Source organism: Acanthochromis polyacanthus, chromosome 3 (assembly GCF_021347895.1).
Source record: "Acanthochromis polyacanthus isolate Apoly-LR-REF ecotype Palm Island chromosome 3, KAUST_Apoly_ChrSc, whole genome shotgun sequence".
In the NCBI taxonomy this organism is placed as follows: domain Eukaryota; kingdom Metazoa; phylum Chordata; class Actinopteri; family Pomacentridae; genus Acanthochromis; species Acanthochromis polyacanthus.
Genome location: NC_067115.1, coordinates 18,161,818 through 19,287,515, shown reverse-complemented (window position 1 = coordinate 19,287,515; position 1,125,698 = coordinate 18,161,818). Strand labels below are relative to the sequence as shown.

The 1,125,698-nt window shown below is 39.5% G+C and overlaps 40 protein-coding genes, 8 long non-coding RNA genes, 2 other non-coding genes and 1 pseudogene across 84 annotated transcripts; 25 read left to right on the top strand and 26 right to left on the bottom strand.

Annotated features, from left to right (window-relative positions):
* Nucleotides 1-4,122: 4,122 nt before the first annotated feature.
* myh10 (myosin, heavy chain 10, non-muscle) lies at nt 4,123-71,704 on the bottom strand. 7 transcript variants are annotated; one of them, XM_022206801.2, is made up of 46 exons: nt 71,531-71,704; nt 68,047-68,428; nt 60,193-60,349; nt 46,892-46,919; nt 44,608-44,710; nt 44,226-44,255; nt 44,012-44,026; nt 43,270-43,287; nt 39,912-40,004; nt 39,254-39,317; nt 38,750-38,848; nt 38,270-38,413; nt 37,591-37,686; nt 36,574-36,692; nt 35,801-35,953; nt 35,459-35,632; nt 34,260-34,433; nt 31,868-31,982; nt 31,554-31,616; nt 29,251-29,444; nt 28,911-29,032; nt 28,747-28,816; nt 27,772-27,932; nt 26,034-26,142; nt 24,979-25,110; nt 24,637-24,843; nt 23,774-23,911; nt 22,112-22,235; nt 21,428-21,599; nt 17,155-17,367; nt 16,431-16,575; nt 16,131-16,337; nt 15,841-15,945; nt 14,576-14,728; nt 12,520-12,768; nt 12,221-12,433; nt 11,736-11,948; nt 11,442-11,603; nt 10,540-10,668; nt 10,345-10,433; nt 10,027-10,150; nt 9,652-9,741; nt 9,031-9,149; nt 8,817-8,925; nt 8,528-8,700; nt 4,123-7,167 (listed from the first exon to the last, which is right to left on the bottom strand). In XM_022206801.2, the coding sequence occupies exons 2-46, from the start codon at nt 68,389-68,391 to the stop codon at nt 7,023-7,025; spliced, it is 6,057 nt and encodes a 2,018-aa protein (XP_022062493.1). In that variant the 5' UTR covers nt 68,392-68,428; nt 71,531-71,704; the 3' UTR covers nt 4,123-7,022. The 7 variants fall into 7 exon arrangements, with proteins under 7 accessions (XP_022062493.1, XP_051801969.1, XP_051801968.1 ...); XM_051946009.1 differs by lacking the exon at nt 43,270-43,287; XM_051946008.1 differs by lacking the exon at nt 44,012-44,026.
* Nucleotides 71,705-86,031: 14,327 nt separating this feature from the next.
* cygb2 (cytoglobin 2) lies at nt 86,032-113,137 on the top strand. The gene is made up of 3 exons (XM_022206804.2): nt 86,032-86,811; nt 103,042-103,273; nt 107,997-113,137. Exons 1-3 carry the CDS (start codon nt 86,618-86,620, stop codon nt 108,159-108,161), a joined length of 591 nt encoding a protein of 196 aa, XP_022062496.1. The 5' UTR covers nt 86,032-86,617; the 3' UTR covers nt 108,162-113,137.
* Nucleotides 113,138-120,554: 7,417 nt separating this feature from the next.
* LOC110959816 (uncharacterized) lies at nt 120,555-133,148 on the top strand. Its single transcript, XR_002596256.2, has 4 exons — nt 120,555-121,509; nt 128,246-128,334; nt 132,405-132,455; nt 132,622-133,148. It is a non-coding gene; the product is annotated as an uncharacterized LOC110959816 (long non-coding RNA).
* Nucleotides 133,149-152,020: 18,872 nt separating this feature from the next.
* On the top strand, nt 152,021-198,088 carry LOC110959820 (sphingosine kinase 1). The gene is made up of 5 exons (XM_022206807.2): nt 152,021-152,632; nt 170,975-171,124; nt 184,800-184,894; nt 185,755-185,870; nt 194,357-198,088. The coding sequence occupies exons 1-5, from the start codon at nt 152,206-152,208 to the stop codon at nt 195,243-195,245; spliced, it is 1,677 nt and encodes a 558-aa protein (XP_022062499.2). The 5' UTR covers nt 152,021-152,205; the 3' UTR covers nt 195,246-198,088.
* Nucleotides 198,089-202,831: 4,743 nt separating this feature from the next.
* On the bottom strand, nt 202,832-203,798 carry LOC127533309 (nicotinamide riboside kinase 2-like; annotated as a pseudogene).
* A 2,562-nt stretch (nt 203,799-206,360) lies between these two features.
* ube2o (ubiquitin-conjugating enzyme E2O) lies at nt 206,361-250,894 on the bottom strand. 2 transcript variants are annotated; one of them, XM_051945258.1, is made up of 23 exons: nt 250,297-250,894; nt 229,494-229,553; nt 228,330-228,440; nt 227,494-227,591; nt 227,302-227,365; nt 226,019-226,162; nt 225,139-225,248; nt 224,763-224,913; nt 224,328-224,385; nt 223,333-223,492; nt 222,011-222,166; nt 220,519-220,673; nt 219,201-219,313; nt 218,931-219,059; nt 217,066-217,155; nt 216,645-216,969; nt 215,627-215,994; nt 215,356-215,536; nt 213,807-213,943; nt 212,541-212,744; nt 211,131-211,188; nt 209,447-210,269; nt 206,361-209,085 (listed from the first exon to the last, which is right to left on the bottom strand). In XM_051945258.1, exons 1-23 carry the CDS (start codon nt 250,750-250,752, stop codon nt 209,058-209,060), a joined length of 4,179 nt encoding a protein of 1,392 aa, XP_051801218.1. In that variant the 5' UTR covers nt 250,753-250,894; the 3' UTR covers nt 206,361-209,057. The 2 variants fall into 2 exon arrangements, with proteins under 2 accessions (XP_051801218.1, XP_051801219.1); XM_051945259.1 differs by having other exon boundaries at nt 206,361-210,269; nt 250,297-250,892.
* Nucleotides 250,895-251,055: 161 nt separating this feature from the next.
* Nucleotides 251,056-255,958, top strand: aanat1 (arylalkylamine N-acetyltransferase 1). The gene is made up of 3 exons (XM_022213062.2): nt 251,056-253,075; nt 253,440-253,594; nt 255,267-255,958. Exons 1-3 carry the CDS (start codon nt 252,928-252,930, stop codon nt 255,570-255,572), a joined length of 609 nt encoding a protein of 202 aa, XP_022068754.1. The 5' UTR covers nt 251,056-252,927; the 3' UTR covers nt 255,573-255,958.
* Nucleotides 255,959-256,762: 804 nt separating this feature from the next.
* On the bottom strand, nt 256,763-292,503 carry LOC110964356 (inactive rhomboid protein 2). Its single transcript, XM_022213056.2, has 18 exons — nt 292,263-292,503; nt 276,729-276,878; nt 274,999-275,150; nt 273,212-273,395; nt 272,134-272,355; nt 271,441-271,569; nt 270,936-271,045; nt 270,334-270,555; nt 269,843-269,954; nt 268,501-268,575; nt 267,646-267,807; nt 266,932-267,017; nt 266,713-266,776; nt 266,457-266,551; nt 266,252-266,327; nt 266,064-266,164; nt 265,326-265,479; nt 256,763-259,216 (listed from the first exon to the last, which is right to left on the bottom strand). The coding sequence occupies exons 2-18, from the start codon at nt 276,864-276,866 to the stop codon at nt 258,785-258,787; spliced, it is 2,514 nt and encodes an 837-aa protein (XP_022068748.1). The 5' UTR covers nt 276,867-276,878; nt 292,263-292,503; the 3' UTR covers nt 256,763-258,784.
* A 2,692-nt stretch (nt 292,504-295,195) lies between these two features.
* Nucleotides 295,196-312,411, bottom strand: acox1 (acyl-CoA oxidase 1, palmitoyl). Of its 2 annotated transcripts, none has more exons than XM_022213068.2 (14): nt 312,165-312,411; nt 311,303-311,462; nt 309,813-309,973; nt 303,991-304,098; nt 303,627-303,746; nt 303,361-303,476; nt 302,993-303,162; nt 302,117-302,279; nt 300,834-301,024; nt 299,838-300,017; nt 299,119-299,224; nt 298,632-298,775; nt 298,098-298,304; nt 295,196-296,343 (listed from the first exon to the last, which is right to left on the bottom strand). In XM_022213068.2, exons 1-14 carry the CDS (start codon nt 312,271-312,273, stop codon nt 296,293-296,295), a joined length of 1,986 nt encoding a protein of 661 aa, XP_022068760.1. In that variant the 5' UTR covers nt 312,274-312,411; the 3' UTR covers nt 295,196-296,292. The 2 variants fall into 2 exon arrangements, with proteins under 2 accessions (XP_022068760.1, XP_022068759.1); XM_022213067.2 differs by lacking the exon at nt 309,813-309,973 and adding an exon at nt 305,727-305,887.
* Nucleotides 312,412-312,426: 15 nt separating this feature from the next.
* Nucleotides 312,427-314,548, top strand: ten1 (TEN1 subunit of CST complex). The gene is made up of 3 exons (XM_022213069.2): nt 312,427-312,611; nt 313,397-313,554; nt 313,928-314,548. Exons 1-3 carry the CDS (start codon nt 312,427-312,429, stop codon nt 314,077-314,079), a joined length of 495 nt encoding a protein of 164 aa, XP_022068761.2. The 3' UTR covers nt 314,080-314,548.
* Nucleotides 314,549-314,885: 337 nt separating this feature from the next.
* On the bottom strand, nt 314,886-333,930 carry evpla (envoplakin a). Its single transcript, XM_051945357.1, is given in 23 exon segments — nt 314,886-317,319; nt 317,322-318,717; nt 318,868-318,960; nt 319,044-319,151; nt 319,392-319,475; nt 319,687-319,837; nt 320,198-320,391; nt 320,510-320,648; nt 321,516-321,691; nt 322,169-322,335; nt 322,484-322,581; nt 322,686-322,840; nt 322,983-323,129; nt 323,905-324,015; nt 324,139-324,234; nt 324,369-324,476; nt 324,628-324,789; nt 325,767-325,808; nt 325,945-326,076; nt 327,689-327,812; nt 328,095-328,249; nt 328,346-328,445; nt 333,696-333,930. Coding segments are annotated over 23 exon segments (5,991 nt in total). The 5' UTR covers nt 333,755-333,930; the 3' UTR covers nt 314,886-315,325.
* Nucleotides 333,931-339,013: 5,083 nt separating this feature from the next.
* Nucleotides 339,014-351,186, bottom strand: srp68 (signal recognition particle 68). Its single transcript, XM_022213071.2, has 16 exons — nt 351,032-351,186; nt 350,511-350,577; nt 348,819-348,932; nt 348,382-348,577; nt 348,101-348,183; nt 347,880-347,989; nt 347,679-347,758; nt 347,307-347,447; nt 344,602-344,700; nt 344,362-344,426; nt 343,661-343,814; nt 343,240-343,334; nt 342,186-342,315; nt 342,017-342,092; nt 341,860-341,912; nt 339,014-341,327 (listed from the first exon to the last, which is right to left on the bottom strand). The coding sequence occupies exons 1-16, from the start codon at nt 351,117-351,119 to the stop codon at nt 341,100-341,102; spliced, it is 1,779 nt and encodes a 592-aa protein (XP_022068763.1). The 5' UTR covers nt 351,120-351,186; the 3' UTR covers nt 339,014-341,099.
* A 177-nt stretch (nt 351,187-351,363) lies between these two features.
* Nucleotides 351,364-356,834, bottom strand: polg2 (polymerase (DNA directed), gamma 2, accessory subunit). Its single transcript, XM_022213063.2, has 8 exons — nt 356,049-356,834; nt 354,633-354,738; nt 353,830-353,935; nt 353,156-353,341; nt 352,550-352,687; nt 352,377-352,457; nt 352,071-352,171; nt 351,364-351,934 (listed from the first exon to the last, which is right to left on the bottom strand). Exons 1-8 carry the CDS (start codon nt 356,518-356,520, stop codon nt 351,772-351,774), a joined length of 1,353 nt encoding a protein of 450 aa, XP_022068755.1. The 5' UTR covers nt 356,521-356,834; the 3' UTR covers nt 351,364-351,771.
* Nucleotides 356,835-357,978: 1,144 nt separating this feature from the next.
* Nucleotides 357,979-366,798, bottom strand: LOC110964360 (probable ATP-dependent RNA helicase DDX5). The gene is made up of 13 exons (XM_022213064.2): nt 366,608-366,798; nt 364,466-364,646; nt 364,130-364,226; nt 363,879-364,012; nt 363,221-363,286; nt 362,484-362,625; nt 362,173-362,333; nt 361,712-361,884; nt 361,472-361,582; nt 361,241-361,302; nt 361,073-361,132; nt 359,406-359,627; nt 357,979-358,784 (listed from the first exon to the last, which is right to left on the bottom strand). The coding sequence occupies exons 1-13, from the start codon at nt 366,646-366,648 to the stop codon at nt 358,327-358,329; spliced, it is 1,908 nt and encodes a 635-aa protein (XP_022068756.1). The 5' UTR covers nt 366,649-366,798; the 3' UTR covers nt 357,979-358,326.
* A 9,010-nt stretch (nt 366,799-375,808) lies between these two features.
* On the bottom strand, nt 375,809-404,458 carry LOC127533403 (CD209 antigen-like protein E). 2 transcript variants are annotated; one of them, XM_051946281.1, is made up of 6 exons: nt 404,341-404,458; nt 403,553-403,642; nt 378,519-378,590; nt 377,454-377,596; nt 376,891-376,991; nt 375,809-376,746 (listed from the first exon to the last, which is right to left on the bottom strand). In XM_051946281.1, exons 1-6 carry the CDS (start codon nt 404,456-404,458, stop codon nt 376,599-376,601), a joined length of 672 nt encoding a protein of 223 aa, XP_051802241.1. In that variant the 3' UTR covers nt 375,809-376,598. The 2 variants fall into 2 exon arrangements, with proteins under 2 accessions (XP_051802241.1, XP_051802242.1); XM_051946282.1 differs by lacking the exon at nt 403,553-403,642 and adding an exon at nt 380,138-380,227.
* Nucleotides 384,940-414,040, top strand: LOC110964354 (C-type lectin domain family 4 member E-like). Of its 2 annotated transcripts, none has more exons than XM_051946280.1 (6): nt 384,940-385,076; nt 386,198-386,284; nt 386,367-386,471; nt 387,025-387,179; nt 387,268-387,374; nt 413,747-414,040. In XM_051946280.1, exons 1-6 carry the CDS (start codon nt 384,992-384,994, stop codon nt 413,904-413,906), a joined length of 699 nt encoding a protein of 232 aa, XP_051802240.1. In that variant the 5' UTR covers nt 384,940-384,991; the 3' UTR covers nt 413,907-414,040. The 2 variants fall into 2 exon arrangements, with proteins under 2 accessions (XP_051802240.1, XP_051802239.1); XM_051946279.1 differs by lacking the exon at nt 413,747-414,040 and adding an exon at nt 388,505-388,797.
* LOC127533402 (CD209 antigen-like protein E) lies at nt 391,432-397,068 on the top strand. Its single transcript, XM_051946278.1, has 6 exons — nt 391,432-391,695; nt 393,125-393,229; nt 393,347-393,454; nt 395,299-395,441; nt 395,536-395,630; nt 395,763-397,068. The coding sequence occupies exons 1-6, from the start codon at nt 391,509-391,511 to the stop codon at nt 395,905-395,907; spliced, it is 783 nt and encodes a 260-aa protein (XP_051802238.1). The 5' UTR covers nt 391,432-391,508; the 3' UTR covers nt 395,908-397,068.
* Nucleotides 414,041-418,787: 4,747 nt separating the features above from the next.
* Nucleotides 418,788-423,296, top strand: LOC127533341 (uncharacterized). The gene is made up of 3 exons (XR_007941071.1): nt 418,788-418,986; nt 419,110-419,292; nt 423,066-423,296. It is a non-coding gene; the product is annotated as an uncharacterized LOC127533341 (long non-coding RNA).
* Nucleotides 423,297-430,900: 7,604 nt separating this feature from the next.
* On the top strand, nt 430,901-450,104 carry LOC110970752 (uncharacterized). Its single transcript, XM_051945953.1, has 8 exons — nt 430,901-431,353; nt 443,822-444,014; nt 444,443-444,595; nt 445,964-445,989; nt 446,706-446,768; nt 448,607-448,762; nt 448,861-448,961; nt 449,084-450,104. The coding sequence occupies exons 1-8, from the start codon at nt 431,030-431,032 to the stop codon at nt 449,229-449,231; spliced, it is 1,164 nt and encodes a 387-aa protein (XP_051801913.1). The 5' UTR covers nt 430,901-431,029; the 3' UTR covers nt 449,232-450,104.
* On the top strand, nt 444,221-446,910 carry LOC127533417 (uncharacterized). Its single transcript, XR_007941173.1, has 3 exons — nt 444,221-444,595; nt 445,964-446,053; nt 446,830-446,910. It is a non-coding gene; the product is annotated as an uncharacterized LOC127533417 (long non-coding RNA).
* Nucleotides 450,105-456,059: 5,955 nt separating the features above from the next.
* LOC110970751 (centrosomal protein of 95 kDa-like) lies at nt 456,060-493,987 on the top strand. Of its 10 annotated transcripts, XM_051946361.1 has the most exons (21): nt 456,061-456,293; nt 457,057-457,185; nt 458,176-458,283; nt 458,532-458,642; nt 459,179-459,290; nt 461,269-461,387; nt 461,824-462,035; nt 462,869-462,935; nt 463,200-463,267; nt 463,511-463,707; nt 465,341-465,467; nt 465,804-465,921; nt 466,181-466,392; nt 467,506-467,601; nt 468,453-468,603; nt 476,024-476,193; nt 476,300-476,374; nt 476,459-476,611; nt 477,374-477,520; nt 477,630-477,701; nt 478,179-479,181. In XM_051946361.1, exons 1-21 carry the CDS (start codon nt 456,269-456,271, stop codon nt 478,353-478,355), a joined length of 2,646 nt encoding a protein of 881 aa, XP_051802321.1. In that variant the 5' UTR covers nt 456,061-456,268; the 3' UTR covers nt 478,356-479,181. The 10 variants fall into 10 exon arrangements, with proteins under 10 accessions (XP_051802326.1, XP_051802325.1, XP_051802324.1 ...); XM_051946366.1 differs by lacking the exons at nt 477,374-477,520; nt 477,630-477,701; nt 478,179-479,181 and adding exons at nt 491,930-492,076; nt 492,503-492,661 and having other exon boundaries at nt 456,060-456,293; XM_051946365.1 differs by lacking the exons at nt 477,630-477,701; nt 478,179-479,181 and adding an exon at nt 492,503-492,661 and having other exon boundaries at nt 456,060-456,293.
* On the bottom strand, nt 479,311-498,398 carry LOC110945428 (uncharacterized). 2 transcript variants are annotated; one of them, XR_007941175.1, is made up of 6 exons: nt 498,089-498,388; nt 494,792-494,863; nt 494,032-494,593; nt 493,861-493,936; nt 492,559-493,671; nt 479,311-480,233 (listed from the first exon to the last, which is right to left on the bottom strand). It is a non-coding gene; the product is annotated as an uncharacterized LOC110945428 (long non-coding RNA). The 2 variants fall into 2 exon arrangements; XR_007941176.1 differs by lacking the exons at nt 479,311-480,233; nt 492,559-493,671; nt 493,861-493,936 and adding exons at nt 480,660-481,347; nt 481,534-481,609 and having other exon boundaries at nt 498,089-498,398.
* LOC127533419 (uncharacterized) lies at nt 482,156-484,450 on the top strand. Its single transcript, XR_007941177.1, has 3 exons — nt 482,156-482,373; nt 483,228-483,311; nt 483,529-484,450. It is a non-coding gene; the product is annotated as an uncharacterized LOC127533419 (long non-coding RNA).
* Nucleotides 484,787-488,667, bottom strand: LOC127533418 (uncharacterized). Its single transcript, XR_007941174.1, has 4 exons — nt 487,097-488,667; nt 486,655-486,703; nt 485,893-485,938; nt 484,787-485,666 (listed from the first exon to the last, which is right to left on the bottom strand). It is a non-coding gene; the product is annotated as an uncharacterized LOC127533418 (long non-coding RNA).
* Nucleotides 498,399-498,404: 6 nt separating the features above from the next.
* Nucleotides 498,405-499,427, top strand: LOC127533420 (uncharacterized). Its single transcript, XR_007941178.1, has 2 exons — nt 498,405-498,938; nt 499,102-499,427. It is a non-coding gene; the product is annotated as an uncharacterized LOC127533420 (long non-coding RNA).
* A 203-nt stretch (nt 499,428-499,630) lies between these two features.
* Nucleotides 499,631-559,595, bottom strand: LOC110958763 (E3 ubiquitin-protein ligase SMURF2). Of its 2 annotated transcripts, none has more exons than XM_022205446.2 (20): nt 559,126-559,595; nt 535,382-535,420; nt 533,350-533,458; nt 528,532-528,665; nt 524,268-524,333; nt 523,795-523,879; nt 522,766-522,849; nt 520,418-520,629; nt 518,266-518,350; nt 517,081-517,239; nt 515,850-515,906; nt 508,309-508,522; nt 505,914-506,017; nt 505,703-505,817; nt 505,164-505,342; nt 504,422-504,559; nt 504,093-504,213; nt 503,782-503,983; nt 503,243-503,318; nt 499,631-502,883 (listed from the first exon to the last, which is right to left on the bottom strand). In XM_022205446.2, the coding sequence occupies exons 1-20, from the start codon at nt 559,175-559,177 to the stop codon at nt 502,784-502,786; spliced, it is 2,331 nt and encodes a 776-aa protein (XP_022061138.1). In that variant the 5' UTR covers nt 559,178-559,595; the 3' UTR covers nt 499,631-502,783. The 2 variants fall into 2 exon arrangements, with proteins under 2 accessions (XP_022061138.1, XP_022061139.1); XM_022205447.2 differs by having other exon boundaries at nt 515,850-515,903.
* Nucleotides 559,596-560,344: 749 nt separating this feature from the next.
* Nucleotides 560,345-570,676, bottom strand: LOC110958762 (importin subunit alpha-1). The gene is made up of 11 exons (XM_022205445.2): nt 570,604-570,676; nt 570,157-570,273; nt 569,918-570,058; nt 569,372-569,460; nt 568,864-569,132; nt 568,276-568,370; nt 567,067-567,330; nt 566,320-566,553; nt 563,590-563,772; nt 562,583-562,732; nt 560,345-560,567 (listed from the first exon to the last, which is right to left on the bottom strand). Exons 2-11 carry the CDS (start codon nt 570,220-570,222, stop codon nt 560,481-560,483), a joined length of 1,578 nt encoding a protein of 525 aa, XP_022061137.1. The 5' UTR covers nt 570,223-570,273; nt 570,604-570,676; the 3' UTR covers nt 560,345-560,480.
* A 270-nt stretch (nt 570,677-570,946) lies between these two features.
* On the top strand, nt 570,947-571,019 carry trnar-ccg (transfer RNA arginine (anticodon CCG)). Its single transcript has one exon. It is a non-coding gene; the product is annotated as a tRNA-Arg (tRNA).
* Nucleotides 571,020-573,036: 2,017 nt separating this feature from the next.
* Nucleotides 573,037-579,091, top strand: LOC110958764 (UPF0450 protein C17orf58 homolog). 2 transcript variants are annotated; one of them, XM_022205449.2, is made up of 5 exons: nt 573,037-573,319; nt 573,846-574,511; nt 575,453-575,539; nt 576,606-576,797; nt 577,553-579,091. In XM_022205449.2, exons 1-5 carry the CDS (start codon nt 573,247-573,249, stop codon nt 577,738-577,740), a joined length of 1,206 nt encoding a protein of 401 aa, XP_022061141.1. In that variant the 5' UTR covers nt 573,037-573,246; the 3' UTR covers nt 577,741-579,091. The 2 variants fall into 2 exon arrangements, with proteins under 2 accessions (XP_022061141.1, XP_022061140.1); XM_022205448.2 differs by having other exon boundaries at nt 575,450-575,539.
* A 3,031-nt stretch (nt 579,092-582,122) lies between these two features.
* On the bottom strand, nt 582,123-634,667 carry LOC110958760 (nucleosome-remodeling factor subunit BPTF). Of its 9 annotated transcripts, none has more exons than XM_022205437.2 (36): nt 633,864-634,667; nt 629,899-630,721; nt 624,422-624,473; nt 623,968-624,136; nt 620,341-620,595; nt 619,608-619,805; nt 618,459-618,641; nt 617,970-618,145; nt 617,551-617,730; nt 616,749-616,930; nt 616,380-616,511; nt 615,495-615,624; nt 614,699-614,834; nt 613,995-614,291; nt 611,688-613,779; nt 609,591-609,715; nt 608,930-609,082; nt 608,411-608,561; nt 607,045-607,084; nt 606,598-606,823; nt 606,247-606,396; nt 602,257-602,387; nt 601,815-601,929; nt 600,618-600,835; nt 599,137-599,377; nt 598,488-598,768; nt 598,143-598,256; nt 597,559-597,720; nt 596,927-597,009; nt 593,666-593,891; nt 593,243-593,562; nt 591,970-592,143; nt 590,871-591,063; nt 590,172-590,256; nt 588,233-588,419; nt 582,123-584,424 (listed from the first exon to the last, which is right to left on the bottom strand). In XM_022205437.2, the coding sequence occupies exons 1-36, from the start codon at nt 634,429-634,431 to the stop codon at nt 584,388-584,390; spliced, it is 8,985 nt and encodes a 2,994-aa protein (XP_022061129.2). In that variant the 5' UTR covers nt 634,432-634,667; the 3' UTR covers nt 582,123-584,387. The 9 variants fall into 9 exon arrangements, with proteins under 9 accessions (XP_022061129.2, XP_022061131.2, XP_022061130.2 ...); XM_022205439.2 differs by having other exon boundaries at nt 598,494-598,768; XM_022205438.2 differs by having other exon boundaries at nt 606,247-606,393.
* On the top strand, nt 634,607-635,327 carry LOC110958761 (uncharacterized). Its single transcript, XR_002596197.2, has 2 exons — nt 634,607-634,743; nt 634,902-635,327. It is a non-coding gene; the product is annotated as an uncharacterized LOC110958761 (long non-coding RNA).
* Nucleotides 635,328-635,695: 368 nt separating this feature from the next.
* trnas-aga (transfer RNA serine (anticodon AGA)) lies at nt 635,696-635,777 on the top strand. The gene has a single exon. It is a non-coding gene; the product is annotated as a tRNA-Ser (tRNA).
* Nucleotides 635,778-637,350: 1,573 nt separating this feature from the next.
* nol11 (nucleolar protein 11) lies at nt 637,351-647,136 on the bottom strand. Its single transcript, XM_022205436.2, has 18 exons — nt 646,960-647,136; nt 645,756-645,869; nt 645,360-645,416; nt 644,910-645,058; nt 644,755-644,812; nt 644,395-644,536; nt 643,844-644,050; nt 643,117-643,193; nt 642,554-642,677; nt 642,259-642,350; nt 641,894-641,959; nt 641,615-641,799; nt 641,003-641,128; nt 639,258-639,497; nt 638,998-639,076; nt 638,797-638,889; nt 638,221-638,328; nt 637,351-638,032 (listed from the first exon to the last, which is right to left on the bottom strand). The coding sequence occupies exons 1-18, from the start codon at nt 647,104-647,106 to the stop codon at nt 637,919-637,921; spliced, it is 2,178 nt and encodes a 725-aa protein (XP_022061128.2). The 5' UTR covers nt 647,107-647,136; the 3' UTR covers nt 637,351-637,918.
* Nucleotides 647,137-650,608: 3,472 nt separating this feature from the next.
* On the bottom strand, nt 650,609-658,473 carry LOC110958758 (beta-2-glycoprotein 1-like). The gene is made up of 8 exons (XM_022205435.2): nt 658,306-658,473; nt 657,378-657,554; nt 656,544-656,640; nt 656,194-656,270; nt 655,752-655,940; nt 653,797-653,976; nt 653,230-653,427; nt 650,609-650,772 (listed from the first exon to the last, which is right to left on the bottom strand). The coding sequence occupies exons 1-8, from the start codon at nt 658,379-658,381 to the stop codon at nt 650,708-650,710; spliced, it is 1,059 nt and encodes a 352-aa protein (XP_022061127.2). The 5' UTR covers nt 658,382-658,473; the 3' UTR covers nt 650,609-650,707.
* A 2,247-nt stretch (nt 658,474-660,720) lies between these two features.
* LOC110958757 (beta-2-glycoprotein 1-like) lies at nt 660,721-665,366 on the bottom strand. The gene is made up of 8 exons (XM_022205434.2): nt 665,177-665,366; nt 664,745-664,924; nt 663,616-663,712; nt 663,440-663,516; nt 662,925-663,110; nt 661,790-661,969; nt 661,350-661,547; nt 660,721-660,954 (listed from the first exon to the last, which is right to left on the bottom strand). Exons 1-8 carry the CDS (start codon nt 665,280-665,282, stop codon nt 660,839-660,841), a joined length of 1,140 nt encoding a protein of 379 aa, XP_022061126.1. The 5' UTR covers nt 665,283-665,366; the 3' UTR covers nt 660,721-660,838.
* A 4,149-nt stretch (nt 665,367-669,515) lies between these two features.
* Nucleotides 669,516-818,436, top strand: prkcaa (protein kinase C, alpha, a). Of its 4 annotated transcripts, XM_022205429.2 has the most exons (19): nt 669,516-669,899; nt 671,551-671,582; nt 722,694-722,776; nt 750,942-751,053; nt 753,440-753,568; nt 765,626-765,782; nt 765,946-766,080; nt 766,917-767,010; nt 769,391-769,417; nt 772,996-773,139; nt 773,283-773,456; nt 777,189-777,280; nt 777,453-777,515; nt 777,778-777,916; nt 794,225-794,305; nt 796,521-796,628; nt 802,876-803,016; nt 806,425-806,445; nt 813,563-818,436. In XM_022205429.2, exons 1-19 carry the CDS (start codon nt 669,733-669,735, stop codon nt 813,725-813,727), a joined length of 2,064 nt encoding a protein of 687 aa, XP_022061121.1. In that variant the 5' UTR covers nt 669,516-669,732; the 3' UTR covers nt 813,728-818,436. The 4 variants fall into 4 exon arrangements, with proteins under 4 accessions (XP_022061121.1, XP_022061123.1, XP_022061122.1 ...); XM_022205431.2 differs by lacking the exon at nt 769,391-769,417 and having other exon boundaries at nt 669,517-669,899; XM_022205430.2 differs by lacking the exon at nt 806,425-806,445 and having other exon boundaries at nt 669,517-669,899.
* A 6,284-nt stretch (nt 818,437-824,720) lies between these two features.
* LOC110958755 (voltage-dependent calcium channel gamma-5 subunit) lies at nt 824,721-846,925 on the top strand. Its single transcript, XM_022205428.2, has 6 exons — nt 824,721-824,957; nt 835,083-835,325; nt 840,428-840,514; nt 842,528-842,668; nt 842,970-843,115; nt 844,029-846,925. The coding sequence occupies exons 2-6, from the start codon at nt 835,130-835,132 to the stop codon at nt 844,290-844,292; spliced, it is 834 nt and encodes a 277-aa protein (XP_022061120.1). The 5' UTR covers nt 824,721-824,957; nt 835,083-835,129; the 3' UTR covers nt 844,293-846,925.
* A 7,965-nt stretch (nt 846,926-854,890) lies between these two features.
* LOC110958753 (voltage-dependent calcium channel gamma-4 subunit) lies at nt 854,891-866,659 on the top strand. Its single transcript, XM_022205427.2, has 4 exons — nt 854,891-855,566; nt 861,626-861,709; nt 863,603-863,743; nt 864,894-866,659. The coding sequence occupies exons 1-4, from the start codon at nt 855,344-855,346 to the stop codon at nt 865,448-865,450; spliced, it is 1,005 nt and encodes a 334-aa protein (XP_022061119.1). The 5' UTR covers nt 854,891-855,343; the 3' UTR covers nt 865,451-866,659.
* An 11,465-nt stretch (nt 866,660-878,124) lies between these two features.
* On the top strand, nt 878,125-890,848 carry LOC110958752 (voltage-dependent calcium channel gamma-1 subunit). The gene is made up of 4 exons (XM_022205426.2): nt 878,125-879,272; nt 885,019-885,093; nt 888,920-889,066; nt 889,215-890,848. The coding sequence occupies exons 1-4, from the start codon at nt 879,035-879,037 to the stop codon at nt 889,445-889,447; spliced, it is 693 nt and encodes a 230-aa protein (XP_022061118.1). The 5' UTR covers nt 878,125-879,034; the 3' UTR covers nt 889,448-890,848.
* A 150-nt stretch (nt 890,849-890,998) lies between these two features.
* Nucleotides 890,999-952,023, bottom strand: helz (helicase with zinc finger). Its single transcript, XM_051946118.1, has 33 exons — nt 951,897-952,023; nt 941,771-942,016; nt 941,154-941,190; nt 938,885-939,009; nt 938,156-938,212; nt 937,789-937,837; nt 937,490-937,565; nt 935,805-936,003; nt 935,012-935,119; nt 934,693-934,834; nt 933,971-934,126; nt 933,494-933,764; nt 931,737-931,863; nt 931,367-931,579; nt 929,089-929,219; nt 926,398-926,577; nt 923,564-923,665; nt 921,956-922,134; nt 917,128-917,246; nt 915,159-915,304; nt 914,147-914,294; nt 911,567-911,750; nt 910,462-910,690; nt 908,477-908,768; nt 902,612-902,657; nt 901,373-901,560; nt 899,905-900,109; nt 899,676-899,762; nt 898,987-899,496; nt 897,262-897,520; nt 896,326-896,980; nt 895,258-895,552; nt 890,999-895,133 (listed from the first exon to the last, which is right to left on the bottom strand). The coding sequence occupies exons 2-33, from the start codon at nt 941,996-941,998 to the stop codon at nt 894,766-894,768; spliced, it is 6,111 nt and encodes a 2,036-aa protein (XP_051802078.1). The 5' UTR covers nt 941,999-942,016; nt 951,897-952,023; the 3' UTR covers nt 890,999-894,765.
* A 1,918-nt stretch (nt 952,024-953,941) lies between these two features.
* Nucleotides 953,942-959,609, bottom strand: psmd12 (proteasome 26S subunit, non-ATPase 12). Its single transcript, XM_022205423.2, has 11 exons — nt 959,390-959,609; nt 958,943-959,002; nt 958,325-958,453; nt 958,038-958,145; nt 957,548-957,652; nt 957,198-957,347; nt 956,882-957,016; nt 956,368-956,480; nt 955,835-956,009; nt 955,123-955,200; nt 953,942-954,569 (listed from the first exon to the last, which is right to left on the bottom strand). The coding sequence occupies exons 1-11, from the start codon at nt 959,495-959,497 to the stop codon at nt 954,360-954,362; spliced, it is 1,371 nt and encodes a 456-aa protein (XP_022061115.1). The 5' UTR covers nt 959,498-959,609; the 3' UTR covers nt 953,942-954,359.
* A 9,498-nt stretch (nt 959,610-969,107) lies between these two features.
* On the top strand, nt 969,108-1,052,062 carry LOC110958749 (phosphatidylinositol transfer protein cytoplasmic 1). The gene is made up of 9 exons (XM_051945374.1): nt 969,108-969,422; nt 1,030,138-1,030,286; nt 1,034,493-1,034,581; nt 1,039,211-1,039,218; nt 1,040,583-1,040,654; nt 1,044,014-1,044,109; nt 1,044,778-1,044,933; nt 1,045,655-1,045,718; nt 1,048,158-1,052,062. The coding sequence occupies exons 1-9, from the start codon at nt 969,375-969,377 to the stop codon at nt 1,048,511-1,048,513; spliced, it is 1,038 nt and encodes a 345-aa protein (XP_051801334.1). The 5' UTR covers nt 969,108-969,374; the 3' UTR covers nt 1,048,514-1,052,062.
* A 767-nt stretch (nt 1,052,063-1,052,829) lies between these two features.
* LOC110969617 (von Willebrand factor A domain-containing protein 7-like) lies at nt 1,052,830-1,058,985 on the bottom strand. Of its 2 annotated transcripts, XM_022219731.2 has the most exons (10): nt 1,058,793-1,058,985; nt 1,058,548-1,058,664; nt 1,057,607-1,057,804; nt 1,057,332-1,057,467; nt 1,056,921-1,057,073; nt 1,056,736-1,056,828; nt 1,056,403-1,056,512; nt 1,055,416-1,055,586; nt 1,054,907-1,055,203; nt 1,052,830-1,054,002 (listed from the first exon to the last, which is right to left on the bottom strand). In XM_022219731.2, the coding sequence occupies exons 1-10, from the start codon at nt 1,058,961-1,058,963 to the stop codon at nt 1,053,469-1,053,471; spliced, it is 1,980 nt and encodes a 659-aa protein (XP_022075423.2). In that variant the 5' UTR covers nt 1,058,964-1,058,985; the 3' UTR covers nt 1,052,830-1,053,468. The 2 variants fall into 2 exon arrangements, with proteins under 2 accessions (XP_022075423.2, XP_022075422.2); XM_022219730.2 differs by having other exon boundaries at nt 1,056,921-1,057,467.
* On the bottom strand, nt 1,058,971-1,065,130 carry LOC127533112 (von Willebrand factor A domain-containing protein 7-like). Its single transcript, XM_051945372.1, has 8 exons — nt 1,065,041-1,065,130; nt 1,063,278-1,063,492; nt 1,062,902-1,063,109; nt 1,060,796-1,060,881; nt 1,060,579-1,060,672; nt 1,060,208-1,060,339; nt 1,059,595-1,059,781; nt 1,058,971-1,059,195 (listed from the first exon to the last, which is right to left on the bottom strand). The coding sequence occupies exons 1-8, from the start codon at nt 1,065,087-1,065,089 to the stop codon at nt 1,059,018-1,059,020; spliced, it is 1,149 nt and encodes a 382-aa protein (XP_051801332.1). The 5' UTR covers nt 1,065,090-1,065,130; the 3' UTR covers nt 1,058,971-1,059,017.
* A 4,288-nt stretch (nt 1,065,131-1,069,418) lies between these two features.
* Nucleotides 1,069,419-1,079,117, bottom strand: LOC110969623 (von Willebrand factor A domain-containing protein 7-like). The gene is made up of 18 exons (XM_051945373.1): nt 1,078,968-1,079,117; nt 1,078,115-1,078,506; nt 1,077,552-1,077,753; nt 1,076,151-1,076,236; nt 1,075,952-1,076,045; nt 1,075,419-1,075,547; nt 1,075,135-1,075,321; nt 1,074,387-1,074,556; nt 1,074,117-1,074,229; nt 1,073,733-1,073,849; nt 1,073,387-1,073,590; nt 1,073,172-1,073,307; nt 1,072,887-1,073,039; nt 1,072,657-1,072,749; nt 1,071,786-1,071,895; nt 1,071,418-1,071,582; nt 1,070,834-1,071,157; nt 1,069,419-1,070,526 (listed from the first exon to the last, which is right to left on the bottom strand). Exons 2-18 carry the CDS (start codon nt 1,078,319-1,078,321, stop codon nt 1,070,098-1,070,100), a joined length of 2,919 nt encoding a protein of 972 aa, XP_051801333.1. The 5' UTR covers nt 1,078,322-1,078,506; nt 1,078,968-1,079,117; the 3' UTR covers nt 1,069,419-1,070,097.
* Nucleotides 1,079,118-1,083,272: 4,155 nt separating this feature from the next.
* Nucleotides 1,083,273-1,084,274, bottom strand: LOC110969622 (ecto-ADP-ribosyltransferase 4-like). Its single transcript, XM_051945952.1, has 2 exons — nt 1,084,263-1,084,274; nt 1,083,273-1,084,073 (listed from the first exon to the last, which is right to left on the bottom strand). Exons 1-2 carry the CDS (start codon nt 1,084,272-1,084,274, stop codon nt 1,083,273-1,083,275), a joined length of 813 nt encoding a protein of 270 aa, XP_051801912.1.
* A 1,815-nt stretch (nt 1,084,275-1,086,089) lies between these two features.
* Nucleotides 1,086,090-1,087,257, top strand: LOC110969621 (ecto-ADP-ribosyltransferase 4-like). The gene is made up of 2 exons (XM_022219735.1): nt 1,086,090-1,086,227; nt 1,086,370-1,087,257. Exons 1-2 carry the CDS (start codon nt 1,086,090-1,086,092, stop codon nt 1,087,255-1,087,257), a joined length of 1,026 nt encoding a protein of 341 aa, XP_022075427.1.
* A 9,054-nt stretch (nt 1,087,258-1,096,311) lies between these two features.
* Nucleotides 1,096,312-1,099,982, bottom strand: ftr84 (finTRIM family, member 84). The gene is made up of 7 exons (XM_022219733.2): nt 1,099,303-1,099,982; nt 1,098,972-1,099,067; nt 1,098,543-1,098,776; nt 1,098,123-1,098,279; nt 1,097,980-1,098,036; nt 1,097,822-1,097,875; nt 1,096,312-1,097,397 (listed from the first exon to the last, which is right to left on the bottom strand). The coding sequence occupies exons 1-7, from the start codon at nt 1,099,873-1,099,875 to the stop codon at nt 1,096,856-1,096,858; spliced, it is 1,713 nt and encodes a 570-aa protein (XP_022075425.2). The 5' UTR covers nt 1,099,876-1,099,982; the 3' UTR covers nt 1,096,312-1,096,855.
* A 2,541-nt stretch (nt 1,099,983-1,102,523) lies between these two features.
* On the top strand, nt 1,102,524-1,106,904 carry tppp2 (tubulin polymerization-promoting protein family member 2). Its single transcript, XM_022219734.2, has 4 exons — nt 1,102,524-1,102,691; nt 1,104,178-1,104,369; nt 1,104,773-1,104,926; nt 1,106,281-1,106,904. Exons 2-4 carry the CDS (start codon nt 1,104,179-1,104,181, stop codon nt 1,106,470-1,106,472), a joined length of 537 nt encoding a protein of 178 aa, XP_022075426.1. The 5' UTR covers nt 1,102,524-1,102,691; nt 1,104,178; the 3' UTR covers nt 1,106,473-1,106,904.
* Nucleotides 1,106,905-1,111,122: 4,218 nt separating this feature from the next.
* LOC127533308 (cerebellin-3-like) lies at nt 1,111,123-1,112,727 on the top strand. The gene is given in 5 exon segments (XM_051945951.1): nt 1,111,123-1,111,147; nt 1,111,239-1,111,418; nt 1,111,955-1,112,086; nt 1,112,382-1,112,553; nt 1,112,555-1,112,727. Coding segments are annotated over 5 exon segments (636 nt in total). The 3' UTR covers nt 1,112,682-1,112,727.
* A 705-nt stretch (nt 1,112,728-1,113,432) lies between these two features.
* LOC110969615 (ecto-ADP-ribosyltransferase 5-like) lies at nt 1,113,433-1,114,278 on the bottom strand. The gene is made up of 2 exons (XM_051945950.1): nt 1,114,273-1,114,278; nt 1,113,433-1,114,170 (listed from the first exon to the last, which is right to left on the bottom strand). The coding sequence occupies exons 1-2, from the start codon at nt 1,114,276-1,114,278 to the stop codon at nt 1,113,433-1,113,435; spliced, it is 744 nt and encodes a 247-aa protein (XP_051801910.1).
* Between the last annotated feature and the right edge of the window lie 11,420 nt (nt 1,114,279-1,125,698).

Here is a 1,125,698-nt window from a genome sequence, read left to right as displayed (position 1 = left end):
GTTTGCTATGGTGATGGACAGGATGACAGACGAGGTTAGACAGGAGTCTCCATGGACTATGATGTTTGCAGATGACATTGTGATCTGTAGTGAGAGCAGGGAACAGGTGGAGGAGAATTTAGAGGCATGGAGGTTTGCCCTGGAAAGGAGAGGAATGAAGGTTAGCCGCAGCAAGACGGAGTATCTGTGTGTGAATGAGAGGGACCCAAGTGGAAGAGTGAGGTTACAGAGATAAGAGATCAAGAAGGTGGAGGATTTTAAGTACTTAGGGTCAACAGTCCAGACCAATGGAGAGTGTGGAAAAGAGGTGAAGAAGCATGTACAGGCAGGCAGGAACAGCTGGAAAAAAGAGTCAGGTGTGATGTGTGATAGAAGAGTTTCAGCTAAAATGAAAGGAAAGGTTTACAAAACTGTGGTGGGACCAGCCATGTTGTTTGGTCTGGAGACCGTGTCCCTGAGGAAAAGACAGGAGGCAGAGCTGGAGGTAGCAGAACTGAAGATGCTGAGGTTCTCTTTGGGAGTGACCAGGATGGATAGGATCAGGAATGAGTACATCAGAGGGACAGCACATGTTAGAGGCTTTGGAGATAAAGTCAGAGAGGCCAGACTGAGATGTTTCGGACATGTTCAGAGGAGAGAGAGTTAATATATTGGTAGAAGGATGCTGAGTTTCCCACAGCCAGGCAGGAGACCTAGAGGAAGACCAAAGAGGAGGTTTATGGATGTGGTTAAAGAGGACATGAAGGTAGTTGGTGTGAGAGAAGGGGATGCAGAAGACAGGGTTAGATGGAGGCAATTGATTCGCTGTGGCGACCCCTGAAGGGAAAAGCCGAAAGGAAAAGAAGAATATGGAGTATTGTTACTGTTTATTATTGTTCTCAGGTTTACTATGTATAGATTGCTACTTACTGTATTTTAAAATTTACATCACTGCACAGAACATTTTGATTATTTTACCACAGATCAAGGGTACAGATTGTTGTTGTTCACTGTGTATTGGGTAGTACTCATTTTGATTTAGACTGATCAGTACACAGAACCCTATGATGTTTCTGGTTTACAGCTGAAAACTAGTTGCTAAAAGTACAGAATATTATTTCTTATTTTAGGTGTGATCATTCTCAGTAAACATTCTAAGAAGTGGAAATTGACAGGGTTGTATATAGTGCTGTTCTTGCACAATATTTGTCACTTAAATGCCCTCAGGATACTGTCGTTGAGCTTACTAGTTTTACATAACAGGCAGATGCTGCAGCTGATGATGTTGTAATTCACACATCATTCACATCATAATTTGAATGTTAACAGTCCAAAATGAAATGGTCATATACAGCTTTCGTATTGGGTTAAAGAGCCAAAAAAAAAACATGAAAAATACTTTGTAAAAGTGAGAGGTCAGTAGCAGCTTTCATTTTTTCTTACAACTTTTCGGTGGCCCCCCAAAATGTCTGTTGTGCCCCCCTGTGCCCCCCCCTAAAAATTAATCTGGATCCGCCCCTGGCAACTCGGTAAAGTAACAATGAAATTTTGTCTTTAGTGAGATAACTTATCACACATGGGCAGAATTTTCAGAATAAACTCGGTGTCTGTGAGTTATTTTTCCCTCTTAAATACTCTGGGTCAATATATAATTGAGGGACTTTTGAAGCCCATGGGATATATCTTGCATACATTTTATAAAAAAAAATTATGTTCACTATAATCATGTCTTTACAAATTCCATAATTATTATGGAAACAATCACTTATTAATCAAAAATGACTGGATGTCACTGAAGTATCGACTAAATAATTGCCCGAATTCAATAACAACCGCCTTCTAATTAGCTAAACAATAATAAAATGAAATTATTCAAAAATAGTTTTGTTGTTCTTTTAATTAAGTTGAGATAATCATGACAGATATTTTTTTTATATGGATAAAAACTAACTGTATCTGTGTCTTAGAAATCACACATTACAAAAATACCTCTAAAGGAAGTGTGTTAATTCCAGATCACATGACCTGCTCCTCATGATGTCATTTCCTCCAAAGCTTTCTGAGTTATTTAATATAAAGTTGTGTGTGAGTCAAGCGTGGATTTATGGCATCAGCAGGTTTACTACAAGAATCTTTCTGTAAAAATGCCACGTGGTGTTTGGTTTTAGTTGTTGATTTTAGGCCTGAAAACAGCAAAAATGTCAACTATGATACCAAACGTCCTGTAATTATATATTGACCCCTCCGCAGTGTCTGTTCTCCTGGAGTATTTTGAACAGTGATCACCCAAATAACCGAAACGTTCACCTGCATCAGTCTGTCAGCGTGTGATTCTTTGAGCCTGACTCTGAAGACGCTTTCAGATCGCCTTTCTACAACAACAGCAGAACAAAACTCCTGAAACTCAGTCATGACTTTGGTTTTTGTTTGACCGACCCTGTGAGACGTTCAGGTGCTTTTCGCTGGACTGGATGGAGGGTTTGTGTGTGGATCAGGTAAAGTGAAAACACCTGAAGATCAGAGGAAAAGGTGCTGAAGGAGGCTTTGTTCTTCACTCGTGTCATTTTTGTTTGTTTTGCAGGAAACGCCTTCACTTTGTAATGTTCAGCATTGAAACGGCGACAGTTTCTGCTCTTGGGCACATCAGCAGGCTTCTGAGCTCATCGGCAAGTCTTTGCTTTATCTTTTTTATCGCACAAAAACACCAAAACAAGCAACAAGTTGGTCCATCTATGCTTTCTGACTTCCTTGGCACTGTGTTCCAAATGTTTGGTTTCTTATTAAGTTGAAATCCTTTAAAACTGATCAAAATTTTGTTTAAAAAGGTTCAAAATTCTGCTTCAACTGTATTTTTTGTGGTAACTTGTGGTTCAACAGTTTAATGGACAGCAGTGGCGCTCTGTGGAACAGAAACTTACCAGACCGTGGATAAATTTAAAGGGGAACTTTGGTTTTTTTCAACCTGGGGTCTGTTTCCATATGTCATTTCATACATGTGAGTGATGGAGAAATGAATTTTCAACATAGCTCCAGTATTTAGCCAGGCAGGCAGCTTAGCAGCTCAGCTAGCGAAAAGTATGGGGCAAGTGGTCCCCCCGCGTCAAAGTTCACCCTGAAGTTCCGAAATCGCGCGATTTCGGAACGAGATTTGCTTTCTAGCGTCCCGAGATTTGGATACAGACCCCAACAAATAGCGATCGCCAAGTAATGTGGAGGTTATCGTTCACTTCTCATCTCTAGTATGTTGTGGGACACTCGTTGAGACTATCCGAGCCGGTCAGTGTGGGGAAAAAAGCACGTTAGGGTGGACTTTGACGCGGGGGGGGCCACTTGCCCCATACTTTTCGCTAGCTGAGCTGCGAAGCTGCCTGCCTGGCTAAATACTGGAGCTATGTCGAAAATTCATTTCTCCATCACTCACATGTATGAAATGACATATGAAAACAGACCTCAGGTTGAAAGAAACCGAAGTTCCCCTTTAATGTTTGGTTTTTTTGGTGTTTTCACTGGGAATCGCTACATCAACTGAAAGAAAATATGGACGTTATTTCACCATTATGTAGTAATCTACATTAAATGGTGCAGGAACTGAAAATTATTTAATATTTCTTTAGTGTCAGAGTAATTCAGTCAACACAAACAGCTGTGGAAGAAGTATTCACTTAAGTAAAAGTACCAATAAAGGAGTGTGAAAATACTCCAAGAGTACACTTAAGGAAAAATCCAAAAGTATAAGGAGCCAAAAGTGAAGCTGGGAGGTCTTTAGATGATTAATGGGAGAGAAATGATGGAAAAACAGCCTGAGGTTTATTGGCTTATTTGGACATTTATTGAAATTAAACGATGTAGGAAGTTTAGAGTGTGGTGAAGCTGTTTACAACTCAAAGACCGAAAATAAAATCTGTCGCAAAAAACGCCCTCAAGTTTTCTCCCTAATGTTTCCTTCAAGTGTAGTTTTAAGGTTTCCTCCTCATCCTGGTCTTATATTTAAAGAACCTTGAGTAAAAGCACCATAATATTCTTGTATGACGTTCGAAGCTTAAAAGAGCCTCTTGGACTAAATTTTAACCAAACTGCAACACGTTCAAAATAACAGAAAACCAACTTCAGTGTTCAGCTCTGAAAAGACAAACCAAAACAGCATCACAGTTACAATGAATATGCTTTATTTTCCTTTTACAAAAACAAACAAAACAGGAAAAAGAAATCACCGTCTAGAAATACAGGTATACAAGAAGTAACATGATGGGAGTATTTGCAGTTGAACGCCTGGTTGTCAACAGCCGGCTGGATAATAATTATAATAATAATAATAATAAAAGAAAAAATGAGTTAACTACTAGTGGATGTTAAAGCTTCCAACCAAATTAAATCCTGTGCAGCGCATCAGTTCCCACAAGAACGCAAGTACCAGGGCCTGGCCTGAGTGCTTACAGGGAGAAAAGAACCAAAAAACAAAACTTATTCAAAGAATAATTTGAGGAAATGCAGCTGCAAAGGGCTCTGCTTCTCATGTTAGTTAATCATAATACTGTAATACTGATTCTGACCCAAACGCTCTAACTAGGAGGATATTATGAACATAGAGGTACACAGTGGATATGATACGAAGCACAGCCAAGATACAAAAGAAACAAAAGATTAAGTGGTGGATGAATATCTTCTTGATGTACCTGTAATCTCCTGTTGTTGTTTTTCTAATCTGAAATGAAATCCTTGCCCGCTTATGTTCTTATTTAGTGTCTAAGGCACTTTTAAAGAAACATACTGTTTAGTGTTTGAGGAAGAGGGCAAAGGAGTCTGCCACCGACGACCAGCAAATCCACAATGGAGGAAATGAGAGTCGACAGACGGATATGGAAACCTGGCAGGTAGTTTTCACACTGTAGTGGTTCAGCTCTTTAAGTGGCCGCTGTATTTAAAGCAAAGCTAAAAACAAAGTGAAAAGAACTTCAACTAAAATAGGAAGGAAATAAAAAACAAACAAACCTTATTTTCAGACAACCTCTCACCAACGGATACTAAGTGCTCGGTCTGTTATCAGTCCGGAGAGTCGACATTAAACTCATAAAAATAATGGCACAGATTACATTCGAGTCACAGAGCTGAAATGTGTGGATTTTTGAAAAACCAAGAGCTGTTTAACCCTTTGAGCTGTTCTGACGGTATTTCTGAAATCAGTGACGATGCTTTTAAACATCCAGGTGAAAAAAAGTATTTTAAGAACAACTTCTTACAGTTTTTTGTGAGAATTTTTAAGCCAGCACGAACAAAAAGCATTTAAAAGAGAACCCGACTGAGGAATTTAACATAAATGCATAAAAACGGGTGCCAAAGAAGATAAATAATCTTCATAGCACACGGTCTTCTTCCATGTTAAACCCACAAAGCACATTAACCATCCAAAGCTGAGTGTTTTTATGTCAATTCTTTCTAACTTCACACCTGCTGATGAACAGATTGTAAAACGATCGGAAGCTTGGCTTTAACTTGGTACATTTCTTATGCAGGTAAATTGTAAAAACCCTGACTTTATATTAAATATTAATAATAAAACATGACGTTAAGATGTCTGAAGCAGTTCTCTCTCTGTAGTGCCAAATCATAAGTCATCTCAGGACATTTTACACAGTGAGGTCGAGACAAGTTGAACAAAGGTTTGGAATTTCCAGCTCTGACCTCTGTTTGAAGCAGAATCATCCATGAACACACTTTTAGATGCTACAGTTATTTTTTGTGTATGCAGGCTTAAAAACTGAGAATTAAAATGTTTCTAGTGCAACACACAGCGAGTGTTTGAGGATTTTGGAAATACCTTTTTACAAGAAGCAGTCAGGTGTTGTTAAACGACCCTTTTGTTGTCAAAAATCACGATAACTGACTCTGTGTTGAATTTCTAATACAAAGTGGGGCTGAGCACAAACACTGAAATGTAGTGAGAGGACGACTTTTCAATCTGTCTCCGTTTCTAATCAAAGTTTAACAACCATCTAGTGTCACGCTGATAGCGAGTGCTGCCTTAGTGCTTCCAGTAAGAACTTCTTTTCCTGTTGGCTTCAAGTGTAAAATTTCTCCGTGCAGTTCTGTGCGTTTTCCAGCATCTTTGCGTCATTCGTAGCTTGATCCGATCCACAAGTGTTCCCGACGGTCAACATCACAGAATGAGCGTTAGATTCCTAGTTAAAACCCAGCCTGACATTCCTTCAATAAATGTTGAGATGAAGCAACAGAGAAAATAAAATACCTTATTTTTTTCACAGTAATACACTTTCAATTCAGAGTCTGTGTTTTTCTATTGCATGTCCCCAGATGTTAGTTGTTCCTGAAGTGAAGAAGCCAAACAAGAAACATCCTCAGAAGGAGACTCATGCAACAAAAGCAGCCGGCGTGGCCGTCTGAAGGCCACAGTGACCGTGGTTTTTAGGTTTGTGTCGGGTAAGAGATGGCTTGTACACGACTAGTGAGCAGAACACTTAAACACCAGAGTGAAAGACTTTTCCTTGTAGTCCTGCATTTCCAGTACGAAGTGTGGTCACATACGAGACATATTTGATGAGTGCACACCTCGGAGCCTTCATGTAGAGTTTCATATGTATAAAAAGCACTTTGCACCTATGCGTTCCTTCTCAATAAGCTGAGCGGATAGCTTCACACCTGATGGGACGGGGGTGTTATGACACTGAGATGATACGTGGCTGACAGGTGAGCCAGGACTAGCAGCTTGCCAGAGAACAGAGTAAGGCAGAAGTGTCCGTTTGCCCCTGTGGCTCTCCGAGACCGGAGGCGTTTTCTTGAGAGGAGGGCGGTGGATTTTCCCTGCAGTGTTAACGGATACAAAAAGGGCAGCTGCCAGGCGCACTCCGCCCAGCTTCAGCAAAACACAGCTCATGGCTCCAATCTTCTGACCAGTCAGTGGTTTGAAATGAACAAAGACCGCGTGGACGCCGAGGACCTTCAGGGGAAAACTGGGCGCAGGTGGACGAGGTGGGAGGTGGGTAGTGACGAGGGGGAGGAAGAAGTGAGGAGTGGGAGGGTGGCTGTGTTTACTCAGCGTTGGAGGTTTGTGTCTCGTTAAAGTCGCCGGCCCGGCTGTCGGCGTCGTCGTCCGACATGTCCACAGAGGCACCGTCCAGGTTGAGGTTGCGACGACCTGAACGACTGGAGGAAAAGCTGCTGACCGGACCGCGCCTGGTCAAAACAAACCAACAACACAACTTTAACCTCAGCTGCCTCAAAGAGAAGTCTGACATTTTAGAGAACATTTGCTCATTTGTTTTCTTATGGCAGCTTGGATGAGAAGACATCACTCATGTTTGTACACAAAATGAGGCGTTAATGCCATGAAGAGACGAGAAGTTTCAGCAGAAACGAGGCAATGCAGCAGCTGCCTACGCTACGCATTCGGTGTAGCCACAGGACAAGAAGTCTTGGAACTTTGGACACAACCTGGCTAGCTGTTCCTCACTTCTTACAGTCTTTATGCTAAGCTAAGCTAATCACCTCCTGCACTTTATTTAGCATTGAGATGTAAGACTTATCAATCCTCTCATCCCTCTTTCCATGTCCTTAGTGCTTCAGCAAAAGGCAACTACTGATTTTTTTGGTTCTTATAGACCTCTCATCATGAGTTCTAATTAGGAATGCTAATTAATAACTGTTATATTTTTCAATGGTCAAATTAGTAATATGTATTGCAGATGTGCTGCAGTACCTGGTTGCACCACCAGGTTGCTGTTTAATGAGCTGGATGATCGCAGTTCATTTGTGTCTAAAACTGTAGTGACCTGAACCATTCGTGTTCATGTTCAAATCCATATTGTTAAATGAGAAGCGTTACTTCAGCTGTTGTGTTTTAAATTTAGCTTGTTGTGGATAGGTGAGGTGTTTCTCAGTGTGAGTCTAGCTGGGAGCATTCCTGCAGTGGTACTGATGTAACCGAGCAGATTTAATGTTATTATGTGTCTGTGGTTACAAATGGCTTTGTCAACATATTATTGTTTAATTAAGGTGGCCGACTATCCTTTAAAATAGTTTAAAATTTGCATTTTTAGTTCTAAATGTCTATTCTCATCTTAGAATCCTGAAATTTTCAAGGTGTGAACTACTGTAAAAGTCGCATGGAACTAACGGGGCGCGAGTCATGTGATCTTGAGGTCAGAATAAATACCTGGACCTGTCTACCAGTCAGTTAGAACCAAGGATAAGAGGTAAATGGCTTCAAGATCTGAAAAAAAGTCCAGTTTCCTTCTACTGAATCTCTTAGGACTACTACGAACAGGATGAGTGAAAATTTACACATTTTTCTGTTCCTTTAACTGCACAACATGGTGCAGGTAAGATGCAAGTTTGGTGTAAAGGAACACAAGCTAATAACTAACAGATCATTTAAATAATACAGAAATACATAAATGACTGATTGGTAACTGGTGGCACTAGAATGACACCTTTCAAGCAAAGGCACATCACTAAAATGTCTGAGTCGTTCAGAGAAAGATCCTGTTCACTCTCCAGCTTTGTGCTATCGGAGAACATCTAGCTCATTTCCTACCTGAGGCGGTTCTTGAGGGAGTTGACCTCCCGGGTGAGACCCTCGCTGGCCTCGGTGGCATCGTCCAGCTCCCTCTGCAGCTTCCTGCGGGAGGCGTTGGCTCTGGTGGCCTCTTCCTCTGCCTCTTCCAGCTGACGCTTCAGCTGCTTCATGCGAGAGTTGGCTTTTTCCATCTGACAGGGGGACGGACACAGACGGAGATGATTAGAGGTCGTAGAAAGCTGGCTGGGTGATCTGAATAGAGTCGCCTGAAGAAAAAGTGAATCTTTCCGCAGGTGTGAGTCAATACCTGCTCCTTGTACTGGTCGGCATGACGACGCTCATCCTCCACTTGCATCATCACCTCCTTCAGTTTCTTCTCGGTGCGTCGGACGATTTTGTTGGCTGCTGCTCTCTCCCTTGAGGTTCAACACAGAAAACGGTTAGAACAAAAACTACCAGCTTTACTTTCTACTTTTCTACTCCAATGGACGGATGTTCCAATACTGGAATTGGACACTTACTTGACTTCCTGCTCCAGCTGCTCCTCCAGCTGCAGGATCTTAGCCTCCAGGGCGGTGATGGACGCCTTAAACTTTGACTTGACAGCACCTTCCAGCTCTGCCAGTTTGGCTTTCAACTCCTGCATTTATGACGAGGCATTAGACATGACCACATACTTAGAATATATTCAGTGTAATCCCTGCATGGTTTAAGTGGTTGTACAAGAGATAAGAAGTGGTGATGCATGTAGAGAAAGGACACAAAATGACTCAGTATCAGATAGTAAGTAACAATTACAGAGTAAAGACAGGTAAAGCAAACAGAAGTTAACATTCACATGGTTGTGGGCTGGACCAAACTGGTTTGATGTAAAGTGAGTCCTTCAATGCGCCGTGCATCTGATCCCAGTGCTGAGATTAGTTTATTTAGCCAACAGCAACACAACTGTCACTCCCCTAAGCGCTTCTCGTGACATTTCGCTGCGACTTCCTGACTGCCTCCTCTTTGCTCGAGCGCTGTCTTGCTGCATAAGATCTGCTTTGGCGGGAGGTTCAGCCAAATTAAAATCAGGTTTGATTTTTATAGTCTCAAGTCTCTGAGCTTTTTGAGGCACCTCATATATTTAACAAACTGTACAAGACCTTGTTCTGCCGCTCCATCTGTTGCCGAGCGTTCTCACTCTTCTGTGCAGTGTTGCGCTCTGCAGCTAATTCTGTGTTCAGGCTGTCGACCTGAGAAAGAGAGAGGAAGGTAACAGTGATCAGAAAGATGCAAGTTGATGCACAGTGCATTTACATTTGATGTAGGTAAATATCTGAATGGTTTACAGAATCTTTTTCTTTCTGCAGACATTTTGTTTATTTAGTTACAGACCCAAAAGTCGACTAAATATGTAATTTGGTAATTTTGCCCTCAACTGTATGCTTGGTGTTACTATCTTGTTGCTTTGGGTAGAAGTCAAATTAACAACGGTGATGATGATGTTGTTACTGTTATCTCATGTGTAGTCGGTCTACCTGCATGGTGGTCTTCCTGAAGCGGTCATTGAGCAGTTCCATGTTGCCCTGTTCCTCCTCCAGCTCCTCTTCCAGCTGTGTGATCCGAGCCTCCAACCTCCTCTTCTCATCCAGCAGTGACGACCTGACGCACAGATTTAAATTAAGTTTCTCATTCGGACTTCAGATAGATACTTTATCGCTACGAAATCTCAAATTTATCTTAAAATGACCAAACAAACAAAAATAAAAAGAAAAGACTTGAGACCAAATGTACAAGACCTGCCTCATGGTCAGCCACTAGCATGAAGAAAGAACAAACTACATGTTGATACTGACTTTCCAGAAGCACTGTTGGAGATCTCATCAGCCAGCTCATCTCTCTCCTGTTCGGCATGTCGGCGGGCTCTCTCTGAAGCTGCATGGTCCTACAGACACACACAGGCTCATTCAGGCTTCACGCTAATATCACTTTGCTTATTCTGAATAAAAGCCAGCACATAGCACAGACAAAGTAAAAGTCTGGAACTGAACCTCCTGAAGCTGTAAGATTTCTGCCTCTAGACTCTTGAGTTTCTTCTCATTCTCCTTGGACTGGGTGAAGATCTCGTCCCTGGAGGCTCTGGCCTCTTCTAGCTCCCTCTGATAGTCCTTCATCTGAGCCTGTAGGAGCAGAAACATAACGGACAAAGTTAACCCTTTAAGCTTCAGTCATTTCCAGCCGTTTTCAGTACAAAAAAATCGCTAATATTCTATTTTTAAAATAAAAAAATTACGAAAAATACAGGGAATATTGGACGGGCATCGCGAGGTGCATTTCCTTGACAATGACCGATTCGGGGATTTTATACCGACTTCAGGACATGTTTTGGATAAAATAGTTTACTGGCTTGTGTCATCTGGATGTAAAAGGTTGGATTATGGCCGTTTTTTATGGAATCTTTTTTTTTGTGTGTAATAATAAACCCGGAAATGTGAGTCGCGCTGTGTGCGTTGAAGCCGTGTATAGAGAACGGATGGATGAATATTTGTTTTTGTCGGACAAATGTGTTTTTCTCACCCGCTGTGGTAATCACATCTGAAAGTGGTTTATACCGGCGGATTCATGAGAATCTAAGCTTTCCATTGGTGTATAGTGTTTGTATAATCGTGTTTGCAGCCGTCGGACATTCCTGAAATTCCTATGCAAATTAGTAGGTGTACCGCCGGCGGTACACTGAAGCTTAAAGGGTTAAAGGCTGATATGACAGATAATTCAGGTTATACGGTGGTGGAGTAAAGACGGGCAAGAACTACTTTTTAAGCTATTATAATGAGGGCACTTTTCTCATCCCTGCTACTAAAAATTAGGACTTTTGTGTAATTTTTACATTGGGCAGTTTTGGGTGAGGGAGCATAGGTTTAGTAGACAAATGTGAGAGGATGTAAAGTTGTACCTGGAGTTTTCTCAGCTGTTTGATGGCTTCGTCTCTGCCTTTGTTGGCGGCTTCGATCTGACCCTCCAGCTCATTCAGGTCCATCTCCAGCTTCTTCTTGGCAGCAATAGCCAGAGTCCTCTGCTTCCTCTCGTCCTCCAGCTCTGCCTCCATCTCACGTACCTGGATGAGGACAACAACACTCAATACCATGCAGACACTCTAAAAATGACAGAATGCTAAACTGTGTACTCTCAAAGTTTTTAAACAAAACAGCTATAAATGTGGCCCACTACAGTCATCAGCCCTGTGTACCTGTTTGACCAGCGCCCTCTTCTTCTCCTCTCCCTGCTCGTCTCTGGCCTGCAGATCTCGGTCAAACTGAGCCTTCATGGCCTGCATGTTGACTTCCAGACGCAGTTTGGCATCTTCTGTGGCCTGCAGCTCGTCCTCCAGCTCCTCCAGCTGTGTTCTCATCTCCTCCACCTGCTGCTCCAGCGTTCGTTTGGACTTCTCCAGTTCATGGACCTGTATGCAGCGTCAGGAGAACCAAGAACGTAACGTGGCAGCAGAGTAAGCTGTAACTGAAGGTCTCACATTTGACTTCCCAAAAGAATAATAATGTTTCAGATTTGAATGTACTGCATACCTGACAATTAAAACTACCTTGATCGGACTGTACTCTGAACATGGAGCTCATTTCAGTTATAAAGATACATCTGTCTGCTCTTAGACCACCGGGATCAACCCATAAAAGCCACTTTACCACAGTGCCTTTCAGAAGGTCAACGGTCACTCACATTCTTCCCCACATCATCCTTGGAGCTCATCAAGTCCTCCATTTCAGCACGGAGCTGCTTATTAAACCTCTCCAGTTCCTCTTTAGCCTCTAAGGCCTCCTCCAGAGCTCTGGCCATAGACAGAGCTTTGGTCTCCTTCTCTCTTGCCTCAGCTTCGGCCCGATCACGCTCCTCAGCGTAACGAGCAGAAATGGTCTTCTCCTCGGCCAGCATCTAAGACAAACAAACAAAGGCCTTTGATATGCTGACATTCACATGACCTGAACATTTCTGAAACCGTTGTGGGTGATCCAGTGTACCTGGTCAAACTTTTTCTGCTTCTTTTCCAGGTTGGAGACGATCTGTCTCTGCTGATCCAGGTCCACCAGCTGGTCGTCCAGCTCCTGCTGCAGTCGGTTCTTGGTCTTCTCCATCTTGTCCATGGCCATGGTCTTCTCTTCCAGACGCTGGCTGGTGAGCTCCAGGTCCTTCTGGAGTTTCCTCTTCACCTCCTCCAGGCCCTCTATTGCTCCTACATCATCCTCCAGCTTTTTCTTTGTCTCAAACACCTGAAGGAAGGACATTTTTAAATCAACACACAGATTGCTGGATCAGGTTCGCAGGCACTTATTACAGTACTAGCTAATAAAATCACTACAGTCAGAGATAATTTTTCTATACAGACACTAAAATCTGGAATAACATCCCTGTAGTGTCTGCATTGCTGTTCATTTTATTGTTGATTTTTTTTCTGTTTTTATTTTGTATTGTAATGTGATTTAGTTCTTTATGTGCGGTAGATCAGGAACCTGCTGTAAACCAGTTTTAACCAAGTCATGGCAGTTTTACATTACTTTAAATCTCAATAAAAATCAATGAAATACAACATTTTGAAGCCTTCCTCTTACTTTCCAGTGGTCATTGCAGCCTTTACTGTCAGAGCAGCAGAGCTATGTACAACGCTGGTAATGGCAAAACTGACAAATTAAAAATAATGAGGTGTCCATCCACCAGCAACCTCAGCTCCTGATAAAATGAATATTTCATGGTTTCTCTGTAAAGTGTGAAAGCTGTACACTGAGATCCAAAAGCCTCCTGAGAGCCAAATATTTACCTACATCTGGCAAAATAAATGTGAAAACAAAAAGGAAATGTATCACTACACTGCTGCAGTGTCTCAATTCATTAAGTGGCTGTTATATATGTGTGTGTGTGTGTGTGTGTGTGTGTGTGTATACACATTCTTACATTCTTCTATTCTTGTGATATTTCCAACCTTTATCTTAACCTGCTGAACCCCCAAAGAAAGGCATGTTGTCTTTTTAAAAAATGCAGAAATGACACTATTTAAAGTCAGAAACTGTAAAAACAAAAAGAATTGGTGGATTTTCAGCTTTGTTATGAGATGTGTCCTATAAAACTTTGCTCAAAATAAATTGTCAACTCTAACCAGATTCTGTTAAAACAAGCCAGCCAAAAATGCACTTCTTGGTATAAACATGAAGCCATTAGTGATTCAGCTGCACTGAACGATCATGTGACAGAAGTACAGACATTTTCCAGCTGGATTGGAATAACTGTAGATGGAGATAAACCAGGCACAGAAAAATCCTGAATATGTAAATGGGTAGACATATATATATATATATATATATATATATATATATATATATGTAGCCATCATTTTCCCCAATATTGCTAACACCTGTGGGCAAGATTTGATTCCATTTTTTTAAACATTTTTTTTTTCTCACAAAGTGAATTTTTTCAGGATTATGAGTCAGCGTGGTGGCATTACAACTGCTCCTACATCACAGAAGACATTTTTGAGTTCTCTCTCCTTCTAGCCATGGTTGTACTGTTTCCACAGTGTGTAAAAATATGATGGGAGCAAAAACTGCTTGGGGCTCAAAGGGTCATAACATATGCGGTATTTATGGTGTTACAATCTGCTCCATCTCTGTTCTTTTACTGCCTTTTCCTTCACTCCTCTCAGCTCTCACTGCTGTTTGGCAGATGTCCAACTACACGCTCTCCAACTGTGTTACTGCTGTCCATGTACCTACTCCAGTTTGACTCGCACACCTTGAGCTAAGTCAGACTTTCACTTCATGAGGTCTTGAATTTGCTGCAAGGCCTCACTGAGTTACAGCTGTCGGCACACTGCTCTGCACCTCGATGACAGGTGCTCACAGCTGGAAAACAGCTGGAAACTTTTGCATGGCCCCTCTCTTGGCACACAGTCGAGTATCGGCGGTACGTCAAAGGTGTGATGCCTCGTATGTTTGTGTGTGTCAGAACTGCTCATGTAGGAGTATCTGCGTATATGTGGGTGTACATGTTCATGACACTAATTAATGTTTGTGAATGTTGTACCTGAGCCTGCACCGTCTGCAGCTGTTTCTCCAGGCTGCGTCGTGCCTCCTCATCCTCTTCCTGCTGTTCCAGCAATGTGTTCTTTTCCAGCTCCAGCTGACGGATTTGGCTGCTCAGGTTGAGCTTCTGACGGGTCTCCTCCTGCCGCAACTCCTACACAGATAACAAAACCAGATAAGATGGTCAAAAAAAAAAGAAAAGCAGGGAGATATGTATGCTGTACCTGTTGCAAATGCTAAAGTTAGGGCTGCACAATATTCCAGATTATTGTCATTTTTATTGAAATGAGCTCTTTGTCATGATTATAGGGACAAAATATGTAAGGCTGCACTTTCATATTCTAATAAGCAGAATGCTGCTTTTACTTACATGTGCTACATTTCAGCTATTGTCCTTGTAAAAAATAAGTTTTAAAGTAAACTAATTAATCTGAATTTAGATTGTCTCCTAGATGCAAAATATAAATATAATTGCTCAATATCTACTTATTGATGGGCACTACAATTTACAGATGCGCCATAAATGCCTCATATTCCAGCTATGGTAGCTACTAACTACAGTACTGCAGTTCAGAGAGGTAAAAAACCAAAATTACTTTGAAAAGTAACTTAGATGGAAATTAGGGGTTCTAAAGTTACCCAAGTTTAAACCAAGTGAACAAAATGACTAATTTGACGATTATTTTCATGATTAATTAACTAATCCTTTGGTCTATACAATGAAAAAACATGAAAAAGTGCCTATGCCTATTGCAATATCCTCATGCACAAAGATGTTTTTGACGAACAATATAAAATCCCAAATTGTGCACGACTGATGCTAAAATAATAATAAAAAAAACAACAACAAAAATAACAATACAAGCAGCAATCTCTTGCATGTCTAAGCTGGAGACACAAATGTTTTGGCGTTTCTGTTTCACAATGACTGAAACAATTAATTATCAAAGTAACTGCGGCTCTCTGTCAGTCAGAATTGAGAGAACTGTGACTTTCAAATCTTTTATTAATATTTAACAACGTAAGGTATATTATCACAGTTTGTAAGTAGAAGTCTGTAAGCATGACTGTAAAGGCCTTCTTGACTGCATGAAGTATATCAAATGGCATCCTGGTGTTTGGACTTCAGATTAAACTACGATGACAAATAATTCATGCCCTTGTGACTTTACAGATACGTCTATAGACCATTTTGACTCCAGATTAGGCTCTCCGTGGCTGTGAACCTGTTAGGACAGAAAGGGTGACACAGACGCTCTTTCATACCTCAGAGTCTTGCAGTTTGCTGTTCAGGTTGTCAACTTCTTTAGCCAGTTTGACACTTTTCTTCTCTGCCTCCTCCAGCAAAGCAGACACATTGTCCAGCTCCGTCTAAGAAAACACAAATAAAAGCAAGAATATTAAGTGTTACAGGAACAATTAAACTGATCAATTATTAAGACAAAGCCAAAAAGCTTCGCTGTCGTCCTTTGAACTATATTTCATGATAAATGTAAAGCTACATCTTTCCATTTTATAGCAAAACAGCTCCTCTAACTGTCCACAGAGGTATTTACCTGGAGTTTGTGTGAGCGCTCACTCAGCTCTCCCTTGGCTCTCTCCACCTCAGTAGCTCTGGTCATAAACTCCTGCATCTGAGCCTCCAGTTTCTTCCTCTTGTGTTCTGACTCCGTCTTTGCCTGCTGCAGACTCTTCACCTCACAGGCCATCTCTTTGTTGTCGCTCTCCAGACATTGCTTGTTCTTCTCCAGGTTTGCCTTAAACTGCACAGAACAACAAAAAAAAAGTTCTACAGAAGTATTTTGTATGTAGGCAAATACAAGCCGTTCAGGTGTGACCAGGTACGACTCACTCACCCTCTTGGCCTGGTCCAGCTGTTCAGATAATTCTTCCAGGGCCGTGGCATGTCTCTGTCTCATGTCCTGGATCTGGGCCTCGTGGTTTCTGGTCTCCTCATCAATGGCCTTCTTCAGCTCTGCCACCTCTTGCTCTCGCTTGGTCCTGGAGTTCAGACACAAAGAAGAGGATCTATTGTAACTTTTTCAATTCAAATCATCCGTCCACTGAACAGTTAGCAATGCACATGATATACTACAGATGGTAACTTTGGCTTGTGGAAGTGAAAAAGAATATAACAATGCTAAGACGCTGGAACCACTAAAATATATTTTTATGCATGTCGCAGTTTGTGTCAAACATCGAACACTCTGCTAAAATTCAGATGAGTGTCACAGTTCAGTTAAGCTTTTGTCAAACCCTGTATTTCTTCAGACCACGACTAAGCTGCTGATGTTTGGGTGACAGACTGACATGGGCTGTAAGTAGCAGCAAATGTAGCCTCGAGCCTCTTGCCTCAGGCAGAGGTTTGGTAAGCTCACTTCAGTTTTTTAATGTTCAAACTTGAAGTCTTCAGGTCCAACCTATGCTGACTGAAGCAATTTGTCAGACTTTGAGGAGCTCCCTTTTGCCCCACAAGCAGCTTAGAACAGCTTTTCAAATATGCAGTGGTAGTCCCAGAGACTTTAATGTGTAAAATAAAATCCCCTTTAATATGATTCATAAACCAGCATAAACCAGCACCTGAGCTCCTGCTGGGCAGCGGTGGTATCCAACGTGTCCTCCAGCTCCGTCTTCAGAGCCTCGAGCTCCTCACTCAGGTCCCTCTTGAGTTTTTCAGCTTTGCTCCGACACATTTTCTCAGACTCCAGATCCTCTTGGAGCTCAGCTAGCTGGGCCTGCAGCTCCCGAACCTGCTTCAAGGCGTTGTTCTTCTGGACGGTTTCCTCGTCACTCCTGGTTGGAGACACAGAAGCACACGAGTCAGGTTTCAGGGTAGATCATAATCACAGCTTAGTGTTTGTCACAGTGAAAACAGTGCAGACATCTCTTTAGCTTTGACCTTAGACTAAGAATCTCTTTCTTGTTTCTATGAGAATCAATGAGGATATTGTGGTATTTTGGAGAGAGTAACAGATTATGTTCTTGTGCACATTAGCTACACTTCAATGCACACGCTCGAACTAACACCTCAGACTTTTACAGGCCTTACAGACCTTCAAACAAACAACAAACCAAACCTTGTTTAGCTTACTGATTTCCACAACTTCTTCTGCTTAAACATTATTTACTACAATTTCCCACAAAATTCACACTTAAACTGGCATTTCAGTTTCTTTATAGAATTACACTTTAACCCTTTAAGCATAAAACCCAACAGCGGGTGTGAAAAATGTTCTACATGTTGATTCCAGGTTTTCTCATTTTTTGTAAAACAATCAAAGAAATTCAACTTTTAAAAAAAATACTATTAGACATAGACTAGTCACAGTTTGTTGTTTACATGGAGGTGCAGGATTTGGTACTGAAGTGAAAAAATGAGCCCAGAGTGAGAAAAACTCTAGCAGGAGCAAAAAAAAAAAAAAAATTACACACTTGGGTTCAGAGTGTTAGCTGACACTGACTGCAACTTCTATTTCTTTCAGTATTTTTGTTATTTCAACTGAAACATTTACCAGAAATGTACTTGCACCGCTACACAGATTTATTTTTTCATTTTACCACAGAAATCTATGAGGATGTTTTGGTCCTTGAGATGGCAGTATGGAAAGTAAGTAGTTTTTAATCGATGATGGAAATTTCTTATATGCAGTTATTGACATTTTCTTAAGCAATAATCAAGGAAGTGAATTAAAAGAAAGGCAGGACAGAGGTCTTTTTTGGTTGAAATTTAGCCACCAGTGCACACGGGGTGGCAGTGTGGCGATCTGTTCACTGCTGAAGCTGTGGGTGTGTTTTCCATCAAAGCAGGACAACTGTGAAGTTGATTTGTTTGCAGCTGGATGTGCAGCAAAGTAAACCTCCTGCTGGCTGCAACACTCCTGTAACATTTCTCACATATGTGGAAACAAACACTGAACGCCATCTTGGTTTAGTTACATAATTAACCCAATGCCACCGCTTTGATTACAAGCAATAATGACTCCAATCTACATGAAATGCCTCAATTTGCAAACAAAGACGATCTGATTGTTCTCAGAATAGCTGCTGAATTAAAAATGAGGCACATCTAGTTTAATGGAAGCTTAATTATCTGTGGCTGTGACTAAACTGATGGTTTCTGTGTGTGAAATTAGAGAGGCAGACGTTTACCATCGAGCCCTGCGTCTGAGTTATTGGTCTAGAGAGAAGAGGGAACTACAGAGAAGCCACATTAAGATGATCTGAGTTGACCTCCAGAGGAACGACCTCCGCAGCAGTTGACCTCATTTGCATTCGAGCAGATTTATGACGGCTGAATGGGGGAAGAAAATTAAACATGGCATCAAATGTGGATATTTTTTCCACTGTGTGGAAAATGGGGATTAAGGGAGGAGTGGGCTTAATTCAGAAAACATCGAGTTGCAGGGAGGGTGAGAATACTTTGATGCACGCAACTGGAAATGTTTTTCATAATCAGGACAAAAAAAAAAAAGACAATAAAACACAATCTCGTTGAAAGTTTCTCCTTTGTTGTGAAATAAAAGCCTTTTTTAGCCAAGCTGTTGATTCCTTCATGTGAGGGAAAAAAAAAAAACTACTACAAACCCAGGACTGAGAGCATCAATCAACATCAATTTGGCTGTAATCAGACACGGCTGCCTTCGAGATGAAAGGTCTCAGCCAGCGTCGCTGAGAGAAAATGGAGCAGAGTGAAGCAGAGAGGGACTGATACGAGTGAAAGATTTAGAAAAACTGTGCATGTGTGTTAAAACCGCGGCTGCAGCTGCTGAAGAGGATGTTAGCCGCTTTAAGTCAGAGATCAGAGTTGTGTGTGTGTCATCCTTGTTAAAATGCCTATTTCAGGTATTGACTGTGCCGTATCACACTGGAGTGCTGTTGTCATGGAAATGGGATGTACTGCACTGGAGAGAGGCTGTGTGAAGCTTTATATACTGAAATGAGCAACACTAAGTATTGTTACCACACTAGTGTGGGTTTGTAGTGATGCGAGCTCAGAGGAGTGCGTCTACCTTGGACTGGCTGTAAAAACACATCTCAGTGTTTCGTGTCCTTCAGTAAGAATCTTTTCTTATAAATATGTGGCTGAGGTCAGATGAAGATTGAACCTGGATGTTTTTCTCGGACTTGTATAAAATGAAGCTGCTCTTTGTTACGAACGACACACAGCTGAGTAAAAAAACACCACTGTTCCAAGGCACATACTTGGTACTTTTGAACGGTATACGAAGCTGAAATTTTAAATGTATGGTTCAGTTTTAGGGGTTGACAGATGTGGTTCTTTCAGGGCAACTACTGACAGAGATTAGTGTTAATTAAGAAGACTGATAACCTATACTTGGAACAGAGAGAAGGGAGACTTTCAATGTTATCACACAGTGTTGGTGGGATATTATTTGTAGCATGTAATCAGATAGTGCTGTGGGCGGGACATTGCACAACACCAGAGAGAGAGAGAGAGAGAGAGCGAGAGCGAGAGCGAGAGAGAGAGAGAAACACATCAGAGCCAAAACAGTACATTTCTAAATGAGTACACTGCTAAAAGGAAAAATGCTAAATATCCAAATATCAGCATTTATGTGAACATCTGGATCTATAATCAGCCAGATCAATGATCGGCTAATCTCTGCATATTTTTAAGGGGTGTGTTTTCTTATTCCAGTCTTCAAAATGCCCAAATAATTGTTAGAAATTTAAGGCAATCTCTCAACAGTTATCTTTCAGCTCACAGATGAACAGCCAATGAACAATAAATCAAAAGATATTATATATTTGCATCATCATTGGCAAAAGGAAAAATATATTAATCTGGAATGTTACCCCTTATAAACTATTAACAAGGCTTAAAATGGTACAAAGTTGTTTTTTTGCACAGTTGTCATCAAATCTAACATAAAAATAAACAAAAAAACTCTCCCAAAATGCACATTTTTCCCTTACTTCTAAATTTCCTCCTTTGTTGTCAAGTTTCTGGACATCATCAAAAGAAATTTTACTTAGAAGTTGAGCAGAATTAGGCTTAAACATGGCCTTTAAGCTGACAGGTTTAATGTGACTTTAAAAAAATACACTTATTGTTCATGTTGGTTTTGTATTGATTATAACCTGCTGCTCAGTTCATACACCCAAGGTTTCATAAAACCAGACATCTTTGCACAGGAAGAGTCTAGCATAAAGTCTGAGAAGTACAAGTGAATAAATTTGAGTGTTATTTCAGTGTATATTTCAGCAGCCCCCTGTGTGTTATATTGTCTGTAGAGATAAGGTAATACTTTACTGCTCAGAGTTTTAGTCTCGTTTGGGCTCATTTAGAGAAGACTGTTCAGGTGCTGCTACCGTTCACTATCATGGCCAAAAGGCTCATCCATCCATTCATCCATTCTCTACACACCGCTTTATCCTCACTAGGGTTGCGGGGGGTGCTGGAGCTTATCCCAGCTGACTCGGGCGAAGGCAGGGGACACCCTGGACAGGTCACCAGTCTGTCACAGGGCTACATATACAGACAAACAATCACACTCACATTCACACCTACGGACAATTTAGAATCACCAATTAACCTCCGCATATTTTTGGACTGTGGAAGGAAGCCGGAGTGCCCGGAGAAAACCCACGCATGCACAGGGAGAACATGCAAACTCCATGCAGAAAGATCTCAGGCCCACCCCGGGATTTGAACCGGGATCTTCTTGCTGCAAGGCGAAAGTGCTAACCACTATGTCACTGTGCAGCCCCAAAAGACTCATGCTTGGATTAAATTTACTAGTACTGTATCTTTTGCAGAGGATATCTGATGCTGTAATTTCAGTACTGACTCTTGCCTTTATTGTGACATACTTTTATTCGTGTGACTGACCTGGCCAGAGCAGCCTGCAGCTCCTCCTCCTTTTTGGCCAGTTGAATTTTCAGCTCCTCTATCTGGGCTTGAAGCTCAGCGATCTGGTCCTGCAGGTCAGTTGTCTCTGCATCAAGTTTGCGTTTGGCCTTCTCCAGCTCCTGGCGTGTTTTCTCCTCCTTCTTTAAACGCTCTGAATGGAGCCACAACCACATGTATCATAAACACAGCTGAAAAACAACAGTTTTCTGACTATAGATAATCTCATGAAGTAAGTGGGCCGTGTCCCACAGAGGTGAAATGAAGCCCAAACAGTTCACAGAAAGTGTCAAAACACTAACATGTAATTACTGACAGCCTGACACTAATTGTAATCATATTTACTACTTTGCTGCTCACGAAGATGTTGCACAACTGTAAACAATAAATCTACACAATCAAGGCTGGTAGAGTTGTACTAAATGTCCTATAACTGGCCTTCGAGTTCTTCTTTTCAAACAAGAAACCTTTACTGGACCTCTTGCTGAGAGGATGGCTCATTTACGCTCAGCTTTTACACGTGACCCTGATTTACACTTCCAATTACTGTCACACACTATCTATCTATTTGGCAGCCTTTGTGTCTGTCCTAGTGAATGTTCTAGAACAACTCTATTCCAGACACTAAATGAAGCCAGTAACAGTGGCTTGCTGAGAGCCTCTTACCCTCCAGGTCAACCATCATCATCTCCTGCTTGTTCTTGACTTTGCCGAGGTTCTTTGCTTTCTCCTCCTCCTCTGTTAGTTGGGAGGTCATCTCGACAATCCTGTCCTCCAGCAGCTTTTTCTCCTGTTGAGGAAAAAAAATACAGAGTATGGTTTACCCTGGAGGCTTATGACACACAACTACTGTATGGAGGTTGAAAGGTATAAATACGTAAGCACTAAGGAAGCAATGCTGCTGTGTCGCATTCAGAGTTCAAAAGAAACTTCTATTTTGTGCTGTTCAGGTGTTTTCAGTCACCAAGTGGTTGCCCTCAGGAAGGGAAACAATACAATAGGCATTTAATTTCAACAGAGTAGGCAGAGAAAACTGGTGAGAGTAATTAGGGTTCAGGTTGAGCATCTTGAAACAAGGTTTTTTGGGGTTCAGGTTAGGTTCTGGTTAAGGTGAGGCGAAACGGGTATCAACAGTAAAACAGAACCTACTGTAGAGAATTAGAATCACTGACTGAAATGACACAGGAGCCGATTTTACTGTGAGTGAACTGATACATACATCATTTTACCAGCAGACAACAGGCTGGTAGTAACATCAGCTTATACATCTGATTATCTGGTGGTTCAATAAACGATTTGTTCACACGGTGGATGGTAGCAAGAAAGAGCGATGCCTGCTTCTGTTGTAAAGGTTTTTCTAGGTCTCATCTTTACTTGTGTTTTTGTGACTTGTACAAATCCACAGCTGTGTCAGAAATCAGCCTGTTGTTCACTCATCAACTCCTCCCCATAGCGCAGTCTGAACTTACTGCCACAGAAGTTTACTGATTATTATGGTTTTACATCACCACTGACTGCTGTTAAGTCATATATGTCTTATTTTCACATCTAGAAAATGTGGTATATTTCATTAGACAACTATTTTTATTGTACAGTTCTTAGAGAGATACATACTGGATGGATTAGGACACTTAAATAAAACTAAACGTAGCGCAACATATAGCAAGCAGGAAACAATTTTGGATACAATCTGTTTTTAAAGCCCCTATTTAACAGCTTGGATATGCTCTTTAGTAATTTCATGATGTATATTCTATTGGAGGATAAAAATTTGGGGCTCTGGGTTAGTTTCTATTGGGTCAGCACAACGCTGCCACTGTGGACTTTAAGGTGCCAAGATAACACCACATTTAGATTAAAAAAAATGCTGACTCTGTTCCTTTGAGTTGAGATTGAGTGGACTAACAGAGTTTGAATTGCTGAGTATGATAGTCCAAACTAAGCAAACAAAATTTGTTTGTTTCAACCTTTTCAACTTGTCGTGTTGCTGTGTAGTCATGGTAACCACACAAACAATAGGGGAAAGACAGAGGAGCTGCCACTGATTTCTGTCTTGTGTTGCTGAAATTCAGCAACAAAAGTTTTATTGTCTGGGAAAATGAATAAAAATCTTTGCGGACTTGGAGGAATAAAACTCACAATCAAAGGATTTGTCTTTCTTTTTCTGTCTAAAAGTTGTTTACTTGTGTGTGACTCACTAGTTGGGCGATACAAGAGAGGCACAAACCGCTGGGATGCCTTCTATATCACTTTACTGGTCATGATCCCAACTTGAAAGACTTCCTATGTTATCGTTTGACCTGTCTGTTCCAGACTGAATCTGGTCACCTTGAGGAACTTGGAGTTTTGGTCCTCCAGCAGCAGAATGTCCTCTTCCATCTTCTTGATTTTGGCCTCAGCCGTCACTTTATCCAGCTGCAGTTTCTGTCTCGCAGCTTCTTCCTCATCGAGCTGCTCCTCCAGGTCCTGTAAGAGGAAAAGAGATGCAAATAAAGATTTATAATCAATCTGATACCAAGAAACTGAAGTCTGAGAAATGAAAATTTCAAACTAAGATTCACACATAAAACTCTTTAAAGACTCATGAGTGTTTCTCTAGAACATGAAACAGTTATGACTGAAAAAGAAAGAATCAAAGTTAGGAGCTGATCCACTTCTTCGTGTCTGATCAGAATTGTTAAGACAAGAATGCACACTGAGATCTTTACATTTATCCTCTACAAAAACACACTGATAAAACACACAAGAAATTAGACCTCTACAGTGTCAAGCCAGTCTTTATGTGGTAGGAAGTCAAAATATTATTGTATTGTATGCATTGTAGACTTTGGCAAGGTTCAGCTGTTTAATATTTTTGCTGTCTAAAGGGTAAGTTAATCCAGAGGACCTATACAGAACTCAGAAAAAAAGAAATAGAAAATTATCTAACATGAAATAAACAAAACTGTTCTAGCTTTCCCAGAAATTAGTTTCAAGGCCCTGCCAATATTCAAATAAGGACAATCATGACTGTGTATAATGTTTTTGAAAGGCAAGTGATAAAACACAAATTAATTGTGAGGTGAAAATCGTATTTTCAAATCTAATCCTCCGGTCACCTTTGAAAGCAACGTGCTGAATATCAGAACATCAAAACAAATGTAGGAGAGAAGTTTGTGTATATAGAAATCTGAAGAGGACATGAGATAAACCTGAATGTGTGACTGCATCTTCTTCTTCTCGTTCTGCAGGCTCTGGTTCCTCTCCTCTTCCTCCTCCACCCTGGACTCCAGGTCATGGAGTATCTCCTCCAACTCCTGCTTCCTAGAAAGCAGACGAACTCTCATCTCTTCAGCCTCTGCGAACAGCTCCGTCTCTGCATGGAGTTGTTCTGCTAGAATGTTCTTCTCCTCGACGAGCTGGAGAGAGGAAACAGTTTAGAAAATATGCACACAAACTTAACACAGTTATTACCTTATCAAAGTTTCTTTTCTAAAAATTCTAGTTTATTTCAAGTGATAATATTTACATTCAATAAAAGAGGACGTTTGTACCTGCTGGTGTTTCCTCTCCATCTCCACCATCTCGTTCTCCACCTTCAGCTGCCTCTCCTTCACCTTTATCAGCTCCTCATCTTTGGCCTGCAGCTCCTCCTCCTGCCGGGTCACCTGCAGCAGCGGCTTCACCTGAGAGAGAAACAAAATCAGACTCTACTGGTTGCTTTCTTTTTATACCACATAGAAGAAACTCAATTGCTTTTTTATGGTAATACTGGTGAAAAAATTGCAAAAAGAAAAGCAGTAGCAAAGATAAAATCTACACAATTATACATGTACATATAGAAGTACATGTATATCAAATTATTGTCGGTATTTAATCATACATCAAATAATTATTTTTAATAATGCAATTAGTACACTACTTAAATAAATACATGCAAGGATCAATAAATTCTAAAATTATTCATCTTAACTTAATTTTGCTTCAACTAACAACGGTCCACTATGGGTCGATGAGTGCTCCAACTACTGTAGCTGCATTTGAAACAGTACAAACAACTGAACAGCCTCCTGCAGACTAATTCACCATTTTATTAAACTAGTTGGTAGAAGTTAGAAGTCTGCCAACAGCAAAACAAAAACAACAACAAAAAACAAAGTATAACTAAACTTCCTCTCTATGGAAAAGAAGAGAAACAGTAAAAAGAAATACTTTCTACGGCTTTATGAGGTGGATGAATTCAGTGCTCCTCATGTTTTCCTGCTTTAAAGAGTCAAGTGAAACAAAAAGATGTGATGCATTCAACATTATATTCTTGATCATTTCAAGCTGAATTCTGTTTACTCACATGGTGTGGAAGTTATCATTATCAACAGATGGAGTTTAAGCCTTGGAAATGTACATGGGCGAGATATTTTGAACATCTACCGTTAAATATTCTGTTCTGTGTTTAATTCACATTTAGGAAATAATTTAGCTGTTCAATCACTCATTTTCTGAAAGCACAGTTTACAGGATGGCTCAGATGCTCAAGTAGAGCAGAGATGAGGGGTTGCTTGTCATCAGAGCAGCACATGTGAATTACTGTGGTTGGTGTCAGGGTTCTCACCTTGGTGAAGAGCCTCCACCACTGCCAGTGTCGCAGCTTCAGATAAGCTGCACAGTTCCTCTGCAGGACCTTTAGGGCACTCAGCTGCTGCTGCTTCTTAGCAAAGGCTCTAAGAAAAGAAAAAAGCACCGGGAAAAAATTAATAACTGAGTGAATTTGAAAAGAAAATTTTTTGCCAAAAACAAAAGACAAGAAAATGCAAATTGGGCTTGTTTTAAAATAAGTAAACGAGGATGCATATTATCACCAGAAGGTGGCGGTATAGGCTACTTTAGACACAGTCGTAATAAATCAGTGTCGAAGAAGCTGAAAAAAACCCATAGCAACATTAGAAATCACATAATTTGCCTTTTATTTTAAGCATGTACGGCGTCCTTTACAAAGAACAAACTGTTTCATTCAGTATGTATACGACTGGGACATAACATTCTGTTCTAATATTGCATCTTCGTCATATGTTCGTTTTATGCTGTCTGGGAACAAAGACAACAAAAGCTAAGAAGCGGAGTTCATCGTTATCTAGTTCCATCTATTAACTCTTTCAAAAAAAAAATCAACAACTTAAAGTGAGTGCAAAAACTCCCACCCAAAATTTTGCTTTTTCCATTAAGTCTTTCTAATGTGATACTTCAAAATGTGTAGAAAAATATATGTTACGGAAATATAGCTAGCACTAATTTTATTGGCTATGTGAATGCAGCAGACACAAGCTGTTGCTGTCACCACAGCACTGATGCACCATTACTTTTCCAGTTAACATGGAAACCTTCAAACCTTCAACATGGTCTTTTAGCTGTAAAATGGTCTGTCTGCTATTTGGTTCAGAGCGGATAGCGTATGGTGTGTTTTTGAACAGCTGCATGTTGAAGCTTAAAAAACACTATTAGAGCTGAGAGTGAACCACAAAAGGGAATTTATGAGCCAAACAACCAAACTGTGAGCAGACCTGTCTGTAAAGCTCCATAAAGCTGAGGGAAGCTGCAGATTCAGGTGGTAATTTACTATGTAAGACCCCACAGCACAGTTTTCACTCTCATTTGATGCATTTTTGTGATAAAAATATTGATTATAGCTGCTCTAAAAGAGGAACTGAGTATGCGTCTGATCAAATACACCCTACTTTTGTCTTTCCCCTCAATGTGTTGCTTCAAGCTCTGTCATAAACACTAACTATTCATTTTTTGCTTTTGTGAATACAGCAAGTGAAAATATGATATCATCAAATAAAAAGAAGGGGGCTACTGGGGAGAGCTTTTAGTATACATACGTGACCAGATGTAACTACTGCATTTACACCTGCCAAACATCTGGATGCTTTGGATCTCTGACCCCCACTGTGTTCGCTTTAAACAGCTGGGTCAATATCCTTAAGTGCATCTTGGCAATCAAAATACAAGCTGTATGTTCATACCTAATAAAATGAATAAAAGTAAAGGGCCCCCTGAGCAGAGCTCTGAATGCCAGCATACTGAGTAGAAGCTGATGACATGAAGCCAACAGAGGCTCTGGTTGTGTGATTGATAAAGCATGTGATGTTAGATATACCAGCAATAGTGCACGGAGGCCTACAAGGAGGTCCAGGATATGATGGAAAATGCAAACTACTGAGTACAGATATTTCATAAATTATATTACCTGCAGGCTGTATATGTAAACTCGGAGTATGACTTTATGAACTAGACATAACTGAATTGTGAAAGAGTACATTCAGCAGCACATACTGAGGTCCAACACTCACTTGCGTGCCAAGTATCCACGGCACACGGACTGGAAGTAGATGATGATGTCAGTGATCTTCAGGTCTCTCTCCTCCTCCAGGTGGGCCAGAACACCAGTTCTGAAGAAGATCTTACTTTGACCAATACGGAACAGGTTGGGGTCCAACTCCAGGGCGTGGATCTACAGAAGAAATACAGAAGCTTGTTGAGAAAGAATCTGTGTGGAAGGTGTTAAAGTCTTGGTTTGTTTTAATCAGAATTTCTTTATTTGTCAAGTCTGAAACACATTTTTGCATTAAAATCAAGCATGAGTGAAGAAAAAAACAAGAACTATAAATTAACATTTTGTTTTACTCCAGTCATTCAGATGAATGCTGTGTTCATGATAGCTGAGCTTGTTGTTGCAGAGGGTTTGTTTCATTTGGCGGTGCTCTAACCAGTCAGAAGTGACTCAGAGTTTTGGCAGCAGTTGATAAGAGCAGTAAACCTACATCTTGAAGGGGAGTTATCGGACTTAAAACAAGTTGTATACTAGCTGCTTTAATTTCATGAACATCTGGGATCATTTATGTCTAGGGGCAGTGTGATGTAAATTTTACCATCTGCCCAAATCTGTTAGGACCCATGTAAGGCAACAAACTCCAGTGGCAGGCTTCCTGCATCTCCGGGATAATCACTGGTACTATGCTACAGACAATCTGTAACTAGCTGTTATATCTTGTAAAAGCAAAAAGACACAGCCAGTCTTTCAAAAACACCTACAGGAACTCTGTATTTTTCTGTTTTTGATATTAAAGGCAATGCAATGTGTCTGTGTAGCAGACCAGTGTGCACCTATTGTAGCATGAAACCTTAAGACATCTACTGTCTGCAGTGATCAGTGCGTGCAGATGTAGAAACCATGAACTGACCTTCAGCTGTGAAACTTTATTGAAAATCTACAACAGTAGCAGTTTTTAAAAGGAAATATATGAAAGGAAAGAACTTTGCCCTACCATCCTTTCACAGGCTTGTTTTCCATCCATGAATCCCTTGGGGATTGCGTTGGGTGTCAAGATCTCATATCTGTGTAAGATTACATAATATGCAAACTGTAAACAAACTCCAAACTTTTCTGTGAGGAGAAATAAGTTAAAAAAGCTTGTTTTGTGTTCATCACCTCTGTCTGAATTCCTGGAAGACGATGCGGTTTGGGAAGCCCTGCCTGCAAATACGAATCCCCTCCAAGACTCCATTACACCTGAGCTGATCCAGAACCAGGTGAGGCTCCAGTTTACCAGCCTGAAGTAAACAAATACATTATTAATAGAACAGCAACAAGTAAATTTCTTAGATTTCTACATTTCTAATATACAATTTACATTCTACGAAAAAAACTCTCCTCTAAAAAAAGATACAGTATGCATAAAGTGCCACAGAGAAATTTCCCTGATACCAATGAAGTCCTTCACTCTCCACTGCTTGACACACAACCTCTAACAAATAAAGCATGTATTTACCCTTTTCTCATGGTTGGGAATGATGCAGCGGACAAAGTTAGGGTTGGTGTTCCTCAGTGTGGCCATGAGCTTGGTGAGCGACTCTTTGTACAGCTGTCCAACAGTGCGAAACATGCCCTTTTTCGTTTTGTAGGTGGCACCAAACGCCGTCTCGTTCATTCCTGCCACCTGGTCAAGGCCCACGATACGATCAACTGGTGGGGAGACGGAGAGGAACGATTAGAACAAGAACACTCTGTGGAGAACAGAGACTCACTGTAGGAACAGTAGTAGCAACACAGTGGCAAAATGCAGATGGATGTAAAAGACATTGCACACTGTTGTCAAACAACGGCAGTCTAGTCTAGAACTACTGCTAGCTTCTGCAGATGGAGATGAAGCGCAGAGTCTAACTATTCCATAGCTCATGGATTCTCTTTAGGTACTCTAAGAAGCATATTGTTTAAAAATAACTTACTAAACACTGACATCAATCAATTGCAAGGAGTGCTGTTCTCTGTGGATGCTTGATGGCAGCAACATGGATAGTTTTTAAACATCTTCCTGCTTTTGATACATAATCTGTTCTCAGCCTGTTAAAGTTTGGCAACAACTAAGGGACTTTCTGCAAACACTGAATACACTGACTCATAACGTAAATTAAAAGCGACACTCTGCTCATTTTAAATGCAAAGATCATTTTACTATTCGTCTTTAGTCCCACTTGACCTGTGGCCAAAAAAAGAAAAAAAGTCTCCAGTGACAACACTTGCAAACTCAAAATGTCGAGCAAAGCCCTCAGAGAAGGTCTAGAAAATCTGAGTAATGTCATCTTTAAAATGTATTATAAAACAGGATTAAACTGTGTAGCTTTGGGGCTTTTTTGTTGCTGATTTGGTGGTCTACAGAAGAGTGCCTCACAATACTAAACAGGGTTTGACCTTAATGAAAGAACAGTATCAAGAGCAGCTCTGGTGCTTTTGTTGGATTCTATCAGTTGAAGTGATTCTGAAGAAAAACTTTTGGAAGTCACGACACTTTCTTTTTCTGCAGCTGTGGCCACATTAGCTGAATGCCAACGTTTCCTACGAAAGTGCACATTTGTGAGATCTTCTGGCTTCCAAAGTTGGAAATGCGGCCTGGAGAACTGTGCGACAGGAGAGAGGTTCAAACCACTGAGGAAAATATACGAGATTCTGTCATCAGACTGAACATCTCTTAGGAACCGCAACTGACCTTTATTTTGTCTTTCTTATCCTCATGTACTGGTTATGATTTTAAATGATAATTTTCATGATTAACACAAAAGTTATCAGCGTTAGGTTCAGGTATGTTGCCATCAAAACTTCTAAAAGAAAAAGAAAATGCTTCTCTTAACAAAACCTGTAACCAGCTGGGAGCATCATTATGTGACAATAAGCCAATCAGAGAAAAGAAATGACCCTCTATAATCTTCATTTAGCACACTATAAAAAAGAAAAAAAAAAAACACGACATACCTCAGGCTATAATCTGGCAATAATGTTGGTAGACATATTCTACAGATGTTTAACTGAATGACACAGCCCATAATTTTTAACACTCAATTACTAAGTCATTTATTATTCTATGAATACTATTATTCCCAGAAGCTAAATTAAAGCCACAAGTGACGTACTGCTGGAATTACGCTGATGTGATACATGGCCTGTTGTCTGGACCCTCTACCATGATTTCTGAGCCCAAAGACAAAGCAAAATACCAAGAAAAACATCTGGTTTCAATTCCCTGCAACTGTGATCCTGTCTTGGTAGGAGGAAGGGAGGAAATTAATGTTATTAAGTATTCTTCATTTAAGCTTCCACTGCTTTATTTGCTGTTGGATGTTGATTATTGGGGAGGATAAGACTCAGAAACAGCTGAACTAGATTCTAAGTGTTTGCTTCAGGGCTACTGAACACACAAAGATCACAAGACCGACAAAAACACTGACAAATTGAAGCACAGTGGTTCAACTAAAGGGAGCAAGTGACTAAATTCTACTTCAACTAATTTAGGAATTAGACATCGTTGCTTTTGGCTGAGACAAGGGAGCCATGCAGCCTGGAAGCAAATGGGAGCCACTGTAGCTATGACAGACACAGCATCGGCTGAAGCATGAAACATACAGCCAGATCTGAGCCAAAAATATGCAAGCAAACGTGTAGAAGTTAACCTGCTTGGGAAGCACTAATATTTAGCCTCCCTAAACACCCTGAGCAGTGTGGGTTCATAACCCGACACTGGTAATTTTCAGCAGCTTTTATTTTGGCCCAGGTCTGCTACAGCACGACCCAGTCATTCACCTGCTGGCTCATCCAGACTAGTGACATTGTCATAGAATGAGGCCCTTTGAATGGTCTGAATCTCTACAACACAGAGAAAGAGAGGAGGAGGGGAGGGTGTTAATAAGTTCATTTTTAGAAATGTATAGACCTGGGTCAACAAGGCACACAGCTGTTGTTAGTAGGCTTGAGTGACAGACACTTTGATGTGCTTGTTAACTGGTTAAGTAACAAGTACATATATAATGAATCCTGCAGGAAGTGTTGCTAAAATTGACTCCTTCTAGTATCTACAACAGATTTAAGCCTTTAGAGATAAGTAGGTGGCAGATTACCGTCTTTCCACAGTTCGGCCACAAATTTGTCAGTTGACTGATGCAGAAGAGTGGCCACATTGTCGTTCAGAGGGTCCATGTTCTTCATCAGCCACTCATCTGCCTTGTAGTCCACCTGTAATGATAAAGTGGTACCAGTAAATGAGTCGGACAAAAATAAAATTAATAAACATTTTTGATAGATATCTTGAGAAAATAGATTATTTTTTAGAAATCTTTTTGAGAAATCTGATACTGATCTAAAGCAAAACCTTGGCATTGCTTACAGCTATATATAGACGTAACACATTAATAGTTCAAAAATGTTGTAAGTGAGGTGCTTTCAAAAAATACACCATGAATAAATCTGAACCTTTAACAACCCTGAACCCACTAACAGTGACTCAGCAGTAACCAAAGGTCACACTGCAAATATTCAAGGACTTTTCTGGCTTAAATGCAGGCTGTGCTTACACGGAGCAGAGCGGAGACAAGTATGGAAATAAATAATGTAAGTCGTAAAATATCTACAGTACAGACAAGTATTTCTCTGGGGCCACTGGAAAAATGTTGTACATGTCAATCCCATATTTTTTGTCCAACATTTGTTTTTTCTTTTGTTATGATTAAAGATTTTTTCATTGTGTCATACTACAGAAAAGACGTTTTTAAAATTCTTCCTACTTCTAGCTATGGTCATGCTGTTTCTATAGAGGTACTTTAATCACCACCAGGTATCTCAGATACACAAGTACAGAGATTTTCAAAGGTTCTTGCCACGTAGGTTGTTTAAGCATCTTTGTGAAGAACTGCCACACTACTGGACAATTCTTGTGTGGATTCAGTCTGTCAGATTGTCTTCTGATTGTTCTTGTAATGCCAGAGTGAGTCGGCAGTGTTTTAAAAGTAAAACTAATGTTAATCTCATAAGGTAAAATATTTTGCATTATGGACTACAACTTTCCAAAAAAAACATAACAGTCTTTAAGTCCTGAAGGTGATTTAGAAGATTTAGGTAACACCCTTCTAGAAATCTGTGAATTACAATTTTTTTAATACGTTCATGAAGAGTAAAAAAATAATAAATCTGATTCATCAACCCTGCAGACCTTTAAGGATTTAGATGGAGTTTAGTGTCAGCTGAAAGCAAATGGAAAAATCACTATAGAAAGCAAAAGATATGTATGAAGTACTTTAGAAAAAAGTGTTTCCATGTTATCATTTGTGTTTCAGTTGTCAGTGCTGTTTATGTTTCAACTGGTCAAACATTACTAAAAAAATAATTATGTAATTTTCCAAAAATAAAAGGGTTTGCTTCATGTAAGTATTAAAAAAAAGAAGAAAAGATCATTTTGTAATCTCTGTTTGCTACAGGGGTGTCTCAAAAGTCAAACCTCAGCATATGGATGTACACAGAGTTCTATTTGCACACTTATGATGCATAAAACATCACAAACCACGTAATTGTAAGCAGATGTACTACTCAGCAGGTCTCTCTGAAAGACAAACGCCGTGTTCTTCTGCATAACGCCACTGACGACTTCCAAACCCACTCCCACACAATGACATATAAACCATGCTAGGCTTCAGTATTTCCCTGAAATCCCACCACAAGAGAAGTTTGTGTCATTGTTTTATCCGACCTCTGACCCTTTCACTTGTTAATTTTTGCAACATCTCCACCCACCATAGTGACCTTTACAAACTGGTGGGTTGGCCCTCCCTTTACACCAGGCGACTCCAGCACTGGTTTTTACTCATCTACAGACCCTATCAGGAATACCTCTCCAACCTCCTACACCACTCCCATAACAACCACCACCTGAGGTCCAGCGATTTCATAACTCTCTCTAGCCCCAAGGTTTGCTGTGTCTTTGAATTCCTTTTGCTTTGGTGCGGCAATTGATTGGAATTCCCTCTAAAAATCTCTGAAACGGTCATCGCTTCTATCACCCTTACATCTTTAAGCAGAAGCTGCAGCAGACCCTAGCTGACCACTGCACATGCTGACTGTTTGTAATGTTTATAATCTCTGTTTAGACACGTGTGTCCCGTTTTGTATATTTATTGTTTGTCTTTCTTCCTGCCGGGGCCTCTTGCCAGGAATAAATAAAGTATTACTACATAAAACTGAAGTGCGATGTGAAATAAAGGAGTCATATTTATCCTATACTGTTTAAGTAAGGCAAGAAATTACACACTTTATAGTAAACTGAAAATAACACTGAAACATTAGCTTTGTAACAGCTCTGACTGATGATTGCTTTTTACCTATGTGTCTGTCTTAGTAAGTGCTTGCACGCTCTAAATACAAACAGGACTTCTAAGAAAAGCCTCAATTTATTCCTCATTGAAAACAATCAAGCACACACTACAGTGGATTGTGGTTTTTGAGGAGATAAAACAAACGAACCTTGCCGGCATAGTGGATGATGCAGAAGTCGGCCTTATCTTTCAGCTGGCGAGGCTTCTGAAACTTGGTGTGTGTGCCCTGCTCCTGGATCAGCTTGTCTACAAAAGTCTTGTCCGTCGCCTTCGGGAACCAGCACTCCTCATCCAGTAGAGCCAACACTCCTGGAGGGTTCGCCTGAAGGAATTATTACACAGGAAAGAGGTTAAGGCTTCAGAAAGAGTGGAGAGTAATGTGGCCTGCATTTCAACAGCAAAACAACAGTTTTTCTTTCCTCTCTCATTTTTAAAATTATTTTGGTGGCATTCTGGTCTTCAGCCCTCCGAACCTCAAAAATGTATTTACGTTATTTATCAGCCAGAAACTGTAAAAACACCAAGAATGATTGCATCTGAAGTCTTTCAGCGATCCTTCAGCTACTCGCCTGTGACATTTTGTTGGAAAACTTAATCAACTCTAAGCTTAAAATTTGGCACATTTAATCAGCATCATTTTACGATACATGTCTTATTAAAAATTCAGCAAAAATAAACACTTTGTTATAGCTTGATTCTGTGCAAAGGAAAGAATTTAACACTACTTATCACAACCATGCAGTCATTAATGACTAAGCAGCGTCCAATACTCGCATAATAAAAATTCGGGGACATTTTGCATAAACTGGGCTCAGCTGCAGGTTGTGTTTGAACAGAGCAGATAATAAAACATTATGGCAACAAATAAACAGCAAAATATCTATATTATGTAGAGTCACCATTTTTCCCCCAGTATTAGTAACACCTGTTGGTAAATAATTCAATTTTGTACATGATGATTCCAGTTTTTTTGTCTAAAATAAATATTTTTTTTCTTGTTTATTTTATAATTTATGCCGTTATAATTTTGCTGTACTACACAAAAGAGAATTTTCAGTTCTCTTTACTCTTAGCCATAGTTGTACTGTTTGTGGTTCTGCTCGTATAGATAAGAGTGTTTGGCACTCCTGTAAAGTTCATTTATATCTTTCTTCATCATTAAACACGATTCTATGCTTCACAATGAAAGACAAGCAAGACACAAGCAACTTTTCTTCAACATTTTAAATACAAAATAAATCCCAATATTGGGAAATAATTCAGAAATAAGTGGAAAGATAAAAGTGTAAGTAGGTACATTTTCGAAAGCTTAATTTATATCATTAATAGCTCATTGTTCTCACTGACCGGCCTCTCAATGAGGTCAATGCAGGGCTGCAGGTCGAGGCCAAAGTCGATGAAGCTCCACTCGATGCCCTCCCTCTGGTACTCCTCCTGCTCCAGGATAAACATCGTGTGGTTGAAGAGCTGCTGCAGCTTCTCGTTGGTGTAGTTGATGCACAGCTGTTCAAATGAATTTAGCTGCGGGAGGGGAAAAGACATACAAACAAGAACGGCACTGTCACTGAAAATACCAACAAATCACAAGAACCGAAAACCTTGAATGCAGACACTCAAACATTTTCATTAAACAAACCAGAAAGCTGCTTCCTGTAAAGATCACAATGTTGAGAATATTCAAACACAAACCTGGAAAATCTCAAAACCAGCAATGTCCAGAATACCAATGAAGGAAGCACCCTGTCGTTTGGTTCTGTCCAGAGCTTTATTAATGCGATGGACCAACCAGCGGAACAGACGCTCGTATGTTGCTTTGGCCAGAGCTTCTACAGCAAAGTCAGCCTGGTGGGAGGCAGAAAAGAGACGAGAGAAGAGTGTTAAAACAACGATGTGACAATACAGGAATAGAGAGATGACCTGCTCAGAGTGAGAAACAAAGAAAAAAAAAGTATGTGTGAGCAAACAGAGACGTACAGTACCAGCATGAGGGGGTTAGATCTGTACGCGCTTACATTTTGCAGAGGCTACATAGTGTAAATGTTGAGAATGCTCACTGAATGTTGTCAGCTTGTTTTCTATGTTGTTTGTGTGTTGTTAGATTATGTGTTTCATCTCATCTGCAAGTGTGTGCAGAGAGATTTCTATCCAGTGATGGTGAGGTAAGTGAGGGGTTTGTGTTGGGTGGGCGATGGAAAGGCGAGCACACTGGGTGTACACTTGAAAACCGACTGAATGCAGTGTGCTGTTTGCATTTAGTAGTAGAACATAAAAATATTCAATAAACAGAATTTGATCACAGTACTTTGAGATTTTTTTTTCTGATCTGCATTTGATTTATTGTTGACTTTACAATAAATCTACAATTTTAAAACTGTTATGAAAGATTTCAGTCAGAAACTACAGATTAAACATCCTCTGTTAGTCGATATAAATATAAAAAACAACACACACAGCAAACTGACCTGCTCTTTAGTCTGTGCTTTCTGGACATAGTCTCTGCCTACTTTGATCCTTGGTGACAGGATGGCTCTGGTGAACTCCATTACATTCATACCCAGCAGATGGCACAGCTTCTGAGCGGCTAGGAAACAAACAGAAAAGACACACAAGAGCAATCAGATTAAAATTAACTCACAGTAGATATTAAAGCACATGACTGATTTACATCTGCAGGTGTGACTGTTTTATCAAGACCAAAAACAAGACAGCAGTGATTAAGTGTGCAGAATCTGAAGTTTGCTTTTCTAAGAGTGATATAACAGAGAGGAGGATCTTTCCCAGTATTATTGTGACTACAATATGACATTCGGCTTATTTATCTAAAAAATTATATAAGCAGGACTCATGCATCACTGTCACCAGTGGTAGATCAACAACACTGTTTGAGTTTCATTGATTAATATTAAGATTGATCACCCTTTTCATAATAAATGTGACAGGGGAAAATGTCATAATTCATATGGCTGGAGTTTGTGGAAAAGTACAAAAAGCAGAATCTGGACTGGATCAGCAGAGTCTTGCTAAAAAAAACAAAAACAAAAAAAAAGAAAAGAAAAAAGACATCTGCGTCAGTCCTGCATTCTGCTGTTGCATTTAGGAATATCTGGCTGAACTGTATCACTGCAATTTGTCTCATTCTCGATCCCTGTCTCCCTCTTTAAGTGCCAAATGTGCAGTGCCACATGTGGAGGAACTGGAAGGCTGTGGCCTATTTCCTTCAGGAGTAAATCCTCACAATGCTGGGGATTAATGGCAAGTTGACAGGGCTCAGGGACAGAAAAGAAATAAATCAGCAGCGCCTCTGTTCTGTGGATGAGGTACACAGCATGAGGGACAAAAACAGTGGAGGAGAGGAGTTGAAGTATCGAAAGAGGAAAAGAAGGAAGACTAGTGTCTTGACCTGTGGGCTGCTAAGGTCATAAAACAGATGCAGAAAAGGCTGATGTTTATGTGACTGTAAGCAAATCTAGAAAACCTACCAGTATTATCGGGCATCGAGGCTTGGTCAGTGTTCCTCTCCTTCTTGAAGACAATGTTACCAAACTGAAGCACTGAGGACACGACCTTCAACATAGCTACAAACAACAGAATCCACAGAAAACAACATTACAGTAGCATTTATCGCTTTTGCCTCACATTATGGTTTCCATTCAGTCAAACTGACAAAAATGAGGCAATTTCATGGTCATAAAGACGTGATGATTGGACTCTAATTAAATGTAAATCTCACTGGGAATTACAATTCCAATCAAATGTGATTTGGTGTGATCTGCATCCATCATTGAAAAAAAACATAATTGACTGTTAGCATGTGGGTTATAGCAGGTTGCACAATAAAGTGACAGGAGGAGATGCGTGTTTATCAGCAAATGTTTACATTTCCAAAAGACTGGGACGCCAGTCATCCTTTATAGCTTCATATGCACTGCTGGGTGAGTTTTAGAAAATGTGACAATTTCTTTCTCAGAAAGATCACATCATAGAAATGAACTGAACAGAGCTGCTGTTTAACTGTAACTTTAACTCTGAATCAAAAAATATCTGTACCAAAGAGTGTGATTGTTGCTTTAGACCCAGGTTTTAATGATAAATAAAGTCAAAGCAACTTATTTGAGGAACTTAAGTGTGTATTTCATGTTGGTGTTACAGAAAGCATACCAAGAATCTCCTCGTGGGCGAAGCTCATGATGTGCATAGCTTCCATGGTCTCATGGAAGTTGTCTTTGTCCTGCTGGCCTGGGATTGGGATGTTACCGTTGGACAGGAAACGGTAGTTGTTGAATCCTTCCAAAAGCAGATCGGCTGTGGAGAGAAAATGGAAAAACATTCAAAATCATGGTTCAGATGTGATCATTCCCCCAAAAAGGTATGAATTCAGGTTCGTATGCATTTATAGTTCCAAATAAATGCATAGAAACCTAATGACACAGTCAAACAGGTATCCATAGTGTTACAAACAGTAAAAGGAAATTACTGATTTTGAGGACCAATATTCAGATTGTTAAAGATTAACTGTGTAATGAATAATTATACATTTGCTTTGTAAAGTTCTACTGCTAAAAGTCAGTTAATGTGTAGAGTTAAGACAGACTGATGTACTAAGAGGGTAACACACTCTTTCAAACTAAGTCTACTCACATTTGAGGTGCTCTCCAGCTCCAGCTAGCAGCTGGTAAAAAATGTGGAAGGTGCGCTCATCTTTGGCTTGACGAATAGCTCTGGATTTCTCCAGTAAGTCTGATACATAACAGTCAAGAAAAACAAATCTATTTGTTGGGCCAGTTTGCCAAATGTCTAACCAGCAAAGTGATATCCAGTAAATTGATTTCTGAGATGGGCCTGAATGAGTTGCTGATATGAATAAGCCCAAAACTAAAAGACTCTTTTGTGTCATAAAGGTTCATTCGGTTACAAACACAAAAATCATTCAAAACTCTCAAAGAATCCTTAAAGAATATGTTGTATAATAAAACTAAAACGATGTTGGAAATATTATACCTGTTCGACGTACACGTCAAATTGATTGAGACCACAGAAACAAAATGTTCCTGCTTGCATAAAAGTTCCCTATTAGATTAGCCATTTTACAAATATCTCACCTACAGACTGAAATGTTTAGCTAATCATTTTAAAACAGGATACAGGTTTCAATATTGGCCCCGACAATGTATCCGGTGACATCAAAGTTGATTCGGATGAATTTCCCCTGCAGAGATTAACACAAAGATAAATGTTCAGGAAGTGCACAAAACAAGATTAAAAGCAATCCATGGGCAGCATAATGAGTCTGTTGTAACAAACACTGAAGCCTCTTAACAACGAGAATCTCAGTGTGACGGTAACAGACTAATGTACTGAGAGTTAGCATGAATCCTTTATGAACATCAGCAATGGCGCAGATTATCTACAGGGCTGACAATTATATTTTATCCACTACAAAACAACATTTATTCTGATCATGTTCACTGATACCAAATGAAACTATTGATATTATAACACAACTTTAAAAAAAAACTTTGCTATAGTTTGACAAATGAATCTGCCATAGAAGCACTTAAGCCACGACTTCACTCCCATCCCTCCTGTCCTACACCACTACTAACAAGAGCTGCCTTCAGTCTGTGGGGCTCCAGTAAGCATCCTTAATGACGAGCAGGCACCAGTCTCTGGCTAAGCAGTCTCTATGTAAGAGCTTACGGTAAAGGAGGCATGACTGAACTACTTTCATGATGCAAACACCTGTCACTGAAATCTGATTTAGAGTTGTGACAGAGGAGGTCGTCTCAAATGTGTCACTTACGAAACGTGACGAGTTGTCATTTTTCACAGTCTTTGCATTCCCAAAAGATTCCAGGATGGGGTTGGCTTGTAATAACTGTCGCTCCAATTCACCCTAAAAACAAAACAAACAAACAAACAAAAAAAAAACAGAGAGATGTTAAAGGAGTCCTTCTGTCAACCTGTAAAAGTTAAGACCAACAAACAAAAATGATGAGAATTTGTGAGTTTCACTGACAGCTGGAAAAACAAACATGAACATGCAAAGACAGCAAGACTTGTGGTGTGTTTTTATACAGAGAGACTCCACATACATTAAACCCATGAAGGTAAACTGAACAAACAAAACCAGAGAGAAGATGACAGCAATTGTCACAGTTAAACTGTTAAAAATCTTCACTGTAGCAGAAAGAGAAAACAGTAACTGATAGTGGACAAAGGTCAGTTGTCTACAGTAAAGTATTTAAACATTTTTTTTATTTAAGGATTCAAGCAAATCTCTCGACAGATGAAGATGTTTTGCCCATTTGATTTGGTGCAATGCAACTAATCTACCATGGAGCAAAATAAAAACAATTAAAAATGCTTTGTAAATCAGGCACACAACTATCAACAGGATTTGTAAACAATCAATAATAATAATAACAATAATAAATGAGAATCATGTAAACCAGTCATTATAATACAGTTGTTTTGTGTTCAGTGTTTTTAATGCATATATAAGTATTTTTTAGCTGTTCTGCAGTGGTTCACACCGTCTTGAGTGTTTAAAGATTTCTTAATTTCAAACCTTAGGTTAATTTCAACTGTCTATGGGAAAAATGTGGTGCATGGTGCATCCCAAAGAGCTTTTCACTAACTGATGTGAGACAATGTGGCCACACCATCTACTAAGAGATGACGTTTTTATGTGATAAAGGATTCAAGTGAGCAATGAAAAAAAAACAACCTTGTTCCCTTCTTCAGTTTGTACAAATGGACTCAAAAGGGCTTCATGTCATTCCTTCATCATCAAAACAGCCCTAAATATTCCAAAAATTATTGTCACTAAAAAGTCTTTTTTAATGTTGGCAATTTGCTCTTGTGCTATGACGCAGAGAAACAAATATCTTAAGTGTTTGGTAAACCCACCAATTCATCGACGAGGACACAGTTAAGAAGTAATCAGGTCACACTCAAAATAATAGTTTCAGGGAACCACGACTTGGCAGTGAAGTTGGCAGTGCACTTTTGGACTTTTTGTATTTTTCAAGCACATCAGTCAGTCAGTTAATTCCATTTGCAGAAATTCAATCTTTTTAAATTTAAACTGCAAATGAAAAATTATCCTGAACTGAACCCTCTCCTGGCAGACTGAGGACCAATGACTGACGCATCAAGGTGTTTGGTCATTGCTGGAAAAAACAATCCGGGGAATTTTATCTTCTTGCCGTGACAAAAACAAGAAAGCCAATCTATGACAACAGCGACAGTTTATCATATTTTTGTCAGGCTGGACGCTTGAATAAATACCAAAATGACTTGTGCAGACGTTTAGACAGGTGTTTCCACTATGCTTCAATCTAAGCCACACTGTGGACTTCGTCATGACCAGAGAATCCAAAATGACAGAGAAAAACAGTTTCTTCGGCACCGTTATTTCTCTTCTTGTGGCTGACAGGAATACTTTCCCATTACAACAGAAATAGCTCCGCACACTCAAGGTTTGCGTAGGCCATTTTCCACCAAAGGGAACTGAGGAATCTGCATTGCGCTCAGGATGTGAGACATGTAATGTGATCTTTGGCCAAAGAGCATGATGGGCTGCTTTTAATTGAGTTTTTGAGCAGCTGGAATGAAACAGGGCTGAACTGGATAAATGAGACACTCCTCCATCAGAGCAGCGGTGCAGCCCACAGAGGGCAGAGGATTCAAACCCAAAGCCTTTGTTTCTACATAAACACAGGCCTGTGGTGCAGCTCGGTACTTAAAATTGTTCATTGGCAATCTCTACTCATCTGTGTGGTCTGTTGTGCGCACAAAAACAAAGAGCAGATTACAAACACCAGTGGGTGTCCAATGGCAGCATTAGGAGTTGACCCACATTCCTGTTGCAAAGTGAGCATGTCAGACATCTGACAGCCAGCAGGACTGGCTCCTCCACTTGAGATGGCCAATTGTTGTGTAGCTGTGATAAAATGGAAACAATCTGAGGCTTCAAAACGACTGAGACATACACTATCAGCCAGCACCATAAAAAACAAACAAAAAACCCCCATCTCTTTCAAACTAAAAAAAGATCCCTCAGCACCTCCATCCCACTATTTCTTTTTCCTACCAAACAGCTACAAGTTTGTCTCAGTGCAGGCTGTTTGGCTTTGGAGCAGCACTTCAGGACAGATTTAGTGGAGTCAAAGAGGATCAGTCACAAATGTCCCAATAAATCTTCTGAGCCGGTTGTGGATGTGTACACATGGTTCAACATCTGCTTCGGAGGTCACAAGGCCAGACAAATATTACAAGTCTCTCTTTCCACCAGCAGGAAAAACGAGAACACTGGACAGGAAACAAGCCCATGTGGAGGATTCATTGGGGACGGATTCTTAGGAAGAAAAGAGGTCAGACGCAGTTCTACATGAGCCACTAGGTCAAGTGATTAGGATGAGCTGACTTGAAAATCAGCAAACCACTTTGATCATATTTAGTATAAATGTAGGCTAAATATTTTGGATGTGACCACTAACTTGATATTTACAAACATACTGTAAGTATTAAGATACATAACATCCAGTAAATGGGAGCAGTACCGTGAAGCAGAAAGTGGTTAGGATTTCATATTGCCAAATCTTTACACCAAGTATACTGAGAGATTTGATTTTACACTGATTAAGTGGTAAATGCTGGAATAACATTGACCAAACAACTAATTATTACATCTGACTGCAAAAACAAAAGTTTGTAGCGATGTTTGGTATGATCACACCTGTTTTATTTACTATTTAGACCAAAAACAGACTACAATGATTTTTTTTTTTTGTGGGGATTAAAAATTTAATTTTAAATCAAAATCTCAGTACAGGTCCAAAAAAAACTGTCCGTCCCTTGCCAGCAGATTGCTGATTTCAAAAGGAGAAGTCCTCACATTGTAAGTAATGCAAATGAAAAAAGCAGATGTTATTGGATTAGTGAGGACAAAAAGTAAAGATCATGCAATGCAAAAGTTAAAAGCAAAACTACAGCAGTTGGATTAAGGCACACGGAAAGCATCTAGTGCCCAACTTCAGTTATAATAAAGCGTTAATAGCCAGATGTTTTATCTGATGAGTGGCAACAGAGTGGGTAAAGCACCCCTTCTATATAGTCAGTGAGGTGAGATAGGTGAGAAACTATATGCTACTCACATAAAACAGGGGTCCACTCTGTAGGATATGGGGAGATTCAAATGTTAAATAAATAAAAATAACAATAAATTGCAGTTATGTCATGGATACAAGTGAACCTGTAGCTAAAGCAATTCTAAATGATGTATTAACATCTATGCAAAGCCTACAGCAGTCTATGAATGGAATTAGCAGCAGTTCTTATTATAATATCTCAGTGGTCTGTTATCCTGGTCGTCAGGATCTAGAGTGGTGGTGCAGTTCTGGATTAACGGGTAGGTAATCGTACCCTGCATCTCAGGTACACTGTAATTCTGTGTCTGGTGAGAGGGCTACATGGACTACCTGCAGAGCTCTAGGTCCTGAACACCAGGACAGAGAACCCCTTCAGTAGTACAGGGAACCTTACTAATCTTAACTTTCTGTAGTGATTCACTTAATGCTTTAAAACCAGAAAGGTGTGATCAGAAGGCTCTATCACAACAGTCAGAAACACAGATATAACATCACAGATATAATCATGGAAGGATTGTACACATTAACATAAACTACAAGTAGCACCTTAATAACATTTAACAGCAAAGAAAAAGAGAAAGAAAATCAAGGTTGAACGAGTGGCTACCAGAACAAATACAAAGAGCATGCATGTGATTACGTTCTACAGTTTGACTCACAATAACAGCAAGCAAGTACGCAGTATGAAACATCTGAACAAACACTATAAAGAGTCTGAATAATCATGCCGCCATTAAAATTTACTTACAACTGCATTTTGTGCCTGACAGAGAGAGACAAAGTAGATGCTGAATATGCTGTTCATATGTGTTTAACACTAGGTATTTTAAACTATGTTTTAAATTAATCACTGCAATAGATGCTCTATGAGCCCAAGTAATGGAATTATTATTTTGTTTGAAAGGAAAATGTTAGTGTAGCATGCACATGAACACGGTGTGTAATAGAACATAAAAACTTGCCTGTAGTTTCACTGGTTTAGGTGATTCTGGCTGTATGTTACAAATAAACAAATATAAATTGTTAGATTGTGCACAAATACAGATGTGGTGCACAAAGCTATTGCACCTATTTCAGGGATTCGATGCATCATCACTCACAGTCCACAACAATCCTACCTCAGTCAAATTGCCCAGTAGCTTTAATTAGTAGCTTAAATTCTCTATATTCTGAACTACAGGATGCACAATTACAGAAGTAATTCATTTTTCATTGAAATCCACAATTAACATCACATCATATTTCTATGGGCTCTTTTAGTTTAAGGCTTGGAGCATGCATAGCTAACTTAAAATAAAGTAGCGAGAAAAGGCTGAGAATTGTTTAGTTTAACAGAATACTTACAGGAATGTTGTGGTCTTTTCTTCCTTTGTGGGAGGAGGCAACATGTGCCAGGTACTGAATGACCTTTTTCGTGTTTTCCGTCTTGCCAGCTCCTGACTCACCTCTGCAACGCACAAGAACACAATGCACAAAAAAGAGGCATCCTCAGAACAGTCAAACACTAAACTATTCATCGACAACCGATCTATTAAGTGGCCATAAAAGGCTGGGTCGATAAATCATAGTAGACCAGCTTTCCTTTAGGTTTACGGATTTTCAGGTACACAGCTTTGAGTTTAGGGTTAAAAAAAAGTCTGCCAGAAGATTAGGACTGTCCCATTTTCCACTACAAAGGCACAAATATAATCTCAAACCAACCACTGGTACATATCTAATCATGTGTATCCTACACTGCACTATATTTTTCAGCATTTGTCAGTCCAGTTTAGCAGCTGTGGTTGCTGGCATGCATCTCACTGTTCTGTAGTACGGTGACCGTGGCACAGAAAAACAGGAATGGAAATTTCTCAAGACCTTCGAGCCATGCAAAAACTTTGGGGGATCAGTTTAGATTTAGAGCATACCTGAGGTTTTACAGTAAGCGCTAATTTGCATACACCAAGTATGCACAAAATATTGTTTTGCTTTCAGACTGTGTAAATGTGATGCAGCTGAGAGAACAAACCGACAGAGTGGTGTGTAAGTGCTGTCAATTTAGTTAGCCACTGTGAACAGAGGGTAATGAGGGAGGGATTGCGTCAATGTGTCTGTAGTCGGCCTTGGACTGCTGGGTGTTACATTCCTCAGCTCCTCTGTTTCAGATATTCACATAAACAGGGAGTGCTGACCTAATCAGAACTTGTGAGGCTTCAGTGAGGCTTATGCAGTTTGATTTTGCACCAAAGCCCTAAACAATGAGCACAATTTATAGTGTATAAATGAGTATCTGTGAGCATGCAGCACATTTTCAGAATATACAACAACTAATAAATACCCACATTATGCTGAGTCAGTGGAGGGTTTTAGTAAAATATAATTTTTTGTGGAGGCTATCGTTGCTCTCTTCACAAAAGCAGAATGTTGTGGCTTGAAAAATAGCAAAGAATGATGATGGCACCAAACCATCTGAGGAGAAATGTGTGGGAGCCTTTTGGATTTGATACTGCTGACGGAAAATTGTGGATAAACTAGGCTAATAAAAGGCTTTGAAAATACCACTGCCTTACACTTTTCTGTAGCTACAATATCTCCATTTAACTGATACTGTGTTTGTTTTTGCAACCAAGTCCTTCTCATCAGCGTTGTGTTCCTTGTAAACATAAAACATGTCAAAAAATATTAAAATTACAAAATGTGTATGTAAGACCTTTTGAATCAGAGTAAATTATGCTTTACTAGAACGACGCCCCTTCTAACTATCTAAGTTTTGTTTTTGAATCAAGCAGGTAAGAAAGCGGCAGCATGATGTGTTAATAATTATATGTCCTCTGCACGTCCTGTACACTTTGCACTTTATCACAACAACAAAGCTGACGTGTTTCTGTCTGATAATGTTGCTCTTGTAACACACATATAAGACAGTGGAGACCCCATGAATGAAATATTTTAAACGAGTTGCATTAGAAAGCACTGATTTACAAATTATTTTTCTCTTGATTGAACTATATTTTAATTGACAGTCTAATAATACAGTTAAGGAATTGGAAAGGAAACCATTTTGTAAGGTGTGCAAAATAGTTTTATGTGCATTTAAATGGCACAAAATAGCATGTATGCCTTGTCGGTCATGTTGCCTGAGAAAAAGAGCTGTTGCACGGCTCATGTCTTGATACCATCTCTGGCATTTTCTTTGGCTGCATTCCTGTCATCTGGAGACGCTTGTCACTGAAATGACACCAGAGGGCTGTGAAGCAGAAATGTCAGGCATTTCTCAGACCCACATTTCTCTTCAGTAGTGATGGTCTGCCCAGCATCGCCCTGACACTCGCTTTAAAATAACTGTCAAGACCCACTGACAGCTGGTTCACTTTCACTGCTCCTATGAACCGTTGAAATTTAGAGGTAGCGTAATTACTGTCGCATTGAATTTTACTTAATTTAAACCAAACAATGCCAAAGAGATAAATATGCTGCACTATGTGATAAAATTAACAAAATAATTAAACAGAAAAGGCATGAATTTGGGCCAAGTGTATCAGTTTAACTTGCAAAACTATGCAATTGTGGGGCCTGCATCCTTAAAATGGTTTTATGAACAGTAACTATAAGATGGATCATTAAAACACAAATCTGGCAGTAGACTCACGTGCAAAGAATGGACTGGTCCTCTCGATCTATGGGAGAAAAGAGGGAGAAAAAGTGGAAAAAATTGAATCATCAGTAAAATATTCTGAAATGATTCCAATAATACTATTATATATGCAAACTTTATTTTAACCGGGTAAGTCTGATCGAATTTAAACCTCAGAACCAGACGGTCAGTTGGTTTGAGAGATATATTTTTAAAAAACAGAAAACCACACCATTTATCACAGCAAGAAACTGCAAAACAAAAAAAAAAAAAACACTGAGGGATTTTTAACTTCACAACAGTCTTTAAATGTGTCACTTCAGGTTACTACAATTTCATATAAAAATTTGTCAGAAATAAAAAAATTGCAAGAACAACACTGGGTAAAAAATGGAAAATTCTGTGCTACTCAAGACAACTGACAAGCCATTACTGGTTTTAAAAAGTAAATAGCAGAGTATCTCTAATGCGTAAAGTCACCATTTTTATAGCATTGGTCACAATTCAGTTTTTTGCAAATAATCCCCCCCAAAATATGTATTTTGTGTATTTCGAATGTTTTGTTTAAGATTTCATGGCCTGATGATTTTTCCATACTGTGCTGTTTCCATAGAGGTGCATAATTTTATACTGGAGTGAAATTAACACCACAGACAGGAAAGGACCAAAAAACATCCAGAAACTGCTGGAGGTTCAGAGGGTTAAAATTTGCACAATATCTTTACTCAACCCCAAGTGTCATGTTGTTTTTCCACTTCTATGATCATTCATTAACAAACTGGCAGTAAAAGGCAGGGCCCATTCCCCCTTTGCATCCAGCCTCATCATCACACACAGTTAGACCAACACAGCCCACCTCTAATCTACTCTAATAAGAAGATTCATGTCCCAGTAAATTTGTGTTTCCTGGTTAAAGTAGCTGCCAATTTGATGAAGACTCATGAAGCCTGAACAGTAGTTTTTATAATGTATTTGGGATATACTGGATGTAGACTGCATATTGGGGCAAAAGTTTAATTGAAAACAGCTTCAACCACTTACAGCATAATAATACTAACATGACCCAATTCTTGCGTTCACTGTGCTGAAGGCAATTCGCACTTTGTGATCAAGTGGCAATAAAATACGACCGTTAATGTGCCTCTATAAAGCTCCAGGGTATTCCTGACGAGAGTGTTTTGTGAGCTTTTGAGAGCGAGATGGATCAGTCATCTCGAAGCTATATGGAGGAAATTAATGGTGGTGATGTCATGGGAAAACAGCACTCCGTCTTCCCATCAATGGCCCCCCACAGGGAAAGGGCCCCCTGTCCAGTCACATGGTTGGCTGAGCAGCAAGAAGTCCAGGGATTAGATAAAAGTCACCAGACTCTCTTCATTCTGCACTCTATTGACTTGACGCTGCACTATTTGTTCACCACTTAAACGCTTTTCCTGATGACAAAAACGCAGCTGAAATACAACTGAGGAAATACTGGGATCAGGATTATTTATCAAGACTATTTATTTAGCAGTGTTATTGCACTTGACAGAATACTGCCTGTGAATTCCCATCACGTTTAAAAACTTGAATCAAAATACAGTTTTCTTTACATGAAATCACAGTCTTAAAAATCTTAAAAGTGATCTCTGAATTATAGCAATACTAAATCATATGAATTTATCCTCAAATACAAAATGCAGCTAGCTTTTAAATTCTTATGCTATTGAAAACAAGTTGAAAATAAAAACCTGTGACTTCTTTAACAGTTCAAGATGAATTGTTAATTGTACATCTGTGCCATTTGACTCTGGCTAAGACAGTTTCCTGTATATATTGATGAGCAAGAGGCTGTTTAGTAAGTGGCCAAGCCTCAGAGGAGACTAATACCGCAACTCAACTGCAAACTGTGCATGTTTGTTAATTGAAGAGTTACCTCTAGCTAGTGATTGATGAGCTGATGCATTAGCAGATTGATGAAGAAGACGTAATCCATCAGTAGCTCAGGGAAAGACCCTTTTTTTTTGCCAAGCTAAAATACAGTTATATCTCTGAAAAAAAGACCATTTTGGCTTTATTATTTATGTATTGTTGATATTCATCTAAAGATGCGTTTTGAAAAATTTAATTCAGGAGCTCAGAAATATCCTGAAACAACATCTTGCACTTAGCAAACGGTTGCAGTGCAAAAAAGATCTACAACAGATGTAAATGCAACACACCAATAAAGCATAATTTCTTGAAGAAGATTCAAATTACAGCAAAAGTGGTGGTAAGAAGGGAGAGCAAATCATTTGTCTGATTGGTTATTAAAACTGTTGCATGGATAAAAGGTAGAATATTTCATTATGATCCAACACACTTTTTTTTTTAATCAAATTCTGTGACTTTTTCTTTACAGTCCGCTAGCTAACCATTACATATGCATGCTAAAAAAATCTGGTGTACGTACAGTTGGGAAATAAAAAAAGTGGCTTAGACGGATCCACACAACACTAATCCAGCATGTATAATGGTAAAAGGTAGGAAATGTGAGGGAAAGGGGAGACTAGAGGTGAGAAGTAGGGATGGACATAATTAATCGACGACTGATAAATTGATCATTAAGAATTTCGTCGATGACGTTCATTTCTTATCGATAATCAAACAAGTTCTGTTGCATAGCGTGAATCTTGAGGAATGCAATGAAGTTGGCTGTGTGGCCGCAATTAAAAAATTTACCACATGGGGGCAGTAGGCTATTTGAAAAAAGACGGCACAAGCAATTTCCAGTGAGTTAAACTTTCCATGTTTTCTATGAGAAGTAGGCTAATCATGAAGCGGCCACGGCAAAGTGCTGTGTGGGAGCATTTAGACTTAAATAATGACTTAGTTAACTGCCGGCACTGCGAAACTGTGTATAAGTACAAGTCTTCCACGACTCAAATGATGTACCACTTGAACACCGTGCATCCAAGCCTGTTAGGTGGCAATTCATCCTGCTCTCAACCTAGCATTAGCTCGGTGTTAGCACGGACACGGAGGAACTGCGATGCACAACGAGCAGAGAGGTACCTGTGCATTACGGCAACGTCGGTCCCCTCAGAGCAGGTGTTTTCAGCAGCTGGACTGACGGTCACCAGGCTACGATCACGTCTGACCCCAGAGCATGTTAACATGCTCATCTTTCTTAACAAAAATCAGTAGACTGGTGCTGAAGTTATATGTGAGTTACTGTTTTTGTATTATTATTATCAAGCTCTATTCATTGTTGGGCAGCTATAAGCTCTCTCGCCCTCTTTCGCCACTCGGTCTTGTTCAGACGTGTAATAAATATCGTGTAATAAATTTCTCGATGAGGAAAACACACTGTTCTTTATTTTCATTTCACTTAGATTGTAGCCTATAAACAGCTCATTTAAATATAAAAACATTAACAACTAATCAAAAACCGATCGTTAATTCTCCCGACGATCGATTAAGACAATTTAATCGAATGCCCATCCCTAGTGAGAAGGATTGCAAATCTGGCACATGCTAACTATCTGATACACCAATATCAACAATCTTTCTCCAGAATTGCAGACATCACCTTTAAACCTGAAAACTCATCTTTATTCTTCAAAAATTAAATATCTATGAGTTTTTTCCATTAAAATAAAGTCTTTAGGCTTAAATGTAACACTACACAGGGTTCTCGCCAGGATTTTTTTCAGCGTAACGGCAGGTCCTCCTGCACGCGCGCGCAATAGACGGGAACGCGCATGCGCGCATGCGCAATAGACGGGAACGGGTCAATCGACAGGAAAGTACGGCTGAGGTGGGGAGACATAAATTAACCTAGATAGGCACCCAGTCAATTTAAAACAAACGCACATGGCGTTATCTGTCAAAATAACAGCGCAGCGGCCCTAATCACAGTGTTAACCCTTCCTGTTCGGCCCGTGGTCAGGAAGCCCGGGGTTAACCTCCTTCACTTCCTCAGCAGCCGTAGAGGCAAAGACACAGGAGCCCAGCCGTATCGAAGAACACTGCAGTCTTTATTGTCTATCAACAGTGGCTGAACCGCACAGTACCGACAACCCAGCAACTACACACCTCTCCACCTCTACCGACTGCCGTCTCGGACTGCATTCAAGGTAGCTTGGACATCTCGCTCTCCCCCTCCCTCCCACACACACACACGCTGCTCTCTCTCCCTCTCTCATGACGGAGCCACACACTCTCATAACAACAGCGTAATCTTTGAAATGCGCTGGCGTAGCGGCCCTAATCACAGCATATTCTTTTAAACTGAGCGTAACGGGCCGTTAGACAGTGTAACGGGCTGTTATGACAGTGTAACGGGCCGTTACGCTGAAATGCACTGGCGAGAACCCTGCTACACCTCTGCCTCTTTTACTATACAAAGATGTATGAAGAAGAAAATGCTTGCTCAGGAATGAAAAACGTATGACGTTCTGCCTTTGTCTCCATTCAAACTTCTGCCACTTGCCTGCAGCTCAAGCACACCAGCTCACTTTAGTCTCTGCTCAAACGTTGCAAAACTATACAATGAATAATGATACGGAAAGCCCAACCTTGCAAATTGGTACATGTGAACCCCTGGCTGTCTGAAACTGTGTCGCATCAGTACACTTCAGTTTTGAGGAGTAAAAGCTCAGCCATGCTGTTGAATTCTTAGTTCACCCAGGATATGTTTTACAGTGTATAAAAACACCAAATGGGCAAGTTAACACAGTAAAAAACTAGATTTTTGCCAGTAGGGGCTTTTAACCATGCAGAGGAGCAGAGTGCAGCAGAGGGCAGTGCAGAATACTAATACTCCAATCTGTTACGCTCTAATTTAGTTCAGCATGATTCATCTGGTGGCACCTCGATCTCCGAGTCACCTTGAAGGAGGTAGAAGGACACGTTATATTCAAAATTTTAAAACATTCAAAGATATACAATCTAAACAGGTGGCCAACCTGCATGTCAGGAATCTAGTAGCGAGTCAAAAACTGTATTATAAATGGAAAAAATAATTAAATTTGATTCACTGTTCTCTAATAGTTTGCTTTTTGTTGTGGAAAAACTGGTCAAAACTGGTGTAGATATTGTGGGAGATCATGCTGTGAATATGTCAAGTCATTTTGTACATGTGTCCCACGCTGGATTGTACTGCCAGAGTCGAAGGTTTCCTAAAGCGCTGACTGTGTTCCTTTGGGATGAAATAGATGGAAGGTTATCTGACAGAGGACACAGCTGGACGGCTCATCATGGACAACTTGGGTTTCCTGGCTTTGACTAGAAATTTCCTGCAGATATGCGCTGTAACAAGAACTGTCCTCACACACATGCACCAAAGCTGGGCTGATCCTTCAGAATCTTTCATGTCATGATGTCAACTGCAACACTGTCAGCACACATGCGATCACAATCCTCCCTTCAGCCCCTGCTTTTGTCACATCACTCCTTACATTCACAACCCTATCTGAATTAAGCACAAGGGCAGCACGCCTCAGAAAGCTCCTTTATCAGCTGCAGACACACGGGAAAGATATGATCCAGTCATTGTGAGGCTGTTCACTTCCACTCACCACCCTAACATTTGTGCTGAAACCTTAACAACCTCTTCAGACTGAAAAGCACTGATTACTGGCAGAGACTGTGTGTCTGAGTAGATGAGAACTACCATAACAGGGACAGTTATTTCCATGGCATTACTTAATGGTCATAAGAACTCTTTTGTGGGTTTCGCATGATTGGCAGTGCTCTTTCCAACTTCACATGACTCCATTATGTTGGGGGGAAGTGCAGACATCCCAAGGATATATAATATTATTAGCTCAAGAGAAAGATGAGGAGTTTGAAAATCCCTTTCAGTACTTCATTTAGATATTCAAAAGGGCAAAAAAACAGATCATACAAATATTAAGACGGTGTTGTATAAATAAAGCAAGTGATTCAGATCGGCAGGTTTCAGTGATATTACAGAAGTGGAAAAGATCACAGATAAAACTAGAACAATGATAGAAAAGATCTGCGTTAACGGCCTTAGAAAAAGGGTGACAGTAAAAAATTTGAGGACGTCTTGCAGCTTTGACATAAACACAGTAACTCTGCATGTGGTGTTTGTCCCTGTAAGGAGAGGGGGGAAGAGGGGGAGTTGCTCTCAGCTCCCGACAGTGAGCTCATTGTGAGGATGTGGCACACTGGGCCTGGGCCAGTGTCTGCCACTGATGGCTAATGCCTGTATTTAGGAGTGGCAATGAAGTGCAAACACTCACCTCAGAGACCAAATCCTGCACGCTGATCAAGTCATTACCAAAGTGTCAAAGTGGGACAAAAACCTCCACAAAGCCACAGTGATGTAAGCAGGGAAACACATCAGCTGAATGTTCAAAGCGATAGAGACCAACGGGCAAGCACAGTGCCATCTCATTAACAGGAGGAAATACAGCTATGTCTCCATGCTGCCACTGAAGGCAAAGGAAGCATAATGTTACTGACAATATCTGATGTTCAGGGAGTTTATTAAGTCATTAGTCATCAGCTTCCACTGACTATCCACTGAGCTATGAAATGAATATCAAATACTTCCTTTCTTTTTCAACATCATTAAATAGTTTACAGCTTACCTAGTCTCTCACCTGAAGTAATTATCTACAAAAAATGCTGGTTAAAACACATTAATTGCACATCTATGATACATAGTTTTTAATTCTGGAAATGTATATGAAGACTTATTTCTAATTACCAACAAACTGTGAACTGTACAGCCAGCAGATGTTTACTTAAGAGGCCCTGCACAGCCACACAGGTGATTACAGTCACTATTGTTCACTTGACCTCCAGTCAGGTGGGAGTTAGATAATGGTATGTTTTGAATTGTGTGATAATATAAAACCATATCATTAGTGAGCACGTAAATGGTCAAATTTGTTCCTGACACGGACAACAAAACCAACATAAGATGAAGGAGATGTCCTGACACATCCTGAAAAGGGTCTAAACAGGCATTGTAAAGAAAACAGCCACTTTGTGTGTATGAAGACTATGGCAAACAAATGAAAGCAAATAGTCCACAGCTCTGTCAACATTATTGTCTATGAAGAGTGCCGTAGCCGGAAGAATTATTACCTCCGCCAGGAGGTTATGTAATCACCGGAGTTTGTTTGTCTGTCCGTCCGTCCGTGTGTGTGTCTGTGTGTGTGTGTGTGTGTGTGTGTGTGTGTGTGTGTGTGTGTGTGTGTGTGTGTGTGTGTGTGTGTGTGTGTGTGTGTGTGTGTGTGTGTGTGTGTGTGTGTTAACAGCATAACTCAAAAAGTCATGGACAGATTTTCACCCAATTTTTACAGGATGTCCGAAAGAGCACAAGTAACAATCGATTAGATTTTGGAGGTGATCCAGATCACCGTCTGGATCCAGGATTTTTTTTGAAGGTCTCTGTCCAATTGAGAGATGACCTGGTGGCCATCTCTCAGACATCCTTCGACCTTCAAAAAAATCCTGTTCCGGACATCCTGTAAAAATTTGATGAAAATCCGTCCATGACTTTTTGAGTTATGCTGTTAACAGACACACAGACACACAGACACACAGACACACAGACACACAGACACACACAGACAGACACACACACACACAGACAGACACACAGACACACAGACACACGGAGAGACAGACAGACAAACGGCATGGCGGAGGTATGCGCTCTCCGAGTGCTTTTCTAGTTATACCTGTAATGATCCACGTGTGGCCTGACCTCATAATGCCCCATATAAATGATGCTACTAAATGCCTTGTCCGGCAGCACTAACCTGTGCGACAATCACCAACCTTTTCAGTCACAATTCTGCCTCTCTAACTTTCATTCCATCAACTCATTCCACAGAAACCACACTGCTGCAATTTATTCCAATTACTGAAAATGCAGTGTTCTACAAATTACGCTGTTTTTCAATGTTGCATCCCTGATACAGACCCTAAAGCTACAGACATGGCAGGTTACTTTAAACGACCAAATCTTTGAGTGGAAAATACTTAACAATGATTATCCAAAGCCATCAAACTATGGCAAAATAGTGGCTTAAGATTGTGGTGGCCAACTTCAGACACAAAAACTGTATCATGACCAGCATATATTTGATTTTCCACCAAAAATAAAGTAGTGGGCATGTATCCCGTGTGGTGATTATAGGATTTTCTTATAATCTTGCTTGAATGGAACCAAGTGTTGCCATGAAACTAAACTATAAAATCAACAGTATAGTAATCTGAATCCCTGCTGGTTTTTGAAGAAGTCTGGGTGTCTACAGTGTAGTTTCTGGCTTTACAAGCCATCTTATAACACAGAGGGGCTTATGACTGTTTATTAGTTCAATGCCTGTGAGCGGTTACACTAATGACAGGGCGCCAAAGGGATTTCACAGCCTATTAAAATAAGGCTGTTTTCAGTGGCATGAACCAATACTTGTCAATCACCTTAACGCACCTCCTAACTTTAAGAAAATCACTGACAAGTAGTCAAAAGGGATTGGACTATCCCTCAGCACAGAGGTATTTGTCAGCAAGGATATAAAAATCAAAGCAGTCAATCATTTCAGAATATCCATTTTAGGGCTAACACGGCAAAAATCTGGTGTGGGCAGAACTGAGTCTGGAGCTTCAGCCAAGGACTTGCAGATGCAAACTAATGCGATGGAGATTTGAGTGTTTGGTTTCCTATATGGAACATTTCTGAGAAGAAAAGTCTGTCATGAAAACTGATAGGAAGATTAACTGTGTTTGGGAAAAGCTGACAACGAGATTTGATTTTTCTTCAAGGTATTCATACAAACTGAAATGATGGAAATCGCTTAGGCAGCCTGAATTTAATAGCTACATCAGGTGCAAAACAAATCAGCAGAGACAGCTCAAATGGCAGCCAAAGAGAAGTGACTGGAGGGAAGAACACAGTAAATCTGTGTGTGGAAAAGGAAAAATAAGACATACTGAAGGCTACATATTAATATAGACGAAAGGGAGAAAAAAGTAAAAGGAGACAGGATAAGATTTAAGTCTATTCTGCGTCATAATATTGTATTAGAAAATATTAGAGCATTCAGTCCAGTGGCTGATGTATAGAAAATAGTCAGTGGGTGAAGTCTGTAGATAAAGAACTAGTCTGACAGAAATCATTTCACACTAGATTCTAAGACTGAAATAATATTTGGCAGTTGATCCACATCTAAGCATTTCTAACAGCAACTAAAGTGGAATTAGCTGCACCAAGAATCCCACAAAAACTTTAATGTGGAAGCAGATGCTATAGGAAAGAAGTTCCAGATTGTTTGAATATAGTTTTGTGTTCCGGTTACAGTTTCTGATTAAGTATAAATCAGTTTCAAGTCCTGGTAAACACGTTTCTGTGTGTGGGTCTGTGTGCCAAAGAGGTGAGCTTTAGCTTAATGCACACAAGGTCTCCACAGAGCAGAAATATTCAGTGATTCACATCTGGATGCTTCAATCAATTATTGCATCAGACTATTTCAAAAGGAATACAGACGAATGTTTTTGAGTCACAGTGAAAGAAATAGCTGTGATAACAGTTTTGATTGTGTTACTACCGTTTCAAGCTTTTAACTGCAATAGAAGCAGAACTGCCACTTTAGTTACAGATGGCAAAGTTTCACTGGCTTTAAACACATTTGCTCTTTTTGTTGTTGTTTTTTTGACTAAAAAGCAAGGTTTGGGAGAAGAAGAACAATAGTTTCACTGATTCTAAATCTGTCCCTCATCCACAGCATATTTTGTCAATGTTCTGAATCATTTTTTAAATTTGAAAATATTTAGTACTGAGCCATGGTTCAAAAGGCCATCAAAGCCATGCCTGCCACAGACCTGATTAGGACCAGGTGGGTCTGTATTTGCTGAAACTGTTTTGCCAAGATAAACTTCACTGAGCTTGTTTTATCACACATTTTTGATGGTGTGAATTACATTACACTCTTAATTTTGCTGAGAATTTCAAGGGAATATGCCTTGCATTCTTCAAATAGTTCATTTCATTTTATATTAATATCAGTAATGCTGCTGACATCAGAGATGAGGAGTGCTTTGATCATTTTTTAAAAAACAGACCTCTATAAGGGAAATGAAAGAGCTTTGCTTTGGGAAAACCTCACTAAGCCAAGATGAATCTAGCTGGACTTGACCTAATGCCCTGATTAAACACCAGGGAGAGACTCAAGAAGGAGCTCTTTCTGAATTTCCACTGAAACAAAGCCTCCTTGTTTAGTAACCCCACCTGGGACACATGCAGTACTGTTGTTGCATGTCCACTCTTGGAATCCATCACAACTGCTGACATATCTTTCTTTTAAAGCTTGTTTTTACTCAAGCAAGCAAATGTATTTCCTTGCAATAGTTCCACATATGATAAACTTAGCTTTTAGTTCATTAGTGAACAAACATCGACTGAGCAGTGAGGGCAATTTATGTAAAGTATCTGGATCTCTAATCAATGACAGATGTGCACTAAGTCCTCGAGGTCTGCTTACACACCCTGTCTTTGTTAAGTAACACTTCATTTAACATCCCATCTGAGCAATGACTGGCTTCACAGTAACGTTGCAGTAATTAACAGACCCCTGCGAGGTTCAGACACCCTTCAGTCATAAATATGATTTGCAATCTGCTTGCCTCCAAAGGTCGTGAATAAGACGCAACAAATGATTTGTCTCAAGTGTTCTTTCATGTTAAGATGGCAAATGACACGACAAAGTGTAAACATAAAGTATGAAAGATCTAGAATTAAATACTACTTTAAATTCGGAAATTTAAAGAGGGGGCTTTAGTCTATCTCAGCTGACTTGGGGCCAAGGTAGGGGACACCTTGGACAGTCTATGACAGGGCTACACAAAGACAAACAGGCACACTCACATTCACACCTACGGACAATTTAGAATCACCAATTAACCTCACATGTTTTTGGACTGTGGAAGAAAACCCATTCATGCACATGGAGAATATGCAAACTCCATGCAGGATGATCTAAGGGATGTAAACCAGGGATCTTCTAGCTGCAAGGCCACGGTGCTATCCACCGGGCCACGGTGCTATCCACCGGGCCACGGTGCTATCCACCGGGCCACGGTGCTATCCACCGGGCCACGGTGCAGCGCTGGTATCAGTATCAGCCCTGAAAAAAAGCAGATCAGTCAATCCCTAGTAGTTATTTGTTTATTTAATGTATTTGCTTTAACTAGGCTAGGGTTGAACCTAACAATGATCTTAATTTACAAAACAAGGATCTTAATTTACAATTCATTCTATATTTTATCAATTAACTTTCATGAAAAATAGTCATTACAGTTTCAGAGATTAAACTTCAATGTCTTTACTCGCACATATAGTCACTATTCTGAGACTGCTTTATGGCACATGACGTATTTTTGCATCAAAACTGAATGAGTCAAAAACCAGAAATTCCTGTCATGTTGTCATTTAGATTTTTTTTCTCCATAAAATGTATTTTATTACAGTCTGTCAATATTGACAATAAAAAGTAAGCACCCTGATAGTAATTCCATTCATGGAACAGCAAAGCAGAAAGAAACTGATGGCAACTGCCAGTGTGTAGCTTTCCAATGACTTTATTGCCAGCTTGGAGAAAAGAGAAAGGAACCACTAACGCTCATCTATACAGCTGGTTATGCTCTTGTATTAACCAGGTTGCTGGAATGCTCAGGGCCAAAGCTGAACAGCAGCTGGCCTCCACTAATCTCCAACCTACAAACCTCCTTTTGAACCACAACTCTGTTAATTCTGATATGACCACAAATGGGTTGGACTAGCATTAAAAAATTACAGAGATGTACAGTAAACAAGGTGCATTTCGAAATGCTCGAGGGCAGAGGTCATTACTGCATTCAAGCCAAGGAAATACCCAACAAAAATATGTTGGAATCAAAGCATTGCTAATTGACAGGTCTCGCAGCCCTGCCCCCACGTGTTCATGACCATCCATGTAGAAACGCCGCCAAATAGAGGGTGTGAAGAAAAGAGAAGGCGGTAATAAGAAAAAACAAGCCAGACTAAATGACAGGTTGGCAGAGTTCCACACTAGTTAGAGTGGAGCTTCTGGAAATATGTCTCTCAGATTTGACAGCAACAAATGTAAAGACAATCAACTTCAGCTCAACACAGTAAGCATCATTAAAGAAAAAACTTTAAAAATATATGAGCTATGTATATAAAAAAATAATATAAACTGAGGTTAAAAGAAAGGATCAGCAAAAAAAAGTCTTGCAACTGCCACTAATCATATCAGCATGATGATATCCTCATGTTTTTGATCAAAGAGGGCAAAGTTATAGCCAAGCTTCTTGTTGACGCTTCGAAAACTTCCTTCTGTGCAACAACATGTGGAAAGCAAAGCCTAAAAGGACTGACGAGAGTGTCCAGTTTGTCACCACCCCCACTGGTCAGCCCTTACAATCACACAAAGGATCTATTGTCAAGCACAATGGGGTCACCCTCTCTGTTCTCGCTGGTCTGATCCCAGTCAGTCACTGCTCATAGAGCCTGGAAGCAAGCCAACAACCAAGCAAGGATCTTTGAAGACATCAATCGGCTTGGACTGCCCTCACTTGCAAGATTTTGTATTCCTAAATTAATTTAAACTGAGTAACACCACAACTAGAAGAGACTGGATGCAAGAGATGACAGCGAGTCAATTTTCCCGGGGACCTGAATACCTGGTAAAGTTTTACAAATACGCAACAGTCAGCTCTGTTAAGGGCAAGCAAACATAATAGGAAAGAAGCTTAAAGAGAGATGCTTAGAAAATGTTCTTAAGATAACTTCTTCATGAAACGACCTGATTTCAAGACACAAATCAGTGTGCTATGTATGTACTGTCAATGTATACCACTCAAGACACGACAACCACAAGATTTCACGTGAACTCATGTTGTTGCCACAAGTTCAGCTTTTTGGAATACATTCTGTGCATTCCTCACATTGCCAACAAACTCAAAATCTGGATGTGGAAAACAGAAACACCCCTAAAATTCTACAGAGAAATATGACTCGTTGTAGTCTTAAAGGCTAGTTAACACCGTTAAATCACTTCTGATGGCACGAACACACACAGAAACACTTAATAGCCAGTGAGAGTGACAATCCCATAGTGCTCCATTTGACTGTAAAATTTAAGTGCATAGATGTGACATTTTTATGCACCAAAAAGGCTTCAATCTGACACAAAACCTTTGAAACCAATATACTGACATTCACTGACATTTAAAGTGTTCCAAAGTAGCAAGTTCTGTAAGAGTGTTGGACTGAGAGAGAATCAACTACACACAGCAGTAACACTCTGGCTTACCTTGCAGCATGCATCTGTATGCAGACTCGGAGATGGCGTATATGTGAGGGGGCATTTCGTGCCTCTTTTTGCCCCTGTACATCTCTATGATGTTCTCTGAGTAGATGGGCAGGTTTTTGTAGGGATTTATGACCACACAGAAGAGACCAGAGTATGTCTGCAAAAAGAAAACATGGTTTCCTGTTAACTCATCACACAGCAGAATTAATGGCACTGTTGAAGTTTTATAGTATTTTAATATTGATGCACATTGGTTATATGGAGAAGCAAATGGACAATGAATCAGCACAAAAGGTCTGCGATCCTTTAAGTGCTCTGTTATAGGAACAATATGATTTTATTGGCTGCTGTCCATGTTTTTGTGCAGATTAAAATATAATTTGATGATTTTTATTACTCTTACTATAACTACACAAACAGTTTTTAGAGTTAGTGAAGTGCATCTGCGCCCAAATATCAACTTCATGCAACACAATGAGACTCAAGTAGAACAACTTCATATTCTTAACTCAAACCTTCCTGGCTTTACTCTCAGAGTCTTGCTTGCATGAGTCAGATTCACTGTAAATCCCTCCTTTCAGGCTGATGTGTACCACTTGTTCATGAGGCGGTGTGTATTTATGTTTTGTGAGGATTTGCATAATCGCATAAAACTGCCATAAAAGGCTACCATTTTGGCTTAGTTTCTGCGGACGTTTCATTCACAAAAATATTAAAGATAACTGAACCGTTCACCTAGCATGACCTGCAAAGCCCTCTGTAGGTCTGCTTCAAGTGCAGCACCAGAATAAATATTCAGCAGAGTAGAGAACACCTTGGAGAGCTCCCAACGTAAGCCAGGCAAGCTAAATACACTTGTCTTCTTGGCAAAAAAAAACAAACAAAAACAAAATGATTAGGTCTGCAAGACCTTGGCTAAACCAAAGGATGATCCTTTACTTTTTGGCTGGTTAATACTTGTAAGCTAAGGATTTAATTAAGCTACGTAAACCAATCATTTTTTAATTTGTAAAGACCTAGCTTCTATTTTGCATTCAAGTATTCATTTATTAGTAAAGCAAAATTTAAAAAAATAAAGTTAATACAACAGGAACTCAACCAGCAGAGGAAATATTTAGGCAAAAATGATTAATGACATTCAATTTTAATCAAAGCATTTAATTAAAAGCGATAAATAAATAAGTGCCAAAATAGGACAATGAAAATCATACACTAAAAGAAACTTGGTAAATCATTCTGATAACGATGAAATGCATCATACGTATATATTTTGTTTCAGATATTTTCAGTGTCATAAATAAACCAAATTCATTCAGATGTAGGTATTATGATTTAAATGACTTATTTTTCCTTTACTGACAGGCAGGCTATTTGTAAAGGACTCATATGACAAGTCTCATGAATTTTACTCGTCCTGAAGAGAAACTTCTGAGTTCAAAAAACTGGTGAATCCCACAAAGTCTCCTAAATCACTTGCAGGTGCCACTTAAAAATTAATCGATTCATATGAGCTGCTCCTAGATGAATCCCATTGTGTTGTGCAGTTTATAAATTCATGGCTCATCATCAGAAAACTGCACGACTGTTGGTTGCTGGCACACTGCCAAGCTCCCTACGGTATTCAAGATTCTTACTCCACTCACTTACCCTCCTCATATTTTTTTTGTCTCTATTGAATTAGCGAAAATTTTACTCCAAAATCCTTTTACTGACAACTGAAATTAAATGCAGGAGGCGGTGTTTTTAAATCCACAACAGTGTATCTGTCCTTCAGCTACATAATGCAGACAGACATGCTGTCAGACAGGCAAGGACAGGGTTAATCCCCGATATGTCTGCTGCTGCTGCTGCAGGAATATTAACTCTAAAGGGTAAGGGGTGGATGGCATACGGCACAGGCTGCCAGATTAACTTTGATGGGTAAATCATAACCACCTATCCCATCACAATGAAGCTTAAAATTAAAGTGAAAGCAGACTCACCACATCTTTTCCCCTCTTTCTGCTGACACTTTATTCTCTTATTCTTGTCATTCTCTTTGAAGTATGTATTCAAAACTTTTCTCAGCATCTCTTTTTCACCTTTCTGGTTTCTGTGCTTGACTTGACTGAAAAAGCACATTCTTTAAATGATGTTGTCTGTAGCAGCCAGTGGACTCCAGGGGGCCCAGGGCCTGCTAACCCAGTTGTTGAACTGGAACAATGGTGACACAACCAAAGCATGTTGGGTCTCCAGAGTGGATTATGTTTGAGAGATAGTGAGGTAGAGAAAGACTGAAAAATGTAACACAACTGTCACCTGACTGGAGGTTAAAAGCACACATTCATGCATACAAAATATACATCTGCACACTAATAATGTTACCCTAAAACCATATTGTAATGTTATTGCAACACTCAATCAGATCTGGGTAACAATTTAGTCACTTAATTTAAATAATAATATTATATAAACACCCACTTAAATTAGTTGTAGTTAGTTACATTGTTCCAGTAAACCAGAAAAAAAAGATGCCAAAAGAACAAAATAAATGAGCACCAAGAAAGAGATTGTGCTGAAATATAATATTGATGTATTAATGTATATTCTTTAAACTTTCACTAAAATCTATCTCCAAGTACAGCTTAACTAATAAAATTTTATTCAAACACTTCTGGTAATAGACCCAAAGCTACAAAAACCGTGTTAAAATTAAAACCCCCACAGATATCCGCATACTGTAGGAGCAGCACACTTAATGATATCACTGCTGGTGGTTGTGTTGTGCTGCAGCCCACGTGTGAGGAGGGTGGGGGTAAAGTCACCAGATGGCGACTCACCCACCCGCCCTCCCTGCCTCTTCCATGTGCACAGATGCTTTAGACACAACTCAGCGTTGCAACCTGGCCACAGAGGGATTTGTTGCTTTGGAATCACCAGCGGTATTTCCGAGCTGAACTCTAATATTGTTCTACATTTCTGGCACTGGCTTTGCAATGGAAAGACCTCGGTAACTGCAATAGACTGTAAACATTAAATTGATTACACAGTATGCGCCATAGCAGCATCACCAGAATAACCCCTTCCAGACCCCCTATAGTGGGCACAGTGCCAGGCAGACAGATCAGTGATCCTGACCCAGCACAGACCACAGGCAGCAGGGAGAGGGATGACTCAGCTGGCTGTCCTTGATGGTGAACCTCAGGGGGGTATTTGGGGGATTAGTGGAACTCTGACGGTAAGGGGTTGGCCGCCAACACAACCAGGGATAAAAAGATAGCAGCCAACAGCCCTAACAAGACACCAGAGTGTTGCGGTTCATTCGTGTCTTAAATGTAGAATTTTGACGACGGAATGTCTACTCACAGAAAAGTTACCAATAAATCATGACAGATGAACGAGCATACAAATCAGTCTGTGAGTTAACGCACGCTCGAGACCCCCACCCAGGGAAACTATGGTCAACAGAGAAAAACTCTGACACAGTTGAAAGGCTTGCTGGCTCTCCAAAAATGTCCAAATAAATGTCTGTGAACCAAGCGGTGCTTAGCAACAGGGTTTTCTCTCAATGGGAAAAGGCGAAAAGATTTCTGGGGGTCTCTACCATTGAAAGAATTCATTCCAATGTAACTTTGCTAAGTGGTCTTTATCATGTCTTTTGGTGTATCTTCGGTAACTTTACAAGGATATTAAAAATGCATTTGCCTAGCACAGCACATTTTAATTATTTCTGTTGGTGTGTAGACTGACTGAAGACTCAGCTAGATTTTCTAAATCACGAGGTGCTCTTAATCTCACTCAACAGCACTTGATTAAAATGGCAAACCTGTCATCAGTGTAGGCTTTTGACTGCTTAAGAGGGCAATCCAACCCAAATTCAAATGAAGCTAACAGATGAGGGTCTTCCTGAGTTAGTGGAACAAGGGCAATGACAGATAAAAAAAAATAAAACAATTATTTGAAAGACTGGGTGCAAATTATCTGTGAGAAATTACAGTTGAAGACATCTTGTGGTGCCTACTCCAAGCAGCAGTTTTCATACTGGACACTGGAGTATGATGTGCAATACTGTAATTTAAATAATATTCTAATTTATTACCTTGGTTTTACACAGTACTTCTTATATTGTAGCATTTCCTATTTAAAATTCTCAGATTTACTTTTGTTTATTTATTCTTTTACAGTCTGTTGTTGTTGCTAGGCAATGCTCTCTATACACCAAGTCAAACTCCTTGTGTGTACTCACTTAGCAATAAAGGCTTTCTGATTCTGATTCTGATGATGTTGCATAGAAACTGGGGTGAGCTGGTGTTTTACCTAAGGGAAAATCACAACAACTGGCTAAAAAGTCACACTAAAGGAAAAAATGGACAATACAGAGTATGAATTATTAGAGCCCAATTGATCGGTCAGCTGACATTAAGTCTTATATTTAATCAACATGGTACAGATAGATTGGTATCAGCATTTATGGTGTCAGATATACACCTTCTTTGCAGAAGATAATGCATAAAAAGATGTTTAGAATATTTTTTTTTAAATACTGTCATCACATATTTGTCATCATACATTTATCTATTGGAGCAACGCCGACTCCATTCTTCACAATACTCTCAATACTGACTGCAGCACTCCATCAGCAGATATATCAATATCAGAATTTCTTAATCCCTAAAACTGGAGCTTCAAAAGTGCTCTAGTCATCAGCATTCTGATTTGTGATGATAATAATGATTTTACTGCTGTAGTCATGCAGCACAATCATGTAAATGTTATTTGGGTCCAATAAAGCACCTACATGAAGATAAAGCACTGCTGCTTAGCTGACTCATTAATATGTGGGCTAAAAATACAAATCTTGGGCCAGCCTGATGGTTATTTTTTCTTGATAAAAGATGCTAAAAAGAGAAAAGTCTTGTGACCAGGTTTCAGTTGTGAACAAAGACACCAATAAGAGGCAGGCTTAAAGAAACAGCCTGCCGATATAAGTGTTCACGCAAAGCTGTCAGTCTGGAGCTGCCATCTATCCTCTTCAGGATGCACAATCTGCACCACTGGACATACAAAGGATCAGTGCCCTGTATTCAATAATATTTATCCAGTTTTCTTTTCTCCTGAGCCACTGGGTCAGAACATAATTGGTAATCATGGTATATCCATCAAAAATTCATTGACTGAAACATGTTGTCAGCTTCAACAGTTTCCAGTTCCTCCAGCCCAGAGACTCTTTGTCCTTTGTAATCTTCGGCCAACATACTTGACACGTTGTAACTATCACATTTACAATCTTGAATCCTGTGTGAATGGAAGCCCGCAAAGAGGTTATGTCAGTGCTATGTGATGTTGGTCCAATTTATAAGGCCACACAATCCTCAAAAGCAGGACAGGAAAACACGCTGAGTCAGGAATGCTATAGCAGCTGACTAACGGTTCTGCATGCTTCTAACTCAAGCCTCTTAAAAACTCCCTCTTCATTAACTTCCCACTTGGGGGCATTGGCTTTGACGAGAAATCAAAAAGATGGTAATATGGCAACGCATAAAATGACTAAGCTCACAGATTAGAAGAAAGGCTGAACAGTAATAAACATTTAAAAGCTGACATGGATTGGCTGTTAATCATGTATCAGTCTTCTCATGGCAAAACTGAAAAATTCAGTTATTTGAGCAGAGACAGATGTTGCTTATCAGTGAACACAAAGAGCTCTGTTAAGGCGGTTTGGTTACAGTGTGACTCAGCACTGGCCTGCCAGAGCTAAGAGATGGGGCTGGGGTCATTTCTCTCTTCTTTACAAGCCCTCTGAAAATACAAACATGTTCTTTGCTTTGCCTTTTTTGAACTGAACAAATAAAAAGTGAACTTGATTACAATAAAGCTGTAGCTTATGTAGGAAAAATGGTGGAAAGGTCATACTGCACCTTGAATTTTGTTATAGAACATACAGAGGGAGAATCTGGAACCGATTATTAACTTTTCTCGAGCGACCTACGAAGAGGTTACCAATGATTTATGTTGCAACATTTCCTTTGAGAGTTCTTATAAGGTCATGGGCAGCAAACACGTGGCAAAGCTCACAATGCTGCACGTTGCCTGGTCTAATGACAGGCTCAGATACACTACATTTATGATATAGCTTTATGTAGTGGTAACATATTCAGCTGCAATAAACTGGAAGAGCAGAGGAATATATATAAAACAACAAAACAGGGCATTTTTAACTTTCTCTATGTTTGCAGTTGCCATTTTTATTAGTTGTATGATGTGTGCATAACATTAAGAAATGTTTATTTTTGTAAAATAAGCAATCAAAGAAATTCAGATCCAATATTCAGCCAGGCCAATAGTCTGTCAATCCCTACATTTAGGTCAAGTAAAGTGGGAAAAATATATAGTACAAATAAATCACTCCACTTGGGAGAAATTGAATGTCTCTCCAAGTTCCACCAGAATAGTACTACCTACATATGCATTTTTTCCTTTAATCAATCCACTCAGGGACATAATGCTGTGTGGCTGATGGTTTGGCAGGCCATCTACAGGATTATGACAGTGATGTCATTATGCCCCATCAACACAAACACTACACAGAGTCTTCATTAACCTTTCAAATGTCATGACTTCATCCATAAAGCCTCCAAAGCTGCATCTTACTGGCCAAGGCAGAAAACCACAGAAGTACTTTCTACTGCAGCTCATTTCTTTTAAAACCTAACACAAGCAGAACACTTGAGGAACCAGCCCTTGACCTTAAATGAAAGATCTGGTTTTAATGACTTGACTTTAAGAGGTGAATGGTTTCAGACAACACCAGCTTTATACAGTTGTTCTGATAACGTCTACCATCTAAAATTTTCATTAAAGCATATAATTAGCGTTGGAGTGAAAAAGCAGTAATTTGTCATCTTCATTTTGTAACCCCAGTAAAACCCAGTTTCTCTTTTATTGGATTGTGACAATGCCTTCAAGTGTGAACTCCAGAGCTGAGGCCTGAGTCTCAGGTGATCCACCAGCTCTGTATCTGGGCTATTCCAGGAATGCATGTCATTAAATGGGCCATAATCACAGGGGAAATCAGCAGATTATATGGGACATGATGGCTTACTCGCTGAAGGAAATGTGTTTCTTAGTGTCTTGAATTCCAAACCCAAGTATAAAATGCTATGGAGATATCTAAATGTTTGCTTGGAATGGACCAAATATGTTTAATAAGCATGCTATGTATGTTTTACAGTTCACCAAGTCATCTTAAAAACACAGCGTAATACTCTCACACACACATCCATATTCTCAATTTTAGACTTAGAACATTACTGCAAATTAAAGGTCCCATGAGAATATAGTATTGAGGTAAATTGCACTACATTACATTACACTGCTGACTGATAAGTCTTACCCAGTGATTACAACCAAACAAAAAACAACAAACTGTGAGTTTAATCATGACCTTATATGAGCAATGTTCTGCTGCTTTGTTAAAGTCCTTTTAGCTAATAGGAGCGCATGTGATGAAGAAACCTTTCTCCACCTAATTAAACTATTACTGAGGCCATCTAACAACTTGGTGGGTCTCACAAATAACCACATAACACTCACTCACATGTTATTGCAACAAAAACTGAGCAAAGCCAGTAAGATAGATTCACCTCCATGTCAAAACATTGCAGGATACTGTCATTTCAGCTCCTATTTATCAGTTGGCTGCTCTTATCCCAATAATTAAATGCAATAAGGTATTTGACATTGTAATGACACAGATAACAAAAACTCTTACTATGACAAAGTGATAAATCGTTCCAACTAAACCGACTATCCAAATGATCATTTGTCAAACCTAAAGAATTTTTTATAGCGTTTTAATGAATTTGAAACACTTACATAGATGAGGCCAGAGTAGTATCGGTCTTTGAGATTGTGAAGCACAGATGCCTCGTTCAGGCAGGTGAGTTCAGCCATGTCCTCCACCTTGCTGAACTTTGGCGGGTTCATCTTCTGGATGTCATCCTTGTTGACCACCGCCTTCTTCCCGTTCTCTGCCAGCTCTACCACCACCTCATCTCCACGCTCCTCGCGAATACTTGCAGCCTCGAAGCCATGGCGTTCTGATGGGATCCATATTAGCCTCTTGGCAGTCCAGTCGGCCTGGGCCGCTGGGTTGTACACCACAGCGCGGTCCACAAAAAGGTACCGCTCTGGGTCCTCCTGCCCACTCCTCTGTGACATTGCTGCTGGAGACCAGAAGCAGAAGATTCTAGGCCACCTGTGATGAGGAGAGATAGTACTATGTTCAACTGACCAGCAAAAAAAAAACAATGCTGTGACGGGTAACATCGCACTAGAGAATTGCCGAAACAGCTCCTTTTCTTGTCACACATTTGACTTCTGTATAATTCTGTATAAGTGCAAACAAATTAGAAATTTAAGTTGACTCATATTAGCTGGTTTAGGCCAAATATTATATATGATTTTGTACAAAGGTAAGGAAAAAAGTGTGCTTGGTTGTAGTTAAGGTATAAAAACCAGCACGAAAATTGACAGTGCCGTATTTTGAAGAATCAGTGACAATGCATGAGAGAAATACTCACCACCGAAGTTAATACTAATGTTCCAGCAAAAGAGCTGAAAGCAACACATTTGCTACAAAGAAAGGATTGCCCTTCCATTACCTTCTCTATTTACATCACAGTAAGATTTCTGATTAGGTTATTTGGGGATGGGCCAATGTTTGTAAGGTCTATAGACTGTAAACTTGTTATCGTGCCTTGCTTGGTTTATAATGATGCAAATTAGAATCACTGACATTCAAAAGCTAGCCCTATGTGAGTGAGGGACTTTTGAGGACTACCTGCCACAGTACATGAAATTTTATATCACAATACCAGTTGTTTATGTTAAAATATTTTCTGAAAAACTGACAGCATTATGCAGCCCTGCTGATTGATTCACAAAGCTGACCATAATGGCCAGCTAAAGATGTTAAAAGGAGAACTACTGGTTAACAGGTATAGCCAAATCACTAACGGTTGCTATTTATAGCAGATTATAATAAAGACTGCATATCATTCAGGCTTGATGGTAAGCTATTTACAGTAGATCTAACTATATAATATGACCATTTCAGTAAGGATATCGATTATGCCAAGCTCCAAACAATACAGCTGAATATTGCTGGTGGTCGACTGTTTTAATGATGACTCAGTTTCTGTAAAGGCTGTTAAGCGTTGGCTCAGAGAAACCTCAGACAGCAATGACTAGAACCCTTCAAATAACAACTGATCGCTTCCAAAAGAAGCTGCGGCTTCATTATCAAATGCTGCTGTTTCTAATTATAACATTATTGTTTCACTGAACAAATTATTTAGAACAAGTGTACTTCAGGGCATGTCTAGTTGACTGACAAGTGTCACAGCAAATTACAGTCATGCATGGAGTTTGCGGTTGTCCTGTCATTACTCTGCAGGGGGCTGCGAAGACTAGTCTTACATTAAGGTACCACAATTAGAAAATGTGGGTCATCGACAAACAAAGGACCCTCTTGGTGCTCATTCATACAATATATGCACAACATGCTGAAGAAAAAATAAAAGTGAGCGCTAATAAAGTACAAATAATCCCAGTGTCTAGTAATTCACGTTGAGAGGATCATTTTCTCGAACTAAATTATACAGAATAAATGTCACAGGGAGCACCTGCTATTTTATTGTCATTTTCATGCATGTTTTCTGTCTAAATGAAAGTCTTTGAAATTACTTGGTTTCTGTTGTTTAATTTGTTCACTGTATTTTTCCAGAAAGATCTGTTTGGCCCACACAAAAACACGTGAGTGAAGCCTCCATCCCTGTGCATAACCAACCCACACATACAGCAACTTCACCAGCAAAAGCAAATTAAACTGTGACGGCATTGTTCAACAAAAACAAAGAAAAACATCATTTTTTTTGTATTTTCTACCTAATTTATCCTATTGATCTGGTAATTAATTAGATGGTTGGCAGAGATCCTTTGATGGTCATTATTTTATCATTTTTTAAAACATTTCTCAATTTCAGCTTCTCAAATGTGAGGATTTGTTGATATTTATTGGCTACTTTCAGAGAATATTGTATATTTTCAGGTATTAAATTGCTGGTCAGACAAAACAAGCAAGTTGAAGATGTTACCCTAAGCTTCAGGCAATGATGACTGGCATTTTCTTACATTATACAGGCAACATGATTCATAAAGAAAGTAATCTGCAGATACACATATACTTTTGAACATACACCTAAATTAAAGAAGCCACCTTGGGCTTCGGAAAAGAGTGAGGGTCTTTTAAAAAACAATTTTCAAACATTTTATGCACCACACAAACAATCAATAAAATAATAAAGCAATAAAGTGAAATGCAGCTCTACATTTAGGGGGTGACTTTTCCACAGCGTGAGCTGAAAACAAAAAAGAGTAACTGCTATAAAACTTGGCACTTGATGCCTTCCACAGCTGATGCAGGGACAAGTCATGACAGGAAGTACCACTCCAGTTTGTATCTTATTAACCTCAGCTGATGAACGCTCGGAGAGATATTTAACCTACAATCAGTCCCATGCTTAAATCAGGCGCTGGTTAGAATCTGGGTCAGGTCACGGGATGGTGGACCAGTGTGGCTGCTGGCTGTCTACTTACTGCATCTCCTCAGTCATTTTCATTCCTCATTCAATCCCTGTCTATCACAGTACAATATCACAGCAAAGAAGGTTCGAGAAATTTCACTTAGCCGTTGAAAACAGCTCGTGGTGGGCTGATATGTAGCTCTGCCAGGCCAAACAGCTGCATCGGCGAGGTTAGCTTGCTAGCGTTAGCTCAAAGTTGGCGTGCTGTGCTTCATATCCCAGCCGTTCGAAAAGATGCCTGCAAGGACTCGACAGCACCGGTTAACCACTTAACCAGAGGGGTTGTACGAGTGCTTTTATTACGGCAAAACGCAATAAGGCGGAGAAATATTCATGCGTTGTCTAATTTCAAACAGGGAGTTTCAGGGATGAACTGTGCAGCCTCCTTAGGCAAAATCCCATCATGGGTGTGGATGGCTCAAAGACGTCTGGGTGGGGATAAAAGCAGGCGGACAATGACCACGCCGTTTCACATTAGCTCTCAAAGGTTAAACTTCTAAAATGAGGCACCTGCGGCACAAATATCAATTTGAAACCGTTAAAGGGTGATACAAAGAGCACAATGGCTCTGCGGCGCCGGCTAACATTAGCAAAGCTGATGGTCCTCCATCATTAAAAAGTCATGGCACAATAATCCGCTAGCTAACGGATCCCGCTGCTAACCTCCACATCCTCACTGAATTTCACGGTCCCGGCTGCTCTGCTCAACTTACCGCACACAGTCGATGAAGAAACTCCGTCCAGGCGTCTATTAGTGTCCAGAAGATGAATATAATAGTCCTCAAATGCGTGCTAAAATAGTCCCTTCTTTCGCCCGCTCTCTCATCAGTGGTACTCCCCCACCATCCAGCACTCTCTCAACCGAACTCTCCCCGGCCCGGGAGGATGCACAGCACCGCCGCACTCCTCTCTGGCAACGCCCACAACAGAAAGATGGATTTTGATTGGCTGCCAAAGTCTAATACCTCGCTGTGATTGGCTTAGAAATAATATCCATCCCAAAACTTTAGTAGTTGACGACTGCCGCCCAACATGTCAACACCTGCAGACCGGTGGATGCTGCTCCTACTGCAGCCTGATGTGGCTGTAGGACGTTCGGTTTGTCATTGACATTTATATTTATCATCCTCTGCTACACATGTATGATAATAATATATTCTGCAAATGTGGCATCTTCTATAATTCTAACCTTATTGAGAAGGATGTCGTTACTGTGCAATTTTTTGTATTTTCTTGTATGTAGTACTAATATGTCCCTATTATATATCAACCTATTATCTACAAACTCACCTCTCTACCTACACATGTATGAATCTTGCCTAATTCTTTGTCCTGTTTTGTTAGTGTTGCATCTTTAATTGCAATAATGTTCTACCTTGGTATTATCGAAAATATTGTCATACAATAAAATAAATGGCATTTAAATTTATCATTCTCTGCTACACACACATGATCAAAGAAGACAATGTCAACAAATATGGCATTTTCTATAACTACTAATCCTATTGTAATAAATCCTGTCATTGTTTCAATTTTTTGCCTTGTTTGCAGTGTAATTATTTTTTATTTCTATATTCTTCTTTCCAGTATCTACAGAGTAACCTGATACATGTAGATAGGTAATCTCTGTGTCCTGTACTGTCGTTGTTGTTGCTGCTGATTTTACTGCATCTTATATCTAATTTTAAAGAAGTGCAACCTCACATATCAAACACATCAACTGATGATAAAGTCTATTGTCTGTTATCTGTTATCTGGTTTCATTATTTTTACTTTAATCAACAATCTCAAATTGTTCTACAGTTTCTACTGTCATACTTTAGCTCACTGGTCACCTGTAAAATATTTTAACTTGTATTTGCACTGCCTTCAGGGGCCTTAACAAATACATTTTGATGGATTTTTTGTACTATATTTCATATTCGATGGTATTTTAATTTCATACTCTATTATATACTGTTCTCTATCATATTAAGTAATTAGTTTGCTCAGGAAGATGAGAAAACTTCACTACTTTTGCCCTTCAACTAGTACAAATGTTTATTATGTGGCATCCCACAACAGCAAATTATGTACTTGATCATTTAAAAAAATACTGTATGTAGCTTTAACTTTACTTTTAGTGTACTATATTTAAATTGTTTAAGTATCTTTTCTGTGATTATTATTATATTCTTCTTCACAGTATCTTCAGACTAATCTTTCTACTTTCATGTGTGTGTCTTGCATATTTTTGTCTTGTTCTGTTGTTGTTGTTGGTTGCTGCATCTTTAATATATGCCTAATTGTTAATAAAGTGCCACCGTGCTAACATATATTGAACATGTAAAACTGATCAAATGATGGACATTTGCATTTATCTTTCTCTGCTATACACGTACAATCAAAGATATAAATAAATTGATCCTATATGATCAATATGATCCTATTGTGCATGCTGATACTGGGTCATTTGTAAAACTTTCTTTTTAAATTAAAAATTCATTCTTTTGTGCAACAGTCATACATTGCTTAACAGTTTATATTTATTCATATTTTTCCAGCATTTTTGGTTGCTGCATCTCTAATATGTCTAATTTTCAAAAACAAAAGTTCTACCTTATGATCATATATTAAAGATATATATACACACACACACACATATATATATATATATATAGTAATAGCAAACTTGAATAAAAACCATATGCCTGCTTTGATTGAATATGCTTTTCCAATCAGACCTTCATATCCAGCCAATGATTTAGACTGGTAACACAATATACTGTGTTTGAATAGCGCCCTCTGTAGCACAAGAAGAGGCATTGCTACTGCTGAATATCTACTTCTCGCTAAAATATGTCAGAAACAGTTTTTTTTAAAACAAAAATAATACAGACGGCAGAAGTCTTCTTATTGTGATTGTAAAATACAAGTAGTTTCCAGGGAATCTAAATGTGTTAATGGATGAGGTGCAGGCTTTCTGCTTCAAACTCTGTGCACGTTCACATTAAAGGGAAGCGTTTAACACATTATGTAACTTTTATTTTGCACAAAATGAAACAATTGTGTGCAGATTCTTAAGTCAAAAGGTTGTTTTAATGGAGAACAATGAGGAACATAAAAAGTATGATGGTGAAAAGTGCTGCTACTGCAAATGAGGCAAGACAAGAATGCTCAGGCATGTCAGACTAAACAATATCGAATCTTGACCAGACTTAAGTTTTCTTCTTCTGCACCATCTGCCTTACTAAGGGTAATAATAGAGGTTGAGAAGGCTTGAACGTGCTCACAGCCTTAGATTGGGAGAAGTAAATAGGAACAGGGTTTAAAGATGAGGTGATCTGTAGGATCTATACAATGATTTAAGGTGTCTGCAGTTGACAGAGGCAACCTACATGATATTCTGAGATGTCTTCAGCTACAAAGAAATATCTTAGTGAGGAGAAAGAGAGTAATTTTTCCTTCACAGAATGTTCCTTTCTGATCAAAAGATCAAACCAAAACACTAAATCCAAAGTGGAAATTACAACATGGGGAACCCTGGTCAGAGAATCCCAGAACTGATCCTGTAATATTCAGAACAACATTTCAAATAAGAATGCAAAATTACCACATTCTCAAATATAGATTATGATATTTAAAAGGATATAAAATCAAACATAAATTGTGTGATACAAATCAAACAATAGACCATGAGCCTCAAAGCTTTATGTAGGTAGGAACAAAAACCCAATGGAAAAAAGTTTTCCTACAGCCCCCCCTATAAATTTGGAAAGAGATGGACTACACCAAATTCATGGAGCGACAATCCTAGAGATCTGCATAACAGTTCAGTAGCCCTAAGAGCTTCACTTTAAACAGGCAACACAGTTACTGTCTCATTACTTAAATGATTTTTACAAACCAATCATATAAGGCACACCTGATTATTATATTACAGCAAAACTCATACATGTGAACTAGGTGTGATGTGAGTGTGAGTGTCATGGTGTCACACGGCGCTCCCATGATTGTGTTTGAAGTATGTGTTGTGTGTATGTGTGTTGTGTGACTGTAAGATCTCTCTAACTGATCCGATCTAATCTGTCATGTATTCATTCCTTCAGAGACTGGGAATGATGTTTTAAAACCTCTCATCTCTCAGATCAATACAACTCTAAAAAACTGGCATAATAATGTAACATGTAAATCAGTATAAAGCTCGCGACAAATTTAGTAAAATTAACAAATCCCAATAACAATATTTGACCACTAATCATTGATTCATCACAATATAAACACTTCAATCACAGCATCATATCCAGTTAATATTCTTGATTATTCTTTTCATTTTTCAAATTTAGCATTTAAACGTTGAAATCCAAATCTTGCAACCAACTATTACTGTCCTCCATGTCGATACCACAATCTGAATTATATGGAGGGGCCCACTGATCCATCGCAACGTCTTCACTTACAATTCCATTATTTACCACAATTTGATGTGCTTAGTTAACAATGGTATTGGTGGTACTTTTCACCATGGTGACAATACAGCAGACTATGAACACAAAAGAAAACACAAACATTAAAATTGAGGTTAAAAATCTGACCAGATCTGCACCCTAAGACCCGAACAGTCCTGAAAAGTTCCCAAAATCAAAACCATGCCTTTCATGTAACTCCTTCATGCCCTGAGCCATATCATGTACCACGTTCTTGAATGGTAAATGGTCTGTATTTATATACACACGTGGACAAAATTGTTGGTACCCCTCAGTTAAAGAAGGAAAAACCCACAATTCTCACTGAAATCACTTGAAACTCACAAAAGTAACAATAAATAAAAATTTATTGAAAATTAAATAATCAAAATCAGCCATCACTTTTGAATTGTTGATTAACATAATTATTTAAAAAAACAAACTAATGAAATAGGGCTGGACAAAAATGATGGTACCCATAACTTAATATTTTGTTGCACAACCTTTTGAGGCAATCACTGCAATTAAACGATTTCTGTATTTGTCAATGAGCGTTCTGCAGCTGTCAACAGGTATTTTGGCCCACTCCTCATGAGCAAACAGCTCCAGTTGTCTCAGGTTTGATGGGTGTCTTCTCCAAATGGCATGTTTCAGCTCCTTCCACATATGTTCAATGGGATTCAGATCTGGGCTCATAGAAGGCCACTTTAGAATAGTCCAACGCTTTTCTCTCAGCCATTCTTGGGTGTTTTTGGCTGTGTGTTTTGGATCGTTGTCCTGTTGGAAGACCCATGACCTGCGACTGAGACCAAGCTTTCTGACACTAGGCAGCACATTTCTCTCCAGAATGCCTTGATAGTCTTCAGATTTCATCGTACCTTGCGCACTTTCAAGACACCCTGTGCCAGATGCAGCAAAGCAGCCCCAAAACATTACTGAGCCTCCTCCATGTTTCACCGTAGGGACAGTGTTCTTTTCTTCGTATGCTCGGTTTTTGAGTCTATGAACATAGAGTTGATGTGCCTTACCAAAAAGCTCCAGTTTGGTCTCATCTGTCCAAAGGACATTCTCCCAGAAGCTTTGTGGCTTGTCAACATGCATTTTTGCAAATTCCAGTCTCGCTTTTGTATGAGTTTTTTTCAGCAGTGGTGTCCTCCTTGGTCGTCTCCCATGAAGTCCACTTTGGCTCAAACAACGACGAATGGTGCGATCTGACACTGATGTACCTTGGCCTTGGAGTTCACCTTTAATTTCTTTGGAGGTTGCTCTGGGCTCTTTGGATACAATTCCAACGATCCGTCTCTTCAATTTGTCATCAATTTTCCTCTTGCGGCCACGTCCAGGGAGGTTGGCTACTGTCCCGTGGGTCTTGAACTTCTGAATAATATGAGCCACTGTTGTCACAGGAACTTCAAGCTGTTTAGAGATGGTCTTATAGCCTTTACCTTTAAGATGTTTGTCTATAATTTTTTTTCGGATGTCCTGGGACAATTCTCTCCTTCGCTTTCTGTTGTCCATGTTCAGTGTGGTACACACCTTTTCACCAAACAGCAGGGTGACTACTTGTCTCCCTTTAAATAGGCAGACTGACTGATTATGAGTTTGGAAACACCTGTGATGTCAATTAAATGACACACCTGAGTTAATCATGTCACTCTGGTCAAATAGTTTTCAATCTTTTATAGAGGTACCATCATTTTTGTCCAGGCCTGTTTCATTAGTTTGTTTTTTAAAATAATTATGTTAATCAACAATTCAAAAGTAATGGCTGTTTTTGATTATTTAATTTTCAATAAATTTTTATTTATTGTTACTTTTGTGAGTTTCAAGTGATTTCAGTGAGAATTGTGGGTTTTTCCTTCTTTAACTGAGGGGTACCAACAATTTTGTCCACGTGTGTAGCGCTTTACTATACCTGCAAGGTACCCAAAGCGCTTTACAGGATACGTCACATTCACCCATTCACACACTGATGGCAGAAGCTGCCGTGCAAGGCGCTAACCCCAACCCCATGAGGAGCAATTAGGGGTTCGGTGTCTTGCTCAGGGACACCTCGACATGAACACAACGGGCCGAGGATCAAACCGGCAACCCTCTGGTTACAAGACGGCCACTCTACCCACTGAGCTATGCCGCCCCTTTACTTTACTTCTGCTGTAGCATCAGAGATGTAAGAGTAGCATTCAACACCTATCACTTTGCAAGTTCCTCCCTGAACTGCAGAGCAACAGTTTTAAGCTCCTGTAGTTCTTTACGCTCTGCTAACAATACCACAGCTTGAAGCATTGAGGTGACTTTCTCGCACCTTGGAGAGAATCCTAATTTCCTTATGTGAGATGTGGACACCATATGAAAGGAGAATAAAACCCATTGCATGTTCACTCTGAGACACTTTTCTTTCATGCCTACTTAGTGGATTATGTAATAAAGCTATCTCTGCTGGTTGCACTTCTCTGACCAGTGGGACTAGGTAAGCCAAAGAGCAAACACCATTTAGCACAGAGTAAGGCATGCAGATATATGCGTTATCACCGCAAACCAAATACACCCTGTCCCCAAGAGGAGATTGTTTTATCACTGCAGGTATTTCAGAATTACACTTACTCATCCCTAATTGTTCATTAACAAGGAGTCCTACACCACTGAAGCATAAGCATCCATTTTGCAGTTCCTGCACCTAAATAGGTGGCAGGTATTAATTACAAATTCTAAGGGGAGGTTCATCACTTGAGAAAGCAAATGAACAATTATGCACATTCACAGTAATTCTTATCACCTTCTGTGTTCCAAACCAAGATTGGGTTTCCAGTAGCATATCAACTAACACTGAGGGAGTGAAAGGTTCCATCCATCCATTCATTCATTCTCTATACACCGCTTTATCCTCACTAGGGTCGCGGGGGGTGCTGGAGCCTATCCCAGCTGACTCAGGCAAAGGCAGGGGACACCCTGGACAGGTCGCCAGTCCATCGCAGGGCTACATATACAGACAAGCAATCACTCTTGCATTCACACCTACGGACAATTTAGAGTGTCCAATTAACCTCAGCATATTTTTGGACTGTGGAAGGAAGCCGGAGTGCCCGGAGAAAACCCACGCATGCACAGGGAGAACATGCAAACTCCATGCAGAAAGATCCCAGGCCCAGGCTGGGATTTGAACCGGGGATTCAAATCCCAAGGCGAAAGCGCTAACCACTACTCCACTCTGTAGCCTGAGTGAAAGGTTGTGATACACATTTTGAGATCAGATGGGGCTCAGAATGGGGCTCCGTACAATTAGTTTGAACTAGGGTTATAGACATTTTGTATTTCATAGCAAAATCATTGTATAATTTCACTGAGTATGTTTAGTAAACAGTAGTTTACACATATTAATCTTGGCTGGGAGATGGTGTTTATTAACTTCATCTACCACCCACTCTCCCATCTCCTGGTACCTGGAAAAATCAGTAGTTAACTAGAAAAGCAGAGGAGAAACAATCTTCTGCACCTTTCTTCATCCTGGAACCCAAACTGTTTCAGTTTACTGCTCAGTAATCTGATAAGGAAAAGGAACAGGTGTCAACATAGCAGAATGCATTGATTTAGACACGTTTTGACACACCCAACATTTGCTGAGATTACACTTCTGTGAATATCCAAGCATCTGCTTCATTGCAGAATTTTCATCACTGTTTGTGCACGTCCATTCACTTGATTTATGTGTTACTGAATAGGCACTTTCTCCTCTCCCCCAGTGGGTAAGCACCTTGGACTCCTAAAAAGAAATACCCAAAAATCTGGTCCATATTCAATACATGCAGGGTTATTACTCAAGGGATGTGATGTGAAACACCATAAGTCAGGCATTTGGAAATTGGGTTATGAATGGTAACCTTAACCCCTAACATAGAAACCATATGAGCCTTAAGCCTGGTCAGGATCAAAGATTCTGCCTGTCTGCACTTCCTCTAACTGGCCACAAGATGGAGGCAGAGAACTGCTGTTCAAACACCTGTCGTGAAGCTCAGGGCAGCTGTTGTCATGGTGATACTCATGCACATTACTCATACCTTAAAAATTCAAATTATCTGATGAAATATTCCAGTGGAACTCCATATTAATGTTGGATTTAACACAAAGTTTATTTTGTAAGTGAAAGACTGACACTGTGCAGATTTTCAGGTAACTGTGCTTTCGTCGATAGTTGATTCGTATCAAACATGAATTCTTTTCACTTAATCTACAACCAAGACAATGATAGAACCAGACCAGCTGACTGAAGCATGGCAGTAAAGTTGGCCAAAATTGTTAAACGTGATCGTTAACGATGGCTAAAACCCAACATGAAAGTCACTCCAATGGTCTCAAACGGCCCCAGAAATATTAAAGTTAAAATCTGACATCAGCTGTGTACATTAGCAGCATTTTTACATATTTGATGGGTTGCATGTAGCTTTAGGACAAACCAAGGCCTCCCTTCCCTCACCTCTCAACTTTACCTGTCAAATTCTGCCAAAAAAAAAAAAACTTTTAAAAGCCATTTTCCATTCCCTGCACTTGCCCTATTCAGGTCCACATCTGCAGTATATAACACCTGTTTAGCCTCAGCTCTGCTGTCTGTTACTTAAAGCTAGTTCTAAGAGTTAATTGAAGAAGCTTTTTAATACAGTCAGCATAACATGTCACCTCATATGCCCTGCTCAAATTATTTAGCCGATTTTGGAGAGCAGCAGACAGTAGAGGGCAGCAGCTGTAAAGGCAAAATGTTGCTGATTTTCAGTCTGCCAGAGATCCAGTTGAGGTTACTGGATGAATGGCTTATACATTTTTTTTTACTCATGTGCTGTATGCCAGATACATTATTAGTTACTCTATCTACTGGGAAAAAGTAGATAGAGATTTTCCTGCTCATGATAGTTGGACAGGTTTTTGTCATGGGTGTCAAGGATCTGTGCTTTTGTCCTTTTCTTTATTTCTCCTGAATTTCATGTCAGTAATGAACCAGTCATGCTGTGCCACACAGATTCGTCAGTCACTAAATAGCAGACTGAGTATGTATTCTTTCTAAATTACATGTGAGTCCCAGCATGGCTCGTGTGACATATTCAAGATGTCTGAGTGAGTTATTTCATCTTGCCTTGACGAGTGACAGAGTGACACCCTTTGGTGTTGCGCAGAAATCTGCGATTTTGCAAAATGCTGTGACAGCTCCATCTCTCAATTGTTGGCTTCTCCAGTCGCCTCTGTGGCATAATAGACCTGTCATCAGCATCGTCCCCCACCACCCCTCTTCTGCTTTTGTCTAGACAGCAGTTTATTCAAAATCTCCATCTTTACCCCCCCCCCCCTTTTTTTTCCAAGCACAGATAAGGAATGTCAAATGTGGCGCTTTCAGTCCCGCTGCACCAGATTGGATTGAGATAAATGTTTGACCTCCTTGGGCACAGCCTTCGATTTTCTGCAGGAGAGTAAATTGATGTGCTCTCTTGCCACTGGCTCACTGAGAAAACCTACATCTTCATTTTCTCTATCATTAAGTTCCCAGAATGATATTTTCTTTGCTGAGTTGAAAGGGTTTTAAATATTTTCTTAGTACAAATGATCTTGTAATATTCTCTGTAATCAGGCGTTGTTGATTTTATTTTTTTCCTGTCCTGTTTTTCTGTGGTTCTTTCCTCTTAAAACAACAAAACTTCTGATGAAAACAAGCGACAGAATCAAGTGTGTTCTCTCTAGCAGGGCCGCCGCTATATTTGAGAATTTAAACATATTAGGGATGTAAAGTGAAAGCTTGTTTTACACACTGTGTACATAATTCTATGACTCATTAATTATTAAAAGTTTTATCAGATTTAAATTCAATTCCTGGTCCCTGTACTCAAATTGACTCGATCATAAAACACAGAAACATCGTGACTATAAAGCTGCCAGTGTATTAGCTGTAATGACATTCTGCTCTGTTTCCTCTCCTGCCCCAAGTCGTCCTCGGCTTCCTCCTCAGCTGGCAAACTGTCCACTGCAATGTCCACACAGAGTTTGTGAAGAAGCAGAACCTTTTGTGCCCTCTCAATATGCCACCTGCATCTCCTTCATACCAGCATGATCTTCTTTGTTATTTCTATTTAATGCTATGATCAGTGCAAACGTTTGTGTATGGAGCAAGGGCGTCAGTTTGTTTTTAAAAGTGGGGGGGATGGAGACCACAGCACTTTGAGAAAATGTCGAAGAACGGCGGCAAAATGCCACAAGCTGGGCTCGAATTCACAACCACCACACCAAAGGCGAAGGTGCAACCTGCTACGCCATCGGTGCATGCAGGTGAAGCGGTCTGTGGGCCGCTATAGTACTAATTCTCCCGGGCCGAAATTTTGCCCCTGCACGCCTCTGGTCGGAGCTTCCACTTGGCACGGGCGCAAATTTAGCATCAGCGCGTTTTTTTGACCTCACGAAGGTGTGCTGCGTGTCTGAGCAACTCTCGGCCGAGTGCGGATGGTGCGTTCAGAGCGTCGGAATTTTCTATACTACTGAAAATAACTGGGTTTACAACGGCTTACATGTGAATAATTTGAATGTGTTGGAGACAAAATGACCCCTGACAAAAAGTGGGGGGGACACGTCCCCACCGTCCCCCCCTAAACTGACGCCTATGTTTTGGAGTATAACACAGAAAAAGACAAACTGCTTATGCAACAAACTGAATATGAACAATGGAGAGTCACTCAGTCATTCAAGTCAGTCCAATCAAAATTCATGTGCAGCTATTTGGGTGACATAAATCATTCTTTCTGTTATTTTGCAAGGAAAAGTGCAAAACATTTGCTTCTTCAACCGGCTGATCTAATAGTACGTGACCTTGTGCTGTTGGGAAGTGTCTTGGGCGTCTTTCATTATGTTCTGACAGTTTACAGACAAAACTATTAATCGGTGACTTGAGGATGTAATTGGAAGATTAACAGATAATGATGATTATCATAGTGACAGGGTTACGAAATCAAATTACATCATATCTTGTGGATCATCAAGCCTTGTGTAATGTTCCAAAGATTCAGATGTAAGCTTTAGATGCGGCACAGAATATATAGGCCTACTGTGAGTTTAGAGACAATGTGTCATTTTTTTTGTTTATTTTACATATTGGGGATGCACAGTGATCGACAAGTAAAGGCTTTGAAATGAAAAATGAATCCAAAATGAACAATGCATGAAAATGCATGCTTTATGTGGAAGCTGAAATAGAATAAGATAAGATAAGATAAGATAAGATAAGATAAGATAAGATAAGATAAGATAAGATAAGATAAGATAAGATAAGATAAGATAAGATAATCCTTTATTGCGCCCCACGCCAGGGGAAATTCACATAGCTACAGCAGCAACAAGTCTTACAGCAATAAACATACGCATAGCAATAATAGTAATGATATTAATATGTGTAATATGTACAAAGATTAAAAAACAAAAATAAAGAAATACAGCACCAATACATTGTAAACGACAACAATACAAAGTGGCTTGTAGAATAAATGTAAAAGTGCAGATGCAGCTGTGCAAAAATGGCTGTGCAAGTTTTATTATGGTTCAGAGAATGGTATGATAAAAGTCCGGTTTATGTTAACATCAGTCAGTGATGCTAATGTTGTAAAGTCTTACAGCAGATGGTATGAATGACCTGCAATAGCACTCCTTCTTTCAGGGTGGATGTCTTAGTCTGTTGCTGAATGAGCTGCTTAAAGAGAGTAGAAAATGTTGATTCCTTTACAGGAGAGACTTGCAGTTAGGTGCATATGACTTTAGGGTGAAGGCAGGAGACACTCTGGACAGGTCACAAGTCTATCACAGAGCTGCACATAGAGACAAACAATCACATTCACACCTACAGACAATTTAGAATAATCAATTAACTTCACCGTGTTTTTGGACTGTGGGAGGAAGCTGAGTCCGGAGAAAACCCACGCATGTACAGGGAGAACATGCAGACTCCATGCAGAAAGATCCCAGACCCTGATGTGAACTGGGGATCTTCTAGCTTTGAGTCGACAATGCTAACCACAGATCCACTGTGCAGCTCTATTATTATATCTATATTCTTATTTATACAAGATAGGTTAGTTGAATAACTGGATTTTAGTTGAGCATATATGAGCTTTTACCCCTATAAAAGTCACTCAAAAAACCCACGACAACAGAGATTCAGTTAATAAAGCAAGTCATGTGCAAGCGGACCATCGGTATGTTCTGAGCTTTCTGATTTTTAACAGACATGCTATGTTATTCCATGAAACCGCAGCATGAACAGCAAAGGCCGACTTTCCCAGATGAGTTCTGGTTCGTGGCTCCTGATGCATCAAACCAGCCACTAGAACGGTTTAAATATGTGTCGGAGTCCCAGAGTAGCAAAGATTAGATATAAGATGGCAATTTTCCAACAGCGTTATATCAGGACCAGTGGTTATTACATTTCTCAGATAGGAAAGGTCAACCGACTTTATTATAGAAAGCATCAGCGAGTGTAATTATCACCAGTGATGACCCTCATGGCAGAGCGGAAAATGAAATCCAGAGGGCTGAGAGAGGAGATAGCATGTTGATATTTTCACCTCCACAGTAAACAAAAGTACATGCTTCTGTATTATTCTGTGCAACTAAAATTCTGTCACAGTTTTCATGGTTTGTTAAAATGTTAATTTCTTATCAGCACAGATTTGGATTTGTTTGAGAGGGCAGAAGAGCATGATATTGCTACTTTTATCTTTGGATCCGGAGAGTAGAAATTTAATTTATTTTCTCAGATGTTCATTTAAGATTAATAAAAGCATGTTGCAGTTAATTAAACCTGCTTGAAGTGATTTTGTTTTATCTATCTGAGGCAGTAGAATACATAATGATGTCAAAGCTTGAAGATAGAGCAGCTGTAATAAAAATTTAAAACAATAGATCAAAGGAAAGGAGCTGCTTCCAGTGACAGAAACACAGAAAACCAAAAGCCTGACTGACATTTTAGTGTCTCTCAGTTTATTGTTTTGGTTTTGCAGTCTGCATTATTGCTTTTTACATTTTCTCACCATCTTTACCAAAAACATCTCAGTTTACATTAACTAATAAACAATACGGCAAACGTGTTGCTGTCTCCACATGTGTCAGACATGGAACAACATCCAGCTGTAACCTCCAGTTCTACAAATTGAAGCCAAGCGCCAAAACCAGCAGTTCCTTGAACGTCCACTTGAGGCTGCGTCAAAAGTGAGTAAATCCCTATAGAACCCAGTGATAAAATGTCCAATTTTACTGCAGAAATAAACATGTTTGTTGCCTAATACACAGAACAGTTTTGGTCTCTCCAGATAATTTCCCAATTCTTGATGATTGTTCAAGGGAGATTTTTTATATATAACTCACCTATTTAAAGTATATTAACACATATTCAGTCTTTGAGATGTGAAAAAATCCTCAGAAAATATAACACTATGGGTGCAAGAAAAAGCATCTTAACCCTGAAATCCTGTAATGTTTTTAAAAAAATGTTAAAATATTCAAAATAACAGTAAATATCAGTGATGTTTTGCTGTTTTAGGTAAAAACTGAAGAAATTTAATAGTCTCTCTTTGTAGAAGAATAAATTACTATGTAAAAATGAAGGTTTTTGATGTGGACCTTATGTACAAATTTTTTTCAGTCAACATTTAAATTAATGCTTTTTCTATGATTTTATTATCTGTAATTTAACACAACTGTGAAAACCTGTAAAGATACAGACTGGAAAATGATTTGTCATGTTTTGATGCTTAATATGCATAATCTGTGTGTCCACAAGAATCTGTAAGAATTTTTTTTATTTGAAACCAGTAAAAATGGTGTGATTTTTACTTTATTTTTGTGTTGTTTTATTTTGTTTTGTTTTGTTTTTTGCACCATTTATAAAAATGTGTTTAAAAAAGTAAAATTTATACTTTTGTCTTGGACTTTACTAATTACTGTCTGTAATTTGCAAAACAGTGAAAACCTGTCAAAAGACAGGTTAATTTTTTTTAAACCGCATTTCTATTCTTAATATCCATAATTTGTCTATTAGCAAATATCTGTAAAATAACAGTATCTATTACTGATTTAGATAAAGTAAGACAATTATGATCAAACTTTTTTTGTACTATTTTTAAAAATGCACATTTTTGATGTCCATTTTATTTACACGGTTGTTTGTTGATGGTTAGCATATAAATTAATGCTTCTATCTTTAATAACACAACAGGGGAATACATATATGCACACTACCAGCCGAAAGTTTGTACACACCTTCTCATTCAATGGTTTTAATTTAATTACTTTCTACACTGTAGATCAATACTGAAGACATCAAAACTATAAAAGAATACATATGGAATTATGCTGGAAACAAAAAAGCGTTAATCTTCAGTATTAATCAATTAATACAATGTAGAAAACAATACAAATGAATAAAAAGCATTGAATGAGGAACTGTGTCCAAACTTTTGACTGGTAATGGATCTGTATATACACTGTATGGTGTTAACAATGCTTAAAAATAGTTCATAAAAATAGTTCATTTTAAAAGTGTGCTACAAATAATATTTTTCTTCGTTACAAGTATTCTGGTAGTTTGAAGAGTCGGTAAAACAAACAGAGATATGTATTTGAATGTGTGAATCTATCAGTGTGGATGTGGGGGGGGGTGGCATCAGAGACCCTTCTCTCTCTCTCTTTTCTCTCTTTCTCTCTCTCTCTCTCTCTCTCTCTCTCTCTCTCTCTCTCTCTCCGTCTCTGTCTTTCTCCTCCTCCTCCTCTTTTTATCCCCTCCTTTCTCCTCACTCTGTCTCTCTCTGTGTTTCCTCCCCACCCTGCTCTCATTCCTTCAGGTCCTCCACCGCCTCATCTCCTCCTCCAGCGGAGCGGCAGGATCAGAGAGGAGCAGCATCAGCACCACTGCCGAGCATCTCCCTCACCTGGGGGGAGAGCAAGGGAGGCAGGAGCGAGAGGAGGGGAGAAAGGAGATAGAGTGAGAGAGAGAGAGAGAGAGAGAGAGAGAGAGAGAGAGAGAGAACCAAACACTGAGAAGTTTTTAGTTGGAGGGAGGACCAGCAGGGGAGAGTTTGGAGTGAGAGAGCTCTGTGGGAGGCTGAAGGGGGGACCGGGAGCTTCATTTACCCCTTTTTCACTCTTGGCCGTGAGCTCCGTCTGCCTCCCCTCTTCCTCCTCCTCCTCGTCCTCCTCCTCTTCTCCGCTCTTCTTCTCACCCCGACTCTCCTCCCAGCTCCCGCCGTGGGGTCTCAGCTCTCCGTCTCCCTCCCCCCCTCCCTCGCTCCCTACCTCCCCCGGGCCCTGCTGGGAGCCTCCGCGCTGCTGCGCCGCGGGAGGATGTCTCGCAGGGAGTCTCCGCCGCCGCCCTCGCCTCCTCCGCCGCTGCTGGGGGTGCAGAGAGGGGAGGTGCAGTGCGATGAGCGTCCGGAGCGAGCCGAGCCTCTGTCCGACGCCGAGAGGGAGATCATCCAGGACTCGTGGGGGCACGTCTACAAGAACTGCGAGGACGTGGGGGTGTCCGTGCTCATAAGGTGAGATTAATATAAGAATTTTTTTTTAAAAAATACCACGTTCCTGTCAGTTTGAGCAAACTTCAGGTCAGTGAGCTGAAAGAGATTCCTCAGTTCAAGGTCTGTGTGTTTGCTGGATGTGCTTCATGCTTATAGTGAACAACAGTCTGGTGCACTGTTAATATTTAGTAACTGAGAAGTAAAGTATAGTTGGATCTGCTGCTCAGCAGTTCCCTGCCTTTATTTGCATCAAAAAGCTCCCATTAAGACAAGGAGACAGCTTTTCTCAGTAAAATCGGCGTAATTGTGGCTGCATCCGGCAAAAATCTTTACTGAAAATGGCAATCAAAGTCACAACAAATGTTGACATTCCAGCTGATCTCAATGTGACAGATGGCTCATCATGTGTACCAAAGTGGTGAAAAGTGGCAGAAATCCAAAATATAGCGCATCAGAAGTGCAGATACAGTGAAATTATGGTGAGCAGTTAGTTCTCTGTGGCTTTGCAAACTGATGTAGCTTCAGATTCACAGGGCTAAAAATCAGAGTAAGAAGTGTTTAAAATAATGCACAGGTTTAGTTTCTTTCAAGGAATTTTGATCAGAAATGTACACTGCCTTTTTATATTTAGCTGGGAAGAACTGATGTGGTTTTTATGTAATATATATTGTAAAATGAGAAAATATGAATGACTTAATTAATTCTGTTTGGAAAGAATTTATTATTCTTGAATGACTGTAGTGTTTTTTATTAAGTGTGAGGGTGTGTTTGCGTCAAAAGGCTGAAAAAAAACATTTGGAACCTTCCTCATATGGTGTAAAACTGGCAAATCTGGTTTTGTTCTCTTTAAAAGGTCAAACAAATTAGCTGTGTTGCCTTGTGTGGTAGCAACGATTGCTAGACGCCACTGACAGTACCTGTTTTTGGTCAACGTCATCCTTTCTGTTGCTGATATGTTTCTCTCCTGCTGTGTTGCTGTCTTCTGTTCTGCTCTTTTGGATCCTGAATGTCAACAAACTCTTTGTCTTGCCGATATAGTTAAATATATATATTTTGGGGTAAATGATCAGACAAGCTTCTCTTGTAGATCAGTCATGGAAAATGAGTTTTCTTTTTGTCAAAGCACGATGCGTTTGAGTTCATTTATCTTAAAGTTTCCGAAGGGCCCTGAAAACACATTTTCTTATCCGTCTTCTTTTCATCATTTTCTGACAAAATTAAAATAGTTTGAATCATTTCTTGGAAAATTTTCTTTTTTTTTTCTTGAAGTGGGCGGGGCTCACTGAAAACGATGATGTCGCATATTCATATGCACCAATCAGGATTTTGCAACATTTCAAAATGGCAGTACACTGTAAAAAAAACACATTTTCACTCACTAACAACAAAAACAAAGCATAACAATTTGCATAAGAGATGCCAATATTTGAAAGTTTTCTTTACCAATAATTGGCAACCTTTTCCGTCAATAGTGAATTAATTAACAACACAAAATAAACTAACTGGACATAATTCAATGTCCTGGTGTAGTTATTTTGAACGCTGTAGTCAATGCGGTGTTTAACAGGAAGATGCTCCACCTAGTGGCACATCTGAGTCCTGCAGCTGATCTGCAATAGATGTATTGACTTTAATTAAGTGACTTTAGTAATCGCTTAAAGATGTTTTTCCTGAACTTTTTTAGTCATAAATATTTAAAATGACAGAAAATCAATTTTTGGGGGCTTTTATATTTGGTTCAGTGCATTCCAGATGGATTGATCTCTTCACCGGCTCCACAGCTTACAGTGTTTCAAGAGTCTGTGTTCATATTTGTCAGGAAAACTGGGGCCCAGGCCTTAATCTAGAGGTGACGTTCCCTTCTAAACCCATGTTAAACGACGTGTCAGCATAGTGAGACTCAAGAAGTCTTCTCACTGTAGTGATTAGAAAATAATATTACATTAGAAAATTACAAAAGTAGTTTTCCGAGCATCCCAGTCATATCTCGAAGCGAATCAATCAAAACTGGACCTTTATGTTTAGGAAATCAAGCAGTCAATTATTCAACAGAGAGCTCAGCCAAAGTGGCACTATTATGTCATGGTGTGTCCAAGAGGCCCGAGTAAACTTCAAAAAGCTTCTCAGCGTATTTATCTGATGAAGCAGTGGATCGGTCAGCGTCTTCACTGAGCATCTCTGTCTTGAATTGGCAGTGGACGGATGCAGGATGGGACTTTTTATGTCAATCTTCTTTTACAGGTTTGTTTTCTAGTTAGAAACATGTGTGACTGGAATACTATGCATAGAAGCACTGTTCAGCGTACAGTAGTTTTACAGTGTTTGAGCAGATTCACAGGTAAGCTGGTGTGCTTGAGTTACATCTACGTCATTTTAAGGCATGACAAGAGCATTGTCATCAAAAAAATCTGTTAATATGTAATTTTGATTGATTTGATGGGTTTAATCGATGACTCGAGAGGAGCTTAGTTCAGTGGCTATATTATACTGCACTGTAAAAATGAAAGTTGTATTTTTAAAACAGTTTTCAAATGGAAATTTTGTTGAACATTTTGTTGAAATTTTGTTGGGTTTTTTTGCAGTGATTTACAGTCTTCTATCATTACATTAATCACACCAACTTCAACATAATCCTTTTTTAGTTTATCACTAATTTATTCCAAAAGGTAATCAGTAATTATCCCAGCCTTCTTTGCATTAACTGCGAAACACAACACAAACCCAGAGTGAGAATTCAACATATCTTCCCAATAAAGAGCAGCCTATCAGCAGCTACAACATTTATTTTTCCACTGACATCATGTTTTTTAACTTGTCACAGTGCAGCATTGATGTAGGAGTGTGTTTAAGCACATGACCTCATCAAAGGGCATCACTACATTGGTTTACATTCAAATATAATTAAAATTTAACAACATTTGTAGATAATATGCATTAGAAAGTGTGAGTTATTATTCTGAACTGGAACATGTGCAAAAAAAAGCACCTGTTCAATCCATTTTGAGCATTGTGAACTGAATAATGCTTTTCTGTTGCCACATGTTAAGCATTTTTGGAGAATAATGAAAGAAGCATGAATAGAAAGCCCTCACTAAGCCAGCAGAGACGAACAGCCACGTAAAGTGTTTTCATCACTTCAGTCTTCACTCTTAAATTAAACATCTGACACTATGAAGACCTGGCATGTCCTCGGAGAGCAGCCAGGTTCCTGCAAAAACTGGTTAATGTCCCCACAGCACTGATAGAACTATACCCTCATACATTCACTGTATGTTCTGCACTCGTTCCCTCAGCCTCTCACCAATAACTGAGCTGTGACAAGTGCAACAGAGGAGGGAACATCGCGTTCCTCAGCTGTGGCTTCATCTTTGAGGCGGTGGATGTTTTGAATTTCTAGCTTTTGCATTTACAGTTTGTGCCACACATGCTTGAACTTTAAGCACCGTGTGTTTATTGTTTTTCACAACTGTTGCTACTGCATTGTCAAGTTGTCAAGAAACATCTATAAACATAAAAACATTTTTCCAGAAGTCTCATCTCCTGCAGACAGTAAGTCTCTGTAAAGCTTCACTGCAAAGCCGAAGCACAATTAGATGTTACACAGCTTGACTGTTTCTCCTGCTTCTTTTCATGATTTTTTTTTTTTTTGTGTATATCAAAGAAGAACGACTTGATTTGTTTGACTGTCCTCAGCTAAACTGTCTCAGTGTTACGTTAAGGAAGCCCTTCAGGGCTTGTTAAAATGGACAGCGAGTCGTAGCCTTGGAGACTGATGTGGGTGAGACAAACTGATTTTCGGTGTGGGGTGACGAGAATCCTTGAGGCATAAGAAGGGACAGAGAGCATCTTTTGTATGTGAGTGTGTGTCTCCAGCTCTTATCTGTGGTTGACAGCTACAAGCTTTGGCACTTAAATGCCTCCCTGCATGCTTCTGTATGAGTCCTCTTCTCTGTCACTCCTTTGAGTTTCTTACGTTTTTCTTTATTTTCTAATTTTACCTCCTTTACAGAAAAGGTGTCATTTGTGTCGAAGCTACCATTACGTATCCAGGTTCACTCTGGTCTTGATACATATTGACACCTTGGAGTTTCTGGTAGCTAAGAAACAGCAGAGCGAACATACCGTCTCCAGAGTGGCACATAGATGGTGACAGAATGTAAGCGAGGGCTGCATCTAGTGACTATTTTCACTACAGCATGAACCATGCAAATAGCAGACCATGAGTCATCACCAGCTTTGGCCTGCATGTCAAAGAAATCCTCACTGACCTCCAGAGTTTATACTAAAATTCAGTCTGGACTAATTCTTTTGTTTCCCCAGAGAGAAAAAAAAGAAGGTTTTGGGAAATTCATTTCAGAGTTAATGAGGCGATGGGTTTCGGTCTTATCTCTCCAAAACTACAAAGTTTGACTGCAAAATTGCACATTTTTTAATTGTATTTAAATTTGAAAAACAAAGTGTCATTTTTAAGATGTTTATTTATTTGGAGATTTTTATTGTTTTGTTCAATTACGGATAATATCTAGTAAAATCCCAGAAGAAAAATATCAATTTACATGTTAAAAGGTTAAAACTGTACGTAATGTTTACATAAATAATCTGTATTTCTATAAATAGCAATGAGTTCTTTTACAGTGTGTGACCACAACATAACACTGTTTTACTGTATTTAAATCACGTCAGTCATGTCTCACATGTAATATCACACATTGATCAGCGCCTGTAAGGATAATTCTCAAAAAAAAATTGTGTCTTGTTAATTTTACCCATTATAAATCTAAAATCTGTAAAAAAAAAATAGAAAGTAAAAAACCATGTAGCTGTTGCTTGAGGTATTTATACCCGGATGGATTTAAGCTGTATCAGTCTTAAATGTCTTGAAGGACTGAGATCAATATATTTGGTCGGTGTGTCTTCACCATATCAATTTCATTTTTTGCTAAAAACTTTGGAGTGATCTTCAACAGTTCCTTTAAAATTTCAGATAAGTAGTCAATACCAACTTCTTTTCTGCTTTTAGCGAAGGTCAGGGCCCATCTGTGCTACAAAGTTACTCAACCCCCTCTGACCATGCGGTTGGATTATTGTAATTCTCTGTATGTGGGCGTAGAGCAGTCGTCTCTTCAGCTGGTATAAATATGTGTCTGCTTATCTTTTAACAACAAAGTGTGATCACATAACACCAGCACTGACCTCTCCACATTGGTTTCCTGTTGGTTTTAGGATTCTTTATTTGTTTGTAAGGTTTTATGGATTGGCGCCACCTTATTTAGCAGAACTCTTACATTATCACGCTTCGGTTAGAGCACCGAGGTCAACCAACCAGATCTTGGATGTTCCAAGATGTAGGCACAAAAATAGAGGCGATCGAGTCTTCACACTGGCTGCTCTTAATCTCTGGAACAGTTTGCCTTTCCATGTGAGAACTGCTCAGACTTTAAAAACTTTTAAGCCGCTGCAAAACATCCACCTCCTCTCTTTGGCATCCGGTAGAGCTTGACACTGTGACTTCATTCCATCTTTTGTCTTTCATTATTTTTTTTGCTGCTTTAGTCTAGTCATAGCATTTTATTGTGTCTTATAGTTTGCTAATTTAATTGCACAGCACTTAGTTAAAATGTTTTTGTTTTCAGATGTGCTTTTTGAATAAATGTGACTTAATAGGAAAGCTGATGTGTAAAAACTTCAGGGTTTTGTTTATGGCAGTAAAACGTCACTCTAGCTGCCTGGAAGTTAATTAACCTCTAGATGGGTTTTGCTAAAGATGTGAATTGTTCAATGGGGCCGGCCTGCTAAGTTCTTTTGGTGAATAAGCAATTTTAATGACAAGTGTTCCATCAGAACAGTTTTTTTTTTTTTTGCAGGGGCACTGTTGCTGCATCCTGGGCTTAGCACTGCCTGAGATGATTGTGATTGGTTTAAAAAATACAAACAATCTAGAGGTTTGTTATACCCCTTCTATAGTAAAATGGCTGTAGTTTCATATTAAGAGACAGACTCAGAGTGGTATCGATGTTCTCTTGGCTATGAATGTATTCTTGAAGTGGGTCTGAGCATTAAAGTATTATCTGTTTTTCATGAAATACAAACAAAAAAAAAAAAAGAAAACATTCCCATTCCCCCCATTCTGCCAATGCAAATTAATCAGCAAACTGGAAAAAAACTGTTTTTGTTTTTAATATTTGATGGGAAAACAGATTTTGTTTTAGTTACTGAGACCAAATCAATATCCTTTAAATTCCTTTTGTCCTTCTGCCTTTTACCACCTTAAACAGTATTCAGTATAGGTCCCTCTGAATAGAGTAGCTGTAGTCTGAACTGTCGGTGTGATATAAAATGCTCCTTTAAGATGCATTTTCACATTGATTTTTGCACGAAGCACTTTTGTAATGTATAAAGCAACTTTTTTGATATCCATTTAGAAATTTTTTTATATCCCTTATAAATCCCTCGACATGAGCATGACAGGCTGGGGGATTGAACCGCAACCCTCCAGTTATAAGACAGCCACTCAACCCACTGAACTATGCCACCACCCTGGTTTTTGGCTTTTTTTTTCCCATCCATTGCAGAGTTCTTCTGTAAAATGTCAACGCAGTATAGCGAAAATCACAATACCCCAGTGTGATGCCTGAGGATTGCTTATTGTATTTATACCTACATTAAATAGAAAAGATCTATTATTCCTCCAAGTCTTGAAATTTTTTACATACAAAAGCTTTAAATGTTCACTAAGTCTAAAGTGTTTGTGTTGTTTCCTCTCTTCATTGTGCATTTTCATGCTTGCACCTCTGTTCGAAGCACAAAGCGTGCAATTATCAACAGTTGGCATGCAGTTTGTATCCTGAGGCTGACAATGGGTCAAAGTCCTATGCGGTTGAGATCTTAAAGTTGAGAGCGTTTCGCAGCTTCTCCCATGAGACGAGAACTCCCACTTACATTTTCATGTCGATCCATCTGGACGGATGCAAGGAGGCAAGAGACTGCTACAAAAGCCTCAGCTGATCTCACCAATGCGTACAAATGCAATTGCGCCAACGAGTGAGAACACCCCAGGCGACGGGAGAACGCTGTGCATGTGGCAGCTTTGTGACTACGTTCAAACCCTGCATGCTTTGATTCGCGGGCTATTGTTGTAGCGACGGTGCTAATGGGAGGAATCAAGCACATTTTCATTCTCAAGTGGAGGAATTTCAAGCCAGTCTCACTTAATTTATTGCAGGTATTTTGTACTGTATGTGTTAGAATAATGTTTGAGCAAAATGCACAAATATTTTTATTTAAGGTCTCTGCTCAGTGCAAGGAGAGAGGGTTCTTTTTTTTAAAAAACTTATACAGGTTCCTTCCCTACATACCATGTTGAGAAAAGGAAGAATCTACAGCCATGCTAGCATATCTGTGAGGCTGAATTCTGACTATTTTATATTCATGTTTTAGAGTGGTAACTATTGCCAATTAATATGAAGCACAAAGTACACCTGCACTACACATGAGGATGGCATTTGCCTTGTAGGTAAATGGTTAAAACATGCAACAAAGTTTTACAATTTTACCCAGGTGATGTAGCTACAGGAAAAGTTAGGGGATCCAAGGTTTGTCCTCTGAGGACCATGACAATTAATTTAGTGTTTTGTAAGATATTTCACTCAGGACTAACAATGTTCTGTTGGTGAAAAGTCAGGAAATCAACAAATTTATCTGAATTTATCCTGTAAATGTATGTACAGTGCTGAATAAAGTTTTCTGACACCCCATATATTTGTATGTATACTGCATTAAGAATCACTCTTAGGTCTTCAAGTGCAGTTTCTTTTAGTACAGTCACAGCCATAATATTTCATGATAATATCTGAGATTGTGTAAAATTTTAAGGGTGGCCGAAAACTTTTTTTTTTCCACCACTGTATACAGTGGGTACAGAAAGTATTCAGACCCCTTGAAATTTTTCACTCTCTGTGTCATTGCAGCCATTTGCCAAAATCTAAAAAGTTTATTTTATTTCTCATCTGTTTTTTTCTGTCAAGATGGGGTGCTGAGTGTACATTAATGAGAATTAAAATGAACTTTTTAGATTTTGGAAAATGGCTGCAATGACACAGAGTGAAAAATTTCAAGGGGTCTGAATACTTTCCATACCCACTGTATTTTATTAAATTTATTCAATAGTTCTGATTTTTAACGATAAACAACTGATTGGTTTGTGGATTTTATTTGTTTCAACTTTCTACATTGTTGGTAGATCTAAAATCAGAACAAGATGTGATATTTTTTAGCTTGTCTGTGAAAAAGCAGTCAGTCGAGGAGTTTGCCATGTGAAAAAGACGTCTTTGAAGTTTCAGCGCTGTAGTTCTCCAAAGAATTACAGAAACCCTTCCGATTTAATCAAAGTGCGATTAACAAGTGCCACTAATGGTGCTGCTTGTCTTTGATGACTTCATTTAAATGCAGAGGCAGGTGTGCGAATGTCTTCAGAGCTATCTAAAGTACTAAACGCCAGTTCTCTGCTCACACAGGGACAAAATGTTTCTTACCGTGCCTTGAGATGCATGCAGTTTTACAGACATATCTGAAAACCAGTGTAGTTCACCATGTTATTTTTATTCATATGCACCTCTTTATGGAGAAATACTCTGTACACAGCCCGTCCCACAAGTGCATAATTAGTTTAGAGATAATCACTAAATACTAAATGAGATATACTGCCTCTGGTCGGGAAGTGATGATGGAAACCAAAGTCAGGAAATGTAAAATGTGATGCACCTTTGTGCATTAGGCTTTGTTCAGATGGCACCAAATCAGACTGATTTCACAAAACCAAGTCTGCAGTGTTATTTGCATGTGATCGGATCGGATCCAGATCGTAGACTTTATAAAGGCAGAAAAACTCTCTGTGACATTCAGCATAACTTTTCTAAACAGCTACTTTGAAGCTTGGTGTTGTGGCTCTGGCCGTTGCTATTGTGGACCATGCAGATGCTTCTGGACTGTTTTATGAGTGCACTGACCCTTTACTCAAACCAGACACAGCCTTTGTTCAACCGAAATGCCTGAGTAATATACAAATGTAACCACTGTACAGTTTTCACTAACGGAAAAAATCAAGTTTAGGGACTGAAACAGTTCTTTATAACAGTCTGTAAACATGTTTATTTCTGCTGTGAAGTTAAGCGTTACACTTAGAGTCATTAATGCCGTCTCATGCTCCCTGATCCACTCATTCTCAATGTGAGCGCCATGAATCCTGGCATCATCGTCTTGGAACATGCTCATGCCATGGGAAAAAAATTCTGCTGATGGAAAGACCTGGTCATTCAGTATATTCAGGTAGTCAGCTGACCTCATTCTTTGGGAACATAATGTTGCTGAACCTGACCAACCCCACATCATAACCCTAACCCCTACAGGCTTGTAGGTACTAACCATGATGAGTACATCACTTCATCTGCTTCTCTTCTTACCCTGATGAGCCCATCACTTTGGAACAGATTAAATCTGGAATAAACAGACCGCAGGACCTTCTTCCATTGCTCTAGAGTCCAATCTCTATACTACCTGGCAAACGGAAGCCTTTTTTTCTGATCAGCCTCACTGATCAGTGGTATTCTTAGGGCTACATGCTGTTTAGTCCCAATCCTTTGAGTTTGCTCTTACTTTCATTATTAAACATAGCTGCGAATTCTACTGTTGATTTCCTACGATCATCTTAGAGTTTGTTCTGACCACATTTGTTCCTCAAAGATGATGGTTCCCCACTATCCTACAGGTTTTAATAATGCGTTGGACGGTTCTTAACCCGATTTTAGTAGTTTCATAAATCTCCTTAGTTGCTTACTTTACTTGGTGCAGGCCAATAATTTGACCTTTCTGAAACAGATTAACATCCTTTCCACGACCACAGGATGTGTCTTCTGACATGGTTGTTTAAGAAACGAGAAGCTCCTCACTGCATCATCTAGGGTTAAATAAGTTGTAGCAGCTGAAACGTATTCACCACTGCAGTAATTATCCACTGGAAGTATCTTAACTATTTGCATAGTTAAATCCAGGTGGCGACTTTTTTTTAGGGCCAGGCAGTGCATTTAAAATTATAAAACAGTATTTGGACACATTAGTCCTTCAATGTCTGTAAATTATTCAAGTGTCCACCATCGTTAGACTTAAAGGGGAATTTCGTTTTTTTTCAACCTGAGGTCTGTTTTCATATGTCATTTCATACATGTGAGTGATGGAGAAATGAATTTTCAACATAGCTCCAGTATTTAGCCAGGCAGGCAGCTTCGCAGCTCAGCTAGCGAAAAGTATGGGGCAACTTGCCCCTCCGCGTCAAAGTTCGCCCTAACGTGCTTTTTGCCCCACACTGACCGGCTCGGATAGTCTCAGCGAGTGTCCCACAACATACTAGAGATGAGAAGTGAACGAAAACCTCCACATTACTTGGCGATCGCTATTTGTTGTGGTCTGTATCCAAATCTTGGGACGCTAGAAAGCAAATCTCGTTCCGAATAGCTTTCGGCGCGAGCTATCGCGCGATTTCGGAATGAGATTTTCTTTCTAGCGTCCCGAGATTTGGATACAGACCACAGCAAAAAGCGATCGCCAAGTAATGTGGAGGTTTTCGTTCACTTCTCATCTCTAGTATGTTGTGGGACACTTATTGAGACTATCCGAGCCAGTCAGGGTGGGATAAAAGCACGTTAGGGCGGACTTTGATGCAGGGGGGCAAGTTGCCCCATACTTTTTGCTAGCTGAGCTGCGAAGCTGCCTGCCTGGCTAAATACTGGAGCTATGTTGAAAATTCATTTCTCCATCACTCACATGTATGAAATGACATATGAAAACAGACCCCAGGTTGAAAAAAAACGAAGCTCCCCTTTAATTTTACAGGATGATAAAACGAGACATTCGGTAAAACATCGGGTTTTTCTCTGGCTGGTGACGTGCCCATAACGCCACATTGTCTTTGAATGCATTGTAAAACCATGTCCTGGCTTCAAAAGATAAAACATTTATCTGTCTAACACAAGAGGACAAGAAACTCTTTTTTCTTCAGAGAAAACAATGAAGGACAGCCCTGTTTCCTTAAAGCCCTGCAGTTAAATTCCATGTTTGTCTAAGCTGAACAAGAGCTGCTCGACAGTCTGAATTGTTCTTGTCGCCAAGAAAAGGAGTGTGTACGTATCGTGACAGCTGGTAGAGGCGAGTTAGAAACGCTACAGGCGAGCCGAGTCTTTGTAAGCATAGCATGACATCGGATCTGGGGGATGTGTATGTAGTGTAGCAGGGCTGCCGAGGGCCAAACTCCTGCAGGGAAATAACTGTACGAGCAATTCTAGTTAGCTGCAGCGTTGACAAGATTTAAAGTGGGTCAGAGCAGAAGTGTGTGTGCACATATAAATCCATCTGTTTCAGTGTGTTTGTCTGTCAATTTCAAAAGCTCTCTGTTCACAACTAGACTTTGCACGGTCAGTGAAAACCAGCAGTACTTAATCTGTCAGATTTCTCACAGACCCCCTCAGCTAAGCTTGTGGAAACTTTATTGTTGCTCTGCTATTCAGTCTTTCTCTCGGTGAGCCGCTGTGAGCCCACAGACAGCTGTGATGAAAACTGTCAAAGCCCGAATCAAAACAAATCTTCGTAACTGGAATCCCACAAGATAATTTACATTTTCTCTGTTTATCTCTCTGCTTACATCCACCAGGGAGGTTGAAGAATGGAATTTACTACATCTGAACCTAAAATAGCTCACACTGGGCAGACCTCGAACGCAATCCAGACACATTAGAGATGAGTGTTGTTTTGTTCCAGGCAGGTCTCAGTTTTGAAAATCTGTGACGTAAAGCTTCGACTGGAAATGTGGAAAATGTATTGACCACAGCTGAGACCGAGTCTCGTGTTTGTTAGGATTTTAGGACAGACAGCATACATGTGGTCAGGAGAAGGAGATACTAGCTGTTTAGTTTGGCCCAGACTGAAGCATCTCACAATTGGATGAAACGGATAATACAGAAATCTGATGCTTTTGATGATCTTCGTGAGATTAAATCTGATAGCATTTTAAGTGTACAAGTGTCTGGTTCTTTGGTTTATGACCAAATACATGCATGACGTCCCCTTCAGCCTCGGCGTTGTGAGCATGTTAGCATCTGGAGCTGTAAAATGGCCATTTGAGACTAGAACCCCACGTTAAAACACCTAAATTCACTGCACCAATAGATGCATTTACAGCTTGGTAAACCTGTTTTGGTCTCTATAGCTCATTTTCCCGCTCATGGCAACTTTACGGGGAAACTTTGTACAGAACTACCTTGTTGAGATTGTATGAAGACTTGAGGTTATGCATAATTAAGGTGCTTGGAGTTAGAATACAGTCGTACCTCAGCTCCAGTCCTGCTCCACCTCTTTATCTATTTTTTTTACTTTAAAAAGTTTTTTTAAACCAAAGAATCTGCTTCATTTTTTCCACATTTTTATTTAATAGGCAAAATTGTCAAATTGAGATTTAATGCATCTTTTTAAAAATCTCTTTTTACTTTTTATGAGACGGTACTCCAGTTTTATTTTTTCTCAACATTTTTTTTCAGTTTTTGAAAGACACTGATAAATTAAGCTGTCTAATCAGAAAACACCTCTAGAGAACCTCGACAGACGATAACTTGTGTCGCTTCATTTTGGCTTTGGATGTAATCAAAGTGGGCTGCACAGTGGAGAGGTGGTTAGCACTTTTGCCTTACAGCAAGAAGATCCCTGGTTCACATCCCAGCCTGGGCCTGGGATCTTTCAGCTTGGAGTTTGCGTGTTCTCCCTGTGCATGCGTGGGTTTTCTCCGGGCACTCCGGCTTCCTCCCACAGTCCAAAAATATCCTGAGGTTAATTGATTATTCTAAACTGCCCGTAGGTATGAGTGTGATTGTCTGTATATGTAGCCTTGCGACAGACTGGTGACCTGTCCAGGGTGTCCCCTGCCTTTGCCCGAGTCAGCTGGGATAGGCTCCAGCATACCCCGCGACCCTAGTGAGGATAAAGCAGTGTATAGAGAATGGATGGATGTAATCGAAGCCCTTTTCAGTCTTGGATCTTGTTGTGCAAATGAGTCTTAGAATGTCTGATTTCTATTTTGTCTCATTGCTGTACAAAAGTCTGGAATGAAATCTTAGAACACAACAATCAGCTGCTGTCAGATTTAAGTAAAGGTTAGAGAAGTTTAATTCATAGAAGCAGAGAGATAAAATACATGTCTGCTGCTCTCAGCTGTGACAATTAAATAAAACTTGATTTACTACCATTCATGTAAGAAGAAAAGCTATTGTTCCTTACCTTTCTGTAAATTTCAGTAAAGGAACAGTATCCTAACATGAGTAGGTCATTAAGGAATCCAACAACACAATACAGATATTTCTAATCTGCCTAATATTTTGATTCCAGGTGTCTTTCAGTCTGGTTCAGTCGCGTTCATGGTGTGAGACAGGCTTGTAAATTAAACATCACTTTTCAGCACACCTGCATCCAATTACACTCAAAGAATCTGATCAATCTGAGCTGCAGGGTCTCATCAGCGCTTCTGCCCTGTAAAGGTTTCTGCTGGGAGCTTCCTGCCACACTGCTGCTGCTGCTTCAGAGACGAATTACTCACTTTACAGGCAGGAAAAAGCGTGTGAGTAGTAGAACTGCACCTTTGTCAAAACCTGTTAGAGAGACTGATTCAAATTTTAGGCACACATAGAATCTAAAGGATTCAGGAAGTTGTTCAGACTGACTTCAGGTGATATTTTGGTCACAAGTGACATGGAAAAAGCAAGATTATTTCATAGCCTTGGGCAATTAATTTTTTCAGGTATGTTGCATGTGCAGTTCTCCTGATGACACATTTTTTTCTGGCTTTATTGCAGGTGTCTGATGAGATTTGTCCCATTTAACATTAATAGCTGTTGTCTTGTTAGATTTATGGGCAAAAACGATTAAAAACATAAATGGTTACAAGAATGTGAAGTCAAAATGTCTTTCTCTGCTCTTTGTGTCCAGGATAATGAATCTGGTCTTCTTTGTTTGTTTGTTATATTCATACTTTTTGAGGGGAAATTCTTGCAAAAATGCAATACACAAGCAGAAAATTACATACAGCAGAAACATTTCTCTCTCCTACTTTTCTCAGGTTGTCTTCACCGCAAACCAGTAAAGAAAATAAGAACATGTTATTTAGATTCAAATTTTACATGGTGATAAGCAAAAAAGATAGTAGATTACCTCTATTTGATTTATTGTTTTGGCTTGTTTTTATAGAAGAAACTGAGAGGAAGTATGGTGCTATAGAGGAGATAAAGCAAGCCACAAAAATGTGTTTTTCTTCATGGAAGACTTAAAATGCTTAAATTAAAACAAATGTCCTCGGGATGCTCAGTAACAAAAAATATGAGCAAATATCACATTAAAAGTTTGAAAGTTTTTCTAAACAAAAAAATAATAATTCCATGCAGAATCATAATGAAATAAAATGTTTCTGTTTATAGATGTTTAATTTATTGTTTGTAAATTTTGACTCTATTTTATGACAGAATTAGAAATTGGAGGTGAGTTTTGTTCAGCGTTGTGGCCTTATGTCTTCACGTGACATCAACATTAAAAGATAATCGTACAACAGCGAGTGACTCGTGTCCCAAGTGAAACTAGTGATAGTTTTGATTTGTTTCAAAGAAGTATTTTTCTTTCCATCTGTTGTTTTCTGGAGTATCAGGCAATAGATGGAGCCACTGGTGAAGTGATGCACCGTCATCTCAGGCCTTCTGTTTAGGTCCATTCACACTTTGAATGTGTTGTCGTCATCTTTTTAAGATCTGAATTTCTAAACAGGAATGAGTGAGAGGGAATTGCTGTGGCTCAGGTGTTAGAGCAGATTGTCCGCTACTCACAGGGCACAAAGACACATGCTGAAGTGTCTTTGTGCAAAACACTGAACACCAAGTTGATTAAGATCGCAACTCCAACACGCTTTGAGTTAGAGGGCGAATTGCAGACAAAAATTGTAAAGTGCTTTTTAAAAACTGTTCAGCTGAAAAGGTCCTATAAAGATCTGCTTCATTTCAGAGGCAGAGGAAGTATTTACATCTTTTATTTAAATAAATATACTAATAACACACTGCAACAGTGCAAAGTAAAATGTAGGTCATCAGGAACATGGGCTTCTAGCATTAAAATATGCAGATAGCTGCAGATTTTAAACTATTTTGCATCCAACTGCAACTAATTATTATTTTTGACGTGGATTAATCTGCTGATTGTTTTTTTTTTTTTTTTTTAATAAACTGATCGATTGTTTGGTTTGTAAATAATGGTGAAAATTGTGAGAAAGGCCTTCACTTGTACTCTCAACATAAATCAAAAAAGCTGCTAATTTTCTGTCAGTTGATTAACGCTTGAAGACCTACCATTGTGCACGTCGGTCAGGACATATTCTTACATTTTTACATATTGTGGTGCAATTTTTTTGGAGTATTTTTATTTGCTTTACAACTATATAACCCTTATATCCCACATTTTAATGATATGTATTGACTTATGCCTTAATGACTACAATTAATTGCTTGAAAATGCAATAAACCTTAAAAAATGAAAGACAAATCATTTTAGTTTTTTCACATATATTTCAACATACAGAAATTGCATGGCTGTATTCCTCACATTTGTAAATGTGGAAAAGTTGCACAATATCCCATGGTCTCATTTATAGATTTTTTTTGTGTGTGTGGGTTTAATTGTGTGTTTTTACAAACCCATCACTGCAACGAAAAAGCATTCTGAGACACGGTGAATGCATGTATGTGGAAAATAACATAAAGTAAAATATATAGGTTCAGAACTGTAGAAGTCTCTTGGATGAGAGGTGCAGCGTCTTCAAAACCCAAAACGAGGAGTGCAGTCCAGTCTCCTGAATGTCATAAATATTGCACAGACTAAATATTTTACATAATGATGCACCTGATAGAAAGTCAGAGGATCACCAAAGTTATTAAAGATCAACCTGAGGGGAAATAAAAAGTCTGCACCCACTTTATTGCAATGCATTAAAAAAACATTTCAGAACTGAACTAAAATTGCTATCCTCGTGGCAGTGCTAAATTAAAAATCAGGGGATCACCAAGGTCACACAGTCTGAGCCAAAATAGCTCAAACCTTGTGCTCCAGACTGAAATATTCACTTTAACTGGCCAACCTAGCTAGCATTTTTCTAATCGCCACGAAATGTGTTTGCCCCCTTAGGTTCTTTGTCAACTTCCCATCGGCCAAACAGTACTTCAGCCAGTTCCAGGACATGGAGGATCCGGAGGAGATGGAGCGGAGCAGCCAGCTTCGGCACCACGCCCGCAGGGTGATGAACGCCATCAACACTGTGGTGGAGAACCTCCACGACCCGGAGAAGGTGTCGTCAGTGCTGGCCCTGGTGGGAAAAGCTCACGCCATCAAGCACCAAGTGGAACCCATTTACTTTAAGGTGACTTTATGAGCAGTCCCCCGTTTGAAGAGCCACCTGGGTGCTGTTTCACTGCCAGGAGTCACGCTGTTTTATTATAGTTTTTGCTACTCGATCAGTTTGCCCATGAAACAAATCAGACCGTGACCTGAAAAATAATCTCCATCCAGGATAAGTAGGAATATAATGGAGGCATCTTCCTGCTTCAGCAGCCCCTCCAATTCTCTAAAGCATAGCAACGACATTTCCTCATTACCAATGTAATATCACAGCGGATATTACACTTAAATCACCTATTTCAGTGAACTGAGGCTAAAAAAAATCAGCAGTTTTGCTGTTTTCTGGTTAATATGTCTCAAAAGCAGCTATTACCTGTTCGCAAGAAAAGCCATTAAATTGTTGTGAAACTGCTTTAGCATCTAGAAACTATAGTTGTTAACAGTGAATAAAACAGAGGTTTCTTTCCAAGGTATTTTTAATCTGTATGATTTAAATAGTTAAACATACTGGCATGACAGATAAACATGTCAAGTTTAATTCAGGAACTCATCTCCTTGAAGTGCAGCTCTGTGTCGCTACAGCGAGGTGAGAAGCCCTGCAGGGCGGCAAAAACTCCATTTTCAGCTGCTGTTTAGATGCTTGCTATGAAGTGTATTTTTTATTTGCTATGCTGAAACAGAAACATAACGAAAACATGAACATTTTCTCCACACCACTGTACCAAACACTGAATCAGCAATGTTACAAACCAACAGGATATGTCATACCAACAAATGAAGAGTAAAGACCATGTTAAGACAGCAGATGAATGTCCAAAACATTTCATAATGATGCTCTTTCCAAACGTTACAGCGCTGATTACATGTGGAGGCAGAAAGAGATGGAACCAGAATAAGGATCATCAAATGGTGTTTAATATAGACCACGCGGTTACGTAACACTCTGTGTGAAATCCAATGTACTTCCCTCTTCATCTGATTGCAGAGGGAAGTATATCGCTTCCCTCTTCAAGTCTTTTCAGTGTTGTCGGCTCATAAATGCAGCTGTGAGGAAAACGCATCAACACTATTTAAGCCTTTACTGGCCCCAGATTGAAATGATCCCTCTGTGCAGGAATCATTTAACAGATTAGTCCTGCTGTGTGTTTCCTGAATTCTTACAGCCCGTATATACAAGGGGGAAGCCTCTATGTTGTTATATGTTAGGTCTATTAATTCCTGCGTTCTTGAGATGGTGGTGATGGGATGAAAAGCATCATTTATACAATTATTAGCAATGAAACATGAGGTGGCTGGCTAATAAATATAAGTGGTTTTGACAGGTTTGCTGATTTAAGCCCCCTTTTTTTTTTGTAGTTCATTCTGATGTCTGTCAACCAAACAATATTCATCTGGTTAACAAATTCTGAAAATAACGATATATGAGATCTCTAAAAACGTTCCGGTGTCTGAGCACACAGTTTGTTAGGTTTGAATGAGTGGTTGTCCTTTTCCTATTAATGCAGCTGTTGTGGCTCTATTGTTGGGTGATACTAACTTTGCACTTTTCAGCTCTGTTCCAAGGAAAAGCTTGAACATTGGGGTGATTTGCACAAGCTTCCAATAACAAAAACAACCGCATAAAATGGCAATTTTGCACATTTTTTTCACATGTATCTGATTTGTGTATGCCAAATCTACACTGACTGCCTAGAAAAAAATGCCACCTGGATTTAACTAAGCAAATAGGTAAGAGCCTTCCATTTTATTATTACTGCAGCGATGAATACGTTTCAGCTGCTACAACTTGTTTAACTCTAGATGATTCAGTGAGGAGCTTTTCGTTTCTTAAACAACCATGTCATAAGACACATCCTGTGGTCATGGAAAGGATGTTAATCTGTTTTCAGAAAGGTCAAAATATTGACTTGCATCAAGCAAAGAAAACAACTAAGGAGATTTCTGAACCTACTAAAAATAGGTTAAGAACCATCCAACGCATTATTAAAACCTGAAGGATAGTAGTGAACCATCATCTTCGAGGAACAAATGTGGTCGATGATGTGGCCTCATGAGTCCAGATTCACCCTGTTCCAGACTGATAGGTGCTTCAGGGAAGAAGACAAGCAGATGAAGTGATGCACTCATCATGGCTAGTGTCTACAAGCCTATAGAGGTTAGGGTTATGATCTGGGGTTGGTCAGATTCAGCAAGAATATGTTCCCAAAGAATGAGGTCAGCTGACTACCTGAATATATTGAATGACCAGGTCTTTCCATCTATGGAGATTTTCTTCCCTGATAGTATGGACATGTTCTAAGATGATGATGCCAGAATTCATGGGGCTCACATTGTGAGTGAGTGGATCAGGGAGCATGAGACGTCATTTTCACACATGGATTGTCCTCCACAGAGTCCAGACCTCAGCCCCATTGAGAATCTTTGGGATGAAAACTTTGTGCAGCAGTCTGACTCCACCATCGTCAACATAAGATCTTGGTGAAATGAGTCTTTGTTTCCACAGTTGTCACACTAATAGGAAAAAAACAGGTATAAACTTAAACACTTGTCCGCTGTTTCAGATACTCTTTGTATTAATATTCATGGCAGAAATATTCAACCAAAAGACAAAGCAGTCTGGTGATAACCTCACTCAACCAGAGTCAGTCGCTACATTGATAAAAACAAGCGAAGTAACAAAACCCAAATCCATGTTTAGAGTGACTACAACAAATCACATAGAAGCTCCTTGTAGACAATAAAGTCCCGTACAATCAGCAGTACAACTGAAGGTGCTCAGACATAATGAGCAGATTTACTGTAATTTGACAGCCGATCAGTGATGTTTCATTGGTCCATCAGGCAAGATACAGAGATCAGCTCCTCCGGATTACCAGTTCAGGCCGTTCAATACTGTAATCAAATACAGATGGTCTGGAGGCCACAGAAAGTCCGTCCAGCTGTAAGGGAAAATAAGTGAAGGTCACAGATCACAGAACATTTTTACCAAGGTCTCTCTAAACAGAAAGGAGCAGACCCCACACTTCCTAAAAGATATCTTCCCTCCCACATAGTCTATGTGTCACTGGTTCATATGAAATCATTTTACTCATCAATTCAGTCAACTGTTTGTAATTGGACAATGGACCTCCAGCAGTGTAAAATTATTATCCAACCAGTAACCGTAGTGAGGCAAAATCACAACGTACTGTGATTTGACAATTTGTGAATGATCTAAATAGGCACAAAATAGTTGAATTCCTGTTCCTAATATCGTATTCAGCAAAGATTGATTATGTTTTATATAGAACCCACAGCTAATGACTTATTGCACAATCACTGAATAGCCTGATTAGCATCGTATTGTGCCTCTTTTCAAGAAAGTAATAAAAATCCCACATATCCTTAGAATGATTACATTTTAGCTAAAAGAAAACTTTGAGGATGATTCATTTCATCATAACTATAACTCGTTTTAGTCCTGTTCTAAAAAGGCTGTTTCGGTAGTTTTTAATGCTGCTGAGTTGCTGCTGTTTCACACCCCCTTCAGAAAGAAAACTCTCTCTGTGTCTGTGATGGACAGTGTGGAACAAAGCAGCTGACTTCAGACATGACACAGACATTAATGAGACCAGAACCTGACTCTCTCTTCTCTCTGAGCAATAATTTTACTTAGAAATACAGCTGAATTTAGCCCTACCAAAGAGTTTAGCACTGCATAGCAGCAGCTTGATAAATGGCTCTGAAGTGATTGCTAGTTTATTGGATTGCATTTCAGTCACTACTTCATGTTCATTCTATTGTCTGATAGCAGAAACAGAAAAAACATGTAAATAAGAACAGCCTAAAGAATGTGTGAGCACGGAGAGCAGGAGAGACGTGCACAAATGCAAACAGTCCTGTTTACTGGCTTCAGATCGGTCTTAAAGTTTCTGATCTGTGGATATTCGATCAAAGCTAGTGGTAACGTTAGACACATGAACTGTACAATATGCTAAAGATTTCTTATTGCTCTGGTGTTGTTGCCGTCAATCATTAAAGTAATCCACTGGGTCTGTAGCTCCTCAGTTGTTGGCCGTGCACGAAACTCCTGTGTTCACTCTTGCAGCCAACAGCAGAACATTTTGTTTGTTTCACTTAGTTGAGGGATTTTAAGGTTCAGCAGAAGCAGCTCCAGAAAGTAAATAAACCTTGTGGACTGAGAGTCAGCTCTTGTTTCTTGATGGCTCATCTGGAAGCAGAGGGGATCGAGCGGGGGCAGGATTATACAGAGTTTGAGTCAAAAGACTGTTGGTTTGTTGGTTGAAACATAGCAGCTCCGTAAAACTCTCCCCGGCTTGTAAAACTGTGAGGTTAAGTAGTTGTGAAGGGGGCTGAGGAGTGGCAGAAGTAAATGTCTTGGTTTTTAACAGCTTTCACTTTAGACCTCCAAGAACCACCTTTAACACCACTTCTTGTGTACCACTTTTAACCCAAACACTCTCTTTGCTTTTGCTTTCTCTCTACTTTATTTACCACTTTGTCCCTCCTCACCTCTGATGTCCTTTAGCTCTACTTTGTCCTTTTCGTTCCTTTTCCACCCACTGCTTTCATATTGTCCTGCTCAGTTTCAATTCTCACCTGTCACCCATTCTCTGTTTGGTTTTATCTGACTTTACCTCCCGAACAGGATTTCTCTGCATTACTTTCCTCCTCATCGTTATAGCCACATTTTCCTTCTCTTTCCTCTCCTCTGTATTAATGAAGTTTCTGTCTTGCCTTCCCAGATCCTGAGCGGCGTCATGCTGGAGGTGCTTTCGGAAGATTTCCCAGAGTTCTTCACAGCAGAGGTGCAGATGGTGTGGGCCAAGCTGTTTGGGGCGGTGTACTGGCATGTGACGGGGGCCTACACAGAGGTGGGCTGGCTCCAGGTCTCCAGCTCGGCGGTGTGAAGAGTTATGAAGAGTAAAGGAGTTTCCAGTGGACTTAATGAAATGAATAAAGGGAAAATGATGTGTTTGTGTGTTAAATGTGGAGGGAGAATTGCGTGAGGGTGGTTCCACAGACGTGGATCTGGTTAATGTGGTAATCCGTTGTTCTTTATTTTGGTGCTAAGGTTTTGTTGCTCTGATATTTCTGCTCTTCACTTCCCAGAGATGAGTTGGACACCAAACAATGTAGCAAGACATCATTTTATTTCTCCGATACTAGTTGTAAGTGGTGCTCTGGCGTGTGTTTCAAGCGAAACATGCTCTCACTGCTCATACTAACTATCTAGTTCTGCTGTTGCTGCACATCAATCCCTGTGTAGCGCGACACCTTCTTTATGAAAGAGCTGCTCAGTGATTAGCAGATTTTTATTAGGTTTCTATAGAGAGTAACTGACTCTCTGGCCCTGTCTGAAGGCCTGTCAAGCTTTTAAATCTTGCAGAGTATATAAGCAGTTAAAAAGGCTAATAGTGGAAGATTTACCACTTAAAATTCTCAGCATTTTTCTTGCTCCTTGATAAGAGATGGAGGTGGACATAAGCAGGCTTTTCTTTTTAGCTACTTCTGCTTGCTAATTACTGTCAACTTTAACAAGAATTCAGATTTCAGAAATGGGAACCTTGTAAAAGGTCTGAAATATGCAGGTGAAAGCTAAATGACAGTGACATTATATCAGACTAAAAGACTTAAGTCATGAGTAACGGAAATGACAAGAACATCAATGTGTTGTGTAGTGTAGAGTCACTCGTTAGTCCTCTTATTATTGTAGATTCTGATAGGAGATGATCACAGGAAGATGAAAAGCTGTCATATCACCATGTTTTTGACATGACATCGAACTCCACAAAATACAGATCATGAAAAAAGTAGCTAGCTGACAGACTGATACACCGATCAGCCTCAACGTTAACGTCACTCACCTCATACTGTGTAGATCTCCTGTTGTCTTGTGGTGTTTGGGTTCTGAAGGTTTGTCGGTTTGGGTCTCATTTCCTGGAAATGATTCTGGATCTGGATTGTTTGGAGGTCAGATGCATGCCCATTATTTCCAAGTATTCAGCTTGCCACCCAGTGAGCTTGTGGTAAAAGTTCACTGAAATTTGAAATTAGCCCGACATGGAAGGCAACACAGAGGAAAAGCTGCTGTGTCTCTGAATTCCTTAAATTATATGAGTAAAGCTTTGCATTTGTAAGAACATTTCAGGAGGAAAACCTAAACTTGGAAACAGGTTGGCAAGTCAGATGTGTTATAGCCTCTTTCTATACAGTTTTTTGTTGAGCTGAGGCTGAAGTGTTGCCTCTCAGTAGTTCTACGGCTCTATTGAACTGTCCTAATTGAGATAAGAGGTACCCGCCAAAAATAATGTTTGGACTCAACTAAAAAAAATGAATACAGCATCACTCTTTTTTTAATTTTAACAACCTCAAATGAAATTACTTTCAACCAAAAGTGTCACTGAGTTCAGAGAATTAGCTTTTCCTGTTTATTTAAAGTTATTTTCATTCAGTAGTCTTAACATTCTGAAATTTTCAAAGCATGTTAAGATGGAAGGGGGGACATCAATTTCTTTTAATGCCAGCTGGTGGGTTAAAGTAGCTGATACACTGATTTCTTAACATGTGGAAAAACCCAAAAGCTTGACAGGCCTGATGCTACAGTTAATAAGTTAACACTGTGTTGGACTATTAGTTGGAGCAGAAAGAGATATTCATCTATGTAAATGTTGCGGATTATTACCTTACAGAGTTCATTTCTGTGGAAACTTGCGGTGAGAGAAGCATCCTCTTGGCCTCACATACGAGTTCACCTCATGAAAGATAAAAGAAATGTTTAGACGAGGAATGATTTTTACGCTACGAGAGGGGGCATGTAGTTGTTGAAGCCCCGGCTATGGGACCATGGAGCTGCTGACTGTTAATAGATCCTCTTTGTGTCCTACTACAGTATATCCTCATGTTTAGGGGACCTGCGCCCCTTTTCTCTCTCTATTTAATGTCTTGTTTAACTTTGCTGAGGTGTTGTTTGTATAAGTGTACAGTGGGCAAATGTGCATACTCTTCTGCCTTTGTTTACGACTCATTGACGTGTCAATCTGTTGGCGTGTTGAAGAGGGCTGTTTCTGCTTTGCTCAAAGTCTTGACTAGCAACGATGCTTTTTTAAATTTTGCCTATCATTTCATTTAATTGCACAGACACTTACACATTGCAAAAGTAAGATGGAAAATGTCAGCAGATGGACACAGTCAGCCGCCACGCACGTTCACACACTCATGTAACGTCTCCTGGGCTAATATTTACGGGACTGTCAGTTGGTTTACCTCTTCAAAACCCAATCAGAGAGACGTGCTGCTTTAAAGGCTCCATTAAGGGCTTTAGAAACCCACTCTGGAGGTCTGTGAAACACATGTCTGCCCTAGAAGTGCCATCAGGCTGTTTCTGTAGATCTCTCACCAAACTAACACAAGAAGCGACATCCAAATCCATGCAAACGCACAAACTGCATAATGTGGTTTGTGTTGCCTTCACTGGAGCGCAGTGGAACGAGGAGAATGGAAACTCTGCAGGGCTCCTCTGAGTCTTTACCTTGTTTAACCTCAGCATCTTTGGGGCCACCTGCCCTCCTACTAACAGTCCCCATCTGTGAGTCTCACTCCAGTCAATTCACAAACATTCAGAGCAAATCTGTTTAGGATGGGCATTTGATCCAATCTCCAGTTTGCATCTGCTCCACCGACGTCCTGTATCTCCCATCTGACCCCCGTCGGCATCTGCATCTGGCATTAATGAGGAAGTAATGAGTCTCCTCTCCTCCTCATTTGGTCATTCATCTACTGTAACTTCCCTTTGCCTCTGCTGGGACCGAGCCACTGACAGCAAAAACAATTACGACCGCACAGATGGTCCTAGATCTACAACACCGTAGCCGCTTTGTAAGAAAAATCCCTGTCAGTCACTAGAAAATGAGTTTAGCGCAGAATAAATACCCCAAATTTGTGTGACACCTTCATGCCATGTTCCATGTTGTGATGTTCCCAAATGTTCCTGCTGTCTTTAGAAAGCAGGAAAAGATTCGCAGCCTCCTGATGTGATGAAGAAGTCAAGTAGAGTGAGCTTTATCATGAATTAGAGTGCTTGTTTCTCAGTAGTTCATGTTGCAAAACTGACAAAGGTTTTGCCCACAGAAATGCATGACTCTTGTGCTTATTTAACAGTGAAGTCAAGCAAAAAAAAAGCTTCATTTTTTGGATTTTTGCTTCATAAGTATTACAATTTCCCCACTTTTCTTCCACTGGGTCTTTACGTGCTTCTAGATCTGAATAAATCTTGAACTCCCTGAAATTGGGGAACTAACTGATTGAAATTCAGAGAGCATTTTCAAGGCTGACTGCAAAATTTTAATTTGTCAGAACAAAGCACAAGTGGAATTAATAACACAATCAGTGGCTCCTTTCCAGCAGTAACAACACAATGCAGTAATTAGATATGGTGTTGAAAAGTCAAAGTTGAGAACCACAGCCTCAGACCAAACTGTTAAATCATCAATAGCTGTGTTTGTAACTGCCTTTCTATTGCATTTATGATTTGTGCATTTAAAAAGAAAAGCTGAATGAAAATATAGTGAACCGTTATATTAAATATTTAGAGTCGCAGTGCAATGTGACAAATTAGCAAATAACTTCATTTTGTGCCAAATCCTCAGTATTTCTGATAGAAGCAGATTACTTCACATTCCATTTTTGCCATTTTTGATGGAAAGACTGAGTATTAAAAATCACTTTATTTTCAAAGCGAGTTATGGTAAATATCTCCTTTGAAATGTTATTAAAGTTTAATCCAAGTTTGTGTGCAGAAACCAACTTCAAATCGCTTTATCTCAAGGTAATATCTTCTCTTTCATCCTCGTTTTCTCAAAACAATATATTCTTCTTGTTATATTTACATAACAGATGTTTGCTCCCTTGATTAACCAGCTATGAGAAAATGTCCAGGAATGACCAGATAACTTTAAATGTAAATCTGATCTTTGTGATTTTCGGATATTGAGATTAAAAGAGTAACAGTAACCACAACCGTTCTCAACTCACTGTTGACATCCAACTCCCTGCACAAGTTTACTAAAGACTCCCATTAAAGGAACTGCTCTAAAGCGGAATCGGAGAGAAATGAGCCAAACGTGGATAAAAATACGTCAAACAAATCAAAGTAAACACTTTCCACTTTGGCTCAAACGGCTGTGGAGGCCGTAAAACTGAGTCAAAATACCCCCTCAGTTCTTTTTGCTGCCTGATTTCTGAGACTCAGAGGTCAGACCTCAAGCGGCTCGAGGTTCGGGGGAATATTTTTGTTAAACGTCCCTCGACATCTTGTTTATTAAACAGTGCGTGATTTGAAACCTGTCTGCAAATGTTGCAGGTTTCGTGACCCTCGTCAGGCGTCTCCATGCAGCACGTTCCTCCAGACACTATAAACACACACAGCTATGTGCAGACACATCCCAATCACACTCAGTGGATCTTCTTTACCACGTTTCTCACTAACATATGGTCCGGCTGTGTCCTCGCATGCCAAGTGCATCAGCAGCACTTACTCCAACATACGTTTTCAGTCATTTTAATCTTAAAATAATTTCACTGAACACATTCATCCTCTTTCAGCGATTAAGGGCATCACAGCATACGTGGAACTGTGTGTTTTTGTTGTGAAATGTTCCTGTCTATCAGTTGAAAAGTTAGGACTTTATATTTTTCTAAATATATCTCTGAGAAGGATTCTATGTATTTGAATACTGTTTATGCATACATGTCATTGTATACTGCGCTGTCGGTGGGAGCGAGTGCAGTGGCTTTGTAGTGTTTTGAGCATGTTTGCACAGACTTGTACCTTCGCAGACCTGGTGAAAATGAGTCATGACCATCAATAAACTATACTTGTAATTTTGTCTGTCTTTGCTTTTTGCTAAAAAAAGAAAACATTAGATTTGATGTGACTTTTACAATATACAACCAGCAGCATGTGATTCATGTCAGTGTTCAGGCTTGAGTTAATCAGAAACATCACTGGTGAAATGATCAGTTACATGACCAAGTCTGTTCAGGCAGTAGACTGCACCCTGCAACTACTAGTCCTGTAGAGGATATTTCATCCAGGTTACATCACCTGCACAAATTATGTTTGCATTTAAACGTTTGACTCACACCTTTATCAAGAACGACAGAGCCAGGGTGAAAGTGGGAATAAAGGCTGATCAACAAAATTACTCCTCGAGGCAATCAGGCTATGAGATGAGTTAATTAGCTCTTAAAAAAGTAAAACCAACAATTTAATTTATCCTCCAAATTAAATGACAAAATGCGATGTCTGCTCCTCTAGAGACAAGCTTTGTTTGTGCCTTAATGTGATATACATTAAAGTCAGTCCTAATCAAGTTTTTAACCTTGTTATTTGTTTGGGAAAGACATCTTGAGGGATGTGAACGCAGTCCGTGCAGTGAGAGAATTTCCATCCATTATCAATACATGCTTAATCCTGATTAGGGTCATAAGGGGGCTGGAGTCTATCCCAGCTGACTCAGGCAGGAGACACCCTGGACAGGTCACTAGTCTATCACAGGGTTACATATAATGACAAACAAGCACAATTTAGAGTTACTTCAGCATGTTTTTGGACTGTGGGAGGAAGCTGGAGAAAACCCACACATGCACAGGGAGAACCAGGCAGAAAGATCCCAGGAAGGCAGGGACTCAAACCGCAGATCTTCTTCCTGTAAGGTGACAGTGCTAACCACTAATCCACTGTACAGCCCATTGAGAGAAATTCTACTTCGAAATCTAAAAAAAACAAGATTTGGACTTCTGGGGTTTTAAATGTAACATATGCCAGGAATCAGTCCTGTCAGCTTGTAGGATGGGGCTTTCTGTACCATTACTCTGCTTTAGAATCAGTTTCCAGTATGAGCATTTATAGCTGAATTATTCAAATATAACAGCTTGCCATATTGGCTGAATCCCAAACCGCCCCCTACACACTCCCCCTACACTACCGAGTGTCACTCCAAAAGTGTCAGGGGGTGCACAATTAAATCAAACGTCAGCAGAGAAGAAGATTTGTTTCTTTTGTTTTATCTTTTTTCACCACTCTTTTTGTGATGTTCTGTCAGTGTGAAAAAGGCGTGGGAGAAATAAAGGACGCATGTGGAACTCACATCGATATGTTGTTTCCTCCTCCATTTCGACGTTGCACTTCCTGAAAAAGTTGTCCAGAGTGAGCATCGATGCAGACTCGCTATTTAAGGGCTGAACAGTCCACTCCCCCTCCGCACTACGTGGTTTGGGACGGCCGTTAATATGGAGGACGCTCCGCGGGAACGCGCAAACGGAGGGGTAGTGTGTAGGGATAGTGTGTAGGGATAGTGTGTAGGGGGCGGTTTGGGATTCAGCCATTGTAGTGCAGAAGCTGGAGTAACTTTTATTTTGAAAAGCCAGCATAAGGGGTGATGCACCTGATGGATCTGTTGCAGCTCAGCATGTCCTAAGATTCACTGTGTGCTAGAGCTACTTCTGCCAGCAGAACTTCTACAGCCAAAAACTTGACAATTAAATGTAAATATAGGTTTTAACTTACTCCAATAGCTAACAAAAAAATCCAAAAGACCTTAAAGTTTTGTGAAATTATCAGTTAAGTTACCTTTCCTTAGTGATGCTGCTTCACCATCCTTTAATAATAAAGCTTTTAAAACCTTCATTTTCCAATTTTAGACGTTCAGTGATTGATATTTTACTGAGACTGTGGTGATTGTGATGATTTTACAGATAGTTTTAGGTTCATATTACAAACATAAATGAAGGGATGAAAAACAATTAAGATGTTGAAAAGAAAAGAAAGCAAACAGGCAGTACAGCCTTATTACAGCCTTTTATTCTGGTAGAAAGTACAGAGAGGAAGTGATGCAAAGTTGCGGATACACCTGGGAGCTGAGCAGAGGCAAACAATGGAGGCACAGAGAACAATAAAGTGAGAGTTGAGAAAAGGAGATTTCACAAAGACAAGTTAAGCTTCTGGTCACGTTTACTTTAAAATGGAAATAAATGGAGTAACTGTGGAACCCATCCAGCTGGGTAAGTGACAGATGGTCCCAGGAACAGAAGTGATGAACTGATGAACTTCCTTCCACCTCCTCTGCGGCCTGTTTGGACAGCAGCATGATATCTGTCACTGCGATGGACTCTGGTTCAGATAAGACTCCTGTATTTCTCACCAGATCTCTTCCTCTTGCCTCAGCTCAGGTTGTATTGTCCTTTGACTGCCCTCCTTAGCTTCTTCTCCAACACTTTCATACATCACTTAAACCCCGTCCACCTCAGAAACTGAACTGAAGTGCACTGTAACAAGTTGAACGAAGTGAAATGTGGAAGTTAATTGAAATGCACAAAAACCACTGTGAAATAAACTGAAATGACATTGAAAGAATGAACTGAAGTAAAGTCAAATTATCTTTTCCTGAACTGACTTTATTTGGAAGTGTTTCGTAATTAAGTTATTTTTTTTAAATCAGGACACTGAAATAGAAATATTTTTTCTGTTTTTGATTTTTAGTTGGGATTCTGTTGGTGGAATGAACTTTTGTCTCCAGGATATTTCTGTGTTTGGTTTTAAAAGGAGTAGTGTTTAACACAAAATTGATGACTTTTTTTTGTTTCTCTTCTATCTTGAGTGGTTTTGTATTTATTTTTGCAGCAAGGGAGTTAAAATAACTTAAATTAATAAGAAATTGTCTTTCAGAAAAACAGGTGAAGAGTAACCTTTATTCCTCTGTCCAGCATCCAAATCAATTTGACTGATTTTAACATTATGGACAATTTGAGACCATTTTGGCTTCAGACAGTTGGATGGCACTTTCTCTGGACTGGGCTGAAGATGAGGCAACAATATACTATTACTAATATCTCTATTTAACCATCTAGATAATAGTTAAACAACCTGTCAGCCTGTATGTATCCCATAATAGTAAGACAACCAGTAGATGAGGCATTAACCTTTATGTCTGTTGTGTACTGCGTCTGCCACATTTTTCAATCCAAAAAATGTGATTTTTGGCATGATTTTTGCCTGTCACAATATTTAGATAAATGTTTCCCTTTTCTCTTGTTTTCTCTTTGTGATTAGAGCAATTTAAGAGACAGTAGCTCTGCTGGGAAACACTTGCAGGCAAATAAAAAGAAGGGACAATTTAAAAAGAAATACAGAGCAAGTATGTGATCTTTTATTAAATTTCTTTTAATCATGCAAGATAATAAACAGTACAAGGAAACAGTGTAGTGAGACAGGAGTAAGAGCCCCCAATGTAAATTAATAGCAGGTGGCAAACAGAAAAGTTTTAAGCCTTGGTTTCGAAGAATATAAAAGAGTTTCAGAAATGTGGCGATCAGAGAATGAATGCTGCTTCTCCATGGGAGGTTCAGGATGGTTCACAACACAGCAGCAGATCAAAAATGTAATTTTGCCCTGAACCAGTCAGTGCCTCATAAACCAAAAGGATTTCAAAATCAATTCTTGGCCACATGTGAAGCTGGAACAAAGATCTGTGGACTGGAGAAATGTGTTCCACTCTGTCATGTTAGTGAGGACTGTAGCGGCAGAAACTACTGGGAATGGGTGGTATTTTTCTTTTTAAATGATTTTGAGAACAAAGCAGCAGGTTTACTTCTGCTTTTCCAGCCAAATCCTGGTATTTATATTTCATAATTCTAAAAAGGTGAGCTTGACCCAGATAACCCACGTATCTGATGCCTGCAGGTATCAGCAGAGGCACTCAGCTTGGCAGTCCCACAGTTTCAGGAACAGGAGATAATTAAATGGAATGAGATGTAAATGTTCTTAATCAATGATTAATGGTTGCCTGTTCGCTGCTTGACGCTTCAGGCGAGACTCTATCTGAGGCTCCAGTGGGAGGTTCATGCAGAGAGGAAGACTCAAATTTTTCAAATCCATACAGTCATTTATTGAAATCGTACATCGAGTTATCAAGTGAAGAAGAAATCTTTGTTGTATCTGCTCTCTGAGTGCAGGGAAGTGCTGCAGAGGATTCATTAATCACAATAACGCGGGCTGTAATTTTAGGATTTTGTTGGGTTGAAAATGTACTTAAAGCTTGTTGGAAATCAGCATAATATCCAAGAAATCAAAGCTACTTTCTTGCAGCATGGCTTAATGGGAACAGGTGAAGCAGAGTCAGAAAATAGCACCGTTCTACCACGAGTGTGTTTTCTGTGCACAGCGTGGTCGACAGGACACTGACTTGTCACCATGGTGACACATTTTCCCACCGCCACATATTGTCATACATATTTCCGTGAAGCGTCGGTAACACGAGCTCATCTCATCCTGTGGGCCTGATGCACAAACATACCTGGACATCGACCTGTAGACACACACACACACACACACACACACACACACACACACACACACACACACACACACACACACACACACACACACACACACACACACACACACACACAGGCTAAAAAAAAAAGAGTAGACCGAGAAAAAACAGCAGACAATAAAAAATATACTATGAAGGAGGGAGAATCTTAACATGCAACTTGATCTGAGCAGTTTTCTCCATTTGACAGCATATTGACATTTATCATTTAATCCTGAGTACATGCAGGTTCGCTCACATTTATGTCTGTCTTGGATTCATTAGCTGTTTGGAATATAAACCTCCATGGCTCTCAAGCTCTTTATTTCATGCATTTCAACTGTAATGAAGCAAATTACTGCATTTTCAGCACATGCAACAGTGAAACCCACAGAGAAATTTCATCTGATTCTGTGGTTCCCCTCTGTTTTATGGAAGGTTTCAATATTATTCAACTCACGTTTTTGTTTTACTAACTTCACTGTTTGCTTCGTTCTCATCAGCCGTGTTATCAGCAGCTGTTTGCAAGAAATGCACCTGTTCATTATCAAATTGCAAGGATACTAACCGGCTGAAGATCCAAATAACCTCCAGGTTTTTGGAGCTGGTTGAGGGTATTAGCTGTAAACAAAGATGGATGAACCCTCTGTGATGTTACCCATCGGTCTTCTGTGGTGATTTTGAAGTTCATCGTGTTAGCAGTGCCTTATTTTGCCTCTCAGCTAGTTAAAAAATGAGAAAAGATGTGAAGCAGGAGTGGAGCTGAAGCAGGCCATGCAAACATTGCTGAACTGTGGACTGCACTGTAAGCTTTTAATGATATATAACTTTAAACTTTAACACAATCTAAACAGGAGAGTTATATAAAAGTCCACCCTATGTGCAGTTTTCGTGAACAGTAAAATTAGCTATAAATTCCTAAACAATTTATTGCACAAGGCTGTAAATGTGTTATTCCTGCTGTAAAATCTGGGGTTTTAACATGGATGTCTGGATGTGTGTAAAAAGAGTCTCAAGTGGCCATTTAAGGAATTGCAGGTCTTGGGACTTGCACTTCATTGTCAGCGTTGGAGGTTGCTGCATTGTTGAGAGTGAGATGGAGCTAAAAGGAAAATGAATAATAGACTGAAATTTATTAGGGCATAAGAAGACAGGGCTGCACAGTGTCTTGGTGGTTAGCTCTTTCACCTTGCAGCTAGAAGATCCCCGGTTTGCATCCCGGCTTTCCTGGGATCTTTCTGCATGGAGTTTGCGTGTTCTGCCTGTGCACGCGTGTGTTTTCTCCGGGTACTCCGACTTCCTCCCACAGTCCAAAAATATGCTGAGGTTAACTGGTGATTCTAAATTGCTCGTAGGTGTGAATGTGAGTGTGATTGTTTGTCTGTATATGAAGCCCTGTGACAGACTGGTGACCTGTCCAGCGAATTTTGCTGGATTTTGGTTGATTTTTTTTCTGAATGTTCTTAAAGAAAATAGAAGTTTTTTCTGATACATGTGTAATCACTTTAGATATTTTTAGGATTTCTTTGGAAGATTTTTACTAGTTTTTTAAAAAAAATGTTGACAAGAATTTTCTTGCTAAATTTGAGGGATTTTTATATATATATATATATATATATACAATTTTTAAGGGGAACCTTTAAAGACTTTTCTTCCTGAAGGTTTTGCAAATTTTCAGAAATTTGGGGGATTTTTTTTGCTGAATCTTTTTTAATTTTTTTCAGCCAAGGAAACAATATTTTTGGAGCCTATAAATGAAGACAACAGGAGGGTTAAAGCACATATATTTTAGCAACTGACATGTGACTTCTCAAATTTAGAAAGCAGTGGGGTTGCTGCTGAAAGTGCTCATAGGTGTGCGTTGAATTCTTCACTTCAAACAAGACTACCCGAGCACATGCAGGGCAGCACAAACAGGAGCTCTGCGACTCTTAAACCCCCCGATTTTTAGGCACCGGTGAGTCTGTGCAGCTCTCCGCCAACATAAAGCTGGAGAGGAGGCCTGAAGAATTTTCCAATTAGGAGTCATGAGGCTGTCTCAAAGCTGCAGATGAGATGCACAGCCACATCGCTGCAACTTGACATTCCCAGCAGCCACTTGTGTGAACTTCCATCAGTGTGCCGTCCATGCTCTGGAGTTTCAACGACAGCAGAGTCACAGAGGCTGTTGTGAGGAATGTCATCGCTGGCTTGAAAATATCCACGTCATGCTGTCTAGGAGAAATATACCCTCACCACAGAGAGACGGATAATGGGCAGGCTAAGGATTTGATTTGTGTGTGTATATTTATAGCCATTCTCTAACTTGGAGCCATCCTCATTAAGTTGCCAGGTTGCTTTGTTCCACTTAACAATGGTGATCGAACAGTCTGAGAGGGATACAGCTTTTAATGTCGACTAAAATCCTACAGCAGGTGATCCTCAATCATTCATCATGGAAACAAAACAGCATGCTGAACAATAAAAGCAATGTTCAGCACCGCAGGGCATTGCTTTCACTACATCTAAAATACAATAGCATCTGTTAAACACAATGTGAAACACGACAGGATAAAACATTAATTGTACCAAAAGACTTTTGGTCTGTCGCCATCAGTTTGCTACAACAAACAAGACGAGACATAACTTCACTTCTATTGTGCTGAACTCGTGTTTTGTCAGTCAGTTAGTTGAAAAATCACCAAAACAGTCGCAACATGACGGAATTTGAAACAAAAAACAAAAAGATGTTTTATTAATTACAAATTATCTGATGATGCTCAGGCTGTTAATTGCTGAGCTGCTCATGTGAGGATTCAAAATGCTGTTTAGTGACAATATAGGCTCATATCCCTTCAGAGGTTAACTATATCGAACCAAGTGAGCATGAAGCATTTAGAATTTCTTGGTTTTCTAGTATTTCTGTTGTATTTCGGACCAAGCTGACGTTGATTTAAATTTTCCAAAAATTCCTATCATGGAAGAGATATGTCAGTAGCAGAAACTTGCAATAAAGCTAAATGAAAAACGACACACATTTAAAGCTGAGCAGACAGGCCTGTAGATGGACCAGCACACTGGTGGCTGAGGAGGATAATGAGGGGCAGCTGGGAAGGCAGCTGATGATCAGAGGAAGCCTGCAGACGACTGCTGGGAGGTGAAGGAAGGGACGAGTGCGACAGGAGATGTTAGAGGACAGGGTAAACTGGAGAAAAGGTGCAAAATAACTAAGGCGTTGCTGTCAAAAAGTATATTTCATTGGAGGCTGTGGCAGTAAGTATACACAACAAAAATATAAATGCAACACTTTTGTTTTTGCTCCCATTTTTTATGAGATGAACTCAAAGATCTAAAACTTTTTCCACATACACAATATCGCCATTTCTCTCAAATATTGTTCACAAATCTGTCTAAATCTGAGATAGTGAGCACTTCTCCTTTGCTGAGATAATCCATCCCACCTCACAGGTGTGCCAAATCAAGATGCTGATTAGACACCATGATTAGCACACAGGTGTGCCTTAGACTGCCCACAATAAAAGGGAGCAAAAACAGAAGTGTTGCATTTATATTTTTGTTGAGTGTATGTGACCACATGCACAATTAGTGCACACACATCACAACAAAGCTTAAGTGATGTGCTGCAGTAATGCGCCATGTCATCTTTTCTAATCTGGGGTTGACTAATCCTCCAGTGTTCCTGATCCAAGCAGGTGAACAGAAGCAGAGGCAAACACACGGTAAGAGGAAATCGTCCCCTCGCCTCTGCTGATTGTTTGCAGTATGGACGGCTTGTGTTGACCCTGCAGGGTGGTGGTGAACCCCTGGGGACCATGTGCACCACCATCATGTTTCTCTCCACTCTGGCTTTTGTACTGCGGCAGCGTTTCACCAGCCGAGCCAAGACGTAAGTTGCTGTTATATTTTGGAAACTTTGGTCTTAGCAGAGCAAAGCTATGTTTATCGCCTCATAAGATGCTGCTATCACAAAGTATATTACATTCAGTTACTTTCATACACTGCCTCGCCATAAATAGTCACCCTTTACAAATAGGTAAGATCCTTCCACTGGAAAATTACTGCAGTGATGAATATGTTTCAGCTGACAATAACATATTTAACCCTAGCTGATGCAGTGAGGAGCTTCTTATTTCTTAAACAACCGTGTTGAAAGACAAATCCTGTGGTCATTGAAAGGATGTTAATCTTTTTCAGAATAGTCAAATTATTGGCCTGCTTCAAGCAAAGAAAACGACTAAGAAGATGTCTGAAACTACTAAAATCGGGTTGGATAGTGGTGAACCTTCATCTTTGAGGAACAAATGTAGTCGGAACAAACTCTTGGATGATTGCAGGAAATCAACAGTAGAACTCACGGCTTTGTTTAATAATGAAAGTAAGAGCATCAGTGAAAATGCATTGAGAAGAGCTTCTCTAATCTGAAATACAAAATTATCACTGCCTTTTGGCCCTTTCTGTGACCTCAGCTTGATTGAGCACCCTCAGGCATGTGCTGTGCACATTTGCTGTCATTAATTAGGACAAAGTTTGTAATTTAACAGAAATTCAAATTTCAGATGTCTGAGTGTTTGTGGTTAATTTGTTTGCTTTCTAGTAAACCGGCCCATCACGGTAAAAAAGAAAACTACAGTCTATTCAGCAGAGTTGGTATTCTGATTTGTTTGAACATGAAAATTAAAATAGCTATACCTGGCTTGAAAGTACACATCAAACCAATCGTGTTTACCTCAATATGTCTAAATTTGTAATTGTGAATAAGCTGAAACTGTAATTTGTTTTTGGTTCAACAAAGTTGAGGGGGGAAAAAAACCACAGGGTTTCCCAGAATACACAGCAGGGGCAAATCCTCATGTTTTCTCTCCCTTGGCTTACAACTCAGAAATGACCCACAGATATGTACGTAGCTAAACAGGTTGAGCTGGTGACCCATAAACAGGGACTTTATGTAGTGGTCATGGGTTCAAATCCAGCTCATGGCTCTTTGCTCTCACTGCTTTCCTGTCTCTCTCTCCCTGCTGTTTCTTAATAAAGTCAGAAAAAGGCCAAAAAATAACTTGAAAAAATGATTGTGGGGTTCTGTGAATCACATTATTCAGCTAATAAAGAGATTTATGAAGCCAAAATGAAGAATCAATACTGACTGTTCACAGAATAATGTAAATGTAACTGGTACATCAATGAAATATGATTTAGGACATTGAACTAGCAAATCTTTGAGACAATTGCAAAAGGTTGCCTTGATATTTCAAGTTTCCTCAACTATTCTTTTTTTTTTATATATATATGTTAGTGTTAGTTTGTATTCTCAAGAAAGAATTGTAAAACATTGTTACACTTTTGCTCGCTGGCCTTCGTCAGCAGAGCAGCTCCAGGCGCCAGTTTACCGTCTGTCTGATCCAGTTTTACCTCTGAAGGCTCTGGTCTCTTTTTAGATGCAGGAAAATGGTTTTGCTTTCATCAGGTGCTTTAAATCTCCATGTTTGAGAATACATTGCTTCGTATGTCATCATCCTCAGGTTGTTAGATATTGATCTCTGCACATAGCTATGTGTAATGAGGTGCTGCTGCTCAGATTGGTCAGAGAGCCATGTCCAATGCCAGAGCATGACAAAGTGGAGATCAGTACACGAGTCGTTTTCCTAGAGCTTGTGTTGCCTTCAGATGTTCAGCCCCCCGGCGGGGTCTGTCCTCGGAACTTTAGCTCATTACGCTGCTCGACATCTATGGACAAACAAAGTAATTATGTGGTGGGAATAACACCACAGTTCAGGGCTTGAATTTGTTCCAAGGTGACTGTGTGCTGGGAAACAAGCACTGATTACTGTGAAATGTTTTTGACTTGGTCTGTTCGTCGGCCTCATACCGATTGTTTAGTCATTGAAGGGAATCTCCAAAAGCTGAATGCTATTATTGACTGACTAGACGGTGGTAAATGCCAAGATTATTAGGATGAGAGCTGCAGTAACACCAGTGATGATCTTTAAGGAGGTTGTTCTATACAAAGGCCAGATCAGACACTTGATCACGGTGTGGCACATGTTTAGGCCGGCTCTTTACAATAAAACACATCTGTAAGAAAATGTCTCAAGTTCTGAATGCAGTCATATAATAAAACATAAATGTCTTGATTATTGAATTTTAGAAGAGGTTTAAGATGAGGACTGAACACAACTGAAGACTGTTTCTCTCATAAAATGCCACAAATTCAAACTGATTTTATTGATTCTACAGCTACATGTGGTTTTAGCCATCCTTTTGTTTTGACATTCAGCTGCAAAAGCAGACAAAATAATCACACTGTACTTCATTTGCTGACAGGTTGAATTGTAAATGCAGAGAAATCGGGAAATGGAAGAGGACTTCCTGTGTAACACCTGTTATCAAATCAGTAACGTTAACCAGGGCTAAGAAAAATATTCACCCACCTTGAAAGTTTTCTGCTTTTGTCGCTTTTCTTTGTTGAATTGTGGTCAGTGTAATTTGGCTTTATTGAACCAAACAAGATTTATTAAAAAGCCTCTTTCATTTCAAAGTGAAAACAAATTTCTAAAGTTGTCAAGCAGTTAAAAATCAAAAATGTAAAATCTGTTTTTTTTTAGTTTTTTTTTTTTTATGTTAACTCCTCACACTCTGCCCTCTTTTGAAGTCCAGCTACAAATTCAAATGGATTGAGGTCTGTTCTGACTCAGCCGCTCCAGAAGATTCTCCTTATTGTCCCTAAATTGTTTCTGTGTAGCTTTGTACTGTCTGTTTGGGGTCAAATCTTCCCTTAAGCCACAGTTCTCTTGCAGGCTGATCCTTGCTTTTCTGTATTCATTTTACCCTTTACCTTTACACAATGGTGTAGTCCAGTTTTTTTCTAGTGGGCATACTCCGGCCTCATAAACCAAAGCCCGGTCAGGTTCTCATATATGTGCGCTGAGCTGATAGACCAATGACAAACACTGGAAAGCTGCACCGGTAAAATAGAAGTGACCTGTCAAATTTACACCCGTATAGACGGCGTCTGGGTCCGGATCCAGACGTTCCGGTCCGCCTTTTAGTGAGCCCTGTTCTCAGACAGACAGCTTCCCCCGTCCCACACAACTTCACTGCTTCCTGACACAGAAAGTGAATTTATGAACGGGAAAGTGAACGTTATGTCAAAAAAACCATACTGATACATATGTTTGCACATTTTTAAGTGGTTATATGGAAATTCGGGACCTTTTCTAGTGGGTGCACGGTGTATACCTGTGTGTTTATTCCCCTTGGTATACGTATCTTCGTGCATTTTTAAGTGGGTATACGGAAGTTTAGAAAATTTTCTAGTGGGTGTACGGCGTATACCTGCGTATCACGTACCCTACACCCCTGCCTTTACAAGCCATACAGGACTTGCTGTAGAGAAGCATCCTTGTGTTATGATGCTGCCACCACTGTGCTTTACAGTGTGGGGTTGGAATGATGTGCAGTGCTTGGTGTCTGCCAAACATAGCGTCTAGTCTGATAGCCAGAAAGTTATGTTTTGGTGTCATCAGACCAAAGAAGCTTTTTCTCTTTGACTTCAGAGTCTCTCACAGGCCTTCAGGTGAGCTCTAGTCAAGATGTAATTTGAGCAACAGTGGCTTTGTGTTTGCCACTCTCCCAGAAAAGCTTTGACTGGTGAAAGACGGGGAAACATTTGTCATATACACAGTCTCTCCCATCTCAGCTGCTAAAGCTTGTACCTCCTTTAGAGGAGTCATGGGTGTCTTGGTGGCCTCCCTCACTAGTCTTTTCTCCACTTTTGATAATAACCAGCTCCAGGCAAACCTACAAATATGCTGTATTCCTTCTACTTCTTACTGATTTTTTTTTTTTTAAATCAGTCCGATGGCGAGCATTTTTTGTGGCTATTCTATTCTTCTATGATGGATTTAACTTTACTCAAAGGAACGTTCAGTGAGTTGAAAATGTTCTTGTATCCACTTCCTGGTTTATGCTTTCCATCGTCTTTCTCAGTGTTGCTTGAAGTGTTTATTCATTTTCATTGTGTATTTATAACCAGAAGCACTGATTCACCAGTAGCTGACCTTCCAGATACAGGAGTCTTCATGCTGCAGTCACTTGAGACACATTCACTGCACTCAGATGATCTCATTTGACAAATTATGCTACAGTTAGATCCAGCTCCAAACATGTTACTTCCTCAGTGCATTTCAGTTGTAGCAGCTGAACAATAAAAATGTCAGACATTTTCAGGTGACAGTGAGTTTCAAAATAACTTCAAAAATTATCTTTGGCATTTCTGTGCTGACTGTCTCACTATTCATCTGCTGACTCAATCTCCAATGCCAATGAATCTGTGAAAAACAATTTAGTCAGGCTGTAATTAGCATGGAACGAAATATCACAGTGATTAAAACTCAAATCATTTGAATTAATTGGTTGTAATCAGTGGAAGATCATGAAAATCTGGAGAAAGTGTTCCACCTGAGCGAGCCCAGCCTTGTCCTTTGTAATACAACACCTACGGAAATGACTAAATCAATAGTGTAAACCTATTAATCTGTAGCGGTAATTAATCAGAAGTAGCGCTCAGTAATTTTAAAGTCATTTAAAAAAGTCATCACAAGTCTCAGGATCTGTTCTTTTCTTAACTTTACAGTTTCTTTTTTTTAAATTTGTCAACTTCAGATCTTTTGTTTATAATTAAATACATAGCACACAAGAAATATTTTAATTAAATGTGAAAATGCCTTTTGGAGCAACTACATTTTCAATGCATGATCAAGTCTGAAACTTTGTCTTTTGCAACCAATCATTCAGAGAGTTGGAATAAAATGTATACTTTTGATTCTAGAGAAGTAGTGCAGTTTGTGGACTGACTCAAAACTCTAATCTATTGATGCAAACTGCATGTTTTTTTTTGTTTTTTTTTGGTTTTGAGCCTAAGCATAGTTTTGTGTATGTGTGTGCCTATACTTCTTCTGATCTACACTCAACAAAAATATAAACGCAACACTTTTATTTGCTCTCATTTTTTTTATGAGATGAACTCAAAGATCTAATTTTTTTTTTTCCCCACATACACAATATCACCATTTCTCTCAAATATTGTTCACAAATCTGTCTAAATCTGGAATAGTGAGCACTTCTTTGCTGAAGTAATCCATCCCACCTCATTAGACACCATGATTAGTGCACAGGTGTGCCTTAGACTGACCACAATAAAGGGGTCCTGGGCTGGTGTGGTTACACATGGTCTGCGGTTGTGAGGCTGGTTGGATGTACTGCCAAATTCTCTGAAACACCTTTGGAGATGACTTATGGTAGAGAAATGAACATTCAATACATGACCAACACCTCTGGTTGACATTCCTGCTGTCAGCATGCCAATTGCACGCTCCCTCAAATCTTGCCACATCTGTGGCATTCTGCTGTGATAAAACTGCACCTTTCAGAGTGGCCTTTTATTGTGGGCAGTCTAAGGCACACCTGTGCACTAATCATGGTGTCTAATCAGCATCTTGATATGGCACACCTGTGAGGTGGGACGGATTATCTCAGCAAAGGAGAAGTGCTCACTATCACAGATTTAGACAGATTTGTGAACAATATTTGAGAGAAATGGTGATATTGTGTATGTGGAAAAAGTTTTAGATCTTTGAGTTCATCTCATTAAAAAATGGGAGCAAAAACAAAAGTGTTGCGTTTATATTTTTGTTGAGTGTATTTCATACTTGGTGGGTGTGCTGCTGGGGGTCCAAAGAAGTGCTGTGTCAAGAGGAAAGTAGTTTGGCTGGGAGGATCTTGAGAAACATTAAACGACAGCTGAAACTACGTTAAGGCTGGAGCTTAATGCAGTCATTGACTACTAAAAGGTCTTTGCAAAGGTTGCTGCACTTGGTCAAAGCATAGATTTCAACAGAGAACCTTCATTCTGTAACAAGCAACTAATAGAAGTCCAGTTTATGCTGCCACAACACTACATTGAATCTCCATCTTTGTTTCTCAAACCTATTACTGCACACTATGAAGCAGTTTAGGTCATCACTGCAGCATTTCAAAGAAGCAGCTTTTCTTTTTTTACTAGTGCTGATAATGTGAAATTTCATAGATTACAGATGTCTATGCTGAGACTCTGGTAACTTCCTTCTTGTATTCCCCTCAATATAAAGCACCTGCAAGTTGTTTTTCCAGTGAAATAAATGAATAACACCTGATTGGAAGATTCATTAAAATCTGCTTTGGAAGCACCACACACAGAATTAACAGTTTTACACTGCTCTCATTGTTAATGGGATTAAAAGACATCATCAGGACATCCAATTTGTTTTATGTGTGCATTCTGAGTAACTATTCCAGCTTCTACCCCTCTTTACGAGCTGCAGGAACAACATGACTGCAGATCCAAGACGATAGTATGCAGAGAAGATGGTCTCAAAACAGAAACCTATTCCCTTTGCCTGTACATTTGAATGAAAAAAATGCATCTGAAAATGAAAATAAAACGCAGTCAGGCACAGGACAAGCTGAGCAGCACTTCTCAAGATTACAGTCCCAGTTTAATTTTTCCTTTCACTTACCACCTTCATGAGTTTCTTTCACTGAAACCTTCACTGCTGACCTCTCACACCTCCATTTCTTTCTTTTGTCAGTTTTCCAAAAGACTTGGAGGAGAAGGAAACGTCCTCAGCGCAGAGTCAAGACCTGGACAAGTGAGACTCACTGTTCTAACAGTAATCAGGTAAACATTAGTTTTCTTCTGCCACCAGTTTCTGTCCTATAGTAGACTGCTATTGTGACTTTTTTGGGTGAAAACAGATTTTTAAAGACAAAGAAAATCTTAAGAAATGTTTTCTTTACAAAGCCAAGAGCCTTTATGGACAATAATCAAGATTTAATGTTTGATGTTGCAACAGTTTAATTATTGTTCTGAATTGCTGTTTATAAAGTAGTACCAGTAGTATTACCTAAGTTGTTAGTTTTCACTCCCTCTGAGGTATTCTTTTGGTATTGCAGCTCTGAACTGTGCAAAAGACTTTCATGTCAAAGTGAAAACAGATTCCTACAATGTATGTTGAATGTTAAACAAGTGATTGTATTCACCCTCATGAAGTCAGAATTTAGTCGATGCACCTTTAAAAATCAGTGAAAGGGGAAACTTACAACTCCTGTGAACAGTTTTTATAGGTACTGTACATGTCATTAGGATGTTTTTTATAAAAAGTCTTTATATGCTTATGTTATTTCTTAAAAATTCCACCTGAAAAACCATGCTCAAGTAAGGATAATTTATATCACAGTAGTAGATAATATTTTTAACAGTAATGTAAATGTCATAAACGTTATCATATAATTGGAGCAATATTCTCATAACTGTGGTGACAATTTTAGGTTGTCTACAAGAAAACTCCACAAGGAATCTTATAAGCCTAAAGCCTTCCAAAGCCAAATTATCTATGTGAAAAATGCAGAGTCATGCTGAAAACGGAGCTGTTTCTATTCACTCATAAAAAGCCATCTGGGAGATGTATGTTTTTGTGGACTGTACAGTTACCCAGTGCCAGTGATGGGATGTTTGTGACTGCTTTGATAGGTGTATTTGTTGTGCTAAATTTTCTGCCATTATGTTTTGAAGCTGTATTGAAATGGAAACTCCTCTATAATTCTACTATACTTCAATAATTTTTCAGTCCACGGTGAATGTGTTTTGTCTTTCTGCAGATGTTTAGACGGCTTCCAACATGAATGATCTGAATAATGAGACTCGGTAGCATCAGGTTCTACCACATCCATACTGCACCTTCATACTGACATCCCTTAATGTTCACACCACAATGCCATTTGAAACAGTTTCCATTATCCAGGAACACTGCAGTTGAAGGTAAAGTTGTGTACCTGTGGTTTGATAATGGGACTGTAGCATGGCGACACTGTCTACACTGTTACCTTATATCTTACTAGCACAATGATTTTGATGCTACAACACCATCGCTCGCAGTTTGGCCCCACGTTGGACAGTATCCGTTTCTAGAGTCTAGTTGCACTGTGTGAAAACTGTGTTGGCCTTTTGAGGAGGCGGCGTTGGTCGGTGCAGGGACATCATGGCTCGGAGAGAAGACAGCCGGGCAGCAGATGCATGTTTGCCAGAACACTGGAGAGATGTGAGAGACTGGAGCATAGAGAAGAGACAAAGCCACAGAGTAAGGCCGTTCTTCCATACAGCGGTTGGAACATGTCGCCTGGTTTTCTAGGAACTGAGTGAACTCTTAGCTGTTGCTCTTTGTTTTCCACCGGTGCAGTCGATACTAAGCTGTTTAGATTGTTATGTATTCTGTGTACAACGCCTCTGGGTATTGTTTACAAGATCAATCAGTGTCACTGTTCGGTTACTTATGGCTAAACTGCAAGTCATGAGTAAGAACAAAGACAAACAACTGCTGCACGCGTGTTGTTTTTCCTGTTGCTTTTGGAGATGCAACAATAAATTAAAGTTTCATCTCTAGAAGTTGAACACAATGCATTGGGCATGTAAGCGTTACATATTTACGTATTTAATTCCTGTCCCTTGTAGCGATTTCTTGTCCTTTGTCCTACTTCATGCATTTTGATAGCGCTAATTGAAAAATGGCACTATAATGCACTCTAAAGTATTAATTAGCTTGGTTAATGAGTTTGTGAGCACAAATGTATTATGACTATGAAGCAGCGGTACATCATGCTGTGCTCACAATAAATGTCACCAAAAAAAAGGAGAAATCTGTCCAGAGTTGTCTCTGGCTGTGTGCAAACTTTTAATTTGGCTGGGAAGTAAATGACTTACTAATTATTCACCTGACAGACAGCTGTCATGTTTTTCATTTATTTGGCTGCAACATGTTTCCAAATGGACACAACAGAATAGCTACAGTATTAATCATCTGTCACAAATTCAGATTCTCCTCAGCACCTTCTAGAAAGGTCTGAATTGCCTCTAAAAATTTTTTTAAAAAGTATTTAAACTGATACCAAATTGACTGCAAAATAAAAGTAAAAAGGCCCAAAAAATGTTCCAAGAACCTTTTCAAACTAGTTCCTCCAGGAACCACTTCGGGTTATTTGACGTTCAAACTCTTCTCTGAAATGAGCTTTTAAAGGTTTCTCCAGAAAAACTGCATACAAGGGTCCCTGAACTTAGAGTTCCCGGAGGCTCATCTAATTCTAAGACAATGTGCCAATAAAGGAACTTAAAACTCAACCTGAAGATGACATAAGCTGCAGTGATCAGAGCAGCAACGTGGGATCAGTTAACATTGTTTGCAGTAAATGCTGGTTAAACTTCCACAATGTCACAACGCTGACCATAGCACCAGGTCTGGTCGCAGGTTGTTGGATGCGATCTCAAGTGGGAAGCAGAGCTTTTGGTCCAGGCCTACCAGCATCCTCCAATCACAAAGCCCCTCTCAACTGCCCAGGATCTGGTCTTGAGGTGGCGAGACAGGCTCGACCCTCACCCTCCCAGACAAACATCGTTTCTTGCCATCAGGCAGGTTGATGTGGGTGGAAGGGCGTTGATACTCATCCACTGCGTTTCCAGAACTAGTGCCAAACACTTTAACACCTGGTTGTACTGCAAAGTGTAATGAGCTTGAGCGATGCCTGATATTAGGCATAGTTAACAGGAAATATTGTTTTTGCTTTTAAAAATACTTTTTTACTTTTGAATAGGGCTTTCATGATATCAGATTTTCACTATGTTATCGTGACCAAAACAGTTCACAATATTATCATAATATCTACAGAAAGTATGGAAAAAAATAATTAATCAAACTTGATTGTTGTGTGTTTTGTCTCATATTTGGCAAAGTAATTGCATAAAACATGAATGTTCAGAGGTTGACAGTGTACAATTATAACTGTTGCCAGTTATTATTTATCATGCCTATTATCAACATGGTACCAATATTTCAGTTTTTAAGTATCACAGCTATCATAAATATTGATTTATCTTGATACTCCATGTTTAACATTCTAGGAATATCTCTAAAAGCTCACCTGATCTTCATCTTTGTTGAAATGAACCAACAGGCTACTATAAAGACATTGTGCTGTTCACGGAGAAATGCATAAAGAATAACACAACTTTGAACTACAGTATATGGACTTTTATAATGCCTATAAAGATTTTTAGCAATAAGCAAAGTAATGGCTTTGCAAGCTCTTGATTAAAACAAAAATAATTTGTGATAATAAAACCAAGATATCAGACTTAATGCCTGTAAATTTGCATTTCTTATTATGAAATTTAATAGATGAGGGCATCAGATTAGAAATACACAGCAGAGGATTCAAAGTTTTATCTTTAAGGAAGCAACTGTGCAATTCAAAATATAAGATCATAAACTCACACTGAATATGAATTACATTATCTTTTCCCGTCTGAACAGCACCGACCTCAAACCAATGAGACGAGACAAAAAACACAAAACTAAAATGTATTTTTGCAGAAAATAGTGTGTTCGTGCCGGACCTCGTCACATACCGTGGGTAGCTGATGGCCTTTAATGTGATTTTTTTTTTTTTTTTTAATGACAGATTTAGAGTCTTCAGACAGAAAAGGTGTCTCTGAGGCTAAGTGAGATGTTTACGGCAGTGACACAGAAGTCTGTCTTTGGCCTCTAAACTCAGTTAAACTGAAACAGGTAGTGTGTTTGAGGTGCAATGAGCTTCCTGAGGCCTGTTTAATATTTTATCAACCAAAATGTAAAAAGCAGTCAGTTTGCGATGAAATGCTTCATTTGTTTCTTTCCTTCTATCCCTTCCTCCTGCACACAGAGGTGGGTTTTAGATGTGGAGGCTGTTCTCAGGTCCATGGAGAGACAGCTGGTGAGTTAAACCAAGTATATACATATTAACATAAGACGCATTTAAATGATACTTGTACAATCTCATTATCTCTTTGCAGTTTATACAAGTGTTTCTGAATGTGGTCATTTATATCTCGGTGTGGGCAGTGAAGTGTCAAACTAAATTACTTTCTTCCTGTTCCCAGAATGCTTCGCTGGAGAAATATCCTGACTGTAAAAGTGGAAACCGCTCCGACTGTCCTCCATCTTCTTTAAGCCTCGGCAGATCTCGCTCCAGTCAAACAAGCTGATCCGTAGCGGTGGCTTTAGATCAGCTTTCAGACAGCGACACTCAACACAAATCGCCTACTTTTGCCCCAGCCAGACACTCTAAAATAGATGGGCTTTGAGCTTGTTGATGGTTGTGTTTTCTCTTCAACACCAAAGAGGGGGGTATCAGGAAAGATTAGAAGCCTGCAGAACCGTAGGCTCTGCAGCAGATATGATAGGCAGCTTTGATTGAATCCTGACTGCTACAAACCCTCCTGCAATGATCTCTTCACTTAAGAGTTTGTTTGACGTTCGGGGGGGGGGAAGTAATTTCACACTCGAGCGTATCATGACTTAACTGTCCCACAAGCAATGAAAACTTCCCTTGAAATGGCTTCTGAAACTTTTTGTCATTACCATTGCTGCCGGAGCAGAAATAAACAAGTGTTTTCTGTGATGTACATGCATGGCCTGCTGCGTCTTTATTTGAAGGGAAATCCACTCCCACGCTGCCAGCAGCACTGACACAAGCTGCCTGGGCTTTTTCTTTTATGTCAGCGGATATTTTACCCTGCACATGGATTCTTTTGCGGTGATGACTAAATCGTATACAGTAACGCTTTTAGCCCCTATGTACAGGATCACAGCAACTAATGCTGGTTTTCATCCCTCTTCTTCTTTTTATGAGCTGCATTATTTCCCTTGCCAACAAATGAGATCTGGTTATTTCCTGCCTGATTACATAAATGACTGAATCCTTGTTGATATTAAGGTTGTTTTCCTGTCGGTAATATCGGTGTGTATTTAATTTACGTACCACTGGGAGCAACAAGCCAGAGTTATTTCTGAAAAAGGACCAAAAGCCACCTCTGTGGCAGGAATATGACCGAGTGTTATGCATCTACTCTGCTAGGAACTCTATTATTGTAAATGTCTCTGTTTGTCATTGTGACAACTGTGCACCAAATCCCTCCAGCCGTGGAGCTCCACTGGCAGAAACCGGGTGAACTAATGAGCCTAATATGTCCCCAGGAACGTCGCCTCTGCCAAGCGTGCACTCTGAATCCGCCTGTGTAATCAGGGCGGTAGAGGACACAAATATGTGCCGATAGTGGCAGCAGCACTTCCACATCTCGCTGTTGTCTCCTGTCCCGATGAGCCTGTCAGACTCAAATTACGAGGTGAAATCAAGGCTTTTGTGCGCTCGGTAAAGTAGAGCTTGGGTAATGAGTGTGGTCTTCCTGCACAACCATGGGAGTTAATCTAATGATGGGGGAGAGAGAGACATGATTCCTAATGGCCTGAGAGGGAGCGGAGCTGAGGGGGAAAGGTATTCTAACACAGAGCCCTGTTTTATCCCAGGCATAATCATCTCTTTGGTTGACTTTGATGTTTTACATTTGGACAAAGCAAATATTTAAGCTGAAAAAATATTGGCATCATTGCAAGCTGGTTGTTTGGGAGGAATCACGTTGTGTAAGAAGATCTAATTGAAAACACTGGTATTAATATTACTTAAGTCAACATGGATAAACTTAATTCAAATACATGCTACCAATTGAAGTAATTCATTTAAGTTGGTCTAACAATTCTCTTTTGTGAAGGTGGAAGTGACGCTTGAGAAAAAGTCGGGAGATCAAGTCTGTGGGATTCATTATTTGAGGACTATGACTGTTTGTCGAACGCTCTTGAGGAGCTGATTAAAGTTGAGCTGCTGACTGAGGTGGAAACACGTGAAGTGTTCAGACATCAAGTCAATATTGTGGCCTGTTTGAAAGTTATAGTCATGAATTGCAGCGTCCCACAGGCGAACATTAATGCATGTGTTCATGTGACTGTAACGTAAAGCAGGAGGCGCAGTTTAGTTCAACCGTGTGAGATTTTTCAGCTTTACACTGGAAAGTTTTTGAATGTTACAGCTTATTAAGCATGTTTGATAAATCACCCTCAGGGTACCAAGAATATTTGTACAAAAATCAACCAGCAACATCTAAGAAATGTAGTTCTTGATCAAACTGTCAGGAAGTGCAAAAACAGCACCAGTACTCAGATGACATTTTTTGTGTAACTGAATTCCAGCTGATCTGACGAGATATAAATGAATCTATGAAAAAACTGAGGTAGAATTCATTAAGCTCATCAAGTGTTAACTAATTATATAAACTTAAACACACTGAGCATCTGCAATTAGTGACAGATCTGCAGTAATTCATGCATTAAATCATCATGAAATATTCATCACACATTCGTTATCATGTAGATTGAGTTTACTAAACACACACCAGTGGAGGGTGTTACTGTGTAGAAGTTGTGTAATCACTTCCAGTATCTGAACATCAGGTCCATGTAGAACCACATGGGTATGTTCTACATGGAAGGATGTAGCAGTGTGCTCGTATTTTTTCTTCATTTTGTCCAAGAAACATCTTTCCTGTTCTTTGTTGCACAAAAGCAAATGCATGTCCTCTTGCAGAAATCCCCACAGCGATGAAAGCACCTCATAACCAGCAGCAGGTTGAGACTGCGAACAGCGGCCTCCTGCAGTTTGAGCAAAAGTCTGATAAGATGTCACTCAGAGGCAATTAGAGCACGCCGGTAACAATACTGGCTTTTCCAACCACCTACACACAAACATGCTCGCTCTGTCTCTATTCCTGTTCGGTTTTATGGGAGGGGTTTTGTCAGGGGGCTCGAGTGGGTTGGCTGCACCACCAGGGCGCCACTTCAGGAAATGAGCAGCGATATTCAGAGGAGCAGCTTCCAGCAGGTCACGTCTGAGCGTCGTGAGAGTTGACCTTGTGGTTGACACTGTGATGGAGGAAATGAGATGACGGAGGGCCTCAGCAGTAGGCTGCATGATGGTAATCATACCCATAAATGACTCATACTGCCTGTTCAAGATCAGGAGCAAGACTCAGCAGACAAACTGCAGCAAATCTCAATTCTCAACAATCGCTGAATAATATTTTAATGGTATTAATTAAAATCCCTTCGTCTGCTTCACTTTTGGGCTAAAATACACACTGAAAGGTTTACTGACGTTAAACCTTAACGCAAATCTGGCCGCAAAGTGCCAGAAAAATAACTTAAGGAATGTTTTTTGTTCTTTTTTTCTGGCACCTTTGCTGCCAGATTTTCACCTTTTTAAAAAAAAACCTATTGAACTTTTTAAATTTATTTTAAAATTACATATGTATTGTTTTGCTTAAAACATTCAGAGCCACATTAAGAAACTGGAAAATTTTACGATATATCTGTAATGTTTTTTTACAAAATGTGGAAAATATGTAAAATAACAGGAAAAAAGAATTACCATCTTTAAATGCTTTGTTTTATGTTCAACACATGCTTGTAATGTCATTTTACATATAATTACATATCGTGTAAAAATCCCCGAATCTAATTTATGACTGGGTGGTTTTGGAACTCTATAAGACTATTAATGCACTGTTAGACACTGTTTCCTCGACTAGTTTGTGTTATTTTAATCAGAAGTGTAGAGGCGTGAATACACAGTAGAAACAAGGTTAAAAACACATTCAGACTCATGCTTTAATCTGATGATTTGACTCCTGCCTGGCATCACATTACACCATCCACAGCACACATCATTGCATGTCAGTGAACGCACCCCCAGGACATGTCAGTGATTTTCACTTCATTTCAAGAGTTACATGGACTCCCTCTAATGAAGTCGGGCAAGTTGGTTTAGTCGTTTTGAGAGACTGCATATCGCCTCCGTGACACTTATCAGTGCTCATAGCGTCACACGGATCCAGCTGCCTCTCTTTAAACCCCCCTACCACCACGCTCCAGCAACCAGGCCATTAGAATTGAGGTGACCCAATAAACCACGTCCACATGTAATGAGGAGTGATTCCCCCGCTGCAGAGGAAGAGGCCTGGGCTTCCCCCTTGTCTGCTCCTCTTGGCAGAACTTCAGTTCAGTGAGTGACTCAGCCCTCTGGATGCCCCATGGCTGCTGGGGAGCAGCTGACACAGAGATGAATTTAATTTGTTGCTGGTTGTGATGCAGGTCAAAGTAACCTCAGAGAAGAAAGGTGCAAACTTTATAGCATCAGTGATTCACATAAGAGATGAATACACTGAAACATGGTAGAACAATATGTCAGTGTCAATGTCGGACTGATTTATATAGCGCTTTTAAAAGCCTATGGCCTACCACAGTGTTTAACAGTAAAATAACAACCTAACAATATGAGAACATTAAAAAGCAATAAAGCAGTAAAATAAAACAGATAAAAGGTCCATTAAAGGTGACTCTGCTACACTAAAGGCCAGGGATTAAGAAGTGGGTCTTAAGATGAGTTTTAAAAATGAACTTACCAGAAGCCAGTGAAGTGAGCCCATTGCCCAGTACCTTATGTGGAATATTACTACAGCTGAGAGTTAATTCTTTTGTTATTAAATTAAACATGTAAGTCAACCTTTAAGGTAAAATACCAAAAAAATCATTTATTTCAGCTTTAATAAAAATGTGTTTCAGGCTTGCATGCATTTAGTTTTGGGATTTCTGGCTGGACAAAACCAGTAGTCTGAATCAACCTGGACATTACGGAGGAGCTCAATAGCATAAAGTAATTCACTTTACTGCTCTTAATTCTTTAGATACTTGTACTTTACTTGAATATTTCCATTTAACACTACTTTACTTTATTTCTACTCCACTATATTTCAGAGGGAGATGTTATACTTTCTACTTCTTTGACAGCGTTAGTTCTCTTTAAGATGAACATTTTCCGCAATGAATGCCAGAAGGAGTTTGAAGACATATTTTAAAGAACTAACTTTCCAACTTTTCACCATCTTACAAAGAGCAGTGTGTAGTCTATGAGCTGTTAAAAGCAGCAACAACTAGTACTTTTTCCCTTTCGACTTCGACTCATATGCTTTTAATTTTGCGAAATATTTAAATGATCCATTATTTATGACAACAGATTTGTGGACCAGAACTTTGTTTTTTCACCTTTTTTTCTTTTCAATAACAATCTCTCAAATCCCTTTAACTCTGTTTTACAAATACAATACCAGTCAACAATTTTAGAACTCCCCAGTTTTTCCAGTTTTTTTAATTGGAAATTATGCATGTTAATGTATCATGGAATAAATAAACAAATGATAAAAAAATAAAACTGTTATTCTAAACTTTTGACTCATCAGAGTTGCCACCTTTGGCAGATGTAACAGTTGAACACACTCGTGGCATTCCTTCCACAATGGAAATCAAATATTCTGCAGAAAGTTCTTCCCAACTCTGTTGCAGAAGTTCCCATAAATGTGTGGTGCTTGCTTTGCTTTCACTCTTCTGTCCAGTTCATCCAAACCAGCTCCATGGGGTTTAAGTCTGGAGACAGTGCAGGACATTCCATGATTTCAAGCTTACTGTCTTGTTATTTTTTTCCTAAGGTAGTTCTGGCATAGCTTAGACTCAGGTTTCCTCTCACTGTACAAGCCACTGATCCTGGATCCAGCAAACAGCCCCAGACCATCACACTAGACGTTGCACCTCACTGCACTATTACGCTTTTTAAAATACTGTTCTATTTACTTGTGTATATATATATATATATATATATATATATATATATATATATATATATATATATATATTTAATACTTTTTGTACAGCTGTTCGTTGTTTTGCTATACTATGTTGTTTTTGTTTTTGTTTTTGGAAGTGCCAACAAAGTCTCAATGCAGAAATGCTTTGACAATAAACATCTTTGAATCCTTGAATCCATGTTTGACAGTTGATGTCACAGACTGAGAAGCCATCCTTTCACCTTCTCGACCACAAAAATCCTGCGTGATGAACCAAAGATTTACAATTTTGATTCATCAGTCCATAATACCTTCTTCCAGTCCTCAGTAGTCCATTGGTGATGTTTCACGGCCCATTCAAACCTCTTTTTCTTATTCTGACATCTGAGCAATGGCTCCAGACTTCTTCCTGTCAGAGTTTCCTCCAGTTTCTGAGCGCCTTTTGATGGTGAAGGAAACTGTACTCACTGACACTTTGATTATATTTACAATTTCTCTGTAAGAAAGACCTACCTTTTAAGTGCAATGATGGTCTGTCTCTCTTCTATGCTAATGACCTTTCCATTTCCATTTTTATAGCAACATACTACTTTCTGCAGTACAATACTGTTCAAATAATCAAGCGTATGGTGCCACAGTGTGCTCCAACACTATTTTTATGCAGAGAGAAGGGGTTGTAAGTAAACGAGAAAAGCTGAGACACCTGTAGGATTTGGTAGCACCAACTTTCAAGGCTTGATCAACCTCTATTGCAGCAGAAAAGCTTTAATGTATTTACTCATTTCTTCTTCCCTAAAAAAGGCATTTATGTATATCTCTAAAATGTACATTATTTTTCAGTTTTGGGAAACTTTACCTATGTTTAACCTCTGGAAGTTTGCCACTTACCTTTGTACCATTTCAAGCTATTCATTGGACTTGAACTACGTGAATTTTGATGAAAAAAAAATGGAAAAACTGTGCGTTTTAAAACTTTTGACCGGTAGTGTATGTCTGTGTTTTTACTGTTGTCATGCAGGACTTTTGCTTGTAATGGAGTATTTTTACATTGCTGTATTGGTACTTTTACTCAAGTAAAGGATATGAATTCTGCTTGCACCACTACAGGAGCATCACTATTGTTTAACATATTATGGACCAAGTGAAGTGAAGAATCAATTAATCAAGTGAATCATTTACAGAGTAATTATCATTAGCCGGAGCCCAAACATAATAAATGATATGTTTCCACAGATTTAATACTGAATTATCTTTTAGACAGCAGCAAATTGAGCACAGAGTTTTAGAGGCTCAAAGCTGGGCAAGATTGGTATGATTATATTCAAATGGGCTAGTGGGCAACAAATTGTCTAAAAGAAAAGCAAGTAATGACAGTGCTTTTCAGCCATAGGAGATGGTAGAGTTGGCCTCCTGGTCTGTCACTTCAGTTCAGGCTGAAATGTCAAGTATTGGATGGATCGGCAGAAATTTGGTGCAGTCATTCGTGTTCGCCTCAGGGTGAAATCCAACAACTTTAATGATCCTCTGTCTTCTCATCTTGATCCATTATCAGGTCAAAAGTTTAATCATGCAGCACTTTGCCTCATGACAAAATACCTCCAAAACTAATAACATTTCATGTATCTGCAGACGGTAAACATGCGGTGACTGTGCTTATCGGCTCCAAGCACCACAAAGTTCCCGTTGCAGCTTCACAGAGCTGCTCACATTACACAGAAGTATACGATTACACCCCGGCAGTGGCGACCTGATTAGTTTTGAATGATGAATTCCACAAAGCGCGGGTGTGCATTTGTCATAGTTATCACCATTAAAGCTATCATCTCAGAGCTGGAAATGCTTCATTGTTTGCCAGCAAGAGGCAGGTTTACATAAGTCTTACATAATTATGGCAGCTCCTTGACAAGAGCAGAGGGTGGGCATCTGAAGAAACAGAGCAGAATTAAGGGGCAACTGAGGGAGAGCCGGGCAGACAGGCGAAGCCTTTCTGCAAGCCATCAGGGCTAAGCGACCACGATGGGGATCTGTCATGTTGGATGCCAGTGCTAACTATATGCTGAGGTACATGGCATTCCTTCCTCCCACTCGACTATCTGTCGGAGTGTGTGTGAAGGATGTGGGGTGGTGATGGGGCAGCAGCAGGCTCACTGAGATGTGCATTATATAAGAAATAACCAGGCTAATGTATTGACCGTATTGATATGCACCGTGTTGACATCTGCACCGAGTTGCCCTAACAACAGATAATCACTGCTTATCACTTATTAAGCTTGTGTCAATGGCTTCATGCTCAGGAGGTGAAACCAGATGGCGAGGATTGCCAGCGATGGCAATTACAGCAAAACCAGGACATATGTGAAGAAGCAAAAAAAAAAAGAAGCCTGCAGAGAAAACATGCTTGTTTTGATCAGCCTTTTGAGATGAAACCCTCTAAAAACTATATGCTCATGCTCTAGAGGGAGTGACGGCACTGTCTGTTAAATCCCATGAAAAACGGCATATGCAGGGACGGCCCTCTTCCCCCCTTCAGCGACAGGCAGCAATAGAGCTCACAGCTGGAGAACGGTGGAAGTGAGAATCTACTGTCTCCATTCATGGCTCCTCTGCCGCTCCTCAGCTGTGCCATTTTCAATCAATAGCTTTTAGGAAATCAGCATCTACCCTGCAGTTTGCAATGAAAGGCCTCTTTTGTTGCAAAGCCCATAGTGTGAGTAATGATCTCACACACGTTTTTCAGAAAGCAGTTTCTCCCGTTGCAGCAAATTACATAATATGTTCAAAGTAAACCCTGAATGCCTTTGGGGGCTAAAGAAAAAAAAACTGCATTCACAGGCGAGGCTGGATTTATAGGTGATGCCTACCTATCTCCTGGTGTGAAGTGGATGAAAAGCAGTGCAGTTTTAACAGCACAAGACTTGCATGTGAATAAGATCATCACATTTCCCTTGCGGCTCCAGGTGTTTACTGGGACCACTAATTCCCATCTGCATACATGCTCACCTCCTCCCCTTCTACTCTCTGTGGATCATGTTCCGACGCCTGGAGCCGAACAGGAGTGCAAGAATGACTTTGATTTGACCGAGCAGAAGTCAGACAACTTCTTTGTTCTTCTCTCACATACAGTGGTGTTGCAGTGCTAAAGATAATGATGGATTTTACAGAAGTGCTTTGCAGTTCACACTGATCTCTACAGTATAAAATGATGCAAAGTTGTTGGTGGCTAAAGTGCAAACTATAAATAAAAATCCATCATACTGTATGTACTTAAACTGTACAAAGTGTATGAAGTTGCATGTCGTGTTAGAAAGTGTAGCATTTTCCAATAAAATGTGATGAAGTAAAAACATGTCTTACAAAATGATCAAGTGACAGCTCAGTGCCTTGAAACATGTTTGGCATTAATTGTGTTGAGCTAATTTACATGTATCCTTTATTCAAACACCACAGAGCACCTTCAATAGTGCAGCTCAGTCAAAAGCTTAGCTCGGTTTTTGATGTATTTCATGCTGCTTGGTCAAACAAAAAGATGTGGATTTCAAACTAAATGCACTGAAGCATTGCGATGATCAGCTGCGTTATCCTGAATCTAACACTGCCATCTGTTGGTGTAAAAAAGCAGCTGTTCTTTAAAATGGTGGCAACAAGACTGAACTCAACAACAGAATGTATGAATCTTCTCTGTACCTGCACACAAGCAGAAACAGGAAAAGCTTGGCAAAATTACAACATTGATCAGAGCCAAATTCAGTGGCCATTGCACTAATCATGAGTCATGCTTGGTTCCATCAACAAAAAATAGCCGAGCCAAAAGCTGTGATATTTAAACCTCACTTCGTTCTACATACATTTAAAAAGCTGCACTAACCAGATTCTGTAAGAAAACGGTGTAAAAATGAGAAGCCAATAAACCATGAGTGACTAATGAGTGACTGTCAGCAACAGCCATAGGACAAAAATTCCACAGGTGTTCAGGTTGTGTTTGCACAGAGCAGAGAAATGACGACAAGAGGAAAAGAGAACAAGCCTGATCGATAACACAAATGCAACATGGCTCAAAAACAGTGCACAGAAAAACAAATTGTCAGTAAGTTGTTGGAAGATAAATGCATGGTGAAACATCTTTCTAATGTAAAAAAAGTCTGAGTGTGTAGGGGTTGTGAAAATAGAAATAATAAAATATCTACAGCATGCTGAGCCCCCTTCTTTTTCAAATATTGGTAAAACTTGCTTGCAAATGTTGTATATGATGATTCCAGGATTTTTTTAAAAAGCATTTTTGAAATATAAAAAACCAAAAGAAGTCAAACTTATTTCTTTCTCTATGATTCCTATGTTATTAAAAAGTTCGCTCTACTTCGTATTGCATTGAAGATTGAGCCCAAAGTGAGTGAAAATCACAACATGGAAAGCTGCCCAGGAATCAGGGGGTTAACCTACAGATTTGTGCTCGATAACAAAAGGCCAATGATTCTAAAGGTTGTACAGGAAATTCAAAGAACACCACTTTAAAACTAAATTTTATTCTCATAGACAGAGGTTGTAAATAATTTCACTACCATAATAATCACACAAAATCTTGATATTATCTCAAAAATGGAGTTTTGTAGTGAGAAGGTCCTGGGTTTGAATCTTGCTCTGGAATCTGTTCTCCCTGTCAAGTTTTCTCCAGATTCTCTGCACAAAGCACATTTTCATACCAACAGTTGCACAAACTACAGTATAGTCTTTACACTGAACTGCATAAACTGAAGTTCAAAGTGCATCACCTTTACGAATTTCACATCGCTAACCTTTTTTTTTTTTTTTTTGCAGTGGTATGTTACATTAATGACTACCATAGCATTGAAATATAACAGCAAAGGTAAAGGGGACTCTTAGAATTTTTCTAAATGAGTACTTACAACCTTTACAAAACTGTTTTGGTCTACATAAAACTTGTAGGTGATTTATGGATGTTAACAGGGGCCCTCACGTCACCACAATTTGTCATTTTGCGTGGAAATCAAAATGAAAAGTTGACCTGCTGCCATCCTGAAACAAGTAAAGAGTGACTGAAACTCTGGCAGAGCTGAATGTAACAGCTGATGCAATTTTACATCATCAAGTGTCAATCTTATCTGAGGCAATCTGTAGGAAACATTGCATATGCTGAGGTTATTTTGATCACACTTACACGTTTGAAGGTGGTGCCTTTAAACTGAACATCGTGCAGTGTATTGTGTGATGACAGGACTGCAGTGCTGGTACACGTTTCCACACATACAGCATGATAAAGTAGCAATACCAAGTTTTCAAAACTGTACAACATTAAAACCTCCAACAGATAAAGTGAATAACACTGATTATCTCATTACAAAGACACAGAGACACTTAGAGTTGCTTCTGGTCAGTTGCATTATTGAATTAGTCTGACTGATAAATTACTGTGTAAGCATCCTTTTAGTGTTATTGCTGGTTAGACAGAAACTAATTCCAACCACTTACAATGTATTAGCTTGAACTATCAACAACGCGTCATATTTTAAAGGTGCACAATATTTGCTTAATGTCAAATTTATCTAATCAGAAGATGCAAAGAGACGAGTATCTGTGAAAAAGTGAAGTAAAAAGTGCAATATTTTCCTTTCTTGAGTTGCAGTGGGGTTAAAGCAAATAAAACATTCCTCATTACATCCACTGCAGGCTGTGTGTGGGGATAATAACTGAGTAGATGCAATGTCTTCTTTCTGGCATCTATAGCAGGTTATTTATGGGTTATTTATTGAGATTTATTACAATGCATTTGCTCTGAGGAATTGATGCTCTTTTTTGATTTCAGCTGCAATAACAATCCCTCTTCTTGGTCCATTTATCTCCTCCAGCTGCCCACAGCACGGGTATCATTGTTCTCATATGAAAGAGAAAAACCACGACAAACTGAAGTCATTTGAATGATAATTAGACTGTGGATCTCTGGAAATTGTCACCTGGCAAATCAAAAATCTGCATCTTGCTGTTTATTCTGTGTACGTGTGTGGGTAGACATTGAAGAACATCCAATTAATTAAAGCTGTAAGCAGCGTTGGACGCGTCCTTGCTGGTCGGCAAATCCACACATGTCCACCAGGTGGCGCTGCGACCGAGCGTGTATGTCGACCTGTGGATGTGATGAGGGCTGGCCTCTGATCACACATGTAAAATTTCACACAGATTGGTGCATGTTCAGACTAGTTATAGAGCATTTCCTGGCCATCCAGCAGGTGGCGCTGTGGATTGGACTCTGATCACACATGGAAAGTTTGAGGCAGATTGGAGTATGGAGAGGATAGTTATACAGCAGCTGATGTTTCATGGCGAAGCATCAAAACTCTGATGGTCGCCATGGCCATGCCATTTGGCTTCTGTGTAACATTTTGATAACTTTTCATCACCAAGTCCTGCTGTGTGGACTGACAGAATTTCAGGTCTCCTGGAGTTACCCCCGAGGAGGAGTTTGCTCTCAAAAATGAGAAAAATCATCAAAAATCTCACAATGAATCCAAGATGGCCAACTTCCTGTTGGGTTTAGGGCATGGCTCCAAAAGGCTTTTTTGTGTGTCCTGATGTGCTCTATATGCCTCTAAAATTTCGTGGATGTAGGTTAAACACAGTGCGGGGGCTGTATGTTAAAAATGCTGTAGGGGGCGCTATAGCATGTGCAGTGCTGAGATGCATACACTGTCCTTCCTTGGGTCGCTGGTGATGTGTGTGGTAATTTTAGTGAGCATTGGAGTAGTACTTTCTTTTTTATGACGATATTTGGTTGCTACAGCAACAGTGTTGCATGAAATGTCACACCCTTCACAGTGTGGGATTGTCAAGAGGTGAAGACTCGGCTGACCAATTTCCAGCAATATATCACCAAGTTTGGGGCCATTGTACCTGAAAATATAATGCCTTAAACTTAATGTTACCAACAGGTGGCACTATGACTTTTTCAGAATTTATGAGTGTGAATGTGTTCAGACTGGACCTGGTGTCCATCATGTGAAGTTTGGGGCAGATAGGATCTTGTTCAGCTGAGATATGAATCATTAAAGTTTCAAACATCACACCACTACAGACACACCTTTTGATGACAAGTCACCATTTTCACTGTACATCATCATCAATGTGTTCAGGCTGTTGTCACCACATTTGAGGTGAATATGATCAACTGGGTAAGAATAGGGCATTAAAGTGTAAAAAAAAATCTATTTCCTGAAACCACAAGGTGGCGCTATGACTGTCAATGAATTTCCCTACGTGGATGACATCAGGACAGGACTGTCATCATACATGTAAAGTTTCAGGCAGATTGGAGCATGTTCAGAAGAATTAGACACCAATTCCTGTTTCATGGCGAAGGATCAGTATTTTGAGGGGCCGCCATGGCCACACCTTTTGGCTTCTGCACAACATTTTGATAACTTTTCATCAGGAAGAACTGGTGCATATACCGGCCAAATTCCACTCGCATCACTTTGGTGAGTGAGGGAAGAACCGCTGACTCACCTGCTTTATACAAACCACAACAGGTTGACTTCCGGGTCCTCAATTTAAGGAGACACGTCCCAAAGTCACATGTCACGTTATTTCCCTCATCCTGCGCAGGTTGTCATGTGCTTAAAATGCACAGTTTTATGATGATTCTGATCTGTAACATTAACTTGAGTTGCACTGAAACCTTCAAACAATGATAGATTTTTTTTTTACATTTGAAGAATTTATTTGCAAAAACAGATAACTCCATTTTGCTAAATTTTCAGAAATCTTTTTTTATTGTTTACTTGAGATAATTTCAATAAATTTGACTCAGTAGAAAAATACATGACAAAATACAGAAAAATAAATTATTATTGTCATTAATTTGGATTGTGTGTATACACACACACACACACACACACACACACACACACACACACACACACACACACACACACACATATATATGTATATATATGTATATATATATATATACACACACACACACACACACACACACACACACACACACACACACACACACACACATATATATATGTATATATATGTATATATATATATATATATATACATACACACACACACACACACACACACACACACACACACACACACACACACACACACATACAGGTACAATCCAAGCCAAACGTGGGGAAGCCAGATCAAATTTGTGCAAAAAAAATGATCACAGTTAGACTGGCGCAAAAAAATAAACATGATTATCATATGAAGAATCGCTCATCAGAATAGATCCTTACTGTCACCCTCAGGTCAATCAGCGAGGGGCAGATGAGACGTCAAGAGGCGCTGAGGCGCCCTCCCACCCCGCCCCAGCTGTGCTGATGGTGTTGTCCACACTGTGTCGCTCAACACCGACACCTGCTGGCTCTTAAAGTCATTACACGTAAATCTTAAATTTTATTAAATAATTTGTAAAATTTACATTTCAAATTTAATTAAAATTTTATTATAATAATATGTAATAATAGTAAAAGATCAAGCAAAAAATGGTTGTCATCATTTTCCCCAGAACAGAATAGTGCTGGTAAATGGAAGTTATTTAATGGTTCATAAGTCTGACAGCTGAGGGGAAGAAATTGATTTTGTGGCGGGAGGTTCTGGTCTGTATGGACCGTAGCCTCCTGACTGAGGGAAGTGGCTTGAAAAGTTTGTGTCCAGGGTGAGAAGGGTCTGCTGTCATCCGGACTGTGAAATTATTTGTGAAAAATATTTGTGAAATTCCATGCAACATAAATTAATATTTGTTTTCCTAAAACACAGCATCTCTACAACATAGAGAATGTCATGAAACAACCAAGTACAAACTGTCCTGGAAATGCTATGAGCAGATCAAGAATGAGGCTATCGAGCAGAAATCACCAGACAGTGCTGAGTTATTCTGCAACACACAGACTTAATGAGGTTGTTGATGCTACTTGGGGTATGTTGGCCCACTTTTCCTGATGGACTTGATGAAGTTGATGGATATTTTTGAGGGACAGGATCATGAGGACACTTCTGAATTGTCTGACTCCAGCTCTCACTGAGATGCCAGCAGCCTGTTCTCATCTTTCTCTTGTCATCGGTAGTATTGTGCCATCTGAATAAATCTGCATTTTAAGGTGGCCTTTTATAGTCCCTGGTCAAAGGAGAGTCTGTGTATTGGTCACACTATCTGATCACGGTCCTTTAAAGCCTCACCTGACTAGAATGTGGATTAACTCAGTGGTCGAGAATTTGACATCAGTAGAAGAGCTCAAAAACTTTTCGTTGGCTGAATTTGAACACTTTCCTAACTATAATAATTGAAATGATATTGTCCACTTTTTATGTAAATCAGAGAAGAAGACCATTTGCATGCTGCATTTCTATTTTTGGTCAATAGAAAACCTCAAGTTAGAACTTCCTTAAAAAACAAAAAGTGGTCAAACAGCACACCTGCTCCTAGTGTGGCAATTAGTTGTAATGTCTAAGCCCGGTCCAGTCACCTCCAAACAAATACTACAAGGTTTTCACAGAAGTTATGCATCTAAACTGTGAGTAGAGGCCTGGTGGGGGGTTGCCCATGTTAAATCAGGGCAGATGTTTCTAGCATTTGTACCACTGGAGTCCCCATTTGCATCAGTTGGATTGGAAGATTGACTTGAGTGCTGCTCCAATCAGTAGACAAGAAGAATCTTTGAATGGGATGCCTTATAGGAGCCAATCCTGTGCAGGTGACCACACACTTGATTCTACATACACGTCAACTGCAATAGAGGAGCATCTGCTGTGTTGAATGATTTGTTGCTCCTCATTGTCACTGCACCATAGGGAAAAAACACTCCAGTAGGTTTGCATAATAATAACTTTGGGCAAGTGATGAAAAAATACTGAAGGCTTTATTACTTTGTTGAAGATTGTGTTACTTGTTTTGCAGGAGTCTTGAAGTCTGTGACAATGGGCAGGTGGCCTTGAAAAGACAGTTACTTTCCTTTACCAGATGAGACTAAATTTAAAGCTATTGCCACATGTCAGGACAAGGAGAAACTCTCCACAACATTGAGAGCTTACACATTTAAACAGTGTGATACAGGTGTACAAATACTGTCATCCTCTTTGTTCAACAGGGATTTTGAAAACTGTGAAAAAGCTGTGAGAAACATTCAGTAAAATGTGTGCTTAAAACCACAGCACACATCCAGTGAGTCAGACCATTCAGTAGATGCTGGACATAAGCTGTAGCTGCAACAGTGTCTGAAAATCCCACTGTACACTACCTGCTCAGAACGGTGGACAAGACCAAAATTGAGCTAAAAGAGCGTGAACATGTGACTGAAATTCACCACACGGCTCCAAATGAAAGATAATTTTGCTGTGTAATAGCTGTTAGATGTGTAAATAACCAACTGTTAACAGCTTGTCACATCCATGCAATATCTTTCTGTTGACCCCAGGCGCAGATTCAGATAATTTCAGGACTAGTCCTTGTTAATCTTACTTTGTCTTTTAAGAGCTTCTGCTGTTGTTAAAATATATTTTAACTTTCTTTAGCAGGAAAGCGAATCAGCCCAGGACTCATTGCATCTCCAGATCTGACTGAGTGACTTTCCACTCACATTTATCCACTTTACTGCACTGTTCGCATATTAAAGAAGAGGAGAATCACTTTCTGCAGCTGAACTCATTCGTTATTCCATGACACATACATGTTCTTCATTAAATGTGATTAATAAAGCCAATACAAGTAAGGAACCCAATATTCTTTCATTTTACATTGTATCCTTTTCCTCTAACTACCACTGGGTGGCAGCACATCGCGTCTTTTTTGTAGAGTAGAACAACTGAGCAGTAAAGTTGAATGAGAACCGCAGCTGTAGTGATGTCAAGTTAGCAGGAAACACGCAGGAAAACACCGACATAAGAGGCAGTAAAGACCTTAGGAATAAAAGCTTGAACCGGTCTGTTGACAGAGTGGACAATGACAGCACATGTGGAGTAAATCTGAGGTTAAAGAAGTATGTTTCATGAACGTAATTAAAGGGTAGTCCATTTTGAAGAGAATATACAGCAGCATTTGGGTTCACTGGGACTCACAGTACTGCTGGTTTTCGATTTATCAATATGTGAATTTAAAAATGAGAGAAATACTGCTCTAATTTGTTCCTATTTTACTAAAGTTACAAAATATGCATTATCTTTCTGTCTAATTCTAAAAAGGCAATATTAAATTCAGAATAATCTGATATAAAGCACTCACAACAAATGGAACTATTCAAAGAACCTTCTCAAACATTTATTGCAATACATTTTCTTATTATTTCTTGTCCATTGATAGTGTATTGGAAAGGCGAAATGATTGACCTCTATAGGACCACGGACTCCAGGGACACTGAAGAATCCAGGTTTAGTCTGGGAACATGCCCCGTAAGTCAGAACAATACAGGTTGCACTGACATTGAGTTAAATTGGGGGTTTAACTGGACACTGCTGATTATTTTTGCCCCCAGCACTTGTGGAATGTCATCCCACTGTTTGTGAAGGGGTCCGTGGAGTTGATGGACACTTCAGGGGACATGTCCATCCAGCGCTACAGATTGTGTGTCGTACCATGCTGTCTTTATTAGATGGAAGGTGAAGTTGTGCACATTCAGTACCTGGCTGTGGCCCTAACCAACATGCTAGCGTCCAGCACAGCAAAAATATGTTCTCAGCTCCCTATTGTCATCCATGGCATCATGTCTTTTGAATAAAGCTGATAAAATAGGAAATAAATTAACTCAGTGGTTGAGAATTTGTCACCAGTTGAACACCTTCTTGTCCACAATTGGTTACATTTTTAACCCTTTTCGAATCACAATAGAAATGAAACTTTTGACTTTTTCTCTGAATCAGGATAAAAGACGATTTTCATGCTGCATTTATGATTTTTTTTCATTGGAATTCATTTGTCTGTTATAATCCTCTAAGCTTTATTTGCTCTGTTTCTTTCTTTTAGATTAGATTCAACTTTATTGTCATTACTAAGAAGTGCAATTTCAATCTCAGGGTATCTATTTTTTAAACTTTGTTGTTTTTTACACAAAGTGTTTGGTGTCTAATATATACTTCTTTTATTTTTATAATGCATATTTGTATTTTTTCTTGTTGTTACTGCTCTTGCCTTTTTCATTATCTTATTTAAATTTTGCTTTCATATAAAACTGACTTGAGAAAACCCACAGAGAATTCCAGTGCACCTGAACTGTAATGTACCTGTACAAATGGCAACAAAACTCTATTCTATTCTGTTCTATTCTATTTTATTCTATTCTATTCTATTCCAAGTATATCCAGTTTGGCATCTAACCAGAAGTGCAAAAGCAACTGTAAAGTGCATTCTTTATAGTATGGTATCCACAGAACATTACGGCATAAACACCATTAACAGTATGGACAGAGCGGTATAAACACACAAACATATGAATATGTAGATATTTTAAATCAATATTAAGTAGATAGTCTAAATATATAGGTTCAACATTATGAGTTATTATCACTATGAGTGTTTTTAATAAATTAATATCAAACTCCCACCAAGTTACTAAACCCCCTGAATTGAAAGAAAAACAGGAAAAGCACTCAGAGAGTGCAGTACTCCGCTAAGGATGCTCAGTTATTGTAGCATTTTTGATGGATGAAATATTTAATAAAAAATTACCTTATGTTGGGAACAGGCGTGTGTTATTATGTATGGATATCAAATCATGTGACCTAAATATGAATTGATGGGACTCAGAAACACACAATTCAATCAATCAATTGTTCCTTCATGATTTCCAATGAATAAGTCTCGATAAGTCTGCAGCAGTTGATTTTTAGTAGGATCGTAATCATGTGATCGCCAGCAGGCAGTGTTCACTTGTTGTCATAGTTACAGTGATGCCGTGCCAATATCTCACAATAATACAGAAATCTTTAACAAACCTGTGGATCCAGACTATAAGCCAGATCACTGCCAAAATCTAATCAGGTGGTCCTTGTGTCATTTCTGACCTTCCCTGAAAATTCAATCTAAATCCATTGTTCCGTTTTTGAGTAATAATTTACACAGACAGACAGACAGACAGACAGACAGACAGACAAACGTTATCTGATCGTCGCGTAATAATGAGCTCTGTATCTCCAGTGTCGTCGCAGGTAGCTCCCATAGACTGTATATATAGTGGACGTAGCATCTGGCTCCAGAATTGAAGTCCACCCGGAAGTGTCAAAAACTTGCAATATCCCGCCGTCCGCTAGGGTTGGCTCCAAAAAGCTTTTGCTCCATAGACCCCAATTCATTTTTGGAAAAAATAAAATTTGATAGACTGATTTTCTACAGCTCAGGATTTTTTCCTGTTAGTTTTCATGGTCAAAATGAGAGATCAGGTGGCTGATCTTAAAATAAATCAATACTGAATTTTAAATAAATCGTTAAAGTTGGCGGAGCCAGGGGGCGTGGCTATACTTGATAGACAGCAACAGAAGCCTCTGCGGTAAAACGTGGGCGGGATAAGAGAGTTCTCAGCCAATCCTGCCCCTAGTTGCTCTCTGGTCCAGTCTGTTTGATGACGCTTTTTACGTCACTGGCTCCAAAAAATCCAAAACAGCGACCAGGAAGTAGCAAAATCCGGGCTTCATTTTCTCGCCGTTGAAACCAACGGGTGACGTTTACGTTGACGTTACGTTGACGTTACGTTGACGTTTACGCCTGGTAGCTCCCCTCACAGCTGGTGAGAGTGGCTCTTATTATGAAATGTGACCGGATATGGAGTGTTGGACTGCGGTAGTGTTGACACGTGTCCGGGCAGCAGGCTGTCAGTCGCAGTCTTGTTCTCTCCACTTTGCTCGCAACATCCAGGCGGTTAGCTATGTGACAGAGTGGCTGCTGCTGCTGTATCCCGGATCCCCCTCCCTGCGTCCCGGTCTTCCCGAGTCCGGCGTCCGCTCAGGATGATGGATCACAGGAGGACCGAACCGGACCACAACACCGGCATCAGCCTGGTCACTCTGTACGGGGAATACACGCTCACTAGTAACCGAAAAGTCAGGTGCTCCGTGAACCTGACCGAGAAGGAGCTCGTCGTCCAGCGGCTCACGTCGGCACCTGTCGGGCGGAACAAGGTGACGCTCAGCCTGAAGGAGTGCATCGGCTGCCGGGCTTACCGGGAAGATGACAACGCGGACCCGGCGGCGTACCTGGCCGCCTACTTCTACCCGCTGCGGCGACGCTGGATGAGTTCCGGGGTCTCGCGCCAGAGAGTGGAGCAGTGCTTTCGGCTCGCGGCGCTCCAAGACCCGCGCGCCAACCTGGAGGAAGCGGAGAAGTGGGCTCGGGCCGTCCGAGAACGCGCTGCCCGGCAACAGCAGCTTAGAGACGGTGAGTGTTGGTTAGCAACCGGCGGAGAAAGTACAGCGTCCGTCCGCTGTACTTTCCCCGCACAGGTGTATTAGGGAGCAACGGGACGGAAACTGCAGGTAGACTCAGGTCTGTTCAGTGATGAAACCGTGGTTCAGTGAGGCTAACGTGGGTTTTTACACTTTTCAGTCTGTTCAAGAAGTGAAAATGCGAAAAAGTAACCTCGACTCGATTCTCGGAGAGGAAATGAGCGGTTAGCCCCAGTTTTACCCTCCTTCGGTTAGCAGGCTGTTTCTGTGGAATTCATTACAAAAATATACCACATATACACATTACTTAAATACTAAATGCTAAGCTAGCTCATGTGGCCCCTCTGTACACCATACCACAAGATTATGCAGGTGTGTTACCTTAAAGGACATAGAAGAAAAATAACAGAAAAAATGAGAGAAAACAATATAATCAAAGCAAAAATCCTTGGATTTATTGGGTTTTCGTGTATATTTTTGTAGGGTTGTAAATTTAGATTAATCCAATTAAACGCCATAGTTATTAATACTATAGGATCTTAGCCTTAATATTTAATGTAGTCAGTATAATTATGACTGCATGGATTATTATTATTATTTATATTGGCAAGATTAATCTTTATATTTTGTTGCTGTATTTCATGAGCCTTAATATTGAATGTTTGGGTTAACCTTTATGATTCGTTATATTTTAGGGTCTTAGCTTTAATATTTAAATTAGTCAGGATAATCTTCATGATTAGAAATACTGTTGTGTTTTAGCCTTAACATTTAAATAGTCAGGATAACCTCTATTATTAATTATACTGTAGGGCCTTATCATTAATATTTACATTAGTCTGGATAATCTTCCTTATTGTTATTGTAGGTTAATCTTTATATTTTTTTCACACTCTAGGATTTTAGCCTTAATGTTTGTATTCGTTGAGTAAAGTTGTATTTTATATAATTTTTATAGGGTTGTACGCCATAATATTTAAACTATTCAGGTAAATTCATATCATTCATCACCTTCTAGGTTCTTCATCTCAATATTTAAACTTGTTAGGTTAATTCTAAATGTCAATCGTATTTGAATAAAAATGCAATTTAAATGTGCAGCTCCTCAGTTAATCAGTTTTTTTAAATTATAACTGTGTTTGTATTATATTTGCATTTTTGAAAATCTGTCTCAACTCCCTAAACTCTAAGGAACTGTCTATTACCGTTTCCGTGAGGAATTCTGATAATGCCACCCATTGAGGTTGGCAAACTGGTCTTTCTGGATTTATTCTTGCATCATTTAACGTTTCCGGCAGCTATTAATTAGCTGAAAGTATCTTTTCTTTGTGTTGCCTTCAGAACTGGTTGCTTGCCACTTTATCAGCTCTGGCTTTGTTACCTTTAACCTTCATCTGAATGAATAAAACAACAGGACATTCTGAAGCAGCATCGCATTTCAGCAACTCTGGAATTAAAGCTTCCATTTTTAATACGAAAGAAAGTTGAAAAACATGTCAGAGGTGTATCCTTCTTGGACGTTTGTGTCTTATCAGCTCTGGTTTGTCATTATCTTTTGCCTGCTCCTTATATGAATTATGCAATAGCTCCGGTCTGGTATAGCGAGTCACATTTCAGTATCTCCAGTCTGCAAACACACCTATTTAACAGAAAGGACACCTGAGAACTACGGGGCATATTACTGCTGCCAGTTCATGCAATGCCATGAGGTATAATTACTTGAGTGGGAAGCATTCTGTAATTGGAGATTTCTGAGGAGAAGCTGTCTCATTATTTGTCCTCCTCACCAAGCTGTCCTGATTCATCCAAAAACTTTTGTTTTACTTTTGCCGCACACAAAGTTTTTCCCTCCACACAGCCATAGTATCACTGGCACACTGTGACCCAGTTAGCATTTTCCCATTTGCACAAATGTATTTTTAACGAGACAAAATATGCTGCAATTCTGTACTGCCTGTGATTGTCGGAAGGGGAAAGAGCTGAATTTTAGTAACTCTAGACAGTATTATTTGCTTTGAAACATACTGTGATTCGAATGCCAGCTGTGTAACCTGAGATGTTGGGAACCAAACACAAATGTGTCCATTACTTCACCTATTCTACCCTCATTGGTTTATTCGAAATAAATTCTGTGCAAAATGATCCAAACTTTGTTGGTTCTAGACACTCAAATGAGAAGATTTGCCTTTTCTTAAATTATAGTAATCTAATTATATTTGAGCTTTGGTTGAAAAAAACAAGCAAAATGAAGATGTTGCTTTGGAGTGTGGGAACTTTTGGGGTCTGTATTTTTCAGTTAATCACAAAAAATAATCAATAATGAATATAGTCATTAATTACGACCATACTAAGTGCAGTTGGCAGTCCCAAAGTCATTGATTAAGGTCTTTATCTTTATTGTGACTGTGCAAACTCGGTGAAGGACTCAGAGTCAAAGAGAACCACAAATTCTAAGCGAAAATGTGGGCTGCCTATATTTCCACTTCTGGACTACCTGCTGAAGTGTTACATTTCTCAGCATTTTCATGGTCACTGCTGTTAATTTCAAACCTCATTGAGGCTGCAGGGGTTTTTGGTATCTGTAGAATGTGGCGATATGATTTCAGTCTAAAAGGCAGTCTGGAGTTAGTTACTCATTATGCCGGAGGCCTTGTGAACCGTGCTAAATCATGTTCAGGAGCTCTGCATCCGAATCATTAGTCTAAGTGAGGTCAGAGCAGCCTGTGTGACCTCTTCATTAATACTGACGCCTGTGTCACTGGTTTGACTTCTGCTGTATTGAGAAAGCATCTGTTTTATCCAGATCCATTTGACTGTGACAGGTGCAGACATGCTGAAGCTGAAACTCCACATCTGGATTTAAACGCTGCCTGAGAGAATTACAACAGTCTTGGATTTATGCCATATACAGTATATTCTTTCTATATTGATATCCCAAAAGGCACCTTATCCAAGACTGATCCTTCTGATCTTTCCGTCAGTATTTGGTCTTCTTGGATATAAAACCCACAAACAGATGTTCGTTATGTTTGACATGCTCAGGATGCTCAGCTTTGCTTCTCTGCACTAATAGTTGTCACTGACTCAGCTTTGCTGCTCAGGGCATCAATACTAGTTTGCATGATAATGGTAATTTATCCACACATCTGTTAAAGCCGTGACCCAGCAAGCCGTCAGATGTCTCTTGTGTTTTTATTTTGCTTTGTTTGTTTTACAATTTTTGGGGGTCAGAGCTGAAAATGTCTTTCACATCATTGCAATGAAACATTTTAAAGCACTGTTGTTACAGTTTCTTATCTAAAAACACTCTGTGTATTCCAAATAGACTGTTTTCATTGATATTAGCGTGGAAATGGTTAGTTTGCCTTGTTTGACTTTTTGAAATGATTTTGGCCTGCTGGATGACGGGTTGTTTCCTCGCAGGGAGAGGAAGTGCAGAATATACTACGTGTCATGTCAGCCAGCGGTTGGCTGCGTGGTGTGTTCAAGAGAAAGTTTTAAACCAGGACAGTAAGGTGACTCATGTCAGCCAATACCGCTTCTCTGTTCATTCCAGTGTATCAGGCCGTTGACTCAAGCTCCCCATAAATTCATCTGTGCTCTGACAGTTACAGCTGACAACTCAGAGGCACTGACAGTTTTGTATAAATAGTATTGATCGTAGGCTGCCAATAGAAAGATCAAATCCATCTGTGAAAAGGAGGCTTTATCATGGGTCAGATCACAGCAGGCAGAGAGGTTACTAGTATTGATCAAAACAGCCACAGTTGATTATCATCTGACTAGAGTGCTTGACTCCTGCCATCCAATGGCAGTGAATTTCAGCACATTACCAGTAAATGGGAATCAATTCATCAGGGGTTTGAATATATCTGATGACAAAACACCATCAAGATACAGCATCACTGCTATTATGGTCATTTTGAGAAGAAACACTGTATTAAAAATACCAGATCTGTATTTCCCATACTGATGTGTAGCCACAGTGACCTGCTTAGTAGATACAAGACTGTCTGATAAGCACTGAATATATCAGCCTTTATACACAAGAGATCCTAATTTATCTATGAGACAAGATTTTAGTGTAGAAATTAAACAAATGTCCCAAACCATCAAAATGACATCAAAACTTTGTTCAGTTTACATAATCACAAATCTCATGTGAGCTTGATATAAGTTTTTAAATGTTAAGTCAATTGTCAATTATCAAGCTGATATAGCCTAAAATGCTAAATTCACAAGTCAGATGTACAGTTATGTTTAAACATGAAGGTAGATTGGGGTCATGAAGGTACATTGGGGTCTTAATTTAAAACTAGCACACTTAATGTAATATAAGTAATAAGAGAAGCTACATAGAATTACTGTCAGGTGTACTTAATGTGCCATGTTACTGCTCTGAACTTACTAAAAGTTTTGTGTGCAAATAAATCTTGAAGTAGAGCAGATGAGGTGGGATTTACGTTTAATAACTGTGATTTTGAATGTTCATGTGCGCCTTTATTATAGTTCTAAAGTATAAGTGCTGAGATTATTTTAGACACTTCAGGAGGAAGTACTGAAGTAGTGGCAGTGGTGGTGTAGTGAGACAATGTGAACTGTATTTGAAAAAGGCTGACATTTGTCAGTGCTAAGGATAGGTAAATGTATCTTTTAAAAAACAACAGTAATGTCTTATCCTCTTTTGTTCTTATTTTACTGTTGTTAGAGGCAACTATAAAAGCATTTTGTATACAGAAATGGTTTTCTCGGAGGCAAAATCACAGATAAATAAAAAAGTTTTGTAAGTAAAGTTTAGTGGATTTGGCAAAAGCTACCAAATTTTATAATAGTTGAGGCTTTTATGCACTACTGTTCAAAAATGTGGGGTCATCCATGCAATTTCATGTTTTCCATGAAAACTCACACTTTTATCCATGTACTAATATAATTGCACAAGGGTCTTCTAATCATCAATCAGTCTTTCAACACCATTAACTAACACAATGCAGCATTAGAACACAGGAGTGATGGTTGCTGGAAATGTTCCTCTGTACCCCTATGGAGATATTCTGTTACAAATCAGCCGTTTCCAGCTAGAATAGTCATTTACCACATTAATAATGTCTAGACTGTATTTCTGATTAATTTAATATTACCTTTATTGTAGAAACTGCTTTTCTTTTTAAAATAAGAGCATTTCTAAATGACCAAAAACTTTTGAACGGTAGTGTATGTCTAAATTTTGAGGCTGATATTATGTAGGCAGATTTGTCCTAACAGCAGCCCCAACATGAAAGAATTGGGCCACATTGTGTTCTGTACAACCAGTGGAGTGGGTCATAGAGAGAGAGAGTTATTGTGTCCTTAGACCCAGCAGACAAAATGTAAATGGCTGAGACCGAGCTCGTCCTGGCACACTCTGTCTTCCATGACATTGCTGGCTCCATGTGGACTGTCCCTGGCAAACCCTGCTACATCTTTTAGATGCACTTCCAGTAAACACACTAAGCCGGCAGCATATAATATGCCTATTTAAATCTGACTAACCTTCATATGAATGGCCAAGGTGGTAAACACAGTGACCATATTTTATACAACTGCTTCTGTGTGTTCACATCGGGTAGAAACGGTCGATAACATTCCATTTGTGTAGATACAAGATATATCAGGTATTCAGCCTCAGGATACTTGTAAAACATTCTGCTCTGCTGCCTATAGTCATACAGCTTTTGCACTAATTTGGTGAAGGAATTAACATTCGCAGTCCAGTCCTTCTTCCATCGTACAGAATCCCAAGTGTGAACTGTTTGTCAGGTTGAAGCAGTGGAAATGTGAAAATGCTTTATTTTGGGTCTTTTTTTCTCAGTGTCGTTGCAGTATCTAAGTACCAGAAAAGATTAGTCTCAGTGGGAATAGTCAGTGGACATGGGTGCAGAGTTGGCCTCTCAGCTCCAGGGCTGAGAATCATCAGTGTTCTTTTTAAGACACTGCTGATAGTGCCATGTTGTTTGGATAAATTTGCTTTTTCTGCTTCCACTGTCGGATATTTCATCATCTCAGCACGGGACACTATGAACAAAGCAGTTTCTTCATCCCTCTCTATCCAATACATGACAGAGACTCTGCTCTCAGACTCTGCTACAGCTGTGACCTCCTTTCTAGTTTGCTTTCCAAGGAGACCGCCATTGTCATCAGTGACAGTATGAAGCCATTAATGTGCTGTATGCGTAGAAGAAACCGCACTGTTAATTGACATTATTATTCTCTTTAACTGAAGCCAGGATGTAAGGTGTGGAGGTGGTACAGAAGTGACACACCGAGTTTAATTTTTGTTCTTAACAGCTTTTTGAATCATCACAGGGACCCTGATTTGTGCTAATGCACCATAAGTGAATATGGCTGTTAGTGAAAGTGTGAAACCATGGAAACGACAGTGATGGAAAATCTGATAAGAGGTACCTTATTTCTCCCGGTTCTCAGGGGAGCTGGCATTGCTTCTTTTAGCAGCAAAATCCAGGCCTCACTCAGCCAGTCGATGCTATTACTAATACATTACTTCTGGCCGAGACAGAGTTGAAGCTAGGACAATGGCTTGGATCCTCTATTATAAACAATTTCAGAAGTACCAGCAGAAAAATAGTGTTATATTTTGTAAACCAGTGATGATTATTGATGTGAAAAGTTAGCCTGCCTGAATTCTGATTTTAAGATTTTTAGACAAACTGGAAGTGTGATGAGTTGGAAAATTTGGTAGTAGGGCTACAATAAATTATTTTCATTGTCAGATAATTTGTTATTTTTTTTATTGATTAATTCATTAGTTGTTTGGTAGATAAAACTGTAAAAAAAAATCATGAGCAATGTTTTCCACAGCTTAAGAAGACGTCATCAAATCTCTTGTTTTGTCCAGAACTCAAAGATATTCAGTTTACTGTCAAAGAGAATCAAAGAAAACAAAGTAAAATCACATTTAACTAGTTGGAATCAGAAAATTTTGACTTTTTTTTTACTTAAATTACTCAAACCTGTTGCTATGAATAACGATCTAAATAGTTGCTGATTAATGTATTAGTAGACTCCTAATTGAATATTTGATTAATTGTTGCAGTTCTGTTTGCTAGTACATTATTCTTGAACATGAATCTGAAATATATATATATTTTTGTGGCCTGAAGTGGAAATAAAAAGACACCTAAGATAATTATCAATCCCACACAGAACTTTTGAATGGGAGAAAAACTAATGCTTGGCATATTAAAGCGTTCTACTAAGTTAGAATAGGAGAATTTCTGCTGTGAGTTGTTAACCAAATGCCTCATGGCTGTGATGCTGTTATTATCACCACTATAGTTATCTCTGACTTCTGTGGATTTCAAGATTTAGAAAGAGTTTTTGCATTTTGTATGAATCACTTTTACCTAATCTCTGTTTAAATTTTATATATTGTCGCCTGATTTGGTCTTCAAATATTCATATATATATATATGTATATATATATATATATATATATACTGTAATTGTATCTAAAAAAATCAATAACACAAACCAGTACAGCATGGGTAATTTTTAACCCTCTTTAGCTTTTCTTAGCTTTGTCTCATCCGTGTTAACCACACATACACTATACTGTAGGTCAAGAGCTGAAGTCCCACATACTGGAGATTTCAGGGCTGAAACTGTGGTGCGTCTTTGAGTGTTTCTTTGTGTAAAGGTGATGAGTGTGAGTGGTCCAGATAATGCATACCACTAAAAGGTAGTGTCATGAAAGCACACATTTCAAAAGAGGAGCTTAGTGACAAACTGTTCCGTGAAAGATCACACCCGTGTGATTAATCAGTCTTACACTGCAGACCGGAATAACACTTCTAATTCTGGGAAGTGAAACTACACATTTTCTCACATTACATTGTACGTCTTGTGGCTAGTAAAGATAAAAAATGATCAGGCAACAAGACGTACATGAGCATAGTTTCATATGTGTTCCCTCTGCAGTATTAGAGGCGTTTGTGTGTGCAGTCGGACAGCAGTGGTAGCAGCAGTCCTCTCCCTCAGGACTCCTCCTCACACACATACGCTGCGATGGAATTTGATGTGCTGTCGAGAAGTCTGATTCAGCCTCTCGTTGTGTCTCTACGGAGCTCTCCGTCACTCTGGGGACTCACGGCAGCTTTGTCTATGTAATGGCTACATCCTGCCCTCTCTCTTTTACCCCAGGCAAATCCAAACAATGTAGTACAACACTAAAATCTGGCAAAGCACACTCCAAGGAAGCCCTATCAAACTTCTGCCCCGTTTCTCATTCTTCCATATCTTAAAATAGGGAATGACTAACTGTACATTATACCAGGAGGCATAGAACATATTCAGTGTTCACCCACTTTTCTATTCTCAGAAAAGGCCTGTCAAGTCAGTCTGTGATACGCCGACAACAACAACCACTAATTGACCATTCAGCCTGCAGAGGGGCTGGTTCACCTATGAGAAAGTCACTCACTGCCTGGTGAAAGAACATGTGGTTGTGGTTTTTTTATGGTGGGGGATACATTTCTTCCATATGATGACACACCGCACATTTTCTATGTATAAAATCGTTTCTTACAGTTCACAGTAATATCATGTTTTGCTCCCTTGTTAATAGTTGCAAGAAGTAAACAGTGGAACAAGTTTCCAGTGTGGGTGACGTTAATTAAGAATTTAAGCTCCAGTCACCATAGAAGGAAAACTGAACGTTAAATTAGTGTATCGACTTACTTTTGCATTTTTTTTTCTTTGGAGTTCGTTTTCCTGCAGCAGCCTAACCTCTTCTTCCTAATCCGACCCCGAGGCCTAAAATACCCATATGGAACGCAGAGACAGACGGTAGTTGCATCCTCTCTCTCTGCTTTCCCGACCTTTCTCTTTACCTCACAATACATCCAAGTCTTTATAACAGAGCGGTTGATACTGTATGGACAACTGCATAACAGACGGTGCAAAGTGATTTTAATTCAAACCTCAATGTCGTAAACTCTTTGCCGTACTTAATATAGATCTACAGAAGGCTAACCACTGCCACCTCCTCCTCCTCCGCCTTCCACACCCATTGTGGTTCTGGCTCAGCAAAAATTCGCTTGTGTGCTTGAGCAGCTTCCACTCTTTGATTTACAGACAGCATTAAGAGTTATCACCGCTCTGCACCTAAAATACTACTGCAGTAAGAGACAGTGGAATAAGGTAGGATCAGGTTTTGCTTAAAGCTACAGTCTGCAAACAAAAGGTAGTACCACCCTAAAACATCAAAATAGAGGATTGGCACATGTTATCGTTCTTAAATTGACTGTCCTGTTGCATTTTTACCCACTTTTGGCTCATTTTTCACTGCAATATAAAGTACTGAACCTCCATGGAAACAGAACAACCATGGCTAGGAGGAGAGAGGACACAAAAATGTCTTCTGTGCAGTTATAATGCCATAAAACATTAAAAGAAGACAAAATAAAAATGGATTTATCATACAACAAGACGACATGGTCATCAATATCCCCCGCCACATGTGACGTCAATGAGTCTATATCCAAAATAGTGATAAAGGGCCATAACTCTGTTAAATATTATCGCACAGGTCTCATTTTCGAACTTGATCAAGGTGTCCATGGTGTGAAGCTACACACTAAATTTCGTAATCCTAGCTGTAATAGTTTCCAAGAAAAGCTGTCCCCTTCAACTCGGACGGACGGACGGACGGAGGGAGGGAGGGACGGAAGCATGGACGGAGGCCAAACCTATATCCCCCTTTCTACTTCGTGGTGGCGGGGGATAAAAATGGAAAAGAAACAGCAATTATGTATGACTTTTTTCCAAATCCCCACGTTTCCCATTACTGGGGTAAGATGATTTATTTTTGGTAATTTTTTTTGTGAAATCTGAAAAAATATTACTTAGACTGGTTAAGTTTTCCACCAGAATGCCGTGCCACAGATAGTTAGTTCAAGGACTGTCAAAAAACTGAAAATCTAATGATTTTTTCTATTTCTACAATTTCTGGCTCTGAAAAATTCTGTAATTTTGCCAATTTTATTTTATGTTTTAGAGACAACATGTCTTTTAAATCTGTGTTCAGAGATTTAACATCATTAACGTTTGTACACACAAGCAGTATGAAACTGTGTTCCATTTATGATCAGATGAGAACAGTACAATAAAATCGAGCCTGTCAATTATATTTGAATAAATTTAAAAAATTAAATGACTCTAACAATTACTAATTGCATTCTTATTTTGTAGCCATTGACATCATAAAGTGAAGTATAGTTTAAGAATAAGAAATTAAGAAATTATTAAATGTTCATATGTTTTACCTTAGTAAATACTAGCATAACAATATCCAAAAATAAGTGGAAAGCTTGTGTTTGAAGTGTGGCTAAAAGTACAGAAGTATAATCAGCACAGTGTATTGACATTTAAAGTATCAAAAATCTTAAAACATGCTGTTATTTAACTGTCATTTTCGTTTAGTTTAGTTTTTATCTATATTCTGTTGGGTAAAAAAAGTATATTACAATTAATGACGTTTACAAAGTGATCGTTTATTTTGTGTGTAAATTCTTATTCTGCATTGTAACAAGTGACTGTAGCTGTCAAATAAATCAAGAGGTCTAAAAAGTACATTACTTTAATCTGAAATGTAGCATAGTAGAAGAACAGATTTGCAGAAAATGGAAATTCTTAAGTAAAGTACCTCAGAATTGTCCTTAAGTAAATACATTAGTTAGGTGCCACATTGGAACGAGCAACACTACAATAAAAACACAGTGTATAATTTAATAAGTTGTACATGTCCAGGTCCACATTGATTTGCAGCCCCAGATAAAGCATGATGCTACAACTGATCTAACATTTGAGGGTAAGATCATCCAGAACTAAACCTCTAGCGGTGATGGATACACTCCAGACATTATGCTGTATCTCTAAATTGCTATCATGAGGTTGCAGTTGGTATGTAGTTAACTACAGCATGCACATGAAGTTGGGTTTAGAGGCTCAACATTGCACTGCTATCAAATGAACTGGTAGCTGCAAAACAGAATGTTTTTTAGGATTTTAGCAAATTCAGAAGCCGTAGCTAAAAGATGACACGGATAGAGAACATGGGGATTTTTGCACATTTTTCATTGCACTTTAAACTTTTTACTCGGCTTCAAATAACGAAGCTGCCTTTTTTTTTGTTTTCGTGATCGCGCCTTTATTTCTTTGGCTTTTGGTGCTTAGCTGAACAGATTTCCTGCTCACACATCAGACTTTTGCCCTTAACTGACCCGAGACACAGATAGCATTCAGCAGATTGTGATTGGACATATCTGTCATATTACAGGGAGGTTTGGAAAGTATAAGCGGCAGGTCAAATACATGTTAATCCGTTAATCCCTTAAATGTGGAAACTGGATTCCCTCCTAATGGGTGTTTGTCAAGGCTTAGAGCCCACATCACTAGTGAGCAACAGGCTGAAACATAAGCACAGTCTACAGTACGACACGACCCTGTGGGCTGGAATGAATGGGCACCACATTTCCTTTGCTCTTGGTCTGTTGTATCGTAAGAAGAATAAAAAACGTAACTATTACAGCTGTTACAACAAAACTGCAACATCCTCTTTTATTTTTAGTCGACATCCATGTGAGGAAAGGAGCATTACACACAGGATGATGTAGAAGCACCATATGCTGCAGACAGTGTCAAACCAGTGAGCACATAAAAGTGCAAGAATATGTGTTTTTTAACTACTTAACACAACGGTTCTCGACTTTAGAGATGAGTCAGCAACGAGAGACAGTTTTCAAATGACTGTCATAATGCAGTAGATGCTATTTACTTTCTGTTTCTGAATCAAGCATCCGTCTTTTGCATGTTTCTCTTAAATCTGTAGCTTTGTTAAATACAGTTGCAAGAAAAAGTATGTGAACCTTTTGGGATTACTTAAGTTTCTGCATAAATTGGTCAGAAAATGTGTTCTGATCTTCTTCCAAGTCACAACAACAGACAAGCACAGTCTGCTTAAACTAATACCACACAAAAATTATAAGTTTTCATGTTTTTATTGAACACAGCATGTAAACATTCACAGTGCAAGGTGGAAAAAGTTTGTGAACCTTTGGATTTCATAACTGGTTGACCCTCCTTTGACAGCCATATAACCTCAACCAAACGGTTCCTGTAGGTGCAGATCTGACCTGCACAACAGTCAGGAGGACTTTTGCACCACTCCTCTTTACAAAACTGCTTCACTTCAGCAATATTCTTGAGATGTCTGGTGTGAATGGCTCTCTTGAAATCATGCCACAGCATCTTAATCGAACACAGACTTGTTTCACTCTGTGCTGTGAATGTTTACATGTTGTGTTCTCGTGAAATGCACATCCAGACATAAAGCAAAATATGTTGTGATGTCTCTCTTTCTCTGTTTAACTCCCTAATGACGCCACATTTTGACAGAAGGTGACTGGTCCCATCGGAGTTGCAAATTTATGCCGGCTGAGCGGTGTGGTGTGGGCTCAGCTGAGTGTGATGAAAGCTTGGGACTTCTTGCAGTTTTTAATCAAGAATGCAGCATCACTTTTTAATCACAGACGGTTAATGCTTTGTCATGCTTCACTGTCAGTTGGAGGGCTGATTTGGAGAAGCGAGACACCAGTGTGACTGACTGACGTAAGTCATCTTTGAGTCAGTGTGAGTCGCCAGGAAGTGGTTACACTTCAAATAATCATGACTGTGTAAGGTCATAGATATTTTCTCTAAAACAAGCTGAGTTTCCCTTGACTTGTATAACCTGAAATATCAGAACATTCTGAATATCAACAACTAAATACACTGTAGTTTATTTCGTATAACTGTGAGAACTTATAGACCCTGACAATGGATTAGTGAAGCTGCAGATTTTAGGGAGTAAGAAAATCTAATATTGAAATTTTAATTAACAACTTACCATCGAGACAAAGCTTGACTGCACACCATCATCTGCTCAGCTGTGTTACGTACTCTGCTACATTTGCTGCATACACAGTTAAACATATTGTAAAATAAATAAATAAATAAATAAATGTGGCTCCTTGGCTGGACAAACTGTGTGATGCATTTCTAAATTATAGCAAACATCATTTTATGTGCTATGCTGTGTAAAGAAAATTTTGATATTACGATATATTTCTGACATAATGCTGGCCAAACGATGTATCAGTCGTGCTCTAAAATCTAATTCAGTGTCAATACAACAGATCTGTCTCAAATTCTTTTTTTTACGAGACTCCTACATTATTTGTCCAAACACTGATGGTTCTGCTTTATGTTTATTATTGAGGTTATTGTTTGTGATGTTGGTGCACTGGAGTGCAATACGTTTAATAATGTTCCTAATATATTGCCTCCTGCCTGTATGTTAGTAGGTTAAAGTAGTATCTTGTATTGAATTGCAATAGATTTTACAGATGTACCTAATAAAATGGTCTGTGAGAGTATAATGCAGTTTTATACCTAAAACACATACAGTACATGTTCAGAAATTGCCCCTGGTTTGTTTTGCTTTTAGTAAAAAGACAGAAGATGATGGAAAAAAAAAAGATTTTCACTGAGGAAAATTGCTTTTCAAGTTTACCATTAAACCCTCATCTGTGTTAATAGAAGCTGTCACAGTGCTGACTGTGGAGGAGCGCTGTCACATAAAACTAAGAAAGTTGTCTATTCTCAGACTCTATATGCACTCATATAGCTATTATAAGGAACCTTTCCGGAAAATGTGTTTTTTCCGGCTCCCGGGTTTTCCCTTTCATTTAGGCCGTCATTTCCTGTGGCGAATACCTCAGTAGTGATTATTCCATTAAGATCTGGGACAGTTCCCATGCTGTTGGTTTGAAGAGAGCAGATGAGACGTCTGTAATCACAGATCAAGCAAACGTAGCTGAGATGCGGAGCAGAGCTTTGTTGCTGCAAGTTTGCTGTTGTTTTTCTATCTTTTTCATGTGGGCTGCTGTTTGTGAGGTTGCTTCTTAATCTGCAGCAAAGCCAACCACTTAATCACATCATCCAAGACGGTAATGTACTATCTTCCAACAGCTTTAAAATCTTGGTAATTACGCCTGTCGGAGTGCTGGCGATAATATGATTTAAGACACTAAATTGGTGTCTGTGGCGAAGGTGCATGAGTCGACAATTAGGACTACATCCCTTCGAAACAAACGCACCATGCACATTATCTGCCGTCATAAACCACCAAAATAATAACCTGCTTTTTCTTTATTATAGATTTAGTTGGGTTTTAAAATAGATTTTGTCTGCAGTCCTTAGCATCCCTCATTAGATGTGTGTCTCACTCAGTGCCATGAAGCTGCTGCAGCAGAGTTAATGACAGAGGAGGAAACCTGGAGCGTGGACAGAGACGAGGAGATAGATGTTGCCCTCTGGAATGTTTTGAAAAGGGGAGGGGTGCCACACAGGAAGTGGCATGGGATTGGATTTGGCCAGCAAGGACCGTTGTGTGGGTGTTGGGGCACGCACACAGACACGCACGGCAAGGTCAGGGCGTTCAGTGCCAGCTGTCACGCCAGCTGATTCATGAGGCCACTTCTGTGGCTTTCCCCCAGGAGTCCAGTCGTTATGATTTTGAGATGACTCCATTCAAATGATACAAGGAGATGTGAAATTGTTCTACTGTTACAAACCAGCCAGAACCCACCCGTGCTGTATGTGCCTTTATGAACCGATAAGTATTTGTTCTAATGTCTAGAAACAGAAGTTGGTTTTTTGCCTTAATGTACAATATATTTTATATTCAACCGTGGCAGTAATGGGTCTATAGTGATGGCAGTGTTTGTCATGGAGCGCTCTGCCACTGTGGTCCAGACTGAAATATCTCAACAACTACTCTGTGAACCACCTTAAACTTTGCTTCAGACAGTTGTAGTCCCCAGAGGATGAATCCTACTGGCAGTCTCCTGTTATTTAACCTAGCGGCAACAGTACGATGACAGTTTTTAATTTAGAGAGAAACACTGAATAGCTTTGCTAATAAATTTGGTACAGACACTGGAATAATCGCATCTTATTCCAGACTTTCCATAGAGCACCATCACAATCTTTTAATAGATCCCATGCTTTCATTTAGTATATGACCAAGTAACTAATGACAGTTCAGTTAGCCTCAGCTGATAGTGATAGTAAATGTTAGTGCTGCAAATAAAGACTATGTTTACTGTGAATTAATCTGTCCATTATTTTCTCAATTAACCGATTAGTTGTTTGGTCTTTAAAAATATCAGAAAACGGTAAAGGATGTTGATTAGTGTTTAATACAGCCCAATATGATGCCCTTAAATGTCTTGTTTTGTCCACAACCCGAAAATATTCAGATATAAGGTGTTGAATTTGGACTCTTTAAAAAAAAGTTGCTTTTACTAATCAGTTATCAAAGCGATTAATTGAATAGTTAACAACTAATTCATTAATCACTGCAGCCTGGTAAGTGTTAGCATGCCAACAGTAAATAGCAAGTTACCATGCTAATGTTAGCATTTAACATATGGAATTGCTGTGCGAAAGTACAGCATCTTCTACTGCAGGAATTTGGAGCAAGTTATGTAGTTATTTTATATCTTCTTTTATACCTTGCAGTGAGGATTTATTGCAGGAATCATGTATTAGAATGCAATAAAATCAGTAAGGTGTACCTAATAAACTGGCTATTGAGTGTGTGTGTGAGGAGATATCAACCGTTCACAAAAAGTTGCAACACTGGAGAGTTTACCTGAGGTCACACTCCTGAGACGAACAGCCATTGAGGAGCCTCAATGTGGGAACATTTTTTTCTCACCTGTTTTTCTACATTCCAGCATTAACACAGTGTAGCGTAGTACCCATTAAATGAAAACCTGCTGATTAGGTTTATGAGGCAGTGAGACATACTCATCACCAAAGCACCTACGCTTTAGTAGCTCCCGCCCATCGTTACTCATTTATCACTTGTCAGACTTGTTTGGATGACAATCCAGTAGGCTGCAGTACAAAATCACATCCACGAGGAAAACCACTGCAGGGTTTTTGCCTGTCAGGCTGAAATAGTCTGTATTTGTACGTGTGTGTTGACAAGGCATGACACAGAAAACAGTCTTATTGGACTGAGCCATTTCTACAACAGAGGGGATTTTTTTTTGTACATATCTATAAAATAATCCCACAGCTGCAGCGTGTCAAATGTGGCTGATGTCTTCTTGTCAAAATTCTCTCTTTATTTGACTCGTTTCCCACCTGAGCTGAGACACAGACATTTTAAGAGAGAGGATGAAAGGAGAAAACATTCAGAAGTTGTTTGTTCCAGATCTGTGGACAGGTAAAAAAAATAACATTTTTTTAGAGAAATCTGCTATCCCCTAAGCTTCCTTTTCATTTCTCTCCCACACAAGCTCATATCATATTTCAATTTAGCTTCGCAGTCTTATCTCAGATATTGAATAACAATCTAGTATTTGGTAAAGCACATGCTGATACTTAATTAATCCTTCCCAGGCATTGTAGGACAGAAGGCCAGCAGCAGTTCCTCTTTTTTAGCCCCTGCTGTGCCTCAGAGAGACCACCATCTTCAGAGTGTTTTAAAAAGATTTGGGATCTGTGTTTAGAAGTGTGTAACCTTGTGCAACCCGCTCAAATCTGTTTGATCCCCAAGATATTTTGAACACTAATTTGCATCAACCCTGCTGTTAAAAATTTAGCAGAGGCTGCTGCTTCTGCACTCATCCATCTGGATGCAAGCAGTGTAGCAGGATTAATATTGTGTGTGTGTGTGTGTGTGTGTGTGTGTGTGTGTGTGTGTGTGTGTGTGTGTGTGTGTGTGTGTGTGTGTGTGTGTGTGTGTGTGTGTGTGTGTGTGTGTGTGTGTGTGTGTGTGTGTGTGTGTGTGTGTGTGTGTGTGTGTGTGTGTGTGTGTTGGATAATGTGTAGCTGGTCGCTGACCTTTGTTTCTGCTTGTATCCACAAATCTCCTGCCATTTCTCTGCACAATGCCACTTTATTAGGGAGTTTTTGAAAATATATGCCTCTGACATTGAAATAGATAAAACTGCAGCTAAGATGCAGCAGCAGATGTGTTGTACTGTAGGTAAAAATAACAATATAGATTAGGCAACACATGTGTCACTATGTTACACACCACATCAAAAGCATGATTACTGCATCAAAACATGCAACATTTATGAAACGTTTTTTTCATGAGCTTTACAGGTTGAGGTGATCACACAAGCAGGTGGTGCAGACAAAATATATAAAATGCATCAGAGCATGCAAATACCAGCTAATGATTAATTGACATTAAGAATACAATGTGCACAATTTCCAAAGCTGCAGTCTGTACTGTATGATTTCCTGTATGTCTCTATGTACAGGTTTACACTACATTTTATTATATAACCTCTTGTCTGGATTCTAGCAGGAGAGTTAGTCTCATGCTATACAGCAGTGGTTCTTTCCTGCTGTAAAATTAATTCTGTGTTTCAGCGCTAAAAATGCTTCAGCATCTCTACTGAGCTCCACCAAAGCTGGTGCAGAGAGATAAGTGTCCAGTTTGTGTGTCCATCGCTAAATATCCCAGTACACAGATTCCCAGGTGTCCTTCCTGATCGTTTATTCAGTAGAAACATTCAGTGCTGCTCCTTTTGTGTTTTCTACCTCTGTAGGATTCACTTTCTGAGAGGGAACACTGTTGAATCTACCCTTTGAAAACCCAGTCACCTCATGAAGTAAATATAGGTTTTGACTAAAGGTGTTTGAAGATTACATTTGGAATGTAAAGTTTTGTCTGCTGCATACGGTAGTTCTGGTCGTTTTGTTTAAAGTCATTTTGATTGGGTGTAGCTCCAATCACAGTTTTCTTTTAGGTATTGAATTGCTGAAAAGAATGTTGATTTTTCTCAACACAATTGTAAAACATGGTTATCTAATCACAATCAGATACGGTATTAGGGAGTGGTCATTATTACATATGTACCTCAATGGTTGTTGAACTTGAAGAAGGCCTGATAAGTCCAGGGAGAGCTGGCCTTATCTTGACCAGCTGCATGAAATGAGGGTGTCAGGTCAACACAGGGAACGTACATGTACATGTTCTCCTGGTCAACCTTGTTTATATTCCTGCTTTTAACTACTTCTTGGCATCCTTTTTCTCCTTGAAATTATTGGGATCTAACATTAAATAAATAGGACCTTTACAGCAGTAGATAATCTAAAATGTTTTATTAAAACATGTCTCTCAACAGGAATGTGTTTGCACTGGTATTGATTTACAGGTTATTTAGTCCATTGGCGAGTTGTCAAATTTTCCTTTTCTCTCCTTGTGTAGGGGTGTTGTTGAGTGAGCTGTCCCGTCCATGCCGGATGATGCTGCTGGTGAACCCACAGAGTGGGAAGGGACAGGCGCTCATTCTGTACAACAACCACATCCAACGGATGTTCAACGAGGCCGGTATCATACACACTCTGGTTATTACTGGTGAGTTGTAGCCCGATCCTTTGTTTATGTCCACTGGGTATTGTAAGCAGAGAGCACAGTTTATGGCAGAATCCTAGGAATATAAATTCTGAGTAATTTCCTTGATCAGTATTCAGCAGTCAATCAATACTTAATAACTGATTCCTCAAATTCAGCACAGTGTACATCTGTGCTCTGCTCATATTTCAGACACATGGGGTAGCAAAATCGGCTATGTCACGTATGTCACTGGGATATAGGAAAACTGTCCTAGTTGATCCTGCTATGCTATACACACAGGTTCTCCTTTGAGGCCATTCGGCATCCCAGAAGTCTTTGTCATGTGGCCCATAGTGAGCTAAACCCCAAACAGCTCCTCTGGTTTGCTACAGTATTAAACAGTGAGAGGTCATGGATCCATGTGCTACAGCTGATCCACAATGCATTGGTTTTAATAACTTTAGTTTATTTGAAGTGGGTATTATCTAGGAAAATTGTCTTTGATTGGTCTCTATATCATCCATCCATCCATCCTCTATACACTGCTTTATCCTCACAAGGGTCGCGGTGGGTGCTGGAGCCTCTCCCAGCTGACCCGGACGAAGGCAGGGGACACCCTGGACAGGTCGCCAGTCTGTCACAGGGCTACATATACAGACAAACAATCACACTCACACCTACGGGCAATTTAGAGTCATCAATTAACCTCAGCATATTTTTGGACTGTGGGAGGAAGCCGGAGTGCCCGGAGAAAACCCACGCATGCACAGGGAGAACATGCAAACTCCATGCAGAAAGATCCCAGGCCCACCCCGGGATTTGAACCAGGGATCTTCTTGCTGCAAGGCGAAAGTGCTAACCACTACGCCGCTGAGCAGTCTCTATATCAGCAGATACTAAATATTAAAAGATTCAGATCTGATCTGGAGGCAGAAACACTTGTTTGTTTGTTTAGTCGAGACACACAAATGCAATCTGAAAATAACACTTCAGACAGTCTGTCCTAAAGATTTGATTTGAGAAACAAATTTGGTTTGCCTGCAATCTGAAAGAAGCTCAAGACTTTTCACATTTCCTTGAAAACTGTAAATTAATATTTGTTCTTTGCTAATCTTTCTCTATTTCACCCAGATTTGTTTCTGATGCAATAAGGAGTATGTGGGCTGCAGTGTAAACTAGTATTTTGTCAACCATCCAAAGAAGATGAGTCGATATATAATCAAACATCCTTGAGCAGGATATTTAATCTTTTTCCGCTCCACAGTGTTGGGAGAAATTGTCCTTAATAAATAAGATGAAATAAAGAGTTGTCTTCCAGGGCTATTTGCATATTTGTTTTAGCTGATGAGTTAACAGACCTTGAACATCAAAAAAAAAAAAAAACGATGCGCAACTGAATACACAGTAGAAAACAACACACTCATCTCATGGATCTTTTGTAACTGTACTCTCATTATAATTTTATCACTGTAACATTGTCTTTTAAAATATTGTCAGGTCTTATGGGACAAACAAATAGCACAGCCTCGCACACAATCACCTCTCGGAAATATATCCCCCACCGACATAACAGTAAAGGACAGAGAATGATCACACTAACAAACACGCACAATGATACCCACAGCTCAGCAAAGAGCACAGAAGCAACAACAACAACATCTCCCCACTGCTCCAGCTTTCCTCTTTCTCTGTTTCTCCTCCTAGTTTAAATCCTCTTCTTGTTTTCAGCCTGTCCCCATCGTTATGCTGATCAACTGCCTCTGACCCATATGCATGCAGAGATGTTATGTAATAAATATGTGTACACACAGTCAGACACACATATGGATAAGGACACATCCATCATAAACACACGCATTCGCACAAAATCCCCTTTTCCATGATTTGTTTTGATATAATCTTGCAGTGACTGATACTGATGTGTTCATAGTCATCTCTGTAATCCACTCCAGGTGGTAATGATCATACAGTGCAGTGTTAGAAACACTCGCCCCTTATTGTATCATGACAGATAGATAACTTATCAGCAGAAACGCCATAGCTGCTCTCAGCCCCTGAGCATCTTAAATTATTCGGTGAAAATTTCTCCTTGTGTGTCATTTTCAGTTTCACCCTCTGTGTTTGTTCATAAATCAGTGCAGTGTCAGCTAACAGACAGTAAATGTCTTTCATCACAGTGGTGGGTGCACAGAGGAAGAAAAGAGGGCGAGCAGAAAGAAAATCAAAGCCAGGAGACATGAAAATCCTCTTGTACTGTGCAGAAAGTGTAGGAAACACAGAGAACCTTTGTTTTTTATTTCAGAGATGTAGTTTTTGATAAGTTAATCCTGGAAATAATAATGGAATAATCCCCAAATCTACATCTATGCGACAGCATGACCACTAAGGGGAAATTTAGAAACCTATGTTATGGACAATCTCTTTAACTGATCAACTTCTGAAATAAATCGTTGTCTTTAATCTCTCCCAAATGGCCCTGCATGAACCCACAGTAGGAGAGTACAAAAGATCTCCAGCAGGCTTGTTCAGAGATGTGCGCCCCTCGGGGATAGAGAGAAAGTATTTAGACGAGAATCTGTGAGAACGGATTAATAATCTTCCTGACCTTCACCCCGGTACTGAAGGGAATTCGTAGTGTGTCAACTGATAAACCTGTCAAGCATTTACTGTAGCCGACTGCACATTTGATCAGAGTTTTGAGGATAAATTTGCATGTTTGCCATCTGTGTGCTCTGGTTATTAATCTGTCCCCACTGATACTTGACCCCACGGGGACTCAGTTGAGATGCATAAAATACTCTGATTTGAAGATGAATTTGCTTCTGACATGATTTTCCAGAATAGAATAGAGTCAGCTGAATATCCATCCATCCATTATCTATACACTGCTTATTCCTCGTTGGAGTCATGAGGGACTGGAGTCTATCCACGCTGACTTGTTTTACTTGTCGTCTTACTACTCCTATGTAACAGAAAGTCCGTTGTCATGATGCTGTACATCGACAATCCTGCTCGCACCTTATTCTGCGCTGAACACACCTTGGATGTGAGAGGACTAACCACAAAATGTTTTTCATTTTTGACCACTTACACTACTGTTCAAAAGTTTGGGGTCACCCAGACAATTTTATGTGTTTCATGAGAACTCACACCTTTATTCAAGTGCTACATAATTGCACAAGACTTTTCTAATCATCAATTAGCCTTTCAACACCATTAGCTAACACAATGTAGCATTAGAACACAGGAGTGATGGTTGCTGGAAATGTTCTCTGTACGCCTATGTAGATATTCTATTAAAAATCATCTGTTTCTAGCTTGAATAGTCATTTACCACATTAACAATGTCTACACTGTATTTCTGATTAATTGAATGTTATCTTCATTGAAATAGAAAAAGCTTTTCCTTCAAAAGTAAAGACATTTCTGAGTGACCCCAAACTATTGAATGGTAGTGTACATTAAACACACAAAGTGGGAAAACACAGCCGTCTCCAGGTTTGCTTTGTTGCTTTTTACCAGATATAGTTTACGTACCTGGAGAAACAGAGGAGTGAAAAGGCACACAGGTTAACCAATTTAGTCATTAAACTCATTAAATGCAGAGAAACTGTATTAGCGTTACTGCTTACAGTGTAGCTGCTATTTTATGGAATTTTACTTACTGTGGGCTCATTTTTTTACTGCAGTATAACACCTTGCACTTCTATGGAAACTCAGAAAGGTTCTCTGGGCAGTTTGACACAGTTAAAAATCAAATAAAAATTTAATTTCTTTGATTTTTTTTATTGAAAATATCTGGAATCATGTTCAACATTTTTTTAAGTGCCCTCAGGTGTTACCAATACTGAAAATTTATAACTCTACATCAGTGGTCGGCAACTGGCGGCCTGCGGGCCAAAACTGGCCCGTCAGGAATAATATCTGGCCCGCCAGATGATTTTGAAAATTTGATTTGGCACGGAGCCAAGCCAGTCCGTCACCGCAACACGAAAGTCGCGTGGTCGGCTGCTGCCGGGCATTTCCGCGTTTGCGCTACTGGTCGGACACGGTTGTACCAGCCAGATTTAACTGAGCAACAGTGTGTGCAAAACGTGTGTGTGTGTCTCGGGAGTCATTTTTAATACATCTGTGATCAGAATTGAGACGTGTGTCCCAAGCAGCGGTGATCAGCTGTAGAAGCTCCGCTGCTCGCGGTATCGCCCCCCGCTCGCACAATCGGAGCGCACCCCCTCGCAGGTTGGCCCGCTGTTCGATTGTTTACAAACATTTTGGCCTGAAGCCACATCTACTTGCCGACCCCTGCTCTACATCCTATGAATATTTTTCTACTATATTTTTTTTATCCTCACACTTGTCTCCTGTCTGAAGCTTCAGTTCAACCAACTTAAAAAGTCCCTGATTTTTTTATCAGGTGACTGTTGTTTGCAGGTGAAACACTCATAGCCTCTTAGCTGCCGAGGACTGCAGTACAAATGGTTTATTTTTTTGTGATTTAAAAAAAAAGAAACATGGTAATGTAGAAGTGTTTTTGATGCTGTTTAGTTAGAGAGGCTTTAGTTGAGACACACCCATTTAGAGTAGCATATTTCCAGTGAAAAATATGTTTCATAATGTGTTTGGCAATTTACACTTTCTAACAACATCTAGCTGTTCATGTGTTGGCATCTGTACGAGTCGTATCTGCTATGTGGAAACTAACAGAAGTGGACAGACTCATTATTGGATCCTTGGCTGTGTGGCAGCTGTGGGCACTGCCAGGGGTGGAGGATGGATGAAGGATGACTGCACTGCTGGAGGGTTGCGGTGAAGAGTGTGTCGGTCTGTGTGTGTTTTTGGTGTATGTTTGTGAGTTTCTGCACGTGCAAAGATGGCACACTGATTCCTCCCAGGCAGCCTCCTCACTGCTCAGGCATCCTATGACGTCTGTCAGACAGTATTAATTAAAAGATGTCTTTCTCTTCTGCATGGACTCATGTGCTCAATACAGATTACAAATGTTAACCGGAGGAGACGGATATCCCCTGAAACAACATCACTGTGTTGCTCCTTTTCTGGCTTTCTTTCTTGTTCAGTCTTTTGTTCTTTCATTTTTGACAACAATGTACTGGCTTCCTTATATTAAAAAAAAAAAACTGGCATGGCTCACAGATCAAAACATGTTCAGTGGAGCTTCATTCTCTGCTCTGGAAAAGAGGGCAACTAGAGGACAAGGATCCTGGAAACATCCTAGATCACACATAGTTATGAAAAGAAGCAAGTTATAAATATTTCAAAGGTTCTTGTTAAGGAAGAATCCAGGAAATCTCACTGGAGCAGTGCAAGAAAGCTGCACAAGACAACTGACAATTTGACAGCTGCTGTAGACATTGTTACACATTGGTGGTGCACAACAGTAGAGAGGCATTGATCTAAAAATCTAGAGGTCCTCGGAGATAACACGGCAAACTCAGACACAAAATTGGCTCATGGGCGATATGGGACAGCCCGTCAATAATGTTGTCATGATGCTGAAAACCTGGGGCTGTGTAAAGATATAGCTTGCATCACGGAAAGGGTACGTTTTTTGGCCCATGCCTCGTATTTGGAACCAAAAGGTGACTGAGCATTCTTTGATTATTTATTTCCTGCATATTTCCCATTAATGTCGCTTTTGTGACTCTAAGTGTCATGCTGACTCTGCACTCTTCTCTCGTAGAGATTCAGGAAAACAAGGACAATCCGCCATGAGCCCTATGCAGCCTTCCAAAGATAGACAGTTTTTACACAAATCATTTAAACATTTGTTTTCAAGTCTGACCAAAGATAAACACAGAAATCAGCCAGCTGGAACACACATTTTGCGAACTCCCCTGGGGATATCCTTCTGGGGGAACTTGCCAGCTGACCTAATCACAGACATATCGCACACTGGGTTGTTTACATGTGTGATGCTGACTTCCACTGTAATCACACCGTCCACAGAGTAAACAGCAGATTACTCCATAGACCATTATGAAGTTGATAGTAGGTAATTTCACTTTAATTTCAGCTGTATTTATTGAAACAGGAGTCTGCTAATGAGCTAAATCTAATGGAAGATGAGACTGGGATGATAGAGGCAGAGAGACAACAAGACATTCTTAAAAATAACATATCAAGGGGTCAAAGATCTGTGCTCACAACTCTGCTGCTAATTAAGGAGGAACACTTGGCTGGACAGACCTATTGGAAAATCTCCATGACTCTGTGAATGTGATTAATTTCATTTGTTGATGAGGTTTCAGCCAGAAGAAAAAAACAAGGTCGGCTGAACCAAGCAAAGGACAAACTGGTACAGTTAGAAAATTGGCCATAACAGGATCTGATTTCTGTGTTATTTCAATGAGATTCAAAAACAAATGCTTAAACTGGTTTGTATGAATTATTGGATGTCTTTGGAAAGTTACAAGAAACTCATGATGCCTCGCTAAATGCCGTTCACAAACTGCTTTGTCCGAATGCTCATTTCTATGGATTTCTACAAAAGAGGTGGACACTGCGAAGTTGGCGTAAAAATTAGAGCCACTTGTCTTTGGGAATTCTCGGTCATCCAGGTCGTGGTATTCCAAGGAGTCAGTAAAAAGGCAAGATTCAACATCTCTAAGAGCCTAAAAGAGAAGACCAGCTGTTTGTTTACTGAAGCTCCAAGGATCACAGAAGCCACATTATTGGAAATATTTCAGGCTGAAATGACTTCTTAAAGCCATTTTGCTGCTTCAGTTTTCCAATTTATATTTCCAGTATTTTGAGAGTACACTACTTAATTTGTGACTTTCCTGTAAAATATTTGGTTTCTTATTTTGGGCAATTGGAAACATGCAGTTGTTTGCCCCAGTGTAATCACTCATAGATTATAAATGCAGTGTAACTGGTGTAGATGCTGCCTTTGTGAAATAGGACATCCTTCCACCATTTCCAGGACTTGCTTGTTTAATACAGTGGTTACCACTTACCACCATATAATTGCAGCTTGGTGTGTTTTTACTTTTAAAGTTCAACAGTATCTTGATTGTCCCTCATTTTTAGGCACTTTTTCCAGTGGCTCACCGCAAGAGAGCGCCCATGTTTAAACTCCTGTTAGCTGATCGTGGTTCAGGCTTAGCTGAGGGCAGCATCAGAACAGGAAGTGTCTGTCAGCGCCGTGTAGCCACAACCCATTGGAGTCTCTCTGGATCTGTGATGAGGGGTGTTTCTGTTACCGTCTTCTGGAGAAAAATATAACTTCACACACTTAACTGGAGTGAAAGTATTCCTCCTTTGGTGGAAATTTTTACATCTGCTTCAGAGTGGCATGAATTTTAGAAAGATGTATGCGTTTGTGGGTTGCTGGGCCGCGAATAAAGTTGTGGAAACAAGTTTAACACAACATATTGCTTGTGCACATATGACAAATACAGCCTGTGACTGGCATCCGATGATGCTCTTCTGGTTTACAAGTCATTCTCAAAGATATTTCAGCATTAGGGGGGAATGGTAGAGCTGCTGGTATTGGAAAAACAGAAAATTTCTCATAAATAAGTCATTAAATGTCAGTGTAACTTCACAAATTAGGCACAGTGCCCCTTCAGGCAGTCCCTGATGTGTGTGTGTGTGTGTGTGTAAGAGAGAGAGAGAGAGAGAGAGAGACACTGTCAACTATTGAGTGTGTTTGTATGTTTCCTGCTGTGTCAACACACGCACGTATTCAAAAAGCCACACTGTTTAACTGTCACCACCTGCTGTCGTTTCGGTGCAGGAGCTCAGCGGCTATTTCACTGCATTGCTTAAAGAGAACTGCAGTCAGGATGTGTGTGATAGCAAGGTGGAAACTGATCAGGTTCCCAGTAGTGGGTTGGTACAAGGTCAGCATGAGGACGAGGCTTCCTGTTACCTTACATGCACTCGAACAAGACAAGAAGAACTACGGCATCTGTCATTTAAGCAAATGTCCCCAAGAAAGCATGTGTTTATGTTCAAGTGACAATGCACTACCAGCTGTTATGCTACAAGAATTTACTTCAACATGAAGTTAATGCCAGAATTCTGAAAACACCCTATAGGTACCGGTAATGCTGTAAAGTAACAAAACAAGAAATATAGTGGTGACGTGCAGGTGCAGCAACACCTGTATGGAGGCTATTACCACTTCTGGCATTGTGACATTCCTACTGGCTAAGAGCAATGATTGTAATGAAAAGCAAGAACTCAGGTGATGTTATTATGGAGCCATAATCTGTGTAAAGATTAACTACAGGTGATACACATTTGTTTTAACAAGACCTTGATTCTCCCCTACCATTCTCCACATTTTTCTTAACCCTCTGAACCCCAAAACCTGACAGTGGATTTGAAATGTTATCTTTTTAAAAATTATACCACTTGTCACAACTAGAAACTGTAGCGATAGAAAAAAATGCTTGGATTTTGAGCATTGAAATGGTCTAAACGACTCATCAGTGACATGCTGTTCAATATCAGAAAACCATATCATGATGGTTTATCAGAATTTCTTTATGCTACATCTCACATTTATAGATTCTCCTAAAATGAACAGCTTGCAATCATCTTATTCTGTGAAAAATACAAAGAAAAACTCTTGGAAAAATGTTGCGCATTTTGATTCCTTTTTTTTTTTGCTATTTATCTAAAAACTAATTTTTCTAAGAAATATTCACATTTTTGAGTTCTCTATAGCGGTCTCTATAGAGCTGCATGACTTTTTATTACCGTCAAAAATGAGAGTACAGTGAGTAAAAGTATGACAGGAGCAGAAAACACAGAGAAACTGCTTGGCGTTCTGAGATTTAATCTGAATGATGAAGGTCTTTTGACTGTAAACAACGTAATAAATATATTCCAAACTATTACAAAGCCTCCATGATCTGCCCTCTAGTGGTTGTAGACTATTTTAAAAGTCACTAGAGACACAAAGTATACAACAATTACATAGGCAATGCTGCTCATGTTTGCATACAGGTAATGGTACAATATCACAAACCACACACTGAACTGTAATTTTGTTTATCCCTATGAAGTAGAAAGGAGCACCAAGTGTACCCTGCATTTCATTTATTTATTGGCGCCTCAGAGTCTTCCTAATTGTGCATCTTTCTCAGGGCGTTTTAAAAGCCCTTGCAGGCTGTGACCAGAGAACAATAATGAACAGAGATCTGCATGACTGTAATGAGTCTGCCTCTATACACAGAGACGAACTTGGCTGCACAGAACTACTCGTCTCCTCTGCAACAACAAACCATAAAAATCATTACAAGCACAGAGAGTTATGTTTGTCCCCCCATCAGTCTGACTGGTGGGAGGAGCTGCATACTAAAGCTGTTGCTGCAGTGTCACTGCTCTGCAGCGTCGTTGCTGATTGGGACCCTTCAAATCTTTTGGTGCTCAGCCTCTGCATAGATAAGAAAATGTGATGTGACTGGACTGATAAGGAGGGATCGATTCCTTTGTTCTGCAGATTTTAGGCAAGGGGAGGCAAGTGGAGAGACAGAGTATAAGATCCCTCTCTAGAGGACTGTGTGTGTGTGTGTGTGTGCATGAGCGTATTAGGTCAAGACATGAAGACAGTAGAAGCTTTAACGGGCAGAAAAAGGACGTTAAATCATACAGATGCAAATGAGAACCACTTATTTTACGGTCACTGCAGTTCAGAGAGCTGTAAAGTCTGGGGAGGACAAAAATGTGTTTGTGAGCCTTGACAAGAAGTTGTGTCATTTTTTACATTTTGAAATATTTTATACAATAAAAAGTAATAAAATACTGCTTCTCACAGAGGCAACTTTCCATTTCTGTCGCTGGTCTTGCTTTCATTTAGTGGGTTTATTACCTATTTACTTTATGGAGGACTTTATAGTACTTGAAAGGTGCATGAAGAAAGAGAAGTCTTTGAAGGTTACATAATTGAACCCTTTACAGCAAAATCATAAAGTCTCACATGTCCCAGGAATATGACTTTTAGTTTTTTCAAATACTGAAAAAATGGCTCATTTCAAAATAGAATTGAATAAAATCATTTTTTATTTTCACTGTTACAAAAAACAATGAAAATCAGTTTGACACTCTATATCAATAATAGATAAATTATACAAAGCAATATTAACCACAGTAACCCCTGGTTTCACGCCTGTTTCAGTGTCTGCAGCTTTAAATGCTCTTGCTGTCCACGCCCCCTTCAGGAAGAAGACTCTGTTTGTGTCGGTGACCAGCACTTTTTATCGCTTTTACCTTTTTCTTCTGCTGTGTGTGTGTGGTGAGTTTGTCTGACAGAGTTGTGGTTATTTTCATAGTGCATAGTAACGGCTTAAAAATGACAATGAAGTGACTGTTGGTTAGCATGTGGTATTAAGGGGTTGTGTTTCAGTCACTGTTTCTCACTTTTTCTATTGTCAGACAATACAGACAGGAAAATATCAGCTTTACACAGCTTTATTGGGAACTCAGCTGTGTGAAATGCAGTATATGTGAACACAGAGAGCAAGAAAGAAGCAAACAGTTGTAAACATGGGACCACACAGCTCTCATTTATGGTTTTTAAATTGCTTTTAAAATTTCCACCTTTCTGAAAGTCCCTCAGCTATTTGATTTCCATAGAGCTTGGGCCTGTGGATCTACACTTGCACTTTTCCAAATGTTGTGGTGACATTGCCTTCAAGAATAAATACAATCCTCTAAATTTTAAATTCCTTAGATGCTGGGAGTGCATGAAGACTCTTGATTTTGTACATTCTTGAGCTTTATACGTGATTGTAAGCAAATCAGTGTTACTTTTATACAGAGCCAGATTACCAAAAAGACTTTGTTCAGTCATTATGCTAAGCTAAGCTAACCGGCTGTAAGGAGTAAATATAGTTTACAAAAATGTTGAACTGTTTCTTTAAAAGGAAGTTTTGTAAAACGGTGTGTTTTGCCTTGTGGCTTTACACTGTAAAGATGTTCGCGATACTTCAAGCTGTGCTAGAATGTCGACCTGTAATCCTAAATACTCATCCGTTTGGATTCTTTTAGGGGGCACAGATACACAATCCATCTTTTTTTCTCATTGTCATGCAGCCAGTTTTCTGTTTAAACGATCCATCACCGCCATGTTTTTTGTCATTTAGCATGTAGAATAGAATAGTATTCCATCATAAGTAAGAAAAATTGCTGGGGTTTTTTTTTAGGACAAGGAAGAAGAAATGGGTTGAAAGTTTAGCGAGACAGAAGGAAAATGCTTGTTGTGTTGCTGAGCAGAGAGAGTTGAGACTGAAATTGTGATGCTCTGGCGCACTTGACTGTTTCTTCACACCTCGCAGCACTGCTTCTGCCCTTTTACCTTCAGACGGAGGACAGCGAGACTCAGTCAGAAAAACAGACAAAGAGAAAGAGAGACATCCCTCCAAAGGGCCACACAACAGAGATATTCAGAGACCTTATTCTAAAAAAGAAATGCCAGGTTTATGCAAGAAAATCTACATGAAAAAATGACAAGCGAGGGACAGGTTTAGCAGACAACAGGCCTGAGGAGCCGTGATTTCCTTCCTCTCTGGTTGAAAGTTTCAAGTCTGTTTACCTGAACAAACACTTACAGGCATATGACTCATAGGCAGCAAAGAATCTTAAGATGCTGGGGAAACTGCAGCAAGAAAACTGATTTTATTTAGATTTTTTATTGTTTTTAAAAATGTATTTTAAAGTCTCTTTATTATTCTAATTGTTTTTCTTATTACTAATATTATTAGGCAACATTTTAATTAAAGTGACATCTGCATTAATTGCAAAACTACACTGATTAAAACACAACAAAATTGTCTTCTTCTCCCTCCTTTCTTCTACACGCACCCCCACATTCAAATACGTTTTTCTAAAACATCAAACATGCCCTCTGCTGCAGTTTATAGCACTACAGGTTTCTAATTTTATTTTTGGGGTCGACTAGAATATGTTTACATGCTTTAAACTTTATAAAAGACATTGTGTTTGTTAGTCTGTGCATTGCTGTCTCAAAAACACAGATTTAGTCACTTTTTAACATCAGGCTTTTTCAGTATCATTGTCCTGCTTTAATATCAGTTTCCAGTTTGAACATGTATGGAAGAATTGCTCCAATATTACAACATTACTGTGTAGAGTAGAGTAGTTGTACAGTGTTTGAGCAGAGCTGCAGGTGAGCTGGTGTGCTCAAGCTGCAGCATGCTGGAAGGAGTGGATGGAGAGAGGCAGGGACTTAGTATGTCTGCGCACTCTGGAGGAAGCAGCTGGGAAGGAATTTTCTTCTTGTAAAACACATTTAAATGTGCAGAATGATAACAGAGATGAGTTTTTAGGAGTTTAATCAATGACCAGAGTGAAACTTTAATGAAATTGTGCGTCAGGCCCACCACAGACTAGCTTCATCGAACTCTGAAACACTCACTGTTTACTTTCTTAAACCGAGCGTTAATCTTTCAGAGATGTTTATTCAGCATCATTTTTATCGCTAAACTTAATCTATAGATGTGATAATGGTTAAATTCAAAGATGTTTGGTCTGTGAAGCCTCTGGCACTAATGAGGGTGTTTCAGATTTGTGAAAGAAGGAATCAAAACGTTTCATAGCTTCATGTGTTTTACTTTCACTGCTGTTATCTCAGCACATATAATGATCGACACAGATTTTAGTATTATATAGAAATCCACAGTTTCTCCTCTACTGGCTTTACATGATAAATATACATTTAATAATGCTATATTCTAAAGGACGCCCTCTTCTAATAATTTCCCAGATTGTTTCCTGAAACTAGATTGTAATTTGGTTAAAATTAATCTGTGGCTATGTGATTTGTGTTTCCTTGAAAATTATCCTTGAATCTTTTCTTATTAGAAACTTAATTCTTCATATATGCTGAACTGGACTCTTTCCTGCTTCTTCAGTTCACTTGCTGTTGTCTGACTGCAGGACTCTGTAGGCGTTGAACAATTAATTTAAATTAATTATCTCAAGTTTTCTAATTGCTGCCTCTGTTTTCTCTTCAGTTCGCACAAAATTACAAAGTTCTTCCCAGGGACCCTTTGAGAAATCATAGTGAAATAAAATTATGGTAATATACATTATGCTAATAGTTAATTCTGCCAAAGTCTTTCTAGATAGATTCTCTTCTACATTATTTGATCTGTGCTATCTCGGGGCGATGCAGTCATTATTGTAATGCAGGCAACCTGGAGTGACTCGAAAAGTTAACCTTAAGAGGCAGCTGGTCCTGTCATTAAGGTCCCACTTCTCCAGATTATTCATCCTCAGACTAATTTGACAAAGTGCTCCTGAGTAATTTAGTTGTCCCGATGTAATTGGCAGCTCGGTAGATGCTTCATTTAAGACCATATATCAGCTTTCCCTCCCTGACTGAGACTTTAATTTAGGAACTGAGGGGGAAAGGAACCAAGAGTAAAAGTAAGAAGGGCAGGAAGGTACTCTTACCTTCTTTTTGGCATGACTTAGATGTCATGTATTCTGTCATGTTGATCACTCATGGTACTGCAGACACAGACACACACATTGGCTGCATTCCAACTAGAACATATGTAGCTAAACCTCCATGACTTTCTGTGAAGAGGGAGGAAGCTGACAGGACAAATTTCTCATAGAGTGTCCCGCTGTCTCATACAGCAAAGACACATATTCATGAAAACACACTGTCTTAATTTTGTGTGTGTGTTGCGTTTTGCAGAGCGGCAGAATCACGCCCGGGAGTTGGTGAAAGAGGCCGACCTGTCGCAGTGGGACGCTTTAGTCATCATGTCAGGAGACGGACTTCTGTATGAGGTGAACAAAGACAATGAGACCATGAGAAGTGCTTTTATATTTTATATCACAGTATGAACAGTTTATTTCTTTGATAGTATGTATAGTAGTACTTTTTTCCCACAATTTATACATTTTCTGTTGTGCTGAAGTATTTAATAACCATGTGGTCATGATTGTAAAATACACATTAGGTCAAGTAGTACCTCACAGTAAAGCCTGAAGTATAAAATAAATAGAAAGAATAACTGAGTAGTCCATTAACAGAGATAAAAGCTGCAATTATTTCATTATTTTTTTTCCAGCAAAAGCATCAAAAAAAGCTGCTTTCCCTAGTTTATGTCATCGTAAACTGAATATCTGTAAGATTTGGACTTATTGGGTGCTATTTTTTTACATTTAATAGATCAAATAAAATAACTGCCAGCAGCTGCCTTGTCGTTGTTTATGACAAAATACCACTCGCATGTGTAACACTTCAATGTACAGATGCATGATCACAGGACAGCTGTCTGCCACACAGTGTGAGTTAAATTCAACACTTTAGAGAGTTCTCATCAGGCGGTGAAGTTTTACAGCTGAAACTCACCGTGCAGGGCTTTTCTCAGCAGCTTTTGTTTAAGAATGAAACTTGTTTGTAATTTAAATAAGATGAAATGAGCATCAGTGCCTGAGCCGTGCCAAAGAAAATACTGGATAGTGTGATTTAAATCAGCAAATTGTCTGATTAAAATTAAGTCAACATGAGAGAATGAGCTTACTGGACTGTTTCTGTTCTCTCCATGAACGTATTTCTGTCAACACTACAAAGGACAGTCCTACTGCAGATGGATATTTCTGTCTGTCCACCTGATCACAGCTGTATTTTCTGTGTGTGTCAGGTGATAAACGGTCTGCTGGAGAGACCAGACTGGGAGGAGGCCATCCGGACACCGCTGGGTATCCTTCCTGGTGGATCGGGCAACGCCTTGGCTGCCTCCGTACATCACTATTCAGGGTGAGTCACCAGGAGAAGCATGAATAAAACCATCAGTCATCAGCACTCTGTGTTGATCTGCCCGGCAACTGCAGGAATCTGGTGGTGTGTTTTTCATACTGTGGCTTCCCACACTGCAATATTTGTAGGTCACCTAAAGGTTTATCTTGACATTTTACAGTTTTGTTTGTTTTCTGATCCATCATTTTTTCCCAGACTTGCAATGTCAAACACCCCAGATTGTCCCATTTGAAGATCTTCCCTGTCGTATGTGGTTATTTTTACATACGGGATATTTTTAGAGCTATTTTCTGACATTTTTCAGGTTAAATGATGATAATCAGCAGCTTCATCAAAGTTAAAACACTCAGTTGTTGCAGATAAGAACATTAAAAGGATTGTAGCTGTAGCTGCTTTGTAGCATTATCATTCTATTGTGACAAACCCCAAACTTAGAGCTCCACATAAACCAGACTAACCTGTTACATGACATTCTGTTTGGAGCCCTGTCATTATAAGAGCAGTTGTGTGTTTTTCTGTGCACACATTATGCAACACAAACAGATAGGGAATTTTAATTTGACTCGTAGCTTTCTTCTGGTTCATACACAAGTGTTGCTTGATGAGTTTGGTAGTTTCAAAGCTGTGGTCCAATAGAATATCCTAATCCAATCAGTGCTTTTTGAACGACTGAGGAAGCTAATGCAGCAGAACAAGGTCTGTCCATTCTTATTCCTATGTAACAACACAGCTTTGCAGACACCGACTGTGCATGTTGGCTATAATCCCCTTGAGTCTGGTTCAGTGGAGCCTGTAGCACTGATGGTGCTCAGTGTCTCAATAAACAGGTATTTCTGCTGCTCTGTTAGACGTTGTGGCTCCAGACAGTTAAATAAATGAGATGTAGCTCAGCGGTATAATCGTAGATACAGCGTTGTTGCCACAGCTGAGCCTCAGACACACATGGTCCGAGCTGCTGGTGCTTTTTAGTGTAAAAAGCACTCATCTCATCTGAATAAATTATTAATGGTTTGCTCATTTGAGACATTTGTTTAGTGGTTCATTCAGTCGGAACAAAGAACAGAAAGGAGAAGCTGAAGGCCAGAAGGGAAGATGGAAAAAAGAAAGTCACTCTCTCATTTACACACGTGGACAAAATTGTTGGTACCCCTCAGTTAAAGAAGGAAAAACCCACAATTCTCACTGAAATCACTTGAAACTCACAAAAGTAACAATAAATAAAAATTTATTGAAAATTAAATAATCAAAAACAGCCATTACTTTTGAATTGTTGATTAACATAATTATTTAAAAAAACAAACTAATGAAACAGGCCTGGACAAAAATGATGGTACCTCTATAAAAGATTGAAAACTATTTGACCAGAGTGACATGATTAACTCAGGTGTGTCATTTAATTGACATCACAGGTGTTTCCAAACTCATAATCAGTCAGTCTGCCTATTTAAAGGGAGACAAGTAGTCACCCTGCTGTTTGGTGAAAAGGTGTGTACCACACTGAACATGGACAACAGAAAGCGAAGGAGAGAATTGTCCCAGGACATCCGAAAAAAAATGATAGACAAACATCTTAAAGGTAAAGGCTATAAGACCATCTCTAAACAGCTTGAAGTTCCTGTGACAACAGTGGCTCATATTATTCAGAAGTTCAAGACCCACGGGACAGTAGCCAACCTCCCTGGACGTGGCCGCAAGAGGAAAATTGATGACAAATTGAAGAGACGGATCGTTGGAATTGTATCCAAAGAGCCCAGAGCAACCTCCAAAGAAATTAAAGGTGAACTCCAAGGCCAAGGTACATCAGTGTCAGATCGCACCATTCGTCGTTGTTTGAGCCAAAGTGGACTTCATGGGAGACGACCAAGGAGGACACCACTGCTGAAAAAAACTCATAAAAAAGCCAGACTGGAATTTGCAAAAATGCATGTTGACAAGCCACAAAGCTTCTGGGAGAATGTCCTTTGGACAGATGAGACCAAACTGGAGCTTTTTGGTAAGACACATCAACTCTATGTTCGTAGACTCAAAAACCAAGCATACGAAGAAAAGAACACTGTCCCTACGGTGAAACATGGAGGAGGCTCAGTAATGTTTTGGGGCTGCTTTGCTACATCTGGCACAGGGTGTCTTGAAAGTGTGCAAGATACGATGAAATCTGAAGACTATCAAGGCATTCTGGAGAGAAATGTGCTGCCTCGTGTCAGAAAGCTTGGTCTCAGTCACAGGTCATGGGTCTTCCAACAGGACAACGATCCAAAACACACAGCCAAAAACACCCAAGAATGGCTGAGAGAAAAGCGTTGGACTATTCTAAAGTGGCCTTCTATGAGCCCAGATCTGAATCCCATTGAACATATGTGGAAGGAGCTGAAACATGCCATTTGGAGAAGACACCCATCAAACCTGAGACAACTGGAGCTGTTTGCTCATGAGGAGTGGGCCAAAATACCTGTTGACAGCTGCAGAACGCTCATTGACAAATACAGAAATCGTTTAATTGCAGTGATTGCCTCAAAAGGTTGTGCAACAAAATATTAAGTTATGGGTACCATCATTTTTGTCCAGCCCTATTTCATTAGTTTGTTTTTTTAAATAATTATGTTAATCAACAATTCAAAAGTGATGGCTGATTTTGATTATTTAATTTTCAATAAATTTTTATTTATTGTTACTTTTGTGAGTTTCAAGTGATTTCAGTGAGAATTGTGGGTTTTCCTTCTTTAACTGAGGGGTACCAACAATTTTGTCCACGTGTGTACATACCTACCTGAAACAGGATAGTCATCTTTACCAAAGTGGGTCATTAGCATGCAGAATCATCAGTTTATCAGGTACTGTTACAGTCACACATTAAAAAAGCTTAATATGTGTATGTATTCCTACAGTTCAGCCTGTTTTTATGTTGATACCACTAACAGCCTCACAGTCTGTGGTGCAAAGAAGTGCAACTAACAACTACTTCGGTGCTGATTAATGTGACAATTTTTTATGATTAATTAAATCATTTAGTTTGTTAAATGTTAAATAATGAAAATGGCACATCTAATTGGTCACGGTGATGTGTTCAGTCTATCAGCTCTGCTAGTTTTAACTTGTTTTGTCAAACTTTAAGATAAAATGAACCTCTTGAACCAAAGAACGTTTAGCTTTTTGCACAGAAAAATCATTGAAGTCATTAATCATCGGAGCCTCAATCTTTTTCTGGGCTTATTTTGCTCCTGTCGCATTTTTACTCTACATTTTTCGCATCTCCATGGAAACCATGGCTAGAAGTAGAGAGAACTCAAAAATGTTTTTTGTCCGATATAACAAAGGTGTAAAGCGAGAGTTTCATTGTTATTCACTATAAACTTTAAATACCAGGAGTCAGTATGTTCAGCATTTTTGTTGTGTGGCTCCAGGTGCTACAAATACTGGGGGGAAAATTATAGCTAAAAGTTAGACCTATTACTACTTACATTTAAAATTTGTTTCTATTCTTATTTTCTATCTACTCAGTGTGAACATAGCCTGCACTCCAGCTCAGTTCAGCCAAAAAATCCTTGAATTTTTGCTATGTGACTCTTTGGTGCAGCTGAATGACTAATGGCTTCATAGTTGCTCAAAAAAAGCAGAAATTTTTTTGCTTTTTACAAAATCTGATTCAAGGAAATTGTATATTTTTTTGCTACATTTTGAATGGGGCGTATAAAATAAAGATATCGTTGGTGAAATATAAAGATTTTAAGCTTAAATTTGACAAATCTTCCTGCACCACGTCACAGATGAGTAGTTCAAGGTGTATCAGAAATGTGATAATCCAATGTTTTTTTTCTGTTTTTGAAGTTTATGCCTCTAAAAAAGGAAATTGTCAAAATTACACCATAGATCAAAGACAGCGCATCTCTCATGTTTGGGATTCAGAGCTTAATTATGAAAGTGCAGGTTGTTGCTGTAGCTTCACATAGACGCTTCTTCCTGACCCGTTTCTTAAATAATTTCGACGTATTCACAGCATGGAAGCTGTTACTGCTGTTTGTGTGTCAGATGTTCTGCCCTTTCCACTCTAAATTTCCCACGTAGGAAGTTTAAAGCCGTCACGATGTGCTTCGAGGCACTTCTTTTTTAAGCTGCTGTTTTGTTTGTAGGTCACATAAGCTTTATCTTGTCCTCACACTGCGATACTTTTCCTTTATAATCCGTCATTTTGTTTCTCAGTGTGGTTATTTTTTGTGTTGTGTCTAGCAGTGTTTTATTTAAGCCTTTGTGCTGCTGTTTGGGATTTTTTTTCCTCAGTGGGACTCTAGACTAAATAAAAGCTGAATCAAATAAACTGAAACTAAAATAGAATTGAAGAAAGCACCTCTCTCAGATGGTTCCGTCTTCACCAAAGAGCCGCATTCATTCATTCATCACCTCCACTGCGTCTGCCAGTCAGCCTCTCATCAAACAATGGTCCTCCAGCCTGAGCGGCAGCAACAATGAGAGGAAGGGACCAGACTCTGCATTGTTTGCTCTCCTCTCTCACTCATGGAGCATCCAGAAAACCTCTCTCTGGCTGCTGCAAGCTGTCCTGCAGTGGCCCTGGCTGGATTGTATTTGGTATTATCCCCAGCTGAATGTCGGGTTCACCGAGGTTACGTGGAGCAAATGAGCGACAGCTAGAATGAATCTGGTCGTTCAGGTTCACCCTCAGAGTCGAATATGTTTCTGCACATGAACGGAACAAACTGAAGCTGTAACATCATGTGGAAAGATTGATTCTGCTGACGGTTTATTACGTGACAGGTGTCAACATAGACTGTGTACATGTATTTATATGCAGTCTGTTCATGTGACACCTCCACTGTGTATTACACAGCGCTCTCCTTAATTTTTGGCACCCCTGGTTAAGATGTGTTCTTTAGCTTCTAATAAATTCATTTTTTTTCTAAATAATGTAAGACCACAATGAAAAAAAGAGGAAAATCCAACCTTTAATTCAAGTGTATTTATTCAGTGGGGAAAAAATCACACATTAAGAAATAATTCATTTACATCAAATCATGTGTGCCACAAATATTAGCACCACTGATGTTAACACTTTGTACAACCCCCTTTTGCCAACAAAACAGAACCTAATCTTCTCCTATAATACATTTTTCAACAATTTTCAGTGTGAGAGTATGCTTCTGCAATAAAAATTGAATTTATTTTAAGGCTTTCAACACATCTTAACCAGGAGTGCCAGTAATTATGGAGGGTGCTGTATATCCTAAATAAAAAACTTAAAACTCAGAACAAGTTCATGTAACCTTTACTTCAGTGAAGGTACCAGTGTGACAATGCACAAATACTCCATCAGAAGCATTTAAAATGGTGCTTTATTTGGATACAGCTATTTTTGTTACATTGTGCAATATTTGGTAGCTCAGTCTGGTGGTTGTAAACCGACTGGGAGGGTCAAACTTATCCAAAGATAAATAATAAGGTTTGTGAGATGTTAATTTGGAAACGGAGCTCTGCTGCAAAAAATGTGAAATACTCTTATTTTTCTTTTCTTTGATGTTTCTCTAACAAACATTTTAATAAAATCATCTGAGAAGTTAAGTAAGATAAATCTTATATTTGCTGCGTTTCACAAGGCAGAAAAGTTTGGATGCATCCATCCATAATGTATACACTTAATCCTCACTAGGGTCGCAGAGGGGCTGGAGTCTATCACAGCTGAATTAGTGTAAAGGCAGGAGACACCCTGGACAGGTCACCAATCTATCTCAGGCTACATATAGAGACAAACAATCACACCTACAGAGAGTTTAAATTTGTCAGTTAACCTCAGCATGTTTTTGGACTGTGGGAGGAAGCCGGAGTACCCAGTGAAAACCCACGCATGCACAGAGAGAACATGCAAACTCCATCAGAAAGATCCCGGGACGGGACGTGAACCGGGGATCTTCTAGCTGCAAGATGAAAGTGCTAACCACTGATCCGCTGTGCTGCCCAGTGTGGAACCACTGATAAAATTTTATACATTTGACTTGTATTTTATGAGCTGTTCATGTTGTCCGTAGCCATTCAATTCACTTTTGTGTTGTCTTCATGCATATTTTTTAAGATAAGCCTTTGCAGTGTTACAGCAGCAAAGAGGATAGAGCAACTGTGTAGGGAACATAAAAATATAGACTTGTCTGTTCTAGGTTCATAATTAAAAAAAAAAAAAAAAAACAAGAATATACGTAAATAATCGTGTATATGATCGTGTACAGATTCTTCTAAATGTGGAAATTCAGGTACTACAGAGTCCTCTAGATTTAGAAAAAAACCCTGTCTACATAGTGATAAACAACAATATTATACAGATTCCTCCATAAGTATAAATACTGACATTTGAAATACTAATATTGCACAGATACTTCCATGAGTAGTAAATATTTATTTAACAGTAATGTATTGAAAAGCAATAATATTCTTGGAATGATTTTGGGGTGAACTGCAGTACCATGAATTACTTCTCAGTCCGGTTTACAACCAAAATACCTGCAGAAATGACCAACATTCAGCAGCAGCATTCTTATTTCACACAGCTTCAACTTTCCTTGGTGTTTCCTGCTAATTAGCAAATGTCAGCATGTTAACACACCCAGCTGAGACAGTGAACACAGTGAACGTCAGTGTGTTTGCATTTATCTCAAAGCACCGCTGTGCTTAAGTGGAAACACTCAAGTACTGATGATTCTCCATTTTGGTTTTGCACAAAAGAGGAGAAACTGTAATAGAGTGGAAGTGTACTTCATTACTGGCTACCACTGATTGTCTAGTGCACTAAAACCAGATAAAACTGTGGCAGAAGCGAGTTGGAAATGATGTATTCCTTGACCTTTTAGCAGACATGTGATTAGAATGTAGCAGAGCTGTGGAGATGTAGATGAGACTGTTTGGACTGAATGGAGGATGATGAATATGTAGATAGTTTGAACTCCACTGAGACGTCCGTCATCACTGTGTGAGGAAGCAGCCGGCAAATCTGTGTTTGTGTTCGTGTGTCGTCCTGACCTTCCACCTCTGCCTCCGTTCTCCCAGATGGGGTTGTCTTTGTTTGTCTGACCGGCCTGTCACGTCTGAAGGCCCATGAGCTGATCCCCCCCCCGCCACCTTGACTCCCCCTACACCCCCACCCTCACCCGTCTCCCTTCACAGCCCAGTGGGGCTCCACCCTGCAGCGACTCTCTCCCTTCTGTGTTTTTTTAAATTGCACAGCAAGGTCACATTTAGCCCTGTATTGTGTAACACTCCTCTTATAGCTCCCCAAAAACACACTGAAGCCTCGACCCACTTCCTAAAAAATATCAAGTGCACATTCCTTTTATATTTTAGTGTTTGGACCACATACTAAACTATGACTTTTTTTTTCAGCATTTTGGACCACATACTAAAGTATGACTTTTTTTTTTCAGCTTTTTGGACCACATACTAAACTATGACGGGTTTTTTTCAGCATTTTGGGCCACATACTACACTATGACTATTTTTGTGCTGTTTTGGACGACATCCTAAACTATGACGTTTTTGTCACATTTTGGACCACATACTAAACTATGCTTTCGTTTAAGGGCAGATTTTTAATCGTCTCTCCTCCTGCAGGAGATTAAACACTAGTTGTTTCTCAGCTTTTCAAAATAGAAGAATTTGTTGCTTTTCTCGCAGTGTAATTAACCAGAAGATGAATCAATGATGGAAATGATCATTAGCTTTCTGTTTATTTTGGATCTAGTGCTTATAAATAAATGAGCATTTAATCAATTCCTACTTCTAATTGCATTTGGTTATTTGAATGGCTCCTCAATTCTGTTGTGGCTGTTTAATCTGAATGAAGCTTCACATTAAATATAACGGTGGTCATTGGGCATTTAAAGCTTTCTGTCTGTCTCTCTTTTTTCATGTTTTTAGTAATATAAATGTTGTTTGTGTTTACTAAGCGTTTGTGGAACTTTCAGTTGTATCTTGGGATCGTCTTCAGGAGATGCAGACTTCCTAGTTGCAGTGGATTTATAGATGTTGGCCTTAAAGGTCATCTGCACAGAGCAAGGCTGAATCTTCTTACCATATTTCACTTATCCTATTTTTTCCATTTAATACATTATATCTGATTAGTGCATCATTTTTTTATGTACTGTTTGAGTTTCTACTCTTATGAATAACCCTGTTTGTTATATGACACGTTCTACTTATGACGATTCAGTGTAGGACTGATTGTTTTCGTTACTAATTCATCTACAGATTGTTGTCTTGTTGAATCAGCTAATCGTATGGGGACATCTTCAAACACCCAAACCTGAAGAAGTACAGTTTAGAACAACACGGCCCCAAAAAGGAACAAATAATCACAATTAGGAAGCAAAAACTTGGTATAGTTTACATTTTTAGCACAGTTGTTAAATTTACTGTCATTGTTTCAGCTCTAGTTTTGGTTGAAAGTGAAGCAGGTGTTAGCAGGAGTCATTTATTTCCCATCTCTCCTCCTGCAGAGCATCTCCAGTGTCCAGCGAGGAGCTCCTGGTCAGCTGTGGGTTCCTGCTCTGTAAAGGCCTGGTGTCCCGCATGGACCTGGTCTCCATCCATCTGTCCTCCAGCCCTCGTCTCTTCTCCTTCCTCTCTCTGGCCTGGGGCTTTGTGGCTGACGTCGACATAGAGAGTGAGAAGTATCGTCACGTCGGGGCCGCCCGGTTCACCGTCGGCACGCTGGTGAGGCTGGCTTCTCTCCGCGTCTACAAAGGCAGGCTGGCCTACCTGCCCGCCACCAAGGACCACAACAACCAGCAGGGTTTGAGAAATAACATGACAGTGCACTGCAACAACCAGGCTTCCTCCCTGACTCCACCTCCTGTCCTGTGCCGACCGTCCAGAGACCCCTCCTGCCACAACACCTTCCACAACTCCTGCCACTCCAACAACTCCCTCAAAGTGAGGAGGTCAGAGAGCACGCCTTCCCGAAGCGCCACCAAAGCCCCCTCCGGCCCCCCCGACTCCCTGCTGGTGCCTCTGGACCAGCCGCTGCCTGCAAACTGGGTAGTGGTTCCGGAGGAAGACTTTGTCCTCATGCTGGCCATGTACCAGTCCCACCTGGCCGAAGACCTCCTGGCGGCACCGGACGCCGTCTCGGATGACGGAGTCATCCACCTTTTCTACGTTAGAGCGGGAATATCTCGCACCGCGCTGCTGAGGCTGTTTCTAGCCATGGAGAAGGGTGCACATCTGGCTACTAACTGCCAACATCTGGTGCACACGAAGGTGAGAGCACTGAGGCTGGAGCCGTACTCACCCAAAGGGATAATAACGGTGGATGGAGAAGTGGTGGAATACGGTCCACTGCAGGCAGAAGTACACAGAGGCCTGTCGAGATTAATCACTGGATGACCTGAACGAGCAGCGCTGCCAGCTTTCATCTCTGCTGTTTGAGGCTGATGGTGTTGATTAAACACAGTCTAGCATTTCAGATCAGAAAGGTCCAGGTACGGGAGCAAAGCAGTGGATGTAAGACTCTTTTCCATTCATCTGCAAACTGATCCTCTCAGCAGCAGACAGGAAAAACACGTTTCATCTGAAGATGCTGTGATGTTGGGCGAGATGTTACAAGAGAGCCACAGTGTTCAATATTAGATGAATGAATCATTTCCTGTGAAAGAAATCATCATAGAAACAAATTTAGGATGAATATACGGTAATCAGAAAGCTTTTTTGCTTTTTAGAGTTATCCAAGCTTCTTTTCACAATAAGAGCATTTATTGCAGGTATTTTGTGTTTCTAAAGGTCACTTTTCCAACATTTGTCTTTCAGACTGTATTTCACACAGTCTGTATCTGGGAATCAAATTTACATCCTGAAATAGATGCTTTTTATGTTTTTGTCTTGTGTTCAAAATTTTTAAAATGCATCATCTCTCATCAGGACTTTTCAGATTTTTTGATGAAAACTCAAACATACACTACCAGTCCAAAGTTAGGACATAACTTCTCATTCAATGGTTTGTATTTAATTACTTATTTTGTACTTTGGAGATTATTACTGAAGACATCAAAACTATAAAAGAATGCATATGGAATTATGCTGTAAACAAAAAAGTATTAATCTTCAGTATTAATCTACAGTGTAGGAAATAGTACAAATAAATAAAAAGCACTGAATGAGAAGGTGTGTCCAGACTTTTGATTGGTAATGTAATCAACATTAATGTTCACAAAAAGGAAAAATTTGAGCAAAACTGCTGGAAAAAGTAGCTAAAACCTGCAATAAACTCTGTTACCGTGGAAAGAAACCGGATTTAATGCTGTAATATTGAGCCAGGCCTTGGATCAGTGGATTAATAATTCATTTATAATTATTATAATTTAATGACTCTATTTATTAAATGTTGAACACTGTATCTGTGGGCTGTATGAACGTCGGCCTCACTGAAGGCAGAACACAAACACACGACAGATAGCTGACGTGTTTCATCACCTCGTCGTAAAGAGTTTAACCTCCACAGAAAGTAAATCCATCAGCGTCTTTCACCTTTCATCTCGTTCACAGCTGCGGAGACAACTATGTTTCTCACACATATCAGACAGAATTACAGCATCTTATGCAACAGCAAAGGATTTGATTGTTTTTGCCTCGTGTGTGTGTGTGTGTGTGTGTGTGTGTGTGTGTGTGTGTGTGTGTGTGTGTGTGTGTGTGTGTGTGTGTGTGTGTGTGTGTGTGTGTGTGTGTGTGTGTGTGTGTGTGTGTGTGTGTGTGTGTGTGTGTGTGTGTGTGTGTGTGTGTGTGTGTGTGTGTTGCAGAGATGTCATCACGGCGTTGTCATTTACGACTGTTTTATTGAACACGGAAAGCCTCAAATAATCGGTTAAGGCCAAAAGTCTCAACTTAATACTTCACTGATGCGTTGTTGAGTCTGTGACAATAATCCGCTCTGACGTGGGGCAGTTAGTGACATGAAGTCGGCTGAGCCTCCACTTTTTACTCCAGTGTAAATAACACCAACCCCTACAGAGCACATGTAATATTTATTTTCACATATCGAAGCTACTTGAGGTCGCCCTGCAGCTTGTTTCTTGTGCCTGGTTTCCCATCAGAGGCTGCGTTTGTCGTGTCGCTTCACCCTGAGCACCAGACGGCTTCAGATCTCGTTGCCTTAAAGTCTTGATGGCTCCGTCCTGTTTCACAAAAGCAGTTTGCGAGCTCCTAACGATGCCAGCATCGCGTCTAACAAATGATTGTCGCTCGCAAATTACAGATAAATTTGCAATATTCCTCTTTTTCGTCCCCACCGGGGTCACAATCACGGTGTTTGTTTTGGTGAGTTAAAAGCTTAAATGAGAGAAAATGATCTCACGCTGACAGTTGCAGCTTGTGTGTTGTGAATTTAATGTAGATGCAATGTTTCTGTAAAGGAAGAATCCACCGTAAAACATTTAAACACAGTTTAAAGGGCTGCTACGCTTAAATTTGACAAACAAAAGCGACATATTTCCTCACACGCCACTAATGCCAGGTAGACAATTACAATGATTTATTGTAATGCAAATGTTTATTGGCAAAATTGAATCAAAACAGCAAAAAAACTTTACTGGTGGAAGATTTGTTTGTAGCTTTACTGGCAATTTGAGGCTTGAATAAGTCCAAGTTTTCTCATTTTTCCACCAGTTTTGCTTTTTTGCTGTCAAAATCAAAGTCGTTTTCTTAAAGAATTAGCTACTTGTAGAGCCCGACTGATATATTGGTTGGCCAATATTTTCTGCTTGTATTGGCACAGCTGTATCTGTTTCAAAGCATATGTTATGTGGATATGATAATAAGAAGAACAGAAAATAGTGTCATCACATAGTTTGTCCAGCAAAGCAGCTCTGTTGTCTCCTCTCAATTGTGTGTGCAGCACATGCAGCAGAGTGGTCTGTAGCTGAGCAGATGGTGGTGCGGAGTCAGCCGGTGTCTTCACATTAAATCACTAATTTGTGAAATACAGTGATAGAAAAGTTAACAAACCATGACCCCATCGTGTTTGCTTTTCAACATAACTCTAACATACCATGATGTAAAAAGATATCCGATCAGACTCTAATTAGTAGTAATTTAATTTATTTTAAATCTCTGAGATTTCTGTCCCCACAGCGCTCACTAAATGCAGATTTGTTTGTTGTGCTTCCAGTTATGAAAAAAATCAACAAACCTCACAGATGTCGGTTTATATCAGGACTTCACAGTGACGTCTGTGGATCATCCAGAGTGACGGCCACATGAAGACGTGCTGCTTTTTGACATTTTAACTTCTTTGGTTCATGTTTCTGTGGTTTAGGCAGAGCTATCAGAGTCATTTAAACGTGCTCGAGTGAAAAACTAAACCACCTGTGTGACTATTTATCCCTTGGGTTGTTCACTGCACCTTGAATTATCCCAGGGTCTATTTTTCTTGTTTTGTTTTTTTCTCACAACAAGGAATGTGGTGCTGCTAAAAAATGAAATTTCAACATCAAACTCCTGAAAAATGTTCAGCTCGTGTGAACGGTGTTTAAGTGTTTGCTGGTGGATTTTCTCCTGCTCTGTCCTGCAGCTCTGCTCCTCGTCGGTTGATTGATGTGTTTTTTTTTGCCTCGATGTGCTTCATGCTGCTGCACCCTCCATCCCCACATTACCACCTTTCTTCTTCTTCTCCTCCTCCTTGTTTTCTGCTGCTTTCATCCATTGCGGAGCTGAACACACACAGGCTGATTTATCAATAATCATCACCAAGGTGTCCTTAACATTTAGCTTTAAGTCACACAAGGGGAAAATGCATGTTTAGAGGTTCAAATATTTTCTTTGCCTGCATGAAGTCAAAGGGAAATCAGCACTGAGGAGCCTTAAACAAGGGGGTTTGGGTGGGAGGTGGGGCTGTAAGCTGGTTAAAACAGAGTGAGAGTGCAGGGAGTGGACAGAGGGGGAGGAGGGGGAGATATCGACACGTTAAATGCTGCATGAGGTAGGCGGCGTTTTGATCCTGACAGGGCGCCCTCGTTCTTTCTCCTCACCACAACAAATCACTGGGGAACATTAGCGAGCTGTCCTGACGCCGTGAGAACGACAGAAGGACGAAATTTACGTTAAGATGAGCACAAAAGTCAGGGACCAGAAGGGGCGAAGGCGGATAATCCTAAGGACCAAGAACAACAAAAAAGAGACGGATTTTGGAGCTCTGATGTGCCTACAGAGTCACAGCAAACACACACATGATTCCATGTTTTGTGTTTTATCCAACATGCCACGACTGTTTGGCAGAGACCAAAATGAGTTTCCCTTTTGAAGATTTTATTTTATTCATGTTTTTGCTCAACATACGTGTTGCCAACGTTGTCTTGAAGCCTTCGTGGGGCGTTAAGGTGGAGTTTTTGTTATTTAACTGATTGACAGGCGCTAATTTAGTTTGTTTGAATTTCATTTACTCATTGAAGAACTCTACAGCAGGAGTTTAGTTCAAGAGTGACGAGCACCTAAGATGGAAACAGTACTTGAAGAACCTTCTTGTTCCATTTTCTTCTCACTTTTGTTTCAGGGGACAGATGTGGTCTGTAGCACCAAAACCCAAAGTCAGGTCACTGATTTCAGACCAGTGAGGACTTTAGATGTAAATTTCCGAATCATAACATCATTTGGAGCTGCAGAAATATGCTTTCTGCTCTCATTTATTTCCCTGTCTCCACATGATTTATGTAAATCATAGAACTCTTTGTTTTTCGTGCTACAGACCATGTTCATCTTTTTGTTTTTTTCTATGCAAAGTCAGATGTTGTTTGCCTGATGAAGGGTCCTGTAACATGTCTGATGTGCCTTGATTGTGCTGCCTCCCGGTGGTTTGAGTGTGGCGGTGCATCCACTCATTCGTCATGCTACAAGTTGAATTTAAAAATCGTTTGTTCTTCCATCACTATTTTTTAAAACTCTGAAATGCTTGGAGGAACGGACAAACCACCAGACTCAGTTTAAATATTTGACAATGACATGCTCTTTTGTCTGAAATATGATGAAGTTACATCACGCTTATTTCCAAATTGTGTAGTTTTTGAACTGTGATATTTTGTGAACCTGCATCGTGATCTGAAACCTGTAGAAGCTGATAAATAAGCATCAGTATCAAATATCTTACTCAGAATAACGGAGTCCAGTTTCTCTCTGTAGGATCCAAATGAAACCAGATGAAGAACCTGATTTAAACTCTTCTGCTAGCGAAGATAAAAACTCGCCTCATCTGACTGTTGATTTGCTGTTTATGTCTTTATCTGCTGCTTCTGAACTCTTACTGTCTCATGTGTTCAAATGTTTACGGTGATGGGAAAATAGTCTTTTTTTTCTGGCACACTGAAGATTGAATGACTGATTCTGTATTCAAGAGAGATCTATTTTTCGATTTAGACAAATGTCTGTAAGTTTTCTATATCAAATCAAACATTCTGCTGGAGTGTTTTTGATTAAAAATAAATTAAATGATGATATATAACCCACGTATTGTTTGGTTTGTGAAGCATTTTGCTGTGTCTGGTTTTGGTGAAGTGCACTACTATTCTGCTGTTGCTGTTCTGCTGTTGAGCATTATTACTTGACGATACTCATCATTTTCAAGTGAAAACAGGTTTCTATGAAGTACCAAAATGTAAAATAAGTGATTCCATAAGTATTCTCCATTCAATTCAGTGTTAATAAATGCACCATTGGTTACAGTTACAACATTAAATCTGAAAATGGGTCTCAATCAGTCTTACACATCTGGACACTGCAGTTTTATTGCTTTCTTCTTTGCAAAACTGCAACTGAGTCCTACCATAATTTGCTTTAGTTGGATTGAAGTCTGGGCTCTGCAAAGTGTAACACTGCCTGGACAACAAAAAAAGTGGCACTTTAATTTCGTTGAACCACCTTTAGCTCTGAGAACGTAAGCTTCTGCAGTGTCACAGCATTCATTTCTGTTCAGAGATGCATTAATTTTCGACCAAGATCATATATTGATGATGGGAGAGTCGGACCGCTGCACAAAGTCTCCAGAACATCCCAAAGATTCTCAGTGAGGCAGAGGTCTGGGCTCTGTGGAGGACAATCCATGTGTGAAAATGACGTCTCATGCTCCCTGATCCACTCATTCATAATGTGAGCCCCATGAATCCTGGCATCGTCATCTTGGAACATGTCCATGCCATCAGGGAAGAAAAACTCCATTGATGTAAAGACCTGGTCATTCAGTATATTCAGGTAGTCAGCTGACCTCATATTGTTGCTGAACCTGACCAACCCCACATCAAAACCCTAACCCCCACAGGCTTGTAGGTACTAACCATGATGAGTACATCACTTCATTTGCCTCTCTTCTTACCCTGACGCCCCCATCACTTTGGAACAGATTAAATCAGGACTCATCAGACCACATGACCTTCTTTCATTGCTCCAGAGTCCGATCTTTATGCTCCAGAGCAAACTGAAGCCTTTTTTTTTTATTAGCCTCACTGATCAGTGGTATTCTTAGAGCTACAGCTGTTTAGTCCCAATCCTTTGAGTTCCCTTCGCATTGTGCATGTGGAAATGCTCTTATTTTCACTATTAAACAACCATAGTTCTACTCTTGATTTCCTACAATCATCTAAAGGTTTTCTCTGATTACATTTCTTCCTTGAAGATGATGATTCCCCACTATCCTTCAGGTTTTAATTATGTGTTGGATGGTTTTTAACCTTATTTTAGTAGTTTCAGAAATCTCCTTAGTTTTCATTGCTTGAATTTGACCCTTCTGAAACAGATTAACATCCTTTTCATGACCACAGGATATGTCTTCCAACATGGTTGTTTAAGAAAAGAGAAGCTCCTCACTGCATCAGCTAGAGTTTAATAAGTTGTTACCTGTAGAAATATATTCATTACTGCAGAAGGAATGGGACTTTTTTTTAAATAGTGTATTTTACCCTGTAACTTAAGCCTTCAAGTCCTGCTGCCACAAAGCATCGACACATCATGATGTTGCCACCACCATGCTTCACAATGGGGACCGTATGTTTGTGATGATGTACGTTATATAGGGCATGTAGTCTGTTGGCTAAAAAGCTCAATTTTAACCTGACATAGGCACTGTAATTCTGCTTCCTCATGCTAGGATAAAGCGACTAACAAGACTCAGTGTTACTCAGAAGATCAAAAGCTCAAAACAGTATCACAAACGGGGTGCTTAAAGGTTTGTTTTCATGTCTTGTCTTTGATGTAGATCAGGTGCATGATAAGCAGTTTAATAGACCGGTAGGAAAAAGGTAATATTGATCGCCTGCACGAGGCTAAAACCGAAGAGAGGATGTGCACATGATCACATTTCTGCATAAAAGAGGTAAAAAAGAAAACAGGTAATCATGAGTGAATCATCCGCCCCTACTTCCTCTGTGATCCACATTTATTTATATCAGTGGCATTTTGCTGGTTTCCTATAACTCTCAGGTGCTGCTGCTGCTTCAAAACTGCACCTGAATTTGATATTTCACTCTTCCATCCATCGATCCCAGGGGCGGATCCAGATTAATTTTAGTGGGGGGGCACAGGGGGGTACAACAGATATTTTAGGGGAGGCACCGATGGACTTGTTTCCTTGTTTATGTGAATTACAGCATCATTAGCTGCAGCATCCGCCCGTTATCTAAAACTAGTAACCTCAACGACAGTATCCTGAGGGCAATTAAGTGACAAATATTGTGCAAGAACAGCACTATATACAACCCTGTCAATTTCCACTTCTTAGAATGTTTACTGACAAATATCACACCTAAAATAAGAAATAATATTCTGTACTTTTAGCAACCAGTTCTCAGCTGTATACCATAAACATCATAGGGTTCTGTGTACTGATCAGTCTAAATCAAAATGAGTACTACCCAATACACAGTGAACAACAACAATTTGTACCCTTGATCTGTGGTAAAATAATCTTAAATGTTCTGTGGAGTAATGTAAATTTTAAAATAAAATAAAATACAGTAAGTAGCACTTTATACATTCAATAGTAAACCTGAGAACAATATTAAACAGTAGCAACAGTCCATATTCTAAGTCATTTAATAGAGCACAGCTCAGCAAACATCATAGTGTTCTGCATAGAAATCACAAAAAGCTGCTCTCAATAATCTTTCACAGTGAGCAGATGTTCTTGTGTTGCAGGTACATGGTCCAGATGTGGCCATCGATCAAGCCGGGGAGGTCTGGCACCGTGTACTTCCTGGAGCATCTCCTCTTGTTGCATTCTTCATATGGGATGGAAATAAAATAACGTTGGTTTAACACGTTGATCAAAGGCCTTTAGGTGTAAAGCAGGAAGCCCTCCACAATGAGGATGTGAGTCTCCTCCTCCTCCTTGTGGTCAGACTTCAGGACCATCTCTGTGTCCAGGGTGTTATTAACACCATGAGACTTCTCAAACTTCACCGGGTTCTCCAGCCACGCGTAGATCGTACTCATCATGGCATCCATGTCAGACCAGTGATGACATCGTACTGCTTAAAGCCATCTTCATCAACTTCAGTCTGTTCTGGGGGCTTGAAGAAGTCATCCTGATGGACCACACAGCAGTTGGGCAGGTTCTTGATCAGGCGGTTGGTGAGGATGGTTTTTCCTCCATTGGTTACGCCGTCGATGCCGATGATGTACTTCATGTTCTCGGATTGGTCAAAGCTCGAAAAAATGGTCAAAAACGTCAACAAAAACCGGATCAGGAGTGATCGGACGTGAAAGAAAACTGAAAAAGAGAAGGCTGCAGCAGGAAACGTCAACTACTCCAGTCCTCCATGACACTTGAGTTTAGTGAGTAAGGTAAGAGCAGAAAGGGAGCTGCCACTCGGACGCGGTTCTTCCACCCAGAGAGGACCTCTTTCTGTTGTTGCTGCTACACATACTGCCCTAGTAGAGGTTTTAGGTGGAATATTCCTTTTAACCAGCCCCTCAGGTTTCTGAGGATTTTGGATGGAATACTCGGTTAAACCAACATTTTAGGTGCATGTCTAGGGATTTTTGGTGGAATGTTCCTTTAAGGTGGATGTGTGAGGACCTTGCAGGTGGAATACTTCCTGAAACCACCTTTTAGGTCAACATTCAAACATTTAAGGTGGAATATTCTTTTAAACCAGCCTAAGTTTCATGTTTTGATCATTATCAAGTGAGAAACCTCAATCCAGACTCCTCATAATGACGTTTGGGATTCATGCTGCTGTTATTTGTTTAGTCCAGACTAAATGACTGAAATCCACAACTGTAATTTTATTTCAGGACTCTGTTATTAAATGTCAAAACAATCAGCATAACTGAAGAAAAGGAATTGATACAGTTTCATCAAATAATGCATGCTGCATTTGGATCTTTGTTCCTTATATTTTAAATATGAAATCCCCGTGGTCTGCACTGCCTGCTGTAAAATAACAGAGAAAAATGGAACAAATATCAGATCAAACTTTGTGGAAAGAACCTCAATATTTGAAGTCCTGGGATTCTACTGACTGATCTCTTCCAAACGATTAACATCCTTCAGAAAAAACGTCTTTATAGCCAAACAACAGACATTAACTGATGACAATGACAGCAGCAACACATGCATGAGGTTAAAGGAAAAGCTGATATCAGCTTAATGCTCATCTGTCAACTACTAAATCACTGCCAGTGTTGAATTGCAAAATTAGTTTTCCCTGAGAAGAGTTTCTTTTATTCATGTTGTTGCAGAACATAAGTGTTGCCAACGCCATTTTGAAGCCTTTGTGGGGCGTTAAGGTGGAGTTTCTGTTATTTCACTGATTCATAGGTGCTAATTTAGTTTGTTTAAATTTGGTTTAGTCATGAAGAACTCGACAGCAGGAGTTCAGGTCAATTCAGTTCCATTTTCTTCTCACTTTGTTTCAGGGGACAGATGTGGTCTGTAGCACCAAAACCTAAAGTCAGACTGATGAAGACTTGAGATGAAATTTTCTGTCAGATTCAGTCACACATTTTCATGTTTTCTCAGCTTGAATCTCATTCATCCCTGCTGCAGCCATAAAGCTTGCAGGTTGTAAACTGTAGACTTACCAAACGTCACAGTGCATCTGTTAGGAACCATTTTTAGCTGCAGATTCGTACATATTTGGTGCTCTAGAAAGTATTTACAGCAGCAGGGCGGTGCCAGAGTTCCCTGAAACAATGGAGCACTGTGACACAGAAACGTGAGTTCAGATTTCAGGGGAGAACCCAAGAGACACATCCTACTCGATATTTAGAATGTGCGTTCATCCCTCTAAATAAAAACACGAACAAACTGCGTCAGACACAACAATACAGATGAAGAAGCTGCATCAGGCTCCGGGTGTCGCTTCTAACAAGATCAATTCTATTAAATTTATCGTAATTTGTTCAGATTATACACTGCAAAAACTCAAAATCTTACCAAGTCTATTTGTTTTATTTTTAGTCAAAATGTTCCATCCCACTTGATTTAAGATAAATTCACTTAACAAGTGACATTTCAGCAAGATGGAGGGACTTGTTTTAGGACAATGCATCTTAAATATCTCAAGTCAAACAATCTTGAAATTGTCTTGTTTTGAGTTGAATTTTACAAGAAAACTCAAAATAAGTTTAACTCTCGTGTCGTCCTGCGGGTCAAATTAACCTCTTTTAAAGTTTGAAAATGTGGAGAAAAAAAAAATTTTCACAGGGAAACTTCTGATGTCCACGTTTTCAACATTATGGGAAATTTTTGAACATTTTTTGGTGAAAAAAATGTTAAAAAGGTTTCTTAAGAACATTCACAAAATCAACCAAAATCCAGTGAAATTATTTTGCCGATGTTCTTACAGAAAATATTAGCGCATAGCTCAGTGAGTAGAGTGGCAACCGGAGGGTTGCGGTTCAATCCCCCGGCCCGTTGTGTTCAAGTCGAGGTGTCCCTGAGCAAGACACCGAACCCCTAATTGCTCCTGGTGGGTCATGATTAGCGCCTTGCATGGCAGCTCCCGCCATCAGTGTGTGAATGTGTGTGAATGGGTGAATGTGTGCGCTCCAGGGGCGCTGTACCGCGGCTGACCCCGCGCTCTGACCACCCCAGATGGGGGGATATGCGAAAATCAGAATTTGCCCTCGTGGGATTAATAAGGGAAAATTTTTTTTTTTTTTAAAGTTGTTTTCCTGATATATATATATATATACACACACTCACTCACTCATATCACTTTAGATATTTTTAGAATTTAAAAAAAAATTTACTCATTTTTTGAAAATATTTACAAGAATTTTCTTGCCAAAATTGGGGGATATTTTTAAAATACAACTTTTAAGGGAAACCTTTAAAGAATTATTGGATATTTTTTCCTGAACGTTTTGCAAATTTTCTGAAATTTGGGGAATTTTTTTGCTTATTTTTCAGACTTTTTTTCAGACAAGGAAACTTTTTTTTTCTGTGCCTGTAAATGAAGACAACAGGAGGGTTAAAGAAATCTATCAATCGATCTAAACAAAAAAGCCACACCGTTTCTGTGGTACTGCTTGCAAAGTTTAATACATCACTATACAGTTTGTCTCAAAGCAACAAAAGTAAACCATTAAAAAATGAAATCAAAAGTACAATTACACACTCAGCATTTTGTACATATGTGCCCCAAGCATCCACGTGACTCGTTAGAACTCAAGTATGTGTTAAATATATACTGTATGTATTCATATAATTCAATATAGTCATGATGTCTGTACAGAGGGAATCAGGCTACAAATGATAACTTTATCAGTTCTTTTTAATATTATATCAATAACAGGCCACTGTGGAAATGTAGACATCGTACAGTCAAGTCTTGTGTGTAGCCCATTCAGAAGGCTTAAAGCAACATGTTACATGCTTTGGCTGTAAAACAAACTTCTCGGAGTAATCATAATAATCAATAATAATAATAATAATAATGGTTGAAATCTCAATAATATACACACATACACAGAAAATTGTACATAGCATCATGGGCTTGGTTTCCTGTCTGATTTTTACTCGGAGATCTGGCGAGATAGCTTCACATTATCTGTAGACGAACGAGGAAGAGGGTGAAAGATGAAGTGGCAATTTCACCTCTGACTGGAGGCGCATTTTTACCAAAAAACACAGAAGCCCTCAGTTTTTATTTCCACAGGCCGAGGTGAAAAGGGAGAAAAAAAAACGCTCGTCCAAGAACCGTGACACGATTCAAACAGCAGCATGTGAGGAAAACAAGAGAAGACAGGAAAGCAAACAAGGCTACGTGCTACAGCTACACGTCCTCCTCTGTAGCGTTAAAGGCAGCAAATTATGACAAAGAAGAGGACAAAACATCACGGATGCCCGATTGCCACATCTGATACAGGAATGACAGCTTGAAGAGTCACGGAGGGGAAAATATGGAAGACGATGCAAAGCAAAATACCCTCATTGGTCAGCTGTTGGCTCACATTTTTTTCATCATCTTCTGTCATTCGTGGGTTCACAATGGCACACTGTGCTTTCTCTCATTCAGAAACACTCTTCAGCATCAAGTTCTTTGTTCAAGTCAAACACCAGGCAGCCAACGCTCTCTTATTTAGATTACAGCAAGCAAGAGGGGTTCGTCTGACCCGTGTTATAATTATGAGTACAATTAGAATTCTAATAATATCCTGAAAAGAAAGAGGAACATTAAGTCGGAGGTGGAGATGCAGTTATTTAAAAAGATGTAAACAAAGTCTGCCGATTTCCCCAGGAAGCACGATTGGACCCAAAGGTGAGTTTCACAGCACAATCTGTGGCAAAGCAACAGTTTCGTGGTAACTTGGTAAATAACACCCTGATTATTTTAGGAATCCAGATTGAGAGAAAAGAAGCCGATCAATGTGTTTGTTTTCTCTCGTCGCCGCTTTGACGGGGCAAGTCGCTCAAATCAGGAGAAACCTAAAACATCACATCAATTACATCATCGGCGTCACAATCGCTGCAGTTTGTATTTAGATGTTGTTGAACTCTGAAGGAAAAATCAGAATGCAGCAGCAACGGATTCATACTGTGTTCAAGAACTGAAAAAAGGATGAAGGAGGGAAACACTGGAGCAGGATTTTAGTGGTTTTTAGTGTGAGTTAATGTCTGAAGCGTGACACAAGCAGCTCTGTACACAATGGTCTGAGATCATTAAGAAGAATTCAAGTAAGGCAACATGTTGACATGAGATGACGGAATGGATGCTGTATGATTTTTTTTTTCTATTTTACTCTTTAAATTGTGTCATGTGTGGGTTCACCTCCACCGTTAGCTCTGCTCAGAAAACCTGCAGTTCAGCCCGTGTGAGTATAAACAACCTCAAAGGGCGCGACTTTGCTAAATTCTACAGAAAGTGAATGGACTTCTGTATGTGGAGGCGGTGTTAAGCTTCGACTAGAACTCCTTCACAAACGGCCACCTGACTGTTCTCCTGTGCCCGGCCAGCTTCTCTACACACCAAACAGCTACAACAGTGGAACCTCCGGAGGCGATTCGTATGTAAACTTTGTCACTCGATGTTGCTGCGTGGTTCAGTGCGAGTGATTGGCGAAGGAAATACCAGCAAGTATAGTGGAAGAAGTGGTGAAGCTGTTGTGGTTGGCAGTTTTACTGACATTCAGCCTGTTCTACGTTGACTATTTGTGTGAACAGAGAGAATTTGGCAGAAAGCATATAACCAGTGATTTCTACTTAAAAAAAACAACAAAAACAAACAAGTCCTCCTGGTCGGTGTGTTCATGTCATCGCTCCCAGACCAGATTGTCCTTTTGTTTGTTCGTCGTAGTGCAGGATGGTACAGCGATAGTATCAGTAGTGCTACAGAGAGCCGCAGTCGACCCGACAGCCAGAGGAACCGGGCTGCGCCGTTTTTCAGTGGAGCCGAGCCGCCGACGAGTCTGCTTTACATTTATCAGGCCGATTGAGACGCCAGAGTGGTTCATCCGGCAAACCCTCTGCCCAGACGGCGGAGGCTGCTGGAGGTTAGTTGGATGACGAGGTGGTGGAGGAGGGTTCATGGCACTGATTCTCGATCTCATTCAGTCCTTCTCTTCTTTTTTATTTTTTGCATCCACACTGCCGCAACCGAAGTCTGAGGAACTGTGAGCAGCTCCAGAGAAAGCTCCATCTTTTTCCTGCGTCCATGAAAAGATGAGGGTTTCTGCTGTGAGTGATGCTCCTGCAGGTCTGTGTGAGGTTCACCCTCCTCTTTATTCATCACACTCGTCTGCAGGGACACTGAAGGACAACAAAGACATCATCATCCAAACCCGCTCACACTCCTGATCAAAGGTGCTGTTCGCCTGCGGTCGCTGTTTGATCGAGAGGAATTATGGAGGGAAAAAAGGCAGAATGTTGTGGAGTTTAGGGCAGCAGGAGCAGTAAAGACTAAGAAATGGAGGATAAAAATGTGGGCAGTGCTGGGAGCACAGTGCAGCTCTGGACAGGGGCACAAAAGATTGAAAAGTGTAGCCCACCCCCAGACAATTAGTGATGGATCCCTCTCTACGGCTTGAGGCAGATGGAAAGGTAGAAGAGAAGGAGGGAAGGAGCAGGGACAGTGCAGTGGTGTGTTGGGAAACGGTGAGGAGGCACTTACTTGTCCTCAGTGTGCTCGGGGATGCCAGCGGCAGCCAGTGCAGCTCGGTACTGCAGCAGAACACCACGAACGCTCTTCACAAACCCCTTCGAAAGCGGGAAGAGTGGAAAGCCGATGTCCGGGTAGCCGCTGCCCTCAGGGAGGAAACTCCGGTAGCTCTTTCTTCTTTTCTTTGGTCGCACCACTGGCTGGCTTCCTGCGCCTACCCCTCCTGCATTAACGGCAGCAGAACCCGACTCTGACGTCCCACTGCGGACTACAGAGCCGGCGGCTGTAGAACCGCCCCTGTTCTCTCCGCCCACAGAGGTGCTGACCTGCACGCTGTCGCAGTCTGAGTTCTGGCTCAGCTCCTGCTGAGAGGCTGCCGTGGTGGACGGACTCAGCCCTGAATCCTCCAGGTCCTCCTCCATAATACTGCTAACTCCTGTGGCCCCCTCCTCCCCAGGCTTGCTGGGGCTGCTGTGGGCCACCGCCATGGGCCCCGAGCCCAGAGGCAGCTGCTCGTCCAAAGGCTCCACAGAGGAGGATCGGTCCTTGGAGTGGTAGGCCCTGCAGTGCGCTGCGTGACCTCTTTCTGCGGCCTCGTTCAGCTCCAGCCACGCCTCCAGACGGTGGACGAGCCGCCAGCCGTTACAGGAGAAGTGCTCCTGGATCTCCTGCTTGAAGACCTCAACAGGGTTCTGGAGGAGCTGCGTCATCGACTGAACCATCTTGATCAGAGCCATCTCATTATAGCAGCGGCTGTTCTCGTATCCTTCCTGAAGACCTCGGTCGCTGTCGAAGCCGGCCTCGTTGTAGTAAGGCTCATTGACGAGGATAAGGCCTGCAGAGAGACGTTGCAAAACACTGGTAAAATCACACATAATGTAAAAAAACAACAAAAGAAATCAGACAAAATTCAAGATTGTGACAACATTTGTGATTCATCATTCTAAACCTCTGAATTTCAAGAATTCCGTCACCGTGGGCTCATTTTCACTTCAAATCGTGGAAACAACACAACCGTGACTCAAAGTAGAGAGAAGTCAAATCAAAGTTAAAATTCCTTAAAGACTTATTTTGGAAAGAAAAAAATAATAAAATCACCATGTACAACATTTTTGTCCACAGATGTTACAGGAAAATAAACCTGCAGTTCAGCTGTAAAGGCCCTGAACTTTTGCCACATGACTTTGGGGCACAGCTGAGTCACGGTCGCACCAAGAAGAACAGAATTTGTCGTTTGTGGCAGAATCTAGTTCGAGCAAACCAATTGTTTTTGTTAAATTTTTAAATGAGAAACGTAGAATAAAGTGATTCTGATGAAATATCACAATTTTAGAAAACCTAGAGTGACACACGGTAGGCTGGAGGAACATTAGAAAACTGAAAACTGATGATCCTGTTTTTTACAGTTCACGGCTCTGATAAAGTTAAAAGATAACCTGTCTTTTAAATACTCCGGTGAGTTTCAGGGTTCAGAGGGTTAACTGAAAAAAATCTATTCGTTTGGCAAAACCAGAACGCAGAGAAGCTTAATAGAAGCCGTGTCACGTCGTGCGAGAGACCGTTATATTTAGTTGAATGACTGGGTGTGACCCGGCACTCCTGAGCAAATGAACACATGAATAAAACATTTCTCAGCTGCAGAGGACAGGAATACAGGAGTGTGTGTGTGTGTGTGTGTGTGTGTGATGGCACTAACCTTGTATGGAGATGAGGACTTGCAGCAGGCTGGACTTGCTGGTCCATCTCTCAGTGCCCTGTGGATCAGATCACTGTTACAACAAATCAGCACAAAGTCTGGAGATGCAACTGTCCACGAATTAGAAACAAACTTTAAAATGTTCAATAAATGAACTAGCATGGTGCCGTCAGAAGGTGGCGGTATAGGAGATGTTTCGCAATGCTGTAATAAACACAATAGAAGAAGGCAGAAACAAAACCAGCTGTTTCAAGAAGAAGAAGAAGGAAGAAAATAATGGAAAGAAGCCTCCAGGAACTGTTTTCAATTGGGAAGGTTGTAATTACTCTTTCAAGTGAGCTGGTAATACCCGGGTTTCATGCTGTCCAGAGGTGAAAACGATGGAAGAAGCGGAAACAGCTCATCAGTCGTGTGAGATAATTGTTCTCTCAAAGGGTCCAAAATTGCGAAATTGAGGGAGTTCTTTGTTGTTTTCTATATAATTTATCAACTGTGATACCTAAAAAAGCACATATAAAATACATGCTATGGAAAGATGCATCAATTGCTAATGAAAGAAAACATAAGTCGATCAGTAAAATGTATGTTTGAAAATAAAATTCACCAAAAACTACTACTTTCTTTACTGAACAATGTTCCATTTATAATAAACAGTTGTTATTTTGGTCTACAAAGGACGGCATCGTCAGATGTCTTTTGTCAAACCAACAATCTGAAACCCAAAAATATCTTGTTGATGACAGAAAAAACAGAAAAGCAGCAAATCTAGGCATTTGTATTTTCTTTTTTTTTTTTTTTTTGGTTCTTCTGACTTCCTGGTTGACTAGGCATATTTTCATTTGCTGCATTCAATCACTGCAACTTAATTTCTACACAAAGCCATGAAAACCAAACTGTTACAACTGCTGCTCTTTCTGGATAAAATGAGTTTAACGTTTCCATGTTGGCAGTTGGCTGATCCAAGCCTGGTTCAAAATAGTTCAAGTTTTCCTTAACTAGACCCGTTTCCACAGCATTGAAGAATGGTCTGGCTGCACCGTTAGCATTCTGCTACAGGAGGGGGAAATAAAACGCTCAGGCTTGTTTCTTTAAATCAATCATAGTCACTGATGCAGCAACTGTGACGCACAAAATATCATCTCCTTGCAGGGAAGTAAGCGCTAGAAGAACCAGACGGACATGTCTTACTGCACGCTCCATATCTTTAGCAAAATTAGCCATTTTAGCATCGCTTTCCGTAGCATGTATGCGACCTTCCACCCACAGCCTGCATTCTGAGAGTCAGACTTGTCAGTTTAATTAGAAGTTAACGCCCAAATCTGTTAAACTGCAGATTGTGACTGACTCATGTTCACAGGCTCAACCGGACGTCACAAACACACCTACACAAACCCGTAAATCAACACTCACCTTGCCAATCCAGGTGCCCAGTAGGCTGACGCAGACCTTGCCGTTGTCATACAGGTTGGGATTGAGGCGGCCGCTGCACTGCGACAGGTAGCGGAACAGAGGCGGCACAGCTGGATAGATGTTGGGCAGCTGGATGTCAAACAGGAACAGACCGTCCTCGTAGGGCGTACGAGTCGGTCCTTTGATCAGAGCTGAAAACAGGTCCTGTGTCGGGGGAGGAAAAGAATTTTATCACACGCTTTTTAGACGTTTGTCCTCAGTGTAATTTATAGAAGACTGGTGTGCAAGCAGGAGGTAGGAGAATATGAATTAGGTAAGAGAACAAAGCAGCACATCAGAGTCAAGAAAAGCCCTATTACACACAGCTTCATGCCGTATTAAGGGTAACCTTTTAAATCATTACAGTAAAATACCAACGCTTGAGACTGACTCAAAAAATAAATGACAGCTGACCTTAAAGAGTCTGTAACATCTATAGCGCCTAAAATTGTTTCTATATTGTGGGTGTCCATTAACGGAACTGTGGAAAACTGAACGAGAAATTCAAATCTATTTTTTCTCCTGACAACTTTGGGTGATCTTCCCTCACATATAATTCATACACTCAATTGTTTCTACCACTGAAAATGTTTTCTACACATTTGAAGTCCTGAATCTCTCTTTTCAGAGCTTTGAAGTCGATGTTATGCAACTGCAGGCTTATGATTATTTTAACTTTCTTTAATTATATATATTTGAGGTCTTTTGAAAAAGCAATCACGCAGTAAATTCTATCAAAACACTGACATGTAGTGGACGGGTTGCAACTAATGATTACTGTCACTGCAGATTTATGTGATTATCATCGATCATTTCCTTGATTAAGCAATTAGTTAATGAAGAAAATAAAATGTAAAAAAAAATAAAAAATAGTGAGAACTGTCGCTCAAATGTCGCCTTTTGTCTACAACCCAAACATAATCAGTCACTATAATAGAGGAGAAAAGAATCCAGAAAATATTTACATTTAAGAAGCTGGAATCAGTTTAATTTTCGATTCATCCTATTAATATAAATATGTATATAATGTTGTAAGACTTTACTATCTGAAATGCTCCTAGATGACTTCTGTTGTGAGTTGGTGTTTCATAGTTAAAAACAGCGAGTCTACACATTTTCCAACACGGATTGTCTTGTTGGTCTAGGTGTGTTTATTTAAACGAGAAGAACACTAATCTTTCAAAACAAGTCAAGTTGTGAGCTGCTTATTGGCAGTAACGAACCCACCATGCGGTCCTCAAACGTTTTGACCATGATGCCGTCGGGCAGCGACGTTGCCAGCAGAGCCATTTCCTTCCTCACCGTGCTGAAGAACTTCTTTGCCTCCGCTGGCTGAAACTCCATCTTGTTGAATGAGTGAGTCTCTGTGACAGCGAGAGGAAACACGAGGATGATGACTGAACAGTAAAGCAGAATAAAACAGAGCTTTTCAGACACAAGCATGTGGGGCAGAGAATTCATTAAGTGAAACGATGTGTGTGTTTCTGATTTCAGAGTGGAGATGGGAGAACGCTACTGTCAGTCACAGTGATGAGGAAATGTGAGTCTCCTGTTTTGTGTCTGAGCAATCATAAGGACAAACATATAGATCCCTTAGATCAGTCTAACGGTGTGCAGGTTGAGTTTAACATGAACCTCGTTGATATCTGAAGCTCCGGTTAATAATATTACAACAAAAAGTTCTGAAACTGTTTGTGTTGGGTGTGAATAAAATGCATCACAGTCACAGAAGTGCATCATGTGCGAGCTGTAACTGTAACGAGTCAGGAGACCACGTGAAACCACACTATCTGCAGGTGTTTGTGACCACGACCTGAACTTAAACTGGAGCATCAGCACATTCTGAGATGAGCCAGACTTCCTGTTGGGGATCATCACTGATGAAAGAGGTAAGTCTGAGACTACCACAGAGAGAAAAACTGCAGCTTTCACAGGGAAAGAGCTCACAGTCTCCAATACATGAGAAAATGTCAGGAGCATGATCGTGGTTTTCTTAAACCTTCACATGGTTGTGCATCAAAAACTGATCAGCCAGGGCCGGACTGTCGAGGGCAGAGTTTGACTGTAAGGTCCTGAGGTGCCTTAAGGAGAACATTCAAACAAGAGCCACGTCATTCAACACAGGCCATCATTTCCCTCCGTCTAATCCGATCTTTTGCTTTCTGAATTGTGACTGTTGCTCGTTCCAAGTGTAGCCATGATGTCAGTTCGTCTGTCATTTTCATTCTGTCAGCTTCGGCTTCTCTTTCCATTAATTTTTCCAGTCGTTACAATATATTCCAGGGTCTCTTTCCTTATGATGTGTCCAAAAAATGTTGCTTGCCGTTCCCTAATTTTGTTCAATAGCATGTCATTTCTGTTAGGTCATTTTAAAACATCTTCATTGCTCATTCCAGCTATATAAGTAGCATGTGTCTGTAAAACCACATCTCTGCTGCAGTTTTACAGACGTGAGAACATTCAGTGCAAACAGCCTAAACGCAATCATCACTCTCTACTCACCCTACATGCTACTTTATATATTTATACCTCTTTCCCAGAATGAAGTTCAAGTTGAAGAGTTGCCATTTTGACACATCTGGACACAATTACACAACAGGAGTCTATCGCTGCACAAGGAGACTATATAAAGTGCAGCTTTTTGATTTTTAGATACACGAGTTCTGAACTTTTTAAATGCACCTCGTATTTAAACAAAAGAAAAAAGCAGAAGGGCAGATGTGAGAAAGAAAGAGGATGAGGGTAAAGTTAAACATTACAAATCTCCACGTCTCACCTGGGGCCCACTCCAGCACTGAGAACACCTCTCCCTTGGCACTCGTAAAGGTCACACCAGGTTTGCCGCCACTCTGCTGGCACAGCACTGGAGTGTCACTGAGAAAGTCACTGGGCCATTCTTGTCCTCCTACTGGTGTTAGTGGCTCCTGCTGGGGCTTTTCCTCTCCAGCTCTCTCTGCCTGAACAGTAACACACCAGCAGGTAAGATGCAAACTAAATGACAGCAGGTCGCTTCAATTTCATAAGTCGTACATTCATTCAACACCTACCTCTGTCCCTGCTCCTCCACTCCCCACTGCCTCCACCACAGCCTCCATCTTCTCCTCCTCCACGATGGCCACGTTGTCCAGCGTCTTCCTCAGATTCTCCTGCAGCTTCTTGATGTCGTCCAGGAAGCGTTTCTCCTTGGTCGGTTTTTCGGGGGCCGCTGGCGCCACTGAACTCGCTACGTTAGTCGTGGACGCAGGTTCAGCAGATGTCGGGGAGGTCGGAGAGCCGCCGGTCCACAGCTGCTCCACAGTCATGTTCTTCAGGCTCTCCAGGATCTTCAGGGCCTCTTTCAACTCCCTGAAGCCCCGAGAAGCACCATCCTTACTGGGCTTCTCCGCTCCGTTGACGGCTCCTCCTGGAGTGGTTCCTGAACAGGCAGAATTGGAACGTGAACACCAAATTACCGCAAGCACAATCGCAGAGGCAAAGAGGAGACATCGAAAAAGCTTGCTGTGAAAAAAAGTAAGTGAATGCTGCCTGCAAGACATTCTTAACCCCTTGATGCCTGAATTCATTTACAATTAAATTTAGGAAAAACTTTTGTGTTTTTGCTTTCCAGCCGATGCTAAAATAAGTGGAGATTGTTAATTTGTCTATTACACATAAAACATATGTAATAATAACAGATGTATAATAATCAGGTTCCAAACCAGTGCTTGCAAAAGGTTCTGAGGTACGTACTGAATATACACAAACCAGCACTGGGGGAATGGATACGCTATCTCGGCTGCAGTCTGAAGGAAAGTAGCATGATGAGAATTTGTGACAATACTCCTCAAAGGGTTAACAAAACTGAGCAAAATTCTGAAGGTTTAAAAATATCTAAAACAATAAAATCTTCTCTCACCTCTCTGTCCCGTATAACAACTGTTATATTACCAACAAAAAAGGACAAAAAAGCCCTCCTACTTTAGTCCAATGAAGGACACGAGTGGAGGGTGATTTATGTGTTGCATTGTGAAGATCGTATAATTCCCTTGATATGAAAATGATCATAAATATGAAGAAGCTCCACACCTCCTCCAGAAGCAGGACTGGCCACAGAAACAGACGCCTCTCCTTCCTCTCCAGGGACTCCTTTTGTGGGGCTGTTGACCCCGGCTTTGCTGCCCTCCTGTGGGGGGATGATGAACGCTGTAGATCCGGTGGGTGTGGGGGTCGGGGTCGCCGTGTCAGTGATGTCTGCATTGTTGATGTGGCTGTCGTCCTCCGTGGTCAGGCCGTTGTCTGTCTCCCAGCTGTCGCTTTCATCCTCCCACTCCTCCGTGGACAAAACGCTGCTCGTTTCCTCCACCGAGTCGTAGTCCGTCTCCTCGATCTCAGACTCCACGTTATAGAGGTACTGTGTGTGAGAGATTATTAGACTATCGGCAACAAACACCTCACTTCTAATGTCAAACATTACATTCAGTTTCACCCAGGCTTTTTTTTTTTTTACCTGAGGCAGGACGATGGTCATGGAGTTGTCTGCCCACACTACCTCCACTTTGCTGCTCACATCCACCCTAAACACCTGGCCCACTGACGTCTGAGGGCAGGTAAAAGCAAAGACAAACATCATCAACAGCACATCACACAACGTTATTTTGTGTATATTATTTTGTGTTGTTTTCAACAGACATGTGAAGCCCTCTAAGGCTTTGGTATGACTTAACTAAAACAACAAATCCTCATTACAGAGGTAGTTTTTTTTCATAACATAACACCTTAAAGAGACAATAGTTATTTTTAAAGCCTTACTTAGAACAAGGGTAAAGAAAATCGTTTAGGTTACTCTAAAAGGACATGAAGCCATTAAGCTGAGTACAGTCAGTCCTACAGGGACATGAATGCTTTAAAAGTCGGATTATGAAATGGCCTGTCAGCGATGTGGACAGTTTACTCAGGGGGTGTTGCAGAGAAAAGCTTAGCGAGTTCCCAGTTTGATATCTATTGATGTAACTAATGATAGAGCAAATTATCAAAGCCTCAGCTGCTGGTTCATTAAGTGTCTGCCACTGCAAGAGACCCTGCATACATGAAGGTTAGTCTGCTCAGTTTTTGCCGAAACTGTTGGAGAGAAGCTGTACGATTATGATAGTGGCTGTAGTTTGTATTTCTTTATATTGACAGGTGATTCTCATTTTTTGATCACAACATCTATGTCTAAAGAATGACTAAATATCTACTTTGTTAGGTCTGATGCTTTCAGGGTCCAAATGCTGCTTCAGATCTTAAAAGCAAACAAAATCCATGAACGTTTTCATGAGGCACCACTGAGGGTTACAAAAATAAAACACAGACATCTACATTGTTGGTCTCCTTGACAACTAATAATCAGCATCAGTGGATGAGTTAGACATTAGCAGTAAGTCAGCAAGTTGATGTCTATAAATGATAGGACATGGTAAGGTTGAGGTATTTCTGAAAAAAAAAAAAGCTAAAACTGTGGATGTACACAAAGATGATAATATAGTATTTCATATGATATAAGTCATATTTTCCAGGGTTAGTGAAGTTAGGGTAGTTAATATAATGATCTGCCACCGCCTGGCTAGCTATACAGAGTGGGCCATAAGTGTTCACACATAAGAAAATGCAGAATATATATTTATGATTCAGATACCCTAGAAGACGCGTTTGCCGCTGTCTTTGGGGGGGCACTTGAAGGTTGTGATGTATCAGGTGAAGATATGAAACATAAATCATCTCAAGGAGTGCATCACCAACACCATCACAAGCAGAACTTCAACGGTGCTAACACTAGTTCATCAACAGGGGAAAACGCGTATTAATATGTGTTTTTGAAACAAAGGTAGTCTTATAGAGCACATTATATAAATAAAAACAATTGTCCAACATAAAATGTTTGTTTTTCCTATGCATGGAAACTTATGGCCCACCCAGTAGAAGTATAGCTAGGCTCGTATAAACCGAAGCTAAAGCTCTAATATCAACACTGCACTGTCTTTAGGGCAAGAGCAAAACTGTTTTCAACAAAGATGCATGTTAAGGGCCAGTCAGCGAGGTAAAGCACCCGTGTCTGCTTAAATCATCACACAGGTATCATTATGTGTCAGCCTTCTTGATTCAGGAAGAGAAAAATGTGTCTCACACTAACAGGAAAGCGGCAGAATAGTGACTGGATAGTTTTTTGTACTCAGATTTACTGAAACAACAAGAGACGCAGCGCTATAGAATGTTAAAAGACAACAACCTCTGCAGAAACTGGTTTGTCCAGTCTTGTCTCACCAAACAGGCAGGGACATCTTCAGGGAAATGCTCATGAAAGATCAGCGGAAAGAAAAGCAAAATTGTGTTCACCTCATTTTCACAGTCATTTTGTCCGTTCTCCGAGTTCCATATTCTAATGACGATATCAGTGGTGCGGAAATGAAAATCTGGATGATCAGCGATGTCGTACACGCTGACATCCTCCTCCACACCGATCACCTACGTTCACACAAAGCCAGAAAACATACATTAATACTACGGTTGCTGCATAATTATCCTTTCCCTGCAACACCTAATCTCATTTTTCATTTTCTGACACAAACATTGTCTTTAATCACAGCCACAGTTCTCCAGACTGACCTCCACATCGTCACTGGTGGAGTTGAGTTTGATCCACTTTACAACACATGTTCTGCCCCTGTGATCACCAGACTGGATCACACCGTACACTCCTGGGTCCTGCAGGGCTTGGGCTGAAGGGGAAGCAGAGACACACACATAAACATCACTGCAAAAACTCAAAATCTATTCGTCTTATTTTTAGTCAAAATGTCTCATCCCACTTGATTTAAGATAAATTCACTTAACAAGTGGCATTTCAGCAAGATGGAGGGACTTGTTTTCAGACAGTGCATCTTAAATACCTTGTTAAGTCAAACAATCTTGAAATTACCTTGTTTTAACCCTCCTGTTGTCCTGCGGGTCAAATTGATGCGTTTTAAAGTTTGAAAATATGGGGGAAAAAAATATTTTCACACTGAAAACTTCCACATCTTCTAAAATTTTGGGGATATTTTTGAATATTTTTTGGTGGAAAAAAAGACATGTTAAAAAAATGTTTCTTTAAGACCATTCGGGGGGGGAGCATTTTTCTTCCAATTGTTCTTAAAGAAAATATTAGAATTTTTACTGATATATATGGAATCATTTTAGATGTTTTAGGATTTTTTTTGGAAGATTTTTATTCATTTTTTGAAAATATTTATAATTTTTATATTTTTAAGGGAAACTTTTCGCAATTTTTTATGAATTTGGGGATTTTTTTGCTGAATTTCTGGATTTTTTTCAGACAAGGAAACAATATTTTTTGGTATCGTAAATGAGGACAACAGGAGGGTTAAGAAACCTAAGCTTGACAATCCTGGTAAAATAAAGCTTAAAATAAGTTTTCCCAGCTAATTTTAAGATCTCAATATTCTAAATATCAGATCTTTTTTCAAGAAATCTTACCAAGTCATTTTTCATTTGTTCTATTGGCAGATTTTTTCACTTATTTCAAGGTAAAAGTTCCTTGAAATACGTTTATTTTTCCTTGTTTTGAGAAGGGCATTTTTTCCAGTGAATTTAGCTGCAAAACAAAATACAAAAAGCACACACAATGGAAATCTCTATGACTGTATTTGTTGGGAAAAAAATTAAAACTTTGGTTGGCTGAAACGTCTCTGTATTTCACAGAACACACAAACCTCTACAGTTTCTACAAACGACCTAGATGCTGCTCCACCGGCATCGTCATGTAAGTACTTGTTGGCAGAGTGGCCCACATGAAAGAAAACATCATTTAAGCACACAAAGACGGAAATCTAACACACATTCTGTCTAAAAAAAAATCGAACAGAAAAACAAAAAATTAAACAGTAAATAATAAAAAGTAGTGAAATCAATTCGTATTTCTTACGTCGTTTGTCTACCACGAAGTCCCCGGGGCAAAACTCGTGGCTATCGAGGTGCTGAATGGGGATGAGGTCATTTGATCGGATCCCCTTCTCCACCCGACCGTCCTTCCACATCACATCAGCCGTTGTCTTTGTGGATACGACTTCCACTGCCACCCTGGAAAAGAAGAGTAAAAGAGTTTGGCCTTTTAATTAAGAAATATTCTTATTCATAACAAACACAAATGTACAAATCAATCGTTTTGCGTGTATTTTTGCCTTTATATTAGCGCAGTATCCTAACCTATTTGCTATTTATCTTGATCTCATTTGTTTTTCTGCGTCTTGAAATCCCAGTGTTCTCTCATTTTTTCTTTCCTCTACTACTCAGTTCTGCTCTGATCATTTTATTCCAAATCACTACCATCCATCTCTGCTCCTGCTGCATCAATTTAGATCCTTTGATCCTAAAAACTGTCCAAGGTGAGTCTGAAGATGCGACAGGATGTGCAACACCAGAGTCGAGTACTGCGATCCTTAACTGCTGTCTTTTGCTGTTCAGTTCCTTTAACTTAATATCAAACTGAACCTTCTTTAGCATATTCAGAACAAAGAAAGGAAGTAAACAAAGGAAATGACTGGTTTGCAATAACAGTTTTTTTTATGACTGACACTGGAGCCGTCTCACACTTATAAGGTTGTATTTTGGAGACCTTGAATTTAATTGGTGCCTTAATTGCAAAGAAAAGGAAACCAAGACAGTGTTGGGGCGTGTTTGGTGGAGTGAAAACAGCCAGAAAGAGTGTGTGCAGTGTGAGTGTTTTGTAAACTGAGGATGAGTGTGACTGTGTGGTGGAGGAAATGACACCATCAGTAGTCTGCACTGAAAGGCTTTCTGTGTGCACATGCTGACGAGCTCCAGTGTCACTGTTGGACATATCGAGACACAAGCCCTTTGACAAACAAGAGAGGTCGGACAAACAGACCAACACAGTGTTGGCAGATTTCACAGGGAAAGCAGCTGTAGTTGCTTGATGTCGCTGGTCTAAGTTTTATTTCGTGGTCCAGGCAGAGCAGCAGGAGAAGCACCAGACTTATCGGCCTTAAGCGTCTATCTAATGTCAAAACACTTCAGATGATCAGACTTCATCCTGTCCCCAACACTGATCTGATGAGTCACTAAATATACAAAAAAGATGACCAACTGTCAGACAGAAGTGCTGGTAGGAGGAAATGAAGAGGATATCAGTGGATAATAAAGAGCCAGATCAACGCTGGATTTTTGTGGCTGACAGATTTCACAGGGGCTCTGCTCAGCACTGACATGCACTCTGCTGCATGTGCTGCAGTCAGTGCTGTAAACAAAGGAGTCACACTACCAGACAAACTCTGTTCTCACACCTTTTATAAACAAGAGAAGCACTCAGAGTGCAGCACAAAGACGTACAAAAACAGAGAAATGAATAACAGAACAGAGGACAAGAAATGAACAAAATTGCTCTGATTTTCACTCACCGGTCTCCAGGCTTAAACTCCCGTGAGAACTTGGTCCTCTTCTTCTTGTGCTTCCTCTTCAGGTTGCGGATGGACAGCGGGATGCTCTTCTTGCGATTTGTCCCCAAACCGCCGCTCTGAGAGGACGCCGTGGAGCTCGCAGACGACGTCAGAGAGCTGCAGCCGGGTCACAGTCACACAAAAGAAACACACACAGAGCAATGGGATGTTTTTCATTGTACTGTAAGTGAAAGCAACTAGCATTTATCATCATCACTGACTAATCTGCTGACAATTCTCTTGATTATATGGCTTCCTTTAATTAAAGAAAGTATCAATATTATTTTCTAAAACACAAAGCAACAGCTTCATACGGCATGCTTTAAGTGCAGACCAAATATCCACTGATAATTAGTTCAATGACGTTCTGCGATCACTGAATCAAGGTTGTATGAAACATCTGAAGGAGGAAATGTTGACACTACAACAGGAATGAAACATAATGAAATCTGCTGGAACAGATCTAAAATACATACACTATTTATGAAGCTTTTAAAGATTCACATTTTCACAATCAAGCACCTCTGTGTCTGTTACTTTTGGTAATGTTGCCTTTATTTTGACAAGAACAGTGGAGATAAGGGCAGTAATGATCCAGGGATCTGCTAATCAGGGCATATGTGCCCGTGTGCTTTTCACCCAAACCACTCAGCTCACCAGCTCTGTGGTCATTATAACTTTCTGAAATTGCTGCAAGGCTCTCCACCAGGCGTTGGTCTCCGGTTTCCAAACTGACACGACATATTTCCATCACTTTCACTCCAATATAACATCAAATTAAAATGTACTGCCTGATATCTCCCTTTCTCTCTTGCTCTCGTGTGACTGATTTCATTCAGTAGCTCAGCTTCATTATTGATGCAAATCAAACTTGAACACGACCAGATTTACACTTTACACTTGCAAGGTAACTCTGCTGGGTAAGTCACAATAAGGTGAATAATTAGGCTCCAACTCCTGCAGCATGATCTAGGGCATATTTGACCTCATTTCTTCCAAAGGCAAAGATGTAAATCAATGCAACAGTGTCACCAATTCACATATATAAAACACGGCACTGATGACACAGTTGATTTAGAAGTGGTTGCTGTGTGGGAAAGGATATGGAAAAGGTCTTTCTGTTATTTTGTCCACTGAAATAAATACGATGCACTTCAACACAACACCACAAAAAATAGTGTAAAAATGAACAAAGGGTCTTAGAATTATGCAAACACTGAGCAAGTATCCAGTGCCTCCGACACCGGTGAAAGTGTAAAACAAAAAACAAGACGTGAACAGACCTGGTATCGTCAGTGTCTTCTGCAGCCTCGTCGTCGGCGTCCTGCTCTCCGTGTTCAGCTGAGGAGTCGTTGGTGTTCTGGGAATCCGGAGGGTTCTGGTTGGGAACGGGGCCGTTGTTGTTGGGATGAGACGAGTCCGTCTGCTCAGATTTGTGCTCACCTGGTTGGAGACAAACAAAAGATAAAATGGACTTTTATCAATCCCCAAGGAAATTTGTGAAAGCTGGATGCATTAGAGGGATGCATTAGTATGTCAGTGTAGTTTAAGGATGGATAATTATCAAAAACAGGAAATTAAACAGTACTGCATGTTAAAAAATGATCAGCATTTAGATGCGAGTACATAGCATACACTTTCCAGACAGACACACAGTCATCCTCCATTTCACTGGATCATGCACACAAATATATTTCTCAGCTTAAGTGTTCTGCACTTCAGCACAATTTCCAATTAGTCTGTTCCCTCCGTACCCGACTGCATTCATGGAAAGGACTGCCTGATGTCTCACAGGAACTTTAAATAATTCACACTCTGCTTTGCATGGAGACATTTAGTTCTCAGCAGCTGTTTGAACGTAAATGTGATGCGGGTTTTTGTAAACTATCATAACATTTACATTACAGACACAGACATGACCAAAAACACACATTTCAGTAAAAATAGTTATGATAGTGAAAAATTCAGCTACCAACGCATGTGTGTATTACTTCCCCTCTCATTTCCTGATGTTCTTGCCTTTCTGTTCGTGTTGCAAGACATTTTATTTCAACAGACTGAACTCTAATCAAAAAAATATCAACTGCATTTCTAAACGGTGAGTCCTTCTTAGTTATCAGCAAATATGTACAAAATGTATGTCGTATCTGTGTGAAATTTAAAGTTATATAACCACAGATGATGCATTACTCTCTGTGTGTGTGTGTGTGTGTGTGTGTGTGTACGTACTGTATGTTCCTCTAAAAACTGTGTTTCTCTACAGAGTGTTGTTTGGTACCTTGCAAGTCAGCATTCTCCGTCTTCTTCCCAGAATCCTTCTTGAACAGCCTTTTCAACTGCAGAATACACACACACACACACACACACACACACACACACACACACACACACACACACACACACACACACACTGTGAGAGCCTGAAGATGATAAAAAAAACAAAAAAACTTCGTAATTCACAAGTGCTGTCAATCACCGTAACGCTGAGGGGTCTCCAAGATTCGAAAACAACATTCTTAAAATATACCAAGATTTCGGATCATCTCAGTTCCTTAACATCTCATGTAAAACAGTGACTCTAAGTGCTAACATGCCGCTGCCCTACATTTATACATCGGATATTACAGAATACAGCAGTTCTCTATATATAAAGAGTATTATTTGAATCTTTCCTTGACGGTTCATGAATAAACGGATGCAAATGTATCCACACCTTTCTAACAACAGGGTCTTCGGGCAGAACAGGGGCGCCCTCGTGTCCTTCGCAGGTCATCCGTGTGGCATCGCCTTTAGCAGGGAAGACATAGAGGGCTCTCTCTCCCAGCTGCCTCTGGGTGTGGTCATAGTAGCCCAGACGTCTCACCCTAAACCCAACCAGGAGAATGACTTTACTCCACAGCACCACGTACTTGTGTGCCAGTCAGGAACGGCATTGGCTGAAAATTGATCCCTTGAAAAACCTTTTCCTAAGACGTCCACAGAAATCTTGCAGATTAAATCCCGATTAGACACTACAGCAATTAAACAGCACCTACAGTGAGGCAGACATTAATCTAAGTGTAACCCTCTTCGACAGCAACTGTACTGACCTGCAGAGATTTTCCTGTGTGATGGTGGAGGGAGGTGGATAAACGCTGTCAGAGCCTTTGGGGGAGTAGCTCTTCGTGATCCACGTCACTTTCAGCTCCACCACCTTCACCTGAGGGACACAGTGACTGCAAAGTGAGTATTTAAACAACTGCATGTACATAGCTTACACGTAAACTCAGTCTACTCAAGTATTTTACTCTGACACAGTATGTCATTAAAAAAAGAGGAAACAAAGAACTAACTCAACTCATAAATATACAAAATCAAAAACTTACAATATGTATTTTTATTGCCAAAATTACATAATTTATCAGAGCAAAAGACTGTAAAACATAAAAAATTTCAAAAATTCCCCCAGTCCTAGAACTTATGTAACTTCTGCTTTTGTTGGTGAAAATAACTAAATCCAAGGTAAAAATTTAGATACTATAACAAAGTCACTTTATCTTAAACGTTCCATTGATAAACACTAAAACTCTGCATTCCTCAACACAACCGTGTAGCCATTAGCAAACCGACAAAGACCAAAATTTCAGTGACTTTAGAGCTGAACTGCAAGCTGTATTTACACAGATGTGGAAACAAATCTGCAGTAAACAGAGATGCTGTTTTTGTCCAGCGTTGGTAAATATTGTACATGTTTCTATCATTCTCAATTTTGTGAAACAGAGACAAGAAATGCAACTTTCGTTGTTATTTTTTATGATTTATAGCATTACATACTGCACCAAAAACATGTTTGTGTCCTCTCTACTAATACCGCAGTGAATAAAAAAACCCACTTTATTTTATCGGGTTGTGATTCTATTTAGTTTACGTGTGTTTAACTCAGAGCTGTGTTAAAGATGTTAAAATCAAAGACTATCCTCATCGCCTTACCTCTTCCACCACCACCCTGAACTTGCATTTCCTGCTGAGGACAGGTTTGACCCCTGACAGCCACTGTACATTAGAGAAGACTTTGGCTGGACCAATGAGGACCTGGCCTGGATAAAAGCCGTACGCCTCGTCAAAGAAGAGACCCTGAGAAACAACAGAGTGACAAGAATATAATCAAACAAAGAAATGAGAGCACAATATCCAAAATGTTTGAGCTAACTAGAAACTGTGTTATATATAACATGCTAAAGTTAATCAAACAATGCTTTCTGTCATAGTTACAATGCAACATATCTGCAAATAATTTCACATGTTCTATAAAAGTGAATAAAACACAATTTTTTTGAGGGATTAAAAAAAGCATGATATATATATTTTTGTATATAACAGTTAATCTCTAAGTTTACATTTTTTAGTCATTTTATATCCCAAACTATTTTTTATTCACTGGCACAGTAGTGAAAAAAAGTTTGCACACATCTGCATGTATATTACATTAAGAATCCCTCTGAGATCTTCAAGTGCAGTTTCTTTTAGTACAATCACAGCCATAATACTAAACAAATCCTAAAAAGCCATTAAAAACCTAAAATTTATTGGTTCCATAAAAATAAGAAATTTTGAGTTTTGGGTCAGAATTTAGTTTTGTTAGTTTTTCTTGTAAACAGTAAACAAAACAAAAAAACAATCTGTATTTCTTTGTGCCTGTCTAATGCAGCCACACCTTTTGAAACACAAGAGATTTTTCCACAAATATTTCATGATAATATTTGAGATTGTGTAAAATTTTGAGGGTGTCCGAAAACTTTTTTCCCACCACTGTATGTTGAATACTGTTTGGTACATAGTGCTGTCATGAGAACAAAAACAACGTAACAGCTTAGTAAACAGTGAAACTACATAATAAAAAAACAGAGATGAAATAATGTTACATAATACAAAATATCTGTTTAGAGGAATGCTTTCAAACGCACAAGATTTCATATGTACGTTCTCAAATTAAAGTGAGGATTGAAAGAAATACAAACAACGCAATCTCAAAAGCTAATTTTTTTGCAACTGGACAGAATCACAAAAACATAGTACTGATAAATTCCACACCTTCTTGTAGCACCAAAATAGACAAAGAACACCTTACAGCCTATACAAGGTAACATCAGTCACTTGTGTTACGGCTTCAGCTTTTTCAAAAGTGATCAGACCCCTGAGCGAGTGCTGCTCTGAGAGAGAACTTATGAAGAAAATGTACCTGAAGTGACAGATAAGAGCTCCTGGCTACGTACCGAATCACTGACATGCGGACAGACGTCGTAAAGCTTGGCACCGTCTTCCACACTCATGGAGCACCTGGAGGGAGGCGAAGAGAGGGAAGGAGGACTCGCTGACATTCACTGGATTTGTCACTGATGAATGTGAACCGGCATGCGAATGCTCACACACTCTGACATGCTGCCACACACACACGCACACTCTACCTGGCTCCGTTTGAAAGCTTGAGGATGATGTGATTGGTCAGGTCGTACACTTTCCCCAGCCAGAAGTCGTAGGCTATGTAGTCGCCGTACATAAAAGACTGGAAGAAACACGACAACGGGACCGCGATCAGTTTCACATTTTATCACAGTGTCACCACAGACGCAGTAATTATAATTATAAAAAGGGGCAGAGTAATAGCTTGTAGGTCAGACTCATTCTCTACACGACTCTGATAAATCAACACTGCTGAGGCGTCAGATTATTCACTGCAGGTCCCTGAAACACCGTCATGGTCACAGTTAGTTTAACTTTGGCGTGTTTTTTTTGGACCAATGCTATTATTGGTAAAAAAGTTAAGCAAATCACCAGCACCAAAAAACAATCTGGGCACTAAATTATATACAGATATTCAATGAAACCAATCATTTTGTGTTCAGAATTTATTCAAACATTAGATTATCCCAAATATAATGCAATAAAACAGTCCCTGTCTGTGCTGCACATCTTGCTACACCATGACAAGTTGTTTTCTTATCATAATCTGAGTGATCGCATTAATTGATATTTAATAAGTGCTGCTGCTAAATGCAAGTATTTAAATGTATTTCTTGTGGTATAAGAGAAATACACTTGTAAAGCTTCATTTTCAAGGTTCAAAACTTTCAAAACAGAATTTTTCAGTGCATGTAATGTGCAGCGAGAGCTGACAAAGGATGAGCGGATTCTCTCAAATAATCTAAAAAGAAATCCTGAGAACATTAGGAATTTGCTGACCTGTTAAACGAAGCTTAAAGACAAGATCTATGGAATATTAAGGTATTTGTTACTGTCTTACCCAGATGTGCTGCAGGTCTTTGCTGTTGACTGGATACAGTACACAATTTGTTCCCACTAACTTCACGGCACACTCGATGTCGATGTTAGTCACAATACCACACTGGTTGTCCTGCAATACGACAAACAGACACACATCATCTGCATTACTTTAAGAGGTTAAGAACCGACATTTTCAGGTGCTTCCTGTGAGCTTTTCATTTGTGAAAAAGACTATGTGACGTGAATTTTAACAAAAAGAAAATCTCACAACTTAACCCTCTGAACCCAAAAACCTGCCGGTAGGGTTGAGAAGTGTTTCATCTTTGAAAAAACAAAAGGCTAAAGTTTCATCATTTTTCAGAACCAGAAGCTGCGAGGAGGGAAAGAATGGTCAGATTTTCAGCTTTCTTACAATCTTTAAACTGATTAAGTGTGACTTCATAGTGAAAATGAATCAAATATAATATTTATAATGTGATATTTCTTCAAAATCACTTCTACACGTCTAATTTAAAAATTCACCCCAAAATATACCATTTGCACTAATTAGTTTCCGTTTAAAAAAAAAAAAATTGAAGCGATAAGTGTCACCATTGTTACCATGTGACAAAAATTGAGAGACTTTTCGGCTGCACTGCAGGCTGTGTCTACAAAGAGCAGAGACAAGTATTGAAATGTAGGTAGTTAAATATCCATAGTGTGTAGAGCCACCGTTTCTACCAATATTGGGAACATCTGTGGAGACTTTGAAAAATGCTGTCCATTTTTATTTCTGAAAAAAAAAATGCTCTTTTTATGATTTACAGCATTCTAGCTTATGGTTGTGCCGTTTCCACACAGGAGCAGGACATGACAAATTGGCTCACAGGGGCTAAAAATCTGACAGGAGCGGAAAAACATCCAGAAACTGCTCGGTGTTCAGAGGGTTAATGTTGAATTTACATTCCGAATGTGAGCTGTTGCACTGCGTTAAAACAAAAAGTCTGCCTCTAGTCTTTCACGAGTGCCGACCCGCGGTGGTATTCCAGTCATGTCTGAGGCAGCAAATGGAACAGAGCGCTGAGCAGTGACATGACTGACAAAGAGAAACACTTGATTGAAAAAGGTGGAAATAACGAGACAGAATGAGAGGGGTGCAGAGAGAAGGTGAAAGAGTTATAAACAGACTGAACACTCCACTTACATTAGAATTATTCCGTCGCACGATGTCTCTAATGACGATCGATCGATCTTCAAGCTTCAGCTGCAAAAGAAAGAGCAAACAAGTTGAGAAAATGGTGGCTAAGACTTGTGGGTGACTTCATGTTTAAGAAATCTGACACCAACACAAGAACTGAAATTGGATCATCATTTTCTTATAATAACACTGCAGACAAGAGTGCCGCTTATCACCAACTCTGTAATGAACCCTGGAGAAGAACTTAAAAATGAACAAGCTTCGTATTCACACTCGGACCACGACATCAGGGCAGATGTGATCGGTCACACCCGCATCCTGTCCCCGTTAGCAGCCATCAAGACAGCAACCTGCACACTCGGCAGAGCTGTAACGCCCCCAGAGAGAAGATAAATGATTCTGCTGTCCAAACAGAGAGACACATTACACTGTGCTGACCAGCAGGAGCCTCCAGTGTGTGTGTGAGTCAGCAAACACGCTTCACTCTCAATTATTAATTATCACATTGAAGTAAAAATCTGGATCCTGAAAAGCAATATGGTTTACGACTATAGAACGGACAGACTGACGGACTGATGAAGCTAAAACGTGCATTGATTAAAGAGGGCAGAAAACAGAAGCTGCTGGACTAAACCTGGCAGCAGCTCAGCTCCCAGAGGAAAAACCTTGTTCCTGTGAACTGAATTTTGCTGTGTCACATGCTGCCAGTATGCGGCTATTTGGACTCAAACAGCCTGGTGTGTTGTTTTAGGTACCTGTAAACCGACGAAGAACGACCGGACAACACATAAATGAGTACGGAAGCACACAGCAGAGTGATTTTTAACGCTACGAGAAAGGATTTTGAAAAATCAGTGACACCAGGGTCATCAGGTAAACAGCAATTGTGTGAAAAAAAAGTCCTTCAGTAATGTAGGCCTGCTTCAGATCGGCAAAGAGAGAACGCAGAAAAACTTGCGTTTCTTTGCCAGAACCCTCAGCTTTGTGCTGACAGAAGAATTAAGATTTCGGGGCTGTGTTTTTTCATTCAGCAATCTTTTCTGTCTGAACAAGGCCTTAGGCAGGTGTTAATTCAAAAGGAACTGGAAAATTCAAAAGTGCACATGGAAGATATAAAGTGTAATAATTCAACATAAACCCTTCTCTGCTGGTGAAGACTGTTTGAGGGCTAAACGTGCCACCTAAGCACCATCCTGACTCATATCAGCTCTCCTATAAACCAGCGCAGCGATTATCTCGACCTTCATCTCTGTTATCTTTAATAGAGATTAAGCAGATATGATATCATATTACAGCATAATCTTATTAACATGTGGGTTTGTCCTTTACAGAAAACGCTCCAAGTTCCATGGCCCCACCTCCTCCTGCACTACAACACTGAAAGTCACACAACTTTCACACCAAAGCCATTCATTTACTGTTCAGCACAAGCAGCTGCTGCTCTTTATTCCTCACAGCATCGCTGCGTCTCGTCAGCGGTCATTATCGCGACTGTTAATTCACAAGATTAACACGAGTGATGATCATTAAACCTGACTAATGTTAATGTGTTTAATGGGCTCGTTCTGAATTTTCCTTCTGTTTAACATAAACCGCAGCACAGTCTACTTAATGGGTTCAAACATGAAGCAGATTAAATACCTGGAATTAAAGTCGGTCCAACTCAGGTGAACAGAATCCAACATGGTGGCCAACCATCCGAGATAAACCATTTCCTCCATCAGCCAGTTTGTTTACGCACCAACACACTTTTTATGCAGCTTGATTTAAGTATCATTACTTTGCTGTACAATAATAGCTGACTCTCTACACTATTCTAGAAGTCGGCTTTCTGATTTTGGATTTTTGGTTTGACAAAACAAGCCATCCTGTATTCTGATCTTCTCAATTTCACATACGAAATGCTTCATTTGTTGGTCGAGAAAAGAATGGCAAATTATTGGACAGAGAGAATCATCATTAGCTGCAGCATTACTCCACTGGCAACTAATAACACAAGTGGTTTTTATTCTCATCTGGTGAGATGACTGCACGTGCAACAACAACAAAAAAAACCCTTGTGTTTCACAGAGGGATATGTCTTTCATGACACCGTTTTGGAAGGTGTAAAAAGCCCTTAACATTAGCAATGAGGCTAAAATGATTTATTATTTGTTTAGTAATTTAATCGTAAACTATTTCGCTAATCAGCTTGAGTAATTTTTTAAGGAAAAAAAACATCAAAATACTGTAATTTCAGCTTTTTAAATACTAATATCTGGTTTCTTTACTCCTCTGTGACAGTAAACTTTATATCTGTGGACAAAGCAAGACATATAAGGAAGATTCTTGTTTACAGTTTTCATTTCTCATCATTTTCTGACATCCTATATATCAATTGATCAAAAAAATATCATCAGATTAATAGACAATGAAAAAAATCGTTAGTTGCGGGAAAAATAACCAACAGCATTCACCACCAGCTGATGAGACAAACACCACGACCTGCAGCAACTAAAACTTCATCTACTGGGTTGATGTTTCTGAACGTCACAAGCTGAAGCGCATAGGTCCGACAATGAGGTTATCCGTTTTGCTACTGCTGGATTTCTCAAATTTTCTGATTCAAGTCGCTGACTGTGAACCGACAAAGATAAAAAAAAATTTAAAAAAAATCAATGAATAACATTTGCTGATCTGAGCCAACACAGAGCTCACTGGCAGAAGGTGAACAGCAGTTCTAAAAATTAAAAAAAAGAACTTCTACATGAATTTTCCTATTAGTGGCGACCTGCAGGAGGCCTTGTTCTTACTCCACAAACCACAGGATGAGTTGTGAACCAGCGACCTGAGCCTCCGAGTTTGGGCAAAGACAGATGGAAGAAGAGGGGGAGAATGTAATTAGAAGTATAAGGAGCGATGAAATAAAAAAAAACACGATGGCCTGCAGCATGTTAAGTACTGGCAGGGAGGGTTGTGGGTGATAATCAGGGGAAAACTAGAGAGAGGGCTGATGATTGAACCTCAGAGGGGATGATATGCAAGAAATATTGTTGCTTTTAGAGATGCAACAATTAGCTGATTAACTAATTAGTCAACAGATAAAATAATGGATAGTTGATGGTTTATTCGTTCATTAATTTTCAAGCAAATATACAACACATCTCACTAAGTGTAAGCTGGGATAGGCTCCACCCTCCATTCCACCATCTATAGGATGAAGCAGATACAAGAAATGGACGTATGGGCATTGAGGAAGTATAGTGTAGAGTACACTGTAAAAGGATTTAACTGGTTGATAAATTAATAATGAAAATGGTCATATTAGTCACAGTCCTAGTTTGTATTCTTGCTATACTTATGGACTTTTCTGCTTTAAAGTATCAACAAAATATCATCTCTTTATCTTGACTTGAAGGAAAATTCCTGCATTTTTGCCCTAGTATTTCCATAACTGACTATTCAGGAAGGAGGGCGCTGGCAGAACACCATATATTACGACAGTTAGTACAAACCCAGTAGCAGGAAAGATTAGTTGTGAAAATAAGACGCAGCTCATGTCTTGAAGTCACATCAGATGCAAAAATATAATGACGATTGTGTATGATTGACGTTTTGTCGTTGTGTAAAAACGCCCAAACATCCTGCCGAGAACAGAATTACGAGCATCTGCGAGCACTTTCACACACACCCCTGGGTCTTTGGCAGCACTTCTACTTTGTCTCACACTGTAACAGTACTCCACTGAATTCTGGGAGAGGAAGAGCTACTGAGCGCGCGCGCGCGTGTGTGTGTGTGTGTGTGTGTGTGTGGAGTGGATACGATCGATGGTCGCCATGTTCCTTTGTAATCTATTAAACAGCAACCCGTCTTGTCCTCATGTCTCCACTGCTGGGAGTAACACACACACACACACACACACACATCTCCCTTCTCATCTAAACCTTTTAGCTGAGAGACACTCAAGAACATTTTTTCTGACACACACACACAGCTCTTCTTCATTAATATTCTTTCAGTGCATCGTGCTGCAGTGCGCTACTGTAGTAACAGATTTCCTCACCAGTTCAGAAACACTGCCTTTAAATCAATAGCGTTTACTCCAGAGTACGAGCTAAGTTACAGCAATACAACACATTATGTCACCATCCAGGCCAGACCACTGACGACCACAACCCGGAACAAATTACAGCCAGGATGTGATGGCTACAAAAAGGTCACAAGGAGAATTTTTCTGAGCACTAACTTCTGCATATCCTCTGATGTACAGAGAAAGGCTGAACTGTAATATGATACAGTGTTATGTACGATAGCGCACAGCTCCTCTCACTACAGCGGGAGTCAGTTCACCCTCAGCTTAGATACAAATCTGCATCATTGCATTTAGAAAAAAACAACAACAAAAAAAACAGAGGAGGTGCCTCACTGACTGCTGTAGCTGTGATCATGACTGAAGCCTGGATGATAAAATGACAGAGATATGTACCAGCGATAAACATTTAACAGTGATATAAAAATGTCTGCATACCAGCAGGTAGAGTGATGGAAAGTAATGTGCTCCATTATCAAGGGATACAATGGCAGGGAGCACACTTGAGGTTTGTTCATGCAGCTGAACTTTCCATTTTTTTTCTGTGCTTTCATGGCAGTTTGCAACATTTAAGTGAACCGTTTTCATATTGCCAATAGTTAGAACATATCCCTGTTGTTTTGTCAGCCAGGTGTAGTTTGAAGAATACCCTTATCCAGACAAAGTTTCACCCATCACATGCAGGCTGAGCAGCTGCACGTGCTCACAACCAGAGTCTGGATGTCGGAGATCGGGCTTTAAAAATGAATAATGAGCCCTGAGCTGTCACATCATCTCTCCTCTCTGAGCGTCTCCTTAACTGCCAGAGTGTTAAAACTGGACTGGAACAACACACCGACTCCTCAGAGGAAGCAGAAGGAATGCAAAGCATAACGTGAGGTCACACAGAAGTTGTGATCAAGAATAGTCTTCCCATCACCTTCAGGGAGTTCCGTAATAACCTACTAATTGTAATATGAGTAATTGTAATTTCTAAGCCAGCATGCGACCCGCAACTGTGTTCTGTCAATTACACTCCGTTTCTAAATTCTGCAACGGAGCAGCATGCTCCTCCGGTGGGACTGTTTACTCTCCAGGAAGAGGCAAAATAGAGGAGGAGGAAAAATACTGCCGTCTCACTGATCTCAGAGAAATGAAGCTAAAAAAAATGCAACATTTTTCAGTTCCAATTACAATTTTTTATAGTAGAGATTACGAAACAGGTGCATTCTGCTTGAACAGCAAACCGGTGGAGTGACTGAGAATGTTCACATGCACAGCATTACCTTCGTTTAGATCGTATTCAGCACATTTAATGGAACCTGGCTATCAAAGTGCTTAATGAACATAACTTTAAATGTTTTTGCGAGTGCGTGTTTGCATTTTTCCGGGTATGTCGTACTTGTGCATGTTATCGCAGTAATTATGTCTTGGTACCTTAATGAGTTAATTCTCTTATTTATAATTGAAATGTAATCAGTGGAATTTGTCTCTAGTGTGTCGGTGTCCAGATGTTGTGTAGATCCACGTGTTTCCTGGATTTTCCTTAGAGCTGCCAAACCGTAATGCAGAACAGTAGCAACGAAAATGTGTTTAATTCTACCGGCGACAGGTTTTCACTTTCATTCTGGCATCCATCATTATATGTAAAGTTTACCTGACAAAATGCAGCTTGAGCTGAGGAGGCTCCTGCCAACATGGTGGCCAACGAACGTAGAAGGAAGTTAGGTCATCTATACCACCGTTCAAAAGTCTGGGGTTACTTAGAAATTTCCTTATTTTTTAAAGAAAAGAATTTTTTTCCAATGACGATAACACTAAATTAATCAGAAATACAGTCAAGACATTGTTAATGTGATAAATGATTATTCTAGCTGGAAACGGCTGATTTTTAATGGAATATCTCCATAGGAGTACAGAGGAACATTTCCAGCAACCATCACTCCTGTGTTCTAATGCTACATTGTGTTAGCTAATGGTGTTGAAAGGCTCATTGATGATTAGAAAACCCTTGTGCAATTATGTTAGCACATGAATAAAAGTGTGAGTTTTCACGGAAAACATGAAATTGCCTGGGTGACCCCAAACGTTTGAACGGAAGTGTAGTTTTTTGAAAACAAAATGGGGAAAAAAAAACAGGACAATGATTTAAAGGAATCCATATGTTCTTATAAAGTCCATATTTTAGGGTAAATGTTTGTGCAAAATCTTTTTCTGAATATTTTAGCACCATTGCCAAAGCAGATTCTGTCATTTCTAATTTTAAAAAAATGACAAAATTTATCTTTACCTACTGTTTAAGCATAATTATGTGTTGACATGTTTTCATTTTCACCATCAAATACGCACAGTAGAGGCTTTGAAAATTCAGCACCACTCCGCAATCTAGTGAGCTTTTATTGTACAAAAAAAAATCCTACACATCAGAGCTAACACCCTCTAGAGGATCCAAAGGTTTGGCAGCTCTGTGGTTTGTTTGGAAGTCAAGTGGATGCCAAGCTAAACCGAGGCAAAGTCATCACTTTGCAAAGCCTGCAAACGAAGCAGATGTCTGTTCACACTCATTAAAACTGGACTTAAACACTTCTGCTGCCGTGCGTACCGAGTCGCACAAACGCACAACACATACTGAAAATAATCAGAAACTGCACTCCTCAGTTACAACAAAGCGGCAGACTGTTGCTATGGCTTGCATAGTGATGAGGAGAGAGGCAGTGCAGTGGTCGGCAGAGGCGCCGAGAACAAAAAAAAAAACAGACATTATTTGTGTGTGGCACCTAGCTCTGAGATGGAAGACAACCTTGGCTGGCTCTCCATCCCGGCTGATAAGGCAAAAGGGGCTGGATTGATTACAAGAATCGATGGAGGACAGTATTTGCTTTGACTTCCCAGCCTAATTAACACAAGTCGTTATTAAGGTGCGGTACAAACAGGAGGAAGATGTGGAGAGAGAGACACTGCAGAGAACTGCAGCTCTGGGCCACGCCTGTTCTCCACTCGGACAGTTTTCGATACTCGGCTTAGTTGTCATTCTCTACAATCAGCAACATGTGAGCCACAAACACAAGAGGAGGCAAAACGAACACAGGTGGGTGTGGTAGTAACAGGTGCATATACTGCACTGCTCTCCACAAACACCACCCTGTACTGTAGACAAAGCTAATAGGTGAAACTCCACCCACAGATGCTGCTAAAAATCGACCTGTGATAATGAAGGTGCAGCATTGCGCAGCGCAACATCCTGCAGCTCAGCCTGCCGCCTCAGGCTACCTCTTTTTCTGTTGCATTAGTGGAGCTTTGGGAAAACAGACCAAAGATTTCCAACAAGAGGCAAACAAATTCTTACAGTCCGGTTTTCTGGGTTCAGCTGTGTTAAGCCTGCAAACAAAGCAGATGTCTGTTCATACTCATTAAAACTGGGCTTAAACATTTCCGCTGCAGTGTTTACCAGTTATATAAATGCACGTTTATGGCAACACATAATAGTTAACCTTGTGGATTCTGTGAGATATCACCTGCAAGCTTTTTCACTAATCTTCTACGACTTTACACTGCAAGTATTTTCACAATGAGTAGGTTTTGGTTGTTGTCATGATGCTTTTATGTAAAAAAAAAAACTGAGAAAACTGTGCATTAGTCAGTTTTTTGTACAGAAATTGTAAAAACAGACAGAATTGTTGGATTTTCAACTTTCCAACAGCCCTTGAACTACTTATCTGTGACATGCTGCTCCATGAGAAAATGGATCAAACCTAAGCCTAACCTCTGGATATTTAAAAATCACTTAATTACATATGTCTCACTAGTTATTTGCATTAACTAGATTCAGCACCATCTTGAAACCAACATTGACTCAGCTGTGACCAACACTGGTAAAAAATCTGGGACTTTTCAGCTGAACTGCAGGCTGTGTTTACACAGAGCAAAGAGGAAAAAGTATAAAAACAAATTAAGAATGTCAGAAAAATCGACTGACTCTCTAATGCCCAGCTAGTTTATGGGGGTAAGTGGGACTGACGACTCACACATGTAATACTCTACATAGCTCAATTACTGCATGATGAAATAGTACTAGTCCAAAGACATTACTCAAACTATCATTGCATTACAATCCACTTCTATAATTTCCATCTGTACACTCACCAAGTTTCAAACACTCAAAAGATCAGACTATATATGTGCTGCTATCAATTCAATACTCATTACATTATCTACAAACCTTCTGAGCCCGTGTGGGCTGGGTTGTGAACATAAAAGCATCTGTCTCTTGCTCTCCCATTGGTCAGGAGAACTGCTCTGTCACAGCTCCCTGATTGGCTGAACTGATGCTGCACTTCCTAAACAAAATGGAGCACGAGGTCGTCACCAGAGACAATGACTGAGCAATGATAGAGATCTTTCTTATACTGTAATGCAGATAAATGCAATAACAATCTTGATATCCTGACTTGCTTTCTTTCTACGAGTTCTTTATCATTTTCCAGAAATGAAGTGATCTACTGAGAAGTTTCCAGAAACATAATAAGCAAATAATCCAATCTGAATCAATGACAGGTCCTTGCAGTCTAGGTTTATTTGGCGATAAACAACCACATCATCAATCAGTCTTCACACCGTGACACCTCTCTCACTGCTGTAGGATTGTACAGTCGTACTGAAGCCTATTGATTGGGACACGCAGCTCTATTAAAAAGAAAGCAGGCACAAGGCCTTTTACCTGTGGAGACCACAGGGGAGTGACGAGACAGCTAATGGCACAGAGAATCTATTATAGAGCAATCTCCTTACTGTGTAATTTGAGAGTTGAAGCGATAAAAGACCAATGAAAAAAGCAAGCAGGAAATAAAGATACAGAAAAACGAGGACAGTGGAGCTGCGAGACACCGAGCCCTGTACGAAAAACAGAAAAATGTAAATCGAGAGGGGGACACAAATGCAGTCATGAAGAGGAAGAGAATATGAGATGGAGAAATGAAGGATGAGAAGCGGGATGCTCAAGAGAGTCAATCATGAAGATGAAAAAGTCAGGGGAGAAAAGATGGCGAAATAGGAGGAGGGCGCAAAGAGAGAGTAGACGGGGTGTGACGGGAGGAAAATGAAGATGAGGGGCGAACACGAGGTACAGAGGCGACAGCAGCCAGCCCAACAAGTGGGAGATCGAGAAGGATCCCTGGAGAGGGGAAAAGAGTGAGGAAACAAGAAAAGCAGGAGCCAGAAATAGACGAGAGCGCAGATAGTGAGACAGAAAAAGAAGAGCAGAGGGGTAGAGACAGAACAGACGGTCTCCCCACTGGGCAGGGCCAATACTGCAGAGGAAAAAAAGAGGATGAGAAGATGAAGGAGGGAGAGAGAAGAGGAAAGGAAAGAAGGCTGGTTGGATGGATGCAGCTCCAGCAGTAAGGCAAGTCACTTCAGAGTATATCTATTCCCGTGTGTGTGTGTGTGTGTGTGTGTGTGTGTGTGTGCGCGCGCGCGCGCGCGCATTTGTGTGCGTTGTCTACGCAGTGAGAGAAAGAGTGGATCAAATGAGATCCATTATCTCAGGAGCCGGACGACCATCCAGTCAGCACCACATTACGTCAACATTCTCCGACGCTGGTCTTCTGGGACACCAAGGGAGGTGAGGAAGGTTGTGATCGTGGGGGGAGGAAGAGGGAGGACCAGGGTGGTCTTACATGATGGGTTAAGAGCGGAGGACAGAGTGGGGGAGGGTGGGCAACTAGGAAGCACTGAGAAACGAGAAGAGATGGAGAAGATGGGACAAAGGGAGAAAATGATGGAGGAGGAAGAAATGAAGGAAAGGGAAAAGACGAGGGTTGAAAGACAGGCCTTTAAGGTTGTGGAGGTATTGTTGCTTTGCGCCTTGTCATGTGAGATGTACAGCAAATACGAGCTGCTGACATCACCCTCCTGGTGGTAATTACCAGCGGTACAAGTGGGAATTGACTGGCAGGTTTGGATTCGCCCAACATGCGGTCACAGATATGGAGCAGGCAATAAAAACCACTACAGATTTTAAAAGCAACTTTCATCCACGCCATGTAATCTGTACATTTTGGAGGCTGTTAGCTACAGAATGCACATTGTTTATATGTTCATGTAGAAAAAACATCCACATGCCACTGAAGGTGACGAGAACAGATGGAAAACAGAAATTCAAAAAAGTGAGATAAACGTGATGAATTAAGTGACAAATTGATTTGAAATGCCGAGAAGCAAAGAAGGATCAATTAGATAATAATAAGTCCACAGAGAGTGTGGCAGCTTCACAGCTTGTCCCATTTCACACCAACAGGTCTCACTCTAAAATCCACGACCCCAGGAAGGGATGCAACATGTATTTCAATGCTTCCTCTTTCAGCTTTGATATCCTCTGTCATCCTGGACACACAACCACAACAGCCTGAGAGATAAAACAATGCAACAGAGAAACAACCAAGTCACCATTTTCGGTTTGCTTCAGGAGCAGAAGTGACAAAATGACACAGAAATGAGCCTTTCTGTGTTGCACTGTGGTGGGATAGTTAAAGCAAACTACAGCAGCTCTTTGCTTAATCTGTTACCATCCTTTAATAAATAAAACACAGCAATCAACAAGCTATAAACTGGCTATTTCTCTACGTTAGACGCTGTGTATTCCACTGACATGGGTCATGCTGTTTTCAGCTGCTAAACTTGAGGATTTGAGGATAAACTACAGCATGGAGAATGCAATATCTGTGCGAATTACTGTTGAAAGTCGACTGACAATATAAAAGGTAAGTGACTTTTTCCACAGCCATACAAGTCTGCAAGGTGTGCATAGTTGGTGGAGGTGAATATACCACTTTAGTAAGAAAACATATTATAACAGAAAGCAAATAAACACAAGTCTCCTTTTTCTTGCAGCCCAACTTTCCAACACAATTAAATCTGGACAGTTGGTCTAACACTAAAACAGCATTTTTTTAAAGTCAAATACCACACTAAGGTCTCAGCTTTTCTTCCGATACATGCACTAAAAAAACCTGTGTTTGCAAGTACACTAAATAAATGTTGCACAAGCACTACTACCAGTGCAGGGAGCTTTTGGAGGGCAGAAGGGCAGCACAGGATCCAAAGCTAGACCTCAAACTAAATGTAAGCTCATGTCTTTTTAAAGTTGTTGCTTCCTAAAAGCTATACCATACATTCACTACCTCAGAATACAACATGAGTAGGACTGCACACATTAGTCAGTTTATCTATAAAGCATATTTACAAATCAACAGACGCTGACCAAAGTGCTTTACAGAGAGATTAGAAACATACGACTAATCACATAAAGCACAGACATAAATAAGAGTTAATAAGCTTAGGCTGTCTGGATAAAAATCACACCGCAAACAACAGTGAATGAGCAATAAAGAAAAGCTAGAATGTGATCAGCCATGTCTTCATGGTGACAATTAAACCCTCTTGTCCACATGTAAACTGGGTTTGGAAGCTGAAATGGAATAATTTGGAAATGCAAAACATTAAAAACATTTTGAGAAAGAAGGACATCACACCTCAAATCAGAAACGCATAAAGGTTGCTTTGGAAATTAATGTCCCTGTAACAACAAAAACAATGGCTGATATACTATTTACCAGTTTCTTTGCATTTGGTTAAATATCCATCTAGAAAAATATCCACACTATTATGCAAAAGCTTAAGAGGCTGAAAGAAAGAAACTGAGATAAAACACGTTTGAAACCATCTATGAAGAGGGAGGGTAATTTAGCGCCAGTGACTGAAAATGCTCGATCACCTTTGGGTCGAAGGTGCGTGGTATTGAAAGCAGTCACTGGTCAGCAGGTCTGAGGGATCTGAAGGAGCAACAGTGGTTGAGTAGTTCAGAAACCTAATCTGGTGCTAGCTCATGGAGTGCTTGAAAAAACAAAATAAAAGAATCTTAAAATGAGTTCTGTACTTTACTGGTAGACAGCAGTCAGTACAGACGAGATATGGTCTCTCTTCCTGGTACCACTGAAGTGTCTCGCTGTTGCATTCGAACCACCTGCAGGTGAGATAAGATCGGCTGACTGATTCCTACATAGAGAGAATTACAGCAGTGGAGGCGAGAGGAAATAAAAGCATCAACTGTAGTCACTAAATCTTTAGTGGACAGGAGGGATTTTAACTTTGCAAGTGATCTACGATGAAAGGAGGCAGTGCTGACAGGTGAGTTGATTAGAAACCGAGACATTGACAATTTCTGAGCTACAGGGCCTTCATCCAATGTGAGAAAACAACAGCAACGCAGCAGCACTGGAGCTGCTTTTCTTGTTTTTAGCAGGAAATGTACAGTGCTATGCCTGATGACAACATCTTATACACTGTGTCTGTCATGGAGCTTACATGTATGTTTGTTGGCGTTCGTGGGCCTGCCTGGCACCTGTTCAATTCCATAACTAAGGCTCTGTGCTCCAAAGCACTGCTGGGCGGGCCTTGGCAACAGCCTCGTGTCCCAGATTACACCAACGCCTGCCAGCCTACCTCGAGCACCTGCACGGCCCCTCAGCAAACCGTGCTGAAGGATGCACACCGTCATCTGAAGGCTGTTAGTGCTGCTAATTTGGAGCAAAGTGTACCGTTTGAGAGGCTGTGTTCAACCGTCAGCCGCGAGGTCAGCTTCAAAAATCAATCATCCAAGAGCCAAGATGATCTAAATCAAATTCCATTTAATTTCAGAAAAGCACCTCACTGTACTATCATTTCTGATCTAAAGTGATGTGCAATGTGGGAGGTTAAAACAAGAATTATGATGACTTGAAGTGTGCAGACTGAAGCCAACAGAATAATTGGCTTAGGTGCTAAGTTAATTAGCACGCATGGAGTAAATAAATAGAAATTGCTAATGTGATCGCTATCGTCTGCTGTAGCCACGGCACTTTGCTGAAGGCCAGACAGTAACTGTGTTTGCGCTTTTTTAAGCTCATCATGGTGACGACTGATGAGTGGAGCTGCAGACACACGCTAATCATACACATCTTTGTTGTCGGCTTCAGTTTATTCCTAAAATACTGTTCTTACCGACAGAAAAGCAGCAACTTTGAGCCAAACTCCATGCCTCCAACTGTTTGAAGGAAGAACCAATAATTGTATAAAATCTAATTCTGACCTTGTGTTTTAAAAGCATTTTAGCAGTAAGCTGATCTCTTTCTAAGTGCTTTGTAGTCTTGCTGCTAAAACGCTTTCGGAGCGCCGAGGTCTGGACAGGAATGAAAACTATTTTTGTCGTCATGAGCAGAGGATGGGTGGGAGCTGAAAGAAATCTGTGTGGTGCAGCGACTTGAATGTAATTCGGTAGTCAGCCCGTCTCGGAAAGAGATGTTTTCTATTGTGTAGGTCGGCAGGGGTGTGACCAGACTTCTGTAGCTGGATTGATGAGGGCAGGAGGCAGGGCCAGGCTGACAGATAGGAGTCACCCTGCGGTCAGAGCATCATGCACCTGCAGCATTCTGCCTCTTCTCACCCCTTGAATTTTAATGGATTTTGAGACCGTTTTTTTTGCCATCTGCTGCTACAGGAGCAATAAAATTACATTGCCCACTCAAAATTCTGCCTAAAATGTAAATAAAAGCAATTAATCACACCACATCGAGGACGGGAGTCAAACAATAAATGTAAAACCCTACTACAGTATTATGTCACCAGCTGAAACTATACAGACACACACCTGTACATCAAGTCCGTCTTTCCACTAAATGACTTGCTGAGCAGATGCTGCTTTTAAAACAAAAATGGAAACTATAGACACGATGAAAGGCAAACTAAAAGCAGTAAAACTACAGGAGTCTCCCTGCTCACTTCATAGAGCACCACGCTCACCGGGCTTCATTTATACAACCTACTATACTCAGTTGTCCATGACTTCATCTTTCTGTTACAACTTAACAACTACAGAATAAACAAGCTACAAAATGTTAGTTTTTTTTTCTATACATCAGTGTGGGGTCACACACTTGCAAGAAGCCATGTGGAATTTATTAATCGTAAATCGAATCGGTCTGATTTCTAATCAGAATCTTTACAAGTGCATAAACCCAAAGGCATTGTAACACGGCCTGAATGAAGCAGCAAAAGTGGGACTTCATCCTAAGACAGCACACCACAAGATGCTGAGAATTTCAAACGTCTCCGAGAGCAGAAGGAGGGATGAGGTGATGCCATTTCAAGAAGCGAAAGCCCGCACATTACCGTAACAGCCATCTGGTCCCAACCTGTCTGCCCATCTCATTACTTCATTTCCAGTCCAGATTTTATTTATTTAATTTTGTTTAATTTTCTCCGTGTGGCTCTGAGACCTGTGTGACATTTTTCATCGATTTTCAATACTTGCTTACCACATTGCCTTTCTCATCTTTCTCGCATTTACGGCTCTTTTCTCCCCTTCCTCACCCGTTTCTCCACCTTCACCATGCGTCTGTCTGCAGTGCAGTCAGTCTGGCTGCACCCTCCCTGTCTTCATTACTACCACATCAGCCTCCCCCCTCCACTGTCACAACGGCTGCTGCTTCCAGGGAGGAAACTGGTTTGGCCTCGGCTCACCTCGACCCCTCTGCGCTGACACCCACCTCCACAGGACACGGAGCATTAATTAAGGCATGAACAGCGCAGCAGACAAGAACTGCTGCAGCATCATGCGCACCAGGAGAAACTGTACCGTACTTCTGAAAGTCTCATCAGCGCAGTGACACCCGGACACCCACTGCACAGCTGTTCCCTCTGTGCAACCTACAGCCAGATACCTGCTGCAGTGCACTTATATCCTTGGATGAAAATCTCAAGGTTGTGCTGCTCTAACAGAGCTCTGTGCGTTTGGTAATGCTGACTGAGGCATGTGGAAGGCCCAAAGCCAGAGACGCAAGGTGGGAATTCAAAAAAGGGTGTAACAGTTACTCTGTTTTACCAGATATGGTGTGAAACTCCCTCAGTTTGGTATGACCTGTGATAGCTACTCATAGGTCGCTTATGCTGACATACATGCGCTCCCGAAACACAAATTTTTGCCTGTGAGTGCTACCGGAAACATTTTGGCAGCGCACCAGTTGATGTCAACAGCAACTCAATGATCACAGGCTGAGAACTGAAAGCTGGAGAGACACTGTTCCAGTTTTATTAAACATGTAAGATGTGCTAACTTACACTACATTTGGTAACTGGACTAAAACGTATGACGTCTGGGTTGTAAAAAAGAGAAACAAAAGGCAGCGTTTACTTTGGTCAATTTCTAAAGCTGAAATTGCATTGCTGCCATTAGTGGTCAATTCACAAATTGTGCTCGTCTTAATGGACATTTTTATTCTTTACTGGCGTGTAATCAAGAAGACGGAAAGAAGCAGTTTAGTACCTCAATTGTTACCGTAAACATTTAGAGCAAATTAGGCAATTTAATGAAAGTAAATCAAGCAAAAAAAAGTATTTTCAGTTTGTTTTCTCTGCCGTGACTCCAAAGCTAGATTCATGCTAGACTGTGGATATGTACTAGCCTAGCCACGCTAGACCCAGCTCTGAAGACGCAAGGGTCTAGGCACGCTCGACGGGGAGGGAGGCGGGCTAAAAGGTTGTCTATCAAATCACTCAATTGGGTAGGTATACAACCAATCAGCGCAACGAATAGGCTCCTAGAGCGCTGGAAATCAGAGGATGCGGTAGTTCGGTGAAACCTTATTTATACAGTCAATGGGTGAAGCTCAAGTATATAACAGACATGCTAACAGAAAGATTATTCAGAGTCGGTGCTAATGGAGCTCAACGACTGTTGTCGTTTTTGTTGTCGACCCTGGCAGAGAATTAAATTCGTTGCCGTGGGTTGTCTAGCGCGGCTAGGCTAGTTGTTTACGGTTGTTTCTGTCAGAATCGTCGCGCCTCTGTCGTCACTTTGTTACGCCCGCCTTCTGACTCTACACTTCATGGTGATTCGTCCGGCCAGTTTTAGGAGCATCCAACCTCGACCCTTATGGAGGGTAACTACACCCACCCTGGCAGAGAATTAAATTTGTTGCCGTGGGTTGTCTAGCGTGGCTAGGCTAGATATGTACTGTTACACCACCACTTTTAAAAAAAATCTGAATTTGCTTTCTGATGTGCATAGAAAGCAAAGCAGCAAGGTTCTTCCTGAAATCAAACTTAAATTGGTATTTACTAAAATTACATTAAATCCCCTCCTTGGACCACTGAATATAAAATAAACCCAAAACAATCACAAATCACAAGTCCAGAAAGGACATATAATCGAGTGCCATGGCAACAAAAACCCGGTGATGCACAGAAATGCACCAAAACTCCTTCACCACACATGCTGCATATTAAAGAATACCTCTCTCTGCTTCCAAGCACAAACATTTACCAGGCAACAATGCCAAGATGCAATTAATAAACACGTTTAGAAGTAAAATTCAGTGTCCAAAACAAATTTTCATTCATCTCATGTGTAATCTGCTCTTGATTTTTAGGCATTTCTGTACATGGAAACAAACCAGGTTTACCTGCCAGAGTAAGATAACACAGAAAGGCAAATCATCCCCAGTGTAGGTTATATTATTCATGTCCTTGCTCTTTTCTGTACAGACCACTGTTGAAATTGTTTTAAGTGTGAGCCGAGAATCAGGGCTTCCTGTCGGATGTTTAAAGGTGAGTGAGGAAAGTAAGCATCTTGCTGAAAACAGAGGCAGTGATGTCTTTTTCCTTACAGGATTGTATATCTCTGTCCCTCATATTAACTCACATAGAGAGGTCCAGGTGCATTTAGCAGGAAAGTCAGTTTATGGTGAGTTAAATAGTGAGCAAAATAAGGGATTAACAATGATTTCATCACCTAATATTAGACAAATATAACGATACAGTACATAACACTGGAGGTATTGAGCATTTCTTTCATCATGATTAAAAAAAAAATTCAGCCACTCTCCTCATTCAGAGCCTCTGTGCCACTGCTCAGTCAACCAGTGAAGTCAACCATGTTCCTGAATGACCTACTATCAAACCAGTAGTGAAAGTGGAAGCAGTGCAGCCTCATCACTTCCTCTAGGGAATGCTATTAAGATTTCATAGGGTGGAAAAAATGTTTGAGTGAAGAAGTGAACTGCATACATGCTCCTGTTTCTGGGCTACTGGTGGAGTTAGAGCCGATCCTTGAAGGTTGTTTCTGCTTGTGGAATTTGTTCACTAAAGCAAGCAAATCTGAGTCAATGACAAAGATTTCCTGATTTCATGAAAAGTGGCAACAGATGATATAATGCATTAGACTTAAAAGGACTGGTGCAAACGTGATAAAGTAGATAATTTTCCACACACACAAACACAATATAGACATTTGCTTGAGCTAATAACTGACAACACAGACCAGCATCAAGTGCACTGTCTGCTTGTGCGCATAGGATGTGCACGACTAGTCGTTTAATCGTTTAACCGCCTACTCATTTATTAAACGTTTAGTATTTTACTAGTCGGTTAAACGCTGCATCATGCACCTTGTCCCCGACTGGGCGCCGCCATGCAGCTCTACGCTCAGGCGTGCGCCGCACGCTCGTCTCGTCTGGGCCACCTGGTTGATCCTGCCAGTAGCATATGCTTGTCTCTTTTTTCAACCCCCGCTATCCCCCTCATCATTAGCGGTGTTTTGACCACTCCAGCTACACCCGCCACATCCCTTCCTGCCACCCCGAAGCAAAGCATCGGCTCCAGTATGTGCTACTCGAGGACTGTCATGGCGCACCGACCCGCTGCCGTTACGCACAGACGCAGCGGCACTTTCTGTCTCACTGGACGACTGAACATCTTCATCAGAGGGTGAATATTCCTCTTCAGAATATGAGTAAGCCATTAGTTGACAAAGTATTTTGTCAGCGTTGAGCAGACCTCTCGGTACGGTGAGTTTTCTCACTCTAAAATGTGCCGTCTTACTAACCACTGCATACTGGGAACACCTCACAGGACCTGCCAGTTTGGAGATGCTCCGACCCCAGTCGTCTAGCCATGTTGTCCATATCAAAGTTGCTCAGATCTTTACACTGCCCATTTTTCCTGCTTCCAACTTGAGGAACAGACTGTTCCCTTACTGCTTAAAGTATTCCACTCCTTCGCAGGTGCCACTGCAATAAGATAATAAATGCTGTTCACTACCTGTCAGTGGTTTCTATGTTGTAGCTGACTGGCGCGTATCATTTTCTTCCCTCATCCCTCTTTATATTCATGAAAGAAAGTCAGAGATCAAAACAGAGAGAAAGTTCTTTTTCCTCACTATATAATAATAAACTAGATGATGGAAAAAAGGTAACAATCAATTTAACTCGATTTAATTTTATATTATCATGAAGATTTTTTACTGTACTTTAGGATTATTTCTAGAAATCAATTACAAAACTATAAAGCTGAGAAAATACTACTCTTATGAATCCCTAGAGTAAGTCTGACAAGTGTGTCAGCTTTTTGAGCAGCAGTTTTCCCCCCTCCTGATCGCTGCTGGGAGAAAACATTTTCACTGAGGTGCAACCTGCAGAATAAATACGAGTCAAAAATTTGTGCAAATACCATCTTGAAGATATGCAACTTTGCATACTGCAGGAAGTAATCATGAATTATTGATCAGAATCTAAAACCATGCTCTCAGGATAGATGCCGAGAATAAAAAGAATGAGCCTGGTGAGACCGGGCATGTGGTGCATCCAGATAAGCAACCGAGAAATCACTGCAAGAGAACATACACAAGAGAACTACACAATGAAATCCATACACGTGCACATCATCGCACACTAAACACTCTGGGGACGCAGTGTTAATGCTCCATGTGGCGTGTAAACATCAGCGTTATTGTTTCAGGGACGTGTCGTTGGGCCTTTGTTGTAACAAAGGTTGAATGACACTCAGACCAGAACTTTACTCATTTAGTTCAAAAGACAAAGCGACGCAACACAGGTCCTAAAATAGGCTTCTTCTGGTTCTATCCTGTGCCCCTGAAATGAGTTTGTATGAGTTTGTTCCAGACCTGTCCTCCTTCAAACCCTGTGACCCCCTTTCCACAAAGCCCAGGAGAAATCTAGAGAGGCCCTGAAGAATTTACATGACAGTGCAGCTTTCCCTTTACCAGCTACAATTTAATTCATATTTTTGGTTGTAAAAGGAAAATGAAAACCAAGTAGATTTCTCAAAGAAACCTCCAGGAACAACAGTTGTTCATAAGACCTTTGTGGTCTGACTGGAACAAAGCATGACGGCAGCGTCTTTTATCAGCATTTATGGGGAAATGTTGATACGGCCTTTCATATCCCGTGAACTTAATCAAAAATGTCAAACTTGTAATGGAAATGAGTATGCAACCAGAATTAGTATGTACATATCAAGCCTAAACCAAGATGCGGGTTAACAAAGTTACATTATCAACAACATAAAATGGGTGTAGCACATCACGGCTATGGTTCAGACTCGGTGGATTCAGGATTTTACACAATTACTTTGACAACTCAGAAAACTTTCATGTGAATTATCAATTCATAGGATAAATAAAACTGAAATGACAAAAGTTAGTGTAATGATAACTGATTGCGCATTATTTGGGCTTTAAGTATCTACATGTTTCTACAATTGATATGCTTTGAGTTTAGCTGTATTAAAGTTGTTTAATCAGCAAGGTTTGACAAGCTATAATTTTTTGAAGAAATTATGCCAAAAAATACCCAAATATCAGTTACTCAAATGTAAAACTTGATGGTTTTGTTGGAGTTTTATGATAGTAAAATGAGTAGTTGATAACTTTATAAATAAAGATAAAGAAAACAAGCAGCAGATTATTAAACAACAATGACTAGCAGCATTTGAAAATAAAATCTAAGCGTTAATAACTCAAAACTGCTAAAGCAGCTGCCACTAATGACTCAGAAGTCTTTTTAAAGGTCTTGGTTTATCTGACCAAAAGCCCCACACCCAAACTTATCTTATTTACAATGATACTCAACTGGGGGGAAAAAAAGCTGCAATTTGGTACATTTGATAAAACAGAGCCAACAAATGATGCTGGAAATTTGACAACACAATTTATCAATTAGCTAAATAGCTGCTTCTTCATTTTTTGCTGATAATTACTTGTTGTAGCTTAAAAAATGTTGGTTCTCGCTGTAAAATATCTGGAGTTATCACTGTCAACCTGACACATCAAGGCTGAATGTGTTGAAAGGTTTCCTCTGTTAATCTCTGTTAGCTCTGTGTTAAGCTCTGTCACTGTCCACGGTGGATTGAAACTATATGTAGGAGTATTTATGATGTTAGCCGTGACGCTATCCAAATAATAATGCTTCTTCTATCACATACAACGCTCGGTCTCAGGCCAGGTCACACCCAGCCGAGGAACTACAGGATGAGCTAATCAATAGGTGGAAGGCTCCTAGCCGGAACCTGCACCTGCCAAACCTGCACACCTCCAACAGCTTCCCGGACACTCGGTCGTGTTTGTCTGGTGTACCAGCAGCTAGCTGGACGCAGTCAGCTGAAACAAGCCTGTTTAGCCAACCGGGACCAGCTGAGAGACAGGAGGCTAGGAGCTATACTGCGAGCTAGCATGTGTGCTTGAATGCTAGCCAATTAGCGGGCTAGGTTGTACGTTTTAGGCAGATGGATTAGGTGAACCTTATCCCTGACTGGCTAACAAGTAGACTTTTCTCCTCCAATAACACAACAGGCATCTAAAACCAGTGCGGTCCTCATGCCAGTCTGAGACGAGCACCCAGTGTCGGTGTAAACAGTGAACACATTAGCTGGTACCTTTGTCTCCCTGATGTCCTGCTTTCCTCCTTCAGGGTACCACTGGACGCGGACAAATCCCCTACCGAGAGGCCGACTCGGAGTGTCCACGGCACTCTCAGTGTCCGAACCACATGGGACTCGTCCTCCACCACCCCCTCCTCCTCCGCCGCCGCCGCCGCCACCTCCTTCTCCGCCGCCTCTCCCTCCGCCATCGTCGAGGTCCGAGTCCGAGTTAAAATCCTCCTCGCCGTGGATCATCCGTACGAGGCCAAACCGGACTGAGCCGCGATACCGTCCGGAGACCAGGTCGTGGGAGAACAGCAGCCGCTGGGAGCCGTCCGCCGTGGGTGAGAGAGCCATGGATAGAGGCTCTGAGCCCGGGCTGGCTGCGGGAGAGAGGCCCAATGTCGGTGATGCTGCCGTGGCTGCTGCGTCTGTTGTGGCCGCCGCATCCGATGCTACGGGCTCCGCCATCGCTGCTGTTGTCAGGGAGTGATGCTAGAGCGCGAGGATGACGGTGGAATGAAAAAAAGCTGTAACCTGGAAGCAGCGAAGTACACGTGGTTACGTCGCTACGCAGGGCTACGTAACTAGCGCAGAGGGAGAGCGTCATGACGCAGTACCTGCTGTCACCACGGAGAGGCGCCGTCAGACAGAAGCAGCAGTGAACAGATAAAAACTCAGTTACTGTGGGGACAAAATTATAATATATAATATATAGTCGTTTTGTTTAACGTTTACAGCAAGAAATTACTTCCTCGAATGTATTTTTTTGCCCATAACCGAAAGATATTCAGTTTATTGTCACAGAGAAAGAAAGATATCAGAAAATATTCAGTTTTAGTAAATTAGAATCAGACAATTTTGACCTTTTTTTCTTAAAAAAAACTCAGATCAATTAATTGATCATGAAAATATCTTATGATTTATTTAATAAATTAAAAATAATCGATTAGTTGTTGTAGCTCGAAGAAAAATCCACTTTATTGAAAACAGAGCTTATGGAGCTGTATGCTACATAGTTTTTTTTCTCTGTCTTAAATTCTTGAACATTCAGTTGTTGCTATGTCCATACACACAAAAGACAAATAGAAAGAAAACACATGATTATATTCAAACAAAAAGAATATTTAACATCATTTAATCTTAAAACACCTTCTGTTGGCAATGTCAGTGTAGAATAAAATACTAAAATGATGACTGGTTTCTAATGAGTAGATTACAGCTGGTTATTGTTCTATGCCTCATGTTTGATATCAGTAAGTGGTGACATTAGTGAAACATAAACCTTGTAGTTTGGTTCATTAGAATCTACTCCAAAGTTCTCCAACATAAAAACATTTGCAAAATAAACAACCTGAGCCCCCCCAAAAAGGCAAAAATATAAATAATATCCATATCAAAATATTTAAATTTTTGCAAAATACGAAAAGCATTTTGTACTCTTACAATGTTTGGTTATTTTTATTTGAATCAGGAAAAAAAGTTTTTACAGGTTTTCACCATCTAGTCAAATCAAGACAGTATCATTTTACACGTAAATTTTTTTAAAGGCCAAAACTGTATTTATAATGTGCACGTCAAAAATGTGTATTTTTTTATATATAGTCATTTAATCGCATCGTTTTACTGTACCTCATCTAAAAACATCATTAATTTACCTGGCACTATTTTTATTATTTAAACAGTTTTTGAATATTACAACATTCCGGATTTATGGCACCTTGGCAGCCAAACTTTTTACTTTTATTATTATTTAATTAACATTATGCATCCCTTAATACGAACCACACAAGATAGACCCAGTAAAGCATTCAGTTCTGCTGCCATCCTGTCTGTCAATAAAACTTTTGCTACATCTAGTGAGAAATAAAGTATTTTTTCTTCCCAAAGGTCAACAAGTTGAAGTTGTTATCAGGGATTATTTAACCCTGAAGAGGTGACAAACAAATTCCTACACGTTGTGCAATCCTCTTACGGATCTGGAAAATAAAGCGTGGAAAAATCGTGAACTCTACTTATAGGGACAATGGACAGCCAATGGAAAGTCTCCGTCAGAGAAATCACACGAAGGAGTGGAGTCCTTAAGATGGCCCAGTTAAGCAACACGGAGGACACTCAATCTGCTCAGTGGCAACATTAATTAATGCTGACACTGTGGTGGCTAACCGATCAGAAAACACTTCGACAGCTAGACTCTCATTGCTCTAAAGCACGTTACTGATTGTTAAACCTGGCATGATTACTGACAACAGATTGGTAATATGTTGGTATGGGAGCTCCAACACATGATCAGTAAAATCCAAATCTGCTGCGGGTCTGATGGACGCATGACGAGGATCATTCTCAACCCACCAATGTCCCCCCCTGACCCCGTGTAAATATGTTTATTTTTCAGCGTACTCACGGGGAATGGAAGGCTCGATCTCCCAGCTCACTTCAGGATTATAAACAACCCCCCTCCCCTCCCGCAATGGTATAAATACTGAAGGTGCGCCACTCTCAGCTCAGTCTTTACGCGCACTGGTATAGTCCATATTACGCACGGATCGAGCTTTTACCGGAGTTCGTGTTAAAGCAATCAGAGAGTGCATTCTCAGTGCAACTTCTTTCATTTTCCTTCAAAACTTTCACGGGAAACATCAGATCATGTCGGTGGTGAGCGCAGTGCCGTTCATGAAGCCCCTCCACATGCGCTCTCCGGTGCCGCAGGGTCGCCGCCACACGCTGCCGGCCAGCGAGTTCCGCTCCCTCAGCCCGGAGGACGCCATCAGTGTGTTCGAGATTGAACGAGAAGGTAAACGAGCGATTTATTTTAACTTTATAGAGTTACAGCACTCGCCACGGCGGTCCAACTTTCTTTAAGATAGGCATTCCTGGCGCAATTACGCACGCGAAAATGTTAAGGAAAGTGAATTCATCCAGTCGCAGCAGCTTCCACATACTGGTGATAACTAAAATAATAGTATCTATTGATATAAAATACATTCACATTTTCGTTTTCAGTGACCTCATCCCTATATTTGGTTGCTCTGATCGATATCTTTCCACCACATTTTCAGTATTTGGAACATTGCGCGCACTTGTTTGGCATCCAGGCGCCTTGATGTCTAATTCTCTGATCTCTGACTTTCCTCCTCCTCCTCCTCCTCCTCACACAGCCTTCATCTCGGTGTCCGGCGAGTGTCCACTCCACCTGGACGAGGTGCGTCACTTCCTCAGCCTGTGTCCTGAGCTGTCTCTTGGCTGGTTCGAGGAGGGACGGCTGGTGGCTTTTATCATCGGCTCACTCTGGGACCAGGAGAGGCTTACCATGGTACGACAGAGCGCGGGACACCTGTACACCAATTTGTTTCCGGCTGACCGGCGAGGAAAATGTAACACCAAGGTTCAAAACAGATTAAGAGGGGAGATTTAAATGCTAATTTATGGTAGATTGTGCTCGAAAACGGAACTGGTGATGAGAAATTGTAAAGCAGAGCCACCTAAATTACTATGGCCCTACATTCATGCTTAGAGTGGGGCAGAGATCCATCCAGCTCAATCATGAATTTGTCTCTGCATTATTTCTTGAAATTGGGATACAGTTTTGTTTTGTTTTTTTAAATCGTACTGCTGTGATTATTTTAAGCTGCAGCAAATCTGAAATGAAAGTTTCTGAAGTTTTATCTCTCAAAACAGAAATAGCCTAGAAGGTGGCATCAGTGTCACCCTTACAAGACAAACACACAAATGTACTAAGGAGTCACAGAGAACAAGGTGCTGAATAGAAAGAGGTCACAATATGCCAAATTAGAGTTTAACAGCTTTTCTGAAGCAGCTGAAAGATCTCTGTGCATCAGCTCTATGTGTCCTAATCAGGAGAGAAAAAACAAACACTTTATTCATAATAACACACTTTCAGTTCATGCTCTAAATATCAATCTGGAGGCAAAAACAAACACTTGACTGAGAAGAAGCAGCGAGAGGTTAAAATGATACAAAATATTACCAAATTATAGTGAAATGACTGGTGTTACGGAGAGGATTTAAAACGGCAACTTACAGGCAAAGATTAGCCACTAGTGGTCATATCCGACACTGAAATCTACTGAATTGCTGCATGCTTTCTCAGAAACACCTCACAAACTGCAGCTATGATAGACTATAGATGTGCTTAATTACAGGTTTGAGGTGTTCAGAGTGTGACATTGTACCTTTTCATTTATTTTACAAACAATCAGTAAATTTGCAGATTAACTTTTAGAAACAAAAAGTCAAACTATACTCCTGTATAAACCACTCTATGCCTCTGCTTCATACATGTTAATGCACCACTGATGACAGTTCAGAAATGGACTGAATGACATTTTACAAAGGATTTTAATTGCAGCCTTCAAATCAATACAATTCTTGCCTTTGCAGTTACAGCTCTAAAGCTTTAGAAAATACTTTTTCTTTCAGACCTCTCAGATGTTCCTCTTCTTTTGACACTTAAAAGAAAGATATCAAGACAGACATACATGTTTTCAAGGGTTTTTAGTTGCTCATATTGGTCTTAATTTATGTATTACTTAATCTTACAGGCTGTAATTTTACAGTCAAACACTACAGAAATAAATTAGTTTTTGTAAAATACAGATTCTTTATGTGGATGTTATTTCCAGTTTTGGCCAGTTGTTTTGATTTTTTTTTTTAATTTTTAATACTTTTTTCCTGTGAGTTTACTAGCTACTATCTACAATTTATCAAAACAGGGAAAATCTGTAAAATAATAATAAATTAAAAAAACATTCCTTATTTATAGTATATATAAATATGTTTGATTTAAATGAATTTGATTTACTGTAATAAATGTAATATTTTTGGCATTGATGTGTTTGTATTAAAGCACTTGGCCTTTTGGCTTCTTGCTGCAGCTGTAAATGTCAAAAAAAAAAAGCTCGACAGGTGTCTCAACAACACAGTTACTTATTCTCACAGCTCTCCTGTTGCTCTCTGCTCCCCAGGACGCTCTGACTCTCCACAAGCCCCAAGGCCCCACCGTCCACATCCACGTCCTGGCCGTCCATCGGACCTTCCGCCAGCAGGGGAAAGGCTCCATCCTGATGTGGCGCTACCTGCAGTACCTGCGCTGCCTGCCCTACGTCCGCCGCGCTGTGCTCATGTGCGAGAATTTCCTGGTTCCCTTCTACCAGAAGTCAGGCTTCAAGGTTCAGGGCCCCAGCGAGATCACAGTGGGACCCCTGACCTTCACCGAGATGTTCTACCCAATCAGGGGCCACGCCTTCATGCGGCGTAACAGTGGTTGTTGAAGGCCGAGGGACTTAAAGTGGATCTTTCCTGGCTGTTTGTGATGGTGAGACCCCACCTCCAGTGGAAACAGAAAAGGGGACACATGAGCAGTTTAGCTGTGACCGGTGCAGTGATAGTGTTTGAGATCATCACTGTGAGTGGAACTTGCTCAGCAGGCAGTGAGGTGTGAAATCTGAATTCTGGACAGAGCTGAAAACAAAGAACTGCCATCCAGCTGCAAACAGCTGCTTGGAAAAGTGGTCGGAAACAGAAAAGATGTCGAGCTGTATTTTAGTGTGTCTGTAATCATTAGAGCAAATTCAGCTTTTTTTCCATATAAAGCTATTTTGATAAATGCTGGACATTTATTAATCATAGAATGCAGCTGCCTTGTTTGTTTATATATATATATATATATATATATATATATTTGTCTTTTAACTAGTCTAACATGGTTTCAGGCTCTCAGTGAAGCCTGTGAGGACATACTTAGTAAAATGAAAGTCTATTAATTCTATGTAGGTCTTCTACAGTTGTTTTAGAACATGACTGTCCATGTTTTGCTTTGTATAAATGCAGTAACTGTACATCGATATGCCAAAGTAAACAAGTGATACAAAATAAGATATACAAAGGAGGGATATCAGCTATCAAATGCCAGAAAAGGATTCAATATTAACTTGCTTGTGCATTGTTTAATATTAAGATTTGAGACGTCCTGTCAGTGACTGTTCAAAAAGTCTGTGGCATTAATGTAAACATGTTCAGGAAATCTGTTCTATAAAACCCCCTGTACACATCAGTATTATCTACATATTCTGAGTCTATCTTTTTCAAAGATGTCTTCTTTAGTCTCCTGTCACCTTTTCCTGGTAGACAGTCACCACCTTTGCCTCCCACAGTCTTGAATCAAGACTAATTTGTTTTCTTATGATGCTGTTTTGCTCTTAAACTAATAAAAGGTCTATTTTCTCACTTGTTTTTATATTGCCTAACTGTCCCATTAGGAATTTTCATTTGAGTAGTTGCTGAGAAAACACATCTCACCACTAGGCCCATTCTAGTGGATCTTTAAAAAAAACTTTTTTGTGAGGACAAAGGACCACATGTTATTTAAAGCTCGTTCTTGACCTTGGGAACAAATAATGCTTTTAACACAGCAGACAACATGGGCCTAACATGAAATTTAATTTCCTGCAGACCTGTAAACTTCATTAGAGTGCATTTATTTTGACCGCTTTAATTGACACATATTTTCACATACAAAACCAAAGCAATAAAGAACAATACCTTGACTATGACTTGAAAAATAATTTTAAACTTTTGCCTTTTATCCTATTAAATAGAAAAAAAGGATGAAAATATTTGGTCCCCATGCAAACACAGCTGCTGCTGCATATTCATGATGGTGGATTTGGTTGTTGTGGTTCAGCTCAAACATTCACATGCTCTCATGTCCAAAGGCACAGAAAAGAGGTTTTCTTTAAAAATAAAAAAAAATCAACGCTATTGTTCACACTTTGCCTGAGAGGGCCGAGTCACATGGCTGCAGCAGTCGCTAAAACGGAATAATACATCTACATCTTCAAACATCTGAATTGCTTTTTAACAACTTGTGTCCTGAAAAACACCAGATGATCAGTGAGTCACCTGTCGACAAGCTCACATAATCTCATAACTCACTTAGTAACTAAACTCACATAATCCTCTACACAGGAGTCATTACCAGGGCTTTCCTAACAGCTGGGGTCAACACATACCAGAATCCTGAATTACGACAAACAATGCAGGGCGACATTTAAAGCCAAGGATGTGAGAATTGTTTCATTTTAGGTGTCAGGACTCATCACATTCAAACTGGAACATCTACTGTGGCTCATGGACCACAGCCCAAGCATTCAGCTGCAAGAGCATGTAGAGGACAAGGCTTCCATCCATCCTGATTTACTTTCAAACCATCTGTCTTGTATTGTTTAGCATCAGCGAGTGTAAATAGTGAAACCAGGGCCTCTTACAGTGCATTTCACAAGTTAAGGGCCTGGAGAAAACTTCGACAGGATCACGTGAGTATAGTTTCCACAGTCAAAAAATATAGTATAAAACCTGCTTTGATCTAACAAAAAGCCAGATTAAATCATTGCTCCTAGAATAAATATTACTGTGTGTGATGTATTTCAGAGAAAATCTAGAAAATGCTTTAGGCACAACTGTGACCAGAAAAATATGATCAAATGTAGACATTAAAAGCAGAGATTATTTTAAAATTCATATGTAGCAGGGATATATAGAAAGGTGACTGTAGAAAACAACATGCATATAGGAGAATAAAAAGCAGCATGTGGAGTTGTTTAGTTAGGGTAGGGTCACAAATATGTTGATCTGGAGTCAAAAAGTTAATCACAACCAAATGCAAAACTACAGTGAGGCATCTTTGTAAAATGGCATAGTCCGTTTAAGGCAACTAGTGGTTTTAGATAGAAGACTTGCCTTAGTTGACCACTGATACTAGATTTTTTCTATTTCAGCTGTACAATGAATACTTGGAAAATATTGTTACCTTTAAGCATAACATTTCAGGATCCAAACAACATTGATTGACATGCCAAGTGTGAAAATGTATAACGAGCAAAAATTTTAAAATTGGTTCGGAAAAACCCTTCTCACTATTTTGAGAAGCAGCAGAACATAGCTTTTGTAGTGTTAAATCCAGTGTGGCTGAAAACAAGAAGTACGGGTCGGAAGCATCGGATTTATCTCAGTTTACTGGGCTACAAGGTACCTGATGAACCATTTATGCACCAGTCTGCCTTTTCACTGCAGCGGTTTGTTGTCCATGGACTTAAAGGGAAACTCACTGAGACATTCCCATTGTCTTTAGATTGAAATGACTTTGTAAAATGAAGAGACCCATCAGTCTCTCGCTCTACAGACGTTTTCATTGGTGTCCATCCTGCTTGTTTCAGTTTTAATCTCCTGAGTGTCTTTCCTGTCCTCTGATTCTGAGGACAAACCACCAAGTCGTACCAGACTTGGCTGAGGATTGAAAAGGTTGAATAAGCTTTCCGGAAGTAAGCAAGTCAGCAGGCTGATGAGAAGAGGCTGATCCTCTTCCAATTCACACGGAAGAAAACAACAAAAATATGATTGCCAAATTCTTTAAAGGCCACTACAATGATCAGTAGTGGACCAGCAGCACAGAAGCTCCTCTTAGTTGTTTTTAGTATCTTAAAGACTAGAGCACCACATGGTCAATGTCGTGGTCTATGTCATACTTTTCACAAAACCTGCTTGTGAAGGGTAGACAGGTGAGATGCTCCAGCCAGTGCCAGTTAATTGGGTAAATATAAAACCAAACGATGAGGGAAGAGAACAAGCCGATGTAGACCAACAACGAGACGACAATGAGGATACGTTTCCGATACTTGTCAAATGTCCCGAAGGTGACGTAGGGCAGGAAGGCAAAGGACAGCAGCAAGCCGCTGAGGAAGCCAAAGATGTGGGCGATGTTATCGATCCACGGCAGAAGGCCACACAGGAAGAGGAAGAGGACGATGCACACCAGTTTGAGAAAGGCCTTCCACGGCTTCTCCAGCATCTGCCAACCTTGGAACAGCTCAACAAAGAGGCAAGCAAGGAGGCCAAACTGAGACCCTGCTGGACCCACCTGGAGGGAGAGAATGCAAGAAAAGCACAAGTTACAGAAGATGAAATACCTAAAAAAACATCTTAACATTCTGAACTCCAAGCAGTTACTGGGCATTTTTAATACCAATCACATATTATTGACTGTGGGCTGATTTTTTTATTAATATAAAGTCCTGCATCGCTATGGAAACAGCACAACCATGACTAAAAGAAGAGGGAACTAAAGAATCCCTGCTGTGCAGTATGACACTTTAAAATGTCACAAACAAAAACAAAAATAACAAAACAACGAAGAAAGACAGTTACACGTGTCTGATTATTAATTTTACAAAAAATGAAAAAAAAAATGGAGTCAACATACAGAAGATATTGCAAATGTTTACAGGTTTTACCAATACAAGAAAAATGGTGGGTCTACAAATAACAGATATTTTACTAATTAGATTTGGAATTTGTTTAGATATTTCTCCCCTCTCTGTAAACAACTGTTTCATCTAATTCACTAAAGGTTCTACATGTGCCAAGGTGCATGGAATTTCTTTATTTTTTAACAGAATGTGCTTAGTGCAAACTATATTTTTGGCGCACTTTTAAATGTTGAAAACCTGATGTTTCTTTCAGTTCTTTCAAATGGTATTATTTTTGCAATTTTTCAAATGCTAACATGCCTTTGAAACAGGCTAGCCGGTTTTGGGACTCAGAGGCTTAACGAAGGCTGGTTTTACTCCAGACCAGAAGACGATGAGCTCTTTTACAGTATAAATCCAGCTCCATTTCTAACACCCTCCCATTGTGTCTACAGAAGACCTACATGTATGACTCAGCACATGCATGACACACAGTTATCTTTGACGTGTGCTGGAAATAAAACGCACACATCCTGTTTACTGCTTGCATGGGGCTTTTGGGCAACTATCCACTCCACTTATTTGGTAGATAATAGAGGGTCACACATGCATGTGGAATAGATTTTAAGTCAAATGTGTCAGTCAAGATTTTATTCCTTAATTTCTCAATACCATAAAACATAACTTTTTTTTATATTTAATACATATATCAGCAAGGGATGTTAGAATTTATTTGTCTCCTGATTTCAATCGGACACTGTTTCACAGGGAATTGTGTCAGTGGTATCTGGATAAATGATATTTTAGATGAAAGAATGACATGATTTGTGTCCTGGAGGAATGTAAACTAATTGGGAGCCTGTTTTGGACATCTGAATTGCTGTACACACCAGCGATTTAATAAGCGAATAATGATGACTAATGAAGGCAAACAAAACTGACAAATTCAGTCCAGTTATCAGGTGAGCCGACTAGACTGAGGTGTAATTAACACAGACAGATGCACACGTTGTATTGGACCAGAGCAGCAGAGATTTAACCTGATTACTAAAACTTGGCAGCAAGTTCTCAGGATAGTATTTAAAGTAACAATTATTTACATTGGCTCATAGTGACTACTGCTAACAGAATTAATCCTGATCTGGGAAACTGTAGTTACTATTAATGAATAACAACTCATCAAGTTTTGTCTTTGGTCATAAATCACACAGTAATCCCAATCAATACGCAAAAACAGCTTTGGAGAAGTTTGAGTGACTCTCAGTGGCTCTGTGGGGATTGTGAAACTTGACAAAGGTCATGATTACTGCAGGTAGAACTGTACACAGTCTGTCATAGTTACAGAACTAGTTCTGGAAAAGAACTATAGTATGAGCCCTGTGTCGGGCGATAAAGGTTAACAGATTAGAGTGACGTCAAGGCTGAGTTTGGAGGTTTGGCCTGGTCAGAGGCAGATGGCTAATCTGCGAAGACATTAAACAACCACAAACAGAAAAAGAGCATGGCACTCCACCCACACGCCTCAGACACGCAGGACGACACGCTCCTCACACGGGTGACAATCACTCGCTATTGGCTGCGATGGATAATATTGGGAGTGACGTTTGGTTGAAGCAGTGACTTGAAATACATCTGTTCACCTCAGTACATGTCTGCAAACTCCCTTCGGATTAATAAAGTATCTATCTATGTATCCATCTCTCTCTCGCTCTGCCTTAATCACAAGTCATATTTTCCCTGAATAGGGTTTTGATAAAATTCCCATTTGTGTGTGTGTGTGTGAGTCAAGGAAAGGGACTCATTCAGAATAAATTTGCTCATTGGACTCCGCTTCACTAAAACTTTTAAAATCCAGTCGAACAATGGAACTCTGTCATGTTTAAGTGCCACTTCATTCCTGTTATTTTTTATTTTCAGAAAATGTTGCAACTCAGGCAATTACACTCTCACTTGAGCTAAATTAGGATGTTTTCCTGAGTAGATTCAGTCCTCTGCTCCATATTTGGTCATTTGCGAGGACTCTCTCAATCAGATTTCTAAGTGAAGAATGTAGAATTTCATATATACTCAGTCCATCTATATCATTTGTTATAGGATCAAATGGACTTTACAGTTCACATCTATATAGAGGAAACAAGCAGCCTGTCTAGTAGCAATAGTATAGTACTTAAAGGGGCACCATCTGTCCTCTTAAAGGAAATATATGAATTATATATAACTTACTAATATTGTAAAAGACAGAACAAATAAAAACTATTTCAGCTACTATGATTATTTCTATAACAGCATTACTACATTTACTGAAATATACATTTGTACATAGTATCTACTCTTCCTGAACATCACGGAGTCAAGCAGTGTATAGTACAGCTTGAGAATAGCATAACTTGTCACATGTTCCAACCAGTGCATTCCCAGACAGACTGACTGTCCTGCTCAGTCTAATTCTTCTTGGCAAGTGACACATGTATAATCTCCACTTACACTTCCAGGTAACTATTCCCACAGAACAGTCGTCAAAATCTTATTATCAAATGTCAAATTAGAACCCTGGCAGGTGTGAGATTGTCAACATAAGAAGTCAGAACTACTGTATCAATATTACTTTTCCACTGTATTATTTTAAAGCTTCACTTTTTTAGGTGCCCGCAGGGGTCTGGATTTAATTAATATATTCTAGCATCAAAATGTCAAGTGTAACAAAGTCTCCGACCTTCATCAACGTAAATGTAACTGGAGGAAGACAGAACTCCCTCCTTCACTGGTCATAGTTAAAGCTACATTGCATTATTTTACATATTGTGAAGAAACAGAGATGATGGAGTATCTACAATGACATACTACAAACTAACCATGCAATGATTTCATGAAAACATTATTTAAAAATGTGATAAGGCTGGAAAGCCTGTCAGCCAGTAGATGCAAAATGTGAATTATAGGTAGAGTAATTTGCTTTACTTCAGTCACAGCTGTTGTTTGACTCATATTTGTTTGAGCCATGGGGGCTCCTTGACTCAACAGTTAAAGAATAATCCACCTAAATCGCCTCTTTAAGTGGATTGACTGCCCTCAGTTGTGCCTTGCATGTGCTTCCTCTGGTTATTCCTGGTGTGTGAAGACCTGTGAGCTGGTCTGTGAGAGGGAGAGGTGGATGGTGGGATTTCTGGCTCTCACATCAAGGTTTGTCATTGGGGGCCAGCTTAATAAGATAACAGATGTCTCGATGACATCCACACATAGATGCGATGTCGAAAAAGAAAACACACTTCATATGAATTATCTCTCATGTGTGAGTATGTAAATCATCTGTGCCAAAGTGAAGTCTGAAGCATGTGTCACTGTCAAAGTTCAAAGCCTTCCACAGCAATTGTCCTTTAAATAAAGGGTGAAGTCTGTCATGCATGTGTCAGGAAAACCAGTTCACAAACAGACGTGGATCAGAAACATCACCAGACACGTCTGGTCTATGCAACAATTGTCTTTGTTTTTAACAAAAAAAAAATGTAATCCAATTTACTAAGCACCGTAGCAGTGTCCTTTGTGAACCCACACAATGGCATTAGGTTAATCTCTTAAAGGGGAAATTGGGCTACAGAGACACACACAAAAAACACAGACTTGCTGGTAAAAGTAGGTAATCCGGACTGTGCTTTTCAAATGCTCAGTAATTTGTTGTTTTTGGCTAAAATTAAACTAAAGTGTAATTCAGATGAAGTACGAAATGTGTACTGCCACATGATGGTGTTTTAGGTTTGTGGTGTGAATGAACATTTATTGGCACAAAATGTCAGAAGTTGTCAAATGTGAGTTTCACAGGGTTGACTGGTCAGAGCATTTTAAAATCATGCCCAGACATGACCTAAGACAGTGGTGGTTGCAGCTGACTCAGCAACCACTTTCTCTCTCAGACCTAATCTTGTGTGCCAAGAAGATTGCTTCAACTTAACATCAGCACATCCAACAGGACACAACAAAGTGCCTTGAATGTGGTAATAATGTCCAAATAAAACATATGAAGCTCTGTCCTGTACATCAGATACACAGATGGGTGTGACAGCATACACTATACTTTGAAAGGTTACAGTAACACCACAGAACCTCCTTCTCTCTAAAGTATGTAATCTTTTATTCTCCTTTCTTTATCTCAACAGACATAAAAAACATGCATGCTTACTAATCACAGTGGATGTTCTGGTGGCGTCTTTCTATTACATGTTGTCGTATAAATATAGATTACTTGTCACTCAAATGTTGTGACGTGTTACATCTGATACTGTACCTTCAGATCAAAAGTATATGAACACTGTGGTTCATGCATAGGTTGGATGACACAGCTCTCTTCAGAGGGATGATTCAGCCACAGTAAAGTGGTCTTGTGTGTTATTGACTTGAGCTCGGTTTCTCCAGGCACTTGCAGTTAACCCCATGAGTGTGTCCGGTGCCCCTTTAAACCTTTCTAGACTGAGGTAGTCATGTCTGCTCTAATAATCCCCTGAAGGAGAAAGTCTGCTCCAGAAAGTGAGCTAAACTAAGCTGATATAAACCCATGAGTGGGAACGGCAGCCAAACAAACTATATTTATGATGAAAATGTAGCAACATTTCGGAACCTCATTAAAAACTAATGAAACATGTTTCAGCCAACAGGAAACATTTAGAACAGATTAAACCACTAAGAGGTGTAAATTCAGCAGTGGCTTTTAACAAGAGAACGGAACAGAGAATAAAGTCCAGCAGCCTGAATATTCATTTAATTCATTCAAAGGGCATTAAAAGATTTTGGGGAGCAGGCACACAGGTTAACATCCCTGATATTTGACCAGCACGACTACGCTGTGAGTATTTGATAGTTTGACATGGATTGTGTTGGTTGGATCTTTACTGCATGTCATTCACCTGATAGGTTTCCTTTTTCCTCATAACCTGTCTGTCTCTACTGCTCCTATCTAATACAGAAAAAATGGCAACATAACTGAAAAAAAATTAATGTGTGTGCATCAAGTGTAAGTTCTTAAGCAATTAAAATTAATCAGCTTGGCCTGGGTCACTGCAATCCAATCACTGTGGTGATTAGCATAAAGTAATCTTGGGGGAAAATGTTTTTCTGCCTCTTTTGGGGCGGGGGCAGGGGAAATAACCTGTTTATGTTCTCAATAAGTTTGTGCACCTGGAAAGTTACAGATTTATTTACTTCACATATATGTGCATGAAAACAGTAGATTGCAGAAAGCATTTGTATGTTTGTTAATGCGTCTACGTTAAACTACAAGAGGCGTATGCATTGTGCACATTCTGTTTGTAGCTGGTTTGGTATGTGCGTGAACATGTTTAACACATGGGAAGTTTTGCTCCCTTTGATTATTATATCTATCAAACAATATTATACTTATGATAATATTCTTACTGTGTAACAAGTCTTACTATGTGAACCCATCAGTTTGGGAAATCATGCAACAGAGAATTTAATGTATTTACTATTGGAGCAAATCTAAGTAAGTCAGTGGAACATCTTTTGATTGCATTTGTAAAGATACACATTTTTAAAAAAAAGTAAATTTAAAAAAAGCAAAGAAAAACACAACATGGATAGAAAAGCTCAAAGTGAGCATAGCAGCTCTCCTGTTGATATCATGTCACCAACGATGTATTCATTCTGCTACAGCCTGTACGCCTGATAAACACACAAGTATCCTAGCATGCCAAAATAATGTGCAAACTCTCTCTCTGTGCACCTTATTGGTTTGTATGTCCATGCATGGATGTTTTCATGTGAAGAACTCACCTCAGCTCTGTAGGGCAGGAACAGGGCTGAAGCGAGGTTACCAGTGATGCCACTGAGAATGTATATGATAGAGATGCGTGCCCAACCTGCCAGCTTCTCCAGGTCTCTCAGTATGGTCATCTGGAACACTACTGACACCACACAGTGCAAAAGCCTACAAACACACACATATACATTAGTCTGAGGGTGACACGTCAGTGCAGTGGCATTTACACCACTGCATTATACCAAATATGCATTTTCAGACAAGATTTGCATTTTATTGTCGAGCTCCTTTAGCCTGTTTGCTTGCTTGTGTGAAAGGAGTAAACTTGAGGGAATTCCATTGTACCCAGTATTAGCTTTAAGTATTAACCAGACTCGTGAGCAAACTTATCACGAGCACTGGGGCCTCATTTAGAAATATTTTGTTAGGTCTGAATCCTCAAGGATGCTAACATAATGAAACTTCACCAAGTAATCATTCACAGCCACTGGCAATGAATGAAACAGCTCGTTGACTGTGTAAAAGGCTTAAGAATTCACACAGCATATCAAACATTCTCTGAATGATACTTAGCACTTACAAAGTGGTACCACTGCAGCTTCTCCATATATAACCAACTCAAATAGCTTACTTGTAGTTGATGGCAAAATGTTTTAAAAAGCAAAAAAAATAACCAAGAGCCCCATTTAAATCTGTGCAAAAACATTAACAAAACATAAATATTTGTCTTAGGATTTCAATGAGGTGCATACCCAGCATGGAGGAAGAGAGAGAGCCAGAGACGGTAGAATTGATCAGGAACGTCAGGGTTGAGGAAGGGCAACAAACCGCACACATCATCCAGACAGTGTACCTGCATAAGAACAGCATGGTCAAAAGTATACTGACACACAAACAGACACACACACACATAATGCATGCACACACAAACACACACTACCTGTGAGCAGAGTGTGGCTTCCTCATGAAAGTACCCATGCATGAAAGAGCAATACTCTCTGGTTGTGATCTCACATCTACGGAAGCAACAAGCAAAATGCAATTCAATTTTGTTCCAAATGACCTGGCAATCATTTGACAGTTCACCAAGCACATGATTAACAACTTAGACATGGACCAAGGTGATATGTACTCATGTTTCCCACCTGCCCTTTGTTCCTATGCAGCAAGGCCGTCCCTTGATGTTACAGTCCATGTGCCTGTAGCCTGTGTGGTTCCACTTTTGTGGATATGTACAGACCTGTTAAGGGACATGCAATGAAAGACAAGAAAAATCTTTGATGTTAATATGTTCCTTAATCACTTTTCCTTTTGGAAAGCTCAAACACAGACTAGCTAAGGAAAAGTACAGGATGACAGTCTGCAAAATTTATTTCCTGAATAGTAGCGGTTTCCCCTCACCGGCCACTGGGTGATGTCATCTGGCCACGTATGAGGCTCGGCAGAGGCAGGCTCTTCACACACTCTGGTCACAGCGTGAAACACAGCAAGACACACCAACATGGCAAGTCAGTTTTTCCACAAAATATTGCTTTTCAAGTTTTAATGATGAGTGCCTTGATTATGCTTACTTTTTGATTCTCATTTAATTATGCAAAGTGATCACATGTGCCTTCTCACCTGGGATCCTGGTGACAGACAGAACCAGACGACCTGCTGATGTCCACATTTTCATTGTTCCATTTAATAAAGGTGGCCAGCGTTTCCTGCATAAAGTTGTTATAGTATTCATTATGCAAATATCTTTCCAATTTCACAAAATAACAAACGAATAATACAACAAATGGACCAGAATAAATTGTGTTTATGTAGAGTACAGCATCCTTTACACAACATCTGTTTCACAAACCTTCTTAGGTTACAAGTAGATAAACTTGAAATTAAAAATATGTTTGTATCAAAAAAACTGATTTAGAAATTGAGGTTTTCTCACAGTATTTACTATTGCCAATGTGAATTTGTCAAGGAGGACATAACGAAAAAACAAAGTTCCATCTATCAGACACTACATGCTAAGGTGATTTAAGTCTGTTTGTCTATGAGGAAAAGCTTTACAGCACAGTTAAGAAGCTTTTGATAGAAATATTTAGCCCAACTTTCCAGGTGATTATGTGCTTAAAGATATAAACTCACATTCAAGGCTATGTTTAAGAGTGCACACAGTTTGTATGCTGTAGCTACACATATGAGTATATTAACTTCTCTAAATTAATTTTTCCTCATATCCAGCTGAAATTTCATTTCAGTTGAAATATATTTTGTATGAGTTCTTTGTCAAAGCACGTATTTCAAGTATACACTGACAAGCTAATGCACAAAGGACAAATGACGTACAGAGCAGTCCCAGCTGTGGGTCTGCACACATCCAGAGTTGTCATTCTGAACACAGCAGCCAGATTCTCGTTCAAGGTCTTTGGCCTTCAAGATCAGACTGACGATCTGTGTGTCCTGACGGATGCAAGGGGAGAACTTGGCCCCCAAGTGGATCAGATCATCCTGAAAATTGAAGGAATTGATTGTAAAGATTAACTAATGTGGTGACCCACACATGCGTCTAAAGTGATCTTCAGGAAAAAGTGAATAAAACTTTAGCTCTAATATTTACATGCATTTGTTCCTGATGTAGATCAAGTCTTCTAACACGTTGTAAAAAAAAAACATGTTCAACCAGTCAGTCATGCTTATTTATTTTTTAGAAAATACAGAAACCTATCAGTGAAACTCACAACACAGACACGTAATAATGGCAAATGAACCATAAGTGTTCACTGTGAGGAAGTAAAATGATCCGCTTGACATTTTTAGGTACATGACTGAAAATAGCATATCGTCACTTAAAGAACGGTGTGGGGGAAGAGATAGGTTATTGTTTGGTAAGAACAACAGTATGTGACAGGAAATGAAGTAAGATATGAAGTTAGAAAGCTACAAACTAACAGGACGTGATATTGCACCATGAGAAAATAAATGGTTAACCTCACCCAATAATATAACCGACTACAAAACTGAAGACCAAGGTATTTTTTATTTACCTATGTCTGTATTTTACAGCCTGACTCTGTTCATCATGATTATTTTAAGGAACAGCTGCCTTAGCTTCCCCACATGAAGACAAAGCCTTACATGCACATCATTCAAAGTGGAGACAAAAAACATTCAGTTTAACACAGCAGCTAAACTGAGACTCACAGAGCGGGGACCAATCCAGAAGTTCTCCTGTTGTGTATACTTGACACTCTCATAAATGCCCTTGTTCTTCAGCACCTGCAGAGGGCGACAAAGTGACAGGGACACACAGTCCATCAGTGCTACTGCAGATTGAGGAACACGAGAAAAGCACCAAAACATTTGAAGACTTTGAGAGTAAATTCATGGATGAAAGATAAATTAGAAACAAGTTTTGTTTTGTCTCTTAAATACATAGTTTTGTTTGATGCACTATGTTTACTTGTATAAAAAAATATAGTTACTATGATGACTTTAACATAATGCTTTCAGCCATGTATTGACTGAGCAGAATAAAGTGTACTAAAATAACAGATTTCTACTTTCAATGCTTAATTTCATATTAAACAATTAGAATTACACACTGCAGATGCAAAGGCAGTTCAATGACATTAAATATCCTCATCCATCCATCCATCCATCCATCCATCCATCCATCCATATCAGGTACACCTGTTCCATTTCTTGTTAATACAAATAGCTAATCAGCCGATCACATGGTCGTAACTCAGTGCATTTAGGCAAGTAGACATGGTCAAGAAAACTTACTGAAGTTCATTTCGAGCATCAGAATTGGGAAGAAAAGTGATTTAAGTGACTTTGAACGTGGCATGATCTTTGGTGCCAGATGGGCTGGTCTGAGTATTTTGGAATCTGCTGATCTACTGGGATTTTCATGCACAGCCATTTCTTGGGTTTACAGAGAGCGGTCAAAAAAGTGAAAACTAGCAGTGAGCAGCAGCTGTGGGGACAAAAATGCCCTGTTGATGTGAGAGGTCAGAGAAGAACGGGCAGACTGGTTGGAGGTGATAACTCAAATAACCACTCGTTACAACCAAAGAACGTAGAATATCATCTCTGAACACACAACACGTCCAACCTTGAATAAGATGGGCTACAGCAGCAGAAGACCACACCAGGCGTCACTCCTGTCAGCTAAGAACAGGAAACTGAGGCTACAATTCACACAGGGTCACCAAAATTGGACAACAGAAGATTGGAAAAATGTTGCCTGGTCTGGTGAGTCTCAGTTTCAGCTGCGACATTCAGATGGCAGTGTCAGAAACATGAAAGCATGGATCCATCCTGCCTTGTATTGGTTCAGGCTGCTGGTGGTATAATGCTGTGGGGGATATTTTCTTAGCACACTTTGGTGCCTACCTGAGTAATGTTATTGAACCATGTCAATCCCTTTTTAGTTATTCTTTTAAAAATATGTTTCACAGCATATCCTTCAATTTTAATGAACAGCTATATTATCCCTGATTTTCTTGTGAGAAAAGGCTTAGCTTAGAGCTTCACTCACCAGTTCAGATGTAGAATGTTGTGCAAACCCCACAGGGGCAAAACCATATGTGCAGCAGGCCAGCAATGTGATAACTACGTGGACAAATGTAATCCAGTAGGTAAAGTAGGGTCTAAAAACACAAACACAGATCAGAGAATTTTACTGTATATGAAATAAAACAGGCACAAATCATGACAAGGCAATACATATTGTTAGTCTAGGCATCAAATACCACATTACAGAGAAGACTGTTTTTGGGAAACAAATCTGCCTGAAATGCTGATTTATTGAACTAAAGATTACTATGCCTGTTATTTAAAACCCCCTGATCTCTCTGCAGATTTTCTGCCACTTCTTACTGATATAATGACCCTAAAAATTAAACATTAACAAACATGCAACAGATTTCACTGGTTAGGTTTTCTCTCCAACATCTACAAGTTAATTTGATCAAGTATTAAAATAATCCTTTAGTAAGTCTATGTAATCAAGTGGTACTCATTTCCAACCTGTGGCTGCTGAAGTCGTCCAGCTGTTTCTGGACGTTGCTGCTGAGGCTGCGTCGATAGTGTCGGTTGAGCCACTTCCCCACAACGCCCATACCATACTGACGCTTTTGTTTGTCAAATGCAAAGTGCTTAACTTGGGAGGCAATGCGACCACCACGACGAGGATGAGTCTTTTCGGGTACCACATTTGGTGTCCTGGGGGTCCGAATCATCATGTCCTTACTGGAAGAAGACAAGAAGCCAGAGAGAGGCATAAAAATGGAAAAGAAGAGCGTGAGGCAATTCTGGTGGACAGGGCAGAGATGTGGAGTTTAGTACAACTTGCTAATTCTGCTTTTGATAAAACATCTGTTTTTTATTGGCTTAAAGTAGCCATACCCGATTGACATGGTTTCAGCTGCAGTCAGATCTTTAAGCAAGTGATTTTTGAAGTTTACCACAATTGTGCTCAGTTTTGATCAGTAATAGTGGTAGGACATTCATCATGTGCAGTAAAATATGGTTTATTAGATTTCCAACATGAGCACTACAAACAGTAGGAACAATCAAGAGATTTCAGTTCAGGGACCTTCTAAAGAGTCTTTGTGTATTTATTCACTTACAGGTTGGAGAACTTCATGTCAGGCTGATCGCACGGAGCAAAAGAGGCCGATATGGGAGGTGATTCAAATACATCATCAGCCATAGAGTATAACTCATCATGGGCATCAACCTACGCAACAGAGGTAAGGGAGGTCCCAAAGTAAGTGCAAAGAAGAAAGAAAAAACTAAGAGCAGTGATTAATATGTATTCAGGCATCATTTGTGCTCAGACAGCAGATTTTTGTTTCTATTGTAGAAGAACTAGAGGTAGAGGACAAACAGGACACCTGAAGAGAATCTTGGATGAAAAAAAGAAGAAGCTAGCGATTTCTGAAAAAAGAAGGCTGATAAAAGAGCATGACAAACAACGAAAATGGAATAAAGTGAGGAAGACTGTGGCTGCTGGCATACTTAGAAAGGAACAGAAAGTTAAAAAAGGTTTCAGTGTTTGCCAAAGAAAGTAAAAGTAAAGAGTGCAATTGCTGCCAAAGCAGTGACAGGTTGTTACAGAGAGTGGCTGCTGACCTTGCTGAAGAACAGAGACTCAGATGCGTCTGCAGAATCCACAGTATCTTCGTCCATCCAGCTGGGTCTGGCAAAGCTCCTTCTGGGGAAACTGCGACCAGTCTGTGAGCCTGCCAAGCCACTACGGCCCTGGACAACACACACAACACAGAACAAATGATTTTGCACATGCACAAAGTTTGTTAAGCATTTCTGCATGACTTACAACTATGGTAATAATAGTAAAATACTGAAAGGTATCTAATACATGTTTGTGTATAAAGTCAACAGAACTTTTGCTATTACACTATAGAAAGTATCTTTTGATTTACAGAATTTTTTAAAAGTTTACAAGATAAAAAGGTATGGGTTTAAATATACTTAAAATTATATTTAAGTATTTAGCGCTCATGTTTGTACTATTTTTGCATTAATTTAAAAAAAGGATATGACAGATGTCTATGGTGGTAGATGTGAGACTGTACGAGTTTTACTACAAAAACAGTGTGGTAATGTTTTCTAAATTTGACTCTCTTGCTATGCCATAATTCAAAAAGATCCCAGAGAAATCTGTTTTGGATTTTACTGCAGAGTAAACACAATTCTAAATAGTAATGAAAGTTGTGATTGCTGTGGAGAAAAAATAAACACCCATCTATTTCTATCTGGAATACACCTCCGACATACACACAGGCTTTCTGGTAATCTGCTCACCCTCAGCAGGTTGGACGCAGCCCTGATGCTCATGCGGGCGACAGATTCTCTCTTTCTTCTAGGGAAGCGGCTGTACCCGGAGCGCTGGCTGGTGAAGGAGCTGAGTGAGGTGACTCCTGGTGTGACAGGAACTCCTTGAGTGGTGTGAGGTGTCCTGGGGGAGCGACCGTCCATCTCATCAGGACAACGGAAAGCTCGACCCCGTGCCAGGGGGTCCACAATCTACGGGAAACACAGATTGGTGTCAGCCTGACAAAAATATTAGTGTTACACCATGACATTGCCATGAGCTTGGACACAACCATGTAAACATCTGTTGTAATCACACCATTCGCATACACTGTACTCTGAAAGCTGACTTTCAAGAAGATCATAACTCTCAGGAACAGTCACTCAGATAACTTTAAGATGTGCTGAGTTATCAGTGTTTTTGTGCATGTATGTATGGATACTATGCTGAAAACACAGTGCTGACCCCGTGGAAATTTGGAAATTTTTGTCATTGATGCCCCAAATTAGAATCCCAAAGCAGAAGCAGATTTCAGAATGAAACAAGTGGAAGGAGGTAAGCACAGGATAGAGAACAAAAGATAAATACAATACTAGATGATAAGTAGAGGAGAAGAGCCACCTGCCAAGCACTGAAGACAGAGAGATGATTCATCTGGTGCGCAGATGGTCCACGTCTGTCACCATGCAGGACTTTAATAAAATGTCTCCATACAGACACACTTTATCAAAGCCAGCCACATTTTCCCTTAACTCTCCAAAAAAATCTCCATCTCATTTATTCTGTATGCTCCTCTTGAAAAAGAGGTTTAACTTTTTGGAGTTGGTGAAGCAGAAATGTGAATTCTCAGTAGCTACACAAACAGTAGACACATTTGTTATGTGTCACCCTGTTTATTTTTGCTTTCTGTGTAATCATTTTTTCTTTTCCTCCAACAGGATCAGTATATGACGATGTATCTAAACAGCACAGACTGAATAAAACTTCATTCTGTATTAAACTTATTGGCCTGTGTGGGGTGTGTAGCTCAAGGTACTCTGTAATCATGTGTCTATAATGGTAGGATACCTTGGGCATCCTATGTGTGGCTGGTGAGTCCAGGTTCTGGTCGATGCTGGTGGCCGTCTCAGGCTCTCTGTACTGGGCCTTCAGTTTGCCATAGCGCTGGCTACAGTGGCGTAGGCTCTTCCTGTGCCATACCTGCTGCTTGGTCTCGCAGTCTTCGCCTACCCCAAACCACTGGGCTGTATTCCTAGTGGTACAGGAGAAAATTGGCAGCCACAGTCACGCATGATTCAGAAATGATTTCAAAGGTTGCTGTATGTGTTGTATGGCTCTTAAAAACTTGACGGTTTAATATAAAAGCTGTATGAAGAGGTTTACTTCTGCCATTCTTTTAGTATCCACTAGAACTAGTTAGCCTCCCAAACTCTGTGTTCTTTCTAAAGGGGAACAGCTCTAAAATCAGGGGTTATACAGTCATGGTAAAATGAAATATCTTAGCAGTATTTGCGGTGAAAAAAAAAGAATTTACGATTCACTGAGGAGACATCGAAGACTGAATAATTTGCTGAAAAAGGAGCACAATATGGGACCTTCAAAGGAACGTGGCGAGAGAACATACATGCAAGGACTGTGCCCTGTGCTCTTCAAGTAAGATCTTTTGTTTGTGCTGTCAAAGACTGCAACACACTGAGCATCACAAGAGTTACGAGAAGTCAAATTGGCCAACATATCAGTAAAACATGGCATTTAAATGAAAATGTTCACTGAATAGCATCATTTTCTTTCCTTTGTTGAAAGCTACATTTAAAAAAAACTACAAAAACAACAACAAAGCAAAACTGCTAAAGACTAATAAAACTGTCAGAAAAACTTGCTCTACTTCGACAACACAATTACAAAATGCTGTTTGACCAACACTGCCACAGCTTGAGTAACTTTGATTGTGCTACAATGAGGCTTGTAAGTGTTGTAACACGTAACTGATGAAATTCTGCAATATACAGCAAACACTTCATATTTCACAGTCTTAAGCACTCTGCATTACTAAACTGCTTTACATGTTCTTACGTTTTTTTTTCACTGCACTCAATCATGAGACTCTTGGGACACAATGCTGGTAAATATTGACAAAAAAAACATTAGCTGTCGATTGATTAGAGGCTCGGGACGCGAGCTGGGGATCTTCTAGCTGCAAGAAGACAGTGCTAACCACCGAACCACTGTGCTGCTCATTACAGAGATCCTGAAGAGGAAATTTTTAGTCACTGTATTTAAGGTGAATGACGTGTAGGGAACAGCTCTTGGATATATATTGCACAATACCTTTTGGTGAAAAACACTTGATTGTCTTTCCATGAGTTTATGATTTTGCTGACTATATACACTACCAGTCAAAAGTTTGAACACAGATTCTCATTTAATGTTTTTTAATTTTATTTTCTAGACTATTTACATTGTAGATTCTCATTAAGGCATCAAAACTATGGATGAACATATATGGAATTATGTAGTAAACCAATAAGTGTGAAACAAGTCAAACATGAAGTTCATGGAGAGAATGCCAAGAGTGTACAAAGCAGTTATCAAAGCAAAAGGTGACTATTTTGAAGAGTCTAAAAATATAAAACATGTTCTGACTTATTTCACACTTGTTGTTTACTACATAATTATATATGTCTTCATTCATAGTTTTGATGTATTCAATGAGAATCTACAATGCAAATAGTCATGAAAATAAAGAAAAACCATTAAATGAGAAGGTGTGTCCAAACTTTTGACCAGTAGTGTACGTGTAGGTATTCATTTAAAAACTGTCAGACACAACTATGCCTTACTGCTCTCCAGCTTACCTTCGGATGCTTTGTGACAGTGATGTTTGTCTACCAAACTTCGACCTTCTGTCTCTGGCTGAAAAGCCTCCATCTCCGGCTCCACTGACGCTCTCAGACACAGAACCAGTTGCTTGACCACTTACACTTTTTTTCAGAGACGGTCGCACTGGCTGTTTACGAAAAAGGAGAAATAATGTTGCTGTTAGAGCACAGGAATTGTTGATGCAATAAAGCAACAATGCAATAGCAATGTCTGTACAGAGTAAAAAATGTTCAGTGTAAGAGTGACTACTACAATAACCTGTATAAAGTGGCAGCAGCAAAGCAGGAAAGACAGATAAATGTACTGTAAGATTACATATAGACCTATAAAAGCACCACAGCACTTAACTGTAATAAGCCGATAAAACATAGTGAATTATTGCAGAGCCCTCAGGAATCTAAACAACATCTCAGATGAAATTAGCATCAAACTATAAGGCAGCATAAAAGTAATTTGGTAATTAGAATTAGTGGCAAGATTAAATCCTGGTACTAAGATATTTGGATTAAGTGCTCAATTAATGTGGTCACAAATGCTTTCAGTCAATATTTAGTCTGGTCACGTACCGCTACAAGGTCCAGAAGAAAAACACCCTATCAACCCAATCTCTTAAGCACCCACTTGAGTATGCTGCTAAGTGTTCTTCTGTTATGTGGGGTGCAGTGATTCCTCAGAGAGCCCATTAACCTAACCTGCAGCAACTCTGATTTGGTGAGGCTAATGGCACTGTCATTCTGAGAGCTAATGGGCCTCGAAGTGAGCTGTAAGTTAGCCATATGTTCAGGCTGAGGCTTATTATGACAGGGCTTTACACAGTGTCTGTTCCACTGTAGACATGCTATCAGAGAAAACAAAATACTGTACATGTAAATTCCAGGATTTATCCTGTTTAATCAAGATTCTTCTTAAATTCAAAACACAATGTGTCATGGTAGAACTCAAGTTTCCAAGTGTCCATATAGCGGTTTCAGTATTAACTACAGTACATGAAGCAGCAATCCTCTCCAGATTTAGAACTATTTAAAGCTGTCTTAGTAATGGAAAAGTCAATAGCCCATACAGCACAAAGCTATAACAAATACTGAATTTGCACAAAATTTGAATGCTTACAACACTGCTTGTCGTTTAGGAACAGTTTAACTGTAGCACGCTCAACTGAACTCTGACTACTGACTGCTTTGTGTCGCTGAAATGTCACTGCTTGTATCCTAAGCATGGGGCCCACAGAGGGATAATGTATGGCCTTGTGTCCATAAACTGAGACAGCTGTCCAAAATGCCTCTTTGCCTAAGCCACTGGCAAATTCAGAGACACAGAGTAATACCATGCTGTCCTATTAATGTGTTAGGTGCTTTTAAAAATAAAGCACAGCCCAAAGTCAGCCGGACTCAATCTCAATCATTTAAATCAGTAAAGACAATCCTGGCAATTTCACCACACACACCGTCAGCATCAAGGTTAGTATGAACTGCTTCTGTACACCAAGAAATAAGTTGAAATGATAAATATGCTTATTGCTAAAAATTATTTCTGACAGTAAATAGTACATGTTGTAATAGGGTTTGCACTCCAATGGTGCCATGTGCCATAGGAAAGCAGTGTACACTATGAGAGGATGTAGTAAATCATGTGACAACATCTTCTGAAGGACTGTCTCTCACATGAAGCAGTGAAGGAGAGGATCAAGCTGAAACAACCAACTTACCCGTTTTTCAGGGCTGTGTGACATCATCTGCTCAGGTGGAGGGATGGCTATTACAAGGCTGGGTGGCTTCTTGCTCTTTAGACGACTATCTGTTTGGCTTTCATATGGAGGAGGCTCCTCCCAGTCCTGTGATGCCATCCTGTCAGAGTGCTGGAGATGAGAAAATCATAATGGACACAAGTTATAAACACAATTCAATAGTGTTAGTTCAAATGCCATTACTACACAAGTTTATGGGAGTCTATACGTAGCCTCCACTAAAACTCTTGTAATGTAGATTTTCAAACAGGATTACTATCAAAACATGTTGAGAAATATAGTAATAAACAACCTTTTTTTTTTTCAAAAACAAGAAAAAGTCATGTTACTAAATCTAAACTTTGGGTCCACTGCCATCAGTAGTTGCAGATGTTACTCTATCACTGTGATGTTGGTTGTCAATAAGAAATACTTTCTTTTCTGGCATTGCTACAGCAGGCATCCTGTTCAAATGTGAATTCAAGTTGATATTGTCTAATTAAATATTTACCTATATTTTAAAAGGATTATTGGGGCAGGGTGAAAATATTTATCTTAGCTCAATTCTCAGCTAACAAAAAATAAGAGATTAAATCTATCAGAAAATGTTCAGCTTCACAAACTGGAATGTTTTTTGTCTGCTGTTGTATCAAGTCTTTCCTGGTGAATCTGTGCACAACAGTGGATACACTTCTTTTCTTTAAAGCCTCAACAATAAATCAAAAAAGGAACTCTCACAGTCTGTTGAAACAAACAGTGTCTTTGAGAGCATTTGGCTCTCTTCCATTTCAATCTGCTACAAAAAAGCCATTGCCAACTTTCCTTGCTTTTAGATTACCTTTGTAGGCAATTTCTTAAGTGATCCTTAAAGGGGTGTTGCATTCATTTCCAGCAAATGAGAAACTATGTTATATAAAGGATAGTAACCTTGTCGTACCACAGTGTTTACCTCACTGGTTTAAGTTTATGTAATTATATAGGAAGAGGTGAAAGGAAATGAGAACAATGTCCCTTTCAGAGTGTTTCATTTTGACTAAAATTATTGATCAAGTCATTGTCGTGACCACTTGATTAAAAAAAACTGTGCCAAATTGTTAAAAAAAAAATTTTTTTCAAAATTAATTGAATTTAATATTTTTTAACATTCCAATTATTTTGACCATTAAAACATGATTCTAAACCCAGAGATCTGTTGGCTGCAATTATCTGCCCATGAACAATTATCAGGACATTGCATAGAAAATGCTTTGGGAAAACCATTTAGTGACAAAACAAGAAACATATATGCCTTTGACTAACTTAGTGAATTAAATACCTGACAAATAAACATACATTAACATGCCCAATTAAGCAACTATATAGCCAGAGCTGTGCTTGCACTAGGGAAAATTTGTCTCTAGCCACTGTGGCTAAAGTGCTAGAATTTTGTTTAGCCACATTTTTTCAGTATCTGTACTGCGGCACGCGAAATTTTGAAAAAATGGATTCCTTTTCCTGCATTCTGGTGCATTTTGAGGCCAAAAATTATGTTGCTTCAGTTTATTTCAACATTTTAATTAAAAAGTTACTCACACACAATTTGCATCTGGACTATTTTTATTTCTAAGTAATAAGAAATATGCACAACAATTCCTGTAAAAAAAATCTATATATCAATCATGTCACTGTAACATAAAAGACATACTCATTCAATACTTGTTAAGACTAGAAAGTACTGAATCTTACTTTCCTGACGAGATTCATGAAAAAAGCTAATGAGATTCATCTAAACAACAATATTGTTTTTGCCATAGAATGGCTTTCTTCGAAAACTACAAAGTGTCACTGGAAAGTACTCTCAGTCATTAAATTATGCCTCAGACTAGAAATTACTAATTTGTATTACAAAATAATGCAGACTACATATTTCTATTTAAAATGATTTTCGATCGCCCTCTCCTTGTCCTCCTTCCCAGGGTTAGTCCGAATCCTTTTTTCTGATTGGCTGAGACAAGACACGTGACAGTGTGCATCTATTAATGATCGGAAGCATTCGGGTCGTTCTGGTTATACTCGGTAGCGCTCTTCAGTAAAGGAGACACGGTTTGTTATTTTTTTTATTATCGCTCGGCAAATTACGAAGAAGTTGTAAGTTAACCCTTTTTTCACATTTATTAGGCAAAATTAGCTTCGCCGCCGTGGCTAAACATGCTAAAAATGGCTTCGCCATCCTGAGGAAGGCTTTGCCTATGGCGAAGTGGCGAATGGCTAGCGCAAGCACAGCAGAGACATTACTGCCCACTGATTTGCAGCACAGTCCACAACACAATAGTAGACTCAGAAATAATTTAAGGAATTTGGTTAACCACCAACAACAACAAAAAATCTAAAATGGATTGTGCAGCACTTAGTGTACTTGGGCTACTAATGAAAAAGCAACTGATACACCAGCTGTTAAGCTGGTGGGAGTGACACCCAATGACATCAGATGACAGTAATCAATAGTGCTTTCCAATCATCATGCATCCTTCAAGTGGTTAGTAATCCATATTCTTTTCCTCTGCTGAAACAGTCTTGCACTTGTTTTTATTGATTTCTTGCAATACTGGTACCCTATAAGCTTAAGCTTGTTCTACTTCTGTGCCAGCTTATAATTCAGAGGGTGTCACCATATATTCTACACCAAGTTATTTTGGAAAAATAGTCATCAAAGTTCCAGTAAAGGATGACTCCTGTGTCTTACTACCCACGTTAACAAACAGCAGGTCATATTTACTGTGCATACATGTGTACGCATACCATGCCCACTGGATGACACAAATACCACATCCTAAATCTTGTCATTTGATTAGATGTAGCTGAGCAGCCATAATGACGCTCCTTACTTTGCGTGCACACGGAGAGAATTAAATTTTCAAACTCACTTATCTATGTCTTGCGGTCTTTACCAATCACAGTCGATGGCAGAGCAAGCAGTCAGTCTATTCCTGGAGCTCAGAGTGTCTCAAAGCATTACAGCAAGTATTTCCAACGAAATCAAAGGCATTGCAGGCATGGACCTATTATGTCACAAGCCTTCCCCAAAATATCCATTATGGTCCTAAAAGCCTTGAATGCTGTCCTAGAGTTGTGGTTTATAAAATCAATGCGAGACCCTGGCTGTCTGCGACAGGAATGGCAGTAGCACAGAAACCTGACACCAGCTCAGTCAATAGCCTAGTTTCAACTACACAGCCAAGGAATGGTTAGACAGCGCTGACTATATTGTTCTTAGCACTTTCCTTTGTGCTTGTTCCCTCAAAAACACCATTTCTATTAAAAGGGGTGTGCATTTACATTCTGCCATCATTTTTTATTTTGATTTGAAGCTTGGACAGAATGCCTGATTCAGTCCTCTTGAGACAGCACATACTGGCAATCTAGCCTGTGGTTCAGTAGAGAGTGGTGGGTAGAAGATGGAACCCACCCACTTAGATAATGAAATAGCAAGGAATTTGTCTAATGGATAGAGTGCTCAAGTGACAGAGAGACTGCTGCTGACCACACTTTATCAATGCAGACAGGCAGTTGTTAGGATACACAATGAAAACTAATGGGAACAGATTAGACTGTACTATCCAGAGCCAAGATAAGTGTACAGAGAGACTAGAGACATATGTAAGGCATTTACATGGAGCTTTTAAGATTTAAACAACAGTTGTAACTATATTCATTTTAAAATTTCAGCTCTATCTTTAGATTAAGTCATGCATACATTAAAGCAATATCATGACAAACTATGATTTGTTTTTCTTAAATAAACAACAGGTATGAGAGACAGCACGGATCTCAACTGATCCAGAGGCCAGATCCTCCATGCAAGCCCATTTCACAAGGGGAGTAACATTTATTTTAATATATTGTTAACCTGGGCTGCAACTTACTTTTTCATTTTTTTCCCCCCAACTTCATTTTCCTCCAGTCTTTCATTGCACGGCTGCACGATGACACTTTGGGTTTGTCACATTTGCGTTTCAGCAAACAGCCTCTAATTATGCAATTTCAAAATAAGCATTTCAAATACACACGTGGACAAAATTGTTGGTACCCCTCAGTTAAAGAAGGAAAAACCCACAATTCTCACTGAAATCACTTGAAACTCACAAAAGTAACAATAAATAAAAATTTATTGAAAATTAAATAATCAAAAACAGCCATTACTTTTGAATTGTTGATTAGCATAATTATTTAAAAAAACAAACTAATGAAACAGGCCTGGACAAAAATGATGGTACCTCTATAAAAGATTGAAAACTATTTGACCAGAGTGACATGATTAACTCAGGTGTGTCATTTAATTGACATCACAGGTGTTTCCAAACTCATAATCAGTCAGTCTGCCTATTTAAAGGGAGACAAGTAGTCACCCTGCTGTTTGGTGAAAAGGTGTGTACCACACTGAACATGGACAACAGAAAGCGAAGGAGAGAATTGTCCCAGGACATCCGAAAAAAAATGATAGACAAACATCTTAAAGGTAAAGGCTATAAGACCATCTCTAAACAGCTTGAAGTTCCTGTGACAACAGTGGCTCATATTATTCAGAAGTTCAAGACCCACGGGACAGTAGCCAACCTCCCTGGACGTGGCCGCAAGAGGAAAATTGATGACAAATTGAAGAGAATTGTATCCAAAGAGCCCAGAGCAACCTCCAAAGAAATTAAAGGTGAACTCCAAGGCCAAGGTACATCAGTGTCAGATCGCACCATTCGTCGTTGTTTGAGCCAAAGTGGACTTCATGGGAGACGACCAAGGAGGACACCACTGCTGAAAAAAACTCATAAAAAAGCCAGACTGGAATTTGCAAAAATGCATGTTGACAAGCCACAAAGCTTCTGGGAGAATGTCCTTTGGACAGATGAGACCAAACTGGAGCTTTTTGGTAAGGCACATCAACTCTATGTTCATAGACTGAAAAACCAAGCATACGAAGAAAAGAACACTGTCCCTACGGTGAAACATGGAGGAGGCTCAGTAATGTTTTGGGGCTGCTTTGCTGCATCTGGCACAGGGTGTCTTGAAAGTGTGCAAGGTACGATGAAATCTGAAGACTATCAAGGCATTCTGGAGAGAAATGTGCTGCCTAGTGTCAGAAAGCTTGGTCTCAGTCGCAGGTCATGGGTCTTCCAACAGGACAACGATCCAAAAACACCCAAGAATGGCTGAGAGAAAAGCGTTGGACTATTCTAAAGTGGCCTTCTATGAGCCCAGATCTGAATCCCATTGAACATATGTGGAAGGAGCTGAAACATGCCATTTGGAGAAGACACCCATCAAACCTGAGACAACTGGAGCTGTTTGCTCATGAGGAGTGGGCCAAAATACCTGTTGACAGCTGCAGAACGCTCATTGACAAATACAGAAATCGTTTAATTGCAGTGATTGCCTCAAAAGGTTGTGCAACAAAATATTAAGTTATGGGTACCATCATTTTTGTCCAGCCCTATTTCATTAGTTTGTTTTTTTAAATAATTATGTTAATCAACAATTCAAAAGTGATGGCTGATTTTGATTATTTAATTTTCAATAAATTTTTATTTATTGTTACTTTTGTGAGTTTCAAGTGATTTCAGTGAGAATTGTGGGTTTTTCCTTCTTTAACTGAGGGGTACCAACAATTTTGTCCACGTGTGTAACACTACCAGCAGTCTGATGCACTGTGACATATCTACACCTAAAACAAAGACTGACCTCGACCACCGACAGGTTAAACAGAGGTGAACCATTTCTGATTTCATGTGTAGATTAATGTGACTGTGTTGCGCATGGAGAAACTTACCGTTTTCAAGGAACACAACTGTGCAATGCACTATTCTACTGAACATGTAGAGCACTGTAAAGGAGGAAGAAAAACGAGCTTCTTGGTATCACAAGGAATATACTGCTGTTGGCATGTGCTGTTCAATAAAAAACACTAGATTTTTTCCTCAGAGTGTTCCAGTGGTCTGTCGTAGGAACTCAAATTATTTGGTAGACCCTTCAGCCGAAGGTTGATGGTTTGGAACAAGGAGATTAATTCAATAAACAGAATGCAGCCTCATCATGAGAGTATAAAAATAGTGACATCCATTTTATGGTGCAACTCAAGTAAATCATTTTGCAAGTGGCTATTTCTTGTTAAGATAAATTAATTCTGACTTGCTCAATGGTGACAGCCTATTAAGAAATTAGGCAAAAATGTTTTTTCCTCCAACAGGTATTCACAGATAAGGAAACATTTCTACTGGTGTTACACAGCAAGCCTGTTATGATAGACCGCTCATACCACAAGCATGAAAAATATCTCAAGAATGAGCTCAGTTATTTTTATTTAATCCATTCCCATGATTTTCTCCAGCTGTCGGGAAATGGTAGCACCTCAGCACGATGGGGTACCATGAAGTCTCATTTGCTAAGTAAACATAAGCATCTATGCACATTCACTCAAGGATTAATCACACCTACTAGCTAATGCGACATTTTGGGTGAGTTTTATACAATTTGTCATGCTCCGGTTGTATTTCCATGAACACGGAAAGACAGGAATGACAAATCAAAAGCAAGTTAAAACTTGCTAAGAAAACAAACAAAATCTACAACAAGACCATTAGCATGCAAAGAAACAAAGAAGAAGCTGCAGGAAAGATAATTCAGTGTCAGATTCCTCAGTCTCTGAGATGAGGGTTATATGTTAGTGGATTCCAAACACTGATGTGTCAGAGGGAGGGAAGTACATGACCACAATGACATCATCCATAAGTGATGATGTCACATGACATGGAAAATACCATTTCTAACAAGTGTGCCTGCATGTCTCAGTCTCTCTGGTGTCGAACAATTCATTGATTTAACGAAAGCTCCCTACTTCACTATTAATCAGCAGAACAGGGTGTATGTTCACCACCTTTAGACTGAGATCATATGCTCCTTTGGAGGGTGTCACCATGGTTCACTCTCATCCCACAGGGATAAGTCTGCCCTGTGAATGCGGCAGTGTATTTGTTTGTGTGTATTCCCCTTCGCCCGATGCTCCAGGCAGCACTATGAAAAGGCTGGAGTGTGCTCATTCAATCAGAGCTGTGTAGTTCTGAGTACATGTAACAGACTGCAAAAGTGCTTGAGACAAACTACCCCTATCTTATAAGGTAGTGTCTACAGATACGGACCCGTACCCGGAGCCTGTGGCCTACAGATACGGCACTTTCCCTTATCATAAATATTAATGAGACGTACATGAATATTAATGAGCCGGCTGATGAACGCGCTTTGTGATTGGCTGGTAATCCGACGTGCATGAATATTAATGAGCCGGTTTGGTAATCCGAGTGATGAAGGCGCTTCCGTGATTCGAGGTGAATCTGCGTGCCGAGCCTGTCATGTCAGTCATCTGTTGTTCTCTTTTCTATCATGCATAATGTCTTATAAATATCATTATCTGACTTTTTCACGGACAGCGATTTGGGGGTTGAAATCAGCACTACTATTAAAAATAGCAAAACTTTTTATTCACGTGATCCTGTTCTAATAAAGCACAAACAGCAAACAAAACAAATGGCGGAACTAACAGCCAGCAAACTACAAGTATTTTTTTTAACCTTCAAAAGTAGCGACAGACTATTACATTTTAAGAACCTAAACAAAACCCTGACGTATTTTCTACGTCTGTCAACACAGACACTGCACGTCAGTCACTTTAATGTTAGCGGACTCTGTTGAATGGCTAAGTTACATAACCACAAACAAATCTCACAATATCACAGTAAATCGAGTTTGTGGGGTTTTTTTTTATTCATGCCGAATTAAAGAGCTGCTCTTCACCATTCACGAGTGTTTGTTTCATATTCGACATCCTTAACTTTATCTTGTAAATTAGCGTCCGAAATTAAATGGGAACATTTGCAATGGAGTTCGTCATCCGCTTCCACCACTGAACGCGGTAAACTAATTAATAGGAACTGGACTTCAAACAATTTAGACATGGCGTCTAAAAGCGTAAAAACTGCAATGTCTAAAGTGTGAGAGGAGACGGTGTATTTTTGGTTAAATTATACAATGTTCGCCGTCAGAGTCATTCATATAAACTGCCTGTAATGTGCAGCAAATAGTAGTTAACCGGCGCCAGCTCTTCAGTGACCTTAACGGTCCGTACCTCTAGTACAGATGCTACGGGTACGGGTCCGGGTCCGTACCCGTAGCATCAACCATCTTATAAACACCAAACACAAACCCACATGTAGGGGTGGGGAGAAAATATCATGTTTCATTTTCTGTCACACTCACTCTACACAACAGCTGACTGTCTTCACTTGGACTGTAGGTCCAGTTAGGTTACATGTAGACTGCACCAGATGCTAAACAAGAGTGTCTGTCTGACTTATTAACTGACTAACTTTACCTTAAATATGAAAAAATATATATAAAAAAATCACTTGACATTAGAACACTCTAGTTTAACTTTTTTCAAAATCATTTTTGGTCACACACCTGTCTGTGCACTGCACCTACCACGGAGCAACTACTGCAGCCTGCAATGTGGGGGCTTTAGAGGACATTGGGAAATTGTCTGTATTGATGACAAAATGTTCAGCAAGTCATGTATTTTGCCTGTGACGAGGTGGGAACCAATTGAGAATGTTGGTTGCTACCAATGAAAAAGTTAGTCTGAATTCCTGTATGATACAAAATCACATCTACAACAAAAAAAATTGAGACATCAACTATGACTATTACACAGGCAACAAAACTTCTTCACTCACTCTGTATTTTTGGCATTCTTTGCCCATCTGAACCAGGGGAATGGTTGAGAATTGACACTATGCGCCTCCACAGCAGTAAAAAGCGTGTTCTTGGTTCTTACTGTGCAGAGAAAAAACTAAGCTGAACTCAATCACTGTAAGCACCAAGCTCGCCCTTTTTTCTTCTCTTCCATTTGAAGTATCTGCATGACTTGTCTGAGCAACTCATAGTGGTCCAGCAAGCACGTTTACTTTAAGGATGAAACTAACTAGCATTAACAACTGTGCTGTGCCAGTGAACAGAGCATGTTTGTCCAATTGGGAAATGATGTAAATATGAGCTAAGGACAAAGATGTGACTGTTTTCCCACGATAAATGATAAACGGAGTACTGCTACTGGCTACTGGAATGCATAAGACTGAGTAATGGTATCTGTGCAGTGAGCAGACCATAATGAATAATAATTTTCCAATTCTCAGACCCACAATGCAAGGGTTTCATCTATCATTTCACTAAACTGTATTCCACTTATTCCCTCAGCCTCGGGATTTATTGGTTGGTAAATCTAAATGCATTCAGTGACAGTGTCCAGTCTCCTCTGAAATGAAGCTATGGACAAATATTTACAGGAAAGGTTTTCCATGCAATACAAATATGAAAGCCAGATCTGCATTAGAGCTTCAAGGATAAGTTTTCTACTGTTAAGATATTTGCATAACTTTTTAGATCAAATATTCACTTTGAATATTCTTTCAAGAAAAAAAATAATCAGTATTCTCTTTTTTTTTCTCTATGACTCTCTATTAAATGTATTCCTTTATCGAGGTTTTCTGCATTTTTTTTTTCTCTATGACAGAGATGACATGAATTGGGCTTTGGGAAACAACAATTACCATTTTATATACCAAACAACTAATTGTTTATTTAAGAAATAATAAACATAAAATGACAGTAAAAATATCATTAGTTGCAGCCCTGGTCTGCATAAAAAGATAAAGCAGTTTGTAGTTGATAAGTATATGAAAGCACACTCTATACTTAAGCAAGGCATTCTTCTCATTCTCACCACATATTTTTGGTCTTGTTGGCTTTTACCATCAAAAGTCAGAATAATTCTGAGTCAGGCAGCGATCATTTCGCATGTCACATGGTGCCGTTTCTGACACTGCTGGGAATGTGTGATAAGCAAGTACTGGGCTCCAGACAATGTTGCACAACTTCTTCCCTTTTGTCACAGAGATTTGAATTTGCTTGTTCACACTTGCTTCGCCTATAGCAACCACCGAAATTTATCCTAGAATAACCATGTCCAACACACTTAGAAATCTAGATTAAATGAATAGTAATTCTGAGATTAGTCTTTTGAACAAATTAATAATGTTAGCATGCAGCCGAGGTAGGTGCTGTTTGGTTTATTCTGACATGGGTGAAGCTAAATGAGGAACTGATCATCACATATGTGACTTTTCGCTTCTTCTGAACTTCCACTAAATTTTACATCTGTCTTCCGATGTAGAGACTGACGAGGACAAGCACAAAAGCATGCCTCACTGTAGGTGAACCACGAGCATTAACTACTTAAACAAGATTGTGTTAAACCTTAAACTGCATTACTGCATATTAAACCATTTTAAACAGGATGAGTGCTGTTTTGATTTACTAATAAATGGTCATTAACTAAATATTACAAAAACATTAGATGAGAGCAATTATGAATGAACACAGAAATCTAAAATCCATAATTTCATACATGGAAGCACTCAGAGGATTAATTTAAAAAGTTATGAAGCGTCAGTAAAATGACAAGTGAGGAATTCGTGATACTAGAAACTGCAATTATTTATTTATTAGAACTGAGCACAACATTGAGGGTTGAACAAGTGATGATGTTTAGATGTTTAAGTTCACACAGACTTTATGTCTCTGAGTCTAAATGAGCAAATTCAATTTCAATTCAATTTTATTTATATAGTGTCAATTTACAACATTTGTCATCTCATAGCACCTATCATAATAAGGTGAAGACCTTGTGAATTTTTTAACAAAGAACAGAGAACCCAACAATTCCCTATGAGCAAGCAGTTGGTGCTGGTGGGAAGAAACCGAAAACAAAACAAAAAGTAAACAAAGTGGTCTGGATGCGCACCAGATTTTAATGGGTTCTTCCTGTGCCAATGCTCCACCTCCACCAGTAGTTTTTGCATGATCTTGGAGACAAGCAGACTGACAAACAAACAACTCTGATTGCATACCACTGTTTTAGCTCTCACCTTGGCAGAACAATCAGACATTCTTTCCCATTTCTAGATATATGATATTAATACAGTATACTGCTCTTTTGTATGCTTTGCCATGTTTGTCTAGACCAAACACTGGTCAGACTGTCACAATATTTCTTACAGATATTCATCATCTCTTGAAGATCAATGAAGATGAAGACATAAATTTCTTCACTTTGTCACCATGGTCTGTCCAAAATTCCCACTTCCTAATTTCACTTAAAAGCTGTGGTTTTTCTTTCTAATGCCGGCCTTTTGTGATTTATACAAGCTACAGTGTTGCTATTTTAACACTGCCCTTTATCTTTTGATCTTTATTCATCTTTTATCATCTTAGGCAACTTCCAACTCTGAAACAAGAGTTGCATAAGAGCTGAGACAGACCCCTTAGTGTTGTCTGGTACAGGGGCTGAACATAAAATCTCGTGTATTTCTAGTTAACAACATTCCAATCATCACATCCCTTTCTCGATTCAGTCACACCTGCTCATCACTTCTGCTGTACTTCTGAGTATGAACTTAAAGTATAACTGTAATGTTTCAGATTTAATCCACAAGAAGACGGATAAATTACTGAAGTTAACATGCATTTAGTTGAACATGCAGATATATAAACCTGTATCCTTTAGTGTGAGCAGTGTATAGCTGAAGAAAACAATCAGATGCGTTGTGGAAGTTTGGATCCCAAAAACTGCAGTCCCATATTTTGGAAAATTGTTTCCTGCTTTCAAATATTTATCCAAGCAATGAGCAATTTCATGGAATTAGACGGAAAGACTACAGAAGTACAGGCTGTATATGAAACTTATTTTTTCCCCTAGTTCCCATGCTTGAAAACAAAATAAATTCCATGCTGTAAGTGAATACCCTGAAAGGACAGAGGCTGAAAGAGCCTTTCTAGTGCATGGGCCAGCAGCCAGTTGGCAGAGAAGAAGTGCTCTGCTATAACAAGACCTTTTTAGGACAATCAAAATCTTTACGGGAGCACTGAAAAGACATCCTCTTTGTACGCTTCACAGTTACATTTTCAAAAGGTGGATAACAAGCCTGGTTTGGTTGCTAGGTGTGTAGGGTTAAAACTGATCATGACTGAGCAGACAGTCATTATGCCAGCAAATGCTACTGAAGGCGTAGGAGAGTGTGCGAGCTTCAGTGGTGTCGGTGTGCTTGACAGAGAAACAATCGAAACTGCCCCCTCATTTTTCACTTCTAACCACAATAGCTCTTGTTGATGACTCTAAACAAAACCTTGGGTCTTTAGGTATCCCATTACCTTTCTTTGGCTGATAAAATAGATCAATACTTCCATTTCAAAGCCATTAGAAGACAGTAATTCAAGTTCACCATCGAGACATCTTGTATGAAAAGCTCTCAGCTTCAACTAACCATTCCAAAAACACTGCACCCTTTTCCAAGAGTCTGCATGCCCAAACCTGCGTAACAGCAACTTACTATGTAATCCCTCACCAAAAGCCTTGCTCCCAGTTCCTCACAATTCTAAGATGTAACCTGCATAACAATGTGTGCACGCATTATAAAAAACACACAAAATGCATGAATGTATGTTGCAACGTGCCACCCAAAAAAAAAAAAAAAAAAAGATTTTGTCAGAGGATGCTTTGTCAACTGTCCCATGTTGCCTTTTATAAATCAAATAGACTAAGCAGTCTTCTCTCACTCACTATCACACATTAACTGCAGTGCCAGACATATTACGAGTTTGGATATTTAATCCTTCTGTCTCCCTGATGAAGACACAGTAGTGTTGAAACATTAGCCTGTTTGCACAATAAAATTCTACAAATTAAGCAGCATGTTCCAGCCTCCTTTAGTGCTCAGGATATTTAGTCCCTTCTTGTATCTGGCAAGAAACATGGTGGGAAATTAGCTTTTCAAAGCCACAATAAACATAAACAGTCCATATAAATTATTCCCCCCACCACTGGGAGTTTTATAGCCAAGTCTGAGTATCCACAGGAATCCTTTTACGGTTTATGAGCATGTGGGTTCCAAAGCATTTCCGGAGTATCCTAATATTTTGAGATTTAAAGTGTTGTGCACTCGGGATCTAGGGTTGGATAATAAAAGGGAAAAAAGACGTACTGTTTCTGGGTGTGTTATAGCATAGCAGCTGAAAACAGATAAGATCATGGAAGGAAAACCCCTAGAGGGGGGTGATATGACAGACTGGAATACCCACAATGCAAGTGGACAAGCCTGGGGTGTGTGTGTGTGTGTGTGTGGGGGGGGGGGGGGTAGCTTCTAATTATACAGACATGAATTATTGGTTGTAACTTCAGGCACTGCATTCTTTTTTGTTGTGAGATAAAATGGACTGTGGTGTGCTATTGATGGGGCGGTAACAACGAAAACAAACTTCTGAGCAGGTGCATTCAACGGTAACTTTTATCAAAAAAGACTATTAAGTGTAGCTCTCTGGAAATCTATTAAGGACCTTAAAGACCAACAGACTACATTTGGAAACCACGAGAGATATCTACTACACCAGTTTCAGACTATTTTGACAGGAAACTAAATCAGAAAGAAAGTAACTGCTTAGTAGTAGAGGATAGGTAAAGATAAGATAAAACCTTATTAGTCCTTTTGGGTCAACCAAGAAAGAATTTGTTTGCTGTTTTTGACTACGTGGGACCTTTCGGCTGAACTAACGTGAATTTACAAAAATGCAGTGTAAACTTTGGCATTTGAATTTAGATATCGTTTTAGTTTTTCCAGCCCATTAAACCAGTGACAGATAGGAAACTGGTGCAGATGACATGACACTACAAGCATGCAGACACAACTGTTGTGTTGTTGTTTGTTGTACAACCTACATCTTGTTTTCTAAACGTATTATATAAATTTCCTCTTTTTCTGCTTTGCTTTACAGCTGCAAAATTTCCCATGATGTGCTATTGTAGACTGAAATGGAAAACACCCTGTTGTACCACTTTTCACAGCTTCCTCAAGTACACAGACACATACAGTCTAATTTTAACTTAACACTGCATGTAGCATGAGGTAATACAGAGTACAGTGTGAATGTATTATCCAAAAAAACAAAATGCTACTACAATACTGGGTGTAATATTATAAATCTACAACAAGAACACTGAAATACTGCATGAATCATAACTATTAAGTATAACAACTGTAAACAACTGGGTTCATCGACCTAGTAGTAATTCTTGATTATGTCATCACTTTTCTCTTTAAGCAGTTCCCAGAATTAACTGTGCAGCTGGTGTGTATACAGTCATAATGTCTTTGTAATAATTCACATGATTCAGGGGGCTCAGTAGACGTGAGCTGTATTTATTGAGAATATGTAACTAACGCCTTCAGTGTGGCTACAGCATCTAGAAAAACAGACTGATCATCCACCTATTATTTCAAAAACGACATCAGGCTTTCATGGTGTGACTTTGAGTACCAGTAAATATCATGACACAAATACTGCTGACAGTTTGGACCACAGCACCCACTTCCATCCCACATACATTGCTGGACTAAATATATACACGAGAGGTGGCTAAAAATGCAAGTCTAAATTCTGTTATTTAAAAGTATTTGCACCTGAACTTGCTGTACTACTCTGAACCATCACTCAACACATCTGCAAGGTGCTGAGCAACACTGACCTACATTTTCACCCTGTTTGGAAATTCATGGCAATTCCGTTATTGTGATGTGTTTGCCAGCTCTCACACATATTTCTGAGACTGTATCCTCAGTGGACCCCTGTGAGAGCTGCTAATAGACGAAAATTGGTGGAGGGTTATGGAAGGCTAAGCCGGAGTTATGAGGCAACATTGACATACAGTCTATGAACTCAGCTGCCATTTGTGTGCATTAACTTTTAATATAAAAAGTAATAACCGACTGGATTGTCTCATTTTATATATATCTAAAAATAAAAATATTTTCAATATTAACTATACTTAAACTGTAACCGGTAAAGGGTATGAGTTTCATGTCAGTCGTTAAATATTAAAAAAATGTCAGTTTCGGTGTGCAGTCTTTAAAATTCCGGGTTCACGCAGTGTGTAAACACTACCTCCTGCATTGTTGGAGAAACAAATGGGAGGGGTGTAAACGTTATCAGCACCTGAATTTGTGGGCACATGGTGACTATAATTTACTTAAGGGGGATAACAAGTAGGAAAATTTGAGCTGAGTAACTCCATTCGTGTGAATTTGCCCCGGCGGGTTTAGCAACAAAGGACTTGCACGGACACGCTTTCGGCGGCGCGTTTAACGTTAGAAAGAAACGGCCGTTTTTAAGCTAACACCGGGAATGACATTAGCCGCGTTCTCATTAAAACTTAACTGGGTTCTAACACGTCGAACCCAAATTTAACGCAAAACTTACACACAATGATTTTGACATAAAATTTGTTGTCGTTTTTAAAAACTCGATAATAACCGTTGAAGCAGCCGCCGTAAGTTAACTTTTAGCCGCTTTAACGTCCCAAAACCGAATGGAAAGTCTCGTTCCACTCACCTGCGAGAAGAAATAACTGGGTTGAAATTCATTAGCAGGGGGAATAAGTCCGACACGCCACGATACTGAAGGCTACTGTTCACCAGTGTGTCACTACTTCCCTCTTTCTCTCTTCCAACATCCTTGAATGCAACTCCGCGGAGGAGCCGGGGGGGCGGAGTTACCACTTTATCTTATCCACAGAGGAGACGAGCTGGGCCCGTTCCAGCTCCTTCAACAGCCCGCCGCCTGTGGAAGCTGCACTAGCCCACAGTGCTACTAGTTGTTCACTCCTACACGAACATGCAGCGTGCTGTAGTGTACGTTCCTGTGCAGTTTTTACACTAGAGAAGGAAAATAAGAACACTAGATCGGTCAAATTACATAACACACTTTTGAAGAAGAAGAATTCAGTCAGTAGAAATTGTCCATCAGAGGAAATTAAATTTGTGATAAAGTGTATAGTTTCCAATGATCCAAAGCTTTGGAACAGCATTTCCTTTTTAATTAAATATTCCTCCTTCAATGATATTTTTAAGAGATGTACATTATTTTAATGGGTTCTGGCTGCTCTTAATTGTCTTAATATTTATTCTTTAGAAATCTTACAAGTTGTTCCACTTTGTTTTGATTCAAATTAGATTTTACAAGTCTTATCTTCTCGTCTTGATGTTTTGCACATAATTTTGTTGCTGCCTGTCTGATAGAAAACTGGCTGAATCATGTGCAGCATCAACTCAGGTTCTTTATATGTGATATGCACAGATCAAGCTTAACATTATGACCACCTGCCTAATATCGTGTTGGTCCCCTTTATGCTCCTCTGACCCAGTGGAACATGGACACAGGACCTCTGGGATGTCCTGTGGCAGTGAATTCAGTGGGGCCTGTGGGTTGCAGGGTGGAGCTTACCTAGATCAGGCTTATCCTGGCACATACAGATGATCAATACGATTTGGATCTGGGGAATGTGGAACCTGGGTTAAGAGAGGCCAGACTGAGATGGTTTGGACATGTCCAGAGGAGAGAGAGCCAGGCAGGAGGCCTAGAGGAAGACCAAAGAGGAGGTTTATCGATGTGGTTAGGGAGGACATGAAGGTGGTTGGTGTGGGAGAGGAGGATGCAGAGGACAGGGTTAGATGGAGGCAATTGATTTGCTGTGGCGACCCCTGAAGGGAAAAGCCGAAAGGAAAAGGAGTGTGGAACCTGGGTGAACACCATAGCTCTCTCCAAGCCACTCCTGAGCAGTTTTTGTGATGTGTCGGGGTGGATTGTCCTGCTGAGGGTGAAAACTGGCCTCAAGGACCGCTGTTGCCTTGGGTGGTGAGGGGTTGGAGGGTTGCTTGACCTGCAATGTTTAGGTGGGTGGTACATGTCAAACATCCATATGAATGTCAGGACTTAAGGTTTCCAGGCAGAACATTGCATTATAACAAGATGATGGATGTCATTTACTTCACCTGTCAGTGGTCATAATGTTGTGGCTGATCTGTGTATGAATACATTTGGAAAATAAATTTGAGAATAACAGTGACCAAACAGTAACAGTCATTACATTTGTTTTTTAAACTAATGTATAGTGAGAAATAACCTTTTTTAAAAACTTGTCAATTTTTCATCTTGAATCTGGGTGCCTAGTTTTCCGCAATCTAACTTTTTCGAGTCAGAAACAACCAAGGACTCAATAACTTAGATCACTTTATATAATGTATCTCAGTAGCATTTTAAATTAGAACCTCTCCGATTAATGGCTTCATCTTTCACGCTGTTTTTCAAAGAAGGCTTTTAGTCAGCTTGAAAATCAATTCAAGCACATTACAAGATCAAGATAAAGACAACACATGTGTATTATTTATTTTTTTATTAAGATAGTTCAAGTCAAATTATTTACCAATCATTAAAAATCAGCAAGTTGACAAATTATCACATGAAATATGCTTAACAAACAGCTTAGTCACTGTGCAGAAACGATGATTTCAGGTTTATGTAAATGCAGAAAAGAAAACACTAAGAGCCTTGTGAGTGAACATTCTCCATTAGTTAGGGAAAGAAACCTTCCTCAGGCACATACTTATCACACAAATCATCTTTACAGTTTACAGTGAGGCATTAGAATAAAGCTCTCTTTCCATCGTAGTGTCATTACAGTCACAAAATCTCATAAAAATGTATTTTAGTAGCTCTGTTGCTAATTTTACTCACTTTCAGTAGCTCCTATTTAGGCATTTGATTGCTCACAGAGAAAAATTAATGACTACAGTCTGAGATAAACAAAAGTGCATAAATATACCAATTCTGAAATGTTATATTTTTGCTGGTTCAGTCAATTTATCACAGATTTTCCTAAAACATTGTTTTGTGAACTGCAATAACAAAAAACAGGAAAACTGATCTACACATAAGTTACAGTTTGTCTAAAATGTGCTTGATTAAAAGCAAACTAAAACATGAACCAGACGCTGACCAGGGTGCAACTCTTCATAATACATCAACCCCACACAGTAGGGAGGGAGAATACTAATGCACATACACAGTGCATATGTAGCTTCAATGAATGCTTAGCAGGTGCCAGAAATTCAAACTTACTCCTCTCACAGGGGCTTTTCATACATTTGACATACTTAACCTCACCACATCATCTGCAGAAAACTTTGACACACAAACACATTCAAAACTTTGTGAATGCTAGTAAAATAATTAATTCTAATGATCCAACACACAGCTGCAAAATCAGCCAAATTTGTCAGAAACTGAAGAATTTTGGACCACAAAGTGCTGACTAATCTCCTACAAGTGTTTGGAAGTCCCAAATCATTCCACTGTCTCATACATTGTCCTCTTCTGGACCTCTTGGCTGTCTATTGAGCCAAGTTTCTATCAATGGAGTACAATTAACCTCTGTGCCAGTGCATGTCTAGTTGAATTAGTCAAATATGACATTCATTATACAGCAACAGATTTGAAAGGTGGTGGAACTGAGACTAAATGCAGATCGCTCTACTGTTAGTTTTTTTTTTCTGTCTTGTGGGAGAGTAAAGTGGCATATAGATTCAAAGTGACCACAGCCACCGTTCTCTACAAAGGAGGAAACCAACAACTTCAATCAGACATCTTTCTAGACCACAAGGATGAAGTATTTGGTACTAAAATTATACATTTTGATTGAAACATCTACTTGAGGGTGTGACCATTAAGGTGCAGTAATTATAATTCTCACTGAACCTGCATACAATGTATGCAGAGGTTTTATTCAACAATGCAAAAATCAGTTTTGTCATAGCATTTTACAGGACAATTTGCCCAGTGCAAACTGTAATTAACTTTGAAGTCTGTCATAATATATTTCATGGGTGCAGTCTTGTCTGACTCTGAGCAACCTTGTGAAAGTCAACTGATGAATCTCATGAACAAATTCATGACTTTTCAACAGATATTACAAACACTCAGTTATTTTTAAGTAGCATGTTGATCCTTGTAATCAGGGGAAACAGCCAAAACAAATGTTGCTGTTGGTTTGCTCATTGACATTATGTAACATTCATAATGGCATTCTGTTCTTCTTGAGAAAAAACAAAGTTATCATGGCATTTCTATCTTGACTGGCTCAGACAGGAGGCTTCAGGCACACAGCAGAAAATGAAGACGTGAAAGATGAGATACTCTAACTCTACAATGGACATACTGCTGAGAAAACATGGCAATCTAAAACTGTAAATACGATTGTTTTTTAATCTCATAAAAGCTATTTCTATAAACACAGACTCACTTTATTTCATTAGTACTCATCATTGATTTTCATTCCTGGTTTTCTCATTTTCTGTCCACCCCTGTCTTTTTGTTATATCATCTCTCCATCATTCTTGAGGGTCAGTTTTATGTCTACCGTGGCCTTTGAAGGGACTGATTGTATTCGGTTTCCTGGTATATACCAGGTGGTGGCAAATGAAGAGCATCATGGGGTTGATACGAGAGGTTAGCACTGTTACACTTGTTCCCATGCATGTAGATTTGAAGGGTCACAGTCAGGAGGGAAGGTCCAGTTAAGGCCAGCTCACAGGTTGGACCGCAGAGGCTTCAAGTACTTGTGGAAGGATTCATGGACCTGAAGAAGTAAGTAAAAAAAATAAAAAAAAAATGCATGAAGCAAGGTTTAAGCTGAAATAATGTGCAGAACCTAAGGCGATAATGTATATGATGACAGACCAAGTTTGAAGCACAAGATGGCATTTGGATCTACAATCTGTTAGGGCTAACTTAGTCAAAGAAATCTATTTAAATCAAGATACCTTTCATTCCTGTAAATTATGCAACTTACAAGAATAATGTGACCCTTGGAATTCAATCTTCACTGTACAAAGATATTTACTTAGAATACAAATTAACTTCTTTTGTTGTTAGGATTTAATAATAGTTAACTTTAGCCAATTGCGCACAAAGTTTTTGAGCTGTTCAGCTGGTGATAAATTCATGACCACAGTGCGTCCACCACACAGATTCTCCTCTGACCAGAGACCATAAAAGGCTCCCTAAAATGCAGATTAATTCAAATGGCACAATATCACAGATGACAAGAGAACAGGCCGTTCGGGATGCTGGCAGTTAGTGCTGCAGCCAGACATTTGAACATCCACAACTCCACTGTGTGTCATCTAAGAAATTATTGCAGACAACACGGTACAACGGATAATCTGCCATGTTTGGATGGATCCTGTTCCCCAAAACATTCCACAAGCCAGCATGGACAACTTTATTAACTCCTAGTGTCACAGATATGTGGCATTACATAATGCAAATGGTGAATGCTCCGACTCGTAGAATTTGGTCCATTACCCAACTCTTGATCTGAATGTTATCATTTCCAATATTATTTCCTATTTGGTTGGTTCATGCTGTAGAAATGCCATGTGTTGGCACAACAAATACAAACTTTCCTATGTTAAAAACAATAGATGAATTTAAGAGAAATGCTGCGTTTAGATTTCTGTTCAGTATATGGTACCAACACCCTGCAATAATAAAGGAGTATAGTAGCTTCAATACAATGCACCAGTCAGCAAAACTAACACCACATGCATAACGGCTGCATGCAGTCAGAGCTACAACCAGTAAAGTCAAATGTGTCACAGCCATAATCATAGTAACCAAAGCACTAGGGTGGCTGCACTCAGTCAGTGACAGCTGTGTCATTCCAAGCCTGCCATCATTATCACTACTCCAGTCTGTCTCAACAGTGGCCAGTAAGAGAGCTGGTGAACCAGTTCCTCTGTTCTTCCTTTCTAAATGCAATTGTGCAGACATAAGTGGGCAGGCACAGCTGAGGGTGCACAGACTCTCACTGTAGCCACAACTAGAGTGGGCTGCTATAATACATGATAATGGATCATAATACAGCTAGCTAAGTCTTTCTCCATGGGTCAGGAGAAATGGAAATGTTTAAATAATTCCACAATCTTTATAGTGATGGCCATGTCACAATATACAACAATTTAAATGAAGCTGTAAAAATATTTTTAAAGCTTTTTAACTCTAAAATATTAGTGGTGCCAATATTCCAACCAGCAAAATTATTACTATAGGCATCTATGTCTTAATCTGCTTCTATCATCGAGTTAAGATTTGAAAATGGTATTATTACTGGCGTATCACGAATACAGACTGTCATTTTTCATTTTTTATTGGTTGTGAAGCTTCAACAGAGTAGATCTCATCTCATAAAAGCCCATCTGAGGCGAGAGTAAGGAGACAGATGTGTGAGAATGGTATGCTGCAGATGAATGCAAGAGCAACTTTTATTGCCACCATGATTGAGCAATGAAATGTGACAACTATTGTGTTACTCCAGTGACCCAGACCAACCTCTGTGGCATTAAGGGGTGAGCGGCGAGCCCATTCGAACATGTGCTCGTAGACGTTCCCATCATATCGTCCCAGAACTGAATTCAGCTTCTTATCATGGATGTCAAAGGCATCTACAAGTGCCACAGCATTGCGCCTCAACTGAGAGAGCAGCTCCTTGATGCGAAGAGAACTCTGCATCACTTGGGGAACACTCAGCAGTCCAGCCTGAAAATAATAGAAAAAGATGGAGACCTCAGTCAGCTGCCCAAATGATAAGAGAACAGACAGCAGAGATATTGGGTTGTCACCGATAAACAAAAACACAGCAAAAAAAAAGACGCTTGGCATACAGATCTAACGCACAAAAGCCCCATTTTGTTAGTTCAACGATAAAGAGAAAATTAAGGCTTCTTCATCTGAAAGCTGACAGAGGACCTGGCAGCCCAGGAAATATGCAAATAACTGGAGCAACTTTAATGAATATGTCTGCAACACCTACAATATGCACTGTCTGTGGACCATATCATTTAAATATACTGTGATTTTTCTGACCTGTAGGAAGTCTCCAGAGTTCTTTGTGATGCCGTGCAGAGCGTAGAGCAGAGCCAGGGCTGACAGCACTGAGTGTATGGCTGTGTCACCAACCTCCCCTAGCTTGTCAGCAAAGAGCTTCACTACAACATAGTGGCAGTGCGCCTGGAAACAAACGGGAAGGAAGGAAGCTGAATGAATAATGGAAACTCAGAGCAACAAGTGAGGCCAAAAAAAAGGAAAAAAATATGGAGGAGCGAGTAGAATATGAGTTTGACTTTAAAAAATAAAAGAGCACAATTTCTGCACTTGTTATTCTTCTAAAGACAAATCTCTGAATCAAGCTATGGAATGTTTTAAACTACATAATGATAACATAAATACAAAATACATTGATGCCACAACCACGGCTACACTGGCTCACAACTGCATTTGATAAAGAGATGAAAAAGCAGATTAAAATCAGGAAATTAATTCATAGCATCTTTCTATAACGAACTTAACTTACATCTGAGGCTCTGACCAGGTCGATAGCGCTGTTGTTCCAGGCATCCTCTTGGCTCCTCCTGCGCTGCAACTCCTGCTGGATGCTCTTCGCTGCCAAGTCAACTAGACTATAAACACAGATATATAATCTGCATTAACCAAAGAGTGGAGGAGTGCATTAAGAACTCACAGATACTTTACACCTTAACAGCCTGACCAACTTGTCCGTACAATTTCATGGCTGACACTAAAGCACCTAAGAGTTTTCCTTTGTTTTCACTAATTAGCTATTGACAATCAAATCTATCATTCTTAAATTAAAGAATACGACAAATTAAAATGCTAAAAAAATAAAATAAAACATTCTTAACACACACCAGACTTGGTGACTCTTTGAGCTCACTACAGCTGACACTGACTGCCAAACAGATTCAGATGTGACTACGGCTCATAGTGTTCAGTGACACAATCAACAGAGTACATCATGTCTATAAAAAAAAAAAAAAATTACAAATGCAATGTGCAAGAAGAAACCCGCAGACTGAAGCTGGAAAGTTAATTAATGTTGACAACTTAAAAACAACACCTTAGACACAAAAACAGACTATGTGTCAGCCTTAATCCCTCCTCTCTTTTAGGCATTAAGCAGAAACCAAGTGCACATTTTTTCTACGTATGGAAACGTAGAAACCAGAAATGAAGACACAGATCACGGTCACAGTTAGTAGGTAATTGCCTTACATGGCAGCTCGGAGTTTGTAGACCTCCACCAGGCTGCTCAGGTCATTAACGTCAACCACGGTTGGTCTAGCAGCAACAGGTTGTGGCTGCACCCCCCGACTCTGTGCTTCATTCAGGTATGACACAATGCCACTCAGCCGTTGGCCTGCTTTGGCCTGTCGGTAGCTTTTCACCAGATACCTGCAGAGGAAAAAGTGGAGGGCACTCACAGTTTAGGCTTTGAACAGGTTTAAAAAGTAGTGTCAGTTTACAATGAAAGGGAAAAGTCACAGAAAAAATACAATTTTGGCATTTTTCTTTCTTCGTTCAGTTATTTCAGCAACTTTAAAAACCTGTGTGAAATCAGTTTATAAAGAAGTTCAACTCAGTTTTAGCAGTGATGATGTGTATACTTTGTACATATTTTTTTAAAGCTTCACATTAAACTCGATGACAGTAATCACAATCATAGTCATTAAAAAAAAAACACCTGATACTAGTCTGTGGTAATATAGCAACCTATTCATCCCACTTCATTCTTGTTTACAACATCATTATCATTGTCCAGTTCATCTAACTGAACATTTAAAAAAAAAAACTGTTCAAATGTCCTTAAAAGGGAAATAATGTCCCTTCAAAGAACAAAATCTCACATAACCCGTTTCGGAAATTGAACTGCTGACCTTTATAGAACTGGTGATATAAAACCATTTTTGGCAGCATGTTTGCTTTTCCTGTGGGAGGAGTGAGGGTGTGTCTCCACTTGTGGTATAGTAAGCTGTTGTGTGGGTGTATGTTTACGTCTGTATTTGTCCCTGTTTTGATCTTACGGTTTTAAAAAAAAACAAGATAAAAATGCAAAAAAGTACTGCATGCTATGTAATTTAAGCATCTGTACTTAGCAATTAAACAGACTGTGTGAGCAAACAACTCCGTAATGAAAGACACATATCTGCAGGTGGAAAACTTGGCAGGCTGTGAACTCAGCCCTACACACATTTCTGTGGGACGAGTTACCTGGCAGTCTGCAGCATCATGACGGTATTCTCTCCCTCGTAGGTGCAGGTAGGGGTGAAATCGACATAAATGTCTGGCAAGGCACTGCTTCGAGAGTAACCGTGGCCACCACATGACATGCGGCACACCTCGATGGCAGAGTTGGCTTCCCATGTGGTGAAGGCCTTCAGACCCGCAGACAAGGCATGGAGCTTCAGATTGGAGGGAAAGAGGGTGAGAATTGCTTCATGCAGTCAATTTTAAACTCAATAGGTCCTGAAGCCGTGATCACAATGCACTTGCTGCATATACACAATACTGTGCAGGGCTTCGGACTAATTTTTTCACTGGTAGCACCGGTGAGACCAATTTTCTCAATTGGCCACACCTCCCACCTTGTCAGAGGAAAAACTCATTACTTGCTGAACATCTGCTTATCGAGAGACACTACAACTTAAGAATATTCCTTAAACACCCCACACTGCAGGGTACCTATGGTACTCAGACAAGTGTGTGACCAAAAGTGACTTTGAAATAGGTTAAACTAGGGCATTCTAATGTCATATTTATCCAACATGCACATGGGGAAAACTTGCAAGTATTCGCATTTTGCGCTGGTGGATCGTAAACAGAGCTTCAAAATGCAAAAAGAAGAAACAGGAGCAAGAGACAAAAAACAGAGAATAGGCAATTTGTTGAAAATGCGTTTAAGGTCAAACAGGCTGTTCAACCGCTGACCAGTGTATAACAGTGACTTTTTTTTCCACATGCAGTCTTTCTATGAGCGGAAAAAAACAGTGCTGCACATTTCGTGAGATCATCGCATTTTTGACTGTAAATTCTGCAGTACACCAAAATTATAAAAGTACTACTTCCCACCACTGTTAGGGTTAGCTGCCTGTGCCGGTTAGAATGACACGCATACAGCTTAACAACCACTTGAAATTTTAACTTGCACACTGCAGTCTGGAGCCTTACTGTGAATTTTCACTTTCATTAATTTTTTGTAATTTTTTTAGATATCGTATGTTTATAGGCTGACCTGATGGCTGAGTGCTTAGGGAGTATACTGCATGGGTCAAAGAGCCTGACAGACCAAGCTAACATGAATATCAAGATGCAAACTTATCTGGAGTTGTAATGATTAAACCAGTGTTAACCATAAACGTAACTGCCACACACCTCCCCAAGAATAGTTGGAATGACCTAGACTGACGTTCAGTCTACTTTAACAAAAGGTGTCATCCTCAGTAGTTTATCATTAGACCTAGATCACATCCTACATGTGGATGTCAAGTCAGTACCTCAGGCAGCTCGCTGAAATTCCCATGGTTGATGTCTTCACTGATGCGGAGGTAGGTTTGCTTCATATACTGGCCAACAAATTTGAAGGCATAGGCCATGGCCAGCAGAGGGAACAGTTTGTACTGCTGCGTCTGGTAGTCGAGGATTTGAGGCTCCGGCTCTCTGTGGAAGAGTGGCAATAGATTTGAGTTTAAAATCGCCGTCATTTCCAAATGTATAACTTTGACCATCGAGGCTTTGTGAATTTAACATGCCATGTACTCTTGTTCCAGAGGACCTATCCAAGATGTGCAGGAATTCTAGTTGACACATTTTAGACTTTCTGTAATCCAATTCTTATCATACACTCACATACTTATAATCTGGTACATAATACCTTTTGTGCTTTGTACAAATTACCATGTTCTCGAGGGACCTTTGCAACTTTTGCAAATCAATTGTCTTGTAGGTCATTATTTATGGAATTAACAGTTTACATCGTGCACTCAAATTCCAAAACTTGAAAATCCAGGGCTTTTAAGTAAAATCAAATTTTGAGCCTCCATATATATCCTTAATCATATGTTTTCTTGTACTTGCAACTCCTGAACTACGCAATGTTTTTCTTGTTTGCTGAAGTGCGTTTTATCAAAGGTCAAAGGTTCTTTATCGTCATATCATTCCACATTGGCACATGAAACAATACGAAACTGGACCCTGGTCCCAGTTTCAGCCATAAGACAATATAAAAACACTTTTATAAAAGACAATATAAGTACAAAGAGACACACTAATATATACAAACCTACAACATAAATATATGTGCAATGAACCATCAGTTAGTGCAATACAGGTAGGAGCTTTAGCTCCAAAGTAGTGATTATGGAGTAACTGACCCCGCCCGGATTTCAGACTGGTGACGAACAGCACTGTAGCGGATGGCGATGGTGCAAGCCTTTGCAAGTGCCACTGCTGATGAGCCAACAATCATTGAGCGGATGAACACCATAGTGCCATAGGTCAGCTTGGTACTCGGTGGCTTCACATAGGAGCCATCTGGCGCCACCTAGTGGACACAGAGTCATTCTAGCTTCTAAATGCAATTTATTGGGTGTAATTACAATGATGGCAATTTTTTCAGATGAAAAAAGGACAAGCCTTAGACATCAAGAACTGTCTATCAACTTTAAAAGTTTCTTAATTCCATCTAACCTCAGTAAACCAATGTGGTTTTAATGTAGCTACTCAAATACTGTAACATCACCTTGGAGTATTTCATCAGCATGTTCTCCCGTGGAATTCGTACATTCTCCAATTTCAGGAAGCCATTGTCAACTTCATGAAAGCCAAACTTGGGGCCGATATCTCCAACTACAATACCTAAGAGAGACAAAGAAAGTGAGAGAGTAAGCACAAGGGTGACAAAATAAGACAAGACGGAAAAAGAAGGGGGGCAGAAACAGGAAAGAACAGGATGACTGGCTTTACCACAAACACCATATCAAAAAAGACTTTGCAGACTGTGGTTACCTGGCAGGGGTTTGTGTGTGTTTATGTCACGGATCTGTACAATGAAAGCGTGCAGACCATGGCAATTTCCAAGACTGTACAGCTGGGCCAAAACTATGGCATAGTTGGAGGTCTTTCCAACTAGAAACAGAAAGAGAGAGAATGTAAAACTAGTTTACTCTAAACGTCAGTCAGGTTTAGTCTGTGCAAAGGCACTTAATATCTTGAGAAAAAACTATAATGATTATTGTTCTTTATTCATGATTAAATTCCCTTTCTATGATCACAGAAATGTTTACAATATGCAATTTCAAAGCTGCAAAATAACTCTGGGTCTGGTACTGAGCCTAACAGAACAAACACATGACAGTGTAAATGTGCTTACGTCCTCCAGGCCACCATTTGATGGAGCTCACAGTGGGGCTGTTCAAGACAAACTCCTGTGTGGATGGGTCATATGTGGCTGTGGTCTCCAGCCCTCTGAGGTGTGTGCCTGGAGTGAGACAATACATCAAAGAGACCACCAAACACACACATAGAAGACACACATGCAGAGTATACAGCTGAAAAGCCTAAATGAGTTAATAAACACCACTGACAAAGAAACAATCACATATTTATCTGTTAAGCATAAAACTAAGCGCTAACATTAGCTTATATGACAAGACTAAAGGATCAGTCACACATGATATCATAACAGTGTAGCGTCAGTAACACAAGCAAAAATATAACTGACAACATTTAACAGAATAATGAATAAAAAATGTGTTTGGCCCAACAGTTTGAAATTAGCATGAATTAGACTCTGATCTCATTTCAATTTAGAATAAAATGGATGAAACCAAAATAAAGGAGTGAAGCCCTACAGTTTGTATGTGTTTGACAGATCTGAATATATAGCAGTCGTATTTTAAGACAGACAATTTCATGCCATATGTGCAGCATGCCATTCAAGCTAAATTGCATCTTGGTGTACTTGTCTGCAATAAAGGACAGATTCCAACCCAAGACAAAGAAATCAAACAAAAGAAAAAACAAAGATTGTTAGTGAAGACAAAAACACATTAAAACAGGCAGATAAAACAACAAGAAGGGTAGTTTTCTAAGTAGGTAGTACGTTTTTTTGACAATCAGGGAATAGAACATCCAGTGAGGGACTATGAGGTTTGGGCACGAAATCAAACAGAAAAATCTATTTTTGGTACAAACGGAAAGCATATTTTCAGAGCTGTGACCACCATTTTCTTACTTTTGAAAAAATCTATTCGCTAAACAGGCCGTTTAAAATGATGGATGATTATAGATATTTTCACTCCATATACTATCATTTGAGCCTAAATTAGCATAGACAATCAAGCAAAATTGTTAATTTGATAAGAATCTCAGTCATCACTCTTGCATCATTACTCGCATTTTATACAAATAATGGCAAGGACGTTAGATTCCCACAACAATTATCTTTTCCAGATAACTATTAATGGAAGTTAAGAAGAAATCTGCATTTTAAAAACATATCAGTAATCACTACAAAATGTATTAGTCAGTCCCTCCTGGATTTGGCGGGCGTATTTCGTGATTGTTGCGGCCGAAAATGCCTGAATTCGCAGCAGCTTTTCTAAAAAATTGTGATAAAAGTTGCGATGTTTTAAGCTAATTTGTTGTGAAGAAATTGCGGGAGACAGTGCCAATTGCTAAAAAGCTGCATTTTTTCCAGCTTGTAGAACATGTTTCAACACTATAATTGACAATATTTATTCCAAAATTAATTAACATTCCAACCCATTTCCACAAAAGCTTGCGGTGACTGGACAAAATTGCAAGGCCACGCAAAATGTGCGGAGATTGGTTGATTTCGCGTGAATTCGCGCGATCGCAACATCGCGAATTCCTGGAGGGACTGGTTAGTCCTCCATTATGTAAACGAGAAATGATAGACTTTAAAACATGCAATATAGAACCAAAAATATCATTATTACTGTAGAACTTTAGTGTATATCGAGAGCACAGTGAATAACCCCGTTTTCTTTTTGACGGTTCAGTCTGAAAAAAACAAAAAGAAATCCCAAAACACTTCCAAGCACGTCTGATGTTTTGCACTGCTTTGTTTTAGTGCCATTTTACCGTGGCCCATCTCTGTCTGAGCGTAGGTGCCGATGATCTCTAGGTTCCAGGCGGGCATGAAGAAGCGGTCCATTTGCTCTGGGGTGGCCTGGTTGAGAAGTGTAGGCAGGAACATCCCCAGATGCAGATCCAAAGGCTCTGGCCTGTCAGGGTGCACACAGCTTGGCCACGCAACACAGGGTGCAAATGGAGGGAAAAAAGTAAGTGGTGATGTGGAAAAATGCAAGGAGGGAAATGTAGAGGGAAGGATGGAAAGCCAAAGACAAATATTTAAGCCAACGTAGATGCACATGCATGAGAAGAGAAAAGGACGATTATGGGTTAGAATTGATGTTGTTCCAAACAAGAAGTGTGGCAGGAAATAAAGACCATTTTTGTGGGCCAGCAGTAAAGATGGAAGTGACAAAGACAAATTAAAACAGCTTGTCAGAATGTCATACATACTGGAATCACTGAATTTGGTTTATCACATGCGTATGATCATAAGTGACTTAAAACAACACTGCATCAATACATTTCCCCACACCCCATGTGAGACTTAAATCTTGGCCAGAGTTTAGTTTGCTGGTGGTGTATACAGTTTCTGATCATAAGCTGATCAAATCTGTGACAAATTTCTGACTTTCCGTCTCCTTTTCACTTGAAAAAAAATTGTTGCATGTAAAATTATTTTATTTAGCATTTATTAAACCAGGTTAGTCCCATTGAGATCAGAGATCTCCTGTGCAAGGGCAGCAGCATCGTCACAATAAACAACAGTAAACAACAGATAAAATTAACAACATTAAGAGACTTGCTCACGTAACACTTGCACACAGACCAGCTAGACTGTAAGGATTTAACCAGAACTTTACACTCATTCAGTGTAACGAGGGCTTGAAGTTGAAGTTCAGATTGTAATTTATTCCAAGCATCAGGTGCAGAAAACCTAAATGCTTTCTTGGCCAGTTCAGATCGTACTTTGGAGACAACAAACTGCAGAGTATCCACAGATCGGAGATTGTGACCTCCATGTTTCCTTGTCAAAAGACAAGACAAATAGGAAGGAACCATACCCTGAATGGTTCTGTAAATAAACACATACTAATGACTGAGACGTCAGGCACTTAAAGATGTCCAGCTAACTTTAGAATAGAGCTCACAATGGTAAGGGGACCACATCTAAAATGAATCTCAGCGCCCCATGGTACACACTATCCAACATGCTAAGACAACACATCTCCATAGTCAATAAGTCAATTACCTGTCCAGTTACTGTTGTGTAAATGATACCTGCATTGAAATCATGTTGTCTGAAAGTCATTGCCTGAAATAAACTATTAACTAACTATTAACTAAATAACAGGCAAAAAGGTTGTTTCTACCAATTTCTGTTTGACACAAAGAGAAAAGCAAGACTTGTTTATGTAATAACATCCAAATAACAGCTTCAGGGTTTGTTTGGTTTTTTTTTTTAGAAATGTCTTGTTCTAAACCAGTAAGGTGTTCCACTGGTCAGTTTGAAAGCCCGCACAAATGATTGAGAACTTCAGAATTTACTTCATAATTGTATAAATATCAGAATTTACTTCATAATTGTATAAATTGTCAAGTGGGGCCTAGTTATTTGAGATCCCAGGAGCAACCACCGCCAAAATAAAAGCTTTAAGCAGACCAATGAAAAGTTAAAATGAGAAACTATATAAGTTAACCACATGATTATGCTTATGCTTGATGCAAGAATGATTTTAATAGGCTGATATATATTCTGAAAATGATGACTGCTATAGAAGAGAATGATTTAAAATGAGTTATTTGATCATGCTAAGAAGAATGATTTAAGAAGTGATTCTGTGTAACTAAGTGAGTTTTGAATTGAAGTAATCTGAGCTGTTCTGAGCTGTGTGCAGGGCAAAAAGCAGAAGACACCATGACACTGCAGAAAGGAGGACATTGAGGAAGTTCTGTGGCCAAATATGGTCTTGGCAACATGTCTCAAGCAGCCTGATGAGACGGGGGCTTTCTACCACCACCACCCAACTGAGAAGACAGCTGAGACGCCCGCACTTGTGTTCCAGCTGCTACAAAAGATAAGTGCCAGACCAACGATTGGCTATCGGGACCTTTCCACTCCCCCTGCCTATGAAGAACACCAAAGAAGACTTCGTACCGAGTCTGCTGGTCCACGGAGGAGTTCAACTAGATGTAGGTCAAGACCGGGCGTGACAGCTTGGCAGCGCTGTCCGCTCTCTCTCCTAAATTACTAATTAGAGAAGATTCTTAGGTACGCTCAGCTTAGTTTAATTTAGTTAAGTTAGAAATAATCAGAAATAATTAAATTGTTTAATCATGAATTAATGCTGTGCCCCTGCTAATAATTGCTTAATAAAACGCTATATTGCATTTAAAGAGAAGTCTTATGAGATTATTATGATTCACCTATTCTGCATAGTGGTAAAAAGTTAAGTTGATTGTGTGCATTAAATCTAATGGTTCTTAAAGGTTACTTTAATCCAACTAGTTATTTAAACATTACCCCTGAGGTTAGTATTCCAAACCTCTAAAACGAACCTAGGAATATCAGCAAGTGCCACAGTTTTAAGAGGAAAGCTGTCGTTAACAAACGTGGTCAATAAATCAATTCTACTACTTAGGAGGGCTGCTTAGTAAGAGAGTATTTATTGGAGTAAGAGGGGTAAGACGTTTGAAAGAAGACAGTTAGGACCTAGGCGAGTATTCCTCGACACCAGCTTAATTATTCTACTGAAACCTGTTAGGTGGAATACTAATAGGCAGATAGAATTTAACCCTTTAAACGGAGAGCTGGTCCTGAATTAACCTGAGGAAAGGGTTAAGGAAGGCTATACTGACCGACAAAATGAATATTGAACCTACTCATCTGTTTCATGTAGGTTTCTCTCAGCAGTGAAAAGAAGCAGACTGACAAGATTTGGATATTTTCTACACTAAAATTGAGCCGTGGCAGATAATAATGGACAGGTGCATTCATTTTAGGGAACACGGTGTCACTACCATCCGTGTGCCAGAACCACAGACAATGTTAAAGGCCAGCAGGACAACAAAAGTGGTCAAGGGAAGATTAGGTCATTAAACTGTTTGGTATCAAGGACTCTAACCTAGTCTAGACCAAACCAAAGCACAATTTCAATAAATAAAGTCCTAAACTTCCAGTGGAACTTTGTCCACATTGCAAACATCATAACATCAAATTGGCCTTGTTAGAAAAAGGCAACAAACAATTGCTGGCTTGGCCTACATTCTCTCTCGCACAGATTTGCCAGCCTCTCAGATTACAAAGAGACTTTCAAAGGCCTCATTATGGGCTCCCAGACGACACTGCAGTTCTGCAGCGCATGATGTTGCTTGTCTTGCTTTCAATACAAGACTTCATGAAAACAGACAAAATAAATACATTTCTGACCAGTTTTAGTTTTCAGTTCCTAGTATCTGTCAATTCATACACCAGTGTCAGCAAGAAAGACTAAATTACTGATTCAGATAATTGGAAACTGAGTTGATCATTTGTTAAAAAAATAAAAAGATGGAATGTAATCAATAGCAATAGTCTAAATACACACAAGTTTCATCATCGGTGTAGAATCATTACATAAAGAAGGAGTAAGGGAGATGAGAGACTGAAAGCAGAAGAACTGATTAACGCTGATGGAGGAAACACAAAGTAGTTCTTATTTAAAGATACCACAAATTTTGAAGGTGTAAGGGAGAACCACTAGTGGGGCTATGTTAATAAAATGAATATATCTACATGTACCTAGTAAAGCAGTAGCGTTATCCCTCTTGTTAATACAGCATGTACAACTGTTAGAACACACAAGCAACTACTTTTAAATTTCTACATGATTTGGATCTGTCAAACACAAGAAATCTCCAGAGCTACTCCTGGTATTGAATAGTTTTTCAGACTTGCTGAAAATGGCCATTTGTTCACCCGTCATCATTTCGGCTAAACATTCTAATAACACAAATTTCAATTTGTTCCATTTTAGCTGAGTATAATTAAGTTTTGTTCAAGGGCCTTAAGCAAAAAATCCAATAGATAAGTCTAAGGCTGAATCTAGGACTGACCGTGACCCATCTCAGTTTGGGCATATGTGCCCACGATCTGGAAGGATTCTGCCAGAGGCAACCATTTCCTTGACTGCTCAGGGTCACACATGTTGTACAGGGTTGGGAGGAACATGGCAAAGTGTAGACCCATAGCCTCAGGCCTGTTGACACTAACCATACTGGGTGAAGGGAAGGTGAAGGATTAACAGTTGAAGTGCAGATTCACTGTATTCAAACATTATAGAGGTTATGCATATGGTGATTAACGATACAACGTGATATTAAGGTTGACCTCCAAGTTTACCACCTGTATACAAATTAATAACTTGTAACTCGTTAAGTGTCATCTGAGAAGTTATTCAGGTATTGAAAACAAGGAAACAATCCTGGATGATGTCTTTATGGAAACCAATCCTTTGCTCACCTATCCTACAGTCATTTACTGTGGAATAGAGCAGGCAAAGTACAAAAAGTACAACTAGATACAATTAAAATGATAAGTACTTATATAGACATATACATACATATAGATCAAATAGGTCTGACAGAGCACCTGTGCATGGCACAAAGCACGGTGAAAGCTGAAACAAATTCTCAGAAAAGTCTGTAAAGGCAGTCGCTTTTATGGGTTGTGTAGTGCTTGTTTACACTATATCTGTCTAACAAGTGAAATCATTTTAGGAGCATGTGCAGCCTCTGATACAGTGCAAGTAAAGATGTATTGTATCAAAGAGCTTAAAAAACACTGACAGTCAACATAAACACAAAAGAAGCCTCCACTTCTTTAAAGAAACATCAATAATATTACGCTACATTGTACAAGCAGTAACAGCACGGAGCTTGTATACCCTTTGACACAATTTTTTTTTTTTTTATCTCAAATGGACTTTGTTCCAACTGAGTTTGCCAGTTTGAAAGCCATGCATGTGTACACAGGTGACTGGTTAGGTGGCTCCAGTACACATTTCTTCTGAAGTCAAATTTAAGTGATTCTTTACATCTTGTGCAATTACTGGAAATCGCTGCCATGATTTTGATTAGCCATCACTGAACCACTGTGAGATTCCTACACGACAACATGTCCCCCCACAATAGGCCCATTTGTAGAAAAAAATAAACATTATTAAGCCTCTATTAACTAAATAGCTGTAACACCATTGGTACTTAAAATTAACAGACAGTAACGTCACTTTGTCCATTGCACATAAGGAGAGGCGGGTTATATAATTTGACTACAGTCACAAAGTACAGTCAGGGTGTAGAGGCCTTATAGTCCATCTACCATAAATAATATACTCTATGCACAACACACCTATGATTCTGTCACTGGTATGAATAGTTTTCTTCATATGTAAAAACATTGTTAAAGCATATTAAGGAGTACACGGAGCTGTCACCTTTAGCTTTTGGCTGAATCTACTGTGATTGTGACCAATGAAAACTCTTAAATTCCTTGTGAGGCACTTTAAAGGAGTGACAGTGGATCTGACCGTGCATGCGCCACATACCTCTTGTAGTGCTGGATCTCTTCTGGGTCAGCAATGCCATACTCTCTGAGCTTCAAGATCATTTGAACACTTTTTCTGACAGCCTGATCATAGCGTTCACTGCGGGACAGGAAGTTTGGGTCGTCCTCTTTAAAGTCTGGGTCGCTGAAAACCAGGGACTCTGAAGTGGATAGAGGAATGATCAGAAACACATACATCAATGCTTCATTTTATATTTTTTTTCTGTTTACCAGACGACTTGATTTAACCTTCTGTTCTTTGTTGTCTTACCCTCTGTCACTGATTAGCAGCTACCCACAAATTAATCACTATTCACCTTAGTATTTACATACAGCCTCCTGCCTACCTTCTGACCATCCCTATAAAATGTGTACTCTGGAAATGTTCTAGGTCGGCGTACATTTGCAGACTCATGCTTTGTGTCAGTAAACCCACTGTATACCAGAAAACTAATAAACACCCTACTACATCAAACTTTGGGTGAAATTTCTTCAACAGTATAAACAAGTTTGCTAAATGACACTAAAGCCGATGTTACCTCTAAAACGTGCAAAACCACCTTAACATACCTAAGTTAAAAAATGCCGTCTTAAATGGGCCATACGTGAGACAAGTTTCTAAATAACGTAAAAGTTTCTTGTAATGCCGGACACCGACTACTACCTGGCGACCGCTGTAAAGTAGCTGCTAGCAACCTTTCAGCTAACCGCCGACTATAGCATTGCTGTGGTAAAGTTGTCTATGTTTCTCCTTCACAACTAACTTGCAACAAATCGCCCCTATCATTACATTAAAATAAAATTCTCGGCCCTAACAATTAAAATAACAGTTTATGCTAAGAAGTCAGAACAAACAAACTCACCAATTTCTCGTCGTCTAGTGGTCTTTTCTGGGCCGCCGTCCAAAATATTGGTCAGTTTATTGACGTCAAATGTAGCATTTTCACGCTCTCTCGCAATATCAGGATTCATGGCTCCAAAACAGACTATAAACAACAGTTATTGTGGAAAATTACAAACACTAATATCTTTCAACGTCCTGCAACCTGACAAGACCTGCCCGTGGACTATGGTTTACCCGACTCTAGACGGCCTCTTTTTAACGCAGGCGCAAAGAGGTGGAGAATGACAGGTCATGTGACATGTACCCCGGAAGTATCCAGTCTACCGCAACACTTCAAACTTCATTGTGTAGATTTTCCAAACAGATTTTACATTGCGATGCTTCCCTCAGCTGCAGTGTTTCATTTTCCCTGGGAAATAAACTCTGGAAATATGCAGGAAGGAGAATCAGTGAGAACATTTGGCAGGTGGGTTTTGTTGTACAGCCCCTCAGTTGTAATGCTCTGAGTGGAAAACGACTTATTTATTCTACACCGGATTTGCTTGATGCTGCTTTAAGAGCTTATAAGTAAGTTTGGCAAGTCAAAGCACACAGTATATTTTTTATTTGGAAAAAAATGTTGTTTTTCAGTTTTTACTAAGAGAATAGATGTTCCACAAATCTGAAACTGTTTAAATTCTCTGCACCACCTGCTTATGAATCTAGTCCAGGTTTTTAAGTAAAGTAAACTTTACTTGGTCGGCTGTGGCCTGAATGGAGTTTACTTTTAACAGATTGAATGCAAGTTTTCACAAATCTGACCATATGAAACATACTTTTAGAAACTACGTATTCATCTGATCTATACTTGACATTTTTGTTTATAAACTTAACCTGATGAGATCTAAATGAAGAAGAAGTAACTTTAAAAAAGAAAATCTTTTTTTTTTTTTTAAATACAGTTACTCTTTGTCAAACTCTGTAAACTCTGTTTAACTGCAGCTAGCAAAGGTTTAAAAAGGTTTACTGACACAGAGTATGAGTCTGCAAAGGTAAGCTGACCCAGAACATCTGCAGAGTATACATTTTATAGGGATGGTCAGAGGGCTGGGAGGAGGTTATGGAATGAAGGAGTGACACTAGAAGGTGTCTGTAGCAAAAGATGTGCTATTACAAGGATTTCTGGTAGGACCACTAGGAATAATAGATTCAATTGTGTCATCATGACTGAGTTGGACACTAAGCCTACTGATGTTTTGAATGATTTTTCAGACTTGTCTGCTATCAGCCTGAGGACTCCAGGGCTACACTGTCGGCTCAGCATGCTTCGAAAGAGCACCACGTGGTTGTCCATACTTTGTTTGTGGAGCCCTTTAACCCAATAATTGGAGCCCAATACATAGTTCTGGGTGAGATAGAAAATAATAAGGGTAAGAAAAGATTTGATCTATTATGACTGTGAAGTATTTTAAATATTGCCTTGATTTTTTTACCTGCAGTTTTGAGTTTTTCTTGGTATAAGTCAAAACCTTTTGCAGAATCAGCAGTTGTTGAGTAATAAAGATGATTTTTAAACTATCCTAGTGGAAAGAAAGAATACATTAATGGACTGTGTTGGGCCTGTGGCCAGTCAGCAACTACTATGTTTGTTTTTTCCTTACATCATGCATAAAATTTAATTACCAGTATTTTTTTTGCTTCTATTTCATGGTAAATCTCATTCAGTGAAGTAGCTCTTTGAAATAGTTGCAGGACTCTTTGCCCCTATTACCTGTCTGTTATCTGTATTTTGTTGCCTCACAGGGGTTGGTGTGATGGTCCAGGCCCGTGTGCTGAACTGTGTTGATGGTGTAAACATCGCCCTTCTACAGAAAGCCATCAGTGAGCAAAGGAGCTTCTTCACAGAGAGGGAGTGCAAACAGAGTGAGACTGCACAACCTGCGGATGCAACCTGATCAGACTCTTCACTCATCTTTCCTAGGGGGAGAGGGGGGCTCTTTAATTGCCAAGGCTCCACTGCTGCCTCTTAAGCTGCTGTGTGTTTGCCTTTGATTTTAAGACTTCCCTCAGCAGCAGTGAGGGAAGCATTGCAGTTTACATGACCAAATTGATATCCTCTGACCTCAACAGTTTTCTGCATTTTATCGTCGGTTGCTTGTAACAATGAAAGCTCCAAATTAATAGAGTGATATTTGGTTTTCATGCTTGATCACTGAGTAACTAATAGTAGACATATTGTGTCCATGACTTGTGAATATGTTGCATTTTTAGCTCAGTCCTTCAGTCCTGAAATATCAGAATTGTTTATATTATTTTATAAGATGGAAGATAGTAATGTTAACGTTATTTCTGATGCAGCTTTATGGTCATTTAGCTTCATTTGAGGCTATACTGTAGATAATAAATATAACTAAGGTTAAAGTATTATAGTGTGTGTCCTTTTCATCTGATTACTTGTCATACAACCCTTCAGATCTGTTCTAGCCCCTCCTTGGTGGCCTTTTGCAAATGTTTGTATTACAGGATACATCCAGTGCTTAATGTATTGGCAATTATCATGTTTTCATACACTGGATGGAGTGGTGCCCATTTTTTGTCATTTGTTATCAGTGTAGGAAGACACCCTTTTCTTCCTGACACACTTGTGGTGCATTAAATAGGAAGCTGTGGTAAAAGACACAAATTGTGTGTGTTTAACTGTGTTCTGGGTGGCAGGTTGAAAAAATGTGTAGTGAACATGAAAATAAAGGAGTCAGTGCTGTTCGAGTATTATAATTTAAATTTATTGATATTTGTTTTTATGAAGTATCAAACAAGATTGAGTTTAAAGTGAACAGTGTCAAAGACAACCCATGAGTAATACAGAATCAAATCAATCTTGGCAAACAGCATTGCACCGTGTCCCAATATCCCTAATAACACAATCATATCAAAGATAAACTGCATTTATAATCTTTTTTTTAAATTAAATCAACAACAAGACATCTGCCCACATCAGACATGTTTGGTAAACAAATGCAACTCAGCAGCAATCATTTTAGTGAGACAGAAAGCTTTGCAGTAGAAGACTTTACCTGAGTCAAAATGCACATTGTAAATATTGTATGGATTTCAAATGGGTGGCTAACCCTAACCCATGTCTAATTTTTCATTCTTATTACAACACTCTGCAGACCAGATAACTCCAAACAGTAAACATGTCTAGAATCTCGCGTATCTATTGTAGCTTTGATTGTAGCCAGATTCTTTGGAAGAGGCCGGCAACATTGGTAGACCTGACACTGGGTCTGGCTTACAGCGATCCAGAGCTTGTTTGTAGTTGATCCTCTCCTTTGTAATTGGGTCTGTAATATCTTTGATGTAGGTTGTCTCAGCTTGTAGCTCCCTCATCATTGTGCTGTCGATCATTTTGGACCCAATGGCATCCATGATGCTTACTCTGCGACCAGTGTTGGGGTTGACCAGCCCTCCGGTCAGGTGCTGAGCCTCCATGTAGCGAATGGCGTTGTCTTTTGGCATCCAGCCTTTCTGAACAGCTTCTCCCACAGACAAACACTCTCTGGTCATGGGGTCTTCGACTCCTGCAAAAGCCTTTTGTGCATTGAGCAGCCGCTGGAGTTGACTGTCCTCAATGAGGCCTCTGCTTCCTGCCTTGTGAACTGTGCATCTCTCTTTGCTGTGGATGTCAATGATGCCACCCGTTGCTGCTTGAGCCTCCAGAAGCCTTTGGGCGGTGGTGGCATCGATGAGTTTGCGCATGACGGCACTACGTACTGTGAAGCAGGTATCGGTGTTTGTGTCCACTACTCCAGCAATCGGGTAACCCTCTTTAGCAGTGGTCATGTCTGGTGCAGCTGATTTCATAGTTGTGCTGGACTTTGGGATGATTGAGTTGAACTGGGGCTGCTTCTTATGGTCACCTGCGACCAGCAAGGCAAACTCTGAGATGGGAAGCTTGCCTTTTTTGTACTGTTGTAGATCATACTCTGTCAGTCTTCCCTCCTTCAGAGCATTTTTAATGGAGTACTGCTTTCCACTTTTGCGATCCTGCAGCACAGATGTCTCCCCATCAGGTCCCATGGAAGTAATCTCCTCCCAGTCACACTCCAGCTCCTGCAGATTAATGTATTGCGTGCGGTCAATCAGGCCCTGAAGATACGCTTCATAAGGAGACATGTCTTTTCCTGTGTCTGGATCCAGAATGGTGATTTTGGTGGAGACGTTGGTCTCTTTGGTCCTCGTCTCGGCGTGCTCCTCTTTCTGCAGGCTCTGCAGAAGATCACGTATGGTGCTGTCTTGCAGATGGATCTTGTCTTTTTCATCCAGGATCTCCCTCTCAACTCTCATAATGTCAGACTCCATCTTAAGGCTCCTCTGCCTGCTCATCTGCGTTCTTTCGCTTATAAGTCGACTCTGCTGCTGGAAGGACAGACTGATGTCATGTCGTTTGCTCTCCAGCATTCTGAGTTCTTGTGTGAGGTCATCCTTCTCCCTCTGTAAGGCACCTCTGTTCAACGTGAGGGTTGTCTCTTCTCTTGAAGTGCTGGATTTGGAGCTCATCAGATGGTTGACTTTATCATTGAGACGTCTAATTTCATCCTCCAAGTCCTGTCTGGCAAATTTACTCTGAGACACCTGTTCCCTCAGCCGATCCCTCTCAGCTTCAACAGCCTGGTCTTTCTCAACACGGACAACCTCTTTGTACACCGTTCTTTCACCAGACTTCTCTTTCTGCAGGATTTCAAGCTTTACAGTGGTGTTGCGGATGTCTCTCTCAAGACGCAGAATGTCGCTGGTTTCCTTATCCATGTCTGACCGCAAACCGCTTGTCATCCTCTCCAGTTTTGGATCTCTCTCAACTTTCAGTACCTCCTCCACAACTATACTTTCCTCAACAGGAGGTGGGGCATTTTCCAGCTGTGTGATGCGCAGTTGGATCTCCCTGAGCTCAGACTCAGCTTGAATTCTCTTCTGGCGCTCGTCGCTCTCTCTGAGGGTCCTCTGTTTGTCTTCCACCTTTGTTCTTAACTGTTGCAACTCTAAATCGACCTGACGCCGGGTCTTCACTTCGTCATCCAGGCTCCTGCTGAGCCTTTCGTGTTCCAGTACTTGCCGTGGATCCCTCTGTAAACGGACAATCTCCTGCACAACCACTTTCTCCTCTGGTTTCTGCCTCTCCAACAGGATGTATTTGTTTGCAGGTCAAACACCATTTCTTCAATGGAGCGACGCAGCTGGGCCTCTTCCCTCACATTCTTTCTCAGGCGGTCAGCTTCTTTCTCTAGCAGTGGATCAGGTTCATACTTAATGACTTCTCTGGTGACAAGTTTGGTCTCTACTTTGGATTTTTCAGCCTTCCATTCATCTCTGTCTCTCCTGAGTATTCTCACCTGCTCCTGGAGGGAGTTGTAAGTGGTGTGTAGATAGTTCACCTGATCATTTAGCCTTTGAATCTCTCTCTCATTTTCTGGACTTCTTTCTTCTTTAACTACTTCTTGGAGAACTTCCTTCAGTTCTACTTTGGGCTTCTCAGAACGAAGGACGTTCAGGTCAGTCGTGACCGTGGTGATCTCCCTGTCGAGATCAGAACGCTGCTCGCTGGAGTCTTGTATGTCTTTGCGGAGCCGCATTATCTCCACCTCTGTGTTTGGGTCAACCCGGTATATCTCATTAACAATTTCCTTCAGCTCAACTCTTGGTTTCCAGTCCTGAACTTCTCTGTAGCGGCTGTGGAGAGCCATCACTTCTTTGGACAAAGAGTTGTTTTCAATCCTTTCTTCCTCCAGGCCAGTTCGAATCTTCTTAGACTCGGTGATCAGGTCAGGGTCTTGTTCAACCTTTTTGACCTCTTTAGTAATGATCTTTGGCTGGATGTTAGGAATCAGCCTCTCGAGTGCATTAATCTGACTCCTTGTCTGGAAGATTTCATCGTTGATGAACTTGGTCTTGTTGCTCTCTTCAGAAATTTCGGTCTCAAATGATTGCACTGCTCTCAACATCTGTGCATCCTTTTCCACTTTAATCACTTCCTTCTTAACCACTCTTTCTTTGATGGGTGGTTTCTTCTGCTGGAGAATTGTGACTTCTGTTTTCATCTGAATCTGCGCCCCATCTTTCACTCGAATTTCATCTCTCATCCTTGATATTTCATCTCTCAGCTTAGCAGCTTCTACATCCAGCTGGGGATCTTTCTCAAACTCTGTCACCTCTCTAGTCACCAGTTTTGGTGGGGTGTTCTTGAGGGTGTCTGCCAGGATAGTGATTTTGTTGTTTATTACCTCGACCTCAGTCTGGGTGGTGCTACGCTTCAGAGACTCTTGGTGCAGTTTGCTCTGCAGATCAGCCAAATCACTTTCCAGTTTTGGTTCACGGTAGTAATGCAGTACTTCTTTCTCCTCAACGCGCTCCACTCCTCTGCGACTCTTCAGTGACAGCAGCCTGTCTTTGAAGGTTCTCAGGTTAATCTCAGTATGAGCTGTCCTGTCCTTCTCATCTTCCAGATCCTTAAACAGACTCTCTATCTCAAAAGCATTCCTCTGCTGGCTTTCAAGCTGCACTTGCTGCTGTGATGCCACTTGAACTTTCTCTTCATTCTGCAGGAGGAAAAGCAAATTATTTGAACATCAATGAAGTCATCACATGATTTGTGATGCAGCTTTAGTTGTTTAATAAAGAACATCAGTTACATTGAAAAGGTCATTTAAAGGGGAAAAAAGTTTTTTATTCAAGATATTTTTTCTTACCTGTAAAAGTAAGTTCTTAGCCAAGCCCATCTGTTTTTGCCGTTGGGTGTTTTCGGCCGTTGCCTCAGCATAACGGTTCACCAAATCTTTTTCCTGTAATTAACAATACATCAGTCACCTTGTTTTTTTAAATAAAAATAATGAATTTAGATTATGTTCAACGAAAGGAATGTTACCTCTTTCTGAACAGTATCAGAAAGTGCAAGCACACGAGGTTTCTTTGGAACAGTGGCACCAGCATCCTCAAGTGTACTGTTGTATTTGTCAACGTTGGTCTCGTACTCCTGCACAAATGTTCACAATTAAGTGAAGTTTTCAGTTTATGTAGTGTCATTTATGACTAATTTCTTAATTATTTTTTTCAGTAAAACGGCCATGAGTTTGAAAGGGAATCCATTTTATATCTGATTTTAAAGTTGTAGATTATTTATTTTCTATATATGACTCTAATCACCAATGAATTTAATAATTCATATCATTTGTTTTCATTTATTGCTATGCACTACAATTTGTTTGAGCCTTACATTGAGTAGATTCTGGACGTCCTGCGACAGGTCAGTCACTCTGTCAATGTCATCCTGCTTCCGCTTCAAGTCATCCGTCACCCTCTATGGGGAAAAGTTTAACAGACATTTAAGTTATGGATAACATCTGACATTTCATATAGTCAATTGCTATAGATTTATTGAGGATGAGAACTTATAAATCAATAAATCACTGACAAAGGGATTACGAGAAAGGGTTCCTCAGAGAAACAAGAAAAAGGACCCTCCACTATTCTGCATCGGATACAGTCATGAAGTCGGCAGACAGACTCACCTCTTGAGAGCTCTGCTTGGCAGCGATCTGAGACACATCATCGTTGGGGCTTATCTGGTTTGTTGGCAGATTGTTCAGGAAGGAGTTCAAGGATTTGCTTGTGCTCTGAAACTCCTGGTTCTTGGCTGCAGCCTCTTGTAAGATGTTTTCCCTGTGAGGAATATCACAGGTATAACAACTTAGCCCAATGCAATTAAAAATGTCTCTTTCTTAGTGGTAGTAAATGAGCAAAGCTTTGCAATCTAGTTATATGCATGCACCACAGGCTGCCTTTTTCACATTAAAGCTGAAGAGGAAAAACTATCTGCATTCTACAAAATAAAGCAACATTAGAAAAAAAATTAAAATCTAACTAAATATGTAAGTTATGTTTTTAATCATTGCTGTTGCTCAGGTTCATCTTGCGATATAAAGCCTCTGTTGAACTAATAAATGTCTGTGTCAGCAAACCTACTGACTTTCTAATTTAACTGAAGTGACTGAATGAGTGTATTCACAGTCTGGCTCTCACCTCTCCTTCAGCTGGTTGGCAACGTTTGTGTAACGGTTCTGCAGCTGCTTGACCTCTGTTTTCTGGCGCTGGATGTCGGGGCAGTACTCCTGGTATCCCTGCTGCAGAGAGCTGCACAGCTGCTCTGTCGTCTCCAGATCTTTGCTCAGCTTCTTCATGTCGTCCTGAGCCGCCACCACGGCCTTTCGCTGGTTCTGAATACAAGAGAAGAGACTTTCAATTTAACATGAATGTCACATCTAAGTTGTGTAAGAGAAAATTGGGCTTTGTGCGGCAGAGATAAGATTGTGAAGGAAAATCAGATTGCTTCACCTGAATGTCATTAGTGCGGGCTGGAATTGCATTTGGGGTGTCAGAGATGGGACCATCTTCACTCAGCTCTTTCTCAAACCCAGAAACAAGACCATCCACCTTCTTAATCTGATTCTCCAGGTTAAGAGATGAGTTTGCTCTGAAAGAAACAAATCAGTGTACTGACATTATCAAGACACATAAAGCAAAGCTACAAAGTGACAGGAGTGTGCTTTTTTTCATCATCTGAATCCTAAACAGTTTCTGGGCACATTTTTTTTGTGTGTGTGTTTTTTGCTTCTGTAACATTTTTCTTCACTTTTCACTATAATATGAAGTCCTGCACCTCATAGAAAGAGCACAACCATGGCTGACAGCAGAGAGACCTAAAAGAATGTCTTCTCTGCAGTAAGACACATCTTTAATGCAGTAAATCATAAAAGAGAACAAAATGAAAGTTTAATATCTTAGATTTTTTTATTTTACAAAGATTGAAAAACCTGGAATTAGCATGTATGACATTTTGTCAAGTGTTCACAGGAGTTACTGATACTGTAGAAACAATGGTGGCTCTACATGCAATAGATATTTTCTAATTTATACTTTTAATTAGTTTCTATACTTTTCCTATCTGCACTCATGTCAGTCATGGCCTCTTGGTAGTACACATAATGTTTTCTTCTTGTCTGTTTTCGGCAATTTTTAAAATTAGACATGCAAAATAAGGTGATTTTTATTGAAAAAAAATCACGATTTTAAGCTGAACCAAGCTGTTTTTCTTAATGGAATCGTGCATGATGAGTTCAAGGACTGTGAGAAAGTTGAAAATCTGACGATTCTTTCTATTTTGACTGATAAATGGTGTCATATTGTTGATTTATCTGAAAGATAAAATGCCTTTTTGGATTATCTTTTTGGATTTAGAGGATAAAATCTTATATTTTATTTTGTGCATTCTTTGTGAAAACTTTGCTAGACATTTTTTCATTATGACAAAACAATCCACCACCTCAAAATGTACACTTACTTCTTATTGAAGAGATCGGCAAGTTCAGCGATGCCGTCGTACTTGTTGTTGGCAGCACTGAGTTTGAGTGGCAGAGCAGACGACGTACCGCTCGGATCTTTAGAGAGTAGCGGCTGCAGGTCGGACTGTGCTGCCTGCCTCTGCTGCTCCAGAGCCTTCAGGGCTTTGGCAGCTTCCTGTAAAGGGTTAATGTAGATACTTTAGACACATCACAAAAAAAGCATCTGGGGTTACTCCTTTATCAATCTGTGATCTCCTATGATGTGAATTTGGCTTCAGAAGTTTCTCTGCAGTTTCTAGAATATCATCATTCTCCATCTGCTCATGCAAACAGCAGAGTGAAGAAGAACTAGATGGAAAGTATGAATGCATGTATGCTCAAACATGCAGGAGGATAATGACAGCTCATCATAGTAATATAAGAGGAAAGCAGCACATGTTTCATCATAGTTTTCAAAATTTGTGTGCTGTAAAATGTGTTGGTTACAGTTTGACAGGCCATTTCTAAATGTCACAGCATGTGTGTATTATAAGACGCTGCACAGCCGGTGTGTCATAATGAACATAAACTTAAAGCCATGGTATATAACATTTAAGAACTTAACACATTAGAGCTGATTGGTGCAGTGTTGATTTAAGTTTCTTCGTCTCACCTCCTGATCCTTCAGCCTCTTGGCCAGATCTCCGGCCGGATCACTGCGGTTCAGTGGAGCTCGCAGGCGACTCAGCATGCTCTCCTCAGCGTTGGCCAGGTCATCGTCCAGCTTGTCCAGCTGCTGAGCCAGAGCTGTGACTTTAGGGTCCACTGGGGCAGAAGAAACTGGTGCAGATTGAGGGAACAGAAAAGGTGGTTTATTGTTGATCTCACTGTGGCATTATGAAGACATAGACACTACTTATCTGAGTATATACAAACAATGACCATTTCTAATTAGGATAACTAAGGATTTAATTCAAAGACAACAAACCTGATTTCTGGGATCTGGAGACATCTGATTTGTGATTCTTCAGCGACGCTGCCAGAGCAGCTCTTCTCTTTTTGATGTCTGCTAGCTCAGTGCCCAAACTGATGAATTGCAAACATGCAAAGAGGGGAGACAGAAATGTTACTAGCATTAATCTTGCATTGGTGATTGTCGCTGCATAATGACACAACTTTGTATTACTTACAGATCCACTTTGTCAATGGCGTCTGGGTCAGGTGGTGGGATCTGGAAGCAAACTCCTGGGAAGGTCCTAGTTACCCCATCAGTGGAGATAACGTCCCAGTTCTCATTGTCTGAGTTTGATTTCAGGGTGAACTTGTCACCTCTTTTCAGAGAATCCTACATAACAGTGATGAAGAAATAACAAAATAAAATCTTTGCACTGAGGCCCAAGATTAAAACAGCTGAGCTGAAGCACCTCATCTGCTGATATTTCTAGATTTTTGTTTCGTTCAACAGCTGACAGGAGTTGAAGCTGCACCTTGTCTGTTTCCCAGTCACACAGCGACTCCACCGTGATGGGTCTGGTGGGGTTGGTGCGCCGTAGCTTCAAAGGAGCGATGGTAGTGCTGCGTCTCCTCAGGTCAGCCAGCAGCTGTTCGGAGTTTTGGACAGCTTTCTCCTCCGCCTGGTGGGAAACAAACACAGAGGAAAACATGTCTTATAATTAATCATGGCAACATGGCAGCAGGATGAAGATTCTACTGACGTTTACACTTTTATCTCTGTTTAGTGTTTCGACACATTTTGAAGAATCCATAATGCTCAGAAAGCATGAGATATCACACATGATGGCCCTAAATTTTGTGTTATCTTCTATTTAAACTACAGGAAATCTGCTGGTGTATGGCTCTATTTGCTTTTAAATGTGTACTGTACTATTTTTTGCAAGCTTATTGTGCTGTGCGTATTGATTTTAGGAGGTATTTAGTTTTCTTTTGTCTCTCGGGTTCATATTTTTTACCTTTTTCTACTCTTTAAAATTACTTTTACTCATTTACAGTTGATTTGTGTTCACATATGAACACACAAACTTTTGACAAACAGTAATGATGACACTAAAAATGGACGTATAATGTTTTGAAATGTACTTTTTCTGCTTCATATTAAACAAACGTTTTCTTTACTAATCATTAGATTTTCATAAAGCCCAAAGCATATCACATAGGCATATATTGTGTCATTTTTCGCCTTTTAGAGTTCACCTCTAAAAATTCTACTCTTTTCCAATTCTCTCATCTTTTCTTCAGTTAAGTGTTATTTTTCTCCCTTATATGACTGGATTCCTCTCTAACTCTTTCTCCTCTTTAGCTAAACTGGCTTTAAGTGGGGTTCAAGTTGAATTTCTTGTACATGTCTGTCCTTAGTGGGCTCTGCCTGTGTAAATATGACTCCTATATTACCTCGAGCTGCAGCAGCGTCTCTGAGTTGCTCTTCTTGCTGATGGACTTGGGGTCCAGGCTGTTGTTGAGTTTAGTCAGCGTCTCTGACAGCTGATCCGTGTCCATTTGGTACTGGAAAACGGCATCAGACAACGTTTTTTAATCACAAAATCTCAACATGGTGCATCAGAAAGAGACAAAAATGTGGTCATTTTCTCGCTCATGCTTACGAAACTGTAGTGTATTCGGACCAACCTTTTTATATTCCTCCACATTGTCCAGATGTGTCTCTTGGCAAATGCAGAGGTTGAGGAACTTCTGCCACTCGTTTCGTACACCATCTCTCTGAGCCTGGAAAAGTAACACAGAGAGGTAAACTGTATTGAAATGGCTTCCAGAACATAACTTTAACAGGATGAAGATGATGAAATGTTTGAAGTTACAGATTTGGGCTTTGTAAGTGTCTTCTGGGTCATGACAGCTACCTGAATCGTGGCAGCAGCTGGATGCTTCAGTTCAGTGAGTCTGTCTCCTTCATCCTGGACTTTGTTCACTTCACCTTCATGGGACAGCAGACTGTTGCTCTTGAAATTCTGATTGAGATCAAATCAAAGTTGTTTATGTGTTTGGTCATCCAAATACAGAAAAACACCTTCCATCGTTCTGGACGAGCCGCAACTCATCCTGACTGAGACTTCTAAGTTACCAGGAATTGTATTTATTTCACAGCACATCAGCTGTTACCTCATACTGCCGGCGGACATCAGGTGGATCTATCATGTGGTCGCTCCAGTCCTGCTTCTTGATCTTGTCCTGTTCTTCTCCCAGGAAGGCCAGTTCCTTGTCGCTGCCCTGCATGTATTCATACAGGCTGTTCAGGTAGTGACGACGCCACTTGGAGTTGTCCTGAGGAGAAAATAAAACCGAATAAGTCAAAATGAAACTCAAACGAAAATGTGTGTTTCATTTGAAAATTTTATTGACTAATACACCAAATTAAAGCAGTAAATCTGAGACACCTAATGGAAAAAAGAGCATCTGTATCATACTAATCTGAAATAATCAGGTGCACATCAGAGAAAATATAATGGTTGCTTATGGGGGCAGATACGTTGTTTGTGAAAACTTTCTGTCAAATTTGATGCTAATGTTTCGGAATTGTGTCTGATACAGCTGGTAAAGATGAAAAAACCCACATTGTGACAGAGCATGAGCCTATTTTTGAGATATTAAACTGTTTAAAAAGCATAAAAAATACAACTAAAATTTGTTCTCTTGTTTTATAACAAACTTTTGGGGGGTTCAGAGACGTCTCTGCAGCTAGATTTTCATTCTGAAGTCAGTTTCTGTCAGATTAAACCACATGTAGACTTGAGATTGTAAATGCATATTGTAATATCTTTAACATTTATTGAGCAGCGGATGTTTAAAATGTTTTTTTAAAGAAGAAAAAAGAAAGAAACACTTGCCACTTTTTACAATGGACTTTTTTTTCTATTTCTGGGTTCCTGTATCTGATCAAATTGCAATGAACCGTGTCACCAGAAACAAATGCAAACCAGGTACATGACTGCCTCCATAAGCCTAATGATAGGTATGCAGTGTTTCTAAATATCCATTCTAAATTTGATCAGTCCCTCTGTAAACGTGGCTGAGACTTGATAAATGATCCCCTGATGACTAATATTTTGGATTCTCGGTTTTCTTGAGGAAGAAATTTTAAAAAGGTGGAGAAATTTAAATAATCACTTCAACTGACATGAAAGTGTCTTTTTTTGTTTTGTTCCAATGAAATATTTTAATTCATTCCCTATATAGTTTTTGATAACTAAAAAAAATAAAGCCTGCAAATGCTGTTTTCACATGTGAACAAACAAACTCACCATCAGATTATTGTACTGTTTCTTCAGGGCTGTGTAGTTCTCCTAAAAGACAAAGCAGTAGCATGCATTGTGAGCTGATTTTTAATTCAGATTAAAGATGGAAGGCACTGAATGCAAAGTGCTCTTCTGATGTGAAAACATCCAGAACATCATGTGAATGTGTTCTCATCATGTTCACCTTGCTGCCGGCGGAGCTGACACAGAGCTGCGAGTTGTAGGCCTCGATCTCTTTGTGCAGGATGTTGTGGGCGGCGATCTGCTTCTTCAGGTCTGCCATGGTAGGGCCGTACTCCTCCGCATTCACCTTTTTCTGAGAGCGTCAGATGAGAGAGGTGTACAGTTAGTGGTATGTTGAGGATAAATAACCATTAAAGGGCAGGCCCGACAAGCTCAGGCGTTCTTTAATTAGTTGTAATCACTCAACACTCTGTGATGAGTTTATTGAAGGTGGCGAGACACCATAAAGCAAAGCTGGTTGGCAGATACACTCTGTTACTGTTTATAAGGCATCCTCAAGTATGTAGGGCAGAAATGAAGTGACAGTAATCTGTTACAGCCTCTTTAAAATGAACAAGTCAAGGCTCAAACAAACAAAGAGACCAGCAATATGAACTGGACACAGGCACTGCAGGTGAATTGGTGAAGGAAAAACGTCAAACTTTATTTACCTATAAGTGAACTAATCAGGGTAGAAATAACGGTAAACGGAAAAGGGCTGTAGCTGCAGGCCAAAAGAAACAAAAGAGGGGTGGTGAACGTGGCTAACCCCGCAATGGAAAGAACGAAAGGAAAACGGCGAAAACAGGACTACCAGCAACTACAGCCAAACTAAAACAACAAAACCCAGCAATCTAAACATGCATGGGGGAAGAAAGAATCAAATCCCTGAAATGAAAAAAACTCATGGTTAATCCCCAAAAAGAAAGTTTGCAAACACACACAAAAAGCCCCTCACGCGTTTGTCTGGGGAGGACATGTGGCTTTGTGATGCTCATATCTCTGCTCTGACTGCTGCTCTCTAGTGCCTCCCTAAATACCCTCCTCCTCCCTAAGTGCACTCAGGTGTGCTGTAGTTGCACAGGTAAAGGGACGAGGGAGATCAGAGAGAGCAAGGAGAGAGGCAGCAGCCAGCCCCACGTAACATAACCCATTAATCTGTCTGTGCATTTTTGAGCTCAAAATACTGTAAAGATGGTTAATTTTACCATGACGGTATAACTCCTGGCATTAGGACTGTTTTGGGCCTTGAAAACCAGTTTGCTGCTGCTATACCCGCCCCTTTCAGGAAGAATACTCTCTGCCAGAGCTGGGTGACTATTGGTTAGTTCGGTCTGGTTTAAATTTGTACTCAGTAGTAAAGCTGGGAGGCTCGAGGAATGGTAGGAGTAAACCTCTTTATATCTTACCAGCTTTTGTTTCACATTTAACAACCACAAAACACAAAATGAATGGATTTTCACCATAAAAGACCTTTGGACAATAACTGTAAATCATCCTGTGCCTGTCATTACCGGCCTATTATCCTACCCTGTCTGTGGATTTCTACTTCAAGCCCTTCAGTTATTACGAGATACTTAAGTCACAAATATATAAATATAAATAATAGTAATATTCTACAATGTCAGGGCATGACCTTTTTTAAGAAATGGTACTTGAATGGAAGAAAGTCGTGCATTTTTCTTCGATTATTGTCAGCTGCACATGAATACACATTTGGTGGCGCAGCAGGACGATATATATAGATCAAATTAAAATAAAACAGCAGCATTCATCACAACGAAGGAGCATAACTGTAAGAAAAATCTAAAACACTGCAGACGTTATCCTTTAAGCTCAAAGATTAATATCAAATATTGGCATTCAAAGACATTTTAAGCTTTAAGATTAAGAGCCAAATGCTCAGACAGTGTTACTGCACTTACTTGCTTATCATTTAAAACAGGCCCCCAGTCAATTCTGGGCATCAGCGACACATCATCAATCTGCTCGTAGATGTCTCTGTAGAAGGCACAATCCTTCAGCCAACGCTCGTGAAGTAGGATGACACTGGAGACACAAAAAAACAGAAAGCTGAGGTTAATATTTGAGGAAAAGGTTCATTATTAGAGAAAACCAATAAATGAGCCACTGAAATGAGAACGTCAAAAGAATAAATGCAAGCAAAATATAAACTGAAACAGGCCCCAGAAGTGACCTCAGAAGAAATCCGCCTGCTGTATTCTGCTACATATGTTTTGATCTCTGCTCTTGAAGCCTCAGAAAACCTCTGTGCAACTACATAGTGGCCTCTCTGTGTTGCATTGATTTATTCATTCCGTATCAACTCACTCGCTCTCTATTTCTCTGGCTTGCGGGTGTTTGAGCTTCTTGGTTTTGTCGACATCCAAGAAAAGGTCCTTCAGCAGACCCTCAGCGTCACCCAGCTTAACTGAGACTTCATTCTGATGCTCAAAGGTTAGGTCTTTCTTCTCATTTTCAGCATCCTGGTGGAAGCGAGCAAAAGGAAAGTTTTTTTTGTGTGATGCTTCAGGCAAATTAAAGATGAAAGGATGTCAGAGCACCAGTGTGTCTGTTCTCACCACAGCTAGCCGCTCCTCAGCTCGGAGGATGTCTTTCTCCACCTGGTCGGCATTCTTTTGCATCTGGGCGATCAGCAAGGCCAAGTTGCTGGCTTGGGACCTGCAGAGGGAGGAGAAGGGTTCGAAAAAAGGTCACAGATGAAACCACAAACACAGATCAACTCAGAAATAATCCAGAACTGCTTCAGTCCGAGGCGCAGATTTCAAAAGACACGGCAGTTTCTAATGACAGCAGATTTTCTTGATAAAATTCCTCTGTTGAGGTGAGAGCAGAGGTGGAAGTATGTGATCAGTGCTGTTTGTCTGCTGTTTGGCAGTTTGTGGGCAAGATTACACAAGAACTCCTGGGCTGAATTTCATGAAAAATGGCAGGCAAAAAGATCTGTCACAGGAGTAGGGTTAGATCTGGACTTTTTTCTGGCCATTTTAGTTTGAATATTGGTTCATGAAAGTACTACCAGAACTTAAATGAACTTCTGTAAGGCAGCGAGCAAGATTTTATCAAAGATCTGGGCTTCCATAAGAAAGGAAATCAAATTCCATATCAGGTGAGGAAAAGGAAAATGCTTAATTTCGCTTTCTCATACCATCAAAAATACATTTTTTATGAACAGAAGAAAAACAATTTGTGTGGATTTGTGGCCACATTTCACATCAGCATGTGAGCTAAAAACAACAAAGTTAACTCGTAAATTATTTCCATCATCAAAGATCTGCAGAGAGATATTATCATCCTGTGTGTTCAGTAAGGTGATGGGTCACGGTGAGGATGTTTCCACCTGTGAAGCCACACCCGAGACGTTCCTTAAATTCTAACCATTCTCCAGCAGTTGACTGTTCCTGTCCCTCCCTGTGTCGCTGTTTGAGCTGCTCTCTGGTAATGCCACTCAGTGTTTGGCTGAGAAATGTAAAGTGATGCCTCGGGCAGACAAAAGGAAGGAGGAGATCCTGCCGCTGGCAACAAGAGATAAACTACACCCAGATAACTAAAAATGGGGCCAAGTTGTGGTTTTGGAGCCAAAAATGCTAAACAAATGAGGGCTTTCTGGTAACTAAACCACCAGGGTCTGAATAAACAAGGAGCTAGTGATTGATTCAGGTGATTAGATGAAAGTATTTGCATACAGTCATAGAAACTGTGCAGATATGTTTGTGACAAATTGGCACAAAGCTCACACACAGCAGAGCTTTTTGTCTGTCGTTGCACTTACAGCCAGTTCAGTTTCCTCCAGCAGGTGCAGAACAGCATCTCAAACGCTGAATATTTTAGGTAATATGCTTTATGGTTTCAAAAAGTCAACATTAAAAGGTTTCTTATAAATGTGCAAGTGCATAAAAATATCTGTAATTTTTTTTTTTTTTGCCACAAAGTAATTCCCCTGCATGCAGCCTTTCAGTGCCAGGGCTGGAAAATTACTTGACATTTTCTTTCGCAAAAGCCTTAAACACCGAGAAATATCTTCATATTATGCAGCATATATTTTTTACAGTCTGCTCCACATCAGTTGGGAAAATAGAGTGAAATCACAGCTGTGTAAATTGAGACACAAAACTCCAGTAAGGCCCTTTTTACTGACATGTAACGGATTATCCTAAATGTGGGAAGACATTTTATTTGCTAAACCTTTTAATGTGTATGAAATGGTGCACGATGCATCCAGATTGTTTCCATTTGATGATGGTACATTTGTGGGAAAAAAAAGCTTAGAATTCTTTGGTCTGAATGCAAAATCTATGCAGAAATGGGGGCTTGGGTGCAGAAATTTAAGCTACTTATCAAATGATCAAAAAAGAGGAGCTTGGTGAAAGCTTGTCTGACAGTTTTTCTCTTTGATAGAAATCTTGTGAATAACTTTTAGGAAAACCAGGAGTGTTTAGGAGGACTGTGAAAAGCAGTATCACTATATAATAGCCCTCGATTTTTAATCATTTCTCCACATCCAAGGCTGATACAAGCTCTTTTCATGTCCACTTTGAGCTATCCTTGACTGCTCCGTGATGCTGAAGCTTCTAAGGGACACTAAATATATCTGAATAAAAATTAAAAGTTTTCTTTCGAGGCTCCTCCTAAACACAGGCATAATACAGGAAAACAGAAGCGCAGTGTAAAAAGCATGAACTGAACAGCTGGAACAAGCAGATACACTCAGACGGTGAGGAATGAAATGATTGTGAAATGAATAGTGAACATATTTTTGGGGATACTCCCTGACATGCTTGCTGCAATAATGCTGATGTGTAACACCGATCCAAAGAATGCTGATGATGCATCCAACACCTCGCCACTTAACTTGGCCTGCATACCAAAGGGGTTTACAAAGATGTGGCTTCCAGGGGAGAAAACAAGCAAACGTCAACTGAGACAGATTTACGGCAGCCCCCACACAGCTCCTGGGTGATGGAGCGACAGGAATGAGGAGACGAGATCCTCCTCCTGATCTCATCTGGTTCTGCAGCCGCTCTCACAATAACCTCCCTGTTGCTGCTCACTCAGCAGGAAATGCAGGACACACGAGTACTATTTCTTAGCCTTTCCATCGTCTTAGCCGAAGAAACGAGCTGTTTAAATTTACAGAAGAACAGAAAGTATGAATGCAGGTATTGTAGATAGAGTAGTTGGAGACATCTCTCTCTGCTGGTAGGTAGAAAAAATGAAAGAATAATGGTTCATGTTGGACGTTTTACTGATTTTCTCTTGTAAAGGGATTTTTTCACGCAAATTTGATACTTTTCACTTACTTCCAGGTAAAAAAAAACTATGAATGGCTCAGTTTTTTTTTAGTTTACTTACTAAATCCTACAGACTCTAAAGATCTGAGTTTGCCTTCTTGTCCTTAAATCTTTTCAGTTGTTTTGCAGGTGCATACTGAAACTTTCTTTCAGTGTAGTGAATATACTGACAAATATTGACAACTTCTTATGAGAACCAATGTGTGGTTGGGGAGGGAGCAAAGGTTTGTCTGTCTCCTTCACTTGAGCTGTCAAAAGCACATTTTTCACTCATTCTTGGTTTACAAGGAGCTGAATGACAGGTCACACCCATACTTAGCCTAGGATACATACGTCTACATCCAGCCTGTGCTCTTTTATGAGGCAGTGGTCTGAGTTTTGCTTAATGTGCCTCCTGAGTGGGTGTTTTGTTGGCAGGTGACTTGATTTTGTGGTGATCTGAGTTTTGGGTACTTTAGAAGCCTTAAGAAGCTGCTGCCTGTGTGGTTAATAGGTAAAAATGAGGGTTTTTTTTGTTTTTTTGTGTAAAATGAGCTAAATTCCAACTTTTCCAAGTTTCCAAATTTGAACAAATCAAAATATAATTTATTAAAAACTGCTCAACACATAATTGTTTCGTGTTTTTTTTTCATTTGTGGATGACAATAAGACTAAATTGCTAGCAGCTATGACCAATTTGGCTTGAAAGTGGGATAACTGGATAACCCACATAATTTAGAAGGGTTTGCCAGCATTTCTTTTTGTGTCAGTTAGTTGCAAGATCACAAAAGCTTGTAGCACAATCACTCCTTGATTGGGTGAACCTCTCCGTTTTCCTCCCACCTCAGTTCATACTGTAAAATTTGAAGAAAAAATTGTTGAAATACGGGGGGTTGAAGGCAGCTGAGAGTCTGATTAATCTGCTGTCATTCCTCTTAATGTCTAAAGTGAAAATGCTGTTTGTAGCATGTTTAACAAAATGACTACCACAGCAAAGAAATAGACTTTGAAGGTTGAAGCCTTGTGACATCTTCAGTGCCGATAATAGATCACTGCTTCACCAACAATATGATACAACTAACTAATCACTTCAGCAGGATGGTTGATGAGAGATATTCAGTCATCAGTCAGTCATATTTCCGTCACTTTTGAGGTCATTTAGACCTGATCTTAACGACTACTTTCTTAACCTTTGCGATAACAGACGTTGTCATAATAAAGAGTTATGAGGGCTTTCTTTTTGTCCTCTAACAGAGGTTGAGTCACCACAATGATACAATATTAACTGTGCTATGTTCCAATAAGATGAGTAGTACACACAAACACACCACTAGGATCTGCTCTTTACCTGTCCACCTGCTGAAATTAGATTCTTTCTCCTAGATTAGAAAGTGACTGTGGTTGTGGTTTTACTCTGAAACTAAAACAAGTGATTAGCTCTTTTGATCACTGAATAATCATTTAGGTCATTTACAAAGAAATAAAAAAGACATTTGCAGGCTTGTGTTTCTAAAATATGAATTTTGGCCTAAAATGTCACTTTGGGGGCTCTGATTTGGATTTTACTGACATGTCACAGACTAAACAATTAACCAATTATTTGGGGATGGAAACAACGGCTGGTCCTGCGTCACACCATCATGAACGGCTATGAACCAACGCCCACATCAGAGAAAGAAACCAGCTTAGCAGTTCACAGGGCAGAGACAAGGTGAAACCACAGGCTGGTCGCTACCCAACAGTGGAATCAGTGTTGTGACATCGGACAAGAACAAAAAGGTGAAACTATTAGTCAGTTTGGCTGCTAAATGTAAGGCTCCTTCTGTCAGCTGACATGCAGGCAGCTCCGTCACGTATTGTATGTTTAAAAATGGATTTAAAGACATTATGTCAATGAAATCACTTCAAGTCAAATCAGGACAGCCTGCCCTCAAATGCAGCAACATTAAAAACACAGTTTTGAGATATTAAGTGTGGTAACTTTAATGTGTACATTCGTGAATAAAGATTCCTTTTTTGTCTGCCTTTCTTTGAGTTTATGGCTGAGCACATATCATTCACCAAATTCAGATTATTATTAGACTTTGATGCAGAATTTCAGCAGTATTCTAAGAATCACATATTTCTACATTTCTACATCTGACAGGACGTGTTAAACCTGAGAGAACAGCAGCTCTCTGATAACTATTTTATACAAATATCCAGTAATAGAATCACCAGCCCTGCCAGTATTTGTGCTTGAGAAGCAACAAAAGCTTTATTTTTCACTTTCTTTCACTCTGACTTCTACACATAAACATATTTTGACTTGTTGCACCTGTTGCATTGAAGGACATCATCCCAGCTCATGTTTACAAGGTAAACCTGGCCTCGGGCTCCGTTAGCAGCTCTCACGGGATTAACTCTGACATATCTGAGCTCTTGCAGTGAGTAAAGACCTTCGCCTCAGCACTCATCAATTTCCAAACAGCCATAATGTAACATGAGGGGAATCACAACACACTCAGAGAAAGAGGGCAGGAAACATGACACAGTTCTCGACTGTGGAAGAACAGGAGGAGGAGGAACATGACCGAGATAACGGTGTCACTGCACACATGCTTTCATTCAGGGTACAAAAATATTTTAAAAAAGCACTCACTTGCTGATCTTGCCCGAGAGCTTGATCGTTCCGTCTTTGTTTTCCTTTTTCTTAAACATCTTGGAGGAGGTCAAGCAGAGCTCCCCTGCGCAAAAATCTCACCCTCTCGCTCTTACTCCTTCTTGGTCTCTGTCTTCCTCACCCTGTGGCTCCCACTTTGTGTCTCCTCTAACTTTGGTTTCCTCTCACACACACCCAGACACACACACTCATGTCACCGCCGTGTTTAACACCAGCAGCTCCTCCCAGACAGGTTAACAGGAGTGTCAACGCCCAGACATCCACCTTGTAGAGGAGGACCGGACCGACCTGTTCCCTGCACTCTCCCTCCCTTCCACCTTCAGCCCGGCCCTTCCTTTTCAGTGGGGCCCTGACTCAGTCTTGTGTAGGAGACATCAGGGGCCCTCAAAACGCCAGGGACGTGTGATTCATTGGTTTGGAAGGACACTGGGTTCCTGCAACAAAGCATGTTTTCTTTGTATAAATAGAGATCACTAATGAATACACGTGAGAAAATCCAATTAAAAGCAACGAATGAGTCCAAATCTGGCAAATAATTGGTTTAACATGGAGCTAAAATTTTCCCTGGTGGTGTAGGATGATTTGTTGGATATTTTTCCCTATCTCATTTTGTCTGTTTTTTTATATTTCTGGTCATGTCTCTGCCATCACTGTCCCAAAAAGACATCACTGTGAATCACAGACTGAAAGTACATAAATTGACTCCCAAATTGATAATTCAAAATATACTATGCAAACTGGAGTTGCAATGGACTTCACAAAAGAAGAGCACCAAAAACACACTTAAAATATAATGAAATCTTTTAAATGAGCAATAATAAAACATTATTAAGAAATTAAATTTTTGACAAATGTCAGTTTGTACAGGTGGGTTTTAGCAGCTTGTTGAACTGACTGAGCTTTTCTGACTGTAAGGGAGATCTTGCTCCACAACACTGAAGCTAAAAGTGTAAAAGCATGCTTCTCCTTTGTTTTAAGCCTGGACAGTGGAGTTCTTGACAGAAACTCATTCTCTCATATGGGTAAAAAATAAAAAGTTCCAAGATCATGCAAAGAATTCAAAGAAATAAACAGAACATGTCGTGAAAAAGGGCCCTCTCTGCCAAGTATTTGTGAGTGCACGAGCTGCTGAGTTTTTAATTAACTATAAAGGGACAATTGCTGCATTATGAAGAGAAGTGAATAATAAACTGGAGTTTGAACAGCTTCCAGATTTCTGGCCGGGTGCTTCATGTTGATTGCTAGTGGTCCAAGGTAGGAGGTGATACAGTCTGACCAACTGCCAGGACTTCAGTCTTATCTGTGTTAAGTTGTGGGAAATTAGAAGTCATCCAGTTCTTCAGTGCAGCAAGGAAATATGGCGGAGAACCTACATTTTCTGGGCTAAAAAAGACATAAACTTATGACATAACAGGCAGGATAACGGTGAATAATATCTCTAAGGAACAACAGATGTAAACTGAACAAAATAGGGCTGAGGATGGAGCCCTGTGGGACGCCATGTGACACAAGCTCAGTTCAAGAAGTGAAGTTGCTAACAGAAGCTTGGAAAACACATTTTGATTAGTTTGATAAAAACTGCTTCAGAGCAGTTTCACTCGTTTCCTGAGTCTGCTGACAGAATGGTCAGCTTACCAGAGTCCACATTAACTGAAGTGTCATTTGATTCTGTGTGCAGAGCTCTTTCTAAAAACTAGAATGGAGGTTGTCAAACATGTTTTAAATACATCTTTCCGATTGTTTCTAAAAGACATTCAGGAGCCACCTTTCAACTGTGTAACCAAAGCTAATTTGGATTTAGGACAGTAGTTTTGGGGAAGAGTTGCATCTAAATCAGGATACAGTGTTTAAAATAGTGCAGGACCAAACCAGGAAAAAGTGACTCATTCATAAGGTTAAGACGATTCAAGGTGGTGACTCTCAGAGCCTCTCTGAGCAACTTGGGAGGGAGAATAATCACATTTACAAACAGTAAAACCAATCATGTTATTTTTAGACTTTGGTGCCAAATTTTAGCATATCCTTTTTAAGTGCATATGTACATATTTCTACATTTTTAACTGCAAAAACCTGACAGGACACATGAACTTTGGAGGAAAACTGCTGATCGACTATTACTTCATACAAATACCCAGAAATATCCACAAATATAGCCACTAGCATGAATATTTTGCAAGCGATTGAAGGTTTAAATCCTGGTTTACCTCTGGGAAAACTTTGTGCTTGAGAAGAAAATTTAAAAAAAAGAAAATTATATTTTACTTTCTGTCACTTTGACCTGCAGTTGTAAACTCAGTCCTGGACCAGACCACATTAAAGATTTATTCACAAGTCTAAGAAGGCAGAGGTGATGACTCCTAAAACCTCTTTGAACAGCTCGGGAGGAAAAATCTCAGACTTACAAACAGTAAAACTAATCATGTTGCATTTTCTCTCATTTCTTATCCTTGCTTTTGTGTTTGAATCCCTGATTTCTTCTTCTTTTATCATTCAAAGTTCAAATCCACCCTCACTCTGACACCCTCAGTCACGGCTCAGATAAACTGTGAGCTACAAACACCAACACACAGTGTGTACAGTCAACAACGGAACAACCGGAGACGAGGAGTGTTACATAACGTCTTCATATGGAGGTACATGTCATAATGTTAGCGACTGGACGCGGCTCCATACATTGCAAACTCTCCATGTGCAGCACCTACAGACGTGCACATCTTTCGGAATCAGGGCGTCTCTCTGCAGCATATCAACAATAGGAAACCATGGTGAGGAATGCAGCGGGGCAGCTTTCTTTACAGCTGAGCAGCGAGAGCACACATTTTTGATTGGTCCAGTCATACAGTGTTTCTCTCTCTGGGTGCGTCCACCTGTCTGGAAAAACAGATACTCTTTCCGTTGCTCAGGTACAGGTTATATTGTGGTTGTTCCAAAGTGACAACCTGTTGGAATATTTTATCCAACTGGAAATGTTTTTGTGGAAAAAACTTTCTTTTAATAAACAAATTTGGACATGAAAAATAGAAATGTAATTTTGAGAACTTTAGCTATCTTGGAGGGAGGAGATACTTTCTGACACCAACATTTTCTGTCAAAATAAGACACTGAGCAAGGCACTGAATCCCATAATAGACTGTTTTAGAGAACAGTTAAGGAAAATGTTAAGCTATGCTGGGGCCCAAAAGATGGAAAAATGAGAGAATAATTCATTCTGAAGGGGGCATAAAAGTCCAAAAAATGTAAACCTCATGATGAAAAGCATCATCAAAGTCATCAGGATTCATGATCTGAACCAAAGCAGCAACAGAGATGAGGTTGTAACGCTGCTCTCAGACCATTCAGGGAGTCAGAGGTCCCTGAAGTGGCTGGGTCTCGTACCTGCTGTGCTTCAAACAGCATCAAACGCATCCTCAGGCTCATTTTAATCATTTTGTTGGCAGCTTAAACATGGCAACTATGTATTTGCATATCTCCACATTCCTAACAGTTCAATTGAGAGGAAACAGGGTGTGTCGGCCTCTTTCACTGAGTGACATACTGCACGGTTGTCTGGATGTTTTACAAAAGCTGCGGTACTTCTACTGAACCTTGGACTTAATCACCTGAGCAGACGTAGCATACTGTACATTCTATGGGACAAAGTTATTTAACAAATGCAGATTTTTCAAAGGGAATAACCTCTTATTTCTTGCCACCTCATTACAGTAAAATAGAGACGTTAATAAACCGCACAAACATGGACTTATCTCTGGTTTCTTCCTACATATTTAGCTCGCATGTCTTCAGCCCATCCAGGCAGAGCACATTTCTGTGTCTTCTGGAGCGACGAAGGAATCCTTTAAAGGCCGGTGATGACAGGAGGCAGATAAGACATCAAACAGAGATGTCATGTATGTGGGGAAGAGAAGGACGATTTATTTAATTAAATATCGTCAATGTTGAAATGCAGAGAGAGAAAAGAAATGCCTGGCAGGTGGATGGCAACAAACACACCTATGTAATCATTCAAACTTGTGAACATGTGTGTACAAAAAGTAAACCTAAACACACTCACACACCTCACTCAGGCATCCCACACACTCCCACTCACACACCCACACCTTGACAGAGGCAGAGACACACACGTCTGACACAACTTTCTACAGACACACATCTTTTTACATGCGAAATTTTCACAATGTTTTTACATTAATTGTATGTTGCCTTTTTTTTTTTTTTTTTTTTAAATGCAGTTACATTTTTTCCTGTTGGTTTTGGAACAATTTAATGTATTTTTATTTTTATTACAATTTCTCTGTTTGGCTAAGTTACAAATATTATGCAGTAAAGTATCAATTTACCTAGTGACTGTAATAAAAAAAAAAAAACAAAATTACAATATTTCTACTATATTTCAATCAACAAAAAAATTAGTTTACAGATATTCCTGCGATATGAAAGAATATAGCAGCATACATATATTTTACAGATTTTACTTGTTCTGTTAAATTACATATAATAGAATCACTGAAAAAAGGAATTAACATGTTGACTGTAAAGCAACCCCCCCAAAAAACAAATAGCAGTCCAAAACTGTAAATAAGGTCCACATCAAAAATCTGTATTTCTTTATAGATAGTAATTTGTTCTCTCTTTAACAACACACTTTTTGTACTGTGTTTATATCAATAAAAAGATTTTACAGATATTGTAAGAAGAATTATGTATATTAAGGACAGAAAAAGGTCACCATTATTTACTGTTGTTTTACATTTTTTTTATTAAACATTAACTTAAAACATTTTCAAAAAATCTGTATGAAATTACATGTTAACTGCAAACATAGTTAACTCGCTTTGAACATCATCAACTGTAACATTAGACTAGTTTTACTGTATTTACAGAAACAAATGACTCCATGTTTTGTGAATTTATCGATATCTAGTGAACTCACAGAAGTATTAATTTATATGTGAACCATATAAAAGTAAACGGCCAGAAGTGTCAAGACCACATCAAAAATGACTGTAATTTATCCTTTAAGAATGTGACCACAAAATAAGATTTTTTTTTGTATTTAAATCAGCTAAAAAATAACTCTATTGTACAGATATCTGCAGCTATGTTCACACTTTGAACATTTCAGGATTCTAGTTTTATACTGTATGATCTCTGGCACCTATAACATCATTTAGCAGAATTTCTGTTGACAATATAACAAACCCCGAAATGACACATCAGGTTTATTCAAGTTCTGGAATCATGAGACGTATACTTAACTTAGTCCCCACTGAGGACACAAACAACAATACAACAAGTGATTGGTGCAAATATTTTTAATCATATACCTGGAAACTAAAAGAAATCACACATTCTCATCATTTATGTTCTCTTTCTGCATGTTTCCAGCAACTTCTAGTCATCACTAAACGGTTTTCCAGGTTAACGGAGGCAAAACGCCGAAGCTGCTCCAGCACATCCATCTTAAATCATTAACATAAAACACTGAGTGGAAGAAAACAAAAAAGACAGATAAAAATAAGTAAGCAAAACAGATAAATGGATGCGAGTGGGTGAGTTACAAACATACAGTCCTCTAGTTTCACCAGGTGTCACAGGAAAACCAGGTCCCTAAAAGCACAGAGGAAACTCAGCTTTGGTGTGGAAAGAAGACATGATTCTGAGTTTTAACAGGTAAACAATGGATGAGGATTTTTCTAGCATTACTGTCTATCCACAGACGTGTAACTTTGCGATGAAAGCACTTTAGTCCGACCAGAGACAAAGAAAACAGGCGTGGTGGTGTGACAAATGAAAAGCTGCTAAAAACTCCTTCAGTGTCTGAACTTCTATGGCTGTCTTTTACAAATAAAAATACATCCGGGTGAAAACAAGACAGGAATTAATTAGTCTGATGAGCTGCACTTTTCCAGCAGGAACTTCTGCACAAAGCCTTCAAAATAAGAGCTCAGTTGGACCCTTTTCTGACAAGTTTAAAGCCAAATGCCAAAGTACAACAAACATTTGCCAGTTTATTAGGAAGCTAAACAATCCTACAAAGAGTTCTACTTTGATGAAAACTAATTTATGTTGCTGAGTTGTACAGAGTAAAACTGAACGGTGTTTCTATCATTTTGCACACTCTGCTTGTATCAGTGAGATAATCTAAATAAACACTGTGATTCTATCCAACAGCTCCACAAACAGTAAATCAGCAGCTCTATAAAACAATAAAAACTTAACACCAGAAATGATAAAATATGAAATCCTTCATGAAGGAGGGTTTACTGCAGGACTGCTGCATTCGATTTAACTTTGATCTTAGTTTAACCTAATAAAGAGCGTAGACAGTAACCGACAGACAAAGTAAAGACACTGGACTCTACAGCTTTTCTTTTTTTAAAGAAGAAAAATATCTTAAAGAGTGATTCTTGGCTTTGTCAGTCATCCTTCTGTTGTCTGTTCTTGAAGTCAGAGCCTGGGTTTTAGAGAGGCCTTGGTAAAATGACTGATTACAAGATGTAAAACAGTAGAATGACTGTTTTACATCTTGGCTTTGGATGTAAAAAACATCTAAAGCCAATAACAAAAATCACTGATAAGAAACAGCAAACAAAGCATCGTTCTTTTCGTGTTTTCAAACAGCATACCACCATATCCAGTTTAGTGTTGCATCACTGCTGATCCTCTATCTTTTATCCTGAGCTGTCTGCAAGCAGTTCCTGTAAAACATCTGTCAGGAATAAAAGGTGTTCATACTGAAGGTTTGAATCACATATTGAACTGGTCAAAGCATGATGATTAATAAAATCCCTCAGTTGGACTTCATCAAACTACTGGTTGAAGGATTATTTATAGTAATTCATGAAAGGTGCTGAGATAAAATAAATTTTCTAAATTTTAGGTTTAACAAAGCAGAAAATGTCACGAGGGAAAAAAGGCGACAAAACTACATGAAGGCGATTCCATAACAGTGTAAAAAGGGAGAAAAAGAAGCCAAAATGGCTTTGGTTACTTGATGAGATTTTGAGATTGACAACTTGGCTGTAACTTTCAATGCCACGGCATGGCAACTGTAAAAGTTGAAGGCGCAGACATCTCCAAAGTTCAAATCAAGGAGAGAGCCTGCATGTGAGTCACCTACACATCCTGATGGTTCTACTAAAGTTGACAGGTGGACTTTGAATCACACTGCTACTTGAAATTGTTCTAATTACTGACTCTATAATTTAACCTTGACGATTAGATTCCCCCTGCCTTCTTCAGGACTAAAAACTCCACCCATCTTGCACTTAGGCACCAAAAATCAAAAAGAACTGAAATGACTAACAACTGATCCAAGTCTTGTTGGTTGTGATGAACTCAGCCTTGCGGCTCTCCTGTGGAGGTCAGAACCTGTGGTTTGGTTTAGCTGCCAAAGCCAAAGATGCCCTTAATGTAGCCGGTGAGGCCGCCCTTGCCCTTCTGCTCCACCTTATCATCCAGCGGTGGGAAGGCCACGTGGTTGAGAGCAAGGTCAAAGAACAGAGGCTTGCAGGGGATCGGCTGGAAGTCAGGGGGGAACTGGACCAGATTGGGCTGCTTTCCTACCAGAGTGGGGTCGAGGCGGAACGTCTCCAGGCGCTCACTGAGGGGCTGCAGGAACGAGGAGTCACAGTATGAGCTGACTTTAATCAGAGATAACTGAAAGTTTATGTAAATGATAATAGGAAAGCAAGTGGCCTTGTTTGTAGGAGAAAAAGTGAAAAACAAGAGATTAGCCTCCAGAAACCATAGACTGTTGTGTTTAGTTAGCTCGTTCTTCCGTCTGTTAAATCTAGTCCCAAATTCTCAAGAAACATTTCATCCTCTATCCATCCTCTATACACCACTTTATCCTCATTAGGGTCGCTGGGGGTGCTGGAGCCTATCCCAGCTGACTGGGGCGAAGGCAGGGGACACCCTCATAAAATAGATAAATTATTTTCTTGTCCAGACATAAATGAGAACTTTAAGAACACTTTCACATCTCAGTGTTACTGATAAGGAGCTGTAGCCAGCAGGCGATTAGCATAATTATTTTTTAGAACAACCAGACATGCAGAAATGAGAAGTTGCTTTAGTTGTAGTTAAGAGCCGCAGCATTTATCTTATTGGTGCAGAATGTCTGTTGGTTTTCTCATCTTACCGTGTTGTCCTTGACCTGCTGCTGTGAAGGAACCTCAGCAGTTTCATCAGTGTCTGAAACACAAACATGTTTCCTCAGCATTGCATTACGTAACCAAGAAGAACAGGAAAGCACAAGGCCTAATGGTAAAAATGAATAATTTAAAAGGTCCTCTCACCTAAAATGGCAGCAGCTTGAAGTGAGTATTTCTCAGCATTGACCTCAGCAATGAGCTCCTGGACATCAGGGAGGTCCTGCAGACATTCATGATTAATATTAACAATCATGTATTGTGATAATTTGTGGGAGGGAACAGATCTACGGTGTGTTTGTGGGTTCGTACCAACCTTGAGGCTGTTGTTGAAGCTCTTGGCCTTCGACTGGACCTCCTTGGCGTATTTCAGCACCCTCTCATAGAGCACCAGCGCCTCACTCCACTTCTTCACCAGCACATAGGACTGGGCTATAAAGAAACACCTGCAATGGGGAGAGGGAAGGACCACATTGACAGGATGAGTGTGTATTTATGTATCAAACAACTACACAGTTTCACTAGGAAACACACACACAAAAAAAAAAAAAATCAGCAAATTTATCAATTATTGGAGGCAGAAGAAAGTCAGATCTTCAACTTTCTGTCAGTGATTAAATTACTGATCTGTGACATTTCATTTGGTCTGGACACATCACCAAATCTAAGCCTAAAATTTTTAATTGTATTTCATCAAAATCACTTTATTCTACATGTCTCATTAAAATCTGCCAAAAATAAACACTTAGGCCAACCAGACTGTCAAAAAACCCAGAAAATTCTGACTCAGTTGTGACCAACAGTCACGTAAAAAATATTCATGTTTTGATGTAAGGAGTGAAATATCTACATCATGTAGAGTCACATTTATTCCCATCCACTATCGGTAGCATCCAGGGACACTTTGAAACACGCTGGACATGTTGAAACCAGGTTTTGTGATTTTTTTTTTTATGTAAAAGGAATAATCAAAGGAATTCTATTTTTGCTTTTTCGTTTTCTATGATTTGTGGAATTATAATTGTGTTGTACTGTAAAAATAAATAAATAAAGATTAAAGAGTTCTCTCTACTCCTAGCCATGGTTGTGCTGTTTACAAAGAGGTGCAGGACTTTAAATAGCCTTTAAAGTTAGCCAATTGAGGAAAAATGTGACAGGAACAAAAAAAATTAGTAAATGCTTTAGGTTTGGAGGGTAATCTAAATAATGCTGAGACAGAGACACACTGTAGGAGCATGAACGTCAGACATATTTTAGACTTCATCACCAACAGACTCATCGATAAAATCCTTGCAGCTTGTTGCACTAGTTGAATGTAGTTCTTGATATGAAAATGCAGGCAGCACTTATAAAAACCTAAAACGTCTAACCTGTAGGCCTTGTACACCAGCGTCTTGAGGGACACCTCCTTCTGGAAGGTGTGGTCATCCTCCAGACCCTGCAGGGTGGAGAGCTCAGCCAGGCTCTGTGGTCGACCAACAGAGGAGGGTGGAGGAGAGAGAGACGAACAGGAAGGGAAGGGTGACAGGTGATGAGACAAGCAGATTAAACAGGTTAAAAAGCACTTCCTTTCACTGCTGACAACATCAAACGTATGACAGTATTTTTGTGTCACTGAAAACTAGCAAACTGGGATGCAATTTTTAAATAATTATGCTAACTAAATTACACACACGATGGTGTGAAGAGAAAGCAGCGATCTTTGTACGTAACAACAATAAATACAGTCAAAACTTCATAATAATATATATATATATTAAATCACACCATATTTATTGTGTAGATATTTACCTGCAGGATGATGTCGTAGAGGCGGATGAGATCCTGGGGACGGGGCCCCCTCTTGGTCTCGTCGGTCTCAGGTTCCTTCAGTTTGGCCTGCAGAGTATGAGCCATGCTCTCATTCCTCTTCACCAGCGTACACAGCTTGATGTAGGTCAGGTAGCTGAGAGGAGGGCAGCAGCACATTTAGGGTTGACTTATTGATTAAAGGACGTCGTGTCACTACAGGCTTCATTAACTAATCTCTACAAAGGAAAAAGATTTTGTTTCTCGTAACTTTTGAGATGTAACGGTCACAAATTACACGACTTATACATTCTCTATGAGTTGTCTTGTGCGTGGCCCAGATTATACATTCAGCTGTTTTGTACTAAAGTGCCAGACAGTTCCTGATTTCAGCTTCTCAAAACGGATGATTTGCTGCTTTTCTTGAACTCGGTAGACTGGACACCTTTGAGAATTACAACGCTAACAGACTGAAACAAGGAAGGGAGGGAGGCAAATTATAATGTTCACTAATGACACATATTTTACAGCCAGAACATATGAGAAAATAACTGGCAGATGGATCAGGCATAATAATAACTATTAGTTGCATCCCTGGACTGTCACTGCTGAATGTCACACTTTCTCAAGAGAGTGTCTGAGCCCAACATTTACAAGCACAAATGCACATCTTGATGTAATTCTAAGTTTCATTTTATCTTTACCTGTGCAGGAACTGCAGGTTGGACACCTTCCCACTGTCACCATCAGAGCTCCTCTCTCGCTGCTTCTACAAAAGACAAGTAATATTCTTGTAAGACTTCTTTTACGTTCTTGTTACAACTTCAACAAGCCTCACTGTCCACAAGCTGTAAATAAAACTGAGTGACTCGCGAGTGGACATCTGGGTCATTCAAAGTCCTCACAACAACTCCATGTCTACTTCATAACCAGGCGCATCTTACCGCCTCGCTCTTCATTTCCTCTCTCACAGCTTGAATGGTGTCTCTACACTCGGCCAGCAGAGTCTCATACAGATGCTCTTTGGTCTCCTCATTAGCTGTCTGCACAACACAAACACGGATTAAGATCGACAGCAAATACTTGGGACAGCACAAATTTAAAGATTGGGATGCAAGACGTTTATGAAAGTAGGTCATTAAAATGCATCAATTCAACTGGAACAGCATCAGTTTATTAAAGCAAACCAAAGCAGAAATGTACTTAATATGAATCAGTAACAACGTGCTCCACTTTTAAAGGTTTGTACCGGCAGTGACGCTAATCTATCAGATCAGGTCAGTGAATCTTTAATATTTATATGTCTTAATACTACTAGGAAGTCATCATACAAATACAAGCATTTCATGTATTTACAACTTATAGTACTTAGAAAGAGCAACAGTTAAAGCAGGAATGTGACTGTGGCAAACCGGGGGAGAGACGCAGGTATGTGGTCGGGCAGGTTGCTGAGACATTCCTCCACATAACTCATCAGCAATTAGATAGCAGAGTTTCAGGGTTCAGATCTTTGTGAATGACAGGATTGTTCTTCACCTCACCTTCTTTGACACACTAATACAATAGGCCTGTGTTACTCTGAAATATTCTCAGAAATCGGCATCACGTATTCTGCTCACATTTAAAAGAGGCCATGTGGGAATACAGTAAATGACTCACTATACAGGATTCAGGATATAGTTTAAAACTCTTCAGTTTTTCTGCAGATTACATTATTGCCCCACTTTTACCTTTAAAAAGGGAAGAAAACCCTTAAAGAGCAACACAGTGGAGGAACATTACTAGAAAATTCCTCATAGTGATAATAGATGACGGCTTATGAGGCTGTGCTCATCCACCCAGATGAATGATGTTACTAAACGCTACACACTTGTGCCAACACCCTGGAAGGGCCTGACATGACCAGCTCAACCTGTCCGGTACCTCTGTTGTTCAGAAGGAGGGCTGGGTGGATAAACTGATTAGAGGATGGACTGATGTTTCGCCAAACAAAGTGTTTCCTGTCCCCAGAGGCCAAGAACTGAAGATGAGGTACAGCACACAGAACTAAAAGTGCCCATGTGACACACTGACTCACCATTGTGTAACCAACAAAAAGATGACTGTGATAGTTATCGGTAGCTTTAGAGTGCATAAAACACATTCAGCCACAGACACCATTAGCCTAACAACAATCTGTACCTACAGCTGGGTCCCAAAGGGGTCCATATGAAACCGAGCAGTGTTCAGACTTGATAATGCTGATCTGTCCACAAAGACCTGCTGGGTGTTGTCCTGTATTCATGTGTGGGTTGAAATGCACAGAATGCAGTCGTGTGATGAGAGAGGCTGCATGCCAGAGACCTGAGTGGCTGTGGGTGTGATAGGTGTGTCCACAGGGTGTGTCGAGTCTTCAAGCACAAGAAAACCGGACAAATGAGTTGTGGTGACAGTGAGGGGACATGTGGCGCTGTAAAGAGGACAGTGCCACCTACTGTAACTCTAAGGAACTGTACGGACGGTTGTAAACAAACAAGTGTGTTCACAATCAAAAAGATTTTAAACTTTTTGGATGTAAAGCTTTGTCCTGCTTGTGGAGCAGCTGTAGGGCTCCAGTTTTGGACCCTTTGGCAACTGTGACTGACAGAACGTCTTCTTCATTGGCTCTGTCAGCTTCCCTGCCTGTTACGTGAAACAATCAATTTAGTCATTATGTGTTGCAAATATGGATCAGTCTACAGCTGATTATTCAAAAAAAAAAAACTAAATGTGGAGAGGAGGAGGCTGGTGGAGAGGGAGGTGCACTGACTCAGATACACCTGATAATGAGTGCAGGTGAATGCAGGGAGATACTGAATGAGATAAAAAAGAAAAATACCACACTACATTCAATCCCAGTGGCTAACATAGCACTAGGGCTGCACAAATTCAACAAATAATGATCACAGTCACAATTTTGGGCTGCCAAAATTTAATGAACACGATCGACTGCCATTTTGACGTTTAAAATGTGCTTCACTGAAAGAAAACTAGGCTTGTAGGAGGCCATATTTTTTATGTTGCCACAAGCATTTCAACACTTGGTTTTTAGCTTGGATGAATCTAAAATGCCTTAATACACTGCGCATAAATAGTTTCTGGGTCACACATCTGTCTGAGGTGCATATGCTGCAGACTAGAGGCTTCTCTTCTGTAAACAGTTTATAGGAGTGATATCAGACAACCTCATGGAAAAAGTGGTGACCAAATAATACACTGTTAAATTAAAAGCATTGAGTCACTGTCTAACTCTACTTCAATGCAAAACAAAAGTGGTATTTTTCCAAGATATTTCTGACAGGAAAGACAGACATCACACACACACAGACCAAGGATGGGAAAGGAAATGCAACAAAAATGTGACTTCATGGTTGTGTAAGTGCATGGAGAGCAACAAGACAAGCAACAACCAGCTCTATTTGAGGGCGTCTGCATAAGCTGACATGTTTACACATTTGTCCAACTGGTGATGCAGCCATGCTTATGTGGAAAATACATTTCTGGCTGTAGAGTGTTTTTAAATCATGACATGTAATTGTATGAGTAGCTGCTAACAACATGGGGCTTCACATCGAGGGCCACGTAGTCTGTTTATTCCCTTAAAAAAGACAGGAACGAGTGAATTACTGACCTGAGCGATGGCAGCTTCGTTGTCTGCCAGACCCAACAGGAAGATACGGGCCTTATCGATCTTCACCGGCACCGATCGTCCTCGCCACTCCACCTCACTCATGGTGGCTGCCTGCTTGGTTCTTGCTTGAGTGATCAGGGCCTGAGGAGCGAAAAAAAAGTCGAACAACTTTGTTGGATACACAAGACACCTTTGGAGTCTTTTTTTTTTTTTTTTTAAATCAGCAGCAATTAGTACTTTTATGTAGAACACATGTACTTCTTGCCTCTTGAATTAATGAAGTTATTATTAGGCATTAAAAACTGGTTCATATGATGCACTATATGGTATATATGATGCATAGTCATGAATACCAAACTGCTGCATGCTCACCTCCAGTTTCTCAGCCATCATCCCTCCTCCTCCACCAGTCAGTCTCATCTGCATCAAGTCATTAATGGCATTCTGGTCACCTGCAGTCAGATAGCAAAACTCAGTTAATCAGTCTGCATGATGGAGGGGAGCTCTGGAGTATATACAGCGTGTGAACAAAACGTCAGGAAGGAAACTGAGGAGAACAGCTCAGGTGCTCACCGATGTTGTAAGCACAGTAGCGGATGTTTGGCGATATCTCATCTACACGCTGACGATACAAAACTGCCAGCTCCTCAGTAAATGCACTGGCCAGTTTCTCATAGATGGTCCTGACAAGACAGAGAGTTGATAAATAAATCATACATGACAACGCAGTGACCGAACATACATCCACTTATTTTGCCACAGTATTGGAAAACTGCAGGAATATCAAAACTCACTTGCACTTGTTGAAAGCTTCCATAGCAAGCTTCCACTCCTGCAGCTCAAAATCCACCATACCAGTGAGGTATGCAGTGTAGGCCTGAAGTAAAACAAAACAGTCATAATTGCTGTAGGACCCCCTGTTTATTTCCCCTGTGATGCCACTTATCAATGATAGACATTTGTTTCATGTAAAGAAACAGAGAAGCTGTGAGATGACATGAGAAGGGTTGCCCTGTATGCTAAACACCCACACGTGTCCCTAAAAGCAGATTGAAAATGAACCGCTCTTATGTACCTGTGCCTCCAGCTTCGTCTTAGCATCAACACGGGGGCTTTCGCAGAGCTTCTCCAGCTTCTCACTGTGCTTGGCAGCCTTGCGTAGTCGAGCCAACAGGTGAAAGCGTTTACGTGGCTCTGTGTTAGCCTCCTGCTTCAGCTGCATGGCGTAGCTCCACGCACGCTCTGCCTCCATCAAAACCAGCAAAAGGTACCTGACGAGGGGGAGGCAGTCACATCAAGTGTTTGCTAGTATATCTGACGGGACACAATCACTGAATCACTGCGAGGTCTGGTTCAGTTCTGTGGTTTAACTGCGATATTATGCATCAACCAGGATGCAGATTCATGTCTTATGTATAAGCAACAAGCTACTACATTCTTTAACACTATTTACTGTACATAAAGCACCTCCATAAAAATTGTTTCGTTCACTGCACATGAACATTTCCTAACCTGTTGTCAGAAAGCATTTCAACCGTCACTTTCTTCCCAACAAACTTGTGCCGGTTTCCCATCTTGAAACCAAGAGTCTTGCGTAGCCGACGCAGTCTGCGGGAGCAGTATCCTCTGGAAATACACGACAAAACAGTAAATTAATATGCAAACATGCGATTTAATTTCAGCATTTTCTTTGAAAAGTTATTAAACTATACAGTCTTTCAAACACTGGTTGATATTTGAGCTGCTTCAACACAACTAAAGCAGTGACAAGGTTTGTAAAATATGCATTGACACAATCTGAGCCAAATATACACAATACCATCTATGACATAACCCTGCAATTTTCTTTACAGTTGCAAAAATAAATTGATAATTTGTTAATGATTAAATTAACAGTCAATTCAAAACTGTATTATTCTTTGGATTGCAGACAAAAAAAAATTGAGAAGGTATCTTTAGATTTGCGAAACGCTAACTGACATTTTTATCCATTTTCTGAATTTTTTAGATCAAAGAACTAATTAACTCATTGAGAAAAAAAAAACAGATAAGTGGACAATGAAAATATCTCTTAATTGCAGCTTTAATGCTTAGAATGTGTAGACTTTCTTAACATCATCTGAAAGTCAATTATTCAATTATGGGTTTATGTCTAAGGCCTCACATACAGTCAGTGTGGAGGACAAAACTGCATATTATAGACTTCTTAAGATACACTGTAAGTCATAGCTGTTGTATTTGATTGCAGAAGACAATGAATACAAGACTACTTAGAAATAGAAGACAGAACACAATACTGATTCTTAGAACCCTGCAGTGGTTTCTGGTTAAATACAGAATTTGATTCAGGGCCCTATGTTTTGTCTGCAAGTCTCTGAATGGTCTGGGCCCAAATATATATCAGGGATACGTTTGCGGAGTATAAGCCTGGAAGGTCTTCAAGATCTGCAGGGACAGATCAGTCAGTGTATCCAGAGTGGAGACCAGACACTGATATTATAATGATATTAATCATTACGCTGTCTGCTGCTGGAACCAGCTCCTCTTGGAAATTAGATTTGCCATTAAAAAACAACAACAAAGCTACAGACAGTTCTTTTTCCACTGCTGTCACTGAATCACTTATATTTTTGGGCAGTCTGGCCTGAACTGCTTTTACTTTTTTTTTTTTAAAATTTGTCTGCACTTTTATTTATTTATGTTAATTCTTATCTCTATTTTTCATGCATATATTATTTTTTACTTACTATATTTCTTATTTTTTACCCTCTTCTGTGGTTTAATCAATCAGATTTAAGTATTCTATAAAAAATTGTGCACTTTACACAATTTGTCTGGACTGTTTTTTTATTTTGCTGTTATTTTTGTATAATAAAGTGCTACATAAATAAATCTATAAGATACTATACTCTACTATCAAAATTATTCACTGGGCACTTCTTTACACTTTCACAATACATACAGGTTCTTCTCAATGTGTCGGTAAATGTGGTGTCCATAATAATTACTATAACACACATATGCCACTGATAGAAGCTGAGTGTCAGTTCATGCAAAAACTTAAGAGATGTGTGCTATAAACTTATTTTAAACTGAGGAAAAATGTGCAGATTTCTGTGGGATAGCACTGCAGAAGTTCACCACAGAGATTTATAGCTCAGCTATGATCAGCATCAGTATAATGAATCATAGATGACAGTTCACCTGTATCTCTGGTAGTCTCCATGCCTGAGGCCATGCTGCTGCTGGGACTCCTTGATGATTTGCAGGACTGTGGATCATTGTTAAGGTACAACGCTATCTGCACCGTCACATCATAAGACTTAAAGGTAAAATTAGTTACTCAAATGCAAATATGAATGTCAGTCATGTTAGCAATAGCTGAACGAACTCTCTGACTGTAGCACTGTGATGTGTTTTAGTGTCAGTGCAGCTGTAAATTCAGTTACAGGTAAACACATTAACATGGCTACAGCAAAACCTAATAACTAGCATTCTTAGCTTACTTCACACATAAAAAAACTGAGCGCCAATGCTTGTAAATCAGCGTTTCATGCATACTACTAACAGCCTGATTCAGTATGACACGTCGCCTAATAGCGCTAGCTAACGTTATCTTCTAACCGAACTAGCTAACAAGCTAACGTTAGCTTCTGACAGTAAAACAGGTTCGCTGAGTATAAAGCAAAAAACCGACACTGCACAGTTCATGCTGTGAAGGATACTTTCCAGTCCAAGTCCTCCATCTGGTAAATTTTCTTTGTTTTCGTCCGTGAGTGAAACTTTGCCTTCGTTTTGCTTGTCTGCGGCCATCTCTGAGTGCTAACAGCTAAGCGGCGCACACACACATGCTCAGTCAGAGGTGCAGCCAGCGACCAATGACGACGCAGGGAGGGGCAACGCAGCAAATATCGCGAGATCAGGCTTGTAACTCACACAGCAAGTTTATCTCAAAGTAGTTCTTTTAAGAACAACAACAAAAAAACATTCTGGCTTCAACCTCAGGAGAACAAGTGTCACAAGTATCATTAGCACACAACAATGCAGACACGAAAGAGATATTTAGCATATTTTAATAGAAAATGAGACACAAATAAACATTTATTCAAAAACTTTCTTCAGTGTGACTGCCAATGTCTAAACAGATATATTTCCACATCTCTGCACTGAATCTACTAAAAGGAGCCTGTAGGATGACTGAGTCGCGTAAGTTATGCCTGGTAATAACCGTAGAGTACATGCACAGTGAGAGTCTGCACATCTCATTCCAAAACAGCCTTTATGATGAGGTTGACACATACCCAAACACGTAAACATCCACAACCTTGTGTTCAATCAGGGAAGAGTTATTTTGATTAATCTGCACATGGAAATCCCTGACATGCAGTATTTTCCACGTAGAAGGGATACACAATTGAGGCAGCAAGATATTAAATGTCCTTTTTGGTGAAAAATGAAAGTATATTCAAATGTCGGCTGCAGAGATGTATTTGGACAGAAAGTTCCTGATCTCAGAGATGTGCATGGTCTCTTTGATGGTCGTGTCTCTGCTGCGGACCTGAAGAAGGCCGCTCTCCAACGTGTTCTCACTGATCACCATGGAGAAGAGAACTCCCATTTCATCATACCTGCAGCGCATCAACAAAGAAACACATATAACCCAAAGGAAAAGAAATACCACTTATTTTCTCTTGAAGATATTTTTGATGATGTGTTTATGAGCTTGTTCAGAAAGTGCAGCACCAAGACATTGAGAGCATTTACTTGGCATTCAGCTGCTCCATTGATGTTGGCACAGTATTTAGATATCCAGGCCATGCAGAGATCTTAGCTTCCAGGAATTCCTGCAGAAGACCTTCACAAACCTACAGAATATTAAAATATTCATTGATCAATTTTGACAAATGACCATACAGTAAAGACATTTGATTGAATAGTCTACTCCAGTCACTTGAAAAGTCTCAAATCAGTCTCACATCTCTGCTGACTCTATCTTGCAATGTGCATTTACTCAAATGTAATCAAGTCGATTTTAAAAATCTCTCTACTCTAAATACATGTTTCTCTTACCCGTCTCAGCTCCACAGTCGCTCCTCTACCGATGTCTAGAGCCACTTTAACAGGGGCCAAGACTGGATGCAACTTCAGAACCTGAAATCAACAGTGAACTAAAACTCAGACACATAGATCACAGCACAAAAGAGAGACCAGAGAGTGTGATGTGAGCTGCAGAGCACAGTCACCTTTCTGTGCTGCAGCCTCTGTTTGCTGTCTTCTCTCTTCAGCTGCTGGAGGGAGCTGGACAGAAACGCCATCACGCCACGGTCCATGTTCCCGGTCACTGAGACAACATGAGGAACTGACTTTCGTGCGTCACGACTCTGAAACAAATTAAGGAGGGGCAGATAAAACTTCATGTGATTACACCCAAGAAAAACAACAACAGGAGGGAATTGCTGCTTGTAGTCTTGTCATTAGATCTGACAGTTTCAATACACTGAAGATCTTTACATAAAGTGTACTTTAGTCTAACTGTGTGAAAGTCTAAACATAAGTGCACTAAAGCTTCGTTCAACAGGAATTAAATAGGCTTAAGGCCATTTTCACTGCAGACATTTTGACTTGGTGCTTCAGGTGAAACTAACTTTAAAGCTGACTCAGTTTAACTGAAGTGTTTCCATAACCATCCTGGACTTCACCAGAGGTCTGTAACTGCAATGCTTATTGGAAAGCAACCATTATTGACTGAGTGCACCTGTGCAGAGGCAGCTCAACAACTTCAATATGACAGATAGCACCAACAACACATACAAACCCCCCCCCCCACTAAATAGAAGATGGAGACAGACCTGTAGTTTGGAGCGGACTCCCTTGTGTGTGTGCAGCAGCTCGGAGCTTCCTCGACTCCACAGAGTCTCCAGCACCTCCTGTCCCCACGGGAAATTATAGATGATCCTCACACCACGAGATGCTGGCTCTTCAAGCTCCTCCTCCAGGACCTCACTGCTGCTGAAGTCGGACGGTGACAAAGCAAACTAAATAAATGCAGATTAAAAGAAAAGACAGAGCAAAGGGGAAGTCATGAACTGATATGATTTAATATTAATGATGTGCTTCTCAACTATGCAGCCAACATTATCCTCATGGTTCTTTCCATCTCTGTGTTCACCACTGAAAGTCAATGACTGAATTTCAAAATCATCAGCAGGTTTCTGGGAACAAATTTAAAGTTTAGGTGGAGTTACAAAAATATAAGGGAACACATCTTTCAGTAATCACAATAAATACGAAGGACGGTTAAGGTTGCTCACTGATAAACACACTGTGGGGAACATCTCTTATTACATTTATGACATTTTTCTTTCTTGTACATTTTCTTCTTTTTAAGGTAAAGTAAGATACAATACAACTTCTAATTATACAAACAGACTTATGTCAGCTCTGTTTTTCTTGTGTACACCAATTATTCTTATTTTAACATGACTTCTTCAGATTTCTGAGGCATTTCCTCTTGAATACTGACTTTCCTCCACCACTTCAGCCTCTGGCGCGTCCAGTGATCCAGCCACTGAGAAGAGGTGCGAGTTGAGCAGAACCACACCAGAGAAGTTTGGGTGACCTCAGCTGGGCTGAAGGAAAAAAAGAGAGCAAGAGAAGTCAAAATTTTCAGCAAGTTGGAGTTAGAAGATGGTTGGTCAATATGCAGAATGCCTACAAGAAGTTATTTCTGCAGGTGCCCCCGTAGCTCCACAGGTTGAGTAAGCGACCCATTAACAAGGGCTTTGGTCCCCGATGCAGTCCGACCCATTAAAATTTACCGCATGTCTTTCCCCCACTCTTCTCCCTACATTCCCAGTCTCTCTCTCCACTGTGCACTATAATAAAGGCAAAAAAATAACCTAAAAAAAAAAGAAGTTACTTCTGCAAAACGTGCTCCTGAGGCTGAGGGTATACTCACTTTTACAACAGAACATTACAACTGCTGATATTTATGTTGATTAAAATATTGATAATGCAAAATTTCCTTGTGGTGTTTAATGCATCACCTCTAACTGTTTCAAAGAGGATGAGTCCCAATAAAAAAAGAAAACAAGAGTATATAAAATGCAAAGAAAACCAGGTGGTAATAAAGTCCTGAGATAAATCTAATCAGTTAACAAAAGTAAAATGTCTGTGATGGTGGACTTATGTTAACTTACCTAGTATAATACAAATTCCATCTAGAAAATCTGCAGCAATGACAAAGATTTGTGTACATATTATGGTACACAAGTATATGTAGACACATACATTCACACAGATCACAGGCAACAGATGAAGCCTCACCAACCAGAGCCACCAGAAGGCTGCAAACACAGACCCATCTCAGCCAGTCCAAACGGTAGCTTCCTATTCACCAGCTCCATCGAGGGGACAAACTGCTCCAAGGCACCTGAAAACAAACCACAACACATGAGAGCCATCAGGACGTTACTGCGACAAAATGTGTGATGAGAAACTTAAGAGCTGATGCTATTGTAGTTCATTAAATACTGATTTTGTACTCCAACCCTGAACATTTTTATTACACGTTGAGGATATGTTGTGTTTATCCCATAACAAACTTTGAATAGTGCAATACTTGTTTGAAATCAGTTGTTCATATGCTGACAAGTGACAACATCTGAACTAATATATTTTTCTGTTTAGCTGACTTTGAGGACTTCATTGCATTGACATCAGTCTTTCATGTTGAAATCCAAATATTTTCCTTCATGATTTCATTGGCACGGTATCCTAAATTCACTTTGCTAACAGACGAAACAAGCTTATCAGGAAACCAATTCTGTTCTGGGAGTGGAGCTGGAGTCTTTGGTGGAGGTGTCAGAGAGGAAGATGCTGAGGAAATTACTCAGTATTATAAACGTCAACGTCTCTCATCCCCTGCAGTCACACTGGAGTCACATCAGAGCAGCTTCAGGGGACTGAGACCACCGAAATGCAGCACAGAACGCCACAGGAGGTCTTTTCTACAGTCAAACTGTATAAATCCTAACTCTTCACTGCCTTACCTGCAGTGTGTGAGGGAGAAATTTGACAACAAGCACTGCTTCCAGTAGACCACACATAGAAACACTTCCATATTTCACTCTGATGTAATATCAAACCATTCAAACCTGTATGTTCTGAATACTTCATGCATTTGAAAACTCTGTGCAATTACTTTTCTACATAAACAAAAATGTGTGCAATACCAGTATTTTCCTACACATAGAATAATTCTGTACAATATTGTTACTTTTCAATCTGTACAGTATCTAAATTTCTACATCTGTACAACATCAGCATTACTCAGATGTATTTCTATTTTTATTTATAGATTGTTGCACTGTCCTCATTGCTGTTACAACACTGCAGTTTCCTCTCTGTGGGATTATTATTATTTTTTTTATTAAGGACACCTACCAGTGGACAATAATTACTTTCTCAATCATACATACTTAATAAATGTTTAAAAAGGATGTGTAATATTCAATAATAATGTGCAATATTACTTGACTACTTCACTGTCGATTACTTTTAGTTAGGTTACTTACATTTTTAGAAATACATTGATTTTTTTTAATGTCACTGGTAATCAGTTAAGCACTGCATTGACTATCATGCTATTATATTTTTTTCTAAGACATATCAGGCAGAAGAATTTCCTTCAGGATTAATCCTATTCAATATATCACTACTGTGATATGTTATGTGGACTACCTTGAAGTAAGTTTGTTCTCACAGATGGGGACCTCTCCAGGAGCCTGTGCACCTCCTGGATGAGTTGCTCTTTGCTCAGCTCCTGCTGGTCAAGTATTTGTCTTAAAAGTTCAGATTCAACCATCCTCAGCTGCCCTCCTCCATCTGCAGCTCTGTCGCTGCTGCTGCTCAGAGTGTTTACCCCAAACACCTGAGCTCTGGACCGGGTCACAGAGTGCCACCACTGGTCCAGCAGGTTCCTCCTCAGCTCCGTGCCCAGAGGCCCATAGTTGCAGTACATCCCCCGCTGGAACAGCTCCACGTTAGTCTGTCCGGGGGAAACATAGTGTCTGTCCACGCAGAGCTGCAGCAGCGTCCTGACCTGGTCCATGCTCTCAGCGGAGGATGAAGAGCAGCATCTCCTGGTGCAGGGTTTGGTTTTTATTGCGGATAAACGCCTTGGCAGGACGCGTCTAACACAGTTAATTAACATTATGCTGACAGATGTAACATCTTGTAAGCAATAATAAAAGAAGTTAATTGTAAACAGCTTCCACAGTCAATGAAAACATTTTGCTGAGCTCTTATTGATGGCACATTTTAACTAACCTGGCTAACAGCTACAGATACGTAACGAAAATGTTAGCGGCTGTCGGTGCATTTAAGAGTCGCTACAGTTTCTTACTGTCACACAGTTATTGTTCAATTATAACACCTTTGGAAACTTTGAAATCCACTTGAATTAAATAACAGACGTACAAAAGTTGCGTGTGAGCCGTGACCCGGAAGTTAAACGCGTACATCCGGGTTACAAAGCATGTCACGTGGTACAGTCCGTTTTTTTAAACTTACAAATACTTAAACGTATTTTACATTCGGTTACATTCAAATGAGAGCCTTGCATTTACTAATATATTTCTAGTCAACCAGAGCAAAAAACAATGTGTCAGTGAAATCAACTTGATACACTTTTCATTTATACAAAAGTACAATATACTAATATTTCTCAAAATATTGACATCTTTTTAATAATTTTAAAAGTACTGCTAAAATATGCACTACAGTTTAATCTCCGTTGTCTAGTATAAAATACAAGTAAGAAAATACTTTTTTTTTCTTTCTTACACACATGCATATATATATATATATATATATATATATATATGTTTTAATTGTTTCCTGCAAAAAATAATAGATTTTTTCTGAACTCGCAAAGTGAAATTATTGTATTGTAACCAAAATAAAAATAATCATCATCAATAAATAATTGCTTCAAACAGTATAAAAATAAATAAGTAGTTTTTACTTGTAGAATGTTAAGTCTTATTAAAAATTGTACACCAGCATCTCTGAAAATCCTGTGGTCACAATGTAAAACTACAGCCTTTAACACCAGTAATATTTTAGTATGCACATGGAGTTCAGGTTGTGGCCTTAAAGACAGAAGCTCAAAGACATCTAGAAATTGCAGCAGCCATGTTGTGCAGTAACATGAGCTTAGTTTTCATTTCTGTGCTGCATAATTTATTACAAGTTAGCTCAAAATTGTCATGTCGTGCTAAATGTTGCTTCGTTCATTTTCTTTGCTTCAGTTTGCAACTTGAGACATATTGTTGCAGCTGACAAAAGGTTGTGGCTCCAAAAATCTACGGCTTGCAGCCGCCATAGTGTGCAAAAAATCTATGGCTTGCAGCCGCCATAGTGTGCAAAAATATCTGCATTGTTCTGATTTCTGTGCTGCAGTTTTTTGTTTTACAAGTCATCTCACCACTTATTTGCCACAGAAAGTGTTATTTTCTCTGCTTCTTCTGCAACAATTAAGGTTCCTTATATATGATTTAAAAATAAGTAATTCCTGACACCGTTTTAAGGTTCAGATCTACATCAGAACAAAGAGATCTCTCCAACCCCCCCCCCCACACACACACACACACACAAAAAAAACAGCACGTTTCCTCATTGTCTTATTTTTATTTAAAAGGGCCACACGCGCCCTTTTTATATGATCTTCATAACATCACTTTAAACATACCACAAACTGAAAACACTGGATTACCTAGTAAAAATAAATTACTGAGGAATGTAACAAAAAAACAGTCAAGGAAAAAGTGCAGCAATCATGGTTGCACTATAGGAGATGCGTCTCCACTTAATGCACGGGGCTTACTCAACAATTCAAACCCTGCTGTAAGCAAAACAAAGTTAAACAGTACAAAGGATAATAATTTTAATAATAACCATACTGTAAGATTTCAAGACTGAACGAAAATCATGTTGGTTCCATATATTGTGTGTATATCTACTGTGGGAAGGGTGGTGGCATGGGGTAGGGCACCATTGGTGGTGGGGGTGGAGGCTGCTGGGCCTGTGGTGGCGGCGGCTGAGAGTTGAATGGGAATGGCGGGTGGTTCATGCCGTTCTGAGCGGCCCTCTGCATGGCCCCGAACTGAGGGGGGCCCTGGAAGCTTTGGTTACCAAAGGCACCCACCTGGTTTGCTGGAGCACCGAAATTACCCTGTCCGTTGCTGTTGCCATAGTTGTTGTTGCCATAGCTACCACTAGAGTTGCCACTGTTGCCTCCATAGCTGCCTCCATTTTGGGCCTTACTGCCACCAAAGGCACTCTTTGGCCCACTGCCAAACCCTCTATCACTGTCCCTGTCCCTGTAGCTACTACCACCAAAATTACTCCTCCCACCCCCAGAATACCTATCCCGGCGGTCATCCTTGTAGCCACCTCTTCCCCCCCTTCCACGACCTGCATGGAACGAAGACAGGAGAGGAACAAAAAGAGAGAGAGAGGAGAGTTTAGATTGTTTCAACACTGTGGTAGTGACAACAAGAAAGCCTGATACCTTTAATGTCACGTAAACCATGTAAAACTGTGGTTTCCAACCTTAAGATAACTGAACGTTTGCTTCTGGGCAGTTAAAAATTACATTTTTGGCAAAAAGACAATAAGTACAGTAAGTAAGCCCTGATTGAATGTCTTAATACCATAATAATAAATCACTGACTGCAGCCCGACTTTTAAGTCTGCATTGCTCTGACTAGACCTGCCATGACTCTCATAACACATTACATAAAAAACATAGGCACCAAACATGTCAATACACAGATTGGAATAGCTTTGAAAATGACTACACAGACAGAACACTAACCCTCATGTCTGCATTATGAGCAAGTCCAATACAGCTAAAGCCTATTATAGTCACACAAAACTATCAACTTTGCCCACATCAATGGGCCTTGTTCCCACAACTTACTACCATCGCCACAATGAGTAGTTACATTTCTAGTGAGGTGCACATCACGCTATATTCAATGCAGAAGCACAAATCAAGCTTGGATCTTTATGTAAAGAAGCGTGATGCTTTACCTCCTCTGTCCTCTGCCATCTGGATCAGCTTGGGGTTAATGGCCTGGTTGGCCTCGCGGAGCACAGAGATCAGGTCACTGGCTTGTTTCATGTTGTTGGGGGTGAAGAAGGTGTAAGCCGTGCCCGTTTTTTGACTTCGGGCTGTACGTCCAATGCGGTGGATATAATCCTCGGAGGAGTTAGGGTAGTCATAATTGATGACAAATTTGACATCCTCCACATCTGTGAAAGTGTTGCAGTGTGGCAAAACAAAACATGGAGGCCACACAGGATTTTGCACACCACAACAGCCAGATCAAAGGGAAAAGTTAGCAACTGTGACGGCTGGGGGAAAGAAAAGTGGTCGTTACGCTGTGGAGGAAATGCGTTAAAACAACATGAGATTGTGTACACATTTACTCCATGGGAATACTACTGTGGGAAGAGAGAAACGATGCACACTCCAATTGCTTACCATAATCAAAAAGATCCAAAAGACATCAATCTCCCTTTTTTTACCAAGGGAGTACAAATGGATTTAGGTCTTACCAGAAAGGAGTATGCATTCACTAGTCCTTTCCCAATGCAGCGAAATCCCCCACAAATTGTCAAGTGACATCCAGGAGCTTCTACGCAGTTGGGCCACGATATGCACTGGGGCCTCCTCATGTGCCAATATAGGACCATTGAGTGGTACATTTTTGCAGGTCCACGTTTTTCCCAGTACACTCTCAAAAGAAGCTTGATATTAAAGGCCGCACTGCACGTCTTGCCAAGACAAAATAGACCAAGTACTAAATTGAACAGGGGCCCCCTTCAAAAAAAATGACAAAGGCCCAAGCATTGAACCCTGTGGGACCCCAAAGCGAGCACAGAACAATTCCCCCACCCCTTCACCAGTCTCATCAAGGCAAGATCTTCCAAGAAGCCAGTGTTCACTTGAGAAAATGTCTCTCGTTGGCAGGTCTCGACATGACTATAAAACGCAGGCGAGGGAGGAACTTTGGTTTGAGCTGTCTCACTCTTTCTCCTCTCACTAGATGTTCCCACTACCCCCTAAAACACATGTGCCAGGTCTCATCAATTTTCAGAGACAAAAGATTTCAAACTGCTCTCTCCATTTCAAGAAATCCAGCACTTTGACGGGAAAAGAAAACAACTGAAAGCTTAGACAAGCTCACACCCATGCTATGTGATACAAGCTCCGAAAGGTAACAATTGTTCCAAATCTCAAACAAGTGACTTGCAATACAGCGCTCTCTAACACAACAGCATGCAAGGCAAAAGTCACAGCATCAAGCATATCTTTTTTTTTTTTACGTTTGAGTTGGAAACAGCTGGATGGCGTTTGTCAGGTGAAATCCATGGACAGAGAACAGATGTGTGTGTATTTCAACAACATATCAGAGACAAAGGCTTAGCCACACAGCCTTTTGAAGATCACTGGCACACAAGAGCTTTCACCTCTCTAGGCCCACTGGGTGGCAAGCCAGTAGAGCACTTCCAATATGTCATCCTTCTCCCTCTCGAGGCCTGGGACTGTCATGCCTAGCGCCTGCCACAAAGACTCCACCTTAAGGTGAGAAAAACTCAGAAAATGCATAGAAAAGTTAAAGAAAGCAAAACCACTTTCTTTAAAATAAGTGTAACACTGATAATAAAGTGATGTGACTCAATGACATACTGACCTAAGCCCCGGGAGGCCACATCTGTTGCAATGAGAATTGGAGCTTTACCATATCTGAACTCTGAAACAAAAGGGACAATTTTAACAAAAGTACAGCGTTTTTAGAAAATCCAAGTTCATATCCATCATTTTACCCTAACTGCTAACAATGCAGCATTTTAAATCTCACCATTAAGGACCCAGTCCCTCTCCTGCTGGCTCTTGTCTCCATGGATTCCCATTGCTGGCCACCTGTGACAGACACATTGAGAATTACACACTGCCAGCTTCAACAAACTTCTACAACTTTCTAACAGAAGAGCAAGAGATAGCAATGAGAACATTTTGTTAATTTCACATAGACATAGTGTAACCTTCACAGCTAGAAAAAAAGAATAAAAATAGGGATAGGGGTTCTTACCCATCCCTTCTCATCCTCCTGGTGAGCTCATCACAACGTCTTTTGGTCTCCACAAAGATAATGGTCTTGTTCTCCTTTTCACTCATGATCTCCTCCAGCAAACGGATCAGTCTGATAGGAGAACAGACAGAGGGTTTTTGAACTGCATGACTATTCAAATACAGTTTTAAGTACAGAGGATAGCAGGAAACTTTATGTCTACAAAATCTTTAAAACTGAAAAAAAAAATCATGTGCTTACTTGTCTTCCTTTTCCATGTCATTACAAACATCCACTATCTGCAGGATGTTGTGGTTGGCACTGAGCTGCAGTGCACCAATGTTGATCTGGACATAGTCCTTCAGGAAGTCCTCAGCCAGCTGACGTACCTCCTTGGGCCAGGTGGCGCTCCACATCAGGGTCTGACGGTCTGGCTGGTAAAGACAACAAGGAGAATGTTAACACTATTTTGAAGCTCCTAAGTTAATATAAAGCTTTCATTTAATAAAAAAAAAAAAATCTGATTACACACCCCTCAAATATCTAAAATTACTATTACTATCATGCTACCTGAGTCATTATTTTGTTAAGGTGTTAGGAAAAATTGTTCTCATTAACCAAACTGCTAGGTGGTAGTCATGTTTGGGATGTTCTAACTTACTGAGAATGCCTCAATAATGACGACAACTGCCTGCAAAATGAAAGCAAATCATGTAACTTACCCGAATTTGTTCCACTATCTTGCGGATCTGAGGTTCAAATCCCATGTCCAGCATGCGGTCAGCTTCATCCAGCACCAGGTAAGTGCAACGACGCAAATTTGTCTTGCCACATTCCAGAAAATCAATGAGACGGCCTGGCGTAGCGATGCAAATCTCCACCCCTTCAACAAAAACAGCAAAACATAACATTACATATTCACACATAAAAAGAAAGACCTCATCACAAAACTAACACCTAAAGCAAAAGAAAAAAAAAAAGGTTGAATGAATGGAAGAATATTTACATTTACACAGTAACAAAGTAAGCATACCCCTCTCAAGGTCCCTGATTTGAGGTCCTTTGGGTGCACCACCATAGATGCAGGTACTCTTGAGACGGGAGGCCCGGCCGTACTCAGCAGCCACTTGTTGCACCTGCTGGGCCAGCTCACGGGTTGGTGCCAGCACCAAGCACTAAGGAAATATTTTTAAAAAAATGTACCCACATATATTTGTCTTTTGCTTCCTTCACAACAAATTATTAGGACAAGTTACCAGAACGCAAGTATAGCACACTGTAATCATGCCATGGCATGTTTCTGTAATTAGACACAATCAAACAGTCCACTAGAAGAAATATAAGCCTACTGATACCATAACATCATGGTGATTCTTCATCATAATGGTCAAATAAGATTCTAAAAATATGGTTTTAGTTTTAGGCAAAAATCTTCTTGCAGTTTAGTGAAATATCAAAAATGCGCAGAATTCAAATCCAAAAGTTTGCATCTTCACTGGTTTCCAATTAGTTCGGCACAATATATCCAAACCCAGCAAAGAATATATATTTAGTTGTATTAAGAATAATACATAAGCCTGTATGATATGAAGACAGGACATCATGTCAGCTTCTCTTTAATATTTTGTGATAAGTTTCAAAATATTTTCACTCTTTGATAACAGTGTAAAATATTTCATCAACAAAAGTGTAGATATCAGTGCTACTGTTATTTTCATCCTACAACAAACGAGTCACACACTACAACAGCATAATTTAAAGTGCACTTACAATCGGTCCATCTCCATGCTCCAAGAACGGCTGATGTTGGATGTGCACAATTGCAGGCAGAAGGTACTAATACATAAGGGAAAGTAAAGTTAATATGACTGATAACGCACAAATTTCCATTTGTTTTTCCAAACAGGAGGAGTTGCCTGCAATTTACTTCCACAATATCAGCAGGGTGCATTTCTAACATCAGCTACGAGTGCTAACAATGCTTCTAGTTCCAACTTTTGTCGTAGTACATTTTTAATGGAAAAAATATTGGACAATCTTAAGTCAATCACTCTGGGCAACAGTGTAATGAAAGTCAACTGCCAAGTCCACCTAGTGGGTGGTACAGTGAGGTTACTGCAACAGTGAAACTAGTGTAACAGATTTTTAAAAAAAAAACACTACACAATATTATATATTTTTTTTTTAAATTCACCTACACCCACCTAAGAGCAAAACAGATTGATGTGATGGCTATAATGCTAACATCCACAGTAGGCACCTGCTTTCTTTCCTTATGTAGGGAGTTTCTGCTAAACTAAGAGTATTGGTACAGTAACTAAGGTCTAAATAGGTTACAGAGTACTTTCTAAGGGCTCAGTCTGCATTTGCAAAACCGGGTAGGACTCTTTTTTTTTTTTTAAATTGAGCTGGAAAACACTTGACTTACTGCAAGAGTTTTGCCAGAACCAGTTTGAGCGATGCCAACCATGTCTTTGCCACTCAGGGCAACAGGCCACCCCTGAGACTGGATTGGAGTTGGTTCAGTCCAGTTCTGTTTGACAATAACATCCATCACGTAGCCTGAGGAAAGACGACACACTAGTTAAATTGCTGAAGTACGCTAAAATATTTAGCATGCTGGAGCAGACAGGCAGAGAACTACACTAAATTATTAGGCCGGCATGAATTTTGACTCACTTGGAAATGCAGCTTCATGGAATTTTACAATGGGTTTAGGGCAGTCTCTGCCTTTAACAGTCACTTCTTTGCTTCTTCGGTACTGTTCAACCTCTTGCTGGAATTTGAAACGGAAATAAAAAGATGAAAACTGTGAACACACATGCAGACAAGTCTGCATGAAATAGCAGTACTAGCTATTCACTGTGCGAGTTAAGAATGTTTGCTTTAATCATTACATCTTTATAGGTCCTTTTTGTTATCATTTAGATTAAATCTGTGTCAATGTGAGGATAAAAGGAGATAAATCCTATTATAATTTTTAAAAAAGAAAAAAAATCTACAAATGGGTCTTACAATTGGTCTGCGGGTGGCATCTGGGTGTTCCTGGTAGAAGTTCTTTTGAAACTTGGGAAGCTCATCAAGGTTCCAGTGCTTCTTTCGCAGCCTCTCACCAGGGTTGCCAAATTTTCCTGGAGGAGGTCCACCCCTGTTGCCTCCACCACCACCTCCAAAACGAGGGGGCCCGCCACCATACCTTAAATAGAAGACAGACAGGAACAGACATAGACATTGCACTAATTAAAAGGGAGAAATTTTCATATAAAAAAGGTCAACAAAATAATCAGCAGGTTCATATTAGTTGAATGGCTTGAGGAGAATATCTCATTGTGATTTTTGTGTTTGCACATACTGCAAATGGATGTGATTTTTAAAAATGTTTTTAAAAAGAGGACACCAGAAATTTGTCAAACTCTTGAGACACTTAAAGGAGACACTCTGGGTCATATATGCTGAGGGTGTATATCCTAAATTGCAGCCTTGATGAACAGCTAATTGCATTTTTTCAAATTGTGATTTGAAATCAATTATTGCTTGGCCATATTAAAGAACATAGAATCATCCCACCCTGGTCATGGTGATAAGTGAAAGGTTTAGTATTTTTGTAACTTGACAAAGTATGAGAGTAGTTTTCAAATATCTTCACCACTGTTTAAAGATTTTCACTTTTCTTTAGTTAAAGTGTCTCTTACTAACATACACCCTATAAATTTATTTTTTTCATACAGCATCTGTATGGTGATGCATCACATTTCCAAAAGTGCAATGAAGAAAGGCAAATCAGTTCAAACAAATCAAGCATCGACGTATTTGCTGCTTGGCAAAAACGAAAACTTTCACCGTTCTCATTTGCCATGAAAACTAGACAAGAAGTTCACTCCCCTTTAATAACTCCTAAAATAGAATGAGCTGTGTTTTTTAGCGAGTGTAATGAGTTTGTTTACATGCACACTCCTCATGTGCACAGCAAACTGACCAATGAACAGGAAGATCTAGTTGCAAAAAAAAAAAAAGAAAAGTTGTTTGATCAGCATCATTTAGTTCTGCATTTAGAGTGTAAATCCAGATCGGAATGTCATCCAAAGCAAAAAACTATCCTGGATGCCTTAGTAAGTGTTACACCATATGAGAAAGACACCAAACTATTTTCTTAAGCTTTTTCAAAATTATTTTTATTTTTTGTCATCCACTCCCTCATCACTCTGGAATAATGTATTTTTTTCTAAATACTTATTCAAGTTTTCTGGTGAAAATTCCTGTACTTTGGCCTTTCTAAGACCAAACTATCACAATGTAATTTTATCCAATATCATGGGGCTATACAGCAACACACATATAAATAATATTTTTAAAAAATGAAGCTAGAAAATTGTAAACGGTTTCTGAGGACATTTGTCACAAAAGACAGAGTTTAGCTCACATCCCAGAGGAACAAGTGGGTGGTCTAAATATCTGCGTTGCAAACACTGAACACATCTAGGCTTTTCCAAAACAAATCCCACTATTAAGTTTCCAACACAATGATAGTTCATTCAAACCCATCGCTGCTGACACCGAGTCAATTTTCACTTTACAGTGCCTGATTACTGGCGTGCAAACACAAAACCGGTGCGGTAACGCAGCAAAACTGAACTGTCAGACAGCTGAAATGAGTTCGAGGCGCCTGAGCGGCTTGAGAGGCGATAAAACGGGAACGTTACGGAGCTCAGTGTTGAGAGCCAAACTGGAGACACTACTGATGGAAAACCAGTCGTTAAAAATAAATTGGGCCTCTCCGACACAAACCTTCGTGTCGGACATGAATCCGCAAGAAGAGACACCACTGCGTCACATTTCGAGATAACTAGCATGCTGCTACGAAAACCGCTCAGACAGCGACACAGAGCCGCCGTTAGCTGCCATTTTACTTCCAGTCAGCAGATAAATGAAGAACATGACAAATACGTCAACGCAGGACCGCTCACCAGATCAAAATCTATGGTCACATCTCAGCGCACTCATGTAACGTAATAACAACACGGCGTTATACGCTGCGAAACAACCGTGCTGACTATTGTTTTGAGAAAAGAGCCGTGACAGCTCTGCAGCTAGCAGCTAAATGCTAACGCTGCTGCTCCTGACGAACGTTCAGAAAGCCGGAGCCGACACTCGACTTACCCTCTATCTCTGCCACGGTCTCTGTCTGAAAATCCAGGCATTGCGTAGCAGAGTCCTGTAGAAAAGGGGACTTAGCGAAAATAACTTCAGTCGGCCAACAAAACAGTAGATTAACCAAGAGCTGAAATCGACACCGGTTAACTGAAAATAAAATGCCGGCAGACAAAAGTCTGTCTGGAGTGACGGAAATGAGGTCAGACGAGGCGGATAACATTATATCACTGCGCGCACTCCACTGCCTTCATATGTGGCACTATTTTATGTCCACATTTAGTGCTGTTAATTTGTTCAGTTGTGTTGCATTTTACACACAGGTGTTTGCTTCTTTTTGTCAAACTCAGTTGATACTCTTTATTAGTGACAGTAAAAAAAATAGGCTTTTCAGTAAATACATGTAGTTGTTTGTTTGTTTGTTTGTTTGTTCGCATTATTGTTTCTCTCACCCTTTCTTGTATTCAAAGAATAATATATTTCTAACTTCTGAGAAATATCTGAAAAACATACAGAAACACGGCACATTTAAATGTTCATTCTCAGTATTTAATACTTATTTTTTGTGTAAATCCAGATATTTTGTTGTAAAATCACGTAGAAAGCACCAAAGTCTTTTTGAAATCCTTTAACTGTAGTGGAAACAGTTATCTTCTGCATGATTCTACACACTTGAGAGGAAGAAAATAAGTCAGTGATTTTTGATGTTTGTAACTTCATTGTACAACACTCAGCGATTGTTGGAGCCATTATTTATGTTTATTATGTTTCTTTATTTTTACTATGGACTGGCCATATATTAAGTTTTGTATTGATCTGTAGGGGGAGGTGGGGTGCTGGGTTTTAAAAGCTCCAGGTGATTAGGCCAGGTGTGTCGGATGGAGAGCAAACAGTTTTTGACCATGCCAGAGTGGCAGTGTGGGTTTGTTTATATATCAAAGTTAAAGGAAATGGTTTACTTAAATGGACAATGGTTAAAGGAATAAACGGATTGATATATCCAAAGAAGAATTGTGTAGAGGACATTTTTGTTGGATTTGTTTGCCCGGAGAACGCGTCCAGAAGTAACATCCCATCCGCTCCACAGTGGGCTTTAAACTTGGTTAAAGGCTGCTACAGCGATTACAAACTGAGCTAATCTCTGGCAACTAAAAATTGCCACAGAGTGCAGGAACTTGAAGTATTGCTGTAGTCCCTCCAGTGTGTCCCACTTAATGTTTAGGAGGTGCATGCCATATTTACATCAAAATCACATATAATCTGTGTTTATTCTATCTTTTTGTCTTCAACATTATTTCCAAAGTTGTCTTGGACACAGTTCACACTTCCTCCTGTGTTATGATTTTCAGCCTTCAGATAATTTACTATTAGCTTATGTGATTATTTAAGTCCACTTGCATATTAAACATACGTAAACACAAGCCCTAATGTTATACTTTAATACATAATCAGTCTTTCTGCCACTTTATGCTTCAATTTTCATGCTTTTCTGTCATGCAGTGTGAATGTTTAGTTGGTTTCCAGTGTGGAATAACTTTGAATATCTTTATAACACATCAAGATAATTCTGTGCCAATTGAGGCAGCAGTTTGACAGGACAAACATGATTTACCTTAAACGTACTACTACAAGTATGTACCAGTGCAGAAAATTATTAGCAGTAAGATGATCAGGTAGTTCATCCAAGACAACTTTATTACTACAGCACATTGTACACACAGACATATTGCATATGCTTTGCAGCAAAACAGAGAACATTAAAACAGACAGTAACAACTCTCCTACATAACAATTGCATGTAAACCTTTATGAGAAAGACAATAATGCTGATGTAACAAATAATTAAGAGTGTAGTAGGGTTGTGCATCTTCATTTTGTAATTTTTCTATCACCATGCAGCCTTTGTTTGATTGAGATGCTGGTATCTGCAGAACCAGAAAGAAAAAAAAAACCAGACAGTTCAATCATTTAAAATTACAAAACCTAAATATTAATTTTCTTGTAAACTTTTATACATTCCTTGTTTAAAAATGACATCATTTTGGGTTATTATAATCATTTTTGTGACTCCTTATTGATTTTAAAAAGGAGTTAATCTACAAATAATTACTACTAGTTATGTTAAATTTTGGTTGTACTATAATACAAAAACAACATGACTAAAATAAGCATACATGTGCAAACAAATCTACAGAAAACCATGCAGATGACAGACAACCTGCAGTAACATATAACAACTTTACACACTATTTAGAATTATTTTTGCACATTCAAAAAGCCACAGAATTGCAGCATTGCACAAGAAGTGACATATTTTTGTCTACATTAGAATAAGCTGCTTTTTCACTAATGTTGCTAATATAAGGGCGGCTCAAATGTAATCTCGTTGTATACGAAAGTGTGCAATGACAATAAAGTTGCTTCTGATTCTGATTCTATCATACAATGCAGTAAAAGAAATCCTTTAGTCCAAATATCTTTGAACAGTAATTCCAACGCATACTGTTCTGTGGTGAGCGGCGTCCCATCCATTCACACTCAGTTCCTTTTTTTCTGTGATTCTAAAGACAGACACATAGGAATCAATTAGAATAAAAGCAACATTTTTCAGTCAGTATTCTGCAGTTTAACAGTATTTTACAGCTGTAGAGTTTTAAACTGACTTGCTAAAGTCTTAAAATCATATCAATCATCCAAAACAAAAGCAAAATGATAAAATTCAGTGCTCATGTGAGTCAATATTTGTTACAAAGAGATGAATAACTGAATGATGACAGCACATATTTTTAAGCTGTTATAAAAAATGTACTGGATTTTATTTTTTGAACAGTGTGGACAAATTGAAAAAAGAAGGACACCAAAACAAGTTGGTGTGTTTCAATTACTCTCACTCACCAAAGTAAAGGCCTTTTATTTTTTGAACCCATCTTTTGTGCTTGGACGTGGATTTTTTGTGAATTTTTGTTTATTTGTAATTCTTCTTTATTATTCTCAATTACCTTATCTTCATTGCTATTTATGTGGTTCAGGTGTGGTACAGAGGGAACTTGTTTGCTTGGTTCATTGTCTCATTTTTCACTTTATGAGAAAGACAGAGAGAAGTGCAGCCAATGGTGAAAAATCTCCGATTCACAGGTGGAACTACACATCAACAGGTTGACCTCCTATATAGGGCACAGAGAGGAACAATGGGTTCATCTCGCCCTACTTCCTACTTTCTGTTTTAACATCATAACTGTCCATTTATGATTAAAAATTAAAATAACTTGTTGCTTGTATATTTTTTTTCCCATTTTGTCATGTTGTTCTCTATTTTGCAAAATAAAGTAAACTAAGAAAACGGAGGATCCTCTAAGATTGTAAAGACACAGCAAGAGTTGGTGCATTTTCAAATACAATCAATACATGATTCTTATTCAGAGATAGAAGTGATGAATCAAAAGTGGCAATATTCTACTTACCACAAAGCCTCTTCCAGTAATTTCTTCCGTTGCTGGGTTTAGTGTTATTGGCCATTAACTGTGCAGCCATTCTGTTGACAGCAACACACAACTGATGTCTCTCTTTTTCCCAGCTGGCTTTTTGTTTATTCACTGATATATCAAAGAGAGCAACAAAACAGAAAGTAATTATTTCCTGTTGCCCTCACATAACCAACATGTGAAATTTTCTTTACATTATTTTTATTTCTATCATCATTTGGGAAATGCTTACTTTTGACCACCAGACAGATGATCCCAGCCAGGAAAAGCAGACACAACAGACCCAGAAATGCTGTATCGCCTCTGACATGCCTCCTTCTTCCAGAGTTTTCATTCACCAAAGACACTTCACAAAGGAAAGAAGGTTTTAGAATACATCAAATGATTAAAATCCATTTAATTCAAATCAGATGCATCAAATACTAGATGAATTTCTGTGATCTGAATTCATAAATTGTAATACACAAATACATTTAAACACTTGTTCAGAGACAACAGTACTGAGGCTGTTACACTAACCAAAACCAAACCAACCTGTTTAAAATATATAATAAAATCTAAATCTGAGCCATCCATACTTTTGTCTTTGTCATTCATGCCTGCTGAGTCCATACCTGTGTGCTGAGCTCCTGCAGGTCCGGGTGTATTTGGCGACCTGCCTTCTGTCCAGGGGTTGTCATACACTCTCAGGCTTTCTGCACTCACATAGATGCCCACTATACTGTCCTTGTCATCCTGATCCCAGTGAACCGTCCTCACGCTGCCAGGCTCAGTGTGCAGTTCCTCCGACATTGCTTTCTTGTAGCAGTCATACATTAAAACACTCAAAAATGTCAAAGGTATTCAATAAATCTTGATAGAATGGTTCTGTCTGTTCTCAGAAAGAGGCAGGACACTCAGCATGTAAAAAGGGGAAGAGCAAAAAAAATTAAAAAGGAAGTCATGGGTAATCACTGTTTGGGCATCTGCTTTTGCCCTAAATACATTCACTATTCACCAAACTTTAAGTTTACAATTTAGAGTTCAGTTGTTGAATGAATGAAAGTAGAGATGAGAAAACAGTGAGCAGGCCTTCTGTGTTTGAAGGTGAGGCTGAAACAAAGGACAAAACTCAGGCATAAAGACTTTTTCCACTCTGAATATATATTTAAAAATAACAACCATGTGAAGAAACAAGTACACTGTAGATCAGTTTAAGCTCATTCAGCTTAGAACTGATCTGTTACATTCTCTTACTACCTTAGAAGTGTGAGGTAGCTGCACGTCGGCTGAAAAATTAGTTCAAAATCATCTTGTGAGCTGTGAAAGTGTGAAACGTGTTGAGTTAAATCAAACATACTTGAACAAAACAAAAAGTTCAATTCACTTCCTTTCAAATTTTGTTGGTTGAAATGTGACAAAGTGATATTTCATTTCACCTCACCACTTGTCCCTTAATGCATTTATTTTACACATTCCACAACACTATTATTGTTTGTGTGTTCTGCTTTAATTTATCCATGTCAGTGTAACATTGTGGCACTTACTATCCCGGGTTTGTTTGTGTTAATAATTGTTGCAGTTTACATCGATGAGTTAAAAGAAAATGCACAGCCATAATTAGTTTCAGTTATCCTTTATTAAGTTACAGGTAGTGATGTTACGCTCGAGCCAGTTTGCTCGACACAGTGCCGAGCTTTTGAAGCGAAAGTGTTCCCAGACGGTGTTTCGATCCCTGCTTCAGCACGCCCACAATCACGTGACTATTGAGAGCGAGGCCTCGTTACGTCACATCGCGTGTCGCGGTGCTTCGTGCGAACTTTGAAGGGGTTGGACATTTCAATCTGTCCAGGTCTTAAAAAGCATAGGGGTCTGATTCAAAGCGTCTCCCTGACTGGCCGAAAAGTCTGTCAATCTCAGAGCATAGAATTTATACACAGATCGGATCGTTTTGTAGTTTTACACCAAATATCTCAACGGGACCGGAAGTATGATTTCTGATTTGCACCTGTAGATTTCTGATTTGCACCTGTAGAAAACAGAGAATGTGTGACTCGTTGGGAGGATTCGAGTGGTTGTAAGTAGCAATTTGTGTTCGTGTGTTAGAGGACACAGCTATTTTCGTGGTAAATTATTTCACATACTTATTGCACAAGTTCACATTCAGATTTGCACATATTCAAATTCCCACTTCAGCTTCACTTCGTACAATACAGGTGCACAAGTATGTTTTGCACTTACAGTGCCTTGTGAAAGTATTCGGCCCCCTTGAACTTTTCAACCTTTCGCCACATTTCAGGCTTCAAACATAAAGATATAAAATTTTAATTTTTTGTCAAGAATCAACAACAAGTGGGACACAATCGTGAAGTGGAACGAAATTTATTGGATATTTTAAACTTTTTTAACAAATAAAAACCTGAAAAGTGGGGCCTGCAATATTATTCGGCCCCCTTGCATTAATACTTTGTAGCGCCACCTTTTGCTGCAATTACAGCTGCAAGTCGCTTGGGGTATGTCTCTATCAGTTTTGCACATCGAGAGACTGAAATTCTTGCCCATTCTTCCTTGCAAAACAGCTCGAGCTCAGTGAGGTTGGATGGAGAGCGTTTGTGAACAGCAGTCTTCAGCTCTGCCCACAGATTCTCGATTGGATTCAGGTCTGGACTTTGACTTGGCCATTCTAACACCTGGATACGTTTATTTGTGAACCATTCCATTGTAGATTTGGCTTTATGTTTTGGATCATTGTCCTGTTGGAAGATAACTCTCCATCCCAGTCTCAGGTCTTTTGCAGACTCCAACAGGTTTTCTTCCAGAATGGTCCTGTATTTGGCTCCATTCATCTTCCCATCAATTTTAACCATCTTCCCTGTCCCTGCTGAAGAAAAGCAGGCCCAAACCATGAGGCTGCCACCACCATGTTTGACAGTGGGGATGGTGTGTTCAGGATGATGAGCTGTGTTGCTTTTACGCCAAACATATCGTTTTGCATTGTGGACAAAAAGTTGGATTTTGGTTTCATCTGACCAGAGCACCTTCTTCCACATGTTTGGTGTGTCTCCCAGGTGGCTTGTGGCAAACTTTAAACGAGACTTTTTATGGATATCTTTGAGAAATGGCTTTCTTCTTGCCACTCTTCCATAAAGGCCAGATTTGTGCAGTGTACGATTGATTGTTGTCCTATGGACAGACTCTCCCACCTCAGCTGTAGATCTCTGCAGTTCATCCAGAGTGATCATGGGCCTCTTGGCTGCATCTCTGATCAGTCTTCTCCTTGTTCCAGGTGAAAGTTTAGAGGGACGGCCGGGTCTTGGTAGATTTGCAGTGGTCTGATACTCCTTCCATTTCAATATGATTGCTTGCACAGTGCTCCTTGAGATGTTTAAAGCTTGGGAAATCTTTTTGTATCCAAATCCGGCTTTAAACTTCTCCACAACAGTATCTCTGACCTGCCTGGTGTGTTCCTTGGTCTTCATGATGCTCTCTGCACTTTAAACAGAACCCTGAGACTATCACAGAGCAGGTGCATTTATAGGGAGACTCGATTACACACAGGTGGATTCTATTTATCATCATCAGTCATTTAGGACAACATTGGATCATTCAGAGATCCTCACTGAACTTCTGGAGTGAGTTTGCTGCACTGAAAGTAAAGGGGCCGAATAATATTGCACACCCCACTTTTCAGTTTTTTATTTGTTAAAAAAGTTTAAAATATCCAATAAATTTCATTCTACTTCATGATTGTGTCCCAATTGTTGTTGATTCTTGACAAAAAATAAAAATTTTATATCTTTATGTTTGAAGCCTGAAATGTGGCGAAAGGTTGAAAAGTTCAAGGGGGCCGAATACTTTCGCAAGGCACTGTAGTGTGCTGCAACAATAGGTGCAAAATGTGAGCGTGTCAGTGCTGAAATATGTGACTTGTAGAGAAGGATTTGTGCACCTGTAAATGTGATTTGTGCACCTGTAATTATGATTTTGTGAATGTGTATTTTTGTGTTGTATTTGTGGGAAGAAAAAAAATCGACACATACAAGAAATTATTTTACAAGTACACAACTCAGAGTGTGGGAAGCCAGATTTGCTGATACACATACAAATTCAATGTACACAACTACAAATTCGATGTTACAGGTGCTCAAACATTTTGCACCTGAAATACCTTCATATCCTGAGGCTTTTTCATTTTTTTCCACTTGGATGCAGTTCTGACACATGACCAGCAGATGTCACTCTTCTGGTTGTGTCAAATGCTTCGAAGCAATGTGTCATTCTTGAAGCAGATGTGTCAAAGTGGTTCATTGCTTCATGAAGCTTCGATTTCACCATCACAAGTAACAGGTTAAATGTTGTTGAATTGTTTGTTTCTTTGTTCATATTTACCTTTCTTTGTTCGTTTGTTCTGGTTCACCATGTGGGACTGGTGTTAGGGAGGAGGCCGGCCCACCACTTCCTGACTTTATAGTGTTGCCGATGTCAGAGTGACATCACTGGACCAGACCATGTGGAGGGTTTTCTCTTTTCTTTGGATTAATGTTTCTTTTGTTTTAAAAGGCATTCAGCAGTAATGTTTTTATATACACCTTTTCAGAGAGTCATTTAAATATTCTTAGAGGTTTGTAGGGTCTATGGTTATGGTGTTAAGTGAGTTGTTGTCAGCTAGGTCAAACAGTAGGTCATCATGTTGTATTGTGGTAGAACCCAGGTGAATAAATGTCAATGAAAGCTCTATATAAGCAGTTAAGCTTGACTGCCTCAAGAGGGAGGTGAGGTTGTGCTGCCAGAATATGAGGTTTTTTCTGTTGTGTAGCTACAAGATTAGTTTGAAGTTAATTTTCTTTGTAAATTCTTTTGTATTGTTTTGTAACTTTATTTTTCACAAAATGGAGAAGCACTGCACAATAAAATCTGCACCTCTTTGTCACTCAAAGAAGTCTGCTGGGTTTGTCTGCCTACCACCTTCCTTGACCATTTTGGCCAGGCAACCTTCACATGAAATCATTTTTTCTTTATTTGACATTAAGAAGCCTCAGCTGTAGAAGCCATATTTAACCAAACTCAGTACAAATATGATCTGTGAAGGTGCTTCTGGTTATAGATTATTAGTTTACAGGTGTCAGGACTGAAATAAGTTGGAACGTTTGTAATGTTAGACCCGTTTTGACTATTATGAAAAGAAACAATCAGAACCTAATTAAACTTAATTGCTGCATAACTTCTATCTCTTGAAGTTACACAGCAAGTTTCCACCATGTTTGTTTTCTTAAAGCCCAGAAACAAGAGTGTCTCTAGAGTTTTGACTCTGTAGCATTGCATCCCGGGAAATGTGGTTATATGCTGGTGTTGTTTCTTCTAAACCTAATTTAATGAGTTGAATGAATTGTCAGCTATTCATTCATTCAATTCATCATTTTAAGTTAAAGCGTCTCAAGTTGTAAGAGCCCATGTTTTTAAGTTCTAAAGTGGTCTGAAAACACAAAAAATAGACATTTAAAATAAATAGGAAAAAGCAAAACCTCATATATTTACATTAAGCAAACTACAAAAGATGAGTTGATTTGAAGAAATTATTTTACAATGTTTTACAGTGTAGAGTTATTATAAATTGCTAACTTTTAAAACATATTTGAACAAGCAAACATTTGAACTTCTTTGAAAGAACACCCAAAGATAAAGGTGATATATTTAAGCACTAACATAATTAATTTAACAAAAATGTAATAGATTTAATATTCCTGCTTGACGTTGGAAGCTAAAATTGTCCCTCTAACTGTTATAATGTCTTGGGGGTATTTTGTATCACTCTATAACATCTACTTACTGAAATTTGTGGTTACGATTTAATGCAAAATTCCTGTCGCTACAAAGTCTTTCAGGGGTTATTTGCATTTACTACTCATCTCAAACACTCATGCAATGTGTTAGTGAGATTTAAATCTGGGCTTTTTGAATAGATCACTCCATACACCTTTTGAATGACTGAAAATGTAATTTTTTTGTTTTTTTATTTTCAAATCTGTGCACCATTTGTTTGAGTATATCAGAGAGAGTCACGTTTGTCCCAAAATGTCATGTGGGGTGAATTAATTTGGAGTTGCTACTCAAAAAACAGTAATATAATTCCTATTTCTCAGTACTTTTCAATCATTTTTTCAATCTTTTTCATCATTTAATTAACTCCAAGTAGAAAGTAATCGATCATATTGCCTTTTACATTGTTTTTGCGTTACTCTGCAACTTGACCTGAGATGCACTGTCATGTAATTTTTAGTTTACAGTATAAAAAATTAAGCCTAACATTTGCACACTTATGACTACAAATGCACAAATTCCCACCCTAACACACAAGATATTTTTTATACTCACTGAAATAAAATGTTTCTATAAAGGATTAAAGTGTCTGCTAAATGAAACTGTAGAATTATAGATTGTCAGACAGCCTTCCAGATTATCTTTTGCATAAAAATGATTGTGTGAATTCAGATTTAACCTTAAAGTGTTGTTCAGCTTTACAGGATATTATATATGCTGACTTATAGAGTCACTTTCTTTTCACAGATCCAGAAGTTTAAGTCATCACATGGTATGTCATTCCAGCTGTTCTTGTTATCGTGGAACTTTATTTCTACACAGTCTTCTGTTTTGCCCTCAAAATCATTAGGTTCCCCGGGGCCCCAGTAGCTGAAACAGAAAATAAAATAGGAAATAAATGAAAGAATATGAAAGTTTAATTTATTCATTAAACTGGCATTGGAATTTGTAGTGAGCTTTAAGGTAAAGAGTTTCAAAATTGCTTTAAGTTAAATAAAAGAATATTGTGTTAACCTTGTCGTCAGTGGAGTCCCATCCACCCACTGCCACTCTCCTTTCCTCCCTCCCTCAGTCAGTCCAATCCACATGAGTTTGTGAAACATCCTTGTAAAGTCCTTGCAGAGAAAATCAATCATCATTACAAATGGAATTGATCTTAACATTAATACACATGAACACACACACACACACACACACACACACACACACACACACACACACACACACACACGCACACGCACATATTATGTTTTCTGTCATTGTGGGGACTTACCATTGACTCCCATTCATATCTAACCCCTAACCCTAACCCTAACCTTAACCAAACCCTAACGAAAACAATGGCTAACCCTAAAGAAACGTTTTTGAACTTTTACTTTTTTCAGTAACAACAACATGGCCAAGAAAACACTGTTTAAACTTGTGGGGACCAAAATGAGGTCCCCACAAGTGACATAGTTTTCGGTTTTCCTACAGTTGTGGGGACACTTGGTCCCCACAATGTAGCAAAAACATGGGCCCGCACACACGCACACACGCACACACACACACACACACACACACACACACACACACACCTGTTCTTCTTCGGAGTCGATAATCACCAGGTCCGCACCTCTTTGCAGACAGTCCTTTCTACTGTCCTTCCAGGTTTTCCTGGTAGAAGAAATATAGTAGAGACTGGGGCGCATGTATATCCATCCCTGTTGAAAATAGTGATCTGTTGTGGGAGCAAAAAGACCATTAATGTCTCTGAAATTAAAATATAAATTTACATATCTCGTTTCCATCATGATCCTTTAAAGACAGCTTCTCCTAACAACAATGAAACATGATCTATGTGTTGCTGCTTAATTCCATGTGTTTAATTGCATGTGTTGACACAGCGAAAGCAAAAAGAGAGAAGTGGTGGAGGAACTGGTTTGCTCTACACATTTTTTACAACTGTGGATAGTCATAATTTATTGTAAGTTATTATGTCATGTGATATATTGTATATGACATGTAGCCCAGCCGCGCTAGACCCATGTTTTTGAAGGCACAAGGGTCTAGGGCCGCTTGACAGGGAGGGAGGCGGGCTGAAAGGTTGTCTTTCAAATCACTCTGCAGCAATTGGGTAGGTATACAACCAGTTAGTGCAACGAATAGGCTGATGTAGTTCCTAGAGCGCCGGCGGATTGTGGCTAAGTCCCATTAGCTTCCCAACCAGCGGAGCCAACTGGTATATTAAGGATTTGCCATATCCCGTCGGCATAAGTCCAAATACGTCTTTCTTCTCAATGAAACACTTAAGTGCCGTCCTTTGTTTATCTTTCAAGTTGAATTTTAGCTTCAAATCTTTAAGGGCTGTGGCCAAAGCCGAGTCGAAAGATAACTGTTTATTGTGCGCTGGTTGTTTCTGTCAGAATCGTCGCGCCTCTGTCCTCACTTAGTTACGCCCACCTTCTGACTCTACACTTCATGGTGATTGGTCCGGCCAGTTTTAGGAGAATCCAGCCTCGAGCCTTATGGAGGGTAACTAGACCCACCCTGGCAGAGAATTAAATTCGTTGCCGTGGGTTGTCTAGCGCGGCTAGGCTATATGACACGCAGTTTTGCCAATGAATTGGACTTAATGTGACGAGTTTCATCCTCACACTTACCAGCCAGTTTTCTCAGCTCGTCTGTCTCTGACATGTTGTTGCAGAAAATCTCAATACCTGATGTCTTCTTGTCTGGAAAGAACAGAAAGACTCATTTGAAAAGTCCCATATAACATTCTGTTTAAGTCAATGTAACTTAAAGTGCCAGTTGTTGTGAAAATTACTATATTTGATGATTGAATGTCCTTTTCATCGTAATACTGTGTGATGTGTACTATGTGAAAAGAGGAACAATGGCACAAGCTGCTCGCACAGGCTTTGGCAAGATAAGAAACCAGCACTAACCACCTGCCTGTAACGAATTACAGATAACACATACCAAGATGTGTAACTCATGCAGAAGTGCCTGTATAAAGCTATGCTATTTTCCACCTTTGTCAGTCAGTCGTTCAGACTCTGCTCTGTTCAAGTGATTCCTTGTGCAAGTAAAAATTTGCTTTGACTTGAGAGACGACTGAGCATTAATTTAGAGAAGTCAGGACTCCACTGAAGAATTTTCCTGACACCAGCTAAAAACTTATATTTGTGTATCAAAATTACATATGTCTAAGTTTATATTTCAAACTGCTGGCTGCTGCTGAGTGACTGACAGTGGGTGTGTTATCAAAACTAACCAAATGGCTTCTCCCACGTGAGGCTCTGGTGCCCAATGAGAGAAGCACTCGCTCTGTTGTTTTAATATCTTACTGCTTGATAATGACTTACATGTTACTCTACACTGCAGTTCCCTCTATATGCAGATCTATAAAGTCCCTGCCTCTCTTTTCACACATCCCTCTTGACTCGTTGCAGCTCGAGCACACCTGCTCTCCTATGACTCTGCTCAAACACTGTAGAATGATACAATGGAAAGTTGTAATGTTGGTGTCATTCAACAATACTTGTTAAAACCAGAAACTGATTCTGAAGAAGGTTATACAGAAAGACCAACCCTACAAGGAAACATAATTGGTTTCATAGATTTATTTACGAATGAAAATCTGACTGAAAATCTGAATCCAGGTTTATGTGACTAATGTTACAAATGATATGACTTCTACTACATTAAAAGCACCACGAGGACACATTAACAAGATAATAAACTTTATTTTCCTCTGAGATATTTTTTATTTCTATTCACATAAAAGAGAGAAATTTGCCCAAGTACAGCCAAATAGGACAGAGGTGATTTGGAAAACAAATCCTCATCTACTTTGTGCTGTGCACTGAAGTATAAGAAAGTGTGCCGGTAGAAAGCTATGACTTAGTCACTGTGGTTTCATTTTATTTAGAGACATAGTTTTGAAGTGTGAGCTGAACTGGAAAGTCCCATCCTTTTCTGTTGTAATCTTCCAGGGATCTTCCATGATATCTTGTGACTCTAAACCTCACCAAACTTTTGTCTCTGTCTGATTGTCAGCCAACCTTAAGGTTATAAACACTTGAATTTTAATAAGATGTCAGTACTTAATCAAATGATCTAAACACTGATTAAAGACAATTAGAGATAGTGGCTCTTTTGTAGTAAATAACTTAAGCTGTGGTGTTAACCATAGATACTTTCTGCTATTAAAAAATATTAATTAAACTTTGAATGAGGTCAGTGGAAACAAATAGTGACACAATATAAAGCAACTCACAGAGAGCAAAACGCAGAGAAATGTTGAGAATGACTTGCAGGATACACAAGAGTCCAAAGCTCACAGCAACCAGTCTGAACAGTTTCCTTCCTGAATATCGAAATCACACAGACATGAATACAGAATTAGCAGCCTTATCTAAAGAGGAAGGTTCTCTGAGTTTTCTGGGTAACTTTGCTCAGTAAAACCCGAGTCACAAAGCTAAAAGATACATTCTGAGTTTTATTTAGTAGTTTTCCAGGTAATTCAGATCCATTATAGGTCAGTAGATTTAAAAATATATGACAGTCAATAGAAACTTTGAGGTAGAAATGTACGCAGAATTCTACTTGTAGGGGGGTTGTAATTATTCATTGTGGATTTACTGATGATCTAGTGTCCTGGTAGTTGAGATAATGATGACTTGTCATTTTGTCATGATTCATTGCACATGGGTTGGTCACTTTGCAAAAGTGAACCAAATACACACCAAGCAATACTCAGTGAGTATCTGCACAATTTGAGAATGGGTTCTGAAGGCCTATATAAAGGCCCAAAAAAGGCCACCATTGTTAGTCCAGTGAACAGCATCATGCCGCGTCTATCACATGAACAACGTCTCCGGGCACTGGGTATGGTGGAGGCCGGTTTGAGCTACAGTGATGTAGCCAGGCGTATGGGCTGTTCCCAACCCACAATCAGAAGCCTGGTCCAAAGCATGCGCCGACGGATTGCTGCCTGCATCGAAGCAAATGGAGGCCATACTCGGTATTGACTGTTGTGACTTTGTGTTTGGCAGGTGCCGTTTTCTTTTGTGAAATTCTTTATTCTGAAATCATTCTTGAAACTTTAGATTTTTGTTTCTGTATGCCAATATGCTAAACAAATGATTCATATGAAGAAATTCCAGTTTCGGGCTTCAAAATAAAAATTATGTTGAAAAATATGGTCTCAAAGTTTTTAATGACTGTCAGTGTATATTTAAAAGGCATGAATAAAGTAAATGATACAAAAGACGTAACATTAATAAATATAAACAAAACAGATACTTTTTTAGAAGTTTCTCAAATTACAAATAAATTAATTAGTATTCTCTTGTAGTTGATATTTTTGGAGAACTGTGCTAATACCAGCAACTTTCCATTTCCATTTCACAACCACATAAATCTTGACTAAAGTCAAGTGGACTGAGAAAAAATCATGTTAATGCCATAATTTTAGAAAAAGGATCAACAGGGAACAATGACAGAGCATGAAAATGGTCAGCACAATTGCAAAATCATTAAATAATATTGCAAAAAAAAAGCAGATAGGTAATAGTTTTTTACATTTTCACAAAATAGGACTGCATATATTATTCTCTAATTTCAAAATGTACCTTTCACAAAGAGTTTCTTAACATATTCACATTTGAAAGTGTAAATATTTGCTGAAGGATTTCTGTCTTACCCGCTGCAGCAGGAGTTTCTTCACCAGCTTTACTCAAGCGACTCCGGGCTGGTACATCTGGTAGATTTACATATTCTGTTATGATCTCTGACTGCTCTCTGTGTGCTGCTCTCACCATATTTTAACCACTGACTGGAAAGTGACAGAGAATATATTTTCTATGAATGAAACTGATGCGTAATCCACTTCTTCTTTAATATGTTTGTCTTTGCTGATGAAGCAGCACGAGATAATTCTTCCTTTTTTGTCATCTTTCATCACCAGGTGTTTAGAAAATATGACCTTTGACAATTTTAAGCTGCATCTTGACAGAAATCTGCACTTTAGCCAGTTTTAGAACAAAGACTGACTTGAATCCATTTAGTTATTTATTGATATCTAAACTTAGGTCTTTATATGATCAATTTAATCCACACATTTGTGTCAAATGTGGTCTATTAATTATTCTCTTGTACTGAACTGTATTCACACCTTTCCAGAACTGATTTTAATATTGCACAACTTAAAAAAACGTATTTTGTGGCAGTCTAAGACCTCACAAGCCTTCGTTTTATAAACAAATGCAGTGAATTTTATAAAACATTTTCCCTACCACAGTGTAAAAATGAATCTTTCCATTATTTACAGTGAAATTAAGATCGCTGAATTGAGTTACAGTAATTTAATTTCTAAAGCTGAATTACAACAGTTTTACATTATGGAAACAGCACAGAAGGCTTAATGAAAAAGATATTCTTCTCTAAAATTTAAAAGCTGAATATGTTTGACAATGAAGAATAGAGATAAATTGCCTATGCTGAAAATGAAATTGAGATATGTTCCGTTTGTTTAGTCATACAGCCCTGTGACAATAGTGAGGGTACAATGTGCTCAGTCTCACATGACCAAACTTCCAACATTGCATACACATTTATTTTGTAACCTTTGCCAAAGCATAGGCCTGGCCATTTTCCTCGCATAAAGCAGAAGTAAGTAAAGCAGAAATGAGCAAACTGAGTGCCTAAAAATATACTTTGTTGTCTCAGATTATAAATAGTTGATCAGATTTATTTTTGCTCTGTTTTCACTTGATTTGATTGAATATTGCAATGATGCAGAAAGGAGGATGAACTCACTAAAGCCCTGAACAGACGTTCTAGCTTCATATATTCATTGAATTCTCATTGGAGCAGCTTTTACAGCATCACTTCTTAGAGTGCCATCAACTATATAGTTTGTAACTCTCTACAATAATTCCTTGTAATCTTGTGTATGCCTCCTTCAAAAAATTCTTCACCTGGGGTGCCCCAATAGCTCAGTTGACTGTGCAGATGACCCCCAAACAGGTACTATGGTCCCCAATGTGGTCATGGGTTCAAATCCAGCCTATGGTCATTAACTGCAAGTCGTTCCCCACTCTTCTACCCATGTTTCCTGTCTCTCTCTCTCATTGTCCTTTATAAAAAAAGACTACAAAAAAAGTTCTTGGCCTCACCTGTAAAAAAGGATGCACAACTACCATTATAACTGTATGCTATAAATATTCAATTTGGAGTGCTGTTGTTCCAGCACAATGTGTCAGTCCACATAGCACAAGTGGCAGAAGCAGCCAATTGTTGCTTTATGCACCTTACTCACCATCTGACTTCTATCTGTGTAAAAATCCTACTTGTGTGGTTTCCATTTTCAGACTGATAAAAAAAAGGGTCATTCATGCTGTTGAGGGTATCTCATGTTGTGGTCTTCTTCCGTGAACATCGGTGGATCAATTACACTGATGTTAAAAGAGACAATGCTAAAAAGTAATGCAAGAACAGTCTTTCTCCTGTAATGCTTTGTGGTGTGGTCAAGAGCTTTCTGAAGTGTCCTTTTAGTTGTTATTGAAACTTCATGCAGTTCAGATTAATGCCGTGTTGAAATGTTTCTAGGTACTACGCAGTAAAGTCCCTTTTAGACATGCTTTCTGTTAATCTGACAGCATCTGAACGTGTCAGTTTCATGTCTAAATGGTCACTTTACTGTAGAAGTTCTGTAAAAAATCTTGCTAGGTTGAGTCTAGTAACACTTCAGTATCACTTTCAATATTGCTCAAATCTGAACTGCATGTGAGTCACATTACTGGTCAGGCATGCACAAGCCTACGCTGCACGGTGAAGGATGTTGTTTCTTGCATTTTACTTTCTGTCCAGTCTCACACATATGGAAAATATTGCACTTGTATTGTGCTGCTCTCTGTCCTTGTTTTTGAAACTGGGAGGAAGACTGACAGTGAACTTACTTATGTCTTAACAACAGACTGCGGTCACTTGTAGAGATGGATTGATGAAACTAGTAATGTCACATATCCTGTGTGTGAAAAGGTTGAGGTTGCTGTCAAACTTTTACGGAGGTAATCAGGCTGTTTAATAGATCCACTAGAAGATCATATGATACCACTGCAACAGCTGCCACAGTACTTCTGCAGATGTCAAACTAAAATCATGTTTACACCATTTCCACCTATTTATAAAGATCTAAAATAACATAATAATATAATTAAATGTGTATAGACTGTTTTACCAAGGAAGCTGAAGTTCTTATAGGTTGTTTAATCGTAAAACATTGTTTTTTCAGGCTGTTAGCCAGGTTATTTATTGGAGCGGTTTTAAGTGGCTTTCTAAAGTTAGTATGGATATCTATCTATCTATCTGTCTGTCTGTCTGTCTGTCTGTCTGTCTGTCTGTCTGTCTGTCTGTCTGTCTGTCTGTCTGTCTGTCTGTCTGTCTGTCTGTCTGTCTGTCTGTCTGTCTATCTATCTATCTATCTATCTATCTATCTATCTATCTATCTATCTATCTATCTATCTATCTATCTATCTATCTATCTATCTATCTATCTATCTATCTATCTATCTATCTATCTATCTATCTGTCTGTCTGTCTGTCTATCTATCTATCATGGACAAAATATACATTTCCATTCAAAAGTTCATCCTGACAATTTCATGCTTTCCATGAAAACTCACACTTCATTTTTATTCATGTGCTAACATAGTTGCACAAGGGTTTTCTAACCATCACTTATGGGCATCATTTCCAGCTAGAAGAGAAACTTACCACATAAACAATGTCTAGGCTGTATTTCTGATGAATTGAATGTTATTTTCATTGGAAAAAATGTCTTTCTTTCAAAAGTACGGACATTTCTAAGTGACCCCAAACTTTTGAATGGTAGTGTTCATGTTGATTTAGCTCCACAAAAAGAGCATTTTATGTCTGATTCTTCCAGTTTTTCAAATTTCTGCATAAGTTACATGTGTTTTTAACCACACGGTAGCAGTGTCATAACTCTGTAGTTCCTCATTATGGGTTAAGACACACACAAACCAGCCGAGAGAACAAACATTATACGCTGATCAGAGCTGATCAGACGAAACTGAACTTCTGAACTTTATTTAATGCAGTCGGCATGATGCAGGGAATAGAGACCAGGGATTATATTAATGAAACACCAAGACGCAGGAAGAAGCGCAGTGGAGACAAGAAACAAGCTGGTAATAACACATATCATCTTATTATACATCGAGTAGATTATTATTATTATTATTATTATTATTATTATTATTATTACATGCCACAGGCTGATGTAAGGATTGTATTTTGCGATTTATAGTTTCTTAGAAGTTAAAGCAGTAACCAAAACAAGCACAGAGAGACAAATATCCAGCTGTGAAGTAATTTTTAAAATGGCCAATGAAAATTTCAACCCATTCTGATTCATTTTGATGGTTTGAATTCAATAAAGAGCTGCAAAGTTATCTACACTGATCCTTAACATGGCAAGCTTTGGTATTCAAGGAGTTTTGAGGGTTGTAGATTTTTTTTTAAATAAAATAAAAATTTGATGGCAGGAATCTAAGTGTAAACGTGATTTCTTGATGAAGTTGTGTCAAAACTATTGGTTCATGTCTCCTCGCTCATTGGACTTTGTTGTGGCTGTTACGTTTCTTGATCTCAGACTGACATCATCACTCCATAAAAATAAGACTATAAATATAGAACCTCAGGTAATAATCCTGAAATCATTTGCATGTTTGGAGTTTTGAAGTACAAAACATTCAATTTGAATGCATCATTTTGCAGTTTGGTGAACAGTATTTTACAAGTTTTGCTATTTTCGGACATTTTAATGACAAATTTAAATCAGAAACTAAACTTTTACAGGATGAAGTTTCTCAAATGTGATGATTTCATGTTTTTCTCTGTCATTCCTTACAAAAACACTAGCTGAATATTTTGGGCTTTTGGACTGTAAAACAAGCTATTTGATTACACCATTTTGTACTTCGGTGAATTAAAGTGGCTGTTTTCACTATTTTCTGACATTACTGACAAAATGTCATTTCTAAACTAAATATTTTCAGGCTAAACCTCCTCAAATGTTATGATTAGATGCTTTTATTTGCCATTTCTGACTGAAAACTGAGCATTTTATAGATTTGTACTGTAAAACAAGTAATTTAAATGCCTCATCTTATAACTTGGTGAACAATATTGGATTCTTTTCATTATTTTCTCACATTTTAATGGCCTATTTTTAATCCAAACAGCACCTTACAGACTCAAAGGGCTGTGACTATGGCTACTGACCTCTGTTGTTCTGTTGGTTTTGTAGAGAAAAGACTCTGTCATCCGATTGTCCTCGGCTTTGCTTTACTGTGCATCATACAAGCCACCCTCAATATTTCTTTACGCCTGACTCGTGAGTACTGTTTTTGTCAGTAAGTATGTATTTAAAAAAAGAACACCTGATTTACTTTGAATTTCTCTGTCTTTACCACCAGTGTACTCCAGCAAAGAATCAAGCCACTCGGATTGTAACGCAACTCGTTTCAGTGGCAACGACCAGACGGAGGAAGCGCAAGGAAATGGTGTTCAACAGCAGTCTGGTCAGTGCAGCAAATTACAAGAACGCTTCAACAGCTTGACCAGAGAAAGAGACGAGCTGAAAGACAAAAACAATCAACTCACCAACAAAATAAGGACACTGGAGGATGAGCAGGGTGGGGAGAGAAAAAATAGGTTTAACCTCTTAAGCCCGGTCGGCCCACGGGTGTGCCGAAGAAATCCCGGTGTTTTTTTCTGAAAATATGGCCAGGGCTTAAGAGGTTAAACATTTTTAATGTTGTAACATTTGCTGTCATGTTTTTGTCAGTTCCTTTTGGATACAGAAATATTAGGTGTTGCTGATGTTGCACCCACTCAGAAACTGAAAGATTAGCAACTGTTACTCTTGAAATTTTTTTTTTGAATATTATGTCATCATCCAGTTTAGAACAGAAACCATGAATGTAATAATCATTCAGCAGCATATTAGGTCTTAAAGTGTCTCTTCTCTCATAGATACAAAATTTATCTTAGATTTTACAGTCAAGTACATTGTCAGATTTGGAGCTGTACTTTCCGTCTAAATACCTAATTTGTGACTATTTTACCTCTCAGGCACTCCGTCCCCTCAGCGATGTCCTCTAGAGTGGAGGGAGATCCAATCCAAGTGCTACTTTCTCTCCACTGAGATGAAAACATGGGACGACAGCAGAAAACACTGTCAGAGTGAAGGAGCCGACCTGGTAGTGATCAGCAGCCAACAGGAGCAGGTTCAGCACAGTTAATAATGAATTTGTGGGATTCTTGAGTCAGCTTTTGGCATCATAGTTAACTGAACTGTGATTTTAATCCCAACAGGAAGCTATCTATCGCTTGGATGGGGACCAGTATCTCTTGTTCTGGATTGGTCTAAAGGGCACCAATAGGGTCTTCAGATGGGTGGATGGATCTGAGCTGAGAAAAACGTAAGGTTTTAGAATAACCCTGTATCACAGAAACAAATATTATTCATGCCGATCCAGCTGTGGCAGTGATGCTCAGATTTTTCTGTGAAGTTCCAGCAACTCAGGCAGCAGCAGTCATATGTATTTTACTGTATTTCAACAATGCCACTATGGTTTACCTCCCTATGATTTATCTAAACTCTTAATTACTCTATCATTTATATCAGTATTCCACAGTACTGTTTAATAGTCTGACTGGCCTTTCCAGCCATATACATGTGTTTTTGTAGTTTTGCAGCTGTGATCAACGTTAGTTACATGTTGCTGCCTGTAAATTACATTTTCATGTTTGGAAATGTAGAAATGCAACTGTGAATTTCAGACATAAGCCATAAATAACTATGTGCATTTAATATTTATGATCTAGCTCAGCGATCATTACCATACCAGGCTCAACATTTTACAAAAGTGTTACCCCTGTGATATTTTACCAATATTTTCAGTTTTTGGAATGAACAATGCATACATGTAGAAAATTTTCAAGTTAAAGTTGTATTCAAAAAGTTATTTTATCTCAAAGAAAGGAGGAAAGCATTGAGATTGTTTCATAACCTGAATACAAATTCAGTATAACTGTACAATTTTTACAGCACTACTAGAATTAGTGCAATAACTGCTGTGCTGCTGCTTCAAGTTTCAACAGCAAATTATTTATAGGTATTAATTATTTCCCCTTGTCTGTATTGTTTTCATTCACTGCTAGACTTCTATTTGAAAAACTCACATTTCCAGCAGATGTTTCATATTTAAAGAAGTCTTGTGCTCCTTTAGCTGCTCTGAGACATTTCATTTGAAACATCTGTTCTGTTTCCAAGTGCTTTTTCAAAGACAATCATTTGGATTTGTTGAGTTTTCATCTACACTTTTCTTCATTTTACTATATGAAGTGTCTTGAGATGACTTCTATTGTACGCTATATAGATAAAACAGAATTAAAATTAATTCTGCAGGAATTTGTGCTGTGGATGCATTCTCTAAATAACCTGCTTTACTGGTTACAAAGGCCTCTTGGACTTTTAAACTCACTATCACTCCATTGATCCAACATGACATTTTAACTGTTGGATTTCTCTTGTTGTTCACTTTTTCAGATTCTGGAAGGAAGGGCAGCCAGATCATGGCGGTCCTAACAACGTAGAGGACTGTGTGGAGATGTATCACAACGACCCTGTACTCAGCAACTGGAACGACGCCCCCTGTGGACACAAGCGGCGCTGGTTGTGTGAGAAAAGTGCACATCGTATTTCATAGTGTCAGCTTAAGAATAAACTATTATATGTATGTGTAAAATACTCAGTGTACTTTTGCACCCTGTAGAGCTCACATTAAAAAAGAATAAAAATATATTATTGAGCAAGGAAGCAATAAATCGAACAAACTTTTATCCATTTTTTGAAGATGATGGTCAGAAATTAATTTTACTACCAGTGACTGGTCCATAGATAGCCCAGATTATTTAATGGGAGTAAACATCCAATAACAGAGGTCTATAAAGTGTAAGATCCACCAGCCATCATTACACAGTGAAACAGGACAAGAACAAATTTAATACCTTCACAGCCACAGTGGAGACGAGGCTTGCTTTGATCAGTGGAGCTGAGACTCCAAGACACTGCAAACAAAGACACTTTCCACATCTGGCCCGAAGATGCAAGGTATCAAATCAGCAGGAGAGCATGAGACCAGGCAATACAGGACTTCTCCAAACAGACCTCCACTCCAGGATGAAAATAAAGCCGGTCTGAACCCCCACTCACTATCAGGACCAAAAGGCCACCAATACGCCTTCTGACTGATTCCTGAGCCATCAAAGCGGGGCCTCAGGAACCTGAATGACAACTTCAAAGACATTCCACTCATTGACAAGGAACTCTGAACTCCAGTCAGAACAAACAAAGACAATCATCTTATAATTCTGAACTAAACTCACTTTAAATATACCCATTTTATAGAACAAATGAACTTTCCTATAACTTCATGGTCAATCTATATCTTGCCTTGTCTTTAATCCTGAGTTTTATTTGTATTAGTATTAATGTCATAATTTCAACATGTCTGCCGGTCACATATGATCATGTTTGGTATCATTTTAATCAGCTATCTGTCAGTAATGCTCCTCGATAAACCATGTTCACCAAATTTCAATATTTTGGAAAGTTACAGACATTACCTGAAAATGTAACTCTGTGAGGGACATCTGGAGATCAACCCTCCCTGACGGAGGATGTACCAGACTCCTGCTGAGTTAATGATATGCAAAGGCCCACTTTAAAAGACCACATCTCAAACCACCATTTTGAGTCTGAAAGTACCATTGGGAGTCCTTTTTCACCACGGGATCTGTTTTAACATGTAGAGTCTCTTTTTACCACCCCGAGACCTCTTTTACCACCCTGAGTCTGTTTTACCACTTGGAGTCCCTTTTCACTATCACAGTCACGAGTCCTCCTGCACTATCAGAATCCTCTGTTCGAAGAAAGAACTTTCCTTTATCATCAGAGGCTTCCAACCCAAGAGTTCTTCACACTCCAAGGCTCCACTCTGTCCACCGTTGTTCTGACCCACATCAACCAAGGCCGACCGGACCATCCACCGAGGCACAAAAAGGGTTGACTTTATTGTGAATTAGCAAAAAAAAATTCTTCCGCCCAGCATGTCACATCAACTGAATGAACCCTAAAACAGAAATATTTATTACTACTCAATATGGTCCCAGCATTAATAGTATTCTCCTCTATTCTGTCTATCGAATAGAAATATCTGTCAAATATTGTTCATAAAGAGGCTTGTAAACTGTTATCTTTGACACAGGAACTGTGTTTGTTTGTTTGTTTGTTTGTTTGTTTTTGCATATGTGTAAATAACTGTCATGTTTGTGCGTGACAATATATTTGACAATAACTTTCTGTTACACTTGTTTGAATGTGGTGATCTTTTTAACCTGGGTGAAGTATATGAAAGAATAAAAGTTCTCTTTGTTACGTGGCAGATTCAGTAGAAGTTTGGGAACTGCTGTCACAATAACTGAAAAGTTTTGCATTTGTAAAAGGAAGATCATCCAACAAATACAATGATGCATGTATTTCCATATTTAACGGGAAACTGAGGACTGTGTGAAAGAGGCAAATGTTACCTGCCCAACAAACAGGAAATGAACCCACAGATATGGAAATCTGACCTACAAGTTCTAATAATGTTGTCTAGAAAATGTTTTAGTTTAATGCTCAAACAAAGTTTAAAGGAAATTTCTCCGTTCAAATTATTTCCCTGTAAGGTTAAAAGTTAATTAGGAAAATGTTTTAACTGCAACATTCAGAGGATGTTACAAGAATGTTTTAAGGGTTGTCAAATTATGTGATAACAGAAGAAGAACCTTTATAAACTAACATTTAAAACATGTTTTCAGGATGTCATGGAGGCCTCAGATGACTAGGTTTTTATAAAAATCTTTCTGTGCATTGTTACCATATATTAACAATGGTAGAACATTTTACCTGCAATATTCTGATGTTGTTTTGGGGATGTTGTTGAGGTAGCACATGATAGAACGTTGGTCCACAAAACAATCTTACAGTCTTACATGATGATTAAGGAAGGAAGTTCTTAATGCAATACTCATAAAATGTTTATACAGATAGCATGTTTAGAGAACTTTACGCCATCGGAACAACGAAAAACGTCCCACTGAAAGCACTACTGGGACTTTGCATAAATAGGCAAGTGTATGACCTGGATTACTGTTTCATTAAAAGTCTGCACAAAATACAGTAACCTTCCCACTTTAGTTGCTGTTATAAGCAACAGGGCAAGTTGAATCCAACTCTGTAAAGAAAAGAAATTACGTAAATTATGTCTCAGTGCTTTGCATCATCACCTCTTGCGGGTTTTGATCTTTCTACACTTGCACGGCTTGCTCAATCTAGCATTGTGTGCCAGTATTTCCTCTGTTTGCTGCTCGTTCTTGTAAATCACCTGGCAGAGTGTCCTCTATTTATACTTCCCCATTTCTAGATGGCAGAGCCACAGCATGATGCACACTGAAAAAGCAGAGCAGTGAACATCTCTGAGTTAGATTAGGTGAAATCACAAAACAGCATGTCTGAAGTTATTTACTCTAAACTAAACCTCAGCAAGAACGTTAGATTTCAGAGGGGCAAGAAAGAGGACGGAAATGCAGACCTCTCTGATAACACCTATGATGTAACGATTTATGACAACAACTTGGCAGAAGAAAGTACGACGCCAAAACGAGAGGAAAACCTTACAGAGGATCAACAACAAAGTAAGTGTCTGTCTGTCTATGTCTGTTCTGATATGTTCAACATACAGTCGAGAACAAAATCTTACATACACTTAAAGACAATGTAAATCATGTCAGTCTTGAGCTTCCAATGACTCCTATAACTCCAAGTTTTCTATAATAGAATCACTGAAAGACATGCACCGTTGTCACAAGAAACAATCATGTATTTTGTCTTCCTTCATAGACTGTAGATCTTCTGGATCAACAATATTTGGTAAAATGTCACTTGGTCATCTCTGCTAGGTGCTTTTGGCTTCCATTCACAAGCGTTGCTGTATGTGTATTTTTTACACAGCAGATTTGTGTCAGATATCCACAAGTGTATCTAAAATGTCGTGTCGTAGTTTCTCTGATGTCCATGATGTGCAGGTGGAGAAGAAACGTCCGTTGACACTGACTTGCTTAATAATAAGTTTATTATAAGGAAGAACAGCATCGATCAGACAGAGAGACTGTCTGGGAGGATCCGGCCAAATGAATCTCCCCGAACAGCAAACAGAGGTCACTTTTATATGTTTTAAACAAGTGGAACCATTGTCACAACATGTGATTTGTATCAGAAGACCAAAAAACAAGAACCTCATTGATAAACCCTGTTGCGGAATCCATAAGATAATTCCCTAGACACAGGAACTACTAATACAACACTGAGTTCTTTCAGCAAGAAGATACAGTCCATATAGCACATGCTTAGCAACACATCCAACATCACATGTCTAACAACACATCTGGTCAGATACTACAGTCGCACACAACTGCACACTGAAAAACTGCTTTTAAGATTGTCTATTTTTTCCAGCATAGGAGAAAAAATATTAATAAAGTTCAACAGCAGTTCCCAGTGCACTTTGTGTACTGGGAACTACCAGTAAGGAGGTTTTGAGTAACTTTGCAAGTGTGTATAGGTCTGCCAGAAGCATTAATTGGTGCAGTAGCATGACAGCCATGCAACAAGCAGTCACAAAATTTTACAGGTCAGTAGTTGGAATCTCTACAAATGTTGAAAAACAAGATGGGTGTGGTCCCACCTATAGGTTCAGGCTGGAACATGTGATCTCACAGCAAAGCGTCTCTAGTTTGGTGATAATTTTCCTTTTTTGCTTTGTGTCGCAAACTGTGTGTTGAAAAAATCATGTTTTTGTCCAGTTACAATAATAATAAAATTACTACTGCTCAATGAACACAAGCTATGTGCAAATTATTTTTTTCTACTTTACTAGTAACTGTAATGACGATGATGAATTTTGCTTTGGCATGTCTGTGTGGCCATGCATGGTCCATGGCGATTTTACTTGAAAGAACTGCTGAACTTTGAATAATGCAAAACTTACTACATCACAGCTTGTTGTTAAATGAAAATCTTCAATAAAAGAAATACAACATCATTGTTTTTTTTTCTTTTGCATAGTCACTGTGACTTCAGAAAAGAGGAAATTTCTTCGAGTTGCTGCAGTGTTTCTGGGGCTGCTGTGTCTTTTGCTCCTGGCTGCTGTCATCGTCCTTTTGGTCCTATGTAAGAAAATGTTTGTTCAGATATATTCATTTTGTATAGAATTTTCAGTGAATTATTAACAAATATGTCAAAAAATGACTTTTTTCCCCCCCACATGTCGGTGTCTTACTGCGACAGTGATTCAAGATAAAAGCAGCTGGAACACTGAGAGAAGGGAACTGATGACGAACATTGCTGAAATGCAACGCCTCAGTGCCAGCCTGAGCAAACTACAAGAACAGTTTGGTAAGTGAAAATATAAATCCATCCATTATTATTAATCCTCATTAGGGTTGTGTGTGTGTGTGTGTGTGTGGGGGGGGGGGGGTGCAGGAGTTTATCCCAGCTGACTTACTATGAAGGCAGGGGACACCTTGGACAAGTCACCCTCTGTCACAGGGCTAAATATAGAAACAAACAATCACACTCACATTCACACCTATGGACAATTTAGCATCACCAATTAACCTCAACATGTTTTTGGACTGTGGGAGGAAGCTGGTTTGCTGACTCTAATAGTACGGTGCTTAATTGGACGACTCACCTGACCTGAATCCCATAGAACCCCATATGGAGTACTGGCAACAGAAGGATGAGGAACACTTGACCCAAACGTACAGACGAGCTGAAGACTGCTGTCAAAACAACCTGACTTCAATATTGGATCGAGCTTAAGAAATATTCTAATATTTTAAGATACTGGATTCCTGTTTTTCATGAGCTAAAAGCCATAACCATCCAACTTAAATCTAACAAACAAAGAAAAAGAAAGTTAAAAATATTTCACTTTACATGTAACGAATACAGAATAAACTAAATTTTTCTCTTTCTTTAATAAATGGTGGAAAATATGGACTTTTCTCTGCATCGATACAGGGCATTTGGTGAATCAATTTGCTACGTGAGAAAATGTTTTTCAGATATGTTCATTTTGTATAGAATTAGCCAGTTAGCTTAGCACAAAGACTGAACAAGGGAAACTGGTTGCCTGTGTCCACAATCAAAACCAAATAAAAGCCTACCAAAACTGAAAAAACTGAAGCTGACTATTTAATATATCATCACATTTTTATCTTTCATATAAACAGTGTCAAGAAGTCTTGTAAAAGGCTCTGGCTGGCAGCAGCTGCCATAAAACCAGCAAAGACTCTGTTCCCGCAAGAAATTAACACTTAAACGTAATTTTTACTCATGTTGATTTAGTTGGTTAGTGAACTTTAGCTTTGCGGGTAAGCAGATTTGGTAAATTTAGGAGAGATATAAATTACGAAAAACTAGTAATTTACCATGCAGAATAGAGAATAATACTGATCTCATCATTTAACTTGCAGATTTGGATAGAATTTGTATATTTGTCAAAAATGTTGAACTATCTGTCAATAAACTTGCAACTGAAATCATTCTGTGTCAGCAGAGACAACACAATGCCATTGACACTACATTACCCACAGACTCTTATATTTAATACTTTATTGCTTTTAAAAAAAAAGACCAGAGGTTTTTTTTTCATCAATGTGGAGATGACTTGATTATTAATGCCATAGCAATGTGACACTCAGTTACATTGCAATTTCTAATAAATAAACACAGGTTGGCTGAGAATTAGACAAAGATACAAGTTTGTAGAAGCTTAGAATCACAAACTGTTCTGTCAACAGTTAAAGATCTATCAAAGATAGCTCATCTGCATCCTTAGAATAAAAGGAAGCCAAAGTGAAACTGAACCTCATATTTCTCCTCATGCATGTGCATGTAAAGAGAAATAGATCACTTTAGACTTAACAGGATGTTACACAAAAACGTTTCAGATAAATGTTTCTGTTCGTTTAAACAGTCCTAATAGGAAGAGTTATTGAGAGCAGGTCAAACCTTGGTGTCATATATAATGTGTCACATGGCACACTAACTCACAACAAATCATGATCATCCACAGCTGTAACAAATATTTAGTTGTTTGTGGGAGACGCTGTTTGTACTCCATTAAAGTCAGGAGAAGCTGTAGTTACATCACAAGGATCCTGATGGAAACTGTAAATGTGAATTTCTTTATAAATTCCTGAGACATTCATGATCTTTTCCCTCCACAACAGATGCTCATTTTCAACAAGGATGGGTGCATTTCAACCACAGCTTCTATTATATTTCTTCTATGAAGAAAACCTGGGAAGACAGTAGAAACGACTGTATGCATAAAGGTACAGATCTGGTGGTTATCGACAGTGAAGAAGAACAGGTGTGTGTACATGTGAATTGGTTGTAATATTGAGGGAAATAGGATGAATACAGTATCAGTTGCATTTCTATTGATTACTGATTTTCTTTGTAAGAACTTTACAGAAAGATTTGCAGGTCCCGTATGGATTGGATTGAAATACAAGAACGAAGCGTGGAAGTGGGTGGATGAGACTCCACTAACCCAAAGGTTTGCACATTATTCTTTTATTCAACTCAAAAATAATTATTTTTCATTTTTAAACTTAAACCACATTCTAGTATGTTGTCTGGCTGTATCCCTTGTTAACAAAAAATTCTTGTTTGTCTGTGTGTGTTTCAGTGACTGGCTACCTGGGGAGCCTAATGGTGCTGAGACAGGCGAACACTGCGCAGAAATCCTGCACAATAAAGATGGCAAAGGATGGAATGATGCACGATGCGCAGATACAAAAACCTGGATCTGTGAAAAAAAAGTGGCTCTATAAATCAACAAATAAAACCCCGTAAAGCTGACATGCGCTTCAAATTCAGCATGACTGCACAAAATCACTTTCATTAACAATAATTTCTGGACGGCTGTTTCACAATCCTACAGCTCGGTACTGTGTGTGTGATCATGTTGGATTTTGGATACGGAGGCGTGATGTCATGATCAATTTACAGGACATGCATGCAGGCTAATTAGACAGAATAGTTTCTGTCTGGCTTTTTTATACATACATCACAGAAAAATGAAAGTTTGCACAGCATAAACTTGGCTGTTGTCATGTCTTTATGGGGATACTGAGATACATGCTGTGAAGCATAAGTGATATTTCTTGTCAGAGACCTAGTCCATAAGCATCCCCCTATAGTGAAAGACCCGCCTGAATGATGAGTAACTAGCTGAAGTTATTTCACATCAGTGGATTTAACTATCTTGATGTGGTTGCTTAACATGATGCCTAAAGAAAAGTGGAGAAATGTTGATCAGATTGACACTGATATTGTATATGTCCTAGTTGATTTTTTGCATTCCAGTTTTTTTTTAAAAAGTGCTTTTTAAATGTACACATAGGAGAATGTAGCAAAATGTAGTCTAATTTACATATATTTTGTGATATGTTAGGCTTTGAATGTCTCTTTCTCTCTCTTTCTCTCTCTGTCCCTCTTTATATTCATATATATACAATTTTAAGTTACAGTTTGTTTGCTTTTTGCACATAAAATGGAGTTTGGAGAAACAATGATTTAGTGTTTGTCACAGAAAGCATTTGAAAAGTGATCCACACTTTGGTTCACATTGATTTTTGTTGTGCTGTATGTGTGAAATTAACTTGATATTGAGAAATATGTTTTTGTCAGTTGTTAAATATTAAAACTTAGAATCTGTGTTTAACAGTGTACCTTTGTGCCTATGAAGAGATACATAAGATTAATTGTATTTGGATCCCAATGATTTGGAGTATGTCTCCATGAAGGGCTAGCAGCTACAGTTACTGTATGTTACATAATGTAACAAGTCTCTCATGAACCGAAACTAAGGTCTGCATCATGCAAATGTAGCTCTCATAATCTTTTCTAACTCATTCAGTGCAAATATATGAAATTAGAAGTTTATGCATGATATTGTTGTGTTTTATTTAATAAAATGTATTTTATTCCCACTTTCATTTGTTATTGCAGCCGAGCACAACATGTGCCACAAGCCAACCTAATGTCTGGTGTGCATATTGAGAAAAAGTGTGGGACCAGGAAAGAAACTATTTAAGAGTTCAGAGCAGCTTCACATAGAAATACAGGCAGTTGCAGTTGTGTATCCAGCTTCCCAATGTTTCATGGAGGTAAATTGAATCACTTTGCCTGTGGATCATTTCACCAAATCTTATTTTAAAGTTCATGCCAGATCATCTCATCGTAGTCTGATTTTTTTTCTATTTTTCAAAAAGTGTACTTTCAATATTTTTTTCCTTATTTAGTATCCCCCTGACTTGTACCATGCTCTACAATTTTAAATTTTTTTATTTTTCCCGACAGAAAAAAATCTGCATCTTAACAATAACAACATCTGAACAATAAAAATTTTTATGATTGGTGGAATATCGGAATAGAAAAAAACATGGACAGTTTTTGACCAAATTTCATATAACTCATAGAACTGGTTTGTATTGCTCTATCAAAGTGGGGTCGTACCATTAAAGATCATATGCACATAACAATGATCCTGCAAAATTACAGGACTCTGTCTCTGCAGGACACAACAATCTGGTTAGAGAGAAAGACCGGCTGCAGAAACAGTTAGAATCCATGACCGAAGCCTGAGATGAGACTTTAGGAGCATCTTGTTTCACGTTTAACCACAATGACAAGCTAAAGGTGGTTCCAGCACCAAACAGGAAGAAAACTATAAGTCAACCAGGAGTCAGCGGAGTGAGGAGGATGATCATGAGGACAGTTATTAGCCTGTATACAGCTTACTATGAAAATGTTAGGTCTTGTATGAAGAAGGAAAAATATAAAAAGCTATGCATAATAACTACTATGTAAATGCATAATGATTAGATGACTGAGTTTGATAGGGATCCACGGTTTAGTCCACATCGACTTCTGTTGTGCTGATTGTTTGAAATGTTTTAAAGAACTGAACTCAATATTGTGAAATAAATATTTGTCATTATTATTAGTCATAAGCATTTTTTAATATGCAGTCATTGTGCAATGGCGTACCAGTCTTGCTGTGTGAACTTTAATTAACATTTATGCATCTTTGTAGCGCCCCCTGGTGTGCATCTACGATTTTTATTAGATGGAAAAGAAGGTATTTTTTAACCAAGACTGCAAATGCAACTCTGAAAATCACTGGCAACATATAGAAGCTTAACTATTCTTCTTCTAAAGTTAATTTTTGTCCATTATTTTGTATAGGACAGAGTAGAGAAACAGGAAATTTGGGTAAAAGAGTGGGAGAATGACATGCAGTAAACAGCAATGGGCTGGATATGAGTCCCTGACCGCTATATCAGGGACTATAGCCCCTGTTTATGGGCCAGCTGAGCTTTTTGGCTCGTCCTTGCTGTTATTCTTCTAATCCACAGAATTATCTTTGTTAGTTCACCAAATTCACTGTGTCTGCATCAAAAGTGCTCAAGTAAAATTAAAATTTGCAGCACAAGTCAGCTCCTATACCGGGTCTTCGCATTTTGCAATAGACAGTTTTGAACATAAAGGATGCTCGTGTAGCTGCAACATACAGGTCAAACAATTAAAGGCAGTTGTCCCAAAATGATTCAGGCCTCAGTTTCCTGTTGAGTAGAAAATTACATGAGTGAATAGTAAGCGACTGCCTTTTTCTAACAGTCTAACTTTGCACAGATTAGAATGACTTCAGAAGCAAATTCTGCAGATTTTAGAGGCACCTCAAGAACAAACTGAAGATCATCATTCATTTTTTGGATGTCATTTTTTCTTCAGAAGATTTGTCACTTCAATAACCTGTTACAGACCCTCTGCAACAAGCTGACTAATAGAAGGGATCCATCATAGACCAGTGACAACAAGGTCATTAGAGATCAGTCATAGCAAACTGAAAAGAGAGGAAGATCGAATAGAGATCGATTTATTTGGCTAAAGGGAAAAGCTGACTTAAAAATTTAAAATGTAGAGTCCAATAACAAGAGTTTCACTTCACTTTCATACACTGTTCCCACAAGACATTTGAGCACAGCATAAAATCAGTGCACAATTGATAAATTAGTTCACTTAAATTCATTTATCTGCTCATACAAATAAAAAGTAAAGATTAAATGTCGCTCTATTGAAACCTGAATGAATTAAAATTTTCTTAATCTAAATGAAAATAGAGACAGAACCGTGGCTGCTCCTGAAAAGAAGAAGTGCTCACTATCACAGATTTAGACAGATTTGTGACCAATATTTGAGAGAAATGGTGATATTGTATGTGGAAAAAGTTTTAGATCTTTGAGTTCATCTCATAAAAAACGGAAGCAAAAACAAAAGTGTTGCGTTTATATTTTTGTTGAGTGTATATTTAAAAATTATAGCCATGTGAAGAAACAAATATACTGTAGATCAGTTTAAGCTCATTCAGCTCAGAACTGATCTGTTGCATTTCTTGCTACCTTAGAAGTGTGAGGTAGCTGCACGTCGGCTGAAAAATTAGTTCAAAATCATCCTGTGAGCTGTGAAAGTGTGAAACTAGTTGAGTTAAATCAAACATACTTGAACAAAACAAAAAGTTCAATTCACTTCCTTTTAAATTTTGTTAGTTGAAATCGTTTCTTTATTTGACATTTAGAAGCCTCGGCTGTTGAAGCCATATTTAACCAAACTCAGTACAAACATGATCTGTGAAGGTGCTTCTGGTTATAGATTATTAGTTTACAGGTGTCAGGACTGAAATACGTTGGAACGTTTGTCATGTTAGATCCGTTTTGACTATTATGAAAAGAAACAATCAGAACCTAATTAAACTTAATTGCTGCATAACTTCTATCTCTTGAAGTTACACAGCAAGTTTCCACCATGTTTGTTTTCTTAAAGCCCAGAAACAAGAGTGTGTGGAGAGTTTTAACTCTGTAACATTGCATCCTGGGAAATGTGGTTATATGCTGGTGTTGTTTCTTCTAAACTTAATTTAATGAGTTGAATGAATTGTCAGCTATTCATTCATTCAATTCATCATTTTAAGTTAAAGCGTCTCAAGTTGTAAGAGCCCATGTTTTTAAGTTCTAAAGTGGTCTGAAAACACAAAAAATAGACATTTAAAATAAATAGGAAAAAGCAAAACCTCATATATTTACATTAAGCAAACTACAAAAGATGAGTTGATTTGAAGAAATTATTTTACAATGTTTTACAGTGTAGAGTTATTATAAATTGCTAACTTTTAAAACATATTTGAACAAGCAAACATTTGAACATCTTTGAAAGAACACCCAAAGATAAAGGTGATATATTTAAGCACTAACATAATTAATTTAACAAAAATGTAATAGATTTAATATTCCTGCTTGACAATGGAAGCTAAAATTGTCCCTCTAACAAATATAACGTCTTGGAGGTATTTTGTATCACTCTATAACATCTACTTACTGAAATTTGTGGTCACGATTTAATGCAAAATTCCTGTCGCTGCAAAGTCTTTCAGGGGTTATTTGCATTTACTACTCATCTCAAACACTCATACAGTGTGTTAGTGAGATTTAAATCTGGGCTTTTTGAATAGATCACTCCATACACCTTTTGAATGACAGAAAATGTAATTTATTTTTTTAAATTTTCAAATCTGTGCACCATTTGTTTGAGTATATCAGAGAGAGTCTGTTTGTCCCAAAATGTCATGTGGGGTGAATTAATTTGGAGTTACTACTCAAAAAACAGTAATATAATTCCTATTTCTCAGTACTTTTCAATCATTTTTTCAATCTTTTTTACCATTTAATTTACTCCTAGTAGAAAGGAATTGATCATATTGCCTTTTACATTGTTTTTGCGTTACTCTGCAACTTCACCTGAGATGCACTGTCATGTAATTTTTAGTTTACAGTATAAAAAATATAACATTAAGCCTTACATTTGCACACTTATGACCACAAATGCACAAATTCCCACCCTAACACACAAGATCTTACTTTCATACTCACTGTAATAAAATGTTTCTATAAAGGATTAAAGTGTCTGCTAAATGAAACTGTAGAATTATAGATTGTCAGACAGCCTTCCAGATTATCTTTTGCATAAAAATGATTGTGTGAATTCAGATTAAACCTTAAAGTGTTGTTCAGCTTTACAGGATATTATATATGCTGACTTATAGAGTCACTTTCTTTTCACAGATCCAGAAGTTTAAGTCATCACATGGTATGTCATTCCAGCTGTTCTTGTTATCATGGAACTTTATTTCTACACAGTCTTCTGTTTTGCCCTCAAAATCATTAGGTTCCCCGGGGCCCCAGTAGCTGAAACAGAAAATAAAATAGGAAATAAATGAAAGAATATGAAAGTTTAATTTATTCATTAAACTGGCATTGGAATTTGTAGTGAGCTTTAAGGTAAAGAGTTTCAATATTTTTTTAAGTTAAATAAAAGAATATTGTGTTAACCTTGTCGTCAGTGGAGTCCCATCCACCCACTGCCACTCTCCTTTCCTCCCTCCCTCAGTCAGTCCAATCCACATGAGTTTGTGAAACTTCCTTGTAAAGTTCTTACAGAGAAAATCAATCATCATTACAAATGGAATTGATCAATACACATGAACACACACACACACACACACACACACACACACACACACACACACACACACACACACACACACACCTGTTCTTCTTCGGAGTCGATAATCACCAGGTCCGCACCTCTTTGCAGACAGTCCTTTCTACTGTCTTCCCAGGTTTTCCTGGTAGATGAAATATAGTAGAGACTGGGGCGCATGTATATCCATCCCTGTTGAAAATAGTGATCTGTTGTGGGAGCAAAAAGATCATTAATGTCTCTGAAATTAAAATATAAATTTACATATCTCGTTTCCATCATGATCCTTTAAAGACAGCTTCTCCTAACAACAATGAAACATGATCTATGTGTTGCTGCTTAATTCCATGTGTTTAATTGCATGTGTTGACACAGCTAAAGCAAAAAGCGAGAAGTGGTGGAGGAACTGGTTTGCTCTACACATTTTTACAACTGTGGATAGTCATCATTTATTGTAAGTTATTATGTCATGTGATATATTATATATGACACGAGGTTTTGCCAATGAATTGGGCTTAATGTGACGAGTTTCATCCTCACACTTACCAGCCAGTTTTCTCAGCTCGTCTGTCTCTGACATGTTGTTGCAGAAAATCTCAATACCTGATGTCTTCTCGTCTGGAAAGAACAGAAAGACTCATTTGAAAAGTCCCATATAACATTCTGTTTAAGTCAATGTAACTTAAAGTGCCAGTTGTTGTGAAAATTACTATATTTGATGATTGAATGTCCTTTTCATTGTAATACTGTGTGATGTGTGCTATGTGAAAAGAGGAACAAGGACACAAGCAAGGAATTTGTAGGATAAGAAACCAGCCCTAACCACTTGCCTGTAACGAATTACAGATAACACATATCAAGATGTTTAACTCACGCTTATGTGCCAGTAAAAAGCTATGCTATGTTTCAACTTCGCCAGTCACTCATTCAGACTCTGCTCTGTTCAAGTGATTCCTTGCACAAGTAAAAATTTGCTTTGACTTGAGAGACGACTCTGAGTATTAATTTGGAGAAGAACCACTGAAGAATTTTCCTGACACCAATTAAAAACTAATATTTGTGCACACCTGCTCTCCTACGACTCTGCTCAAACACTGTAGAATGATACAATGGAAAGTTGTAATGTTGGTGTCATTCAACAATACTTTTTAAAACCAGAAACTGATTCTGAAGAAGGATAATTATACAGAAAGACCAACCCTACAAGGTAACATAATTGGTTCCTGAGATTTATTTGCACATGAAAATCTTACTGAAAGTCTGAATCCAGGTTTATGCGACTAATGTTACAAATGATATGACTTCTACTACATTAAAAGCACCACGAGGACACATTAACAAGATAATAATTATATTATAATATTTTTTTAAATTTCTTTTCACATAAACTGGGAGAAATTTGACCAAGCCGAATAGGACAGAGGTGATTTGGAAAACAAATCCTCATCTACTTTGTGCTGTGCACTGAAGTATAAGAAAGTATACCGGTAGAAAGCTATGACTTAGTCACTGTGGTTTCGTTTTATTTAGAGACATAGTTTTGAAGTGTGAGCTGAACTGGAAAGTCCCATCCTTTTCTGTTGCAATCTTCCAGGGATCTTCCATGATATCTTGTGACTCTAAACTTCACCAAACTTTTGTCTCTGTCTGATTGTCAGCCAACCTTAAGGTTATAAACACTTGAATTTTAATAAGACGTCAGTACTTAATCAAATGATCTAAACACTGATTAAAGACAATTCGAGATAGTGGCTCTTTTGTAGTTAATAACTTAAGCTGTGGTGTTAACCAGAGATACTTTCTGCTATTAAAAAATATTAATTAAACTTTGAATGAGGTCAGTGGAAACAAATGGTGACACAATATAAAGCAACTCACAGAGAGCAAAACGCAGAGAAATGTTGAGAATGACTTGCAGGATACACAAGAGTCCAAAGCTCACAGCAACCAGTCTGAACAGTTTCCTTCCTGAATATCGAAATCACACAGACATGAATACAGAATTAGCAGCCTTATCTAAAGAGGAAGGTTCTCTGAGTTTTCTGGGTAACTTTGCTCAGTAAAATCCGAGTCACAAAGCTAAAAGATACATTCTGAGTTTTATTTAGTAGTTTTCCAGGTAATTCAGATCCATTATAGGACATATATCCATTATAGTAGATTTAAAAATGTAAAAAAATAAGTATGAATTAAGTAAATGATACAAAAGGCTAATTATAACAATAAATATAAACAAAACAGATACTTTTCATAAGTTTCTCGGAATTACAAATAAATTCATTAGTTCTCTCTTGCAGTTACTATTTTTGGAGAACTGTGCTAATACCAGCAACTTTCCAATTCCATTTCCATTTCACAACCACATAAATAGTGTCTAAAATCCTTTTTAAACTATTATAAAGCGGATTGAGAAGAAATCATGTTAATGCCATCATTTTAGAAAAATGATCAACAGGGAACAATGACAGAGCATGAAAATGGTCAGCACAATTGCAAAATCATTGAATAATATTGCAAAAAGAGCAGATAGGTAATAGTTTTTTACATTTTCACAAAATAGGACTGCATATATTATTCTCTAATTTCAAAATGTACCTTTCACAAAGAGTTTCTTAACATATTCACATTTGAAAGTGTAAATATTTGCTGAAGGATTTCTGTCTTACCCGCTGCAGCAGGAGTTTCTTCACCAGCTTTACTCAAGCGACTCCGGGCTGGTACATCTGGTAGATTTACATATTCTGTTATGATCTCTGACTGCTCTCTGTGTGCTGCTCTCACCATATTTAACCACTGACTGGAAAGTGACAGAGAATATATTTTCTATGAATGAAACTGATGCGTAATCCACTTCTTCTTTAATATGTTTGTCTTTGCTGATGAAGCAGCACGAGATAATTCTTCCTTTTTTGTCATCTTTCATCACCAGGTGTTTAGAAAATATGACCTTTGACAATTTTAAGCTGCATCTTGACAGAAATCTGCACTTTAGAACAGAGGCTCACTTGAATCCATTTAGTTATTTATTGATATCTAAACCTAGGTCTTTATATGACCAATTTAATCCACACATTTGTGTCAAATGTGGTCTATTAATTATTCTCTTGTACTGAACTGTATTCACACCTTTCCAGAACTGATTTTAAGACTGCACAACCTAAAAAAACGTATTTTGTGGCACTCTACGACCTCACAAGCCTTCGTTTTATAAACAAATGCAGTGAATTTTATAAAACATTTTCCCTACCACAGTGTAAAAATTAATCTCTCCATTATTTACAGTAACACATGTGAAATTAAGATCACTGAATTGAGTTACAGTAATTTAATTTTTAAAGCTGAATTACAACAGTTTTACATTATGGAAACAGCACAGATGGCTTAATGAAAAAGATATTCTTCTCAAAAATTTTAAAGCTATCTACAACTGAGGGATTTTATTAGAACTCAACAGAATCAGTCCTTGTCCGTTCCAAGCCTGTCAATGCTAGAAGAAATGATGGTGGAAGAGTGCCAGGGGAGGGGCTTGATTTCCAAATGATATAATAAGTTAGTTGACGAATCTTCAGAATCCTCAATAAATAAGCTTGAGTCCTGGAGAGAGGACCTACAGGAGAATATTTCCACTGAGGAGTGGGAGAAGGCATGCATCAACGCTCAATTGCAAACAGTGAACACCTGTTTAAAATATCTGCAGTACAATTGGCTGATGCGATTATATATGACTCCTGTTAAATTGAATAAATTCTATAACACAGTACCGGATGTTTGCATAAAATGTAACAAAGAAAAGGGCACAACTTTTCAATGCTCTCAGATAAGGATATTTTGGGAAGAAGTGAAACAGTGCATTGAGGAAATACTAGAGATAAAATTATACTTGGATCCAAAAATATTCCTAATGGGTATCTACCCAGCTAACTGTAACATAAGGAAGAAACATCGATTATTTTTAGATATAGGCCTGTTGTTGGCCAAGAGAGTCATTGAGAGTCAGGTGGATAGACCAAGGATAGGTAGATGGCTTTCTGAATAAACACCAACTCTGCCCTTAGAAAAGATTACGTATGCAATCAAAGGTAAACAGCCCATTTTTGATAACTTTTGGGGCCCATTTATAAATTTTCTTGCAAATAAAGACGTTTCTGGTTTGATGGAAACATCTGAGGATGACCCTTAGGTAGCCCCCTGCAGCTCTCTTGGGAAAATGTTTATTGTCTGGAGCAGTTTGACCATTTCATACACTACCTAATGTATGTGTAAGGTATATTTGTGAGCAGGCTTAGTGTGTGGTTGGTGTCGTACTTACTCTCCCCCATATGTATACTATTTTATCTATATTATTTGATTCTTCTTGTTTTATTATTGTTGTTATTTATTTTATTTATTTATTTTTTATTTTTATTTGAGTTGATGCTTTGTTGTTATGCCTTTGGCAATTGTAACACTCTTCCACTCGTTTGAGTGCATCATTGTATGTGTTATGTGTCTGAAAAAATGCATAAAGACATTGTTGGGAAAAAAAAATTTAAAAGCTGAATATGTTTGACAATGAAGAATAGAGATAAATTGCCTATGCTGAAAATGAAATTGAGATATGTTCCGTTTGTTTAGTCATACAGCCCTGTGACAATAGTGAGGGTACAATGTGCTCAGTCTCACATGACCAAACTTCCAACATTGCATATACATTTATTTTGTAACCTTTGCCAAAGCATAGGCCTGGCCATTTTCCTCGCATAAAGCAGAAGTAGGTAAAGCAGAAATGAGCAAACCATAACAGACGTTCTAGCTTCATATATTCATTGAATTCTCATTGGAGCAGCTTTTACAGCATCACTTCTTAGAGTGTCATGCCATCAACTATATAGTTTGTAACTATCTACAATAATTCCTTGTAATCTTATGTATGCCTCCTTCAAAAATTCTTCACCTGGGGTGCCCCAATAGCTCAGTTGACTGTGCAGATGACCCACAAACAGGTACTATGGTCCCCAATGTGGTCATGGGTTCAAATCCAGCCCATGGTCATTAACTGCAAGTCATTCCCCACTCTTCTAGCCATGTTTCCTGTCTCTCTCTTGTTGTCCTTTATAAAAAAAGACCACAAAAAAAGTTCTTGGCCTCACCTGTAAAAAAGGATGCACAACTACCATTATAACTGTACGCTATAAATATTCAATTTGGAGTGCTGTTGTTCCAGCACAATGTGTCAGTCCACATAGCACAAGTGGCAGAAGCAGCCAATTGTTGCTTTATGCACCTTACTCACCATCTGACTTCTATCTGTGTAAAAATCCTACTTGTGTGGTTTCCATTTTCAGACTGATAAAAAAAGGGTCATTCATGCTGTTGAGGGTATCTCATGTTGTGGTCTTCTTCCGTGAACATCGGTGGATCAATTACACTGACGTTAAAAGAGACAATGCTCAAAAGTAATGCAAGAACAGTCTTTCTCCTGTAATGCTTTGTGGTGAGGCCAAGAGTTTTCTGAAGTGTCCTTTTAGTTGTAATTGAAACTTCATGCAGTTCAGATTAATGCCGTGTTGAAATGTTTCTAGGTACTACGCAGTAAAGTCCCTTTTAGACATGCTTTCTGTTAATGTGACAGCATCTGAACGTGTCAGTTTCATGTCTAAATGGTCACTTTACTGTAGAAGTTCTGTAAAAAATCTTGCTAGGTTGAGTCTAGTAACACTTAAGTATCGCTTTCAATCAGTGGTGTAGTCCAGGGTATACGGCGGTATACTGCGTATACCCACTTATTTTTCAGTTGGCATTGCGTATACCCACTTCTAATGCTCCCTGGTGCGCATCATTCAGTATATCTGTGTGCCAGGTAGCCCTCTTTTCCTTAAGGATGATGAAGCCATGAACAACCCTCCTCTGCCTGTAATTGGCTGGTACATGCTACCTTCACTGATTCGATTGGTTAACTTTAGGGATAAGCCAATCAGAGGCAGAGTAGGGCGGGTCATACAGAGGAAAATTTTGCTAACACCTCTGTGGCACTCCAGTTGATTGACAGGTCTGCTTGAAAGATGCGCCGAAATGCGAGAAAGTCAGAATAAACACCTTTCAAGTGAGTGGTACGTATCAAGCGAACCTACTTTCATGGACGATATAATTCTCAGGTAAGTTTTAAGGTGGTTTCCAAATGAATCATTGTTTTAAACTACTGGCAACATGACTGCACATTTCAAGGAGAGGATATTTTGTCGCCAGTGGTTAAAGCTGCAGTCAATTCCAGCCATTTTCACTCCAAAAAAATCGCTAATATTCTATTTGTAAATAAAAATATGACGAGAAATACAGGGAATATTGGACGCACATCGCAAGGTGCATTTCCTCGAAAACGACCTATTCGTGGATCATATACCGTCTTCAAGACATGTTTTGGACAAAATAGTTTACTGGCTTGTGTCGTCTGGATGTCCAATGTTGGATTATGGCCGTTTTTTGTGGAATATTTTCATCTGTGTGTAATAATGAACCCGGAAATGTGAGTCGCGCTGTGTACGTTGAAGCCGTGTATAGAGAACGGATGGATGGATATTCGTTTTTTGTCGGACAAATGTGTTTATATTACCCGCTGTGGTAATCACATCTGAAAGTGGTTTATACCGGCGGATTCATGAGAATCTAAGCTTTCCATCGGCGTATGGTGTTTGTATAGTCGCGTTTGCAGTTTCAGACATTTAGCAAATTGCTTATGCAGATCTCAAAGTGTACCACGGGCGGGACACTGAAGCGCAACTGAAGCGCAACGGGTTAAACTGAGTGTCGGGCCGAGTCTGACTAACGTTTTGAAAGGCTAACGTTATTCTAACGTAAGTCTGAAGCTAGCTAGATTGGGATAATGTGGGAAAACCTCTAGGCTGGTAGTTGATTTTAAAGTAAGTAAAAAGACAAGAATGGGGACAGGTAGTTTAAGATTCGACCTAAAACAATATTGAGGTTTTATTCATGATGAAATATGAACAAGGATGCACTGTCAACTTCATATTTGAAGTATTTTATTTAAATAAATGTTCAAAAGTAACAAACACCATGTTTGCCTCATGATAAATACATGTTACATTAATCCAGTTTGCTTGTGTGACCAGTAATAACTACAAACTGCTCCTAATCAAGTCATGATAATTTTATAATAGTGGGCAAGTAGAAATGACTGAAAAAATTGAATAGAGTAGTCTTCTATGCCACTGTTTCTAAAACAGGGCGTTTTTCTGGACTAATTAAAAAAAAAGTGAAAATTAAGAGTATACCCACTTCTCCAGGGACCACTACACCACTGCTTTCAATATTGCTCAAATCTGAACTGCATGTGAGTCACATTACTGGTCAGGCATGCACAAGCCTACGCTGCACGGTGAAGGATGTTGTTTCTTGCATTTTACTTTCTGTCCAGTCTCACACATATGGAAAATATTGCACTTGTATTGTGCTGCTCTCTGTCCTTGTTTTTGAAGACTGACAGTGAACTTACTTATGTCTTAACAACAGACTGCCGTCACTTGTAGAGATGGATTGATGAAACTAGTAATGTCACATATCCTGTGTCTGATAAGGTTGAGGTTGCTTTCAAACTTCTACGGAGGTAATCAGGCTGTTTAATAGATCCACTAGAAGATCATATGATACCAATGCAACAGCTGCCACAGTACTTCTGCAGATGTCAAACTAAAATCATGTTTACACCATTTCCACCTATTTATAAAGATCTAAAATAACATAATAATATAATTAAATGTGTATGGACTGTTCTACCAAGGAAGCTGAAGTTCTTATAGGTTGTTTAATCATAAAACATTGTTTATTCAGGCTGTTAGCCAGGTTATTTATTGGAGCGGTTTTAAGTGGCTTTCTAAAGTTAGTATGGATATCTATCTATCTATCATGGACAAAATATACACTTCCATTCAAAAGTTCACCCTGACAATTTCATGCTTTCCATGAAAACTCACACTTCATTTTTATTCATGTGCTAACATAGTTGCACAAGGGTTTTCTAACCATCACTTATGGGCCTCATTTCCAGCTAGAAGAGAAACTTACCACATAAACAATGTCTAGGCTGTATTTCTGATTAATTGAATGTTATTTTCATTGAAAAACTGTCTTTCTTTCAAAAATAATATAAGGACATTTCTAAGTGACCCCAAACTTTTGAATGGTAGTGTACATGTTGAATTAGCTCCACAAAAAGAGCATTTTATGTCTGATTCTTCCAGTTTTTCAAATTTCTGCATAAGTTACATGTGTTTTTAACCACACGGTAGCAGTGTCATAACTCTGTAGTTCCTCATTATGGGTTAAGACACACACAAACCAGCCGAGAGAACAAACATTACGCTGATCAGAGCTGATCAGACGAAACTGAACTTCTGAACTTTATTTAATGCAGTCGGCATGATGCAGGGAATAGAGACCAGGGATTATATTAATCAGCCACCAAGACGCAGGAAGAAGCGCAGTGGAGACAAGAAACAAGCTGGTAATAACACATATCATCTTATTATACATCATGTAGATTATTATTATTATTATTATTATTATTATTATTACATGCCACAGGCTGATGTAAGGATTGTATTTTGCGATTTATAGTTTCTTAGAAGTTAAAGCAGTAACCAAAACAAGTACAGAGAGTAAAATATCCAGCTGTGAAATAATTTAAAAAATGCCTATGTTAGGGATGTGGGGCGTGGAGAACCCAGGCGCAGACATCACAGACAGAACGCTAGGCATTAATAAAAGAATTTATTAACTAAATCAAGGAAACCTTTACAAACTGAAAGCGAGACTGAGTGGACAAAAAACTAACTAGACAGCGGCAAAACGGCAAACTAAAGAGGTACTTACACGAGGAGAACAAACGACTAACACAAAAGCAAACTAGAGTCCAAATAGCAAATCGAGTCCAAAAGAGGTTTATCCTAGCCTAGCTAGACAACCCACGGCAACGAATTTAATTCTCTTCCAGGGTGGGTCGAGTTAAACCTCCATAAGGCTCGAGGCTGGATTCTCCTAAAACTGGCCGGACCAATCACCATGAAGTGTAGAGTCAGAAGGCGGGCGTAACGAAGTGAGGACAGAGGCGTGACGATTCTGACAGAAACAACCAGCGCACAATAAACAGTTATCTTTCGACTCGGCTTTGGCCACAGCCCTTAAAGATTTGAAGCTAAAATTCAACTTGAAAGATAAACAAAGGACGGCACTTAAGTGTTTCATTGAGAAGAAAGACGTATTTGGACTTATGCCGACAGGATATGGCAAATCCTTAATATACCAGTTGGCTCCGCGGATTCGCGGCCCCGCTGGTTGGGAAGCTAATGGGACTAAGCCACAATCCACCGGTGCTCTCGGAACTGCGTCAGCCTATTCGTTGCGTTGATTGGTTGTATACCTACCCAATTGCTGCAGAGGGATTTGATAGACAACCTTTTAGCCCGCCTCCCTGTCGAGCTTCCCTAGACCCTTGTGCCGTCAGAAACATGGGTCTAGCATGGCTAGGCTAGGTTTATTCAGAAAAGGATGAAAAATGACAAAGTCCAACAACTGATATAATCCAGTGGTGGAGGGTAAGTGGCATAGGCGTCAGTATAGGGGGGGACGATGGGGATGTGTCCCCCCCACTTTTTGTCAGGGGTCATTTTGTCTCCAACACATTCAAATTCTTCACATGTAAGCCGTTGTAAACCCAGTTATTTTCAGCAGTATAGAAAATTCCGACGCTCCTGAACGCACCATCCGCACTCGGCCGAGAGTTGCACAGACATGCAGCACACCTTCGTGAGGTTAAAAAAAAAAACGTGCAGATGCTAAATTTGTGCCGTGCCAAGTGGAAGCTCCGACCAGAGGTGTGCAGAAGCAAAATTTCGGCCCGGGATAATTAGTACTATAGCGGCCCACAGACCTCTCTACTGGCATGTACCGGTAGCTCAACAGGTTGAGCCTCTGCCTTTGGTGCGGAGGTTGTGAGTTCAAGTCCAACTTGTGGCATTTTGCCGCTGTTCTTCGACATTTTCTCAAAGTGCTGTCTTACCAACGACACGGAAGCATATGACAAAAGCAGGCGTGCCACACCAATGCTAAACTTAATATCGTCCCACGGGCCGCAGTTGGCCCGCGAGTTTGAGACCCATGATTTAAAGCATTTTTGTTATTATTATTATTATTATTTTATGACTGGAGCAGCCCACCGGGGATATCCCCGGTGTTCCCGACTACCCAGCACGCCACCCAGGGTTTGCATTTCCATCTGACAATGGCTGTGGTCTCCATCCCCCCACTTTTACAAACTGACGCCCTTGGGAAGGGGACCAGGTGGATTGAGTCGAGCTGATTGCAACAGGTGAGAATGATGAACTAATGAGATGACAGAGCCAGGGGACGAGCGAGTGGAAGAGAGACAGAAGGGAAAGACACAGCCAGAGGGAGACAGAGACACACAAGCCAAAAACACACACTAAAGGGCAACAAACACTGAGGGAACCAACAGACTTAGATTAAAGCAACAAACAACAGAATCTAAAAGGTTAAATCCAAATGAGGGAAGTAAAGGTGGAAGAAGGAACAAAAAGGCATCAACAGGGCAGAATCCTGACAGCCTAATGAGAATTTCAACCCATTCTGATTCATTTTCATGGTTTGAATTCAATAAAGAGCTGCAAAGTTAGCTACACTGATCCTTAACATGGCAAGCTTTGGTATTCAAGGAGTTTTGAAGGTTGTAGTTTTTTTTTTTAATAAAATAAAAAATTGATGGCAGGAATCTAAGTGTAAACGCGATTTCTTGATGAAGTTGTGTCAAAACTATTGGTTCATGTCTCCTTGCTCATTGGACTTTGTTGTGGCTGTTACGTTTCTTGATCCCAGACTGACATCATAACTCCATAAAAATAAGACTATAAATATAGAACCTCAGGTAATAATCCTGAAATCATTTGCATGTTTGGAGTTTTGAAGTACAAAACATTCAATTCGAATGCATCATTTTGCAGTTTGGTGAACAGTATTTTTACAAGTTTTGCTATTTTCGGACATTTTAATGACAAATTTAAATCAGAAACTAAACTTTTACAGGATGAAGTTCCTCAAATGTGATGATTTCATGTTTTTCTCTGTCATTCCTTACAAAAAACACTAGCTGAATATTTTGGGCTTTTGGACTGTAAAACAAGCTATTTGATTACACCATTTTGTACTTCGGTGAATTAAAGTGGCTGTTTTCACTATTTTCTGACATAATATATTAATTATAATTTATTAATTATTTCCACTTGTCTGTATTGTTTTCGGGCTGCTCAGTGGCGTAGTGGTTAGCACTTTCGCCTTGCAGCAAGAAGATCCCTGGTTCGAATCCTGGGTGGGCCTGGGATCTTTCTGCATGGAGTTTGCATGTTCTCCCTGAACATGCGTGGGTTTTCTCCGGACACTCCGGCTTCCTCCCACAGTCCAAAAACATGCTGAGGTTAATTGAGTACTCTAAATTGTCCGTAGGTGTGAATGCGAGTGTGATTGTTCATCTGTGTATGTGGCCCTGTGACAGACTGGCGGCCTGTCCTGGGTGTCCCCTGCCTTCGCCCGAGTCAGCTGGGATGGGCTCCAGCACCCCCCGCGACCCCAGTGAGGATATAGAGGATGGATGGATGGATGTATTGTTTTCATTTACTGCTAGACTTCTATTTGAAAAACTCACATTTCCAGCAGATGTTTCATATTTAAAGAAGTCTTGTGCTCCTTTAGCTGCTCGGAGACATTTAATTTGAAACATCTGTTCTGTTTCCAAGTGCTTTTTCAAAGACAATCATTTGGATTTGTTGAGTTTTCATCTACACTTTTTCTTCATTTTACTATATGAAGTGTCTTGAGATGACTTCTATTGTACGCTATATAGATAAAACAGAATTAAAATTAATTCTGCAGGAATTTGTGCTGTGGAAGCATTTTCTAAATAATCTGCTTTACTGGTTACAAAGGCCTCTTGGACTTTTAAACTCACTATCACTCCGTTGATCCAACATGACATTTTAACTGTTGGATTTCTCTTGTTCACTTTTTCAGATTCTGGAAGGAAGGGCAGCCAGATCATGGCGGTCCTAACAACGTAGAGGACTGTGTGGAGATGTATCACCACAACCCTGTACTCAGCAACTGGAACGACGCCCCCTGTGGACACAAGCGGCGCTGGTTCTGTGAGAAAAATGCACATCCTATTTCATAGTGTCAGCTTAAAGGGGAACTTCGGTTTTTTTCAACCTGGGGTCTGTTTCCATATGTAATTTCATACATGTGAGTGATGGAGAAATGAATTTTCGACATAGCTCCAGTATTTAGCCAGGCAGGCAGCTTAGCAGCTCAGCTAGCAGCTCAGCTAGCAGCTCGGCCAGCGAAAAGTATGGGGCAGCTGGCCCCTTCCCCCGCGTCAAAGTCTGCCCTAACGTGCTTTTTGCCCCACACTGACCGGCTCCGATCAGTGTTGCCGACTTAGCGACTTCCTCGCTAAATCTAGCGACTTTTCAAAGCTCCGAGCGACTTTTTTTTGTCAAAAGCGACTAGCGACAAATCTAGCGACTTTTTCTGCCGTTTTGGAGACTCTAATAGACCCTTTATTTGTTTACAAACATTGTGGGCATTTTGTGGGCGGGGCTTATGCTGGAGGCAAAAGCAGAGCGAGAAGTCAAGCGGGACTGGGAGTATATAGTTTGCGCTGGGAGTTTGCGCTGCAAACTCGAGCATTTTTAACCCGTTAGACTTCAGTGTTCCGCCGGCGGTACTTACTAATTTGCATAGGAATTTAAAGAATGTCCAAAGGCTGCAAACGCGATTATATAAACACTATACGCCGATGGAAACCTTAGATTCTCATGAATCCGCCGGTATAAACCACTTTCAGATGTGATTACCACAGCGGGTAATATAAACACATTTGTCCGACAAAAAACGAATATCCATCCGTCCTTTCTCTGTACACGGCTTCAACGTACACAGCGCGATTCACATTTCCGGGTGCATTATAACACACAGATGAAAATATTCCACAAAAAACGGCCATAATCCAACCTTGGACATCCAGACGACACAAGCCAGTAAACTATTCTGTCCAAAACATGTCTTGAAGTCGGTATATACTCCACGAATCGGTCGTTTTCAAGGATGCGCGATGCGATGCGCGTCCAATATTCCCTGTATTTCTCGTCATATTTTTATTTACAAATAGAATATTAGCGATTTTTTTGTACTGAAAATGGCTGGAATTGACTGCAGCTGATCGTCTCTGTCCAATCTTTTCGCCTCAGTGCATTTAACCACAACTGTCTTCGTTCCGTCTGAGCACGAGTGTTCGGTGGAATCCTATAAACTTTAATTTGCGTTCCCCAATGTCATTCCTCCTATTCTGGCATCCAAAAACACAGCAGGATGACATTTTAGAAAAGTTGATAGAGCCTAGTCCATCAGTCTTTCGCCTTTTGGTCACGGCCGCAGACTTCCTCTTTTGCCTCCAGCTAAAGCTGTGACATCATTCGTGACGTGGGTCATTAAAGGGTCTATAGGAAAACTCGGCTCATTCTGCAGTTACTGTTTTCAACAAGCAGCAGGTGCTGCTGTGAGCTTCTCCCCCTCCCAGAGCACAGGCTGTCAGTCCAGTAACCCCGCAGCAGTCCCAGGGAGGGGAGGGGGAGACCCACATCACTCTGCGGCCAGACGACAGATGAATCGCGCATGCGCAGTCACTCCAGATCCCATCCAGACTTACGGAGCCATATAAACGAAAATGTTTCTTCACTGTCATGCTAAAATAAACCACAGCATTTAGCCTCTAGTACAAAAACATATTTTGATTGTTTTATACTTACTTTTTGGTCTATTCCACAACGTTATTCCTCTCTCCTAACTGCAAACTGGGAAATATGCAAATTAGGCAATGACGTCATTTAGCGACTTCTCGCGACTTTTAGGACAGCCAACAGTGACTTTCCTTACTGAGGAGTTGGCAACAGTGGCTCAGATAGTCTCAATGAGTGTCCCACAACATACTAGAGATGAGGAGTGAACGAAAACCTACACATTACCTGGTGATCGCTCTTTGTTGTGGTCTGTATCCAAATCTCAGGACACTAGAAAGCAATCTGAGCCGGTCAGTGTGGGGCAAAAAGCACGTTAGGGCGAACTTTGACGCGGGGGAGGGGGCCAGCTGCCCCATACTTTTCGCTGGCCGAGCTGCTAGCTGAGCTGCTAGCTGAGCTGCTAAGCTGCCTGCCTGGCTAAATACTGGAGCTATGTCGAAAATTCATTTCTCCATCACTCACATGTATGAAATTACATATGGAAACAGACCCCAGGTTGAAAAAAAACGAAGTTCCCCTTTAAGAATAAACTATTATATGTGTGTGTAAAATACTCAGTGTACTTTTGCACCCTGTAGAGCTCACATTAAAAAAAGAATAAAAACTTATTATTGAGCAAGGAAGCAATAAATCTTGGATGTGGGAACAAACTTTTATCAATTTTTTTTGAAGATGGTCAGAAATTTATTTTACTACCAGTTATTGGTCCATAGATAGCTCAGAATGTTAAATGGGAGTAAACATCCAATTAACAGAGGTCAATAAAGTGTTGACTTTATTGTGAATTAGCTGAAAAAAATTTCTTCCGCCCAGCATGACACATCAACTGAATGAACCCTAAAACAGAAATATTTATTACTACTCAATATGGCCCCAGCATTAATAGTATTCTCCTCTATTCTATCTATCGAATAGAAATATCTGTCAAATATTGTTCATAAAGAGGCTTGCAACCTGTTATCTTTGACACAAGAACTATGTTTTTTGTTTGTTTGTTTTTGCATATGTGTAAATTACACATTACACTTGTTTGAATGTGGTGATCTTTTTAACCTGGGTGAAGTATATGAAAGAATAAAAGTTCTCTTTGTTACGTGGCAGATTCAGTAGAAGTTTGGGAACTGCTGTCACAATAACTGAAAAGTTTTGCATTTGTAAAAGGAAGATCATCCAACAAATACAATGATGCATGTATTTCCATATTTAACGGGAAACTGAAGCCAGTGGGGAAGAGGCAAATGTTACCTGCCCAACAAACAGGAAATGAACCCACAGATATGGAAATCTGACCTACAAGTTCTAATAATGTTGTCTAGAAAACGTTTCAGTTTAATGCTCAAAAAAGTTTAAAGGAAATTTCTCCGTTCAAATTATTTCCCTGTAAGGTTAAAAGTTAATTAGGAAAATGTTTTAACTGCAACATTCAGAGGATGTTACAAGAATGTTCTAAGGGTTGTCAAATTATGTGATAACAGAAGAAGAACCTTTATAAACTAACATTTAAAACATGTTTCAGGATGTCATGGAGGCCTCAGATGACTAGGTTTTTATAAAAATCTTTCTGTGCATTGTTACCATATATTAACAATGATAGAACATTTTACCTGCAATATTCTGATGTTGTTTTGGGGATGTTGTTGAGGTAGCACATGATAGAACGTTGGTCCACAAAACAATCTTACAGTCTTACATGATGATTAAGGAAGGAAGTTCTTAATGCAATACTCATAAAATGTTTATACAGATAGCATGTTTAGAGAACTTTACGCCATCGGAACAACGAAAAACGTCCCACTGAAAGCATTACTGGGACATTGCATAAGTAGCCGAGTGTATGACCTGGATTACTGTTTCATTAAAAGTCTGCACAAAATACAGTAACCTTCCCACTTTAGTTGCTGTTATAAGCAACAGGGCAAGTTGAATCCAACTCTGTAAAGAAAAGAAATTACATAAAATTATGTCTCAGTGCTTTGCATCATCACCTGTTGCGTTTTTTGATCTTTCTACCCTTGCATGGCTTGCTCAATCCAGCATTGTGTGCCAGTATTTCCTCTGTTTGCTTATCGTTCTTGTAAATCACCTGGCAGAGTGTCCTCTATTTATACTTCCTCATTGCTGGATGGCAGAGCCACAGCATGATGCACACTGAAAAAGCAGAGCAGTGAACATCTCTGAGTTAGATTAGGTGAAATCACAAAACAGCATGTCTGAAGATATTTACTCTAAACCAGACCTCAGCAAGAAAGTTAGTTTTCAGAGGGGCAAGAAGGAGGACGGGAATGCAGACATCTCTGATAACACCTATGATGTAACGATTTATGACAACTACTTGACAGAAGAAAGTACGACGCCAAAACGAGAGGAAAACCTTACAGAGGATCAACAACAAAGTAAGTGTCTGTCTGCCTATGTCTGTCCTGATATGTTCAACATACAGTCGAGAACAAAATCTTAAAGACAATGTAAATCATGTCAGTCTTGAGCTTCCAATGACTCCTTTAACTCCAAGTTTTCTATAATAAAATCACTGAAAGACATGCACATTTGTCACAAGAACAATCATGTATTTTGTCTTCCTTCATAGACTGTAGATCTTCTGGATCAACAATATTTGGTAAAATGTCACTTGGTCATCTCTGCTAGTTGCTTTTGGCTTCCATTCACAAGTGTTGCTGTATGTGTATTTTAACACAGCAGATTTGTGTCAGATATCCACAAGTGTACACAACTGCACACTGAAAAACTTCTTTTAAGATTGTCTATTTTTTCCAGCATAGGAGGAAAAATATTAATAAAGTGCAACAGCAGTTCCAAGTACATCTTGTGTACTGGGAACTACCAGAAAGGAGGTTTTGAGCAACTTTGCAAGTCTTTATAGGTCTGTCAGAAGCATTAATTGGTGCAGTAGCATGACAGCCATGCAACAAGTAGTCACAAAATTTTACAGGTCAATAGTTGGAATCTCTACAAAGATTGAAATACAAGATGGGTGTGGTCCCACCTTTTGGTTCAGGCTGGAACATGTGATCCCACAGCAAAGCGTCTCTAGTTTGGTGATAATTTTCCTTGTTTGCTTTGTGTCTTGAAAAATTCATGTTTTCGTCCAGTTACAATAATAATAAAATTACTACTGCTAAATGGACACAAGCTATGTGCAAATTATTTTATTCCACCCTGCTAGGAACTGTAATGATGATGATGAATTCTGCTTTGGCATGTCTGTGTGGCCATGCATGGTCCATGGCGATTTGATGAACTTTGAATAATACAAAACTTTATATCACAGCTTGTTGTAAAATAAAAATCTTCAATAAAAGAAATGCAACATCATTGGGTTTCTTTGCACAGTCACTGTAACTTCAGGAAAGAGGAAATTTCTTCGAGTTGCTGAAGTGTTTCTGGGGCTGCTGTGTCTTTTGCTCCTGGCTGCTGTCATCGTCCTGTTGGTCCTACGTAAGAAAATGTTTTTCAGACATATTCATTTTGTATAGAAGTTGCAGTGTATTATTAGCAAATATGTTTTTAAAAAAACAAACTACTTTTTCTTTTCCACATGTTGGTGTCTTACTGCGACAGTGATTCAAGAGAAAAGCAACTGGAACACTGAGAGAAGGGAACTGATGAGCGAAAGACAGGAACTCATGACGAACATTACTGAAATACAACGCCTCAATGCCAACCTGAGCAAAACAACAAGCCTTTTGAAGGATGCTAATGTTAACCTCACCAAAGAGAGAGAAAAACTACAAGAACAGTTTGGTAAGTGAAAATATAAATCCATCCATTATTATTAATCCTCATTAGGGTTGGGAGGGGCTGGAGTCTATCCCAGCTGACTTAGTGTGAAGGAAGGGGACACCTTAGACAAGTCACCATCTATCAGAGGGCTACACATACAGACAAACAATCACACTCACATTCACACCTATGGACAATTTAGAGTTACCAATCAACCTCAACATGTTTTTGGACTGTGGGAGGAAGCCTGAGAACCAGTGATAAGCCATGCATACAGAGGGAGAACATGCAAACGCCACACAGAGCGATCCCAGGAAAGGATGCAAACTGGGAACTGGAACGGCTACTTAAGAAAGTGAAAGTGTACTATACAGATTAAACATGAACTGGTACTTCTCAGTGAAAGTGAAGGACAGACACATCAAAAGGTAGCAGATGAATTTATCTTTCGAAAAAGCCATATTTAATCTGTGGAGGCAAAGAAATTATAGTTAATGAGATTTCCTATGTGTCCAGACTTCAGGGACGCCCTGTATTCAAAACTCATTACACTTAAAATGAAATATTTCAGGCCTTTTTTTGTTTTCACTTTGATGATAATGGCTCACAGCTCATGAACATCAGAAGTCCAGTATCTCAGAATTTTAGCAAATGTCATATTGAGTTTTGAGTGAATTACTATTCAAACTGTAGAAATGCTACATATCTCTGAGTCTGCTGACCTGAAAGTTGTCCAGAGGATGATCATAGACACATCCACAAGAACAGTAGGCCACAGAAGATCAATGCTATTTGCAGAGTGCTGAACGGAAACGTATTGATGGTAAGTTGACATGAAGGGACATGTGGTAGGAAAAGGTGCACTGTGACAAGAAAAATGGATTCAAGAACTTAGGAGAGATTTATAAGTGATGAAGAGAGGCTGGTGTCGGTGCATCAAGCACAGACTTCTTCAGGTATTAAGCCTAAAACTGTCACATTCCTAATAGCTAGAGACAACATCAGACGCCTCCCATCTGGGCTGAGGAAAAAAAGAGCTGGACTGTGAACTCAGCGGTCCATAGACCTATTTTTAGATTGATGTAAAGTTTTTTTTCATTTGAAAATTTAAAGTGCCTAGGAGGAGAGGAGGGGTAAAGACAGCCTGTGAGGACTGAGGGTGTCATGTCATCTGCTGGTGTTGTTTCACTGTGTTTTAGTACAAAATCAATGCAGCATCTACCAGAAGATTTTAGAGTACTTCATGCTTCCATCTGTTGACAATCCTGCTAATGTTCTTTTCCAGCAAGACTGGAAAAGTGTGCTGACAGCCAAAACTAAAACCAAATGGTTTCCTGACTGTAACATTACTGTACTTAATTGGATAAGTCATCTGACCTGAATCCCACAGAACCCTGTATGGAGTACTGTCAACAGAAAGATGAGGAACACTTGACCCAAACATACAGACGAGCTGAAGACTGCTGTCAAAACAACCTGACTTCAATACTGGATTGATCTTAAGAAATATTCTAATATTTTAAGATACTGGATTCCTGTTTTTCATGAGCTAAAAGCATAACCATCCAACTTAAATCTAACAAACAAAGAAAAAGAAAGTTAAAAATATTTCACTTTACATGTAATGAGTACAGAATAAATTAATTTTTTTCTCTTTATAAATAAGTTAGGAAAATATTAACATTTTTCTGTACAGGGCATAAGATGAATCAATCAGCCAGTTAGCTTAGCACAAAGACTGAACAAGGGAAACTGGTTGCCTGTCTCCACAATCAAAACCAAAACCAAATAAAAGCCTACCAATAAAACTGAAGCTAACTATTTAATAAATCATCACATTTTTATCTTTCATATAAACAGTGTCAAGATGTTTCGTGAATATACTGGTAGAAGGATGCTGAGTTTTCCACTGCCAGGCAGGAGGCCTAGAGGAAGACCAAAGAGGAGGTTTATGGATGCGGTTAAAGAGGACATGAAGGTAGTTGGTGTGAGAGAAGAGGATGCAGCAGACAGGGTTAGATGGAAGCAATTGATTCGCCGTGGCGACCCCTGAAGGGAAAAGCTGAAAGGAAAAGAAGAAGATTTGGATAGAATTAGTATATTTGTCAAAAATGTTTTACTATCTGTCAATAAACTTGCAACTGAAATCATTCTGTGTCAGCAGAGACAACACAATGTCACTGACACTACATTACCCACAGACTCTTATATTTAATACTTTATTGCTTTAAAAAAAAAAGACTAGAGGGTTTTTTTTTCATCAATGTGTAGATGACTTGATTATTAATGCCATAGCAATGTGACGCTCAGTTACATTGCAATTTCTAATAAATAAATACAGTTTGGCTGAGAATTAGACAAAGATACAAGTTTGGTGAAGTTTACAATCACAAACTGTTCTGTACAGTTAAAGATCTATCAAAGATAGCTCATCTGCATCCTTAGAATAAAAGTGTCATGACGGGGGTGTTTGGAGAACCCAGGTGCAGACATAACAGACAGGCAGCCGGGCATAATAATAAAAAGGTTTATTAATCAAAACTACTAAAAACTGAAAACGGTACTGAAGTGGCTACAAGAAACTAACAGTGGCAAATAACAGTGCTAAAGAAAGAAACTCACACACGGGGAAACTGAAAACACTAACAGAAGTCCATCCAAACAACTGAGTCCAAAAAGGGGGTAATCCACAAAGAGGAGAAAAGCGGAGTAGTCCATAAAACTGATGTAATCCAGAGGGGTAGGGAAAGCAAGAGAGCAGAGTCTGAAAGAGTGTGAGTCCAACAATGAGCAAGCAAAGACTGAGGGGAAAAAGGCAGGGCTTAAAGGCATTAGAGGAGATTTAATTTCCTACGACTTTGAACGGAGCATGCGCATGTGCACATACAACCTCTCCCTCACCCCCCTCTAACCTCCCCCCTCTTAACATTTACGGAGAAACGCCCCCTCCAGAAACTTGCGTAGCACTCGTGAAGCTTTCTTTTACGGCTGGGTCCCCCTGGATCTTTATCTGCCCTTATGTAAAAAAAGATGAGCAAAACAAGTCGCCAGCTAACTACGAAGCTATACCACAGCAACACATACACAAAACACGTAAGTCCAAGGCGTACGTAATCTACATAACGAGGTCTGAGCCGGAAGATTTTTGATTGACAGGAAAGGGAGCAAACCAAACGCCTCGGTCCGAGCGCGTTGATTGGCTGATGTTTTTCAGGTCCTGCCATGTCCACAGTTATTTTTTTTAATTTTTTATTCTTTTAGAGACCATACATACAAGTCCACTAAAGGTCAGTATATTCATTTTATGTGAATCAGACAAATTAAACAAAAAACATCCTCCATAATGCCTTTAAATAGCAAAGGAGGGGACCAGGTGACTTGAGTTAAGCTGATTGCAGCAGCTGACAGTAATCAGTAGGCAGGGAGCAGCAGACAGAGGGAGCCAGAGGAACAAAACAACAAGGGAGGAAAAAATGGAAAAGGACAAGAGGACAGAAACTGGGCCAGAATCCTAACAAAAAGGAAACTAAAGTGAAACTGAACCTCATATTTCTCCTCATGCATGTGCATGTAAAGAGAAATAGATCACTTTAGACTTAACAGGATGTTACACAAGAAAGTTTCAGATAAATGTTTCTGCTTGTTTAAACAGTCCCAACAGGAAGAGTTATTGAGACCAGGTCAAACCTTGGTGTCATATATAATTTTCAGTGTATTATTAGCAAATATGTTTTCAAAAATAAACTGCTTTTTCTTTTTCACATGTTGGTGTCTTACTGCAACAATGATTCAAGATAATAGCAGCTGGAACACTGAGAGAAGGGAACTGATGAAAGAAAGACAGGAACTCATGACGAACATTACTGAAATACAACACCTCAATGCCAACCTGAGCAAAACAACAAGCCTTTTGAAGGATGCTAATGTTAACCTCACCAAAGAGAGAGAAAAACTACAAGAACAGTTTGGTAAGTGAAAATATAAATCCATCCATTGTTATTAATCCTCATTAGGGTTGGGGGGGGCTCGAGTTTATCCCAGCTGACTTACTATGAAGGAAGGGGACACCTTGGACAGGTCACCATCTATTATAGGGCTACATATAGAAACAAACAATCACACTCACATTCATACCTATGGACAATTTAGAATTACCAATCAACCTCAACAGAATAGAGAATAATACTGATCTTATCCTTTAACTTGCAGATTTGGATAGAATTAGTATATTTGTCAAAAATGTTGACTTATCTGTCAATAAACTTGCAACTGAAATAATTTTGTGTCAGCAGAGACAACACAATGTCACTGACACTACATTACCCACAGACTATTATATTTAACCATGCCTGACATACGTCAGCGGGGTTACTGCATTCGCTTCGGTATCTGGCTGGGTAAGTATGTATGTATGTGTGTGTGTGGGTGGGTATGTCCGGTCAGATATCTCTGCAAGTGCTGAAGTCAGGACAATCAAACTTGGCACTGAAGATCAGTCTAAGGTCCCCTGCTCAGTTGTGGAGTTAGAGGTCAGCAGATCAAGTAGGAAGGGATATACACACGTGGACAAAATTGTTGGTACCCCTCAGTTAAAGAAGGAAAAACCCACAATTCTCACTGAAATCACTTGAAACTCACAAAAGTAACAATAAATAAAATTTATTGAAAATTAAATAATCAAAATCAGCCATCACTTTTGAATTGTTGATTAACATAATTATTTTAAAAAACAAACTAATGAAATAGGGCTGGACAAAAATGATGGTACCCATAACTTAATATTTTGTTGCACAACCTTTTGAGGCAATCACTGCAATTAAACGATTTCTGTATTTGTCAATGAGCGTTCTGCAGCTGTCAACAGGTATTTTGGCCCACTCCTCATGAGCAAACAGCTCCAGTTGTCTCAGGTTTGATGGGTGTCTTCTCCAAATGGCATGTTTCAGCTCCTTCCACATATGTTCAATGGGATTCAGATCTGGGCTCATAGAAGGCCACTTTAGAATAGTCCAACGCTTTTCTCTCAGCCATTCTTGGGTGTTTTTGGCTGTGTGTTTTGGATCGTTGTCCTGTTGGAAGACCCATGACCTGCGACTGAGACCAAGCTTTCTGACACTAGGCAGCACATTTCTCTCCAGAATGCCTTGATAGTCTTCAGATTTCATCGTACCTTGCACACTTTCAAGACACCCTGTGCCAGATGCAGCAAAGCAGCCCCAAAACATTACTGAGCCTCCTCCATGTTTCACTGTAGGGACAGTGTTCTTTTCTTCGTATGCTTGGTTTTTGAGTCTATGAACATAGAGTTGATGTGCCTTACCAAAAAGCTCCAGTTTGGTCTCATCTGTCCAAAGGACATTCTCCCAGAAGCTTTGTGGCTTGTCAACATGCATTTTTGCAAATTCCAGTCTGGCTTTTTATGAGTTTTTTTCAGCAGTGGTGTCCTCCTTGGTCGTCTCCCATGAAGTCCACTTTGGCTCAAACAACGACGAATGGTGCGATCTGACACTGATGTACCTTGGCCTTGGAGTTCACCTTTAATTTCTTTGGAGGTTGCTCTGGGCTCTTTGGATACAATTCCAACGATCCGTCTCTTCAATTTGTCATCAGTTTTCCTCTTGCGGCCACGTCCAGGGAGGTTGGCTACTGTCCCGTGGGTCTTGAACTTCTGAATAATATGAGCCACTGTTGTCACAGGAACTTCAAGCTGTTTAGAGATGGTCTTATAGCCTTTACCTTTAAGATGTTTGTCTATAATTTTTTTTCTGATGTCCTGGGACAATTCTCTCCTTCGCTTTCTGTTGTCCATGTTCAGTGTGGTACACACCTTTTCACCAAACAGCAGGGTGACTACTTGTCTCCCTTTAAATAGGCAGACTGACTGATTATGAGTTTGGAAACACCTGTGATGTCAATTAAATGGCACACCTGAGTTAATCATGTCACTCTGGTCAAATAGTTTTCAATCTTTTATAGAGGTACCATCATTTTTGTCCAGGCCTGTTTCATTAGTTTGTTTTTTTAAATAATTATGTTAATCAACAATTCAAAAGTAATGGCTGTTTTTGATTATTTAATTTTCAATAAATTTTTATTTATTGTTACTTTTGTGAGTTTCAAGTGATTTCAGTGAGAATTGTGGGTTTTTCCTTCTTTAACTGAGGGGTACCAACAATTTTGTCCACGTGTGTATGTAGGATGATCAAAATTGATACAGAGTCATGCATGGGCGTGGTTCTGCCCTCTACTGGGGGCTCGTCTAGTTAAAGGCATTATGGAGGATGTTTTTTTTTTTTGTTTAATTTGTCTGATTCACATAAAATGAATATACTGACCTTTAGTGGACTTGTATGTATGGTCTCTAAAAGAATAAAAAATTAAAAAAAATAACTGTGGACATGGCAGGACCTGAAAAACATCAGCCAATAAACGCGCTCGGACCGAGGCGTTTGGTTTGTTCCCTTTCCTGTCAATCAAAAATCTTCCTTCTCAGGCCTAGTTACGTAGATTACGTACGCCTTGGACTTACGTGTTTTGTGTATGTGTTGCTTTGGTATAGCTTCGTAGTTAGCTGGCGACTTGTTTTGCTCATCTTTTTTACATAATGGCAGATAAAGATCCAGGGGGACCCAGCCGTAAAAGAAAGCTTCACGAGTGCTATGCAAGTTTCTGGAGGGGGGCGTTTCTTTGTAAATGTTAAGAGGGGGAGGTTAGAGGGGGGTGAGGGAGAGGTTGTATGTGCGCATGCGCATGCTATGTTCAAAGTCGTCGGAAATTAAATCTCCTCTAATGCCTTTAATACTTTATTGCTTTTTTTTTTAAAAGACCAGAGTTTTTTTTTCATCAATGTGTAGATGACTTGATTATTAATGCCATAGCCATGTGACACTCAGTTACATTGCAATTTCTTTTTTTAAAATTGTCTTTTTATTAGGAATGCAAGACATTACTTTGCAGATTAACAGTCGTAAATTGTCCTTGTTTCACTTAGTGTTCAATGTCCTTTCAAAAATAGCTTCCGTTCGTCCTGAAATTAAGGACAATTTTCACATACTTCAAAGTCTTTCAGAATATGCTTTCCTGTTTTTTTTATATCAACAAAATAAGTCCAAATGCATTGCAATTTGTAATAAATAAACACAGGTTGGCTGAGAATTAGACAAAGATACAAGTTTGTAGAAGTTTAGAATCACAAACTGTTCTGTCAACAGTTAAAGATCTATCAAAGATAGCTCATCTGCATCCTTAGAATAAAAGGAAGCCAAAGTGAAACTGAACCTCATATTTCTCCTCATGCATGTGCATGTAAAGAGAAATAGATCACTTTAGACTTAACAGAATGTTACACAAAAACGTTTCAGATAAATGTTTCTGTTCGTTTAAACAGTCCTAATAGGAAGAGTTATTGAGAGCAGGTCAAACCTTGGTGTCATATATAATGTGTCACATGGCACACTAACTCACAACAAATCATGATCATCCACAGCTGTAACAAATATTTAGTTGTTTGTGGGAGACGCTGTTTGTACTCCATTAAAGTCAGGAGAAGCTGTAGTTACATCACAAGGATCCTGATGGAAACTGTAAATGTAAATTTCTTTATAAATTCCTGAGACATTCATGATCTTTTCCCTCCACAACAGATGCTCATTTTCAACAAGGATGGGTGCATTTCAGCCACAGCTTCTATTATATTTCTTCTATGGAGAAAAACTGGGAAGACAGTAGAAACGACTGTATGCATAAAGGTGCAGATCTGGTGGTTATCGACAGTGAAGAAGAACAGGTGTGTATACATGTGAATTGGTTGTAATATTGATGGAAATAGGATGAATACAGTATCAGTTGCATTTCTATTGATTACTGATTTTCTTTGTCAGAAATTTACAGAAAGATTTGAAGGTCTCGTATGGATTGGATTGAAATACAAGAACGAAGCGTGGAAGTGGGTGGATGAGACTCCACTAACCCAAAGGTTTGCACATTATTCTTTTATTCAACTCAAAAATAATTCTTTTTTCATTTTTAAACTTAAACCACATTCTAGTATGTTGTCTGGCTGTATCCCTTGTTTAAAAAAAAAGCTTGTTTGTCTGTGTGTGTTTCAGTGACTGGCTACCTGGGGAGCCTAATGGTGCTGAGACAGGCGAACACTGTGCAGAAATCCGGCACAATGGAAATGGCAAAGGATGGAATGATGGACGATGCGCAGATACAAAAACCTGGATCTGTGAAAAAAAGTGGCTCTATAAATCAACAAATAAAACCCCGTAAAGCTGACATGCGCTTCAAATTCAGCATGACTGCACTAAATCACTTTTCATTAACAATAATTTCTGGACGGCTGTTTCACAATCCTACAGCTCGGTACTGTGTGTGTGATCATGTTGGATTTTGGATACGGAGGCGTGATGTCATGATCAATTTACAGGACTTGCATGCTGGCTAATTAGACAGAATAGTTTCTGTCTGGCTTTTTTATACATACATCACAGAAAAATGAAAGTTTGCACAGCATAAACTTGGCTGTTGTCATGTCTTTATGGGGATACTGAGATACATACTGTGAAGTGTAAGAGTGATATTTCTTGTCAGAGACCTAGTCCATAAGCATCCCCCTATAGTGAAAGACCCGCCTGAATGATGAGTAATTAGCTGAAGTTATTTCACATCAGTGGATTTAACTATCTTGATGTGGTTGTTTAACATGATGCCTAAAGAAAAGTGGAGAAATGTTGATCAGATTGACACTGATATTGTATATGTCCTAGTTGATTTTTTGCATTCCAGGTTTTTTCTTAAAAAAGTGCTTTTTAAATGTACACGTAGGAGAATGTAGCAAAATGTAGTCTAATTTACATATATTTTGTGATATGTTAGGCTTTGAATGTCTCCTTCTTTCTCTTTCTCTCTCTGTCCCTCTTTATATTCATATATATACAATTTTAAGTTACAGTTTGTTTGCTTTTTGCACATAAAATGGAGTTTGGAGAAACAATGATTTAGTGTTTGTCACAGAACGCATTTGAAAAGTGATCCACACTTTGGTTCACAAAGTTTCTGTTGTGCTGTATGTGTGAAATTAACTTGATATTGAGAAATATGTTTTTGTCAGTTGTTAAATATTAAAACTTAGAATCTGTGTTTAACAGTGTACCTTTGTGCCTATGAAGAGATACATAAGATTAATTGTATTTGGATCCCAATGATTTGGAGTATGTCTCCATGAAGGGCTAGCAGCTACAGTTATGTTACATAATGTAACAAGTCTCTCATGAACCGAAACTAAGGTCTGCATCATGCAAATGTAGCTCTCATAATCTTTTCTAACTCATTCGATGCAAATATATGAAATTAGAAGTTTATGCATGATACTGTTGTGTTTTATTTAATAAAAATATATTTTATTCCCACTTTCATTTGTTATTGCAGCTGAGCACAACATGTGCCACAAGCCAACCTAATGTCTGGTGTGCATATTGAGAAAAAGTGTGGGACCAGGAAAGAAACTATTTAAGAGTTCAGAGCAGCTTCACATAGAAATACAGGCAGTTGCAGTTGTGTATCCAGCTTCCCAATGTTTCATGGAGGTAAACTGAATCACTTTGCCTGTGGATCATTTCACCAAATCTTATTTTAAAGTTCATGCCAGATCATCTCATTATAGTCTGATTTTTTTTCTATTTTTCAAAAAATGTGCTTTCAATATTTTTTTTCCTTATTTAGTATCCTCCTGACTTGTACCATGCTCTACAATTTTAAAATTGTTATTTTTCCCAATGACAGAAAAAAATCTGTGTCTTATAGGGTGAACAATAAAAATTTTTATGATTGGTGGAATATCGGAATAGAAAAAAACATGGACAGTTTTTGACCAAATTTCATATAACTCATAGAACTGGTTTGTATTGCTCTATCAAAGTGGGGTCGTACCATTAAAGATCATACGCACATATCAATGATCCTGCAAAATTACAGGACTCTAACTACATTACTTTTCTACATTCAGTTATGGGACTGCAAACATTGCTCTACAGTTTTATGTGAAGCAAAACAATCAAAAATTGTCATCGTCTTCCCCTCATTACAAATTTTTAACTCAAAGTCTAATGCTGCTTTTGACCAGATTTTACACATGGTCAACTCAATCATTATTCACCACTTTGAAAAAGAAATCGGTCAAATTAATGATGGTCAGGTGTGGGGCATTAGGAGAATTGGGGTGGACTGAATTCTAGGTAAATAAATTTGATGTTGACTCTGTCTTTCTCTATTTCAGCCATTAACTGTGGTTCTGTAAGGTTTAAACACTGTGTCTCCTGTGAAACCCACTGCTGACACGTGGCAGGTGATTCTGAACTGCTGGACTTTGGTTATCCAGACCAGCCCCTGTCAGCTAAGTGTAGTAGATTTACCAGTCAGTTGTCCATCACTGTTCTTTTCACACTCCTGTACCTTCACTTCTATGTATTTCCTGTTCTCAGAAATAACCTTGGTTTAAGCCACTGGTTTGCTGTCTTGTGTCTTTTTCCTGCGTTCTCTGAGTAGTTGTGACATCATTTCTTGTGTGAAAACGCATTGCAGTTCAATCTAGAGTGATTCAAATGAACGATGGTTGAAAAAAAAAGCAAATTTAAGGTGAAATTATTCCAATAGAGATCTTGTGGAAGGATTTGAAATAACCACTTCATGCAAGAAAACCCAACATCCCAGAGTTGAAGCATTTTTACATGGAGGGATAGGCTTAAATCCCTCCGAGTTGATGAGATCAGCATTTCCAAGTAAAGATTCACACACTTTAGTTACTCACAGATGTGTAACATTGGATCATTACCATCAGTAAATAACTGAGTGTAATAGTTCTGTCTCATTTGTTTAACTGGGCTGTCTTTGTCCATTATTGGGACTTGATGGCATTTTTATGCAGAAATATAGCAACATTTAGAGGGCTGTCAAACTTTCAAGCTCCACTATAAATGCACACAGGTGTGACATTTGCTCTTTGCAATTTATCACTAACCTGAATTTCAACAACTTTTTGTGCAGCTGTACCATGCAGGTTAAGGTGGTTGCCCTAAAATGTTTGCTACAAGTCCCCAGTTTCCTGTTGATGAGAGTTACATGTATAAATAGAAAAGTGACTGCCTCGTTTCAAAGGTGTTAACTCATAATTTCAGAAGCATTCTGCAGAACTTGATGCCAGCAGACACTTCAAGAACAAACAACCACATCGCTGGAGCTGAACATCATGTATGAGCTATCTGATATCTATGCTAATATTGAAAGACCTTCAGAAAATTATCACGGCGATTCAGAAAATGTTTATGAAAATGCGCTGATTCATAATCTGGAACCAAAAAGGGCAGAAACTCGATGGACACAAACAGGTAATGAACACAGAAGTCGACACAAGACTCTGCACTGGCTTTTATTCTCACTTTAAACATCAGATAACTGTCTGCAGTGTTTTGTGCTGCACCAATACAAAGGCTGATTTTATTTTATTTGACAAATAAAATTGATTTGACAGTTGCCAGAGATGTAACAAAGAGCTCCTGGCGAGCTGCTGCAGCATGTCTGGGCTTTCTGTGTCTTCTCCTTGTGGTTGGACTCATTACTCTGACTTGCCTATGTGAGTATCGTTTTTTCCAAGCTGATAAATCACCACGGAGATAACGGTAGTTGATGGTGTTTTTTTTACTTGTTTGTTTATGTGTCAAACACAGTTACCAAGAGCCACTCTGAGTGGGGAACGGAGATGGCTCTATTACAGACCAGTTACGACAACCGGAGTAAAGAAATAGACCAGTTACAGACCAGCAACACCAACCTCATCAAGGAGAAAAACCAGTTAGAAACCAGATGTAACAAACTGACAAGAGAGAAAGACCAGTTACAGACCAGTTACAACAATCTGCTGGAAGAGAAGGGCCAGTTTCAGACCAGACACAACAATCTGGTTAGAAAGAAAGACCAGCTGCAGACCAGTTACAACAATCTGGTTAGAGAGAAAGACCAGCTGCAGACCAGTTACAACAATCTGGTTAGAGAGAAAGAACAGCTGCAGACCAGTTCAACCACAGTGAAAAACTAAAGGTAGTTCCAGCACCAAACAGGAAGAAAACTATAAGTCAACCAGGAGTCAGCGGAGCGAGGAGGATGATCATGAGGACAGTTATTAGCCTGTATACAGCTTACTATGTAAATGTTAGGTCTTGTATGAAGAACGAAAAATATAAAAGCTATGCATAATAACTACTATGTAAATGCAAAATGATTAGATGACTGAGTTTGATAGGGATCCACGGTTTAGTCCACATCGACTTCTGTTGTGCTGATTGTTTGAAATGTTTTGAAGAACTGAATTCAATATTGTGAAATACATATTTGTCATTATTATTAGTCATAAGCATTTTTTAATATGCAGTCATTGTGCAATGGCGTACCAGTCTTGCTGTGTGAACTTTAATTAAAATTTATGCATCCTTGTAGCGCCCCCTGGTGTGCATCTACGATTTTTATTAGATGCGTGCATGTGTGTGTGAGAGAGGGAGGAAGAAGGAGGAAGAAGAGCGGGTGTGTGTGAATGATGAAGTACTCCTTGGGGGAGTTTACTTGAAGTGTTAAGGATTGCAAAGTGTGTATTTAAAAGAGCTTGTATTGTTTGGGACCAATAAAACTGACACTTTGTATATCTTTGCTTCTGTGTAATTTATAAATGCTTTATAAATGTTTTATAAAGGATGGATAGTCCTCACTTTAGATGGGCTCACAGAATATACTTAACTAATGAGTAGTAACCGCATTAATAGGCATTAATAAGTTATTCATTGAGTATGAATACGTGTTTGTAAAACATATACTAACACAGTTGCTCACCCTTTATAAAGTATTAACAACTGAGGTTATCAATGAGCAACTAAGCATTTTTAACCGGGTTGATTAAGTGCTTAGTAATGCATAATAAATGCCATACAGATCATGAATTCATGATTAATTAATCATTTACTAATGCTCAGCTGCTGCTTAAGTACTTATAAAAGGGTTGAGTTTAAAACGTTTATAACTGTGTTTACTAATGCTTAGTAATGTATAACTAATTATTTACAAATGATGAGTTAACGAATTAAGCACTTTACTAATGTTTAACTAATGCTTAATAATGTATTAGTTGAACATTTAAAACTGTCTTTACTAATGCTTTGTAATGCATTACTAATGTTGAATTAATGGTTAATTCATGAAAAATTAAGGATTTACTAATGCTCGACTAATGCTTAGTAATGTATTAGTTGAGCATTTATAACTGTCTTTACTAATGCTTTGTAATGCATTACTAATGGTGAATTCATTATGAGTTCATGAGGAATTAAGGATTAACTAATGCTTAACCAATGCTTAACTAATGCTTAATAGTGTATAGTTATTATAAAGTGCTACCAGGACGTTTTTTCTTTCTATGTGATCAAATGAGACACGTTACATTACTTACTGAAAAAGAGGAAGAACGACTGTTTCAAGTATCAAAAACTATAAAAAGAGAATCATATCTGAGCTCAGCCCCATTTGAAGACATCACTGGACCAACAACTGTGTCACTGTCTAATAACTAAATATGGAGACGGTTTTCCACGAAGAAGAATCTGAAATCTCAGTGTATCAGAACTTCAGAGCTGCTTCATCCAGGGGAGATGCATCAAAGAGCTGCTCCAGAGAAAACAATAGACCATTAAAGTCTGCAGCAACACCTGGTGAGACGAAAATCCTGCTTTGTGTATTAAACTGCAAACTTTGAAGTAATGCAAAATGTTGTTCTCAGTTTTTGAAATCCTCCAAATATCTTAACTTTATGTGAAAATATCTATTATTTGCCCAAAAAAACAATGTTTATTAAACTGTAATTTTTGGGGAAAATGCATTGGTATAAATCCCAGAAAAAAATATGAATTTACAAATTGATGGAATTAACAACCAAAAAATATATAAATGAAAAAAATAAAAACAGGGAAAAACTGGAAATAATGTCCACATCAAAAATTTGTATTTTTACAAAGAAAAAATATACAATTGTTTCACAGATATTTGCAGTTATTTTCAGTGCTTTAGAATGTTACAGTGCTCCACAATTTAAAAATATTTTTTCTGGCACCCTGGCTGCCAGATTTTCACAGCTTTTTAATAAATATATTTCTTTTAACATTTTTTTAAAACAGGGTATTATGTTTATTTTAAATCACTTATTAACTTCAGCGAAGTTGGCTAATTTTAATAGTTTTCATGACTTCTAATAGAACTTTGGCTCCGTCCTCAAACCATCCATCCATCCATTCTCTATACACCGCTTTATCCTCACTAGGATCGCAGGGGGGGGGGGAGGGGGCTGGAGCCTATCCCAGCTGACTCGGGCGAAGGCAGGGGACACTCTGGACAGGTCACCAGTCTGTCACAGGGCTACATATACAGACAAACAATCACACTCACATTCACACCTACGGGCAATTTAGAATCACCAATTAACCTCAACATATTTTTGGACTGTGGGAGGAAGCCGGAGTACCTGGAGAAAATCCACGCATGCACAGGGAGAACATGAAAACTCCATGCAGAAAGATCCCAGGCCCACCCCGGGATTTGAACCAGGGATCTTCTTGCTGCAAGGCAAAAGTGCTAACCACTACGTCCACTGTGCAGCCCCGTCCTCAAAACAGTTTTCCTAATTCTTTAAAAACTCTTGCTCCACTGCTATATGAGTTGATATCATTCTGGACCAGAATTAAGCTTTTATTTAGGGAGGAAGTCAAGTTGTTTTATTTTTTGTTTTTTGTTTTTTTTGGTAGACAAAGAGGTGGAAGAAAACAAAAAGGAACATCTTAACTTCCTCAAAATGTTGGGTACTGACCGATTAGTGAATAGGTGATTTTTAGAATAAGGGCTGGGTTACAGTAAACCTCCAAGAGAGGGTAATGAAAGTCTCTGTGTGTGTGTCCTACTGGGGTGGTCAGGTGCTGGCTATACTTGTGGGGACCAAATGTCCCCACAAGTGTAGGAAAACCGAAAACTATGTCACTTGTGGGGACCTCATTTTGGTCCCCACAAGTTTAAACAGTGTTTTCTTGGCCATGTTGTTGTTACTGAAAAAAGTAAAAGTGCAAAAACATTTCTTTAGGGTTAGGCATTGTTTTGGTCTGGGTTAAGGTTAGGGTTAGGGTAAGGGTTAGGGGTTTGGTATGAATGGGAGTCAATGGTAAGTCCCCACGGGGATATAAGAACCAGACATGTGTGTGTGTGTGTGTGTGTGTGTGTGTGTGTGTGTGTGTGTGTGTGTGTGTGTGTGTGTCCTACACACAAGATTTACACTCTTCAGGCTGGTTGCTCTGAGTTTTGGACTCCTGTGCATCCTACAGGCTGTTCTCAACATTTCCCTGCGTCTGACTCTCAGTAAGTCATCATCCCAAGTCTCTGTTTCCAGATTAGCATCTCATATCTGAAACTCAGCTCAAATGCAGGTGGTTCCTACCACAGAGTCAGTAATTAGACTTACTGCAACAAACTTTTTTTCCAGCAGCGCTTTCAAGAATTGAATCTGTCCAAATATTACCATTGTAGACTGCGGTGTACAGTACTGTTTGTTGGTCAGAGTGATTTATATTTAAAATAACTGGCATATTTAAAGATTAAAAAAAAAAGTGGATAATTGCGTCAGTCTAAAAAATACTAGTAATTCATCTTCACAATATGTATTATCTAAAGTAAGCTTTGTTGAAAATACTGGTAACCTCTCAACTGAAAATTACAGCTTCACAGCATAATTCCTTGAGAGAAGAGAGAGACCAGTTAAAGACCAACTCTGGCAAGTATGATGAAAAACTACTTTTATTGATATTTCATCAATATGGACCAATATTTGTAAATTTCACCAATATGGAAAAAAACTTGCATAAAAAGAAAAGATTCTTTAAAATGACAGCTTTCTGTCTGACTACATACCAGTAACAGAACCATAGCAAGGAGGTTACACCCAAAAAGTAGGAGTTTGACTTTAAGTCATGATGCAAAAGTCGACTTTGGTATGGAAGCACCTTATTGTCATACAAATAAATCTATCCCAAGACACAAGTGAGATCACATTTTGGCGTACATTTTGTCATTACAGCTATAACAGAAGCAAAGATATGGGCCTCTCAAGTATGGTCGGCAGCCATTTTTAAAATGGCTATTTCTATGGCCCTGAGGTTCTTCCATACCAAAGGGGACTTTTGCATCATGACTTGAAATAAAAAGTCACTTAACCTTCCTACTACTATGAAAATTCGAGATAAATGTCTCTTTAGTTGCAAACATAATCTGATTCTTTTGTAAATCATGTTAATCTCCCAACAGATGAGCTGAACAGAACCGTGTACGGTGAGTATAATGATCTTTTTTACAGCATGTAGAGAGGGATCAGTTTCGAGGATGAAATTCGAACATCACCAGACATCACTGTTACAGTTTCGGTCTGAGCACTGTTTAGTTTTCTTTGTTTCATCTCGGCCTCACGTCAAACCGCATCCACCCACAATATGTCCTCACTTCCTCCTGCTGCTTCCAGTCACATGACTCGCACTCACCTGTTCCTAGCACCTGTGTCTCTATAGTAACCATCCAGCCTTTGTTTCTTGTCATTACTTACATGTATGTTTGTGCTTCGTCTGATTTCTCTTTTGTACTTCTTACATGTTGCCTGCCTGTTTGCTTATCTGCCGAACAGCCTGTAAGACTCTGTTTTTGCATCTCAAAATAAAGTTCTGAAGTTGTTTTTAACCTTCCTCCTGGAACAAGCTGACTCTCATGGACCGAGCAGAGAAACACTTGTACAGGCGACTATTTCCCTGGAAGGATTTAGGACGGGTAAAGACATTTGTCCTCATGAAAACATTGTGGGATTTTGATATTGAACAAATGGCAAAACTGGAAAATAGGAAGTTTGAATCAGTGCTAAATAGGATGTTTAAATCAGACAAAAGCCTCAACATATGATACAACTGGACAAATATGGGTTCACTGAATTCATGTATACACTAAACAATCCAGTGTAAGCCACAACCCAATGAGAACCTTTACTATACAGAAAAACCTGAAGCACAAGCTCTATCTCCCTCTGCACTCCTGTGTTAAAACCATAGACTGTATATAAAGATGGACGTAGCATCTGACTCCAAAAATGAAGCCCACCTGGAATTATCAAAAACTTGCAATATCACGCCGTCCGCTAGGGTTGGCTCCAAAAAGCTTTTGCTCCATAGACCCCAATTCATCACCGGAAAAAATAAAATTTGATAGACTGATTTTCTACAGCTCAGGATTTTTTCCCCGTTAGTTTTCATGGTCAAAATGAGAGATCAGGTGGCCGATCTTAAAATAAATCAATACTGAATTTTAAATAAATCGTTAAAGTTGGCAGAGCCAGGGGGCGTGGCTATACTTGATAGACAGTCTTGTCTGGAATGATTGACAGATCCTTTTATTCCGAAAGCAGCAACAGAAGCCTCTGCGGTAAAATGTGGGCGGGATAAGAGAGTCTTCAGCTCTCAGTCCGGCCCGCCCATAGACCGGTCCTGCCCCTAGTTGCTCTCCGCTCCAGCCTGTTTGAGGATGCTTTTTACGTGACTGGCTCCAAAAAATCCAAAATGGCAACCAGAAAGTAGCAAAATCCGGGCTTCATTTTCTCGACGTTGAAACCAACGGGTGACGTTAGTTCACGCCTGCTTAAAACCAAGTTTATGATGACCTAAGCCAGGGAAAAGATTCTGAGATGAGGAATAATTGCCAAAGGAAGTAAGGAAAAAGCAAGGTGTGAGTTTTTTTTAAGAAAGCAAGGCTAAACACTTGCTACTGTTAGACCTCACACCCCAGATATGAATAAATTTAAGCATAATGATGATGGAGATGTCCTGATTGTTTTTTTTAACATGAAGAATGGGTTGTGGTTTTGAAAGAAAAGTAGGAAAATTTAGAAGAAGTTTGCTTCAGTATATGAGATGATGAAACGCATTGTGTAGTTAGTTAATCTCCTTTGGACCTCCAGAGCTGACCTGTCACTGGTCGCCTCCCCAAATCCAAAGTAGTCCTTTGTAGGCTTCTGACAGAGTGTTTCCCTGCTGATGTCTGCCTGCTTTTCACTTCAGTCACCTCTTCTTTCCATCCCTCTGCCTGTCCTCCTCATATCTACGCCCTCCACAAAGCTCCTACCATCACTGCTGTTTGTTGGGCTTGACATCCAAAGGTGTTTTCCACCAACCTCATGCTACTTAAGAATGTACAGTCTTCCCCATCAGCTTCCCTCAAAAAGACTTCTCATTTTTCTGCCATTCTTCTCTCTAGTCCTGAGGGATCTTTGCAACGTCCAGCTCACCCTAAAGAGGACATCTATCTGGAGTGATTCTGCTGTAAAGTGAAGCCAACAATGTTTCACTGATAACTTAATGCAATAAATTGTGGAAATTATGTTTCAGATGCTGAGGCCAGGTACAAAAGTCTAGCAGAAGAAAGAGACATGCTGAAAAGGAATCTAACTATCAGTAGTAAGTATGAAAATAAAACTACATTATTTAATCAGTGTAGATCCAAATTGATATGAGTCTATTATTTGGGCAAACACATGAGTTCCACATTAATTTTTGTCAAGTAAGCAAAAAACAGAAGAAAACTTGTAGTGATGTGACAAAGATGAGACTTTATAAATTTGAGTTATAGTTGTCTTTTTGGTTGTTAAAGTGAAATGAGACTGTTGTAACAACGTTCTGTGAACCTCCATACAGACAAATTAATGCAATACAGGATTTCCATTTTAAAGTGTATTGTCTTTCTGGTTGTTGTTAATCTCATATTTAATCCCAACGACAGATAAACAGCATGATTCACTGATTCAACAGATAGAATACTTGACGAGGCAGCTGAATATGCTAGGTGAGTATGAAGACCAAACTACCAATAATCAATGATCTAAGGGGGTTTATGGAGAACTTTAGACAAATATCAGTGTTTTGACATTTAGTCACCCTGTAGCCAGTCCACAAAGTGAAACTATACTTTACATACACATACACTTTTTTTCTCTACTACATCACAGTGGGAAATTAGGCACATCTTGCCATTATTAAACAAAAACTGGTTCTACGCCAAACCTTGTGATTCACAGTTAACAGCTGATTCTAATGTGAAAGTACTTTTAAGTCTCATTTATCACTGATTAGCAATTTTGACAAATGATTTTGGCTCTCTGTAGGGCTGGACCCGAATATCCCGAATATCCCAAATATCCAGATATTCGTTCGCTATGGCGCTATCCGGATATTAATTTGGTATCCGAATATTTGCTCCCCCACCCCCCTACCCCCGTGTTTGTAAATGCCACCTGAATGGCCGGGTGGCTGCCGACTCTGACGTCGCGCTTCACTTCGTTGCATACACAACAAGACAAGATGCTGAAGACCTCTGCTGCCGTCTGACATTACGGGGCAGAACGAATATTCCTATATTCGTCTTTAATAGGGCCCGGAGGCCAGAAACCACTATTCGGGCCAGCCCTAGCTCTCTGATAAATTTCACCCAATCATTTGTCAATTCTGCAATAATGAAACCACACTACAGGTCAAAAGTTTGGACACACCTTCTCATTCAGCGCTTTTTATTTACTTGTATTATTCTCTACATTGTAGATTAATACTACACTTTTTTATTCACAACATAATTCCATATGTGTTCTTTTATAGTTTTAATGTCTTCAGTATTAATCTACAATGTAGAAAAAAATAAATAAAAAACATTGAATACATGTACATTAATAATCAGTGCAAATCCAAACTGATAAAATCTCCTATCGGGCAAACATGTGTGTTACATGTTAGCCACAAAGATAAACATTGCCAAGTTAGCAATGCAGAGTAAAACAGATGAACACATGTGATGTGATAAAAAAACAATAAAATAAAAAATTAAGAATCTGATTTTATAAATCTGAGTTCATAGTTTTGTGCTTTAGATTTTCAAAGTGAAATTAAACTGTTGTCACAACGGTCTGTCTGTGCGCCTCATTACAAAAACCTCAGATGAACTCAGCTTGACTCTTCAGGGAAGATGTTTTAATTTAACAAATGAATACAATACAAACTTTCTGTTCTAAAATGAATTGTCTTTTTAATTGTTGACATTAATGGTGTAGACAATAATCATAAAGTCTTCACTCAAAATGACAGGTTCACAGCGTGTTTCACTGACTAAACAGAGAGACAACTTGGAGAGGCAGCTGATTGCCTTAAGTGAGTATAAAGACGAAACTACCAAAGTCAGTGATTCAAAGGGGTATGTGTAGAGTATTGCACACATGTCAGTGTTGTGGTATTCAGTCAGTCAGTCAGTGCTGTGAGACTAAATACTTTACATACACATTACTGGAGAATTTCCAGTTTGCTTTACTTTTTCCTCTACTTTGTTAGATTGCAGTAGGGAACACTGCAATTTACAGTTTCTCAGATGAGCTCTTTAGGGAAAATGCTTTTAATTGATATATTAATGCAAGGCATAATGAAATAATGCAATGAATACAGAAATTCTGTTTTAAAATGAATTATCTTTTGGTTGTTACATTAATAGTGTGGACATTAATAAGCTCTTCACTCACAATGGCAGATTCCCAACATGATTTACGGACTCAAGAGAGAGAAAAGTTGAAGAGGGAACTGAGTATTTTAGGTGAGTATGAAGATGACCAACAATCATCCCAAACCATGTATAACATACAGTAATACAGAGGGGTCTTTTTGGATGAATTCTTTGCTAATTCCCATCACAGATAAACACAGACATCACCTAATATAACATTGTAATGATAAAGTAAACTACTAATGGCAGATTTTTTTAATCAAATACAAAGTAATATGTAATCAAACACATTGGCTTAACTGTGTTGGAGTTTTCACATTTGTTATCTGATGCACAAAGACATTTCTCACTGTAAAAAGAGAAAATTATCAGTAGTCTGATACCATTTAGAAAGTTTGTTAATGTTTTACACCATTTATGTACTCTATGGACCCAGAAAGAACAATATGTACATACAAATAAACAGATTGCTGGGGATACATTGGAAAAGCGTTACAAGTTCAATTCACTCAGATTGTACAAATCAGATCCAAACCTTTTGTAAATTCTGCTGAAAAACACCATTTTGTCGAACAACCTACTTTTCATTGTGCTGTTGTAGGTTGTTTTTATTTAGTTTTGTTTCTAATTGTGTATTTTATTTTGTGTTGTTCCGTTTTTCCTTAATTTCAAACAATGAAATTCTTGCTGTTCGAGCGATATTCAGGTTCTTTCATGTGTTTTTCTCCAAGCACAACATTTTGGATGCGTCCATTTCAGCGACAGCATCTATTATGTTTCTTCTACCATGAAAAACTGGCAAGAAAGTAGAGATGACTGTGTTCAAAAAGGTGCAGATCTGGTGATTATCAACAGCAGAGAAGAGCAGGTGAGTGGGTGTTTTTATATGAATTATATTATATGCATCTGTGTGCAGGACATACTGCACATACACTGCAGGCAAAAGGTTTAGAACCAAGATCAAACTTGTACAAAAAAAACACAGATTCATTGAAATACTTTGCAACAAAATATACATGATTATGTATATACATAATACATGTATATACATAATTATTATGTATAATAACAAGTTTCACTTGTTATTATACATAATATAATAACAATATACATTGTTATTATATACATGATAACAATGTATATAAATTCCATCAATAATTTGTGGAATGTGCTGAAAAAAAACAAGTCTGTCAGAAAGCCAATGAATTTATTTGAACCGCACCAATTCTGTCAATGTGATCAAAGATACAAACAGAAACTTGTGGACAGCTACCAAAGGTACCTAGTTGAGGTGAAGATGACCAAGTGAAGATGATATTCATTTGGTCATCTTCACCTCCAGAAGATGACCAAGATATTTAACCTACTATTGGCAAGAGCGTCAGTTTGTTTTTAAAAGTGGGGGGGGTGGAGACCACAGCACTTTGAGAAAATGTCGAAGAACGGCGGCAAAGTGTCATCAGCTAGATTTGAACTCACAACCACTGCACCAAAGGCGGAGACTCAACCTGCTGAGCTATCGGTACAAGTGAGTAGAGAGGTCTGTGGGCCGCTATACTACTAATTCTCCCGGGCCGAAATTTTGCCCCTGCACGCTTCTGGTGCATGTCTGTGCGACTCTCGGCCGAGTGCGGATGGTGCGTTCATGAGCGTCGGAATTTTCTATACTACTGAAAATAACTGGGTTTACAACGGCTTACATGTGAAGAATTTGAATGTGTTGGAGACAAAATGACCCCTGACAAAAAGTGTGGGGGGGACACATCCCCACCGTCCCCCCCTAAACTGACGCCTGTGACTATTGGCATTGCTGTATGTACATTTTACCCAGCAGATTTTTGTCATATTTCCAGTAGGCCTTAAATAAATCTATGAAAGAATGTAAAAATACACAATTATATTTCTGATGACAAAGATGCATGTGTTTCAATGATTCCGTCATAGAAAATTAAGAGTTGTAACAGTCGCTGGAAACTCAAGACTGCCATGATATACATGGTCTTGTAAACATGGACTTGAGTCCTGCACAGCAATTCTTCAGGGCTGCTCAGAAGTACCTACAACCAGAGCAGGTCCTTTTTTTGTACTTCATGAACATCGCTGAAAGAGGTTGTACAAGGATGGTTCCTACAGTCAGAACAAAAACACACAAATGTGCTGTAGTGGAAAACAGCTTATTGACAAAGGTTCAATTTCTGTATGTTGTTTAAAATTGGTTTCTTTGGTCTCTTTTGAAACTAGAATTTCGTGCTTCAATTGCAGAAGAGCTTGTGGATTGGGCTAACTGATGCAACAACAGAAGGAGTGTGGAAATGGGTGGATGGAACTCCACCAACCGTGAGGTTCATGCATTGTTTTAAATAAGAATTAAACTATTTCGCTGTTGAAAATTTAGAATGTTTTTGGATCAGAATGTACCGATGATTAACACAATCTGTAACACTGTATTTTTAAAAGACAAAGGATTTCTTGAACTGATGTTGAGTTTAGATTGACCACATTTTATTTTTTGTTATTTCTATTTCAGCTACTGGAGTAGTCTAGAGCCTGATGGAGGCACAAATGAAAACTGCGTGGAGGTGAAGAATTTTCATCAGGAAAACAGCTGGAATGACGCAGAATGTTCCAGTCAACACTACTGGATGTGCGAAAAGAGAGTTTCTTCATAATTCTGTATGCAAACCCACCATACAGGCAACAAGCCGAAAGAAACAATGGTCCCACTTTCCTATTGTTTCAGCATATTTACATGGCAGATTTCCAGATAAACAACCTGAATATGTTATTGTGCATATGAAGATAATTATTTGCTGGCTTGGTGTGGATGTAGCATTACAGGTTATTGATAAGCTTCACATAGTAAACTAATGTGCATCAAGAGTCACTGCTTTGCTTCCAAAATTAAGATTTTAATAATAATACATGCTTTGCCTAATCTCTAATTAAATTGATTCTGTTTCCTCATTAGTTGTAAATGTCTCCCTTAAAGAATTTTCCCTTTTAGTGCACATTATGTTATTTTTACCTTAACTAGTCAAACAGTGTTTTTTTTTTTTTTTTAATACTAGAAGAGACATCAGTGAGGCTGCATTCGATTGAGGACAGCAGGAGGCTGAAACATCATAGAGGAGTGAATGGAAAGCAGCTGTTTAGTCAGGCTTTCAAGAACTAAATTTTTTTACTAACCTCAGGATTTCAATGCCAGAGTCCTGCTGCAGTTTTGACCATTTCTGAGGTTTAACTGTTGGACTTTATGAACAAATGCTTAGACTCAAAATCTCTCTAAAATATTTTTAAAAATGGTCGTCAACTTTGACTACAAACAAGTAAAAACAAACAAACAAAAACCGTGTAAATTAGATCATTTTGTCTTCAATTATTTTTCACTTTATAGCCTCTAAGGTCTGTAATTTTTGATAACCAGCTCAGCTGCAAACATGATTTGTCAGGTCCATTTAGAAGTGCACTTTCATGTTAGTGTGTGACTGTGAAGTCAATTCAGAGCACAATATTTCTTTCACATGATCATTTTAAACCTCATTCAAGTTGTTTGCTATGTATTCTCTTGTGAGGAACAGAATGTCATATATGTTTGCAATATGTTAAAAACTCTGAAAATAAAAGCAGCTCTTGAGCCATATTATGTCATGATCTCACTCCAGCCCCTGCCTGGCTCCTTCTTTCTCCCTCTACCTCTTACTCCTCTTTCTTCTCTGTTTATCCTTTCACTCATCCTCTCCCTCTTCTGTCCATCCTGCCTGCCTGGAACCTACTGATTGCAGAGATTGGAGACAGCTGTGGTGATCGGCTCAACTGCTCTCAATCACAGCTCCTTTAATTAAAAACTCAGTTCATTCATTCACTCTCTGCCACACCATAGACTCTGCTTCCCCTGTATTCCTGCCAGGCCCTCCAGCTGAGTGGCTGCTTCCTGGTGGTCCTGAGTCAGTCAAACACTCGCTGGCCCGATCTTGCCTTGCCTGCCACTTGCTCCACTTTGGCTTTTCACCTTTGCCAGCTCCAGCTCCTCTTACCGGACCCTGGATTCCCCGAGCCTGCCTGCCCTTTCACTTTAGTTCCCCCTGTCACATCCCCATTTGGTTGGTCTAGCTTTATTTTATTCTTTTTTGGATTGCCATAGTTACTGTTCTGTTTATGAATAAGTGTTGTTCCTTGGTTTTTGTTGTTTTGCTTGTTTTCATGAATAAACATTGGTTAGTCTCAGTCTTGCATAATCAAAGATATTCTAAAATGTGGTGAACAACCTCAGTCTTTCCCTTCTGCAGTGTACTCTAGCCCACAATGCATCACCAGTGAAAGGTTCAGGACAACATTTTTTCAAATTATGTTTTCAATAGTGGAAGGAGCATGTGTATGTTCCAGGGTATAAAGGTTCTATATTTTTATGTGAGTTAATCAACTTTCAGATCAGCAGTGACAAATATAGAGACGTCGCAAACGAGTTTCAGAGAACAAACAGGAAACTGTGCTGGTTACAGTACATATCTCTTTAACTGTGTGTTGATAGCGGAGGACAGGAGGAAGAAACTTCGTGAAGACAATAAAGGGTGGAAGCAAATCGACATTTTTCTTCTCTTGGCCACGGCAGGCCTGCATGTAAACATGTCAGAGAAAATGTATGACTGTGACTACTATGAAGACATCAGACAGAGGCGTTCAGGTGAGTTCAAAAAGTCTTAAGAATGCTGTATTTAAATTTTTTGTCGTAGTTTTCCTTTCTTCAGATGAAGTCTGTTTTCTTTTTATGTTCGATTTGATTTATTTAGAACTAGTTTAGCTCTTTGACAAACATGTATAAATTTAAAATGATGCGACTGATAAAGTTTCAGGTGTTTTGTAGCAGGGATTCGCTCTTTAAATGTGATCTTGCAACATTTGTTTAAGAATGTTAGTACTGCGATCACAAATAATTGTTAAATGTCAATTAAACATTTTCAACTTGTTGCTAAAATAGACTTCCACGAGCTGCAGAAACTGTATAACACTGCAAAATCTTCAGACTTAACAGAGCGTATTACTGTTTTGTATAGAGTTAGAAAATGTTGGTCATCTTATTTTACTATAAATGGATTGTCTCGTGCTTGAAGGAAGATTGTTTGACTTAATTTGAGTAAAACGTCCTTTGCTTTGTCTTTGTAAGCAACTTTGTCTTTGTGATATATAATTACAAGGAACATGTCTGTTCACAGATTTCTTTGATATTAACTACACTGTAAAAAAATCCTGTTGGAAAACAATAAAAAAACTGGCAGGAAAGGTGTCATTGTGAAAGAATAATTATATACAGATTTTTGATGTGGACTATGTTTACAATTTCTTTAACAGCTAATATGTAAATTCATTTGGTTTAGCTTGCTTTTTCGTAAAGATAACTTAAATAACTTTCTCTGTTTCAGTACAGATAACTGAAGCAGCTATCTGTACTGAAGCAGAGAAAGTCAGTACCGGTAAATTATTTTAATTAGAGCTTATGTGTCTTCATGAGTGTTATAATGGCAGTCAGACGTCTATTCACTTCAAATTCATTCATTGTACTGGCGTCATATTTCTGTTTTTCTGCTTCCAAACATTCCTCTGTCCAAAGAAGTTTTCAACAGGGCATTTCGCAGTGGACATTAAGCCATCATTGTATTTTTTTAATGCCATAAAACATTAACCTCATTATTTGCAGACCTTTATGTTGTATCAAGCGAGAATTATAAACCTCGGCGTAAGACAGAATGCTTTAAAGTAAGCAACACTTTTGAAGTTTAAATACTAATAATTTAATTTTTCTCGTACCATTAAAATTTAAGATCAGTGTCATCAATCGTACAAAAATGTGAACTCAAATGATACATTTGCCATGTTAGTATTAAATCAGTCTTGGTAGAGATGTACATATCAAATTTAATTGACAAAGAAAGCTAATTTGGCTACAAAACAAAGCCTCTATACGATTTCAGTTATTAAATCAGTGTAGAAAAAGTGAAAATAAATTTTTTTGACAGTCTCTTGCTCCTTATAACAAGTTGTCTGTTCTGTGCAGAGAGGAAACTGTACCGACTGGTTGCCGTGAGTTTTGGATTCCTGTGTGTCCTTCAAGCTGGCCTGAACGTTTCATTGCGTCTTTATCTGAGTGAGTTATTTTATTGAGAGGAATTAAGTTGCTTAGCTGAACAATTTTCAGTTGTTTTAAGCTGTGTTTAGAAAATCAACTATTTTAATCCTTAATATGCATAATCTTTAATTATATTTTTGCTGTCATCAGTACAGTCAAAAATAGTGTAATTTTACATTTAAACACTGAAAAATATTAATTACTGTTTGTTAAAATACATATATATTTGTTGTGGATCTTATTCAGAGTTCTAGCCTGTATTTCTTTCCAGTTAAAGTGTAAATTTAAAAACAGTCACTGGGTGCAAATGAAATGATGGTTATTTTAAAATATTTCATGACAAAAAATGCAAAGATTTTACTATTCATACAGTCATTGCTGATGATTATACAACATAAATGCATTTTTAGAATATAATGTTAGTCACTGTATTAAAGAATAGATAATGTTGTCATGAGTAGCAGTCTTCTGTTTTGAGTTGTATTTAGACTGTGTTTGAGCTAAACCACTTTCAATCTCCACTCATATTAATCTAACCTCAACCACACCTTGGTGCCAACCCTTATCTAGCCTTAACCAGAAACTAATTCTAACCAGAAACATATAACCACATCTTCACCTTTAGAAAACCCAAGATTTTCTCTGCTCTGATACGTGCTGGTGTCCACAGGTTAGAAAGCGTTCGCGATCTCCTCCCCTTGGCTACACCGACATCTTTCCTCAATATGACCGTGTGAGATAGCGACCTTTTGAACTACTCTAAAAATAACCGGTGTCTCTTTTTGTTCTCTCAGAGAATTGTGAAGACACCGACCATATTTTTAAAAATATGGCTGAAGAAAGAGACGAGTTAAGCAGAAAATTGACTATGTTTGGTGAGTGTACAAATGAAATTGAATTTTCTTGCAACTTTATGTGTTTTTTCAAAGATCAATCGATTGATATTTTCTGTTTTTTGTTGTTTTTTTTTTGGGGGGGGGACTCATGGGTCAATATCAGTGCACAAATTGGCCTTGTTAAATCTGCAGCTCTCCCCTCTCTGTCCTAAACACCAACTTTATAACATCCTCTCATGTAACAATAACCTACTGTAGGGCCGCTTGTCATGTTCTGGCATGTGAACCCAAGCAGCAGGCACAGACGAGTGGGTGAGATTAATAAAGATTTAATGGAAAAATAAGAATAAATACGAACAGAAAGCACTAAATAAAGGAAGCCGGGGGGGGGGGGGGGGGGGGGGGGGGGGCTGCGGGGAGGAGAAGGTAAACTGAACAAAACTAAACTAAGGGCGGACCTGAGGGCTGAGTAGAACTAAACATAAAACAATAACTAAACTACGGGGTAGGGAGACTCACGGAAGTCCTGGGTTTGGAAGGTGGAAGCGGACGGAACAGCTGGAGCAGACGGAAAGAGGTGGCAAGTGCAGGGAAACAGGTAGTTAGTCCAAAGGGGAGACTGAGTCCAGAAAGCGGCGTGCAGGAGATGAGGAACGGTGTGCAGGGTTTGTTGACCTAAAGGAAATTTAATGCTTCAGTTACAGGCACAAATTATCTGCAAGCCTTAACCTAACCCGGCCGTGGCATGCCTCAGTGCAGATAACTACACACTCGCTTCTTTTGTAGCGTCAGTACTCAGTCTTGACTGGCCTGCCCTCACAACCATTTCATATCACGTCAGTCATCGGTTTCCTGCCGTGATTCCTAGCACCGGGATGCCATCGTCACTAACTACTGCCCCAGCGCCAACAACTATCCACTTTTACACACCAGGATACACTCAGTCAGTTTTCAGTGCAGATACTAGCTGAAAGGAACAACCTCATAATTATAACAGGCAATGTTATATTAAATCTATATTAGATTATATTAATTAAAGATGAATGCACAACTAATTTGTTTCGCATTAAACCAATAGACGTGTAAAAAGTAAAGTTCAAAGGCCACTGTCTGTCTTTTATTGAAATCTGTGTGTATATTTGCAACTTCACAGAAAAATGTCTTAAACATTTAACATACATATTTTGTGTCTGAATTATTCACTTGTTGGCTCATGCACATTACAAGCTGTTAAAAAGGAATTTGTTGTTACAGAAAGAAGAGACATCTTGAAAAGGAAATGTATAGGTGTCAAAAGTAAAACAAGGGGGAAATGTTTGTTATCATCCAAACACACACTTGTGAAAACTTTGCTAGGCCTAATTATAGAGTTCCAAGATAACTAGACAACCACATCCCGTACACTCACATTTCACCTGTTTGAAAATTAAACAAATCTCACTTAGTCCAGTTTTTCTGCAGTGATGAACACGTGCACAACACAGCAGCTTGTTTTTTTAACCTTAAATATCACAGTTTAGCATTTATTAGCAGTATATTAACCTTCAATAAATAGTTTATGATGTACTTTTATGTAGTTATAAGCAGTTGTACAGATAAGTGGAGGTTAGTGTGTAAACAAACAAATGCTGCCAAAGTACACAGTTGTCCTGGTATAAAATGACAATATAAGTTCTAATTGTTGGCAAATACTGTGTGTGAATAAACATAATAGCTAAGTACAAACACATGACATTATCTCTTAACAGGTGACCTTTCCCAACAAGGATGGGTGTACTTCAACAATAGTTTCTATTACATTTCTACTTCGAAAAACTCATGGAATGACAGCCGAAGTGACTGTCTGCAGCGTGGTGCAGATCTGGTGGTTATCAACAGCAAAGCGGAACAGGTGTGTCTTTGTGAATATGTATGTACATGAGGGATAGAGATAATGCTCAGAAAATAAATAAATCTAATGGCAATGCTTCTGGTGTTTCCATGAACAAGGAATTCACAAGACATTTCGGACAGCACATCTGGATCGGCCTCACTGACCATGAGATGGAGGGGAAATGGAAATGGGTGGATGGGACTCCACTGACGAAGAGGTTAGCACATTATTTTTTAATCACTCCTTCATAAATCAGTGTGATAAATCACATTTTGGGGGTGACTATCTGTTCATACAGAATAATTTAATATGAAGTGTCTATTCTTTGTTTTGTTTCAGCTACTGGGGCACCAATGAGCCCAACAGTTATAAAGGCAGCGATGAAGACTGTGGAGAAATAAAGTTCTTTGCAGAGGAAAACAACTGGAATGATAAACCGTGCCACGTTAAAAATGTCTGGATATGTGAAAAAGCTGTGGCTCCGTGAGCATCTGAACCCACCACATATGAAGCATATCGCTTTTAGCTACAATAACAGAAAAACATTGTCTATGGCCAAGCTGCAGGTAAAGTCTCTCATTAGCATACTGGCATGTTTTATTCTCTGCTGTGACTGCTCATAATCCATAAAATAGTCTTCTAATCAAAGCCAAAAAGTGATGCTGATGAGTGAAAAAAGTCATTTGAATACTGTTAAATTCTTCTTTTTTGACAAATATAGCTCAATTTTAACGTTAATGGATTTGTCAAAAGTGTTAAGACCACAGCTGTTTAAAAATGTTTTTGCTTTTTGTGCTCATCTATGCTCATGTACATTTGCAGATACTGGCAAGTTCAGAATTTAACAACAAAAAGTTCTTATAATATTACAGCATTTGTTGACAATATTATAGCTGCATGTATTTAAGATCATGACTGCAGACTGTGTGTGACGAATCTGAGAGTGAAAAACAAGTGAATATCTGTAACTAATGTTTAGACACAGACTTTACTTGAAATATCATGTAATGGAAATATTGCACCTAACACTGAATGATAATGGAAAAAATGTAACTTCCCACTTGATGGGTGTGCTTCATGTTGCCTTAAACGCAGCATAAATATTGTGGCATGATGTTGCTTGACTGGTTGTCTTCAGCGTCACTGGTTGTTATAAATAAACTTTATGATTGTAATGAAAAGGTCTGGAGTTGATTTTGTGTTTAAACAAACACAATCATCTTATACACAGCAGTGGCCATCTGGTTATGTCTAATGCTGTATGATGAGAAACACAATTTTACTAGATAGCACCAAATTATGACATATTCTATGAAACCTTAGAGCATTGAACTTAAAATATTATACAAGGAAGCCAACAGTTACCTTTCACAACAGTGGAGAGGAACAACTATTTTTTTTACAGAAATAATCCTCTAAGTGAAGTACAAAGGACAAACTACAGGAGAGAGAAGACATGAGATTAATGACATGTAATGGTGACATATAAAATTGTGAACAAAAGTTTAGATACACTTATGAAGACCATATATAATTCGGTCGTCTTGAGTTTCTAATTATTCCTAATTTTTAATTTTCTATGAATGAATCATTGAAACGTGTCTTTAGTTCATTGATTCATTCAAAGCATTGATTAAAACAAGTCAGGAAAATCACTCTGAGTCATTTCAAAGCAGCTACAGATCAAAAACAATTTAAACAGTTGTTTGTAAGTACAAAGTGCATGGTACAATTGTGCTTCTGCCACAATCAGGAGCAAAACACGAACCTGCTGCTGACAGTTGGTCAGGCGTTCAAGAGTTAACCAAGAATTACCAAAAAGCAGGTCTGCAATGACTTAGGCGCTGCTGGAGCACTGGTGTCAGTGTCCACTGTGTTTTACATCAACATTGGCAGAGAGGCTGCTTTGCAGGAAGGAAGCACTTCCTTCAGAAGCAGAACCTTAGGGCCCGACTGAAGTTTGCTGCTGATTACATAAACAAAAAAAAAATCGCTCTGGAGAAAAGTTATTTGGTCAGATGAAGAAAAAAATGAGCTATTTGGCCACAATGAACAGAAATATGTTTGGAGGAGAAGGTGAGGTCTTTAACCCAAAGAACACCAAAACTACCAGACCATCAAACACGGTAGTGGTATTATTATGCTCTGGTGCCGGTGGAACTGGTGTTGTATACAAGTGAATGCAATAGAGAAGAAGTGAATGAAATAGAGAAGAAGGAGGATTATCTCCACATTCTTCAGGAAAACCTAAACTCATCCGCCAGAAGGTTGGGTCTTGGCCAACAAATTTAGAGGAACTGCACCAATTCAATAAGTGTCTACAGATACGGACCCGTACCCGTAGCCTGTGGCCTACGGATACGGCACTTTCCCTTATCATAAATATTAATGAGACGTACATGAATATTAATGAGCCGGCTGATGAACGCGCTTTGTGATTGGCTGGTAATCCGACGGACATAAATATTAATAAACCGGCTTGGTAATCCGAGTGATGAAGGCGCTTGATTCGAGGTGAATCTGCGTGCTTTATTGAAATATCCTGATAAAAAAGGAAATACAATCGTCCAGCTTCGAGGCAACTAATCCATAGGATAGTTTTTCAGCATCATTTGGAGACAGGATGTTTGATGATTCTTTGCAGATAGGAGAAACATACTTTATGCGAGAGTAAAAAGACATATCCTGGTCAAAAATAATTTGAAGGTTCCTCAAAGAAATGTTGTCTCTGTTGAGAAGTAGAGAATATAATGCTTATATGTCCATGAGAATGCTGTCAGTTTGATTAAATGATTCACTTCATGTGGCTTACAGTTAAGAGGTGCAACATGGCAACGATACTATACATAACATTGCAGCAGTCAGGATACACATGTTTCACAAGCATTATGAAATGAAGCATCTAAACTCACATTCTGCCAGGTTTTTTTTTTTTTTTTTTTTACTGATTTCCATTAAAGCTGTAGATGAAATTTACAAGAGAGTGATGAATCAGGAAAGGGTGTGGGTTAGCGAAAGCTGGTAAATTATGAGGAAGAGAATTGCGTTGCTTCGGTAAGCAGATTGTTGCCAGAAACAGAAAAAGGTGGAGCTTACAGAGAAGTTCAGCTCTTCATTAGATTACTGCATATCTTTGTTGCACTCAAGTTGGTTAAACTGGTTTAAAATTTAAAAAGGAATCAGAGCTGATGATGGGTGTTAGAAACCTACCTTATGCTTCTGGCAGGAGTAAGTAACCTCATGTTGCATTCCACAAAGTCTGTTGCTGTTATGTAGCTTGTTCAATTCAGAGTTTACAATGAACAAACCACGTGTGTAATAATAATGTGTCTGATTTTTGCACACAGACGATAAACTCTACACACTGGTTGGTGTGAGCTTTGGACTCCTGTGTATTCTACAAGCTGGTCTTAACATTTACCTGCGTCTGGCTATTTGTGAGTTTTCTTGCATTTTTTTGTCTCCCTTTGCCTTCAGAAAATGAACTGAAATTCACTTTCAGAATAATATAAGAGCTACCATTCCAGTTTGAATAATTATTCAGAATGAATCAGTTTTATCTATACAGCACCTCATTGTAACATTTATCATCTCAGAACACCTTACATAGTGATGCCAAGACTGGAATAATTCCTAATAGAATTAGAAAAATCTACCAAAGTATTTCTTTCTTTCGTAATCACAAGTGGATATATCTTCATGACAAAGTGTTATGTCAGCACTCTGATGTATAATATTGAGTTATTTTAATTGTATTGGGAATATTTTGTCTTTTCTATGTGCTCTGGGACACCAAATAAAAATGTATCTTCTTTTTAAATGCATGAATTCATCATAAGTAATGTGATTATTCTGCTTAATTGACAATGTTGCTTTTAAACCTCTTTTACCAGCCTCAGTACGTCTTCAGTAACAGGAAATGTGTGAATTTGCTTCCTCAGACAGTTCTGATGCAACTGCAGCAGGTTTTGAGGGCACTATTCAAAACCTGACGGAGAGAGAGGCATTGGAGAGGAATCTGGATGTCTTTCGTAAGCAGAATGTTGAAGTTTCATACTCTATTATTTTTATTATTATTAGAGGTAATAAGAATTTGTATGTATTAATAAGGATACAGCTAGGTCTAGCTTATTTAAAGTTTCAATATTGTTGTCCTTAACAGATCAATATTCCCAACAAGGCTGGATGTATTTCAAGCACAGTTTCTATTATGTTTCTACCATTAAAAAAAACTGGACAGACAGCAGAGAGGAGTGTCTGCAGAGAGGTGCAGACCTGGTGATTATCAACAGCAGAGACGAACAGGTGAGTGTTAGAGTGAAATCATGTTTGTAAGAGACACGACAATGAAAAGATGTAAAATTAACTCGGTCATATTTAGGTGGGAGGCTGGACAGACACTGATCATCGCTCTGTTTCTCTTTGTTTGTCCGACTCTAAACAAGACATTTACCACACCGTTCAAGAAGGCCATCTGGATCGGACTGACAGATTCAGAGACAGAGAACACATGGAAATGGGTGGACGGGACTCTGCTGAGCACAAGGTTCACAAATTAGCTTGTTGGTTAAATATGATGATGACTAATAATGTGACAGTATTTCTATATTAACGTATTATAGCTGAGTAAAATGATGGTCTTTCTATTAGTTCTCCAGCCATGGGAGGACTTAATGACCATCTTTAATTTTTCAGGCAAATATTGTAGAGATGAAAATCAATGTTCTGATATTCCTACTGCTGCTGGTGTTAACCTCAGGTCACTAGATATGCATTATAATTTTTCTGATACCCACACTTGACTCAAGACTTTATCTACTGATAATCTGAAGTTTTTGGGGCTGAGGTTTCAACTGCTGATCATCACGTGCTTCTTTGTGTTTTCCCCTAAATGCTGATGGTTTGTTTTCAGCTACTGGTTTGGCAGCGAGCCCAACAACTTTGGAAGCAGAGATGAAGACTGTGTAGAAGTCGGTCTCTATGGAACTGAGATGAACTGGAATGACGCACCGTGTAGATTAAAAAACTTCTGGATGTGTGAAAAAATGCTGGTTCTGTAATTCTCCATCTGATGTCACCAGATTAGTGTTTGCCATCATGTACAGACACAAACACTTCAGCAAACATGCAACGAGTTTACATTCATAAACCTTTTCACTGGGAGACATTTTGATGTGTCACTGCAGTAAAATCCGTGGGATAATAAAGCTAAATTAATGATGAATAAATATAATTTAGCTGCTTTGGTTTAAGCATCCTGATGCTGCACGTGTTTGTTCTGGTTTTTCAGTGACATAAAGTCTAGAACAGAGTGTCTTTAGGTGTTGTGGCTGTGGTTAAAGGTTTTGTTAATGGTTAGTAAATCATTTACTAATGTAGAAGTTCACATTCTGGAGTGTCAATAGCTGCATCACTGTGCTTTGTTTAAAGGAAATGTTTTGAACTATGTCAAACATATGTGTTATTCTTAATCCCTGAGAAACCATCAATGGGCACATGATGAGGTTATCATCATTAGCAAAAAATTATTCAGTCAGCAGTCACCTAAAATGATAAATGTTAGTAAATTTAGAATCCATCAAATGTAAATAAATATGTAATGCAAATGTAAGTCAATATGCATGTCTAATGATAACAATAATTGAGTTATTTATTTTTTTCTGTTTCAATTTGTCTTTTAAATATTTTGAAATATCAAATTACTTTTTTTTACCTGTTTAAACACAGTAAAACCAGTGTAATTTTAAGGACAGAGTTTTAAAAGAACAATCTAATACTTACAAAAAAATACAGATTTTTTTAAGCAAATGTTAATGACAGTTGTTTATTTTTTATTATGTTTATTTTTTGTTTTGTTTTCTACACTCATCATGTAAAATATTGTTTTTTTTCCCTCTGATCTGTAATTTCATAAAACAGGGAAAATATGTAAAATAACAATAAACTGGTTGAGAAACTGCATTTAAAAACTGCTAAAAAAATTTTTTTTCATTGCAGACATAATCCATTTGGTTTTGTAAAGACATTTTTCAAAATCTGGATTTATACAACATGCCAGAAAATGCCTTGTGTGTTGTCATGTTGTTGTTTCTTTTAAGTGCTGCATTGCGCTTGCCTTCACATTAATTATATGTGCTGTCGGTTTTTCCCCACAACCTCAGTTATCAGTTTCTGTTGCTGTGTTGATGCTGTAATGATAAGTCTTTGGAGACACTGAGAAGCTGATACCTGCAACAGCTCTGTAAACTTCAGCTTTTAGTTAGATAGCATGAAGTCACTGATATGACCTTTAAATCCTCGCCTCCGTTCATGGAAAATAGATGTTTATTCGTGAGATAATAAACTTCACACCATCTGCTTTTTTATATGTGAGAATTGAAGAAATAAGAAGTGAGAAAGGACACATTTAGCTTGTCATCTGGTGTGAAGGTCTCATTCATATTTTCAGCTAAATTCTTTAAAACAAGACACAACCTTTTTTTTTTTTAAAATGTGGGTTAGTTTTGAGATTTTGAGTGTTTTCCTTCCACAATGTCTTTTTTTTTTCAATCCTTGCCTTTAAAGGCCATTTTCTCAATATATTTTTTCCCTCTGAGCCAGAAATCTTCACTTCACTAGCTTTACTTCATCATATTTGTCTATTGAATTCAAAATTATAAGGTATGACATTCATAACTTTTGGGAGGAGACCCCGGGGTAAACCCAGAACTCGCTGGAGGGATTATATCTCGTCTGGCCTGGGAACGCCTCGGGATCCCCCAGGAAAAGCTGGAAAGCGTTGCTGGGGGTAGGGACGTCTGGAAGGACTTGCTTTGCCTGCAGCCTCCGCGACCCGGCCCCGGATAAGCAGAAAAAAATATATGGATGGATGGATTCATAACTTTTGTCACATTGTGCCACATTGTGAATTGTAAGTGTGTGGATTATATGCTGTAAGTTATCATGAACACTGACAGAGATCATATAATCGTTTATCTTCATTTCATCTTGAGAAACGGGAAGAGTGGCGTTTAATGGCACTATTTCTAAATTACTTCAAATATGTTTTTTTAACATTATGTTCTTTAGATACAAAAAGTTTATTTATCAGATAACATATATGTCGATGATGAAATATATTATTCGCAATAGTCCTTAATTTAGAACTGTACCAGTTTCACCAATAGAACTGCCTCCTAAACAAATGTTTTATAAAGACTTTTTTGGATAAGTGTATATACAGTCTATGGTGTATACTAATCTTGGTATTTGTTGGCGCTCACATAAACGTCACCAGCAGAGGGCGCTGTGCACCAATCGAAAGGCACTTCCGGAAACAAACGCCGACCAGCCGACCAATCAGGGAGGAGCTCAGTTTTAAATGAGAGCAGATAGTTCCTTCTCTCTGTTCCTGAAAAACCACAACAACACAAACAACGAGTCTGACTGCTGAGGCTAGGACCGGCACTCTGGGACTTTACGAGACAATTTCACAGCGAGTCAGTAGTTTTTGGGCTACAGCTGCCTCTTGTCGACAGCTGTTTCATGGGAACCCAGGAGGGAGAGAGAGGTAAGGCTGCCGACGCTCCTGTCCGGGTAAAGCTAGCGACACGTAACGCTAACTTCCAGCTGCTAACGTTAGCTGCCAGGTTAATGTCGCTGTCCTGTTGTCAGTGAGCCTTTCACCAGCTGTGTATATTTTAGAGATAGCTTAAAGGAAGGAGTCGCCTTTGCTGTTTAAATTTCTTTGAAAATGCCCCCGTTAGCAAACATTAGCAACGTTAGCTAGCTACTCTTGAGTTAACTCAACCGATAAAGTTGGCGTAAACAACGTTAAAGGTGACTCAAAGATGGCAGGTAGATTCAGAAAATAGTTTTATTTTTGTTTTTTCATCCCAAATACGTGGCCACCGGCATTATTTATTTTTATGTGTGCAATTTATACCGGTATTTTCAAACGGCAGCTAGTGTAGTTAGCAGCTGGTATGTATGAGTCAGGGAGACATGACTCCCCGCTCCTAAGCTGAAGTTTGCCGGGCAATTGTGATTAGATTACATGATCAACGTTATCACCCATAGAAGAGACAATGGACCTGATTTATGAATAAACAACCAGTGAATGTCATCACAATGACTTGAACACAGTCATTTTTCATACACCACACTGTTTATAGCTGAAGATGTGCTGCACATGAACTGATGTTTCTCTTTTAGCTTTTCCATACCGTCTGGTTTTATTATTCTTTAGGAATATTTTACAGAAATTATGTTCTGATGTTCTGCCGAAAGACTTTACTGTTAGAAGAACACGGTTCCATTTTTTTTTCGTGCAGACTGGGTCGATGTGGCAAATGATCTTCTCAGCAAGTGTCACCTGAAGTTAAGGCTGAGGATACTCACTGACTGTAATGCGGATGTTTTCATTGCTTTGTATGAGAGCATTTTGGGGGAGAAAGTTCCAGGTAAGAGCAACGTATAGATCTATAAAATGTAATTAATAACGTAAAATTTTAAATATTAGTAACATTGCTATTGACATTATTAATTAATAATCAGAGTGCATCAAATGCAATATCCAGATTGCAGGAGCTGCAATTTTGTATGAAGGTACAGCATATCACCACATAATATTTATTGTGGTGCTACAGAGATGTCACAGCCTATTATATTATCAATTATATTATGAAAATGTAAGAGAACATGTTTGTTTTGCATAGATGGGAGTAAAAATTGCATCATGATTTTGGAGCTTTTTTTTGTTTTTAGCAGAGAAGAAATGCCGTTATTTCCATTCTCATATGTTGACTCTTGTTTCCATTGTAATATCTGTCAAAACCATATTTTGTATATTATTCATTTGCTACCACCAGGTGCCAAAATGACTGGTCAATAAGTCAATTAGTAGATCAGCAGAATAATGGTGAGCAACTTCTTTGATAAGAAGTGCAGTTTTAGGTCATGTTTGTAAAGGTTAAAATGCTAAATATTCTCTGATGATTCCAGCTTTCCAGTTGTGACTTTGTGTGAAGTTATAATATCTTCAATATACTGAGTTTTTTAAGTGTAGACTAGAGAAAAGAGTTAAACTAATGAAGTTTATTTTCATTTTTCATCACCTGATATTCTGAGACAAACTAAATAATTGATTAACATGGCAAATAATGAGCACTAGGCAATAAAAGTAATCATAATTTTTAGTCTTAACGAGGACATTTAAATTCTAAACAGAAGGCTACTAACTGAGGTTTCCCAAGACCAGCCATGCCTTTATGAGCTCCTTCCTTTATTGAAAGAACAGGAAAGAGTTAAAGTGAAAGCCCAAAGTGTTCAAGGATGTAACTGTGAATGCTTGTTTCTGTAAGCTTAGCACTGTTGGACATGTATGTGTTTTTCACTCTCATGCGTACAAACTTTGCTTATTCCCATTTGTGTGTTTTTATTTGTATGTTTAGATTATATTGCAGCACCATGCAGTCAAGAGGACGATGTCCATAATGTTCAGTGTGTGATTGATTCACTGTCTTTGGATTACCTTCAGATCAGCCTCTCGCACATTACAGGTATAAGAAAAAACATTTGTAACATCATATCAGTTGAAATACCCATGTATTAAAGTTTCAGTTTATTCCTACATACTTGGATTAACTTGAAATGAATAAATAAGTCACCATCAAATGGCATTATTTTGCACCGCATAGGCAATTAATGTTATTTCCTGATGGATATCCAGAAAAACAAGGGCTGTACGTCTTCTTTTTTCCTTCAACATTAAAAATGTATAATGCTCAGAATGTCCATGTGTTTGCAGGAGAAAATGTTGTCAGAGGGGATGGAGAGTCTATCAAGAACCTCCTGGAAATCTTCGACGGCCTCCTGGAATATCTTAACGAGGAGATAAATGAGGAATCACAGAATGGTGGTAGGCGGATGATTTGTCACTTTGACATTTTGAAGATGTGACAGCTGAAAAAAGCTGAATGTCATAACTGAACTGTTACTAAAATAATTAGCTTTAGTACCCCAATAACCTTGTACCAGGCTGTGTATGGTGATGTGAATTCAGTTTTTTCTTTTTATGGCTAAGTTAAAGAATCATTAGCAGTGATGACAGTGCTACAGTGTTACATTTCACTTCTGCATTTCTTCATGTGGTTAGTAAAGTTGGTTCATCATTGAGTTTACTTTTGTGCAAAAGAAAAAAACAACTATTGTAAATCAGACTTTTTGATTGTGAGCCTTTGTGATTTACCTTTTAGTATTTTTGATGTGATATTTCACAGCACTGTATCTTTGGCATTTTGTCAGGCAGTTTGTTGACTGTGTGTGTTCGTTCCTCTTTTAAATTCCATGGAGGCCATTACGTGTTTTAAGCACGACTTTTGCTCTCTCATTTGAGTTTTATTCTTTAGTTTTCTGTCTCACCCTCTGTGTCATTTGTGCAATTCTTGTTTTCAGAAGAACTGAATGACAGTCTCAATGAAGATGAAAACAAGGAGCCCACAAGTTGTGACACCACAGAGCAGGAGGAGGCCAAGCTGGAGGGGGCATCCTTATCGTCCAGTGTAGAGTAAGAGCTTCACATAGATGCACTTTATACACTCTACATACTATGTAACACAAGATGGCTTTATGAAACATGGCCTATATTGTGTTCATATTTCATTTATAAGTAAATCAGCCTGGTTTATCATTTAAATTTATGATATTGAAAGTGGCATGGGTTATATGTGTGGAAACAAAAGGAGCTGGTGTGTATTAGAGTTCTAAAAGCTTGGTAAGATATGACCAAGCATCTACATTTTTAAATATGTTGTCCACCTGTATTTGATTCATAACAACTACAGACTCAGAAAATGAATTACTTTTTGTGGCATTATTTAAAAAGGATATTTATGTGTAGGGCTGCACAGCTGCTTGGTGGTTAGCACTGTCATATCACAGCTAACCAGGTATCTTCTTGGTTTGCATCCCGGCCTGGGATCTTTCTGTGTAGAGTTTTGCATGTTCTCCCTCTGCATGCGTGGGTTTTCTCTGGGTACTCCGGCTTCCTCCTACAGTCCAAAAACATGCTCAGGTTAATTGGTGATTCTAAATTGTCCGTAAGTGTGAAAGCGATTGTGATTGTTTGTCTGTATATGTAGTCCTGTGATAGACTGGTGACCTGTCCAGCATGTCCCCTGCCTTCACCCTAAGTCAGCTGGGATAGGCTCCAGCACCCTGCGATGAGGAATAAGTGATGGATGGATCGATACTCATATGCAGATGTTGTATTTACACTTTGTCAGTCATGGAGAATGCAGTGTATTAACCTAACTACAGGGTGACCCAAAAATTTGGAAACAAATGAAAAGTCTATAATCCAAATAATATAATGTTAATCAGTACACAGATATATTCAGAAGAGTAACAGATTAGTGTAAAACAAACATATTTCGACATGTTCATGTTTATTTCTTGTACAAAGTTGTGAACGTTTCCACCAACTGGTTACACTAGTATCTTCTGGAATGTGTCTTCATTCATGCTTATGAAGGTTCCTCAAACTGGCCAGTAAATGTTGCCTCATAGTACTTTTGGATGTTTAAAAAAAATTAAAACTGTCAGATACTTTACCATCAAGAGTTTTGAAATCTGACACTGATGGCCTGCATTTTGAAGTTATGCTCCAGCATACCTGGACCTTATGGTTCTATTAATTTTCTTCCAAGTTATTGCACTCGGCATATACTATGCTTTTAAGTTATTTTATTATGGTAGAACAAAAATAGGTAAAGTAAGAGTGAATTCATGCACCCCCAACTCAAATAGACACTGCAGTTAAACTTTGTTTCCAAACTTTTGGGTCTCTCTGTAGTACTTAATGTGCTAACTTAACAATTACAGACTGCTGTATTTGTGTTGAGCTCTACCGTAAATGAAAACACTTTTTACAGGGAGGTGTGTTACACATAACTCTGGCATAATATCCATCAGCTTTAGTGGAGCTCCGACTGTACGTCCTGTTGACATACCATCCAACTAGCAGCAGTGTAAATATGGAAAGGTCACAAGCACATGTTTACATATTACCTTTTTGAGTGCAGGTAGCGACTCTGCTGGTGTATTTATGAACACTCTTCCAAACTGATAACATGAGTTATTGAACTATGTAAATGGCTCTTGTTATTGTGGTGGTAATGAAAACAACAGATTAACCACTGATATGGCTTTGTTTGAGTCATGCTCTGTACTTGAGAATTAATTCTTGTTCGCGCAGCATCGGTGCTGATATGAACACTGCCTTGACCCAATCTTTGCTGTGGCTTGGATCCCGAAAAATCACAAAATTTTAGCATCAAAACAAATTATTTCTATGTTTTTAGTGCCACACTTGAATTCAGTAGAACTCTGTCCCTTTTAAAGTCAAATGTATGCAGCAGCTTGTCACCCAGATCAACACAGAAAGGGAGAGATACAGTAAATGCAGTATATCAAAGTAAATGTCCAGTGACTTAACATAGTGCACTGTGACCCTTTGGTAGATCATATCATTTTCTGTCATTCAGATCTGCTGTCCCGTCCAGCAAACAGTCCCTCCATTCCTGGAATGCTGAGGAGTTGGGATCAGCTAGTGAGCTCATTGGGCTGGGAGTCTCTGCACGAACATTTGTAGACAAACAAGAAGGTAAGACATGCAAATAAAGCTCAGCTTGACTTCTGTTAGTGAAAGTGAGTTGTTTAGCAAAATGTGTAGTTGCTTTTCGGTATACAATATTAACCACAGGTTTTTCTTTGGGTTTTGTGGTTTAATTAAGAGGTATCAAAAATTCACTGCATGTTTTTGCTGGAAACTATTTTGTAGCTCTGAAAGCACATTCGTTGGTTTATGTCTTGAATGTAGTTTTTGTTCTAGTTGTCTTGGCATACTAGTTATCTGTCCTGCTGTGTGGCTTTACTGCAAACCACAAATTAAGTATCAACAGTAATTGTAGCAGACAAGACATAACAGTGATATCTGTGGTCTGTCACTTCATGTTGCCTTCAACCATCCCTTGTGTTTTCATTGATTTATTATTACAATATCTCTTGAAATACAACTGATTAATTCATTCATATTCTAGGACCAGCAGATGCAGTCACCACCTCTGGTCCTGTGGACCACGAAGAAGCTCCACAGACTGAGCCGATGCACTCAGCCATTGCTCTGCAGCCACCAAACCAGAGCGACACCCCCCACTGTCCTGACATCAGCCCACACTCACCCAGCCAAGTTCCCACAGCTGGTTTCAACATGGTTCACACTGAGGAGGAAGTAACTGCTGTCACTACAGAGGTATTCTTATCATACAGCATCACAAAGGGTAGTTGTGTTACAGTCAGTTCGAGTCACCTAAAACAAGTTTTAAAATAAATCTGATGTGTTATTACACTACATTTCTTCTTTTTTTTATAAACATAGATGCACATTTACACCGCACTCTTTGTGATTTTTGTGGCAGTACAGGAAGGATAAACATTTGCTGACTAGGCCTCATCGACTCCTTCCAAACACAAGTAGTTACTTCTGTAATATACTCCTGCTTTCACTTGTCAGATGTACTTCTGTTTCACAAAACTTCACCAATATTCACTTACTTAACCACTAAATATACATTTTAAGTGACAGCCGTCGTTTGGATGTGTTTAATATTAGAATAACACCTTATTCAAGATGATAAATAAGGACTTTAAATCTGTTTGTCACATTTTCTAAGTGTGTGCCACCTAGTCTTTGCTTCCTGAGAAAATCTCTGGAATCAGGAAGTGGTGTCTTTACACCATCACACTTTGTGAGATCACATATGGTAACAGGTCCTGGCATGTACATGACCTGGTGTTATGTGGCTTACACAACTTAACCTATGGCCTGCCTCTACAACTGAGAGCACACAAGTTTTTCTTCATCAGTCTTTTGAGTTACTTGTTTATACTTTGACCCATCACCAAGGCCGTTATGTTCTGAAAAATCTTGTATCTGGTGATTGATTTAAAAAAAAATCTTAAGCTGTGCACAATGCTCAAGACTAAATATTCTCACTGTGTATTTACTGTTAATATCCTCTGCTTGACTTCACAATGGACTCTTCTTTCTGTGTTCCTGCTTTTGTCTCATTATCTTTTTCACAGACCTCTAAGGTAGCTGAGACTGTTGTCACCAATGGAGTGCAGTCTCCTGCACTTCGCCCGTCACCTGGTGAGTCAAAACACATTTACCTTCAGTGTCAGTAAGAAGAACATGTTAAGTGTTTCAAGTAGAACTGTGTATAGCATGTCACTGAATTAAGAAAGCCTCTTAGACTTTGATCAGAATGGTAGTTGTGACCGAATGTGCAGTGGTTCTCAGGGCAACTAGCCGCTTGAACAGTTCATCTACCATGCTGCTGTGACTGCAGTGCAAATCTCCCAGCTGAGTGAAGTGTCATTTAGTTCTTGATATCATGTCTTGTTTAATGTCCAGCTGCGAGTGAGAAGTCTTTGTCCCGCCAACAAAGAGCCAGGACAGAAGTGGAGGGGGAGACACTAGAGGTAAGAGAACAGCAAGCCTTTACTTGTACCAGTTTTACTGTCTGTTCCAAAGGCATAAAAACATGTTTGGATCCTTGGTGTTTCAGAATTTGGTCAGCCCTTGTAAGCAGCCCATCTGGGGATCATTTTTAGATCTGTACGCTGGTTGCTCTGTGAAATAGTATAGCATAAATGACAGGGACTGCGACAAACAGTTAACTTATATGAAGTTAAATTAACACAAGTTTTTTCCCCTAATTTCAGCCAACGAATGGAGGCCCTAGGAGGGTTTTATTCCGCACACAGCCAGATGTGCTCTTCCTCACCCTGCAAGAGGAGATGACACCCACCACCCTTTCTCCACCAGACACAGAAGAGGAAGACCAAGATGATGAAGATCTGCGTTTGACACAAAGATTACAGGACAGAAGGATAGGTCGCAGAGAGAGGACGGGACACAGGTAAGACTTTAGACTCAACCTATCGTTAAAGAAGTAGAATAATTTCTGCTTGCTGACTGGCACCGTGGAGCTCGGCTGGCATTTGCCATAGAACACAGGAATTTCCGAGTCCACCACTGGTGTCCTGTGCTTTTCACAGATGAGAGCAGATTCAGCCTGAGCGCATGTGACAGACATGAAAGGGTCTGGAGAAGCCGTGGAGAACGTTATGCTGCCTGTAACATTGTTCAGCATGACCGGTTTGGTGGTGGGTCAGTGATGGTGTGGGGAGGTAGCCTAGCTTAGCTAGACTGTATCCCCTTTATAAGGGATATACAGGAATACGGTCTAGCCCTCCTCCATTGACACATTTTGACAGGTTTTCAAGCTCCGAGCAGATCAGACCGAACCAATCAGAGCACCAGAGGCAGGAGTTAACGATGCGACCGCAACAGAGCAAGGTTTCTCTTGTGCGCTTTCCTCTGTTTTGCACGGGCTGAATTTGTCCTTAAAACCTCAACAAGAAGCAGCTCTTAAAGCTTTTCTTTTAAAAAGGATGTATTTTTAATTCCGGCAGGCTGTACGATAGAATGCGTAATGCTGCCCTCCACTGTTGAAAGGGAGAGCTTAGATTTTTCTCAGGACCCCTGTACGGCGAAGGAAGCTGTTAAAACTACAAAACATCATGGCGGAAAGGCAATTGTTAGGTCGCTTAGTGATTGCGTCACACATGTGTTACGCTGATTGGCTCTCTCCAATTCAAGCTGTGATCGGTAGTCCCACCTCTGGGCTAGATTTGGTTCAATGGAGCAGTTTCAGACTGACTTTATGTGTATTTGTAATACACAATATAAAGGCTGTCTGGTCCCCAGGCAAGTGGGGAGGCATATCCATGGAGGGACGCACAGACCTCTACAGGCTGGACAATGGCATTCTGACTGCCATTAGGTATCAGGATGAAATCCTTTGACCCATTGTCAGACCCTACATTGGTGCAGTGGTCCTGGATTCCTTCTGGTGCACGACAATGCCCAGTCTTATGTGGTAAGAGAACTCATGCAGTTCCTGGAGGATGAAGGAACTGATACCGTTAGCTGGCCCCCATGCTCATCTGACCTGAATCCAATAGAACACCTTTGAAACATTATGTTTTGTTCCATCCAACACCATCAGGTTGCTCCTCAGACTGTCCAGGAGCTCAGCGATGCCCTGGTCCAGTTCTGGGAGGAGATAACCCAGGACATCATCCGTCGTCTCATTCAGAGCTTGTCCCGACATCGTCAGTCATGCATACAAGCACATGGAGGCCATACAAACTACTGAATACCATTTTGAGTTGCTGCCAAGGAATTTCAGAAAGATGGACTAGCCTGCTACATCAGTTTTTCACTTTGATTTTGGGGTGTCTTGAATTTAGCCCTCCTGGGGGGTTGATAATTTTCATTCCCATCAAACAGTGTGGCACTTTTCATTCCTAACACATTATCCAGTCCATATCAATGCTAATATCCAGTTTTTTTCCCCGTATGGAAATATGATGCATTTTCAAAGTGTTACTTTAATTTTTTTGAGCAGTGTATGTCATGTTCAAACAATGCAGTAATGAATATTTATTGATTATCCAACCATCTCTGCATGTGTGCTTTCTATGTAGAAACAAAACAGCACAAGAAGACTTTGAAGAGCCTTTGTCTTATCGCAGACAGAGGAACAAGAAAGCAGAAGAGGAGTTGCATCACATATCTGAGAATCTCTCCCATCGACTAGAGGAACTTGATCAGGTATTTGCTTTGCTTTGTTCTTTTTAGTGGATCACAGAGGTTAGTGAGGCCACAACATATAAGTAGTTTATATAAGAGCAGTGGTTATTGGTTTAATCTTTACTGAATGTGTTACTGATTTGTTGGTTGTGGGTGGGAGTACTTGCTCTCTATCACTCATTTCAATACAGTTTGCCTCATTCCAGCAGAACCATCCACACAGTGTCAACACTGTTTTTCATGGAGCCGTGGTTGCATAATCTTTAGTCTTTGGTAACTGTGTGCTTACACCATCTTTGTATTTGTGTAATGGCCCTTTTAACATGTGCAACCATGTGTTCTGCGTAATTCTTGTAGATGCTTAAACGAGTTCTGGGTGAAAGTGGAGAGTCCAGTGACGTCAGGGAAGAGGACAAGCAGTCCCACCACAGCGACAGCATCATGGAGTGCCGCCGGACTCCCAGACAACAAACGGGTACGCGAACATTTGGCTAAAAATGTAGTGGACATATTTTAAAAAGAGTACAACCTGCACTCTTGTGTTTATGTGTTGCATTGACAACAAGCTGCAAAAGCATGCCACAAGTTTGAATGTGTCAGGCAGCCTAAATAGTCTGCCAATTGCATAAAAATTAAGTTGCAGAGATTTGTAGTTGAGATATATATATGTAAAATCTTAACCTCTTGCGGTCCCATGCAGATTAAGAAGTGTTTTGAATTGAAACATTTAATAGTTTCAGGAACGTCCTATCCTGAATCCACCCTCCGGACACGCTCCTTGTCTCCCTCGCCTCCACGAGTCCATCCCTCCCTACAGGGACAGCTGCAGGACGCCATGGCAGAGGCCTTGAGTCTGGATGACGGGAAACAAACCAACCTCACAGTTTCTCATCATCCAAGGCGAGGAGAGCTCCACCACAGAGCGTCTCACAGAAAACATAGCAAGGTATTAACGCGGTCACTGAGGTGTCTCCTAAATGCTCTTTACTGTGTATTATATATTCATGCATTGAAGGTGCAAGTGTTCTGTTAGAACTACTATACACACTGCCGTGTTCAAGAATGAAATTCTTCACAACTGGCTGTAAAATGCAGACTGTTCAGTAGATTTAATGTTGGGGTAACCAGAATTCTGGAAAAGAGGAAAAGAAATACAGCCCCTCTCCTGTAGCTCTTCCTGTCCCCTCCCACTAAACAAACACAACTGTAGGCACCGGCTTCAAACATACAAAAATAGTCAAAAAAAGAGAAATCATTTACTTGTGCCTTCATATGGGGTTCTCTCCTCATCTAGCCTATTTCACTGCTACATCTGACTCTCACTTTGTTGTGCACTGATTTAAAAAGGCCTGTCATAGATTAGCTTTTCTAAAGCCTGACAGTGGAGCCAAGAGCAGGTTAAAAAATGTAGTTTCCTGTTTGACCACTGAAATTACACTACGCTTTAATGTAATTTACCCTCCCCCAGTGATAACAAAAACATACTGTGTTCCCAGCTTTAAATGCTACATGCAGCCTGACTGGGACGTTGTTAACAGTAGTTTAGGGACAATCCGGACCAAATTGACGGATTATTATCAACCTCTGGTGACAACCGTTTTTTTTTCCCATTTACCTTGTTAATATGTTTTTGTGCTGTTATTGGTTTCTCATAATTTTTCCATGTGTAAATGCTAGAAGACATAGTTAACTTTAAGCCATTTTAAGGCAGGACAGATTGTTTTCATGATAAAAACTCTTCTAAATATGTAACTTTGATACAAAGAATACAACCAGATAAAGACATTAAGAAATGCAAGAACTAAATTTATGCTCTTCTGTATTGCCATGTGGAATATCATCATTGTTGGTTTCAATCAGATTCAACAGTAATTGCAGTTTTAAAGATACATCAACAAGTTATGTACTTGCTGGATTGCTACAGTAATTTACCTTCTTATATCAGTGAGTTAATTAAAACCAAAGCTAAAAAGTAATATTCAAGTTAAAGTAAGCTGCTTCTGGCTCTATTAATCATGTTCTATTGTTGGATAACTGAATAGTTCTCTTTCTGTTTTAGCATCTGGTGAACAAGGCCTATGAAGAGGAGTTGAAAAGATACGAAGACAAAGAACGAACAGAACTGGACAAAGCACGTCTCAAAGCACAGGAAGCTGTAAGTCATTTGTGTGATGTCTAGTATAGTTTGAGTGCCGTAAGAACTCCTCCCTGCAATGAAAGAGGCAGTATAACCCAGTAACAGTTGCATCCACTAGGGGAAAAAAAAGCTTGTACATTGTTCAGCTGTATGGCTTATCGGCTTTTATCATTTCCAACAGTACATTTTTACAAATAGATTGAGGAATACCACAGGATTAAGCTTAATTAAATGAAAAGACAGAGGCTAGACACTCGTAAACACTCATTTCTCATGTAAATATAATTGTGGTGAATAACCTGAAAAATCTGGAATTTGCAAATCGTGTTTTCCAGCTGTAGACAGGTTTTAGACAAATCATAAAATCTGGAAAGTTTTTTTTATATCAAGGTCATTCATGTCCACTGTCCCTGTTTGTCATAGTTACTTAGTTGTGTACTTCCTTTAATGTGTGTGTTACTGACTTGTAAACTTCATAAGAAAGAACAGTTTGGGGAATTTTATTATACACGGGGAGATAATGTCTATTTATCAGTTTTTGTAATAATCGTGAATCTTATCAATAGCATGAAAAATTTTCATGTGTTTATCCAAAAAAAATGCAGTTCGTTATAACACAATAAAGACATTGGTATGTGTTCAAAAATGTGCTTTCCAATAATAGGTCTAGGAAAACATCCCCTCAATATACAACTTTTTGTGAAAAAACATCGCCTGCCCCTTCATTTGCTGAAGGAGAACTTTGAAGTTTAACTCAAAAGTTTACTTCATATGAAGATTACTGCCTTAAATGAAGCATTCTGTTTGCTTGCAAGTGTTGAGAAATTTGTTCTAGTTTACTAAACTGTGACTCTTGTTTATGTGTGTAGGAGCGGGAGTACAGAGAGGCCATACTGGGGGATGTTTCTGAAGCGCCCAGAGTGCCTCCAGCTAAAACAAAGGCTCAGCACAGGTCACAACGTCACAGACAAACCACATCAGCACAGAGACGGCTGGACGCCCCCAGGAAAGCTCCATCAAGTAAGTCACACTTCTAAATTTACCCTGTGGACCTTTCAGAGTTGTTTACAGTAAACGTCTCATTCATTTGTACTTAAACTGCAGCACTGCTGGATTATAACTTGAAATAAAATTGAATTTATATAGTATCTCCAATACTTCAAGTGCGATTAGTGTTACAAAACTTGGAAAAACCTAGAATGAAAATCCACAACATTTTTTCATGTGTCCACAGATGTTGACAATGCAAGAAGCATTAGGGTTCAACATAGACTTTTTCTACCTTCATTATTATTTTATGTTGTTTTCCATACACATGTTGGCTTTGTTTAAAAACAGCCTGCAGTTCAACCCAGGCCACCTAAATGTCCGTTTAAAGCAGTGGAGTTGTATGTATTTTATTGGCTGCACCTTGGAATTGTTTTTTTTTTTTTTACAGAATCTGTTTGCAGTAAATGATTCATTTGTGGCAAAAGTTTTAATTAGACATTTAGAATATAATGATTTCGATAAAATCACAATTTTAAGCTTAAATTTGGTTACGTTTTCAGACTGAACAGTATATACCATATGGTTTTCACATTTCCGTGCCCTGATAGATGGTGTAATTTGGGTGATACTTTTTTTTTTAAGATAATATACCTTTCAAACCCACCAGCAGGCTTTGGGGTTTAAAGGTTTCACAATGTTTCCCTGTCCACAATGGCACCTATATTTTAAAACAGCATTTCTTACTTCTGGTGAGCAAAACAAAGGTTCTGCCTCTGTGTTCTTTATTACAAAATTAAACATTATTATTATTAATTTGAAGGATTGTTTGTTATCATCAAGCATGTCGACAAAATGATGATCCATCGTAAGGCACATCTGAAACTGGGTTTATGTCCAGGTTCAGATTCATTAAGTCAGTCAAATCCAAGAAGAAAACGGTCGAGTCTCGGGTCTCTACTGGGTCGTGGGACTTGACGATTCAGAAATGTTTTTATTGAGCTGTGAAGACTGAGCCTTGGCGTTTACAGACACTTTGTCCTTTGGAGGTTTCCTCTTGTGTGGCTTATGAATGTTCATATTTTTAGCTTCAGGCTGACTGGCCCACTTTCGCTGATAATCACAGAAGTAACATTTCTGGTAGGCTATGAGGTAAGAATCGCGAGTGTGTTTGGTGCAGCGGCACGTTCTGTTGCACTTGGGGCAGTTCTTCATCAGCTGCAGGATGGCCTCCTCATCTACAATGTGCTGTGGAGTTGGTCTGAAATGCATCAAAAAGACCGCTGAGAAATTGTGACGAAGCTACAGGTTGAAACATACATATGTTGTCACCGAATAAATTTTCACAGGTGAAGCACTACAAAAGGGTGTTAACCTGTACTGTAGCCAAACAGGGAACAAAAAAAAGATTTCAATTAATCTACAGTGTAATTTCAACCTAAATTGTTTAGTTGGAATACGGTGACATGGTTACTAGTTTACTTACTTCTCCATGGTTGAGGCGCACATCTCTGACAGATTTAACGGAGTGCCTGAAAACATAATATGAAGGTATGGTTAGTCAGAGGCATCTCTCTTTAAATCAACAGTTGGAATACATTTCAGACAAAGACACACTGACCCTATCATAACTGTTACCACATCAGTGGTTGACACCAGGCTGAGGAACATCAAAAAATTATTGGTAAAAAAAATTGTTTTCCAGCAGGCTCAATGAGGAGTATACCGAAAGAAAACTGCGTTTTCTTTAATCCACCAAAACTGAAGACCTCAATCATTCCCTTTTGCTAAGTTCACAACTTCAGAGTGGGAGATCTGGACTGTTTGGTTTCTGAACAGTGAGATGGGTGTGTAAAGGATGTAAAACTTCTGTTTGATTTCCCACTGTAGATTTTCATAAAGACAATTAAATGAAAGGTGCAAACTCAAACCACAGACGGCTTTTGAAGCAATGACTCATCTGTTGTCCATAAATGCTTATACTCAGTGTTTGAATGCTCTCCTACAATAAAAGTGCACACAAAAGTAGAAAATATTTGTGCACATTATTATGTTATACACAATACACTGCAATGAGTTCATGCAGACTGTCAGAGTTCAATAAGTAGAAACAGATATTCACCTGATACTTGCATAGAAATACAAACTGTGACTATGTACTGTATTTATAGTCTTAATAATGAATCATACATGCACTTGTACAGATAATCTGCCATAAATAGTAGAGCTCATTCACTGACTCACCTGCAAACTGGTCTTGAGGTGTGTTCATTTCTGTCCAGTTGTCTTGCAGCTGGAAAACACCATAAAACACGGAAACACTAAACATCTGGTATAAATAGAAATAAAAAGGTAGGTTCACCCTGACAAGGTAAAGATTTTCTAAAGCACAGCTTTCCATTTTGTGGATAATCTGTTGAAATACAGAAAAGGGTTAAAGGGGAACTTCTGTTTTTTTAACCTGGGGTCTTTTTTCATGTCATTTCATACATGTGAGTGATGGAGAAATGAATTTTCGACATAGCTCCAGTATTTAGCCAGGCAGGCAGCTTCGCAGCTCAGCTAGCGAAAAGTATCCAAATCTCGGGACGCTAGAAAGCAAATCTCGTTCCGAAATGGCGCGATAGAATCAAAACAAACTGTGATAAACAGATATAAACTAAACTGCTGTTGGGAGGCACACAAAACATTAGCCAATAACGTACCTGCACTCCGCCCGCAGCTGGTGTCTCCCATCTAGGAACTGCACTTTTCCTCAAAAAAACGTGTTTGGGATTTGCTCGCCTCTTTGATCTGCAGTAATCATCCCGGTCAAAATGGTCGCTGCAGATTCTGTGGTCGGCACGTCGAAGTGCATCAACTGGAGTTTCACGGTCCATTTGTAAAACGTTTAGCCACAACTTTAGCGTTTCCTTCTCCGAGTACGGTAGTCTGTGAAAGCTGCGCGAAGTGTAGCGCACCATTCTGTTGCCACAACTCGGAAATGCGCACTGACGACCCATTAGTTTTACCAGGTTTAGAAAAACTAACTGTTCTGTAATTCAACACAAAATCGCTCTATTCGTCTCTCTTCATCTGAGGCAAACAGCCGTTTCCCCCACCGGTGTTTTGGCGCGAGCTATCGCGCGATTTCGGAACGAGATTTGCTTTCTAGCGTCCCGAGATTTGGATACAGACCACAACAAATAGCGATCGCCAAGTAATGTGGAGGTTTTCGTTCACTTCTCATCTCTAGTATGTTGTGGGACACTCGTTGAGACTATCCGAGCCGGTCAGCGTGGGGGGGAGGGGGGGAGGGGGGGAGGGAGGGGGGGAGGGGGGAGCACGTTAGGGCGGACTTTGACGCGGGGGGGCAAGTTGCCCCATACTTTTCGCTAGCTGAGCTGCGAAGCTGCCTGCCTGGCTAAATACTGGAGCTATGTCGAAAATTCAATTCTCCATCACTCGCATGTATGGAATGACATATGAAAACAGACCTCAGGTTGAAAAAAAAAAACGAAGTTCCCTTAAAGGTTAGAGATTCTTTCAAGCACAGTTTCTGATGTCTGGAACTTTTATGCAAATATTGAAAGATAGAAATTTCACAGCTTTTTTTTTTTTTTTTTGCATCTGGCCCATATTAGACCAAGTCCAAATCTAAAAGCACTATATTTAGACAGATCAAATGTGGACTAGATTGTCTCTAAAAGGTTAAAGAGTCTGTCAGGCACAGTTTCTGATTTGTAAAACCTTTATTCTGTTTGTGAAAATGCAGAAAAAGAAGATTTCATTGATCAGAACAAGTCTAGGGTTGGAAACCAGTGTTTATAAACAGGTGAAATCAATGTCAGATTATCCCAGAGAGGCCAAAGATTCTTTCAAGCAGTTGTGAAAATGCAAAAAGGGTAGATTCCACTGTTTTGTTGTTGTGGGTTTTGTCTAAACCCACAACATTTAGACTGGTCATATTTGAACAACATTTTCCCAGAGTGGCTTAAGAATATTTAAAGGCAAAGTTTGTAATTTGTGAATGACAGGCCTTTATTGTACTCCATCAGACTAATAAAGGAGGTGATATACAGTCATTTAGAGCCAAGGTACCTCTGGTGTTTCCCATCTGCGAAGGTTTTCCACTTCAGTCGGGACTTTGGGGCATTTTCCACACGGGCACCTGCTCACACGGTCATATTCAGAAACAAAAACACACATCGCTTGTTATTGAGACACTAAATCAAACATTACATGTCACAGTCAGCAGGTAAAGATTGTAATATTCACCAGACAAAGTCGTCCAGCTGCGGATGTTCAAACTCTCCGTCCGGCTCAGATTCGGGCTCGAACATGTACGGCTGGATCCGAAAGGTTTCCATGTCCAGTCCGTTTCTCGATAAATTCTGCCGTTTTTAATTTCTTGAAGCCTCCTCACCGCTGTCCTGCACTTAAGTGATCTTCCGCCACGAAAACGAGAACCGTCCGCGGGAGCGCGCACAGCTGCGGATGCGTGTGCAGCGGCTTTTATCCGGATCAAACAGTCCTAACATGCAAATACAGCTTTAGGTTTGTTGTATTGATGTGGAGGGTCGACACCATAGATATATACAAACGTCGACACAACAGTAACAACAACACCACTGCCATCCAGCCAGTCCCGACTTTATTATGGTCCCCCGTGCAACCAGTGCAACAGACAGAAGGTTCCTATGCATTTGATAACGATAAAGGATTGGCTCACCTAATATATATACCTTAGTATTTTTTTGTTTCCCATAACCTAATAATCACAGTTGTGGCCACAAATGTGGAATTGTATTGTTTCTGATGTTTATGCATTTGCTATAACTAATATCCTTATTTATATTTCGAAATTAGACAATAATTAATACAATATTTTAGTTTTTATTTAATTTAGCATATATTTAACCAGGTTAGTCCCATTGACATCAAAAATCTGCTTTAAAAGGGAGACCTGGAGGGCAGCAGCATAGTCGCGTTAAAAAACAGTAAACAACAGATAAAATTAACAGCATTAAGACTTGCTTGCATATAGCACTTGCACACAGACAAAGTTGACTGTAATGATTTCACCAGAACTTTAAACTCATTCAGTGTAACGAGGGCTTGAAGTTGAAGTTCAGATTGCAATTTATTCCAAATATCAGGTGCAGAAAACCTAAATGCTTTCTTGCCCATTTCAGATTGTACTTTGGGGACGACAAATTGCAGAGTATCCATAGATTGGACATTCTGACCTCCATGCTTTCTTGTTTAATGGCAAGACAAATAGGAAGAAACGATAGCCTGAACGATTCAGTAAATAAACACATACCAATGACTGAGACGTCAGGCACTTAAAGATGTCCAGTTAACTTTAGAATGAAGTTAAAATATACCCATGGTTATATATAAAATGAACCAAACCCAATCACTTTTGTTAGTACCCCTCTGCATTATTTTACCTCAGCTGTGCCATGAATACAACCAATACAGTTTCATTTATTCCTTTAAATATCCATATATAGATACTTCGTTGATCCCCCTTCCAGGTATCCGCTAGCTCACCTGTTATGTACAAGATAAATAAAGGAACAGTGTACAAAAGAGCATGCAAATTGTGTGCAAAATGTACGGATAAAAAAAATAGCAACAAGATGCCTAATTGCTGTTATTTACAGAAATGTAAATGCAAAAATTGTTAGTTTTTACATTAAGGTGCAAATTGGTGGTATTTACAATAAAATGGAGTATTACAAGAGTACAAAAGGTGCACTGTGAAAATGGCACTAATAATAAATAGTATATAGATGGTTTAGTTAAATCACTGGAATGCCACAGTCAAGAGTCAAAAGATTGTCTCCTGACTCCCTTTGACTATCTTGAAAAGCGGGGTATTATTTTTATTATTGCATTATGGTTATATTTTAAGGATTATAACTCGCCCAGTCTTTTTTTTAAAATCAGAATAATAATGCATTTTATAAAATGGTTTTGTGCGTTATCGTAACACATCTATCGTATTAGCAGCAGAGTATTCTTGCGTTTGTTTTACTGCAACATTTTACTGTATTTTTCTTGTTTACTGCATATAATTGATTGTATCAGGGTTTCTGCAGGGCATTAATAGTCATTAAATTGATTTTGTGAAAATTAAGGCCTTAAATGGCTTTAAAATCATTAAATTTGATTCTCAGTGGCATTAAAAATCCTTTGTGCAGTTTTCAAGATGATATAATAATATATGAAGAGTTTATTTGCAAAAACAGAACTCCATTTTGATAAATTGTCAGAATAGTTTTTTATTGTTTACTTGAGATAATATCAGTCAAACTGAAGCTGAGTGGATTTGACTCAGCAGAAAAATACATGACACGTTTTTGCAAATAAACTCTTCATATAATTATAGACTGCAATTCTTCAGATATGTGCATCTGTATAAACATGCCGGACCATTGTGATAATTGTTCCAACTGGTCGAGTATCGGCAGGCTGGACCAGGTGGAGGAGAGCTGTGAAATGCAAATTCCAGCAAAAATGGCTAAAAATAACATAGCCTAGCCACGCTAGACCCAGCTCTTAAGACACAAGGGTCTAGGGAAGCTCGACAGGGAGGGAGGCGGGCTAAAAGGTTGTCTATCAAATCACTCTGCAGCAACTGGGTAGGTATACAACCAATCAGTGCAACGAATAGGCTGACGTAGTTCCTAGAGCGCCGGCGGATTGTGGCTAAGTCCCATTAGCTTCCCAACCAGCGGAGCCAACTGGTATGTTAAGGATTTGCCATATCCTGTCGGCATAAGTCCAAATACGTCTTTCTTCTCAATGAAACACTTCAGTGCCGTCCTTTGTTTATCTTTCAAGTTGAATTTTAGCTTCAAATCTTTAAGGGCTGTGGCCAAAGCCGAGTCGAAAGATAACTGTTTATTGTGCGCCAGTTGTTTCTGTCAGAATCGTCGCGCCTCTGTCGTCACTTAGTTACGCCCGCCTTCTGACTCAACAGCCTTATGGAGGGTAACTAGACCCACCCTGGCAGAGAATTAAATTCGTCGCCGTGGGTTGTCTAGCGCAGCTAGGCTATAAAAAAACATGGAATTCAGAAAATGACTACAGCCTGTCGGTGGTCAGGGGTGGTTTCTGGATTCAGAAGTAGTGAAATGTAGGGACAGTTTTCATATAAACATTATCTTTTACAAAAAAAAAACAAACCCATGTAATTTATTGAGTTCACGATCATGGCATTAAAATTTTTACAGTATGACATTAAAATGTCATTAAAAAGCATTAAATCTGACTGGCTGATTTCTGCAGAAACCCTGTGTACAGCGCTACTGTTGAAACAAAGTGTTAAATAATCATAATCTTAAAGAGCAGGTACATATAATGTATGTGGGATTGCAGGTCAATACAAACATCTAGAAACTCCTAGTTCTGTCAAAAACAATATTAAATGTTCTGGTTTGTGTCCCCTTGTTCTCTCCAGTGAAAATAAAAGAGAACGAGCTCCTGCCTGTACTCCGGGAGGAGCTGCCTCACCTTCACATCTCCTCTCACGCCCTGGATCGGATGTGGGAGCAGCAGATGCAGCAGGTGGACAGACTCCACGCCACGTCATTCTCTCACAGCCAGCGCCGCAGCAAACTCTCCAGCCAGGTAAGAAAATAGCCATCTTCTCTGCCTTCTTTTAAACCTGTCCTGTGCTGGACCATTTAGTTAACAGACAGCGGATTACATACGTAAACTACTGCTTGTCTTGCAGGTGGAGGAAGCCCAGAGGAAACATGACCTGCTGGTGGAGATCATCCGTAAAGAACAGGACCACAACAGGCGCCTGGTGAGCATCGACACGTGTACAGCATGCAGTATTTCTCCTACAAAGCTGGATAGTTAAGAGCTAAAAATATGGTTGATTCTTCAGAGGGACTTCAAAGATCGAATCCAGCAGCAGAAGTCGACACAGAACAGACTGAGGGAACAGAGGCAGCAGATAGCTCGCGCCAAGAAGTACCACAACGACTACCACGTTCAGCACCGTGCTCGGCTCATGAGGGCTCGCACCAAGGAGGAGAGGGTGAGTGCTGGAGGCTGTTAAGAACTTCAGTTACCTACGATAGCTGTGTTCCTATAGTGTATTTTATGTATATTTTGAAGCAACACATTAGAAAAAGTTAATGCAAAGGGCACAAATCTGAGCGTGAACTGAGAAAGGTGTTTCTCCTTTTATGTCCTGTTTTGAAAAAGCTCCAACAGACCAAATATTTAGTTTGAGCTTCTTGTATTATATTCCTCTCCAGACAGCATGAACCAATAACAACTGACTTAAGAGAATCATTACAACTACAACAATTTTTTCAAGACTTCAAACTATTTTTCTCAATTCTTATGAACATAACAAGCCTTTTCCTATTTCCTTTGTTTCTTTATTTTTGTTACATGGCTAATATTGATTTATCTTCATCATCATAAAAAGTAATCAATGCATATGTAATGTAAAATGCTGAAAAATCCTACAGTTCCCCCCAGTTTTCATTATGACATTATCAAGCAGATTAAGATTTAATTGAAGTAAGACTGAGAAACACAGCCAGTAAAGTCATTTTTGAGGCTAAAGCCAGCAAACATTTGATTTTTTTTTTTTTTTTTTTTTGATGGCTTTTGCTCAAACTCAAACTTGATTACTTTAGGTGGTTCTGTCTTAAAAACTCTGCACGTAAACATTTGTGTAGGTGTTTCTGATGAATTGAGAGCTGTAGGAGAATACCCAAAGAATAAATATACAATGTGAGCACATCTGTTGGGTGATGTCATGACCCAGGTATGGTTGTGTGTGCAGATGTTTCGGCAGCTGTTTGAGGAGGGTTTGGAGGTGCAGAAGGTGCGCTTAAGAGAGCAGAGAGCCTACGCCAGAGAGCAGCGACTGGAGCATCAGAGACGACACCAAGATCAGATCAAGTCCATGGAGAACTACTACAAAGATCAAGTAAGGCACAAACACGATCTTCTGTTTAACCAGGAAGTAACACACTTGTTGTGTATGCTTTAAAATCGACAGTTTTCAGGTGAGGTGTGATTTTATTTCTCTCTCTCAGTTTTCACTACTTGCTGAAAAACTTGCACAAGAGCGGCAGGAGATCCAGGTTCGGAAAAAAGCTCAAGAAAAGGTAAAGTCTTTGCTCATTATTGTGATGAATTAGGGCATGTGTCAAACTCAAGGCCCCTAAAATGATCTCACGGGCCGGATATGGCCCGCGAGATCATTTTACATTGATTTATTGTTATTAATGGCCCGACGATATGAAGCGCTGATAACACACAAACTACAGATCCCATAATGCAGTGCAACAGCTGCCTTGCCTGGGAACATTTACAGGTTGAGAATATTACTTGTAATGTATACTGTGTGCGGAGGGGTCACACATACGGTCCGCGGAACCGGTACCGGACCGCCAGATAAAAAGATCAGTTAGAGCTGAGAGACGAGCATGGAAGCTTTTTGTCGTGCCAATTTTCAAACCACACATCATCATACACACATTTTATCTAACTGTGTAGTCTGAAGTCACTTTTTTCTCCCCAGGGATTTTTTTGAAAAAAATTCACCATTTAATCTATTTTAAAACACTCTCCATTCCATGCAGGCTCTTCTAAAGATGAAGCGAGAGCTGCGTTCCAGGATGGAGCGTGAGATCGGTGAACTGCAGAGGATTATCATCCAGAACGACGAGGACGACTACTTCCAGGATCTGGAGGTCCAGAGGCTGAGGAATCGGGTCCAGATGGCGTCCTTCCAGTACAACACTAGCTATCTGCACTGACCAGGGAAGCTACCAACATCTGGTTTAGGCTCCAGTCAATCAAGGGAATGTGCTGCAAAAGACTTTTCTGCTATTTACAACCAAGGGGTACGAGAATCTGATGCATGAACAGTACTGTCGCCTCAGGCATCTTCCTTCAGAGATTTGCACAGGAAGAGGAAAGTCACATTCTAAGAACTTAAAAAAGATTATTGATTTATTAATGAACTGAACACACTCCAACAAAATGTAGCTATTAGCTAATTTAGCTAACTCTTCCTCTCACCTCAGCTGCTACACCTGAACTTAAAGACACCTTGGACCAAGTCCCCTTCTTCCTTGGGTTTGAGTACTTCTTGATAACTAGAATGTTTTAACTTCCTCACTGTGCGGTTATTGTGTGCTGTCAATGTAGCAAGAAAAAAAAATAGTAAAATGTTCTTCTTTTTGCCAAATAAGGACCACGGATGCAAATTTAATAAGTATGAATGTCCCCCACTGACAAGACTTAACTTCCTTTTTTTTTCCTTTAATGTGCGATGTCATCCTTTAACATTTTAACCCTTACAGTGGATTATTTATTTTTTAACTTTAATGATGTTTGATTTTTAAATTAACCTAGTGTGGTTGTGGATCACTGGGTGGGCGATGATAATCTGTGCTTTGTAACTTTTCCTTTTCCTCAGCTCTGTGTGATTGTTTTTAACTCTGTCACTACTTAAGACATGATGGATTTCAACTAATACACCAAAGGGTTCTGATGCTAGAGCACGGTCTACTGACATCGTACCTGATGAGCACAGAGTGTCCTGTCGTCACCCATTAAATGTGTGGGCCCAGTCCTCTCTTCTGGCTCAAATGTATCAGTTATTTGTATCGGAAGCATAAAGAAACTGCTGCTAAACAACATAAATGTAGGATGGAGTTTTGCATCCAAGAGGATCAAATCATTTTCTGATCGGAAGATGGAAAACTGGAATATGGATCCATTTATCAAGGCTAATTGGATGCTAGTTTTAAATGCTAATGTGCCGCTCTGCCTCAAACGGTAAACTGAGGTGTTCCAAATAGCTAAGCGATAATACAGACACAAAAATGATTTTTTTCTTCATCTTTGTAATGATCTTTGCTCACATGGTGACTGTGGTTTAACAGGTTAAGCATTGGGCCCCATTTATTCCTGGTATTATGTCACCTTTATTTAGGTATTATTAACCCTCCTGTTGTCCTCATTTACAGGGACCAAATAAATATTGTTTCCTTGTCTGGGAAAAAAAAATAAAAAAAAAATCACCAAAAAATTCCCCAAATTTCTGAAAATTTGCAAAAACTTCAGGAAGAAAATTCCAATAATTCCTTAAAAGTTTCCCTCAAAAGTTTTATTCTAAAAAATTCCCCAAATTTGGCAAGAAAATTCTTAAGTATTTTCAAAAAAAAAAGGAGAAAATATCTTCCAAAGAAATGCTAAAAATATCTAAAGTGATGACACAGATCAGTAAAACTTCTAATATTTTCTTTAAGAACATTCAGAAAAAAAAATTAACATTTTCTGAATGTTCTTAAAAAAACATTTATTTTTTTCCCCCAAAAATCTTCGAAAATTTCCCAAAAATGTGTAAATTTTCACTGTGCAAATGTCCCCCCCCCCCCCATTTTCAAACTTTAAAACGGGTGAAATGAGCTGCAGGACGACACGAGGGTTAAAGTCATAACATCCAGTCCACAGACCTTTGTATTTGTACCTAGCATAGATAAGTACCCTCACCTGCCTGCATAGTTGTCAGATGTCTTGTTGCACATTAGTCGTTCAGAGCTTCCTTACCAAGACACGTGTCTCATTCCAGGTCAAGGAAAGCAATGCCAGTGGAGGGCAGATGGACATCAGTCACCATCAAATCACTTTTTTTTTTCTTTTTGCAAAAGAAAACTTCCTAGCCACTGCCAGAGCTTGTAGCTTTTGCCAGGCTTATTTATTTAAACAGTAAAAGGCATACGTAACCTTTCATCTTGTTGAGTGGATTAATTTACTAAGAAAGTAGTCAGACGGCCTCGAGGGTGGCCTAGCAGAGATGTGGTTTGGCCACATTCAGATCACCGTGCATTTTTCATCCACTTGCATTAATATTCTCTTTTTCATATCCAGATACAGATCAAATGTGTAAATGAGGGTCATGAGTTAAACCAGTGACTAGTATTTAGACAGTAGTCCTTGTCTGAGCAGCTGTGTGATGTGATACTAGAAATTTGCCCTAAGATAGGAAAGAATCACAAGATTAAAGACTCACTGAGAAAACCTTCCAAAAATACACACACGAATAGACCATCTTTCTTAAAGCAACTTTTTTGCCACTACAACCGTTTATTTAACTGTGGTTAGTGTGGCTTTGTGGAAACAGACACACAGGCAGTGCAGCCTGTTTTCAAATCAAGTGATCGATTCCAGCAGCTCAGGTGAGTTTGAAGCATGTACTTGTGGTCAGTAGAACAGAATGCAACAGTAACTTAACTGAGCACTGGAAATCTTCTCTTACCTGCCCGTCACAATCTGAGGCCGCCACACTCCCGCCTGCATTTGTGGAAGCATCAGGAAATGAGTGAAATATACAGAGAAGGTGCTGATGGCTTCCAGAGTCCACAGAAAGCAGCAGAAGTCCAGCTGCTTCACCCGCTGTACATGTTCAGCTGAAACACGTTCCGGTTTCAGAGCACCCGCAGCCCGCTTGGATTCATTACAGAAGCATTATCTCAGCTGGTGTTGCTGCCCGGTGATATCTCCATGTTCTGTCCATGTTCTGTGTCTGTCCCATTGATCTGGGAATGACCATCGTCTTTGTTCTCATCGTCATCCGGCAGGTTGGTCCATTTGCTGCGGCTCTGACAGAAACAGCATGCCTGGTAAACGACAAGCTTCAGTCCTTTGACGTGTTTCCTCACTGCGCATTCTCCGTTGCACTGCCGGCACAACTTGAACAGCTGGAGGATGCACTCTTCATCCACGATGAACTCTGACGAGCTGAAGGAGTCAGAAAAGCAGCAGCAGTTAATCACATGAAAGGTTTTTCTTGAAGAAGATGTTAGGACAACAAGAAAAAGAAACAATCAGTCCAACTCTGAAAGCCGGAGATGAGAAGGAGGATGATTTATGGAAAAATTCACAACAAAAGCCTCAAATTGGTTCCCAATATTTAAACCAACATACCTTCCCAAGTCCACCAGGAAGCGACCGTCTCCCACACTTAACGAGGTGCTGAATTCTTCATCCTCCTCTTCTTCAACTGTGTGTGCATCCATTTTAGGAACAATTAAAATGTTTGCTGTTAACAATCTCTGCGGATTTTGTTTCTTCAGGACTACTGTGAAGGTCACTCACCTCCATTTTCTTTATTTTCTGACCATTCATCTTCACTTTTTGGTCTCTGACAAGCAGCATCTTTTTTCTGCAGCTCCTTAAGATAAGACAAGAAGCAGCAACCAGTCGGCAGAGAGCTCAGTGGATACAGACAACCCTCTTATGTTTACTGTGCACCACATTTTACACACTACACAATAACGAAATACAATAAAGACAAAACAAAATATTGATAATTACACATTCAGCTCACAGAAAAATACAAGTTCCGAGAGTGCAACGTCCACAGCTGAATAAATGTTCAATTTACAATGATTTAAGACCGAGAACAGTTAGCTTGGGAAATCCAAACTGAATCTCCATGTAATCGCCTATCTCCATGTTAGGAGATACAGAAGAATCAGTTTGGCATTGGGCGAATTGAATCGCGTTTCCTTCCCGGGAAAGTTTGGTACGAGCAATCATAGCACGGGAGGTGGGACTTCCGCTACCTTGGTAATGCTTCGCCTCGGAGATGATGGAGGAGAAGAGGGGGCAAGGCGAATCTTTTTGTTGTCTCTTGGCGTTTTGGATGGCGTTAGTCGTTGCCTCTTTTCACTTGACGTTTCCGACGATGAGGAGGCAGTGGATGGCTCGTTACTTTCGGCTTCTTGCCATTGTTTGTACAGAGGAAAATCCCGTTCCAAACGTGTGAGTACATTTAAGCAACTTTTACACATACGCACCGACTTGGTTTGGCTCCGATTTAAAGTAATTCCTAACACCGCTAATCGTTCGGAAGGAGTCTTTTGTTGCGTAGCCTTTTCAAAAATAAGTCTTGTACTTGAGAGTACCCCATGTTTTCGCAGATTTTTGTGACAAAAACGGCAGTAATCATTCACCGCGACGCTCTCTCGGCTGCATGCCATTGTTGTTTGGACCAATGACGTATATATATAGCTTGGCCGCTCACTGGCCGCTGAGAGGCGGCAAATAGGAGCTGACTTCCGGTAGTGGCAAGACGGGGATTTCAGATTGGAACGTCAGGACTGTATGTGACTTTGTGTTTCGTGATTTAGCAAGGTACAGTAAACTTCTGTGTTGGAATCAAGTCACAATGCTTGAAATACGTTGAGAACACCAGGCCTGGAGGCCCTAGAACAGCACTGGCAGGGTTTTTCAGTGACTGCAGCTGAGCAGACTCTCCTCAGGAGAGCGCCCAGTTCTCTGCCATGCTCATGGCTCGCCATTCCCCCTGTGCCTGTGGTCTCACTCTGACCTGGTGACGGGTGACAAGGCTATTTTTGTCATCACAAAATATGTGTTAATGAGCTAGAAATCTGTTTGAGAAGGTGAACAGCACGGCATGATCATATCTGACACTGACAAGTGCATACGTCACTGCATAGCACTTAGCAGTTACCACTTCTGCTCGCTCCTTCAATGCCACCAGTTTTGTGATTCCTTCTCTGGAATGTAAGTGAAAGGAAACGTGCTGACACTCACCTTGCAATCATCACATCATGAACCTGTTAATTTAAGTGTCTCTGTTGTTATGGTTTCAGGTGGATGCGGCTAATATCTGACCATGGTGAAATCGTGTGCTGCCATCTCCTGCACCAATCGATTTGTAATATTTCCTTTCATAAGTAAGTGGCTCTTTTATTTGGGACATTCTGCCTCAAATTTGCTCTGCTTCTTTGTTTGCAAGCAGAAACTCCTTCTGACCTTGGCTTGAGTGCCGCACTCAGCCAGTTTAGCTGAATCACTAACTGTACAGTGTAAGCTGGTGTGACTATCAGTATTCAATGACAGTCACAGTGCATCATTGTCTATGGATGTATTATAATATGCCACAAATTTCAGGTTTCCCAAGCAATCCAAGGACAGCACACTGAGAGAGCAATGGATACAGGCCATCAGTAGAGAAACGGTGGGGACCAAGAGGAGATGGATCATAAAATTTGGTGAAAATCTGTCCATGACTTTTTGAGTTATGCTGTTAACAGACACACACAGACGGACAGACAGACAAACGGCATGGCGGAGGTATGCGCTCTCCGAGTGCTTTTCTAGTTCTATCTGTCAAGTGCACTTGACTGCTTGACTGCACTTGTACTGCACAAAGAAACTGCGCTGGCCTTTATAGATCATCTGCGTTTGGTTGAGCAGCCTTCTCATATAAATTTATCAAACACTGGAACAACCTCCCAGTTAGCTTGAAGACATCTGTAGATCTACACACTTTCTCAAAAAAATTTAAAAACACATTCTCAATAATCAGACATGTCAGCACTAGTCCATAGTAAAGTGTTTCTCTTTTATTTAGTAACGTAATGTTTTGATTTTATTGTTGTTGCTACTTTTATATATTTTGATAATTTTATCTTGAATTAGTTATATATAAATGTATGTTTAATTCTGATGTATTTTATTGATGAGCTAAGGTTAATTTTTTAAATTTGTTTAATATACATTATATATGTTGTATCTGCCCAGGGACTGCAGATGGAAATTAGCAAACAGCTATAATCTGGTGCAAAGCATCTTTTCTTTTTAAGATGAATGTGTTTGTACATTGTCCCTGTTAACTAAACTAATAAACTAAACTTGATACCCTGTAAATATTTTATTGGAACACGGATATTTGCAACTGAACCTACAAGTGGTATAGCTATTGTAATGCAATTTAGCAACACAAACTTTTGTCTAGGTGGTGTATTTTATATTTTTGGTAACAAGTTGGAGCAGTATTCCATTGTAAAAATAAAGAAATAATTTCAATGGTTTCCTTCGTTATATAGTGCCTGTTTGTAACACTGTTTTGCTGTATCTCTGGAAGTATTTGGTCTAGAAAGTCATGGCTGGGCTCAAACTACTCAAAAATCTCCAGATTAACTGCAACTTCAACCTCCGTTTGCAGTACTCAAGGCTGTCTGGCCAGTGAATTTTCCATCCCTCTTTACACTAAAACATAATTTGGAATTTTTGACTACTGCATGTGCTGCTTTTCAAAGTCCAACTGAATAATTTGAATTGGAGAAAAATAGTTTAAAACACAAATTTTCTTATTTGGCATTGGTTCGAATATTTTCTAGAGCTCATGTAAGTGAAACACTAATGCTGCAGAAAGTATGACACATTTTTATTGACACAATCACTGCATCAGCATTCAGCAATCATTATCATTGTGTGGTGGTCTCTGTTGTAGCCTCATGTAGGCAGAACGTGTGAAGAGGCTAAATATGAAGGATATTGGAATGGAGGCTCTGTGTTTTGCTATTATATGAGTGTGATTGCTGTAGAAACATGCCTTGTGCTTTGTTTTTTCTTGTCTGTGAGGGCTAAACAATGCTGTGATTGCCGTGAAAACGTGCCTAGGACAGATTTATATACCTTTCAAACCCGCCAGCAGGCTTTGGGGTTTAAAGGTTTCACAATGTTTCCCTGTCCACAATGGCACCTATATTTTAAAACAGCATTTCTTACTTCTGGTGAGCAAAACGAAGGTTTCTGCCACTGTGTTCTTTATTACAAAATTAAACATTATTATCATTAATTTGAAGGATTGTTTGTTATCATCAAGCATGGCGACAAAATGATGATCCATCGTAAGGCACATCTGAAACTGGGTTTATGTCCAGGTTCAGATTCATTAAGTCAGTCATATCCAAGAAGAAAACGGTCGAGTCTCGGGTCTCTACTGGGTCGTGGGACTTGACGATTCAGAAATGTTTTTATTGAGCTGTGAAGACTGAGCCTTGGCGTTTACAGACACTTTGTCCTTTGGAGGTTTCCTCTTGTGTGGCTTATGAATGTTCATATTTTTAGCTTCAGGCTGACTGGCCCACTTTCGCTGATAATCACAGAAGTAACATTTCTGGTAGGCTATGAGGTAAGAATCGCGAGTGTGTTTGGTGCAGCGGCACGTTCTGTTGCACTTGGGGCAGTTCTTCATCAGCTGCAGGATGGCCTCCTCATCTACAATGTGCTGTGGAGTTGGTCTGAAATACATCAAAAAAGACCGCTGAGAAATTGTGACGAAGCTACAGGTTGAAACATACATATGTTGTCACCGAATAAATTTTCACAGGTGAAGCATTACGAAAGGGTGTTAACCTGTACTGTAGCCAAACAGGGAACAAAAAAAAGATTTCAATTAATCTACAGTGTAATTTCAACCTAAATTGTTTAGTTGGAATACGGTGACATGGTTACTAGTTTACTTACTTCTCCGTGGTTGAGGCGCACATCTCTGACAGATTTAACGGAGTGCCTGAAAACATAATATGAAGGTACGGTTAGTCAGAGACATCTCTCTTTAAATCAACAGTTGGAATACATTTCAGACAAAGACACACTGACCCTATCATAACTGTTACCACATCAGTGGTTGACACCAGGCTGAGGAACATCAAAAAATTATTGGTAAAAAAAATTGTTTTCCAGCAGGCTCAATGAGGAGTATACCGAAAGAAAACTGCGTTTTCTTTAATCCACCAAAACTGAAGACCTCAATCATTCCCTTTTGCTAAGTTCACAACTTCAGAGTGGAAGATCTGGACTGTTTGGTTTCTGAACAGTGAGATGGGTGTGTAAAGGATGTAAAACTTCTTTCTGTTTGATTTCCCACTGTAGATTTTCATAAAGACAATTAAATGAAAGGTGCACACTCAAACCACAGACGGCTTTTGAAGCAGTGACTCATCTGTTGTCCATAAATGCTTATACTCAGTGTTTGAATGCTCTCTTACAATAAAAGTGCACACAAAAGTAGAAAATATTTGTGCACATTATTATGTTATACACAATACACTGCAATGAGTTCATGCAGACTGTCAGAGTTTAATACGTAGAAACAGATATTCACCTGATACTTGCATAGAAATACAAACTGTGACTATGTACCGTATTTATAGTCTTAATAATGAATCATACATGCACTTGTACAGATAATCTGCCATAAATAGTAGAGCTCATTCACTGACTCACCTGCAAACTGGTCTTGAGGTGTGTTCATTTCTGTCCAGTTGTCTTGCAGCTGGAAAACACCATAAAACACGGAAACACTAAACATCTGGTATAAATAGAAATAAAAAGGTAGGTTCACCCTGACAAGGTAAAGATTTTCTAAAGCACAGCTTTCCATTTTGTGGATAATCTGTTGAAATACAGAAAAGGGTTAAAGGGGAACTTTCTTTTTTCATGTCATTTCATACATGTGAGTGATGGAGAAATGAATTTTCGACATAGCTCCAGTATTTAGCCAGGCAGGCAGCTTCGCAGCTCAGCTAGCGAAAAGTATCCAAATCTCGGGACGCTAGAAAGCAAATCTCGTTCCGAAATGGCGCGATAGAATCAAAACAAACTGTGATAAACAGATATAAACTAAACTGCTGTTGGGAGGCACACAAAACATTAGCCAATAACGTACCTGCACTCCTCCCGCAGCTGGTGTCTCCCATCTAGGAACTGCACTTTTCCTCAAAAAAACGTTTTTGGGATTTGCTCGCTTCTGTGATCTGGAGAAATCATCCCGGTCAAAATGGTCGCTGCAGATTCTGTGGTCGGCACGTCGAAGTGCATCAACTGGAGTTTCAGGGTCCATTTGTAAAACGTTTAGCCACAACTTTAGCGTTTCCTTCTCCGAGTACGGTAGTCTGTGAAAGCTGCGCGAAGTGTAGCGCACCATTCTGTTGCCACAACTCGGAAATGCGCACTGACGACCCATTAGTTTTACCAGGTTTAGAAAAACTATCTGTTCTGTAATCCGACACAAAATCGCTCTATTCGTCTCTCTTCATCTGAGGCAAACAGCCGTTTCCCCCACCGGTGTTTTGGCGCGAGTTATCGCGCGATTTCGGAACGAGATTTGCTTTCTAGCCGAGATTTGGATACAGACCACACAACAAATAGCGATCGCCAAGTAATGTGGAGGTTTTCGTTCACTTCTCATCTCTAGTATGTTGTGGGACACTCGTTGAGACTATCCGAGCCGGTCAGTGTGGGGAAAAAAGCACGTTAGGGCGGACTTTGACGCGAGGGGGGCATTTCGACGTTGCACTTCCTGAAAAAGTTGTCCAGAGTGAGCATCGATGCAGACTCGCTATTTAAGGGCTGAACAGTCCACTCTCCCTCCACACTATGCGGTTTGGGACGGCCCTTAATATGGAGGACCGTCCACGGGAACGCGCAAACGGAGGGGTAGTGTGTAGGGATAGTGTGTAGGGGGCGGTTTGGGATTCAGCCTCAGTTTGGCATTGGGCGAATTGAATCGCGTTTCCCTCCCGGGAAAGTTTGGTACGAGCAATCATAGCACGGGAGGCGGGAGTTAATGCTGCGTCATCTTCAGCGCCTGAATTACCCATAAAACACCTGCGCACCTCCCGTAACCAAACACAAACATTCAAGATGGCTACCGCAACACATCAATCTTTTACCACCGCTCTTTCTTCTGTTTTGAATGAGATGGATTTGACCTTAAAACCACAGCACGAAGTAGCAACATATTGTTTATGCAAGTGTTCAACTTCAGCTACCTTGGTAATGCTTCGCCTCGAAGATGATGCCGGAGGAGGAGGGGGGCCAAAGCGAATCTTTTTGTTGTCTCTTGGCGTTTTGGATGGCGTTAGTCGTTGCCTCTTTTCATTTGACGTTTCCGACGATGAGGAGGCAGTGGATGGCTCGTTACTTTCGGCTTCTTGCCATTGTTTGTACATTGGAAAATCTCGTTCCAAACGTGTGAGTACATTTAAGCAACTTTTACACATACGCACCGACTTGGTTTGGCTCCGATTTAAAGTTATTCCTAACACCGCTAATCGTTCGGAAGGACTCTTTTGTTGCGTAGCCTTTTCAAAAATAAGTCTTGTACATGAGAGTACCCCATGTTTTCGCAGATTTTTGTGACAAAAACGGCAGTAATCATTCACCGCGACGCTTTCTCGGCTGCATGCCATTGTTGTTTGGACTACATGGACTTCAAAGTCGATTTGTTTGTGCGTCACATCCGTGTTACGCTGATTGGTTCTTTCGTTCAAGCTGGATTCGTTAGCCCCTCCTTTTTGAAATCGTCTCCTATCATCACTGCCTTTATTTGTATTTATATTAATACATAAATAAAGTCAGTCTGGATTTTCCAGGCAAAAGTTGCCCCATACTTTTCGCTAGCTGAGCTGCGAAGCTGCCTGGCTAAATACTGGAGCTATGTCGAAAATTCAATTCTCCATCACTCGCATGTATGAAATGACATATGAAAACAGACCTAAGGTTGAAAAAAAAAAAACGAAGTTCCCTTAAAGGTTAGAGATTCTTTCAAGCACAGTTTCTGATGTCTGGAACTTTATGCTATTGAAAGATAGAAATTTCACAGCTTTTTTTTTTTTTGCATCTGGCCCATATTAGACCAAGTCCAAATCTAAAAGCACTATATTTAGACAGATCAAATGTGGACTAGATTGTCTCTAAAAGGTTAGAGTCTTTCAAGCACAGTTTCTGGTTTGTAAAACCTTTATTCTGTTTGATAGATAAAAGTAACAGCATTAAGACTTGCTTGCATATAGCACTTGCACACAGACAAAGTTGACTGTAATGATTTCACCACAACTTTAAACTCATTCAGTGTAACGAGGGCTTGAAGTTGAAGTTCAGATTGCAATTTATTCCAAATATCAGGTGCAGAAAACCTAAATGCTTTCTTGCCCATTTCAGATTGTACTTTGGGGACGACAAATTGCAGAGTATCCATAGATTGGACAGTCTGACCTCCATGCTTTCTTGTTTAATGGCAAAACAAATAGGAAGGAACGATAGCCTGAACGATTCAGTAAATAAACACATATCAATGACTGAGATGTTGGGTACTTAAAGATGTCCAGTTAACTTTAGAATAAAGTTAAAATATACCCATGGTTATATATAAAATGAACCAAACCCAATCACTTTTGTTAGTACCCCTCTGCATTATTTTACCTCAGCTGTGCCATGAATACAACCAATACAGTTTCATTTATTCCTTTAAATATCCATATATAGATACTTCGTTGATCCCCCTTCCAGGTATCCGCTAGCTCACCTGTTATGTACAAGATAAATAAAGGAACAGTGTACAAAATAGCAACAAGGTGCCTAACTGCTGTTATTTACAGAAATGTAAATGCAAAAATTGTTAGTTTTTACATTAAGGTGCAAATTGGTGGTATTTACAATAAAATGGAGTATTACAAGAGTACAAAAGGTGCACTGTGAAAATGGCACTAATAATAAATAGTATATAGATGGTTTAGTTAAATCACTGGAATGCCACAGTCAAGAGTCAAAAGATTGTCTCCTGACTCCCTTTGACTATCTTGAAAAGCGGGGTATTATTTTTATTATTGCATTATGGTTATATTTTAAGGATTATAACTCGCCCAGTCTTTTTTTTAAAATCAGAATAATAATAATGCATTTTATAAAATGGTTTTGTGCGTTATCGTAACACATCTATCGTATTAGCAGCAGAGTATTCTTGCGTTTGTTTTACTGCAACATTTTACTGTATTTTTCTTGTTTACTGCATATAATTGATTGTATCAGGGTTTCTGCAGGGCATTAAGTCATTAAATTGATTTTGTGAAAATTAAGGCCTTAAATGGCTTTAAAATCATTAAATTTGATTCTCAGTGGCATTAAAAAGGAGGAGAGCTGTGAAATGCAAATTCCAGCAAAAATGGCTAAAAAAAACATAGCCTAGCCACGCTAGACCCAGCTCTTAAGACACAAGGGTCTAGGAACGCTCGACAGGGAGGGAGGCGGGCTAAAAGGTTGTCTTTCAAATCCCTCTGCAGCAATTGGGTAGGTATACAACCAATCAGGTCAACAAATAGGCTGACGTAGTTCCTAGAGCGCCGGATTGTGGCTAAGTCCCATTAGCTTCCCAACCAGCGGAGCCAACTGGTATATTAAGGATTTGCCATATCCCGTCGGCATAAGTCCAAATACGTCTTTCTTCTCAATGAAACACTTCAGTGCCGTCCTTTTGTTTATCTTTCAAGTTGAATTTTAGCTTCAAATCTTTAAGGGCTGTGGCCAAAACAGAGTCAAAAGATAACTGTTTATTGTGCGCCGGTTGTTTCTGTCAGAATCGTCACGCCTCTGTCGTCACTTCGTTACGCCCGCCTTCTGACTCTACACTTCATGGTGATTGGTCCGGCCAGTTTTAGGAGAATCCAGCCTCGAGCCTTATGGAGGGTAACTAGACCCACCCTGGCAGAGAATTAAATTCGTTGCCGTGGGTTGTCTAGCGCAGGTAGGCTATAAAAAAACATGGAATTCAGAAAATGACTACAGCCTGTCGGTGGTCAGGGGTGGTTTCTGGATTCAGAAGTAGTGAAATGTAGGGACAGTTTTCATATAAACATTATCTTTTACAAAAAAATCAAACCCATGTAATTTATTGAGTTCACGATCATGGCATTAAAATTTTTACAGTATAACATTAAAATGCCATTAAAAAGCATTAAATCTGACTGGCTGATTTCTGCAGAAACCCTGTGTACAGCGCTACTGTTGAAACAAAGTGTTAAATAATCATAATCTTAAAGAGCAGGTACATATACTGTATGTGGGATTGCAGGTCAATACAAACATCTAGAAACTCCTAGTTCTGTCAAAAACAATATTAAATGTTCTGGTTTGTGTCCCCTTGTTCTCTCCAGTGAAAATAAAAGAGAACGAGCTCCTGCCTGTACTCCGGGAGGAGCTGCCTCACCTTCACATCTCCTCTCACGCCCTGGATCGGATGTGGGAGCAGCAGATGCAGCAGGTGGACAGACTCCACGCCACGTCATTCTCTCACAGCCAGCGCCGCAGCAAACTCTTCAGCCAGGTAAGAAAATAGCCATCTTCTCTGCCTTCTTTTAAACCTGTCCTGTGCTGGACCATTTAGTTAACAGACAGCGGATTACATACGTAAACTACTGCTTGTCTTAGTAAGTAATCAATGCATATGTAATGTAAAATGCTGAAAAATCCTACAGTTCCCCCCAGTTTTCATTATGACATTATCAAGCAGATTAAGATTTAATTGAAGTAAGACTGAGAAACACAGCCAGTAAAGTCATTTTTGAGGCTAAAGCCAGCAAACATTTGATTTTTTTTTTTTTTGATGGCTTTCGCTCAAACTCAAACTTGATTACTTTAGGTGGTTCTGTCTTAAAAACTCTGCACATAAACATTTGCACATCTGTTGGGTGATGTCATGACCCAGGTATGGTTGTGTGTGCAGATGTTTCGGCAGCTGTTTGAGGAGGGTTTGGAGGTGCAGAAGGTGCGCTTAAGAGAGCAGAGAGCCTACGCCAGAGAGCAGCGACTGGAGCATCAGAGACGACACCAAGATCAGATCAAGTCCATGGAGAACTACTACAAAGATCAAGTAAGGCACAAACACGATCTTCTGTTTAACCAGGAAGTAACACACTTGTTGTGTATGCTTTAAAATCGACACATAGATCAGTAAAACTTCTAATATTTTCTTTAAGAACATTCAGAAAAAAATTAACATTTTCTGAATGTTCTCAATAAAAATATTTATTTTTTTCCACCAAAAATCTTCGAAAATTTCCCGAAAATGTGGAAATTTTCACTGTGCAAATGCCCCCCCCACACATTTTCAAACTTTAAAACGGGTGAAATGAGCTGCAGGACGACACAAGGGTTAAAGTCATAACATCCAGTCCACAGACCTTTGTATTTGTACCTAGCATAGATAAGTACCCTCACCTGCCTGCATAGTTGTCAGATGTCTTGTTGCACATTAGTCGTTCAGAGCTTCCTTACCAAGACACGTGTCTCATTCCAGGTCAAGGAAAGCAATGCCAGTGGAGGGCAGATGGACATCAGTCACCATCAAATCACTTTTTTTTTTTTTTTTGCAAAAGAAAACTTCCTAGCCACTGCCAGAGCTTGTAGCTTTTGCCAGGCTTATTTATTTAAACAGTAAAAGGCATACGTAACCTTTCATCTTGTTGAGTGGATTAATTTACTAAGAAAGTAGTCAGACGGCCTCGAGGGTGGCCTAGCAGAGATGTGGTTTGGCCACATTCAGATCACCGTGCATTTTTCATCCACTTGCATTAATATTCTCTTTTTCATATCCAGATACAGATCAAATGTGTAAATGAGGGTCATGAGTTAAACCAGTGACTAGTATTTAGACAGTAGTCCTTGTCTGAGCAGCTGTGTGATGTGATACTAGAAATTTGCCCTAAGATAGGAAAGAATCACAAGATTAAAGACTCACTGAGAAAACCTTCCAAAAATACACACACGAATAGACCATCTTTCTTAAAGCAACTTTTTTGCCACTACAACCGTTTATTTAACTGTGGTTAGTGTGGCTTTGTGGAAACAGACACACGGGCAGTGCAGCCTGTTTTCAAATCAAGTGATCGATTCCAGCAGCTCAGGTGAGTTTGAAGCATGTACTTGTGGTCAGTAGAACAGAATGCAACAGTAACTTAACTGAGCACTGGAAATCTTCTCTTACCTGCCCGTCACAATCTGAGGCCGCCACACTCCTGCCTGCATTTGTGGAAGCATCAGGAAATGAGTGAAATATACAGAGAAGGTGCTGATGGCTTCCAGAGTCCACAGAAAGCAGCAGAAGTCCAGCTGCTTCACCCGCTGTACATGTTCAGCTGAAACACGTTCCGGTTTCAGAGCACCCGCAGCCCGCTTGGATTCATTACAGAAGCATTATCTCAGCTGGTGTTGCTGCCCGGTGATATCTCCATGTTCTGTCCATGTTCTGTGTCTGTCCCATTGATCTGGGAATGACCATCGTCTTTGTTCTCATCGTCATCCGGCAGGTTGGTCCATTTGCTGTGGCTCTGACAGAAACAGCATGCCTGGTAAACGACAAGCTTCAGTCCTTTGACGCGTTTCCTCACTGCGCATTCTCCGTTGCACTGCCGGCACAACTTGAACAGCTGGAGGATGCACTCTTCATCCACGATGAACTCTGACGAGCTGAAGGAGTCAGAAAAGCAGCAGCAGCAGTTAATCACACGAAAGGTTTGTCTTGAAGAAGATGTTAGGACAACAAGAAAAAGAAACAATCAGTCCAACTCTGAAAGCCGGAGATGAGAAGGAGGATGATTTATGCAAAAACTCACAACAAAAGCCTCAAATTGGTTCCCAGTATTTAAACCAACATACCTTCCCAAGTCCACCAGGAAGCGACCGTCTCCCACACTTAACGAGGTGCTGAATTCTTCATCCTCCTCTTCTTCAACTGTGTGTGCATCCATTTTAGGAACAATTAAAATGTTTGCTGTTAACAATCTCTGCGGATTTTGTTTCTTCAGGACTACTGTGAAGGTCACTCACCTCCATTTTCTTTATTTTCTGACCATTCATCTTCACTTTTTGGTCTCTGACAAGCAGCATCTTTTTTCTGCAGCTCCTAAAGATAAGACAAGAAACAGCAACCAGTCGGCAGAGAGCTCAGTGGATACAGACAACCCTCTTATGTTTACTGTGCACCACATTTTACACACCACACAATAACGAAATACAATAAAGACAAAACAAAATATTGATAATTACACATTCAGCTCACAGAAAAATACAAGTTCCGAGAGTGCTACGTCCACAGCTGAATAAATGTTCAATTTGCAATGATTTAAGCCCGAGAACAGCGATATGTTTACACATTAGAGAAGCTGAAAATTGATTTGTTTTTTGGATTTCAGAAGTGACTGAAGCTATTCATCGATTGCCATATTTATCAGTATTAAGAAATGGGTCGACTAATCCTTTGTGTTCTACACGAGGGATCACAGTTACCTTTCCATTGTTAGACGACTGGACCAAAGGATCGGCACAAGTTTCCTGCTCAGAGTCATTTGAGGAACTCATCATAAACGGGTATTCACAGTGCACACTTTCACTGAACAACCAGATACAAAGACACACAAAGGTATACATTTATTTGACAGTCTGGTTCCTTTTAAATGTGTTCTACCAGCATTCATCACTATTACTTAAAGTCCAAAAAGAGACACAATCAATGCTCATCACTACATACAAAGTAATGTTAGCACCAAATGAAGACAAGGAAACGAACTTCACACACAGACCTACTCACCAGGTTTCAGTTGAAGAGCTCCTTTTCAGGCTCGAACGTTGAGGTCGACTCTCTGACTTAGTCCGGAGATAACTACAATCGTAGGACAAGGCACTCATTATGACAAGGTTTGAGATTCTCGTTACATTTTAGTGACATTTAGGGCAAAAAAAATCAATTTCGGTGTCATGGACTCAAAATACATCAATCTAGGGTCAAATTTTCTCAGGAATCTGAAAATGAAATCATTTATGCAAAATCTTTTATGATTTCCACAATACCAGATGCACCACTCACACCCTCATTGCATTTTGGTATTCCTCACTGAAAGGCACATTTAACAATTGATCCAATACTGTCTGAAATGTTTTTCCCTTCATTGGCCTCAAAGTACTCATATGAAACTTCATTAAGATTGAAGTCTTTTCTGGAGGAAAGCAGTTTGCCGTTGACTTTCCTGGACCAGAACTGTGAAGCACAGCCGTCACTGTATCTCTGCCAGTTACTTATAGATCCTAGACACTTCTGCCTCAGTATTTCAAACATTCTCCTTTCAAAAGCTTCTGTAATAATATAAAAAGCCTTTCCTTAGTTGTTCTGGCTGGATATATTGACTTTATCATTGAATAAGTACGTGAATATATGCAAAATTGGCAGACGTTTTCTAAAACAAATATGAAAACTTGGCTGTAAAAAAAACTTGATCTCAATTTATTAAAGTTATTAGGCCTAAATAATGTAAACTGCTTATAGCCCATATAAATGGGTATAAGTGATTCAATTTTGGTTGCTCTACATTGACAATTGAGTGAATGCAAGTTTTTTTTACGACAGCATGTATTTTTTTCACAAACTGAAAATTGATGGGGGTAGGGTTAGTAAAAGTTATGATTTTACTTAACTAATGTTGGAATACACTTATGTGTTGGGTACTGCTTTATTCCCAACTAAATTACAAAGAGATTGATGTATAGTGCATGCAGATTTACAACTAAATCAACTCTATAGGGTGAATCAAAAGCCAAATTCTTACCTAGAGTCTCAAAATTTCCAAACAAAATTGTCACCGGACATCTTCGGAAAAACTCGCTGGTATGACATCATTTCTAATTGCAGCCACTAAAACTGATACTCATTCAAAAGAACACAACATTGAGCTCTTATTCTTAGGTTAATAGTAAGCAAGTAACCAATAATTTGCAAGCAGCAACAGGATTAATGTGTGTATTCAAATGATTTTGTCACCAAAATATGGTCATTTTCACCTACTTTTCAGCAAACAAAAGGTCACTAAAGGGCTAGTGATACACAATTTTGGGTGCTGTATTCTAAAACTACACTATTTTTTCTATATATAAAACACCACAGGACATTGCATGCAAGGTACCCATTTATTCCACAGTATTTTTTCACACTGATGTCACAAAAACGAAACTCAAACTTTCAACCTAAATGTGGACACGTTAAGTGTCAGAAAACACATGGAGGGAGACTTGAAGTAACATATCTGGTCTCTCAGTTAATGTTAGTCGTGATTAGAGTCCTTTGTGGTGATTCAGATTTGCGAGTTTAATGAGATCCCTGCCTAGTGAACACATACAGGCGTGATTTACTCCTCTGTCCTCTTTTGTTTTCTGATGTAAATTCTTAATAATTGAGATTTCTGCTCATATTCAGAAAACTCACCACGTTCAATGCAAATCACACAGATGTGTTTCAGGATGATTTCTGGGAATCATGTACATCTCTAGTGTATTATCTAGGCTTCCTGAAAACAAGAATATGACAGCGTGCTAGCATTTGAAAAATGTGCTGTAAAAGTATAGTGTTTTGCAGGTGGTGAATTAGTAACTGAGAAAAGAGTTCATGAATTTTGGTGACAGTGGTCACTGAATGCATTTTGTGTAAAAGCAATGGAAAGTGATTCACAGTTCGGCCCACATGGACTTCTGTTTTGCAGACTGTGTTAAAGGCACTAGAGGAGATTTAATTTCCTACGACTATGAACGTAGCATGCGCACATACAACCTCTCCCTCAGGACTCGTGAAGTTGCCTACAGCCGCAGTATAATACAATAATACATTTTACCTGTCCAGAAGGAATTTAGCAACCAAGGCATCTGTCTTTAGGTCCATTTGTTGCTTGAGCTGACGCCATCGCCCAAATGACTCGCCAATAATCACTTTTGTTTTTGCATTCTCGCGATCCAGTTGTCTTTTATTTTCTCTGACCTCAAAAAACGACTTTCTTTTACGGCTGGGTCCCCCTGGATCTTTATCTGCCATTATGTAAAAAAAGATGAGCAAAACAAGTCGCCAGCTAACTACGAAGCTATACCAAAGCAACACATACACAAAACACGTAAGTCCAAGGCGTACGTAATCTTCGTAACTCGGCCTGAGCCGGAAGATTAACAGGAAATGGAGCAAAGCAAACGCCTCGGTCCGAGCGCGTTGATTGGCTGATGTTTTTCAGGTCCTGCCATGTCCACAGTTATTATTTTTATTTTTTATTCTTTTAGAAACCATACATACAAGTCCACTAAAGGCCAGTATATTCATTTTATGTGAATCAGACAAATTAAACAACAAAAACATCCTCCATAATGCCTTTAAGAGTTTTGCACATGTGACTTCAGTTTCGACCAATGCGTGTTAGCAATCGAAAAAAAACTGTAATAATGTTAAAGCAGCTTTTCAAAAATAAAAGTGCTTCTTTCTTGCGTGTATTGGTGGAACAAATGCACCTTTTTTAAGACATTGATGGGGACATTTCCTCCTTTTAATCCTCCTGTTTACCTCCTCACATGGTCCCTCTAATGAAAACTCCTTCCGTCTCAGACTCATGAACGCGCATTGCCATGGCAACCACACTAACATCTGGGCTGATGTTTCAGCATTATGCTACAGGGGAGGAAGTGGATGTCTGCGTCTTACATCTGAAGCAAGACAACGAACGACAGCATAAAAACACAACCGTTAAGTTGGTGGACTAAGCTAACATGCAGGGTACCTAGCTTAGCGTTATGAAATAATCCAAACAATTAAACGGAGGAGTACAGTGTGTGTTCACGTGGGTCAAACTAGTCTGCAAAATAGTTTTCAGGCGTTTTTAAGGACAAATATCATGATTAAAAATGAGAAACGGCGCAGCGAGTTGGTTAGCTAAGTTGTCGGCTAGCAAACACTTGCTAATGCTGCGAAGCTAACAGGCTGAGAGGAGGAGACCGTTACCCGGAGACAGCACACCAGCTCCGGATACAGACAGCCAGCGGGCACCGCAGAACTACAAAAAACAGTAAAACTACTGTCACCCACCTATCAAGCAGAAACGCGGCTACCTCCGCGTCCGTCTTCATGCCCTTCAACTTCTGGAGGTCTCTCCACCGCTGAAAAGCTTCGCCGATGTTGATGCGGGTCTTGGCTCGGCTCTGATCGTAGCCCTTCTTTTTCAACTTGTGCTCTGCAGATCTAATCCTCTTCGGCCTCCCCTCGGCCATCTCTCCTTCTTAATAATGAGGTGATTTTGTGGAGTTAATGACCCACTCATTCCGCTTCATCCTGTATTGTACACAATCACTAGCGCCCCTTGTTACTGGCTGGCGGGAACGGTGTTGTGGGGATCGGTCCGGGCCACTTTGTTTTTTTTACAGATCCAGAGCTGTTTTCTTCAGCTCAAACGAAGCTGACAGCTGGAAAGTACAAAATACATTATATTCTGAAGTGATTTGTTCATTTATTAGCCACAGCCTGATTTGGATAATATTTAATTCTTGAAAACATGATCAAATTTTTTGGGATTGTTTGATTTCTAGAGTGATGATAAGGGAGACACTCTGTAAAACTTTGACCAGTGGCGGATCTTTCCGTGGGGGTATGGGGATCCCCCCCAAAAAATGTTGGTTGGAAATTTACATTACTGATGATCCGATTTCCGACGCTCCTCCACGCAACTTCGTTGTCCGACTGCACCTGAATGTACCAATGACGTTACTTTGATCTTTTGACTGTATTTCGTTTGGGTTTGAAGAAGCTTTGAAGATGTTTCCTGATGCCAGAGAAGACGAGCAGCTTTGGACCCTAGCGGTAAGAAGACTGTGGCCGTTTCTCAGTACCTAACTGTCAGCACTTGGTTCTCAGGTGCATGGATATGAATCAGATACAGAGGGTACGGAAAGTATTCAAACCCCTTGAAATTTTTCACTCTCTGTGTCATTGCAGCCATTTACCAAAATCAGAAAAGTTCATTTCACTGATATTTAATGTTCCAGCAGTTGGAATGAAAGAAATTTGGAGATCTTGTCCTCACTCCTAGTGTCTTCTCATTCCAGCCTTGGTCTGGATCGTTTGGAACATCTAATCTGATGGAATGAGAGCTCCAGAGAACATGAACATCCAGCTGTGGTTGTCTAAAGAGTCTTCTCTCCTTCATCACTGTGAGCAAGAGCAGCACTGATGTCCTCCTCATCCTTCCTGTAATAACAATAATGCTGCAGATTCACCTCCTCTTTTCATAATACAACTTGTCTTGTGACTGTTCAGTTTTTATACATCAATGTCAGCAACACATTAGCTATTTCATCCATTTATTACATGTCTTAACACATCTTTACAGTTCAGAATGGTTAAAGAATGTGCAATAAAAGAAATAATGGTGCTCTTGTCCTGGAAGTGTGTCACATTTTTCTTTTATTTGGACTGTATATAATTAAATTTAAATGATTAAAGTAAAATGAAGGGTATGTTTTTTTTCTTGTGAAGTTTTGTAGCCAGGGAGATAAGCTATCCCTCTAATTTGTTTATGAAAATATCTTTTTAAGTGGTTTACAGCAGCAGCAAAAAAAGACAAAAATGCATGCGTTTCTATCAAACATAATGCTGTTAGGTCCGAACAGCATAGTTTTATTGCTCAGCTTTCTGCAAGGGTACAAGAAGTTTATTACTTAGCTTCTTTATTGTCCTTATGTACAGGTGTCAGTTACAAACTCACAGAGCAGCTGATGTGAAAAACTATGAACACATATACTGTAATAATAAATACAAAAACAGATAGAAATCAAAAGTAAAACATGGTGCAGTTAAAAAACCTATTTTTTTTGTATTGGATTCAATCAAAAGTCATTAACACACACACACACACAAGTATTTGCACATAAACCTGTAAATTTGTCATTAAAGCGTGGGGAGAGAGTTTGCCAAACATTAAACAGCTTGTTGTGGTTTGTTACATCATTATTTAATCACGCGATTTTGGCTTTAAATTTACTAAGATCAATCATAGCAGACAAATACCTCAATATATCACAGACACTTGACAAGTTAAACAACCTGCAAATTCAAAATTGTTGAGACCGTCGTTCGATTTGGCTGCTAAAGTGAGAAAAGTGTGGTTTCCTCTTGTCTGGAAGCATTTAGCCCAGCCAGAAAAATGTGATGCCAACAGAAAGTCAAAGAGCTGAAGTGGACCTCGTGTGCCAGACAAACATACGTGTGCATATCAAGAACGTGTGTGTGTGCATATATATATATTTTCATATACGTTATCTACATAAAAATAATAATCAGTCCAATAACTATTTGGTAAATAGAAGGAAGTGTTGGATTATAACTTGGAGCCCAAGTATGCATAATGAGTGCAAAAAAACTTGTTATGCATTTCTTTTCTGCCTCTGAGTAAAGTTATAAAAGGTAAAATCAAATAAATTCTCTGTAACTGCACAAAAACACACAATTGGTTTTGTCTTGTGACCACAAATTTGAAAAAAAAAAAAATCTTTAAATCAAGGTTTGATATGGGGAGAATCTGCTAGCAAAGCTGTTTGTGTTTGCAAATAAATGCAGGCAGCATACAAAAAAAGAATATTTAACAGATCTTTCCTAAGTCAGAACATTTTCTAAGAGTAACAATTATGCAAATAAATAGGCTTTATCGCTCAAGCATCCATTCATGCAGTGGGTTTTGTGGATGGAGATGCTCCTCGCTGTTGCCTCTCTGCTTCTCAGTGACTTTTCGTTTTGGTTGAGCGTTTTCACCGTGTAGCACCCAGAATTCAGCAGCAGTCAACCTCCAACATTTGCAGCTCTAAAGGATCTCAGACCACCAACAGCATAAAAGTCTGTTCTTTTTTGCTTTTTCTGCTCCTTTGCATATCAAATACCGTCATCTGTGCTATTAGGTGTTCAATGGCGGCACAGACCCCCAGAGCAGCAAATGTGGCCGTTCGTGTTCTCCTATGAAGGTACGTGTTTGATAGACCGAAAGAAAACATCACTTTAAACAGCCAGGCTTTCATTACTGTGGGTTTAAAGACAGGGCCTCTGTATATAGTTTCAATGACAACCAGTGCTACCCCTCCTCACATACGAGCCTAATGGAAAATTTAAAAAAAAAAACAAAAAAACAAAACAAAACAAAGGACGACTTCACCTGAGAATGCAAAAAGGTCTGTGACAGACACCAACATGCTTGCATTGAAACTGAACAGAACAAACAAGCAACAATATACAAAATAGCTATGTATTTGTACATATATACTCAAAAATTACAGGTGTATAGATAATTTTTTTTAACTCTGAATATTTCTAATGTAGCTGTATAGCAAACGAAACATGATATATTTTAATCTAATGTGAAGAAAGCACTCCTGCCGTCGCCGCTCAGTTTGTAAAGTGCTCTAAAGTGACGAGAGAGAGAGAGAGAAAGAAATACTTCTGCCTATTTATACTGATCATGTGACTACAAAAGAGACGTCTGCCTTGAATAGCTTTGCATCAAGCCTCATCCCGTGTGGACAGTTTTCACATATAATCTGACATCAAGTGTGCTGGGTTAAGCTTGAGTACATGTTTAAAAAAAAAAACAGAAACATGCAAACTGCTGGAGACAAATGTGTGAATAAAAGAAAAGGAAGAGGCTCAAACAGTGAGGTTCAATTAGCGCTGCAGTGACACACAGGACACCGTGGGAGGAGATGAAGGGAAACTACAACGTGTTAACTTTCCTTGCATACGAATGTGCGTATGTATACACATGCAGAAGCGTGCAGACACACGTTTACAAGAGCTGTGGCCACACCGCAGTGATTTAGGGGAAAAAAACAGAATTCATACCTTCTTCTTCACCAGAGTACGTCCCTCAAAATGCCACAAAACATCAGACCTACACCCAAATCAGCCGGCATGAGTTCCATTTCAAAATGACATGTTCACTACTCAGGTGATATGGTTTTAAAGGTGCAAAAATGGATGCTGGTGTGAAAATCAACTGAATGATGGATCGCTCAGCTGTACAAGCTGCAGAGATTCTTTTCTAGTTTGGAATTAAACCATCTAGTGACCCTCTCATGGGATGATACAGAGCATTTTGGAATGAAACCCGTCAATTATCGAAGCGTTACACTGAGGTAGGATGAATTTGTAGCGCTGCCACAAGATGAAGCACACCAACTCTGCAGACACGAGGACTAGAAGGTGTATTAGTTGAGGTTAAGATGGCTACGAAGGGAAACGTATGGCTACCTGCAGTGTTAGAGGTTCAGTAGCATGACATGGATCAATCAGTGAAAACTGCAAAACAGAATAGTGAATCGTGGTTGTCAAATGTTTGGGAAGGGTTTTCAGGAGAAACATAAGATGTTCAAGTGGAAGCTGACATGTTTCCTAAACAGGTTAGATTCTTTTTTGTGACTGCAAAGCAAACCGACTTGAAAAACAACAACCCTGGTCAGAAACCAAAATATTAAGCAGCTCTTAGCAGCTCCTAGTTTTCCGTTTGTATTTCACAAGAACTAAACCAAAAAAAAAAAAAAGAAGGAAGAAAAACATGTTAGGGAGGACTCTATAGCAGCTGTTCAAACAGATATCCATAAGGGAAGAATGTGGACTGTGGTGAGAGAAGAGGAAGACTCGGTCGGTTCTGATCGAGCCTGTCAGCACGTCGCACTGACAGTTTTCGTCTATCAGAGTCCTGCACAGTTGCACACTTTCAGACAAACACGCTCTCGTATTTGGCTCTCATTCCACTGCGAAGCCGCACGTCTCCTCGATCGCCGTCAGTAGCTTGTCGTATAGTTTGTCATAGCTCTCGTAGGGCGGAATGTCAATCCGATTGAAGCTGGAAAAAAAAAAAAAAAAAGAGGAAAGAGTATAAAAACAGTTGAACAGCCAAACAGGTCTTTTCACACGGGGCATTTTGACATGACACAGTAGAAAACCCATCAGCTGTAAATGATACAATTAATGATGGCTGAATTCCAAATATTACAGAATCGAGCACGACAGCTCACCGTCACCATCATGGGAAATTTGGAAAGAACAGAGCCAAATTTTGATATCTGCCCGTTCTTACTGTGACAAGTCAGTTGTGTGTTGTGGGTAACGCTGATTGATCTTTTTGTTACCAAATATATTAGTTTTTTGCCCATGTCAAGTGTGTGCAAAAGAATTTGTGTCTGCAAGTGTTGTGACACACACCAGGTATGGGCTTTGGGCAGGTTATTGGTGTTGGCATCGATCTGATGAATGGTGAAGAGTCTGGGCCCTGCAGCGCCTGCAAGCAAAACACAAACAGGATCCATCAGATGTAGTTCAGCATCACCTTCTACTGTTAAGTTATTCACAAACATCCCAGTTTATAAAGTGCTGACCCTTGTCAATCTGGCCTGTTGCTAAAAACAAAATGTGACAACCCGATGACACCAAACATATACTAGTTTTCTTGGCATTTGACATCGACATTAGTATACAGCCACATGTGCTGCTATTTTTCAAACTAACAATGTGAAGAGGCTGCTATTTGTCTTAAAAGTCTTCAAACTTTAGATCCCACTTTATTTTAGAACAGCAACAGAAAACAGAATCATGTTTCAAAGGCTGTAAAAAAAAAATGCAGGACTGGATAATGCAGGGGAGAAGCTAAACTAGAAGTCGTCTCAGCTCTCTAAAGCTAGACTGAAAAAAAACAGAGCTGCAAACAGAGATTTGATGAGAGCCCAGAGAGTTGGCTTTGATACCCTGTAAAGCCTTGAAGCCCTGCAGTGGGACTCTAGATGAGCCGGTAACAAACTGCAGCAGCCGAGCCCTCCTCTCCTCGTCAAACGACTCCACGGCTTTCCAAAACCACTTGACGATGTTGCTGTCGGGGGTGCAGTGCTTCAGACGAGTGTTAGACTTCCAGTCAGAGATATCGATCTTCCCCAGGCCACACACGATCAGCTGAAGACACGGACAAACTTGTTAGTTCACGTGAACATAGTTGCCTGCGATATATGAGCGAGTAAAGTAGTAGTAAACGATGAATGAGCGACTTTGATTTCTGTTGTACCTCCAGTTCCTTCTCATCAAAGGATTTGAGCAGATGCTGCGGAATAACCTCATTGAAGCCTTTCTGCAGGGCCAGAAACTGAGCCTCGATGCCGTGAAGGAAACGCCAGTTTACATAAAGCCTGCAGAGAACACGAGAGAGCAGAGAGGGCAAAGTGTTGGTCTGGAAATACAGATTCACAATGTTGACACTGAATGAATGAATGGCAATGCTACAGTTTAGACTGCCACAGGAACGTGAAAATGTGGGACTTCCGTGGGCTCAAATTAAACTTGCGTCGGTATGTTGTTGTTGCATCCTTGTTTTTTTGTGTGTGTGTCAGTCCGTACCTGACATACTCCTTCTTGGTGTCCTCTGTCACGGAGATACTTTTCCCGTTGGGCTTAAGTTCATGTGGGATGATTTCTCCATAGGCATTGTGCTCGACACAGAATGTGTGGTCCAGGACACCAGTGATGTCGTTGTCCCTGAGCAAAACAACAGTAGTAAAAATTACAGCAACTTTAGTTTCCTTCATTGTTTGGGGTTTTGCAGAAAAATAAAAAATAAAAAGAAGAGATATCAGACTAACAGATGTATAATGTCCATGTGTTTTGTTGCTACTTTTTGCCATAAGTGCATTAATTTCTTTTGCCACCCTTTGCCTTCACATAGAGATGTGTCGTACTCCTACTGGGTTGCGTTTTCTTGAGATCAGACATTTAGCTGAATTAACACTAGAGGGTGCTGAAGTCATTGGAATTGCTTTGGTTTTTGGGAGGTCATGTGTGCACCCTCTGAGCTTTCTTTGAATTCTTTGTCTAAACATGTATTCATGTTCTTTTCTTTCCCCTGTATAAACACCACTACTGTAAGATGGGTTTTCCCATTTCAAAGCATCTGTAAAATTAGTTTTACTTACTTATTTACTTTCTTATAGGTATGTTCTATGAAAAAAAAACCTTTAAAACCTCGTATTTCCACTTGTTTTCAGAAAACTGCTTTTGTTCTTAGTGCGTTTTTAACTTTGGGCTGCAGATTATTTAGAAAACAACACGTTGCCTGGGAAAAAAAAAAAAAAAAAGGTCTTACAGAATCCAGACGAGACTGTTGTGGAGGTCGGGGTCGACAGATTCCATATCGTCCAGCGTGATCGGTTTTCCCAGCAGCTGTTTGTAGAAGGGCAGAGTGAATCCTCCGTCAATGTAGTGGCCGTGAAACACCGCCATGCCCATGATGCGCCCCACAAAGTGGAAGTACGACAGATGCTCCTGCGGATTAAACAGGGAATGTTAAAGCAAAGGACTTCTTTGACATCATACTGCCATTTTTTAAGCAGATTTAGATTGCATAGCTTTCACCACAATGTCTGTACCGAGGAAGTACACTCAGAAGAGGAAATGGGTAACTACTCCATCAAAAAAACAAAACCGATGACATATGAAGCAGAATCCAATTACCTAAATACAAGTTATAGCATTCTACATTTTAATCATAACAACAAATCTCTGACTTGTATTTTGTATCCACGTCAAATTCATGTAATATCACAAGACAGATATTAGTTTAGAGACTAAAGATGGGGAACAGATCTGTGAGAGGTTCTGAGTATAAAACTAAAGATTTCGTACTGGGTTGACAGCAGAGTCTGGGTTAATCTGCAGAGTGTAGATGTCATCTCTGGAGTACTGGAACAGGCCGTAGTAGGGGTTCAGCATCTCGTGGGACAACAGGTACAACCACTCCCTAAACACACAAACGGATTCAGTGAGAAGATGTATTTGGAATGACATGACAAACATAAATAAATATCTGATATTTAACACTACAGAATGAAATTACCTTGCAACCCCGCCATAATCCAGCCCCTCTTCCCCTCTGAATTTGATCATCAGTCTTTTCCAAAGATCTTTAGGACGCATCTTCATCACCTGCCGGTATGACTCCTACAATTCACACGTACACAGCAAATCTATTATTGTAGAGTTAATAAAAAAAGGTCCTGACAATATGCCTCCAACTGCTACATTTGTTGGATGGAAAAAGAGCAACTGTGCACCTCTGCTTGTGTATATTCAGTGTGTGAAGTTGTGTAACCTCTAGGAACCCAACATAGTTATGGGACCAACACACACATTCAGACTACAGAAATGAACCAGAACAGCCGGGACTGTCCAGCTGTGTGTGCAGCATCATGGCGCCTTGGTTTGGAGAAGTGTTGTGTTTATTTCAGCATTAACAACAGGAATTAGATAATGCATTCAGCAAAAATAGAACAGAGCTTCCTCTTTACCATCAAGGATCAGCATGTTGCGATTAAGCAAAAAACCCATCAGTATGAAGTTAATTATAAACAATACGAGCATTGGAGAATCAAAATGAAAGCATTAATTGTGGAGTTATTTTGCTATGTTTAATCAATAATGCTTGAGAACATATTCATCCCCTCCGCTTAGTAATATTTACAAAAATAAAGTAGTACGTTTCCTTTTTGCATTACGTAAGTGCCATCTCTGTCTTGTAAGAGAAGTTCAGCATTTCGAAGGCCACAATACGGTAAACAATCTCCTGCAACAGCTACAGCACTGCTGCAACTGCAAAAGCATGACAGATGTAGGCTGCACAGAGTCAGCTGGAAGATGCTATAAAACACATATTCTGAATTCTCCAAAGTTATGGAGTCGTAAGATGACGTCTCCTCGACCACGCAGCCAGCCTGCAGGAAAGAAATCATCCATTCTCCAGTCTGCTAGTGAGCAAAAATACTTGTGATCAAAAGATCACTAACAAGTGTCAGAGTGAAGAGAACAGTGGAGCCACAATGGGGAAGTCATTAAGCCTGGAACTGAAATAGTTGGTCGTTTGGGAATTTTTATATTATTAACATCATAGTAAAACTCTTAATTCTTGGCTAAATAAAATGCTTGACTATTTTTTTTGTAGCTTGTATTAGAACATAAAAAAGGGCCTCACATCTTTCAAAGGTGCTAAACTGAAGACAAAACGCGACTAAAAAAAGCTATCTTCATGATTACAACAGTGCACTTTCCTCTGTAACTAGTGTGCATTATGTGTTATATATAAAAATTAACAATATTTTAAATCATTCAATGAACACATGAAATAAAGCACAGCTGGTAGGAAATGCTGAGAAAAAGCATTTGTAAAGATAATTTTAGAACAAATGGTTGTATTTTATTTCTTTTGTTGGATCACAAAGCCCTAGTTTAGATCATACTTACAACACAATGATCACCCTCATAATTCTCTAATGGTTGGTGATTTTTCAACAGGTGACAATCTGTGCATTAAAAATGTAAGGAGACCCAGAGATGTTGCATTTATACGAGATTAAAAATGTGGCACACAGCGCGTCAACAGTCCAGCGGTAAACTTCACAGCTGGTCCCTCCATGGAAACTTCAAGTGGATCTGCAGGGCAGGTTTTCACACTTAACTTTCTCCTTCCACAGCTGTCACGTCAAAGTGAGATGAAGTCATATTTTTTTCATTGCTCAGCTTGTAGTTATGAAGTTATGTCTGGCCACAAATACTTGCCACTGCTGCCTTCGCTCCCTTCCTCACCCACCCCCATCTCCTTAGCTGCTGAAATCATCCAGAAAGAATGCCTTTGCCTCGCTAGAACAAATGATTGGGAGAGCGAGGGAAAGCGAGACAGAAGAGGAGAAGAAAAGGAACAGAGAAATTGTTTTCTGCGGCGTCGTGAAGGCCGTTCTGTTCTGCTTTTCCCTGGAAATCATAAAGCGGCTCCGAGTACTGGTTCTGTGCTGCCCCCGGCTATTTCTGGTGCACGTCGTAAATGAGGTGAAAAAATTCCAGTAAAATGCAAAGATCTGGGATTGAGGACGTTATGCTATTGTTTTCATGCATGTCAGCTCAGGATGCTTTCAATGCTGGGGGAGCAACTCTATGCACATTATACATAATCAAGGCAAAATTCTTTGTTTTTAAGCGTTCATTCGTATGCATGTGTTTGCAGCTTTGTTCAGATGTTTCCTTTTATGGGTTTAAAGCACATCAAAAACTTTAGCCGAGAGTGTCACGTTTGTTAGTATCAACTATTTATAGATGGATATTTACACTCTTGAAAACGTTTCAGACAAGTTTCAGGGGCACAACGATAAACCTCCACAGTGAATTTAAAGGAAGGCAGTGTTTATTGGTTGTTCCCAAGAGCTTAAGACCACTAAAACAAATGCAGTGGGATCGTTTTTTACCTCAAAGATCTCCTCACGGCAGACCTCGATGCGGCAGTGTCCGGCCTGGGGTTGTTGCTGAGAGAGTTCCTGCCGCAGAATCTTCAGCTTTTGCACCAGATCTCTCTTGTACTTGGGCACCGTCAGGCACTCTGCCTCTTCGGGCAACTGAGCCGGGGACAGAGCTTGCTGAGGGCCGCCAGGACCACTCTGGTCCTTCAACTGAGGTGGATGACTGGAAGGATAAAGTGGGCAGAGGGAAGATTGAAAACAAAATGGAAGGTGGGGAAAGACAAGAAAGAGCAGTTTGTCAGTGTGATCCCTCACTCACTCTAACAGTAATTCAAAATGTTTATCTTTCTTCACTGTAAATTCCACTTTGTATATCAGAGCTGATTACTACTGTGTGATTGTGGACATACTGTAATTTGTTTTGGAGGTAACACATGTACACAAAGATAGATGTAAAAGGGATACATCCTGCAGGGAATTCCCCTGCCCCTCCAACTCATATATCGTCAAACCACTGAACTGGGGAGTTTTGTAAGAAATTCCCTCTCTAGCCCTCAAGCTCCTCGCTGGTCTCAAAGCAAAGACCACTAAACAGAACCCTAAGCCCTGAGTAAATCTGATCCAGACCTGTGGACAAGCTGGGCCTTTGACCAGACATTTGGTAAATATCACCACCAGGAAAGACAGAAAGAGCGAGATAAACCCTGAGTAAGCAGAGGGACAGACACAAACACACACAGAGGAAGAAAGGGGGGAAGAAAACTTACAAAGGAGAGTGGTGTAAGAGTAGCTGGCGCCTCTGGCAAACTGAACCGGACAGATAAGTTGATGTGTTCGCTCTGCTTCCCTCCATCACACATTTCTCTCCATGTCTAAATTCAACAACTGGTTTCTAAATTCCCTCTAAATCATTACTCCAGCTGTGTCTCTGTGTCTGTCTCCATTTTTACTTCCTGTCTGAAGGCTAAAGAAGCTCAAAGTCAAGGTTGATTCCCGGTAGGTACCCCTGCCCACCACCAACCACAACTGGAACTTCCATTATCTGGTCACGGCTGCTGCCACCCTTCCTCATAATTTGACATGGGAATCTAAAAAAAATTGTGTAAACTTGTAGCCCTGTTTCCATCAACATAACATCGAAACTGCCCTTCTCTCCGTGTTGCAAATGATGTCCTGGCTGAGTTGATGTTAGTGTGGCAGCCTCGTTTCAGAGTTTTGCAGTTTTCATACCACAAGTTTAGGTGTGAGGAAGGCTGAAAACAGGGAAGCCTCCATGTAACACAGTGACCAGAGGAATTTAACTTAACTCCTGAACTTTATCCCATTGGCCATTCAAGATTTCCATATTAGATACAAAGAATTATACGCAATCTGTAGCAATCTGGGTGAAGGTGAGCCTTCTAGCTCTGACCTCCTCAAACACTCACTGTGGTGTCGGTGGTGAGATGCCTGGGTGGGCCTCGTAAAAACATAATCCATCTCTTTCTTCAGCCAGACAGCAGCTCTCATTTTTCTGAGAGGAGACGCTGAGCCAGCAGAGGACTTCTTTAAAAGAAGCTACTGTCCTCTGCTGGGAGCCAAGTGTCAAGGCTGCTGTTGGCCAAACAAAGGCAGCACACCAAGAGGCCTGAGCTGGTATATACAGGAAGGAGAGGCCTTCTAAGGTAGCAGCACACAGCCACCCACTTACTCCAACACCCGTACACTTGGGTTCTCTGGTTCAGTGGGTTGAAAAAGGGCTATCTATCTATTTGGGTTTTCCAAACTAAACGGGCGCAGTGTTTCGCCGGTCTATCCCTGTATAATCAAGTCCGCTGCTATTTATTTTATTGGCAGGCACTGGGGCTCCTAGCATGTCAAAGAAAGGGTACGACTGCAGCACGGCAGTCTTGAAAACCACTTTAGGAAGGAGGAGGGGAAGAAAAGATGCCTTAAAACAAAATGGAATGAGTTGCTTTTGGCTGGAAGACTCAAGAACCATATAATAAAGCGCAATTTCAGCGCACATTTTCTTCTGAGGGCACAGTGTAATTAAAAATACGTTTCAACATAGTACGTCGTTTCTAGATTCCAAATATAGAAAACACAAGCACAGCAAAGTTGCAGATCTTTCCTGAGCCAGAGGAGAGGAACTGTTCTCTCTGCTGTGACAAGCTGAGTGAAATATGATGATTGGAGAGAAATAAAAACTTTCAAATTCAATCTAAGAGGCACTGGATTGTACTACTGTTATTTCTAGCTACAAGGAACGGGAGGAAAAGAGGCTGCAGGAGTCGACAATTTAAGGGGCAAACGTTTGCCAGACCTGGATGACCCACACCTGAACCTGCAGAGTCATGATAGGCCGGTTCTGTGTGCTCACTGAGAGAGCAGGTACAAGAGTGCAAAGCTGCACGTTCGTGTTCGAGAAAGTCTGTTTGCTTCTTTTACACGGCAGCTGGCACAGGTGGGGTGTAATGAGTGTTGACTAAGTGTAGCGGTGTTAAAGCCACACCAACACACCCACTCTGCCCCCCACCCAGCCCAGAGAATCAAAGGGCCCTTTGAGAGTCGATCTGCCAAGTATCCGCTGGTGCCGTGCTCTTTACACTTGCCTAAAATACAGGAGAGAATAGAGAGATCGGCCAAAATATGCCACTGCTGTGTGTCTTGCAGAGAAAATGTGACCTCCAACATTCCTCCTAACTGGAAAGCTCCCACGTGTGCACATTTCTGCCTTCTAAAGCACATGAGTTGCAGAAAACCAGCAGCAGACAGACTGTGGTGGTGAGACCTACTGGTGAAAAAAATGTTGCACTTGAGGACATTTTTTTTTAGGAATAACAGATTAGCAAAATTTTACTTTAACACTGTTTGGTGTCAGTTTCTATATTTTTGGATATTACCACTTACCAACAAGAGACAGAAATTATACTGTATAGAGCATATCGGGGCAAAAAAGGCAGTTCATGCCGACTATAAAGTGCAACACATTCTGCATCTAACTAAAAAAAGAAGTCATTTGTTAAGAGTGAAGGTCTCTTTTGTATGTATTTAAGTTTTAATCCAGCCTGTCCTCTTCTACAGACTGCCTTTTAACACTTCACATACAGACAAAACATTTACGCTGCTATATATACTGTTTGTACAGCTGGCATTTACTGTACTGGTAAGTCACATGAGAGGTTTTAAAAGTACAGTCGAAAATGTCAGATATTGTAAATATACATGTGAGATTATTTGCCAACCCAATAATTTGCATTCATATTTATTTTTTACGGGATAAATATACCACACACATATATTGTACCAAATATAATCATCACTTCCCAAAACATCAATGCAATGTTGATATAAATGCCATGAAGATTTATAGCTTGGCTGGGAAAATACCTGCTGATGCCCACCGAGCCTAAATCCAGCGTCACCTAAAAATACCTTCAGCAAACACTGATGTAATTTTTCAGACATACGCTGTGCGCCGATGCAAGGGAAGAAGCTAAGTATGTGAGAGACAGTGTGGCAGACCACAGTAATGCAGCTGTGTCTGACTGTCTGACAATTCAAGGCCTTCATCAGCCAAGCTTAAAAGGCACCAGGGCTGTCTGAGTCACATTTAAATCAAGATGTGCGCTGAAGGATCAAACAGCTGATTTGTAAACCGTTGGCTCACAATGCTGTAATGCCGGATCTGTTTCAAGCATCTAATCTTGCAGACAAAACACAGGCTGTTACTACAGAGGAGGTTGAAAATGCAAAAATTAAACATCAAAAAAGGGTGCTGAAATGCGAGGGACTTCGGCAACAGCAAGGTTCTAAAATGGGTACACAGTTTTTGCTACTGGAGTGAATAATCAAGAAAAAGTTTCTCCACGTATTTTTAAACGGCTGTTTAAGGCCAAGCTGAGGTTAGGGACAATTAAAATGGAGCGACGGCCTGCATTTTGCTCCAGAGCAGTAAGTCATGGGTGACCTTGGCCAGAGCAATCTCGGAGCTATGCAGACAGCAAAAAACAAGATTGAAATTTTATTTTAAAAATAACAGAGAGCAGTTAGCAACGGCTAAAATTAACTAACTGTCCACAATGCTACTTTTAAAAACCAAGGAGGAAAGCAGCCTGAACATAAGATGAAAGGCTTTGTGGAACATAGCGCTCCAGGGGTGGTGGAAAAACAACAGAGTTTACGGTTTAAAAGAGGATTTGGTGATTATGACCTTGATTACACTTCATTGCACACAGAAGGGATACCACAGATGTGCACCTGAAGTCTAGGCTTCTTTATGCAAATCAGGAGCATCAGTTGTCACTCGACATGTCTGGAAACGTCTGAAAAACTTCTCAATTGACTGCTTTTGATCCAAAATGAAGACAGATTCAGAAACAACATAGCCTACTCCTTGCCTCAAATACTTTTAGCAATACATTTTGGTGCACTGTTTTCGTAGTTTAACAGAAATTTTCCAAATTAACTTCAATGTTGTAGATAGAAATTCATGAGCAGACAGCCTACTTGTCAGTCATGTATTGTTACACTGGCCAGCCATATGCTCACAGAGCGTACAATACAGAGACAGGGCTTTGCGTACAAAAATGCCCATATGGACATGCACAGTTATACTAGTTTCTAATCTGCTTGGAATCCACTGAGATGTCTTTTTTCCATACATTCCATGCATGCATAATGCTGCTGAGCATTCACACCACTACATTTATAGCTTATGCCTCTGAAGACCAAAATTTGCGTTCACGTGGAAACTCAGCTAGAAGGGCAATAGTGCGCACACTTGGCAGTTGTGTGCATGTGTGGAATACATAGTACATGCCAATGAGCTCTTGCAGATTTGGGGAGAAGATGAAATTTACGTCAGACAGCCAAATCAAATCCTTGCATTCTGGTAACACCAGTCGTACTTGCACACTGAAAAGTGGACACCAGGACTTCAATAGAAGTGAGGGAATCATTAAATTCATCTCGCCTTTCTGCACTGTGTTTTGAAATGAGTCAACATGTTTCTTTTTACAGTCTCTCTCCTGATTTAATGAAAACAAGTCTCTCTCTCTTGCAGCTGTTAAATGTGTCAGTGATCATTTTTGTTTTTGCTGTTGACAACTGGCATATTTCATTCCCCTGATTTTACTTTGAGTCTTTCTGCCAAAAAACAAGAACATTAATAAGAAAAGGGTGCACCCCAACAGTATTGAAATAAAGGCGGCAGAGGCACAATTTCTCAGCGCTTTTCTTATATTACGAACAAGAAAGCACTCCTTGCACTCCCCCTCTATGCAGTATGCATACATTCCTTACAACCACTTTCCACTGAAAGAAATCACAACAATCTCCATGCAACTACAAAGATATCATCGAACACCAAAGTAGCAAAGTATTTTTGTTTAATCTCCATACACCAGCGCAAGGTACCATGTCCTCAGATGTTCCTGCAATCCAAACACTCTACAATCATCGTCTCCAAACTCCCTAAATGAAAATGGGTGAATGCACTGCTGCATTATATCAGGGTCCATGCAACCCTGTCAAAAAGAGCTATGCAATTGTTGAGTGAAATATTCTTAAATCCTGGTGGTAATAAAAGATGCTGCTCCCAGCAGAGAAGATGATAACTTTAACAGTTTTTGGAGCAAAGCAGAGGACAGTGGAAATGACCACAGGGTGGAGGCTACACTGGTTTGTACTCCAGAGGCCTCAGTAGATTGGAGTAAAACAAGGCTGACTTTCCAAGAAATGATCAAACGTTATGATCTCTACACATTATGTATGTAAATGTTCAATACTTGATTGTTGTCTCATCCATTTATTTGCCTCTGTGGCCTCAGTAGTTCTGTTTTTGAATGCACAGTGTATGCAGTGAGTTGGACCTCTCACTCAGTAAACAATCCAACATTATGTCTGTGTTGTTAAGACCATTTAGGCATGACCAAAGAATGTAGTGCTTCAGAGCCAAAGCCAAGAAGTGGCTAAAACTGAAGAAATTCTACACTGTGCCCTTCTACTCAGAGAGAAAAATGTAAACAAATTACTGTCATAAAACACTGTTTTTGCAAAGAACTGAAGTTACTTTTCTTGCCACTGTGACTTATTTTCACTATTACACTGAATTGGTCTTTAAGCAGAAGCAACGGTGCCAGTTTCTGCTTATGGCTGTTAAAAACAAGGACACCGGTCAAACTTAAGTCAGCAGATATTATTTGACTTGGAAATACTTCATGTTCACAGCTGGGCTGTTGTATATTTTCAACAGAATTAACAAAATAACTTCTTGAGCTCATTTACACAACATACCAGTAGACCATCAAATGTCAAAGTCTGAACTTTGCTAAAAATGTGATCTGCTTGATGTTCAACTATGCACTTTTAATTTGGCTGTGTGTGCTGTGATCATATTTACCAAAAAAAAGTGCAAGGGATGAATTTAATTCAAATGAAGTTAATATACATTTACTCTATTTTCATGCTGTTACATAAACTATAAATAGAAGACGCTTTAATTTTATCTTTCTGCATGACGTAAAGCGACATTACAAAGTCGAGCTTTTTAGCTTCGGCCTTATCAAAGTTGTAAAACTTCATCTGGACTCCCTCAAATCTCTCCTAATAAGGAGTCAGACAAGTAGTTAATGATGCTGACTGTAGCTGAGCTTCAACTCTCAACCAGAGGTTGTTCTGACACATATGGATACTATTTGACCAAATGACCAGATGTTGATTTCCCAAACATGTCTGTCGTGCCAGCCGCTGTTATTGCAGGAGGTTTTGACTAAGATTTTGTACCAAAACAGCAAAGACGGAAAAATCTCCAGAGCTCTCCGTGTTCCTCTTGTTCTAATAATTCCTGCCTCACACACTAGCAGGGGAAACATACATGGACCTCCCTGACAGCCAAAATACTTCCTAAAATCTGCTTTATGATGCTCGTTTACCTCAAAGGTTCCATCAGCATAAATCTCACTGACAATTTTACTAGTTGTAATTTTCACTGAAATTATTCACATATCCGGCCCATGTCTGAGAATATGAAAGCTTGTGGTAAGCTAGCAGCTGCTGTGCTGTTTAGTATTTCCCTACGTGGGGTCTGCTGCCTATGATCTGATCTTCAGAGCGGGCGGGCTGCCGAAACACAGCTGACGTACTGAAAGATGGACTGACAATATGTGATACAGACAGCCTGCCACGAGGAAGAGTGTGTGTGTGCTGAACTTGAATGACTCCAACATGAAAGTTAATCATGAAAAAATGTGCATATATTTACAGTGACACACAGACATTCCCCTTCGAAAAAGTATGACAGTCAACATTTTCTGTCATGATACGTGTGTGTATGTGTCTGTATGTCTGTGTTTATGTTGTGTAGCTAGGTGCTGAAACTGCTTTATACAGACTGCTGGAGTAAGTATGAAAACATCCATCAATCTGATTACATTTTTCATATGGAGACCATATGCAAGTATGCATGGGCATACAGTTTACTATCTGCATGCAATTATGTGGACGCACACATTAGTCTCCTTATATGTGTGTGTGTGTGTGTGTGTGTGTGTGTGTGTGTAGGTTACCTGAGGTTAGTGTTTTGGCTTTCCATGGCCACACGGGAACCATTTGGACTTGGGCTGCTGGAGAAAACAGGAGGAGAGAGGAGAGTAAAAGACGGACAAAGACAAAAGGGGACAGCGGTAGAAAGAAGGGGCATAAGAGAAGGTGAATAACAGAGACAGAAGACAACAGGGGACGAGATTAAATAGGAACGGGAAAAGGAGGATGGATAGGTCATAAAGTGATCCAGAAGAGACCAGTAAAAGGACACAGAGAAATAGAATTAAGGGAGACAGATCAAGAAAACAAAAAAACAAAAACAACCCAAAACACAACAGAGAAGGAAACAGGCATCAGTGAGGAAGACAAACAGAAAGACGCACAAGACAGAAGAAACATGAGACAAACAGAGGATAGGGGAGGTGATACAGAGGAAGAAAATAAAAATATAAGGTGAGACCAGAGAAGGCAAAAAGAACCACCAGTGATCATCTTACAGCAAACACATTCATAGCTGGTAGATTTTTGACTGAGGCTCCAAAACAAAGATCTTCTCTTCTCTGGCTCAGACAAGATGACAGGAGTCATGTCTATTTCCAAGACAAAGAGAGTGAAGCTACTTTTAAATAACTGAGGTTTAAAGTCCTTTGCTGCAAAAAAGAGGACAGAAGATGATTCTGAATCCAAATAAACTCAGCTGTATAATAACCCATTTATGGACAGCAGACACTGGAACTAACAGAGATTTTTCAGCTGGATATAATATGAACAGAATATTACTGCCTTAACCCAGACTGAAACATCAGATAATTTATTGTTTCCTTGAGAAAAAGTGCCCCAGTTTCCTTCTTGAGTTTTTTATTTATTTGATTTCTATATCAACTCCTTGACACAGATGTCTGTTACCTTTACAACTGCCTGATCGTTTCCCTGCAACCACTCTCATTGATTTCTGTGTTTTTGCTACCACTAGCTAGAGCATTTAGAGTAAAGGGACTGACAATCAAGAAACAGCATTTAACAGTTATATTTACATTCTTGCAACACATCTAACTTTTTCTGTTTTAGAAAACTTTGACAGTTGTGTGTAAATCATTGACTGTTGTAATTGGAGAGCAGAACAGCTGTAAATATTGGAATTGTCCCACAAAAGCCCAAAGAAATCAGTGTCTTTGCTAACAAATATCTAAACCCTGGCCACTTTTCAAAAGTTCTGTTTTGGGGGCTTGAAAAAAGCATGACTGATTTACTCACTTGAGCACTAGATGCAGGTTAGCAGACAGTCGCGGATCTGTGAATTGTGTTGTTCGATTGTTGTGGTCGACAAAGTAGACACGGCCGGTAGCAGTGTTCCTGATCTCCCAGCCGGGTGGCAGCGGGCCCAGCTCCTCACAGTTTACATTGCTCAAGTCCCTGAATGAAAAAGATTACAACTTAATCACAAATTAAATTAGATTCTAAATGAATCTGAAATACATTAATAATGCATTAAAACAGGCCTGTTATCCAAATGCTCTAATGTATAATTAGGCACCACTGATTAAGAAAATTGCTCAGCTATTACTTAATAATTACCTAATTACTTAATAAAGGATAATTTAGACTAGAGCTTCGACAGACCCAAAAGCATTAGTATCATTAGCACTAAAATAACATCATTTCTACAAAGCAGTTGCTCTATCTCCTGATTCTTCTTCTGGAATGTACACTGACATCCATTTTAGTGGAAACCCAAGTTCTGATCTGGGTCAGCGCTGTAGCCTGAGGAGGTCTTCTTATTTTCCTTGTGTGAAGTGAGGACACATCACCGAGGGATGAAGCACATGCCTTGTTGTGCTCATCACACATACTGGGTCGCTTAAGCAGCTCCGTCCAAAACGACCAAACCCAGAAGTGGCTGCTGCGAGCTGGACGTTGCACTCATGTGGTTCAACACTGTGCAGAAGCTACATGAAGGCGCAGCCAAAAATGTAACACAATAGTGCTGCCTGTAATCTTTAGTGGATTAAGTACAGAACTGTTGAGAGTTGGTGAAATAGCATGAGTGAATACAGAACCACTGGCTTCTGGTTTGTTCAGCTCTGGATCTATCCAAAAATGTCGTTCCAGCTCCACATCGGACCCAGGGGTCATAAGTTTGGCTGAACCTGACTTGAGCGTGAAATTTGATTAATAAAACTGTTTTTTGAACACAAAAACGGAAATGAAGTGAGAAATTACATCTGATTCAATCCAGTCAAATCCAGTTTGTTCTTGTCAGTTTTGTAAATACATGTCATTTTAATGTGGAGTAAAACAGAGCATGCATTTGGCACTCTGCTGTATTTATCACGTTTAATTCAATGTGTTTTCAGATATGGTTATAAAAGTTATAATAACCTTAAACGTAGATACAAATCTGCACAATGGGAATAAAGTATATGAACACAAAGAAGTTACCTGGGCACCCGGGGGTCATGCCAGGTACTGACTCCAGTCTGTGTGTGGAGGAAGTAGACCTGCCCCTGCTGAGTTGTTCTTTGTTCTAAAACAGGGAGAAATTTGATTTGAATTAGTGTCAAAAAGGAAAAAAAAAAAAAAACAGCCCTGAAGCAAGCTTGGAACTATTGCTGGGAGTGTTGTTTTGTAGTCTAGTCCAGATGGGTACAAGCATGGATAGCGAGTTTGTGTATTTTGGAGAAGGGGAAGTCTGTTTATAATTTATGTGACAGGCAAACTGCTGGGACACTGTTGACCTAAGAGTTTCTTAAGGTGTGTGCCAATGTAATCAATTAGTTCCTCTCCAGTCTCCAGTAGGCCTCTCCCAAGAGGACGGGGAAAATAAAATGTGAGGGAAATTTATCAAGGACTTCCATGAGCGGTTTTTCCTTGCAGAGAGTTCCTTGGTGCATCCTAGCTGCCTTGTTTTCGCTGAAAAGGTTAGTGTGTGTTCTGAAAGTATCCTGCGCCTATTAATCAAAGACAAAGGAAACAGAAAGCAAAATGCTGTCACTTAGGCCAAACTCTGTAATAAATATATTGTAAACAAATGAGGGAACCGATGACACCAGGATAAATTTGAGGGGAATGACACTCATTTGTAATCTGTCATTAGCTTGTTGGCTGTCTGGCTCCATTGACCTTATTGATGAATGGAGGGCGAGTGTGTGAATGCTGCCGCAAAGTGTGTGTGCTGCAGCGTTCATGTGTGGATATTCACCAGCTAATCCATCACTACCCCCCACCCCAACTTCCTACTGGCATAACTCATTTCCGACCCACCTCTCGCTCTCTTTTTTCCCCTTAACACATTCCCTCTCTCCCTCTCATTCTCTCTCACCACACCCAGCCACTGGTTCAGAGGGTTCAGCTGAGGAAGAACGCTCTTGAGCTGTTGGGCATCAGTGACTCACTTTGTCCGACCTCAGCCAGCCTCAGTGGACACAGCAGGACCTTTCAAAAGGAGGCACAGGTCCAGCAGTGCCATTCTGAATCGCTGGCACACAGCACCACACTTAAAATAATAATTTATTTTACAGAGTCTGTGGGTATTGTGGGGTGCACTGTGGCTGACTCTGAGAAGTACACTGTTTTTGAAAAAAGAAAAAAGTTCCAGTGTTGGAAAACATACTCGTGTAGCTTCTCCATTTTTTTTCTGACGTTTGCAAGCTGCGAGGAAAGCCAGCTTTACAATTGCAAACGTTAAAAAAATAGCAAATAACCTAACTTGCCTTCTCAGGGCTAAACACTAAGCTATGAGAAGCATTCCCTCCTTCTCTCTGTTGCGGGAATATTAGTCCACAAAGCCAAAACATTCCAACTCTTGAGGAGTGGAGATGAAACGGACTGAGTGGCAGAATATTAACACACACTAAGTGATGACTGCAGTTGTCATGATGTGGTGCTGTGGGGAGAGGGGAGGCTGTAGAAGAGAAAGTGTGACTGAGCTAAAGGACAGGAAGAGAGAACAAAAAGAGAAGACAGAATTCAAATGCTACTCTCACCTTAGAAAAGTATCATTTCCTCCCAACTACAAACGGGATAAAATCAAAGGTGTGACGCAACTTGTTTTTCGTCTTGTATTTTTGAGGTTAAGCCAGGGACTATACAATGCAATATGACTGCCAGCCAGACAACACACCCCAAAATGTTCCAAAAACACAGCTCTCAGTTCAGCTATTGTTGAATCTGATAACCCTTGTTATGTGATGTCTTAGGCACTGGTTTCTAACCAGGCATCGGGGGTTTATTAGGGAATTTATTACAACTTCAGCAGTGTTTTCACTTTACCATCGAGACACAGCTCCACTAATTCTCTGCTCTGTAAATGTGCTCCTCTGTCCCCGTCTGTAAACACTAGCTTTCAGACAGCGTATGGGAAAGAGGCAGCTGAATCCAAGCCAAAGCAGCACAATTGATTTATTTTATCGCTAACCGCCTAACAAAATATAACTATATTGATAAATATGTCAAATATCAGCCCTGATAATCAGCCAGACTGATAATTGGTTGATCCCTAATACTCACAATCAGGAACGTAGATGCAAAATGGTAATAGACTGAATGACGCCGACTGAGTAGAGTGTGTTTGTGTCACTGCGTCGTATCTCACCATATCCTTCAGGCAGGTCAGGCGGCGTATGCAGGTGTGTTCGACTCATGTAGTTACGATGCCGCTGTGATCGAACCCGTCTCTCCTGGATCCGATGTTCGCCCAGAGCGCCGCTGGCTTCGGCACCATTAACGGGTGTCATCACTGGTGTGTTCTCGTCCACGACGCAGCTCAGTGGACGCCCTGATGGGCTGGAGTACTCTGATGCTGGTCTGGAAGACAGAAGAGAGTATCTGTGTCCATGTACATGGAGGTTGTTGTCCTCTGGGAGTAGTTCTAAGTGTAATTCTATCTTTAATACACTACACAGATAAAACACTTTACAACCAAGCATTTTATATTTCTTTCTTACTGTAAACTGACTGAAGAATTTGCCAAGAACAACAACAAAGTGTTTGTTTTCATTCCTAACAGTTACATGCGCAGCTCTAAGAACTGAGTTAAATGAGGTAGTGATAAGTGGGTGGCTTTCAGTTTCAGTGAATGTTTGCAATTGTGCGCAATGTTTACCTCCACTAGCAGGAAACTGGCGGTGAAGAGTGCACAGAAGAATTTCACTGTGTTGTAGGTGTGTTCTGGCGTAAGTCTTAGGTGTAGCAACTGAATCTCTTCCTGTGATGTCTAGACAGACTCACAACAATCGTGTAACTATTTCAAAACAGTTTATGTAGAAGCCCTTGAGAAAATAAATGTATTTTTTGATAATGGTGAAGCCTTAAGTGATACCAAGGATTATGGACTGCGTAAAATTGAACAGAAACCTCTCATTAGATTATAGTTAGTGTGTTGTTTTACTTACAGACAGGTATCTGATAAGCAGACACAAACACAGACAGGCTGCCTTACTGACACTTATTGTATGTGTGTGTTGCTCGTCTGACCACCGTCTGGCTGTCCAGAGTTACTGACGCCTCGGCTATCTAAAGCCTTGGACTCTCAACCCACAACCCCTCCACACACGCTTCCTCCCTCCTATTTCCTCTTTCTCCATGTTTATTTTTTCCCCACCTTTGGCTCCACTTTCCCTTGTCCTGTCTTCTTGTCCTGCAGCTCTTCCCAGTCTCTGAGCCAGGCTTCCCCCTCGACACCTTTTGCATTCTCATGGCGAGCTCATGGAACGGATTACGTTCTGACATTCCTTCCTCCTACACAGGCCCTACCGGTTCATCTTCCTCCCTAACTTCCCCATTTCCACCTCCCACAATGCCATACCACTTGACCTTTTCCCTCAGCATTTCCTGTCTGTCCAACCTTGTTCCGCTATGCTGCCTTCAGGCGTCTAAAGATGCATAGTAAGAGTAGGTGAGGCTGTGGAGGGGGTTGTTTGCTTATTCCCCTAATGGCTCCACTGATATGGGCCAAGTAGGAAGGCGACAGTTGTTCTTGCAGCAACAGGGGAGGCCTGGCAGCCCGACTGACTGGCTAGTTTACTAAGCTCTGTGTGTGTGTGTGTGTGTGTGTGTGTGTGTGTGTGTGTGTGTGTGTAGTGGGGCGGGGAACTTAGGAAACTGACAGCAATTCACTCATTACCAAGAGACTGTTATTGTTGTGTTGTGAGCTTTTTTCCTCTGAAAAGGGAAGTGGGAAGAATTACAACTACTTTCACAGATCGCTCACCTGCTTTTTTTTGTCAAGTTTGTCCAACATTACATCAGTATGACTGATATACATACTTAGAATAATAACCCTCTGAACCTCAAGGAGTTTCTGGACGTTTTATTTCCTCCCATCATATTTCTACTTACTGCAGGCTCATTTTTCACTGTTACATAAATTCCTGCATCTCTATGGAAACAGTGCAATCATGAGGAAAGTTAAATAAATAATAAGAAGAATAAGAAGAAAACTTGCCATTTCTTTTTACAAAAAATGAAAAAAAACTGGAATTAATGTGTACAACATTATCGAAGGGCCTGCCTACAGGCGTTGTCAGGATTGGAAGTATCAGTATACTTCAGATATTTACATTTTGAATTTGTTCCTGTTTGCTCTGTGTAAACACTGCCTGCAGTTCAGTGGAAAAGTCCCTGAGTTTTTGTCATTTGACTGCTGGTAGCAGCTGAGTCAGTCAATGTTTTGGGTTTACAGACTGTGGTTACTGCAAACAGTTTTATTTTGGCACATTTTTAAATGGCACAGGTAGAATCAAGGGACATTGATGAAATATTTGATTTTAAGCTTTGGTTGTTTTTCCTGGAGTTTCGTCAGAAATGCTGAAAATCTGCTGGCAGGTTTTAGGGTTCAGAGGGTTATGAATGATATGATTTGGATCCAAGCTTCCATTTTAACGTCACTATTTTTTGGTAAGGCTAGAGAGGTGAAGGAGTTGAGGATGTACACACACATACCTGGTGGGTCTCTCCCACTGTGTGGTGCGCGTGATGTGGTTCAGGTACTGTATCCTTCCAGACGCTGTCCTTCTTTCTTCCCAGCTGTTTCATGCACATATTAAGAAAAAACTTGTCAGAAAACTGCAATATACCTACTATAAAGCAATATTTAAAAAACTAATTTGGACTGTAAGAACAAGCTCTTCTAACAGCCCTGTCAATGGTGTACCTTTTACTTTAGGTATAACATGGAAAAAGTAGAATCATCAATACAAGTGAACTAACTAAATGTTTTATTTTAAAACACATTAAACAATGTCTAGCAAAAAAAGAAAAGAAAGAAGGAATAAAAAACAGCGAGGTATAACTGTTAAAGAACAAGACTGGGCTAAGTTAAACCACAGCACACATTTTCAAACCATGTGGTACACACTGAACAACAGGCAAGCATAAAAACATCCAAGAAGTTTCAATCCACCACAAGAAAAAGGCTGGAACTGAATTACAGCAGGGCGGCACAGTGGATCGGCGGTTAGCACTTTTGCCTTGCAGCTAGAAGATCCCCAGTTAGCATCTCGATCTGGGATCTTTCTGCATGGAGTTTGCATGTTGTCCCTATCACGTGTGGTTTTCTCCGGCTACTCCAGCTTCCTCCCACAGTCCAAAAACATGTTGAAGTTATTTGGTAAATATAAATTGTCTGTACGTGTGAATGTGAGCATGCTTGTTTGTTTGTCTCTGTGTGCAGCCCTGCGATAGACTGGTGACCTCTCCAGGATGTCGCCTGCCTTCGCCCTACGTCAGTGGATGTATTACAGCACACCTTGTATTCTCTCCTTACAAACCACACTTAGTCAATGTATTTATGTTATAAAATTCATCTAATTTTTCAAGTATAGACAAAATCCCAGAGAAGCGAGCCCCATGTCCAAAAACACATCTCACTGATATAAAAATGTTAGTTAGATCAAACTAGCTCCAGAAAAATTGGACATTTCCAGTAAAAGCAAAGTACAAATGGCTAAGAAATCCTGTCATAATACCGACCCGTCAGGTAAGTCATTATCAAACAGGCGACTGCAGTCCACCACTGGTCCTCCGGTCCCAATGCGATCTCTGGACTGGAGACTTACTACAGTTAAGAAAGACAAGGAAGATGGTAGACCAGTGACATTTTATCATCATGCTTCACTGAACTTCTCATCAAGATAATAAAAACCTTGAAAGTGTATTTAGTCTTAGGGTTCAACTTTTTTATAGTTTAACTTTTCTTTAATATTTTAATTCACATTTCAGTACTCTGTGTGTCTGAGGCCAAAACTCTGTGCTGATGAGCTGACTTGCAACGCAGTTAATCAAGCTGTAGGAAACAATGCGTTGTGGTTTTCCTTTCAAGCCAGAAATGAAATACTGTGACTGTGGGGTTAACTTTATGCAGATCCACAGATGAACAGAAAAATCTAAACACACATTTTTACCCAGGCATACAGAAGATGCAACAAACATTTTGTGTTTCTTACCTACTATCTGTCCTCTCACAGTATCATTGTCATTGGGTCCCAGCTTATTCAGATCCAGTCTCTGATCTGCAAAAAACACACATAACCATTGACTGAGCTTCTGTTTACAGTTGTTGTTTTTTTTTTTAATTACACAGATTTAAGAAACAAAGGTGAGCAAAAACTGTGAAAAAGAAAATTCAAGAGCCAGCCAGTATTGGTGGTGGTGCTTCAGGTTAAGGTGAGAAGATCAAACAATCCGAAGGATGGTTACTTTGAATGACTGACTGGTGCATCTGAAAGTTCAGTAGATGCACCAAGATTTAATAAATAATGTCACAATTCTGGAGAGTTAGCAGAACAACCACCTCATGTTCACTATCACCCAGGAATGTGCGCTTGCAAAATGTGGCAAAAGTTAAACCAAGTTCAAGAAATGTTTCATCTTATGTATTGAACACTTAAATCGGGGCTGTACCATAATCTGGGTATTAAATAGTTTTGAAAAATCAAGCTGCACAACACCCAAAATGAACCTTATGCTCAAGTCATCCAGCAATGCATAGTGAGCCAGTCAACACCACATTTACTCCCCTCTCTTTGTGAAAATCCAGAATCTCTGGATATGTAAAAATAGTTCATTTTAAAGGTTTAGCTACCAAAAAAGGGGTGTCTCCTGCTTTACTGAAAAGAAAAATTGTGCGTGTCTGTGTGCATAAAGGCTTCAAGTGTCCATGTCATAAATGTTTACATATTGGACAGCCACAGTCTCGAAACTAGCGTTGATGTCGCAAATCCTTTTTGTTCATTCATGTTTTGCACACTGATTTTAGGAAACACTGCGAAGCTTTCCCTCATCGGACAATGAATTTAAGCAAACTTTGCACAGCGAAACTAAAAACATTCAAGCGAAGAAAAAGACTTTTAAACCTGGAGTAATCAAATGTAATTAAATTTGGATGGAAAATTTGTTACCAGCGTTGCCGTTTCTGGGTAAGTAAAAACTCAGTGCCAGACACAAGCAGCGCAGAAACATAATCCGAGACGCTGAACAAGATCCAGACACTGATAGACTCAGCAAACTTGCTCACATACACCAATTCAACACTGAGACTTGTGCTTATCTAGTAGAGCTAACCAGCACAGAAGCAATATCGATTAATTTCCATTACTAATACGTGTGTGTGTGCAGGGTAAGAGACATAAGACAGAGCGTGAGCGTAGATTAGGGTGAAAAGAGGAAAGAGAAATATGCGGTACTGGGAGGGTGAGTCAAAAAAAGATGAAGAGATACCTCAGCTCTACATATGCCAATGCTAAAACCACAGCCTGACTGAATTTGTCATGTCTTTGGTTTGCCTGTATGATTGTGTGCACACATGAAATCGTGTTTGTGCATATGCAAAGACTGAACAATCCTAATGCTTGTTTCTGTAAGTGTGTGTGTGTTTGTGTGTGCAAAAGTGCATCTGTTCCGGATACGTGTCTAGACTAAACAGGGATGGTCTAAGCCTTACATGGCCAGAATAGTAAGCTGATTTTTCTCTTAAATAAGAGAGGAGGGAAACGAAGAGACAGAACATTTACAGACCTTTAACCACATGCCCACACCGCACCATTCGATTCCTCAGAGCTACAAAAAAAAAAAAAAAAAAAAAGTGTGCTGCAACAGACTAAACTACATAAACGTGTGTAAATGTGTGCATGCAAGAACACATGTTGGCCCACATGAAGTAGGCATGTTTGAAAGCAGATTCATTTAGTTTATGAACACCTGTCTTTGCATGTGTGTTCATCATGCATACGTAAAAACGGTAGTATCGACAGTACCGTAATCAGTAAATATAATTAGCTATTGCATCAACATTGCAACTCCGAAACACAGAGAAACAACAGGGTTCAAAGTGAGGCAAACTAACATGTGTAGTAAGTCAAGTCATTTTGAAAAACTAGTGGTGTGTGTGTGTGTGTGTGTGTGTGTGTGTGTGTGTGTGTGTGTGTGTGTGTTAGTGAGTTTGCGGGTACAGAAGTGAGGCAGATGACTTGGAGGTTTGTGTCTGCGATGCTACAGCAGGAAATGGAGCTCAGTGAAGAGCCAGACAGACTTCTAGTAAACTAGACAACCGTGCTGATCCCCTTTTGCAAGACTGTGCAAGAGTGCATGTGTGTGTGTGTGTGTGTGTGTGTGTGTGTGTGTGTCAAGAAAGAGAAACTGTTTTCTCTGAGTTTGTATTGGACCAAGTGTCCTATGTGTCTGAATGTGACTTCTAGGAACAAAGGCAATTCCTGTAAAGTCTTTTTGTGTATTTGGGTTGTTTTTATGTTTGTGCCTGTGTGTGTGTGTGTGTGTGTGTGTGTGTGTGTGTGTGTGTGTGTGTGTGTGTGTGTGTGTCTTCTTGTACTTGCTACATGGTGAGTACCATTTTCTGCATATAACTATCAAAGTGAGAACATTTTTACAAAGTGAGGACATTTTGGCCGGTCCTCACTTTGAAACAGCCATGTTTGAGGGTGAAGACTTGTTTTTAGAGAACAGGTATGAATTGAGGTTTGGTTAGGGTTAGGGTAAGGATTAAGTTTAGGCAATCAGTTGTGATAGTTAAGGTTAGGGTAAGGCTCTAGGAAATGCATTACGCCTATGGATGTCCTCACTAAGGTGTGTGTGTGTGTGTGTGTGTGTGTGTGTGTGTGTGTGTGTGTGTGTGTGTGTGTGTGTGTGTGTGTGTGTGTGTGTGCGCGCACGCATCTCGGTTAGACCACAGACTGGGTAGTATTCATGTTTCTGCAGCACACGGGACAGGACAAAGGGATAATGTGAGGACTGGTGTCTTGTCATAGATCATGTCTCTCTGTCCACTTCCCGTGGCTGCGATAAAGTATAATTTCTACCATGTTGGCTGTACAGTAAGTGGCTGGTCTGGAGTCTAACTGGAGCCTATACTGTCTGTTTCTGGAGGCTGTGGATAAATCTCAGGGCAAGTTCTCTGTCACTCAGTGAGGTAAAAGTATGGTAGCATTCTTCCATGGTCATCAGGGTCCTTTCTGTGGCAACAATGACGCTGTTGTGGTTTTTGGTGGATTAGGAGGTGAACTTTTATGAGCCAAAGATGCCATTTAGGAGCAAGTATAAAATGTGCTGGAAAAAAATATTCTGAATGCTCGTGAAGTATTTAGCTTGACAGCTTGAAGCTGGCGTGAGTGGCTGTTGCATCTGGGCCAAACAAATTACAACAGCCTGCATTCATGAACTTAACAATGCAGTTTGGATTTTTTTAAAAAGCGTCCAAAAAATGACAATTATTCTTAGAGAGACAACTCCTTAACTGCGTGGTAGGTAGGACAGTGTAGGATGAAATAATGGAAATAAGAAAAAGGCAGGATACATAAAGCAGGGGAAAATGTCTGGTACATGTCTGACGGTCTGTGTTTAAGATAGGTCAGGGAGATGGATTGAAGGGAAAAAAAAAAAAAGGAGAATGAGTGGAAGGAATGTTAATTTGACAGTATGGACTTCAGTTAAGTGTATATGTGTCAGCATCTACTGACTGGTAAAGCCAGAAAGGCAGGCAGAGCTAACAAGCATGTTGGAAATGAAAGGGAACAAAAGTCTAAAACGGTGAAAATGGGAAACTATTCATTTGAGAAAGTGTACATCTGTGCAGAAATGCATGATAGACGTCTGTCACGTTTTATCTGCTTAGGATCCATTTCTGGACAACCAAGGATTTTCACGTTAAGCAGCATCTTCCCTCTGATACTTCAAAACGAACTGTGGATGTTGATTTATTCCCAGAAGTCTACACCAGCCAATATTTCTGATGTGTTGTCTAAAGGAGTCGCCCATGTATTGTAGACATAAATCTTATCACAAAGAATGGCTGGAAAAGAAGTAGCTGCAGGTTGCGAGCGGGGCCACAGCTTGGGTTCACACTGCTGCAACCACATAAAACAACAACACAAGACAGACAGTCACTCCAAGTCATAGACGCGATGTTTGTCTGTCTAGTTCACACATTTGTCTACGCGTGACGAGCTAAACGCAGGATGTGCAAAGACAGATTAACATGGCTCAATGGCTCGCCCTTCAGTTTTTCATCGATTCACTGTATTTTCCATGAAGCCTTCTCATCATCCTTAACTATAATTCTTCTTGGCACTTTGGGGTGAAGGATGCGGTGAGCATACAAAAAGAGCACAACGAGAACAAACACCCAGTGACCTGTTTCAAGGAATGCTCGAAAACAAATGAGAGCTTATGGATGTAAAGATACAAAGGGGTACTTACATCCTGTGTCTTTGAGTCTGTTGATGGCGTTAGACAGAAGGCGGACACAGCCCAGGAACCCTGCCCCCTGCTTTTTGTGGATCTTCTTGTGGTTCCATACACTGATAGTAATGGAATCTGCCTTCCCAATGTATCTGAAAGGGCAAAATAAAGAATTACAGAAAACAGATCAATGAGACCAAAAAGAAACTAAGTACAAAGTGGTTTTTAATCCTGGCTTTGAAAAATTAATCTTTATGATGTATTTAAGATGTAAGATGAAACTTAGAAATAAAAGTACACAAGGTCAACAAAAAACATGAACTATAAATTTATATCCCTTCCAAATACTTCTCTGTCAGCCAGACAACAATGCAAGCTGCATCTGTGTAATGAGGCACATTAGCTGATTTTCAAGTAATTTGTGCGTGACTGCAGATTTTGCGTTGCTGAGCTTAGTCTAGTCGTGGCTGGGGAACAGAGGAAGTCCCTGTGATGAGCTCCACCACCAGTCTGAGGCCCAGACAGCTCTTACAGTAAACACACATTTCACACAGCATTCAATTGCACAATCATACATTCACTCACACATGTGTAATTACAGCCTCACAGCCAGCTCTGATGCCAAGCTCTATATTATGCTGTATATCAGTGGCTCAGAGAGGGATTTTCCTACTGAACACACCAAAACATATAGGTTTGGAATGCAACCCCAATAACAGAAGTGGGCAAATTGATGGACTGAAACCAAATTATAACCCGTGTGAGTTGTGGATCTTTTAATGTGCCCTGAGACTTCGTCTTTAGTTACTGTATGCAAATTTGATCAAGACACCGTAACATCTTGGGACACTTTTTCTCTCATGGTAGACTTTTTAGGCCTGTGCTTTATGATGTATGCATATTATGATCTGATCTTATTATTTAACTCCATTTGATGACAAATGGATAAAAAGCACCACAGAATTTGTCATGAAACCTCTCTTTTCACTCTCCAATAAAGGTGAGTCAATTTTAGAGCTTATTTGTCAAGTAGTTGATACTCACTGACAAAAAACCCCTGGAGGTAAACTGTACCAAGCTTCTGTCACACTGAATGGTATGACAGGAGGATTTTATTTTCTCGCTAGTTATGACAACTCTGGCAGGAAAAAAAAAAAAATCAGACAGGAGGTTGAACGGCTGAATTGTCTCGATAATGATTTGAGCTTTTCATCAAACCAGAGCTGTTGTTCAGCTTGATGAGACCAATTTTGAGATCATCCATGATATTTCAGTCATTGAACAACAGATGTTCCAGGCATTGTGCGGTCATGCCTCACTTCAGTTTCCTGCATTTTGTGTGCTGTGGTGCGACTCAAACGACCTCTCTGAGGACATTATGTACGTTTTCCTTGACACAGTGTGGTTGAGATAAAAACGTCACTGTGATGCAGAGGTGTGCTGTGCACAGGACTGTCGCCAAACAAGAGAGAAAAAGAGAACTGAAATAGCTGACAAGACAATGAACAAGTGTCTGAGGTTATCAGTTCAGGTAGAACAAAATGTTATTTCCTTCTCAAAAAAACAGAGCCAAAAACCGCTTCAAGAATGTACTCTGACATAACATTCCAAGTATTTCGGAACTTAGTACAACACAACTATCAACAACAAATTCGTACGCATGTGGGTGGACTGAACTGATGTGAGGAGAGTAAAGCATGATTAATAACTAGATTGCAATCTATCTGCATCACTTATTGGCTGTGCTGCTTGTAGGAAAAGTGTCTCTTTACATGTCTATGCCAACATCTTGCATGTAACGCTTTCAAAACAAACCCATTTCTAGGCCTTGTTTCCAAAAACTAGCAGAGGACACACCTCTGCTCCTTGGAGTTATTCACTTCTTGATTGTACTGTAGATGGGTGAACACAGCACACAGACTAGGATTGTGGTTGGTAGACTGTAACGAAGACAGTTGACTTGGCAATTGCTGCCAATGCATTTTTAATGTGGATGTCAATGTGAGAGTGAAGACAGAATGGAGCAGTGCTCGTGCCATCAATATGCTCGGCACTTTATTACCGGGAACTAATCAAACCCTGCTCAGGCAGGATCTAAGTATCACAGGTTCTCCCATGAAGCGACAGGGTACACACAGCACAACATGTATAGAATTTACCGTCATTTCTTTAGACTGAGGGCAGAAGGAACCGCGAGCAAATCTGATATTCCAACCAAAGCAATGTGAAGAGTTGTACTGAGAAGGCTGGAAATTTGAGGCCAAGCAGGAGACGGCAACCTGCCAAAACCAGACCTACATACTACTACGAGTTCATGAACTTTCAACACTGTTTATAAAAGATGGCTTATATCCTCAGACATCCTCTCCACACGACATCAATGTCACAGTGCACCTATTGCGGTGTTAAAAACAAAAAAGAAAGCACATACTATTTCTGCAGGGTATTTACGATGCATAACACAAGCAGGCGTAAACTAACCGTGACGTCACCCGTTGGTTTCAACACCGAGAACATGAAGCCCGGATTTTGCTACTTCCTGGTCGCCGTTTTGGAATTTTTGGAGCCAGTGACGAAAAAAGCGTCATCAAACAGACTGGACTGGAAAGCAACTCGGGGCAGGATTGGCTGAGAACTCTCTTATCCCGCCCACGTTTTGCCGCAGAGGCTTCTGTTGCTGTCTATCAAGCATAGCCACGCCCCCTGGCTCCACCAACTTTAACGATTTATTTAAAATTCAGTATTGATTTATTTTAAGATCGGCCACCTGATCTCTCATTTTGACCATGAAAACTAACGGGGGAAAAATCCTGAGCTGTAGAAAATCAGTCTATCAAATTTTATTTTTTCCAAAAATGAATTGGGGTCTATGGAGAAAAAGCTTTTTGGAGCCAGCCCTAGCGGACAGCGGGATATTGCAAGTTTTTGACACTTCCGGGTTTGCTTCAATTCTGGAGCCAGATGCTACGTCCATTATATATACAGTCTATGAACACAAGGCATCGATACCCTTGTCAGTATCAGTGTCATGGTAGAAAAAGACCCCACCTCCCAAAGCTGGAGGCTGCAGATGGGGGTGTGGTGAGCTGGCAATCTGCCAAACCCACACTCCCATCTGCTTTCTGTGGCATGTTAGCCATTTCCTGAACCAGAGGAAGAGGCCAGGGGTCGCTGGTGAGGAACACGCTCCTCCAAGAGGGTGGGGAGCCAGAAGGGGGGAAGAAAATTATGCAAAGCGGGAGGGGATCTGAGGTTGATGTTGACTGGGCGAAAGAAGAATATGAAAATGACAGTGTGCATCAGTAGTTACAGGAAAATGACAAAAGTGTATCGTTAAACATGCATGGCTCCCTTAAAAAAAACTTTTCCTCCACAACTGGGATTCACTATAATGCAACTAACAATTTTTTGACATTATTCAATCACTCATTCATTACGTAAAATGTCATAAAATTGTGAAAAAAAAAATGGCTGATACAAGTTCACAGGCCTTCAGATGTCCATTCTGTAGGATCATCAGTTTACAATCTAAAGATTAACAATATACTACCTTAAAAGATAAAGACGAATACAGCATCTGTTCAGGTGACTGATAGATGTTTTGTAAATGCTTACACTGTAAGTTGTAAAATAAAGACTGGGAAACAGGACACCAAGATACCAGCTGCAAAGAAATATTCTCGCCATATAACTAGTCACTGTCGTTCTTTCAAAATTCTTGAGTGCATCCATTTCCCCTCTTGTTCCCTTCATTCTTGCTCTCTAGCAGACATTTATAACTTCTATCAGGTTTGCTATTCCCTCAAGTTTTCTACTTTTACCACTGTTTCCCTTCATCTTTCACCACAACATAAGCTCAGTGTGCCAGTGGGTCCTTTGGGTCCGTCGGGGTGATCACTCCTTGTACTGGCCTGTCGGCACAAACCTCAGCACTGAGAACATTCAGAGCACATGGCCCCAGTCAAAACACTCCACCTGACACGGAGTCAAATACAAAGTTTCATACAAGTATGTGTGCAGTGTAATAGTCATCCTGTTCTAGTCTTTCCAAAGCGTCTGATCTCAATGACAACATAATGGACCACATGTTGTTGTAACTTTAGTTTGCAAGGCTAGCAAGAATGAGAAGCTTTCTCAGACCGACAACGTGAAAGGAGAGCTTCCTTGATTGAGAAGGGCAGGCTTGAAGAATTAAGCTGCAAAAATTCACAAAAGTTGATATGTGGCTAATCCTGAAAGAGATTATGAATATAAAGTAGAGCTCTAAATGCGTGTCAGACACATTTGGCTCAGAGTAAGTGAGCAGGCCAGAAAAATGTGAGTTAGACGGTCTCCAGTTCACTGAGGACATTGTTCAGGAGTGCAAAGCTATTCAGTGAACCCAATGTTCTGATACCCAAAATAGACGGAATCTTGTTATTTGAGAAAGAAGAAATTTATATTAGTCTGAGCTCAGCTTTTCCCATAAAATCTCATATGAATATGTCTTATGCGAGGCCTGTGGTGTGGAATGTCTGAAATGTCATTCTACAAGATGTTTGGTTGTCATGTAAAACAGCTCACAAGGTTTATAGATGGGTGTTTCTACACAGAGAAAAGAAACGACTGAACTTACATTCCTTAAACACTTGTCAGAGCACTTCTGAAGACACACAAGTGTGCAACAGCAGTATGCTGCATTTTTTTGCCACAATAAGTTTTTTGTTTTAGTTTACATGAGACACGATGATCTCATATATAAATCCATAAAAACTACACACATTGACTGCATTTGATTCTTAGTACGGCATAAATGGCATACAAAATATAATTCTACAGCCTCTCCTGTTGACTTACAGATCGTAATGCTGATTCCACTTTGGGTCCAACGTATTTCTCACAGTATCTGTAGAGTGGCATTGTCCTGAACCATCCACCACTACTTTGGCAAAGGGATCTGGCAATCCTGTAAAAGTAGACATAGACAGATGAAGAGGTTTTGTTTAAGTCACTGTACAAACATTGTGAGACTATTACCCCCATTATAGGGCAAACAGGTATGACAGCATATTTAACCTAGATTTGACCCGTTCATATGAAACTACTGAGTCAAGTTTATGTTGTCAAGCTCAAGTTGGCAACTATTGCTCACTTTCCTTTTAGACAACTACTTTGCATATACACCAGAGAGTTAACCATCTGAAACTGCCGAAGTCCCCAAACAGGTTTGAAGTCAAGCTATGTTTTTTAGAAAAATCATTTTGCACTATTTAGTTTTTAATGGTCTTTGAACTTCTCATCTGTCATGTGCAATTTTGTTGGAAATCTTGATAAGATCTGCCAAAAACAAACCGCTTGCCTCAAAGTGATTTTGTCAGAAGCAAAATATGCTGCACTTCATGGCAAAACCGTGAAAACATTAGTGATTCAGCTACAACCAGCAGTCATCTAATTAAAACACAGGGAGCTGAACTGGGCTAAACTGCAGGGTGTGCTAATACAGAGCAGAACAGAAACAAACAGAAAGAAATTAAATATGTAAGTTTGTAAAGTTATCCTTTTTTCCAGTACTGGTAACACCCGTTGGTAAATTGAAAAATGGCATACTCTTTCACAGTTTTCTTAATTTTTTTTCAAAATAAATATTCAATAAAATTCTACTTTTCTCTCTTTTTTTTTTTAGTTTTTATCTTTTTAGTCATCACTGATTATACTGGACAAAAAATATTTTTAAGCTCTCTCTACTTCTAGCAATGGTTGTGTTGCTTCCATAGAGATGTAAGAGTTAATATTGCAGTGAAAAACAAAACCACAGTAAGTAAACATGTGACTGGAGCAAAAAAAAAAACAAAAAAAAGACCACAAATTTCTTTGGATTAAGTCTTTCGAAGCACTCATTCTTTGTCAGTGTTTTAGAGCTATCACAAGATGGAAAACAAATATAGTTAACTAATCTTACTCATAAATGAGTCCTTTGTGTAAAACATTTTGCACAGCAAACAGAGTGTGTGAGGACAGCAATATGTAGATAAAAAATAAAGCAAGCGTTTTGTTCTTTCCCCACACAGTATCTTGTTGAGCTGGAAATCTGATAAGAAATTCTTCCTGGTATATTTATCTGGCATTCTCTGTGTTGGTTGGTGCACGTTTACTTTAAAGTGTACAGACACAGGGCACAAAAACTACACTCAAGTTAAACCAGTTCCGTCATCTTCACGGTGTCTTGGAAATTCCCTTCTTGTGGCAGTGTGGACACATATGTATTTGTGTTTTTTAACAAAAAATAATGCCCTGCTGCTGTTGCAGTTTAGCACTTTGGCAAATACCACAACTGGCAACTTCAGCAAAAGAGGACAATCTCATTTGAGCATTATACTGTGTTGTGAAAAATGTTTCATGAGCAAAACTAAATAATACATTTGCTTCTACATTAATAATAACAACAGAGAACGTAAAAATCACTAAAACAGATATGATGAAAAAGCATAAAGTTAAATGTTTGAGTGTAGCTTCCTCTCTTGGATGCCTCCAACAGTGAGCATTTATATCTATGCATGTTTGTGTGCATTTCCCATCACATTGCAGTGTGGCAGTCTTTAGATTCGGACTAAATAAAGGTGTAACTTCCATCTAGTTCAATTGAAAGCCTTTCAGTCTAGTGCTGCTGTACCAGAGGACCTCATAGCTATTACTAGAAATTAGGTTAGCAGTGTGTCCCTGTGCATGCCAGGGTTCCTGGTGTGCATAACAGGCAGACATCTCCTAGGGGACTTCATTTACAGCATAGCTTCAAAAAGGAGCATGCTGCCACTGCTGACAAAACCCATTCAAATGCACAAGGGAAGGAACGGGACAAAAATAGCAACATGTAAAAATAGTCTTTACTTACGAAAGAAGTCTTTCTTTGCGAGGTTCTTTGCACACAGGACTAGAAAACAAGGGAAAAAAAGAGTGTGTTAATAAGAAGTTAAAAATGAGATGTGAACAAATTACACCAAAACTTGAAAAACATTTTAATATACAAAATATTTTATTCACGCAAAAATCTTTCATCCAATACATGTAGGTAACTTTCAGTGAAATCTATTTTTTCCAGCGAGGGATGATCTAGTAATTTACTCTGGGAAATTATAAAACACATATGTAATTCCAAGATTATGCAACATTATGTCTTGTATTATTTTCTATGTTCTATTTATATAAACAGTTCAGCAAATCTGGTTTTCCATCTGTGCCCCAGCTAGTGGCTTTATAGACACAACTTCATTTTTACTGTAAAAAAAAAAAAAAAAAAGTACATTACAGTACTTGTGTGTAATAATACACAACATTTTGCTGAGGCTCTCTGGTCATGCTTTCAATAAAGTCCATCTAATCTTTCGTCAGACTTCATTATTTCTCAGTTTCCATCTCAAGCTGTAAAACTTGACACAGTTTCTGTTCAGTGGGTACTGCTGTTTTTTGCCTACATGTTGGTTTGTCCATCCTCTTTCTCCCCTCACAGGCCAGGAGACCAGTTAAGAGTTTCTCATTGTAAAATATTGAATAGACAAGCGCTCTTTCCTGTATAAAGCAAGTCCAAGGGGGTTTGCATCACAGAAAACATACAATAGCTTTCAACAGAAAGAGAGCGAGCGAGCAAGAGAGAGAGAGAGAAAGTAAGTCTGTGTTTAGCTCTGTTCTGTCTTGTCTTCTTTACCATACTGATGACTTTTTAATTTCCCTTCTTCGGTGTCTCATACTATATTCCAGGGACTAGGAGAAGTGAAGCAGGACGATGCTACGTTTGGAGCTGGCTAGACAATTCTGTGACACTCACAGGGTAAGACAAAGTAGGCCAAGCATTAACAATCAAGAGCAGTGAAAAAACTAACACAAAGAATGCAACAAAAACAGTGAACCTCGGAGATACAAAAGGGAGCTAAATAAGCATCAGACACCGAAGACAGACCAACATAGATACAACTTGTCAGTCAGTGAGTCAAAGGTGTTGATAACCTTTCAGTAAAGAGAAAAAAAAAGTCTAAAAAAAAAAAACCCTCACACATTCTGTTTATTCTCTGTAAATGCTGTTATCCGTCCATTCTTTTCTACATTCACTAATTTCTATTTTTTCCTATGGTCATGAGCAGACCTGTATCTGCATTCATGATAGCGTCTATCTTTTCTAACCACATCATGGTCTAAGTATTGGCCAAGACGAACTACCACCCTTAATCTTGGCCTGTAAGTTTAACAAAATAAGTTTGTCTTCTTCTGCCCACAAACATAAGTCATATCCTTTGCTGCTTGTTATTATCTATATCTTTCAATATTTTCCGTCACTACCCCTCTATCAGTCAAAAAAGACATAAATGCCACAAGATTCGATGTACACATCCTCTGCCTCGCCTCAGATCACATCTATTATCTCTGAAAAACAAGACAGATGTGGTTTCCAAAGGCAGAACAGTCCAATGCCTACAACTCCATTTAAAGCTTGCACTCAAAGTACTACTGTATTATTCTGTGAAAATATGTATTTACAGAGGCCACCCAAACATTAACTAGCTTCATTTAGAATATATGCTCAGGGCTATGGTCACACTATTTAAGTTGTGCATTGTCACTACAACTTTTTGACCATTTCATGTGTTAATAAGACAACAGAAAAGCATCGCAATGACGGAATAAAATAATATGACAACATACACATAAGTAATGTACGTATGAACAGGATTTCTTTCTGCAAAACTGACTGCTTTAAAAATGTTACTGCACTTTTGACTCTGTCCTATAAAAGGCAATTCATCACAAAGCCACTTGGTCATATCAGGAGCTTTGTTCTCCATCATTATGACTCATGCAAAACAGCAGTGATCGAATGTTTACATGGAAAACACAGCAGATCATGTAAGAGTGTGTGAACCTGCCACTAATGAGAAACAAGCACCACTTCTGAAAAAGATACGGACAGGCTTGGCAAGCAAACCCCACATTACACCCATTTAATGTGGAGACCTTGACAGTGACCATAATGACAGTCAGTCAAATTCAGACAGAATCACAACATGGAAACAGACAATTTCAACACATACCAAATTACACAGACTGCCTTGACTGAATGGACACTAACCATCAGCTTTGTGAGGGAAAATTACACTGTCAAAGCCCATAGCATAGGTGCAGGCCAAAACGGAGGCAATCAGAAAAGCCTCCTGTCAGGCAAGTAAACCAGTAAAAAATAGTAGAAACAGAAGTCAGAAATCTTGGCAGAACATTTGCTGACAGAGAATGCAACTCAAAGACAAAATTAGCCAACAAAGCTTAAATGGGCTAGTATCTTTAACCATTGATGCCAATAAGTTACCCGAATGCAGCCGACTTCTTTATTCCAGGGCATCTGCAGCTAAAGCTTAGTACCAAATTTCAGTCTGTGTATGTTTGGAAATTTATATTTACTGAATACAAGCAATTTAGTCAGGCAAAAGTTGTTGTGACAGAGTAAAATCTTTCCACATCCTGTAAAACTCAAAGAATAAAGCTTCTGATAATAACTAGAAGTTCCAAACACAGACCAGTAACTCCTAAACCAGTGTCTTTTGGGGTCAAGTTCTTTTCAACATTTTGCATGTTTTAGTTCCATGCTATCCAAAAGAACATTTTCCCCTGTTCAGGGGGGGTCACATAGAGATGAGCTGTGAACAGTAGCAGTATGATTAAGGGTGTAAACTCCAGCAAAGTAGGTTTTTAGTTCAATTTGATGGCAGGCTATAATATGGAAGATAAATGGAATATATGAAGTCAAGCCAAAACAACTGGTCTCATATTAAAATAGTCGTGGACACATACAAATAGCTGAGTGTTCACCTCATCAATAAACTGGACTGGTCACATAATACAGAGGTCTTCTACAAGAAGGGTCAAAGTCAAAGGACTCTGCTCCAGACATTATATGACTCTGTGGTAGCGTCTGTTATTTTCTATGCAGTGGTCTGCTGGGGAGCGGGGAGCACTGAAAGAGACTGAACAGACTGGTCAGGAGGGCTGGTTCTGTCCTGGACTGCTTCCACAGAGGAGGTGGGTGAGAGGAGGATGTTGGCAAAGCTCACATCCATCATGCACAATCCCTCTCACCCACTACATGACACTGTGGAGTCTTTAAGCAGCTCCTTCAGCAGCAGGCTGAGACATTCACCCTGCAAGAAGCAGCGCTATCGCAGGTCATTCATTTCATCTGTTGCAAGACTTTATAACATCATCCCAAACCTTGGTAAAATCTGCACAACAATTACTTGCACTGCTGGCATTTATTTGCACTTTTACATTTATTTGACAAGTCACTTTTTGTTGATGTCATTTATTTAAAGTGTAGTAATGCTCTATTCATTTTTCATCCTTCACTCTGTATATATTGAATAAATTATTGTTAATATAATTATGACCTTTACTGTGCACTGCTGCTGTAACACAGGAAATTTCCCCCGACGTCGGGAGGAATAAAGGATTATCTTATCTTACCGTACTTTATTTAAATACATAACTGAGCAAACGGTTGAAGAGGGCAGCATTTTAAGGGTCAGAAACCAGGCTAGTTAAATAAGCCAATTTTTTTTTACACAATACAGACCCAGTGGCAGTGGACTGCCTGTGTGTGCCCACCACTGCTGAGGAAGCAATAGGGATTAGCAACTACCAGGTTAAACTTAGCGTACTTGGCTCTCCAGTTACCAAACTGTGCTAATGAAGATTAAGGGCTTAACCTGCACACTGCTCCAGTGTCTCAGCCACAATTAAAATCCTCTCTCATTGTTATCAGTGGCTTCTCACCAAGTGTGCTGCCTGGCACAGCAGGCTAATGCTACTGATAATGATAAATATGTTCAAAGGGGGCATAAATTCACATAATCGAGCAATAATAGCTGGGGAGGCTATAATGTTAAACTACCAACAAGGTTGCAGTGACTTCTGAAGACACAAAAATTACCGTGAAAAATATCTGACAAGCATCTGATCTTATACCAGTTTTTGACAAGATACTGAGTCATTGAGGACTTTCCAAATTAGTGCTATAACAACATGTCTTGAATAAAGCCAACACAGAGTACTATGGCATTGAATGCAACAGTAATTTATTAATCCTAACTCATATGGACATGTTTGTTTTCTTTACATGAGAGATCAGTACTTCTGATGGGCTCATAAACTTGTCATCTGTGAACTCTAAGGAAAGCTTCATCTTCAATAGCCTTTCTTGCTTGTATGTATTAAGTTGCTCTGCTTAACTATTAGCTGTCTAAACAACATAGAGTAGATGAAGAAAACAATCCAGTCATCAGATAGAGTAAATTAAAAAGAAAAAACTATAGACAATGAATTAATGTCTAAATTGCCATCTAAATACAATAAATGCATTTGTGAGACCTGTTTTTAAATCGCAGCATTACTTTATAGAGTTTAAGTAGCTGCTGGTACACGAACAGAATTCCATATCATGTTGTAGAAGCTCCACAGAGATTTAAATACACCTAAATATGTTGATAATCTTATCCTGGCTTATGCAGACTCTACCAATGTGGACTCTACCATCAATGAGGAATCAAATCGTATATTGCTGGCCGCCTCTGGGGATCCAGCAGCACTGAATAGCTGCCACGTGAGCAGGAAAGCCATGGTGACCCAGGGCTGGCACAAGACCAGACTCATTCAGATCCCAACACGGAAAGCTAGGTCAGCTAGGAAACAGTAAACCACCAGGAAGCCCTGGGGTGAAGCTGTCTTCAGTGTTGTCTGTGGGTCATCATCCCGACCGTAAACCCTCGGTTTAACAGCAAGAGGAGAGATAACAAATCTGGCTGAAAATTTCCCATACTGCAAACAAGTAAGTTGGGGGTGCAAATGACAACCATCTAGTGATTTTACTTCACCAAGGAGTGTTAGTGTACTTCGGAAGGTGATTCTGGAAAGACATTACCTGTGATTACTATTGTTCAATAAAAGGGTGGTAACTGGTTCCAGACCTATTAGTTGAACAAGTTCAGTGAGACAACTAAGCAACAAAACAAAGGCACTAAAAAAAGAAAACTGAGTCATATCCTAAAGTTACAGTGACGCCTTATTGTATTCAGTTAACACTTTAAAGCCAACCTGAGTGTATAAATTCTCAATAGGTGACATGAGCTGTGCCTTAAATCATGTTTGTCATCTGTAAATTGTGGGATTGTTAGAGTAAAAGTAGTGTAAATGCCATGGACACCTTTTTTTTTTTTTCCCAATGGGGAATTTTCTGAGGCCAATATCTAGTCAATAAGTTTACACACTCAGAATTCTACCACTCAAATAAAATAGCAGACAGTAAATGTAGTGTAAAATAGAGCAATTAGGGGGTGATTTTAGACACAGCTATTGCCTTACAGGGGATATATTTTGTAGCTGGTTAACTGCTGTCAAATATCAGATCAAATTCAGTCTTCTCAAAAGTATGCTTTCATGGGCACTTCATAGCAATAATATGACAGAATAATTAACTTGAACAACATAAGGCCCATATATTCCTCAGTATTTTGTTTATATTATAATAATCTATACTATTAAGAGCTCACTTTAACTTCAGTTTTCCACAGAATATTGCTGATATAATCATCTGACAACCCAAAGTTACGCTCATCTTAAGACAAATCTGTGACAACAGTTAAAGGGTAAAAAAAAAGGCCAACTGTGCTTCATTGTTTTGTTTTTCTTGAAAGGATCTGCAACAGCTGCTGTTTTGAGACCATTTGCAGGTAAATCACCCCATTCCACAGTCTGAAACGAGGCAATGAAACAGTCACACCAAACCAAGCTTATTCATCTGAGCAATAAACACGGAAGGACAATGTTTTTACCACTGTCTGGTAGCTAAGGGACATGGAGACAGACAGTGCCCTGCCACTGACCCACACACTATGTCTTTGGGCGTTAGAGGTCAACCATTACCAGCCATCCCCAGGGGGACTGGCAATATACCATTTAAGTTCATACACCTACACTTAAAGGCTAGAAAAAAAAAAAGCGGTTTTAAGTAAAGTTTGAAGTCACAACACCTTTGAATATGCCCTGTCACCAGTAGGGCACAAAATAAGTGCTACATGATGAGTCAGAGGCCAAATGTGACAAGTTAAATGTTTAGAGATGTAATTATCTTGCGTGTAATACTGTGTTTGTCCCGTCACCTTATGCTAACAGGCAAGACACTACTATTTTGTAATGAGAGTTTTACATGCTACAAAACATTTAGGCGAGCCACAAATTAGTTTTTCAATAAAATGTAATGCAATAATGCAAAATCATTACCTCTTATAATCTGAAAGATCCTTGTGCAACAGCACTTTTATTAAATAAAAATGCAGCTTCACTGATGCCTTATTGCAATTTACATATATCATTCATGATAATTATATTCTGGATTTTTAAAAAAAAAAAAAAAGGCAGATCCAGTTGTATTCATTACAAAATATGCAAAGCGTGTCTCTGATCACAAAGAAAGGCGTTAGGGGGCAGTAGCTTTGTAACGTCTCCATCTGTCTGAACAATAAGGTCAGACTGAAGGTTGGTATTAGTTCTGGTTAAAAGGTGAAAGGTCGTAAACAGACAAGGACAGGGGGACGCCGGGGATTCCCACTTGTTTTCTCAAGGGAGTTTCAACAAGACACCATTTGCAACAGTTGCTTAACGTCTGCTTGTTGGGAAAACAGATGAGGGGTGGGATGAGTCACATGGTCAAATCCTAGGGAGTACACTGAAAGCCTACTAGTTAAGGCACAGTTTGATTCCAGTCAAGCAAGGATGTGAGAATATATAATTATAGAGTAAAGCGTTCTCTCTGGAAACTGCACCACAAATTGAGGATACTCTTCCTTTGCAGATGTAAGCAAAGCATACAAAATCTAAATATTCTATTACTTTTTGAACTTGAGCAAATGCATATTAATGGAGACATTGAATCCTGATATACATATATATATATATATATATATATATATATATGAATCTGACATTCATTCATAGTGGTAATATTAATTCTGAAAGATCCATAGAAGATGTGGCAAGATTTGTAGCACAAAGGCAGAAGCTTATAGCTAATTTCTATCATTAAATATGCCTCACGCTTAGCAGTGAACTGAAAAATTAACTATATTTTAGATATAATGAAGTCTGACTAAATAGCCTGGACATACTGTCATAGTAAAAAAAATAATTGTTTCTGGAAAATAACATGATACTTATAAAAACAGGATGAAAATACATGAGCTGTATTGAAGTTCACAAAAGTGTATGATCTGTGCTGTCCAGTTGACTGATCCACCAGCACGCCTCCAGCCTCTTGTATTCCATTATCATCATCAGACCACAGCGCTGGGTCGCTCTGCCCTCGACTGAAAGAGTTTGTGGTCAGTGACTCCGGCAGATGACTGAGTGATTGTATACTGCCAGCTCCACAGTCAAGTACAGCCATTTTGTGGTCCATTTGCTCAATTAATTATCCAGCAGCACCGCAAGGACAGGACAGTCAACCCATGCTGCATCAGCATCACCGTGCTGCTGAGCTTAGATGCTGATGCTTCTTCTGAAGAGCACTACCATGTAGCGGTGGTTATTCTGGGATAATTTTATTTCACGTTCAGTTTAGCTGAAGCTGTAATTCTTTAATGAACTAATGGGTTTGCTTACTGCTGCGCTGGTATTTAATCTACAAACATAAGTGTTTCCAAATATTAGCATGGTCAATAGTGTGATTGAGGGCTGCGCAAAAGAAAGCATTCAGTAAATGTTGGCTCTCTAAATTGCAAAGTAAAACTCATGCAGGGCAACAACTTTCAGGATGAAAACAGACTTCTATTATATTATTACATCAAATACAGTTTAGCTGCACATCCATTTTTTGTCAAAAAGTATTTCTGGCAGACGGATGAAAAAGGTTAACTATTCTACTGCTAGACAGGAGCCAACACCAAACAGAAAGGGTAAATGACCTAACGGTCACTACTGTGAAACAAGAACTGGAACAAAACCTGGTGGAGATCAATTAAATGCAATCCAAGCAGTCATTAGCTTTTAAGACACCATTAACAGCTCATGTTGTGGTGTCAAGTTTAATCATTAACTAGTCCTTCTTAAACCTTCCTGTAAGAGTGCACAGTCAATACAATATTTTCAAGAGGGACAACTGACCTACAAACTACATGCCTGTCCAAAAGCAGACAGCTGTATTAACAATGCAAGCACCATCACAGACAGAAAGTTGTAACAAACCACTATCAAAGTAAAGAGAAAAAAGTCATACCTTGGAGGAACTGCTCCCTACTTCACCAAGTGCAGGTTGCCAAGTAATGAAATGTGCATGTGGCCCAAAGCCAGAATTTGATTCCTCTCACCTTTGCACATACTTCACTTGATGCCAGCAATTGTGGGCTCTGTGCAAGGACTCAGGCTGCAACACTAAGTGGTTTCATACAACTCACACACTTTCAATTTGCAAAGACATTCTTTCTTTTCACAGCACACATGCTTAAGATTGATTTCAAATGACAATACAGCATCACAGATTCAGTGAATGTGTCCTGGTGGAGGTGTAACCTTGGGAAAGCGTGTTGTCATATATTCGAAGGGAAAAGAATGCATCATGTTTTGGAGCAATTTCCAAACCTATACACATAAATAGTGCTTTACTTCAAACCTCTCTCCATATCAAATAACAAAGGGTCAAACAAGAGACCGCCTACATTTATTGGAAGCTATAAAAACTTCAAAACTTGCAAAAAAATACTCCAAACACACTCTCTGGGGTCCCATGAGTCTTTAGTGTAATTCATGTTTAAGAGGGAAGGCCCACGACTTCCCACAACTTTGCCCCTGTTATGACTCTTGCAACAGCCCCATGCTGTCTCGTTCACAGTATTGTTCAACAGTTAAACAAAACACTTCCTCACCCCCCCCGGCGGGTTCGCTTATTCACTACAACACACAGAACGCAGCGCACGTTGGAAAAATGTCAGAACATGAGTACTCTGTGTGTACGTGACAATGTTTATGTTACTGAAGCAAGTAGACACTGAAAAATAGATGTGTTATGAATTAGCATTTATGGGTCTCCTAAATTGGGCGATCTAATCACCATTGAATTTCCTCTGTAAAGCCATTACTTGACTTCCCAACCTCCCACCCTGAGCCTTTCTCCAGGCCAGCAAATGCTCGGGATGCCAATTATGTCATTCAGTTGAGAGGCCAGTAGTCTACAGCTGACACTCCCCCCTCCTCTCTGCTCCCCGAGGAGACGCCAACAATCTGGAGGCAGGAATCTGGAGTGAGCGTAGTCGCTACAGAGAGAGGGGTGAGAAGGTGAAAAACACAACGTTCATCTGGACGCAGGAATCTACGGTGGAATGGCGAGGAGGAAGGAAGGAATGCCAGGTGGGGAGGAGAGAAATCTATCTAAAGTCACAAATCTGAGGAATGCAGACAGTCGAGGGGGAGAAACTGAGAGAAATATGGGAAAGCTGAGGGAGGGGAAAGGAGGGAGCGGAGTTAATTTGGACCATGGAATGACAGTGATGACATTCTGGTAAGAGTGGAAACACGAAGCGAGGAGTAGCAGGGATGGCAGACGGAGATAAGACAACGAGCAAAGTAGAGCAGAATTCCGTCTGGAAATTTATGGTGTGCACACACGTGATATTCAGGCCCGGTATTTATTCATCAAATAAAGTGAGCGCTGAAGCACTGCAGTCAGCACTTCTAGAAGCAAGTGTGAAGACCTTTTGAAGTGGTTTGTGCGAATCTTGCTCGCTGATGTTTACCTGCCGTCCAACAAAAGTTCAAACCCTTTAAACTCTGACAAGCTGTGTTGCTTTATTTTCATGCTCTGCAAAATCTAGGTCACCTCAACTATCAGCATATTTACATCTTTGAAAAAGGGACACTTTTTCTCCATGATATAAAGCATCCATGAATGGGGCCTTTGGTGAGACTTTTATTTTAAAACTGAGCTGCAATTACACAGTCTAAACCGATGCTGGTTTAAGAGATTAGCACAAAGGTTAAAAATGCAAATTTTTATTTTTAAGCATACAATCATATTTTTTCTACAGTTTAAATTTGTAAAGCTACATCAAGATCATCACTAACACACACGAGGTGATGCACAGAGAGACTGAAAATAGTAAAAGAACACAAGGATAAACCTAAAAGAGTGTTTTTAGATGTAGGCAAGCTGGCACATAAAGAACAGATGGAGAGCTCCAATGGTAGGAAACTAAGAAGGAAAGATGACGTGGAGCAGAGAGTAAAGGATGGAGACAGGTATAAAGAAGTAAAAGAATTAGAGGAGGAGGAAATTAGCTGGGATCAGTCAAGCATGCTCATCTCAAGAGTAAAGACTGAGTCACACAGTAAATGCATTAATCATTCAGGAAGCATTTAGACTGAAGTTTGATTTAGATACAGTCAGGTGTAATATGCCACAGGAGAGTTATTCCCACATGATTTATTAAGTACACTTATAGCTGGGAGATTGCTTAGTTTATCTGCCTCCACATTAGCTGATCTAAAGCTGGCCCAGTTTCCTTATGAACAAAGACTGCTTGACCATCATATTATTCCCGCTAAAACTGTCTCAGGAGTGTAGTACAGTCGTTCTCTCAATATCTAAGAACAAGAGTCCATTGCATTTGATCCATACGAGATGAAACCATGCAGATGTGGCCTGGAAGGAGGTTTTAATTTTCATCAATGTGGAGCTAATGAGAGGGACAAAAGAAGACAACAGTTATATGGAAAAGGGAGCTGTTAAGTGTGGTTATGTGTTGGGAGGTTTGAGGCTCACCCAAAGCGGCAATTAGTCTCTGCAGGTACCAAAAGTGTTAAAAAGCAGGTTTAGACAATCTGGAGTCAAATATAGCAATGTTATGTTGCTAACCTTGCAAACATTTCATGTGTTTACTTGACAGCGAACGTACATGCTAAGTTGCATTCATACAATGTTTGACCTTGTGACATTTACTTAGTCTTAAAAACAACAATAGCAGCATGAATGCTCTATTAACAGGCATTCCACTAAGGCTTATTCAGCATCTCCTGAAGGTGACTCAGACCACAACCAGTATGGATTGTGTGTCTGTGCACAAAATAACAGGCTGGAAATGTGTTTGCACATTTGTGTGTGTGTTCGTTACCATATGGATGCATTAACAAACTGTCTCTGTGTGAACTACTAGCCCTTAGAAACAAGCAAATATACGACAACCATGACTATGAAATGGAAAACAGTGTTCAGAGGTTGTGGTGGGGATCTAGCAAGCATGACAAGAAAGAATTGGGAGCGATAAAACAAAAGAATGGAGGTGATAGAAGAGGGGATTGGGACAAAGTGGTCACACCAAATATGCTCACAGACAGAGACATATATTTTGATTACTACTGACTTTTATGGAGGAAAGACTGAGACTGTCAAAATACCACATATCAAACCTCCATAAGTCTTATGTTGTTGTTACAGCTAACATTAATAAGGCTCACTTATATAAGAGCACTGCGAATGAGCCATAGTAACTTTGGCCCAACACTGTAAGAAGTGCATTGGAGCTGAACTAAAGTACTGTTTTGAATGAATCTCATTCATCTTTCTGCTTATTGATGGCAGTTTATCAACATGAAATTACACTTTGCCCATTTAACTGCTATTCCAATTTTATCGAAAGTGCGAAAATTATGTTTACTACTCCTTCAGCACTGTGTCTGACATCAAGACGTCCACTTTCCCTTGAATTCTTTTGCTACCACCTGACTGCCATACGCTTCCAGTAAAATGACAGAGTAAAGAAGGAAGAACATTAAGTCTACAGATTAAATCATGCTTTCTATTTTATAAAGCAAATGCTTAAACTGTAAAAATTGGAAATGGTAACTTGATTTTCATTAAAATTAAGCTGAAGCAATGTTCATTTGTATCTGTGACAACATCCATGATTACCGATGATACAGAACCCGGATTTAAGCAAACTCAGCTTTCTTTTAGAAAATGTATTTTGCCAACAACAACAACAACAACAACAACAAAAACCCAAAACAAAACAACAAACACTGATGCTCGCACTCTTAAGCACTGTTCACCAAGAAATCCATGTTGGCCATAATGGATCATTTAAATGTTCGGTGCAAGCAGGAAATGAAGGCAGAGTGATACCACTCCATTTGAAACTAAGATAATTCAGGTTAGAAACCAGATGTATACCATGCTTTAACCACCCAAAATCTGTCATTCAGTCACAGCAAGCGAAGAAGGAGAGGTGTCAGGAAAGGCGAGGATTAATCTTTGGCAGGCCAGACACCGCCGTCTCTCATACATATGGCTATATGACATCCCATATGTCACCAGTCACCATCAGGCCCTCCACCCACTGACAATATGGCACAGCCACCGGGGAAATGTCATTAGGCCGCATCCACGTCTCAAATATGCTGACACACAGCAAGTGGTATCTACATTTCCATCCATTTTGCTGCTCTATTCTTCTGAGAGAAGAATGTGAATAGCTGCAGAAAGACAGGTGAGACAGTGGCGGCCACGTTTCCTGTCACTCTTAGTGTGAATGGCACGAAGGGAGGTTACTGCAGGTTGCTTTCCCCATTGTGTACACATAAATATTCAGCCATGCCTGGTGGAGCTTTTTGTTGTTTGTGGGAGGTGGGTGATGACAAAAACACATCTACCGCAAGACAAGAAGAGCCTGAAAGTATTTATCTTAAATGGACTGCAATAATCCAGCTCAATCTTTAGATATCAGCAGGTGGAAACATGAGATCCATTCACAATTACATATTCTTATTCCCATTTCCATGTCACAGATCAGAGCCTAATTATTGACCTTCACACTATATCAAAGTTTGTTTTTAGTTTCCAGTTTCAAGCTTCGTTCTCTCATGGTGCACAGAGCTCCAGCCCCATGGTTATCTCTGTAAAACTTTCAATAAATCACCAAACGCTGCAGACTAATGTGTTTACAGTTAATTTTTCATCGAGCAGCTGGACTATAAGTTGCAAAATTTCAGTTTGACTTGTTCCGAAAGTTGGTGGGGCAACTCATCTGGTGGAGATCTGAGTCAAATGAGATTCTTCAGGTCAAGCAGCTGTGTTTTTGTTTTGTTTTTGGTCAGTGTGCATTAGAATAATAATAATAATAATAATAATAATAATATAACCACGCCTCAGTCTAAAGAATGTTTGAATTTCAGATTTGCTCATCATTTTACAAAACTGAGCACAAAGAACCAAATAAAACAGACAAATTAATGTCAGTTAATACATAGTGCACATTGCTATAAATTTCTTTATTTTAGGATTTCTTTATTCTTTTACACATTGTTCTTAATGGTTAAAGAGAAACAGAAAGTGCTTAAGAACTTGATTTAAACAGACATACATGTGTACCGTCTGTCATTATTCCAACAAATGCATAGAGAAGTGCAATATTTTTATGCTAGCCATTCAAATAGGTTGCAATTTAAATCTTGCATCACATCCCATAACTCCGTTGCATTTGGCCAAGTTAATATGGCTGAAATCCTCAGTGAAATTCAGACCAATTAATTTTTTTTGATTGACAGTCAGATGCAACTCTTCTACTCTTCTGACAATCACAAATCTGAAAAATAGCTTTTAAGAAGGCAATGAAGCAGAACAAAGCGGTCTTGGCATTGAAGCCCTTTGCTGATTTTTCCTCTGTGAGTTCTTGGTTTCTCTCAAAAACTCCCCTGATTCAGGAGTAGGACGAAAACATGCCTATTTTTGGTGGATGAGGGGTCAAATCCCCTGCTGCTGACGCATGTTAGTAAGCAACGAGGGAATCATCTTTCTTTACTTCTGGGCCTTTGTACCTGGACCTGTTATTTTGCTTATGTTCAGAGCCAGAGCTACTTGATCCTCATCTCCATGATAAAACCCACAGGTAAAATGAAAACACAGACCGAGAGAGGGGGATGCAATTTGAGTGGCAGTGTATGTGTTTGTGCGTTCGTACAGTAGACATGCTGAGTGGTCTACCAGACACACACACACATGCAGAGGTGGGCAGTCTGACTGTAAAAACAGTAGCAGGAAAACACTGAAGAGGAGGAAAGTGTGATCCCTAACGTCTAACCTTCCATCCTGATTCAACTACAGTGTTAAAATGTTCAAATTTCCATTTCCATAAAGCCTAAGTTCACAGTCACAATGTTCTCTGTGGAAAATATAATTAGAACAAGAATAAATTGTACAAGTCAACACTGCATTGTGATTAAAGTTAAACATATGGCTGCACTTATTTATGCATGCTCTCGGAAACCTTTAAGTGATCAGATTTAGAGTGAATTTATTACTTTCCTGGGGTCCTTGGAATCTCCTCACAGACTGCTTAGAGTCCCCAAGCAGACTTTGACAAACACTAAGTACTGTACTGTGGTGAGGGATCAGTACAGGAAGTATGTGTGTGTGTGTGTGTGAATATGCACATGACAAGCTGAAAACAGATAAAGAAAAAAAAATACACCAAACTGGAGCCACACAGACAGTCTCGTCTGACAGCTGTCTGGACTAGATCCGGGGGTGAGTGAGGGAGAGGAAGGAAGAGAGAGAAATGACAGAGAGATGAGGGACATCCTGTTCAAAAAGGAAAGAGTAAAAAAGACCAAAAAGAAAAACGCAGGACAGAGAGATTTGTGATGAGAGGCTGCAGTGGGGTGTTAAAACCTGTAACAATCAGTTGATTTATCGACTAGACACAAACTTAATCAGCTAAATTGGATGATTACTCTACTGTGCAGGACGTTTTAAGCAAAAACACATAACATCTCATATCTCAGACCAAGCAAATAATGAGTAACAAAAATAACTTACAGACTTAAATAAGTTAGCGTTGAGGCAGTCAGAGACATGAGCTGGACAAAGTTAAGATTAAAAACGTGTAACAGTCCTATTTCTAGGCAATTACTGCCTTTTCACATGTTTTAAATTAAGTTTTAAGATGCTTTTTTGTTGCACTCCGTAATGACTCTCTGAGGCTGTCTAGTCAGAAATTTTATGCTGGAGCCATATGAAAAGAAAAAGGTGATATTTCTCCACCGTATTCTGCAGGAAAATCCTCTTGAAGCACTTGGAAAGTTTAATGTATTCTGCATATTGAAGCCCACCTCCTCTCCAGTCAAAGGCTGTTATGCAATACCGAGGTGTTCAGTCTTTCCATTTTCCTGCTCAGAAGTACACTGATGCCACCAAGTTCAAAAGTAATTTGAAAAGCAGATTAAACTAAGGACTGACTGGAGCAAAGAAGAAGAACAAAGTTTTACAAAGTTATTTAGAGAAAAGGCGAGATGACACGGTAACAGAGTATAGATGTGAACACACATGCATAAACAATCATACGCTGCCTGCTTTGGATTCAGTGGACATGTCTGTTGATTTTATCTTATCTCATCAAATACGCATCGAAAGTTGTGTTCCAATAAAAAGTATGTAAGCTAAAATACAGGTCATGAAAGGAGAACAGCAATGCTGAGTTATGGGCCTGGCAATGCCCTGTGAGATTTCATTACGGAGTCACTGACTCCTCATATGCCAGATTCTTCTGAAAACACAGTGCTGTGTTGAGATACAAAGTCATTGCCTGAAAATGCAAAGCCAGCTTGAATTTGTCATTTTTAACAGTAATGTTTCAAAACAAGTCATTATGGTCTGATCAGATATCAAGTACCATTCATCTTGGGGTTAATGGAGGGCTGACCAGCTGCACACAGCTGACATCTGTGCAGAGCAATGCTGCTCTACGTCTGGTTGGCTGTGACTGTGTTAAACGTGCTAATCCTGAGAGGACAGTCTACAAGTTAACTGAAAACGAATGCATCGATTAAACCCCAAAAGTTCAATTTGAGCACAAAGAAACATGTATGGGTACATTCCCTCATACCAACACGTAATTTTTGCAACTTTTTGCGAAATTGACATCTAGCGTTCACACTCCTTTGGCATTGTAGAATCCCTAAAGTAAAAAGTTTTTAGAAATGCTGCTGAGTTGTTTAGTTTTTAGCAGATACTCACATTCGCCACGACTCTATCACATAATCTTTTAACAGAAGAAACCAATGACATCAGCAATGACTGACAGTAATTCCACATTGCAGATTTAGCCTGAGATTACCATAGCGGAGCACTATGTTCGCTCTTCCCCAGCAACACAGAATTGCATGAGTGTAAAATCCAAAACAACCAACTATTAATTCATATATTAACTGGGTAATTTGATTTGAACATAAACAGGATAAAGAAAACAGAAAAAGGGGAGATCTTGATAAACCCTCGGACACAGGGGCAGCAATAACAGAATATTTGTTTGCTGAAATACTAATATTTGTTTGTTTACAGAAATACTGAAGAATGCAAAATGTCAGTCCAAAAGTGCAAGTAAATTTAGGAATTTACAGGAAAGGGGCAGCAGATTTAAGTCAGTTTGCACTCCAAAATGTAGCCTCCTGAGGTACTGCTGTCAGCTCTACATTATTTTAGTCAGAGTGAATAGCACAGATGATGACACTCTGTGTTATCATTTTGGTGACCAGACAGCTGTGTCTGAGCTACTGCTGGCCAGGTGATCCATGGATTAAATTAATACTGCACGGACTCTGGCTCAGTGTCTGAACAGTGTTGGAAAATGAAGAAAGGCAGATTCGTCAGCAACAGCACTGCTAAACCACAGAAGATCTTACTAACAAAGTTCGGCTTTAACTTGGTCATGAGGCGATATGAAGGGAGAATATATTTAGATATGCAAATTTGTTGTTTGGGGTTGCCACATGTGCAGCAAAAAATGTGCCACCTAATTGTTTCTGGTCTCCATAATCTGAAAACTATTGTCTCCTGGCTTTCCTTGATGATTTGACTGATAACAGAAATGATAAATGCACCTGGAACAGCTGCATCATAAAGTGTCCATAAACATGTCCAGATGATGACGAGGGCCACGTGAGAACTAAATGAGTGTACTGAACCTGTGCCAAGTGTGTGGTCAACTGAAGTATACGGCGGTAATGCAGACTAAACAGAGCTGCAGGAAGTTTAGGTACAAAGCTCTGTGCTACACTACAAAACCCAACCACAACACAGTGACCCCAGACGCTAGAGGAAAGATCGAGCAGACAAGCAGACGCACACAACTCATCATCTCTTTCCTGGAAAGGATTGTGCACACAGACTAATCTATATGGCCGAATATTTATGCTGTAACATAATGTAGCACAATATTTACATCCGGCGGCTCAACTGAGTCATCTGCTGAAATTTTTTTTTAAAAGTCATTAAGTAAACCAATTATTTTTGCCACAGATGGAGCATTCTACACCGAGGCTTTTATGCACTACATAAAATAAGACTAGTTCACACTTAATGAGCGATGCCTTCTGCTTCAGATGCCCAAGGATACAGATTCACATATTGTCAACGCATAGTGCTAGTGCTGTTGTAACTGTGTAGAACAGTCATGCATTTTACTTTAAGATCACACTCATTACATATTTAGATTGCTGCAGCTTCATTACATTCAAATCAAATGGAATAAATTGCTGCATTTGCATCAATTCCTCTCATCTGAGGTTAACTGGCATCAAATAATATAAGATTCCAGGCTTGCACTGAAATTTAAACAAATCGCTGTTTGAATTTTTGTGGTCAATGTCTCTTCCAAATCAAACACATTTGCGCCTTTTGATTTGTCCAGGTATTACTGTTACTTCACACTTCAATGCTGGTGACAACAAACAAGTCCACAGTGCAGGTATATCTGCAAGGGGAGGCTGATAGATTTACTCCTACAATTCATTCCCATTCCTGCAATATCCTACAGTTGTTGAAAGCCTGCATCCATGGTAGCTGTTGGCGTGCTTCGACATCAAATGGGAGTATGTATCGCATGCAGAAAGTGCTAACTTGTAAGTTATGAGGCTGGTTTGTGTTGAAAGATTCTAAAACATAAGACTGGCAGGCAAATATGAAATCACAATTCTAATTTTAAATATGGTGTTACACAGCAGAACCTTTTCTTTATTAACACTTGACTGTTGTTTTATAGTGAATATTTTGTGTGTTTTTCCTTACAGATATTTTGATGCTTTAATCTGAAGAATCCAGCTACGAGACGAATAACAAGCCGATTGAGGGTTCAGAAAAATGTACCATGAAAAATGAAAAACAGTCAACATTTTAATGAAACCCACACACTTTTATCAACTGTATGTAATCACATCTTGAAGGAAGTTGCTGTCTTTTTTTAATTAACACATTTCTAAACTTTCTAATAACAATATCAGCCTCAAAAATTCCTGTGTGCGCCGCTCTACTTTCAAATAACAGTATACCATCTCTGCAGGTATGTTAGGAATCACCTCTACACGAGCCCTACAAATATTTCACATGGAAGTCGTTCAAGACCAATATGCAAAGACAACCCTCAACATATTTTGACTGGTAAGTTAGAGTTCTGGTCTTCAGGCAGTCTCGGAAATGAATGCTTCAAGAATTTAAATTTAGGCAATTCTTGTGTGGTATCATAAACAAAAAGACAAACATGACAGCAGAAGATGAGAGAAGAGGCGGCGAAAAAGGAAGAGTTTATTAGGGAAGCGAATGTGTTACCAGAGGTGATGAAATATATAAGAAAAGTGTGAACAGGACATAAGCCGACGGAAGGTAGAGATGACAACAGAAGGGTTGACAGGGTCAGTGGGGGGCTTTCCATACAAGCTGCTCTCGTGTCTTGGCTGATCATGTGAAAAATGTTTGCAGTTGAAGCACATCAAGACACACAACGAGACCACAATGCAAGAATGTACAGCGCATACACACTCACATTCTTCTCCCTTTAAGTCTCAGACAAAGACTAGCCCATTCTCCTACACTTTATGTTAGGAAATCACAGTGACAGACAGGCTCTGAAAGGAGCAAGGAGCCAAGTGAAAGAGGAAGTGTCCGATTCCACGGAGAGGAAAGCCTGAGGTACGCTGTATGGAAATGTGCAGGTAGGCCTCAACACATCACATTTTTGTGCAAGTTGGCGAAGACAGCACAAGCACTGAACCATAGACTTCAAAAAGGCAGTGGACTGTTAAGACGAGTTGCCCGTTGACCTCCAGACACCAAACACTACTTTTTCCATGTGGCAGGGCGGAGACTTGGAGGTGCATTCAGAACAGCCAACTTATCTTTTGTTATCTCAGTGCTTGGGCAACTTTCTATGTAGGACTAGCACTAGTTAATCATAAATGTTGTTGGTGAAGAGTCAAACACTTTCACACTATACATCTCTCTTGATGTGAGTGGGGTGGCACAAATTCTGTTAAAATCTTAAGACAAGCCCAGCGTCTTAGAAACAATTTGAGAAGAATTACACATTTGAAGCAGAGTCTCCTAACTGGGCAAACCTGCACAGATGCCTGAGCATTTCTTGTTCCTAAATTTAAGCTGGCGGCAGGCAGGCATAACCCAGAGCAACACACCAAACACATCAGGGGATGACTCACATCAGCTGTGTGCAGATGAATCATAATCACTAACCATGGTCCACATTTCAACTGTCAAAACTCTGCATTGTTTAAATGGGGGGAAAAAAAGCCACTTGGAAATATAACAGCTTAAACGGAACAAAAGAAACTACACTACCAGCTCATGCATCACCCAAGTCTCCTCACTACCAGCTGCTTATAATGCGACTACCAAAATGTAATCAGTTTTATTCAAATTATACGGAGAGACCAACCAAACGGACAAGCATGAATGCAGTTAAACTGTTCAAGGTGAGCATGAAAATTCACCGATTGCAGGGAGACTGGTTTTAAGATTTGAAATTGAGGACTGAATATGAATAAATATGTATAAACATTTTACCCGACTCATTCAAACACAGAGAAACATTTCAAATGTTCATATATTCCTATAGTGAGTAAATATTTACTATTTAACAAAAATAATCACATTTTTTAATTCTTCCAACATTCTAATATGATCAAAGCTCACCAAAGCTGCAGAATTATATTGCAAGTCCACTGCGACATCCTAACTTGAAATTTTGTGCTAGTCAGTTTCTCACTAACCAACTATGGTGCCCTCTCTTTGTTACATTCATTCCTAATATTTTAGGAAGCCGACGTGCCTAATTTAGCTCAGCATCGCGTGCTGACAGGACATCCTGTGGAAGCTTAACTGTGTATATGAGTGCATCTGTGTGCATGTGAAAGCATGTGTGCGCTTGCACGTGCAAATAAGCTGACAAACACAGATGTATTTTCTGAGAGCTGACATTGAATTCTGAGACAGTGCTCTCTGATAACGTCCCTGAAATGCACTCTGCCCCGGTGGTAAAGCTGGGCCTGGAACAAGGCTGGATCTTTATCTTAATCACCAGCTTCCTGGCTTTTCCCCCCCTTCAACAGACACACACAAGCACCAGCATCAGCTTCCCCGAATGTTACAAAGAGAGGGACACACACAAAGTATGACAGTAGATGAAAAATATACGTGCGGATTTCCTCGCTTGCCTGAGTGTCACACGCTCTCACAGAACAGGAAGAATCCTGAGATGATTCTTCCAGTTGTTCTCTGCTTGCTGTATGCCAACTGGAGTCTAATGGAGGAAATGGATCACATAGACAGATTCCCTTCCTCACAGAATAGTGCAGCCAAGAGGCCATAATTGAAAGTGGCCGTGAGAGGTGGATTCTTCTCTTTGTACATCTCATGTCACTCAGCTTTTTTAAAAAAACTCTCAAGGTTCCATCCAGCAAAGGAAAATGAGAGAAAACACCCTGCTCTTGCTCAGTTTCAGCAAATCACGCTAACTTGAACAGCACAGGAGATGAGGAGGGTGGGGTGTAGGCTTGCACTATGCTGGCTCCCTGCAATGCTAGAAATAACAGCTCTCAAAATTCAAAGATTGCTCTCTTTTACGTGTTTGGCAACAAGCTCTGCGGGGACACGACGACACAACGCCTACCAGCAAACTCAAACTAGGCTCTTATTTTTTTTTATTAATTTAAGCATCAAAGAGCAGCTGTCCCAGATAAATGTAAGGAGGAGTTAAGAGAAAAAAACAGCTTTTGTGAGAAACTAGAAGGTGCCATTTAAATGTAGTGTGGGATGACTAAACTATGCACAAATACAGTTTAAATCCAAAACCCGCAATGTGTGTAAGCCCACCCCACACAAATTCTAATCCACTGCTGTGACAAGAGGGGATCCCAGTGAAGGTGGCAAACTGCAACAAGACATTTCAAATTCAGCTGCCTCTGTGACTCATATCTACAAAAAGTTTTCCTTTGGAGGAAGAGCATTTAAAAAAAATGAAAACAGTTCAATTTTATATTACTGTGAGGAGCAATGAACCAACAATATCCGGCTGAAGTGGCATCAGCATCATCAATATCACAGAGTTTAAAAAAAACAAAAAACACTTTAACCTTTCAGGAATTACCAATCAAATACCTACTTGTGACCAAATAAGTAAAACAAGCAAGTAAAAGTCACTGCATGGGTAAATTTAACAGGGAAAGTTTAAGGCTCATCATTTCATAAACAGGTACTGTCAAGCCATTTCTATGAACTTGGAAACTCATAATAACAGAATGTAAAATGACTGGCACTGTGTGACAGAAAGCCATTGTTTTTGCTGTAATTTTGTTAACTTGCATTTAGAGAACATGTATGGTGGCGAGCAGGAATGAAGGCTGGGAAACAAACGAGGCTGCAGATTTCATGTAGCAACATTCAAACAGTTCTTTTTATAAATCACCAAAAAGAAACAGACAAATCTTTTGGTTTTTAATCTGATTTCAAATGCAAATGTTAATGTCTTCAGTCACTGGAAGCTTCCTGATAACTGGAATTATAAACTGAGAACGAAACCCAACAGGATTTTGAATAAATAAACCCACAACTATTAATAATGAAAGTCATCCCAAATCTCTTTTGATCCAAGCTTGTTTAGCCAATTACCGTTCTCTCTGACTCAGAAAAAAACATGCAGGCCTAAGAAACCACAGAGCAGACGGAATAAAACTGGACTGGTATGCAATGTTAGGTCTAAATGCACACAGTCTCAGACACATAAATCAAATGTGGTCACAACTAAACATACGTGTAAAGCAAGCAATGAATGCACAAGTCTGAAGGAAGACTTTGCATCACTGATCACCACTGTCTGAGCAGAAATTCTGGTCATTCTATATGCAATCTGAACCCCAATTTCTCTTCACCCAAAACACACACATGCACTGTCTTCCCTGCAGTAAGTTCTTGTTGGAGTTCTCTGACAGAAGACAGAGAAAGTGTCTATGATCGGGAAAGACTCTCTCTGAGGTTTCACATTCCTGGGATTCCGGCTGAAGACCACTGCAGCCCATTTAAAACCATTCCCCATATGGAGGGGGAAAAAAGACCCAGGGAAAGCGAGCAGGAAGGACAACTGGCTACATCTTGCAAAATTACTCTACCTTTCTGCACACTGCACTGCATGAAATATAATGTAACCCAAAATTATACCAGGATAAAACATGGATCGATGTATGTGCTGTGGGAAGTTATACAACACTGCTGTGACTCTTAAAAACAAGATTAGTAGTGATTTATCACCAAATACTGGTAAAAACATCTCCACACAATGGGACACTCCTAAATTCTCTCTTTGCTCCTTCAGCTCTGCTGAACATCAACACATTTATCATCTGATATAGCTGTCACCAGAAGATGGGAATAAGAGGTGAAAATATGGTCCCGACATAAATCCCTCTGTGCAAGGTAAAGATAAAATTCCACAAAGGCAATGTCTGCCCTTGCAAAGCCTCAACACAGCTCTTCGAGGCAAAACAGAAAACAACTGCCCAATTAGAAATGCATTTACAATAAATAAAAGGGTGTATTCCAACACAACACATAGCACATTGGGAATTCGCTGCTATGTTGTCATATTATTTTACTTCATAAATACGTCAAAGCCATTAGGAATTTCACCATCATTTGTGGTAATGTGCTGGCTTGTTTTATAAACACTGTTGTTATAAGACTCCATAGTCACTGTAAGAAAGAAACACAACACTTAGCTCCTACAATCCCCTTTGAAAGATCAATATATCGATTATAGATAAATAAATTTATGGTTTTATTGCCCTTACGGGTAACTCAGAATAAAATAAACCACATAACACGCCGACGAAAGGCCACAGGAATAATAAAGTTATCGATATTAATCTTACGTGTTTGAACTTATCTAATCTTCGTGTTAAAACTGGTAACCAGGCAGAGGTAACGTTAGCCAGCGACGTTACCCCAACATAAACAACATTGTAGTCACAGCTAATGTCTGCTAACGAGCAAGGCTCATTGGCTGCCTTTAAATGTCGCTCAGTGCGTAGCCCAAGATAAATTCTGTCAATTCGAAAGCAACTAGGGGCGATTAAAATACACATAAGATAGAATACAGGTCGAAAATGAAAATATCACACAAGGCACACACGCCAGAGTCCACCAGCAGCACCTAACATGCTCGGCTAGCAGGCTAGCTTGCTAACGTTTCGGAGCGGCGCAGGAGGGGGTTTAAATTCGCTTACCTGTCAACCGCAGCTTCACTGGGCCATTTCTCCTAACTCCTTGGTTAGACATTCCCCCTCGTATTCCAGCTTGACGAAAACTCTCAAAAAAGTGTCTAATTCATGCGTCAACGTGTGAGTTCTTTTTATTTCAAATAGGTATCTCCCAAAACAATCCCTCTGCTAGCTCGGGGTTAGCTTGTAGTATCACCATAGCAAATCACGCTGACTGTGCACGCAACATAATGGAATCACATCACAGGAATAACACTCTGCACGTGAGCCCCTTTTCCGCAAAAAAATGAAAAAAAATATTGCAAATAACTACATTCCCAGACGCCGATCATGCCGCATGCCACGAATCAAGTGATCGGTTCGTCCTCCATCCGGACATGCGTCTGCTCTGCCCGGGCTGCTGCTGCACTCCAGTCGGTGTTGGTGGTGGTAAAGACTGAGCTGCTGCAGCCACACGGGGTCAGGGAGGGAAAACACCACCACATCCGGCACGATCGTTCAAAATATACTCAGAATCACCACCCAGCTACTGACAATATAAATCATTTCAAGTGATTACACCAGTAGACGATCCGGTGATTATATCGAAGGGAAATTAGCTACTCATCTTAACCTGGAGAGTTATGTGCAATTTATGCAGACATAAACGGGATAAACTGATTATGTGAGTCAGAATATATCGAGTATTGTAGTGATACTGAGTAGCAACGCGAGATTAATTCTGATATGAAAGAAAGAAAGTCTGTTATATGCAAAAATTTGCAATAAAACAATTTTGGGACTCAAATATCCATTATTAGAGAGAGCTGCTACAGCCACACAATTGTCTGACATATATGACTGACGAAAATTAAATCACAATTTCAATTTATTTGAAATCAGCTCATTATAGTAGATTAATGTTGGTCTATACTGTGGAAAATGTGTAGATTCTGATACCTGTTCAGCTATACACTGTTAAGTACTGTGAAGGTACCAAAACGCAGATTTCATTCATAAAATAGTTTACAATTACTATAGACACAACATGGTCCCTATAACATGCGAACTCCCTACACACATAGAGAATAATAACAGTGTCACCTAGTGGCCATAAGACACAGACTCAGGTCCCACTGCTTTATCTACTAAGAACTACCTTATGTTCTCACCCAACACATCAAGCATGTTGGCAGACTGCCTGCATATAGAAATGACTATCGACAAAAACAACAACAACCAAAAATACGTAAGCATGAATAAAATTTATTTACAAATATTTCTTAAAAACTTGGATATTTTGTCTAAAAATAGTACAAAAACAAAGAAATCCACAATGTAAGAACTTTCTTATTTATGTTACAATGAGCAAACTGGACATGTTAAAACTGAAAAGTGCTTTGGTTCTCGGGGATCTGGAAGGTATAGTTGTCTCCGTTGGCCTCTGGAACCACGGACTCATCTTCATTCTGAAAGATAAGAGCCAGGAAAAGAGCAGAGCATTAGAGGATTAGCCAAGTCATGGCATGTTTTGGGAATGGTCTCATGGATATGGATTAAGATGGATTCTGCAGAGAAGGAGAAAATGTGGGTCTGCTGTGAACTGGTTAATATTAAAGGGAGATCACGAATCGTCACTCAATAACTCACAAGGACAAAGAAAGAACTAGTTTCAATCAAAAAACAGTACTCTTTCTTTTAGAAAAGAATTCAGAGCCTTAATTCTGTGCTTTACAACAGCCTTTTCACATAATTAGCAGCTTGTACATCTTCCTGTCTGAGTCTTTACAAACTTTGCACACTGTGTTTTAGGCAGATTATCCAATTCATCCTTGCAGATGGTCAAATCTGTCAGACCGGCTGGGTGGACCTGTGAACCCAAGATTTTCAGTGGGGTTTAAGTCTGGGCTTTCAAGGACATTAAGAGACTTCTTCCAAAGCCACTATAGCGCTGTACTGGCTGTGTGCTTTGGAGAATTGTAGGGCTGAAATGTGAACCATCAACCTGGTCTCAAGTCTCTGCAGTCTGGGGGAGGTTTGTTTGAGGACCTCTCTATATTTGGCCACATTCATCCCTCTCTCTGTTCTGATCAGCTTTCCTGTTCCTGACACTGAGAAGCCTCCACACTGCAGATCTCAGAGTTAAAGTCGTACTGCACAAGCTGTCTCCACTGTAAACACTAACAAAGGACCTCACAATGAAACACTGCCTTCACCTACTTTGCGTAAATGAAATACATAATATATAGTATATATATTCATATATAAGGGTGTGCACTAGTATATTAAAAAATCTCATTGTCACAGACTGTATTTATCTAGGGCATTGTTTAGCTTTAAGTCTTTTTCTATTTCTATTGTCTGTAAGAATCTTCTTTAGAATGTGTGCTTTTTCTTTGTGACGTTTGTTCTCAACAGCTCGCAGTCGTAAAAAATAAAAAAATCCTAGTGTGTCAATATTCACAAGACCAAATTAAAAAAAAAATCTTCTATCATAGCAAGATGTTGCCACCACTGTGTTCCACTGTACAAATGATAGTGGAAAGATGATGAGCAGTGCCTGGTGTTTACACAGCGCTTGGAGTGTTGCCCAAAGAGATCAGTTTTTGTCTCATCAGACCAGAGAATGTTTTTCTTCGTGCTCACGCAGTTCTTTAAATGCCATTTGGCCAACTCCAAGCAGGCTGTCATCGTCTAGCCACTCCAGCATGAAGACCTGATTGATTGTCATCCATTCTGCAGGTTCTCCCATCTCTGCAGAGGACTCCTGAAGCTCTGTTACAGTCATTGTTGGGTCTCTGGTCACCTCCATGAACAAGGACTTGCATGCTTTGGTGCTCAGCTTGGCCAGACTGATTGAGACCACTGATCTCCTATACACAGTCAAAGCTTTAGAACTGGTTTCATATCCTTGTCAAATGTATCAAAGCCTTTCTCAATATAAAGAGAGAGTTCCTCGAATTTCAGAACATGCTTTAGTCCTGACATGCAGTGTGAATAATTAAAGCACACAGGACGCACCCGAACACAACCTGAAGCGCTGTGGCAAAGGGAATGAATACTTTTGCAAATGACAGATTTCAGCTTTGATGTTAATGGATTGGCAAAAATTTCTAAAAACATGTTTTCACCTAATTATTAAAGGTTAGAAAGTGTAGACTGATGATGAAGAAAAGATTAACATGTATTAAATCATAGAATGAGCAACAGTCCTTAACACAGTTCTTACAAAATTTTGCAGACATATTTTTTTTTAAAAAAAGACAAAAAACACCAAAGCAAATGCATAACAGATGAATCCACGTCGGTCATTCAAGAATTTAAAATTGCAATTGCTTGCATGTACAACCTTTTATAACTGTTTTCGTCATCTCAACCATTCTTTAAAGTTCTCCTGCTAATCCACTTTGGCTTACTGGACTAATCTACTCACATTCAGCTACATGGTTATTAGGATGGAATGGCTGCTATGAACAACACTCACCTCTTCAGAGAAGAATCGGTCTATGATTTTGAGCGAGGCCTTGTAGACAGCTTCACTATCATGGGACTGCAGCCCCTCAATCTTGTCCAGACCACCCAACTCCTCGATCATTAGGCACAGTTTCTCAACCTCACCAGCTTTGTGTGCCATCTGTGTAGAAAATGAAAGAAGTCTGTAAGACCAACAGTTCTCTCACACAAGAGACAAAACTGGAACAGTAATCAGACTGTCAAAAACGTGCATCAGTCTCTCTGTAATGTGACTGAGATCAGATTCTGTACATCTAAATGCAACGCCAGACACTCAGTGTTCATTGTTTCCCATCAACTGAAAACAAAAAACAAATTTCTCTGGAATCAATTGAAATTACCTTAATTCTTGCAGCTTTACTAATAACCTACCATGCACTAAGCCCTCAGACCTTAGTTCATGACTCAATCTCCACAAACTGGTTGAATGTCTTTTCCTTTACCTGCCAGAACTGTGGTTTTCTACAGTTGTCCTTGGTGTCCTTGAAACAAACCCTGCCAATGTGTCTCCATGTTTTCTTCTAATTTACTTCAAATCAGGTACAAAGGTTCCAAGTACTACTGCGCACCAAATCGTTAAATGTCATCTACTGAATCCAGATAGAGATAATGTGTATTTCTGAGTGGGAAAAGTGTATTTTGTGATCGGCTTCTTTCAGGTTTAATTAACAACTCCTCATCTCTTGTCATGCATGTGATCTACAATTCGGCCTACTACAGTCTATAAACTTTGCTGATGTGAATACATTTTTTTTAAAAACCTATTACTACTGCCAACAAATTTCTAAAACATCTTACTTTGCTGTGAAAACCAAGCTATAAAGACTTCAAACTTGCCATATATTTTTTCTTGTCTTTTTACAAGTTAATTCAGCAAAAGCAATGTCAGTGTAGCTCAGTCTTCCTGACTATTAATACTACAATCAAAAAGGAAGCAACAGGGGAAAAGAATACTTCTGTGATTTAGTGGTTTTATACCTGTAAGATATTATAGATTGCATCCAGGATAATCAGGATCACTTTGCTGTCCTTAGCTGTCAATAGTCTGAGCAGGGGCCCCAGCACATTGCAGTGGACCAGGTAGGCCACCTGGTCCATGGTTCCTCCACTGGTGTAATTGGTGACCGCCCAAACTGCCTCTTTCTTGGTCTTGTAGTCTCCCTAAACAGAAAAGCACATAATATATAATAATACAGAGCCATACACTTCTGATGTGCTGCTTGAGTGTTCATGTATAAATAAACTATAAAATCAGAGAAATGTCATATAGTCTCAGAATTTGACCAGTTAAAAAAAAAAAAATAAGGAAGTGATGCATAATGTGCAGCAGGATATAGAGAAGTTGGGGGGGGGTAACTATGCCAGTCAGCATATAAATTATTTAAGAAAGGTCAACTTTCACAAGCAATCCATAAATCCCTTACACACGTGGACAAAATTGTTGGTACCCCTCAGTTAAAGAAGGAAAAACCCACAATTCTCACTGAAATCACTTGAAACTCACAAAAGTAACAATAAATAAAAATTTATTGAAAATTAAATGATCAAAAACAGCCATTACTTTTGAATTGTTGATTAACATAATTATTTAAAAAAACAAACTAATGAAACAGGCCTGGACAAAAATGATGGTACCTCTATAAAAGATTGAAAACTATTTGACCAGAGTGACATGATTAACTCAGGTGTGTCATTTAATTGACATCACAGGTGTTTCCAAACTCATAATCAGTCAGTCTGCCTATTTAAAGGGAGACAAGTAGTCACCCTGCTGTTTGGTGAAAAGGTGTGTACCACACTGAACATGGACAACAGAAAGCGAAGGAGAGAATTGTCCCAGGACATCCGAAAAAAAAATGATAGACAAACATCTTAAAGGTAAAGGCTATAAGACCATCTCTAAACAGCTTGAAGTTCCTGTGACAACAGTGGCTCATATTATTCAGAAGTTCAAGACCCACGGGACAGTAGCCAACCTCCCTGGACGTGGCCGCAAGAGGAAAATTGATGACAAATTGAAGAGACGGATGGTTGGAATTGTATCCAAAGAGCCCAGAGCAACCTCCAAAGAAATTAAAGGTGAACTCCAAGGCCAAGGTACATCAGTGTCAGATCGCACCATTCGTCGCTGTTTGAGCCAAAGTGGACTTCATGGGAGACGACCAAGGAGGACACCACTGTTGAAAAAAACTCATAAAAAAGCGAGACTGGAATTTGCAAAAATGCATGTTGACAAGCCACAAAGCTTCTGGGAGAATGTCCTTTGGACAGATGAGACCAAACTGGAGCTTTTTGGTAAGGCACATCAACTCTATGTTCATAGACTCAAAAACCAAGCATACGAAGAAAAGAACACTGTCCCTACGGTGAAACATGGAGGAGGCTCAGTAATGTTTTGGGGCTGCTTTGCTGCATCTGGCACAGGGTGTCTTGAAAGTGTGCAAGGTACGATGAAATCTGAAGACTATCAAGGCATTCTGGAGAGAAATGTGCTGCCTAGTGTCAGAAAGCTTGGTCTCAGTCGCAGGTCATGGGTCTTCCAACAAGACAACGATCCAAAACACCCAGCCAAAAACACCCAAGAATGGCTGAGAGAAAAGCGTTGGACTATTCTAAAGTGGCCTTCTATGAGCCCAGATCTGAATCCCATTGAACATATGTGGAAGGAGCTGAAACATGCCGTTTGGAGAAGACACCCATCAAACCTGAGACAACTGGAGCTGTTTGCTCATGAGGAGTGGGCCAAAATACCTGTTGACAGCTGCAGAACGCTCATTGACAAATACAGAAATCGTTTAATTGCAGTGATTGCCTCAAAAGGTTGTGCAACAAAATATTAAATTATGGGTACCATCATTTTTGTCCAGCCCTATTTCATTAGTTTGTTTTTTTTAAATAATTATGTTAATCAACAATTCAAAAGTGATGGCTGATTTTGATTATTTAATTTTCAATAAATTTTTATTTATAGTTACTTTTGTGAGTTTCACGTGATTTCAGTGAGAATTGTGGGTTTTTCCTTCTTTAACTGAGGGGTACCAACAATTTTGTCCACGTGTGTAAATGTCAGCAGTGGTAAAGCATGCATTTAGGAAATTGGGAGTGTTCTCACGGCTGCACAGTGAACGTAGTGGTTAGCACTTTCGCCTTGCAGCAAGAAGATCCCCGGTTCAAATCCCAGGGTGGCCCTGGGATCTTTCTGCATGGAGTTTTGCATGTTCTCCCTGTGCATGCGTGGGTTTTCTCTGGGTACTCCGGCTTCCTCCCACAGTCCAAAAATATGCTGAGGTTAATTGATGACCCTAAATTTCCCGTGGGTGTGAGTGTGATTATTTGTCTGTATATGTAGCCCTGTGACAGACTGGCGACCTGTCCAGGGTGTCCCCTGCCTTCACCTGAGTCAGCTGGGATAGGCCCCAGCCCCCCAGCCCACCCACCCCCGCGACCCTAGTGAGGATAAAGCGGTGTATAGAGGATGGATGGATGGATGGATGGATGGAATACTTTGGTCTCAGAAAATGTGAAGGAGCTCATGTGCTGCCCTGATCTCAGGTGTTCAAAACCAGTAATTATGATAAGTATCACACAGACGACCATTTCTGTCGCACTGATAAGTAAAATATAAACCGACCAATTATGATTCAGTAAATCTCATCAGTACTCTTGCAACAAGCCTGATATTTTTTCTGCCTACTCCTGCGTTCTGACCTGTTGGAGGATCTCCACCAGGATGGGCATCAGGCCTGCATTGATAACTTCCTGGATCTGGGTGTCCTTGCCGGCAGTGATGTTGGACACTGTCCAGGCCGCTTCTTTCTGGATGTTGGGCTTGTGGTGGCGCAGCAAGTCGGGGAACATTGCCAGGGCACCTGCATTCAGCACACACTGGGTCTGCTCATCTGTCCCCGTCACAATGTTGCCAAGTGACCGCAGGGCTGGAGTCTAGGAGGTGAAGGAGAGCATGTTGATTATCTGAAGCCCTCACAAGACAGAAATAAGAAAAACGAGAGATGGTGCCACTAAGAATACAGGTAGTAACAGAATTAGCTTGAATTTCACTTATAATGGTTCACATCTCAGCGAACATCCACCAATCATATTACTCTGTTGTGCAGGAGAAAAAAAGTCTTAACCTTTAATTTGCTTTAGGAATAAAATAATTATACAAGAACTCTGGAACTAGAGAGGAAGTGGTTATTGTTAACTTCATAAGTATTCAGTACACAAATTGGAAATAAATGAAAAAAAATAGTGTGTGATCAATAACGAAGGTTACGCATGTAACCATGGTTTTATGAACCCTGGATGACTGCCAGAGGCAGTTCGCCCTCCAGAGGAGAACTGCCTCTGGCAGTCAGGAGGGGTGAAATAAAACTATCAGTGACAGTGCACTGACTCCCCTTTCAAATGCCAGAGGTAGTAACATGTGAGTTTTTTAAGCTCAACACCACATACCACAATGGAGAGGTCCCCGCAGCCCAGAAGCTGCACCAAACGGGGCACCAGGCCAGCATGCACCACCACCTCGATCCTCTCATTGGAGCCGTCGGTCAAATAGGAAACAGCCCAGCAGGTGTCAGCCAGGACCTGCCTGTCATCGTGGTGCAGGAGGCGCACCAGGGACGGGAGCAGCTGCTGCACCGCCTGCAGAGGAGGAGCTGGGTTCTTGTTCCGGCACAGGTTGGAAAGCGTCCAGGTGAGGTTGCGCAGGTAGCCAGACTGGTATAGTGGGTTAAGAGTCACGTGTTATTTAAGAGCAAAGTGTGTATGCGTTATATATTAGATTTAGGTTTATTCAAAGAAAGCTTTCTGCAAACAAACTCAGTTTGCAAAAAGCACAAAAATCAGCATTTGAATGACAGTAATGTGAACATTATGCTCAGCAAATTTTAGAATGGCAGCGCAAGCACAATATGTGCTTTGAGAATTATCCCTGTGGCATTGATGTCAAAATATCAATATACCTGCTGTGCTCAAAAGGCTTACAACCTCGCACTAGAAATAAATAGCTTCACAGCCAACCCACTTCTTTGTTGACACTGTCAATAAAACATGAAATTTACAGAGGTCTGGCCTTTGATCTTTAATTCTATAAACAAACGGTCACAAAAATAAAAGAAATCACCCCTAATGACAAAAATAAAATACTAAAGATTTTGTGGACAGCAAAGATGTAAACAGCTCATTACATCTCACTACAGTGACATAATTTGGAATTACAGGTCAAAAGAAAACACTAATAGTATTATCACTACACTAATACAACCACACATTTTAAAAAGTTTGTTAATTTTTCAATTCCTGTTTTACGTTGCAAAGTCTAGAAGACATGACCGTATCCCTGCTGCTACTTATGGAGAAGCTGATCATAACTACAAGTGAAAGTGCAACTAAAACACTTGAAAGAGGAACTTGGATTTAAATATGTAGATGCATGCGCATCTACATATTTGGCAACCACCCAAAGAGAGACTAGTCTGTTCTGTAGAAAATTAATAACACCAAAAAATGTCTTTGCATTTTGATCTCAGGTGTGTCTCAGCCAGTCTTTCTCAACTGGTTCAAGACAGTGCATCTATCTGGATGAAAGATACAACAGAGCAATAGAAGCATGAAAAGCAAGTGTGTCTCTTAAAGAAAGGAGCACATTTGCTGTAAACTTACAGGAAATACGGACAGGTCAGGAGCTGCCAGCAAGGCTAGAAGTGGCAGGAGACCACCATGTTTAATCACAAGGTCTCTGTTATTGGATCCATCACCTAAAGTTAGAAGGAAAAAAAAATTAAAGTCATCTAGTGTTGAACAGTGCAATTATAGAACATAAAAAGCCCACAGCAACTGAATCAAAACAACTTTAGTCTACAGCTGGTGGTAAAAATTAAACATGCTAGCTTGAGTTGTGAATTTCCCTGTCATTCTGTCGCCATAATATGCAAAAGTCGTTGCCGAGACAATAACTGAACAAGTTCTCCCGCAATGACAGTCAGTGGCTTCTGTTTTAGCTAGCGCAAATCATCTTTAGACAATGCATTCGCTGCATCAACAACACACTCGACAGTTTTATGAGAGATGCATTTTACATGACTAAAACGCCCGTAGTATCACAGGTCAAAAACAACTCCAGACAACACATGGGTGGCATAATTGTGCACAATGATCTACATCAGATAGCAAAGCAAACCAACACTGTAACAGTGCAGGATGCAGTAATGAAGCAACACAAGTTTTTAAGGGTTGTAAACCCACAGGTACCTGCGATGTTCCCCAGGGCCCAGATGGCCTGCTCGCTGATGTGCTGGTGGGGAGATGCCACCAGGCTGATGAAGGCTGGAATGGCCCCCCCTTCCACTACAGCGGTGGTTTGGTCCGTGGTACCTGAGGCGATGTTAGTCAGTGCCCAGGCAGCCTCGAACTGGATTGGAGGGCATTCAGACAATGCCAGAAAACTAACAAACTTTGGGATGAGGCCGGTTGCAATGATAGTGTCAATGGGTGGGTGTTTTTCTCTGGAAAGGAGCTTTCTGCTCATCAGAAAAAAAAAAAAAAAAAAATCACAAAGGTAATTGTTGCTGGTGGATAAACTGATTGCTGCACATATATTCCATTCAGCAGAATAAGCTTGAACCCTGAGAGAATCAATCCATGTTTGTCTGGATTGTGCGTAAGCATACGATCTGACATTAATAACACGGTATAGAAAAGATTTCTTACATTAAGACTTTAAAATGCTTCAGTTAAAGCACCATTTAAACTGTTTTACCTGGCTGCCTGTGTTGCCTGAAGCTGAAGGTCTAGACTCTGGCTGTTCACACCTCCTACTATCTCCTCCACAGACCAGAGCTGAGAAGGCTACGGACACAGAAACAGAAGAGGATTAGTGGCCAGTAAACCCAGGTCAAAGAGCAGCTAAAGATATCCCTAAACATTCAGTGGAACATGTTTATGTCAGAGATGCAGGATGCAGACCAAATGGCTACATTTAACGACAAAAAACATGACACCCTGTTGTCACTGTTGTCCATAAAGACTATTGAAGTCTTCACAACACTGACAGTGACTTTTCTTGAATCAACTGCAAAAAATTTGGAACTCAAGTGTGACATCTTTCATGCTACTGTAAGACAAATATGTCTGCTCCAAGATTATCATTGACCTTTGGCCATTTTGTCTGGGCATCAGCCTTCAGGGTACAGTTTGAGCAGACTTTCTCTTTGGTTGTTAGCTCTCTCATTGCCAGAAACACTGGGAAAGCAGCTGTATTTACATCAGCTGCGTCCTGTTTACTCTCTAATCAAGCCTGGACTACCTGTGCGTTGGGATCCTTCTCCTGCAGAGGGGACGTGGGTTCGTCCTCCAGACTTTGGACATTTCTCCTCTTCAGGATCTGATCATCTTTCTTCGCCTTTCGGAGCTCCACATTGACTTCTGCTCTCCTGCGTCTCAGCTCCTGAAGATGTACACACACCAAGAGATACAAGGCAGCAATTAGTACGACTAGCTTGCTCGGTTAGTCCTCTAACGGTTGCAGTAAGTGGCAGAGCTTACATTGGCATCTTTCCCTTTGTTTTTGAACTGGCTGAGTCGAGCCCCGCTGTCGTTGCCAGCTGACATTCCTGACCGTTGAAAGGACGAGATTCCACGAAATAACGTTAAGGACAATTCCTGTTGAAACAAGATAAACAGGTGACAAATTTTTAAACAGTTAAACTCTCAAAACGCCGATATTCGTTTACTTTACGTGATGGCGTTAGCAGGCGGTAAGCTAGCTAACCGAACGGCAGCCTCAAAGCCGACCGGGTTATCTAACACCATGTGGCCCATCACACACGAAGCTAGTCCAGTCAGTAAATACCACAAATCCGCACAAAAGCATGGTAATAAACGATTTTGCGTTCAAAGTACGAACAAATATTTGTAATTTAACAGTCAAAATTGCAAAAAAAACCTGTTTAAAACCCTCATTTAGCCGCTGAGAAGAAGCAACGTGCTTACCCTTCAGCTCGCTGTGTTTTTTTTCACCAACAGAGACGTCATGTACAAACCGCCCTGATTTTTTTCTGACTTTTGATTGGTCCGTCGGACAACAAACCCCGCCCCGTTTTACAAGGTTAAAAAACGGATCAAACAACAAGGCCGTTGTCAAAGGCAACCGCTGTCAGTATCGCGAGATGGCGTTTTCCTGCTTTGTCTAAAACACCCATTGTGCCGTGGGTAAATGTTCTTTTGCTTAACTAAACCTTTGTTAATTTTTCGTGCATGGGCACACATATAAACACAAATTTTCACACGATCTTTTAATTAAATAAAGGATGTTCTTCCCGAGAAGTACCGTAATGACCCAGTGGCCTAATGGATAAGGCATCAGCCTCCGGAGCTGGGGATTGTGGGTTCGAGTCCCATCTGGGTCGCATTTAGCTTCCTTTTCAGGGCTTAAATGTGGATTTCGTCTCATGCTGGGCATCTCTCAAATCACGAAACCGAATACGATTAAACAGATCTTCAGTCACAGTTAGGTGGAATTACATTGGGCTCGAAGATAATCGTTATATCAGCTGCTTTCAACAGAGCATCATGGGCGTGTCATGCATGACTGTGAGAAAATCACAATGCAGTCAATTACAAGATTGCGACCACTGTAGGAGATGATGCTAGTTGTATGGTATAAAACGTAATTTTTTCAATTTTTTTTTTTTTTGTAAAATCTGCAATAGCATAGAATAAATGCACTGCATGATAGAACAGCAAACATATTATAATATATTTCACCGGAAAATGAAATATTACTGAGAAAGCAATATTGCAAATAATATCAATAGTATTTTTCAGTGTTCAGTGCCCAATGTTTCAGCTAGTCTCAACATCTTTAGTATTTTTCCTGTTTTCTCTTAGAGATACCTGCAAAGACACCCCCCTTAAGAAGAACATGTATTTTCAAATTAAAAAATATGTATTTATATATTGAATATCAATATGATATCTACACATAAAGTATGATTAAGTGGACAAATTCAGAGGATAAAAAAAATTACAACAGACTGCAACTTTGTTATTACAAAACTTAATATAAAAAGGGCATCTTTTCCTCACAACCTTGGAAAGATGACATTTGTTTAATGGCTTGTTACTTATTATCTAATAATGTATTACACTAGGTGATGTTAATGCACATTAAAGGATGGTGTACATAATTTATCAGAAATCTTGGATAAGAGATTTAAGAATTATTTATGTCCATGGGCAGCTTCTCACCCTATAACTGGGGGATGTATTCCCTTAATGCCTGCGTTCCCTCCTATTCTTACACATTTACATATTACAAAAAATGATATTTGTTTTGTTCAAGCTAATTGATATCCCTGTATATGCCTACATACATTTCTATATGTGTGTTGTGATATGAATAAACACACAGGGGCTTATTTTGTTCTGTCAAACTATGACATCAATGGACCTCAAATGCACTTCCTTTGATTTGTTCCCACCAATAAAATGACTCCAGCACTTAACATTGGTCAGACATTATCCATGAAAAGATCTCTCTCCATTTTGCACTTTATTTATCTGATATTTCATTGATCTGCATGATTCAATAAACCTGTAACATAATTTTTTTAAAAGGCTTAAAAACAAAAGATACAAAGTAAGACTAAGGTTGTAATGAAAACGTGCTGCAAAATGTTCAAAATAATAAAATTAATAATAATAACAACAACAACAACAATAAGTACAACTACAAAATTATGGGCAACTAAAACTGTACAAAATTTTCCTTTTACAATTACTTGTACATGGAAAAATTGCTGTAAAATTTTAATTTGTTATAAAGTTAACATGACTATGACATATTCATGATATTGATGTGCTAAAAGTATAATACCCACTAATAGTTTTAAAAAAACAGTGGGCTACAAAAAAATCATATTTGCTGTGTTTTGCTCCAAACAAAACTAGTTACAGTGATTAAAAAAGAGAGAGAAGAAAAAAGAAAAAAGTTGCTTCTCTCAAAGCATTTTTTATTTAAAAAAAATGTAATTATAAATAACTAGCATATCTCAAAATGAGGTAACCAAATAAATATTGTCATTACATCTGCAACTAGACCGCCACCATGACTAATTGAAACGCAGTGCTGCAGTTTCTGCCTTTGACCACCAGGGGGCAGTGAAGACTTGTGTTTCTGAACTCAGTCACCTCATCGTTAAAAATTACTGAGGAACTTATTAAGATGTGTTCATAAGTAGTGCGTACTTTAAATTGCTTTTTTAATTTTTATTTTAACGTATAAAAAGTAAGAAAACCAATAATGGACAACATTGTTTACATTTTTACAGCAGACACCAAAAGCTGGGTTCTGTCTTTTTTTTTTTTTTTTTTTTTAAATCTTACCGTGTGGAACAGCAGATAACGTCCAAACAGAGACACATTTTCCTTCATACACTGCAAACAGCATTGTGGGCTTATTCAGAATCCACTCATGAATGGAAGGAGTGTCACGCCACATGTGTTTATTTCTGTGTTTGGGACGTCCCACCGCCTCCCTCTCCATCCCATCTCCTTCCTGAGCGCTCCTATAAAAATCCCGGGAATCCCAACCGTGCAGCAGACTTTAAAGTGTTTCCACACCGAGCATCCAGGATGACAGGGATTACTCTGATCCTTTTGTTTCTTGCGCTTCCTCTTTACCACACAGAGGAACATGCTGTTAATGGTGAGTGGAAACATTGGCTTTTATTATTTTCTATTTCAGAGCAGTGAGGATTTGTAGCTCCAGTTTTGGTTTAATCACTTGCTGCGTTTTTTTTAAATGATGTGTATTAATGGTGTAACTTTCACTGCAGGATTCCTTAGTGTTGTAGTTTAGTATTTGTCACTGGACACTGCAGGATCTGTAGCTTTAAAAGCAGCCAGTGGTTATTATGTTATTTGTCAAGATTATCTCTGAAAATACTGAAAAAAACAAAACAAAAACAGAAATCTGAAATTATAATCTTTATTTGTATGCACAGGGGAAAATATTGCATGCTGAAAGAGTTATAGAATGTGATTTAGATAAAATGCTAAGTCAGTTACAGTTTGCATCATGTTTAATTTCAGTATATAATATTGTAGGTGTAGTTTTCAAGGTAAAAGTTACTGAAAAAACTCAAATTTCAGCATGACCCTGTGTTAACTTATTGTGGGAACTACTATATTAAATTGTGTGTCTAAATTCCAACTGCGTGTTTCCACTACAGAGCTGTACACCCTGATAGAAAAAGGTCAGAGCAGCTTTGTGGATCCAGTTCTAAGCAACCAGAGCCGGCTGCTGGTTAAAGAACCCTCCCTGCCCATCAACGAGCTCATAGAGAAGAGCAGCAAGACCAGCGAGTCCAAATTCAACCTTCATCCTCTCCCAGCCGCTGTGTGGCCGAAGCACAGCGACCTGGCCCCCATCCCTCGCCATCACAGCCCCCACAACAAGAGCAAAAAGGGCCCCAAGATCGACCGCCTGGTGGAGCACAACAGCGAGAAGAACAGAGGGGAAGTGATCGGTCTGCTTCCCAAAACACCGCTGACAGCAGCTGCAGGCTCTGCTGTAAACCGCACAGTGCAGAAAACCAACCAGGAGGTCCAACCCAATGTCAGTCCACCTCAGCAGACCGAGCCGGAGGGACACCCCAACTCCAGAGCCAGGCCTCCACCTCACACCCAGCCTCCAGCTCAGCCGCCACAAACCGCTGCTTCTCCTCCACGCAGGGATCCCCCCAACCGGAGGATGGACCCGGAGGAGAACCGGCCGGGGAAGTCCAGCCTCTACCAGTCTGGTATCGGTGCTGCGACCAGGAACAACAGCCGCCCACCAGTGATCTTCAACCGGCGCTCCTCCAGCCTGCTGTACCAGTTTGACATCCTGAGGCGAGGTATGGGAGGATCTGCTGTTTCCTGACCTTCACATCTGACCTGTGTATTAATACACAACATGTCTTCTAACAGGATCTTCATGTTACTCCCTTCTAGGAGTATATATTTCAAATGATTAAAGTGACACCACACTTCAGCCTGCTGGGAAAAACTTTTAAGCTTAATATCACAGTATTTATTACTGCTAATAATCTGTGGCTTCTGACCTTTAAAATACTATTTCACATGATCACAGTGACAAACTACCAAACCAAATAGAGCATTTTTTACATTAGTTACATAATAAAAAAAAGAAGAAGAAGAAGCTGCATTTGGGTTTAAGTGTAACTTTGACTAAAAAGGGCCTGGATTTGTAATAATATACCCAAGAAGGCAAATGCTCAAAAGTTAAAATTGCTAATGCTTCGTGGTCACAGAAGAAATGAAGGTGCTCAATGTGTAATTATGATGCTTTGCCCGTCGCTCACAGATGCCTCGTGACTAAAAATGCCACCTAGAACACTTTTGAAAAGTCACGTTTCTTGCAACCTTTGCAGAAATAAAAGTATTATTTTATCCAGTGAGGCACAGAGTTCACCCAGAGAGCCGTAACAACAACGATGAGAGTTTCTGGTAGTTAATTAACGTCCCCCTGCCACTAATTATAACCATGTCCCTCAAATCTGACAGTCAGATTGTCCCTTTGTGTGCACTCTTCTGGGAGGTTAGAATGAAATGAACGCACAGTGAGTGAGAAGGCTCTGATTTTGTAATTAAGATCGAAACTGTGACACCAGTGTGATCCCATGACGCACACCACCTCCGAGGAATGCGACGCCTGGGTTGTGTAATGACAACCTTGTCCTGTCTAATGACGCTGGAATGGGAGTCAGGAATGGCAGACAGTCGCTCTCTCTCTTCTCTCTCATCCCTTCATCCCCATTCTCCTTTTCTCCAGCAGAGTCCGACTTCACACATGACGCCTTCTGCATGAGCGAGTGCAGGAAGGAGAAGGAGGAGAGAGAGTATTACTGCCACAGCGAGTTTGGTATGTACCCGGTGTGAGACAAAGGCAGACTTTGTCAAAGGTGCACAAACAAAGGTGAACTGCAGGAAGAGCTGCAGGAGCCCTGAGTAGTCAGAGTAAATTTCACTATTTAGCTCTATAATAACAATCATATTAATATCCTTCTTTGTAGTACTGATGAGTCTGCTGATCGAATGATTAACGCTCCCGAACATTTTAAACTCACTCTATGTAAGCAACAAACTATTTGAATTTCTGGTGAAATTCAAATAGTCTGCAGCAACTAAACACGTGGTATGAGGCTAATATCAGTAATTTCAAAGTCCCACATTGTGCCCTTTTTCAGGAAACTAATGAAAACCTCAACTGTCCTCACAATATATTTAATTTTTTCAGTTCAAAGCGCTACAAATATGCTTTATTTAACAATGACTGTATAACTCCTGGTTTGAGCTCTGCCTTAAACAGGATGTTTCAGTGTCTGTAGCCGCAAATCAGTTTTTATTGTCCACGCCCCCTTCAGGAAGAAGACTCTCTCTGTATTTGTGATTGTTATATTAGCTGTGTTCCCATATCCATACCATCGTATTATAAAGTACACCAGGAAAAGATCTAGTATGTTGGAATACGCAGAACGTCAGATGCAGTATGCCAAAAATACCCGGACGCCCTACTACATCTGGTCGGATTTTACAATATGCAGGCCAGCGTGATTTTCTGGTGTGGCAAAGTTTGAGGAGTATGGACTTTGTGAGGGTAGCTGTAGAACTATGCAATCTGGAATGTAACCATTATGTTTCTACATGAAAATATCACTGAATTCACAGCACAGCCAAATGGTAGGCAGCTGTTTATTCTGAATGGCTCAGCTTGTAAGCAGGGGGCAATGAAGGGACAGGATTCTACAAAGTTTGAGCTAAACAGCCATTGATTCTATCTTTTGGCAGGTAGCACCTCTAACTGTATACCAACCACCAAACAGTAAAAATGGATAGTCAACACAATCAGCCTTTGAAGCTGGAGCAACAATTATGTGAGTTTCCTTTATGTTGACTTTTGATACCGTTTGTCTGTCCTTCCGACACAGCTGTCAATGGGGTCGTCCATGACATTGATGTGCTGCGGAAAGGAATACGGCTCATCACGCTGATGGTCAGCAGCGACGGCTTCTACAAGATGAGTCGTCTGTATGTGACCCCAGACAGCTTCTTCTTCAAAGTTCGCCTTCTGGTCTTGGATACCTACAAGTGCAGCAAACCTTGTCCCGATATCAAACTTGGTAAGTCTCATGGCATTAGCTCGTAAGCCTCACAAGACTTAAGATCTGCTTTCAAACTGGCTGAGAAGGGCTAAAAGCAGCAGTTGTCTAAATCCAGGACAGAGCTTTGATTTTCAGGTTGTTCTGCTACTTAGTTCTGAGTCAAACTTTGTGGGTAACTTAATAAAAAGCAAATCCCCACCGATATTGGCGTACGTGTCTTCCGATATAAAAATTTTCTTGTACGGCCGTTATGTAGAATGTCCCACACAACAGCTCCAACTCCATTTTTACTTTACTCTCTGCACTGCTGGAAAGTAATGATCCAATAAACAATGACTTCAGCATTTTCTCCCTTTCAATATATCAGAATTATTCCTTCCAACTGACACTGGCCCCAGAAATTCAGAATCAGTCAGTCTCTAATAAAAAGAAATAATATTATTTTGTAAATATTTATAGTGTCTTTTAGTTGTTAATTTCTCTGGTCTTGGTCATGGATAATGAAGAGATCACATTTAAAATTAAAGTAATAAATTCTCGGATGTGCAAAGTTTGATAATTAATATTCTTCGTAAGTGCACTCCTCAAGACCCGTAAATTAAAAAGTGTGTGACAAGTTTACACCAGAGTATTCCTTTGTGGGATGTGGGAATTCCATTTTCCTGAGATCAGCAGAAGCAGTAACAACTACTTGTTTAGTGCAAACATAAAATTTGCTTGACTCTGCACTTCTTTTCCTTGTCACTTCACCGTTCCCTCTGTTTGTTCCCAAGGAACCAGATACATTATAATGGGTCAGATCTACCACCGGAGGCGTCATCTTCCCAGTGACCTCCTGAACCTGCTGGGTGGTAAACTGAAGCCTGGGGACGGCCTGCTGCGAAGCAACAACTATGTCAAGAGGTTCAACAAACGGAGGCACCAGAAAGCTCTGGACGCCACCCGCTCCAGGTGTAGGTGAACCACACACAGGACTAAAGCCCCTCGATGCAGGGGAAGAGACACTGTGGCTGAACTGATCTTAACTAACCTCTCAGTATTGTGCAAGACAGAAGATGTGTTGCAGGAGGAAGGCATGGATTTACTCTCATATGGACTGCTATGACGTATCATAATACTGGCAATTTTTTTTAACTTATCTGTTAAGTTCCCAGAGTGCAGACGTGTGGTTTCTTTGACCGAAAACACAAGCAGCTTTAATTAAAATGATGATTTGTAACATTAGGGGCACCGAACACCTATTAGCCTGCTGTTATCTTCCCAAAATAGCAACTCCATTCAAACTCCTCATTCACTCATGGCTGGTTCATGAAGTCCCTGAATTAATAGGATATCAAACAATGGTTCACTTTTAAAGTTTGATTCAACATTATTATACAGAATGGCAATCTTTCATCTTTTTACTTTTTTAGTTCTCCATTTCAAACAGCAAACCAACTACATAACAAATCTTGTATTTTCTAATTGGTGTCAAAGCACACTCCTATATTTAACATTCAAATCAACACATTGTTGCCCATGTTTTTTAGAAGTGATTGTTTTCTGGAATAATCACAGATTCTATATTAGTTTCATGAAAATTCTCATTACTTTGATTGTAATAACACTTCTCAAATGATATGAATGCAAAATATTGTTTTGCACTGAACAATATTAGTAGACGTGTGCATAATGACATTGTGGGTGATATTCGTGAACAGGAAATGCACTATTAAACGAGGGAATTAAGGGCCTGAAAAAGCAACAACAAACCCCAGTGGAGGAGACAGAGGAGGGAGGAAAAGGAGGAAGAGAAGAAGTTTTCTTGTCATGAGAGCAGCTTATTTTTCTAGCTTCAATTATGTGTCCACGATGAAATGTCTGCCCGGGACATCAAAAGGGGGCCTTGCTGAATGAGGAGGAGGTGTGGTTTTGTTGGGACTAAGCCATAAATCTAATCGCAGGAATCTGATCCTCGGCACACCTGGACACATGACCCGAAAATTGCCTCCTTCACTGCACCTTTTAGGGATGACTCGTGGTTTCACGAACATGCACTCCTTTACGAACGCTCGAAAGGGGGTATTTAAAGTATGTAGGCAGGATCAGAGGAAAAGGGGAGGCAGGGGCAAGGTGGAGGAGGAACTGAAGCAGTAGAGGGTGTGTTGGGTCTGCTTTTCCAAAGGGATAGCTTCTTATTTAATCAAAAATCCCTGGCTTGATTGTAGTACGACCCTGAGCTCATGCTTCTTACGAAAGGGAAAAGATTTGCACTGAATGCTTACACTGCTTTACTAAACATGAACTCAATAAAAATGTGTATTTGTTTTGTACTCAATGGCCAATGTGAGGAATTTATTCATCTTTAAACCATCTCTCCACTCACGCAATCACATACATCCAAACACTCAAGCATTGTTCCTCATTATCAGTCCCAGCGACTGCATGAGAAGGAGTCCCCAAAGTAAGACGCTCTAATTAGAGTTTAACAACCACGGTCTTGGCCTGGCCTCCAGGAACAGAGACTGACTTGGGAAGTTGGATGTCAAGGCAGGCAGGGCTGAGCCTCTTTTCTCCCCCTCTGCATGTCTGTCAGCTCAGGTCAGTTCCCAGGCTCGATGAAGCCTCTATCTGGAATCAGCGCTGGAGGGAACAGATGCATGCGGGCAGGAAACAGGAGCCTGCTCCACATTGCGGCTACTATCGCAGCGGGAGGACATTCCTCATCGCAGAGGATGCAAAGGAGGGAGAAGGAGGGAGAGAAAGAGGGGAGTAGGTGGGAATATCTCTGAGTCGCTTCCTGTGTGATAGCTGCCAAACGGCTTTGGGCTTGTGGTCATCTGCGGCGCGCTCAGCGTCCATGCAAACCTCTGGATCCATTTAGTGGTTTGAGTGGGGAGTCGAAGGAGGGGAGGTGGGGGAGAAGGGTGTGAGAGGAGAATGAAAGATCAAAGTTGGAGGTGCCTGCGTACGTCATCTTGGGAATATGATCACAGGAATGATTGTGTTTGCATAGGGGTCATGACCTTGTCCTTCATCTTTCCTTTAAACTTGCAGATAACAAGTCCGGCAGAAGGTTGAACTTGTTCTGCACGGCCAGATTAACTTACTGAGAGGCCTCGGAAAAACAATTAGCTGTGGCCCCTGTGGACACCCCTATTTCTATCATCCTACTCTGCCCCCAGATTGTCTTACATTCATTTCATTTAAAACGCTGTGACAAAACAAAAATGACGTTTTAGAACTGTTTTTGAAATAATCTCTGAGCCCACTGGGAATGCAGGCACCACTGTAAACGCGGGGGGTTGGTTGCTTCACCGGAATAAATACAATCAAAAAAGAACAGCAAAAGCATAAAGCAAGACTGGAGATTTCTTCAACAGCTGCGAGCATAGACAACAAAGTAGCCAATGCCAGTATTTGGTATTTATGTTGAATTAACTGCTGGCAGGCAAAGTTGATATCTTCATTTTCTTCTGTAAAATGGCTACATGATAGGAGTGCGACAAAAGATAGGGAGACATGGAGATAAGATCAGGAAAACATACGTTGTGAACCTGGAGGTGTACCCCATGTGTGGGGTACTTCGGGGGTATGGGGAAATGGGGCTGTTGTTGAGCCATCTGGTTCTTGGGCAACCAAAGTAAGAGCTGTGTTCTTGTTTTTGACACAAAGTCATATGTGGTTCTGGTGAGTGTTGGCCTCCGCTAAGGTTGCCCCCTCTCCAATCCTCTTTGTGGTGTTCACGAACAGGATGTCAAAGTGAGGAAGGTGTCCAGAAACTCTAGTTGCATCTCGGTTTTTTACACATATGTGGTTTCGCTGATTTCATCAGGTCAAGATCTTCAGCAGATCTTCGGGCAGTTTGTAGCTCAGTCTGAAGCACAAGTATTGATGAGCATCAGCACCTTCAAGTCTGAGGCCATGGTTCTTTACCAGAAACCAGTGGTTTGTCTTCTTTGAGTTGGTGGTCAGTTGCTGCCCTCAGCGAAGGAGTTTCTGTACTTTGGGATTTTGTTCATAAGTGACAGATGATGAAACATGAATGTGAGAAATGGATTAGTGTAGCATCAGCAGTAATGTAGGCATTTTACCAAACTGTTCTTTTGAAGAAAGAGCTGTGCTGGAAGGTGAATTTCTTGATTTACCAGTCAAGTCCAGTACTCACCTGTGGTCATGATTTGTGGATAGTGACCAAAAGAAAAAGATCGATAAGCGTGGACAGTTAAGCTTGTTGCTCATTTGTACTGAAAAAAGTCATCTAAGGTGGTTCAGTTTTCTGATTAGGATGGCTCCAGGGTGCCTTCCTTTGTAGGTTTCCTGGGCATAGGCGAGTGGAAAGATATCCCAGGGTAGACCCAGAACTCGCCGAAGGGATTATCAATCTAATCTGGGCTGGGAAGACCTTAGGACCTTAGAACCCCTGAAGAAGTAAAACATCTGTTTTTCATTACAATCAAGATCGTTAGCTCAGTTCGGGGTTGTCGTCACTACTAAATGACAGAAAAGCTCCATGGGAAATGACCAATCTCTCCCATCACTGCTATGCAGATGATATTCAATCATACATCTCATTCAGGCTTTGAAAAATGCCTGGATTTTCCAGTTTACCCAAACACCCAACTCCAGTTTGTTTCTGCCTCATCCAGATACATCTCAAGGGTGATTGAAGGGTCTTTTCTGTTTGCTCTGCAGGTAAATATTCGCTTTGACATCCAGGTGTCACTATGACTACCACTACTCTGTGCTAAAAAATGGCAAGTTGTAATTTTGAAATAATGCAGCCAGACATGTTTGAACTGGATACAAATTCTGAAAATGAATATTGATACAAGAATTGGTGTCTTTGCTTTGTTATTTCTTCTAAGTTCTTATTTTGATCATGATAGATCATCTAGCATATAAAAACTACCATGATGACATGTTAACAGGATAAAAAAAAAAAAACACACTTGTTTTTTATCAGAGGGTCTTTTAGAGGTCTGCAGGGTCACATAGCTGCCAACATTAAACATCCACTGTTGTCGTACCTTACCAGTGTGTTGCTAAGGCCTGAAGAGAAACGTCTATCTTTGGACTGACGATTTGTGGATGGTGTCACATCTTTAAAAAGCAGCTCAACACCTACATGTTTAGATTTCCCTTTGCATTATCTTTACATATTTCTATTCTTGGTAAGTCTGTATTTAATTTCTGGTGCTTTACATACATAGATTTTTAATTTGTCACCTACTGTATAATGCAAGAACTGTGCAACTGTGATATAATAAAACCGAGCACAGTAACATGTACCTTGGATACCTGAATAAACTGCCATCCAAGGTTAACTTCATGAGATAACGACAGAAAACACGGTTTAAGAACTGGTGTCAAAAACATTACTTTATTATCTAGGATGAAATGTCCTATCAAGTACAAAAGAGAATCTCTTCAGTTGCCACAATCTGTTAAAAACATAGAGTACTTTTTATCTGCAGTTACGTTTCTTCAACATTACTCAAAAAACTGAGAACTTTTCATTGATATGAATAAATAATACAAGAAAATGCAATGTCCATATAGAAGTTATGTTGAACTGGTTGGATTCTTACAAAAAAAGAAAAACTCTGTACAAGAGTTACCGTGTCACTCTGCCCCATTCAAAACCTTTATGCTCACAATATGCAGCACTTTTAATATAAAGGGCAATTTCACCTAAATGTAGAGTTCACTTCAATTAAAGAGAAAAAATACAATTAAAATTTACAGGCGGGCTTAGTTGCTGGTTCAAATAGTGAAAAATAAAAGTTCTACTGCTCTAAAAATTTCTCTACATATTTGGACAGCAATAATATACAATAGAGATTACAAACAGTGGATAAAGCACATCCTCATGAGATTACAAAGCGACGGACACTTTTTGTGAAAGACATACAAACACAGAAAAGAAGACAGAAGCTACATTACCTCTCAACTCTCAGATAAAGACAAAAATGCAAAAACTCTGTGATTAAAAGTGAAATGTTTGCCGGATTCAAAAAACATTTTTTTGCTTTTTAACATTTAACTTAAAGACAGCTGCAACTGTGTCTCAGAGCTGATCCCCTCCTACAAACTGATAATCACAAATTACAAAAATGCTCCCAGTTATGTTAAAAATGCAGCTATAAAATTTTCATACAAACCCCAATGGTACAAAGACTCCCCCAGTCCCCCGCTCAAAGTTTACTCCCAGACATGCTGCCGCAGACCGCAACATAACTGAGTTAATGCTGAGTGGAAAAGTCCATTATCCAATTACTTAACCATGCTTGGAGGGCGAGTTGAGAGACATATGTGAGCCAACCTGTCAACTTCAGTGAAATATGCTGGAAGAAGTGGCTGATAGATAAGAGGGGAGAGACTTAGACACAGACTCAGCCACTGACACAGACAGACACAGAGCTCTGATGAGTATATGGAGGGAGGTACAGTACTGGTAGGTTAGTTGAGCCTTGTACAAGTTTCACTTTCCCTAAAGGCCCAATAGTCTCCAATCCTTCTATTCTGCTCCTTCAAATGTCCCACACTAAGTGGGCGAAGATCTAGTGGACAGTTTTCACTTGGATTTCAGAAGTGGAAAAAGGTCAAAAGAAGGGCAGGATGCAGTGGGTGGGATGGCCTATCCTGGGTGTTTCCCTCTGAAAACTAACATGAGAGTATTGCAGGCCTCAGAACAAAATGAAAACCCCTCGCATTAGTTAAGTGAACGCTGTCCACCGTGAAGCTACTCTCGGACGTTTTCGGAAATGCAGCTCCTGTTACAAATGGATCATCTCGGCGTTACTTTGAAAGGGAATGTGCAGTGAGACTGTGCAGCCCTGATGAGCGTTTTATGAGGCTGATTCATGCTTCATGTAGGGCTACACACCTGAGGGTAGAACTAAAATAATGTGGTCACAATTACTGGGTCCATTGGAGTTGGGTGAGTGTTCATCCAATGCTGACTGCTTTCATGGGGGTAATTTTGTCCTGGTGATGGACTAGTACTGACAAAAATGCTGTTTTCAGGCATGCAGTCATTAAATTTGGACTATAATGAACTGAAGCCTGCACATTCTGCATATTTAGCCTGCGACTGTGCACATTCGACGCCGGAACTAACCTTGAATGGGATGTTGGTGTCATGAATATGCCACAGGATGAAATTAAAGATCCTCTGAGTGGGGAAAAAAACAAGAAGCTGACACTTTGCTATATAGAAAACACAGAAATCAGCTACAGAATGAACTCTAAGGAGTCTTAGACTGCCACCGAGCATCCAACCAGCCAACGTATTACCCGTCTTCTGCCGTCCTTCTTCTCATGGAGGAATTCCCATTCCGGTGGGAATGGCTGGTTGGGACGTGAGAGTTTGCAGCTGCCCTACCCTGGTCTGAAGGTGGGACTTCTCTGTCATGAAGTCCACTGACACTTTGGATGAAAATGGGGCTTTTCAGTTCACTTCTCTCCCCTTAGCACTGCAGTGGAGGTGTTGGAGGTTGGGTGGCAGAGGACCCATTCTGCTCCAGAAGAGGACTCAGGTTCAGACGCAGCCTGACTTGGACCACGAGTCTTTATCATTCAGAGGAACCACAAGGCTTGTCTTTTGACACCTGGATTTTAGGAGAGCTAAGAGGCTGCTGACTGTAGCTTGTTGTTATGTGATCTACAGAGACAGGCAAAGAGAGGAGGAAGAAAACAGTTGGAAAACATTGTGTTGTTTTCTTTTTTTTTGTTTTATTAAAAAGCTTTACAATATGACAAAAATATGACTAGGGGAAAATACAAAAAACAAACAATACAAAAACATGTATTGGATGCCAGTGGGTTCAGACACTTTGACATAGACCAAGCAGCCATGTTGGTGAAATGTTACTGAAATGTGTGTCGTGATATCAACCCAACAATTTATTTACAAGGACTCTTCCATTTTAAACTGGAGCTCACCATATTTAAAATAGGAAAGCTAAACTAGATTTTGTTTTCCAATCTATCTTTACAGTTTCTACCATTATTTCCTTTAGAACATAAAATAGTCCTTCACAAAAAAGATATAGTATGAACATAAAATAACATTATACATGGGTACAGCCAGTAAAAGAACGAATAAATGGTGCATGCTTGTTTGTTTAAGATTCTCGCTAAGAAATGAGGTAAAATGTTCATCTGCAGCTGTAATGACCGTCAACTTAAACCACAGTTCTACCAAACGAAAAGATAACTTATGTGTGTTACTTGAGTCTGATTGTGCAATCAAAATCAATAGCTTCGTTTTGTGTTCCAAAGTTGAATCTCTTGAAAGAGAATGATGAGCTTAGCAAAAATTCAGATTTTGTCTTTATATCCTACTGAAACATAAACAAAATGTCATCTGTTGAGTGTAAGAAAATACATTTTCCTTTGCATGTTTTGTGCTACCAACATGGCTGCCATTATTAGACAGTAGAAACTTTTTTTTTTTTTCCCTTTCTTTTGCTTTTAAAATAAAAAAATTATCACACCTAATGTGTGGCTTATATATGCACTTTTTTTTTTACAAAGTTATTTAACGCTGTTTTAAACAAGTAAAACAGCAACATCCAGGATAGCAAACTATGTTTTGTCTGTTTTAAGAGTGACCCCGGCACCCAGGAGTTTGACATCACAATCTGCAAGAGAGAGAGGGAGAGGAAGGGAGGGAGAGAGGGGAGACGGAGAGGGGGAAATAGAAAAACAGAGACAGACAGAGAGATGAAGAGAGAGAATGGATGGTGTCAATACATGCGGGTGAAGTTCATCCCTGTTACAGGCACACGAAGCTGGATGCAAACCACAAGGCTGACTGAACTAAATAAACATCGACGCTTGTTGGATTTTCACATTTCGAAGAAAGAAGGCGGCTGAGATCAAACTACCTATAGATAAACTCATATTAGGTTCTTCACTGAATAACCAAATTAACCCTCTGGACCCTTTGGGTATGAAAGCATGTCTTGTTTCAAAGAAAAAAAACAACACAAAAAACCCCAAATTGCACCGGCTATCAGACAGAAACTGTAAAATCTGACCAATCTTTCAAGCTTTTACAGTTTCTGTCTCTTATAATTGAGGCAACCTCGGAGTTTTCTATTTTCTTTTGACATGCGGCTCTGTCAGGTAACTTAACTAGTTACTTTATTCTGCATCATTCAATAAAAATTGACCCTTTGCTCCATCCGGATTCTGTGGAAAATAATTTTAAAAAAGTTCCTTGGCACCGACAGGAAATCATTTGTGACTCAGCTGCGACTAACAGTCATTCGACAAAAAATTCAGGGACTTTTCAGCGTAAGTGAAGGCTGAGTACAAAAAAGACAAGTACTGAAACAATTAAAAAAATCTAGTAAATCTCGTAAAATACCTATAGTATGTAGATTTTTTAAAGAATGAGTAATCAAAGAAATGCTTTCCTTTTTTGTAACGTTTCCAAGCATTATATCTAAGTTTTTGCTTCACAAAAGACACATTTAAGTTCTCTGTACTTCTAGTTATATTTGTGCTATTTCCATAGAAGACAAGGCATTCATAATGCAATAAAGAGTGGACCCACAGTGAGGAAATTTTGACAGGAAAAAAAAAATGCTCAGAAATTGCTTGAAGTTCAGAAAGTTAACGCAAAGCAAAGCCATAAAAAACACGATATTAGTCACAGTATTATAAGCAATCACCCTGACATCTTGCGGTGTGCATCCACTCAGAGCAAACACATGGCATAGTGAAGGCAGTGCAGCGAGGTGAGTTCAGAGGCACAACGAAGCACAAGCGGACCGCGGAGCAAGTCTCTAACTCTAAGCTTCAAGCTATACTGCAAAAACTCAAAATCTTACCAAGTCTATTTGTCTTGTTTTCAGTCAAAATGTCTCATCCCGCTTGATTTAAGATAAATTCACTTAACAAGTGACATTTCAGCAAGATGAAAGGACTTGTTTTAAAGACAATGCATCTTAAATATCTTGTTAAGTCAAACAATCTTGAAATTATCTTGTTTTGAGTTGAATTTTACAAGAAAACTCAAAACAAGTTTAACCGTCGTGTCATCCTGCGGGTCAAAATTTAAAGTTTTGAAAATGTGTAAAAAAAAAATATTTACACATTGAAACTTCTGATGTACACATTTTCAACATTTTTGGGAAATCTTTGAGCACTTTTTGGTGGAAAAAAGGAATGTAAAAATTTTTCTTATGAACATTCACATAAAATCAACCAAAATCCAGCGAAATTCGCTGGATTTTGGTTGATTTTTATGTGAATGTTCTTAAGAGAATATTAGAATTTTTACTGATATATATGTAATCACTTTAGATATTTTTAGGATTTTTTGGAAGATTTAAAAAAAAAATTAAAAAATATTTACAAGAATTTTCTTGCCAAATTTGGGGATTTTTTTTAAAAATAAAACTTTTATGGGAAACTTTTAAGGAATTCTGGGAATTTTCTTCCTGAAGGTTTTGAAAATTTTCAGAAATTTGGGAAATTTTTTTGCTGTTTTTTTTCAGACAAGGAAACAATATTTTTTTGGTGCCTGTAACCTATTTTTGATTGAAAAACTGCTATTTTATTTTTACCATGTCTGGATTATTTTAAGACATCTAAGCTTGACAGTATTGGTAAAATCTAGCTTAAAATAAGTTTTCCTAGCTAATTTTAAGATCTCAATATTATAAATAATATATCTTATTCAAGAAATCTTACCAAGCTGTTTTTCATTTGTTCTATTGGCAGTTTTTTTTTCACTTATTTCAAAGTAAAAAGTTCCTTGGAATAAGTTTTTTTTCTTGTTTTGAGAGGGACATTTTTTCCAGTGTAATCAGGCCCGACTCTTCAGGTTTCAGTCAAGTTCCAATGTCTGTTATTTCCCAAACTATGTGGTAAAACATGTAGAGTCAAATGGAAGAATTGTGGCTTTTTATTTGGCTTGCAATTCTAAATAATCGCAGGAAATGCACCATCATTACATGGTAAAAGCTGAAGGAGCTTCCTTGTTAATGGTAGAAAATCATAAACAAGCTGACCGAAGCCTGAATGCGTGAAAAATGAAAGTCTTACTAAGATGGAACAAAGATAAATGTCAGCAAACCCACAGAGCACTTTAATAACCCCAAACAAATCAAGCTTTTAAATATGACACAAAGCATGATGCGGTAATCTGCAAGGTTGCTACAGACTTGTTCTAGAAACAGAGCAGGCTTGTATGAGCATTCAGACATGAGCCAAAAAAGCAGATGATTGAAAATTTAAAAAGGAGCAAGATGGTGACCAATGAAATCAAAGACAAGAAGGAGTCAGTAAAGTTGTGCTTTTAGTGAAAAAATACATTTTATTTCCCGTCTGTCTACCTCAGGAGCTGCTTGTGACTCTGAGGATGAAAGCGTTTCCTTATTCTCAAAGCAACCTGCTGCCATTTTGTTTGTCTCATCCTCGTCAGCTGCTGAACATCTTCATCACTAGTGTCTTACCTGCTGGCTTTGAAGCCTTTGAGCTTCTGGACAAAGAAGTTCTCCAGAACCTCGGCACACTGGTAGAAGGGCGAGTCGCTGGGGTTGTAGTAGCGGCAGTTGTCGAAGATTTTGGTCATGTCTGCTACAAACTCCGTCAGTTTGACGTACTCGCGTTTCTGTAACCTCTCCTCCATGGTGGAAAGGTCTTAGAAGAGGGGATTTAAAAATATATTTGGTTAAAGATTGTATGTACTGTGTGTCATCTGAAAGTATCAAAAGCTCGAGTTGCTGCCAGAGAAAGACATCATGCGGAAGCAACAGATAAATATCTGGGTTTTCTAATTGACTTTGTTCCACAAATCAGCATGCCTGCTTCAAAGTAATTGCAGCTCATGTGGTGTGTGCTTGACAGACATTAAAATATGTTTCCTGGGAGCACAGTGCATCACTTTATATGTGACAGCAAAAATCCAAAACTTCTGCCAGCGTTAACCTCGATCTATTCAGCCTTCCAGATCAGTTACTGAGATGTGACCGATTTATCATTCCTGAGGAGAGCGTCATTATCCAAGTGTCATTTCTGTGAAAAAAAAAAATCCACTCAAAATTAATGGAGCCTCTGAAAACCAAAACGTATCAGTGCTTCCATTTCTAGGCCACCAGTGAAAAGGAGCATTCAGTGTTGCTAACCTAGTTAAATCAAGCTGAAAACTGAAAGAAAAATAAGATTGAGTTAGCAAAGCAGCTCACTGGCAGCAGCTGAGGCTTCATATCATCTGCTGCTGCCAGTGGTTTGCTCTGCACGGCATCCCCAAGGCTGCGTTTTAAACAAACATATCCGACTCTTAACCTCTTTAACCCCCACCCAGCTGGCCAGAGGCTAACAGAACTCATGGTCAATATCAAAGACCTCCTTCTTCTCCGTCATCAGATTTCATCTCAAAACCCTCCAAAAACTACCAACGGCTGCAGCTCCGCCAGCCAAAACGCTCGTTTCATTTTTTTTTAAACCAACAAGGTCTTTTTCTTGTGGTGGAAGGGGAGTGGGGAGGGCCTGAGTTTCCAGGAGCAGGCCAACAGGAGCTAAGTGTGGGGCTGGTCCCTTTCCACAGGGAGCCCGGCAGACCCGGACCAGCTCATTAACGGTTTGTTTGTATGGAAGTTCAAAAAGGCCCTGTTGACGCAAGTCCCCATTTACATGGCCGGTTTGATCTGAGTTGGAGGGCTTCCTCCCTGTTGGCCTCCTGGCGGCTGTATTTTAATGTTTAAGATATAGAGTCTGGGTGTTACTTCCAAAGCCTAAAGCAATTATGAAATAAAAACAGCACCTCTGAGGCAATTTGATCTTGGAGCAGGGATTGCTCCTGATCCCAGTCTAAGTAATTCACTGTAAGTTACCTCAAAAGATGCAATTGTGTATTTTTTATTTTATACATTTTTCTCCATAACGAGGCTGCACAGTAACACTAAAAGCAGGTCATCACTAAAATGATTAAAACCAAGTCATGAAATGATGATGTACAGTTCAAACAGTTCTGCATGATAGCGTTTAAAAGTAGTGGCTTCTATTTACCAGGTATGAAACAAACTTCATGTGACATAAAAATAACCTAATATAATATTTTTATCTGTAAATCCAAATGTCCAAAAGCTTCAGAAAGAGAAGAATTGTAAAGAACTGATACTGATTTCAGGATTTTCCTTGAGACTATGAGCAGAAAAAAAGGACTTACAAAGCAGGTGAAAGATAATAAACAGAAAAAGGAAGGAGCAACTAAATGCAGAAAAGGTGAGGAAAAATTATGCTCTATAAAAATGGGCCAAGAAAAAAGGCTTGTTTCAGTAGATCCTGTTGAACTAAATGGGATTTGAAGGCTAATTCATACGTAACACAGGAGATGCAGCGGCCAGGAATCATTCAGCTACAAACCTTGCTGTAATATTTCCTACAACTCACCCATTGGTTCCTTGATAACCCTGTAGTAATCCGGGGCGTCATTCGTGTCCACCGGCTCCAGGAACGGCCACGCCATTTTATGTGCCTGCAGAGGAGGGGAAAAAAACCCCGAAGATAAAGACAAAACACTTGAGAAAGCTGATATCAGTGAAGAAAAACAAACAGCACCATGAAAATTACACTGAAAGCAGGTGGGTCAACACAGATGTTCTCTCTCACTTTCTTCCCAATTTCTCCCTCATACATAAAGCACTGGATAGAGGAGAAGAAAGAGAAAAGAAAAGGAAGCTAGGAATCAAAAAAAAAAAAAGAAGCTGAGGCCAGGCAGCTGTCCAAGTAGAGGGAGCCCAACCCATCAGATAAGATGGACACAGAGGACTTTTGTTTGCTGCTCTTAGGCTGTAGTGGAGCTACATGAGGCTATGTTAGCGTTCTGCCTATCGCTAATGATAAGCTACTGCTATTACAGTGCTTGCTGCTGCATGTGTTTGTGTACTTCTTCAGGGTATGTGAAATGAATAGAGCATAAACCTTGCAGAGCTAATTTTCACCTTTCATGACCAATCTACATAAGAGGCAGTGTGAGCAGGTCAGAGAATGAATCTAACTGGTCGTAGTGTTCATGGACCAAGACTGAGATGACCAACTTCCTACACTGTGAGCGTGTGTTTGAGCAGTGACTGTGAATCGCCTGCTCACCTGTAATGAGCGCAGCGTTCTTCGCAGGCCTTCGTAGTCCTTGTCGGTGAGCGGCGTGAAGACCGTCATGGCGTCCTCCGTCGACTGACACTGCGGACAAACGTATTCGTCGATGTGGTTGGCCTCGCTCTGCAGGATTCCCACACAGCGACCGTGGTACCAGTTCTGACATCGATCGCAGCCGATGTAAAACCTGAGAAGATTGTAAAGTAATCGCTTTTGCTTGTGATCTAGGGGTCTTTACATTGTAATCCAATGCACAAAATTTATTGTAATTGTGAATCAATAGAGCAGAGGTCTGGTTGGTGATGTGCAAGTTACAGAGAGGACACATACTGAAGGAACAGTCATCGTAAAGTGTCTTAGGAAGGTCAGAGTTAGTAGACCTTGGCATGGACTTTACAACTTTAAGAGCTCTACTAGAGGGGTGACTACGAAGGCCCTAGCATGTGATTCACATCGTTTTCTTATTCATTAAAACATTCAGTGATCCTTTGTGTTCTATGGGTGTCGGTATTGCCATCAGGATGAAGGTGACCCACTCATAAAAACTTGTATTGATTTGCAATTGGACCCAAACCATGCCAGCAAAACTCCCTTCACAATACAACACTGGATCCCCTCATTGTAGGGCTCCGAGGTTCAGGGTCTCGCTGCTGGTAGAGCACCTCAGGTACTAATGTAGAAATAAAAAAATAACGGATCGGTATACGTGAGCAACAGCCTTCTATTGATGAATAATAAGATTACCTGATGGCATCTTGCATCTACATCATGTTTAGGCATTTGGGCACTTCTAGCAAAGTCTTGAATAACTGATATACATTTTATTTCTAGACATTTACTTGCTGCAATGCTAAAGATGCCACCATTGTTCATTTCAATATTGTTTATTTCATGCAAATATGTCAATATTTTGGATGAGCAACAATGTGACATGTGCACTTTCAGTGATATGTTAGCATTGTGCACGCATTTGTTTACATCTCAGAAATGAATGCACAACACATAGTGTATAGCTGGCCAGATATTGCTTGTCTCTGCAAACTGTAAAATGTCAAAACCAGACACGCAAACACAAGCTCCTGCAGCTCCTTACTGGGACTCGTCGTACGGCGTTTGACAGATGCAGTACAGCTCCTCTGTGCTGCCCTCTTGGCCCCGTTTACACTCCACACAAATGTAGTCGTCCATTTTCTTGGCCTCTTTCTCTGTGATGCCCACACAGTCTCCATGATACCAGTTGGTACACAGGTCGCAGCCGATATAGAACCTTCAGAAAAACAAAGGAAACAGGAGTGTCACAGTGAAAACTAACTGGTATATACCAAACTTTTTAATGATTTTCAAAATGCATAAATGATTAACTTGGAATGATTTGTTCTGCATTGGAGGATAGGTCTCGTTACTCCACCAAGGAACGGTGGAGTTATGTGACGATTGGTGTACGTTCGTCTGTCTGTCTGTCTGTTTGCAACATTACTCAAAAACAGACAAATGGATTGGGATGATATTTTCAGGGAAGTCCAGAAATGACACATGGACCAAGTGATTAGATTTTGGCAGTGAAGCGGCTTATAGTCTGGATCCGCGGATTTGTTAAAGATTTCTGTATCATTGCAAGAGAGTAGCACGGCCTCACTGTAACTATGACAACAAGTGATCACTACCACAAATCGACCACTGCGGACTTATCCAGACTTATCCGTCGTAAATGACACAAGGAACAACTGATTAAACTGTGGGGGGATTTTCGAGTCCCATCAATTCCTGCTACATATTTAGGTCACGCGATTTGGTATCCAAACATAACACATATTTGAATAACACATGCACAAGGTCATTTTGTTTGTATTTCCATATTAAATGGTCACACTCTATGGTGCCGTGATTTCTCCCACAAATTTTTTCAACACTTCAGCTGTCGGAAATGCTACGACGACTGAGCAGCCTTGGTGGAGTGCTGCGCTCTCTGAGTGCTTTTCTTGTTCCATTGTTTTTATGCTGAATAGGGTTGATGCTGCTGAAATCCCTGCAAACGGTCACAGTTTAAAAAAAAAAAAAGCAACTGTAATTGCCTTTGAGAAGGATATCAATCATGTTAGATGATGCTTTTGGACTGCGATTACAAGCAACTGCATGTTTTCATGTGGATTAAGTCGTAGTCCCTTTAGAGAATTTTATAGTCAATTTAAAGAACTACATTAGCTAACTTAGATAAGAGATTGAAAAGCCCACAAAAAGGCTTCCAGAAAAGTTTCTGCATTGAGTTAGGGCCATTAAATAAATTAAAATTTGGAATTCCCTAATTACATCAGTGCTAAACTGTCACCAATGCTTCTGTGCTCGCATTCAGCAGAACATCATCATACTTGGTCTCATCGTAGGGCGTCTTGCAAATGCAGTAGAGCTTGGTGTCCTTCTTGCTCTCCTTCGTGCTCGTTGTGGAGATCATTTTCTTCTTCTTGGACTTGGCCGATATTGGCAGCTCCCTCTCCTCCTCCCGTTTCCTCTTGTGCGAGGAGGTGACAGCCGTGGTGAGGTGGTGCTGAGAGGTGATGTGTGCCAGATTCTGCTTCTGCTGGTTGTGGGCAGCAGCGGCAGCAGCGGCGGCCTGAGCTGCCTGCTGGGCGGCAGCCTGAGCCCTCTCCTTCTCCCTCCGCATCCGCAACAGGTCCCTCTTAAGCTCCTCCTGAGGAATGTCAAGCCAAAGTAATGTTTAATGGGATAAAGAGGTTTCCAGCAGCATTTGTTACCCAATTTTTTCATAGTTATCTTTGAAATTTATTTCATACCTGGGCTTCTAGCTGCAGCTCCTTGTCCAGAAGCGCTCTCTTCTTAAGAATCTCCATCTTGAGGCTTTCTTTGTGTCGGTAAAGGAGTGAGGAAAGCTTACTGGCATTGGCCAACCTCCTCTTTGCTTCCACCGACTCTTCCTTCTTCTTTCTCTTTGCAGCCTGCCTCTCATCTTTGTCTATCCGGTCAAGGATGAATTTCATCACCTGATTGCACACAATCATCCTGAACAGACCCACACAGAAGAGGGCAGAAGGAGAAAGAATTAATCATATATTCTTAACCTCTTAAAATACACAGTAGACCGTAAATGTATATAGCAGAAGAAAGCTGTATATTGAGAATGGACAGCTTTGTAAGTGTAGCAGGAAAACGTACAGCCATCAGCGGCTCAGAAAAACAGTCCTGCTGAATTTAATGAAGGCCCATGTGAAAAGTGCTGTGGCTCATTTCAGGATATTTTAAAGACATTAAATACACATTATACTCGTGTTGAGAGAGAAGAGAAGGATAAAAGGGCTGGGAGGGGAAGGATTATCACATATCTGAAGCTTGAATTCAGAAAGTCAGTACAGTCAAAGTCACAGAGGAAGAAATGCATCCCTCTGACACACCAGTGGGCTGGAGTGGACTATTAATCGAAACAATGCTTCAATGTTTCATAAAGTGAAACCTGCATGGTTATTGGCTGCTTCAAAACATTAAAATCTAGCTTTCCGCATGCAAGAAATGTCAGTCCGTGTCAATGAACAATGAGAGCATTTCTCTCAACACGAGTCCTGGAGGATTGTGGAACTCTACAGTCCTGGACTTGACTCTGCTTCTGAACTTGTATTCCATCAACATCTGGTTCTAAGTGTTTCCTTCCTCAACTGTGAACTATAACTCTAAAAATAAAAAGCAAAAAATAAACTAAAATATTAGAAAACCACAATATTTGCTCTCCCCAACAACTTCCTTAAGTTTTGCTTATAAATGGTCAATTTCAATCTCCAAAAAATAAATGAGTGTGAATGCTTTCTCCTTGACTAAAAAGACAAAAAACACAATTGTTATTTGCCTGTGTTCAACATTCAGATCCACTGGACTTCTGCAAGAACACCAGCATCTCAGACCAAAGCCAATAGCAGACACATCTTCCGCCTCCTTTCACATGCATTTACATTCAGAGAGAGCCACAAAAAAGGATCCAGTCATAATCAATAGCACACAGCGGCACTGTAAAATACACTATATGTTCAACTTGAGTAAAGCTATCTTCACTTCACCTGCTTCTCCTTCTCTTATGTCCACTAATGCCTGTTTTGCTCAGTTTGTGTCTGTTTACAAAATCCGCTGGACGAGAGTGGACCGGTTTGTGGAAACAGATATACAAAGACTGGATTGGAACAGTCACAATGAGGGAAGGAATCTTAAACTGAGTTGTAAATAATCTAATGTGTTTATAAATGTGGGGAAAGGCTTCAAAGGGAGGGACTCACATGCACTCATCTGCACTAGCATCTTCGCACAGCCAGATTGATGGACAGCAGATTAGGTGACTTTATCCTTTGCAAGGACAACTTTGATTCATTATATCTTTAAGCAGTGAACAGGTGTTTGCTGTTTCATTATTATGCATCTGTTCAAAATCTATCCTATTGCACACACCAAACCTAACATAGCTACTTCCTAAAAGTGGCTGCAACTGTGACATAATCCCTACCTGGACACATGTGCTACAGATGTTACAGGAGTAGTGTTTATTTTTAAAGAACTCTGCTTCAGTGACCAGAGAGTGCAGCTGAGAGTTGGAAAGTTGGGAGAGAGGTAGATTGAGAGATGAGGCGATACAGAGTGACTGGGAAACTATAAACAACTGATGAGGAATAAATAAAGGTCATATATGCATTTTCAAGCAAATGAAATGCCTGTGTGGAGATTTTATGAGCTACTCAGACAGAATCTCCACTCACCACCATTCCTCAAAATCAAATGCCAGTCTTTGGCAATAAATCAAGATAATTTATGGCTCTACATCTCCAGTATGTTCACTTGTGTTCGCGAACATTCGCAACTAAGATCGAAAGTTGTTCAGTGTGCGTTTGTATGAACAACACAAACACATCCATGGCTGCTGAGGTCAAAGATGGGCCAGAGTTCCAGCATGCACACTAAAGAACCGGCTGCAAATGCACCACTAAAAGCGGAGGAAACAAATAAAACACAATACACAAAACACGCTGATGTCAAGGTTCCGCATTATTACTAACAGCGTCGTGTTTTGAAGGAAATGAGACAGGAAAAGGTGACTTAAGGAAATGGAAAAAGGATGAAAAATAAGCAAAGACAGACAACACGCAGAGCTGCTGTAGTGATGTCACGGTAGTCTGGGTTTGGTATTTCAGGTCTGTGTGAATGGGTACAGTGTTGACACACCGTCTGTGGACATAAACACACGGTTGTCAGGGTCAGCTATAGGTCAGAGTGTAATCTCTTTGCAGCATGTAACACAGGAAGGATACTACAATATCCGACAAGTTCTATTTCATAAGTTTTATTTTGGTTTTTAGAATAGTAGCAGTCCTAAATTAGCTTACACGGTAACATAGTGACTTTTTTTAGGTGAAAAAGTCACGGTGTTACTATGTTATGTAGTTTGTGAAAAGGACACGCATCAGAAAGTTGGCAAGTCTTTTCAAACTATAGGAAAAAAACAGATAGGAAAAAAAATTAACTGATGACTTTTAAGAAAAGGATGCTGCTATATTAACAGCAGTACTGGACACTTAATGATACCTAGAGCTGCTTAAGATTCTGCTAATCTTTTCAGGAGATATTCTGTCATTTAAAAGCTGCAACATCCCTACAAATCAATGAAAGGGTTGGAAAGGCCTTGTGTGTCTTTTTGTACTACTCCAGTCATTTCTACATGGATTTGTCTTTGTGTAGCTGCTTCTGGGGTCACAGTGCGGACATGAAGCTGTTGGTGGTTCCACACCCAAAGGTTCCCATGCTGTGTCGTATCTCCCAACATGGTGTTCGGCAAAATTCGCATGGAAAGAGGAGAGGATAGTGTGTAGACTGATAAAGTGATGACATTAAAGTTCCACATGACAAGAACATGGACACAGGAAGACATCAGTCCAAAGTGATTGTCCTACAGAGGGACGAAACATCATTTCTGTGCTCCTTTAAAGACAGTTGAGCAAAGTCTCACAAACTACAAACTAAACATCCATACATCTTCACACACGCAACGACAAATTCTGGACACAAACCTCTGATTCTCTTCTCTCTCTGCAGGCGTCATGGTCTTCTTCTGCTTCAGGTGCTCGATGACAGCGTTTTGCTTCATGACCACCTTAAACATGCGACAGAGGAAGATGTCAGAGGAAACCGCAACAGAAAAGGTATTTACAGCGTAAGAGCAAATGGTCCTACTGAAGAAAAAGAAAAAAAAAAACATTTCTTTACATAAAACATTGCAAAGACTGGCTAAAACAACCGTCCATGTGATTGTTTATTGTGTACTACAAGTATCTCTAGACAAGTATTATGTTTAAGTGTGACCAGCTGGTACAGAATGTAAAATAAACAGAGACACACACACACACACACACACACACACACACACACACACACACACACACACACACACACACACACACACACACACACACACACACACACACACACACACACACACACACACACACACACACACACACACACACAGTAGTATTTGCAGTATTAAGCCTAATAAACAGAGACAAGGGCTGAGCTGTAAAAATAAACAGAGTCTCGGTGGAGGGTTGGATGATGGCGACTGTTTATGTACTGATGGCTGGGAGACAGAGTTTTTGACCGAGATGATGACGCGGCTACGATGGCTGCCTGCGCACACACACACCTGTTTCTGAATGATGTCGCTCTGGCTGGCTGCGCTGAGAGCTAACTCTCTCTTCGCTTCAGCAGCTTGTCTCTTCTTCTGCTGCTGCTGTTCTCTGAGCTGCTGGATCCTCTGCAGCTGCTCCTGGACAGACGCCGCCTGGATGGCGACCACGTTTCCAATCTGTGCAGTGAGCATACCGTGGCAATCAGCCTGTGCTTTACATTGAGCTGCTGTTTATTGTTTTGTAACTAGCGCAGTTTTAGTTTTCAAAAGCAAAAACAGTGAATATTGCCCTGAGGGAGGATTCAGGTTTGTTTGGCAAACAAGAATGCTGCCAACTGTTCAATGTGAAGACTAAGACAGGTTGAGGTTTCATATTTTATTCCTCAGTCACGTTAGTAGCTGGATGACACATTCATTGTCATTTAAATATTTGTGATACAAATTTTGTTCACTGGACATGCTACACTACACAAAGCTAGAGTATAAAATAAAGGACATTTATAATTATATAACTTACTTTACAAGAATCAAACCTCCTTAGAAATGTCCTAAGCAGGCTGTATAAGTTAAGCTTGAGCATAGCGAGCTACATGTGGTACCTGTCCTCCCTGAGCTGAGGCGGTCCCACTCTGTTGTATCTGGATAGGGAGCTGCAGTTTGATGTGCTGTGGCAGAGAGCCTCCACCCTGCTGGGCCTGCAGCTGGGCCAACACCTGTAGCAAAGAGCTCTGTTTACGCACTCATATAAAAGCTTTATTTTGTCGTATAAATCACACTGTTAGCGGCAGTTCAACGTCAATTAAAAAGTGGTGACAAATATGCTGTTTGGCTGAGCTCAATCTGAGCAATTTTGAAATGTGTCTGACCATAAGCAACTTCAAGTGCAGAGGAGTGACTGGGGTTGCAGTGAACTTGCAGCTTTCACGGCACTCTTCTGATCGTACCTGTACCTGCTGCTGCAGTCCAGACACGCTGATGAGCTGAGGCGTCTGCTGCAGCTGCAACTGAGCGTTTCCTCCCTTTGTTTTAACCTGCAGCGAGGTGGGAGACTGGATGGGCATATGGGCCTGCGTCTGAGGCGGTAACTGGCCCTGAGGGGTGGCTGGCGGAGGGGTGCTGGTAGGTAGTGGGGCTGGCCCTGCCTGGATGGGGGCAGCGGCCTGCTGGGCAGGCTGAGCTGGGGTCTTGGTGGAGGTGGAGTTGGGTTGACTGGGAACTGTGGAGGCTGGAATAAGAAAGAGCAGAGTGAGAGATTAGTAGGTCATCAGGAGAATGCATTAAAGCATGACAGATACTGCATGCATATAAAGACCTTATAACTGGTCTGGGAAGAATGTTAAACTCAAAGAGAGAATTTTTCTAATTTATCAAATAAAAATGCAGCAAATAGAATAAAGTTGATAAACTGGCTAAATAATGCCCATATATAAAAATGTATTCTTGGGTGACATTTTTTTAAATGTAGTTGGAATGCATCAAACTAACATCTGATTCTAGCATGTACTTTGTATCCCTTCAAACTTGATAGACAGCTGGTTAAATAACCCTAATCTGTAGAACAGTAGAGTCTTTCATGCTCGGTTCTGGTCATACCTGTGCTTGATGTGGGCGTGGCAGCAGAGGCCAACGGGGTGAAGAGGAAGCGCTGCACCTGTCCGTTGGGCAGCATCGCCTGCATGAGCTGCTGGCCAGGTCCTGGAATGACGGTGACTCCTTGAGGTATGACCTGCAGCTGGCCGGTGGTCTGACCCTGTCCCTGAACCATCACCGTCAGCGCCTGCTGAGTCCCACCAACACCAGCCTGTCGATCCACAGCCGACCCAGCCTGCTGCTTCTGTGGGCGGCAGACCAAAAAAAGGAGGCTTCAAATCACATTATACAGTTCAGACTAATCCAAAATAAATTGCCTCGAGTGAATAATTTTGATTGTATGCTATTATCTAAAGCAAAGTAATCCTTTTCCCCCCACGAAATCTTGAGCCTTATCACAAGTTGGTGGAATTTGTCAAATCAACTTTGCTTAAATTCTGTGTGAACAAAACAACATTCTACACTCCAAACCCTCTGCACTTCAGCCCTGCAGGGCTCCAAATGAAATGTCACTAAATGGTTTGGAAATAATGTAACAAACAGACAAACGTCTGTGGACTTCAAAGAATTTACAACATATTGAAAGTTTTTTTGTACATCGATTGATTAGAACCACTTCTGTATTTTTGGATTTTTTGGCTGTTCTTGCAACAAAATTCAATCTGAGAGGAGAGTTTGGGTCTCATCAGAGAATTTAGCTGGACTCAGAAATGTTCCAGAGGTGAGCCAGAAAATGCCATCGTGAAAAAATTGACAACCGCCTCTGGACTGTCAAATTACATTAGAAAAGTCGCACAATAAATGCAAACACCAAATGTTATGAATGATAATCTAAAGTATTACCTAGTGTGTTGTGAAGCTCGTACATTTCTTAGTAGTTGCATCTGATATTTGATAAATTGTAAAAAATATAGAGATTAGCACCACAATCACATTGTTTATACACCCAGTATGTTATGGTTGAAATGTGACGTTTTCATCGTGGTGTTTTCTTGTTGATCTGCTGGTTTTCGAGTTTTAAAGTCCATTAGATAATTATACTGTATACTGACCTATACAAATAAACTTTACTTGTGAAAGGGCCGATGAAACCACAAGAAGCACATTCTTTCCGTTGAACTCGGTGAACTCAGAGCAACACAACAGTTGAAGGAGCTTGATAACAGTACATATTTAACATGATTAAATAGAGAATCTGAGTATCTTACCATCTCAATATGTTTTTCTTTTCACTATAATTAAATCCAACATGTAAAGAGGAACCCATGCCTACATACCAGTGTACTACATATTTATCTTTCTATCCTAAGACCAGAAAAAGGGCTGTTTGTAACCCACACAGCCAAATATGCTCATTCAAAAAGTTACAGCCACACTGGTCTTTATTTTGAACTTATCTGCTAAAGGTGTTGCCGTTTAGAGACTGTTAATTTCTGGTGCTGCACACATGACACAGGACATCCTGGAGTGTCTCCCTCACAAACCTGTGTGAGTTGGGTGAGCTGGGCCAGGGTGAGTTTAACCTGGCCCTGCCCCTGAGCCCGTGGGGTGCCGGGTGGTGTTTGGCCAGCTGCCTGTCCAGCTGCGTTGGGACTAGCCACTCCCTGACCGGTGACTGTAGCGACCGGGCTGGCAGCAGATACTGCCGTGGAAACAGCCTGGCCGCGGATGATCTGTGTCACCACTTGCTGCCCACCCTGACCTGGAAGAGAACAATGTGACAAATTTAGCAGCCAGGCAACACAGATGTTGTCACAGCAGGTAGAAATTCCACTCAACCAGTAGTTGTGGTGTCAGTAGTTTAGTCAAAGAGACTCATACAGAAACATACTAATGTACAGACAGGTTAAGTTCAGTTTGTAATAAAAGCTGCTGCCGGGATTAATCTATTCTTGGAGGGTAAGTTGGTCGTTGGTGGACTGGGAAGTACTCAAACTAGAGCTGGGCGATATATCGAATTAATTCGATTAATTTGATTTTATTTTTTCAATCGATGTGTAAAAAATTAAATCTCAACATCTAGTTTAATGTTAATGTCCCTCCGCTATTTTTACCCGACGCGTGTAATACACACAGTCGCCATACCAGGAGGACTGGCGCTGTAGCACAGTCTACAGTCAACATTCTCTTACAATTGAGCAATAGACGAAGAACACACAAACAGATACGACAGGGATGCGCATGAGAGATGGAGGTTGAGAAAGGAGAAGAAAATAAGGAAGATATTGTGCGAAAAAAGGGTACCGTGACTTCAGTAGTATGGATTTGGTTTGGATATGCGAAGTCGGACACGGAACAGACCGAGGTGTTGTGCAGAGTTTGTAAAAAGACGGTGAAAGCAAAGGGAAGTAGCACAACAAATCTCTTTCAACACCTCAAGCAGAAGCACCCGGCAGAGTGGGAGCAACGTGTCAGGCGTCGCCATGCACCGAGGCCAGCTCCAAGAGCGATGCTCCAAAAAAAACAGTTAAATGCTGACGTTTTGGCATTCAATAAAAGATCCTATTTTTGAATAATGTTTAATTGTCTTTCTTTACACAGAAAAAAAATCGATTAAAATCGTTTATCGGATTTCAAGCAAAAAATAAATAAATAAATAATAATTAAAAAAAAAAATCGAGATTTAATTTTTTGGCTATATCGCCCAGCCCTAACTCAAACTCTCCTGAAGAGCCCATTACCTTGCTGGACCATGAGAGGTGTTCGCAGTATCGTCTTTCCCATCGCTCCTGTCTGCTGGATTGGGGTTCGGATCACTGTCATTCCGGGACGGATCTGACCACCACCTGCCAGAACCTGAGAGATATTATCATAAACACATTAGTAAGAAACTATTTCAAAGGCTATAGCTACTTTTGTAAACTGTCAGAGGCCACTGAGTTGGATATGAACACTTCAGCACAATTTCATTACAGCCCGCACACTAACCGCTCCTCTCTGATGTCTGAATACAGAATTCATTACAGAAAACTCCACATATCACGGTAGAAAATTGTTTAAAGAGACAAAAGTTATGTTGCCAGCTGCACAAAACAATGTAAAACTATCGCAAAAAGAACAGAATCAAAAGAATAAAAGCAGAAAGACAACAGCTGTGACTTGAAAAATCCCCAACAGTTGTACCTGCTGTTGGGAGCCTGGTGTGTTGGGCCTGATGTTGAGCGTGGTGGTGCGAGGCTGGAATGTGGTGTAGGTTTGGGCACCGCCTGCTGTACTGGATGGGATGATACCCAACACTTTCTGTTGAACCACACCTGCCAGGAGAGGAAACAAAAAAGAGGATATCGGAGTCAGGGGGACGAATAAAAGAAGAGTGGCATTCAGACTAGCAGCTTGTTGGTTCTAAAATTCAATCTCGATCATGTTGGATGTAAAATTCAGAAAAACTCATTATCAAAATCTGCTTTAGTTGGAAAAAAAAAGATGTGTCAATTGTGTCTGCAGAAAGACAACTTTTGAATGCATTTTTTTAGTTTTTCTAATCTTTTTAATGTCCACCATTTCTGGTTCCTTCTACCATTTAGACTCAATCACCATTTCTGACCTTCTGAAGATCACGAATGCAAATAAATGTATCAAGAAAGACACACATGTAGATTAGATTATTCTTCACAGTCAAATCTAAACTGAAATAAGAAATGCTGGACAAGAAGAGCTTGCAAGCTATCGATCGGCCCCGTTGTTGGCCGAGCGTAGTGAGCGAGAAGAGTGTTGACCTGAATGAGAGAGTTCAGGTTGGCGGGAGTTTTTATTGTTGTTTTGAATGCAAGTGTCTGAATTTTATGCAGGCAAGCGTTCTGAACAGCGGGGTGATGTGCTGTTTTTGGCTGCTTGGAAACCAGACGTGCTGCTGCATTCTGGATCATCTGCAGAGGTCTGACCGTGCACGCAGGGAGGCCTGCCAGTAAGGTGTTGCAGTAGTCGATGCGTGATATTACGAGAGCCTGTACCAGGAGTCGTGCTGCTTGTTCAGACAGGAAGGGTCTGATCTTACTAATGCTGTACAGGGCGAATCGACGCAACCAAGCAGCTGAGGCCACATGAGCCTTGAAGGTTAGCTGGTTGTGGTGAAATAAAGCTGAAGGTGGAGAACAAAGAAGCTGAACTGTAGATTATGTGGGATTGCTTGTTGGCTTGGTGGATTAAAAATCCTCAAACATCCCAAACACAATTACTGATGCGAAGCAGTGGTTGCATGTTTTCTACAAGTACGCAGTTGTACAGAAGTTGTGCATCAACACAACTCAATACATTATTTTTGGGCTTCTCTGTTTGCTGGAGAAGCTGCTTTTGATCACAGCACTTGTAAATATTAGTTGAGCAGGTAAACAAAATCTTCAAAGGCAACCTGAAAGCTTAGTTGGGTTTCCCCCAACATACCTGAACCCCCTCATAAATTATACATGAATTCACATCCTACTTCTTAACTCTAATCCGACAAAGGGAGCGTTTCATATTTGTTCGTCAGGCTCTCAGCCTTCATGAGCTCACGTGAAGCTGATGGCAGAAATGGAAACCATGAGAGTGTGGCTCTTTTTTCTTCTGCTGCCTTCTTGCTGCGGTTTCTCAACCACAACCAAGCAGGTAAACCTATACATCAAGGGTTTCCCTCTTCAAACAGCGACGTGAAGCCCGGTCGTAAGACTGGGGAGTCGCTGCTCTGCTCACACACATCAAACATGCTTTTCTATGGACTGGCTGTTTGCAGAGGTCGAGGAGTTGGGACTCCGGTGAGTGGAGAGGTACACGTTGATTCAAAAAGACGGAGGGGAAAAAAAGAAAAATGGAATCCTACTATAGAGGGCTACCTGTCTGGGAAGCAGACCTCAGGGTAAACTTGTTTTCCTGCCTAACTTCCTTAAGCCCTTCCAAAACAAACAGGGCACCCAACAGTCATGCTGGATAAATACACATGTCCATTAAATGGTTACACTCCACCTGAACTTAGTTTCTCCTTCATGGTGACTTCAAAAGTAAGAAAAATCACTTTCTTTGTAAGCGTCAGTGAATATCATTCTCCTTATCTGGGGGGTTGCAGTGTTCTATTGAAGCAAAAATATATGCTTTTACTGCATTTCTATAGTCATTTTCATCATAATTGCATCCTGTTTGAAAACTGGGATTTCTTCTGCTTCCTTTTTCACAATTTTGTGTTAATTTGGCAGAAATTAAATAAATCTATGTCAGTTGGGAGAAATATTGATGCAGTTGTTCAAGTTCTTTCATTACCTGATAGTCTTTTTAAATCCTATGTTGTTCATTGATGCAAGTTTTCAGCTTATAAGGTCACATTTCATTTTCAAAAATACATCAACTGCACACTGTATGCAGTCACGCAATAGGTCTTGTGAATATGGAATATGAGCCACACGAGAGCTGTCAGCAGCTTTAATGAAGCGTGTCGACGTGACAGGCCTCCTCACTGAGTGGTGAGCAACATCCATCTTTCGATAATTTGAGAGGACCACAGACAGGCCCGGTGGTGCTCAGAACAAATGGTCATCCATCGTTCACTGCGTCAATATTGACATCTTTGAAAAGTCTAAAAGCACTTAAGATAGTACAATTATGAATCTGCAGTCTGGATTTAGAACCTCAGACTACACAAGTCTACCATCCCTAAAACCATCCAACCAAAATAACAGCTTCCTATTTGACTTCCATGCCGACGGGACACAACCAGACATGGTGCGCCGCACTAAACTGAGCCGCTGACTCATGAGGTTGGCACACAGTGGGCACCACAATGGGGTTTGCTGCAGACTTGGCTGCTACAGTAGCACAAAACACAGCGAGCGATGGGCTACTTTCTGTGACAACTGGAACCAGATGGAACAAAAAGTTTGGTTTACAAGACAAACTAATGACGACAGTTCATTATATTTACTAGTATAATGTACTGAGGTCAACTTAACATTTTCCGCGCATGTGTTCATTTATCTAACCGTCTCTCTCTCTTCCACATCCTCTGCTCTCCTGTCATGGCTTTACATGACCTCATGCATTACAGAGTCATCATTGGACAAATACTGGGCTATAAAACATGGGGTACATTTGATCCATTCTATGCTGTGTTGTTCTATAAAAGATAATTACATACCACCTTTAATCTCCATTAAACCTGCAACAACAAGCTTTAAAACACAACACTGACACATAATCACTTTTTAAGCTGATGCAGTTGAGTGCATTTGCATCCAGCTGCACAACATTAGTGTCAATGTGGAGCTGTGTGTCTGTCTAGAAATGCAAGTCCAATGTTCATTTTTATTTTATCACTGAAAACAGCTGCCTGCTTCAGCCAAAAACAAGCGGTGACAGCGAAACCAAGCTATAAAGCTCTGTACAGCTCAGGGAAACTGGAGTAGGTGATAATATCTCTGCAAGTTTATCACTACAAGCAAAAGCTTTCACATTACACAACTCAACCACAGTTATAAGAAGTATTGGCTGTAGCCATTTTATTTTAATTCTTCCAATTCTTTCATTTAGAAAGCAGTGTCACAGGGCAAACCGACAACATAAATCTGACATCTTAACAGACCAAGTGCATGCGATTTGAAGACTGCAGAGGAAATCATGGCTCTATTATGACCATGGTAAAACTGCGACAGATGTGTGATTGAAAGAAAGGCTGTATGTTGTGTGTTTAAAAGAGATTAACTCTGTAAAATTTGAGTCCTACAGTTGTTTTTCTAAATTGTGTGGTTTTAAAACTAAAAAATATCCATTTGTGTACTTGGCTTACTGACAATGGCCATCATAGACAAAAGGAAACTCAAATTTGTGCCTAATTTGTAAAGTTAAAAATATTTGCGCCTGCAGCAGCTCATTCGCTGTAAACAACATTCACAGCGAATGAAGGCGGGCTCAGTCCTCCTCAACTGCTGTGCATGTGGTTGGCACAAAAAAATTACTTACAATGGCATCCAATTAATGAGCCAGATCTAATTAGGCTCCTCTCAGGTGTGGGCTCGAGGTGAAGCAATGAAAACAAACATACGCGCATCCTGACGTGGCCACGGAACGAAAGAAGAAACGTCTGCACTGTATAAACGTAATTTCTGCCCTCCGTCTCCCTCTGAGGTGTGACTTATTAAAAACCAGGCGTACCTCCTTGTGAAGTTGGCACGTTGACCGTGACAATCTTGCTGTTGGCTGGCAGCGGCAGCTTGGTGGTGACAACCTTTCCGCAGGCTGAAGTTCCTGTAATCTGGAAAGTGTGCCCGCCAGATGTGGCCACGGTGGTCTCCGTGCCCGCTGCTTATAAAGCAAACAAACAAAATAAAAGAAGGGTCACTACTGTAAACTTCATAATATCAGTAATTCCAATAAACCCAATCAAATGTATGAAAAAGAAGCTTGATAAAAATTTGCTTGAACATTATCTGTCTTTTAATTTAGGTTAAAACAAACAACCCGTTGTGAGATCCCACTGCTCTAAACACTTGTTCTGTTATGTACCTTGTGTGCTTTGACCCTGCTTGACCCAGGTGGCAAATGACTGCTGGAAGTTCTTGTTTTGCTGGAATGTGACGGGGGTGCCCATCTTGGTGGACAGTACCACCTTGGTGCTGGGGGTGCCCTGGCCCGACAGCGAACCGACAATGACTTTGGGCGTGACGGCAGGAGTTACAGGAGTCCCTGCTGGTGTAGCTGTGACTGAACCTGGTTTCTGCTCAAGACGTTTCTGAGATAGTAAAAAAAAACACATCATTACAGGAATGCATTCATGAGTAATATTACCAGTTAGTTTCAATTTACCTCATCAATAGTAGTAATTAAAGGGTTATCTATTGTTTTATTGCAAACCAAATATTTACTCAAACAAAAAAACCTTACTTCAACAAATTATTTTAAAAAATGCTCACTTAAGTAAGTTTGGAGGAATTAACATGTATGTGAACTCACCTTGGCCTGCTCTGCTGCTTGAGCTTTCTCTTTTTCCACCCTAAAATAAAATTACAAAAGAACCCTTTACGTTAACATTTCTGAATTTTGTCAAAAAACAGAACTTTCTCGAAAGTAAAACCGTTAGAAAAAATGTTAGTCATTTTAAATGCCTAGCAATTTTTCCCATATGTTTTATGAAGCATCATTATGAAAGCCTCAATTTTATCTCACACAAGTTTATAAGGATAAAGCAAAAGTAGAATATTCGACCACATCTCCAAAATAAAACCCGACCTTCCGGTAGGATATCAAGGCTCCGGACTGCGATTAAATTGTCGCATTTTGCGACCAAAATTTGAGCGAGTGCGAGTAAATTTTTCATCTACTCGCGCATGTGCGACCAGTAAATTTGCCGACTTTTAAAATTACTATTGAGTATTTTTTGTTGCTGACACACTTCTGCTCCACACTTTAGCCCAGTACACAGTAATGTGCAAATGAGCTGGTTCAACCGACATTAACTCCAAAAGAAGAAGAAAGGAGACGAACACCAAAGAAGAAGGCGGGGTGAGAACGGGGTGGTGAAGCTCCTGATGTTTCACAAAGCCTTCATTTACGTCCAGCCTTATTTTGAACACAAATTCACCTTTCTGTCCTTCCCTCTTTTCTTGTCTCCATTCCAGCTGCTTCTAAGTTTAGACACATCCTTTGCTAGACAGCAACAGCGTAGAACAGTTTTCTTTCATCTTTATCTTGGAGAATTTTCGGCAGCGTCTTCATCATGTCAAGAAACCTCTTCTTAGAGAAACACTTCCTGTGCGCTGAATTGGTCACAAAATAAAAGCCCGTAGCATTAAGAATACGCCTTCAAAATAAAAGCCTGGAGGGAACGGTTATTTTAACACTAGCGAAACAAAGGCTTTCTAAAATTGATGAACTGATCAACAGATCTTTATAAGAGTAATTTACACGTGATTTGGTATAAATACATAACGTGGAGATGCATAACACATGCCTGTGCTCATCACAAGGTCATTTTTATTAAAGACTTCATCCGTCGGAAATGATACGTAAACTGAGCTGCCTTGGTGGAGTACTGTGCTCTCCGAGTGCTTTTCTTGTTATGTTGCGTCAACTGCTGCACAATAAAATGTGAATTGAAAAAACAGTTTCTGCATTTATTGTGCAAGTATTTATCAGTAATCCCGTGAAAATGAGAGGGAATGTGAATATTTATTTTGCAAGTCGATTTTGGTGCGCGCCCCTAAATTTTCTGGTTACGTTCCTAAAATTTGAAATTAGGGGTCACTGCACTCCTAGGAAACAAAGTTAGTCTGAAGCCCTGTGTGACATGTTTACAAACTGTTCTCAGGCGTCCTCTGACCTTTCTGCGAAGGCTCTAATCTCCCAGAGGTCCAACTCCTCCTCAGCCACCCAGGTTTCGATCACCACTGGACCCGTCTGCTTGGCGGGTTCAGGCTTCTTGGGGCGCAAGGCACTGGAGCGCAGACCTTTCCTCTGAGGGGTGTGGGTTTCTGTAATGTTGCACAGGTGAATAAATTAGTGGCACCCAGTTGAAATGTTTGTTCAACTGAGGGACAGAGCAAAAGACTGTGCTTCAGTTAGATTTTTCTGTCTAATACTTTGTGTTGATCTAATACTTGCTTATTTTATCTAAATATAATACTTGCTGTTTTTTTTAAACAGTGCACTTCAAAAAAGGGCAAAAAATTATGATAGATATAAAAGAGAATGACTGAATTTGTGCATTTTCCCCCAGTTTAAATCATGGCTTTGTTGAAGTAGTCCTTATAACTCTTTTCTGACTGATATGGAGGACACTTTCCATGCAAGCAACTCTTGAATTCTTTGTCTGCTACAATAATAAAAAGTGCATTTTTACCCTTTGGAGTCTCAGGCACACCAAGGGGGCAGATGATTTTGCGGATGCAGTACTCTGAGCGAATGCCGTAAGGTCCCACATCCCGCCGCTTTATGATCTCGGTGGTGGTGATTTCGGTTTCTGACGTCTCTGTAGCAATGAGTGGGGATAGGGCTGGGTTGGTATGGTGATGAGGAGGAAAGTCCGAGAAGATGGAGGAAATGCACTCCAACATAAAAAACAGTGAAACCCAAATGAAACCGACAGCTAAGCATTGAGGAGGGAAGCCTTGATAAATATGGAAAGATGCCATTTGGTGAATAAAATGGAGATAAGCTGCAAGTTTTTGAAGACTGGGTTGGAGCAGATAAGTTTTAGGAAAGACACCAGCTGTACTGACTTTCCACAATATGTATTAGAACATCAATAATAAACAAAGCAGATATAGGAAATAAAAAATAAACTACATTTTTTAAAACACACAATAAATTTCCAAGTATGAACTTTTGGAACAAAAATCTGAATAAAAACCACCATCAAAACTCAAACTCGTCTTTGGCCAAAGGTGTAGCTGTCACTTCTTCAAGAGCATCTATTTGAGCCTTACGGAAGCAATTTGTTCCCATTCCTCTCAGAATGAAGGGCAACAGTGTTCGATGGTTTGGAGGGATAGGGGGTCTACCTGTTCGTGTGGTGCCGACAGCAGCAGACGGTTTGACGGCCATGTCATCCCACCTCAGACAGGCCCACAGCAGCCTCAGCATGAGGCTCACTCCAGCCAGAGACTTCACCGTCTGCAGCCGATACCTTGATGCAACACCCAGAAGTTCACTCATTAGTCACCAATAAATGTGAGTAAACATTTTCCAGGACCCCGGGAAACATCTGCTGTCTGCATTTTGATGTAAATTATTATTTTAAACGGGAATATGAACAGAAAGTTTTCTGGCGTTTTCCCACTGCTCTAACGATGCACTTAGAGTTACAGAAAACACACTGGAACCATAAGAGACAGTAAAACAGATTCATTTTTTTTTTTTAGCAATGTTCTTTTTAGCAATGTCCTTCATGCCCATTTTCATGAAAGAAACAGGAAAAACTAGATCCATAACTAATTGTTTTATATGCCCCAACATTGCTGTGGTTCCGATATTATCTCTGACTTAAAAAAAACACATGAAGGCGGTTAAACTACAGTTTTAATTCACAAAGTTCAAAGTGGAAGATTATGCATATTTCATTTTAAATTTAATAAACAACTTAAGACTGTTCTCAGTGGAGGATGCCATTCATCAATAAGTAAAAGCTCCTCAACAAGAAATACTCCTTCCTGCATCATTACGGCCAGTCCTGCTGTTCTGACAATGAACTTGGCACATGGACAGGGTATTTAAAACATCTTGAACACGATCATCATCAGAATACGTGTGTGTGTTTAGGGTTTGTTGGATATTCCTTTAACCATGTGTAACCACAGGCAGAAAAACACGCCTCGGTTGAAGGGCTTGGTCAGCGCACGAAGTGAACATCGTGACACCTCTCTGACCACCCGATGATTCATGTCTGCTTCGGAACTCTGAGGTCTGGTCAAAATAACCAGAGGTCGCTGCGTGACACCAGACTCAGCTACAGCATCATTCGGGGCCAAAGCCGCCAATGACAGACAGGAAGGGAGAAGACATAATGGACAATAAATCAACAGGACATGGCGCTCTGACAAAACCAGGAGAAGATTTAAATGTGAACGATAAAGGAAAATATTGTTGGCCTTGACCCTATGTTTGTTTGTTTTTTTCTCTAAATTTCACAAATGTTCTTTTCAAACTATATCTGTTGAATAAGTGAGTCGCAATAAAAAAAAAAAAAACAGACGTCACTACCACAAAATTACACACATTCTTGTGTATAATGTCACACTCCTTACCGGACTATGAATTATTTGTTCTTGAACTTAAGTGCAGTTAGAGACAGCATGACTGTTTTTTATCAGTTAATTAACTCGAGATTAATGCTTCAAGAAGATTCGTGACATATTATAATTTTATCAGTTTTAACTTATGTGTTAAAAAATACATTGTTTTGTACAAAAAAAAAAACAAAAAACAACTAGTTGCTCTGTTAGATTTTTTTTCAAGGCCGGAAGAACAGAAGTTTAGTAAAACTGTAAGACTAACACTTGCACCATCACTAGAAAGAACTGTCCTATCAGCTGCTGTCAATAAGCAGGTAGCCTGGAGTAAAGCTGAAAATACAGTAAATGTGGACTCCTGGTGGTATTATGATGTTTCGCAGCCATATATAATTTGATTGTCATTTCATGGGATACACTTTCACTGACTGGTGGCTCTTCTCCAACATATAAATCAACCAGTCAATGAAAGTCCTGCGATTAAAATCTGTTTTGAAATATATTACCCCAGAGTGGTCATTTGTTAAAATAATGGTGCAAGTAAATTACAGTCTTTGTTTGAATAAAAGAGCTGGTCTGCAGATTTTTAGTCCGACTGTCAACAACTAAAACCATCAGGCTTTATCTAAAATGCATCACGACTTGCATTTGGACTTTCTGCATTCAAATTTATCTCCTCCATTTGAATATGTGGTGTTGTCATGGTGATGTCACGTTTGAGTCTCACAGTCAAAAGTCTGTAATGTTTTCATATATTTGCACAAAGTGACATGTGTGTTAGCTACATGGTCAGTACGTCTCTTCAACAACACATTGGAACCAGAAGCAGTGAAAGCATGTACGAAAGATTAACCGAGGGAGCCAGCTTACCTCCAGGTGATGCCAAATGTGGGCCTGGGTGAAGGATACGGCCATATATCCAGTGCCGGTTTGGCATTATAACTGAACACCGGCACCTCGCGGAAACCCCCTCGCCTCGCCAGCACCTTCAAGTCGTCATGTGGCAGCACAAAAATGCTCTTCCGGCTGCTCTTGGTGACAAACTTGCGGTAAGAAGGAAGTGCTGTGTCCGAACGCATCTTCTTGGTGCGGGAGAACTTGAGGAGCCGCACTCGGCCCTTCGTTGACGAATAGTCCTCCTGGCTCACAGTGACAGAAGACGCTGAGGTTCTACCACTGGTGTCAGTTGTTGACTCACTGATAGAGGCTGAAAGCGTTGTTTTCTGTTCTTGCGAGGCGATTTCACTCTGGCTGTCTTCTGACAGTCCATCGAGCCCAGATGAACAGATTTTGGTCACAGTTGTTTTGGTCATGGTGGTAAGAGTGGACACTGCGCTGCTCTCTGTTGTCGACAGCGCAGACACTGTTAAATCTCCAGATGTTTTCGATGGCCCTTTGGCTATCCTCATTTCAGTGGAAACTACCGTCGTTGTGGTGGTGGTGGAGGTGGTGGTTACCTGGGTGACAATGGTTTTGAGTGGTTCTGTCATCCCGCTGTTACTATTCTCCTCTGCAAAGTCGTCACTCAGACTGGACTCTTCTGCAGAAGGTATAGGCGACGGGGCCATCCTAATGATCTTGACCCCAGAACTGGGTTTGATCTCCACAGACTGAAAGGCTGATGTGCTGTTGTGCTGTGTGTCTATGTTGTTTTCCAGCCTCGTGATCTTCAGTGGCGGTTTGTAGTCCTGGTCGAACAACGTTATCTTGTCCTCTACCCTAGAAACTGGACTAGGTTCTTTTTCCCGAGCTTCTGTACAGTCATTTATAGAGGCCAAATCTCCATTTACTAAAGGCTTTTGCTGTGTGCCGTCTTTCAATGAGGCAACCAGCCCTTGTTCAACCTTACCAATCCTGTTCACGTTGGGCTGGGGCTTGTCGGTGAGCACACCATTACTTGAGCTCATTACAGAGTTACTCAATACGCTTTCAATCCCCAAGCCATCATTACCATTTACCTGAGGAAGAGGAGAATCTGGCTCAGGAGTACTGTCACCTATGGTCCTATCATGTCCAGTGCCTTGCATATTTTCTTGGTTCTCCTCTGGCCCCATGCCATTTTCCTCTGTGCCCGAATGCACTGAGCTTATAGTGTCTGTGTTACGCTGAGTAAGTTTAGAAGGAGAAGTGTTCTGACTGCTGTTCTGGTCAAAAACACTTGAAAATGTCTTTACAGTGTCCAGTTTTAAGCTGGGTACCTCAGGCCCTGTATTTTCAAAACTAGCAGCCTTGGTAACATCTGATGCAACACAGGCTATTTGTTGCTCTAAAGAGCTATGAATTCCCCCAGCTGTTGTTTCTTGCACATTGGGCAGTTTGACAGCCTCTTGCAATAAACTGTCTGAACCAGTTTGTTTTGGCCCCATAGTCCTTTCTGGTAGATTTTCCTCTAACTCTTGGGGCATAGAGGTGGTTTGGTTTTGTGGTGAATCAGATTCTTCACCTGTACCTGTATTGCAACCGTCTTTGGGCGTGGAGTCTGAAACAGGAGAAGGAAGATGAGAGACAATCTCATCTGCAGTTGTAGAGAGCTCAGACCGACTCGCTCGTTCTGCTTCTTGTTCTCTAACTCCTCCTGGTCCTGCAGTTTCTGCTGTGGAAGATTTCTCCTCCACTTTCACAGCGTTGCCCAGTGCGAGCTGTGTCTGAGTGAGAGCATGGGGCTTGAGCGGTGATCGCGGCCGGACTGGAGTGCTCAGAGCAGGGGCTGAAGTGGATGAAACAGGTGTCGGACTCTTGGGTATGGAGGCCGACACCTGCGGTCTTTGCCGCTCTTCGATAATGTGCTGCTTTAGTCGACGCTCCAGCAGGCTGTCCAGCTTAGAGGACTTGACCTTCTTCTTGTAGGCAACGCGGGTGAGGAAGCCCTTGCTGACATCTACGACATCGTAGTTAAAGGGCCGCTGAAGGTCTTCTGTCGGCTCCTCTTTAAGGGAAGCCTTATCCTCCTGAACACTGGACCCTGAAGGGAAAATTAATTCAGACTCTTATTCAAATGGACGTAAAACTCAGACACTTCATCAAATCTCCATTACAATGTCTTTCAATCATGTGGGAGAAAGCTGGGGAAGCATAAATACTCATGATTATACTGAAAAACTAACAATGAAGGATAACTCTTATCGAACATTCAAATAAATACAATGTTATTAGACACAAAGTCGCACTCTGTCATACTTTGCTCTTCATCTGACGGTGAGTCTGTCGGATCCACTTCCATCTTTGCTAGCAATTCTCCTGCTGACGATTCCTCCTTCTTTTCTTTTTCATCTACCTCTTCTTTATTTTCTTCTTCCATCCTGTTATTAGACTCCAAATCCTCACCTAACATCAGATGATCGGGCTTGGAGAGACTAGATGAGTCTTGATCTTTTGCCTCAGTGCTTAAGGCTGCAGCTTCCTGAGCTTCTGGTGTGACTGTACTCGGCCGTCGACTCAAGTCCAGCAGGTTACATTTCTTACCAAGTTTAGCATCTTTGGAAAACACAATGAGAGCAATACGTCCATCAATTATGTTACTGAACCAATTAAATAATTAGACGCAATTAAAAAAGACAGCATAAACTATAACAGAAAAAAGGGAATATGTGAGGTCTCTAACTATTTTTTTGGATTAAGTTGAGTCATGATGGCCAACTGAGCAAAAACTCTACAAAGGTGGGACAAATCTCTGTGCTATTTTGATACCTCTTTCATAATTATACGACAAAACTTAGTGACTTCCACACACAAATCAAAAGAGAGGCTAAATTTCCTGTAGCACAACCAACACAAAATTAACATTGTGAATAAGTGAACGACATACAAATAAAAGCCAAAGAAACTTTAACTCCAAATAACTATAAACCACACTTTCAGCCCCAAAATCTCAAGTTCCAGACCTTCCAGTTCTTTGCGGTAGTTGGCGTTGGTGTTGCCGGGAAGCCTGGGGACAAACCGCTGCACATAAGTCTTACTAATCCAGCTCCAGCCCCCATAGCCCGTAACACGATACTCCTCTCCTTTCTGCTTCCACACCTTCGCATAAAACAAGAAAGTAGACAAGAAATGAGGACAAAAGGGATAAAAAATGAAACAAAAAATTAAAATGGAGTAAAGTAAATTGGACGAGACAGAAAAAAGTGGTGGGAAAATGAGAGAGTGACCATATAAGGAGTTTAAAAGTTTAGAGGTTATTCACTTAGTGATCACTAATTGAGCTTCATTTGCTGAGGGAAATGACTCACAGCAGAGCTGAACTTGCTGCATCAAAGAGCCCTTGATGGTCACTCATGCACATATCCACAACATACACACAACTGGTTCCCACTGCAGTGACTCAGTTTTCCAGACATTAAGTCTCAATGTGGGCGGAGACTACACTGAAACATTACTACTGTTATCTCATCATGAGTGGAACAGTTAGGATGCTATCTTAACAAATCAACACTGGAAATCAGTACTAATGCTCATCTGTGAACATTTAGTGTCAAATTTAGGAGACATGATAACATACGCTTCATGGCTAGTAATAAATACAAAGACACAGTGAGGGTGATTCAATTTGATCCGATGTGCGAAAAGTGTATTAGAAGGTAAGAGAGCGCTCCTTGTGTGCGTCTAAATTAAATCAATCTTATTGCAACTTTTAAATAATCACATAAAAAGCTGTAACTTGTGGGTATGTGTATGACTTACCTGGTGTTTAATTGGAAAGGTGTATTTGACCCAGGTGGCTTGTTGCAACGTCTCCTCATCCTCCAGCTTCTTTTCCCTCTTCTTCACTTTCTCTTTCTCCTCACGCTCCATGGATGTCATCCGGTTTAACCTAAATTGAAAAAATGTATTCACCTTAGAACTGTCAATCACTTTAGTCAGCAGCTCTAAAATTATATATGTCAGTATGGTTATGCTAAAACTAGTAGAATAAAGCAGAATCTGTTTTCTTTGCTTACATGAAGTGAGTTAGTTTATGACAAACGTTTAACCATTCAGATGCATTTTATATCAATAATCATTTTTCATGTTACTACATGTAAATAAACATTTAGGCAGCTTCTGCAGTAATGTAGAAGAATGATCAAAGCCCTAATTAAAGATGAGAAGATGACAGCTGCTCTTGGAACCGTTCCAAGAAACACTCACATACACACTTGTAATACGAGTTGTTGAAAGGCAAGTCTCTCCTGTTCATAGTTCAGGCAAATACATACACACATTCTGGTCCTACCCCTGTGAAATCGTGGACAATCACCTCTTTAAAGGGGCCTTGTGGTGCTGAAGCAGTAGTAGAGGCTGGGGTGGGTGGTGCTGGTGGTGGGCTTGCAGTCTAAATATTATGCCTCACAGCCAGGGTGGGCCTTTTGATCTGATCTGGTTATGATCGGCTCTGCCTGCTAAACTGGGCGCACATCCCATGTACATGCACTGAAAGCTTGTTTGATTTTTCTCAAGTATTTGAATGTCTTACATTTAAACTGAATCTGTCTGTGTTTTGGGAAATTATATCAGTGGGCAAAAGTGCACATTCATACACATAGATAGTGTGTACTGCACATACCTACAAGTATGGTATTTATGTACCTGGTATGTCCCAGAGAGTCTTTCCAGACAGGCAGCATAGCCACAGGTTTGATGGCACACTCCAGGATGGCCAGAGCCAGTGCAAACTCTCTGGCCTTACTGCACATCTGCACTGCTTTGATCCAGTTGGTCCTACGAAACAAAGAAAAATAATTTTCACATACTTCAACCACTTTTTACTACCGGTGCTTTCATATTTAGGATAGGTCATGGCTTGCTTTAAATTTTGGTAAAACAGCGACAGTTCTGTCATTGTATTCATGTCTGCAGACAAATTTACTGAACCTTGGTGTCAAACTAAAGCACTAAAACCAAAATGCACTGAACAGCTCGTGTGTCTATGTGAGGTCCATGAGCATCTATGTCTACCTGTGTGACGCCCAGTTCGGGTGCATGAAAGGTGCTGGAACATTGTTCTCCAGCTGGATGATGGTGAGTCTCAATGTTGAGATGGTCAAAACCTTAGAGCCATGAATAGACCCGTTCCACTTAAATTCTCCTGCTGGTGTCATGCAGAACTTGTGGGAGAGATGCCGCCTCTTATCATGGTCCTGATGAAAAACAAACAATTAGTCATCAGAAAGACAAGGGATGTTTCACTACGACCTGCCCCATGCAATATCTGCCCAATACCAGGTCCACACTACTACACATGAGGACCAAAGCTTGTCCTGGTAATCAGACACACACACAGAAATATACAACTGTAAATCACTTTTAATCTGACTTGGATGTCTTTGTTATAACAGAAAAAAACTTTGCAATTATGGGAAGAAATAAAAAATTCGAGAAAAGTCTACTCAGTCACCATGCAGGCAGTATTTCATGACAGATAGACATATTCATGTCAATAGTTGCATTTATATATTGATAATGAGTGCGCTACCGGTCAAAAGTTGGGACACACCTTCTCATTCAATGCTTTTTTTTCATTTGTATTACTTTCTACATTGTAGATTAATACTGAAATAAACACTTCTTTCTTTACAACATAATTCCATATATATTCTTTTATAGTTTTGATGACTTCATTCATCTACAATGTATAAAATAACTAAATAAAAATCACTGAATGAGAAGGTGTGTCCAAACTTTTGACTGCTAATGTATATTAATTAGTATTATAATGAACATTCAAATGGTCGAATCAGCAATGCATTATGCTACTTACCTCTCTGTGCTGGTGCTTGTTGAGGGCCAGGGCATTGGAACTGTACTGGTTATGATAGACGCGATACTTGCCCTCCTGACCAAGCTTGAAGTATTGGCAAAGGGTCCCCTTCATGACCACCTCCTTGCTGCTGCGTGTGCTGACACGGGTGATGTCACCTTGTGCATTTACTACCAGTACCTATGAAAAAAAGCATAAGAATTTCTTGCTCTGAACGGAAACGTGTGTCACTGCAAACGTAAATGAGCTACAGGTACTACTTTATAAACATGCATCTGGACACCGTTTCTTTGAGTGAGAAGGTAGTTTGAATATATGTTGAGGGGTCAGAGGATAGTCAGTTAAATCTACAGCGCTGGTGATAAACAGTGGACACATATTTTTCAGATTTTACCTTAGAGAACAAAATCATTTCTTACCTCTTTGCCCTCCTTGAAGCCCCTGTTGGCTTCGTGAACAGCAGCTGCAACCTGCTGGTTTTTCAGCTGGCTCAGCTTGCTGTCTGGGTTCCTCAGTCGGGTCACCATGCGAGTTGCAGAAGACTTCTTACTGCCGAGACCTGCCGCGTCACCGTTGGCTGAGTCTTTACTGTCTCCTGGAAATGGAATGCCAAGTTCAGTCAAGCACAGAGGAAACCACACATGGCATTAAATTCAACTTCAACTAAGGTGATGTACAGAGATTAGTGAAAGAATGACTGAGAAAATCTAACTTTTAAATGCAGTACTAGTCTGCTTTAAGGCCTACTAAGGATGTTACATGTCGCTGATTTGCACAGTATAGACGACAGCTTTTGATTTGTAAAGTTAGCTTTCATCAGTATAACAATAAAATATAAACTGCTGAAGAAGAGAGCTACGATCATACAACTTCCCAAGATGTAATCATGATTTGCTGTTTTGTCAGACCTGCGTCATCAAAGCTCGCCATGGATGACTGGGAGGACTTGTCAGCCAAGTCTGGGGGTTCAGGGACTCTGGGAGGGGCACCAGTCCCTGTGCTGCCATTACTGTTCTCCTCACTGGGCTGGGAGGGTTGGCTTAGGCTGGGGACGCCATCTCCACTGACAGGGACAGAATCTGAGTTTTCTGCTACACGGAGAGAAAAATGTAAATAGCACTGTTAGGCTGGCATGTCTTAACTGAGATGTCCTTCCTGTCATCAGCTGTCACTGGAGACATCCTGCATGGACTGCTTTACCCAGAAAGACAAATGTTTAAGGCCAGACTGAAAATTACTTAACAAGAAAACCAAAAACAGTACACAATAAACTCAGTCTGAAAAAATGTTAAGGCTGTGGCTCCCTCTGCTGATGAGAAATGCATAATGCATGCACCAGACAGCCAAGTTGAGTGATTGGATGGGTCACTTGAAAGCAATGAGCAACAATCGCAGGCAAGACAAGGCTCCAACCAGGCTTGTGCATACATGACCAAAACAACAAATAGTGAAGCTCTGCAAATTTTAAAACATCCAACATGTGAACGCAACGCTAAACATTTTACCCATCAGAAGCAATGCCTAAACAGTCAACAGCATTTAATCACAGGCCTGAATTGCAAGCAAGCACCTGCAGAAAAGCTTTGTGCAAGAATGACTGCTGCAGGAAATGTGAACAGTGTGAACAGTGTCCCCAGCTGTTGGACGCTTGGTTCTAGTCATGCTGATTGATTCGACTGCTGTGTGATTACAAACCAACCCAACGCAAGCAGCTTCTCACCTCTTTAGAGTTGAAGACAGTGCAAAGAAGTGAGATTGGAAGTGCAGAACGACTGGAACGGTTTCAAGCCCAAAACCAAAATTCAAGACATAATAACTGGACAACTGAACACAAAAGCCAGCAGATGCAGTGAGCGCCACATGCAAAAAGCCAGGCAGAGAAGTGATCAAGAGGAACACCAAAGCACTGGGGGTTTATAGTGGAGCAAACAAGTCGCTAGCGATGCCAGGAGCATGAGATTCAATAGCCCCCCGTGAAGCTGCAGACTGTGGCAGTGAAGTAGATTCCCAAAAGAAGGTTAAAGAGGACAGTGTCACCCGTAAATGTTCTAATATACCTTCAGCGTTGTTAGAGACCTCCACACAAGAACATCCCTCTGTCCGAACCTCAACTGTGGAGGCTAGGGGAGCCTCCGTGGGCAGACTAGAGCTCTTAGTGGTGGTTTGTGTTGGAGAACAGGCTGCTGGGGGAATGGGTCCGTCTGAGATTCTACTGCCACTACTGCCTTCTTGGCCAGTGGGTGGAGCTTCACCGACTACAGATGAACAGCAGCAATATTGTAAACATTGTAGATTTCTGCTGATAATGCATTCTGAGCTTGGTGATAATGACAAAATAAGTGATGATTGGGGCTGGCAAATGCAATACAATCACGCTACATATACTATCTTTGAAGATTTATGTCAGCTTCTACAGTTCACCTGTGGCACAATGTTTGTGGACTGGCCTTGCTGTACATCGATAAATGGCTTATTATTCTGTATAAGAACCTCTTTAGTGCACTCAATAGTATATATCCATGAAAAACACCAATACAAATTAACATTATGTTCACTGAGTGTCAAACTTGTCGTTTGAGTCATGAAAAAGAGGGCAAATAACTGTGAACTGATTCTTTAATCAATATCTAATTACACTATTATGGTGATGTCCCTTCTTTCTAAAGGCTAAAAAAATAGAATAAGGCACAGGACAGGTGCTAACAGTCAGAAATAAAGGCTTCCTTGTTGCATTCTAATCTCATTATTATTTGATTTTAGCATTATGTGAAATACAAATTCCACAATTACCTCCTGTTTTAACGCTGTCCCTCTCCTTTGTGGCTTCTTCTTTAGTTCGCTGTTCCCAGTCTTGCTTCGTCAGATCTTTCATTTTGCCGTCCTGCTGTCCCTCATCCCTCAGCTTGGCCTCGTCATCTTCTCTCTCCAAATCGCTCTCCTTCTTCTCCTTCTCCAGCCTCGCTCTCTGAGCCTCCTCGGCAGCCCGTCTTTTCACCTCTTCTAGCTCCTCCTCTTTTTTGGCCCGTAATCTCTCCAGGATCTCGTCTGGAAGAAAAAGGAAAAGATAAATGGAGGAAAAAAAACGAGTAAGAAGAATTAAAGGGTGAGCCTAGAAATAGCTCAAGAACAGTGAGATTTCATGATACACATGCTCACTGGTGGCATGACAGAGAAAACTACACAAATAACTATTTTGAAAACTCACTGCCTTGCCACGCACTGTAAGATAAAAAGGCATTACATCACAACATTGAAGCCAATCACTGTTACTGATAATGAGAATATCTTGAAAGAGAAAACAAATACACACTGAGAGTTAAGATAATAATATCACAATAAAATTTTGTTGTCTTCAGGTATCAGATGACATGGTCAAACTGATGGCTGATATAAAGAAGGCAAAGATTTTTTTTTTAAAAAGGAGACGTTTTGGGGTGAAATTAACATTCTTAAACATTTTATTCAGACTAAAAAACTAAGAGACGACAGGGAGTTACCTTAAAGCTGAGCCCTTTATTTAGACATCACAAATGGTGGCAGCAGACTGTTGGTGATTTGCATTAGATCATTTTTATGTACAATAACTACGTTGCACATGCACACGGTACCTGATGATCGCTTATGTTAAAAGCAAGCAATTCAAACGCTACCCTAGTGTATAAAATATCACTATAAAGTTAGATTGTAGAGTGCAGGAAGGGTTTAGATATAGCAAACCAGTGTTGTGAATGTGAAGTATCACTAATATACGTATGCGAGTAGGGTTCACTGGTGGCATCACTACAGATCTACCAAACAGAGCAATTCCCAGAGATGGGCCGAATATTCGGATCCGTTCGTGTGGTTCGTGCGGCAGCGGCGGCCCGAATAGTCGGCTCCGTTCGTCTGGTCTCCCGGGTCCACATTTTGCCCTCGTTTAGTCTTTAGTTAAACTGAAGAATTCCCAAACACCGGTCTTCAGCATCTTGTCTTGTGTTTATGCAACGAAGTGAAGCGTGACTTCAGAGTCGGCAGCCACCCGGCCATTCGGGTGGTGTTTACAAACACGAACGGAGGAGCCGAAATGAGCCGAAGAACACGGCGGGATGAGCCGAAGTGGGCCGAAGGCGGAGGGAAGACAGTAAGGCTGCATATTCTTTCTGCCCGGTGACGTCTGACTGCGGGAGAGGGTGGGGGGCGAATATTCGGATACCAAAATTAATATCCGGATAGTGCCGTAGCGAACGAATATTCGGGTCCAGCCCTAGTTACATTACCCACTCAGTTCAAGACACAATGTCCTGGTGTACTCTACCACATCTCTTATATGTTAGGTCTGACTGGAGGCCATTACCCACGACAGAAGACTCTGTCATGGCACCCTGTTGTCAACTAAACTTCTACAATGCTCTCCGTTTGCCCACACAGATCTGCCCAATGCTACTACATTAAACAGCACAAGGCACCTGGTGGAAGAACTAGGTCCTACAGCTAATCTACAATACATTTTCTTCCTTACTGGTTATTACACTTTAATCCGTTTAATTAATACCTGCAATTACTCAATTAAATGTTAATCATTACCATTTTCTGCCATCTAGTACTCTTCTAACACGTTTAAATATGAGATATTTACACAAAGTTTTCATTGAATATTTGACCTTGTATTTATGTTTTCAGTGCTGTATGTATGTGCCTTGTGTTTAATGGCTGCTGAATGTGTATATTTCACTGCTGGCATAACCAAGTTCCCCACTGGAAACAAATAAAGCTGATTGACTGACTGTAAAGCCTCTGTCTGTACCGATATGATCTGTATTATAACAAAGCAGAAAACAGATGGTAAACAGCTGTTTCATATATTATCTTGTTCCATTAAATAAATCACCAAGGAAAATTTGAACAGAGCAGGAGCAATTAAATTCAGGAAAGAATCCAGTCTCTCCAAAATACTTAACTTCTCATACAGACAGATGGCAGGCCTAAGAAAAACAGCACAGGGAAAGAGGAAACACCAAAAATGCAAATGACTCAAATCTGTCTTTTATTACTGAGGCAGACAAAACTGTTTGTGCCTGAGTGATACAAAAGCTTTGATTGAGGATTCTGTGGTCAAGTTGTTTCTTGTTCAGTACATTAATTCTGACTGGGTGAGTGTATGTGTGGGTTGTGTTGGACATCGTAACCTGTCTCTCATCTGTGTCCATTCTGTCATCTCCCGAATAGGAAACTTTGCATCAAGCAGTGCAAAACAGCTCACTTTTGACATAAAAAAAAAGAATTACCCCCTTGTTTTTTCTACCATATATTTTCGCTTAAACACTGATTACCAAACGCAGATGCAGTGCTGCCCTATTTCCTAACAAAGAATAACATTTAAAGGAAGGAGAAGAATAATGTACGATGATAATACATAGGCTGTGGGGAAACATACGGATTTTTTGCGATAAGTCACTGCACAAACTAAAACAAACTATATTTAATTGTAACTGAATTTAAAAGCCTTCATCACTTACTATGTAATTTTTTACTTGTTTCAGGATTTTCCAGTCTTGTGGATTACTTGTCAGAACAGACAAGCATTTTTTCTTGCACTTTTCTGACTCACATACGCATCTTTGTAATAAGTTTCCAACATGCATCTTTCCACTGAAGCTGCTGTAGCTGATGCTGTGTTCTCTCTCCAAAGAAGCACAAATATGACAGTGCTACAAGGATGAACAATTCTGCTGTCAGTCTGAAAACATTTGACAATGGCTGCATTTATTCATTCCAGTCGCACATTTTTTTTTCTCTGCCAGCACTGTCTATTTCCTGGGGGTAAAAAAAAAAAGACAGAAGTTCATTGCCAGGGAACATCTTAAACTTATCTGTGCACAGCAGATGCTTGTCAGAAGTGCGAGTTTCCACTGAAGCTGTTGCATCAAAAGTTAACACAGCTTAGAACAGCACCATTTAAAGGGTAGAATTTTCCAAAACATCGTCGTTATGAACTTCCACTGCACAGCAAACTGAACGCTATACATATGACGTGCTGATCTGTACTCAAATCTACATCATTTTCATCAACACAGAAAGCTGCCAGATTCACAGAGCTTTGGTGGAAGCCCTACAGGCAAAATCGACTGGATGAGGGACTGAGGGGAAGCTCAAGTATTGGACATGGGCCAGATTGGGACCAGAGTAAGGTTACATAATAGGTGGGTTGATTCCTATGGCCGAGCCATCTATGACTGGGTGGCATTCATGATTACGGGCAAGAAAGTAGGCAGAGGAATGAGGAGACAGAGACAACAAGAGAAAGAGGAAAATTACTTTGAGCTTTAAGAGATCCTTCTCCCCCACAATCAGCCGCGATTAAAGTCAGCGACAGAGACCATCTGACATTCTTAGGACCTGTTTTATGGGAAAAAAAGGCTAGAAAGATAAGCTTTTTACCATTGGCAGCAGTGAGGAAACACTTGTTGCTACCCCGGGCCTTGTTGGTTAGATCTTCAGTGATGTCCATATGCATGTGCACCTCATCCCGTATCTCCTCGAGGGCTGCATACAGGTCGGCCTCCCAGTACTCCTTATCCAGGCAGTCTATTAGCTCAGCTAGCTGAACCTGGGATGAACAGAATTTAAGAAGAGTTTAACAAATGCACTACAATACACGCCATTGGCTCCATGTTCTGACAGCTTACTTGGCTAAAAATGAGAAATAAGAAATGTTAAAATGCATTTTATTAGACCCAAAGAGCAGGGCTGTCACACACACACACACACACATACATCATGTACATATTGTGTGTATGAAACAAAAATAAGAGTGACAAAGGAGGGGGGGATCAATTGTGATTCGGCTAAGAACATAAAACCCCAGCAAGGGAAAAAGATGAGTCGCATTTACCTTGGTGCTGTAGTACCAGATGGCTTTGTCCTCCTGTTCACCATCCTCCTCTCTGTAGGGGGAACATGAAAAAGGAGAAGGAATTAGGCAAAAATTAGGAGGGGGATAATAAAGAGGACAAAGGAGACAAAACTGGAAGACATAATCTACATATGCTTGCTTTCTATATGCTTTTGTACAGCTGCATGCAAGACCATTCGATGTTTGCCTGTCAGTACATTTCTTTTTACTTTCCATTTTATATTGTACAAATCCCCAAAGGGTCACAGTGAGGATTTTATTCCAGAGACTGCTTTTGTAATCTTGTAATAAGCTGTGTGTTACTTCAAAAACATTTAGGTTGCCTTACAATAACGTTTTCATTTCCCCTTATCCATATTGCTTTATAATGATACAGTATTATGTATCATCTAGTGGCCTGCCGCTGGTTGTGGCCCTATGCGAGTCCTCACATCCTCAGCTGTGGCTGCATAGACAGAATACTGTAGAAGTATACAGAATTCTAGAGTAGCTGGCTCACCAACTGCTGCTAATGTTGGCCGAGACAGATGTACTGTAGACGTGATTATGACTGCAGTCATGGCATGACAGCTGTCACTGTAATTGTGGCTGTAGCCATGGATGTGCTTTGGTTATTAAAATCATTCCTGTGACACATTCATTTACAAAGGGTGCCAGTGTGCAGTGCTGGTTGACCTGGCTGAAAGTTGTATAAAGGCCACTGGATTTCTGAACTCCTACAGTTTATTGGTAACAGTTCTGTCATAGTAGGACCGCAGACCCAAATAGTTAAAGTACAGCTGGACACATCCATTGCAACATACTGTATATGGAAATACAAACAGAGCTGAACTTCAAGCAGTAACCGTACCCACATCCGCAGTTTCATCATCACAGCCAGAAAGAGCAGCTACAGCTGTGATCAAAAACACAGCAGCGGTGATAAACCATCACAGGTCAACCTTTTAATGAGTAATGAGCAATCAATGTATCTTCTCTTCTTTCTGTAGTTTCTTCAAAACATTCCTCTAAACTGGCAGTTTTTATAATTAGACGTGCCCAATAGTGCTGTCTGTATGGATCCGTGGGAATACAGAAAAAACATTACAAGAAAACATAAAAGTATTCCTAGCAACCACAAGAGTAGACCAGAAAAATATCTTCCCTCTGTGACCTTTCAGGGGCTTCACAAATGTATGTGTATCATCCCAGAGACATACATATTTAAGTATGAACAAGTCATACGTTAGTCAGAGAACAAGTCAAAAGCGTTACAGCCTATTTCCACCTCTCTGTTGTGATACAATGCTCTATTTTCCTCGCCAAAGATAAAGATCTTGATATCAATTGCACACCAACAAATAAAAGTATTTGTGAACAGCTGGGCAAAACATGCAAGGTGCCAGAGGCAAACGCAGAACAATAAGTCCAATTGTCTATTGTAATGATTTCCTCAATTGTTCTTCAAAGCCTAGTGTGCAAGTAAGACTTCCATCCATCTATCATCTATGCACCACTTAATCCACACTCGGGTCGCAGGTAGGGGGCTGGAGTCTATCCCAGCTGACATAGGGTGAAGGCGGGAGACACCCTGGACAGGTCACCAGTCTATCACAGGACTACATATAGAGACAAACAATCACACTCACATTCACACCTACGGACAATTTAGAGTTACCAATTAATGAACATATTTTTGGACTGTGGGGGGAAGCCAGAGAACTGCGAGAAAACCCACGCATGCACAGGGAGAACATGCAAACTCCATGCAGAAAGATCTCAGGGAGGCCAGGATGTAAACTGGGGATCTCCTCACTGCAAGGATAAGGTGCTAACCACCAAGCCACTGTGCAGTCCCTGAGTAAGACTTGGGAGTCATTTTTTACATACCTACAAACACATAACAAATCATATATTATAGATATAGTCCATGTGTAATACAGTCACAGAGCAGGTGTGGTTCTAACAGCCTCTTTATACAGCAGACTTTGGAGTAGGAACATTATCGACTTGAAAACAGCTTTTTTTTTCTCTCCAAAACAGTGATCTAAAGCCAGTACATGTGAATTACTGATAGATAACCCTTTTTGAAAATGATGCTATTATGGTAAGGAAATTTATCAGCTGATTTTCAAACTACTGACTGTATGAACAGATTGTTAAGATACTGAAAACAGGCTAGATAAAAATAAACAAAAGAAACAACAAAGTATATCAGACACTTTAAATCATTCTGAGCGGTAAGTGATATAATATTTAAATTATTTATATGAGGAAAAACTGATAGGATCTGGATTGGTAACTCTTTTTTAAAAAATATTTTATTTTCATTTTATTTATTTTTTGATTGGAACTGTTTAAGGGTCATTCCATGAAATCGGTGCCTTTTGCGTCCCCAAGAAATAATCAGTCATACAATTATGATAACAACAAATTAATATTTCATTTAAAAATATAACATTACCCTGTCTTCTCTCCTTAATATAACATCAAATTAAAGTCAGTGAAATGTTATTTTAATTAATTTAAATTACTTTCATGCTGAAGAGGGTGAGGTTTTTGGCCTGTCCCTCACTGTTATTGTTGTATGTGTACAGGACTTTTCATTTGTAAAATGTAGGCAAAATGATACAATTTTTACATTTACATGTAGTTTAAAGTATGATCTTATTGTAAAACAGTGTTTTTGGTAATAATAATATATATTAACCATTATAAATTACCAATTTATCGGCGTCCCCTGATTTCGTGTCAACCCTAACTAAAAAACCCTATAAAAATAATGGTACATTCCAGATTTGACAGGATTTAAAGGAGGTTGCATCATCTCGGAACCAGGATGCTAACAGCTCATTGACAAGTAAGTTTCTCTCATCTCTGATTTGGTATTTTGAAGTTTTTTCAAGGTTTAACCAGGGGGGACAAGCATACAATGTCAATCCTGTTACCAGTTTTTAACATATAAACATAATCAATTTTCTATTTTTCAAAATATAATCAATATCTACAAGTAATTATCTTTCAAAGTACATAGCTTGCACTTTAACTAGCATTTATTTTAGCTAGCTACAAGCAAATTAGTTTAAAATGGTCAACCCTGTTACTGTCAACCCTGTTACCTTTCCACGGTAACAGGATTTGACATAATTAACAAATATTAAATAACACAGCCTGAGATGGCACAATATAGTTTCCTGTCATTTTAGACCTTCTGTGATTCCTGGCTACTTAAAAAATAAAAATTAAATATAGTTTAAATTTTACATTTTCAAAGTTGAAAAGGCACCAGTTTCGTGGAATGACTCTTAAAACACTGAGAATCAAAATACCATAAAAAAAAGCAGCTCTCCCTGAAATAAACCTGACATGAAATTAACCACACTTCACTCTGACACTTTCAGCCACAACATTACAACCACTTCCCTAACATTATGTAGATCTCCTCCATGATGCTAAAATAGTTTCGACCCACTGGGGCATGAACATGGGACCTCTGTGGGTCCTGTGGTGTTTGGCACCAGGACGTTGGCAGCAGATCCTTTAGGCTGCAAGGTGGGGCCTCCTTGGATCAAGATTGTTCCAGTGAATCTCATGCATGCATAAACAGACTGGGACCTGGGGAGTTTGGAGGCTGGGTCAATGCTTTGGGCTCCGTCTCGAGTCTTTATGAAACAGTTTTTGTGGTGTGGTGAGGCGCATTGTCCTGCTGAGGAAGGCTGCTTCTGTCGAGGAGTCACCACGCATCAGTGTTTTTAGGTGGGTGGTACATGTCACAGTAACAGCTTCACTGATGCCAGGACACAAGATTTCAAAGCAGAACAGTGAATTCTAGATGAAAAATGATATTCACTTCACCTGTCAGTGATTCTAATGTTGTGGCTGATGGAAGTATGTAGCTGCAGAGGGGGCAGCTTTCTTCTCAGCATCGTCTATACCCAGGGACTGTGAAGCCTGAGGCGTTGCAACAGTAGTGCCTATTCCGCATCTTTCCAGGACTTCACCCAAAGGCTATATGTGTGTGCACATATACACCGTCCCTCGTTGCACGTATACTCATGTAATCGCACAAACTTTTCTCTCTGTGCACACTTCTCACACACATGACCACACTACTTCTGCAAGGAGAGTGAAGACTGGCAATGCAACGTGCAGGGAGCCAATTTGGTGAGAAGTTAAAAAGCAGGAAAAAAAACAGGCAGCAATGACAAACTTCTGGACACTCACCCTCTTCAATTTTGTTTTATTGTTTAGGTGATCCACAATCTTTTATGGTTTATGATGCTGCTGACCCTGCACACACTCACCATCTGTGACTGCTCAATACCAATATAATTTGCTAACGTATGGGACCAATACTGCTGCTGGTCAGGCCGTGCTGCAAACTAGAGAGGTATGCAGTTATTTCTGGTTTATTCCCCAATTAACATGCGGGTCCGTAAGAAAGAAACTGGGCTTGTGATCTGCTTAACTTTGCATCTCTGACAATTATCAGGTGTGGGAAAATCCTGTATCTTGTTTCCACGGTGTAAGTGGCTACTTCATAGTTCACACGGCCAAAGAAAGCTTTTTTGTGCTCTGCAGGTGTTATTCCTGATGGTGCATTTAGTTGCTCTGTAAGTCTTGTCTCATTCTACAAATTAGCAGTACGTGTGTTGGACAATGCTGGCATTTATTTATCACAAAGATCAAAACTGAACAGATCAATGCTGGTCATTTGACCATTGTGGATGACTCTTCTCTTGCCCCGAGGCTGATAGACTGGCTTTAATCTAAACTGTTCAATAGGAGTGGGATTTTAATTTAATGTAATTTGCATTTGGAGAACATTTAGAGTTTATGAACAATTCTATGACTGAGGCATGAGTAATGAACTACTCTGTAACATTCAGGAATTAACCCGTGACAACATTCACTGATGAATGGAACGACGTTAATAGAGGTTGAGTTTGTCTCCTACATTAAATGGGTATTATTAATGCCTTGGATTAGCAAGGAGGCTAGAACAACCACACAAAGAGCTTAACAGACATTAAAACAGTGTGTGGTTGAGCTCAAGAGGGTCACATTTTCTCACTATTACCAATCTGTAGAAAAATGGCTGCAATGAAGAAAATGGACCGAAATAACTGTGGTGCATACACAGCATCAAGAGCATATATTATATCATAAGAAACAACCACAAGACAAGAAATTAATTACTAGCCCAAATTGCTAGTCCCTATGGTGTTGTTTATGTTTGCACATGCAGATGTATGTGACATTCATGTTTAATATGACACCGGAATATGGGACAATTTTTTAAAACTCTGTCTTGGAGCAGATTTAGCTACTTTAAAGCTCACCATTCTCAAATACTAAAATTTGACAACATAAATGTGGCAACTGTGGGAGTTCAGTGTCTTGATAGTATAGTGTAACGATGGCATTATTTTGACAATGTAATTCTGCTGGCCGAAAATGAAGCGTTGTAAACTTACACGACAATGCGGCGGTTCAGGAACCAGTATTTACGGTGGTGTCGGTCATAGCCAACTGGTAGCTGACGGATAAACGGTTTGCTCTTCTGCACTTCTGGGATGCAGTCCGCCACACCAGGTACCTTGTGTGCCACACACACCTCGCACTGCCACTCATCCTCTGGCACTTCCTGTAACGGCGGCTTCACACACTCCAGATGGTAAACAGCTGAACATGTCTCACAGCACAGCAGGTCACCAAGACGATGGCACACTCTGCAGTGATCGTCGTAAGCAACCACCCCTTCCGACATGAGCTCCTCACGGGCAATGTTGGTTGCCAAGAACTGGTCCACCAAAAACTGAAGAACTTTAACTTTACCCTCCAGCGGTTCATAGGGGTAATCCTCTCGCTCCTGGAAAGGCAGAATGTGCCGGTATTCCGGGTCGCTCTCGCAGTACGCCCGCACTACTTCTGGCCAAGTCATACCATCCACAAAGTACAAAGTGGAGTTAACAGAGTCCTTCACGTCAGCAGGACCAAATGTGGTGTTGGAAGTGTCCTCCTCTCTGAGAATAGCTTTGAGCAGAGAGACGTGGGTCTCTGCCAGCAGCGTGCACTGCTCCTGGCTAGCCAAGGCAGCACAGAAATCCTCAAAGCGGAACGGGGAGAGCCGCAAGACCGTGCCAAAGTTGCGTAGGACCTCGTAGACGGCAGACACGTTGAGGAGCTGTGAGGTAGCAACCAGGAGGTCCTCGGAGGATTTGGGAAGCTCCAAGGCAGGAATGTCCTTTGCCTCAAGAATGGGAGAGCTTGGTCGCAGTGCCCGACTCCTTCTCCGGCCTGCAACAAGTGACATGAAAAGAGTCAGGAGAGCGAAGGAAAAAAGGGTGGCAAAAAAGAGCACATATGTGTGTGTGATATATGCACACACCAAGGCAAATCATGTCTGCTGTCTGTTAAGTATATTTATTTAACAGGCAGTACAACTAAGCATTTGAAGAGAAAACAATTGTGTCTGCAGAAAAAAAACAGTTTGGATGCTTTGAATTACCAAAATATTCAAACAAGGAAACAACTGTCATTTCTATGAGATGCATACCATAAACCAAACTGTGCTTTATTTGTTTTGTTTACCATTACGCATTTCAATCTAATATCTGAACGTATTTGCATCCTTGCTTTGTCCTTGACTGCACTCTCTGATTTTGCAATAGTAAAGTGTCCGCACTAATACAGGCACTGGGGGGATAACCGCGGGCAGACACAGGACAATCTTACATTTCCCTTTTAGCCACAGAACATGCCCCAAGAGGCATCCCTAAGTGTTACTTGTGTACCTGGGTAGACCCAAGCTCCATATCTTGCTCTAAAAAAACAAGCAAAAAAAAAAAAACAATACAAAAACAGTATGGTAACGGTATTTGGAAGCCTGTGTCTTAAAAATACCACAATGAACAAGTGGAACATTTAATTGGGAACAATTGCAGACAACTGCTAATTTGAGCTGGTTATTTTCAACCCTATATGACACTGGAAGTAACAACATGAAAGGCAGACAACATTCTGGTCCCAGGACACACAAGTTAAATCATTCAAGTTAATTTATAAGCCTGTCTTTGTTTCTGCTGGTAAATATGCAGATGTTGCAGCATATGTACCCAACCAGCGTATTCCCTCTGGAGTGTGTGTGTCTCTGTCTACATTATCCTAACATTAAGGCATTTCTGAATGCAGTAATGTTCCTTGAGGTGGAATAAGCTTACAGCCATGGCCATAAGTTTGGACACAAGTACCATGACGCTTGTGAATCTTAGAAAATACCACAAAATTGTCACTTACAATACAGTACACAACTCCTGAGAACTATATTAAGTTTCATATTTTTAAAAAAAAACATCAAAAGAGTTTGGTGTCATTTTGTTATTCTTACCAAATTCGGTTGTGAAAGTACTGCATTTTTTTTGTTATTTTCTTCTAATATTATGTTTTGGGAACAAAGTTGTTCCAATTGTTGGAATTTATTGATAATATTATATCCCTTGTTGATTTGTTGACTAATTAAACTGGTGCTGTCAAAAAATATTAGTTATGTTCTGTAATAGACATCAAAACAGACATAGTAAGTCATGCTGTGTCCAAACTTATGGCCATGGCTGTATGGTTGTTTTTGATTTGAAAGGGCCACTTGATGTCAACTGATCTGGCCTCAACACCCTCCTTGTGAACAAGGTTACATTCTTATCTCTAATGTAGTGTAAATTTTGCATTATATAATAAATACTGGTGTGCACGGCTAACTTTTTCCTCTCAATCTCAGAGATTCTGTGACATTTTGTAGTGAGTGTATGACGCTGGATTGATTTTTAACAAGAAGACCAATCAACAAATGCTACACGCCCCTTTGTCTACACTATGAGTCATTTTATATTGTCAGTGCAAAAGCTTCTAACTGCTGATAAACTGTTCACTGTTTAGGAGATACATTTGTATTGTGTGTGGTATGAGTCTGTTGTTGTGCAGAGACTTGTGAACAGAAAAACAGTGATGGGACTACAGCAGCAGAACACGCTGATTTACAATGTTTGAAAAAATAAGGTTAATGCATCTAGGAAGGGTCGACAGCTGGTCCTATACAGTATCTAAGATGTGAATGTAAAATACATCTGAAAACATCACTGATCGATACAAATGCCAGCAGATGACAGCAAAAGCATTGTAATTTCTTTATGTCACCACGTGTCTTATGATAGGCCTCTCACACTTGGCTGCACAGCGATGCCATGTTCACACATCTTTAGCCTGATCATTAGAAGTAGAGAGGTATGCGAGTAATCCCCAGACCACTTTTAGTGCATCTAAGCCTGACCGGAGTGTAGTGCATTGTTACAGGGTGAACAGATCAAGAAATAAAATCTACATTTAAGCATTACTTCCAGAGAATCCAGAAGATCTGTTTATAGTAAATGCATCCTAAAAATAAACGAAGCAGGTTTGATGACTTTTTAATGGTAACAGATATTGAACCCCTCCACCGCCCAATCCCAAAAAATAAAAAATACAATACAATCTGGATCACCCTTGCAGCAATTTTTCTAAAGCTATCTAGAATCAGTTGCAGCAGCTGGCATATTGCATCAAATGCATTGCACTACATAACGGATGTGTCAACTGATGTTTCTGCAGACACACTTTATTAACGTGACTGTCCCTGACTGGAAAAGTGATGAATCTAATTTCCTCACCTGATAAACAAAGTGTGGTTACTATGGTAACGGCGTACCGTGTAATGAGTTGAGTGTTTGCAACAAGTGCAGAAAGAGGGCTTCTCTTCCAAACACATGCCTGTCAAAAGTCATTCACCAACATTATGCAAATAAAATATGCCTCTTGAAATCGAATTGGAAAATGCAATAACTGTGCACAAAAATGTGACAAATGTTATGTATTCAACTGGATACAAATCTATTACGTGCTGCAGTTTTGGAAAAAAGTGGCGCCATGAACTGTCAGTGCGTTTCTAACTGGAAACAATGTTACCAAATTACGTGTTTCGGTGCGGCGTAGTTTTAATAGCACAATCTACACTTACTGAGCAAAAGGGGAAATGCAATGAATGAAATTAAGCGAAAGTAGTAAACATACTTTAGAGATCCTGTTTTTCTACGCTTAGAAATGCAAACAGAAATCAACGCGCGTAAAAAAAATCGCGTGAAAAAAAGCACGGCTCGATTTTTAATTACAAAATGACAACAAAAATGTGCTGATCCGACAGAAGTCAAAAACACGAGAGCCGGTTGAAGCGTGGAGCAGTTCTGCAAGCCAGCGACCAGCAGAGCACACGGTAAACAAAGGCCTGTTTCTGAGTGCAAGCTCCATTTTGAACAATGCGGCTTGGTTACTGTACTGAGCTAAAAATAAAATTCACACTTTAAGTAATGCAAACCTCCCTTGCCAAAGTGCGTGCACTTGCAAACCAACGTACCTGGGGTGCTACCGAGCGTGCTGTGGCTCCTAAAACTACTCTCGGTACAGTAGCTGGCATCCTCCTCCTCTGGTAGTTCCTCCAGATAGTCAGAGTCGTTTCCCAAGGCCTCCTCCTCTTCTTCAAGATCCGACGAAGGGTTGTCGTTCAAGAGTTCATCGTCGTCTGACCGGTAGCTTAAATTATCATCCTCCTCGTCGCTGTTGTCGTCGTACACCACCTTAGTTTGAGGCCGCCTCACTCCGCCTCTACCGCCGCGGCCGCCTCTCGACCCCCTGCCTCTGCCTCTAGCTCCTCTGCCCCGCGATGCCGCGGAGGTGGAGGATCCAACTTTCCTGCGGCCCCGAGACGAATGAAAGTTCTCTCGGCCGGAGATTTCTGCATCCACCTCCGGAGAGCCAGTGCCGCAAACGCCAGTACTCACTCCCCGTCCCCGACCCCGTATTCTGCCTCTTCCCCGTCCACGCATCCCTCTGCTCCTGCCGCCCCGAGAGCCGCGGACTGGCCCGGGTGAACCTTCCCGCATCACGGCTGCTTGTTTGGGCGGCCTTCCTCTTCTCCCCCTCATTGTAGGAGAGAGTCTCTGCTGTTCCGCTTCAATCTCGGTGCTTGGGTGAGCCACACACACCGGAGAAAAACGGGGGAGAAAAAAAAGGACAAATCGGGCGACCGTTCCGGATTGGTCCCCACCAAGCCCCGGTCTCAATTTCAGGGTGGAAAGCTCAAACTGAATGGCCGGTGTCCCGCTCTGGGTCGCCTGCAGACGCCATTTTTCTTCTCGACTCTCCCTCCGTTGAAAACACAGCAGGCCTCAGAGCTGCGTCAAGCTAACGTCAGCTAGCAGTGGTTGAACCTGAAGTGAAGCGCTCTTTACTTCAAAGTAAGACATAATAAAATGTTAATAAACGTAAGACAATTCTTAAATACCACAGCATATAAACAAAACATAATTGCCAGAATTTACCATATTAATTATTGTCTGATTCTCATTGTGACGTATATAATCCAATAATGATTTTTAAACGATTTCATTTTTAGGAGTTCGCTGAAGCAGATCCGGAAGTCCTGCGTGTGTTCTCTAACTTGACGCAAGCAGGCCTGAGTGGATACGAGGTCACGTGACTCACTATTCTACAATAGACGCAATAGCCGTGCTAGTTCATAAAATTAGTTATCCATGCAAACGCTACCCGCCAGTAGTACTTTATTAGTGTTTGCTACTTCTGGTGGATGCTTTTAATCACAGGCGGGCCGAATATATTCTATGGAAAACCATCGTTCGTTTTCAGCCATGTCGCCATCGTCGTCACAGCAAAGCGAGACGAGAAGATAATACGTACGACACTGAGCTCTATTACATGGACATAAATAAGCCATCATTAAAGTTAATACCGCACCTCCTTTTGCACGTGGGGCCTGCTGCAATTTATCTCTCAAATAAATGCATTTCATACAACTTTAAAATGGCTTTTTATTGTATTTTCTTCTTTCATTTTACAATCAGTTCACTGAAATAAATTTAGGAGTGATGCTGAGCTCATTAGCATTTCAAGAGTAGCAATAGAGTTGCAATTTGTGTTCCCTCTTTATTAGACTAAATGACTGAGATATGGTCATATCTCGAGACTAATCTGTGCATTTGCTTCCTTTCTGGTACATTTGTCCAGCTAATTAAACAACACACACAACATATGAAGTAGTGAGTTAGTAGGTTGAATAGATTGGAAACCGTCTAACACGCAGTTTTCTTAAATGTATCCCTGAACAGCATGAAAGTTTTACGTACATATATGTGCCTTTATATTGCTACTAACATACCTAAAAGGTTATCTGTTGTCGTGGCCGAGTGGTTAAGGCGATGGACTAGAAATCCATTGGGGTCTCCCCGCGCAGGTTCGAATCCTGCCGACAACGTTTGTTATTGTTTTTGTTTACCCGCCAGTAAATGGACTGTTCCGAGTTCCAAACAAATTCCTGACAAGATCAAAGAGTTTTAAACGATGTCCGAACAGCATGCCGGGTCACGTGATGTAAAGGGGCGTGGGTATCTCTTCAGAATATCGGTTTTTTCACCGCATAAGACCCGGGAAAAGTGCAGAAAAGGTTTGGAAACGTGGTTAAAACTCAGAAAAGTAACGCAGTGTTTAAGCCGAATATAAAATGATGTGACAAAACAGTATGAGATTCAATTTCCCGTCAAGTTAGCACGTTATTCAACTTGCCTCAGACTCGTCAAACAGTTTATGCAAGCACGCAACAGGCCGAGGGACACGAGAGGAAGAATCATGCCCATCCCTCAGTCAGTAGTCACTGTCTACAGCCACCTTAAAGGCATTATGGAGGATGTTTTTGTTGTGTTATTTGTCTGATTCATATAAAATGAATATACTGACCTTTAGTGGACTTCTATGTATCGTTTCTAAAAGAAAAAAAAATAACTGTGGACATGGCAGGACCTGAAAAACATCAGCCAATCAACGCGCTCGGACCGAGGCGTTTGCTTTGCTCTCTTTCCTGTCAATCAAAAATCTTTCGGCTCAGGCCAAGTTATGTAGATTACGTACGCCTTGGACTTACGTGTTTTGTGTATGTGTTGCTTCGTAGTTAGCTGGCGACTTGTTTTGCTCATCTTTTTTTTTACATAATGGCAGATAAAGATCCAGGGGGACCCAGCCGTAAAAGAAAGGCATTTTTTGAGGTCAGAGAAAATAAAAGACAACTGGATCGCGAGAATGCAAAAACAAAAGTGATTATTGGCGAGTCGACGATGGCGTCAGCTCAAGCAACAAATGGACCTAAAGACAGATGCCTTGGTTGCTAAATTCCTTCTGGACAGGTAAAATGTATTATTGTATTATACTGCGGCTGTAAGCAACTTCACGAGTCCTACGCAAGTTTCTAGAGGGGGGCGTTTCTTCGTAAATGTTAAGAGGGAGAGGTTGTATGTGCGCATGCGCATGCTACGTTCACAGTCGTAGGAAATTAAATCTTCTCTAATGCCTTTAAGCAGCTGCTGGAAGACAGCAGGGTTGTCCTGGACCAGACGAACTTGGTTCTAGTGCCAGTTAACAACACCACAGTCTCTTCATGGTGTGTGTTATTTTTGTTTACCTTTCCCATACAGTCAATACATTATATAAATATTTTGCTTCAAGAAAAACCTCCATCTGCATCATTGTTAGAAAATATGTATAATAACCGTAGGGGTATAGGCTCACATATGCAAAATAATGAATGTTTGTCTTGTAGGTTGCTTAGGAGGGATAAGAGGAAGGACAGGGATATGCTGGTGCAAGGCACTGTACTTCCGCAACAGCTGGACCTGGCCAAGGAGCCTCTCCCTGCACTTTTCCATTTTTCTTCACACTGCTCACATCCACGTGTGTTTTTCACAAGAAACTAACGAAAACAAAAATGAAAGCAGTAGAGTATTATTCACCTTCAGTGTCTATAAATCTTAATAATAAAAATGCACACACATCCCAGATTAATTACTTTTCCTGGTATCAGGCAGCATCTTTTAATAAGAATAAAGTCACACGTGGGTGAAGAGCTTGCTTAATGTTATATATTTATATTCAACATAAAAGGCTTTCGTGTGGAAAACCCAGTACAAAGTCACAACTGAGATATTCACAAAATATTCAGTTGTGTGAGGATTCATACAAAAAGGAAAAACAGTTAAAGTTTCAAAGGCAGAGAACCATCAGAATTACAAACCATTCCCATACTGTTGAATGCTTCTGCATGTATTTTACAAATCCATTATTAAACATATAAACAGATTGTAAATTAAACATGCACACCATTTTATCCAAATGATCAAAATTTCATCAGCAATAAACAAGTTTAAAATGTGGTTTAAAGACATCTGCAGCTTACTAAAAACGCCTTCATTACAACAGGAATTCTTTTTATGTGTAGTAATTCTCACGGTAGCAAACATCTGTGCCAAAAAGCACTTTGGGACAATACACAACCTTGAAACCACTTTCTTGAAAAGCTGGAAAGAGACGGTATCCTTAAGGATTAATTAAAATTACTCCGTGCGCATGCTAAAATAGCTCAATGACTTCAATGGAGTATTGTCCAACGTCCTTCTTCACCTTCATCTTTTTAAGCTCTTGGAGACTGAACTCGATCTTGCCAAGCTCAGAAACCAGTCTCACCTGAGGACACAAAAAAAGCATCTTGGTTATCCAAAAAAACTTTTTAAGTGTCATTTTTTGAATTCAGACATAAAATGTGTTTTTATAGCTCTCACCCACACCAGTTCCCAACCATTACAGACATGTATCTTAACATTACAATTAAACATTTACACAAAACCGTTTCTATTAAAAGGGAAAACTTCTACCTGAGATCTAACAAAGCTGTGAAGGTTCAGCAGTAAGCCTTTGGCCTCTGGAGTCATCACCAGCACTGTAAAATGGGCATCCAACAGCAAGCACACCCAGTCCATGACCTAGAATTCAACACAAAGGAAAGCAGCATTAGACATCTTATTCTTTTCAAACTGGAGATCACAATTTGTCGCAGTCCACAATTTGTTTACAGTTATTTTGTAGTAAAGTCTCCTCTTTCCTCTCGCTAAACTTAAAAAAATCTTGGGGAAGCTTTGTCATTTTTTAGAATCTGTCGATGGGTTTTTGGTGAATATGATCACACATGGTGCAACAATGCTACATCTTCAGGGAATGCATTGTTTTTTAATACATCTCTTCAGCAGAACTAAACTCAGACCACACACACAGTTCAAGGCTGACCTCCACCATATCCAGACTTAACAATCTGTCAGCACAGTGAACAAAAACATATATTTTGGCCTCCAGACTTGTCACTTATTGTGTCCAGACCTGGTGTGACAGACAGTAAGTGCAGTGACATGTCAAGCGTAGCCTCTCTAATTATCTAGTTAGACACAGATACAAACCTGAGCCAGACTTGGAGATCTACATCCATGCATCTGCAGGGAGTCATCTTGGGAATATTTTAGGTAGAGAAACTGCAGGTACTGGAGGAAAAGCTGATTGGATGAAAAAGAAAATGACAAATGTAACAGCTGCTGGGGAACATGAATTCAGTACTGCTTGGTTTGTCTTGGAGGAACGGAAAAAGGCAGGCTGTTACTCACAACAACATGCTGGGAAGAGAGGTCTTTTAGGTGTGGGAGGAGGAAAGAGTCACTGTGTGCCGTCTGCAGGATCTCATTTCTGTGTACACCGAGTTAAGGTCTCAAACATTCATATTTCTACGCATTTTTAAATTCAAATCATTACAGCGTGCAATAGTGCTACAGAACTATAACAGTTTTCTTACTGATAGATATTGTTTGAGCAACTGACACAAAGTATAAGAACTACTGACACAGAGATAAAGTTTTAGTTTGGATACAGTAGAACAGCCTTATGTAATCCCACAGGACAAATCTGTTCTGGTGGAGCTGAAGTCTTCTTCTTGGCTTCTGTTCTGGTCTGATGACCTCTGACGTCTTCTGAGCAGTCCTCCTCACAGGAAGTGGGGCTGAAACCATTCTGTAAGTCAACCTGGCCACACTCTCTTGAGATTAGAGTTTCCATGAAAGAGATGCTGTCAGGCTCTAGTCTCGCTTTCTCTGCATCGACATCTGGCACACTGCAAGAAAAGTGAGAACAAAACAGTGGTAGGTTTATCACTGTATAATGCACTGTGTCAGGCTAAGGATGAGATTATTGAACCACTACACTACACTGATTTAACTGTATACACAATGTCAAATGAGTTCTATCAACTAAAAATGTAAATTAACAGTTTGAAGCTGCTACGTGTATAGTTTGAAATAGTTTTACTGCACCTCTGTGCTAGTAGCTATAGAACCTAGTGGCAGAGAACTCAATTAAAGCCCAATTTAGCGTTTATTGTAGTAGTCAGTCCCTCCTAAGATTTCACATGCGTTTTTCGTGATTGTTGCGGCTGAAAATGCCTGAATTCTCGTCAGCTTTTCTAAAAAATAGCGATAAAAGTTGCGATGTTTTAAGCTTATTTGTTGTGATAAAATTGCGGGAGACAGTGCCAATTGCTAAAAAACTGCATTTTTTCCAGCTTGTAGAACATGTTTCAATGCTGTAATTGACAATATTTATTCCAAAATTAATTATTTAACGTTCCATTAGCAGCAGCCAGATACTGGTTTAATATGACGTGACCCAACCATGCAGGGGGCGACAGGAATTGATGGGACTCAGAAACACCCCCACAATTTAATCAGTTGTTTCTTGTGCCGTTTCCGATGCGTCCACAGTGGTAGATTTGTTGTAGGATCACAATGATGTGATCGTCAGCAGGCTGCTGAGGTAGCGTTCACTTGTTGCCCTGGTGACCGTGCCGCTATCAGATGCCGTGCCGCTACCTCAATGGGAAATCCTTAACAAATCCGTGGATCCAAACTTTAAACCGTACCACTGCCGAAGTCTAATCATTTGGTCCTTGTGTCATTTCTGACCGACCCTTAAATTTTCATTCAAATCCCTGAGTCGGTTTTTGAGTGATGTTGGTAACAGAGGAAGGATTCACACACGCTGATCGTCACATAACCCTGCTGTGTTCTTTGGTGGAATAATTAATCTAATTTACCTCATTCTTTCAGTGCTGTAACGGATCTGGATGCAACAGCTTCCATCATGGTGATTTGTCTGGTCTGTTGTCCGCTCATTTCAGCCGTTCTAATACGTTTCATGTTAAAAAAAAGTGTGTATCAATCGATGATATATTTTTTTTGTATTCCACCACAATATTGCACGGTTGTAAAACAGTGTAGCTCTGCTTTGGTGAAGAACATCAGTGAATTAATTGTTTATCACGGTCTTCAGCAGTAATTTTTGTTGGTAAATGAGAGACATTAGTATCGCACATGTCTGCATCTTCAAACCAGAAACAAGGAAGTGAATTCGGTGACGTACGCGGATTACGTTTGCGCTGGGAGCTGCTATGATTGGTGGAATTCACGGGAGGCGGGCCAAAATTGCGGAAAAGTTGCGGTGACTGGAAAAAATTGCAAGGCTGCGCAAAATTCGTGCAGATTGGTTGATTTCGCGCGATCGCAACATCGCAAATTCCTGGAGGGACTGAGTAGTTGTGTTTGTAACAGTCATCCATCTTACCTGATAAATGCCTTGAGACAAGCACAGGTGACAGCTTCTGGGATGTCAGGGAAGAACTGCAGGCAGAGCTGACACAGGAAGTAATCTTTCTTCTCAAGAGCCAGCAGCACAAGATCTGGACACACGCTGTTAAAGGTGATAATGGAAAATAGTTACATTCAACAGAAATAACACTGGTTTAATTACTCCTGTAGTTTGTAGAGATACAGTTTGGGTCAATCAGTGCATGTCTTATGCATAACCTTAAGAATAAGAATGTCATTCCAGTGAACGTTCTGATGTTTATATGTGTATTTAAACCCAAGATAATACATCTATTACACGACGCAGGTGAGTCGGAGAAGAACCAGCACATCCAACAGGTACAAAAGCAGACTCCTGCACACTGTTTAACTTGCAATCATAAATTTATTACTGCAACATTTCAGCACTAGACCTTCATCAGGCATTTTTGCAACTTAGAGCACAGAAGTCTGTTTAAAAGAGTATAAAAGTACATAAATGCATTCCACAGCTGGAAGACCAACTAAACTGTTTTCTGAGTAAACATTTTTATCTTGTAATTCCTCATTTAAAAGGGAATCATCATCTGGATTCTGGTGCCTTACTGACCTGTGACAGAGACACTGAGTGTGCACGAGCTGTGCTAATGTGCTTGGGGAGTAGAAAGCAGGATCATTCAGGCTCCGGGACACGAGGGTTGATGCTAGCTGTCCCACCGAAGGCTGCAGGTCCTGGAGGTCTGCCCTGGACAGGAACCCCTCCACCTCTTTCTGGACCTCTTCTACTGGTGCCATCTGTGTGAGGAATTTTTTTTTTTTTGTTAGGTCTGTTAAATGGAAGCAAGCTGATTTAGCATTTTTCTAGAGTGCCATGATAATCACATTTTACCTTGATGAGATCCAGTACTTGGTCAATAGTTAAACTAGGGGTTGATTGGGTCTTACGTGTTGTTCTCTGGATGGAAAAAAAAGATGAGACTCTGATTAAGGATCTACCACACAGCACTGCTAACAGAGTAGTCACTGAACCTGCCGTCTTCATGTGGCACGATATTCAAAGCTAAGTGAAACTTGAAAAAACTGTAAGTTGATGATTTGCAAAAGCTGCAAGTTTAGTTAGAAATTTTAAAGGTTTAGGAGGAAACTGTTTTGAGATGCAAATCTTTAAAACTTAATTTTGATAATATGGGAATTTATGTATCTTAATAAATTATTTGTCTTATTTTTCCTTTAAAACACAGTTGCCCAGCATACCGTCTTCCTGGTCTCCACTGTTCTAGACGGCTGAGCTTTCTCTCCATGCAGAATGTTATTCCACGATGGCACAGAAGCTGGAACTTTGCACTCTGTGGTAGGTAAAGAAACACAAGAATCGTGTCGTGTAGAAATGTGTATCAGTCATAGGAAATGCATAAGTAAATATATAGCACAGAATTTATGTATTAATCATTTCTGGTATATCAGTCCAGTCTTTTTGTTTTATGCATGTCATTTATGCTGTTGCAAAACGCTATTACATTGTTAATACTACATTTTTTTTTTAGCTCACCTTCAGTCTTGGCCTGCCTTAGTTTTCCCAAGGCAGAGGCAAGAGAAGATTTGGGGCACTCAAATGGTATTATAGAGAGGATTTTCCCATGTGGAATAAATAATTTGTTGGAAAAGCTCCAAAGCTACATCAGAGAGAAAAGAAAGTCAATACAAAACAGCGTTACTGGTGCGAGTGCATAATTGAAAACAGTTAATACATAATGTCCAACCAGCCTATTCATGCATCACTTTAAGGATTGTAAACTGCTATTAAGTTGTGAGGAGGGACAATGAGCCCATCACAGTGGAGAGCAGACACAATTTTCTACCAAAGTCATACAGTCCTCCATCAGCACCCAGCAGCTGGAAGGACAGGGAACCTTGGCCTGCACTAAAAATGACAATCAGGCAATCCTTAGTGAGTAACAGGTAGTTTATGTCGACTTCTAAAACCAGCGACAGGAGCTCATGTACACATGTATGAGCTCCAAGACCCACCTGCTGGCATAGCTTGAATAAAATCAGCCATTAAAATGCCATGAGCTTGGTGATTTATTTGCCTTGAATACAACACATTCCTACCTGTCCATAGATTTTACCCGCCATTTCTTTTCCTGCTTGAAGTGTCTGAAAATTGGTATTCCAGATACAAAGGAAGTCTGAAACATCAAAGACAGAGAGAGACAGTCAGAAAGCAGACCTTTACAACAAGCATTGTGCCCAAGTCAGATGCACTTCTTCATGCAATCCTTTTGAAATATTTATCCAGAAAATAAGGTACACGTGTCGAAATTAATGCAGCTAAAGGCTAGGCACATGTTACCCTAGTATTCATTTAAGTGGTAATAATTTGAACATATACCGTAAATTAATTTTAAAACAAATTCTCTGCAACTTTGCCACAACATAAAACGCAGATACTCAAAACAGGCCAGTCTATGAATCTACATGATCCTTGTATAAAGTGGCACCTGCTTACCTAATTGTCATACCTGGTGTGAATTTTTCCAGTTAAAATGAAGTTAAGACTGACCAGACAGAGTTGTGCTTTCAGTGCATTGAGTAAATATAAGACATGCACAGTAAACATTTCTCTAACTGGCAAATCAAGATGGAAGAGACGGGCAGGTACGACAATATTGACCTACAGTTCATCAGTATTCTGGTGTGAACTTTTCATATTCAGACCTTTGGGACACAGCTCCTGTATGCATGCTGACTCACTAGCAAGGCTTACTGAAATGACACTTTTAGAGGAGTGAAAACCAACCATATATTATTTGGGGTGCTGTAATTGATCAGCATTTACCTTTACCAGCTCCAGCTGAGGGGTGTGGTACCCCCACAACAGCTACGTGGGCTTCATCCAGGACCATGGCTGATGCTGCCTCCAGCAAGCCGTCACCGACAGGAAGACCCAGCAGCAGGCTACGGGGCAGAGGAAGAGCCTGAGCCCCCTCCTCAACCACCAGGAGCTGCACAGAAACTACACTCTGGTATACATGACCGTTAGGATCTGAATGCCAGAAAAATGATGAAGGAAAAAAGGATTACTGAGGGAAATGAGAACAGATAACTAACCCTCATAATGCATACAATAATATACTTAATCATTATCACTCCACTCTGCAGTGTGGAAAACATAACTAACGACCATTAGCGTATCTCCTTCTTTACAAACCTCATACTGTACTTCCAAGTAATTAAGTTGCTTCCACTGCTTCACAATGTCAAAAAATAAATGTTTTTTGTTTTCAAATTTGAGCCATCTAATGCGCTGAAACGCTGCTTCATTCTATAAAAGCAGCTTAAGCCATCAAACACTGGAACTAATTATTTTCACAGGAAATTCCTACTTACAGAGATAAAGTAGGTGGATGTGTTTATCCCTGTAGGAGGCAGAAAAGCTCAGTGGGGACACACCAGGCTCCTCTCGCTCCAGTCGGTACCTCTGTAGAGTGTTTGGGTTCAGCCTCTGCAGGTGCAGGAAATGATCTCCTTTCTGTTGGAGGACATTGACAGCAATTCAAGACAAAACTGGCATTTAGAAACATCAATATGTGGAGCAGATAGAAATGTCCACAGAGAAAACATGGAAAATCAACTGCTGTTTTCACTTAGTACTTTGATACGAGGGCAATAAATGCTTCAAAGTAATTAATTCAGAACCGCCAGGCTTGAGATCTAAGGTAAAAAGTCAATTAGACAGAATTAAGTTACCTGTTCAGTTGTGAAGATGACAAACTGCTGTGTTTCTGCTACTATAGTGGTGCTCCACCTAAAGACAAAATGAAGAATACACGTCAAGGGAAAATGTGCAAGACTGCAGCACACTATTTAAAATGTGGTAGTTGCAATGTTTGCACATAGCAAACCTGATGTTCTCCTCTTGATTCAGGACTTCCTCTATGGGCTGCTGAGGAGCAGCCAGCAGAGAGTCCAGCAATCTCACAGCTCCTCGCTTAAACAAGACCACAGGCTCCCCTCCATGAACACAGTGGACCATCCAGATATCTGACGACACCTGGACAGACAGCAGACACAGGCGGCATAAGTGAGAACGTCCTCAGTTCTGTTAACAGTCATGAAGGCCTTTATAATGACATTTTTGGTTGGTCACTATGACAACTGTGGAGAACTTGATGAGTTAGTGGCATGCTAAAAGAGAAGGAGCATTAAAATCTAATATGTTAAACAATTATAATAAACAAAATGATCACAATTCACTGTCAGCAGTGAAAACAAAGAGGAAACATCTTGTTTAAAGTTTCTACAGCCTAGGTTAAGTGTGATGGAGAGAGATGAATAACTTTCTCCAGACTTACAGTTGCTTTGAAGGCTTTGTCTAGTTGTATGTCTTCCTCCTTCCAAATTCTGATCACCTAAAAAACAACAACAATAACAAACCAGCAATATAATAATGTGACAGAAGTTTCAAAAAGGTCAGATCTATGGATACACAGTAAACTCACAAAACACAAACAGCACATTAACTGAAACAGCACCACTCCAGTCATTGATATTTCAGTAAACATAATGCTAGTAGCTTATGGCAGTTCTATGTTTGATACTTATACGGAAAAAGAAAATAACAACATCTCTGTAGATTTTGTTTACTTTGGGTGTAAATTGATTGTGGTTCAGTTTTGATGCACTATGGTTTCATAAAGATGCTGCTGCAGCAACAAAAGCAAGAACCAGAAAATGGCATAAAAGATTACCTTGTTGTCTGAGACAGCCATATATTCCTTGGTTTGTGAGTTAAAGACTGCAGAACAGGTCAGAGTTTGTCCTTGTTTCACTGTCCAGCTGCCCAGTAGCTTCTGGTCTGACACCTGTCAACACAAAACAGGGAGGAATAATTAATTTAGTTTACATTTACTTACCTATGCAGCTGCTGCAGAACATCACAGTGCTAAACTAGAAAAGCACTCGGAGAGCGCAGACCTCCGCCAGGCCATCGCTAAATTGTACAGATGACCAGTCGGAGTTTGTTTGTTTGTCTGTCTGTTTGTCTGTTAACAGCATAACTCAAAACGTCATGGACGGATTTAATTTAGTTTTAACAGTTTGTGCACAAAGCATAACATGCATGTATAGTGTAACAGCACAGTGTTTTGACGGCGGCGCCGCCGCACGCACGTAACGGTAGCGTTGCGCGCGCGTGTGACGGTACCGTACGCGTCGCCACCGCTTCGTTTCGTTGGTCCCGACTCGCTCGGGCAGCCCGAACCAGCCGCGCGGAATTCGGCCGTCGCCTGGGATCGATCCGGCGACCTCTGTCTGTACAATTGAGAGATGGCTCAATTGTACAGACTCCTTCAAAACAATCCTGGATCCAGACGGTGATCCGGATCACCTCCAAAATCTAATGGATTGTTACTTTTGCTCTTCCGGACATCCTGTAAAAATTTGGTGAAAATTCGTCCATGACTTTTTGACTTATGCTGTTCACAGAAAACAAACAAACAGACAGACCAACAAACTCTGGTGATTACATGACCTCCTGGCGGAGGTAATAAGAAACTGTTGATCGCCGTGATCTGAGGCCTCAAGAAAACCAAAGTTTCAGGGTGTTAATAATGATAATCCAGTGTTAACAGGGAACTACAGCCACATAAACATTAAACCTGCTAGTTAAAAAAAATCAATGTTTATCCAGATGCGCGTGACTCCTAGTGAGCATAGCTAACGGTAGCTAATATTTGCTTCTCTCTGCAGACTAACAAGACATAAGCCTTCGTGACCTTTACTGTGGATAAACTCGGATAGGAGTCAAAATTTCTGTCACACCTGTATTGTTTTATTCTGTGCAACGTTTTGGTTCTGACACTGCTGCTGCTACGAGCCGAGGATGCTAACACGAGTTACTACAGGTTGCACTGATCAGCTGAGGTCCTCCTGAAAAGCAAATTTAAACGTTACCTTGTACAGAGTCACAGATCTGGCGGAGTCGGTGACGACGACATGGTCGCCGTCTCTCTCCTCTTCGATCCCCTGAATGCCTGAACTTGACAGATTTTGATCTGGAACGAGCCCGCACAACGTGTATCCCTCATACAGCGCTGCCATGATGGACGAGAAGAAAGTGGAATCCGTGGATCTCGCGAGAATAGACAAAACCGGAACTACGACACCGCCTGTTGCACCGCGGATGTAAGAGCGTCAAAAATAAAAAGTACCGAATTAAATCAATTCTATTTATATGGTAGTTTTATAAACTACCAGCGTTGACCAAAGTATTGTACTATTAAAAACTCACGCAGCAACAAAATATGTGCAAAAAACAATTTGTGAAAGACTAAAATTTCATAAAGTGATAAAACAAGACAAAATTTGAAAATGGAAAACAAGCTACAAGATTAAAGTGTAGAATAAAGTTAAATACTAAATATCAGGATTTTAAAAACTACCAAGATAGATAGATAGATAGACAAATCGATCGTTTATTAATCCTGAGGGAAATTTAAGTGAATCCGAGGGAAATTGTACAATTATCCCCGTGAGTACAAAAGTTAATCAAGATTTGATATTGAAGTTTTTATGACTTTGAGGTTCTTTTATTTGTTGTTAAAGCCATAAATGGGTTTCCATCTGGGTACATTTATAAACTTCTCTGTCTCTTCTCAACTTTGTACATAACCTACATTTTTTTTCTTTTGGTAGCTCTTAATGGTCTGATGTTTTGGTATTTTGTTAATCTCATCTTAATATTTGATATTGTTTTATTATTTATGCAAATTGATTACCTTCTACAAAATGATTTCTTTATGCATTTTTTTGCTGCCTGACTGCTAACTTGTACAGCACTTTAGTCATCACTGGTTGTTGGTGCTAAATAAATCTATTTTATTTTATTTTATTTTGGTCAATCCTCCACACTCCAGACCAGTTGGTGATGATATTGCACGAATTCACTATTTGACAGCTGCCAAATCAAAAGTAGAAGAGCAAAATAAGCCAACGAAGAAGAAAACGATATAGAAGAATCAGTAGGTAAGAGGAGGAAACCTCACTAAACATGGACAGGAAAGAAGCGAGAGCCATGATCAAAGATCTGCATAAAAAGGGAATGACAGCCAAGGATATCCACAAAAACATGAACACACTCTGCGAAAACTCTCCTTAATATTAGACAATGAAGAAGTGGGTTGCTGACTTTAGCTGGGCAGGGCACTAGAGATGGCCCACGGTCGGGACGCCCAAAGACGGCGACCACGGAGGTTCAGGTGGAGGCGATTCAGCTGATGGTCATGAATGACAGACATGTGACTCTCTAACACATAACAGAAACCATAACCATCAGTGTGGGCTCTGTTCACACTGCTCTGACTGACATCTTGGGGATGAGCAAACTGTCTGCACAGTGGGTTCCCTAGATGTTGACACCAGATCAGAGGTCAACTAGGATGGATATTTCGAGGACACTTTTGGCTTGTTTTCAGGCGGATCCAGCCGAATTCCTCTGCAGATTTGTGACCCAATGTGAGACATGAATGCACCACTTTGATGCTGAGTCAAAGAATCAAAGATGGAGACACACCAGTGGTCCAGCTCCCAAAAAGTTCAAACAAGAAGCATCTGTGGGCAAAGTGATGGCTTCTGTGTTTGGGGACAGTGAGGGATTGTTAATGATGGACTTCTTGCCAGAGAGTCAAACCACTGATGGGGACTATTATCCATCACAGCTGCAAAAGCTGAAAGAAGTATTCAAAGAAAAAAGAAGAGGAAAGCTTCAAGCTGGAGTGCTGTTGCTTCAGGATTTTACACCCGTCCGTACAGCACAGGTTTCAGAAGCAGCCAAATGTGGCTTCGAACTGTTGCCTCACACACCTTACTCACCCAACCTTGCACTGTCAGACTTCAATCGGTTTCACAAACTGAGATCTCGCCTAAGCGGTTGACATTTTCAGAGTGATGATGAGGTCAAGCGTGCCATTGAAGAGTATTTGGAGGCTGTATTTGCAGATGTGAACTTCTTCCACGAAGGAGTAGCGAAGCTTGAAAATAGGTGGACCAAGTGAATGGAATTTAGAGGAAACTATGTTGAAAAATAATGCAAAGACAGCTATTGTCCTGAGATGTTTTCTAATGAGAGCAATAACTTTTTAAAGTACCCTCATATGTGCTGCAGCTGCTACTACCTGGATACTTTAAGATCCCCCACATGCATGTTGGGTGATGCATACAAACACTTTGATTTCAATCATCAATTTTATTGCCATCCCACCTCTACTTACAAAGTATATTGTGGAATGAAATTGCATTCAGGGACAAAATACACAAGAGGAACCAACTACCCATATCATTAAGACAAATGAACCAGACATCTCTGCACGAAAAACATAAGCCACAAAGGCAAGATATGTTTTTTCCATTAAACACCCAGACTATTACCTGTTTCCAAAGTCTTACAGTTTCATATACATGACCTTGTTCATTTCCAAAAGCCATAATCTATGGAGAAAAACAAAATTTTGAGCATTGGCTACGAGATGTCCTTTACATCACTGTTAGTCCAACCTTGTTGTATGTGCAGTACTCAGACTTGAGGCTCAGTGCCACTTTTAGGACATGGAAATGACAGAATCAAAGTTAACCGACTACTAAAACTAAAACAACATTTTACACAAAATCACTTGCAGCTCATGAGTGTCAGCAACAATCCGTGAAGATCTGGATTCCTTATTCTGTCTGCATGTGCTCAGTACAGTAATGGGCCTTCATAGACCAAAAGCTTTGACATTGCCATTTCTAAAAACACCAGTGGTCGCATGTGCCAAGCTGTTCATTTATCTGTACAGTACAGCCACAGATTACATATTCATTTATTATCTAAAGCATATGTGGCTCCCTGGGGTTTTCAGCCAGCCTTTCACTCCTCTATCCAGTTTGAATGTTTCTAGAACAGTATGTGCTCCAAACTACTCCGTTTTCAGAATACTCTTTTTTTTATTGTTTACTTGAGATAATAATAACACTAATAATTTTTTTATTATTATTTTGTCATGTATTTTACTACTGAGTCAAATACACTCAACTTCAGTTTGATTGATATTATCTCAAGTAAACAATAAAAAAAGTTTTCTGAAAATTTATCAAAACTGAATCATCTGTTTTTGCAAATGAACTCTTCAGTTCTTGAGGTCAATGATGAGGTTTTGTTCTTTAGCAGAGCACAAGCAGAATCCATTGATTGGTGCAGGAAAAAAATGACGTGAGACGTATGTGACAGTATGCGTTTCCCCTCCACCACCACATCCCTGCTAATGATCCTTATATTCCCCCCTTTACAAGACTAAACAAAACTTTTCTTTACAAGATAATAGCAGCTTGCACCAGTAAATGTGCTGCTTGGACCATATTAATTCATTACCTTTCAAAAGCAGAGACTCTGGAAAATTCCGAAGAACTTTTCATTTGTATCTGCTTCTGACATTCAATATTTAATACATGCTTTTATCTGACTCAGTACAAAGCACTGAGTCACACTTTCTTTCTGAGTCAGATAGAAACATGTATTAAATATAGGATTTTTCAGAATTGTGTTACAATCAAGAACAAAAAACACAGCTCAAATATATTCTTTAATATCAGTCACCAGAACACACCAACACTTGTTCTTTGTTGCAGTGGTTTTAATAGTCATCAGAGAGTTCAATCTGCTGCTGGTTCAGCACTGAGTGATTTCAGATGGAAGTGAACCCGAATGGAAGGTATAATCAGTACCACTGGGCTCTAGAATGAGACACACAGATACATAGAATAAGTTAGAATGGACACAGTTACTGGAACTCTCTATCCTTTATAGTAGAAGAGTGCAGAGAAAAACATTATCACGTGACAGACAAAAGGAACTGTGCTAGAATGTTGTTCTGTTGTTCATTTTGAGAAAACAGACACCTGAAGCATCCCCATTTCTTGCTTTGCTGTGTTTATTCATTGTTGTTGATTGTGATACTAGCAGTGGTTTTTGCTTTATCTAATCCCAACTGAATTTCCCTTCAGGGATGAATAAAGTGATTCTGATTCTGATTCTGATTCTAATCCCTGTATGGCCAAGTCAGATGATTATTTGTAGGAGTCTGCAAATATTCCACTTGTACTGGCATTTACTAAATGTTATTACAGTCTTTTTAATTTGGGTGAAGTTTTGCACTCACTGTTCCACTGATTCACTGAGAGAATTGTAGTTGACTTTTTCCTGAATCTCCTAGAATTTAATCTGGATGAGACTCTGTGAATCTACAACAGCTCTGTTTGGTGGATATTTGGTTTCTATATTAAATTTACACTGCAAAACTCAAAATCTTACCAAGTCTATTTGTCTTATTTTTAGTCAAAATGTCTTATCCCACTTGATTTAAGATGAATTCACTTAGCAAGAGACATTTCAGCAAGATGGAGGGACTTGTTTTAGGACATCCATCCATCCATTCTCTATACACCGCTTTATCCTCACTAGGGTCGCGGGGGGTGCTGGAGCCTATCCCAGTTGACTCGGGCGAAGGCAGGGGACACCCTGGACAGGTCGCCAGTCTGTCGCAGGGCTACATATACAGACAAACAATCACACTCACACTCACACCTACGGGCAATTTAGAGTCATCAATTAACCTCAGCATGTTTTTGGACTGCGGGAGGAAGCCGGAGTACCTGGAGAAAACCCACACATGCACAGGGAGAACATGCAAACTCCATGCAGAAAGATCCTAGGCCCAGGCCGGGATTTGAACCGGGGATCTTCTTGCTGCAAGGCAAAAGTGCTAACCACTACGCCCAATGTGCAGCCCTTGTTTTAAGACAATGCATCTTAAATATCTTGTTAAGTCAAACAACCTTGAAATTATCTTGTTTTAACCCTCGTGTCGTCCTGCGGGTCTCATTGACCCGTTTTAAAATGTGTGTGTGTGTGTGGGGGGGGGGGGGGGGGGGTAGATATTTTCACAGTAAAAACTTCCACCTTTTCAAAATTCTTTAGGAAATTTTTGAGCTTTTTTTGAAGAAAAAAAAGAAATGGAGAAATTTAAGAACATTCAGAAAAAAATCAACCAAAATCCATCGAATTTTGCTGTGTTTTTTCCCAATGTTCTTAAAGAAAATATTTTTATTTCTTGCCAAATTTGGGGATTTTTTTAAAATGAAACTTTTAATGGAAACTTTTAAGGAATTTTATTCCTGAAGATTTAGCAAACTTTTATAAATTTGGGTAATTTTTTGCAGAATTTTTGGCTTTTTTTCAGACAAGGAAGCAACATTTTTTGGTGCCGTAAATGAGGAGAAAAGGGGGGTTAAGACACCTAAGTTTGACAGTCCTGGTAAAATATAGCTTGAAATAAATTTTCCCAGCTAATTTGAAGATCTAAATATTCTAAATATCATATCTTATTTCAAGAAATCTTACCAAGCCATTTTCACTTGTTCTATTGGCAGATTTTTTTCACTTATTTCAAGGCAAAAGTTCTTTGACATAAGTTTTTTTTTCTTGTTTTGAGAGGGGAATTTTTGCCAGTGTAAATGCAGTTAGTTACAAAATCTGTTTCTTTTATTGCGATTAAACCTAATTCGGATTCAGACACTAAAAGCTTGCTGTGACATCTGAAGCTGGATTCCATATTTAAACAGAATTTTACTTGGGATTATGGAAATATTCTCAACTTAGCCTCAACATCTATTGATACACAGCAGGTCCTGCTGCTTTATTAACTAATTTGAAGCAAAGTAGTCTACACGATCCCTGCGTCACGACCTACTTAAGCCCTGTATTATTTTAGCCAATATTACAGCAAAGTCAAACAATTTCAACCAATATATGTGTAGTGTATACAATGCATGGAGAAGGGGAGCCATGGAGGTTTAACTGTGACTCAGTAGCTCATCTGTGCTTCTCAAGTAGGTTAATCCAGCCAAGCCCATATCAGGCGAAGCTCTGCTCTACTAATGCTAAACTAAGTATTATCATTTTCTGAAACAAAAACATAATTATGAAACACAGTTCCTTTTTTTCTTTCAATTGGCAACTGGGATTTGAAAAGCACTCAATAATATACATTCATTTCAATTTTATTTTGTATAGCTAACATTGCAAACTTGGTACATGACTGTGAGGCTTAGAAGTGACGGAAAGAAGCTCTTCTGACTAATGTGCTTTTTACTGATGTTAGATGTAATTTTTCAAAATGAAATATGCATTACCTTCAAAACATTCAGGGATTTGGAGTCTTCCATCGATGCACTGGGTTGGCACAGCGTAACCACAATTTCTGGCTGTGTTCTTGCAGTAGACTGAGACTATTTCATTGTGCAAGACTCTGTTTGGATTTAAATCCCCAATCCAGATTTTTCTTCCTTTGTATAATATCCTCCCTCTGTTTATGCCAACCTTGCAAGGAGCTGTGAGTCAAAAGAAAAAGAATCCATTAGAGATTTTCTCATCATGCTGTACTGTTTTGTGTTTAAGATTTAGGATATTTATCAGTTGTATTATACCTCTGTGTAAGTCAAAACAGGCACGGAAACATAATTGCAAGCAAATATAATGAAATGCAACTGGGATGGGATTTATGGCAACAGACATTACAGGACAAGAAATAGACAAATTCAAACTGGTAAATACATGAAGACAATGTTGCTTATGTGACACTTTCTTTGAAAAGAACGTGTACACTACATTCAGATGTTCTTCAAACAGCACAACCTCTCAAGAAACGCATTCCTGAAAATACGTGTTTTAAAAGACTGTAATATTGGGTGTAGTCCTACCCTTGCAGGATGGCTTTTCAGACCAAGTCCCATCCTGCTGACAAACAATTTCCTGACTTCCCTCCAGCACAAACTCTCCAGTGCAGCCATATTTGACTGTTTCCATGTAGTCATAGTCTCTCTGGCTACTGGTTGACATGTAGCCTTTGTCAATGTTGCGCGGTGGACGGCAGGTCACCACTGTAAAGGAACAGATTAGTCGGTTAATAGAAACATCGCTGAACATGTCTTCCATCTCTAGGTGTTTGCAGATTTTTTTTTCCAATTCTTTGCTCATGGTGTTGTAAGTTGATTATGCATTTCCCCTGAAGATGATGGAACTCTGCAGAATTCTGACACAAAGGAACTGGAGGAAAGTATTTTAAAGTATTTTACTTTCCAACAATTCAGTGAGAAACTCATCCATATCCTGTGAGACTGTTTTTTTTGACTGTTTTGTCTTGATTTGTTTCTTTAGAGACGACGTAGATTTCACCTCATGCCTTGTGGCAAAACGAACGACAGCTATTTGTCCATTAATGAAATGTTTGCACAATTATGATGTCTTTGTTACAAACATTTACATGTGAGCATTTTTATTGCAAATAAAGGCTGTCAAACCACTCACGATCAATTCATGAATTACAAAGAATATTTTCATTATCTGTTTCTTTTTGCTTTGGGACACTTTAAAAATGTTTAGCAAGGCCTCATCAGATATGTTAAGATGACTTCTCAGTTTCCCAACTTAAAGCATCAGTGTGGAGGATTTAGTGGCATCTGGTGGCGAAGTTGAAGATTGCAACCAAACGAGTACTCCTTGCTTCACCCTTCCCTTCCAAGTTTGTAGACCAGTTAAAAAATAGTTTTAAAATGTGCAAGTCTCTCTCTAGTTTTTTCCTGTTCTGAGAGGCTGCAGAACTATGCTGCATTTAATGAAAATACAACTACAGTTGTACAGTTTAGCAGATGTTTTTATCCAAAGCGACATACATCTCGGAGTAGATACAACACACAAGCAAGGATCTCGTCAGGGGGAAAGAACCTGGAGCCATAAAACAAGTCCAAGTATGATAATAGGAACATGGTGTCTACAGGCAGTGCAGATGTAATAGGATTTTATTTATATTGTTTTGCAGTTTGTCAATTGCAAAGGTATTCAGTAAAGAGCTGCATTTTTTTTTGTCTTTTCTTAAAGAGAGACTGTGCAGAGACTGGTAACTCGTTCCACCACGGGGAACCACAGAACAGAAGATACTAGCTATCGACCGGCCCTGTTGTGGTGGTTGTTGTGGTGGTTGTATCAGGAGCCTTTTTTTGGCTGAACGTAGTGAGCAGGATGGAGTCTAGACCTGAATGAGAGAGTTCAGGTAGGAGGGAGCTGTTTTCATTCTAGTTTTGAAAACTCAGAGTTTTGAATTTTATGCCAGCAGCAAGCTGGAAGCGTTCCGAACAGCAGGGGTGACATGTACTGTTTGTGTCTGTTTGAAAACCAGACGTGCATTTGGCAACTATTCTTATTTTTCGGTGATTTTACTTTAATTAATAACATGTTCCATTTATGCCAACAGACCCCCACACATCCCACACACTGGACCTTTAATTTAGATGTCGTTACTGAACATTGGACAGCGAAGGCTTAACAAAGTTGGTCTGAAATAGAAGAAAATGCTGTCTTTTTCTTCCCCAACTATAAAATAACTCTTTCTTTTGAGAAAAAAAACTGTCATTATTTTTGGTTGTCTTTTTTTGGTGTGTGTGATTTTGCAGTCATAAAAAAATGAAAATTTGAAAATTTACATTCATGCAAAACCTATGTTAAGTTTTGTCATCTATTCTTAAGTCTTATTCCATTGTGGAAGACTGAAATGTACTTTTTCAGTTCTCTTTTACTTTGAAAAGATGGTTTTCATCAATAAAACATCATTGCAGCGACTTCGCAAATACTCAGCTCCTGCTTTTTACAATCTTCGTACCTTTACACTCAGGTGTCTTGGTCCAGGTGCCGCTGGCTGTGCACTCTGCTCTGGGATTTCCAATAAGTGCATGTGGAGGGTGGCATCTGTACGTCCCTGTGGTGCCGTAGTATGTGGTGTTCCCTCTGACTGTCGTATCATAAATTATCATCCCAAATTGTGGGATTGGAGCAAGATCGCAGGTAACAGCTACAACAGAAGAGACACAACATGCTCATTTATATTACCTGGTACGTACTCCTCTGTGAGTATGTTCCTATTGTTCATAAGTGTTTGTTCACATTTACAGTCTAGCTAACCAAGTGGTTGCTAATTTGTGGTTACATTTGTAAAGTCACCATGTTTTCAGTGAACTAGTGTCAAGCTGAAGGGCAGCATTTCTCAGTGATGGCAACTTAATATGCGCTTTTTATGTAAATCTTGCTTTGCTAGGATTACATACGTGTGCACTCTGGTACAAGTGTGCTCCATGTTCCATTGGCTTGGCACACAGAAGTGCTGGATCCAGTCAAAACATACCTGTGCAGTGCCAGAAAAGACACTGAATCAAAATCAGGTTAACTGTATTTAAAGCCAAACATTGATTTATCAGAGGGATATTATCATAAATCTACTAATAAAATATTGGACCTCATTAGAGACACTGAAAATACATGCGTGAACTAAACTTTAGATAACAATAGCAGCCACTGCAGCTGTTTCTGAACACATCTGGGAGCCTCATTAGGTTATATCTGCGGTGTAGGCCCAAAGTTTTGACATATTTGACACAATAAACTGTTGCTTCATTACCCTTCATTACAAGTATAGTTGATGGTACTCCGATAGATCGTGTCCTCATAGTACAATTCTCCATTGGTTGGTGGATCAGGATAAGGACACCGCTTTGCTGCAGGAGAGAGTATGGTAGCAGTAAATTACACACTTTGCTATTCAATTATTTTTTCAATAAATAAATAAACACTTTTTTGCACATCTTCTCAAGTCATTACATCCTTTGATTTCATAAAATTGTCAAATTGTGATCAAGCTCTGCAAAATCCCACTCTTTTACATGTTTTTTAAAAAAAATTTTTACCACGGATTCTCTACTTCAAATGCCACAAAATAACAGATTAATCAACATCTTATTTAAAGTAATATGTGGTGAACATTTTCATACTACAAATGAAAAAAATGTGCTAAAGTTCCTAAAGTTGTGCACTTTTCTTTTTTCTTTTGCAATTAGTGTATTTTTCTTTTAAATCTATATGTATGTATATTATATTCATATATATATATATATATATATATATATATATATATATAATATTTTTCTATTGTCGAGGTGGTCGCTTTCCTCTTTCTGCTTTCTTTTCTACTCTATTCTTTAAAAAATTCCTTAATTAATTTTGAAAAATCATTTAAAATAATAAAAGCCCGAAGATTAAAGTAAGTCTAGAAAAGTTTATATAATAATGGAAAATTCTGACAACTGTAGAACATATTAGACATATTAGAATATTAGTCATTACTTGATATTAAAGTATTGAACAAATACTAAGATTAAAATATTCTTTCAGATGTTTCTGTTTCTACATTGTTCACACAAGACAATCTGATTTTTATTTCTCACTAGAGACCCACGTATGCATAAGAATCTGGTTTTTGTCCACTCTCCATTGACCTTGCAGACGATCTTGCGAGGGCCCGACACAGGGGTATATCCGTCTATACAGGACAGGGCTAACTCCTCCCCGGGGTTAAAGTACCGGTGGATCCCAGCCAGGTTAATGGTGTCAGCCAAGTTCGGCCTCAAACATACTGCGAAAACAAAAAGATGTATTGATAATTGTGTGCAGACTGTTGAAGTGGTTAAAAACATACTCCAGTAGATTTACATATCTAGTCGCATATGCCTTTTGCAAAAAACTTCAAGATGCTGACCCTCTGATCTATGAGCAAGTGAACATCTGGGTTATTGCATTAGGAGGGAATCATTCATTTCCATCTTAAATGCCATGCAGCATGTACTGATTAAACAGTTTTCCTAAACCAAACAATTTGTTAATAAAGAAATATCAATGCTGTGTGCTAGAGTTAGTTTTAATGCTGCTAATTTAGAGCAATGTTTACTCAAAGGTTACTCCTCTGAATACACACAACAAAATAAACTCTCTCTAGGACTATATTTGGTCCACTTTTCCTCAGACAATATAAATTCTTTTGTACCTGACAGCTAAAAATACATAATCACCCATTTCAAATAAAGTTCATACACATTTTTAATTCTGGCAACATTTGATTAAACAGTAACTTAAATAAATATTCTTGGTGAATTAATGCTTTAGTTTAATTTTGCATAGAGAGGACAGGAAACATTTTTTTAACAGAAAACAAAAACAAACAACAAACCATTTCAAACATCTAATGAAAATAAAAAAATACTCTGATTCCTTCCACTCCAAAGAACTCGGTATAGCCTGATGCTAAAGCCATAAAAACACTGGAATAAATAATTATTTACACATTCGGTTTAAGCCATATAATGCCAAATATAAGCCAGTAATAATACCATTGTCTTGTTGTGATGTCACAGTAGTGAAAAACAAAGCCGGACAAAGCAGAAACAAAGTCAACACGCGTTCCATCCTTTGTAGAAATTCACAGACGTTCCTCGGTTCTTTCCTGTGGTCTCTGGTTCAAATACTGACTCTGCTCTCCATTTCACTGCTGTTTGTGTTTCTCTAAAAGTAAACAGATAAGAGCAACATGAAGTAACGGCTTACTGACAATCACTGTTTTGTTATCTACTCTTTTTTTTTCAACAGCAAAGTAACAGTCATCCATGGGGCATTTTACTGGAAGCGTAAATGTCCAAGAGTGGACTTTCCCTTGTTGCTGCAATATAAACAAACAGGAACATCTAACTTTTCTGGATATTGCACTTGAATATTTGGTGTCTGTATGCAACACCATGAATTAAACAAAAATTTGTCTGACAGAAATAATGATGAAGAGTCCTGTAATCTTTGTACACAAAAGACAGATTTTTCAGATTAGCACAAATTTCAGATGCTTAGAAACTGCTAAAGTCATACAACATACCAAAATAATGTATCACTGAGGAAGCATCTACAGGTTTGATATTTTATAATAGGTTGTAATAAAGAAACACAAAAATTCAAGGGAACTTATAACTGCCTTTTACCTTTTCACAAGAATCCATTAGCTATTTAGCATTTTATTTCTAACCCTGTTATACTTTCAAGTTTTATACTTTTCCATTCATTTCTAACACAAGTAGCGCTAAAGTGGTTTGAGCGTGAGTCCCAGCACCTCTGTGGGCTGTTCACCTCAAAATATCACATAAGAGCAGTAAAGGCAACATGTGAAGTTTAGAATCACACAGAAATAGGTTGTGAATAAATGAAGTTAAACCTCTAGTAAAAGGTGCCAGGTCAATAATCACAAAATATGTCAGCCTCTCTTCTCTTAACAGCACATTGGCTTTAAACAGGAGATTATTTTTCTCAACCATTATTGTTGAACCTCTTTGCTTTCTGACCCTGAGATCGACTATATATTAAATTTAAACACAATATCGATGCTCAGTTTCTCTCAGTACTATTAGATGATTTGGACTGTGGATATATAAAACTATTGTTTGAAACACCATGACCCCTTACCTTTCTAACATGACCAGGACAGATTGCTGCATATCAAAATGTTAGAATAAAAATTGCAAAAGTCAAATCAAAATGGTGTTGTAATTGGCTAGAAAAAAACATCATGATCAAAATAAACAGTCATTCAAGCTGAACGGTGAACTCTGAGATTCTCATTTATTGTCCGTTCCTTTTATGTTCATGCATGTTTACTGTTAGGGAAACTATTTTATCCAGTGGAGCGACTATGATTTAGCTCTGCTTGTTTGTGAAAAGGTTGCATACGATTCTAAGGAAAGGAGTCAGAAGAAAAGGCTTGAGGTACAGTTAAGAAGATATGTTTACATCCTTAAAAGGCTGTTTGTTTTTGGAAAGATGACCTCAGCCTTTCTTATACTGCCAAAATCAAATCCCTTACAAACTTAGAATCCACGTATCCTGTCCCGTTACATTTGGATCATCATCTGGACGAACTCGGTTATTATCCCTCACCTCCGTCCGTCCGTCCGTCCGTCCGTCCGAGATGAAGGGGACAGCTTTTCTCGGAAACTATTACAGCTAGGATTACGAAATTTAGTGTGTAGCTTCACACCATGGACACCTTGATCAAGTTCGAAAATGAGACCTGTGCGATAATATTTAACAGAGTTATGGCCCTTGATCACTATTTTGGATATAGACTCATAGACATCACATGTGGCGGGGGATATTGTTGACTATGTCGTCTTGTTCTCTAGTGTATAGAAAACTAATAAATCTGCAGCTGTACTTTGTGTTTTTGAACATTTATAGCAAATTTCCATGACATATGAAACAAAACAAAGGGAGTAACTTGTTAGCTTGCAGGTTGGGACTTTCCATTATTCTTTATTAGAATCAATTTAAAGTTTCCAAGACATACAGCTGAGTTACTCTAGTATTACACTTTACCATTGTGGTTTTACAGTTTTTGAACAGAGACTAGGTGAGCTGGTGTGTTCAAGCAGCAGTGATACGTGGAGAAAGAGACGGCGACTTTATAGAGCTGGTGTCTAATCAGCATCTTGATATGGCACACCTGTGAGGTGGGATGGATTATCTCAGCAAAGGAGAAGTGCTCACTATCACAGATTTAGACAGATTTGTGAACAATATTTGAGAGAAATGGTGATATTGTGTATGTGGAAAAAGTTTTAGATCTTTGAGTTCATCTCATAAAAAATGGGAGCAAAAACAAAAGCGTTGCGTACTCTATATATTTGAAACTAAATATGCCCTAAAGTTTTCCAGTGGATCTTCTCTCTCAGGAGTGCACGAATGTCAAGGAACACATACGGCCAATATTTCATTCATAATTACTGCAGTTATTTTATCATCAGTTGAAAATTACAAAATAAGCAATGACCATTAACAAAGTTGGCTTCTGTCATAACATACAATGCAATTAATCACTCCGTGAGGTTAATCATATGCAGGGGTTGTAGAGCTTGTTGGACTCGCAGGGGGAGAAGAAGCACACATGGTGATCTCTGATGGAAGACTTTTAGCCTTCAACCTGTACTCGATCTGGCCTGGTTCTAAAAGAAAAGAGAGATAAAAGAAGCAGTCGGTCAGAAAATATTTTCATTCGACTGCACGGCTGTTTTTCTAAAGATATCTGCAACCTATATGCACTGTACTGCTGCCAGTGAAAGGATACAGATCATAGGAGTAAGTTGTGCCTAAGCCCAGTTACAAATATCCACAATCCTTTATGCATTATATAATCTGGGTGACGTAAAAATATGTGATGTTATGAATCAACTTGTTTCCTATAGACACAACTGTAAATGGACGCTTTGCACCTGTGCAAGATGCCAAAGTTTTAGTAATATCTCCAATGAAAGCTTGTACTACATCTCTGTTAGATGAACACCGGTCGGTCTTGATCACAGCAGCCTGAAACAGACTTATCCAGCTGGCAAGAACTCACCCTCAAAGCATTCTGGGATGGGCAGGGATCCGTCATTACAGGTGCTAACCACTGGGTAGCCACACTTGTCAGCTCTTTTCAGACAATAGAAGGCGACGTGTTCTCCATGCAGGACTCTGTTTGGCTTCAGGTCTGCGATCCAGATCTTCTTGGCATTGTAGAAGATCCGGCCTCTTTTGATGCCAACTGTGCAGGGAGCTGAGTGGAAAAACGCTGCAGTTTAAGCACCTTTCCCCAGACATTGAAAACCCAGACTGTGAGTTGTAAAATCACTGCTGGCTTAAAGATAATCAGAATTTCCACTCCTACATTTCCCAGTATATCTAGGCGCATTTGGTTTACAAGTTGACTGCTGAACCTGCATCCCCGATCCTTTGCAGCGATGTAACATAAATACAGAAATCCAGCCTGAAGAAAAATCTGATTTTCCCTTGACTCACCCCTGCAGACTGGCTTTGATGACCAGTTTCCTGTGTTTTGGCACTGAATCTCAGCCTGGCCGTCCAGAACATAGTGCTCATTGCAGGCGTATTTAACCTTCTCCTTGTAGCCGTGTGGTCTGATGACAGCAAAGGTGATGACGCCGTTTGGTATGTTTGTCGGAATGGAGCAGCTCACCTCTAGGAAAAAGGTGGCGAAGAAGAAATACATAATTGCTAAAACTGCAATATGAGGTAAAATTAAAAGAAACAAGTACAGCAACAAAACAATAGCATGCTTTGTAGGAAAAGGTGATGCAAAAAAGCTCACACTTTATATGGAAATGTACATACACAGATAAACCAAGGTGCTTCCTTTTTATGTTACACATGTTTAAGATACATGAAAATGAATAATTAATACATTTAGACATTAAGGTATACTCTGAATTCATATGTCTTACGTACAATACCATTACAAATCTTAAAAAACAATGAAAAGGGAATGGAAAATTTTTGACATAAAAAGACTTTTAAAACACATTTTTAAATGCATTGTGTCATTTTACTAATATTTCCTTTGGATTTATAAGATGTAATTATTAAATTTGAGCTTAATACTGTGAATATAAATCTGAAATTAGATAAAGTTGGTGACAATCAGCAAAAAAGAAAGCTTAGTTCTATCTATCTATCTATCTATCTATCTATCTATCTATCTATCTATCTATCTATCTATCTATCTATCTATCTATCTATCTATCTATCTATCTATCTATCTATCTATCTATCTATCTATCTATCTATCTATCTATTAAATTAAACACAAATAAAGCCACATGATCTGATGTAAAAATCAGATCCAAATCTTACTGAGCATCTGTGGAATGTGCCAGGATAAGCCTGATCTATGTAGGTCCCACCCTGCAACCCAAAAGACCCACAGAATTCACTCCCACAGCACATCCCAGAGGTCCTGCATCCATGTTCCACTGGGTCAGAGGAGTTTTAGCAGCATAAAGGGGACCAACACGATATTAGGCAGGTGGTCATGACGTTATGCATGATTGGAGCATGCAACACATGTTACCTAATATTTTGGGAAGCCGTGAGACTGGGTATGATTGAGAGAATGTCATGTCACATGTCTGAATACCTCGACACACTGGTGGTTCAGGTATGGTTCCATCAGCCCTGCAGGATCCTCTCTCATAACTGGGTGCTTTAGGTGGAGTACACTCGTACGTCCAGCCCTGTCCGTACGCGGTGGTGGATCCAGTTATCGGCTTATCGTAGACAATCCTCCCATCTCTTGGTGGCAAGGCCAGGGGACAGTTCACGGCTGTAAGGAATGGTAAAATGCAGAATATAGGGTTATACCGACATCAGCTCTGAGGACAATTAAAGATCAGCATGTTAAGCTCATGCCAAAATACAATTTATGCTGTTTTCTATGCAACAAAATCGCCACCTTTAAACGTATGAAATGTGTTTCTTTAAAAGTTTCAAATAAATGCACCAAGTAATGAACCAAAAATCTAAAGAAAAGCTTCGGAATTATATCAAAACTGTCTTTTTTTTTTTTTTACTGTACACAGCATGAAACATGCCCTCTATTGGATCCTGATGGAATCTGTTGTCATTTCCTCTGCACATATTTCCCTGCAGTACCTTTGCAGACAGGTGGTGGATTACTCCAGGTGCCGTCATGTAAACAACTGCTTTCATTGGCTCCTAGCATGACATACCTGATGAACAAAAGTTCCCATTATTCTGACATATATCACTGTAAACACAACTCGCACTAATCGGTTTGGATGTGAACTGGATGTGTAATCCACTCTTACCCGTCATCACATGTGAAGTTAAGCACACTCTTGAACGGAGCCTCTGTCCTCCCCATCGCCAACGGCTGCAGAGCTCTGGGGATCGGACACATCTTGGCTGCAGAGCGGATGATAGAGTGCGGACAACGTTGAATCTGCTTCTCTTGTTGGTTACAGAACATTTTTAAGCATGTGTGGGGTAATCAGCAGGATAATAAAAACAGCCAGCACTGAATTAACAAGAAAATATCTATTTTTGATGCTGCTTGCTCTTGTGTTTGAGTATTTGTGGTTTGGTGTCTTCTTAATTTGTGAATCCATTTGCTACAAAAACACTTCACATTTGTTTAAAAAGCTATTTTTACCTATTTTTGTTCCTTGCGCACATTTTTTAAAAACCAACTGCATGCATATTACAATACTGAAGGATATTTATAGCATCACACTGATACTTTCAAGACCAAATTATGTTTTTTTACAACAAATAAACAGACTAATATCCCCATTTTTAATGAGAAAATTGCAGAAAACTATCTTCAGCTTGTATTACATTGACTGTTGCTCATTGTTGAGGTGAAAAAGCCTCTGAGCCTTTGTGCTCATCAAGTAATTCTGTTGAGTGTTTTTAATTCAGAAATAAAAAGCACGAAGAGTAGTATGCGAATAAATGGCCGACATTCTTTTGTTTTTGCAGTTGGCTGAATCCATAGGCTGATAATGTTGTCATAAATGTCAGGTAACAGATCACAGATGTCGTCTTTTGGAGATATCACTTCCCTTTGCACAATCAAACAATATGTGAATGAAATGATGTGGATGGCAAGGCTTTAAATTGCAGGTTGTACAAGAGTTCTGATTATAGATGTTTATTGAGGCCTTATTGGATGATTTTTAAAAAAAAATCATGTGACTGGTCAGACAGATGAAACCAGACCTCTCTGGAGTAAAGAAAACCCTCCAACAAAATGCACTGATTTCTTTGAGGATTGTGAGAAACAGTGTAATTTATCTGAAAGGTCAGCATTACTGCAGTGTACTTTTGAGACAATATTTGCCCACACATAGCCCGCACTTTCTACATACTCCCTGTTCTGTCAAATGGAGGACAGAAAGTTCAAGAACTAAAAATAACACCACAGTCTTGACTCACGGGAACATGCCAGGTTGGACCGTGTCCATTCTCCTGTGTCGGTGCAGGTTATTCTGCTCGTTGTCACCGCTGAAGGCAGGTATCCTTGTCCACATGTGAGGGTCACCTCCTCTCCAATCTCGTACACGCGTTTTAGGATCGATTCATCGATGCCATCAGAGACAGGAGGTCGGCCACACACTGGGTAAGGAGAACACATTTTAATTGGAAATATAGAGGGCAAGATTCACAGTTTTGCAGCAGCATGTTCTGCAGCTGCATTTTGAATTGCATTAATAATATGTAAGATGTTCAGTCTTATTGAGCACCAAAAGTTGCATAAGGTACAGAAATGTCAGCAAATACAGGACAGCGACTGATAACAGTAATGGTGAAGGCTAATTTTCCTGCAAAAAATACAAATACAGACGCGTTTATCCTGCTCCATTTTACCTTTCTTGGATGTTACAGTTGTGTAGAAAGCCACTTGGCTGAGAAGCAGCAAAGCCAGAGTGAGAGACATTTTCTCAGGGGTGAAGTCTCCTCGGTGTCCTTGCATCTGGGTGTGGATGAGTCACCACAAGGGCCGCTGGGTAACAAACCAGTGACGATCCAATCAGATGTCAGTTGAAGCGCCTATTGGTTGAGCACAAAGGTCACAACTCCTGCATGTTTGTTCAGAGTTGATTGACTGTGTCACAAGAACACATGCTGTGATATAAATTCAGAACTTCACGACACATGCAGGCTTTTAATGAGCACCACTTGAATTACTTGATGTGACTGTTTGCTTAAAGGAGGCAGAGAAGCATGATGGCGTAAATCATAACGACGAGTTTCCAGGAAGCAAGAAGTTGCTCTTTGGTTTTTGGCTGTAGAGAAATGTGACACAAGAGGTCCAGTTTGCTCAAATAAGGGAACTCTGTGAACTCTAATCAGTGAAATTATACAATAACCTAAGTAGGTCAAATGATCAGTTGATTACAGGTAATGCCGTTTGTCCTGAATAGAAACATGCAACAAGTCCCTGACAGTTCAAAGCTTTTTTTCAGAGGACAAAATGGGAAACTGGAACATTGGATTAATTCGGCAATTCACCCAGTGTGTGTCGAAACATTAGTGTGCTCCATTCAACCTTCTGTCCTCTGGAGTTCTGTTCTCAACCTGAGCAGCCAGTTTTTTTTAAATACTGGAATCACTCACTATTTTTTTTGCAATTTTGCTTTTCAGACATGAGTGCTGAGCTCAGTGTCATATGATTGTAGAGAACAGTGGATCTGGTTTATCCAACCCCAATAAATTTGCAAATATTTGTTTTTATCATAAGGATTGAGATGGTGAAGCTGCTCTGCAGGTCAGTGAACCAAATGGAAATCGGTAAAGGGTTTGAAAAATAACAAGCAAATCATAACAGCCGGTGAGAAAATGTCTCAAATCGGTAGAAAATCCAAGAGCCTGTCCAAACACTAGTAGTAACGTCACACTGTCAAGTTTTAACTGTATTTTTGAACAATTTACTTTTATTTTATAGATTTTTTTGTTAAATTGCAGAAGAAAATAGCAAAAAAAAGAAAATGCTATTTTATATGCTAAGCCTAAAAAAAGAGGTCAAAGCTGTAAATAATTTCCACGCCTAAAATGTTAAGTGGTATTTTGCTCCTTTTTTTTCATAAAATGTAACTGAATCAGCAAAATATATCACTATTTTAAAGATTTTTACCATTGTTTTCAAATTTTTTAATGAATTGTTTTTTTTATTTTGAATGTTACAGAACTCTAGCATTTAAATAAATATATTATCTGCCACCCGATCATTTTTTAACAGTTTTTAAATAAATTTTTAATTTTAGTTGTTTTTAACAGTGCACCTTGATCAATGCAATGAAATATTTTTTGAAGATCTTGTTAAGGCCTCTTTAAAATTAACAAACTAAGGCTCAAACAAACAAAGAGACCAGCAACATGAGTGGTTGGTGAAGGGGAAAAACATCAGCTTTATTTACGAATAATTCAACTAATCAGGGTAGAAATAATGGTGAAAGGAAAAGGGCTGTAGCTGCTGGCCAAAAGAAACAAAAGAGGGGTGGTGAACGTGGCTAACCCCACAAAGGGCCCTCGGACCAGCCACCATCCCTAACTAAACTGCCTAACCAAAAAGTACGGAAGGAAAACGGCGAAAATAGGACTACCAGCAACTATAGCCAAACTAAAACAACAAAACCCAGAAATCTAAACATGTATGGGGGGATGAACCTTCGCTCACTGGTTAGTTCACTTATTTTGAACCTGAAAAGAGAAGAACTCAATATTAATCACAAAAGAAAAGTTTGCAAACACAAAAAGCCCCTCGCACGTTTGTCCAGGGAGGACATGTGGCTTTGTGGTGCTCATATCTCTGCTCTGCCTGCCGCTCTCTCGTGCCTCCCTAAATACCCTCCTCCTCCCTAAGTGCACTCAGGTGTGCTGTAGTTGCACAGGTAAAGGGAGGAGGGAGATCAGAGAGAGCAAGGAGAGAGGCAGCAGCCAGCCCCACGTAACAGATGTCCAGCAGAGAACACAAACACACAGAGCATATACAGAAAACTATGTAGTCTCACTTATTAAGTAAGGGAAGCAGTGGGTCTATGTATCTGAACTACCAACATTTCCTTCGGATGAAGAGCAAACATGTAATGCTCTGACTTTCCACACGGTGACGCCTCCTTCCTGAACTCCTCCAGCGGGGCCTCCTCCCTCCCACAGCGGATCCTGTTGCGTGACATCAGCCGGAGTGAGAAGGAGGAAGAGGAGCAGAGCAGCGTCAAGTTACACGAGCACAGATGAAACCGAAACCAGGAAGTTCACATTCAAAATAAACTCGGAAAGCGACTTCTGCGCTCTAAAATACAAATTCAAGGGACCTATTGTCACCTCTTCATGATTTATTTACATGCACTGTATTGCAAGATGCAAGTCTAACTTAGTGATTTGGATGAATCTTTGAAGTTGCAAACATTAGTTAGATTGGTTGGTTTGACATAAGAATAATAAAGATTTTGCATCAAGTTAATATTGCATGCAATTTTAACTTAAATTAAATATTTCTTCACTTTTAGTTTAAGATTCTAACCTCCCTTCCATATTTTAAGATATCTGGACAATTTCAGAGAGTTCAGACAGTTAATTAAAAATAACACTGAAGATGAATGGATGGGTATCTTCTGACAAACTGGCTCATTCTGACATACAGTGAACTGAAATGTTCAGCTCTTGAAGTCATACAAGCATGAGAGACCTTCGCAAGAACTTTAAGGAAAATACTTTTTTTTTTTTTACTTTAAATAAAACTCTCAGTTTGATTTCTGATTTTCATCTGCAGGTCTAATTAAAAAGAGGCAATTATGAGGAGCTCAACAAGCTGTGACCATCGCTCAGGACGGCGTCCTGCCCGAGAACACTGAAAAGCCCTCCAAGTCCAAGTAAAAGATCCACACACTGCAACAAACCAATGTGTCTTTTCAGAGCCACACACAACCTCTCAATGAGCATCTCAGCACTGATACTCAACGTGAATCCCAGAGTTATTTCACTTGTCTATGGGATGTGTTTAGCTAAACTGTGATCTTCCAGATCCATGTATCTGACTTTATCAATTATGTTGCTATACTGGTATGATCTTCTCTAATATATAAGTCCTTATTTCTGTCAAACAAACATTGATATACTGAGGTATATATGAAGACTTTCCTTAATAAAGCAGAAATGTGCTTGGCCTGTTTTTATTGTCGTCCCATATTAAAACACCAACCTTCATGCAAATTGCTTAGAAAATAAAATAAACCCGTCTCTCACTGATTCTAATATTTTATCTTGAGTTTTTTCTGAATTTTGTTTGTGCTGTGCATTGTGCTTTGGAGGTTAAACTCAGCTCTTATCCAGCAAACCAAAGGTCCTTCTCAGGGCCACACATCTCCTCTGATTAAGAGATCTTGTGTGAACATGATCTGTAATTCTGAACATTCAGCTGCAGTCTTTGAAATAAATGTTGCCTAAACTGCTGTAGTTCCTGCACGTTTGAATCTCTCATCATCTAAATGTTGTGTGTAACCACTAATAGTTTTGGTTGAAAGAACCCTAACCAGATTTAACCTTGTGGTGTACAGCTGTCAGAACACTTGTTGATTTCCTCTACACACATGCTGTGACTTGAATGAAGCTCAGAGTTCAGAGTGTTGATACTGTTGAGAACCAGTTCACTGTTGTTGTATGGACCTTCTGAACTGAGTGGACATTTATCTACTCTGTGGGATGTTTAGAAACACAACTGTCAAAATGGATGTTACGAATGTACACTCAACAAAAATTTAAACACAACACTTTTGTTTTGACTGCCCACAATAATGTTTTATTTGGGGGGTCCACTCCTCTTCAATGGCTGTGCGAAGTTGCTGGACATTGGCAGGAACTAGGGCGGGAACAGTCTCAGGCACACCTGTGCACTAATCATGGTGTCTAATCAGCATCTTGATATGGCACACCTGTGAGGTGGGATGGATTATCTCAGCAAAGGAGAAGTGCTCACTATCACAGATTTAGACAGATTTGTGAACAATATTTGAGAGAAATGGTGATATTGTGTATGTGGAAAAAGTTTTTGATCTTTGAGTTCATCTCATAAAAAAATGGGAGCAGAAACAAAAGTGTTGCGTTTTTATTTTTAAGTGTAGAAACCAGCCTACTCTCCAACAGATTTAAAGACTTTTACTTTGAAGGCTACGACCGGATGCAGCTGCTGTGACTGCCGCCGCCTTGACCTCGCACAGAGCTGTCAGTGGAGCTCGGCTGTATCGACAGGCAGGGAAAAGCCCTCAGACAGTAAGCACAGTGTCTCCAGTGCAGGCCACCGCTCCGCACTCTGCTGTCTCCACACTGAGAGCTGCTCGTCTAAACGGACTGAAACAAGCCAAAGACAGCTGAAGAAGAGCGGACTGCTGCTGCTGCTGCTTAATTGATTTGTGTGCAGGGGGGACATGGCTGATCTAAGTTTGAACGAGTCGTCCACCGCGGACGTAGCGAATAGATTTGCTCGGAAAGGTGCTCTGAGGCAAAAGAACGTCCACGAAGTCAAGAACCACAAATTCATTGCCCGGTTCTTCAAGCAGCCGACTTTCTGCAGCCACTGCACCGACTTCATCTGGTGAGTGTCCGACCCCACCTCTGACTGCTGCCTGTTGCAGATTGGATAAGTTCAGTGGATGATGTAACAACTCCAGACTAACTTTCCCCTCATAATCCCGCACTTCTCAAACACTTTCCTGCCATCAGGGTGTTTGCACACGAGTTTCTTGATGTTCTCAGCTCACTTTCCTCCCAGAATCCCACATTGTAGTAATTTTGTCCAATCACTTCCATATGGGAGGAGTTAGGCAGCTGTTGATGTTATCAGGTTTGCATTGGATATGTTAATAAATTCTGTCAAGCAGCCAAAGGATTCAGTTAAATTTGAATGCGTGCACTAATTGGGGAATTTGTCAGTGAGAAATTAAATCAGTCGTTTTCATCTTCAGGGTAAGAGCCACTTCACTGCTTCCTAAATCTAAATGAGCACATTTTATCTAATAAGTAAATGACAACCGCTCCAGTTAAAATGCACTTCTTTTTGTCATCATCCCTTATTAACACATTACTCTTATGCAGCTCCTGAAACTGAACCCTGATGAAGTGTTTGAATGAGTAATAAATTCACCTCCTCTGCACACGTTCCAACTTTAAAATTCTTGAAACTGTCTTGCGTAGCTGCATGCTGGCTTGATTTCTGGGGGAAAACTCTGCAGTTTACTGGCAGTGTAAGACCATATGGAAAAGGTCTTCACCTTCATGCCACAAAGCATTCTTTCAGTGTATGCACATGGTTTTCATTGATACACACTAGAAGTAGGCAGGGACCGACAGAGACACAGATTGTTGCATTTTTTTTTCCACTCATGGGGCAGAAATGCATTTGGAAAACATGAGCAAACGCAAGTTTCTGAGTGTTATATGCGGACTGAAGTGTCTACATGGAACTTTTCAGGCTTGGGTTTAGTCTTTACAGTGATGTTAACTGTGAGCCGAGTAAAGTTACACCCACATTTCCAGTCCTCTGCTGCTGGAGGTGGGCGTGTGATTTCAGGCCTTTCGTTGCTCGTGGCTTCTAGCATTTACATAATAACCTGTGCCCCACCACTCTTCGGCGCAAAGCTCAACATGATCTTAAGCTTAAAGGCAAACAACTTGTTGCTTTACTTTTAGAGTGAAATAGCAGAGCCTGTTTGTGGAGGTTTATGCACATTTGTGACTTCTATCCTGAATAAACAATCATTTTACAGCAGCGTAGCTTTTGTTATGAGGCCAACAGTATGTGGACGCCTGTACAGTAAAACCCATATGCGACTGTTGAATACCTCCCTCTGAAGGTGTTAGGTGTTTTTGTGCTAATATAACAGCATCGCTCCTTCTTTGGAAAGCTTTCTATAAGATGTTGAAGTCTGAGTGCACTGATTTGCTCCAATTCCAGCACCAATAAGCTTGGTGCAGTTGCAGTTTCATGCAAAAGGTGTTGAATGGGTTGAGTTCAGGGCTCTGCAGAAAAATATCTCATTGGGAACTTCCTTTTTACTATAGGAGGATGGAAAATAGTGAAAACACCGCAATGTCCTTGTTCAACAGCGACTTACAATATGCAACACACAGAATGAGTTTATGTACATGTCAGAGTGCATGTCTGCAGGAATGAATGCATCTGCTGTTTGTGTTAATAAAAAATGTGTGTGAACATTTTCTCAATTCAGCCTTCTTTCTGTTCACAGGGGGTTTGGAAAACAAGGATTCCAGTGCCAAGGTAAAGCCAGAATGAAAGACATCTGACTCATTCAGATGAAACCTGTGTGTGTGTGTGACGTGTGCAGCATGTTAAGCATAGGGTTTCACAACATTTAGCTTTAAATCTTCACATTTTGGTCTGATCCGTTTTTTTTTCTGCATTCTTCTGATGCTGTTTTGTGACCAGATTTGTAGACAACTATGGTGATTAACATGATAGAATTATGGTCACAGTCTCTTAATGTATCTAAAGGACGAGCCAAGAAGGAAGTGATCCTAAAATAATTTATACTTTCGAGTTCTATCCTGGGATTTGCTGTTTGTCTGTGCAACTTACTGTTATCAGTTAATGGTTCTGATATCTGTGACAGCACAAGTAGTCCCTTGGAGCTTGTTGCACGATGTTCAGTTAGATTTCACATGTTGATAATCACGTTAATAGTTTGAGTTTGGAGTGGCATATTTTCAGCAAAGTGACTCTTTCCAAGTGAAAATAGGCGGGTTGGAGGGGAGCAGTTTGTCAAAAAAGACAGTAACGGAAGTCAAAAAGAATGACAGGGGAGGAAATTTAACAGAAACAGATAAAGAGCTTGAAAGTGAAGATGGATGATGGACATTCTTCTTGGCTCTTGTTAGCCCTACCATGACCACTGTCACTGAAGGTGCTGCCATTTGGCGCTTCAGCATGCATCAACTCTCAAAATTCCTCATCTAATGTGGAAACCTTTGGGCTTGCCAAAGTTTGAGTCTGGCTCTGAGTGCCCAGGTAGCACAGCAGAGGATGTCAAACAACTGGTTCACTTTAATGCATATACTCTTCTTACAGAGGGCTGAATATGCAGCACTGACATTTAAAAGCAAACCACAGGACATTTTAAAGTTCAAAACTGCAAGCTTCTCGTTTAAATGTGGAGTTTTCAACACACAAAGCTGTATTTGCTTTCGGTATTTGCCCTCTAAATTCCGTTTTAACAGGGGTATGAAGTGTATTTCCTTTGTCATGAGAGCTAATTTTCTCAATCCGGTGTTGTTTACATGTTTGCTTGCTTGCAGTTTTCCTCCTTCCTGCTTTTGTAGGCGCTTCGTGTTACAGCCACTAACTGCAGGAGGTGAAACACTTGTTAGTGGTTTTGTGTGTCCTTCTGCACATGCATAAACAAAATTGTGACTTACTCAACAGAACACATTTGCAGTCCGCATTCCGTTATTTTGCATTTTAGGTTATGCATTTCCTCTGGTGCAGGTTTTGCAAACGACTGGTTTATATTCAGAGCATTTCCTCGACTATTTTTATGTCATCTGAGTCAAGTGTGATTAAAGAGTCAAGCAAGAGTCAAAACAGTAAAAAATTATACCCAGTGAGTCACCTAATTGGAAGCACTCTCTGTGTGTTTCTTCTTTTAGAGTTTGGACAGAAGACGGTGTCTTTCTGTTGGAAACTTAAAGATAAACACTTTTTCCATGCAAGGTGTTTAATCTCAATGACTCAGAGTCACGTCTCTGGAGAGCGTCGGGGGAGACTGATACATGCACTGAGTCACTACTCATCATACAGATAAATGTAGAAGCTTTGTAGTGTCTTGTGTGTCTATTAGCCATGAGTCTGGGAATTGTTCATTTACAGCACCGTGCATATTAGCCTATGTGCTTACGTAAATCTGTCTTTTCCCCTTTGGACACGACAGCCAACACCCACTCCTTCTATGTGATCGCCTCTCACAGAAGTGAAATGCAGTCTGCTCTCAGGCCTTCAGTATTTTGCTCCCACTTGGGTGAAACCGGTCTCAGCAATGAGTCAGTCTAAGGTGTCGGAGTGTTGATAGCCTATCATGTTTTTGCATAACCCGACATTATCGTCAGCGTGTCCGACGGCCCCCTCCTCTGCTTTCACAGCAGCCCGTCATCTCGTCCCGCCTCATTGTTAATGTCACAGCTTTTGATGCAGGAGATGATGAACTGATTAGAAGGATGTCAGAGTCACTTAAGATGCACAAATAGTCCTCTGGGTCTGTTTTTGTTTCAGACACTGACTGCGCCTCTCAAAAACGCCGACCACTCCTTAATTCTCCATCAGATGTCCGGGCCTTGTGAGCTGCAAAATGTATAAATCATGGCGCCGTATTATCAGGACGATTGTGATGGCGGCAATGCAGTTATTCAAAGGGAGAGAAAGGTTCCTGCTTTCTCACATCTGCTTAGCCATCAAATATTAAGCTTAAGCTTCTATAAAATGAGGGTCAAGTCCTCCAGCAGAGACAGCAAGCCTCCCAGTCACCACTCGAAAATGACAAAGTGATAAGCTGTGGAGTGGCATTTCTGTAACAAGAGTGACATTTAATTTTCAGCCCTGCAAATGTCCCTTTTCTAAGAATAGGACTGGCTGCACAGAATGACGTCATCATGTCTGGTTTATGAAGTTTGAACTTGTGAGGTTTGAGTGTCAGATATGTAAGTTCATTCAATATGCATAAATAACAAGTCAGATGATTCATTTCGACTGCTGAGATGTGAATATTTTCCTGCTTTCTTAGCTGTCTTTAACTGGGTTTTCAACTACTGTTTGGACAAAACAAACATTTTGATTATGTCAAACTGGATATTGCAAAATGGGTAGTTGTCACTATTTTATGACCTTTTGTGAACAAATGTTGTAGTAATACTGATTGGGGAGATGTGAGCTTTGTCTACGGTGTTTTACATCCAGAACAGAGTTTTTGTTCTCTTGAATGTAAGATGATGCAGCCAGGTGAAAAAAAACATGTCCCTTAAAATGACACTTGAAATAAAGTGCGGCAGCAAAGCTAATGTTGTGGAAACAAATAGGTCTATCAGTGAGCAACTGTGTCGATGTTATCTGCGCTGTGAGCGATCTGTCCGTCCTCGGCTACTTGTTCTATTGGAGTCTTGTTTCAGCCTCTTGGCCCGATGCTGCCGGGAGTCTCAAATCACCATTTAGATGACATTGTAATACAGCCGGGCAATTTGTACTCGTGCCGCTCGACTGTTTTACCATCCAGATCTTGTTAAGCTCTGAAAACCTTGGAACCCGGGTTGTTAGCTTTGGTTAAGGAACTCTCATTTTGCTTTCATCTCTTGAGGCTCCAAGGTTTAAGCTTGCTTTGCATTTATTCAGTGAAACCTATTCATATCGAGCCATGAAATTCTGTCAGCCACTGAGGATCCCTTCTTGAAGTGTTTAGATTTCTGCCGCAAACTGAGCTTTCTATGAGGATGCAGATGTTACCATGATGCTACTGTAAGCTAAAACCCATAAGCATACTGTCCCATATTACTGAGTCCATCTAACTGCTGTTTTCACTGTTATCTCTTTTGAAAAAGGCAGAAAGTGATTACTTTAAACCACCAAAAATAAAAAAAAAAATCATGTTCTTGCTTTCTGCTATGCAAAAATCGTCATAAATAAATTTCGTAATAGTCAAAAAATATAAACAACTGCCTCTTTGGACTGACTGTAGCTTAATTTCAGAATAAAAGGAGAGATGAACTCAAAACCAGAAGACTTCACAAAACATTGTTGCTGTCATTCCAGCAGAAAGAGGGTTGTTCCTGTGATGTGGTCCCATTTTCTGCTTCACATTGGTTGCAGCACAGATACTGTAATCTGTGTATTACAAGTGTCAAGGCAGTTGATGGATCTGAGCTTGTGTAATGGTTTCTGGAAGACGACCTATGAGTTTCTCGGTTGGGTTATTGGCAGATAATAGGAAATTGAATTTAACCTGAGGCTTTCCAGTATTCTCTAATGGTAGCAGAAGCTAATGAGCTTTTCTGTTGTGGACGAGCCCAACATATGCAAAGATCAAGGGTGACATTTTTATTGAGAGTGCAATGAGAATTCAGAATAATGGACACAAAACTGTCATTTTGGGCATTTCGCTCACTCCGACCAACCAACTGGTCGTAAATAAACTGACCCTGCGCCTTTGTTTCTTTGATGCTTGGACGCGTTTGATGACCACACAAAGACTGAATCCTCCCAGTCCCATTGACGCTCAATGGCTTTGCTAATCTTGTGCTGCTCAGTGTTTGGACAGAATACCCCGTTCACGTCCGCCACTGTGTCCACCCAATAAGGCCTTTGTTGACAGTCAATGGAAAGGTAAACTCCGTAAGTGTCCATGACCCCTTTTCATGCTGGCTGACGGATGTATTCTTCTTTTATTTCTTATTGTTGTCGTATTGTCAACTGTTCAAAGAGCATGCAACCAATTTTTTTTTTTAATACTCAAGGTTTTCACCACCGGTGATGTGTCAGGTTTAACCAGAAAGTGAAGGCGGATTGTATGTAGATGGCTTATCTAAACCTTGGCTTAGATTCTTTATACAAAGCAGGGTTCAAGTGTTGGCTAATGGCACATTGTCCGACATGGTCATGAAAATATAGACGTTAAGAGCAAGCAGACAACATTAATAGGGCTCCATTTTTGTTAGATGTCAGATTTGTGCTTTGTTTGGGCAGTAGTGCATCGGTTCATGCTTTTACTTCTCCATGGGGGTTATGCAACCTGTAATAAACTGCATTTTTTCATGAGAAACATTAGAGTTTACAACAGTTTAAAGCTCAGCAGTATATCTGCAGTAAAATAGTGAAGCAGCTCTTCTCAGTCAGTATTGCAAAATCAAATCTGCCCTGAAATGCACAATCACCAGTCATTTATTTAATAAGTGGAAGTACAGCAGCTTATTTTCAGGAGGAATGTCCTTCCTTTTTTTTTTTTTTTCTACCAACCGCAATGCAATTATATTAATTTAGTGGTGTTAAAGCAGTGAGTAGAAAACTAGCAAGGGTTTTAAGCCCTCAGTGATGGACCTTTTGAAGTACTAATCCAGCTGGATTTTTTTCATAAGTGGCCCTTCAGATTTAGGGTATGCAACAAAATTAAAATCAATGTCAAAATTAGTAGATATTACATATTTTTTCCCCTGCAGTTTTCCTCTAGCAAGTTTCTATATCTGCTTACCCCCACAAATATGGATTCAAACTTCAAGTGTCTGTCTTTTGTGACAGTTTCAGTCACGAAAGCCTACAGCATGATTTTCATTCTCATCAGCCAGCCCTCCAAGAAATGACTGTGAAAAGAAATGCTTTGTGACAGAGACGTGAAACCCCTGCAGTCCGAGATTCTCACAAGCCCTCGGCTTATGTCGGTCTGGGCTGTGAAATCACAGACCACCCTGCAACATCTGTTGCTTTATCTCCGCTACCTTAGTGGCCAAGCCTTTGCTTCTGCCATCATTCTTTGTTCTTTTTTTTTCTCCCCCCTTGTTCTAAAGAGGCGGCATACTTGGAACAAAGACACCGATTCATTACTAATAGCTTTGATGCTAACAGCTGAATTTTCTGTGGCAAATAGCCTATGCAACCACCTGTCTCTGTTTCTTTTCTTTTCATCTCTGTTTTTCGACTTGTTTGCTTGTTTCACCAGTTGTCCTCTTTCAGTGCCCTCTGCCCTGGGTGTCAGGCCATGGGTTCACTCTTATATGGGCTTTCTTTTTTCTTTTCTGTAGAGCACAAACACACACACATCCAACCATTTGATCTCCTAATTGGAGGGAATTAGTGGTCAGTTATTGGGTTTCTGCAGGCTGTTGTTGTCATACCTTCCATGGTTTTGTTCTCACAAGTACACCTGCAACCTTCACACTGTTTTGGCCAAGACTGACTTGACGATACAAGAGTTAGAAATTGTTTGGAAGGATCTGAGAAGAGGCAGCATGGCATGTGTGTCTCTGTGCGTGTTTGACAGAAAGGCAAGGGGCAGAGTTCAACACAGGCTATATTTAGAGTTGCTCCTTGGTTCCCTGATGATACACACTGCTATGCATAGCACTGGTTCTGTTTATAGGAGGGCACTTGTTCTGTCTTTTCAGACGGCCACTGTTGGATTACGTAAGGGCTTTTGTCAGGGGACACACATGTTCTGCAGATGTTAGCAACTCAGTAACTTGAATGTGGGAATCCTGTACCTTCAAGCCTTGCACGCTCGTTCAGCTTCTTTATGTTCTTCCTCAAAATAATCAATTCTACCCTGACTAGTCAGATGATAGCACTGTAAAAGGATCATTGTTCGTTTCAGGTGGTAATTTTGGAAGTTTTATTCTGTTCCAGCTTCAGCATAATGGCTAAAGTGAAATGCACTGCAAGCACACATTTCTACTAGTAGCTATAATACTCAGAATAGTTTGAAGGTGTTCCTTATTTATCCTTGTCGCAGGATATTCCACACAGCATATACTGACACTTGTAGTGACTTCTGAAGATATTTATCTGACTAAGGCTCGGTCTCTGATCCAGGAATTCACCTTTAAGAAACTACAATCATTAGCACTGTGACTGCCTCTAAATAATAGACTGTTTTTTTTTCCAGGACTGTGACCTGTACAGTGTATCCTGGTGCCTGTGAAGGGACACAGAGAGAGATATGGCCTCTCTGACAGAGACTATAACTAAGTCTGTCCCAGCAAATACCCAGAGGTAGCCCTATAACCTCCTCAGCTGTGAAGGGCTCATGGCTCTGAGTTTATCTTCTCCATAAGAAGCGTTTAACACAAGTCGTACACTGTTAAAAAAAAAAAAAAAAAATTCTTAATAAAATGATGAAAATCTGGCAGCAATTATGCCAGAAAATGTTATGTCTAAAACAGTACAATTGTGTAACATTAAAAAAACTGGAAAAAAACATATTTTTTATTGCCCAAATTAAATACTTGGACAAATAATGACATTTTTAGCTTATTTAAATACAGTGTAATAATGTAATATTACAGTTTGACAAGTTTACAACATTTTTACAATAATTTTATTTCTTTTGTATGCATTTCTTTTTAAGATTTATACCTATAAACTTTGCTTTTAAACAATGGTAAACCTCTCTAAAAATAACAAAATGTTCTGTGGATTTAAATACAGTAAAGTGTAATTTTATGGGCAAATGTTGTAATCAGACAAATTGCTAATATTTATAAATGCAGATATTTAATGTGAATGTTATTTACAGTTTTGGGTAACAATGTTCATGACCTTTTTTTCTGTCAATTTACTTATCTGCAATTTAACGAAACAGGGGAAATCGGTGAAGTCACAGTTAAAAAAAAAAAGATTAACAATTTACCATTTTTAAATCACTTTTTTTCAAATAACTTAATATTTAATTTGTAATATTTGTAAAATAATATTTTTTAATACAGTTAAAATCATGTGATGTTACAATCAAATGTGATCTGTAATTTCCCAAAACAGAGACAATCTGTGAAACGACAATGAGCTGTTTAGAGAGTTCTCATGTAAAACCAGTCAGTTACATTGCGTCGACACAGAGGAAGCTGCACCAGCTCTGTTGCTCCATCTGCGTAAGGAGGCGTTCAGGTGCGGCATGAAGTTTTTGGAAGCACTCGGAGCACGTCAAACACAGGAAAACAGACATCTGGGTTGATTAGAATAGGAGTGTATCTGTCATGCTAAATGTATGTGAGACGGATGACTGTTTGCTGTTAGTAACACGGTGGTGGCATGGTTAATATGCTGCAAGTAGCTGGAGATCTCTGAGGCAACCAGGGGCTTGTCAAAAGAAAATTAACATAAATGAAAACACTCGAAGCCGTAATAACTCTAAGTGCTGCTCCTGGTCTGGCAGGGCAGACGTCATTTGGTTCATAGATGAGACGGCAGCATTGTCCTAAAGCTAGTATGTAAATATAAAGCAGTGTAAGGAAAAGTTCTGCTTTGGATACAACCCAGTGAGCATCGGGGAAATGGGAGTTTTTTTTTTTGTTTGTTATTTTTTTAGAAATTAAAGATACATAGAAATGCATATCTCAGGAGAGTGTTTGACCTCCTGGACACCTTCATTAAAGTCTGCAGTCTTGCCATTTATTAAGTGTTAATCATTGCCTGTCTTTGTTAAACAGATATAAATATTACCTAACTAGGACTGTTTTGATACATTTCAGACCAGATCAGTGCCAAAATAGGATTTCAAATATATTCGAAAAGCTGAAATGCAAATAAATATCCCTCCTGATGTAGAGAATGAATTTGTTTTTAGCTGCAACTGGGGGGAAAAAAAGCCTGAAGATCTGACCTGAAATAGCAGTGCATGTAAACTGTTTGGGCATTTTGGATTTCCCTGAAAGCCTCTTGTCTCTCTTCCTGTTTCTCAACAATCAATTCAGACCAGCTGCATTAAGATTAGTCTAATCCATCATGACATCCTGCATTATTTATTTATCACCTTAATTCCCACCATGCATTTGGAGGGAAATGCTGTGTCGTGCTCAAAATGTGCCTCCCAGTTCTACTATGTTTGGCTCTGTATAAGGCAATGTTTGCATGGAAAAATGGTGCTGTTTGTCATATTTGTCAGCCTGGAGAGACTGTGTTGGAATATGTAAATCCCCAGTGCTTACAGAATGAGCATTCATTATAAATATTTCTCTTAAGCTGAACACCGATGTTCAGTCAGACATGTCAATATTTTAAACGTTTTGATGCTTGTTGCTCTGCGGCTGCAGGGCTTCTCTCTGTGCTCGTGAATCTGGATTAGATTACCTCCTGGGCTTCCATGGAGATGCCGACCACACAGCGGTGCAAATCTGCTTGTCTCTTGGCACAGGACGACTCCTGCATGGAGGGAAATGCATCCTCTGACACCTGCACGTCATGAGATAATGGAGCCCAGTTCAGTTCCTGATTGCACGCTGTCATGGTGTAGCCCAAATCTGTTTCACAGTTTGATAAGGGGATTTGAGTGCAGGAAGGGGACAGAATGAGCAGTCACAGGTGGGATGACGTCCGTGCTCCTGCTGTCATGATTATGTCACAAGGAAATTCAGTGGTCAGATTTTGCTGCCGCTCGCCGTCAGCTGGAAGACAAAGCGGCAGCACAGCAAAACATTGCATGGCTTTGTCGTTAATTTTAAGAGAAAATGCCTCTGAATTCCTGGATTTGTGATCTTGCATGTTGGCTCAGATGCTGGATTTGAATCTGTATTTATGTGCACTCAGCCCTCTTTGCATATGACTAATACTACCCAGGAATGCCCACTGATTTCATCATCTGTGATTTTCAATTCCATGTTTATGTGCCATGTTGCACAAAATGCAGTCCAACTTCTTTTGGATCTGAGAAAGTAATTCATTTTTTTCTTTTGCTAGATGTGGAATTTCACCTGTCGTCAGGGCAAGTAGCCCATTCTGCACATTGCAATATTTCCTGTTTCTCCTATGCAGAAAAAGCAACAATTAAATATTGACAAAGCAGCACTGGCTTTATTGCTGCTTATTAGTTCCCTGTTGTTGCTAAATGTTTTGATTGCAGTGGTTTTCGTACACACAGATCAGGTACAACATTAAAACCACCAACAGGTGACGTGAATAACATTGATCATTTCATAACAATGCAAATTCTGCTGGGAAGCTTTGGGTCCTGACATTCATGTAGATGTTATTTTGACATGTACCACCAACCTAAACATTGTTGCAGACCGAGCACACCCCTCATGGCACCACCAACAGCAATAGCCTCCCCTAGCAGTACATTGTGACTCACCACAACCCAAAAACTGCTCAGGAAGGGCTTGAGGAAAACGACAAAGATCCCAAGATGTTCGCCCTGAACTTGAACTTATTTAGGAACCACTGACTACTGGAACAAACCTGATCCAGAAGGGAACCTACACAATATTAGGATGAATGGTGGCAAAAAGTGACTTCGACACAGGCATAGTTGCATCAAAAGTCACAGCCTAATTTTCTTAGCCATGGCTGGTTTGACATTTTTTCCTAAACCAGAATGCAACAGGAAGTGGTAGCTATTCTCAAAAGTGCCAAAGCGGCATCTGCCGTCTTGGCTTTTGTTTTAGGCAGCAAGTATCAATCGTGTTTGTCTGCACTGATGCATGGGGAAGACATTTGTACAGACAGTATGCCCATGTAGAGTCAGGTGAAGGAGAACATCCTGCCAGCAGCTCTGTGTTGTGGCGTCTGCTCTGTGTTCGCTTTGGGACCTTGATCAGCTGCAGGAGGAAGCATTTGGCAGCTCGGTCATAATGGACTCCTGTTGAGAGCGAGCAGATACAGCTACTGAGCCAAAGTGTCACAGTCTCAGCAGTGTGGTAATTCTCTCTAGAATGGCTGTAAATGATGTTTACTGTGGCTCGTTAACTTTATGAGACTTGAACACAAATTTGTCATATTTATTATGGGACATAGTTTTTAGATTTTGGTTACAGCGTTGTAATATATGTGATGATTTGTGATTTGGCAACAAAAGAGACCATAAAATATGTGCTATGGGCAAAACACTAGGGGTTCCCAGCGTTGATACGGTTATTTTTAACCCGCTGCTTTGCATTCATACATGAAGGAATCTATCACAGAGAAAGCTGAGAGTGTCTCTGCGCTAACAGCATCCTGTGAGTGGTAAAACATGATGCAATACAGCCACACATCATGATGCATTTTCAGCAAGAACCATGACGCCCTATTTCAGGCTTTCTTGCTGCTGCCTTAACAATTACCATAGCACTGGTGCTCAGAGAAAGTGTATCACCCCTTGATATTGTGATTGCTGTAATAATGTAAGTATATGGCAGCATTTCTTAGATTGTATCATGTAACAACTCTGGGCGATGCTGCTACTGTCAGTTAAATAAGTTTGCTCTGCAGGAGTTGTTTTCAATTGAATATGTAAACTCAAGCTGCCTGAAGGCTTCTGATAACATTTCAGCAAAAATCGTACGTACCAGAAAACTCTTATGTAAAGGTTGCAGATGCTCATTTTGGAATATTTTGAGAGCATATTAGTCAGTCTGCATTAAGAACTTCCATAGGAGAAAAAAGAGTCAGAAGCGTGAAATTCCGTGTTGATGAATTTTTTTTTGAATGCCAGTGTCAGTTGCTCTCATTGCCTTCATGCAACCTTCATTTTGACTTGTTTGAGCGTTGCATGTTTGGAGCAACCTGAAGCAAAAAGATGGCAGCTCACAAGTGTTTAAATCCGGAGTCGACTGACAATAATCGTGCAGATACAGTGTCCTCTCAGATTGCATTAGTATGTGGTATTTAGACGACTTTGACCTGCTAACCTGACCTCTAATGGCATATGTAACAGTTTTTAAAATCATCCATTTAGATGATTAAAGCCACGTCTATGGTTTCATTGTTAAATCTACTTTTCAATGGTTAATGACGGCGCTTTAATGGGCAGAATTGTATCATAGGTGCTTAATGGGAGCTTAACAATAGCTTTTACTTGAATAAAACACTCAGACTGTCCGCTTTTCACATTTTTAATTTTTTTTTTTTGTGAATGAGACCACCTGTTGCTCTGTCATTTGCTCGTAGGAAGTGTGCCTGCTTATTGGGATTAGCGTTTGGGGCTGGATGTGAGCAGCAGGGAAAAATCCTTTGCAGTACTTCTGAATCGATGCTGTAACCCTGACAACTCACAAATCCATCATCTGTCTGCATGCAAAGTAGGTCCGAGGATGGGTTGCGGTGCCCCTAAGCTGGATTGTCTGCCTTGAAATTAAACACAGACCTTATGTTGGCCTCTGTAGTTAAATAAAACCCACGGTCCGAGTGTGCTGCTTCTTTCACATCAATGACCAGAGACCCTCAGGGATCCCCAGAGGTCAACATCTGAGGACCAAGAACTCTTTAGCATTTATTGATCAGTGCTCGTGTCCCTTATTAATGTTGATCTATAATTGCTGGTTTGGTTGAATTTTCCCTTAATTAATAGCATGCATGCAATTGGCTTTAAAAGGCAGGCGTGACATAAAGACGTGAACAAAGTCGAAATGAAGACAGCCTTCTGAAAAGTAACTGTGTGACAATAAATGTGGGTTTGTAGTATAACGGAGACACGAATATCTTCAGGTCTGGCAGAGTCAAAAAGAGCTGATTTTAGAAATATTATATAAACGGCCACTAAAAACAACTTCCTGTTTTCACTCGATGGTGTGAATTGTCTTTATATGGACAAGCTGGTGTGCATATTTGAGGGGTGGACATGTATTAGACCCTCCCGTATTTTTCGTCTTAATATGGTGGAGTTTAATTTGTATGACTCTGAGCTCTGCACTCCTGCTTCCCTTGTCTTTGAAATTTGATCCCAGCAACTGCAGAGAGTTGGGAGGCATTTTTCAGCAGAGTTTGTCGACCAGTTGAGAGGTTTGTGTTGTCAGTTGTTGTGTTTTTGTAGATTTCCCGAGCTGGTAAAAGAATCCTGAGTAACCTCAAGCTTTTTGCAGCAGTTGATAAGGACGATGCGGATTTAATCAATCAGTTACCCCAACGGATTTTGAACACCTGCTTCTTTTGTCACATCTCGGGGATATTTGTGAAACTAACAAAAATGTCTTCCCTTTTACATAAGTCTTGATTTAACAGATCTTCAGGCTTTCAGTATTTCCTCATGTAGATTTACCAGCTCAGCCTCCGTCCTCCGGTGCATTACTCCATAGAAAAGTTGCCAGATCGCTGCAATCAGTTGCTCTGAAGTCACTCATGGATTACAGATATTGAATAATCCTGCCGTTGATAAATTTCATCGGACTCCATCATCTCAGTCATCACCAGTAGTTACCGCGGCAAGTGAGTCGCTAAGCCTGTGTGACCAAATGCACATTAGGTCGCCCGTTCGTTTGCTCCAGTTTACAGACTCAAATGCGGTGATGTACGAAGTCTTACTGACACACATTAACTCGTGCACACATTGGTTTTTAGTTAGAGAAAAGAGTCGTTTAGGCTTGAATGTCAACATCTGCTTCCTGAGAATGTTGTGATGGCTGACGTAATCCATACGCAGAGCATATGCTTTGACTTGTAATTGCTGTTCTACTCCCTTTTTCTTATGGTTATGTCATCTCTTTTCCCTCACATATTCCTGTTTTTAAATTCTCCTTCCTCTTCGTTTGAGTTTTGGTTGCACCAGTACGGATCAGTAAACTTTATTCTCTTATTTCATGGAATTAGTAACATTCCTGATAAAAACTATAAAATGAAATGACTCCACTGGCATCTGCAATTTGGTTGAAAAATGTTCCATAAAAGCACATTTGACAAGTTCAAGTAATTTTGTTTGTCATTTGTATTGATTTGAAAAGCACTGTATTTTACATCTGTCATCACCACAATAAAAAAAGGCACATTATGTTAATCTGAAGGAGAGACTACAGGGGACACTTGATATTCTCTGCAACCAGGTGGATACAACTTATATTCATAACAGCATTTGTCGTATATAAGTTGGAAAATATCAGGTTGTCAGATATCTGTAAAGTCCAATTTCATGCATCTCAACTAAAAAGTCTTCATGTAACAAAGATTCAAGGTCATTTAAACGTGCAAATCCCCTTTAACAGCTATACACTACAGTTCATGTTTGAAAAAAGACTGATTCACTGATTTTGCTTTTCTTAAGGGTAGAATAGTAAAGAAAAACATGCTCATTTCAGGGCTGCACAGTGGCATAGTTGTTAGCACCTTCGCCTTGTCCCTAGAAGATCCCCGATTTGTATCCCTGCCTTCCTGGGATCTTTCTGGATGGAGTTTGCATGTTCTGCCTGTGCATGTGTAGGTTTTCTTTGGGTACTTCCTTCCACGGTCCAAAAACATGCTGAGGTTAATTAGTGGCTCTAAATTATCTGCAGCTAAGAATGTGAGTATGATTGTCTGTTTGTGTAGCCCTGCGACAGGCTGGCGACCTGTCCATGGTGTCCTAAGCCCTAAGTCAGCAGGGATAAGCTCCAGCGCCCCGGTGACCCTGATAAGGGTTAAGCGGTGTATAGATGATGGATGGATGGATTGGTAATCATTCCATCATATTCATGCCTTAGATACAGTGAAATAGAAATCCGTATGAAAACACTAATGAGTGAGCTTCAGTAGACTGATAGCCGCTCATCTGGTTTAAAGACAAATCAGTTCAGTTTCACTTTCAACCAAAAAACGGCTGCTTTTCAAGTGAGTTCATGGCACACAGCAGCAGAAGTTTAATTAGGTCTGTATTTTGAGATTGGAAAATAAATTGGTCTGTACAGGAAGGAGCTTGCTTGCTTCAGACCAGGTGTGACATGATCTCATACTTCTGACACCAGTGTGCTGCTGGATCATGAGGGTGTTTCTCTGCTTTCTCTTTTAGTTAATGACTGTTAAGCCTCATATTTACAACTAACAGACTTTCCCTGTCAGTCTGTGTATGTTCTTGTCTCGCTGTTTATACAGTTCAACCATATAGGTTTGTGATTCAGAGGTAACATAAGCAGGGGGATCATAAGAAGACTTCTGCTAATGCTTCCGACTAAATGGACAATTGGGTTTCTCTGCCTCTTGACCATCTTCATTATGCTTGTGATGTGTCCTTACTAACACTTTGTTCAGTAACTCTACTGCAGTCTTTATATTCCAGATGATGCTGAACGTAAAGTAGGTTAAATGTTTTTTTATTTAATCATATCCAAACATTGAAAAATACTGCAGTGAAAAAAAACAAAGCCAAAATCTACAGATTTGTTTTCATTTCATTGGGAATCCGTCTGGGAAAACATCCAGCAAAGTATGAGAGAGTAGTTATTACCTTATAAATTCTGCCTGGAGGGACAATACAGAATACAATAACGGAAAACTCCAGAAGATATGAAGTCGATTATGCCCATCAGAATACAGCTGGCAATAACTGACAATATTCAGAGCCAATCTTTCAAAAGCTTGCAAAATAAAACAAGTTAAAGTGGTCCTTGGTGGGAACACTGCGGGATTATTTGACAAAATAGTTTAAAATATGACATCCGAACATACAAGTACCCTTTTCTATTTGCAGTTGTCAATCAGACTGAGTTGGTGAAGATTGTAAAGTGAACGATCACGAATGGACCGTGTTCTCATGAGCTTTTTTGATTAAAATAAATGTATCTTTTGTTGAAATCTTTGTTAAACAGAAATAAATGGCTGGGTGGTTTGCACTGTCATGCTGAGGTTAACTGGTGATTCTAAATTGTTCATAGGTGTGACTATGAGTGTACTTGTTTGTCTCTATATGTAGATCTGCGATAGACTGACAACTTGTCCAGGGTGTCACCCTGCCTTTGCTTAAGTCAGCTGGGATGGACTCCAGCGACCATGGATTGATAAATTCAGCTTTTGCAGGATGTGTACTTATAGTCAACATTAAGAACATATCATGACTCAAAAGATAATGTTCAGCAATAAAATCTAGGAGCTTCTGTCTTTAGTCTGTACAGTATTATTGCCTTTATAAAACGATCAAATATGTCTTCCTTCGACTAGTCCTACATACTACAGATAAATACAACATAGACAAGGACAGGTGTCTTTAAGCAGATTTGCAATCTTTTAAGAAACGATCATAAAATGCATCTTTTTTCTCCCCCTTCGTCTGTCATGGCTTTGTCTATCCTCAGACCACACAGTTTTAGTTTGTGTTGAATCCCAGACCATGAAAACTCATTTCTACTTTCCCTTCCCTGTTCTTGTGGGATTTAACTGCCCTTTATGTCTGTGCTGGTGGTGATGTTTATTCTTTCTGAATAAGAGAAGATGATTTCTGGAGGTAAAAGGCCACAGCTGATGCATGAAAATGTTTAAATTTTCACGTCACTTCTCTTTATTTAATTTGATGAGAGCACCTCTGTTGAATAGAAAAGAATTATCTCTAATGCTAAATAGTTACAGAAAACTTCAATAACATTCAACAATGCAGAGCTGAACTCCATCTGACCCAAGTATGCTTCTTGCAGACTATTTAGTGAGGGGATAATGCACAGTGAAAAATGCTACTTTTCTGAGAGACATGGATTCAACTTAATGCAAGGTGTGCCTTCCAGAGGTGCACGCCACTTTGGTTACGGATCAGAATGCTTTTAAAACTGAGAGGGTTTGGTTAATCCATGGGGAGGTGCAGCGCCGAACATTACCAAGGATTATGGAGGGATATTACTGCCTGAATGCATTAGAGGTGTATTAGATAGCTCCATGATGGAGCACAGACTAATGCACCAGGCTCTGAATTAGAGCATAATCTGCATTTAATTGCCTTGAGTTTTGTTGTGATCATGGCATTATCTAATGGAAGAGCTCTAGAAGGGTTTCTGCAAAGAACAAAAGGCAAGGCAAATGGAAAGAGCAGAGTGGCTGTTACAGATGTGGGTCTCTCACTTTAAGATGATTATGCAGGCTGATTGTTTTTTGTTTGTGTCATTTTAGTTTTTTACCCTGGGTACACAAAGATCCCTTTTGTTTCAAATGAGACGTTGTTTTCAGCAGTGAAAATGTCAAGAATGCCAAACCAGGGTTTTGATTTGAATACAATTGAAGAGCATTGTACAGCATAAAAATGAAACGCTTGTTTTGGAAGAGGCAATTTTTCCATGCGTAATTTTAGAATTTTCCAGCTTGTCAAGACTTGGAGGCTGTTCCTGATACACTGCATATATTGTACATACATGCAGTATCTGATAATTCATTGAATCAAACATTTAGTGCAGCACTAGGAAAAAAAATCATTTTTCGAGTATTTTATCTTCTACCATTGTTGGTCAGATGAAAGCCTCGTGGCCACTGTTTCTCATATAATGATAAATACAAGGTCTTGTGACTGTAAAATTCATGATCCAATTGTACTCTTGTCATGTGAAATTCCAGCACTGTTGGTCTGTGAGAATAAACCACTAATGCATTTATTATTTTCCCTTCACTGTAATGGTTAATTTGCCGGATCCTCTGCTAAGCCCTCAAAGTCTGGAGGCTTTACACAAATCTGGTTGATCTGCTACACCAAGTCTTTCTTGTGTGTCTTCAAAGGATTGTCAAACGGTATTTGCACCACTTGACAACGTGGACTGTTCTGTGAACTTAAGATTGGCTTGAATGTCACTGGCTGAACCAGAGAAGCCAGGTTATTACCTGAAGCACAGAGATTGATCTGCGTTTCAGTTTATCCAATGAGGGATCGATACAAATATCGTCTGCAGCATTGACGAGCTGCCAATATGCTGCAGTGTTTAAATGCAAGGAACAGCTTGTGACAGTTAACTGGAAGCTCAGGCAGCTCAAGTCACAGACAATATCAACATTACTGCGTCACAGACAAATCAAACTGCCCGGAGCAAGTTATTGTAAGCACTTTAGCAGAGGGTAACTGGAATTCTCTTTCTGATTCTCAAATTTTTTGGTTCTGTACTTGCCTTCCTACAGAAACACTGAAGATTGCCGTGACCTCAGAGACCTGAGAATCCACATATACAAGAGCAAGTAGTGAAACTAGGAAAAGAAAAATCACTTTTCTAAAGTCCCTATTTTCTTGTGCAAGTATGAAAATGTGTGGGGGCAGATGAGGCTTTAACTCTAAACTTTGCAGTCACTGAAAACAATCAAGCTTCTGCCTTGATGCTTCTGCCTTCTTTCACCTGCCAGCGTCAAAAGTTGCCGCAGCCTTGCTTTCATAGTTTATTGCCGGGTGACAGTTAATTACCATATCGCGGCACTAAGTGACATTTTCTTTGATTTTCAAAGTAAACACTTAAGCACCAGCGGCCCTGATTACATTTCACAGACTGTTAAGGACACCGGTTTTATTGAAAACATGAATGGAATATTGATCCCGACCTGGAGGCCTTCCTGCACATATCCCCTATGTAAAGTAGCTGTCTGTTGGCTTTACCTTAATTAAACAGGCAATCGGTCGATCAATTGAAGCAGATAGGATTGTGTTTAGCAGGGAGAGCGAGTCTGATGCTCTGAATTCTTCATCAGCCTGTAAGCTCATGCTGTAGCCTTGCTATTTTGACACCTTTCCCTCAGACTGGACACTGAATAAATTCAAGAATCCAGTTTAATGAATATTCAGTCTGTTCAGATGATTTTAGGCAGAATTTATCATCCTCTGCAGCATTTGGAAGGTTAAATGTGTTCTTCAAATGGGAGGGATTTGACTAAATCTTGGTTAGCAATTTTCACCATCGTTGAAAGGATCAGTCTCACGGGTACACACACACTGTTAGTGTATTTGCAGAAAAAAACAACAACGTGATTAAACCCTGAAATTCCATTAGTATTCACACTCATTGCTGATTTTCTTAGAGGTTGCATGCAGTAAATGATCTACACACATGTTAATGATTTGTACATTTATGATTAATACTGACTGACAGATTTGCCTTTGACCCGGTCTGATTGTGGAAACCTGCAGAAATAAGTCACTGATCTTCTGATAATGAAATGACAACAACACATGAGAATGTAACTTTACTGTGCTGTGTTCCCTCTTGCACATCTTCAATTGTTTTACTGCTTTCCGTTGGCGTTTAACGCACCATAAAGAAAAAAGTTCATTTTTTTATGTGTATAAATAGTTAATTCTGCTGCTCTCTGCAGAAAAGCATTTTACAACCCTTCTTTCAAAAAGTTCCATTTGTTCCTCCAACAGATCATCGAAATGCCTAGTTAATCCTGCTGCAAAATGTTTTTTAGTCCATTTGCACAAAGACAAGGTCAGACATAAGTGACTTTAAGCTGATGTAATATTGTAAACATTAAAAAAGACTGCGCTTGTTCTCAGTAGACGTAGCAAAAAAAAAAAAAAACTGACCTGGTTGTTGAAACAGAATCAACATGCAGCTTGTCTCTTAATGCTGCTTTGGATTCAGTGAAAGTAGAGAGAAGGTTTTTAGAGATAAACTGGAAAAAAATAATCATGTTCTGTCCGAGTATTTCAATGAGCCTGAGAGGGCTCAACAAATCCAGCAAATTTACCTTGTGTGCTCTGTAGTACCTGGAATTTTATAAATGCACAATGGGCTGGGTTTTGACAAAATGCTGAATTACAGACTTCTAGGATGTAAAAGAGCATACAAGTAGAGGAACAACACACAGTACAAAAGGAATGGTTCGGTGTTCTGCACATAAAATATAACAAGCTCTTAAAAGTTGAATGAGGCACCATGTCAGATTATCAAAGTTTTCTACAACCCGCCCCTTAGAGGCCTTACACGTTCTAAATTATTGCCATTTCTGAAATTTACTTCAAACAGCTATCGTAAACCTTTATCACACCTTCTGAAGCCGTCTGCTGCACTGAACTACCCACCCAGACCGATCCTGCTTCAGGCAAAGCAGCTCTAATGGCAAGCATGTTGTTAGTCATTTGTTTGAACACTGGGGCATTTAATCATTTATGTCAGTTCACTCGGGCAGATGAGCTCAGCAGCCTTTGAAATGAAACTTCGAAATACGCTGCAGTCGTGATCTTAGAAGCAAACTGTAGTGAGGTTTGTTTACACTGACGGCAAATTTTCCAAACCGACAGAAGGAAATGGCTCCGACAAACGGGGATTTATCTGGTTAGGGAGAGGCTGTTGATGTCTGAAAGCTGCCCGTTCAGAAAGCATAGATGGTCTCACTCAGACACTGTATCTCTTCATATTGGATGTCAGCACTGACACACCAGCAGTTTGAGTAGGAAAATAGAAAGTGATGTGTGATCCCTTGCTTTATGTCATTCGGTCCTTCTTGTCTCTCCGTTGTTGTGACCATAATCGTGTGCAAACCAAGCATTCCCTGAAGGTAAATGAACACCCGTACAAGATACTGAGGACAGATATCCTAGCCGCGCTAGACAACCCACAGCAACGAATTTAATTCTCTGCCAGGGTGGGTCTAGTTACCCTCCATAAGGCTCGAGGCTGGATTCTCCTAAAACTGTCCGGACGAATCACCATGAAGTGTAGAGTCAGAAGGTGGGCATAACGAAGTGACGACAGAGGCGTGACGATTCTGACAGAAACAACCAGCGCACAATAAACAGTTATCTTTTGACTCGGCTTTGGCCACAGCCCTTAAAGATTTGAAGCTAAAATTCAACTTGAAAGATAAACAAAGGACGGCACTTAAGTGTTTCATTGAGAAGAAAGACGTATTTGGACTTATGCCAACGGGATATGGCAAATCCTTAATATACTAGTTGGCTCCGCTGGTTGGGAAGCTAATGGGACTTAGCCACCGCCGGTGCTCTCGGAACTACGTCAGCCTATTCATTGCGTTGATTGGTTGTATACCTACCCAATTGCTGCAGAGGGATTTGATAGACAACCTTTTAGCCCGCCTCCCTCCCTGTCGAGCTTCCCTAGACCCTTGTGCTGTCAGAAACATGGGTGTAGCATGGCTAGGCTAGAGGACAGAAGGATATGAGCTTTTGTGGTCTTACACATCAGCATTAGCTGGAGTCTGTTTTGTACATCTACTCTGCTTGCAATTCATCATTTATACATGAGCGACTGCCCTCCAGTCATTATTCAGTGATATATGGTCTGTATTGTGATACTGCTCTGTACAATTCACATATTACTTGTTCTCTGTAGGATGTTCATTTCTTCTTTTTATTCTTCCTTTTTCTGTGTTGTATGATGGCGATACATACCAGATTAAGCCGAGTACTTGTTTCACTTTTTCAATTTAACCCTCTCTACAGCAAAATCCAACTATGGGATTAAATGGCATGTTATCTTTTTAAAAAACATTATTTACCAAAAATGGTAAAAATAGAAAGGATTTGATTGATTTTCAACTGTATGAATGTTTGAACTACTCACCTTTGCTCTACTGTTCTGCTGGGATATTTCACCAAATCTGAAGTATTTTATCAAAAAAATCATCAAAAATGAAGTCTTTTCTCTAAACGGATCTGGCGGAGAAAAAAAAAATCTGTTATCCTCATTGTAACCTTTGCTGAATAGGCTATGGTGACAGTGATGTGACGAAAATTCGAGGACTTCTCGGCTGAACTGGGTGAAATTTCTGGGTTTACACAAACCAGGAGTAAAAACTGCCCGTAAAGTATAGTGATTCAGAAGGCTAAATACCTAATGGTTAGCTCGTGGTGTTATAAAGTATTCGCTCAGTTGTTGGGCTTCTCTCAATAACAATATTAGAAGGCCTCGATGTAAAGTGCCCTGAATGTGTTGTGATTTGCCACCATATAAAGCTTGACTGAATTTTGAACTGAATTGGGCTCTGGACACAGCAGAATTAATTTGATCGATTGGTTTAAATGCTTTGCTGTGTCACATTGTGTGTCCTGTTGGTGACCCTGAATCACACAGCCTTTATCTCCGTCTATAGGTGCACTGAAAAGCAAATGGACTGTTGAAGTGAGATGAGAGCACTTGTGGTTGTGCACACAGTGAGTCAGCGTTTGGTATTTGGCCTTTAGGAAATGAGTCACAGTGGATCCATGATGTGAGGGGAAAAAGGTGTTCGAGCTGTTCCTTAGGCCATGTGAGGTGTTGTAATCGTGGTTAAGAAACTGTGTGTGTGCGTGTGTGTGTGTCCTTGGTTCCTGCACAAAGTGGACAGCCTTGTGCGTCGTTTTGCTAAGCACACAGCTTTTTGTCGTCTCTGTTGTTTACTGTCTGTATGACTGTATAATCCTGGTGTTTAATCCCCACTGCTGAGGATTAAAGCTGATGGAGTACAACATTGTTGTAAAGTTCTTGTTGGAAAGGAAGGATATGTCAGGGGAGAGTTGGTAGAGTGCAGGCCACCATATAACTGTTACAGTGTTCCTGTTGTCGCCTAAAATGTTTCTTAATGCTCTGGCATGCTCATAACTACACTGACAAACAGCAGTCTTTCAAACAACTAGAAAAATCTGGCAGCACAGATAAAACATGTGAAATAAAGGGGGGAAGATTATAACTTTCAAAATCTTTAAAGATGGAGAAAATAAAGGCACTTCTGTGAGATAATAATGCTTTAAGCTGATTAGCTGAAGACAGTGTTATTTTACAATCACAGCAAATTACTTTTTGTAAAAAATACAGATTTTTTTTAATGTGGACATTGTGCACAATTTTGCCATTTTTTTTTTCCAAGTCACTACGTAAATAATACTTTTCCTTGTGATTTTACTCTATCAGTCATTTTTTTTAGAACAAGAACTTTTAGGAAAAATTCAAAATAACAGTTAAAATGATTTACCGTTATTTATATACATAGATTTTCTTTTAAGTCAATTCAAATATCTGTAAAATTACATTGTTTTATTGATTTAGATGCTGTACAAAACATTGACATTTTATGTTCACATATTGTAAAGAATGAACTACATTTGCAAATATTTGTTGATTTTTTTTTTTTTTTTTTTTTTTTTTTTTTGAAATGTGGACATTATTTACAGTTTTGTCCTTATTTTTTTTAAGGGAATTGATCTTATACGTTTTTCCTGTTTTGTTACTGTTTATTATCTGTAATTTCGCAAAACGGAGGGAATCTGTAAAAAAAACTGTTGTTTGACCAAAAAAATTCTAAACATATTTTAGAAAAACTATCTTTTAAAAAAAAAAGTGCAGGATCAGCATCAAATAACCTAAAACACTTTCCTACTTTTACTTTATACTTGCATATTTTTTTTCTCCATTGACACTTCACTTTTTCTCTCAGTTTCCCTTATGTCCTTATTTCCAATGCAAACAGCATTGGCATATGGGTTCTGTAAAGCATCTTGAGACAATCTGACCTGTAATCGACGCGATATGAATAAATTTGAATTTAAATTGAATTGAAAAACGGCTTTATACTCAGGTGTCCTTCTGCCAGAAAAACATTTGTCTTATCAACACATGCAGAGTTTTCTCAGATTGATATCAGGTAGTTTCATGGTTGATTTTATAATACCAAAGTCCAGTACAGTCATCTCTGTCACGTCAGATGAATCAAACCAGGATCATAAAAAGCTGCTCTGGTTTCACACACCAGAGTATCTGACTGAGCTTTCCATTTAAAGCACCTTCTGACGTTACATACCTATTGTTTTATGACTTTATTTTATGAGAGGTGGTGGACTTTAGTGGAATTTTAATAATACAAACACTCAAAGTGGATAATAGTTTGGATTTTCCGTGATTGTTTCTTAATGTGCAATAACTGCTTGTGTTTATTCAACCGAACAGCTGATGTGGTTGCCAAACTTAAATGTAACTCTCTTGTGGCTCTGTGGATTTCCCCTTGAAAACAAGCGCAGAGCGCTGTGTAATCTGTAAATGTAGCAGAGTTCATGACCTGTTATAAGGTTTAAACGAAGCAATATTGTGTCATAGTGAAGCATTTTTGTAGCGTACTGTTAAAATTTCACTTTTCAAACTTTCCACTTTAAAGTTAAAGAAACAGTTGTTGAAAACCAGATAGACTTGCTTGATATTTTTAAAAATGATAAAATTAACAATGTTTGTTATGCTGGCTGTCCTTTTTCTATCTGAACGATTATTATGGAGAACATATGTGGATTACCACCGCATTAAGTGAGAGTGTAGTTTGAGTGAGTGGCAGTTTAGGTTTCACTTTTCCTGTTTTATATCTGTATTTGCTTTTTATTAAATTGCAATTTAATTTATTTTTTCTGTTTTTCTCTTTACTGGAGCAGCCGCTATTTGTTCTTTAATTCTGCAAGACCAACAATCTAAAGGCCTTTCAACTAGTTGATTTCAAATATTTCATGTAGCTATCCTTTGCTGTGGCTTCATGGATACCGGTGCTTTTCTGTCCCTGTCCTTGACCCCCATTTATGACTTTTCTCTCTTTACTGGCTTTTCTTTTAGCACCACAATGAGAATGACATTTGTATTGAACAAATTATGTTTGGATAAATCATCACTGACCTGTATCATCAGCTCAGCAGTTACATGTTTCAAGTATTTTTATAATACTGACTTTTAAATTACTGACTCGGATTAGCTTCAGATTTAAGTTAGTTGATGTCAGCAGCTGGATCTACAGTAGGTTGTAGATGCCACAGAACTGCTGCCAATTGAAGCTCGATTGCCATTAAGATATTGTTTCTGTATTATCCGCTCATCTAATATCTCTGTGGTCAGTGCCTGTCTAAATATACAAAAGAAGGTTTGCTGGAATTCATTATCTACCTTCCCCTCCAGTTGTGATTTCAGACTGGCGTCTTTTCAAGCCAAACAAAACATTCCAAGTTGTATTGCTTGGATATCGTCCACACTCTGCTCTTTCCTTTTCTACTGCTATCACGGGTAGACCGTTCAGGTGGAATGACATCCTTAAAGTTTGCTGTTCTATTGTAGACCTGAAGCCCTTCTAGTCAAAGAACCAGCAGAGTGTAAGGATCAGGTCTTGTCATGCAAGGTTTTGAAAGCAGACTTTTATTTATGTAGATTTAGCCATGATTGCTTAGTTTTATTTATACATCGGTCAGATAACATATTCAGTTCCTATCACATTACTTGTGTATATTTCCTGTCCTCTGCTGCTTTGCTTCCTGCACTTTTTTGGCACACTAGCTTGAGAGTCGTGTCCTAAATAATAACCCTCAGAATTTTATTTTTTTAATGGCCATTGCCCTGTGGATAATCGCAGTTGTTCCTTTAGCTCCATTGCACTCATCCTTAAAGCAGTTGTGTAATTCTTCAGTTGATCCCCTGATGAGAAAAGATTATTTAAATGTAAAAGTGAAAGCACACAAACAGAACTAATTTTCATATTATTTGCATATTTCCCTGATACTTGTGGCTTCCAATAGTGAAGTGCTCTGTGCAGTCTGGTCAGTCAGAGGTCTCAGGGCAGCACACAACGGTAATCATGTGTGACTTGCATGCACTCGTTTTAGCCGAGAAAAAATAGCTGTGTGCATTTAGAAATTCAGAACATCTGCATCGTTATTTCTCAGCATTTACTCTGCTGCTGCGCTGTGTTCCAACCTTGTCACTTCCACTTCATGACATGTTTAAATCTCACCTGAGGCTCTCGAAACAATTCAATTGTATTTTCCGTTCATTATCAAAATTATGCCACAGGACTATTGCATTGAAAGTCTGATTGCGTTTTTTCTCTGTGCTCTTTTCTTTCTTTCTCCTTCTACTTTCTTCTCCCTTTTTCCAGTAAGGTGCTTACCACTCTTTTGAGGTATCTTCTCATTTAAGCCAAAAGCTTTGTGTGAGGTATCACAAGCTTAACTATACAGCGCAAAGATCGACTTCATAACCCCAGTTAAGCTTCTGATTTTCACGAAAATACGTCTGATTGACGGCTGTGTCTTTTCAGTCTGCTGATAAAGCTAAATAAATACGTAGTGGACAGCAGGTGGTGGCTTTTTTAGGGACCTTTCCATCTCTTTTCAAATTTTAGTCATATGTGGTGACATGTCCTCACTGAATTTTTGAGTTTATAGTCTTTATTGTGATAAAATAAAAGAAAATGTTACTGAATTATACATCTGAAAGATATGTATGGTAGATCAGTTTGTGTATTTTAGAGTGACACTGTGCAAAATCACTGCCAAAACTTACACTTGTAAGATTATAAAAGTGTTATTTGGATATTCTGTTGATCCAGTAAAAGTTAATAGTTGCTATAAACCATATTGAATTACACAATCACACTGAACATTCCTCCAGGCGCAGTGCATTCAGATGAACCTTCCTTCTTGGCAAGGTACTTTGGCATCATGTGCCAGACTGTAGTTATTGGTTACTTGAGTGTATTCAGGTCAAGTTATGTACAAAATCCTCATGGATGTGGGTCAGTAAAGGCATTCTCCATCCCATTGATGAAAAAAATGAAAGGCAATCAGTGTTTCTGTAGCATTTTATTGGACATTAAGGGGTGTTAATCTTTCTTACATGCTTTCTCAAACAAATGCATGATCGCCTGGTTTAGTAAAATGCTCATAGCAGCAACTTCACCGCTGCAACAGGAAGTAGTAGGAGTGTCTGAAATTTATACAGCAACAACAGTATTTACCATTTGATGGAGGCTACACACTAGTTACATCAGTTATAAAGTGTGTGGATATTTATTTCTTGTCCAGACTTTTTTTTTTTTTTTTTTTTAATTTTTTCACACACATCTGTCTGAAAATTAAATAAAAAATGCACGATTTCTTGGAAGTTGAAATGCCTGAGGGCCAACATTTTTTGCTATGAGGTGTTTGTCGACATGTCAGGTACACACTTTAAAATCTGCGGCCTCACTGCTTCTCTTAAGGTGAAATTCATCCAGTGTGTCAGACACATCAGTGTTTGTTTTTCTTTTTTGCGCTGTGTCCATCTCTGAGTTCATTACAAAGCACAACCATCATATTAGTCAGACATATCCTCTGTTGCTGAGCAAGTTGCTGGAGGCACCGTGTCGACGGCACTAATTTTACTAAAGGTTGGGCATTCTTAAGCAAACAGCACAGCACCGTCAGAGGGAAAATAAATCCTGGATGACTGTAGAAAATTGCTCCAGACTCCAGTTTTCAGCCAAGAACGAAGAAGATTAGGTTCACTCGATGGAATTTCGCATGCAGTCGGTAAATCATCCGGTGAAGTATAATCAAAAATAACACTTCACGGCAAACAGCGCTGCATGTGCACAAAGGAACTGCCACCTCAGGACTTTTTTTTTTCTATCATATCATTCCTCATGTGTGCTGAAACTCCCTAAAGCTACAGAAGGGGACCATTTGCTCCTAACTACCGCCCCTCCTCCTGTTCTTTGCAGATCCATTTCCTTGCAGGCACTCTGTCAGCTTCACTTAGTTTCCCTGTCTGTGACGTAAACAAGAAACACACACACACACACACACACTTTATCTCTGTTTCTCTTGCAGCTAATGACTTCTGACGTCACAAACCTATAGCCTTCTGTCTCCTGCTCTTGCTTTCATTTTTTCACTCTTAACGTGGATATTGAACCTTTCGTTCGTTGGTGGACATGGATGAGTGGCAGATAATACAGGAAGGAGTAGGAGAAACGGCAGCATTGTCCTGTCAGAGCTCAGACTTTTACCTCCAGGCATCTTGGCCCTACCTGCTGCATTGTTCGGCTTTTATTACGCCTCTCCCTTCTGAAATGAACTTTGCTCAGGGTGGTGGTGAGGTGATAATGATGTGAAGTCTGCTCTTATTTGTGTGCCTCATGAGGGGGACAGGAAAAGGCCAATGTGCAACGACTGATAAAACAGGTTCATTTAGGGATGTGCGTCTTTATTGCATTGCATTGCATTTTGCTGGTTTGTGCAGATTAATCAATTTTTAACTTATTAAATAGACCAGAAACTTATTTAATGAACTTCTTGTGCTGGCTCACCTAAGCAGAAAGTTATTGTCGCAGTCTAAATATATTTCTCCCTCGGATCTCTGCATCAATGAACAATCTGGGTGGGCAGTTACACTCTTTCAGCCAAATTTGTTGGTCAGTTTGAAGTCCGAGACAGAGAGAAATTTGGATTTTTTTGTGCAGGAAATGAGGAACAGTGAAAAGAAAAAAAGGAACATGACTAACCAAAAAGGAAGAGATGAGGGAGGAGAGGAAAGCCAGACAACCTGATTTTTGTGGCAAGGCGAGGTGACGAGCATGAGGTCATCTGTCACTTTCTCACAGAGCGCTAATTTTAGCATCATCCCCCTCATCTTTCTCCTCCCTCTGCCCCTCTGTCACACCATTTAGCACCAGCCGCCGCACGCTTCCCTTTGTGTAAGCCGTGACAGTGCTGTGTGCGTCTGTTTGGATGTGGTGTACGAGGCGAGTTTGTGTCTGGTAGAAGTGGTCATTGTGGCAGAGTCTATTAAAAAAACAAATATATGATAGTGCTTGTGTCAGAGGCATGAATCAACTGTATGCAGCTCGTGTATGTGTGAATGTGTCTGAAACGTTGCTATTGAGTGAGTGTTAGTCACCATGAATAAATAATTTGTTCCGTCAGCTAACTCCTTTTGCTCCCTTTAGATGCTCTGTTTTATGACATGCTAACAGAATGCTCAGGCTACTTACATACAGTAGTGCCGACTCCGAATAGTGTGCAGATTTTCTGCACAGTCTGCAGCTCGTAAATACGATTTTGATCACATTAAGTGTGAAACGGTCAGCAAATCAATCAATAATGAAATGATATCTCTGATAGATGAAAATACGTCATTGTAGAAGACAACAAGCTGTGATATCCCTGCCATAAGTGCCTTTGACGATGAAGTGATTCATCTGTAGCAATAGTCAGCAGATGAGTTGACAATAATCTTCAGTTGCCATTAGTTCACTAGGTTGTTACACAAGAATTCATAGAATTTTAGCTCAAACTCGTGTTCTGAGCTGCATTAGCTTGTTTCCTGGACAGATTTAATCAGGGACTTGAGCTAATCTTTTTTTCTCTCCTGAAATCTTAGATAAAGGCCTTCTACCTCTAATCCCTCAGTTTGGTAGGTCACACTTCCGTTGTATCTGAATTTGCAAATTTAGTATCTGATGGTTTAGGCAGTTCATGTTACTTTAATCTCGTTTCTGCACAGCCCAGTGCAAAATTCTGCAGAAACATTGGTCATGTTCAAAGCCACCTAATTTTCAAACCTGCTCAGCGATCATCATGAACTGTCTGCCAAGACGTCACGCTGCTGTATCGTGTGATAAACCTTTAATGTCAACCACTCATCCAGGCATTGTGGCATTTGGCAGCTGCCTTGCTATGAAGATGAACTGGAACACACCCATTTTCTGACGTGTAATCACTCACTGCTTCCTTCACGCCAATTTCCTTCTTCCTGCTCTCCCATTATTGGTTGTTATTTTCTGTGACAGGAAGTTATAGGCTGATAAAGATGGACACGACTCTATGCTTCTGTAGCGTTGCCTCACATCTGAACAAGCTGATACTGAGGGAAGACGCTGGTGCATGCACACACATTTGCACACATGCAGAGATCAAATTGCCCGGCTCATCTATCATCTGCTCTGAACTGACATGTCTCAAATGCGCCTGTGTTGGCAGACCTAAATACAATCTGCTGGGTACTAAAAGTTTCTATGTCAACATTTTCATTAGCTACTTCCCTTCTGTCCATGTCTGCTTCCTAGATGTAGTGAGCTCTATAAAAATTGTAATAAAATTGTCAGATAGGTGTATTTGTGTCACTGTGTCTGGTAAGGATTTTACTGTTACTTAAAATAAAAGCCCATATTCACTAGTGACATGCACGAGCCATTCAAGGACTGTACAGTACCATGCAACCACTACTCCAGTGCTGTTTGCATTGAAGGCAGTCACAGGAGCTTTTTATTTGCATTGGAAGACCTGCTTTCCTTATGCTACCTTGTGTTTGCAGCATTGACAAAGGATGTGGTTGATTTCAGCGGCATGCTGTGACGCGGCCTCTTCATAGCTGTGCTCCCTTTGTCTCTATGACCCAATGCAATTTCTCAAAACCACAGAGTAACTGTTAGCACGCTTGCTGCCTTGGTGTTTGTTGCATGCTGCTGTGACAGTGAAGTATGAAGCCCTCGCAACAGGCGCAGTGCAATCCTCGTATTAACAAGTATGGCGAGAGGCTGGAGATAAACCTGCTGCCAGAGCAGGAGAAGAGAAGGTGGAGCCTTGTGACGACAAGAAAAGAGAGGAGCGAAAAAAGTAGATTTCTGTATGAAAAAGAGGGAATGGAAAAGAGAACGGCTCAGTTATACAAGTGACAGTAACGCTGTAGTGATATCTTGGAGCATCTCCAGCTCTGTGGTGTGCACCTTCCCGCACATTCACACCCACCCACCCACGCAGACCCACTCAGTGGAAGGCTGTGGAGAGTAATGTCCTGTCTGACTGCAGCCTGTAAGAACCACAATAGGCAGCTTTGCTGGCTAGCTGACCGCTGTTGTAGAGAGCTGAGGAAACGGAGGAAGTGCGATGTGAAGTAACAGACCATAAGCCGAAACAGGCCCACTGTAATTAAGATATGACAGCAAGTTTTAAATTTTTCTTCACCTCATCCTTTCTGGGTTCTTTTCATTACCCAATTTAACCGCAGGCAACATTAAAGTTTTATCCTGATTCTCATCAGTCACGTCTAGCTATTATTTTCTCATATTCTACAGTTTCTCTTTTTTTCCCCCCCCCACAGTTATATGCTCCACTTCATGTGCTCTGTCTTCTTTCTTTCGCCTCCTGTATACTCCATCATGCACCTTTCATGGAGCCAAACTTTTTCATTTAGAGATCAAGGAGTTCTTTCTGTTGCTTTCACCCGCAGTACCTTTCTGTTCCATGTCAGAGGTCCATCTCTCTGCTTCTTTTATCTTTCCATCAGTGAAAGGTGGCTCATGATAGACAAGGAGGAATGATCTCATATGACACTTTGTCAGTTGAGCAGAGTTCGAGATAACTTTGTCTGAATTTACTTGGTTGATTTACAATCCAGGAAGCTTGTCTGGTGTCACCACCTGTTGACGCTACGCTGCCTTTAACTCAAGGCAATTAACCTGCATGTTCATATCACATTACTGACAGTTACACTGTAGAGAACTGTGAAACTGCTGCTCATGCTAGATAATGTGTGTTATTGTTGGAGCGTACACTGTGCTTTTGTACAGTAATAATACAGTAAAAAATATGTAACGTGTTACCTGCAGCAGTTGCTAAGACCAATGCTGTAGTCACTCGATGTGTATATTATTTGCCGTTTCTCCTCACTCTGATCACAAATGGCATTTACTCTGCAATGACAGTTGGACACATTATTTCTGTTGATTAAACAAACCAGATACAATGTGGTCATTAATGGGATTTAGAGGTGTTGACAGGCGGGTTTTTCTACCTTTGGACTACGGATGCAAATTTTAATTGGATTAACTGAAAATCAGCCACGTTAATAATGAATAATTGATCATTCGTTAGAATTAGTATAATACATTGGATTTTTTGTATATGCTGATGAAACTATTAACTGCTGACACTGTTTGCTGCAAAATCAACTCAGTTACATTTGAAATTTGAGGAACAGATAAACTAAACACCAGATTATTGAATTGTAAATTAAATTGTAAAGATAACTACTTCTTTAAAAATTGCTATTTAACAATTGGCTTAACAAAATCTCAAATATTAATGACAGTAACAAGCTTCTGTCTTCCACAGTAAATAATCTGTAATATTTTTAATCTTTTCATAGCTGTTTGTCATTAAACTAATATTTGTACCTGATTTACATAATGGTGTCACTCAGTTTGTAGTTAACGTTGGTCCAGCTCCTGGAAATACCTGCTCAGCTGCAACAAATACCATTTGTCAGTATTTACTGAAAAATCTAAAATGTATTTGTACTTGGAGCATGTCACTGCTGCGCCTCATAGCTTTAGCTTTATTGCCGACAGAGGCGTGTAATTGGAGTCCTGCTGCTCCCGAATGTTAGTAGCTGCTGATACTCAGTTCCCGTCCTGTGTTAGCATTTGAAAATTCTACTTTAGCGTTACCTTGAGCCACAGACAGCCACCACAGTCACAACAGAGTTCATCAGCACGTGTTGAATAGCAAGGAGGTGCACTAATTTTATTGATGCTGTTGGAGTGGCAGCAAACACACCTGTAACTCCATCTCACTACAAAATAAGAGGCTCCACCTGGTGGTTCAACCAGGTATTTCAGCAAATCTACAATACATTTTCTTATAGTCAAACTACATGTCCTTCATCTCCTGCTTTATCCTGAACTATATATTTTAAGTTGCTTATATTATTAACGGCAATTTATCAATTAACAAATACTAATTTTGGACCGAGCCAGGTGAGCTGTTTCTTTATTTAGTCTTTATGCTGAGCTCATTGGCTGCTTGCCAAGAGTGTTGAAAAACTCATATTTATATTTTCAAAAATATCAAATATTCCCTTCAACTGTGGCATTGCTGAAGTACTGTTGCTGATGTTACCTTCAGTTTTGAATATCTACCACACTGAGCATGATCCTTGAGCTATTTACAGCTCTAAAACAAAATCCAATACATAATGCGGGCACGATGAAAGCAGTGATTTATAATTTGTACAAAAGGCCCTATAACTTAGGCCTCAATATAACAAAACAAAAATAGAATTTTACGTCTTTTTAAGTTGCAACTTAAATGAGTTGATTTAATATCTCATCAATATATCCCTGCAGTTATATGGTGTGTATGCCAAGTACCGTTAGAAAATAGGAATTATTTGCTCTAGTTTGTTTTAATGAACTTGAGCAATCAGATTTATCTTTCTGTCAGAAACAGTAAGTTGTCACATAAAGGATTAACTTTCGGTGCCTTCGGGGCATATAGACACATTCACGCATGCCGACATTCACTCTGTCACCATGTTTGGCTGCCTTACTATGATATTTAGTGACACCTGAATGCTGTGTCCTGTCATTTCAATTAGAAATCATTTATCAGGTCTTCTACTTTAAATAAACTCGGCCCCTAATTTCCACATGATAAATGTCTGTTTTGCATCTTGTTTTGTTTATTTTTTTGGCTCATATCAGTAATTGTGCACATGATGATCTGTACTAAATGATGGGTGCCTGCCTAAACCAAAGTCTCTCTGTGTGCTTCTGTTTCAGTCCCTCAGGAATCAGACACAGAATTGGTCTTGAGAAATTCAATTACTAAGTGTCTTTGCAGCAGATGCAGATCTTATTTCACAGTCATGTGTATATTTGGGACTTCACACCTTTTTTTTTTTTTTCTTTTTTGTTCACAACAGCAGAAGTGAAGCAGTAAATTAGTCTGCATAAGCGAACAGGACGTACTCAGAAGATTTTGTCTCAAGATTTATGTTATTCTTGAATTAGTGCTGGGAGGAGATATTTTTGCAGAGACAGCAGCCTATGATTAGAACAGTCATTATCCCACATTCTGTACCTGGGATAATATGTTGTGGATTAATTTTTAATACAATGAATTTGTTCTTCATCTTATGAAGGATCCTCTTTAACCTCACATGGACCTGAACTTTCAGCTCGTTAGCAACTTTCGAAAAGTTGAGCCAAAGATTTTGAGTCATTTTATTTCTGCAGATAGCTCCACTATACAGTCTTCGATAATGGTTGCACTATGAATCAGGCTGTCTGCCACCACACCCAGTAATCTCCTATGATTATTTATAGCCTCTGCAATGCTAGACCCCCTGGGAAGATGGAGAGGGTTAAACGAATGTGAAACAGCTTGTGCGCTTTCTTTATGGAGGGATCGTACTGAAAGTGCATGCGTGCATCAGCTTTTTTATATTTGCACTGTTAAATTGTGAATTTCTACGGTGTCTTCCTGTTTTGGCTGGGTTTCCAAATGACATGCATTAAGAGCACTGACCACTAAAAGAAGCCCACAAGTGAAGAAATAAAAGCTCTCCGAAGTGAAAATTATACTCTTCTGATGACTAATACTTGTCTTTGTGTGGTACAGTAGTGCAGACTGTTGTGTAGTGCAGCTTAATGTTGGGTTGTGCTGTTGTCTGGCTCACAGCTCTCATGGGTGGGAATGCCTAATATCTCAAGGTAGTGGGGGTTAACATGGCTCCCAAAGTCTAACTGTGTGCATGCAGGCCGACCACACACACACACCTCAGTGCGTGTGCTCCTTATTACTTCTTCTATGCAGAGAGTAATTCATGTGAGGAGACTTTACAATGTAATAAAACTTTTTATATCCAGTTCCTATTTTAAACAATGGGGCTGTTAAAATTATCATCAGCTCCAAACCCATAGGCTTTGCTTTCACGACTGTGAAATATTGAGAGAAATGAAGTGTTTTTCAGACATTCTGGGGGTGTTGGAAGTAATGAAATCCCAAAATGCTGCCAATAAAAAACTATTTTTCTCTGAAATGGTGTCACAGTGTTTTCCATTTATTAGCCCGTTCTGTCACTGTGTGTAATTTATATCCCAGAGCAATACCAGGAACTGCGGGGACATTAGCAGAGATCGATGTATTTGGCTCCATCTGGAGCTGTAACTCAGCTGGAATAGGTCTACTGTGTATAAAGCATTGGCAGTGCTGCCTGTGAAGATAGAGAGGAGATGCAAGTGAATGCAGACACTTCAGTGCTCACCCCTGGCTTCAAATCACAGGGTTCCCCTCTGTTGCTCAGATTTGTATCATTAAATCAGTAGTTGCAGCAGGAACAACATCCATCATTCAGGTACATTTAAATCAAGAATCACAGTTACTTCATGCATGCTGTTCAAAATAGCAGTGCCAGAATTTCCATAGTGCTAAATGCTCCACTTCTTTCCAGACACACAGTAATTTTCTGTGCTTTTTAACTATTCTTGTTGACAGATAAAGATGTACCTTGACAACTTTATTGTTTGTACGGCTTTTGTGAAGTGTGCTGCTGCAGTATCGTGTTTAGAACCAAGGCCCTAGCTCAGATACCGCCGCTGCATTTTCTTCAGTGAATCCCGTGCCTTTTGCTCCTCTGCACAATAGATCAATTAGCACATCCGACCTTTTCTTGTGTGGCTGTTTGAAAAGAACAGTCCCCCTAATTTCAACTGCTTCCTGTCACATGTAATTGGGGAGCTGTGAGAGCTGATGAGGTGCTTTTACACTGTCTGCCCCTGAGTTCTTATTGTCTGACCTCACAGTTGCAGGCTGCAGGTCCAACTTCACCCGAAAGACACTGTCTAGAGCATGAAGTATTTTCCAAGTGTTTTGTGCTTTTCAGATCAGGCTTCCCTTTTCACAGATCAACAAAGCTGTATAAAGCATCAAATTAATATTTCCTTCTCTTCTGTTCCCTCATTTTACCTTCCCCCATTGTAATAAGCCTGGCAATTTATCCAAAAGTAGGCTCGTATTTGTCCGTTCTAACAGCACCGCTCCCACTTAAACTGCTCCTGGACTGTAATTTCACAAAAGAGACAGAAGCTGACTAATTAGATGGGCAGATAAATGAGAGGTCCTTTTGCTTGTATCTCTCCCACCCCAGATCTCTGCTAATAGAAACTCTGCTACTAAAAGTGAGCATGGTACCTCAGAGGAGTGAGATTCCGAATTTAAACAGATGGCGAAGAACAAAATACAATAACGGATAACAAAGGCAAATTCCGGCATTATTGCTCTGCACCCAAGTCTAGTACAGCACATTTTGAGGGCTTCTATAAAGGGATTGCAGTAGCAGTAATGTGGAAATATGGTATAAATGATGTAAATGCATGATGTAGGCTACAAGTGCTACTGCAAAAATCTACTATTTTGAACTCCCAAATGGACGCCCAGTGCCCTTTACCTGGTAAAGATTATACACACAATACGATAACATGAAATCATAATCAATACTAAAAATGATAAGGCATACAGGGAAAAAAAACCTGTCTCCTTTCCCTCTGCAACAGCAGTTAAAATGCTAGCTGCGGGGTGCTTTTTTTCTCGCCAATCAATGTGGTATTGATGTCATGATTTTGGCCTACAGGTCGAAGTTCTTGAATGGGTTCAGTTTTTACTGTGACATTTTGAACGCAACCTTAAAAATGTCTTCCTCTGTCACACAGGTGTGTCTTCAGGATACAGAGATGCCCCTCTGTGCCACTCTGTTAAGGTGTCGCCCATTATGGAAGGGTTTAAATGTCAGTGCGCGGCAGTGAATTATTGATGGGAATAAAAATTGATCCCATTATCAAGACAAGGGGAATGTTCACATTTATCGGTGGATGGCCAAAATATAACTACAGTGACTGTGTCTTCATGGATGTCTTTTTGTGCCTTGTGGTCAAGTTGAAATGCCATATTGACATTTCTGAATATGACAAAAGCATCTTGTTGGATATCATTTGAGAGGTTTTTAAAGCCGGTGAGCCATTATTTTACACAGAAAATGGTCGGAAAATATGGCATTCTCCCTGAAATCATGCAATGTTATGCACAGTACATAAAATTATTTCTAAAACCTCATGGAGGAGTGAATTAGTCCTGTTCTTCCCATATTGTTTTAGTTTAACGAAGAATTCTGAAGTACACAAACTAATCTCTTCGCTGTTAGTTTTAGCTTTTCTCAGACACAACCCGACAAAGCTGCAAAGTTATTACAGAACCATTTTCGTTTCTTTTCACTCTCAAAGCCACATTTCTCTAAAAACTAATGCACGAATGGGTTATACTTAATAAACACATTGTTTTACTGCTAACAGAGGTGTTAGGCTTTGCCTCCCATGGGAATGTTTTCCCTGTCCTGCAGAGGGTTTATAGGCTGTGCTGTGGATTAACTCTGTCCTTTCAAAATCCCATTAAGTCTCTACCATATCAGTTACCTCAAATCTCAGCCAGGGCAAGGTTGCTTGTGAGTTTGCTCACTGTAAACAGAATGCAGTAGATGATTTGTAGTACTCTGTCAGCAAACTTTTTAAAAAAATTTTTCTTAATGAGTACCAACAGCCTTGAATATCCATTGTAATTAAATGTTGCTCCAGCAGTTTTCAGTTAATGCAAAACATGCATGCTAAGCCCATCTGTATGTGTTTTCCTGTCATTTTACTTGGCTAGGATTTGAGTGCATTATGAAATCTAAATGCAGACTTTGTGCAGAGCTAAAGGAACCAAAAGCAAGTCTCTGTGTGAGGTCCAAGCGAGAACAGCTTGTTTGTAAGACATCCGCAGAGTCCGACTGTATTTGTAAAATTTTGCAAGCTTTTGCCAGCTGCGTTAACAGCATTACATCATCCACATCTTAAAATGGAAGGCGAGTGAGAATGAATGGTGCAGGATTGGCTCAGTTCTTTCCAAATATCAAGTGATCAATAACTCTGGAAAAACAAAAAGATCTGTATGCTCGGCAATGTGTCAGCTGTGGCAGAGCATCCAAATTACAGCCAGCTGTGTCTTCCTCTTGTACTAGCCCAGGGTTTGGAACAGGAAACTGGGCCCAGCCCTCTGTGCCTGCTGAGAGAAGACCTACAATGTTGATATAATATGCTCCTCTGGAGTGAAACCACTAAAAGGGCACTCTTTCATCTGCTTTGGGCCTTTAGCTAGGTGGAGCAGTATGAGTCATTTGAACTTCATCTGCATAGTGAAAGGTAACAAGGCTCTCCATTAAGAGGCTGTCACTTTGATGAAAATAAGGGTAAAAGTCGAGGTGTTGCTTTTCCAAGCTGGTATTGACTGGCTATGCTGCTGCTGTTGCATAAACAGTTAAAGGAAGCGTGTGTGTATGTGGTCATTCCTAAGAGGCCTATCTCATATTCGAGGTCATTGTTCATGTGGGGATGTGGATCAAGAGGAAGTCACCTTCTTGTAGAGAGAGTTGTAGAATTCAGAAACTTCCTTGCCATGTCCAACTCGCTCCAACCTGACGGCAAGTCACTGAAGTGTTGTGACAGCTTGAGAATGCAATGCTATTATGTAGTCATCCCTGAATTGTTATGTATCCTGCAGCCTCCCACCAGCATAACCACTCTTCCCAGGAGCTAAAAATCGCAGTTTAAACTTGTGGGAGACACTGGCAACATTTCCAAACTTTTCTTAAATAAGAAAAAGAAAAAGTTTGGTTCATCTACATGACTGAACACCGTGATGTTTTCAGAGGAAATGCATAACAAAACTCCTCTGCTTGAGCTGATGAATGGTGCTCTGTCCTGCACATACAAATCCATCTCCCCATAGATTTACAAGCATCTGTTACACCGACACAACCGTCTGTAACTTGCATAACCAAATAGGCCATTAGGCTAATAGCCACGACACTGTAAGTACATTTCTAAGATTATATGTTCTTTACCAAAGATGCCGCTTGTTCTTTTGGCTCCCATGTTAACCAACCCACACTGCAGTTTTTTTGGAGCATAAAAATACCTTCAATCTATTCTTTTTTTTGCTCCACGTGACTGAGCTATTGCTTTTAACAGCGTCCTTGGGGACATTTACTGTACACAACGTCCACACAAGCTGAAGTGGTTTAAAAGACACTGTGTGAGAGCTGCCACAAAGCCAGGCCAAATTAATCGCTCGATTTTAAAGTGTTGAGTCAGAACAGAACAGCCCTGTCCATCCATGATCTTCCATGCAGGCAAAGTGTCTGTCTGGTTCACAGAGCTGCTCTCATGGGAGAACAATGTTCACACTCAGTGCTGTTTTAAGTGCTGTCCTGAACGTGTTTACCCCACACCTCACATCTGTGCTGCCCACAGACTTTTAGCTTCTTGTGTAGGTCAAGCTGCAAAAAGCAAATGCCCACAACTCTACATTCTCAGTATAGGCTTTCCCCAAGCTCAAGATGGAATTATTTTTTGAGAATCTGGAAAGCTGACCAAGAGTAACAGAAGACAGTGGTGAAGTTTACAATTAAGTATCATTCCTTGATTTCATGAACTTGGATAAGACCTTACCCTATAGTTTATTGTTTAAATTTATTGGCTATCCTTCGGTGAACCCTAATATGTGATTTTAATCACAACTGCCCAGGCTGTGCAGCACTATGGCCATCATTAATGCAGTGGGTGCTTGTACTGTTAGTTCCTTGTTTTATGAATTGTCCAATTGTGTCGTATAGCTGGTAAAATGATGCCCTACTCGTATGAAAATGTTCTCTTCACCTGGAGTATAATTACAACAATATCCAACCAGTCGTGGCTGCCTGTCCCCATCTAATATGCTGGTAGAAACAGCCTGATGGTCAAAGTGAAGAACGGGTTCATTAATATCCTGCTGTTGTTGTTTCCTGTTGCTGGTAGTAATGGGGATAAGCCAAATCTGCAATGCAATGTTGGTATGAACAGTGCTAAACCCCCGATGAGTCAAAGTTTCCTCATTTTCAGTTGCCAAATAGGTTAAGATTATTCCAACAGTTACAGGAATGTTAGTTTTTTAACATCACAGGTGCCTGTGCAAGTAACTGAGATACTAGTTTTATATAGGGAAAGAATAAACTTTTTTTTTTTCTTTTTCATGTAAATGCAATATCTCAGATTGGATCAAAACCAGAATAAGCCTCTTGATCAGGATATTGTTGCACTTGTAAACACAATTGTCACAATCAAACACAATCATACTCCCTAGGCTTAAGCGCACTAACCGTGTTAAGTGAAATGTACTTAGTTTTTATGTAAAAATTACAGTGCCTCTGTGATTTCAGTGAAAAAGAACTATAGATGCTGCAGGCCTGAACATTCACTGCATTCCTCCAGTAAGATGCTCCTGTGGGTGTAGAAACTGCTATTCTGTGCACTTTTAGTCCTCTGCTTCATTTCTTCACTCTTCATTTTAGAGGCCAGTGTAGTCATGTATGTTCTCAAGTTTGCATCAGCTAGAATCGGAGGGGAACAACAACAAGCACCTCTGTTACATATAGATTTCTAACTGTATACTTGCAAGTTATGCATATTTGCACGGTGGTTAAGAACTTGTGCTGTTTAAGAAGATCTTCATTATCTGTTGATTTGCCTCTGGGTAGAGCCATTAACAGCTGTTGAGTGATTTGTTTTGTAGCTCAAAGCACCATGGCTCTTCAAAACAAGTCAGCCATGTGTGAAAAGACTTTCTTTACCTCAAAGGAGTCAGTCAAGCATTTATCGCGGTCAGTTAGTAAAGGAGAGCAGCATCTTGTCAAGAATCCTAAGTATGTCTTTAACACAAACTGGCACGCACGCACGCAGTAGCCCAAACAAGTCATAAAGCATTTAGCTTGCAATTTCAGTTTCATTAGACTATTGAACATCCCACTGCATCTGTGTGTTTCTCAGTAATGATCAGTTAGTTCAATCAACAGGAAATTACAGAGCTGCCCAGCACCTGCCTCCGTGATTGGCTTCTTTCTATCCTAATATTAAGCAATTTCCCAAACAATAAATAACCACGCTAATAAACACTGATCAAATAAAAATTTTAAATACAACAGAAAATTCTAATAATTCTTAAAATTAGGGTATTTGTACATTCAAACCTCCCATTTTGTCCATCAAAAATGTCAATATTTAATGCTGTAACTCACAAACAGAAGGAAATATTGTGGCTGTATTTCACATTTAGATACGTTCGGAATTTGAATCATTGGTGCTCACCTGAAAAGGTGGTGATTGTATAGATATGCTGTGCTGCAGCAACATCCATATTGGAAATACTGCCATGGCTTTGTCTTCTATCTGCATCATGTTTTATTGGCCAAATGTGAACACAAACAAGAAAATTGACTCTTTGGTTCGCTTAGGAATTTTACACTTCACAGTCTTCACTATATGTAGTACATTATATTAGTCTGGAAAAATATGAATATGAAGTACAATTGACTGCTTGACAAAGGTGGCTAAAGAACTGTAAGGTGGTAATTCTAGGTCCTTAATGAAAGCTGTGTTTAAACTATTGATGTGGGCTATTGCCTGATTAAAACAACATTTAATGCCATAGTTCCACTCTAACTGCTGGCTTTATTAGAAGACATGCAAGGCACTTATAATGACTTTGCGAACCGTTCTTATAAATGCAAATGCTGATCATCAAGTAGAAAAATGTAGAGGTCTGCGCTCAAACGCTGTTTACTGATCAAAGGGCTAATTTTGCAACGCCAGTATAACTGATTGGATGAACAACTGCAGAAAAAAGGCACCTTTGTATGTATTTACACCTGAACATATCTCCAAATGGTAATACATACTTTTGCTGTGCTGTACCTCACATTTACTAAATGTGGCTGTGACATCCCAATGCATAGAAATTCCTCAATCTTGTACTGAAAGGAGTACAGCAAGGAATGCACAGCTGCAACTTTGCAAATGATCATTTATATATTTTTAATTGATTAAATTCTTAAACTGATACCCACTTCCTGCTTTTATAGTGTTTTACTGTCTGTTTACATATTTTTTCCCAATCTAATTGTAACTATGTGACTTTCACCAATATACAGTGTAGCAGAATCTGCAGAAGATGTATGTGTGTATAAAAATAGATACTAGGTTAAAATGTTATAAGAGGCTGAATACATATTGAAAAGAAAGGAATAAAGCTACAGTCAGGACTGTCATTACATTCATGTCACATTCAGAACTGCCCATGACAACAGCTGTAACTCTGATTCTCTGCTGCTCTGTGTCTGTCTGTCTGCCTGCAATTTTTGCTCACTCTAATTGTTACACCTGCAGGATTCCCCCTGTCGTGTAATTTGCGCACAACAGCAATCCACATCCTTCAATTACAAGCCGTGGCTCTTGACCGCTCTCCCCCACAAGTAGCCATTATGTCTGCATTGTCCAATTCTCCTGTCTGTCAGAAAAGTGGACACCTTTGGATTTTCTTCATACGCTTATTGTACAATCAATGTCACATGTTTCCTGAAATGACCATTGATCAGGGCTTTAAAGTCCTCACAGTGTTCGCTAAAGTCAAGAGAACTTGCATAGTGTTCTTAGTAAGGAGCGATATCAGCTTGAGACCTCACAAACACATTCAAATCAATTCCCATATAATTGCTCAGTTGAAGTATTAAACAGTTTTTATATTGAAGAATATTTGTAATGGTGTTAAAATAACATGGCGAACCTCATACAATTCTGAGATGCTTTGAGCTTTTACATCAAGCTGAGCTCAGGTTCATTGCCTTACCTTGAATGCAAATGATCTGATTGCTGATGGCAGTTTAGGCCCATTTTACCGAACAGCTAGTAGAACATTATATGATTAGATATTGCTGGAAATTCTCTGAGGGAATTGCGAAGTGTGTCATTTTGACTGAAACACTAGTTCAGATGGATTCCTTGAATAATACTCCTGCCAGTGTTGGAACTGATTTCCCACCTTTCAGTATGTAGTTGTTATGCAAGAGAGATTACACCATTGATTTGCAGATAATGCCAGTGACAAACCAGCTGTAACTTATGACTTATGCTGCTAAAGACAGGATCAATACTCAGTTAAAGAGCCAGTTTCCGTGTACATTTGATTGTGTATCTACACAGCTCGTCTTTGAGTCTGTGTGAATGTAGCAGGTTTGCACGTTTTGTTAATTTTCAGTTTCTTTGGAAAATAGAAGTCGTTGTTCAAAAGTTAAAGATTTGTGTGTAATAGTAATTTTGTAAGAGCTTTTTTCAGTGAATATCAGCTGAGGAACATGTTCATCTTTATGTATGCCTCCTTGTATGGTGCAAAAAAAAAAACAATGCAAATTTATTCATTTTTATGTGTCCAGTAAACATACTTACTGTTGCTTGCTTTAGTTCTTGCCTTAAGATCGATTTCCTAAATTCTTATGATAACTTCATTATGGCTTGTTTCCTTGGAAACTGCCTTTTCTTTGTCTGAGCACGCTCATGCCTCTTAACATTTAGAGTTTCAAGGGAGCCACTTAAACTGCAATGCAGAGCCATTGTGCTAAGCTGTTATACTCTGTCTCTACTCTTTTTTTCATAATTTACTCTGTTTGCTTTGGTAGTAGTTTGTGTGTATTTACGCACACATTTTGTCCCATTTCAAGGGCTGAACACAGTGAGTCAAGTCTTTTTACGAGCTAGGCTGAACCATGACCTTCTCAATAAAACATGGTTCCATGTCATAAAAAAACAACACTAATGATAATGAGAGCAGGTCCAGTCAACCTGGAAAGGATGCAACCAGGATATTGCCCTTCAGCAGATGAGTGTAAAATGTAAACATTGCTGGGAGACTGGGGCAGGTTCCGTGATAAGTGAGTGTACAGTACAAGTGGTAGTGTTTAACTTCAGCACTTGATGCATGACTGGCAACAATGTGCAATGCAGGTATGTCCACCTACATAGAATAGTTTTTCTCTGTAATGCCTTGCGATTGTATCATCTGTTCTTCTTCTTTTGTTTGTGTTCTGGAGTGACTTTTCTGTCATGTGCTGCCTGAAATAAAATACCTTATAAGTATCACCTTGTTATGTGATGTTTAACAAATAACAAAATTGCCTGGCAAACTTGTCTCCTCCAAATTTAGATGCAGCTATCCTTCCTCAGCTGCATTCAAGGGAGCTCTTGAAAGAAGAGAGCACTTGTTTTGTCTGAAAATGCAAACTTTTAAGCATTCAGTCCTAATAAGCTAATACGATCTGTAGATTTGGTGCATTACTCAGAAGAGCATCGTATTTCATAGAAGCATTACTTGCAAAGCTTTCTTTAAGAGCAACATTGATAGATTTAGAGGTCTGTTTCACTGTTATTGCTATAAATCTAGTGAAGATGCACTCTGTAAACAGTAATTCAGCAAAGAGGGATGTTGAAATAATTTTTGGCATGCTGTAATATAATTTACTGTGAATTGAATTTCATCTGTTACCTTGAAGAAGTTTAAGACCTTCTGAATCCTCTTGTGCTCCCACTATTACATTTTAGGCAGAAATCTATGACCTTAGATTCTGAATTTTAATTTGCTTCCAAAATTCCAAATCACTCTTTGTTTATTGTCTCTATGGCATCTGTTGGATAAGTAATAATCAACAAAGGTGATGTAACTTTTTGCTTTCGAAACAGTGGTTTTCAGTCTTCTTTGGGGCAGTTTTGTAGTGTTTGTATTAGGACAGGATTGTGTACACTGAGAACCAGTTTGCCTGAAGTCGAGCTGCATTCCCTCATGGGCAACTGGTCCTGTTCAACCAGTCAGAATTGAATGAGAAGTCAAAAACGAAGCAGAAGTTTACAAGATAAAAATGTGTGATATTGGCTATGGCTCTGTAATGCAACAATGGATGTCTCAGCTTCCGGAATATTCAAAATAATGACGGCATGATCACAAGCCCACATTAGATTCTATATGTTACATGATAAGATTTAGAAGTTTTTTGAATAATTCATGTTGTAACCTCAAAAATGTTATTTGTATTTATGTCTGATGTTTTTGTGACTATGTGACAAATGTTGCTTTGTTGGGATTTCTGAAGATTTTTGCAGTATCAGTGTAACTCCTTTAAGTATCAGTGATGAAGAGACAAAATAAATAACAGCAAGGATAAATAACACATAAATATGATCACACTTTTGCTCTGTTCTGCCTCTTGTAGTCTTGAAACTGAACTGCATAATACTGTAATTATCGACACTTGTTTGCACAACTATAAAAAATCTACATCAGGCTCTTTATGTAAGTGAAAACGTCTATTGATTTGTACCGTAGTCACTGTTTTTACCATTCAGTGGCATTAAAGAGGCTTGGAGAGGGATTTTAATTAGTGTCGCTAATCTACAGCAACCCTCTTAAAAAGTGGAAAGGTTAGAACTAAGTCTGAGCAGGAGCAAATCAGATAGCACAATAATGTCTGTGTTAATGTTTCATTTTCTGGCATAGAGTCACTTCAGATGATGAACGATCCTCCTGTTAGGGATTAGCTGTGGCTCATGTGACAGTGATGCACAATGCTGTCAGCCTTAATAGCCCCACTTGTGACTTATGGTGATGGCGAATACAGTGGTCATGTTGGAAAAGCTTATATGGATGGTGTTGATGATTAGGGAGCCACTTTAGCATTGTTGACATTTAACATCTCTATCATCCTGCTGCTGCTGCTGCTGCTGTGGCGACCACTGTAGTTTAACTTTAGACTTTACTCATTTTCCTGAATAATAGTGTTTCTTGAGAATGTGCTACTTAGGGATTTGTCTTGATGATACATTTGTGACAGAAAAGGATTGTGCTACTGGCTTTCTGGTGGTCTTGGAGGCTGTGTAGCAGAAGTCTGTCTTTAAAAGTGTGTTGATAATATATTGTCCCGTTTGTTGTTGTCATGCCATCTGTAGCAGTCACCTTTTGAGACATCTGGGACATAAAAGTATTTTTGTGCATTGAAGCATTAAGAAAACCTAATAAATGTGCAGTACTATTTTTGTAGAACGTGATTTTTACTTGTAGACTGATGTAATTGTAGAATTTTCCCATGATACCTATTGATTCAAGATTGAATCAATGAAATTCTTACTTGGCAGATCCTCCTTAAACAAACAGAATCATAGAAATTCTCAGTAAAGAAGCATACTTAAACTGACAGCGGAAGCAGTCCAAAAGTGCTTTGTGCATTATTGTAAACCTTGGATTGAGTAACGTAATTGTGGCAGTGATAAGGTGATTACAGTACTAATTATAAAGGGCATATTGCACTGCAGTAAACATTTTTACAACTGTAGACATTGAAGGTAGCAGCAGTTGTTGTTCCAGTGTTTCATGAACTAGTGTCAGTATTTGTCATCTGTACTTCCTTTCGCATAACATTACGTCCACCACCATCACTCCCTGTAGGGCTCCTACTTTCTCTAGTGACAAAAATCTAATTATGGGCTTTAAATCCACTTTTTAAAATGGACTTTTACATTATCGGTGTATATTCTCCACTTAAGCCTGTATTTGTAATTGTCCAGCTGAGCTGCAAAATGAAGATAGAGGCTTGTGTAATTATATCACTTGCATACCTGATAAAAACTTAACCCAAGCTATTTCCATTTACAGTGTTTTGTCTTAAGCTCTAGCACCCCCCGCGACCCTAGTGAGGATAAAGCGGTGTATAGAGGATGGATGGATGTTTTGTCTAAGTCATTCCTGTTAAATGATTTTTCACATTCACCTTTTCATGGCCATGAAGTTATTGTTTGGTGATGAAAGCAGTTCAACCGTTCATTCAGAGAAGAAAGAGCCATGGAAAATAATAAAAACTACACGGTAGACGAGGAGACGCTTTTATCAAGGCCGCAGATAAGCTGTGAGGCCTCTTGACAGTTTGCCTGAAAAGCTGCAGTTTCTTTTGTTTTGGCAAGGTGCCTTGGGATTAAATCTCATCTGCATACCTAAGAACTGGTGAATTAAATGATTGCCCCTTTTCTAATTTCCTGTCTGTATTCATGAAAAACTTCAGGAAATTGCTCCAGTGAACTTGTGACCTAGAAAAGATTTGGAAGAAATTGATTTCCCAGAGTGGGAGTAGGACTGGGTCTGAGCTGTGCTATCTTTCTCAGGAGGGGAACAGTAATTGCATTGTGTTGTGCTGGAAGGCAATAAATACTGATTTGAGAACCCTCATTAGACTCTTACTTGCTGTATAATTAATCGTGTCCAGAGAGTTAGGAAATCGTTAGGTCAGAGGCAGACAAATATCTCTAGTTGCCCTTACAAACATGGTCAAAACACTACAAATGAGCTGCTTTCTGGGCTCAAAGGTCAATACGCTGTTGTCATAAATTTCATCTTACATCTCTGAAATCTTATTTCTTGCAGGATTTGAGGAATGACTTTAGCTGAAACACCTACACTTAGCATGACTTTATTGCTTTATATTAAACTGTAAGCCCTACAGTCTGTTTTAAAGCACTACCTCTTGAAAGTGTATTTAGTCATAGAAACTGATCCTACGGCTGTTTTCCAGCAGTGGAGATATTCTTTGACAGATGATATGTGTGTTAAAGGGCTGCCTCAGAACAAGACCACTGGGACAGCTGATCACAAGCAGCTGAGCTCTAATGAGAGCACTTGACAATTCTGCTTTATTCCCCTCCTTAATCTTTTCTAGTTTCTGCTGACCTCCTTTTCTGCCTCACTTCACATCTGTAGCTCACGTTTAAACTTTGGTCTGCAGCCAATTCCAGAAAAGACTTTCAGTATGTGTCCACAGGGGTGTAGACACAAGGGATTGTGCCCCTTCCAGACACTGAACATGTACAACTCCAAACACTTCATTCTGAGACTTCTGTGTTTCAAACCGGACCAACGTTACAGCTCATTTGGAAACGCTTGTATTCTGAAAACAATTCGCTTTAATGTGTTTCTGAAAACATTTGAGGCATACAGTTGCTGAATCTGTCTTCATTTTAGATCATTAGTATAAAAGTTCCACAGAAGTTTCCAGAGGTGTTGAGTGGCAGATGGACCCTTTTAGTTTAGATAAGATGGCCTAGACCTCAACTTTTTGCAAGTTTTGTTTTTTGGATTGACCAATGTAACTTTAGCAGTAGGTTTGTGTGAAGATGCAGGAACTGGATGAACAAAACAGAAAGAGTCTACCCAAGCATCACTGGAATTTCAAAATAACATACTAAATTTCATAACTGACTTTGATCAGATGGAGTTATCTGCTGATTCTATGTGCTTTGTTTTTTCTTTGGCGTACAAATCAGAATGGAGATGATTGTTTCCTTGCTTTACTGCTGATTAGATTATATTCCAACTTAATATTCTCTCTGATATCCAGTTTTTGGAAACACTCTTGAATACTGTGTAAGCATTTCACAATGAGTTGCAGCATCACTCCTTTGTTTGGAATAAATACAAGAAAAACTGGATAGTGCAATGAGCAGTATTGGCTGCTCATGACTCATAACACACAGGGAAACCTACACCCCATACAGAATATTATCAGCATCCAACAGAAACTACAGCAGAACTACTATCATTGCTCACTGTAATATCCTGTGAGCGTTTGATCTTTAGAGTGACTTGGAGGAACTCAGTCCTATCAGCTACTGTAGGATGAATTATGGAGCTGCTGAATCATTGAAATTTATGACCTGCCTGGTTTGTGGGTTGGCAGTTGTGTGAGTTATGGGTCATGGTTTCTCGTTGGTTATTGACCACACTGACTGACTGATGAGCCCCGAGGAGGCATGAGGAGGTAGGAGTTGAGTTGTGGTGGTGCGATACGTCTGTCCGTGGGGTTGTATTGATTTTCCGTCATTAAAGCACACATGTTTGAAAGCCCAGTCTTTTTTTTTTCTTGTTTTAGGACAGCATCTGTGCCAATTAGGATATTTTCTTGTTTTATAGTACAGTAGTCATAATTAAAAACGTCTCTTTTCTGTTGTTTTTCAGATGACCAATTGTAGCATTGACAGTAGAGAAAATGCTTTATGACCATGGTGTTGTGGTTACTGAATCCGTTACTTGAAAAAAAATTTGAGCTGACAACAGAAACTACTACGATGATGTACAATACCTGTCAAAAATTCTTTAAAGTAGGCACCTTTATCTTTGATAACGCATTTACACACTTTTGGCATTCTTTCATCCACATTTATAGGGTAGTCACCTCAAAATGCTTCTCAAATAGTCTTGACGTATGCTGAACATTTGATTTGTCTTCCTTCAGGTCCAGGTGATTTTAACCATCTCTGTTGGCTTTAGGTTGGGCTATCATGGATGACAGGTCATCTAATGCAGCACTCCATTACTCTCCTTTTGCGTCTTGGGTCTTTGTTTTGTTACCAAAAAAACAGACGATGGTCCCTCCAAACGCAAATGAAATAGGATGCCTTGTTGCTGCAAAATGAGAACCACACAAACAGGTACCTTTGGTTCACCTTCACTGTGTCTCACAATGACACAACAGTTGGTTTCTTTTTCTAGCCACTGAACCCAAAAGTACCAGTTTATGCACAGTGCTTCCAACGGTTGCCTGTGAGATAGTTCTGTTACTTGAACTCTGGGAAGCACTGTTGTGGGCTTTTATCTGGGGTGTTGCTAATTGACAGTTTCTGAGGCTGAGAACTCTAATGTGCTCTGATACCCTCTGCAACAGAGGTATTTCCTGGTCTTCCCTTCCAGGAGCTGAACTCATGAGAGCCCATTTCATGGTTTTCATGACTCCCCTTGAAGAAAGTTTTTCTTGAAATATTAGATTCATGATTCTTGCTAAAGTCAGCACAGTAGTCGAATAGGGCTATTTGCTTTATATAAGCACTACCTCTAAACAACACAACCAATTGTCTCCAATGCATGAAGAGAACATGAAATTCCATTAATTAACCTTTGACAATGCACATGTGTGAATTGCAAATGACCTCTTCATGAAGCTGCTAAAGTTCTTGCACTGTGCAAAGCTGTAATTAAGGCTACCAGCATGTTAGTCTATTACAGGCTTGGTTTAACCGTTACACTCTGAATTTGTTATTTATTCATTTTTATACCTTGAATATTATACTACAATCCAAAAAATATTAAGACTAAGAAACAGTTGAATGAATGTGTCCAAATTCTTGACTGCATTTCAGTGAAAGGTGTGCGTGACTATTTACAACCGTAGATGTAGCGTTAGAGGTAAAAGGCATGTTCCTAAGAAAAACATGTCTGCAAATAACTGACATGGACTGGGTTGGCCTGACCAAGCAGTTAAATGTTCATATTTGACCTTTTGTTATATTTAAATATTTGCAGTGTGATCACCTATGATACTATCGAGGTAGATAGTGTGATAGCATGTGTACAAAACTCAAAAGGTGATTTTCAGCTGTTATCTGGAGTGAAAATTCAAACAGGACTGTTGGTATTGACCGTGACACTGTCCATGACACTGTTTCACCTTAGTGACTGCCATCCACATTACAAACTAGATGAGCCCTCAGTAGAGGGCAGAACCACGCCCTCTGCTGGCAAAAACCCTGTCCTCCCTATACAACTGATGCAATATGTATCAATTTTGATCATGTACGTATCTCCCTCTCTACTTGATCTGCTGACCTGTAACTCCCCAACTGCGCAGGGGACCTTAGACTGATCTTCAGTGCCAAGTTTGATCATCCTGACTTCAGCGGTTGCAGAGATATCGGACCGGACATAGTCACATACATACATACTTACCCAGCCAGATACCGCACCGAATGCAATAACCCCGCTGACGTTCGTCAGGCGTGGATAACAAACCTTTACTGAGAAAATCTCTAATGCACTGGGATGGTTGGCAATCTGGGCTTGTGCTATCAAGAATGACCATCCAGAATGCCAACAGTGTATTCCATCTTATGTTGCAATTTAGCTACAAACAGACAAGCTGAATTGCTGTGTGTGTGTGCAGACAACATGTATGACATAGTATAGTAAGTAGTAGTGATACTGATATGGCTGCTGATCAGGTGCAGGAGATAAGAGTGGGGATTTTTAAAATGATTTGAATCTGTAATGACATTTGAGCAGGATTTAAAATGTGGCCCAAAAGCTAATCCGTGGAGAAGATCATGCTGAGGAGGAGCACAATAATGACGTCAGATGTTGCAGCTCTTGGCTTAGAGCAGATGGTAGATGGATGCACAGGTTTTGACACACAACCAAGCTGTCTCATATGGTGTTTGATTTAATAACATCTTCACCAATCATTACTATTGTGTTTTTAAAAAAAAAATGTGTGTATATATATATATATATATATATATATATACATCCCCTCTCAATCAGTCAGCATACATGGCCATTTTCTTTTGAAAAATTGTGTTTCTTTGCAAAGTGTTGTGGACTATTTGAATGGGGTTCTGTTAAAAAGAGGAGAGGTGACCTAAGGGTGATGCATATGTAAGAGGCATTCACGTTACTTTGGTCCACAGGTTAAATAATAGTGTAAATAAAGCTGTAACTGAGTTGGAAAATCAGGCAATGTCTCTGAACAAGCATTGTATCGCTGATGCTGCACAAATCACTAATGGAGTCTGTGCTAAGTGAAGACTATTGAAAACCACCGATTCAGATGCTTCCATCTCATGCTGCAAGCACTGACCTTCAAACATCAAGTTCAAGGTAGAAAAGGAGGGGTGCTTTTCCATATCAAAATGAGAGAAGAGCAGATATATTGTTTATTATTGTTTTTATGTAGATGCTTTTTTTCTTGAACGAGTGTCAACTTGGACATTGAAAGGCAGAAGTTTTGGCGTTTATTCTGGGCAACTCGCACACTTAGCTGCCCCACCTCTCTGTCTCGTCTTGGTTTTAGCCTGTTTCTGAGAGACGGTATCAGGCGCCGTCCTCCACATTGAGTCGTACTTGGCTGCATGTTACAGTGCACTCAGTGACCTGGCATCAACAGAATGCCACTATGTGCTGTGACACTGTGTCGGCAGATGTATTCGCGCGTGCGGGTCCGGGTGTGCATTGTATGCATACATGTTAACCAACAGTCTATGAGTCCGTTTACCTTTATTTAAGTGTGCTTCATGTGCATATAGAAGTGTGTGTGTGTGTGTGTGTGTGTGTGTGTGTGTGTGTGTGTGTGTGTGTGTGTGTGTGTGTGTGTGTGTGTGTGTGTGTGTGTGTGTGTGTGTGTGTGTGTGTGTGTGTGTGTGTGTGTGTGTGTGTGTGTGTGTGTGTGTGTGTGTCTCGTAGCTCCTGCCATGTCAGTGAGGAGGTGGCACTGTACTGTGCAATAAGAGCAGTCGGCCTGCAGGCAGAACTGGCCATCTGGACACATGATAAGGAGCCTAACCCAGACATCAGGCGGTTTTTCAATTTCTCTTAGTGCTATCAGATTTCTATCTCTTTCTGCTGTCTGTCTACGTATCGGTCGACAATAATACACTGTATTTTAACCATGTCACTCTTTCTTTTTCTTTTGTTGCCCCATCTGTCCCAATCTTTCTCCCCATCTCTCTATTTCCTCCCGCTCTCTCTCATCCTATTCTGTTCCCCTGCAGTTTGCTGTTTTGTGGTCCACAAGAGGTGCCATGAATTGGTCACGTTCTCCTGCCCAGGGGCAGATAAGGGGCCCGACACAGACGTAAGTAACCAAAGTCCAGCTGTTGCCTCTCACGTGTTTGCCACTATGGAGGTTCCTTTTTTCTCATTGGACTGAAGTGCACAAATAATGGCAGCAACACTGCAGTCGTGCCAACCAGACCTGCCTGGGATCAGAACACGCTGGAGCGCTTTGACAGCTGCAGAGCTGCCATGCATCCTTATCGTGTCGTGAAGTAGCAGACTGTGGAGGGGCAGAGAGGAACTTGCTCTTTCCTCTGACAAGCATCCCCAGGCATCTAGAGCTGCAAAGTGTATGCCACTTTAGTATTTTTCAACAAGGTGTAGATGATTGAAATCAGCCTTATTTAAAGAGTGATGATGATAATGACAGCATATATGCATATAAACTACACTAAACTTTACTATGGTTCACATTTATAATGCAAGATTACTGTCTTTTTTTTATTCAACCTCAGCAGAGGAGCTTTAACCTTTTACTCTCTAAGTATCTATCCAAAGAAGGCCATTCAGATGTTCAATTCACCACACTCACGGCTGAATCACAGCAGCGGCAGGTGGCTAATTCATTTGTTGTCAGTGTTCCAGTCAAGTCGCCACCTTTAATAAAAGAAGCTGAACTGTTCCCCAGAGTGAGTCAGTAACCCTGTCCCCTTATGAAAAGCTTCATTTTTGAGCTATTCTCTTCCTGTAATAGTGCCTCTTCTTCAAAATCAATATTTTATCTCCAAAATAAATATCTTTAAAAAATGGGTCGTGCCTTCATAACATACTGGCAGCGAACTTTATTCTGAATGGAGTCATGGAGTTCGTCGAGTAACTGTATTAATTCTAATCCATCCTGCAGTACTGAGTTCAGAGAAAAGCCCGCTGACAGATAATTGCGCCATTAATGATGATCTGATCTGGCGCAGAGACAGATGGGAAATGTAGTGGTGAGTGGTGGCTATAACAACACACCTGCATCTCTCTTTGCAAGGTAATGAGTTGCACACAGCTCTAGCAGCTGGATGCCTGCAACTGTTGATATGAATCACGACTGAAAAGAAAAAATACTCTCTTAATTGAACAGTATTCCAATGTTGCCTTGAACATTAGAAACTCTGCTTTTTAATTAAATTTAATGAATGGGCATTTGCCTGTGACCTCCTGGCTTAAATAGTACAGTGGTATATTTGTAAATATTCTGCTGAATAATTTAATCACATAAACATATAAAGGAGCTTTGTCAATGCTGTAGTTTTTCCTTTGACCACTTGATAAATATCAGCTCTTTTATGACACACTGAATGAGGTCTCCTGTTTCGCTCCTTCATTAGCTTTTTGTACCAACTATGTGCCATCAACCACCGTTTGCTTGCTTGGTAAGTGTGAAACTTCATTTACATACCTGCCTGCCTGCTGGGCATTGGTAGCCTCTTAAGTATTACAGCAGCATGGTCTGGCCTCTGTAACTGGAGATATGTCAGTGTGCTATTCAAGATCCTCAACCCAGACACTGTAAATAGAACACTCCAAGGATGACATGGAAGCTGTAGAGGCATACAATTGTCTGTGCAAGGGGATTCTTTATTCAAGCTGGCCCTGGAATTCAGAGGTATAATGGAATGTCTGATCCATCATTAACAGCTGAGATTAAATTACCTTTGACATCTATGTGTTTCAATTACTCAACCCATCTTAATTAATGTACATTTTATTCAATGTTAAGAAATATGCTTGAAGTTCTTTATTGATTACTATTTAATGCAGTTTAAAAAATGCATCATATGAAAATCATAGTTTTTGTTTTTGTCAGTGTTAATATTGTGCTCTGAAAAGGTTACAACAATATTGTTTTAATAAATAATGTGGTATAACATTTTTGACAGATCTTATTTACCGTTTTTCTTTAATACTTTTTTCAGGATAATGTGAAGCACTCTGTATACACGCACAGCAGTGCCTTAGAGGAGGGGAGCTAAGACACTGAAACCCAATCTAGCAGAAAGAGACTTCACTTTGAGAACCAGGGTGTAAATTATTCTGAACCTTTTGTTTGTGCAGACACCCTGCAGATTTTAGGACTCTAATTCTACCACTCCTGTGACTGCAGGTTCACCCCCTACCAAATCTTCTTCCTTTAACAATGCATGAGTACTTTATCTCTTGCCTTATCAAAATATTTGATGTTTCCTTTAATGTACAGTTCTGTGCACTTAAAGTAGCAGTACTGTTGCCAGGGGCAACCACACTTATTACATGGCTTGCTGCTTCTCAGGCGTGCAATCCAGGAAGCCAATAACTCCCTTGGCCAGCAAATATCCTGAAGATCCGCAGTATCTAGGCTACCTGCATTTTATGACTCATGTCTGTGTTTTATAATTTCTGTACTAGAAGAAGCAAAGTGTGCACAATGGTGCCAAAAAGGAGCCGCTAGATCTTTTCAGTAGCAAAGTTATTGGGAGTGGTTAGCTTTGATTTGGTCGGCCAAGATAACCATGAATACATTCTTCTTCGCAGCAACAGCCACAGGGTGTTGCTGTAAAGGCAGGGGAGACTGCAGACAGGCACATATGTAATGTGAGAATAGCTCTGTATAGTCTTTGAGTAGTGTAGCACAGCACAATCAACGGTGCAGTCTGAGATTTAGTTTGAAAGTGCTGTGCTTGAGGAGAAAAAAAAGCTTGATTCATCTACCAGTTTCACAGGGACAGGAGCCGGTGTCTGTCATTTCACAGGCTTAGCGGGGGAAACCATGAAAATACTACTTCTCGTGGCATAATGAAGAATTAGAAGGTGACAGTGCAACTTGTGAACACAACTTGTCAGCACATTCCAGCCTAGTGTCAGTAAGTCAGATTAAAACACTTAGTTTAACAAAATGTTTTTGTTTGACTGCTGGTATAATGTTACCAGCAGCTTGAATAAGTTCAGTGCTTTACAGGACAAGATCATCAATAATGCAAGAGCTCTTCGTTTCACTACAGGGGCTCAAAAGGTGAAACTGAGAGGTTTGATGTGCCTCCGTTTGTGTGGGTGTGCGGCTGCTGCATCATTGATGTCCACTTAACCAGAGCGGTACATATGACCCGGGGCAATCTGCTAGTCTTTTTGCACAGATTTCCCCTCGTTTTTCACACTGACACACACACACACACACACACACACACACACACACACACACACACACACACACACACACACACACACACACACACACACACACACACGTACGTTTGTTTTTCTATACCGGTGGGGACTTACCATTGACTCCCATTCATATCTAACTCCTAACCCTTACCCTAACCTTAACCATCACCAAATCAATGCCTAACCCTAAACAAACGTTTTTGCACTTTTGCATTTTTTATTAACAACAATATGGCCAAGAAAACGGTGTTGCCACCCGTGGGGACCTCATTTTAGGTCCCCACCGTAAGACAAGTCCCCACCTTTACAGCAAATAGTCAGGTCAAAGTCCCCACCGGTATAGCAGAAACAAGTACACACACACACACACACACACACACACACACACACACACACACACACACACACACACACACACACACACACACACACACACACACACACACACACACACACACTTGCTCACGTACTCGCAGACAGTCAACCTCTAGCTCCTCAGGACTGTTCAGTGCACAGATAGCTGTGACAGAATAATAGTGTAAAGCAGCAGCACAGTGCCCTTTCTGTCTCGTTTGCTTGGAAACAGACAGGACTGACCCGAGGCTGACTTGGCAGCCAGGCATAGCAGAAAATGCTTCGGTGCCATTTCAAATGGGGGTAGGCAGTGGCAGGAAAAACTGTGTTCCATTAGTGTGTAACAGTGAATGATGTGGTTTGTCTTAAAATGTAGTCAGATCTTCATCTAAGTTACATTTTTGCAAAAACATAGTTATTTAAACTATGGCATGGCTCAGTGGGTAGAGTGGCCATCTCGCAACCGGAGGGTTGCCGGTTTGATCCTCGGCCGTCGAGCTCATGTCGACGTGTCCCTGAGCAAGACGCCTAACCCCTAATTGCTCCTGGTGGTTTGTGGTTAGCGCCTTGCATGACAGCTCCCGCCATCAGTGTGTGAATTTGTGTGTGAACGGGTGAATGTGATGTATCATGTAAAGCGCTTTGGATAAAAGCGCTATATAAATACAACCATTTACCATTTAAACTAACTATATATATGGCATTGGAAGGATGCTGCACACTATCCCCCTGAAGTTGAAGAATGGTGGAAGGAACATCACTGATTCCCATTTTTATTATGGAATTCGTTCAATTCTAGGCTTGTTGTCTGCCAGCTGGGCTGCACTGTGGCTCCGTTGTCTCACAGATAGAAGATTGGTTCATATCCCTGCCTAGGCCTGGTATCTTTCTGTGTGGAGTTTGCGTGTTCTCTCTGTGCAGTCTGGGTTTTCACTGGGTTCTCCGGTTTCCTCCCATGGTCCAAAAAAATGCTGAGGTTAATTGGTAATTTTAAAATGTCCTTAGGTGTGACTGACGTTGTCTGTCTTTATGTGTAGCCCTGTGATAGACTGGTGACCTGTTCAGGGTGTCCCCTGCCTTTGCCCTGAGTCGCCTAGGATAGACTCCGATCCCCCCACGACCCTACAGAGGGTTTAGTGGTGTATAGACAATGGATGGATGTCTGTTAGCTGAAGCCTAGAAATTGGATGATGCACCATGACAACTACCATTACCTATTCAAATCAGTCTACTACAGAATGACTTTAAATAAATAAAATCCTTCTTTTGTTGTGGCCCAGTCAGAACCCAAACCTACACTCAGCAGAGATTCTGTGCAATGACCTCAAGAGAGCAGTTTCACACCAGACATTCTAAAAATATGTCTAAGCCAAACCATTTCTTTAAGGAAGAATGGTCCAAAAATCTCCCTTCAGTGTTATACCAATCTGATCCACAGTATTGAAAACTCTTAGTTGCCAAAGGACATTTGAAGAGTTAATATATCCGAGGATTCACTAATGTTGTCCACCAGCACTGTGAATGTCCTCTGGTTGTGCTCGATAAAGACATAAAAACACCCACAACAACCATAGGGGGGAAAAAATATGAAACGGATTGTATTCAACATTACAAAGATAACGTTTATGCAAAAAATTCAATGTAAAAATGCATCTTAAAATACTGTTAGGATGCCTGGATAGCTCAATGGGTTAAGCGGGTGACCCATGTACAGGTGCTCCGATGCAGCAGCCTGGATTTGATTCCCGCTCACGGGACCTATCCAATAAATAAATAATTAAAAAAACTTTTAAAAATGAATACTGTTTAAGGAGATCATCCCTCACATTGTGATTTCATTGGCAATCGAGATTTTTTCTCATCTGACCCACAGAAAACCTACCCAGGAATTAGCCCGATTCTTAGGCTGACTACTAGTCGTGTGTATTCGTCACCACTTGTAATTGCTTGTCACTGAGGATGTATTTCATAATATCAGCCACTACAGTGGTGTCAAAAACACAAATTCGGAATCTGTCCAACAAAGGAATGTAGTCGTAAGATGGAACTATTGACTGCATGTGACCGTGATGATCTTGGTGATAGTTGACTCTTCCTAAAGCAGTTGATTTATATAAAAATTCCCCCTCATTACATATCACAAACAGGGAAATTAGCTATAAAGACTGTTTTCTTTTGTAACAGGCCGTAAATATGTGCATTTCTGCTCTAAAGTTGGGCATTTTAACATGGGGGTTTGAAAGAATTGACAATTTTCAAACAGCCCCAAGTTGCTATTAGAGAAGCAGCACATCTTGGCACTCTTTTTTTCAGCCCTGGAGGCTGCTGCTTGGGTGTGACCAAACCTGCAGTTAATCTGAGAGAAATCTAATTCATAATATTAATGAGTAATGCTGTGGGCACCAGTGATCTAATATTTAAAAGGGCAAATCATCCAGGAGAAGGTGGTTCGACAGACTCCAGCATGAAAGTGAAAAATAGGTGTTCTGGGTCCAAGGCTGGGGACACACTGCCTCATTACAGGGACTCTGCTTGGAGATTGAAAACGAGATTAAACTAGAGTGGAACTAAATGACATCATCTGTGCCACAGGCGTCTTGGGTTGTGACAGGCAATGAAGCCTTTCGCCTGTATTTTTAGTACATTTCCTTCCAGCAACGGTGCAAGCCATCTCTTTTAGTTAGGCTCGTTCTTGCCCAGAAGTTGCCATTTCACCGTTCGGCCAGCGTCTGTTGCAAAGTGAAAATTCATTTAAATGCCTCTTTTGAGTGGCAGAGAGGGCAGTGGTGGCCTGAAGGTTAAAGACATGAGCTTGAGTCTGGACTGGAAGGTTTTTTATGAATCCTGAATGTGGAGAATGTGGCAAGGTCGTAGCTCCATCTGCATCAACCAAAACAGTTCAGAGGACACTGGCGAGCTGCTCTAATTAGCTAATAAATTTATATAACAATATCTGTTTAAGGTGATTTCAGATGCAATATGAGTTAGTCTGTATATATTTCTTGCAGTTCAAAGAACATTTTTAAAACTCTGAAAGATAGGTCTGTACAGTGGTCATTTTCCTTTGGAAAAACAGCAAACCCCAGGATTTAAGTGTGAATCCATGTTTTTGAAAAGAAGAAAGAAGATCTTTGTGATGTCTGAATGCCAAAACTGAAGCTGGAGGAGGATGTTTAATTATTGCTGAGATAAATGCATAACCTTCCTTGACAATGCCCAGAAAATGATACACTCTAAATGTAATCCAGCCACTTATAGCTGTGTGATGTAATAGCTCCTGCACCGGTGTCCATATAAGCCAGCCTCCCACTCCTTACTCAACTGAATCCCAACACATGCTTTTAGCACACGCCCCTATGCAAGCCTTGGCACAAACACTACTTCCAAGGAAACATAGTCACAAAGAAACTTGATGCTGCATATTTGTGCTTAGTACACTGGATTTATTTTGGTGTGTGAGTGCTGACATGTCCTGCACAGCTCCTGTCAGGCTGTAGCCTACTGTTGTAGCAAAATGAGATCATTGTCGAAGCTAACATGCCTGGAAACATGCAAGATGTGCACATAAAGTCGCACTGTGCCAGATAGGATTCTCTTTTTGGCTGGTTATTGGAGCGGGCACTTTATTTTGCTGCCTTGATGGTTTGAAATAACAGAATTGGAGGAACTATCCTGCACCTTGACAGGCAAAATCTAGGACAGAGAAGAAGCTGAAGGAAATGGAAAGGAGATATCATATGTTGATAATAAAGCAGGCAGGATGACATGAAGTACTTCATAAATGCCAACCCCACTGGAGGATTTGATTTTTTTTTAAGGTTTTTTTGATGTAATGCTCCATTGTGTCCTCTGCTGTTGCTGTTACTGTAGATTCTACGGGGCTATATCTCTTGGCGGATGATTTTGTACTGGCCCAGGGTAAAATCTTTTATTAACAAAAACGACCTTAGGCCATAGTAAATGCTCGAGGAAAGAGACATGACAGATGCCACAATGTGCGCATTGCTAATTCATGAGAGATCATTTTCCCTGCTTCTTCTCCAGTGCTGAGAATAAAGTGCTTTTGGTGGTAAATTTTAACGAAACTGTATTCCCCCAGACTGTCAACCATGATTTATAGACGGATATTTGTTGCTTATTCTTAGCAGTGGATTCTCTATCCGATAGGACAGAGGCTAACAAAGTTTCTCATTTTTGACCCCGAAGGATTAAGTCTCCTGAGACGATGCAGTCGAATACAAATAAATGTGTGGGCACACAGAGGCATTCTCAAAACCTTCTTTGTAGCCACACTCGATGATATGCAGAGATATTATCACTTAAGTCCTCACAAACACATTGCTATTTAACACAGATAATAGATATATTTGAGAATAGAGGTTTCCCATGCTCCAAGACAGATGAAAATACAAAATAAGAGCATGAATTATTTATCTGTCTCGGAAGTGTTTATAGAATCAGACTGTGGGTTTCAACAGGTCTTGAAGTCTCCCTCTCTAGAGATTTTTCTTTTGGATGCCATAATGCTGTCATGCAGGCTTTCTATTTCAGACAACAAAAGGCTTCAAATTGCACATAAGTCTTAGCATGTGTGAATCAGATTAAAGGCCATTCTGGATGCTGTGGCTGTCCAACAAATGTGACTGTCAGTACGAGCCTGCGTTATTGTTGTTGTTGTTTTGCAGATAAGATACAGGATATGGCTGCTAAGGCATGATTCATGCCAGCAGCCTAATTCAGTTATCTTATAAGAGGCATGAAAGTAAAAATCTTCTGATTTGTTTTATAGGAGTCACATTATTATTAGCATTTTTTGTTAAATGCTGAAATATTACGAGCTATCGACCTGGAGCCTGTGATTTAGTGCATACGGTAAATGTCTTGAAGATTACTCAGCAGTGAAACCGATATGAGGAGAGCAACACTGCTTACTTTTGTTACAGGAGAAACAAGGTGACTGTAAAATATGTATGAAAACAAAAATATCAACAACCCTTTATTCTGCTGTGTTTATGTTGATCGATTGATTGGTTAGTTAGATATATTGCAGCTTGTTTATCACGAAATAAGGTGTCTATGAAAAATTAACCATGTTCCTTCTAAGCACGCCAGTATGCACAATATTTATTTGACAGCTGGGATTTAGTGTGAAGACAGATGAAGAATTTACAGTTCGTATGTGAGGAAAAATACCAGCTGATATTAGAATAAAATACATGTATCGGACTTTGCAGTTTCAAACGTCTCAACCTTCATTTTATTGCTCACAGACCAGGTTTTCAAAATGTTACGTGGCATTTGTAATTTGTGTATCATGTCCAAAACAAATGACCATCTGTTGTGGTGTCTATTGCAGTGATTCAAATTACTGCACTGCAATTTGCATTTTTAAGTGGTTATTTCCACATGTTGAGCTGCAACATCATCATAGTCTTAGTTACCAAGCACGTCTGTCACAGTTTTTGCGTGTTTGCCCTGTCACTGTGGGTTAATTTTCTTCTAGTAAGATGAAACCGTTTCAGGCACTGATTGTGATAAATGCATTTTCTTTTAGATGCATTTCCACTAATAGATACTGTGGAAAATGAATTAGATAGGTTATAGTAAGTGGACAAGAAAATTGAAGATAATCTTTTGTCACTTTCCCTCAGAAATTTGTCATTGCTTCCACTGTTATCAGTGTTAAGTGATGGTTGATATGATAGTTGAGTCCTGCGGGCTGCCTGCTGATGGTTTTTATACTCTCTGGGATGAACAAATCTTGAGTCTCTCTTGCTAATGGCCTGTGACATGCCCGTCTAAAAAGAGGTTTGGTCAAGTCTTTGCTTTGAAGAGGGAGTGCAGGAGGGTGTAAGTGCGTCCATGCATTGTAGTGTGTGTCAATAATAATGGCGGATAGAGGATGGGTGGGTGCACTCAAAACTGCTGCATCACTTCCTGGTGAAACATTTCTCACTGGAGAAGTATCAAAGTGTTGTTGCAGCATGAAACCTCCATGGTTGAAACTAAATTTCACCGAGAAACTCTCCTTTGTTGTTATTCGCTTGACCTTTCAGCACTGAGGCAGTTCTTGGGAAACTGTTTCAAAGACTAGTGCTTGACAGTGAATGCAGACTCTATTTCCTGCACTCCACACCTACACTGTTTTTCACACATACATACAGACACAGAAAAACAGACAGCACTGATGAAAAGCGACTTGTCTAAGATTTGTGAACACTGTCTGATTATCTGTGTAGTATACTGAGGAAGTTCTGTCATTTTTCTGAACGTGTTCCTAATGTTTGGAACATGTCAGAGGATATGAGCTTTTTACATACAAAGCTGGAGTGTAAAGGGCTGTTTGAATTCAGTTGTGCTTCTATCAAAAATGTGTTTTAGTGAATGGTGCTCCTCTTGAATGTTTGACCTTCACTGTGTGGATGATTTATGTTCAGGGTTTTGACTCTGGAAGACCGTTCTCAAATTCATTTCAGGTTTTCTGCTGAATGTGGGAGATTTCTCTGATCTCACTTAAAATCTGAACTTCAGAAAAAGCTGTACTTTCTGGATTTTTTTATTGTGCAGTTTTTTTTTGTATTATTGAAAAAAATGAGGTTAGAAAAGTAAACAGAATTTACATGACTAATGTAAATTGGCATCAAAACAGTGTAACTGATAGCTACAATTTTACCATATATATATATATATATATATATATATATATATATATATATATATATTTCTGAAATTAGATACAGTTAACAGAAAAAGAACTTGATTCTGTAATTTTATATTGATTCGTTTATTGCTAATATCAAAAAGCATTGGTAAACTGTTAAAATACAGCTATCACAGAAAATGATAACTACACAAATAAAATGTAAAAACAAAATACACATACACTGAAAATAGATTTTGAAAGAAATTACAGTGAATAATTCTGTATTTTTTTTCCTCAAAGACACAAGCTCAAAATTATTCATGAAAGGCAAAGGTTTGGCCCCTCACTCAAACTCAAATCCATACTCCTATTTAAACATACTTTATACTGCATCTCGCCTGCTGTACCTTTTATGAAAGGAGGCATAGTGGGCCACACTGCTGATAGGCTGGACCAATGCCTGAGATGAAATTTTCATTATCCACCTTTTATTTGCACACTTTGTTAGAGATATCCAGGAGTAGTCTTTATCTACGTTTATTCAGGAGGATAATACACAGGCGAAGGCAAACAGAAAAGTTAAGACTCCTTTATTCCTGTATTTTACTTACATGAATAATAATGATAAAAAGAATAAGATTTAAGGAGATGGATTGAATACAAAATATAATAAAACTGACCTGTGATATCTGCACTGTGTAAACTCTTGTTTTTATTAAAATGATGGACTAGGTGGTCTGGCTTTGTGTCTGGAAGCCCTTTTCAAAAGCTCTGGTGTTAGGAGCATACAGTTTCAGACGCCACAGAATCAATGACAGTGTTTATTGAGTTGGCGTTTCTTGCTGTCGTTCAGGAGATGTGAACCACTGAAGAGACAGAAGCACAGTCTTGCAGCTGAAATAGATTACATCCTCAGTTCATACCTCAGTGGATCAGTTTCCGGCTTAGTATTAATTTGGTTACAGCACAATAGGCAATTCAGAGGACTTAACATTGGGATTGACACACGATGCCGTGTTTGACAGTTTAATTGTAATTTGAACAATCAAGAACTGCACATTGGAGCATTATTATTCTTCCACTGATGTCTGAGTAAACACAAGGAAAGCACAACACTTTATCGAGAAATCTCCACACTGTGCTTTAGTAACCATACATTTAAGGGACTGGCTTGTTGAGGCACAATACTCCTCGTTTAATCGGTATGCTGGGAAACACAGTTCAACAGAATTCCTGCCTCCCTGGCCTTGAACAAACAAATGCAGGCACACACACACACACTGACAAGCACACACAATGCATTCCATCAGTCCCTCTGAGATTTGTTTACAGCAAGTCTCTGGTAGCCTGTCTTGCTCCAACCATGATAAGTAGTAATAATGACCAGCACATGGGAGAGTTGGAACAGCTCTTGACCCTGAATCGACTCAGTGTCACAGTTCCTGGACAGGAGTTTGTCCTCACCACTGCCTGGCCAGCGCTCTGCAAAGCCCATCCATCTCCACCATATGTTGATATCAGCATGGAGTATTTAAGAATTTACTGATAGAGAATTATTTAGCCTATTAGCCACCAATTTTGTTTATATTTCTTGAAAATTACCATAGCAAATAGGCAAGTACTGATTTTGTATAATTTCAAAGTGCTATGAAAATCTGTTTTCAGTGACTCTGCAGCATTGTGGGATCCATCATTCATCCTCTAAGCTTAGTTTTATTGCCAACGTATCACTGTGTTGGAAGTAGTATGTCAGGAGTGTGACTGATGCCAAAGAAATCAACTGCATTGACGGGGCCATAAAGGTAAAAGTATGGCTTATTTAAGTCCCTGTCAAATAGGCATTTGTGCTTTAAAAGTCCTGCATGCCAGTGCACCCAAAACTAGAATAGAAGCCAGGAGGGTCTGGAATCTAAACTCGACCTCACATGTAAGAGTGAGGCCTGAAGCTGAACCAGCAGGAGGACTGAAGCTCGACACCCGAAATAGAACGATACAAGTTACAGATAGGTCAGGCTGCCTCTCTCTCCTTCTGCATCTCCAGGGACTTCAAGTTCTCTGTACTTGTCCATGTTATTTACTGTTGGAAAAGAACTACTGGTTTACCTGAGTTGCATCTTGGCAAAGAGAAGAAAAACAGTTCACTGGAAAGGGATATCTAGCAAAGTTGTCAGCACATTTGCAGTTAATTTCAACAGTGAGGAAGGTAGTTGGCCAGGTAGTTGCTGGTGTTTATTGAAAATGACGTGAATCAGTCTCGTACACTCCTAAGGTACGTTATTTATCTACCAGTGACATCATACCACTTTGATATTTTCTTAAATGGTGATCCAACTAGTTACGATATAAATTGTTTTTGGAACAAAAAATATTGAAATGAATCTATTGTAATGAAATGATGTTGGTGGATTGCTGAATCACTTTCAGTCTTAAATGCCATTAGATCTCCACATAGCCACCAGTGATTCATATAAGGGGTGTAGATATATGACAATGATATCAGTTATGTGTATCACAACATCTGAAACCACAGTAAGTGGGATTGCAACCTCTATAATGCAGTTAAATTCTCTAGCATTTCTGTTCTTGTTGGCAAAGGAAACATTTCCCAAAATACATGTATTCTCTCTTAGGCCACCTGATATTTGTTGGTGAGTATCTTCTGCACAATTTTCATATTAGAGTATAGATCCCTGTGTTGGAGTAGCACTTGATTTGTCTACATTCATTATAAATAGGAGAGTCTTTCCTTCCTCATCTGTCTTCCTTTCACAATGGGCACAACAGTTTGATTAAATACGTGGGCTTCCAGATTCTGTGCACTTCCTAAGAAGCCAAGGTGTCTATTTCCTTCCACATAATTAAGTCCCAAAATGCACAAACACTCTCAAACACAGCTGCAGTCACTAAATTGATTGGCCAGACAAAGCAAACTTTTATTGAGTTCTCTGCAATTGAAACCACAGAGCAAATAAGTCTGCAGAAAGCAGAGTTGAACGGCCAAGCTGCTGCCCCTGTCAGCTGGCTCATTACAGTGAAGAAAGAAAGAAAGACTCTGCCAAGACTTTGGCTATTAGATAACTTTTTGGAACACATCTTGTGAAGTTCTTTTAATTATTAATTACCTGACAGATGCCCTGTGTCTGATAAGCCAATTTATTCTGACTTTTTGCATTTGCAACATCACCAAATTAACCAGTGGGTGTTGCCCCCTAACCCCCCCCCCCCACCTATTGCCATCTTGGAGTAAAGGTTGGGATACAAGGGAGTCCTCTTCCAGCTGATATGACAGCTGTGACAGCCCTCCTTGTCCTCTGCTGACCTTGTGGATGTCATACACAGCATGTGTGCATGGCTATACTAATGAGCCAGTGTCTGCAAATCAACACATCTCTGCAGCATCCATGCGTGTGAGACCTGTATCAACTGGAGCACGGTTTTCTCCAGCTGTGAAAAGGCAAGCAAGAGAGTTTGTTTGGAGGCCTCAGAGCTGAAAACTGCACTCAGTCTGTTTAATGTTGTGCTTTTCTCTGAAGAGACCGTTTATATAAATCAGATCAATGAATCACTGATAATGCATGCCTTCTTGAATGATGTTGTTTAAGAGCCTTGTTGTATTCTATGCCTATTTTTCCCCTCTTTTGTGAACAATATTAATCACAACTGCACAAGTGACTGACAATATCTTGTGTATCTGTGTCTGTAGTATCTGGTCCTGGTTTGCAGCTGAGGACTCTTGAAGGCCTGCTCATTACAGTGGGAGTTTAGGCTGCTGTTATCTAGTGGAGGAGTGTCTTCATCAGACATGGGTTGTATTTACATCACTTGTTGGTAATGGCAGATCTACTGAGGTTAAAACAGAAGTTTCAAGAACATTGTGTTGAGCTTTGAAAAAATTGTGGTTAATTCTCGTTGAATGGTAAGCTGAGAGGAAGCAACTCAGTCCTAACAAAGCTACAAGATATGTCTTGATATCCAGGCTTTAGTGCAAATACCTGAAAGCCTTTATTGCGAAGGTTGAAATCTCAGCTTGACTCAAGTCTGACTCCAGTATTGATTTGACTTTGTTTTCCATATTTATGCCTGGGAACTGACTCGGCACCAGATTTAGAACTGATTGCACATTGTTTGGTCAGTCCTTTATGCAGTGGTTGGAATTAGTGTACACTGACCCTATGGCTACTGTTCTCACGAATGGGATAATGTCACCATCCTTTAATCTTAGTCGAGGCACTAGACAGGGCTCACCCTTATTGCCGCTGATTTTTGTTTTATTTGTTGAACCCCTTGCAATAGCATTGCGCAATTGTAAACATATTGAAGGTGTAAATATGGGGCAAGAAAAACAAAAACTTTTTTTGTATGCCGACGACATTCTTTTGATTTGAAGTAGTCCTGACAAGGTAGTTCAGGCTATGTCCTCAATTATTGACTCATTTTCAGAAATATCGGGTTATACCATTAATTGGTCAAAGTCAGAGGCTATGCCTCTTTCTAAAATATGCCCCCCTGCCATTAGGAGCTCATGGCAATTTAAATGGATGCCTATGGACATGACTTACCTGGGGATTAAATTAACCCCTGGTTTGGACAAAATAATGCATGTAAATATTAACCCAGCTATACAAAATATTAGATCACTTCTGCAGAACTGGTCAAAAATGAATCTTTCACTATTAGGCAGAATTAACTTAGTTAAGATGATTATCTCCCCAAAGATTCAGTATATTATGTATACGTTACCCGTGACCTTTCCACTTTGCCTGCTTAAACTTTACAACAACATTGTGGAAGACTTTGTGTGGGCAGGTAAGAAGCCAGCGTTTAGTAGGTCTAAACTATATGCTGCCAAAATAAGGGGCGGTCTGGCCCTGCCTAGGGTGGACTGGTACCACTATGCATTCTCTCTCTCCCAAATAGCAAAAATACATAAGCTTTACATAGTTCCAGATCAGAGGTCTTCATGGGTGAATATGGAGGAAGGGCTTTTGGCCCCGTCTACATTAGAGGCCTTTCTCACCCAGAGTGGTAGAAAGACACCCTTTGACGACCCAGTTTTGGCTTTCGCACAGGAAACATGGTCAAGGTCCTACCAACTTATTAATATTTGTCTTTTTCTTTCAACCAAAGCTTCTATTTGGTTCAATAAAAAATTGCTAATTGGTAAAAAAACATTTATGTGGGAAACATGGTCCAGATCTGGTATTAATCTATTGGGGGACGTTTTTACTGACAATGGTATTAAAACATTTAGTGATATCAAACAAGAATTTAAACTAGATCAAAAGGAATACTGGAAATATTTACAACTTTCACATTGTATTAGAGCTAGATTGAAGTCTGCCCCAGACCCCCATCTGGTTTTCAGGAGGTATTTATGAAACCTGGTTTGAAAAAAGCATCTACTTTCTACCATCTTATCAGAGAAGCACGGACCCCCAATTTAGAGGGACTGAGGTTGTGTTGGGAAAAAGACTTAGGTACTCCAATTCTAGAAGATACATTGAAGTGGTTGGTTGAGTCTTGGTATACTTGCTCACACGAAACACAGTCTCAGCTTATTCAGTACAAACTGCTCCACAGAAAGTATTGGACCCCGAGTAAACTAGCCAAACTGAAACTAATGGACAATGATACTTGCTGGAAATGTCAGAAAGAAACTGGGACTTTGATTCATATGTTGTATGAATGTGAGAAAAATGTTGATCTCTGGAATGGGATTGTGAATCTCTTAAGTTCTATTCTTCAAAGTGATTTCGCTATGTCACCAGATTTATGTATCTTTGGTCTGTTGCCAGAAAACATCACTATAACTAAAAGACACAAGTTATGGATACGTTTGGCAACTATATCAGGATGTCGCATTATTCTGAGACATTGGAAATCATCCACGTCTTGCTCATTTAAGGAATGGACTGAGCTACTGACAAAAATTGCCCTTTACGAACAAGTTACTTTCAATGTTAGGGGGAAAGAAGAACTCTTCAACCAGATTTGGGGGCCTTTTCTGAATTATATAGAGAATATGTCTGTGTAATTGTGTATATATAGCTTTTCTGTATGAGCAGAGGTCAATGTCAATTGTTATGTTTGTAGGCACTTTTATTTTTCTTCTTTTTGTTTGTTGTGTTCATACTGTAAAAGAACAGAGAGCTGAACTGTTATGGGACTATTGTATTTGCAGTGATGCAGAAGTTGAATATGTCTTGCTGTCTGTGAAAAATATTAATAAAAAAAAGAACTGATTGCACATTTAGACAACAACTAAGGAATATTTCCCAGAGTGTCTGCAGGCACAGGCTTTCATAACGAGCAACGAGTGGTTTAAATGGATGGCTGGATTGAATCGATGGATTGAATATTACAAAGCTGTATCACTAACGCTTCTGTGTAAACGTGTGTTTATTATGTATTTGCATTAGTGAATTCAATCAAGGCCACCATGTAAAGACTGCGCTGATATGAGCCCAGGTTAGACCACTGAGGTACACCACATGACATGCTTTGGTTTGTGGTTTTTGTCACTATGATGCACAGAAATGTTTCTTGTTAAGTGAACAGAGCACATGCAAAACAGGTATTGGGGTCCGGAGGGCAGAAACCAGGAAATGGGTTAATATCTCTCAATAATTTAACGATGCAGAAATTTCAGGAAATGTGAATGTTAATCATGCTTTCAATGTGAAATTCACAAACTCACGAACAAATATAGAGTTGTTACTTACATATTATCACAGAATGTCAAAGGTAGTACTGGAACAGCACTGCGATAGGTGCCATTCCCTTAACACCCTGTTGGAAAGGTAACTTCAACAGTAGTTGAAAATGTCAGCTATTATTTCTAGCTTTGCTAGCAGACAGATGTGTTAATAGATAGCACACGGCAAGGAAAACCCCCTGTGAGCTGTAGTGGCAACCTGCCCTCCCTCTCAGCACTCAGCAGCTTAGTGAAAGGCCAAGAGGAGTCAGGGTGGTGATTTATATGCTAAAAATAGTAACCCTGACTAGCCTAACACCTCATGTCTGGATAAATGAAGGCCCCATTTTGTTTTCTTTTTCTATAGTGTTAGCCCCAAGACAAGGATATTCAGTATGAAATATGCATTTGCAAAGTGTGTGTTTGCACCTGTGCTCATGTCTGGGGGAGGAAAGTGACGGCTAACTGCTGTTAATTAACCTCTGTGCTACATTCATGATACTTTTAGCATTTCAAACATCTATGTGTGCGTCCTTCCGTGTAGGTGAGCGTGATGAGCGCATGGCACAGTTTTTCGAATACAATAGGGATCCAAAGGAGGAGAAGTGATTAATATGATGTAAAATATAATTAAAAGTTGAAGGGTTGTGATAAAGTAACGGTGACAGAATTAGGTGACACAGTTTCATAGACTGCTTTGCTTGATTCAGCCCCATTGTTGGTGTGTCATTAGTGCCTCGTGGAAGGAGAATGACTCTTTGAAAATGGGTTACAGAAGCTGGGCAGAGTAGTTACTGATTTGACAAGGCTCCAATGTTAAGCACAATGATTGAGTTAAAAAAAAATAGGTAACTTTTTCTAAAGTCTGTAAGTAAATTTGTGCATTTAGTTGCAGATTATAGTTTTAAAAAAAGCACAACAAAGTAATTTAAGCAATTGAATTTAGTTAGTCACTTATTTGACACTGACACAGGTTAATCACAAGAGAAGATTACTCAAAAACTGGAAAAGGGAGGAGCATCCTGCCACCTCCCATTCAAATGTCACCCCCCAGTGAGCGATGATGGGTAAAAGAGGGTAGAAAGTGTTAGGTGAGTGAGCAGTATGAAGTGAGAGAGAATTCAGGGGTAAATTCGATGCTGGTAAAATAACTAATTATTTCACCCTCAAGTTTTGCTGTACCAACTTATTTTCCAGTCATGCTCGGGGAGCAGATGGGCCGAAGAGATAAGTGAATGAGAGATATGCCAGAGTTGTCTCATTTCATGCTTCCTCCCCACCCGCCCTCTCTCTGGCTGCAAATGTCACACCAGGTGGATCTCTTTTGACTCTGTGGGATACAGTTGGACTGCATTAGCTACCCAGTCCCTTTGATGGTGGCTATACTCGTTCCAGTAAACCACAAAATAGAACCATCAGTATTGCTGTTTTATGAAAAACTGTCTTTTTTGGTGCCTACAAGTAATTTTGAAGATTGAGAGAATTGCAGTGTCAATATAGAGTGCAGTGTTTTTCTTCTTAGTGTCTTGAAAGTGAAAATATTACCCGTTTACTGACGATTTCTGAAATCTGAATAGAGCTTAGACGTACACATGCTCCACTGAGTCTCCAGTTGGCTTTTCACATGTATAGTACCTAAGTACAAGTTTAAAATAACACAGACAGGTGGCCATTTGTACAATTGAATCACATATTGAAAGGAAGCAGTGTATCGTATCACTACTTTTGCTAAAATAAGCAACACTTGCTTCCAAGTGGAAGAAATGTGATAACTGACCTGCTGCATGAACATGCACTTTTATAGGTTACTGCAGTGGAGATAAATGCACCTTGACATTTTCTCTGCACTCTGAGATTAGATAGAGCTCTTGTTTGTGTTACTGTAATTGCGTGATGGATGGAGGAAGGGATCCAATAGAGAACGAAACAGAGAGGAGTTTGGTGTTGGACTTATTGATGCTTTGTCCTCACTCAGCCATGTTGCTATCTATTGAATAGAAGGCCATTTCAGAATAAGAACACAGGTCAGCCTCTGCATTTTCTTCTCTGTCTGGAATCTACAACGCACCACACATCCGGAGTGTATACTGAATATACAACATGAAACAGCCATCACTTAAAAATAGAACTTTAATTTTTCAAGATAACTTTTTATGAATTTATGACATACAAAGTCTTACTATTCAGTATCTACAGGTAACTGGAAACTGAGGATGATACTTTGTGTTCTGTGAATGTGTATTTTGAGACATTTTCAGTATTTAAATGTTCAGATCTTTACTATTTATTTCACTGTGATTGAAACGGTTTGTAAGCAGCATGGAGGTTGACCCTTATGTCTTTCCTTATGTCTTGAACATCCTCCACGTCTGCCCTCCCCTCGCTTCTTCTCCCGGGAAGCCCCGTGCTCGCCTTCACCCTGCCAAGCTGTTCATTAACAGGAGCTGCTTGGTGTCCTGCTTGCTAATTAAGCTGGATAGGCGAGTCTGGCTAATTAGCCAAAATCACAGTGCTGACCCCCTGTGCTTCTGTTTTCATCCCCGTCTCTAGGTTGCCTGGAGTCTTTTGATCATTCCTGTGCCCCGTGTCTTTTTTTTTTATCTATGGCTTCATATGCAGATCTGCTTGTTTACTACAGGACAAATGCTAATATATTATTAAGGGTTACACAGATTTACACAGTATTTTTCATTCCATTAAGTATTTTTTATTCATTGCGTGGGAAATTCTGCTTTTTGGTGAAGAGGCTGCATTGGCCCTATCTTTTTCAGTTTGGTGTGTTAAGATAAAATGCTATCTACTTTGCATGCCAGGAAATTCAAACACTTTCTTATTTGAAAAAAAGGACTAATGTAGACTGTACTTTTTCCAAGGTTGTAAAATCATCATTGTTTTTCTACTGTCCAGATTAATACCATGCTGTATTATTGCAATCAGTTTTTCTCAGAGAAACATCAAAAGCGTCGTTTTTTTTGAAACGGCTACTTACTGATGCACTTTTGACATCACAAACTATGCAGTCATTTTCCTTCATTATTTACTGAATTGATTACCATGAATTGAAAATTATACACCTTTTAAACCTTTAAACGGAGTGCATTATAGATCTAATTCTCCTCAATTGATGCAAAATTACTCGGTGCCTATGCAGCTAACATCAGGGAAATCCTGTTGACCCTCATATTGCCAAAGGGTATCCTCCATTCTACCTCATCCAGTCAACATGTAAAACCCTCCTGCCTTTGTTTAGCCATTATGGCCTCCTTGTGATGAGCCTGGTGATTAAATTCAGCATTGCTTTCAGTGTTACACTCCGCTTCCCCTGCTGTTCTGGCGCGGCAGCGCCACCCAGTCTGTCTTGAGTTTCCCATTAAGACCCAATTAGCCTTTAATAGAGGATAGAAGCCACAGAGGTAAACGCTTCCATCCCACAGCCCGCAGAAAGGATGTGTTAATGGACAACTTAGTGTCCCCAGTGATGTGTAGTCAGGTACAATCATTTACAGGTTTCATTTTGTGCACATTACATCTCACCCAGGTGAATCTTTAAATGGAGCCTCACATGTAAACTCCTGCCAGGCTGGATGCTGACAGCAGTCTGTTTTGGGCTACAAATTCAGCTGCTCTGGGTCCAACATCAGAAATAGATTCACTTAAAACCCAACCAATACCTAATACCAGCAGTTACAACTTGCTATATATAAACATTTGCTCACAGACTCATTTTTTTTCTGTTTTATTGTAACTCTAACATCCTTTGGGTTTCATCAATGCTGTCTTTGGCATGGCTCAAGGGATGGCAATGTTTGTCAGTCATTTGGTTTAGACTGAAATATCTCGGCAATGTCTGCCATGAAATCTTGTGCAGACAAAGTACTGGGCACATTACTATGAGATTTGACACATACATTCACTCAAGCTGAATTGTATTGTATGCTATTATTGTAATATTACCTTGTGGTGATCCTTTGATTTTACAGCTTGTGCCCTCATCTGTTCAGAATTGATCATTTGTCTAATATTTTGGTTTATAATCAAATACATACAAAGCTAATGACAATCCCCTCAGCGTCAGATTCTTTAATAGAAAATGCTAGAAAGTGTTAGCTAATGGAGAGAACATGGTAAACCTGCCTGACCTCAGCATAAGAGTGTGTTAGGATGCTGACAGTAGCATTTTAGCTTTTAGCTTTCGATCTGCAGGTGTGTCTGAAATATGTCCTGACTTCTGTTGTCCGTTTTGAACATTTTTATAGCAATAATTCAATTTAAAAAAAGTATCAGGAGACAAATGAAGTGATTATAGATACAGACAAAATAGTCAGATATAAAAGGCTCATTAATCGTCTTGGAGATGAGATGATTTATTCTCCACTCACTGAGTAACATTTGCGATAAACACAAAAACTCACAGTGCAAGTCAGTTTGTTTTTTTGCAAATTAGAAACTTCTCAGTGGGCCTGATTTGGCCTGTGGGCTGTAAGATGAGTATCATCGCTGTAAGTCGTCCACACTCACTATTACACTACAGACGATCATGTATCCTATTTCACCTTCATGATCTATAGCAGTGGTCAAGCAGTTCTTAGAATCTGGTGCTTCATGTAGCATTTCTCAAGACACAGGAATAGGTGACCTGTAATTGTTCTTTTTGTTGTGAGCATTTTTCCATTATCTGGGAACATTTAAGCCATGTTTCACCCATCAAAGGCTGATGTGACAGTTGATAAAAACACACGATTCATCTGCAGCTGAATGTTTCTCTCAGCTGCCGTCACTCATTCATGCCGTAGATGAGGAAACAAAGCAGGGTGGGGAAGGGGAGGGAGGATAATCCTTCAGGATCAGCTGTGTGTGGGTGGATGTGAGTAAGTGCTGCTGGCTCAGCCTCTCTCTTTCCATCTCTCTCTCTCTCTTTTACTTGTGTGTCCTCAGCTTACACGCTGACTGCTGGACAGTGCACAGTATGTTGGGGAGTCGCTAATTGGACAATTTGCGCTGCACTTGCTGAAAACCAATAGCTTGGCCAAACGGTGTTTTGTCCACCATTCATGCATTGGTCAAAGAGTGTAGAAAATATAAATTATAGTATGATTTGTACATTCATGCTGCACAGGCTGCTAGTTTCGAAGCCTCTACAGGCAGGATAATGTTTCCAATTTGCAGTCAAAGTTAGATCCTGGATAAATTTTGTATTTTACACTTAAATACATTTCAAGGCATTTATGATTCTCCATACCAGACCGTGTCGCATATGTGTAACTTAGTTAACAGTACTATTGGTTTTGAGGTGTTGTATCTGCTATATGTTTGTTAAAAATGTGGTTTTCAATGATATTAGTGTTACTCAAGATGTCAGACATTTAAGACTTCATCAGCTGTGACATTCTGCGTTTCAAAACAGCTCATGTTGACAGGCCATGCACACATAAATTAATTATTCCTTGAACATCTATCTTTTATGTAAATCTGAATGTATTATAAGGCATTCAAATTATATACAAAAATATGCCTCCAACAGATCAATTTAGCACTTAGAGGAGTGGATGGCTGCAATTTGAAGCATTTTATGTTTGTCCAGTGAAGGTGTAAAGCCTCTGCAGACTGACAGGCAAGAAAACAGCAGATTGGAAACAGCGTCTGTCTGAGAAGCCTGAATGAGCCTCTCTTTCCTTAGTCCAGAGGCCACTGTCAAAACTGACTGGAATGACATTGATCAGTGTGGCGCCCCACCATGTGACGCTGTCAGCTCTCTCTGAAAAATATGACATGCTGCTCCCTTCACTGATGATTTATTTCTCCTGGGTCAAGCTCTTTTCATTCATTTCACATTTGACACTGTATTTCTCAAGATCCAGAAACAAACAGGCGAGTTATTTTTCACACTGGTGCATATTCTTCAGTCAGAATAAGTCTCTCTCTTGTTTTTCCAGGGAATACATTGACAGGTGTTCTTTCAACTAGATGAAGTAGTAATAATGATAAAAAAAAAAAACACAGACTACTCTGGATAATGTTCTTAATACAAACTCACTCAAAGGGATTCTAGCTCTGAAAGAGATTTAGAGTACAGCACAACTTGAGAATGAGCAGGAAAGCACATCGAATGGGTGCTTGGAAAAGTGGCAGCCCTCCTGGTTTCTCTCCAGCGTGGAGTGGCTCATGAGCTGAAGGCTGAGTGTGTGAAATGAATGAGTATATGCATGTGTAGAGGACCCTACCCAGCGTAATGTATGTAAGTGTTGCACTGACATTCAGACTGATCCATACTGTAACTCATAACCTATGTACACTGACAGTCATTAAAAACTTTGAGACCGTATTTTTCAACATAATTTTTATTTTGAAGCCCGATTTTCTTCAAATGAATCATTTGTTTAGCATATTGGCATACAGAAACAAAAAACTAAAGGTTCAAGAATGATTTCAAAATAAAGAATTTCACAAAAGAAAACGGCACCTTCCAAACACAAAGTCACAACAGTCCGAGTAACCGAGTATGACCTCCATTTGCTTCGATGCAGGCAGCAATCCGTCAGCGCATGCTTTGGACCAGGCTTCTGACTGTGGGTTGGGAACAGCCCATACGCCTGGCTACATCACTGTAGCTCAAACCGGCCTCCACCATACCCAGTGCCTGGAAACGTTGTTCATGTGATAGACGCGGCATGATGCTGTTCACTGGACTAACAATGGTGGCCTTTTTTGGGCTTTTATATAGGCCTTCAAAACCCATTCTCAAATTGTGCAGATGCTCACTGAGTATTGCTTGGTGTGTATTTGGTTCACTTTTGCAAAGTGACCAACCCATGTGCAATGAATCATGACAAAATGACAACTCATCATTATCTCAACTTCCAGGGCACTAGATCATCAGTAAATCCACAATGAATAATTACAACCCCCCTACAAGTAGAATTCTGCGTACATTTCTACCTCAAAGTTTCTATTGACTGTCAGTATATAATCGCAATAGCAATAGTATGTCTGCCAAATGTGTATATAATGCATTATGCTTTATGTTTGCTCTCCTCTTTCATCATCTGCTCTGTGCACACAATAGGAAACTCCTTCCGCTTCTGTTCAGCAGATCACACATCAAAAAACTTCAGGCTTTACTTCACACCTATAGATATTTGCTTAAGGCGGTGTTTGGACCAGCTGCCATTTGTTTAGGTTATTACTATGTTTTATTGAGTTGTAAATATTCTGCAAAGACGGAGTGTTACAGTAGCACATTTTACCTCCAGTTGCAGCCACTGTTGGTTCTCTTCAGTCCACATGAATACTGTACAGTATATCGTGTTATCTCTGAAACAGAAGTTCATTTAGCATGTGACATCAAACATATCTACTTCATCGTCCTATCAATGGGACTGTATATAAATGTCAGTTTTTATTCTACATATTCCAATATTTCTAAATTGACAATGGGTGCTGGCTCAGTGAGTGGTAAAGACGATGTGATGAAAAGACAGCTACTCTGCCATTCACTTGAAAGGTGGGAAATAACCTGCCAATGCAAATTATGGCTCTGTGTTCGAGTGACAGATGCAAATCAAGCACAGTAGATGGGCTGTTTTATTTGTTCCTTCTTGCAGTAGTAGTCCATACATCAGAATTGATATACTATAATGTACAGATCTTCAGAAATTACACTTGCGTTGGTTTTTCATGTAATACATAATACACATGTGACACACAAGATTTACTCCATCGGTATTATTTTGCAATAATCAGGAATACTCCATGCAGTATTCATGATTGACTACTGTACATATAGTCATTCATTCACTGTCATCATTTACTTATACTTGTGGATTCTGTGTTTTTCTTTTCCACATTTAGTAGATGGGAATGATTTTACATGGTTAACAGTGAATGTAATTAATAATGATGTGCACTGTGCAGCTGTACCAGTCTTTTCAGGGTTTTTTTTTTGTAACATGACACAGTATATAGTTTAGATACAGCATATAGTTTGACACAGAGGCACATTATATAGATTAGACACACAGACACTTAATTGACACAGAGGGCAATTAAGTGAATTTGTGCTCCTAAATATTTAGAGACATACTTAAAAACACAAGTTTTATTGATAAGCCAGTCTAGCAGATAATTTCTTAATGCCATCTCTTCCCCTGAAGGAATCTCCAGCCTTGATGCGATTGCAGTGACTATAAGATTATTTCAAGAGTAGTCACGCATTGCACTAGCATTTGCAACAATCAACTGTTGAATTAATTTTTCCAGTTACTTTAAGATTATACAACTGCATGCAATTCTAAAATAAAAATAAAAAGGGAGAACAGAACTTTGTCCAAGTAGTCAAATACGGCAGTAGCCAACAAAGAGCGTATTGTCTTTCCAACGGTATGATACAGCCTCTTGTAAACCAGTAATCTTCACTCTGTACAGTCTTACACACACTCATGCAGACTTACACTCTACATTATACCCAAACATCTTTCACACTGTGGCTAATATAATATTTATGTAGAGAGCTGGGAGCCATGAACAGTGTTAATAGAAGGCAGATGATGAATGAAAAGCTTTGATGGCTGCAGTGACTATTTACACATGTGCACATGAGCTTTTTACTGAGCTGCAAAAAGGACTCAACTCATGAGACGTTCTTATGCAGTGCAGTTTCTGACATTTGATGTAATGTAGTGGCATTAAAGAAACGGTGTGTTTCGTTGCTGATGGTAATAATGGAGAATAATAATGGTGAGTCATTCCATCTCATTTCAACAAATCTGAGGAAATTTTGTTGCATGACCTCCTCTGATCATCTCCAAACTTTTTTTTAACTATCCCAACATAAGAATAGATTACTTGCAAAGTTTTAACATCATATGATTGCTATTTGCTAAGTTATAAAATATTTAAATCCCTATTTTTCCACTCGGAAATTGATATGTTAGGTAGAAAGGCTTGATTTAGGAAGATAATACTGGGAACTGACTGATGATATAGACTTACAAGTGATCTGAAGGGTTCAAACACCTTAACAATAGAGCAGGAAAAAAAAATTTGGAATGAATATACCCATTTCTCTGTGGTACAGGGCAATTTAAAAATTTGGCGAAAATGGCATTTTTCAAGAATTTAGGCATTTTTTTCACAAATTTTAATAAGTAACAAGGTTCATATGTTATAAAAATCTCAAAGTACCTTAAAAGTTCTCTCTAACCTAAAAATATCCAAGAGCTAGCTAGTCTCCTTAGACCTCAAAACGATGCCTATTTATGAAACAGACTGAAAAACACCATACATATATTGGCACAGAAACCAATGTGGGACATGGAGTAGAAACATGAAACTTTGTCTGTATAACAATAAACATCCGAATAATTGATATCTGAAGTATCAACATTGTTTCTTGAATCCTTCATGGCCAATTTAACCAAGAAATGCACTATGTTTTATAGGCGTTTTTTTAGGAATTCTAACTAATATATTGCAGTTAAAATGAGTTATATTGCCTTAGGTCCCATGTAAAACATGTAATTTGTCCCCAACTTATCACACCACTATTTCTGTCCTTTGAACTGCTTGAATTTCTCTGAAATCAGGCCATCATCTGCACCAGATATGTGGTACTGTCCACCACGGCGTGTTGAAGGAGCAGTGATTGGACAGAGGATGTGGGCTGTAGGCACCCACACTACGTCATCCTTTCTAGGCCATGTGAACTTCTTGCTGGGACCTTTTGGGTGCATGAATTTCACTTGCAAATCTTCAAATTCAGCTGATAAGTCAAATACGATACCGAGGCTGTCCTGAGAATGCAGTCTGGGAGTGATGCCATTTCTTCTTATTCAGTTACTGTATGAAAGAAAAAACAATGTCTATATAATAATTAACTTCAGATATGCCCTTTGTAACTTATACTACGATGCTGATGCTTCAGATTCATTTTTCATCTTTAGTTGGTCATGTAAATGGTTCCTAAAAACAAAAACGAGGATCAAAATGTATAGTAAATTGATTCAGCAGTTGCTCATCTTTGGCACAAGAAACAAATATGAAAGTAAGTTCACACATACTTCACACATACTAGTTCCTCCAAAAAAAATTTGAACCGCGTACCATGTATCCCACATGCACTTTTTAATGCCTAAAGTTAGGCTATTTTGGGTCTACACCTGAGTTCAACAGCCTATAAAACAATAAATAAGCTTTATTTTAATGTTTTAAAACTTTTACCTTATGCAACTTTCATTAGTAAAGAAGAAAATTCATTCTTTCAATGTCTTTTCACAAGAATAAGTCCTAAAATAGAGGCATGAAAAACCCAAAATAAAGTCGCCCATGAAATAATAAGGATATTTTGGGAAATTCCACAGTCCAGTATTTTTTTATTTTCATTCATTTCTATACTTTTCTCACCAGAAGGGTAAAAGTTTTGGAAGGGGAAAAAATTCTGACCATGTAAAAGGAGTATAAATTGCTTTTTTTAGTAGTTTAAAACCCTAAAATCATAGGCGAGGATTAAGTTTGGACTGACTATGGGTATTAGATTAGATCATTACTGCTTATACTGTATGTTTATAACCATAATACTTTGCATTTGTTCATAAAATTACCCAAATAAAGCCCAAAAATTTTTTTGGGAGGATCTGAGAAAGTGGTGCAACAAGCATTTGTTGAATTGACATGGAATGACTCTGGTGCGTTTTTCCCGCATGACTCCCTTCATGTGGGTGTGCAGTGACTGCTAGATGTATGGGCTTCACTTAAATGTATATAGTTTAGTAGAAATTAGTTATAATAGGAGCCCATCTATGGTGAGAGACTCAGTTCTCACTCACTGATATGGTCAAGCAAGGCTTAAAGACGATCCAAAAACACTGTAGGTTATTAGGGACTGATTGGCTGTCACTTGAAATAGTACCAGAAAATAACTTGTGATTGCTGCCAGTTGGCAATCAGTCATGAATTGTCTCCTAGGTGATGGAGTCAGTGGATTTTAACCTCCATCTATCCTTTATGTGTGGAGTGTCAGAGGTTAAAGGATGCTGCTGCAATTAACTTCAGTTATTTTTGCAGTAAAAATACTTCAATACCTTCAACTGACCTTACATGCATTGTGACTCTCAAAAAAGCAAAAATGAAGAGGCCATATATATCTGCCATCAGTAGTCATTTGAAAATGGTTCAGTATTAAATCATATACTCTGCAATTGCTGTTGGTTTTTATAGGTTTGAATCAGTCCATTGTAATGAATCAGAAAGTTTTTGTATTTGTTCAAGTGACACAAAGTGCATGTGATCTTTTCGCTAAAAGTTGGAAAATTTTGCCCTTGTTTGAAATTTTATGTCTTCATTCTTTTTTCCCCCTCTTCTGCTTTTCAGGATCCGAGAACGAAGCATAAGTTTAAGATCCACACCTATGGGAGCCCCACCTTCTGTGATCACTGTGGCTCTCTGCTCTACGGCCTCATCCACCAGGGCATGAAGTGTGACTGTGAGTATTTCAATTTAGTGTGTAAAACTTCTCCCTCAGTAGGGAAGGAACTTTAAAATGGGCATGGCTTTCATAAATGCTGCAATTTGTAATTACATTTTGACTGTTGGTTTTGAATTCTTTTCAAATATTTTACAGAATAAGCTGTTGTAGATGTAAGTCGATGTTCACATTGCAAGTCATTCAAGGTTAAAGTTGTCAGGCAGGTTTATTGATGCCTCAGTATGGCAGGCGTTGTAAAAATCACGGTGGAAGTGGCTCTACACTGATTGTGTTGTGTTTTGCAACCGCTTTATCAGCATCAGTCCCCTGGAAAAAAAAAATGCTGTTGTTCCTCTTTACTGAATTTCATAAGCTAAAGTGCTGCCATTCTTCGTCATGTTTACTCATTAAAATGTAGGCGTCAACCGATATGGTTTCAGAGTTGACAGTGATTATTGTTAATCAAGGAGATCGATAGCCAGTATTTGCAACTGATATATATTTGCGCTTAAAATGAAAATGTTGGTGCTACAATTTAGAATAACACAAACACATAAAACTTGTTTATTTTAATTTCAACATCATATCCTCAACGCTGTCATATAATGTAGTGGGCGGGATATTTCTTAACATGCTAAAGGCAGAGAGAAGTCACTGGATTAGATTCAGAGTAGTGTATTTTTACATGATTTTTTTTTGTCAGGAGTCTGACCCATATTTATGTCACTCACCTCCTTGTATCAAACTTTTTAAAAATATTTATTAAAGTTCCTTCAATGGCATAGAGTAAATCCTTTAAAATTTATCTCTGATCATCAAAATTACATTTTAATTATTATTATTACTTCTGATGTTACTTTCTGACAGTTTGGTCAATATTTTTGCAGTATTTCTGTGTCCCATCTGAATAGAGTAGCTGTAGTTTAAACACCCATTGAAATAGGAAATGTTCATTTAGGATGCATTTTCCTATTGGTTTTTGCACAAACTTACTTTTGTGTTGTTACAATCATCTTCTTCTTCTTTTTTAAAATTTCCCATTTGTATTTAAAGGCTGAATTGTTCCCGGTGTTTGTTAATTGTCTGCATTATTATCATTATTGTTATTGTCTTTCTATTTTAAAAATCCCTTCTCTTCTTGAAATGGCCTACATGTACTGTAACTGTACACCTCTGCTGTTTATTATGAATCTGAAAATGTGTCCCCACCTCTACAGCTTGAGCAAACCTTCTCACCAACTGCTCAAGCACTGTTAAACTGCTCTACACTACACATTGACAAGTTGTAGTATTAATTTAGCCATGCATGTTTCAAACTAGAAACCTATTCTAAAGAAGAATAACCGTGCAAGTTAAGCAGATTGGCTCCTTGGGTTTGTTTTGTATGAAACCCTGAAAGTCAAAATCCATGTTTTTTTTGACTGGTTTTCAAGATAAAAATGCTCAGTTGTGGGTTTGGCTGCTTTTTTTCATTCATGCTATCTATTCTCGCATATAAAAAACCCCATCATGGACATGTTAACAGAGTTAAAACTTTATTTTCTTTAATATCCCTCCCTTACTCCTCTGCTGTTTAATCATAGTGGATTAAAGCCTGAATGCCTTAATGAGCTGCTAAATACATTATCTGCTACCTACTACAGACCACCAGTTATCCCTAATGATTTGCTCCAGGGTGTACAGAAATAGAGATGTGCAGCGACAAATTATTTTGGCAGATCAATTGCGCCTCTAATCACGCCATAATGAGATTGCACTGTAGTATTTTTAAGCACTGGTGAGCCAGCGGACTGTTCCAATGAGGTGCAGAAAAAAAAACCACAATTCGTTCTCATGGACAGTGTGCCGGCAGTGGAGCCATTTTTCATTGTTTTTCACCTACTGACCGGGTGACGTGATGATGTAACTGTTCCCAATCCATGACGGCTCGACTGGCTGACACGCGCCATGTATGCATGACATCACTGAGAGGAATCTGGGTCGCAACCTTGTTATCTCACACAGCTCTTAGAAAAAATACAACAATCCTTTAATATTGTGCCAAACATGTCTGATACATGAAATGAGATTGAAATATGTCAGTGGAGGTAGGTGCAGTAATAGGTATGGTGAATTTTAAAGCAGCTTATTGCATGGGGGGAATTAAGCCAGGAGAGGCTACGTGCACGTATGCATTGCTTTAAAAAGATGGTGTTTCATTGCTTGTTTAAAAAAATATGTTGAAATGTATTCCGAAACTATTGCAAACCTGCTATGTTTTGCAAATAAATCAATGCAGTGTTTGCATTTAAATCAGGAAATTTACAGAAATGCCCTCATTTGGATTTCTGGAATTTTGATCAGATGCATGACTTGTAGAGTCCTCTTCCCTGACGTCTTTCGTCTCCTCTTTCTGTCCCACCAGCCTGCGATATGAATGTTCATAAGCAGTGTGTCATGAACGTTCCCAGCCTGTGTGGAACTGATCACACTGAGAGGAGGGGGCGTGTCTACCTGAAGTGTGAGGTCAGCGCTGAGAAGCTGCAGGTCACGGGTAAGTCTCAGAGGCCTTGTTTTTCTTTCATCACACGTTGAACTGGATGGGCTTTAAATGTAAATGTGATGTAGGTTTATAAGTCAGATGCTTCACTCATGTTAGACTGGGATGAGGGTGTCAAAGGTTGCAGACACTGTTGTCTTGTGTGTCAACACTTCACCCTTGTTGTCGATATTCCCTGATTGTCTAATTTTGCTTGGGCATCCACCGTCTCTCCCCTGCTGCTATTAACCTGCACTGAACCCTCCTCATCATTACCTCTGCTTGCTTGTGAGGCAGCGAGTGTAGCTCGGAACTGCAAGGCTGGCTGTCGGCTGTCAGCACGCTGCAGAGGCTGTTCCCTTTTGGTACGCAGATCGATAGAGCTTCTCCTGTTAAACGTTCTGCTCTAAGAAACGGTTCACAGTTAAGACACAATTGGAAGGCAATCCCGAACCAAATCTGTAGTCCTGCAGTGGCGTGTGGTCTGCTGCGTGGGCCCTGTGCTGTTACTCCTTTTAAACAGTCACGACTTCCTCAGTGTTGGCTGGAGTCTCTGATGTAACTGAATTGTCTCCACGAAGCAAATTGAAGGCCTGATTTGTTAATTTATGACTTCTCACAATTATACAGAGATGGGATCCAAGCACTCTGCGGGGTCAAGGCTTTACAATCATTCTTCTCACTATTTTTCATTAGAAGGCTATTCTGCATGATCACTGACTATTACAATAAAAGAATGTAATGATTTAACAAAACGGCAATAGATGAGTTCTTTGCTTTAACATTGTCATTGTAATGCAAATTTTGATTGCACCGTTTTGTGACTATTGAATAATGACGGTTTGATTGAGCCTTACTTTCACTGTGTAATTCTGTTCTCAAATGTAAAGCTCTGTTTATGGTACTAAGGAAGTGCATCTGCAACTGTGCCACCAAAACAGGTTGTGCTTTTGTTTTCCTCAGGAGCCGTCTCTACTTTTTTTCCCCCAAGTGGCTGAAATGATGGAACAAATGGATTCATTGTGGAAACTGTAACTGACAAAATAAAAGGATCTCTGTGGTGGAGGGACAGTAATACAAACAGGGAAAACATGGGTGAACCATTCAATTTCAGAGAGTTCTGCGACATGAGACATTTCAAAAGCAACACTTAGTTGGCAAATGTTTTTTTACTCGATCAGAAAATAACAAAACCAACCTGATTATTAATTCAAATGGGTGCTTTGCTTTGCTCTTATGCATCTGAAATTAGGAATTCTATTTTCAAACTGGTATTCTTACAGTTCTGTCTCACACTTTAAATAATATATTTTTAAGGGGACCCACTCCAAGACACCAATCTGTGTTGTATCTGCTTGTAACACCTTCACATGTAGCCAAGCTCAAACTATGTTAATACTCCATAAAACCAGCCCTGTTTGACTTTCCCCTTTCAGTGAACATGCCTCTGTCTTCTTTCTTGTTACTGATATTTGTGAGGCTCTGAGGAAAACAGAAAGTCTTTGTGACAGTGGTGACAACCTTTGGAAATGTCGGGGGTGGTAGAGTGGGAATTAAAAAGTTGTCTGTTCCCACTTTTTTCTAACATAATGAATGGTGATGTAATATTCCATAAACTTTCCAAAGAAAGTCTCTGGGAATATTATTGCCGCTATTGTAGCTAAGTAACATTATGATGTCTAATCTTAATTAAGTTTTGCTACATTTGATTAGAGACCATCCTTCTCTAGGATCACACCAGTCACAGTGCTCAACATGTTGATGTTTCGACCCCGTTAGTACTCATTGGTCATGATTACATCTTTGAATGTGGCCCTAGTTTTGATTTCACAGCTGTAAAATTTCAAGTTCTTCTTGTGGTGGCGATGCTATTCTGTTGCCAATATCTGTCTACAGCCGTACAGTATGAACACCTGCCAAAGTAACCTGCAGTCGGTGTCTCCAGCACAACTTTATGCATTGATGACACACATGTACACACACACAAGCTGATAATGAAGATGGTTATTTTTAGCCTACTGAGATATCCATTAAATTATTCCCTGAGCCTTTGCTGTTCATTAGTGTTTTGTATTTATTTATTATTCTCTATTTGTTCATCATTTGCGTGTCTTGGCTGATTTCCAGATGTAAACACTGTATACAACCAAATGATAGCCTAAGTGTCTTAGTTTGTAATTCACAAATTATTTCAGTTCGTGCCTGTTGACTGTGCAGACAGCGTTAAATAATCCCTTCAGGCCAAGTAATGGCTGACCAGCTGCTGCGTCTAAGCTGAGATAATTTCATGTGTAACCTGTCAAATGTATTTGTTGTGACATTCTGGGTTCCCAGCTAAAAGTGAAACCAAAATGAACAGTGTTTGTGAGGGGTTTTGAGAGCTGCGGCCCTCCAGCAGGGCAGATGCTGCATTACTGGATAAAACTCTGTTAGAATTAAACTGTAAAGAACCAATGATAATGCAGAAGTTTACCAATATGGCTTGAACACCTGCAGCAAAAATAGATTGAAGCTAAATGAAGATGCATCGTAATGATTAATACTGATTTGTGAAGCTTTATATAAAAGGACTTAAAAATAGTTGAATGTGCACACTACATGGCTAAACTAAATGTACTTGCTTTGCTCAGTATGAAAAACAATGCAATACAGCAGCATGTTTTAGTGTAGGAGCCTGTTTTGGTTTGTGTTTTGAGGCATGCTGTAAATCCCCCGGCTCTAATGACAGTGCATTAGCACATCTGCTAGAACAATAGTGATGGCAGGGTGCTGACAGCAGGCACACATAATCATTCAATTAACAGACTACCAGGGGTCAGTGCCTCACAAGACCGTGGCACTGAACTTTTCTGACTTACGCATTTATCGAGTTATCGCTACAGAGAACAGGTGAATGTGGGCAGGGAAACGGTGCAGTGTTATAGCGAACACACCACAAATATTTATTGGGTTGATGAACAAAATAACCTGCACGGTTGTTTCATTCATGGCATGTCTGTACGGATTATCTGAGCTGTAGAATTTGCTCTCCAAAGTTGTGGATTAGTTTTTTATTGCACGCGGTTGAGTCATTCTAATGCTGCATTCATTGTCATCACACCTGCCAACCGCCTCAGCTAAAAATATAAAAAAGGATGAGGAAAAGATGGCCAGCGATAAATCACTGATTGCAGCGGATGATGACTTATATAATGGAAGATAATGCAAATGTCTGACTCTCACCTCTTGAAAGTTTGCTTTAAATAGGCGGCACATTAGCTGCCTGTATCACACAATCACATTCATATAAGCTGGCTTTACTTTACAGTGAATGGCAAGTTTTAGTTATTGTACTTTATATATAAGAAGAACAGAATAAAAGCAAGACATAAACGTGCAACATCTAAAATATTATATTTTGGTTTAAATGCCTGAACAGTCACAGCAGAATACACGCTCCTTGTTTATGTATTCTTGTCATATGGGAGAGTCATCTGCCTGAACATGTCCTATTAGTGTAATTAATGCAGTTTATACTGTTAATACATTCTTTCTTTGGGGTTAAGAAGCTGGAATTGCAGGAGGAATATTTTTCATTTAGAAAGCTCGCAGTTATAGATCTAAATCCAAGTGGAGGTTTATATTAGATTAGGTTTATATTGTTAATTTAAGTGCAGTGTACATATTTACTAGAGAATGATAGACTCCTGTGAAAATTACTTTTTGTGCCTCCTCTCTTTCAACATTCAGTCTCATCTGGTCGCTCAACAACAAACAATATCCTGCTGGGGTTTTTGGCTGAGTCTCCCACAGAAAGAGTCCAGTATTTCTGTTATTTTTGCTGAAACATGCACTGCCAGAGAAAAATATTAACACTACTGTCAGCTCATGATAATCAAAGGTTTACTGTTACACACATTTCCACACATAGTGTGTGCAGACTGTGTGAAAATGCATGCATATTTTATGTTTGCACATGCATGTGTTTGTGTATGTGTGTAAAGTGTGTCAGCAGCTTCACTTTTCCTTCACAGAAGCAAGTGATATTATACCTTGATTTAGTCCCTGATTGTGTCCAATTTAGCATAATTAAATCACATACTTACTCAGGTAGACTCTATAAGGTGCCTTCGAACAAATCCAAAGCTTCTTCTGTATTTAACACAAGAAACAAGTCATTATAGCAGCCAGCCTACAGTTTAGAGCCACTTATTTACCACCAGCAGCTACCTTAGCCCCAGGAAAGTTCTAAAAAATTTTATGAAGTTTGCTTCTTCCAGCCATCTTCGACACCTTCTCGATAAACTCTTCTCTCTCTCCATGTAACACAATTCTGTTTGGCAGGCTGTCTTGAAGGCATCTACAGCAAGCAGCTAATGTAATCTGCCATGCAATCTGGCTTGAGTGGGCTGCAGGCTGGTACAGCAGTTCGACACACACACACCTACACACATACACAAGCCAGAGAACTCATGCAAATGATAGCAGCCATGTTAAGTCCACATCAGGAATTGGCTGCCGTGAACAAATTCCTGGTCCCTGCCAGAAAAATGTATTCAGATTTAATATAAAGCATCTGAGTCAACAGCTGCTTGAATTATCAATACCTATTTTATCTGGCTACCACTGAAGATTTTTTTTATTTGGTTCAGATGAAGAGGGTTCAAATGAAGTTTAATAAAGGGAAAAACATGGTCTGGAAAGGTGTCAGCTGATTGGTTATTGGCTGATGTGCTTTGATGTTAATGTCATCTCTCCTCAAACTTAAATTAATTTTACTGAAGCACATTCGGTAAGAATCATCTTCCAAAACAGCCCCGACTCCTCTGTTGGTAATCTGATGTGCTTTTTTTTCATTTATCTTCAGTTCAACCACCAGTTTCATATTTTCAGAAACATTTTCCATCCAAATCAGTAGCTCAGGTAAAAATTCGGTCACGTGTCACAAGTGGACTTTGAATGTATGGAATAAGTAATGTTACATGATGGTACCTTTGACTGGAGGGGAGAAGCTTGATTCCCTAAGTGAGTGCAAAATGATGAGTGTGAGAATCACTCAGCTGAACCCTCCATTGGTCAAACACTCGAATCTGAGTGACTCCTTTTTTTTTTTTTTTTTGCAGTTCACCGACTGTCGGTGACAGGGTATAGACATGTTCAGCTGGATGTGACTTGGATGTCACATGAAGCAGCCGTACCTTAAACCCGTACGTGAACTGCTACCAGACCAGCAGAGACAGACAAACAGACTTTTTGGCAGCAGACTCTGAAATTCAATAATGAGTCACATAGATACAGTGACAGATATTTGGACAGTTTCCAGAAACACGAGTTGTGAGAAAGTGTGTGTTGTCAGTTGGAGTGAAATGGAGAAAGGGAGGTGCGGAGGAAGACAAAACAAGTTCTCTTTTCCTGGTACAGGACAGGCATAGCCCACTAACCTTGTTTTCTGCCTGTTATTCCTGCACACAGCTCTCCTCTGTCTGTTGGTGCTGAGGAAGCCACCCTCCTGTTTGTTGCAGCCACCCTATTGTTCATTGATTCTGTGCAAATATCCAGAGTAGGAATAAGTGAGTGCATTTTCCCATAGTTTCTTATCTCTGCTTGTTTCAGACACTGTGAATGTATGAGGACGCGTGCTTGAACCCTTTGCAGCCTGCAGTTCCTTTGGGATTGAGTGAGAGACAGTTGTAATAATTACATTTTGTTCCCTCGCTGATTCTTCCACTTCTGCAGAAAAGCATCATTTACAGTCCGAGCCGCCTCACTTCCCCTTTATCTCTGCATTAACCTTTTCATTACATTTTTCCTTTTGCCTCAATGCTCAGTTCTGCTAGTTGTTCTACTAACGCTGCTGTAGGAGTCAGTGCGTGTTATATGTAGGTGCAACGTAGGTGTGTGTAGGTCAGATCGGCGCTCAGAGTGGATATAGACGTGGGTGGATCAGGGAAGCCAGATTTTACTGTTGAACCTTATGGAGGAGTAGTGACTTTACAGTTTAAAGACAAAAATTCTCCCTAAACTCTTTCAACATCTTCTCACTGATAGAGCAGCAGTCGCAACAATCTACCTCGAATTCTGTTTCCTCTGTGTTGCTGCTGCCTTTGTGGTTTTCCTGTTGCTGCAGTTCCTGGCCAAATGTACACAGTGTGAGGTCAGGAAGAGACATTCACATTGCTGCTGGAAGCAAACTGAAACATTCATGGTAAAAATGTTTGTGCCTGTGAAAGCGAAGATATCAGAATGTGCTGCAGCCGCATCTTTCATCTTCGTGAATAGGTCGTAGGTTGCATGCAAAAAATATCTTCAGTGGTGCACGGTATCATTTTTTTATTTTCATATCTGGATAGACTAGCTGTGCTATACCTGAATTCAGAAAACCACTGATTTCTGAATGCTGGAAATGTAGCAAATCTCTAAATAATTTAAATAAATCCACAAGTAATTCTGTTATTCAAGTCATTTTGGTCAAGTTTGATTATGGTATTCCAGCAAGCCCTGTGTATAATATCCTGTGCAGCAATACTATAGCTGTAATTTCTCCTTATCCTCAACTCTTATTTTTGTTTTTATCGTTCTTTATCCTCTCAGCTTCATTGCTTTTAAGGCTATTATGGGTGCACTCAGTAGGCAGGAACATTGTGTATGTGGTTGACCAATGAAGTTGCTACATAAGTTAAGTAGCCAAGGAGCGTGTGAGACAATAAATATTCATGTCTCAAAGTTCTGAGTCATTGTCATTTTGCAGCTACATGCACACAAATTGCTTTAGTGTGCAGCAGAACCTCTAGATTATCCCAGTTCAGTTTTCCTGTCACATCAGGTATAATTTTTTTCCAAAAGATTGGAGTTTTTCCATTTTCGTGTTCCATTCTTCTCTATCCTTTTCTTTTTTACTGAATATGCCCTTGCTACCAGATCTTCCTATTGAGTTAATTTTGTTCAAAAACATAACATTTTTGAGTTTTTATATATTTCATTTATTTCATTCTATGATTTAAAAAAAAGAAATATTGATAAGCACTGTTTTCTGTGTCCAGTTTGTCTTCACTTTGTCACTCCATGTTAGCAGTAAGTTTCACATTCAGAGAGCCAGTCATTAAAAATGAATAAGCAAAAATGATATCCTGCCTTTCACTGTTACACTCTCAATCCATGGAAGACATGCTGGAAGGCAGAGATGGGGTTGGATTAAAGCTCTGTCTGAGGTTTGGATGAAGCCTGTGGGTTGCCAAACGATAATCACTGCCCAATGATTTGAGCTGCTGTATCCGCTCTGCAGTCTTTTCTTACAGTAATTTCCATTCCTTTGTAGTGCCTGAGTCATTTTGCAGCAAAGCCAACAGGTTCTTGCCAAGAGAAAATTTACTTAAAAATCCTGCCATTACATTTTCCTGATGAATCAGAGTTAAGTTGGAGCAGCTGACAGCACTTGGTGGTGGTACTGCTGCCAGCGTTTTTTTTTTTTTTTTTTCCACTGCAGGGAGTTGGTCGCTGGGACAGCGGTGTCTCCTGTCTGAAGGTTCTGCAGTGAACTCATTGACTATACAAGTGTAAGCCTTGAAGAACAGTATGCTAAACATGTTTGTAGAACTATAGGATACATTTGATGTTAACGGCCTTTGAGGTCTGTCAAAACTCAGTATGCCTCCTGTTTTTAAGGAAATGCAGCCAATTTGCTGACATTCGATCATCAGTGGTTCACACAGTGTGGTTAGCACTCACAGCAAAAAAATTCTAGTTTGAAATTACTGGTTCGATAAGGCATTTCTGTGTATGGAATTTGCATGTTTTCAATGTGCTTGTGTGGGTTTATCTCCGTGTGCTACGTCCCACAGTCCTAAGACATGCATGTCAAGTTAACTGGTGGTTCTAAATTGCCTGTAGATGTGAATGTAAACTTGCTTGGTTATATGTCTCTTTGTGTTGGCCCTGTGATGAAGTGGTGACCCGGCCCAGTGTATCCTGCTTTAAGACCCTCTACAGGATGAAGTGGGTATAGCTAATAGATGGATGATGGATGAGCAATTCCTTGCTCAGCTAACTATCCATCCATCCATTATCTATACACCACTAAGTCCTCATGAGGGTCACGGTGGGCTGGAGTCTATCCCAGCTGGCTTAGGGTGAAGGCAGGGGACACCCTGGACATGTCACCAGTCTATCACAGGACTACATATAGAGACAAACAATCACACTTACATTCACATCTACTTACAATTTAGAATCAACAATTAACCTCAGCATGTTTTTGGACTGTGGGAGGAAGCCGGAGAACCTGGTGAAAACCCACGCATGCACATGGAGAACATGCAAACTCTATCAGAAAGATGGCCAGCTATGGTGCAGCCCTCAGCTAACTCGTAAGTAGCATATAGACATCCAAACTTGTGGGGCCTTCGTGTGACATACTCAATATACTGCAGTCTGCTCAATCCAGTTCCTTTTTGTTGATACAATGCAATATTACATGATGACAAAAAGCAACAGTGTGGCAAGTCAATAAACATTTTTCCAGCCACATTGTAAAGACTGGGATTTCAAAGGAGCACAGAGTTACACAGAGAGGGTGGAGAGTAAAACTTGAGGTTTCAGGTTTGTAGGCTGTGTTTGCACAGGGAGGTGAAAACAAACAGGACTGGCGTCACATTTGGACAAGGGTCATGTGATTTCAGCTGAAGGCAGGACCTAGTGTGTCTGTGTACGTGTTTCCACAGAATCAATAATGTCTTCAAAGAATGTAGCATCCAGCTGCACAATATTGAGAAGTAGTCCTGTTCACACACAGCCTCACCTGTAACATCTTGGTTTAGATGAAAGTGAATAATTGAAAATGGATCCTGATTCTGATTACCACTGTTTGCATTCTACTACATATTTATACTATTTGCTCTTAGAGATTCATTTTTCTGTTAGGCATTATTTTAAGCAAATAGTAGTGAACAAATCCGATTTAAGTTGAAAAATGACACCATATGACGACAGAAAAGCTTTGAAAATATCCACCGTTTCTAAAAAGAATATTTCACAGAAAGCAGTGCCACTTCTAACCTGTTTCTGTAGCTTGTTTCTGTCATATGAACATATAAATGCACACACCGACTCCCTCCTTTCAGTGTCTCTATGGAGCCCGCAGAACAGCTGAACTTTGTTGCTGTGAGCTTTCTGCTGCCAGACTCCCAGAAGCCATGTCATTGTTATTCCCAGTGTGTTGTCACTGTCCTGCTTCAGCTCCTCCTTCTCAGCATGTGCACTCTGCCTTCACACCGTTTTAACATGGCCCTCCGTTTTTTCTGATTTCATTCTTGCCTTCTTAATTGGTCTTTCTTTTTTCTTGTCCATTTCTGTTGTATGTTTTATGTTATGTATTTGGCTACAACGGAACATTCAAACTGATCTGGTAGAAGACACAGACTTGATTTGCAGCCCAGTGCAGCTTATTGTGCTGATACAAAATTTGGCCGGCACAGCTCCTTGGCCCAAGTAGGTTTAGTCAGCAACATAATGAGGCTTCTAAATGCAACAGAAAAACCAACAATGAAATCCAAACGTGTGTCGAAAGGCAAACTCATATATGATCACAATAAAGAAACGTTTTAAGATACTGAAGAGCAGACTTTTGCAAAACTGCACAAACAAATTCTGGCAATTTGCACACACGCACACATCTTGTTTGGTTGAAGTCATAAAGTTATATGGAAGGGAAAGCTCTGTGCCAGACAAGTTAAATTTCACAGTCTAGAGAACCCCCTGTTGGTCATGACTGGAAGTTCTGTTTGCAATGCCTGCTTCAGTTAATGGTCTTTTTTGTCTGTAGCTTATAAACCCATAATGTTATGCTCAGAGCAAACTTAAAATCAGCACACACTCTCACACGTCTGCACAATCTGCTGGGTTTTTATCTTTTCACCTTTATTCTCTGTTGTCATCCCATTACTAGAATCAGGACTTCTTTTTCTGCAGTGTTGCAGTGTATTCCCATGCTATATCATTTTATTTAGCTTGTATTGTCTGACATCCATTTTCTAGGTACTGCAGTGACATGCATGCCCCTGAATATGTAGGGCAGGACTGACCAGAACATTACGGATTGTTATTATTTTGACAAATAATATTGCATTATCCATATTAACTGACTGACTCTAGTTCTAGAGTCCCATATAGAAGCACAAGCCACTGAACACTGTCCCTTGTATAAATGTAATTCAGTAGCATGCATACAATCAGCATATGGAATATTCAACAAAATAGCCTTTACAGTACAAGAACTAAAATCTAAACGTGGAGCATTTGCTACAGAAGCTCATCAGTTCAATTACAGTTCATGTTCCCTAGAATTTCACTCAACTGTAACACATACAGCAAACATTGTGTTGATTGTTCTTGTATGCAAATGTAATGCAGGTAAAGCACTGTCAGTGTGAAGTTAAACTATCGGCTAGAGTCTGTAGATTTTAAGATTTACCCCTGTTAAGTCATCTCATGGGCGTCCCTTCAGCCTACCTACAGCTGACACTAAAAAATAATTCCTTGAATACACAACCTTCTATATGAAAAGGTAGCTGCTTTTCAGGTCTGCAGCACAGAGGCTATTTCATGAGGAAGAGGATGCAGACAGCTCTTATTGAACTCGCATTTCTATGCCGTTTCAATAAGAGCTGGTGAAATGTAAATAGACGGCAGCAAGGCATCAAGGTGAAATGTTTTTGTCAAAGAAATCAGCTAAAAAAGCCTACCTATGCTTCAGTCTTCTCTTTTCTGAAGTCAAATGCATCCAGATTAGGATGCACTCAACCACAAACACAGTATACTGTTGTCCTTTGAAGAGACTTGCTCAACACATTTCCACTGGATTTCTGACAAATCACGTGGTTGCCAGTTTAGGATCACTCAATATCTTCCCACACTTCAAGTTGCTTCTGCAACTGTCTCACTGTGTCTCTCTTTCTCTCTCTTGTGTGCGTGCACTCCACAGCAGCTCTCTCCCATCACTCACCGAACTTCACACCTCGCTATCTGTGCTCAGCACCCAAATCCTCCATCACAGGTGCTGAGGATAAAAGCAAATAATGAAAACCTGTTTGCCCTTGGCTTATCAAAGATCCATTGGAATGCGTTGGTACAACCGCATAGTCATTTTTACCAGCAGATCAAGTAATGATTAAATAATGTGTCATCATACAGTATTTGTTGCTCTTGTGAGTGTGTCACTGTGCCTTTTTGCGCCAGTTGCTGTATGTAATCAGCAGCGACAATCCCTCATTGATTTTGTTCATTTATCCCTGTTAATCCTGTCAGACTTGCTTCCCATTCAGAGTTATGACCGCAGGTTTAGCCCTGATGCCTTATATTCTTAGCATACTGGCTTAGCGCCTCCAGGTCAGAGGTCAGTTAGCATCATTGCTACATCAGTCTACCATTGTAGTGTGACTGATGGGGCCACATGGCGAGCCTCCTGCAGTCTCCATGGTCCAAGGTTTATCCAGGCAGGGAAGCATTTGCGTCGTCCCTGTGGGAACGCTCGGTGCATTGTGTGTCAATAAACACAGTGTGTGTGTATCTGTGCATACGTCTGACTGTGTTCAGCGATGTGTACATGCGTGTGTGTGTTTATGTGTGTGTCTTGTACTGTAGCTCAGGTCTGGCAGTGCTCCAGTGCTCAGGGCTAATGGAGTGCTAATGTCCCTGGTGTGCCCTTGTTTACTGAACAGCTAAATACAGGAGGACGAGAAGAGAGCCTTCGCCTACTTAAGCATGACACAGCTTGCGATGTTGAATCACTGCTCTCATAACACTTCCTGCGTTTGCTCCCTTTATGGCCCAGAACCATAAATAATCCTCAGAGGCTGTGTCTCGCCATCTGATCTGTAACACCTGGCCTTTATTGATGTTGACGTTCACCTGCTGATTAAAAGAAAGCATCTGTTTTTTTCCCTACCGAAGCAATTTGTTCTGTTGCTACCAAGCTGAATGTGAAGCACGACTTCAGTGTGTTCAGAAACAAAGAGACTGTTGTGCAAATGAAATCACTGGTTTTATAGAATCAATCACCAATGCTCAAACTTTTAATCTTTTCTTCTATTTCTTTCTCAGTGGGTGAAGGCAAAAACCTCATCCCCATGGACCCCAATGGCCTGTCTGATCCGTATGTCAAGCTCAAGCTTACACCAGATCCCAAAAATGAGACCAAGCAGAAGACCAAAACTATCCGCTCCAACCTCAACCCCAAATGGAATGAGACATTTACTTTGTGAGTACATTATCTACTGCCACTGTCCCACATATTGGCCTTTTTATTTGCATGGCATTGTAAATGTAATTAAAGTACTTGTTTTAAAAATGACAGTATAAACTAACCTGCCAAAGCATAGGCTTTTTTTTCTTCTGTATAATAACATTAATGTACTATACAGCAAGCTGAAGCCTACAGATAAAGACCGCAGGCTGTCGGTGGAAGTGTGGGACTGGGATCGGACCACCAGGAACGACTTCATGGGAGCTCTTTCCTTCGGCGTGTCCGAGCTCATGAAGGCTCCAGTCTGTGGCTGGTAATGCTTCTTTAAGAATCAGTCATTGTTGTTGATTATAATGTATTATTTGAAATTACAGACATTTTCACAAGTTCCAAAATATTGCTTCTCTGCTATGAAATATGTTATAGAACATCTTCCAGATCTTTATAAAAGTTGGATTTTCAAATATAATTGTGAACGATTGCTTCATAATGATTGTTTTATTCCACTAAGCACTTTAATTTAACCTTGGTGAGGATTGGATTTCAAGTGCTATTGTTACTCGATACATTTTAAATTCATTACCTACGTATTTCTCTTCAGTAACCTCGGGCAATTAGACCTTAAGATTTGTTGAATGGTAGGACACAAACATAGGAACACACTGAATAGCTTTAGTTGTGTATGTCTTTGAGCTCTTGTGGCCTTTTTAGTCATAAACAGTTGCATTACATGCATACAACAGCAGGCACAAAAATGTCAACAATTCAGCTTTGACGGTTTACGAAGCAGTCCTCTGGTGCCTCTTTGAATCCAGCAAACACTGTTACAGATTGCAGCTCAAGCTAAGAACACTAAGTTTGGAACTATACCGCAACAGATGGTTTGTCTCAGAAGAGTTTTCCATTTTCACATATTTAAATGATTGTTAGGGTTATGCCCACTTGAATTGGGCCAAATACGCCAGAGGCAGAAAATTTGTTGCTTTACCATCAGATATATCCAGGTTAAGGTTAAAGTCAGTGGAAGTGTAGAATAGTAGCATGGAAGAAAAGAAGGTAAAGAAAAATAATCCGTCAACTTTTCACCTCACAACCTTTCTCTCCCATCCTCTTTTTCTCCGTCTTCTTCCACTTCTTGTCTCTTTTCAGGTATAAGTTACTGTGCCAGGAAGAGGGGGAGTACTACAATGTTCCCATCTCAGAAGAGGATGATGGTAATGAGGAACTGAGGCAGAAATTTGAGGTGAGAATTGCACTAAAACAACCACCATTGTGCCTTCTTGTCACTTTGTCCATCTGTATTAATTTGAATTGTTGACTTGTTGAGAATCATAAGGAAGCATATAAACAATGTCCCTGTCAGTTTTTTTGGACAGTTTTTTTTAGCTCATTGTAAATGCTTTCTGCTTTCTGTTTATGAAAGGCTCCATGTGCTACTTCTCTCTGCAGTAACATGGAAATGTTTGGTGACTACATGGTATTTTAGTTACTGTTTAGGTTTGGTGTCTTTCCTCAGTTTGTCCAACTTTGTTTGTGTCATTTAAATAAATCCAGGCAACTTTTTCCTCGATCCACTGCTAACAGGTGCGTATGAGCACCTGCATAGCTGATTCAACCAGCCTGAGCTCAAAGACAAGTATGTCCAGCAGAATTATTGAATTGTTCCATGCTCCACCAAGCTGCACAGCTGTTAAATTGAAGATAACTGTGTGACAGCTGCAGCTTTCAAAGGCCTCTTCATCTTATGGTTTCTTTACAGTCTGAGAGTTTGTTTTGTGCTTGTGTATGTTGTTAGAATTTTATACTGACATCTGTGAGATTCCAGACTGGAGTTGAACAACATTTCATACATTCTTTATACACCAGCAACTGTCTTTTAAACTACGAAGTCATTTTCTTTTGCAAGACTTGGTTACTGATCCGACGCCTGATGTACCATCAACCTAGATAATCATTTGTATGCGATGAGACTGAAAATTGAATCAGGTTTTCTTTTTAATGAAACATGTTTGTGTGTCTATAACAGTTTTGACTTGTTACATTTTAACCTCAGAAATGCCATAATATGGACGTTTTCAGAGGATAAATGTGAACTTATTTTTAATCATCACTTACCTTAGCAATTGTTTGATTCCCATAAGTAGTTTTTTATGTTTCTCCTAAACAGATGCCGCAATTCAAAGGACTCTTTGAATTTAAGTTTCTCAGTCAAGTGGTAGTGCCATTTAATGATGATGACCATCATAGCGTCTGTCAATGATTCGTTAAAGTGACTTTTATGAACAGTATTGGAGTCCCCGAAATCCCAAACTCCTAAACTCCTTAAATGACACCTGAACACTTGGACTTAGACTTTTTGCAAAATCCCTGTCAGTGGAGATTACAGATTAGATGCTGTTGTCTGCTCTTTTCCTTTATCCAGCTCCTTGCATCAGTGCTTCTGGCTTGACTGAGCAAAGCAGTTCTCACTGTGGTACTCTGATCATCGCATTGTTCAGCCTCTCGGTGGGAGCTCATGTCGCTCAAGAGAACTTTTTGAAGTTATTTTCTGTGACATTTCTGCTGCATAAAATGGAGAATAGTGAATGGAATGACAAAGAATGAAAAGACAGGCTGTACAATTCATTTTGTGAAATGTGTCATGAAAAAAACTGTTAAAACACTGTCGTCGTACTTAATCTGGTTCCTGTACTTTTACAATACAGCCTGACATCACTATTGAGGTACTGTCAATGTACTTATACTACAATAGATAAAAGAAATGGACATTTTCATGATTTCTGCTGTCTTCATATAAAAATATCCTGAACTAAGTGTTTAAAATAATCTTCAGAGTTACTTTGCAGCTTCATAAAACATGTCTGTCACTTGTTGAAGGAGTTTGCAACGTAGGCCAAGTAATTTTGAGACTTTTGAAGCTTTTTTTCTATTTAGTGATGGGACATCAACAGATCATGTTAGGAGGTTTGTTAGTGTCATGGTAAGGAAAAGAGGTGCAGAGTGGGCATTTTGAGGAAGGGCCGAGAAAGTCTCAAGTAGTCTAAACCTCACATCATCTATTGCTTGTAATTGCCAAGGTAACGGGTACAGAATGCCAGCAGTGCATAAGTTCATCAAAATCGATTGCATGATGTATGCTGGATGAAATTTTGGTCACATACATGTCAGAATTAAACAGTTGGTCTGTCACACCAACAGACACACAATCTTCTACTTTACAGATGCTTTAAAGTGGAAGATTGTTTTAACAACAGGATCAACATTAGCATCCTAATGCACAGGATTCAAAAACATCTATGCTAACGTGGCTACACTGTTTGATAAACCTCAAATCAAACGTTTCATCATAATTTTGCATCTCCAGGTCTCAAGTTTAAGCACCTTGACAGTATGCTGTTTTGAACTCACTATGGCCAGGAGAACTTCTCTCTCGTCTTTCTCCTTTTTTCCTCTTCATAAACCCCTTCTGTGGTTCTCTCCCTCTTTTCCCTTAGCTTCCTGCTCCCTCCTGTGTGCTTGGTGAGACTTATACTGTACAAATGCTTCTTCATCCCGTGTCACATTGTCATATTTAATGCAAGAGTTTCTCTCTTCCTTTCTCCACGTCTTGCCCCTGCTCTCAGGACTGCCAAATTAACTTTAATCTAAAGGTAGCTCTCCTCTCCTCTCCTCTCCTCTCCTCTCCTCTCCTCTCCTCTCCTCTCCTCTCCTCTCCTCTCCTCTTGTCTCGTCTTGTGGTGACTTGTTCCTTCACTTCTCCTCATGTCTGATCATTTGTATGTGGTTTACAAGCTACTACAAATCGATCCAGTTTACTAACAATTTGTAAGTTCTGGATAAGGAGTTAGAAATTAAAGCTAAAAAAACGAAAAACCACCAAATGGAGATTTAGTTGCTGCTCCTTTCTGTGACAGTCCAGCTCTTCTCTGTTTTTTTTCTGCTTCTCCAAAGTTTGTGAGAGTATTGTTAGTAAATCCTGACACTGTCCTGCTTACAGTTCGTAGCTATACGTTTGTCCGCATGTGTGTCTTTGCACCGTGTATCAGTATTGTCTGTGGGTTACAGTGCTTGTCTTCATGTCGTATGCTTTCCTTATTGTCAGTATCGGTGTAACCTGGACGTTTGTGGCTTTTCATGTGCCTCATCTTTGCACACGTTCAAAATATGTCTGTGAGTTTCCACTTCTTGTTCCTGCAAAAAAAAAAAAAAAAAAGTCCTGTTGTACCCTTAAATCAAGCTTCATTCTGACACACGAATGGCCGAGTACAGAGAAGTTATTATACACAAAGAAACAAAACCAGTTGTGAACACTAGATGTCAGCGATACATTGCCAGACTGGTGACCAGCCCTGTGTGCGTGTGTTTGCTTCCTCTTCATACTTTGGGATTTGATTTCCATTTCAGCGTTAAAGTGTTATGATTCTCAGCGGCACATGCAGAATTTCTTTTGCCTCCACTTTTTGCAATTTCATCTAATTAGTTGTTTTTGACACAGGATTCATAGAATCACATTTGGGGTTTTTGCTTGAGCAGGAAAACATCAAGTTTTTGAACCTAATTATGTGTATGTTCCTTCTGTGTTTCTGCTGTTTTGAACTTGGACATAAAGTTTCATTATTGTGACTGCTGTAATGCAGCATTGAAGGTGGCGCTAGGTTGAAAATTAGCTTTAGCTACAAATACTCAGACATTTCTCTGTGCTAAACTGTACCATTTGCATATATATATATATATATATATATATATATATATTTTAAAAACCCAGATAAATTCTTACTGAATACATGTGAACTAAAATCTAGTTTCTGTCTGCACTGGTCCAGAGGCTGAAGCAAAAGATTTGGAGTTATATTATGATGACTGCATCGTTGTTCATATTCTTTATGTTTGTCTGTGTGTATGCACACTTCTATTGCTCTTCTACTATCTGCAGTACACATAAAAGTCAGCTGTTGTGGCTTGCACTCACATGCCAGTGTACTAAGTGAGTCAGCCCTTTTGGCTCCCTTCTCCCTGTGGTTTCAGGACCAAGCAGTTGTGGAAGACTCTGATCAGGTGCGTCTGAGAGGAAGGAAGTAAGGCTGCTGCTCGCTTGGCCCGGCCAGGCTCGTTTCTTTGGCTAAAGCTTACAGGTGTGCTGTGATCTGGTTGCGGTCTGCTCTGCTTTGTGTTTCTCTGCTGCTCTCCCAGTCCAAGAGCGGACTTTGGTAGATGGCATTAACCAAACTAAAGCTGTTCAGCATTGGTTGTGGCAAGTTAAATGTCTTAATTTTAATAATCAGAGCTGGATGTTAAGGTGAATGTTGAAGTTGTTTCTGAATGTGAAACATGATAAATCAGGGATTTTGTCATGTTAGTTTGGTGTTTTCCTGTTCCCTGGGAGTCATTTTAATTTGTCAGCAGATATTAAAAGGGTTTGAAAATCCTCCTCTTCTCTCCACATAAGTTGATTTTTATACGAGATTTCTTTTTCATAGATTTTTTTTTTTTTTTGGATTAAAGTCATTTACCTGTGCACTTAACTTCAGATTAAGGAGCAGTGTGATGAGAGTAGTTTTAAAAAGTTTGACTTCCTTGTAATTTTCACAGATTTAAATTAAAATCCTTTATTGCCAGGGATAGCAAGAAATTATGACAGTTTAATACCAGTTTGTCTTAGTTCTTGTTAAAGTCAAACAACCCTCTTAGTTTAGCATGTTGATATGTTCACCCATGTTGAGGTGCAGCATGATTTTGTATCTATAAATTACCTTGGATGAGTGAAGCCTGAACATGACAATGTGGGGTGTGCTTTGTGCAGACAGAGATTTATGTGACATCATACGGCATTTAGATTGCCACACAAGTGTGTATTTTTCTGCATAATGCTCTGTAGTTTTCTAGCAACCTTCTTGAAGCATTTTGCCCAGCTGGGATATTGAGCATGACTTGGCATGAAAGAAGTGCATAGAAGAGAATGTTAATGTATTTTTTCAGATTGACTTTTTGCAGAAACATTCTTCTGTACTGCACATGCATGCACATGGGGAGGCCACAGTGTGGTATCCTTTCCTTCATTACTAAAGCAGGTCTCTCCAGGTGGAAAATCATCAGTGCAGCTGTAAGGTCTGATATAAATACAACAGCAGCGATTGCTTTCTTTAGATTTTATCTTGACCATCCAGTAAGACTGAGAAACAGATTTCAGTTGTGTCATACTTAAAATATTGTATCTGGCTTGAAGGTGCAATAAAATACATTTTCTGACATACAATAGATGGATTAAAATGCCCAATAAACATACATATATCAATGTTCATTATTTATAACATTGGTGATCTAAATTTACTTTTAAAGAATTAGAATGACTTATAAATGTTTAGAAATGACTTATTTGAATGTAGAATTTTGAAACAAAGAGTCTTGTCACATGCAGCTAAAACAATCTGCAGTGTTTTTACTGGAAGACTTTTTAAATAAGTCTCTTGTATATTTTCAGTTATTGAAGAATTATATTTTTTCTTCAACGTTTAACATGAATTGCCAAAAATGATTCTGGTGCTGCTTTCTCAACTTTGCTGCTTTAAGCCAAAGACAACGGGTACTGCTGAGATTTCAATGTATTTTGATGAGTTTTACTATGTAATATTTTGTAAGATTTATGTTCAGGTAGAAATCTTTAACTGTTTATTGGCTGAAAAAATTCATAGTATGACAGTTGCTGTTGATTCTACAGCCCTGTATATGTTATTAAATCGTATCCTTATAGAGCCATTTTTGTTTCACATCAGTTCCGCAATGATGCCAGAGTCTCATTTCACACCATCAGTTTTCAATTCTGCTTATCAACCAGTGTATTGTGGCTGTGAGTGAGCAAATGAGCATTATGGGTGAGTGAACACATGTAGAGGAATATCACCAACAGATGCCATACGTTATTATAGGACCTGAATTCATCAATGTACATGTATGATAATTGCCTTGTTGGTTAAAACAATTGCATAAGGAAGTTAAATGCATCAAAGTTTGGTCATCTCTATGACAGGAGTCAACTAAAAGAAGCTTCCTTGATGTCTACCATTTCTTGAATATCGTATAAACTCATTTTATGCATTTAATATTTTCCAACATTTTAGGAATTCATTAAGTAGTTCTCTTGTTTCAACTGCACAGCACCGCTTTGTGTTTTGCCTGTGTGTTTTAAGATGTTTATCTCTTAGACGCTTCGTCTTTTTTGCCCTGAATGCAGAAAGCCAAACTAGGCCCAGGGAAGAAGGTCATCACTGAGACGGACGACGGCCACTCCATCCAACTGCCATCCAACAGCCTGGACCAGGTCAAACTTGGCGACTTTACTTTCCTGGCTGTGCTTGGGAAAGGCAGCTTTGGAAAGGTGAGGCTAGTTTAAAAACTAAAGCATAACTTTCAATGTCTCCAGTAACAGATTGTGCATGATATCTATGGCTATAACAAAAAGTGGTCTGTACATGTAGATGATATTTTCCTGCTGTTCTACCTCCCTCTGTTTCTCCGAAGGTCATGCTCGCAGAGATGAAGGCCAATGAAGAGCTGTATGCAATTAAGATCCTCAAGAAGGATGTGGTGATCCAGGACGATGACGTTGAATGTACCATGGTGGAGAAGAGAGTTCTGGCCCAACAGGACAAGCCACCCTTCCTCACACATCTTCACTCGTGCTTCCAGACTGTGGTAGGTAAAACGCTCCTGCACGTACGTTAGGATGAGTCAGTCCAGGCCAGGTCGGGTCACATTAATTCAGGAGCAAACTTTTAACCTAACAGCTTAGTCATAAAGTCTTGTAGAGGGCAGTAGAGGATGTGTATGACAAGTTATATAAATAAAACAAAAGGGGAACAAACTAACCCCAATTAGAAGGTGGAGGCATGTACGTGTGTGTGTGTGTGTGCACATGTAAAACCACGTGTCTGTACATTCATGCATGGGCGTTTTAACTTTGAATAAAACCAAAATCAAACTGCACAACCTGACAGCACCAAATGTGTCGAACATGTGGGCACTTTATAGGCACATATGCAGTCATACACAGTCTTATTCATTGTGGTGTATTGTACTTGCTTAAATAAGAGAGTAAACGCAGACGTCTGGGAACAAACTGAGTTTACACAGTAATTTGATGGCATTTGTAGGTGCCTCTCTCTCTACTCTTGTCTTGCTTTATTAATCTTTCCATACCTTTGGAAGAACCGAGCATTCTCATGCACACACACAGTCACATGCATTCTGCGTTGTTTCCTTTCATATATGTTTGTTAAATGTTAAAAAATTATGTATTACTACTCAGCCAGATTTGACAACTTGGTCACTGCGTATCATCAGAAGGGTAATTGAACAACTTAACATTTTACAAATTGGGGGACTTGTGAAAGATAGTTCACGTTCAAATTTGTCTCAACACAAGGTGGCGTATAGTTTTCCTCTAATGTAACAACATAGTATCTGTCATTACACTTTCCCCACCTCACTTTAAAAATGTGTGGTCTCTAAGGCCAAGCTGACAGAGCTTCATAAAACATACAGCTGTGTTTACACAGAGTCCTTGTTAGTAGTTGACAGAACTGAACTGCATGTATAGAATTGGTGGATTCCCCTTCTTGCAACTGCTGTTGTAGAAATACTGTTGATGATACTGGTAGTTTGAATGTAGCAGCAGTCACAGCCCACATTGTGGATTACTTCGTTGAAAACAGTGTGGTTTGACACAAAGAAAGTTAAATATGATTAGTTATTAAAATGATTAAAGTTAACTGTTCAGTGGTTTTGAGTACAAACACAAATTGGCAACAAAACAAGAAGTTTGGGGAAAATACGATAATGTATAAACAAAATGCCCACAAATACAAATGGTAAAAGAAATCAAAAGTTTTCTTTACCAGAATACCTTTTGTGCTTAGAGTTGGATTACAAATAAATGCCTACTCGCAGTCTAAACTCCACCAGCTCCAGTAGGTAGGCAGAGGAAATAGGAGGAGACACAGCTTGGCATCTTTCATGGCATATTAATGAATTCACACACAGGCTCAGTCTCTCACATACAAAAGCAAGTACAAAACAACACTGTTACTCTCACACTTTCACAACGTCTTTCTGGTATTCCCACATTTTCTGTGCAAACTCTTCTTAGTAATTAACCTACAGAGTAATTAACCTACTTGTGCTCTGGCATTTCTCGAGTTATGTTATGGTAGAATGTTTGGGAAATCTTAGCTGTCAGCATTTATGCTTATGTGTCAAATTACAAACTCGTGAGACAATCTTAAACCACCCTACACTGATGGTGGGGATTTGCGTATTGCTTTAGTGTTTTAGTGTTGATTATGGCCTGTCAAGTTACAATTACGGTGAAGACACAATTGCTTTTGTTAAGTAGCGATTTGCTAAAACGAAATGATGTACAGACACGTATTTAATATGAAGTAGCTGTTTCTCCAGAATGCTTGGAGATTTTATCCTACTGCGCTGGACTTTTGTCTTCCTCTGTCTTGCCATGAGATTAATTACACAAACACTGTCAACTGATAAAGAATGTCCTTCCTTTGATCGATTTCTTTTTCAGACTGTTTCTTTTTCATGTGGAGCAGCAAAAACTTTCCTTGGATTTATTTCTTCTTATCTGCCTCAGGCTCCCCCATATTCCTAGTTAGTGTAGCCTACTTGTTGTCTTTTGCTGTGGCAAAATGCTATGATATTGGTCCAAAAGTACAGAAACATCATTGCAAAAAACACAACTCACTGGTAAACTGTGAAATGCAGAGAGATCTACCTGGTGTTGATAAGTCTAATTCTTATTATGTCAACTTGTTTGGTTTATTTATACATTATTATGTTTAAACATCAAGACAGGATGAGACTCAATCTGTAAAAGAAAATAAAGTAATATAAAACAAAGGGTCACAACTAGTAGGATCCATTTCTAAAATAAATATAAAATTTTCAGACCATTAAGAGCTGCCAAAAGCCACTAGAAACATGTACATATAGAGATTTGTCTCAATAATTATGCTATTATTATTTCTTGAGGCATTTTGCACATTCACTAGCTGACAGATAAGAAGAAATAAGGTAGAGAAAGCTGACAAAGAAGTCCCATTTTGAAAATTGTCTAAATTTGAATTAACTTTATTATTTGAGGCTCATAGTTTAGGAGAACCTTTACTTCATTTTATTTCTCTTTACAAAGGTAAAACATTTGATCTTGCCCAGTTAGAAGGTCTGGCTGACATTTTAAGCCTAATTACCTGAAGTACAAAAGTTCCAAACACAACATTGTGGATTCATTTTGCTTCAACAGCATTTTGTCAACATCCATTAGAATAAAGTCCAACTGACTGTAGCATTTTTGTGACCCATCACTGAGTGACAACACGGAGAAGCTTAGTATTTGAGGTACAGAGATGCAGAGAAGATGTACTGTTTATTTTGCTCGAGGCTCCGTCACTGCAGTGCAGAGAGGGTCAGAGCTCGTACCTGGTGTCAAACATTTTAGGAGGTTAAGTGTTGTTGTCAGTATACGTCGACTGTATTGTGGGATAGCTGCTTTTTGTTTTCTTAGTAAGGGACCATCAAATACATCTAGACTGGGGTCAGGCTAAACTTGTCACAGGCAATAAGAGACCAGCACTGCAAGGCAAAGACAATGCTACCTGACAGATGTCTGTGTTTTTCCGTGAAGCTCTTTGTTGTGTTTTTTTTTTTTTTTAGGTCACCTTGTCATGGAAAGAGTAGCAGGAAAGATGGAACAGCTCAGGCAGCAGGGTTAGGTTAGGCTTCAACACTGAACTGAATCTGTGAACAGAAATGTAGAAATTCTGTGAAACTTTATGCAGTTTTTGTACAAAATAATCAGAAGCAGAAGCAGCAATACTTTTTGATCCACAAGGGGAAATAGCTTTCCTTATAGTTGTTCCATTCAAAGTCTTAGAAATATTAGCAGTACAAAAAAACATGGATAAACATAAGTAGAGAAATGTGTCATAAAAATATAAACATAAGTAGAAAAAGCATAACATGTCATTGTGCCTTGTTCTAAGAAAAATAAAAAGTATACAATGTAATAAATAGTAATGGTTTTATATTTGTCTAATAAAAAGAGATACATAGTTATTGCCCATTTATTGAGGGTTAGTCAGGAAGTGAAGTGAAAAAATTTGTTCCCAGCTTGCATTGAAACATAATGAGTCCAGCTGTAAGTCACAGCGTCTGAGGAGTTATCTGGTTTGATGACAAAAGTGGCCATCAATAAAAGCTCAAGCAAAATATGTTAAATAAGAAGCTAAAGGTAGGAAAAAAAAGAGCAGGAGCGACTACAATGGGCTGCATGCACAGTAACAAATGCACACAAAATAAAAAATGAAAATGCATTCTTCAGAATGACTCTTCTTTTATCTGTCTGTATGACCACAGGACCGTCTGTACTTTGTCATGGAGTATGTGAACGGAGGAGACCTCATGTACCATATCCAACAAGTGGGCAAGTTCAAAGAACCCCAGGCAGTGTAAGGCACATCAACAACTGGTCCTTTGATTCTGCTGTTTAATCTCAGCCTCAAACCTCTCTTATGTCTATTAGCAGCAAAGCACACACTGGCACTCACAGTTTTTCAGTTATGCTACTGACCGTTGAGTTTCTTTTGTTGTAAATCTGTGAATGTATGGTTGCTATTGCAGATTCTATGCAGCAGAGATCGCTGTTGGTCTCTTCTTCCTGCACAGTAAAGGAATCATTTACAGGTGAGTATAAACAAGTTTACACCGCTTAAACTATTTTTTACGATACAATATATGCCTATTTTGTTTTTGCATCATGATTTCTCGAGGCTGCCAGTGTTTTATTTACTTGTCTGTAAAAACATTCATCAGCAACAACAGGAGTTTGTTTGGAATATATGGTATAATAACCAGGTAGGTCAGTTTATAACTAATGGCACCTACTGGGACCGACTCCTCGAAGAACATCTTAAAGCATGTTTTAAGTGCCCCTCTGCTTCCTCAGGGATCTGAAGTTGGACAACGTGATGCTGGACGCTGAGGGACACATTAAGATTGCTGACTTTGGCATGTGTAAAGAAAACATGACGGAAGGAGTGAGCACGCGAACCTTCTGCGGCACTCCGGACTACATTGCTCCAGAGGTAAGCAAGGCTGACTATCTAAAGATGTGTGTGTGTGTGTGTGTGTGTGTGTGTGTGTGTGTGTGTGTGTGTGTGTGTGTGTGTGTGTGTGTGTGTGTGTGTGTGTGTGTGTGTGTGTGTGTGTGTGTGTGTGTGTGTGTGTGTGTGTGTGTGTGTGTGTGTGTGTGTGTGTGTGTGTGTGTGTGTGTGTGTGTGTGTGAAATGTCTGCGCATGCTCATGTTTTGATGCATGAGGTCATTTCTGTCACTGTCTGGTCTGAGCCCGTGTCACCCTTGTGCTCCAGATTAAGGTCAACGCCTCCGGATAGACAGGGGACACACACATACATATACGCAAGCGCTTTCTAATGACGTAAGTGTCCCAGTCAGACAGACACCCAGTGTGTCCGCTGGCAAGTCCAAACTTAATCCAAACGTACAGGCTGGTGTCCCCATGCATCCCAATGTGTTTTCTCGTGAGCAAGCATTTATCCTTTATCGGATCGTTGTTTTTGTTCAGCTTCTGGGGCAAATTATTTCAAGACAAATCCACTTGACTGGATCATTTGACCTTTTCAGTTGTGATAATGATCGCCGTCCTTTTACCAACATGCTGATTGGTAACATGCTTTCGAAAAATGTGGCAGGAATCTTTACCGCTGAGCATGTTTTGAGATGTGCCTGTCATTGAATAGTTTGAAAGGTTCATTCATGCAGGACTGACATATTATTCCAGCACGCTCACATGCAGTATTAATACTGTATACCCATTTCTTAACTATTTCCAGTCCAGTTATCTCTGACTGTTGTGCGACTGTTCAGCCAATCATCTGTTCATCAGTTAGAGTCCGGTCCCAGTGAAACCCCACTTCACTCAGGGCAGGGGTGCAGTACAGTCTGGAGGCCAGTGTTATACTTTCCACATCCGTGACCACACGGGGATCTGCTCATGTCAGAGTGACGTAAATTTCGTCATCGGAGGGTCTACGTGAAGCTCTGTGTGGACGTCCACGTGCAGTCCAGTTTTGTCGACTATCTAGACAGCCGCTGATCTACAAGGACACCAGCAGCATATGCGCTGGGATTGTACAGACAATGATCTGCTGCACATGTATGGAATATTTTCTCCAAGCAGTCTAGAAAGTAGGAAAATCAAGACAACTGCATGTTTGAGGGGTCCACAGAAGTCTGTGTGTGCATTTGCAAGGGAATCGGGCCGTAAGTCCAAGCTGACTAACTGGATGAATAACGCAGAGTATCAATATTTCAGAATTTCAGTGTCTTAAAAAAAATTGCTTTTCTGTTTTTTTGTGTGTCGAACTAGTATACAAAATTGGTAGCAAGTAAAACATAAAAAAATAAAATCAAACTTGCCAAAAAACTAACAAAAACAAATCCAGATGTTTTTGTTTGAAGAAAATATTTTGTAATATTACAGTATAATTACAAACAAGAAATATCAAAATGTGTCAACAAATGTAAGCTTTTTTGCTATATAAGAGCCTATTAGGGCTTTCCATTTTTATGATTTTGATCTTGTTTCCACTCCTCGTAACTGGTTTGCAACATTGAGAAAATCAAATCAAATTAATTTATGTAGAATGGTATATAAAAAAAGAAACTATCTTAACCAAAGTGCTTTTCATGCTGTCAGACTGGCAGCATGTGTACCATCCGGATGGGATAAGGGAAACCATGATAGCAACTTGAAAGCTCAGTTTCTATAAAAATGAACCTGAAAGACATATGAAGCATTCAGAAAATTAGAATCACCCAAACGTCATTAAAACCATGCACTTCTTGAGTTTTTTCTCAGGAACATTTGATCAAATTAGCAATCATGCAAGTAAGCCACTTTAAAGAAAGCACTTAATAGAATCTGAAAGTATCAGTTTAATCTATTAATGTAATAGACTGAATTGTATTTATTAATTTTTATTTCTGTTTACATCTCACCAGAGAGGTCTGGTGCAGCAGATTGTGGATGTTCATATGTAATGATTTAGTGTGTCCAGCTCTGCCCATTTTCAGCTATTTGGCTTCTGTTTAATTGCGAGCTGGTTATTGATTCTGTCTAAAGGAGGTTAATTTAACCTCACAGACCCCGGGTGAACATGCTGTGATTGTTCAGAGTCCGACTGACACGAATGTGAAAGTCCTTGGATGGCACAGCAGGGGGTCGGAGCAGATTCTGGTTCCATCCATCCATCCATCCATCTATCCTCTACACATCGCTTAATTAGGGTCGTGTGGTGCTGGAGTCTATCCCAGCTGACTTAGGGTGAAGGCAGGGAATACCCTGGGCAGGTCGGCCATCTATCACAGGTCTACATATAGACACAAACAATCACACTCATGAACAATTTAGAATTACAAATTAACCTCAGCATGTTTTTGGACTGTGGGAGGAAGAAAACCCACACATGCGCAGGGAGAACATGCAAACTCGTTGCAGACAGATCCCGGGAAGGCCAGGACGTAAACTGGGGATTTTCTGTCTTCAAGGTGAAAGTGCTAACAATTGAGCCGCTGTGTAGCCCAGATTGTGATTCCATGTTCAAATTATATCTCACATACTTCATGCAACTTTCACGCAGTCATGTCAGTAACAGCAACACACGCAGCCTCAATGTGTTAAGTTGGGCGTCCACAGAAAAATATCTGTATGCACACTTGGCTTTCATCAGGACACACAAACACTTGTACACACATGAACCCACTCAGAAACACTCCAGCAAAGTGAGGGCTGACCTTAAAAGCGGGTTCCCGGTGGTGACATTTTCAGATATAATTGAGGGAAAGTGTTCCTGAAACTGTTTGTGACAGAAGAATAACCTACTAATACACTTATCCATTGAATTTTACTTCACAGGTTAGATGCCGGTTTTGTTTAAAAATTGTTCTGTCACTTTGAGTTTTTAGAACCTTTTTAAAGTGTCTGCTTTTATTGAATCTGTATTAGGGAGACACTTTAAATAACTCTCTCTGCCTGATGTCCCCCATTCTGTTTCATTTCTAATCAATTCTACAATAATCTTATAGATTTGAGAATGCACTCATTTGTGTCATAGGTCGTTGATCCATTCAACTTGAAGTCATTTACACATGAGTGATGGCTCAGTGAATTAACGATGCTTTTCAAGGTGTCATTTATCTCCTCCATGACTTTCCCATAAACGTTTTGCAGACCATTGTTGTCCTGTATTTTACTTAGAATCTGACTGCCATGCTCCCTGCATTACTCTACCACCAATTAATCGAAAAACTGTTGAGAAAAACTTCCCAAAGTATCGTTACCACCAGATTCTCACCTTATGTCATGAGCTGCAATCTTTGTTTTCGGTACATCTTGTGTTTTGAATGTTGAGGCCAGCAGAATGGATCCCATCAAGGATGCATGGAAGCCTCACTGAACATCCTTGTCAAAGCTTCTTTTGAAACTTCACATACTGACCATCTGAACATGAGCCACAAGATCCTACTGACCCTTATGGTCTGCTCTTATAAGCTTATATAATCAACAGAGTTTATTAGTAAAACTAATATTTACCATCATTACTTTATAGCTCCTATGATTGTGCATTAAATATGTGTAAGAACATTGTCAAAATGGCCTTTTTGGACATAACATGACATTTCTGACACACCATTTGTTCATCTCTGTAATTTGAATAAACTTACCAGAAATTGTGCTGATAAATTGTACCATAGATTTCCAATTCACCCCTTTTCCTTTTAAATTGGTAAATTTTGAATGTCTTCATGCAAGGTTTTCTGACTTCTAACACTGTCTTGTGGAGGGATTCTTGTTTTCTTACTCGCTGTCAATACATTTCAGTCAGGATTTTCATAATAATTGACTGACTTTCCTGTATCTAAAGAAGATCAGTGTGGATTGGCATGACATAGTCTTTAAGTCATTTGCTCACATCTGTTTTAGTGGCATATCTGTTAAGAGTCATTTTGACACTGAGGAAGACTGAGTTGTTACTGGACAAATTTAAAATAGTCACAACACTTTCCTGAGGTTACATCCTAATCTCTTGTGTGCATACGTTGTACTCCTGCAGCAAAGTAAAACAATTTTGGCTTAAAATCTTTTTTGAATTTCTTCTGCCTTTGCATATATCAGTTCATCCACGCCCCCTGCTGGCAATTTTGGGGCTTTCTGTCTCCTAAATTTCCCCTCTCAATAGCAGAGGCCTTTGCTGTGCTTCCTGCACTGACTTCTACTACATTTTTGAGCCTGTAGCTTCAGTTGCAAGGTTTAGGTTTGCAAAGTTACTTTTTCATTTCTGCTTTGATGTGTCTTTTTCCTTTTACTTCTTTATGATGGCATTATTTCTTTTGTAAATTTACTGAAAGATCATAACATTTGTCTGCCTGTACTTCTTCCAAACAGCAAATAGTGTAATATGGTCATAATTATTCCCTGAAGCTCAAACAAGCATATAGAAGTTGCTGTTTATTGTGACAAATCGTCAAAAACACCTGAATTTTCAGTTTTTCACAATGTAAAACTGTGAAATTAGTAAATATTCACACTGAAACTACTAGAGTGAGTGGGGGAATTTGTCCTGTGACTGCATAAAATGACAAAGAGCAAATCGGTTTTCAAGAAATTGTTAGCTATCAACTGATCAAATATTCCACAAATAATGTCAGCTCTATGAAAAGTATTTGGTTTCTGGGAAAATAGTGAAACTGGAGTGCATCAGTAGGGACTTTTTGCCCAAATACCTCCTATTAGTTTAAATTCTGAACCAGACCTGTGTTGCTGGGTCTGCGATCATGTGTTTCTCAGTATATGTGAGACACTGTGCGATGAGAAATATTCACACTTCTCTTCCTCGCACACACCTGCTCACAGGCTCACAACTCCATCAGTGCTGAAGTACAGTTCCATGTTGCAGTGGGTCCCTGGTTGCCGACACACATGTGACAGAATGCAGCAGCGTTCCTGCTGTTTGCTGCCACACACAGACACACACACATGTTCTGGCACAGAGTTGTCGCTGTGTTTACCCTGACCTATATACCCAGTCATTGGTAGCTTCTGTCTGGGAGGAATGCTCACACGAATGTGAATTTACACCTCAGTGACTTTGACACAGAGAGAAAGAGATAGGAAGCAAGACAGAGAGAGAAGGGAGCAGGCTGAAAATGAAAACAACATGAGGTATTCACTGTGAGAAAAAGGCCAAAAGCTGACGACACTAACCGGACAAAGAAGGAAGCAAACGAAAGACAGCAGGATATGAAACGTGTTGCTTTATGATGGTTTGTGTGTGACTGTTCAGAACAGCCTTTGAGGACACTGAACTGTCTGACATGATCCATTTTCCTCTTTGCTCTAGTTGGTCCTTCCTGCAGTGTGGCAGTAAGAAGCACAGTGTCTGCTTCCGTGTTCACTCCTCTGTGGGCTGAAACAGCAGTTGCAGAGGTTGTAGTGTCAGGATGATATAGAAATGTCATCAGTGAAGTCCTGCTTTTCAGATGCTGAGCTGGTGATCTACTGTAATTAGTTCAATTCAGGATAAACAGGCAGAACCTATAATATATTGCAACTTCACGTATTGCCATACAGAATGGCGCAACTGAAACATGCGCTGTCTTGATTATACTTTAATTTGCTTCCATGAAAGAAATTAACTTATTTTCTACAAAAAGCTAATTACATTATAACACAGGCACATGACTTTAAAAGGTAATTTGCTAATTTATAATTAGACCTATTTGGGTTTAATTCAGTCAACTTGACTATTTATGATTCAGGGTTGTGTAAGTTGCAGAGATGTATGTAGTTAATTTCCTTAGGCTGAATAATGACTGTGAATGTTTTTTATTCCTCAAAAGTTGGCGAACTAGAAATAGCAACCCTGACTCATCTTGGAGTTGTCATCAGGCCACATTCTTTACCAACGGCAGTTCCAATTTTAAACTCTCGGCCAATTACTAAGGCATCCAAAACCAGTGATTTCAAATCAGAGCCATCAGTAGTCAGACAAAATCACTTTTTCATTCCCTGGAAAAGCAAGTGAGAGCTGCAGAGAATGTGAACCAGAGAAAATGAGTTACTTTACTTCTCTACCACATTAAGGACATACTTCTGTCCTTTTTGACACTGTTAATGTAACCTCTCTGCCTCATTCTTATGCAGATGCATTTTTTTCTCCCCTCTGGTGCAATGAGTTTGTACAATTTACTGCTTTGTTTTTGGAACCACAATGTAACAAATTTACCGTATATTCATATGCAGCTGGTAATAGACTGATGATTCACAAAGAAAAAATATGTTACACTTTCAGTAATAATACATCTTGAGCTCTGATTTTACACCTATAATTACTGTATTTTTAATATTTTGACCCATATCGAAATAAGTATCTATTATTTAGAGAGCTGTGTGAGTATGTCTACAGAGGACAATTATCCTTTTTACACTGACTAAAGAAAATTCCCTAAATTTAGAATGGAAAACTGCATAACAACCAACTCATTAACACTGAATACACACTGGATTTTTTTTTTTTGCCTAACCTTTCAAACCCAAATAAGTGTAAATGTATTCATGTCTTGCCCAAACTAGACAGCCTAAAATTATCTGGATACGGTCACCTGAGTGTTGTTGTAGTTATACAGCCTTAGGTAGTGATACTATCAGGTTGCATTAAAGGATTCAGGGTTTCGAGGGGAGTCACATGTATAAAGGTGCTGTTTAACTTGCAGAGTAGGATGCTCACGTAAGCCCCAAGGCTGCTCGTTAATATCATCAGTGAATGAAACCAACCAACGGCACAATGCTGAGAAATGCTTCCAACAACAGACCACCAAAGCATGGCCTGATGCACACCGGTCTGCTCCACAGCACACACATTCCTTGAAGCAAACAAATAGTAACAGCAAGGCAAATGTTCATGTTGCACCCGGTAACAGTGTCGGTCATAAAGGTTATGCATTGTAGGGTTCAACCACATTACGTTTCTGTATGAAGAACAAGGAGCATAGGTTGGTGCTTGCATGCACCCGCACGGGTATGTGTGTCTGTAGTGCGGAGAATAGCCTTGAATAGCGAGCAGTCTGATCCAGAACTGTCATGTAGTATTAGGTCTAATGGGAGAGAAATGTCTGCGGCGATGCCAATGCACATGCACACACAAGCGCACACACAGACACAAAAATATTCACAGAAAACACAGACCTTTCGAGCCACAAGAGCAGGTACACGAATGCACATGTGTTGGCAAATTCAAAATCTAAACACTGAACAACTCTAAGCGCTAATCAGAAAGAACAAAATCTTTCTTCCTCCTAGCCTATGTCACTTGCGCACATTCATCACACATATGTACTTCAGTGAATCAGCTCGACTAGCCAGAGGCTTTTGTACGATAAAATAAAAAAATATATATAAAATGGGATGACAGGAGAGAATGTCAGGCACAAGTCACGCTTGACTATTTCCATCACTGGCAACCTGGCAGAAAGAGAGAGCGCTTTATGTATCGGCTCATGCAAATGAAAGCAAAGCAAATAAACATCCCAGTAGATGCTATTTAGGTGGAAAAACTGAAGATCTAGACTTAATGAGGTGGCTGGGAGTACGAAGGTCACCGTGCCTGAAACTGTGTTTGTCCGCTGGTGTTGTTGCAGACGAGGCGATGGGTGGCAAGGGCAACGAGTCACAGTGGCGTCACATTAGTGCAGCACTCGGCAGAATGGCCTGAAACTGATCTAAACAGTCTCTTTTTGCTGAACTCCAATTGTCCTCTGTTTTTTCCCTTCCTTTTGCTCCTTCTTTTCACATCAATCTCACTGACTGAGTCCAAATCTTCTACACTTGTTCTTTTGGTTCGTACTTCCGACTCCGTAAGTCGTGGAGGCTGAAAGAAAAAATGATTGGGACAGTGTAACAATAACACGACAATACACAAAAAGCAAGTCTTGACTTTTTTCATTTTTGGGATCTGAAGAAAATTTTCATTTTGAGAAAATATGTCTGTCTTGATCTGTCTGTAAGCAAAGGATCAAATAAGAGAGTCAAGACAAGAGTCTACAGCCTAGCAAAGGCTGTAATTAAGCACCTAAATACTATTGTCAGCGTACTTACAATAAAAATACTGATGTTAAGCAGTTATGTCTATCATATTTTCCATTGTACATTAGCATGCTAACATTTGCTAATTAGCACAGGCAGAAAGCAAGCAAATATGTTGACTATGGGCCCAAACAACCTGTCCAGTGGTTATTGTTTTCATGTGCATTATTTGTGTGTTTCTTTTCGCTCTTTTCTTTCTTTACCTCTCCCCAGCCAGTCGAAGCAGATGACTGCCTTCCCTGAGCCTGGCTCTGTCAGAGGTTTCTTTCTGTTAAGAGGGAGTTTTTCCCCAAATGGTTGCTCAAAGGGAATCATTGAATTTGTTGGGATTCTCTGAAGGCCTGAGATGGCCTATGTTGTTGATTTGGGGCTATATAAATAAATCTGAATTGAATTGACTTATTTGACCTGACGATGGCGATAACAAATCTGAAAAGTTTGTACCATATTTGTAATAAATGTATTGTTAACATATTTCACTGTGTCCCAAAAGGGTCAAACTTCTAGTGACTGAAGAGGAAAAGGATAAGGGATCAACAGTCAGTGGCAGTTTGTTGTCTTAAGAGCCACAGATGTCTGAGCCAAATTTTATGCTGGTACATTGTGACTTCATTAGGATTCAACCACTATGGACTTCATGTGTTTTTGCAACATTCTGTGGATATCTATTCAACAGTTGTTATATATTTCAATCTGCACTAAAGTGGTGAAATGACCAACAAACTAACAGTCAATCAAGCAAATAACCAGCCAACATTGTCATCCTCAGAGCGACCCATGTAAAGAAACAGACATTACAGTGTCTTTAGCATGAGAAACAAACTGTGGCCTCTCCTAATGTTTTTAATGCAATCTTACTCTCTTTCTCACTTCTTCTCTTCCATTTCTCTCCCTCTCTCTCCCTCCTTCTGTCTCTGCTCCTCTCTGTTTTCATTCCCATGACACAAGCCGACACGAGGCTGCAGATCTCCTTGCTACATTGACCTGATGTGTCTACATGATTTCCATGCTTAAATTCCTTATTGCATGCAATTTTGCAAGAGAGACTTTAAGTTTAAATCTCAGTGACACCAAGCAAAAAATATGCTATGTCACAGATTACTTGCTGTCTAGCATTAGCCTAGTTCACCCTGTTATAGTAAAACGGTTTCCTTTAAGAAAATTGTATCATAATAAACACTTGACTCTCATCGCATTCAGAACATATATTTTTCTATTCTCAGAGACAAGCTGTTCTACTTTCAGTTTACAAGGATAGGGCCTCATTCTTTCCCATTCATAGTGGAATGTTTCAACAATGGAAATGAGAATCGTATGTGAAAACAAGTCTTTAAGAGTGAATAACTGAATTGGTTAGCAGTTGTCAGGTCAGACTGAAGGGCAGCATGATTCCTTCGGGGAGAAGGATTTGAACAGGCGAGCTCAGGGATTTTAAGCAGTTTCTTCTCACCACAGAGTCTTTGACCCTTAAGCTAATTAAAAACAATGAAGCATGATAAGAGAAGGAGTCTTTTTCCCACTGCACTTTTCCGCCTTCTTACCAAAGCACGAAAGAAAGCCAAGGATTATGGCTTAACACTTCTCACCTTCTCAAGGCGCCATGTTTGCCTTCATGCCAAAGGGGATCGGGAAGTAGAGCCTTAACCACATTTTAACATTGTCCTGTCACTCTGGGCTGTAGTCTTTTTAATATTCTGTTACGTGTTGACATGATTTCAGAGAGCTAATAGACAGGCACTGAAGGAACAAAACTTTTGCTAGAGCTACACAGTTGGCACTGTCACTTACGATTTCAGGAAAGCACTGACGCATGAAAGCAATTAAACAAAAGTTACAGTGTTAGTATTTGGGTTAACATGAGCTTCCAGTCCTAGTTTAGATATGAACTGATAACTTGTAATTATGAAGTGTGATTCCATGCATTTCCAATGGCTGCCTTACAAGCCTCTGATACCCCAACATAACTGCATACAATGTTGCACCTTCATCCAACTTTATTTAAATAACCTCATTGCACTTTAAATCTAAAACAGCGCAAGTAATGCATACATACACTCCAACAAAATATGTTTTTTGTTTTATTAAAGTATTTTTTTCAAGTGTTTCAAATTAAGATTCCGTTTTTAAAGTTACAGAGTGTCCCTGTTCATACTGTACAGCAGAATACCAGTGAAAGTGCAGAGATTGCGATCGCTGTCTGCCCAGACCCAGGAACGGGTTTCCATTTGCACATGAACCTGGTCTCCTTTCTGGAGCAGCAGCACCACAGCATTAGAGCCGTCATCAGTGAGGTCAGATTTGGTTGGGTGCTCAGCGGTTCTCACGACAACCTCGCTGTTCTTGTGCAGCAGTAAACTGCTGGGGTTTCCTCCATTAGCATGAGAGTAGAAGGTGAAGTAGTAAACTCCACTAACTGGAGCCGTGAAGAAACCTGAACAGAAAGTGTGGAAAAATGAGAGGGTGAGAAGTCATCGTAAAATGAATGATATTTACAGCACTAGAGTATTTGATCTGTCAGTTCCTAATTATTGAGTTTTTACAAAGACATGAAGCATTAGGGGCAAGTTTTGTTGGACTGCTAAATAAATTTACACTGAGATTTTTATTGCTATTACCATGCAATGAAATCACCTACAATTTTAACACGGACAGCAGTTGGCCTAAGCAATGGCAAAGGAAGAAAGAAACGTGGTTCCAAAAAGTGCACAGTTTGTTGTTTTGGCAGTTTTATAGAACAGTGAGAAGGACAGCAAATAGAAAATACCAGAGATCCACATACTTTCAAGATTCAAGAGTTTTATTGTCACATACTAGAAATTACATGAAGCAATTGCTGGCAGTGACAGGTGATTGGTCAGACTGTGTGCTCTAGGCTACAGCATTTAGTTCCAACATATCTACAGCACACAGTTTGACCAATCACCTGTCTGGAGACTGAGATCGGTTGATTAAATGAGTCAGGTCTGGTGTGATGCTGCTTAGTTGGAACAAAAACTTCCAGCCACACCGGCCCTTTGTGGAATGAGTCTGACATCCCTGAATTCGACGATATATCAGCAAAAATGTGCAGCACCCAGCAGCAGCCCTACAGGAACTTCTTGACTGTTTTCTCTGTACCTTGATTGGCTGTATTGAGCACTTGTACTTGTCTCAGTGTATCTTCAAGGTTGATGTTCAGTTTCTCACTTAGACTTTCACTGGCCGTCAACCTGGAATCTAATTCTTTAGTTTAAGAGTAAGATTTAGAATATGAAACAGTACAGTTTGGCAGATTAAATGATACAAGATAGAGGGCTTAATTAATCTCTATTAGAAATTGTTGTCACTAGGTCTTAATATCTTTTAAATTTAATGTAATGTTATTTTTATATCCCCCCCCCCCCCCCCCCCCCCCCCCCAAGCTGTGTTGCATTACGTTGTAGTTCAGCTTAAGTGGAGCAAAATGGGTCTTTTCATTTCTTTTGAAACTAACAACGCTAACAAACCAGTAAGGGAGAAAATTAATCATGAAGAGGTCATGGAAAATTTATGGAAATTTCCATTAGTGGCAAAGTGGGTAACCCTGCAAACGGTCTACATATGAATATCTTATACTCCATATGGCAGCTGAAGAAAAATATCTACCAAGTGTTGATCTCTGTTTACCTTGATCAACTGTCTTCAAGACCTCAACTTTGGTCTCGGTTTTTTCCAGTCGGTCAGTCAGCTCCTTCTCCAGACTGTTACTGTGCTCCAGGCTGGACTCCATCTCTAAAATGAGGAAACAAATCTGTCAATACCCAGATTTTGATTTCTGATGACTCGCGGGTCATTTAATTCTGTGACTGTACCTTTAACTTCCACTTGTAATTGTGCCACCTGGGTTCTTTGTATCTCTACCTGGACATTAGTTGCATTCAATCTGGCCTCCATTTCTCGGTTATCGCATGAAAGAATAAAACATGCACACATCATTTTGACGTTGAGACTTTACATGATAAAACAACATTTTTATAATCCAAGTTACAAACAAAAAAGACATGTCTTTAATTTCTGCTCCACACATACCCTGTATTTTCTGAAGCTGTACCAGTTGCTCTTTGGTGTGTTGCAGCTCATTTCTCTGTTCATCCAAAACCGCTATCATCTCCCTGAGCAAAGTGAAGCTATCTGCTTCAGCGGGCAGCTCATCTTGAACATATGTGATAGCAGTCAACCTCTGTCCCAGGATGTTTGCCTCAGACAGGCAGCAGCCAAGCAGGATGAGCAGAGCAGCCCTCATCTTTGTGGTCTGCAAAGCTGTGACAACTACAACATTTGGCAAGAGGGGTTTTAAGCTTTAGGTGACCATGTGAAAGGTTATGCAAGGTTTCTATGTTTTTGAAATGTAGTTGACCACTTCAGGTTAGGAAACATGTCAAGGATAAATGCACTGTGAAAAGAAGCCTCTGCGTAGTAAACGATCAAGGAAAAAATGATTACATGACTGCTTTGTAAATATAGTATTTGTTGTGATTTGGTACACTGAACCCTAAAACCTGCAAGCAGGTTTGAATGGCATTTATCTTCAAAAATGGCTAAAATTTATTAGAGCTCGAAATCATAAAAACAAAAAGAATGATCATATTTTCAAATAACCGATTTGAGGGAAGTTAATCAAATTTCAGCTTAAAATAAAGATTTGTCATTGAAATTCTGCATGTCTCGTTTTTTTATACACAAATGACCAAAAAAATAATCCTTTTGCACGCACTAGATTTTGTTAAAAACAATCAATTCTGTGAAGTTAGTAGTGACTCAGCTGTGACCAAAAATCATGTGATCATGATTCATGTTATCAAAATCACAGCTGTGTTTATACAAAGCAGAAAGGAGACAAGTATGAAAACAACTGTTAGCATTGAAATATCTATGGTATGTAGAGTAAGATCAGTTTTTTCTATATTGGTATCACCTTCAGGAAATTGAAAAAAAAAAAAAAAACATACTGAGTCCATTTTTTTCAGGTTTTAAAAAATATAGATTTAAAGAAATTCAACTTTATTTTTTCCCCTTTCTTTAGGATTTATGGCATTGTAATTTTGTTTTACTACACAGCAGATGGTTTGAGATTATTTCAGTGAAAAATAAACCCGCAATGAACAAAAAGGTGACAAAAGGGAAAACTACTCAGAAACTGCTTTGTCTTTGTAGTGTTCTCTAACATTTTGAAATACAAGATAAAAATAATAATCTGAAGAAAACCGGTGATGTCACATAGCCTGCTCCATTGAATCTGTTACATAGGAATGCTTTTTGCCACTGTGCAAGCAACGTTGTACACATTGTTGTCTCTAGTATGTGGGTAAACGTGTGGAGCCCAGCTGACTCCCATCAGCCTTCAGGGCAGCGTAATGACGGCACAGTGTAGAGCTCCAAGCCTGTTCGTCCACCTGTGTGTGCGTTTACGGGCTCCCATGGGAAAGGCAGAGGTCAGGCGTGACGCACTGAAGGTTGTGGTACAATCTGCTTCCACACATCTAAGCAAATCTCTGTTTATGCTTTTTATTCATGTGTAAGTGTGCACATGCATATATAGTGCAGCAACACGTGAGTTTTTTTCCATTCTCATTTACAGTACGCTGTCCATGCTGGTCTGTGTATGGGTGTGTTGCTAAGCTGGAGGAGTGTCTCAGGGCTACATGTATGCAGCAGAGGTCTAATGTTACTCAGAAAAGGACTCAGCAATGTATGACAGTTGCATTCCTAAGGTTGTGTGTGTGTTGGTCACCGTATTGTCCTGTGTGTCTTGTGTGTTTTAGAGATGCATGATATTGGATTTTTGCAGATATACAATAAAGCAATATTTTGTACCTCATTTTGCACATATTTCTCACACCTAATGAAGAGAACACCAGGCCTTTACTTACTCCCCCCCCCCACTTCTTGTATGTCTCTAGTGTCCCTATTACAAAAGCATGCCCAAGATGATGCAGATCCAGCCACAAATTACTTTGCTTTTGAAATGGGTATATTTACTGGGCAAAATAAGAAAACTACTCCAACTTATATCTAAACCATGCCAACATTTATTTTCTGTAATGTTTTGAAAAAACTGCAAACTTCACACTAATTTGGCAGGCCTGGATGATGCCCTCTCTGACACAGTCCTGACATTAGTCACAACTGGGGCAAAGCCGACCAACTGCACAAGTTTCAAAACAAATAAACAAATGTAATCTTTCTCAACATGAACACTCTTGCTCTGAGGACACAGCGCTGAGCATTAGTCAGCGTCATCTTAGCCGCCTGTCAATGTTCATTTTGGGCTGATGTCGATATTTCATTTTAAAGCCAAAAGCGACGACATGCCTGTATCATCGTGCATTCTCAGTGTGTGTGCACGATTGTGTCGTTCGCAGTTGTCGTGCACTTGTATAAGCTGGAATTGTGTTTATGCACATGGCTACATCTGCTGCTGTCTAGCAATGGTTGGATGTGTAAGCAGGTGTGAAGTTTAAATGTGTGTCTTCACAGTGGCGTGAATACAGTCAGAATGGGTGAAACTCCTAACCTTGGCCGATGTCAGTGTAATCCACAGGAAATCCTTCTCTCACCAGAGAAAATGTCACAGTTGAGAGGGGTTTTCTAGCAGTTTGTTTGCTGTTTTCCACCTTCAGTGTCTTTTTTTTTTTTTTTAAATTTGTCTTGTTTCTCTCTTTGCCTTTGAATGTAAAATGATAATGTCTGTATTAAGACTATGGCCATTCAGCACTATTCAGTGACAATGGTTCACCTTGTAATAGACCTTCATAATGAGATATTAGGACTTTTATTTTGGTAGTGGTATCTACACTTTATCAGCAGACACAAAATGTTGATAAATGACATGGTAGTCTAACCAAAAACTGAATTTTGCAGTCTACTCAAAAATTAAACATAGCCTTTCAATCCTCTCAAGTCTTTGAATTTTTATGACTCTTGTTGGTAAAAGTTTTTATTCCCATCTTGAGCTTTGTGTTTAGAAATATGTTGCCTGTCTTTTTAAGCTTCAGCTGCAGCCACTCTGTGTTGTTACTGTAGCTCTAAGCTTGTCTCTTGTAAAATGATATACACCAACTCTTTCATGTAATTTCTTATCTACTCCCTTCCCACACACCAAATGCCCCTTTTCTGTCAGAAACTCTGAGCTTCCTATCTTCTTTGTTCAACCATGGCAAAAATAAATTAGATTGTAGCAGGTGATTTAAAATGTAGGTGATGTGTGGATCATCCAGCTTTCATAGCTAATCACAGCAGCGGCCTCACACTCGTTTTGGACTCTAAACCTTGTCTGAGTATTGTCAGTGTATGAAGAGAAAAGCAAACAAGTTGTCTGTCAGGTTTTAATGTTTCAAATAGGATTTTCACGGCTGCTCTCAGACGTCTTATACATGTGTCTGCAGTATTTTAAGATAAAATTGGTTTTTAGCTTATTACTAACAAAGCACAATTTGTGTATTTGTGTGCAGATTTTGATCTTCAATTAAGATATTGGATAATTCAGACCTGCTAAAACAGACTGACAGCGTGTATGTGTGGATCCATTGACAATATTGCAGAGATTTACTGACAGCTGGATTTTCTGGAAGCTGTGGTGTATGTATTATGAATTAACTTTGTGCAATATCTTGGTGATCTACTCATACTGTAGGTACATTAAATGCAGGTAGAGGTAACAGAAAATAGGATGAGTGATTGAACTTGTACTGGATGAATCGTGCTCTGAAATATTTAGAGAATCTGTGACTAGCTGTATATTTAATTGATGGTATATACTGCAGGTCCAAACAGATCTCATATGTGCTGCTCTAGTGTAGCTTCGAGATACCTTCCTTATTGTGAACAAGCACTTTTCTCGTGTAGCTTTAAAATCCAAACTGTCTACCAATATAAAAGCATTACACTTAAAATAATAAAAATATTCCATTATATAAAACTTTCATTACAATCTATGGACAAAACATGGTTCAAGTAAATTTTGTAAACTTTCACTGCTACACATTTTTCTTCAGCATAAATAAACACAATACTGAAATCCCACCTCATCTTTCAGCCTTTAGGCTGGTCTTAACCAAACTTTTTTTTTTTTAACTAATCTGATCTTTGGCATTAAAATGTATTTGTCCAGCATCTGTCTGCAGGCTGTGTTGTCTTATTTTTGCGACAGAGGATTAGTTTTTTGAGTTGAACTGAGCTGAATTTCTAAAGTCTGTGTCTTTCTTCCTCCACAGATCATCGCGTATCAGCCATACGGGCGCTCTGTAGACTGGTGGGCATATGGAGTTCTGCTATATGAAATGCTGGCAGGACAGGTGAGTAGTAAAAACCCACAACCACGCCCACTCAGTCGTGCCTCTTATGTAATTGCCTGCTTGAGATTATGCTAACAACTTTACTCACAGGTTGCTCACACCTACATTTTTCCCATGTGCAAGCTTCCCAAGCGGCAAAGCTCTGCTGAGGCCTAAATGTACTCAGGTGGTGCTTCCTCAAGACCTTCCCACCAGCTCTAATAATAAAGAAACACTGACGCATACACACAAAACTGCTGTTTACTCTTCTGTTGTGAGGACAGAGCCACATTGTTGTAACCTTCCACTCTTACCTTTTTAATGTAGGTACTCAAGTTTACATTTGACTCATAATGCATTTTGTGTGTGTAGCTGCAATGCTCATGTCATTGTGACAAGAACCTGTTTACATTGTCATATTATGGCCGTTGCTTCTCCTTTATAGACAACAAAACAAATCTCCATAAAGTAAATCATTAATCAGGCTGTTAAAGATGTATGAATGTTTGACAGTGTCAATGTTAATTTACTAATCAGGGCATGGAATGGCCACTATAGGTTTTTGTCATAGTATATGTACTCCACTCTACACTAAGTGGCATAAAAATGCAGAAAAACGTTGTGACTAGCAGATACTGTGACTGCAATTTGTTTGTTTTGCGCTGAAATTGAGCAACTTAAAATTCTCATGCTTCTCCATTTAACAACTAACCTCTACTTTGTTTTACTACCCATAAAGCTTACGCTTTCATGGTTTCTTTGTTTATTCCTGGATGCTGCCTGATGTGCTTTTAGGAGACACGAGTCTGTATTCTAGACAACATTCTTAACTGTTCAAGTGAACTTGTCGATAATCCGTTGGCCAGCAAAGAAGTGCTTCTTTTCTAAGAAAATATCACTAGTCGTGAGAAGCAGAGCATAAAGGTTCCTCAGGAGGTGCACCTATCTGTGCTCAAACTGAACCAATAAAATGTTCTAACTTTTTTGCATTGAGCATCTACAGCATTTTTTCTGCTTTTGTTACCACTGAAATAGCTTAATTTCCACCATTTTTGGTGCCTATTTATCCAACTTAGAACCGGCTTAAGAAGTTCTATGTGGTGCATTGGAACAATGTCATGTCTTCATGGATATATTTTGCACTGCATTGTCTTTTTGAGATCAATACTTTGTCTGAACCATCAATAGCTATTACATTCCTCACAAAAAAATGACTAACACTTGTGAGGAGAACTTCATCATATCCATTTTCATTTAAAAATTTAGAAAAATAAAAAAAATATTTCATTCCATCAAAAGAGCGGCACATTTTAATAAAGCATGCTTCAAAACCTCAGTACTAGATGACGTTTTAAAATATTTATGACTTGATTAAGTTGTGACCTCCATTCCAAAAGGCCAAAGTCAAAGTTCAAGTAAATGAAAAAGCTCGAAAAAAAAATCAGGAAGACGGGTATAGTTTAAATTTCCAAAGAAAGTTTCAGCCATTAAACAATTAAGATAAGATAAGAGACTTTATCGTCATTGTGCAGAAGTACAATGAAATTTGTGTGGAAGAACTCGACAATTAGCAGTAGTGCAAATAAGAATAAAAATGGATAACAATACTCTTAAAAAATAAAAAGAATCAAACCAAGTGCTATATACAAAGTAAAGTAGCCAAGTGTTGCAGGAGTAAAGTAGAGTTCGTATTAATTAACAAAGATTTTACCTATTAACGCGATTCCATCCCTCATTTCTCCCTGCCTTGTGTGAAATCAGGTAAAGGGGGCATGACGCACACAGGCTACCTCTAGTCGAAGGGACCAGTGGAGTGGAAATGACGAATAATTCATTTTATGGACTGTCAAAACACCCACATTATGGTTACTGATGATAACGACCTAGTGAGAAGAGGAAAAAAAGCTGGGTCATCCACTTCATTTGCCCTGCAAGGTCTCCCTGTAACACTTGTTCTCCACAGTTTTAACTCCTTTTTCCCGTCTTTGTGGCTTCTTTTGGGTCATTACAGAACAATTTATACAGTTTACTTGTCTAGAATAGATCATGCATATCACACATAAATGTAACACAGCTTGGATCCCTTTGGTGCCACATGATAATGTATTTTTTACAGCAAAAACTTGTAAACAGAATTGCCACCACTTATTTGTTTACTATATACATATGTATATTTTTTTTTACTGGTAATGGATGAAACACTCACACGCTGAGTTTTGTGTCCTTCTGCTCGCAGCCTCCATTTGATGGTGAGGATGAAGATGAGTTGTTCCAGTCCATTATGGAGCACAATGTGTCCTACCCCAAGTCCCTGTCCAAAGAAGCTGTGTCCATCTGCAAAGGGGTGAGTGGATGTTTTGAACAAAACATATTTTGCCATTATGAACCACTTTTCAAAACAAAACTGGTTCATAACAGCAAAATATGTTTGTCGTCAAGCAAAATTCAGATACATAAAAATGACTAAAGCCGTTGAATTTGCTTGGTACCCATAAAAGGTGAACATTTTACCTCTTATCAGTTGGGCAGTTTCTTTCCAAAAGCACACAGAAAACTGCTTGCAAACCATCCAAAATGAACCCTGCTTCTTTAGTCTGTTTAACCAGGATTGTTCACCTTTAGAAATCTTTCCCACCTTGGTTTTAAAAAAAAAACTGAATCAGCATTTTAAGCTCTGTATCTTTCATGCTCTTCACTGAAGCCAAAGTAATTGAGCTGCATGTAAGAGAGCTACAAGCCCTTTCTGCTGGTTAAACTTTAGGGAAGAAGAACTGACAGGCTGCTCCACACACTGGTGTAAAGCTTTTCTTAGCTTTCTGGCATTAGACCCAACACATGAGAAGTCTCGCTAAATTTGCAAGAAGAATGAAGTGTCCATCCATTATCTACACACCGCTTAATACTTATTAGGGTTGCAGGGGAGCTGGAATCTATCCCAGCTGACTTAGAGCGAAGGCAGGAGCCACCCTGGACGGGTCGCCAGTCTATCACAGGGCCACACAGAAAGAGACGAACAATCTCACACACACCTACAGACAATTTAGAATTACCAATTAACCTCAGCATATTTTTGGACTGTGGGAAGAAGCTGAGTACCTGGAGAAAATCCACACATGCAGAGGGAGAACATGCAAACTCCATGCAGAAAGATCCCAGGCCCAGGCCGGGATGCGAACCAGCGACCTAACCACCAAGTCACTGTGCAGCCCAGGTATATAGAAATATGTTTTAAATACTATGTAAGACCTGATGTAAAAGTTCCTGCTCATTTTCTTTCTTCAGTCAGTCAATGTGTACAAGTCTGTGGCTTATACATTTTTGAAAGCATTGAGGGGGAAATCTATTGAGTTGTGTGATATACTCCTCATAAGTGTGACTGACACAGCAAGTATCAGCAGCTCTATAGTCTTCTGTTTTAAAGGCTTATTCCAAATGCAATGCCCCCACTTTTTAAAGCTTGTTGTTCCATGTGGCTGAAATATTTTAACTGCCTAATAAAGTTCATTCATTTAGCAAATATGTGACAGTTCTGACTTTCAAAATTGCCTGTTAAATAAATGTTATCGTCATGTTCCTTGGGCAAAAGCAGATTTATACTTAGTTCTATCACAACTGATCACTAAAGCTCTGTACAGCAAATACATAACATACATAGTAGTGAGGCAAAATTCAATTTTTCCATAGAAAATAGTAGCCTACCAAAAGGAAACCTGTCTCAAGCAAGTTTATCTGTCATGTAAATTATTCAGCGGCCCTTTTTGTCTCATCAATTTTACAAGAGAGTAGATACGTTTCCCATAATCAAGATTTGCATGCAGCAGGAAAGGCGCTTATACAGCAACACTAAAGGGTACAAACTCTGTTTACAGAGCGTTTTGTTCTTCTAATTAATTAAATCGCATATAAACACCTAGAGAGTCAGCCGTCTGAATTCAAACTAAACCTTTTCTCTGTTAATTTAACAAAAATACAGATCCTTCAGATTTAAAATAATTGCTGAGATTATTTTTGCTCTTTTGGATAAAGAATGTGTTACACATTACACTCCTCCTCTTCAGCTTTTTTGCTTTCTGCTGAATTCATTCACACATCTCAAAATAATGTCACTGGGAAACCTTTGTCGACTTAGTCACATGCATTGTTGTTTGGTTTGGAAACTAGAGTAATGTTGTTCTAACCAGGAATAGCAACTGAGGATAACTACACAGAACAGTGGGTCAGTACAAGTCAAACAGGCAAACGCTGTAACATAATGACTGTTTTTCTCATTTTATGTTAACAACAGAATGTTTTGAATGCAAATGGGAAGGCTTTCCGTGTTGTTTTAGGACACCCACCTAATGGATTCGCTAATGGATGCCCCATTTTACTGCTTCACATAATCATCCACGGGGCAAACGATGTGTAGGATTTGCTTCTATGACCTTCGTTGGCACTTTGTGTGCACTCCTCAGAAGGCTGATGGAAATGTTGATGTCATTATATGTTCATCTTGAGGTTAACTGGATCTGATGTACGTTAGATGTGGATGACTTTTGACAGCTGTCCATGGAGTCACAATCACTGATGACATGAAGTTCACCTAAGGATTATCTGGTTGATAAAGGATGAGAAAAACTTCCCAGATGTTCCTCATGAGATCTGTATTAATAGTTGCAGAAAACTCAATTCATGTTCAAGCTTCACTTCTGGGCTTGGACATCAAACTCTTGGTAACGAATGCGATGCCATTGATACACGCATACATAAATATAGTGCGTTTATGGACCAGATTTACTCAAAATGTTCAGGAATTTTCTCAAGAAACACAGAAAAGCGCATGTGTGTATCCATGTGCATACAAGGAATTTAATAGTAAAAGTGGCAGTTTTATTTCTATCCAGAGGCTCTGCAAAGCCAATGAGCTGTGAAATAATGCGCTTTGTCTCCCTGTCCCTTCCTCGCTTGTTTCTTTGTCCTCTTCTTCCCTTTTTCCTTTGTTTTTCTTAGCTGTGTGTGCATGTGAGTGTGTATGTGATTTTATTACTCTGTGAGAACATAACTCTGTTTGGCACGTGACTCCATTTTCGGGACAAAAACAATCCCCTGCTGTGCAAATTATTAAATTTTATGGTGAGGACATGATTTAATTTCATCATATGGGTTAGGGTTAGACAAATAGTATCCATGTTTCAATTTAGGGTATGTCAATATAATGTCCTGAAGTGATGGCTGTATGTGCTCTTGTGTGTCCTGGACTTGGCCAACTGTCTGTCAGGCATTGTTTGGCTGCTGCATTGCTTCTTAATAGATTCATAGTTTTTGCCAGCAGTTTGACTCACAAAAGAGAAAGAAGGAGAAGCAAAAAATACGAGAGAGTGGTCAGAGGGAGGTGAAATGGTAGGAAGACGAGTGAAATGTCCTAAATCACCCCACTGTACCTTAGCCTCCCATCTGCTTTCTCTTCTACTCTCTCTAGTTCTGATTTTCTTCTCTGTCTTCCCAACTCTCTCTCTCTCCTACCTCCTGTCCCACCACATCTTGTGATTTTGCGTTTGCAACAGAAAAAAAAAAAGCGGAGTTGCTTTAGACTTATCTAAACTTTCTGAAGACATGTGACTAAACTGTTAGCTGACAGGTCATGATGTGGAGGAGCTGATAAAATCTAAGTGTTGACAGTTGGCAGCCAGAATTATCAAATGTTCCCTATGAAATGCCAACACTAGATCTGCTTTTTCCTGGTGGTGGTGGTGGTGGTTCTACGTCACACGTATGCAAAGTAGTTCAAGTTTCAAAACAAGCAGGAGTGTCTGACGCTGTGGCAGGCCAGCAGTCACTCTGTTTCAAGGACTTTTCAAGGTGCGAGGTGTGTCATCTTAATGGTGACAGCCCTGCGTTTGCAGCAGGATGCTTTCTCGCTGTCACTGTCACTCCCGTGAACAGACAGAAAGCTGCAAATGACTTTTTCTTCCTCGTCAACAGCTGTCCGATGCACTCTGATAGCTGAATGCACGCCGCTGGTTCAGATGCGGCAGAGCTCACAGCTGGTGTGTTGAGGAAGCTGCAGCGTGAAATCTGGCTTTAAAAAATCCTGCAAGCCGAAATTCAGCGCTGACAGAAGCTGTTCATTTTTTAGCATGTTATTTAATGTAGTACCTCCTCAGCTGTAATTGTCTTCAATGATATAAAACAGCAAATAAATCTAACATGTAAGGACACAATTTCACTTGGCTTGATTGTTGTCACCACTTATTCTGTCCTTATTTTGTTACAGTAAAAAAAAAAGATCACAAATTAAGAGGCTAATTAACTTCTTGTGAATGGAGTAAACAAATAAAAGCTGTCAAGAGTTCTATCTGGGGAAATTATCAAGTTTGATTTATTCAGTTAGGCCTAACAATAATACCATGTGTGCATAAAGTATTTTAAAAATCAAAAAAGATACAGTAGTGCTTAAATTACCAGTGAAATAAAAGTGTCTTATGGTGATGCCTGTTAAAGATCCAATAAAAAACATACAGCTGTTTAAAATACTAACAAAATTTACCACAACCAGTCATCGAAATGTGATGGGTTTATCTAAATACCTTATTTAAAAATCTGTATATTCAGTTATTCACAGACTTTGTTTGATTGATTACAATGAGGCTCATTACATATGTAGTAATTTGTTATAGCATGTTTGCATATTTGGGGAATAAACACAGTAAACATCCAGTAATGTAATGCAGTCTTTTAACTCAATGCGCTGATCGCTGTTCATTCAGAGCTGCTCTCATGAAGGAGGGAATGACAGAGATAAACAGGCAGCAGGTGGAAACTACTGACACACTGAAATTAATTTGTAATTGCTTCCCACAGTTTGTTCTTTGTTAAAGGGATCTGCTTTTCAAACTCAATACTGGCAACTCTCAATTTCCAGTCAGCCATTGAGGAAAGCCCAGTTCAAAATTGCCCTATAGAAAACACTAATGTACCATATAAAAGAGACACAATCCAATATACAGCATGAGTCTGTGATTAAACAAAAAAGGGCTAATCTTTAAAATAACAAATAATAATATTTTACAATTCACTTTTTTCTACATTACAAAAATCAGTAAAATGTTTAGAATTTTTGCTTATTTCAGTATAGTAGAAATTGTTATTTTACAGACAGATATTACAAAAGAGCAAACTGACATTTCTAAAAATACATGTTTTTGATGTAAATGTTATTTTCATTATTGACCTGTTTGGTTTTGTAGTTTGTTTGTTTTTGTCTTTACTGTTAATGTTTAAATTTATATTATTTATACTTATTACCTGTAACTTAAAAAAAAAAGTTTAAGAAAATCTCTACAATGTAAATTGTTTTTTTTTTAAAAAAAAACAAAGAATTAAAAACGATAATTATTTTTACATTGCATGTGTCTGTCTGTAGTAAATGACTGCAGAATGATATCTTAACATTGGTTTTTGTAAGAGCGTTAATCACTATTTAAAGCCATTGCTAAATATGTCTTGTACTGCTGGAGAAGGTGACTGAGCTGCATGTGAAGGTGTGCATCACCGATTAGAGATTTAACTGTAGATACCGCAGTGTTTCGTGCTTTCCTGTGTGTATGCATTCATATATGTACTCTCACCGCTTTGAAAGTGCACAGTGCACACAATACCAGAGCCAGGAAGCCACACTATTTAAGCATTTAAGCACTGGCTCCGTCAAACAGTCAAACAATCCATGAATAAATAATTATGTCCTTGGACTGTCAATGCTGAAGCCAAGCAGGGTCCTCATCCATATCCAAATGAGCGTGATGGCTTCCTTTGCAATTCAGTCCTGACAAATTACTGCACCGAGGCAGAAGAGTTAAAGGAAGTTTTTATGGAAAAGAAATCCTATACTTACTTCATTATGGGACAGATTGATTTAAAGAACTTGTATTTGTGTAAGAAGCAAGATGAAAAGGTTTTATAACTGAAAGCTCAAAAACGTTGAAATTGCTCGTAATTTTAGCACATTATCTGAGCAATTATGCATAGCAGTTGCTTCATTCTTAGCGCAACAAGGACAGATTTTTGTTGTTGGTTGTGTTTCCTATGGGTGCTTAAATCTTGTTTTGCTTTTTAACAAAATGCTGACTGTGTCCTCATGCTGCTTGTGGTGCGATTGGAAGTGGCAGCCGTTCTCTAAAGGCAGAAGAAGCAGAGGGAGAGGGAACAAAAAAACAATTATATCACTCTTTTTCAGACCCATCTGTTTAGCTGTCATTTGCTGACCTAGAAAAGAGGTGAAATCATATTACACAACACATCAGCGAAAGAACAGAGAACAGAGAAGCGGGAGAAAAACAAAGTGGGAGTTTTCCTGATGCACTAACACTGATCACTTTTGAGAGAGATAAACACTAATGTTCATTGCTTTTCTGTGTTTTTTAATTATGTTTTGGTGGAGTTTGGGGGGCATTTTTGCTTTTATCATATTGTATCGGTAGAGAAAAACTTTCAAATCTGGCTAGTGCTGAGAACACTAAATAGCAAATGATCTTGGTAGAGCCTGTGATTTAGAATTATGTAATTGCCTTTTGTCCTAACTTCATGCTCACTCCTTTGTATTTCTCCATGATCAGTTGATGACCAAACACCCGTCCAAGCGTCTGGGCTGCGGCTCTGAGGGAGAAAGGGACATCAGAGAGCACGCCTTTTTCAGACGTATCGATTGGGATCGCCTCCAGAACAGGGAGATACAACCACCCTTCAAGCCTAAAGTGGTATGTTCCGTGCACACACACACACATTTAGGCTACAAACATTCCATTTCTACCCAGTGTAATTGGGTTAATACAATTGGTGACCTCTCCGGTGTCGGTTTAACCTTCATTTAAATAAAGCCGATGACGCTTGTCTGTTCCTGTCACAGGCTCTGTTTACTTATGGGTGCATGGTGCAAAGTGCAGCATAGAGCCAACAAATAGACATTTTCCAGAGGTGCAGTGATGTATCTCTCACTTGTACCTATTCGATATTGGTGACTTGTCATGTGTCACATTTCCAATTAGGGGCAGTAATTTAATTGGGTTTTCTATTCTAGAAAAAGTTTTAATTTTCAGCAAAGCTGTAAATTTTGACATAAAAGTTCAAAAAGTGCATTTGAAATAGGTCAATATATGATGACATGCATCCACTAAATCTCCTACTCTTCAGAAAGAAATATATTCATCATTTTAAGTTTTCCGATGTTCTTTTGAATATGTGATCTCATTATGCCGTCTTCTCCTGCAGCAGTTTAGTGGCACCAGACTGGAGACTTGGTGCCACCATGTTTATCTCATCATGCTCAATGACAATATTTACACAGTAGTGGAGGAGAACACACATTGTTTTGCATCTTCTTTTGCAAATTTTCTGGAAATCTTGATAGAACCTGGCGACTAGCAATCCACTTACTGTCAATAGCCAAAATTATACCTGAAGTGCATCAACTCTCACAGCACACATGACTGCAGTTTGCACCATACGCCTTGAGGCAAAAAATACTGGAACCGCTTTCCCTTCACTGCATTACCATTATTCTAGATGCATCTGTTTTGTTATTGGCTTTACTGATAGTTTTACTCACCTATGCATTTGCTAATTTTTGCAACTCTAAAATCGTTGCTTAAACTGGAAGAGCAGTACTTTTTTTTTTTTTTTTTTGCCCCCTCAACAGACTCCCTTTGCGTCGTACATCAAATGTTTTCTCTCAAAATAACCAAATGTTACATGCATATTATAAGTCAGAAAAAGCCATCTGTTTCTTGTCTGTGGACATGTGTGCATATATTTCACCGCTCATTGATGGAGGATAATGATGGATGAGCGATTGCTACATATGATCATGCCTCAGAGCTTTGTGCACGTGCAATCACAATACACACAAAAAAGACAAATAAACACAGACACAGAACTGCATATATCTACAGAGAACAGATGTGCTCATCACGACAAGATAAATCTGTTCTGGCAAGATTTTTTATACCCCTCTGTTGTGTTCTCTATTCGCTTAGGGGCTGTGTGTTTTCTCTGTTTCTTCATTAACTTGTGCCTCTGTCTTCAGTCAGATTTGTGAGAATACACATGCTAAAGGAAAAGCTCTTCTTTGGTTACTGGTTAAGTACAGTAATGCATCTAAATGATTGTTAATTAACTACTGGCTGATTTCTCTCTGTGTTTCTGTTTGCACATTAGGAAAGTTTAAACAACTTTAAAGACAAAATATACGTATCACATGTCAATTTTTAATCTGTTTAGTTAATATTGTTCGGCTTTTGCATAATGTCACAATTCACACACAATTATTTGCCAGTATGAAATGTTAAACATCTATTTTAACAATATAAATGATGTATAAAATTGTTCTCACACAGAATTATTTCTTATCTTTACCTTAGTTAATGGTCTTGGTTTGACTACCAAGTAAATCTGAACTGCTCACATGTTCCTGTGACCCCAACCCCCAACTGCACAAACACACTCATTTCACAGATAATTCTTATCTATGCATGTCACGCAATGGTGGTGTTTTCCTAAGGGTTTTATCAGCATTTCATCCATCTCTCACTTAAAACTCACTCCAGGAAATTTTTCTTGTTAATGTCATTAAACGTGCCAAGAAACAGCAATGAGTCCAGAACGTCAAGAGGAAATTACATAATATGTAACATTATGAAATTTGAAGTTGTAATTTAAGCTTTTTTTTTTTTTTTGCATTGAATGCAAATTAACTTCAGTCTGCAGTCACCCCCTTCCTCCCTCTTTCTCCCTTTCTGCTTATCTTACAGACACATACAGTGTACAGTGCAAACACACAATCTACAGGTTCCCTGTCTTTGGAAAATCTCTTCTTTAGCATCAGGCTGTCTAATATTCCTGTAGCGTCTTTATTAAAATGTACCTGAAAACATTTACATTCATTTACATTTGTTAAATTTATTTAAGATTGAGTTAAACCTCTTGTAAAAAAAAAAAAAAAGAAAAAAAAAAAAGAAAACAAAGGAGAAAGGCAACATTTAAATAAATTCTATACCTGTGGAGATCCATTATAAAATAGGTCAGCCCAGGTGTCAGGCTGGAATCCCAAAAGGCATTTTTGGGACACAACTATGTAATCTTCATTTATTTCAACAGGTTTTTTTTTTTTTGCATTTGTATTATAATGCAATTACCTAACCTTAACTTTCTAGTACGTAGATATTGCCCATAGCACAATATAATAAGATAAAACATACTGATTTTTATGAGGTTGCTGGATTAAAACATGTCCACATTGTGAGCTTCACACATTTGCAAGTGTCAGCACATATAAAGTAGATGTGTTGTTGGCGCTGATGTGGTTTATTGAATTTAAGTAAGGTTTTTCGTAGATCTCATTATACACTGGTGCCTGCATTATGTTCATGGGTGCTTTGGTATCTAATGTAATATGACTGCAGTCTTTTCTAACATATCCATTAAGGGTGGCTGCCAGGAATGTATGTTAACAATATAAGGCACCAGGATGGAGAGTCATACCACTGGATTAATCCACTACTCTCTCCAGCATCCTGTGAAAATCCGGCGATCAGTGTCAGAGATCTTTCCACAAAGACTGCAAGACCAGACTCAGAGCTGCAGGTCATTATGGTCCACAGTGTAAAAATTAATTTCTGGCTTTGCACAATTAATAGACCTGTTCCATTAAACATAGATTGAAGTCAGTCTGGATGTCTAGCGATCCACCACATGACATATAATACAGCCTGAACGTGAAGCTCTTTTGTGTAGTCAAAACGCTGCTGTAGGCATAGGTTGCGTATTGCATATGAATGTGGGCAATAAGTAATTTCAAAGCCTCTGATCTTAAAACGTAATCATAAATGCATATCTCATCGAGCACACATTTTGCTGCACACCTAAGAGTAGCTTTGAAATCCCTTGAGTTTATACATGATCATGCTTAGCACACACTCTTTTGCCATCTGTAATTTTATTATCAGAATTCATATACACAACTTCCTCACAAAGACTCATACAGGGTTCATAGACGGCATGTCTTAAAAAAAAAACTACGAGGATGAAGTAGGTCACTTGGTGTTGTGTATGTGTGTCTCCCTTACTTCTTCATTTTAAATATTGTAGTTCTCTTCTGTTCACCCCTCAAGGGCTCCGGTTCCTCTAATAAGGTGAATCCTGGCCTCTTTGTCCATGTAGTCTCCCGCTGAGTGGATGCGCTGGGTGTCCTGGACATGCTGTGTGTGCTTTGTGTGTATGTATGTGTGAGTACATGTATGTGTGCGGGGTAAGGTCAAAGAAAGGGAAGGTTAAAAGAGATCGAGAAAAGCAGGGGAGGACGATTTTCCTTGTATCCACGCCTCGTCTCTGTGTCTTTCTGCTGCATAAGAGTCTGTTGCTGTGTAGGGGAGGGTAATCAATACAGGAGAGAAGAAGCAAGGCGTCTGTGCTTGCATATCTGTCCAAGCCGAAGCTGCAGGGGGGTGGATGCATGCAAATGTGCATGCCCTTTGCACAGTGCATGCTTGCATGGTTCCAATAGTAGATGGTTAAGTTGAAAGATGAGAGCGATGGAAGAGAGTGTTAAAACATTGTTGCTGCCTGTAACCATGATCCATAATGATCCATCATGTCCATCTCACTGTGCCATGTATTACAGTGTTGTTTGAGTCCATTACCACCAAATAGCTATCATACACCTTTCTCTCACCCCTCATCTCTGCCTCTAATCCACTCCTCCTCCTCTTTTCCTTTCTGCTTGTGCATCTTTCGCCGCTCAATCTCACTTCATCCACCTGTGACAGCTGTGAAATTGCAATCGATACACTGGCTGCACCTAGCTGAGAGACTCAAACTATCTGTATCTTGCTTCAGACAGCACGGAGGACACAGTCTGTGCAGTAGAATGAGCGTCAAGGCAGTTAGAGCTGATCCGTATTTATAGTGCCGTATTTACTGTGCAGGCGTCTACTGCAGGTATAGGAAAACAAATGCAGAAATTAAACGGCAACAACGGGAAGCTAACAGTGTTGGCATGTGGTGCAAGATTGGGCTAATTTCTTGAGCAAAAACCCTTGATTCCCACACGTTTTACGCCCACTTGTGGATGGCCAGTAGTCTTTATGGCCTGAAGGGAGCAGAGCAGGATGGAAAAAGTAGGTCAAATAACAAGCTGCTGATTGATAGTGAATGAAAGCAGGGAAGCAGGGCAAAGAAAGAGTGGGAGGACTTAGTCACCGAACAGAAGTCCTGGAACAGTGTCCAATGGAGGGATACATGGCTCATAGGATGCATCGACACACGCACGCGCATGAGTTGTGACTCACTGTAGCTGTAAGAAAATGAGAGGCAAACACTGTTAAAACTTGACTAAGCATATATGCCTTTCCCTGTTCCATCATAAGACGTGTTTTAGACTGTTTATTCAATCTTTCTATTATTTTCGAGACAAGTAGTATTTTGTTTTTATTACATTTTCCATGAATTCTGTACTTTAATTCTCAACAGACACAGAACCAAACAGATTTGGGTTTAAGTATTAAAAACCCAATCTGCAGTTTCACATGTTGTTTCTACCCTGTAGTCCTTCTGCCTTTTTATACTCAAGTCGAAAGAAATATAATCAGTGGAAAATATTTCCCCATGGCATCAATTATCGCAGTGCTAAACTGCATTTAGTGCAGGACTAGGGATTTTCTTAGCTGCTTTTTTTTTTCCAAATTAAATTTCTCAAAGCATAGCCAAAGCACTGGTGGTCCTAAACAGTTTTGATTTCAATTTTCTGCACCAATAACCGAGAGATTCAGCTGTGCTTTGTGAGTTAATCACATTGTAAACCAAATAATATATAAATTCCCCTTTAAAATAACTTTTCAGAGACCAGAAATACATTTCTGGACAAACTTCAACTTCCCCACTCCTCATTTTTATAAGTTCATAGTTTTGGTGACCTTCTGTAAGCTGTTTGCTGATGTTGACAAGCAAACAAACAAAGTATAATTTAGAGTGGATGAGAATGGAGAGCCTCCCATGCCAGTTCAGAGAGAGGGTGGTAAAGAAAGATTGTCTTGGCGTAACTCTTAATGGAGGCAGGCACTCATTTATCATCCTAAGTAGCTGAGTGTTCCTTTAATATGCTTGAGTGCAGAGGCGTGCATGTCTGTATGTGTGCAGCAAGAGAGGGAGAGAGATTAAAGATGAGCGAAAGTAGGTCAGAAACCCATGCAGGACACTGTGTCACCGTGTATGGGAGAATATATCAACAGCATAATAGCCTTGGTCTCACCCAGTAAGGGTTGGCTGAATCACACAATGAGAAACAGAAGACGTAAGATCAGCCCTGTGCTCTTCCAAAAGGGCAAGTTAGTATCCCTAAATATGTCACAAAGGCAGTAAAGCATATTGTCATCAAACAACGGTTCATAACCTAATTTTCTCCTTTTGTTCTTGTTGAGTTAATCTTTGGAGATTCGTTTAGTTAGAGCTGCTCTTATAAAACAGTGTCTCATCTATTCAGAGTCCTTTATTCGTAGTGTGATGCTGTTGCTCATGCTCAAGAGATTAGATATTTCTAGCTTTGGTGGGGAACACAACATGTCAAAAAAGAAAAATAAATGCAGACCAGAATGAATGAAGCGTTTTTGTCAAATAATTCCATCAGTTCTGCTGCTGAAGCTTCATCCCGCATATGCTACACCAGTAGGAGTATTGCTCGGGAGCAGAGGCCTGATGTCAGAAGCAGCAGCTCTTCTGCGATCTAGAAAAAGGGACATCTCGATGCTGGAGATTGTCGGTGGAGTTAAAAATGTGTTGCTTCACTTGAGCGACGGATGGTCAGTGATGGATTGAAGAAGACAAGTGAACAGGGAGACACAGAAGCTAAAGGTTGCTGGCGAATACTATCAGGCATCTGCTGTGTGGGGAGAAAGAGAGCACATTCACACAATTGCGTCCCATTTTGAAGTGTGTGTCTTGCCTTTCGATTCGCTCTGACAGGATGGTGGTGGCTTGGAGCGTACCTCACCTGTCAGCGACAAGTGTCACCATGAAAAACCTCACAAGCACACACACACCTTAGAAACATCTGTGTCTTTGTGATTTTATGTTCTGTTGTGTTCACTTCTATTAAATCACCTGACATGCTCTGTCTGGAGTCTCCCACTAAGAGAGTAAGAAGACAATAAAAATAGAAATGCCTGCCCCTTTCTACCTCAGTGTGTTTGCCTGACAAACACAGACAGACATGCCTAAACACAACACACAAACAATGGCTGATGCACACATAGACGCTCATGCAAATATAAATATATAAGATACACTTCAGCGGACGATGATGTGCCATCTTTGAATGGAATGTAGGACGGCAGTGGATAAGATTAGTTAGTCACGAGTTACTCAAAAGTTTCAAAGGTCACAATTGGTTGTGGGCACAAACTGCCCAAATATTAATAATTTAAACTGATTGCAAGAGACTGGAATCAAAGAAGAAAGAATGTGTAATTGCTGACCCAGGGGTGCGATGCCTCGAAAATCTGTTTCTCATCCATCTTCTCAAGAGAATTGTCTTTTCTCTCCGTGTGCAATGGATCACTGCACGTTTCACAGCAGTGAAAGCAGTTGAGCACATGGTTCTGATCTCAGTAGTATGGATCACTAAATCCCCCTAGGAAAGCAGGTTTTGAGCTTATACAAGTCAGTCAGGAGGATAGTGTGTACTGTAAGTGCAGTCACTGGTGTTCAGTGGCGCTTATCATCCAGAAAAAGGACAGAAAGCTCTGATGGTGAATATTCCTGTCTGCTGGGTTGTTTTGAAGAACTTAATGTGGTGGGTGAAGCCAGTAGATACCAAGAAGGCTTTGCTTTGCAGTGGTACTTTAGAAGAAAACTGAAAAGGACAAAACCCAGTTAGTGATGCCTCTCCTGGGCTAAACATTTGAAAATTAAATCCCTCTTATCCTGAACAAAAAGGTTTAGCAGACTTTAATGCTCTGTGTCTAAACAAACCACTTTCAGGTTCAATTAATACTAACACAGATAGTTAGCTCCTGAATGGTAAGTAAATTAATTTGGCAAGGTTCTTTTGTTGTACCTTCGTTGACAAAAGAAGTGTATCCAAATGCAACAAATTTGTCATGCCTTTGATACCAAAACAAAATCACCTTCCTGGCTCTTTCATATCTCTAGTGAAAGAATCAGACAATGCAGTTTGTTCTAAATATTAATAATACTCGAACCCCTGATGTAATCTTTGGAGAAATATTTCAGTCACAACAACCTTTAGAGTTTCACACTTCATCCGTTCTTTCTATTTAAATCAACTCTCATGGAGTTTGGCTTCACAGAGTCAGTAATATTCACATCCAGCTGCAGACAAATAGCTCCTGAGGGGGACATGAGTGCTTATTGAGTTGTGCATTGGACATTAGAATATTTATGTGTGTCTGTATTTGTGTGTATGATTGTGTGTGTCTGTGTATCCCTGTAGATGCTCAGGTAGCGCAGTGAGTAGGTGGAGTAGCTAATGAGGACAGGGAAGAATTTGATACCCACTCATTTCCCTTTTGCACCTTCTGCAATGAAGACACAATAATATTTTAGAAGAGCCTGAAGCTCTGATTGAATAAAAGAAAAAGAGAAAGCAACAATAAACGGACATGAAATAAAGAACTAAATCCGAAAGGAGGAGTAAATATAAAACATTTTGTTTTCACCCTGGGGCTAGCTGTTTGATGCTCTTTATAGGTTAGACATTTGCAGACCTTTAGCTAGAGAGTCACTTATTCAATCATAGACTATGCAAAAGATGTAGATAACCACAGTTTGTGAATAAAAATTTTGAAGCTGTGAGTTTGGAACTAACCAGTCACCATCTTCATGCTTGGAAACCAGGCAGTAAAAGGTGGTTTGACTGAGAATCCTAGGAAACTGTGCACACCTATGTGGTAGCATACCCTTATTTATCATCAATTTTACTCTAAATGGGATTATAATTTACAAATGGAGTGTCATGCTGTGTTTCAAAACTCTCGGAACTAGTGATCGAGACCATAAACTAATTAGGCGAATGTTAACTGAGCTATTAGGTCAAATGGGATGTCAAGTCATTTTCTCTATAGATTTCTATACCTCATTTTGCAAGAGGTGTCGCCCCCTGCTGGCAGTAGAAATGCTTAAGTTAGTTTACCTTGGCATCATAGACCCGCAGGGTACGTCCTTCTTTTATATACAGTCTATGGATTCAGCACGCCATACACGCTCTGTGTGTTGCAGCCTCTAGAAATGTGTAAAGTGATTGACAGAGCTTGCAGTATTGATGTTTGTTTTAAATGACAATTACTGGATGTGGTCAAGTCTGGCTTCAGTCATGACAAAGGAAAGTGTATTTCTATCCGTTTTTTGGGGTTTACCTTTGAAAGAAAATTAGGGGAACCACAGCATATTGGCAGTTTCATTTTAGTGTTTGTATTCCTGTGGAGATTAATCACAAAAGCTAATCCTGGAGCGATACCAATAGCATTGACTGTCACAGAACCACAGCAAGAAATTATACAACACCTTTTTTTTTTCACATGAGATAAAACAGCATTTTTTCTAGTCCCACAGTTACCTTGTAGATGTCACCAAGACAAGAAAACAGACATTAGTGCAGCAAAATGCCATTCTGTGTTCTGTTTCTGAGGGAACTAGTTATGCAAATGTGAAGTACCCTCACTTAACACCAGAAACTCCTCTCCTTTTAAAGTACAAACTGAGCACAACAATAAGGAATAGCTGTGTGCTTCAGTAGTACAAACTCATGCCATGTGCTTTAATATAGTGATATTTAGAAACAATATCAATGGGGCCAATAATATTACTAATTTTGCTGTTGCAGTCTTGCATGTCAATTTATACGCTACCAGTGAAAAGTTTGGGGTCACCCAGACAATTTCATGTCTTTCATGAAAACTCACACTTTTATTCATGTGCTAACATAATTGCACAAGGGTTTTCTAATCATCAATTAGCTTTTCAACACCATTAGCTAACACAATGTACCATTAGAACACAGGAGTAATGGTTGCTGGAAATGTTCCTCTGTACCCCTATGGAGATATTCCATTAAAAATCACCCTTTTCCAGCTAGAATAGTCATTTACCACATTAACAATGTCTACACTGTATTTCTGATTAATTAACGGCATTTCTTTCAAAAATAAGGGCATCTCTAATTGACTCCAATGTTTTAAATGGTACTCGATAGATAGACATATTTTCTTCCGATCAAGGGATACATCCACAGCAAAATGTGATTCACACTCCAATTGGGAAAATATGCATGACTTTCCTTTGCTGAAAGAAATTCTCTGAAGTCCACAATGTGACGTGATCCATTTCCATGTCTTTGATTTAATTTGATTATCTTCTCATCACAGAAACATGAAAACACTTTTTGATGTTGCCTCTTGCATACTGACATCTCCGTCTCCTGAACATGCTCATTAACCCTGTAGTGACCTTGCTGCGTACTGTTGCTACTCTTATTCGAGGAATCATTTTATTCTCCTGTGAGATAATTATCTTTCAAAGTCAAATATGTACATGTGCTATATAAACCAAAATAAAGCATCTGCATTACAACAGGTTATGAGTTCAGTGGAAACACAGCTTTCCTTATGACAGAGGTCCTGACACAGTTTCTCCTCACTGAATCAGTTCTGAGCTTTGGTTATTTGAAACTGAATTGCTGTTCCACAGCTGAGCCGATGTTGGTGCAGCATTCAGAAGGATGCACTATGATTCAGGTGAATGAAATGTAGAGCATGTAATCAGATTTAACCTCATGCATATAGCAGTGAGAAATCTGGGGGATCAGGTGCAAGATATTCTCCATTTCCATGTAGGCCGGCAGCAGGATGAAGATGCATTTTAATTAGTCGACAGGTTGAAGTGAGTCACAAATGTTGTTGTTCGACTGTCCATTCACTCTGTCAAGTTGCCCAGCCTAGTGTGATCTTAATTAGTAATATGAATGACAATGGTAGTGACTAATGTTGTTTGATTATGATGATGTATGGCCTGTGCTTTGGGCGCATTTGTGGAAAATGTCCAAGAAGTTGCAAAAACCAAATCCTGCTGAATGCGATGGCCACTATACTTGCCTTCAGAGTTCTGCAGTGTGCACACTCCTGTCAGTGCTCCAGGTTTTTCCATGTCTGTCCTGTATAAATGGTCTGCTTGCACTCTTCATATCATTTTAAATACCTCATGTCTAAACTACGCCTTCTCCTTTGTCTGTCTTTTTTCCAGTGTGGCAAAGCAGCAGAGAACTTTGACAAGTTCTTCACACGCACCCAGCCCCAGCTCACACCACCAGATGAGCTGGTTATCGCCAACATTGACCAGGCCGAATTTGCAGGTTTCTCTTTCATCAACCCACAGTTTGTACACCCGTCACTGACCAACAGCGTATGAGAAGGATGGAAAAACCTCCGTGAAGCACCTCTCTGCTCACTGCCACCCTCATAAACCAACTGCCAACCTAACATCTGACTACAACTTGATCAAAGCCCACAAAAAGTCCTAATGTATTGGTGTTATCCTTGAGCAGGATTCTGAGGCATGCATATTTGCTCTGTACAATATTTTTGCCAGTATAGATTATGGATCGAATAGATGAGATTGTTTCTTGGCCATCACAAGAGATAATTTCCTTTAGTTTAATAATAAGCATGCGCTGTAGACAAGGATGTGCTTCCTGAACCTGGAAGCACTGAGACAGAAAGGTGCTTGGCTTTATTTATCTATGCCAGTATACTGTATTATACAATCCAATGAATAAATGAATCTGCTTATAAATCTCAATGGATGAAAAATATGGTTCACCGATCTAATTGGTGGGTAATAGTTTGTATCTATATCTATATGAATAATCATCATATTACCGATATTATGTGATAACCAGAGGAACACTCATATAAAGCAGTGTAGATGCTATAGCCAAATATGAAGGAATGATGGTGCAGGCGTTGAAACGGCACCTTGTGGTTCAATGTTTCCTGTATCATGTTTACAGCTTTTTTTTTTTCCCTGTTGATTTCATGATGATGGTGTATAATTCAATTTTATTGATAGCCAGTGTCAGCATTCAGTGTGCGTAGCAAAAATGAAGAGTTATGTAATACAACATATGCAGCCTGTACAAAGGTAAAAATGTGAGACACAAAGGTATGAAAGCATTACTTCCAACTTGTCTAAATTTTACTTGGCTCAACTGTTTTTACCCTATTTGATTTGGTACTGAAAATAATCATCCACCGACACGTTTCCTAGCCCTTAATGAGCTGCAGATTCTATACTTGTCAATACTTTTGTGGACACTATGTGGACACACAGTGAAGTTTTAGTACGTGGGTGATTTTAGAACATTCTTATATCTTCCTTATAAATCAAAGTCAAACGGTTTAGACTATACATTGTTTTTGTCCCATGCTACACACGTGGCTACAAAGCCCCCCATTGGTCATAAATGTCTTATCAGAAACTGTAAAGACGTTCTGACATACTGTATCAATGGATGTCATTGTGTATTAACCATGCAATGTTTTATTGCATGCAGTATCATCCCCTCAAGAGTTGATTTAATGTGTTTGTCAGTTTGCTTTGATTTGTATGTCATAAGGATGATTCCTTCTGACATTGCATTGTCCTGAGAACAAACTTGTCCTTCATTTAGAATCGACATAATCTTAATTAGTTAAATCATTCTTTGTTTCTTTAATGTCTTTAAAAATACATCTGTTTTTTCTCTCCTCCTTTTTGTGATCTCAGACATATTTTTTCATTAGATCAGATTAATATTTTAATGTATCGAAAATCAGTGTAACTCCTTTGTAAATAATCATAGGTTATTTAAACAGAGTATAGCAAGTTACAGTTTTTATACCAACACCTGAATGTGCTTTTATTACATTAATTAGATGAGCCCATATTTGTATGTGTAAAAAGCTTCAACAACTAAGAAAGTAACCCAGTACAGATCAACTTTATAACAGCTGGATGTCTTTAGCAGAGTCCAGATTTAGCAAGTTGTGAAAAAATATCTGTTCTTTTTGTTTTGTCAGATTTATCAGATCTATTTTTTCTTCTTTAAACGGTTATTTTTGACTGCAAAGTGTGTCTTGATAGGATGCGTGTCGGACTGTTGACTGTCCCTCTGTATCTGCATGCTGTTGGTAGGCATCATTCATGCACGCGATACACTAAATGCTGCATGCTACAAAGTATGACACCCCACAGAGTTACAGCGTCAATGCGATACTCTGCTCAAAATATATTATAGTAGCCATTGTTAGCTCAAATCCATGTTGATTGCAATTGATTTAGTTGCAGCTTTTCACCGTTACAAGGAAACAATGTCAAAATATCAAAAGAAATGTCTGCATTTGTTCTCTGCCTGCATGCTCGGTTTATCTCACATTATATTTTTGCTAAACTGCACTATTTTGATCTCAGCCCTCCACACAATTCTTACCCACATTCATTTTGCTTGTAGGTCTCATCAAGCTTGCAGAGAGTGAATGTTGAGCACTCAAAAGAGTAAGCATAGGTCCAGACTGGCCAGGTTTAAAGTTGGCCATTACACATCAGTTATCATGAGAGTGCTGATCTAAGACCAACTAGGCTGTTAAAAATTGGGACTGAGTTTTGGTGAGTGTAGGTTGGAAAGCTGTGTGTGAAAGCGAACCGGGAGAACAACAGTGACTTCAGTGAATTCTGCCAAAAGAATGCAGATCACAGTGGCTGAATAACACAGAACATTTATTACAGCTTATGAATTCAAATAGATATTAATACCACTTTTTCAATTCTTTCCTGAGACCTAGATGCCATGGGCTCTAGATCAGTGCTCTCTATATATGTCTACTTTATAGTCCCCAATGTGAAACACTCCAGATCTGTGGTGAGTTGTCTCAGAAGCACCCGTACACCGGTGGGACCGCTTGCTCTCCAGTGTCTTATGAATGGGGTTTTATATTATAATCTTAATGTTGTGTTGTCATTGGTTTGTGTTTTTTCTTCTTCTGCCATCTATTTTTTGGCTGTTGTCAGTTATCAGTGTTGTCAGTTTTATATTCTTTAGCAGCTACTCAAGAAATTCAGGAATGTCTGAAAGGATATATCACATTAGAAAAACGCATATCGGAACGATATAGATAGGAACTATGGAAATGTTTGTAATATTTTGTCCATGTTTTTCTAAGAGTTGCACTCTCTCCTACGATGTTTCCTATCTTATACGATCTTTTGCATGTGCCAAACCTGGAAAACACCGGAACCTGACAATAGCAGCCTTGCACTAGCTGTAGTCACACGGATGGCTTTCTGTGGCAGCTTGTGCCTGTAGAGGCTGCTGTATTCTCTGTTGGCCACATAACATATAGTAGCATGCTGCCATGAGTATACCAGTGCACATTGTGTCAGTACACTTAACAATACCAGTCAGTTTGATAGTCGACTTATCGTGCACGTTATTAGATTTCCCTGTTCCCGTTACTAAAGCTTCTTCTAGCTTGGGCAGAGTTGTGTGGAAAAGCATTTCAGCTCGTGGAGCGTTTGATTTAACATCCACAGTGAATTTCACAGGAATGAGAGAAAATATTCCTTGTACATACTCAGAGTTTGCTCACCAACAGTCTCACCCTAGTCTAAGCCTAACTGGCCCCTCTGTATGTGACTATGTGCTGACTAAATCGTCTAGCTCCATCCCTTTAATAGAATATCTGTTGACTTGGTGTGTTTTCAGAAGTCGCAGTCAGTGTGGGCATAACAAAGATTAATACTCTTCCCTTGTGTGCCTTTCCCAGCTTGTACAGATACACTGTACATATTCTTTTTCATTTTCAACTTCCTCACTCTGACCTGAACACTCTATTCCATTTCTAGTCCCAACCCGAACGTCATTGTATTCTATTTTTAAGTTTTTAAACTAGTTGATTTACAACATTTTTTACGTTATTTTATTCCATGTTTTAGCATCTCTCACAGTTCATATGAATGTATATTAAAAAGTTCTATTAAGAAATGTACACAACGTAGTATTGACTGAAATCAATAACCTTTAGTCTAAAAAAAAAAAAGTACAACTGGATTCATCTCTGTCTACTTGCTTTACCTTTACCTCCCTGTGCCTATTAATAGTTAGTAATTAGTAATGGGGCAAATTAATTACTGAATCTGTCGACAATGTCAAAAGATGAAACCGGGTGGTAGGAGAGTGAAGGAACAGGTGATGGATTAGGTTCAGTTAAAAGATTGACAGTAGAGCTGATTATGACTTGTTTGAATAACAACCCCTGTGCCTCGTCATATTGAACCGTCCCTCGCTTGTTCTCTTGTGACACCATCTTTCAATCCATCTGTACCTCCTTCCTCAGTGCCTGGGCCAAGTCAATCCATCACCTTATTGATAGCGTCCTCTACCTTTCACCTTTTAAATCCAAGGTCAGGAAAGCAATCGATATTCTCATGTGCTTTTCTCTCAGTAGGAGTGACATCACCCTCTCCATTTCTCCCCATAATGCACAATGGGAAAAGAGTTAGCCAGATTTATTTGGTGTTTTCTTTGTTTACGTTCTATTTGAAGTCCTCACCGTCTTGACTTTAACTGAATTGATTTGGATGGTCCGCTAATTATGAAGTACATACTGTAAAGACAAAATCATAAATGTAGAGTTTGAGAGAGGTTTTTTTTTTTCATAGATTTTTCTTTGCTTTAGATGAATCAGGTGTAACGTCTTTCTTCTCTGTAGTTGTTCATTACTTGTTGCTGTGTCCTGTTCGCTGTGGAATGAGAGAGTCAACATAAACTGCTATCCTCTTGGCCGTACAGGGCACAGGATCAGTGATGTGCAGGAATGCCTTATATCTTACTCCGTACAGTAACTTTCCCCTGTTTGTTCATTTATAATCTCTGCACCCTTGTCTTTGTACATAAATGACTTACAGTAGATATCTACATAGACTGTAAAAGAAAGAATATATTGTATTTTGTAAATGGTGTATGTTTGTTTTCTTCCCTTGTCAGCCTGAAACCTTTAACATGAGTCTGAGCTACTTACCTCGTAATTGATTGTGTCATTTGTACCTAATGTATGATAATGCAAATAAAAAAAGCAAAATAAGGTCCAGCAAGTGAGTGTATTTTTTTGACTGGTGGCATTAAAATCACACTATATTGCATTAACACATGCAGTATACAGCGTTGGAGTTGTCTTGTGGTTAGTTTGGTGCAGATTGTGAAGTTTCTCAGCTGGACATGTTCACCTTTTTAAGCAACATGTCATTGTTATCATCTGATGTGACATTTCACTGGGAGGCTTTTCACTTCAAAGCTTGCAAAGAATGAGAGAAATTCTGCTCATGCACATACACACTTAAGATCCAGAGATAACGCTAGTAATTAAGCTGGTTGTACTTCTCGTGGTACACAAAACTTGAGTTAAACCTCCTCTGACTTTCCTTTAATTTTCATACATTGATATGCATTCTGTGTGTTTATGGACATGTATTACTTGAAAGAGTATTATATCTAACCTGTTGACAGAAAAAGTGATATATGCACGACATTATCCTCAGTAGTTAGCATCTCTTGGAATTTTTACCCACATTTGTGCATTCAGCTCAGTTTTTGTACGGAGGTGTAGGAGTTGGCATGCATTCGTATGTTCACGCTTGGTACATATGGTATGTATGATAGAGCATTAGTGGGTTTTTTGCAGCTTTATGCATGTGTGAGTTTGTGTGGGAGTGCTTGGCCGATTGTAGGTTCTCGGCTTTGTCATTAGTTGGTTGGCTGAGCTCAAGGTTTGGTGAAGGAAGAGAGATGTTAGTGGTGAAAGACGGCATAGTGATCACAGCTGTCAGAAGTCATCAGCAATGCCTTATACTGAAGAGTATTACCAGTCGATGACATAGCTGACGGACACTGCTACATCTCCACAACAGACTGTATATGAAAATGGCTGAACCATCCATGATGTCACTCACAGGCCTCCTGAGCAGCAATTTTGATGCTCAGTGCTGTGGTTCCTCTTAACCCAAAAGGAGCAAAAAGACGAAGGGTGAGTGGAGCTGAGGTGGACCATTGACTGCCATGTGACTGCGCTCACCAGTCACTGAAAGTGGCTCATATTTATACACAATTTTAAGTCTTAATATAATTTAAACAGATGGGTATATAACAACTCACCTCTGTACAGTACAAATGGGGAACTTAGTTAGAGAGACTAAAACTACATTTTTTTGCACCAGGCTGTAAATGTGTTCATTTTTGCTGTAAAGTTGGTCATTTTAAAATGGACGTCCATTGGGATTGACTTGCTTTTGGTGTTGAATTACTGCAGTTTTTGGCACCTTCACTTTGGCTTCATTGTTCAACCCTGATGGCTACTGCTTTTTCTGTACTAGATTTCAAGTAAGCTGAGATATTTGCACACTTTGGACTTTATTATTTGGAAAAAATGTATTTGGAACCCATTAGATCATTTAAGGGCTCCTGAGGAGTCAGTTGTCACCTTACCAAATACCTGCCATAACATACAGGTAAAAATGTGCTTAAAATCTGATCGTCAAGAGAGGTGGTAGGAAGGCAGATTTAGCAGACTCCTCGAATGCAAAAGAGGTGAATATATTATATTACAGTGCTTCTCCATTCATGTTTAAGTCAAATTAACAAATCAATTCAATAATATGATTACAAGGGAAAAAATATTTCAAAGTTAGCCAATAACTACTCAAAGAAAGGCACATGTTTTGGCAGCACAGCCTTGCCTCACTCCCCCCCCCCCTCTCTCAAGAAAATCTCAACTTCTTATATATTGCAATCAATTCACACCTTCATTACTTCAGCCTGACCATCAGAATGCAAACAAAACCGCACTATCCAAACTACAGACTTATCGGTGTTTCTAAATGCCTCTATATGAGCTGAAAACATCTCGACTGATTGATGCCTTTTAATTGACAAGAAAGATTGGCAAAGAAAAAACACAGCCTCCACTTGGTCTGGCCCAATGATGTAACTCTGATATCACCAATACCACAAATTCAGGAAGTGGAGGAGGCCCTCTCCCAACAGTCCAGTATGACGAGATAGAACAAAAGACTGAAGAAAGGTAAGTATGAGCAAACAAACAATTCAACCACATTTGACCTGTCACTTCATAAAAAATAATTGAAACTAATTAATGGCTGTGTGTTTGCTTCAATCCCCCATATGATGGATGTAAACTGTAGCATAGTATTAAGACAAACAAGCCTTTAGGAAGAGATCGATTTCAATGCTTAAACCAGGCGTGAACTAACCGTGACGTCACCCGTTGGTTTCAACGCTGAGAAAATGAAGCCCGGATTTTGTTACTTCCTGGTCGCCATTTTGGATTGTTTGGAGCCAGTGACGTAAAAAGCGTCATCAAACAGGCTGGACCGGAGAGCTACTCGGGGCAGGACCGGTCTATGAGACTGTCAATCAAGTATAGCCACGACCCCTGGCTCCGCCAACTTTATCGATTTATTTAAAATTCGGTATTGATTTATTTTAAGATCGGCCACCTGATCTCTCATTTTGACCATGAAAACTAACGGGAAAAAAATCCTGAGCTGTAGAAAATCAGTCTATCAAATTTTATTTTTTCCAAAAATGAATTGGGGTCTATGGAGCAAAAGCTTTTTGGAGCCAACCCTAGCGGACGGCGTGATATTGCAAGTTTTTGACACTTCCGGGTGGGCTTCATTTTTGGAGCCAGATGCTACGTCCATCTTCATATACAGTCTATGGCTTAAACACAAGGATAAAGGGGCTGAAATGCAAAGAAAGTTATTAATACTTACGGTGATGTGTTTAGTCAGCTAAAATAACGAACAGTTCTTCCTGCTGGTCCCCATTACTGTGTTTTTGACTGAAAAGGTTTCCACTAATTTTTGCCAACCTTGACCTTGCCACCATTTTGGGTTCTCCTCTATTTTGTTAGTCACAAAACTTCAGCTCCGACTTTTCACAACTCACTTGATAGCCTTCATCTATCTTACTGATGTTTTCTCAAATGAGGGCCCATAATTACTATATAGCTCATTGCTGGCAGGCAGCCAGTGTCCTAAGTGGTGTCTTAGAGTGAAGGTTTAGAAGAGGTATGTGAGGTTGTACCACACACAGTGTACTGAAGCTGTTTTTTTTTAAAGTCTTCAGTCTTTGCTCTGCTTTTCTTGAATGTCAATGTTGAGCCTATCATGAGAACAGCATTTTAAATCAGAAAACATTCATTCCATTTAATATATTTATGGCTTATTTGTAATTAAACTACATTATAGATGTATTTATTCTATCCTTGGTTGTAATATGGAAAATGCAGTGTTGTTTTTATGCAGACACGTACTGTACAGTGTTTTCAAACGATGCTTAGCTGCCATCTGATTTGAGAAAACCCTGCAGTGTGTTGGACCATGGACCCAGCTGGTGTGTGGGCTTTTGTTTAAGTCCTATATGTTTCAGTCAGCTTGCTTCCTCTATTGCACACACAGGCATTATAGCGTACACACATCTTCAAGTTAACTTGTTATCAAACTGCTAGTGCTAAGTGACATACAAACATACGGCTTTTCCATGTGAGCTGCTCTGGCTTTAAGTAAAACAGATGCATTACTCTTACAGTCTGTCACACATTTAAACATTTGTGAATAATGACTAAGCCAGAGTAATACAGATGCAGACTGAATGATTTATCTTTGCATTATATAAATAAAAACCTAAGAAAAGGAGAAAACAACAAGATGTTAGCACCATTATTATTTGAGCGAGTGCAGTCCAAACTACATTCGCATTCTAGTAGACAGGAGAAAAGGATTTTATTTTGCATTAAATCGTTCAATAAGCCGAGAAATTACTTGCCTCTCCTTGAGAAGATACTGAAGATCATTGACGGCAAACTTAAAGTGCTGTACATAGTCTATTTCCGTGGGCAGATTGTGGTGTTTAACTTTAAAAAATTCTCACTTCAAATCCGTTGTCCTTCTTTTTCAGAGTGCATGGCTCAGTGATGCTAAGTTGCTCCTCCAGGTGGAAAAAAAATCAAGGTTACCCTCACAGGGTAAACAGACTCTTTAGAAGCAGGAGGCTTTTCTAGGATACTTTCAGTGCCTGTCCACACTCTCCCTCCAGATTAGTCTGTGTCTCCGTAGTGCACAACAGACTCGTTGGCTGACTTTACCAGTTGGTGTATATATATATTTATACATATATATATGTGTGTGTGTGTGTGTGTGTTTTGGTACATTAAGGATTTGACCTAATGCATATTAACCAAAAAAAAAAACATTAATCAAGACGTGTTGCCTTACCCTGCACTGGTCAGCAATAGGGAGATGCCAGGAAAGTGTATGTGTTCAGTGAAGAAGAATTTTTCTTCTTGTCAAGAAAAACAAAAATCAGAAAAAAGGCTAAATGTGGTTCAGTTGTATTCAGTGACGAAATGAGTTGGAGATAATCTTCTGAAGGAAGAAGCGATATAAAATGGGATGAGAAAGCATCTGATTGCCTTCCAGTGAGGTCAATGAGCAGTTATGTGAAAGGCCTACTAAGAACCAAGCTGATGACAGCCTCTTTATTCACTCTGACCTATAATCGGCTGGAGTGGTTTAGTCATACATATCTGTAGAATTCACCAAATGCTCCTAAATCACTACATAAATGTCCATGTTTAGAGACAGTTTGTGTTCAATGCAAGCTGACAGCAACTCAATAAATCAGTGTCGTCCTAACTGTGTGACCAAATGCGATCATGGAACTATCCCATTTACCTTGGCATATTGAACAGATAAGCATCCTTAATTTTTTCAGTTGTTTTCTGCAACTACAGTGGGCTCCTGATCTCAGGAGAAAACACGTGCACAGACTATACATCTGTTTCTGTGTGCTATTATAAAGCAAACAGATGTTACATACAGGAATGGTGATGTAAGTCACTAATTATATTGCAAATTATTTACTTTGTTGAAGGCACAACATGCACAGAACACACAAAGTTTGCATGGAGAAAGTCTGTACATCACAGGGAAAGCCAAATTCAAACAGACAGAAAGAAAGAGGAACAGTATGAGGAAATGAGATTTAGTGCTAACACTCATTTTATTCTGCCTTCCTACTGCTGCTTTATTTTTCAGATACAGATTTGCAGACACAAGTTACCACAGCAACTGAAAGCTGCATGATATGGCAAAAGAATACATATAAATATGTTTGCTTGATTTACCATAATGGAGATTTTTGGCTGCTGGGAAATTCACAAGCATTATGTAGAATATGTGTATTTCTGCCATGCAAGAAAGAATAATATACACTGTTCTTAACAGTAATTTCTCTTAGACTGCTTCCTGATATGGTAAATTAGAAATAATATCTAGAAAATCACAGAAAAATATTTTTTGTTAACATACATGATAAAAGCCTAAACTATAAATACTCTGTGTGCTGTAAATTACACTTTAACTTTATTCAAATCAGGTAAAAATGCCATTATTTTACAGATATTTGTCATTATCTCTTAAAAATGGCAAATCATTTCTTCAAGTGTTATTTCAAAGAATTGAATATGCATAAAAATGATCATTATTTTATAGATATTTCCCATCATCTGAAAAATAAATAATGCATATTTAGAATTTTAAAAATGGTAAATCAATTAAGTGTTATTTTGCAGATTTTAAATCTTAGTAAAATCCCCATCATTGATAATCACTGTTATTTTACACGATGACAGTAAAACAAACAAAAGGGCAAAACTGTACATACTGTTCACATCACACATCTATATTTTTACAATTAGTAACTGATTCCTTTACAATGTGTCATAATAAATTATTCAGCTTTGCTTTAAATTAGCTTAAAATATCAGCATTTTGCAGATTTGCCATCATGTGAATAGGATTTTTTAAAGCATTTGCTTAGTTGTAATTGTACAGATTTTTTTTAATGTTTTTTTATAATTACAAATAAGTAAATAAAAATACATAATGCCCAAGTCAAAAAAATGTATATTTTTACAAATAGTAATTCGAACTTTTACAATGTGTGTCTGTTAGACTGTTCTACAGTATTTACATCAGCTCAAAACATAAAATAGCATTATTTTACAAACATTTGCTGATTTTCACCTTTCTTTTATAACATATTTTTGTGGCTCCCTTTCTGCTACATTCTTTTTCTTTTGTTTGTTTTTTTACAAAATATATTTAACAGTGTAATAAGATTTGCAGAATTAAGTCTGGACAAAGGATACATGCTGTGGTTTACAGCTGGCATCTATGAAAGCCTGTTTTGCTTTGTTTTTTTACTATGCACAAGCATATGAAGTTCGATGTTTGATTTGAACATCTGCAGAACAAAAAAAGAAAGAAAGAAAACTTCAATCATGGCTGCCTCGGGGCTGGATGTGGTCGAAGCTCAGACTCGGCATCATCTCCTCTCTCTCCTCTCCTCAGTCGGGGGCCACGTGCCTCGCGCCACGCGGTCACTCAGTCGGCTACAGTAGTGGTGCGCGATCCACGGGTTCGTTCCTCCGCACAGACTCGTCGCGCGCCAAACCGGAGGTACCGGAGAAAAGAGACGAAAGAGAAGGAAGGTGGTTTATCTCGACGAGTCTTCTTCACGAAGGTAAAATAGTTTTTAACTTTTCTGAAGCGTGATGAATAGAAAAATGTTCCAGACTACATTTTGTAAAGGAGAAACGCAGATACCACGAAGCGCTTTGTTTGTGTTTCTGTTCATGCCTCGGATGTTTTCCTTGTTGCCTGTCCGACGGAGGCTTGTTCGAACACTGTTATTGTAAAATAGTCGATTTCGTGCATTCATAATCAGAGTGGGATCCTTTACTAACCTATATAAAAGTTATTTTACTCAGACCTCTACCTGAAGAATGGATTTTTTTGTTTTTTGAAATTCCATTAGAGGCAATTTTCACACTATATGCTGCTCTTTTTTTGTTCAGAACTTCGTCAGAGGACACACATTTACACTTTTAGACTTATTTCTGGTGACACTTCCTCTCCCAGTGCCTCACCGTTATATTACACCGAAAGCTAAACTGTTGTTCAAATCTGTAAAGTAGTGTGACATTGCATTGACTAATTCAGATTTAATGCATTCTAATTTGAATAAAGATAAGATGGTAGACAACTGTTTTTTAAAGAACAGCATGTAATGGAAGGAGACAATTAAAAACAAATGGAGCTGCACAGTAAAACACCATGGTCTTAAGGGAAACCTTCAAACCACTTCCACGCTGTGTTCACTCTGGATATTTGGATATTCCCACACCTGCTGGGATGTGGATAAACAGGATTTAGATGACTTCCATTCCAGTTTAACAACATGCTCAGGCTAAGTTCAGTACTTATGACTGTTCAATAGGGAAAATGTGTGAGTGGTTCAGCACCACGGACAGAGATTTCAGCCTGAGCCAAAGATTGAACTGCAGGAGTAACAAGCCGCTGGTTCTTCACACTGCAGAGGACATGAAAACGATGCATTTATCCCAAATTACCTGACAACTAATGTTAAAATAACAGGAAGAATTTGCAAAATTACTAGCACAGATGTGGTTGAGGGGGCAGTAACCATCTACAATCATCCATTCTTTATTGTAGTTATAAAGATAAATATAGTAATTCTAAGATGTTCCCATGTAGATTTGAAGGCTGCATTGTGTAGAGTGGTAAATAACGAGCCACTTTTCCACTCTCCTGCAGTGCAATGGCAATTACATAAAGTACTCCTAAAATAGACACCTTTTGATGCAAGCGATTACCTGCTGCTATCTTACCATTTTTTTGTGTAATGTCATCAAAAAGTCACCCACATCTATTCCTCAGTGTTCCAGCAACTGTTATGCTGTTTTAACACCAATAGAGACCAGCACAGTGTTGGATTCAGATGACTATTTTTCTGCAATTTCATAAGAGAAATGCCCAGAACAAGATGTATCCTAGCTGCTTGCACACTCTACAGATGAGAAACAACTTGTTACAGTGAAACAGATAAAGGTTTCATTCAAGTTATTTGGACATGATCATTCAGACGACAGCTCGGAGATAAAGGAATGTGATTTGTTTAGCTGTTTGAAGTTTATGCAGTTTAAATTAAATCATTCCGAAGTTAGATTTATACTGCTGACCCCTCACCTTTGGTAGATATGTTATTTTTCTTGGGTGTAAAAGTCTTATTTTTCCACATAGTTCTCAAAGAAGCTCAAAGGGTCTTGTGAAGATGTTGGATTTAATAGAAAGTCTGTTGATGTAAACACTGGTGTTTGATTCTGCTTTGATTTTGACGGTTAGGATCATTAAAGTGTTGCAGGCATTACTTTCAACTTTATGTGGAGCTGTGTCCATGTTTTCAAAACTAATTGCTACCTTGAGCCACACGTTTAACTCCTGACTGGCAGTCTGTATTTATCATTGCCTCTGGTATGAAAGTCTCCATGCTGCTTTACAGGGTAGTCAGAATGGCCCAAGTTTCAAAGATTCAAGGGTTCAGAGACTGCCTCTAAGGGGTTTACAGCAGCTTTCACGTGTCCTGTCATTAAAATCATGCAGTCTTTCCTCTTTTTACTTCACCTTTGTGTCTTTTTAACTCTGTAACATTGCTGTTCACAGCTGTCACTCCTTCCAAAAGGAAAACATAGCTTTAGGTCACCAGAAAAAAAATGTCTGATGCAAATTCAACATTGAGAAACACAAACATGCTCAGTACACCCAGTGTGTATTGAACAGCTGCATTATTATACACTATGCATGTATTACCACCCAAACTATTGGTTAGTTGGTGTTACACCTTCTTAGCCAATTATGGCAAAAAGCCTGTCTCTGAGACCATTTAATGGTAATATTGGGTAATGTAAGGAAAAATGCAAGAGGTTTTTGTTTCGGTTTATCACTCCGCCAAGGAAACGGAGCCTCGGTAGAGTTATGTGACGATCAGTGTTGGTTTGTCTGTCTGTTAGCAACATTACTCAAAAACACATAAATGGATTTAGATGGAATTTTCAGGGAAGGTCAGAAATGATACAAGGATCAATTGATTAAATTTTGCCAGTGATGTGGCTTTAGTCAGGATACACAATTTTTTTTTTTTAAAGATTTCAGCCGTCAGAAATGATACAACAACTGAACAGCTTTGGCAGAGTACTGCACTCTCTGAGTGCTTTTCTTGTATCATGATGTCACAAGACTATTTTTCATTACAAAGACAATATGTTTTTGTCAAGAGGCTGCATGTCTCCAGTTAGTATCAGTATTGTAAACGGGTGTTGTTTTGTTGTATTTTCATCACCCTTAATTAACTTCACTTTCTTTTATTAGTATGTACACAAAGCATGCTGGATAAAATTAAATGTAATAAGTCAGTGTTTCCCACACCTAAAGTTACTGTCCTGGCCGCACATCAGTGTTTCCAGTGATCAGTCACCCGCTAAAGATTATTGTGATGATAATATCCTCAAAAACTGTGCTCACACTGATTAGTACTTCTTTGGATTTTGGTTTTATTAAGATTCTGGAAGCCTTCAAGATTTTTTAACATTTCTTTCCAAATATGGACAAATTATGGAGCTGCACAGTGTGGCTAAGATGTAGCTGTTGGGATAAGTATATAAAATTGCTATCTTTCAGTTATACATTGCTGTAAGTAGCATCTCCTTTATCTCCGAGACTACTTCGTCCTTATTCCAGGTCTGTTGAAGTGTCTACATGGCTGCATGTAATATGCGTTAGACATCTTCTCTTCTGTAATCTTCTATGATGTATTTGTGTCTCTGTGTTTGTCTCTAGTTTTAGTCTGTATCACCCCAGTGCATCTAAAATGCACTGCCAAATAGGAAACCTTGTTTTGGGACTCGCTCATCAGTCCATTCATGCTTAACTAATTTGGAGGTCTCTCTGTATAGCGTTGCCTGGCGACAGGGCCAAGTCAAGCATTTATAAATGCTAGACTTGTTCTCACAACAAACAAGGGAAAATGGATGTTAGTCCTATTGCTGTGGCTCACTGTTTTTTTAAGTCAGTCAGTGGAGTGTCAGCTCTTTTAATGATCACTACTGTGCCATTTATTTGGGTTTTGTAAATTTAAATAGACCTGTCTGCCATCTTTGTAACTACTATATCAACATGAAGTAAAGTAATTAAAGAAAATTGCCCCTGATGTACACATAGCTTTGGCAAAGCAAATAGGCATTTAAAGGTTACTTTGCAATTAAAATGTCTAAGTTAAATGCAACAAGCTGACAAGAAAAGCCTGTGTGCATGAGGTCATGATACTGTATAAAGGAATACTTAATGATGGTTTCTTAAGACCAATATAATATAATAACAGACATAAGCACTCTACCTTTGGAAGACAAGAAAAGACTTGGGCTATATCCAGACCTGCCCCATTCAGTTAAGATGATATGGCATTACAGACGAGAGATGTGCTGCATTTTGATGCTCTCGAGTCTTGAGGGTGTAGGAAGGGAGCACCACCTACATTAGATCAGCTCGTTCCACTGTTTATATGCAAATGTGTGACTACATTAACAAGCCAAGTGACTGATTTTGTAACCCAATTCCTGTGATTTTAACGTAGAGAGGAGAGAATGTGACACAGAAAATTTTCACTTCATGCTCTGTCTTGACAGCTTGAACTCACACCACCACCACCTCGCTCTGCTGTTTGCCAGATGAGGCGTTGTAAGCTGTCTGGCCTACAGCGGGGTTTTGGCTTGAACTACAGTGTGCCTTTTCTCATTTTGCGGAGGCATGCCTTCAAGGCAGGGCTGAGACATCTCCAAAATTAGACCAGTGAGAAATTATTCTAGCTTGTTACCTCCCTACCAGAGGCCAGCACAGCTCAAAAATAATGGTTGATATACATGAACATATGGGGGAAAACGTGTCCTCTGTGTGATAATGTTAACTGTTACATTTGCAGGATACCAGACAAAACAATGTCTACTTTCCCTGATTGGGAGAATCCTTCATAACATAAATATATTGTAAATAATTTGGCTAAATTGTTTACATTACACTTGCTGCTTTAGAGAAGCTCAAAGGTTTTTCTCAGCTAGGCCAAATGATTTTTTTGGTTCTTCTGTGTTTTGTGTATGCATTATTATGATCCAGAAAAGCAAACACCTACTGTAGCCATGTTATTACTCATATTGGAACTAGGATGTGTGTTCGGACAGGGAGTATATTAGGAGGACTAGAAACACTTTATCATAGTCTAATATTTTCTGAGGACTCAAAAGTGTATTTTTCTTAGCTTTTTTGAGGTACTGAGTTGAGCTAGACACAATGTTGACAATTCAAATGACTGTTTAAGACTTGTTTGGCAACATGTGGGGTTTCTCTAGGCCTACATTGCTAGATTCAAGGGAAATAATTTACTATTTATGACTTGGAAAACGGTTTTGCCGTTGTTGTGATGGTTTCCATCAGATAAGGTCTTTTTAAGTGTGATGAAACTCCGGAGAACATTTTGGATGGTTAAAATACAGAAAAATTGCAACATTTCTTGAAACACTGCTATGAGTTGTGACACATTCCTTCTATAATTTTCATACTGCATTAAACGAGAAGAACAGAGACCGGCTGCAGACAGTTTGTGGGTCAGTAAAAATTGGCTCTGATGATGTGTTCATTCACAAATAAAATTGCTGAGATATGCTATTTGGTGATGCAACTGTCACCTCATGGACATTTGTGGTTTTAGAGTGTGTATGAATTTGGGGATGCATCCTGTTGACATGTATCCCTTTTTCCCTTCAGTACGTCTGCTGAAGCGGATCTCAGCCGCCTAGTGATGGGGGCTGCCAGCTTCATCCAGCTGTGTCTGTGGCTTGATGACATATCGCCTCTCTCATGCATTGGACTGCTATTGTCCTCAGGGTTCCTGCAGCCTACCCTAACAACATCAACCAACAGAAACTAACTCACACAGTGTTAGTTGCCTGTCCACATCAGAGGCAACAGAGGGACTGCACTCACAGCCACGCTGTTACGGCCGCAGTAACTGGGTCAATAAGCATGCCAAGAGAGATCCATGTTGTGACACTGACGAACCCTCGACAGAGATAAACAAATACACAAATTCAAATTAGTGTGTTGGTTGTTTTACAGAGTGATTAGATACTTTTCCCCAAAATCATGGGCCATATTAGGCTAATTTATTAGATCTTGTTGACAATCATTATTCTTTGCCTTATTTTGACCTTCAAGTAAAGATGAAGCAAGACCTCAAACACAATGACTACCCAAATTAACACTGGGCTCTCTTAGAATTCCCAGCAGCCATATCTCTGTTAAAACTGTTACTGTTAGTTTGTGATGCATTGTTTGCTTTAGCAGTTGTTTAACAATCACAAATAATGAACAATGTTCACAAAATCTGAATTTTTTGGAGCAATGTTGTCTTATGCACTGCATTAAAGACTAGTGCTGGTTTCTTAGATTGAAAAAATAAATTACAAATAATGTTTGTTTTTTTGAAATCACATTTATTCAACTTGTTACAAATTGTGTGCTTTTGAGGAATGTATTTTTGTATTAACTTTATACCTTGTCATGTCAGAATGTCATGACATTTTTATTGTCAAAAGTTAATTTTACCTAGTTAATGACAATATACTTTCTAGCTATGCTTTTTCGGATGATTAGTGTTCTACAGCAGTATGAAAGCCACTGGATTTCCAAACGCTGTAAGAAAATGCCGTATATTTGGCAGTGAACTGTTAAAATTAACTTTGACAGGAAGCTCAGTCCACATTAAGAAAGTAGACAGAAGAGGAATTGCCCTACTTTTGGTGATGATGTGCCCTTTACGCTAGCTGTGGTTGTACATCTGGCTTACTTGATACCAGCATGGCCTCTGGGCCCCTGGTGGCATTACTCAGTATCACATTAATGGTGGAAAATGTACACATTATTTAAGATTTTTCTTCAATTTATTTGAAAAGTGTGTTACATTTGTACATTATCTTGTAGCGTCTAGATCATTCTTAATTTTAAAATGACTGATCTATAAAAAAATCTTTTCAAGTGATGATAACAATTGCAAAGCTTCAGCTGTATTTATTGCAGGAGTTATGTCTAGTCAAATGTTGAAACCGGTATTTAAAGGTTACACTGACAGTTGTGCAGGGGGGAGGGTGTTTTGTGTGTCTTGTGTAAGCAGCGAGGGATGACAAACCGTGATCGCAGTGCTTTTAAACATTTAATGAAAGCATTTTTCAATGAAAATAAGATCAGCTACCATTTACAGTCCTTCAGAGTCTAGAACAATGAGTAGAATTGTTAGTATTCATAAAGGATGGAATGGGGTGACACTGTGTGAGGGGGTGTGTGTATCTGTGTGTTTTGATGGATGGTGGTCTCATCCTCAAGCATCTGCACATCTGTGTTTTCTGTAATGTAAGAACACGGTTTTTCTTTTATTAATTTTTTTTCACTCCTTGCTACTCCTTGTCATACCGCTAAGAAAAGAAGAGGAGGGAAGCGTAGCTGAGTCAAGTTCAGACCCTTGAGGAAATGCTGTCAGATAATAAGATTTTGGACCCACAACCTCATTCATTAACTTTTTTCATTAACTTTTCACCACTGAAATTAAAATATAATGTGGCCATAATTGTGAAGTAAAGAAAACCCACAGCGTAAACTTCTGGATACGGCTAAAACCTAAAGCTAAGTTCCAGGAGACTATGACTGAAGGTGATCTTTGCCTGCTTCAATCAAATAGGATTTTCACTGGACAGCTTTCAAAGCCAATCAGCCACAATGGACAGACTTCTCTGGCTTAGCACTATGGCACCCTGTGCTTGACTCAGATATACATAGAAAATCTGGATTAGGGCTCATAGTTTTTTTTTTTTTTAGGTGATTGATAAGATACATCTTGTGTCAGACTATCTTAACCTTTTGCTCTGAATTTGAGTTGGGTCAAAACCTTTCGGCAACAAGCGTGGAACCGCTGTATCAGGATGTTGTCTGATTATGAAGTTACTGAATATATGTTACTGCGCAACATGTTTGTATACGACAACTTAGTTATCAACTTTTAAATTTATATTGAAATATATGCTGCACAACTGGATGAATACTAATGCTGAGCAGTGTGGTTATTTTAAACGTAGTGACTATTCTAATACTGTTCTTGTCTGTTTTTAAGGTGCTAAATTGGAATCATCATTCTAAATAGCTAATTACGCTTTGATCATTTGCAAAAGTGGCTTTGTTATTATTCATTATAATTTGGAGGGATCTACAGTCCATCCCACAAACTACGTTAGCCTTAGGAACTGCTAGTAACTCTCCAGAAGTTCTGACTTCAGAAGTACACTTTCAAAAAAGAGGGAACTGTAAGAGCACACATTATTTAAAACATGCAAGTTTGGAATTACATGAAATTGCATTTCTCCTCCTGTGGTAGAGGCTACTTATTGCTTCACACCTCACACTTATGTCAGACCAATCCACCCTCCCAGAGCAAAGAAAATAACCAGTACGACAGCAAATTAAAAACACATTGTGACTGTGGAATGATGTAATTACAGAATTTCTAATTGTACTCTTTACACAACTTGGTACTCAAAACGTATTCACTTTACCTTAATGCATAGTTGCCAACAATGGTAATAATACCCCATCCCTGGAAGCCTACATTTAGGTGCAATCACCATTTCAGTGTGTGCTTTTAGTGCTTTACAACTAAAACCAGCCCTCTGGGCTAGTGCAGTATACAAAAAGGTCTATTGAGTGGAAAGCGTCTATCTAGTTGCAGCTTAATATTAAATCCCTGAAAGTGGAGCCCTTACATGGACATAGTAAATGAATGGCCACTGATTGCTCCATAGCTAAGAATAGCTGGGGTTTAATAATAGTTCTTTGTCATTAGCGCTGCCCCTTTGTGCTTTAGTGAACCCTGATTGCATATGCATGCATCCAGACTACTTCCAATCGCCATCATTCTTTCTGGGATAACATGTGATCCGAGTTTCCTAGTTTGTAGGTAGGTAAAATCTTGAGACATAAAAAAAATATTTATTTTTAGCTTGAAATAGCCGAGGTTTTAGTTTTTTTTTTTTTACATAACTGCTATATTTATCATAAAAAAATCATTAATATTCGCATCTTAGAAATACTTTTTTTCTTTATAGAAAAAAAACATTGGTACATTGGAAAAAGAAAAATTGATCAAAAAATTAAAGAGAAAACATTTTAGATTATAGAATAGCTTCAAAACTACAGAGGTCTGGAGCACATGGTTTTAAATTGTACTGCAAGGGCAAAGCTACAGAACACAAGTTAAAACATTGACTAAATTAGCTGATGAAACTACTATGTTTTCTATAATCTCCAGTTGTTTCTGTATCTCTGTAATTAGAGACTATGTTGATATGCAGTTGGCTAAATTTAAGAAATACCAGGAATTTATCCATTGAGATGTAGTTATATAAAGTCTTTGAAATGTAAACAGCTTAAGCTCTTGCACCTCCTCCTACTCTGTTGAAAGCATGCTGTGTTGCAGAAAAATTAGTTGCAGAAGCCCCTCATCTTATCTATTAACTGTTCTGCTTGCTGAGACACTTGTTCTGCACTGCGAAACTGGCAGTTGTATCACTGCTTTGTTCTGCAGAGGCTTCATATCCAGTCGTGATACAAGAAGTTGATCCATGGAGACTCAAATGCCATGACAAATGCCATGAATCTTAAGAAAGTTTCAAATCCTTTCACATTTACCCTCCATCTTCCCACTCTCACAGTGGATGCTCAATGTGGCAGCTTACTGAGAACTCATTATGTAAAATCAATTCCTTTCAACATGCATCCCAGGCTCCCAGCGCTTCAGTTTCCGGTGAATGTGGGCTCGGGCTACGAACAGAGCTATTGTTTTGTGTGACGAGCACACGTATTCATATCTTACATACTGTAATCTGTCTGAGATGCTGCATCACTAGCCGTAACAGTCAGGAAGTAGAATCATATCAAATATTGTAATTTGTGCATGACAATTAAGGCAGGAAATGAAACGAAACAAACTATAATTTCTTTTTTGAGCATTATCAGTGTCATTAGTTGTATTGCAGTTTTTTGGCTAGAAGCAAAGAGAAAGGTCAGTCAAGTGAAAAAGTTTACATAATGTTTTTTTTTCTTTTTTCTCCCAAACATGCTCCGCTAAGCCTTTGGTCCCTCACAATATGGTTATTTAAATTCTAATGAGAGATTTCAAGGAAGAAGAATCTTTCCCAGACTTTCTCTTCCACTGAGAGGAACAAAGTCCCCTATCTGCTGTCATATTTTTAACTTTCTGTTCATTTCCTGCTGATCTACTTTGGCAGTAATTAACGCGAATTAAGATAAAACAATAGTGTCCCGCCACCCAGTAATTCAAAGACACGCCAGCTACGGCCTTAAAACTGTGAATAATATTCGTCTTTTAAGAAACATAATACACCGTTTTGCTGGAATACATTAACCTGTTGGCTTGTACTGTTACCTGTCAACGTGTAGGAAGGATTTTCAGGTTTGCAATATCGTTTAACAAGCCAGCAGTACAATAGCTTCATTGTTTCCTCAGATTTTGTTGATTCTGTTCTAAGGGGTGTAATAGATCCCACTACTTTATTAGAGTCGTTGTGCCATCATTTTTCTTGTTGTGAACTACATTTCTCAATAATTTCCGGATAACCCAGCTCCCATTAGTTTGGTGAAATTGGTCATGATGTTTATCTGTCTGTTTTTCTTCCAGCTCCCCTTTCTGCCAGCGTTGCCCCCCCCTGCTGTTAAGGCTGTGGCATGAGCCTATGTGGCAGGAAGGCGCTGACGTTGCTGAGCAGCGTGTTCGCTGTTTGCGCACTGGGCCTGTTGGGGATCGCCGTAAGCACCGACTACTGGCTCTACCTGGAGGAGGGAGTCATCCTTCCGCTCAACCAGAGCACTGAGATACGCATGTCCCTCCACTCTGGACTCTGGAGGGTTTGCTTCTTGGCTGGTGAGTTAGTATTTAGTCAAAGACAGAAATTAATGCCAGAAATTAAAACACATTTTAACTTGTTAAGTCAAGATAAAGCAGATCTTTTAGTTCTGTCAGGTTTTTCATTCTATCTGAAAAGAGAAGCTTTTTTTGACCAACTTTTGGAGAATAATCCAATTATTGTCAATGCTAACAGTAAACTGTCAAGGCAGCCCATCCCTGGGAGTGATGTGACCAAAAAACAAATTAAAAAAAGTAGATTTATGTTCTTTAAGGTCTGGATTCACAAAGATTTCTGTGCAAGGGTGCTTTGTACACAGGGCATCAGCTTTCATGTTACTCACAAAGCAACAAATGAAAGAAAACCTGTTGCATAAACAAGCATTTAAGCCATTTTCCATGAAAATGCAATCTAGATCTTCTGATATGTTGTCTACAAAATTATGGAGGTAATTGGAGAATAATTAATAAATTCAGAAACAATTCTTGAACCCTATAAAGGATAATTTGAAAAAACTGGAATATGCAGTACATATAATTTAAATTCACAAGTCAAGGCCATACCAAATACAAAGAGGTTAAATGTCTCTGGGTAGCACAGGTAAAAATGATCCCCTTTCATTCAGCGCTGTATAAGTGTTTGCTCTCCTGCACAAACAACTTGTGTGCCTTTCCTTATTTTTTTCCTTCTCTTCAACTGTTTGCCTTTTATCTCCAAACTGTACTTCCCTTCAAAGTGTCAAGTATTTTCATTTATGTTGATTGATGGCTGACCATGACTTTTTTCCTCATGACTTACCCAGTGGCTGATTTACGTTCTGTGGCTCCAGAAACACCTCGGATTGATGCAAAAAAAAAAAAAAATGTTCTACTCCTCCACTGCATTGTCTTTTTCCTTCATTTTTACCTGCATTTTTTTCCAATGTAGCATTGCACACGCAAGAAAACATAGTTACATGCTATATTTCCATGCTGCATGGTCAAACACCTTTTGGACTTTCATAAATTTTGTTCCTCCCTAGTTCCAACTTCACAAAGGCATGCTCGGGTTTTTGAGTAAATTATATAAACACTAACTGTTAGTTCTGAATCTTTTCGTAGAGACACAACCTTCCAGAAAAGTGTTGCTCCAGAGTAAACCAGGTATCAACTTTTGCTCTTATGCTCTTGCTCTTTCTGGTCATGGCAACAGTTAACTGCATTAATGTACTGTAATATGCTTTGTTGCTGTTGTTGGACCTGTGACAGACTGGCGACCTGTCCAGGGTGTCCCCTGCCTTCGCCCGAGTCAGCTGGGATAGGCTCCAGCACCCTCGCGACCCTAGTGAGGATAAAGCGGTGTATAGAGAATGGATGGATGGATGGATGCTGTTGTTGGATGTGTGGATGTTAATGCCAAAATCTATGTCTGCTGTCATTTTTTTTAAACTGAATAATTTGTGTTGGGGTCCTTAAGACTGCTTATTAACTGAAATTGTTTTGCACATATTGTTGTCAGTTGCATTGCAGTTGTATGAAGTACATGCAATCTTTTAAGTTAATTCCTTCTATTTGTGATCTTTTCCTTATTTGGGGCATAAGTACTGACTAAGACAATGTGCTTAAACTACTAACACAGATAAATCTAATGGTATCAACCACTTTTTAATAACTGATTGAGCCTCCTTTTACAGCGGTAGCCTCAAATAAGTGCTGTGTGTCACAGCTGCATAACATTCAGGAGGAAGCTTGTATGATTCTTCCTTACAGGACTGAGTCACCTCTGTCATATTCTTAGATTGTCTGATGTGAACTGCTCTCTGAGGTTATTCCAGTTCATCTTTGTTTTTTTGGGGGTTTGAGTTTTGACTGGGACATTGCAAAGGCGGTTTTTCTTAGTTTGAACTCGTTCTGCAGTTCACTGAGTGCAGTGTTTACTGTCACTGTGCTACTGCATCATCCATCTCTTACTGAGCCTCAGCTGCCAAACAGTCAACCTCACTTTATCCTGTAAGACTCTTTGATTAGCCCGGGAATTCATTTTCCTTTCAATGTATGCCTCCTATCCAGACCCAGCTGCAAAGTGACCTGAAATCAAGATGTGTTCTCCATTATAATTCACCACAAGAATGACGCCTTCATATTGCTTTGCACTGCTGTTTTCACACCATATGTAGTACTTCTTCCCCAACAATTCAATCTTAGTTTCATCTGTCCATGAAACATTTTCCCAGGGTATAAAGGTGCTCTTTGGCAAGCTACAAGTGCACATTGATGTGTTTTTAGTAAGCACCAGCTGCCTCCTTCTATGTTATAACGTCCTGCACCATACACCTCCATATGAATAGAAAGTTGTAGACTAATGAACAGAAATGTTCACCAGCTACAATGCTTTCTTTAAGCCTGAAGGCTGTTCTTTTTTTTTTTAACCTCCTTGAGCTCTATGTGCTTTTAGTGAGTGCAGCCACAGTGTTTAAATTGTCTGCATTTATGGAAAAAATGCCAAACTGCAAATGAATCATTTTTTCTCTCTCTTATTTTTTGAGAATACTTCTCAACTCTTTCCAGACTTTATACAAATAGAAAGTGTTTGATCACATTGCAGCATTGCATAGCGTGGTTCACATTGGCAGGTGCTTTTTGTGAATAGTAATTTTTAGTGACACTGTGACTGTTTGATGATGTATTCAGAAAAGGCGAGAACAAAGCAGTGATTCAGCTGTTAAAATAAACTATGCTTGTTCAGGACTATAACTTTGATGATAACTTGTGATTGTAGCATTACTCCACTTGCTGTTGAATTGTGTCACAGATGACCCGCTCTGTCCTGTTTCAGGGTTCATCGCTCAGCCAGAGTTAATATGTAGGCAATCCAGTTGTGATTAGGTAACAGTTGTTCTCCTGCCATTGTTGTAAATGGACTAATGGTTCAGTATATCTTTTAGGGGCAATTGAGTGGCCTTATTGCCCAATTAACTGTTCTGGTGCACAGTGTTTGACCCAGAAATAATTACCCGGTGTTGTGACTCATATTGACAATGAGTAAGTTCATCGAGTGTGTCGCTTCTGGTTTCATTCAAATAGAAGTTATTATAGAGGACCTGGAATGGCAGTGTGACTTGAGCTCCACTGAAAATAAACCACACAATCTACTATGTGAAAGCATAATCAACATTTTTCTTTGTTGTGATTACATTAGAATGGAGCGAGAAGCTGCTCTTCTGTTGTCGTGAACAACAATAATTTAAAAAAAAACTTTAGCTGTTCTGTCACACTGCAGCACAAAGCATTTAAGAACTCAGGAACGAGAAATTCCAGAAAACCACATTATGTAATAGCTTATGATAGATCACAGGTTTGTCATTTAGTTACATTAAATTCTGATTTTTATGTCTTAAGAGAAGAAAGATAAACAACTATACAGAACAGTACATTTGTGCATGTGTAGACAGTATGTAGGCAGCGGGAAGATTTATTGTATAGAACTGATTTTCATAAGGGCCTGCAGTGTGAACCTGAGCCTGAACTGGTCCGATTAGTTATTGCCTGCTGTCGCGCTAACAATATGAGACTTAAAGACACCTGAAAGAATGATTGTCTAAGCAAGTCATCTTTTTCTATCCTTCCAAGTTTCACCCTGGCATGTCATGTAACTGACATGTTAAAATACTCAAAGTGAATCTGGGCCTGTCTAGTGTGTCAGATATAGGGTTGGCGCTGGGTTTTAAGATGGTTGGGTTAAAGGTGATTCGGCTGGGGGTCAAGGAAAGATGCGATGGGTGAGGCTTCAAGGATGTGATGTGGTGGGGGTTTAAACAGGAAGAATTCTCTGCTTAAACTAGCAGTCTCCTCTTCCTCTTCATCCCTCTGTGTCTCCTCCACCTTCACATCGTTTATCCTCTCCATCTTTTCTTCATTGTGCTCCATCTTTTATTTTCCCTCCTTTTCCACCCATTCTTTGTCTCCTTTTCTCTACATCTCATTTTCTTCTTCTTGATATTCTTCACCTCCACCTCCTTTTGAGCATTCTTCTCCAGCTGCTCCTGCTCTTTTGTGTTAAATGCAAACTTCTGGGGCGAAGAAGACAGTGCATTTTGTATTCTACTAGTCTGTGGAGCAGTCTTAAACAAGATGTTGTGATCTAACACATCCTCACACTGCCTCGTCTTGGCGAGGAAGAATCTGTTCAGCTCATCTGCCTTGCTTACCTTCTTTCTCCAGTGCTTCTCTTTATTAGGTTTGTGTCTCTATTTGTATTACATATGTAATATCACCAAGAAGTAGGTAGGCAATCCTGCTACCTGCACACAAGGAGATTGTTCATAACACACCCTTAAAAAATAAATCAGTACTGACTTGTAATTTTCTCCATGCGATAAGAACAACGAGATGAAAGGACTACACAAAGACGACAAGCGTCAACAACTGTCTAATTTTTTAAAGGATCGTGTCGCAAGAACTTGCCAGATTAGTTTTACTCTTTATATTTTGAAGAACCTTCTAAACACAGAATGTCCATTATTCATCATTATACACTGAATTATGGGCATTCATTGCCAAAGCTGATTACATATGCTGACATGTGCAGTTTCACCTAATCAGACACCTCAGGGTGTGCAGGGTTAATTAAGTGCTGAGAAAAACACCTGTTAGTGTGTTTTGGTGCCAGACTTTGTACTGTATGTGTCAAAGTGATAAAGAGAAAAGTGTTAAAATCTAATTGTGGGTGTTCCTCAAACAAATACTGAAAGCAGAAACTGTGCATTACGGAAAAACAACTGTTTGTGGATTGCAAATCCGCCTACAACTTGGGAATGTTTTTAAATGGTATTAATTGTCAATAGCCTAAAAAATGAAATAAACTGAAATTGTTTCACATAAATCACACCATTTTTTTGTATTTCCAGGGCTTGAAAGAAAATGCTGTTTTTAAAAAAAACCTTGACATTTGTGATGAAATGTCATCTTTTAACCAGTGTATGTGTTCATCATGTTAATGCTATGGGACGTCTATGTATTCTGCATGTATACTGTTTGGGCTTCTGGGTTTTCTTTTTCACCATTGACAGTTTAACTAGCTGTGCAAAATTCTGTTTCATGTAAAATTTTACTGATTTAATTTTCCTTGCGCTTTGTTCCAGGGGAAGAGAAAGGACGGTGTTTTACCATTGAGTATGTGATGCCCACTAATGTCCAGATGACCTCTGAGTCCACTGTTAGTGTTCTCAGTAAGTAACTAACTATTCACATACTACTGTCACGATGAGTAATGCTTTAGTTGGAAGTGGCAGCTGGAGGCGCAGTGGTCCAGTTAAACAGGGTTGTAGTTGTAAAAAAAAAGGTACTTTTCTTACCTCAGGCTGTGAGAGACATTTCTATCTTGCTCTTTCAAGGCACTGCACAGTAAAGCAGAAATAAATGGTTAAATTGTACAGTTGAATCAATGCTTTAAGGACAGTAAAACCCTTTTCTTCATTTGAGTGTTCAAAACAGGCCACTTTCTTTGTGTTTTTTTGATCTGACAGATATTATTTGATACAGCATGTTTTCTAAACGGCGGTAGATTGTGTTAAAGGGAAGAACAAAATGAATGATCCTTGAATTTTCAGAAGAGACTGGAAGCTTCAGTCAAATTGACAAACTGATGGTGCTCAGAGAGCAGGAACTAGGTTAGTATCAAGTAGCTCATAGGCACTGGGGAGATAGCCCCTCTATGATTCACCCTCTCAGTGAACTGCACTGCTGGCAGTTGGAAGAAGTGTGTGTTAACACCATGTGTCAGTGAGGCAGTACATGCCTGTCAGCAGCCCTTTTCCAGCTGACTGTAAGGTTAGTGTTAACAAAGACCACAGTGTATGCTATAATCTTTTTTTTTTTTTTTTTGATTTTGTTAAGTCTAAAACGATACAAGACATGACCCAAGTCTAACCTGAACACGTTAAATGACTTGAGTCCAACCTTCTGTAGTTTGCTGCAATCTCATATAGGGTTTGTGCTATTCCTGGGTTAATCCCCGAAGCCTTTCCACTCAAGATAAGAGCTGTGTGTGCATGAAAAATTTAAGGGTACCATTTTCATAGTATACAGGCCCCCTACAGAGTGAACATCCATAAGTACTGGTAGTTTGAAGGCAAGATGAGAAGGACTCTGAGACAGCCACTTCAAATCTTATAGCTCTTGTGTTTTCAAGCTGCAGCCCATAGACGGGCTTCACTGTGAAAGATGCAATACAAAGTAAGATGAAGGTAAACTAGCTGATCATGTAGACACATTTACATACTTCTTAACCCTCTTTGAAAATGTCATAACATGAACTAAAGCAGATAAGGTCAAGGGAAATGGAACATTTAAGTATAATTATTTAAAAGTAATTAATTTATTATCCAATCTGCTTACTGGTCTGCAGGAACAAAGAAGACAAAATTCCAATGCATAAAATTACTTCTGCAATGCAAAGAACTGCGCCTTTTGATGAAACCAAATACTGTGTAGTGGTGTAAACTATCTATACAAGTGTTGTGTTAGAGAAGAAGGGCAAAAACAGAAGACAGAAGCGAAAAAGGAAAACTATGTAAAGTGACAAAAATATAGCAAACAGTATAGATTAAATAAAGATAAGACATAGTAATTCTCTTTTTAATAGCGTGATAAATAGTGCTTAAAAGTTAAATTAAAGCATATTTCCTTGCTTACAGGTGAAATTAAATTTATATACTGTATGCAATAGTTCAAACTGAATTTAAACAGCGTCAATCCACAAACTTCCACTTCTATTTTCTTATGTTATTCTAACAAAAGTTTATTGGGGGGTTGGATATCCACTGTAGATGTCAATAGGCAAGTTTGCCATGCAATCCAATGTTTACCCAACTAATTAAGTAACCAGTTCCATTAAGATTATGGCCTTAGCCATCTGGTCCACTTAGCAGGAAGGCTAACATTTTGTGTAATGAAGAGCACAATGGGGGTCTGGCAGTAAGCACCACAGACTTCCTTTACTTTTGGGAGCTGCTTCACCATTTTCTCACAGTAGGAAAGTCTTGTTCCATCTCAAAGAAAGAGTCAAGACCTAAACCCCTGACATGCCAACTCCATGAGGATACGACACAAGACAGCCACAGCAAGAAACTTCATGCTGCTACTTGAACAGATGAAACTAAGAAAAACACAAATAGAGAAAACACAGTCAAAGTGATCAGCTCCTTTCTTTCTTCATTCTTGTATTTTTTCTGCCATTTTAGAGATGATTCGCTCTGCCACTCCATTTCCTCTGGTCAGCCTCTTCTTCATGTTCATCGGTTTTGTACTCAGTAACATCGGCCACATTCGACCACATCGTACCATCCTGGCCTTTGTTTCTGGAATCTTCTTCATCCTGTCAGGTACCTGGTTTGTCCACAAACTGAAACAGCTCTAGATGAATAAATCAAACAGAAAGTAGAGGTGGTAGCATGCAGAACGAGCAATGAATGAATGAATACATGTAGCATTCCTACCTCTGATCCAGCATTAGTCACATGAGTTTTAGAATAGTTAAACTTACTTTATTGTTTTCATTAAATCTATTTCTTTTACAAATGTGGTTTGTAATAGTTTATGGCAACAAGAAAGATCCCATTGTATTTTTTTTTACATTTGCATTCGTAATAAGTTTTATCTGTCTGTTCTTTCTGCCTCTCACAGGTCTGTCGCTGGTTGTTGGTCTAGTGTTGTACATCTCCAATATTAATGATGAAATGTTGAACAGGACCAAAACTAATGAAGCCTACTTCAGCTACAAGTACGGATGGTCATTTGCTTTTGCTGCCATTTCCTTCCTGCTCACAGAGGTAACTTCATTATAGCAAATCTGACTGCTGTAGCACTGCATCGTACATTTCACAAGCGTGTTTTGAAGCTCATTATTTCAGCCTTTTGTGCCTAACCAAAACTTAGGTTGTGCATCTGTTTCTGCTGGATACCTAGATGTAGTACATAAACAGGAGACAGAGTTCCTCAATTTAGGGTGCCAATCTGGCAGGATTTTTGTGTGTTGCTCTCTTATCTGTATTTCTTTGTAATTTCACATTATTATTTATATACTTAAAACCATCATTCTTTTTAAGATTATGTCTCATTACATTCATGATTTGCATTTTCGTTTAGGCATTCAACAAATGTCATCAGTTTTCAAATTGCTTGCTGAAGACACCAGTCTAATAATTTACGGTATTAACTGCGTTGTGAGAAATAATAACCATTAAACATTATCATTCAAGATTTATCAGCTGTGTTTTGGCGCGTATTCTGTTTATTTGTGGATAACGGGTTTTGCCTTTTGAAAATGCAATAATTGCTGTTTGATGCTGTCAGTCATTTGCAGTAATATAATTTCACTGAAATGTTGGAAATGTGTGGAATTCTCCTTTAGCAAACTGTTCACTTAGGCAAAATTATGCTGGTAATCAGCAATGAATGAATAAATGAATACACAATACTCCCACAAGCCAGACACACAGTCACACACATGTGGCAGCTCTATAAATGCTTTTTAATAACCGATGAGTCGAGTTCACTGCAGGAGGTTAATTAGTGTTCATGGTTATACGGATATTAAGGAGCACATAATTGCAAATTGTGTCATTTGACCATGTTTTGAAATTGCTTTTGGTATGCAATTTGTGAAATAATTATAATGCATGTGATTACATGATAATACGAAACAATTGTATGCCCTGTCTCAATTCTCCCATTGTTTTCCAGACGGCAGGCGTCATGTCAGTATACCTGTTCATGAAGCGATACACAGCAGAGGAAATGTACAGGCCCCATCAAGGCTTCTACCGGCCTCGTCTCAGCAACTGCTCAGACTACTCTGGGCAGTTCCTCCATCCAGACGCCTGGGCCGGACGTGGACGCAGTCCTTCCTCCATTTCCTCCGAGGCCTCCCTCCAGATGAACTCCTCCCACTATCCTGCTCTTCTCAAGTGTCCAGAGTATGAACAAATGTCCTCCTCACCCTGCTGAGGCCGAGGATGAGTGGTTGTCTTCAGGTCATTTTGATCTGCCAGGATTTTGGCATGAAATTGTCCAATAATTTGATATTATCCAGCTTGAAGTCTTCACTTCAAGTGTTCTGACTGACCTGAATATCTTTACCTTCCCTGCTGCTGATTTTTATTTACACCTTTTGGTTTTGTAGGGAGCAAAACCTAAGTTGAAGGTAATCCAGTTCACTTTGTTCCCAGTTTATTTTTTCAGGGAGAGATGTTAAAAAATAGGAAAGGAGATAGTTAAACCAGGTTGTACTTTTATCTGCTTTTTCTATAGTTTTTAGTAATATGTGGCAAGCAACCTGCTAAGTGTAGAATAGGGATTAGAACTGGATAGATAACTATGTGTTATGAATGCATAGTTTGTGGGTATTTCCTCAAAGCCAAATATTACAGCTGATCGTTTCAGCTAAAAAGCAGTAACAAATCAGAGAAATCACCCAGGTGGAGAAGAAACTTTCTGAGAATCATAAATCCTGGAGGTTGGTTCTGGAAAAAGGTGTCCTCAATTTGATGAGATGACTGAACGAAAAGGGAAGTTGTGATTCATAAAAGGTTAATAAGGGTTTAAATAAAATTGCTGCTCTTTTCTTCTACAGATGTTGCACATGCACCAGCTGTCTCAGTGCACACTGCAGATTTCATTCATATGCTCAGTTGTTTCAAATCAAACTGCAGAGTTCTTCTGTTTGTGCAAAAAGTGGCTTTTTGTTGTCATGTGCTGTAGGTGTCTTCATGCGCATCAGAGTTGTTTCAAATGCGTTTATGTGAAGCCAGGAGCCAGTATTCAGTTTGAACTTTTTCTTGTATAAGTGTAGAGGTTATAAAACACGTGACAGATTCAAATTTCAACCACTCAAGCAGATAATTTTAACTGACGTACCATTTTATAAACAAACTGTTTGACAGGCGTACATGCTGGGCAGAGTTGGGCTTATGACAGATGGTATTTGACCTTCTGTAAGAACTCGCCCCTTTTTTCACTCTTCAAGCATTTCTACATCAAGTTTAATTTTTAAACAATTTGCAGATTACTCTGACCTTTGGCTAACTGCCAGAACTACTTACATGTATTTTCTCCATTAAAGTCCATTGCATTTATTGTTCTGAAGCCACAGCGGTGTTCCTAATGTTTTAAGCTCTAACTGAAGAGTGAAAGGCTACAATTACATTATATACATGCATTACATACATTATATGTAGTTGAATATACTCTGTGCAATTCTTCATTTCGAAGCTTGTTTTATTTGTCCCCCTCAGCAGTTTAAGTATTGACACCAAAGGAAAGATTTGCATTATAGGCTGCTTGTCCACACATATGGGGTACATTGTTTTAAAGGCTTAATCAGAATATGTTCAATTTTAAGTATATTGTTGTATACTGTTGTAAAGGAAACAGACAAAACTGAAGCAATGCTTTATATGCACTCATAATTCATCATGAAAAACAATGCAGGACAGATTTATGTCAGTGAATAAATGATGATGTAAAAGCACTTTTTGTACTCTCAGAGAACCTATGAATCCTGTATTCAGTGGTCTTCTTATGTAGTCAAGCAAGCAAAAACAAAAAGTGTAACCAAATTTCAAAGGAATACAAGCAGCACAGGGACTGCACTGTTTGCCAGTTTTCAAGTTAAAGATATGAACAGCTAGCTCTACGCTGAAATGAGATCAGAGCCAAAGGGGAGAAGATGGAGACTGGGTGGTCATGGATTTGAAGTAGAATGTGAATGCATCAGATGGTATGAAATACTATTTTCATATGGTGTTATTGTGAATGTAAGATGTGCTGAAGGAAACACTGCTAAATGAGATTTCCAGCAAATAGTGAAATACCTCTCGTATAAAGTTATAAAAACAATAAATCACTGATAAATATTTTTCTAATTTATCCCCAAAATAATGAGAGAGTATTCTGTATACTGCAGTACTTGATGTGCCAAGGAAGACGATGTATAAAGGTTAAGTTTCAAAGTTTTGAATATATACATTTCATGCAACATTAAGTGTGAGTAAACATATTACAGAGATACATTATGTCTTGTGCAATAATTTTATGTTAGTTTGATATATTACTCAGATGATCACATTATTGTCAGTACATTGTGTTGCATGGTGTGAACTCCACATAATATTAACGGCATGCAACATTTCATCACTGGACCATGGTGTTCCACCTGCACAGTAAAGTACATACAAGTATTAAACACAACCTGTGCCAATTTAAACTTTCACTCTCAGCCACCGTTTTGGTTTATAAACCTGTTCTGTCAATTTTGAACGCTGTAAATATGAAATTATCAGTGTGTGTATATACAGGCTGTTTTTTCTTTTGTATAGCCGGCAGTACATGTAAAAACCTATGGTCTTTCTGTTGTTGGGTAGATTCATCTGCAGTATATGTGGCTGCTGCTTTGCCTCCTGCTTCACATTGAGAATGTGAGCTTTTGCAAAATGTTACACTTACATAAATGTAAAGTATCCCAATGGTGTCATAGCCAGACATGAGATGTTAATATATGTGTATTTTTACAATCAGCCGTATTTAATATGTTAAATGTGCAATTGAATGGAAATTAAATAAAATTAATGGGATTTCATAAACACTGTTCTTGTTTCTTCCATCACTATGTACAGTTTGTCTCTGTGTTATACAGTAGGGATTTTATTTTGTTGCACATTAGTCATAGTGTTCAATATATGATATTTCATATCTTTTAAAGTCCATTTAAAATCTCAAGGGACTGGTGGGCATTATGCTTCTGACTATTTTCAGTAAATGTAAGTCATTTCATTATGCAAAAATGTAAATTTATGAAACAGATCTCAAAAACAGGGGCAGTTGTGTAAAAATGAGTCATGTAGGGATCCTGTTACTCAACAGTCACCAACATGGGACAGTAAATAGAGCAGAGAGTGTGGATGATTAAGTTTCTCATTGCTGTAAGGCCAAAGACACCAATGCTGTAGACGCGTTGTCATAAGGAAAATAATCTTACAGTGAACTTCAATTTATGGCTAATGTGCAGCAAAATGTCACCCTCTATTGTCACTGGGGGGAAATTCATATGAATGAAACACTGAAACAAAACATATCAACAACTGATCACACTTCTCTTGCCTTTGGAGACTGGCAACCAAAAAAAGATGATTTGCCAAACAATATCACATAATGTCATGTTTGTCTCCTGCTGACTTGCGTTGTAAATATAGAAAATCAGAGGCTACGCTGAGAGACAAATACTTTGGAAACATGAGTAACTTCTCATATCAATTGTCAGACTACATTAGCACGGCTCTCGCCTCAAACAATGATAAAGGTCAGAGCTCTGTCACGGAAAGTTTGACACAATGCCAGTGTGAAGCGGAGCTGCCCTCTGCGAGTTGGCACTCATCCATCTGCATGAGTGACATGTAATCGGGCTATCAGCGTCATGTGCTTACAAACTGAATGAGCAGTTTCATGTATTGACCTGATGAGCTGGCACATCCCCAAATGGATTACTTCCAGCAGTGCAACCATTTGTTTGCAAAAAAATTCACAGCGGGCACCGATTTACATTTAATGGCACTCTTTTATATGAACTTATCCAAGCTCTCTTTCTGCTGTACAACTGAAGAAGAAAATTAGATTCATTGCCTAAGTGAACACAATATTCTGCTCTTTTTTAGTAATTGGCTGTTGCTGATGAGAGGTGGTCCTGTGTCTTTTGACAACAGCTCCATCTAGTGTTACTTTTGTGGCGACACACATCTTCCATGGAATTGCTGTTTTCTTAAAAGCTGAACTTTCTTTTTGTCATGAAGATAAAACAGGAAAACACAGACTAACTTGTTCATGACTGATGCAATCAAAACAGCGAATAGTTCACCATTGTTTAATGTGTAAGCCTGAGCATCAGTAGAATTTAATTTAAAGGTTATTTATTACATATTGAGATTTTTATTAGGTGATGCATATCTGTAAGATTACAAAGCGAAAGTAAATGTGGTGTTTACAGCTACAGATATGAACAGTGTTGATGGGAAAATGCGGCCAATCCATCATTTTTATTGTTTTGAAAATTTTCAGAGAGAAAAAAGGGAAGATTTCAGCACCCTACTCAGACTATTGTTCCGTCTAGTAGAAATTTATATTTCATATTTTAACTACTTCCAGCCACAAAACACAAAATAGTGCTGTTATTCTCTTCTAAATCAATTAGCATGAATTAGCATTAATATTCGTTTACTAAAATATTTGCAAGATATCTGTCGCTGCTGCAGTTCAATAGTAATAAAAATATCTGTAATAATTTCAGTTAAGTTTTCAGAAAATGATCACATATCTATACAAGATATACTGAAGGTATGGGCTACTCAGATATTTCCCAGTTTGTAAGCATTTATTCAGAAAAGTGTATTGATAATTTGATGTCCCTAGATGGGCCTTTAAATATAAAAGTCAGGATATATAACATCATAAAATAACAGAAAAGTTTACAAAAGAACAATAAAATACATGTTCACATAAAAACAAATAATTACACAAACCAGTTCAAAATAAGTTAATAAAAAACATGGCAAACTAAGAATGATTACAGCTCTGATTTGCTTTTAGCCAGCACTTGACCTTTGCAGAGAAGGGTTTTAAATCTGTGATTAATTTGATATCGGTGGGTAATGAATTCCAGAGTTTAGAGCCTCTAAAAGAGAAAGCTGACTGTCCAAATGTTGACTTACATTTTTGTATGCTACAGTTTCCATTCACCTTGCTTCTTGTTACTATGTTACATTATCTATGTTAATGATACCAGTGTTACTTGTTACTATTTCTGATGAAGTGTGTGTGAGAATACAACAAAACCAGCATTTGATTCCAGTGTTTGTGCTGTAGAATTTAAAAAAAAAAAAAAAAAAAAAAAAAACATGGCATGGCATGGGGCTAAAAAAAAAAAAAAAAAAAAAAAAAAACATGGCATGGCATGGGGCTAAAAAAAAAAGTCCTGGACTTGTAATTTAAAGGTTCAAAGTTTTCACCAAAATGTCAAGGCCACATTAAACAGGGAGATTGCTCAAGGCAGTTAGTATCATCCTCATTCAAATGAATGCATGTGCCATCTGTAGCACCACTTAATCTTAAATTAGTCTCATATTTGGCTTTACGGTCTTATTTTTAGCTCCGTCTACCAATTGGAGGATCTGGGCAGGAAATTATGCTACATAAATCATTCCTCTTTATTACATAACTAATGGATTTATACACTCTATAATACTAGATCTAGACAGGCCTTAAACCAAGTCTACATAAGATTTAAAAGATATATGTTATGAGGACCGGGCAGATCCTTACAAATGGAACTCCTTACAAGAGTAACACAAGTGCACACATGCACCTGCATCTGGTATCAGATTCGGTTACAGGTTTGTTATGTTTGGCAACATAATTTCTTTTTATGGCGCTTATCTCTATTGACATTTTTTTATGGATTTTTTACTGAAACACAGAAATGTGTCTGGTTAGCATTCAGGTAAGTGTTTGAAGTATTTCTGAAATAAATTTTGCTTAATCTGAATTGATGTATACATCACTTTGTGTGTAATTGAATAAAATGAGTTGGAGGTTTTTTTGGAAACTTCATTTATCACAATAAGAAATTCTTGTTCTGCAGTGATGATGATAGTGGCATGCTGAGGTGTGTGCTTGCATGTGTATGTCAAATGATAACAGAAAACACTTGTGTTTGCTCTGTTAGTTGCTCTTTATATTTCGTTTTTTTTGGACAATGCATTGGAGACTAAAGGATAAGAATGTTCTGGTCAGAGAGAAGGACTTGTCTTTTTTGACTATTTTTAGCCATGTTATGCCTATTTTTGAGATTGTACAGGAGAGAAATGGCCCGAAATCTGGTAAAAGAGAGAAATGAGGAATGACAAGTAGCAAATGTCGGCAGTTAGAATCAAGCTGAGGATGATGTGGTTCATCATCGGGTTCTTTCTTGACTGCAGAAACACTGCCACAAAGACTTTTCCAACAAAAATGTACTCTGCTTTGCATTCACTCCAGCATACAAAAAAGGGAAAACAGAGGTTCTGTTCCTGTCACAAAATAAAACCTTTTAAAACATGTCCTCTCTTAAACCTCGAGCCATTACTATTTCATAAAATATATCTGTTGACTTGCTTTGAAAGCATATTATTGTCGAAATCAGTAACTAACAAAAAAACTTCATTTTGAAAGCTTTCCTGAAATATTCTTCTTTGCTTCAAATCACTGCTGTGATGCAGCCAGATTCAAAGCCTGATTCGAGACAAAGGAGCAGAAAATTTGCCTTTGGGGACCAGCTCTCCTATATGTAACCTTTTTTAAAAAGACTCTGAGACACCTGAAGTAGTGACTACTTGCTGCCTCCGACCTAAGCATGCAGGATATTGACAAGTCAGCAGACTCAGTGGACAGATTGTACACACAAAGGGGGCTGAAAGTGTTGGTGACGATACAGCAGCATGATAAATATGTAGAGCAATGCTGGTCAGCTGTTTCAGGAGGTTAACATGACCTGTGTTTACATATAGGCTTCTTCTTGTGATGTGTGAACAAGTGTGTATAAAATCTTCAAATTTGTTAGATGGCGGTGGTCTTGTCATTGTCGGTCCTTTTAGACATGGCGGACCTTGTCACCCTGGTAACCAAAAAAATGGAGGAGAAACTTGTTACACATCTGAAAGAGTCTGTTTTGAACCACAATCTGTTTCTAAACATAACCAAGTAGTTTCATGTTGTTTTGAGGACTGAATCCTCCCAGACACCAACTGAAAATGGCAAAAAAAAAATTTTTTAAAAACCCTGAAAAATAAATCAACTACATCTAAAATGAATGTTTTCAGTCCTGTGGCTGATTTTTGCCATAACCATACCCTCTTTCTTAAAATACAGAAATTGTGGATCTTTACAATATCACATTTGCCAACAGCTGTTTCATGTATGTTGTTATGAAAGTCTGTGTAGTTATGCTGATGTGTTGCGTCAGTAATGATGTTCTCCTGGCCAAATGAACGTTTATGTTCTAGGCTTATTCACACTGGCAAGGCTACAGTAAAAAAAAACATTAAACACCAACTTTGGTTTCATTCAGCATTTCTTCTGGCTAAAAAACTGACTCGTTTACAACCTTTTTGATTGTCTGATCTCTCATTCTTGCCTTGTCTGGTTTTGTTGCACATGTCTGTACATCACAGCAGGACACTGTGATCGTTAGTGAGAAAACAAATATGTCCAAAACTGTTAAGATGGGACCAAACATGCTACAAACTGTGATTTTCCTTTGAAGCTGTGAGTCTCTGTGTTCCTAATGTTAGTGTATAAAATGGTAAAAACAAACAAACAAAAAAAAAACTGCTGGTCTAAACTACAGTGTATCATAGCGAGTCTGTGGCAGCCTGAGGGCTGAGTCTGTGTTTGCTTTCTTTTAGCCCAATCTCATATGCTCTTTATCTCTCTCTTTTGCTGCAGGCAGCGTCTGCACACACAGTGCTTTGTGTGACTGCAGCAGGCAGCGTCCATGACTTTGTTGTTGCTTCATCTTAAACCTGAAGCAAAAGAAAACCAAGACAGCAGGGATGGAGCTGGTCACATTGGTCATTATTTTGTTTAACCCTCACTCATCTAGTAAAAGGGTTAAAATGAACATTTTCTCTAATGTAATCCATGTTCATGTAGTAACAGATGTTCAACCTGGCAGCTGCACTCGACTACCTCAGTCATCTGTTAAGATCTTAACTGAATTATCTCTAATCTTAGCTCGTATTTGGTGCAGTGTGTTTTAAAATTCTCTTTAATCGTGATCACATTAGGAAAGGAAAGATTCTCTATTACTAGTTTTATTGCTGATTTCCATCATCATGAACACTGAGGACTGCTATCATTGGATATTATGACATGCAGAGACCCACCATCTTTGCGAGTTTAACTTTTTTCTTTAACATTGTCTTATAATTAAGCCTTATTGACAGTTTTGAAATTATGTACTATGTCACCACAGAATAGTGAGTAGCTTGCTGACAACTATTGACCACTGTTAGATTTGTTATAACAGTTCTCAAAGATTCATTCATAACTTAGTGCAGCTATTATTCAGTGACATGCTTTACTGCATTAGAGTGAATGGCTTTGCCAAAGTCATTTAAAATTATATATAGTTTTGGTTTCAGCTTCTGTATGCATTCAGCATATTTATGATAACACATGTGAAATTATTCATTACAGAACTGCACTGAGTGCTACAGTTCCAGTTTTGTAGATGTAGAGATAAACAACTCACAACAACTCTCTCACTGCTGCTCTATGTTTGGTGTCAGAAGTCAAAAATAATTTTCTTTGAATTGGAGTTGAACTTCTGTCACATGTCTCAGCTGGTATATATCTCCTGTGCATATTTGTGGTTTGAATGTTCCCTCTGAGGATGTTCCCTGTGATTTTTCATCCCTATCTGACTTTCTCTCATTTGCTTTTCAAAAGGAACAAACTCCAAAAGCTTCTGCCTTCACCCTACAATTTAGCCAAAATCAGTCTGAATTTTGACAAAATCATTCCAAAGGAAATAACCAATTACCTCCCCTAATTTACAATGTAAATAGCCTTGCTGCATTGGCACAGTTACTAACACTGTGCACCAGGCAGCAATGCTGCACCTCTTTCACTTTAATAGGCTAGACTGTGGCAGCAACTCAAAACTGCGTGAAAAGCAAGTGCAAAAAGGCAGATAAGAACACTATCAACACTTGTAGTGCCATATTTGTAAGACAAGGGTCATAGAGAAGTTCAGGCCAAAAACCAGCATGGAAGAAGGAAACACTGTGAGAAAGAAGGAAGCTGGCAGAGGGGACATCAATTACCAGAATGAAATGTTAAACTGTGCCAGCACTCTGAAAGTTTAAGTTGAGAATTAAATTCATTATCGGGGTGCTTCTGTGCTTCCATTACACCAGCTACTTTGGCTGGGTTAGTTTAAAAGCCCACCTGTCAATTTTATGAAGAAATAGCAGCACTCAGACAGATCTTGTCAGGATGCAAAAATAGCCCAAGGACAATACACTTGGAAGCCGAACCACATGAGGCATATGCAGCGAGGAATCAGAGACACGCAGAGTCAGATGAAGTGGGACGGCATGGCGGGAAAACCAGCCTCTCTGTCTGTGTCAGTGTGGAAAAAGAAGATTGGTCCACCAAAAAAGACCACCGAGTGCAAACAGCCGAGGGCCTAAAGTTGTGAACACAGCCCGAGACTTTATAAGACTTCTTTCAATTAGTGACACAAGTTCTGAGTTTTATAACTGTGGCCAAGATTTAGGTCTTTTCTACTTTAAAGAGCTGTGTTATTTTGCTGCGAGCCTGCTACAACTTTTGTATGAGCTTTAGCATGGATTTCAGTCATTAACAGACTCATTTAAATAGCTTCTCACCAGACTTGACTGTTCATTTGATGAATTGCTTTGACTTCTTCTGTCAGAGAAGCTCCTGAAGCAAAACGATAGATTAAAAAAAGAGCAACAGTTGGTGGTTTTCTATCAAATATAAAGTTATAAAAGGTTTGTGAAGCTTAAACATTCTGTTTGCTGATCTCTTGTACTTACCTGCCGCAAACCCTCCACTTTCACCCTCTTGTTAAAATGACTGAAGTCCAGTGGAGGAGAAACTGAGAGCTTAGCACAGGCTTTTTGCATAAACTCTTTATCATATCCTCATTTTACTACCTCTCTTGCCTTTATCTTCTAGTCCTCACTTTCTCATCCCATTTCCAGCATCTCGCTCCTCTCTCTCTCTCTCTCTCTCTCTCTCTCCCTCACACACACACACACACACACACACACACACACACACACACACACAGACATTCACACCCTCTATTCATTCTTTTTGCTCTCCTTGCAGGAACCAGGAAGTGACTCAGAGCCTGGGATCTTGGAATGAGGCCCCCAGTCACAGATGAGACAGAAGGCGCCTGGACCAAACTCTACAGAGCCTCCCCCTTTATTCTTTGTGTCAGTGTGAAAAGAAGATCCCCAAACCGCAACCAGCTGAGAGTTTAAAGCAACAACCCTAACATAGATTTTAGTACTTCTATGGTTTAGCGAAAATGATATCTGAGTTTGTGGTTATGGCCAAGATTTGTGTCTTACTTTTTCTACTTTTATGATCTGCTCCATCTCCGAAGTTGCTTTGAAAGATGTTTTTAGAAATGTTTCATCAGTGGTGATGCTTTTAACTTTAAAGATGCACCCACAAATCAGATCTCTGAATCTGCTCTCTGCTGACAGTGATTCTGTGTTGTTGTTGTTTTTTTTAATCCTTTTTTCTTGATTTCTAGATGCTTCTGAAAACATTTGAAGCCCACTTTTAGAGCTGCATACACTGTGTTTTTCTGTTGGATTGTTTGTGTAAACATATGTAATTGTCTTTTATTTTCAATGAAATATAAACTACAGATTGCTTTATTCTCTCCTAGGAAGTCGCTTAATTCTGCTCTTATTCAACATCACTGTATGTGTTAGTAGAAGCTTTCCTCTTTCAACAGCTGTTATCATCAGCGGTTCCAATTGGCTGCAGCCAGAGGAAGGTGTGGTCTGGACGGTCGATGTCGCATCCTTTGTTAAACCTGCAGTTAAATGTTGGATAGAAATCTGTAAAGACGCAGGAATCGTGTATGGTCGATACAGATGTTGTGATCGTAATTGTAGTTCTTGATAAAAGTGTGCATGTTCACGGAATGCGTCTCCAGAACGTTCTTCCTTTGATTCCCACCTGTAGCAGGATTGAGGACATGACCAGCCTGCTCAAAGGAGTGAAGTGAAAGCTGTGACCGAACTTGGATTCAACTCCGATTGTAAGTTTACGAGGAAAAAGAAGCACAAATGAAGCAGTGCTAAGGATCAGCACTCTTGATTCGGCAAAAGACGCGCCCCGCTTCCTTCTCACCATGATCACTGGCACCGTGCGCTCCTCGTCGTAAGCTGCTGTGGAGGATCCGCACATTATGAGACGCCATGGCATGGTGTGACCGAGGGGTTCAGACTCTGCTGGCCATCGTGGGGGCCTTCACCGCCTTCAGTCTCATGACCATCGCCATCGGCACTGACTACTGGCTCTACTCCCGGGCGTACATCTGCAACGCCACTAATGTCACCACCGACGAAACCCAGATGCAAACCAAGAAAGTCAAAGGCGACCTGACGCACTCCGGGCTGTGGAGGATCTGTTGTATCGAAGGTAAATTAAGTCCAATAAGTCTGTTTCTGCAAGTTTACAAACTTTCCCCTTGTATATCGAGAGCGCACGGTCATTTGTTGATCCAGCTGATGTGGTTTTCATTGCTGTCGTTTAGCGTGGAGGTGACAGTGTGTGCAGTGAGTAGAATAAACATATGTCCGAGCGAAAACATATATTTAAAAAAAAAACAAAACGCAGTCAGTTACTGCAAAAAGTGCGTGTTCAATCTTAGCAAATGAATGTTAGTTTGCGTGGATTCAGGACGCATCAATAATAGAAATCACCAAATGTGTTTCAACATCTTTATCGGGTGTTTTTCTGTCTTTAAATGCAATTGTCTTCAATAAGTTACAAGACCATTGTGTCTTCCATGAAATAAAAAATGGGTGGAAACTGCTTCGTGTTGCGCGCAAAGGGGGTACTGTGTGTGCGTAATGAATGCAACCCTCTAAATTATTCAGTCCCCCAGAAAGGACAAAACGATGATCAGATCATGACATGAATTACGCGCAAACACCTCTCACGTTTTAGTCTAATTTGCTTGCACAGTAATAATTTAAGGGCTGATCCTAATTTTCTCATCAGTGCATGAGAAGTTCTTCCCCTAAATTGTGCTGTAATAAGTTTGAGCTACAGAAGATGTGATCTTGTTTTCGCAAGCGACTGACTTGTTGGTTCCGGAGATTTTGGTGGTTTTCTCAGCTGTTCTGCAGCTCGCACGTAATCCTCAACACAAACACGCCTGAGGAAGTTCTAGGGTTGGGGTTTCTTAGGCTGGGAGAACAGGCCGGCGTTGTTTGGACACGGCTGCACACCATTGCGCGCGACTGCTCATCGGAAAGAAGCCAAATCGATGAAATCAATCAGTTGATCCGTGAAAGGAGACACGAGTGACGTATTCCAACACCTCTGTCTGCTGGGGAGCTGTTCATGATTACTGGTGCTGAAATCCTCACCAGGGATGTTTCTTTTAAGTAAAAAGCTGACTGAATAGTTACTGTAAATGCATGAATAACTTTGCCAAACAGGTCAGATGCAGAAGGCCAGTCCTGCCACAGTTTATCCTGGAAATATCAAGTTGTTGATATTTTCATTACAGAACTCCACACAAAAGATTTCTATAGATTTTGATTTGACCACATTCTCCACATTTGCCCACAAGCGCTAATTCTGCATGTTTATACAGGTTTACTCATGTTTTACAGGCAAACAGATGTTGCAGTTGCAGTCAAAAGAAAAAGAAATCCAAATGTTTTGTACTGCAAATGCACTGTGCAGATTACAGTCATGTCAAATAATAATCATACCACAGAGTAAGGAATAAAGACTGTCACTACGGCTTTTATTTTCTCGATGATCAGAATAAAATACATCAAAAGGAGACATAAATTATTCTAATCCCCAAACTGTGGAGCATTTACATGAACTTACAACTTGTGAAAGAAGGACATTTGAATCTTCTTTTTGTCTCCTTTTGTCATAAATGTGCCATCTTTGGAGACACACAGAGCACTGACAGTGTTTGGGGTGTGAGGGTTCAATGGAAGAGGAAACTGTTTCTGTTTCTGTCTTGCATACTGATGAAGGCAGCGATCGTGGAACTCGCACTCCAGGCACTAACTCCATGCTGCTGCTGCTTTATTGGAATTTCATGTGAAAATTGCATTGCTATTTATAGTTTTCCTGTAAAGTTAATCAAAAGGCACATTCTCTCTCTTCTTGGAGTGTACGTTGCTCTTCACCATGTCTCGTATCTCCCAAAATCCTCTCACTCCCTGCTTTTACTGTTGGAAGGATTATACATACGGAAATGTTTCACACATTCTCTTGCTTTTTTTGTCAAGTTCTCTCATCACATTAGCATTTTTTACTGTATTATGGTGACAATTCATCCAAGGGGCCTCTAGTGGCACACCTGTAGCTGCCCCTGTGACCTTAGCTTAGTCAAAATTCTCATGTGGGGATTGAGTCTTAGAGGGATTTACAAACAAAAAGCCACTTAATCTGCACTCTTTAACTTGATTTGCACTTTTTTTTTTCAAAATACATTCCTCAAATGTCAACAAAGTAAAATTTTTCTGTCGATTCCTGCCAACTTTGTGTATGTTGTCCCTTTGTTGTGATTGATTAGTTTATTCAGGTTAAGTTTTCACAGTATGAATTCTAAATAGCTATGTTAGATTAAAAAAAAAGAACTATGAATGATCAGTAAGGCTCGGGAGATACTGGCAAACCTCACTGAAGAAATGACGCTCGTCTCTATGTGCCATACAGTCATCTGTGTGTAATGTCGTGCATGAAGGTGCACACTGGTGGAAAATGAACCTTTTTAAAGCAAACCAAGTATCACTCCACGGCCAGTCATGCTGAAGTACAACAAGAACTCTAACTTAAGGAACTTGTGTTGGATTCAAGCAAACATTTAGTCCATCTTAAAATGGCCATTTGCTTTTAACCATCTTTTTCTTTTCTGTAGGTGATTCTTGAGCTTCTCTGCATCATAAAGGCTGCTTTCTGGTTTTGTGGCTTTGTTTGTGTGTGTGTGTGTGTGTGTGTGTGTGTGTGTGTGTGTGTGTGTGTGTGTGTGTGTGTGTGTGTGTGTGTGTGTGTGTGTGTGTGTGTGTGTGTTAGCCTTGAATGCATTAGTAAGATGTCAAAGGCGTCCTCTGAGAAGCGAAGCTAGAAATGTGATTCTGGGTTGCTGGGGGAAGGTTGCTATGGTGAAGCTATGCTGAGTAATAAAAGATGGGCTCTGGTCTCTTAGACAGATGGGCTCTGGGGAGATACCTCCCCTAGTCATCTCTGTCTCTATCTCTCTCCTCTATCCTTTTACAGTCATTCCCCTGATTATTTCCTCACTGGCCTTCTGTGTTTTGATCCAAAGAGTGTTCTTAAAAATCCCACTGAAATGAGGTTAAAGAGGGAAAACAATTTAGACACAGGAGGTGTGTGGATTTTTGAGGCATAATAGTGGTAAGAGAGATCAGTGTTGGAGGGAAAAAGACAGAGAACAAGTGTTGAAATAGACTGAAAGAGTGACGTTGAGAAAGTGGAGGCGACAGACTGACTCTGGTGTGTTTCATCACTTTATCCCTGCTTTTCTTTAATTCTCATTCGCAGTTATCTCAGACCTTACCCGTGAAAAAATGTGAATTTCCCAGACAAGTGACACATCAGAATGGTGGTCTGGCGGCTACAATGAAATAAATTAAGCATACTGAGTTTGAAATATACACTGTGCCTCGCTTGTGTTTTGTTTGCACTCATTGGGTCACGTTTCGTGTATTGTTGTAGAGCAACAAATACACACTGAATGCATTTCCTACCCTATGAAACATTTATTCCCCAAAATGTGTAACTCATCCAAATGAGCTGCTTCTCACAAAACGCCATTCAGTCAGATGGTGCATAGAGCCACTCAGGCATGGAAGAAACAGTCAGGGGTTGCAGCTAATCAGCCGCACTGATTTTTGATTTTACAGCTACAGCTCCATTCACTGCTGGTCAGACTCACAACATATGGTGCACATCTCCTCACTGACGTCACTGGAAGACTTGTTTCCAGTATTCATAGAAGCACATTTAGCCAAGGCTGAATGAGTGAACAGTTACATATAGATATCTGGAGATCCCCTTTAAATTCAAAGTTTCTTCTTGAAAACATTGGGCCACTTTTTAAAATATTTAAAATGTTCCATTGTCTTCAGGATAGAAGGCAACTGAATTTCTCTTTTTTGTTTGTGAAAACGCTTCCCCTCTCATCCAAGAAGGTTCCTCACTTATAACTGAAGGACCTTCTTGGCTCCTAGAGACTCTATACAGACAAATAACTTCATTATTTACATCCAGTTTTACCAGTTTTTGTTGAGTTTAATTGTGTTCCTCAATTCTAACTGGAAAAGCTCTAGCAGTTCTCAGTGCTGAGAAAGTCTCTTCAGTGAGAGGTGAAACATTTTCAGGAACCAAGAAGAGAAGTCCAGTTTTCTTCTACTAAAGGTCTACCATGACTTGGAGAATCTACACAGAGAAAATCTGTCATAATTAACATGCAAGTTTGCTAGCTTTGACTGGTTTAATTGCATCACTGATGGGAAAATCAAAGGATCAGTGGTCTGTCACAAACAAGAAAAAAAAGACTTTTTAGTGTAAGTAGAGGTCAAAAACTGCCCGAAGAACAGAAAGAAACAGATATACCACACCACTGAGAACTGTTCAACTGAAAACATTTAAAAAAACATCAGATTCAGATTCTCTATGAAGTCATTTGAAATTATTCATACAAACAAATCTATGTTTACATCTTTAATTCATGTTATTTTTTTTAAATCTTGAAATTGAATCAACCAACAGAAGTTGCACACTTTGTCTTCAAGCCTGACCATTAGCTGGCATGGAATATGATTACATTAGCAATTTGGAATTTCCATGTTTTAAGGAATAAGAGAAGATGACATTTTATTAATCCAACAAGTCCTCAAATTCATACGACCACATCGGTCGTATGTAACCTGCACCGGAATGAGAGCGTATTTACATTAGCATCCCTACGGGGAAAAGGAACACATTACGGGATTTAATTGGAGAAACGGCTTTTCCCTCGCGAAACAGCTTTTTCCTCACTTTCCCAGCACGGGGTTAGGGTTATGGTTAGGGTTAGGCTGAGGGAAAGGGATAGGGATAGTGTTAGATAAAAGTTTGTTCATGGTGATGTTTCACCTGCGACACCGGAGTGTCGATATTTACTCAACCGCCAGAGGTCGCGTAGTCAAAACGTAACACTCAGTCGTAATACGGGCGTGTACAGACGACCTATGTGGTCGTTTTTGGTTTGAGGACAGGCTGTATTAAACCCAAAGGAAATTCTTGTGGCAGATGTTGTTTAGAGAAAAACTAATGACACAATGTGCGGAATGCAGTGGCCTAAAGTAAAAATCAAGAAGATATAAATGTTATACATAACTAAAATTACTGAAATTAGTGAGATAAAATAAAAATGAAACTGAATATTATATTGCACCCTAAAAAAATCATTAAAAATTAAACATTGCACATATTGATGATTCTGTACATGAAAGTGACATATTACAAATGTAATCAAAATGCTGCAGATGAAAATTAAATATTGCACATTAAACTAAAATATTACACATGAGAAACGTTAATCTGTGATTCTAAATTGTCCGCAGGTGTGAATGTGAGTCTGATGGTTTGCGTATGTAGCCCTGCAATAGACTGGCGTCCTGTCCAGAGTGTCAGCTGGGATAGGCTCCAACACCCCCGTGACTCTACAGAGGATTGAGTATTGTATTGATTGATTGTATAGATAATGGATGGATGGATGAAATATGAGAGTGCTTTTATGCTGTTACATTCTTTCTAACAGCATATGAGTGTATGTGAGAAAATCTAAGTCGTCCAGTCTAGTCAGTTTTATTTGACAAGACGTAACTTCAAGCTGTGTCTAGTTAGTGCTTATGCATCATAATGCGTTTGCTGCTAACACATGCAAAGGCGTGTTACAGGTGTTTAATGTAGCACCACAGAAGCTAAAACAGTAACAAAGGCAGACTTGAAAGGACATGGCAGGAGTCAGACTTTTAATTCAAAGCTTTAACCTTTCAATATTCATAATCCTCCAATGTTTTATTCTCTTAAAAGTGGAGGGAAGATTTTCTCAGTGAAGAGACCGAGATCTTTGAATAGAAGGTGCCTGAGGGCTTGAGAACTTCAGAACCTCAGATCCACAGCAGTCTGTCCTCAAATGGATTCTGACATGGTTAGAGGTGAAAACAGGACACTTGAGCACAAGCGTGGATATTATTTGTCCAGAAAAACAACAGCAAATCACTCAATTTTTCTACAACGCATTTGTCTCATTATACTAGTTGCTTGCTGACTGAACGGTCGATGGGTAGATCCTTTTAAACTCTCCGTCTTCTCATGTCAAACTACATTAAGGAGACAGTATTTTCCCCATTACCGCTGTCATTTCGTACCTGCACAGACTGTTGCTGCCATCAGTCACATTCACACTCAGCATGCTTTTGGCTTCTCCACAGGTATCAACAAAGGAAGCTGCTTTCGTATCAATCATTTTCCAGAGGATAACGACTACGATACAGACAGCTCAGAGTACATCTTACGTAAGTCGCTGCAACCTCTTCTTCTTCAAACACTTCAACCCCTTAATCCTCTCTTTTTTATCCTGAGCGGTGATGGAGTTATCACAAGGCTACTTAATGTGTCACGACATCTCTATCCGCTCCCCATAAAAGCCTGATGTCATGACAGTAATTGGAGCCACGGAGATGATAAAGTGTGCTGAGTGAAGGGGCTTGTCTAAAGAAACGGTCGTAGTTGACAGATATAAGAGCACATTTCATTTTGGCCAAAGCGTTGTAGGTAATAAATAACCTCTTCAACGGACTGAAGATTGTCTCAACACTGTGGGTAGCCAATGCTATTGTAGCCTAATCCGTTTGTGTATTTTGTTTGAGGCTTCAGCTCAGCCTCACTCAGCATGCTATATCTCGTGTATAGTTTGATTTCCTTTACCCTGAGGCAGCCGTTCCCATTTATACTGTTGTCTACATTGATGAATTTCATTAAGCTCAGGGAATGTAAATAACACTCACTCACTTGGTCACTGTTACGGAGCTACTTCTGCAAATTAGGTCTCAGTATTTATCTTAGTATGCGTAGAAACATTCATTTCTTAAATCTCAAGTTTCCTCCTTTTTTTTTTTCACTTGTGGCGTGTTGGGCAGGTCTTCCATATGCTGCTATTTCAGGAGCATTTAGCTGCACAGAAATTACTTTAACAAGAAGTGTGGGTGGCACAGCACTATGCATGTATTATAGTGGTTATGCTTCTTATTGAATCATGCCAGATAGAGTATTCCTTCTGTGATAATTGAATGCAGTCTGAATTCTCTCCATTGTGTAGCAACAAATGATTCTATTACTGAGCAAATACTTTGTATCTGAATTATAATCAAGTGAAAAGATAACAGTAACACATGATGAATGAACAAATGATGCTTGGAATAATTTTAATAAAAGAATTAATTACTGTCCAGTGAAACTTAACCAATATCGGACATTGAGGCCGTGTTGAAATATGAAAATTCAACTCTGATTACAGTGGATTGGTAAACGGCCTGTGCTTACACAGAGCTTTTCTACCTTAGGTGGACTCAGAGCACTTTACAGTGTGTTTCTCATTCACATACAAGGTACTTCCCTCCCTACAGGTCTTGCCCAGAGACACTCTGAAATATCGAGGTTCGGGGGATTGAACTGTCAACTTTGAGATTTTTTGCAAGAAATCTGGCATTTTTTTATTACAGAAAGAACAAAAAACAACATATACAAAATAAATAAATAAATAAAATACACAGAAAGCTATTATATAGCAGCACCCTTGATTAGGACTACTATATTTTATTATCAAAAAGTTATAGGATATTTACAATATAAACAGTACACGCTTACATAGCATGTTGCTAGCCTAAGCTAAGTTCTACAGAGCACTTAAAAATGTGTTTCTTATTTGCCAGTTCACACACCTATGACTGCAGAGGTCAGAGGCCATCAGGAGCATTTTGCATTCCACTGTTTTTGCCAAGGAAGCGCTTCAGTACATGGAGGGGCCAGAGATCGAACCACCAACCTCACGTTTAGTGGACAACCTTTTATGTCATGTTACTTGACATGTTCCTGAGCAAAGCCAGTGCCACTGGAGCCGGAGTTGTACAACACTGTTTGGATGGGTGGTAAATGTCAAATCAACAACATACAGTAATATTGATGTCCTACCAGCACTCCAATATGGCAGCCAACCAGGACTGTCCTGGTATGCCCAGCAGCCAGAACACTTGCCAGCCAACGCATCTGTGTGTGCCAATATCAGTATATCTGTGAGCGAGTGACATTGTGCAGCCCCCCGTTTATTGCTTGGCCTCTACTTATCAAGTAATGTAAATTCCCATTTGTACTGAGAGGAAGGCTTCACTGTCTCTATCTTGTATGAACAGGTATAGTTCGTGCATCAAGCCTATTCCCCATCCTCAGCACCATCCTTCTCATGTTGGGCGGCCTGTGTGTCGGAGTTGGACGCATCTACAGCAGCAAGAACAACATCCTGCTCAGTGCAGGCATCCTGTTTGTGGCTGCAGGTAGGACCAGACTGTACAGAGCACCACAGCTAGAAACACAAATAGATTTTGTGCAGTGTCACATACTGAAAGGAGAAGGACATCAATTCAGTTCACTTCAGTGTTTTTCATATAATGCCAATTCATGGCAAGTCAGGGTGTTTTGCAAAGTAAGCTCAACGTCTTACAATATTATAGAGCAGCACTTTTGCAACAGCAGCCTTGGTAAACAGAGTGTGAAGGTTTCCCTTCAGTCTCCATGTTACAAAGCAACTGTGGTTGTTTCAATTTCTTTTAAAGGCTTCCTTATTTTTTTATGTATTCTTAATCCTCGTAGTGGAGCTTTGTCACATCCACGAGTGATGTGACACAGTGGGAAAACTGCACATTCACTGTATCATAATCTTTCGGGTTTATAAATCCACAGCAAGTTTTCCAGTCATTGTGTCTTTAAAAAAATCATCAAAATGACACCATTTATCAGAACCAGAAACTGTAAAAAGAATTGTTGGATTTTCAACTTTCTGACTGTATTTGAACTTCTCATCTGTCATGTGTTGTTGTAGAAGGAAAACAAACCAATTCTAAGCTTAAAATCATGATATTTCATCTAAATCACTTTACTCCGTATGTCACAATTTAAAAACTGCCAAAAATAGATCAATTGTCCGAGACAGATTCTATTTAAAGCCAAAGCATCTGTGCTCCTCAATGCAATCAGAAAACCATTACTGACTCATCTATGACCAGCACTCATGTGACACAAATTCAAGGACTTTTGGCTGAACTAGGCTAAACTGCAGGCCATGTTAAATATCGACATGACATGGAGCCCCTATTTTTTCAATTGCTGGTAGCACATGTGAGTACTTGAAGAAAGTTGTACTATTAATTCTGTTTTTTTCCCAAAATAAGTTAGTAAGAAACTCAATTTTTGTTTTTGTTTGTTTCTTTTTTCAGTTTATGGCATTATAACTTTGTTCTACTGTACAAAAGATATTGTTCATCTTTGAGTTCTCTCTACTTCTAGCCATTGTTGTGCTGTTTTTAGAGTTGCAAAATAAAATGTTAGAAGCAAAAAATGCCCAGAAATTACTCTCAGGGCAAACATTGCATTTAGTTACCTGAGCATTAACATCTCTCACTACATCTTTCCTTCTCTTGTCTTCAGGCCTGAGCAACATCATTGGCATCATTGTCTACATCTCCAGCAATGCTGGAGATCCCAGTGACAAGAAAGACGAGGACAAGAAGAACCAGTACAACTACGGCTGGTCCTTCTATTTCGGTGCCCTCTCTTTCATCGTGGCCGAGTCAGTGGGTGTCCTTGCAGTCAACATATACATCGAGAAAAACAAAGAGACGCGCTTCAAAGCCAAACGTGACTTCATCAAAACCACCTCATCCTCTTCACCGTACTCTCGCATACCAAGTTACCGCTACAGACGAAGGCGCTCACGCTCCAGTTCGAGGTCAACCGACCGGTCTCGCGATACATCCCCGGTGGGAATGAAGATTGGTGGAGGAAGTGGAGGGGGAGGAGGGCTGGGAATGGGTTTGCCAATGGGGGATGTATCCCTGTACACCCTCAGCAGGGACCCTTTAAAGAGGGGGAGTGGGACTGCAGGCCCGTACAGCCCCGAGAGGGACTCTGGGTTTCTACAAGTCCACAACTGCTTCCAGAAAGATGTGAAAGATGGAGTGAACCGGAGGACCACGCCAGTATGAGGTCAGGAGTCTATTGTTGTGTTAAACAATAAGCTTGATGGAACACATTAGATGCCATACAGTTGATGAGAATGGACAATTCCTCCCCGGGACTGTTTACATGGTAGCAATGTTGAAAGGTCAGAGCTCAGAATAGGTTTTCTCACATCTGAGACAGAAAAGTGCAAGTGTTTCATTTTGGGAAGGAGGAAAACTGATATCAAAGACATTTTCTTTGATAGGACTCTTTAAATCCTGTTGGGAGAATTTTGGAGAAATGTTTGAGCAGTTTGGTTTTAAAAAATAATACCTGCTATTGGAAAAGAAGGAATTTCAGCTCTTGTAGAAAGCCTGAATCTTTTACTTGTGCTGGTGTCCTTTAAAGGCAGTCCCTCAGTGACTCAGCCTAGTAAGAGGATTAACCTTTAATAGACTTTGTGCTCAACATATTAAAGATTCAGAATATTGAGCTTATGGTAAAGATGTTTTTCTTCTGAATTAGTGTTTTGAAATGGAAAGTGATTTGTGTGATTGTTATCAGAGTATTATTGTAATGTACTTGTTTGTAACTTAACACAAATGGTGCTAACGTAATCAGTTCACCTTTGATAATCTTAAGCCTTCTCAACTCCCATTTAAACACTTGTATTGTATCTCAGTAACCTCTCTCAAACTTATTTGTAAGTTATATGATAAATGTATGTGTTGCAGTATGTGAGTGTGCGTTATGGCTTTGAAACACTGCCACACTATGACACATTCATACTATGAATATGGATATCTGTAGATATGTATTAACAGTAACGCCAAGGCACGTCAGAACATTCCAGTATGCTGTGAGTTGATTAGTGTAGACTTTATTTGTACAGTCAGTGTAGTTTACTCTCTATTCACTCAGGGACGATGTAGAGAACAAATTAATTCTTTACCGAAGCCAGACAGACTGTTGAGGTTGGCCTATGTGTAAAAGCTGAGGTTAGATCATGCTTTGTGTGTGTTGCAGTTAATTAACATGAGTCTTGTTTCTGCATTTACTGCCTTTGTATTCAAAGATTTGTTTTTGTCTGGTACAGAATTTTGATCATGCTGCAAGAAAATACACTTGTAGCCACTTGTAGATTCATATTTAAAGGATTTCTGTATTCCTACTGCTCTACAGCAAGAGGAATTGTTTGAAAAGTATCAATTTTCAATGAACTGACAAGAAACAATAAATAATAATTTGTGTCAGGATGTATTTCTGTGGCTTTGTTTGGCAACTTTTGCAGAATGGATATTTTAAAAACTGGCAAATGATATGTGTACAGATCCAGTTATTCTTTTCGGTGCGTAACTCTCGAGGACAAACTCCTTTAGTGAAAATGATTTCTTATGGCTGCAGCTCACTTATTTATGATATAGGTCACTCTATCACAAATCGTCAAATTTCTGCTCAACCCCTTAACAAATAGTCCTTCAGAAATCCACGAGCCTCTCCACTGACTGTGGAAGCAAATTCCAAACCTCTGCTTCATAATTACAGATAAGTTTACTTGTACTTTAATGCAAAATACAAGCTGAGAATTGATCCATAGAGACAACATGGCGTTTTGTTTTCCCTCATAGAGGACATATTTAGGTAATGACGCAGGGTTGATGGGCCTGTTATGTTCTGCTATGAAACTGCATAGCAGACAGTCGGTCAACCACAGGGTGTTAAAGGAAATCGGCATCAGCCAACTTAATGCTTGACTGAACTAACAGGCTCCCAGATGCTCATCCAGACTTCGAAAAGCTTGTCTTCTTGTCTCCAAACAAGAGCTGGAGTTAAAGTGAGTGTTGTGTGTGTATGGAGTGCTGGTAGAAGTTCAAATTACTCGTTTTTGTTACAGTGCACGCTTGGCTGGCTTCCATATCTGCTTCATGGTTTGTTTCCCAGTTGAATATTTCCAGCAGAAGCTGCAATTGGCTTAATTTGGCTGCTGGTTTGTGAATCACGGTCAGAGAGGATGCCGTGTGTGCTTCACCATACAAGGCCATGAGAGGACATGCAGTAGGTTACGGCTCTCCCAACTATAGTTGACATTTAAATCAGTGATCCGGACAAGGAGATGCCTTGAATTATAATGGACTTATTTCCACTCTGCATGTCAGTGATGTATTTCTGTTATGCAAAACTTGTTTGATGACCTTGTTTCCCATTCTGGACCTGAATTTGAGCAATTCTTCTTTACCCTTCTCCCTACCCATCACCCGAGCTGTTACAACCTGTGAATTTGAATGCTATGGGCCATCACTGATATTTTCATCCACAATAAAGCTGCTCCCCCTCCCCACCATAGTGTGCCAAGGAAACAGTTCCTCTAAAAATTGAGAGGAAAATGGCGGGGTCATCTTCCCATGCAGTTGCAGGACTGGCGTTAGCAGTGGTAGCTCGCTGTGCAGGACGATTTAACGCTTCACGGCTTCAACTCATCTTCTGTCTTTGAAACAGCTGAAGATACCAGCTCACACCGAAGCTATCTTTAAACTAAATCTGATACACATGATGCCAAAACAAAACATTAACACCCAGCAATGGTTTATTTAACTCGGATAAAGCAGCTATAATTGTTAGAATCAGAATCCTGCAAAGCCACCAGTGGAGAGGACAACACCGAACACCATGTTGATGCTTGGAGAGCAATTTCCTTCACAAATATGAGGGAATCAGAAACACAAGTCTCATATAATAACTTTATTAGCACAGCATGTATTTTGAGGCTATAGAACTAGTGTGAAAGTCAGATGCAATTTCTCCCCATGAGATCTACGCAGCTTGTTTCCTTGTTTATGTGAATTACAGCATCATTAGCTGCAGCATCTGCCTGTTATCTAAAACTAGTAACCTCAATGACAGTATCCTGAGGGCAATTAAGTGACAAATATTGTGCAAGAACAGCACTGTATACAACCCTGTCAATTTCCACTTCTTAGAATGTTTACTGACAAATAACATACCTAAATTAAGAAATAATATTCTGTACTTTTGGCAACCAGTTCTCAGCTGTAAACCAGAAACATCATAGGGTTCTGTGTACTGATCAGTCTAAATCAAAATGAGTACTACCCAATACACAGTGAACAACAATCTGTACCCTTGATCTGTGGTAAAATAATCTGAAATGTTCTGTGCAGTAATGTAAATTTTAAAATACAACAAAATACAGGAAGCAGCACTCTATACATTTAATAGTAAACCTGAGAAAAATAATAAACAGTAACAATACTCCAAATTCTTAAATACAATAAAATACAATACAATAAGCAACACTATACATTTAACAATAAACCTGAGAACAATATTAAACAGTAGCAATAGTCCATATTCTTAAGTCATTTAATAGAGCACGGCTCAGCAAACATCAGTGTTCTGCATAGAAATCACAAAAAGCTGCTCTCAGTAATCTTTTACAGTGAGCAGATGTTCTTGTGTTGCAGGTCCATGGTCCAGACGTGGCCATCGAACAGGCCGGGGAGGTCTGGCACCGTGGACTTCCTGGAGCACCTCCTCTTTTTGCATACTTTATTTCCATCCCATATGAAGAATGCAAGGAGGAGGAGGAGACTCACATCCTCATTGTAGAGGGCTTCCTGCTTCACACCTACAGGCCTTTGATGGACGTGTTAAACGTGAGTCTCCTCCGTCGGACTTCAGGACCATCTCTGTGTCCAGGGTGTTATTAACCACATGAGACTTCTCAAACTTCACCGGGTTCTTCAGCAACGCATAGCTCGTACTTATCATGGTGTCCATGTCAGACCAGTGATGACATCGTACTGCTTTAAACCATCTTTACCAACTTCAATCTGATCTTGGGGCTTGAAGAAGTCATCCTGATGGACCACACAGCAGTTGGGCAGGTTCTTGATCAGGCGGTTGGTGAGGATGGTTTTTCCTCCATTGGTTATGCCGCCGATGCCAATGATGTACTTCATGTTCTCGGATTGGTCAAAGCTTGGAAAAAGGGTCAAAAACATCAACAAAAGCCAGGTCAGGAGTGATCTGACGTGGAAGAAAACTGAAAAAGAGAAGGCTGCAGCAGGAAATGTCAACTACTCGAGTCCTCCATGACACTTGAGTTTAGTGCGTAAGGTAAGAGCAGAAAGGGAGCTGCCACTCGGACGCGGTTCTTCCACCGAGAGAGGACCTCTTTCTGTTGTTGCTGCTACATATACTGCCCTAGTTGAGGCTTTAGGTGGAATATTCCTTTTAACCAGCCCCTCAGGTCTCTTTGAGGATTTTGGATGGAATACTCAGTTAAACCAACATTTTAGGTGCATGTCCAGGGATTTTTGGTGGAATGTTCCTTTAAGGTGGATGTGTGAGGACCTTGTAGGTGGAATACTTCCTGAAACTAACAGAAACGTACTAAGAAACTTTTAAAACTTCAGCCCTCAGACTGACTGAAGGTTCAAACTAACACAGACCTACTCATGAACTTTGAAGATATCCGTCCTTGGACTGAATGAAAGTTAAATCTAACAGAGATCTACTGTGGGACTTAGAAAATTTCAGCCCTCAGACTGTGTGAAAGCTCAGGGGCCTGTATATAAATAAGCTGCACATCCACAGCATTTTACGCAGCGCCGGCCTGCAGTCTTTTCACTGCTGTGCGTCAGGGTGAATGAATCATGTGTTGACCCAGGCCACCCTGCCACTAAATTTGTTATGATCATGTCTGATGTACAAATAATTTGTACACTGATTGAATGTGCATTTTTTGGGTTTACATAGACAAATTCATTTTCACTCGGAGCCCTTACAGCAACATGAGTGCAGTCAGTTACGCCGATTACATTTGGGAAACCGGACATTGCTGCAAATTGCCGTTTGTGTTGGCCTGTTCACCCACAGTGTAAGTAAACCTGATGTATTGACTGGTCATGTTTATAATGTCATCCAAAACAGCTGGTATTATTGCGCTGAGGGATGGTTGTGATATCCCAGACCTAAAGGACATCATTTAACTGTATATCAGATCTATCTATCTATCTATATATATATATATATATATATATATATATATATATATATATGTATATATATATATATATATATATATATATAAATATATATATATATCACATAGGATTTAGACAACAAATGTAACCTCATATATTCTTCATATAAAACACATACCTGTCGGCCAATTCCCGCTGGAAGGAGCCGGTGTCGCCAGAAACCCCTGAGTCGTCAGCTCCTGTGTCTGTACCGGGATGGCGTGGTTTGGGCGGGTGGGTCGGTCTAAGACGGCCCAGTTCAGCACATAGATCCAAGAGTACTGCTCTAGGGAATCTGAATCGGCTTATTAGCCAGTCATCGTCATGGGCCAGGAAATCCCCGTGATCCCTAAAATCTCTCTCCATTCTTAACATGATCTTCCAGCAATGCCAGCGCATCCATTGTGCCACATTACGCACGACTGTCACTCGCTATTTATCGGCTTGATCAGCGATTGGACTGATTGTCACATGCCTTTTCCAAATTAGTAATCAATTAGTGCCACTCACCGCTCTATATCATTTGAAGATGGAAGTTTGAAATATGAACATAGTTCTGCAAATACAGTTGTAGGTCGAATGGCGTACATATGAACATCTACAACAATGAGGGTTTATGATTATCAGGCTCTACAAGTCTAATATGTGATAACAATAAAGGTTTGAGATCAATCTGGTTTCAATTCACCACTTCACCCTCCGGCACTGCCGTTCCCTCGGTCTCCAAAATGTGCTTAAGCAAGCATCAAAGTTGGCGCACCGGCGTGCACATTCTCACGCCAAGTTTGTTTTTAGAAATTACAACATACACAGCGTACGCCACTTTCTATGCAAAGGTTGTGATTTACGTCACTTCCTAGCCCTGTTTTGTGCGTATGCAAGCATCAAGCATCAAGGTTGGCGCACCGGTGCGCACATTCTCATGCCAAGTTTGTTTTTATAAATCACAACCTTTCCGTAGAAAGTGACGTACGCCACTTTCTAGCCCTGTTCCGTGCGTGTGCAACCTTTATAAATGTACTCTTTCACCATGTTCTAACTGATAGATCATTTTTTATGTTAAAATAGCTGCACTTCCTTTGTATATTTGGTTGTTTCTTATGTTGCTGCTGTTTCATTGCAATTATATTTTAATAATATCACTTTAAATACAGATAACTGAAAAGAAAAAAACTTGCTCTGGAATACTCAATGAACTGATACGTTAAACTGAATAAGAATTCTTAATAATATAAAATGTAACTGACTGAGCTGTATTAATTAAATCGAGATATTTAAAATTGAAAGAAACACAACATTCACTGAAAGATTTCAGTCAATTAAACCTTAAATTCATTTACCTAAGAAAACCATCCTTTAATGTCTTACCGTGAAGTGACTAACATTTTTTTTAAAATATAGCTGCAAAGTAAAAGTTTCACACTAAAGATGAATCACTGATGAACATTTAATGGCATTAACTCAATTATTATGAGGAAACATAAATCCATTTCTAATATTTCTATCAAATATGTTTATGTCTATAAAATATACTGGACATCAATAAAAATGTCTGCATAGTGAAATATATGAAGTCCATCTGCATTTATACATCATATTGATGGTTAAATAACGGTAAGTGCAGCCCACGTTCAGTCAAGTCAGCGGAATTACGGATAAACGACGTTTCCAGGTTTCTCTGACAAAATATAAACCATGATTTGTTTTACGGAAAAATTAGATGATTTTAAAAATGTGACTTTGAAAATGTAAATCAAACTGTAATAAGCGTTAGCTAGCTGCTCCATTTGCTCTGAATATTTAATTATTAATCCATATTCTGGCTATTATTACTATTACCGACAACAGCATCCATTGAGTGACCGGAAGTTAGCCGACCTAGCGGAAGTGCTAATGAGGTCTGCTCTGGCATGGATTATTATCTTCACACATGTAGCTTTTAAAATATATCTTGTCCAAGACACAGAGCTGTTGCTCCGTTTCAGTGTGAGCTCTAATGTTTCTCTGTGTGACTGTGTCTGACCTCCTCTAATAAAATCCTCCTGTTCACTGAACTGCAGCCATAGATCTATATCTATCTACTGATTCATATCTATGCACACTAGTCTGGTCCGATGCAGTCTCTATGATGACGTTTCACGCATACGTGAGAACCAAGTATGGCCAGTTAGGTACTGAGAAACGGCCACAGTCTTCTTACCGCAAAGGTACAAAGCTGCTTGTCTTCTCCTCTGGCATCAGGAAACGTCTTCAAAGCTTCTTCTAATCCAAACGAAATACAATGGAAAGATCAAACTCACGTCATTGGTGCATTCAGGTGCAGTCGGAAAATGAAGTTGCATTCATGAGCATCGGAAATCGGATTATCAGTAATGTAAATTTCCAACGAAAATTTTGGGGGGACACACGGGGTGGCCAGTCAGATCACAGATCACCGTGCCCCCACGGAAGATCCGCCACTGTCCCTGTTGATACTGGTGCCATACTGTCAATCCAGGAACCGCAGGCCTCCATTAGGATGACATCTGTCTCTGTGCTAAGACTGGATTTAGCCAGCAGCGCTTGGAGCTTAATCCTTTCTTTATCTGCAATGACACATGAAGAGCATCAGATCTTGATGGTGTGCAGCGTAACACAACTAATTGTTTACAGTGAAGCTTGCCTGATAGTATTACTTCCTGTAAAACTGTTATAATAATTAAACAATTAAAAATGCTAGATGTTGGGCGATCTGACACCACATGGGTTTAAATGCCATCTGCAGGGTTGGAGACATTCCTGCATTTCATTCCTCTGCTCTCTTTCCCCACATATCTTAATTTCTCTACAACTTGTTTCAGGGCAAAATACCAGATAATTATAATTACAAAATCATAAAATATGTTGTGTTTCAAGAAGCATATTAAAGTTTTCTGACAATTTATTAAGTTAAAGTGGGGGAGCTATACACAAGATAAGTGAGATCACATGATATCATTTTTCCTTCTAAGGACCAAAACAGTATGCTGAGGGGGGAAAAAAACAAGAAAAATTTCATCATAACAACTACAGATGTGAGATTGGCTGAGATTGGAGCACAGAGATCTATGTTTGTGTCGCATAATTTGTCACAACCTTCAGCCCTTTTTTCTCTTTATGTACCACTTTCATTGCTTCAGAACTTGTATAAAAAAATAAATGATGTGCAACACATGGTAGTACCATGCCTGTAAATACAGAATGTTTTATTTATTTCAATAAGAAGATTTTTTTGTTAATTTTGTTATGCATTATTTTGCTGAGAATTTAAATTATATGCCATTTAAAAGAAACTTTTAACAACTGTTTCGATTGCTTTACAGGAAGTAATTTTTCACATCTTAATACATTAAGTTCAAAGCACATGGATGTTTTTTTTTTTGGTTGCTTAGTTTTGTGGGTTATTGTTTTGCTGTAAAATGACCCTGGAATTGAAAAGCAAAAGTTTTTTTTTTTGCTCCATAGGCATTCATTTTCCATATTCTATATAGTTCTGAAGTCTGTGACCAACAAATCAACTTATTAGTATGACACATTATCAATATGCAATAACTGAACGTATTTATAGAAAGTTATGGAATTCAACTCAGTGAAAAGTTTCTAAGAAGAAAAAGAAAAAAATGGACATAATAAATAATGGAAAGCTGGAGCAGTACAAGGCAGTGATCAACCTTCAAGCCTGACAGAAGTGTTGAGATCTGGTGGATGATAAAAGAAAAAGAAGGTGGTTTGAGCATGACCTGAGAATGGCCTTAATGCCAAGCTGCACAATAGAAAGCCCAAACTGCCGAGTGAAGTCTCTCCCAATAAACCAGAACTGTTGTAAGGGACAGAATGAAGTGTTTCAGGGTATGAGAAGAGGTGATGCAGCAAAAGGAATTGTTTCTGAAATGTTTAAACATACTAAGATATTCTAGTAGACCCACAAAAGTAAGTTATACACCTGTAAATATGCATTATATGGGCTTCTTACAATATTTCTGTCTTCAGAAGTGAACGTTAACAAAAGGAAGCTTCATGTGATTGAGCTTGTCAACATCATCATGCTGTCTTTACACATTTGGGTCTGTGTCCACATTTTTTTTGACTTATAAAGAAGAAACAGATCCACCTTTCTACAACTAAGACTGAGGATGACTACGGAGTGATTTAGCTTTCCACAAAAAGATCAATGGCTCCTTTGGCCATAGTCCATGCAGCGTTGTCTCCTCTGTGATTACAATCAGTGAGGTTTAGTGATTCAGGTTCTGTTCACACCATTAGTCCATAGGATGAAATTGTTTCTCTTCGGAAGTTATTTGATGAGCCACAAGCCTCCCCAGAGGACTCAGACCTGCAGCTCCCGCCTGACTCACTCAACACAACGAAGGTCAAAGGTCGAAGCAGCTAATGTCTCTGAGGTCTGAGTTGTTGCTCTTTTTAAAGTGATTATGTCAGCGCCATTAATCAAAACAACGGTGAGATGTGAGAAGGACCCGACTAGTTAAGGCTTCACTGAAGGTTCTTTATCTGGTTAGTCATCCAGGCCACCACACACTGAGTGACACATAAACACACAGAAACACATCGACAAACCACCTCCTCTACTTACCTGAACACACACATAGAAGATGCGTAGACTCAGTAATGATCAAAAACAAAGATACTCTAGAAAAGAATAAGGATTATCTAATTTTATTTTTTTCAGAATAAAGGTGAAAACATCATAACTTCTAAATGACAATGAAGTTATTTCCAAACATAAATCACATAAACAGATTTTTTGGAAATGTTGAGCCCTCCATCTACAATGTTTTTTCCCCACAGTTTTTATTGTTACTTATCTGAAACAGAAATCACTAGCAGGGACTTTTTTGTGTCTAAAAATGTTACAAAATAGTAAGAAATGGCCGTCAAAAGTTTTCAGACTCATTGTTGATGCTTTCAAGTTGTTAGTTCGGACAGACTTACAGTCCTAAAATCAACATGAAGTGAGAGAAAATGGAGAGAAAACTGCATATTGTAGATGTGTAAATTAGTGAATGGTCAGACTTCCCCAAAGTGTTTATGGGTGTAAACCTCAATTCCTGTTGAAGATCCACCTTCAGAAACATTCAGATGTTCAAATACCCTCTAATTATGTAGTTAGCAAACATCAGGGGCGTGTAGGAAGCTGTGGGACATCTCGGTATGAATGATGATAACTAGTGTGAATAAAAATGACTCCCCGCAGATTCTGGGATGGATGGATGGATGGATGGATGGATGGATGGATGGATGGATGGACGGATGGATGGATGGACTGATGGATGGATGGACAGATGGCGTCCAGTGATAGACTACTGATAAAGCAGTCAACTCATCAAAGGGAAACCTGGCATGTTCACTTATTGGTTTAACAAAATGTGGGATCAAGTCAGCTTTACAATGGAATCAGTGATGCATCACATTAGTGATCAAGCAGCTTTAGAACACATCCATTTTAAATTTCCTGTTTGGAAGAAGGTGTACAACTGCTGAATTTATCATCTAAAACTCGATCAACTCTACTGCCTGCTTGGATGGATGGATGGATGGATGGATGGATGGATGGATGGATGGATGGATGGATGGATGGATGGATGGATGGATAATTCTGATGGACACTTTGGGTGAATACGCCTTGCGTTTTGTATCCAAATTTGATAGGAATTTTACATCATTAGAATTAATCAGATGATTTGGTTTGGGAAGTAATAAGAAATCCATTGTAAAGCTGCTACAAGTGGCATCCTCCTGTTGCAAAATCTCAGTTGATAGTCGCTATTATCACTGACAGGAACAATGACCTAACTTGCAAAAATATGAAAAAGAAAGAGAAAGAAAATGTAGAACAGTAGTACTAACAGCAATAGAGGGAAAGGGGAATTAAAGTAGCGTATAGCCTATTCATTGAGGAGCTTTACAAGCACTAGACTGCCTTTCAGGCACATACAGTAACTAAGTAAATGTAGGTGATTGATTTCTCAGCTGGATTCAGCTCACATGCATACGTTTGGGTGCCATGTGTGCTGGTTTGTACTGATTTCTGAAGGTTCAATTCGGTTGCTGTGACAACTTTTTGACTTTCACTGGTGCCTCTACTCACACCAGGGGGAAGTGGGTCATTATTTTCATGAAGTGACTCAAAGTGGGCCAATTCTTACATATACATACATATATATATATATATGTATATATATATATATATATATACAAAGATATACAAAGATATATACACACACACACACACACACACATATATATATATATATATATATATATATATATGTATGTATGTATTTATCATATATACATAAAATGTACTAACTTGATTTCCTACAGAGAAGTTATCAAAGGGAATAGCACACCTCTTGTGCTTTTCTTATCAAAAAGTGCCTTCCGTCTCCTTTTTTCCTTGGCTTACTTTGCAGCTCCATTTGAGAAGAAAAAAAGCTTTCACATAAAATGTTCTTTTGCTGTTGTAATGACAGTAAGCTCAGTACATTTGTAAGTATTAAAGTAACACTCAAAGCCCTTTAGATTTTAGAAAATACAAGTGGCAATGTTTTTCTGTGACGACTTCGTTGTTGACCAGGCAATGTTGCTTTTTCTTTAGACTGAGTAAATGTAGCACTACATATTATACAGTACACTGATCAGCCACAACATAAAAAAAACATTTTCCTAATTTTGTGTAGGTCAATTTGTGCTCTGAATTATATGGAATTCAACAAACTGGACCTCTGAAGGTGTCCTGACGTGTCTGGCATTGGCATGTTGCCAGTGGATCCTGTGGTAGACCTGGTGGAGGCTCTGTGGGTTGGGACTGGAGTCTGGAGATTTTGAAGTCAATATCTTGAGCTCTTTGTCATGTTCTCTGAGCAGTTTTTCTGTGCAGGTAGGCATCATCCTGCTGGGAGAGGATGCTGCCAGTGTTTAGGTGCATAGTAAGAATCAGACTAACATCCACATAAATGCCAGGACCGTAGTTTCCCTGCAAAACACTGCATTTGTAATGAGATGTTGAAAATTTCCTGTCAGTGGTTGGAATTTTGTGATTGATCTGTAAATACCATTAGATGTTTTACCAGCCTAACACTGGTTACCATGACAGTTCTGTGAAAGTGACTCAGAATTAAAGGATGAGTCTTTGTTTCTAAGCTTACCATTTCACACCAGCTGTAAAACTCTTACTTGGCCTTCACCTTAAAAATGAAATTGTTATCCTAAAATACAGCTATATGGAGCAGGTTCTAACATTTTCTCTGGAAATGTGTTCCAGCAGAAGTTGACAGGAGAGACACAGATGCTTTCAGAATGATCAATATCAAAATGTGGATACTTTTATTTCAAATCAAACCAATGTCTTTGTGGCAGTGGAATAGCAGTACGCTCAGAAATTGTGACACTTCCACTATGGATTGCATTACTTGAACCTTACATACTATAACACTTTTCTTTTTCAAGAATGAAATATTATTTCTACCATTTTCCTGATGGATTACCCACTCATATTCCCTGGTACAACAAGATCAACTATGTTGTGGCAGGAAAAATTGTTTTCAAATGGAAGGATAGTATCCAGGAGTTGAATACTCTCAATGGTTTTACATTTAACGATTTAAAGCCACTTCCCAGATGGGGAAACTTCAGATATACATCGACTCTGTAGAGATCACACAACAGGCATCTCAATAAAGCAACAGTTATGATTATTTTAACATGGACTACAAGCATGGTAATAAGTGGACATCCTGACAGGAATTACTAAAAGCAGTATTGTTCCATTGGGGAGACACTTCTGTTGTCAGTTGGAGTGTAGCTGTTGCTCTCTATAAACACATCCACTTTCTTCTTATAAATAGTTTACAGAGACAAATCCACACGAAGATGGTGTTGAGGTAAGGCACAGGGTGAAAACACAGCCAGTGTCAGACATAGATGGAAACTAGACAGGGGAAACTATTCTCACAATGCCGAAACATCCATTTTGAAAGTTTACGTGTAAATAGAGACGTACGAAAACTGTTTATGTTGGTCCACTTATTATGGCACGTTACACATCTCCACCCACTGGCAATGTAACCGGATAAGAAGACAGCCTGACAGCTTGACTCACCAGTCACATTTATAGCATCCGACACCCCCAGAAAAACACTAACACTTGCAACAGCCCCCACACCCATTGCCCACCATGGCAGGCAGTTTGGTCATCAACTTCCCTGATCTACCCCAACAGCTGTATATCTAAACTTGCAGCCCCTTAGCTGTGCAGCAACTACTAGTGAGTAGAGAAAGGGGGACTAGAAAGTAGGACAGAGCAGTCTGGCCCCTTTCCTTTCGAACCAGAAGCACAGATTTGCGGCAGGAGGAAAGAAGACATTAGTCTTGGGTGGAGAGAGAAAAAGAGACAAGATTTTCTGGGAAGCTTGCTGCAGTCACTGAGGATAAAAGCCCCTGGGACACAGACCAGTGTGTCCTCGCTGCAGAACATTAGATTTTATAGATTTTTTTTTCTATCAAGGGGAGAATATTCAGTGAACAGAAATCTCATCACCTGGAAACATGCACAAGCGTACAAAGATAAAGATTGCCATCTTCGTGCTGCTGGTGGGTATGGCATGCATGTTCACTGCAGTGGTAACGGACCACTGGGCCGTGCTTAGCCCACGGGTGGAGAAAGTCAATGAGACCTGCGAGGCGGCCCACTTTGGCCTGTGGAGGCTGTGCAAGAAGTACATATACATCAGCTCGGAAAACTTTGCGGAGGGGCTCGGCTGCGGACCCATCAGCCTACCTGGAGGTAAGAGACAATCATGAACAAAACTTATCCTTACCTCACTGGCACGTAAGATTAAACTAAGCTGAAAGACATATTTCACTTCTTGTGTCTGTGGTTAAGGCCGCCTACAGCAAAGGTTTAGACCTGTGATGCATGAACATTACATTTGTGCGAGGTCCTCCCTGCAACCCAGCCCTAGTTCAAGAAGTATGAAGCTACTAAGAATAGAGGTCCTGAGACAGGATCACGGAACAAGTCATATGACTTTCTAAATGTCCCCATGTAATGCAAAGAGGATCTTGTTATCAGCTGCAAGTCTGCAGCCTTCAATGTTGTAATAAACCACCTATTGTTTCTGATCTGTTTGGTCAGGCTTCAAAACAAAAACTGCATTTTAATGTTTTTAAATGTGTTCTAATGAAGCAGACACCAGTGTCACAGTCTTAGAATTTACATTATGCTTCAGCTACCATGGTGGTCTGCTGCTCCTCTACACAAATAACAGGGTGATGGTAACAACATTCAGGCTGACCAGCTATGACCAGACCTTGAGGGGGAAGCCTGAGCTTAAACTGAACACCGCAGATATTTCACATCAACCAGAGATACCGAAGCATGCAGTGAGTTTGCAGGCAAACACGCAACACCACAACAGCTGACTTTGCTGGTCGGCTCCACCTGTTTGGCAGATGATTTTATCACTGAAATCTGCTGCCATAGAACCTGCTGACAATTAATAGTGATATTTGTGTAGCTTTAAGATAGCATAAATTTCAACAAAGGTGAAAGTGATACCACACCTAGAGGCAAATACACAGTTACCAAACAACAAATAATGCAATTAATTTAACTCCCCCCTCATCATGCTTAACTTTTAAAACGTTGTCTATGTGTCAATTATTCAGTCTAGCAATTTAATATAACCTATTACAAAACACTTTGAAGGAGATCATTCTGCTGCTGATAATACTGCTTGTCATTGAATATGTTTACACCATGGTATTAATACTTTTACTGAAGTGAATGATCTGAATACTTACATATATAAGTATACCGCCATAGCTTGTGAGAGAAGAGGATGCAGAAGACAGGGTTAGATGGAGGCAATTGATTCGCTGTGGCGACCCCTGAAGGGAAAAGCCGAAAGGAAAAGAAGAAGATACCGCCATAGCTTATAAGTCATGTGTGTTCTAATGTCCAAACAATGGTTCATGGATATCTCAAAATAACTTTGTATGATGTGTTCTTACAGCTGCCTGAATCAAAAGGCAGGCTGTGAGTGCACAAAATGTAAGTAGGGTTGAGCCGTTGTTGACGAGCAATAGCTCATGTGTCAATGATTTGTGGTGAGAGTCGCTTGCTGGCATGTTCTCTGTTATCTGAGAAGCAATTGTCTTACCGTTAATTACTATCTGAGCTTGTTAGTCAGTTTTCGGAAACAAGTCTAGACAACCCACCCAACTGCATACTGCTCACAAAGAGAAACTCCCAAAATATGTCTTGACTGATGGTGGCTGTTTGGAATCCCGGACGCTGTCTGCACCGCGGGGCCTTTCCAGGAGCAGATGCAACGCCTGAGGGTGGTTCACTGGTGCAAGCATGTGCTGAATATTCTATATCAACCTGACCCACCCAGACATACAGGAAATTCTTCAGATGGCAGTGACAAGTGGCAAATGTTTTCTGCTAAATGGTTCTATCTACAGTGTTTGAATTTTGAATACATTTCATGAGAAAGCAGAGTTATTATATTAATTGCAAAAAGAGTGAGAGGAATATTTCAGGATCAATGTGCTGCTAACAAATAGCTTTCACATCAGCAACAATGCATATGATTTGTGACGGCCACCTTGCCAGCCTTTATTTAAGAAGCAAGGGATCTTGATAGATGTTCTCTCAGTCTCCAGGGGATTCCCCAGGCCCAGTAGCTCTATTTGGAGAGGAACATTATTGTTTATCATTAACCACATGTCCAGAGATGTGTCAACCAATGATCCAAAGCAGGACTTAAACATTGCACGACAAGACCCTGTTCACTGGAGACACTCAACTGGAAAATATGGCCCGACATGTTTAGCTCAACTGCTGACAAAGCACAAGCCGTAAGAAGATCTCAGAAAATCTTGTAACATGCACATAATGCAGATTTACAGTTTATGTTCTGTCAGCTCTAAAAAAGTTCCAATTTACCTGAGGACTACTTTGGGTTTGACTGCCCTGTCCTACTTTGGGGGTTTTTTAAAATTTATTTTGAAACTCGTTTCAGTTGGCTTTCTGAGGAGTTGTAAAATGTAAATAGTAAGCATCAGACATTCTGTTAAAAGCCAAGTTATAATTTCTCTTCCATGTTGCTCACCCAATGTTTCGGGGTAAATTGAAAATGGCAACACCTACATTGTATCCAAAAGGGTTCTAGATGCAAAAAATGTGTGACTTCGTAAACACACTTTCTCATTAAAATGAATGAGAAAAAAAATAAATCAAATTTTGATTGTCACTGAAGATAGACAAGAAATGTAGTTGAGATTCAAACCGGAGGCTGCCTATGGTATTTGCACATATCTGGTATACACCCTAACTGTTATCAGGTCACACGAGTGTGTGTGTTTTTTTAGGGTTTCTTTTTTATAGAATTGCGCAACCTGCTCGACAAGCAGTTGCTGTAGTTATAAATATAGGCCATGTAAATACTCAGCTGTGCAGGGTGAAGCCATGAGGGTCAAGTGTTCATGCCAAGTCCAGCCGTTCGTCTGACTGACGGGGCCGCCTGAAAGAGTCAGACATAGCTCTAAGGCCTGCTGTCTCACAAAAGTGTTCCCACAAGAGCTTCCTGCAGCTTCACATCTACAAGCAGCCCCACATAGAAGCTCAAATTACTTTACACTCCTAAAGATGAGATGCTAAGTCCAAAAGGAAGTGGAATCATTGGTATTTTGCCTTTATAGGTATTCATGTAACATACATATCCAGGGATGGGCATGGTATATGGAGATAGGGTGCTGGTGATGTCTTTAATGCCCATATAAACATCTGTCCGTGTGGTATTCTGGGTTTATGCAGTGGTAAAATTGAAGGGAGACCGTTTACATTCACAAAGCCAGACTCAAGTAAAATGTAAAGTAAATGTAAAACATGCAAGTTTTTCCCTTTAATCAGTAAATTTTGTGCATGATGTATCAAAAAAGCATCAAAAAGTCAACAGTGAGCGCAATTTCAGTGATGTGTACATGCTGCTGCAATAGCACTTCACTCATCATAACAGAAAAAAAAACAAAGAATGAGGAAGGTTACAATGGCCAAATATAGGCAACACAATAAAAACGTGGGCTCAGACGTCTGGGCCGAACTTAGCTGTGCCGCTGTGGACAAAGTGAATTGACAGCATGCATCGAAGCTATAAAAGTCTTTTCCCTGACACGACAGTGTGCAGAGATGCCGCTAATCCCTTGTCCTCACCTGATCTTTGGAAAGATGACAGGTTGCCCTATTTGAAACGAGGGAAGCTTTACACGGCTTGTCAGTCCAGTCTAGCTGGGCAAGGACCAACAACAAGTGGCACAACACTGGTGTATGTATGTGTTTGTCATGTAAGGAATACAGATTGATTCATGTCTACCAGTTTCTCTTGATGCTTTTAAATTAAAACAGGTATTTTAAAGATGGTACAAAAGTGTTAGTTTGGCAGCACACACACAGTAAGGTGAGAATAAAGCTGAAGCCATTCACCCCCATGGCACCTTAAATATTGAATGGTTCCGTTCAAATATACAGGTACATAACAAACAAGACATACATTTATATAGATGCATATCTTGCATACCTCTCTATTGACTCTGAAGTACAACGAGATGAGAAACGTCTATCACATGCTCATATGTGCCTTCTACAGTGGAAAGCAGTGGCTCTTGTTGCTTAGTAACAATCTCTGTTTTCTCTCTGTTTTCTCTCTGTGATGAGCAGTCCCTGTCCTCATTCATAAAAACATCTTTTTTCGTTCTTTTTTTTCAACGTGGTCCCACGCAGCATAGCTCACTGCATTAAAAGCTTGCAATTTCAAAGGAGGGTTTTGGAAACATTGCAATGTTGGCATGGAAAAAGCATGACTCAGAGTTGTTGTTTGCGTCTATTGTATTAAATTACTCTGTTATTTCCATTTAGGGCCACCTAGCATGCCTTTTAGCTTATTTTCATGATTTCCAGGGTGCAAATGAAAATTGCTATGCCATCTCAGCATGGGTCGCCAGGCTCGTACTATAATATGATACCATGCAGTAATACATATCTGCACATGAAAGCATTCCACTTCCTGTGACAAGGCTGTTTGAAACAGGGATTAGGAACATGCGTTTGAGTGGAGGCTTCATACCACCGAGTTCACTGACATGCACATGACTTTGCATGGGATTAAGTGACATAGTGGTCCGGTGTTACATACATAAACGTTCTCTATCGGTGAAAACGATTATACAAACCTTTGTGCCATTTCTTTTTAATGACAAGACATTCTTCTGCTTTCAGAAACTCGTGTTACATGACATGAAGCCTCAGATGTTATGTGTTAGATGCCCTCTCTGCCCTTGATCAACTAGTTTAAAACCATGCTTAAATTTTCATACCCCAATGCCAGACATGTGGTGTGAGATAAGTCACACGCAATCAAGATCTGACAGTAAACCCAGCCTTGTGTCTGAATTGGATTCAAATGTTTTCTTTATATACTTTGCAAAGCATCAAAGAGCATTTCCTCCATCAAACCACTGTGTGATCGGATAAGGCGGCTTGGCTTTATTTGTGCAAATCCCCAAGGTTTAGCACCTTGTCTGCATGAGAAAAACTGAAAGTGTAGTCTCTCCTAGCCACGGTTACTTTGACAGTCGAACCACATAAAAGCACACCAAGGTTCTTATTTTACCTTTGAAGGAGGAATGTGAGATAAATCTGAGTGAAGTGTTTGATAGATATTCACAAAGCTTGTGACAGCAGGTGCAGGACAGTGAATGGTGTAAAAGTATGCGATACAGGATTTGAATAGAAAAGTTCAGTAGTTGAGCAAAGAAAGAAGACAAATTCCCTAAGCACAATTTCAGATTATTTTGTTTATGTACAAAAAGGCGGGTGCAGGAGGAATGAACATCAAACAAATGTGGTTATTTCAATGACCAGGTGAACAATGTCTTTTTGCCAGCAATTAAAATTTGGTTGAACTTGAATAACTTAATTAAAATGAATCATTTTGGTCAACAATGGAAGAGAATAAATGACCTGAAATCAAAAATTTGAAATTTGGGTCATTAGAGTTGAAAGCAGTTAAAAGCTTCCACCGTAGTGACTATTTAACTAACTAATGATTAGACTTATTTAGATGATTAGATTTATTTCTTACAATTTACGCACAAAGCATGTATTTGCATGTTAAGTTAAATAAAATGAATGTTGTGAAATTTCGTGAGACAGGGTCAACGTAAAATAAAAGAACCAAATGCAGTGAACTTTTAATTATTAAATGATTTGTTTTTAGACATGGGAACAAATAAATATATGATGCACTTGTGATGACAGACCCACAGAGAACCGTCACTCAATTCTTAAGTTCTCCGCTCTACATATTGTAGTGGAGAATTCAATCGCCGAAGAGGCTCATATTTAACTATTTAACTACTGCAGCTCCTGTCACAACTTCATAATGTAGTATTATGTCCATGTTATTGTACTGCTGAAAAGTTGTCTAAGAACTTTGTACGAAATCCTGTTTTCTTTCTTTCCACAGAGGAAAACTGCACTTACTTCAGGCATTTCACTCCAGGGCAGGATGCTGAGATATTCGAGTACAAAACACAGAAAGGTATGTTTTTGTTATGTGTTCCCCTTTGGTGGTCTCTTCATTCCATTCTGTCTAAAAACTAACAAAAAAATAATTATTTTTAAAATTCATTTCATAAATGTGTTTCTTACTCTAAAGTAAAACACCATATAGGTCATTGGTTGCCTCATAGCTGCATGTCCGGCGTCGCCACAAGAAAGTTCACTGACAAAGTCTATCTCAGGACGTAAAGAAATCTGAGATGAAAACCAGCTGGATTTTCCTTGACCTCTCTCTACTTGTTTGACCAACTGGCAGGCTACAATCTGCAGCTTTTTAGGTCCTGCACCACATCTTTGCAAAAAAAACATAGTCACTTTGCACTGGCACTGCATAGCAAGTGATATATTTAATTTTTTAGAGTAACAATGTCCCTCAGACATTTTTTCGGAGTTTGTCTCCATTGTGCTAGTCGTAGTATTCGCAGTGTGCACGAACACAAGGCTGATAGTATTGCATGTCTGAGGAACGGTGAAAAACATGAACTTAACATACAACATACAGCAGTACGTGTTCCTTCCAGCCCCTATTCCCTCCACCTTCCATGGTCCCTCAGTGACCCTGTTACAGCTAAGGCCTCACTGAGCCAACGCATGTTGTGTGAAAGCCCTCCCATGTAGTTTGCGTAAATGGGCTGAGCACATGTGGAGCTCTGTGACACTCAATTATTAGGGTGTAAATGTGAGTCCTGCACATGCCCCCAAACCCTGAGATGTTAATGCATCTTCCATCTTCCAACCCCCTCACACACACCCACACACTCAGTCACTGTTGGCCATCCCTTTAGGGGTATACTGCAAGTTTTCTGGAATAATAGCAGCACTGACCTAAGTTCCCTACAGCATTATTCCCTCTTGACTGAGCCGTTTGGCTATACCATAATGGTGCACATGACTGAATGAACATAGTACATGTACAGTATATCGCTGCAGACACATTCATACATGCAGAAAGACTTGTGCACCATTGGAATGCTGTCAGTAAAAAATAAATCAAGTGTGTGAAATGAAAAGCTAACAAGTTAAGAGAAAGACAGAGGCTATTAGAAATGGAAAGACGTTTCTCTGTATGTTTTATCAAATTATGTAAACTATCCATAACAACAACACAAATTGTGTTGTGTTATTTCATGAATGAACCAAATTCTTCTTTGAAGTGATTACAAGATAAGACACAGAATGAAAACAATTCTAAACCTTAACTGTTTCGATCCAGTTTGCGTCCACATTTGCGCATGAGTATATACACACAAATGAAACACAAATCAGACATTAATCAATTTACCAACAATTAATGCAATATTGTGGCTTCAAACTTTAACACTTTTTAGGCCAAAACCCCCAAAATTCCACCCTTTTCTGGGGTAAAGGATCAGTTTCGTCTTTTTTCGTGTACATAGTTCTGCAGGTGGAGACATCTTTCCACACTCCAGTGAAGCAAGTCCTGTATGAATGAAATGCTCATATCCTTTTGATGTCTCCCTGGCTTCTTGGTGTTTTTTTAGACTTGAGTTAGCCAGCGAGCTGCACAGACATGCAGTATCTCAGAGAACACAGAGTGTTCAGGGTGCGGCCCATCTTCTCCTGCCAGCAGAAGATGAAGGCTCTTTCCCCCCAAAGGAGAGCCTTTCCCCTGGGTACGGTTCACAGGCGAACAGGCGGCAGATCAAAGGCCTCCCGTCCTATCTACCTCTGGGCTCAGAAAACAAGCCAGCTGCTGTTCCAGTTAGACAGACATACTGTATCAGTAAACACAAAGATATTAATATATTAGTGTATTTGTCAACATTATCACCTTAATATTAAAAGCATTGGAGGATACATTTATGATATCCCATATTTTCTTACCATCAACAAACCCTCTGAAAAGACTAAATCAAATTAAAGCTGCAAGCAGCATTGGACGGGTCTTTGCATCGTTGCTGGTCTGTGAATCCACACATGTCCACCAGGTGGCGCTGAGAACGAGAGTGTATTTCGGCCTGTGGATGTCATCAGGGCTGGACTCTGATCACACATGTAAAATTTCAGGCAGATTGAAGCATGTATGGGGCAGTTACACAGCATTTGTTGTCCATCCACCAGGTGGCGCTATCACTCTGACTGTATATTGGTCTATTGATGTCATTAGGTGGCGCTATGAGTATTTCTAAATTCATGAATGTGGATGTGTTCAGACCCTGACTGGTGTCCATCATGTGAAGTTTGGTCCAGATTGGGCAATTTGCAGCTGAGATATAAATAATTCAAATTTCATGGCAAAACATCGAAATTCGTCGGCCCACCCTTTGATGACGAGTGCCAAGACCTTGGAAAAACTTTTTTTTTTTGATTAAAAAATATATTTCAAAAAATCCCCTCCCTGCCTCAAAGACAAGTACATAAGCATCCTGACATTCACAACACTTTCACTTTGATTTTCAAAGAAATACTCATAGCGCCACCTATTGGCAACAGGAAGTTTTATCAAAATGCTCCACAAAAGTCTGAGGACGTGGAAATGACGACCCCTGGATTTTGACAATTCGCCATGAAACAGGAAATACTAACTGCCCTGAACATGCTCCAATCTGCCTCGCACTTTACATGTATGACCAGAGTCCTGCCCTGATCACATCCATATGCTGATATACAGTCACAGTCATAGCGCCACCTTGTGGCTAGACAGTAAGTAGTGCATAAGTGGCCTATACATGCAACAATCTGACTGAAGTTTTGGTCCTGATGACATCAATAGACTCAAACTCAAAAAATTAAAAGCCTCCAACAGTGTTGCGGTAGTTATTCAAAAATGATATGTATTACATATTTGTTGCTTTATTTAAAAGTAATTCATCACTTTACCTGCTTATTCCCAGTAAATGGTAATATGATACTGTACATGTTGCATTACTTATTGATAAAGTACTGCATTACTCCACAATTTCTGTCATATAAATCCCAGTTAACTTTGTTAAACCTTACCTGTGCTTAGATATCAGTACAAATCCCTAAACTAAAAAGGACATACATATGTTTCTTTCATGCTCTTTATTGAAGTGTTACCACAAAGTCAAAAAGCAAATTGGCAACAACCAACACGAAGAGCACTTCACAGAAAATTAATTGGACATTTTAAAGAATCAAAAGTGGCACTGGCAGGAGGCTCAATTCACAATAAAACTAATTAGTAACTAGATACTCATAGCTGAATGTAGTAACATCAGTTAATCAAATAAATCAACAGTTAAACTTCGCCTTTCGGAGAATGTGTTATTTTGTGATGCATCATTAGAGATGATTCAAAGCTCTGATTTGGTACCTAGCTGCTGACTAGGAATAGTAGGAGTAAGTACATCGATTTTAAAGTCCGTTCATTAGTTTTCTTGTTTATTTGAGATTTATTTTCACTTTCCTTTAAAGCCCTTCATGGTCTAATAGCTGTCGTTTTGTCTGACATGCTTCCATTGTCAGGACCGGCACAGTGTCTCAGGTTTTTCAGCAGACCCCTTGTAATCATCCCGAACTGCAAGACAAAAATTTGCTGTAGTTTATCCTCTTAACCTTTTAAGTCTTTGTATTTATTACATACATGTTCTAAATTGTTCTATTCAGAGTGTTTTATTGAATTTATCTATTTTCACTTATTAGTTATATTTGCTTTTTAAAAAATGTGTTTTTCTCTTTATTTCCTTTGTGCTTTGGTCTCAGCATGTTACAGTTTGCTGTAACCTGAGCAAAACATGCACAAATGGCGTAATTTTTCTGCGTCCGAACCACATCACATTAACACTACTGGTTTCTTTCTTTCTTTCTTTCCTTCCTTCCAGAATACAACATCTCGGCTGCAGCCATCTCCATCTTCAGTTTGGCCTTCATGATCTTCGGCTCTCTGTGTTTGATTGGATCATGTACTGGTAAAGGCAAAGGAAGAGACTACCTCCTTAAACCTGCTGGAATGTTTTTTGCATTTGCAGGTGGGTTCAGTTAACTAAAAAGAAAAGACAATTCTCTGCAGCTCTTACAGTTCAGGATGCAAAGATTTCCCTTTTCCTTTGTGGTGACTTCATGGGAACCTGCAGTTAGTGTTGCTCGCTGACTCACATTTCCACATCTCTCCCTAAGGTCTCTGCTCCTTCATCTCACTGGAGGTGATGCGTCAGTCGGTCAAACGCATGATCGAGAGCGAGGAAACAATCTGGATCGAATACTACTACGCCTGGTCCTTTGCTTGTGCCTGCACCGGCTTCATCCTCCTCTTCCTCACTGGCATCGCTCTTCTCGTCCTCTCCATGCCCCAGATGCCCAGGAATCCATGGGAGACTTGCATGGACGCCGAGCCCGAGCAAGCTGAGTGATGGGACGAGACTGACTTGATTTTTTTTTTTTAGTTTTGAGTACAATTAGATTAATTTCAAGAACAAGAGCTCATCATCAAAATAGTAAGATCAAAATAAAGGAAAACCGGCGCTTGTGTTAGTGAGTCATTGCCATGATGGGAAATGTACCTTCCTGACATTAAACTGAACATGGGCCTTTTGTACGAGTTTAGTCTTCTGCAACACTTAAAGCTTTATCTTGTTTACGTTTCAAATCTGACCTGTGGCTTTAAACCCACCTTGCTTCTCGGTAAGAGCAGAACTCGCCCACATGGCATTTTTGATATGCCTTCCTTTTCCTCTACAACTCAACCTTTACTGCTGGCATATCTAGAAATAATGTTGATTGATGATAAGTTATTGTTATGCATCTGTGGTCTCAGCGAGGCTCCAATGTGTCATCGTCACGCACATCTTAGCTAAAAAAATACATTAGCATTTTGAGAATAAAAGAAGTACAGCAACGGCCCGACATCGAAGTAACTTGATTTTATGTACTGCTACTGCATAATGTATGATATCTTGTACATAGCTAATGTTCTTCTGTATTTTTTATGGAGTCGCTCAAGAAGTCCCTCACAACGTCAATTAAGTAGGTCAAGATCTATTTATTAAAGTGTACGTCAATAGGATTTATAAAGATAAACAATGTCGGATTCAAGACGAAGTTGATGCTTAAACGGATGATTTTGAGCGAAGCAGCTACTCAGAGCAGGTTTGTGTGTGTGTGCAGTAGGCTGAATGCTAAACACCCACCCAGTCTGCAGCGACAGTCTGGTTGGAAAAGGTTCAGTTCTAGCAGGTGTACATACAGGGGCCTTTTATTTTTTATTGACAGCTCCCAAAACAAACTGGGTTCAGATTTCCGAACAGACAGCTAAAAACTGATAATGTAGAATTCAAATCAATAATGTGCAATGTACACCTGCAGATATCAAAAGCCTACCAGCCGGATGTTTCTTTTTACATTGCTTGACGCCACCTATGAAATGGCTGCTAACGTTTGCGTATGGAGCTGAAAGATAATAGATTTTTGTGCAGAACTCTGGTGTCACATCAAAGCAGACCGCACTGTTGATGTTTTGTCAGAGCTGCAACTAATTATGAGCTTATGAGCTCAGGGTGGGAAAAGAAGTTTTTATTCAGTTACATTTCTTTAGACTGTCAATGACAACTGAGGTAAAAAAAAAAAAAAAGTAAAGAAACAATCAAATAGTTATTAGTGGAACCTGCTGACATGAACTTTCTATACTTATAGTCTGACTTATGTCTTTTTCATTGGTTATGGCATGCAGTTATGTTTTGGAATGCAGTAGCTTTTGTGTGTGTAATTTGCTACAACTTTGTAATGAAAATTAAATCTTGATAAGCTTTGGAAAACTTGTGTCTTGGGTCGCTTTTGTTTTGATGTAGCAAAGAAAAAGGCTGCTGCAGACAAAGGTGACCGAGCTGATCTATGCAATTCACACACAAAGGGTTCTTTATGCGGCCGTGTGACGCACGAGATGAAAAGAAACAAACGTCGAGCGGTTTCAATAAAAACACTTTAATAGAGAAACAAATTAAAAAAAAGAAAATAAACCTTTAAAACACAGTCTAAATCCTTTATTATAACCACCACCAACTGAAATGAAGAAGAGTAAAACAGATCTATTCATTATTTTTGTACCCACGAGGGAGAAACCAATGGGACTGGGAAGCAGGGAGAACAGGTGTGCCATTGATTTACTGCAGCAAAGGGGAAAAACAGAGGAGAGCCAACAGATAACAGGAAAAGATGGCGTTTATAGAAGGCTGAACACAGTGCTCTCTGCTAGCTGGGCAAAAGGTTGCTCCCTTTCCATGCGCCACACACGAGTTGGTTTCACCGTTTTCTTTAAAGGCGAGACAAAAGGCTTCCGGGAACATATTAAATTCATGTACGGGGTCAACGTTGGGAAGTAAAAATCTTTAAAATCACGTAAAGACCCTCAGTTTACTAACAAACAGCCAGATGTTTTTTTTTTCCTTTTTGGAACGATTCTTGACAGGGCAAAAAAGTGAAGCATCAAAAACAAACCAGCAATAAAGAAAAGTTGAAAATAAAATCCCTTTAAAATGTCTTTGGCTCAATCTCCTCTGCTTCAAAAAAATAAATAAAACCATAGCTGAAGAAGCAGTGAAATATTAGTATTGCACAACTTCAGAGACTAGCCAATGACTGCTTTGTGGAAAACTGATTCCCCAAATGAACAAATCCAAAGCTTTGAAAATCTGATACACGCCAGGGAGCAACCTCAGCTTTAGCCCTGCTAAGAAACTGCAGAAAATAAAAGAACTTACATGACCATTACATATTTGATTGACACATTAGTAAAATAGTATAATAGTTTTGTTGATAATGTCACAAGTTATTGTACACATCAAATAATATACCAAATTTTGTCTGTAGGTTGAACAAAAGCTTTTTTTTTTCTCTTTTTTTCTATCCATAAATCAATACAAACTGATAAAAACAGGGATAAAAACCAGTCAGGTCATCGCAACATGCATGAAAAGAAAACAAGACTTCACATTTAAAAATAAATCCATGATGATTGTTGTACAACTGCGAAGTAATGAGAAAACAGAAAAGGGACAAATCCAGCAACACGTACTTAAAAATATGTATTGTACAGTGAAAGAAGTTGTCTTGTAACAGCTGCAACACAAATTTCTCCTCTGCCAAATCAGCCAGACACAATCTTAAAAAAAAAAAAAAAAGAAAAAACAAAACATCTAAAAAGTTACAACAAGATGCTGCAACTACCAATCAGGTTGTTGTCCATTTCTAGATTTATTATTTTTTGTGAATTTGCATAATTAAAAAGGGCATACCTCTTCTTTGAACAGCTTCTACAAAATTGAGGCGCTCCCAAAGTTCTTGTTTGTAAATATCTAGAAAATGCATATTTACATGTGTTCTCAGCTAAGTCAAAAAATCTGGACCTTTGAATTACAATGTCAAAATAAAACCATACCTTGTGTGAAGCTCTCCACTGACTGTTAAAAACATCTATGTTACTAGCTGTGGGCTTCTGATGAAGAGACATTTTAAGAGATTTATCGGCCGTATGGAAGCTATGAAACAGCAGGATGATTTTGTTACTATTTTATCAATTTGTTGATGGGGCAGTGGTGTTCTAACTGTTGATGAATTACATAAAATAGGACCAAACACTGGAAGACTGTTTCCAGGACTGCTATTATAATAACATTTTTAAAAAAAAGGCAGATACAGTGCATCAGCACCTGCATGTGACTTAAATCATCAGCTTGTCACGAGTAAAATTCATGTGCATGTAGCTGTGTGGTCTCTTTGTGTGTTGTAAATAGGGAAACGTTGCTGTGGCAAATGCAATGCATGATCACAGCTTTTTCAATTCAAATAAAGAGATTTATCTACGGTTCCAACAACAATATACCAATCAGATCAGACAAAGGTGGATATTTTCACTCTGAATGACCAGGAATAGCTTCCCCAACATCGCCAATGCATTCTTAATATGCACAGCCTAAAACAAACATACTGACAGTCAAATGTTTTTGAACAGCTTACTTTATAGTTAGCATTATGTGACTGTTTTTTTTCCCCGTTTTCTATTTAGTTGAGTCTTGTGCTGGGCTTTTTTTTTTCTTTTAAATACCCTGAAATTAGAAAATAGAGGTAAGACTTAGAAAGTGCTTTTCACCTTGATTGAGATGAAAAATGATAAATTTATGTGGTTGAAGTGTGTGCAAATATCATCTCCTAGGGACAAATGGTAATTACTTTTGATGAGGTTTATATTACTCGGTATCAAATCTTAAATACAAAATGTGTTGTTTGCTACAGTGTGAGCACGATCTAAATGTCATCTAGTAAAAAGAAGCCGCAAATGCTTCACATTTACAACATTCTTGACACGTATTTTCAAATTTCAAGGCGTTTACTCTCTGGTTAAAACATACAGACCAAAAATGCTAACCTGGTGTGTTGAAAAAACATTTGACTGGGAGTATTGATCACCCCCTCCGTTTCAGCTTGCCTGCCATGACACACCACTGTGACATCGCCAATCTTTCTCCACTTACACAAACCTTCAGAGTACTGTAACCTTTAAAAAACAAACAACAAAACAACACTCCTCACTGTCCATCAGCGACACAAAACACATTTCACACGTCCAGCAGTTACTGGAACCATGTCCCTGCTAAGGATTTGCTGACATGAGTTGACGAGTAACCGCACATTGTGATTACAGGAGGGAAAAAAGTAAAAAACAAAAAAACAAAAAAAAAATGTTGCTTTTTTTGTTTTGTTTTATAAAGAACTGTGCAAGCAAAGCAGTTTAGGATAATCTTATCACAGAAACCGATGTCTTTTGTTTTCTAATCTATGAAGCAAACAGAGGAGGAATGACATGAATTTGTTACTGACAAGTTCACACTGCATCTATTTTTGCAGATGAGACCGTGGTGAAAAGTAAAATATGCAATTGATAACTGTATTGTTAGTTTTTCCATAAATAATCACATTTACTACTAAATCACTGAGGATGATTCCCAGGTAAAGGATGTCTAAGAATTGAAGAGGAGAACGCGAAAACAGAATAGAACTCATAATGCAAATGCTAGCATGATACAAGAATTTAAAGGACATGTCTGTGGCATACAATTCAGTCTTTTATTTTCTTTATATGTACAGATTAGAGGAAAATTTATCTACTTCTATACACTGTTTCATGTAGTTTCTGTCAGTTGACCACTTAGCTTTTGTCCGTTACCACGACTACAGTAGTATGAAAATCAAGATGTCCACTCAAAACTGAGGAATTAAAAAAAAAAAAAAAAAAAAAACAGGAATAAAACAACATATTTATTTAGTAATCAACAAAACCAACTTCTGTAAAGAAAAATGAGCTGGTAGCTAAGTGGTAAACCAAGCCTCGCCTTTTTAAATTTTTTTTTATTTTTTTTAGTTTTTTAGCATTACGTACATATACAAGTGTAGATAATATAAGTATATATTCATATATACATAATGAGTATGTATATATACCAGTAATGCATTCATTATATATACTTACTTTCTTCACAGATATGTGAAACAGGAGAAAAGAAAAGACTGTTACAAATTAAAAGTTAAAATGAAACAAAATGCAGAAAACAAACCTACTGATAAAAACAATTTATAAATGCACTTCGCACTATTTTTGTGTATTTTTTTAAAAACTATTTTGCCGTTTTTTTTTTGTTTTGTTTTTAGCCTTTTTCCTTTATGTTGTGGGAGATGCGACTCATTTAAAGTAGGAATAGTACCCATTGCTACCATTTGAACTTCCTATACTCAGCTCTTGTAGGAGGGAGAGAGGGTCGCTGTTCTTTTTGACCTGTTCAGGCCGAACAGCTCGGGGTTTGGGTGGAGCACGGAGGGCGCTCGCATAAGACATGGTGGGTGGCTTGCTTAAATTTGGAACTCCCTGGTTGGGATCTGGGGGAGCCTGTGGTGGCGGCGGCGGCGGCGGCGGCTGCTGCTGCTGCTTGTTATTGGGCATGAGTGGAGGAAACTGGTGCTGAAGGGAGTTGAGTGAGTGTGGATGCGTCTGCTGTGCTGCTGTGGCCTCGGCCTTTACCTGCTCTTCTGTCTGACGAAGTGCCTTGGAAGCTGTCATGTGGACAGGTGGCCCAAAATGATAAGAAGGGTAAATGAGAAACAGACTGCAGAACAAACAAACAGAAATTATTCAAATGAAAAAGACATATTGCCTAACAAATAGGGCGATACATACCCAGAAGGTCCCGGTGCTGAGCGAGTGTGCCGGCTCCGTTACATGGAATGTTCTGAAACGGACCGGGACCCCCACCGTTACTGGGCCACATGTGGTCGTGTGAGGGATAACTGTAGGAGGCATGAGGATGCTGATGATGCTGTATGTGCGGATGCGGGTGGTCCTGGGGGTCTGATGCACAGGGTTGGGACTGCTGGGGCAGGACGTTGTGGGTGTTGGCTGGAGATGATTCATCTGGGTAGCTGGAGGAGATGCGGCGCTGATAGAGAGGCCGGCCCGGACCTCTGGGTTCATACTGTGCAGACAAATGAAGATGGATGGGGAAAACAGGAAGTGGAATTGATATATTAGGAAACTCTGGAGGGTTTCAATATGTCTTAAAAAAAATTTTAGCTCTCAAGGATGTGCTGGGCATAAACACGGAACAATAGCATAATTTTTTTCCACAGAACTCTCTGATTCAGACACAGAGACACAAAGAAAAGGAAAAAGTGCTCGTTTGAAAGTGTTCATCAAAAAACAGTTTCACACTCTTTCCAACTTAAAGCATGGCTTATTGGTTTTAGAAGTTTACAGGACAAGAGTGTTGATATAAACACAAAACACTATCCATTTGTCAGATCATTCGTGCCACGAACAGAAATAACACTGAGATTAGATTAAGTCAAGCAACCAACTGTTTATATTCAAACATTTTAAACACTAAGCAATATTTTCTTCTTCTTCTATAGAGCATAATTTGAGCAGATTTGGCTGATTGAAGCCCTTAAGTATCCACATTTGCCTGTTAGTAGCTAGCATGTCATTTTAATTTAAAGAAGGTGGTTTGAAATCTACTTATGTAAAATTAGGAGTAGAAGATCAGACATTAACAGTGAACAAACAAACAATAGCAGTGCTTATATTACGCTGACTTACAATAACAAAGCTTATCAGGACTATGCTTCATTAATCTAAAAACAGACTATAACATCCTAAATTAATTGCAGCTTGTATCCCCTCAACTTCTTTAGGACAAACAAATTATTTTAGTATATACATAGTATTCCAATAAATGACTCATTTTACCTCATCTACATTGTGAATGGCTGTGGCTGCTGATGTTCTGGGGGACAGAGGGTGGTAGGACTCCTGGTCTGGACCTTGATTTTGTTGGTGGTGTTGCTGCTGCTGCTGTTGTTGCTGTTGCTGTTGTTGCTGCTGCTGCTGGTGCTGATGGTGAAGTTGCATCAGATGAACTTGCTCCTGCCTGCTGGGGTGAGCCATAATGGGCAGTCCATAAGGAAGGCCATGGCCCTGATTCCCTAACAGGTGGTTCTGATGTGGTGGGCTCACCGATGTAGCTCCACTTTGGGACCAATGGGCCTCTTGCAGAAGATATTTCACCTGTGAGGGAGGGGGGCTGGCAGACTGAGCTGGTGGCTGATGTGGGTAGCTACCAGTATTGTACAAGGGATTCCCCGGGTGCTGCTGTGGCAGAGCTTGGTTGTTGAGAAGGCTTTCGTTAAGGAGATCGCGACCTGTGTCATGGGAGTAAAGTCCTGATGGAAAAGGGCCAGCATGATTGGAGATGGCGGCTAAAGAGGATGAAGGGTCACCTGAGGCACGGGACTGGGATTGGCGGTATTGAAGGAGACGAGACTGAGGCGGGGGTTGCATCTCAGCTGCTTCCCTCGGCTCAGGCTGTTCCTGTGGGGTAATTTCTCTCAAGAGGCCTGGGTACCTAGGAATTAAGAGTAGATTTCTTTACACTTGAAGTTGGCATCATGTTGTAAAGTAACACCAAGGAAAAGAAACGTATTTTGGTGAGGATGATAAAAAGGTTTAACCAAGGGGGAAAACAACAAAAGAAAACACAACGCAACAGTAACAATAGAAGTTTCATTTCAGAAACATATTTGTTTTGTACTCATTTTCTACGTTCATTAGTAAAATTTGAATGTTTCTTTGGCTTGAAGTTGCCACAACATTGCAAATGATGTATAAAGCATTCTTTAGTCTAACCTGGTGAAAGTTGGCCCAGCGGAGGCAGAAGGAACAGCTTCATCATCCATATTGGCACTAAGGCCCCAGCTAGCTGCGCGGAGCAGTTGATGGGGAAAGCGGGCCATGCCGGGCTGAGCAAGGTGGGCAAGCTGTTGGGGCAGAGGAAAGGCAACGCTGCCCTGGAGGAAAGGGCCTGCTGCCTCCCCCCACTGGCCCAGCCTGGCTGCCTGCTGCTGCTGCTGGCTTAGGGCCTCTAGAGCCAAAGGACCCTGGAGATCTAAAAGGGTAACCATGAGATTAGTTTTGGAGTCACTGGTGTGATGCGCACAATTCTGTCAGCTAGGGTTGTTGTACACAACAGAGTCAGGAATTCTCTTTAAACTGATTTACTATGGGCAAATATTCAGTCATTGAAAATGTGAAATGCAACCAAAATTTCAGTATAACTGCATTCTTTTTCGCATATTCAGTGTGGAATTCACTCCACCTTTTATTTACAAAATCGTGTGAGCGTGAGATTACTTGTCACAGTGAAATTCCCTGAAGATTTTTAAGAAGGAACTTGTCAGTTAAGTCAGTAACTCCACTTTAGTGGAAGGAGAGGGACAGCCATTGCTAAATACTTGTACATAAAGTTGAGGAGCTCTGGAGCTCATCTACTGCAGAAAAGCACTCTCCAAAGGTGAGAAGGACATTCAAAACAGCACTTGCATCAACTCAGATCAAACAAATCTGAGGTTACTGTTCCACTGTCCCTATCACCAGCACTCTCTATTGAGGGTCCACTAAAATCTGACAGAAATTTTGTCATCTGTCCATGTCCACAAAAGTTCACACAGACCCCTCTGGAGACATCTACATTCAGGGCAAAACTCATGTTGTACTACAAGGGCAGCAGTGTGTATGCGTGAAATGTGTAAATGTTGATCTACAACACTTTTATGGGACACACAGTAGCATAACAACTCAGCATCTGTGCTATCTACAGTTGTCCATGTTTGCCTCCACGAGGGAGTCCAATCAAAGCCTGATGCTGCTGATATGATATAGTCAAAGATGTTCACAAACATTAATGTTCCAGCTGTACAATGGAGCTGACTCAAGATGCCCGCACCCCTTTTTTCAACTTAATTCAACACAAAATTGCAACCAAAAGTTGAACAGTGCATGCCTTTTGGTGTAAAAATACATTTCCTGAAAATTTTTAATAATGAATTGAAATTACACCAATTCTAACAATTCATTGTTAAAAAATCTCTCAATATTTCAGCCAACATTTATATCATTATGAAGATTATTCTTTCTAAAACAATTAAAAAGAAAACAGAAAAACATTTGAACTGAGGGGAATTACTTTGACTCTCATCGCTGCCTTTTCAATGAATGAAATGTTCAATGTAAAATGCCAGTCTTACTGAAAACTAATGACTGTGTGAGATAAACAAAATGGGAAAATATAAAAGTAACAATGCATCTAGGCTAACTTTTAGGAAAGAGGATGCAGCTACTGGTTAGTCTTTAAAAACACAGAAAACATTAAACCCCCAACAGAGCATTGCAATATCACGCCAAATGTATAAAACAGCTTATTTATTGCTTTTTTTGTTAAAATGTTACCAATAAAGCAGCATCACTGAGGCACGTGAAATACTGCCTACTAATCAGATTACTTCAAATACTGCTATAGAAAAGACAGCTATGTGTGAAATGAAAGGATGGGCAACCTTCATGTAATATACTCACCCAAACCATCTCCCAGGCTTCCATCCTGACCGTCCTCCCCGAAGCTGCTGACCCTGTTATGCTGCGAGAGGCCCGGGTGGTGACCCCCTGGGTGGCCCATTGGAGTCCTAATGGAGCTACTCATCTCCTCCACCCCTCCAGACTCTGGACCATCCAAAGAGGGTGACTGGACAGACCTGTGAGCAGGTATGGGGCCACTGAAGAAGGAAGCGCTGTGACTTCCACCAGTGAAGGCAGGACTGAGCTGTTGTTGCTGCTGCTGACTCTGCTGGGCCATGACTGGGTGCTGAGGCTGGTTGACCCGATAAGGAAGCCGAGAGACTGGATACTGTTGGGGGAAGGTTCTTCCACTGGCGGGATGGGGAGGAAAAGCTGGGCTGGGTGGTGCCAGGTGGTAGTTTAGGGGTCTTTGGGCAACTGAGGGGTCTTTTCGATGAAGCAGTGCATTAGGAAATCCAACCAGCCCATCTGTCTGTGAATCCAGATTTCGACTTTGGCCTGTGTCCAAATCTCCCTGGACCAAAAATTAAACACCAATTAAAACACATAAGCAAAGACGTTACAGTTTTCAAATTCAGTTATCATCACAAAGACATGGCTAAATGTTTTTAGTGAGTGCACATTATGCAAATACGGACTTTCTACCTCTACAAAGCAAAAAAAAAATACAGAAAATGAATGTCATTAACTTGCCTGTTTTTCCTTCATGTCTGTTGTTTTCCTTTCTGGGGTCTGTAGACGGCTCTGTTCTGACTTTGGACATCCTTCTAATTTACCTGAGAGGAAGTGAAACACCAAGACACACTTAAACCAACTGGCTATTCTCTACAGGTCCTTCCTCTATCTGATGGCTTTAAATTGTTGTCATTTGTAATTTTTGCAGATTACTTGAAAGGGGAAAATTAAATGAAGGCACACCATTTCTGATTGGGTCAGCCTGTAGCTCCTTGTCGGGGCTGGGCTGGCCCATTCCCAGTGGAGAGGGGTGTGCCACTCCACTGTAAGGGATGGGCGAGCCTCGATTCTGTGCCTGCAGCAGATTAAAGTTGTAGGCCATGGCTGCTGGGTGGCTCATGATGCGAGGGTCCACAGCAAAGCGATTCTGGTAGCCTGGCCAAGGCAACTTAGTAAAATAAAAAGAAATCATAGATCAGTGACTTATTTTGCATACTGTCATTTGTCAACAAATAAAAAAATCAGTAAAAATACATTGTTTGGATTGATTTGATATGAATTAAGCAAGACTGGCAAAGAGAAACACTAAAATACAGACATTGTGAAACAAATGTCATTTTTTTCAATAAAATATGTACATACTGCACTTTACCCTTAATCAGCAGTGCGCTATTGCAATTTCTAAAAGAACTGTCTAATAGGCACCGTTTTAATAAGTAAAATACATCAGTCAGCCACAACATTAAAACCCCCTCCCTGACACCTCACATGTAGGATCCATCCTGTCATCAAAATAGTCCTGACCTGTTGAAGTTTAAACTCCACAAGACCTGTGTAGAAACCCTGCATTATTTAGCACCAAGAAGGCAGCAGCAGATTCTTTAAGTGCTGTAAGTCGCGAAGTGGGTCCTACATAGATCAGACTTGGTTTTCCAGCATATACTACAGACGCTTGGATAGATTGCAAAGTGAGGAGGCTAAGTAAACGCCTTGAAAAACTCTTCAAAGCATTCTATTCATCCTCTCATAACCATGATTTCCAAAGCAGAACATCACCTAGAGCATCACAATGCCTTTGCTGATTTGCCATTATCCAATAGTGCACGTGGCACATTTGCAACTGCTTCATGGTTTAGTTCTAACATTTACCTGCCCATTTTTAATGATTGTCCTTCAGCTACACAATTGCATATATTACCTGCTTAATATATCAACGTCAAGAAGTGACTGTTTCTTCCTTTAAGACGATGGTTCACCATTATCGTTCCAGGTTTTAAGAATGCGTTGGGTGGTTCTTAACTTCATTTTAGTAGTTTCAGAAATCTCATTAGCTGTTTTCTTTGCTTGATGCAAATAAATATTTTGACCCTTCTGTGACAGATTAACATCTTTTCCATGGCCACAGGATGTGTCTTCCGAAATGGTTGCTTAAAAAATGAGAAGCTCCTCACTGCATCAGCTAGGATTAAATAAGTTGTTGCCAGCAGAAACATATTCATCACTGTAGTATTTTTTCAATGGAAGGCTCTTACCTATTTGCTTAGTTAAGTCCAAGTGGCATTTTTTTTTTTGGATTTGATAGGTGCCATTGTAACGAGTTCATTGATATTTTTGACTTCACCTGTTAGTGGTTTTAGTGTTGTGGCAGATCGGCGTACATCACTTATATCGGTCACTATCCTACAGAAATGAGACAACTTAGAAAACTTACAGGCAAGGGCATGGACATGACCATGTTTCCACCATATACAGCTGGAACGTAGAGAATACTGGCGCCTGTATGAGGATCTATCCTCTGCACAGGACTGGGTGACTTGCCCATACCAGCTGGTGTGCCACCCAGAGGTGGTGTGAATGCCCGAATAGGGTTTCCCATCAACACAGCTGGGTTGGGTTGGACTGCAATGAAAAGAGTTGGCAAATTATACAAGCAAAATGCAAATGTCCCTAACTATTATTCATATCTTGTAATCTTTAAGAGAAGAAGGCAAAACTATAAAGAGCTGATGGCCAACTTTTACTAATCTTGAGATGAGGGACAAAAACAAATGATTTTTACTGATTAGGTCTTTTTAAAATTCAGACGAAAGTAACTGCCTGATAAACTACAATTCTAAAGAGCTGAAGCAAACTAATTGACTTCCCCTAGTCAACACTGTGTAGTTGAAGGCTGTTCTCTGATCACTCTGATGGCTTCAATAGCCTCAGGCCTTCATGCATCCATCTGGGCTGCTGCATTAAACTGGCTCATATCAAGCTGTCGAGATGTGCCTTTGTATGTGTATAGGGAGATCTAGTAAAATGAAACAATGGAAACTATTTTCTTGCTGCTCTATTGTAAAATCTGACCACAGTACACAAAATTTTGTGATGAGGAGTGGAGTTGAATTAGGGTGGAATTATTTGTACATAGTTGTGTCAACGCTGTGACATCTCAGTTAGTTTCAATGTATACCTATGTCCACCCCTTCCCCTAAAAAGGTTTGTTGAAATATACAACAAAGTGACAGTCCTGTATAATGCTTCAAGGTCTTCTTTACAACAAAAACTTTTGTCTGTACATCTGGAAAAGACTGTTAGACACTTAGAACTAACAAAAACATTACCAATAGTGGAATTTAGCTTTGTAATTCATATAGTTCTGAACTCAATCTCATATTTTATCTTGATCTAAATTCCTTTCATTCCGGTCAGTATAACATAAATTTAATATTTAACTGTTAATAACTACTGTTTGTATTTTGACACTCTTCTGCATACTTTTTTGGCCTTCTTCACTGACAATCAGGTGACTGAATATTCTCAGCAAACCTAAATTCATCAATATAAACATAAGACTAAAGGTTTGTCAATTTTGTTTTTATAGGTATGTTTTTATGTTTCTATGTCTAGAGGAGAGGATCAGTGACTTACAAAAACCAAAACAACATGGGCTGTAGGCTACACTCACCATATCCCTCAGGTGGAAGGTGTTCTGTGTGATTTGCATGTTTCCCCTGTGGAAAAAAAGAACCATCAGACATTAAGAAAGACTAAGAGGCTATTGGAACTGAATGGAGAAGAAAAAGTCAGCAAGAGGTAGAGCATGGATGATTGGATAACACATACACTATGATACACAATGAAACAATAAGTCTAACAACTGTAAAGAAAAGAATCAGGGATGCAGAAGTTGTGTTATGGTCCATCTTGTCCCACATCTGTCACAACAGCTATATGAGCAACAAGTCATCAGTAATAGGAGAGGTAATAATTAAGCTGGTCAGCAAATGACAGCTATATGAGTCCATACTACCAATGTGTCACACTGATGTTTTCTGCTCTTATACACACAGAAAAGCTGGTGATTTTGCTGCAAATGAGCCATTTGTGTTCAAACGCACAAAAATCCAAAACACAAATTTAGTAGAATCACACTTTTTCAGCTTGCTCATATTTTCACGTTTTGCAATGATAAATTTAAATAAATGACAACCAGAACAATTCTGTCTCTCTTTAGTTTAGGATTTCATGTTACAAATTTAGAAAGGCCAGCAATTGTCCACTGAGATGTAACGTGTCCACTGAAGGTTTAAAGTTGGCCGACCATTCACACAGCAAACTGCTTTCCTCGTAGACCACAGATCTAATTAACATTAGTGACAACACTGAAATGAAAGGACCTTAAGTGAAGGATTACATCAATAAATTCCATTAAAAGACCAAAGCTAGCAATTAATCTATCCTCCTAACAGCCATAACCTATAGTCCAAACTCTATTAAAAGGAGTTACAGCATTATAAAAAAAATCCTTAATTACAAAATGGCAGTTGTAATTAATTCTGAATCAACTTTAAATTTGTTATGCTTTATTAACGTAACATGCCTACAAATATATATACACTAAGTACTACAAATAACTTCACTATTCATTTCTTCACATATAAAAAAAAAGAATCTTTCTTCACAATACTTTACTATTAACTGTGTGCACAGTGTACACAGACAGTTCCAATTGAATCATCATCACTGAAACATAGTTATCAATGTAAGCACACATTAGCACATACATCAAGTGACTCATCTACACGTACATACAAGAAATGCACACAAAGACGGACGCATACCAGTGAGCTCACACAAGATCTTTCTATACCTGACCTAAGATGGATCCTATCTTCTGTATTATTTACCCATTACAAGCAAGCATACACAACAATCTACTCTGAGCCCTCTCAGTGACTGGTTTCTGTAGGATGCAGTCTTTCCCGATTAACTGTGGTATGAACAGATTGTAGTTGACAGCGGGTTAGCTTCCTTGGAGGAGGTAAAAAACTAATGACCGTATCCTTTTTGTATAAGATCCACTATGCTGCTGTGGTAATGTTCGACAATGACTGCATTAATTACCTTCAAGGTTAAGAACAACAGTCATATTACAAGGAAAACAGTGATTCCATTAAATAATTTAGTCTATAGGCCACACAAGTATTTTAGAAAGTATTACATGCAAATGAAGGAAAAAAAATCAGCTTCAACTGAATCTGCCAACTGAACAGTTGACATAATAATACAACAAATGCAACTACACCTTGAAATATAGTCAGAAGACAAACACAAACTGAACATATCAAGGCTATAATGTTCTAGTAATACTGCAATGTGCTCCTGATATTTAGGAAAAGGCCTGCCGTATATCTGAACAAAACACAATTTACTGTAAAGGCTGAGACCTTGTGTTAAGCACCAAAAGAAGCATTTAAGAAAAAGGCTGAAAAAGCAGGAATCCAGTACTAGATATATTCTTCAGACAGATAGAACAGCTACGTTGAAATCACTCTGAGAAACAGCACACAGAAAGGCCTTCCTTTCAGGCTCACTGTGTTACACAGAGCAAAGCCAAAGTTTATAGATTCCTAAAATGTTGTTCTGCAAGTGAGGTAGAGTGCCATCTTGAACTGAGGAGTAGCCAAAAGAGACCATCACAAACAACAGGAGAGATATGAGATACTTCCATTCCAGTTATAAAATGACAGGCTAACATGGCATCTGTATTACTAGCATTGCAGACAAATATAGTGTAGTGTAAGTGGAAACATATTACATGTGCTTAATGTAAAAATCGGGCTTAGCAGTACGCAATCATTTTGTATTACCGTAATACACCACATTTGCATTTATCACACAGGTTAGCATGAGGAGAGAACCCCTCTTAAAACTGACTGAGGCCTGGCCATTTGTAGCAGCAGCAGCAGCTTCGTCTGGCTGCTATTTTAAGGCGCAACATTAACTGAGCAATGCTAGACACACTGGGCTACAACTGGTGCCTATACTCTAGCACGGAGGTTATTTGATCTAATCATACATCAACTGCTGAAAACGTCCTCTGAAAGCATGAGTTAAGGAGGATGTTGCTGAACATTTGTCCCAGATGATCAATTTTTAACAAGACTGCTACGAATAAAAAGCATTACTGACTTAATATTGCAAATATTAAATGATTGTATATTAGCTGTCACACTGAGGATTTTGTTGCTTGCCTTAACCATTTTTTTCAAAAGTAATAAAATACAAACAAAAGCAAAAAAAAGTTGCTGTAGTGATGATGTGCTATACTTTGTATTCCACAGCATACTGATGCTAAAAAATATTGCAATACTCTTGCATTTAAAACAGTATTTTCCCCCCATGTTACTAGTATCAATGCTTTAAGAATGCCAGTATTTTAACAGAAGCTATTTTTTCCTGCGAGTTACCTCTTTTATAAGATGGGGAAGTACACGTGTGCAATGTTCTGCTTCCACTCTGCAGGCATATTGGGTGTGTCAACTACGTTTCTTTCTCTTCTAAGTGCACACCAACTTTTACAGTAACAGAATGAGGCATAGCTTCAAACAGGTACACTTGCAGACCATCCATGGACTGTCCACAAAGTGGATGTGCAAAGCAAAACATGGCATCACTGCGCTAATGGCAGATAGACTGTTTTATCGACGTGAACTAAGGGAGCCAATATGTCAAACTTGGCAAAGCATCTCGCTGACAGACATGCTAACTTGTTTAACGTGATCAAAGCGTGACAGGCAAGCAAAAGTGATAAATAGCATGCTCATTACAGGCAAAAGAGTGTGCTTTATTTTGCACCAAGCAAAGTTTTTCATCTTGAGAGTTTGACACGGAAAAATTGGAAAATGTTGAATTTGGCATTAACTTATTATAGCTTACCAGAATGGCGACAATCTCTATTTGCAAATGAAACATTCATAATTTAAGGATATTATAACTTGTAAGCTGGTAAGAATCAGCAACAGCATTTGAAAATGATCAATTGCATTCCTGCACAAAAGAGTCAAAGTGGCTAGTTAAAATATATACGGAAATACTTCTGGCACACTTCTGAGTGTTTTTTTTTTTTTTAATGTAAAGAGCTGATCTTAACAAAAAATTCCTCCAGTTATAGTTGAATAGTATAACAGGAACATAGCTTGCATTGACACTGTCAAATTTTTTACAGTTTTAAATTTCAGGCTTCATGTTCTGTCATCTGTTACTATACAGGCAGGTATTGCATCGATGCAACGTTTTGCTATTGCGACAAGAGGTTCTAGGCTGATGGAAAAAAGAAAAGTGAGACAACAAAGACTGAAATGGAGAGACGTACACTGAAGAACATACGCTGAGAGAAAGCCGGGCGAGCTCCACTTAATACCAAAACCACAAAAAGCTTTTTATTATGAGGCATAATTTAACACAAGTGTCACAGTCTTGCGCACTTGCACCAAAACACCATCTGTGTCAGATAACAGAAATGTGAAATCAACTGAAGCGTAGAAGTGTCGAGTAAAACGGATGCCAAACAATGACCATGCAGCATGCTTTGTTTTTAAATTAGTGTGTTTTACAAGTAATTGCTACAACAAATTTTCTACTGACTCCTATGCCTTTTATACGTCAGCTGATTAACACTCAGAGTGGAATTAATTATTTTTCACAATGATCAACTGAAAAAAGTGCAAACTTTCAACAACTTGAAAACGAAGCAATCACATTCAATCCAACAACAAAGGTTTCATCAGAAACACTTGATACATGCCCTTTAACATTTAGAAAATTATTCCCATTATTATGAAATGGCCTCTAAATGAACAGTGGGTGCACTGAAACTGTGCAAAAACACCTCAGATTGTTTGACCTTTAAATATGCACCAAGCAGCATGTCCTCGTGCAATCAATATACTGTATATTTTATATATGTGCCTATACATATGTGTAAATGGAGAAGAAGATTGGAGGTCTGTAAAGCTGACTGATACTGCGGAGCTGAGGCTCATTAGGCTCAGTGGGTGACGGCAACAGGTTGGCAGCTGTGGTGAATTCATTAACCTTTCAGGGCAAGCAGGGAGGACAGACAGACAGAGACAGTTCAACCTCAGCAACACAATCAAACAACAAATCCATCCGCCAAACCTGCTATGCTAATTTCCTATCTGTGTTGTTGTCTTTTTCCAGGGGCTGAAATGAATGATCATACAATTATTTCCTGTGGCGAAAATTAAACTGGGACGCATTAATGGATATGTGCTTTGCGCCCGCATCTACAAAGCTTTAATTATTTTTCATCTCTAAAAGCAACAAGCACTCAATTCAACTCTGAAAATTTGTTTGCTATTTCTATAAACCAATTCGTGGTTGCCCAACGTATCACACTAACATAGAAAAAGCGACAACATTTGCGTTTCATCTACTATTGCGGTCACCAAACATTCACTATAAAACACACATATTTACACAGACATTTTGATTTAAATTCTTATATTATACTATTATGTCGATATTATGTTGAATAATATACAGTTAAATATATTTGTCTCATTTTAAGACATTAAGAGTTAAAATCATTCAGATTTCATCCTTTTGTATATAGTCTTCTACACAGTATTTAAAAAAATCATCTGTATATAATGTTATCTGCAATTTTTTTCACCGTGTTTTTTCTTATTTATTCTTGCACTGCCTTTATTCTTCTATACTTTTTCTTTGGAGCTGCTGTAATGGTGAATTTTCCCCACTGTGGGATCAGTAAAGTTTGTCCTTATCCTTATTTACATATATTCAAGTTAAAATAAACAATGAACAGCTCATAATTTTTTTCCATAGTTAAGATTTGCTTAAATTCATTATTTAAAAAAACAAATAAGACAAAAAGAGGTGTTTGCTAATTTTAGATATATGATGTTGGGATTGCACAGCACGCACACAGTGATGGCTACATGTCCGTTAAGCAGTGAGCCATTTAGTTTTGTTAGCTGGCTCAGATTCAGTTGTCTCAGACTGTGGTGTGTTTAATGTGTCAAATCCACCACTGCTGGCTCCGATGGTCACCAATTTTGTGACAGCTGATCTCCCTGAACACTTCCAAGTTAGGAAGCCTGTTGCATTGGTGTGACAACCAGCAAATGTGGCATAAATACATATCAAACACTTTTTAGTTAAGAGATTTTTTTTGTAGCATTATATAAAGTGTAGTAAAACAAAATATGGATGACTCATTTAATGTTGTAAAATGTACATTAAATGAACAATAATATGCTACACTCTGTGGCCTTGTTGTCCCCGCCTCAAGGCATGTGACTTTACAAACAACTTCTGTGCTCCACCTGTTTTTCTTTTATTTCTATGGCTTTGATAATATGAACTTTAATGATCACCTCGTTTGTGTTGTTCTTTTTGAAATTTCTGTTGTTCAGTGCCAAGATTTCTAATAGGCAAATTGAAAACACCTAGGAAAAATTGGATGCTGTGCCAACTGTGCCCTCCCTCCTGAAGAACACCTTACCTTAGGGGGTGACTGCTGCTGCTGCTGCTGCTGTAGCTGTGGACCCTGCTTGTTGGAAGCAGGCTGTGCATGCTGAGGATGTGGATGATGGTGGGGATGGAGAGCCTGCGAAGAGGAGTGGTGTCCTTGCAGGGGCCTGAGGGCACGGGGGATGAACTCTGGGGCCAGTGGGTTGAGGACATAGGTCTTCTTGAGCTCCAGGGCCTCCAGCTGTGCCTTGATCTGCTCAAAAGTGATGCCATGTAGACTCGAGTTTTCATGGCAGATGGAAATAAAGTGCTCCCAGAATTTTCTAGAAATTGGCAAAAAGAGAAAAAAGATAAACAGGACGGTTTCTTCTATTCTCCTTTAAACTACATGCACTGAATATTTTGTGCTTGCAGTCTAAGAAATTATTCCTTAGGGGGTGAATGCAAAGGATCAAGACTGCTGAAAATAAACTTGGAAAATGCATGTTTATAGAGTGAAGAGTAGAGAGGAAAGGGAAATGAAATACAGGAAAATCAAATTCTGCAATATTTATGTGCTAGTGTTTGTTGCATAATCCTTTTACGTGGCATATCGAATAACAATGATAAAAAAAAAGGTGCAAACCTTTTGCATTTCAATACCAAACAGTTTCGAATATTTGTGGTAATTAGATGCCATTTCACATAATGTATGTTTTAACATTAGTACATAGTACCAAGTGCTAGGAGTAGGAAAATAAAGATAATTTAGATTCTTTGTGTCACAGTTTGATTCAGAATCAATTCTGAATGGGGCGGCTGTGGCTCAGGTGCTAGAGCGGGTCGTCCAATGATCGAAGGGTCGGCGGTTCGATTCCCGCTCTCGCCTAGTCATGTGCTGTTGTGTCCTAGGGCAAGACACTTTACCCGCCTTCCCTCCAGTGCTGCTTTCACACTAGTGTATGAATGCGTGTGAATGTTGGTGGTGGTCGGAGGGGCAGTAAGCGCGGATTGGCAGCCACGCTTCCGTCAGTCTGCCCCACGGCAGCTATGGCTACAAATGTAGCTTACCACCACCAGAGTCAGAATGTGTGAGTGAATGAATAATGGATCCATTGCCGCTTTGAGTGGCCAAAAAAGCGCTATATAAATCTAATCCATTATTAAATTATCCCTAATTTAAAAAAAGAAAAACAAATGGCACTGTGTCTCGACTGCTGTGTTTTGTCCATGTTACAAATAAAACATAACACACAGTTCAGCCAACTGGTTTTGATAAGGCTCTTTGTCTAACTAACAGCAACGGCAAGTGAGAGCATGAACTAATATTATTATAAAAATACATTTTTCACAGACAAACCACCAACACACACACGCACACAAAAAAGATTCTGCTATTAATCTTTAGCTGCACCTCGCTCACCTAAGCTACTCCCTATCGACGATCTTCCTTCAGCTACTTCACTGACCTAGACCTTTTGTTTCTGGAGACTCAGTGTTGGGTAAACAATGCATCCTTCTCGAACACATCAATTTTACAGGTCGTTGCCTGCAGGCTGACATTTGCAAACAACCAAACAGTGAAATCCTTGACATGTTGCAGTGACTAGCATAGACAAAACACTGTTTCTGAGCTTGTTTCTCAAACAGAGTAAGAGGTTGTCAGCCAGTGGTGACCTACTCACGATAATATAGTATTTAAGCTCAGTATGTGGGGGAAATTAAAGCGGTGTCCACATCTAACATAAACAAACTGGTTGGAATTTCGCTTAATAACTTTGATATGTTTAATTTATTAAACCATGTGTGCCTTATGTCATGTGAATTCACTTTTCTGTCAAATAAGTAAATTAGCATTCCAAGAGAGTCTTCCCATCGCCGGTGTTCGGACCCTAATAAAATAAAACATTATAATCCAAGCACAGATTACAACGATCTGAAAATGTATGGATAAGGATTTACTGTATTCACACTTGAACCATAAGTACCTGTTGTGTTGGAGTACTGAACTTTATGGTGAGAAGTCACAATATTTACCTGCAGCGCCCAACAGAGCACAGTGCTATGGGGTCTCCCACCACTGCAACCAAGGACTGAGCTCTGGTGATCGCCGTGTTGAGTAGCTTGTAGTTGGACAAGAAGCCATAGTCAAGGTCCTCTGTTGAGTCCTCAACTAGCTGCTCTTTGCGCTTGATGGCCGTCTGCTTGTGCTTGCAGGTGTGCCGTGTTCGCACCGTGCTGAGGAACAGCACCCGAAACTGTTTACCTGCAAATATTTCATTTGTTAGAAAGACTTGAAGCACTATGAAAAGCACTAAACGTAGAAAGCCTATTTTTAGAAGATACAAAACCTTCGCAAAACAGTCTTGTACAAACTTCTCAATTAGTTTCTTAAATCTTTGACATCAGTGGAAAGGGGTCCTATTTGGGTGCCGTTTCGTCCCAAGTGTTTAAACAAAATCACAATAAATTACTAAAAAGTTAAACATGTGTATATTAATAAACAAATGACCTTACATTTATAGAGGCTTTGGACTAAACACAGAGTTTTTCTGTTTGTGTATGTGTTAGTAATAAGGGAATTAATGACATGTAGAAAGCGGCTGCATGCAATACAAGGTCGAGTTGCATGAAACTAAGGCAGAGGAGAGACTGAATAAAGAAATCCTTACTGTGCATTCACCTTCTAATCAGACTTCACATCATTTGGGACAATATGAAGACTAATAAATTACGGTGAAAGACTGTCAGGCTTTGTCTTTATGGTATCTCTCATTTTAAGCATGATTTTCATTTCAGATAGACACTGTCATTATCAGATTCATGCAGAAATATTAGTAACGCATCTGGGGATTTCTGGTGTTGGGATTTCTGTGTGTTTCTGATTACCTAACCAGGACTGCTTTCTTAGAATTTTCTATTTCACATTCTTTGGATACCTCTGATATACCTACTACCCCAACATTCTAAGGATGTAAACAGGAAATGTATTGTAGATTCATACATGCATGATACCACCATGGCCATTTAAAAATTTTAATGCAGTGGTTCGATAATGTAGCCCTAGCATTTAGTGACATTTCAGTCATGTACATGTAACTCCTTACTAGAATTCATACAAACCAAGGCCATGTTTTCTCACCTTGGACATTGAGCACTCTTTCCACGCTGACCTCAGGCATTCTCTTCTTTCGAAGCTCAGCACGAATGCGAAACACCTGGTCAGCATATGGTGACACCACTCCGATGCTGCCTTCGTCCAGCTTACCCCAGGCCACTGGCCACTTCTTGCGCAACTCCTCTACCCGCTCCACTATCTCAAAAACCTGAGGAGATGGACAAGGAATTTGCAAGTTTAGACACGCTGAGCCTTCTATTGGCCTTTTTAAGATCAAGTTGATGAAATGTAAGACATTACATTTGTAAAATGGAAAAAAAAAAACACCATTTTTTTAAGCTGCTTTAGTTTCCACCTAGTTCAAAATGTGGCTTAAAAAGGCACAAAAGGCTGTTTGCTATATATAAAAAAACAGCAAAGCAAAAAACTGCAAGAAAATAAGCTTTTCCATATATTGAATTAAGAGATTTTTGAATAGCATAAACCATGCATATGTTAAAAAAAAAAAAAAAATATGTATGACATACTTCAGTAATAAAATTCTAATTAGTCTTTGTCTATCATAGAAATTTAGTTTAATGTTACAAAGAGTTACATTCTCCCAAAAGAGTTTAAGGAAAATAACTCAGCAAAATAACGTTTTCCTCTGTTTGGCATACGAAGCCTCTCCTTGCCGGACATTTAAAGTCTTCTGAGTGATCTTCTCTATGACCAACCTAAGACGGTGCTACCTAACATTAACTGATGGCGTACAAACTCATACAAACCGAAAAAGAGCAACATCTACACTGTATGTTGCATGACCTTCATGAATTTAGTCTGTCATTTTGGCAGTAGTCAGGCTGCAAAGACTAAAAAAAAAAAACAAGTTAAAGAAAATATGAATTTCATTGTGTCTGTTGTATTATTTAACAACCACTGAATGTTGAATTTAAGGGCTTAATTTTGTTTTGAAGGAAAATTAAGGCCTTAATTCTGAAAGGGTGTACTTAAGCTAGTTTAAGGATGCACGGGCACCTGAACGGAATAGAAACATGAGAAAGAAGTGACAATAAGATGGGAAATCCCCGTTCTCTTTACACTACCGTGTGAAGTCAAGGACTAAGTGATATTTTCTATCCAGGTTAAAAGGAAACAGTGGGGGACAAAATATTTGAAGAACAAAGGCTTTGTGTTTTATATACCACTGAGACATCAAAGTCCCTCCATAAAATAGGAAGCTATGGCCAAATGAAAGAGGAAGTGCTGTGAACCCTGTGAGATAAAGGTTGACCAGCAACACATCACATACTGATGAATGACCTGCATTATGAAACGTTCCAAAAATAAGCATATTTGTTTTAGTGGCCAATAGGCTCAATATCATATGTGCAATTTGACTTTGACAAATTCCTGTATTGGGTGAGTGAGCTTCCCATGGAACTAACTTCTGAGTTTCATGCTACTATTTGCCTACAAGTTAGTGATTGAGTCCCTATTGTTGTTTTTGTTGGCTTGTTTTTTGTCATCTGAGCAGTTTTTCCAATTTCTGTTCACAGCGTAGGCATCCTGTTGGTGGCTTTGAACTGTCAGGAAAATATTGTCTTCCACTTGAAGCTAAGCCCATCAAAGACACTTGCACAAGTCAAACAAATAGACACAATTTTTATGCATTTTAATTTCCCAAGATTATGATAATGTTAACAGTTTGACATGGGTGTTGCATCAAGAAGACAGGAAGTAATTCATTTGGCACTGCTGACAGTTTGGGAGCAAAATCAAGAAGCATCCATGTTTAATTGGTTGAAGCATATCAGCAAAGGATCAGGGGCCACATTCAGTCTGTGACCACAACCAAGAGAGTCTACAGAAGAACCAATCCCCAGCTAGAACTGTCAGTGAATCATGCATCATGAGTGTCAAATGGTGCTCTTGGGTGATTCTAATTAAGTTCATGGGTTTCATCTTCAATTATGATTAAAAGACAGCAAGTGTTTGAAAAACCCCCCACTGCTGATCAGCTCAGAACAATCGTTCTCTTTTAGGAGGATCTGACAAATCAACCAAACTCAACTCAATAATCTCAGTGAAATTGGTTTTCAGTTCAGCTAAATCCCTCAATTATTTCTATCAGTCCACAATATAACTGTTATAATTTAAAAAAAAATCTAAATTCTTAAGAAAATCAGCAATTTCATGCATACGTTAATAAAATCTGTCAAAATCTGACCAACTAGCTGGGACAAAAATATTTAATTCTTTACTCTAAATCCTATTCCAATGCAGTTCCATTTGTCTTCTATGATTTACTGGTGTTAACAGATGTGCCATTTGGGTAGACCACCGCCCACCTCTGGAAAGTGTTCTGAGCACAAAACACAATCACTGCAAGTATGCATACATGAAAATAGTATAGAAGTGCGAAAGTGCGCCTCAGGTTGCATATATATGGCACGTAGCAGAAGCACAACGGCAGTCGTTACATAACCTGTGTAGACATATGGATTGATTATAACAGGACTAAATCTGTTCCGTCAGTCTCAAGTGCACAAGTGAGATGGAAGACTGAAAGATCCATCTTGAATGTTTTCTGTGTAGACATGTCACAGTCATATTCAGACATACCTCAGCATTGTTGTAGTAGGCAGTGCTGTTCTTCTCCTGGACATCCTCTCCTCTGGCAGTGAAGAATGTCAGAGGGTAGAAGTCCTTATGGGAAGGTTGTTTCCCACTTGCCATTAGCTTTCCGTCATAAAACAATTCTGATGTGTAGCTTTATGAAGAGAGGGAAAAAAAGAGTGAGGAAAAAAATGGTATGTTTGAGCAAGAACGTTTATCACAAAAATATTTAAAGACACACAAACCTAATGACAGTAGGCATCTATGTGACACTCTTGTTTTTTTCTTTTACATTTTGTCTGTAACAAAACCGGTCATATTTGAGATTTTACAAAGTTTGAGATAATGACTTAAACTTGAAGAATGTTCAGAAAGGATGAGAGGCTTGTTCTCAAAGAACACATTTATCACAATAGACCTTTCAAACCCCTTTTGGGTTTAAAGGAATAATGTGCTTTGTGCAATGATGATGCAATTTTTTTTTAAGTCGCAGAGTGTTCATGGAGACAATGTGTGTACCACGAGTAATTATAATAACTTAAAACTCAAACAATAAACCTTGAACTTTACATCTTCTTCTTTAATTTTTTTTTTTTTTTTTACTTTTGCTGCTGTACATTTATTGTAGATCAATGCAGTTTGTCCCAGCGACTGCACTGCTGATCAATCAGATACAGTACACGCAATTCCAAATACCTGAAAAGTCAAAATAATGTGCAAACAAAGCACACACTATTGCATTGTGCTAAATTCCAGCGTTTTAAGAACTCTAAAGGATGAAAAATCAGGACAAAATTGTGTATAATCCTCCCTTTGTGTCTGAGCATCATATAGTCACTAATGCCCAGTTCAGTTTCCTTCGAGTAATGCGACACTATCAATGTCTCCCTAGAGAGATTCTGCCTTTCAGTGAAGTCATTTGGCATGACTATAGGCCCTACCCTCTCCTCCTCCTCTGCCTCTTCAGGTTCTACAGCTACAGTTTCCCCACAGTGCAGCATTGAGGGCTCACACCTACTTGATGATAGCTTCATGGGAGCGGTAGTTCTCGCACAGGAGGATGCGACAGGGGAATTCAGGAGGATAGTGCTCATACAGTCGGTCCAGCAGCGACACGTGCAGGTTTCGCTCCCGTGCAAACTCGCTGTACACAAATGGACTGAGCTGCAAATTGAGAAACAGAAAATAGAGGAAAACAAGCAGACCAGAATTAGTTTCTATGCAACCAGGAATATGAATTCGGGATACTAAATGTATTTCAAGTACCAATGAACTGTTTGTGGACATCATGAAACTACCATTATTCTGGCGGATATTATTTTGATATTTTTTGGGTTCCTAATCAATGAAACCACATGTAGTGGTTGACTGCAATTAAAAAATCTATTAGCATTTAAAGAACTTGACACTTCAACTTCATGAGAACTCCATATCTTGCCATCTATGCACATCTAATAATTTTGAAGAATTATTTTCAGGAATCTTTATTTTATATTAGTTGCATGAGAGCCTATTAGATAACAATGCTTCAAAACTCAGAGTAGGCGTTTGCTTTCTCATCAGAACGTGCTGTAAATAACTTCACCTAACTTCGACTTGGTTGACAAATAGTTAGCATTATTTGGCATGGTTAAATTTTTTCTTAAACTGCTCGAGGAACTACAAATTAATTCTTATCCCATTGCAACTTGTATGCTTTTCCATGTGACTGATGTGCCATTCAAAGACCAGACCTTGAGTTGCAGTAGTTACAATGAAATTTACTTGCTGAAAATTGACAGCAGTTTGAGAACATGGCAAATTCTTTTTTGCTTGGAATGCAAATGCACTAGCCAGTCTTAGCTTCAGTTCTGTTTCAGTACAACAAGCCGTAGCAGAGAACTATTTGTTTCACACCAAACCTCAGGTTTTCTCAAATTATTAAAAAAGTTGATTATGTCTCAGCAGAAAAATGCATCATAAATGCAGTACATAAAGACTGACCGTACAGAACATGATTTGGCATCCACATGTGTTTTCATTTAAATGAAGTGACAATTAAAATGGCACACACTGACAATCACAAAGACTTGTTTACATTCTCTCTTCTGACCACCACTGTGAACAAAACAGATTTGTATCTTTAGCCTGAACCTTACACTGAGCCTGCCAGTAAGAGAGGGCTAATTTGTTTTAATGAGGTCCCACTCAATAAGAAAAAAAACAATCAATAGAGGCCTTGGCTTTCACTGACTATACAGTTGCCTTTTACACTGCTCAATGGAGAACTGTTGTTGTGAGAGCAAAAGGGAAAGAGTGAGGAAATGAAGAAATATAAAGGACAATGTCCTTCTTTGGTCTGCAGAGTGACTACGCTGCTATACAGAATAAAAGACAAAAGAAAGTGAGACAGTGATTGAGACTGAAACAGATGGACATTATGTTTTAATCCCGCTTCCTTCACGCTAAGAAATAGCTGGGTAAGATCAAGTAATTAAAGCAATTATTGCATGGGAGATTCGTGCCTTGCCCTCATCCACTTCCCACTGGTGATCCTGTGTACTGACAAAAAACCAGGAGATGAAGAAATCAAATTTTAATTTAGCCTTAGAAGGCTACTGACATGAGTTTATATTTGTATTATATGAGGCTGAAATGGTCTTTAGTGGCTGCTTTCTGTTCTTTAGTATTTTGAGGTAGGCAAAAGTAGTGTTAAATAACCGGATACAAAAAATGGAATCACTACCTCTACTTGATGTCTCATCTATCTTCCCCTACGGTGCACCCAATTTCTAAATGAGCATTTTGATTTATTAAAGGATAAAAAAGAAGACTGTTCTACCATGACAGAAAATGATCCTAAGACCCTACAAAGTATATTTAGATTATGTGACACTTCACAAATAAGCATAGAAACTGTGATTTTTTTTCCACTGGCAAAATCTGCAAAATTACTGAGGACAAACTCGAATTCTATCTGTACATTTTGTCACTGAGTCTTTACATACCTGCATATGGTCTCCAGCCAGCACAATGCGGGTGGTCTTGCTAGCTAGAGCAAAAGGCATGATGGTTTCACACTCCATGGCCTGGGCTGCTTCATCCAATAGGATATGAGAGAACAAACCTGCCAAAACAGATGAGAAAACAACATCCATTTATTTAATTTTGTGTAATGTACAAAGCACACACCTAACAAATAGAGTTGAACTGCTTCAGAATGCCCATTCTATTCATACGAGAGCATGCTGTTGATAAAAATATAATCCATTTAGATTTTTTCTAAGTATACTTATATAATACAAATATGCATAAGTGTAAGCAAAAATAACAACATTAATGAGTAATGGTGAAAAAAAGCAGAGAAAAGCTCAAGAACTGAGAGTCAATACATAAAACTGCACATAATCCATATCCCACCTCAAGTTTTAGGGTAAAACAGGTTGTACTAGTAAGTAAAGGTTAACAAATTGGTATTCAAGTGCAAGTTGGTAAATAGCTTTGTATTCTATGACTATTCTATAACTTGAAAACAAGTCTTTCTTCTTATCACTTTATTTTTATGTGTTAGTGCGTTTACTGAAACCCCTAAAAGGTCTTTTAACCAGACCTGCAAACCAAATGTGCGGTTTTGTGGACATTTTGAAAAGGATCGAACAGTGGTCTAACCCTGATTTAAAAAGCTCAAACAGTGCTTGGCACTACGAGGGGAGGGGATAAAACAGCATGGCAAATGAGCGCTGGAGCAGGCAGCAGGGAAGAGAGGCTGCATAACAACCAGCAAACAGCCTCTAAAGCCACACCATTTCCACAGGAAAGTATATGCAGACATGAATTGTGACAGCTGGAAATAAAATGAACTCAAGGACTGTCAGATAGTAAACAAACAACAAAAACACAGGCTGCCGAGAAAAAAAGGTGGAGCAGTTTGATTTGAGGCAACATTCACTCTTTAGTGTCTGCCTTTGAACAAATGTCTACAAAATGCATTTTGCAGGCATTTTTTTTTTTTTCCATCTACAAAGCCTCAAACTGGTGTTCTCCTTTGAATGCGTATGCTCTTCACTGGAGCAGAGGCTGATACCGTATCCCTACTGTATGCTGACAAAATGGAAAACATTTGGTCCATGTTTCAGAGGTGTAAAGTGATGTATTGAGACTATAGCAGATTATATATTGAATATATTTACAGGTTCTCTACATTCTATGGTATATAATCAAAAAAACAGACTGTCAGAAAGTGAAAGATTGCTTGATTTTGCTGAGGCCACACTGATTCCAAAGACAGGGTGTAATGATAAAAAAAAAATGATACAAAATTATGTACACAAGTTTCTTAAGGTATATCCCTAATATCATGCAGGTAAGTTACAGAAAAAAGGACAGTCAAGGTGCACAGTGTTTCACTTTTTTGAGTGCAATGAAATGTTGGCAGGAACATTATTCCAAGTAGTGCTCTTAAAGTCTGCCTTGAAGTCTTTAGTTTTCTCCTGTTTTTCCACATGGCGTGGAAAATTACTTGTTCAGCAATACATCCAAAGAGTACATGTAGATGAGCTAACCCTTATTTACTGAGGTGAAACACTTTTGATGACCCTTGCTATAAATTGTAGTCAACAGGAGACCTCCTGCATCCTGACTGCTGCCTCTTTTACTTCAATATACATGAACCCATAACGGCCTAATAACGCTCACAAATGATGTACACGGGTCATTACAAATGAGAATGTTTCCCCAGGCAGAGAAGTAGAGATTAGTTGAGAGGCAACAGAGGAAAGATTGTCTTTATGAGCACCAAGTAGACAGAGAAGCAGACATGAAGGAACATGGTGCTTAACGTTTCACCTGGGACATAGCTGCTTGCCTTAGGGAACCTACCTCCAAACCAGAGGTCTAAATTACATTTCTGTAGCTGCTATCTGTCATTGGGCTAATAATGGTGTTTGAATTTGGACAAAACAGTGGTAAAAGAAAGGAGGCAGGAGGGATAATAAGCAGAGGTGAAAGAGATCAGAGGCACAGTGCTGCAGAAGTGATTTGGGGGAGAGATGATTCTTTAATAATAAATGGCAGCTCCTTCCACTCACACACCCAGTCTCTCACATTCTTCCTTTTACAAATTCTACCCTTTTCACACTGTGAAGATGATTTGGGAAGTCTGTAAGTGTGAAACAGTCTACATGTAACTGTACCCAATAAAAGAAGCTCTGTAAAGTTTGGGTTGCAAAGCTTTTTCAAACTGTGAAATTCTCATAAATTGATTTTTAAACTCTGCTCTGAGCAAAAACACATTTTTTAACATTGCTCTTGGATGTGGTGTTGTTCTTGTCACACAGTGTTAACCCCATTAGGAAATAACTTAATGCGCAATAACAACATTATTTTATTGACAGCAGCACTAACCATAGTCTTGAAATGGCTCATACAGCTCAATATTTACCCAATCAACAGTGCACATCTGCTGCAAAACTGAAATACTGTATCAACTTTTAAAGTGCCCACAGCTGTTCTGGTTCTGGCTCATCTATGGTATTGAATTTTTTTCAGTGCCTATTTTTACAAATTTAATTTCCTCGTGTTAAAGAAGCAATAATCAAATATTGCATTCGTTCAGAAAACTGTATTACTGTCCTGTGACTACCCAATTACAAGAAGGCAGTTTATTCTGAACAGCAGCTGGCCATGTGGTTGTCATGCACACAGAAAATATCACACAGGGAAAACATCTCTCTGTGACAGTTTATCATCATATAATACAGAATGCACACAGAGTACAGATTTTACTGTTTTCTTTCTGTTGTTAGTTAAGAAAGAAGGGAAAATCAAGATTGTACAGAAAATATTGCAGTTAATGAGTCTAGATTTGCTGCATTTACTTTTTTGGCATTTATAAAAAATTACACCTGCTTAATCATTGTATAGGTTGAACTGAGGTGAAATAAACCCCACTACAGATGTCTGAGGGAACACCTGTGGACCACTTTGCATGTGTTTAAATATTAGACAGAGTTAATTTTAAGACAGCAGTTGAGAAAAGGAGAGAAAAAATAGGCTGTCAGAGTTTTACAAGTTAAGAATAATTCACATTTTCTTCTTGACCATCTTTATTATGATGAGTTAAGGATATTTGTACTGTACATCTATGATGAAATGTTGGCTCAAAATCCAGAGAAGCTTTGCTGCACTGATGATGACTGAGTGGAACAGTTGTTTAGTGCTTAAAAGTGGCTACTATTGTGTCTAAAGCTTGTAAAATGTTAGGATGACGTATTTGTTCAGCATTTTTGACTTATGTCACTACTCTGTATCTGGTTTCTTTTTCTAAATAATGGTGTCTTGTAAGCGTCTTTGGGCAGGCAACAAAATAAAATCAATCAAGCAACACACACACTGGCACACTAAATCTTGCAGGTTCAGTTTCCACATGCCAGATCCCATATCTAGTCCTTGAATAAAGACTAAAGTCAACAAAGCAAACACGAAATAGATAAAAGCTAAAACATTTTTTTCGGGGGGGGACCTGTGTGTTTGGGTGGGAGATTTGTTATCGCTACTTAGTCGACTTACTGGCTCCCACTTGCCTCATTTCCTGGCGATTTCCATCACCATCAAACACCGGGAGAGCAGGATAGATGAAATGTAGGGAGAGGGGCTAATGATGTAAAGTACATTAGAAACAGGCAGATGGTGTTCCCAAGCAACAGACAAAGCCCCCTCTGCTGACACATTAGTGTCGGTTATTAGCCTGCACTGACAAATTGGTTTGTTTTCCATGTCTTTTACACAACTTAAATGAGTATCATCCTTCTCTAAATGGTGGGCCCCTGCCAACACCGGTTGTCAGAGTCACTAGGGATGACCAAAAAACAGAAAACCAAATGCACCGAGCTGTGTTTGCATAAAGTTGTGAGCTTTAGCATTTACATGCCAAAACCCCCCCACTTTTGTGTAATTCATGTATTACAAGACAAAGACATTGCCCCGCAGTAAATGCTACTATACTTAAATAATTTCCATTATTTGTATGCATATTAACACAGCTTGATTAATTTAAGGCAGGATATTTGTTGCCATTATACTGGTGTTTTGCAGCATCATTTACATACTGTATATACTGGTGCAAAAATAAAAGAAACCCCTGAGCTGAATCAACTTGTCTACACAAATTTCAGTATGGGGTCAAGTTGTGCCTTTTATCTCAGTTTAGAGTGGGGAAACTATTAATTAGGAAGAAAAATATCAGAGTTAAGAAGTCATCGCAACAAGTTTGTGTCTGAGGAGGAATAAAGTATTTCCAAGATTCTTTTTTCTATGAGAAATAAATGTATATGAACATGTTGTGTTCTGTGTACGCCTCAAATCTGCAAGGAGAGATTTAAATATATCTTCCCTGGGATGTTTTTATTGCTAGTCTCTTTCCAAACTCTGGCCCTAATATTCATACAAGGTCTTCATCACTTGTGTTTTTTTTTTAAATAATAAATTATTGACCGAGTCCATTCAAATGAGACAACTGGACTCCAGAGGAGTTTGGTGCCAGTGATTATGGAGGAATTTACACTGCTGAGGTTCAGTGTGTATCCTTGATATGTGTCTTTTGAAATGACCTGTTAACCTCATCCCATTCTTAAAATGTCATTGAGGAAGTACAAGTTGTGCTTTTCAGTTCCTCTGATCCATTTATGAAATTTAGATGACTTGGACTGCTACTGCTGGTCATAGCGTTCTATCCTTCGAAAGTTGCTGAGGGCAGCGGCTGTCTGATGCAACAATTACTAGTCCGACTTACGACACTTGCGATGACAGAACATATTTCTATATTTTCAGATGACTTACCAGGATCCAAGTCAAGCTGGCAGAGGTACTGGGAGGTGCTGAGGGTGACCACAACCACGCGGTGCCTGAGGATATCCTCCCTTGAGGGCATCTGGAAAGTGACCTGTGTGCTGGAGATGAGACAGTACTGCTGGACCACTGGGTGGACCGTCTTCACCCAGCGGTTCCTGAAGTATACCCTGGAATGAAAAAAGAAAGCAGAGATATTATGAGAAAGAGTTACCGCCACAGGAGGATGAGAGCAATTGAGGGCATGTTTGATCACAAGTGTAAAACTTGCAATGTGAAAGAATAGCATGTTTTAGTTTGGAGTCATGGTATGCTTTTTGTGTCTGTTCAGAGTGGGCAAACTATCAATTAGGGGGGGAAATAACAAAAAGAGTCAAGAAATCATCACAGTAAGTTTGTATTGAGGAGGTATCAAGAACTTTCAAGATTCTTTTTTCTATGGGAAATAAATGTACGAGGACATGTGTTTTCTGTGTACACCTCCAATCTGCAAGGAGGGATTTTAAATATATCCTCCTCCCTCCCTCCCTCCCTCCCTCATTTTTTAATCATTTATTGTCTGAGTCTGTTCAAATGAGACAACTGGACTCTATAGGAGTTTGTGCCAGTGATTATGGAGGAATTTACACTGGAACCTGTTGAGGTCTGACTGACCACTCATGTGAATCAAGTCATTTGATTGCCCATATGCTTTCTAGGGCAGAGTATGAAGACACACACAAACACACAGCTGTCAAATTAAGCCTGGGCTGGTCACAGCAGACACTGTTTTCTTCGCCTTGGTGACCTCTGGGGCTACTGTAATGTGATAGAAGTCACTGATGCAGTCGAAGAAGCTGTCACTATCTATGTATGTGTGTGCATGTTCATTGCCTCAAGGTGTAGTTCCAAAAGCAGGGCGGCTTTTAAAATCACATCCCCAAAGCCTGCAAATGTCTGCTTGTTATTACTGTGCGGCAAAAACACCCCAGCCACTCAACAATCTCTGTGCATTACTCCGACAGCAGGCTTTCCAATAAGGGTAATCCAGTTGATGTATAGATGAGTGTCACACTGATACTCTCCAGGTAAAATGATCTATGTTGACAGACAGGCCACAGCCAATAAACACAAAAGATCTCATTCAAGTGAATGTTTATATTAAATATCTTCAATTCAATAAGCAGCATATCATTTTCTTATCCAAAGTATGTTCCCATTGGCTACAATAATTTACTTTTGCTTTGGAAGGCTACAGACCTAAAATGCATGACGTGTGTTGTGCATTTTCATAGGAAGTGGCTAGTTTTCATTTTTGTTAACTGAAGGTAAGTTGCGTGAGTCCTGGGTCTGCAATGGCACAACTGCAGCTGCCGTTTGAAACTGGAGGTCTGTATTAAAATGTGTATGGATTTCAGTCTGCAAATATTTCAATATCACTACCACGTACAAGTGCAAGGGAACTTTGTATACTTTAGAATCTACCTTTATTCATGCAATTTTTACTTTAAAGCACTGATGCATGTATTAGCTGTTGTAAACAATACATGCAAATACAGAAAGCACACAACATGTGTCTAGGTTAGCTTTTGTGTATTCCATAACGGTGTGCTTGTATACCTGAGAGGTCTGGCATGTGGATTGCCTGCTTCAACATAAGGATGAAGGTAGTCCTTAATGTAGAGGTCAGCTGCACTGTTGGAGTGGGTGCAAATCAGGACCCTGTAGAGACAAAAGACACACAATGGTAGGCATGAACCATCATACACAGTTGCTGCAAGAATTAGCAACTGAGATCTTAAAACTGTGGTGTTGTGCCAAAAATATCTGAAAGGATAAATACAACCTGCAGCAAGTGTGGGTATTTTTACATCTGTGTTATTTGAGGAAGTGACCCTTTAAACTACATTGTGGACTGGTTTCCTTTCATTTGTATTAGAGGAGCACAAGTGGCTGGCCAATGCTGTATCTCATAGTTTTTAATATTAACAGAGTGATCCAAATTCATGCCAAAATTTAGTTGGTTCTTCTGTATCTGGCAAAATGTGGTATCTCACAATGCTAAAGCAAGTTAAAAAAAAAAACATCCTGTATCCACCCTTTGATCTGGATCGGCACCAAAATTTGAAAGGTTCTTCTTTTGTCTATCCTCTCTCCTAAATTTCACAGAATTCAGCCAAGTTGTTTATGTGTAATCCTGCAGACAACAGAAAAACAGCACACCTTTGCCATAGCTTTCACCTTGGCAGAGGAAAGGGTTGTCCAATGTCATGATGGGATTAAAGGGTTTGTTTATGTTTTTAGGAATTAACCATGACTGTCTTAAGAGACAATGCAAGGGTGAGATAAGAGCTACCATCAATACATTTGTTTGTGCTATAGGGTTTGATTCAAATGTTAATCTTTGGATGGTCTGATAAAAATATATTTATAAAAAAACTTTGACTTTTAATAACTATAACATTCCATTTTCATTTCATATTCAAGTGTTACTATAGAACATAAAATGCAAAGGAAGTAGGACTCAGTCAATACAAAACCAGGTGCTGAGAGCCTATTAGCAATTACAGTATTTGAGGGACAGCGAAGCCAGTATTACATACTCATTAAAGCTTAAAGCAGGGCAAAACTGTCTTCTATAATTACACATTTACTTGCTGAAGAAACATCATAATGGCAGATCTGCATAGAAAGCGTCTCGCATCGAACACAGAAACACATACTGGGTACAGCTGACCAGGGTCTATATAAGATCTTGTTCACCGTTTTAACAGAATGATAAGCTGGTAGCACTGGTCCAGAGGGGTCATCTCCTCCTGTCTTGGCTTTTAAAAAAATCTATAATTCATTATCACCATAGAATATTAGATGTATTCAGAGTGAAATGAGAAATGAATATTACATTGCTACACATTTTTCGAAGACAGTTTTTTTCTTTAACATTGCATATACACACACCCTACTCTTTCTTATTAAAAAACCAAATGTTAGCTTCTGTTCGGGGACAGTGTCCGAGATATTGCATTCATTTTTCATAAAGACCAGGGAACCATTTACGTGCTCGGGCTACATCGCTTTGCTTCTAACTCAGGACACTGTGGAATTTCCTGTGGGTATTTGCACACAGTGAGGGAGCTCACTAATGATGAAAAATGCCAATGGAAGAAAATTTTGCGATGTTTCATTGCTATACAACATTGCGTGGTCCGATGAAGTGACACACCTTGATTGATAACATTATGGCTCGTATGGACTTCCATTTCAGCCCAGGAAACACATTCTAATTGAACTACTGCATCAACCACAAACGGTGCATATTCAGTCAAATGGCCCAAACACTTTGAGTGATGAGAAATGCACACTACAAAGCATGCAAGACCACACAGCACAAACTGGAGCTTTAACCCACCCACACCACAGCTTGAGACTTTAACTGTGTTTTCTTGACTTTAAATGTCAAACCCAAGGAAGCCGCTGCCCTGAAGCAAAACCGAGGCCACTGAACAGCAAAGCATCACTGCCGCCCCATCATGCTTTGTGACTGACCTCCCATTCCATTTGATGCATTTATTATTCGATGCGAACACCTGCAGGTGTGTCGCTTTCCTTTTTTCATTTCCTATATAAATAATTAATCATCTACACTCAGTGACACCTATTATTTCATAATGACTGCCAGCAGTCCCTTAGTCCCAAGAGGTCTTGGACATCAAGGTTGTTGATTAAAATCCTACAATGGTGTAAAGTCGACTTACATTATAGGTAAGAAAAAAATGGTATTATCTCAGTAATGTGCATGTGAAGTGCACGGCTGTTGTGCTGGTGAAGAATACTGCATTACATTACAGATAGATTTTTCATGAAAGTATGATTTTTTTTTCCCCAGAGCAGTTGTAATAGAACCGCATTAGCTTTGTGTACCTATTAAACCAACTAATGTAAATTGATGAGTAGTTCACGCGTTCGTTGCCATAGGCTACTAACAGCCCAAAATGACTGCAATATGTGTGGGATTTGACAGTTCTGTTGATCAACGGCAATAACTGAACATTTACTTCACAGTGTTAAAGCACTTACTGTCACACCCAGTAACATGTCAAGACAAATTTCTTTCCATCTGTGAACCTAAACCCTTTCAAGCGCAGAAACAAACACATGGTCCTAGCTGTCAGTGCAAACATTTGATTTCTAAATAATTAAATGTTTATTCTCAACCACAAAAGAAAAAATAAAGCGTGTCGTATTATTGTAACAGTGCTTTGCTTTGAGATGCATACCAGAACAATCACTTGACTGCATTAAAAAGAAGCCCTAATCTTTGCCACAGTGTTGGAGGGATTACAAAGGAAGGTGAGGACTTCTAAATACAAATTTCCCACTTAACTCAATAGAGCTTCTAACCCCAAACCAAACAACCGAAAAAAGCAATACAAGTAAACAAAACATTCACAGACCTGCTGTGGTCCTGGCGGAGGATGTGCTTGACAGCCTGTGCCAGGGTAAAGGTCTTGCCGGTGCCATAGGGTCCAATGATGAGGATTGGGGGCAGAGGGATGGAGATGGGTGTGGTGATGGCCAGGATGGCTTCTTTCTGCTTGGCATTCAGACGGGGATCCAGCTGCTCATCCCATTGCCTGAGGGCGGAGAGAGGATGGGGAAATCGTTCGACTTTTAATTAAAAGTAGCCATTTTCAAGTATTTAGATGGAATGCTGCCTGATAAACAAGGAAGAGGCCTGAATATGAGAGGCAGTCTGTTGATTTAATTAACTTCATTGCGACTGAGATAATGTGAGAAAAACTAATTTTAGCACAGGATGACAGGCACTGTATGCATACAGAGATTGAAAATGACATTTTTTGCTGAGCGACTGGAGAAAACGTGTGGTGGATTGTAATAGCATACTGGCACGACGAATAAGAAGGAAAAAAACAAAGATGTGTAAAAAAATGTGGAGTAGTTGAGAGACTAAGAAGGAAATAATGGGGGCAAAAAATGGGTAAGAAATGAGGAATCATAGTAGTTATTCACTGAGCATATTCATGTTGCTTTATAGCATGATAGGTCGCAAACACATACATCTAGGCAACTTACACATTCAGACTGTCAAAAAGTTGTGAGTGCCCAAAGCAGCTCATATTTTTGCTCATTCGGCGTATAATGCAGTTGAGTAAATTGTACATTTTGCAGTCACAGGATTAAATGAAACATGCATGTTGATGTGCCTGGGCATACACTTAAATATCCATAGCAGAGAAGCTGCAGAATGGCTGCTAACGCGTTTCCACGTGAATGTGCAACAGACATGAGTACCTTCTCACCAAGAAAATAAGTAGCAGAAATGAACAGAGTAAAAGAACATCTTAACAAATACACAGTAGTAGGTTTATGTATGTGTGCTCATACAACATGGGCAGAAGGAAGTGACTTGCGTATGTGATTTCATATGCATAACTGTGACCATGTGAGCTATTGTGTATGTAGCGCGTGTTTCTGTTTCTAAGCATCACTGTCCTCATTACAAAGATTGCATCTTCTAAAGCTGTGGATCCACCAACACCAATTGATCGAACTCCAGCTGAGACATAGTTGGTGGTCTAAGAGAGACTGTGCGAGTGTGTGTGTGTGTGTGTGTGTTTGCAAGACAGAGTGATGGATGGATGTGATCAAGGGGTACTGTTAGAAGGTATGAGAAGCCTCAACTCTTTAAGGCCAACAGTGTTTGAGTTCCACCAACACTTACCTCCACATCACTCCTAAGACAACTTAATTATCTCAAGTATTACAGTAACGCAGCCATGTGTGACTTATTAAATGCAATGTTTGTAGGATTGAGAATGAATTTTATTCTCTCTTTTTTCTACATACTTCTATTCTTTATCTGTATTGTAAAAGGTTGATGTGACTTCTCAGATTCACACACTGTCAGTACCAACACGATATTACAAAAATCTACTTTACTCTAAACATGATCATTTTAACTACTGGAGTGATAGATATGAAGAGGACTAGATAATCTGGTTATTCACTGATGTTTATAAGACAGTTTTACATTTCACTCTGCAACTTTAGATTCTATACTCCATGTGTGCAGATCTCCCATCACTGATCTTTGCATCAAATGATTATAAACATGCTAATGTTGTGTACAGCCGTGTTACAACTTCATAGGACAAAACCAAAAAGTAAACTCCTGAATACTTTGTGGTTAAGGTTCCATGGTAAAATTGAATTAGCCTTGCCGCGCCACTACCACAAGCATACACACATGTACACTAAAATCCACCACAAAGAAACTGTGAACATAGACTTACGCTAAAATCCCTCCTTTGTCCCCATTTCATGAAACATTCTCACTTATCCAAATTCCAATTAAGACAAAAGTCTACATGAATCCTATTCTGGAGCCTCAGATAAAGAACCAGCCAAGAAAACCACAGGGGATTATATTTGACTTGGGTTCTTGTCAATAAAGATTACCTCTTCACTTCTCTCACCTGTCCAATTCCAGAGAGAGAGATATCTAAAGCTGAAGGGAGCTGCGAGCATTTCTAAATGACCAATGAGTCAGCAAGGCGAGGGATATTCAGTTAACTCTCAAATTGATGTGGTGCCCCCTCTGTGAAAGTATTTGTCAAAATAAATATGACACGCAAGTATTTAAGGAGTTTCTGTATAATATTTGAGGATTAGTTGTATTTACTATGTATAAATGTGTGTACGTATGGTGTGCAAAAATTTTCCCTCACTTTTAAAATAATATAATTGGAAGATACAGCCTTTGCTAAATATCATACATCTGCCAATCATCATATGCAATCCGAAAGCTTTCCTCCTCACACAGTGATGTAAAAGTCTGTCAAGTGTGCAAAGGGAAATGTAATTTCACAATTTGCTTGCATATTTGTATTTGACATTTTTGTGTCCCAGAGTTCCCACTGATTCAGTGTATGGCAGCATTCCCGAAAGAGGCACAGATTTCATTGTAAAAACAGTCAATACTGGTACTCAATCATAAAAATATACTGTATATGAATAAGTATTTGTAAGTATTTTACAATGTAAAAAAAAAAAAGTCTGCATAAGTTCTAAACAGTCAAGCATGTATGTACATATTTGTAATATTTACATAGTGGAAAACACACCTGTTAGGGCTCCAGGGGATGGTGGGGACAAGGCCAACATCAGGGAAAAGGATGGTATTATCTTTGATGCGATCCAGGGCATAATGCATCTCACAGAGTGGCAGTCTGTTCAGCTGGAACTGGAGCTCCACCTGTTAAAGAAGAAACGCAGAGTTTGTTTATTGAAACTATCATCTCCATCCACCTACAGGCCAAGAATATTATGTACAGCACAAAAGTATATCCACCTGTCAATATCACAGTCTAAAACAATAATCCCTAAAAAATTACCCCCTCTGGACAAAACTAGGCACTTTCGGGGTACTGGCAGCATTATGAAGTGGACATACCTAACACTGAGAATTACTGGGGGATTAGAAGGATAATAACACATACAACACCCTCACCAAAAAGTCAAATAAATAGTGTTGTGCACTGGCTTTGCCACAGGTGAACAGGTTTAATAGTTGGTAGTTTTTAGTTTGATGTCTTAAAGAGCCATTTATCAAGTCACCGAGTTTACTTACTGTTGTAACAAAATTGAACTTGTACTTGGATGAACTGTATTTGTAATGCGACCATCACAAACAAATCTGGGCATGACTGCTAATCAGAGCACATATTAGATCTGACCCTGAGGAATTTACTCTTATTTTGTTATGGTATGTGTGATTGTGTTGTGGCCAGTGTCAAGCACCAAGCTCGAATAACACCAAGACCGTGAGACTCATTGGCGGTCTTCATAAGGAAAGCTGTGTGGAATAAGAACCCACAAACGAGATAGGGAAATGAAACTGTGACTCGTAAGCAGGCAGGAGAAGTATATGCTGAAGAAAAAAAAGATTTATGGTAGTACAGTGACAGAATGAGGGTTTTTTTGATAACTGTTCACACGGTGTCATGTAGGGCTGGGCGATATGACGATAGAAAATGTCTATCGTTTTATGTGAAGATCCTATCGTTTATATCGCAGTGTCGCAAAACACGCTTTACGGCAGTATTTTACGTCACCAACGTGCCTTACGGCAAGCCCAGGCACGCGGTCAGTGTTGCCAGCTTAGCGACTTTCTTGCTAAATCTAGCGACTTTCCAAAGCATCCTAGTGACTTTTTTTGTCCAAAGCGACTAGCCACAAATCTAGCGACTTTTTCTGCCGTTTTGGAGACACTGACAGGAAAACTCAGATCATTCTGCAGTTACTGTCCTCAACAAGCAGCAGGTGCTGCTGCGAGCTTCTCCCCCTCCCAAAGCACAGGCTGTCAGTCCAGTAACCCCGCAGCAGTCCCAGTGTCTGATTAGAGGACACATCACTCTGCGGCCAGACGGCAGGTGAATCGCGCATGGGCAAAGTCACTACAGATCCCATCCAGACTTACAGAGCGGGATATAAACGAAAATGTTTCTTCACTGTCATACTAAAATAAACCACAGCATTTATCCTCTAGTACAAAAACATATTTTGGGCGTTTTATAATCACTTTTTGGTCTCTTCCACAACGTTATTCCTCTCGCCTACAACATTGATTACAATTACATGCAAACTGGGAAATATGAAAATTAGGCGATGACGTCATTTAGCGACTTCTAGGACAGCCAACAGCAACTTTCCTTACTGACGAGTTGGCGACACTGCACGCGGCTAAAACATAAACAGCTATGGAGGAAGACAGTGGACTCAACTCAGAAGAACAATCTAAACAACAAGATCACAAACAACCAGCTCAAACCGACGAGCTGGTACCTAAAAGAGGGGGAATTTCTGTCATATGGCGGTGGTTTGGATTTAAAAAGACCGACAAGGATCAGACTACTGTACTTTGTAAGGTATGCCGCTGCCCGGTCCCAACAACAGACTCGAACATGAGTAACTGTTTTTATCACCTGAAAAATATGCTATATCATGATGTATATCGTATCGGGATATAAAATTTTGGTCATATCGCCCAGCCCTAGTGTCATGTTTCCAGAGCCGACATTCAGGCTGCAGGAGAGAAAAATATTAAGCCAAGGCTGCCATATATACAGTCATTCAAAAAAAAAAAAATTCATTGGTACACAGAGGTTTTCTTGGAAACCTTTGCGATCCTTTGTGCAATTACTATATAAGAGGTGAATATTTCAGATTTTTAGCTTTCATCCAAGTTTGTCAGGGAAATGAATCATCAAAATAACATCTTCTAGGCTATATGAATTGCTCTTACTAAATGAAATGATGACCAGCTTCACAAGTCTTAGTCAAACAGAGATAGGCCAGAGATTGCAACCGTCTTCAGCACGTTAAGTGTGGTGCAACCTGTACCTGTATTTCTCTGTCAGGCAGTAGTCCCAGCTCCTCACAGCAGTCCTTGCAGATCCTTAGGAAGATGTAGTCCTTGGTCTTCTCCTCAATGACAGCCTCATAAACACGCTCTTTGACCCCAGGAGGTGGCTGGCTGCCGAGTCCCTCACGGCCCAACGGCAGCACCAGAACTGAATTTACCTTGGTCATCACTAGTCGCCCAGCTAATGTGTCCTGTAAGAAAAGAAGCTTCAGTTTAGGATAGCGAACTTACAGACGCCTATGGACTCCAAGCGATATCTAAAAGTATTTGTAATTCTTCGAGTGACAAGGCAGGAAACCAGTACGGTAATGTATGCATGGAAGTTGCCATTGTAGCTAGTTCAGTTACCTCAGAAAGTGTTTCAGTGAGTCTAAAGCGTGCAAAGAGCTGTCCATTTTGGGCATACTTGGCTCCGACAGAAATGCCAGTCAGCATAAAGCTAGTGACCAGCTGCAGGTTCACCTTGATGTTAAACCTGGGAGAAAAACATTGGCAGTGGATATTGGTTATGTATTTGCAGATCTCAAAAGTAAACTAAATATTCAACCCAAAAAACAAAAAACATTTTAGCCATGCAACTGTTTTCTTTAAACTATAACCATCATCACAATACATACTCTCATGACACACACAGGTAAATCCCTTCCTTACTGCCGACACTGTTCTACTTTTAGCCACATATTCATTCATATATTTACTGTAATTCTGTAAAGGTTTTACAAATTCTGCAAAATGTAAGGTCAACTAAACAGAACACAGTCAGTGAAGAACATACAAAGCAACCACGTCATTTTCAATGAGATTGTCCTTGAGAGAAAACAAACATCAGCACAACACTTCTCCAAATACATATTAAGTAGCAAGAAGGAGCACTCTGAGGAAAAACATCAATTCTAGATTGTTTAAGACTGCCTCTCTGGTCTCCGCTGGGTCTGAAATGATGAAATAGGAAGCAATATTGGTGATGAATTCTGATGGATGATTGGCACGCAGACATGAGTTCACATATTCTGTTAATATTTGCAAACCAGTGGCATTACACAAGCAAAGGAATTCTAAAGGTTCTTTACTATGGTTTTGCATCAGCTTTCTGGCTCGATTCTCAAAACGGAAAAAGACGAAGAACTCGCATCTACATGGCTCACTCTATGGTCACTTTAAAAAAAAAACAGCTGATGTGCCTTGTCCTCTGAACACAAGGCCGCCACTCGATAAAACGTCATGCATAAAGTAAGAAATAAATAGTTTGATATTATTCAGTGTTACCGTGACAGAAATAGCTCTGAAGTTATAGATTGCATTAAAATTACTAAAATAACCTTTAAGTAATCATTAGCCATTTGCATATCCAAGAAAATCCACATTTATCTGGAAATCTCCTGCTGAAACTGGATCTGCCATGAAAAGCTTTAGCAGCTGACAGAAGATGGACGACTTAACCGGCAGAGATTATTCCTATGCATACTGGAAATGGCAGAGATTAAAAGAACTTTTTATATAGCAGGAAATAACTGATATATCTCAATTCCTCACTAAGTAAGGACTGAGTCATTAAGCAAGACAAACTTAGAGCCCTGAGGAAAAAAGGGACATTGAAAGTGGAGGAGGGCCTCCTGTATTTATTTCACTGAATGTGTAACCAGCAACATGCTCAGTTATAGCACAGGCAGGGGCAAAAAAGTCAAAAATTTGTGATTACTCGAGGGAAAGAAAACAGTTCTAATCATCTACTTCCTGGCAATCACTTTAGAAATGTTACTAAATTACACTGGCAGTGTTGGTGAAGCTGCATGTAAGACATACACTCTCCCTTGCACATACACACGAAGCAAAGTTACAGTGAAGGTCAAGTCTGACACCTTGTGGTGGGTTGACTCTTCATACCAGAATATTAATACTACTCAATCTCTGACAAGGCCCATATTTACATTTCTGTAGGCTACATGTATCAGTAAAAAAAAAAAGTATATTCAAGGTTAAAACGAAAAAACATCAATTGTTCAGCTGCGGGAGTTATGCTTTACAAAAAGGCTGCATTTGTACATATTCTAAAATCAAGTTTCACACTTTTTTTTGTTATGGTAGTTTAATATTCAAATACTCACTTGCTAACTTCCTTATATTGTGCAATCTCCTCTATGTAGAGGAGGTCATGCAGTCGGGCCTGGTAGTTGTCTTTGGTCAGAGTCTTGTCCAGGACTGACTGAGTGAAGAGCTGGTCGGCTGACAGAGGTATCTGATAGCGGGAAAGGAGGCTGCGCTCCAGTTCAGCCATCGTCTCATTGGGACTGAATTCTACAATGGTTTTACATGAAGAGTCCCAGCGCTTTGCGGTCATCAAGAGCTGCTGCCTGGCTGCCATCAGGTGTTCCAGGTCTAGAGAACAAATGGATCACAGAATTCAGATTTGCGCACTTTTATCAAATTCTACTTTTAAAATACTAAAATTTATACTACTGTAAAACTATGTTAGATATGCAGCCTAATGGAGGCCTTAACAGCTTTGAATCAAAACAGTATTCTAATTTATTTTTAGCATGTTACGTTCAGACATCTAGATAATCTCCTTGCGTTTACTGTACCTTCAATTGAGGCAGCATCCACCATGATTCGCTGCATCAGCACAGGTTCTGAGCCAAAGTCAAAAACGATGGTCTGTCGGAAGGTACCAAAGATCTCTGTACTGAAGCCCACTGCTACCTTGTAGATGCAATGGTCCAGGCCATTGTCTGCTGCCACTGCCAGAACAGCATCATTTATTGTCAATGCATTGAAAGTTGTAATCAATTGTTAACAAAAGACAGCTGTCAGTTAAAACATCCATGCAAAAAAAAAGTAAAGTAAAAGAAAAGTAAGTTGTGAATTCCACTGTCTGTTTATATAATTTCAGATATTACGAAATAAGTAAAAATGCTTTGCCAAAAACGAAGAGGGTGCAAAACCCATTTAGGGAATACAATTGCAAAGTTGTAATTTATAGACAGAGACATTATATGACCTTATCAACTACTCATGCTCAGTACAACAAACAGTCTGTGCAGGGATGGCGAATCACTGAATTTTACTCAATATATCCATGTTCACATTTTTTCAGCAGTTTCAAATGTAAAGCAATTATCATGTTCAAATACTTTTTGAACTTTTTAAATTGTAGTAGTGCTGTGACATAAAAAATTGGAAAACACATTCTTTAAAAAAAAAAAAAAAAAGGCTATCCTTAACCACACAAGAAACAAAGAAAAAGTTAAAATCCTCCCATAACTGTCTCCCTTGTCATGGCAGAATGAATATACATATGACACACCCGCAGTTTCCTCTGATGGAGTCCACTCTTGGCAGCCGTTAGGAACAACTTGGAGCCGTTCCCCAGCTGATACACCTGTGATGAAGAAGTGTGGTCGGTGGGCATCATAGAGCAGGGCAATGCGGTACAGCTTTCTAGCCGGCTAGGAAAAGAGAGTAATAAAAAGATAACAAAATTATTACCAAAAACTAAAAGATGTTTAGTATACAGACAAACAGCACTGACAAGTTTGCAGAAAAAAAAGTTTGACCTATATGTCCAGTGTCACATGGACAAACAATCTGGTTGCACAAAGAAACCACTAAACACATCACTCTACCTTGCACAACAAGGAGAAGATCCATGAGTGGGCGGATTTTTTGGAGGTGACTGTAACCGAAAGGCTGGAGCTGGTTTCCACATTGACTCCTTCTAAACTGTCACTGAGCTGGAAGAAAAAAAGATGGTCATGCTTAAGTCAGTCACCAAAAATCCATACAGAAATATTTTCAAGAAATAGTCTACCACTACAGATGGAAGCAAAGTTCACTGCTGCATATTATATAACTGATTGAAAACTATATAAAAAAGTATTTGTCACACTGTACGCCACACATTAGGTAAGAACATGGCATAAAAGGCTCTATAACCTTAAGAATGGCTTGTGAATGTGTGTCCTTTACTGTCACTCCTGTGGAAAATATACAATTCTTGCTACTGTCTATTGTCAGTTTGTGTAAGCAATACAGTTACAGCAGTTTAAAAAAAAAAACATACGAAAGTTTTACAAGTCTTAAAACAGATTCAGAAAAAGTCAGTTTTCTTCTGTACTGTTTGCTCTTAGTTACAAGATCATGAAGAATTAATGAGGGGGAAGTGACATGAAAAGTGCACTGCAGCTCACCTACTTTAAGACGCTTGGTTCTACAATAACAGTACAGTTAGAATCTAAATTAACTAGTAGGTTAAAAAATGCAACTCTTATAAGGAAATTAAAGTTTTTGTGCATTTGCACACACCAGAACTATTCAGTGGGTGTAGTACATTGGTGCAACCCTGCTAAATTTACATGTTGTGCTGTTTACTACCTACTGAGCCACTTTTGAGCTTGCATGCACCACAAAGTCACTCACCACTTTCTCTGGGGAGAGGGAGTTCATCCACTTCTCTATTAAGGTCTCCATGTAGTTTTCGGTGAAGTGTTTGCTCTCCTGCTGCTGTTTGAGGCGGATGAGGCGTGACGCATAGCGCTTCTGCCACTCCATCAACTCCTCCTGCGAGTGGGCTGATGTACACTGGGCCCCATACCGACACAGACCCTGCTCCAAGTACCTAGAGGAAAGCCAAACGGTATGCTAAAGTGGTGCTAAAATAAGTACTACCATTGTTTTACTTTAAGAATTTAAGAATACCAGACAGTTACCAATTTCAGATTGAGAATTTTCAGCATTTATTTGTTTCACACTAAGATGAATTCAGCACCATTGAGTTTGATATGACAATATAGAGACAACCTGTAGCACCAGGCTTTTATTGCTTTTGATTAGTTGAATAACACCAGATATCAGACTTTCAAAAACAGAAAAAAAATCTGTAATTTACAATACCAACATTTCTGTGTACCAGCTGTACGTATACTCACACGCAAAAGAAACGCAAGTTTCTTTTACCCGATGAAAAATTAAATTTGGTTTCCCAAAACAAAAATGCATTTGGTACTTTGTGGTGCATGGTGTGTTCTTAACATTTTCTGTTGCGTTTTGTAAGGTTGGTGTGAAAACCGAAAACGAATTGTCGCAATACACCAATGCATTGATGATGTGGACATGATTCACACTTTGCACGTGCAATTGAATATGCACGATTTATCGACACCTTCAGTGGGTATAAATTTCATTCAAGATCATAGGCATTTCACTTACTGTTTAACTATGCCACGCTTAAACCAAATTGAGAGGAACCAAGCCATCGGACGTCTGCAAGCTGGAGAGTCTGTCCGAGACATTGCCCGTCACTTTAATGTCAACATCACCACCATTTACCGTCTCCAGCGTTGATACAACACCACACAGAGCATCGATGACCTTCCCCGAAGCGGACAGACTCTCCAGCTTGCAGACGTCCGATGGCTTGGTTCCTCTCAATTTGGTTTAAGCGTGGCATAGTTAAACAGCAAGTGAAATGCCTATGATCTTGAATGAAATTTATACCCACTGAAGGTGTCGATAAATCGTGCATATTCAATTGCACGTGCAAAGTGTGAATCATGTCCACATCATTAATGCATTGGTGTATTGCGACAATTCGTTTTCCGTTTTCCGTTTTCACACCAACCTTACAAAACGCAACAGAAAATGTTAAGAACACACCATGCACCACAAAGTACCAAATGCATTTTTGTTTTGGGAAGCCAAATTTAATTTTTCATCGGGTAAAAGACACTTGTGTTTCTTTTGCGTGCGAGTATATATTTTGTTCAACACTGCTACATTTATCCATTTTTATGCCTACATACATTTGCTGGTATTCTTCTAGGATAAATCTAAGATATCTGCTGTTAACCAATTACTGTTTGTAAAAAGACGACATCAGCGTAAGAATAAAAATAAAAATCACTGCAGTAAACTACCGTGAATGATAATGTTCCTGCTTTCAGTGTAATGTAATATCATTACTTTCTGAAACCTGCATTAATCACTTTCCAGTCAAATGCCTCTCTATCATGACACCTAGTGTAGTGGACATGGCATAATCATTTTTGTCTTTTGTTCTTAATTATTTACAGACATGTACAAATTATCAGACAGTTTTTCATTACCTTTTACAAAGGGTGTACTCCTCACTGCTGGTGACTCCTCTGGGAGGAGGCCGAAACTGCCAGCCATCTTGGACCTCTGTCAATGCATAAGCCAAGTGGTCAACGGCTCTCAAAACATCATGAGAATTGTTTTCAAGACGTCAACCAGGTGAATAAAATAAAAAAAAACTTTGCAAAACATAAATAAAATATACTGCATCGAAGTATGTGAGCCGTTTTTGACACCAAGCACATTTTCAATTCTTGTGTTCCAAGTTGGCCGAAATATTGAAATCAACTCATGGCACAGATGTACTCACCTTCATCCTGGTCATCTGTGTACTCTGGTGCCATCTCCCTATTCACAGCCTGACAGAGAAGGGGAATGGACAGGAATGGATTGATGAAAGTGGGTACAGAAGATTATTACTAATATGTCAAGTAGTAATGTAGTTGCATGTATACTTATTACAGGGGAAATAATTTCATTACAGACACAAGCTAGGCAGGTGTGCACAGCATAAATCAGTAAGCATTGGAGTCTGAACATTAAATTATATTTATGATTCTCATCTGCAAGCATTTAACCATCATCTGTAAAACCAAGCAGTTAGAAGGTCAAATTAAAGAAGAAAACAAAAACAGAAGTCAGGTACACAACGATAATTCATAACTACAGGGACTTACCTCTATTTCAGAGAAGAGCATTTTTAATCTGGTCAGGTCTTTTGCAACAATTCCATTCTGTGAGGGAAAGAAAAAAAAGGATCTTCATAACAACATAAAGAAATGAGTGTTTTCAGTATATGTTAGTCATAGTCACATTTTTTTTTTCTACAGATTTATATGTAGTTTGTCTTTATCACCATCACAGTATGCAATATAAAAGTCTTCTTATTTGCATCTCCAAATGGCAGTGAGAATGTGTATTAATACATCTAATGTGAGCAAACTCCATTTATCAAAGAATGCAAAAGGATCCGAAGTCACAGGGACTTCTACACTTCTGGGTCATTATTTCGATGGTTTGCGAACAGTTTATATGTTTCTCTCTCCATTTATCACTTCTGTGGTTGTATTTCCTTCCAGTACTTTCACTCTAACAGTATATAAGAAATGTGGTAAAAACTCTAAGAAAATGTCTTCCTAATCAGATATGATTAGTGACACATTTTCTGTTCCTGGCACATTTTATTAGTCAAAACTGATGAGTGTTTATCTTTTCTCACAACATCAAGACTTTAATTAACCTCATGACCATATTATATGATGTCAATTTGTCAACTTTATGTTGTTTCAGCTGCTTCCACTAATTGTCTGCTCAGCACTGATTTGTGTACACTGTATGTACAGTATATGTGTCATTTGTTTAAAAGTCTTTATGCATGTTTTGTACATACTGTGCATCAATCCTACCATTGGCTCTCCATACAAGGCTTTGGAGAGGATGCTCGCAACCTCCTGTAGGCTGCCATCCAACAGCATGGTGCGCAGGCTGGCCTGCAGTGAACCATCTCCTCTGGCAATTTCTTCTGCCAGGACTAAGACAAGATGAAGAATACAGACAGGTAGGGAGGGAATTAATTCAGTGCAGATGGTTAAGTATTTCTCAATGTATGTAAAAGTCTCCAAGTATATTCTGTAGAACAAGAGTGAAGGTTGACAAGGTTGCAGTCTAGAAGTTTGCAAGCAATTCATTAAAAATGTGAAATTTTCTCAGGCATTGTGTATTTTATACAGGACTAAAGTGTGTGTATTGTAGCAAATCCCATTCTGCATCCTGTTACACCAGGTTTATTGCAGTAATATATGACTCACATTAACCTGTAATGTACAATAGATACAATAGATATATATACTCATTGTACACTGAGACCTAATCAACATTTTGAGAAACTAAGAAAAACCACTGTATGAAATCTGATTTTTATCAGTATAATCAAATAAAACTTCTGAAAATCTAAAAAAATGAGGATAATAAAACTGGCTGAAGCAAAAAAAAAAAAAAAATCTCAAAAGTGAAACTTCTATCATACAAATAAGTAATTTGTATCAGCTTTGATAATTAGGGTTGGGCATTGTTACTCTGCCAAAGAATGCAGCGGAGATATGTGACGATCGGCATATATTTGTCCGTCTGTCTGCAACATTACTCAAAAACGGAATAACGGATATGGATTCAATTTTCAGGGAAAGTCAGGAATGACAAGAACCAAGTAACCAGATTTTGGCAATGATGCTGACTATCAAGAAAAACAAACACTGAACAAGTATATGAATTATTGTGCTTGTGAGGAGTGAGGACCCACGCCCACAGCCTGACTGCTCATCTCCTTTGAAGAAAGTTTGATATAGACTTGTAGGTTTGTTGTGTGAAGCACGCTGCTCCTAGTATGTGACAGAAGTAGTAGCACATTCAGGACCGACAATAAAATGTTGCTATAAATGGCAAAAAAGCAGCTTTACCCAGCTCTAACAGTCCTTGACAAAAAAAAAAAAAAGCGAGAGAAAGTCTGTGTTGTGTTCACTGTCACAGAAGAGAAATAAGGAATCTATATTTATATAATACTACAATAACATCATCTTGCATTCTTCACAACACAGTTTTTGAAAATCTGCTTATAAATGTTAGCAACACTAAGCTACATAAAACAATCATAAGAGTAGTGATGGTGGTCTGCTTTCTGCTTTGTATTTTTACCAAGTCTTTCAAAGGGCTTCAAAGCATTTGGTAAACCAAGGTGCTTGTTACGAAACAGTCACACAGTTTGTGCAGCTCATCTGCTAATCAAACGGCACAGCAACAACATGCTAATGCTAGAGTAATGATTCATTAAGACAAATACTTCAGGAAACAGAAAACATAAAGGCGTTCAGCTTGCCGAATTTTGCAGGCAGATGGCAACAGATAAACAGTAAGTGCTGTACACTGTGTCAGTCATTCCTCTGCTGTCCAGATTGTATTCAGGGAGCAGCAATAATTTCTTTCGAGCCTAAGCAGTCTTTAGCATCAGGGCTAACCCATCACACTCACACTGCTGCCATTTGCTCTCTATCGCTTATATTTTTTCTGCAGACACATTTGCACTGCTATAAAATCTTTAACAACTGTTCATACACTAGCACATGTTTAAAAAGTTAAAAGAAAACGCTAAGCAGAATAGATATTACATTTCCCCAACAATTTCTTCAGAACTGAAACTTGGGCATCCATAAACACTGATAATATATTATCTTTTCAGTTTCCTCTGCTTCTTATGTAACGATCAGACTTTTTCCTTTATTCCCTGCTTTGTAATTACAGTGCCAGGCCTCTTTGCAGCGCCTAACGTTTTGGTTACAGTTCTGAAACAAATCTTCCGCATAGGTGTTTTTTCATGGGAGCATCTCCATTGACAACGAAGTTTCTGAGTGGCAGCACAGTGGACTTGTGCATGGTTAACAATGCGCTTCCATAATTACTGGCCCAAACATTAGTTTTCTTAGTTTTCTCTGATATTCACAGAGCAGGAAGGCATTTTCTGGAAAAGTAAACAGCTTTGATACTGCAAAGTCACTGAGCCCAAATTCAAGATTTCTTCTATTACACCAAGATCAAGCCATGTTAAAACTTGTTCTCACACAGGTAAAACAGACAGACTGTAAACAGCATCAGCACATGGTTCCAACTGAAACTGCTACTCACCATGTTTGCAGTCTTCATCTGCTTCATCATAGTTTTTCTGTTGGCAGAAAGAGAAAATTGGGAACCATAACATACAGGAACACTTTGCATTTGAGGGTCAGAGCTCCATATAAGCTCCAAGAATGGCTATCTTTGCCTCACAACAGACTCCCTCACACTATCATTATAGAACTTAAGTAGTTTCCATAATCTTAGGGCTTAAGTAACTGGTGTAATTTTAGAGCTCTGGAAAGATAACACAACAGTACAAAGGAGGAAAAAAAGTAGGGTTTGATATGCCCAATGACTCAGAGTTGCCAAAGCAGATTTAAAGCACAATGACCAGCCAATGTCATTTCAGTATAATGCATTAATTTAAGGATATAAGTAAATTCTATTCTATTTAGTGATATCATAGTTATTTCTTATTGTTCTGATTTTCAGAATTCTCATAGAAAAGTCAACAAAAATCCACTAATGATACCTCTATTCTGGTCACTGGCACAAGTATAATAAAAATGGGAAAAATTTGAGGTCACACAGTGAGATGAGATGAGTGGAAAGAGAGCGATCATCTTAGATTAAAAGTCGCACGCTTGAAAAGACAGGAACAATACTTAAGCAGACACTGTCCTCACCAGCTGCAGGAGGGCAGCGATACGATAGAGCAGGGCACGGCTGCGGAGGGGTCCGGCGGCGGCGACAAGGGATGGAGGGCTGGGCGGGACAGGGGCACTGGACGATGGGGTTTGGGGTGCAAGGACCACCAGGGCATCCGTGCTGTGGCTGACTGCCGCCTCGTACTCCCGCCTGGCTAACGATCTGCTGGCTTCTTCACATGACTTCTCCGCTCTCCTGTCCGCCATGACTCAGGGACAAAACGTCTACAGAGGACAAAGATCAAAACACTGAATGAACATCCTATCAACAATAAATCTCGGCAATTGAAATAAAACTGCCATTTTCCTCCTTTTTTCCAGCTGGCAACTGCATCCTTGATTGAAGTGCCGAATCCACAACCGAAAAGCATCCTAACATTTCAGTGTTATGCTAGATGACAAAAGATGGGTGACATGATAAGACACCCACTCTTGTAGGTGCTACTATACTCGTACGGATACACAGCTGCTCCTTATTTTCTTTAAAATGTCCGCAACATGTAAAAAGGGGAAAAAGCCTTGTCAACATTGCTTTTCATTTTTTGATCATCTACATAAAGTCTTTGTCACTGAGGACAGAAAGAAAATTATTTTTGAATCCGTCACCTTTAGGTCTTCTCTTGATCGAAATCATAAAACCCTCTAAAACACCAAAGCGACATAACAACACAAAGTACCAGATTTAGGCAATGGTAGACCAGCAGTTCGCATGTTCTTGCTCTTGTTTAGCCAAATGGAGTCTGGTGGCTTTTAAATTAGTGGATGTGGTGACAAAGAGAAGCTTTATTTTTGTTTTTTAGTGGGTCTTTTCTGGCAGGTAAAATGTGTTTTGCTTCCATGTCAGAAGTCCTGTCTGCTTCTCCAAACTAGGAGCATACTGAACGCCATCTACTGTGAGTAATATACTAACTATGAAAAAAAACTCATACAACCAAACTTTAAAACATCTGTATTAGTCCTTTTAAGTCAGTATGTAAGGACAGTTTATTGCTTTCAGCTACAAACTACTTAGTACAGGTAAGCGCACTATCTGAGAGAAAAATCAACAACACTCCTACACACATAAATATACTGGCATTAGAAAGTATTCAGACCCCTTCACTTAACTGGAACTGGAGAAAGTGGGTAGCGACTAGGATTACCTGGGTTACTTTGCTTTGACTGTTGCTTCTGCGGCTCGATTCCAAATGACTGGCAGTGGACAATGACATGACATAATCCTAGGAGCTTCTGTAGGAAGTTCTTGGACTTCTGTGTTAGGTTCTTAAAGATGTTTACATGACATAATGACATGCCAGGACTTTGAAATTTTTCAGGAGCACAATAGCTTCAATAATTATAAGACGGAAGAAGTCTGGAACCACTAGAAGTAGGGATGCACAATGTATCAGTAGTCGGTACAATTCCTGGGTGAGAATTGAGAAAATTTGGTTATTGTTATTGTTCCAATAAGGACTTTTAAGTGCATCGTACAGAAGACTTGAGATGTCATTTAAAACTCAGGTCTTACTGGTGTGAATCTGTCTCACCTCTGCTTTTTGTGTTGCTGCCTGTTTATTTCTGTTTAAGACAGCAGTGACTTACACAAACAGTGTGGCGACTAGCCAAAATGGACTTTGGGTTACAGTTTATTCAGCTGAACAACAACAATGAATATTATGCACGCATGTATCTCTTATCTTGTTTCTTACTATGTTCTATTTGTATCTAGCTTCTATACTATGCAAGTGTCCCCAGTGAAACACCAATAAAGTTTATCTTATCTTAAATCTGCCAGTATGAGAGGACAATCACAGCAATTTTTCAAAAACAAGCAGAACATCATAAACCTACAAACGTGACATGTTCAGCAGCTAAATCTAATTACCAATGTATTCACAAAGCAATCGAATTTTTGAAGACATTTAGGCAGAGACTAACGATCCCATTCTCTCTACGAGCAGGGAGTCTCCATTTTCATTTTGATATGATTGGTTAAATTTAGGCTGATGGACAAAACTTATAATCAGGTTTCAGTTCAAACGAAATGTACGACACTACGAGGTACGCAAAATGTCAAGGGGTTTGAATCCTGTCTGAATCGACTGCATTACAGGGCTTGTTTCACTTTCGACTATGACATGTAATGACCAACACTCTGCCATAATCTTTGCTCCTTCCTGAAACGTATTTGTGAAAAACAATGCAACACTTCAATGACTATATACAGGACATGCAAGGTCCACTTGCTTTTCAGATCCCCCAACACAGGAACATTCCACACAAACCCTTCAATAAATACTTCGAAGTTGAATTTCTAGGAAGCAAAATTAAAACCGATAATTACCACATTTTTCCATAGTACTGGCAAAGCTTGAAATTCTGAGAAAAGGAGAGATCATAGAAACACTAAAAAAGGCTGCTTCTATCTTTGGAGTGGTGGTCATTTGTTGACACTTGTTCTCCTAGTTTTAAATGTCACAAAGTTCTACAGTTGACTGCAAAATTCAATTAATCTGTCAGACACATTTCCATCTTTCCATGGACAAGAAACTGCTTCTAGACACTAGATCTACTCAGAGTGCACCACATTGGACTCATTAATATCAGCAGTCTCTCCAGCTCTCACCGTTACCAGAGACATCAGTCTGCAGTGTAGCTGTATTCACTGATAAACTTGAGAATTAGGAAAAATGAACTGTATATGTGTTGCCTTTCCATAAAATCTCAAAGGCTTAACTTAACCTTGGTATCAAATGCTTTGGTATTAAAAATTTTGTAACTACAACCAATCACTATGTGCAACATGAGGCATGCACACAAAAAACTTTGATGAAACAAAAAAAAATTGTTTGCTCAAGCATGTTAAATGTGAACATCTGCAGGTGATATTTGTTTGTATAAAATAATAATCTTGGGTTTGTGGGCCTGATAAACAAAACAAGCAATTTAAAAATGTCATCGTAAGATCTAGTAAACTGCCCTTACTTCCATCCTAAAACGTAACTTTACTTGGTTTTGGTGGTAGCATGCAATGTGAATGTCTGCTCAACCATACAGCAATCCTCAAGTGGTTGATATGTGTCATAAATCAACAAGAAAAGAGGATGAGGCTCTAAAAGTGGGTAGTACATTCCTTATATTAAGCGCCTCTGCTCACACCATGTGAATTAAAACACATGCAATGAGCTGGAAAAGCTACGCTCACATGAGAAGCCTAAGGCATTATGTGAGACATACTTGTTTTATGATCTCGATTTCTAAAGTCATTGATGGTGGAGTCAACTGTCTGGAGTCATCTGACTTCTCCGACTGGGCATAATTGATAAAGCAGAAAAATGGGCTTTATTAAGACGAGACAGTATGACATGCTAGACAGTATGCAGAAGGAAACAGTAACGTTAAAACACTTAGCAGAGACAGAGCCAGCGGTCAACAGCAAATTCTTTGTCAGTGGAATTACACAACAATATGCCGAGCCTCTACTGGACTATATTTCAACTTTTATTTAGATAAAGCATCCTCCTCATGTGTACTGATGAGATATTTATGCAAGTCATATATTCACAATCTTTTTGTGATATTGCCTCTATTTGGGATGAATTACACTGGCTGAGAATATTATTTATTACATGAATTTCAAAAATTTGTAAATCATTGGGTCACGTACTTCTATCAGTCAACTACTATCAAATAAAACAGAGCAAAGACAGGACTTGCAAAAGACACATGTTTGGATATACATCAGATAGATTGACATCAGATACAATTTATAGTTTAGATGGTGGTGAATTAAAAAAATTACCTGAGAATCAAAGACTGTAGAGCGAACACAGGGCTCCAGACTGCGACTAAATGGTCGCATTTTGCGACCAAAATTTGAGTGAGTGCGAGTAAATTTTTCATCTACTCGCGCATGTGCGACCAGTAAATTTGCAGATTCTTTTTTTTAAAATTACTATTGAGTATTTTTTGTTGTTTTCAAACTTCTGCTCCACACTTCAGCCCAGTATACGGTAATGCACAAATGAGCTGGTTTAACCGATATTAACTCCAAAAGAAGAAGAAAGGAGACGAACACCAACGAAAAAGAAGGCGGGCCAATGTGTGTGAGAGCAAGGAGTGAATGACGGTGAAGCTCCTGATGTTTCACAAAGCCTTTATTTACGTTCAGCCTTATTTTTAACACAAATTCACCTTCCTCTCCTTCCCTCCTTTCTTGTCTCCATTCCAGCTGCTTCTAAGTTTAGACACATCCTTTGCTAGACAGCAACAGCGTGGAACTGTTTTCTTTTGTCTTTACGTGAATTTTCGGACTTTTGGTCATGTCAAGAAACCTCTTCTTAGAGAAACATTTCCTGTGCCGCTGAATTGGTCACAAAATAAAAGCCCGTAGCATTAAAAATATATCTTCAAAAGAAAAGCCTGGAGGGAACGCTTATTTTAACACTACAAAACAAAGTCTTGCCAAAATTGATGAACTGATCAACAGACCTTTATAAGAGTAATTTACACGTGATTTGGTATAAATACATAACGTGCACATGCATAACACATGACTCTACTCAGCACAAGGTCTTTTGTATTACAGATTACATCCGTTGGAAATGATACGTACACTGGGCTGCCGTGCTCTCTGAGTGCTTTTCTTGTTATGTTGTGTCAACTGCTGCACAGTAAAATGTGAATTGAAAACATAGTTTCTGCATTTATTGTGCAAGTATTTAGACAGTGAAAATGAGAGGAAATGTGAATATTTACGTAGCAAGTGGATTTTGGTGTGCGCCCCTACATTTTCTGCTTGCGCTCCTAAAATTTTAAGTTAGGGGCCACTGTGCTCCTAGGAAACAAAGTTAGTCTGGAGCCCTGGAACAACAGACTGTGCTGGGTCAGTAGCATCCTCTGAACTGTATCTGTTGCTCACTTCTCTTAATTACAGTTCAATGTGAGCATTTTTCTCCCCCACCAATTCTGAGATTTGAAATTTGTAAACACAAACAAACGCACCATTCAACTGTGTCGAAGAGGAAGCTGTATGTGGTTGTAGATGGTGTAGGGAGACACTTGCGGCTCCTTTTCTTCATTTTAGGGTGCAATGAGTAAGGCGCATTTGATTCCTAGAAAATCATATATTTTCAAGGATTTTTTTTCAGTTGTGTGCATGCTAAATGTGGCATAATGTTTAAGATTTAAGGACACCAACTAGAAACCTTTGGATAACTTGTAAAGGTTGACCAAGTTTGAGGCTTTTTTGACAACATTTAGCAGGGCTCTAGATGAAAATTAAAATAAGTCTTGTTTGCCAGACTTGACAGCACCATCTCTGTTTTGTGGTAAAATATTAAAGAAACTCATATTTTTTCTTATTTTATTATCTAAATTGTGTAATAACCTTTAACAATGACAAAAAATTGAGAGAAAGAGATGTATAAAATAAAGTGCCACACTGTTTCATGTGGAGCACAGTGCAAAACTCAAATCATACAGAACATACAGGTAGTACAACCCTGGGCAAAATTAAAACACAACGCAAAATAATGATGCAAGTTGCCAATTTCTCTTCTGGAAATCAGTATTGAATTTGAATATAGTAACAAGCATCTCCTGTTCTGTGATGTGATATGCCATATTGATTTTTTTGACATTGCGCTCAACTTTCCCACTCATCAGGATAGCGCTCGCCTGATGTAAAGAGTTAACTGGGAAGAGGAGCTGTTTTTTTTCCATTCAGCATCTTACACAATTTACACATTACATCTCATTCTTCATTTGAATGAAAACTCTGCTAACCACTCATGGCACTATCTGTTTGACCTGTATCCAGTGCTTCAGCTGCTTTCTCAGCATTATCTTGTAGCTGTGAGCAGAGCACTTTAAGATGTCCTCAGAGCAAAGCCCATGCTACCAAATGTTACTAGTAATGTTCCCGCTGCATTCATGGAAACTTACTTCAAACGCAACACCACATTAATTAATTCTTTTTCAAAGCAGCCGTTTGTTTTGCTGTGAACTTTCAAAAACTTTACTTTAAACTTGGAAGCTACTTGCACATTGAACAATATTGGTCACAAAATGTGACGAGTCGGATGCAGCTGTAGTCCTAAATCAGTCAACTAAGACAAACCTGAAAAAGCAAGAAATCACTTCAGGGAATATCAACAAACAGGATCAAAAATCTAACTGATTTGACTGTTTCTATTTACCATGCCATACTGCTCAAATAAGTCTTAGTGGAAGACCAAAGTAATCTGGCCTACTAAGCAGTGAACTTTATGATCTATAGTTTAAAATTTTCAATAACATAAGCTGCAGAAACCAGTGGTTACATTGCCATACGAAAACCTAGCAGTTTCAGATGCGCACTGAACCCTGGTTGGAAGCAGGATGCTGAAGCCCGGCCAGATGCAATTTGTGAACCAAAAGAAGATTCATCCAAGTCGCTGGCGTGGTCTGAATGCTTTATGTTTTCAGAACTACTAAAACTCAAAATCTGTCAGCCTATAGTTGGTGCAAGACTAAGCGTACTCTACAATGCCTACTCCTAGTCTCCGTCATCCCAGAAACATTTAACCTTGGCCAAATTCAACAAAGTAGCAAGGCAAAAGCATGTGAATTGGAGTCTCATCTGAGGTTACACGAAGCAGCGTGCTCTCCTTCACACCACCCAGCACAGACGAGGATAAGGAGAGTACACTGTGACCTGCTGGGAAACACCACAGCCTCAAATGCTCAACCTTGGCCAATAGCCTGGTAACTTTTGGTCCTATTTCCACCTCACTGGTTTTCACCACTAGCAGTGGAATTTATCTCAGGGTGGCAGATAAAGAGCTTTTATCACAAAAACGTTGCCCCCAAAAGCCCAAAATACAATTATTATGTGCAGAGATGGCCGGCAAAACAAACTTTCAGGTGCCAATTAAAATTCTACAACAATTAACTGATGCTAAATTTCCATCCAAGCACTAACCGCAGCCTGGAATTCAGTCTTTGATTATGACTGGCACAGAAAGAACAGTGAGACTATGACCTGTGGCATAGTTCAATTTTGTATATTTATAACAAGTAGTCTTGAAAGTATACAGAAAACAACTACATCAGGGGTCGGCAAGTAGATGTGGCTTCGGGCCAAAATGTTTGTAAACAATCGAACAGCGGGCCAACCTGCGGGGGGGTGCGCTCCGATTCTGCAAGGGGGGGGGGGGCAACGCGATACCGCGAGCAGCGGAGCTTCTACAGCTGATCGCCGCTGCTTGGGACACACGTCTCAATTCTGATCACAAATGTATTAAAAATGACTCCCAGACACACACATGTTTTGCACACACTGTTGCTCAGTGAAGTCTGGCTGGTACAACCATCCGACCAGTAGCGCAAACGCGGAAATGCCCGGCAGCAGCTGACCACGCGAGTTTCGTGTTGCGGTGACGGACTGGCTTGGCTCCGTGCCAAATCAAATTTTCAAAATATTCTGGTGGGCCAGATATTATTCCTGACGGGCCAGTTTTGGCCCGCGGGCCGCCAGTTGCCGACCACTGAACTACATGATGCTGAAACTGCACTGAACAAGATATAATGTTGCATTATATTCTGATGCATGTCTGATGTTTAAAATTATCCATAATCTCGTACCCTCTCCTCTAAGAGGATGCATTTCCTATCCAGGCAGTGGCAATGCCTTCAGGACTAGAGCAGTCCTAGTTAATGCTATGGGTGTCTGGCTCATTTTGCAGTCTGCTGTGTATCTCCTGCCTCATCCTGGGTATCAGAGGTCCACAGTGTCAAATTGTCTCTCAATATTGTTGTCTCTCAACTGACTAGAGATGACTGGTTATTGCAGTTCACAATGACAACTTTTGGTCACCTGGTGTTCTTGGTTAAATTACTGGGGAAGAAGAATTTTGCACCCACAAACATTACAGACACAAGAAATTTGGCAGTGTGTAAAGTCAGCCTCAAGCCTTGGCTAAAGTTAGCATAAAAGTGTCGCCACCAGTGACTGTGGTATATTTATTGTGCTTAGCATACTGATTCTATTTATTATCTCACACTGATGGACTTTTGCTGCTTTATGCAATGCAATTATTGTTCTATGGCTGTTTGTTGATTTTTCTGTTTGCCTGCCCAGAAACAACAGACATAAAAAATTAGCTGCTAACTAATTCTGGTGCAATTACTTTAAAGTGTACACTGTCCCTGCAAAAACAAACAATTACAAAATTGTCTTACATTTTGACATTCATTAGGAATTTGATGCTGACTGTACAGGATAGGGTGGAAAAAAATAACCAGGATGTTAACCTTCCAGTAAGTGTTGAAAACATTTCTTTCTGAATACCCAGGAAAAGGGAACAAAGCTTGTAGCTGCTGCTGCATTGCCTATAATACTGCCTGGTCTTCTTTCTTAGGACAATAATATATACAGATAAATTCTTCAGAAGATTTACAGTATATGTCAGTTGCACATGACATATCAGAAGCTAGTGGTAATGTACATCTTCATTCAGAGATTTTACATGCTTTTGTTTTTAACACAGACTAAACATTAGCCCAATAAAGTGCAATATTTGCATTACATATATTCTGTATCCCTGACACCCAAGGTAGCTGAAGACAGCACAACCCATCACCATTTCTTCACACAGACACTACATGAGTTGGAACAAACAAACAAAAGAAGGCAACATAAGGTGCATTTTATTATGCAAGATGTATGTAAATATTTCACAAAACATTGCAGGTTTGTTTTTCTCCATCATGTTAACTTTTCCAGAAGACAAAAAGTGAACTGCTGATGAGTTCACTTCCTCTAAAAACATTCAGATGAGGAACAATACTCATTAGTCTGCATGACAATGTATCCTTTTATACTTTGCTTTCATACCATAACAGCATTTAATAAGATGCTTCTCTTAAACAAGATGGTCCGACCTGTGTTCCCACAAGAAAGTGCAAGCAGGCAAGTATATTTATTGTACTTGTTTGATGTCAAAAGCATCCTGAAACATGTGCCTTACCAAATAACAGTAGTCTTAACAATTTTGTCATAGTGGTACATACTCCGCTAATGTTTTAACTGCATTAACAACAATATATACTTCTCAAAATCTAGCAAGCGAGGGTTGAAAGTTGCAAAGCAGACATCGTTTGCTACTAGGACAGGAATACAGGATCCTAGATAAAAGCAAACACAGGATATTGAAACAGTACTTATTCCAATTAAACACGCTTCTCTCAAAACCTATGCAGCTTTCTTCCGACCTATTTGTAACTGCAAGGGATAGTCGTTACCTTCTGTTATTGCCTGCAAGCCAGCCACTTCATTGGGTCAACAACATAAAAATAGTTTGGCGGGATACAGTGGGTGGGCACCTGCCTTATTTTTGGTGTCCAGTCGTGGGATCCCACAACAGCGACTACAGCCTCGTCTGCTGTACAGTGGATGAGAAAGCTGATTTTATATCCGAGTACAGTTGTAACGGGAACGTTGACTGGTTTCATTCTCACATAACGTTATTTGGCTTGACAGCAACGTGTAGCAAACATGGCAATAAAACTTGCTAATTTCCCTGAGTCCAATTAGCGGATATCGAGAAAGCTCACACTACTAAGCACAGACATTTGGGGACGACTTGTTTCGTCTTTCAGCAGATAGTTGTAGCTGTTGTTTGTCTGGCAAACTTGTCATGACTGCTGCAAGTCAGAGCGATGACGGCAGCGCTACAAAGCCCCGAAAAATGTCCCCACAGTGCTGCTTAACTTATCGTCCGCGACTGCACAGGGCAAACAGGGTTGCCACTAAACAGGCAATGCGTAGCTAGCAGCTAGCTCGCTAGCCAAAACACGGCCTTTCTTGGAACCAAACTGGCAGGCTCACAACAAGAATAGCTGGCTGGTTTGTTAATGTTAGCAGGCTAGCTAGCTAGGTTCGCCGAAACAAAACGGGTTCGGGCCTGTAATTTTGCCACGGTGTTTGGGCGCATATAAATTGTATGACATCGTGTTGTTATCCGTGCATGAACTCAAAGCATTCGTCATTATCCTAATGATTTATGGAGGGGATTCGTGTCAGTGGCTTTGTGCTGAGAAAGACAACTGAAAGAGCTGAAAATGGGAAGTCAACACTTACCTAGCTTTACTTTCTACGCCATCTTGGATCCACTTGTCAGACCATCGCAAAGCATAGTGGGATGTACTGATCTGAAGGTTGAGAGGACTGGTGTGTGCGTGTGTGTGCGTGTGTCTGTTTATGTGTATGTGGACTGTGATGGCTATGATCTTTCATGTCGATAAGCTTTTGGAATAAAATTCTGTAGATTTTATTGATTTTAAGCATATTACTCTGGAAATACTATTAACTGCTCTGGCTCAATTGGTCCTGGATTTAGAAAAATAATATTTTTTTAAAAAACCTAATGGAGGAATCTATTCTCTACAGCTGTGTCAATTATTTCATGCTTATTCACTTGCTTATTTGTTTTTATTTTTGAAGCCACGAAACAACCTTTTAACCAAACTCACTTGGGCTTCTACTGACATGAAAATGCAAAAAAAATGGAGGATACAACCAGTTTTATTTCAGTTTTAAAATATACTGATCAACCAAAGGGAACAATACTTATTATTATTTATTTAATAATATGATTTATTTATACAGCATAATTAAAACAACAGCACCTGAGTGAAAGTGCTTTCCAATTATGTCTGTTTCAGATAATGGTGTTGCTGCTTACTTATTTGCTTTTTGGTACCCAATACTTAGTTCTGAAAGATATTTCATGTTTTCAGACCTGGGAATTTCTGTTTAATTCACCATAAAAAAGTCTCATCTTCAAAGTCATTTTTAAGGTTCCATATGGGCAGAAATATAACACATGCAAAATACTTCCAGCATATTTAAATGAGCAAATGGTTCCAGCACATTTTTAATTATTGGCCTTTGTAAAAAAAAAAAAAAAAAAAAAAAAAAAAACATTTTGCAAAACTTAATTGTGGGTCCAATTAACAAATAAGTAAACCCTAAACAAAGTCTAGGTTGGTGCAACATGATATTTCTCAAAATTCTGTCTCCTTCAACAGACTGACCTTGGGGAGAAATAAAATTGACATAACTTGTTTAAATGTTATGGTTAAGGCTCTACTGTGCAATTTATGATGTCAGTTTATCTGAGTAATTTAAATATTACAGTTAAAGCCCTGCAAATCTATGTGAAATCCATTATGTGTAATCTTATTTCAATTATGGAAATTTACCTTACAAACCTTAAAAAAAATTGACCGTTAAACTATATGTGGAAAATCTAATGATTATAAAGATTCCCAAAGAGCGAGCATATTTGCAACAGTGGAGAGGAAGAATTCCCTTTTTACGGAAAGAGACTTCCAGCAGAACCAGGCTCAGGAAGGTCTGCCATCTGCCCGACTGGTTGGGGTAAAGGTGTACAGGAGAGAGGAAAGGATGGCAGAGATAAACAGACAACAAACAAGAAAGCGTAAACACTGGATTGATTGGTGGAAAAAGGCAAAGTTAATAACATGCAACAGCACATGTGAGCGTATAGAGGAAATGACAAGGATGAACATGCAAAGAAAGTCATATGAACAGAACAGCTAAGGTTAAGGATATGGGTTATATTTAAAAAGAAATAAACAAAAACAATGGAACTGTAACAGCAAAAGAGTGTGAAATCAGGAAACCCATCAATGCAAACCATCAGGACATGACCAGAGCAGCTTCAGGAAGAACTATAAGCAATTGTCTAGTCTATCCAGTCACTATCAAGCTTATTTAATTCTAAGTGAAATGCATGGCAGGATGAGTTTGTGAGCATGGCTGGACAGTTTCAGTTAGACCCAGTCAAAAATGGTCCATGCATTTCAACAGAGAGGAGGAAAAAGAATATTTCAAAATACTCTATTAATAACTAATTTGGGCACGTAAAGCTGGAACAAATGTTAAGCGACGTATAGTCTGCCACCACTGCCTGTTATTTGCCACATTACCATGGATAAATGTCGCAAACCATTCAGATTGCTCTAAAATGTATATTAATAAAACCAGGTATGATATGTAACCCCCACCCCATCATACAGCCAGTGACACGGCATATATTTTTGGTATGTCACAGCAAGCTCAAGTGTAATCTATCAGGCTATACATGAAACATACAACTGTTAACCAAATACAAGGAGTTTATTGTTTACATCGCCAAGTATACATTGACAAAAGTTTTCAGCCTTGTTTTCGTACAGCAATAAATGCTTAACTAGTGAATATACATATTCAATCAAATGGAAACTGGTAACATACTTAGAGATCCCTTCCTATAGGACACTGAGAAAGCTCCAAAAGGGAGAGGTGCTCATGTGTTTATTGTCAATGTTTTATGGAGAGTAAAAAAGAAACATCATGGGGTCATGGGACACCATGTATGCATTGCAGATAGTTTTTTCCCCAATTATGACATTGGAATTAGGCAGTGGCATTCACAGTCTGCCAATATACCGTATATTCAAAAAACATTCCCACAGAAGGAAACAAAACAAAAACAACTATGAACCAAAACGTAAAATAATGCACTCTGTTCTTGTTTCACTGAAGGTTGTGGATCATCTCCTCCTTGGCAATGAGATGCGTGGTCTTGTTGACCAGAGACATGAGAGAGTTGAGTTTGTGCGACCAGTCGTTCAGCAGGTCGTTGGGGTCTTTGGGCCTCTGGAAGTTGATGATGCCAGCCAGCCGGTCGACCTTGGCATAGATGGTCTTGTTTACAACTAGGCTCGAGAGAAACTCCTCCGATTCCTGACAAAGTGTGTAAGCAGACAAACATCTCGTTAGTCTTTCGAAAATGTCTTCAGTGAACCCAACGCCTGAATGTTAGCCGTCTTAATAACGAGGGGAACTGTAAAGGTCAAATTGGTTAAAATACTTTGCAAATGAAAGAAAAAACACCCACAAGTGCTCATTCAGTATTCCAAATGGCAAATAAATTAGTTTTAATTGTATCCAATTATCCTCAATCTGTATTGCCACACATTAGTGACGTACATATGTAGGTCAACTGCTAACCAGAGAAGTTAAATGTTTTTATGAGTACGTTTTGGGTTATTTTAATCATGACATAACCTTCCATAAAACATGTATTTTGTCAATAACTCAATAATCACCCAAATAAGTACATGAGATTTTTGCCGTAAACACATACATCTTGAACTCCCTGAAACTCCAGCCATGTCAGAACTGAGGTACCATTACTGGAACAAACCCAGACTGACCAACCATTTGATTAAATGTGTAATTTCTGTGCCGTCAACGTGAGCTTCATTTTTCTCTAATTAGTAAAACTGTTGCTTACGTCAATGGAGAGGTCAAGGAGTCCAGCCATCCTCTTCATTGTGATTCTGGTGTAATACTTGGCCATTATTCTGATGTTCTGTGAGACAGGGGAGAAAGTCATTAATATAAATATATGCAGCAGAATATTTACGCGTCTGCAGTTAGAACATGGGAGCTTTCAGGTCACATTAACACTCACAGATTAAAAAAAACAAACAAAAAAACACATCCATTACCCATCTATTTTCACTGGATTGTATCTCCGTACATAGCAGCCTGTCACATTTGCACACAGCCTCAACATCCTCTCAGCCGTTGTTTATGCGGCATGAAGTCCTACTCCATTGCTTTCTTGTCATTTTATTCAGTAAGACTGTACCGACTTAAACAAACCTGAATCCGCTTTTTGGGTTTTTAGAAACAAACAAAAACATATTTTGAGCTTCATCCCAATAATCGAAAACCCATCTTAATTTATAGCCTTTACTACCTTTACTCAAGGCCATATGATCAAATTGACACAAGAGCACTTTCACTGTATGTAGACAGTTTTTGAATGTTTGACCTTCAAAGCGTCACTTGCTATAATTTCTCTTAGTGCTCACTACATTAATTAACAATGTTCAACTGTGCCACCGTAGTGCTGGATATAGCTAAAAAGTAATTTCACCCTTCTGAACATGTGTTTCAGCTTTGAGTGAGATGCCATTACTTTTGGCTGTGGGACTTACATGCTCCACCACTCTGTTCTTCAGGTCTTTCCACCTTTTCTCTCCCTCTTCTGAATAAGAGAAGACATCTGTTGCGGGGCTGTCGGGTGAGCCCTCTCTCAGCTCCTTTCCATAATCCTCCACCAAGGAGGCCCAGCGCATCAGCTCCATAGTAGTGAACTGCTTGAGAAGATCCCTGAGAGTAGTGGAAGAACACATTGAAAATTCTGTAAAATATGCACCTTGGTACACATAGTGGTCAGCTCCCTTGAGTAGCACACAACAGCATCACCCTTCATGCATTTACATAAAACAAACATTTATCAACTCTACTTAAAGGGCAAAAAGCTGTTGTGCAAGTGACTGCACGTACAATTCACACAATATTTGGAAAAGCAGCCACGTTACCTTTACTGTATATATGTTTGTGCTAGCAATGCAAATGCATATTCTCTGTTAAAGAAAGTAAACTGACATCACATCACATCAGCAGTCTATTCGCTGTATTAATGTTGACACCAAGAAGCACTAAATACTTGTAAGTAATAAATTACTTGTATTTGGGGATTTCTTCCAATTTCTTGTCTGCACTGATTCTGTGCACAAGGTCTGACTGCTCGTTGTCATAAGGAGACAGAATCACATACAGCACCACACTCTTCAGGGCCTGAAACATAAAAATATTTGTTTTATTAGCAATGCTCAACAAGTAACAAGCAAAGTAAATTGTATTCACAGATTTCAGTACATTCGAGTATGAATACTAAAAGAGAACCTCTCTCTTAAAAGACAAACTCTCCAACAGGGATTGTACGGCAAAGCAATTCACCAAGCTAAAAGCATTCCAAACATAGTGTTGCCTCTTCAGCCAGAAGTATAATACAGTCTCATCTCTATTTTCACTGCATCAAATGGTATAGTAATTTTGTTACCAAAGGGTCTTTCTTTGCAGTAAAATGAAGACATCAGTAAAAACATTTTTTAGGGAAATCCTGGCCTTCAGCATCTGACTGTCAAAAACCTTAGCATTCTGACTGTATTCTGTGCCTCAAAACAAATACAATGTACCTGTTGCCACTTGCTACTCTCCTCCAAGATGCAAGGGGTGTCATAAATGGCCCGGTAGTGTTTGCAGATGGACAAGTAGGAGCCCTCATGCTGGTCCACCTGAATCATCAGGTTGTAATATTTCAGCTTCAACTCCTGAATTGTTCAGGAGACAAAAAGGAAGGTGTCAGTATTCAGTTCCATCAACCTTTGCAGCACAGATTAACCAAAAAATGACCCGACAGCTAAAAATTAACATACAGGCCAATACTTTTTCGCACAAGGAAACATTGCAGTATTTTATTAGCTCCCAATTCCTGGCCGCTCTCTCTCTTACCTCTGAGCCCTCCTCTTGGAAGAATTTGGTGTTTATCTTCTTGCTGATGATCTGGGTGCGAATGTAATCCTTGACAGCGATGCACAGCCTCATCTGTTCCAAGATAAACTCCGCCTTCTCCTTTTTCTCCATGGAGCCATATGTTTCCACCTGAGCATGAAAAATATATATTCTGAGTACTTTCTATACAGCAGACCATAAAACCCCACAACGGAATTAAATTAGTTTATGCAGTTTTGCTTATCAAAAATCGTTTTTAAAACATCGAACAGACATGGTCATATTTGTGCTCATAAGTAATTAACAGATTTTTTTGTTAATTAACATAATAAAAGCTACCAGTTTGTTACCTGCAGCTCCTGGAGAATTGAAGCTGCCTCTTTGACTTCTCCGCTCTGTTCTTTGATACTGGCCAGAGTCTTTGTGAGCCTGGCACGCTCGATCTCTACGTAGATCTGCGAGGTGAACAAATCGTAGTTTACTACTGATGAAAAGTAATGTGCTGAGTAGAATGGTAGCCTCCAAATCACCGTAACCTGACTTGTCATACCTAATCAAACCTGCAAGAGACTTTTTTTTTTTTGTAAAAGAGTTGCTGTCAAATTGATTAACAACAAACACATGATTATGACAAACAAACAACATTTGTAGGTTGGTATACATTTTGGACGGTACAAGCTACTTGGTGAATGTGGTAATGTCTTCATAATTGCACTGCCCAAGTCACCCTTCGCAACCTCCCTACCCCATCCCCACAGTCTGATTTACATGACAGCAGTTAAAATCTTTTGTTTTCCCATTTATACAATGTCATTGAAGCACAAAACGCAGATTCCACACCTTGCCAGCAGTCACAGTGCGAAGTGTGTCAATGAGTCTAAGCTTGATGGTCAGATCAGTCACAGCATCCACGTACTTGTAACATTCTTGCACCATTTTGGCAACAGCCTAATACAGATGAAAGAAAAAAAACATTCAGTCCAAAGTAACAGACCTGACATGAGTGGAAAACATTAAACAAAACATTAGGGTAAATAAGTTTGTTCACAGTCTTGTTAATTTGGTTGCTTGCATAGATAGCCAAAAATGTAGAAAAATAGCAATCAAGGTAATAATAAGTATATGACCTGTTTGAGCTGACTCCTCCTTTTGGTGAGTAACATGATGTTTTCATTCAGCGAATCCCAGTCTTTGGCTTCATAACACATTTGGACCACAGCCACCAGGATTCTGGATGTGGACACCATGTCTGATGCCTGAGGTAGGGTTAAAAGGAGATAGGTAAACACACAGACATACAAAAACATATAACAAACACAATACAAATTAAATACTTACTTCATTATTAACTCAAATTTTGCTGAAATTCTTTGCTCTTGTAAAATGTTTGATGCCACACTTCTTTCTGGAGAATTTTACAACTATAAGTGGCTACTAAATGCTTCAGGGCTCCACACAATGTGCTTTGCCAAGGTATTTCGCTAAATTTTATTAATTTCATATGATATTATTTGGATATCAGTAGTGCAGTTCTATAAATCTCAAAAAATGGCTGAAACCCTTACTAGCCTTTTTTTTTTTTTTTTACATTTTCAGTAGGAATTTATAGCAATGGGGCGTTTTTTTATTTACTTTGTTATTGGCATATCGAGCTAAATTTCCCAGATGTAGGCAACTTGCACAACTAAAACTACAGAGAATGAAACATAAATACCGTGCAGCAATACACAAACGCATTGACTTACTGTTCTGGTTTGCTTCTCCAGTGACAACAAACTCTCGATGGCCTCCTGCAACTTTCCCTCCTGCAATAGACAATTTTAGTTTGTTACACTCACCTTTAAATAAATGACAAATGTTACCTTCTGTTAAAGGACTTACTCAATATTAATGTCACGCCTGGTAAGTTAGCAAAAGATGCTGCCCATGACTATACTGCTAACACTACTAGCATGCTAGCGAGCTTAATAATCAACACACATGTGAATGAGAAAACTAAATGCAGGTGAAATGCGTTACAATTCGAAAATACCTTGACAATTTATGAGTAATTTACGTTAAATAGATTTGCTAATGGTGGATTTCCGGGTAGTGCTAATGTTACGAACGCTAGTTGTTAGCTTGAATGCTAACGCACTGATGCCGATGCACCATGACTCAGCCGGCGCTGGCCTCTTTTACCCCGCACTTACTTTAGCCATTTTTTCACATTCCGGCAGACGCTGGTCTACAGTTGAGCTGTAGTCGATCTCCATCTTCACAATCCTCCCATCGGACCTTTCAGATCGCTCCTCAGACATATTTGCGGCGTACAAGTGACAATAATGTATGGAGCTTTTCTTCTCTTACGGTCAACCTCAGCCTAGCTGTATTTTGCTTGTCAAATGAACGGAGACCAATCAATGGAGAGAGCCAAACAGTTGTCCAAGGCGCCAGAAGGACCCACTGAGGACCCCAAGAGGATTTCTGGCAGGCGTGATAAAAGCCTGCTTTTACATATGACTAAAGATTCCCTGCTGCAACTCCTGGTCGTTCTTAAAATATACAACTTGTATTCACAAGTACACCGCTGTGGGTTAGATGGGTACGCAAATAAAGCCTGTTAAACTGCACAACTAGGTCTGTTCTCGAGAACTGTATTATCAGTCAACCAAAAATCAATAAACAGAATGCTAAAATATATTTAGATTCTTTTGGCTGCCCTGTAATTGCAGCATGTATCGAAGACACTGAACAATTATCCAATTTGAACTTATTAATTAACTGGCACCATTCCCAAGAAGCAACTTTAATTCTTTTAGTCTATCTTATCCAGTCTAATTCAATGGATATGCTATCTGATAAATAGGCTGCAATTGAATTATATATGTTTTTTTGTTTGTTTGTTTTGTTTGGGGTTTTTTTTGCAGTTGGGAGAGTGAAAATGATAAGCCACCATATGCACATTTGAAGAGGTTACTTCCTCGAAGAAGAGATACAAGAGACATTACATTTTACGTTACATTTTGTAATGCTACCAGCTGAATTAGGAGTTAACCTTCACATTCCACCATAAACTGAAGCAGAAAATGCACTTACACAGGAAATAAATGATACTCAAAATTGCACAAGATGGGACCCCAAGGCCCTTGGTTAACATGTCCCCCCAATTTTTAAACAAAACCTGTACCCAAGATGGAAATGATGTTGGTAACAAAGATGATGGAGGAGAGGATCATCAACCAAAATACAGAATGCAATGATAACAGATCCCCAGTTCGCACCTGGGCTTTGGATCTTTCTGCATGAAGTTTGCATGTTCTGTGAGTTTTCTCCAGGTGCTCCGGCTATCTCCCACAGACCAAAATGAAGTTCACTGATAATTCTAAATTGTCCATATGAATGTGCTTTTTTCTCTCTGTGTGTAGTCCTGTGAATGGTAAATGGTCTGTATTTATATAGCGCTTCACTATACCTGCAAGGTACCCAAAGCGCTTTACATGCTACGTCACATTCACCCATTCACACACTGATGGCGGAAGCTGCCATGCAAGGCGCTAACCACGACCCATCAGGAGCAATTCGGGGTTAGGTGTCTTGCTCAGGGACACCTCAAACACGACGGGGCGAGGATCGAACCGGCAACCCTTCGGTTGCAAGACAGCCACTCTACCCACTGAGCCATACCGCCCTGTGATAGACTGGTGATCTATCCAGGGTGTCCCCTGCCTTCACTCTAAGTCAGCTGGGGTAGAACTCCAGGGCCTCTCCCCCGCAGCCCTAATGAGGATTAATCGATGTATAGATAATGGATGGATGATAAAAATTAGACAAACATGCAATGGAAGCGTAGAACCTGCCCTGCATTCATCAATCAAGTGGTCGAGGTGAGTGAGGAACTTTGTGAATGGGCTGGAGCGTTTGAATGAACTCATAGTGTAATGACCACAGTCCACCAGCAGATGTCCTGTTAATGTCTGCATCGTGTATTCCTGTCTTCAGTCCATTCACTGCTCTTATAGGCCCTCCGCAAGTATCACTAATGTGGGTCAGTGATTTTCCTGCTCGTGGCACAGAAAGCCCCTAAGCCCTGAGCTAAAATCAGTTTGATCCCAGTGCACGGCTCAGCACAGAGCCTCGGAGGCCTGATAAACTGAACATGACTCGGATCCACTGAGAGGAAGATCAAATGTGGAACAAGAACTCTGATTGTGGAGGCATAAAAATACTCACAGTGCTTTCAGCAGACTTGTCAGGCTTTAAAACCATCGGGAAGAGCTCAGCTGAAGAGCAGCTTCGAATGGCCGTCATCACTGTCATCATCACCAACATTATCTTCCTCAATACCGCTGATGACAATACCAGGCTGCAGTGTCAGAGCCAATGTCAGTCATCTAACAGAATATGAATGAGCCTTACTTTACAAGTTTTAGTTGTGTTGATGCAGACAAACCATGACTACCAAAACAACCAACAGCAAAGTAAATAAGCAGAAATTTCCCACTGCTAATATTTAGTGGTAGTTTTCTGCTTTGAATAAAAGGGTCTAATCTCCTTGCACATTAACACAGGCCTTATTGAAAATGTTCAGTCATCATTAGGCCATGGCTCACTGGTTCAGAGTTGCTGCTCACATGAAAGCCTATCACTATCCCATGGCCTCTTAAGCTCCAGGGTTTTAGATTTAAGATAAATAGACTGTCAGGAAAGTAAATACAGACTTGGTGCTATAAAAAGCTGTTCCTTCTGCTATGTATCAGACACAAATGAATAAAAACTTTATGTGGACACACAAGCAGTCATCATGTTTTGATTCATCGAACAATGTGCCTGAAGTCTCAGGGAGTCGTGAAGATTCCTTCTTCAGGGCTGTAAATTTTTAGACAGTCATACAGTGTCTTAGGGTGTTTTTATGATTTCTTACTTGTTTTTTTGCGTCATTATTTTTCTCAGTAGTTCAGAGTCGTATATAAAAACATCAAGTTTTGATATGAATTTTAAAATCTTAAAGAAGAAATATCACACAGCAGTTACTAAAATATGCACCAACCCTAATGTGAAAGCAGTAATTTAGTGTGTTGTAGTAGATAGATAGATAGATAGATAGATAGATAGATAGATAGATAGATAGATAGATAGATAGATAGATAGATAGATAGATAGATAGATAGATAGATAGATAAAGCCTTTATTGATCCCGCAGCTGGGAAATTTTTAATGTTACAGCAGCAAATGCAAAAAATAGTGCAAGAAAAGAAAAAGAGCAGTATATATATGTATTTGTGTTCATAGTACTGCAGTGCTTGTATCCACTATGCCCATGCTAACAAGCAGTTGTGACTGTGCAGCTCTACTGTCCTCTACCTTTTGTGTTATGCTACATATACCACAACTGTCTTGATGCTAAATATGCAAATGCACTTCCACTGAATGATATTGTGTTTTATGAGAATTTCATTCCAGTGAGCGCAGCTAACTGCATTTTTATGTAGCATCCCGAGGTTCGCAGTAATGTGGTTTATTACTGTGTCAATGGGGTTAGTTTTCTTGAGTGCCATTATGTAAATTCTCTTATTGAAAATATAACTCATTTAAATGGTAAGGCCCATGTAATATGCTGCTATCCAATGTTAAAACATTTACAAGAACACACATGGGTGAACTTTAAAGTTCCCCTCCCCTCAAAAAATGTATTTTGGTCAAGGTTACTTCTCTTGCATGAGCATATCTACTATGTTCACATGCTGATGGTGCTGAAGTGCTGTCTTCCAATCTTTCTGCTGAAAGTTCAGCTCATCTGAAATCTGTACTAAAAAGGCAATATACACTTGTGGGAATTTGAAACTTATGGGATAAATTGCACATAAATGGAGGATGGGGCTTCAGTGATGTATGAGACATCTTGCAGCAGAAGTTGGCTGAAATGAAAAACCATATATAGTACCATGGATTCAGAATTTTTCCCTTTCTGAATTGTTTGAATTTCCAACTGAACTCTTTAATCGAAAAACAATTTTGAATATCTGCGAACATGTCGAGACAGATCTGGAATATCAGACTTTAATACAGGTCTGAAGAGGAAATATCAAGAAAATTTTGTATTGAAATGCATTCAGAGCTAGCCTAGCCACGCTAGACAACCCACGGCAACGAATTTAATTCTCTGCCAGGGTGGTTCTAGTTACCCTCCATAAGGCTCGAGGCTGGATTCTCCTAAAACTGGCCGGACGAATCACCGTGAAGTGTAGAGTGAGAAGGCGGGCGTAACTAAGTGACGACAGAGGCGCGACGATTCTGACAGAAACAATAAACAGTTATCTTTCGACTCGGCTTTGGCCACAGCCCTTAAAGATTTGAAGCTAAAATTCAACTTGAAAGATAAACAATGGACGGCACTGAAGTGTTTCATTGAGAAGAAAGACGTATTTGGACTTATGCCGACGGGATATGGCAAATCCTTGATATACCAGTTGGCTCCGCTGGTTGGGAAGCTAATGGGACTTAGCCACAATCCGCCGGCGCTCTAGGAACTACGTCAGCCTATTCGTTGCACTGATTGGTTGTATACCTACCCAATTGCTGCAGAGTGATTTGGAAGACAACCTTTTAGCCCGCCTCCCTCCCTGTCGAGCGGCCCTAGACCCTTGTGCCTTCAGAAACATGGGTCTACCGCGGCTTGGCTAACTCAGAGCTGCTTTTAATCTCATATTTAACTGCAAACTTAATAATCCTTTCAGCTACACTTATGCATAAGGCAAGTTACACAAATATTTAAATGTTTGTCATTCAGTCTTGTGATCTACTGTTATTACTGATGATGGTACAAATCTGCACATGTCAGATTTGCAACTATATTTTATTTGCATTGCACACTTTACTCAGTCAAATGCTGTAAATCACGTCCTCATATTCAGTAGACGATGTCTGCGCTTTAAGGGGCAGCTCATGCATTATTTTGGGTGTTAAGGGGAGAGTCTACATTGAGATGCCGTTTCAGAGGGTTTTGTCACCTTGGCATGAATATATTTCTCAGGGGAAATTCTTGCTGACAGGGCATCTTCAGTGCAGAAATATGAATTTTGCTGAGTAGACCAAAAAAACATCAAATGTATCAATGAAGTCAGCAGACCAGCCCCTGCTTTAATTAAAAGTGACTTTTTAAAATATTGTCATTACGTTGTTCACTCAGTTTAAAAAAAAAGGACAAACAGGATAAGAAATAAGAACATTTTTATTAATAAGACCAATTTCATCCTAGATTTTGCACGGTCACATTTGCCTTTCGGCTGTTAACTTCTGTATACAGGCAACTGTTTTTTAAGAGACTGCAGCGCTAGAGTCACTGACCTAATTTCTTGTTTACAAGAGAAAATCACTAACTCCACAGAGAACTTATTGCAAATATAAAGTGTGTTATATTAGACCAGGACCTGAGTAAAACAAGTTGGAAAAAGGTAGGGCTATTAGCAACAACACAAGCAGCACTATATTAAACTAAACAAGCCCTCTAACCTGAGCCACCATATCGATTTTTCTTCCATACCCACTGACTATGATGTAGAGGAGAGAGTTTCCTGAACTCTATTGGGGGCATGAAGTACAGCACAAGTTTTAAAATTGTCCACATTTAGGCACAAAAACACCTAGGTTTAGGAAAAGATCAGTGTGTGTGTTAAAAATGAAGACCTTCAATCTCATGGTTTTAATAATGAACAAAGTGTTATAAAACAGTCATGGTTAAAAGCAGTGGTACTATGCTAAAGTGAAATTTTGAGTTCTATTGTGTTTATGTTTATTTTTTCCATTTTCTGCTACTCTAAATTTCCACTCCACATCATTTCAGATGAACACATTGTGCAGCTTTACTCTTAAGATGAAAAAAATATACAAGTGATAATAAAATAAGCTTTTCAAATGCAACTGTCAGTTAAAGATTAAATCAGTTGTCTTCGATATTTTTGAACTGTTACGTCTTACAAAAAGCAATGTGTAGTCAGGGCTGAGTTTCAGATATCTCCACCAATAAAAGCTCCCTTAAATAGTGATTTTTCCTTCACCAAAAGTTAAAGAAAAATTCCAACAACTGATTTGTGGGTTAAGAACTTGGTCTTTCTTCTTCTTTCCTTTCCCGTTGATACCTCACAACCATTCACACTTATCGGCTGTCCATAGAGCTGTGCATATAGTAGTTCAAACTAGCTCCATGCACATCTCGTGCATCAATAAGATGCTGCGTACACACTGATATTTTAGTGTTTTATATATGCAGCCAGATGGCCTGGTGTTTACAGACACAGGCCCCAGAACAGTGATTCATTTCCTAGTCTAGGCCAAAAGTCTGGGACCTGCCAGTAAAGGCCTTACCTTAGAATAAGACCATATCGGCTTGGATGTCATTCGGAATAACAAGAACTGCGTCATCAGGGGACAACTACATGCTGATGAGTAGTGGGCTACTGGAACAAGACACTGAAAGGTACAACCGGGTGACTGGGATGGTGTACAGGAACATCTGCGCAGATTACCAACCACTGACACCTATATCCTGGTGGTACTGAAAGTGAGATCCTGTGGGGTCTGTTGGGACTTCAGGTTCCAGACTGACAAGCAGATACTGGTGAATCAGAGAGTGGCAAAGTGGGGGTTGACAAGTAGCAGAAGATGTGACAGTTCCAAGGTTGAGAAGCACCTGGGGCTGAAGGAACAACTGGTGCAGATGTGGAGAGTGAAGGCCAAGGTGGTCCCAGTGGTAGGAGAAGCATCAGGGGTAGTAATCCTTAAAACTGTGAGAGTGGCTCCAGCAGGTTCCAGGTACAACATCTGAGGTCTCTGTCCAGAAGGGTGCAGCAAACAGCTAAAAATACTGAGCAGAACCCTCAAACTCCCAGACCTCTGGTACTCTGGTAGAGCACTTGAGCGTAAGGACAACATACACCAGGAAAGATGGAGATCTTTCAATCGCTTACTTTTTGCCACTGACCCATTAAGAACTTGGGCACCAGTTGTTATATGCACAGTCTCTCCCGTCTCAGTGGCTGAAGCTGATAATTCCTTCTGTGGAGTCAAAGCTGTCTTGGTCGCCTCTCTCACTGGCCTCTTTCTTGGACAGTCACTCAGTTTTCTGCTCCAGGCAGACTGACGTGACAACCATATTCCTTCCATTTTTAAGGATGGATATATCTGTACTCCAAATGATAATCAGTGACACTGAAATGTTTTCATAATTACTCCCTTTTCAATTACCTTTTCACTGTGTTGCTTGAAGTGTTCTTTTGTCTTCATGGTGTAGTTACAGAGAGGAGAACTGATTCACTAGTGACTGGATCTTCCAGATACAAGTATCGTTATACTTCAGTCATTTGAGACGCATCCACCTATCTAAATTTTACTGATTGTGTGGCTTCCAGCACTATGTGGGACTGTGTGGAATAGGGTGAGTTGCTTTAACCTAAAAGATAGGGCAAATGCTTCTGCAATCATATAATTGACATTACTTTGTAGACATCGCTGTTCACTTTGGCATGAAAGAGGCGTTGTTTAAGGAAAGTTCTGGGGATAATGAGTTCACGATTCAATGTTGAAAAGCAACACAAGAGGAAAACTATGCTTTTTCTCTGATCTGTGTATCTGAAGACAAAATAGGAACACGCAGGCTTGGTTTGTCATCAGGAACCTTAATTTTCTACAAACTGGGGGAGGACTACAGTAAGGACTGATGAACTACAAAATGCCCCCCATGCTACCATGCACCAGATGATTGGAGCATTAGTTTCATAACTCGGCCTTAAATGAACTTTGTATGTGCGTGCTGAATGTGCGAGGCCTAGAAGAGAGGCGTGAGAGTGAGTGGGTAAATGAGTGAGAAGGAGACAGGCTTTGAGTGCAACACTGAGCTGATGTTTCCTGAGCTGCGGTTTAGTCGGCCGATGTTTCCACCAAAGCACCGCGTCGTATTTCAGCCGGCCGAGCAGATCAGATCAGAGGGGGGCTGCTGCGGCTGCTGCTTGCATTTTCCGATTCCTCTGCAAGCTGTTTTTACTAGTAGAGGAAGAGGAGCCCCACAGAGCAGAGCGTCCTTCTGGTCCGACTCAAGATGTGCCGCCCAGAACTCTGAGGACAACCTTAACATCCGAGTATCTTTTTTTAGGGCGGTTTCACAAACACTTCTTTCAAAAGTCACATTCCCCGTATCAGCTATTTAGATTTTCACTTCTGGCGCTATCCCGAACAGACCAGCGTGAAGCCACCAGGTACGAAGCACAGTTACATCCGGTAAGGTGTATTTAAAAAATAAAATATAAAAAATTACGGTTCCTTTAACGGAAGGACACAAGTTATTGACTGAAAATGTCAGTTTGGGCACTAGCAATGTTCTTTATCTAATAGTTAAAGTACTTTTTAAAACCTGATCATTAAGCTATAAAATTGATATATTTCCAAACATTCAGCAAACTTAAAATTTTGCATTGACAGACCTGCACACAAGTCAGATTTGCAATCATATTTTATTTGTATTATAAATTATATTTCCTTATGTTCCTGCAAATCATTTCATCAAATGAACCACTGCTCTATCTAATAGATGCTGGCAGTGATGTCTGTGCTTTGAGGAGCAGCTCACACATTAGTTTGACTATTAAAGGGAGAGTATTTATGACACTTTTGCATGAATATATTAAAGATTTTTAAAAAAAATATATGGAAGAGGTAAATTCTTCAGTTTATATACTAATGTTGTTTATTATACAGACCTGCAAAAAAGTCAAATTTGCAAAAATATCTTAATAGAATTTGGGAATGTACACAAGTTACTGTACACAAGGTTTTGCATTTAATTAAATGGTAGTCATTTATTCTTGTCATCTGCCATTAAGATTAATGATGGTACAGACATGCACAAAAGTCAGATTTGCAAAAGTATTTCAATACACCAAAGTAATGTATTCCTTTACTCTACACATTTTTTGAAATTTATGTTATTTTTTAAAGCACAGATGTGGTATTTTTATTCTTTAGTGCTTTTGTAATCTAATTTGGTCTGGTTTATGTTGTTCCACTGTCGCTTTTAGTCATTTTAATCTTTATCTTATCTCTTGTTTTGCTGTATCACTGACTTATCTGTCACCCTTTCCTCTTTCTCTTTCTTCTTCTTCATTAATTGATTAATTTTTTTCACTGTCTTCAGTTACTGTAACTATAGAGCACTTTGGTTTGGTTATATAAAAACAAGGAAAACCCTCAAATGTGAAAATTGTATGAATAGTATATGTACAGAAATACAAGATAAGCTCTCAGACAGCGTAGTACAAGGCTGCTTAGTTGTTGTATGATTACCGACGGATAAGTCCTGATAAGTCTGCAATCCAGTCAGCTGGATTTGTAGTAGGATCGCAATCATGTAATCGTCAGCAGGCAGTTGACATACCGCTCACTTGTTGTCATAGCTTATGTGACGCCGCGCTGCTATCTTGCAATGATACAGAAATCTTTAACAAATCCATGGATCCAGACTATAAGTCGCATCATTACCAAAATCTAATGAGGTGGGTCTTGTGTCATTTCCGACCTTCCCTGAAAATTTCACCCAAATCCATTGGTCCGTTTTTGAGTAATGTTGCACACAGATAAACAGACAAACAAATATGTGCTGATCATCACATAGCTCCATCACATTTCTAGAAAAAGCAGTACCAAACAGAGCATAGTGGTGCAAATCAAACAAAAACACATCAATTCAATTCCATACAAACTCCGTGTGGAACACTATGGATACAGGTTATATCCAGGGGAAACAGTTCAATCAATGACACATTTTTGTGTATTTATGAAAATAACATCCTATTACAAAGACGGTTTTGCAGTCTGACAAACGTCGTGCTTTTATTTTCTAAAGCTCCTCCCAGATCTCCTTCCGCGTTGAGCGCCGTCAGCTTGACCCTGCAGGCTGAAAGGAGGGGACAACCCAGAACCGAGCTCATTCCTGCTCGCACAGTCAATGCCGGAGAGAGTGTCCGCTGGTTCCGATGAAACAAGTCGGCTTTAACTCGGGCTGCTATTCCTAACTCGGTCCGATCATTCCGTCACATGCGCTGACACGACTCCGACAAAACGCAACATCCCGTCGGGCGGCGGACGGATCGTTTCGGCTGCTTTGACACATTGTGAGCACAGAGAAGAAGACTCGGAGAGGAGGGGAAGATGTTGCTGAAGGAGTACAGGATATGCATGCCCCTCACAGTGGAGGAGGTAAGTTTTTCTACCCATTGCTACTTTTCCTTTGTCTCGTTTTTCTTTTCTTTTCCTTTTTAAACCAGCACTACTCGGCTCCAGCGCTGTTTCTCACGACCTTGGTAGCTGTAACGCTGTCGGGCTTCTTGCTGCTTCAGACGTGGCAGGAGGTCACATTAAGTGTGAGAAATGCATTCAGATGAACTTTGAGGACATCTAATCCACTCTTCCGTGTGTCTTCTCTGTCAAACCTGAGCAAACAATGTAAGCTTTTGGTTTGCAGGCTTGCAAATGGATGGGAATAAACCAACAATACTTGCCTTGTGTGTCAAAGATAGAAACACACAAACCAAACAGCATGCTTTGCACTGAGCACAGGAGCACTCTGTATCGAATCTGACCATCCTTCAGAAACACACTCCTCCTCACTCACATGCACATACAAGCAATTACCTGCTAATTGCATTTCATTAATGTCATCACGCCCTGCTCGCTGCACACGATGAGTCTGACACAATGCAGAGCAGGGGTCTCCACACTTCACACCGTGTCATGATAGGGATTGCACTTGTGCCGCACTGATTGATATTAATAAAGAATAGCCCGTTGTCTGTTTAGTCTCACGTCACGGTCTAAAATTAGAAACAGGGATGATGATTTCTCTCTTGTTCTGGCATGCATATAACAGCAGAGTTTTCAATTATCACCCACGTCATTGTTTTCTTATCTCTTTTGTTGTCAGTTTTGTCAGGGTCTACGGCTGGTAGTCAGGTGGAATAACGGTCATGCTGCAGCGCAATATCTCCACTGACATTGTTGTCAGTTCAGATCTTGAGACGAAATCGAAGTTTAGACAAAAACATTGTAAAGATTAACCATGCCAAAATAATCAGGGCACTTTTTTTATATACGTATTGAAAGTTAAGCTTCACATCTTCCACTCTGAACTCTTGAACTCACATTTCCCCTCTTTCTCACTCCAGCTTTTAAAGTGGAGCGATGATTGGTTTCTCCACCAGCATGCCTAACCTACAGATGACTGCACCAATTTTATCCCTATTATCTTTTCTTTTATGGCATGTGAGGATTTAAAGAAATCTCTGACTAGAGGGAGAGTAGAGATTCTCACTGAAGTGGAATGAAGCGCATCCCCACTTATACCCTGCTATGGTGAGATGGTATTACATTTATCTGGAAAGTGTTGCCCACAAAAATATATTTTTTTCTCCCACGGTCACCACTAATCTCAAATACAAACACTGAATAAGGTGTACCAGCGCTGACTCATCTTAGAAAGCTGCAGTCAAAAGGGAAGCGTCATCCTACAGTACAAGCATGCTATGGGAGCAATGTGTTCCTGCATATGTTCTTAGATACCTTCACAGTGTGTGTCATTGCATGGGTGTGTTTGCATTCATGCATGCTTATTCCGTTCAGCAAACCAGTCTTGGCCGTTTCCATACATACATTTCAAGCCTGGAGGAGTAGCAGTGAGAGCTTTCTTGTCACGTCTGTTGAACTTGTGAACAGATGGTTGTTATGAGAAGCAACAACAGTGTAATTAAAGGCTCAGTCTGTGATCCAATTCCAACAAAAGGGCTATCTTGCTGTAAAAATTTAAAACATAGCTTTGGATACCACTTTAATTCCAAAATGGGCAAGTCTGTCAATACGTAGTCTAACGTTCAACAGCAATTATAGCTCAACTGTCATTGTTTTTATGCTCCTCTTGCACAGCCACACCTATCTCCACGGTGGTGTAGAATGATCTAGTTGCACCTCATTGCAAAGCCTGGGATGCAGTGATGATGCCGCCTGCAAAATAGTAACGGGAGAATTCATTCATTGTCATCAAATTGGGTGATTCACCAAAAGAACCAAGCATACCCAAACCTGTAGCAACACTCAACGTTTTCAGCATGTAGGTTGCTAGTTTGGAGGTTGTTTTTGTTATAAAATGTGCATATTGCTAACAGAAGGCACCAGTTTCCTATCTCACTTGAACTTGTTTTATGGCACTTACCCATGTTCTGTTCTCCTGACTCAATCATTGCTTGTTGTACACTCAACAAAAATATAAACGCAACACTTTTGTTTTTGCTCCCATTTTTTATGAGATGAACTCAAAGATCTAAAACTTCTTTCACATACACAATATCACCATTTCTCTCAAATATTGTTCACAAATCTGTCTAAATCTGTGATAGTGAGCACTTCTCCTTTGCTGAGATAATCCGTCCCACCTCACAGGTGTGCCATATCAAGATGCTGATTAGACACCATGATTAGTGCACAGGTGTGGCAGAAAAGTCAGGCTTATATCATAAGTATACATCTGATGAGTCAGACTATGCTTTTACTTCAACTGAAGGCTCGTTTACATTCGCAAAGTTTGGATATTGGTTTGAATAGCCCAACTGAACATCATTTTTAAGTCTGTCTCCTCAGTTTTACTTGTGTACTTCTCAGATTCGTATAAAAAATGATGGGTTCCACATTTGATATTAAGGCATGGGTGGTCAAACATGGTGGTTTTCAACCACTTGCACTGCACAAAAAATGTTTTTGACCAGATCAGCTTTTTTTGTCTGTCAATGCTGGAGAATTCATTTGTACACAGTTTGGTAAATGGTTGTATTTATATAGCACTTTTATCCAAAGCACTTTACATGATGATATGTCACATTTACCCATTCACACACTGATGGTGGGAGCTGCCATGCAAGGTGCTAACCACAACCCATCAGGAGCAATTAGGGGTTAGGCGTCTTGCTCAGGGACACCTTGACATGAGCTCGACGGGCCGAGGATCGAACCGGCAACCTTCCAGTTACAAGATGGCCACTCTACCCACTGAGCCATGCCGCCCCCGTTTGTTGCAGTTTGTTGCAGGTCAGTTCCATGTTATTGACTGCTGGAGATGCAGCTTAAAACATTTACCCACTGTGGTGCCCTTAAGACTCCTAGGTGAAGCTTTGGAGATGCAAAGGTTGTCAAGAAAAAAAAATGAGCAGTTGGGCTGTGTCAATGCTGCATCTGTGCTGTCGCTTCATGCATTTTAATTGAACTGGCAGTTGCTTTTTTAACTTAGCTGACAGGTTTTTAGATTATACGAACTGTTTTTCTGGCATTGTTGAATTCTTCAGTTTGAGGACACCAACCAACAAAGGTTAGTGAGCTACTGTGGCAACTGCAGGAGCTGCTTCTGAGCTAACAGATCAGCCATCAGTAGCTGTACTTTGTGCTCTTTCTGCTGATGTTTGCTTTTGTAGTGTCTTCAGACTTTAGAATCTTTCATCATTACAACAGATTCCTGGCAAATTCCTTGCAAACGCACTTCGCTTTGACTTATGTCAACAAGTATTTATTTTCCCAGCGTGTCTGACGTTTTTGGCACTACTTTGCTATTTTCTACCCCTTTCTGTCTTTCCCTTTACTTCCACTGTGTTTAATCAACTGAGGTAAATGCATTTTATTTTTTGAAATTAATCCAGGCTGCTTCAAAATGACACAAAAAAAGTTAAAAAACATAAAGGGCAGTAGGGTAAACTCAGCCCAAGCACTGCAGTTTGTCCATGCCTGCATTTAGACTTGTGTTATCAGCGCTGCTGTTGTAACTTCCTGACACTACAGAGAAAAACACTTCCCTTGCAATGCAAGCTAAACTTAACTGTGAAATGCACGCTTACGATTAACTGGGGAACCATTTCAAGGTCTCAGATGTATGTTGTATCGGATGAAAGCGTCTGCTAAATGAAATTAGACAACTGTAACTGCTGTAAGTCTTTGTTTATCAGCTGCTGCAGATATTTCACTGGTATCTGTCAAGCTGTAAGACCATGATGGAGGTTTATATGGACATTGGATACTTAGAAAGTATATATTGTGTAGACCAGATCACTAAAGCTTTTACACTCTACTCAGAATGTAACATTTAAAAAGAGGATGAAACCATTAGTCTGACATATTTCAGTAAAGCGAGGAGAGAGAGGTCATCCATTACTGCTTTGATAGGCCTGCACTTTGCCATTTCTTTTTTTTCTTCTCTTTTTGCAAAGATTAGGCTGTGTTTGGATGAATCCCAGGAAGCCAGGCTTCATTGTTTTTGAAAAGTCCCGAAAGAAAGCTCCTTAATGGTGCGGAGGAAACGAAGAAGAGGCTGCGGTTTGTTCCATTTCTTCTTATCATGGCTGCGCACATTGAGTTGAATGTCATCTCTCCTCTCCTGAAAGTTCAGTAAAAGTTTCCTGCCAGTGCAGAGGGAGAGGAAGGACGGACTGACGAAATGAAAGGAGGAAGGGTAGCTTGGACAGATGGTGCATAAGGACAAGCTACATGGCGCTGGCTGCAGAGGGGTTGAAAGAGATGGGGAAAAGGATGGCAGAGAGGACAGAAAGAGATGAGGGAGGAGTGGCGGCGGTTATGTGGAAAGTTCTGGGAGATTTTTTTTTACTCTTTGAAAATCCCCAGGGTCAAACACTAATACAGTGTGTGTGCGCACTTAGATTGGAGTCATAGGGACATGCAAGGTCACGTCTCTCTGTGTATTGTCTCTGGGAAGAGATTACTGTCTGCTACTCGGCTGTGTTGCGTCATCACAGCTCTACTACTGCAGATGTTGGACCGGCTGCACATGCTGTGTTTATACAAGTTTAACTAACACCGGAGAAAGCATTTAGCAATACCAGAGCATATGAGCTGTTCAATTCTACTTCTTCTTAATCATCTTTTGGCTATTTGGGTGTGTACCTGACATGTTTCCGATGCCTTTTCCCCTCCGCAGTCCGTTTGCCTCATTCTGTACATACGCTTTCAACAAAGACAAACAATGACTTTCCTCTTTAGTTGTACCTAAAGAAAGAAACAATCTAAAACAGCTTCTTTATAGTAAAGGAAAAGTGTAACATTTTACTTTGCCTTCCATAAATACTAGAAGGAAACTACACTGTAAAAAAAAAAATGTGTAAAAATTTGTCTGCCTTATATGTAAAAAGTGATGAAAAACTGTGATGGGAGAAAGTGAATATAATAGCATATATTTCTAAAATAATGATGTTTTAAGCTGGTTAAAATACAGGACAGCTGTGTAATTTTATGGTCACAGACTGTAAAAGAGTGAACTACTGTGTGTAAAAAAAAAAATAAAAATAAAGATTTTTGATGTGGACGTTTTTAACAATTTCTACCTTTTTTATAGTCAACATTTCGATAATTATTTTTTTATGATTTTTCTGATTATTTGCTGTAAAACAAGAAGAATCTGTAAAATAATATATTTTCAAATGGCTACAGATATCTGGAAATGAATGCTATTTTTAACTGATTTTAATACAGTAACAAGTAGTGTAATTTTAAGGGTAAATGGAGTTTCCTTTTGTGAAAATACAGATTTTTGATGTGGTGCCCAATTTTGGCTGGACTTTTAGAGGTTAAGATGTAAATTAGTACGTCTGTGGTTTTACTAGTAATTATCTGTAATGATGAAAAAAAGCAGAGAAAACATGTAAAATAAATACAATCTTCAAAGAAGTTAATTTTTTCACAGTATACCAGGACAGTTACCACAGAAGCAAAAGCATAGAAACAACAAATTCTCACTCTACGTGGGTTTATTGTCAGCTGGAGGCTTGTTTTGTTAAGAGTGCCATGTAGGCAGCACAGGAAGTCACTGCTCTAAGCCAAGAAATAATCCTCGACATTACCAGGCTAGGAGGTTCCCCCTGTTTGGTGCCTTTATGCAATATGAGCTTGCTGGCCGCTGCTTCTTATCCAACCCTTGACCAGAAAGTGAGTCGGTGTTTTCCCAAGATGGTAAACTAATCATTTAAATGAAATTCAAAACTTACTTTTAAATAATTAGAAAAATAAATAAACAAATAAATAAATGAATGTGGTCTTGATGATGTGGGGAAGTAGTTATACATCCTCCAGGTCTGCACAACTTTTGGAATTGCAATTTAAAAGTTTAAAAGCCTCCCCTCGCGAGCCTAGTGAGGATAAAGCGGTGTATAGAGAATGGATGGATGAAGTTTAAAAGCCTTATTGTAGAGCTCACTGTCCTCAGGTATGAAAAGATTTCCTCATATTAAGCTTTGTTTTCACTATTTATTAGGTTGGGGCACGATGCCTCTGTGTAACTCAACTCTGGAAGTCTGAAGGAGTTAAGTCCCAGCACAGCTCCTGTGTTTGAGTATTGGTTTAAAGTTCCCTCTCAGAAGATTTAGATGTAACGCTAACCAGAACCACTTATCCAAGAAATAATCATTTTCTCTTTCGAGTGCCTGGGGGATAACTCTGCTCTCTCCTCCTGTGAGCTGAGCCATTCATCAGCCACCGTGCCCATTTTTTCCTGGGGAGGATGGAGAGGTGATGCATCACGGCAGACACAGACAGATGTGTTCCTTCTTCTGTTCTGTCTGTCTGTCCATCGTTATGGCTTTCTCTGCTGCCCGAGCTCTCACTTACCCCTCTCCTGACCCGTCTTTGTGTGATATGTGCTCGGCAAATTTCGCGTGCAAAATGCTGACACTGATCGACCTTTTGTCCAACCCGAGTCGCCGTGTGCTTCCAGCAGCTCGCTCGCTTTCAGATCACCGCCGTAGTTTTCATTGCAACCACAATTTCAAACCCTAATAGCCTTATCTGCACGGTGAAAAGAGCACTGAAGACTTGCTCAGAATTGCGCTCTGCTTTACAAAAGCCTCAGTCCTTATCAGCTAAAAAGGTTTTTTTTACAAGAGGACAGGATGCATTCAGGGTAAACAACGCTGAAGCAGGTCTCCATTGCAAAACCCTCTAGTGAGCAAAAGGACATTCAGAAAAAGGCAGTGGAAGAGACACCCATTCATAGCTGAATTAACTGAATACCTGTGTGTTTTGAGTCTATTTGCTGTAGTCGATGCATGGTTGTACCCTTTGGCTGAGTGGCTTTTTGATGGGGTGTTAGCTCTGGCAATAACTGAAGGATTATGACACCATCTGATTGTGGAAGACTTTAATCTGCTCAGAGACTCGTGCCAGTATAACATCCTTTCTGGGCATTGGCTGCCATATGTTCAAGAAACCTACAGGTGTCCTATTTTTGACAACGCTTTTATTATTTGCAGGAAGTGCTGACGCTGCACAAGAGTTGGCTCAACCCTATAACTAAAGATTGTGTAGTTTTGGAATGGATGGTAAAGGGGTAAGGAAAATTGAAACACCTTAGAGATCCTGGAGTGGCCTTTGAAAATGGGAAGTTGCTTGTTTAGCACCTAGTGATAATGAGAGAATGGATGGGCTGATTTGTGGAAAGATGACTGTATAAATGGGATGTAGGGCTGACTGCTTAAATGAATGGCTGGAAGGACACCTGGGTTGCTGGCTTACTCCGGCGTTTTTCAGAGCAGCATCTCAGTCTTGCCAGAATTCATTGGAGAAGATGAATGTCATATAATGTAGCACACCGCACTTGCCAAAACCCACATACCATACTATAGTGTCACTCGGGTTTACGCTGCTCGGTGTAAGCTGCAGCACACCTGCTTCTTCGCAGCGGATATTGCTGTGATAGAAAACAGAAAACCATTTTTCTAGAAGCAGCTGACGCACAATCAACATCTGATACTTGCAGTGGATCCACAAGGTGCTGTAATAGGATTAGAACTGCTGTGTCATACTGTGCTTTCTCCCACGAGGGACTATCCGCCAGAGGAGTACGTAAAAGTGTTCATTCTGGATAGACTTTGTATTTGCCATTTCCTGGACCACTACCTTCCATAGCTTGAGGCATTTTGAAATGAATGAGTAAACTATTCAGAGAAGACAGTAGAAGTTACATAAGCGTTGACAATTGTGTCCTCTGCTTCTCTTGTTATGTGTTTCATTCATATTGGAGACAAAAACCCCTCCCCAAAAAATGAAACTTGGCAATTACTGGTTAAAACAACCTTTTAATATGTGCCCTTCAACTTGATTGTTTGCCATTGTTTAATCTCAGAGCGTATTTCTGTGACACCAGCAGGTAATTTTCATGTATCCTCAGGCTGCAGAGCTGAAAAGCAGCGAGAACAATGTGCTGTGAGCCAGCGAGGCTTATTTCCAGATTAATCCATCTGTTTTTTAGGCAAAGTAATTAAAAAGGACAATGTTCTTGGAGGACCGGGTGTTCCTGCTTTCAGAACGGGTGATGTAATGAAATATAATATAAAGTTGTGTTACGTGAAACATTATCGATTGCCGGATGGGAAATTGGAAGGCGTCCTTGTTCGCAGAGGGAGGTCAGGTGTCTCGGTCAGTTAGGTGGAGATTTGCCAACACAGGGGCTTCAGCCTTTGGATTTTGGATTGACCTTCCCACTCCCGATTTATTCCACCTTCTGTCTGCAGACACAGCATCCCCAGTGTTTTCCACAAGTACTGCTACTCATTCATTCAGAATCCTGTTTTCGCTCCCTCATCCACTAGAAGGTTTCTTTAGCAAATAGGGCCCGTTAGATACTGTTTGTTTCTTTGGTCTCTTGGTAAGGTACAAGGCCTTTTTTGCCATCTGGTATACATGACAATGCTATGATTCAATCAACATCCCATTTACTGCCATTTACTCTTCTAGAGGAAACCATCATGGGCTGTGATGGACCATTATCCTCAGATGAGGACTATTCTCATTTCCTAGATGGCTGTGTGTCTGTTTGTGCGTTGAGTGTACTTATGTATGTGTATTGTGCTGGCGGAGGGCTGTTTCATAACAAAAGAGCTACATGAAATCGTCACGGCTTGCTGGCAGTCGCACTCTGGAGAGAGGCTGTGGAGCACATCCCCCCTCTCTCTTGTGCACCCACACTTTGAGTTGAAATGTGTGTTTCTATTATTTAATGGAAACACACTTACGTGCATCACAGGGGCACATCGTCATAAGCTCTTCAGTGACCTGTGCAATAGGAATGCACAGGTCACTGGGACATGTGGGTAGGGGCAAGGACGTGTCCTTAGCAATACTCTGGAAGGACAAAATTATCCCAGTTAGTATGTGGGTGAACTGGTTTACAAGAAGGAATTCAGAGGGATAATTCTGAGGTGACCTCCTAAAGGTCTCCAAGACAGTCAGTTTAGGTATGCTTGCGTTTGAGTGGCTGATCAAGAGGGGAGCTATTTGAAGGCTCACATCTTGTGCAAACATCACACTTGGAGGAGGCCAGGTGAGTGTACCGACAACAGCAAGTCATCCGGGCTGTCAGTCCATACTTCAAGCATGGGTGAAAATATAGTCTTTCAGATGGCTTCCTTCCTTTCCTCTATTACTTGTATCCCACAGCACACATAATGTAATTTTCTTCATTCCACCATGCTTTGTAGGCTCATCTGGAACTTTTTTCCAACACCCAGAGCATAATCAGAGGCAGTAACCTAACTAGCCAGTAATCATGTTGATAGAAAATGGAAGAAATGCCAGCTACATACTGTAAATCTTTTTTTTTCTGCTGTGAAAAATAAAGCCAATCTTAACCTTAGCTAGTTAGCTAACTCTGGTGTCTGTCATTTACAGGCTTGCTGTCAGGTTGCTGCATCGAACAAAGTGCGAATTTAATTCCAGTTCAGAAATCCCAAGCAAATGTTGCCAATAATGAATTATTGTCTGTGCAATAGACACGGTGGCAGGCTAGAGAATTAGAAGAGCCTGGTGGTGGAGACATAACTGATGCCTCTGACCACCATCTAGTGCTCCGTTCCTGAGATACTCCACTTTGGCTGATGAGGAGCTCATTGTTCGGTTTATGGAGATTTTTAATTTGGAACATTTTGAATGAGACAGAAAACCCGATGACGGCTTCTTTGGAAATAACTTGAAATGAATTGCAGTCAGCTTTCATTTGGGAGTGTTGCCTGATCCTCCTATTATGCTCTGTTCTGTGTCGTTTTCTATAAATTCTTGATTAAAAATGTGTTCCACAATAGTTTTAATTGAATGTGCCGCAGCCTCTTTTTGTTCTCTTCGCTGTGAAACAAGCTTGTGTCACCATGGAAAAACAGAGGATTTCTTCCGCCGTCTCTCTGCTCCACTGACAAATCACAGGAGGGATCAGAGACGTTTTCTTCTTCTGGCAGTCACGGTCTGAAGGCAGCTGCTAAATTTGTGAAGTGTGGCCGAAATTAGAGCTGATTCTTTTAGACCAACTCTGCTGTGTGCGGTGTGGACATTTTCACTGAACAACCCCCTGCTGTGGGTGCACATGCTAATGCTGTGTCTCAGGGATGGTAGGAAGAGCGTGCAGAGATTAGAAATAAAGTTCAACTTTCCATTTACCCTTTGCTTTACATGCTGATCCATGTTTGAGGGGGTTGTTCTTGCATTTCATTTCCAACTCTATAAAATCACCTCTATGTACAAATATGGTAAAGGGCTGAGAGGCTTTATTGAAGATAAGGATGAGTTAATGGAATTATGAGAGATGAAACTTCACAGCCTCTTCACAGTGCTTCACATTACAGTCATTCATTTGCCGCACTCAGCCAAGCATCTACAAGTGGATTTCCGTACATGTTTTTGTTGTTTATCAGAAGAGATTTCGCAGGCTGCGGTTGAGCAGCTCTCGAAGGGAAGATGACAGGAGTTACATCCAACAGTTTAGTCTTTGCCTGGAATTGTGTTGTATTGTTTTTCCTGAGCAGTGATGTGTGGAATGATTAGTCAGTGCCAGTGACGACAAACCAGTGATGCATTGCGTTAAAGATCATCGGCGAGTTGATGACGGTATGATAAGCATGCTTTGTGTTAATAACCCGTGTGGAGAGACATGAAGGAAATGAATCCAGTCATGTGACTCGCACGTATTCATCATTATGAAATTTTCCTCCTGGGGAGACTTGCTGCCTTTCCAGCTGTGCCTATAGTGACAGAATAGATTCACACAGAGGAACTGATCTTCATGAACATAGAACTTTGTCCTTTCGACCAATATTGTCTCCAGTGCAGCAGAGAAATCTTTTGAGCTTCCAGGATGTGGATAGTTCAGACTGCTCAAATCAATTTTGACGATGTCAGGCATGTTGGTCCCATTTTGTGGAGTGTTTGAGTAAGTTTTTAGTCTTGCCCTAAAGTTTATTTTATTATTAAGTGATCCGCATGACTTTTCTCTACCCCCAAGTCGATGTCTCATAATGTCTTATTTTGTCTCGCCATTATTTTAAAGCACCTTGCAGTGTCCTCGTTCATTTCAAAGTGACTCATCATTGCTCAGTGTGATATTAAGAGCAAAGTAAATGAGTCACTGAAGTAGATTGATAGTAATACCACAACTGGAGTCCTATTTCCAACAAACTGACTTATTTCTACTGTCATCTGACACTTCCTGCATTTCCCACAGATACCTTTAACTAGCCCATGCGCAATCTATTATTTATTTCGCCACAACTAAATTTCCACAACCCCTTTTGTGTTTCATGAATTATTGAGCAGATTCCTGCCAAAAGCACTGGGGGGTTTAACATGAGTTAAGCAGCATCACTTTGCTGTCAGAGTTAAGTGTTGGAGATTACAATACTACAAACAGAGCAGCAAATGAAAATGGTTTCTGGCTGTGATGCAGAAAAATGGTTTAGAGATGGTAATTATTAGCACTATTATGATTTCAAAGCTGATTTATTTTCCCTTCTAGGTAGTTCTTTAGTGTATTTCTTTTGCAGTGCAGCATAGTACTGAACATTGCTGATAGGGTGCCATTACGCCCTGTACAATTTGCTGAACCAGCATTACAGTAATGATGGAGAATCTGGCGTCTCGTCTTTCAGTGGCACTATTATCTGAGTGTACAATGCAAATATTAACTTTGGATTTGAAGCCCACATAGTGTCTTTGTGCACATTAGTAAGCATTTACATTATCCCTTGTTGAAATGTGCCAATTTTAGTTGTTTGCTTAAACTAAATGATCTTGTATCTTTTTATATATGTATCCTATTGTCTGTTTGCTTTAAGCTACACACCGCTCTATCTGTGAATCAGGACTGTTCCCCCCTGCTATTAATTTGTTTAAGGTCACCTGAATACAAAACACGCTGCTCCAGCTCAAATGCACACTTTGTATTTTTCCTGTGACCTTATGAATAAAAAAGCCTAAATTTACACCGGACCATTAGCTGTAGCTAAAAGTCGTGACACACGCTGGTGTTTGTCCGCCGCAAGACCACCATGCAGCGTTTAAATTATCTGTTTCATCAAACACTTCTCTGGCCAAGCCCCACCGTGTGACCTTCTTTTGAAGAGGCTGAGGAGAAACATTATCACAAGGTCCTCATAAACTCACGGTGGTGCTCAACGCATGATTTAAGCCTGTAATGTCTCCATTACTCCAGCAATTGTCCCATTGATGTTGCTATCTCTTGAGTGTGAAAATGGCTTTAAAATGGCCTTGTGTTTATTTGTCGTCACTATCTGCGGCTGCCTATCTAGCGTGTACTGCGTGTTCTGCTCTGATAGGGCAATGTTAAATGTTTGCCTTTTTTTTTTTTTTTTTTTTGACCGGCTTTTACCTCTAGAGACTGTGTAGCGTGAGTTGTCATCTGATCTAATATAATGTTCTGACGGTCCTCTCTCCTCCTGTGAAGTTTCACGTAGTGCATGCGAATGTGCAGACGTGCACAAAGCTGATGTCCTTTTTTACAACCCGTACTTGTTACAGTTGCTCCACATCCCTGTTTGAACTCCACAGAGAAACTCTGAGAGGTTACAAGTGCAGGACAAGAGGAGGAACAGCAGAAAAATGAAATTGAAAATGAGCAACTCTTTCTCCACTCTCTCTTTTTCCCCGATTAGTCTATAAAAGCGAAAGATAAAAGATTTACCCGAGGTTTACTAAAACAGGATGGGGTTAAACTAATAGAGATGGAAAGTGGAAGTTCAGAAGACACTTTCAAGCTGCAAAGTGCTAATACCTATAAAGTAGTTTTCAAGTGGGTCATGCAGGGTTTAATGCAGATGGTGGTTTCTGAGCAGCTCTTTAACACTGTCAGCCTCACTACAGATACATTACTGCAATGTTACTGGTTGCCACTGTAATTATAGCAACATTTAGAGGTCTTATGAGTATAACTATCTTAAATTTAAACGTTTCAGATTTTTTTTATCTTTGTTCAAGAGTGCAGTCTGGATTTTAAAGTAAAGCATTGCAAAATTTCTGCCTAAAATGAATAAATAATACTCTCAAACTGAAAGGCTGCGCTCTTTAATAAAGAAAAGGAAAATGGCTCCATACTTTAGTGTATAAATGCCCCTGTTTGTGCCAAATGCATTTGTATTAAGATGATTATGATTCGTGAGTGCCTCTATTGTGTACTTGCTGTGAGAAAGTTTCAAACGGTTTGCTTCCGCCGTGTGTTACTGTGGATACTTTTACTGTCAGGAGGACAAGAATAAACTTGCACACACTGGCCATCATGCTGTTCTGCTATGCCTGCAGCCCACACACAGGTGTAGCGCATCTTTGGAAGAACTATAAGCACAGCCCACACACACGCGCGCGCGCGCACACACACACACACACACACACACACAAATTAGACAGGCTATAGATAGCTATATGCTGAGATGGTTTATTATAGTCTCTCGTTTCTATGGTAACCGGTGCCATCCATCCCTACCATTACCCCAATGGCAGAGTGGATTATAGTGATTATGGTTTAAGACCATTGCTAGGATAATTGTCAAATAATGAAGCAGTTGATGGAGCCTTACTTTCCCTCAAGCCTGGGATTTAGCGTCAATCACTTCCTCGCAATATGTTTTATGTATTTCAGCTTAGAGGCGTTTATTCAAGGGCAAACAGACTCTGCTCGTATTTTACAGATCATTTGTTTAAAGAGGCATGGTTTTAGATGGGTGTTTAGCATCGAATTTGAATGATTTGTGCAGATGAAATGTCACTGAAGACCTTTCTCTTGTGACACCTAACAGACAGTATAGGATTATAGTGCCCCAGTGTGTCAAGAAATTAGTGTTCCCTTTGTTTTTATAGCCAGTGCAAGGGCCATGCTTTGTGTTGTTTTACCGGATTACTGATGTTTAGCAGCTATACTGTGTGCTGCAGTTTATTCTAGCACGTCAGCATGCTAACTATCATTGGTGGCCCTAAGGGTGCAAAATTTCAACAGTTTTCCTGAACCGATATTGGCAGCCTAATCAAGCATTAATCAAAAATGCCATCAATTGAACTCGCACATCATTGCATGTTCGAATGAATTTAATTGCAATATAGGCTACTTGTCTAGCACAGACAATCAGCCACCGGCTTGTCGTGAAGTTGTCACATGAAGCGTCACAGGAAACTTTTTCATGGTTGTACTTGAATAGCCAAACTCCCATAATGTTATCTCCCCTGTTCAGGTTGCTAAAGTATCATCCAGTAAGAGGCTCCACCTGGTGGTGCAACCAGGCCCTGCAGCTAATTGATATTTAGTTGCTGTTATGTTTAAAGAAAATTTAAATGCTTTCTTTTTCTTTCAACTTCTACTGTATGCAATTTCTTATATGCAGCGCCTTCTATTTATTTACTAAACCTGTACATGTGTCTGTATAAACTAGCATCATGTTAATATTTTTGGAACTATTTGAAGCCGTTATGTTAGTGAAAATGTTCAATAATGTGCCCATTTCCCTTTTTGTTTTCCTGTACTTAAAAAAACATGTTTTGTGAATACACTGATGGGATGGCTGCTTATTTCATTTTACATTGTGCAATGACAATAAGGGAGTTCTATTCTTATCTAATCTACAGTACATTATCTGACATGCATGTCGTTTGCCTTCTTCCTTATCAGTTAATATGTTTAATTAGTCATATTATAAACAGCAATTTATTGATTAACGATGAACTGTTAACGTCCCTTGTTGGCACTAAGCAGCTGAGCCTCGTGGGAAATTATTACAGTTGGTCCTGAAAGGAACACAAAGGGCTGTTCCTAATTTCACAGTGATCCAGCCAAGAATTGCTGTGACCAAACCACAAATGTGAACATCATGGCGCCACTGAGGAAAAAGGAGATCCCCGATGTCAGGCGATTCGTTGTTTGGGAATTCTGAGTGTCGTGAGCATTTTTTTGTGACAGTTCATCCACTATATTATATAATATTTCACAAGACAAACGTAATCTTTGACCTGCTGGCGCTGCAGCAAAAGTCAGAGTATCACCAAAGGCAGTGTGATTAATGTTCCTTTTAAATGTCTGTACAAAGGTTCAGGGTAATGCATTCAGTAAATATAGAGTTATGACTGAGTGATTCGACAGAATAGAATTTAAAATAATCACCAAATGCAAAACTGTAGTCACCTCTCACTATGTCCGTCAATGATCATGCACACTGCTGCTGTGTGTTTCCTTTAGTATCTCCCATTAAGAATATTTTTTTCGACTAGAGGGCCCTTCCCTCTCTTTGTAACAGTTAGCCTCCCAGCAGCAGCAAATGTCACGTTAAGTCAGGGGAATACAGATATCATACACATCTTTCGAGACACTGGGACACTCTTACTTATTTCTGTTGACAGACCAAAGAATCTGACCTCAGAATCCCATGATGCATACACTAAATGTATTTGTTGCCCGATCAAACTGAAATCATAAAACGCCACTGCAGTAAAATGACGTTCTCAGTTACTGTTTTGCTGCTGTAACTCAGAGCTTTCGTGAAATAAAAGATTACACGACCTATAAGTGCTGATGGTGAAAAGTGTGATGTATTATCATCTGTGCATCCTGCATCTCCTGCGTTTTAAAAAAAAAAAAATTCCAGATACAACTATCTACCACACAAATACCAAATGATTCCCACGATGGCCATTCTGGGGCAGATTCAGAACTGTGCTAGTGTCATCTGGAAAATGAGCTAGTTTGTCTCAGTTCCCAGTAGGTTTTTGCAGGTACAAGGCTTTTCAAGGGACTGCCTGTGTGTTACAAACCTGGGAAGGATGTAGGGTCAATATTTCCTCTGTCGCTTCCACATGAGGCACTTCTGATGAAGGAACACCGAGATCAAGTCACAGAATGAAGCTAATAAACTTCATGTCTTACCTTAATGGCTTCACAGTGAGGATTGATGCTCAGTCAGTCTCATAAACTGTATATGTAATGGACGTAGCATCTGGCTCCAGAATTGAAGCCAACCCGGAAGTGTCAAAAACTTGCAATATCACACCGTCCGCTAGGGCTGGCTCCAAAAAGCTTTTGCTCCATAGACCCCAGTTCATTTTTGGAAAAAATAAAATTTGATAGACTGATTTTCTACAGCTCAGGATTTTTTTCCCGTTAGTTTTCATGGTCAAAATGAGAGATCAGGTGGCCGATCTTAAAATAAATCAATACTGAATTTTAAATAAATCGTTAAAGTTGGCGGAGCCAGGGGGCGTGGCTATACTTGATAGACAGCAACAGAAGCCTCTGCGGCAAAACGTGGGCGGGATAAGAGAGTTCTCAGCCAATCCTGCCCCTAGTTGCTCTCCGGTCCAGTCTGTTTGATGACGCTTTATACGTCACTGGCTCCAAAAAATCCAAAACGGCGACCAGGAAGTAGCAAAATCCGGGCTTCATTTTCTCGCCGTTGAAACCAACGGGTGACGTCACGGTTAGTTTACGCCTGGTCAGTCTGTGCTGCTGGCAGGAGAGTGATAGGACGAGAGAGACCGACTGTGTGTGTGTGTGTGAGAGAGAGAGAAGACAGAATTACTGCTTCTCACATGATTGTAAAGTAAAGATAGGTCATGTTCTCAACCCCTTCCTTTGAAAAATAAGAGTTAAGATTGATTTCCTTCTTCAGTGGTGCACGTGTGTGTGCATATTTTCCCCTATTTTAGTGTCCTCTTCAACTGAGTCAGCCCTGACCACGGCTGATTTGTGGTCTGATTTAGAGGATTAGGGAGCAAAAATGCCAGCTAAGATGTATTGACTGGAGAAAGTGTGTGTGTGTGAGTGGGGGGGCACATGGAAACCGAGGAGAAAAGACAAATAATGTTTGGAGGAACAAGAAGAGAAGTGCTTATCTACTCATTTTTTAAAAGTGTTGATTGGTGAATCGACGGATGGTTTGAAGAAGATCTGTGTTTTTTAATTGGGTAGTACTATGCGCACTGCTTCTCTGTACAGTTTTATAAAACAAAGTGGTAAAAAACTGATACTCCAAGCCTAACTCAATACTTTGAGGCGTGAATGCAGTCACCCTTTTAAGTGCTGTAAGAGCTTGCAAACTGGGAATAACTATTTTTCTGTTTTTGTTATTCTGAATGCCTTTCCAACATTTCTTTTCTCACTTTGTGTTTTGCTTTTGATGTTGGTGGTATTCTTTGAAATGTCCTTCCCCGCTTCAAAGAAATTGTCTGTCTGCCTTTGTGTGTCTGTGTCAGATCACAAGCAGGAAGCAGTTTTCCAAAAGCGATTCTTTGTCAGACGGGGCTGAAGATGTTATGGTAGCTTCAGGACAGACTTGTAGTGTTTGCTAACTGTGGAATTGTCTGACTCTGTCGGGTCACCACAGTCATTGATGAGGCTTAAATGTGGAAGCTGAAGTCAGCTGATCAAAGAGACCCCACCGTATCCCAAGGATTGCAAATTAAAGACGCAACTATAGTCGTCCTCAACCACCTTTTAGAAGCAATTCAGGTGGAAAGGTTACAAGATTTTTTTTGAGAAATGACAGTCATGTATCTGTGAACAAAAGTCATTGTTCATTTTTAAAGTAATGCATTCATAATTTTTTTTGGATGATTCCAGGCTGTGTCCAATGCAAATCCTACACAGGTGCTTATTCTCATAAGTCAACTTTATTGTGTTTTGAGAATTTTAGTAAGCCTTTGTTAACTAGAAATTACAAATTCAACAGGCCTCATGAGATGAATTTAACAACACAGTAGTAGTATAGGGCCAAGCATTATACCCAAAGACAGGGTTCTCGCCAGCGCATTTCAGCGTCACGGGCCGTTACGCTGTCAGTTTAAAAGATTACGCTGTGATTAGGGCCGCTCCGCTGTTATTTTGACAGATAACGCCATGTGCATTTCTGCCGTACTTTCCTGTCAATTGACCCGTTCCCGTCTAAAATTAGAGTCACTTCCAATCTCGGGGTTACAATTAGCATGTCTCGGTTGTTTCCGTGATGCCATGTATGGTGAATAGTGGCCTAAATCACAAGCATTTGGAGCATCTGCGTGACGCTCATTGGCTGACATCTGTGCCGGCCGCTCGCGAGATTTAATGAAGGTTATTGCGCTGCCGTTACGCTGTAAAAAAATCCTGGTGAGAACCCTGAAAGAATAACCATGAAATCTTTAAATTTGATTATCTTTGTGATTATTTAAAGGCAAAGAAGTATCTGCGCAACAAAAACAAATCAGCCAAACTTCTTTTTTTTAAATAACATAAAACCGTTCTTGTGGCCAACTACTGCAGAACATATTCATAATGATACTATTACAACAAAGTAACGGGTTCGATTCAGCTTTCAAGTTTCCAGGATGCTATATTAAAATATCAAAGTACACGGTGCGTATAAGATTTCACAATTTATTTAAGTTTTGAAAATTAAATTTGAAGGTGGAGGGTGTCTTATATTTCTGAACTAGACCATTGTGTGTTTGCAACAGCAAGTATTCTTGTTCAGGCAAACTATGTTCTTCTACGGGTAGTGTTGCACTGTGGGTAATTTGTAGGAGGCCGCAGAGCAGCAGTAGCTGTGGTCGACTGTATGTGTCGACACAGGAAGTGTCAAAGCACAGGACTGGCCGCTCACAGCCGGGCACAGAGGCAGAATTAAAACATTCCTTTAAAGTGATGTGCTTTAAATTGTTGCCATTCAATATGGAGGTTGTGACTACGATGATAAGTCAAAGTATTAGAACTTACCAAACAAAGGAGCTAATAAAATATTTAAGCCTTTGCTGTGATATGAGGTGACAAGGATTTAAATTCTCTCTACAAAGTGGAGTCAAGTGTTGATGACCGGCTGCCAGCTATGGAGGGATTCTTGTGGTGGAGCCACTAGTTCCTATCCCTCATTAAAGCAAATAAACAAAAACTTGTAGCTCCTGAAGCAGAAGCAGGAAGTGTTTCACTTGTCAGAAGATAGAAGATATTCCTAAGTTTATTTTAGCTTTGAATTATAATGATCAAGTGCAATACTATTTACTTACTCAAATAAGATGCCAAGAATGGAAAGTAGGATTTGATAAGAAGCAGACGTGATGCAGTAGGTGCCAGTACATGGCATACATGTTTGCGGTTTCAGTTTATACTGGAGACTGGCTTCATGGTGTAAATCTGGGTGTAGTGATGTGAGAAAATCCTCAAAGTCTTACGAGCTTATGCTGTGAGGAATCAAAGGAAAAAAAAGCCATTTTTGTTTAAGCAGCCTCAAACAGATGTTCGATTTAAGCCGTTCTAAAAATCCACACTCATATTTTTTGGATTTTTTTTTTCTTCAGTATAAAATATCAAGTACTTTAGGTTTCAAATCACATTTCTAACCGCTGCTCTTTGGGACCAGCGACATGAAAACCTGTATAACAAAGCTTCACTGTGTGCACTTGAGTTTTATTTAGAGTTTTATATAGAGTTCTACAGAGTTTCCATCTCCAACATACCAGCCATCTTAAGTGTACCAGCTAATGGAAAGAGAAAAAAACTCTCGAGAAGGTTGATTTGTATGTCCAAGTCCCTTTCTGTTCATTTGATGCCGTTGGTGCAAACAGTCTAAGTGTGCTTCTCATAAAGACCCCTCTCTTCCATCACGGTTCACCTTCCTTTCACTCTCCAGGTTTTACTGCCCTGGAAAGGCAAACAGCGGGCAGATGTGCTGGCTCTTTAAATAGACCTAAAGAGGTCTTAACAAGCGGACTACTTAGCTCTGGTTCTGGTTAAAGTCCTGTTGCCCCTCACAGCCTCTCTTAAATTCCAGAAATCCCATACAGTTACAGTATTTTGCTCTCCGTTTATTTCATTTTCCCTTTTCTGTGAGGTTATTTATGGCACACTTGTTATTCTTCAACTGTTGAACTGCTGCGTATACTAAGGGACAGTTTAAAAAAGGAGAAAAAAGGAGCGGTGCAGGATTTGGAACACCCAAAACCATCATTTGCTAATAACTTTTAATGTTGATTGAACATAATGCATGTTGCCAGGGGAAGGGATGGGCAGCAAAACTCCTGCAGAGTAGAGTCTGCCTCACAGGTAAAGCGTTCATCTGGCATAAGCTAGAACACCCATCTGTTTTTAGCCAGCCCCCGTTTGCACTGATAGAAGTCTCTGTGATTTAAGTTTTCCAAAGATTCTGCAGGCTGCATTTAGTCACCGACTCCTGCGATGATTCATCACATATCGATCAGGCTGTGCAAATTTTTTTTACTCTGTTGCTTGTTGCTTTTTAACCCAAAGTGTTTAGTGCGTTTAGTTTTTTTTTTTTTTTTCCCAGCCCGGGGGTGCTAGTACACCACTATTCACATCCTACATATTTCTTTTCTCAGTGTACATGCTTGTATTTGTGTGTATATGACTCACTGTCATCCCACATCTTTCTCTCCCGAGGATCACCCTTTTCAAATTCCTGTGCCAAGATCCAAGAATTCACTGGTTGGAAGGTAGGAAGGGAGTGTTGAATAGTTTTCTGGTGTGTGCATGGTGCCTTTTTTGAGCAGTATTTGTAGGAAGCATAAAATACTGTAAAGAGACCCACACACTGTAATGTACACATGCACAAATACTGGTACTGGCAATACTAGAAACAATGTTCGCACACAAACACCTTTTCCTCTCATTTTGACCTCTGAATTGCACACTCCTACCTCTGTGTATGTTTTTTTTTTTTTTATATAAGAGAGAAGGACTCCATCTGATAAAGTTACAGATGTGACAGAAGCAACGGCTAGCATGGTTCAGTGATCATCACCAGCATCTGTTCCGGTGTTTTTTTTTGTTTTTTGTTTTCCAGCTAATGCTATAAAAAGAATGGCTAACAGATTAGCCTGGCTACATTTTTTTAGATTTATTTCCTGCAGCGGTGTCACGCTGAAGCTGTATTTGATACTCAGAAAGGCTCATTAACAAGCAAGGCACAGAAAACTTCATGTGGGATAACTGACAGAGAGGCAGCAGTAGGGGCTGAATGCTGATGGACAGAAAAACATAAACACTGTACGGCCTTCCCTGAGCATTGTTTTTTATCATGTGGACAGATAAATTGCTATGCTTTCCCTGTAGAGGCAGAAACTCTCTCAAAAAGAAGCAATTCAAGTCATCAATATATCATATATGCCAAATAACATATATGCCCTGCAGTTCTGTTGCTCACATTTATCTTTAACAGTTGTGTCAATGAAGATGTAAAAACAGGAATTTGTTTCAGTGCCAGCCTTGAATGATTAGTTTTAAAGCACAAACAGAGGATGGGTTTTCTTGATATTAGTTTAACTTAACAACCTCTATATTCCTCCTACAGCTGGTGAAATCTAGCTCATTAGTGTATCTGAACTCTTGCTGATTTGAAAAGGGATAAAAATACACACCCAAAGTCCAACTCCTTGTTCTCTGTGCTGTTTCTGCAAAAAAAAAGAACAAACTGAAAATAATATTTGCCAAGAATTTTCTTTGCTCTGGAACTTGTTTCAGCAGTATTTATACTGGAAGAACAGCTGCCTTTTTCATTCCATTTTTGTTCCCCTTTTGGCCATAAAGCAGTTTACTTTGTGATTTCCTGTTGAATCTGATGTCATAAACCACCCTTTAAAATGCAAAATATTGTACGATACAGCACAGGCCGTTAAGATCTCTTCTTTGGAAGTAAATGTTACTCTTCGTGTTATACATGTGGAATAGTGCAAAGCTGACAGAGGGATGCAGAGAAAGAATGAGACGGTAGTAAAACTGAGCCAGGCCAGCATTTGTCCTCTCTCTGACGCAGGAATGTTTTGCTGGGTAATTAATAAGATATGTCTCCGTCTTCTCTCTTACTCCAAACATTTTCTCCTTCCAACTTCCTTCCCCTCTGTACCCCCAGTGATGTCAGCGCACACAGCGACACACACATTCAAACCCACATGTCGCTGGCCAAGAATCAACAGTGGAGATACTTTGGAAAAAGCGGAGTGATTACTTCAAATATAGGGGAAAGAGGAGCATTGCTGCTGGACTGATTTGGCCTTATTAGGGCTTTGACGTCAGCGGGAGGTGAAACTGGACCGAGCTGCATATTTCTGAAAGCGGCGCTCCAGAGGCCTTAATAGAGAATGCTTTGCATTCGCCCGTTTTGCAGTTGCTGTGAAGTTGATCACACTTGTCTCTCCACCTGAGGCCCACGTGTTTGTGCTGGGCAAATATTGCCATCAGCACATTGTGCAGTGAGCCCAAAGCATAAAAACATTCGGGAACCGAATGCTTAGATTTTGCAACTATAAAGTTAATGATCTGAAGTCATGTTATGCACATTCTAATGGATTGAAAACATTCAGAAATTAGATGTCAGTGGATAATTACACTCCGATTCACTGATAAAAGCGCTACAGTGTTCAATATTCTTACATAATTATGATATTGGTTTTCCTTTCAGTGCATGCTGCGCTCGCTGAGATTTTTTTTCCGACCGCTTTGCATGCCTAGATACTACACAGCGAGCTACATGGATTCATTTTAACCTTGTGGTTGTCATTAAATATAAATGTAGTATATCTGCTCCAGGGAATGACTCTAGTCATAGGGTGTGTGTGAAAACCGAATTTGCAGCGTGTTTGCAGATGGATGACGCAAGCAGCTGGCCAGGAAAGTGGGAACTGATCCAGAGGGTTGAACCATGTGCTGAGGCTGAACGTCAAGCTTCCCTCTCTATTTGTTTTTTTTACCGCATGGCTTCTCTGCTCAGTGTGAAGACTTTTGGAGAAAGAACGAAGGAGGAGAGGACAAAAAGGGAATTCACGAGGAGACGAAAACATAAAAGGAGGGTGAAAAAAATTAGTTACAGCTGCTCTTACTGAGTTTGGATAGAATGAACATTGGAAGTTCTTTTTGCAGGAACACTTAGTAATTTCTAGCTACATCCTGATGCCTTCTATGTCCTGACCCTTTTCTCCTGATACGTTTCATTTTTACACTTTCAAACAAAATCTTTACAGTGCAACTCCACGTACAGTTGTCTCCTGTTGGTGCATAGTAGTGAGTTTTTAGATGAGGAAAGTGAAACTGAGAAGTTTGCAACAATGGTGTTAAGTATCCATGATGAGATTTGACTTTGGGTCTGCCTGAAGACTCAAGAGACGACATTAACTGCATAAGTGGCTGTTGTGTGTAACACAGAAGGACTGCAGAAATAAAATGCAAGCATTCCACAAGAAGTGTTTACTTGTGGCTTGTGGTTGTCGGCCTGTGAGCACACAACTTAAAGCAAACAGTGGCACTTGGTCTCAATGCTCAGTTTAAATTAATGATCACATTTATGAAGCCACAAACTGGCTCAGCGTCATGGAAAAACATGAAACTGCCTTTAGGGGTCTGCAGCTGTCATGTGAGTGTGAGAGACTCGGCTTCGTTTTGTTATTCACATTGTTATATTATTTTGACCGTAGCAACTATTAATGTGACGTATATAAATGACAGAGCTATGATTGTTAACTAGGAACATTTGAGTACTTGTTTAAACAACACGATTGCTGCATGCAGCAGACTTATGTAGATGATTGGAAACATTATAGTAACATTGTTAATCTGTAGTATTTTCACAACTACTGATGAAATTGTACACTTCTTTGGAAGACTGTGCTGTCAGACTGAACTGACTGTTTCTGATTGTAGAGGTCATGATGACATCAGTAAATGCTGTTGCATATTTACTCCTGAACCACCCTTGTTTCAAACTTCAAATAAACATCTTTCTTGCTGATCCTGCAGCAATTGTTCTTAGTCAAACCACAAGAAATGTCTGTCAGCGTGTACAGTCTGGTGTCTTGGTGTTTGTATGCATTTAACATTCAGAAAAGTTGGGGGGAAGTTAGTTTGTTTGCAATGAAAATTCTCTCCTTTTTTGTAAGTTGTTTTACACTAAGCAACTGCATTTGGCAGAATATTTTTTTTCATATACAGTGGTTTGTGACGTACTATATACATTTGGTTTGAAACTGTGCGCTTGCCGAGTTGATCATCGTCAGATATTTTTAAATCATCAATGCTTTTGTGCCACAAAATTCACTAATTCAAGGTTTGTATACCAGTGAGTGTCCATATTCAACCTGTTCTGTCTCCTTTTAATGCTGCCTGACTGCATACCTGCCTGTGTTTTGTGCTCTGCTGTGTGTGTTTGACCTTGGATTGATGGCTCTTGTTAGCAACACTGTTATGGAAACACGGTTAGTTTTCCTTCAGCTACAGGAACACAGACATCCAGCCGAGGGCAGTCAGACAGAAGCCTTTTAAGTCGGTCACTACGCTGTGCCAGCTCTTTTAAATTGACATTTTGGCTGCTGAAGAGTCAAAGTGGGTTGATGAGTCAACTTTTCTGCTTGTTGACCAAACACAGGACAGAAAAGGGAAAATCCAAGGATGACGACAGACGCAGATCCTGGATTTTTTTCTAGATCTGGAAATGCTAGAAAGATCTCCATCATTGTTCTTAGTTTTCTTTGCTTTTAAGGGGGCAAAAAACAATATCTTCAACTAGGGATGCAAATTGTTAAGTTTCCTTAACCAATACATGGCCATGTTAAAAACTGATCGTTCAGATGAGATAATATAGTGGATTTTTATTCTGTATGCTGATAAAACCACTTGGGATCCCAGTGGTTTTAATATTCATTACAAAATCAGATCAGCTAGATTTGAATTTGAAGGACAAGTAAAGTAAATGCCAGGTGACTTAAATTATAAACTAAATGGCAAAAAATAATGACATTTCTTTTTCAACTTGAATTCAAAGTTAGATTTAGCAAATAAGCTGCATTCTTCTACAGTAAATAACCTGTAACTTTATTAATATCTTCACAGTGGACTTGTCTTAGAATAGTTTTACATCCAAATAAATAGTACATGGTCTACATGATTGACTAATTTGTTCATTGTTGTCCGTGTTAGTCCAGATGCTGGAAACAGCTGCTTGACTTGAACAGATGTCAACAAATAATGTTGCATCAACTTTTATCTGTCCAGGAAATCTGTCAGATTTACTATTATTTCAATTCTGTATTTGTACTCAGAGCTTCACTAATTCTCATCACTTTATTTTTAATGCAGTTTTAAGCATATAAACGAAGTCCTCCTGAATGTTCGTGGTGGTAGCGGCCACAACTGCCCTCTACCAACAGACACTCAGCTCCTGTCATGTGTTAGCATCTGAAAATCCCAGTTTAATGTTGGCTTAAGGTAGCTAGCTGAAATGGACATCCACCAGATACCTTAATGGCCGCTTCATGCTGAGCCTCTCTGGCTGTCAGCAAACACACCTGTAACTCCATCTCATCAAACAGGCAACCAGGTGCTACAGCAAATCTGCACTTTATTAAGTTGGAAAAGCTCTGGGTTTCAATCACTTAATCACTTTTTTTAATTTGTAGAAGCAAATTCAAAGTGAAGAATTCAGGGAGCAAAGTTTATCTGAGTTAATTTGAGCGATTGTTGCATTTGGCTTATCTCTGTGCTGGCAGCTGTTTTGACCTTCCTGTTAGTATGTTTGTTTTGACAACACATTTTACTTCAGATGTGGTTGCTCAGTGCGTCACACCAACTGACAATAGCCCAACTTTGAATGCTTTCCTGCCTTTCCTGTCAATCCCCGTTGGTCACCACGCAACAGTCTTCGATGTGTCAAGCTGTTGGTATTTTTCATGTGGTAGTCTTGTGCTTGTGGGAGATGATTTCTGTTAGTTCCTGCTAAAACCGAACAGTTACATTTATCAGTAGTAGTTCATCTTTTAATTATTCTCTAAAGATTTAGCTTTTCAAATGTTTCAATGATTTTCTTTCACCTGAGACCATTCAACGCTAACATTTCCTTTTGCAGAAATCCTGCTGGGCTGCTGCTGCCTTTGAATGCAGAGCCAACCATTAAGTAATAAATGTCCACTGATTTACAACGACTGAAATGTCTTGTCTCGGCCATCTCTCTGGCTATACCACCTCATGCCTCTAATGTCTTGCTGCTGCTCTCCACTTTCCCCTCTCGTTCTTCAACCACACTCACGCAATCGCAAATGATTATCAGGGACCAACTTGCACTCCTGCAAATCTGTAATGCAGTTCAGTTTAGTCATGTAAGTCCATTGCTGTCTATTTTAATGAATTTATTCCTGTAGCGGTCTGCTCAGTGCCCGTGTTCCTTTCTTCTCTCTCTCTGTCAGCCCCATATATGGACTATATTAGAGCAGGACTGTTAGTACTTTGGTACTTTCAGTGCACGAAAAATAACTCTTTGTAACTCTGTCTCCTATTGATCCATGATCAAAATGTCAACACAAGCTGACAGATGCACTTGTAGTTAATCACAAAACTTCATCTACATTCAGCAGAAATGAAATGACATCAGCATTCCTTTGGATTTGTGTTGTAGGCAGCCTGCACAATCCAAGTCCAACCACAAGGATTTATTAGCTTTACAGCGAAATGAAGTAATATATTATAGGGCCAAAAAGATTAATAATTGTCTATGGCTTTTGGAACTTTGACTGATGTCTGTTACATTACAAAGTTGTGTGATGGGATCTTATTTTAAGACATACAGCTTTAACCTAAAATGATTTTTTGCTACTTCAGTCTGAGTTTTGCTGCACTTTGAATGCATCGCTTTGTGCTAAAATGGGATGACCTATCATGTAATAATTTCCAGCCACCCTTTTTTTTAGATACATATAAACTTTGCTGTGGATTATGAATGGCTGGGTTTTATTCATGAGAACCACATGACTGTGTTTGGGGAATGTCAGAGTCAAACCTGCAGTGTCAGTGTCTTATCCAGAGAGTCATGGGAGAAGCACTGGTCAGCTTGGAATAGGGACAGACTATGAAAATTCTGTTTTTCTGTTACTCAGCAGTGTGCCAGAGGGGCTTTGTAACTCATCAAATGCCTCACTGTGCTGCTAAGGAAATGTCTGAGATTCCTGTTGCATCAGTTTTCACTTGAAGACAGCTGACAGAAATGTGCGCAAAATGTACCGGACACACTCGCACAGATTCTCTTTGTCTCACTCTTGCTCACACACGGTCGTGTCCCCTCAGGGAGCTGCTGCAATGAGCACTCAATAAGGAGAGCTCTATTGATCTACCTGCAGGTGGGGAGTTAAAGGAGATCCCATTACTGCTTTAATAACACAATCTCACAGTGTGTCAGCCTGCCATATGGATGTCGCGGCGCTCAGCCGGTCCTGTCGCTGGGCCGGTGTGGTGCACAGCGTTGCCGGAGACTTGTTGTCATGGTACACTGGCTGACTGACTTTGCTCATCTACTGGTACAAGTAGATCAGCATGTTACTCCACTCCAAGAAAACCTCCAGCGCTTGTAGTTGGGTTTTTAATTCAAGTTCAATTTAAGAAAAACATACAGACACCTAACTTATAAGAACAAACTAACAATGAGTCCCGATGCCGCTGAGAAACCTTGGGAAAAGGGAAGGAGAGGTGTGCCTTAATGCCACAACAATACTCTATTGGTCAGTATTCCTGACATTCTTTTTGCTTTTTTATGTTATTACTCCGCCAAGGAATGTGGGAGTTATGTGATGATCGGCGGCTGCCTGCTTGTCTGTCTGTTAGCAACATTACTCAAAAACAGACTAACGGATTTAGATGAAATTTTCAGGGAAAGTCAGAAATGACACAAGGACCAAATGATTCGATTTTGGCAGTGATGCGGCTTATAGTCTGGAGCCATGGCTTTAAGTGTTCCCATTGCCAGATATAGCTGCCGGCACGACGTCACTCTAACCATGATTTGAACACTGTCAGTTACCTGCTGACAATCACGATTGCAGTGTTTCCCCTGGGTTGAAATGGCTGTGAGGTGGTGGGGTCACTTTCAGCTGAAAGTTGTTGCCGGGGGGGACGGGGGGGGAAGGAAGGAAGGAAGGAAGGAATTATATATACTATCGGGCCGTCTCCGCCGCAGCCGCGCACCCCCCCGCGGACGGTCTCGTCGGTCCGGCGGGTTTTGCGCTGTGCTTTTTTTTTTTTTTTTTTGCCGCGGACCAGTGAGGCGGCAATGTCGGCAGAATTTTAATGAGGCGGTGGCCTATACCAGCGAGGCGGCCCGCCTCGTCGGTTATATGAGAGGGGAAACACTGCGATTGTGATCCTCCTGCAAAATGACTGTGATTTATCATTTGGAAATCATACAAGGAACAACTGATTAAATTGCGGGGTGTTTCTGAGTCCCACCAATTCCTGCTGCCTGCTACATATTTAGGTCACACAGTGTAGCAAACCCCAGTCAGACATGTTAAGTTCATCCGTCAGCCTTATTTTGAACACAAATTCACCTTTCTGTCCTTCACTCATTTCCTTGGGAAGCATTGTCAGAGCTTGTCTCAATTCCAGCTGCTTTTAAGTGTAGACACATCCTTTGCGTTAGACAGCAACACCGTGGAACCATTTTCTTTCATCTTCACATGAGCTTTTCAGCAGCGCCTGCGTCATGTCACTGCTTCTTAGATAAACACTTCCTGTGCCGCTGGAATGGTGACAAAATAAAAGCCGCAACATTAAAAAAATGTCTTCAAAATGAAAGCATGGAGGGAATGGATATTTCAACACTGCAAAACAAAGGCTTGCCAAAAGTGATGAACTGATCAACCGACCTTTATAAGAGTAATTTACACGCAATTTGGTATTCATACATAACATGCACATGTATAACACATGCCTGCGCTGAGCACAAGATACTTTTTTATTAAAGATTTCATCCGGCAGAAATGATGCATCAACTGAGCAGCTCCAACTCCTTGGCGGAGTACTGCGCTCTCTGAGTGCTTTTCTAGTTTGGATATTTGTTTATTGCAAATGTAATGGTCTGCAAAAAAGGATTGTAAAGCTACGGTCATGGTATTTTTGTGCATCTTCACTAGGATTTCAGACATCACTTGCTGTACCTCACCTTACCTTTGACCTTTAGCCATCACCATTATCAAAGCAGTCAGAATGAGCCTCCAATTAGCCATTCTGGGAGAACCATGTCATTGTTTGCTTCCTGGAAAAGTCTGTGCTGTTCCAAAAGAAGTAAAGACAAGTGATTTGGGAACGCTTTGGTTCCAGTGTTGATTCGCTGCCAGCTGAGCTCATTTCTATGCTTCCACTGTTCCTGGGTTTTCAGGCGTTGTTATTCCATTTTCTTTGGTTGATTTGTTTATGCTGTCTATTTGTGTCTCTGTTACCCAAGCAGTGGGTTGGGGTGTTTGCAGCTCCAAAATTTGGCATTGGTTTGGTTGGTTGTCTGTGGAAGTGTAGGCGTATTTCCGAAAGAACACTTGAGTTGGCTCAGTCTCCTCTGTGTTTTTCCACTTCTTTCTGTGTGGTCTGTTCTCTCCATAGTTATGTTAAAAAGAAAAAAAAGTGACTTATTCACAATTTGTCACAGAGACATACAGTGCAGCTGGTATAGAAAATCAGCAGCCATTGTGATTTTGATGAATTGGTTTTGTTGAGACCTTGGACCTTTCCTCTTCTAAACTAGAATAACAAGCGCGTCAGTAACTAACGTGTGCAGTGTGGATAAAGTCACCTGCGGCTATAAATACAGTCACTTATAATACATATGTTTCAATATAAAGGTACAGAAAAGCAGTTTACAAATTGTTTTGGATAAGATAATCAAGCAGAAATGTCTTTTAGCTAATAAAACTCATATAAAGGCCATAACGGTTCACAATTTTTTTTTATTTAATACCATATATCATCGTATTCTGTAATGTGTATATATATATATATATATATATATATATATATATAATGTGCTAAACCTGTTGGACAGCATGGCAAATGACTGCAATGTGTAGTTTAATATTGGGGATTGGCATGGGTTTATGCTTGTAGTTTCATTTAGAGTTCAGAAAAATGTCTACCTTCATTCAGTGTAGCTTCGTATTTCTAGGATTTAATTTTCTTCTGTGGATGCCTTTGGATTTTGTACTGTTGAGCAGACAAAACAGAAGAAAAGGAGTCCTCATTTTGACCTTCAGAACAACACTGGTTTGACTGAAAAATAAATCATCATCGATACAGCTGTTTTATTTTTCTATTCGTTACCTTGCTAATAACCTTGATTCAATAAATACTGAGTTAAGATTGTAAGTCAGGAGAGTGGTTATTGTGCTTGTACTAATACATCGTAAACGCCTCACCTGGAAGAATGAATAAAGCATTTTGAGTCGTGTAACAATGTATTTGACTGTAAGGATGATTGTGATGTGTCTCCATACTGCCCCGTGTGTTGCTGTGTCCCATATTTTACCCCCGTCTTAATGCCAGTGAATGCTGACATTTCTTTGGTAAATTCCATGGCGAAACATGTTCCTGTATTACAGTACATAGAGGCCTATTTTTAAACAACCTCCTGCTCATTACACACAAGCAGACTGTGTCCACAGCTTGTTGTGTTCAGCAGTTAGTAATATATGGAAGCGAAAAAGTGAATATCGTGGAGGTTTTCAGTGTTTTTTTGTTTTATTTACTGTGACATCCAGACACTGACCCAGGTGTGAGACGGGATGAAGCTTTATGCATGAGTAGTAGACAGGATGAAGTAGCAAATGGATGTCCAGCGCTGTATTGTCTGCGTAGCCTGAGAGAATGACTCCCTTTATTATCTGTAAAGTCTGGAAGAAATCCTTCCTAGCAAAAATGACTCGAGTCTTTCAAAAGTGCTTATGATTGCAGTGATGCACATAATAGTTTTTATGTCTGTGTCAACACAAGATGTTTTAACACTGATATTTAAGTTAAACTTGGGAAATTCTGTGCTCCCCGTTGATGCAATAAATCTGAAGTTTCTGTTGTGCAGGGATAGACAAGTGAGTGAGTTTTTTTTTTTAAATCCTCAGTTGCTTACCACAGTGGTAGGGGTTTTACAAGTAAAGTGGGAGCACCATTGCTCTTAGGGCTGCATTGCATTCTGGGCTCTTGAAGATGATATAAATCAATAAATGTAATGGAGAATATAAGATATCCATTTATACATTCTACCATCCGGATGTGCAGACCTTCATTCATTTAACCTGTTATTCAGACTGCACAGCGGCACTTCACGTAGCAGCTGTTTTAGCTGCATTCCCTCAAGGAGACTGTCGAGCTTCACTCCAGTATAAACAGGATTAGATGCAGTAGTGAGCTCTGTAATTCTAATCATGATCAGGATATCCCCAATTGTACTTTACTGTGCATCTGCAAATGTAGCTCAAATCGCGTGCTGGTTGTCACTGAAATCAGAAGTCATATGGTAATAGTGGTGCTAGTCTGTAAAGCAGAAATGTCTTGGGTTATATGTTGGGCATCCTATTGTGCCACAAGCATTTGTGTTTATGTGAGCTGCACTGTTTTGGCTTTTAAGCTTTGAATACTGGAATGCGTGATATATTTGGTAATAAATTTCACTTCTTGGAGCAGCTGTATATGTGACAAGGTTTACAGTGATTAAAAGGTTAAAAATGTGATTTCAGTAGTTCTGTGCTCATAGTGGTTTATGTGCAGGTGAGAGGAGGTTAATGCGATATCACTGCAGGTTAGGAATGACTGCACCCATTCTATGAGGAAGTTGTAGCTGTCCAAGGTACTGAAGTGTGTTAATAGCCCAAGTGCCTGACTTTGGCACATGACACTCGCACATTTGGTATCATGTAAAAAATGCTGACATCTGTGTTTCACTGAGCCTCCAGCAAACCAACTGTTAGGGGCAGTACATCACTACTTTATTTGTATGTGTGTGACCTGGAGAGCCTTTGATATTTCTTACAATGCCCCTTTATTTTCTATTTAGTGGAAAACACGCCTCAGCCTTGGGCTAGAGGTTGTTAAAAGGTGGAAAGCATATCAGGACAAGTGACAAGTGTTGTGTGAAGCAAACTGAGGCAGAGGAAAAATGTATACGTCATGCCTTAAGACAAAAAAGTTACACGTTGTGTTTGTATTGTAAGGTGGAGATCCTAAACATGAAGAAATGAAAATGCATTGAAAAGGTTAATCTATGCATTTATTTATGTGGTTTATTGTGCAGCGTAGAGTCATAGGTTAAGTGTAACCCTTTGGTCTGGAGTCCCAATATGGCCGGTTTTTAGTACAGCAGACAATTGAAAACTACTTAATTTATCATAATTCTTACTGGAGATGATAATTCGCTCAATTAAAAATATTTATTTTTAATATATTATTCTGTTGCTATAGTACCTGATTCTGCCTCTAGGTGGAGCTCTTACTGTTTAATGAGATGGAGTTCCAGGTGTGTTTGCTTAATGTAAGTGTTGCATAGAAAGACCGCACCTCCCTGATGTCTAACTCATTTACTTTCATGTCGATGAACTCTGAAGCGCAGAATTGCGTAAAAGGTGTCTGGTTTAGCTAGCTACATGAGGACCATGCACATGCTACAATAGGAAGCTAAATGCTACAATATGCTAAGACAAGCCGATTGGTGAGTGTCTGTCAGCAGAGAGGCGCTGTAGCTGCTAACGCTGTTATCATTAAGGAGCTGCAGGATCAGGATTATGTTGACATCAAACCATTGTGAAGACATTAGAATTCTCCAGCTTGTTTACTGTGTAATTTTGCAGCAAATATTTTGTCAGTGGTGGAAACGGTTTTTGTCAGGATATGGTAAAAGGTGTGCTACTTTTCATTCATTTTTATGATAAAATACTGAATACTATGCATGCTGCCAGCATTTCTGTTTCGGCTTTTAAAAATGCATGATGTATGCCTTTCCCTCTTTTGCTCTGCACTTAGGACACAGCCATCTTACTTGAAAACACTTAATTACTCAGTCAAGGAGGTTTGGTTTGTCTGTGCGCAATGTTACTCAAAACTGACTTAATGGAATTGGATGAAATTTTCAGGAAAGGTCAGAAATGACACAAGAACCACCTCATCAGATTTTGGCAGTGATGCAGCTTATAGTCTGGATCCAAGGATTTGTTAAATATTTCTGTATCATTGTGTGATGGCAACACGGCGTCACTGTAACTATGACAAGTTCAACTGCCTACTGACAATCGCATGATATCGATCGCTGCAGACTTATTATGACTTATCCGTCGGAAATGATACAAGGAACAATTGGTTAAATTATGGGGGTGTTTCTGAGTCCTATCAATTCCTGTTGCCTGCTACATATTTAGGTCATGCGATTCAGTGCTTTTCTTGTTGTAATCGTCACTGTTTGGTACTTACAGTCAACATGAGCTCCACATGGGGTCCAATCAATTTCAGACCAAACTGAATGCTGTGTATGGAATGGTTTAGGAAAATATGCATTTTGTTACACTCTTTGTATGTTTTATATCCTCTAGAACATACTGTAAAGGTTTATGTTTAGCTTTCTCATACACTGAAATCTGTAGAAAACTAAACATAAGCTGACCTAATTCAGTATTTTCAGAGAAAAAATTGCCTATTTAGTATCATTGAGGTTGCCTTGGCCTGATTGGTCTGCAGTATGTTATCCCACCAGAATAAAACATATTGAAATGGTTGAGTTGTTTACCTACGTGAAGATTGTATCAACATTTCTACCACAATATGAGCAACTATGAAAAATACTCTACAACAGCAGTCATTTTCTGTTACACTGCAAGGGTAAGTTATTATTTATTTGTTTATCTATTGTTGAAACCCAGCATTCTAAATGTAGGCAATGCTGTTTTTCATCCTGAACTAAAGTCTACATAAACAAAATTCTGTCTCTTATTGACATCTCTCTTTTTGCATGGCTTTGTTTTTTTTAATAAGAGCGGTAGACTTTTATCTGGATTTATCCCTTAAGTACTTTTGATGTAGCGATGGATTACATTAAATACAGGTCAGTGCTGATATATAATTAAACTTCAGTGTCTTGCTCCTTAGATTAATGTTTTTCTCTTGGTCTGAAATGACATTTTGATCAACTGCAGCTTGTTGTTGTCACCTCTTCTCTTCATCGCTACAAATACGTCACTACCAGACTCCACCAAGCATTTCTCCAGAACATTGCGTGCTTTTATTAGAACAGACAAAAGCAATGTTTTGATGCGTGTTTGCACTCGGGGAGGAATCTGTTGGAGAGACATGTTCATTTCAAATAATATCTAATTACCAGCACTTTCTCCAGTTGTACACAGGTTAAGCAGATGTGTGCGTATCAGCCAGCAGCAACAAAAGCATACGGTGTGTCCTGCTCTCACTCTCGTGCACATGCAGCCACTAAAATGTTGCCCAACACTCATTTGCAGACCTCTACATAGCATCAGGCCGAGCAGCTGTGTTAATTTTTGCTTAAGCATGAGGTCCATTGACACAAAACTGTACCAGCGTGGATTTATTGACAGCTGCTCCGTGTGCTTGTCCATGTGAGTGTGCCTGAGTATGAGTTTGTATCCCAGAGTCTACAGCTATATCTATAATTAGCTCTTGTGTTTTGGTTGCCTTGGTAACGCCACAAAGTCCTTGTGACTGTGGCTGTGTGTGCATGTGGGAGTGAATTTGCCTTAACAAGTGTGCAGTGGCTTTTTTTTTTTCTTTATCGTTGAACCGCGCAGCCACATCTATGTGGCATAGGGGATGCACTCAAACCAAGTTCCACAAGTTTAACGCTCACACAGGACTGCCCGTAGATACACGACACTCATTCGAACGAGAGTAAGAGCACACAATTAGATTAAACAGATCAGAGAAGAGTGAGTTCACGTTGGCAATCTTTCTAAATGCTAATTTGAAAGATTAATTTAAACACCGATGCTGTTTCATGGTAGCAAAGCATCTGAAAATGTGACTCTGAGCCCTCATCCAAAAGAACAACAGTGCATTCATTATGAATAAAGCCTTATCCAGTCCAAAATGCAGGGTTTTATGGGTGTTAAAAGACCAGGGCTGAAGCATGAGCAGCAGCCAGAAGTTCCTCCTGCTTGGAAGGCTTCAATACAAATAAAGGCAAACTTCACTTCGGCCGACGCTCAGCTTTATGTTGATGTTCCTTCCTGTTATTAACATTCAGATCATATAAATGACAGACTACAGGTAAGGCGGGTTGGTGTGTTTAGTTTAGGTTACTGCAGCTGGAGTCAGATTTGTTTTGATCTTCCCTACTGATGCCAGAAACTTAAATCAGGCAGGATGTCAAGTTGCCAAATTTCTGTCCAATAAATTTGCTGCTTTGAGTGTGTGACATTATTTATAAATGCTGGTTTACTTTACCTGGACAGAGTGACTGTAGGTTGAACCTAGTATAAAAAAACATTTATGTAAGCGCGGCACTGTTTGTAACAAAGGTTAGGTAAAGTAGAATCATTTGTCATTCTGGTTGTTAATAGTCAGCCAGTGACAATGCGGGTCTGAACATCTGTAGAGTGCTGGATGGTAGAAAAACAGAAAATGGAAAAGTGAATGCAGACCGATCTTGCAGAGGAATGAAATAGTGCAATAATGGTTCAGCAGAGCGAGATGCAGATATGAGATATTATGAATGTGTTGCTTTTCCATTCATAGTGAGAGTTACCGGTGTAGTGGTGTGTGTGCACTGTAAAGAAATGTAATAGACTGGCAGTTACCAAGGTTGTATTTAATTGTTGATAATTGTGCAGTGGCAAATCCATGGCTCACTGTGCACCTCAGTTCAACAGGGACTCACTGGTCGTGATTCTTAGTGTAGCAGTCAAACCATTTGCTGGCATACGCTCCATATTTTTTAATAAAAAATAAATATCTTTATTCTAATCTGTATCCTCAAATATTAAATGAATGGAGTACAGCTCGTTCAATGAGGCCAAAACCAACGGGGGGGAATCTGTGCTTTCATTCAGTGTGAGCGCCACATGAAGACTTGTGGCTGATTGGTGTTGCACAGTGTGAGAAGTTTCAGGTTCTGGCCTTGCAGGAAGGCTGATTTAAAATGTGAAGTGTGAGTTAACACGTTGTGCAAGATTTAGAGCAAAAGTCACATGTTGTCTGCAAGCTTTAAATTCAAAACCTATCGGCATGCAAAAGCTGATATAGAGCAAATGGGTCAAACATGCTCTGCACTACACTGACAGGAACTGTTAGTATGGCTGCCACTACAGACTGTTTTTCTATCGGATGACCCATCAAATATTTTGCCAATTCATTTAACTCAAAAATGAAATTATTTTATTTTTATGTTTTTAGCTTTAAGAGTGTGTTTAGCAGTTATAAGGACAGAATGCATTGAAAGCTCTCGTACTAATAAACTGTCAACACCTACTGTAGTTGTGTATGTTTTGGTGGTGCATCTGCCAGAATAGCAACTCTGTAGTTCCTCCATGAAGATACTATCAAAAATGCCTATTTTCTGTATAATGACTGCAAAAACATCAAACCAACAAGAGCATTTCACAGTCAAGAAAACACCAACATGTTGTTTTTCACCAATCTGTTTATTGCAGTAAAAATAAAGCCCATAGTGTTATTCATAACTCATGAACGTCACTGGACCATTTGGGATTTGAGATCCCGTCTCATAAAGACTTCATGCATCTCTGTCATGCATGACACAGCTTTAAAGCACCTTACACCTGCCTGCCGCTGTCCTGTTTATGGAGCTCTGGGAAACTGGAAAAGATTTTATTTAGTTTGCGCAGAAACTGCTGCTTGCTTTGAGAGGAATGATTAATCAGCCTGGCGATGCTTCGTATATCCATAAAGATTCGTTTTTGGGACTCCTCACTTCTCTTTTTTTTTTTTTTTTAACATTAGTAAACATGGTTGGCCATTCTTTTTATTTTTCCTTCAAGAACTTTTACATTGCAGCCTGACAATTGAGATATATGATCAGAGTCTTAATCAGTATTGGAAAAAATAACACTCTAGGTTTCTTGAATCAGTATTTAACCTCCACTAATTGCATTTTTTTTCTAACCTAAATTTCTTTCATGCTACCAAAATTGTATTAGTGATCGTGAGGGTTCAAAAATGTGACTGCACATCATATATTGTCTAAGCACAGTGTCTTTTGGTTCCATTAAAACACTACTGATTTCTTTCAGCTTGTCAGTTTCAGAAATCTTTTTGTTGTGGCGTGATTCACACCAGGGGTCATAAAGTTCACGGCCTCAAACGAATCAATGGAGTATTATTGGATATAAATATAGCACCATGTCCGTGCCATTCTTTGTTCAACCCTACAAATGCTGTGTTTACATCTGGGGGTTTAAATGCATTTTATTGTTTTTTTCAGTTAAAGGGTTTTGTTATTTTTCCAATCAAAATTGACTTCTTCCTCATTCTCTCTCTCTTTGTTAAATCAGTGCGTTTAATGCGAGAGCAGCGATTGTGAGTGTTGGCTGGTGAGAAATCGACCTCTGCTTACTGGCCGGTGCTGTCATGCTGCATTGAGAATCATTAGTGCGTGTAGAATTACACCAGCATGGACAGTAACGCTATCTGAACTGTCATTACGCAATAGCCCAGCATGCCACTCGCAAGTATATTGCGTCGGTAAGGTGCAGGTTTATGGCAGGGTGACAGATGTTAATGGGTGATAAAAGTAAGAGGGACGGCGATCAAGAGGAGCAGGGAAGGATGGCGGACATGAAGGGGAAACGGGCACATGCATGTCCCAGTACACCTGTGTTTATTATCACGACACTACAGGGGTCAGAGGAGATGGAGGGGTGGGCTTTTTTCCATGATTCTGCATGATATGTTCAGATTCTATACAAGTTGTTTTTACCGGTTCCTGATCTGTAAATACTCGTGTAGTTTGCCAACATCCACGTGATGATTTTCAGTGGAATTGTTTCATTTTTCAGAAAGTCTGACTAATGAAATTTGAGACTTGTTTGTGATTCTGAATAATTTGGTTCATTTGCTCTATTTTTACCCACACGCTGCCCGGTTGTAGCTCAACGGCTAAGTCATCATTCAGTGTAGAAATCACAAATTGTCAGGATCACTGGCATTCAGTCTTGTTGTCTGTAGGTGTGAATGAAGTTGTGAAGTCTTTCCTAACCAATGGTGTGTGAACGCAGCAGTAAAGTGGTGGACAGTATTTTTCATTAAAAAGTCCGGCCATTGTAGCGTTTTTTTAAAAACAAAACATCCTGTCATGTGTTTACAATATGAATTGAATACCAGGACATTTTTAATTAATGGATCCACACAGATTTGGATTTTGATGAATGAACTGATGAGATTTGCAGCTCATATTCACATTGCAGCTCTCATTCAAGTCTGAAGGACAAATCTAAAGGAAATTAATCATGCATAAGGTCATCAGTGCAGCAGTTAGTATTACTGATACTTCTTGCTAAGTGGTACTTTATTAGTTCAGTTAATTTCAGTAGTATTTGCCCTGTTGTCACATTTTAGACTAAAGTAAATGGTGAAAAAAGATCAGTAGTAAGTATCGTGTAAATACTGTGAATCTGGAATAAGGTAAATGATATTTAGAAGTCGAGTTTCGGTTTAATAGTACCTATGTAATAAATTTAAATTATATTATGGAGCATTTCCATATGAGATAACATCACAACTGTCACACAAGAGGGATGGCATGAATAATAAATCCACTAAATTTAAGTTTAAACCCAGGCTCAGATGGACTGCGTAACATAAGTTCCAGCTTCTGCGAATTGATAATTACACTGTTGAAACTGCAAATTTTATTTTAAATTGAATAATTTTTCAGCCCAACGGTACTCAGTTTTATCTGGAAAATACAAAAAAATATTTTTAAAGATCATTTAGAATTTAGGAGCAAGCTGTTTATTATATTACTCTGAATTCTCATTGGCTTTGCCGAGCAGTTCAAATCAAATGTCCAACCATAGCATTAATGATTCTTGTATTCTCATAAGACCAAAGTTGTGCTGTTGCTAATACTGCCTCTTTTGTCTGAGTTAGTGTGTCCACTAAACAGAATGAAGCAATAACATAAAAAAGACCTATTTGTACTTTCACTTGAATAAAATTGATGCAACGTGTTTTCTCTTTCAGTCATAACAATTAAATGGGTAATCCTGATTATTGCAAATCGGTCTCAGTTTGATTTTAGGATATTATTTCTCATCTAACTTTTATGTTGTCTGACTCAGAGCTGATAAGACACATTCAGCAGATTAATCAATCTAATTTGATCAGTTGTGATGCACAGAGTTCAGATATTATCAGTACCATCGCCATTGTGTGTTCCACTTCTTTAAGCTGGACTTCATAGTTACTGACTCGAACACTGATTCAGCCCACTGACTTCAGAGTTCTTTGTTGTTTTTTTTGAAACGGCTCAAATGAAGGTAATTTTTGAAAGATTCAGTCACAGCGTAAAAAATATCCCTTGAGCGATGCAGGGAAGGAAACTGAGATGGCATGTGAAAAGAGAATAAGGATATGAAGGAACACAGAGGGAAAGGATGGAGGAGGTGGGACTCAAATTGATTATCCTTAATTCCTGATGATGAAGTAAAGTTTCAAGCAGCCAGGCTAAAAATAGCACAGTGTGTGACCCTGCTATCACACAAACACACACGTGCGCATGCACAGAGTCCTTATAGGGATTCCCATCAAAGCTGCCTTCACTCATCCTGACCTTTTCACTTATGGTCACTCATTCCCTGTCCACCATTCACAACCTCCCCCCTGCAGTATACACCACTCACTTGCACTCCTACACAGAACCACTCCATTCACAAACACCAACAGCACAACGCACACATGCAAACACACAAATAGACTCTTTATCATGCGTAACTGTTCCTGCACGCCTTCAGTACGGGATCACACAGACCCTCTGGTTTACTACATGTTGCACAGTGGACCTGTTTTTTTGAAAATGCAGTCGAATGATGTTCACATTATTTTCCCCGGCATGCGTTATATGGCGACGACGACCTCGCAGTTGTGGGAAGATAAAGCACGGGACGCATTAATTGCCTTTTATGAACACACGGCCCCGCTGTGTGATGTGCAGCCAAGGAAATCACAGCGAAACATAAAAGCATATTTGTTGACATTTCAGAGTTTATTGGCTGCTGTTGTTGAATCCAGCGCTTGGCTTGATTGGTAAAGCAAAGAACAGGGGGAAAAAATCCTCAAAGTAAACAGCTGTTAACTTTGTATTTTATTTTTGCAGGAGTTTCTCATGTTTACTTGTAAATCCTAGTTGACTAAACTGCTCACCTTCATTTTATAGCAGTTCTGGAGGTTCCCATACATCACCTGATCCTCTATATGAAATGGTGTTTGCTCAGGGTGACCTTTCAGACTATAATTGGACATTTTGTTAGTGTTAGGCCCCAAACAGAACCTTTGTGAGTATATGTGCGTGTCTGCTTGCAGGTGCGTGCACTCGGCTATGAATCAAGACCTACTGTATGTGTTGACCTCTCAGCTCGTGCATACCAGGGAAGCATTTGAACTGCTCTGACTGGTCATCACATTCAATTAGAAAACACGACTAGAGAGAGGAACTCTATTTTGTACACCCACATTCCTCCCAGCACTGCTAATGCAGAAAGTCTTGATTGCCCCGCTACTTTAAAGGATTAGTGTGGTATTTTGGGGAAATTCGCTTATTTGCTTTCTTGCTGGGAGCTGGGTAGATCGATACTGTTCTCGATAACGAATGCTTGTGATTGCTGTGAGGTTGCTAGATATAAAGGTGCTGGTAGGAAGCATTTATACCCTTTGAAGAGAGTCATGGTAGCTGCTCTATGTTGCCTTTGTCTGTATGCAAAGCAGGGACAGACTGATATGTGTTTTCCAGTGGCGATGCTGATTATTGGTGCTCAAGAAAGGCCAATCACTAATATTTGGAACCGATATACGTTAAATGTAATGTTTTAACAACATTTAATCGCATGCTTTCTGTTTATATGAGATTGACTGAGATTGATCAGTTTTTCTCCTACAGTTACATCTGCTGTTCCTTGCTATTTTCTTCACATTACACTGTCACATCACTGTAATTGCCCACTATGGTTCATTTCTTAAACCATTAATAATTTATTTTTTTCCAGACTCTGTTTTAGGGGAAATTGGCTTTCTAAAGCCTGGGTTTCCTACATGAATGTGGTGCAAAATGGTGCACTTAGCCAACAATTGGTAGACGTATTAAATAATAACGAGTTAATGCTTAATGTTGAACTTACCCAGTTATCCTAATTTTTCCAGGTTTTGGTCAGTTGATACCTGTTGTTGTTGTTGTTGTTGTTGGAACGACGTATGCCATGCATTATTTTTCATACGAGTGGCACACTGAATCAACCAGTAACTCAAAATAAACATAAATTAATGCATTTCTTCCTGCATTATAGAGATCCTAGTGCATATTTACCATTAAAGAATGGTTTCTCATTGTTGTACACTGACAGTCAATAGAAACTTTGAGACCATATTTTCCAACATAATTTTTATTTTGATGCCCGAAACTGGAATTTCTTCATATGAATCATTTGTTTAGCATATTGGCATACAGAAACAAAAATCTAAAGTTTCAAGAATGATTTCAAAATAAAGAATTTCACAAAAGAAAACGGCACCTTCCAAACACAAAGTCACAACAGTCAGTACCGAGTATGGCCTCCATTTGCTTCGATGCAGGCAGCAATCCGTCGCCGCATGCTTTGGACCAGGCTTCTGATTGTGGGTTGGGAACAGCCCATACGCCTGGCTACATCACTGTAGCTCAAACCGGCCTCCACCATACCCAGTGCCCGGAGACGTTGTTCATGTGATAGACGCGGCATGATGCTGTTTACTGGACTAACAATGGTGGCCTTTTTTGGGCCTTTATATAGGCCTTCAAAACCCATTCTCAAATTGTGCAGATACTCACTGAGTATTGCTTGGTGTGTATTTGGTTCACTTTTGCAAAGTGACCAACCCATGAATCATGACAAAATGACAACTCATCATTATCTCAACTACCAGGGCACTAATTCATCAGTAAATCCACAATGAATAATTACAACCCCCCTACAAGTAGAATTCTGCGTACATTTCTACCTCAAAGTTTCTATTGACTGTCAGTATATTTTACTAGCTTAACTGTCACAGTCTTTGTTTTCCAACATGGAACCTACGCCTCCTGGGGTCGCGACAGTGTTAAACAGTAAGAGACTCCACCTGGTTGTGCAATCAGGTACTACAGCTAATTTGCAATAAATTTTGAGACACGCATGTCTAATAAAATATTGACCATTTTATTTCCACCAATTAATTGAGTAATGTTTAATCAGTAACATCCCTATCCAAAAGTATTCCTGTAAAGTTTTGCTTGTGATGCTTTTTGAGTCTGTCACTCCTCCCAAATTGAAATAATTACTTTGTCTGCATACAAATTTAGGTCACACAAAGGTATTTTAGGCCCTACCATTTTTTAAATTGTGACCCAGCCTGTCCAGATCAGAACACTGCTTTTTGCAGTTCACACTAATTTAAAAACACCTCATTTTGATCACTCAAGAGAGAGAAATCAAAGGTGGGAGGCACTTTTGGTGTGCAAAAATAGATCTTTTTGTGCAGTGAGGCTGTGACAATTTTAAAAGGAAAGCATTCTATAAAGTTGAAGAACTGGGTGGAAGCAGTGACATATGAAGAGAAGAGAGAAAGTAATTACATGAAGACAAACATGTGTATGAAGCATTTTGAGTAAAGGATTGCAGGTTAGAAAAGACGCTAAAAGCAAATATTCTGGCAAGTGAGTGTGCAGCTCTGGTGACTTGTCTCTGTCTCTAAGCTGTCACTTTGTAGCATCGTCTTTGTTTCCTGCCTGCTGCGGTCACTCTGCCCTAACACTGCCTGTTTAGGTGTTACATCCATGTGTGTTGATGCTTACACCATAGACTTTTGTGTTGAGTTTTAAATTGCCACCTTTGTTGGATTAAAAAAAAACGCCACAAAAAACTTGCACTTTTAATCCAAATTTAAACCAGAACAGAATATACTAAAATTACTTTGACGTGTTCTGCACAACCTGAAAAAAATCCCACCATCTGCGGTCACAGTAACGGTGAGTGAAAGGAAATTCTATATGTGTGATAATAAAGGACACATTTCAAGAGCGCCAGAGAGTGACATGGAGTTAAAAGTAATGTGGTGACGGAGCGTGAGAATGAAAGGACATATTCTTTACAGAAGACATGGTGGTAGTGAGGTGAGAAAATAGGACGTGGAACAGAGCGAGGTTAGAGGTATGTGGTTGTATGAAGGCAGATGAAAGTCTTCCGCTCGTGACAAGCGAGCTGCCTGAGTGCTCAGATGAGACCAAGAGCACTGCGGTCACTCGCCTGTGTGACTCCTCATCCTTTTGTACCAGGCTTCATGCCTCATGTCTGAGCATCCTCTCATGGCTGCTGTCATTGAGGCCATGCAAATTACAGCTGTTGGAGCTCTGTTAGTCGGTGGGCTGAATGCTGCTTCCTGCTGTGTGCACATATTAGCTGTACTGTATTGATTGTAGTGTGTTAAGAGCTTCATTATGATAATATTTCTAAACATTTATTTGAGTGGGATGCACCTCTTCAAGGCCTCAAGTTATGAAAGCTGTAAATTTCCCCGCATAGATTCAAAATTATCCAAAATCTTTCCACGTCTACAATTTGCATCATTTGGCAACCCACTAAACCGGAGTTAAGCTTAATATTTCTTTTTCCACAGACACGTATTAGATTAGATTAGACTTTATTGTAATTGCTTAGAGTACAAATATTAATAAAGGCACTTTAGCATCTGACTAGAACTGCATAAGCGGCAGGAAAGGACATTGTACACAGCATGAGTATATACAGTATGTTACAGTATAAACAGAATGAACAATATAAACTAGACAATCTAAATGCACAGGTAGGGTACATAGTGGCATGAACAGTACAAGTAGTATGAATACTATAAACTATATGAACAGTGTAAACAGTATTGTGCTACAAGAGAGGGATTGTCCCTTATGGTCCCATTGAGGATGAACAGTCAGAAGAGGTTGACCTGACACACATTTTTGTACAAATAAGAGGACGAATCTTAATGATTTCAGTAGGGCTACAACAACGAATCGATAATAAGCGATAATAATCGATTATTAAAAGCGTTTGCAACGAATTTCATTATCGATTCGTTGTGTCGCGTGATTCATACGTCACTCGCCATGTCGCGGAGCCGTCTACTTCACCTGCAGAGCGAGGTGGATGCAGAGCAGAGGCTTGTTTTCAAAGGAAGAGTAAATTCAACAAATGAAACATAACTGACACGGAGAAAACGGTTTCTCCAAACAAAAAACATGCCCCTTGTCCACTACATGCGATTTTCCCGCACGGCAAGACACGCATCTGAAAATCGCACGGATGGTGGACGGTCACGAGCGGATCACGAGCGGTCATGTAACCGCGCTTTCAGCTTGACCGTCCGACAGATAAGTCTGATAAACACAGCGGCTCGGCGGCAAATTTTATCTATTATTTCGAAAACACTTGAGCGAAAAATATTTCTGAAATCATTTGAAGGTGAATAAGCTGCAACAACTGATGCTTTCGTTGTTTTAGTTCACCAAAGGCTAGTTTAGATGTTTGAGGACAGTAGAATCAAGTCTACTCTATGCAAATGAGCTGCAGGTAAACACACCGGATTGCAGCTGGAATGCTAGCTTTTGCTTGTTAGCTGATTAATGACAGTGATAGGGCATGTGTGACTGTGAGAGATGCTTTTTATTTCACTTTAATCAGCTTAAGCATGGTTTGGATATGTATTATGAATGTAACTTGCACACAGGGGTGGTAATAATTCAAAGATTGAGCCTCAAGTTTTAAGTGTTCTGACAAAGTCCGAGTGAAGACACTGGTCTGTGTTGGAGTGAGGCAGGATGAATTGCGTTGATAGGCTTTATGATGAGAAAGACATCATGTCCACCACAGCAAGCAGCTGTCTGACTGAGAGCATCCTCAACATGATCGTCACTGACATGAGGCCTCTGTCGATGGTTGAAGACAAAGGCTTCACTACAATGATCTTATTTGCTCTGTCATTCTACGGCTTCGATTTCTGAATAAAGATGCAGAAATTAAAAATGTATTTTTTTATCCAATTCATCGATTAATCGAAAAAATAATCGATCGATTAATCGATTATTAAAATAATCGTTAGTTGCAGCCCTAGATTTCAGTCATTTTTACCTCTGTGTGCGTGTGGCGTGGTTGGTACCAAAAAAGATAATTAAGAAAAGTAAGGAAATAGGTGTTATGAAGGCTATTTCATTTTAAAATAGAATATAAAAAAACAGAATCTGCTAATAAAAATATAGCGGATTGTTGAAAACAAACATGTTATTAAAATGGGGCTCAGTTGTGGGCAGTTTAACATTAACTGGGCTTCTGCTAACCCATTGCCACAGACCATTGGCGCATCGCCCCGCCGGATGGCGCAGTCAAAAAGCAACAAAAAAGGGTTCGACTTACTTTTTCTTTGAAACGCCCGAGCGATAATATAATAAAACAAACTTTTTCTCTCGGCAGGCGTCGGAAATGGTCGGAGCCACCTGAATCTTGATCACCATCCAGCAAAACGATGCGCCAATGGTGCCGTGGCGCATCGGCTAGCGCAATCCCAGAATTAAATGAAAATATATATGTGTGTGTGTTGTTAAATGACAGGTCTAGTCAGTTTTTCTGAGCTGGTATCACAGTTTTCCTGGACAAATTGTGTGTCATCTGCTCCAGAAGTAACTTGACATTATAAGGTTTCATAATGTGTGCCCAAACGGAAATGATCTCTGTCCGGTTCATAAAAAAGACATAAAAGTAAAGCAGCAGTGAAAGGAGATCTGTCGAGGTCTCGCGTTTGCATCGGCCTTTGTCGTATACGTGTTTGTATGTTCCTGTATGCTTGCTCCCTTACAGGCATGCACAGTTGTTTGTACGTGTGCACCGCCAAGGTGAACATGTCCGCTCGTTTACATCTTTCTGCATGTGTGCCTGTGCACTGTCCTCCTCTGTGTGCTTGTGTGAGCGACTCTGTGGAGGATGGTTGTCCCTCCGGTGGAAAAGGCCTAATGGTTTGTTTACATCCTCTCAAGTTTCGGGGGGATTTACAGTCCCTGTGTTGGCTAGCGAGGACAAGGAGGGAGGATCCACTGAGTCAGGAACAAACCTCTTCATCTGCATCCTCTTCCTCCGTCTTGGTGTAGTTCTGTCCTCTCTCTTTAGGTACATCTTGTCTCTCCTCTTTTTTTTTCACAAAATGTCTCACTCTGTTTGCCACTTCAAGGGAGAACAGCTGTCTTTACAGTCTCTCCACATTCATCTAACATTCTTTTTCTTGCTGTCTGTCTTTGAAAGTGCTTTCTGCTCCATCACTCTTGTCATTTGTCTTGGTCTAGGCCCTTTCTTTCACTTACTCTCTCTTCCATTATCTCCCTGTCTCCTTGACGTCTCTCCATTTTGGCTTGATCCTGCTTTTTTTTGTTCATAGTACTACCTGTCTGCCTCTTCCCTTGTTCCTATTAGTCTTTTTAATGTGCTCACGGCACTTCTCACCTTCTGCCCTCCTCTTGTCTGTAAAAGCAACACTAATAACATACCGTCAGAGTACTCAGCACGTATGCACATCCTCCTCTACCTCAGTCCAAACACCACAGACCCTTACAGTGACATGCACGTAGACGCACACAGCAGTGGCATGTTAACGTCTGCTCTTCACACCACTCTCTTGTGACACAACACAGGCTGCAGCAGCTGTGGGAACCGATCTGCAATTCATAGCTCAGTACCTCGACCTTCACCTCAGTGCCAACATCTTGCTGGGTGTCACTCCAACTCTGCACCGGCAAGGGATTTGACACAATTTCCTCTGCTGCAACATGCATTTTTCAATACAGACAGGTGTAATATTAACCTGACAAGCCAGCATTTGAATCAGGTTTTATGAGCTTTAATGTGGAAATAGTCATCTGGCATGTCTTAGACGCTTCAGCCTCTGCTCCTGGGAAAGCGTGTTTCCAGTAATAGATCACCTTTCGTACTCCGTCTAGGTTTGACAACCTGCATCCACATGCCTGTGTGTGCTATGCGATGCTAAATCAGAGCAGTACACTTACCTAAAAACAGTCCATGTTCATCAGGTATTTCCATTGATCATATTAATGTCATCAATATATTTTTAGAAGTTTTATTCGGTGTCAGTTTAGATAAATGTCTTAGCATTTTTATGCTTTTCTGCTTGATGAAAAACACTTCTAAAATCTACTCAAGTCAAGGATTAATCATTTCTCGGTCCGTCGTTTTCCATTGTTCCCCCTTTTTCAACATCTTGTCACAACCATCGTCTCAGTGACAGAAAAATAGCCATGTAACTGTCTCTGCCATTAGATTTGTGCGTATAAATGTTACTGTGTGTGTACAATGGCCTGTTTGCATGTGTGAAGATATGATGAATGATAATAGTTTGGCTGATTAATGGTTGTGTCCGATGGGAGACGTGCTTCCCGGTCGTATGCCTCAGCTGGCCAGCACTTTATCCCACATTAGCAGGAACTTGGAGCTGACAGGTATCAGGTTAAGTCACAGATGGACGCCTCAGCTCAGTTTTGTTTCACTTAAAGGTCAAGGAAAGCAGCCATCAAAATCAATACACAACAAATTAAATCATTTTTGGAAATATAGTTGCCATTTAAATGGGATATTTCAGTGGCTGCTGAGTCTGAAAAATGCTGCAGCGATTGTTTGTGTTGATGAAAAGTTATAATCAGTGTCAATAATCTGAACTTTGGGGAGTTTTTACAAATTTTCGGTCTATTTTCAAAATAAAATTCTCAGCTGTTAGATTTTGACAAAACAAAGCAGATGTCATGATTCATACACAGATGGATGTTATGTCTCACTAATGGCATTAAATGGATTATTTTTCCATTCTGGCTTTGACTGATAACTGAAGCTATCTCATCACCAGTTAAGTCAGAATATAAAGGTGACTTCAAAATATGGTAATGGGCCACTTTGTTGTAACCTGTATGATAACTTTAGTAATTTAGTAACATTTTTGCAACAATCCAAACCTGTTAAATGCACTGTATTCCCATTTAGCAGAACAGTACAATGCCTATTCAAAAGATGCAGATTGCAGCTTGAATAAATGACTGCAATCATTATACTAGGACTGGGGTGTGTCGGCTAAAACAGAACTGACTCCGGCTTGTCAAACTACGACTGCAATCCAGATATATAATTCTAGAATCTCTAGATTGACATCGCATGTATAGGCTGACATTTATTTTACTTTGTGCGGGTTTGCTGTGTGTGTTGCTAAAATAACACCCTCCCTCAAGTGAGCCTGAGGAGCAGAGCTAAAGCAAATGGAAACTCTGCTTTCGTTTTGACATAACCACTGTGGTAAAAAATAGATGGTGAGACCGCTGATAGTTTCTGTAGGGTATAGAATAGAGCCTGACACCTTCTCAGTTAAGCTTGTATGCACTTGTTTTTGTAGTTTGGTGTAAATACTGGTCAGAGTCTCTTCTTCCCCTGACAAACGCAGATGTTAACTTCTGGTGTATGTTATATACAAACCATAAACTCTGTGTTTACCCACAGATGGCGGGAGAAGCACGTGGATAAGACAGAGATGTACTACAAATGCTTTTCTTTCCTGCACATTGATTTTTTTTTTGTGTGTTTGTGGAACTCCAATTGTACACGCTGGCCTACACTGATAACTTGTCTTTGTCTTTTTCTCTCTCACTCAATGACTATCTTTACTATCTGTCTGTCTTGTTCATTTGCCCTTTCTCTCTCTTGCCTTCATGCGCACACACACACACACACACTCTCACACACACACACACACACACACACACACACACACACACACACACACTAATTACACTCCTGGTCCACCTATTGACTGTCAGGCCTACAGCTAAAGGATAATCTTATCTGGAGAGAGCAGCCTGGTGCACTGCACACTGCCACCCAGTTGATTAAATGTGCACAGAACAGGGGCAAAAGATTGCATGCATCCGTGGCTCAGTGTGCACGCGTGTGTTTGTGTGCATTTGCCATGACAGGTAATGAAATTGCTAAGTGATGGGCCCATAGCTGTGCCAGCAGCGCGGGATCACGGACGTATGCATTTATGTAAGAACGTGGAGGAGATGGATGTAAGGAAAGATGAACTGTAGCTACATAGACGAAACGTTAAAGTTGTTCTCACATGCACATTTTCAGTGTGTATTGTGCGTCTGTGTGTTTAAAGTTAAGTAAATAATTTTGAAGCCTGACAAGTGTTTTACAAAAAGTTGAAAAAGTGATTTTTATTCAGAAAGAAGAAACAAACTCTTTTCCTGTAATAAAAAATGAGCAAAAGACTGGACAAATGTAGCTGAGCTTTGAATTTTAGCTTAAAAATGCTTTTTGGATCGTCTAAGTTAACATTTCCAAAGTATATGCAGGATGAAAATAAATCGCACCTATCTAAAATGGTCCATTCATGTGAATTAGACTTTAAACTTTTTTTTTTTTTTACAAACTTGAAACTTGTCAGGAAGTTGATTGTAACATAAAAAGTGCTCATGGGTTGCAGCAGAGAAAGATACCTTCTCATTCTTCTGTATTCCCTAGTATTTGTTGACAGTGGTCAACTTACTGCGGTCTAACATTGAATTGTTCCTCTGCCCACATTTCCACCACCTCTCCATTACTCAAGGTGCTATTGGCCTCCTAATGTAGCCATCCGTCAGTATAAAGGACTGAATGTTTGTGGAGGGCTGGGAGAAGTAATAAACTACTGTTTTTCCTTCTTTTTTATTCGTTTTAATCCACTCATTTGTTTTTGTTAACGTGAGCCACGTCCTGCACAAATAGCAATCCTGAGCCCATGACTCATTAAGCTGCTATATATGTTAGATGAACTTTATGTTGTCTGATTTCATTTTCAGATACATAAAAGGGGATCATACCAGCACTGTTAATCAATACTTGTCGGTGCTCATCTTGATGCTTTTTTCATTGAAAGAGGTATGTACTCTAGTAGTTTTACTTCTAGTATAAATAGAAACTACTATTACTATTGCAAAAATTAAAAAAAAAAAAACAGCCAGACAGAGACCTTGGCCATTTATTTTTATTTTATAATACTCTTGTAACAGAGAGACTAAAATTAAAAACATTGGTGTATCTCTCCATGAGCTCATTCATTTTTCTGTTCATGAGTAGGAATCAGTACCAGTTTTAGACTTTCTAGTAGAAAAAACATCTCAAATTTGCGTACATTTTTATGCCCTCAATGTGTGATCCTATTTCCACACTTGCTTCCCACACACTGTCATTCACTCAGTAGCTAAGGAAAGCACACCGGGCTAATTTAAACAAGCTGTGAGCCAGGTATTATTTGCATGCTTTGCTATCATCACCTCACTGTAGGTATCTCACTCTTTCAGGTGGAAGTTGACAAATTGAAATCACACGAGGTCCGAGATGAGAAATTAGGGATGTCACGCTGCCAGAAATTTTATAGTCTGTACAATCTTTGGTACAAAGTTCAACGGCAAAATAATAAGTCAATCAAATGAATGCATTTCAAAATAGATTCTGATTTGATAAAACCTGCTGCAGGCAGCACGCTAACACACACACACATGGTGCACAGCATAATATTTTGACAGGTTCAACAGCAATAACGGCAGCCTCCTGACGTTATGAGCAGCACCCGGCTCAAGTTATGAGCTATAAATAAAAGAAGTGCTACAACTGAACTCGGGGCATGTGAGCTATAGGGCTATATTTACATTTTTGGAAAAGGCCAGTGTCAACAGAAGCATATAGCATGTCATAAGACCCATGCCGACCCACCCTCCAGTTCAGAAAATGGCGGTAAATCCCACCTATTATTAAATTGTAGTGATTCTGGGCTAGGGCTAGATTCGCCTCAGGAAGTTGATGTTAGCCTTTGTCACCAGAGAATGGTTACTACAGATGGACCAGGCACAATTTACAATGGTGGTGTTAGGTTAAAAACATTTTGACAACATGTTAGTAATATTGAGTTCAAATAACTCGCTCACCTTGAATTCTGTGAACAGATCAGGAGGTCTGTCTTTCAGCTACTTGGGTAAGTTTAAGGTGTTTCCTAAATGCTCTGTAAAAAGCATTCTGGCTTTTTGTTCTCTTATTACTTGCCCTTGATCATCTGACCCAAAACTAAATGTCTCTTTACGTGACTTAGTGTTTTTTTTTTTTTTTCTTGTCTAATATTTTCTGCACTTTTGGTACCATAGAAAAACAAGTCCCGTGTTTTCAAAATTTTGGCATCGACTTAGCATCAAACTATTAGTTCTCCATTAGAAAGTTTTCTTTCCAAAGTTGCTCTTGCAAGTCGCCAGTGTTTTAGTACCTGCCAAGCATAGAATAGTCTCTGTTCCCGCTGCCATGGTGCTCCCAGAGGTCATTACTGTGGCCCTCTACAAGTGGAACACAGTGATTATCAACGCTATTAGTGTAGCTGTTACCTCACATTGACATTCAAATGGAGATGTGTGGCGACCTGGCCACCGAGGAGCAGCTTGTGGGGCTGTATGTTAATTATGTACTCACTGATACTTTTGTTGTTCACAATAGCCCTTGTATGATCTCAAGAACTTCTCTGTACAGAAGGCCATTCATTCTGCTTATAAACATGGGAAGGGGCACCTGTACTCGAATGCGATAAATGTGGAAGAGAAATTAATTATCATCTCGGCCAATGAGACATCACAGTGCATCTCATTAGTAAAAGCAAACTTTGTTTTCTAAAACGTAATTCAGCCGGATTAACCAGTTAGCTGTATATACACATACATGGTACACGATACACTTGCTATGCACTTTGTTAAATACAAATCATATCTGAGCAACTTAATTGGGTCATAAATAAAAGTTCACTATAAGGTTGTCTTATGCTGGAAAAGCCTATTCTGATTCTAGTACTCAATACTCAATTACATAATAAGACTTAGCAAAAATGGGGATTTTTTTTAATCAAGAAAAGAGATTCTTAATCGAAACAAACATGTAAAGTGACATCAAGCTTAAATATCCGTCTACATTCACTCATCTACACAGTTTTCAACTTTGTTTATTGCATCATGTAAATACACTTTACTGTGTATGAAACAGTGTAAATATTTCTTACTTTTTTCTTACTTAAATTCTTTGGAATTGCAACACTTACTATCTATTGACTTGCATTTGAATTCTTTTATGCTTCATTAAAAATTCTTAAGTCAGCCTTTACTGACTTAGCGTGTGAAAGCCTACTTGGCAGTTAAACTGATTCTGATTCAGTGGAGACAGAAACAGAGTTTGTGTGTTATGAAGCTTTGTATTCTATCAAAACCCTTAATTTATGTCACTTCTGGTGCTAGCTGGATATCAGTTTGTATCTGCCAAAGGCTTCTGTATTTTCAGAATTCAAGTGCCAAAATCCTGGTTTGTGCTGAATGGGTTTGATTTCCATTTTATTTCAACCTGCCAACAATAGTGTCATGTGTTGTGGAAACTAAAGGCAGTTGTTGAGATGGTGGTCTTACCTTGATTTACCTGGCTCTGGTTTACCTCATTAGAACTCATCCTCAACAACAATGGACTTGTGTGAGGCCTTTTCTTACTAAACTGATTCAGCAGCTTCTTGGCCAAGAGCCACCAGCTTCTGCACCATTAAAATAAGCAAAAGTCAAGTTGAAAAGCTTTCATCACTGCCTTGGTCTGAGTGCACCAGTGAAGCCAAAGTACTTGAGGCCTTTGATCTTTGACGAGTGCTGTTGTCGCACGCAGAATAACGAGGGAGATTATCTCTCAATGGACAGCAAATGATTCTACTCTTTCCTCCATCCATTCTAGCCTGTCTTGGTTTATTGCTCTCATTCATCTGAGTTCTCTGCATACAAAGGCCTGGAAACACAGTGACATACAGGGATGTGTGGCCTGCTAATCAAAACTCCTCCCTCTTTACTGTGTCTTTTCTCCATCCTGATCTCTTTTCTATGTTGCCCTCCTCTGTTTTCCTTTATTTCCTCTCCTTTTCTTCTTCTTTCCTTTAGCTTCACAAACTCTACACGGATGCACACCCCTCTTTTTCCTCTCCCCCTTCACTCCACCTTCCTGATGACGATGCTGTAGCATTATTGACCGCACGGAAATGCAGATGGAGTCCAGATAGACCACATACTGATCAATACAGCTTAACACAGCTATGTTGTTTATTCATATCGCCGGTGCAGCCGTGCACCTGCGTGTCTGACAGCAAGTCTAGACCTTTTTAAAGCCTTTAGAAAGGAGAGTGAGCTTTATTTGCACATCTTTTTGTGAGGTTAGTAAATGGAACTGTTTGTGTGTTTTGTTTCTTTAAATTGCAGTTTAGCTCAGGCAAGGCCTGTGTCATTACGTTAAAACACTAGGCGGGAAGAAATTAATGAGATAAAAATGAATTGAGAAATTGAAAAATGATTGAAGTATGCATATTTTAAATTAATCGCAACTGATTGCAACGTGTGGTTATGATTTTCTGACGGCAAGCCCAGACACTCTGCATGCAATTAAGTGTTCCATAAAATTCCAATTTGTAATGATTAAAATCTTCCTATCAGTACATTTAATAATTTTAGTACTTCATTGCATGATTTCCCATTCAGACATGTGTGTTGTCACATTGTACTGTTCATGGTGTAGTTTGAAATCTGGAGCATTTCTTTCTTCAGTAATCTGGGCTGCATCAAATCGTTAAGAATCCAGTACAGAGGGTCTGCCTTTATTCACAATAGAAAAAATATTGTACACTAAAATTAAAAAATAAGCATCATGCATGATTAACATTATACTCAACACACTGTCATCTTCAGTTCAGGGGGAACTTGTTTTGGTGGAACATGAAACATTCCTGATGGGCAAACATGCTTGAATGTCCTTGTTAGATAGCAAGTCTTCTTTCTAAGTGTCCACTCTGAATCTTTAACAAAATGTACCACTTTCAGTGTTTACTGCAGGGGTAACTCACTTTGACAGCTGCCACAGGATCTTAATGCAGATCTTGTGTGACATTTGCATAATTTCACCTCCTCGCGAAACTCTTCACCTTGTATGCAAAGGTTATGCTAACTATCAAATCTGAAGAATTTGTACTTCTTCATGAGCAGGTGGCATTAATCACATTGAAAATAACAATTCACAGCAAATTTGTGTAGTAAAGGCTTGTTGCACACTGATCCACTCTTGTGGAAAACGGTGAACTAAGATCTCAAAATCAGTGGCTTACACTGTGTCGTATGTTATTTTTTCTTAAATGTGGAAATGGTGTCGAGTTGAGGGATGAGTAGCAGGTCTCGATGCGCCAACAGGAAACCTTAGTGAGTTTATTTCACATCCGTAAGAATATAGCCTGCTCAATTAGTGGATTTTTGGTTTCACTGACCTAGACCAGAACCCTGTAAACTGGTGATGATGACAGCACGTTCCAGTTTATTGGCACTGATTGATGAGCAACAACAAACCAGAGTGCCTTGTCATCAGACAAATCGAATAAAGGCGAGCCAAGTACCGGCCTCTTTGTGCCGGCTGCACTACGTAACTAAATGATTGATGACGCTGCGAAGATTCCAGACAACAGACAGAGTGAATAGTACTTCAAGTGCTGCAGCTTTTGCTCAAATGATTGCCGTTTTGCTTCATTGGGGGAAAATAACAGGGCTTTTCAACCAGATGGTGCAGGTTTTTATTTGTTACAGTGCAACCCTTCCATTAGAGGGAGCATCGGGTTCTCACCTGAGGACAGTCATGTTGTCCTCTAACATTTCAAATCATCACACTGGCCCTCATAAGAGACAGAGGTAATTCATGCTAGTCTGTGATATTCTTAGAATGTGATGGCCACTACAGCTCATCAATGATGAAATAAATGGATAAGGACACCGCTTGTCTAAACGAACTTTGAGTTAGGCTGATGTCACTCTTTACTGCCTCTGAAACTCCATGTCCCGAGCCTTTATCTCTGTCCGTCTGTACCTCCCTGTCGTTTTCCAAAACTTCGTCCTCATAAAGAACCCCCCCGCCAACCGTTTGTCCTCTGCTGCCTCGGTGTCTTTCACTCCTTGCCACTCGCCTCCCTCGTTTTTGTATGTGTCATGAAGAAGAGCGATGGAGTGCATCTGCATTATTTACAGTAGCTTCTAACCTGGCTGGCTCACTCTCCCCACAGCCCTGAGCTGTTTTTAGAAACACTGCCTTTGCTTTCGAGACTTCAATGAAAAGGTGAACTTTTATTAATGGAGGGTGGTGCAGTTTAAGGCGGACTGAATTGACATGATGCAAAAAGAGCATGTTATGCAATTTGTTCCAGCTGTTACTTTACCCTTGGTAAGAGATAAGAGGGGTGATGTAAGAATTTCAATTAATAACTTAAGATCATTCAGCTTTGGCAGCATGCTGCATTAATAAATTAACACAGAAATGGGCTCTTTTTTCTATTTTGAACTCTGAATTGCATAACCTTTGCTGATACAGCTCAAATATGTTTGGATTCATACGGATTGAAAAGTGTTGCTTTTTGACATTCTTCATATTGAATTTACTTTGTCTGACTGACACACAACAGACAGACTAGATTTAGTCTAATTATTAAGGCACAAACATTGACCTTCATATGAAATAAACGTCTTATTGCTGTTTACTTGCATTCTGCTGTTGTGGAAGTATTAGTGCAATGGTCTTTTTTGGCAGAATTTCAATACTGGTTTTGCTGTACAAAGCAACTGTGTGTTGTTAATTTCAGGGCCGACCCCGCCGACACTCAAACTGCCCTTAAGGTTGGTTATGAGTGTCAAAAAAATGTCCTTTTGCCTGATGCATTTCATAATCTCGCGACATGACAGCCCTCCGTTGCACTGCACTTACTGAACAGCTGCTGAACTTTTTAGTGGCTGCCGCTGCTCCACTGTTGCCGTTAAACCGACTATCATTTATAATGTATTCTCTTATTAACAATGGATTACATGACTGCTAGTATAAGAAAATGAGGTACTTGTCGTGATGAATGAAGCAACAGAAAATAATCATCTGACTCTGTGGTGTCCCACGTAGCATCCTTCAGCTCATCGTTTTAGTTCTCTTTGCTGTTTTCAGGAAAATGACAACTTGTTGCTTGTTGCCAGGCACCAAATGGCAACCAGCAAAGCTCCACTGAGTGGCATGGATGTGGTGAAACAACAAACAGCTTTAGTAAGAAATAAGTAATATGTTGTGTTTATAGCTTGCAAATCAAGCTGGTAGGGGAGATGCATGCTGTAACTGTTACTTGAGGAGCAATGATTGAAGCATGGATCCAGTAGTTTGTGGTTTGGCTAGCTGCTCAGTTTGGCGGCTGTTCACCATTCAACTCCATCTCAAACAAGAATTATTGCCTTTGTTGTGGCAATTTAGTTAGAAATGCCGATCAATGTATTAAGCTTGTTTGTTGTTTCTCTTTGCATTTTAAGTTAACTCAATCTATCTAACTCTGAACTTTTGCTTCATTGAGTGATAATTCTCGTTTGGCATTTTAGGTCTGAACACTGAAGCGAAAGTGTTTTTGGGTTTGATATAATTTGTCCCAGTTGATAACCCCTTCCACACTTTATTCAGGTGTAAATTTAAAAAAAAAAAAAAAAACCCATAGCTTAATGGGTACTATTTAAATGATTTATTGATTAGTCTATGAATATTTTCTCGCGTAGTTGGTTTGTCTACAAAACATCAAAAATAATGGAAAAATGATTTGCGAGAGCCTAAGGTCCCCCCCCATGTTGTATAGTCATAAAAACGTATCCAGAATCACTCAGTTTAGGCATATAAAAGGGGCAAATTGTGAATGATTAATTGTTTAGCATAGGATAGTTGCAGATATCTGCTGAATCACTAATCATCTGATCTAAAAGTTCACTTTCTTGCAATGACTTTCAGTGTATTTCAGTTTGCAGAAGTAGACGCCCGCAAAACCTTCACCAAGGAGGGAAAAATACCAAACACAGAAAAGGGCAAGCATTTTTATTTAACATGTCTCTCTGTGGCCCAGGTCAGCCGAACACCTTAGTAACTGTTTGTCTCTGATCTTAACCTGCTGCTGTCTCTGGCTCTGTAGTCTGGGAATGCAGTGTTTCTCTTCGAGAGTATTTCTTCTCTGACGGAGGAATCTTGCACATATTGTTTAGAGAGCAGGGACCTTGGAGCAAACAGAGACAGAGGAAGTGAGTCATTGTGCTACTGCTCTTTTAAAGTTGCACTCAGAAACTTGCCCACCGCAAAAGGACACAAAGCCAAGGTGGGCTTGTGACCTTTAATGCATAGACGATGCGTGTAATGAGGAAGAAGTCTGGTGATGTAGGTGAGAAATGTGTTTAAAGGATGCACATTACGTCAGGTTTAATGAGCTGTTTCATGCTACAATTGCTGCTTATTTATTTTAATATACACGAGGACTCTATAGATGTGTGGTTAATTTGTCATAAGAGAGACGATGTCGAAGAATAGTGGGTCTTTATGTGCATTTCTGTGTCCATATGCTGTTGGTTTGCAGATGTGCACGTGGATGTCAAATCTGCATGATATCCTTTCCTGTTGTTTGCACAGATGGAGATATTTTTAGAAAAGTATTTCCAGCTACGACCTGAACCGGGTTTGTACGTACGTGCGCACCCTTAATTTACAGCTATTTTCAATTCCAACGAAACTGTGATCTTCAGCCACCTTCCTTTCATTCCAGTGACTAGACATCAATCAGGAGAGAAAATAAGTGCAACGCATAAGGTGTGTAAAATCTAAAAGGGGTGATCCCCCCTCCTCCCGACTTCTGCACCATACTTAATCAGAATTAATCATCACCCGTGGCCTACGGTATGTTAAAGCCTCTTTAATCTGGTGAGTGTCTATTTTTCAGATGAGTACACTCTTGTCCCTGAGGCTGAATTGGCCACTCAAAGCTCTGTTGAGCATAAAAATGACCATGTCAGACTTTTGGGGAATTAAGAAAATATCATGAATTTGTCGTAGCAAACATACTATGTATAGATTCTGTGTTTATCATACAATGCCTGTTGGACTGGAAATAATCTGTTTGTAGTTTCTTTATGTTGGATTTTTATTCTCATTGAATTTCATGATGCATCAAACATGGCCATGATAGTTTTAAAATTGACTCTCTGGAAGCGGTGAATGCCCAAACTATGCAAATCCCTCCTGATAGGATCTGGTGTGACTGCTTGGTTTTGCATCCGTCCACTCGCCCTGAATTAATGACTTTGGGCGTTTTACATAATTGTTTCATTTATTTTATCGCAAGCCTGTAAGCAGGTGCATGCATCGGAGATTTACGGCAGCATCCAGGTGCTGACACCGTTTTTAGAGCCCATTTGTGAGCTATTTTGGGTGAGCACCTCACATTTTCCCCTGACAGCATTTCACAGCTCAGCCGACAGTTGTGACGGGTAAAGGTCAGGGAGAGAAAATTGTTGAACCTAGGTGAATATAGTAGATTTAACCCTCGTTTATTAACAGGACCCAGCTCTCACTTCTGAGGTTTCGCTTTAAATAGTGAAGGATGGATGGAGGAGAAAGCACATGGCGGCTGAACAGGAAGCAGGGAGCAGCGTCACTTGTTTACATCCCGAAACACATTAAAGGATTATAAGCAGTCATTATCAAACCATCTTTTTCTCACCATTGATGCCTCATTTCCCCCATCTTCTGACTCTCTTACTTATAATCTATTTTCAAAAATTTCTAGTTCTCGCTTTTCTCTGTCTGATTTAATTTCAGCCCCTCCTTATTAAAGCTCTCTCAGTCGCCTTCCTTTGATGCCCCTCAGTCTCTCACTCTTTGAGCTTCTTTTCTCCCTCTTTGAAATCATCCATATCTTTCTTTCTCCTCCCTGAGTTTTCTGTCACAGAGAGAATATTTTGAAAATGAAGATCATACATCAAAAGCAGACAAAAGTGCTGGCTTTAATCTGTCAAGTAATCGTTCACTGAGTGAGTTAAGAGAACATAGTCCCGGGTGTCTAAAGCTGGAAAATGAGCTGTCACTGCACTGCCATGGTATTTAATCAACAGAACATGCTCCAATGCCGCAGAGTCATGTTCATTAAAACAAAGTGAGCTTTGTCACAAACGAACTGCAAGTCCGACCTTTTATCGAAGACACATTATTGCAGAAGACGTTGCCACGACTTTAGTTTTTCTGACCTTTTTTCTCAGTGAAGTCTGGAAAGTGAAATAGGGTTGCAAATACAAATGGAATAAATAAAAAATGATTGTTGAGTAGAGGGTAATCGGACAGACTATTTATGGTAAAACTCACCTGAACATTTCTTTATGTTTTTTTAATCTTTTCATGTAGTATTTATCTGGAATTGTATTAAATGATTTCACCATTTATCCCATATTGTTAGGATCGGACTGAGGTTAATGCTGGTTTTGCAGGAGCGCATATTGTGTTTGACTCTTTCACTTCGACTTTAAATCTGTGATTATGAAGAAAAAGTGTTGATGTTAAATTATCAAGCAGATTTGGATAATAATCATGTGACAGATATAGCATCCGTCTTGCTTTCATTTGCAGTTTTGCCTGGTTTGCATGTCTGTGGTTGAATTTTTCTTTTACATTTACTGGCCTGTACATACAGGGTGCCCATGAAATAGAGAGTCAGCTACTCTCACTGAACCACGCTGAATAAATACATGTTGAATACGTGAATGAAAAAAGTAACTACACGCTTAATCCTAGAAGCTTCAGGGGAAAGCAACTGGACTTCTCTTTTCGGTTCTTGAAGACGTTTCACCTCTCATCCAAGAGGCTTCTTCAATTCTGACAGAAGATGACTCCTACATCTTCAAAAACCTAAAAGTGAAGTCCAGTTGCTTTCTACTGAAGATCCTAGAATCACCTGGGAAGACTGAGAATCTACACAAATGTAGTCTGCTTACATTTTGGTTTTACAAATGAAACCCAAATATTCTGAAAATAAACAATTTCAGAAAATTTCCGTTTAAATTCGCTTTGGATTGAATTCCTCGTTGAAGTCCTATTTTATCACTGTTTATATGGCTATTTTTTCCTCACCCTGCTGATTCTCTCACCAATTTTGATTACAAAGTAGCTGTTTTGGTGTGAGAACAGAATTGAGAACGAAAGGTGCCATGTGACAATACAAATATTTTGCTGCACTTCAATATGTGGGTTTGTGCATTTTCGCATATGTTGTTTATTAATTGAAAATGCCACAAATGCACTGTTTAGTCAGATGTGCTCATTTATTTATTGCTAAACGTAAAACAGCAGACCAGTGTTTTTGTTGTTTTTTTGTTTCTGTCGCTTGTGAGATTTGATGCAGGTTTGATGAAAACTTCAAAAGTTCAGGTTAAAATTCAAGAACTTACTGTATGATCACAAGCTTCAGAACAGCTGCTTAACCTATAATGAGATTTTTTTTGTAAATTTGACCCTTGACACATAGGCATTTTGGTTGTTAACACATCTGATTGCCTTTGAATGCAGCGTGTCCCAGCCTGTCACACTGTGTACCAGGATTTCAGGTTCTCCAAGTTACTCTACTGGTGTCACACTGACCTTATCCTCTGTGGGTTTTTTTGTCCTCCAGTACCGGATTGGGCAGCTGTACATGATCAGCAAACACAGCCATGAGCAGAGTGATCGAGGGGAAGGGGTGGAGGTCGTCCAGAACGAGCCGTATGAAGACCCGGCGCATGGTCAAGGACAGTTCACAGAGAAACGAGTCTACCTCAACAGGTCAGTGGAATGTGCTCCTGCTAGATTACTGCAAACCATGTGAGGAATTCATAGTGTGGGGGGTTCTTTTAGACTCTGTTGACACTTGATTAATGGAAGTTCCTGACCATTTTTACATGTGATCTCTTTCCTGGGAAGAATCTTCTTACCTACAGGACATATTCTGCATTTGTTTGTTTAAGAAAAAAAAGATTTAAAAGAACAGCATTTGCCATAATTGTTGAAAAGTTAACAAAAAAGAAATGGGGGACACCCTAGAGAAACTTTTAACAGTAAATTCAAGAAATCTTTCACCACACAATTTATCTCCTCAAAAAGCCAAATGAACCAAATGTCTCTTTGGCCCATTGTCTTATAAGCTTGTTCACTGCCTGAGACTTCCTGTTCTAAACTCACTTACTCAAAAGAACAAAGCAGGTCCTTGATTTTTCCCAAAGTTTATTAATCCTGGAGCACAAAGTGGAACGTGTAGCTGCGTATCAAGAAGCCTCAGTCATTTGATAAGGTTGTGAAGGTTCATACATGTGCTGAGTTACTTATCCACCACAGCTTTATTTATCACCCTATACTGATGCATCTCACTGCATCCCATTAGCCTTTTTGTGGACCTTGTTCCTGCACACCGACAGTTTTGTTGCAGGAGACTAAACATGAATCAAACAGCTTAGAAAAATAAAAAGAGGCAAAGAAAGTACCAGCAGGATGGAAGGAGACACAATATGGACAAGAGCGTGAGAAAATGGAAAGAGGCAAAGATGCTGTGAGCCGTTTGTCTGAGCACAAATACCTGTGTCAGCGCTCACTATGCCGGGGAACTAATTATGTTGAGTCAGCACAGCTCGGCTCTGCAGAGGAGACCAGGAAGGCTGCACACAGAGATGAGTTGGGTTTCCATTCAGGTGTTTTCATTCACTTTGCTCCATATTGAACTAAGAATATAAATGGGGCATTTTATTTACAATTATTCAAATTCAATCAGTTGCGCTAGGCTCTATGTAGACAGTGAAGCAATCATGGAGTGAATAGTCAACAAATTAAAATTGCGCATTAGATAAGGTTTGGGCCGCTGTCCTTGCATACCAAATCTAAACTATTTACAAACTTCCAAACTGAAAGAAAAGTCAATGCATCAATTGTGTGTGTTTTTTTTTTTGTGTGTGTGTGTGTGTGTTTTCAGCTTTGTTTATGGGAACTATGGCCAAAAGCCATAAAAGTGAGCACATCTGCGCTCTTGAGGGTAGTTAAATGTTTCACAATTTAGGATTTGTAAGATTTCACAGCAAACTCTCATCACATGGAGGGGATTTTATTTGAGGCAAAGCAAGACGGAGAGAAAGGAATGAACCAGAAGACAAAAAAAAAAAATCAGTAAAAGAATCCAGCCATGCAGACTCTCAAATTTTTCTTTCCATTTCCATGTGCCGTCTAGGTAGAGAAGTACAAAGTAGCTTACATTTTCTTAGGATTAAATGTAGACGTGCGTAAGTAACACTGATGTGACATAATGTGGTTGCACAACTTTTCCTACCAAAAAATGAAAAGGGGATTTATTAACCATTCGCTCCACACCGACCCCTGGCAAACACATCTAACACATCGCTCACTTCTGAATGAAAAAAGAAAGAGAACACATATGGGAAGCAGACAAAAGCTGCCATCTGCAGATAAAGATCAGGAAATAACCAACCCCACAAGTGATTCCTGGATGCTCGGAGATCAAGAAATTTCTTTGGGCAATGTAAGATGACGATAACGTTGTGAAGAATCAATACATAACTTCACCGTAATTAACTATTGTTCTGCTCCATTCAACTGCTCATCCATCTGGCTGCGCAGCGACTAAACATTTAGCTTCGATTCACCAGCAGGGAAGTCAATCTGGACCTGCTCTGTGAAGCTTCACCCACCTCATTAGCTCCCACATTCTGCCTCATGCAGGACTTCACCATTTAGCCTGATCCCATCCAAACTGAACGCTGTTTTGCACGTTTGTTCTATCGCTAACTTTCATTAAGAGCAGAGGGCATCATATGATTGATTAAAGTGTTGCATTTTCTTGAATGTGGTCTCCTAAAACAGGGTGTCTTTTTTTTCATTATTTTTTTAAAAATACACACACTGGCTTTGGCATGAAAGCAGCCACCCGTCATGCTCGCACGCTTGGCTACATGGATTCTATCTCGCGGCAGATATTGGCAAAGATCTTTAAAAGAACAAGGAGGGAATAGGAGAAATCAACAGATGGAGGTGTAGGAGGAGCGTCAGTCTCTTTTGTTGGGGGAGAGAGGGGGAGAGAGCCTGCCAACATTCCCAGAATGCGACTGTCAAACACGGATTTTATTCACAGCGATCACGATGCAGTGAGCGCCATTTTTGTCTGAACAGATTTTCTGTCAGTCAAATGAGATGGAGATGAACGCAGGCTGCATGGAAACCATAAAAAAGTTCTGAATGCAGCCACAATTTTAACTTTTTATTATTATTTTTCGTTCACAGCTTACGATTAGAGAATGTGAAGTGCGTAAAGTCCCTTGAGAGCACATATTGGCAGTATCTTGAAACTCTATGAACAATGAACACATGGTAGATAATACAGGGGGGCTCAGGGAGCCAAAATGGGTTTACTGGCTTTTAACAACACTCAGTCCAAGGATGAAACTAAAGGAATAGTTCAGCATTTTGGAAACAAACTTATTTGCTTTCTTGGTGTAATTTGGATGAGCAGATGGATATGATTCATATATATTTAAATAACATTTAGGAAATGCAACGTGGAGTAAGGCAAGTTAAGCGTCATGCTAATTGTTTTTGCTTGATCCAGAAGGAAAGCTTCTTATTCTCCATGACTAATCTGCAAGAGAAGTCTGTCATAAAACGTGATTTACTCTGATTTTAGGGGTCTTAGATAGACGATTTAAAAAAAAAAAAACTTTCAAAATACAAAGTTTGATGACATGCAGGCTCCACATGCGCACAGCAGAATGAGTGAGGAACAGGTGAGAAACACTGAAAACAAAGATCTGGTTGCAAAAAGACAAGCAGCACTAGTTGTGTGGCAATATTTTGGCTGCTAAAAGGATGATGTTGACCAAAAACAGGTACTGTTGGAAGGTATCGCAACTTTTGTCACAACACGAGGCAACATGACTAATTTCTTTGACGATTTAAATCATCGCCACAAAACCACCTCTAGTAGTTATCTATAGCAGATACACTAAATATCACCATGTCAGTTTTTTAAAATGCCATGCACGTCTAATCTACATGCTAAATTTGAAGCTAAAGCAAGAAACATGTTGCCTTAGCACACACACAGCAAACTGAGGGATACAGTGAGCCTTGTTCTGTTTGAATAATATGCCTACCAGAGGCTGAAAGCTCACATTAACACATCATATTTTGTTTGTTTTTGAATAGTCCGTGGATGCCCCAAAATGACAGATTTTTATGATTTTTTTTTTTTTACCAAATAGTGGATGGGTTTTTTTTTCTGCCTAATGATTTATTTATCAAAATCAAAAAGTCAATTTACTATATAGGACTAAGGAAAGCAGCAATAACATCACAAATGTGAATTCTTAATTCAAATTAATTCTCTAATTCTTAGATTACCTGCATTTATGGCTTTAGAATATCTAAAATATCCTGACAAGCTGTCCTTTTAAAATATTTTAGACAATGAAAAACTGCTTTCATAAAGTTATCCCTTATACAGCTGATGTAGCTTCCCGGGAAAGTAAAATGAAAAGCCGTTATTCCTGCCTCATTTCTACCATTGATCTATCTTTAAGTTAAGGCCCTTTACTGCTACAATGGAACTCCTCTTTAACCAGGTGATAAAAAATTATGATGGTTCTGGGAACCTTCCAGATTACATTTAATAAGACAACAAAACAACTGCCTGCAAGATTTGTGTGCTTTTAATGTTTTTTGGTTCTACATCAGTCCAGAGGTCCCATAAAAGTCCTTATGCTCCACTGAGATCGCATTGTGTGCAGAAAAATGTGTTTTTGTTCTGTTCTCCTCCCTAAATCAAAGCTTTTTAGGATCACACATTTTACGCCCTTCCCCTCATATATTTTTTTCACGCTCACAAGTGGAACAAATTTTTTGATGATTGCTGTGATAAAGGGAACAATTTCACCCCCACTGCTCCTTCACTGGCACAGTCTCTCTCCTCATTGGTCTCTGTTCATCTCTCTGCAGTAAATTACCCAGCTGGGCTCGAGCAGTGGTTCCCAAAATCTTCTATGTGACAGAGAAAGCCTGGAACTACTACCCTTACACCATAACAGGTAGGTACAGTGCAAATGGGTTTGTCCGGCTGTTGGCCACTCGCATCAAATTCAGTTAGCTGCTGGAACAGAAAGAGCCTGCAACCCTCTCTAATACTAGTCTGGTGTAGAAACCGTGGACGTGAGTAGCCTGGAACTGCAGCCACATAAATCATTTTTATTGTAAAAGTCTGCTTCTCAACTGGTTTTCCAATTTTATTTCATTTTTTTGTCAAGACATCATTTTTTCGCCACTCATAACAAACACTCTACTGGATGTTTTTAGTGAATATGAGTCAGGTGAAAAGACTTTTCAAGAAGGATGAAGCAGACACACATTTCTAACACATTTTCTTTGTGCAGCCGATATGTTGTATAATTCAGAAAGCTCTAATGCTCAATTTTCTGCTGCTCTTTATGTAATTTCTGAAGGACATATGGAGGTTTAACTATGGCTTATAGCAAGTATGGGCACATAAGTATAAGCTGAATGCTTAAAATTGGAAATGACAGCTTTTATAGCATCATACACACGTGGACAAAATTGTTGGTACCCCTCAGTTAAAGAAGGAAAAACCCACAATTCTCACTGAAATCACTTGAAACTCACAAAAGTAACAATAAATAAAAATTGATTGAAAATTAAATAATCAAAATCAACCATCACTTTTGAATTGTTGATTAACATAATTATTTAAAAAAACAAACTAATGAAATAGGGCTGGACAAAAATGATGGTACCCATAACTTAATATTTTGTTGCACAACCTTTTGAGGCAATCACTGCAATTAAACGATTTCTGTATTTGTCAATGAGCGTTCTGCAGCTGTCAACAGGTATTTTGGCCCACTCCTCATGAGCAAACAGCTCCAGTTGTCTCAGGTTTGATGGGTGTCTTCTCCAAATGGCATGTTTCAGCTCCTTCCACATATGTTGAATGGGATTCAGATCTGGGCTCATAGAAGGCCACTTTAGAATAGTCCAACGCTTTTCTCTCAGCCATTCTTGGGTGTTTTTGGCTGTGTGTTTTGGATCGTTGTCCTGTTGGAAGACCCATGACCTGCGACTGAGACCAAGCTTTCTGACACGAGGCAGCACATTTCTCTCCAGAATGCCTTGATAGTCTTCAGATTTCATCGTACCTTGCACACTTTCAAGACACCCTGTGCCAGATGCAGCAAAGCAGCCCCAAAACATTACTGAGCCTCCTCCATGTTTCACCGTAGGGACAGTGTTCTTTTCTTCGTATGCTTGGTTTTTGAGTCTATGAACATAGAGTTGATGTGCCTTACCAAAAAGCTCCAGTTTGGTCTCATCTGTCCAAAGGACATTCTCCCAGAAGCTTTGTGGCTTGTCAACATGCATTTTTGCAAATTCCAGTCTGGCTTTTTTATGAGTTTTTTTCAGCAGTGGTGTCCTCCTTGGTCGTCTCCCATGAAGTCCACTTTGGCTCAAACAACGACGAATGGTGCGATCTGACACTGATGTACCTTGGCCTTGGAGTTCACCTTTAATTTCTTTGGAGGTTGCTCTGGGCTCTTTGGATACAATTCCAACGATCCGTCTCTTCAATTTGTCATCAATTTTCCTCTTGCGGCCACGTCCAGGGAGGTTGGCTACTGTCCCGTGGGTCTTGAACTTCTGAATAATATGAGCCACTGTTGTCACAGGAACTTCAAGCTGTTTAGAGATGGTCTTATAGCCTTTACCTTTAAGATGTTTGTCTATAATTTTTTTTCGGATGTCCTGGGACAATTCTCTCCTTCGCTTTCTGTTGTCCATGTTCAGTGTGGTACACACCTTTTCACCAAACAGCAGGGTGACTACTTGTCTCCCTTTAAATAGGCAGACTGACTGATTATGAGTTTGGATACACCTGTGATGTCAATTAAATGACACACCTGAGTTAATCATGTCACTCTGGTCAAATAGTTTTCAATCTTTTATAGAGGTACCATCATTTTTGTCCAGGCCTGTTTCATTAGTTTGTTTTTTAAAATAATTATGTTAATCAACAATTCAAAAGTAATGGCTGTTTTTGATTATTTAATTTTCAATAAATTTTTATTTATTGTTACTTTTGTGAGTTTCAAGTGATTTCAGTGAGAATCGTGGGTTTTTCCTTCTTTAACTGAGGGGTACCAACAATTTTGTCCACGTGTGTATATATATATATGTGTGTGTCTATATATATATATATATATATATATATATATATATATATATATAAACATGAAACACACCATTTATCAATGTCAGAACCGTAAAAAAGATAAAAATCTTTGGATTTTTGTACTTTACGGCAGTCCTTGAACTACGTTTTGCTAATGTGCTGTTCTGTGGAGAACCTTAAACAAATCTTAAATTTGGATTGGGACATTTTCTAAAAAAATCCACAAATTTTACATGTCTCATTTAAAAAAAAAAATTTAAAAAATGCCAAAATAAATTATTTGCTCTAACCAGATTCTGTGGGGAATTTTTTTTTTTTTTAAATCTCTCGCAACTGCGCAGCATTAAAGCTGCTGTCCGGAGTTTCCGTTTGTTTTCAATTTATGTATCATTTTTTTAACAAAGCTTAAATGTGTTAGTCTAGTTCGATACTATAATATAATGTTAGTATGACGCGATATGAAAATTTATTCCTGAGCTCCGCCTTCCTCTCATAGACCCCCATGTTATTCCAAAAAGCGCCGGTCGCTGCCGACCAATCAAGTTCGAGCTTCAGCTTTGTCATGCTGTCAATCAACGGTTACGCGCACAGCAAGCAAGCCCATGCAGAGGTGGGCGAGCTACGCACTACGCAACCGCGCGCACATTTGTTTTGCTTGTGGAGGAGAGAGCATCAGGGATCAGCAACTTCCAGAAAAGTTACCAATCCCACGGCTTGTCAGGCCAAGAGACTGCAGGACGTTTTTTGGCTCGGGGTGCTCGCGTCGCTCCCCGACCACGGCCTCCATAGCCCGCCTGACGGCTTCGTTTAGATGCCCGACCTCTGGAGGAAGATGTTGGGGCGTCTGAGACATACTCTTCGTCAGAGGAGTCATGCAATTCTGAACTCTAGATAGAAATAAATAAACAATGTAACACATATACACGCGTAAATGCACTAAGTTTGATAAACAATGTCATCAAGAGGGATACACGAGTGTAATCACATGTTGAAACTTTACTCGTTCGTCCTAGCAGATTCATGTTATTTTGGTATTAGGACAAGTTAGACTCAATACAGCATTCTAACGTAATTCCTTTATTATTTACTAAATGTGCTAAATGTAGAAGAGTGGAAAACAGCAAAACAGGCCAGATGCTGCAGCACTCCGGGCACTTCTCTCATGTACTGCGCGCGTGCACAAATAAAGGGGCGAAATCAGAGGGAGGGCGGGGGGGACCAACAGTGTTTTGGGAGACGCTGCGATTCAAACTCCTGACAGCAGCTTTAATGACTCAGTTGTGGCCGACAGTTATGTGACATAAATTCTGGGACTTTTTGGCTTGATTGGGCTGAACTGCAGGCTGTGTTTACACAGAGCAGAAGGTACAAGCACGGAAACAAACTAAAAATGTAAGTAGTAAGTACCATTTTTTTTGGTAAGACCTGTGAAATAATATTTCACATGTTGATTCCATTATTTTTCCACTTTTTGTAAGTGTGACGTTCACTGTTCCAATTTTTTAAAATTATATATGACATTTTAACTGTGTCATGCTACACAGAAAACATTTATGAAGTCTCTCCACTTTTAGCCATTTTTGTGCTGGTTTAAGAGATGCTGGACTTTATATTGCAGTGAAAAATGAGCCCACAGTGAGTAAAAATGTGACCGTAATAGAAAAGGCCCCAGACACTGCTTGGGGTTAAATGTCAAAGTCCAGAAGCTCCTGTAGATAAGAGGAAGGAGAATTTTTCAACATCAATTAATATTGTCTTAATATAAACCACGAAAGATCAGAACAGCAGAAACTATGGATTCATGCCACAATGCTGACACGCAACATTTTCAAGTAAGATAACATGAGATCGAGCTTTATTAATGAAATTCTCGAAGGAGCGCAACGATGACACACTGATCGCACCGTCAGTCACAGCTTTGCAGCTTTCTGTTTGTCACCGTTTCAGTTTACTGGGAACGCATGATGTGAGAAAACACGAACATGCGACTGACACATGAACATGTTAGAGCCGACACATGTTGACAGTTTTGCCATGATGCAAATGCTTTTTTAGCCACGCTGACTCGCAGTGAGCGCTGCAGTGGAATAAGCTTCTCTGCGTGAATCACCCACATTGCAAGCAACCAGTAATCAGGAGTGCAACGATCAGAGCCGCAGTACCAGAACATATTCCTGTGATGCTTTAATAATCCGGATCATTAAAGAGGAGCCTTACAAGATGAGAAACATAGATAAAAAGGTATCTGTTTTTGATCGGAGGCATTTGAGAAGAAGGCCATCGAGGAGGGGATGATGTGCGGTGTGTGACAGTCACGATTTTCTAGTTTCTATATGTGTCACATTTATTTTTGTGCGTCATGGCCTTAGCATTTTCTGTCATGCTGTGAAAACCCTTCTTTGAAGGTTGTGAAACTAATTGTGTCTCTGCTGTGTTCTCCCTGCTCTGACCTGACGCCCATCGATGCTATCTGAAGAATACACTGTAAGTATCCCCAGTGCACATTTCACATGTTTTATTTTACAGCCATTCAAGCGTTTTTGTTTTGTTTTTTTAAAATATTTAGAGCCAATGGAATGCATTGCAAGAAATAAAATAAGTGAATTCTTGATTATGTAATGTTGGATCTGTAGCCACAAATGATGCAAAACTTTAAGAAAACCAAAAATCTTCTTTCTCCAACTTTAATTTGAGCATAAATATGGAAAACATTAGCCTTGTCCAACATCACGGCTGTGTGCTTACTCTAAACTGAGTCATCTTGTCTTTATTTTGAAAGATATGACAGCTTGAAATGTCAAATGACACAGAAATGCAAACATTAACATATTAAAGCATTTGTGATTCACTCTTTCTTTAATAGTGTCTGTTTACAGACTTAAATTATTCAGTATTATGCTGTTTCAAGTGTAGCCTCATTATCTGGCCGTTACTGAATTCTTTCACAAAATGAAAAACAATTAGGTTTGCGAGCGACAAAACCTGCATCGTCTTCGTCTGCAGTGATCAAAGCAGCACACACACATACATACAGACCCAGCAGTGAGCACGTCTTGGCTAACAAGCAGAGCTGGTCATGTGACCTGTGATTAACCCTTGGAACAAACGAAGCTCTGGCAAAACAAGCTGACACATTTAAGACGCACGTGCACATGATTAGGTTTAGCTATAAGGCCTCTGCTGGGCAGAGTGAGAAATGTCAGCGCTGTGAGTCACACTGCTTTAGGGTGTGGGGAGAAGAGGGGAAAGAGGACATTAATGTGACGGCGACAGAATGCCCGATATTGTCTCCATTTATGTGTGGGAGCCTTTTGTGTTCATGTATGAGTCAGTGTAAATACACCCATGCAAGATTATTATTTTTTTATAGTCACAAAAGTCTTGAATTGTTTTTTTCTTTTGTTGTTTTTGACAAGAGGTAGAAGCAGAAATATTGCACTGTCACAGCTCAATTGGTTTCGCACTGTACACTGAAGACAAACATACAGAAAGTTCCAACAGCAGCTTTGACAGGCGGCGGTGATGAAAAATGTTACAACAAAGCATGTAGCAATGGCAACTTTTATACAAGTGTCTTTCATAAAATAGTTCAAATGTAACTCCAGACAAGCCAACTTGAGTTGATTATCACAAGAGTGTCAGAATAGAACAGACTGCTTGCCACTTCTATTTTTACTCTTTAAAAGATTTAAAACGCAGAAAAAGACAAGTGTGACACATAAGGCTTGCTTTTTCATTGTTATTCTTCTATTTTTACTCTTTAAAATGTAACAAAAACTGCAAACTGCGACAACTATGATACGCAAGGCTTCAGATTTGTTGTTTTTTTTCCCTTTCTTCATCCACAGTGTTCATTCCTGCCCAAGTTCTCCATCCACATAGAGACAAAATATGAGGACAACAAAGGATGCAATGACAATGTGAGTGCACTGTGTGATCGGAGCTTTGGATTGTGGTTTGGGTGTTTCCTGAAACATGCTCAATGGAGCTCTCTAACAAGGAGTGTTGGATGAATATTCTGTGTATCTGCTCTCAATTGCATGCACTCTCCAGAGTTGCTCCAGATAGCCAAAGGGCAGATGGTGTCCTATAGTTTCAGGCAAATGTGAGATTTTGAGCTAAACAAGCAAACCCCATACCTATTATTAGTCATGGTAATTTGCTCCACTAATAGCCTAGCCAGTGCTGGATTTTAGAGGCTGAAAGTTATATTTGACTGCTGAAATAAAATAAAGACTATCATATTTAACCAGTTTTAATTACAACAACATGCGCCCTGTTTCTATATCATGTTCCTCAGTTGATATAAACACCAATACTGCTAATGTCAGCCCGGTCAGTTAATCACTCCCACTCAAATCTCTCAGCTCAATGTAACCGCGCTGTCTGGCTCCTCTCTCTTCTCTTTACAGAAATACGTAAAGCAAAATAAGCCAATTCAAAACAAAACGGCACACAGCGTACATATGGTAGAAAACAAGATGTCTGCAAAAGCTATGCGAGTCAAGTTATCCTGGCAGATTTGGCCCTCATGTGCAATCCCATCATAGCATAATGCCAGCTATACATGAGCCTTGAGAGCCTGCCAAAAACTGCTCCACTTGTTGGACAGTTAATTTCATTTGGACTGCTGGGCTACTCGCTCTCCACGCTCCACTTTATAAAGGTATTAGTCATCAAATGAAAGGCTGCCAATGCTTGGACACTGAGAAAGAGGAATGGTAGGATCGGTGTGCAAGAGACAAACGGCTTGAAATATATCATGGCGGGCCGCTGGCAGCTTCATCTTACTGCATCTTCATATTTTGCAAATGGCTCCCAAAGCTTCGAGTGTGGCGTTGGCATGTCTGAGTAGTTTGTAAGCGCTCATAAAGCAGGAAGACACAAATGGACAGGCTGTCACAGCGCATTAAACACGTGGGAATGGTTCAGATTGTTGCTTGTTTTATCTGACAAGACAATGCGACAGATGAAATTAATTAGATTAAATTGCATTTTAACAAAATAAATAGCTTCAAGCAGATGGATTTCATGGATTAAAAACTAAGCAAAATCATGGCTGTCTCCCGTAAATGAGTGTTTGTGTGTGTGTGTGTGTTTGATTGTGACAGTATTTTACTAAAAGCAACTGTAAAATGTGTGATCCACGTGCACACTCCCAACGACAGTGATTCAATAATACAGCTGCACTACTTTGTCACATCTTCAGGGCATATAAACAAGAGGCTTTACATGTTTAATGACATTGTACAACCGCTTCATCAGATGTGTGTATAGAAATTAGAATGCAGCGGTGTGCGGCTTTGTTTTGGAATATTTTAATATGACAACAGGCTCCATAAACAAGTCTCCCCATGTGTCCATTCTTATAACATAGCATACACTCGAGTTGTCTTCACACTGTGTAAGCTCTAAAAACAAGTGAGGGAAGTGAAGTGAAGGCCTGAAATGTGATGGAAAGGAATCGGAGATAAAGAGAGGGATGAAAGAGGGGGCAAAATGAAAGAAAAGCAAGGAATGGTGCAAGTGAGGGAGGAACATCGTGGATATATGGACAGGAAGTGAGTGGGTGTGTGAGTGGATATGATGCACGTTTTAAATGGAGGGTGTGGTACATGACACACAGGATTCCACACACACACACACACACACACGTATGAGCACGCTCGAATGTAGACTCCTGTTGTTCTTGTGATCCCTCCAAAGGCTCCTAAACCGCACAGCAAGCAAAATGAGAAAACACATCTGTTTCTTTATTCTTCTTGTTGCCGTGCTGTACTTTATACGCCTTTCAATACAATTTAAGTTTTTTTGTTTCATCCATAAAACTAAATATGACTAAAATGACCGTGAACTGCCTGCATTTTGTGTTTGCGACAGTTGTATGCACAGAAGAATCTGACAAGATTAAGTGTGGCAAAAAATGCTGGCCTGCTCAGTAGAACAGTGCAGACAGCTAACGGGGTACAGCCCAGGGGCAGATAGATTTTGAAACTGCCTTGATTGAATTGATGTTTCTACGACAGACAGAATATTCTTCTGTTGCGAGAAGCAGTAAAAGACCTATAATTAATTCCAAGGTAAAAGTAGGTGCGTCCTGTGCACGTGCAAACCAAAACAATGCGAGACATCTTTCTGTCTGCAGTTGAGGTGTGCTTCATTCATTTAAGCTGCCAATGAGTTTACTGTTCATTTGTTGTCATCTCTCACTCTGCCAACCTCCTCCTTTGTGAATCAACTTTCTGTGTCAATGCCTGAAGTCTTTTTGCTCAACTGTCTTTTGAGAGGTCTACAGAAAATGTTTGCTGCTGCAGGGATTTTCTTCTAAAGCTTATAATAGTTGCATCAAATTCAGTTTTGCCTTTGATTCATTATTGCGTTCACTGATTTCCATTTTGCAGAGAAACACTCGCTGCAGATATTTTCCTCTTCTTTTTGGTCTCATCTTCTCACGCAAATCATCTTTTCTTTTATCACCTTTCCTCTCAGTTCCTACTCTTTTTACCTTCCATCCCAAGAGCATCTTGAGAAAGCTGTTGTACCCTTCAAATGATTTACGTGCCACACCGTTTAGTCCATGAGCCATAAAACTGTGATCAAAACGTTTAGAAAGCGTTGTTCTGGTCATAAAGAGCAAAGTTTTGCCAGTTTTATTTGGCGTTTGACCATGAATATCTGAAAAAACTTCAAGCAGCCTGCCTGTGTACTGTAGATGAATTAAAGTGAATCCCTTAAATGAAGCCTGTGACCTTTAACCTTTGATTATAGATGGACTAAAAATAAATATGAACACATACATGCATTAATGTAATAATATGCTGCATCCATTCAAGCATGAAATGTTTATACTCACTTCAGCCGAATGTAAAATAATCGGCTGCATAAGAAACAATCAAGGAATAACACTGAAAAATAGTTAAAGCACAGAAGGAAAAAGGATGGTTGCGTTCATCACTTTTTCTGCAGTCAGCTGACTTATCCACATGTGACACAGTAATTGTAGTCAGCACTGTGTCATTTAGTGCAGCATCAAATTGAAGACCCGGGTTTAGAGCAACCCCTAATGGTTGTGTAGACAATTACAATGCATTCCTGTAGTGGCTTTGTGAGGAGTGGAATTTATGTGACAAGAAGCGCAATCAAGCACTTGCATTAGTATGAATACCTTTCGGCGCCGCACTTGAGTATATTTCTGACGTGTTTTTATGCACGAGGGTTACTGTGATCGACACATGGAGGCTGCTGCTAATGCTGGCACACCGATCTGTTCTGTTTTCAGATCTTCGACACCGAGCTGAAGGAGCAGGAGAGGGAGGTGTGCTTCGTCGACATCGCCTACGATGAGATCCCTGAGCGCTACTATAAAGAGTCTGAGGTGAGCTTGTGTATGTGTGGAGATGCTTATGGCTGTGGGGTGTTAGCACCAGCAGAGGTGGTGTAAGTGTACGGTTAAATCTGGAAGCAGTCGTAAAACGGTGTGATTTAGAAGCGGCAGGATTATCGTGTTGTGAATTTCCTTAGATTGCTTTTTCTCTGTAAGCAGGTTTACTGTATGTCCCATGATTTCCAGTGGAAAAGCTCTTCTAGGAGGATGCTCAGAAGGAGAATAGTAACGTATTTGGTATTATTGCCATCTGTTAATGTCCAAACACGCCCCAGTACAAATTTTTTGGGACTTGAGACTTCAGTCCCACTTATCATGCAGCTGCACTCGCTACTTTAAATGCCTCTCCCATCTCTCACTTGCGTTCGTCTGCAGTTTGAAAGCCTTTTAATTAATTCAGAATCTGTGAAGTAAGAAAGCTGGTCTTGATAGCTGTTTCATAGCAGATTGCCTCAGCTCTACTGAGCCCTGATTGAGATTTCCCAACCAATAGAGGGCTTAAAGCAAATAGTATTTAATAGTGGCATTGCAATCATGCATCTAAATTTAGACCTTCCCTTAAGTCCATCTCCACTGGGACACAGAAACAACGTTGCCTGGAGGTTTTAGTTAATTATTGCAATATCAAATGTGTGTGCTCATTCCCCCGACCATTGCAGGACTTGCGATATTTCAAGTCCCAGAAGACGTCACGAGGGATGCTTCAGGAAGGCTGGAGGGATACGCAGGATCCCATCATGTGCTCGTACAAGCTGGTCACTGTCAAGTTTGAGGTTTGGGGCCTGCAGACACGAGTGGAGCAGTTTGTACACAAGGTGAGACGTCAACCGAAGGATAGACGTTGGCCTGTTACTATAGTTCAACTTCCTCAGATTTTTCACGATTTTATGCATTTTGAGATATTTTGCTTTGTTAGACTAAATTTATTTCTTTAGATCCTTTTACCCAAACCTTTTGGTGCTACCTAAATGATAAGACTGACATTATTCTGCTTTATTATTATTATTATTAGTAGTAGTATTATTATTAAAATGCCATCAAAATACTAAGTCAGCTCTTCCCTATACCTTGTTTGTGGCATTCCTGAGCCAAAAAGTTCTTAGTGAGGATATAAATCATTTAGAAGAGGTTTCTTTAATCATAAAAATAGAGAGTATTACTTCATCAGGATTATTGTTTAATGTCACACACACACACACACACACACACACACACACACACACACACACACACACACACACACACACACACATGGACAGAAGATATAAAATTAATAAAATGTACTTAAAGGTTACATTTAACAAACGATTTATTTCTTTGGAAAATAATAATATTGATAATGATAAGTGAAACCTACATGAATATTTGCAATTTGTTACTGTATGTGTGTAGTTCATCATGTTTGTTTCATACCATGTTTACAATTTACAGTCCTGAAAAAAAATGACACTTGTATTTTTTCTTTTTGCTTAAACAGTTAACCATTCAATATTTAAGTATAAAAATATGTTCGACCATCTTTGCTTTGTGCTATAGGTGGTTCGAGATGTGCTGCTGCTGGGACACAGACAGGCCTTTGCCTGGGTAGATGAGTGGATAGGTAGGTCTGCAAGCTCATTTTCAAAGTTATTAAAGCATTTAATGCCTTTTCTAAAGAAGCTTTGAACATGTATACCATAGTTGTATATATAGTTTTTGAAAAGCTTTACATTTAACATGTACTTTACAGCCCTTCTTATGGTTATGTTACTGTTATTCTTTAAAATTGTATGTATCACTGTAATCTGATCGCCTGTTAATTTACCAACATGCATGAACAATCATTTCACAGGCATGTAACCCTCTGAACCCCAAAACCCATTAGTGGGTTTGAAAGGCATGTTATTTTTGGAATGGTGCAATATTATCAGCACTAGAAACTTCAGAAACAGAAAGAATAGTGAGGTTTTTGTTTTCCGATGATCTTTGAACTAGTCATCCATCCAGAAAATTGTCAGAATTTAAGCTTTGAATTGTCACTGTTTACACTAACCAGATTCAGTAAAAAAAGTAAAGAAAAAAAATCTATACTCCTTGTCACCCCTGTGAAGCCAACAGAGATTCAGTTGCAGTAAACGGTAATGTGACAAAATTTCAGTGGCTTTTCAGCTAAACTGGGCTGAACTGTAGGCTGTGTTTCACAAAGCAGACAGGAAACGAGCATGGAAACAAATTAGAAATAACCATTACATTTTTGTCACCTCTTCCAAATGTAGCATAATTATCTAGTATATATTATACATTTAGATAGTTAATATTTAAATAATGTGGAGTTACAATTTTGTACCGTTTTTGTAGCACTGGTGGGCATTTGAAAAAAAAATAACATGTTGATTCCAGGTTTTTCAAATGTTTGTAAAGTACATAGAGAAATGTAACTTTTTCATGGCTCTACGTTATGGTTAGACTGCTGAAAAGACATTCTGATTTTTCTGTACCTCTAAGCCATGGTTGTGCCGTTAACAGAGAGGCGCAAGACTTTTTATTGCAGTGAAAAATGAGCCCACAAAATGTGAAGAGCAAAATGCAGAGCAATTTGGGGTTCAGAAGGTTAACCTGGCCACTGGCAGTCCTGTTCATTCTCTAATAGCATGGATCCTCCTCTTACCACTAACCAACAAATGACAAGCACTATAGCACTTTCCAGGCATGGATGTTGTTTCAGTTGAAACTTCCACAGTGATTAATAATGCACATTCTTTCATGTTTCATGATGGAGACAGTCATGTATTAGTTTCTATATTAATAGCTTCTCGCTTTTTTTAAAACTGTATTTGAAACTTGACATCAGTAAAATATGTGGCTAGGATTATCAAACCAATTGACTGCATTTACATGAAGAAATATCTGGAAATTCACACCAGTGACAAATTAGACACTTACTAGAACATGTAAGCTGCCTCTGTCTGATTCTCTTGAGTGCCTGGTTGCACAAGAGGCGGCCCTGTTTGTGCTGCAGCCCAGAAGTGGCTGCAACACATTGACCGAGCTGCAGCTGTAGGAAAGAGTGAACAAGCCCATTATCTTTGCCATGAAACATGTCTCTCTCCTCATCACTTCCACTAACCTTAATATCACATTTCCCTGCAGCCTGGATGCTTTTTCAAATACTCCTGAAATGTTTTTCACATGTGGAATGATTATTTTTTTCTGCCTGTGGAATTAGTAAGACTTTGCAGATGTTCCTGTCTTGTGCTTCCACTGATCCAATCTTTTCACGCTGTTCCTGAATCGTGACACATCCTTGACCTCATCCATCCTTCTTTCTGGTGTGGCTCGGGTCTGTCTAGCTGTCTCCTGTGCACTCTTTGGGTCCTGGGAAGCTAGCACTGAAACCTCTAAAACATTCAACTCAACAAAGCTTGCCTTTGCCACCTTCACCCCATTCCACACCCTGCCGCCTGTCTTACAACTGGAGTGCCATTGTAGAGGAGTTACCAACATTTCGATCCCCGTTCCACCCCTCCCCCCCTTCTTCCAGATATGACACTGGATGACGTGCGGGATTACGAGAGACAAATGCATGAGAAAACCAACATTAAAGTTTGCCATGAGCAGCAAGAGCATTCCACAACAAACCCATCTTCACTGGATGACATAGAGATCCATGACAAAGCAAGCGTATGTGTCTTTTTCATTGTTTCTTTACTCCATTGTCCCTCCTCTGTCTCATATTTGAACAGTTGGTGACTTGCCCCTGAAGATGTCACAGCTGCATATAACTGTCCTCATACATCCACTCATTCTGTCCCACAATGAGACAAACTGTGCATCCGTGAACGGTTAGAAAATGTAAAGAATGTGATCACTAAAACTGCTGTTTTTACGTGAAAAGGGTTGGCTTGCTTAGGAAAATGAAACATTATGTGAGCTTTTAAAACATTACTTGTTCTTTGTTTGCGAATCTCTGTTCTTTTTCAGCTTTAAAGGATAGAAAAACTCTCATACAGTTTTCTATCTCTTCCTTTCCTTGGTCTTAATTGATCTCTTTCTAATCCAGACATGACGATGGATGAGGTGAGAGAGTTTGAGCGCGCCATCCAGGAGGCCACCAACCAGAAGATTGGGATGTTTCCCCCGTCGATCTCCATCAGTGAGACGCCCCTGTCCTCCTGTGCCCTCACTGGACCCGCCAGTGCCCCCTCCACCCCGATGTGCACTGATGCGCCAGAGTCCCTCTCTGTCCCAAAGGACCGACCTCGCAAAAAGTCTGCTCCGGAAACCCTGACCCTTCCTGACCCTGCTCCAAGCACCACCCCCCAGAGCTCTACCTTGAGCCCGGTACCCGTTTCAAACCACCTCCAGTCATCCACGCCACCCTCCAGCTCCGACCTCGCTGAGATGGACGAGCAGTAGAGGGACCTTGGAATGTTATCCCCCACCCTTTGTTTTACTTATTCTCTCCAGACCCTATGTCTTACGAGCCCGATGAGACCTCCAAACACCAGTGCCCAGACATCCAAGTTCTCTAGCCATATCCAGTATCCAACAATCACTCTAGAAGTCTTCATCAGTGTCATTGATGCCATCCAGGCAGCTGTAGGCTCAGCCATCTTGACATGGCTGACTTTCTGTTCCAGCCGCATTTATTCTAAGAACCACATGTGATAATTAGGCAAAACAAGCAACGTTAGTAGTGATTTTTGTTGAGTGGCAGTTCTTTATTTGATGTAAATAAATTCTTCTCATTGTGTCTATAGATATAATTTCTTCAATCAGACAAACTGGCCATTAACTTTGAAGTAGTTGCCTTAACACCACAGAGCCAATGGTGTTTATTCGTTTTGACAAAGTGTGGAAAGGACTGACTGACAAATACTATCCGTTTTCAGTGAGTGAAATGACTGTTGGCATTAATTTAAAAAATACTGAATGACACAAACTAGAGTAGCACAGTAAATGTAATCCACTAGAATAACACACATTGGAAAGACAGCCAAGTATTCTCATAAAATCCACCTAACTGTTCTCTTGAGCCGTCCAAACTGGCATGTGGATAAGATTGTATCCATCCTTTCCATTTCAAAGTCCAGTTATATAAGAGATGCAAGATAAGTACAATCATAGAGTGAACACACCTCAGGTCTCCCCGACTCTGCCTGGCCTGCACTCCAAAAGCAGGGATGTCACTGTATCTTTCTCTCCCTGCTTGTTGCCAAACACGTGCATTTTATACCTCCACAGATATTATAATACAGTAACTCTTCTATGTACTATACCTGTCTCCCTAACCCTAGGATTGTTTACACATCAGAAACCTTTGGCATATTAGCAGTAACGTTTTAGATTAATCTGTTACATCTGCACTTGCGTCTCAAACACGACAGGTTAATGATAACACAACCGAACTTGTTGAAGTTTATTTCTATGTGTATCTTATTAAAATTGACTGAGAGGTCAGTACCACAAAAGTACTTTATAATTACAAAGTCTATTGTTGCCTGAAACTAATGCTGGACATCTCATGTGACATAAATGTGATCCACTGCGACTGAATCAGCAAATCACATTTGTGTCACATGCAGGAATACAGCCATTTTGAGGAGTTTTTTTTTAAAAAATCACGACTACTCTTCGTGCACAGTGGAGGTGATGGAAACTCTGATTGGTTTGAGAAGGGCACATGCATCAAGCTGACTTGAGTATGTGCTTGATTAGGTGCATACCATTTGCAGAACAGCTTACACTTTTGCTTTGCCAGTGCTGGTTGGTAATGGAGCCGGTGCTTTCATGAGAGCAGTAAACTATTTCAAAACAGGAACATCCTTTGCAGTGACCCGTTATTTGTGTTGGGCTACTAGTTGCCATCTTAATCCCGAGAGGTGAAACAAATAGACTAGGATAGCAATTTATTCTTAGATGAAAACCCCCACCTTTTCCCTTCTCCCTTTGCGTACAATGATATTATTCAAAGAAAAGGTTTTTAAATGCTGCATGGAATGCTCCCATCATATATACACTTTATGAGAAGTATATATGGATATACTGTAAATGGATGGCAGTATATTTGAGGATGCAATTGTATGAAAAAAAGAATGCTTACATTGGAAATCTGTACTAATTTTGTATGATAGAAAATGCAGATTTTGAGTGAAATGTAAGCATGTCCAGAGAATTATCTGTAGGCCTATAAACTCTTTGAACTCAGTGCCTCTGCATGCAACAATTGTATCATCACCTACATGTGTGTAAACCAAACTCTCTTATATTTCAGCTACAGAAACACAAACTGTCATTGCAGTTTTTGTTTTTTGTTTTTTTGCCCGTTTTTTTTATCTCAAATGTTGCATTTATCCAAGAAAAATACTGGGATGCAACCCCACAGACAGTAGCTGAATTACTACATAATCAGATCAAAAGAATCGTATTAAAGTACATCATCAGACTTTCAAGTAACAGGGCTAACTTGTTATTATGTTTTAGGAAATCGATCATTTTTTTTGTTCCCCTCTGCATACAAACTTTACAGCGCAAATGCATTTTGCACTTTCCAGTCTTTGACACCTTATTTGACAATGAAGGAATGTGTTACATTACGGTCATGTTGGGTTTATTGGACCAAAGTCCTATAATACAGCGTAGTAACTTTGAAGAGAGCAGGTCAAAGAGAAGGTCCTCAGTGGTCTTGCCATACAATATTGTAATAATTTGTACAGTTTCTCACTTGCTTTTGTTAAAAAAAAACAAACTGTAGCTATTTATCTGTAATTGTAGCTTTTGTCTTTGCCTTTTGAGGATTAAAATGCTATATACCAGTTATTGGCCCTCAGCATTGATCTATTATGTATAGATTATACGTACTTGCAACTCTGGTATTGACCACCTCTCTTGTCAGGAACACAGAGATCCAGGGACATGTTTGATCTACCATGGGCTATTAATATAATGCAAAATATCCAACTGTGTAACATTAAGCTCTGCTCTGTTTAAAAGAGTAACACATTAGGTATTGTAAATACTGTTGTTAATGATTAATATAGTAGATTTCTTACATTGAACCTGTTTCAAGTTTCGTTACTGATGTGTCATGAATGTGCTCAAAGATTTAGAATAGACGGAGAGAGAATTTCTTTTGTGATTATGTGATGAGGATTGCTTTTCCACAGACATGATTTAAAGGTTTGTTTTGATCTAGGGGTCGGCTTAATATGTGTATCTATGAAGTTGTTGTCATCTATTGAGGATGCTGAGTTCAGTTAAGTTTACTCTTCTAAATCAAGAATCAAGACTCCTCATTGTAGTGGTGCACTTTTGACTATCCAGTTGCTTTTGCTGACCCTGCAGGGCAAAGTTATTTTACTAGTTGTAAAACAAAATGAAGCTTTTCTTTTTAGTGCTGTGGCTGCTTTGACGTACACCTGCCGTGTTAATTGAGAGGTGATTGGCTTTTCTGTTTTCTTTTTTCTTTTATTCTTTTGTAGTAAACCTGCTGTACTTTGATTTTGTGATTGCTGTATTGTTTGAAGGAAAGTCTTTAAACATGAGTTTAGCGTTATTTCTATGGATAGAAGGACCAAGCCTTTCACTCCTCCTTCCCTGATGCAGTTTGTGTTCGGGCCAGACTGTTGTGCTGTCTCCTTGAAAACTGGGACCTGTCTCACAAACCAGAATCACTGAGTTAGATGGAGCACTTTGCTGAGTAAAACCACGGCTCATTGTACTGCAGTAAGGTGCATGTGTGGTTCTGGTTTATCCAGCTTTCTTCATTATAATCCTGCTTTGTGAAACAGACCTCAGAAGTGCCATTTTTGTTTAGCTGCTGGATGTTGCTCTCAGTTTTTCCACTTATCTATTATGTATTTGTCATATTTTTACTGCCCTTTGAAGTTAATTTGGTTCTTTGTTGTAATTATTGTTTCACTTTTTTTTCTGAATTGGACAAATAAACTTTAGTAGCTATTGAAACAGTGTACTCTTCATTCTGTTTACTGTGCATGTTTCTCATTAAAAACCTTAGTGTGAAGACTGCAAATTGGCAGTATCTTTCTGCTGTAGCAGAACTGCTGATGCCTGATCTTTTCCTTCTTTACTGTCAGCTGATAAAAAGATTTTTAAAAAAATGATCATAGTCACATATAATGAATTTCTGGAGACCTTTTTTTTCAAATAGATTGATTGATTTCTTTATTTTATTCTTTTTTATCTTATTTTATCTGATTTTATTTTTCTGACATGTTCTATTGTTGCTTTCTTTTAAATCTGCTTTTATTTCTTATTTTATTGTTTGTTTTTAACCAGAAAGCACTTTGGTCACCATGAGTGTTGTAAAGTGCTCTACAAATACATTTTGATTGATTGATTATTTTCATATCATGCACACAAGCATGCCAAACCCTCATGGGTTTACAAGACACCAATATACCAGCAATACATCCAAAACCCACATTATTCTGCAGCTTATTTCTCAGACAAACGATGTTGCCTTTTATCCCAGGCCCAGCAAAGAAATTCCACCGTGAAAAAGGTTCCCCTTCTAAAACATTGCTGAATTTTTTCATGGTCATCCACCCAGAAGAAATGAAAATACTGAAAAGTACCTCTAATATCTTGGTATATTTTTCGAATTTTTGTAGATTAAGAAATCTGCACTAAGGTACATGTAAATAGAAGGTCAAAAGTATTAGCAACAGCCCTCAAAATATAAATGGTAACCCAGTAGTAATGTGGCCATGTAGAGTGTAACATGCATTGGGCTTTTATTACTGATACATTGTTGAATAAGAAATTACAGTTTATCCTTTCACAGACATCATATTTTACATGCTGATAATATGGTTTACATGTAAAATCAGAATCTGTTACAGTGAATTCACACCTCTATAACCAACTGATAAAGTTTTAAAAAGGAAAATTAAATAGAAAAAAACTAAAATGAAAATTAGAAATACCCAAGGAAAGTGTAAAGACCTAATAATAATTTAACACACTTTTCCTAGCATGGAGCAACTCGGTCAGTATTACATTCTCCGGTTGGTTGTTGATATACATTCTTAGAAACTAAGACATTGCTAATTTAAGTGGACAAGATAGGCACGAAACACTTCCACTCATGGAAAAGACATTGACTGCAAATTTTTAAGAGAGATGATTGATGAATTTTCCACAGAATTCAGTATGAGTTTTAAAGCTGTTTTCTAGGGAAACACCCACATTAACCTGACTACCTTATCACTTTCTATCAACAAGAAACGAAGAGATACACATGATGAAGACTTTACTTCCAAATCTGTTTGGTAAAATAAATGGTGAATTTACAGAAAACATGTCATAAGGTGCTTGATAAATATACAATGTGATTTTTGTACACATCATCACTTCCAAATGAGAGAAACCGCAACACTGATCCAGACACAGTGTGACATGCTCAGTGTGTGCCCTGCGGTAGATGTTGCAGCAACAATTACAGTAGGAGCTGTCGTCATGTGGGTAACTGTAGTTACAGGTGGAATTGTAGTTGTTGTTGTTGTTGTTGTAGTTTTGGGGGTTGTTGTCGTTGTCACCGTTGTTGTAGTCGTTGGTGCCGCTGAGGTGAGCACTGTAGCCCGTCCCCCACATGTTCCCACATTTCCTACTCTGTCCACAGCAGCCAGCTCCACAGCCGGTGAACAGCAGGAACTATTGTAAGTAACCACAGTGATGTTCTCACCTCCAGCTCCAGTCACTGTTCTGGTGTCAAGAGTACCATTCCCTTGGCGGAGGGTAATGCTTGCAATGCCAGTCCCATTGATGCCATCGGTGAAAACAGTGGAGAAGTTCCAAAAAGAGATTGCACAGGGTGATGAGGAAGAGTTACAGTTACCTGATACATTGGTTTCCTGACACACTGGACGGGACAAATCTGTTACCTGAAAAGAGAGAGAGAATAAGAAATGATTGAGCAATAAATTAAGCAAAAGAACAGGAACAAAACTTGGCTACCACGCATCTGTCATTAGGACTTTTGCACTCAGTATAACTTGTACTTTGACAGATTGGTTTGGCAGAATATATTAATGTTGAAAAAGTAGTGACGATGCCACATCTTGGCTCAAAAATCACTCTGACAATAGTACTCGCTCATCAATATAGAGAATTAGGTCACTAAGGATTTAATAAAATTAGTTATGTAAAGAACGTTTAAAACATGCCTGGTTATACAGTAGTCTTCCAATAACGTAACATTTAGCAAATCAAGCCCCAAGAACAGCCTTGGGTTGTGGAAATGTTTTGAGGTCATGTCCAAACGCTTGGCGACCATAGTGTGATGCACACTTACACAAAATCCCTTTTTCCCATTGTAAAACGAACAGCTATAAAATGGTAAATACCTGAGTGGCAGAAATCTTGTGAAGTCACTCCGTATGTAATCAGAATTTAGTTCAATAATAATCTACTTGTTTGACTGAGAAGGACCAAAAAAAAAACTTCCAAAGTGTGCAGAGCATTTGTATACCAGACGGTAAATTTTTGTAATTTTTTTGGGGCGTTTACACCACTGAGTAGCTTTCATTTGAAAGAATGATTTGCCACCTTGAAACTGGTTTCCAGTTTATATTCATACATCCATGGCGCAAACCTATCAGACCAGAAGATGCCACTCCCTTAAAAATTGTGAGGAAACTTAGCTGTATCACAAGTTTATATTTTCTTCCATACAAGGTTTATAAGCTGCTCAGTGACTTAAATGCCAAAATAAAAAAGAAGATTGTGCCATATAGAATAGTCATACTGCATGAACTGTGAATTCTGTTACTCTTTTATTTTTCTTACCCTGGCAGCCACAGAAAATCTGAGGACAGCATAGTTGATTTCAGTAGTAGCGGCATTTTGCACCTCAATGGTAAGAGTGACATCTGTTCCTGAAACAGTGCTTGCTGGGGGGGTTAAGGTTACGGTGCCATTGGCTTTACCCTCACTGGATGTTCCAATAGCAACAGAGCTAGGTGAAGTTGCATTATAATTGCGATCATTGTTGACTCGCACTGTGAATGTCCCAGTTGTGCTTGAAGATACTGTAAAAGGGATGGAGGCGGTAGAACCTGGTTCTATGGTGATGCCAGCTTGAGCCTGGAAAAGTGGGTGAAGAAGAGGAAAGAGGGATAAAAACATGTAGTATCTGAGTAGTATTGAGTACTTGAGGCATGAAGTATTTCTCTCTGTATTTCATGTAATATGGCAATGAGTGTTTATTGTAGCCAGGAGTGCAGGGAGACTTTTAAGCATGTCCTAGCAAAGTCAAGAACTGCTCCACTGAGCTATAAAAATGTGACAGTACTCACAGTAACAGACAGACTGGATGTCTTGATTTGTGTGGATGCTTGTCTCTGGAAGGTGTTCAGTGTGGACCTGGACCTGGAGGTGGAGCTGGTGTCTTGTCCTGTCAGGCGAACTGCAAATTCCCCTGCTGGGACTGCAATGAATCTTACCAGGAAGTCATTATTTCCTAATGACTGTGGGGGATGGAAATAAAAAGACTGATTACTTATTGTATATTCTTCAGTCACAAGGTCACAATAAATCAATAATAATAAGCAACCAGAGTACATAGTGGCCGAAGTATGACTAAGAGAAAAAGAGAAATCCCGTGGTCTATTTACTGACGGTCCTATGCTTATCATGACCCCAATGACTGAGAATCTACTCAGAAATATGCTAGAAAGATTAATGCAAATGATATTCAATCTGTCTTCCACTTCTCCCGTCTTTGGTTTTCTGCTTTCATATAATGTTATACATTGCAGAATTTATGTTAAAGTAAGTGTTGTTGCTCTACACTGTAATTTAGAAGAAAAGAAAACATTTTCAAGAAAGTAAATCAGTAAATCATGCTACATCTTGAAAAAGATGGCACTACTGGTTTTGTATGTTCTATGTCTTTAGCTACAAACTGAATACTTGACCTCACTGCTAACCATTCAAAGCTTACCCATTTTTTTTTCATTCCAGACGCCGATGGCTTCCCAATTATTTCAACACAGTAAGAAAATCCACTTTAAGAGAAATAAAACTGTTACCTTTCTTTTTCCCCCTGAAATATTGCATTGTTACTAGATGGGAAAAAAATAATGAAATGGAAAACCACAAAAAGCATTTTATATCCCCTTAACATTCAGGATGGGAACGTCAGTTGTTGGAAACAAAACCAGTCTGAAACCAGTAGTCTGATCTGAGTCTAAAACTTGCTGTATGAGGGCTGTCTGTGAAAAGGGGTCAGATGGAATGTCAGTTATTATCTATGTCTTTTAAGATTGTTGGGTGTAACATGCCTGTATTGATCCACTGATCTCTGTTAGCCCTAAGCTGTTGAACAGAGTGGCCTCTGTGACTGTCACGTTGTCACTTCCTGTCACAGTGACCAAGAGACTGACATTAGCACCTGTAAGATGTGGAAAGAAAATAAAACAGTATTATTGTGAAAGGTGCTAATGTACACAAAGACAGCTGTCAGGTTCTGGAAGAGACGGAATAGACGAGGGTTGATGAGGTGGCCTTTATTAAATAGGACACAAGACACTTCAGTACTTACATTTTTGCTGTTAAGAACAATGAGAAAATGTCTAATAATACGTATTATATGATAATTTCTTGTGTGTTCCAACCTGCAATAGGACGACCTTCTATTGGAATGACACCACCGTGGGCTCCCTCCTGTACGTCCACAAGCTCATAAATGAAGTTCACAGAACTTTGACCTGATGTTCACACAGAGAAAACAAATGTTTCTTAGGAACTAAAAGGAATTTAAAATGAGATCTATGGACTGCGATGTAGCTGCACCACTGACCTGTGACCTTAACAGTGTAGGCAATATTAGAGTTAATGCTTATGTTCCACAATCCTGTTTGATTGCCAGTGATGAGCATTATCCGGCGCAAATTTCCCACTGTGGTAAAGTTTGCCAGAGGACCATTGAACTGACTTGACGTCTGAGATAATCCTGAAAGGCATGAAAACATGTTAAAGATGGTAATATATGTCACGCACAAGATGAGAAAATGTGTATTTTTATTCGTATTTTTTACAATTTGAACGAGACTGTTTACTGCTAAAACAATTAGCCAACTACCTAAAAGAAACACTTTCAGATTACAGACATGCAAAAAATCCAAAAAAGTAAGAGAGAAAGAGGAAATATAAGTATGTGAAATGTTGGCAGTAATGACACTAATGTCCAACATGTGTCTTTGAACTGCACCCGTGGAGCTGGTCAGTGTGAAGGTGAGAGATGAGGCTCCGGTGATGTAAATGATCATGTTGTTTATTAATGCATCAACAGTAAAAGTCAAATTTTCAGGTCGTCCAGGATTAATTGCTGCTTGGAAAACTGTCACCTGGAAGAGGAAAGAAAAACTGCGGTGAAAAAGGAATTGCTGGTGAAAGGCAGTGCCATGAAAAACGTGGCCACTACTTGCAACACAGCAGATTTCAAACACGTTGCCTTCAGTCCTATTTTCTCGCTCGGTGTCTCACCACAGCACTGACTGTTAAATCTTCTATAACTGCAGTGGCCAGAGGGAGGCCTGACTTGGGGACTTCAATGGCCTGTCCCCCAGAGGTTTGGGCTAAGTCTCGATATAGCTGGGTTTGTCCTCCACTTAGTACTCGTGGTGCCAGACCCCGAGAATCCCTTCGTCGTCTGGCACGGACATCTGTCAACAGGAAGGTTACCTAAAAAATAAAGGGATGGAGAATGTGCAATAAGCACAGAGTCATTCTAATAGCATTGTTTTTTGAAGAAAAAAAAAATCCAGTTATGCAATGCTTTGGGGTAGTAATGCATTTAAAAATTTCAAATCATTGGTGAAAACATGGATTTATATATTTCTATTTCATGAGTCAAACTGTAGTTATTCACCACATTATTGAACCAAGCCGTATTTATTTAAGTAATTCACTGATAAAATGTTTCACACAGTTCATCAATCCATCAAACACTATAAATATTTGCCTGGATGTTTGGGGGGGATGTAGCCACTTTTCCAGAAGCTAAGTCATCAAAAAGGCATTTTGGAGATCATTTCCAGATTAATGCTCTTTATTTTGTTTCCAGCAAATTTATCCCTTTAACAGTGCAATCTGACCTTTGAAAATGTTTCATATTTCCAGAAAAATCTGGAAATAATTAGAAAGTTTTAAGGTTTATAAAGATTTAAAAGCACGAGAAGTCGTGACATTTAAAATTAGGAGACATTTTCATAAGTTTAAATTGTTGTTCTTAGTGAAGAATGACTTTCCAACTATCAAACTATGTTGAAAATGGAGGTTTTGTGCAGTACAATGCTCTGATGTGTCGTGTCAGAGCTAGAACGTTTTGGGTTTGAATCATCTGGCCGGCAGGAGCCTTTCTATGCATTGTTTGCTTGTCCTCCCTGTGCCTGAGTGGGTTTTCACTCACATTTCACCTGACTTACCACAGAGTTGGTTGTCTCTATAAGAGCAGTGACTGTTTCTTTCAGCTGAGTATCTTTGGCTGGAGCGTCAGTGAAGACAAAAATCTGAGAGGAGGGTGGAGCTGCTGTCAGGGCAAGCTTTCAATCAAACACAGGATAGAAAAAGCAGTTATTTGTTTGATCCTCTGGAATAAATTCCAAATGTAGGCGTCCTCAATATAACAGCGTGCATGCCCCCATAACGTGAGTCGTTTGAGTGCACTCACTTGCAGTCCAGACAAACTCAATTCTGGGTTGTCTCCTCCTCCGATTGCAGTGAGGTTGTTGATGCTGACTTTGAATTTGTCTGCATCAGCTGTCCTTATTACAGGTCCAAAATCTAGATAGGAGTTAAAGTAGTATTTGAACCAGCCGAGTTTTTGCAGATCCGTGAGCATACTTTATTTGGTAGCTTTCATATTCAACATTTGGAACATCTGTAAAATTCTAAGTCACATGCCTGGGTCATTGAACGGTACCAGTATGTATTCAGAGGGCTCCTGTTGTGTTTCTCTCCTCTTATCAATAATGTTAAAAGACACATTCTTTGCACTTTCTATGTCATCCCTCATGCTGCCTGTAGTGTCAATGACAAAACACAATGCAGGGGCCTGGGAGAGGTCCATCAATCTGGGGGAAGATGAGAGAGAGACAAAACACAAATAATTCTTCATGTTTAATTCAGGTGTTATCTATCTGGATTATCCTGCAAGGAGCAGCACTTTGTTCAGATGCTGAATAGTTGATAACTTTCCAGAAACAGAACTTTTAATGTAAACAATTGAATGCAACTATGAATGCCAGGGGAGACTGATTTCCTCATTTGAGCCATATAATGCCTCCAGTGAGGTAGTTTTTTTTCACCCCACCATTGAGTGATGACCAATTTGGAAATTTTGATTTCAAACATATGCCAATACATCACACAAACCAGTTGTTTTCCTGCATATATGCCTTCAGTGTTCATGCAGCTCCCCTTTGCAACCATTCAACAAGCACAAAAGTATCTCAGGTGACTTAGTTCCATACTGCAGGAAGCTCTGGTCTCCGGCAGCTACTCTGATGTCCTCCAGTAGCTCCATAGTGGCATCCACTGCCAGGTTAGCTGCTCTTTTGTGAAATGAGCCATGACCAGACTCTACACCATCCTTATTGATTCCCCCCACTGGGTCCACTGTGCTTGTCTTGTCAGCCTGACCACCGTGGCTGCATTTACCTTAGAACAGAAATGACAAGCTCGATGGATAGTGATAATGACTGGTTAGTTGGATAATGGAACGACTGCTCAATAAACCACAAAACAGCAACAGAAACCATAATGTTTTTGCAAGGGCTGTGTCACAAAATACGCCGTGCAGAGAAAGTTATGAAAGGAGATTACAGCTATTGGCTGTCGTATTTCAAGTCTTCACTTTATTGGTGCTTGTTGTTCTGAGAAACTTTTTACTTTTTCAAATAGACTCAACAACCTCTGCAAAAGGTACAGTTTGATAGTGGGATATTTTTTGCTGAGTGTAAAAATGATGAAATGATAAATAGCGCAGGGTATTAAGATTATAGCTGTCAGTTAGTTTACTAGCTATAGCTAACATTTTCAGTGAAATATTAATCATAGCATTCGAATAGTAAATGAGATCTTCACCTGCAGGTTTTACTGAAGAGATGACGTTAAAGTAGCCTGAAGTGATTAAGCCCTGACTCAGCACTGCAGGCAAAATGTTGTCAGCACACATCGTCGCTCCTGTACAGCTCTTACAGGTTGGAGTATCTGGACCTGAGCAAAAAATATGACAGAAGTTTTGCATGATACTATCTGGAATCAAGATGTAACAGATTTCAATGTAATGTCAAGTAAACCGACAAACAGATTTTGATAACGAGAGTGCTGTACTAAATGGAAAACCCCTTAAGAAAAAAATTGTGATTGACTAACAGCAATGCTTTAAGTTGTTTTCTCATTTCTGAACTCTTGCAGTTTAAACTGTACATGTCACTCAGTCAACAGGAACATACCTGCCAAGTTCTCCAGAGGTTGATCTGGTCTGATCAGAGTGCTGTAAGGAGTTGTTTTCTCCAGCTCCGCCCAGTTACTGTGGCTGTAGAAGTCCTTCATATACAGAATATCTTACTTTATTCACAAAACTATCACTGTTTCTTGCATACAACATGGTATTATCATTTTTAAAATAAAAGAGTATATCTACTGCAACAGTATAATCATTATTTTCACCTGAAGGGTGTGACAGATTCGTCCAAGAGTCTCCCTAGCAGCCGCAAAGTTCCCCAGCCTCATATTAGCCTTCACAGAGGACAGGCCTCAACACAAAAACAGAACATTAATCGTCAGGTAAAGTCGTGAAACAGAATTTATGTACACTTTTAAAGAGTACGTACATCATGACAGTCTTAGGTTTCCAATGACTCATAACTGAATTTTTGTGATGATATTCTTAAAGTCCTTCTGTCTCTGACAATGCATTTTGGTTCTTTTTAAAAATTTATGATTAAAATCTGACAAAAGCTGTTAGGAAGGTCACTTGGAGCCATTTCAAATCAGCTACAGATCCCAAAATCATTTGTGCAATCAAGTGTTTGTAAGTATAAAGTGCATTGTACTGTCAGGATTCTTCCTTTTGTTCCTGTTCCTGTGTTTCCCTTTTGTGTTGTCTGGTCTCTCTGTCTCCCTCTGTCTGCTGCTCCCTACCCACTCTGCACCTGGCCTCTGATTGTTTTCAGCTGATGCAATCAAGCCAGTTCATTTCACCTGGTTCCCCTTGCTACTATTTAAGCCCTGCCTTTTCCTTCAGTCATCGCTGGCTCATCGTCTTGGACTCACTTTCTTCCCGTCTCCGTTCCCTTCTTACCCCTGGACAACACCTGCTCACTGGCTCACTCTGCTTTTTCCCCTGTTTATGGATTACACCTTTTTGGACTTTGTAGTTTTGGGATTTGGACTTCAGTTTGTTTCCACCTACAGTCATAGTTCCTTGGTGTGAGTATTTGTCTTCAGCCCGGTTGTTTCGTCCCTGTTTAGTTGTAGCCACATCAGTCTTGTTTTCAGTTAGTAGTAGTTTTGTTAAAATAAACCCTTTTTACTATAATACTGGTTGTCTGTCTACTGTGTCTGCGCCTGGGTTCTCTACATCCCACATCCCTGACATTGTACAGTTTTGTCATTCCCACAATCAGGACAAAAAACTCAAACTATCACCTGCGACTAAGCAACAGCTGGTCAGGTTGGTCAAGAGTCAACTAAGAATCACCAAAATGCAGGTGAATGAATTAGCAGCTGCTGGAACACAGGTGTCACTGTGCCCAGTTAAGTGTGTTTTACATCAACATGGGCTGAGAGGGCTGACATGCAAGAAGGAAGCTCTTGCTCTAAAAAGCTCAACTGAAGTTTGCTGCTGATCACGTGAACAAAACCACAGCCTTGTGGAAGAAAGTTCTGCAGTCAAATGAAACAAAAAATTGAGCTATTTGGACAGAATGGCCAGAAATGTGTTTGGAAGAGAGAAGACAAGGCCATTCACCACAAGAACACCAAACCTACTGTCAAGCATGGTGATGGCAGTATTCTGCTCTGAGGCCAGTGGAACTGGTGCTTTATGCAAAGTCAATTAGATAATTAAGAAGGAGGATTACCTCCACATTCTCCAGGAAAACCTAAAATCATCAGTAAGAAGGCTGGGTCTTGAAGGCAGTTGGGTGTTCCGACAAGACAATGACGTCAAAGACACATCAAAATAGGTTAAAAAAAAAATGGCTAAATCAGATGGGAAAGTAAGGTTTTAGAATGGCCTCCCCACAGTCAGGACCTAAACCCTTTTAAGAACCTGTTCACTATAAAGAAGAAACAAGTCTGTCAGACAGCCAACAAATTTAGCTCACTGTACCCATTCTGTCAAGAGGAATGGTCAAAGATACAACCAGAAGCTTGCCATAAGCTTAGGGATGGCTAATAAAAGTGTGTAGTTGAGTTAAAAAAAAAAAAAAAAGGCCTGGGGACATTCAACCAAACATAGCATTGCTGTATGTATATTTTTCTTTTCATATTTCCAGAAGACCTTTAATAAATCTATGAAAGAACCAAAATGCATGATTATTTTTTTTCCTGACAGACACGTCTTTCAATGATTTGATCTTAGAAAATTCAAGGTTATAGAACTAATTGGGAACTCTGAATACCATGATATACAGCGTAAAAGGCGCTATATGTTCTAGATGAAATCACTATCATAGTATATTTGGAAGGACAGTCAACAAGCTCTTTCTAAAGATATAAAGTTCAGTCAATAAATGACCTTGATGCTGTGTATGAACATTTGAAGTGTACCTTCTGTGATGATTTTCCGTCCTGCCTGGATGGCCTCATCGTGAAAATGGTACTCCACATCCAGCGGAAATGACCTGTCCACATCTGCATTGCTCCTGTGCATGCTTTTAATGGCATTTTGAAACATGTCAGTAGAGCTGGAAGATGTAGAGTTAGATGAGGAGGAGCAGGCCCTTTGCACCCGGGTAACTGACAGGCTGTCATCAATCTGGAAACAAAGAAATGCAAAGACGTTCACTGAATGAGTGACTGAAAGTACTTTATTGTATTTTCTATAATACATAATTAAGTCATAATTTATTCAGAAAACACGCCTTTTACAGCTTCTATCAACTCATAAATATACAGACTGAAATTTCTTTTAACGAGACCTCACATTCAAGCTGAAGTCCCGTGCTTCAGCAGCAGCAATGTCTCGGCAAACCTCAGCTGTCTTTCTGAGGATTGCTTTTCGAGTGATGTCACGATGAGTACTCGATAGCCCATCAACAGAGCTGGTGTGTAGGAAGCAGTTGGTGAGACCTGGCAGGGAGAGGACCACCACCACCAGAAACACGGCTGTCTGTCTGGTCGCCATGATAGAGGATGGAGCTTTAATAGAGCAAGGAGAGAAGGGGGAAGTCAGAGGAGCAAAGAATTCAGTTGTTTTTACCACTCCTTCTTTTACTTTACCACATTTGCTTGGGAGTACTTTTTGACTCAGAACTAAGCATTGCAGCACAGATTGAAAAAGTTCAGTCCAGTTCTGCTTTGTTCAATTAAGAACCATCCCAAGACTCAAATCATTTCTCTCATACATGACTTTAAAAATGTAATTCATGCACTGATTATAATTTTTTTTCTGCATTTTGCATTTTGTGTCTTTAAATGTTTCACTCTGTTTCTCTACTTCTTCCCAAGTATCCCCCTTTTTTGATTTGTCTGTTAAAGCACTTTGTAAACTCTGTTTTTCCAAACATGCCATTTGAATACAGATGAAAGCAAATACACAGCAGAAAAACATGAAAAATTTACTGGCAGTGGATCAGTTTTAACAAGGTAACCACAGGCAACTACAGGTGAAATATTTGTAGTGGGAAGGGAGAACAAAACAGGAAGGAGGAAACTATAACTGTTACATTACTGTAACCAACCACCAGACACAGTCACAAGACATAATGTCTTGTATAATCTTTGTCATGCAAGGCAGGAGACTGTTTCTACAACAACTGAATGTAAGTTTATCCCATGTGATCTTTCTGCTTTGGCAGGAAGTGACAAGAACAATAGACAAGGGAAGGTATCTTTGGTCCGAACACAGGATGGACCAAGTACTTTTCTTAAACAGGAAAATATATATCGATATAATAATGTATGAAAACATACTAATCATGACAATATACTGTTTTAGTGCCTGTCAAATTTACCTTTTTAATACTTACTGATTAAATATTATGCATGTTTATCATTATGCAATATTGGATCTAAATTCAGCAAATATTTAGCAAAATGTAGGTGATAATGGAAATTATGAATTTCACACACTAAGGACTCTCTGAAAAAATATTTAAATACCTTCTTCAAGTTAAGTCCTTATTTTGACTGTGTTTATTATTTACTGCAAACAAGAATAAATGTATATATGTTTAAAATGTTATCAAGAGGCCTCTCATTTACACAGTGTGGCAACTCAGCTGTTGGGCTTTTTTTTAGGAGGGCTTGTTTCCATAGAGCTGGTTGCTTGTTTCTATTGTGAGGTCTGGCAACACTGATTGTGGCAATAATCCTTCTTTTCTCCGACAATGAATGAGTTCTTGGCTCTTTTTTAAAGTTGGAAACATGCGTATCTATTGTAATATCAGAGTCTTGCTACATAACAGATTGGGTTGCCTGAAATGAGTTTGTTCAACAATGATTTAAAGGAAAGAAATAGTTGAATACATTTCAAGGAAAGTCTTAAATTCCTCATTTTTGTCTATAACATGAACATGACGTTGTGTAAAAACATGAATCCCAATAAAATAATTTCCTGTAGCATTTAATGGGGTGAACTAAATACTAGCAAATCAGTTAAACAAACAAAAGAAACAAATATCATACAAGATTATTGATAATCTGATTAAAAATATACAAAAGATATAAAATTTTGCAAACTCTTACCTTTGAGCTTCCCTTTCTGCGGCTTTTGATGTTCACCTTTGAAACCCATGTTTCCTCAGTGACAGAAACCTTTAAAATAAAGTGTTTTTGTTTGGTTGCTCTTCCTGGTTTACTTCAGAGAGTCAGATATATCCTCATTCTTTCCATTACCAAGAGTATAAATATTTCCTTGTTTACTTGGCTTATCTGACAGAGAAATCAATTTTACAGAATAGCCAAGGACTCTTTCTGTGTATTTATTTTTCACAGTGTGACTACAGGATTTTTTTTAGTCCTGTTGGTTTGGTGTTTTCTGTTAACTGTCCAAATTTGAATCTTCATCCTGTTGTACTGGTCAAATTTCAGGTCTCTTGGATCTTTACCTGATCCAAAGTTATTCCCAGAAAATCATCAAAAATCATCAAAAATCTAACACTTGATTAAAAATGGCAGACTTGGGCTGCACCTAGATAACAGACTGGGTTTCTGGCTCCAGTAGACTTTTTTTGTAGGCCCTGATGTGTTACATATGCTTATCAAATTTCATAGATGTAGGTGAAATGTCCTGCAGGGCCTGCTTTTTCCAAATGTTGCAAGAAGTGCTATGGAGCATTTTGCCACACACATGTGCAGATCCCATAAGATATAAAATCTTAGGCCACTTTGCATTTTCATATGTTTTCAAGCATCTTTAACACCTCAAAAATGCAATTCATTTGACGAGAGAAAGTATAATAATAATAAGAATAACACATAATAGCGATGTTAAGAATTCTCTAGTTCCATTTTTTTTTTTACATATGAAATATTTTAAGTTTGTATTTTTTTCCAGTGTATTTCAATAAGATTTACATAACCCAAGTGAAAATGTGACGACATTCCTTTTGGAAAACATTTCAGGTACTTTCCTGCTGAGCGTTATTTTTCTTGGTACTCCTTCTTTCTTCAAGTCAGTTCATCCTTGATTCATGAGAATGGGTCACACAGACATACAGAAAACTCCAAAACTTAGTGTCTCTGGACACAGAAGCACTCGAAGAAACCAAAAAAATATAAACCAAGCTGCCTGCTGTGTAATCTTTACATCAAATATAACCAACAATATAAACTGAAGTCTTTAAGAAGTAAAACATATTTTCAAAACCAAACACTTGTCTGCCTGTTGTCTTGCATTGTATAAACAAAATTTAAGATGAACTTCTGTAATTAACAAATTAATTCAAATGAACTCCACCTCAGCATGATGTTATACACACATACAATACTGCTACATTGCAATAAATAATAATAGATAAAAACAAATAATAGCACTCATGATCCATTTCCTACATGTTGAATATTTATGTGCATTTCATTGATAATACTTACATAACCTAAACATAAAAAGGGAAGGTTTCACTGCAATTCTGGTCAAGGAAACACAAGAGGTACTTTCCTCTTGTGTGTTGTTTTTCTGGGTGTTCCTTCTTTGTATTCTAAATTTTTATTACCCAGAACAGTAAACAGCCTGTCATTTCCTTAACCAGTCATGTCAGTCAAACAAACACAGGACACATTTGTGGCATTTATAAGAACACCATCAACATTTTTTGTAGATTATATGCACGGGGAATTGTCTGTTATGTAAGTGATGTTCAGTAAGACTGCACCAAAGACAAGTCACTGGGAAATGGCATGATATCCTACTGATATAACTGCCCAGCATCCTATCTTCACATTTTTAACTCAAGAAAACACCTTCTGGATGTATGGCAAACAGTGAAATTGCAGTTTAGATCCACATTTGTTCATGTAATGAAGACTTTAAAGGAATTTAATCACCCAACATTAGTATCTTGAGTTGTGGTGTTGAACAATGACTAGTAAGTAATGAAGTGTAGTTCTACATTTAGGCGTTTCTCCAAAACATTGTGTTGTCGAAGTGAAGTTGACCTACTAGACATTGGTGTGAAATTTTGTCAGGATTTGTGTCAAATTTCTTCAGTTATGGTTAGAAAAGACATTTTGTAAGGTCACAGAGGACTTGACAGTTGGCCACCAAAATCTGTTCAAATTTGGAGAAAGAAGAAAACAACAACAACAACTGCAAAAGGATGTGAGGTCACAGTGTACTTGACATTTGACCATAAATAGTTACTCAGTTCATTCTTAAGTCACAACGTGTGGTAGCATATGGTCACAGAGAGAAACCAAAAACAGATTATCTCTCGGCACAGCTGTCTCAAGCATAGAGGAATTATAAAACAACATTTTGAACCAGGAAACTCATCACAGACAGATTAATGTTTTAGGTGGAATATTCCTTTTAACCAGCTCCTCAGGTCTCTGAGGATTTTGGATGGAATACTCAGTTAAACCAACATTTGAGGTGCATGTCCAAGGATTTTTGGTGGAATGTTCCTTTAAGGTGGATGTGTGAGGACCTTGCAGGTGGAATACTTCCTGAAACCAACCTTTTAGGTCAATGTTCAAAGATTTAAGGAGGAATATTCCTTTAAACCAACCTAAATTAAATCAAAGGAAAAAACATTCAATACAATAAAACTTTTAAAAGGAAAATTAAACATTAAAAACAATTATATTAAACAGACAAAATATTTAATTACAAAATTAAACAAAAATATGAAACATCAAAGATGAAATATTTTAGATAAAGATTTAAAAAATACAATTAAACATGAAGATTAAACATTTATAAAAAATACAAAACATTTAATTAGATTATTAAACCTTTAAAAAAAATAAAATTAAATGTTTAATTTAATTAGAAAATGTAATCTTAAAGATAAAACTTTAAATAGGAATTAAACAGAAAATACAACTAGACAATTCCCGCTCGTGGAAACCGCGGGAGGGGCTCCAGTCGGGCGAATGAGCTTATTTTGAACAAATATCTCAGACTTTATGAGCTTCAGCACCTATAGCAAGATATTTTAACAGCAAGCAACTCAAGAGATCCAGAAGTTTGAGAGAGTTAGCTTTAGTTGAGTCAAAGAACATGTGGGACGCTAACCTAGCAAACATTTCAGACTTTTCTCTGTAAATTCTGAGAAATTATTTACTATTTAATGACAGAGCTACACATCTGAACTCAGTCTTATTAAAATAGACTCTAATTCAGGGTCATCCATCCATTTTAAAGTGCAGTTACCCAAAATGTTTGTTGCATGAGCTCCAACAAAACCTGTCCAGGTCGAAGTCCGCTTTGACAAACAGGAAGTGGAACATTCCAAGCAGAATTATAGAGGGGGAACCGGACTGTACTAAGAGTGGTCAAGTATTGAGGGGTGTTTTGTGGGTTTTTAAGGCTGAAAATGATTATTAGTGAGACCTTTGGAGGAGATATTCATTTGCAGTTAATGAAAGTATTTCAAATCTTGGAGTTGATGGGGTTTTTTCATACCAAAGGCTATACTATGATGTTTCCTAACAGACATACGATGCTACTCGGTTTTTATTTTATTTTATTGAGCCAACTGACTGAACGAATGAATGAGGACATCAAATAGCGTGTGTGGCTAAAAGAGGGCGGAGACAGAAAGAAACTTGAGGTTTACTGGGAAAAACCTGCTCCTGACCAGGGGCCTCATTTATAAAGCTTGCGTATGCACAAAACAGGGCTAGAAAGTGGCGTAAATCACAACCTTTGCGTAGAAAGTGGCGTAAATCACAACCTTTGCGTAGAAAGTGGCGTACTCTGTGTAAGTTGTGATTTCTAAAAACAAACTTGGCGTGAGAATGTGCGCACCGGTGCACCAACTTTGATGCTTGCTTACGCGCATTTTGGAGACACAGGGAACGGCAGTGCCTGAGGGTGAAGTGGTGAATTGAAACCAGATTGGTCTCAAACCTTTATTGTTATCACATATTAGACTTGTAGAGCCAGATAATCATAAACATGACCAGTCAATACATCAAAATAATTTAACAGAGAAAATAATCATTTTACATGCAAAAAAAAAGTGTTTTTAAAGAGTTTTTAGCTTTTGTATGACAATCTATTCCAGTTTTGACCTATTTAAGCTCGATGGCCCTTGATTTGGATCTGGTTTCATGTGATTCAGGTGCAAGAAAAGACAGTGGAATATCCATTTTTAAAAATTCCTTCATTTTTTGCATTTTCACAAATACATAAATGTATTTGTGTTTTGTTTTCTGAATTGTAAAATCTTAAAATACAGTAAACTGAATCAATGAACACTATTAATCATAACATGGTTTGTCATTTGATATGCAACTTAATACTTCTTACAGAGGAAGTCAAACTATGAAACCTTTAATATTTATGACTATATGAGCAACAATCAAACACACTTACCCACCCCCAAAAATGTATATTATTTATACAACACTTAAAAGCTGTAACGGTTCCACCTTTCAGTAGAACATTGCACATCTATTTAGAATCCCATCACAAGTAAAATAGATTTTTATAGGGAAGACTCAGAGAAAGCAGCCTTTGTACACCAGAATTTTTTTTTTTAAAACATAATTAAAACACAAAATATTCCCTATAATACCCTGGGCATATTCCAAAATGAAAAGCCCCTCCCCCTGTAACAAGCATGTCAATACTAGGATTCTTCAGGGAACCATAAAACAAACAGAATCCAAGTAAGGACATTACAAGCTACTTCACTTAAAATAAAATATCCTCCTAATGCAACAGTGTTTCTCAAGTCAGCCACCAAGATGCACATTTCAAGAGGTGTAACTACCTGCTGCAATTCCTAAATTGCCTGTAGAAAAATATTATTTGTAAGAAAGAGGTTCAAAATCCATTGCAGCTTCAGGCACATTAGCTTCACCACTCAGCTATAATGTGCTGCACATTTACACACCAGCTGAAATGTAAATATATAAATTGTTTAAAGCGACATTTTATGCATTTAAACCAAACATTATACGAAAAAGATATACATTTCTGTAAACATAAAGAGGAGTCAGTAAAATGACAGAAAACAGCCACCACCATCTTCCTGCAGCAGTAATTAGAAATAAACAGCTGAAGAAAAACAACAAATCTCAAATAAGTGACATGATTATAGTTTCATATTTACTGTGTAATGTCCCTTTATTTACTTCCAAAAGGCAGAAACCACAACAGTGACCCAGACAAAGTGTGATATGCCCAAAGCGTGCCCTCCGGTGGATGTTGTGTTAACTGCAGCTGTAGTCAAAGGAACTGCAGTGGTAGATTCTCTTGCCTGTCCGACACATGTCCCCACGTTTCCTTCTCTATCCACAGCAGTCAGCTCCACATTCGGTGAACAGCAGGAGGCGTTGTAGGTAACCACTGTGATGTTCTCACCTCCAGCTCCAGCCACTGTGCTGGTATTGAGAGTACCGTTCCCTTGACGGACGGTGATGCCGTCAATACCAGTTCCATTGATGCCATCAGTGAAATTTGCGATGAATTCCCACTGGGAGGATCCACAGAGTGATGAAGAGGAACAGTTTTCTGATGTACTGACTATCTGGCACACTGGGCGAGTGACATCTGTTACCTGGAGACACAAAGAGATAGAAATGATTAAAGTAAAACCAATTCATTTACTTTAGTTATGTATTATGGGAAATTGTGGCACATTATGACTCATATAATAAGAAGCAAACAAACAAAAAAAAAAACACCAAAGACTTCAAATCAAATTCTAAAAGAAAAAATTGTCAATCTGGCTTTAATTTCAAAGTAAATAAATTAAAAATAATGACTTTACTTATTGGGCGATTGTTTATTAAAGCAGATTTAACAATAATGTCGAAAAATGTTGCATACAAATTTACACCAGACGACCAATTCTTTCCTCTTACCTTGGCAGTCACAGAAAACCTGAGTACAGCATAATTGATGTCAGTAGCAGCAGCATTTTGTGCCTCAATGGTAAGAGTCACATCTGTTCCTGATGCAGCGCTGGCTGGAACTGTTAAGGTAATGGTGCCGTTTGCTTTACCACCACTGCCTGCTTCAATAGTCACTGTGCTAGGTGAAGTTGAAGCGTAACTGCGGTCGTTGTTAGCCTGCACAGTGAACGTCCCAGTTGCAGAGTCATTTACAACTCCATTGGTAGTTGTGGCGACTATAAAGGGAATGGAGACAGTGGAGCCTGGCTCAATATTGGTGTTGTTGACTTGGGTCTGGACAAGTGGAGGGAAAGGAGAAGAGAAAATAAGTTGACGATTGACATGATATTTTTGCACTGCACATAAAAGTATCTGTTGATATGATTTTGAAAGTCAAATGAAGGAAGATTTACATATGATTATACTGGTACCACTCATTTAAGTATATGAAGATATAATTGGTCATTTAACATTTAATCCGATGTTCAAAATGTTTATTTTATAAATACTGAAGCAAAGAATGCATCACTGAGAAACGCTGTGCCTGTTCTTACAGTAACAGAGATGCTGGTGGTCTTGATCTGTGTGGAGGCTTGTCTCTGGAAGGTGCTTGATGTGGACCTGGAGGTGGAGTTGATGTCCTCTCCTTTGAGGATAAGCACAAAATCACCTGCAGGGACTCCACTAAATGTCACCAGGTAATTCCCGCTTCCAACCGACTGTGTAGGTCAAGAATGAGAAAGAACGTTGTCTTGAAATGGAGAGTAACAGAAAGTAAAAAAATAAGAATTTGACTATATGATCAAACTAGTGCCAGGACTGATTTTGTTTATATGTATAAAACAGTAAACAATAATGTAAAATATATAACATGCAATAGTTGCTGTGGTGTGGTCCTTGAAGTTTACAGCACATGACTTGCCTGTATTGATCCATTGACCTCAGTTGGCACTGAGCTGTCAAAAAGAGAGACCTCTGTGACATTTATAGTGTCACTTCCTGTCACTGAGACCAAGATGCTGGCATTACCCCCTGAAAGTTGTAGCAAGAGAGAAAGGTAACATAGATGAGTATACCTGGGTGTGTCGAGGCACTACTCTTAGACCTGAACACAATCTGTGCAGATAATAAAGACTGGTAGGCCTAGGACTAGACACAATAGTTCAGTATGGACTGTATTGATTATATCATGATAACGGGCACTATAACATTTTCTGGGACAATAAAGATTTGTAAAAGCAGATCCTGTTTCTTTTAAATGTTGTTCAGGAAAATGTACAAAAAGATAAATACTGCAATCCAAATTTCAAAACTTGTATTTTAAATCCATACCACACCTGCCCATACAACGTACACACTGTTTCATACAATATGTATGTAATGGTGCATACTCTTTCCTCATGATGTTGTGCCTGAAACTTCACTTTACAGTTTGTAGTGTGAAATGAGTTGTCAACTGTCTGTGTGCTCACAGCAGCTCAAGCTTGTTTACGCTCAAATAAAACAGCATGACATATGTGGCATAACTACAGAGGTTTGTGGGTCAGACTGGCCAGAAAAGTATGTTGCCTTGTAAACCAGAAAGTCCATCAAGGAGTAGAAGGACTTCCTGGTATTTTTGGCATACTGCATTTGACATAATATATATTGGGGCGCACTAAACCTTGTTCTGACGTACTACAGAGTCTTGTGGTATAGGTACTGAAATGTACCTTTCATATGAAAGGTGTACCATATGATACCTGCACAAGCCATAAATATGGAGAAGACAGTAACTATAAAATTGGTCTGACCTGAAAGAGGACGTCCCTCCTTTAGACTGAAGTCACCGTGGGCTCCCTCATGCGCTTCCACAAGGTTATAAACAATGTTCACTGAACTTTGACCTGATGTACACATAAAGGAAATAGATCAGAAATGCTATAGTATTCAAGTTCAACAGCAGACACAGGCCTGCAAAGTCAAATCTTTGAAGACAAATGCATGATCAATGTCTGATGGTAAACTTTATAATATTACTGACCTGTGACCTTTACAGAGTATGGGTTATTAGAGTTAATGCTGATTTGCCATAATCCTGTTTGATTGCTAGTGTTGATGCTCAAACGTCGTAAATTTCCTGCTGTGGTGAAGCTAGCCAAAGGACCAGAGGACTGACTGGAATTCTGAGATTCACCTGGAGGAGGAGGAGACGGTCACTGTTGTCCACCAGTACAGAAAAATCTAAAATGTATTTTCAAGGGAGTAAAAGGCTTCATGGAACAATCAAAACTGGCCTTAAAATAAGAAACACTAGTGAAAACGACACCTGTGGAGCCGGTGAGATTGAAGGTGAGCGACGAGGCGCCTGTGATGTAGACGGTTATGTTCCTTAAGGAGTCATCAAGGGTAAAATGAAAATTATCAGGCGTTCCAGGATTTTTCACAATCTGAAAAACTGTCACCTAAAAAAAGAAGGAACACAATCTTCACATTTACAGTGTCATCTTCAGGCAGATATGGTTTTCTTGTTCAGCGTATTACCATGGCGCTGGAGGATGAATCTTCTATCACGCTTGTGACTGCAGAGAGGTCCGTCTTGGTGACCTCAATGGTCTGACCTCCAGAAGCTCGAGCTAGGTCACGGTACAGCTGGGCATCTGACTGACTCATTGCACGTGGAACCAAACCCCAAGCACTTCTGCGGCGCCGTCGACTGGCCAGGACGTCTGTCAGCATGAAAGTAACCTTAACGCATAAAGAATACAAGTGTGTAAAGGTTAAATTAGTCTTAGACACGTTGTACAAATAATCAATTGTTTGTGTGATAGTTTCTTCCCCGCGGGTTCTGAAATTTTAGGAGCAAGGATGGTGAAAGCTCAACTCTTACCACAGACTTGGTGCTCTCTATAAGGGCTGTGATGGTGTTTTTCAGATATGCATCTTTAGCTGGAGCATCGGTGAAGACAAAGATCTCAGAGGCGGATGGAGCCGCTGTCAAGGCAAGCTATTAATTACATACAAGACAGAATAAAATGTTTGGAATTATCACTCAAAAACACAACGGGTAAACTTTCTTGTGATTAGGAAGGAACATTTCTGTATATTATTTAGTAGTGAGGACAATTGTAATTCAATTTGATCTCTTTAAGTAGTATTGTGTCCTGACAATATGACAGCTTTAGTGTTTTTGCTTTACAAATGGTTCCTGTCCAAACTGAATATTATAAAAGTGGCCCAATAATGGAAAAGAATTCACTGTATTGTTACACACCTGCAGGCCAGACAAACACAGCTCTGGTACGTCTCCTCCTCCACTTGCAGACAGCTTGTTGATGCTGTCTTTGAAGACATCTGCATCGGTTGTCATAAGCAGAGGCCCAAAACCTGGATATAGCAAACATATTCAAACATATTATTATTCATTTTTGATGTGAAAGCTTGAACTCAATCGCCAAATGGTGTCAGAGACAACATGAAGTCCAGCATAAGGTCTTTACTATTTTGCAATAAACTACAAATTCCACATCTGTGAATTTCCTACCTGGGTCATTAAAAGGTACCAATATGTAAGCGGCGGGTTCCTGTTCAGTTCCCCTCTTGCTGTCAATGATCTCAAAGGAAACCCTCTTTGCTTCAGCAATGTCGTCACTCATGCTGCCTGTGGTGTCAATGACAAAACACAGCACAGTTGACTGGGAGAGGCCCATCAACCTGCAGGAACAAGAGAGAAAAGAAATATTCATTTGCCTTTTCATAATTATAGTGAGCCTTTCTCATCTGGATTATCCTGAAGAAGCATGAATAATTTATCTGGCAGTGATCAATGACTACTATTCAAGCTCATACTGTCACTCAGAATCAGTCTGGAATATGTTTTAGCTTTTTTGGTAAGTGAGGTGAGTTAGTTTAATTGTTGTGACTATTCTGCATTTTATATTTATAGTTAATTGACATTACTTTGTAAAAATCTGTCTTCCTTCTGACATAGAAGAATATTTTTGTAAATTGTAAAAAAAAAAAAAGCCAAATTAAACTGGTCATGTTTTAACACGAAAAGCAATACACAGAGAACAACTCCAAGGGGGTAAGTAGTTGTCTGAAATGTGACTTTGTTTTCTATTGCTTTTCAAAGACTTGTACTCTTTTTCGATGCCTTATTATTGCATAGCCTTGAGAACAGTCACTTTGCATTTCACTGCACTTAATGTATGAGCATGTGACAAATAGAAACTCTTGAATCTTAATTTCGATAGGCACTGTAAACTGGCTCAGGTAAAGCTGGCCCATACCGCAGAAAATTCTTGTCTCCAACAGCTACTCTGATGTCCTCCAGCAGCTCCATAGTGGCATTTACAGCCACATCAGCTGCTTTGTGGTGAAGCGAGCCGTGACTTGAACCAACGGTATCTTTATTGATGCCCCCTATAGGATCCCGCTTGCTCGTCCGGTCAAATGTCCCCCCGTGGCTGCATTTACCTTGGATCACAGATAATTATTATTATGTAATCTAGATAAATCCACACAGTATAAATGGCAGAAAACAACACTAATGCACATAATTCCTTAAAGTTACCATCAGGTTTTGCTGAGGAGAAGAGATTGAAATAGCCTGAAGTGAGAAGACCCTGCTGCAGCACGTCGGGCAGGATGTTGTCTGTACAGTTAGCTCCTGTGCAGTTTCTGCAAGTTGAAATATTTGGTCCTGCAGCGAATTTGTCAAAGAAGACAGAAATAAAAGCAATCACAAAACACAAGTCTGCAATTCATCTGTATTTAAATTAAATCAGAGTCTAAAGTGTTAATTTCCATTACTCCATAAACTGTGACCACTGAAGATTTTTAAATCGTTAAATCTCACACACCGCAGTAAACTGTAGGCCTATGTGTTGACTAAATCAGAAAATATATTGTGCAACAGTACTTATTTTCATGTGGAATGTTTTGTTTGAGTGGGAATGTAAAGAATTTCTTGACAAACAGGTCGCAGCTAAAATGACAATGTGTCGACTGTGGTTTTTCACTAGAGCGTATACAATCCATATGTCCAACTATGCAACTATCTTGTGAAAGGCCTTGTTGTTGAACACACTGAAACGAGTGTCCTACCTGCCAGGTTATCAAGAGCTTGGTCTGGTTTGATGAGAACACTGTATGGAGCATTGTTCCCCAGCTCCACCCAGTTACTGTGACTGTAGAAATCCTGAATATACAAAATATTAAAATGCATTTGCAACATCACAATAGCTTTTTTGGGGTTAATTATGTTTCAACCAAGTTTCTTCTAGAAACAGGTGACTTATCTTACCTGTAGGGTGTGACACACTCGTCCTAGAGTCCACCTTCCAGCGACAAAGTTCTCCAGCTTCACACTTTTCTTCACAGCGGACACACCTCATCATCAGAACACATGATAGAGTTAGGGGGAAGCTGAACTAGACCAGATGTAAAAATATGCTCACGCTCTCAGCTTTAATTAAAACTTGTTCTCGATGCTACAATAACTATCCTATTATGTCTTCTTTAATCATGTGATGCCCTCAGTTTCTGCCTCCAGTCCTCATTTGCCTGCAGTTTTTCTTGCCTTGTGTGTTTTATTGCAGAAGTTAAGATGAGTGAGTTACAGCCTGGGGCAGCTTCACCAGCTACAGTTTATCAGGATCATCAAACCTGCTTCAGATGCTCAGCGATCCATCTCCACTCTGCCAGAACAAAGACTCTGTTCATGCTGTCAATCATGCTTTAACTATTACTTGTTATTTGCCATTCTGTTACCTATTATGCTTTGATTAACTCCTGTTTCCCTGCACTTCCATCGGCGATTCAGCTCCACTTCCTAGTCCTCTTGCCTGGTTTGTTTTCCTGATCACAGCTTTGTGGATCCCTCTATGTTTGGCGTCAGCCCCGGGTTCCCATATACAACTTCAAGCCTCAGGCAAGGGTGAGCAGCCCAAGGCCCATTCCAGTCCTAAGCACAACGTCTGGCTCTCAGTTTGCCATCCCAACACTTAGGCCAGACTCAGTCTCAGGCTCCAAGCAACCAGCCTAAACTTTCAGCTATAAGCACTCAGTAACTAGCGGTTAGACCAGATTTTCTGCTCTTTCTGCTGACTTTAGAATAAACACTTCAACTATTTCTCTGCCTCCATGCTGTCTGAGCTTGTGACCACTAGCCTTACTGTATTCTGAAGTCTTGTACAGCATGTTTACCTGTCATAAGTCCTGTCTTAAAAGAAGATTTTAATTTAAAAAAAATGAACAGCAGTGAGGGACTGACTGATTCATCCACAGAAATGTGGTCTGATTTACTACCTTCACTACACCTAACACCAAGCTCAGGATAGAAATCACCACAGAGACTTCCCATGTGTTGAAGTCCTGAAGTTTAAACTGTTACTTTACAGCATTTTTTTTTAACCACTTGGCCAAGCTAGTTGGCTAAACTGCATTTGTGGAGGTTTGCTGGTTCATTTGATGTCAAATTTGCAACTTATCATGACTCGGACACTTAATTTTTCCACCTTTAAATTAAGGAAGTGTGTTACAAAATCAGAAATTTCCGTTTAACATCTTTGTGCATTCTGCACTCTCTAAAGGGTTTCTTATGATTTTTGAAACATTTGCCTGATTCGGGTGCACATTTAGATACGTATAAACATGAATGTTTGGTAATTATTTCATAGTTGTCTTGTCAACATTTGCTGTGTACCTGCTGTAATGATATCCCGTCCTCCCTCAAATTTCTCATCATCGAAATGGTGATCCTCACTCAGTGCATAAACCACATCCACGATTGCATTGCTGAAGTACATAGTGGCAATGGAAATTTGGAACGTGACAGTGGAGAGGACAGACGTAGCTGTGGAGGAACAAGCCCTTTGCACCTTATCTGCTGACAAGCTGTCATCAATCTGGAGAGAAAGTAATCACAAATAACTGATTGTATGTTTAAAAACTAAAACATAAAGATCTTACGCCTAATATCATTCCCTTTGCAGATTGTCTGATTCCAAGATTTAGAAGTCCTTAAAATTAGTGCGGGTGTCTTATCTCCGTCAAAAAAAAAAAAAAAAAAACTTTTCCGGGTACTTTTTGGGAAGTAATCTATAACATGACATAGTGATTTAGATTTGTCAGGATTCAGCTTGTTGATTTGCGAATTAAAACATGATTGGACTGGATCCCATTATGAAAAGAAAATCTATTATCTAAGTACTTGAATGCATCGATGCTCCTCCATTCTATCTTTTTCAAAGCGGCTTTCCAACTCACAGTCAGGCTGAAGTCCCGTCCCTCAGAGGCAGCAATATCTCGGCAGACCTCAGCCGTCTTTCTGAGTGCTGCCATTTGTGTGATGTGACGGTGAGTGGTGGAGCTTCCATCAAACGTGAAGAGTGGTTGGAAGCTCTGTAGGGGACCAGGCAGACAGAGGAGCAGCACCACCACCATAAGGAGCACGACTGTCCGTCTGGCAGTCATGATGGAGGTGGACAGGTGGATAAAGTTGAAAGAAGAACTCTTGATGTATACTGCCTTCTGTATTGGTATTGTTACAACAGAGACGGCAGTGGGCTGTCAAAAACAGAAAACAGTGCGGTGGAGCGTGGAGAGATTCCTGGCAGCAGACCAGGTGTAACAGAGCAACAGCTCGTTAGTGAAAACACCTGAAGAAGAAAGAGAAAAACAAAATGAGGCAAGAAAGTGGGAAGTTGGGAAATCATGTGAGAATTTTACAATCTTGCAGGATCAGCACAAAGCATTAGTCCTCCATGATACTGTGAAATTACATTAAAATCAAGATTATGCTTGTGAAGTTTTAGGATTAGTATAGAGAAAGGAAGTATTGTCAAGCACCAAGATCTCTGCTTCTATAATTTTAACATAATTATCACGAAAATTACTTTACAGTATCTCATCTGCTACTTAGAATATTGTCAATCACTGTTAACCTAATCTGAAAGGCATTGTTTACTGATTTAATATAGAAGAAATTCACATGAAATGGAAAGACAAAAATGCTAATATTTTTTAAAAGTTGTGGCATAAAACATTAAAATGAAAGAGTTACAGATCCTACAAACATAACTATAGTTACAGAAGCTTAATTTGACACTTTTGCTCTTACCTGAGTCTTCTGCTCTTTGCTAGCCCAGTCTTACTCAGCAGTTGGCACCTCTTCAGTGTTCCTATGTTAAACTTGGAGATTTGCGCTCTGGTAGATTATATTGTGTGCAGACGTGTTTTCTGCGTTATCGGAGAACTGCAGGGGCGTGTGTGTTTGCTCTCACAGACAGTGTGAGTGCCTTTATTCCTTCCTCTTTATAGTTGTGTCTTTAGCTGATGAATAGAATTCTGTGGGAGAACTCCCACACGAGCTGCATTTTTTTTGTGCAAGTGCATGTTTGAGTGATAACATCTGCGTGCATTTTTGTTGTCAGTAACGCATTTCTACAAAATACAAATGACCTTTCTCGTAGCAAATGCAAACGTGTTTGACAGCATCCATCCATCCGTCCATTTATATATTCATTTCAGAGCATCAGGTTAACAATACATTGAATAAAAAACATACAAACACACCATTCAGATCCATGGATATTTTGTTTTAAACACAGAGTTGGAGGAGGGGCATGTTTAGACGAGCATAATTCAAAACCCCCATAATAACACCTTTCGAAAAGTTACACAGATAAGATATCGTATCTTGTTTGCTCTATACTTTAACTGAAATTCAAAAATCCCACTTTCTGATTTTGAGGGGAGCTAACATGCTACAACTATTTCTTGACTGGGAGTTCATCTGCCTTTAGTTTTCACATCAGCTCCAAAAAGGAGGTACACTATTATTTTCTGCTTGAGTTTGTGTGAAGTGAGTCATGCTCCTGCTGCTGATGAGTAACCTTGTTCCTCCACAAACCCATGCAGATTTTGAAATCTACCGCACACACACACACGGACAGATCCTCCCTACCTGACCTGTGCAGCTCTGAGTAAATGGGCTTCCCCCTCCCCTGGCATTCCTCTCTGACGTGGAGATTTGTCGACAGCTATGAGGAGTAGATAAGGACCTATGAGACACAAGGTCCTGAAACCAACAAGCAGATATTATATTTTTAGCAGCCTAAAAGTGATGATGTGTATAGGGATCAGAAATGACAGCAGGTCAACCACAGAAACATGGTGACCAGTGTAGAGTGCAAAATGGGGTTATAAATTTAAAACAAATACTGCCTTAAAGGGTATTACCAACATGAGGGAGGACATGGGGATTAATCTCTTTTCATAAGAAAAGAGCGATGAAGTGTTCTTAAAATTTGATCTCTATTTATTCTTTGTAATTATACAGTACATTCTGTTATCATATCTTAGTGCTCGGGCTTATTATTATTATTATAGATTCTTCCAACACGATTTAGGGCACCTAAATCATTCCGCACCCTTAAGAACACCCATACTGATGATATATCAAAGCGTGTGGTCCATCTTTGGAACCCTGTAGCTTTGATGTACTTTGCAGTAAAAACTTCATTCAAACGTTATACAGGTCACAAGGCTTTCAATGTTGTTAGTCAAAATCCCTGTTTTGATGTCTTTTGACGTGATGTCACCGACTAATTAAATTTTGACCTTAAAAAATGCATGAAAAAGGTGCAGTTAATCTTGTCTCATTCTCACAATTTCTCCTCATAGAAATGGAGGCATTTCAACCTCTTTCACCCAGTGCCAGTCTCATTGCCACAGGTTAACAAATATTTTTTATGTAAATCACTGCAGAGCACAGAACGTGCTGGCCAAACCGCTCATTGACTCTCCTTACATGGGAGCTCATAAATTTGGGCTGAAAATCAGAAACGGTGAGTCTCTCTAACCTGCCACCAAACCTGTATAATACAAGGTTTGCTTTGGTTGCTGGGTTTTAGTATCTGGTTGTGTAATGCTGTACATTCCTGTATGCTTTCCTTGCCCCTGTCTGTATTTCCCCTTTCTCTGTTTGCGTCTGTTCGTGTATGTGTTGGTCTGATGTACACTTCCAGTTATTTCCTGTTTTATTTCAAAATTGTCTTTCCTTGAATATCGCTTGTAGTTTTACTTCTGTTCTTTGTTCCTCATTTTTCCCTCTATTATTACCTAATCTGTTTCACCAGTGTCTTGGCTCCTAATTAGTTCCCTTTGTGCATATATAGTGCTGTGTTTTTCTTTGTTCTCCACCATTTTAATAATACATTTTATTTATAAAGTGCGTTACAAGTAACTCAAAGATGCTGTACATAAAATACAATAAAATAAATCAAGAGTTAAAAGTGAAAACAGATAAAAAGTCAATAAACAGTAATTTAAAATCAACAAAATTAAAATATTAAAATAAAATACAGTATTATTCAATAAAAGCATCTCTAAAAAGGTGAGTCTTTAAAAGATTTGAATGTGGACAGGTTGGTGCAACCCGTTTTGTCCTGTTTTGTAACCTTTCTGCCCCCCTGCTGATACTGGCCTGTTTGCTGAACACCAATATATGCTCCTCATGTATACCAGGTTTATGTTTATTTGGTTCTCTTAGTTATGTATGTTTCACATTTAGATTTGTTACCTTTTGGAAATTCTTATGGAGTCTTAGTTTAGAGTTTTTCCCTGCGCTCAGCAGAGTCACGAAGGCAGCCGCTTTCTGCACACTCAGAAAGCTTTGTAACCCTGAGAACAGTTTCGTGACTAAAGGTTGTCCCTTTCACTGGCGTACTAGTTGGTGTGGCGCTTGTTGCAAAGGAGGAAATACAATCTATACCTGTGATGCAATACTCAGTATTTTGAAAGATCTGGTGTAATAAATAGAACTTATTTTGTTGATGATGCAGAGGTGAAAATGTCAAGTTCCCCTTTGCTGATGCAACGATAGTTGTCATGGAATATTGTAAAGGTCTTGACATGAATCAATCATTAGGTCTCAGAGGGCAAAGGTCAGCAACACACAAAAAACCATGTGGAGCAAGAAGCCAAAAAGTGGTTGACAAAATCTTTATCCTGTGATCTGTAGTTAGTGAATAGTACACATGCATGACTGATACATCAGAGATAAGATTCTCAAAAACTCCAACACATATGGAGCTCTAACTTTCATCTGCATGTGCGTACATGTACAGTCACACTTCTGCTGAAATTCAGGTAAGAATAATGTCAGTCTCCAAGGTCTTACTCAACAGCATATATCGTGTCAGACTGTTGTTTGCCTTACTGGCAATGTGAGTCATTGTGCACAAACTAAAACAACATTGTCAAGAAGAAAAACGTCTCTCTTTTTAAGACCTGGTGGGCTGAAGTAGTTGGCAAACTTTAGCCTCTTCATTCCCTCAATGAGGTGTTGACACTTTGAAAGAGGTCAATTTTTCACTGGTGTTGAATTACATCAGCAAGTGATTGTGAAATTTCTGAGAAGAATGTGTGCATGAGTGTGGCAAATATTAACTTGTAGTATAACATTCCTCAGTTTTTACTCCGCAGTAGAATGTACCAACAGTTGACTGGTCGTTCTTCCAGAAGGTGGGTTAGTGTTCATTTTAATGTCCATGCCCTACACTGGGTATGAGGATGTGCTGTCTTAAATATACAGAGCTGTTTGAGACTATCTGCTTGGTCTGACATGATACCCTTGAACTTTTTTTTGTTTGTTTATCCCTGTTCTCACCTAGATGCCACACTGTCTGTTTTTAGGCCATCAGAGGGATTATCTGAAGTCGTGCTATTAAAGCAGCTAAAAGCTTTATGTTTTGGTACATTTGATCAGACTAACTACATGTTATATGAATGATGACCTACCAGTTTAATCGAATTAAGAGAGATCTGAGTCAGTTTTGCTCTCATCTTGCGTTAATGTTAGATTACTTTCCATTCACTTCATTTCAATGTCCTTCTTCTGAAGTGAACTGTCAACTTGATTGTTTAATTTGTGCATTTAATTCAAATGATCATTGTCACTTGTAATCTTTGATTTATGCTTTAGCTACTTTGAGTTTACAGTGTTGGCAGTATACAGTACAGATGAATATACTGGTAATATTACAATTAATTATCACTGTGGGTATTGCTACCTAAAAGTACTGGTGCCTATTAGGTAAGAACTCAGTATTCTACTTATATTACCTGACAGTATTATTATGAGTGATTGCAATGATGTTGACTTGTTGGCTCTAGATGCATTATGTCGCAGTAAAAGTGTTTTTGCTCTTTATGAAACACCAGCAGTGATGATATTTGAGTTAAGACATTCTTTAAACTTTCAGGTATTAAATATTAGTTGAGCTTTCCAAGAAGTGTTGCATTTTAGTGACTCTGAAATGGAGCACCATTTGAAAATAACATTCCATGAAATTATGCACATTTTTTTAATGTATACAAATTTTCAAGTATGCAAAAGTTGACATTTTACAACATGGCATTATTAGCCTAATGCAGGTCTCAGAGCGATTTCTGGGCTGTTATGCAAAGACGAAGCACCGTAAAATAAAGCAGTCCTCTTATGGCGCACCCTCACAATAACAAAGGGGAGCAGAACTGAAATGATAACAACACAAGCAATGGTTAAAGTGATCCAAAATCCCCCCACTGGTGCTGCAGATATTGGATGCAACACATCCCTCTCTTGGTCATAAACACAGTCCAGGTTGCTCCTGAGTCTGTAAAGGACTTTACATCCCTTTGTTTCTGTCTGGATGTCAGTGACTTTAAAAACCTCATAGGGCGGAATGAGTACCTGATTATTTTGTTTCAAAGCAGAGTAATGTGTTACATTGGCACCAAAACATGAGTACACTTGGAAACATGAAGCAATCCCTGTAAAGTTCTTCTGATCAGAACCTAATATGAAGGTGTTGAAGTGAACCTGTTTGTTAGAGATGTTCAGGTGATGTTCAAGTGTCTCTGTTCTATAATATGTGTTGAGACATGTCACCTGACTGTGTTTGAGGATTTGAATGGCTTCACTTAGTAAAAGATAAAGCGAGCAGGAGCCAAACGCTTTCTTTTGTTTTGCCGAACTGGCATGGTTAACAGGTTGCAGCAAACTTGTGTACATGTATAAAGCTGTTAAATGATGTTTTTCTATGTACTTGTGTGCGGGTTCTTGAACATGTCGCTGCGCCTCACTCCAGGTCTGACTGAAGTTTGTACTGCAGCTTTCCCATTTCTGTGTTACGACCTTATCAGTCACAACTTCAGCTTTGAATAGGCAGTCACCAAACCCCTGAAATCAGAAAAAAAATGCATGTCACAAAGTATCCAGTAGATGGCAACATACTCCAAATGAACAATATTAACATCAATGAGAAGTGTGAAGGAATTTCTGAACATAGATTGTAATCACAATAGAACATCTCATATAATGGTTAAATCCTGGAGAATCTGCTGGTAGTAAACATTTTCAATTTAAAACCAACTTTGACATTATATCATATATATAGTTAAATAGTATGCAGGTTTACACACCTCTCTGAGAATACTTCTCCTACTGAGTAATGTATATATGACAACAAATGTGAGCAACCCCACTATGACAAGAGAAGTAAGTGCACATGTAAAGGCTTTACTGTGACACGTTTGTCTCATCCAGGAAGGCATAGTGCATCTGGAAAAAAAAACAAAAGAAAAACACAAGGAAATTGGTTCAATATAGAATGTTTGCTTTTTACATTGTCTTTCCTGGAATCAAGGAGGAAACCCTGTGATATGATAAATATCAGATTGTGCAGCACAGGTTGCACAAGTTTAAAAGGGAGAAAGAAATGATCATTTCGGGGCCTCTGTACATTTATTGGAAGTCCCAATAATTGTGATATGGATTTTGAAAAGTCTTTATCTCAGATTGTGTCAGACTGTACAATGTCAGATGAATGCATGGTGAACCCCAGTGCTCAGCTATGATTAAACAAAAGAGAACAGAGGCATGTTATCAGCTTGTGCCATCCATCAGTGTGGCTCTAATGTTCCTGTGAAGTTTTGTTTGTTGCTAGTGTGTGCTGGAAAAAACATCCTCGGTGGATTGCATCATTTCATGCAGTATTCTGGCTCATTTGTTGAAGTAGGTTCTAAATTTAATGATGTTGCTGAAAATGTGCCGCAAAATTTGTTGCCAAAACTCCACTTTGGCCACTGATGTCTCACAGCATGATCTCCAACCACTGGACTGATGACCACAGATTGTACCATGTTTTTTTTTTTTTTTCTAATGTCTTAAACAGCACAGACTAACATGGAATTATTGCATTTGCATTTTATTGTACATAATGTGACTAAAAATAAAAATACAGCACTGAATTTAACAGGTATTTGTTCTTTGTACTTTTAACTCATCCCTTTAGTCAGCAATAAACTCAAAGTTAACAATGTTGATGTGCAAATGCATATGCAATGGCAAGAAAAAAACACATTACAGTTTGACATTTGCCAGCAGTTTTGTAAATCTTACATTTATTGCATTGGTTCATAACTTACCAAATTCACGGACAGTGAAGTGTGGCCTTTTATCTGAGAAAATGTCAATAGACCATTTATTAGTGTCCAAGAAATAGAACTCTTCTAAGCCTGTGTTTTGCAACTGGATAACTTCCCTTTGTTTCTTTTTTTCCTTGAGCTACCTACCCAACAGGATTTGCCAGTACAACCACAAGTAGAACCTCCCTCTTGCAATATAAACACTGATATAGCAACGCCTGTTGCTTTCATTTGCACGCAATGAATGTAAGCATGGCATATGAATATGCTGGAACGAATTTGTAGTAAAAAAAGCAAACTGTAAAAGCACTTCTTGAGACTGTTAAGTAATCAAATATTAAATACTGTGCAGATATCATATGCATGATAAGGTTCACATTAGCTGTGGCACTTGCGAGCAAAGGCAGTGAAGAAGAATGTGTGAGCCGTGCAGTTTTACCTGTAAGTCCTCTGATGCGGAACTTCTTTGCTGGGAAATGACTCTGCAGTCACATTTCTTTCAGAGGAATTACATGCCACTGTTAGAAGCAGTTCATACAGGAAAGGTAAGCCAAAACATTCAGATTGTCATACTCTGGTAATATGCTGTAATATGAGAATGTTTATTGAAGGATCAGACAACAGGGTTATATTGCATCATTCCTGATGGTAGTTTGCAGATATTTTCTTCCTTTTCAGCCCCTAACCTCTTGTTTTTACTTGCAGATGAAGCGTACAAGCTAAACGTCTGATCCATATCCATGATATTTTGTGCTTTTTTCATTTAGATATGAAGTTTGACAGAAAAACAGCGTGTGAGCTGAAATCACTGACAAACTGCGCAGCCCTTTGTCTGCTGTTGTGGGTGGTGCTCTTATTGTATTATGACCCATTTCTAATACTCTGGTGGCCTCAGAGACCAACTGAGGTGGGTGGATTTTATTATGAACCAAAAACATGCAGTTCACTTGTGATCAGATATCTCCAGAATTTGCTTTTAATTTTTTTCCAATTTATCTTCCTTTCCACAAAATTTTAATTTTCTCACTGTCCTTTATCTGTAACTACAGAAAACCCTGACGACCTCTTTACCTCTGGATATGGCTACAGAATCCATTGATGACATGTACGATGGCTGCCGATCTAACACAGCCTCTGTGATTGACCTTTATGGCGTGTTCGAGTGGCACTTCAACAGAAACTTCAGTTTTGCCTGGGCATTCGCCGAAAGAAATGCAAAGAAACCAGCGCACAAGAACCTTAAAGACGACCACGCGACAGTTTTGTACCTGTACACCAAAGTGAAACACATCCGTGAAGAGTTCAACAAAGCAGTGAAAACAGGGAAACACAAGTACAGCACAGATGCATTTAAGTTCCATTACTTCTACTTCTATTTGACGGACGCTATTCAAGTTCTGCATCACACACAGACACGGTGCAAGACCACCTATCACAGGACATGGAAAAAGTTCAAGCAAAATATCGTCAACACAAACATGCGTTTTGGTGCTTTTACATGGACAACTTCAAACAAGAGCTCAGCTGGATTCAATGGGAATGTTTCCTGTTTTGAGATCTATACATGTCTCAGTGCTGATATCACATATTACTCCAGCATAAACCAGAGGGGACAAGTGCTCATTCCTACCTATGAGGTTTTCAAGGTCACAGATGTTCTCACAAACGATCCGTGGTGCAGTGTGGTCTATAAGCTACAAAGCACCAAAGTGCCAAGGAGATATCTCAACTGTAAAGCGACTGAAAAGCTCATAAATATATACATTGGACCTGGTTCAACACACTGGCAAGGAAGCCAAGTTGTGATGATGTCAGCATGTGGGATCCTGCTGATAATAAGTTCTTCTGTTCTTGTAAAATACAAGGAGAAGTGCTACGTGGCTGCAGTGCTGGGGGCTCTGCTGGTGTTCGTAGCTGTCGCTTTAATGTTGAGTTAGTCAGTAAGTGAAAGACGGCTAATGGTTGTCAATGTGAGAATTCATAAAAGATGTTTTTTGAAAATTAAGACGAAATGCAACATTCTTCTTAGTAAGCTCGGTTTTCATCGTGCTTTGCAAATTAAATGCCGAATAATTTCAGATTTTTAAAATTCAGATTTTGATCAGCAGTCTGTTCTGGAGCAGAAAAATGGTGCTAACTGTTATAACAACCTTTCAGTTAAAGTAATAATACAGTGGGACTGTCAACAGTCACAGAGACCTTTGCATTACACTAATGAGACGTGTTAAAAAAAAATAGAGAAGCCTTTAGGGGAAATGCTATAGATTATACATAAAAAGGCACTTTAGTTCTCCAGTGTTTCTGCCTCGATTTCTCCAAATGACTGCACTCAAACAGGAATTTGCAGACTTTATGAGTGTCCTTCCCTTGAGTGGAATGGCCTGTAAGGCTAGACTAAATGATAGCAGAGCTGTGGCAAGTGAATAAAAGTCGTAATTTCTTCCTATCAATTCAAACAATGCACTGAAATACAGTAAATACTTTAAACCTGCAGTGGTGTCTTCAGAGGATTTTCAAAAGGTGTGGTAATATGGACTCTAAAAAGCCAGAACTAAAGTTCTGGAATTATTTGTTTTTATTATTTTTGCTGTTTAAATGCTGTAAATAAGAGTTAAGAAATCACTCACTAATATACCTTGGCACTATATTTTACAGTAATTTTCTGATATACACAGACTGAGGGGGAATAGTTCACTCAACGGCAAGACATCCAGAGTTTATTCACGATTTCAGTATTGAAAATTCTGTCCCTGTGTGATGATAATTTGTCTTACTACAGCTAATTATAATAAAATGTGTTTTTTTTGTTGCTACTTGTTGTCTTTTGATAGTTATTAAATATATCCATGCTGTCACTACTGCAAATATCCTGCTGTAAAATGGAAAAAAAAACATCCGAATAAAATCAGAAAAAAATGTGATATTGAGGAAAAATATTTACATTTTATCAAACGAATGAGACTTTTACAGAAAATTAACAGCCACATTAAAGCATATAATGTTTTTTATCATTCGATCCTTTGATCCAAATACTTCAAAATTCTAAGTAATTAATGAAATGTGTCAATTTGCACAGCTCTCCCTCTCTCGCTTTACCTACCAAAACCATTTTTAGATGCATTGCAGGATGTTTCATATGGACAATGTAGAAAAAAATATACAAAAAATGAGCACCAACAGAAGTATTTTGTGTACAGGACTGTATACCAATTAATGATAATCATAATGGTGACTTGCTAAACTATGACTAACTTATAAAATTAAGATTGTCATCAATTATTATTGTGTTTTTTACTTTTGCAGAACTTTGCTAAAAAACCAAGTCTAACTCGATCTGTTTCCAAATTCTGTTGACGACGCACTGTGGTTGTAAAGACAAGATGCCATACAGTATGAAGAAGAAGTATCCAGTGAATGAGAAAAAGAAGGAAAAATATTTTACTCTGGAGTGAAACAGAGAAATTCTACAACAAACAGAGGCATAAAAATGGAAACAGACCTTTCATCACCAAGGGGAAGGAATAGAATATGAGGTTCATGTTTAAACAAATGAAAAAAATCAATCATCATGTCAATGATGCAGAAATACCACATTCAGGTGTCACACATTGCACTTTTTCCTTCTGGATACCCATCAAACTCTCAACTTTCACAAACCTGAAGCAGAAGTATATCTCCCCGGCTTCTGGAGAGTCGACAGATACTTTAGCTATCATCTTCTAAACAAGGAGATTTGCTTTGAGTCACTTTCTGCGCCTCTTTCTGTAGGAAAACAATGCAGATGGCAACAAATGTGTGCTGTGTGAAGAAACAAACCAATAAAGGAGGGAAACAGTGTCATCTCGTGGGAAAAACACATCGGCTTGTTATTATCGGGTGTTCTATCATGTATGGAAATGATTGGAGAAACAGCTTACTGAGTTCAGTGGAATGCGTCACAAAGTGGCATTACATCACTGAGAAACACGTCTTTCTCATTGTTCAGAGTAAACTACATAACCCAGATTACAATGGTGGATATGAACACTTACTTGCAAACTTTATATTGTAATGCTGATGTCACTCTGTCATCAGACTATTTTTGTGAAAGAACCTACAAAGTTAGGAAGTGTAGTTACATTGTGCTTTTACACATTGCTACAAACGCTTTGTATCAGAAAGGGAAACAACTGAAAGCTTGTTTGGGCGCGATATCTGGTTTATACTCAAGTAACATTTTTTTGCGAGTGACAGTCACTTATCTGACCTCTCATCTTCGAAACAAAAAACCGTCATCAGTTGCGTAATATCTGGTTTGATAACAGCAATGCTACAACAATTTCCTACTATAGCATAAAATGAAAATAAACATTGACACAAATAATCTCTTATGCTGCATTTCTTCTCACAAATCATCTGTCCAAACCACAGAAAATATGACAGAAATGTCTAAATAATTAACAAGGAATTTTCTACTGAAAGACTTATTCACACTCATCAAATGACTCCAGTTTAAGAATGAAGACAGTGAATTGGATTTGGAAGATTCAAATCAATTAGTTTGCAGATCAACATCTGTGCACACACTTTTGTGAATACTTGCAAAATTTCCTCCTATGCACAACCTCATATAATAGAGAAAGACACACAAGGAACTAATGGTTAAAATTTAGGTGTAAGAGAGCAAGAATGAACTGGATAGACTCATTTTCCTGGCATTTAAGTTCAAAAACCCTTAGTTCAGTCTTTCAGGGTCAAGAATGAAAATCAGAATCACCAGATATTGTCGTCTTTTCATCAAATTACTTTTCTTTTGATCTGGTCACATCAGAAGAAAACGCTAATCTAGAATCGCCACAGTTTTATCAAATTCATTGCTAAAAGTCAATGTATAATTAAACTAAATGTAAAGCTTCATTTAATACGATTCCATTAAAATTGCTAACCAAATAATTAAAAAAAATAAATACGAACCACAGTTTTTCTCGTCCTGTGGCTGAATGATCTAATCACTGGAAATGTTTGCATATATCATTTGCATAACATCTGCTAACGTGACATGCAAATATCACTCAAATTTAAGCAGACGCTCGCTCACACATCGATAGATCACATGATGGCACATTATTCAAACAAATTAAACAGTGGGACCTTACTTATGAGGTATAACATTTAAATGCGTCACAAATAAGCAAAACGTATTTCAAAGAAAAAAAGAAGATCACCACGACAATCCAGTAGAATCAGGAAAGAATACACACAGACCTCTGCTGTTTTCAAGAGAAGAGCACTTCCAGGTTTCAGTCCAACATGTTATCACAGTGCAGCATACAGAACATATGCACGCATTTAACTCGTAGTAGGCATATTGACGGTTACAATGATACTTAGAGCTTCCCGAAGCAGTTGAATTTTCCGTTCCTGTGGAGGTACAGAAGAGGCTGAGCGAACCCAGCTATTAAAACTATGCTTGTAGAAACGGTTAAGATGTTGTTAAAAATGAAATCATCAAGGCAACACTGGAGTGGAATTGCAACCAAATATGAAGAGAAATTAATGGCCATGTAAATCATAATTATCAAAATTATTTTAACGGCCTTTCTCTTCAATGAATTGCTCTTCCTCCTCTCTGAGACTTTTTCTCCCGGCCCAGGGTGTTTCAAAGCCCTGACAACGGAGAGACAGCTGAAAAGCATTACAGAGAGGTACAACAGATATTGGACGAAAATCCCAAAAAGATACAGATTATTCATGTGGGTGCATACAGAATAAACGCAGAAAACCAAAGCAATCAGCCAGACAACCGAACAACAGGCCGCTCTGTATCGCAGGGGTTTACACCGAAGAAAAAACACAGGGTGGACAACCCCAACATAGCAATCCAGACAGATGCAACACTGGAAGAGAGGGCGGCCTGTGAAGAGAAGGCCAAGTGCAAGTGCATGCGCTTTCAAAAAGAAGGGTAATCTCAGTGCCACGAAAAAATTATACCACATTGTGGATAAGGCAAAAATGATCTCACACACAGACAAGTTGAGAGAAAAGAAGTCTGAGGACAAATTCCCTTCAGGTCCCCTTAAAATTAGCCAAATGACATAACCATTCAAAGGAAGGCTGAGGAAGACGTTGACTGCAGCTGTAGTTAGGGCTAATTCCACGATGTGAAACTGACTGATATCGCTGAGGCTTAGGGAATTATTCGCTGCTAAACGGATGTCCATTTTGTGTCTGTAGAGAAGAAGAGACAAAATTCATGGTTGTGATTTTCTACAAAATTAATCTACAAAATCAGCCTTTAGGGCTTAAGCTACACAGCCCTGGACACAAACCTGATACAGAGTAGAGTGGTGGCAGGAGTTCTGGTCAATCAGCAGCGAAGTGAAGGTTTGAAATGATGTGCAAATAACCCCGCAGGCTCCTCTTATTGAAAGCTTGTTGTATTTCAACCCAGGATCATTCACGCCTTTCTCTCTGGTCCAGCCTCTCCTCTGTTCTCCTGCCCCCCACTTCAGCTCATTCATCCAATAACTGCATGCATTCCAAACCTTCTGTTTTGCCTTTTTACATTCAAAGCAGTCTTTTTCCTCTCCACCATCCACCCCATCATCTATTGTCCTCACAGTGATTTGCAAGTATCTGCTTCAGCCTCAGTTATGCTGTCCATGGAGACCGGCTCAGAACTTCTCAATAAATGTGGTTATTTTATTAGCGTAGGTAATGTCTTTTCTGATTGACGTTGGGTTGCTGTTGACATAAAAACATATCAGTTAAAATGCAAGGAGTTTATTTTGTATCATCAAAAAATGAATTCTTCAAATAATTGCTGTGCCTTGCATTTTGTCCCACAGCTGGTACAGCTGGCCTGAGCAGGTACTGACGTAAGGATTTTCGACTACTTTGTCTTCCAAAGGGTTACTATGCATTGTTAGTCACGTTATTTCACGGAGATAAAATCTGATTTTCTTCACCTCTACCTAAAAAGGTCTAGAACAGAATTATCTGGAATTCATGAACATTTAGTCTTTAATCGGTTCATGTCTCAGTCTACAGAAAACTTGGATTGCTCGTAGTATTGCATATTGGATGGTGTGATAAGGAACAGCTGCTTTCACATTTTAAACAATACAGAGAATTAATAAACACACATTAGCATTGGTGCCATAAAACACATGTAAGTTATACATGTAATTACAGTCAATACATAACATATAGCAGTTGCAGACATTTCTGTGTAGTTTGCTGGCTGATTGCTCCAAAACACCTGCAAGTTTGAATCTGGCCATGCATAATTTCTGTTACATGAAACGTATGTAAAGCAGTGCCGTGCCTTTAAGTCATTTGTCTTGCAAATCCTATATGCGAATAGCAAAGAGTGTATTGCCATTCTCATAAGTCACTGTCAAAGTGATAAATTTTAACTTCAATATATCAAAACAATGCTATTGGATAACAGTAAAGGAGTAAAGAAGGTCTGTAATTTAGGTGACCGGAGCAGCTTCTAGCAAACACATTCGATGAGAACAAGCAGAATTTGGCATTTCTTAATATGATAAATGTGTTAAGATACTTATTAAACAGTCATTTTATTTTTTGCTTTGTTGTGTGAAAGAGTGACTCCTTAATGCTATGATGAGACAAGAATTGCAAGTAGTGAAATCATTGAGTTATACTGCTGATGTAAAGAATCATCCATCCTGATACTGAACTCATAGTCTCACTGGAGGGAGACCTGTGCCGTTTCTCCAGGTAGAATAAACATTATTCAATGCTGTCAGACTAGTAAATCATACACAGGAGATGAAATTGCTTTTCACCAGAAAAACAAGGACATGAAAGCAAGAGATCACCTTAGTGGGTTATGCAAAATTTCTAAATACGATATCAACGAGAAACTGATCTGATTGTTCTGTTTTTTCAAATTCACTTGCTGACCGCATTCATGTCCATGTGATAATAGGTTCAGCTCTCACAAGATTCACACAGTACAAAAATATTATGTTCTTCAGATTAGGAGGACAAACTGAGCAGTAGACGCAACGCAGTCCCATTATAACGGATTAAACTTTCACAAACAAATCGGACTTGATATAATAATATAGAGAAATTAAGACAGAATATAAAAATGTTGATAAACAAGTAAGACCAAGATTTTTGTGTTTTGCTGTAGCTGTGAATGCCATTGCTTACAGACATTAGTCACAGTGATCAGCCACAATATTATAACCACTTGCCTGAAATTGTTTAGATCTCAAAACTGCTGTGATGTGACAGGTCTTGGACAGAAGATCTCTGAAAGTGTGTTGTGGTGTCTGGTACCTCTGATTCTTTTGCTCTGGGTTTAGGGGTGAGGCTTCTGTGGACTGAGCTTATTCAGGTGCATCTCATAGATGCTCGATTGGAATTGGATCTGGGTAGTTTCGAGGTCAGGTCAGTGCTTTGGCACTTTGCTGTGTTATTCAAGCCATTCCTGAGCAGCTTTGTCGGTGTGGCAGTGCACACAGTGCATATTGTCCTGCAGGAGGAGGCTGCTGCCGTCGGGGTGTGCTGTTGCCATGGAGGTGTGTACTCAATCTGGAACGTTTAGGTGGTGTATGTCCAAGGAACCTCCACATCAGTGCCAGGATCCAGTTTCCCTGCAGAAGATTACATTTTAAGAGATGTTATACACTTCACATGTGAGTTGTGCTGCATACACAGCAAACCTTCTTTTTGGCCTCCCTGCCGATAGTTACAACCTGTGGCTGAAACTGAGAGAAATACAATTTCAACATTACAAGAGTAGATAGCTTCTGATTTCATCTCCTTTCAGGCAAGTTGTGGTGGAGATTCTGTTCTGTCTCTCAAGCATTTGATTTTTCCTGAATCACTACTGTCACTCTGTCCCATAAAATTTCTCTTCTCCAGGGTAATGTTCCTTATTTTGCACACTCTTCAGGGAACATTGTCTTTGGACTGTTCATCCTCTGATTTTTCTCAGGTGACCTTTTTGCTGTGTGTCTTGGTACGATGTCGATTGTTGCTACAGCACTGAATTTTGAAAGAGAGTATTTCTTGATGCTAAGAGCTTCATATTAGTCCCGATTACTGCTGATGATTTTCTTCTGCATCTTACTATGCAGAGCTCTGAAATTCCCTGAACCAGAGAGAGGCAGAATGACCAATGCAGGAGGGGAAAATGAAGAATAATGGAGGGATTTTAGAATAATTTTCATCAGTTTGGCATTTACAATTGTGTCTGTCAGTGGCAGTTTTTACATTCTGGCAAGTAATGTTACCTTATTTTATGTTTTATACAATGTCCTTAGCAAATGGACATGTGTTATACAAGTTTTGTTCCTCCTCTCTCTATAGGGTGGAGGAAACTATAGAAAACAAGCTGTGAACAGCTATTTGTTGATTCAAGCTGCCTTTAAGGAACTAACCTTAGGATTGTTTAGAAAAACTATTATATCAAAATCAGTAATGAGCAATCTAACAACCCCAGCAAATCGTGTATTTACTGACCTTCAGTAGCCTAGCTGCGCTAGACCCAGCTCTTAAGACACAAGGGTCTAGGAACGCTCGACAGGGAGGGAAGCGGGCTAAAAGGTTGTCTTTCAAATCCCTCTGCAGCAATTGGGTAGGTATACAACCAATCAGCGCAACGAATAGGCTGACGTAGTTCCTAGAGCGCCGGATTGTGGCTAAGTGCCATTAGCTTCCCAACCAGCGGAGCCAACTGGTATATTAAGGATTTGCCATATCCCGTTGGCATAAGTCCAAATACGTCTTTCTTCTCAATGAAACACTTCAGTGCCATCCTTTGTTTATCTTTCAAATTAAATTTTAGCTTCAAATCTTTAAGACCAAAGCCGAGTCGAAAGATAATCGTTTATTGTGCGCCTGTTGTTTCTGTCAGAATCGTCGCACCTCTGTCGTCACTTAGTTACACCCGCCTTCTGACTCTACACTTCATGGTGATTTGTCCGGCCAGTTTTAGGAGCATCCAACCTCGAGCCTTATGGAGGGTAACGAGACCCCACCCTGGCAGAGAATTAAATTCGTTGCCATGGGTTGTCTGGGCTAGACCTTCAGTAGTTCAAATTTTCACTTTGCTGCTGATGTACAGCAATGGCGCCTCCAACGGATGTCCAGAGTGATCCACAGCCTCCACTGAAATATCATTGATCACCAGAGATCACCCAGTTAATTCACTGAACTCCAGTGTCAACATTTCAGTGAATGCAGCTACATTGTTGAGGTGCAAGTGAAAGCAACATTAAATGATTGTAAAGCTACAGCATGCTTATGGAAGCGTGTGTTATGTACATAAACATCCCAGAAACCGCAGAAGATCTTCAGTGGAAGCAGGCAAACACAGACCTCAAAGTGCTCAGTTTGTTGCTTCCAGTTGTCTGTGTGAGTCTTTCCTCTGAGTTTCTTTTTTATTAGGGAGATTTTACTGTTAAACATTTATGGATGTTTTTCCTGTAAATAATTTTTTTCACCCTTGAAATACCCAGCAACATCTTTTCTCCTATGCTACTTTAACGGGCCATCACTCAAAAAAACCAACAAAATTTCACCTGTATTTGCATTAATTATTAACATTAACTGTAAAAGTCAAAGTAATGATTCCGTAAGTCTTATGCTGACATAGTTTTCAACAAACCTTTATACTGCAATGGCCTATTAGAATTCCTGAAATTCAGTTATGATATTTGGTTTTGATGTGCCACACCAAGATTTTTTTCTCCTCCATTCGACTAGTCCTGATGGCAGCGCTGATCAAACCAGGACGCCATGATAACATTTGGTGGTTACAGGTGGAAATGAGCACGCTTCTACACACACTCAACCGGCTGGACCCCTGGGTGTGGTTGGATGTGGTAAAACGGAGTCGAAAATTTAGAACAAGAGAGAGCGCAGCATAAAAGCGCTTTTAAGCTTAAGCTGCTTTCCACACAAAGTCAAAACATGTACAAATTTAATGCTTAAAATAATCACATTTAATAATTGGTTTAGAATGTTTGCTTAGGCATACAATATATTCTCATATACAAAATAATTAATATGTACATATACAATATCAAAGGATTGCTTTAACATTCAATGTAATTACAATATGCAAAATTAACATTTACATATACAATATTAAAGATTGCTTTAACATTCAATATAATTATAACTTACAAAATAATTAGTGTGTGCATATACTGCGTTAGATGCTTTAATCATTCAATTTTTTATAGTCTGTATTTTATAATAGTACTGTATCAAATGACAATGTGAAAATGGTGTGATGATATGAGAGGACCAGCGATGAACACAGAATTCTCCCTTTGCTTTAGGTAGCTTTTCAAAAAGCTCTACAATACTACTACAGCTTGGTCCCAAACAGAAGAAACACACACTTAGGGTCTAACTGGTGAACACAGAGGAGTTATTCTCTTCAGGAGTTGGTGAAATTGAATTATGCAGAAAGTAACTTAGCTTTCTGTGCTGTACAATCAATATGAAATGCATATCAATGTGCATTTTATACCCTTCACATTGGAAAATTTCCCTGGGTTCTGCTTAATAAGGTGCCTGATTTGGCTTGAGTTGGCAGAGGGTAACTGAGGAGCCCACACCAAAACCGGCACACAAAGGCTCACTGAACTGAGCTTTGAATCTGTGGATAAGCTCCATGTTCTGAGATATTGAGTAAAAGGCTAAAGTATTGCCTGCGTAGTCCAGGTAGACACCAACCCGTGTCGCCCTGGGGGCATCAGGAAGGTCTTTGTCTGCTTTGTTGTGCCAGGCAGAATAACCCGAGTCTGAGCAGAGGAGGCTCCATGACTTGTCATTGTAGCCCAGCAGGCTATGTGAATTCTTCCCCTTGCGGCTGATGCTCTTATAGGCCACCCCTATGGAAAACTCCCCGTTCCACTCTGCCTCCCAGTAAAATCTGAAACCTGTCATAGGCTCCTTGCACAGCACTTGGGAGAAGCCATCAAAGCGATCTGGATGATCGGGATAAAACTGGACTGTTTTCTTCCGGGTGACCCTCTGGTTCCCATCTGACAAGACCAGCTCTTTGTAGACTGTATTTGGATCAAAGGACATCTTGCAGGAATCTGAATGAAACAGTCACAACATGAAGTTATATGTTTTGATGTGGTGCATCTAATTCGATTTCAATTCATTTATATAGTGCCATTTCACAACATATCTCATCGCATTTAACACAGTAAGGTGACGACCTGAAAAATTTAAAACAGAGAACAGATAACCCAACAATTCAGTGTTGCCTTTGGATTTCCAATGATCAAGCAGTCAGTGACAGGGAGAAAAATAAGAAACCTGTCAGAAAATGGCTCATTGAAGGCGGCCATCTGCCTTGACCGGTTGGGGTGACAGTTAATTGATCATTAAAGAAAGCTAAATTCCTAAGATGGCAATACTACTAAATTTAAATACGTGTTGCCATTGTAAAAGGAGAATACAAGCACAAGAATTTATACACTTTGATTCTGAAGACTGAACCCATACATTACTTACATCTCAAAAAGTCTGCTCGGGCTTTTGGCTCCTGGAGATCTACCCTGGATGGAACTGTGTGGATAAGAAAACATGGGTGATAAAATACATGCTTTTTTAAAAATAAATTATCAGAAGTGAATTAAATAAATTAAAATGCTCGTCTGACAGACACTTACCTTTGAGGCGTTTGTCTCCATTTCTTGGCAAAAGTATGTACACAGGAGTTTCACTGACTGTGAGGATATTACAACATTAGGTTAAGGCTCACTTTATAGTTTCCATAGTATACAGTTTACTGTGACTGTTTTCTGAGACAAACCTGTCTTGGAAATTTTGCTCAGTTCCTTTTTGCAGATGTCATCCAAATGTTCTTTCATCTCTAAGGCTGTTTTGCTCATCTCTCCAAAGGAGAACTGGGGGTTGATGAGCACTTTGGGCACCATGGCCTCAGGAGGAACACACAGGGTTGGAAAATTCTGTTTTAACAAGAAATAAGAGTGACATCATTTTTACAACAAGACAAACGCCAATTGAGATACAGTGAGCAGTGACCAGACAAACTATAATCATCACATAGCAAAAAGAAAAAAAAACATCAGCAATCTTCAATCAAGGATTTCTTATGTTACACTGGTGTCATGGTTTAAAAGTACATGCTAGTCCTTAGTAACTTTGATCTACAGTACATTATTGTTATATCACATAACAATTTTTGCAGCTCTGTGTGATTTTCCAGCACCTGCAGAAAGTGAATGTTGTCCTCTGTTTCGAGGATCTGTCGCAATTCTGCGTCTCGCCGCTGCAGCTCCATTATCTCCTGCTCCAGACGTTCCACGTAGCCCTCAGCCTGTGACATCGCCGCCTGCATGTTGGCCATTATCATCTGATTGATTTCAGCCTTCCAGCGCTCCACCGCCTGCAGCATTTCATGGAAGGTCTTATCACTTTCTGTCTGTGCACGATGGGCATTACTCTGGAAGGTAAAGTCAGCAGTGAAGAGGCATTCTTGATATTAGCATTGGATTGTAGCAACTTGGAATATTTTCACATCATCTTTAAAGTAGCATTTTAAAAAAACTCATATTGTATCAGAAGCCATTTAGACAATGTCCACTTAACCAAGTGGACATGCAAAAATTTATGCTCAGATAGGTATGTTTGATCTTACTTTTAGTACATCCACATTATGTTTGAGGTCCTGCAGCTCCTTCATTCTTTCTTGAATGATGTGCTGGACTTCAGTCTGGGTGACCACCAGGATTTTCTATATGGAAAAAAAGAGGATTATGGAAACAACATCACACTAGACCAAAAAAAAACAAACCCCAAACATACATTTGATTGGTGATATCAGTTTTAATGCTTCTTCTGATATTGAATTAACAGCTGTAGCCCATTTGAAAGATGAGTATAAAAAGCACTCATACAGCCTAAACAACACAGGGAAAGGGCAAGATTAATGTGTCACTCTGACCCAGACTCCAACAATTCAGACTCACTTGTTTCTCGGTGCGCTCTTCCTCTGCTGAGGCAATGTTGTGGCTGCGGTGTTCTCTGACGGTACACAGTACACAGATGCACATCTGGTCAGAGCGACAGAACAGCTCCAGGCCTTTCTCATGCTGGGGGCAGATCTTCCTGTCCAGGTGGCCCGTCTCATCCACCAACTTGTGCCTTTTGAAGGTGGACGACTCATAATGAGGTTTTACGTGCGTCTCACAGTAGTAAGCCAGACACATGAGGCAGGACTTGACGGCTCTGTTGCGACGGCCGACACAGAAATCGCAGAAAGATTCACGGTGCATGTAGGGAAAAGGAGTGAGCTCCGGGAGCTGTGGTCTTGGCTCGAGGTGGACATCAGGCAGGTTACGCTTCAGGACAGGCCGGGGCGTGAAGGTTGAACGGCACTGTGGGCAGCTGTACACACCCATGTGGTCAAACTGGTCCCAGTAGATCTTGATGCACTCCAGGCAGTAAGTGTCACCACAGGGAATGGTGACCGGGTCTCTCAGTGTGTCCACACACAGTGGACAGATAGAATCAGGTGGTAAAGGGAAGCCAGACTCAGCCATGATGTTAGATGTTTGTCTTATGTGAATTCCCAAACTGCTGATTGAAGTACGTCCACCAAATACTGATAAGTCAAGTGCTGCCAGTCAGATTAAGGTCCAGTAAGAGTCCACCCACTGGCTCCTGTGATACTACGACTCCTTTTCTACTCAGAGAAAGCTGTTTTCTGTTGACATTTAAAGAGAAGGCTTTGTTTCTACTATAAACAGACAAGTGATGGCTTCCCACACAATCGCTTTTTCAGCAACTGAGTGAAAGTACTGAGATCACCATGCCACCATGATGGCATTTCAGGTAAACTCAGACAGTAAGGTCAAGTTGTCAGCAAAACATAAAGTTGGGTTCATTCCAGCCATGTATTACGTAATACAGTGAAATTTAAAATGATATATAATAAAATACAATGTGAAAGAATCTAATTTCTCATGTCAGGAAGTAATAATCTACATCATGAACAGGGGAGTGATGTTGGTGTTTAACTAAAACAGAGCTAGATTCTTCTCTTTCCATTTTTGATATTTACACACCAAGTTTCATCAAAACAAATGTCACCACAAGCTGTTCAACAGTTCAATAACAAGCAGGACTTTAGAGAACATTATGTGATTTCCTCGGACATCAGAGAAGAATCCCATAGTCTCTCATTGTTTTACAAGATTCTTTCTTATGATACATTCAGTATTTATCATGGGTGAGGAACTGACTACACTTGTAAGCATTTCTAAGTCAGACGGTATTTGTCCTTCACACCCTCCAGCTTCTCAGCTTTCCATTTGACTAAGCATTGAGTTTCATGACGGTGCCTGATGTCAAAACAACCTTTGTTCTGTTTTTCCTGTGAACAATAAGCAAAACATGTGGGTTCCCACACATTCTGAAATAATAAAAACAGACAATATAATGCAAAAAAAAGAAAAAGAAACACTGCAACCTCCCCATTTTCTGATGCCTTTACCTTAAAAACTTCACAGGTCTATATCTAATGCCTCTTCATACCATTCCATACTGACTCCCTGATGTTGAAATTAGAGTTCTGTGGTGGTCATAGCATCTGTCACGCTATCATCCTTGTCCCTGAAGAAACTATAGTTCTTTATGTCTGGGTCAGGCTTGGTATTCTGCTATAAAACACACCTGGGACAATGTTCTGTTTAACCGATATGAAACTAAGAGGCAGGATGATCTTTCCAGTAATGTGACGGCTTCATGTTGTCAGTGTCCTTTGTTCTATGAAGGGCCACTCTCATCTTCACCCAAACAAGAGGGCTGTTGTGACAATGACAGTACACTGGGAAAAACAAAGGTTCCTTCTTGAACCAAAATGATCCTTTACAGTGATGCCATAGAAGAACCATTTTTAGTTCCACAAATAAACTTTTAGCAAGAGATTCTTAAAAGAAGTACTTCTGCAAACAGCTTCTTAAAGAACTTTGAAAGATGCCTAAAAAAAACAAACAAAAAAACTCAGAGAAAGTGGTTCCTTTGGGCAACATAAATGGTGCTCCAAAGTACTTTAGCAAAAATCTTTCATTTCTAGAATAGTTATTTGTACACCCAGCTGATTCAGCACAGAACCTATTTTTTTCTATACTGTTTCAAAATAAATGATTCTTTAAGCATTTTAAATCAACTTATTCCATCTAGGTTGAAAAACAAGCACATGAACAGAATTGTTGGCCACTTGTTAAAGTTCCTCCCCCCACCAATTACAAATATATTTGTAATTGTATACGTTCAAATAGCACAGTTACACAAACTCAAAATCAGTAACTGTAAGGGGGAACACAGATCCCTTAAATGTTAGTAATGGATCCAAACTAAAACTCAAGAAACACTGGAAGCATTTGACAGCTATACACAAGGATTTCAAGACATTTTATATATTAACTACAAATGCAGGATTGTGCAGCATTTCTGGGTTTGTATTGCAACACATTTCATAATTTAGGCTCTAGACTGTTGGTCAGACAGAATACCATCTTGCAATATGGCAGCTTGGGATCTGGAAAACTGTGATGGGTATTTCTCATGGTTTTCTGATGATTTATGGAGTAAATAATATACAAAAATGAAAATAATTTTTAGCTACAGCTCTAATTTTATGCTATTACTTGCCAACAAGTACCTCTAAAAAAAATGAAGAACCTCTTCAAGAATCATGCAAAGTACCATCTCTGTAGATAAAGAGGTTCTTTAACTGGAGAATGGTGCTTTGAAGAACCGGCAGGCTCTCTGAAGAGTCATTTAAGAACCGTTATTTATTTGAGAGTAGGAGAGAGAAGGAGAGAAAGCAAGAGGCTAGTTGAGAGATTAATAGCCGGCGGGGCAGAGAGATGTGAGCTAAATTTAGTATTCCAGAGGGGAAAAACGGGTGAGAACAACCAATTTGAGGGGGGGAAAGGAGTGACTTCATATCTATATTTGTGTAAAATGGATCTCAAAACATGAAGATATAGATAAAAAAGTAAATGTTAAATGAAAATAAAATAATATACACAGAGGATGTTAAATCTTTCCACTGAGGGAAGTCTGTACAGAGAGAGCTAATGAGGCTGAATAGACACAAGTGAGGCTGAGTGGCCATGATGTCATTGACTGTGCTGGTCGGTACTCTCTCCCTCCTCCCACTCCCTTCCCTCTCCTCTCCTCTCCTCTCCTCTCCTCTCTGCTCTCGGTATCATTCCTCCATCTTTGTCGTCATTGTGAGAAAGCCTGGGAGTGGCAGGAAGGCGGAGAGGCAGAGGGAAAAGAAGAAGACAGTTGAAGAAGAGCCGTTGAGGATTTTCCTAAATATTTGCTCAGCATCCTTCCACAGCAGGTACATCTTACAGTCTGGGAGTTTCCTTTCTTGCATCACCATTGTATGCAGCGGTACCTGCAGCATTGCAGCTAATACATATACAAAAAACAGCTAAAAACATGTCTTAACGCTGGCTATTCAACAGTTGTTGGATGTCTTAATTCATTCTCTAGTAATCAATATTTATAGGAAGTGTATTTTTAGACACAATAATGTTAGATTTAGTGTGATATTTACGATTCCTGTAAAATATGACCTTTTAGTGGTTTTATAGTGTCGGCCAAGTGCAAGCTTTTATATATTATTTGTTATTATGGTTGTTTTTCTTCACAGTCTCACATATATAAATATTATAGTCCAGCTGCTACTTCAATGTGTATATGCATGAAACATGTATTTATGTTAGATCCAGTTCCTTTTCTTTTGGCTGAAGTACAACTTTGGAAGAACCTTTTTTTTCTTTTCTTGAAAATTCTACTGACAAATCATCTTTCATGGTACTTTTTACAGTGTAGCTCAACCAGCAGACATAAGTGATGGATAAGTTTGTGTCAGTTTGTTTGTGAGTGTGACTGAGTAGAGGAGAAGAGTGGCGAGAGAGAGGGAATGTGTTTGTTCATTCACTGTAGAGTGAACAGTGGAGGAGCCATTTGGAGATTGAGTTGATTGAATTAAATTGGCTTGAGAGCAGCTTTAGTAACACTTACACAATGATGGATGCGAAAGTGTGTTTCTGCATATATGTGTATGTGAGGGTGAGAGAAAATTGAAGTGATAATCACCGCAGGCATTTCTTGGCAGGCAAAGCAGCAATTTAGCTAAAAGAGTCATTATGAATCTGAGTGCGTTCTTTAATGTAATGTTACGACCGGCTCTGGATGCCGCAACAAAGGAGGAAATGTACGGAGGGTTTCAGTGAAACAAAAGATCATTTATTTATAAAGAAACATAGCAATGAGATGTGGCAGTTAGAATCAGTGGTGTGTGAGGGTGTGTGGTGGTAGTGGAGAATGCGTAGTGCGTGTTATCAGTGTAAAACAAAACCAAGTTCTATCAAGGACCGCATGGCTGGCTGGAGATGTGGAGTGGATAGGGGAGGCAGCAAACAGTGGCAAAGCAGAGCCAGAGAGTGGCAGGGCAGCAGGGCTCACTCTGCCTCAGTCAGCTGGCTTATATAGCCTGATGCACGCCCCAGGTGTGGCTGGTTAATTGACAATAGCTCCACCCAGCTGGAGACCTGCAAGCAGAGCAGTAAAAGACCAAGGCCCTGGGGCCGTAACAGTAAAAAAAAAAAAAAAAAGCCCTCACCAGGCTGGAAAGTATACGAGCATTAAACAAAGTACTTATCAGCCATTTCTGAGGGGTTATTTTTAGGTTTGGACAATGCGACCATGTGCTTTTGGTTCATGTGTTTTTTTAATTACCGTATCAAAGAGTGTAATCTGTTTTCAACACGTCTCTAAGATTATATTTAAACTGATCATGACCTGTATGTGTCTGTCAGCATGGCTGAGGGCTCAGTTTCTGTAGCAGAGGTGCAGAGCTCCTTCTACAAGTTTGCAGTCCATGGAGACACCAAGGCCACAGGGAAGGAGATGAATGGAAAGAACTTTGCCAAGCTCTGCAAAGACTGCACCATCATCGATGGCAAGAACGTCACCACCACAGATGTTGACATTGTTTTCAGCAAAGTCAAGTAAGAGTTTCTCCAGACTCCACCTTTCACAGCTAAAACATTCATTATCCAGCAAATGCTTCACAACCAAGAAAAGCAGCAGGTTGTAATTTGGTTAATTAGTCTGTTTTATTAGTGATGCTTATTTTGGTTTGTGGAAGCAAATCTACAGCTAACAAAAGCCATGCTGTTATTTAGACAGCAAGTTTTTATCCCTCCTAAAAGTTTGGTCAGACAAAAAGGGGAATTTTTGTCTTGCAGTGAGTTTTACTACTACAGTAAAAGCTTGTTGAGTTTAAAGTGATCTCTTAATAAGACTGTGGCAGAGTATGATGCCTCCTCTCTCTGCTTGACTGAGACAGATGACGTTAAAATTTTGTTACTTTCCTCCGAAAACCGTTGTCAACACTTTGTGTTTCTTAAGGGTGAAGTCAGCTCGTGTGATCACATTTGAGCAGTTCAACCAGGCCCTGACTGAGTTGGCTCCCAAACGATTTAAAGGCAAGAACAAAGATGAGGCACTTCAGCAGCTCTATGGTCTCATTGTTGGGAAAGAACCCACTAATGTCGGAGTCACTGTGAGTATTGAGTAATATAAACTCTCACAAATGACATTCTCAGTTGTACTTTGAACATATTTTCTCCTGGAAGTTAGTAAGATCCACAAAGCTTACACTAAGAGGTGGGAGGGATGGTAGTTGTGGTAGCTTAAGTCCATTACAGGACTTTCACTTTAGAAAATATCTTAATTTGAGTTAATAGGCCTCTTGACAACAAACATATTTGAAGTTTCTCTTTTATCTGGGTTTCCAGGGTTACAAATCTCACTTCAAATGTGAGTAGTTGCATGTAAAGGAGCAGCAGCTGAAAATATGCTTCACTCAAACCTAACTGAAAATATAGCTCAGTGCACAGGAACCTCTGTTATAGGGGTGGTTGGAGAACCCACGCACAGGCACTAATATGACAGACAGATGGCAGCAGAAACAGGTCTTTATTTTAACCAAACTAACTGAACCAATGCAGAAAGGGGAAAACAAACCAGGAGGCAAACTAAACCAAATTTAAGACTAGAACGAACTATAAAAGAGTCCTACAAAAAACCCACAGCTTCAACTACAAAAACAGAACAGGGATGCACTTAACCAGATAACAAAACAATGTACTTAAAAAACCAGGGGAAACAGAACTAAGAGTGAAAGCAGGCGGGCTCGGGCAATGAGCAGAGTTGGAAAACGGGTGAGTTGAGTTCAGCTGATTACTGCAGCTGACACTCACTGCAGTAATCAGCAGGTAGAGTGCAAGGAGAGCAGGAGGGCGAGAGAGAGAGAGAGAGAGAGAGAAAAGAAAAAAAAAAAAAAAAAAGGAGAAGGGCAGGGGATCCTAACAAACTCATTTTTGGGAGCCGACAGAACTACAGCGTCATCAGCTTTCAATGATCTGAACTGAAACTGCACCTCTGCATCATTTAGACTGATCCACTGCTGCACTTTAAAATGAATAGGTACAATGAGGGAAAACACCAAAGTTTATGTCTGATATTGGTTAAGGTTAGGTAAGAAGCTAGCAAGACTTGCATCTCTGAGTGAGATTCAAAACAATATATTGATTATTTCTTTGCTTTACTGGCTAAATCTATGCGCCATAGTCATTGTTTGTCCCACAAATAATCCTTGAATGATGTCTGCCACAGTGTTATTCTTGATTTTACAACTTGAAGACACCAAACAAAATTCAGATCCAACTCATCATGTCTTTAAACAGACATTCCTCCATAGTAGTTGATCATATTAGTGGAGTAATGTGTATCGAGGGAGTAAATTAAATAACAATAGGAATAAAATGTTTGTGTGTGTCTGTGCTTCTGTTTTTACATGAGTTTAATGCTGCTTTATGATAACATCTTTTATTCTAAATTTCTATTGATTTTAGAAAGTAGCAAAGGCAGCAGCAGTGGACAGACTGACTGACACCACTAAGTACACCGGCTCACACAAGGAGCGCTTCGACGAATCAGGCAAAGGAAAAGGGAAGTCCGGGCGCGAGGACATCCCAGACACCAGTGGATACGTGTCTGCTTACAAGGGCAGCGGCACTTACGATGACAAAGTGAAAGAAGCATAATCCTGCTGAGAATCTACACAAACTTTGCTTCACCAATAACCTGAAGCAAGGGTCCTAAGAGAACAACATGTATTGCCTTCCCTGTTTTTAAAGACATAACAAATGAGGAAAACCATTTAATGGAATGCAGCATGTGTAACTAATCCTGTTTTGTATATTTTGTGTTGTTTTACAGGGACCGAAAGACACTATTTGCTTTGCACTATGCACTAACACTGTGCCTTATTGTAGCTGCTGGTGTAAATGCTCTGATAGAATGTGCTGCTTTGCTCATTTGCCTTAATGCAACAGTGGTTGACTTTGCTGGTTCCAAAAAAATGACACAACTTTCACTCACTAAGCTTTATATTTCAATATGCTCTGCTACATGACCAATCAGTGTTTATTGTTATCCATATCATGGAATCTATTCATATCATTAAATGCATTTTTTTTTTTTTTTTAAATGAGATCATGTAGAAAACATAAGAAATAGTAAAGAATACAGACTTGGATGATGCTAAAATGTATACAATACCCATAAAAAGTCAGTTTCTTCCTTTGTCATCATGCTGTGATTATTAGGACTCATGTCACTCCATGTTGTAGTCTTTTCTTCCTATGTTACAGGAATACAGAATGTAAATTTTTCTCTGAATGAAAATGCATTTAAAGAAACGTCAACATAAAATTGAATAAATATCAAAAAATGCGTCAAAATATCTGTCTTACATGGACAAGGTTATTTTTATGTTTACATTACAGCATTCTGAAGTGTAATATGATAGAAGAAATTCATTTTGGTGCTTTAATTCATAATTTAAACTTTCCGCATTTAAGAAAATTTCTCAATATATATATATATTGTCTACAGAATTTAAAAGCATGTTATGTAGTGCATCATTTTATGAAAACAACTTCTAGACACAACACTAGCTTTAATTTTAAGAGTTTTTTTTTTTAATTACTATTAAATAAAAACTTGACATACTTTTCTATAGCCATGGTACCTATCGTATTGTATAGACTTTCGACTACATTTATCAACTGGCAGCAGTCTGGATCCTGTCACATATTTAGTTGTATGAGATTACATTTCAGGCTGCATGAAAAACAACAAAACGGACACAAAGCTCTTGAACTGACATAAAATCACCCTCACCTAAGCCTGACTGATTTACAGAAATCGCTAAGTTACTGTTTGACAACATAAAGGGCCCTTGTACAACAATAAACACTCAGCATGGTTTCATCCAAACAACCTGAACCCTCCTTGTAACATGATACTCCTGCCATTTATGGGCAATTCATCGAAGCCATTTTTCCATAGTTTATTGTATGATGCACATGTTTAAAAATAGGTCTTCTCCTCTGTATATATTTGACACTGCAGGCCTGAATTGATAAACATCACTTGGGCTTTGTGTGGATACTGGTACTTATTTACAGAAGCTATGTATGCTGAGCTGTTCTCACTCATGACTAATGGGCCAAATATAAAATGTGCAAATACTCTTTTAAAACTAACTTCTTTAGAGTCATTCTTTTTCTCTTTAAATGAATTCATATTAATGAGAAGATGCCACCTTATAGCATTCTATACAGACATGTAAACCCACCTCAACTGCCTTTTAGAACAGTCAGAACTACCTGTTAATGGACATATCGCTATATTCCAAACTTTCTAAACTCGCTAGTTCCTTTTTCACAAATACTGCAGATCTGAAGCAGCATTATTGTTCATAGGAGATGTATTCAGTCTCCTTTCTGCTCTCATTCATGTGCTCTTTTTTTAAGCAGCTAATTGTTTCACTATGTTGATTAGCTAATGGCTTTTCAGAGCCTTTCATGATGCAAATGACGAGAAGTGATCAAAAAAGAAAAATACGCAGGTTGTAAAGTTAAAACAGGAAGGTAAAAGACCCCGAAATGATATGTAGAGCTGAGAGCCACTGATCATTTTGGAGGATCCATCACAACCATTGGAAGCTTTCAAATGACATGTAGTTGTCTGATGTCATACTAATATGAAAGGAGTTATTATACCAGCTTTAAATTTAGTCATGGGGTATTCAGAAAAGAGTATACAGTGGTCCATTGTCTATTGTGGGGGTTACGTTCCAGACCGCCACGATAGACGAAAATCCCCGGAGTAGCGACCATATTTTATTTTATCATTCATATACATATTTTAAGGCTTTACAAACCCTCCAAGCATACAGCATAACACCGCAGCGCAACACTATGCGCAGCGAACAGCTGTCTATGTGAACGAACAAGGCAAGATGCTGAACGCTGCTACACACTGGAGACAGAGGAGACTGATCCTGGGGTCGCTGAGCCAATCAGCTTGACTTCCTGCCACATTATTTGGTGCTGCTCTGTGTGTGTGTGTGTCAAAATAAAAGTATCCAGCAGTTGCTGAGTGCATTAAAGGCAGATATTCTTTCTCCAGTGCCTTTCAGCAATGCAGCTTGCCACAATAATAAATAGGCAAAAATCCCTATGTACCGCTAAACCCTGCAACATAGCAAGAAATTCACGATACCAAATACAACTTCAAAATCCATGATACAGTGAGTCGGCGAAAATTGAGCCATGGTATGGTGCGGGACCTCTTTTTCCCATTTTAACAGACAATTTACTGCCTCTGTGCATTACAGAACTGCTACATCTTAATTTTAGGTTCTAAGACACATTCAGCAGTGTCTGCTCAGAACATGTTTAAATCACACCAGTGTCCTCATTTCGTTTAGTAACCTCTATTTGAAACGGCTTCTTCATGGTCTGGTCATTATTGATAGAATGGCAGTCTATACTGACACACTATTAGACACATCAGGATAAACTAAGCCAGGGCATCCTTTGATCCAGAGGTTCAAATAGAAGGACAGGTGCAGAGTTACCGTGCTGCAGGTTTATCAAAAACAAAAACATTAGCAAACTTGACACCTCTGACCTTATAGCCAGCAAATGCACAAAGGCTCTATAAGATACAAACTTTAGGAGATTTTGATATTCATCAGGCTAGTCCCATCTGAAACGTGTCCTCATAGTTCTCATCTAGTGTGAAGAGCACAGGGCTGACAGTGTGTATTGAAGCCTAATAAAAGTAAATGGGTGTGTCGAACAGAGCTGCCAGTTGGCCGAACATGGCTCGCTCCATCCATCGGAAAAAAATCTAACAAAAACAAAGAGGCACCTGGAAAGGAGCATCTCCATTCACAAGCTACCACCTTGAACACCAGTGCAAGACCCTCAGATTTCTTGTTTGTAAAATATTTAAGTCGTTTTATAATTTCTTAAAATTACTGGTGGTTTAAATGTGCTTTAAGTGAACTGTACAATTTTAAGTGGATACAGATTGAAGAAGAGATTCTCACAGAATTGAAGTCAGTGAAGAAATCTTGACATTAAAAAAACCTTGTTGGATTGACATTGACACATATATTAGAAATCAGCATTAACATTAAGGTAATTACAGGGCTGGCCCGAGGACTTTGGTGGCCCCAAGCAAGATTTTTTTTGTGGTCCCAAAACATGCACAGGGCAACTACCAAATCACGTGCACAGCTTGTAATTGGGTTAAAACACACATGCACATGATAAACAGCAAATATTTATTTTTTTTAAAAAAAGTATCCGAGACAGGGACAAAATGCGAAACACACACTTATTGTGGTGTGGCCCCCTCTAGTGGATGTGGCTATAAACAATGGCATAGAGTGTTTATGCCAGCGGCCGGCTCTGGGTAATTAAGTGAGTTGCATTTGACAATAGGTAAGGAGTAGGTTTATCTTAGTGGATGCAGTATACAGCACATATACAGTTAATATTATTAGTTATTCGTGCTTAATTTTCATTTGTAATTTGTTACATGTTTGGAATAACTCTATTTCAGAAAACTAATTCAGAGGCAAATCTTACAGGCTATTTTTGCAGCACTTCTTGTAATTCTAAAAAAAGCTGAATTCAAACTATGATTAGAAATCTGTTCAAAATTTTGTAGCGCTACTGCATACAATATTGCTCACTAATTTATTAAATGTTTTCAATCTCATCATGTTACCACAAACTACAGTAAATATCTTTACAATAAAAATGTTGTTTAACTTACATTTCGAACCCGTGAAATCATAGAAACCAGTATTAAAAAGTCACTATTTTCTTTTTTTTGTCAGTTTTTACACCTATCTTTTTGGCATTCTAAAAATAATCAGATTTTAATTCTCAAAAACTGTTCTATTTGCAGACATTTCCTTGTGAGATGAGATCTATAGTGTGCAATTTGTTTGTCTTGGGCCTGCTGTGGGACAGTGTGAGAACTGAACACATCAGCAGCCTACAAGCAGCAGCAGGTATTGACACTGTTCCAATATTTTGAGCATAAGTTCACTTGAAAAAATAAATCAGGATAGGTGACAAAAATACTTGTACATCCAATGGTTGAGGAGGAGAAAGACAACATTTTGTCCCCATTACAATACAGACTAAATTTTTTTTGACATGTTGCATTTTTTCTAGACAGAAGGCATAAAAACAAAAAATATCATTATTAGCATAGTAATGCAGTTAGTCTATCAGATTATATTCATTTTTGTTGGTCGTGTTGATGATGGAATTTGATTTTGTCTCAAGATGTCATTGCCAGAACCCTATTTTTGCCAAAATATGTTTATCTTTGTCCATGGAATATGTATATGCTAAGGATTTTTATTGATCAAGCACAAAGAAGCATCTGATTTTACTTATAATTGATACTCCCATCCCTCCTTCCTCATTTGTAGTTGTGTGGGAGGGGGAGCTGCCATGCAGAAAATGGGACTGTGAATGTGCTTTCAGTCGCTTGTGGGGCTGCTGCTGTGGAGCCACGGAGCTCTTTGAAGTGGAGGATGAAATCTTTATGAGAATGATGGACCTGTCGAGGAGATTGTTCCAACAGGGTGATAGCATCCTTGAAGTCATAGGTAATCTAACAACAAAAAGAAGCCATAAAGTCCATATCCATTTAATTATTCCTGATCAAAGAAAATCTGTGCTGTTTCTAGTGTTTTATTTGATTCAGGGATTCCTTACATTAAAAAGTGGATGTGGACAAAGCGTCTCAACTTTTTTTTCAAACTTCCGTTTATTTCTGAACCCGAGCTGAAAGTTAAAAAAGTTTTTAAAAAAACTTGTCTGAGACTATAATCAGACTGAAATATCACTTTATTTCACTTTCCTACATTCTATTCTAATCAATTAGTGAGTGGCATAACCTTCCAACAGCATTTTATAAGATATAACAAGATGGTATGATGAGATTTATAGAAAGTTAATTTTATTTCTTTTTTCACACGGGTCACAAAAAAATTCACATGAACTCTTCTAAAGATATTGAATCAAAGATTTTGTGTGTGTTAGACAGCTTTTTAGAATATATTCAGTTCAAATTGAGGACAACCAGTATCTTACATGAACGCTAACATGAGTAAGCTTTCTTACCGGCCTCCCTCTGTCTCAGGAGGAATACGGATTGCATTCACAGCTTCTTTGAGCCACAAAACAAACTGCTTTGGCCCTTTGACCAGGAGCAGGCCGATTCCTGATGACACTGTCACCCTCAACCATGGAAGTGGATATAACCCTACACGAGGTAAGCTCTCACAAGCAATAATTTAACCATCATATGCGTCCAATTGTGATTCATGTGATGTCAAGATTTCCATCTGAATGATTAGCAGCTCCAACCATGAGCAAGTACTGAAATCAACTGCTTTAATATTTGATCGACAGAAATGTAATAGACATTTAACTGTGTGGACATGTTGAGTACAGAATATGGAGAGCGAGTCAACACTTGTCAGTACTGGATTAGTTTGAACTGGAGGCTGAAAATACAGAGGTGCCTTGTGAAAAATAAATTCTAATTCAAAATGATTTTCCACCAGGTATATTCACAGCACCTCGCTCTGGACTCTGCTCCTTCTCCTTCTCGGTGTACTCGAAGGTGGGTGCATCAGGCGAGAGGATGTACTACAAGGTACGACTCATGAGAGATGGGGAAGTGATGGCCTCAGCTTGGGAGGACAACAGGGAGGATTCAGAGGACAGCAGCTCTCAGTCTTCTGTCACTGCAGCAAGGAGGCCAGATGTATGTAGAGCTGCTTAACGACAGGCAGCTATGTGGGAATGCTGAGGGCCTGAACAGCTTCTCTGGCTCCTTAATTTATCACACTCTGCCCAAATAATGATTTATTTCTATGTGGCTTCAATGTTTCTGTCTGATTGAAAGCTTTCATGAGATTTTTTTTGTGGAAATTACCACAGGAAAATAAAAAGCATGCATGCAGGATGTTAATGGTTTATATGTAACTGTGTGACCTTCTTTTAAGGGCATAAAAAGGTAAAATTCTGAAATTGTGCTTATATGCCTGTTAAAAGTAAAAGTGGTTACTTTCCTGTTTGGCACTTTGATAATGATGTGCTTAATTACAGAAGTCTTTTAGGACTAGGATTATGAAACACCTTTAAAAAATGGAACACACACAACAAGATAAGAGACAAAGATTTGTTCCACTCATTTATTCTTTGCAGATCTACATAACTGAAAGCGACAGTGTGAGACTGTCACATATAAATGAACATCTGTTACACCAGCCAGGACACAAACTTCTTCCTTCCCTGACAGTTTAAAGTTTATTTTTACACACTTTTTCAGTAGTAAATTTATATATTTTATGAAAGCAAAAATGGGCATATTAATAAATTCTGTTAGAAATTGCACACAGAAAATTAGATTATGTTGCAGAGGAAAAAAATCTTCAGAGTACAACAGAAAAAAAGCTAAAGCATGAAGCTACATATTTGTATTTATTGATGTTGTCTAGTACATCATTTAAAATGATTATTTAATCAATTGTGGCAAGAAATGTGGAAGGTTGAAAGATGGTGGAACAAGACTTGGTTATTCCCACTGGCTGGAGAAGAACCACTGAACTTTCAAATATGAGCAATTTTGCAGTTGAGCCTACTATGAACTCCCTCACTTTTCAAGACAAAGACAACATCACAGTCTTTAAGCTCTGGAAGTTTACTGTTACCCTCATATTTTTTAGTGATACGGAAAACCTCGTAGGGGGGAATGAGCACTTCTTCCTCGTCACCATAAACTGAATAGTTTTTTAAATTAGCACCTGTACATGTTGTGATTTTAAAGCAGCTCTTGTTACCAAAGGGCAGCAGGTCTTTTCTAAAGGAGGTGGAGCTGAAAGAACCAAACCGAATTCTTTGATTGACATTACCAGTAAACATAACGTTGGTTCGTCTATAGGTAGTGGAACAATTGTACTTATTATTCAAGATCTGTATGGCTGATGTCAGGAAGAAATGTAAAATGTGGAATTGAAACGATGAAGTATAGACACTTCTGTTTGTCCTGACTGCAGGATTGAATTCCTGATACACGTCATCAGATGTATAAGCACAAATTGCTTCCATGTGGTTTTTGGTCAGAGCCTTATCCTCTTTCTCTTTTAGGTTCTTTTCTACACACTTTTCCACGTCTACATTCTTCAAGGCATCTGCATACAGCCCCTTAACCAGTTCTTTACGGTATTTCTGAGTGACTGTCTTCATCATTTTGTCACTGCAGCCAAAATACATGTCATCAACCGAATCTTCAACCATGCTCAACGGGATGAGATTGCTGACATCTCGTCGAGTGAGGTTAAAACGAATCTAAAAGGGAAATGGGGAAAGGAGAAAAATCAATGGAGACCATTTAAGACATACTTTTCAAACTGTAGCTTGGTATTTGATGTGGCTATTTAGATGGCTGGCCTGCATGGTGAAAATAAGAGTGAAGATTGAGATCAAAATCGCTCTTGGAGTTGTCATGCAATAGTCACATGTTGAATTAGCTTTTATTTCTATGCAATAAAGAACATGTAAATAACAGGAGAACAATGCTAATGCAGGCAAATGCTATAACTGGTCCCTCAAATGCTTTATAGCTTAGAAATGATATTAGAAGTTAATGAAATTAATATTATTGCAGCCCACTACTCCCTTATCTCAGTTGTATTGAAGATTATGTGCTTCATATCTTGTGCAAAGAACATTTTTGGGCCTGAAATATGTATGCGCTTCTTGATGGAATTTGTGCCAAACATTCTTCATTGGTGAAATTTTGGGAAGATCTTATGCTTCACTTACCGACATGGACTCCACTGACAGCAACCAGCAAAGGGGTAAACACAGTCGAGCAAAGATCAGCATGTTCATCGAGCAGTCTGGAAAACCGTTCCTGGATTGACATACAGTCACAGAAGAAGTCAGCAAATGTGTACTAGTATCACAGAAATATGTTGCATGTATAAAAGGCAAAACTCTAAAACTATCTGAACAATTTGAAACAAAAAGTTGATTTGATTTGAAAGATGAACTCACCTGTCTTCAGGATAAGGAGGTGTTGAGAATAAAGTGAACCACACAAGTCTGCAGTCTTGATCAGCCGATGGGTGCTCTACATCTGCTTAGGAGTCAAGATCAGCAATATATATACCCCCTGACTTTCACTAACACACATACACAATGTGCACATGCGCATTGGCACATCTATGGTTTGTGGGTGATTTCTGCAAAACCAAAAAAAAGGTGTGTCTGTGTGTGTGTGTGTGTGTGTGTGTGTGTGTGTGTGTGTTTCTGCTATACAGGTGGGGACTTTGACCTGACTATTTGCTATAAAGGTGGGGACTTGTCTTACGGTGGGGACCTAAAATGAGGTCCCCACGGGTGGCAACACCGTTTTCTTGGCCATATTGTTGTTAATAAAAAATGTAAAAGTGCAAAAACGTTTGTTTAGGGTTAGGCATTGATTTGGTGATGGTTAAGATTAGGGTTAGGAGTTAGATATGAATGGGAGTCAATGGTAAGTCCCCACCGGTATAGAAAAACAAACATGTGTGTGTGTGTGTGTGTGTGTGTGTGTGTGTGTGTGTGTGTGTGTGTGTGTGTGTGTGTGTGTGTGTGTGTGTGTGTGTGTGTGTGTGTGTGTGCGTGCGTGCACTATATGTAGGTTTGTAACAAGCTCAGTTGTGCTGTGTTTCATGCAAATGTATCAAAGGTCGTGTCCAGTTGCCTAGTTTTGAATTTACTCATCAGTCAATGCACTGTTTAGTTACAACTAAATAAATAGATTAATAAAAAAGATAAGGTGGGGCCACCCAGATAGCTCAACGGCTTAAGCAGGCGATCCATGTACAAGGGCTTCCCTGACGCAGCGGTATGGGTTCTATTCCCGTTTGCTGCAAGTCTTCTCCCTACTCTTCTCCCTCCTTTCCTGTTGGCCAAAAAAATTAAGAAAAGACGAGGTGGCCATGTGGTTAAAGTGATGGACTGCTAATCTAATGTGCTCTGCATGCTTGGGTTCCAATGTCTGCTTTACCCTGCTTTCTTTAGGGTGTAGGTTCAAACTCTAATTCTGCCCTTGAACAAGGCCCAGGTGTGCTTTATCATGGCTGGCCCTGTCCTCTGACCCCAACTGGGAAATGCTAAAACACAATTTCATAGTGGAACGTATTTGTGACAAATAAAGGTTTCTTCTTCATCATCTGACAGGGAATAATAAGTCACTGCTTTTCAGGAGTATTTCAAAACAGTAACTTCAGTAGATTCTGAACTTTTCTTTTGCAATAGCACAATAGAGCGGAAGGCTGCAACAAATGTTTCTGTTTCTTTATGCTGCACACTGGTGAAAAAATGCACAATGGATTGCTCTCATTGCTCTGTGTAAAGGTAATAAAGCTCCAAACTAAAGCGTAAATTTGAGGTCCATGTGACGCAATGCAAAAAGTCAGAAAACTTCAAATTCAGTTGGAACATTGATAAAAAAAGAGAGGACAATCTAATGGTGAAAAGAAACTGTGATAATAAGCCAATGTGAACATTTGTCATACATTAAAACCCTATCAAAACCAAGGCCAGAGCTGCCTTCAGGAGTCTTTGTGCCAAAGAAACACACAAATCACCTAACATCCTCTTTTACATTTTGAAAATGTTTCTACAGTATCCCTCATCCGAGAAAGCACGGACAGTTGACTGAATTTGTCATTTGGAAATACTTATCAGTTCTTGTTTTCTCTAATGTCTCATCTAAAACCTAAAAGTGCAAACGCTACCAACGAAGCATTTAAGCCAATCTATAAAAGGAAAGGAAAGTATCTTAAACGGGTGGCTCCTACAGATTGGTTCACATGTTAATAGACTTTTCATACTGATGACTTTCTTCTGGTGGGCCTGGGATCTTTCTGCATAGAGTTTGCATGTTCTTCCCGTGCATGCGTGGGTTTTCTCCTGGTACTCCGGCTTCCTCCCACAGTCCAAAAACATGCTGAGGTTAATTGGTGACTCTAAATTGCCCGTAGGTGTGAAAGTGAGTATGATTGTTTGTCTGAATATGTAGCCCTGCGACAGACTGGCGACCTGTCCAGGGTGTCCCCTGCCTTCGCCTGAGTCAGCTGAGATAGGCTCCAGCACCCCCGCGACCCTAGTGAGGATAAAGCGGTGTATAGAGAATGGATGGATGGATGGACTTTCTTCCATTTGCCTTCACTAAAGGTGTGGTGGAATATATTAGTATTTTTTTTCCATAAGCCTCCTAAACAAAAATTCTGACACTACAAACGTGTTACTTTTCATTAATTCAAGTGGATTTACTTCCTATTAAGCTAATGTGTGATTGAAAATGTATAAACCAAAACTACAGAATATCAGATAAAAGCTGTAGCGTGAAATATTAAAATGCTGAGTGAATGTTAGATGAATCGTCAAATGTTTCAAGTTCTATTTCCTCATCAAAATTATGAGAAGTCAATGGAATAAGACGTAGCTGGATGGCCAGCATTGTACAGACAACTAACTTTATGCTTTACTGAATTGCATTTGCAAGTATAATTTTGATGGCACTGTACTGCATTTTGCTTCAATGAGAATTTTAACTTTACAAGCAGGAAGTATTTTAATTTTGCATCACTGCATTTATTTAGAGGCTGCAGTTACTATATAAAATGATGTTTTACAAAATTAACAGTGAGCTCACAAAATATGTTGCAGATTTTAATGTCTAACCCTGCCAGTAGTGTAGTTATGGCAGTCATCACTTGTGATATTCTTGGCCACAGTCTGAAGGTCTTTCCAGCATAGAATGACTAACTTAAAAACCCACCAACACAATGTGGTCAGTGATTATTCAGAGGTCAGTTCCATTGTGGGAGTGTGTCATTTCTCTGAAAGTAGAGTTATTTATCTGGAAAAAGACTTCTGTGAAAATAGCCTTCAGTAAAACCACGTTTAAGCTATTTACTTGTGAAACCTTTTAGTTTGTGACTGTCCTTTAAGCTTATTATTCTTCATTATCTATTCTCTGATAGTTGTTCCATCATCTGCAGAAGACAGAGAAAGAGAGAATTATACGTTTGCAGTAACTGACTTACTCAACTTTTTATTGTCCTCGTTCACCTGAACCAGACATCGATGGACTTTTTGCCTTTAGTTGTAAGTTTTTCAGTTATTTCATCCACTTACAGTAAAAAAAGACACAAATGAGTCTCTTTAATCGATGTGTCATAGAAACATTTTGTTATCCAGACCTCAAACCATAATATACTTGTTGAAAGTGCTGAAAAATATTGTGCATGTGCATATTGCTGTAACAAAAAATTACCATCTGTTCTGTCTGATCACCTCTGAGGAATATTACGTTTTATCTCTGTCTTGGCCTCACTCACCTAGTAATCTAGCTGCATTTTTTTACCTGTTGAACCGTCTGCCTACCTTGTGTTTCTCTGGTGTTTTTGCTTCTGCTGAACCAAACAGAAATACTGGAGCTGAATCAGTAAAACAGAAGTGTTTTAACCTCTCAGGTCTGCACTGTATCACCATTCATCACTGAATGGCTCAGCAGAAGATATAACCTAGACCTGTGCAGATTTCTTTTTACCACTACCTCAGATCGGATCAAGGATCCCTTGCTGAATTTCAGTTACTGTAATGCAAAATAATCTTATCTGTCAGTGGTGAAGTGGGTAAATTTTATATATACGTTTTTAAAGGAAAGACTGGGGACATTATGATGACTGCAGGGCGGCTTAGCAGTTAGCAATGTCGCCTCACAGCCAGAGGGCTCTGGGTTTGAAGGTGGCGCTGAGCTGGGGCCTTCCTGTGTTGCGTGTGCCTACGTGGGTTTTCTACGGAAGAGTATTAGGGCCACCCGAGAGAAAAAAAAATGAGAGGGGGTAGAACTTTTTTTTCAGCATGAATTTTGAGAAAAAAGTCGAAATGTCGAGAATAAAGTCAAAATATAATGTCGAGAATAAAGTTGAAATACAATGTCGAGAATAAAGTTGAAATGTCGAGAATAAAGTTGAAATATAATGTCGAGAATAAAGTTGAAATAGGATGTTGAGAATAAAGTGGAAATATAATGTCGAGAATAAAGTTGAAATAGGATGTCGAGAATAAAGTCGAAATGTCGAGAATAAAGTCAAAATATAATGTCGAGAATAAAGTTGAAATAGGATGTCGAGAATAAAGTCAACCTTTTGGAGGTCTGCAGCCAACTGCTCTCGCCTTTTGAGACTAACAACCAGCGCACTGCTTCTACAAAATGCCGTTCAGTCAGTTAGATGAACTAGTGAAATTATACTTCAGACTCAGCTTTAGTAATAAAGAAATACTTTCTCTTTTAGCCCACAGACATACTGTAGTGATAAGTGTTAGAACTTTGAAGAAATTGATGTGATGAAGTAATTGGCTATCACTTTGGGGTCATTGTTTGTTCTGTATGCCTCCATCCATACGACATAGCGACTAAAACCGTCAATACAGCCATTAATGGCAATTCCATATGGCTTCAATTTATCATACGAGTCCATGTTCCACAGTACATTGGGGCCTTTGTTGCAGTAATGCCTGTGTCTCTCATAGCTCAGCGCATTGAGCTGTTATTTTTGGTGCGGGTGGCGCGGGTTCAAAACCCAGTTGTAACACTTTGTGAATTTCTCTTTGGAGATTAATAAAGTATCTATCTATCTATCTATCTATCTATCAAACGGCGTGCCCGCCTGAGCTCCACACCTTCAGGATCAAAGAACTTGATTAGCTGTCTTATTGTATCTTGTGATACAACATATCCCCTCTGAACTGCGCGCAGATGCAGCCATCGGTAGCCTTGCATTTGTCCATTACCCGCTATTTCAGCTTGCACGAATGAGGCCACCTCTTCCAACCGTGTGTGGTTTATCCTTCGGAACAGTCGCAGTTTTCGGAAAAGTCTCTTCAAAGTTCTAACACTTCTATCACTACAGTATGTCTGTGGGCTAAAAGAGAAAGTATTTCTTTATTACTAAAGCCAAGTCTGAAGTATAATTTCACTAGTTTATCTAACTGACTGAACGGCATTTTGTAGAAGCAGCGCGCTGGTTGTTAGTTTCAAAAGGCGAGAGCAGCTGGCTGCAGACCTCCAAAAGGTTGACTTTATTCTCGACATTATATTTTGACTTTATTCTCGACATTTCGACTTTATTCTCAACATCCTATTTCAACTTTATTCTCGACATTATATTTCAACTTTATTCTCAACATTTCAACTTTATTCTCGACATTTCAACTTTATTCTCGACATTATATTTCAACTTTATTCTCGACATTATATTTTGACTTTATTCTCGACATTTCGACTTTTTTCTCAAAATTCATGCTGAAAAAAAAATTCTACCCCCTCTCATTTTTTTTTCTCACGGGTGGCCCTAATACTCTTCCGTAGTTTTCTGCCACAGTCTTAAGACATGTATGTTAATGTGCCCTAACCCTGCAACCTCTACAGATTAACTGGAGTATATTTAAAAGATGAAATGATGATCGCTGCACCCTTAACAAACTCAACCACCTAAACTGTGTTTTTGTGTCATTGTTGAATTATGTATCTAAATCCCAATTTGCATACAGTGGAGTCACTCTGTCTATGTGAATCTTCTACACTCAAGAAAAATATAAATGCAACACTTTTGTTTTTGCTCCCATTTTTTATGAGATGAACTCAAACATCTAAGGCAGTCTAAGGCACACCTGTGCACTAATCATGGTGTCTAATCAGCATCTTGATACGGCACACCTGTGAGGTGGGATGGATTATCTCAGCAAAGAAGTCTGTCACAGGGCTACATATACAGACAAACAATCACATTTGGGCAATTAAGAGTTATCAATTTACCTCTGCATATTTTTGGACTGTGGGAGGAAGCCGGAGTGCTCGGAGAAAACCCACCCATGCACAGGGAGAACATGCAAACTCCATGCAGAAAGATCCCAGGCCCACCCCGGGAATTGAACTGGAGATCTTCTTGCTGCAAGGCAAAAGTGCTAACCACTACTCCACTGTGCAGCCCCTACTAACTACATATTAACTTTAACACTATAACCCCTTGGTTTAGAAAGGTCACAGGTCACTTTGCATTTAATTTCTTTACATTTATCTGCATATAAAATAGAAATACCATCATAATGAAAAAAATAAGCATCACTTGCTAGAAATAGCTAGACTTACACTTGATTAAAAAATTGTATAAAAATCTATAACACACGCATACAAACATATTAAAAGATACAGATCTCTCAAAGCCATCAGTCACCTTTATGGATTATCTATGCTGGTGATTAAATATTATAAGTCCCTCAGGTTATGTAACATTTTTATACGGTGTAAAAGGCAGGTTCTCAGAATTGATTGGTTCATATAGGAAATAGGTACTTAAGATCAATACTAAAGAAAGTGTGTATGTTGACGAATTTCAGTCAGGGAGGGACAGCAGCCTGGCTTATGGACCAGTTGAAGATGGTGGTGACCCAAGCCAGCTGATCCCCACAGTCTCTCAGCACCTGTCCAGAGATGCTGTCAGGACCCGCGGCCTTTCTCAGGTTCATGGTCCTCAGCACCCACCTCACCTGCTGCTCCTCCAATGTGGGCTGGTGGGTGTAGAATGTCTGTCTCTGGGGGCTGAACCTCAAAGCACCTTTTCCACTAATAAGGCGACCCTGTGGTCCATTGTCAGGCTGCTGGGTCTGTAGTTCATGATGTGCTGGATGCCTTGCCACACCTGCCTGCAATCATTGCTCTGGATGCAGTCCTTGATCCTCCTTCACTACACAGCCTTCACCTCTCTGATGCCTTTCTTCATGTGGCTCTGGCAACATTGTACAGCGCCCCATCATCAAATGGTGTTTCTCTCCCAAAACAGGTTCTGCACTTCTTTGGTCATCCAAGGTTTTGTCTTAGGATAAACCTGGATTTGCTTGTTCACAGTGACAAGGTCTGTGCAAAACCTGGTGTGTCCCAGGACAGCTGTGATGTACTGCTCTAGGTTATGGTTTTCAAAAACATCCCAGATTGTTGACTCTAAACAGTCCTACAGCTGTTTTGAGTCAGTTACATATTAATGATCTCAGTGTGTGTATCGGACCTAAAGGTTTGTCTGTTAAACACTGATTCATGCCCTAGCTTGTGCAAATTTACTTTGGTCAGTGGGTTTCGTTTTTAGCATCCTGCTTCCTGTGAAAGGAAATGAGGTTTGATGTCATGACAACAATGAGAACACTTTGTACATAATGACGCACATGCTCAAACAGACATACTAATCAGTATTGCAGCCTAAAGTACTATCTATCATTGCATTTTGCAACTGCAGTCAGTTTATATAGTAGATCAAACCAATTCAGTGAGACCCAGACAAACAGCTTGCAAGCCATGTTAATTTCAAAGCCAATTAGCAGTGTCTGTCTGTCTGTCATGCTTTCAAAGCGAGTAATGTGTCCAGCTTGAATTAGAGATGCACCTGGGAATCAGGAACAGCCTTAAAATTCATTACAACCAAGATAAAAATGTATTTACCAACATTTTGGCCAATAGTAACAGGTATCAGCCACAGGTATCTATACTAATCTTCACAATACTGCCATATTTTAATGGTGTAATTCAGCAATTTTACAATGTTAGTTATGACTCGACTATATCAAGAAAACTACACATCACAGTTCAGCATCAACAATGTTCTTCAGATTATACATTTTTAATTATCTCAACTTTTTTGTTTGCTACATTTAGGATTAATTGCACTAATCCAATTGAAAAAACACTATTACAATTCTGTTATTTTTTTTAATGCAATCGAGCAAGAAAACATGCAACATAGAAGAATATTGGTGGATTATTGTGAATAATGGATTAATTTGTTGAGAACAGAACATGGTTTCCAGGCAGTAGTCACTCCTCATATCAAAGTTAGCAAAACGTTAATATTTTTTACCAATTTTTTTTTTTTAGAGTTGTTGGTTTTGCATTCCTCCATTTAACAAGTTTGTCACACACTGAGCAAAGAACCCAAGCAGAGAGCACATGGTCGAGGCACAGGCAGGCTTGACAGCAGGTTTATTCATGGTCGGAGGTGGGATTGTGGGAAGGCAGGGAGCCGGGAGTGTGTTTGGGGGGGGACGTGGCAGATGGAGGCGGGGAATGGTGGATGGATCAGGGGAAGCCAGAGGGGAACCACGAAGGGAAAACCAGGAAGGACAGGGAGCTGGCTGGGGTCCACAGCGGGGAACAAGGAGACAGACAAGGCAGGAGGGAGTCCGGGCAGCTGGTCTTCTGGTGAAGAGAGCAGAACAGTATTAGTGTCAGAAATACCAAGACAGAGACACAAGAGTGGCTAGACATGACTGACTGTGGTAATCGAGTACAACAATCGGGCAGGGTGTGAAAGATTCAGCCGGTCTTTATTGCAGCAGGTGTAATTATGTCGACGAGTTGCAGCTGTCTGGGTCCCGTGGTGAAGCTAATCACCTGAGTGGCGGCAGCTGTGAGGCCACACTCCACTCAGGTGAAACGCTGAGGAGAGAGAGCAGAGAGAGAGGGAGAGGAGAGCAAGAGAGGGAGATCAAGAGAGGGAGAGAAAAAGGAGGGAGACGGAAAGGAGAGCAAAAGAGGGAGAGAAAAGTAGGGAGACAGAAAGGATGAAGTATTTGGATGCCAGATGGGGAGGACAGGGAGTGAGAAGGGAGCTCGGACAAAGTTAGCAGTGTTGCTGCAGTCAAAGACACATTGCAAGCAAGTAAAAGTTGATTGAATGAATAGATCAAGTTAAACAACATGGATTACGTGAAAGTTCAATATATGCACTTGTTGAACCTATTTGAGAGGGAATGACACATGGTGTAATGTTCCTGAAGCTGCTTAAGTACTGTGTAAGTTATCTGTCTTGCTGTAAAAGCCATTATTTTACTGTTAAAGGTAACATGCATCAACACCTACATGTGAAGCGTGTGAATGAAGTTGCAAAAATGTGCTCTGTGGAGGTATCTGCTGAAGAAAAATATTTTGAAATAAGGGTCAGGGTTAAAGGATGAAAGGTGATATACTCAAACGAGACATAAAATTAACATTTTGCAATAACTTTCACAAACCAAATGGTAAAAAAAAGAAAAATATCAGTCACATGAATAAAATACGCAAATATTTATTACACTTTCAAATTCATACAGGTAAATAGAATTATGATCAGGGGTTTCCAATTAGGTGCTAATGACTAGATAAACCCTAAGAATGACATGTGTATGAATTGCACTTCTGACATCTAGCTTTGGTGTTCTTTGCTTTTACTGTTCATTATCATGCCAACATCTAAAGAGCTCTCTATGACCCTCAGTGTCCGGCAATGGATGTAAAAATGTCTCCAAAATGTTTGATATCATCATTCCATTGTAAGGAAAACCATCTACAAGTGCAGAAATTTCAAAGGACAACCAATATATCCTGAATTGACCGTCCCAGAAAATTTAGCCCATCAGCAATATTTATTGTTGACAAAATAAGGCTAGAAATGCAAAATGTCATCAAAGCCTCTGCAGGTAGCTCTGCAATTGTTGACTTCAAAGTGCATGTGTCAGCAATCAGAAAAAGATTGCACAAATCTGACCACAGTGGGGGGTATGCCAGGAAAAAAGGCTTTGACGTCCAAAAAGAACATTAGAACAAAACTACAGCTATGAAGATAGCGGCAAAGACCAGGCCTTCTGGAATAACTGGCTTGGCCGCAGTAACAGTGGACATGAAGAACTTCATATCAGCATGGTGATGGAAATGTTATGGTTTGTGGTTGCTTCACTGCCTCAGGGACTGGACAGCTTGCAGTCAGTATTTCAACTATAAGTTCTGCATCATACCAAAGCGTGCTTGAAGTGGTTGGTTATGTTTTCAAGAGGAGAATGATCCTAAGCACAGGAACAAATCCACCATGAGCTTTGTGCGTATGTGTTACACTTACACAGTTTTTTTTCATGCCTCATTCAACACATGAAAAAGCTGTGTGGGTAAGCACAGCCTTTGCAACACATAATGCAACAGCTTTCTGAATAAATTTCACACTTTAGCATTAGAGGTTTCTTGGGGAACCATGACTCGCTGTGTGAAACCACACGGGACTTTGAGTTAATCGAGAGACGACATTTAGACTGAGACAGAGCTGTCTGTCATAACGTGGGAAAAAGACATGGCCATGCAAGTAAAAATATATAATGGCACTTAAAAATCCAAAACTAATTCAAAGAGTTATCAACAGCAAATAGCTTTTCAAGAATAGCAATTAAAAAAATAAAATAAAATAAAGCAGGTCCACAAAGAAAAACTACAAAACAGAAAATGATGTGGTAGAAGTTTTGTGGATGACCTGAAAATCGTTTGGTTTGAAAGAAAATCTCTTTCATGGTTGCAAAATTGAAACCAACCTCAGAAGATTTAACAGAGGATGCAAACCTGTAGTAAGTCTCAAGTTCACAGAAACATTAAACAAGAAACTAACACAGTCCTGGAACAAAATTCTGCCATCTGATGACACAAAAATCATCCATCCATCCATCCATCCATTCTCTATACACCGCTTTATCCTCACTAGGGTCGTGGGGGGTGCTGGAGCCTATCCCAGCTGACTTGGGCGAAGGCAGGGGACACCCTGGACAGGTCGCCAGTGTGTCGCAGGGCTACATATACAGACAAACAATCACACTCACATTCACAACCACGGGCAATTTAGAGTAATCAATTAAACTCAGCATATTTTTGGATTGTAGGAGGAAGCCGGAGTGCCCGGAGAAAACACACAAAAATCAACTTTAAATAAAAGGAATAATATGACTTAGGTATGTAAGTTGGCATTTATTGA

Bases quoted from the DNA above. Each gene is read 5' to 3' on its own strand.
- aanat1 (XM_022213062.2), top strand. From the start codon at position 252,928: ATGTCGGTGGTGAGCGCAGTGCCGTTCATGAAGCCCCTCCACATGCGC. The intron at 253,076-253,439 runs GTAAACGAGCGA...CTCCTCACACAG, and splicing joins GTTCGAGATTGAACGAGAAG to CCTTCATCTCGGTGTCCGGC. The intron at 253,595-255,266 runs GTACGACAGAGC...TCTGCTCCCCAG, and splicing joins ACCAGGAGAGGCTTACCATG to GACGCTCTGACTCTCCACAA.
- tppp2 (XM_022219734.2), top strand. From the start codon at position 1,104,179: ATGGCTGAGGGCTCAGTTTCTGTAGCAGAGGTGCAGAGCTCCTTCTAC. The intron at 1,104,370-1,104,772 runs GTAAGAGTTTCT...GTGTTTCTTAAG, and splicing joins ATTGTTTTCAGCAAAGTCAA to GGTGAAGTCAGCTCGTGTGA. The intron at 1,104,927-1,106,280 runs GTGAGTATTGAG...TATTGATTTTAG, and splicing joins CCACTAATGTCGGAGTCACT to AAAGTAGCAAAGGCAGCAGC.
- LOC127533112 (XM_051945372.1), bottom strand. From the start codon at position 1,065,089: ATGGGTTTCAAAGGTGAACATCAAAAGCCGCAGAAAGGGAAGCTCAAA. The intron at 1,060,882-1,062,901 runs GTACACTTCAAA...TTTTGTGTTGAG, and splicing joins ACGGAAAATCATCACAGAAG to GCCTGTCCTCTGTGAAGGCT. The intron at 1,059,782-1,060,207 runs GTGAAGATCTCA...TTCTGTTCTAAG, and splicing joins CTCTTCAGTAAAACCTGCAG to GTAAATGCAGCCACGGTGGT.
- LOC110958764 (XM_022205448.2), top strand. From the start codon at position 573,247: ATGACAGGGATTACTCTGATCCTTTTGTTTCTTGCGCTTCCTCTTTAC. The intron at 574,512-575,449 runs GTATGGGAGGAT...CCTTTTCTCCAG, and splicing joins GTTTGACATCCTGAGGCGAG to CAGAGTCCGACTTCACACAT. The intron at 575,540-576,605 runs GTATGTACCCGG...CTTCCGACACAG, and splicing joins TTACTGCCACAGCGAGTTTG to CTGTCAATGGGGTCGTCCAT.
- prkcaa (XM_022205429.2), top strand. From the start codon at position 669,733: ATGGCTGATCTAAGTTTGAACGAGTCGTCCACCGCGGACGTAGCGAAT. The intron at 765,783-765,945 runs GTGAGTACATTA...TGTACTATACAG, and splicing joins TGGAATGAGACATTTACTTT to CAAGCTGAAGCCTACAGATA. The intron at 777,281-777,452 runs GTAAGGCACATC...TTGCTATTGCAG, and splicing joins TTCAAAGAACCCCAGGCAGT to ATTCTATGCAGCAGAGATCG.
- LOC110959820 (XM_022206807.2), top strand. From the start codon at position 152,206: ATGATGGATCACAGGAGGACCGAACCGGACCACAACACCGGCATCAGC. The intron at 152,633-170,974 runs GTGAGTGTTGGT...CTCCTTGTGTAG, and splicing joins GCAACAGCAGCTTAGAGACG to GGGTGTTGTTGAGTGAGCTG. The intron at 171,125-184,799 runs GTGAGTTGTAGC...TGCGTTTTGCAG, and splicing joins ACACACTCTGGTTATTACTG to AGCGGCAGAATCACGCCCGG.
- psmd12 (XM_022205423.2), bottom strand. From the start codon at position 959,497: ATGTCTGAGGAGCGATCTGAAAGGTCCGATGGGAGGATTGTGAAGATG. The intron at 958,454-958,942 runs GTAAGTCAATGC...ACCCTACCTCAG, and splicing joins TGGAGAAGCAAACCAGAACA to GCATCAGACATGGTGTCCAC. The intron at 956,010-956,367 runs GTAATTTATTAC...CACTACTCTCAG, and splicing joins GAAGAAATCCCCAAATACAA to GGATCTTCTCAAGCAGTTCA.
- acox1 (XM_022213068.2), bottom strand. From the start codon at position 312,273: ATGAATCCTGATATTGCGAGAGAGCGTGAAAATGCTACATTTGACGTC. The intron at 303,477-303,626 runs GTAACCACAGTC...TGTCTCTCTTAG, and splicing joins CACACACAAACCCCTGCCAG to GTATTGTAGTTGGAGATATC. The intron at 301,025-302,116 runs GTACTGACTTGA...TCCAATCTGAAG, and splicing joins ATTTCAGCGAGCTGCCTGAG to CTCCATGCCTTGTCTGCGGG.
- cygb2 (XM_022206804.2), top strand. From the start codon at position 86,618: ATGTCTCGCAGGGAGTCTCCGCCGCCGCCCTCGCCTCCTCCGCCGCTG. The intron at 86,812-103,041 runs GTGAGATTAATA...TTGCCCCCTTAG, and splicing joins GGGGTGTCCGTGCTCATAAG to GTTCTTTGTCAACTTCCCAT. The intron at 103,274-107,996 runs GTGACTTTATGA...TTGCCTTCCCAG, and splicing joins TGGAACCCATTTACTTTAAG to ATCCTGAGCGGCGTCATGCT.
- LOC110958760 (XM_022205437.2), bottom strand. From the start codon at position 634,431: ATGAGGGGGAGAAGAGGAAGGCCGCCCAAACAAGCAGCCGTGATGCGG. The intron at 590,257-590,870 runs GTGAGCAGGCGA...CCTCCTCTGCAG, and splicing joins GAACGCTGCGCTCATTACAG to GCACATAAAATGGCGTGGCC. The intron at 584,425-588,232 runs GTAAGACACTAG...CTGTCTCTGTAG, and splicing joins AAAGGCTTCAAAGCCAGCAG to ATCACATAACAACAAGCTAC.
- LOC110958749 (XM_051945374.1), top strand. From the start codon at position 969,375: ATGTTGCTGAAGGAGTACAGGATATGCATGCCCCTCACAGTGGAGGAG. The intron at 1,044,110-1,044,777 runs GTGAGCTTGTGT...CGACCATTGCAG, and splicing joins GCTACTATAAAGAGTCTGAG to GACTTGCGATATTTCAAGTC. The intron at 1,044,934-1,045,654 runs GTGAGACGTCAA...TTTGTGCTATAG, and splicing joins TGGAGCAGTTTGTACACAAG to GTGGTTCGAGATGTGCTGCT.
- ube2o (XM_051945258.1), bottom strand. From the start codon at position 250,752: ATGGCGGAGCCCGTAGCATCGGATGCGGCGGCCACAACAGACGCAGCA. The intron at 220,674-222,010 runs GTGAGTGAAAAT...CTTCTTTTCCAG, and splicing joins GAGTTTAAGCCTGGAGACCG to GGTGGCAGTGGAAGTCGTAT. The intron at 217,156-218,930 runs GTGAACACAATT...ACCTGCCCTCAG, and splicing joins AAAATGACTGTGAAAATGAG to ACGTCAGTGGGCCAGGTGTT.
- LOC110964354 (XM_051946280.1), top strand. From the start codon at position 384,992: ATGATGCAGGGAATAGAGACCAGGGATTATATTAATGAAACACCAAGA. The intron at 386,472-387,024 runs GTCAGTGCAGCA...TTTACCTCTCAG, and splicing joins TGGTGTTCAACAGCAGTCTG to GCACTCCGTCCCCTCAGCGA. The intron at 387,180-387,267 runs GTTCAGCACAGT...TAATCCCAACAG, and splicing joins TCAGCAGCCAACAGGAGCAG to GAAGCTATCTATCGCTTGGA.
- LOC110964356 (XM_022213056.2), bottom strand. From the start codon at position 276,866: ATGGCATCACAGGACTGGGAGGAGCCTCCTCCATATGAAAGCCAAACA. The intron at 271,570-272,133 runs GTGAGCAGATTA...TGTGTTGTCCAG, and splicing joins CTGCGTCCAACCTGCTGAGG to GGCCGTAGTGGCTTGGCAGG. The intron at 266,552-266,712 runs GTGAGGGGAAAC...GTCCCTTAACAG, and splicing joins ATGACATCACCCAGTGGCCG to GTCTGTACATATCCACAAAA.
- LOC110958758 (XM_022205435.2), bottom strand. From the start codon at position 658,381: ATGGAACGCGTGTTGACTTTGTTTCTGCTTTGTCCGGCTTTGTTTTTC. The intron at 656,641-657,377 runs GTGGGTCTCTAG...TCTCTCCTGCAG, and splicing joins AACCAGATTCTTATGCATAC to CAAAGCGGTGTCCTTATCCT. The intron at 655,941-656,193 runs GTATGTAATCCT...CTTCTGTTGTAG, and splicing joins ACTTGTACCAGAGTGCACAC to CTGTTACCTGCGATCTTGCT.
- LOC110958763 (XM_022205446.2), bottom strand. From the start codon at position 559,177: ATGTCTAACCAAGGAGTTAGGAGAAATGGCCCAGTGAAGCTGCGGTTG. The intron at 520,630-522,765 runs GTATGTGTGTGT...TCTGTCTTCCAG, and splicing joins CAGTGGGAGAGACCCACCAG to ACCAGCATCAGAGTACTCCA. The intron at 518,351-520,417 runs GTGAGATACGAC...TCCCTGTTTTAG, and splicing joins TGACCTGCCTGAAGGATATG to AACAAAGAACAACTCAGCAG.
- LOC110958757 (XM_022205434.2), bottom strand. From the start codon at position 665,282: ATGCAAGGACACCGAGGAGACTTCACCCCTGAGAAAATGTCTCTCACT. The intron at 664,925-665,176 runs GTAAAATGGAGC...CTCCTTACCCAG, and splicing joins AACTGTAACATCCAAGAAAG to TGTGTGGCCGACCTCCTGTC. The intron at 663,517-663,615 runs GTAAGAGTGGAT...TTTGTTCATCAG, and splicing joins AACTTCACATGTGATGACGG to GTATGTCATGCTAGGAGCCA.
- LOC127533402 (XM_051946278.1), top strand. From the start codon at position 391,509: ATGTCTGAAGTTATTTACTCTAAACTAAACCTCAGCAAGAACGTTAGA. The intron at 393,230-393,346 runs GTAAGAAAATGT...TTACTGCGACAG, and splicing joins CATCGTCCTTTTGGTCCTAT to TGATTCAAGATAAAAGCAGC. The intron at 395,442-395,535 runs GTGTGTGTACAT...TTTCTTTGTAAG, and splicing joins TCGACAGTGAAGAAGAACAG to AACTTTACAGAAAGATTTGC.
- LOC127533403 (XM_051946281.1), bottom strand. From the start codon at position 404,458: ATGGTGAGAGCAGCACACAGAGAGCAGTCAGAGATCATAACAGAATAT. The intron at 403,643-404,340 runs GTAAGACAGAAA...TTCGATATTCAG, and splicing joins AGAAACTCCTGCTGCAGCGG to GAAGGAAACTGTTCAGACTG. The intron at 377,597-378,518 runs GTAAGTGTGAGG...CTCCCACAACAG, and splicing joins CGAGCTGAGAAAACTGGCTG to ATCACTATTTTCAACAGGGA.
- polg2 (XM_022213063.2), bottom strand. From the start codon at position 356,520: ATGTTAATTAACTGTGTTAGACGCGTCCTGCCAAGGCGTTTATCCGCA. The intron at 354,739-356,048 runs GTAGTCCACATA...GTTTGTTTTCAG, and splicing joins GAGAACAAACTTACTTCAAG to GTGCCTTGGAGCAGTTTGTC. The intron at 353,342-353,829 runs GTCAGTATTCAA...GCATTTATTTAG, and splicing joins GGCTGAAGTGGTGGAGGAAA to TTTGCTTTGTCACCGTCCGA.
- nol11 (XM_022205436.2), bottom strand. From the start codon at position 647,106: ATGGCAGCGCTGTATGAGGGATACACGTTGTGCGGGCTCGTTCCAGAT. The intron at 644,537-644,754 runs GTAACTTAATTC...GTCCTCCAACAG, and splicing joins TCATCTTCACAACTGAACAG to AAAGGAGATCATTTCCTGCA. The intron at 639,498-641,002 runs GTAAGATGGATG...CTTTTCTTGCAG, and splicing joins TGTCTCAAGGCATTTATCAG to TGTGCCAGATGTCGATGCAG.
- LOC110969621 (XM_022219735.1), top strand. From the start codon at position 1,086,090: ATGAAGTTTGACAGAAAAACAGCGTGTGAGCTGAAATCACTGACAAAC. The intron at 1,086,228-1,086,369 runs GTGGGTGGATTT...CTGTAACTACAG, and splicing joins GGCCTCAGAGACCAACTGAG to AAAACCCTGACGACCTCTTT.
- LOC110958755 (XM_022205428.2), top strand. From the start codon at position 835,130: ATGAGCCTATGTGGCAGGAAGGCGCTGACGTTGCTGAGCAGCGTGTTC. The intron at 840,515-842,527 runs GTAAGTAACTAA...CTGCCATTTTAG, and splicing joins GTCCACTGTTAGTGTTCTCA to AGATGATTCGCTCTGCCACT. The intron at 843,116-844,028 runs GTAACTTCATTA...ATTGTTTTCCAG, and splicing joins TTTCCTTCCTGCTCACAGAG to ACGGCAGGCGTCATGTCAGT.
- LOC110958752 (XM_022205426.2), top strand. From the start codon at position 879,035: ATGCACAAGCGTACAAAGATAAAGATTGCCATCTTCGTGCTGCTGGTG. The intron at 879,273-885,018 runs GTAAGAGACAAT...TTCTTTCCACAG, and splicing joins ACCCATCAGCCTACCTGGAG to AGGAAAACTGCACTTACTTC. The intron at 885,094-888,919 runs GTATGTTTTTGT...CCTTCCTTCCAG, and splicing joins CGAGTACAAAACACAGAAAG to AATACAACATCTCGGCTGCA.
- LOC110970752 (XM_051945953.1), top strand. From the start codon at position 431,030: ATGGCTCTATTACAGACCAGTTACGACAACCGGAGTAAAGAAATAGAC. The intron at 431,354-443,821 runs GTGAAAAACTAA...TATTCCTGCCAG, and splicing joins TGCAGACCAGTTCAACCACA to GCCCTCCAGCTGAGTGGCTG. The intron at 446,769-448,606 runs GTGAGATAGCGA...AACACATGACAT, and splicing joins TCTTTCCTCAATATGACCGT to TATCTCTTAACAGGTGACCT.
- ten1 (XM_022213069.2), top strand. From the start codon at position 312,427: ATGACAGGTCATGTGACATGTACCCCGGAAGTATCCAGTCTACCGCAA. The intron at 312,612-313,396 runs GTGGGTTTTGTT...ATGATTTTTCAG, and splicing joins TCAGTGAGAACATTTGGCAG to ACTTGTCTGCTATCAGCCTG. The intron at 313,555-313,927 runs GTAAGAAAAGAT...GTTGCCTCACAG, and splicing joins TGAGATAGAAAATAATAAGG to GGGTTGGTGTGATGGTCCAG.
- srp68 (XM_022213071.2), bottom strand. From the start codon at position 351,119: ATGGCCGCAGACAAGCAAAACGAAGGCAAAGTTTCACTCACGGACGAA. The intron at 348,578-348,818 runs GTTAGGAAATGT...CCCCCTCGTCAG, and splicing joins GAAATGCTTTCTGACAACAG to GTACCTTTTGCTGGTTTTGA. The intron at 342,316-343,239 runs GTTAGACGTTTT...TCCCCATTGCAG, and splicing joins CTGGTGTACAAGGCCTACAG to GTGTTTCTTTATAGCCCAGT.
- LOC110969623 (XM_051945373.1), bottom strand. From the start codon at position 1,078,321: ATGACTGCCAGACGGACAGTCGTGCTCCTTATGGTGGTGGTGCTGCTC. The intron at 1,076,046-1,076,150 runs GTAAGATAAGTC...TTGTATATTCAG, and splicing joins GAGTGTGTCACACCCTACAG to GATTTCTACAGTCACAGTAA. The intron at 1,074,230-1,074,386 runs GTAGGAAATTCA...TGCTATATCCAG, and splicing joins GGTACCTTTTAATGACCCAG to GTTTTGGGCCTCTGCTTATG.
- ftr84 (XM_022219733.2), bottom strand. From the start codon at position 1,099,875: ATGGCTGAGTCTGGCTTCCCTTTACCACCTGATTCTATCTGTCCACTG. The intron at 1,099,068-1,099,302 runs GTGAGTCTGAAT...TTTTCCATATAG, and splicing joins AAGAGCGCACCGAGAAACAA to AAAATCCTGGTGGTCACCCA. The intron at 1,098,037-1,098,122 runs GTTTGTCTCAGA...ATATCCTCACAG, and splicing joins GAGCAAAATTTCCAAGACAG to TCAGTGAAACTCCTGTGTAC.
- LOC110969617 (XM_022219730.2), bottom strand. From the start codon at position 1,058,963: ATGCTCACGGATCTGCAAAAACTCGGCTGGTTCAAATACTACTTTAAC. The intron at 1,055,587-1,056,402 runs GCATGTTACACC...CATCCCCCACAG, and splicing joins AGATCAGTGGATCAATACAG to TCATTAGGAAATAATGACTT. The intron at 1,055,204-1,055,415 runs GTGAGTACTGTC...CCACTTTTCCAG, and splicing joins CATCCAGTCTGTCTGTTACT to GCTCAAGCTGGCATCACCAT.
- LOC110964360 (XM_022213064.2), bottom strand. From the start codon at position 366,648: ATGCCTGGATTTTCAGACAGAGACCGTGGCAGAGATAGAGG. The intron at 362,626-363,220 runs GTAAGTGCACTT...ATATTTCCTTAG, and splicing joins AGCATGGAGATGGACCGATT to TGCTTGGTGCTGGCACCAAC. The intron at 358,785-359,405 runs GTAAAGCATCAC...CGTTCCATGCAG, and splicing joins GATGGCAGAGGACAGAGGAG to GTCGTGGAAGGGGGGGAAGA.
- LOC110958762 (XM_022205445.2), bottom strand. From the start codon at position 570,222: ATGTCAGCTGGCAACGACAGCGGGGCTCGACTCAGCCAGTTCAAAAAC. The intron at 562,733-563,589 runs GTATAAAACCAC...TTTTCTACACAG, and splicing joins CAATCTATAATATCTTACAG to ATGGCACACAAAGCTGGTGA. The intron at 560,568-562,582 runs GTGAGTGTTGTT...CTTATCTTTCAG, and splicing joins ACCGATTCTTCTCTGAAGAG to AATGAAGATGAGTCCGTGGT.
- LOC110970751 (XM_051946361.1), top strand. From the start codon at position 456,269: ATGGGAACCCAGGAGGGAGAGAGAG. The intron at 456,294-457,056 runs GTAAGGCTGCCG...TTTTTCGTGCAG, and splicing joins AACCCAGGAGGGAGAGAGAG to ACTGGGTCGATGTGGCAAAT. The intron at 477,521-477,629 runs GTAAGGCACAAA...TCTCTCTCTCAG, and splicing joins AGAACTACTACAAAGATCAA to TTTTCACTACTTGCTGAAAA.
- LOC110958753 (XM_022205427.2), top strand. From the start codon at position 855,344: ATGGCATGGTGTGACCGAGGGGTTCAGACTCTGCTGGCCATCGTGGGG. The intron at 855,567-861,625 runs GTAAATTAAGTC...GCTTCTCCACAG, and splicing joins GAGGATCTGTTGTATCGAAG to GTATCAACAAAGGAAGCTGC. The intron at 863,744-864,893 runs GTAGGACCAGAC...TCTTGTCTTCAG, and splicing joins CATCCTGTTTGTGGCTGCAG to GCCTGAGCAACATCATTGGC.
- helz (XM_051946118.1), bottom strand. From the start codon at position 941,998: ATGGCGGACAGGAGAGCGGAGAAGTCATGTGAAGAAGCCAGCAGATCG. The intron at 938,213-938,884 runs GTAGGATTGATG...TTTCCCTCACAG, and splicing joins CCTTGTATGGAGAGCCAATG to AATGGAATTGTTGCAAAAGA. The intron at 937,566-937,788 runs GTGAGTACATCT...ATGCATTGACAG, and splicing joins CACAGATGACCAGGATGAAG to AGGTCCAAGATGGCTGGCAG.
- myh10 (XM_022206801.2), bottom strand. From the start codon at position 68,391: ATGTCACAGAGGAGTGGGCAGGAGGACCCAGAGCGGTACCTTTTTGTG. The intron at 31,617-31,867 runs GTAATCTGCCAC...TCTGTGTTGTAG, and splicing joins GGCCGAACTGTGGAAAGACG to AGATTCAGACCATTCAAAGG. The intron at 29,445-31,553 runs GTGAATGACTGG...TCTCCCCACCAG, and splicing joins TAGTCTGGATGAGCCAGCAG to TTGATCGTATCGTGGGCCTT.